The 958,346-nt window shown below is 36.0% G+C and overlaps 281 protein-coding genes, 27 long non-coding RNA genes, 29 other non-coding genes and 22 pseudogenes across 595 annotated transcripts, besides 1 other annotated feature; 175 read left to right on the top strand and 184 right to left on the bottom strand.

Annotated features, from left to right (window-relative positions):
* Window positions 1-2,724: 2,724 nt before the first annotated feature.
* Window positions 2,725-8,614, top strand: AT2G22620 (Rhamnogalacturonate lyase family protein; the record flags this gene model as incomplete). 5 transcript variants are annotated; one of them, NM_127827.4, is made up of 16 exons in its annotated part: window positions 2,725-3,055; window positions 3,215-3,333; window positions 4,829-4,907; window positions 4,979-5,094; window positions 5,251-5,301; window positions 5,561-5,680; window positions 5,776-5,895; window positions 5,986-6,121; window positions 6,276-6,446; window positions 6,629-6,784; window positions 6,900-7,006; window positions 7,114-7,204; window positions 7,319-7,460; window positions 7,610-7,769; window positions 7,914-8,030; window positions 8,121-8,614. In NM_127827.4, exons 2-16 carry the CDS (start codon window positions 3,230-3,232, stop codon window positions 8,482-8,484), a joined length of 2,034 nt encoding a protein of 677 aa, NP_179847.1. In that variant the 5' UTR covers window positions 2,725-3,055; window positions 3,215-3,229. The 5 variants fall into 5 exon arrangements, with proteins under 5 accessions (NP_179847.1, NP_001325397.1, NP_001325396.1 ...); NM_001335803.1 differs by lacking the exon at window positions 8,121-8,614 and having other exon boundaries at window positions 7,914-8,034; NM_001335802.1 differs by lacking the exon at window positions 2,725-3,055 and having other exon boundaries at window positions 3,109-3,333; window positions 8,121-8,484.
* Window positions 8,610-13,966, bottom strand: AT2G22610 (Di-glucose binding protein with Kinesin motor domain-containing protein; the record flags this gene model as incomplete). 3 transcript variants are annotated; one of them, NM_127826.5, is made up of 19 exons in its annotated part: window positions 8,610-9,233; window positions 9,324-9,389; window positions 9,471-9,596; window positions 9,682-9,747; window positions 9,832-10,074; window positions 10,173-10,336; window positions 10,428-10,465; window positions 10,572-10,787; window positions 10,872-11,033; window positions 11,120-11,393; window positions 11,478-11,654; window positions 11,740-11,826; window positions 11,912-12,011; window positions 12,114-12,223; window positions 12,340-12,523; window positions 12,616-12,686; window positions 12,788-12,952; window positions 13,066-13,368; window positions 13,611-13,836. In NM_127826.5, 19 exons carry the CDS (start codon window positions 13,834-13,836, stop codon window positions 8,760-8,762), a joined length of 3,252 nt encoding a protein of 1,083 aa, NP_179846.3. The 3 variants fall into 3 exon arrangements, with proteins under 3 accessions (NP_179846.3, NP_001189577.1, NP_001324398.1); NM_001202648.1 differs by having other exon boundaries at window positions 9,471-9,533; NM_001335801.1 differs by having other exon boundaries at window positions 8,760-9,233; window positions 12,788-12,959; window positions 13,070-13,368; window positions 13,611-13,966.
* AT2G07805 lies at window positions 8,898-9,175 on the top strand. The gene has a single exon (NR_140233.1). It is a non-coding gene; the product is annotated as an other RNA (long non-coding RNA).
* Window positions 13,967-14,158: 192 nt separating the features above from the next.
* On the bottom strand, window positions 14,159-16,860 carry AT2G22600 (RNA-binding KH domain-containing protein). Its single transcript, NM_179695.2, has 7 exons — window positions 16,200-16,860; window positions 15,672-16,091; window positions 15,302-15,568; window positions 15,040-15,210; window positions 14,740-14,975; window positions 14,544-14,652; window positions 14,159-14,461 (listed from the first exon to the last, which is right to left on the bottom strand). The coding sequence occupies exons 1-7, from the start codon at window positions 16,767-16,769 to the stop codon at window positions 14,336-14,338; spliced, it is 1,899 nt and encodes a 632-aa protein (NP_850026.1). The 5' UTR covers window positions 16,770-16,860; the 3' UTR covers window positions 14,159-14,335.
* Window positions 16,861-18,806: 1,946 nt separating this feature from the next.
* AT2G22590 (UDP-Glycosyltransferase superfamily protein) lies at window positions 18,807-20,430 on the bottom strand. The gene has a single exon (NM_127824.7). The coding sequence runs from the start codon at window positions 20,372-20,374 to the stop codon at window positions 18,962-18,964; it is 1,413 nt and encodes a 470-aa protein (NP_565540.4). The 5' UTR covers window positions 20,375-20,430; the 3' UTR covers window positions 18,807-18,961.
* Window positions 20,431-21,080: 650 nt separating this feature from the next.
* On the top strand, window positions 21,081-21,597 carry AT2G07645. Its single transcript, NR_140232.1, has one exon. It is a non-coding gene; the product is annotated as an other RNA (long non-coding RNA).
* Window positions 21,598-22,286: 689 nt separating this feature from the next.
* AT2G22580 lies at window positions 22,287-22,359 on the bottom strand. Its single transcript has one exon. It is a non-coding gene; the product is annotated as a tRNA-Ala (tRNA).
* A 94-nt stretch (window positions 22,360-22,453) lies between these two features.
* On the top strand, window positions 22,454-23,951 carry NIC1 (nicotinamidase 1). Of its 2 annotated transcripts, NM_127823.3 has the most exons (5): window positions 22,454-22,689; window positions 22,895-23,078; window positions 23,172-23,305; window positions 23,404-23,589; window positions 23,702-23,951. In NM_127823.3, exons 1-5 carry the CDS (start codon window positions 22,540-22,542, stop codon window positions 23,780-23,782), a joined length of 735 nt encoding a protein of 244 aa, NP_565539.1. In that variant the 5' UTR covers window positions 22,454-22,539; the 3' UTR covers window positions 23,783-23,951. The 2 variants fall into 2 exon arrangements, with proteins under 2 accessions (NP_565539.1, NP_973511.1); NM_201782.3 differs by having other exon boundaries at window positions 23,172-23,589; window positions 23,702-23,837.
* A 68-nt stretch (window positions 23,952-24,019) lies between these two features.
* Window positions 24,020-27,837, bottom strand: NET2D (Kinase interacting (KIP1-like) family protein). The gene is made up of 2 exons (NM_127822.3): window positions 27,401-27,837; window positions 24,020-27,297 (listed from the first exon to the last, which is right to left on the bottom strand). The coding sequence occupies exons 1-2, from the start codon at window positions 27,492-27,494 to the stop codon at window positions 24,548-24,550; spliced, it is 2,844 nt and encodes a 947-aa protein (NP_179842.2). The 5' UTR covers window positions 27,495-27,837; the 3' UTR covers window positions 24,020-24,547.
* A 1,647-nt stretch (window positions 27,838-29,484) lies between these two features.
* Window positions 29,485-33,739, bottom strand: SVP (K-box region and MADS-box transcription factor family protein). Of its 3 annotated transcripts, NM_001335800.1 has the most exons (10): window positions 33,457-33,544; window positions 32,788-32,988; window positions 31,802-31,880; window positions 31,451-31,515; window positions 31,236-31,335; window positions 31,109-31,150; window positions 30,956-30,997; window positions 30,443-30,484; window positions 30,193-30,344; window positions 29,500-29,801 (listed from the first exon to the last, which is right to left on the bottom strand). In NM_001335800.1, the coding sequence occupies exons 2-10, from the start codon at window positions 32,967-32,969 to the stop codon at window positions 29,783-29,785; spliced, it is 723 nt and encodes a 240-aa protein (NP_001324584.1). In that variant the 5' UTR covers window positions 32,970-32,988; window positions 33,457-33,544; the 3' UTR covers window positions 29,500-29,782. The 3 variants fall into 3 exon arrangements, with proteins under 3 accessions (NP_179840.2, NP_001324584.1, NP_001154528.1); NM_127820.4 differs by having other exon boundaries at window positions 29,485-29,801; window positions 32,788-33,739; NM_001161056.1 differs by having other exon boundaries at window positions 32,803-33,512.
* A 2,030-nt stretch (window positions 33,740-35,769) lies between these two features.
* Window positions 35,770-40,618, top strand: AT2G22530 (Alkaline-phosphatase-like family protein). Its single transcript, NM_127819.6, has 17 exons — window positions 35,770-36,075; window positions 36,153-36,249; window positions 36,325-36,369; window positions 36,451-36,618; window positions 36,708-36,792; window positions 36,880-36,986; window positions 37,072-37,152; window positions 37,319-37,371; window positions 37,460-37,562; window positions 37,641-37,784; window positions 37,920-38,016; window positions 38,106-38,343; window positions 38,436-38,532; window positions 38,663-39,574; window positions 39,661-39,753; window positions 39,850-40,145; window positions 40,286-40,618. Exons 1-17 carry the CDS (start codon window positions 35,945-35,947, stop codon window positions 40,413-40,415), a joined length of 2,877 nt encoding a protein of 958 aa, NP_179839.5. The 5' UTR covers window positions 35,770-35,944; the 3' UTR covers window positions 40,416-40,618.
* Window positions 40,595-41,320, bottom strand: AT2G22520 (uncharacterized protein; the record flags this gene model as incomplete). Of its 2 annotated transcripts, NM_001124891.1 has the most annotated exons (2): window positions 40,595-40,906; window positions 41,009-41,320. In NM_001124891.1, 2 exons carry the CDS (start codon window positions 41,318-41,320, stop codon window positions 40,763-40,765), a joined length of 456 nt encoding a protein of 151 aa, NP_001118363.1. The 2 variants fall into 2 exon arrangements, with proteins under 2 accessions (NP_001118363.1, NP_179838.1); NM_127818.1 differs by having other exon boundaries at window positions 40,763-41,320.
* A 2,281-nt stretch (window positions 41,321-43,601) lies between these two features.
* AT2G22510 (hydroxyproline-rich glycoprotein family protein) lies at window positions 43,602-44,363 on the top strand. The gene has a single exon (NM_127817.3). It carries the CDS (start codon window positions 43,685-43,687, stop codon window positions 44,057-44,059), a length of 375 nt encoding a protein of 124 aa, NP_179837.1. The 5' UTR covers window positions 43,602-43,684; the 3' UTR covers window positions 44,060-44,363.
* Window positions 44,364-48,535: 4,172 nt separating this feature from the next.
* UCP5 (uncoupling protein 5) lies at window positions 48,536-50,612 on the top strand. Its single transcript, NM_127816.3, has one exon. The coding sequence runs from the start codon at window positions 48,914-48,916 to the stop codon at window positions 49,853-49,855; it is 942 nt and encodes a 313-aa protein (NP_179836.1). The 5' UTR covers window positions 48,536-48,913; the 3' UTR covers window positions 49,856-50,612.
* Window positions 48,700-48,807: a sequence feature (AT2G22500.uORF1).
* A 1,850-nt stretch (window positions 50,613-52,462) lies between the features above and the next one.
* Window positions 52,463-52,625, bottom strand: MIR779. The gene has a single exon (NR_140646.1). It is a non-coding gene; the product is annotated as a microRNA ath-MIR779 precursor (primary transcript).
* Window positions 52,626-52,762: 137 nt separating this feature from the next.
* Window positions 52,763-52,850, bottom strand: AT2G07615. The gene has a single exon (NR_140231.1). It is a non-coding gene; the product is annotated as an other RNA (small nucleolar RNA).
* An 89-nt stretch (window positions 52,851-52,939) lies between these two features.
* AT2G07605 lies at window positions 52,940-53,031 on the bottom strand. The gene has a single exon (NR_140230.1). It is a non-coding gene; the product is annotated as an other RNA (small nucleolar RNA).
* A 4,187-nt stretch (window positions 53,032-57,218) lies between these two features.
* CYCD2;1 (Cyclin D2;1) lies at window positions 57,219-59,589 on the top strand. Of its 2 annotated transcripts, none has more exons than NM_127815.4 (6): window positions 57,219-57,830; window positions 58,071-58,157; window positions 58,240-58,338; window positions 58,441-58,636; window positions 58,754-58,881; window positions 58,972-59,589. In NM_127815.4, the coding sequence occupies exons 1-6, from the start codon at window positions 57,513-57,515 to the stop codon at window positions 59,227-59,229; spliced, it is 1,086 nt and encodes a 361-aa protein (NP_179835.1). In that variant the 5' UTR covers window positions 57,219-57,512; the 3' UTR covers window positions 59,230-59,589. The 2 variants fall into 2 exon arrangements, with proteins under 2 accessions (NP_179835.1, NP_001189576.1); NM_001202647.1 differs by having other exon boundaries at window positions 57,241-57,830; window positions 58,969-59,583.
* A 3,418-nt stretch (window positions 59,590-63,007) lies between these two features.
* On the bottom strand, window positions 63,008-63,463 carry AT2G07595. The gene has a single exon (NR_140229.1). It is a non-coding gene; the product is annotated as an other RNA (long non-coding RNA).
* AT2G07585 lies at window positions 63,044-64,241 on the top strand. Its single transcript, NR_140228.1, has 2 exons — window positions 63,044-63,801; window positions 63,949-64,241. It is a non-coding gene; the product is annotated as an other RNA (long non-coding RNA).
* AT2G22482 lies at window positions 63,302-63,737 on the top strand. The gene has a single exon (NR_143757.1). It is a non-coding gene; the product is annotated as an other RNA (non-coding RNA).
* A 504-nt stretch (window positions 64,242-64,745) lies between the features above and the next one.
* Window positions 64,746-68,103, bottom strand: PFK5 (phosphofructokinase 5). Its single transcript, NM_179694.4, has 13 exons — window positions 67,391-68,103; window positions 67,225-67,312; window positions 67,080-67,153; window positions 66,886-66,997; window positions 66,687-66,782; window positions 66,498-66,599; window positions 66,344-66,418; window positions 66,083-66,223; window positions 65,875-65,991; window positions 65,695-65,799; window positions 65,512-65,592; window positions 65,278-65,406; window positions 64,746-65,139 (listed from the first exon to the last, which is right to left on the bottom strand). The coding sequence occupies exons 1-13, from the start codon at window positions 67,714-67,716 to the stop codon at window positions 64,972-64,974; spliced, it is 1,614 nt and encodes a 537-aa protein (NP_850025.1). The 5' UTR covers window positions 67,717-68,103; the 3' UTR covers window positions 64,746-64,971.
* Window positions 68,104-68,347: 244 nt separating this feature from the next.
* GEM (GRAM domain family protein) lies at window positions 68,348-72,258 on the bottom strand. 2 transcript variants are annotated; one of them, NM_127813.3, is made up of 4 exons: window positions 71,527-72,258; window positions 71,325-71,426; window positions 69,180-69,451; window positions 68,348-68,796 (listed from the first exon to the last, which is right to left on the bottom strand). In NM_127813.3, exons 1-4 carry the CDS (start codon window positions 71,861-71,863, stop codon window positions 68,608-68,610), a joined length of 900 nt encoding a protein of 299 aa, NP_565538.1. In that variant the 5' UTR covers window positions 71,864-72,258; the 3' UTR covers window positions 68,348-68,607. The 2 variants fall into 2 exon arrangements, with proteins under 2 accessions (NP_565538.1, NP_973510.1); NM_201781.1 differs by having other exon boundaries at window positions 68,377-69,451; window positions 71,527-71,985.
* A 2,164-nt stretch (window positions 72,259-74,422) lies between these two features.
* On the top strand, window positions 74,423-75,259 carry AGP2 (arabinogalactan protein 2). The gene has a single exon (NM_127812.3). It carries the CDS (start codon window positions 74,591-74,593, stop codon window positions 74,984-74,986), a length of 396 nt encoding a protein of 131 aa, NP_565537.1. The 5' UTR covers window positions 74,423-74,590; the 3' UTR covers window positions 74,987-75,259.
* Window positions 75,260-79,197: 3,938 nt separating this feature from the next.
* On the top strand, window positions 79,198-80,292 carry AT2G22460 (MIZU-KUSSEI-like protein (Protein of unknown function, DUF617)). Its single transcript, NM_127811.3, has one exon. It carries the CDS (start codon window positions 79,295-79,297, stop codon window positions 80,030-80,032), a length of 738 nt encoding a protein of 245 aa, NP_179832.2. The 5' UTR covers window positions 79,198-79,294; the 3' UTR covers window positions 80,033-80,292.
* AT2G22465 (uncharacterized protein) lies at window positions 79,398-79,827 on the bottom strand (the record flags this gene model as incomplete). Its single annotated transcript, NM_001335799.1, has 3 exons — window positions 79,622-79,827; window positions 79,493-79,541; window positions 79,398-79,425 (listed from the first exon to the last, which is right to left on the bottom strand). The coding sequence occupies exons 1-3, from the start codon at window positions 79,749-79,751 to the stop codon at window positions 79,398-79,400; spliced, it is 207 nt and encodes a 68-aa protein (NP_001324364.1). The 5' UTR covers window positions 79,752-79,827.
* A 27-nt stretch (window positions 80,293-80,319) lies between the features above and the next one.
* Window positions 80,320-83,021, bottom strand: RIBA2 (riboflavin biosynthesis protein). Its single transcript, NM_127810.4, has 7 exons — window positions 82,683-83,021; window positions 82,190-82,499; window positions 81,883-82,104; window positions 81,470-81,792; window positions 81,245-81,374; window positions 80,900-81,172; window positions 80,320-80,817 (listed from the first exon to the last, which is right to left on the bottom strand). Exons 1-7 carry the CDS (start codon window positions 82,730-82,732, stop codon window positions 80,695-80,697), a joined length of 1,431 nt encoding a protein of 476 aa, NP_179831.2. The 5' UTR covers window positions 82,733-83,021; the 3' UTR covers window positions 80,320-80,694.
* Window positions 83,022-83,325: 304 nt separating this feature from the next.
* On the bottom strand, window positions 83,326-84,476 carry AT2G22440 (non-LTR retroelement reverse transcriptase; the record flags this gene model as incomplete). The annotated part of the gene is made up of 2 exons (NM_127809.2): window positions 83,326-83,914; window positions 84,152-84,476. 2 exons carry the CDS (start codon window positions 84,474-84,476, stop codon window positions 83,469-83,471), a joined length of 771 nt encoding a protein of 256 aa, NP_179830.1. The 3' UTR covers window positions 83,326-83,468.
* Window positions 84,477-85,540: 1,064 nt separating this feature from the next.
* Window positions 85,541-87,398, top strand: HB6 (homeobox protein 6). Its single transcript, NM_127808.3, has 3 exons — window positions 85,541-85,843; window positions 85,923-86,302; window positions 86,431-87,398. The coding sequence occupies exons 1-3, from the start codon at window positions 85,774-85,776 to the stop codon at window positions 86,914-86,916; spliced, it is 936 nt and encodes a 311-aa protein (NP_565536.1). The 5' UTR covers window positions 85,541-85,773; the 3' UTR covers window positions 86,917-87,398.
* An 8,601-nt stretch (window positions 87,399-95,999) lies between these two features.
* On the bottom strand, window positions 96,000-96,476 carry AT2G22426 (uncharacterized protein). Its single transcript, NM_001124890.2, has one exon. The coding sequence runs from the start codon at window positions 96,367-96,369 to the stop codon at window positions 96,157-96,159; it is 213 nt and encodes a 70-aa protein (NP_001118362.1). The 5' UTR covers window positions 96,370-96,476; the 3' UTR covers window positions 96,000-96,156.
* A 7-nt stretch (window positions 96,477-96,483) lies between these two features.
* AT2G00740 lies at window positions 96,484-98,006 on the top strand. 2 transcript variants are annotated; one of them, NR_143674.1, is made up of 3 exons: window positions 96,484-97,147; window positions 97,298-97,366; window positions 97,435-98,006. It is a non-coding gene; the product is annotated as an uncharacterized misc_RNA (transcript). The 2 variants fall into 2 exon arrangements; NR_143675.1 differs by having other exon boundaries at window positions 96,927-97,366; window positions 97,435-97,980.
* On the bottom strand, window positions 97,712-98,691 carry AT2G22425 (Microsomal signal peptidase 12 kDa subunit (SPC12)). Of its 2 annotated transcripts, none has more exons than NM_127807.4 (2): window positions 98,398-98,691; window positions 97,712-98,313 (listed from the first exon to the last, which is right to left on the bottom strand). In NM_127807.4, the coding sequence occupies exon 2, from the start codon at window positions 98,305-98,307 to the stop codon at window positions 98,029-98,031; it is 279 nt and encodes a 92-aa protein (NP_565535.1). In that variant the 5' UTR covers window positions 98,308-98,313; window positions 98,398-98,691; the 3' UTR covers window positions 97,712-98,028. The 2 variants fall into 2 exon arrangements, with proteins under 2 accessions (NP_565535.1, NP_001077942.1); NM_001084473.2 differs by having other exon boundaries at window positions 97,892-98,310; window positions 98,398-98,447.
* A 142-nt stretch (window positions 98,692-98,833) lies between these two features.
* Window positions 98,834-100,362, bottom strand: AT2G22420 (Peroxidase superfamily protein). The gene is made up of 3 exons (NM_127806.4): window positions 99,842-100,362; window positions 99,567-99,758; window positions 98,834-99,495 (listed from the first exon to the last, which is right to left on the bottom strand). Exons 1-3 carry the CDS (start codon window positions 100,043-100,045, stop codon window positions 98,902-98,904), a joined length of 990 nt encoding a protein of 329 aa, NP_179828.1. The 5' UTR covers window positions 100,046-100,362; the 3' UTR covers window positions 98,834-98,901.
* A 1,792-nt stretch (window positions 100,363-102,154) lies between these two features.
* On the bottom strand, window positions 102,155-104,370 carry SLO1 (SLOW GROWTH 1). Its single transcript, NM_127805.3, has one exon. The coding sequence runs from the start codon at window positions 104,349-104,351 to the stop codon at window positions 102,306-102,308; it is 2,046 nt and encodes a 681-aa protein (NP_179827.1). The 5' UTR covers window positions 104,352-104,370; the 3' UTR covers window positions 102,155-102,305.
* Window positions 104,371-104,490: 120 nt separating this feature from the next.
* Window positions 104,491-108,727, top strand: AT2G22400 (S-adenosyl-L-methionine-dependent methyltransferases superfamily protein). Its single transcript, NM_179693.2, has 15 exons — window positions 104,491-104,783; window positions 104,951-105,039; window positions 105,195-105,261; window positions 105,343-105,458; window positions 105,619-105,685; window positions 105,775-105,823; window positions 105,980-106,065; window positions 106,152-106,411; window positions 106,516-106,571; window positions 106,669-106,754; window positions 106,836-106,928; window positions 107,025-107,346; window positions 107,433-107,947; window positions 108,046-108,280; window positions 108,364-108,727. Exons 1-15 carry the CDS (start codon window positions 104,598-104,600, stop codon window positions 108,561-108,563), a joined length of 2,427 nt encoding a protein of 808 aa, NP_850024.1. The 5' UTR covers window positions 104,491-104,597; the 3' UTR covers window positions 108,564-108,727.
* On the bottom strand, window positions 108,684-109,933 carry RABA4E (annotated as a pseudogene). The gene is made up of 2 exons: window positions 109,606-109,933; window positions 108,684-109,225 (listed from the first exon to the last, which is right to left on the bottom strand).
* Window positions 109,934-111,032: 1,099 nt separating this feature from the next.
* On the bottom strand, window positions 111,033-111,106 carry AT2G22380. Its single transcript has one exon. It is a non-coding gene; the product is annotated as a tRNA-Ile (tRNA).
* A 69-nt stretch (window positions 111,107-111,175) lies between these two features.
* AT2G22370 (mediator of RNA polymerase II transcription subunit) lies at window positions 111,176-112,602 on the top strand. Its single transcript, NM_127802.4, has 5 exons — window positions 111,176-111,349; window positions 111,497-111,596; window positions 111,687-111,744; window positions 111,822-112,178; window positions 112,265-112,602. The coding sequence occupies exons 1-5, from the start codon at window positions 111,308-111,310 to the stop codon at window positions 112,365-112,367; spliced, it is 660 nt and encodes a 219-aa protein (NP_565534.1). The 5' UTR covers window positions 111,176-111,307; the 3' UTR covers window positions 112,368-112,602.
* Window positions 112,603-112,666: 64 nt separating this feature from the next.
* On the bottom strand, window positions 112,667-115,816 carry AT2G22360 (DNAJ heat shock family protein). Its single transcript, NM_127801.4, has 8 exons — window positions 115,681-115,816; window positions 115,115-115,243; window positions 114,782-114,926; window positions 114,623-114,680; window positions 114,404-114,446; window positions 114,033-114,081; window positions 113,872-113,955; window positions 112,667-113,766 (listed from the first exon to the last, which is right to left on the bottom strand). Exons 2-8 carry the CDS (start codon window positions 115,222-115,224, stop codon window positions 112,927-112,929), a joined length of 1,329 nt encoding a protein of 442 aa, NP_565533.1. The 5' UTR covers window positions 115,225-115,243; window positions 115,681-115,816; the 3' UTR covers window positions 112,667-112,926.
* A 528-nt stretch (window positions 115,817-116,344) lies between these two features.
* AT2G22350 lies at window positions 116,345-117,310 on the bottom strand (annotated as a pseudogene; the record flags this gene model as incomplete). Its single annotated transcript has 1 exon — window positions 116,345-117,310.
* Window positions 117,311-117,537: 227 nt separating this feature from the next.
* AT2G22345 (Cysteine-rich protein) lies at window positions 117,538-117,929 on the bottom strand (the record flags this gene model as incomplete). Its single annotated transcript, NM_001036318.1, has 2 exons — window positions 117,538-117,689; window positions 117,896-117,929. 2 exons carry the CDS (start codon window positions 117,927-117,929, stop codon window positions 117,538-117,540), a joined length of 186 nt encoding a protein of 61 aa, NP_001031395.1.
* An 80-nt stretch (window positions 117,930-118,009) lies between these two features.
* On the bottom strand, window positions 118,010-118,208 carry AT2G07575. The gene has a single exon (NR_140227.1). It is a non-coding gene; the product is annotated as an other RNA (non-coding RNA).
* Window positions 118,209-119,273: 1,065 nt separating this feature from the next.
* On the top strand, window positions 119,274-120,522 carry AT2G22340 (uncharacterized protein). Its single transcript, NM_127799.2, has one exon. The coding sequence runs from the start codon at window positions 119,431-119,433 to the stop codon at window positions 120,505-120,507; it is 1,077 nt and encodes a 358-aa protein (NP_179821.1). The 5' UTR covers window positions 119,274-119,430; the 3' UTR covers window positions 120,508-120,522.
* Window positions 120,523-120,932: 410 nt separating this feature from the next.
* AT2G22335 lies at window positions 120,933-121,699 on the bottom strand (annotated as a pseudogene). Its single transcript has 2 exons — window positions 121,571-121,699; window positions 120,933-121,045 (listed from the first exon to the last, which is right to left on the bottom strand).
* A 282-nt stretch (window positions 121,700-121,981) lies between these two features.
* Window positions 121,982-124,973, bottom strand: CYP79B3 (cytochrome P450, family 79, subfamily B, polypeptide 3). Of its 2 annotated transcripts, none has more exons than NM_001335798.1 (2): window positions 123,787-124,973; window positions 121,982-123,035 (listed from the first exon to the last, which is right to left on the bottom strand). In NM_001335798.1, exons 1-2 carry the CDS (start codon window positions 124,852-124,854, stop codon window positions 122,403-122,405), a joined length of 1,701 nt encoding a protein of 566 aa, NP_001323954.1. In that variant the 5' UTR covers window positions 124,855-124,973; the 3' UTR covers window positions 121,982-122,402. The 2 variants fall into 2 exon arrangements, with proteins under 2 accessions (NP_001323954.1, NP_179820.2); NM_127798.4 differs by having other exon boundaries at window positions 122,090-123,035; window positions 123,787-124,844.
* A 6,312-nt stretch (window positions 124,974-131,285) lies between these two features.
* AT2G07555 lies at window positions 131,286-131,838 on the top strand. Its single transcript, NR_140226.1, has one exon. It is a non-coding gene; the product is annotated as an other RNA (long non-coding RNA).
* Window positions 131,839-132,945: 1,107 nt separating this feature from the next.
* Window positions 132,946-133,281, bottom strand: AT2G22320 (uncharacterized protein; the record flags this gene model as incomplete). Its single annotated transcript, NM_127797.1, has 1 exon — window positions 132,946-133,281. The coding sequence occupies one exon, from the start codon at window positions 133,279-133,281 to the stop codon at window positions 132,946-132,948; it is 336 nt and encodes a 111-aa protein (NP_179819.1).
* A 1,145-nt stretch (window positions 133,282-134,426) lies between these two features.
* Window positions 134,427-136,808, top strand: UBP4 (ubiquitin-specific protease 4; the record flags this gene model as incomplete). 3 transcript variants are annotated; one of them, NM_001335796.1, is made up of 7 exons in its annotated part: window positions 134,505-134,677; window positions 134,763-134,854; window positions 134,929-135,039; window positions 135,325-135,423; window positions 135,515-135,703; window positions 135,983-136,164; window positions 136,254-136,653. In NM_001335796.1, exons 2-7 carry the CDS (start codon window positions 134,849-134,851, stop codon window positions 136,651-136,653), a joined length of 987 nt encoding a protein of 328 aa, NP_001318266.1. In that variant the 5' UTR covers window positions 134,505-134,677; window positions 134,763-134,848. The 3 variants fall into 3 exon arrangements, with proteins under 3 accessions (NP_565532.1, NP_001324040.1, NP_001318266.1); NM_127796.3 differs by lacking the exon at window positions 134,763-134,854 and having other exon boundaries at window positions 134,427-134,677; window positions 136,254-136,808; NM_001335797.1 differs by having other exon boundaries at window positions 134,427-134,677; window positions 134,754-135,039.
* On the bottom strand, window positions 136,740-142,167 carry SR1 (signal responsive 1; the record flags this gene model as incomplete). 3 transcript variants are annotated; one of them, NM_001124889.2, is made up of 15 exons in its annotated part: window positions 141,997-142,167; window positions 141,748-141,920; window positions 141,080-141,199; window positions 140,872-140,987; window positions 140,662-140,750; window positions 140,449-140,491; window positions 140,142-140,352; window positions 139,944-140,054; window positions 139,541-139,827; window positions 139,361-139,418; window positions 138,903-139,267; window positions 138,145-138,824; window positions 137,531-138,059; window positions 137,121-137,438; window positions 136,756-137,045 (listed from the first exon to the last, which is right to left on the bottom strand). In NM_001124889.2, exons 2-15 carry the CDS (start codon window positions 141,785-141,787, stop codon window positions 136,914-136,916), a joined length of 3,099 nt encoding a protein of 1,032 aa, NP_001118361.1. In that variant the 5' UTR covers window positions 141,788-141,920; window positions 141,997-142,167. The 3 variants fall into 3 exon arrangements, with proteins under 3 accessions (NP_850023.1, NP_001118361.1, NP_001325089.1); NM_179692.3 differs by having other exon boundaries at window positions 136,740-137,045; window positions 141,748-142,163; NM_001335795.1 differs by having other exon boundaries at window positions 136,914-137,045; window positions 141,298-142,167.
* Window positions 142,168-145,437: 3,270 nt separating this feature from the next.
* Window positions 145,438-146,997, bottom strand: RABH1d (RAB GTPase homolog H1D). The gene is made up of 4 exons (NM_127794.2): window positions 146,702-146,997; window positions 146,319-146,389; window positions 146,035-146,235; window positions 145,438-145,932 (listed from the first exon to the last, which is right to left on the bottom strand). Exons 1-4 carry the CDS (start codon window positions 146,816-146,818, stop codon window positions 145,698-145,700), a joined length of 624 nt encoding a protein of 207 aa, NP_179816.1. The 5' UTR covers window positions 146,819-146,997; the 3' UTR covers window positions 145,438-145,697.
* Window positions 146,998-147,732: 735 nt separating this feature from the next.
* AT2G22280 lies at window positions 147,733-147,805 on the top strand. The gene has a single exon. It is a non-coding gene; the product is annotated as a tRNA-Arg (tRNA).
* A 58-nt stretch (window positions 147,806-147,863) lies between these two features.
* Window positions 147,864-149,794, bottom strand: AT2G22270 (hematological/neurological-like protein). Of its 2 annotated transcripts, NM_127793.4 has the most exons (6): window positions 149,517-149,794; window positions 149,355-149,431; window positions 149,029-149,152; window positions 148,845-148,946; window positions 148,457-148,759; window positions 147,866-148,379 (listed from the first exon to the last, which is right to left on the bottom strand). In NM_127793.4, the coding sequence occupies exons 1-6, from the start codon at window positions 149,619-149,621 to the stop codon at window positions 148,104-148,106; spliced, it is 987 nt and encodes a 328-aa protein (NP_565531.1). In that variant the 5' UTR covers window positions 149,622-149,794; the 3' UTR covers window positions 147,866-148,103. The 2 variants fall into 2 exon arrangements, with proteins under 2 accessions (NP_001323955.1, NP_565531.1); NM_001335794.1 differs by lacking the exon at window positions 149,517-149,794 and having other exon boundaries at window positions 147,864-148,379; window positions 149,355-149,483.
* Window positions 149,795-149,824: 30 nt separating this feature from the next.
* ALKBH2 (oxidoreductase, 2OG-Fe(II) oxygenase family protein) lies at window positions 149,825-152,468 on the bottom strand. Of its 9 annotated transcripts, none has more exons than NM_001335789.1 (9): window positions 152,237-152,468; window positions 152,000-152,081; window positions 151,850-151,914; window positions 151,569-151,680; window positions 151,240-151,455; window positions 150,885-151,001; window positions 150,612-150,804; window positions 150,311-150,529; window positions 149,877-150,234 (listed from the first exon to the last, which is right to left on the bottom strand). In NM_001335789.1, exons 2-8 carry the CDS (start codon window positions 152,042-152,044, stop codon window positions 150,333-150,335), a joined length of 945 nt encoding a protein of 314 aa, NP_001324998.1. In that variant the 5' UTR covers window positions 152,045-152,081; window positions 152,237-152,468; the 3' UTR covers window positions 149,877-150,234; window positions 150,311-150,332. The 9 variants fall into 9 exon arrangements, with proteins under 9 accessions (NP_001324994.1, NP_001324996.1, NP_001324998.1 ...); NM_001335790.1 differs by having other exon boundaries at window positions 149,879-150,234; window positions 152,000-152,073; window positions 152,192-152,391; NM_001335788.1 differs by having other exon boundaries at window positions 149,877-150,529; window positions 152,192-152,468.
* AAT (aspartate aminotransferase) lies at window positions 152,467-155,600 on the top strand. Of its 3 annotated transcripts, none has more exons than NM_001036317.1 (11): window positions 152,467-152,533; window positions 153,048-153,210; window positions 153,339-153,573; window positions 153,652-153,745; window positions 153,824-153,927; window positions 154,010-154,258; window positions 154,362-154,475; window positions 154,553-154,636; window positions 154,727-154,897; window positions 154,982-155,095; window positions 155,235-155,576. In NM_001036317.1, exons 2-11 carry the CDS (start codon window positions 153,089-153,091, stop codon window positions 155,373-155,375), a joined length of 1,428 nt encoding a protein of 475 aa, NP_001031394.1. In that variant the 5' UTR covers window positions 152,467-152,533; window positions 153,048-153,088; the 3' UTR covers window positions 155,376-155,576. The 3 variants fall into 3 exon arrangements, with proteins under 3 accessions (NP_001031394.1, NP_850022.1, NP_565529.1); NM_179691.4 differs by having other exon boundaries at window positions 152,478-152,533; window positions 153,101-153,210; window positions 155,235-155,600; NM_127791.3 differs by having other exon boundaries at window positions 152,478-153,210; window positions 155,235-155,600.
* Window positions 155,601-158,986: 3,386 nt separating this feature from the next.
* Window positions 158,987-159,142, bottom strand: AT2G22241 (uncharacterized protein; the record flags this gene model as incomplete). Its single annotated transcript, NM_001124888.1, has 1 exon — window positions 158,987-159,142. One exon carries the CDS (start codon window positions 159,140-159,142, stop codon window positions 158,987-158,989), a length of 156 nt encoding a protein of 51 aa, NP_001118360.1.
* Window positions 159,086-161,781, top strand: MIPS2 (myo-inositol-1-phosphate synthase 2). Of its 3 annotated transcripts, none has more exons than NM_127790.4 (7): window positions 159,086-159,635; window positions 159,737-159,805; window positions 159,878-160,261; window positions 160,328-160,670; window positions 160,756-160,932; window positions 161,032-161,220; window positions 161,303-161,781. In NM_127790.4, exons 1-7 carry the CDS (start codon window positions 159,448-159,450, stop codon window positions 161,483-161,485), a joined length of 1,533 nt encoding a protein of 510 aa, NP_179812.1. In that variant the 5' UTR covers window positions 159,086-159,447; the 3' UTR covers window positions 161,486-161,781. The 3 variants fall into 3 exon arrangements, with proteins under 3 accessions (NP_179812.1, NP_001324779.1, NP_973509.1); NM_201780.2 differs by having other exon boundaries at window positions 159,292-159,635; window positions 159,880-160,261; NM_001335785.1 differs by having other exon boundaries at window positions 159,116-159,635; window positions 161,032-161,781.
* Window positions 161,763-163,456, bottom strand: AT2G22230 (Thioesterase superfamily protein). Its single transcript, NM_127789.4, has 4 exons — window positions 163,143-163,456; window positions 163,005-163,065; window positions 162,747-162,891; window positions 161,763-162,213 (listed from the first exon to the last, which is right to left on the bottom strand). Exons 1-4 carry the CDS (start codon window positions 163,342-163,344, stop codon window positions 161,959-161,961), a joined length of 663 nt encoding a protein of 220 aa, NP_565528.1. The 5' UTR covers window positions 163,345-163,456; the 3' UTR covers window positions 161,763-161,958.
* A 47-nt stretch (window positions 163,457-163,503) lies between these two features.
* AT2G22220 lies at window positions 163,504-163,577 on the top strand. Its single transcript has one exon. It is a non-coding gene; the product is annotated as a tRNA-Ile (tRNA).
* A 452-nt stretch (window positions 163,578-164,029) lies between these two features.
* AT2G22210 lies at window positions 164,030-167,097 on the bottom strand (annotated as a pseudogene; the record flags this gene model as incomplete). The annotated part of the gene is made up of 1 exon: window positions 164,030-167,097.
* Window positions 167,098-168,957: 1,860 nt separating this feature from the next.
* AT2G22200 (Integrase-type DNA-binding superfamily protein) lies at window positions 168,958-170,313 on the top strand. The gene has a single exon (NM_127788.4). It carries the CDS (start codon window positions 169,179-169,181, stop codon window positions 169,962-169,964), a length of 786 nt encoding a protein of 261 aa, NP_179810.1. The 5' UTR covers window positions 168,958-169,178; the 3' UTR covers window positions 169,965-170,313.
* Window positions 170,314-176,727: 6,414 nt separating this feature from the next.
* TPPE (Haloacid dehalogenase-like hydrolase (HAD) superfamily protein) lies at window positions 176,728-179,770 on the top strand. 2 transcript variants are annotated; one of them, NM_127787.3, is made up of 12 exons: window positions 176,728-176,907; window positions 177,023-177,249; window positions 177,336-177,476; window positions 177,837-177,908; window positions 178,005-178,097; window positions 178,210-178,266; window positions 178,399-178,500; window positions 178,595-178,672; window positions 178,780-178,849; window positions 179,011-179,081; window positions 179,192-179,284; window positions 179,433-179,770. In NM_127787.3, the coding sequence occupies exons 1-12, from the start codon at window positions 176,904-176,906 to the stop codon at window positions 179,487-179,489; spliced, it is 1,065 nt and encodes a 354-aa protein (NP_179809.2). In that variant the 5' UTR covers window positions 176,728-176,903; the 3' UTR covers window positions 179,490-179,770. The 2 variants fall into 2 exon arrangements, with proteins under 2 accessions (NP_179809.2, NP_001324118.1); NM_001335784.1 differs by having other exon boundaries at window positions 179,192-179,770.
* A 974-nt stretch (window positions 179,771-180,744) lies between these two features.
* On the top strand, window positions 180,745-181,165 carry AT2G07545. The gene has a single exon (NR_140225.1). It is a non-coding gene; the product is annotated as an other RNA (long non-coding RNA).
* A 236-nt stretch (window positions 181,166-181,401) lies between these two features.
* On the bottom strand, window positions 181,402-181,635 carry AT2G07535. Its single transcript, NR_140224.1, has one exon. It is a non-coding gene; the product is annotated as an other RNA (long non-coding RNA).
* A 783-nt stretch (window positions 181,636-182,418) lies between these two features.
* On the top strand, window positions 182,419-182,809 carry AT2G07525. The gene has a single exon (NR_140223.1). It is a non-coding gene; the product is annotated as an other RNA (long non-coding RNA).
* A 435-nt stretch (window positions 182,810-183,244) lies between these two features.
* AT2G22180 (hydroxyproline-rich glycoprotein family protein) lies at window positions 183,245-184,643 on the bottom strand. Its single transcript, NM_127786.3, has one exon. The coding sequence runs from the start codon at window positions 184,415-184,417 to the stop codon at window positions 183,542-183,544; it is 876 nt and encodes a 291-aa protein (NP_179808.1). The 5' UTR covers window positions 184,418-184,643; the 3' UTR covers window positions 183,245-183,541.
* Window positions 184,644-185,215: 572 nt separating this feature from the next.
* On the top strand, window positions 185,216-186,590 carry PLAT2 (Lipase/lipooxygenase, PLAT/LH2 family protein). Its single transcript, NM_127785.4, has 2 exons — window positions 185,216-185,718; window positions 185,900-186,590. The coding sequence occupies exons 1-2, from the start codon at window positions 185,644-185,646 to the stop codon at window positions 186,374-186,376; spliced, it is 552 nt and encodes a 183-aa protein (NP_565527.1). The 5' UTR covers window positions 185,216-185,643; the 3' UTR covers window positions 186,377-186,590.
* Window positions 186,591-187,925: 1,335 nt separating this feature from the next.
* On the top strand, window positions 187,926-188,243 carry AT2G22160 (Cysteine proteinases superfamily protein; the record flags this gene model as incomplete). The annotated part of the gene is made up of 1 exon (NM_127784.1): window positions 187,926-188,243. The coding sequence occupies one exon, from the start codon at window positions 187,926-187,928 to the stop codon at window positions 188,241-188,243; it is 318 nt and encodes a 105-aa protein (NP_179806.1).
* Window positions 188,244-189,142: 899 nt separating this feature from the next.
* On the bottom strand, window positions 189,143-189,553 carry AT2G22155 (ECA1 gametogenesis family protein). The gene has a single exon (NM_001084472.2). The coding sequence runs from the start codon at window positions 189,515-189,517 to the stop codon at window positions 189,212-189,214; it is 306 nt and encodes a 101-aa protein (NP_001077941.1). The 5' UTR covers window positions 189,518-189,553; the 3' UTR covers window positions 189,143-189,211.
* Window positions 189,554-190,527: 974 nt separating this feature from the next.
* Window positions 190,528-191,703, top strand: AT2G22150 (annotated as a pseudogene). The gene has a single exon.
* Window positions 191,704-192,762: 1,059 nt separating this feature from the next.
* On the bottom strand, window positions 192,763-193,146 carry AT2G22145 (ECA1 gametogenesis related family protein). Its single transcript, NM_001084471.2, has one exon. The coding sequence runs from the start codon at window positions 193,064-193,066 to the stop codon at window positions 192,797-192,799; it is 270 nt and encodes an 89-aa protein (NP_001077940.1). The 5' UTR covers window positions 193,067-193,146; the 3' UTR covers window positions 192,763-192,796.
* A 1,528-nt stretch (window positions 193,147-194,674) lies between these two features.
* On the top strand, window positions 194,675-198,829 carry EME1B (essential meiotic endonuclease 1B). 2 transcript variants are annotated; one of them, NM_127782.6, is made up of 12 exons: window positions 194,675-195,057; window positions 195,243-195,410; window positions 195,517-195,581; window positions 195,808-195,972; window positions 196,045-196,195; window positions 196,339-196,448; window positions 196,955-197,130; window positions 197,203-197,257; window positions 197,363-197,481; window positions 197,893-197,982; window positions 198,069-198,183; window positions 198,306-198,829. In NM_127782.6, exons 1-12 carry the CDS (start codon window positions 194,802-194,804, stop codon window positions 198,489-198,491), a joined length of 1,656 nt encoding a protein of 551 aa, NP_179804.5. In that variant the 5' UTR covers window positions 194,675-194,801; the 3' UTR covers window positions 198,492-198,829. The 2 variants fall into 2 exon arrangements, with proteins under 2 accessions (NP_179804.5, NP_001325038.1); NM_001335783.1 differs by having other exon boundaries at window positions 194,675-195,067.
* On the bottom strand, window positions 198,808-207,327 carry CSI1 (binding protein). Its single transcript, NM_127781.5, has 8 exons — window positions 207,036-207,327; window positions 206,528-206,698; window positions 206,133-206,206; window positions 202,856-205,913; window positions 200,140-202,684; window positions 199,592-200,046; window positions 199,390-199,506; window positions 198,808-199,300 (listed from the first exon to the last, which is right to left on the bottom strand). Exons 2-8 carry the CDS (start codon window positions 206,591-206,593, stop codon window positions 199,163-199,165), a joined length of 6,453 nt encoding a protein of 2,150 aa, NP_179803.4. The 5' UTR covers window positions 206,594-206,698; window positions 207,036-207,327; the 3' UTR covers window positions 198,808-199,162.
* A 2,223-nt stretch (window positions 207,328-209,550) lies between these two features.
* AT2G22122 (uncharacterized protein) lies at window positions 209,551-210,319 on the bottom strand. The gene has a single exon (NM_201779.2). The coding sequence runs from the start codon at window positions 210,022-210,024 to the stop codon at window positions 209,842-209,844; it is 183 nt and encodes a 60-aa protein (NP_973508.1). The 5' UTR covers window positions 210,025-210,319; the 3' UTR covers window positions 209,551-209,841.
* A 4,807-nt stretch (window positions 210,320-215,126) lies between these two features.
* Window positions 215,127-215,522, bottom strand: LCR35 (low-molecular-weight cysteine-rich 35; the record flags this gene model as incomplete). The annotated part of the gene is made up of 2 exons (NM_001036316.1): window positions 215,127-215,311; window positions 215,471-215,522. The coding sequence occupies 2 exons, from the start codon at window positions 215,520-215,522 to the stop codon at window positions 215,127-215,129; spliced, it is 237 nt and encodes a 78-aa protein (NP_001031393.1).
* Window positions 215,523-216,287: 765 nt separating this feature from the next.
* On the bottom strand, window positions 216,288-219,595 carry AT2G22120 (RING/FYVE/PHD zinc finger superfamily protein). Of its 2 annotated transcripts, NM_001202645.1 has the most exons (8): window positions 219,234-219,563; window positions 218,853-218,938; window positions 218,328-218,474; window positions 218,114-218,222; window positions 217,491-217,614; window positions 216,809-217,082; window positions 216,622-216,725; window positions 216,364-216,527 (listed from the first exon to the last, which is right to left on the bottom strand). In NM_001202645.1, exons 1-8 carry the CDS (start codon window positions 219,358-219,360, stop codon window positions 216,407-216,409), a joined length of 1,092 nt encoding a protein of 363 aa, NP_001189574.1. In that variant the 5' UTR covers window positions 219,361-219,563; the 3' UTR covers window positions 216,364-216,406. The 2 variants fall into 2 exon arrangements, with proteins under 2 accessions (NP_179802.2, NP_001189574.1); NM_127780.4 differs by having other exon boundaries at window positions 216,288-216,725; window positions 219,234-219,595.
* Window positions 219,596-219,642: 47 nt separating this feature from the next.
* On the bottom strand, window positions 219,643-219,716 carry AT2G22110. The gene has a single exon. It is a non-coding gene; the product is annotated as a tRNA-Val (tRNA).
* A 75-nt stretch (window positions 219,717-219,791) lies between these two features.
* Window positions 219,792-221,832, top strand: AT2G22100 (RNA-binding (RRM/RBD/RNP motifs) family protein). Its single transcript, NM_127779.2, has one exon. It carries the CDS (start codon window positions 219,841-219,843, stop codon window positions 220,987-220,989), a length of 1,149 nt encoding a protein of 382 aa, NP_565526.1. The 5' UTR covers window positions 219,792-219,840; the 3' UTR covers window positions 220,990-221,832.
* A 978-nt stretch (window positions 221,833-222,810) lies between these two features.
* UBA1A (RNA-binding (RRM/RBD/RNP motifs) family protein) lies at window positions 222,811-225,126 on the top strand. Of its 2 annotated transcripts, NM_127778.5 has the most exons (2): window positions 222,811-223,966; window positions 224,815-225,126. In NM_127778.5, coding segments are annotated over exons 1-2 (1,032 nt in total). In that variant the 5' UTR covers window positions 222,811-222,935; the 3' UTR covers window positions 224,816-225,126. The 2 variants fall into 2 exon arrangements, with proteins under 2 accessions (NP_565525.1, NP_850021.1); NM_179690.1 differs by lacking the exon at window positions 224,815-225,126 and having other exon boundaries at window positions 222,880-224,386.
* Window positions 222,860-223,661, bottom strand: AT2G07515. The gene has a single exon (NR_140222.1). It is a non-coding gene; the product is annotated as an other RNA (long non-coding RNA).
* On the bottom strand, window positions 224,337-225,002 carry AT2G22088 (uncharacterized protein; the record flags this gene model as incomplete). Its single annotated transcript, NM_001161055.1, has 2 exons — window positions 224,337-224,584; window positions 224,846-225,002. 2 exons carry the CDS (start codon window positions 225,000-225,002, stop codon window positions 224,337-224,339), a joined length of 405 nt encoding a protein of 134 aa, NP_001154527.1.
* Window positions 225,127-225,144: 18 nt separating the features above from the next.
* AT2G22080 (uncharacterized protein) lies at window positions 225,145-226,955 on the bottom strand. The gene is made up of 3 exons (NM_127777.4): window positions 226,715-226,955; window positions 226,293-226,433; window positions 225,145-225,793 (listed from the first exon to the last, which is right to left on the bottom strand). The coding sequence occupies exons 2-3, from the start codon at window positions 226,419-226,421 to the stop codon at window positions 225,389-225,391; spliced, it is 534 nt and encodes a 177-aa protein (NP_179799.2). The 5' UTR covers window positions 226,422-226,433; window positions 226,715-226,955; the 3' UTR covers window positions 225,145-225,388.
* Window positions 226,956-227,119: 164 nt separating this feature from the next.
* AT2G22070 (pentatricopeptide (PPR) repeat-containing protein) lies at window positions 227,120-229,989 on the bottom strand. The gene has a single exon (NM_127776.3). The coding sequence runs from the start codon at window positions 229,782-229,784 to the stop codon at window positions 227,424-227,426; it is 2,361 nt and encodes a 786-aa protein (NP_179798.1). The 5' UTR covers window positions 229,785-229,989; the 3' UTR covers window positions 227,120-227,423.
* Window positions 229,990-231,240: 1,251 nt separating this feature from the next.
* On the bottom strand, window positions 231,241-232,394 carry AT2G22060 (galactose oxidase/kelch repeat protein). Its single transcript, NM_127775.2, has one exon. The coding sequence runs from the start codon at window positions 231,768-231,770 to the stop codon at window positions 231,330-231,332; it is 441 nt and encodes a 146-aa protein (NP_179797.1). The 5' UTR covers window positions 231,771-232,394; the 3' UTR covers window positions 231,241-231,329.
* Window positions 232,395-233,271: 877 nt separating this feature from the next.
* Window positions 233,272-233,921, bottom strand: RALFL15 (RALF-like 15). The gene has a single exon (NM_001335782.1). It carries the CDS (start codon window positions 233,806-233,808, stop codon window positions 233,569-233,571), a length of 240 nt encoding a protein of 79 aa, NP_001318265.1. The 5' UTR covers window positions 233,809-233,921; the 3' UTR covers window positions 233,272-233,568.
* A 1,602-nt stretch (window positions 233,922-235,523) lies between these two features.
* On the bottom strand, window positions 235,524-236,702 carry AT2G22050 (Galactose oxidase/kelch repeat superfamily protein; the record flags this gene model as incomplete). 2 transcript variants are annotated; one of them, NM_127774.3, is made up of 2 exons in its annotated part: window positions 235,524-235,853; window positions 235,943-236,702. In NM_127774.3, the coding sequence occupies 2 exons, from the start codon at window positions 236,700-236,702 to the stop codon at window positions 235,834-235,836; spliced, it is 780 nt and encodes a 259-aa protein (NP_179796.2). In that variant the 3' UTR covers window positions 235,524-235,833. The 2 variants fall into 2 exon arrangements, with proteins under 2 accessions (NP_179796.2, NP_001118358.1); NM_001124886.1 differs by having other exon boundaries at window positions 235,524-235,850.
* Window positions 236,703-237,125: 423 nt separating this feature from the next.
* LST8-2 (Transducin/WD40 repeat-like superfamily protein) lies at window positions 237,126-238,948 on the top strand (the record flags this gene model as incomplete). The annotated part of the gene is made up of 10 exons (NM_127773.2): window positions 237,126-237,248; window positions 237,338-237,442; window positions 237,538-237,650; window positions 237,738-237,807; window positions 237,874-237,951; window positions 238,030-238,146; window positions 238,240-238,322; window positions 238,406-238,488; window positions 238,561-238,620; window positions 238,701-238,948. 10 exons carry the CDS (start codon window positions 237,126-237,128, stop codon window positions 238,808-238,810), a joined length of 942 nt encoding a protein of 313 aa, NP_179795.2. The 3' UTR covers window positions 238,811-238,948.
* A 756-nt stretch (window positions 238,949-239,704) lies between these two features.
* On the bottom strand, window positions 239,705-240,856 carry AT2G22030 (Galactose oxidase/kelch repeat superfamily protein; the record flags this gene model as incomplete). Its single annotated transcript, NM_127772.1, has 1 exon — window positions 239,705-240,856. The coding sequence occupies one exon, from the start codon at window positions 240,854-240,856 to the stop codon at window positions 239,705-239,707; it is 1,152 nt and encodes a 383-aa protein (NP_179794.1).
* Window positions 240,857-243,924: 3,068 nt separating this feature from the next.
* Window positions 243,925-250,277, top strand: RKP (uncharacterized protein). Of its 2 annotated transcripts, none has more exons than NM_001202644.1 (11): window positions 243,925-244,263; window positions 244,443-246,042; window positions 246,154-246,960; window positions 247,073-247,233; window positions 247,364-247,502; window positions 247,673-247,756; window positions 247,866-248,147; window positions 248,226-248,357; window positions 248,521-248,720; window positions 248,805-249,018; window positions 249,093-250,277. In NM_001202644.1, the coding sequence occupies exons 2-11, from the start codon at window positions 244,558-244,560 to the stop codon at window positions 249,438-249,440; spliced, it is 3,852 nt and encodes a 1,283-aa protein (NP_001189573.1). In that variant the 5' UTR covers window positions 243,925-244,263; window positions 244,443-244,557; the 3' UTR covers window positions 249,441-250,277. The 2 variants fall into 2 exon arrangements, with proteins under 2 accessions (NP_001189573.1, NP_850020.1); NM_179689.3 differs by having other exon boundaries at window positions 243,938-244,263; window positions 248,814-249,018; window positions 249,093-249,787.
* AT2G07495 lies at window positions 249,300-249,569 on the bottom strand. Its single transcript, NR_140221.1, has one exon. It is a non-coding gene; the product is annotated as an other RNA (long non-coding RNA).
* On the bottom strand, window positions 250,183-251,273 carry PROPEP6 (elicitor peptide 6 precursor). Its single transcript, NM_127769.3, has 2 exons — window positions 250,763-251,273; window positions 250,183-250,482 (listed from the first exon to the last, which is right to left on the bottom strand). The coding sequence occupies exons 1-2, from the start codon at window positions 250,976-250,978 to the stop codon at window positions 250,384-250,386; spliced, it is 315 nt and encodes a 104-aa protein (NP_179791.1). The 5' UTR covers window positions 250,979-251,273; the 3' UTR covers window positions 250,183-250,383.
* On the top strand, window positions 250,476-250,784 carry AT2G07485. Its single transcript, NR_140220.1, has one exon. It is a non-coding gene; the product is annotated as an other RNA (long non-coding RNA).
* A 1,448-nt stretch (window positions 251,274-252,721) lies between the features above and the next one.
* AT2G21990 (MIZU-KUSSEI-like protein (Protein of unknown function, DUF617)) lies at window positions 252,722-254,068 on the top strand. The gene has a single exon (NM_127768.3). It carries the CDS (start codon window positions 253,055-253,057, stop codon window positions 253,811-253,813), a length of 759 nt encoding a protein of 252 aa, NP_179790.1. The 5' UTR covers window positions 252,722-253,054; the 3' UTR covers window positions 253,814-254,068.
* A 256-nt stretch (window positions 254,069-254,324) lies between these two features.
* Window positions 254,325-254,504, top strand: AT2G21980 (HAUS augmin-like complex subunit; the record flags this gene model as incomplete). The annotated part of the gene is made up of 1 exon (NM_127767.1): window positions 254,325-254,504. The coding sequence occupies one exon, from the start codon at window positions 254,325-254,327 to the stop codon at window positions 254,502-254,504; it is 180 nt and encodes a 59-aa protein (NP_179789.1).
* A 169-nt stretch (window positions 254,505-254,673) lies between these two features.
* AT2G00730 lies at window positions 254,674-255,361 on the top strand. Its single transcript, NR_143673.1, has 3 exons — window positions 254,674-254,867; window positions 255,028-255,136; window positions 255,355-255,361. It is a non-coding gene; the product is annotated as an uncharacterized misc_RNA (transcript).
* A 57-nt stretch (window positions 255,362-255,418) lies between these two features.
* Window positions 255,419-256,403, top strand: SEP2 (stress enhanced protein 2). The gene is made up of 2 exons (NM_127766.3): window positions 255,419-255,850; window positions 255,929-256,403. The coding sequence occupies exons 1-2, from the start codon at window positions 255,512-255,514 to the stop codon at window positions 256,196-256,198; spliced, it is 609 nt and encodes a 202-aa protein (NP_565524.1). The 5' UTR covers window positions 255,419-255,511; the 3' UTR covers window positions 256,199-256,403.
* AT2G21960 (uncharacterized protein) lies at window positions 256,295-258,544 on the bottom strand. The gene is made up of 10 exons (NM_127765.4): window positions 258,211-258,544; window positions 258,017-258,112; window positions 257,830-257,904; window positions 257,650-257,718; window positions 257,331-257,407; window positions 257,155-257,243; window positions 256,948-257,077; window positions 256,780-256,870; window positions 256,622-256,687; window positions 256,295-256,547 (listed from the first exon to the last, which is right to left on the bottom strand). Exons 1-10 carry the CDS (start codon window positions 258,394-258,396, stop codon window positions 256,428-256,430), a joined length of 999 nt encoding a protein of 332 aa, NP_565523.1. The 5' UTR covers window positions 258,397-258,544; the 3' UTR covers window positions 256,295-256,427.
* A 124-nt stretch (window positions 258,545-258,668) lies between these two features.
* Window positions 258,669-260,003, bottom strand: AT2G07475. The gene has a single exon (NR_140219.1). It is a non-coding gene; the product is annotated as an other RNA (long non-coding RNA).
* SKIP6 (SKP1 interacting partner 6) lies at window positions 258,741-260,212 on the top strand. Its single transcript, NM_127764.2, has one exon. It carries the CDS (start codon window positions 258,742-258,744, stop codon window positions 259,858-259,860), a length of 1,119 nt encoding a protein of 372 aa, NP_565522.1. The 5' UTR covers window position 258,741; the 3' UTR covers window positions 259,861-260,212.
* On the bottom strand, window positions 260,155-262,843 carry SK1 (shikimate kinase 1; the record flags this gene model as incomplete). 7 transcript variants are annotated; one of them, NM_127763.4, is made up of 11 exons in its annotated part: window positions 262,769-262,843; window positions 262,061-262,317; window positions 261,922-261,971; window positions 261,780-261,834; window positions 261,622-261,694; window positions 261,396-261,483; window positions 261,211-261,293; window positions 260,994-261,123; window positions 260,817-260,895; window positions 260,653-260,717; window positions 260,155-260,573 (listed from the first exon to the last, which is right to left on the bottom strand). In NM_127763.4, exons 2-11 carry the CDS (start codon window positions 262,278-262,280, stop codon window positions 260,505-260,507), a joined length of 912 nt encoding a protein of 303 aa, NP_179785.2. In that variant the 5' UTR covers window positions 262,281-262,317; window positions 262,769-262,843. The 7 variants fall into 7 exon arrangements, with proteins under 7 accessions (NP_179785.2, NP_973507.2, NP_001077937.1 ...); NM_201778.3 differs by lacking the exon at window positions 262,769-262,843 and adding an exon at window positions 262,431-262,738; NM_001084468.1 differs by lacking the exon at window positions 262,769-262,843 and adding an exon at window positions 262,431-262,670 and having other exon boundaries at window positions 262,058-262,317.
* A 1,364-nt stretch (window positions 262,844-264,207) lies between these two features.
* AT2G21930 (F-box associated ubiquitination effector family protein) lies at window positions 264,208-265,745 on the top strand. 2 transcript variants are annotated; one of them, NM_001335779.1, is made up of 2 exons: window positions 264,208-264,355; window positions 264,493-265,745. In NM_001335779.1, the coding sequence occupies exon 2, from the start codon at window positions 264,567-264,569 to the stop codon at window positions 265,437-265,439; it is 873 nt and encodes a 290-aa protein (NP_001318264.1). In that variant the 5' UTR covers window positions 264,208-264,355; window positions 264,493-264,566; the 3' UTR covers window positions 265,440-265,745. The 2 variants fall into 2 exon arrangements, with proteins under 2 accessions (NP_001318264.1, NP_179784.3); NM_127762.3 differs by having other exon boundaries at window positions 264,246-265,745.
* Window positions 265,746-266,226: 481 nt separating this feature from the next.
* On the top strand, window positions 266,227-269,976 carry AT2G21920 (F-box associated ubiquitination effector family protein; the record flags this gene model as incomplete). Its single annotated transcript, NM_127761.1, has 5 exons — window positions 266,227-266,472; window positions 267,243-267,341; window positions 268,506-268,539; window positions 269,082-269,143; window positions 269,581-269,976. 5 exons carry the CDS (start codon window positions 266,227-266,229, stop codon window positions 269,974-269,976), a joined length of 837 nt encoding a protein of 278 aa, NP_179783.1.
* Window positions 269,977-270,165: 189 nt separating this feature from the next.
* Window positions 270,166-271,955, bottom strand: CYP96A5 (cytochrome P450, family 96, subfamily A, polypeptide 5). Its single transcript, NM_127760.2, has one exon. The coding sequence runs from the start codon at window positions 271,886-271,888 to the stop codon at window positions 270,356-270,358; it is 1,533 nt and encodes a 510-aa protein (NP_179782.1). The 5' UTR covers window positions 271,889-271,955; the 3' UTR covers window positions 270,166-270,355.
* A 1,953-nt stretch (window positions 271,956-273,908) lies between these two features.
* Window positions 273,909-274,219, bottom strand: AT2G21905 (annotated as a pseudogene). The gene has a single exon.
* A 2,888-nt stretch (window positions 274,220-277,107) lies between these two features.
* WRKY59 (WRKY DNA-binding protein 59) lies at window positions 277,108-279,542 on the top strand. Its single transcript, NM_179688.2, has 3 exons — window positions 277,108-277,387; window positions 277,489-277,650; window positions 279,015-279,542. The coding sequence occupies exons 1-3, from the start codon at window positions 277,164-277,166 to the stop codon at window positions 279,235-279,237; spliced, it is 609 nt and encodes a 202-aa protein (NP_850019.1). The 5' UTR covers window positions 277,108-277,163; the 3' UTR covers window positions 279,238-279,542.
* Window positions 279,543-280,049: 507 nt separating this feature from the next.
* Window positions 280,050-280,384, top strand: AT2G21895 (annotated as a pseudogene). The gene has a single exon.
* A 355-nt stretch (window positions 280,385-280,739) lies between these two features.
* On the bottom strand, window positions 280,740-282,328 carry CAD3 (cinnamyl alcohol dehydrogenase homolog 3; the record flags this gene model as incomplete). The annotated part of the gene is made up of 4 exons (NM_127758.3): window positions 282,218-282,328; window positions 282,008-282,121; window positions 281,099-281,769; window positions 280,740-281,002 (listed from the first exon to the last, which is right to left on the bottom strand). The coding sequence occupies exons 1-4, from the start codon at window positions 282,295-282,297 to the stop codon at window positions 280,740-280,742; spliced, it is 1,128 nt and encodes a 375-aa protein (NP_179780.1). The 5' UTR covers window positions 282,298-282,328.
* Window positions 282,329-286,959: 4,631 nt separating this feature from the next.
* Window positions 286,960-288,753, top strand: RAB7A (RAB GTPase homolog 7A). Of its 4 annotated transcripts, none has more exons than NM_127757.3 (7): window positions 286,960-287,271; window positions 287,445-287,471; window positions 287,602-287,701; window positions 287,784-287,930; window positions 288,021-288,101; window positions 288,178-288,329; window positions 288,412-288,753. In NM_127757.3, the coding sequence occupies exons 1-7, from the start codon at window positions 287,216-287,218 to the stop codon at window positions 288,485-288,487; spliced, it is 639 nt and encodes a 212-aa protein (NP_565521.1). In that variant the 5' UTR covers window positions 286,960-287,215; the 3' UTR covers window positions 288,488-288,753. The 4 variants fall into 4 exon arrangements, with proteins under 4 accessions (NP_565521.1, NP_001118357.1, NP_001323598.1 ...); NM_001124885.1 differs by having other exon boundaries at window positions 287,065-287,271; window positions 287,808-287,930; NM_001335778.1 differs by lacking the exon at window positions 286,960-287,271 and adding an exon at window positions 287,290-287,344.
* A 1,765-nt stretch (window positions 288,754-290,518) lies between these two features.
* MGP1 (MALE GAMETOPHYTE DEFECTIVE 1) lies at window positions 290,519-293,196 on the top strand. 2 transcript variants are annotated; one of them, NM_127756.4, is made up of 7 exons: window positions 290,519-290,806; window positions 291,184-291,277; window positions 291,666-291,810; window positions 292,002-292,112; window positions 292,372-292,518; window positions 292,648-292,770; window positions 292,867-293,196. In NM_127756.4, the coding sequence occupies exons 1-7, from the start codon at window positions 290,768-290,770 to the stop codon at window positions 292,928-292,930; spliced, it is 723 nt and encodes a 240-aa protein (NP_179778.1). In that variant the 5' UTR covers window positions 290,519-290,767; the 3' UTR covers window positions 292,931-293,196. The 2 variants fall into 2 exon arrangements, with proteins under 2 accessions (NP_179778.1, NP_850018.1); NM_179687.1 differs by having other exon boundaries at window positions 290,652-290,806; window positions 292,648-292,774; window positions 292,871-293,188.
* A 165-nt stretch (window positions 293,197-293,361) lies between these two features.
* On the top strand, window positions 293,362-295,264 carry AT2G21860 (violaxanthin de-epoxidase-like protein). The gene is made up of 2 exons (NM_127755.3): window positions 293,362-293,689; window positions 293,779-295,264. The coding sequence occupies exons 1-2, from the start codon at window positions 293,396-293,398 to the stop codon at window positions 295,051-295,053; spliced, it is 1,569 nt and encodes a 522-aa protein (NP_565520.1). The 5' UTR covers window positions 293,362-293,395; the 3' UTR covers window positions 295,054-295,264.
* Window positions 295,148-298,182, bottom strand: AT2G21850 (Cysteine/Histidine-rich C1 domain family protein). Its single transcript, NM_127754.4, has 5 exons — window positions 297,078-298,182; window positions 296,895-297,005; window positions 295,666-296,790; window positions 295,477-295,564; window positions 295,148-295,386 (listed from the first exon to the last, which is right to left on the bottom strand). Exons 1-4 carry the CDS (start codon window positions 298,116-298,118, stop codon window positions 295,478-295,480), a joined length of 2,364 nt encoding a protein of 787 aa, NP_179776.2. The 5' UTR covers window positions 298,119-298,182; the 3' UTR covers window positions 295,148-295,386; window position 295,477.
* Window positions 298,183-303,027: 4,845 nt separating this feature from the next.
* Window positions 303,028-306,362, top strand: AT2G21840 (Cysteine/Histidine-rich C1 domain family protein). The gene is made up of 5 exons (NM_127753.4): window positions 303,028-304,405; window positions 304,509-304,610; window positions 304,687-305,709; window positions 305,789-305,873; window positions 305,961-306,362. Exons 1-5 carry the CDS (start codon window positions 303,344-303,346, stop codon window positions 305,996-305,998), a joined length of 2,310 nt encoding a protein of 769 aa, NP_179775.2. The 5' UTR covers window positions 303,028-303,343; the 3' UTR covers window positions 305,999-306,362.
* A 998-nt stretch (window positions 306,363-307,360) lies between these two features.
* On the bottom strand, window positions 307,361-309,673 carry AT2G21830 (Cysteine/Histidine-rich C1 domain family protein). 2 transcript variants are annotated; one of them, NM_001335776.1, is made up of 4 exons: window positions 308,513-309,673; window positions 308,337-308,435; window positions 307,978-308,243; window positions 307,361-307,894 (listed from the first exon to the last, which is right to left on the bottom strand). In NM_001335776.1, exons 1-4 carry the CDS (start codon window positions 309,563-309,565, stop codon window positions 307,843-307,845), a joined length of 1,470 nt encoding a protein of 489 aa, NP_001324966.1. In that variant the 5' UTR covers window positions 309,566-309,673; the 3' UTR covers window positions 307,361-307,842. The 2 variants fall into 2 exon arrangements, with proteins under 2 accessions (NP_001324966.1, NP_565519.1); NM_127752.3 differs by having other exon boundaries at window positions 307,361-308,243.
* Window positions 309,674-309,977: 304 nt separating this feature from the next.
* AT2G21820 (seed maturation protein) lies at window positions 309,978-310,533 on the top strand. The gene has a single exon (NM_127751.3). The coding sequence runs from the start codon at window positions 310,167-310,169 to the stop codon at window positions 310,401-310,403; it is 237 nt and encodes a 78-aa protein (NP_565518.1). The 5' UTR covers window positions 309,978-310,166; the 3' UTR covers window positions 310,404-310,533.
* A 212-nt stretch (window positions 310,534-310,745) lies between these two features.
* On the bottom strand, window positions 310,746-311,132 carry AT2G21810 (Cysteine/Histidine-rich C1 domain family protein; the record flags this gene model as incomplete). The annotated part of the gene is made up of 1 exon (NM_127750.1): window positions 310,746-311,132. The coding sequence occupies one exon, from the start codon at window positions 311,130-311,132 to the stop codon at window positions 310,746-310,748; it is 387 nt and encodes a 128-aa protein (NP_179772.1).
* A 327-nt stretch (window positions 311,133-311,459) lies between these two features.
* Window positions 311,460-315,308, bottom strand: EME1A (essential meiotic endonuclease 1A). Of its 3 annotated transcripts, none has more exons than NM_001202643.1 (12): window positions 314,938-315,231; window positions 314,582-314,719; window positions 314,411-314,475; window positions 313,955-314,122; window positions 313,721-313,874; window positions 313,509-313,627; window positions 312,679-312,854; window positions 312,544-312,607; window positions 312,330-312,448; window positions 312,121-312,210; window positions 311,930-312,044; window positions 311,460-311,829 (listed from the first exon to the last, which is right to left on the bottom strand). In NM_001202643.1, the coding sequence occupies exons 1-12, from the start codon at window positions 315,188-315,190 to the stop codon at window positions 311,641-311,643; spliced, it is 1,650 nt and encodes a 549-aa protein (NP_001189572.1). In that variant the 5' UTR covers window positions 315,191-315,231; the 3' UTR covers window positions 311,460-311,640. The 3 variants fall into 3 exon arrangements, with proteins under 3 accessions (NP_001189572.1, NP_179771.2, NP_001323848.1); NM_127749.5 differs by having other exon boundaries at window positions 311,461-311,829; window positions 313,509-313,618; window positions 314,938-315,308; NM_001335775.1 differs by having other exon boundaries at window positions 311,462-311,829; window positions 311,930-312,210; window positions 313,509-313,618; window positions 314,938-315,296.
* Window positions 315,309-315,524: 216 nt separating this feature from the next.
* RNR1 (ribonucleotide reductase 1) lies at window positions 315,525-320,125 on the bottom strand. Its single transcript, NM_127748.4, has 17 exons — window positions 319,630-320,125; window positions 319,422-319,483; window positions 319,237-319,324; window positions 318,857-319,120; window positions 318,514-318,754; window positions 318,347-318,423; window positions 318,079-318,249; window positions 317,895-317,987; window positions 317,657-317,806; window positions 317,488-317,574; window positions 317,205-317,369; window positions 317,004-317,123; window positions 316,702-316,904; window positions 316,466-316,615; window positions 316,234-316,381; window positions 316,016-316,099; window positions 315,525-315,925 (listed from the first exon to the last, which is right to left on the bottom strand). The coding sequence occupies exons 1-17, from the start codon at window positions 319,855-319,857 to the stop codon at window positions 315,806-315,808; spliced, it is 2,451 nt and encodes an 816-aa protein (NP_179770.1). The 5' UTR covers window positions 319,858-320,125; the 3' UTR covers window positions 315,525-315,805.
* A 1,591-nt stretch (window positions 320,126-321,716) lies between these two features.
* On the bottom strand, window positions 321,717-322,681 carry AT2G21780 (uncharacterized protein). Its single transcript, NM_127747.3, has one exon. It carries the CDS (start codon window positions 322,330-322,332, stop codon window positions 321,994-321,996), a length of 339 nt encoding a protein of 112 aa, NP_565517.1. The 5' UTR covers window positions 322,333-322,681; the 3' UTR covers window positions 321,717-321,993.
* Window positions 322,682-323,641: 960 nt separating this feature from the next.
* CESA9 (cellulose synthase A9) lies at window positions 323,642-328,995 on the bottom strand. The gene is made up of 13 exons (NM_127746.2): window positions 328,469-328,995; window positions 327,845-328,040; window positions 327,566-327,768; window positions 327,380-327,482; window positions 327,100-327,292; window positions 326,404-327,016; window positions 326,167-326,304; window positions 325,964-326,089; window positions 325,670-325,882; window positions 325,317-325,584; window positions 325,027-325,223; window positions 324,592-324,942; window positions 323,642-324,475 (listed from the first exon to the last, which is right to left on the bottom strand). Exons 1-13 carry the CDS (start codon window positions 328,547-328,549, stop codon window positions 323,891-323,893), a joined length of 3,267 nt encoding a protein of 1,088 aa, NP_179768.1. The 5' UTR covers window positions 328,550-328,995; the 3' UTR covers window positions 323,642-323,890.
* A 285-nt stretch (window positions 328,996-329,280) lies between these two features.
* AT2G21760 lies at window positions 329,281-329,352 on the bottom strand (annotated as a pseudogene).
* A 259-nt stretch (window positions 329,353-329,611) lies between these two features.
* On the top strand, window positions 329,612-330,019 carry EC1.3 (Egg cell-secreted protein (DUF1278); the record flags this gene model as incomplete). The annotated part of the gene is made up of 1 exon (NM_127745.2): window positions 329,612-330,019. The coding sequence occupies exon 1, from the start codon at window positions 329,642-329,644 to the stop codon at window positions 330,017-330,019; it is 378 nt and encodes a 125-aa protein (NP_179767.1). The 5' UTR covers window positions 329,612-329,641.
* Window positions 330,020-330,998: 979 nt separating this feature from the next.
* Window positions 330,999-331,400, top strand: EC1.2 (Egg cell-secreted-like protein (DUF1278); the record flags this gene model as incomplete). The annotated part of the gene is made up of 1 exon (NM_127744.2): window positions 330,999-331,400. Exon 1 carries the CDS (start codon window positions 331,023-331,025, stop codon window positions 331,398-331,400), a length of 378 nt encoding a protein of 125 aa, NP_179766.1. The 5' UTR covers window positions 330,999-331,022.
* On the bottom strand, window positions 331,208-333,455 carry CAD2 (cinnamyl alcohol dehydrogenase homolog 2). The gene is made up of 4 exons (NM_127743.4): window positions 333,253-333,455; window positions 333,034-333,147; window positions 332,122-332,795; window positions 331,208-332,025 (listed from the first exon to the last, which is right to left on the bottom strand). Exons 1-4 carry the CDS (start codon window positions 333,330-333,332, stop codon window positions 331,763-331,765), a joined length of 1,131 nt encoding a protein of 376 aa, NP_179765.1. The 5' UTR covers window positions 333,333-333,455; the 3' UTR covers window positions 331,208-331,762.
* An 850-nt stretch (window positions 333,456-334,305) lies between these two features.
* Window positions 334,306-334,819, top strand: AT2G21727 (ECA1 gametogenesis family protein (DUF784)). The gene has a single exon (NM_001084466.2). The coding sequence runs from the start codon at window positions 334,334-334,336 to the stop codon at window positions 334,787-334,789; it is 456 nt and encodes a 151-aa protein (NP_001077935.1). The 5' UTR covers window positions 334,306-334,333; the 3' UTR covers window positions 334,790-334,819.
* A 494-nt stretch (window positions 334,820-335,313) lies between these two features.
* AT2G21725 (Defensin-like (DEFL) family protein) lies at window positions 335,314-335,727 on the bottom strand (the record flags this gene model as incomplete). Its single annotated transcript, NM_001036315.1, has 2 exons — window positions 335,314-335,492; window positions 335,649-335,727. 2 exons carry the CDS (start codon window positions 335,725-335,727, stop codon window positions 335,314-335,316), a joined length of 258 nt encoding a protein of 85 aa, NP_001031392.1.
* A 697-nt stretch (window positions 335,728-336,424) lies between these two features.
* On the bottom strand, window positions 336,425-339,690 carry AT2G21720 (ArgH (DUF639); the record flags this gene model as incomplete). Of its 2 annotated transcripts, none has more annotated exons than NM_127742.5 (10): window positions 336,425-336,802; window positions 336,896-337,142; window positions 337,223-337,335; window positions 337,413-337,980; window positions 338,065-338,242; window positions 338,319-338,452; window positions 338,562-338,731; window positions 338,825-338,926; window positions 339,005-339,239; window positions 339,452-339,690. In NM_127742.5, 10 exons carry the CDS (start codon window positions 339,688-339,690, stop codon window positions 336,584-336,586), a joined length of 2,205 nt encoding a protein of 734 aa, NP_179764.4. In that variant the 3' UTR covers window positions 336,425-336,583. The 2 variants fall into 2 exon arrangements, with proteins under 2 accessions (NP_179764.4, NP_001324818.1); NM_001335774.1 differs by having other exon boundaries at window positions 336,430-336,802; window positions 338,816-338,926.
* A 251-nt stretch (window positions 339,691-339,941) lies between these two features.
* Window positions 339,942-342,602, bottom strand: EMB2219 (Mitochondrial transcription termination factor family protein). 3 transcript variants are annotated; one of them, NM_127741.4, is made up of 6 exons: window positions 341,845-342,602; window positions 341,305-341,713; window positions 341,011-341,226; window positions 340,814-340,921; window positions 340,413-340,687; window positions 339,942-340,340 (listed from the first exon to the last, which is right to left on the bottom strand). In NM_127741.4, exons 1-6 carry the CDS (start codon window positions 342,498-342,500, stop codon window positions 340,079-340,081), a joined length of 1,926 nt encoding a protein of 641 aa, NP_179763.3. In that variant the 5' UTR covers window positions 342,501-342,602; the 3' UTR covers window positions 339,942-340,078. The 3 variants fall into 3 exon arrangements, with proteins under 3 accessions (NP_179763.3, NP_001323714.1, NP_001323715.1); NM_001335773.1 differs by having other exon boundaries at window positions 339,968-340,320; window positions 341,845-342,542; NM_001335772.1 differs by having other exon boundaries at window positions 339,942-340,687.
* A 49-nt stretch (window positions 342,603-342,651) lies between these two features.
* AT2G21700 lies at window positions 342,652-342,723 on the top strand. Its single transcript has one exon. It is a non-coding gene; the product is annotated as a tRNA-Gln (tRNA).
* A 65-nt stretch (window positions 342,724-342,788) lies between these two features.
* AT2G21690 (RNA-binding (RRM/RBD/RNP motifs) family protein) lies at window positions 342,789-343,272 on the top strand (the record flags this gene model as incomplete). Its single annotated transcript, NM_127740.1, has 2 exons — window positions 342,789-342,899; window positions 343,030-343,272. The coding sequence occupies 2 exons, from the start codon at window positions 342,789-342,791 to the stop codon at window positions 343,270-343,272; spliced, it is 354 nt and encodes a 117-aa protein (NP_179762.1).
* A 1,094-nt stretch (window positions 343,273-344,366) lies between these two features.
* On the bottom strand, window positions 344,367-345,656 carry AT2G21680 (Galactose oxidase/kelch repeat superfamily protein; the record flags this gene model as incomplete). Its single annotated transcript, NM_127739.4, has 1 exon — window positions 344,367-345,656. The coding sequence occupies one exon, from the start codon at window positions 345,654-345,656 to the stop codon at window positions 344,367-344,369; it is 1,290 nt and encodes a 429-aa protein (NP_179761.4).
* An 840-nt stretch (window positions 345,657-346,496) lies between these two features.
* Window positions 346,497-346,577, top strand: AT2G21670. Its single transcript has one exon. It is a non-coding gene; the product is annotated as a tRNA-Leu (tRNA).
* A 251-nt stretch (window positions 346,578-346,828) lies between these two features.
* On the top strand, window positions 346,829-348,302 carry GRP7 (cold, circadian rhythm, and rna binding 2). 2 transcript variants are annotated; one of them, NM_179686.2, is made up of 3 exons: window positions 346,993-347,183; window positions 347,493-347,670; window positions 347,722-348,137. In NM_179686.2, exons 1-3 carry the CDS (start codon window positions 347,070-347,072, stop codon window positions 347,907-347,909), a joined length of 480 nt encoding a protein of 159 aa, NP_850017.1. In that variant the 5' UTR covers window positions 346,993-347,069; the 3' UTR covers window positions 347,910-348,137. The 2 variants fall into 2 exon arrangements, with proteins under 2 accessions (NP_179760.1, NP_850017.1); NM_127738.5 differs by having other exon boundaries at window positions 346,829-347,183; window positions 347,493-348,302.
* Window positions 348,303-349,287: 985 nt separating this feature from the next.
* Window positions 349,288-349,849, bottom strand: AT2G21655 (ECA1 gametogenesis family protein (DUF784)). Its single transcript, NM_127737.1, has one exon. The coding sequence runs from the start codon at window positions 349,800-349,802 to the stop codon at window positions 349,332-349,334; it is 471 nt and encodes a 156-aa protein (NP_565516.1). The 5' UTR covers window positions 349,803-349,849; the 3' UTR covers window positions 349,288-349,331.
* Window positions 349,850-352,688: 2,839 nt separating this feature from the next.
* On the bottom strand, window positions 352,689-353,875 carry MEE3 (Homeodomain-like superfamily protein). The gene is made up of 2 exons (NM_127736.4): window positions 353,452-353,875; window positions 352,689-352,991 (listed from the first exon to the last, which is right to left on the bottom strand). The coding sequence occupies exons 1-2, from the start codon at window positions 353,730-353,732 to the stop codon at window positions 352,967-352,969; spliced, it is 306 nt and encodes a 101-aa protein (NP_179759.1). The 5' UTR covers window positions 353,733-353,875; the 3' UTR covers window positions 352,689-352,966.
* Window positions 353,876-354,443: 568 nt separating this feature from the next.
* AT2G07445 lies at window positions 354,444-354,670 on the top strand. The gene has a single exon (NR_140218.1). It is a non-coding gene; the product is annotated as an other RNA (long non-coding RNA).
* A 448-nt stretch (window positions 354,671-355,118) lies between these two features.
* Window positions 355,119-356,681, top strand: AT2G00720. Of its 6 annotated transcripts, NR_143667.1 has the most exons (4): window positions 355,141-355,226; window positions 355,527-355,724; window positions 355,921-355,986; window positions 356,096-356,681. It is a non-coding gene; the product is annotated as an uncharacterized misc_RNA (transcript). The 6 variants fall into 6 exon arrangements; NR_143672.1 differs by having other exon boundaries at window positions 355,119-355,226; window positions 355,527-355,778; window positions 355,921-356,499; NR_143670.1 differs by having other exon boundaries at window positions 355,170-355,226; window positions 355,921-356,621.
* Window positions 355,971-356,290, bottom strand: AT2G07435. The gene has a single exon (NR_140217.1). It is a non-coding gene; the product is annotated as an other RNA (long non-coding RNA).
* A 961-nt stretch (window positions 356,682-357,642) lies between the features above and the next one.
* On the bottom strand, window positions 357,643-359,008 carry AT2G21640 (marker for oxidative stress response protein). The gene is made up of 3 exons (NM_127735.3): window positions 358,879-359,008; window positions 358,192-358,401; window positions 357,643-358,037 (listed from the first exon to the last, which is right to left on the bottom strand). The coding sequence occupies exons 2-3, from the start codon at window positions 358,399-358,401 to the stop codon at window positions 357,933-357,935; spliced, it is 315 nt and encodes a 104-aa protein (NP_179758.1). The 5' UTR covers window positions 358,879-359,008; the 3' UTR covers window positions 357,643-357,932.
* Window positions 359,009-359,470: 462 nt separating this feature from the next.
* Window positions 359,471-363,088, bottom strand: AT2G21630 (Sec23/Sec24 protein transport family protein). The gene is made up of 11 exons (NM_127734.3): window positions 362,135-363,088; window positions 361,888-362,049; window positions 361,660-361,802; window positions 361,471-361,546; window positions 361,221-361,396; window positions 361,044-361,125; window positions 360,624-360,701; window positions 360,362-360,523; window positions 360,002-360,265; window positions 359,804-359,908; window positions 359,471-359,688 (listed from the first exon to the last, which is right to left on the bottom strand). The coding sequence occupies exons 1-11, from the start codon at window positions 363,038-363,040 to the stop codon at window positions 359,557-359,559; spliced, it is 2,286 nt and encodes a 761-aa protein (NP_179757.1). The 5' UTR covers window positions 363,041-363,088; the 3' UTR covers window positions 359,471-359,556.
* Window positions 363,075-364,861, bottom strand: RD2 (Adenine nucleotide alpha hydrolases-like superfamily protein). Of its 2 annotated transcripts, none has more exons than NM_179684.4 (5): window positions 364,406-364,861; window positions 364,218-364,297; window positions 363,730-363,848; window positions 363,541-363,617; window positions 363,075-363,455 (listed from the first exon to the last, which is right to left on the bottom strand). In NM_179684.4, the coding sequence occupies exons 1-5, from the start codon at window positions 364,635-364,637 to the stop codon at window positions 363,400-363,402; spliced, it is 564 nt and encodes a 187-aa protein (NP_850015.1). In that variant the 5' UTR covers window positions 364,638-364,861; the 3' UTR covers window positions 363,075-363,399. The 2 variants fall into 2 exon arrangements, with proteins under 2 accessions (NP_850015.1, NP_850016.1); NM_179685.2 differs by having other exon boundaries at window positions 363,130-363,455; window positions 364,388-364,813.
* A 1,472-nt stretch (window positions 364,862-366,333) lies between these two features.
* Window positions 366,334-368,348, top strand: PE11 (pectinesterase 11; the record flags this gene model as incomplete). Of its 2 annotated transcripts, none has more annotated exons than NM_001335771.1 (5): window positions 366,334-366,632; window positions 366,883-367,042; window positions 367,191-367,379; window positions 367,703-367,938; window positions 368,024-368,330. In NM_001335771.1, the coding sequence occupies 5 exons, from the start codon at window positions 366,346-366,348 to the stop codon at window positions 368,223-368,225; spliced, it is 1,074 nt and encodes a 357-aa protein (NP_001324138.1). In that variant the 3' UTR covers window positions 368,226-368,330. The 2 variants fall into 2 exon arrangements, with proteins under 2 accessions (NP_001324138.1, NP_179755.1); NM_127732.2 differs by having other exon boundaries at window positions 366,361-366,632; window positions 368,024-368,348.
* Window positions 368,349-368,440: 92 nt separating this feature from the next.
* On the bottom strand, window positions 368,441-370,604 carry RER1B (endoplasmatic reticulum retrieval protein 1B). The gene is made up of 4 exons (NM_127731.3): window positions 370,455-370,604; window positions 369,487-369,851; window positions 369,034-369,214; window positions 368,441-368,863 (listed from the first exon to the last, which is right to left on the bottom strand). The coding sequence occupies exons 2-4, from the start codon at window positions 369,834-369,836 to the stop codon at window positions 368,807-368,809; spliced, it is 588 nt and encodes a 195-aa protein (NP_179754.1). The 5' UTR covers window positions 369,837-369,851; window positions 370,455-370,604; the 3' UTR covers window positions 368,441-368,806.
* AT2G21595 (uncharacterized protein) lies at window positions 370,435-371,181 on the top strand (the record flags this gene model as incomplete). The annotated part of the gene is made up of 4 exons (NM_001335770.1): window positions 370,435-370,578; window positions 370,923-370,956; window positions 370,988-371,067; window positions 371,125-371,181. The coding sequence occupies 4 exons, from the start codon at window positions 370,435-370,437 to the stop codon at window positions 371,179-371,181; spliced, it is 315 nt and encodes a 104-aa protein (NP_001324977.1).
* APL4 (Glucose-1-phosphate adenylyltransferase family protein) lies at window positions 370,905-375,090 on the bottom strand. Of its 7 annotated transcripts, none has more exons than NM_001036314.2 (16): window positions 374,455-375,021; window positions 374,288-374,353; window positions 373,803-374,032; window positions 373,548-373,670; window positions 373,232-373,402; window positions 373,055-373,147; window positions 372,882-372,965; window positions 372,745-372,800; window positions 372,572-372,665; window positions 372,313-372,498; window positions 372,144-372,224; window positions 371,984-372,070; window positions 371,790-371,894; window positions 371,590-371,696; window positions 371,427-371,487; window positions 370,936-371,337 (listed from the first exon to the last, which is right to left on the bottom strand). In NM_001036314.2, exons 3-16 carry the CDS (start codon window positions 374,022-374,024, stop codon window positions 371,236-371,238), a joined length of 1,572 nt encoding a protein of 523 aa, NP_001031391.1. In that variant the 5' UTR covers window positions 374,025-374,032; window positions 374,288-374,353; window positions 374,455-375,021; the 3' UTR covers window positions 370,936-371,235. The 7 variants fall into 7 exon arrangements, with proteins under 7 accessions (NP_001324980.1, NP_001324981.1, NP_001031391.1 ...); NM_001335765.1 differs by having other exon boundaries at window positions 370,946-371,337; window positions 374,741-375,090; NM_001335768.1 differs by lacking the exon at window positions 374,288-374,353 and having other exon boundaries at window positions 370,905-371,337; window positions 374,852-374,935.
* A 449-nt stretch (window positions 375,091-375,539) lies between these two features.
* AT2G21580 (Ribosomal protein S25 family protein) lies at window positions 375,540-376,905 on the bottom strand. Of its 2 annotated transcripts, none has more exons than NM_127729.4 (4): window positions 376,755-376,905; window positions 376,590-376,664; window positions 376,107-376,241; window positions 375,540-375,989 (listed from the first exon to the last, which is right to left on the bottom strand). In NM_127729.4, exons 1-4 carry the CDS (start codon window positions 376,755-376,757, stop codon window positions 375,876-375,878), a joined length of 327 nt encoding a protein of 108 aa, NP_179752.1. In that variant the 5' UTR covers window positions 376,758-376,905; the 3' UTR covers window positions 375,540-375,875. The 2 variants fall into 2 exon arrangements, with proteins under 2 accessions (NP_179752.1, NP_001031390.1); NM_001036313.1 differs by having other exon boundaries at window positions 375,575-375,989; window positions 376,107-376,238; window positions 376,755-376,833.
* A 482-nt stretch (window positions 376,906-377,387) lies between these two features.
* On the bottom strand, window positions 377,388-377,666 carry AT2G00710. The gene is made up of 2 exons (NR_143666.1): window positions 377,607-377,666; window positions 377,388-377,532 (listed from the first exon to the last, which is right to left on the bottom strand). It is a non-coding gene; the product is annotated as an uncharacterized misc_RNA (transcript).
* Window positions 377,667-379,109: 1,443 nt separating this feature from the next.
* Window positions 379,110-379,193, top strand: AT2G21570. The gene is given in 2 exon segments: window positions 379,110-379,146; window positions 379,157-379,193. It is a non-coding gene; the product is annotated as a tRNA-Tyr (tRNA).
* A 2,612-nt stretch (window positions 379,194-381,805) lies between these two features.
* AT2G21560 (nucleolar-like protein) lies at window positions 381,806-383,178 on the top strand. The gene has a single exon (NM_127728.3). It carries the CDS (start codon window positions 382,089-382,091, stop codon window positions 382,911-382,913), a length of 825 nt encoding a protein of 274 aa, NP_179751.1. The 5' UTR covers window positions 381,806-382,088; the 3' UTR covers window positions 382,914-383,178.
* A 2-nt stretch (window positions 383,179-383,180) lies between these two features.
* AT2G21550 (Bifunctional dihydrofolate reductase/thymidylate synthase) lies at window positions 383,181-386,469 on the bottom strand (the record flags this gene model as incomplete). Of its 2 annotated transcripts, none has more annotated exons than NM_001335764.1 (10): window positions 383,181-383,271; window positions 383,356-383,462; window positions 383,539-383,662; window positions 383,773-383,905; window positions 383,983-384,060; window positions 384,132-384,184; window positions 384,871-384,936; window positions 385,034-385,078; window positions 385,165-385,525; window positions 385,750-386,469. In NM_001335764.1, 10 exons carry the CDS (start codon window positions 386,175-386,177, stop codon window positions 383,197-383,199), a joined length of 1,470 nt encoding a protein of 489 aa, NP_001324557.1. The 2 variants fall into 2 exon arrangements, with proteins under 2 accessions (NP_001324557.1, NP_179750.1); NM_127727.1 differs by having other exon boundaries at window positions 383,197-383,271; window positions 383,974-384,060; window positions 385,750-386,177.
* A 2,420-nt stretch (window positions 386,470-388,889) lies between these two features.
* On the top strand, window positions 388,890-392,881 carry SFH3 (SEC14-like 3). Of its 6 annotated transcripts, none has more exons than NM_127726.2 (14): window positions 388,890-389,049; window positions 389,625-389,694; window positions 389,777-390,123; window positions 390,203-390,469; window positions 390,571-390,648; window positions 390,750-390,851; window positions 390,939-390,988; window positions 391,074-391,173; window positions 391,258-391,347; window positions 391,426-391,443; window positions 391,532-391,643; window positions 391,845-392,194; window positions 392,369-392,440; window positions 392,541-392,830. In NM_127726.2, the coding sequence occupies exons 2-14, from the start codon at window positions 389,649-389,651 to the stop codon at window positions 392,553-392,555; spliced, it is 1,647 nt and encodes a 548-aa protein (NP_565514.1). In that variant the 5' UTR covers window positions 388,890-389,049; window positions 389,625-389,648; the 3' UTR covers window positions 392,556-392,830. The 6 variants fall into 6 exon arrangements, with proteins under 6 accessions (NP_565514.1, NP_001323476.1, NP_001031389.1 ...); NM_001036312.2 differs by having other exon boundaries at window positions 388,954-389,232; window positions 392,541-392,837; NM_001335761.1 differs by lacking the exon at window positions 388,890-389,049 and adding an exon at window positions 389,234-389,379 and having other exon boundaries at window positions 392,541-392,881.
* On the bottom strand, window positions 392,778-394,134 carry AT2G21530 (SMAD/FHA domain-containing protein). Its single transcript, NM_127725.5, has 5 exons — window positions 393,738-394,134; window positions 393,578-393,642; window positions 393,432-393,492; window positions 393,093-393,239; window positions 392,778-393,001 (listed from the first exon to the last, which is right to left on the bottom strand). Exons 1-5 carry the CDS (start codon window positions 394,012-394,014, stop codon window positions 392,922-392,924), a joined length of 630 nt encoding a protein of 209 aa, NP_179748.2. The 5' UTR covers window positions 394,015-394,134; the 3' UTR covers window positions 392,778-392,921.
* Window positions 394,135-394,149: 15 nt separating this feature from the next.
* AT2G21520 (Sec14p-like phosphatidylinositol transfer family protein) lies at window positions 394,150-397,867 on the bottom strand. 3 transcript variants are annotated; one of them, NM_001124884.3, is made up of 12 exons: window positions 397,832-397,867; window positions 397,397-397,550; window positions 396,763-397,178; window positions 396,422-396,688; window positions 396,266-396,343; window positions 396,087-396,188; window positions 395,949-395,998; window positions 395,749-395,848; window positions 395,560-395,658; window positions 395,358-395,471; window positions 395,158-395,287; window positions 394,175-394,956 (listed from the first exon to the last, which is right to left on the bottom strand). In NM_001124884.3, exons 2-12 carry the CDS (start codon window positions 397,428-397,430, stop codon window positions 394,433-394,435), a joined length of 1,914 nt encoding a protein of 637 aa, NP_001118356.1. In that variant the 5' UTR covers window positions 397,431-397,550; window positions 397,832-397,867; the 3' UTR covers window positions 394,175-394,432. The 3 variants fall into 3 exon arrangements, with proteins under 3 accessions (NP_179747.4, NP_001323547.1, NP_001118356.1); NM_127724.7 differs by having other exon boundaries at window positions 394,150-394,956; window positions 396,763-397,166; window positions 397,397-397,867; NM_001335760.1 differs by lacking the exon at window positions 397,832-397,867 and having other exon boundaries at window positions 394,150-394,956; window positions 397,397-397,750.
* A 1,333-nt stretch (window positions 397,868-399,200) lies between these two features.
* On the bottom strand, window positions 399,201-399,765 carry AT2G00700. Its single transcript, NR_143665.1, has 2 exons — window positions 399,583-399,765; window positions 399,201-399,350 (listed from the first exon to the last, which is right to left on the bottom strand). It is a non-coding gene; the product is annotated as an uncharacterized misc_RNA (transcript).
* Window positions 399,483-399,791, bottom strand: AT2G07425. The gene has a single exon (NR_140216.1). It is a non-coding gene; the product is annotated as an other RNA (long non-coding RNA).
* A 492-nt stretch (window positions 399,792-400,283) lies between these two features.
* On the top strand, window positions 400,284-402,763 carry AT2G21510 (DNAJ heat shock N-terminal domain-containing protein). 5 transcript variants are annotated; one of them, NM_127723.3, is made up of 10 exons: window positions 400,284-400,422; window positions 400,685-400,773; window positions 400,873-400,932; window positions 401,047-401,129; window positions 401,201-401,366; window positions 401,456-401,585; window positions 401,677-401,835; window positions 401,935-402,113; window positions 402,217-402,297; window positions 402,450-402,763. In NM_127723.3, the coding sequence occupies exons 2-10, from the start codon at window positions 400,687-400,689 to the stop codon at window positions 402,543-402,545; spliced, it is 1,041 nt and encodes a 346-aa protein (NP_179746.1). In that variant the 5' UTR covers window positions 400,284-400,422; window positions 400,685-400,686; the 3' UTR covers window positions 402,546-402,763. The 5 variants fall into 5 exon arrangements, with proteins under 5 accessions (NP_179746.1, NP_001324689.1, NP_001324691.1 ...); NM_001335757.1 differs by having other exon boundaries at window positions 402,217-402,318; NM_001335759.1 differs by lacking the exon at window positions 402,450-402,763 and having other exon boundaries at window positions 400,287-400,422; window positions 402,217-402,371.
* Window positions 402,764-403,154: 391 nt separating this feature from the next.
* Window positions 403,155-405,954, top strand: AT2G21500 (RING/U-box superfamily protein). 2 transcript variants are annotated; one of them, NM_179682.4, is made up of 5 exons: window positions 403,155-403,278; window positions 403,726-404,099; window positions 404,360-404,406; window positions 404,492-405,425; window positions 405,500-405,954. In NM_179682.4, the coding sequence occupies exons 2-4, from the start codon at window positions 403,811-403,813 to the stop codon at window positions 405,419-405,421; spliced, it is 1,266 nt and encodes a 421-aa protein (NP_850013.1). In that variant the 5' UTR covers window positions 403,155-403,278; window positions 403,726-403,810; the 3' UTR covers window positions 405,422-405,425; window positions 405,500-405,954. The 2 variants fall into 2 exon arrangements, with proteins under 2 accessions (NP_850013.1, NP_850014.1); NM_179683.4 differs by having other exon boundaries at window positions 404,492-405,954.
* A 306-nt stretch (window positions 405,955-406,260) lies between these two features.
* On the top strand, window positions 406,261-407,396 carry LEA (dehydrin LEA). The gene is made up of 2 exons (NM_127721.4): window positions 406,261-406,693; window positions 406,968-407,396. Exons 1-2 carry the CDS (start codon window positions 406,346-406,348, stop codon window positions 407,175-407,177), a joined length of 558 nt encoding a protein of 185 aa, NP_179744.1. The 5' UTR covers window positions 406,261-406,345; the 3' UTR covers window positions 407,178-407,396.
* A 518-nt stretch (window positions 407,397-407,914) lies between these two features.
* Window positions 407,915-410,892, top strand: AT2G21480 (Malectin/receptor-like protein kinase family protein). Its single transcript, NM_127720.2, has one exon. The coding sequence runs from the start codon at window positions 408,018-408,020 to the stop codon at window positions 410,631-410,633; it is 2,616 nt and encodes an 871-aa protein (NP_179743.1). The 5' UTR covers window positions 407,915-408,017; the 3' UTR covers window positions 410,634-410,892.
* Window positions 410,893-410,898: 6 nt separating this feature from the next.
* On the bottom strand, window positions 410,899-414,817 carry SAE2 (SUMO-activating enzyme 2). Of its 3 annotated transcripts, none has more exons than NM_001202641.1 (11): window positions 414,602-414,817; window positions 414,426-414,515; window positions 413,844-413,927; window positions 413,554-413,772; window positions 413,305-413,406; window positions 412,702-413,169; window positions 412,390-412,619; window positions 412,213-412,306; window positions 411,943-412,125; window positions 411,761-411,858; window positions 410,899-411,535 (listed from the first exon to the last, which is right to left on the bottom strand). In NM_001202641.1, exons 1-11 carry the CDS (start codon window positions 414,632-414,634, stop codon window positions 411,250-411,252), a joined length of 1,887 nt encoding a protein of 628 aa, NP_001189570.1. In that variant the 5' UTR covers window positions 414,635-414,817; the 3' UTR covers window positions 410,899-411,249. The 3 variants fall into 3 exon arrangements, with proteins under 3 accessions (NP_001189570.1, NP_179742.2, NP_973506.1); NM_127719.4 differs by having other exon boundaries at window positions 410,913-411,535; window positions 412,711-413,169; window positions 414,602-414,801; NM_201777.1 differs by having other exon boundaries at window positions 410,936-411,858; window positions 412,711-413,169; window positions 414,602-414,792.
* Window positions 414,818-417,401: 2,584 nt separating this feature from the next.
* Window positions 417,402-417,909, top strand: AT2G21465 (Defensin-like (DEFL) family protein). The gene is made up of 2 exons (NM_001036311.2): window positions 417,402-417,511; window positions 417,600-417,909. The coding sequence occupies exons 1-2, from the start codon at window positions 417,460-417,462 to the stop codon at window positions 417,788-417,790; spliced, it is 243 nt and encodes an 80-aa protein (NP_001031388.1). The 5' UTR covers window positions 417,402-417,459; the 3' UTR covers window positions 417,791-417,909.
* Window positions 417,910-418,894: 985 nt separating this feature from the next.
* Window positions 418,895-425,048, top strand: AT2G21460 (annotated as a pseudogene; the record flags this gene model as incomplete). Its single annotated transcript has 1 exon — window positions 418,895-425,048.
* A 2,714-nt stretch (window positions 425,049-427,762) lies between these two features.
* On the top strand, window positions 427,763-429,236 carry AT2G21455 (SNF2 domain CLASSY-like protein; the record flags this gene model as incomplete). Its single annotated transcript, NM_001335755.1, has 3 exons — window positions 427,763-427,796; window positions 428,467-428,810; window positions 428,895-429,236. The coding sequence occupies 3 exons, from the start codon at window positions 427,763-427,765 to the stop codon at window positions 429,150-429,152; spliced, it is 636 nt and encodes a 211-aa protein (NP_001325207.1). The 3' UTR covers window positions 429,153-429,236.
* On the bottom strand, window positions 428,443-428,964 carry AT2G07415. Its single transcript, NR_140215.1, has one exon. It is a non-coding gene; the product is annotated as an other RNA (long non-coding RNA).
* A 1,112-nt stretch (window positions 429,237-430,348) lies between the features above and the next one.
* CHR34 (chromatin remodeling 34) lies at window positions 430,349-433,976 on the top strand (the record flags this gene model as incomplete). Of its 3 annotated transcripts, NM_001335753.1 has the most annotated exons (5): window positions 430,349-430,646; window positions 431,040-431,311; window positions 431,399-431,605; window positions 431,731-431,883; window positions 431,971-433,976. In NM_001335753.1, 5 exons carry the CDS (start codon window positions 430,601-430,603, stop codon window positions 433,762-433,764), a joined length of 2,472 nt encoding a protein of 823 aa, NP_001325209.1. In that variant the 3' UTR covers window positions 433,765-433,976. The 3 variants fall into 3 exon arrangements, with proteins under 3 accessions (NP_001325209.1, NP_179740.1, NP_001325208.1); NM_127717.2 differs by lacking the exon at window positions 430,349-430,646 and having other exon boundaries at window positions 431,030-431,326; NM_001335754.1 differs by lacking the exons at window positions 430,349-430,646; window positions 431,040-431,311 and having other exon boundaries at window positions 431,362-431,605.
* A 243-nt stretch (window positions 433,977-434,219) lies between these two features.
* Window positions 434,220-440,002, top strand: AT2G21440 (RNA-binding (RRM/RBD/RNP motifs) family protein). The gene is made up of 18 exons (NM_127716.3): window positions 434,220-434,425; window positions 434,532-434,592; window positions 434,682-434,718; window positions 434,805-434,935; window positions 435,033-435,104; window positions 435,187-435,478; window positions 435,634-435,767; window positions 436,418-436,557; window positions 436,658-436,708; window positions 436,796-436,878; window positions 436,963-437,017; window positions 437,098-437,212; window positions 437,386-437,905; window positions 438,003-438,216; window positions 438,317-438,387; window positions 438,475-438,643; window positions 438,720-438,849; window positions 439,043-440,002. Exons 1-18 carry the CDS (start codon window positions 434,321-434,323, stop codon window positions 439,672-439,674), a joined length of 3,012 nt encoding a protein of 1,003 aa, NP_565513.1. The 5' UTR covers window positions 434,220-434,320; the 3' UTR covers window positions 439,675-440,002.
* Window positions 439,896-441,514, top strand: AT2G21430 (Papain family cysteine protease). Its single transcript, NM_127715.4, has 3 exons — window positions 439,896-440,534; window positions 440,618-440,737; window positions 440,907-441,514. Exons 1-3 carry the CDS (start codon window positions 440,085-440,087, stop codon window positions 441,420-441,422), a joined length of 1,086 nt encoding a protein of 361 aa, NP_565512.1. The 5' UTR covers window positions 439,896-440,084; the 3' UTR covers window positions 441,423-441,514.
* A 125-nt stretch (window positions 441,515-441,639) lies between these two features.
* Window positions 441,640-443,673, bottom strand: AT2G21420 (IBR domain containing protein; the record flags this gene model as incomplete). Its single annotated transcript, NM_127714.1, has 3 exons — window positions 441,640-441,946; window positions 442,035-442,726; window positions 443,266-443,673. 3 exons carry the CDS (start codon window positions 443,671-443,673, stop codon window positions 441,640-441,642), a joined length of 1,407 nt encoding a protein of 468 aa, NP_179737.1.
* A 1,156-nt stretch (window positions 443,674-444,829) lies between these two features.
* Window positions 444,830-450,870, bottom strand: VHA-A2 (vacuolar proton ATPase A2). Its single transcript, NM_127713.4, has 18 exons — window positions 450,528-450,870; window positions 450,336-450,380; window positions 450,127-450,249; window positions 449,928-450,035; window positions 449,547-449,654; window positions 449,295-449,468; window positions 448,847-448,984; window positions 448,133-448,240; window positions 447,920-448,027; window positions 447,690-447,838; window positions 447,179-447,332; window positions 446,822-446,982; window positions 446,523-446,729; window positions 446,252-446,435; window positions 446,085-446,168; window positions 445,801-445,994; window positions 445,549-445,608; window positions 444,830-445,449 (listed from the first exon to the last, which is right to left on the bottom strand). Exons 1-18 carry the CDS (start codon window positions 450,681-450,683, stop codon window positions 445,245-445,247), a joined length of 2,466 nt encoding a protein of 821 aa, NP_179736.1. The 5' UTR covers window positions 450,684-450,870; the 3' UTR covers window positions 444,830-445,244.
* Window positions 450,871-453,653: 2,783 nt separating this feature from the next.
* On the bottom strand, window positions 453,654-455,076 carry SRS3 (SHI-related sequence3). 4 transcript variants are annotated; one of them, NM_001335750.1, is made up of 2 exons: window positions 454,753-455,076; window positions 453,654-454,170 (listed from the first exon to the last, which is right to left on the bottom strand). In NM_001335750.1, exons 1-2 carry the CDS (start codon window positions 454,997-454,999, stop codon window positions 453,845-453,847), a joined length of 573 nt encoding a protein of 190 aa, NP_001324103.1. In that variant the 5' UTR covers window positions 455,000-455,076; the 3' UTR covers window positions 453,654-453,844. The 4 variants fall into 4 exon arrangements, with proteins under 4 accessions (NP_001324103.1, NP_001324104.1, NP_001324102.1 ...); NM_001335751.1 differs by having other exon boundaries at window positions 454,798-455,076; NM_001335752.1 differs by having other exon boundaries at window positions 453,685-454,170; window positions 454,753-454,998.
* Window positions 455,077-456,479: 1,403 nt separating this feature from the next.
* Window positions 456,480-461,446, bottom strand: AT2G21390 (Coatomer, alpha subunit). The gene is made up of 4 exons (NM_127711.4): window positions 461,177-461,446; window positions 460,751-460,986; window positions 459,851-460,345; window positions 456,480-459,762 (listed from the first exon to the last, which is right to left on the bottom strand). The coding sequence occupies exons 2-4, from the start codon at window positions 460,956-460,958 to the stop codon at window positions 456,809-456,811; spliced, it is 3,657 nt and encodes a 1,218-aa protein (NP_179734.1). The 5' UTR covers window positions 460,959-460,986; window positions 461,177-461,446; the 3' UTR covers window positions 456,480-456,808.
* On the bottom strand, window positions 461,416-463,809 carry AT2G21385 (uncharacterized protein). Of its 5 annotated transcripts, none has more exons than NM_127710.4 (11): window positions 463,589-463,809; window positions 463,410-463,501; window positions 463,189-463,294; window positions 462,986-463,084; window positions 462,828-462,893; window positions 462,623-462,739; window positions 462,412-462,486; window positions 462,211-462,313; window positions 462,075-462,122; window positions 461,877-461,998; window positions 461,416-461,726 (listed from the first exon to the last, which is right to left on the bottom strand). In NM_127710.4, the coding sequence occupies exons 1-11, from the start codon at window positions 463,658-463,660 to the stop codon at window positions 461,634-461,636; spliced, it is 993 nt and encodes a 330-aa protein (NP_565511.1). In that variant the 5' UTR covers window positions 463,661-463,809; the 3' UTR covers window positions 461,416-461,633. The 5 variants fall into 5 exon arrangements, with proteins under 5 accessions (NP_565511.1, NP_001318261.1, NP_001324299.1 ...); NM_001335747.1 differs by having other exon boundaries at window positions 461,473-461,726; window positions 463,189-463,274; window positions 463,589-463,758; NM_001335749.1 differs by having other exon boundaries at window positions 461,473-461,726; window positions 463,189-463,501; window positions 463,589-463,758.
* A 246-nt stretch (window positions 463,810-464,055) lies between these two features.
* On the bottom strand, window positions 464,056-471,921 carry AT2G21380 (Kinesin motor family protein). Of its 2 annotated transcripts, NM_127709.3 has the most exons (26): window positions 471,678-471,911; window positions 471,210-471,594; window positions 470,970-471,067; window positions 470,769-470,858; window positions 470,587-470,639; window positions 470,227-470,292; window positions 470,061-470,114; window positions 469,750-469,809; window positions 469,478-469,556; window positions 469,317-469,384; window positions 469,128-469,184; window positions 468,942-469,046; window positions 468,559-468,663; window positions 468,225-468,332; window positions 467,961-468,092; window positions 467,689-467,871; window positions 467,418-467,558; window positions 467,066-467,203; window positions 466,759-466,878; window positions 466,595-466,645; window positions 466,447-466,494; window positions 466,186-466,323; window positions 465,291-466,001; window positions 464,674-464,815; window positions 464,463-464,588; window positions 464,056-464,354 (listed from the first exon to the last, which is right to left on the bottom strand). In NM_127709.3, the coding sequence occupies exons 2-25, from the start codon at window positions 471,551-471,553 to the stop codon at window positions 464,503-464,505; spliced, it is 3,177 nt and encodes a 1,058-aa protein (NP_565510.1). In that variant the 5' UTR covers window positions 471,554-471,594; window positions 471,678-471,911; the 3' UTR covers window positions 464,056-464,354; window positions 464,463-464,502. The 2 variants fall into 2 exon arrangements, with proteins under 2 accessions (NP_565510.1, NP_001324300.1); NM_001335746.1 differs by having other exon boundaries at window positions 464,077-464,354; window positions 471,210-471,921.
* Window positions 471,922-473,243: 1,322 nt separating this feature from the next.
* On the top strand, window positions 473,244-475,935 carry XK-1 (xylulose kinase-1; the record flags this gene model as incomplete). 4 transcript variants are annotated; one of them, NM_127708.3, is made up of 9 exons in its annotated part: window positions 473,244-473,399; window positions 473,481-473,683; window positions 473,801-473,940; window positions 474,061-474,313; window positions 474,427-474,559; window positions 474,638-474,726; window positions 474,868-475,145; window positions 475,256-475,325; window positions 475,598-475,913. In NM_127708.3, exons 1-9 carry the CDS (start codon window positions 473,336-473,338, stop codon window positions 475,802-475,804), a joined length of 1,437 nt encoding a protein of 478 aa, NP_179732.2. In that variant the 5' UTR covers window positions 473,244-473,335. The 4 variants fall into 4 exon arrangements, with proteins under 4 accessions (NP_179732.2, NP_001323494.1, NP_973505.1 ...); NM_201776.3 differs by having other exon boundaries at window positions 473,261-473,399; window positions 473,797-473,940; window positions 475,598-475,935; NM_001335745.1 differs by lacking the exon at window positions 475,598-475,913 and having other exon boundaries at window positions 475,256-475,331.
* A 23-nt stretch (window positions 475,936-475,958) lies between these two features.
* AT2G21360 lies at window positions 475,959-476,030 on the bottom strand. Its single transcript has one exon. It is a non-coding gene; the product is annotated as a tRNA-Pro (tRNA).
* A 71-nt stretch (window positions 476,031-476,101) lies between these two features.
* On the top strand, window positions 476,102-477,183 carry AT2G21350 (RNA-binding CRS1 / YhbY (CRM) domain protein). The gene is made up of 2 exons (NM_127707.5): window positions 476,102-476,619; window positions 476,768-477,183. The coding sequence occupies exons 1-2, from the start codon at window positions 476,119-476,121 to the stop codon at window positions 476,933-476,935; spliced, it is 669 nt and encodes a 222-aa protein (NP_179731.4). The 5' UTR covers window positions 476,102-476,118; the 3' UTR covers window positions 476,936-477,183.
* AT2G21340 (MATE efflux family protein) lies at window positions 476,599-481,005 on the bottom strand. Of its 2 annotated transcripts, none has more exons than NM_127706.9 (14): window positions 480,292-481,005; window positions 479,569-479,663; window positions 479,330-479,438; window positions 479,191-479,246; window positions 478,958-479,013; window positions 478,658-478,796; window positions 478,404-478,541; window positions 478,257-478,325; window positions 478,061-478,171; window positions 477,830-477,958; window positions 477,660-477,737; window positions 477,500-477,571; window positions 477,337-477,399; window positions 476,599-477,248 (listed from the first exon to the last, which is right to left on the bottom strand). In NM_127706.9, exons 1-14 carry the CDS (start codon window positions 480,755-480,757, stop codon window positions 477,150-477,152), a joined length of 1,680 nt encoding a protein of 559 aa, NP_565509.4. In that variant the 5' UTR covers window positions 480,758-481,005; the 3' UTR covers window positions 476,599-477,149. The 2 variants fall into 2 exon arrangements, with proteins under 2 accessions (NP_565509.4, NP_973504.4); NM_201775.5 differs by having other exon boundaries at window positions 476,927-477,248; window positions 479,191-479,237; window positions 480,292-480,829.
* A 1,761-nt stretch (window positions 481,006-482,766) lies between these two features.
* FBA1 (fructose-bisphosphate aldolase 1) lies at window positions 482,767-485,264 on the top strand. 3 transcript variants are annotated; one of them, NM_001036310.1, is made up of 7 exons: window positions 483,174-483,413; window positions 483,497-483,766; window positions 483,961-484,070; window positions 484,163-484,253; window positions 484,340-484,609; window positions 484,692-484,769; window positions 484,800-485,239. In NM_001036310.1, exons 1-7 carry the CDS (start codon window positions 483,234-483,236, stop codon window positions 484,968-484,970), a joined length of 1,170 nt encoding a protein of 389 aa, NP_001031387.1. In that variant the 5' UTR covers window positions 483,174-483,233; the 3' UTR covers window positions 484,971-485,239. The 3 variants fall into 3 exon arrangements, with proteins under 3 accessions (NP_565508.1, NP_001031386.1, NP_001031387.1); NM_127705.4 differs by having other exon boundaries at window positions 482,767-483,413; window positions 484,692-485,264; NM_001036309.2 differs by having other exon boundaries at window positions 483,146-483,413; window positions 484,340-485,239.
* A 134-nt stretch (window positions 485,265-485,398) lies between these two features.
* On the bottom strand, window positions 485,399-487,123 carry BBX18 (B-box zinc finger family protein). Its single transcript, NM_127704.3, has 5 exons — window positions 486,792-487,123; window positions 486,313-486,409; window positions 486,106-486,221; window positions 485,858-486,022; window positions 485,399-485,781 (listed from the first exon to the last, which is right to left on the bottom strand). The coding sequence occupies exons 1-5, from the start codon at window positions 486,882-486,884 to the stop codon at window positions 485,734-485,736; spliced, it is 519 nt and encodes a 172-aa protein (NP_565507.1). The 5' UTR covers window positions 486,885-487,123; the 3' UTR covers window positions 485,399-485,733.
* A 1,050-nt stretch (window positions 487,124-488,173) lies between these two features.
* Window positions 488,174-490,764, bottom strand: AT2G21310 (annotated as a pseudogene; the record flags this gene model as incomplete). Its single annotated transcript has 1 exon — window positions 488,174-490,764.
* A 2,644-nt stretch (window positions 490,765-493,408) lies between these two features.
* AT2G21300 (ATP binding microtubule motor family protein) lies at window positions 493,409-499,354 on the top strand. 5 transcript variants are annotated; one of them, NM_127702.4, is made up of 15 exons: window positions 493,409-493,620; window positions 494,044-494,098; window positions 495,088-495,313; window positions 495,516-495,605; window positions 495,686-495,786; window positions 495,871-495,984; window positions 496,079-496,160; window positions 496,318-496,385; window positions 496,478-496,543; window positions 496,635-496,759; window positions 496,903-497,239; window positions 497,349-497,447; window positions 497,542-498,192; window positions 498,275-498,585; window positions 498,666-499,354. In NM_127702.4, the coding sequence occupies exons 3-15, from the start codon at window positions 495,094-495,096 to the stop codon at window positions 498,988-498,990; spliced, it is 2,589 nt and encodes an 862-aa protein (NP_179726.2). In that variant the 5' UTR covers window positions 493,409-493,620; window positions 494,044-494,098; window positions 495,088-495,093; the 3' UTR covers window positions 498,991-499,354. The 5 variants fall into 5 exon arrangements, with proteins under 5 accessions (NP_179726.2, NP_001324575.1, NP_001031385.1 ...); NM_001036308.2 differs by lacking the exons at window positions 493,409-493,620; window positions 494,044-494,098 and adding exons at window positions 494,699-494,725; window positions 494,813-494,923 and having other exon boundaries at window positions 498,666-499,232; NM_001335743.1 differs by lacking the exon at window positions 493,409-493,620 and having other exon boundaries at window positions 493,975-494,098; window positions 498,666-499,231.
* Window positions 499,355-499,788: 434 nt separating this feature from the next.
* Window positions 499,789-500,588, bottom strand: AT2G21290 (30S ribosomal protein S31). Its single transcript, NM_127701.3, has one exon. It carries the CDS (start codon window positions 500,496-500,498, stop codon window positions 500,202-500,204), a length of 297 nt encoding a protein of 98 aa, NP_565506.1. The 5' UTR covers window positions 500,499-500,588; the 3' UTR covers window positions 499,789-500,201.
* A 21-nt stretch (window positions 500,589-500,609) lies between these two features.
* SULA (NAD(P)-binding Rossmann-fold superfamily protein) lies at window positions 500,610-503,250 on the top strand. 2 transcript variants are annotated; one of them, NM_001335740.1, is made up of 12 exons: window positions 500,610-500,787; window positions 500,888-500,932; window positions 501,078-501,153; window positions 501,234-501,293; window positions 501,405-501,523; window positions 501,600-501,644; window positions 501,746-501,824; window positions 501,920-501,981; window positions 502,137-502,239; window positions 502,336-502,396; window positions 502,486-502,556; window positions 502,643-503,250. In NM_001335740.1, exons 1-12 carry the CDS (start codon window positions 500,662-500,664, stop codon window positions 502,882-502,884), a joined length of 1,089 nt encoding a protein of 362 aa, NP_001324767.1. In that variant the 5' UTR covers window positions 500,610-500,661; the 3' UTR covers window positions 502,885-503,250. The 2 variants fall into 2 exon arrangements, with proteins under 2 accessions (NP_001324767.1, NP_565505.1); NM_127700.4 differs by having other exon boundaries at window positions 500,679-500,787; window positions 502,643-503,147.
* On the bottom strand, window positions 503,111-505,840 carry UFD1 (ubiquitin fusion degradation 1). 5 transcript variants are annotated; one of them, NM_127699.5, is made up of 10 exons: window positions 505,786-505,840; window positions 505,258-505,307; window positions 505,071-505,148; window positions 504,880-504,904; window positions 504,762-504,794; window positions 504,549-504,670; window positions 504,325-504,455; window positions 503,915-504,135; window positions 503,573-503,820; window positions 503,111-503,472 (listed from the first exon to the last, which is right to left on the bottom strand). In NM_127699.5, the coding sequence occupies exons 2-10, from the start codon at window positions 505,258-505,260 to the stop codon at window positions 503,374-503,376; spliced, it is 960 nt and encodes a 319-aa protein (NP_565504.1). In that variant the 5' UTR covers window positions 505,261-505,307; window positions 505,786-505,840; the 3' UTR covers window positions 503,111-503,373. The 5 variants fall into 5 exon arrangements, with proteins under 5 accessions (NP_565504.1, NP_001323741.1, NP_001323742.1 ...); NM_001335739.1 differs by having other exon boundaries at window positions 503,125-503,472; window positions 505,567-505,840; NM_001335738.1 differs by having other exon boundaries at window positions 503,125-503,472; window positions 505,258-505,607.
* Window positions 505,841-506,005: 165 nt separating this feature from the next.
* Window positions 506,006-507,803, top strand: AT2G21260 (NAD(P)-linked oxidoreductase superfamily protein). 2 transcript variants are annotated; one of them, NM_127698.3, is made up of 6 exons: window positions 506,006-506,210; window positions 506,501-506,595; window positions 506,680-506,797; window positions 506,948-507,080; window positions 507,163-507,382; window positions 507,463-507,803. In NM_127698.3, the coding sequence occupies exons 1-6, from the start codon at window positions 506,078-506,080 to the stop codon at window positions 507,691-507,693; spliced, it is 930 nt and encodes a 309-aa protein (NP_179722.1). In that variant the 5' UTR covers window positions 506,006-506,077; the 3' UTR covers window positions 507,694-507,803. The 2 variants fall into 2 exon arrangements, with proteins under 2 accessions (NP_179722.1, NP_001324853.1); NM_001335737.1 differs by having other exon boundaries at window positions 506,501-506,797.
* Window positions 507,804-508,198: 395 nt separating this feature from the next.
* On the top strand, window positions 508,199-510,250 carry AT2G21250 (NAD(P)-linked oxidoreductase superfamily protein). 2 transcript variants are annotated; one of them, NM_127697.3, is made up of 6 exons: window positions 508,199-508,402; window positions 508,805-508,899; window positions 508,981-509,098; window positions 509,231-509,363; window positions 509,446-509,665; window positions 509,748-510,250. In NM_127697.3, the coding sequence occupies exons 1-6, from the start codon at window positions 508,270-508,272 to the stop codon at window positions 509,976-509,978; spliced, it is 930 nt and encodes a 309-aa protein (NP_179721.1). In that variant the 5' UTR covers window positions 508,199-508,269; the 3' UTR covers window positions 509,979-510,250. The 2 variants fall into 2 exon arrangements, with proteins under 2 accessions (NP_179721.1, NP_973503.1); NM_201774.3 differs by having other exon boundaries at window positions 509,446-510,205.
* BPC4 (basic pentacysteine 4) lies at window positions 510,245-512,109 on the top strand. Of its 2 annotated transcripts, none has more exons than NM_127696.4 (3): window positions 510,245-510,425; window positions 510,795-510,965; window positions 511,050-512,109. In NM_127696.4, exons 2-3 carry the CDS (start codon window positions 510,897-510,899, stop codon window positions 511,869-511,871), a joined length of 891 nt encoding a protein of 296 aa, NP_565503.1. In that variant the 5' UTR covers window positions 510,245-510,425; window positions 510,795-510,896; the 3' UTR covers window positions 511,872-512,109. The 2 variants fall into 2 exon arrangements, with proteins under 2 accessions (NP_565503.1, NP_850012.1); NM_179681.2 differs by having other exon boundaries at window positions 510,340-510,425; window positions 510,885-510,965; window positions 511,050-512,073.
* Window positions 512,110-512,170: 61 nt separating this feature from the next.
* Window positions 512,171-512,850, top strand: AT2G21237 (uncharacterized protein). The gene has a single exon (NM_179680.1). The coding sequence runs from the start codon at window positions 512,202-512,204 to the stop codon at window positions 512,700-512,702; it is 501 nt and encodes a 166-aa protein (NP_850011.1). The 5' UTR covers window positions 512,171-512,201; the 3' UTR covers window positions 512,703-512,850.
* Window positions 512,851-514,618: 1,768 nt separating this feature from the next.
* On the top strand, window positions 514,619-516,859 carry AT2G21235 (Basic-leucine zipper (bZIP) transcription factor family protein; the record flags this gene model as incomplete). The annotated part of the gene is made up of 4 exons (NM_179679.2): window positions 514,619-515,712; window positions 515,832-515,964; window positions 516,063-516,147; window positions 516,454-516,859. 4 exons carry the CDS (start codon window positions 514,619-514,621, stop codon window positions 516,792-516,794), a joined length of 1,653 nt encoding a protein of 550 aa, NP_850010.1. The 3' UTR covers window positions 516,795-516,859.
* A 112-nt stretch (window positions 516,860-516,971) lies between these two features.
* On the top strand, window positions 516,972-520,250 carry AT2G21230 (Basic-leucine zipper (bZIP) transcription factor family protein). Of its 4 annotated transcripts, NM_001335735.1 has the most exons (6): window positions 517,039-517,169; window positions 517,318-518,453; window positions 518,537-518,669; window positions 518,743-518,845; window positions 519,252-519,467; window positions 519,967-520,250. In NM_001335735.1, exons 2-5 carry the CDS (start codon window positions 517,327-517,329, stop codon window positions 519,464-519,466), a joined length of 1,578 nt encoding a protein of 525 aa, NP_001318259.1. In that variant the 5' UTR covers window positions 517,039-517,169; window positions 517,318-517,326; the 3' UTR covers window position 519,467; window positions 519,967-520,250. The 4 variants fall into 4 exon arrangements, with proteins under 4 accessions (NP_179719.1, NP_001318259.1, NP_001323888.1 ...); NM_127695.3 differs by lacking the exon at window positions 519,967-520,250 and having other exon boundaries at window positions 516,972-517,169; window positions 518,743-518,827; window positions 519,252-519,779; NM_001335736.1 differs by lacking the exon at window positions 519,967-520,250 and having other exon boundaries at window positions 517,039-518,453; window positions 518,743-518,827; window positions 519,252-519,750.
* A 2,298-nt stretch (window positions 520,251-522,548) lies between these two features.
* AT2G07405 lies at window positions 522,549-522,747 on the top strand. Its single transcript, NR_140214.1, has one exon. It is a non-coding gene; the product is annotated as an other RNA (non-coding RNA).
* Window positions 522,748-523,333: 586 nt separating this feature from the next.
* On the bottom strand, window positions 523,334-524,160 carry AT2G21220 (SAUR-like auxin-responsive protein family). The gene has a single exon (NM_127694.3). The coding sequence runs from the start codon at window positions 524,004-524,006 to the stop codon at window positions 523,692-523,694; it is 315 nt and encodes a 104-aa protein (NP_179718.1). The 5' UTR covers window positions 524,007-524,160; the 3' UTR covers window positions 523,334-523,691.
* Window positions 524,161-525,396: 1,236 nt separating this feature from the next.
* Window positions 525,397-525,753, top strand: AT2G07385. The gene has a single exon (NR_140213.1). It is a non-coding gene; the product is annotated as an other RNA (long non-coding RNA).
* A 400-nt stretch (window positions 525,754-526,153) lies between these two features.
* AT2G07375 lies at window positions 526,154-526,389 on the top strand. Its single transcript, NR_140212.1, has one exon. It is a non-coding gene; the product is annotated as an other RNA (long non-coding RNA).
* A 967-nt stretch (window positions 526,390-527,356) lies between these two features.
* Window positions 527,357-528,758, top strand: AT2G21210 (SAUR-like auxin-responsive protein family). 2 transcript variants are annotated; one of them, NM_001335734.1, is made up of 1 exon: window positions 527,357-528,758. In NM_001335734.1, exon 1 carries the CDS (start codon window positions 527,376-527,378, stop codon window positions 527,871-527,873), a length of 498 nt encoding a protein of 165 aa, NP_001323973.1. In that variant the 5' UTR covers window positions 527,357-527,375; the 3' UTR covers window positions 527,874-528,758. The 2 variants fall into 2 exon arrangements, with proteins under 2 accessions (NP_001323973.1, NP_179717.1); NM_127693.5 differs by having other exon boundaries at window positions 527,477-528,201.
* On the top strand, window positions 528,583-529,480 carry AT2G21200 (SAUR-like auxin-responsive protein family). The gene has a single exon (NM_127692.3). The coding sequence runs from the start codon at window positions 529,087-529,089 to the stop codon at window positions 529,345-529,347; it is 261 nt and encodes an 86-aa protein (NP_179716.1). The 5' UTR covers window positions 528,583-529,086; the 3' UTR covers window positions 529,348-529,480.
* On the bottom strand, window positions 529,477-530,242 carry AT2G21195 (uncharacterized protein). 4 transcript variants are annotated; one of them, NM_127691.4, is made up of 4 exons: window positions 530,125-530,242; window positions 529,994-530,047; window positions 529,873-529,924; window positions 529,504-529,803 (listed from the first exon to the last, which is right to left on the bottom strand). In NM_127691.4, the coding sequence occupies exons 1-4, from the start codon at window positions 530,193-530,195 to the stop codon at window positions 529,699-529,701; spliced, it is 282 nt and encodes a 93-aa protein (NP_565502.1). In that variant the 5' UTR covers window positions 530,196-530,242; the 3' UTR covers window positions 529,504-529,698. The 4 variants fall into 4 exon arrangements, with proteins under 4 accessions (NP_001324178.1, NP_001031383.1, NP_565502.1 ...); NM_001335733.1 differs by having other exon boundaries at window positions 529,477-529,924; NM_001084463.2 differs by having other exon boundaries at window positions 529,994-530,242.
* Window positions 530,243-530,376: 134 nt separating this feature from the next.
* AT2G21190 (ER lumen protein retaining receptor family protein) lies at window positions 530,377-532,626 on the bottom strand. The gene is made up of 6 exons (NM_127690.4): window positions 532,257-532,626; window positions 531,849-532,048; window positions 531,389-531,529; window positions 531,225-531,305; window positions 530,869-530,993; window positions 530,377-530,792 (listed from the first exon to the last, which is right to left on the bottom strand). The coding sequence occupies exons 1-6, from the start codon at window positions 532,468-532,470 to the stop codon at window positions 530,744-530,746; spliced, it is 810 nt and encodes a 269-aa protein (NP_565501.1). The 5' UTR covers window positions 532,471-532,626; the 3' UTR covers window positions 530,377-530,743.
* A 242-nt stretch (window positions 532,627-532,868) lies between these two features.
* On the bottom strand, window positions 532,869-533,366 carry AT2G00690. The gene has a single exon (NR_143664.1). It is a non-coding gene; the product is annotated as an uncharacterized misc_RNA (transcript).
* A 481-nt stretch (window positions 533,367-533,847) lies between these two features.
* On the top strand, window positions 533,848-534,344 carry AT2G21188. Its single transcript, NR_143756.1, has 2 exons — window positions 533,848-534,033; window positions 534,161-534,344. It is a non-coding gene; the product is annotated as an other RNA (non-coding RNA).
* A 1,547-nt stretch (window positions 534,345-535,891) lies between these two features.
* On the bottom strand, window positions 535,892-537,097 carry AT2G21187. 3 transcript variants are annotated; one of them, NR_140644.1, is made up of 2 exons: window positions 536,512-537,094; window positions 535,918-536,150 (listed from the first exon to the last, which is right to left on the bottom strand). It is a non-coding gene; the product is annotated as an other RNA (long non-coding RNA). The 3 variants fall into 3 exon arrangements; NR_140645.1 differs by lacking the exon at window positions 535,918-536,150 and adding an exon at window positions 536,169-536,440 and having other exon boundaries at window positions 536,512-536,796; NR_140643.1 differs by having other exon boundaries at window positions 535,892-537,097.
* On the top strand, window positions 536,338-536,949 carry AT2G21185 (uncharacterized protein). Its single transcript, NM_127689.2, has one exon. It carries the CDS (start codon window positions 536,503-536,505, stop codon window positions 536,782-536,784), a length of 282 nt encoding a protein of 93 aa, NP_565500.1. The 5' UTR covers window positions 536,338-536,502; the 3' UTR covers window positions 536,785-536,949.
* Window positions 537,098-537,754: 657 nt separating the features above from the next.
* Window positions 537,755-538,726, top strand: AT2G21180 (uncharacterized protein). The gene has a single exon (NM_127688.3). It carries the CDS (start codon window positions 538,035-538,037, stop codon window positions 538,428-538,430), a length of 396 nt encoding a protein of 131 aa, NP_565499.1. The 5' UTR covers window positions 537,755-538,034; the 3' UTR covers window positions 538,431-538,726.
* Window positions 538,727-538,915: 189 nt separating this feature from the next.
* On the top strand, window positions 538,916-542,652 carry TIM (triosephosphate isomerase). Of its 3 annotated transcripts, NM_001335732.1 has the most exons (10): window positions 538,916-538,939; window positions 540,042-540,474; window positions 540,884-540,910; window positions 541,002-541,071; window positions 541,193-541,316; window positions 541,476-541,560; window positions 541,651-541,783; window positions 541,874-542,047; window positions 542,115-542,197; window positions 542,283-542,632. In NM_001335732.1, exons 2-10 carry the CDS (start codon window positions 540,280-540,282, stop codon window positions 542,337-542,339), a joined length of 948 nt encoding a protein of 315 aa, NP_001323967.1. In that variant the 5' UTR covers window positions 538,916-538,939; window positions 540,042-540,279; the 3' UTR covers window positions 542,340-542,632. The 3 variants fall into 3 exon arrangements, with proteins under 3 accessions (NP_001323967.1, NP_179713.1, NP_001077931.1); NM_127687.4 differs by lacking the exon at window positions 538,916-538,939 and having other exon boundaries at window positions 540,057-540,474; window positions 542,283-542,652; NM_001084462.1 differs by lacking the exons at window positions 538,916-538,939; window positions 540,884-540,910 and having other exon boundaries at window positions 540,153-540,474.
* On the top strand, window positions 539,634-539,851 carry AT2G21172 (annotated as a pseudogene). The gene has a single exon.
* Window positions 542,653-542,912: 260 nt separating the features above from the next.
* Window positions 542,913-545,134, bottom strand: AT2G21160 (Translocon-associated protein (TRAP), alpha subunit). 2 transcript variants are annotated; one of them, NM_127686.4, is made up of 8 exons: window positions 544,898-545,134; window positions 544,275-544,442; window positions 544,134-544,184; window positions 543,949-544,037; window positions 543,783-543,860; window positions 543,472-543,675; window positions 543,323-543,394; window positions 542,913-543,232 (listed from the first exon to the last, which is right to left on the bottom strand). In NM_127686.4, exons 1-8 carry the CDS (start codon window positions 544,956-544,958, stop codon window positions 543,179-543,181), a joined length of 777 nt encoding a protein of 258 aa, NP_565498.1. In that variant the 5' UTR covers window positions 544,959-545,134; the 3' UTR covers window positions 542,913-543,178. The 2 variants fall into 2 exon arrangements, with proteins under 2 accessions (NP_565498.1, NP_001077930.1); NM_001084461.1 differs by lacking the exon at window positions 543,323-543,394 and having other exon boundaries at window positions 542,973-543,092; window positions 543,573-543,675; window positions 544,898-545,068.
* Window positions 545,135-545,157: 23 nt separating this feature from the next.
* On the bottom strand, window positions 545,158-548,232 carry XCT (XAP5 family protein). Its single transcript, NM_127685.4, has 12 exons — window positions 547,819-548,232; window positions 547,488-547,553; window positions 547,338-547,402; window positions 547,135-547,250; window positions 546,596-546,674; window positions 546,424-546,500; window positions 546,279-546,340; window positions 546,059-546,190; window positions 545,919-545,972; window positions 545,767-545,832; window positions 545,599-545,673; window positions 545,158-545,515 (listed from the first exon to the last, which is right to left on the bottom strand). The coding sequence occupies exons 1-12, from the start codon at window positions 547,987-547,989 to the stop codon at window positions 545,465-545,467; spliced, it is 1,014 nt and encodes a 337-aa protein (NP_179711.2). The 5' UTR covers window positions 547,990-548,232; the 3' UTR covers window positions 545,158-545,464.
* Window positions 548,233-551,292: 3,060 nt separating this feature from the next.
* On the top strand, window positions 551,293-552,825 carry PRP2 (proline-rich protein 2). The gene is made up of 2 exons (NM_127684.4): window positions 551,293-551,516; window positions 551,719-552,825. The coding sequence occupies exons 1-2, from the start codon at window positions 551,351-551,353 to the stop codon at window positions 552,516-552,518; spliced, it is 966 nt and encodes a 321-aa protein (NP_179710.1). The 5' UTR covers window positions 551,293-551,350; the 3' UTR covers window positions 552,519-552,825.
* A 4,079-nt stretch (window positions 552,826-556,904) lies between these two features.
* On the top strand, window positions 556,905-557,988 carry AT2G21130 (Cyclophilin-like peptidyl-prolyl cis-trans isomerase family protein). Its single transcript, NM_127683.3, has one exon. The coding sequence runs from the start codon at window positions 557,243-557,245 to the stop codon at window positions 557,765-557,767; it is 525 nt and encodes a 174-aa protein (NP_179709.1). The 5' UTR covers window positions 556,905-557,242; the 3' UTR covers window positions 557,768-557,988.
* Window positions 557,989-558,564: 576 nt separating this feature from the next.
* AT2G21120 (magnesium transporter, putative (DUF803)) lies at window positions 558,565-561,661 on the top strand. The gene is made up of 9 exons (NM_127682.4): window positions 558,565-559,240; window positions 559,533-559,589; window positions 559,677-559,767; window positions 559,851-560,011; window positions 560,118-560,245; window positions 560,340-560,477; window positions 560,804-560,896; window positions 560,983-561,103; window positions 561,207-561,661. The coding sequence occupies exons 1-9, from the start codon at window positions 559,120-559,122 to the stop codon at window positions 561,281-561,283; spliced, it is 987 nt and encodes a 328-aa protein (NP_179708.2). The 5' UTR covers window positions 558,565-559,119; the 3' UTR covers window positions 561,284-561,661.
* Window positions 561,662-562,517: 856 nt separating this feature from the next.
* On the top strand, window positions 562,518-563,166 carry AT2G21110 (Disease resistance-responsive (dirigent-like protein) family protein). Its single transcript, NM_127681.2, has one exon. It carries the CDS (start codon window positions 562,536-562,538, stop codon window positions 563,094-563,096), a length of 561 nt encoding a protein of 186 aa, NP_179707.1. The 5' UTR covers window positions 562,518-562,535; the 3' UTR covers window positions 563,097-563,166.
* Window positions 563,167-563,981: 815 nt separating this feature from the next.
* AT2G21100 (Disease resistance-responsive (dirigent-like protein) family protein) lies at window positions 563,982-565,255 on the top strand. 2 transcript variants are annotated; one of them, NM_179678.2, is made up of 3 exons: window positions 563,982-564,371; window positions 564,458-564,746; window positions 565,201-565,255. In NM_179678.2, the coding sequence occupies exons 1-2, from the start codon at window positions 564,050-564,052 to the stop codon at window positions 564,697-564,699; spliced, it is 564 nt and encodes a 187-aa protein (NP_850009.1). In that variant the 5' UTR covers window positions 563,982-564,049; the 3' UTR covers window positions 564,700-564,746; window positions 565,201-565,255. The 2 variants fall into 2 exon arrangements, with proteins under 2 accessions (NP_850009.1, NP_001324083.1); NM_001335731.1 differs by lacking the exon at window positions 565,201-565,255 and having other exon boundaries at window positions 564,458-565,120.
* Window positions 565,183-565,194, bottom strand: AT2G21105 (uncharacterized protein; the record flags this gene model as incomplete). The annotated part of the gene is made up of 1 exon (NM_001349584.1): window positions 565,183-565,194. A coding segment is annotated over one exon (12 nt), but the record flags the coding sequence as incomplete, so codon positions are not given.
* A 484-nt stretch (window positions 565,256-565,739) lies between the features above and the next one.
* On the top strand, window positions 565,740-567,946 carry AT2G21090 (Pentatricopeptide repeat (PPR-like) superfamily protein). Its single transcript, NM_127679.4, has one exon. The coding sequence runs from the start codon at window positions 565,898-565,900 to the stop codon at window positions 567,689-567,691; it is 1,794 nt and encodes a 597-aa protein (NP_179705.1). The 5' UTR covers window positions 565,740-565,897; the 3' UTR covers window positions 567,692-567,946.
* A 50-nt stretch (window positions 567,947-567,996) lies between these two features.
* On the bottom strand, window positions 567,997-569,687 carry AT2G21080 (Ras guanine nucleotide exchange factor K). The gene is made up of 3 exons (NM_127678.3): window positions 568,804-569,687; window positions 568,485-568,716; window positions 567,997-568,409 (listed from the first exon to the last, which is right to left on the bottom strand). Exons 1-3 carry the CDS (start codon window positions 569,677-569,679, stop codon window positions 568,273-568,275), a joined length of 1,245 nt encoding a protein of 414 aa, NP_179704.2. The 5' UTR covers window positions 569,680-569,687; the 3' UTR covers window positions 567,997-568,272.
* A 47-nt stretch (window positions 569,688-569,734) lies between these two features.
* Window positions 569,735-572,534, bottom strand: FIO1 (methyltransferase). 3 transcript variants are annotated; one of them, NM_001202638.2, is made up of 9 exons: window positions 572,220-572,534; window positions 571,933-572,138; window positions 571,408-571,831; window positions 571,109-571,316; window positions 570,887-570,994; window positions 570,647-570,793; window positions 570,493-570,562; window positions 570,254-570,311; window positions 569,735-569,979 (listed from the first exon to the last, which is right to left on the bottom strand). In NM_001202638.2, exons 1-9 carry the CDS (start codon window positions 572,444-572,446, stop codon window positions 569,886-569,888), a joined length of 1,542 nt encoding a protein of 513 aa, NP_001189567.1. In that variant the 5' UTR covers window positions 572,447-572,534; the 3' UTR covers window positions 569,735-569,885. The 3 variants fall into 3 exon arrangements, with proteins under 3 accessions (NP_001189567.1, NP_179703.2, NP_001031382.1); NM_127677.3 differs by having other exon boundaries at window positions 569,858-570,311; window positions 572,220-572,523; NM_001036305.1 differs by having other exon boundaries at window positions 569,861-570,311; window positions 570,931-570,994; window positions 572,220-572,523.
* Window positions 572,535-575,603: 3,069 nt separating this feature from the next.
* GRP2B (glycine-rich protein 2B) lies at window positions 575,604-576,620 on the top strand. Its single transcript, NM_127676.3, has one exon. It carries the CDS (start codon window positions 575,798-575,800, stop codon window positions 576,401-576,403), a length of 606 nt encoding a protein of 201 aa, NP_179702.1. The 5' UTR covers window positions 575,604-575,797; the 3' UTR covers window positions 576,404-576,620.
* Window positions 576,621-576,749: 129 nt separating this feature from the next.
* LAX2 (uncharacterized protein) lies at window positions 576,750-579,330 on the bottom strand. The gene is made up of 6 exons (NM_127675.3): window positions 578,939-579,330; window positions 578,650-578,835; window positions 578,446-578,558; window positions 578,180-578,363; window positions 577,784-577,881; window positions 576,750-577,658 (listed from the first exon to the last, which is right to left on the bottom strand). Exons 1-6 carry the CDS (start codon window positions 579,095-579,097, stop codon window positions 576,947-576,949), a joined length of 1,452 nt encoding a protein of 483 aa, NP_179701.1. The 5' UTR covers window positions 579,098-579,330; the 3' UTR covers window positions 576,750-576,946.
* Window positions 579,331-584,327: 4,997 nt separating this feature from the next.
* AT2G21045 (Rhodanese/Cell cycle control phosphatase superfamily protein) lies at window positions 584,328-585,656 on the bottom strand. The gene is made up of 6 exons (NM_127674.5): window positions 585,419-585,656; window positions 585,254-585,331; window positions 585,100-585,173; window positions 584,941-585,011; window positions 584,777-584,830; window positions 584,328-584,703 (listed from the first exon to the last, which is right to left on the bottom strand). The coding sequence occupies exons 1-6, from the start codon at window positions 585,526-585,528 to the stop codon at window positions 584,581-584,583; spliced, it is 510 nt and encodes a 169-aa protein (NP_565497.3). The 5' UTR covers window positions 585,529-585,656; the 3' UTR covers window positions 584,328-584,580.
* A 419-nt stretch (window positions 585,657-586,075) lies between these two features.
* Window positions 586,076-587,229, bottom strand: AT2G21040 (Calcium-dependent lipid-binding (CaLB domain) family protein; the record flags this gene model as incomplete). Its single annotated transcript, NM_127673.1, has 5 exons — window positions 586,076-586,346; window positions 586,430-586,519; window positions 586,608-586,706; window positions 586,797-586,844; window positions 586,952-587,229. The coding sequence occupies 5 exons, from the start codon at window positions 587,227-587,229 to the stop codon at window positions 586,076-586,078; spliced, it is 786 nt and encodes a 261-aa protein (NP_565496.1).
* A 392-nt stretch (window positions 587,230-587,621) lies between these two features.
* Window positions 587,622-588,850, top strand: AT2G21030 (BREVIS RADIX-like protein). The gene is made up of 4 exons (NM_127672.5): window positions 587,622-587,902; window positions 588,000-588,129; window positions 588,231-588,538; window positions 588,647-588,850. Exons 1-3 carry the CDS (start codon window positions 587,808-587,810, stop codon window positions 588,480-588,482), a joined length of 477 nt encoding a protein of 158 aa, NP_179699.4. The 5' UTR covers window positions 587,622-587,807; the 3' UTR covers window positions 588,483-588,538; window positions 588,647-588,850.
* A 242-nt stretch (window positions 588,851-589,092) lies between these two features.
* AT2G21020 lies at window positions 589,093-590,591 on the top strand (annotated as a pseudogene). 2 transcript variants are annotated; one of them is made up of 3 exons: window positions 589,131-589,339; window positions 589,711-589,935; window positions 590,122-590,562. The 2 variants fall into 2 exon arrangements; another variant differs by having other exon boundaries at window positions 589,093-589,339; window positions 589,711-590,591.
* Window positions 590,592-591,515: 924 nt separating this feature from the next.
* AT2G21010 (Calcium-dependent lipid-binding (CaLB domain) family protein) lies at window positions 591,516-592,442 on the bottom strand (the record flags this gene model as incomplete). The annotated part of the gene is made up of 3 exons (NM_127670.2): window positions 591,516-591,647; window positions 591,728-592,192; window positions 592,269-592,442. The coding sequence occupies 3 exons, from the start codon at window positions 592,440-592,442 to the stop codon at window positions 591,516-591,518; spliced, it is 771 nt and encodes a 256-aa protein (NP_179697.2).
* A 724-nt stretch (window positions 592,443-593,166) lies between these two features.
* AT2G21000 lies at window positions 593,167-593,880 on the bottom strand (annotated as a pseudogene; the record flags this gene model as incomplete). The annotated part of the gene is made up of 1 exon: window positions 593,167-593,880.
* A 469-nt stretch (window positions 593,881-594,349) lies between these two features.
* Window positions 594,350-594,808, bottom strand: AT2G20993 (annotated as a pseudogene). The gene is made up of 2 exons: window positions 594,500-594,808; window positions 594,350-594,418 (listed from the first exon to the last, which is right to left on the bottom strand).
* A 478-nt stretch (window positions 594,809-595,286) lies between these two features.
* SYTA (synaptotagmin A) lies at window positions 595,287-598,916 on the bottom strand. Of its 3 annotated transcripts, NM_001202637.1 has the most exons (12): window positions 598,449-598,834; window positions 598,079-598,177; window positions 597,935-597,985; window positions 597,716-597,839; window positions 597,446-597,564; window positions 597,243-597,344; window positions 596,982-597,130; window positions 596,858-596,897; window positions 596,668-596,744; window positions 596,334-596,580; window positions 595,773-596,261; window positions 595,350-595,688 (listed from the first exon to the last, which is right to left on the bottom strand). In NM_001202637.1, the coding sequence occupies exons 1-12, from the start codon at window positions 598,557-598,559 to the stop codon at window positions 595,557-595,559; spliced, it is 1,740 nt and encodes a 579-aa protein (NP_001189566.1). In that variant the 5' UTR covers window positions 598,560-598,834; the 3' UTR covers window positions 595,350-595,556. The 3 variants fall into 3 exon arrangements, with proteins under 3 accessions (NP_565495.1, NP_001189566.1, NP_001189565.1); NM_127668.4 differs by lacking the exon at window positions 596,858-596,897 and having other exon boundaries at window positions 595,287-595,688; window positions 597,056-597,130; window positions 598,449-598,916; NM_001202636.1 differs by lacking the exon at window positions 596,858-596,897 and having other exon boundaries at window positions 595,773-596,580; window positions 597,056-597,130.
* Window positions 598,917-599,422: 506 nt separating this feature from the next.
* On the top strand, window positions 599,423-602,042 carry MCM10 (minichromosome maintenance 10). The gene is made up of 11 exons (NM_127667.4): window positions 599,423-599,620; window positions 599,854-600,034; window positions 600,149-600,223; window positions 600,307-600,544; window positions 600,625-600,749; window positions 600,827-600,860; window positions 600,944-600,990; window positions 601,080-601,217; window positions 601,304-601,368; window positions 601,448-601,511; window positions 601,600-602,042. Exons 1-11 carry the CDS (start codon window positions 599,530-599,532, stop codon window positions 601,730-601,732), a joined length of 1,191 nt encoding a protein of 396 aa, NP_179694.2. The 5' UTR covers window positions 599,423-599,529; the 3' UTR covers window positions 601,733-602,042.
* A 276-nt stretch (window positions 602,043-602,318) lies between these two features.
* Window positions 602,319-603,519, bottom strand: AT2G20970 (lipid-binding protein; the record flags this gene model as incomplete). Of its 2 annotated transcripts, none has more annotated exons than NM_001161054.1 (3): window positions 602,319-602,938; window positions 603,014-603,239; window positions 603,319-603,519. In NM_001161054.1, 3 exons carry the CDS (start codon window positions 603,517-603,519, stop codon window positions 602,319-602,321), a joined length of 1,047 nt encoding a protein of 348 aa, NP_001154526.1. The 2 variants fall into 2 exon arrangements, with proteins under 2 accessions (NP_001154526.1, NP_179693.2); NM_127666.2 differs by having other exon boundaries at window positions 602,319-602,932.
* Window positions 603,520-603,591: 72 nt separating this feature from the next.
* On the bottom strand, window positions 603,592-606,776 carry pEARLI4 (phospholipase-like protein (PEARLI 4) family protein). 4 transcript variants are annotated; one of them, NM_001335728.1, is made up of 6 exons: window positions 606,646-606,776; window positions 606,168-606,338; window positions 605,808-606,079; window positions 605,351-605,718; window positions 604,747-605,245; window positions 603,592-604,647 (listed from the first exon to the last, which is right to left on the bottom strand). In NM_001335728.1, the coding sequence occupies exons 2-6, from the start codon at window positions 606,295-606,297 to the stop codon at window positions 603,775-603,777; spliced, it is 2,142 nt and encodes a 713-aa protein (NP_001323931.1). In that variant the 5' UTR covers window positions 606,298-606,338; window positions 606,646-606,776; the 3' UTR covers window positions 603,592-603,774. The 4 variants fall into 4 exon arrangements, with proteins under 4 accessions (NP_001323931.1, NP_001323932.1, NP_179692.1 ...); NM_001335729.1 differs by having other exon boundaries at window positions 603,596-604,647; window positions 604,747-605,350; window positions 605,561-605,718; NM_127665.3 differs by having other exon boundaries at window positions 603,609-604,647; window positions 604,747-605,718; window positions 606,646-606,744.
* A 665-nt stretch (window positions 606,777-607,441) lies between these two features.
* On the bottom strand, window positions 607,442-610,543 carry AT2G20950 (phospholipase-like protein (PEARLI 4) family protein). 14 transcript variants are annotated; one of them, NM_179677.4, is made up of 8 exons: window positions 610,185-610,543; window positions 610,046-610,111; window positions 609,733-609,956; window positions 609,569-609,655; window positions 609,365-609,487; window positions 609,158-609,280; window positions 608,842-609,072; window positions 607,448-608,760 (listed from the first exon to the last, which is right to left on the bottom strand). In NM_179677.4, exons 2-8 carry the CDS (start codon window positions 610,089-610,091, stop codon window positions 608,032-608,034), a joined length of 1,563 nt encoding a protein of 520 aa, NP_850008.2. In that variant the 5' UTR covers window positions 610,092-610,111; window positions 610,185-610,543; the 3' UTR covers window positions 607,448-608,031. The 14 variants fall into 14 exon arrangements, with proteins under 14 accessions (NP_001325008.1, NP_850008.2, NP_001318258.1 ...); NM_001335722.1 differs by having other exon boundaries at window positions 608,842-609,078; window positions 610,185-610,345; NM_201770.2 differs by having other exon boundaries at window positions 609,416-609,487; window positions 610,185-610,251.
* AT2G20940 (transmembrane protein, putative (DUF1279)) lies at window positions 610,478-611,385 on the top strand. Of its 2 annotated transcripts, NM_001335716.1 has the most exons (2): window positions 610,481-610,542; window positions 610,629-611,360. In NM_001335716.1, the coding sequence occupies exon 2, from the start codon at window positions 610,733-610,735 to the stop codon at window positions 611,120-611,122; it is 390 nt and encodes a 129-aa protein (NP_001324017.1). In that variant the 5' UTR covers window positions 610,481-610,542; window positions 610,629-610,732; the 3' UTR covers window positions 611,123-611,360. The 2 variants fall into 2 exon arrangements, with proteins under 2 accessions (NP_565494.1, NP_001324017.1); NM_127664.3 differs by having other exon boundaries at window positions 610,478-611,385.
* Window positions 611,386-611,548: 163 nt separating this feature from the next.
* AT2G20930 (SNARE-like superfamily protein) lies at window positions 611,549-612,936 on the top strand. Its single transcript, NM_127662.4, has 5 exons — window positions 611,549-611,762; window positions 611,861-611,957; window positions 612,046-612,124; window positions 612,213-612,294; window positions 612,465-612,936. Exons 1-5 carry the CDS (start codon window positions 611,730-611,732, stop codon window positions 612,594-612,596), a joined length of 423 nt encoding a protein of 140 aa, NP_565493.1. The 5' UTR covers window positions 611,549-611,729; the 3' UTR covers window positions 612,597-612,936.
* Window positions 612,937-613,157: 221 nt separating this feature from the next.
* Window positions 613,158-613,361, top strand: AT2G20921 (uncharacterized protein; the record flags this gene model as incomplete). Its single annotated transcript, NM_001124882.1, has 1 exon — window positions 613,158-613,361. One exon carries the CDS (start codon window positions 613,158-613,160, stop codon window positions 613,359-613,361), a length of 204 nt encoding a protein of 67 aa, NP_001118354.1.
* Window positions 613,313-614,936, bottom strand: AT2G20920 (chaperone (DUF3353)). Its single transcript, NM_127661.4, has 3 exons — window positions 614,323-614,936; window positions 613,840-614,191; window positions 613,313-613,772 (listed from the first exon to the last, which is right to left on the bottom strand). The coding sequence occupies exons 1-3, from the start codon at window positions 614,656-614,658 to the stop codon at window positions 613,597-613,599; spliced, it is 864 nt and encodes a 287-aa protein (NP_179688.1). The 5' UTR covers window positions 614,659-614,936; the 3' UTR covers window positions 613,313-613,596.
* A 1,757-nt stretch (window positions 614,937-616,693) lies between these two features.
* On the top strand, window positions 616,694-619,240 carry AT2G20910 (annotated as a pseudogene). Its single transcript has 13 exons — window positions 616,694-616,751; window positions 616,850-616,905; window positions 616,978-617,076; window positions 617,153-617,212; window positions 617,281-617,392; window positions 617,472-617,680; window positions 617,833-617,940; window positions 618,031-618,168; window positions 618,246-618,425; window positions 618,516-618,598; window positions 618,680-618,727; window positions 618,806-618,943; window positions 619,055-619,240.
* An 870-nt stretch (window positions 619,241-620,110) lies between these two features.
* DGK5 (diacylglycerol kinase 5) lies at window positions 620,111-624,111 on the top strand. 4 transcript variants are annotated; one of them, NM_179676.3, is made up of 13 exons: window positions 620,111-620,412; window positions 620,536-620,911; window positions 620,989-621,117; window positions 621,211-621,296; window positions 621,390-621,516; window positions 621,616-621,664; window positions 621,875-621,957; window positions 622,068-622,135; window positions 622,583-622,657; window positions 622,845-622,932; window positions 623,056-623,172; window positions 623,263-623,568; window positions 623,897-624,111. In NM_179676.3, exons 2-13 carry the CDS (start codon window positions 620,588-620,590, stop codon window positions 623,972-623,974), a joined length of 1,530 nt encoding a protein of 509 aa, NP_850007.1. In that variant the 5' UTR covers window positions 620,111-620,412; window positions 620,536-620,587; the 3' UTR covers window positions 623,975-624,111. The 4 variants fall into 4 exon arrangements, with proteins under 4 accessions (NP_850007.1, NP_973498.1, NP_565492.1 ...); NM_201769.3 differs by having other exon boundaries at window positions 620,202-620,412; window positions 623,263-623,918; NM_001036304.1 differs by having other exon boundaries at window positions 620,401-620,911.
* Window positions 622,197-622,542, bottom strand: AT2G07355. Its single transcript, NR_140211.1, has one exon. It is a non-coding gene; the product is annotated as an other RNA (long non-coding RNA).
* On the bottom strand, window positions 623,970-625,802 carry PSB29 (photosystem II reaction center PSB29 protein). The gene is made up of 5 exons (NM_127659.4): window positions 625,417-625,802; window positions 625,038-625,305; window positions 624,730-624,946; window positions 624,446-624,561; window positions 623,970-624,315 (listed from the first exon to the last, which is right to left on the bottom strand). Exons 1-5 carry the CDS (start codon window positions 625,601-625,603, stop codon window positions 624,201-624,203), a joined length of 903 nt encoding a protein of 300 aa, NP_565491.1. The 5' UTR covers window positions 625,604-625,802; the 3' UTR covers window positions 623,970-624,200.
* AT2G07345 lies at window positions 624,541-624,753 on the top strand. Its single transcript, NR_140210.1, has one exon. It is a non-coding gene; the product is annotated as an other RNA (long non-coding RNA).
* A 281-nt stretch (window positions 625,803-626,083) lies between the features above and the next one.
* ERF53 (Integrase-type DNA-binding superfamily protein) lies at window positions 626,084-627,427 on the bottom strand. The gene has a single exon (NM_127658.4). The coding sequence runs from the start codon at window positions 627,331-627,333 to the stop codon at window positions 626,323-626,325; it is 1,011 nt and encodes a 336-aa protein (NP_179685.1). The 5' UTR covers window positions 627,334-627,427; the 3' UTR covers window positions 626,084-626,322.
* Window positions 627,428-629,571: 2,144 nt separating this feature from the next.
* Window positions 629,572-630,523, top strand: EPF1 (epidermal patterning factor 1). The gene is made up of 2 exons (NM_127657.4): window positions 629,572-629,894; window positions 629,981-630,523. Exons 1-2 carry the CDS (start codon window positions 629,807-629,809, stop codon window positions 630,205-630,207), a joined length of 315 nt encoding a protein of 104 aa, NP_179684.1. The 5' UTR covers window positions 629,572-629,806; the 3' UTR covers window positions 630,208-630,523.
* A 150-nt stretch (window positions 630,524-630,673) lies between these two features.
* On the top strand, window positions 630,674-631,459 carry AT2G20870 (cell wall protein precursor). Its single transcript, NM_127656.5, has one exon. The coding sequence runs from the start codon at window positions 630,725-630,727 to the stop codon at window positions 631,145-631,147; it is 423 nt and encodes a 140-aa protein (NP_565490.1). The 5' UTR covers window positions 630,674-630,724; the 3' UTR covers window positions 631,148-631,459.
* AT2G20873 (uncharacterized protein) lies at window positions 631,192-631,263 on the bottom strand (the record flags this gene model as incomplete). The annotated part of the gene is made up of 1 exon (NM_001349583.1): window positions 631,192-631,263. A coding segment is annotated over one exon (72 nt), but the record flags the coding sequence as incomplete, so codon positions are not given.
* Window positions 631,460-631,462: 3 nt separating the features above from the next.
* Window positions 631,463-633,832, bottom strand: LIP1 (lipoic acid synthase 1). 3 transcript variants are annotated; one of them, NM_001335715.1, is made up of 5 exons: window positions 633,335-633,807; window positions 633,057-633,268; window positions 632,603-632,982; window positions 632,348-632,519; window positions 631,463-631,973 (listed from the first exon to the last, which is right to left on the bottom strand). In NM_001335715.1, the coding sequence occupies exons 1-4, from the start codon at window positions 633,748-633,750 to the stop codon at window positions 632,403-632,405; spliced, it is 1,125 nt and encodes a 374-aa protein (NP_001323612.1). In that variant the 5' UTR covers window positions 633,751-633,807; the 3' UTR covers window positions 631,463-631,973; window positions 632,348-632,402. The 3 variants fall into 3 exon arrangements, with proteins under 3 accessions (NP_001323612.1, NP_001318257.1, NP_179682.1); NM_001335714.1 differs by having other exon boundaries at window positions 631,755-631,973; window positions 632,134-632,519; window positions 633,335-633,816; NM_127655.4 differs by lacking the exon at window positions 631,463-631,973 and having other exon boundaries at window positions 632,020-632,519; window positions 633,335-633,832.
* A 116-nt stretch (window positions 633,833-633,948) lies between these two features.
* On the top strand, window positions 633,949-638,073 carry SRF1 (STRUBBELIG-receptor family 1). 2 transcript variants are annotated; one of them, NM_127654.4, is made up of 15 exons: window positions 633,949-634,315; window positions 634,400-634,529; window positions 634,608-634,679; window positions 634,765-634,830; window positions 634,913-634,984; window positions 635,061-635,132; window positions 635,212-635,283; window positions 635,373-635,438; window positions 635,528-635,593; window positions 635,700-636,115; window positions 636,205-636,563; window positions 636,644-637,054; window positions 637,141-637,277; window positions 637,358-637,514; window positions 637,597-638,073. In NM_127654.4, the coding sequence occupies exons 1-15, from the start codon at window positions 634,204-634,206 to the stop codon at window positions 637,714-637,716; spliced, it is 2,328 nt and encodes a 775-aa protein (NP_565489.2). In that variant the 5' UTR covers window positions 633,949-634,203; the 3' UTR covers window positions 637,717-638,073. The 2 variants fall into 2 exon arrangements, with proteins under 2 accessions (NP_565489.2, NP_001324598.1); NM_001335713.1 differs by having other exon boundaries at window positions 636,644-637,277.
* Window positions 638,074-638,830: 757 nt separating this feature from the next.
* On the top strand, window positions 638,831-641,690 carry SCAMP3 (Secretory carrier membrane protein (SCAMP) family protein). Of its 3 annotated transcripts, NM_001335712.1 has the most exons (13): window positions 638,860-639,039; window positions 639,161-639,324; window positions 639,542-639,643; window positions 639,729-639,791; window positions 640,062-640,095; window positions 640,180-640,302; window positions 640,401-640,463; window positions 640,547-640,640; window positions 640,800-640,845; window positions 640,938-641,005; window positions 641,080-641,128; window positions 641,210-641,275; window positions 641,375-641,690. In NM_001335712.1, the coding sequence occupies exons 3-13, from the start codon at window positions 639,617-639,619 to the stop codon at window positions 641,459-641,461; spliced, it is 720 nt and encodes a 239-aa protein (NP_001323533.1). In that variant the 5' UTR covers window positions 638,860-639,039; window positions 639,161-639,324; window positions 639,542-639,616; the 3' UTR covers window positions 641,462-641,690. The 3 variants fall into 3 exon arrangements, with proteins under 3 accessions (NP_179680.1, NP_001323533.1, NP_001323534.1); NM_127653.5 differs by lacking the exon at window positions 639,161-639,324 and having other exon boundaries at window positions 638,831-639,039; window positions 641,375-641,674; NM_001335711.1 differs by having other exon boundaries at window positions 639,161-639,643.
* Window positions 641,691-642,046: 356 nt separating this feature from the next.
* Window positions 642,047-642,500, top strand: AT2G20835 (uncharacterized protein). Its single transcript, NM_127652.4, has one exon. The coding sequence runs from the start codon at window positions 642,121-642,123 to the stop codon at window positions 642,325-642,327; it is 207 nt and encodes a 68-aa protein (NP_179679.1). The 5' UTR covers window positions 642,047-642,120; the 3' UTR covers window positions 642,328-642,500.
* Window positions 642,501-642,646: 146 nt separating this feature from the next.
* On the top strand, window positions 642,647-645,191 carry AT2G20830 (folic acid binding / transferase). 6 transcript variants are annotated; one of them, NM_001335708.1, is made up of 3 exons: window positions 642,647-642,785; window positions 642,956-643,969; window positions 644,505-645,191. In NM_001335708.1, exons 2-3 carry the CDS (start codon window positions 643,588-643,590, stop codon window positions 645,014-645,016), a joined length of 894 nt encoding a protein of 297 aa, NP_001324836.1. In that variant the 5' UTR covers window positions 642,647-642,785; window positions 642,956-643,587; the 3' UTR covers window positions 645,017-645,191. The 6 variants fall into 6 exon arrangements, with proteins under 6 accessions (NP_001324836.1, NP_001324837.1, NP_565488.1 ...); NM_001335709.1 differs by having other exon boundaries at window positions 642,647-643,372; window positions 643,575-643,969; NM_001202635.1 differs by having other exon boundaries at window positions 642,659-642,785; window positions 643,575-643,969; window positions 644,505-645,177.
* A 951-nt stretch (window positions 645,192-646,142) lies between these two features.
* Window positions 646,143-647,830, top strand: ULT2 (Developmental regulator, ULTRAPETALA). Its single transcript, NM_127650.3, has 2 exons — window positions 646,143-646,792; window positions 647,057-647,830. Exons 1-2 carry the CDS (start codon window positions 646,591-646,593, stop codon window positions 647,539-647,541), a joined length of 687 nt encoding a protein of 228 aa, NP_179677.1. The 5' UTR covers window positions 646,143-646,590; the 3' UTR covers window positions 647,542-647,830.
* On the bottom strand, window positions 647,818-649,187 carry AT2G20820 (uncharacterized protein). 2 transcript variants are annotated; one of them, NM_179674.2, is made up of 4 exons: window positions 648,828-649,187; window positions 648,507-648,577; window positions 648,331-648,408; window positions 647,818-648,243 (listed from the first exon to the last, which is right to left on the bottom strand). In NM_179674.2, exons 1-4 carry the CDS (start codon window positions 648,934-648,936, stop codon window positions 648,220-648,222), a joined length of 282 nt encoding a protein of 93 aa, NP_850005.1. In that variant the 5' UTR covers window positions 648,937-649,187; the 3' UTR covers window positions 647,818-648,219. The 2 variants fall into 2 exon arrangements, with proteins under 2 accessions (NP_850005.1, NP_850006.1); NM_179675.1 differs by having other exon boundaries at window positions 647,962-648,243; window positions 648,331-648,364; window positions 648,828-649,037.
* A 174-nt stretch (window positions 649,188-649,361) lies between these two features.
* Window positions 649,362-649,734, top strand: AT2G20818 (annotated as a pseudogene). The gene has a single exon.
* A 124-nt stretch (window positions 649,735-649,858) lies between these two features.
* Window positions 649,859-650,623, bottom strand: AT2G20816 (annotated as a pseudogene). The gene is made up of 2 exons: window positions 650,516-650,623; window positions 649,859-650,288 (listed from the first exon to the last, which is right to left on the bottom strand).
* A 613-nt stretch (window positions 650,624-651,236) lies between these two features.
* On the bottom strand, window positions 651,237-654,131 carry QWRF3 (QWRF motif protein (DUF566); the record flags this gene model as incomplete). Of its 4 annotated transcripts, NM_001335707.1 has the most annotated exons (8): window positions 651,274-651,546; window positions 651,631-651,738; window positions 651,823-651,912; window positions 652,009-652,125; window positions 652,219-652,338; window positions 652,463-652,625; window positions 652,770-653,257; window positions 653,345-654,131. In NM_001335707.1, the coding sequence occupies 8 exons, from the start codon at window positions 653,396-653,398 to the stop codon at window positions 651,469-651,471; spliced, it is 1,218 nt and encodes a 405-aa protein (NP_001324756.1). In that variant the 3' UTR covers window positions 651,274-651,468. The 4 variants fall into 4 exon arrangements, with proteins under 4 accessions (NP_001324755.1, NP_001189563.1, NP_001324756.1 ...); NM_001202634.2 differs by having other exon boundaries at window positions 651,273-651,546; window positions 651,631-651,741; window positions 652,463-653,257; NM_001335706.1 differs by having other exon boundaries at window positions 651,237-651,546; window positions 651,631-651,741; window positions 652,463-654,131.
* GAUT10 (galacturonosyltransferase 10) lies at window positions 653,606-655,593 on the bottom strand. The gene is made up of 2 exons (NM_127647.2): window positions 655,307-655,593; window positions 653,606-655,233 (listed from the first exon to the last, which is right to left on the bottom strand). Exons 1-2 carry the CDS (start codon window positions 655,457-655,459, stop codon window positions 653,776-653,778), a joined length of 1,611 nt encoding a protein of 536 aa, NP_565485.1. The 5' UTR covers window positions 655,460-655,593; the 3' UTR covers window positions 653,606-653,775.
* A 1,055-nt stretch (window positions 655,594-656,648) lies between these two features.
* AT2G20805 (DNA-binding storekeeper protein transcriptional regulator-like protein) lies at window positions 656,649-657,217 on the bottom strand (the record flags this gene model as incomplete). Its single annotated transcript, NM_127646.2, has 1 exon — window positions 656,649-657,217. The coding sequence occupies exon 1, from the start codon at window positions 657,045-657,047 to the stop codon at window positions 656,649-656,651; it is 399 nt and encodes a 132-aa protein (NP_179674.2). The 5' UTR covers window positions 657,048-657,217.
* A 337-nt stretch (window positions 657,218-657,554) lies between these two features.
* On the top strand, window positions 657,555-660,329 carry NDB4 (NAD(P)H dehydrogenase B4). The gene is made up of 6 exons (NM_127645.4): window positions 657,555-657,775; window positions 658,138-658,881; window positions 658,959-659,178; window positions 659,269-659,373; window positions 659,470-659,730; window positions 659,805-660,329. The coding sequence occupies exons 1-6, from the start codon at window positions 657,687-657,689 to the stop codon at window positions 660,132-660,134; spliced, it is 1,749 nt and encodes a 582-aa protein (NP_179673.1). The 5' UTR covers window positions 657,555-657,686; the 3' UTR covers window positions 660,135-660,329.
* A 182-nt stretch (window positions 660,330-660,511) lies between these two features.
* Window positions 660,512-663,933, top strand: AT2G20790 (clathrin adaptor complexes medium subunit family protein). 4 transcript variants are annotated; one of them, NM_179673.3, is made up of 8 exons: window positions 660,597-660,840; window positions 660,913-661,041; window positions 661,115-661,435; window positions 661,527-661,810; window positions 661,917-662,785; window positions 662,860-662,916; window positions 663,000-663,047; window positions 663,159-663,933. In NM_179673.3, the coding sequence occupies exons 1-8, from the start codon at window positions 660,773-660,775 to the stop codon at window positions 663,222-663,224; spliced, it is 1,842 nt and encodes a 613-aa protein (NP_850004.1). In that variant the 5' UTR covers window positions 660,597-660,772; the 3' UTR covers window positions 663,225-663,933. The 4 variants fall into 4 exon arrangements, with proteins under 4 accessions (NP_001323953.1, NP_850004.1, NP_973495.1 ...); NM_201766.2 differs by having other exon boundaries at window positions 660,695-660,840; window positions 661,120-661,435; window positions 663,159-663,458; NM_001335705.1 differs by having other exon boundaries at window positions 660,512-660,840; window positions 661,917-662,916; window positions 663,159-663,724.
* On the bottom strand, window positions 663,512-663,771 carry AT2G20784 (uncharacterized protein). The gene has a single exon (NM_001124881.2). The coding sequence runs from the start codon at window positions 663,763-663,765 to the stop codon at window positions 663,610-663,612; it is 156 nt and encodes a 51-aa protein (NP_001118353.1). The 5' UTR covers window positions 663,766-663,771; the 3' UTR covers window positions 663,512-663,609.
* Window positions 663,934-663,956: 23 nt separating the features above from the next.
* AT2G20780 (Major facilitator superfamily protein) lies at window positions 663,957-666,144 on the top strand (the record flags this gene model as incomplete). 2 transcript variants are annotated; one of them, NM_127643.5, is made up of 2 exons in its annotated part: window positions 663,957-664,429; window positions 664,524-666,144. In NM_127643.5, exons 1-2 carry the CDS (start codon window positions 664,216-664,218, stop codon window positions 665,888-665,890), a joined length of 1,581 nt encoding a protein of 526 aa, NP_179671.2. In that variant the 5' UTR covers window positions 663,957-664,215. The 2 variants fall into 2 exon arrangements, with proteins under 2 accessions (NP_179671.2, NP_001325036.1); NM_001335704.1 differs by having other exon boundaries at window positions 663,969-664,492; window positions 664,565-665,890.
* Window positions 666,076-668,143, bottom strand: GCL2 (GCR2-like 2). The gene is made up of 6 exons (NM_179672.4): window positions 667,854-668,143; window positions 667,590-667,768; window positions 667,382-667,493; window positions 667,186-667,302; window positions 666,790-667,107; window positions 666,076-666,683 (listed from the first exon to the last, which is right to left on the bottom strand). The coding sequence occupies exons 1-6, from the start codon at window positions 668,004-668,006 to the stop codon at window positions 666,345-666,347; spliced, it is 1,218 nt and encodes a 405-aa protein (NP_850003.1). The 5' UTR covers window positions 668,007-668,143; the 3' UTR covers window positions 666,076-666,344.
* Window positions 668,142-670,636, top strand: AT2G20760 (Clathrin light chain protein). The gene is made up of 3 exons (NM_127641.4): window positions 668,142-668,624; window positions 669,352-669,505; window positions 669,592-670,636. Exons 1-3 carry the CDS (start codon window positions 668,278-668,280, stop codon window positions 670,105-670,107), a joined length of 1,017 nt encoding a protein of 338 aa, NP_565484.1. The 5' UTR covers window positions 668,142-668,277; the 3' UTR covers window positions 670,108-670,636.
* A 43-nt stretch (window positions 670,637-670,679) lies between these two features.
* Window positions 670,680-672,553, bottom strand: EXPB1 (expansin B1). Of its 2 annotated transcripts, NM_127640.3 has the most exons (4): window positions 672,030-672,553; window positions 671,606-671,915; window positions 671,242-671,371; window positions 670,680-671,159 (listed from the first exon to the last, which is right to left on the bottom strand). In NM_127640.3, the coding sequence occupies exons 1-4, from the start codon at window positions 672,199-672,201 to the stop codon at window positions 670,956-670,958; spliced, it is 816 nt and encodes a 271-aa protein (NP_179668.1). In that variant the 5' UTR covers window positions 672,202-672,553; the 3' UTR covers window positions 670,680-670,955. The 2 variants fall into 2 exon arrangements, with proteins under 2 accessions (NP_179668.1, NP_001324426.1); NM_001335703.1 differs by having other exon boundaries at window positions 670,680-671,371.
* A 3,278-nt stretch (window positions 672,554-675,831) lies between these two features.
* AT2G20740 (Tetraspanin family protein) lies at window positions 675,832-677,849 on the bottom strand. 3 transcript variants are annotated; one of them, NM_201764.1, is made up of 6 exons: window positions 677,596-677,753; window positions 677,432-677,491; window positions 676,851-676,950; window positions 676,596-676,676; window positions 676,399-676,503; window positions 675,876-676,306 (listed from the first exon to the last, which is right to left on the bottom strand). In NM_201764.1, exons 2-6 carry the CDS (start codon window positions 677,473-677,475, stop codon window positions 676,094-676,096), a joined length of 543 nt encoding a protein of 180 aa, NP_973493.1. In that variant the 5' UTR covers window positions 677,476-677,491; window positions 677,596-677,753; the 3' UTR covers window positions 675,876-676,093. The 3 variants fall into 3 exon arrangements, with proteins under 3 accessions (NP_179667.2, NP_973493.1, NP_973494.1); NM_127639.4 differs by having other exon boundaries at window positions 675,832-676,306; window positions 677,432-677,849; NM_201765.2 differs by lacking the exons at window positions 677,432-677,491; window positions 677,596-677,753 and having other exon boundaries at window positions 676,596-676,874.
* Window positions 677,850-677,889: 40 nt separating this feature from the next.
* Window positions 677,890-680,069, top strand: AT2G20725 (CAAX amino terminal protease family protein). Its single transcript, NM_127637.5, has 4 exons — window positions 677,890-678,127; window positions 678,216-678,398; window positions 678,647-678,868; window positions 678,941-680,069. Exons 1-4 carry the CDS (start codon window positions 677,960-677,962, stop codon window positions 679,271-679,273), a joined length of 906 nt encoding a protein of 301 aa, NP_565483.1. The 5' UTR covers window positions 677,890-677,959; the 3' UTR covers window positions 679,274-680,069.
* A 54-nt stretch (window positions 680,070-680,123) lies between these two features.
* On the top strand, window positions 680,124-680,806 carry AT2G20724 (annotated as a pseudogene). 2 transcript variants are annotated; one of them is made up of 2 exons: window positions 680,153-680,235; window positions 680,312-680,806. The 2 variants fall into 2 exon arrangements; another variant differs by having other exon boundaries at window positions 680,124-680,794.
* A 657-nt stretch (window positions 680,807-681,463) lies between these two features.
* On the top strand, window positions 681,464-681,537 carry AT2G20723. The gene has a single exon (NR_140642.1). It is a non-coding gene; the product is annotated as a snoRNA (small nucleolar RNA).
* A 66-nt stretch (window positions 681,538-681,603) lies between these two features.
* Window positions 681,604-681,678, top strand: AT2G20722. The gene has a single exon (NR_140641.1). It is a non-coding gene; the product is annotated as a snoRNA (small nucleolar RNA).
* A 52-nt stretch (window positions 681,679-681,730) lies between these two features.
* On the top strand, window positions 681,731-681,821 carry AT2G20721. The gene has a single exon (NR_140640.1). It is a non-coding gene; the product is annotated as a snoRNA (small nucleolar RNA).
* Window positions 681,822-683,265: 1,444 nt separating this feature from the next.
* AT2G20720 (Pentatricopeptide repeat (PPR) superfamily protein) lies at window positions 683,266-685,564 on the top strand. Its single transcript, NM_127636.3, has 2 exons — window positions 683,266-684,132; window positions 684,211-685,564. The coding sequence occupies exon 2, from the start codon at window positions 684,478-684,480 to the stop codon at window positions 685,375-685,377; it is 900 nt and encodes a 299-aa protein (NP_179664.2). The 5' UTR covers window positions 683,266-684,132; window positions 684,211-684,477; the 3' UTR covers window positions 685,378-685,564.
* AT2G07335 lies at window positions 683,787-685,518 on the bottom strand. Its single transcript, NR_140209.1, has one exon. It is a non-coding gene; the product is annotated as an other RNA (long non-coding RNA).
* Window positions 685,542-687,460, bottom strand: AT2G20710 (Tetratricopeptide repeat (TPR)-like superfamily protein). Of its 2 annotated transcripts, NM_127635.4 has the most exons (2): window positions 687,004-687,460; window positions 685,542-686,863 (listed from the first exon to the last, which is right to left on the bottom strand). In NM_127635.4, exons 1-2 carry the CDS (start codon window positions 687,274-687,276, stop codon window positions 685,664-685,666), a joined length of 1,473 nt encoding a protein of 490 aa, NP_179663.1. In that variant the 5' UTR covers window positions 687,277-687,460; the 3' UTR covers window positions 685,542-685,663. The 2 variants fall into 2 exon arrangements, with proteins under 2 accessions (NP_179663.1, NP_973492.1); NM_201763.2 differs by having other exon boundaries at window positions 685,542-687,380.
* AT2G07325 lies at window positions 685,736-686,987 on the top strand. Its single transcript, NR_140208.1, has one exon. It is a non-coding gene; the product is annotated as an other RNA (long non-coding RNA).
* A 121-nt stretch (window positions 687,461-687,581) lies between the features above and the next one.
* On the top strand, window positions 687,582-688,492 carry LLG2 (LORELEI-LIKE-GPI ANCHORED PROTEIN 2). Its single transcript, NM_127634.4, has 3 exons — window positions 687,582-687,741; window positions 687,852-687,908; window positions 688,019-688,492. Exons 1-3 carry the CDS (start codon window positions 687,672-687,674, stop codon window positions 688,381-688,383), a joined length of 492 nt encoding a protein of 163 aa, NP_179662.2. The 5' UTR covers window positions 687,582-687,671; the 3' UTR covers window positions 688,384-688,492.
* On the bottom strand, window positions 688,412-690,081 carry AT2G20690 (lumazine-binding family protein). Its single transcript, NM_127633.3, has 2 exons — window positions 689,246-690,081; window positions 688,412-688,781 (listed from the first exon to the last, which is right to left on the bottom strand). The coding sequence occupies exons 1-2, from the start codon at window positions 690,042-690,044 to the stop codon at window positions 688,765-688,767; spliced, it is 816 nt and encodes a 271-aa protein (NP_565482.1). The 5' UTR covers window positions 690,045-690,081; the 3' UTR covers window positions 688,412-688,764.
* A 77-nt stretch (window positions 690,082-690,158) lies between these two features.
* Window positions 690,159-692,939, bottom strand: MAN2 (Glycosyl hydrolase superfamily protein). The gene is made up of 5 exons (NM_127632.3): window positions 692,000-692,939; window positions 691,476-691,673; window positions 691,131-691,253; window positions 690,804-691,015; window positions 690,159-690,725 (listed from the first exon to the last, which is right to left on the bottom strand). The coding sequence occupies exons 1-5, from the start codon at window positions 692,360-692,362 to the stop codon at window positions 690,320-690,322; spliced, it is 1,302 nt and encodes a 433-aa protein (NP_179660.2). The 5' UTR covers window positions 692,363-692,939; the 3' UTR covers window positions 690,159-690,319.
* A 6,699-nt stretch (window positions 692,940-699,638) lies between these two features.
* AT2G20670 (sugar phosphate exchanger, putative (DUF506)) lies at window positions 699,639-701,526 on the top strand. The gene is made up of 3 exons (NM_127631.3): window positions 699,639-700,129; window positions 700,244-700,472; window positions 700,784-701,526. Exons 1-3 carry the CDS (start codon window positions 699,914-699,916, stop codon window positions 701,221-701,223), a joined length of 885 nt encoding a protein of 294 aa, NP_565481.1. The 5' UTR covers window positions 699,639-699,913; the 3' UTR covers window positions 701,224-701,526.
* A 2,087-nt stretch (window positions 701,527-703,613) lies between these two features.
* Window positions 703,614-703,919, bottom strand: RALFL14 (ralf-like 14; the record flags this gene model as incomplete). Its single annotated transcript, NM_127630.1, has 1 exon — window positions 703,614-703,919. One exon carries the CDS (start codon window positions 703,917-703,919, stop codon window positions 703,614-703,616), a length of 306 nt encoding a protein of 101 aa, NP_179658.1.
* A 2,127-nt stretch (window positions 703,920-706,046) lies between these two features.
* AT2G20650 (RING/U-box superfamily protein) lies at window positions 706,047-710,043 on the top strand. Of its 2 annotated transcripts, none has more exons than NM_127629.4 (14): window positions 706,047-706,497; window positions 706,739-706,811; window positions 706,897-707,024; window positions 707,131-707,246; window positions 707,342-707,402; window positions 707,530-707,596; window positions 707,673-707,750; window positions 707,861-708,018; window positions 708,111-708,170; window positions 708,256-708,349; window positions 708,535-708,702; window positions 708,803-709,131; window positions 709,214-709,479; window positions 709,571-709,785. In NM_127629.4, the coding sequence occupies exons 1-13, from the start codon at window positions 706,369-706,371 to the stop codon at window positions 709,430-709,432; spliced, it is 1,680 nt and encodes a 559-aa protein (NP_179657.2). In that variant the 5' UTR covers window positions 706,047-706,368; the 3' UTR covers window positions 709,433-709,479; window positions 709,571-709,785. The 2 variants fall into 2 exon arrangements, with proteins under 2 accessions (NP_179657.2, NP_973491.1); NM_201762.2 differs by having other exon boundaries at window positions 706,104-706,497; window positions 709,214-709,483; window positions 709,571-710,043.
* On the bottom strand, window positions 709,688-713,026 carry AT2G20635 (protein kinase and Mad3-BUB1-I domain-containing protein). The gene is made up of 14 exons (NM_127628.5): window positions 712,924-713,026; window positions 712,677-712,824; window positions 712,352-712,509; window positions 712,164-712,254; window positions 711,960-712,073; window positions 711,781-711,868; window positions 711,458-711,561; window positions 711,309-711,380; window positions 711,145-711,234; window positions 710,898-711,055; window positions 710,719-710,773; window positions 710,506-710,640; window positions 710,288-710,409; window positions 709,688-710,191 (listed from the first exon to the last, which is right to left on the bottom strand). The coding sequence occupies exons 1-14, from the start codon at window positions 712,974-712,976 to the stop codon at window positions 710,002-710,004; spliced, it is 1,578 nt and encodes a 525-aa protein (NP_179656.4). The 5' UTR covers window positions 712,977-713,026; the 3' UTR covers window positions 709,688-710,001.
* A 461-nt stretch (window positions 713,027-713,487) lies between these two features.
* On the top strand, window positions 713,488-716,474 carry PIA1 (PP2C induced by AVRRPM1). 2 transcript variants are annotated; one of them, NM_201761.1, is made up of 6 exons: window positions 713,551-713,770; window positions 714,487-714,723; window positions 714,821-715,097; window positions 715,186-715,340; window positions 715,423-715,545; window positions 716,004-716,474. In NM_201761.1, exons 1-6 carry the CDS (start codon window positions 713,738-713,740, stop codon window positions 716,049-716,051), a joined length of 873 nt encoding a protein of 290 aa, NP_973490.1. In that variant the 5' UTR covers window positions 713,551-713,737; the 3' UTR covers window positions 716,052-716,474. The 2 variants fall into 2 exon arrangements, with proteins under 2 accessions (NP_565480.1, NP_973490.1); NM_127627.3 differs by lacking the exon at window positions 716,004-716,474 and having other exon boundaries at window positions 713,488-713,770; window positions 715,423-715,911.
* On the top strand, window positions 716,168-717,232 carry AT2G20625 (hypothetical protein (DUF626); the record flags this gene model as incomplete). Of its 2 annotated transcripts, none has more annotated exons than NM_127626.2 (4): window positions 716,168-716,402; window positions 716,722-716,802; window positions 716,918-716,973; window positions 717,065-717,232. In NM_127626.2, the coding sequence occupies 4 exons, from the start codon at window positions 716,168-716,170 to the stop codon at window positions 717,230-717,232; spliced, it is 540 nt and encodes a 179-aa protein (NP_179654.2). The 2 variants fall into 2 exon arrangements, with proteins under 2 accessions (NP_179654.2, NP_001324778.1); NM_001335702.1 differs by having other exon boundaries at window positions 716,885-716,973.
* Window positions 717,233-718,379: 1,147 nt separating this feature from the next.
* MIR8167a lies at window positions 718,380-718,454 on the bottom strand. Its single transcript, NR_140207.1, has one exon. It is a non-coding gene; the product is annotated as a microRNA ath-MIR8167a precursor (primary transcript).
* A 1,687-nt stretch (window positions 718,455-720,141) lies between these two features.
* AT2G20620 (hypothetical protein (DUF626)) lies at window positions 720,142-721,466 on the top strand (the record flags this gene model as incomplete). Its single annotated transcript, NM_127625.2, has 6 exons — window positions 720,142-720,300; window positions 720,377-720,463; window positions 720,572-720,764; window positions 720,874-720,995; window positions 721,078-721,161; window positions 721,242-721,466. 6 exons carry the CDS (start codon window positions 720,142-720,144, stop codon window positions 721,455-721,457), a joined length of 861 nt encoding a protein of 286 aa, NP_179653.1. The 3' UTR covers window positions 721,458-721,466.
* Window positions 721,467-721,994: 528 nt separating this feature from the next.
* On the bottom strand, window positions 721,995-722,195 carry AT2G20619 (Plant thionin family protein; the record flags this gene model as incomplete). The annotated part of the gene is made up of 1 exon (NM_001084460.1): window positions 721,995-722,195. One exon carries the CDS (start codon window positions 722,193-722,195, stop codon window positions 721,995-721,997), a length of 201 nt encoding a protein of 66 aa, NP_001077929.1.
* A 1,887-nt stretch (window positions 722,196-724,082) lies between these two features.
* On the bottom strand, window positions 724,083-724,506 carry AT2G20618 (Plant thionin family protein). The gene is made up of 2 exons (NM_001335701.1): window positions 724,236-724,506; window positions 724,083-724,157 (listed from the first exon to the last, which is right to left on the bottom strand). The coding sequence occupies exons 1-2, from the start codon at window positions 724,451-724,453 to the stop codon at window positions 724,109-724,111; spliced, it is 267 nt and encodes an 88-aa protein (NP_001318256.1). The 5' UTR covers window positions 724,454-724,506; the 3' UTR covers window positions 724,083-724,108.
* A 574-nt stretch (window positions 724,507-725,080) lies between these two features.
* On the top strand, window positions 725,081-726,270 carry AT2G20616 (QWRF motif protein (DUF566); the record flags this gene model as incomplete). The annotated part of the gene is made up of 5 exons (NM_127624.2): window positions 725,081-725,356; window positions 725,511-725,585; window positions 725,669-725,779; window positions 726,013-726,114; window positions 726,199-726,270. The coding sequence occupies 5 exons, from the start codon at window positions 725,081-725,083 to the stop codon at window positions 726,268-726,270; spliced, it is 636 nt and encodes a 211-aa protein (NP_179652.2).
* A 671-nt stretch (window positions 726,271-726,941) lies between these two features.
* Window positions 726,942-727,349, top strand: AT2G20613 (DNA-binding storekeeper protein-related transcriptional regulator; the record flags this gene model as incomplete). Its single annotated transcript, NM_127623.1, has 1 exon — window positions 726,942-727,349. One exon carries the CDS (start codon window positions 726,942-726,944, stop codon window positions 727,347-727,349), a length of 408 nt encoding a protein of 135 aa, NP_179651.1.
* Window positions 727,350-732,945: 5,596 nt separating this feature from the next.
* On the top strand, window positions 732,946-735,499 carry SUR1 (Tyrosine transaminase family protein). Of its 2 annotated transcripts, NM_127622.4 has the most exons (7): window positions 732,946-733,431; window positions 733,688-734,027; window positions 734,154-734,372; window positions 734,460-734,519; window positions 734,602-734,757; window positions 734,887-734,980; window positions 735,061-735,499. In NM_127622.4, the coding sequence occupies exons 1-7, from the start codon at window positions 733,088-733,090 to the stop codon at window positions 735,234-735,236; spliced, it is 1,389 nt and encodes a 462-aa protein (NP_179650.1). In that variant the 5' UTR covers window positions 732,946-733,087; the 3' UTR covers window positions 735,237-735,499. The 2 variants fall into 2 exon arrangements, with proteins under 2 accessions (NP_179650.1, NP_973489.1); NM_201760.2 differs by having other exon boundaries at window positions 732,998-733,431; window positions 734,887-735,425.
* Window positions 735,500-736,473: 974 nt separating this feature from the next.
* AT2G20605 (Plant thionin family protein) lies at window positions 736,474-736,950 on the bottom strand. The gene is made up of 2 exons (NM_001335700.1): window positions 736,703-736,950; window positions 736,474-736,571 (listed from the first exon to the last, which is right to left on the bottom strand). The coding sequence occupies exons 1-2, from the start codon at window positions 736,894-736,896 to the stop codon at window positions 736,520-736,522; spliced, it is 246 nt and encodes an 81-aa protein (NP_001318255.1). The 5' UTR covers window positions 736,897-736,950; the 3' UTR covers window positions 736,474-736,519.
* A 1,193-nt stretch (window positions 736,951-738,143) lies between these two features.
* AT2G20600 lies at window positions 738,144-738,378 on the top strand (annotated as a pseudogene; the record flags this gene model as incomplete). Its single annotated transcript has 1 exon — window positions 738,144-738,378.
* A 1,461-nt stretch (window positions 738,379-739,839) lies between these two features.
* AT2G20597 (Plant thionin family protein) lies at window positions 739,840-740,379 on the bottom strand. The gene is made up of 2 exons (NM_001084457.5): window positions 740,121-740,379; window positions 739,840-739,984 (listed from the first exon to the last, which is right to left on the bottom strand). The coding sequence occupies exons 1-2, from the start codon at window positions 740,324-740,326 to the stop codon at window positions 739,936-739,938; spliced, it is 255 nt and encodes an 84-aa protein (NP_001077926.4). The 5' UTR covers window positions 740,327-740,379; the 3' UTR covers window positions 739,840-739,935.
* A 945-nt stretch (window positions 740,380-741,324) lies between these two features.
* On the top strand, window positions 741,325-741,868 carry AT2G20595 (plant thionin family protein). The gene is made up of 2 exons (NM_127621.3): window positions 741,325-741,582; window positions 741,674-741,868. Exons 1-2 carry the CDS (start codon window positions 741,389-741,391, stop codon window positions 741,687-741,689), a joined length of 210 nt encoding a protein of 69 aa, NP_565479.1. The 5' UTR covers window positions 741,325-741,388; the 3' UTR covers window positions 741,690-741,868.
* Window positions 741,869-742,933: 1,065 nt separating this feature from the next.
* On the top strand, window positions 742,934-743,958 carry AT2G00680. The gene has a single exon (NR_143663.1). It is a non-coding gene; the product is annotated as an uncharacterized misc_RNA (transcript).
* Window positions 743,959-744,056: 98 nt separating this feature from the next.
* AT2G20590 (Reticulon family protein) lies at window positions 744,057-746,346 on the top strand. 3 transcript variants are annotated; one of them, NM_127620.4, is made up of 8 exons: window positions 744,057-744,682; window positions 744,763-744,907; window positions 744,983-745,057; window positions 745,144-745,285; window positions 745,372-745,441; window positions 745,529-745,594; window positions 745,726-745,848; window positions 745,932-746,346. In NM_127620.4, exons 1-8 carry the CDS (start codon window positions 744,220-744,222, stop codon window positions 746,141-746,143), a joined length of 1,296 nt encoding a protein of 431 aa, NP_179649.2. In that variant the 5' UTR covers window positions 744,057-744,219; the 3' UTR covers window positions 746,144-746,346. The 3 variants fall into 3 exon arrangements, with proteins under 3 accessions (NP_179649.2, NP_973488.1, NP_001323593.1); NM_001335699.1 differs by having other exon boundaries at window positions 744,157-744,643; window positions 745,932-746,269; NM_201759.3 differs by having other exon boundaries at window positions 744,129-744,682; window positions 745,529-745,848; window positions 745,932-746,295.
* Window positions 746,347-746,594: 248 nt separating this feature from the next.
* NFD6 (nuclear fusion defective 6) lies at window positions 746,595-748,370 on the bottom strand. 7 transcript variants are annotated; one of them, NM_001335695.1, is made up of 4 exons: window positions 748,004-748,370; window positions 747,607-747,728; window positions 746,983-747,293; window positions 746,595-746,812 (listed from the first exon to the last, which is right to left on the bottom strand). In NM_001335695.1, the coding sequence occupies exons 1-3, from the start codon at window positions 748,162-748,164 to the stop codon at window positions 747,289-747,291; spliced, it is 288 nt and encodes a 95-aa protein (NP_001324662.1). In that variant the 5' UTR covers window positions 748,165-748,370; the 3' UTR covers window positions 746,595-746,812; window positions 746,983-747,288. The 7 variants fall into 7 exon arrangements, with proteins under 7 accessions (NP_001324662.1, NP_565478.1, NP_001118352.1 ...); NM_127619.4 differs by having other exon boundaries at window positions 746,983-747,038; NM_001124880.2 differs by having other exon boundaries at window positions 746,595-747,293.
* A 150-nt stretch (window positions 748,371-748,520) lies between these two features.
* On the bottom strand, window positions 748,521-754,424 carry RPN1A (26S proteasome regulatory subunit S2 1A). The gene is made up of 23 exons (NM_127618.4): window positions 754,059-754,424; window positions 753,638-753,738; window positions 753,378-753,498; window positions 753,240-753,299; window positions 753,030-753,140; window positions 752,761-752,826; window positions 752,557-752,678; window positions 752,299-752,413; window positions 752,070-752,144; window positions 751,482-751,640; window positions 751,278-751,385; window positions 751,105-751,206; window positions 750,871-751,011; window positions 750,678-750,782; window positions 750,374-750,595; window positions 750,168-750,281; window positions 749,873-750,088; window positions 749,713-749,772; window positions 749,510-749,623; window positions 749,332-749,417; window positions 749,133-749,241; window positions 748,852-749,030; window positions 748,521-748,759 (listed from the first exon to the last, which is right to left on the bottom strand). The coding sequence occupies exons 1-23, from the start codon at window positions 754,173-754,175 to the stop codon at window positions 748,687-748,689; spliced, it is 2,676 nt and encodes an 891-aa protein (NP_565477.1). The 5' UTR covers window positions 754,176-754,424; the 3' UTR covers window positions 748,521-748,686.
* Window positions 754,425-755,627: 1,203 nt separating this feature from the next.
* Window positions 755,628-758,084, bottom strand: GPRI1 (GBF's pro-rich region-interacting factor 1). Of its 3 annotated transcripts, NM_001202633.1 has the most exons (7): window positions 757,436-758,028; window positions 757,321-757,368; window positions 756,949-757,089; window positions 756,526-756,870; window positions 756,342-756,383; window positions 756,130-756,243; window positions 755,630-756,019 (listed from the first exon to the last, which is right to left on the bottom strand). In NM_001202633.1, exons 1-7 carry the CDS (start codon window positions 757,898-757,900, stop codon window positions 755,864-755,866), a joined length of 1,311 nt encoding a protein of 436 aa, NP_001189562.1. In that variant the 5' UTR covers window positions 757,901-758,028; the 3' UTR covers window positions 755,630-755,863. The 3 variants fall into 3 exon arrangements, with proteins under 3 accessions (NP_565476.1, NP_001189562.1, NP_001325394.1); NM_127617.3 differs by lacking the exon at window positions 757,321-757,368 and having other exon boundaries at window positions 755,628-756,019; window positions 757,436-758,084; NM_001335694.1 differs by lacking the exons at window positions 756,949-757,089; window positions 757,321-757,368.
* Window positions 758,085-762,350: 4,266 nt separating this feature from the next.
* Window positions 762,351-763,238, top strand: AT2G20562 (taximin). The gene is made up of 2 exons (NM_001084456.3): window positions 762,351-762,648; window positions 762,896-763,238. Exons 1-2 carry the CDS (start codon window positions 762,551-762,553, stop codon window positions 763,017-763,019), a joined length of 222 nt encoding a protein of 73 aa, NP_001077925.1. The 5' UTR covers window positions 762,351-762,550; the 3' UTR covers window positions 763,020-763,238.
* Window positions 763,239-763,274: 36 nt separating this feature from the next.
* AT2G20560 (DNAJ heat shock family protein) lies at window positions 763,275-765,256 on the top strand. Its single transcript, NM_127616.5, has 3 exons — window positions 763,275-763,735; window positions 764,014-764,426; window positions 764,598-765,256. Exons 1-3 carry the CDS (start codon window positions 763,571-763,573, stop codon window positions 765,031-765,033), a joined length of 1,014 nt encoding a protein of 337 aa, NP_179646.1. The 5' UTR covers window positions 763,275-763,570; the 3' UTR covers window positions 765,034-765,256.
* Window positions 765,218-765,941, bottom strand: AT2G20555 (annotated as a pseudogene). Its single transcript has one exon.
* A 133-nt stretch (window positions 765,942-766,074) lies between these two features.
* Window positions 766,075-767,584, top strand: AT2G20550 (HSP40/DnaJ peptide-binding protein). Of its 2 annotated transcripts, NM_127615.3 has the most exons (3): window positions 766,077-766,134; window positions 766,232-766,691; window positions 766,900-767,584. In NM_127615.3, exons 2-3 carry the CDS (start codon window positions 766,273-766,275, stop codon window positions 767,333-767,335), a joined length of 855 nt encoding a protein of 284 aa, NP_179645.1. In that variant the 5' UTR covers window positions 766,077-766,134; window positions 766,232-766,272; the 3' UTR covers window positions 767,336-767,584. The 2 variants fall into 2 exon arrangements, with proteins under 2 accessions (NP_001031380.1, NP_179645.1); NM_001036303.1 differs by having other exon boundaries at window positions 766,075-766,691.
* Window positions 767,291-769,307, bottom strand: MEF21 (mitochondrial editing factor 21; the record flags this gene model as incomplete). Of its 2 annotated transcripts, NM_001335693.1 has the most annotated exons (2): window positions 769,026-769,307; window positions 767,291-768,945 (listed from the first exon to the last, which is right to left on the bottom strand). In NM_001335693.1, exons 1-2 carry the CDS (start codon window positions 769,214-769,216, stop codon window positions 767,622-767,624), a joined length of 1,515 nt encoding a protein of 504 aa, NP_001324532.1. In that variant the 5' UTR covers window positions 769,217-769,307. The 2 variants fall into 2 exon arrangements, with proteins under 2 accessions (NP_001324532.1, NP_179644.1); NM_127614.2 differs by having other exon boundaries at window positions 767,622-769,235.
* A 56-nt stretch (window positions 769,308-769,363) lies between these two features.
* PHB6 (prohibitin 6) lies at window positions 769,364-771,414 on the bottom strand. 2 transcript variants are annotated; one of them, NM_001084455.1, is made up of 7 exons: window positions 771,338-771,411; window positions 771,178-771,229; window positions 770,922-771,100; window positions 770,519-770,635; window positions 770,237-770,407; window positions 769,927-770,139; window positions 769,386-769,793 (listed from the first exon to the last, which is right to left on the bottom strand). In NM_001084455.1, exons 3-7 carry the CDS (start codon window positions 771,084-771,086, stop codon window positions 769,599-769,601), a joined length of 861 nt encoding a protein of 286 aa, NP_001077924.1. In that variant the 5' UTR covers window positions 771,087-771,100; window positions 771,178-771,229; window positions 771,338-771,411; the 3' UTR covers window positions 769,386-769,598. The 2 variants fall into 2 exon arrangements, with proteins under 2 accessions (NP_179643.1, NP_001077924.1); NM_127613.3 differs by lacking the exon at window positions 771,178-771,229 and having other exon boundaries at window positions 769,364-769,793; window positions 771,338-771,414.
* A 406-nt stretch (window positions 771,415-771,820) lies between these two features.
* On the bottom strand, window positions 771,821-772,829 carry FLA6 (FASCICLIN-like arabinogalactan 6). Its single transcript, NM_127612.3, has one exon. The coding sequence runs from the start codon at window positions 772,721-772,723 to the stop codon at window positions 771,980-771,982; it is 744 nt and encodes a 247-aa protein (NP_565475.1). The 5' UTR covers window positions 772,724-772,829; the 3' UTR covers window positions 771,821-771,979.
* Window positions 772,830-773,528: 699 nt separating this feature from the next.
* Window positions 773,529-774,636, top strand: AT2G20515 (pollen Ole e I family allergen protein). Its single transcript, NM_127611.4, has 2 exons — window positions 773,529-773,930; window positions 774,018-774,636. Exons 1-2 carry the CDS (start codon window positions 773,791-773,793, stop codon window positions 774,343-774,345), a joined length of 468 nt encoding a protein of 155 aa, NP_565474.1. The 5' UTR covers window positions 773,529-773,790; the 3' UTR covers window positions 774,346-774,636.
* Window positions 774,637-774,675: 39 nt separating this feature from the next.
* On the top strand, window positions 774,676-777,368 carry TIM44-1 (translocase inner membrane subunit 44-1; the record flags this gene model as incomplete). 4 transcript variants are annotated; one of them, NM_001335690.1, is made up of 13 exons in its annotated part: window positions 774,676-774,868; window positions 774,947-775,053; window positions 775,150-775,233; window positions 775,321-775,396; window positions 775,636-776,064; window positions 776,137-776,205; window positions 776,287-776,351; window positions 776,438-776,506; window positions 776,585-776,657; window positions 776,731-776,835; window positions 776,917-776,988; window positions 777,076-777,138; window positions 777,237-777,368. In NM_001335690.1, the coding sequence occupies 13 exons, from the start codon at window positions 774,683-774,685 to the stop codon at window positions 777,366-777,368; spliced, it is 1,530 nt and encodes a 509-aa protein (NP_001325326.1). The 4 variants fall into 4 exon arrangements, with proteins under 4 accessions (NP_001325326.1, NP_001325325.1, NP_565473.1 ...); NM_001335691.1 differs by having other exon boundaries at window positions 774,685-774,868; NM_127610.1 differs by having other exon boundaries at window positions 774,788-774,862.
* On the bottom strand, window positions 777,317-778,283 carry AT2G07305. Its single transcript, NR_140206.1, has one exon. It is a non-coding gene; the product is annotated as an other RNA (long non-coding RNA).
* On the top strand, window positions 777,342-778,266 carry AT2G20500 (uncharacterized protein). The gene has a single exon (NM_127609.2). It carries the CDS (start codon window positions 777,676-777,678, stop codon window positions 778,084-778,086), a length of 411 nt encoding a protein of 136 aa, NP_179640.1. The 5' UTR covers window positions 777,342-777,675; the 3' UTR covers window positions 778,087-778,266.
* Window positions 778,123-780,429, bottom strand: AT2G20495 (Serine/Threonine-kinase; the record flags this gene model as incomplete). Of its 5 annotated transcripts, NM_001335687.1 has the most annotated exons (9): window positions 780,387-780,429; window positions 780,068-780,276; window positions 779,904-779,977; window positions 779,632-779,712; window positions 779,244-779,336; window positions 778,948-779,067; window positions 778,785-778,856; window positions 778,625-778,702; window positions 778,352-778,543 (listed from the first exon to the last, which is right to left on the bottom strand). In NM_001335687.1, the coding sequence occupies exons 2-9, from the start codon at window positions 780,270-780,272 to the stop codon at window positions 778,352-778,354; spliced, it is 915 nt and encodes a 304-aa protein (NP_001325228.1). In that variant the 5' UTR covers window positions 780,273-780,276; window positions 780,387-780,429. The 5 variants fall into 5 exon arrangements, with proteins under 5 accessions (NP_850001.3, NP_001118351.1, NP_001325228.1 ...); NM_179670.4 differs by lacking the exon at window positions 780,387-780,429 and having other exon boundaries at window positions 778,123-778,543; window positions 780,068-780,224; NM_001335688.1 differs by lacking the exon at window positions 780,387-780,429 and having other exon boundaries at window positions 780,068-780,274.
* Window positions 780,430-780,456: 27 nt separating this feature from the next.
* On the bottom strand, window positions 780,457-781,705 carry NOP10 (nucleolar RNA-binding Nop10p family protein). 3 transcript variants are annotated; one of them, NM_127608.4, is made up of 4 exons: window positions 781,590-781,705; window positions 781,436-781,502; window positions 780,845-780,887; window positions 780,457-780,760 (listed from the first exon to the last, which is right to left on the bottom strand). In NM_127608.4, exons 2-4 carry the CDS (start codon window positions 781,487-781,489, stop codon window positions 780,663-780,665), a joined length of 195 nt encoding a protein of 64 aa, NP_565472.1. In that variant the 5' UTR covers window positions 781,490-781,502; window positions 781,590-781,705; the 3' UTR covers window positions 780,457-780,662. The 3 variants fall into 3 exon arrangements, with proteins under 3 accessions (NP_565472.1, NP_001325224.1, NP_001031379.1); NM_001036302.1 differs by having other exon boundaries at window positions 780,470-780,760; window positions 780,845-780,884; window positions 781,590-781,670; NM_001335686.1 differs by having other exon boundaries at window positions 780,462-780,760; window positions 781,436-781,673.
* A 65-nt stretch (window positions 781,706-781,770) lies between these two features.
* AT2G20480 (uncharacterized protein) lies at window positions 781,771-783,263 on the top strand. Its single transcript, NM_127607.4, has 2 exons — window positions 781,771-781,997; window positions 782,588-783,263. Exons 1-2 carry the CDS (start codon window positions 781,890-781,892, stop codon window positions 782,669-782,671), a joined length of 192 nt encoding a protein of 63 aa, NP_179638.1. The 5' UTR covers window positions 781,771-781,889; the 3' UTR covers window positions 782,672-783,263.
* A 351-nt stretch (window positions 783,264-783,614) lies between these two features.
* Window positions 783,615-787,369, top strand: AT2G20470 (AGC (cAMP-dependent, cGMP-dependent and protein kinase C) kinase family protein; the record flags this gene model as incomplete). 3 transcript variants are annotated; one of them, NM_001335684.1, is made up of 14 exons in its annotated part: window positions 783,615-783,677; window positions 783,826-784,124; window positions 784,204-784,378; window positions 784,468-784,551; window positions 784,636-784,877; window positions 784,965-785,178; window positions 785,259-785,338; window positions 785,758-785,842; window positions 785,931-786,062; window positions 786,249-786,362; window positions 786,472-786,519; window positions 786,628-786,712; window positions 786,790-786,843; window positions 786,949-787,369. In NM_001335684.1, 13 exons carry the CDS (start codon window positions 783,889-783,891, stop codon window positions 787,107-787,109), a joined length of 1,710 nt encoding a protein of 569 aa, NP_001318254.1. In that variant the 3' UTR covers window positions 787,110-787,369. The 3 variants fall into 3 exon arrangements, with proteins under 3 accessions (NP_001318254.1, NP_179637.2, NP_001325157.1); NM_127606.3 differs by lacking the exon at window positions 783,615-783,677 and having other exon boundaries at window positions 783,824-784,124; window positions 786,949-787,323; NM_001335685.1 differs by lacking the exon at window positions 783,615-783,677 and having other exon boundaries at window positions 783,889-784,124; window positions 786,790-787,310.
* A 472-nt stretch (window positions 787,370-787,841) lies between these two features.
* AT2G20465 (Molecular chaperone Hsp40/DnaJ family protein) lies at window positions 787,842-788,333 on the top strand. Its single transcript, NM_179669.1, has 2 exons — window positions 787,842-787,972; window positions 788,070-788,333. The coding sequence occupies exons 1-2, from the start codon at window positions 787,876-787,878 to the stop codon at window positions 788,240-788,242; spliced, it is 270 nt and encodes an 89-aa protein (NP_850000.1). The 5' UTR covers window positions 787,842-787,875; the 3' UTR covers window positions 788,243-788,333.
* Window positions 788,334-789,235: 902 nt separating this feature from the next.
* Window positions 789,236-789,717, top strand: AT2G20463 (Defensin-like (DEFL) family protein). The gene is made up of 2 exons (NM_001036301.2): window positions 789,236-789,363; window positions 789,478-789,717. The coding sequence occupies exons 1-2, from the start codon at window positions 789,264-789,266 to the stop codon at window positions 789,651-789,653; spliced, it is 276 nt and encodes a 91-aa protein (NP_001031378.1). The 5' UTR covers window positions 789,236-789,263; the 3' UTR covers window positions 789,654-789,717.
* A 3,046-nt stretch (window positions 789,718-792,763) lies between these two features.
* On the top strand, window positions 792,764-797,149 carry AT2G20460 (annotated as a pseudogene; the record flags this gene model as incomplete). Its single annotated transcript has 1 exon — window positions 792,764-797,149.
* An 857-nt stretch (window positions 797,150-798,006) lies between these two features.
* On the bottom strand, window positions 798,007-799,554 carry AT2G20450 (Ribosomal protein L14). Its single transcript, NM_127604.4, has 5 exons — window positions 799,461-799,554; window positions 799,206-799,307; window positions 798,854-798,983; window positions 798,641-798,753; window positions 798,007-798,371 (listed from the first exon to the last, which is right to left on the bottom strand). The coding sequence occupies exons 1-5, from the start codon at window positions 799,461-799,463 to the stop codon at window positions 798,315-798,317; spliced, it is 405 nt and encodes a 134-aa protein (NP_179635.1). The 5' UTR covers window positions 799,464-799,554; the 3' UTR covers window positions 798,007-798,314.
* A 135-nt stretch (window positions 799,555-799,689) lies between these two features.
* AT2G20440 (Ypt/Rab-GAP domain of gyp1p superfamily protein) lies at window positions 799,690-802,742 on the top strand. Of its 4 annotated transcripts, none has more exons than NM_001161053.2 (12): window positions 799,690-799,803; window positions 800,053-800,245; window positions 800,363-800,458; window positions 800,537-800,640; window positions 800,721-800,920; window positions 801,008-801,130; window positions 801,211-801,299; window positions 801,392-801,497; window positions 801,562-801,659; window positions 801,822-802,067; window positions 802,158-802,241; window positions 802,332-802,742. In NM_001161053.2, the coding sequence occupies exons 2-12, from the start codon at window positions 800,135-800,137 to the stop codon at window positions 802,350-802,352; spliced, it is 1,278 nt and encodes a 425-aa protein (NP_001154525.1). In that variant the 5' UTR covers window positions 799,690-799,803; window positions 800,053-800,134; the 3' UTR covers window positions 802,353-802,742. The 4 variants fall into 4 exon arrangements, with proteins under 4 accessions (NP_001154525.1, NP_001325081.1, NP_179634.2 ...); NM_127603.4 differs by having other exon boundaries at window positions 799,791-799,920; window positions 802,332-802,707; NM_001335682.1 differs by having other exon boundaries at window positions 799,693-799,803; window positions 801,562-802,067; window positions 802,332-802,739.
* Window positions 802,743-803,185: 443 nt separating this feature from the next.
* On the top strand, window positions 803,186-804,972 carry RIC6 (ROP-interactive CRIB motif-containing protein 6). Its single transcript, NM_127602.4, has 3 exons — window positions 803,186-803,677; window positions 803,922-804,028; window positions 804,261-804,972. The coding sequence occupies exons 1-3, from the start codon at window positions 803,605-803,607 to the stop codon at window positions 804,717-804,719; spliced, it is 639 nt and encodes a 212-aa protein (NP_179633.2). The 5' UTR covers window positions 803,186-803,604; the 3' UTR covers window positions 804,720-804,972.
* Window positions 804,022-804,216, bottom strand: U2.13. Its single transcript, NR_140205.1, has one exon. It is a non-coding gene; the product is annotated as an other RNA (small nuclear RNA).
* Window positions 804,973-805,214: 242 nt separating the features above from the next.
* AT2G20420 (ATP citrate lyase (ACL) family protein) lies at window positions 805,215-808,044 on the bottom strand. The gene is made up of 11 exons (NM_127601.4): window positions 807,714-808,044; window positions 807,420-807,530; window positions 807,226-807,337; window positions 807,064-807,128; window positions 806,891-806,968; window positions 806,707-806,781; window positions 806,448-806,600; window positions 806,230-806,364; window positions 805,976-806,140; window positions 805,767-805,889; window positions 805,215-805,677 (listed from the first exon to the last, which is right to left on the bottom strand). The coding sequence occupies exons 1-11, from the start codon at window positions 807,810-807,812 to the stop codon at window positions 805,528-805,530; spliced, it is 1,266 nt and encodes a 421-aa protein (NP_179632.1). The 5' UTR covers window positions 807,813-808,044; the 3' UTR covers window positions 805,215-805,527.
* A 467-nt stretch (window positions 808,045-808,511) lies between these two features.
* AT2G00670 lies at window positions 808,512-808,875 on the bottom strand. The gene has a single exon (NR_143662.1). It is a non-coding gene; the product is annotated as an uncharacterized misc_RNA (transcript).
* An 88-nt stretch (window positions 808,876-808,963) lies between these two features.
* Window positions 808,964-811,295, bottom strand: AT2G20410 (RNA-binding ASCH domain protein). 2 transcript variants are annotated; one of them, NM_127600.3, is made up of 8 exons: window positions 810,964-811,295; window positions 810,711-810,871; window positions 810,446-810,589; window positions 810,269-810,336; window positions 810,102-810,152; window positions 809,961-810,020; window positions 809,327-809,866; window positions 808,964-809,233 (listed from the first exon to the last, which is right to left on the bottom strand). In NM_127600.3, exons 2-8 carry the CDS (start codon window positions 810,823-810,825, stop codon window positions 809,192-809,194), a joined length of 1,020 nt encoding a protein of 339 aa, NP_565471.1. In that variant the 5' UTR covers window positions 810,826-810,871; window positions 810,964-811,295; the 3' UTR covers window positions 808,964-809,191. The 2 variants fall into 2 exon arrangements, with proteins under 2 accessions (NP_565471.1, NP_001324967.1); NM_001335681.1 differs by having other exon boundaries at window positions 810,711-811,295.
* Window positions 811,296-811,394: 99 nt separating this feature from the next.
* On the bottom strand, window positions 811,395-814,345 carry AT2G20400 (myb-like HTH transcriptional regulator family protein). 2 transcript variants are annotated; one of them, NM_001335680.1, is made up of 8 exons: window positions 814,036-814,300; window positions 813,223-813,789; window positions 812,892-813,117; window positions 812,707-812,783; window positions 812,577-812,616; window positions 812,208-812,268; window positions 812,060-812,129; window positions 811,395-811,947 (listed from the first exon to the last, which is right to left on the bottom strand). In NM_001335680.1, the coding sequence occupies exons 2-8, from the start codon at window positions 813,760-813,762 to the stop codon at window positions 811,765-811,767; spliced, it is 1,197 nt and encodes a 398-aa protein (NP_001323847.1). In that variant the 5' UTR covers window positions 813,763-813,789; window positions 814,036-814,300; the 3' UTR covers window positions 811,395-811,764. The 2 variants fall into 2 exon arrangements, with proteins under 2 accessions (NP_001323847.1, NP_179630.2); NM_127599.3 differs by having other exon boundaries at window positions 811,413-811,947; window positions 812,208-812,265; window positions 814,036-814,345.
* Window positions 814,346-815,092: 747 nt separating this feature from the next.
* On the top strand, window positions 815,093-817,201 carry AT2G20390 (cytochrome oxidase complex assembly protein). Of its 2 annotated transcripts, NM_127598.3 has the most exons (4): window positions 815,093-815,293; window positions 815,613-815,741; window positions 816,431-816,618; window positions 816,727-817,201. In NM_127598.3, exons 1-4 carry the CDS (start codon window positions 815,244-815,246, stop codon window positions 816,909-816,911), a joined length of 552 nt encoding a protein of 183 aa, NP_565470.1. In that variant the 5' UTR covers window positions 815,093-815,243; the 3' UTR covers window positions 816,912-817,201. The 2 variants fall into 2 exon arrangements, with proteins under 2 accessions (NP_565470.1, NP_001318253.1); NM_001335679.1 differs by lacking the exons at window positions 815,093-815,293; window positions 815,613-815,741 and adding an exon at window positions 815,841-816,057 and having other exon boundaries at window positions 816,431-817,045.
* Window positions 817,202-817,405: 204 nt separating this feature from the next.
* AT2G20380 (Galactose oxidase/kelch repeat superfamily protein) lies at window positions 817,406-818,568 on the top strand (the record flags this gene model as incomplete). The annotated part of the gene is made up of 2 exons (NM_127597.1): window positions 817,406-817,817; window positions 817,934-818,568. 2 exons carry the CDS (start codon window positions 817,406-817,408, stop codon window positions 818,566-818,568), a joined length of 1,047 nt encoding a protein of 348 aa, NP_179628.1.
* Window positions 818,569-818,984: 416 nt separating this feature from the next.
* MUR3 (Exostosin family protein) lies at window positions 818,985-821,447 on the bottom strand. Its single transcript, NM_127596.3, has one exon. It carries the CDS (start codon window positions 821,029-821,031, stop codon window positions 819,172-819,174), a length of 1,860 nt encoding a protein of 619 aa, NP_179627.2. The 5' UTR covers window positions 821,032-821,447; the 3' UTR covers window positions 818,985-819,171.
* Window positions 821,448-822,643: 1,196 nt separating this feature from the next.
* AT2G20362 (uncharacterized protein) lies at window positions 822,644-823,792 on the bottom strand. 3 transcript variants are annotated; one of them, NM_001335677.1, is made up of 2 exons: window positions 823,199-823,775; window positions 822,684-823,059 (listed from the first exon to the last, which is right to left on the bottom strand). In NM_001335677.1, exon 1 carries the CDS (start codon window positions 823,612-823,614, stop codon window positions 823,231-823,233), a length of 384 nt encoding a protein of 127 aa, NP_001324465.1. In that variant the 5' UTR covers window positions 823,615-823,775; the 3' UTR covers window positions 822,684-823,059; window positions 823,199-823,230. The 3 variants fall into 3 exon arrangements, with proteins under 3 accessions (NP_001118349.1, NP_001324465.1, NP_001324464.1); NM_001335678.1 differs by having other exon boundaries at window positions 822,684-823,012; NM_001124877.2 differs by having other exon boundaries at window positions 822,644-823,792.
* A 23-nt stretch (window positions 823,793-823,815) lies between these two features.
* Window positions 823,816-827,426, bottom strand: AT2G20360 (NAD(P)-binding Rossmann-fold superfamily protein). The gene is made up of 12 exons (NM_127595.4): window positions 827,214-827,426; window positions 826,988-827,084; window positions 826,437-826,501; window positions 826,234-826,319; window positions 826,029-826,113; window positions 825,845-825,915; window positions 825,502-825,633; window positions 825,107-825,222; window positions 824,889-825,012; window positions 824,744-824,812; window positions 824,516-824,636; window positions 823,816-824,427 (listed from the first exon to the last, which is right to left on the bottom strand). The coding sequence occupies exons 1-12, from the start codon at window positions 827,314-827,316 to the stop codon at window positions 824,288-824,290; spliced, it is 1,209 nt and encodes a 402-aa protein (NP_565469.1). The 5' UTR covers window positions 827,317-827,426; the 3' UTR covers window positions 823,816-824,287.
* A 512-nt stretch (window positions 827,427-827,938) lies between these two features.
* On the bottom strand, window positions 827,939-828,617 carry AT2G20350 (Integrase-type DNA-binding superfamily protein; the record flags this gene model as incomplete). The annotated part of the gene is made up of 2 exons (NM_127594.2): window positions 827,939-828,180; window positions 828,332-828,617. 2 exons carry the CDS (start codon window positions 828,615-828,617, stop codon window positions 827,990-827,992), a joined length of 477 nt encoding a protein of 158 aa, NP_179625.1. The 3' UTR covers window positions 827,939-827,989.
* Window positions 828,618-830,596: 1,979 nt separating this feature from the next.
* On the bottom strand, window positions 830,597-833,719 carry AAS (Pyridoxal phosphate (PLP)-dependent transferases superfamily protein). Of its 2 annotated transcripts, none has more exons than NM_179668.2 (13): window positions 833,581-833,719; window positions 833,375-833,507; window positions 833,019-833,091; window positions 832,695-832,925; window positions 832,459-832,622; window positions 832,242-832,382; window positions 832,111-832,170; window positions 831,860-832,024; window positions 831,721-831,777; window positions 831,558-831,622; window positions 831,345-831,468; window positions 831,123-831,260; window positions 830,597-831,015 (listed from the first exon to the last, which is right to left on the bottom strand). In NM_179668.2, coding segments are annotated over exons 1-13 (1,473 nt in total). In that variant the 5' UTR covers window positions 833,583-833,719; the 3' UTR covers window positions 830,597-830,895. The 2 variants fall into 2 exon arrangements, with proteins under 2 accessions (NP_849999.1, NP_001324415.1); NM_001335676.1 differs by having other exon boundaries at window positions 830,614-831,015; window positions 831,941-832,024; window positions 833,581-833,651.
* Window positions 833,720-837,717: 3,998 nt separating this feature from the next.
* Window positions 837,718-840,733, top strand: AT2G20330 (Transducin/WD40 repeat-like superfamily protein). Its single transcript, NM_127592.4, has 8 exons — window positions 837,718-838,401; window positions 838,487-838,699; window positions 838,799-838,999; window positions 839,103-839,210; window positions 839,361-839,498; window positions 839,572-839,823; window positions 839,911-840,231; window positions 840,319-840,733. The coding sequence occupies exons 1-8, from the start codon at window positions 837,868-837,870 to the stop codon at window positions 840,496-840,498; spliced, it is 1,947 nt and encodes a 648-aa protein (NP_179623.1). The 5' UTR covers window positions 837,718-837,867; the 3' UTR covers window positions 840,499-840,733.
* Window positions 840,718-846,900, bottom strand: AT2G20320 (DENN (AEX-3) domain-containing protein). Of its 2 annotated transcripts, NM_127591.6 has the most exons (19): window positions 846,624-846,900; window positions 845,306-846,376; window positions 844,977-845,177; window positions 844,663-844,746; window positions 844,375-844,434; window positions 844,229-844,273; window positions 843,930-844,126; window positions 843,343-843,834; window positions 843,133-843,223; window positions 842,859-843,038; window positions 842,678-842,767; window positions 842,461-842,523; window positions 842,290-842,364; window positions 842,158-842,208; window positions 841,885-841,962; window positions 841,637-841,771; window positions 841,445-841,552; window positions 841,289-841,354; window positions 840,718-841,189 (listed from the first exon to the last, which is right to left on the bottom strand). In NM_127591.6, exons 2-19 carry the CDS (start codon window positions 846,302-846,304, stop codon window positions 841,115-841,117), a joined length of 3,090 nt encoding a protein of 1,029 aa, NP_179622.5. In that variant the 5' UTR covers window positions 846,305-846,376; window positions 846,624-846,900; the 3' UTR covers window positions 840,718-841,114. The 2 variants fall into 2 exon arrangements, with proteins under 2 accessions (NP_179622.5, NP_001324599.1); NM_001335675.1 differs by lacking the exon at window positions 846,624-846,900 and having other exon boundaries at window positions 840,750-841,189; window positions 845,306-846,399.
* Window positions 846,901-850,013: 3,113 nt separating this feature from the next.
* RIN13 (RPM1 interacting protein 13) lies at window positions 850,014-852,206 on the top strand. Its single transcript, NM_127590.6, has 3 exons — window positions 850,014-850,632; window positions 851,008-851,094; window positions 851,183-852,206. Exons 1-3 carry the CDS (start codon window positions 850,303-850,305, stop codon window positions 852,056-852,058), a joined length of 1,293 nt encoding a protein of 430 aa, NP_179621.1. The 5' UTR covers window positions 850,014-850,302; the 3' UTR covers window positions 852,059-852,206.
* An 881-nt stretch (window positions 852,207-853,087) lies between these two features.
* ALE2 (Protein kinase superfamily protein) lies at window positions 853,088-857,534 on the top strand. Its single transcript, NM_179667.3, has 8 exons — window positions 853,088-853,613; window positions 854,161-854,265; window positions 854,357-854,467; window positions 854,618-854,986; window positions 855,068-855,325; window positions 855,405-855,794; window positions 855,905-856,130; window positions 856,209-857,534. Exons 1-8 carry the CDS (start codon window positions 853,541-853,543, stop codon window positions 856,909-856,911), a joined length of 2,235 nt encoding a protein of 744 aa, NP_849998.1. The 5' UTR covers window positions 853,088-853,540; the 3' UTR covers window positions 856,912-857,534.
* A 944-nt stretch (window positions 857,535-858,478) lies between these two features.
* AT2G20298 lies at window positions 858,479-858,903 on the top strand (annotated as a pseudogene). The gene is made up of 2 exons: window positions 858,479-858,619; window positions 858,732-858,903.
* Window positions 858,904-861,070: 2,167 nt separating this feature from the next.
* Window positions 861,071-870,501, top strand: XIG (myosin-like protein XIG; the record flags this gene model as incomplete). 4 transcript variants are annotated; one of them, NM_001335672.1, is made up of 39 exons in its annotated part: window positions 861,078-861,304; window positions 861,712-861,837; window positions 861,941-862,084; window positions 862,177-862,322; window positions 862,413-862,569; window positions 862,675-862,733; window positions 862,854-863,013; window positions 863,288-863,437; window positions 863,514-863,647; window positions 863,763-863,909; window positions 864,021-864,122; window positions 864,423-864,480; window positions 864,565-864,666; window positions 864,764-864,801; window positions 864,884-865,010; window positions 865,110-865,280; window positions 865,366-865,497; window positions 865,590-865,699; window positions 865,786-865,846; window positions 865,922-866,099; window positions 866,199-866,392; window positions 866,540-866,659; window positions 866,790-866,888; window positions 867,006-867,218; window positions 867,326-867,465; window positions 867,565-867,676; window positions 867,761-867,805; window positions 867,891-867,974; window positions 868,071-868,241; window positions 868,327-868,470; window positions 868,568-868,729; window positions 868,813-868,923; window positions 869,002-869,072; window positions 869,164-869,263; window positions 869,345-869,401; window positions 869,506-869,562; window positions 869,651-869,731; window positions 869,821-869,885; window positions 869,994-870,501. In NM_001335672.1, the coding sequence occupies 39 exons, from the start codon at window positions 861,302-861,304 to the stop codon at window positions 870,109-870,111; spliced, it is 4,449 nt and encodes a 1,482-aa protein (NP_001325368.1). In that variant the 3' UTR covers window positions 870,112-870,501. The 4 variants fall into 4 exon arrangements, with proteins under 4 accessions (NP_001325367.1, NP_001325368.1, NP_001325369.1 ...); NM_127588.3 differs by lacking the exon at window positions 861,078-861,304 and adding an exon at window positions 861,508-861,543 and having other exon boundaries at window positions 869,994-870,371; NM_001335674.1 differs by lacking the exon at window positions 867,761-867,805 and having other exon boundaries at window positions 861,071-861,304; window positions 868,044-868,241; window positions 869,994-870,461.
* A 234-nt stretch (window positions 870,502-870,735) lies between these two features.
* Window positions 870,736-873,646, top strand: AT2G20280 (Zinc finger C-x8-C-x5-C-x3-H type family protein). Its single transcript, NM_127587.3, has 8 exons — window positions 870,736-871,207; window positions 871,350-871,434; window positions 871,538-871,678; window positions 871,770-871,861; window positions 872,409-872,600; window positions 872,689-872,819; window positions 872,916-873,018; window positions 873,132-873,646. The coding sequence occupies exons 1-8, from the start codon at window positions 871,037-871,039 to the stop codon at window positions 873,330-873,332; spliced, it is 1,116 nt and encodes a 371-aa protein (NP_179618.1). The 5' UTR covers window positions 870,736-871,036; the 3' UTR covers window positions 873,333-873,646.
* A 62-nt stretch (window positions 873,647-873,708) lies between these two features.
* AT2G20270 (Thioredoxin superfamily protein) lies at window positions 873,709-875,681 on the top strand. Of its 2 annotated transcripts, none has more exons than NM_127586.3 (5): window positions 873,709-874,055; window positions 874,166-874,239; window positions 874,884-874,958; window positions 875,118-875,144; window positions 875,309-875,681. In NM_127586.3, exons 1-5 carry the CDS (start codon window positions 873,769-873,771, stop codon window positions 875,383-875,385), a joined length of 540 nt encoding a protein of 179 aa, NP_179617.1. In that variant the 5' UTR covers window positions 873,709-873,768; the 3' UTR covers window positions 875,386-875,681. The 2 variants fall into 2 exon arrangements, with proteins under 2 accessions (NP_179617.1, NP_001189560.1); NM_001202631.1 differs by having other exon boundaries at window positions 873,726-874,055; window positions 874,803-874,958; window positions 875,309-875,600.
* Window positions 875,619-876,652, bottom strand: PSAE-2 (photosystem I subunit E-2). Its single transcript, NM_127585.3, has 3 exons — window positions 876,340-876,652; window positions 875,924-875,989; window positions 875,619-875,846 (listed from the first exon to the last, which is right to left on the bottom strand). Exons 1-3 carry the CDS (start codon window positions 876,604-876,606, stop codon window positions 875,742-875,744), a joined length of 438 nt encoding a protein of 145 aa, NP_179616.1. The 5' UTR covers window positions 876,607-876,652; the 3' UTR covers window positions 875,619-875,741.
* Window positions 876,653-876,788: 136 nt separating this feature from the next.
* AT2G20250 (uncharacterized protein) lies at window positions 876,789-880,101 on the top strand. Of its 3 annotated transcripts, NM_001335671.1 has the most exons (10): window positions 876,809-877,075; window positions 877,151-877,228; window positions 877,321-877,467; window positions 877,556-877,678; window positions 877,821-877,907; window positions 878,001-878,106; window positions 878,183-878,240; window positions 878,318-878,898; window positions 878,979-879,143; window positions 879,223-879,636. In NM_001335671.1, the coding sequence occupies exons 1-9, from the start codon at window positions 876,970-876,972 to the stop codon at window positions 879,019-879,021; spliced, it is 1,329 nt and encodes a 442-aa protein (NP_001325242.1). In that variant the 5' UTR covers window positions 876,809-876,969; the 3' UTR covers window positions 879,022-879,143; window positions 879,223-879,636. The 3 variants fall into 3 exon arrangements, with proteins under 3 accessions (NP_001325241.1, NP_179615.2, NP_001325242.1); NM_001335670.1 differs by having other exon boundaries at window positions 876,789-877,075; window positions 878,318-879,143; window positions 879,223-880,101; NM_127584.3 differs by having other exon boundaries at window positions 876,789-877,075; window positions 878,318-880,101.
* Window positions 880,102-880,388: 287 nt separating this feature from the next.
* On the bottom strand, window positions 880,389-880,593 carry AT2G07285. The gene has a single exon (NR_140204.1). It is a non-coding gene; the product is annotated as an other RNA (long non-coding RNA).
* Window positions 880,594-882,860: 2,267 nt separating this feature from the next.
* TRM17 (GPI-anchored adhesin-like protein, putative (DUF3741)) lies at window positions 882,861-885,760 on the top strand. The gene is made up of 4 exons (NM_127583.5): window positions 882,861-882,991; window positions 883,237-884,784; window positions 884,874-884,979; window positions 885,058-885,760. The coding sequence occupies exons 2-4, from the start codon at window positions 883,300-883,302 to the stop codon at window positions 885,606-885,608; spliced, it is 2,142 nt and encodes a 713-aa protein (NP_179614.1). The 5' UTR covers window positions 882,861-882,991; window positions 883,237-883,299; the 3' UTR covers window positions 885,609-885,760.
* Window positions 884,133-884,685, bottom strand: AT2G07275. The gene has a single exon (NR_140203.1). It is a non-coding gene; the product is annotated as an other RNA (long non-coding RNA).
* AT2G20230 (Tetraspanin family protein) lies at window positions 885,644-887,845 on the bottom strand. The gene is made up of 6 exons (NM_127582.3): window positions 887,329-887,845; window positions 886,832-886,931; window positions 886,629-886,709; window positions 886,438-886,542; window positions 886,147-886,335; window positions 885,644-886,039 (listed from the first exon to the last, which is right to left on the bottom strand). Exons 1-6 carry the CDS (start codon window positions 887,622-887,624, stop codon window positions 885,998-886,000), a joined length of 813 nt encoding a protein of 270 aa, NP_565468.1. The 5' UTR covers window positions 887,625-887,845; the 3' UTR covers window positions 885,644-885,997.
* Window positions 886,939-887,319, top strand: AT2G07265. The gene has a single exon (NR_140202.1). It is a non-coding gene; the product is annotated as an other RNA (long non-coding RNA).
* Window positions 887,846-888,258: 413 nt separating the features above from the next.
* AT2G20210 (RNI-like superfamily protein) lies at window positions 888,259-892,061 on the top strand. Of its 2 annotated transcripts, none has more exons than NM_127580.4 (16): window positions 888,259-888,407; window positions 888,488-888,590; window positions 888,715-888,786; window positions 888,874-888,993; window positions 889,082-889,155; window positions 889,245-889,350; window positions 889,554-889,596; window positions 889,823-889,885; window positions 889,961-890,187; window positions 890,331-890,451; window positions 890,530-890,624; window positions 890,702-890,815; window positions 890,903-891,067; window positions 891,148-891,294; window positions 891,387-891,532; window positions 891,626-892,061. In NM_127580.4, exons 1-16 carry the CDS (start codon window positions 888,344-888,346, stop codon window positions 891,778-891,780), a joined length of 1,815 nt encoding a protein of 604 aa, NP_179611.2. In that variant the 5' UTR covers window positions 888,259-888,343; the 3' UTR covers window positions 891,781-892,061. The 2 variants fall into 2 exon arrangements, with proteins under 2 accessions (NP_179611.2, NP_001325102.1); NM_001335669.1 differs by having other exon boundaries at window positions 891,159-891,294; window positions 891,626-892,004.
* LCR60 (low-molecular-weight cysteine-rich 60) lies at window positions 891,963-892,596 on the bottom strand. The gene is made up of 2 exons (NM_001036300.2): window positions 892,462-892,596; window positions 891,963-892,279 (listed from the first exon to the last, which is right to left on the bottom strand). The coding sequence occupies exons 1-2, from the start codon at window positions 892,520-892,522 to the stop codon at window positions 892,086-892,088; spliced, it is 255 nt and encodes an 84-aa protein (NP_001031377.1). The 5' UTR covers window positions 892,523-892,596; the 3' UTR covers window positions 891,963-892,085.
* A 1,674-nt stretch (window positions 892,597-894,270) lies between these two features.
* On the top strand, window positions 894,271-901,807 carry CLASP (CLIP-associated protein). Its single transcript, NM_179666.5, has 21 exons — window positions 894,271-894,905; window positions 894,977-895,132; window positions 895,224-895,286; window positions 895,559-895,627; window positions 895,797-895,962; window positions 896,054-896,215; window positions 896,304-896,401; window positions 896,747-896,821; window positions 896,902-896,970; window positions 897,061-897,146; window positions 897,228-897,345; window positions 897,561-897,659; window positions 897,735-898,089; window positions 898,199-899,991; window positions 900,080-900,178; window positions 900,420-900,524; window positions 900,637-900,711; window positions 900,799-900,867; window positions 900,960-901,028; window positions 901,146-901,247; window positions 901,366-901,807. The coding sequence occupies exons 1-21, from the start codon at window positions 894,573-894,575 to the stop codon at window positions 901,522-901,524; spliced, it is 4,320 nt and encodes a 1,439-aa protein (NP_849997.2). The 5' UTR covers window positions 894,271-894,572; the 3' UTR covers window positions 901,525-901,807.
* Window positions 901,808-906,376: 4,569 nt separating this feature from the next.
* Window positions 906,377-909,362, top strand: PIL5 (phytochrome interacting factor 3-like 5; the record flags this gene model as incomplete). Of its 8 annotated transcripts, none has more annotated exons than NM_179665.3 (9): window positions 906,382-906,601; window positions 906,838-906,945; window positions 907,071-907,739; window positions 907,872-907,949; window positions 908,039-908,104; window positions 908,187-908,252; window positions 908,359-908,697; window positions 908,778-908,946; window positions 909,027-909,362. In NM_179665.3, the coding sequence occupies exons 3-8, from the start codon at window positions 907,149-907,151 to the stop codon at window positions 908,859-908,861; spliced, it is 1,224 nt and encodes a 407-aa protein (NP_849996.1). In that variant the 5' UTR covers window positions 906,382-906,601; window positions 906,838-906,945; window positions 907,071-907,148. The 8 variants fall into 8 exon arrangements, with proteins under 8 accessions (NP_001189559.1, NP_849996.1, NP_001318252.1 ...); NM_001335663.1 differs by having other exon boundaries at window positions 907,034-907,739; NM_001202630.2 differs by lacking the exon at window positions 908,778-908,946 and having other exon boundaries at window positions 906,377-906,601; window positions 907,034-907,739; window positions 909,027-909,351.
* On the bottom strand, window positions 909,029-912,373 carry AT2G20170 (NEP-interacting protein, putative (DUF239); the record flags this gene model as incomplete). Of its 3 annotated transcripts, NM_127576.2 has the most annotated exons (10): window positions 909,029-909,078; window positions 909,182-909,265; window positions 909,366-909,473; window positions 909,979-910,377; window positions 910,734-910,880; window positions 910,975-911,025; window positions 911,113-911,268; window positions 911,351-911,572; window positions 911,692-911,778; window positions 912,218-912,373. In NM_127576.2, 7 exons carry the CDS (start codon window positions 912,371-912,373, stop codon window positions 909,991-909,993), a joined length of 1,206 nt encoding a protein of 401 aa, NP_179607.1. In that variant the 3' UTR covers window positions 909,029-909,078; window positions 909,182-909,265; window positions 909,366-909,473; window positions 909,979-909,990. The 3 variants fall into 3 exon arrangements, with proteins under 3 accessions (NP_179607.1, NP_001118348.1, NP_001189558.1); NM_001124876.1 differs by lacking the exons at window positions 909,029-909,078; window positions 909,182-909,265; window positions 909,366-909,473 and having other exon boundaries at window positions 909,809-910,377; NM_001202629.1 differs by lacking the exons at window positions 909,029-909,078; window positions 909,182-909,265; window positions 909,366-909,473; window positions 910,975-911,025 and having other exon boundaries at window positions 909,809-910,377.
* An 826-nt stretch (window positions 912,374-913,199) lies between these two features.
* MEO (E3 ubiquitin ligase SCF complex subunit SKP1/ASK1 family protein) lies at window positions 913,200-913,875 on the top strand. Its single transcript, NM_127575.2, has one exon. The coding sequence runs from the start codon at window positions 913,262-913,264 to the stop codon at window positions 913,712-913,714; it is 453 nt and encodes a 150-aa protein (NP_565467.1). The 5' UTR covers window positions 913,200-913,261; the 3' UTR covers window positions 913,715-913,875.
* Window positions 913,876-914,086: 211 nt separating this feature from the next.
* On the bottom strand, window positions 914,087-916,086 carry AT2G20150 (uncharacterized protein). The gene is made up of 3 exons (NM_127574.4): window positions 915,919-916,086; window positions 915,773-915,800; window positions 914,087-915,174 (listed from the first exon to the last, which is right to left on the bottom strand). The coding sequence occupies exons 2-3, from the start codon at window positions 915,774-915,776 to the stop codon at window positions 914,906-914,908; spliced, it is 273 nt and encodes a 90-aa protein (NP_179605.4). The 5' UTR covers window positions 915,777-915,800; window positions 915,919-916,086; the 3' UTR covers window positions 914,087-914,905.
* Window positions 916,087-916,742: 656 nt separating this feature from the next.
* On the bottom strand, window positions 916,743-918,012 carry AT2G20142 (Toll-Interleukin-Resistance (TIR) domain family protein). Its single transcript, NM_201758.2, has 3 exons — window positions 917,548-918,012; window positions 917,334-917,406; window positions 916,743-917,236 (listed from the first exon to the last, which is right to left on the bottom strand). Exons 1-3 carry the CDS (start codon window positions 917,997-917,999, stop codon window positions 916,820-916,822), a joined length of 942 nt encoding a protein of 313 aa, NP_973487.2. The 5' UTR covers window positions 918,000-918,012; the 3' UTR covers window positions 916,743-916,819.
* Window positions 918,013-918,274: 262 nt separating this feature from the next.
* RPT2b (AAA-type ATPase family protein) lies at window positions 918,275-920,819 on the bottom strand. Its single transcript, NM_127572.4, has 6 exons — window positions 920,177-920,819; window positions 919,851-920,096; window positions 919,279-919,448; window positions 918,958-919,174; window positions 918,726-918,866; window positions 918,275-918,632 (listed from the first exon to the last, which is right to left on the bottom strand). Exons 1-6 carry the CDS (start codon window positions 920,648-920,650, stop codon window positions 918,549-918,551), a joined length of 1,332 nt encoding a protein of 443 aa, NP_179604.1. The 5' UTR covers window positions 920,651-920,819; the 3' UTR covers window positions 918,275-918,548.
* A 76-nt stretch (window positions 920,820-920,895) lies between these two features.
* Window positions 920,896-923,093, top strand: LCV1 (uncharacterized protein). The gene is made up of 7 exons (NM_127571.3): window positions 920,896-921,280; window positions 921,629-921,681; window positions 921,758-921,867; window positions 921,950-922,117; window positions 922,207-922,304; window positions 922,446-922,572; window positions 922,687-923,093. Exons 1-7 carry the CDS (start codon window positions 921,152-921,154, stop codon window positions 922,770-922,772), a joined length of 771 nt encoding a protein of 256 aa, NP_565465.1. The 5' UTR covers window positions 920,896-921,151; the 3' UTR covers window positions 922,773-923,093.
* Window positions 923,094-923,171: 78 nt separating this feature from the next.
* On the top strand, window positions 923,172-926,056 carry COV1 (CONTINUOUS VASCULAR RING protein (DUF502)). 2 transcript variants are annotated; one of them, NM_001335662.1, is made up of 8 exons: window positions 923,172-923,197; window positions 923,909-924,223; window positions 924,660-924,712; window positions 924,807-924,916; window positions 925,005-925,172; window positions 925,262-925,359; window positions 925,486-925,612; window positions 925,727-926,032. In NM_001335662.1, exons 2-8 carry the CDS (start codon window positions 924,065-924,067, stop codon window positions 925,816-925,818), a joined length of 807 nt encoding a protein of 268 aa, NP_001324133.1. In that variant the 5' UTR covers window positions 923,172-923,197; window positions 923,909-924,064; the 3' UTR covers window positions 925,819-926,032. The 2 variants fall into 2 exon arrangements, with proteins under 2 accessions (NP_001324133.1, NP_565464.2); NM_127570.5 differs by lacking the exon at window positions 923,172-923,197 and having other exon boundaries at window positions 923,851-924,223; window positions 925,727-926,056.
* A 46-nt stretch (window positions 926,057-926,102) lies between these two features.
* Window positions 926,103-929,407, bottom strand: AT2G20110 (Tesmin/TSO1-like CXC domain-containing protein; the record flags this gene model as incomplete). Of its 3 annotated transcripts, NM_001335661.1 has the most annotated exons (8): window positions 926,168-926,573; window positions 926,655-926,805; window positions 926,899-927,320; window positions 927,405-927,490; window positions 927,591-927,938; window positions 928,019-928,196; window positions 928,296-928,403; window positions 928,607-928,890. In NM_001335661.1, 8 exons carry the CDS (start codon window positions 928,888-928,890, stop codon window positions 926,516-926,518), a joined length of 1,635 nt encoding a protein of 544 aa, NP_001325172.1. In that variant the 3' UTR covers window positions 926,168-926,515. The 3 variants fall into 3 exon arrangements, with proteins under 3 accessions (NP_179601.1, NP_001325172.1, NP_849995.1); NM_127569.3 differs by having other exon boundaries at window positions 926,103-926,805; window positions 928,607-929,407; NM_179664.2 differs by having other exon boundaries at window positions 926,168-926,826; window positions 928,607-929,269.
* Window positions 929,408-931,210: 1,803 nt separating this feature from the next.
* AT2G20100 (basic helix-loop-helix (bHLH) DNA-binding superfamily protein) lies at window positions 931,211-935,426 on the bottom strand. 4 transcript variants are annotated; one of them, NM_001335659.1, is made up of 8 exons: window positions 934,903-935,426; window positions 934,383-934,656; window positions 934,171-934,254; window positions 933,354-933,419; window positions 933,174-933,239; window positions 932,782-932,838; window positions 932,533-932,577; window positions 931,211-931,912 (listed from the first exon to the last, which is right to left on the bottom strand). In NM_001335659.1, exons 1-8 carry the CDS (start codon window positions 935,199-935,201, stop codon window positions 931,577-931,579), a joined length of 1,227 nt encoding a protein of 408 aa, NP_001324190.1. In that variant the 5' UTR covers window positions 935,202-935,426; the 3' UTR covers window positions 931,211-931,576. The 4 variants fall into 4 exon arrangements, with proteins under 4 accessions (NP_001324190.1, NP_179600.2, NP_001077923.1 ...); NM_127568.5 differs by having other exon boundaries at window positions 931,211-931,774; NM_001335660.1 differs by having other exon boundaries at window positions 931,274-931,774; window positions 931,877-932,577; window positions 934,903-935,336.
* A 12,933-nt stretch (window positions 935,427-948,359) lies between these two features.
* On the top strand, window positions 948,360-950,494 carry AT2G20080 (uncharacterized protein). Of its 3 annotated transcripts, NM_127566.4 has the most exons (5): window positions 948,360-948,881; window positions 949,242-949,322; window positions 949,618-949,658; window positions 949,749-949,824; window positions 950,164-950,494. In NM_127566.4, the coding sequence occupies exons 1-5, from the start codon at window positions 948,651-948,653 to the stop codon at window positions 950,269-950,271; spliced, it is 537 nt and encodes a 178-aa protein (NP_179598.2). In that variant the 5' UTR covers window positions 948,360-948,650; the 3' UTR covers window positions 950,272-950,494. The 3 variants fall into 3 exon arrangements, with proteins under 3 accessions (NP_179598.2, NP_973486.1, NP_001323449.1); NM_201757.2 differs by lacking the exon at window positions 949,242-949,322; NM_001335658.1 differs by having other exon boundaries at window positions 949,749-950,494.
* A 277-nt stretch (window positions 950,495-950,771) lies between these two features.
* Window positions 950,772-951,399, bottom strand: AT2G20070 (defensin-like protein). The gene is made up of 2 exons (NM_127565.4): window positions 951,270-951,399; window positions 950,772-951,152 (listed from the first exon to the last, which is right to left on the bottom strand). The coding sequence occupies exons 1-2, from the start codon at window positions 951,346-951,348 to the stop codon at window positions 950,962-950,964; spliced, it is 270 nt and encodes an 89-aa protein (NP_179597.1). The 5' UTR covers window positions 951,349-951,399; the 3' UTR covers window positions 950,772-950,961.
* A 428-nt stretch (window positions 951,400-951,827) lies between these two features.
* On the bottom strand, window positions 951,828-954,405 carry AT2G20060 (Ribosomal protein L4/L1 family). Its single transcript, NM_127564.3, has 9 exons — window positions 954,257-954,405; window positions 953,927-954,032; window positions 953,799-953,854; window positions 953,552-953,669; window positions 953,012-953,160; window positions 952,819-952,926; window positions 952,624-952,743; window positions 952,349-952,522; window positions 951,828-952,260 (listed from the first exon to the last, which is right to left on the bottom strand). The coding sequence occupies exons 2-9, from the start codon at window positions 954,000-954,002 to the stop codon at window positions 952,159-952,161; spliced, it is 903 nt and encodes a 300-aa protein (NP_565463.1). The 5' UTR covers window positions 954,003-954,032; window positions 954,257-954,405; the 3' UTR covers window positions 951,828-952,158.
* Between the last annotated feature and the right edge of the window lie 3,941 nt (window positions 954,406-958,346).

Below are 958,346 nucleotides of genomic sequence, written 5' to 3'. Positions count from 1 at the left end.
TCTTAATATTCTTCTTGGGTCTGGATATACAGTCTTAAATCTCAATGTGGAAGTCAAATTAAGATCGTTATTTCGGTATTATGTCATCATTTTGTTTGGCCAATATGATAGTGTACGAACTAACCCATCATATGATTTGTTAACCTTTTTTCCAAATCCTTGTACTCATACTAATTTATAGATCTAGTAATACATATAATGTATGTAGAACTGAAATTTATAATTTAATAGTATATACTGGTGTCATGATTATGTTCATAACATAATATCAAATCCAAAATTTGGTCGATTTTTTTTGTTAGAATGATTGACGACAGTTCTCAAGTTGTATAATTGAAATCGACCAAAGAAGTGTGCACTTACTTGAAGAAGAAGAAAAAAAGAAGTTTACCCTCCATTTTCCTACAAGTTCGGCAATAAATGACTAGAGATAATTCTTTATAAATCTACATATACATTTTTACAGACATTTTAACAAATAAATCCTCTACTAAGAACTTATTTACAATTGTATGCCACTGACATTAAATATTTGTTTTTAATGATTAAATACAAGATATTATATTCAATAATAGTTGCCAAAAATCTCTCAAGATATCTAAGTAGTTTTAATTATTCATATTTGAAAATTTCCATATTTTATATTGCGCTCAACAAACGTTTCCAAAAATCTCTCCAAAAAATTCTACATAGGTTTATTCACACATCTATAATCCCAGATTTTTTTCATCAACTAATTACTGTCAACATACATTTTCCGAGATTTCTACTCTACGATATCTGTTGAATTATATATCTTTTAAATTGATTTGAATTATATATCTTTAAATTAAAATATTATTGAAACAAAAATAACAAAATAATATTTAATTTCACTGAACGGGGTTAGATGGTATGACGGGTTTGGATCGAAAGTAATACGAGACGGTATACTACGGGTGAAATTCATTAGATATATTTAATTTCACTGAACGAGATTAAATGGTAGGACGGGTTTGGTCGATAGTAATACGAGACGGTATATCACAGATGAAATCCTAAATATAACAATCAAAATACAATAATATTATCTTTAACACTATACAAAAGAAACAATACTAACAAAAAAATATAATTTAAATTTAAATTATTGTTATAATTTAGATTTTAACTTAATGAACTGTATGTTATTGTTTTTATATTTTTAAACAGTAATGATCAAACATAGTAATTTTACACTAAATATATATATATATATAAGAATTGTATATTTAGAAAGAAAAAAATATTACATTATATATATTTTTAATCTACTAAACCAATTAAATGTTTTGTTTTTGTATAAAAACATATAGTCCCGCGGTGTACCGCGGATAAAAATCTAGTTATATGGATATTTGTTGAAATTTGACCCCCTTTTAATTTATTTTTTTGAATGGGTGTTCAGGCAGTGCATAAGTCATCGTTTTGGTTACACTGACTTTAACAGTATAATATTTTTCTAGTTATTTATATAGATGAGTCTCTCTTAAAAGTCGTCGCAAGAGAAAATCTATGTACCATTTCGGTAATTGTTACTTTTCTTTACAATTTTAATCTTGGTACTTCGCCTAAGATACGGAAAGTTGACCGTACTCTGACCGATTGACGAATTTTTTCTGTGATATGACCGATTGACAAAATTTATTATATATTGAAAGAAAAAAATTTGACGTAGTTTTGGCAGCCATTTCTTGGATATTTACATTAGATGTCAATAAAAACAGCTTTCCGATGTATATTTTGGCAGTCTTATACAATTGTATATATGTAAATGCAATAATTTTATCTTTTTTTACTTTGTGTTAATATGCAAGTATGTAGAGTTTATACCATACACAAACGGATTTTTGTTAGCTTTTAGACGTTACAGTAATCGTGAGTTAATGAAATGCCAAAACATTGATGTGAAGCTTGACAAGAATTTATAGGCAGAGGTTCAACAAGTTTCATTACATCATAAAACGACAACAAAAGGAGCAGAAACTTTTTGCGCATGGGACAATGAGGTAAGGTTAAACTTGAAAATCTTCGACATGAATATATATGAAGGTAGATTTTTGTTTATTGGTAAATGTTCTTTAGGATGGACAAACGTTCTGTCCTGTCTCGATTCCATCTACACATTTCCGTTTCATATAGGAATGTGTTTCCAATTGTGACAAAGTTCTAATTAAATCCTCTTTTGAAGGAATATTCCTCATATTCTATTTAGGATAAAAAAAATTATATTCAAATTATTTATTACCCCAATGTCATGAAATGTTATGTGGTAATAAGGGTACTTATAAGTTATTTCAAATCTTATATTACAAAACTCTTATTCAGTTTCTATTCTATTCGGATTTTCATTCATGTTCGATGTTCCCATTTCCTTACCGCAAAGTCTCGTTTCGAATTTCTGTTGTTTTTTTTGCCTCGTAATATTGATAAACAGTCTACATTTTAATATTTCGACAAAAAAAAAGTCTACATTTTAATATATTTATATGATGAATGTATTAGTTAGAGTACCTAGTTTTTTTTGTGCAAATAATTAGGGTACCTAGTTATAATACTTGTTTAGTTGAAAAATAGTTTATGATATTTCTCTTTTATTAATTTAATATTTTATCCTTATTTTATTATTTTTTTAAAGATGAAAAGGTTAGGCAACAAAAAGTCACACCTGCAACATTAAGATGGTCTAGATCAATTACGTATGCCCAAAAATTTAGATATATATGCAACATATACATATTCTGTATATACATACAGACACAGAATTCTATGTACACGTCCCCCACACATCTGAATGCAGATTCTGTGAGATATATAAAGCTACTTAAGATTCTAATCCTATGATTATTGTAAGAACTAAAAAAAGAATAATCAGTGCATTTTAGAGAGAAGATAGAGATAGAGATTACCTTCTTCTTCTTCTTCTTTTTTGTCAAAGAGAGAGATTACCTTCTTCATAGGAAAAGATTTCTTTCTTCTTCTGCATTCCCCAAATTTTATCTTCCCAAGAAACCCAACACAGAAGAAAATCTTAAAGGTACACTTGAATAGTTTTTTCATTTGTTGCAGATTTTTTTCCTTCTAATTAAACGCATTTTTTAGTTAAACCTTAGAGAAGGTTGCTTTGTCTATGTATATTGGTGTGTTGATATACGTATCTCGACCTTAACGGTTGGTTTCTTTGTCGGAAGTTTAGTGAATTGTGGTGGAGATGAAAGTTGGAGCTCCGGCAAGTAAGCCGGGTCGGATCATTGTTCAAGTTTTTCTTCTACAACTTCTTCTTCTTCTTCAAAGTGTTCATTCACAGAGATCACAGTATGTTTTCTCTTTAACCCATCTCTCTTTGTGTCGGGTCGGGTTGTTTTTACCCATTAATTAGTGTTTTTTTACCTTATTTTTGTTTTTAACGCAAAAATTGATTTCACAAGCTTTAAATTTCCAAGTTCACATGTCAAACTTACTGAAAGGGAACAAACAATCAGAGGTTCTTAACTTTTTTCATCAGAATCTGGTGTACTATTTTGTAATTTTTCACATGTCTTTTTCTTCTGTTCTTGAGGAAACTATACACTGAGTATAATTGTAAAATTGTAAGCCTTAAGATGAATTAAACCATTAAAAAAACTAAGGATGAAAGTATGATTAAAGTAAATGGTTAGCTTTAATTTTGGTCAATAACCAAAAAACAAAAGAAAAAGCTAAGGTTTCCTTGATTCCATCTCCATTTTAACTTGTTAAGGTATTTTTTTTTTTTTTTTTTTTTTTATGAAAATGGTTTTGATTTCCTTGACTATATGACAAATGGTTTACCAAAACCATAGTTGAAGTTTCGTTGGTAATGACAATGTTTGGCTAATTTTTTTAATTTGAATTTATATCTAACAACACACGTACATATATATATATATATACCATCACATACAAATTTTATAACGTAAAATATCTTAAGAGGAGAATCTGGAAACCAAGATCATCACGAGACATGTGTTAAAAAGTTACTATTAACGTTAAACGACAAAAGAAAAAAGAACAAAAAACGAAGAATACAATGTTTTAAGGAATTGGTTTATTAATCTTTCAAGTTTCAACTTTCAATCTTCGTTTATTTTATCCTTAATTACAACGTTGGAAAAATATTGGGTTACTTTTACCTTTCGGCTCAAAACCTACTTGTCTTTTTTCTCTAAACTACTTGTCTTCGTCTCGGTTCTCTCACACATAATACAAATATTTTTGGTATATTTTCCTTTTAACAAATTATTAATTATTTAATTTATTTATATAGTACTTTTATGTTCTTTATGCCTTTCAATACCATGATGGATTTTTGTGTTCCTTCATTTGGAATTATTCTTTGCGTCTTCAACACTCTTCAACTAATTAATTTGACCGTTCATATTTGTTTGGGTTTAACTGCTACAGTATTAATGTTGAAGTTTTTAAACCCAAACAAATATGAAATAACTCGTTTTCAGATCCTTGACTCTGAATAGTAGACCAAAAACTATCTTGCTTAGATTGCATGGATATAGGCAACCATTTCAAAAAATCGAATAAAATAAATTAATTTGTTTTCATATAATATACTCTAATTAGAACTATTGGACCAATAAATTTGTAATTTTAATGCTAAGAACTCGAGTGTGTTTTTTAAAGCTATTTTAAATACTTTTAAATTTATATTTAACAATTAGGTTCATATTATTTAAACTTAAATAAAATAATGAAAGATTCTAATCCAAAAATATCTACTCTCTCTCGGATTTGGTCTAACTGATTTATCTTTTGCTACAATCTTTTTCTATTACAGAAACAAACTTAACATCACAAAGCCTGGACAAAACATACCAGCCTTAACAGTTCAGCTAAGGAGAGTTGGCCATGATACGGTAAGAATTATTCAATTTTTTCCCCATATATATATTATACATAATATAATAAGAATTTTGTTGGTTTTAAGGTGGTAGTTGATAATGGTATTGTCCAAGTTACTTTCTCGAACCCAGAAGGCTTAATAACTGGGATAAAATACCATGGTATCGATAATGTGTTGGACGACAAAATTGATGATCGCGGGTAAGATTCTTTTAGTCTTTTAACATACGAGTTTGTAACACAACTTCTTTATATGTTTGGAACATGTTACATTAAGACAAACATAATTACATACGGCACATAACTTTTTAATAACGTCTAATTGCAAAAACTTTTGGCGTATTGTTATGGAAATAGGTATTGGGACGTAGTCTGGTATGAACCGGAAAAGAAACAGAAGACTGACAAGTGAGTTTTGCAGACTCTCCTTGTCTTATTTTGTAATATATCTCCTAGTCAATTTTATAACTTTTTATGCTTAACGTGACGTATATATATTTATTTCAAATTTTCAATACTATGATGATATAATTTTATACTCTAAATAATAATCTTTTTTCAGTATATTTAACATATAATAATGAAACAATAAACTCGATGTATCTGATGATATTTATAAATGTAAAGTTAACAGTTATTTTTTTTCTAATTTGTGTGTTTTTCGTAGATTAGAAGGAACTAAATTTGAAATTATAACTCAGAACGAAGAACAAATTGAAATTTCATTTACAAGAACGTGGACTATCTCTAGACGTGGCTCCTTGGTCCCCCTAAATGTAGATAAAAGGTACGTAGATCATCGTTAATTTATAGATATTTTGTGTATTTAAAAATTATGACCTCCAAAGTAAATAAATAATCGAATGTAAAATTTTCCTACAGATATATTATTCGAAGTGGTGTGTCCGGATTATACATGTACGGTATATTGGAGAGGTTAGAAGGTTGGCCCGACGTGGACATGGACCAAATCAGGATTGTCTTCAAGCTCAACCCAAAAAAGTAACTATACGCTTTTCACTAGTTATATTTATATTTTCAATGCCAATTTAAACTAGTACATTTAGTGAAATTGTTTGTGACTTTTGACAGATTTGATTTCATGGCGATATCCGATGATCGGCAGAGAAGCATGCCATCGATGGCAGATCGAGAAAATTCTAAGTCATTAGCTTACAAAGAAGCTGTTCTTTTGACAAATCCAAGCAACCCTATGTTCAAAGGAGAGGTATATATACCTGTAATATACTCCATATATAAGTCCATATCTAATGATACATTGCATTTACATCACTATAGTTTTGGTTTTATATCTTTGTTAAAACAACACAAATTATGAAACTACTAATTTTATATGGGAGAATGATGTTGGTGTGACGCAGGTGGATGATAAGTATATGTACTCAATGGAAGACAAAGACAACAATGTGCATGGTTGGATCTCATCAGACCCACCTGTTGGGTTTTGGATGATAACTCCGAGCGATGAGTTCCGTCTTGGTGGCCCCATCAAGCAAGACCTCACCTCTCATGCCGGACCCATCACACTCTCCGTGAGTCCATTTATCATACATTAAAAAAACAAAAAAACTTAAATTACAAATCTTGATAAATAATTAGGTTTTGATTGCTAATTCTCATTGTTCAAGACTTTCGTTAAGTTGTTAATTACGATACACATACTTTTGAAATTGTTAATAACATTGTTTCCCTAAAATATTTGTGTTTTTTGTAGATGTTTACGAGCACGCATTATGCGGGAAAAGAGATGAGAATGGATTATAGAAATGGAGAGCCATGGAAGAAAGTTTTTGGTCCTGTCTTGGCTTATCTCAACTCTGTCTCTCCCAAAGATTCTACTCTTCGTCTCTGGAGAGATGCTAAACGACAGGTTCCTTATTAACTTTCTAATATCATTTAAAACACATGAACGATTATATATATAGTTCCTTATATTAACATGTTTTCATTTCATGTTTCTATAAAATGGTTACTAATTGTCGCAGATGGCTGCAGAAGTCAAAAGCTGGCCTTATGATTTTATAACTTCAGAAGATTATCCTCTTCGCCATCAAAGAGGAACTCTCGAAGGTCAATTCTTAATCAAAGACAGGTAAATAAACAACCCTCATGAATTTTTGTCAATTTTTGTTTTTTCTTACATATTTACGTTATTCATTGTTTTAATCTTATTTTGATTTGGATTATACAATGTTGTAGTTACGTGTCAAGGTTAAAGATATATGGAAAATTTGCTTTTGTTGGTTTGGCCCCAATTGGTGAAGCTGGTTCATGGCAAACCGAATCAAAGGTATGATAATAATTAATAAAACTCATACTCTATACAAATGTAGTATAAATTATTCTTTCTACTGTAATTAATTGTTAGTGTGTATTATTTTTTTCTTCTTTTTGGGACAAAAAGGGTTATCAATTTTGGACGAAAGCTGACAGGAGAGGGAGATTCATAATAGAGAATGTGAGGGCAGGCAATTATAGTCTCTACGCATGGGGGTCTGGTTTTATTGGAGACTATAAGTATGAGCAAAACATTACCATCACGCCAGGTATATATTTACACTTATCCATTATAAACCCATTTTAGATCATAGCTAGAGCCTAGAGAAGCATGCTTGATCTCACTGTTCACTAAATATTCAATTCAACTCTCTTTTGGAAAACATATGGATACTTATATTTATTTTGGGGTGTGCAGGTAGCGAGATGAATGTAGGGCCTTTAGTGTATGAACCGCCGAGAAACGGTCCAACATTGTGGGAAATCGGTGTACCGGATCGAACCGCAGGTGAATTCTATATACCGGATCCTTACCCTACACTGATGAATAAGCTTTATGTCAACCCACTCCAAGACAGGTTGGTACTATATATAATCTTCGCATGTAAAACTAGTTTTGATATATCTTCGTATAAGTTCAGAAATTTAATTTGGTTGATTTTTTGTTTAAACTTTTTTTCCTTTTTCAGTTTGACCAAATTCAAAACTCCTAATTATTGCAGATTTAGGCAATATGGATTATGGGATCGTTACGCAGATTTATACCCTCAAAACGATCTTGTCTACACAATCGGTGTAAGTGATTATAGAAGTGATTGGTTCTTTGCACATGTGGCGAGGTAAAAACATACATAACTATTTAATTTCTTATTTTTAGATGCTTCTATTCAAAGTATATATCTAACTATCTTTATGTTTCAATCCTATAGAAACGTTGGTAACGATACATACCAACCAACAACATGGCAAATCATATTCAACCTAAAAAACGTGAACCGTATCGGACGCTACACACTCCGAATAGCTCTAGCATCAGCAGCTGATTCGGAACTACAAATCCGAATCAACGATCCGAAATCCGATGCGATTTTCACAACCGGTTTTATCGGAAAGGACAATGCGATCGCAAGACATGGAATTCATGGATTATATAGATTGTATAGTATCGACGTTGCTGGAAATTTACTAAGTGTTGGTGATAATACAATATTTTTAACTCAAACCAGAAGTAGAACACCATTTCAAGGTATTATGTATGACTATATTCGTCTTGAAAGTCCTTTTAGAACTTGAGAAAATAAATTGGATAGAGTTAAAAATAATTTCATGTAGAAGAAGGTTTAAATTTATTTATTTGAATGTAATGTGAATGAATGTAATAAGACTATATATATTAATGTATATATGATTTGCAAATTTAGTTTAATGCATGTGTATTGATATTGAAATACTAATGTGATCATGTCTTTGAAAACTGTAAGAAGTATTGATATTTCAATTTAATACAGAGAATCATATAGAGAACCACAAGAGATTAAGAGTTTCTCTATGGTACTGAGTTATATTATTTATCTTGACCAAATCTTCTTCTTGGAGTCTCTCTCTTTCACGACCGGAACTTCTTGTTGTTCTCTTTTAATAACTCTCTTCTGAGCCACAGGGACTTGGCTTGATGAACCAGAAGCTGTTCTAGTTGGTCTGACTACTCTGGAGAAAACTTTTGGTGGGTCTGATTTTCTGATCCGTTTCTCCTTCATTTGAGGATCATCACCATTGTTCTCTGTTTCGCCGCTTCTCGAGGCCCTCTTCTTTCTAGTCATCTCATTGAGATTTAATGAATCGTGTCTTTTAGTCTTGAGACGGTTTGATGTTCTCAGGATGTTGGTGTTGGATTCCATATTCTCATTGCCAAAGTTATCTTCTTTGAAGCAAGTTTTCACTTCATTAGGCGTAGCGTTTGCAACTTCAGGGAATTCTCTAGTTGTTGCCATTTCCTGTATATGCTTCTCTTGCTCCTTTAGCCTCATCTCAAGTTCTTTGATCTGCAAACAAACAATACAATTTCTTTTAAACATCTGCTGATATCAGGAATTCAGAAGCTCGAAAATCCCGAGATAATCCATGAAACTAACCTTTTGTCGTAGTAACACTGCTTCTTGGCTCTGCTCGTCTTTGTGTTTTATCTCCAACTCTTTAATCTGGGACACCATATCGAATAGAATATCAAAATGGTGATATTAAGATGAAAAGTTTGAGACTGAATCAGTCCTACTCCTAACCTTCTGTTGCCACACAAGAGAGTTTCCTTCAGACTCTTTCAACTTATTCTCGTAATCCTTAACCTTCTGTTGCCACACAAGGGAGCTTCCTTCAGATTCTTTCAAATTATTCTCAAGATCCTTAACCTGCAGGCATCATTTTGAGAAGTTTGGTAACTCTCAACAAAGTATAGTGAGATTTGTGTAACAATAAATATTGATCTCAAGATACCTTCTGGTTGTTAGCTGCAGAATCTGATTGGTGTCTCTCCCGTAGCTTGCACTCTAGCTCCTTGACCTTTAATGGGAAAAAAGATTTCTGTTAGCCATAAAATGGTAATCGTGGAAATGTTAAGCAGAAATGAAAGAAAAGAGAAGGTACCTTTTGTTGAAGATTGCTACAAATCTCATCTCTGCTCTTTAGTCTCTCTTGAAGCTGTGCATATTGTTTTTCTGATTGGTTGTGGACTGAATCAAGTTGGTTTTGAAGGTCTTTGTTTTTTTCCTGGAGACTTCTGTATGAGTTGTCTCTTCCTTTGTTCTTACCTTCCAGATTCTGAATGTTCTCCTCCATTTTCTTTATGGATTCATCTTTAGATCGGCTTTCTTGTCTTGCTTTCTCCACCTTTGAAAGTGACACACGAAGCAATAATGAAAATCTGTGACACAATTCAAAAAGGCAAATCCAAGAAGAAGAAAAAGAAAAACTTGCATAAGCCATACCATTGCTTTCAACTTCTGGATCTCACCGGTATCAACTTGCTTCCTTGCAGGACCCAATTCAACCCCTCTTACACGAGTTGCAAAGTTAAGTGAACTTAGAGTTTCACTCACATCATGCTCAGATGGACTGATTTGCACAAACATCAATGTCTTTGAATCACCTCCTGCATCATTTGCACATACACACTAGATTACCAGAAGCACAGTGTAATCACGGATTGATGATACTTAAACAAAGGTCATGAAGATTATTACCTAGTGAATCTTGAAGCAAATGTGTTAATTTTGAGTTCCTGAAAGTTCATAATTGGAAAGTGTTAAAGCAGTCAAGGTATAAAGCTCCCCACAGAGATGGAGTATGGAATATGGAATATGTTAATTATGCAAGTTTAAACGAACCTGTATGGAATATGACTACTCTTTGTTGCCAAAGCATAAATCACATCCCCCAGAGCTGAGAGTGACCTGTTGATGTTTTGTGCTTCCTTCAGACGCTCACCTTGCACATCCGTCTTTGCCAATCTCTCACTTCCAGCTAAATCTACAAGCCAAAGCTTGCTTTTTGTGCAATCACCATTCATCAGGTTCTTTGCTTTCACCATTATAGAGAGCATGCTGTAAGGGTTTACAATATTAAACAACCCTCATAATGTGATGGCAAACATTCAAACAAGACAGCAAAAGAGGCATATATGATACCAGTGAGAGCGGCTGCTATGCTCGTTCACATTATTTGATCCAACTGATCTTGCGTTGCTCCCAGCTTGAAGCACATTCCAGACTTCATTTATATTTTCCACATTTGCTTCTACTAATCCAGGAACGTGATGAGAGCCATCAGAGGATTGTTTTATCTCCAACCTTGGTAGCAAAATCAAATACAATTAAGATCAACTTCTGTTTCAATCCCTATCTGTTTATGATGTAATTAGGTAGAGAATTCTTACTTCTTTGACCCTGGTGATGTTGCCAACAAGTCTCTTATTTGTTCATTGTAGACCTCAAGGACACTAACCGATATGTTATATGAAATGGTCTCTCTCCTTTCTCTAGCAACTTCAAACAATTGCTCGACGGTTCTATAATTGACACCCCTGTTCTGCGGAGTACCTTCCATTGTAAACGTCTTTCCTGTTCCTGTTTGTCCGTAGGCAAAAATACAAACATTGTAGCCGTCTAGGACTGAAACAACCATCGGAGAAGCATCGGCGAAGACATCAACTGCACAACAAAGATAGAAACTTTGTTAATTGTTACTGTTATTTAAACTTAATGATCTAACTTGACCATGACATAGCACGCTACCTTGACCATCTTTCGGTGTATAAACTCTGTCAAACTTGAAACTTTTCTTGGAATTATTTCCTGTAATAACACCAAGCTCTCCATCTTTTGCTCCATCAAAGTCAACAATTGTGGCAGACTTGGTTGATGTCTCCTCCGTATTCAAAGGGCGGCAGCGACAAAAGACCCTAATATTGCCTGATATACGAATGCTATCAGTAAATTATTAAAGTATGATGTAAAGAAGCTAAAGCAAATCAATCTGAAAGTTAAAATTCATTGCCTTTCGTCTCCTGTATATGGTTGTACAGCTCCTTTCGTTTTGCTTGCTCTTCACTGTACTTCTGCTTTAGATCTTCACACTGTGAAACTGTTTTTACGAGTTGATAGTGTATTAGTTCACCGAGTTTCCTTTTAAATGCCATCTTTAGAACCTAATGAGTGGACATACTCACCGAGTGCCTGAACTCCACCAACCATTTTATACAGTTCGGGGATCCCTTCAACGCATTCATGTGCTTCCTGTGATAGCTGAGATTGTTCCCTTTTCATTATCTGCATAGCAACAGTTTCATAAGTTCCACAAAAAATCGTTTAAGAACATGTATCTTGCAGACAGGCTCTGATACAACAGTACTTGAAAAAATAGACAGCTACCTCTATTTTCTCCTGTAGAGAATCAATTGCTGTGGCCCAATGTCTCTTGTCATTCTCATACTTTCTAGTGATACTCTTCAAACAATCAGCTTGTGTTATCACAGTTTGGTCTGTTCCAAGTAAGCACCGAATCAAGTAAGAAAACCTCCGTCAAAAAAAGATATAACAGTAACAAATTTGGATTGATATGTCAGATATAACATGTCATATATGACAAGTTCATTACCTAGAGAGCGTGCCTGATATATCTTATTGTTGAGTTCCATCATCACTTTCTCTAGTTGCTCATTGGCAGAGGTCAGTGACATCCATGCTTCGTGGCACTCATTTGTCTTATGTTCATATCGTTCAGAAAGCTCTGCTATTTTCTTCTCATACTTGTCATGAGCTTTGGCTCGCATAAGTCTCTTCTGCTCAAATATCAACATAAAAGAAGAAGCTCAGGTAATCCATAACACATATTTTTAGGAAAAAAGATGACAGCAGGCTAGTTAAACAGTACCCGAGTAGGAGAAATCTCGATTTCGGTAGCACAATTCTCACACTTAATAAAATCTTGTGATGTCCTTGGAACTGTAAAGTAATGCAACGAATGAGTTAGAAACTGAAAACTTTGAGATTCCCTTAACAATTTAAAATCATATATGAAAGCAAGCACAGAGAAGAGCCATTACCTGAAACCTGTGGCGCTTTCCTAAGACAAATCCCACAAACCACTGGACTTCCATTTATTCCTTCAAACCTTACCCTAATCAATCCATCATCCATCACCATGACCCTTAAGTCAACCAACAGGAGTGGCCTATTTGCGCCAACAACCGAGAATATATCAAACTCAGCTAACACCTGAACACAACAAAAAAAAACACTTCTTTCAGCATATACACAATATTTACACAATCTCACATTCATAACTACATGAAATAAAAACACCATCTTCAGTTGTTTCTACTTGCCTTCTCATCTTGAACATAGACGTTGAAAACCCTTATCCCTTTAGGTCCATTGGTGTTAATAATCTCCGCGAAATGGAAATCGATCAAGTACTCTCCCGGAAGAAGATTGTTTAACTGGTAACAAAAGTTCCCAACACGTGCTGACTGATAAATGAACGGAAAGTCTCCAGCTTCAACTATAGACTCTTCTGTTCTCAACACATCTCCTCCTTCGAAATAGTCATCTCTGGAGATATTCAATTCAGAATCTAATACCTTTGAATCATCTCCTCCAGCATTTATGAACATAATTGTCTCATCTGCTTACACCAATAACAAAAATCAATGCCTCAATACATAACTTACATTGAATTAGAAACCTAACTCTCCTCGTTAACATCAGATTAAATCCATCTTCACCCAGAATTAGGCGAAATGAATAAAATCCCGAATCCTAGGGTTTAACAAGTTAATCGGATAAAACAATCAGATCCAAAACCAGAAATTTCCTAAACGAAGAAGAAATGCAGATTAAAACCAAAGATCAGTCAGAGAATCGAACCTGTGCGATTAGTTCTTGTGAGACCAGTAGGAACCAGTCTTGAATTCGGATCACACACCATGGAGTCGCCCAATGCATCGTCACAGTCATCAATGGAAGTATCTCCGATCTCTAATTTCTCTGTTTCATCACTAACGAAATCGAAACTAGGAATCTCCGGTGAACAAAGTGACGTAACCCCATTTAGATCCACCGGAAAAGTATCATCGATCTGAACATCATCCATAATTATTTGGAAGCAAATCGTCTCTCTGTTTTGTAGATGTAGAAATTGAAAAGCTTAACGCAAAGAAAGATAAAAGAGAGTGAGGTAAGAGAAAGGCGTGTCCGGAGGAATTATTTGATTTTCCTTTTCTGCGTTTTGTGTTCAAATTTTGAATCTCTGACGACGACCGTTAAGATTATTAGTATTACCGTTAACGTTGAACTCCGTAAAGTTTTACATGGGCCTTGACACTTTTATATTGGGCCCGTAGTCCCTATTAAGCATTTTAATATGGAACCGGTATTAGTATGACTTCAAACTAAGCATTTTAAATATTTTTTTCCTGTCGTTGATTCCGGTATTCGTAAACCAGTATTGGTAAACCGGCAAAATGTTGTATTCTTCTAGACAACACTGCAACAAGTGCTAGTTTTCAAAACCAGTCACAAAAAATGGATGGAGTTTTGGGATATGTAAACTCAAAACGAAACAACCAAAAGTAGTTGCAAAACGCAATCATTTATTGATCAGTAAGGATTGACTCGATCAAAGACATCGCTGTGCGGGCTTGCTCAGGATTCCCAGAGATTAAGACTGTAGCTTCAGTTCCTGTAGGATCCTTCACATCCACATTGGCTCCTGAAATCTGAAAGTTTGCAAAAACTCATCAACATCATTGTCTAGCATCATCTGAAGATATATATTAAGAGAGGGTATCATTTATATACCTGTTGTAGATTATCCACACCGGTGCCATCTCTGCCATAGAGTGAACCAAGAGCATCTTTCTCAACTGCTAACTCCAAGGTAATTTTTCTCACAGATACACCTTTACTTCTGCTTCAAAACAAAGAGAAACTTTGTTTTATTCAACGAGAATGATTGTTAACAAAATGGAACCGTTGCTGTTTGGCAAGAACAGACCGTGGTGGTAAAGAAGAGACGTCTCCATTGCTAGACATTTGAAGTTGTTTCATTCCTTGTGTCAAGTCTTCCTCCAGCAAACTTTGTGGAAGTGTAAAGTCGTTGAGTTCATCCACCTCTTTAAGGACCTCGGTGTGCATTACAGAATTTGATTTCAATACTTCTGCACCGCTTCTAACCATCTTCAAGTCTGGTACAGCAGCTGATACCGAGAGAGAATCACCCCTGCTTGCATCCTGCGGTTTTATTGAATTAGATGGCTGCGATCACCTCTAGCTTGGAGGAAAGAAACAAACTTACTTGTTGTGATGGTTGCAGATTATAAATCTGGCTTCTTCCTCCTGCACTTTCATATGGATTACTAACTCTAGCTCTCATTTCTCCGAGGACCTTCTTTGGCAATAGATTTTCCCGTAATTTAGACGAAACATGAGTCAAGGCCTTCTGTACATGACTATACTCTCCCTTAATCTTAAAACAATCAGAGGATCAAAAGGTGCAATGTTCTCATCTCTAAGGGTAAGAAAACACTTACACTGATTACAAGAAAACATGCACTTACCTCAATCACCACTTCATTTTCTGAGATCCACTCTAAAACCTGGTTGCCTACTGAAATGTGTACATCAGCACCAGTTGCTATGATTGCTTCTCTGTTTCCGTTTCCATTGAAGCTATTAGCAAAATGTGATGGTACCAACAACTTAGTTTTCACTATGGCACCATTGTGCAATCCCGGACGCAGACCTTTCTCAACATCAATCTCAACAGATCTTGCAAAGACAAGAGCCAGAGCATTTTGTGCATGAGAGTACCGTGACTCGAGGTTCTAAGGAGAAGAAAACAACAAAGCGAATGTGATTATGTCAACATTCAACAAAGAAACTCGGATAAATGTGTAGCAGAAAGCAGAAGAATAGAAACCTATATACCTCACGTGCAGAAACAGTAACAACTCGTTCACCAGATACTTTCAATGGAGCTCCAACAGAAATAGAAGCACCTGTTTCATTCTGCAGAGCTCTAATAATAGTTCCTTGTTTCCCAATAATACCTCCAGCTACAACACTAGTAAAGATTATCTTGAACACAACTTTTCGTTCTGTACTATTTCCACCATCATACGGTAAATGTCTATTGGATGCAACAATTTCTGTAGCATTTGACAACGAAGAAGAACGCAAATTTGGGAAAAACTCAGAATGTGGATCCTCTGAGTTCCCATCAGTTGATAATGACTCATAACCTTTGATGCTAAGCGGCGGTGGATACCCATTGAGAGGTGCATTATTTTGAATATAACTCGATACCATAACTAGTGCCTTCTTCACAGCCAAAACATCACCAGTAATCTAATACAACACACAAAGAAGTGACATTCACAACATATCAAAAACCAAATAACCAAAACAAATTTAACAACTTTTTAACCAAAAATCATATAAAGACTTCAACTTTACCTGAATGAGTTCATCATTCTTAGTGCCGCAAATCGGAGGAGGCAAAACCCTAATCATGGCACCGGAATTTCTCCGCATCCACTCAACATTTTTCCCACCCAAACCCAAAACAGCACCAATCTGATTCCGATCAGCCAAAATCCCACAATAAGCTTCTTCATCTTCACCATCAACAACTCCGCCGCCATCTTTCGCGGCTAAAACAACCCATGATCTTTCCAAAACCCTAATCAACGCCGTCTGAGCGGCGGACACTTCACACGTCACCCAATCTTCGTGCTCACCGCCGGAGAATTCTCCGACTCTATCAGTCAATAGAATACTTTGGTTAACAGCGGTTGAACCAACGATGAACACAACCCAGTGGTCGGAGCCGTTAACTGGAGACTCGCAATGGATTTTAGTACCGGTTTCACGCCGGAGTTTTGAAACAACGTAACCGTTTGAACCGATTATACCACCGATTACTGACGCGTGGCAGACTACTCGTATCGCTGTCTCGTCTGGTAACACGTGAATCACTGGACGACGCTTCGATACGGCGGTTGTTACTCCACGGCGGTTGTTCATGGCGGCACAATTTTTAGTGAAAACGACTCTTCGTTGTAGTCGCAGTGAAGTAAGCGGGAACGAGAAAACGCTAAAAGAACCTTTATTTTATTTTTTAAACGCTAAAAGATTAGTTTTTGATGTAATAGGAAAGAGGTAAAAAGAGTAAAAACACGATTTGATTTTAGTTAGGACGCGTGAATCTCTGAAATTACCACGATTTTCGCTGAGATTTTATATCAGTGTGTTTTTAATTTTTTATAAAAGGAAAGGTTAATGGTAGAAGGAAATTGACAATCTTCAATTTTGATTTTGTTAAACGTTCACTCGGGCGATTGCGATGCAGCGTTTCAAAACGCAAACGCTAAAGTTTTGTCAGATTAAAGGTAAAGTACCAAACACGTGCATTTGTAACATTTGCAAGTGTGGTGTTTAAGGATGATTGCGAGATAAACAATCAACTTTTAAGTTTTTCCAATAGAAATATAATCAACATTAAATGTAGTAACTAGTAACTTGAACTCATTCAAATTCAATTTGAGTTTTAAATTACCTTTTACCAAAATTTGAGTTAGAGTTTTCCCTCTCTTTTTCATAAACTTTTGTTCCTCGTTTAAAGAAATTTACCGCAGTATTCGTTTTTAATTGATGCAGTCTCAATCTCAATCTTAGAAATTTACCGCAGTAAACATATATGTCTTAATACTTCAACTTTTTTCTTTCTAAAATAAAATCATGGTACATAAAGTTGGATTCTCGGAAGAAAAAAATGTGAATGTAGAGATGGTGGTAACGAGGATGAATATATTTTTGAGATAAGTTGGAAAGTAGACACTTTTTCTACAAATAATTTGCAAAGTAAGTAGTTGTTTTAGAAATAGGAGAAATAGACACTTTTCTCTTTCCACTCTAATACAACTTTTTGTCTAATAGAGATTTTAGTAAATGACTTATATAACCTTTTGTTATTTTATTATGTAGTAAGATAAAGACAAAATTCAAGTCAAATTTTACTTTTTCTCTTTTTTTTTTTTACTTAAATTTTTTTACCTTGTTTAATAATAATTCTTCATAAAAAATTACCATATAATCATATTAATTTTTAAATTTTGTATGTGAATCTAAAAAGACTAATTTTGCTATATTTCAAAAATATGTAGCATTTTTTTATTTAATCCCAGCCGACAGTATACGTGATATTATTAAAACTGGTGTACAAATATTAGTGTACGATAATAATGTAAAAATCAACATATAATATTATCGTAAGAAGTGATAGAGTGAGTATAATAGTATACAAAATGATGTACATAGATGATTGAAAATATGGTGTACATGATCGTACAGCTTTAAAGATCTATGAGACTGTACTAAAATTGGTGTACGAGATGACGTACACCACTAACTGAAATAATGATTTATACATTCCCTGTAAGTGTACACCAAGTTTTGTACACTTTGTTTACCAATCTTGTATGATATCATTCAAAAGTTGTATACACCATTCTATCCAATCGTCATAATAGTTTCAATCATTTTGTACACCATCAAGATTAACTTAATTATGTACACCATCATGTAAACCATTATATTAAGTAATAATATTTGGTTTATACAATCATTATATTTGTAAAATATTAAAAACAATATTACTTCTATTTATGAATATCGGTATATACATACACCAATGAATAATGGTTAGTGTACAAAACGATCTTTGAAATGTTTGTGTATTAAATTAATGACATATAAATACTCTAAAAGTCAACGTAATTTTTTAAGAAATTTTTTTAAGAAAACTAAAATAAAAATTAAAAAAATAAAGACAAATAAAATAAAGTATAAATGGTCTCTCATATTATTTTTATTCTCTCTCAAGATAAAGGGTATTATAGTATTTGATATATATTTTGTTTTTTAGTCTATTAGACATATTCTCTATCTCACAAAAAGTAAGAAAAATGTTATATCTCTAATTTCTAAAAAAACTATCTACTTTACAAATTATTTTTGAAAAAGTGTTACTTTGCCAATAAACCCTATATTTTTTCATGTGGATAGAGTATTTGATACCACAATATCATGAGACGCTAATTTTCTTTGTCTCAAGAAAACTTGACCATTCCAAAATATCATAACATTATACAATGATCATCCTTGCAACACTTGATCAACTTCACTCAATTAACCGACCATTGGATCAAGACTCAAAGTTAACGATTAGTAACAAGATATTCCAAGAATGAATCCACATAACGATCTTGTCTATCCATATCTCCAAACACTCCTTTCATCTCCTTCACATTCTCTCTATAAACCTTTCCTTCTTCTTCCACCATTACCAATCTTAGCGAATTCGCAACACTTTCTTTAGTAAAGAAACCTTCTGTCTCGTCTCGAGGGATCATATACCCAATTTTCTTCTCTTCAATGACTCTCGCATTCAATCCTTGGTCATACACAAAAACCAGCATTGCCATCGGTTTAGCAAACCGGATAGCTTCAATTATCGTTCCCCAACCGGGATGAGTCAGAACCAAACCGATCGAGTCATGGCTCAATGTACGCAATTGCTCAACCCAACCTCTCCACACCATCCCTCTATCCGCTGTACGCTCTTCGAATCCTTCCGGAAGCTCGACCGGTTCGGTATCCCACGGACCACGACGAGTCTTTAACACCCAAAAGAAAGGTAAACCAGAAAGCTCTAAACCGAGAGCGATCTCATTTAGCTCCGTTTGACTCGGTTTAGCTTCTGAACCAAAAGCTACGTAGACAATGGACTTACTTTTCCGTGAGTCCAACCATTTTTTAACAGACAGCCACGTGTCGGTATCTTCAAACTTTTCGTCCGGTTTTGGAGGCAAAACTCCGACCGGTATAACCGGTTTCCGGTGAAGTTCTTGTGTAAGTCCTAACCACTCCGCTTCATACTCGTAACAGCTCCGTACGAAGATGACGTCACAGCCGTCAATTACGCCGCCGACACGGTGGATGTCGGGAACATTCCCTTCGGTGGTTTCCGCCATAAATCCTTTGAAAATGAACCTGCATTCAAATAACTTGAAAGCTACCGAAGTTTCAAACGGAACCCACTTAGGCGGCTTCATAAAATCCGCCGGCGAAGTACGGTACTCTTCGAACCCCGGCGGTTTAAGAATACCGAGCGTCGCGCCGTTGAAAGCGCTAAAGAATCCGGTTTTGATTCCGAGACGACGAGAGATTGGAGGAAGCCAAAACCCCGCGAAATCTTGAAGAACCCAATCGGGTTTCGAAGATTCAAGAAACTCCGTCACCGGAACTTTTAACCCGTCGTAAGCGATTTTTAAGTAAGGTATGAGTTCGAAAGGGACGTCTGTGGTAGCTTCACCGTCTTCCGGGAGTTTGTTGTCGCCGACGGGAAGTGATAGCTTGACGAAGTTAATGACGGAGGAGAGATTTTCCGGTAACCGTGGGAGGAGACGGTCGATGTTACGTGGAGTGGAAATGAAAGAGACTTTGTGACCCTTTTGAGCTATGAGTTTAGAGAGCTCCAAGTATGGAACCATGTGACCAAAGGCTAACCATGGAAACATTACCACGTGGAGTTTGGTTCCATCTCCATCGTTGTCTTTGAAGTTTGTCATTTTCACTTTGATGATATCGAGTTATCGACTCTTGACTATCTTCATTTATAGGCAAGCATATAGATATATATACGAACGGGTCAGAGTGGGTTACGTTCGATAAAATAAAGGTATTAAAACATTACAGCATTACAAGTATAGTGTTATTTTATTTGATTGTGAAAACAGATGTTGTAGGTACGATTAACAGCTGAGATTAAGTTTAGGTCGGTAAGATGTGTGGTAGTATTACCGTACATATGGACACCCAATAGTATCAGATTACTATAAGTGATCTGTTTCCATAATCACCACATATAGTTAGACTACTTTTGAGATCTGATTCTTTCCACAAAAAGTTCATGCATACGAATTTTTAAATTCGAATATCTATTTTGCTAGGACAAAGAGGTTGCGTTATTATAGTAGTATCGTGCATAGTCATTGATAGTTTAGCATTTCATTGGAAGACGTATCATTGTTTTCTTCGGTAGGCGTAAAATTTTATTCAAACAAAATGATCAAGGTTTTCCTACAACGACCCCATATAAGATTTTGATTTCGCTTTTGCTTTAAATTTTTGATTTGGTTGGCCTATCAATTCAACATGTTTCTACCGATATGTTGATACAGGAATCAAACAAGTACAAAGAATGGGATCTCTGGAGAAGTAAGAAGAATCTTCAAGTTGTTCGAGCCGGAAGCTAAGTGAGGTAGACGCGTTGAGGGCAACGATCTCAGAACGGGGAAGAGTGGGAGCGGCGATCCTGAGGTCAGGGCGATCCTTCCTCGAGTCTTCAGCTCGTCGAATTAGGGCGTCAACAATCGTTTCTTCGCTTGTGGTTGTATTGTCGCTGTATTAGTGCCAAATTCCCGTCCCATCAACGTTTCTTTCCATTCTTTATTTATAGCCGCTTGTTTAGGGCGTACGACGAGGGTAATCCGGCCAATTCCCTCTGTTTAATGCGATGATCTGTCCTTTCTCCAGAACATTCATTTTCAATGGATTGGGCTTTGTTTGTAACGGGCTTTGACTTATAAGTCGAAATCGAGCTGTCAACTCTTTTTGGGCCAGAATTGAGACTTGTCCAATTCTTCCCTCAACACGATAGTTCTGACAAATTCATCTTAGCGATGTCTCTCGTCTCGTGATATATCGATTTGTTTGACTTGTAATGTAATATTTTTTTAAAAATCTTTTTGGTGGTCTTTCTTAACAATCGGTGAATTTTATCATAACCTATAGTTTAGAGAAGTCATTTGGGTATTTGATATGACAATAGACAAATCTTTTCGAGGAATTGATCTCCATGATAACTTCCTCTTCCTAAAGACATGGTCTGATGATGGTGATGTTATCGATGCCCCTTGATTGGATTATCCATCTTCCATAGAAAAAGAAAGCATAGTTACAAATCGGTAATGATTGATAGGGTATTATAAAAGACATGTTCCAAAACCATTTTAAATAAACTATTTGTATGTTTGTATAATAAGAGTGTTGCAAAACTCCTTTGAGAATTTCATCTATAAAATGTTAGCCAAGTATATAAAAAAAAGACTTAACAGATTTCATATGTTGTCTCTAAAACTTCCATTTAGGAAGAAGTGTTACTACCATTTTTTTTTATCGAAATTATGGTCTTTTATTTTGGTAATAATTATATTTAAATGGTTTATGTATCATGTAACACATTTCTGATATAATATAATTGAAATTGAACACAAAATAAAATAGAATAAAAGTTCAAATTTTGATGCATAAAAGTTTTTCTTTAATATTAAAAAAATTGAAGGGCTTCGCTTGTGATTGCCTGCCTGATTGGGAAGTCTTTTTAACTAATGGGCTCGCTTTGTTAGCCCATAATCTGCTTTCATCTGAACAGGCAAAAAGTATATACGTAAGACGGTAAGAGTCACAGAGAGATCAAAATGGAGGTGCGGGGAATCGAACCCCGTGCCTCTCGCATGCGAAACGAGCGCTCTACCATATGAGCTACACCCCCAATTGGTAACAATACTAATTTTATTTATTATATCGAAATACTTAAAACAGAAATTTATATTATCTGAAAATTATCTGACTAAGCAAAACATGATCCAGTTTTTGATCATGTTTACTCTATATTAATTACTTTACAAATTTTTGATCCAGTTTTCTCAATTTTTTCTAGACTCGTATCGATATGGCGAATCATGAAACGATATTTGATCAGCTAAAGAAGCAGATTCCAGTAGATGAGGAAGAACCTCTGATTTTGAATCGAGACTCAAGCGTTGGTCTCGTCATCGTTGACGTTGTTAATGGCTTCTGCACAATTGGCTCCGGCAATATGGTTTGGTTCAATTTCTCGAAAAAAACAATTGTGACTTTGCTTGTTTTTGTTTCTTAATGCCTTCCAAGTATTTGTGATATTGCTTAAGTCAAACGTTTTGTAAACGAAGTGAAAAGAATTGTGACTTTGTTTGTTTGTTTTTTTGTTTCTTAATGTCTTCCAAGTGTTTGTGATATTGCCTAAGTGAAGCTGTTTGACTTGGCAGGCTCCAACAAAGCATAATGAACAGATATCGAAGATGGTGGAGGAAAGTGCAAAGCTTGCTAGAGAGTTCTGTGATCGGAAATGGCCGGTTTTGGCGTTTATTGACTCTCATCATCCAGATATTCCGGAGAGACCTTATCCTCCTCATTGTATTATAGGAACTGAAGAATCAGAACTTGTTCCTGGTATTGGTGTAGCTTTCTTAGTGTCTTTGTTTGATTCTATTACTAGAGACAGTGTCTTGATTTCTTCTTCTTCTTTTGATAATAATGAATCAGCTCTGAAATGGCTTGAAAGTGAGGATTGTGCCACTCTTAGACGAAAGGATTGTATTAATGGGTTTGTGGGTTCGATGGAGAGTGATGGTTCTAATGTTTTTGTGGATTGGGTTAAGGAAAAACAGATCAAAGTTGTAAGTTTTTCTTTTGATAAAATGCTCAGTTTTGATGTTGAACAAGTTTACTGCTTTTAAACAAATCTTGAACATCCCTATGTTTTGGGAATCTTAAGATTGTCGTTGTAGGTATCTGTACAGACATATGTGTGTTTGATTTTGTGGCTACTGCACTTTCTGCCCGAAACCACGGTGTTCTTTCTCCTGTAGAAGATGTGGTAGTGTACTCCCGTGGCTGTGCTACTTTTGACCTTCCTCTTCATGTTGCGAAAGACATCAAAGGCGCTCAGGCTCATCCTCAGGTGAAAAGTTTGATGCTTCTGAAATTAGCATGTTTAGTTTTTGTTGTTGTTGTCAATTAACACTTGGAATCGGTTCATCTTCTTATTCTTCTGTTGTGTTTCTTTGTATCAGGAGTTGATGCACCATGTAGGTCTATATATGGCTAAAGGAAGAGGAGCTCAGGTAGTCTCTAAAATTTCTTTTGAGACTTGAAAGACTATATCTCGTTTATAAACATAACACTCTTGATATCAAATATTTCAGTAAATTGTTGAGTTTGCCTCTCTTTTCTTTCGTGTAAATTGTTCATGAAGCTTGTTCTCTGAATTTCAACTCTTGTGTAACTGTTTCAGAATGACAAATAATATGATGGGTTTCTCATCTGTCTAAATGAAATTTTCAATCTGATTTTACACAGTTTTTAAGAAATAATGGCTCTTAGATTCATAGCATAGTTTTATAGGATTGTTGCAGAACTAGTGTGTCTATTTTCATGAAAGCTTGTTCACTGATAATCAAGCATAACTGTTGCAGAATGACATAATTTATTTCTCATCTGATAATGGCTCTTAGTACAGTCCTGTAGTATATATAGTCTCATAAGGTTAGTGGAGAATTATTGCTTATTTTTGTACCATTATGAAAATACAATAAATCACAAACTCTATTTCTTGTAATGGTTCTGAACATACAATTTTGATGAAGAAAAAGAAAATGTAAAAAGCCTGAAGACATTCCTCTTGTTTCACCAGTTACAAACTGTGAACAATCTACAAAACTCATAAAGCATATAACCAACACACAAAAACTATTGTTTCAATCTCGCAAACCGAAAGAAAAGAGAGGTTAACCTCCCAGGGAAAATACAGGTAAAAGAAAGACACGAATGAATCAAATCCTCCATGAATCTGATAAATTACAGTATATGAACCAGTTAACTCTCTGGATAGTATGTAGTATATAATATGCAAATGTTACCTATGTAGAAGTCTTCATCTTTCTATATAGTGAGGGATGCATGCAGGAGAATATGGATGGCTTTGCTCTCTTTTGTTTGGAGCCAAAGATGAATGACCTTAAGGGCACTCTTGAGCGGCTATCGGAATGCTGGAGATCAAGATCAGATTTGTTCTTTGAACCCGAAAGAGCAAACTCGTCGATCAGCTTTCCTAGAGTCTTATCAACCTCGAGTTGAAGCGTGGTAATGTGATCTAACCCGGCCTGTAACTCGTCTGCCACTTTGTTGTTCTCCTGCTTCATGTTCAACACCTCACCTTGGAATTTAGCAGCTTGATAGCTCGTGAATCTGAAATCATCGTCTTCAGCACTTGACTTGAGGGCTTTTGTTATCTCATCCTGTATGTTACACAAGGACTCGAATCTGGATTTCAGTTCCTCTTTCAAGGCAGCACCTTTCTCCAGCCAGAGCCCCAGGTCTGTGTTTATTTCCCTTAAGTGTACATACAGTGGTCGAACATCTGATCTCAGGGCATATTTGGCTGTGCTGCTTCCATCTTGCTTTCTTCTCTGCTCGAGCTTTGATATCTCGGCTTGTAGATCTTCGATTGAAGTGTCGTAGCTCTGTATCTGTCCAAATGCTGTGCTGAACCTTAACCAGAAATCCAAATTCTCTTCTAGAAGCTCATCAATATTCAGCCTGAACTGCTCCTCAACCAGGGACATGTTCTGGTTTTCTGCAGCCATGAATCCGATGGAGTAGTCGTCGTTTGACAATTGGTTTTCCATCAAGTCATTACTGTCTCCTAGACCCTTCTGCAAGAGGCTCATTTTCTCTCTTAGTAGCTTGATCTCATCATCTTTTGTCGCATTCTCTGTCTTCATCTTTGTCTTGGTTTCATCCAAAGTTTTCTTCATATCCTTGAAGTTCCTGAGAATAGTTGTGTACTCTGTAAGCAAATGCTTTTCCCTGTTCTCCATTCCCTTCATGAACATCTCTTTCCAATCTGGTTCACCTTCTTTCTCCTTTTGATCCTCTTGTTGTTCACCATTGAAACTGATATCAGACTCCTTCTCTGAAACATTACTCGGCACAGAATCTATCTTATCAGATTCACCTTGCTTCTCCAAAACAGAATCAAGAACAGAATCTGTCTGATCAGATGCAGCTTGGTTCTCTAAAACATTATCAAGAACAGAATCTGTCTTATCAGATGCATCTTGCTTCTCTAAATCAGAATCTACTTTTTCAGTAGATTCCAACACAGTGTCTGGATTTGTACTTGGGATGGTACTATCTTCTGCTATTGTCGCATTGCGGGTCTGCTCGAATTTTACACTCTTCACAGGTGCTTCTTTCTTCTCCTCACCCGTTTCCTTTTGATGTTCCTTTATCTCTTCACTGATATCTAAAGTCCTCTTCTCACCTTCCAGATCTTTCTGCGGTTCTATACTAATCGCCAAGTTATCAGACTCGCTCTCTGGCTTCACCTCATGCAGGTTCCCACCAGAGAGGTTATCAAGATTATGACAAGCGTCATCAAAATGTGTCTGCAGATTGCTACTCTTGTCCAAAACATTTCTGTCCAAATCCTGCAATGCCTTGAGTTTCTCTTCCATTTCCTTCAGCTTGTTCCTCAGATCACTCTTGTCGTCTGCTAACAACGCCTTATCTGTTTCAAGAGTACTGATCTGCGTCTGAAGACCGTTGGTCTCGTTTCTTAGTCTCTGTATCAAAGCAGTCTGCGAGGAAACCGCACTCTCCAAGCTAATCACTTTGTTCACAAGCTCATCGACTTTCTCAGCCATATCTGTCCCATTGAGCGATGAATTCGCACCAGACTCAAAATGTTCTCTAATCTTCTCCTTAACAGATTCCAACTCTTTCTTCTTCCTAGACATCTCTTTGATCTCATGATCCAACTCTGCTGTTCTTCTAACTTCATCACCATCGTCTTTCGCAAAGACACTTTCATCACCTAGAAACTGGCTTGCCATAGATCTTAGCTTCTCTTTAGACTCTTTAATCTTCACATGCTCTTCTCTAGCTTCTTCATAAGACTTCTCTTGCTTCTCCTGCAACTCCACTAGCTTCTCCTGACAAGACTTTATCGCAGTCTCGGTCATCAATCTCCGAGCTTCCTCGTCTTCAATCGCAACACTCTCACCAAACTCATCCTGCAAACCACAGATCCTCTCTTGTTTCTCCTTAATACCTTTTTCAAACTCCCAATACTTAGACAAACCTATCTCATAAGAACTCTTCACAAACTCCTTCTCCGTCTGCAACGCCAAAATCTCTTTCTGCAACTTATCAATCTCCCCCATCGCCTCAGGCTTACTCAAACCCGAGCTCTTAACAACAACATTCGTAGAACCACCCGTGTACTTCATAGATTTCCTCGGCTGAAGCTTCTTCGTAGCCACTCTAACCGCACTCTTCAAATCCTTAACAGGCAGTTTGGGAACATTAGGGACATTAGCACCAGAAATATTCGATCTTTTAGCAAATTTAGACATATCAATATCATCATCCATGGCAAAGTTTGGAACTTGATCAGGAAAAACAGAGGCGATCGTCGTGTTAGCATTTTGAAGCTCTGTAGAAATATGATCATAACGTTCAGCTAAAGCTCTATAAGCTCTGTAAGATTCTTCAACGAAGCTAATGAGTTCTGGTCTCTTCTTATAATACATCTCTGCACGCTTCGCAAACGAATCTCCATCTTCTTGTAATAGCTTCAACACATATTGAACCTTCTCTTCAATATCTACAAATTCATATCCAAAACAAAAAATAGATCAAACCTCAAAGATCTCAACTTTTTAGAAACAAACACCTATATAAAGAGACATGGATTCAAAAGGAGAGACCTTGAAGGTTTTGTTCGAGCCATTTAGATTGTTTGGTTCGAATATGACTCGCCCACCACCATGAATACGCATTACTCGCAGCTCGTTGCAGCATCGTCGTAAAGTTTTCGTTTTTTCAACTCTTTTTGATCGTATTCATTCAAATTCCCAGAAAGATTGTAACTTTGATATGTGTGTGAACCAACAATCTCTCTCTGTAGAGTCTAGATCTTAATAAGAAAAGAAAAAGAAAGAGAAAAGTTTCGGTTTTTAGAGAGACCCACAAGGAAACTTAAAGGTCTTTTTTGGTTGTAAATCAAAATCAGAATTGAGGAAAGAACGTGCAACAATTGAATCTCTTTTTTTTTTCTTTCTTTCTTAGAGAAGAGCGATCATGGGTGGGAGCAAACTTCGCTCTTCTTTCTCTCTCTCTACCTTAATAGTATTTTGGTAAAAATATTTTAAAGACTATTAAAAAAAAAATTGTTACAAAATTTTCAATATTTGATTTATATGTACGAATGGTGTTTACACGAATGTTATAGTGCCAGCGTCGTGGTAGGAGAAGTCGGAAGGATTCTCTTCCGATGATTCTTATGAATCATCAAACGTTACAGAACATGTCAGAAATGTATGATTTTATTAAATTAAACTAGATTTTAACCCGCGGTATACCGCGGAGACAATTCATTTTTTAAAATTAATATATATAAAATTTTGTAAATTATTTTATAGTTTACTATTGTTACTAAGTAACGTCCTGCCAAACCCGTCCTTCCAAACCCGTCCACAAAAAAAAACTATTTATTTTATTAATATTGATCTTATTTATAATATGTTTATGAATCATTGTCAAAATATTTTAGTCGTTGCGGGACGTTGAACCCACACATTTTTCGCCAATTGGTTAATATATATGTTCATTCTTAAAATTTCGAATCACAAAATATGACGAAATTTTTTTTGAGATTTTTTTAATTTTATATATTATATAATAATGTTAATTAGTTTTGATAGATTAAACTTTTTATAAATTCAAATATTAATAATGTTTTATGAAGTTTAAATATATAAATAATAATATTTAAAAAATTAATATTTTTTGCCTTTTAGGTAATGATATAATAACTCTAAAAGCAAAAATTTAGAAGATTTAAATCTTTAAATAAATATTTTCATGTCTAAATAATTAATGTGAAGTTTATGCTAATTTTAAGGGATTGATGTGAAGTTTGTTTGGATTAAATTTGATTGATAATGTGATTGACAATTTAAATTAAAAATTTAATGTAAAATTAATTATTTTGGAAAAAAAATTTAATGTTAATGGCATTGAGTTGTAAATAAATCTAACTCTAAGATTTATTTGCTAAAATAGCTGCAAAAATGTATATATAGATTAATCTGACAAAGAATTTTAGTGGATAAAGGAATGTGAAAATGTCGTTTTGTTTAATAAAAAAGTTGTAAAGATGTTGAAGCAAGCAAAGAATTTAATCATTAAGTAATTGAATCTTAAAGAACTTTTTTCCCCTTTGTGACGGTTTAAACATAAAACCGGACACGTTTTGATGAACCGGTCAAAGGTCGGTGTGTAACGATCCGACCAGAACCTTCTTTCTTGTGCAAAGTATCTCTAAAACGTCAAACCTCATTATATAGAGGCCCATTTACTGAATTTTGAGAAAATCTGAAACTTTTTTAGATTTTGGACGTTGTGTAACGAATGATGAATTAGAAGCAAAGTTTCAAACCATATTCATATTTCTTGTTGCTAACATAATGAATCGTATGAATATGGTTTGAAACTTTGCTTCTAATTTATTATCATAGAACTCAGTCTCATCCAACCGCACAGCTCCAACTAAACTACAAATGTGTTTCTCAAACAAGACACATTGCAAGTGTCACACACACAAGTAAGATCATCAATTCACCAGAATCATCACCAATGAAGACACTTGAAATCTCTGGTCTGAGAAAACTTGTAAAACTTTGCAACAAATTCAACAAAACAACAAGATGAATTCGAATCACACTTTTGTTACACTAAAATTTCTAATGAGACTGAGTCCTATGATGATTATTAGTTATTTGAGGCATCACTAAAATATATTTTTGATCCCTAACCAAGAGTATATCGATAATCAAAATTCTACAATATTTTATATTCTAACTTTCCATAACGAGAAAGTTTATCGGTGACAAGCGTTACTAACCAGAAATGCAGTGAAGAGAGATCATACATAGTGAAAATCATAAAAATGAAAGCCTCTTCCATAGGCAGAAACTTACACAAACATTTGAGAATTCACTACTTAGACATTGTCTCTTGTTACTACCGAGTTAAAAAGATTTACATTACTCTCCTCACTCCATCAACTTCTTTGAATTGTTCCATCTCTAACCACCATACGGTAAGCTGCACAACACCATACATTAAATCAATAACTTATTTTTTAGAGTGATTTTGTAGATGATTAGATTTGTGCCAGAATTTTCAAAAAACAAACCATAAATAAGTGGTGTTTTTTATGACAGGTAATTTTAACAAATAGCATGATATCATGTAAAATATACAAAATAACATGTTATTTGTTAGAATTACAAATATACAACAAATAAACCAAATTTATTTACGATTCTGTGTCATCCATATCTTGCAATGCCAATAAATATGGACAACATACATGTATATGGTCGTTTAAAGTATATATTTTTATATTCTTTGTCTCAATTTAAAAACAAAAAAAAAATCATGTAAAGCTATCAACTCAAAAGAATGTAAAAAGAAAGGGTGATTAATTGGTTACCCGAGCCTAAGGGAAGTGTCGGAGCTCTCGGAGTCAACAGGCGCTCCGGTAGAGTTTCCGGCGTTAGTAATAGACTCCGACGACTGTCCTTCCTCGTACACAGCAGCGTTCTCCGATTCAGCACCACCGTGTGCATGCACATTGTTACATATCTACACGTAACCAAAAAAAAATATTCCAAATTTAACATTAAACTGATAACAAACATACAAAATTCAAAATAATCAAGACTATATATATATCCACGTACTTGCATGCCAAGTCGCTCGTTCTCTTCCGTTAGTTGCGTTCCCTGCAAAAATCAAGACAAAACATATCATTAAGTTCTCTAGCTAAGTATTTGCATTTTGTGTTTTTAGTGGCACCATGTGTTTTGAATTTCTCTAGAGATCAACTAACTACGAATGAGCAAATCTTGACATGAAGCCTCGACCAAACTATATATCAAACAAGAATTAGATATATATTCGTTTATGGTTCCCTGTTTCAAAAAACAAAATGAAGATGAAAAAGAAAAAACGCACCAAATCCATGCATGCACACTCGTAGACCTCTAGGACCCTAGAGACTAACTAGCTACATGGTTACCTTTAGTTTTAAAGACATTTTTAAATCGCGCTATATCACTTGGTTTATTCATTTATCTCACAGTATGATCAAACATATGTGTTGTAGACAACTGGGGATTAAATTTAGGGGTGTGTACGTTAATGGTAGACAAAAGAAAGGGATTTGTTATCAACAGAGAGGGTAAGACACATACTTGCTGCCTCAACCGCTTGTTCTCATCCATCAATTGCATTCCCTGAACACCAAAAAAAAAGAGAAGAAGATGAAAATTTTGGATCTTGAAACTGCCAAAATTAATATTGAAATCATCAAGTAAAGAATAAACGTTATTTTGGTTAATTATTACCTTTTTCTGAAGTTCGCTGATCTCACTCATAATCTTGTCACTCTGCAAACACATCTCGTATTAGTAAATTGCATACTCGTAAGCTTAGAGAAACTTATACATGGTATCAAGTAATTTTCTTAACAACCTTTGTTTCAATCACACGCGTCAAACCAGTTTCAAGGGCCTTCTCTAGCTGCTGAAGCTCTTCAATGTCAAGTCCTTGAAGTTCCTCTCCTCTCATTTGCCTATATATGATCATGTAAACACACAGTTAGAAAATGATAGTGGTTGATCAAAAAAAAAATTAGTTAGAAAATGATAGTTAGTTCAAAAGTCATAGAATATACATATATAACGTACCTTAGTCGGTGGCTCTTGTCCGCAATTTCTTTACTCATTCGGGCGTGATCACTGTTCTCAACCAGCTAACAGAATAAAACATTGATTTAAGCTCTTAATCATATCCATAATGATCTAAAGCTCAACTCTCTACACAGGACTACTCTACATGACTACTACATGGATCGAGTCTAATTAATCATATGCAATAATATAAAGTTTTGTACCTATTAATACAAAGTTTTAAGAGATTCTTGGTCAATAAATACAACAATCTAAAACATATTGGTAATTCAACGGAGTAATACTCGATTTTGCAAGTTACAGAAATCGGGAAAGAAAATGTGTGGTCGTTTCGAGAATGTAGCTAACCTGTAACTCAAGAGATGGCTGATCAAGCTTCTCCAAGTTCTTTGACTGCAAGTTATGCCTCTCTAGGACTTCCTTCATGCTTCATAATATAAACACATTCCAATAAATAACTTATTATAAACAACTATACTGTTGATATTAACAATGTGCATATGTAAACACCGACAATATACCAAAATCTAAAATCAAAAGATGCAAACCAAATCCACAAAACACATTTAATCCCAAACATGTACATTATTTCATGTTAACACTATCGTTTTCAGTTACATATATACACAATTATCTGTGAAAGTGTGTATGTCCCCGAAGATAGGAACTGAGCTGATAACTAGTGGGTCAAAAATCCAAAATCGTATCTCTGTAATACGATAAGTCATTTTAGATCCCTAATATCAATAATATCTCTCTAAATGACTTTTCCCAACACTAATAAAGATTCCAACATATCTATACATATACATATATATATATATATTATTTTTAGATTACTTCTTCAAAGGGAAAGCTTTATACATCCACACATATAGATACTTCCTCATGTTATGGTACCCACATATTTCTATATAAATATGACATTGACGGCTTAAACATATCATACCACAATATCTATATACATAGATTTATACATGGTTGACACAAATACCTACTATAGAGCATGTATTTATATACTAATAATATACATATATGCATATCCAGATTTACATCTTTTTGAATATTACCGTAGTTAGATACCTTAATTTATCTAAATACAGAGTTTTACTATACACTTTATATATGTCATTTATGGTCATGATTAATGTTTCTAACAACTATTTTAATTATATAAATAGTTAGTGGTCCTATAAAGATTGATACAGTAAACTCCTATGTATCAGATATACATCTAAAAACTCTTTAAAGTTTTTTGTCTGGATCTAGACAAGATTCCTTCGATGAGTTATGAGAAATCTATAGAGAGGGAAGTTAGAGAGAGAAAGAAAGACCTGGAGCTACAGAACTCGAACAGTTTTCCGGTGGAAGAGAAGATGATGAGAGCGACATCGGCGTCGCAGAGAACGGAGAGTTCTTCAGCTTTCTTGAAAAGCCCTCTTCTTCGTTTCGAAAACGTCACTTGTCTCGCCGTTGCGTTGTCGATCTTCCTGATCTGAATCTTTTCTCTCGCCATCACAACGAACAAAAAAACCCTAGAAGCAAGAGAGAGAGCTTAGGTTTTGATTTTAATGGATCTTTCGAGAACGGGATTGATTTTGATGGATCAAGATTCAAGAATGAGAGATGATTAAAGAGAGAGTAAAGAGAAGAGATGGAGGAGGAGGAAGAAGAAGCCAGAGGAAATAAATTTTGTGAGAGAGAGAATTTTTGCTAAAAAGGGAGACTTTAAAGAAGAGAGAGAGAGTGACAAGACGACTGAAATGGAAAGTAAATCGTGTTCTTTTTGCTAAATTTAGAAGAATAAATATGATTTCAAGACAGTAAAAACCCTAGTTTTTGAAAGATTTGAAAGAAAGAACACACTCAGTCTTTTGTGAGAAGAATTAGATCTAGTCGATGAATCAACAAGGAAATTAGAGAGGATCAAAAGAAAAAAAACTCAAGAAGAAGAAGAAAACTAAAGGAGAAAAAAAGCTAAGGGAATATATTTAATTTTCCACCTCAAAGGTCGAGGAGAGAAGAAGACATGAGAAGGTTTTGATTGGTGAAGGATGAGATATTTTCAGGGAGAGGTTTATTAATTTTATAATACTATCAAGATGATGGGGTTTCTTAAATGATTATTTTTGGAAAGAAAACGATATATATTATATTTTTAGTTTTAGTTTTTTTTTTGGATATTGGTCTGTGTGTGGTGGTTATTGGATATGGTGAGGTAATAGGATTTATAAGTCTCCAATGAGATGAGAGAGAGAAGAGAAGTGTGTGTTTGGGTCAGTGGGGAATTTCTTTTTATAGGGAAGCATAAAATGAGTTGTCTCACTTTGTTCACTTATACTCCTTGTAACTAATTGGTTGGTATTTACTGCAAAAACTAACTAGAAGACCTGAAGAACATCAAGGGCTACAACGTATTTTCATTTTTGTAAATCTACGTACTATATGGTAATGGTACCTCATAACAAAATTCAGAAAGAACAAAATAATATCAACTGTATATTATTTTTATTTATGTAAAAACATTTGGGAAGATGACATTTCAGAATTTTTCTGAGGACAATGTTTTGTTTTTACTGAAAGAAATAAGTTTGTGAGTTCGGCCTTGGTTTGTAAGAATCCAACTCGGAAATGACAAAATAATTTGTTAATTTCAAAGACATTAGTGCAATAATTTTTGAAAATTTAGTAGTCAATCATGTGGCATATAACTTGTCGAAAAATTGTGTCCTTAAAAAAAGAGGTTTGTAACCTAATGAACCATATCTACTCAGATACATGTAGTCCATTATACAATTACAATCTATGCACTAATTTGGAAAGTTTGTCATGCACAAATAAATTTTGTTCAATCCCAGTAACAATTACACACACAATGGGGGTATCAATCATCACTGAAGTATTTTTTTATAAAACCAATTGAATATGTAACTCAAAATAAAATTTAAATGAAATCACTTTCTTACGAGGTTATTTATCATTTAACATTTTAATACATAAGCTCAACATTACAAATCACATATACTTCACCAACGTCAACAACAGAACCAAACATATGATTTCAATCGCCACAATCATCATTCCATAGACTAAAAAGCAATTTACAAAACCGTGATTAAAGGTAAGAAAATAAAATTAAAGGGTTTTTAAAAATAAAATAATGTTTAAGCATACCTTCATACGAAGAAACAGTGAATAGAGGGACCCTCGAGGCACGAGCCAGAGTAAAATAAAAAGTGTCGACCACTAAAATTTTTCAAAGGGACCCAAAACCAGACCCGAAGCAGCCACAAGAAATCTGATTGGGACACGATCCATTGTCCGTACAGAATTTTATTTCTAAATTAAAGTTTTACCCAAATAAAGATACTCCACGCAACTACTACAAACCCATTCTTCTTCTCTTTATTACTCCAAGTTTGCAATAATCTACCCTTCAAGAATACATGTGGCTCGTATCACTCACCCCCTATTTGAGTATTATTTACTCTTCCGACGAAACTCTTGTGTTGTATTATTGCGAATTTATTATGATACTATATGAATTATGAAGTTGCAAACGGTAAAAAAGTCATATGGTTGATGTGATTAATACGGTGTTAAATATAATTATGGTTTGCGTTAATTTACTGTAAACTCTTTTCTTTTCTTCTTTAACTCTTTTCTATCTAATTGGGTAATCAAGCAAATATAGTTGAATTATAATTTGAAATTTTTGTTGACAACAAAATATTAATATGGTTTGCGTTTGTGTTCTACGAGTAATGGAATTATGGAAGTTTTTAAAACAAAAATGTAGTATTTTTTGAAAATTTTGATGACGTATATTAGAAAACACTAGAAAACAAAACCTTCTAGTGGTTAAAGTTGCTAGGAGAATAACTATAAGAGAGGTGGCCTGATCGATATTACTTATTTCGGCATAATACATATTCCTTTCTAACGTATTTTAAACAAAGAAAATCGTTGAGTTTTTTTCAGCTTGGTTTGGTTTCGAAAAAAAAAAAGTTTGTTCACTCACAAAATTATTATCAAGTAATGTTTATTCATATTTGTCATGGTTTGGTAAAAGTAGATTAAATTTGGTAGAACATCCATCAATTGGCGTTTGGAACCGCATGAATCATTTATATTTGAAATTGAATAGTGTTTAGAGGCGCACGTGACACAACTGGTGAGGTCTTTGAGTTTTGATTGGTCAAAGTGTCAGAGTTTTTATGAGTAGACGACTCGTGACCTTTCCCTTAACAGTTCCAAGCCTCTCTAATGAAACATTGCACCTAACCTTTTAGCCATTTTAGGCTTCTTTCTTTCTACACAGTCCCTACACTACACACTCTCTCTGACACATCAAGGAAACTACAGTCACCGTTATCATAAAGCGGAGTCCCTAATGGGCTTTTTATTATTATTGGGCTTTTATTAGGCCCAAATTTTCCTTACGAGTAAAATAAGTATTATTTTGGTTCAGTTTCTCGCCGGATCCTGAAAATGACGACGGCGGCGATGACTTGTACGAGACTGACGATATTTACGGTGGCCGGAATATTACTTCAGATTATTGGCCTCTCCATTTTCGTATTCGGTTTCTTCCCCGTCAAGCCGACTCTCTCCGGCGTCAGGTACTACTAAATCAATAACATTTGAAGTCGAAGAAGAAGAATCTACGCTCTATTGATTTGTTTATTTGAAATGGCAGTGGCTCGGAGAGCTATCGAGATCCATTCTGTGATTCTTCTCTGATTTCGAACGAATCGGAGCTTCATCATCCAGAGAAACTGAGATTGCTGTACCAGGTATTTGTCTCTTTTGTGAATCCAAAAACAAATGTGTAAAGTTCCCTTTTGAGTTTGATAGTGGTGAATTTGTAGGAGTTATCTGGAATCTCTTCCAAATATGATCGACTGATTTTAATGGTATGTTGCACTTTGTTAAAATTTTGATTTTGATCTTTGTGAGAGAGTGTTTTTGAGGATGTTAAAGCGATGCTAGTTTAGGTTATTGATGGGCTACCTGCGGAGTTCGTTCTTGGGAAAGATGGTAAACCTCCAGAGAAGGTTTTGAAAGAGTCTATGCCTTATACTCAGTCACTGTTAGCTAATGGAGATGCTATTGGTTACCATGCTAAAGCAGCTCCTCCAACTGTTACCATGCCGAGGTTAAAGGTGTGTGTATAGTTGTGATTAAGTGGATGATCACAGTCTAAATGAATTTATTTGCTTGCTTAGTTGATAGAATTCATTGTTTTTTTCAGGCAATGGTTTCTGGGGCAATTGGTGGTTTCTTGGATGTTGCTTTTAATTTTAACACACAAGCTCTCTTAGATGATAATATTCTTGGTAACTATTAGTTTTCAACAATGAGAAATTTTTCATGCTTGCAAACATTGAAAGAAAAGCTATGTGACATTGGTCCAAATTTACCAGGTCAGTTTTTCAGGATTGGTTGGAAAATGGTGATGCTCGGTGATGAGACGTGGCTCAAGTTATTTCCAGGGCTATTTATGAGACATGACGGTGTTAGCAGTTTCTTTGTGAGTTAATGTGATGTTTGGTTTTGTTGATTGCTTTTCTTATCGACATCATGGTCATCTGAACAAAAAATGTTTTTTTGGACAGGTCAAAGATACAGTACAGGTAGACAGAAATGTTTCTCGACACTTGCCCGATGAGCTAAACAGTGATGATTGGAATCTCTTGGTTAGTTTTTACTTTTTCTTTTATTCCCCAGTATTGGCGTCTGGTTCATTTAACGCCAATGGATTGTTCTCTGCCTTAAAATATATACTGACTTAAACAAAAATTCCTCTTGTATATCAATTGAGCTTTTCTGTGCTTTATTCTTACTAGATCTACCCCTTATCAGATCCTTCATTACCTTGGTTTAGATCACGTTGGACATACTGGCGGCCGTAACAGGTCTTTGTTAGTTTCATAACTCATTTGTGAGTAGAAAGGTTACTAGTTGCATGGCTTATTCATCTTATTATTTGTTTCTCTATACTAGCCCCTTGATGCCTGCAAAACTTAAAGAAATGGATGATATAGTTAGAACAATGCATTTAAGAGCCATGATGGATCGCAGCCATGATCAAGGACAGACTCTTCTGGTCAGTGACTTTTCGTATTTGAAGGTCCATTTGACTTTCATATGTCAAGAGTCAATCTTATTTTTGTTACATATACAGATAATAGTCAGTGATCATGGCATGACTGAGAATGGAAATCACGGAGGGTCGTCATATGAAGAAACTGACTCCTTAATGCTCTTTATTGGCTTGAATAGCAATATTTCTGACTATGCTTCAGCTACCAATAATGTAGCTTTCCAGGTAGAACAGTCACTGCAACTTTTGTGATATAATTCATCTTTTTTCCTGTCCATAGAACATCTACCTCTTTTTGAAAAACTGTTGATGATAATGAGTTATGCATGATATGAAACCAACAAATTTCTTCTGATGTAGGTAGATTTGGCGCCAACTTTAGCTCTTCTATTTGGTGTGCCGATCCCAAAGAACAATGTTGGAGTCCTTGTCCCAGGAACACTCTGTTCTTTAAGAGGTTACCACTTTTGACTTCTTGCATTTTCAGTTTTGAATCTGTGGGGACGCATTTGACTGTTTTTTCTTCACTCTGTCTGATCATTTCAGATTTTGAGCAACTACGGGCACTAGAACTGAATTCATGGCAGTTACTCAGACTTATGCTAGCACAGATACAAAGTTCTTCGTTTCCACGCGTCTCCTGCAATTGCTTCCTTGATGGAACTTGTGAGGGTCTTGATTTGGATATTAGTGAGTGTTCTGGGGATAAAGAGAAACAACTTATTTGCTTGTTTAGGAATGCTGCTGCCCTCCATGGCATTTGGAAGTCCAAGAAATCAACAGAGTGCGTGATTTTTATGAGATTTTCTCTTATGGTGCTCCTCTTGACTTTGAACTCCTTATATTTAACTCCACGGATGGCTTTTATTTTAATAGGTCGTCTAGTACCATGGAAGATTTCAGCAGAGCTTTAGATGCATATAACACCTTCTTGAAAACTGCAAGTGAGTGGTTAGCAAGCAAAACCACGGAGGTATGTTTTGACATCTTTTCTTAGAGTTCTATGAAGTTCTTTTCGGAAAATAACAATTGTCAGTCGTCACTAGTTTCCAAATCTAGTAAAAAATTTATAGTATTCCTAACAAACTCTTCTATGTTTGCAGAAACCTGTTCTCTTACTCGGTCTTGGAGTGAGTGCCATGCTTCTGTCATGCTTCATCTGTGGTACTGTCTTTCTGTCCTTATTCAAAGAGGTTTACCATGAGCCCAAGGATAGGGTCTGCAGTTTGAGTAATTTGTTGAATTTAGAAGAGGTGTTCATTTTTGCTCTTCTTTTGATACTTGTTATAAGCATGGGATCTAGTTCAATGGTGGAAGAAGAGCATTATATATGGCATTTCATGGTATCAACATTCCATCTTCTGTTACTCTTCAAGACAGCGAAGTCATTCAAAATTTCCAAGGGGATGAACATTCTCAGAGACTTTAAATTCGGTTCTATCTTCTCGCTTCTTATTTCTGGTAGACTACTGAGAGGTTGGCATCAAGGGGGCGTGAACTGGACTTACCTTCCTGATATTTCTAAGTGGCTAGTGCAAGGTGGCAGTGGTTATGTGAAATGGATTCAGCTAATCTCAATAATCCTAGTTATTGGTCTAGGACTATATACTCTCTTTCGAACAGGATCGAATAGAAAAGGTGTTCGCATCCTAGCATTTGGTTTCTCAACTTGTGGGTTCCTAGTCTTGCTGCATGTAGGGAGATATCAGGATGAACTGTCAACCGGTTTTGGAGCCACTGTCACAGTAAAAGTTATTTATTATCTTCTATCTATATCTTCCATTGGAGCTTCTTTGGTTTTGCCATGGTCTGCGCTAAACAAAGACAAGTCCTTTCTAGCTGAAGTAGGTGATTGCTTGTATTTGATTGGCTCTGCGTACATACTTTGCTGGTGTCTTCTACAGCAACTTCTCCAACAACCAATCAACTCGGGCCCCATACTTTTGCTGCTCCTCCAAATCTTAGCAATTTTATGTCTTTCTTCTAGTGATTTTCAAGTTAATGAATGGGTCGAGGTTAGTTTTTCTTTTTGTTCTTTGTCTGTGATTTATACCGCAAAAAGCTCAAGATTTAAGGTTTGGTGTTTCTCTTCTTGTTGTAGATTACTGCACTCTATTACATGGGAATGGCAGGTCACTTTGCTCTTGGAAACAGCAACACTTTAGCAACAATCGATGTTGCTGGTGCTTTTATCGTAAGTCCTGTGCTTCCTCTTTGTTTCTAATTCGCTTTCCGTATGTATACTCTTTACCCAAACACTGACACATTCACCAAAACCCTTTTTATTTAGGGAATCTCTAGTCATTCTACAATACTCTCTGGGATCTTGATGTTCATGATCACCTATGCATCTCCCATGCTGTTCCTTCTATCCCTCGTCATGTACATTGGTGCAAATCTTAGAAACCACTCAAACTCAACAATATCAACTCACCGGGAAACGAGTCTTGGACAAATTTTGAAGCTAAAGCTCGGGTTCCCTTGCCTTGTTCCGCTCTGCATCAACTCAATACTCTTGACCGCATATACTGTGGTCTTACTACTCATGAGAAATCACCTCTTTGTATGGAGCGTCTTCTCTCCCAAGTGAGTCTTTGATCCTGTCTGCTTTATTCGGTTTTTCAATCTGATTTTTCTGGTTTAGTTCGATTTGGATCAGTTTGGTTTTCGCTAAAAAAAAAAGAAAAGATTGTTGCTGATTGTGTTTGGTGTACAAATGGGAACAGGTACCTATATGTGTGTGCAACCACTCTGTGCACATACATCGGAGTTTGTATCGTCGCAGCTACTGTAACCTACACTTTCTATGTCACTACCTTCCTTAGAAGCAATCGCACAAGACACAACAACTCGTAGTTATGGTCTTTTTTATTATATAGGAGGGAGATAGAGACTAATAGAGATACTGTGATTCTGAAATTTAAAGTAGAAGATCATGGGATCCAGTTATTTAATTTCACGAGTCTGCTTAAAACAGTACTTTTTTTTAACTGTATATATCTACTTTTTAGTTAACAATTTATTATCTTGAATTTACAGTTATGAATTCAACACTGAACTACACTAACGTAGAACAATAAATTACCACACAAAAAAACATAATATGTAATTGCTTTACAAAACCAAACAAAAACTCTGCAAAACAATTGGTCTTCTTCTTTACTTCATTCTAGTTGTCGATAGTTTAGAAGACTCATTGGTCCTCACTCTCTATAACAAAATATTGGAATCGGTACGTGTCTTGGTGACGGAGCAGCATCCATTGTGACTGAACCACTAAACAGTTCTCGCTCTTGAATCTGCAGTGTCTTGATTGTGCTCGTAGCTTTAGCCGACTTCTCCTGAACCTTCGCTTTAGATTGCGATAGTTTCGAAGGTTTCAATAACGTTTCCTGAACATCAGCTTTAGACTGTGATGGTTTCGAAGATTTCAATAACGTCTCCTGAACATCAGCTTTAGATTGTGATGGTTTCGAAGGTTTCAATAACGTCTCCTGAACATCAGCTTTAGACTGTGATGGTTTCGAAGGTTTCAATAACGTTTCCTGAACATCAGCTTTAATTTGCGATGGTTTCGAAGGTTTAAAAGGAAACTTTTGTGGGTAACAAAAACGTTTCAAGACAAAGAGATGAACCTTTTGATGAACATGTAAAACAGAGTTACGAGAGAAGAAGTAAAAGCCAATTCCGTGTTTTGTAAGAAACGGAACGGCATGAACCTCTCTGACGAGGTAACGGTGTGTTAACATAATAATCGACATCTTCAAGAGAGATTTGATGATTGGTCGGAAAATGGTAGACTTATCTATTCTTCTACGAGTTACTGAGAGCTTGATCAAGTAATAATTGTGACTAATGAGAGGGTTCAAGGTTATTTATAGAAGTTGGGTTCTTTACTCGTAGAAAATAAAAGAAAATTGATACAAACAAAAGGAAACATGAGTCTGTCCGTTTGTGATATGTTTCCTTTTTATGATTTAGGACTGTCGGTCTCACTTATTTTGTTTTCCTTAATCTGTTTTACCTTAATCATGTTTTCCTTTACTAAGTTTGAAATTTTTTCAATTAAACTTGATTATTACAAGAAGTTTCTAACTAGTTTAAAGGACAAGTTAGGGTTTCTCGAGAGTAATTGAATTTAGGGTTCTTGAGAGTCAAAGTTAACAACCCTTTTTGTTTGTTGGGAGATCACCCTATTTATACCGTCGGGTCCTCGTCAAAAGTAATTCAGGTTTGAATTCATACCAAAAAAAGAAAATTTAGGTTTGAATGTTTTTTTTCATCAAACATTGTAAAATTATGAAAAAAGTATCAGATTAAAAAACAATTGGAAATAAGAAAACTCTTTACTTCTTGTTAGTCAAGTACTGTGAAGATTAGTGGATACAGATTATTTGCTAAAAACAAAGATAAATAGACAATAATTGCTCCACAAAACAAAATCTAATTGAGTAATTGGTCTTCTTCTTCTCATTCAAGTCGTGCTTAGCTTTGAAGACTCTTTGATCATCTTTACACCACAAAATATCGGAATCGGTACATGTCTTGGCGAAGGAGCAGCACACATTGTGACGGAACCATCAAAAAATTCTACTTCTTCACTCGGTGTTTGAATCGGTTTCTCATGAACCGTATCCGGTTTAGATTGAGATTTTCCGGTTTTAGACGGTTTAAAATAAGCTTTTTGTGGGTAAGAAGGTCGTTTCTTCAAGCCGGAGCGAGGAACCACTTTTTGACGTACATGTAAAAAGGAGTTACGACAAAAGTAATGGTAACCAAATCCTTGTTTTGTAAGAAACGGAACGGCAAAAAAGTCTTGGACGAAGTAACGGTGTACTAACATTATCGACAACTTCAAAGAGAGATTTGTGTTCTTCGATGGGTTCTTGTTCGTCTATTGCTTTCTTAGGAACGAGAGCTTAATCAATTGATAGTAAGAAATAATGAGAGGGTTAAAGGTTATTTATAGTCATTGAGTTCTTTACTAATTGGAATCCAAATCAAAAAAAAAAAAAAAAGAAGGAATTTTACTCCATTACAAATTAGGAAACATGTTTATGTAAGTTTGTGTTGTTTCTTTTTTTCTATGACTTACCGATATCTGCGTTATTGTTATTTCCTTAATCTATATTTATTAATTTTCAAAATATTATCGCTTAACAAAAAATATTAAAAGATTCTCGTCTTCTTCTCATTTCAAGTCTTCGTTAGCTACTTAGCTTCGTAGACTCTTTAATCTATTTTTTAAAAAAACAAACAATGTCGAGAGAAATATGAAATATGTATAATGTATTCCTTGTTTGTTAAAAAAAACACACACTCTTTAATCATCTATCTGACGCAAAAATTAGAAATATGTATTCTTTATTAATTTCAAAAAAAAATTAACATGTTATTCTTGTTAAAAAAAAAATTAAAAAGGAGATATGTGTTGCTTCCGGACCTTCCGCCATGCAATATCACTATTTTAACATATATATACTGTCGCAACAAATAAAAGCTCATAAACCATAATTAATTAAATCTATTTGTTGGTTGACCAAACAAAATATTAGTTGTAAAAAAGTAAATATTTCCAATTAAACTGATATTATTTGCTTTTCACCTATTCTCATCAGATATTGTCGCTTGTATTTTTTAAAATTAAACCAAAAACAAACCGAATTGTTTTCGCTATACATAGTCACTCATCGAAGTTCAAACAAAGGCCAAACCAAAAGGCAAAACCATCGGATTATAAATTTATTTATTGATATACTAATTTTCTAAATTTGTTTATCAAATTATTTTTCTCACTTTTTTGTAGTTCTTTTATTTGTGAAAATTTATTTTATTTTATAATATTTAAATAAAATATAATACATATACATTAAACTAGGTTAGCTGAAATCTCCATGTGTCATGGTTGTTTCTAGTTAGAACTTAGAAGTGACCAATCTTACTTGTGGTTGTGGAACAAGTAACTCTAAATAAGTTGCAACAACAAAACTTCTTCAAACCTACTTCTCATCAAACCTCAAAACCCTAACTCCTCTATAAATACACACAAACTCCTTCATAATCTCTCCATCATCACTCACAATCAAACCTCTTTCCAGTGACAACTCAAACCCCTAATCCCCAAAATGGCTCACTGGTTGTCATCCCTAGTCATTGCATTAACATTCACAAGCTTTTTCACTGGTCTCTCAGCTAGTCGCCACCTTCTTCAATCAACACCAGCTATTACCCCACCGGTTACAACAACATTTCCACCACTTCCCACAACCACAATGCCACCATTTCCTCCTTCAACTTCTCTTCCTCAGCCAACTGCGTTTCCGCCATTACCAAGCTCACAAATACCTTCTTTACCTAACCCAGCACAACCCATTAATATCCCAAACTTCCCACAAATCAATATCCCTAACTTCCCAATTTCTATCCCAAACAACTTCCCATTCAATCTTCCCACCAGCATTCCAACAATCCCATTCTTCACTCCACCACCTTCCAAATGAGAAGCTAATTAAGCTCTATAGCTAGCTACTGCCACACAACACATGACCACGATACCATCTATCTATTGTTTGCATATTATGTGTTGTAAACTTGTAATGTTTTTTATTCTTTTTTTTGTCTAAGTTTGTTATTCTTTTACTGTCGTTTGATGTTATCCTTGTTGTTGATGTTGTTTTCTTTTAATCAGTTGTTTTTGTAATATATACAGCTTATTCTTATTCTAGTGATTACAAACTTTCTTGTTCCTCTTAATCTCTGTAAACCAAACAATATAAATTATATACGAATTATCATTCCCTGAAATGTTTGCATAGACAACTCAAATTACATGAGACATTCTGAAAAAATTATTAATCAACGTTTAATTCAATAATAACTTTGTCTTTTTATCGTTTAATCAATTACCTGAGCAAATCACGGACACCACCAACAATTTTAGAAGAAACCTTACCGATGATCAGATGAATGATACGACTTGTCCCTGGCGATGAAGCCCAGGCCCATAACTAGGCCCAATATATATGATCACATATGGTCCAAGATAACTTATCGTTATGTGCAGTAATTTACTGAAAACCAAAGACCATATTTTTATGTAATGTCCGTATAGCTAGGACTTTTAGAGATTGTGTCTGGCTAGAATAATTGCCCATTTCATAATTCTGAGAATTGAAAGAAATTTGGTATGCTAAGTTTTCCAATGTAAATCATTCAATGACAGTAGAGAGAGCTTCTGTCTTTCGTCAAAGGGAAAGCCATCAAAAAAGTCAAGAGTCAACAACTTCTAGGCCACTCCGACATCTTAGGTGACACGTGTGAGTTTGGTAAGAAGATTTAAAACGGCTTTTACTTGGCGGGAGAGGTACAACTACAAAGTCATTAGTCAACTCTTTTAGACCCTTTTTGGCCCAAACGTCCTCTTCGGGCCACACGGAGTTTATTAAATCGTGGTTTAATTGCTTAATTAATTTATATTTTATTTTATTTTTCCTTCTTTATTTGTTGCGTAATTAATTGTTTTCTTCAAATAAATAAAGTCAATGGTGGTATAACTCATTTCTTGCCGGTACAAGACCGAATGAAAAACATAATTTACATCACAAATGATAATTTTGCGATATTTTTTTATATAATGAAGTGAACCCATTTTGTTACGAACGTATAGTCAAATAACAAGAACTAAGTAGCCTATAAATATTTTTTCTTTTATAGTTAAGAAATTTGGAGGTCATGTGGATTATAAATTCTTCAAACCAAATTGGAAAACTAATTAGATCAAGCTTTAAAAAAAAAAAAAAAATGACTCGGATTTTTTTATAGTAATAGCAGTTCCCAGTTGGAACATGACTCGGATTAAAAAAAAGTGTATAATTGTAATCTTGCACACCAATCTGTCCACAACAGTTGGAAAGTTTAAAAAATATTAAACAAGTTAAGAGTACGTTTGGAAGGTCACCGTGATTATTATAATTAGATTAGTGTTTTATAATGTCTCATTGTAGTTTGACAAAGCCTGTTAGAGTATTATACTAGCCAAAAAACAGAACACGAGAAAAATAAAATAACACACATAGCTGTATTTCTTTCTTATTTGTTTAATATAGTGAATGTCAAAATACTTTTCTGAAGTACTAACAGATAAGAACTCAGTACGTAGCCTATTCTTGTAGTTTAGAAATTGGAGGTCATGTCTCATGTGTATAGTAATTTTCTTCAAACCAATGTTTTTTTATCGAAAATTAGATCATGTTAAAACCTTTTTTTGTTTTTGTCATAGTTCCCATTTGGAACTTATTAAAGAAAAACCAAATAATTATCCCCGTTGGATCTAGCTATATTAGTAATCTTGCGCTTATCTTTCCAACAACAATTGAATTTTTAAAAATATTAGATAACTTACCGTGATAAATTCCAAAACAAAAGTCAGTCACCGTGATAAATATAATCCGATTAGTCCATGTAATGTCTAATTGTATTATATCATTTGATAATGCCTGTTGGAGTATTAGAGTAGATAAAATAACATACATAGCTGGAATTTTTTCTTAATGTTGATCTCTTTAATATAATATAGTGTAAAAGTTAGTTATTTAGTAGTCAAATGTTAAATTAAATAGTTCACGATGGAAAACTGGAAGAAGACGTCAAAATATACTATTGACTTTTTTGTGCGAAAATATACTATTGACTAAGAAAACTAAAAAGTGGTATGAAAGACAAGTCAGAGCATTATTATTGCTTGTCTCTTAAATTAGTTCTTAGGTTAAGAACATCTCATTCTATCTCTTATATAAGAGATAGAATGAGATGTTTTTAGTAATCAATTACAAAAAAAAATCTTAAGAACTAATATAAGAGACAACCAATAATGATGCTCTCAGAAGCCTATTTATATTTTCAATTAGAATGTCCGGTTTAAGAGTTAAGACCCTTGCACGCGTGGCCTGAGCACGCCAACATTGCACAAGCATACGAGTTTACTATATGAAAAGAAAAGTCAATTATGTAGTAAGTGAAAATAAAATCTCATAGAAACGATTTGTCTTCTTTAACAACAAAATTAATAAAACCGATTTGTCTTGTGAAAAATTAAAAGAGATGTTTCTAGGCTTCTAGCAGAGACGTGGTAAACACTAGGGTTTTAGATAACACTGTAGGAAAATTAATTGGGTTTTGGTTAATGGTTACACAGCTAATTCACCCTTATTTTTTCTAAGAGGAAGAAAGAGTAAAAAATTAGTAAATTTGAGAAACGTTAGCATCGTAACACCAAATGACTCGACTACTCTCGTGCTTCACCGCATAGTATTTAATTATCTTATTTGTATCAACACAATGCATGAGTTCTGTATATATGAGTAATAAACAAACGTGGAATATACTTTCATGAGATGCAAAGTGGCAGAGGCATCAATGTAGGTAGGTAAGTTCTCTGAGGCTGCAAGAAGAATCTCTGTTTTTTATTTTAAGCAGAGCTTTATATATAGACGACGCCAATGGATGGCTCTAAGACAGTAAGACCTCTGACACTCAAATATTACTGGAGTATGGTTCCTGATACCATATTCTATATTCTACAATCTTTTAACTTTTACTAAAGGAACAATTCAAAAAAAAAAAAAGTAAGAAAAATTGTTATATCATATAATGTTTTCATATTCATAATTATTTATTCAGCTATTAGTTTAAAAATGGATTTTTTAATTAATATATTATTTGATATTGTATATGAAATAAGAGGTTCGAAACTAAATCAAGACGAAAACCAACTTATATAAAATCAAGATTAAATAATCGCATTCCATTATTAGACGTACACCAGAATCATAATCGTATGAAATCAATTACAAACAATTGATGAGAAAAGGAATCTATAATTCTTCAAGGAATAATCAAACATGGAAGGAAGAACAAAGAAAGCATCCCATGTGGTGGGGTGGAAAATAATTCAAGTGTCCATTAATATCTCTCTCTGTAAGGCTATAACCAATGAATAACACTGTCAATCCGGTACGAATACGATCACATCAAAAAGTGAAAAATGATGCTTAAACCAACTACCATTAATTCCTTTTTTGGCGTCAACATTGATTTTTCAATTTATTAAGATTTTTTTTACTAATGTAACATAGATGAAAGTGAGGTTTTCTCGTTACAATAAAAAAAAAAGAAGCTACATAGCCAGTAAGCCAGAGAACTAAACGTTTCTTGTACATGCATGTTGCATGAGAACTCTTCTAGTGAGAGAACTCTTGGCCCAAACAATCAATTTTTTGAAATATTAAATTAAGCTTACAAATTTGCAAGAGTGATGATTGCTATATTGCATAAGAGGTATTTAACTTGGATTTTTTTAAAAAAAAAAACAAATTGGGACGAAAATGTAGTCTTTCTTTTTTTGTGTGTGTAAAGATTAATATGTTAGAAGAATAGCTTATATATTGCTAAAAAAAATAAAAATGAATAGCTTATATATAAAATAGCAAAATCAAGAAAACGACATTACTTTTAAGCTGAATAGATATGAATTTTTTGAAATGCCAAAAGTTATTATATAATAGATGAACAAAGTTTTTTTTAAAATATAGTTATAATTTTAAAACGTACGGGATAAATTAAAAGATCACTTTTTCACGTTTTCTTTTTTTAACAAAACTTTTGTTAGATAATCTGAAATATTACTCATTATTTCCCATATTCTATTAAGTATTTGTGAATAAATTGTATACAGCTAAACACACATAAATTACAAATTTATTGATTTAATATACTTTACTACTTTGGTTAAAAAGTAAACATATTCAAATTCCTTTATTTCTTCTACTTTGGAGCTGCATTAAACAACTTCCTTGAATAATTACGTAATTAAAAACAAATTACCAAATATTTAGTCAAAAAATAATTTAGTGAATATATCAAAAATAAAAAATAAAGGAAAGTCGGACGATACTAACAAAATTATTAAAGGAAGATGAATTTCTCTTTCCTTGTGCGCAAAATAGCAACAAGTCTCCGCGTTTCCTCTCTTTCTCTCTTTCCCTTATTTAAACACACTTCGTCTTCTACCTCTAAACAATCTCACCTTCTCTCTCCCTCTCTATAACAAACATTAATACACACACCAAAAAAAAACCTGTTTATGTCTCAAAGATCTCTGATTCCTCATTCTTCTTCTATAGCTTTTGGTCTCCATTCTCATCTCTTAATCTCCAGTGAGATCAGCTCCAATTCTAACTGGTCTCTCTAAATAAAAAACAGAAATAAAAATCCAACCTTTTTCAATTTTCGTTCAATTTTCCCGGAAAAAAAAGCGATCCTTTTGATTTTTCGATTTCTCCAAGTAACAATTCAAAATGGGTCTAAAGGGTTTTGCTGAAGGAGGAATAGCTTCGATTGTTGCGGGTTGTTCGACCCACCCGCTTGATCTAATCAAGGTCCGAATGCAACTTCAAGGCGAATCAGCTCCGATTCAAACCAATCTCCGACCAGCTCTTGCTTTTCAGACTTCGACCACCGTCAACGCGCCTCCTCTACGTGTTGGTGTAATCGGAGTCGGATCTCGTTTAATAAGAGAAGAAGGCATGCGTGCTCTGTTTTCCGGCGTCTCCGCCACCGTTCTTCGTCAAACTCTGTATTCAACGACTCGTATGGGTTTATACGACATCATCAAAGGAGAATGGACCGACCCGGAAACAAAAACGATGCCTTTAATGAAAAAAATCGGTGCCGGAGCCATCGCCGGAGCAATCGGAGCCGCCGTTGGGAATCCTGCTGACGTGGCGATGGTGAGGATGCAAGCCGATGGTCGTTTACCGTTGACTGATAGAAGAAACTACAAAAGCGTTTTAGACGCGATCACGCAAATGATTCGCGGTGAAGGCGTTACGTCGTTGTGGAGAGGATCGTCTTTGACGATAAACAGAGCAATGCTTGTGACGTCATCGCAGTTGGCTTCGTATGATTCTGTTAAAGAGACGATTTTGGAGAAAGGGTTGTTGAAAGATGGGCTTGGGACTCATGTGTCGGCGAGTTTCGCGGCGGGGTTTGTTGCGAGCGTTGCGAGTAATCCTGTTGATGTGATTAAGACGAGAGTGATGAATATGAAGGTGGTGGCTGGAGTTGCTCCGCCGTATAAAGGAGCGGTTGATTGTGCTTTGAAAACGGTGAAAGCGGAAGGGATTATGTCTTTGTATAAAGGTTTTATCCCGACGGTTTCGAGACAAGCACCGTTCACGGTGGTTTTGTTTGTTACGCTTGAACAAGTTAAGAAGTTGTTCAAGGACTATGACTTTTGAAAAAAACAAGAGTTGAATTATGTTGAAGAAGATGAATGATGGTGGCGACAATAAGCTTCTCTTTTTTTCTGGTTATAATTTTCTTTTGATTATTTGAGTAGTTTTAAATTGTTTCCCATTTGTTGGAATAGATCTATGATATGATAATTCTTCTCATGGAGAAGAAAGAAAGAAAGAAACAGTTCATTTGATTCATTATTCAAGGCAGTGAAATACTTAGATTCGTTTATGTTAATTTTGAACTATGTAATATTCGTTTCTTTTTCTTGAAAGCTTTATTTTTAGTCAAAAAAAGATGATGCTTTACAAAGATTTTTTGGAAAGATTGAAGATCTTTGATAAAAAATCTTCGGTAATCAATGTTCAAGAAAAGAAAGCACCACACCACCGAATTTCGCATCAATTATTTAGATATATTTATGTTAAGTTTGAACTATGTAATATTCCTTCTTTTTTTCCTTCCGGAAACTGTTTTTCATTCAAAGATGAATTCTTTTTACATAGAGCTGAAATTCAAAGTAATAAATGTTCAAGAAAGCATTAGACCACGACCACCCAGGGGCGGACTCACGTTGTGATTGGTGGGGGCAACTGCCACCAGCAAAATATAAATAGTTGATGATATTTGTATAGAAATATTGTATGTAAGGTAGGAAAGTGGTAAGGAATGCCCCCACTAAAACCAAGAGGTCATAGCTTCAAACCCTTTTAGCAACATTTTGCCCCCATTAAATATTTCTTCTGGATCCGCCCTGAGACCACCTAATTTTACACCTTTTTCTTAGCAACAAAAAACTTCATATATCACTAAGCATGTTTGAATAGGTTGGTCTTATATGCAAACCACTCTCAAACCTGAGCTTAGATGGGAAAATATAGAAGTTCAAGAGAGAAACAGTCGGCGTGAACATTATTGTTCCTAGAGATATGATAAATCGAAAAGAATCTAAAACGGAAACGTATAAGATTAAAAGAATCAAGTTCTGTGGCAAATGCATGCCATGGTTCTTCATCATCTATGGCTTTTACTAACTTTGCAATCCGTTTCAACATGAAACGAATTCAGACTGTATTGTATCACGCTTCCGTAGTACATGAAGAGCACTTAACTCAGAGTGGAGAAGTGCAAATATATACAGTAATACAGAATACCTTGTCTGGCCTGTTTGTACACAATATTTAGTATTTGCCGACATATTTTATTTCCACCCAAAGCTATTGTTCAAGATATATTTGCTACGGTGGAAGTTAAAGAGTACAGTCCAGATAAATCGATATAAAAATTGGACTATAGGTATTTTTACATGGATTTTTTTACCTATAGAAAAAAAAAATGAAACTGAATTTAAGAAACCCCGATTCTTTTGAAAATCGTATAAACCATGGTATTATATCAAATCGTATAAAACAGTTGATATGAAATATATATAGATATATATTATTTATCATTGCTTGTTATATATATGGATTATTACTATGTCTTTACTGAATCCTCATACGACGAGATAAATGATTTTTAATTAGATGAAAGTTTCATGAAACTTTGGACATGTTCAAATTATTCTATAAATTAATTTCGAAGGACCTTTCCTAGCTATATATATATATATCAAAGATCAATAATAGACATGTATCAAGCTGTAGACAATGAAATATCGCAAAACGTTAAGATTACATCAGGTCAACCAAAAAGTTTCATTAAAAAAAAAGAGAGACAAAATCAAGAATCAGTAACAAGCACCCACGTGTTATTGAGATGGCTTTAGTTTCACACATACGTTACTATGTAGAATCTTCTTTCAGCATCATAAACTAAAAGCGCGTCTACGAGAACGCACTTTCCACACGTTTACCGACTCAAACCTAATTCCTCTTTTAAGTCATCAGAATCAGATTCGATCAACTCATTCGTTGCGTTGATATGGATTGTTCTCTTCTTACGGACATAAACGATTCTTTCAAAACTCTTGCTTTGTTGGAGTAATGTTTAGTAACGATTCTTTCAAAACTCTCAGCAAACATAAACTTTTGGTAACGATAAAGAACTAACACCAAATTGGGAAAAGAATCACACCAACTGTTTGAATTGGATACGAAACCATATAAAGCAGATGAACATAATAGACAAATTTTGATTATGTTACCCTATAAGAATAAGGGCAAGAGGATTTACACTTTGAAGTTGAATTTGAGTTTTACTAGATTAACATTGATTTATATATCATGGTTGATTCTTTTTGTAAAAAGTTTAAACCAAAATATAACTCCAAACTTGAATTTTATATATCTATTAAATTGACCAAGATAATTTCTAGGCAAATATTTGTAGGACGAACTACAATGATAATAGACATAGACAATACAAACATACAAGATCAGAGTAATAACAAATCACATTGTTATGGAATTTACCAAAATGTTACAAACCAATATCTATCAAAATCAAAACCAACAACCAGTCACTAACAGAATAACAACAAAAAATTGATGTTGAAAATTCTCATCTCGAACGGAATGCCGACGTCTTCGCTAGTGGACATGTCCACACTACACAATCAAAGCAATACCGTTCCATGTCTTTCTTTAAGATTATAGGTGATACAACATAATGAGCAGCAACATAGCAGAATCATCAAGAGTAATGAGTCAACGAAATTTCCAATCATCACTCATCAAAAATATAGAGACTATATTTACTAATAAGTGATGACGAGAAAGCTCAGCTGACTTCTTGAAATACTTTCGAAGATTCAACTATATTACTCTCATTCTTATTTATAATCATATAGACCGGGATTGGTAACTCTAAATCAATTACCTATATCAATAGCAAAATTCACAACAAAAGAAAAATTAACAGCAAAATTATTCGTAAAAAGTGAATTTTAGAGAAGCAGCTTTTTTTAGTTGCTCAGTTAACCGCTCAGGTCGACATTATAGTCGCTGACTCATTAAGCACAATGCTTTCAAAAAATATTTTTGCTCATCCTTGCAACAAAACAAAACAAAACATAGAACTAAGCAAGTAATGAAACATCTAAAGCAGAAAGAGTAAATCTTTGTCTTAAAATGAGATAAGTATGGTTGCTCAGCTAACCGCTCAGGTTCGACTATTTTGTCGACCGTTCATGAAGTGTAAACACTTTCAATTTCATTATAAGATCTCATCATTGCAACCATAACTAAGCAAGAAATTCACAAAAACCCCTTAAATCTAGAATAGAGAGAACACGAGACTACGTACTAAGCAGGAGTGCAGGACCAATTCAACATTCCCTAGAACCTCGAGACAGTATCTGATACATCTATAGATTACCTTTACATATATACTAACGGAGATTAGGGTTTCAAAAAACCAGGACACAAAATTGAGTGAACCATAAAGCAGAGAAAAAAATAGGGTTTTTCAGTTTTCGCCGGATCTCTCTTGTCGTCTTTAAGATGAGATATTTATATAGAGGAAGACTCTAGGGTTTTAGTTGTTTGGGCTCTGAGTTTCTTACTATTTGAGATAATTAAAAGGCCCAGATAATATTTATGGGCTTTTGATTGGACTGAGTTCTATTGATCAATCATTTCGAATATGGTGGGTAGGCGTAAAATGGGCTACAGTTTCTCTGTCGGATGAAGGACATCACATAATCATGAAAATAACTTTTGTATTGCGATTTTGAAGATGAACAAGCAGCGTTTCGTGACATAAGAATACCTAAGAAATAGTAAACTTGAATGTTGTCTTAATAAACTTTCCAGTTGTTAGACCATTTTCAGTAGGGATTTCTCATAAGAGTTTCTCACAATTAAATAAATAAAAATAATAAAAATAAAGGAGAGAGTGTATAGAAAGTTTCTCAAATGAAAAACTCTAAGATACTCTCTACAACCAATCATGACATTTCTCTTTTCACTATTGGTTCAATTTTTTAACTAATATTTTTTTTAATCAAATAATCAAATTAGAATATAATATTAATTTTTTTTTTGAGAAACTTTGTGAGTTTCTCATTGATGAAGATGCCCTTAAATTTGAATTCAAATAGTAGTTGACTAATGGTCAACGATATTTCTGTTCGGAATAGTAAACGTCGTCGACAACATTCGTTTTTTAGTTTCTAAAACATATATAAACCCTAAGAAAAAAAAATGTATTCTAAGGTTCGTAATTATATCGTTAAAGGACGTTTACTATTAGTTAACCTTTAACCGAGCTCAAATTTAACGACTTTAAAATTTATTTAGAGAAAATTAATTAGTTGGTGGTTTTATTTTAGAAAAAAAAAAGTTGGAGGTTTTTATTAGGAATTGTTTTCAATTCCAAGGTTTTATATGGAACGAAAAATATTGAAAGTTTTAGTTGGGAAAATGTTTTAAAATGGATATTTTATTTGAGATTTTTTCCTAATTATAATTATGTTGATAAGTCTTTGACTAGATGGAAAATGTAAAATAGAAGGGAAGAGGAGGCATTTTGGGTAGTTTAGCGTAATAGCCAACTAAGAGATTAGTATAGGCAATTAATCATGATTGCTCAATGAAAATCGTATATGCTTAGATCACAAAAATCCAAAGGCTTGCGCACAAATATGGAATAGCTTACAACTTTCAAAACCATAGAGTTACCAAAATGTGCCAGAAAATATTTTGGACCTTTTTGTGTTTTTATATAAAATGGAACAAGCGTGATTCTTACCCAAAGTAAAGTCAGCAATTTTGTAGTCAAGTGGTAAAGTAATTACATAGTTTAATAATCGTTGGATCCATTCTGATCTAGTAGTGGTCAAGCACATAGCTGTAGAACATAAGCGTTACACTATAACTCTAATTAATTGGAGGATCGGGCACCGAGCTGAAATCTCCGAACCTGAGCCAAAATTTCCGAATTCAACACCGAACCAAACAGTAAAATAACCAAAATTGAAAAGGAAAATATACCGAGTTTACTGATCTTAAACCGAACTCGAACTATAGAAAACCTAATCAAACTAACCAAATTACATTAAAAAAAACTATTATTTAGTTCACTATGTTCAATGTTTAACTTAGTATGCTATAGATCTAAGTAAGATAAACAATTTTGCAGAAGAAATAGATTGCAAAAACTCAAATATTTAACATGAATCATTAGCTAGTTACATGGATTGAGGAGTCCACTATAACCCATTAAACTATTCTTAATAGCTCTATTTCATTTGATTGTTGAATCTCGTTTTATTTGCTTGTTGTTAAACTCTATTGTTTTACTCGACTGTTGAACTCGACTTGCTTGCGTCTGATCATTTATGCTTCTTTGATTTTGAGTTGAAGTATGTGTTCCTGGTCTTTAGTGCTTTATTGATTTGTGTTCCTTGTTTTTCTTTAGTACTGGTAATCTTGCATTTTCTTTAGTTTATTGTTTTGTTTACTTTTGGTCTTTAGTTTCAATTGATATGCATGCTGCTTCATTGCTTAGTTGTTTAGTTCTTTACATTCTCCTTAGTATAGTTGCATTTGAATTTGGTATTGCATGTTAATCTATTGTTTAAGTTCAATAGAAACCCAAACCTTATCATATTTGACTTGACTTGACTTAAATAATTGTTGTTTATGTCTTGAATATTTGCAATCACACAAAGGATTGGATTGATACCCTTCTATGCTGCAATGATATTGATATGCTTAGTAGGGAATTCATAGATCATTGAGATAGTAAAGTATAAAATGGTTCTCTGAGACAAATTTTTGGCCTTGGTTATAAAGAACAAACTGTTTAGTATTGCTGAGATGTGGCATGTAGTTGTTATAGGCTCTCTGATTCTGAATGTAATTTATCTATTCAGTTTGAGAAGTCTCTCCTTCTTGGATTTAGAAGTATTTTTCTTTAGTAATATAGTGGGATGGCCTCAGTTGAGATAATAAAAGCGTGTCCAAACGAAACTGATAGTTTTGATTCCAAATGGAGATTATTTTCTAGAACCTAAAAACCCCAAAACAAAAAAAAAATCCGGAAATAAAGTTGTTTAGTAATTTTTCTTCAGTGACTTCCACTCCTTAGATAATCAATATCGTAATTGTTGTCATTGTTACTAGAAAACACATAAAATAATTTCCAAAATTTATATGTTAAGTAATATGTTGGAAACCCTAAAATCTGATGTTTGCTTGAGCTCATATCGCAACTTGTACGTTTACGTGAAGTCTAATCCACATCTGACTACTGCTAAAGTTAGTTTATCCTATTTAGTTTCTTCTGTAGTGGGGATATAATTTTCATAATCGTGACCGCTTCATAACAATGTCGAATGGGCCAAATCCGCGAACACTTCACCTAGTTAAAAGTTAAAAACCTAATAAAGGTGAGTTACATTACCTAAATCTTGATTTGAACTAAGCAATTTTCATGCTATGCGGGTTAGATTTCTAAAATTATTAGATCATTTATTAGCAAATATCTTTTGTATCAGATTACTTTGCCATATAACTAGGTGTTTAAGAATAGAGGAAGGATGTGAACACATGTTGAAAATGATGTCTAAACGATCGAATCCAAATTAACACTTATAAATCGATCCGGAAAATCATGAAAATGAAAAGAAATGTATAGTGTTAGTTAAACTGTAATTAACTTAAACATGACAAAATATTTTATATAAGTGAAGTTACTAAATGATTCGTCTTAATAGAAACATAGCCTTAGCTATATATTTTTTTCCTTAGGTTGGATGTTTCCACAACTCCGCATTTCATATTTTGTTTCTAAGGTTATGTGGTGGTAGTCCGATGTTTTAGGTCAAGTTTTGGTCGATGGTTCTTCTTTCTATCTTTGACATTTTCTTTTCTTGGCTTTCAATCAGTCTTTCATATCTACTACAGCGGTAAAAACAGTTGGGCGTCTTTAAGTTTATTCTACTCTAGTTCAAAATCATAAGTGATTGAGATCTTATTAGTTATTGTTTTTTCGGTTTATATCTCGACGTTACCGATGTTGGCGAATAGCACAAGGTTCCCTAACCTTAACCTCAAAAGAAAGATCCACTAAATAGAAGTAAATAAAGCATATGATTCAATTTCAGAAGTTTACAAAACACTAAACAAGAACATGAAAACCAAAAAATAGTGAATTGTCTTCTTTTTTGGGAATAGTATCTCTGGAGATTTCAACATTTATGACCAACTTATTTTTTTGGAATACTTTTTTTTTATCGTTGACTTTATGTAATTTCTAAATTTTACTATGACAATTTTTTTTTTTTTTTTTTTTTTGTCGTTTTTACTATGACAATTTAAATTTAGTTTATAAGGACTTGTGATATTAAACTATTAATAACAATATGATTTAAATTTTAAATATAATTTATATTTCCACATATTGTTCTTAGTGTATATTCTCTGTATTTTCCATTTCGAGTCTGTGGAGTGGTCTCTCCCCTCTCTACCCTAAAACACACTCACCCACTTTCCTCTGTATAAGCCTCTCTCTCCTCTCTCTTCTCCTCTGCCATGAAAATCGCAGTTCCTCAAGACAAAACCTCCTCAGAAATCTCCCATCTTTGATGACTTTTGCTTCCTTAGTTTTCACTTTCTTGTCCGAACGCTCTCAAAAACTTTGAGACCACCCCAATAAACGAATTAAACAGACTATTATCAATCAATACACAACACAACAATCAAACCAAACCCCATGGCTGAGAATCTTGCTTGTGGTGAAACCAGCGAGTCATGGATCATTGACAACGACGATGATGATATCAACTATGGCGGCGGATTTACGAACGAGATTGATTACAATCACCAACTTTTTGCTAAAGACGACAACTTTGGCGGCAACGGATCAATTCCGATGATGGGTTCTTCTTCATCGTCCTTGAGTGAAGACAGAATCAAAGAGATGTTGGTGAGAGAGATTGAGTTTTGCCCTGGAACTGATTATGTTAAGAGATTGCTTTCTGGTGATTTGGATTTGTCTGTTCGAAACCAAGCTCTTGATTGGATTCTAAAGGTATGTGATTTCTTCTTTTGATTGCTTTGATCTGTGTTGTGTTTTAAGACAAACCTCAAATCTGGTTTGGTCTCTTTTTGTGCTTTGTGATTGAGTTTAAGTGTGTTCTTTGATCAGTTTGATAGCTCATTCATTCTCTGATGTATTTATTATAGATTAATTGAATCTTCTCTATAGATTGAGGTATTGATCTTGTTGAGTAATTGAGTTCTTTTGTCTTTAATGCCAATTGTTCTACAGGTTTGTGCTCATTACCATTTTGGACATCTGTGCATATGCCTATCCATGAACTACTTGGATCGGTTCTTAACATCCTATGAATTGCCGGTAAGTTGCATCGTCTTTGCGGATTGGTTTCATCGTATTCGAGACAATACGATGACCGGTTTGTGTGTTTTCGATTGCGTAGAAAGACAAGGATTGGGCTGCTCAGTTACTAGCTGTGTCTTGCTTATCATTAGCATCCAAAATGGAAGAAACTGATGTGCCTCACATTGTTGATTTACAGGTGCAACTTACATTTAGTCCTTAATAGCTTCAGTCTTCTTACGAAGAGTCGAAAATCGAGGTTTTAGTGGAACTAATCTTGAAATGTTGTTCCTATGAGCAGGTGGAAGATCCCAAGTTTGTTTTTGAGGCCAAAACAATAAAAAGGATGGAGCTTTTGGTTGTCACCACTTTGAATTGGAGATTGCAAGCTCTAACTCCATTCTCCTTCATTGATTATTTCGTTGACAAGATCAGTGGTCACGTGTCGGAGAATTTGATCTATAGATCGTCAAGATTCATCTTAAACACCACCAAAGGTGCGTCATTTATTGATCAGAAGCAAGCTATAACAACATTCTTTCTTTATTTGCAACTAACTTGGCTTTGTTTAATGAGGAAGGCTGATACGTTTCTGTTTATAAAATTGAATGCAGCAATTGAATTCTTAGACTTCAGGCCTTCTGAGATAGCTGCAGCTGCTGCAGTGTCTGTTTCCATTTCAGGAGAAACAGAATGCATTGATGAGGAAAAGGCACTGTCTAGTCTCATATATGTAAAACAGGTAATTAACATTCGGTATGATAGCGAAAGACTTAAACCTTTACTGTTTCAAGAACACACATTTCATCTGATCATTGTCTTCCTTTAGCAGGAGAGGGTGAAGAGATGTTTGAATCTGATGAGAAGTCTCACTGGGGAGGAGAATGTGCGGGGAACTAGTTTATCGCAGGAGCAGGCGCGAGTTGCGGTAAGAGCTGTACCTGCAAGTCCAGTTGGAGTGTTGGAAGCAACATGTTTGAGCTATAGGAGTGAAGAGAGAACAGTTGAGTCATGTACAAATTCCTCACAGAGTAGTCCAGACAACAACAACAACAACAACAACAGCAACAAGAGGAGGAGAAAACAATGAGAGAGAATAAAAGAGTCATACATTGCTTTTTACAACCCAAAACCACAAGTACTCATGACATTTGAGGTTCTTATTTATTTTTTTGGTTTTTTTTTTCTACATAAATTTTCTTTTTCTTTCTTTGATTTCTCATTTTCAATCTGAAAATTGGATTGAATATGAGAGTTTTGTGAGAAAGGAAAAAAGAAAATAAGAGAGAGAGAGAGAGCTCTTTGGAAGGCGGCAAAATTAATAAGTCATTATTGATGATGATGAGAGACATCCCTGTTCTTGCTCCAAGGGACTTTTTTTTTTCTACATAATGTCAGAGATATAATTAAAAAAAAAAGAAATAGAAAGAGAATTAATTTTATGATTTTTGTGTCCTCAAATATGCACTATAGTATATATCTTTTATTTTAACATATGTCAGAAGTTATAAAGTATCATATAATGCAGTAGAGATTATTTTAAATTTATATTAAAAAAAACTTTTATCACAGAAAAATCTATATTCTCTCCATTTTACAAAAAATTTGTTGTTCCTATAAATATGCATATATCATGTTAAAAAAAACTGTTGTTCCGATAAATTTTTATCACATAAAAATCTATATTTTCTCCATTATCGGAACATACAATTTTTTCTAAACTGTTCTAAATCACATCGTAGTGACATGAGATTACATTTTTGTGAATGTAGTATTGAATTGGAACACTGTAAATATTGATGACTCTAGTACCTATAATTTAAATTCAAATTATTTAGAAGCTTTTCAACAATTAAGTAAGATATTCCTAAATATTTTCAACAATTAAGTAAGACATTTCCAAAAAAAATTTAAAAATAATACTAAATTTGTGCTATTTGTGGAACATTCGAAAACATGTGATATTTTTTTTGAAACTAAACTTATTTTTGCCCTTAAATATATTCAAGTTCTTACTATTCTCAAGAACTTCTAGTTATAAAAAGAAGTACAATTGACATTATTTAAAATTAAAATAATTTCTAAAACGATATACAAGAGAATTTATTTTTAAAAACCCTTACTATTTACCTGGTTACTGGTTAGTAACTTATTACATATTAATACAACCCTTGAATTTTATGTATTTTTACTATTATCTTTGCTTTGAAAAAAAATATCTAATTTTCCCAACAACAAAAATACTTAATTGGTTTAAAAGACAATTGCATGTTTTGGGGATTGGAGAAGAGAAAACCACAATGGGCCCCGAAAAGAGTTTAGTGGGCCCATTTATTTTTGTTTTGACTGTGCGACCGGTCAACATCTCTCTCTATCTCTCTCCTCGTGTCTGAGAAAACAGAAAAAATAATAATCTCTGAGCATAAGAAACCTTGGGAATCTACTGCCTTCTTTTCGCTTATTTATGCACATAAATAATATATTTCTATATTCTTTTGTTGTTTTGTATTTAACTATTTATATATTCTGATGCAGCTCAATATTATTATAAGCAATTAATATAGCTAAACGTGATTACCACCCATTTACGAACATAACTCCAAAGTACTTAAGTTAAGTTCATCTAAAACAACATTTTTACTTCTAGTTTTAATATTCAACAAATAATAATACTATACCAATATTTTTATTTAATTAGTGTGATTGAGTTATTTAAACGGCGATTTTGTTGTTGTTTTATTTGTAAACTTTAAGTGTGTTAATTTAAGTTTTATGGATATAAAAGAAACAAGATTTAGTTAATAAAAATTGAATCTTAGATCTTAGATCGAGAATGGTGTAAAACGAGATGAGCATCTTCTTGGGGGTTTCAAATATGTATATGCATGTTTGTGTGTAAAATTTAATTTATTCTTCCATTATGACAACTTTTTTAAAAAGGTTAAAAAAAATTTTAACACTATGCATGCTGGCGGAGAAATATTTTGATATGAATATTACAAACAAAATTAAAACTACTCATCTAAAAAAGGTTATAACATAAAAATATAGATGCAAGTTTTTGGAATTTCTTTACTCGTCTCTTTTCGTAACATGTATACTTGTGGATCTGTGTGTGGTGTGTTCTTTAGTGTGTGTCTAGCAACCTAATTCAGCGATTTACAAATAGCTGTTTTTAACTCAAAATATAAAACTAATAATAGTTTACAAGTGAAAGACAAAGAGTTGGGAGTCCCGCATCCGTTAATAAGAAAAATAATACTTTTCTATCGTTGTGGTAGCTCATGCGCTACCTCCAAAACAACAAGGCAAACATAATATACGTAAATACATAATAAATTGGAGAAAAATATATGATTTTTCATCTATCCAAATAAATAGAAAGTATGATATGTCAAACTACTACTACTAATAAAAATTACAGTGACTAATAAAGTATATGAATCTAACCATATACAAGTTATTTTATCTAATTTTCTATATACAAATGCCAAAGTGTTAATCATGAGTACTAAATCCGTTAACCTTAAAATTAGAATTTTAAATCAAATTAGCACGATAAACTTGTTTTGATTGATAACAATAACGGAAACGAATCTAGTTTAACATAACATCGTGATTTCAGACAACTTTTTAACTTTAGTGTTTGGAATATTTATACATATCGGTAATATCTATAAACTATATACGAATATATAAGTTCCAAGTGTACATGTAAGTTGGTATATGCGGCATGCCTGGTCTTTTTTTCTCAATATACAATTAACTAACTATTTCGTCATTTCAGATTTTGTTAAATATTCTCAAACACACAAGACACTGTACTTTTTTCTTATCAGTTATCTAATATTAATTTTCGTCAGCTTATATTATGGAAATGGAATCCATGATAGCATATTATGCTTTGTTTTTTTAAGAAAATAATACAGGATAAGATATAAAACTACACGTTTAAGCCATAAGGTAGTTATTTTATGTCATGTTTTAAAAACAACACAGGAACTTTTACTATTAGTTCAAAATTAGACATCTAATTAATGTTAACAAGAAGGATTTTGGTTCTCGCAAACATTAATTACACACGTAATGGTAATTATTTTATTCTTATCTTATGTAATCTCATCAACTTTTGATCATCCACACTTGTAGATTTAAGATTCTCTGTATAATGATTTATATTATTCTTAAAACTTTAAATTATACCAAACATAGAAAAGCTCAAAAAGAGAAAAAGTAAAATGGGGGAAAAAGGGTAAAAAGAAAAGAACAAGGGTCAACATGTAAAAAGTGAAAAGTGTGGGGGAGAGTGCATTTTGAGGGAGTCATAAAAGTGTGGGGAACCTTTCGAACTTACTTGCATAGTTTTCATCTTCTCTTTAGTTAGCCTTCACTTTCTTGCTTCTCGTTTTTTAGTCACAGTTATAATTATTCTTTTCGTAAAATTTAGTACTCAACAATAAGAATTATTTAAATTAAGTGAAACGACTGAGAATTTAGCTCTATAAAGAAAAATGAGAGTAGAATGATATCTAGTTATTGAGATTTCAATAATTATAATTTATATGAAATTTCAATCTTTAATCTCGCATACACAAACTCTGAATCATTTAGAAATTTGTTACCAGTGAAGATAATTAAAAAGGAAAAACCAAAAAAAAAACAAGAAGGGATGAATTACCTAAAAACAGGTAAAAAATGAAAGATCATACAAGTTAAGAACCACAAATACAATACTATATACTTTTTGTAGTTTCCAATAGGTCTAGGCATTCAGATTTTCGAATCGTATTATCCGAAATATCCTAAATAGCCAAATTATCCAAAATCTATCCGATCAAACATAAAATTATAATATGTAATGAATTGTTTTGGAGTAGCGGATACCCGATCGGATTTTGGATATCTGATATGACTCGAATTTAACAGGTCAACCTGATTTTACTAAGAGCACCTCCAACGGGAGGTTTTATTGGAAAAAAGTTGAGTCTCTCTTGTTTAAAGTGAATAAATAAATTAAAATACAGAATAAGTTAGAGAATCGGCTTTCTCGACAGAGTTTTTGGAAGCTGAGAGAGTCCCATACGTGGCGCATCGTGGTTGGCTCTTTTAGTTTTAACAAAAGCAAACAAAAATATTCTCCTCTCTCTACTTCTCTCTTCTCCAATTGAACTTTCTGAAGCAAAGATTTTTGCTTATCTTATCTGAATCTTCGTCGCTAATCTGATATAAATTTGAAGATATGATCAAAGCCACCATGGATCTTGGTTGCCTGGATTTGGGATGTCTTTCTGACAAGAAAAGCGGCGTCGGAGTTTCCAATCTAATGGATTTTGTTTTCCCGTCTGATGTCTTCCAGTGACATTGAATTGAGTTTCTTCCTGTTCACTAGAAAAATTAGGGTTGGTAATTTAGGCTCTCGTATAGGGGAATTGAAAATGGCAGTTCCGGAATAGTGAAGCTGTTGTTTGGTGTTGTTTAGGAGGTTGTGAGATAGGAAGATGATTAAGCTTTGATTGATTTAGTTGTTTACATGATCTGCTTTTGTCGCAATGCCATCGTATTAGTTGGAAAATCTAGCTAACCACCTGGCTAAATTAGTTCATCCATCATGCTTCAATATGTTTTCTCTACTGGAAATATGAATCTAAAGTTTGTATGTTATGTATGGAATCTTACCAGTTTTTTTTGTTTTGTTTTGGACTCCTTCTTTCTTAGCATTCTTTGATTCCTTCTTCTCCCTCATATGGGGATTTTACATTTACGTTCTGTGGCAGACCCACTACATGCTATGACTTGCAAAATTGCAGAAGAAAAAATATACTGTTGGAGTCAAAGAGTTGCAAAGGGTATGGATCCTTGTTTATCCTAAGCTTTTTTTCCTGTAAAATTTATAAATGGAGATGATTGTTTAAGTTGTAACATTGAGACCTAGGTAGTATAGTTTCCACTTAAATCTCCATCGTTTTCTTTTGAAAGCTGTCTAAGTGGATACTCTGGATACTAATTTTCGTTAGAAAAATCACTAGAGATGGGTTCGTTTGGTTGTTTCATAAAATACTGCAAAACAATAATTTTGATACCAGTTTTCTGCTAACTTCATGTAGCTATGTTTCATGGCCATTATATATGTCTCGAACAAAAGAGAAAAGTTTTTTTGTGTCCAATTCAATGCATTCATTTGTTCTAGTAAATTTCACTTGTGGTGAATCTCTTTTCTAATAAAGTTTTAGCTAAGTTTCCTGAGCTTAATTTTGCTGACTTTTGATCAATGTAGTTAATCAAGGCAATTCTTTCAACATGAAAGTTTAGAGAGACTACCACTAGAGAGATTACCATTGGACTCTTAAAAATTAACAAAAACAAAACATAAGCTCTCTTCTAATAATTTGACAAAAAAAATATTAAATAATTGTAGAGAGTCCATGGGGAGGCTCTCACCATTGAAGATGGCCTAAGTAACCAAAACCGGTTCGGATCGATTTGGATCGTATTTTTTAGATTATATGCACTTTCCAGTTTGAATTGTAAGAGAGGCGTGAACAGAGAGATTAAGGAGAGAAAGTTGAAGGAAGAGACAAAGAACAATTAAAAGAACAAAAGTGGCCCTAAGGAACACATTTTAACTCTACCAAAGTTTTGTAATTGATAAATAACTTCACTATTTGCACACACACAAAAAAAAAGATAAATAACTTCAATGACTTTCCTACTAAAATTAAATAAATAATATGATTTGATACATCATAACAAGGAACCAAGAATGCTACTGTCTATACATTTCAAGGCTTATTTTTATCATCAGTTTGTTTCGTGATTGAATAATAATATCTTTTTAGATGAAATCGGGTTGGCCCGTTGATGTCAAGCAACGATGCCACATTCGACTATTAGGATCCACTGATTTTGGATATGCAATTACCTCAGTGATTGGCAAATATGCATAGTGAGTGTTGATTATGCCTACCGTGATTCCACTGTATCCAGCAAACGCACCATGAACCTGTTTTTTATAAGATCATAAGCTTAACAAATTCAATGGACTTAAAACAAATCGGAACATTTTTAGTTTCTACTTCTAAGATTCTTATCTAAAGTGATGAGAGAGTGACTTGAAGAGATGTGTGTGTGAGTGACTTACAGCGTTTTGTCCAAGAACGGTGCAGAGGATACCATCCGAGGCATTTGCACGTACAGCGCGAATCATGTATGTTGGATCAATATACTTCACATCTATTGGAGTACTTATTTCTTTGAAATACTTCTTAGTCTATTCGACAAAACAAGAAGAAGATAGATTGTCAAATCATAAAGAAGCAACAAAGTTTACACTATGGAAATCTCAAGTCTCAACCAAATGTTGCTTATATCTAACCTCTTGTTGAATATACACACCGAAATCACCAAGTACGGCGTTTCCAGATGCATCTTTGGCATTGGTTTTCTCAAGAAAATTCTGAAACAACATGCCAAGAAAATGTAAACAAAGATATAACTTCTGGACAAAGAACTCAAGTAGAGGAAATAGCTCCTTAATTTGGGGTTGAATTATAGTTACCTGTCCAGCTCCTTCTGCTACACAGATCACAGCAGAGCCTTTTGTTTCAATAAGGTACTTCAAATGCTTCAATACACCATTAGGCCCATGAAGATTGAAGGGAACCTTTAGATGCATAGGATCTCTTAGAGCGAGCTCATCAATCATGTTTTGGAATTTGAAATAATAACAAAGAAGTACCTCAGGAATCAAACAGATGTCGACTTGTCCACTTGCTAGAGAGGCTTGCATAGCAATGAAACCACTGTTACGACCCATCAGTTTTACAACGCCAATGCCATGATAAGCACTATGTGCCTAATACAGAAGGCCCAAATAGCAATGGTTAAGTACTTAAAGCAAAGAGACATGTTAGTGAATATCCTAAATGAGAGTACATGAAAGTTACCTCAATGTAAGCAGAGTTAATTGCTCGTTGAGCTTCTTCAACAGCAGTATCAAACCCAAAAGTTTTATCCATATGTAAAATATCATTGTCGATGGTTTTTGGCACACCAACTACAGCTACCTTTATCTTTCTTTTGCGGCACTAGAATTGAAAGCAAGAATGTGAATGGTAAATCAAACTAGACAAACTAAAGAAAAAGAAAAAGAAAAAATATCTTCACACGAACTACACTTAGTTAGTTTCAAGTGTTAAGTAACGAACCTCATTGTGTATAGCGTTGGCGCCAGCATGAGTTCCGTTTCCACCGAGCACGAAAAGCATGTTGATTCCTCTCTCCTAAGTAAATTCAATTTTCAGAATTCAGAATCTGTGATCTCATAAAGTTCCTTAAGGACTGAAAAAAACTAAATGATACCTCCATGCTGTCGACAATTTCACTCACACTCGGGCCTCCACGTGAAACTCCAAGCAAACTTCCTCCAGATAAATGAATATTCTGAACCACTTTCCTTGATAACTGAAAGCACAAAAAAGCAAACCATAAGCCAAAACAGAAACAGAGATTCGGGTTCCTTTTTCTCGAAAGAGCACAATCGAACAATACCGGCATTTCAGTTAGATCTTTATCAGAGAAGCCTCGATAACCGAAAGGAATCCCCACAATGTTCTTAACACCATAAATCTCAAGAGTAATGACAATCTGCAATGTATCCATACAACACAACAATCAAAGGTCTTTAGTAGGACTTCACACACACACACACACTGTTTCTATAATGCCAAAGTTTCAGATACAAACTCACATGTCTGATGACATCATTGAGACCAGGGCAAAGGCCACCACAAGTGATAATCGCAGCTTTCACTTCTTCCGGCCTGAAGTATATCTTCTCCCTCGGACCAGCACGGTGAATCCTAAAGATCCCATCACACCAATTATAACCAAAAACCAAAAAAGAACCACAAATCCAAACTCAAAGAAAGTCCAAATGTTTACCATTGTTCAACCCAAGAACAGTCATGATCAAGGCACTCAGCTCCAGCAGAAGTAGGTGAGGAGTAACTAATAACCTAATTTCCAAAACAAGCCAAATCAATCTTACAAAGTTCAGTAAAATAAAAATAAAAATCTGAAGTTAAACCTTGAGAAGAACTCTATCATTGTTATTAATGTATCCATGCCATTCTTCATCAGAAGGGTAACCACCAACAAAATCTTCCGTCGGAGACCTAAATTATCAAAACTCCAATTTAATAGATTTTCCAAAACCCAGAATCTGGTACCTCAAGCTAAAGTAGTGATCTGACCTCATCTTAAGACAAAACGTTGAACGAATGGCTTCAGCATCAGGTAAGACATCAGTGATGTGAGGTATGCTGAATCGTTGCTCGAAATCTTTCTCATACTTTAATTTCCAATCTGGATCGCTGAGATCGATCGATGAAGCTGAGGTTTTGCTGTGTTGAATCTCCGAAGCTCGCACCGAGACGCGAGATCGTGATGAGGGATTCACCGGAGATCTCGATTTCCGGAGGATTAAGGAGGTGAGTCCGTGAGAAGGAACGAGAGAAGAAGAATTGTTCTTGTAAGGAACGGAGATCCCGGAACTGATCGCCTGAGAAAGAGCATCCATGGCGAATAAGAAGATTCCGATCGGAGATCTTTTTGCTTAGTTTTCTCAGTCAACTAAGTTTTTTTTTGGAGGGAGTTTTTGCCAAATTTACAAAACAAAAAAAACACAACGACAGTGTTAGATCACAGTACTTTGGCTCTTTAGATTAACGAAGAAGTACGAAACAAAATCTAACTTCATTTTTTGTCTGTAATATTTATCACGCCTCTAAATATGTAAAAATCGTCTTCAACAAAATTAGTGACTAGAACTTCTGTGAATAAATTTCGAATTTAGTTAGTGATCTTTGGAATAAATCCTAATCAGATGCTCTTATAATTCGTAAGTTGAATCTGATTCGATGAAAAGATAATGAAATACTTTTCGAGCTGATAAACCCTTTAACACAAAAAAAAAAATACTTTTCGAGCTGATGCTTTGCAGAAGTCAAAGGAGTTGTGTATTTTGAACTTTATTGGGGCAAATTAGTAAATATCAAAAGTTGTGCGGCAATTTCGTACATGGGTGCGAGTAAATTTCGTTTCTTAGATCTACTGGTTCGGTATATTTTTCAGTTGTCACTGGTGGAAGCAATTTGAATCGGTTCTAATAGTCCGTTGTCCCTGGGACGTGTTGAATTCACATTTGTTGATCCTACTACCTCAGAGTTCTTCAACATAGAAACTAAAAGCAACTGCTATTGAATAAATTGCAATTAAGCTGTCTTCTCATAAAAATATCAAAAGATAAAACATTTTAAAGTAAATTTGTAAAATTCAGCTAGTTTCTGTAGTAAATAGGATATTGAGATTAAATGCAAAATAATGTAAAAATTTGAGTCTTCTGATATGACTAAGCAAGAAGAGGTGGAGATCAACATGCTTTTATGGTCATCAGTCATCCAGTTATGTATCACACCGACCTTAAAGCACCGGCTTGCAAAGAATCTTGCAGAGACGTGACAGCGCCGTCGTAGTTTAAAAAACCCATGAACCAAAACTCATGATTGTCTACCGAAATCACCTGTATGTACTTCTCTGCAGGATTGACTATGCTCGCTGATGGATTCACTGCTTTAAGTTGATGTAATGGAATTACTACCTATTTAAGAAGAAGACACAAAGTGTTCATCAATCATCAATGTAGCAAAGCTTATTACAATGAATAAGCAAATGCAATCGTATCGGATTGGTTTCGATGAAACAAGAGATGAGAAGCTGATGCAATCATGTTATTACTATCACAAAAAAAAAGTCCATGGATTTATGATTCCGTTAACAAGTCCAGATTATTTTTCTATCCAAATGAATCACTCTACGAAGGCTCCTTAGTTGATGCTACTAACAAATTATAACGAAACATTGTCTCAAGCATTGACCAGATAACCAGCCAACAGATTTCGAACAGTTAATGATCACAAAAGTAATAATATGGTGTCTTCAAAATGGCTATAATTCTGAAATGAAAGGTGTAGGACACATTACCTTGTAATAGCTCCATTCGGTTTGATCACCGTTTTTATAGGAGAGAGGGTTGTCACTACAGTAAGCAAGTTTGGCACTGGATATATATAGAACTCCCATAACTGGGCCAGCTGATGTTGACAAGTAACATGCAAAAGAATTTAGCAACTGTTCTTCGGGATCTGTCTCAAAGGTTTGTCGGAATATCTTCTCATATCCTCCTTCTGCAAAGACCTTTGTACTCTGTGCAATTCTTCCCATTGCAGCATCCGCAAAACTCGGAGCAGTTCTCACTGATTAAAAAGAGAAGATTATAAGATATATCAATCAGATAGATCTTGAATGAAAATGCTAGCGAATCAAACAAGTAAAGCACATCCAATCAAGGAAGAGATGAATTGCGAGTTCACACACAAACAATTGAAACGTATATTGAATCATGTTATTTTTCTCAGTCACCCAAATTCAAACTTTACGTCCATACTATGTAAATGCAGGCATTAGACATTTTCCCTCAAACTCCATTACTCAAACACTTACCCAGGAACTCATCTCTATCCATAACACGACCATGTCCCAAGCTGAAACTCATATCCACAGTTCTAGCTCCTAACTCACCAAAGGCTGTTTCTTCTTTTTTTTTTAATGTTCATCCAAATGTATTATCTAATCCAAGTTCCTAAAAGCAATATAGCAACTCTATCTGTTCCGGAGCATCTATTCAATATTTCACTTCTTTAACAAAAGATCTACTATATTTGAGCGCAAACATCCATTCCAACAATGCTAAACATAGAAGATCGATTCAAACATGATATGAAATACAAAAAAACTGGAGCAGTTCTCACTGACTAAAGTAGAAGATTGTAAGAGAGATCACTCAAACGAATCCTGAATAGAATATGCTAGAGAAGCGGACAACTAAAACACACCCAATCAAGGAAGACATGAGTTATAGAGTTCACACATGAACACTCTAAACATAAATTTAATCGTGTAAACTTTCTTAATTCCCCAATTTCTATAGTTTTAGCTAGTCATCAGACATTTTCCCTCCACCTCCATTGCTCAAACATTCACCAAACCACCAAGAACATCACTTGATTAGAGTGGTAATTCTTCAGTCCGCAAAAAGGCTTTTTGATCTCAAAACTAGGAGCTAATTCCCTACTACTTAGACTACATCACGAATGACCATGTCCGAAGGTCAAACTAATATCCAGCTCTTAATTCGTCAAATGGCGTTTTTGATTAATGTTCACCAAAGGCATTAAAATTCCAAGTTCCAAAGAAGTAACATGGCAACTAATACCTAATCCAGAGCACCTAATTTCAATCTGATATTTTATTTGTTACCAGACAATCTACTAAAAACTTGACTGCAAACATCACACAGAGAAAAAACAGCTTTAAGGTTATTCCGACTCTCTTATAAACACTTGTCATGGGTCAAGCTACAAAGTTTGACAGACTGAAACTGGGAGAATCTTCTTGTTCAAATCCAAGACAGAGATTTTTTAATTACTGTGATCACAAACTTGACAATATCAAAAGATCATCCTCTAATACCGAGCAGATGTGGTATTAATCTTGGTTCTGGAGACAAATCGAAGGCAAGAGATCCACGTAGAACAATTGTGATTCTAAACTATTTATGAAGATAAACCTGAGAAAAACCGAGATATTTCTTCCAACACAATATGATTCCATAACTAAAATAGTCCGTTTACTATTCTTAGCAAGAACTCAACAAGATCAAAGGTCATTGTCTTTTAATGTACTGCCTAAAGACTGAAATTCAGGGGAGTGTTCTGTTTGTAATTAAGAAAATTTATCAACACAAGCCAGTAAGAACGTCCCATTTTATAGCAACAACATGTTGAAAAGAGATCAAAGAATTGAAGATCATAAAAATACACTTGAGCACTATCGAATATGATGATAGTTACTCAATCCTAAAACCAGTACTAACCTAAACACCAACATACAACAAAGGAAGAAAACCATAATACAGCAAAAAAAATCTTTTATGTTTCTCTAAAAAAATGTAGACTTTGAGTAGAACAAGCTACTTTTAACAATACCCTATGAACAATTCTTGATTCCACAGAACTCTAAGCATTGAATTTGATTACAAATTGATATTAAAAAAAAACGAAAACTTACGGTGTTGCCATGTGTTCCCGGCAAGGCTCTCCGTCTTCTTTGCTGCTTCTGCAACCCTCTTTCCCCATCTACCAAGCACTCCTTTCACAGTCTCCATCGTATCTGAATCCAATTCACAGACACAGAGAGAGATCCACAAAAAGGTAAATAAGGCTACAATACACAATCTCAATTCTCACCGCTACGATCACAACACTCTTACCTTTCAACGAAGCATCTGAAGTCTCAGCTGGAGAACGAGCAATATACGGATTAGATCCAGCCGAAGAAGACGATGCAGCTTTCTGATCCGGTTCCTGAGATCCAGACACCAATTCGGGGCTCCAATGTACAGATTTCTTCGATCCAGACGATGTTCGACTCGGAGCTTTCACCGGTGTCGAATCGCTTCCCTTCGTCTCGATTTCAACCTCATCGGACAAGGCTATCTCAGTGTTCGCATCCTCGACTCCCTTCGTTTTCGAATCGACGACGCTTAGCGATGGATCCTTCACCGGGACCTCAGTCTTCACTACGGTATCTCCCTTCGGCGGCTCCATAAATTGGTCTCCAAAGACGGATCGTGGCGAGTACGGCGGCGCGTGAGATAAACGGTTTGTTTGAGTTTGAATTTTGCAAGGATTGGTATTGGGACTAATGGTATCGTTCCCTTTGCTCTTTTTTTTTCTTTGGTAATTTTTTTTGTGTTATATATATATACCAGTAAATACAGATTTGTTCCCTACATTACATATGATGATAATTATGATACCTTTGATTTTCTTTGTTAGACAATTATGAGGTATGACTAAGATCAATAGGGACATGAACATAAGAGTCTATGTTTTTTTCTATGTAAGATCAATACCTTTGATGTTTTGAATTTAAAAAGAGGTTCAATGTATGCAATATATTATCAGAAAATGTTTGAGGAGTAATATGAGTTGTATAGACTTCACACGTTCTTCACCCAACTACCTACTACTGAGATTCACATAGATTTGATGAACGGTTAAGGACACTAAATCTACAGGAGACAATATCACTTCTTTTACCTATAATACATTGTCATATAGCACTCGGTCCCTTATGATAGCTAACCGAACCAAATTTACATACTTAGCATCTCCAATCCCACTTTAATTTTGTCCTCTAAAACTCTATGATATAGTACATTCTCTCCATCCTCATTCTATATGTTACTTTAAAATAGAGAAAATTGTAGGATTACTCTATATATAGAGTGATAGATTGGAGATAAATCATACTCTATTCTAGAGGAAATAATAGAGATCATTAGAGTGGTCAATTTACAAGACAATGAGAAAATGATAAAGGAAATGGACGAGAACTAGATAGTAATTACGTGTGAAGAATATAGAGAATTTGGCAGAGAAATAATAAATTGAGTGAACAAAAGTACACTTCTTAAAATTTAAGGAAAGTCTAGGTTTTATATTTTTGGAGGATCTTTTATCATGTTTTATAAACTAAATAACGTTGGTGAATTGATCAAAAAAATTATTTTTCTTTTTAGATTGTTTGAAGGTGGAAAAATATTTCGGTAGTCAATGATTTGATTAAAATAATTGGATTGCGGTTCCAAACTTGAGTTTCGTTGAAATTATTTTTTTTACTTTTTTTGCACTAAAAGATAGATTATATATGAAATTATATAAAAGTGGCGATTAACAAGATAATTCCATAAACTAAGCCGACGGATAACATGAAATCTTCTGAAACTAAAGCCCAAGAATATGGGGAGCTTACCAACACTACTGCTAATGGAGTTTTGTTGGACTTATATATCAGAGTTTATTGGTACAATCTACAATAATAACATCTAATGGAGTTTTTTTTTTTTTTTTTTGGGTAAATGACATCTAATGGAGTATTGATTATTTAATATTCTAAACAAAAAAAAATCAATTGAATATCTCGTGAAGTTTTTTAAGCACGGTGTATTTATTTAGAGGTTTCAAGATGTTCTATTTTCTTTAATGTATATAGATTATAAATTAAAATACTAATCAATAACTCCCCTTAGATCTTAGATTTTTTCATATAAGTGATAACGGAAAGCTACTTTGGGCTTGATAAAATACGAAAAGTTACGAGGTTAGGCCACATCCACGAAAAGCTAGAAAGAGAGGCCTGCCAAGGCCTCGTCCAAACTTGTACTACTAATCAAATTAATTAAAATTTCTTTATTGGTAACTTTTTAATATATTCATTTGGTCAAAGCTGGCAGGAAAAAAGTTTTCAACTTATAATTTTCTTATGAAGAAGATACTGATACAATGCATATTAAGGTCAAAGCAAGAGTCTAACAATTTATTATTCAAGGAATATAAATAATTGTTAGGTAGGTTCTTATTGAAATGAAGCATTTCACACCGTAATAATGATATAGCTGTAGAATATGAACAATGCGCGTTTGCTTGACTGTTTCGTTGTAAGTTTGTAACAATAATGGCCACCAAGTAATCTGTCACTAGAATATTGCAACAAAATAAAAACCATAAATATAACTATAATGATCTACTAATTTATTAATTTAATTAACATGAAAATATGACAGCTTTTGCCAGCCCTTGCTCGTATAATCAGTCCAGATAACACATTACAACGAAACATATAAAATAACTTTTTTCAACAGAAACGATTATAATATACATCTAAAATAATTAACAGTTGAAAATTTTGATAGACATACTATATATGAATATGAACTTAAATAATGACCCATTTTTCGTATAATGTTAATTATTTACTCGTAAACGCGTTATTTCCACGAAACATTAGGCAAAACTCAAGTTAATTTACGCCTGGCATTGTAACGCGGTTAACCAAAAAGCAAATTACGCAGAGTCAAATCATATCTAAAAACCAATATAAACATAACACGTGTCAATACTTAACTGATCTCAGAATTAACATCGTTAAGAGAAAACACGTGGCAGAGATCTGTGTATCCGTTTGGTGCTCCTTCATGTAGATGATTCTTCAAGAAAACTTCAAAAACTCAAACACGTCAAGTTTAAGAAAGAAAAAAGACAACAATTATTTTAAACCGCCATTGAAAAGCTAAGCCATGTTGTATTTTTGTATGTGGTTCGCATGATTAGTGTCACACCAATAATTAATTATTAACTATTTCCCAACCATCGCGTATATATAGAGCTCTCTTCTCTCATTGTTCTACACCATCAACAAAAATAAAGAAGAGTTTATAACATTAAACAGAGAGAGTTTCAAGATTCAGACAAAGAAGAGATAATCTAAAAATGAATTCTAAGGCAATGCAAGCTTTGATCTTTCTTGGTTTCTTGGCCACTTCATGTCTCGCTCAAGCTCCTGCACCAGCACCAACCACCGTTACTCCTCCACCAACGGCGCTTCCTCCAGTGACAGCAGAAACACCTTCACCAATTGCTTCACCGCCTGTTCCAGTTAACGAGCCAACTCCAGCTCCTACCACTTCTCCAACAACATCCCCGGTTGCTTCTCCTCCTCAGACCGATGCTCCTGCTCCCGGTCCTTCCGCTGGATTAACTCCAACTTCGTCTCCAGCTCCAGGACCAGACGGTGCTGCTGATGCACCAAGTGCCGCATGGGCTAACAAAGCTTTCCTTGTGGGAACAGCTGTTGCCGGAGCTTTATACGCTGTCGTTTTGGCTTAGAGAGCTTTTGAGTTTGGTGGATTTGGATCCTCTGCTTTCTATTACTGTTTTATTTTAATTACTTCTTCTCGTTCATATTTGTTATTTACTACTATTATCATTTTGACGTGGACACTTGTTGTTGTTGGGGATGAGATGAACATAGAGACAATATGGTGTAATATCTATTCTTTTATATAAATCAAAATAATTCTTTTATATGTACTTTCGCTTTGTTATGTGTTTTTCAATAACAAATTTTAAGAGCGTAGATGGGTCGTTGTAACCATGCCAGGCCCTTCCAAGTAACATGTCCGAAACTAAGTCGATCCAACCTTTAAAACTAGGATTTGGGTTAAATCCTCATCTTTAATATACGGGATGCCTAAATTGTCGTTGGCCCATATATTGAACTGATATTGTCTTGCTCATGTAGAGGCTTGCTCATGTTCGTCAACCAACACAAGCTCGTTAGTAAATAGCCCATTATATTCTAGTGGGCTTAAAAAGAGGACTCGCACATCTTTCATTCCGTATTAATGTTTTTTTGGTAAAATGTGAAACATTTATATCATTAAATTTTGACAGAACTATAAGATAAACAAGTAGCAGAAAAAAAAAAACTATAGAATTAGCAAAAACGGAAATCTAAAACAGAAACGAGAGAAGAAACATCGATTCTAAAATATCAAATTCAGAAATTTGCGTGATTTCCACAACTTCAAGTTACCAAGAAGCTGGGATTTCATCCTATTTGCCACGAGCAAACCCTAACAGAGGTCAGTACTCAAAGCTTCTAGATAAGGTGTCTATAACTTCTCCACAAACTAATGCAAAAATACGATGACAACAGTAGACTAATGCACAAACCCGACAGTTACAAAAGCATCTACGGGTAACCAAAGAAACCACCTCTAGTCACCATTCTTATTACAAAACAGGAACCATCTCTCACGGACAAGTGATGCCACAAAAACCAATGCGCCGCCTCTATTCGTCCCTTGAAGACTTCACTCAGAGAAAACGCACACATTCAAAACTGTTACAGAAAATGAAAAAACACCAACATCGAACCACCAACACCAACATCATATTTTGTGGATTCTAAGTTTCTTTATTTCTTCCTTCTACGAATTTAGGAAGTTACTTCACACTTTTGTTTACATGCAACATAAACAAAACAAAACAAATTAAAATGTTACATTTGAGATTTTTTTTCATATATGAATTTTGTGTAGTTCGATGTTGTTTTCTCTAACTAAAGTATCTACACCATGCGTCATGGTGAACGAAAAACTAATCTTTGATACCAAATAATTTAGTTAATAATTGTATAGCCGCCACAAAAGATATTTATTTTTAAAGTTAATTAGGATGGCATAAAAGTTTTGTGAGGTCTTTGATACAAGTTTTCAGGTAATGAAATATGAATCATATATAATTTTGGACGTATATTAATATGTATGTTAAAAGGGAATATAATTGTAACAAAAGCCTTGATGATTGATGAGTAAAAAGGCAAGGAACAAGAACAGCTAAGTTTGCCCATGGAATTACCGACCAAAAGTTCAGACTATGGGATGTCACACCTCAATTTTTTCCCTCTCTCTTAGGCCTTAGCCCTTTCATAGGTTCAGAATTTACCTTGAGTTAACAAAAAAACAAAAAACAACTAATAAAACCAAAGAACAAATAAATATATATATAGTTCTCAAACGAATAAGATTAATTTCACTATATATGTATGTAACTTTGAATTTACATATCTTCTTTGGTAAGTAATCAATCTCTTTAGGTTAAGTGCTTGATAGACACACGAAATTCCGGATGAGAATATTGTTACCATTATGATGACCTTCTAAAGATTTAGTAGTCATAGTCGTGAGTGAATTGGTTGGCCGAACATAGCAAAACATTAGTAGTATTTTAAATATTTGAGAGAGTACTTGTTTGTTATGATATGGAAAGTTTGGGTGCAAAAAGATTAGTAGTGTACTAGTGTATATGGGAAGTCCAAATTTTCGAGCATTCTACAGATTGGTTAATTGGTGGAAAATTAAGTTGTGTTTTAGAGTATTCTACAGATAGATTGGTGGTAAAATAAGTTGTGCTTTAGTGTTACTTTAACATGAATATATGTGAAAAAACTTAGTAAAGGTTTTTACGGTTTAATGTTATTGCTTTGCGGTTTCAATCATTACTGGTTGTTGTGAATGTTTTACATGTACATAGCAAGACTATCCAACCCTTCCAAAAATGTGGGACATTTGTTTGAAACTTCAGTATGAGATTCTTTAGCACAGAAAAAAATGATTTGTAGGTTTGAAAAATATGTAGTAGTGTGGAATTTTGGTGTTTTGAATTTCTTCATTTTCTTAGTGTTTTCATATATATAGACCATCGTTTCTTCGGGTTAATGGTTAAGATATTTCTAAAATAAAATGATATATCAGTATCATATATAATTAAATAAAATGATTTTGTATATGACTAACATGGAGCACATATATACAAGTAGAGAACAAAATAAAGGTGAAGGAAAAATACCAAAACGACATGAGTGGAGAAACCAGGCTAGCTTAGACACACCATAATAAACTAGTTTTCCTTTTTGTTGGATTTTGGACCCAAATGCACTTTTTGGTTGTTGTTGTAATTTTAATATAAAAGATTATTTCCTTTTATTTGGTAAATGATTTATAAAAGCTCATTTCTTGCTTTTCTTCTTTTGTTTTTGTTAACTTACTATAAATTTATAAACATAATAAGAGATACAAGAGGGCCAAAAGAAAAAAGATATATATCTAGTGTCATAGCTCATGCTTTATTTTTGTTTCTTCTCTCTTCTTTTTGTTTTAGAATCAACATATAATTGATGACCCTAGAGTAATTGAAATTGGAAAAGGCAAGAGGTATTTGTAGTTAAATTACAATCTTTAAATATTTTTTGAAAAAGATTAGTGAAATAACATGCACGAGCTGTAACGAGGAATCTAGTATTAGATAAAATGGAGAATTCTTTTAGTATTTATTTTGTGGGAACTTTATTTGTTAATCTTCCAATAGATAGAAATCAGATTTATTTAATATGAAAAATTTGGAGTCTAATGAAAGTGGTAGAGATCTAATGGTGTAATCATTATGCAATTATACAACTCTTTCTGTCGTACGGATATTATTAATATACATATTATGTTTGCTTTCTTTTTTATTATTGTATAAGTAAAATTTGTTTTTCTTTAAATGATTTTTAGCAGTTGAAAAGGCAAAAAGCGGGAATGTTGTATAATTATTTGAGAATAATTTCATCCAATCTGTATTTTTTTGGATTATTGTTCTCTTTTTCTCTTTTTATTTTAATATTTAAATTATACTCCAACGTCACCCGTAGTTCGATAGATGTGGTATCAAAAGTTTAGTTTAGTTTTCACATTCATACGTATGTGTATACAGTTCCACATATAAAATGAACTAGATCAATGATGTTAAGGAAACGCGTGCGCATCGTATGAACATATATCTTTTAGCATCAATTCTGTATGTTAATGTTCCTATAGAGAGTTATTAGAGGGGATAGTGTATAATTCATATACTTGTATATAGTTTAATACTTGTAATCTTATTTAGTATATAAGTGTCAATCAAAAACCAAACGAATTTACATAGAAAAATAAAAACCTTGTAATTTATTTGCCCATTTTTCAAGTTTAAATTATTATAAGTCATTGAGAGAGGTTTAACATTTGCATTCCTTTATTCTTTTTACCGATCATGAAATATTTGTTTTTTTTATTACTAAGTCCATCATGAACAAGATTGATAGTTTGATACTACAAATACGTTTGTATGTATATAGTTGATTTAGGCCTCAATATTCTCAAGTAACATTCCTCCTAAAAAGTGAATATATATACGAATGTCAAACAATTATTCAAGCTCAGAAACCCCAATTATTTAACATCTAAATTTTATATGCTTTATTGCAATAATAAAAATACAAATTACTAAATAGTAGTTCCACCTATTCCGAAAGAATCTTTTAGGGTGAGTGACAAAAACCCAACACGCATCATACTTTACAAATCAGAGCTCATAAATTGCCTCTCATTACCCAAACATAAATATTTTAAAAATCAAAATAAAACCAAAAGCGAATTTTAAACAATTAAATAGTAATATTCTAAAAAAAGATACTCGTACGTAAACCCTCCTCTGTCGCCCTATATAAACCCTATAACACTTGAACACCAAATCCTCAAGCTTCTGCTTTTTCTTCATCTTTTTCCACTTTTTTTTCTCTTGTTTTTTGCTTCATCAGAAGTATTAACAATGTCAAAGAGCAAAGTCATAGCTTCAATGGAGTTTCAATCGACGGTGGTAGCAACCGTAGACTGCCAGAAACAAGTCCGGTCATGGCGTCTCCTCCGCTCATTCATTCAGCTTTTAATCCCAACTTGCAACTGCACATTAGTCCAAGAACTCGAACAAGATAACACTAACTTGAGAGGCAAGAAACTCTACAATGACATCAAATCACGCACGTCTTCCTTTCGCTCCTCTTCGTCCCTTTCTTCATCTACAGTCACAGGAACAATCTTCGGATACCGAAAAGGAAAAATCAATTTCTGTATCCAAACACCAAGAAAATCGACAAACCTTGATCTTCTCCTCGAGCTAGCAGTTCCAACGACGGTTTTAGCTCGAGAAATGAGAGAAGGAGCGTTGCGTATAGTGTTAGAACGTAACAACGAAAAACAAGACGACGACTCTTTTTTGTCAAAGCCATTTTGGAACATGTATTGCAATGGAAAAAGAGTTGGTTATGCGAGAAAACGCAGTCCCTCTCAGGATGACATGACGGCGTTGACCGCTCTTAGTAAAGTGGTGGTTGGAGCAGGAGTTGTGACTGGGAAAGAACTTGGCCGGTTCGATGATGAATTGATGTATTTGAGAGCTAGTTTCAGACGAGTTAATGGTTCGAAAGAATCTGAATCTTTCCATTTGATTGATCCAGCTGGGAATATTGGACAAGAACTCAGTATCTTCATTGTCCCATCATCAGTCTGATTTGATTACCCGTGGAGATGCTCGTACATAAGAGTTCTGTTTTCAAGTTTCTTTCCTTTTATTTTTTCCTTGGGTCTAGAGAAAAGAACTTGTTTTTGAGTCGTGCTAAAGCTTTTGGTTTTAGCTCTGGCTTTGTATGTAATTTACATACCATTTCGATAGTCCATTGATTTGAGTTTTAATTTTTTTATCTTGTTGCTATCATTTCTGTACTACATAAATAATGGTCTTGTCTTTAAAAAAACTGATTATTTAGAGACAAAATGAGAATAATTCGGCAAAAAATAGATACTATTATACTAATGTTCATAATGCAATTAATAGACTAAAATAAGTAGTAGTTGACAAAGAAGGAAAAACAAATAAATGTTACTCTCAAAATATTCCAAACAAATTTGTTTTTTTCGTGACTGGAATTCTCTTAATTACACAACGTAAATGTTAGTAACGATCACTTGATTACTAGAAAACGAATTCTCAAGTAAAATTTGCAGAGAAAATGCCATTTAAAATAATTCTAATGATAATTATGGAGGTCAAAAAACACAATATCAGATCACATGATTTAGGCGCCAAAACCACAACTAAACAACAAACTAAGTCACTCAAGAAGCCGACACGTGTCGTCTCTTAACGTAATCAAACAACGGTCAAAACAACACTTAAGGAGTAGTAATGAGTGGAACCTTACCAGAAATTGATAAACCATAGCCTTTAAGACCAACGTAATGTGCTGGATTATTCGTCATCACCTTCATCTCTCTAACTCCAAGATCCCTTAGAATCTGCATTACCAATCTTTGATCACACTTTTGCTTTTTAAAATAAACAGTAAACATAGTAAAGATTCAATGTTTTTGTTATTACTTGTGCTCCAATGCCGTATTCCCGTGAAGCAACGGGAAATGAAACACCCTCGGCTTGATCTGAATTGGTGTTGTAAGTACGAGGCTTGTGGCTTAGATCAATGCCTTTACTTTCAGGACCACGTAAGTAGACAAAAACACCTCTCCCATTTTCTTCAATCAGTCTCATTGCAATCGCTAACTGTTTTCCACCAGAGCTATTTCCGAATATATCATCTGTGATACACTCCGCGTGTACTCTCACGAGAATATCCTTCCCATCTCCGATTTCTCCCTGTATTTTAATCATAATATGGTTTATAAGAAACGGAAGTCTCTCATGGTTTCAAATAGGGTTTATTCTTACCTTGACCATTGCAATGTGCTCAACTCCATCAAGTAATGACTTAAAGCAATGTGCTTTGAATGGTCCCCACATTGTCGGTATAGGCGCAACCGCAGTAAACTCAACCAGTCTCTCTCTTTTCCTTCGGTATCTACCAGAAATCAAGAGGAAAACATCAGTAACAGAGGGAGTTGAGTGTTCTTAATCCAAACACCAGTAGCTGATCTTGAATTGAATGTATTGTACCTGATTAAATCAGCGATTGAAATTAATTTCAAGTTGTTCTCTTGAGCGAATTGGCGGAGTCTTGGTAATCTAGCCATGGAACCATCATCATCTACAATCTCACATAAAACAGATACTGGTTCTAAACCGGCCAACACAGTCAAGTCAACAGAGGCTTCTGTATGCCCTGCTCTTTTAAGAACACCACCTTCTCTGTATCTCAAAGGAAAAATATGACCAGGACGATTGAAATCTTCAGGTTTTGAATCTTTTGATGCAAGGGTTAATATTGTTTGCGCCCTATCACGAGCTGAGACACCTGTGGATGTTCCCTTTTTTGCGTCCTGGCAAATATTTTCAACATTCTTTTCATCACACACCACTAAGAGTCTTGTGGTTTTCTCAACACCAAAGAAAAACATACTTTTACTCACCACTGAAACCGTGAAGGCCGTGCGGAGTTTTTCCTCGTTATCCTTACGCGTTACCATTAAAGGAAGCTCTAACCTCTCCAAGTCTTCGCCTTTCATGCTCACACACACGATTCCAGTCCCATGCTTTACAACAAAAGCCATAGCTTCAGGTGTAGCCAAAGATGCCGCCATTATCAAATCTCCTTCGTTTTCTCTATCTTCATCATCTACAACAACTACCATCTGCAAGAAAAACGCAAAGCTTTCTCACTTAAGACCTTCCCCTTCTAATAAGACAGTAAGCAGACACGATGCTACTATTACAAACCTTGCCATGTCGAATATCTTCAATAGCTTGAGGAATAGACGCAAATCCATCAGTAGGTCGATCTAAATCAAACTCTTCATCCTCAACTTCAGGAGAATCCATTGTTGTAGGAATCATTTCAGCTGCTAATGTTCCAAACGAAACCAAATCTGGCTGTAACTCAATCCCCATTGATGATCCATTACTCTTAGAAGAAGAGAACACATCTCCTTCCTCAGGTATCACTCTCATTCTAACATTAAACTTCTTCGATATGATCCTAGGATACACCAAGCTCGTTCCAAATGGTTTTGTTCCCTTGACAACATCACTGAAAAACCCATGAAGACAACATAACCATCAAAACCTAAATACATAGATATGTGTTTCAATTGAATCCAAAATCGAATCATAAGCAAACGTAATTTCAAATTCCGAATGATAAACAGATCTAATCAAAAACTATCAATTCAAATTCAGTGAAACAGAGAGAAATACAATTCAATTTGATTACCGGGAAGGCAAAAGATGCGTCGAATCGCACCGGAGAGTAAGCGACGCCATTTTCACCGGAGTTTTGAAGAGAGAGACGACGAGCTTCGAAGAGACTGAACCACCGCCGTAGAATATCACTGTGTGTGTTTTTCGCCGGTGATATTTTTTGGTGTGCTGACGTGGCAGTTGTATAGATATTTTTCCATTTATGGGTAAGCACGAGCGGAACGGCGTCGTTTAGGAATTGAATACGATGTCGTATTAGGTGGAAACACAAATCCCCATTGAGATCATCTTGTGTCGGTGCCTTGACTCGTTTTATTTACGTTTCTATTACACAAAACGTTTTTGATTGGATAATGATTTTCTTCACCAAATTTACACCTTACTTTACAGTTTTCCTCTTTTATTTTTTTTTATAAGAATGGAGCATTGTATCAAAATAGAAAATCGAGTAGATTTTGTTGCATTTTTTTTTTTTTTTCTTCAAACACCATTTATATTAAGTTATCGGGAAGAGACTCTCCGCTAGAGAGAGCCATTTAGGAACCAATGTGCTTACATGGGAAAAAAGGCTATTGCGAGCCCGAGCTTTCTTAGCTAAACAATCTGCTCGAGTATTAGAACTACGAGAAAGAAATCTAATACGAAAAGAAGGGAAAAAACAAACTAAAGAACGATATGAAGCCAATTCCGCTGCAAAAGTCAGCCAATCGTCTTGGTTATCAAGGATAGCAATCAAGTCTGAGCAATCCGAAGCAAAAGTACCAGAAGTATCACCAATAGAGATCATGCACTCCATTGCCTATAACAAAGAGTTAAATTCCGCATGAAGCGGTGATAAATTTCGACGAGTGCTCTTAAGGCCAAGGTGGATGACCAAGTCTTGTCGAACAAGTACCCAACCATGCCCGCTCAATGTGTCATCTACATGCCATGATGCATCGAGTTGACATTCAGGGAGCAAGGTGGACGGGGTCTGAGAAGAACCTACGAACACGATTGGACGAGTGGAATCATCCTCTTTTAGAGTTGCTTGTTTCCAAACAGCTGTCTCTTGAAGTGCCAAAACCAAAGTTTCAGGGGGAGGTTCCCTGAAGTTCTCAAAAACAAAACGATTTTTACTTTTCCAGATATACCAAATTATCCATGGAAAGAGTTCCAACACCTTTTCTCCAATTCCAAATTCTCGGTCACGCCAAAAAAGGAAGTCGAAATTATAGAAGAGAGAGTTTCTAGGGAAAATATTCCCTGAGGTAGGAATAGGCGATAAAGCCCAAATCTGTCTCGAAGGTGGACAATGAAACAATAGATGGTTGATTGTCTCTTCTACTTCTTCGCAACGGGGACAACCTTTATCTGTACCCATATGGCGATATGTCAATCTTTGACAAGTGGCTAAACAACCCGAGATACATTGCCACACGAAATGCATAAGCTTCCGCGTAGTTTTAAGCTTTCATACTTGTGCCTGAAGTGCCGAAACACCTGGTCCCTGAAAAGGGGGGTCACAAGTAGGACGAGAAAGATCTCTCGCGACCCAATATCCTGACTTAACAGTATAATTACCGGATTTAGTGTGAGACCAGCTAAAGCCATCACTCAAGTAGGTACGACTTGGGCGAATCCCTAAAATGAGTGGAATATCAACGGGATCGATCAGTGCTTGGAGACGGTCCAATTTCCACAAATTTGTGTTTTGGTCAATTAAATCATTGACATAGAGTAGAGAATCTCTTATGTTAAGAATGCTCTTTGCAGGCCGCGCTAGGATAGTGGGAATCCATGGATCTTTCCATACGCGAGTCAGCATTCCAGAACCTATGGTCCTCCGAAATCCAAAGACAAGAAGAGGTTTGGCGCATTTTCACCTCTAAAATAAACACAATTTCATGTTGATATTAAGGTTGTTAGTTTCGATCCAAAAGAATTATTTTGACTATAGTTAAGATGATGTTATACCTAAAAAATATAATTTACATTTTATAAAGAAAACAAACTAATTATATTATCAATGGATGATACCGGATATAGGAACTTATAAGGTGAAAAAAATCAAAGAACCAAAAACCCAAAAACTTTCCAAATATATAAGAGAATATAAATATGTTTTGGAGAATCAAAAGAACCTAACCCAAATAAAAAGAAAGCAAAAAACTCACTCTTGTTGCTGTCATCGAGGCCCAACAGCTCTTGTCTCATTTTTGCATTGCCACGAAAGTCATCACCCTATAACTTTAATTTATAAATTTTTTAATGGGTTAGAGAAAATAAAAAACGCATATAATCCAATTATTACAACTTTAACAAATTAAAGAAGACATGATGATTAGATTACCATGCGAATAAGACAAACATATTTTGTAAAATGTTGTCAAAAAAATATCTCTAAAGCATTCATGATTTTAGCATTTAACAAAATAATTCTGATAACCAATTTTGTTACACACTACTATAAAACTTCTAAACACAATATTGTGATGTTATAATAACTTTTACATGGTGAATAGACAATTTCAAAAGATTAATAAAAAGAAAACTCGATTATTCAATTTTTAAAAATAGATTATTAATTTAACACAGAGATTCCTTTCCACGTATAGCTTGAGTGGAGCTGAGCCGATTAGTATAAGCCGAGCCATATTATATCCGTTTGAGATTAATTTTATTTTAATTGATTTTTTAATCTTCTCTTACACGAGTTCCAGTGATACCGGAAGAAACCTGGAGGTAACTGGGTATAGCCGGTGGACCCCCTCAAATTTATTTTAACAAAAAAAAAAAAATCATTTACAAAAGAAAACACCCAAGACAATATCTACTTAACCATGGTTACTTTCTAACCCAACCTTTGAGTTTATTTAAACTGAGAGAAAGTGTGAAACCAAGCTTGTTCATATGGAAAACGCTCATCAACCTCAACAATCTCTCTCCTCTCTCTCTCTGTATATAGAAGAATCTCCATTGTCTTTAATTTCTCTCCATTTCTCTTTCTCTCTTCCTTCAAAGTTTTCTCTTTTCTTGATGGGTTTAAGAGAGTAAAGATCATCAAGTACTATGCATTAAATTGAGAAGTTATTAAAAATTTCGAAAGTAATTAAAGATTGTTGATGATGAAGAGATTAAGTAGTTCAGATTCAGTGGGTGGTCTCATCTCTTTATGTCCTACAACTTCCACAGGTACTTAGCTAATTTTCTAAACAAGTCCTTTAATTAATCTCATCTTTGTTTGCTAATTGTTCTTCTTATGGAATTACAGATGAGCAGAGTCCGAGGAGATACGGTGGGAGAGAGTTTCAGTCGATGCTTGAAGGATACGAGGAAGAAGAAGAAGCTATAGTAGAAGAAAGAGGACACGTGGGCTTGTCGGAGAAGAAGAGAAGGTTAAGCATTAACCAAGTTAAAGCTTTGGAGAAGAATTTTGAGTTAGAGAATAAGCTTGAGCCTGAGAGGAAAGTTAAGTTAGCTCAAGAACTTGGTCTTCAACCTCGTCAAGTTGCTGTTTGGTTTCAAAACCGTCGTGCTCGGTGGAAGACAAAACAGCTTGAGAAAGATTACGGTGTTCTTAAAACCCAGTACGATTCTCTCCGTCATAACTTTGATTCCCTCCGCCGTGACAATGAATCTCTCCTTCAAGAGGTATAAAAATTCAACCTTTTTGATAAAAGATTGAAACTTTTGTTGATTCAAAGTTAAAAAAATTGAAACTTTTTACCAATCTTGAGATTTACAAGAGAATTGAAACTTATGGTTTTGGTTTGATGCAGATTAGTAAACTGAAAACGAAGCTTAATGGAGGAGGAGGAGAAGAAGAAGAAGAAGAGAACAACGCGGCGGTGACAACGGAGAGTGATATTTCGGTCAAGGAGGAAGAAGTTTCGTTGCCGGAGAAGATTACAGAGGCACCGTCGTCTCCTCCACAGTTTCTTGAACATTCTGATGGTCTTAATTACCGGAGTTTCACAGATCTACGTGATCTTCTTCCATTAAAGGCGGCGGCTTCTTCATTCGCCGCCGCAGCTGGATCTTCAGACAGTAGCGATTCAAGCGCTCTGCTGAATGAAGAAAGCAGCTCTAATGTCACTGTGGCGGCTCCGGTGACGGTTCCAGGAGGTAATTTCTTCCAGTTTGTGAAAATGGAGCAGACGGAGGATCATGAGGACTTTCTGAGTGGAGAAGAAGCTTGTGAATTCTTTTCCGATGAACAACCGCCGTCTCTACACTGGTACTCCACCGTTGATCATTGGAATTGAAGCTGAAAACACCACCGGAAGAGATTTTGGATTGGATTAGATGCTCTTTTCTTCTCTGTGGAAAAAACAGAGGAGGGCAAAATGGGAATAAAGTTAAAATTGAAGGGTGAAAGGGCAATTAAGGAAGGGTTAAGTCTGGGCGGGAATAATGATTTAGGGTGAATTTGTAATTATGCTTTTTCTCTAGTGATTTTCGTGCACTTCTTGTAATTAAGGATCATCAGATCAAAGAGAAATTGAGAAGGGGTTAACATGTCAAAGGCAAAAATTCAGCATGGGCTCTTTAAATTACAATTGACCCTTGAAACCTAAATTATACCACTTCTGACCCTTAAATCAATTTTTGAATCATAAAACTACAGTGTGACTTCGTGTATTTAGTTCTAGTGTATTATGGGATTTTTTTCAAAGAGAATGCACCTCAAAGTCTCAGCTTTAAGTCTAATGTTTGGGTAAAAAACACACCGAACTTCAGATCCAAAACCTCTTGATAGAAAAAACAAAATAGATGTGTTATACACTTTTTTTTTTTTTTTGAATCTGTTAAATATACTTTTAGTGTAGTTTGTTTTGTGATTTGAATTAAAACTTTAGTATAAATCAATTTATTACATTTTCGATTACCGGAAAGTATTCATGTCATTAAGGTTTATTTAGTTCAAACTAATTTTTTTATTTCATTCTGTCTTATTTGACCTATAAAATCTAATTTAGCTTAAAAAGGTATTGTCATGTACCACTAATTTATAATTACTAACTTATATACTTTAATTAGTGATATAAGGTGAAACTTAGCAGTAATGACAACAAATAAAAGATGAAGATATATACTTAAAGGCGGTAAAAGATGATAATAAGAATCCGACCAAAAAAAAGATGTGATAAATAAAAAATAGATTGTACAATAAGTTTTAATAATATTTTAAATAATCATAAAATAAAAAGAAATTTGTTTTAATATTTTCTTACCAAAACCTCAACATAATATAGTAAAAAGCCAATAATACAAGACTTTGTACCGTCAGTTTTTTTATGATTTATAAGACCTAGATTTATAATATAATTCAATACCACTGTTATTTACTATAGCTTTGATTGATAATTTATTTGGGGGAGAAACTTTGACAAGAGAATTGGCACGAGGTTATGAAGATTTTTGGAGAAAAAACATTGACAAGACGAAAAAGTTGTTGCTAAGATACAGCTTCCAAAATGCGATTTATGCCATCAGAAATGAGCGAAACAAAAAAAAAAGACATGGAGAGCAAACTTCCCATCTGGAGATGCTAGCAAAGATAATAGATAAACATGTTTGAAACCGTCTAAGTACCATGAAGTGTGTTAGAGTAGAAATGCATACAAGCAAAATTTAAGTCTGGTTTGCGTCTATGCACTAGTGAAAGAAGTTGTGTCTCATTTAAAATGTTTCAAGTAATTGGTAATTATTTGTAAAAATGTGTATTTTTTTGAATATAATTTAACACTAAATTCAAAAAAGTAAAAAATAATTTGGGGTATACCTCTTAGCATCTTATAGTGATAAGTTTTTTTTCTTAACAATATGCATTATACAGATTTAAATTGATGTAGTAACACAATGACTTCATTAGTAAAAACCTAAAAACTACTTCATTATAGAGGTTAAATTCCTCAAAACTGTATAATGTTATTATTTAAACACTATCATTAGGTTTGCTGTTCAGATTTGATTTGATTCGAATTCGAGTTGTCTCGGTTTGTGTAACCAACAGTGTATTGATTGTTAAAGAAAACTAATTATGCTTAAAGGTAAACCGGCAAAGCTTTGGACCACCTCGAATAAGATCATTATAATAATAATACCGGAATCTTCTAATTAATTAGAATTCTTAATGCATCTTTGATTCTTTATATCTTTTTTACTGTTAGATCAACTAAAACATGTCGATGATCAGATCTTCCTATAACATTACTGTGTTAGATTTAACAGTACGATGTATATAATTTCCTGTGTTTTATATTCAGTTATTCACCTTTCTATAGTTTAATCACAAAGCAGGTTTCTTGTGATTGGGCTAAAGACACATTTATGTTGTGAATTGTTTGCTCAACGCATACAATATATCCCAATATACCTAGAGTCGAAGATAGGGAATAGAGTCTAGCTAAGAGATACTATAGTACATGCTACATCGAGGAACATAGATAATCAATTTAGACTATTAAATCATTATGGACCAACTATCTTCAAATTTTGAATATCTAAATTGTTGAAATCCCGACTCAAAGTTACATCAAATTAGCACTTATAATCACTCACTAAAAATAATGAAATAAAAATGAAGAAAAAACTTGATTTCGATATTAACTACTTCTGAAAGAATACCTAAATCTCGACCTCATTGTAGAAATTTTTTTGTAATAGATTTTTTTCTAATCTTTCTGTTTTTCTTTCTCTAAGAGCATTTCCAACTCATATCACTATATTTTATTTTTTTCCAAAATAGAGTAATTTTAATTTGGAGTTTGGGTTTTACTCAAAATAAAGTTTTGAGATAAACATGGAGATAGATCGGAGATCATCTAAGAAAAATTTGCATGTGGTCCAACCAGGGGATTGTGAAATCGAACAGGTTACAAATCAACAACAAAACCAAATACCTAATTAGTTTGGTTTTATGTTTATTCAAATATATTTTTGTGTGTAGGTTTAAAGATTATGCATAACCGAGATGTTGATACTCGATAAAAGTTTTGATATCCGAAAAATAGTTTTTGGTTTGGTTTGCAACTTAATTTTTTATTTTTTTAAGATATTGAGATATTTATTTTGAATCAGATATTTAGCTTTTCACCTATTTTTAAATGGATTGATAAGATATGTTTTTATAATATAACTCAGCATTCTGATATTTTGAGTTAGGTATTTCACTATTCATATATTAAAGACCACGTGAATGTGATTTGGATATTTTACATTTACACGTTCCATAACATTTAAGCAAGAAAATAGATCTAACGGATCCAAGTTTCTCAACGCATTGGATAATAAAATATATAACACATGAAAGTATAACAAGTTTTAGTGCTCAATCCTAACTTGGAATGATGTTCATATGCATGTTTCATAATACAAATGGTTTACAATGTCTATGGCGAACACTGGTCGAATTAGAATGACTATATACAATGTTAGAGTATGATATGGGATAGCCTATAGATTTTGCGGCCAAAAAAGTGAAATTTGTTAAAGTAGGGATTGAATTTAGGGTTGTAGAAAAACATTGAAGGATAAAAGTAATATGACAAAAGGAGGAAGAAGAGAAAGGGAACACGTGATTGGACATCATATACATCTTTTCTTTCCTAATCCCACGACACGACATATCTCTTCTATTTTTTCTTCGTTTATAGAAAGCATCTAAAGTAATTTTTCCATTTTTAGATATATATGGAGAAGTCAAAAAAATAAATAATGAAAGACCAACAACTATGAAATATATATGAATCGATCGGATATTTATTTTAGTTTGAATATCTTACCACTTCAAGTCTTAAACCATTGAAGGTCAAGTATAGTGATGGCTTTGCCATTTATAATTTTGTTGAATTGAAAATGGACAGTATGTTTTAGTCATTTCACTATTATTAATGACAAATAGGAATCAAATAATTCATAATTGTTAGTTATTCCATCGCAATTAAAGTCCAAGTAAACGTACATATGGTACTAGAGTTAATCCATCGTAACTTTCATATGTTTTTGCATAATATAAGATGTTTTTTTAATCCAAAAAGCCAACCCTCAAAAAAAAAAAAATTAAACAGAAAAACAATTTGCACAATCTATAATGGTTCACAAACCAATGTGAAACATCATATTGAGAAGTAACTTAGCATCAATTCTAAGAATAGATATAAACCAGAAAACTATAATTATAAGAAAATTATGTAGATGATAACATATTGATAATAGATAATCAAAATTTATAAGATCAGAATCCAAATTGTGTAAGAACCTCTAAAGTGTATAAATTTAATATGGTAGCAGAAAATAATAACAAAAAAAATCAGATTTGAAAGAAACTTGCCCCCAAGAAAAAAGAAAGAAAGAACTCCAAGAAATAAATAAAAAGTGATTCCATTTTTTGTATATATTTGTTCCATGGATAAAATAAGGGAATAAAATACAGTAATTGGTGGATGGGAAGGATAAATCATGAAGGTGCTTTTTAGAGAAAAAGGTCGTCAGTCGTGATTGTGCGCGTACGTGAAGTGGAAGCATGAAGCATCATTTTTAGTGAATCTATCCAAGTAATTTTTTTACAGAAATAAAGATGATGAAACCTTCTGACAAATTCAGAAGCTTTTCTCACGTCATGAATAGCCTCTGAAATTGATGCAATCTCATCTTAACAATTTTACACAGTTTTTCTAGCACTATTTATATCATTTTTCTTTTACCATACTTGAATTGTTTTTCTAGCACACTAGTAAGAGTAGTTAACAAGGATTGGGATTTGTATCATAATAGTTTGTAGTAAAATATTGTTGTTTTCGAAATAAATATACTTAATTAATTTTAGATACATACACTTGTTAAATAATCCCTGCCATACAACAAAATTATTTAATGATGAATTAAAATATCAAAATAGTTCATCCATTGTAGACAAAAAAAATATTAAAAAAAGTTTATCAAATTTGATTATTATACATTGCGATTAAAAGTATTTGAAGAACGTAGTTGACTTCATTCGTGTGGTGACATAAATAAAAATAATTGGAGATGTTCGGCAACTGACTGTCCAATTCAAGCGTTTCTAAGTTCTAACTAAATGAATGGTGACACAAATTGATTTCTTTGTTACGACTGCATACTAAAGTTGTTCAATCCAGACAAACTAATCCATTTTGAACTGAAATATACTTAAATAGATTGAAATGTACCAAACTATTCATTTTTGTGTAAAATATATTGATGTTTAAGAGTTTGTTTCACTTCAATACACATCAATCTTGACACAACCAATATAAAAAAAGATTAGGAATTAGCAGAACAAGTCCTAATCTACCAAAAAATATAGTTAAATATGAGAACTCAAAACAAAAATACAGCAAAACGGATTAAGAAGATGCTCTCTCATCACCAAACTATCAATTCTACATTAGGTTTTAACCTTAATTAGTAAATCGAAAGTCTCACAACCCAAAAATATTGAACCGGATTGATCCTATAGTTTCTAGTCTGCTACTCTATTGTTACACCTCAAAATAAAATACAAAAATATGATTCCAAATTTTGTGATATAATATATGTTTCTAATATAATAATAAAATAAAATAAAATAAAATTTCCTTTTTATTGTATACTGACAAATTGCCAAAATGAGGGCCCACACTGTAGCTTCTTTCTTTATACGAAAACTAAATGAGAAAAATAGGGGGTCCACATACCCATGTGACGTGGGACCTTAAACGCATCAAGAAGATGTCGTTTTCTTCGTAGCCATTTGTCACTATCACTTTTGTAAATCTTACATTTTAATATATTTTATGTATATTTATTTGATTATAGTTTAAATAAAATAAATAAACATCGCAGGAAGGCTATAAGGAGAGGAGGATGATAGGCACGTGTACGGTCCCCTCTTGTTTATCGTTCCGATTGTCGACAGCTCAACTAAACTAACTATTCACAGCCGTCCATTTCACCACTTTATTTATCCAGTCATCTCCTGACACCTCATATAAAAAAGAAGAAAACAGACTACTCTTCTACTGTTGACGTAGATCAATACTTTTGTATGTATGTATATGTATATATTATTAAATGATTTATTTTTGTTTTCTTTCTTTTTTGTGTCAAATACTAAAAATGAAGTTTAATAGTTGATGGCATGAGAAATAATTCATAATTTGGTTTATTCAATCCAAATTATGAACTATCATTTTTTTATGTCAAACCAAAGTTTTTTTCTTAAAGGTTTTAATGTGAAAATAAAATCATACGATTGTCAAAAACGAGTTTTGCTTACAAATTTCAGAGTAAATTAATTACAACTTTTTTTTTGTCGAAAATTAACCAGTTCTTACCCGATATATAGAAAAACATACAATTAGTTTTATTGTATTAATCCAACTAAAAAAATCATAATTGACTAATTATAACAAAATCCAAAAGAGAACCCTTATTTTTGTCAAACCGTGTCGTGTATAATTCTAAAATGATCGTATATAGAAGTTTCTAAAATGACACTAAATTAATTAAGCAGTAGAATAGATCCAAGAAATAGTCTTTTATAATTGGAATGTTGAATTCGACGTCAGTCATATAAAAATGATCTGATTCTCGTTGAAGCATTTGATTGAACATATTGCATTGTGAATTTATCTTTATTTGATGACCCTTGTTGTTATAAATAATCTTGCCTTTCTTTCTTCTTATAGTCTAAAGCTCTATTCTTAGACAAAGATTGTGGTTCATGCATTCTTTCTATAATTTTTTTTTTAATCTTTCTATAGTTTATATCATGTTGATAAAAAAAAACCTATAAAACCCAAAACCGGTTTAAAAGTAACCGATTAATTTCTTTATGGTGTCTTGGTTTTCGATATGCTTTAGTAATTTTAAATGTTTTATATTTGCTGATTTTATAGTGTTAAGTTATTTTTTATTCACTTTAAGTTTTAGGTGGCGAACACTTGCGTTATGTGTTTCACTTTCTCTTGGCAAATGAACACTGAGAATCGTAGGATCTCTATGAACCCTTTTTCTTATTTTTATAGCAAAGCATCTTAGATTTGATTATTTAAATAAAAGTTATAATGATCATTTGGTAGGTTTTCATGGCTTATATAGTTAATTAGTACCTAAAAAGAACCAATAAAGTGTATTCCATCCACTAGCTATTGTTTCTACGTGATTCATGCTTTTGCATGGTGTTATTAAATTCGCATCATAACAAATCTTGTTAATTAGTAGTGAAAACAAATCTTATCTACTCAAGTACTCATACTTAATTTGATTCCTTCGTTGGAGAAGCCCATTATAATTTATAAACCAAAATAGCCCAACAGAGATGCTGACAGTTTAATTCGTTGTGGTGTGTTTTTAGACATCTAAATATTTATTGATTTAAATTTGTTACAATGTACGTAATCAACATGAAGTAATGGAGATATAGCTATATATCTTTTGGAACAAAATTATGCAATCTTGTGAAGAAAAAGTTTATCAAAGATATTAATCTTATTTGCTCTATTTTCCACCATTTCTATTTTATTTTTGGAATCCAATTAAGCAACTAAAAAAAAACAAAATCAGGTGTTGTGGTGTTGTTTCCAAACCTGCAACTTATAAGTACATAATATATGAAAGTTTTGTAAAAATTAAAGTAAATGGTTTAAGTTGCAATTTTTAAAACAAAAGTATTAATACTAAACTAAAAAAAAAAATTGAAATATTTTTTTAGAGGAATAATTTGGAGTAAAACCACTTCTGTTATAGAATTCTTCTATTTTAGAACAAAAATAGGAAAACACGTTGGAAATGGTTTAAGAGACTAAATCTAAGTTAACCAAACTTAATTTAATGAAATATAAAATCGCAGCAAGAAAATACGTTGTTAACTAGCTACTGCAAAGACTTTTAGCGACCCTTTTTTATATATTCTGTAACTTTCGTATAAAGACTATCGAGACCTAAACTATTATTTAATAGCACTAAACTATTACTAGCAAGAAAAAACAAAGAAGAAAGAGTTGAGAAACTTGTATCTAATTAACACATAAAAAAACAGCATGGTTACTGAAAAGAAAGGGAAACTTAAATCTAACACAACATGTCAAGTTGTCAACGTGTATGCAAATGTTTACTGGTAATATGATTTTCAAAGAAAGAAGTCACGCCCAATATGAGCGATGAAGGATTTTTAGGTTCGGTTAGAACTTAGAAGTGGATTTAAAAATTAAAAATTAAAATAAGAAAATGATGCTTGGAAGGTTCAAAATATTTACCTTATGAGAGATGAAGGATTTTACCACTAGTCCAATGAGGTTTTAGTATAAATCGACCGCTTAAAACTACATTATAACTAAAACCATAAAACTAAATTTGAGTCTGGTAGTAATCTTAAATTTAGTGTTACAGTTTTGTGTAGATTATTTTTTCGTTTTTTTCTTGAAGAAAGCTTTAATTTTTATCAAAAAAAAAGAAAATACATTTATAGAATTAACAAGATATTTTCGTCCAATCGGATTATTACTTAATTACAAATTTTGCATTATGCTATAGTTAAATTAAAATTTGACAGTTTTAGTGTACTTATTTGCAGAATAAGATTTCCAAATATTTTAGACACCCGTGTTTTCGAGGGCCCGCTTGTAGAAAATCAAAAGCTCACAATAGCATCGATGGTGAAACGTTTTCAATATTTCAACTAATATCATATAGTAATATTTAAAAAAGCATATTGTCCTAAATTTTCAAAGATGATTGTATATTTTATTCAAAGATAAAGATATACAGCTTTGCAGTCACATTAATTTATCAAATTAGAAAATTTGAGATGTGATCGTACCAATGGTCTCTTTCAAGACTTTTAACTCTGAAAACTTTCAAAATTCTAATTTGGGAAATTTAGACTTAGTTGCAAATATTCTCTAAATTGCTTAATTCACAGTCAATTTTCATCGAATTTATTTTTTTAGTTTCTTGTTATTTAATATACAACTCAATCTAAGTTAAAATACAAAAAAAAATGATTAATCACAAAGTTTAGGTAAGTGTTAAAAAAAATTGAATACGATTAGTAAGACCCATTGAAGGAGACAGCTTATACGGCTCGTATCGGCTTAAAAGATTAGCTAAGTATAGTATAATTTGTCTTGTCTCGAAGTATATGGCACGTGTCGGTTATTGCAAGTGGTCCAGAGGGAATAGAACGAGTCAGCAATTAATGGGACCTATCTCTTTTTTTGTTTGCAGATATTCAAAGTCAAAAAATTCGGCCTTTTAATAAAAAAAACATTTTTGGCCAAAAAGAAAACTTTATTGCTGGCTAAGAAAAAAGATAAAAACTTTATCATATGCATGTGTCTTTACATATGCACACAACCAGTTTACTTTATATGTAGAGATTTACTAAGAGTTAGACGTGATTAAATTCTTTCTACTTTTTTTTTTTTACTTTAACATCCAATATATTTTTATCAATTTAGTTGTATAATTCCACCGCAAATTCAGTATTTTAACAAGTACTATACATTATAGAGAAAAGAAGAAAGAAGAAAGAAGAAGAGTCGCTGTCGCTCCGGTGAGGATTTGTCTGAGAGCGGCGATGTCTCGTGCTTGAGAATGCTACTTCCCTTTGCTGTCTCCATCAACACTTCCCGCTTCCCACACGCCACGCCAATATCTCTCTTTTCTATCCGTTGATTTCTTTGACTTTTCCACCTCTTTTTTATATGCATTTTAAAAAATAAAAAGAACTTACAAATTTTGTTTACTATCTTGCGGAAAAAAGTATAAACATATAAAACAATTACAAAATTGAATTTTTTTATGTTTTCACTTTTCACTGGTATCTTAGGTCAGATTCTGTAAATTTATGTATCTTGATTGATTATCGTTTTCTTAATTGTTATATCAATACTTATGCTTAGATTTACGTATAAACTACTATAATGTATAATCTCATCGAAGTTAGGATAAGCATATAGATATATTCGTCAATCCCCAAAAATGCTTCGATGGTCAATGTCTCACAGTCTCAGTGAATGCAACAAAGTTACTTAATGAGTGAATAACACAGAGGACAACAGAAGATCTACGTTAAACACGGATCTAGTAAACGTGTCTATTATCTCATGAATATATCAGTCTTGTAAACTTTTTTTTTATATTAATTGTGTGTGAGAAATCACAAAACCTTTATTGTGTTGAATGTTGGACACAAAAATGTGGTATCGTAAAACAATTATTTGATGGGCTTTAAACAGGCCCTTTCATATTTATTGATGGGCTGAAGCTCAAATAAGATCCAAATGAACAGACAAAACCAAACAGAAAAGACTTCTCAATGTCCAATGAAGAATTATGGAGTCAACTTGTTATGTCTTGCGTATGTTTCCCAAATTTTCTTGTCCTATTCTCTTATGGAGTATTAGAGTAATATGCTTATTGTATGGTTTTTCAGGTTCACAACCTTTTACCCAATTCACACAGAAACCTCTTTTCTTGACCACATTGGTAATGACACTAGCCGAGCATTCAAGATATACGTTTGTCATATATACCTTGTATTTGATTTTGTCTCTAGAGTTGACTAGTTTCTTACAATCACTGAATTTTCCTCTATTGTTTATCCACATGATGTATTTTTTTTGCGATACCATGTAGATTTTGGCTATTGCTACTTCCGGAGAGCTCTCTCTTTGTTTGTGAATTTGCTTCATCCTTCTGGTGAAGGTATACTTTTCATATCCTCTGCTTCTTCCTAATGCTGACCTAACTAAACCACTCCTTTTTCTCCACAGCTCATTTACAAGCATCCTGCCAAATGTTGGTTCTCTCAAATTCTGATTCCAAACCTGTACGCGTTCGCTGATTCAACTGTCATTTCGTTTCATAAGCCTATGACCTACCTTTAAGCGTTCGCGTTCGCCAGATGACTCGAATCTCCCGGAATATGAACCCGTGCAAATCCTCTGACCAGCGACTAGCGGAACAGTTTGGAATCACACAAACTATTTCTACTTCGACTCAAGAAAATAAGAAGGAGCAAAGCATCAAAGACTAGCATTGGTTTTTGCACACAAGCTTAACACAGAGTGTAAATGGATGGTGTGATATTTATGTACCATTTTCATAAAAACTGAGACTTTTGTGATTCATAAGACTTTTTCATCTAAAACTCTCTGATGATAGATAATCTACACAATTCAGTGAAATTGCCAGATTACAGCCATAGCCATTGATTCAAAAGCAAATTCCTTTGGCAAAAACAGATAATTATAAGAATCAACCCAGAATATTCAATTCATAATTAAGATTCCGATCCACAAATATCTCATACAAACAATTCTGAGAGAGAGAGAGAGAGAGAGAGAGAGAGAGATTCAGAATCAGACCTATTTCTTAGAGAATTTCTTCTTCGAAGCAACACTGACAACTTCTGGTTTGGGATGCTTCTCGGCTTCGCTCGGATCTAACCATTTGAGAGGATGAAGATTGTAGAAAGGCCAATTAGGTACAGTAACCAAAGTCGTGAGAACAACACCACCGGCATAGATCAGCATCATCGTCCTGAACGATTCCGTTGTGTAGCCAACAACCACCGCTACAACGCCGGAGATCACCAGTAAGATCTGCATCAGCTGCTCCACCAGTTTCTGTCCTTGCCAATCCATTTTCTTCTACACAACGAAATCAAAAACCATTAGCGATTTGAATCCAAAGTTAAACAAAAGAGAGAATCTGAGAACCCTAATTGCACAAACCTTTAGCGATCTGATCTCTCACTGAATCTGTAAACCTGATTTTCAACAATGGGGAAGAAAAGAAAGGACTCTTGACATTTATGAGCTAAGACCACAAAATCGGTTTAAAAGTAAACCGGATAAAGTGGACGGTCAGATTACTCTATAACCGGGTGAACCGGCGGTTTTTAATGTGCCTTAATTATTTCGAGATTTTGTATATGTGCAAATTCTGAAACCTTGAAACAAGGAATATTTACATTTAAGTTTCTTTGTGTGTACCTCAGAATTAGAATGTTGCTACTTGTCCAGTCCATAATTTGTTTATTGGGACAACAACTTCAGTGATTAGATAATGTTTACTATTTTATAGACTGGTGTGACCAGATTGTAGCTTTAGCAGTGACCAGTATTCATAAACCAAAATCAAAGTTTTGGAGAACCAAGATCCATGGCATGTAGCTAAAAAGATTTGCATCAATTTAGAAGTCATAATTAAGATTTCTTCTCTTTACTAATGATAATTCAAGATACAAGCAATACATCAATAGGCCTTCTATTAACAACTCTACAATTAAACCTAATCTCACCAGGTCTCCCAGATTGCAAATCACCCAACTTCACCATGCCTTCTGCAAAAGCCCTAAAGAACTCATCTTGATCCTCACTAAACATCTTCACATACTCTCTCGTCACTAGATTCGTGTACAAAGTCTGATCAGAGTTAAGAAACCCTCTCCCTGAAACCAAGTCTTTGAAATACTGATTATCAAAAACCTGAGGTGTTGCATCTAGATCTCCAGTCACATTCTCATCTCCACCCAAAGGACAAAGCTTATCAAGCTTCTTACGGTAACTCGGTTCAAGAGCTGGATCCGGTTTACCAGAACCGGATTGGTTATAAAGTCTGAACATGATTGAAAAACACCGACCTTGACCTATTGAGTGTGACCCTGATAAAGCAACCATGTCTTTTACAGAAAGATTGAATCTTTCGAAGAGATCAATCAAGAAAGTTGCGTTGGCTCTTGGACTTGGCATTATATCGTCGGAATCTTGCTGACTCGCTGTTAAACTGTCTTTCCTCCCTAGCTTCACTTCCCAATCTGGTCCTCCTGTCTGGTTTTTTCAAAGACCAAAATTACAAAACCGAGATTTCACTAAACCGGGGAAATTGAATTTTGACTTACAAGAGCAACGGCGTCACGAGCGGCCATGATAACGATATCGGCACAAGAAACAGTAGCTGGACAAGCTTTCTCTAGAGCTTCTTTAATGTCGTCAACGACTTCGAAAGATCTTAGTGAATCGATGTTGGAAAGTGATAGTTTTTCACCAAGCATGTTTGGTGTGTCGTCAAGCAACAGAGATGCGTCACATCCCTGAATTTGATGATTCAAAGAAAAATTCAGAGAGGAAAACAGAGTAAAGATCAAGAACAGAGAGAAAGATTTATAGTGTTTACATTGACGAAACAGTCGTGAAATTGGAAACGCATGACGGAAGCGACGCTTCTTGCTTCTTTGATCATTGCTTTCTTCATTTCTCTTCTTACTATGGATTCAGCTTCAGGGCATGTCTCGCTGTAGAATCTTGGTCGGAGAGTTTCTCCAGTAACAACCACCGTCAAAAGTGTTAGGTAGAGGATGAGATGGGGAAGAAGAGACATACTTTTTTCTTTTTTGGTGTTGTGTTTCAGTGATTGAAGAAGAAGTAGAGACTTTGTTTGTTGGGTTATAAAGAGGTTTTTGGTGGTTTTCGAGAATGATACTAAAGGCTTTTGTGTTTATAGATGGAATTTGTGCAAGTGTGGTCTCTGGTGGTGGTGGGCATTCCAATTTCTATAATTTATTTCTTTAATAAATAGAAATAAATAAATAAATAAATAAAGAAATAAATTTTCTAATTATAGAATTGGTGCCAATGGGGGATTAGTGTAGTAATTTGGTAAAATTATGGGTTTGTGAAATTATTGAATGATGAATCTGAAGTAATGTTAAATGTTTGTTAAGTTTGGATTATTGCAGTGTATATTAGCTGGCAAAAATAAAGAAGATAAAAGGATAATTGATCAAATTTTTTTTATAAAGGTGTGAAACTTTTGTACGTAATTGTTAAAATTGGTAAAACATCCATTATACAGTATTTAGATGAACAGTACTACTCTCTTTGTTTATTATTGTATTTTGTAGGAAATTTTTTTGATTCGAAAAGATAGTCATTTTTAAAATTTCTATGCAATATTTATTACTAGTTATTATTGATGTGTAAACTTCAAGAAGAATAATATATTTCTAATCAACTTTTAATATGTTTTTTAAGATGTGTGAAAATCCTAAAAATACATTAATAAGAAACATCTTATGAAAAATAATTACTATTAAAAACATCTTAAGAAAAATCTAAATATATATTCATAACATACAAAAATAATTACTACTCCATATTAATAAGATACATTAATACTAATAGTGATTATTTTTGTATAATATGAATAGTTAGATTTTTGTTATTGTATTCAACAACTAGTTAAATATTTATACAAGAATTTTGTTTATGTAACGTATACAAGAAATAATGCTATAATTAATACTATTGATAACAATAATGAAAAAATTGTACTATTTATGAAATGCGAATGATCTAGCTAGAACCAAACATTAATCCTGGTCAATGTTCATAATCAAATAGTGTAACTAACACACATTTATTGATAGGCTTTTAAAGGTCACGATGAATTTGTGAGTGAATTATTCAACTCTTGATTTTAAACCTAACGTATGGTCAAGGCACTTTTTGACTTTGTAAAAAGCATACAAAACCTTATCTTCACATTCACGTTGGTTGGCCAAATAATTCATACTATATTTTTTTTTACAAAAAAGCATGCATCTTTTATTCATTTATTGTTTAATACTTTAATGTGATCAGTGTCGTCGTAGTGCTCAATGCTATAGTTACTCTACGGCTAATAATTTAAGGATAAAATTAATAAATTAAGATAAAAAGATTAGCAATATAATTCTAAATTATGCATAATTTACTTAAAATTTAGATGTCAATTTTTGTTTTGATTTTTTGTATTTTGTTATATAACAACACTTTAGTGGATAAAATATTATAGTGAGTTGGTGTCTTGAGATAAGAGAATTGTTGTGAGAAAGGGAGGCAACAATTTCAGGCCATTGGTTCATATTTTTTAGCAATCAAACAAGAAATTATCTGAAACTCGAAAAGTGACTGACACTACGGAAGTCGTCATCATCATGACCTTGCGTTCTGAAACTCTAAAAGGTACTGATACGTTGCCGTTTTTAAGAGATTATGTTGTCCCCATCTTTAGTTGTCAATTTTTGGTTGAACCAAAAAAAGAGGTTGTCAATTTTCGTATGCAAATTTATTACACTTCGGAGAAACGGTCACAATTAATTAATACATAGGACTCGGAAGGTATCTAGTTTCCTAAGAAATTTATAGAATTCGAAATCAGGAAATGGGACGCACATGGAGGTCATTGTATTTGAGGTTCACCAAACCAATCCTTACCAAAAGAAGAGAGGATATCAATAAATATTGACCCACATTTTAATTCATTAAATATGGGTTTTTTAATATTCCTTCCGTTTAATAAAGAGTATCATTTTGACATATTCACACAATTTTTTTTAATTATGTATATATTTGTTTCTGTTTAACAAATAATAAATAATTTATTAGTTTTAGGTTAATGTTAAATCAAAAAAACTCAGTGTATAAATCATGTTGAAAAATGTAAAATGACACTCTTAATGTTACTATGTTTTTATTAAACTGGCCAATTAATACACAGGAGATGTCATTTGAGTTTTTTTTTGCCCTCAAACCCATTTCTATACTAGTTTAGACCAAAGATGCCTTAATACAAAACTCAGCAGTTTCATTCAGTCCCATTAGTTATTAGTAATCTCATATTCCGAAAATAGTACACTCAACGAGCTCCTCATATGCCTTCCAAGACAATGTAAGCGATCATAAATTTTCTCAGATTCCGGTCTCGATTTATCCCTAACGATGAACTCACAGACAATTCCATTAACCTCAATGGAACTACAACCAGGAATCTTCTCTACACCTCTCTCGTTCATCATCCTCCTCGCTCTCTTTGCATCTTCCCACATATTAGCCTCTCCATACATGCCATCCAACAACACATAGATCCCGCTATCACTGGGATCAAGTTCGAGAAGTTTCTTAGCCGCTTTCTCTCCCAGCTCAACATTACCGTGCATCCTGCAACCGAATAATAATGCTCCCCAAACCGCAGCATCTGCCTCCATTGGCATACTTTCCATGAGCCTGTCTGCTTCTTCTAATAGCCCGGCTCTCCCTAGCAGATCTACCATTATAGAGTAATGTTTCAATTGAGGGTTTAGGTTGAATCTAGACTTCATCTGAGAGAAATAATCACGGCCTGTTTGGATCATTCCACCATGGCAACATGCTGATAATAGTCCTATGAAAGTGATCTCGTCTGGGGCAATCCCTGCATCAATCATTTCGTTGAAGTATGATATAGCAGTGGATGCATCTCCATGAAGGGCTAAACCTCCGATTATCGCTGTGTATGTAAGCGAGTTTCTTGTTTGAATTCCGTGAAAAACACTGAGAGCTTCTGAGATGTTACCACATTTGGCGTACATGTCAACCAATGAAGTTCCTAGCGCAACATTGAGACTAAGACTGTATTTCTCGATGTAACGATGAATCCAAATGCCAACATCAAGAGCACCAAGCTGAGAACAAGCAGATAGGCAATGTATCATGGTGATTTCGTCAGGCTTAGTGTTACTTGTTTGCATCTCCTGGAACAATGCCAAAGCGTCTTGACCACGCTTGGCTTGGACTGATCCACCGATCATTGCATTCCACAGTACAACATCTTTTTCTTCCATATCATCAAAAAGCTTCCTTGAAACATCAAGCAAACCACATCTAGCATATCCTGAAATCATTGTAGTCCACGACACAATTGTTCTCTTTTCCAAGTTATCAAATATCCTTCGTGCCTCGTGAATATCTCCGCATTTCGAGAACATATCCATCAAAGCATTTACAAGAGGAATCGTCATTCTCAGTCCATTTTCTTTTACGTATTCATAAAACTCTTTCCCACGATTCAAATCTCCCAACATTGAACACGAAGAAACCAACCCAATCATCGTCACATCATCCGGCTTAACTCCTTCAGATTCCATTAGCTTATATACATATATCGCCTTCTCCGCCTCACCAATCTTCTTATACCCATTAATCAAACAATTCCAAGAAACCAAATCCCTCACAGGACTTTCATCGAACACCTTCCTCGCATTTTCCATATCACCACAAGAAGCAAACATATGAATCGACGCATTATGCACATGACTAACCAATTCCAATCTTAGCTTAAGAACATGCCCAAGAATCATATGACCTAAACTACTCAACCTAAGATCAGCACAAACCTTAAACAAAACAGGGTAAGTGAAATGATCCGGTCTGGACTCACAACAACCATGTCTAAGCATCTGCTTATAGAGCAAAAACGATTCTTTAGGATTCTCACTCTCAGAGAATCCTCTAATCGTTACATTCCAAGAGAATATGTTAGGGTTCTCAATACCTTTAAGAATCTTCACAGAGTAATCGAGATATCGAGATTCCGATAATGCACAGAAAGCAATTAACCGGCTTGAAGCAAATGGGTCCAGAATCAAACCATTTATTATCATCTGAGCTTGAATTTGCTTCAAATGTAACAAAAGTTTGCATTTTTCGAGCAATGAAAGTAGAGGATTGTGTAGAACGAAACTGTGAGTAGAGTTCCAGTTTATGGGTTTGTCTCTGTGATGAGGAAGTGATCGAGTACGACGCTGAGAATGAGAATACAGAGAACGATTCAGTTTTGGTGTAAGAGGAGGAGGAAGAAGAAGAAGCTTGGCCTTCGATATGTTCATCGGCCGTTGCGCGTCATCGGCGAATTTGCCGGGAGAAGAACCTTAATTATCAGTCTAATGGGCTTTATACGGCCCAAAAACCAAAACCCTAAAGCCCAATTAAAAAGCCATGAACAAATTTGAGAAGTAAAACGGAGAAGAAACAGCTCTCACTTCTTCAGTTCTTGTAGATTTTTTCCCAGAGATTTTTTCGAATCCGGCGGCGGATATTGAACTTTTTGGTTTCTTCGACGGAAGCTACGAAAAATGGGAAGAGGAGGAAGACATAGAGGTCGTACTCAGAGAAAAGATTTCAAAGAAAGCAGAGAGAATGTTTGGAAACGACCCAAATCCGATGCTTCCGTTGATGGTTCCGACAACGCCGTACCGGAACAAAAACCCACTTGGGAACCTATTGTCACTGTTAACCCTAACTTCGAGGAATATTACAAGGTAACATGGGCTTCTGTATTGGTTTGAGACAGTTCATTTATGATGTCTTTACGTATTTTCATTGTCTACTCTCAGTAACTTGTTATTGGGGGTTTAGGGTTTTTGATTTAGATAATGGATATCATTTAGTTATTATTGTGATTCTAATACTTGTGTTTGTGTTGTAGAAACAAGGGATAGTGAAAGCTGAAGAGTGGGATTTGTTCATGGAGATTCTTCGTAAGCCTTTACCTGCTGCGTTTAGGGTTAACTCCAAGTAATGTTCTTTTTCTTTTCTCTTCACTTTGGTATTTGTTGGTAGTTTCAATGAGGTTTAGGGTTTATGGTTGAGTTAAAGTTTATATCTTAGGATTGGCTCAATATTGTAATTGCTAACCAGATGCTTCTTTCCCCCTCTTCTATGAATTGCAGTGGCCAATTTTGCGATGAGATTATATCGATCTTGGAGAATGACTTTATGAAATCACTTCAGGCTGAGGTAAATTCTGTATTTTATAGTCTCTGTTTCTTTTGTAATTTAAAAGCTATATATGTATCTCTCATTGGTTTTGTTTTCCAGGCCATAGAAGGTGGTGAATTGGAGGCTATTAAGCCCTTGCCTTGGTATCCAAAGAATCTCGCTTGGCATTCTAATTTTTCTCGAAAGGAGATAAGAAAAAATCAGACACTTGAGAGGTACGTTTTCACTGACATATGAATGCTTCTAGTCACTTTATATTATTAGAATGACCTATTCAGGTTACTTAGGCAATTATAGAGACTCTGTGAACGGTTAAGGAACTAGTGTGTTTGTTGTGCTATACACATGATGGGTTCTTCTTTGTGGTCTATTCAGGTTTCATGAGTTTCTGAAGTTAGAAAATGAAGTTGGAAATATTACTAGGCAGGAAGCTGTTAGCATGGTAAGATACCTTCAAACTCGCTTCCGCCTTTAGTACTTCTTTGTTGTTACAAGTGAACTTATAAACCGTTGTTAAATTTAATCATGCAGGTACCTCCTCTCTTCCTAGACGTACATCCAGATCATTTCGTACTTGACAGTGAGTGAATTTTTTATTTGATATTGTTTTGAGACCTAGAAAATTTCTAAAGGGCTCGAAGAAGTACCCGCTTTGCAAAAGGAAGTAACGACCATGACTATATCCGCTTTTTGGGAAAGTAAGAGGTCAATGGAGACTAATCTATTATCTTTGTAGTGTGTGCTGCACCGGGTTCCAAAACATTTCAGCTGCTTGAGATTATACATGAAGCATCAGAACCAGGATCTCTTCCTAATGGATTGGTTTGTGTTTCTATTTTATATCTACTATTTTCTAAATCTGATTTTAGGTAGATAGATAATTTGATTGTTCTTCCCTAAATAACCAGGTGGTGGCTAATGATGTTGATTTTAAAAGATCTAACCTTCTCATTCACCAAACAAAGAGAATGTGCACATCCAACTTGATAGTGACAAATCATGAAGGGCAACAGTTTCCTGGTTGCCGTTTGAACAAATCCCGAGCTTCTGAGAAAGGAATAAGTGAAAATATGCCTATTAATCAACTTGCCTTTGACCGTGTTCTATGCGATGTTCCGTGCAGTGGTGATGGTACACTGCGCAAGGCTCCAGATATCTGGCGCAAATGGTATTTTCACCTTTGGCATGTTTTACCTATTGGCAATGTTGTGAATGCATTATATTGTTTTTCATTGGTTCTTGAATTTCTTATTCCTTTTGGTTTATGTACAGGAACTCTGGTATGGGCAATGGACTTCATAGCCTTCAGATTATTCTTGCTATGAGAGGTACTTTTTTTCTTTCTTATATGTCTCAACTAATTTCCATGAAATTGCTTGTAGAATGATCCGCCTATCGTAAATATGTCTGTTTGGTCTTGTCCAGGTTTATCTCTGTTGAAAGTTGGTGGGAAGATGATATACTCAACCTGCTCAATGAACCCAGTGGAGGATGAAGCTGTTGTTGCTGAGGTAATTTTCAAATAACTTCTTCACCTTTCACTAGAAACCCGTTATAGCTTTAACCGTGTAATAACTCTTGCTTAAATTCAGATTCTAAGGAGGTGTGGAGACTCTGTTGAACTTTTAGATGTTTCCGATAAGCTTCCTGAACTTATACGAAGACCAGGACTTAAGGCATGGAAGGTCGGTTTCTACCTTCATTAACGAGTGAACAAACCCTCAGCTCTAGAATCTAATGGGATTACTCATCTTTTTTTTCCTTGTCTTTGTTAAATCTAGGTGCGTGATAAAGGTGGGTGGTTTACTTCTTACAAAGATGTTCCACAAAACCGGAGAGGTGGAGTTCTTGTGAGCATGTTTCCTTCTGGGAAATACCTCAAGGACTCAACTGAAACCACGGAAAAGAACGAGAATGGTGATGTTAATGGCTGTGAGGATGGACTCAAAGAAACAGATATTTCTGTGGTGGATGCTACTCCTGAAGAACAAGCTGAGGAAGTCTCTGATCTTCCACTTGAACGTTGCATGAGGATAATACCTCATGATCAGAACACCGGAGCCTTCTTCATTGCGGTCCTTCAAAAAAAATCTCCCTTACCAGGTGAACTTTCTTTTTTTCTTGGTGAACTTCAGATTCTTACATTAACAGCTATGGTTCTGTAGAACTTATAAATAGTTTACTCACAGAATTTCAGGAGAAACCAAATACGAAAAGGAACTCAACTGCTAAGTCTACTGACTCGACAGAAAAGTCTCCGAGTAAAGAATCTGTTGTTACAGTGGATGCTGGTGTACCAGATGAGAGTGCAGTGGAGAAAGTTATTGAAGCAGATTCAAACATTGAGAAAAATGATAGCTTGGAGCCTGAGAAGAAAATCACAGAAGGAGAAAGCATCACGGAAGATAAAGAGGCCAATTCGAGTAATGCGGGAGGCAAGAGAAAAGTACCGATGCAAGGGAAGTGGAAAGGCTTTGACCCAGTTGTTTTCGTGAAAGATGAAACAGTAATCAATGGCATCAAGGAATTCTACGGTATCAAAGATGAATCATTTCCATTACATGGTCATCTCGTGGCAAGAAACACCGACACAAGCAGCGTTAAGAGGATTTACTATGTTTCAAAATCAGTTAAGGAAGTTCTTCAGTTGAATTTTGCAGTCGGGCAGCAGCTTAAGATCGCTTCTGTTGGCCTCAAAATGTTTGTAAGTAAAAAATTCTTTTCCCCACTTATCATTTCGGTTGATTAAGCACAAGCTCCAGAAGTGAAACTTAAGAATATTTGCAACTAATTGAAACGCAGGAGAGACAATCGGCAAAAGAAGGTTCAAGCACGCTGTGCCCATTCCGTATATCATCCGAGGGACTACCTGTGATTCTTCCATACATTACCAAACAAGTACTTTATACTCCAATGGCAGACTTCAAACTTCTCCTGCAAGACAAATCAATCAAGTTTCACGATTTTGTCAATCCACAGTTGGCCCAGAAAGCAACTGACCTTGTTATGGGAAGCTGCGTGGTGATTCTCAGCGATGGTGCGTATTGATTGGTCTTCATAGATATACATTTGAATTTGATCATGCAGGATGTGATTTATATGGTTTTACTGGTGCTTCAGGTGAAGTACCGGTGAAAGCGGATGCATCAACAATTGCCATCAGTTGCTGGAGAGGGAAGGCTAGTTTGGCTGTTATGGCCACTGTCGCAGATTGCCAGGAGCTGCTAGAGAGATTTGCCGAGAAAACACCAAAAACAGAAGGTGGTTCGGTAAATGGAAGCAACGGCGATTCGGACGGTCCACTAGCTATGGAGACTTAAGCCCTCCCTTCTTCATAACTTCAAATTGTACTCCTTTGTTGTGGTTTGACTATTCCCTTACTACCTCCAAATTATTTTTCATATAAGCATAATCATGATGACTTTTGTTGGAACGACATAAAAAAAATGAAAGATTTTGTTCTAAAAATCAACGTACACTACACAAAACTCACTATCTAAAAACCAAATCAAAACAATATTTTTGAAGTATATGAAATGGTTTATTTTATTCTAAACTGTAATGGACCAAATCGAGAAGACTGACTTATTGAGCTGCAACACACGGTGGTCTTAGAAGACTGACTTGTGAGCTGCAAGACACGGTGGTCTTAGCGAGATTCTTCTTGTTCACCTTGTTGAAGATCTCAGTCAAGAGAGTGTTGAAAGAGTTCTCGACATTTGTGGAGTTTAGTGCTGAAGTCTCAAGGAAAAAAAGCCCTTCCTTCTCTGCAAATTCCTTGGCATCTTCCACAGGAACCGATCTCTGGTTCTCTAAATCCGTCTTGTTACCAATCAAGATGATGACAATGTTCTTATCCGCGTGCACTCGTAGTTCTTCCAACCACTGAGGAATGTGCTCAAAGCTTTCACGTATTGTCATATCGTAAACTAACATTGCACCAACAGCACCTTTGTAGTAGGCTTATGTAATAGCTCTGTGTCTACTCACAGCAAAAGAACAAGAATGTCACTAATCAAACCAACCACATTGCTATGTACAATGGAGAAAACATGCCATGCACAATGATTAGCCACTTGGATGTGAATGTGATCATCACTACATAATTTGATTCTTCAGGAGAATGCTATAACAACACATTACAATGTTGCCGAAGAACAAAATCGAACAATTCCAACACTAATGGTCCAACTTCTAAAAGAGTCGATTACTCTCTAGTCAAAATGAGGTCACTCTCAGGTACACACGAAGATCAAAATCGAAATTGAACAGCAACACTGTAACATCATCGAGTTCGAAGCAATATTTTATCCATTGTTAAATCAGAGAAGATAGAACTAAGATCGGAGAAGGATATAGTACCGTTTCTGGCCTGCGATGTCCCAGATCTGAGCTTTGATGTTCTTATCGTCAATAACGAGCGTTCGAGTATTGAAATCGACACCGAATTGTGGCTTTGGAATCCATACTGAATTCGTCTCTTGTGAACCGAGCTCGTAGCTGTGACTTCCCAACCGCTGAATCTCCGTTCAAAACAACCTTGAATACGTAGTCAACCTCTTCTTCAGCCATCTTCTTCTTCGCTCGCAGTCGGCGATCGAACGACGTCGATTTTCTCGCTGTTTTTACACTCTCCGGTGGACTGAGAGATTAAACTAATCGTAGGGTTAAAATGTAATCCTCTACGGTAGAGAGTACTAGAGTGTATGGTAGTCAAAGTCGTCATACGTGGATTTGATTAATGATTGCTACACGTGTATCGCATTGATAGGTTCTCTTGCTCGGATCACTAATACATAAACTTGGATACAACCCAAAGCTTGACCTATTTTTGTTGAACACCTTTTTGTTTTTATATTTTTCATCCTCTGAAACAAGTCCATAGACTCTTGTATTAATATATCCTGATGATATTTGGTTTTACATTTGCATCTTGTATCATTGTAAACAATTCATAAGCCTTCCCACAAAAGCATGCTTGGCATTTGACAATTGGCAATTCATAAATGATGCATTATAAGCATAAATATCAACTTGGATATTCAACTTGGCCCGTGTATTATGCTACCTCTACAAATTTGGTGAGGTAGGTTAAAATGAGGCCGGTTTGAGTTACCGGTATATTAGACGAGCATTAACATGATTACACACTTGAGGATATTATTGACGAATGAAGAAACTAAAATGGTTTAGTTAATGCAAAATTGAGGATTCATTCGTCTATTGAAATAGAGAAGAATTGTTTGAGGCTAAAATAAATATATTTACATTTTTCCTATTCTCCTCCAAACTTTTCGTAAACATGGTTATTTGACTTATTTTTGAACTTTTTATCTAATAATTTAAAGGATTGTGGTGATGTAGTGGCCACTTAATCTACACAACATCGCAATAATTTTGACAAAATTTTCTACATATTTCTTGTCAACAATTATAAGGAATTAACACATTCTACTTAGTAGACATTTACAGTAATCACAACCAAGATGAAATAACCATATATAAATATCATTTGCTATGTTCATAAACTTTATCGAAACTAGTTGACTTCTTAAAATGCCAACTAATTAGGTTAGGGTTCATGAACTTTTTAGCAAAGATAGCACAAACTAAATTCTATCTTCAACCTAACTAATGACGGTTTACTCCGGTTAACCGGTGGTTATGTTCTCATCATGCGGCCAACTAAGCTAATGGGCTATTTGGTGATCACTAATCAATGACCGAGATGCACTAGAGTTTTTATTATGATCGAGTTCCCAAAAAAGGGGCAACAAGAAAAAACGAAATGGCCTATACAGGGATCGAACCTGTGACCTTCGCGTTATTAGCACGACGCTCTAACCAACTGAGCTAATAGGCCATCTTGCTTTATCTACAGCTAACTACTATATAACAACTACACAAGTGATTCTAGTAACTAGCTAAAATTCTCCGGTGTTAAAAAATCTCAGATTCGCTCCCGAGGACGATTTAGGAAGCTTTCGTTAGTTTTTCCAATTTCGGATTTGGTCTTGTTGAGAATATATTTACGATTTTAATTGAGAGATTTTGTGATAGCTCAATGTCAATGGAGTGTGTGGTTCAAGGAATCATCGAGACACAGGTTCGTTTGTATTTTTTGATTGACGAACAAATCCCAAGTTTTTCGAGTTCATGGATCAGCTTTTAGCTTTCTTATGATGTCCAATTGATAAACCCTAGGCTTGAATTTTTATTAGAATTTGATTAGATTTTCTACTGGATTTTGCAGCATGTTGAAGCTCTTGAGATTCTTCTTCAAGGTCTTTGTGGTGTTCAACGCGAACGTTTAAGAGTTCATGAGTTATGCTTAAGAAGCGGCCCAAATCTTGGTAAAGCCAATTCCTTTTGTTAAATTCAGAAACTTGAAGCTTCCTATGAATCATACATGATTCACATTTGTGAAATCTTCACTTTTTCAGGAGTTGTGTCATCAGAAGTTAGGCTATTATGTGATCTTGATCAACCCGAACCCACATGGTACAGCTTCTTCTTGTTGTTGTTGTTGTTGTATATGTTCTTGTTTCATTCAAAGGAAGCTAATTTAAGAACCATAGGACGGTTAAACATGTTGGTGGTGCGATGAGAGGTGCAGGAGCTGATCAAATCTCTGTTTTGGTTAGAAATATGATTGAAAGTAAAGTAAGCAAGAATGCTTTGCGTATGTTCTATGCACTCGGTTACAAACTAGACCATGAGCTTCTCAAAGTCGGATTCGCCTTTCATTTCCAACGGACTGCGCACATAAGTGTTTCTGTATCTTCTGTTAATAAGATGCCTAAAGTTCATGCTATAGATGAGGCTGTTCCTGTAACACCTGGTATGCAGATTGTTGATGTAACTGCTCCTGCAACTTCTGAGAATTACAGTGAAGTCGCTGCTGCTGTTTCATCTTTCTGTGAATTTCTTGCTCCGTAAGTTCATCTGATATATTTTACAGCACCTGTGATAGTGTCTTTGATATAAGCTTCATCAGTGATATGATTCCTTGTGTTTTCAGGCTTGTTCACTTGTCGAAACCGTCTATCTCCACGGGGGTTGTGCCAACCGCTGCTGCGGCGGCTGCATCTCTTATGTCGGATGGAGGAGGTACTACATTGTAAGAAGTTTGAAGTTAAAAACAACTGTTCTTGTGTTCTCTCTTGTTAGATCTTTTGGTCCAATCTAGTCAATTTTCCAGATTACACAATGGTTGTGAAATCTTGTGAACCATTAGAGTTAAGTATTATTTAATGAGAATCAGTAAGGGATCTTTAATAAATATTCTTTATAAATCACAACTTGCATATGATCTTTGCTCTTCTCTCAACCTTTTGGTATTATGATGTTTCATTGTTGTCACTTGTCAGTAGATTGATAGTTTATGAAGCTTCGAACATGATTAAAATAATGTGAATGTCTTTGTGGAATTACATACTATTTTATTTATCATTCAATCACTAATAAATTCCAATTTGAAAGCCTATTAAAACCTAACATATTAAAAATTTGAACCACAAAAAAATGAATTCTAAAATTCTTCCATTTCCACAACAATAATCATCTTCCTCCACTTGCTTCTTCTTTTTTCAAGAGCCATTCTAAATATCACAAGCCAGAGTAGAAAAATGTATATGTATAGAGAGATTCATAATTTCAATGTCAAAATTTTCGTGTTTCTAATCATCTACTGGTGCTATTAGCAGTCTTGTTCTTGCTCATATCAGCAAGCTCTTCAATAAGTTTTTTCTCCTCTTTGCTCAATCTCTTAGGTATCTCCACTTGTACTCTCACCAACTGATCTCCTCTCATATTACTCTTGTTCAATACCGGAACTCCTTTTTTCGCCATCACAAGCGTCGTGCTAGGTTGTGTCCCAGCTGGAACTTTCAAATCTACTGTCCCATCCACTGTTGGTACTTTCAGTGTCGTCCCTAAAATCGCATCGATATACGATATCTTGCAAGTGTAGAGAATATTTGTATCGTCTCGTTTCAAAATCGGGTCTGGGATAACTTCTATAACAACAAACAGATCGCCTGGTGATCCGCCTCTCTTCCCGGCATTGCCTTCTCCTCTCACTCTCAACCGGCTACCTGAATCAACCCCGGCTGGTACTTTGAGACTTATCCGTTTTGTCTTCCTCACGCGTCCGTCTCCAGAGCAAGTACCACACGGCGTCGAGATCTCTCCAGTGCCATTACAGGACGAGCAAGTCATGACTTGTTGGAACACGCCCAGAGGAGTTCTAGCTGCTGAAACCACTTGGCCTTGTCCGCCACACGTGGTGCATTTGGTCGGTTTGGTTCCAGGTTTTGCACCTGAACCTTCACATGTCCCACAGCTCTCGAGCCGGGATATCTCTATTTCTTTCTCCATTCCGAAAACCGCTTCTTTGAAGTTTAAGATTAGCGTGTAATACTCGTCTTGACCATCCACAGCTCTGCTTCTTGAACCTCTACCCATCCCACCACCGAAGCCTTCGAATAATGAGTCGAATAGATCGAACGGATTACTAAAATCCTAATGAAATTTAATAACAAAAAACCAAACCAAGAAGTGATCAGAGAGTTAACTTCGAGTGTCTATAAAGAATAAATCTGTGCATCTGTGTTTTGAACAACGTACCCCATTGCCAAATCCAGCAGCGCCTTTAAGTCCGGCCTCACCATACCTATCGTAAAGAGATTTCTTTTCATCATCTGATAAAACCTGCAATTTTGTTCTTTAGTCACTAAAAGTACGAACTTGCATAGTAGAAACAAAGGAGAAACTGGGTTTCATTTCACCTCATATGCGTTACTTATTTCTTTGAATTTCTCTTCTGCGCCAGGATCCCTGTAAGCACATAATAAACATGTAAACAAGACGGTAACACTTTTCTAACTTAGAAGTGTCAGTCTTGAAAGGAAAAAAGCGGTTTCTGAGCATTTCATATTTCCCGGTCTGTATTTTGCTAAGGGCTATGAGTTCTTAAAATAACTGGTTTCCCTAATTTGGGGAACAACATAATCCAAGGTTTGCAGTCATCTTGTTTTTGGCATATCTAACATTTGGCTAACAGATATTAAGCTTCTTATCTCTACTTGACTGTCGATCCTATCTTCTTATTCTCAAGATATACATCCACTATCGTCATCAAGTGAAGTTTTTCACTTACTTGTTCACATCCGGATGGTAATTCCTAGCCAGCTTCCGATAAGCTGAAACAAGAGCAAGGAAGAGCGAATCAATGTCATACCAAAAAGTACCAAGTCAAGAAAAAAAAAGAAACGCCAAGCAAAGAATTCACATCACGGGTTTGATCATGCATTTTAACATATGCAAACCATCTATATATACAAGGGAATCTCTCACACACAGAAAAACAGAAACATACCGCTTTTAATCTCAGCTTTGGTTGCATTTTTCGAAACTCCGAGTACCGAATAGTAATCCTAGAATTGCACACAATCACACAAAAAGCAATCAAGATCATAATAAATAGTGAAGCTGAGATATACGCATTCAGCAAAGGGAAGAAAATAGGAACACGTACTGCATCAGCTCTAACAGTGAAGCGAGATCCTCTGCGAGGAGGATGCATATTTCTGGACATTCCCGTCATGGACAAGAAGGGCAATGACCCATGTGAGAACATACTCGACTTTGAAGCTCCCAAACAATTTACTTGGCTACTGGAACTGTAAAAGTTGTGAAAAGGAAAACCTTTAATGCTATTTCATATATAAAACTCTCAGTGTAGAAATCACATAATACAAACTTCATTCTACGAAGACTAATCTTAAGATGTGCAATGTGAACAAATCAAAATACTTGAAAGGCTTAAAGCCACAGAACTGAATGCAATCCAGAGACTTAAAAATCATACTTTTGATGGCGAGTTGATTCGATTCTGCTGGGATAATAAGCTCTGACTGCAAATTGAGGACGAATACTCCATTGAGCAACACATGTACTTCCAAGTTGTATTATAGCCATATTTAGCTCAATACACTCCCTGCAACACAATATAAGTAGCTCTAAGCCTCAAAGTCTGGCTTTTTAACTTTAAAAATGCAGAAAGCAATCATGAGTCAAAACCCTAAACCCCCAATCCTTACACAAAGATTCAAACTTAAGAAATACACAACATCAATTTCAATTGAACACACATACTTCAATCAAAGTACAATAAGAATATCAATTTTACAGAAACCAAAAAGGCAAAACATTTCTATCAAAATCCGAGCTGGGCGGGAAATTTTCTGGGCGGATTCCAAAAGCCGTAATTTCTCCCTCTCCGGGAACGAAACAATCAGGACAAGCATAAGAAACTGTGTAAAACCTTGAATTGATTTGATGGTTTCAATCGTAGAAAAAAACTAACAGAGGCAGAGAAGACAGAGATTTATTTATCTATAGTTATGAAATTGAGTAGGAGAAGGTGAATCTTACCGTAATCAATGGTGGACGACGGAAGAGCTCCGAGAGAGATAAGAAAAGCGATGAGAGTAGAGAGAAAACGTATGAAAGGAGTTCGCTAGAAGAGCCTACCTCTTGTTTCTTATTTTTAAATTTTTTCTTTTTTCCTATAAATTTTATTAATGAAATAAAATCAAGCAAAATAAATAATAGGTGGCCGGGATAAAAAAATAAAGGGTCTGAGTGGTAAAAGAGCTGTTAGCTGTTAATCGGAGAGCTAAAGCTTGTTTAACAAGTCAGGAAACCCTAGTGAAAGGGAAAAATAAAATAAAATTAGTCGACCAAAGAGCCCTAAAAATGATAAAGAGGCGGCTTAGACCACGACGAATAAGAGTCGTCACTCAAGCATCACTATGGTCCAGTCCCTGTGAAATCGATAAAGGTGCTTCACATTGGTACTAATTAACAATGACCACAACACCAATAACCAAAGCCTCAAGTGCTCCAACACTAGACGCATCACCATACCTTTTACATCCAGATGATCAAAATCACACCAAATCAAGTATCTTTAGCTACATGCCTACATATACTCTGTATCTAAAAAGAAGAAAAATTTGCAAATATCTGCATTGTTTTTTTTTTGGTAGAATGAGGGAGACTGCGTCTCCCGTTTTATTAAAAGAAAATAAAAAAATTACACTTGGACATGTCTCGGGTACGAAACCCCCGCTACATCATCTAACAAAATAGAACTAACAACATCGGGTCTAGACTCCAACAAATGCAAACCTAGGGATAACGAGAAAGCATAGTTCGCTAATCCATCAGCAAGACGATTAGCTTCCCTATACACATGAGAGATTCGGACTATCCAGCCCTTCGATAAAAAGTCATAGCACAAGCGTAATAGGAATGACAAGGGATGAGAATCCGCAATCCCTGTCGTGAGAAACCCAACCACCATCTTCGAGTCTACTTCTAATTCAACCCGCCGAGCTCCCCTCCCCCAAGCGATGAATAACCCATAGTAGACACCCCACAACTCAGCCAAGGGTGCGGAACAAACACCTATATTAACCGCAAAACCTCCAATCCACGCTCCATTATGATCCCGTAAAACCCCACCCGCCGTTGCAAACCCCGGATTACCCCGCGAAGCCCCATCCGTGTTCAACTTTACCCAACCATCTTCCGGCGATACCCAAGACACCAACCGCTCAACTCTACTCACCCGCACCTCATTCCCCTTCACAAAAGCATTCGCTATCGCCACTTCCTCCGCCAAATCCTTAATAAACTTAACACGGTCCCTACACTTACCATTCCCGCCAAAGATGTTGCCACACCTCCATTTCCATCCCCACCATACTGCCATTACAAACACCGTCGGCCATGATCCACGTTCCCGTAAGTTCTTGTAGATCCACTCCAGCAAAGAAGCAGTGAAGAATTGTCGTATTTGATCACGAGGGACTAACCGGCTCCATATCCCTGCCATTGCGGGACAGTCGCGGAGAACATGTAGAATCGTCTCCTCCCCGCCTTGACAAATCTGACACACCCTCGTATCACTCAAGTGTCTTCGATATCTTTCCACATTAGTTATGATCACTTGCTGCACCACTAACCAGAGAAAAACACGGACTCGTTCCGGTGCCATTACTCGCCAAATCCTCTGATAAAACAGTCCCATGAATTGTTTGGTTCAATATAAATTTTACTCTTTTTTATACCTTCTTATCTCTAGGATATCGATAATGCTAAGCTTTTGTGAAATTATTAAGACTTCTGAAGCTTATCAAAGATAAGATTAGCTTTATTTCATCGAAGAACATACAAGATATCAAATCACCATCACCGTTTTACTATAAAGATTATTGGTTTCTATCATTTCTTACAACAACATTTAAAATTTGGTGCTAAACCAATACATCCTCCATCCGAGTACCCCTTGTCTATACACACTGGCTTGCATACATCATCTAAAAAATGTTCTGAACATTCTGCAATGCAATAATCATATCTAAATCCATTGTTTCCTGCAAATAATATAGTTAACTTTTGAGTCAAAAATGAAAAATCCTACACTTAGCAACGCTTCTATCGGTTTCTGTATTACATGGCATATATACAACCAATTTTATATATATATATATATATATATATATATATATTGTAGCTTTAGAAAACATGGATCAATTAGGAAAAACTCCCTTTTACTGATTATCATTGCTAAAAGTAGAACTTTTCATTGCCTTAACAAGAATAGACAATTTCATTTTATTGAAAATACATTATTTTCCTTAATCACATAAACAAGTTTCAATCCAATTAAAAGCATTGACCGTACATTTTTTCTCGAGAACTTTTACACAGCTCTAGAATTGTGATTTTCTTAGCTGAACAACACCATCTCTGTCAATTAATCGATCCTATAATTTTATTTTATTTTGCTCGAAACTCCGGCCAAACGTTTCATGAATCTCCGATTTCGAAGCTTAAATGAAAATTGCAGTGTGAAGCCCAAACTGGCCATCCTATGAAAGTGATTTCCCCTTTTAATCTCCGGTGGTACAAACCGACCATCACTTTTTTGAAGCTTCAATGAAAAGTTATTTCCCCTTTGCTTTTGAATTTTGATAAATTGAAGAATAATTTATATAATTCTTGTCTAAAGACTAGAGCTTTTGGGTTCCCTAGATATTATCTTTAAGGTTTAGATTTCTTTAATCAAAGCTCGTTTAATTGGATTCATTGGATTTTTGGCGTTGCTAAAGCAAGTGCCAATGGTGGAAACGACGGTTGTTGGTCGGACGCTACGGAGAAGACGATGAAGAGATTGGTTTGTCAACAACAAAATTGAGGGCAAACTCGTTATTTCAAACGTCAAAAAGTTCCCAGCCTTGTAAGCACACCCAAAATGTGCTTTCTCATTATTTTTTGGACTTAAATATGCCTAATTGAACAAAAGCCCAAAAAAAACTGGTAATATATTTTTACTGTAGAAGAAAAATTAGGTTGTAGATAGGTCCTACAGCCCAACCAATTATCCTCTTTAATAATATAAAGACTACAATTTTTTTTTCAGTCAACTATAAAATTGTTGTATTTTGTTTTATTCTATAGATAGTTTTGTAAAATCTGGATTGTTTGAAAATTAACAATTTTTTTGATTTGTATGATCTTATGTTTATTTTTTTGGGGGAAAATATGATCTTATGTTTATTCAATAGAGGATTGCTGAAAAAGTATTTTGTATTGATAATTTATTTTAATTTTATGTGGAAAACTTTAATAATGTTTTTAATAGATATTTAATTTTAGGAAAGTAATTTTTGTAGTTTAAATGCATTAAATTTTAGTTTATATATTAAACAATTGTTCACAGTTAGTGGTAAGAACTAAATTTGAATTTTGGAATAACTATTTTTTTGGCAAAATTAGGATTCTTCAGATTGTTTAGCAATTGGTGTTAGTATGATAAAAATAGTTATTCTATAAAATATATCTAATATATATAGTAGAATTAAATTAATAAAAATATTAAACTAAGATATTTGTTGATTTCACACGTGGGCACAAGTGTTTCGCCTCTAATATGATCAATGATGATTTGTTTTATTACAATACAATACAGGAAAACCTTCTTTTCTCCACCATTTTCGGCCGGCGTCGGCCTCTCCGGCGTCGGCCTCTCCGGCGTCGGCCATTGTCGTTTCTCCATTTAGTTGTTTTATTTCCTCTAATTATTGTACAATTTTATACTTTCAGTAATTAATAATGGCAAATCTAGATTGTCAAACCTACGTAACTTGCCTCTACGCGACGGTGGGATTTCAGGAACTGACCCTGTCAATTCCAAATCAGACTTTGGTCACGCTTTTGGGGCCATTCGTGGTTTGGTTCATTTCTCATTTTTTTTGGATTTCAGTGATTAATATGATAGAGTCATCCCACATCCGTTGCCGCTCCCATCTTATAATGTTGATCCGATGGAACCAAGTTGTCTTTCTTCATAGAAAGTTTGTTTCCGGTGTGCTTGTTCATTGCCGGTGGAATTTCCGGCTATTAACCGGTGAATGTACTCTTACCCAATGGTATGGAGTTTCTACATGGGTTTTTGATCCCGGAATCAATGGAGGAATCAATCTACTTGATGGAATCAGAATTCTAGATCGAATTGAATTTCTTATGACGCTAACATTGTCTAAAGATGGTGATGTTTACTCATTACCATGGTTGGAATATTTGCTCTCGTCTATTGATTCTATGGGATGTGGAGTATATGGTTCTAAAATGAAGGTGGCAATTTTCTTTGAGGATGATGATGTTCATTACTTTTCATGGACGGAAGCCTCTCTTTTACCGGAAGGAGATTGTTTTATTCAATTGAATTGTCTTTGGTATAAACCCAAAGAAGACACGAGCGTGATGGGACGGAAGATGGCCTCAAGTGACTGTGATAGTGATGTTCTCTCTTTCTCTTTGTTGGAAAATTTAACTGCAATGAAAGGAGAAATCAAGATCACAAATAGGCAACGATGCGTTAGGTGTTTCCAGCATATCATATTGAGTTTCAAAAGACAAGAAGCAGAATCATATCAAGCAACAATTCAGGTTTTTCTTTTAACTAAAGTAATGCGAAAAGCATTTTGGAGTTTCATCTATATGGTGATAGCCAATTATGAGTATGTAAAGGAGGGACGTAACAGATTTTATCTGTTAGCCTGTAAGGCTTCCGATCGGCAAGCATGGTCAATTCCACTTCTTTATCGAAATTGTTATCAATTTCTTTTATTTGTGTCAATGGTTGTATATGAGTGGTTTATATATCTTGTAAAACTTTTTATGATATAATAGATTTGATTGCTGAAAAAAAAAAAAAAAAAGTCGAATAATATAATTATTTCTTTATTTTCGTAATATTTATTGCCAAACATTATTTATTTTCTATAGTCGACTTATTAATTTAGAGATTTGGAAAATCTACATAGATAATTTCAATTATACTCCAATATACAACAAACAACATACAATAATATACAATAATACGTAATTTACACACGCTAAATGTATAAGATCCAAATTATATATGCCTCTCGAATAGATTATATATATAGATAATGTTTATTAAAATATTTTTTTTTTAATTTTTTAGTAAAAATAACGTTCCACGATATACCATGGATCAATCTTTAACTCTAATTAAAATTGGAATAGGTTTCGTTCACAATCAATAACTTGTATAATTCCATTACTTCCAACGTGTGTTGCCATACATTTTACGATGACCATTGGGTAAAGATCATCTGGCTGTCCGACAATCTCAATTCTCCAACCATAACCAAAGGCTTCGAAAGAATTATATCAAGACTCGATTCCATAAGCTCGACATGTGTTTGTTAGTGCAGGGTTAAACACTCTCCAACATCTCTGACCTAAACAGAGAAGGATTCAAATAAAAAAAACTAAACAGTTCGGAAAGACCGGAGAATCCCGACGAAGCATGTTAATGGGCTGGTGAGCAAAACCCCAATAACAGGTCGCCTTTGGCCTGTTTCCCGTTTGGGAGGTCGCTTAACCGACTTCTAAACTCGTAAGAAAGTAAAACTACCTATTCTGAGAAGCGAACAAAAATCAAAGATTCAAACTCGAAGAGTAAGGAAGTTGAGTTTATCGCTGAACCGTCTTTTAGTAGTATAATTAAATAGAGGGAATTTGTCCTCTATTCAAAGGATATGCAACTTAATACAAAAAAAACTTAATATTATTTATTGTTCTTTAGCAAACCCTAACTTGTTTTCAAAGCAATCTCTAATCTCGTTGAATCAAGTTTTAGACCAAATCAACAGCAAGAGAATTGATTAGATTTCTTTTCCCTTTTTTAAACAAATATATTGTGTGAATTCTTGGTTCAACAGTGTCTCACAATCTGCTAGTTTAATTTCCACTTAAAGCATTGCAAAAGCCTCACAAATATCATGGTGGTTATCACCATGCCTAAGGCCAGAGAAGCACATCCTCTCTTTCCAGTACCAAACAAGATCAATATTCTTCACCATCTCCTTCGTTCATATGAATTTGTTTTTTTAAGTTTCTTTATTTAAAACACTCTTATACGTATACAATATATAATAATTAAGTTTGCATTAATTAGAGTTGGTAATTAATGGTCATGTTCATGTAAACGTTTTAGCTGTTAAACCTTATTTAACAGCATCTTTTTAATTCTTTAATTTCTTCTTCTTTACAATGTAGCATCGATAAAATCAACAAAACACGGACTATGTAGCTAACAAGATTTCTGTACCTAAAATTTCCTAACTAACTGTACATTCGTTCGATTGTAGGGACATTTTTGTCCGAAAAGGCTATTCTGTAAGAACTGAATCTAATTTTGCTAAAACCAGGTTAAGAAAACATGGTAAAGTGGCTTATGGCCTGAAAGTCGTCATTTTCTATTCGAGTTCAATCATATAGGGCCGTGGTAATATGTAGTATTTTGTCGCGACCCAATCATTGACGAGAAAAAAAAAAAGACAATTGTCAAGAGATACTCGATGTGAATACCTTCTTATTAATCATCAAAACAAAACCAAAATTAATACATACATATAGAAAAAAGCAAGAGAAAACACAGATCAAGTGTTTCCAAAAGGACCAAAACCGAACAAAGTTTGGTTTGTGATTCACTAAACTTTGGGTTATCCATAGTATATACGGAATTATCCTCGCCGTACGTCACCGTCGCCTCACTTCACCATTGGGTAAAGGTCCTCCGACAATCTCAATTCTCCGACCAACACCAAAGGCTTCGAAAGAAACATATCATGACTCGATTCCATAAGCTCGACACGTGTCTCACTTCCTGCTAGTTTCCACTTAAACCCTTGCAAAAGCCTCGCTAGCATCATGGTCGTTATCGCCGTACCTAACGCCGGAGCAGCACATCCTCTCTTTCCGGTACTAAACGAGATAAAACGGAGATCATTCTCCGTCAAAGTCACTTCCGAACACTCATTGAGATGCCTTTCTGGTTTGAAGCTAAGTGGATCAGACCAAACCTTGGGGTTACGACCAAGACCGTAACGGCTAAGTAAAACTTGACTTCCTTTAGGAATATGGTAACCTGCGACGGTCGTATCAGAGAGTGCCACGTGTGGGAGGTTGAAGGCGGCGACGGGATGAAGACGGAAAGCTTCTCGGATAATAGCTTTAACATAGTTAAGTTTTGGTATATCGGATTCTTGGACGAATCTTTCTTTTCCGACGACTCTATCGATCTCTTCCATAGCTTTGTGGAGGATCTCCGGTTTGTTTATCATCTCCGCAATGGCCCATTCCACGGCGTTTGATGGGTTGTCTGGCGCCGCCATTACAAGTTCCTATAAAATTAATATGTAAAATATTTTCATTAGTTTAAGCAAGTTGACAATTAATAAATGATTCTTATCTTATAACCAAAAAGATAAAGATTCTTATCGGTTTACTGTTCTATGCATGGACTCGTGGTCAACATGCTTTATGCTACACATAAGATTTTGTTGGATATAGATTGTTTGGTGTTTAACCTTTTCTCCCAAAATTGCTAAGACAATTGTTTTTGTTCTTTTAATTTGTGGACAGCAAAATAGAGTCACAATCAGTTTTTTTTTTTCTTTTATTTTATAGATGTTGTGTCTCCACTATTTCCTTCCTAATAAGTTTCTGCCATTTTAACTCCAAAAAAGCCAAACCCTTTTTCCATGAGTGGACTCATGACTCACGAGTCAACATGGATATTTGACGTTATGTTTCGCTTTCACCATATTTAACTTTCTTATATTAAACAAAAAATACGTCTGAATCTGACGGATATTGGTGGATTGCCTTGTTTTTTTTAGCAAAGATACTTTGTAATAGATGTTATGGCATTTTCTCTGCCAAAAGTGAAATATTACTCTTTCAACGCATATTTTTCTAAAGAATATTAGAAATCTCCACTATTTCAACTCAAAGAATGTCAAACTATTTACTCGTCGATACTATATATAAATACTATGTCATATATTATTATATATCGAACGTAACAGTTGGTTTAATTTTTTAAATATGTATAAATGTAACATATGAAAAGTATATTAAAAAGCTATGTACCTTAATGGTTGGTTTGATTTCATCAGCGGTAAGCAAAGGCTGGCCAGCTTCGTCCTTGATAGAGATGAAAATGTCTAGAAAATCTTCGATCTGAGTTCTCTTACCTTCTCTCCACATCTTAATCCTCTCATCAATTATAGGATCGTGATATTTATCCATAATTGCACTGGATTCTCTCATAATCTTTTCATGTCCGTTTAGATCCAATCCCGTAAGCATCGGTAGATAATCCGATATACAAAACGCAAACGTAAACCCTAACCCCTCGAACATAGCATCCATATGCTCGATATCTTCCAAAGTCGGTCCACCATCGGCTTCGGTTTTCTCCGAGAACGTCCTCGTCCCGAACATAAGCCTCTTGATTGCATTTCCACAATAATGCCTCGTAACAAAACGGAGATCGACTGGTTCAGAGTTCTTAACCATGTTGTAGAGCCAAGCGGTCAAGTGATCGGTTTCCTCAGCTCTATTGTCGTGTAGCCAACGGTGTCTCGCTGGACAAACAATCTCTGTCATGATCACTTTCCTCATCTTCTTGAATTGTTCGCCAAACGGTGTGATCACGCAGGTTTTGTAGCCGTTAGAGAGAATCTTTTGAGCATAAGTGAGTGGTCTTGACGCAAAGAGTGCGTCTTGTTGCTTGAAGATCTCACGTGCAATCTTAGGACATGTCACAGGGATCACGTGAGTGTTTCCTAGACGCACACAAGCTATCTCCGTGTTAAGCTCCTTCATGAGGCTGTGGAGCCACCGGAAAACTGGACGGTTTTTAAGCATCGCCGGAATCATTCCAACAATTGGAAAACCGGTGGGTCCTGGCGGGAGAGGATGCAACTTCTTGTTTCGTGAAGATGACTTTATTTTGTTGAGAATCATCAAGAAGCAAAGGGCCGCAAGGGCTTGAAGCGTTGTGAGGAGATACATGTTGGTAAACGACGACATTCCGAGACTTGACTTGGTCGTGAGATCCGAAGAGTTTGAAGCTAAAGTATCCATTTGCAAGGAAGAAGGAGAAGGAGAAACAATTAGTATGTGTTTTGTAATATATGCTAATTGTTTCTGCATGGATCCTTCTTTCACGTTGTTATTTATAATGTCACATTAATTACAGGTAGGTACGTGTGAAATGACGATAGTACCCCTTTTGTGGTGGGGGAGGAAGCAGTGTGGAAGGTATAGCTAGAGTTGGACCAACTTGGTCTCTAGTGAGGAGTGTCACCATATTTTGAATTTTGTAGGGCTAACTTTCAAAAAATGTACATAAAAGATAATAATCATGTATAATAATTCATTCATAATATATTTTAAAATTATTTTGTTGGTGACCTGCCAAAAATCCTCGTGTTATATATGTACTCTAAACTAACAAGACAGTTTTTTTTTTTCTCGGTAATATGAATTGGTAGTCTCTTTATCTTAGCACTACTCTCATATCTAACAGAGCCATAATAGTAGCTTTAACTGATTGAACTTACATTATATCTCTTTTGAGTATATCTTATTTTGGTAGGTCGTTTGATTTATCTTCATAAATGATTCGTCTCTACAATATGTCATATTCAATAATCAATACGAACATGATGTTGCTTTTTTTGGGGGATAATAATAAATGTCCCTTCAGCTTTTTGTAGTTATAGCCAAGTCTTTCCTATATATCGATAATTTATCCGTGGTGTGAACTCTTAAAATGAACAAATATATGAAAATATTTTATGTAAATCTCATATCGTTATACAATGTGTAAATTTGAAATTATATGATATTAGGGGTGTCAGATACTTTTAAAAATATGTCGATTTTGTTTTGGTAAAATATGTGTCGAATTCTTATAGTCGAGTAAGTGTTTAAAAAATCTGTTTCGATATATTAATTTGAAACCATAAGTACATAATTGTTTTACTTAATCATCAAAATAAACAGAATTACATTGATGTACAAAACAATAGAATGAGATAAGCAAAAGTATAAGATGTTTTATCATCAAAAATCTTTTTGATATTTAGTCTACTTATTTGAAAAGGGTGAAAATATATATTAAACAAATTTGGTTACAAATGAAAATATTGGTACACTTCACCTGCCAAAATGCCTCGTGGAATTGATGTTTTGGTCGTTGGAGAAGGAAGGAGTTTACTACTAACCATATGAATGTCAAATATAGTGGTGGGCCCTACACATATCGATTATCCAAAAATCATGAGCTTCACGTGACGGATATACCAGATATGGAACGAGTTTCACATCTCCATCCATAGAATTCTCAAAAGTGGTATGTAAATTCTCAACATATTCTTTAAACAGGATTGTTTAGAAGTTAGAACCCCATGTAAAAACTCTTTGATGGAGGCAGCTGCTTATCTAGAAAAACATTTAGTTTAAGGCACTATTAATTTACTTATTATATATTATTGTTTTATCAAAATTATTACATATACTATTCGTTACTAAACTATAAATTTGTGATAGAATATGTAGTTCAACAAATCTGTAATTTATTTCTCACAATTTATATAGGTATCCAAGGAAAAACTATGAAATTGTGTACATATAATTTTGTTATTCATTTTTACATAAAAGTAAACGTATATATATATATCAAACATTTTAGAAATATATCAGCAGACATACTATTTAATCAATTAATAAAGAAAATTTAAAAGAAAGTTAAAAGTGAATGTTCATAAATGAAAAGAAGAAATACAAGTGATTTAATTGATAAAAGTGGGGAAGAAAAAAAAAAGTTAAAAAAAGAAAAAAGTTACTTCAACTAGTTTCGGACCTGTGTAAAGAAAGACGAATATTGAAAACACTTAACCATTTGTGCTGAATCATTTAAACTCCATATATTTACAAGCTAATATTTATAATTTAGTGTAGGGCACGTGTCCCATCTTCCATACACCTAGATCCGCTCCTGGATGGAGGTTCATATTTGGATAAAATCACAGGAGTATTGAAGTGAATCAAACATGTACATTTTAATTCTTCGTCAGAGGAAAACGCATCAAATGATATAATATATTAATAATATGGTTTTTATATAACTAGGGATTTCAATATAAAGTTCAGTAGTTTTTTGAGAGAAGAAATTTTTATCCAAGATAAGTTAGATCATCCTCAATGGTTAAGAACCAATTAGTTCTTAATCTTGTATCTTAACAATTATTTAAACTAAAATTTTGAAACATGACATGTGGCTGCTTTTTTCATTAATAAAAATATCTTAACTAAGAAACAAATCTTAGTTTTCTATTTATTTTGATTTATTTTTCAGAATTTAATTCTAAGATATTAGCCTAAGATACATCTAAGATACACCAATGGAGGTGCTCTTATATTTTTTAGATGTATGGTTTAAATAGTATTTCTGAATTCATGGCAGAAAAAAATACTACTATTTTGTAACGTTATATAATTTTACAATTTAAGACTTTTGTTAAGTTTCATAAGCTCCAACCTCAAACTAATACTAATGGACAATATATTATATAGTTTTTATTTTTATTTTTATTTTTATTTTTATGTTGTTTCTATTAATTTCCTATGTAGGATACTAGGATCCCAATAAATATTATCGAGATGATGATACTTATCGGTCCGTTTGGAGAATAGCAATAAATATATCCTACTTGATAAGTTGTTCTCTGATAGTAAGTTAATTAAGTTTTATAAATTTCAAACTCAAAAATCAGTTGACAATTAGTGAATTAACTCATGTTCTTATATATTATTACTTTAAATCTTCTAAACTTCTATGTGGAAGAGATTCAAACTTTAGTTCCTAACTCCAAATAAATCACTCATAAACACCACTAAACAACAATCGTTGATCAAACCGTAGCAACTATAAAAACCTAACTGCATGCATGCATTAATGCTTGTCTATACATATTGATAGATAAATACCCAATATCGAGTATACATCCTGGTCCATACAGATACACATGTGCATGATTATCGTACGTTAATATACCTAAATATTTTGTGGATGCGCATGTTTAACTATGAAAAGCAAGACGAAGATTGCGTTGCAATTATGAATGTTATGAATTGGCTTAGACGGTCTAGCCAGCTAATCTAGTTTGTAATTTTATTTTTTTAACCTATCAGGTGATCCGATTAGTTTTAGTAAGAACGCACCGAAATAGTACAGAGTGGACTTGATGTGATCATGGAAAGCACAAAGGACTTGGAATTTGATCAAGAGCTTGTAGCCGAAGAAGAACTTGAAGCAGAGGAGCAACTTAAACCTGAGGAGCATTTTGAAGCAGAAAATGAACTTATACCGGAGAAAGAGTATGGGAAAGATGTTATCTTAACCTCATTGGTTTTGATACATGATCATCAAATGGGCATGTGTCTCATTTGTACTCTTTTTCCCTTGTCAAGTTTTGTCCCAATGGGTTTTCTTTTTAATGAGGCAAATGATTCACATTCAAATCACCCATTTGATGATCCAAACTATGGTATAACATTCAGAAGTTGGCCCAATGGAATATATATGAAGTCCAGCCAATTTTATGACCATCACAAACCCAAGAAAAGCCCAAACCAAGTGGGTAATTTGCTGGTCAAGAGGAGTGACGAAAATAGCATTTCAAGAGTCATTTTGGAGCCAAGAAGTGGAAGGGTTATTTTTAAACTTTCAAACTAGTCTTTATTTCTTTTTATTTTCCAAGGTAGTCTTGTGAGTTTGTTCCAAGACTTCCTTCTTCTTTATAAACCTCTTGTAATCTCTTATGAGAATTCATCTATCTTTTTATCAAAAACTCTCTCTTAAAAATAGATCATGGGTCCATTTTCGTATGCCGAATTTTGATCTTTCTCGACTTATCAAAAGGCTTTTCCGCATCCTTTTGTGGCGTCATTCAATCCATCATCTCGTCTTTGAGTCGTGTGTCGTCTCTATTTCGAGAATATCCACTCCAGATCTTCCAAGTGCCGAAATTGGGATTCATTCCTCACTAGGATCTTATCAGAACTTCTCTCGATCCATGTAAAATTGGGCCACCACACTGTCTAATCCGAAATTGAAATGTCTTCCAACTAATATCAGGGAATAATCAAACCACCTATAATTTAATTTGTAATTTTGGTAGTTAATCATTTTAAATATAAAACAAATCGTTTTTTCTCCTATATCTTTTCATTTTCTTTAGCTTCTCTGTTTCTTATTTTCATCAGATTTTTTTGCTCCCAGTATTACGGTTGATCAAAAAGAAAAAAAATATATGCAGCTTGATCATTCGTAGACGGGGACTAATTTGCGCTTCGGCCTGAGATTCTCTGACTAACAAAAAGAAAAACAAATCTGATCAGCTTAATTAACTGATTATACAAAAACTGATCCTATATAGGCCGATTCATTAAGGTACAATTTAAATCTTACATTTTATTCCAATAGTTGACAATTTTGTTGTGTGTTCCAATATACTTTACAAACTTTTGATCTGCCATATTATTATATTCGTTTGACCTTCCGAGCTAATTTATAGATTATTGTATTCAAATCATAATATCGTAACACGATATCTTTCATCTACAACAAACATTGTGCTAACCGGCGCAGCAAAACGAGATTTAAAACCAAACAGTCCAACTTACGGAAATTAAATAATATATGGTCGCTTATTCTAGGTCTTTTTACCTACCAAGTACCAACCTACACAGGTTGAAAGATATGGCACGTGATTAGTAAATAATTTTCTCTACTGTAGAAAATTCAAAATGAGCTAATTGTTTCTTGATAAGAAGATTTATCCCAAAACCTCTTTTTAGAAAACAGAAAAGTTATTACATAAAAAGATGTAATAGATACTGAAGTATGCCACATGCTAGCCTTGCTGGTAGTTATGGACTAAAGGCAAACAATTTTGAGAGTTTTGTTACCTCACACTGCGACAAAGGAGTTATAAAATTGATAATTAAGGATTCCGAACAGAGCATGTAGTCTAATAGTGGTTTAAAATATTAATGTTGTTGTGCATGTAAACATTTTTACTCTTAGTACTTAGAACACCAATCAAATTAAATCAGTAAACACAATTTGTAACGACAAACGAACAAGTGAAGCATATATAGAGTGATTGATTACCTTCACAGAGTTTCGAAGACATACATGCTTCTTTTATGGAAATATGTCTCGAGAGACGAGAAGCACATGTGCACATTAACATTGAAAAATTGTCAAGCTTCTGTCGAAATTGCAATCGTTTAGTTTGAAGAGATGGATTCGCAGGATTCTAACATTTGATACGATATGATTTCAGCTAAGCAATTATTAGTTTTCCGAGCATATATAGCAGTTTGCAAAACTGAGGGCATATTCTTGTTGTACAATTTTGCACACATCCAACACAATAAGATTACATTAGACAAGTGAAGAATAGAGCCCATACGAACTGGCGAGGAAGCCCTGATCACCAATCTCGAGTCATAGCACTTCAAAAACCGTTGCATCGGTAGAAAGCAGTTGAATCTTTTAAATGTCGAAATTATGAGTGATCATTATTTTTAGTTATCAAAAAGTAATTCAGCTAATCAGCTTACATACGTTAAATCTTACAAATGACATTTTCAACATATTTTTATCTCTTTTTTGTTTATTTTAGTCCAATTTTGTGCTAATCAACGAAAAACTTTGATTCCAGTTTGTTCTTTCACCATTTATACTCACCAGTCACCATAACCAGATCTCAACATCCACAACGACATAAAGAAAGAAAAAAGCAGAAAGATAGCATAAATCATTCACACACAAGTATCAAGGTTTGATAAAAAAAAAAGTGCATATAGATTGCATTCTTTGAATATATGGGTTTATATGGACGGCAAACATGTAAGGTAACAACAATAGTAGATACAATTGTCTTTATATACACGTACGTGTAAGAATGAAGTAAACGTGCTCCAACTACCAAAGCCCACCTATCACATTTCACTGGATATTTCTTTACCAAAAGAAGAAAAAAACAATTCACTATTTTTGTTTCCTACCAAACCTGAAATTATTATGATTTCGAGATGGGCTGTCTGTTACATTGTTGAGATGATTTCGAGACTACCAAAGCCATTACTGGGCAGGCTCTAAGGACTATTATCCATATCCTTAATCTTCTTGGGAATGTCAGTACCAAGAAGATTCTGGCCTGAAGCAGTACAATATGCTGTCCACATTTTGAATAGAAGCCATCTGCTGCACTTGGATTGTTTTTGACGATAAAAGAGATAGATTGGAAATATTGTTAATGGTTGAAAGTTGATGACAAAATCTCTATATGAATTTAGGTCTAAGAGAGAGTTGAAATTGAAATGTCTGTTCTATTTTTTTCCTTTCCTTTCTCCTTTGTTCATCCGATTTGGTTTTGATTAGATTGGCATGTATCATTCTTGATAGACTCTCATTGTCAATGGAAAAGTAATCTAATACAAAAAGATTGGAGGGATGAGCCAAAAATCAATAACAACATGTTGCGATCTATTATGTGTTTCAATGAGAAAAATACTTAGATTCCATGAGAGTTATATCAATCTCACTAGTAGAAAAGACAAGCTATATAAAATAAAAACAAGGAAGGATTCATGCATAGATAGAATCAGCATATAACAAGTTAAGGCCGGCACCACTACTATGCTAGAGGACAGCACCGGACCACTCAATGTTCGCTGAAACCTCCCCCATCCCTCGGGTCTATGGCGTCTGGTCAGAGAAAGCTCGGCATACCAAAGCTCCAAAATGTGATCAGGCCGCCGGGCTTCCCAGAAGATGGTCAACCTCTGAGCAGAGAAGGCGCAAAGTTTAATGATATTAAAAGAAGCACGTCACCACCAGAGTTAGAGTGTCGCTGCTGCAAATCTTCCAAACCCTTGACTTCCTTCCAATCAGTTTCCTCTGGAAAACGCCACAGTATTTTCCCGGACATACCACATCAGAATATAATAATGCCTCAAATAAAACCCAATCGTTTCTATTTTCTGGGTTAGACTTGATCCGGTTGTCATAAAGCAACAACGCCTTGTTGAGAAGAAAAAGATTTGACTATTCTCATCCAGCGCGTGAACATAATCAAACCAACAGAAAAAAAAATCCAAAAATCCAAAATACCCGAATCGAAAATATCCAAAATACTTGAAACCCCCTTGAAACCATCCGAAAATATCCAAACTTTTTGGTTAGAACTAGGCATGGGCAAATTAATCAAACCCAATGTACCAAACTGTAGCGAACAAAAAAATTGAAGTATAAGATTAATAATTATCGAGATCTATGTTAGCTAAATTTGAATCCAATCAATAACCTAATATTTCAATGTGGCACACGAGATTTGAAATGTAAAATGGTACCAGTTCATAAGCGTAAGATATTACGTATGGATGCAAACGTCATGGTGTGTTCATAATAGAAACCCTTCGTAACAACTAACAACGTCAAGTTGTTTTTTTTTTTTTTATTGGTCAAACCGTAACAACATCAAGATTCTCGTGAACTTTAAAGATACAAAATGTTTTTTTGTTTTTATCCTTTCATTTGAAAGATGGAACGTGAAAACAAGACTTTCCCCTTTTGCGCTCTTACATAAACGATAAACATGAATGCATATAACAAACATTAACATATGTATGTGATCATTCAGAACATAGTCACCAAATACTTGTAATTAGGATAGTTTAATGATCTCCCCATACTAATTTAAGATACATATCTTTCTTAGAATTTTTTTTTTATTAAAAACGAATACATTTTTTGTGTGTTTTATGTAATTTATGATAAGTAAAACCTAATTTGGCCCTCATCTTAAATAGAACCCAATTTTAAGAGTCAACATATTTTTGTAAAATTATATAACAGAGTATATAATATGGTTGATAATTCGAGTTTGCTTTGATCTTTTTTTTTTCTTAAGTTATTGAAAGAGATGTCAGATTCCAATTCGATATTTCTTTTGTTCTTTGGTACTAATTTTGATCTTTCTGATAGAACAAATAATGCTAGATCTATATAATTTATCAAAACTGAATACAAGTACTTACAATACATTTTTCTGCGATGAGAAAATAAAATACTTGCATTGTGTTAATTAATTCGCTCTTTTTATGAAAACAAAACCTCTTATTCTTAAACTGGTTGACCCAAAAAAAAAAGACTTCTTAAAACGATTACAAAAGAAAATCAAGAACATGGGTAAACAAAAAGTTCTCAAGAAGAAGTGTTAAGAACTTAAGCTGTTTGAGGTGAACAATCATATGTGACATAGATTGCTCAATAAATTTCCCAACCGAAGCTCTAATGTCACGAGTGACAGATTGTTTAACCGCTAAGCCATCTAAAACTCTATCATCATCATCATTGTCTTGATGATCTTCTTCTTGTTCTTCTTCTTTAAAATCATCAGCAAGCAAATGGAGCGGAACTACGGATTCTTGAAGCTCCCACTCCTCAATACTAAGTCCCCATTCTTGATAATCCACTCCCGCCATCGCTAAAGCCTCCATCGAACCCATAAAATTAGAAAGTGATCTTAAAATGTAGTTTGCTTTGTTAATATTTTCTTGGAACCTTTTGAGTTCTACTTCTTCTCTGATGAGTAGGTACGTGTGGCTAATGACCTTACTATATATAGGCATGTACGGACGTGCGGTTCGCTGGCTTCTCCTCTGAATTCATTACCAAAAGATATCACGTGAAATGTTCAAAAATCAAACCGTCTGGATTGAATTTTAATTGTCAAATACTTTGGTTGACAAAAAATACATTGAACGAAAAACAATATGAACAACAACATTCTCGTGACGCTCTCTCAAAGTTGAAGAGAAGACCATTTGCAGATTGAAAGTAGTAGTAATATTAATCTTCTTTAGCCCTTACTCATCTTAGTGATCTATTAAACTATTCAAATTAATTACAGCGTAACTAAACATAGTAACATACACACAAATTGATCTCACTCACGCGAATACAAGAATAAAATAAAAATGGTATTTAGCCATACATGTTCTTGATTTTCTTTTGTGATCGTTTTAAGAAAAATGTCAAAGAATAATACCGCAGAATAGCGACATCCAAAGAATAATTGACATTTCGCTCTCTCTTAAAATCCCTATCACAGAATTAGATAGTTTTAATGGTCTTTGTTTTTTGGTCATCTTGTTTTATTTAGCTGTGGTTATGAAAAGTTTATTATTATTCCATAACATTACAATCCAAAACACTTGAAGATTGGTGAAAAAAAAAAAACTTGAAGACAAAAATATGGTTTAAAAAAAGGTAAAACTAAGTAGATAAATTAAGGTTAGTCAAGTCAATCTTAAGACTTGGCATTCTCCAACACATATTTTTCTTGTAATATATATATATATATATATATATGCATAATTATTAACTTAGAGCTAGATGAAATTATATATTTCTTGAAGCATTGACATGAAAGAAAATTGACTTTTATCTAACTTCCAAATTTCAATTCATTTTATAAACTTCATACAAGCCAAACTTATTTAATTTCAAAAATAAAATGAGTTTAATTCATAGTTTTGATGTAAAAAAATCGCTAAATACAGAAAAATAGAGGATAATTTATTTAATTATCATATTAATCTTTCCTTTTAAAATAGTCAAACACAAGTTCCATTAATTTATTATTATTCGCGAGGAACAGAAATTTCAGTATCGATCTTCTTCTTCTTCTTCTTCGCCAATTTCAACACTTTCGAAATCTGAGAATCTTCTGTGTGAATCGGAACGAAATTAACGGTGTTACGGAGGCTAGGGCTGATGGGCGCGGCGGGGTCCAAACTCGAGAAAGCTCTCGGCGACCAGTTCCCGGAAGGAGAACGATACTTCGGTTTCGAAAATTTCGGCAACACTTGTTACTGTAACAGTGTTTTGCAGGTCGAGTCCTCATTTCAGTTTCCATGTCGTTTTGCTTTTGGAATTAGATTTATTGACAAAAGGTTTCATTTTTAAGTAAATGTAGAGTGTGTATCAGTTCTTAAAAGGTTTTATAGATGTGGTAGCTTATGGCAGGACTGGGTTGTTGATCTTAGGTCTGTTTTGCATTCTATGTTTGTGCACAAGTCTCCAGGAGTTGAACAAGTTTCATCCATAGACTAATTTGTTTGATGAACCTTTCTCTTTTGCAGGCTCTTTATTTTTGTGCTCCCTTTCGTGAACAATTGCTTGAACATTATGCAAATAATAAAGCTGATGCTGAGGAGAATCTCTTGACCTGCTTGGCTGACTTATTTTCGCAGGTTATTTTTGTACTTCAAAGACTTATGTTTAGGTTTTAGTCTGTGTATCTTTTGATGGATGGATATGTTCTACTACGACAGCAAAACAAGTTTTGACTGGTGAAACATTTAATTGACAAGTCTATATGGCTTGGTTATTCTTACACATGCTGGTTTTGTTTTACTTAGCCACTGTTGAAACTATGGCTTTGCAGATTTGTGAACATGTTTGCTTAATGTTCATCAATAATCGCTAATGTCTTCACTTTTTCAAAGAAGCTAATTTTATTGCTCCTTTTCCCATAGATAAGTTCCCAGAAGAAGAAAACAGGAGTTATCGCTCCGAAGCGCTTTGTGCAAAGGTTGAAGAAACAGAATGAGCTTTTCCGGAGTTATATGCATCAGGTATTCTGTGTATTCTTCTTATATGAGGATAGTCAAATTGTAAGAAAAGTATATATGTCTGTAGAGTAAATTGTGTTACTATCTCATGCAGGATGCACATGAGTTCCTGAATTATTTGCTAAATGAACTTGTTGAGATCTTAGAGAAAGAGACACAAGCCACAAAAGCAGACAATGAAACTTCATCATCTCCTGAAAAGATTGCAAATGTACTGAAAGCTCCCCTGGCAAATGGTGTTCATAAAGAGCCAATTGTTACTTGGGTGCACAAGATTTTTCAGGTTAGGTGCTTTTATTAAATAGCTCATCTTTTTTCTAAGACACGATCACTGCATTTTGGGCCTCATTTAGATACCAGATTAGTTATGTGGAAAATGTATTTGGTCATCGACTTATAGCTGCATTTAGTATAGATGCGCAGTAAGCATCAATAACATTTCAGGATAAGCTTAAATTCCTTCCTTGTCCCCAAACCAAACCCAATCACAAGAGCAAACAGCACATATTATAAAGTTTTTCCAGTTATTTCAAGTGACTTAGCATGTGTAAACTCATTACAGGGTATACTTACCAACGAGACAAGGTGTCTACGGTGTGAGACAGTAACAGCAAGAGATGAAACTTTCCTAGACCTGAGCCTTGATATTGAACAGAACAGTTCGATAACTAGCTGTTTGAAAAACTTCAGCTCCACAGAGACTCTACATGCAGAAGACAAGTTTTTCTGTGACAAATGCTGCAGGTATGAAACTGCTATTTCTTAATCCGCACCCTTCGCTTTTCATTCTTTAATTCCTAACTTTCCTTGATCCTTAATGCTATTTTGTGCAGTTTACAAGAAGCGCAGAAGAGAATGAAGATTAAGAAACCGCCACACATCTTAGTTATACATCTGAAACGGTTCAAATACATGGAACAGTTGGGCCGCTACAAGAAGCTATCGTACAGAGTCGTCTTCCCTCTGGAACTGAAACTCAGCAACACAGTGGATGAATATGTGGACATTGAGTACTCTCTCTTTGCAGTCGTGGTTCATGTCGGAAGTGGACCTAACCACGGTCATTATGTTAGCCTCGTGAAATCCCATAACCACTGGCTCTTCTTTGATGATGAGAGTGTCGAAATAATTGAAGAATCTGCTGTTCAAACATTCTTCGGTTCATCGCAAGAGTACTCAAGTAATACTGATCATGGCTACATCTTGTTATACGAGAGCCTCGGAACAAGATAGAGAAAAAAGCTTTTAGTCATTTGACAAGAACATAACCTCTCCTCTCTTACTCTCTCTTCGAAGAACATAACCATGTACAGTTTTAATGACAAGATTACTATTTGGTTACATAAGTTTGATTTATGTTTCAAATATATATCATTTAAATTAGAGTCATGAATGCAGTTACAGTATATGAGAAGAGTGATTACACAAGAATTTACAAGTTTAATGAGTCAATAATACTGTGACACAATATCACAACAAAGCTTGAGAGTGATTTAACTGGTCCACAAAGATGAGGACATAGGCAACATCAATGTGTCATCATCTTCCAACAATGCTTCAATATCTATCAGATCATCATCATCATCAAAACAAGTTGCTTCTGAATTTTCAAGAGCTTTTTCAACCTATAAACCAAGAATCAAGATTGTTTAGTTTTATTGATTCTAAGGAGATTAAGGTTAGTGTATTAGTATAATTACCTTGCTTTCTTGGATGTCGTTGACAACATTTAGCAATCTACGGTATTGATCTCTAGCTTCAGGATATTGAACCATGGATTTCACTCTTGCAAGAGCTTTTTGTAGCCTATCCTCTGTTTGCTTTCTTCCTTGTTTGAAAAAATCATCATCTTCTTCTTTCTCTGTTCCGTCTTGCATCTTCTCAACAAGTGCTTCTGACTTAAACCCGCGCAAACCAGCTCCTTTCCGTCTCCAACGTAATATCACCTTCTCTAATACCCCCACTGACCAAATTATCTTTCTGTAGTTTTTCCTAAACTGATAACCTCTCACATGAGCCTGCACCATTGCCAGTTAAAAACCGTTATGAATATGACATACATTAAACGAATCAAGACCTTTAGTTTGGTTTTATCAAAACATTTATGCACCTGTATTTTGATGATTCTTTGTCTGGTAATCAAATAGTCTTTTCTTCCCTTGTAACCTCGGAACTTGTTCTGAATCCGAATAGCAGCGGCTTGCACGGAATCATCACTATGTGCCCTTCCTGATTTGTGTGTTTTAGGAGCAAGCATCGAAAGAGCACGCTCCTCCGACATTCCAAGCTTTTTATCTCCAAATTCTTTTAGTTGCTTCTTCTGGAAAGACTGAGCCCTGAAAACCTGATGAATCCGAGCTGCTGCCTGAGTAGCGTTACGTACAGCTGTCAACGAGTCTGTCAATGATGAGCTGGATGGGCTAGGAGCCATCTCAACAGTTTCGGCATTTTTATCATTTAGACTGAGCAAAGAAACATGAGCTCTTAAGGCATATTCTGAGAGATAACCAGCAATTCCTTTGTGACCATTAGCATAGGCTAGATCAGAAGGTGTGCTTCCTGATGGGAAATCTGGATTTGGGTCAGTTAAAGTTCCAGGAGCAGCACCAAGAGCTATGAGTGAACCAATTATCCTCTCCCTGAATATGAAAATACCTTTGTTTCAAATACAAAAATCAAAGAAAAAGAAGATGAACTACTGAACATTTTCTAGAAGTTACTCACCTGCCAAAGAAAGCTGCCCAATGAAGTGCGGTCCAACCATTTACATCGCGAAAATCAACGCTTACACCAGCGATTATTGTTGGTTCTAAGGCCCAGTTGTAACCAAGAGAAGCTGCAAAATGTAATACACCTTGGCCACCTTCATCCAAAACACTTGGACCTTTTCCACCTTCTGCTATCTTTTGTAAAAGCCATGAGTGTAAGCTTTCTTTCAGAAATTCCTGCAAAAGGTTGTTTTTCATATTTTCTTGGGAGATTTCATTCATGAGCATCTGATCCAACTGGTCATCGTTCTCGAAAAGTAGTAAACTAATCTTCTCGCTCAATTGTGACAAATCACTGTCATTCCCAGAAACAGGGCTTGTATTTTCAGATTTCGAGCACAACAGTTTAACAAATCTTGCCTCAAGAATGTCAATAGTAGACTCATCATCTGCTTCTCTATCAAAAACTTGAGACTCGGCAACCTTATACTCGAATTCACGCACTTCACTGCATGCCAATCTGTTGGAACATGTTACATAAAAGGGAACTCTTCCAGCCTCATGCATAGGAGCAACACATTGGAGAATACCATTAGATATAACATCTGCTGGAACTTCTGTTTGCCCAAACATGCAAGACCACTCGCCAATTTCAGTCTCCTCCCGAGTCTTTAAGAATTTTCCAGTGACAAAAACCTAAAAATTTGCAAAAACAAATAAGCACAAACCTATCTTATGACTCCCCGAGAAGATAAATTGATCAACAGTGCTTACCACCACTTCACAACCCACATAAGCCCAGCTTGGAGAGAAGTCATTGATGCTAAAGAGCTGTTCCTTTGAGAGGGAAGGACTCATAACATATCCATCCATGTCCCTCCTAGAGTTGTGACCATTGGACCCATCCTCACTCTCAACTTCTTCCCAGTAGGTTCTTGAACTTGATTGAGTAAAGGACTCGTTTGCATCAGCTATAACACCAACATCTCCAAGTTCTTTGCTCATCCAGCGATTGAAACTGTCCATCTTTTTCAGACCTTCTTCGCCCAATGCACCGTGTAACAGATGTTGTTTCATCGTAGATAGATATGGAGCTTTTTCATTCGAAGCTAGATTGCTTATAGCATTTAGCTCCATATCTGCAGTTGATACAAAAAAAAAAATTGACGGTTAGCTTTTAAAGACAAATAAATTCCAAACTTTTATCAAAATAAGCTGAGTGCAGTGTTAACCTTGTCCTTGGAACCACACGGTACGATCAGATGTAAGTCCTGAATTTAACTCCTGATTCTGCAGAAGTTTGAAACGAAAGAGTATTCAGATACTCAAAGAATACATAGAAAACACTAAGCAGCACAGCTGAGGAAGAGGAATGCAGAAATTGAGCCAGATACCATCAGAATTGTGTATACCTGGCTTTTGACCATGGACTCTTGTAGACTAGCAAAATCTTGCATTGTAAAAGAGCTTTCGAGTATTTGGTCCAGCACTTCATGCTCACTGTTAGGCTGCAAAGGTAAGGCTTCAACTCCAGAACCACAATTTCCCAGAATCTCTTCCCAGGTTTGGGAATCAATGGATTTTCTGTTTTTTAACCCATTTGTTACTCCAGGACTGTTGATAGTTTTGCTTTTGTCTACCATAATTGAAGAATCAGTTACGGGGATTGTGCGAAGCTCTTTTTGATAACTATCCCTGGCTGTTAAAAAGGTAAGAAATCATATGCCGGTTGGAGGTATCAGATGGATATTTGGAACTTATTCTTTTACTGGATAGGGAAAAAAGGAACGTAAAACCAGGTAACCATGAACTTACGCGTCAAAGAGATTTGATAGTAAGGATCAAAACCAGTAAGGTTTCCTCCTGTTGCAGGCTGCTGAAGTTCTTGATGAGAGTAAGCTGTGGAACTTCCATGCTGATTGTATGCTGCAGAATGAATGTATGTAATATGTATAAGATAAGAGACCAATTAAGTAAGGAATCCTCAATAGGTAGTTGTGAAAGAAGAAGCACCTGATTCAGCATCTTCAAGTTCTGGAGAGTGAAAACCATTGACACTTGCTGAGTCAGTAGTTTGTGAATGATTGCTATGATCATTTTGATTGAAGCTGCAAGAAGCATAACCATCATGTTCACTGGTCAAGGCGTCCCCAGTTTCTTGAGGAGACCGAGCCGCGTCTTCAGTCCTTTGCATCCGGTTAAAAGAAGTAGAAACTCTACTACCCTGATTCATTTACAAATTTCACTCTCAGAATGTCAACTTCCTTGAAAAGAAAACTAGTGAGGCAGAGAAATTAGCAAATAATAGGATGGGTCTAACCTTAACTTCGAGGTAGTGAACAAAAACTATGTGGGAAAGTTCTCTGCATTAGTCACCAACAGAAAAAAAGAACAAGAGAATTAGTAAAGGTGTTGTGCTTGTTAGCTTCGAAGACATATTAGCTATTTTGTATTATACTTCATGTTGAATCTATCATAATAGTTTAAGATCACAAACAAATGATGTAAAAGTTATAAGCTATAATAAACTTACTCCTGAAGCAACCAGTAACTGCGTCTTTGAAAGTTTTCATTGTCCTGTCCATGCGCATAGTAACAATGTAGAACATCAACGCTTCCCGCCTGCATAGAGATTCACGAGCAAGAGAAATCACTAATAGGCACAAAGAATCACAAGGTGCTCCTCTATTGACCATACTTCTCACAGAACTACTTAGTAAACGAAACATATTTTATATACTACCTTCAACCTCTCATGAGCTTCCTTCACAGTCTTTCCATCTTTTTTCTTCCTCCAATTGTGACCGTCTTTCCTGAAGTATCTGAGCACCTTTCGATCAAACATAAAAACAGACCCACCTGAAAAGAGGAAGAGATTTACCATGAACATCAGTCTTAGAACTTTTAAGTTCCATTCTACACTGAATGTTTATGAAAAACTTTAGCTGTACTTGATGGTGTAGTAGGTGGCTCAGTAGAAATTTGAAATCTTTGGTAATTCTGTAAAATTTCACAGATTTCAGGAGGACGAAGCCATCGATGTCGTGCTTCTGAGAGTATTTGTCCAACATCTGTGGACAACAATTATTGCAATCAGAAGACACACAAAAATTAGTACAACTAAGAAGATATCATTCATCAAGAAAGCTTTTAAGAGACACTATAGTACCTTCTGATGTAGTAGCTAAAAAGTCAACTTCCTCACAAGAAGCAGCTAATTAAAGTATAACCAACACACGATACTAAATTTCCCAAGATATTCTTAGCTGCCTATAACAATCATAAATTATGCATAGAAACTTAAAGAGTAAAGAAGTAAAAAGTAACCCACTAAAAATGATGAACATGATTTAGAATAGATTCGTTATCAACTTGGATAAGTAAACTAATAAGTAAGTGATGAATATTCAGATAAAATATACTTTCAACAAGAACAAATCATCACTCACACCAATAATGGATAAAAATGCCCTTTTGAATAGATTCCAATAGATAAAGATTGAAACTTTGATGACTATATACCAATACTCACACCAAATAGATCGGATAAAGATTTGATTTGACCCACGCAAACAAAAATATCTCAAATACTACAGAAAGAAGAAAACTTTCACTTCACCTAATTCATGAACTGGGCTGAATCGTCTTGCTTCCGCCATAGATATTGCTTTCTCCGATCTCAGAGCTTCAAAGCAGACATAAAAAGTGAAACTTTTAGAGTAAAGGTGAAAACTTTCTTCTTCTTCTTCTTCTTCTACTTCGTCTACTTGGTGAAACAGAGGAATCAAAAAGCTGGAAAACGAAAATCGAAAAGGGTGATTAAAGTGAAGAAGGAAGCATCTGAGTAGTGAGAGATAGGAATCCGTACGATGAGAGAAAAAAATGGCCGTCGAAATTGATTTTTTTTCTTTCTAGTCAAAATTCTTCTGACGCAAGTTCCGGGACTTTGCCTTTTTTTTTTGCTTATTGATTGTTTTGGTTCTGTAATAGTATTAAATTATCCATTGGGTTATTATTTTATCACGTGTTGACGATTATATTCTTCTGCTTTATATTAGTTTTTTCTAATTCCTACTGTCATTCTCGTATTTTAAAATCTTGTAAATTAGAAATATCTTTATACGGTTAAATTAGCAAATGGAATCTGATTAGAGCTGAGTTTATATTATAGAACAATAAGTATTTTTTTTGTAACTACGGGTTATCTAATTTTATGATCTGATTTGCTTCAAAAAGTTTGCTCCCAATGTTCAGATTTTTTTTGAATATTTGTGTAATTTCTGAGTGATATATATATATATATGAAATATTACCTAAATTTTCTATAAAACAGAAGAAAATGGAGACTTTAACTATTACTTCGGTAGCTGTTACCTGTTCCATGAAAGTGTTAATCGGCTGCTTGTTGGGAAGAATTTTCAGTGTTGTTGTTTTGGAGGCTTTACCTATTACTTGTAACTGTTATCTTTGTATATTTTCTTTTAAGGCTTGTTTTGTTTGTTCGCCTTTTTTGGCCTCATGTCTCTGGGGGTTTCTATGTACCCGTCGGCTTTGTATCCGAAAAGATTTTTTCATTTTCGGCTCTGTATAACTCAAACGCATTTAATCAATAAAATCCTTGCACACGAAAAAAAAAAGAAAAAAAACTAAAAGGTGATAATTTAAATGGTTAAAAATCCAAGCATTTTAAGATTTTTGTTTTATTTGAAAATAATGAAATTTAAAAGAAATCGTTTTGCTAAATTTTCGATGTTCGTATGTCTAGCCACTAGAGATAAATTTTCTTCAACAAAAAGCAAACATGTGGTAATCCGAAAAATACTAAGGATGTGTTTTATAGAGTTTTAAACACTAATATTAGTAAAACAGACCATGAGACTTGGTTGAAATTTGAAAACAAGGAAAATGTTTGTTTCACTCAGAAATTTCACAAATATCCATAAACAATACTTGTTTGCAATGGAGCAGTCCTAACGCAAGACGAACATCACTTGCCTCTAAAGTTTTGTGATTTTATATAGAATCCTACGTAGCTGTCCAAACTGAAGACGAGGAAGGCCCAAAAGCTATAAGTTCGGGAGCTCGAACCCTATTTATCTATTTGGAAAATCACCCTGAACAATGTTTCATATATCGATTAAAAGAAATTCCGACATGCCATTATAGATTAGTTTTTAGTTTAATACTATAAACTTTTTTCTTTTTTTTTTTCTTTGGGCGAAAGAATACTATAGACTAGTTTTTAATTTAATACTATAGACTAGTTTTTAATTTAATTTAATACTATTTCAAAACAGTGTTCGATTTTACGAGTGTGCACTGGTATATACTCTTGAAGAATTTTTTTTCGTCTAAATTCTTCTCAATCCACACAAATTTTATTTGTTATCAAATTAACTCATTTTTTTCAGAAATAAACTAAAATGAGAGAAGAAAAAAAAATTCTAATTTTTTTTATTTTTTTCATACCTGTCACACCCATATTTATATTAAAAAAGAAGATAGAGAATAAGATAGTAAAAGGAAAAAGAAAAAAAAAAAAAAAAAAAAAAAAGGAAAAAGAAGAAAAAATCTACAACTAGTCAAAATAAAGTTTTTTTTTGGTCTCAAACATTTACATTTGAAATTTTTTACCAAAAGAATAAAATATGTGCTTTATAAATTTTTTCTTACATAGAAATCTAGTACATATATCAAGAAGATTTCACCATATCTTATCTTACAATATATATGATACATGATGGGGTTTGACTTTTTAAAATGGGAAATATTAACTACTAAAATGTAGGGGGAAAAAACTATTGTCATTCCTAATTTTTTGACAAGAATAAAAATTAGGATGATGTTAATATATGAAATCAATCAACATTGTTATGAGTATGCTTTTCAACTTTTTATCTAATTTCATCTTCTTTTTCAATTATCTTCTCTAATTTATGTTTCCCTTTATCAGCCTCCTGCTGTTTTTCTCGACATGCCTCCGTACAGAAGGGAGTGTCACTAGATTGACGAGACAAAAAAACAATTTAGATAAATTACGATAAAACAGCTAAATCAAATGCTTTTTAAAAATGAAAAAACGTACTTATACATGTAGATGTCATCAAGCTTTGGACAAATCTTTTTCTTGCAAAAACCACATTGATCTGTGAAGAAGCTTATTTGCTTTAGATCTGCTTGATAACCCATGATAAAACCTAATTAAGTTTTTGATTGAAGTTAGATATGAAAATAGATGTTTCAGTATGAGATTGTATCTGTATATATAATAGAACAAGCTTATGTAATACATCATTTTCAACCTTATCTCATGAAGTTATGTAAATGTTTAATTTTTAGCAAACATTTCCTAGTAAGGTAAATGATTTAAGAGATTTAAATATTTATTTATAAGAAAATAATATAATAAGAATGTATTATATTTTTGTTGACCCAACAAAAGAAGAAGTTTAATCTTATATGTACAACTTTTACGGATGAGAAATTACAAAAATCTATCCAATTACTTAAGAATACCATATCCTTTTATATTTTGATTAAATTAAAGGAAAACATAATTATTTCTTCACCATAATATAACTAAAATTAGAGCTTAATTAAAATTTATTTTAAATTGACCAATTTGAGTGAATAAACAATATTTTAAAAATCATACATGAATTATAAATATATAGTTAATACTTAATAATTACAATTATTAAATATTGTGATAAGCATAAATTTATTATGACTACAAAGGTGTTGAATTTTTTTACACTTGTAAGACTGAGAGAATTAAAAGAGTCTTTAATACGTGACACATGTTTTTAATTAGTTAGATTCCCTTCTTTTTCCAAAATTCTATTCTTCTAATTTATAATTGATTATTGCTGAAAACAATTAAAAACTGTCTTAACTTATTAATTTGCATTGCTTGTTCCAATCCACAATTTAATTTTTGTATAGGGCCAAGACATGTGCATTATTATCTCGGTTCTACCTTATCTGAGAGAATGGCAAGTTCCAAGAACTGAAACTTATTGTCGGTTTATGAATCCATGATCGAAAGTTGGTCAGTGTCAAGTAAATTTTCTAGAGCTTACGCAAAAGGTGTTGCAAAGACAAGCTAGCTTGAGTACTGGTAAGTTGTGGCATTCGATACAACACTTTTATTCATATATGCGTAATACTAATCAGATTATGTGCTTGTGTTGTTGCGTGATGCAACATTTTCCGGTAATGTCCCTTAAGCTATATGCAGCCAAATCAGTCCATGCATGATTCGTTCGTCAATTAGACATTCAGTTCAACATTAAACACGAAACTATCCAAAACTAAAATGATTTTCTGCTCTTATTAAGATAAAGATACACTCACAAGTCACATCACATGTAGAGAGTGTTGGTAACAACTCAGAATTCACAAAAACATGTGTTCATAGTTGAATACTAACCTTTCACAACATTTCTTTTTATATAGCATTTGGACAGACAATGATATTGATGGAACCATTCTGAGATCTATAACCGGACGATCTAAGTTTCTTCTTGTTCATGACAAAGATACATCTCTTTTTCTTTCTTCTGGTCATTAACATGAACAAGCTCCTCCTTGTTGATCACCTTGGGATGAATTCGAAGTTGGTTTCAGGTTTACATCAACCATATCCTCATTTTTAGTGTTTGAATACGATTCCATTCCCGGTAATGCCGCAGCGATTTTGCGAAACAAAGGCTTAATATTGAATCCTGCTTTCGCGCTCGTCTCAATGAACATAACTCCGTATTCACGACCTTTGCTATCTCCTTCCTCAATAGAAACTTGCCTGAAAAAATTCACAAGAAAAAGAAAAAAATAACATCTTCAAAACAATCTCATCAAATGAAAAAACAGAGAAATTGTAATGTTGGCTTATGATATCAAATACCGTTTTTCGACAAGATCAGTCTTGTTACCGACAAGAACAATGATAACATCGCCGGCTCTTTCATTACGGACTTCTTCTATCCACTTGGATGTGTTGAGAAATGAGAGTCTATTGGCTACATCATAAACAACAACTGCAACAGAAGAATCTCTTATGTAACTTGGTATTAAACTCCTGAATCTTTCTTGTCCAGCTGTATCCCTAAAAACGAAAATTCACATTATTAGCTTCCTCATTGCGAATATTACATTGCGAGAAGCCCTAGAAAAAACAGCATTTCTTACCATAGCTGCAGACGAACAGTTCGATCTTCAAGGTACATTGTTTTCGATAAGAAGTCAATTCCAATAGTAGCCTGTGAATGAAACAAAGATTTATGAGACTAATGTATAAATTTTGTGAAGATTACTACAACTAAAAGAAATTTACATTCAGCATTGTATCTACATGATCTATGTGGTAGATAAATTCTACCGGTAGTCTTTAATTTACGTGATTGACGACGATAATGTAATAACTAGGATTAATGAATGTTGAGATAAAGTGAGGCAAAATCGAGCCTCTAAAAATGTTGTTTCGATGATCAAAAACGTTAAAAATGAGACAGAATTAAAATCAAACAGCAAAAACAGAGAAACAGAATCATCGATGTGGTTTTAGATTTAACCTGGTAGGTTGTGTCGAACTTATCATACATGAAACGAGTGATGATGCTGGTTTTGCCGACAGATTGATCTCCTAAGAACACCAGTTTATATTTCGCTAATGGTGACACCGACGCCATTCTTCTTCTTTTGAAAGATCGAAAATGTTGGATTCAGATTCTCAAATTCCTCGGAGAAATGTTTGAAGAGAAGATGAAAGCTGGAGGAAGAAGAAAGAATAGCCTATTTTTGGAAAGTTAAGAAACCGCCGAGCACGTTGACGAGGACGGCTTGTGAGAAGTCAATTTTACCCTTTCTCTCGTATTATGTCCGTTGAAAAAAAAACAGAACACACATGAAAGCCTCTCGAACCGTGGAAGACTGAAACAGAGCAACACAAAAATAAAGAGCGCGTGACTGTAACTCGCTAAGCATACTAATGGGCCTAGTGGTGAATCGATGTTTGGGCCTAACAAGGAAAATAGTTTCTCTCTACTTATAACTAGATTGTGGGCCTGTTGACAAAAAATAACTAGATTATGGGCCTGGTGGGTGAAAGTGGATACGACAAAAGACTTGCATGAACTCTTTTTGTTGTATAAGGTACAAAAACAAATGTCACCTTAATTCTTTTGTGTTTTTGAGTTGGCCGAAAAATAACTAAAATCCATTTTTATGTAAGAAAATTGAGAACAAGTGGATTAGATATCTATAAAATAATAAAAATCTAAACCAAAACTAATATGAATTGTTTTTGGATTGGATTGAACCAGACAAGACAAACAAATTTGTCCTTCATAAACCAATTATACCTTTTTAAAAAGGGTCCTTTCACCAAATTTACCCTATTTATATTTGTTTTTGTCGGCCAACGGGCCAAGTGACATTATTTTATTTATTTATATATATTGTTATATAGTGTACACTATGTTTTCACAAAATAGAATTTTATTTTCCAATCACTTTAGAGAACTCAGTCCAAGAGGCAAAAGCATTCATTAATGATAGATTAAGCGACAATTTTAAAATTAAACGTCTCAAATTAGACAGAGATGACTCCATGGCCCAATGGATAAGGCGCTGGTCTACGAAACCAGAGACTCTGGGTTCGATCCCCAGTGGAGTCGCCTACTTACTTTTGATATCTTATTCAAACGACATCATACTAAAAGAATTTTGAAGCCATTTTTTTTTGCCTTCGTCTTCTCAAATGATTAAAAGATGAAGAAAGAGGCACAGAAAGAGAAGAGAACACATGAGCCTGTGTTGAAGTTCTACATTATAAATGAGACCGTAGACAAAAAAAGACCACACGAACACAAACTACTTTGTTTAAAACTAAATCCTAAACATGAACATATTAAGAGTGTCTGTCTTAAACCAAAAAAAAAAAAAAAAAAAAGTGTCTGTGGTTTAAGACTTATTTTAGACCAATGAAATGCTGCTCTCGCCACCAGGAGGTCTCCTCGCACCACCATAGTAATCCCGATATTCCGACTTCCCGTCTGCAAATATATTGTGTCCGCTCATTTCCCGCTTTTTGGCTGAGCTTTGCATCTTCTCTGAATAACCAGGAGGGATTTTATCAGATTTGAAGATACCATTGCTTGTGAGCCCCTGAAACTGAGACTTCTGGTTATGTATCTTCTTTGATGACTTCACAACATGTTCTTCACTAAACAATCTGTTGCTGCTTTGCCCCTGTTAAATTTTTTTATTGAAACAGGTCAGTTTTCTAGCCATCCCAAAAATCATCATGATGTAATGACACTACTTACGTTTGAGGTTTTGACAGATGCACGCGAGCTCCTCGGTGCAGATTCCTCCGTGTTCTTATTTCCTTTAACTTCTGATTGTGTTGCACCACCAAACAAGCGGCGAGGTTGGCTTTCAGGAGATGCAAAGATGTCATGCCCACTCATTGCTTTATTCTTGGTGTTCGATATCTGTTTCTTCTTACACTTCGAATCTGCTTGGGTTTCTACAGTCCTGCTCAACTCCTTTTGCTTAGCAGCCTCGTTTAAAGTGGTTGGTTTCTTTGGAGTCACATTCTCTTCACCGCTGAAAGATATCTGGCTTCTCTACAAATCCAATAACCATTACTTAGAATACCATTACCATCAACTGAATCCTTGAAAAGAGTACAATGGAGGATGAAACAAGTACCTGATCTTGATGGTAATGGATTCTTGTCTGGTGATTTGGATCATCTTTGCCATTCATGGGAGTTGTTGCATTCTCTTCGCCGCTGAATGATATCTGGCTCAGCTGCAGAACCAGTAACCATTACATAAGATACCATTATCATCAACTAACTCCTAACAAAAGTAAAAATGGATGAGACAAGTACCTGATCCTGATGGTAATGGATTCTTGTCTGGTGATTTGGATCATATTTACCATCATCAGAGAATATGTCACTACCAGTCATTTCTTTTAGCTTATGCCCAGAACAGTTCTTCCTATGCGAAACACTGAAAAGAGACTTGGTACATTCAGAAGCAGATTAAACCCTAATTCATCAAACAAAACCCTAAATCAAGCAAATCGAGTTTAACATTGACTAAATTCACCAGTAAAATTGCTTCTCCAGAATCAATATTAATCCGATAAATTTAACAAAACCTAGAATCAACATAGAAATCAATTCGCATGAAAAGAGATGAAATCGGTTACTTCGTATTAAGTGATTTAGTTTCCGCGTTAGTGATCTGACCGCCGCCGCCAAGTACATCGTTCATTCCATCAGACGGCTGAGAAAAATGGATAATCAGAACGAAATTTCACTAATCGAAACCGAAATCAGACGAGTGATGAGTTCTGGCCGGCAAAACGAACCTGGTTAGAGCGATTAGCGGCGGTGGAATAGTCAGGACGGCGGATCTCAGACCAAGAAAGAAGATCGGCGGTGGAATGATGCGGATTGTTTCTCTCCTCTTCCATAACTCTCTGATTCACTGATTCACACTCTCTTTGATCAAAACGTTTTCAAATTCTAAAACTGAAAATTTCGTTTGTGAGTGAGAAATCTTTTATTTATTATTTCTTTCTATTTATTCGCTTTATATGTTCTGTCAAATGATTTTATTTTTGTTTTAAATTTTAGTGGACGTTGCTTTTTTTTTGTTTTTTGTAACGTCTATCTTTTTAGATTACTTTTAAAACAGAGTTTATTGTATCAGAAATATTCAAAGCTATCCAAATACCAAAAAAGGTTGCGTAAAGCCTATTCAAAGGTCAATGAATATCAAGCCCACCTTGTCTACGACTCTATGATGCTCGGTTTGCAAAACAAGTATGAAGGGTGAGTGTGGATGCAAGATCTACACTAGTGAATTATGCACACTTCATGTTTCTAGCTAGATGAGTCTACCATGTCTTTAGATGAACAGGGATTGGTATGGCTGATTGTGAGTGATATTTGCACTTGATCAAGTCATTTCTCTAGGGGACAAGGATGTTAAAGCGTCATGTTGTTTAAGAGAGGGACTACACAAGACAAGACTTTGCCACTCTTCCTTATCAATCTTCCCGTCCAATTTGCTTCTTGAAATGTCTACACCAATTGATGTTTATAGAGAATTAAGATGAGAAGCTTAGAATATGTCAATGGAGACCAAGATCAAGCCCACCTTCTTGCATATGATGCTCAATTTACAAAACAAGCCTGAATGTGAGGTTGATACGAGTGCCCTCTGCCTTTGCACGCTTTGGCACAGAATGAATCCAGTCTCTTTGAGTGTATCCTCTCATCACCAGCAACGATCCATGTTTCAATGTCAAACTTTGTTGATCCTCTCTGCTGCTTCTCTTTAACCTCTTCTTAGCTGGTCCACTGTCTCCTGTTTTCCCTGCAGGTTCACACCAAACAAAAGTTGGCTTGTTCCTGGCTATGCAGGAAAACACTTTAGCATGACTCAAATGTCCCATTACCTTGGGAAGATTCTTCATCTTTCTTTTTCTTCAACACAAAATCACGTTCACATCCAAACGAGACTGAAGCAATTTCTGGAGTTGGACCATAAATCTTTTCATCATCTGCATGCCAAGCCACATAATCACTGGCACCTTTGTATCTATTTAAGAGCAAGCTGTTGAATCTGCTTCCAGGAAGCACCTTGTAAATCTGACAAGACGAAATAGAAACGTTTTAGTTCAAACAACCACTAGAACACAGGGACATAGCATAGTTGTTTTCAATCTTACAGCATCCAGAATCTCCTTGAGAGGTGGGAAATCATCCCACGAATAGGAGGTAGGTCGATATCCACTGTACACCAACGCAGTCAATCCGCTACTTGCAACATAACAAGTATCTCTCGGCTACAGGTGGCAAATGCATATGTATTAGAAGGCCACAAACACAAGTTATACAGGACTTCACATGATTGTGACTTAGATTTCTGAGATACAAGTTGAATCCAAGCATGGAAATGGCCCTGGCAATCTTTGTTCCTCACATTGCACAATACTCAATGTAACCCGCGAGGAGACACAATAAAGCTTCAATGGATCATATGTATACAAAAACAAATGACAGAGAAAGAGGAAGTGGGGAAACCTGGAGGCAAGATCGACCAAAGACACGAATAGTAGGCCTGGTCCAAGGAATATGCTTGTCGAGATAATCGAAGAAAGTCCAAGATTGTTGAAATGGAAGAAACCTCTGAATGTAAATGAGGTCGCTTCCATGGCCAAGATCAATGGTTTTTCTAGAGGGAGCGTTGCTCGATGAAGGAGACTCCACCGCCACAATCGATGTCAAACTCATCCTCCGCTACACAGCAAACATACAACATCACTCAGAAAGGAGGCCTACTTCTCTAGAAGCTCATATTTAGTGTATAAGCACAAGTTGTCTTTTACGTAGTAATTGAATGAGACAAATACCTGATCCTGATGGTAATGGAATCTTTTCTTGGTATCTGAATCATCTTTACCATTGTCAGAGAATGTGTCACTATCAGTTACTTCTTTTAGCTTGTGCCCTGAACAGTTCTTCCTATATGAAACATTGAAAAGGCTTGGAACCAAAAAACCATTTTGTGAAGAAAACCACATTCAAAAGCAGACTAAATCCTAAAGCATGCAAATTTAGTTTAAGCAACATTGCTTCTTCCCAATTAGTAAATCCGGAAGAAACATTCGCATGAAAAAGATGAAGTCATTACTTGTTAATTAGTGATTCAGCTTCCTCATTGGTGATTTGACCGTCGCTGATTCCATCAGAAGACGGCTGAGAAAATGGATAATCAGAACGGAATCACACTTTTGTCGGAACATAATCAAAACTGACGATGAGTTATCGCCGGAAAACATACCTGGTTAGAGCGATTAGCGGCGGTGGAATTAAGTGGATTCGTCATGTTTCGCTCCTCCTTAATCTCACCTTTTTCTGTGATTCTAAACAAAAACGGTAACCGAATAATTTAAATCGAACTAAACCGGAAATGCTAAAACTAGAAAATCGAAACAGATTAAAAAATTCGATTGGTTTCAGTAATTGAACAAACCGAGATATTCGTGTATTCGATTTCGAACCCTTGTTAAAAGTTTACCCGAGCAATGGAGCGAAGAGGACATGGTCGTATTCAGTCTCTCCAGTGTCTCAAGTCCGAGAGAAAAGTCTGGTCCTCTTAGTGAACCAAAATCAATTTTATATTGTTGTCGATTTATTACGGTTCAATATTTGAGATGACGGTATTAAGCACAGGTTTTGTACGGTTCAATTTCGGTTTAATCCTGTTTTGTAAAGTTAAAACGTAAAATCCCAAAACCGAGAAACTTGTCCTTGTCTTTCTTTTCTTCTCCAAAAGAGCTTGCTTAGTTACTTGCTTTCCTGAATCTGATCCCTGGTTCGTTTCTCTTCTCTCCTTGTTAAATTAAGAGTTAAGTAAGTTTGGCATCGAGTGTCTGTTGTTGTGATCCTTGTTTATTCTCGTAGCAATCTCACTCCAAAGCTTCTAAGTTATAATCCTTATTTTAGGCATTTACTTGATCCCAAGATTGGAGTCTATTAACTAGATTATGCCTAATGCCTTAAGAATATTAACTTTTTTTATAGCTATAGATATATATTTTCCCATATTTTTAGGATTAAGATTAGGGTTTAATGATTGAATAATATAGTTATACAAGTGTGTGACTGATAAAATGAAACAAACGAAAAATCTTTCCCGGTGACATCATCAGCCGCCGGCGACTAGCTTTCTAACTCTGGTTTGCAAATTCAAAGGGTTGGTTGGTGGCTAATTTTGAACATATATAAATGTCATTTTAAAATATTTTTAATTTCATTTTCTTAACATTGTTCCACCAACTCCTCCCACATTCTCTCCGCCTCTCTCGTTTACAAATCCCACCTCAAAGGTCGACTCTTTATCTCTCTTCTCACCAACCCAACTTCTCCAATGGCTTCTCAGAGTTCAGTCGCCGTCATTTCCTCCGCCGCCGCCAGAGGTGAATCATTCCCAGATTCAAAGAAACCAATCGGGTCAGTTCGGTTCCAACAACCCCTCCGTCTCTCCTTCTCGTGAGTTTCGTCTCTATTCTAATCTTCGATTCAATTTCGTCACTTTTGAGCACTCTTTTGATTAGAAATCTGAATCATTGCTCCAATCACTGGTCAATGTAGTTGACTTAGGTCTCTGTAATGGTTAGGTACTGTAAGTCAGGGAATATGTCATCTAGAATCTGCGCTATGGCCAAACCAAATGATGCTGAGACTCTTTCATCATCAGTAGATATGTCACTTAGCCCGCGAGTTCAGTCCTTAAAACCTTCCAAGACTATGGTTATAACCGATCTTGCAGCCACTCTTGTTCAATCCGGTGTTCCGGTTATTAGACTAGCTGCGGGAGAACCCGATTTCGACACTCCCAAAGTCGTAGCTGAGGTTAATACATTTCTCCTACTGGTTTTGCCATGTTCTGTCTCTCTCTGTGGTTTGTTCTGAATCGATTGTTTCGTATAGGCTGGGATCAACGCGATTCGAGAAGGTTTTACTAGGTATACGTTAAATGCAGGTATTACAGAACTCAGAGAAGCAATATGTCGAAAGCTAAAAGGTATAAAGAAACGCTTTTGCTTTGTAAATCAGTTATGTCGAAACGGAGTCAAATTGTTTGTATTCTGGTTGTTTTCAGAGGAGAATGGATTGTCTTATGCGCCTGATCAGATCTTGGTTAGTAATGGAGCTAAACAAAGTCTCTTACAAGCAGTGCTTGCAGTTTGTTCTCCTGGAGATGAAGTAATTAAAACCGTGTCTTTCGAGCTTTTGTTGAATTCTTTCGATGTGATTTTGTTTGTAACAATGAATTGTATTTCACTAGGTTATAATTCCTGCACCGTATTGGGTGAGTTACACAGAACAGGCGAGATTGGCTGATGCAACGCCCGTGGTTATTCCTACCAAGATTTCTAACAATTTTTTGTTGGATCCAAAGGATCTTGAGTCTAAATTGACTGAAAAATCTAGACTTCTTATTCTCTGCTCTCCTTCCAACCCTACTGGATCTGTTTACCCCAAGAGTTTGCTCGAAGAGATTGCACGGATCATTGCTAAGCATCCAAGACTTCTGGTATATAGCATAAAACGCCTCCTTGGTCTTTTTAAGTCAGTTTGTTTTTGCTGAACTGTTTAAGCTGGAAAACAAAACTCTGTTTCGTTCATTTCTTTTATAGGTGCTTTCGGATGAAATATATGAACACATTATTTATGCACCTGCAACACACACAAGCTTTGCTTCTTTGCCTGACATGTATGAAAGAACTTTGACAGTAAACGGTTTCTCAAAGGTAAAGTATTTATTATTGAGTTGGCTTCTAATGTCGACCGATCAAATTCTTCTTTACTGATCATATGATATGTAAAGGCTTTCGCAATGACGGGTTGGAGGCTTGGATATCTTGCTGGTCCTAAACATATTGTGGCAGCTTGCAGTAAATTACAAGGCCAGGTATCTAGATATAAACATATTTCTCTCTAAATCTTTATCGAAAAAATGCAGCGATCATGAGATGAAATCGGTTCTGGTTTTTGTTTTAAGGTTAGTTCAGGAGCTAGTAGCATTGCTCAGAAAGCAGGTGTTGCTGCGCTTGGGTTAGGCAAAGCTGGAGGAGAAACGGTTGCAGAGATGGTTAAAGCTTATAGAGAAAGACGAGATTTCTTGGTTAAAAGCTTAGGTGATATCAAAGGTGTTAAGATCTCTGAACCTCAGGTACCTCTCCGTTTATCTTTGAGGCTATTACTGGCTAGTTTCTTCTTCGTCTTTTTCTTGATTGTTGGCATTGTTTACTTGCAGGGAGCTTTTTATCTCTTTATTGACTTCAGTGCTTACTATGGATCAGAAGCTGAAGGTTTTGGTTTGATCAATGATTCGTCGTCTCTTGCACTATACTTTCTTGACAAGTTTCAGGTAAACTTCGTCTACAAAATGTTCTTCTTTACCTTCAAGAAGCACAAAACAGCTCTTGAACATAGACTTGAGAAAGATTTGGACATTTTTTTGTTCTGTTTTTAACAAGTTCATATGTTTGGCTCTGTTTGTTTAAAAGGTTGCAATGGTTCCTGGTGATGCTTTTGGAGATGATAGTTGTATCCGAATATCTTATGCCACATCTCTCGACGTTCTTCAAGCAGCTGTTGAGAAGATCAGGAAAGCCCTTGAGCCACTCCGTGCCACTGTCTCCGTTTAACAGTTCGGACACAGAAATGTGTTTAAGATTGTTTATGATATGTTGTAACTTATTTATCAGCTTTGTCTCCAATCCAATAAAAAGTCTTTTTCTATGCTTTGTTCGTTCCTTCAAATTCATATATAACCATAAACAATTATCTTAATTGTAAATCATTTATTAGTATTTAAGGTTGCTTGTGTAATAAGGTTATATCCGATTATGTCAAAATATTAAGAAGTTAAATCGTTGCACAGTTGGAAAAAAATCCTTGAAGGAGCTCAAAACCATTGCGCAACAGTGCGTTCCTTTGGTACGTCGTCGTGGAAACAACAATTGTCCTCTAAATCTACTAATCAGTCTCATCCACTTGCATTCTTTGGTTAGATGATCAGATTATTGGTGTTGGATTTTGCACGAACCGGGTCCAATAAGAAGTCCATCTAAAGACGATCTATGAGAACTTTTCCTGTCTAATTCCTTTTGACGATTATTAAAAATCACCACACCGATTTTTTTTTGTAGTACATTCATTTATTGTAAACATTTTTAGTCCAAAAAACATGTTTTTTAAATCAAATTTTGTAATCGTTAGGTGAATTAAAAGTAATCATAAACAAACAAACAAAAAATGTGTGTCCAGCAAGAATTGATATTAAATCACGGCCAAATTATACTAACTGACCCTAGAAACGTCTCAAATTATTCAATCAGATCATTTTTCATAAAGTAAACAGTGAAAGCAAGTAAATAAAAACAAAAGAAAACAAGAAGAATATGAAAAGAGGACAAAGCTCGTTGTGTGGCTTGAAATGTATACGGCTATAAGAAGAGGCCATGAAAAGGGGAAAAAAAATTGTTGGTAGGGTGCACAAGAAAAAAAAAATCTGTTGGTTGAAAAATTTAATTTGTTATCAAAACGAACGAATGGTCACTGCTTTATCAAAAAATATGTTTTTTTTTAACTACATCATAAATTGACATGCATGCATGCAGATCCGTGATAGTATGAAGTATGAACTCAGACATGAAAACATCCAACTACAAAAAAATTAGAATTTGTTTGGTCATTTCTAATATATAGGACCACTCATGCATGTTTACACAAATTAAGTAATAAACCCACTTCCCACTTTGTGGCTTTTGCTTTAACCACAATCATCACGCTTTTGGTTTGTGGTCACTGCTTCGGCTGCTACAGTCACTCACAAGGTCCACAATTATTCACGATCGACTCGACTCTTTGACAACGACGTTTCTAATTATAACCCTCGTGATTTAATGATATCGCTAGGACAATGTTCACCATAAAAACTTCAACATATAAACAAGCAAGTGGTTGTGTAGTACTACGTATAAGCTTTCAGTCTTTCTATCAATAGTTGAATCTTGCACTCTAGTTCAATTATTCGTTTGGAGGAGTTATGATCCATGGTCCAAAGATATTTATAGATCACTTTGGTCTAAAACTTCTTGGTTAAACAAAAAAAAACGTTGAAAGATATACAATAAAACCTCTATAAATTAATAATATTGAAATTGCAAAATTTTATTAATTTAGAGAGGTATTAATTTATTAATTTATCGATAAATTAATATTTATTAATTTATACAGAGATTTTCTTAATTTAGTAACTTTTTTAAAAAATTTATAAGATTTTTTTCATTATAGAAAATAACTTTCTAGAACCAGTTACAAGTATAACATAATAATAATGACTACCAAAAAACACCAAAAGTTTTGATACACTAAAATATGAAAACTATAGTCAAACAAAGAACAATTATGAATTTAAGCAAAAAATTATTAGAAAATATATTTTACAGATTTTTTTTACATATAATATATATAAACTAAATTTTATCCCGCGGTGACAATTTATCTTTTTAAAGTTAGTATAATTTTTTTTTGCAAATTGTATCTATCTATAATATATTTTTATTTTATAGTTTACAATTGTTATTAAGTAACGTCCTGCCAAACCCGTTCCGTAAAAAAACCATTTATTTATATTAATGTTGATCTTATTTATGATATGTTTATAAATCATTGTCTAAATTTTTTTGTCGATGCGGGACGTTGAACCCACACATTTTTTGCTAATTGGTTAATATATGTTCATTTTTAAAATTTTGAATCATAAAATATGACGGAAAAAATTAAGATGTTTTTTAAACTCTATATATTATATAATGATGTTAAAAAATTGTAATATTTCAAACTATTTATAAGTTTAAATATTAATAATGTTTTATAAATTCTAAATATATAAATAATAATATTTAAAAAATTAATATTTTTGTTTATAAGGTAATGACACAATAACTCTTAAAGCAAGGATTTAGAAGATTTAAATCTTTAATTAAATATTTTCATTAATAAATAATTAATGTCAGTGACATGACATTATAAATAAGTTCAAATACAAAATTTATTTATTTAAACAAAAAACGTTTAGTAAGAATAATATTTATTTAACAAAAAACTTTGTTTTAAAATATTGTTAACAAATATGTTTATGCTAATTTTAAGGGATTGATTTGAAGTTTGGTGGGATTAAATTTGATTGATAATGTGATTGACAATTTAAATCAAAAATTTAAAGTAAAATTAATTATTTTGGAAAAAAGATTTAATGCTAATGGCAGTAAATTGTAAATAAGTCGAAGTCCAGGATTTATTTGCTAAAATGTATATATATATATATAATACATTTATACAATTATTAATTTATGATATTGATGGGATCATATATTTACATAGCACTTTCAAAAAATTTATTATCTTATTAATTTATCGATTTGTGTCACTTTTTATACTGGTCTCAAGTTCGGACCGGAAAAATTTATTAATTTATAGAAGTTATTAATTTATAAAGTATTAATTTATAGAGGTTCTACTGTATATCATAGACGTATACGACATAGATTAGAGTATAAAAAAAATACACATCGTCACCTATGATGGAAACTTAAACTACATGCATCACTGATCACTTGTAAACATCTTCGCAAAAGACTTCACAGCAAATAAAAGGTTTTGCAACATATTCTTCATAACAAACAATTCTACTTGAACCATAATTATAGTGAATTTTTTCTTACATCTACAACACATGTACAGAAAAACGAAACACACTAATTAATATGTTAGATAAATTCACGTGTACAATATAGCAAATTGCATTTTCTTGGAATTCCATTAGTTACAACCTTCATCGACTATCGAACGATTCAAATTACATTAGAATTTGTTCTTTGTTTCATAGATTTATGTATCAACGAGTTGTCATTTCACGCAAAATTTTGATTAAATAGTTCATATAGTCCCATCGAACTTGATTTTCATATTCTACCTATATTAATTAGTGAAAATTTGAAAATATCTATCTTCACAAAATCACAATACCTTAAAAACCTAGTTGAATTCTATTGACTATTTTTTAGTAACGTTTATTTACATTACATGCATCTAGATTTTATCCAAACCAAAGTGCAAAAATGGCGAAAAATATTTTACCATCTCCTGTGGTAAAAAAAAAACATTTACCATCTCCAGTACAAAGTAAGTCAATAATTATTGTTGAAGGACCTACGCACTACTACTAGGCCCTAGTTCAAAAATTGGTCTCTCACGCGCCATCACGAAACGTGACACCACATCTTTGCCACGTGTCCATACAGCTTCCAAACAACAGATCGCGCTTGGCACCCACGCGTTTCTCAGTGGCCAAACGATGTCGTTTAACTGCAGTGTCCCACGACAACAACCGCTTCTTCTTCCTCATCCCTCGGGTGTCTTCGAGTGTGTTCACAGATTTACAAAGAAACTTGTCTTCACGTTAATCACGCCACGTGTCTGAACCCAATTTCCAACGTGTCTCTCACATTCTCGAATTCGACTCTTTTAGTGGTTCTCGTCCTCTCTGGGCTTTTAGACTGGGCTCGAACCATCTCCATTCCACCGATAACATCGAAACCCGCCACGTGTCCTCCCTCCTCTGTCTCTCGTCTATATATCCACGCTCTTGTTCGTCGATTCGAGATCACACACACAACCACCAAACACAAAGCTTTTCAAAACCCAGAGAAAATGTTCATCGAGAGCTTCAAAGTAGAGAGTCCAAATGTCAAATACACAGAGAATGAGATCAATTCGGTGTACGATTACGAAACAACAGAGGTCGTCCACGAGAATCGTAACGGTACATATCAATGGGTCGTGAAGCCAAAGACTGTCAAATACGATTTCAAAACAGACACTCGTGTCCCCAAATTAGGGTAAATAAAATCCAAATCTTTCACTTCTTTTGGAATTTTAAATCACGAATTCATCTGGGTCGGTGTTAACATTCACATTTTGAAACTTTTTGCGTGGATAGGGTTATGCTTGTTGGTTGGGGAGGAAACAATGGATCAACACTAACCGCTGGTGTCATTGCTAACAAAGAGTGAGTTAAAAACAAACACTTTATATGCAATCTTTGACTTTGGTTTTTGAATTTGGTAAAATTATGTTGTAGAGGAATATCGTGGGCGACTAAAGACAAAGTGCAACAAGCTAATTACTTTGGTTCACTTACTCAAGCTTCATCGATTCGTGTTGGCTCTTACAATGGTGAAGAGATCTATGCTCCTTTCAAGAGTCTTCTTCCAATGGTGAATCCAGAGGATGTTGTGTTTGGTGGTTGGGATATAAGTGACATGAATTTAGCAGACGCTATGGCTAGAGCTAGAGTTCTTGATATTGATCTGCAGAAACAACTTAGACCTTACATGGAGAACATGATCCCACTTCCTGGTATCTATGACCCTGATTTCATCGCTGCTAATCAAGGTTCACGTGCTAATAGCGTGATCAAAGGTACCAAGAAGGAACAAGTTGATCACATCATCAAGGACATGAGGTATATAGTCTTACATAGCAAAATTAGTTAGTTAGTTAGTGTATTGATGTGTTTGAATATTTTTAGGGAGTTTAAGGAGAAGAACAAAGTGGATAAGTTGGTTGTGTTATGGACTGCAAACACAGAGCGTTATAGCAATGTGATTGTAGGACTTAACGATACGACGGAGAATCTATTGGCTTCTGTTGAAAAGGACGAGTCTGAGATCTCGCCGTCTACGTTGTATGCGATTGCTTGTGTTCTTGAAGGCATTCCTTTCATCAATGGGAGTCCTCAGAATACTTTTGTCCCCGGTCTTATCGAATTGGCTATATCGAAGAATTGTTTGATTGGTGGGGATGATTTCAAGAGTGGTCAGACTAAGATGAAATCCGTTTTGGTTGATTTCCTTGTTGGAGCTGGCATTAAGGTAATAGAATTAAAGCTTGTTTATCAAGTAACCTAACTTGCTTCTCTTCTGTTAGTGAAGGAACTAAGAATGGATTTTGTGGCAGCCTACTTCGATTGTGAGCTATAATCATTTGGGAAACAACGACGGGATGAACCTCTCAGCGCCACAGACTTTCCGCTCTAAGGAGATTTCAAAGAGCAATGTTGTAGACGACATGGTAGCTAGTAATGGCATCCTCTTTGAGCCTGGTGAACACCCTGACCATGTCGTTGTCATCAAGGTTTGATTTTGAATCAGAGGCCAGAGTGATCAATTCCTCCTTTCTTTTTAAGTACATTTTAAAGTCTTAAATCCTGCTATTGTTCTGAATGTTTTGCAGTATGTGCCATATGTTGCGGATAGTAAAAGAGCAATGGATGAGTACACGTCTGAGATATTCATGGGAGGGAGGAACACTATAGTGTTGCATAACACTTGTGAGGACTCTCTCTTGGCTGCACCAATTATCTTGGATCTTGTCCTTCTCGCTGAACTCAGCACCAGAATCCAATTTAAAGCTGAAGGAGAGGTTTGTATTCCGTTAGTTAGTTACCAAGAAACTCGAGATTGGTGAGTTTTTTTTTTTCATGTTTGAATCTATTCTCTTTCAGGGGAAGTTTCACTCTTTCCACCCGGTAGCTACCATACTCAGTTACCTCACAAAGGCACCTCTTGTACCGCCCGGAACACCGGTGGTTAACGCTCTGTCGAAGCAGCGGGCAATGCTGGAAAACATTCTTAGGGCATGTGTTGGGCTTGCGCCAGAGAACAACATGATCATGGAGTACAAGTGAAGGATGAGGAAGAAGAAGTAAAGGTACCTAAGATGACCTTAGGATATGAAGGACACTGCTCCATTGTTTCATTTATATATATCATTTTGTATGTATATTATATGAATGTGTGTGTGACGGATAATATGGATAAGCTTAGGGTTAACTTGTGTGATATGGATCTGGTCGGTTTATTTGGTGAGAAGATTAGCTAAGCTTTTGGATCAAATGTGTAAAAGATTTAAGTAATTATGCTTGTGTCTCCTTGTAATATAACCAAACTTATGATCTATGAATATGGATTTTCAAAATCAAAATCTCTGTATTTGTATCTTATGAATGTTCATAAATTGGAGACAGCAATAAAGACACGAAGGGCAAAAGTAGCTCATATAAATGTCGAAAACATAAAGCTGTCTTGTCTAGATTTTCGAATAACAGAAGAAGCATAAGAAGAGTCCACATGTGGGAAGTGAGACCATTAATGGGTGAGATCAAGAACTACCAGCAGAAACCATCATGAACTCGCCTTCACACACCAGAGCACCACCCACATAAGCTTTACCTTCCATTTTAGCGAGCCCGAACCGCTTCTGGAACTTGAGAAGAGTCATCCTCATGACTAGCGTGTCTCCTGCAATCACTGGTTTGCGAAATCTCACTTTATCAATACCAGCAAAGAAGAAGTTATCTTGAGAGCCTCCTACTTCCGGCTGCAGCATTACTATACCTCCGACTTGCGCCATTGCCTGCAATACACAAACTCTGACTTTTCAGTGAAATGATCTTCAAGACATTAATACTCAACCATATGGCGGTTATCTTTTTTATAGAGGATCTGTGATCCTCTATCGGGATTCAGAATCCAAAACCTCTACCAAATTAGCGAGATCATTAACCTCTTTCAAGCTTAAAGTTGCATATTTCTACTACGCAGACTCGAGTTTTCAGTATCAAAGCTGCAGATAGCTTCACACATTTTGGATCAAGTTTTTAGCAAAGTGAAGTTGAAGTCCCTCAACTATAATATACTCATCACTCTATCAGACCACAGAAGGACAATTCAATTACCAACCAGGTGAAGATCTCGCGCTAATCTATCAGGATTCAGAATCCAAACTAGCAGATCATTAACCTCTTATCATAGTTAACATCCATCTTCGATTAAAACAGTAGCGAACATTAAAGCATTTTGAAAGGAATACAACAGCTAACATATCAATTACAAAATATTTGATCTTCTTGAGGACAAAAGTTTGCAACTTTAAACGATTATTATTACCTCAATCATGAGAACACCAGGCATGATTGGTCGTTCAGGGAAATGGCCAGGGAAGAAATTGTCATTGATGGTGACATTCTTAATAGCTACAGCTGAAACACCAGGCGTATACTCTATCACTCTATCTACCAGCAGAAACGGAAACCTAAAATCCAAGAACCATAATGTCAAATTCCAGAAAGATCAAAACTTCAAACATGGGTTTCAACGAAAACTCATCAAATCACCGAAAGTTGAAGTCTTATGAATATTTTATACCTGTGAGGCAATATCTCTCTGATTTGGTTAATGTCCATTACCGTTGGAAATGCTGGGAATTCTGGGGATTAAGAGAAACAGATTGAGTAAGAGAATGACGAATGTCGGAAACATTAGAAATCGAGAGAAAAATCTTACTGAGTTCGATTGGTGTTTCCTTTTCGGTTGAGGTGCTATCGCCATTTGTTGAACAACGAAGCGTGAGAGAATTGGATCGCTTGTTGGGTGGGAGAGAAACAGAGTGAGATCTGGAGGAAGATAGATGGAGAGGTTGATGATGATGATGATGAATCAGTGAGTCAGAACTTAGGAAAAGTACCGAGTTAGAAGTAGTAGCCATTGTCGAGTAACAGTGAAGAGAGTTTAGAGAGAATGTGAGAGATGTTGTTTTTGCAGGTGAAGGAGCGGAGAGTACAAAGGTTTGTGTTAGTTGAAGCAGAGATAGTGACAAATTCATAGGTTTTGAATATATTCATACAATGGAAACAATATAACAAGTGGCCTATTAGCTCAGTTGGTTAGAGCGTCGTGCTAATAACGCGAAGGTCACAGGTTCGATCCCTGTATAGGCCATTTCTTTTTTTCTTTTTTTGGTCCTTCGTAGCCTTTTTTTGGAACAAACAAGGTTGACTGTTCCTTTTGATGAACCGAATCGAACCGCTAACCAAACTCATTTTAAAAAGTCACCGATTTTTACGATTTTAGAGTTGCATTTGTGCATAACCAAAGGCACATAGACTAGGTGCCAGTATATGAAATTTGTTCCAGTTGACTAATTTATAAAAAATAATCACATCTTTAGCTGGATCCACAAAATTAGGTCAGGGTTCATGACCTTTTTAGCATTGTTTTAGATTATCTTGACCATTAGTTGTGGTGAGAGTTGACAATTTAAAAAGTCAACTAGTTTTTAAAATTAAATACCATAACAAATGATGCTTAATATATATGCTTTAATGCTTATAGTTATTTAAACTTTATAAGTACCATAATTTTTTTTTTTTTTTTTCTCGATCTAACTCCATCTATTATTCTACGGATATAAGCTCTCCTCTAAAGAGAGCCAATCGGGAATCGTTGAACTTACATGGGAAAAACAGAATCCGTGTGCTCTTGCACATTTTGCAAGGTAATCTGCACGAATATTACTAGTTCGAGGAACGTAGTTAATATTTAAAGATACAAGTTTATCTCTAAAAATCTTGAAATCTTCTAGCTCCGATGCAAAATTAGGCCACTCCTCCGGGGTATTAACCATGGTGATAAGATCTGAGCAATCCGTCATAACTTGTACCCTCGATATCGACAATCCCACCATGCACTTCAAGGCCCAAACTAATGTGTCTAATTCCGCGTGAAGCGGTGATAAACAACGTCGTGATCCCTTCAATCCCAAGTGTAACAGTCTTTCCCCGATGTTCAATATCCACCCATGACCACTTCGAGGTTCAGATACATGCCACGACCCATCAATAAAGCACACTGGAACGTCCAAAGGTAAAATTGGGACTTGCAAACATGGCACCGTCTCCTCCACTTGCTCCTCTCTCATGTTGGCTCTCCTCCAAACTTCTTCCTCTTGGATTGCCAATCCTAAAGTGTCTTGAGGTTGGACGCAAATATTTTCAAAAATCTTTCGATTTCGCGCTTTCCAAATATACCACATGATCCACGGAAAAATCCGTAGGCTCTCCTCGCTAGCTCCAATCTCCTTTGCTCTCCAATACAAATAATCCAGATTATTGTATATAGAGGGCGACGGAAACCTAGATAGAGAGGAGGGAATACCGGACAAAGCCCAGACTTGTCTCGCTGGTGGACAATCAAATAGCAAATGGTTGATGGTTTCCTCATTAGCCCCACATCTGGGACACTTTTTATCTCTACCAATATGGCGAAAATGTAGTCGTTGACATGTTGCCAAACAACCTGACACACATTGCCACACAAAATGCTTAAGCTTTCGTGTAGTTTTTAACTTCCACGCTTGCGCCTTTAGTGCTGAAACACTAGGTCCCTGAAAAGGGTGGTCACAAGACGGGCGAGAGATAGCTCTCGCGGCTTCATATCCTGTCTTGACGGTATAATTACCTGATTTGGTCATAGTCCAACTATATCCATCTCGCGAGGCATTTAAGCTCGGTTTTATCCCTAAAATGAGGGTAATATCTTTGGGGGGGAAGAGCTCACGTAACCGATCTACTTTCCACTGTTTCGTTTCAAAATCAATCAAGGTATTTACATAGATCAGAGGTTTTCTATCCGTAGCTAGACCTTTCGGTGGTCTTGGGGAGATATCTGGGATCCATGGATCAGTCCAAATACAAGTCTCAAAACCCGACCCAATGGTCCTACGAATCCCGGCCTTGAGAACATGTTTGGCAGCAAGCATACTCCTCCAGCCATACGATGGCCGATTGGATACTGTAATCTCTAATGGGCTACTATATCTGAAGTATCTTCCCTTAAGGATTCGACTAAGGAGGGAGTCCGGGAATCTTAAGAGTCGCCATAATTGCTTCGCCAAAAGTGCGAGTTAAAGTCTTCAAGGGTCCTGAATCCTAGACCCCCATCAGATAGTTGAGTACATAGTTGGTCCCATGCAATCCAATGTAACCCTTTACTATCCGCTTTGTTACTCCACCAAAATTTGGCGATCGCACTACTTAGCTTGGAAGTAACCGCTTTTGGTAGGAGGAAGCACGACATAACATATGTCGGAAGGGCTTGGGCTTGAGATTTGATCAGCACTTCTTTCCCTCCTTTGGAGAGAAATTTGGATGTCCACGTGTTTACCCTTGTTTGTAATCTATCTCTCGCAAAAGCAAAGACTTGAGCTTTGGATCCATGAATCTTTTCAGGGAGTCCTAGATAAGTTTCCATACCACCTTCTTGCGAAATCCCCATTCTTGTCTTTATCTCTTGTCGAATAGAAGGGGAAACCTCATTACCAAACATAATGGATGATTTTGCTAGGTTAATCTCTTGCCCTGAAACCCTTTTGGATCGCCGTTTAACAAGACCCTATAAGTCACTGATGTAATGCACTGCATTATCCAACCAATCCATCTTGGGTCAAAACCCATTTTTTCCATTAATGCACGTAGAAAATCTCACTCTACTCTATCATAGGCCTTGCTCATATCAGTTTTGAGTGCCATAAAATTCTTTCGGTTCGATGGGTTAGAACGGAGTGCGTGAAAATTTTCTTGAGCAATAAAAATATTATCAGTGATTAATCGTCCCGCTACAAACGCGGATTGTGTCTCGGATATAAGCTCTGGAAGAAACTTCTTGAGGCGTAGACTCAGAATTTTTGACACCACTTTATAGCTTACATTACATTAACTAATAGGACGGAAACCAGACATTTCCCTAGGCCTATCCCCTTTTGGGATAAGGCAAATGTTGGTCTCATTTAGCTTTCCATCAAAGATACCAGATCTAAAGAAATTCTTCACCAAATTGGTGAGATCACCTTTTATAATGTCCCAAAAACGTTGGTAAAAAAGTGCCATCATCCCGTCTGATCCTGGTGCTTTTCCCGGGTTTAATGAGAATAAAGCTCTTTTCACCTCCTCTTCTGTAACCTCCTTGGTTAGAGCCTCGTTCATCCTTGGAGTAACCGCAACATGGACATCTTTAAGGACATTAGTGGGATCTCTCGAAACCGAGGAAGAAAAGAAGTTATCAAAGTAGCTCACGGCGACTTTCTCGATACCTTCTTCATTATCAACCCACACTCTATTTTGATCGAGGATACCAATTATTCTGTTCCTAGCCCGCCTTTGTTTAGTTGAAGCGTGAAAATATTTGGTATTTGTATCTCCTAATACCATCCAAACTTGTCTACTCTTTTGGTACCAAAAGATTTCTTATAAGTACCATAATTTGATTTGAGGAAAGTTGACTGAACAACCGCAAGAAGCGTAAATGGACTAAACCCATAGTAATTGATTCATGATGAATCAATATGTAACGTGAAACTTTACAAAGGAGAAATCTAGTGGAGTTTAGCAAACGAATCGATTTTATGACTGGACCACATATTAAATTACATAATAAATCACATAATCTGTAAATATTTTAATAACATATTTATTTGTCACACCAACATTCGCATGGATCATTTTCATTCCAAAAAAAAAAGAAAGAAGAAGAAAAAAATACTCACATGGATGATGTTATTAGTATTATAATTGTTATTCTATTATGCGGAAGCATTAAACCAGAACACATATCTTAGCCAATTTAGTAACAAATTTGTCACGGAATTGACTGGTAATCAATGTAGAGATTGGAAATCAACCACAAATCAACGTTCAATTGCTTTTCCTTTTGTTCTTTCAAAGCTTTCTCTCTATAAAACGTTCTTTTTATCCATCTAAAGTTCTCTTTGTGTCAATGGGCACAAAGCTCATCAAAGCTCTTTTTTTGTCTCTCTACAATCATCTTTTCATCTTAGTATAATCGTATTCTTTGGGAATTAACTTTCCAATTACCGGTTCGATATACTGTCATATCATGGGCGTAATACGATTATAAAGTATAAACCAACAATAACCTATTCCTATTTTTTTCTATCTACCTCGTACTTTTAATCTATGTTGCATAGCAACAGAAACGGAAACACGGAAACGAAACGTTTCGAAAACCGAAAACAATTTTTTTTTAAAATTAAGGAACGCAAACGTTTTGGAAACTTAGACATATATATATATATATATATATATATTTTAAACAACAAAAATCTAAAACATAAATATCAAATAGATAAAGTAAAATTCTTAAAAATAAAGATTAAAAAGCGTAATATCAAATATTTAGACCATCATTTTCATTAGTTCCATTAAAAATCATATGAAGCACATGAGATTTGATTCGTCGAGAGAAAGATCTTAAAACTTGAGTCTCCCAAAATTAGTTAAATCTTTATCTTTCCAAACTTTTATTATTATTAAGTTTCCAAAGTAAAAAAATAAGATTTTTTGCGTTTCTAAAATATAAAAAATTTCATCGTGTTTCCAAATATAAAATTTTAGGAAACGCGTTTTTGTGAATTTCCATCGAATTTCCAAGAGTTTCCGTTTTCTGAAATGTTTCGGAAACGGAAAACGCACTGCGGAGAGAATTTCCATGCAATTAGCTTTTAATATATTTGTCCAAATGAAAGTAAAATGTTCATAATATAAAAGGTGCCATATTCCAAGAGTTATTGGTCCTTTCACTTGATCGTTAAATGGTTGGAAAGCAAATTGGCCTTTCAACGAATCCTAGAATCAACAATTCATTTGTTTTTATTTTCTAGCTCCTACAAAATTCTATATCTAAATAATAATATTGTTAATCAATTAATTAGTTTTTTTCAGGGTATATATTCTGTATATATTATTAAATAAAAGTTCGAAAAAAGAAATTAAATGTGGAAAGCATGTAGCTACAATAACTCCCCAACCAACCATGTGTGTTAAACTTTCACCACTTTATCTTCAACCTTATCATCATATATATATTTTTTGAAAATTTCTAACAACATATAATCTTACAAATAGACTTGAGTATTCATCTAAAAGTATAGTTACATGATTAGGTCACTAAACAAATTTTTAAATTTTCAACTTGTGGAAGTTGTGATTAATTTGATTTTTAAGCTCCATTTCCATCATACAGAATATTGGTACAACAAATTATCCTCCAACATTGAGTCATATATTACGTGTTCAACTTCAAAGTAAAACATGTCTAAATTCACAACCGAAAACCCACATATTATAGAGAACTTGCCCCATATAGCCCCTATATTATATTCCCCGGAAACGGCTAGATCCAAAGCACATGTAGACATGGCAATTTCCTATTGGTTTACTCCGGCCATGGATTGATTAAAACGATTATTGCCTTAAATATTCAGACGAATTCAATGGCCTTTAAAAGGCGGAGAGCTTCAGAACAAGCAACATAACGAGAGATTTTTTATATATAAAAAATAAAGGAAGCACGAGTTCACCTTAAAAATTTGAGTTTCTCTTTTCTTGACCCTGAAGTTTCGTTTTGATCAATTTCACCCATTTCTTTGTTCGTCGTCTTTTCTTTCAAAAGGGTTTCATCTTTGTATTATAAAAATCCAAACTTTATATCTTCACAAGCAGCAAAGATCTCTATTTCAATCCTCTCATGGAAACTGCTTCTCTTTCTTTCCCTGTCCCAAACACGAGCTTCGGTGTAAACAAATCTATGCCTCTCGGTCTAAACCAGCTCACACCATACCAAATTCATCAGATTCAGAACCAGCTTAACCATAGACGTAGCACAATCTCAAACCTCTCTCCAAACCGTATCAGAATGAAGAACTTAACACCTTCTACCTCCAAAACCAAGAATCTCTACAGAGGCGTAAGGCAAAGGCACTGGGGGAAATGGGTCGCTGAGATCCGTTTGCCCAAGAACCGGACCCGTCTCTGGCTCGGGACATTCGAAACCGCCGAAAAAGCCGCCTTAGCTTACGACCAAGCTGCTTTTCAGCTCCGTGGAGATATCGCGAAGCTTAACTTCCCAAACCTCATACACGAAGACATGAATCCTCTCCCTTCCTCTGTTGATACCAAGCTTCAAGCTATCTGCAAAAGTTTGAGAAAAACAGAGGAAATTTGCTCTGTTTCTGATCAAACAAAGGAGTACTCTGTTTACTCTGTTTCAGATAAAACAGAGCTTTTCCTGCCAAAAGCAGAGCTTTTCTTGCCTAAAAGAGAGCATTTGGAGACAAATGAGCTCTCTAATGAGTCACCGAGAAGCGATGAGACCTCGTTGTTGGATGAGTCGCAGGCGGAATATTCATCGTCGGATAAAACATTCCTGGATTTCTCGGATACTGAGTTTGAAGAGATTGGAAGTTTCGGGCTTCGGAAGTTTCCTTCGGTGGAGATTGATTGGGATGCAATTAGTAAACTGGCCAATTCTTAAAGTCTTCTATTTTATATTAATCTTCTGTGCAACTGAAATTTTCAACAAGTTGCAGATGAGTTTATTAGGTTTGAATCTGTCCTAGTTTTCTTTGTTGGTCGTATAGAGTTTTACTATGTAGCTAATCTCCATGTTTGGTTTGGCTTGGTAAGTTTTTAAGGTCCTCGTCATCAACAAACCGGAGAAAGTTTATGTATTCAAAAGCTATGTATTATATCCTCACATCTACTTATGAGAGTGAGATCAAAGTTTGTAAAATGAAGTCTTGATTTCTTCTTTTAGTTCTCTCTTTTTTAAAACCAAATGTATTTCTTTTTTTTGTGTTTCTTATTATGCATGCTAATTCCTGATTTCAGTTTACGAATGTATTTTATTTCATTTTTCAATCCTCTGTTTCAACTTGAAGCTACTCTTGACAACCCAATCGGAGCCAAAATACCTTTGGGCCTTCTCGGCCTTGTTTTAGTGCCCAACATCAAGATTGGATAAGATATATAAATACGAAGCCCAAAAGATATGGAATTGTAAGGACTAAAGACGATTAAGTATATTTTTTCCAATATGGTGGTATATTTGTGAGGAGTATTGATTTTTTTTAATCACAAAATGATGGTTAATTATATATTAGTAGTTAGTATGGAGTACCTTTCAATTCTATATAACGTTACTGTCAAATTTTTAGATATTGAGTTAAGTAATTAAAAAATCGCGTCAAGTTATTGATAAAAAATAGGTTTATGGTTAATGCAAGACACGTAGAAAAAGCATAATTCCAACACTAATATCTCCATCACCAACTGTTTCCGTTGATACCGTTGAGTGCCTTTGATTCTACAAAAAAAAGCCATGATTACTTATTTTATGGGGTTGGTGACTCTTCTTTTACATCCTGCATTGTGTTTTTTAATTATAGAAATGAACACACTTCGTTCTCTTATGCATAAGCTTGAATGTTATTTAGCAAATTAACCATATAATCTATCGTTTATTGTTGCATTTGTTCTTGATTTATGATGCTAAAGACGTTTATTTGGCAAATTAACACTATCGTCTATCGTTTGTTGTGTGTTTTGTTTGATAGATCGTGTAGAATATAGTGATTATATCGACTGAAAATCGAGGAAAACATAAGTGATTCATTTTAAGGATTAGCGACTTTTGGAGAAAGTGAAGAGTTATCTAAGACACTCTCCTTTTAAGCCATTCATAGATAATATTGTATGCAGACACTAGTTGATTTTGTTATTCAATAGGAATTTATATATTTATCTTGGCAAATTTGCCCAATTCTCTACTACCTTCCTCTCTTTTTTTTATGAACAGTGGGTGGGGTTTACTACATTTAAAAATAAATTTTACAATTATGAATTGCTTTTCATGTGAATTCATTCAAAGAATTAAAGAAAACTCGAAAGTGAAACTGTTGTTCCAGCAACAAACTTTTTCAAAATCACTCTTTTAATATGATTCAGAATCAATCATTTTAAATAGTGATTTTACTAGTCTTGTACCAGATCACATAATAATTTATTTTTAGCTAAAAGCATGAAAGTATATCTAGACTTCGTGCTTTATTGATATGCGATGAACAATTTTTTTTATATATACTAAATTACGATGATCATGTTAAAAAACCGAAATCGATAATAATCTGCATAATAATTTTTGCATATATTTAATCCCGCTTTAGAGAAACATTTCCCAATGATTGCCCATGTTATCCATTAGACCATTACTGATTACACTCAAAATAAAAAACAAATGGCAACTTGTACATACTATCGATATTTTAAAAATATGATCCGATATATAAGAAAAGTAAAAGCTATGTTGCAAATTGACATTATTAAAATTTTCACAAGCATTATTGGTTATTACTTACTTACTTATAATATTTGAGGGTGGGAATTGATGTATAATGTATACCTTAATATTAAAAGCCCGATCGACTAGTTACGGTTGTAGTTGGATTGTATTTAAAACTATAGATTAATTGTTGTAGAAATTAGTATGTGGGGATTCAAATGTGTTTCATACTTCGAGTGTAAAACATAATTGTTGCTTTTAGAAAAAACTAATAATTAATTCTATAATATATATTTTTATAACAAATTTGTTAGAATGATTTGAAATGGAGCAAATAAAACTTGTACAAATGTCGTATTTTGGTTGAAACCAATTATGGATTTGCCATTTTTTTGAATGGCATTTGTGGTTTTTGTCATTTTTTAAAATAATTTGTGGATTTATCCTTTTGCAGGTTACAAAAATATGATTTAACATGTATTTTACTAAATGTTCTGAAATTTGGTCTCGATGGCATATTACGGCGAAGAGTTGCTAGGTGAGGATGGACTGCCGCGATTTTTGCTTAAATCGGTGAAAATGAAAATCTTCTTAAAACTTTAGCTTTTGACTATGAATCCTTAAAATAATTATAGATATGTACTATTTTGGTTAAATTATATGAGAAAATGATATAAAAAAATTGGAAGAAAAACGGAAAACAAGTTGTGAAAACGCAGACAACTTGTCTCAATTAGGGATTTTGGGAAGAAGATGACTCCATAACGAAAACACTAATTTTTCCCTTTTTATTAAGTTAAAAAAAAAAATTCGAGAAAAGTGCAATTGAAAACATCGAACTAGGGGCTGCAGATATTTAGATATTTAGTAGGTTGTTAGTACCACTAGGCTATCAGAATTTTACTTAATTTCATCGTTTACATTTATTGTATAACCTAAATATTTATAAAAACATAAAATATACAACATCTAGTTTCCGACTAATTCCCGCTTAAACCGACTAGGCATGCAGCGCTAGATCACCGCCAAAATAGCGTGTAGTGATTTTTAGAACACTGGTTTTACTCGTTATGTTTAGGTTAATCGGTTTCATTTGTTTTTAGGATTTAGTATTTGATATAAATTAAAGTTTGCAATTTTGCAAAGAAATTGATAAATACGTATATTTTTAAGTGTTTGACAATAAAAAATATAGTAAAAATGCCAAAATCAACAATAATCTCTTTTGATTACATTTTAAACTTTTATGATTATTTTTTCTTTTTCAGAATATCTAAGAGAATTTGAGCATAGACCTATTGGAGACCAAAATTTAATATGATTTCCTCTTTAGGTTTTGTATGAGATATTATACCCGTTACACTATTGAAATTGGATACATTTATAATTGTTTCTTGGGAAACAAAATTATGTATGTGTTATGTATTGTCCTTGAAACCATTTCATAACAACATGATGAATTGAATGTTAAATATATTGAGAACAACTTTATTGATGCTTTTAAATTATTATTCCCAAAATCTTAAAGCCATCGACCTTTCTATTTCTCCTTTATTTCTTTTAGTTTCCTTATATAGTCGAGGGGCCGAAAATGATTGAACTGGATTTTATTTTGTCTGATATAAATTTCTTTTCTTATTCATTTAATTTAAAACAAAAATATAAAAAATCGTATAGTATTTTTCATTTCTGAAACTCGTAAACATTTCAAAGCTGTATTAACAATAATGTAGCATACTATTTAAATTTTTCTGTGAACCTTAAAATCCACTATAGTATTTTATTTTCTTACGAACAATAGGGAAAATAATTGTTGTGTTTGCAGACTTTGCACTATATATACTTGCCGATTTGGTATGAACTGTGAAGGGCAATGTTCTTTCTTGTGGCATTCCTTTTATCTTTTGCCGACAAAGATTCCCACCATATAAAGGAACTTGGTGTTTCATCAAGTGCCTCCCAAAAAGTTTATTCTAAATATTTTAAATATAAAGTATAGAACTTGTGTCAGTGTCATTTGTTGTATTTCTATCCAAAATCAAATACGGAGAAAAAATTATGGATCTGATTGGTAACCAAAAGCAGTACAAATTTTTTAACTGTTAATTAGAGTTGTTAGCTTTATCGGAATATAGTGCAAAGCTGTTAGAAAGAGCTGTACAAAAAAGATGAGAATAAAATTTTTTATAACGTTTTTAATAGTTTTTGTGATTGATAACTGTTAAAGTTTGAACAAAACTGTACTATGTTACCATTCAAACCCTATGACTTTCACAAATGTAGTAAATCTTCACACAGTTCAACGTAATTTTAAAATTTCACAAGCTTTTGACATGTAGACTTCAATAAAAAAAAAAGAATGTTTTGGTGTAGGTCTGTATGATGAGACATTTAATCCCTAATGTAGATAAAAAGTATACCAGGAAATGATTGCAAGGCAGAAACTATTGTGGCCGTTGAAAGAATTCACGTGGCATGATGATTCTTTTGTGTCGATCCCATCTTAATTATGGTGAGCGTTTGGGGATAGGATTCCGTTAGCAGCCTTTAATAATTAAGTTCATGTTCTCAAGGAACAACAGATCCAGATTAAATATTTTTCATCATGATTTTAGCGCAAAAAAAATAAAAAAATCAGGAATCTGTTTTAAAATTCACTAATTGTTTTTAAAGGAACTGAACTGTCCTGGTAATTAATTAATGGTGCTTGGTTGTTCTTTAGAAAAAAAAAATTTTTTCTAAAGACGACGAGAAGTAAAATGATAGAATCCTTAAACAAAAAGAACAAAAAAAGGTAAAATGATAATGATTAGGTTATATATTCCTCATGCACGACATCTTCCTACATGTTTTTTACGTCGCAGTTCTAAGCATTTCATTTCTCTATTGATTATTACATTATTGGGTAATTCATTTTGAAATTGAGAAGTTCCTTTTCTGCAAACCCTAATTGATGATAATGTCACGATAAAATTTGAACTTTTTTCTATCTTTCGATGAAGTGGATAGTACTTGCTCTATGTCTCTGTAGATATCGGTCACGTTGTGGGTGGAGACAAGTTTGATTCGTTGCACGTGAAGTCGGTAACCAGTACGAATAGAATCAATTATAGATTTTTTAGTGTAGGCATTTGTGGATTTTTTAAAAATGTTATTTTTACCTATTTGCTATTTTTAAGATACTTAAAAATGTATTTATTTACGATTAGTTTTTACAATAATATATATTTTATACTAAATATTATATTTCAAAAATAAATGAAACCGATTAAACATAAATATAACGAATAAAATACATATTAAATCATATTTTTATATTTTTAAAAGAAGCAAAATTCATAAATTCTTTTAAAAATCAAAATCCACTGATGCCATTAAAAATTTGATAAATCCGTAATTGATTCTTTATTAAGGCAACATAAAATTTGATGTGCATGCAAATCAAGTCTAAGATATCGTTTGAGCTATCGTTCAAAAAACTTGACCAACAAAAAAATTACTAAAACTTATTTTTATTATTATAAAACAAGCTAGCAAAACATTTGAGATTAAGTTGTAATATCTGCATCAGAAAAAATGGCATATCCACACATGCATGTGAACATGTGAGATTTCTCTTTGTCTTCTATTTAATTATACAACATGTAACATAATTTTTCCAAAATATTATGTGAAACATAGTATAATCTGATTTCACTGCGAAATAAACGAAGTGACTTGCATATATCACCACCAAAATCTTTACAATATTAGTTGTGACGAAAAAGTAAACAAACATTAAAAGAAAGTAGTGTCGACATCATCATTCATCATATATGTGGATAAAAATATCTGAAGAGTCAGGATCTCGTGATCACGAACTCAAGAATATGATGCGTTTACCTCAAATCTCAATTAATCAAATTTTTTTTTTCCCTAACACACAAAAACTACATTATGAGATTTTTTTTCAAAAAACACTATTATGGGAATTTGCTTAATTGTTTTCTTTTGGACTAAATGTACTAGACGCTGACTGATCAGTAGAAAGCTGTTAACTACCTTAGCCATGTGGCGCTTATTAAACTACAACAGCTAGCAGTGAAACCTAATAAGAACAAAACGTGTTCGATTTTGGTTTGGCGATACTTTGTCTCATTATAAAATTGCATGTTTTATAAATAAAGATCAAATAAAATATGGTGATTATATATATATATATATATATATATATATTGCTGAAACAAATCCGTGCATAATATATCGCAAGTCTTAATAAACTTAAAAAAAAAAAAATTGTTTATAGAATAACAAATAACTAACACTAGGATTGTTTTTGTTTTTTTTACCGTCATAGTTTTATCATACTTTTTCCTTTTGCAAAGTTTCAATAATATTAAATTGTAAATGGTTCAAACCAAAAAAGTGTAAAAACAAAGAAGCAAGCATGTGAATGTGAATTGTTGGGAAAAAAAAAGGAGATTTATATACTCATGTTTCAAACTCCCATTACCTTGCACCAAGATGATATAAAAGAGCACTATACAAGATTTCTATCTTACAAACATGGGCTTCCGAAATTTAATGATATTAGGAGGCAGTAATATTTTTCTATATAGATCTAAAGATGCTATAAGTAAAGTTTCTCTATTTTAGAATTCACCATCTTATGTGTTGCATGCATGATGCATTGCATATAGTTAAATCCATTAACGCGTCATAGACAATAATAGATCATTGGCCCTCAAGTTCTTCTCTTCAGCAGTAAAGTTCGACTTCACTTTCTTACAAGAGGTTAGTATATGGACCAGTGGACCAAACAAAGAAAACATTTGATTAATTACCAAAAACAAATATCTCAATATTCTTTTGTCAGCATGATCAAATTGGAAGGGACCACGTGGCGCTTGATGGGAACGCTCCAACGCCAAATAACCAAAAGATATCCAAAGGAAGCCAACAAGGAAGTATAGTGGAACTCGCACTCAATGGTTTCGACTCGGACACACACAATATCTGATTTTACTTTTCTTTTTTTTTTAATTGCAAGTTTGCCACTATAAAATCAGTCCATACCCTTAGTTAACAACCCACATTCACTCTCATTTCCATCAAAATTATAACTTCATTTTACATTTTGATTAATATCCTAAAATGGGTAATTTCTTGTTTCTTGCAATGGTCACTTACATATGTCTATCTTTAAAACACACACAAAATTATATACGTGTTACTGATCTGTTATCATCTCTGTTTTAATCTTATAATTTCAGTTAGATTCATCGAAGAAAATATTACTAAAATGTTGGAGACAAAGGCCATCTCAAACTCGGAGGTTTTATATGTCGGAGGAGACGACGGAGACACGTCACCAACGACGAAAGTTCTTCATGATTTTCAGATCAACAGCGGAGGAGGACTGATAAGATCATGGGTTGATTCTATGAGAGCTTGTTCTCCTACTCGCCCTAAATCCTTCAATAGCCAATCTTGTTGGATTGTAATGTCTTCTTGCTTCCTCTGTTTTGTTTGTTTTAATCTTTTATTTCAAAAAATTATTAAACGAGAGAATTACAAATTTTGCAGAAGGAACATCCATCTGCTTTGAACATGTTCGAAGAAATACTTCATAAATCTGAAGGAAAACAAATAGTTATGTTTCTTGATTATGATGGTACTCTCTCTCCCATTGTTGATGATCCTGATCGAGCTTTCATGTCCAAGAAGGTAGTTTTTTTTTCAAAATTTTGAACATATATAAGATAAATCTTATAGATGTTCTAGGTTAGCTTGGTAGATAATCATGTTGTGTTCTTTTTTTTTTTTTTTGGAATTTTACCATATTGTGAGAGTTAATTAAGTAAATGGTTATGTTTTTTTTTTTCATTTGTAAAATACACTTAGTTGCCTACTTAAGATTTTATCTTTAATAAGGTGTTATTTATATATTGTTATATATCTAAATCATCTACATATATAAACATAAATGTTGATTGTCAATTTGTGCAGTTTTGTTTTTGTTTTAATTGAATATTTAGTGCAGTTAACCTTTGCTAAATATTCTTTGTGATTGAATTATTTTTTCAGATGCGAAATACTGTGAGGAAACTTGCAAAGTGTTTTCCAACAGCCATAGTTAGTGGGAGATGCAGAGAGAAGGTAGCAGTAGGGTACCATACATTTTTAAATTTCATTTTAATTATTTAATAAAAGTAAAATTTATTTTAATTATTATTTTATTTGATTATGTTTCAGGTTTCTAGTTTTGTGAAATTAACTGAGTTATACTACGCTGGAAGTCATGGCATGGACATCAAAGGACCAGAGCAAGGATCTAAATACAAGAAAGTATGAATACATAAAAATTATTTTTGCCAAGAAAAAACATAAACTGTGTATTATGAAACATAAATATTTTTCTTTTTACCTCCATTTTTCTCATTTTTAAGATAAAATTCAGGAAAATCAGTCTCTTCTTTGTCAACCCGCAACTGAATTCCTCCCGGTGATAAACGAGGTCACATTCTACTCCAATCAATCATGATGTCTTCTTTTATTAAATATAAAATTTTATTATGATAGTTTTTTTTCACATAGATATAAATATAGCTATACTTATTTAATATTTTGTCTTTCATTATGTTTATAGGTTTATAAAAAACTAGTCGAGAACACTCAATCGATTCCAGGAGCGAAAGTTGAGAACAACAAATTTTGTGCGTCTGTTCACTTTCGATGCGTAGAAGAAAATGTATATATGGATCATTTGCTTATATTAGATTGACCATACAGTAATAACATACGTAATTTAAACATAACCAAGCAACTAATATATAAATTTTCAGAAATGGAGTGACTTGGCCCATCAAGTTCGATCAGTCTTGAAGAATTACCCCAAGCTCATGCTTACCCAAGGAAGAAAAGTAATTTTTTTACAGAAATACTAATAATTTGAAATAGTCAATATCTCAACTAAGATTTTACTTTTTCATCATGATTATTTACTTTTTCTGGTCTGGTTTAATTTCAGGTATTGGAGATTCGTCCAATCATTAAGTGGGATAAAGGCAAAGCACTCGAGTTTTTGTTAGAATCACTAGGTAAATCTTGATTCATTCCCAATTATCAATATATTGATCATAATAAAATTACATATAATGGTGGCTTACATTACATTACTTTTGGTTTTGGTTTTGATTTTAAAAGTTGAAATTTCTAATTAGTTTTCACTAATCGAAATTAACATTTATACCATGTGTAGGATATGATAATTGTACCGATGTTTTTCCTATATATATTGGAGATGATCGTACCGACGAAGACGCCTTTAAGGTATACACTGATACACATATTCTATATTCATAATGTCTCGTTAAATTAACATATATAAATAGTATAGATTAATGATTATATAAATACTGATTAAAGTGACATTGTAACAGATACTGAGAGACAAAAAACAAGGTCTTGGAATTCTTGTGTCCAAATACGCAAAGGAGACTAATGCTTCTTATTCTTTGCAAGAGCCAGATGAGGTAATCTTTTGTCACTCTATATACACAACACATAATGTTTTAGTGTACTAAGGTGAATTTATGTTTGTTTTTTTGTCAAACTGGTGAATTTTTGTTTTTGATGTAGATTTCTTATAAAAAAAAGTCTCTTATTTTCTACGTTTTATAGGTTATGGTTTTTTTAGAACGTTTGGTGGAATGGAAACAGTCAAGGTGTGGGGCATGAAGAGTTTACAAGTACAGGAGAAACTTGTTCTTTTTCTTTTTTCTTTTTACTATGTAGTATTGGTAAAGATTCTAACGTATAAGAGAACGAGAATAAGTTTATTAATATAACAAGAAGACAAATATTGAGGTTCATGTTCCTTTTATTAAACTTTGGTTTTCTGACTAGTCGTTTGTTGCTATCCATGCAATGTTCAAATTTTAAATTATCCCATGTATAAAAATTCCTTGTATTTTTGAAATAAAAACAAAGATATACAATAATGAGGATTTTTGAAAAATATCACAACCAAAAGAGATGTATTCAATCTAAGATTTTAAGTTATTTACTAGATTTTAACCCGCGGTACACTGCGGGAACAATTTATTTTTTAAAGTTAGTATACATACAAGTTTGTAAATTGTATATATCTATAAAATATTTTTATTTTATAATTACAATTGTTATTAAGTAACGTCCTGTCAAACCCGTCCCGTAAAAAAACCATTTATTTTATTAATGCTGATCTTATTTATGATATGTTCATAAATTATTATCTAAATATTTTGTAATTTTGTAGTAATTAAATGCTATCAAATATCTCTGTGGTTTAATGATATTAAATATTTTGGAAGTTTTATTTTAGTAACTAATCGTGTAGTTAATGTGGAGAGATTTAAGGAAGATTGTTAAATGTCACATATTTAATTCAAAGATTTTTTTCTAATTATCAAAAACAAACATTAAAATCCAGTGGCAGCCATTGTAAATAAGTCTCAACTACAAGATTTATTTCACAAAATGGCTGCAAAAATGTATATATAGATGTAAAAATTTATAAATCATATGTTATTCAATCATAGATTTTAAAAAATCAAACGAAATTCAGTGTTATCGAACTAATAATTTAAAAATCTACTTTAAAATGTACTCTTATTGAAAACAATTTGTGGATTTGATTCTTATTAATTTTGAAAGATTTTAATAAAGATTTAAAAATATACCTTAAAATGCGATGTTACTGCATACAAAAACTTAATAACTTTTTCTGCATATACTATGATTTTAATTTAGAAAAACCAAATATATATTACTTAATTAATATAAAGTGTGTGTTCATCATCCTATATCCGCTAAAATATTTAAAAATAAATAATCACTTAAAAATGAATTGAGAAATAATGTATTTTTGTACAATTGATTAAGGGAATTGGGAGAGCCAACATTGACTAATTGGCAAATTCAAAATAGTTAAGAACCAAGGGAGTATCACGCCAGGGCGGCTGGTACACATATGCCTCGTAGGTCTTGCTATCACCATCGTCTCCATTCACTGACATCAATAATTAACAATGTAACTTGAGTGCTGTTGTTCTCTTTGTTCTGCTTGGCCATGGTGAACTTGTCAATAACATCAAATGGAAGGATCCTTAATGTATTCAATGAGAAACCAATCACCTAAGAGCAACCTTAATGGTAGACTCTTAATTTTATCTCTTAACTATTTTATGAATTGTATTATTGAAAAAATTATAGCTAAGAGTTTTTGTAATGGTTTGAAGTTCTTAAACCTTCTTTTATCTCTTAGCTAAGGACTTTTTCTAAACTATTCACATATTATTTTGATTATATATTATACCTAAGATTTATAGTAAGAGACTTGCAATAAGGATGGTCTAATGTCTCTTCCGTTCTTTATTTTTCTATATTTGTTTATATATATAGAGAGAGAAGATTCAAGTAAATCAGACGGTTCTAACAAAACTTGATTTGACTCAATTATCTAGTGCCATAGAAAGCCTAAAACTATATGTAATTTTAAATGTATTGACTCAGTAAATGAATGTATATGTTGATCTGTGAGATGTTCCAAACTACTTGGTAACATGGGGATGCATGTGACTTAGATGCCCAAATTATAGGGAGCAAAAACATTGATCACCAATCCCTTCACTTGAATAATAATTTTCTGTGACATGTCTAAAAGGTGGACTAAAAACAAAAATCTTTTGGCAAACTCTAAATGTCTTTTGATTGGATAGTCAACTTTTTTAGACACCAAAATTTAAAGTAACAAAAAAGGAAATTTTCTTTTGTATCGGAACTTTCGAATGTAGTGGTGTGAAGGAAAAGAGAGAAACACAAATAAGAGTGAGGCCTAGGCGTGCGTTCCAACCAACCGACCATGTGGAATTATATGATAAAAGAATGTTTGTATTTTACATCAAGATTGCAAATGTTTAAATTTTAAAGCATTAAATAGAGTTGGATACTGCGCTCATCCCAAAATGTGTGAAATTCAATATTAGCTAGTTAGTTTAGAATGATATAGTCTCTTGCAAAACATCATACATAAAATAGTATTTAATTTGATTTGTTTGGTACGCTCACAAAAAAAAATAGAATAAATGAATATAGTGTCTTGCAAAACATCATACATCAAATAGTTCTTTGATATCCTAACTATTATTACTGGTTTCTATACAATTTTATATATCCAACCTTTACCCGAAATGAAGAATTCATTTTATAATAAACTATAAAATTTGTCTTTTTATATTCTTGCTAGAAGATAACAATATTGTTGTCATAATTAGGACTGTGAAAATGGTCCAAAGGTGCCCTTAATAAATAATTGGACCTATTTGTTTCACTTTCTAGTGGAATATCTTTATACACAATTATTGTTTCTCCACTGTGGTTTCGCGAAAATGACCACTCAACCTTTTCTTGGTAGATGGTAGGGGTATAGAATAAATGATTCTTTATGTATATTCGATTTTTTAAAATAATCAAGTATATTTAAAATAACTAGCGCACAAAAAAAAAAGAACATTGCATTTTGAAATCTGCGGTGAAATATAAAAATATTTTTGTATAAACTTTCATAATTTGTATTTTCTTATTAATACATTCCACTTATTGAACAATAAGATGGTGAGGCCAGATTCTCGCAAAGCATTTCCGTTTATTAACACATTCGCCTCTAAACGGGTAGTTGCATTCGCAGACAAGTACCTCTATGGACTATGGCGAATTCGACGAAGCCAAAGATCATATATTTTTATGAGTCCTTTCTCCTTCAAAACGTGGCCTTAAGTTGGTGGTCCTCTACTAAGCTCGCATCTCACTCCTGATTGGATGCATATGCAACCCCACCTCGTCAATGGCACTATCAAAATTCTCAGCTTCTATCTCTTATGTTTGTTGTGAGCGATAGTGTAATGACTATATTCAATTTTTACCGTACGAAACAGTAAACCGTCAGCTCTAGTGATCGACAAAATAACAGATCGGGTCTCCTCGCACCTATATTTTAATATGACTTGTCTTCACGACCTCATTAGATGTTGGCTCGAAGGAAGAAGTACTGATCAAGATTGTTTCTTTTCAACTTCCATTCTTCTAAAAGTCTATTTGTTTCTTTTCAATCTTCATTCTTTTAAAAGTCTATCTTTTCTTTCAAACTTTTGAAATTCTCTATTAATTAAAATATAAATATCTTTGTTGAAGCTAAATTTTACATTCCAACAGAAAAAGAGAAAGTTAAACTAATAGAAATGTACAGACGGCACTTATTCCCAAAATGTAAGTTACATTTCTATAATAAAACTAACAACACTGAGAAATGAGAATGATCTTATCAAAAAGAGAATGATAAAAAAAAAAAGAAAAAAAAAAGAGGGAATGATCCCATCAAGTTTTCGGAGTATTGCTTGTACACACTTGGTCTAGGAAAAATCTTAGGAGGTGAAATGTTACTTTTGCATTTAGGCCCAATTATATCTTCTGTTTTTAAGAAGTTCTGACTAGTCTGTTTATTTGTAATCTGGGCTAAACTAAATTTATTTGTAAAAGCAAAGGTACATTTAAAAAAAAAAAAAGACGCTCACTCTATTGTGTTCTTCTTGTTCACGTTTTCTTTTGTCGCTCAACAATATAGAGTAAAAACAAAGACATTAGGGAAAAAAAATGAACAATTGAACATTACATAGAAAGTATGAATTAATTAAGCACATTGTTAACTCTAACGACACAATCATGTTATATATAAAATATATATAGAGCGAGTGTCAGTTCTTGAACTCACTCTCACAATTCTCCGACACAATCTCAACCTTCTTCGCATCTAATAGTCCCTTAACCTTAACATCACAAGTCACCACCACTTCCTTGTTCCGTTTGACCGGCCCTGCTTCATACTCAGCCTTCAGCTCCATATTCAGCATCAGAACAACCGGTTGCTTCGATCCACGAGGTTGTACAACTGCGTTCTTGGTCGACCCATTAAGCTTCACATTGACCTTGTCGGATCCAGATGCGGCCTGGGACAACCCCGGAAATTTCCCGCTCCCCAGGCTCTTATTCTTGTACGTTAAGGAAACGACCCCGTTCTTTTCCATCATGTAGCGTACTCCCATGTTAGACGTTGGATTCTCGGCTCTTAATGTGACCTCAAAATTACTAGGATTTACGGTCAATCTCTCGACCGCGAAAACAGGAAGAGTGGGGTTGAAAGCGAAATGGAGGATGAGAATGATTGCACCGAGTAAGAATCCGAAAATGACCAAGATAATGAAGAACCACAAAAGACGTTTAGAACACCCTTTCTTTTTGTTTTTCTCCGGGTTCTTGCTGCGTTTCTCGACGTATTTTGCATGTTCCGGAGGAGGGGTCCAATAGACTTGATCTCTCGGGACTTGGACAACGTACGTCTCTAACTCAGGGATTGAATCCGGAGGAGGAAGAGGCGGAGAAGATGTCGTTGGGAGTGGAGACAGATTAAGAGAATGATTACGCCAATGGTGTGAACCGTGCGATGGAGGATCTAAAGATGGCAATGCGGGGAGGCTAGAGGTTGGACGGTGCCAAACGGACGGAGGATCATCGGGTTTGTCATCGTCAGAGTCAGGGGCGGTGGCGGAAGGAGGACGCCGTGGCCCCTCCATCGGAGAAAGGTGGGAGTTACGAGATGTGTGGTGGAGATTGGTCTACAGAGAAGACGAAAGAGAGAGAATTAAGAGAGGATGCGAAAATTAGGGTTTGCATGGGAAAAGTAAGTGGTTGTTGTTGCATGACTCAAACTTTTGGTTGGTTTTGAGAAGATTTTGCTATTTAGAGTTAGCCAGCTCACCTTAAATTTCCCTTTTTCTGTTATTTAGAAAACTATATTACAGAACTCATATAATATAGTATTATGGCATTTGATGATGATCAACGAAGTTGTTACTTTTTGTTTACAAGATATCGATTTTCTAACATAAATTATATATGCATATAAGACATACATGAGTAAAATCTTAAAAAGGTTAGCACATATTGGTAATGTTTATCATGAACGAGTCTTATTTTATTTTGTACGTTTCGAACTAAAACCATTTTTGGGTGGTATTTCTGGACCAAATTTTCATTAAAGTGTTTTTTATTTCAATTCTCTTGCAACTTCTGTTTCTTTAGAAAGCGAAAAATGCATATATACGAATATACGTTGGGATTGACATGAACGGAATGTATGTATTTACACACATTAATCCGCAGCAACCGGCCATTCAAAATTATGTTTGTGGGCCTTGTTGCTGCTTCGCTGACAATACTATCCAAAATTTATTTCATTTTTCTTTCTTTGAAAAACACACAATCACTTAATTTTCATTTATAAATCAAACATATGTACATGAAAATATCAAGGAAATTAAAGGAAATCTTACCTTCATATGGTCGAAAGTTTTCTTTCAAAAAGCAAAAACAAAAATTAATGTTTCTCTAATTCTTCCCCGGCCCCAATCCACGTGAAACATGTTATGTTGCGAGCATTACACTGGAAACTGTTACATTACATTCTAATTGGCGAAAAATGAAGTGCATTTGTATTGTATCTCACGAAGATTTGCGTTTGTGACAAAAAAAAATATGCAATTTTTTTCGAAATCTGACAACCCATGCCGACCTGTCCGCCGAGTTAACGACGTGCTTATAGGATCCTTAAGTATTTTTATTCTTATTTCTTACTCATTCCAACGGACCAAAAACGACCACGTCATCTTCATACGCAACTCCCAAAACAGACGATAATTAAATCATTGAAATCTAAACTCTCATATACTTTAGCATTTTCAACATTTCTATTAATATTTCCATAGACTAGATCTCTCTTTCTTATACATCCATATCACCGATGATGCCTCGCCGTGACGTCCTCTTCCTCTCACTCCTCCTCGTCATCGCCACCGTCTCCGCTGTCGCATTAGCCGTAAGTTTTCCAAATCTGACTTGCTTCCTCTCATATATGATTTTGTCTAGAACTAGACACACACATTAACCAGATTTGAATATGTATATAATGACACAACATCAATGACATTAGTTTAAACTATTAGACTACAAACTTCTGTTTCTTCCCATTTAAAAAAATGACTTTCTTGATTTCACAGGACGATGAAGCAGATTGTGTCTACACATTCTTCCTTAGAACCGGATCAACCTTCAAAGCCGGTACAGATTCGATCATAAGCGCTAGAGTCTACGACAAATACGGAGACTACATCGGGATCCGAAACCTAGAAGCATGGGGTGGTTTAATGGGACCAGGTTACAACTACTACGAGAGGGGTAATCTCGACATTTTCAGTGGGAAAGCACCATGTCTTCCGAGCCCAGTCTGTTCATTAAATCTGACCTCTGACGGCTCCGGTGACCACCACGGTTGGTATGTTAACTACGTGGAAGTCACGACAGCCGGAGTTCATGCAAAGTGCTCGTACCAAAGCTTTGATGTTGAGCAATGGCTTGCGTCCGATACATCGCCGTATGAGCTCAGTGCTGTTCGGAATAACTGTCCAGTTTCGCTTAGGGAAAGTGTCGGTCGGGTCGGGTCTGAGATCCGGAAGACTCTCTCTTGGATCGTGTGAGAGTAGTGAATGAAATGTCAAATGTGTATGTGTGTGTGTAACTTGGAGAGTTGTTCTTTGTTGTCTTGTGAACGTGTGATGGCAATAATGAAAATGATTCGATCGAATAAAAGTTCCGTTCTTTGTTGTTTGTGAGATTTTTATCAAACATTATTAAGTTTTTCGTGTGATGAAATTAAAAGATAATTACTGATCATATTAAAAAGAAAAAAAGATAATTACTGGTTGATATAGTTTCTTTGTTTCGTTTTATTTTCACAAATAAACGTTCAAAGCTACAACCTTATGATTAATCAAAACTTTGCCAAATAGTATAAAAGATGGGCCCTTTTCACATTTTTCGATGTAATTTTAAACATTTAATACAGAGTGGATCTTCACAATTTTAATCATTTTTGTGCATGTTCAAAAAGTCAACAAGAAACTTACAATTTTGTAAGAAACATCAACGACATTAATTGGTATTGGCCTAAACCTCCTAATTAAGTGACATTTGGTTGAAACGGAACATTTCTTTGGGTCATACTAATAACTGAAAACCATTATCAAATGAATGACTTTAAAATTCCTCCTAAGGCACCATATAAATCTCACTATGCTCCTAATCGTCTTTTAAATCTATAAAAGAAGGTGTGAGCAATAAGTTCCTCAATGAAAATTGAAAAAGATCATCCCTGCACACATAATCTATAGAACCACAAAGCAATATACAAGCTAGACATAAAATAAATAGACAATATGCCTTTAAAAGATAATTACTGATTGTATAATATTTATTTACAAAGACTTCGTTAAGGTCAAAATATTTATGTCTAATCTCCATCCCCCTAGAACATGTTTTTTTCTTTCTTAATAATAGTAACTGTCTAAAAAGAAAGAATTTATGATTCTCATAAAAATTAGAAGAAACAGATTAAAATGGTTTTATTCAATCATATTAATTGACAGAAAATTAAATGTCATATAAACTACAATGAAGAAAATGATAAAGTAGTGAACCTAGTGATAATCCTTTAAACTAACGATCACATGATTCGATGCAACAAAGTAATAACAGACTTATTTGAATTGCCGCGTAAGACTTTGAAGATATTGCTTTCAAAGACGAGAAAACATTGTTTCATCATAAAAATCTTCAAATACATCGAAACAGTTAATGATCGCATGTTCATCTCATTTCTCATACCTCTTTGGACTTAACTGGTACGTAAAAAGATGATAGGCTAATAATTTCGTTGAGACAAAAACTAATTTAAGGTTAAAGCATTAACTATATAATTGTCTATTTTTGTGTTAACGATCACATGCACACATTCAGTGCAATTAAGAAAAAAGTTTGATCCACCAAGTATATATGAATGTGTTCGTTTGTCTACTTAACTCTCGCACTAAAAACAATCAAAAAGAAGAAATCAAACAAAATGACTAAGCATATCTTAATTATTCTTATGTTTACTCTTCTCATTCTAGAGCTAAAAGCTCATGGAACAAATACAATGAGACAAAGCTAAAAAGTGATGAGGGTCTGGAAAAGTTGTACAAGAGGTGGATGGGCCACTATCTTGTGCCCATCCACCAAACAGAAAGTAGTTTCGATGTATTTAAAAAAAATGCAGAATATATTGTCAAAACCAACAAGGAGAGAAAACCGTACAAGCTCAAGCTCAACAAGTTTGCAAACTTGACCGACGTCGAGTTTGTCAACGCTCACACATGTTTTGATATGAGTGATCACAAGAAAATACTCGACTCCAAACCGTTCTTCTACGAGAATATGACTCAAGCACCAGATTCCTTGGATTGGAGAGAGAAAGGAGCCGTCACCAATGTCAAAGATCAAGGACCAACGTGTAGTAAGAAGTCCTAAGAAACGTTTTAATAATGATATTATTTAAAAATATCAAGTAAAGTAAGACTATCTTTAAATGTTCTAAAGTAAATTATTAAAAAGTTTATTGCAGTATATAAAATATTCAAATTATAACTCGTTACTCAGTCGGAGTTTTTGTTAAATTTATTTTTGTTTAAAACAAATATATTACTCAAGTCTGAATTTTTGACCCATTACAAGTTTTCTATCATAGATTGAACAATTTCGATTCGTTTTTCAAAATTCAAATAATGACATATGCAGAAAAAAATCTAGCTTTTCTTTATATGAAGATTTATTTGTTTCACAAAAATAGAATCATGTAAAGATGAAAAGAAAAATATATGATTAATAATAAATTAATATGCTAAGTTAGATATCAAAATCTTATATGTTTATTTTGATTGGTCATTTTCTTAATTAATAATGTATTTTCCTTTTTAGAATTTAAATAAATTAATTAAATTAATATTTACCTTATTTATCCTTAGTATTTTCTTTCCACAGATGCCATTATTTGAACTTTAGTACAACAAAATCACCAAAATAAAAAAAAAAACTAAGAAATTTTGATGCACATATAAATAAGTATTTTGACTTATATTCAAATTGTGTGGAAACAATGATAATGATATCCTTCCTCCGATAAAACTAATCTTTTTTGTATGTGTGGGAAGAAGAATAGAGAAAAACTATAAATAAGGTTAGAGTTAATGCCTTATAAAGTGAGAATTAGGGTTTAGTTTTATTTTCGTTAGTTTGGATTTAGGAAGAGACTTAGTGGGCTTTACAATTAATTCAGTTTTGAATTATTAATGATTTATTTTATTTGTTATTTTAAATAGATGACATGTCAACTTTTAATTGGTTATTAGAGAAGAGGTGAATGTAAGAATTGTTCATATTTTATTATCATAGATGGTCTTTTATTCTCACTTATTAAACATAACGAATCCTCAAATGCCTCAATGCAAAGAGTATTTAATAGTACAAATACCCTTTAATACAAAACGAATGTAAGGCATGCTTGGGAAAATTATTGGCCAACACATATCAGAAACTATACTAACGGTTTCACAACATTCTTTCTTGATCCCATGGACATGTCCATGTAAAATTCCTTTTATGCTTTCGAGACATCCTCTTGATGTGCTTTTAAACGCCTTAAAACACCCCTCCGGATCCGTTGGTTGAGCACTCGAAGGAGACCAAGTCATTGCAAAAACAAAAACCATAAGAAAAATTATAATCTTCATCGTCTTAGATTCCATTTTTTCTATAATTAAATTAAAAAACCCAAAAAATTGTTTAGTTTTTTTTTTGTAATATGTTAATGATGGTGGAGCTTTTTATACTTTGTTTTGGTAGAATGACTAGAGATATGAGTTTATTCAAATTGGTAGATTTTCGTTTGCTCATTTCACCTAGCAGATATGATAATAGAGTTCCATATATCTTGGTATATATGCCATTCAAATTCATGATCATTTCCTTTATAAAAGATAGCCTTTTCAACAATGTCACTTAATTTTGTGTACGTGGACATATAATACACTCACTACAAAATACATTTACGTATCATATATATATTACCAAAGTAATTAAGCATTTCGCCAACTAGAGAGTGCCACCTGAACGTTTTTGTAAATTTTGTGCCAAATAAATTAGAGAATTACTAATGATGACTAGATTTATTTATATATAATCCTAGATATACAATATCACCTCATCAACTATTTTTCATAAAATGTTAATAATTAATCAATTTTTCAGAACTTCAAAACAAGAAAAACATTTTAATTTGAAGATGATCAACATAAGAATTGTTAAATTTAAGTTTAGACTGCAAAAAAATTTACATTTAAATCTTATTTGTTCCATGCACATCTTTTAGTTATATACGTAATGAGAACTTAAAACTAGTTGTTATGTTACAAAAAAATACTCTTTGATATTTAAGTTTAATGTTTCTTCAGGTGTAATTTTCTATATTGACGACGTGTTGGATCTATACAAACAAAACCCATCTCGAATTACAACTAAACAAGGAGGATCCACCATAGATGTTAGATGTCAGTCACGGAAGAAGAAAATTAGTCGGCAAACGTGGATCAAACCTGCTGGCTAATTAAGGAAAGCAAACCATGATCTTCATCAAAGAAAATCTTTTATATATATATATATATATATATAATTGTTGCTTTATTCAATCACTTAGGCAAAAAATAACAAAAATTCACATATAAATGGTCGGAATAGAGCAGCCAGGCAAACAAACAAGATGGCGCTACTGGATACGTTTCGCTTTACGCAAGAATCGATAACTCAACTCTCATCTCCAATCCAAAGGATGTGTACGCAGAGGTCAAGTTCTTCGTCTACAACAGAATCTACGACAAATACTATACCTACCAAGGTATGTAATGTAACCTATTGCCCCCCACCCGGTTAGAAAAGTGTTGTTTCAGTGCTAGCAGATTTTCATTTCGAGGCTGTCAAAAAAAAAAAGATCTTCATTTCCAGTTTATTGCTATGTTTGGACAATAATGATATGCTATGTCACATTTACTATTAACCAAACGTTCTGATCAATCAGAAAAAATAAAGTATCATGCATGGTAACTATCTTTTGGGTCCAGTACTTAACTGAACATCTATTATAAATGAATGTTGTTGTACAAACTGAGGCAAGGAGGTTTCATTTATTCAAACCTGAATACGGAGTGCCGTAATTTCAACCCACATCGGTGTTCTCAACGCTGACAACCGGATACATTTTCGATGGAGAACAGTGTGTGTTTGGAATTGACATCTTCGTTGCTCAAACCTTGAATGAATGGGAAGTTTTCTCCTTTGAAGAAAACATCAAAGATCCCATTTACACATGGAAACTCAACAGATTTTCAACTCTCTATAGTGACTCTTACACATCCGCCCTTTTTTCTTCTGGAGGAAGTAGCTGGTGAATCTCTCTCTTCTCTCCATAACATATAGATATATACACAAACACTACGGTATCTTTACGTCAATGTGTTAATAAGTAATGTTAATGATATAGGGTATTGAAGGTATATCCAAATGGAGATGGTTTTGTAAAGGGCAATTCATCGTCAGTCTATTTGTTGAGCGAGTCTAATGAAAAGGCTTATGTTCGAGCCAAGCTAAGAGTTCTTGACCAAATCCGATCCAACCACGTGGAGAAGCTAGGTCAGTGTGCTCTCCCTATTTATATTTCCTTTAATTTTGTTAACAACTAAAACTTTTGATTGATTCATATATTTTTTTGATGGACAGTGGATGGATGGCCTAATGCAACAGCTAATAATAATGGATGGGGTTTCGAGAAGTTTGTACCATTTGCAGATCTTAAAAATGCATCTAAAGGTTTAGTGGTGGAAGATGCGCTCAAGGTTGAAGTCGAGTTCATTGGCTTCTCTAAAACACAGACTCCACCTTAGATGTTTTTTATTAGGATATGGTTCAATATAATGTCCTAAATAATAATTGAGGAGTTTCTAGCTCTTTCCTGTTTTCAGCTTTGGGTTTCATTTTGCTAGTTCCATTCATAATGTGACCACATTTGTTTCTGTAAGAGCTTTGGAGTTTTAATAAAGAGTTTTGTCCTACCGGGAATGATCCTCTATAATAAGGTTCTATCGAAATAAATGGGTAGAATTATCATCATTTTGAAGAGGCATGTTAGGGATAATATCCCAAAACCAAAGTACTCTTGCATTTTCAGTGATATATAAGAGACATGCATATAACAATAAACTCATTGCTGATAGATTTTGAGTTGAAAATCTATAGTTTCTCATTTGGTATCAATAGTAACCCCAAATATGTATAATGAAAAAGAGGGATTTGATTCGAAATCAAGTGTACACTGAACCTTACGTTACCATGTAAACATGCTTAATCAAATGACACGTAATATATATAATCAAAATTAACGCAATGACATAATTAAATCATTTTAAAACAATGGCATGTCCATTTAAATTTCTCGAGAAAGGAAACATAGTAACTAGACCAAACAACCTCGTTTCATGAATTTGGGGCTTTAGAGTTTGCGATTTATCCGCCATATCATTCCCAAACATCAATGCTTTCGTCGCATGTGTATATCTCCTCTTTGTCAAAGAAATCGACTTCCGTCCATAGGGTTTCATGTATTTCATTCATACCTTATTAATTGTGTTTGATTTTATCAGTGTGTTTGTAATGGTGATTTCGTTTCTCTTTGTGTATGTAATGTTGATCTTGAGATAGCTTTATTGTAGAAATGAGTTTAATTGAAAGGGGCATTCCGAAAACAAATTGATGTGATGACATTAGTTGATGAAATTTTCACTAGAGCCAAACAATCTTTAACCGCCTTCATTCGTTGTACTTTTATTATATGAAAAAAAAAACACAGATTTTAAATTCATTCAACAAAAATATGTAAGATAATTATATGTAGAATACATTTGACAAGTATTAAAATAGATAAATATTGTCATTCTTAATAATATAAAAATGAAGCAAATACTCTTCAAATTGGCACTTCAATGCAATGAGTATTTGACAGTGCAAATACCCTTCAATAGAAAGCGAATGTAAGGCATGCTCGGGAAGATGATTGGCCAACATAAATCAGAAATTGTACTTACGGTTTCGCAACATTCTTTCTTGATCCCATGGACATGTCCGTGGAAAATCCTCTTTATGCTCTCGAGACATTCATGTGGTGGGTGTTTAATCGTCTGCCAACATGCGTTAGGATCTATCGGTTGAGCACTAGAACATGACCAAGTTATCAAAAAAGCAAGAACCATGAGCAGAAAAGTTGTCTTCACTGTCTTAGATGCGATTTGCTTTATCAAATTATAAACCAATTAAATGAATTTAGTTTGTGACACTTATGTTGTTGATGATGATGCTAATTATGTCAGCTTTTTATGGTTGTTCATTACCATATGTTTTGAATAGAATGGTTAGATTTTTATTTTATTTTGTTAAATAGAATTTTTGGATTTTGATTTACGTAAATTAGTAGTTCTTCTTCTTCTGCATTTCACCTAGTCAGAAAAATAAGCATAATTCAGTAACATATTAATTGCTACCCAATTTGAAGATCATATAGAATATAACTATATAAGTGATTATGTGTATTAAGGCATGCATGTTTTTAATTAGATATAGATATGATCCTATATCTAGGATAACATATCTTTTAATTTAATTGTTGTAGATTTTTTTTTTTGCTATGATATATTCATATTTTACTCTTCTTTTCAAAGTATAACTCTTTGTGTATACATTTCCTTATATATTTCTTCAATCAACATGCACGACATCATTTCTTCATGGAAAATCATCTTCAATCAAATAATTTTGCAAGATATTTTATGTTGAACTTCTGATGAATAAACATTTCACGTAAAGAGGACATTACAATGTCCGAACTGAGGAATGGGTAAAAATGAATTATATTAATAGAAAAACACACTTAAAGAATAACTTTTAGCTACCGTGGTATTTACAGAGATGTCATGCTGACGTGTTACAACCAGACAAATTCTCAACCAACTTAAATCATTGTCCATCCTTTATTAGATTATTCACAAAATTAACTATTAGTATTATATACAAATATCTTTGTTTTTAATATATAGACATGAAAATTATATGTTAACAAAGATATTAATATATAAACTACCTTTATTTTTTCTAATCAGATATTACCAATACTTTTGTAAATAAAAATATTTCAAAATATATAAAACAATTAAAATTAATTAAATTATAAATATTCAGAAGATTCTAAAAATATAATATTAATTAAATTTAATCAGAAGATTCCAAAATTTTCCGTTAAAATTATGAACATAAGAACTAATTTATTTATAGAACTTATATACATGTTTAAATCAATCAATGTATGAATAATAATAATTTTAATACAAAAAATTGCTGGTTCAAATTATTTTAAATAAAATTTACATTACATAATAAACAAACAAATTTCAAATTTCAAATAATAACATAGTAACTTTTGTAATTTACTACAATATATTTATTTAATAATTTATTTCACATATAATGCGGGTTAACTATCTAATAATAGAAACCAAAAATTTGGGCCTACCAGAAAAAAAAAAGAAACCAAAAATTTGAACAAATATTATTAGATATATAGCATATATTTTGGAAAGTTCTATACTTGTTTTTTCAATGAAAAAATGAAGAAGAATAGTGACACAATTCTCCAAAACGGTTACCAATTAAAATTTCAGTGACTTTTGTTAAGTCGTCCATTGTAGGCCGCTTATTGGGCCATAAAAGCGATAATAGTCAGCAAAATCCAGTAGCCGTATTTACTAAACTCGATATATGATGAAGAATGAAGATGAACCTGTATCCAAACACTCCATATTTTTTGAATACAGATAACCATGCAGCCAAACGTTGCTTAACCTCTGCGTTCGTTATCGGCGATTTCGAAATTCGAATCATCATCATCTTCCTCGATAGTCCCGCGCTCAGTCGAAATTCAAAACTCTCTCTTCCATGAACGATCACATTCTCATCTCTGACGGTGAGGATCAGACTACTCCACTTCCATCACTGTCGAAACGGGCTCGAAAATATCCAATCTCTGCGATACTGATATCGGATTCAGATCCGACACCGCAGAAGCAACCGCCGGAATCTTCTTTTACTCCTATTTTCGTCCCTGAGACACCTCTTTCCGATGATTTCTCTGTCGTCAAGTGTTCCTTTGGTTCTAGAGCTTTAGCTTCTAACCGCGAAGACAAATTCTCCGGTTAGTTAATGTTCGTCCTCGGAATTTTCTCGATTCTCAGTGTTTAGGTTTAGCTTTAGCATTTTCTACAGGAAATTGATACCGGAAAGCTTGTTCTACTAGCGAAAATTTTGTGATTTCTGGGGATCTTAGGCAGAATCATCAGGCTAAACAATATCTCTATGTTTCTTTTGGAATCTCACTAGGCAAACGGATAATATCTCTGGATTCGGAGTTTGAAGATAGTCCTCGACCTGAAACTTCGAAGAAGAATGAATCCGTGCTTGCTGGTTTAAGGGAGCCTCGGTTTGGATTGGAAGCCGAAACCAGTGAGGCATACTATAAGAATACTAGAATACCTGAGACAAATTTAGGTATGCTTACCCCAAAACCAAATTATTGTGCATATATATCAGAGTATACATGATGAACTTCATTTGTAGGGTCCACATACAAATGCTGATTGCTGTATTTTTTCAGACGATGATACTAGTTGGATGCATGAAGTCAGTTTTCGCTCTTCGCCAACTAATGATACTATTGAGGTACTTATCTGCAAGGAACTAGTACCATATTGTTCATCATTGGTACAGGATTAAGGGATTGTTGACTTTATTCGTTGTATGATTTTGCAAAGCTGTCTTTTTGAGAATGTGACAATTCTGGATTCCCATAACGTCTCATTTGTTTGTATTTTAAGAGTTCACGTTGTGCTGATGTTTTTTTCTTTTATTTTGTTTCTCTCTTACTCTTATTTCTAAATGGTATCAGGTTGTTTCTGACCAAGAAAAAGAGGATATAAGCGTTGAGAAAATTGGTCGAAAAAAGAAGATCAGAACTACAACTCTTCCAGTTCCAGGTGAGGCATTGCCAAAAAAGCGGCAGTCGAAGGAAGACAAAACAAGTGCAATGGAGGAAAAGAAGTTAAGAAAAGAGGTAAGTGTTCTTTACATGACTTTTCTATTTTTTTGTTTCTTTATCAATTGTTGACTGGCTTCCATAATCCAGCAAGAGAGATTAGAGAAAGCAGCCTCAAAAGCAGAAGAGGCTGAGCGTAAAAGATTAGAGAAGGAGAAGAAAAAATGGGAAAAGGGAAAGTTAGCCCTTAAATCTATTGTTGCCGAGATTGATACTAAAGTGCTTGAAGGATCCATTGGAGGTGAGGAATTTCTCTATTCTTTGTATTACTTTTCAATAGATCCTATAGATGTTTTTTCTTTGACTCTCTTTTTTTTGTTTCATATGAATGGTTTGTCACTTTAAGTATAGACACTGAGTGCCTCTGGTATAATGTGAACATAGGACTTCTGCTTTCAAGGTTCTCTGAGAAAGGCATTACAATCCACGTAGGCCCTAATCCAATTGAGAGATCCATTGTGTGGACGATGACAATTCCAGAGGATATTGCTCCGGTACAATTAATTCTCAATCACTTTTGTTTTTTTGTCATGTATGAAAATTAGTTCTTAGAATCCAGAACTTGCAACAAGAACTAGCTCCCTAATCTGGTCCGTATTCTTGTTTAATCTCAGGATAAGCATGTTACTTCAATATGTGTTTCAAAATTTCTTTGACGTTTGGATCATACTCTTCTGTGTTGCAAGTTTCATATCTTCGTAATTTTAGTGGAGGTAGTCAAAGCTATTATTTCATCTTTGGATAGTCTTTGAATGGCAGGAGTTTTGAAAAACTATTTTGAAAGTCTTCAATATTTCTTAGAAAGAAATCGATCGAAGATTACTTCATTACACCTGACATTGAATTGCGTTACATGTTATGAAATATAACAAAGGAAATGAAACCCTTTTGCTATGGGTTAAAGGGTCTTTGAAGTCAGTACTTGACTAAAACTATATGAAACATCTGTATCCAGTATCTTATTTTACTCTTTATTAACATCCTCTTTTCTCTGGTGCAGCTTTTCCCCCAAGGGCCCAAGATTCCTTATTTGCTACTTGTGTATGACGCTGAAGAATTTTGTAATCTTGTTGCTAATGGAAAATTTCTAGAAATCATCTCAAGAGTTCAGGACAGATACCCATCTTATACGGTGTGCTGCCTCACGAATAAGTTAATGTCCTACGTAAAGAAAAGGTGTGTTTGATAAAGTGATTTGGTGTTATATTAATGTTTCCGTCATCAAGCTGAATAAAACCAATCTTCTAGGGAAAAGGAAGAGTACAAAAATCCGGGAAATTGGAGACGGCCTCCTATCGATGAGGTAATACATTACCTAGTGATAATGTATGTAGAGGAAAGCCTATTTGTTGCTCCTATGTTTGTGTTTTTAAACATACTTTTGGGGCATTTGATATGTATTACACAGGTACTTGCAAAATTAACTACTCACTATGTTAAAGTACATTCCAGACACTGTGTAGACGAGGCTGAGGTGGCTGAACATATTGTTGGCCTAACAAGCAGTCTGGCCTCTTGCCAATTCAGGTACCAAAAATCTACTATTTTGATTTCTCTTACAGAAGACTTTATCTCGATTGATGTTGGATGGAATTTTTGATTTCTTTCCTCAATGAATCCCGTTAGACCAATCAAAGCAATAATATTTTGATGAAAACCTGTGAAGTCTAAATCATATACATCTTCACGCGTTTAACAACTTAACGAAATAAAGATCTAACATTGGGAGTCATCACAAAAATGGGCAGTAAGGCTTGTCTTGAAATAAGATCTGTAAAGCCTCTTATAGTCTTTAAATCATACAAGGCTGACTACCGAATATCTGGGAGGTCAACATTACGTAGAGCTGTAGTTGATAGATGAACGTGTGGCTAATAATGTATTTCTCTGCATGATTTTGAAGTGAAACTAATCATGGCTCTACTATGTGATGCACAGGAAGAAATTAACTATGTTATCAGTAAGCGCTAATGGTGCATTAGTCTCCAAGGATTCAGTTGACAAGCATTTGATTAAAAAGAGTCCATGGTAAAGTAAAGTAGAACATTTTGAAAATAGGTTGTGTTTTAGTCATTTTGAATCTGTTCAATAAGTAAAATTATTACGGTCTATAGGTTAAAAGCGTTAGTAGCAATACCAAAGGTACAGCCACGATACGCTTTAGCAGTGTGGAAGAAATATCCCTCCATGAAGTCTCTTCTTAAGGTTTATATGGATCGTAACAAATCGGTAAGTAAAAACATGTGAGACATACTTGGATTTGAGTTTCTTCTTAGTTTGTTGTTTCTAAAGCAATTGTGTAGTGTTGGTTAAACAAATGAAGATGTTCTTTTGCGTCTTTTTTTTTCCAGGTTCATGAGAAGGAGTTTCTACTAAAAGACTTGAAAGTAGAAGGTTTAGTGGGAGGAGACATAAGGTTAGGTGAGATTTGTTCAAAGCGGATATACAGAGTTCTCATGTCTCACGATGGAGCCATTAAGACTGATGACGTCGAAAATGGTGCTGCTTTCTTCACCGATTCTCCAGGTGTTAATTAGAGTCAAAGAGCCTAAGATTTCTTAAACATATAAGATAAAATAAAATCATTTCAACCACACTGAAATTTTGTTTTCTCTTTTTAGATCAGTTTCCCCGATTCAATTCCGAACAATTTGCTCTAAGTAATAGTTATTCTATTCTAGAACCAAAACGTTAAAAGTAAAATTCCTTACCGAGATAGCCAGACGTCATTGGAGACTGTTGCCGACGACATTTACTTCGGTGATGAACATGACGAACACGGCAAGAGGAATTCGGTTTTTCTCCTGCGGCAACTGATTCGGCAAGACATGCTGACCAAGAGGACTTAGGCTGTTTTTGTTAACGTTGTTTTTACTTCTTAGTACAAAAAAAGCGAAAAGTAAAAAAGTTCTCACATCGTTAAAGTTTAAACTTTATAGGCACACCAAAAGATGAACAAATATGAAGATACATAACATACAAATGAGGACAACAAAATGTTACAAATGAATTGAATCAGTAAACACACAGTTAAGAAAAAAAGAAGATAAAAAAAAAACATTTGTAAACTGTAATCATTACATTACAATACCAACTATATACAGTAGCATTATAAATCAAACGATTTTTAAAAAATTTGGCAAAAAAATGAAGCAGAAGTTTCGATTTAAGAAACCTCTCAAACAAAAACAAAAAATGAAGTGGTGGTTTACTTGTTAGACCACTGGAATTCTATCTCAAGGTTTCTGGGACCACTTTTGCTTTCTGGTAACAAACTATATTCACCTGCGACTGCTCCCAGCATCACCACCCTATCGATTTGGATCGTTACTTTCCCAAAGGAACTCTGCAGAAAGAAAGAGGCGAAAAGCCACAGTTTCAGTTAAACCGGCAAATTTTCAAACTGTAAAATACGAGTGAAGTTTGATGACATACCTTTCCCATTTTGCTTTTGTTCTTGCATGAAATGTGGAGTTTTTGACCTTTGGGAGGGCTCTCAAATGACCATGAGAAGCTCTCGTCCCACTCTGGATTAGGACCTGTCGATATCACCTGAGAAAATCGAAAGATACGGTTGATATCTAAAGGAATTACTAGTCACAGTGAATTGACGAAAGGGTGATAAGTCTTTTCCTACCTTGGTCTGTCTAGGAGGATTGTTGCCGAGTGTTATCTTGCAGAACACACTCGGGTTACCAACGGATTGCTTCATGTTGTTACCACGTTTGATAGTGACTACCAGAGTACCTGGCAAACACTGCAAGAGGAATTCAGCTTTCTCCTGGAACCGTGGTGGACCTGATTGGATTAGGTACTGAAGTAGGGGGATGGCGTCTGCAGCAGCAACTGATTGGGCCCTGGAAACTTCGGCAGGACAGGCTGACCAAGCTTGTCTGAGAAGAAACAATGCATCCAAGGCAGCTTCTTGTGTTGCTTCTGATCCTGTCTTGAGGGATGTAACTAGATGTGGTATACTTAGTGTTGCAGGCTCTGTAGCTCTTAGACGCGGGAAGTTGTTAAACAAAGAGTTTAAGGCTTTTAGGTATTCATCATTCACGGTTCCAGTGGCCCATAAGTCTTTCTCAATGGCAGCTGCAAATTAAAAGGAAGCAACATCTGAGATATAAGATATATAATAAGAATGAGCAGATCGTATTGATACAAAAGGTACAGAGATTTTCTCACCAGTTATTGCTCTGACGGTTTCGCTAGATGCGTACTCTTGAACGGTGTGATTAGAGAAGAGTAGTTTTACGAACATTGCAGCCTGAACAGACGTTTCAGGATCACTGGAACTGATCAGATCCAAGACGACCTGCACACCACCTGCCTCGGCAACTGCTCTTTTGTTAGATCGGCTATACATGACGAGATTTTGCAGAGCACATATAGCAACTACTTTCATTTCTTCTGTGGGTTGTTCTTCAAGGACATTGACTAAAGCACGGCAAGCAGAAGCTGCATCGGTGCTTCTAGCAAGAGCTTCATTCTGGAAAAGATCACCAAGGGCCAAAGTTGCTAGTAACCGCGCCTGCTGAGCTTGAGTTTGTGGATCCAAGAGGTACTGAGACAATGGCAAGATTGCAGTCTTGGTGGCTTTTGAATCTCTAATCTTCACGTTGTTGAGCAGTACCTCGAGCAGTCTCGCTGCTGTGTCCTCACACTGATGAGACCTTAAAAGATCAAGCAGAGCTTCTATGGCACCACTTTCAGCCATGGACTCTGCACTGGTTCCATCATCGCTTTCCAACACTAGAAGAGCGTTAAGTGCACCAACCACGGTGTTTTCAGATGCAGAACGAAGCAGTCTTACAAGAACAGCAACAGGAACTTCCAGGTAAAATTCGGAGCTAAATTGCAAGATGATAACCAAAATTGATGCTGCAGACTCCCATAACACATTGGAGAGCGATGGATCAGCTTGCAGTATCACCTTTGACAGCTCACTCACACCACCTTCTTTAGCTATTTCATTTGGCCATGTTAGAGCAATGCTGACGAGAGCTTTCACAGCTCTCTGCTGTAATAGGTGTATGCCGGATCCCAGCACATGGATTAGAGGACCAATCGCAAGTTGCGTTAATGGATCTTTCTGCAGATGCTCCTCGTAGAGAAGATGAGATAGAAGCTCAGCTGCCAACTGCTGGACTGCTGGGGATGGAGATTCCAGTAGCGGAATTAAAGGCTCAATTACTTGGTGCGGTGTAAGTGTATAATCAGCGCGGCATTGTGGATGTTCTAAGATATTTACCAGAACTTGCAGAGCACTGTGCTGTCCATCAGCTCCAAACTCCAACCTCGTCAGCAAATGGAAAAGTGGCTCCACCACTTTCGCAGCAGATTGTCCCTTGGCAATAGTAGCATTATTTGTGAGGATTCGAAGCAGTTCTGAAAACGCAGCACATAGAAAATCTGGAGCTTCGTGGAGAATATCAAGTACGCAGTCGATAACTCCAGCTTTCACCATTTCCAGTTTACAAGCAGGCCTGTCCTTACCCAACTTTACTAGAGCCCTGGATATAGCCTCATGAAGCACATAGTTTTTACCATAGAGAAGGCCAACAAGAGGTACCACAGCGCCATGAGCTGCAACTAGTTCAGCCAGTTGTTCATCGTCGACAAGCTTGTCCAGTGCACGCACAACTGAATGCTGAGCAGGGCTGAACTCAGTCACAAGAAGAGAGACAAGTGGCTCAACACAACGCGCTGCAGCAACTGTAGATCTAATCCTTGTATTTGCAAACAGAACATAACACAGCTCTGCAGCATCTCCCTTCAGTTCCATCGTATAGTTTGAAGAAAGGATCCTGCAGAGAACATCCACCGCATTCATCTCCACATCTGCAACTGCCAGAGCCCGTGATGGATTATCACTCAACAACCTAACAAGTGCAGCAATAGCAGCATGCTGCTCCCTCTCTGAACCAGTGTTGAGAATCTCTACCAATGGCTGAACAGCTTGTCTAGAAGACTCTGCATTTCTTATATGGTCAGCAGTAAAGAGACTATCCAATGCCTTGGCGGCACTGTACCTTGCCCCCCTTCCACCTAGACGCAAAACAGCTACAAGTTGGCTGACCGCGCCAAATGCTGACTCATGCCTTCGAATTTCAGCACTGCTAAATAAGATGCCTAAAAGACCTGTTGCAGCTTCCTCTTGCTCGTCCTGAGGTCCAAGGGAAAGATATTTCGAGAGACCCTCAAGAGCACCTGACTCTACCATGACAATCATATTTTGTGGACAGTCCCCAGCAAGCTGAGTTAGAAGATTAAGTGAAAGTAGAGGAGCACCGGGGCGGTCTGGAATTGGTTTAAGAAGTTCAACTAGTAAGGGAATCGCCTTTCGAGAAGTAGCCCCAACTCTAATATCTTCAACTCGGAAAAGCCTTTCAAGGGCAACCTGGTCTGGGTACCGCACTAAAGTGAACTCCTGCGACAGCTGCAGAAGTTCTTTTATGTCATCATCAGAACAACCAAGCAATGATATAAACCCAGCCGCAGCACCGGAGTTTGCAACAGATAGAAGAGTTCCGCGACTACCGTTACAGACAAGACTAGCTAGAGCTTGTGCTGCAAAATATCTGTCTGCGTATTCCTCTGACTTCACAAGATTTGAGAGCACTGGAACAGCCTTCATTGTTGCATGTGCGCGAGTGATTTCTCTGTCTTGGAAAAGTATGGCCAGCAATAAAGCACAAACCCAAATGTTGGCATCTTCTCCATTATCAGCCTGAAATGTAAAAAAGGTATTAAAGCAACATAAACGACAACCTAGCATTCCAAAATGAGTTAGAATGTTAAACGCTATCACAGATTCATAATATGTTTTTTTTTATCCATACTTCTGAAACTTTGATAAGTTGTGATCTCAAAGATTTTAATCTATAAGAGAGTTGAATACCTGGAGAAAACGGTTGCCTATTCTGTCAGTAATCAACTCAATGCCTTCTGACTCCAATATTACTGCTCTGCTCTTTTCATCATGACAAGAAAGAACCGAGAGCAACCAGATGGCTAAATTGTCTCCAGAAATAACTGTTGCCCCCGTGGAACCCTCCCTATTTTCTGTTGCCTCTTCTTCTTCATCTTCTTCCTTTTCTTTGGGATGAATGCATATGCAGATTTTATCTTTCTCATCCTTTTCCTGATCTTGCACAGAATCTAGGATCCCCACAAGTGCTTGAACGAATTTGGCACACAATTGTGTCTCATTCAGATTTTCTATCATCTTCTGGTCGTCAACTTTGGCAGCACAGATAATAATAGCAGCTCCACCAATTTTTATTTTCGGGTCCCTGGTATTTATCACCCTTTTAGCTATAGATGACACGCAATCTCTGGCATTGTTGACCATGTTTCCCAAAACAATAGGCTGATCTCGGCAAAGTCTTGACAAAACTTCAATAGCTTTGTCCTGTAGTGAAGGATTAGCAACACTCACTATAGATGAGACTATTGGGGCCATACTGTTGGGAGATTCAGCCAAAACAGCCCAAGCTGGTTTTACATTTCCATTAGCTCCTGACCTTGAGAATATAGCAAGCGCATCTAGGGCCTCTGATATTGCATCAGATCTTCCATCGGCAGATTCTAGAAGAGACACTAAGGTAAGCACTGTTCCAGCTCGGTTCACAGAATCTGTCAATGCAGAATCAATTCGGCGACGACTAAGGAGGCGGGCAATTGCCGCAGCAGCAAGTGTCTTCCCAGACACTGTACCTTCACGTAAGATTCTAGTGGCGGACAAGATGATATCTTCGACAATGACCTTCTCTGACACTTCACTGTCCAATATAAGATTAGCCAAAGCGCACATTCCTTGCTCAGCAACTTCTAGAACAGAAGAGTTGGCTAGAGATACTATGGTAGGCAATGCTTCTCTGGCAGAAATGGCCACATCGCGATTCTCCTTAATTGAAAGTAAAATTGCAGCCAGGCAGCGGCAAGACTCAACAAGGATCCTCTCCGAATCCACATTTAACAGTTTTATGGCCGACAAGAGAGTTTTGAGGGCTAGAGCACTCTCACGCAAATCCTTTCTGCTCTGGAAGATAGCTGCAAGAGCTGATGCTGAATTTGCTTGAGTTTCTTCTTTACCAGAGCTCATCAACTTGATCATTGTCTCAATAGCATCATTGGAAGCACTGCCTTCACGTAGCATGTCATTGAATGGGACCACAGAAAGCATACTCTTCAATGCATCCAAAACGTAAATTTTAGACTCAGGTAGATCACTGGTCAGCAAAGCAGTAAGCTGACTGATAGTTGCAGTATCTGATTTATGAATCAAATGATTCAATGTCTTGGCGGCAATTTCTTTACCATTTGGACTACCATTCTTTAGTAGCCATAAGAGAGCAGGGACAGCATCCGCACTTTCAACACAAGCACGTATATCTTCGCTATGATTGCACAAGTTCCTAAGGATAGTTGCAGAGTCTTCCCTGGCTTTGGCCGACCCAGTCTCTAGAATTTGAACAAGTGGAGGTATACCTCCAGCAGCAGTGATGGCCCACTTGCTTTCATCATTTTCGTTAGACAAAAGGCAAAGAAGTGCAACAGCACATTCTTGCTGCTGTTCGGATGAAAGACCCAAAAGAGATATTAGCAATTGGATCCCTTCACGGCCCTGTAGTGCTTGCCACAGGCTACCTTCATGGTTACACAGCATCAGAAGAGCCTTTACAAGCTCATCTTGAACCTCATTCACCGCCATCGTTATTAGACCAACAAGCAAACGTTTTGCATCCGAGTTGGAAAGTTTGACAGAGAGTATGGAATTCCCATACAAACTTGCAAGTGCTTCAATTGTACGTTCTTGCACCAAGAATGGTAGACGAGGCTTAAACTGCTTCAGCAGAGTCTGTTCAACGACCAATGGATCTGATGCTCTTGTAGTTTCTGCCTTGCCATCATATATCATCAATGCTGAAGCTAAAGCCCCAAGGGTGTCGGCAGTCTGAGCAGGCGAAGAGCAAGATTCAAGGCTCTGACCAAGGCTTGATATGACATATGACAAACCACCGGAAATATTAGCAAGGGCACACATTGCATTTTCTTGTAATGCTTGCGCATATTCACCTTGCATGAATTCTTTAGATGGAGCTATTGTTGCATTTATTAAAACAGGAATACCATTAGAATTAGCGATTTCCCGCTTTGCTTCCTTAGATTGAGCAGAAAGCGACTTGAGAGCAGCAGCAGCCTCTGCCCTCACTGGGGCTTCATTACCCGATCCTAATAATTTGAGAAGCTGTTTTGTAATGTCTGCAGTCAATACACTGGAACAAACAGAGGCGTCTTCCATCATCATACACGCAAGAAGGAAGCAGACATTAGATAGTGTACTTGACTGCCCGCTTGTGAGCAGCTTCACAAGTACATCCACTCCCCCAGCTCGAATTGTCTCAGACCAAAATCCCTCTGTGGTACTAGAAAGGTTCTTAAGTGCACCAGTTAACAAACCATCAACCTCTCCTTTTTTATTTCCACTGCGCAATTGGTCCCACAGAACCGGTACAACTCCCTCAGTGGAAAATATTTTTGATCCAACATGGTCTTTAACCCCACCTTCAGAAACAGCATAGATTGTCTTTGCTGCAGCGATCTGCCCTTCGACTGAACTGGACTTGAGAAGACCAAGCAATGGAGGAATGCATCCCCCAAGTAACACCTTAACTCTAAGTTCGTTCTCCTTGCAGAGTGAACCCAAGACGGTTGCAGCTTGTATCTTCACTCCAACTGATCCCGATCGGAGAAGAGAGACAAGTACTGGCACAGCTTGGGAGTGTGATCCGACAGCACTGAATGCATTCTCACGCATTTCTATAAGGTCCAGTAACTGCTTCAGACAATATTCTCTTTCTTGTGCAGATGATGAACCTTGGCGCAGCTGCTCAATGCATTGGGCAACACTTGCTAATGTCCCATCTGGATCTTCCATGCTGGTTGTCCGGTCTCTGCAGGGGATGGGGAAAGTTAGATACTAATTCGCTAATAGGTGTGCCTTTCTGCTTAAAATGTCTCATTTGAAAGGATAACATAGGAAACCAATCCAGATAATATTAATTTCCACAGGCATTGTTAAACCAAGATGGTGGTGCAACAAATACAGATAAAACCTCAATTTTATCACGATGATTAGCTCCCATGCAGTACCAAATACATATATGCGTTACCTCAAACTCATCTTTGTGGTTGAATGTGGAGTTGGGGGCTCTGAATCATGCATCTTCATATCCCCATTTCTCTCCTGCAATCAAGACCAAACAACAGAAAATAAGTTAAAAGAGCAACAAGACCTTTTCGCTCCTATGCAATGGAAAAACTATAACCTTTATCATGACACTCTATCAGATATAACTGACTGGTACAAAGCCATTAATTAACAATGGACTTAGCTCAAGTACTTTTTTCAAATCAGATTCAAAATGCAAGGGACATATCAGCTTAATCATCCTGCTAATACACCAGATCTGACTTTGCAACTCAGAAAGATTGCAGTATATCAACTAAACAAGCTTTTCCATAAACCCGTGTGATGAATGTTAATACTGAATCAAGTAATTATTACCGTGTCACTTGGGGCAAGGCCATTTCCATTAGTGGAAGGAAATCTCCATCCAAGAGCACTTGTCATATCTTCACTTCACTTAAAAAATTCTCAAATCAAAAGTAGACCCAGAGACCTTGCCCCCTACCCAGATCTACTCAAATCAGATCGTCAGAACATCAACAACACCCCCTGCATAATATATAAAAAGGATCAATCTTTACAATAGAAAACGATACAGTGAAGTAGGAAAAGCTCAATGCAATTATATTATAATTGAAGACTAATAGTATAAAAATATCACTCTACCTAACTGAATTCTACTACTGCTAAATCTCGATCCGAATCGTTTAACATTCCAGATTCGAACTAAAGCTAAATGAGGAAACTTTTTAACCAATAGGAACTCAAAAAACAGGATTCTTCAGATCTAGATCATAATTGGATCTCTATCAATGAAATCAAACACAAGAGATCCGATAATTCAAAAAGCATGCATTTAGACATTGATAGATCAAATTGAACTCACCTCAATGCAACAAGGAGAAGAAGATGAACAATCTGTTACGTAGAAGAGAAGCGAATAAGACGAGAGAAAGGAGAGAGGAGTGAGAGAGAGGTTTCTTCTTCTTCTTCGTCTGTGATTTTGACTCAACAAAGTATAAAGCGGGGGAGAGAGAGAGGGAAGAGAGAGAGCTGTGTGTGTGCTGGTGAGAGAGAGTGATCAGATTGGAGCCGGCTTTGTCCACCGACAGACAGCGAGTGGATTCACTTAGCGACTCGAGCCGGCTTGAGTCGGTTGTCGAGCCGACAGAACTAAACGACTCTTGTACAGCGAATGGTATACTTAATTGTTTTTTATTACTTTCTTTAATCAAAAATAAATGAGGAAATTGACTTTTAGCTGTGAATTAATTATTTACATCAAACATTTTTTTTGTTAACAAAAATTATATAACTGTTTTTTTCCAGCAATTAGCCAATTAGTAAACATTTTGGTTCATTTGTTCAAGCAAAATTTTACATTTTATAAATTTGATTAACCTTTTTATCCAAAACATCCGTAGAATTGAAACAATATAAGAAAAAATATTATACCACAAAAATTACACACACGAATAAAAATATTGTCTAATTTATTTCTCAGATAATAACTTAATTAGTTAATTGTCTCTAAGTTTAGATTATGTTACCAAATTATCACTCATGGGGTTATCTCGATTTTTTAGTGCAACACAGTCATTACAAATATTTATTTAATATTTTTCAAAAGGATATCAAAAATAAATTGTCTATTTTATTGTGTCATTTAACATGTTGAAGTAAGTTATGTAATAATCAAAAGTTATCTCTTACAAGATCAATCGGATAAACAATCAAGAAAAAATAATAAAATATACTGATGAATTAATAAAAAGAATAATAGTAAGATCTGCAGTAGTTGTTGTTATTGGTCCTATTATGTTGATTTGTTACCAAACTTGATTAATTAGCCCATAACAATGGCGATAGTAAAGGTTTCTATCTACCACCAATTGTCATCCACAACATAATCATCACGAATTCTATATATATGGACAAAAAGTATAATAACTATTTTTACGGCTTCCTTCACATCTAAATTATTTTCCATAATTGTTCAAAAATCGCGACAGCAGTTCTTTTCGTCTGAAAGTGAGAGAAGTCGGGGGAGCAAATTATAAGGATGGTAAAACATATAACGTGGGAGAGAAAAAGCACATGGCCTCATGGCTCATGAGAATCAAAGATTCTAAGTTTTAACTATTCTTTTGTTTTTTCCTCGACGCATGTTTTGTTTCTATCGACAACTATGCCCATAAAAGCATATGATATGCACAATTATGATAATCATATGAATGCACATGTGCTCTTTCTTCCTAGCCAATTATGATCATTGACGATCATCACTATACCATAAAAATGACTGGACAAAGTCATATTCTTTGATGCTTCTTGTCACAACTTGATACATCCACTTTCCCGAACCGTATAAAACCCAAGAAGCAAAATTCTCATATAGATCTCATAGATTCGTTCGAAATATGTTAAATTTGCATCGGATATAGAAGGTGAAGGCTGCGTCTCCGGCCGGTGAACCGTCGTTTTACTGATCTTGTTTCTATTATGTTCCGATTTGGACCACTTTTTTGTAACCCGTGAAATTCTTAGCCCATCTGTCAATAGACCGTTTGGAAATGAATATCTAAAAAAAAAAAAAAAGATGTGAAGTCCATATTTAATCAGTGCCCGGCATTGGAACGTAGTAAGTTTGAGGAAGCATCAACTTGTAGCCGTGAAATTAATATTATGGTTTTTAGTGGTTTTAATTTAGCGTGTCATAAGTGAGAGTAAAAGAACTCTTTGATATTTCATTTTCATACATATATAATTTACTTCAATATAATGGTTTGATGAGGGTCTTATCATACATTTGATTTTTTCTTTTATTTTAGTGTTACATTTTAACTTAATTCTTACGTACATCTTTTCTTAATAGACTATTTTCTCATTATTATTTTTGGTTTCTCTCTCTCATTTTTTACATTTTGATTTTGTTTGCAAAGATTTGAAAGTCATCTTTGCCAAAAAAAAAAAAAACCAAAAAAAAAAGATTTGAAAGTCATCATCTAGTCCTCTTGATGAGTAGATTGTCATTGTTTTTTTTGCTAAATTGTAAATATTTCATAGATAATGAAAACAGTTTAGGTTGTAAACATAGAATCTGAGACCTATAGATATGGTAATGGATCCAAGACAAAAAGAAATAAAAACATATAGACACTCCTCCTCTCTCTCTTTTCTACAAATCATACAAGTTTCAATCATACGCAATACAATTTAGGTCAGACACAATTATATATAAAATCAACAGTCACTGAGAAAGAAAACAGAACTAAACAAATTATAAGTTTTAATTAATATATAAAATTTTCGATTTATTTTAAGCTTGTAGGCTTGTAGCATTCAACTAATTTATAGGCTGAATAGACCACTCGTGTTTTATGCAAGTCTCACAAATTTGGTAAACGTTTTGGCGAAATTCAAAAATTAAAAACTTCAAAATAGATTGTCAATAGAGATATATCTTACATGTTGATTGAAATCTACGAAAATATACAAAGTTTTTTTTAATACAATCGACATTGAAAAAAAAAAAAAAAGAACACAAATTACGTAACTTGATACAAAAGACGACCACTTGTATATCACATCGCATCACATCACACATAGTGACATAGAGACACATAAAGTCAACTGAAAATAGAAGAAAATATCTCACACTTCATAATTCACTCTTGTCTTTCTACTTTTTCTTAAGTCGACAACGGAGAAGACTTGACCGGAAATACTCTATTACCGGCGGAAGAAACGCCACCTCCTTCTTCACCGTCAACACCGCCATCTCTTCTCTTCTCCAACTTCTTTTTCATCATCTTCTCCTTCTGCTTCTTCTGCATGACTTGAAGTTGTGCATAGTTTGCTCCCATCGAAGACATTTTGTGATTATAGTTCGATTATATGTTAGTTAATTTGATTATTATAATGAACAAAGAGAATGTGTGGTTAAAGGAATAATGAAGTGAAGGATGAGTTTGGTTATAATGATGAAGAGAAGTTGTCGTAATTTATAGAGAAAGGACTTATGCTTTATGGCCGTTGGATATGATTCCATTCTCATCATTATGCTTCTCCATGCTCATTCTCTTTATCCCTTGAATTTTTTTATTTTCCTTAACTTTAATCGATTCATTGTCTGACTTTGACCCATTTCGCCGAATTTAAAATAGTTAAAAAACTATTGCACTGATATTTTTATGGACAATATCAGCTAGGGGTGGGCGCAAGGCGAGTACTTGCTAATTTAGGGATACTTGTTACTCGACTTGCCTTGTACGAATAATCAAAATAACTATTTGTATTTGGCTTGTTAAAAACGAGTACTTGTAATTACAAGTACTTGCTAAAATATGATTGCCTTGTCATGTTACTTGCTACTTGCGAGTTATTTATACATACTTGTGAGTTATTATTTGCTCATTGCGAGTTATTTACAAATATTTACGAATTATTATTTGCTACTTGCGAGTTGCTTACAAGTTATTTGCAAGTATTTGAGAGTTACTTGCAAGTAACACTTTCGAATTACTTAAAATTACTTATTACTTTATTTATCATATTTTTTACATGTTTAAAATTTACTTTATTTCTAATGTAGTTTTTAAATGTGTAACGCTAAAACAATACAATATATGTATATAAAATAGTAAAATAATAACGAGTAACAAGTCAAACGAGTCGAGTATTAATTTTTTTTCATTACTTGTTACTTAACTTGTACTTGCAAGTATCTAAATTATACTACTTGTTACTTGCCTTATTAATAACGAGTACTTGTTTTTTCAAAGCGAGTACGAGCCAAGTAGCGAGTATAGGACGAGTAACGAGTACTTGTGCCCAGCCCTAATATCAGCGTTTTAGCTAGTGTATATGTAAACTTTTACATCCTAAAAAATTCGAATACCAGAAAAACAATCCTACTAACCTTGAAACTCGCAAGCAATTGAAAAACATATGTATCATTTTAAGATAGTTCTTTAGTTTCTTTTTCTCTTTATTTTTTGTTCTTCAGTTTCTTCTTGTGTATAAGTATAACATTTGATGCTTCCATGATAATTAACGACATTTAACACCCACGTTCTACGTGTTAAAAAGGGCATCAGTCTGACACATGAATTTCATCAACATTTTGTTTTACCTTTTTTTTGTTGGTTATATTTATACAGTGATAACAACATTTATTATTATTTTCTTACGTTAAGAGCACAAGAAAAAAAATATTATGCATTTAAACATTTATAATATTTTTTTAAAAAAAACAAAGAAAATTAAGAAGACAAGAGATATTTGTTTCTAGTTTCCTTTCCTTATTTGGTGTAGTTTTCTGGAGATATTTTTATCTTTCGCCGGCTTAGTTTTCGAAAGAGTTTCGACTCTAATCAGTTTAATGTTTCAAAACCGCATTCTATTTTGTATTCCATGTTTGTGTAATATAATGAATCATTCGGACGCAAATAAAAAGTAATAACACGGTAGCGACAATAATCAATTTTTTAAAAGGACATTAATATTAAAGGGTATTAATCAATATTATTAAGGTACACACCAAAAATATAAATATTATTAAGGTACAAGTTGGTTTACTTTTTGTTTTTTAAAACAAGAATGCATGTTTAGTCGCTTATGATAATGTATTTATTCGTGAGTTAGACAAATATTTCATCACGTTTAAAAATTAAATTGTTAGCGTAACTAATTATAAATAGCTTTGTTTTTTTGTTAAAGAATTATTCAGTATTTTTAGTTCATATATAGTGAAACAAGTGGGTAATAACTAAAATACATATAAATAATAATCGAACTAGAAAGGAGGCATTATCTACATATGGTGGCCTTCGCTTTAAGGTCGGCTCGTAAGGCCTTATGCAACTATATTATATAACTGTTAACATTTGCTCTGTTTTTTTTAGCTACTATGCTAATTAAAGTTGTCATCATTTCTGTATAGTTTAAAATTTACCGACCATTGAGTGTCCGAGTCCGACCAACGCGATATCTATGACTATATACTATGTGATTCGTACGTATGGGACGAACGATAGTGTATATATTATGATTTGGAATCATATTACCAGTTTCTTTTTTTTTGGGTAATGAACCATATTACTAGTTGTTTATGTATATCGAATCAGTCTCCAATATACTTGTGTTTTTATATATTTACATCTAACTCCAATCAAGAAAATTAAAGAGGAGTTTGGAACATTAGCTTAAGTGTTATGCACTGCTAGTATGAATCGTATATATTATAGAAAAAGTGTTATGCACTGCTAGATTCGGAAGGTCTTACCACAAGATCGTAGGATTGTGTTGGTTCAAGGCGCAGAGAACACTCACAATAAAGTTGACACTGCATTGTTAGTGGAACAAACTAAAGATCTACTGATTAAAAGGACTAAAATGATTGGTTCATACGTTGCGGATCAGACTATGCATACCAATATTTTGGCAAGCAAAGCGTCGAAGAATAGGATGAAGCATACATTAGTAAAAACTTCAATATTGTTACTATTGGTATGAAGCTTTTAGCTAATGGAACAATGAAACAAAAAAGGACCAACCATGAATTTATGACTACCAGTCTACCAATCCTACAATTTTAATATCCATTTCCAAAATCAACAGTTGTGGTAGACTAGTAGTCATATGTCTAATGCCTTTTACGAGTACAAACATAGCTGGCAATTAACTTGGGTTTCGAATGGGTAAGCTATATATACTATAAAAAGTAAAAATGCATTGTTAATTCAATTAAAGGACAAACGACATAAACAAAAGGTTTAAGCTATATACCACATTTGTTGAAAAAACAAGTAAAATATATATACCACATTTCATAAATGTTAACTATAAAAAATTAGGGAAGGGGAAGGATAAGTCAGATAATAACCACTTATATTGGCCACGAATCTCCCACCATATATGATACAATATTATATATTTTGACTTTTTTTTTAATTAGTTATATTACAAAATAGAAATATATATATACAATTGTTTTAGTCTATCAACTAATGTTACAAAATTTCACAAAATATATATAAAGAAATCGTGGTAGGTAAAGCAAGTTTATGTTATATGTGTAATTTGTCTAAATTAGTTTTTACATTCACAAATCTATGTGTTGAAAACGCATATATAAAACAGACATGTTTATATGATTATGTAGATGATAATTTATTTAAGTGTGTGTTAGTGCTAAACGGTGCTGGTACACATAATCTTTAGAGAAATGTTTGATGCATTGACTTTAATTTATATTGGTGCATGTGTGGATTCAGATTTATGTTTGTTAAAGTGTTTATGTTTTATTTTCTCTCTTTATGTTGATAAAGAATTGAAGGCGATCGCTCTGAATTAATTAACTTGGTGCCTTTCATTTCGGTTTGTTAAAGCAATGCTTATCCTTCAAGAACATGCATGATTAATTAATTCGTCCAATGCTTTATGCCTTTATAAGGTTTGTTCGATTTACTTCAGTATTTCAGTATAATCTCCAACTCAATTGATTCATCATGGTATCGAGGACTAAATATTGTTTTTTTTTGTTTTTCTCTTACTGCGATTTCAATCATAGTTGATTATTAGGTCATTTCTATGGCAAAAATCTCGATTTTCACAAATCTTGCGGAATATAATCTAGATTTCAGTCATGTTTTCTTTTATTATAGAAAAGAAATGCATCTTCAAATTAAGATGAATATCAATAAGTAAATGTGAAATTCTTGATACTATATTAGTATATTGAGCTATTTCTAACCGTTATATAAAATATAATGTGACAGAAATGACATTCCATTCATCGTTGTTTAATTTATTGTTTGGTTGAAAGTTTTTATAATTATTATATGATATTTTTTGTTTTCCACTTCGGTTTTGTTTTTTCACCTTTTCCACTTCTTTTATTTTAATATTTTAGCTATTTTCTAAATACAATAATCTAGAGATTAAGACAGTAGAAGTGTTTGGTTGTTTCGTTTTGTGTGGCCTTTAGGGTCAACTAGGGACAAATTGTCCCCTGCTCTCTGTTTATTGGATCCAAACTCTTAGTTCGTAAGCTACTCTTCAAGGAAACAAACTTATAAAATTAATTATAGATTTATTATAATTTGTACATTAAGCAATCATAACCATATAACCGCCGTAACTCAAAAGCATATGTTAATTGACTTAAGTCATACATGAAAGCTAATTTTTAGTCATTATTAACAATTGTGATAAACTAAGAATTTATTTTGTGTCTTAGTTTATCACAATTGTTTTCAAGATGACCATAGATTTCAAACCTTTGTAACTTTGTATTTCTTCCTTACCATTTGTCCCATTTTTAAAAGCTTAATTATATATTCCTATATTTTTCCTTTTTCTCTTACGATTTTACATTTTTTTTCAGTTGATCATACAATATATTATAACTAAGAAAGGAAACACTAATGATTTATTAAAAACGTACGAAACATAAACGTTGAAAACCATTTGATAAAATCTATATCCAAACAAGCATTTCAGACTCTACTATTTAGAGCTTAAAACATCTAAATTAAATTAAACGATTATATAATGAATAACTATTGCTTATATAAACGTTTAGACCATCTAAAATTGCATAAAAGTCAAATTAGCAACCTCTCCGTGAAGTGTTTTTGGTTACGTGATTGATTAATTAGATATTAGTGCTTTTACATAAGGTAACATGTTAAATTCTCAGACTATACAATTTAAATCCTTCCCACATGATCTTCTATGTTGCGGATTAATATTGTATGTTGAGTTGTAAATAGCCAGATTTATGAGAAAAATAATAATCTGAAGTGACTGAAATAATAATCGATTAATATAGTGACTGATATCTTTTGGATATTTCCATAGTTAATCATTCAATCCTACACATGGCGGAAGAACTTCCAAATTTTATTCATATAGATGAAGGAACTTATTTTATTAATTATAAGACATTATATATTGATTACAATTTATATCTTTAACAATCATAAGTACATACACAATTAGGAGGACTACCAATTCTGGATGCAATACATTCTGCAAGTCCATTGTAGTCTGTAATGCAGGATAGACGACATTGAATAATGTCACATGATGGAGCTTTTGGATCAATGATTATAGTACAACTTCCATCTCCCTTAGCCTTCTCAACCACTGAAAAAACTGAAAAGGTAAAATACCATGTTATGATGTGAAACTATTCTCTTTCAAAAAAAAAAAAAAATTTGATGTGAGACTAAATATATGTGTCAATGCTTAGATATTTTATGTAATGTAAATATGAAAACTACTTTAACGTTTGGAAGTGGAAAATGAAATTACCTGAGACCACAAGCATGAGTACGAGGAAATAAGAATATGATATCTTGGCCATGATCAATATATCGATTGCAACAAAAAAAAAGAAAGCTACGTACTAATGTTTTGTAAATTAGAGGATAAATGAATGACTCTTTTCTTTGCTTTATGGCTATGTAATGTTTATGTTTATATATATACGGGTATACATCTAAGCATAAATAAAAATAAATAGAAAGTGAATGAATGTAAAAAAAATATAGGGTTGACTACATTGATTACTATATGCATCTTCTCACCATGTTAAAGTTATAGCAATTAACTTAATTTTTTCCCATGTGTTTTTCATTTGTAGTTCATAGATACGTGTTATCTCTATCCATTTCCATACTTAAAAAGTGTATTAGTTCAAACAAATAACTAATACATTAACATTATCACATTATATTCTCTATCCATTTTTTTGTGTCATGAACAATAAAATTAAGAAGCATTTAATTTTATATTTATTTTCTAAGGAATTCGAATTTCTTTAATTGGATAAGAAAACAAAATTTTGTTAACTTTGTTGGGTTTGTAATAGTATATCATTTATTTTTCAATTTCAACTTCTAGATATTCTACCCTTTGCACAAAAAAAGATATTCTACCCTTCGAAATCGATGATACTCATTGAAAGTTTGGAACCAAATGTTTTTGATCACTACGGTTAAAAGTTTTAACTTTGAAGTTAACACTTTTAACTTAAAATATGATAACCACAAAAAGCATACGGACTCTAGATAGCTTACGGACTGTTTAAACTGCTTAAAAACGCCGTCTAAGCTTCTTACATGCTGCCATTTCAACTAATCCCACCGTCTTAAACTGTAATCGCCATTGTAAAAACTTGCTTCGAGTTAAAATAATCCGAAAGTAAAATAGTTATTTCGGATATTTACCTATATTAGAAACAAACATTCAACACAAGCTCAGTTCGTGAATTGGAGAGGTCTCTGACTCAATGGGAGAGATCACGGACTCTTTAATAAGTTGGAGTCTTTTCTTTACAAATACAAAAGATCTATTAGATTTCATCGTTCTGTGAGTTCTCTCTCTCACCACTTGTCAAATGCATTTCCCTGCGTGCAGTTAAAAATCTCCCATAGTTTTAATCAAAAGCCATATAGTTTCACAGAAGGCCAAGCGTCTTCAGCTGCTGGACATGCTCAGTTGGTAAAGCCGGGGGAGACCATTCTGACCCCGTCATTTCGCCATCTACATCCTCGACCACATACTCCTACAAACACCAAATAAAGAAGGTATAAAGAAACATTGAATGATAAACAATTAGAAACCGTAGAAGGTAAATAAAAATCTTACCTTTGTTAGCATTCTTTTGGCGAGAATGTGGTAATGGCGCTGCCAAATGCGCTGTCCAACCATGGTTGCAACCAATACGCTATAGAATATACCGATAACTGTAAATAGACCGAGAATTACTAATGCCGTTATGAAGAGTAATGGCAATCCGGCTTCCCCTGCACCTCCAAGGCAACCTCCACACTCACTAACTGCACTTGCACAGCCTTCAGTACATGCGGTGCAATCTGCCCACATACAAATAGTTCCTGGTAGATGGCAGTCTGTGCATATCCTGCATATTGATGATATATATGTTTATTAAATGGGAGCTGACAAAATATTTTCAATAGTGTATGTACTTTTGTTGTGTTGTAGTTTGGCAGATAATAAACTCGATCATAGTAGTTTGGCAGATAATATAGATAGAGTTTAGCAGACAAAAGAAGAGGATCTAGTTAGTATTCTAATTTTTCACTAACTATTGTGTAACAGAATTCCTCTGGCTTGTCTCACCATTTCTAGTCTCTGATGTCGCTTATTCAAACATAAATCACCCAGGAACCAGGTAAAGCAAAAGCCCACATATTCAGCAAACTATTTTTTACGAAAGTCTATCATGTGACCAAATGAGGAACACTTATAATCAGGAAAACGCCAATGACTGAAAACAAAAACAAAGGAAGAAGTATGGAAATTGTACCCAGGCTGGCAACAACAGAGACACAATTCACGGCAAGGCTGTGCTAAGTCATTGCGAACCCTTCGATCATAGCAGGTTATGACGCATCCAGATAGACCCAGCAGAGCAAAGAATAATAAAGCTCCTGCACACAACAAAATCCTCATGTAAATAAACACCAGTAGCTCATACACACATGTAAAATTTTAGAATCACTTGGTATAAATTTCTTTAGTAACAAATTTTCATGAAGAGCTGTGTAAAACACAAAATTTTAATTACTAAATTCTAATACACTTGCTTTGAAAATTCTTATTTAGTTAAAAATTCTACGAGGTCCAGAACTCTAACTGTATATTCGTAACGTAGCCAACCCCTTAACTTTTGATCTAAATCTAACTGATCACAAAACCCTTGCTTCACTTCCTACTACGTAGAGGCAATGAAATCATCTAATAGCAAACTCCTTACATTGGAATCTAAGATTCTGATTGAAGCAAAGCTTTAACAAGGACTGTAGGACATATGTACAATAATAAACTTAGCATTCCCGTCTTACCAACTACACTTGGCAGAGGTCTTACTAAAAAATATTATCTTATCTAGAGGGGAATTTATTTAGATATTAAAGTTTGGGATCATACCACACATGTAATAAAACGTGACCTCACTGTCAAAACCCCATATATGACGAAGCCATGATTGCTGGTAACTATCTATGAAATAGACCATGTAGGCCAATGCAGCAATCACCTGTGAGCAGATGAAGTCATTTAAAAGGCATGAGTTAGATATATTACCAAATGAAAGAAAAACTACTGTAAGAAACAGAAGCACACATGAAAAATGAATACTTACAAGCTGAACAGCAAGAAATATGGATAAAATGTCTCGAGTAACAAAGAAGCGAAACTTCAATGTCCGCCATTTCCTATCTCCAGCACTGTGAACTCTCAGATAATATGGAGCCTTGCAAGTTGTGCAGTGCGCAAACGCGAAACCTTCCTGCAATAAAACGAGCTTACCAGGCGTCAACATCTGCTATTCATTATTTTACCATGATACTACCAAAAACACCACCACTCTAATCATCACTCATGAAACATATATCAACTCTGAAAATTTCACATCCAAAACCATCATTCTTTAGTTGTTTAGCCTTCGAATGGTTTTCGTATTCAACAAAAATAGAAATTTACAACAAAAGGGAAGTTCCTATTCAATAACACTTACACAGGTTGTCATATTTGATTGAAAATGGAAGGGATAACAACAAATAGTCAAAGAGTGAAAGCGAGCATTCATAGCTTTCAAGTTTCAAGTAACACTAACGACAGCCAAGCATGGACCCAAGTTGAGCTAAAGCGTATGAAAAAATGGAACCTTTATAGCTCTCCAATGATCCAAGCAATCACGATGTACATACTTTGATGTTCCTTTGCATTTGCATGGGGCAATGAAATCCCTACCTGACCATGATCAATAAATGAGCTTGAATCAACCAAGTAAGTTAGAACAAAAGCTCTCTCACTATATCACGGTTTTAAATCACTAGTCTTTTATAAAAAAAGAGTTTATCACTAACACTAATCTAAATCACATCAGAACCATTAACGATCTAGCCAATTCGAATTTCATAATCCGAATTCTTGAACTGAAGTTAGACATATCTATGAGCACATGAAAATGTTCAACAATCACTAGCAAGAAGCAAAGAATCTATTTAAGGAAGAAGCGAATCTAAATGGTTTTAGAAGACATTACCATCAGTTTCAAGGCAGATTCGGCACTGAATTTGTTCACCAGGTCCTCCAGCTTCGAGATCGATCTCGGAAGGCTCGACCATCGGCGACGGTGGAACCAACGGCGACAATTCCAGTTCGTCCGCCATTCAATTTCGAAATCTGGGTAAAACCCACGAATACCCAGAAAGAGAGAATAGAAAAGATCGAGACTTCGTCGAGCTATGATCCGATTTCGTTAGTTTAGCATTTATCGGTAGGTTTTTGTTGCCGTTAAACAAGTATGTGAATTGACCCGTCACTCACCGGTTCTTCGCCGGCACACAAAAACCAGAAATGTTGTATCTTTTTCCTTTTCTGTATTTTGACGTTTTTGCCCCTCTACTAATTCATGTTAAAAAAAAAAATTATGTGTTGCAAAAAAAAAAGCATGTCTGAGCCCGGGTTCGAACCGGGGACCTCTAGTGTGTGAGACTAGCGTGATAACCGACTACACCACCCAGACGTTTTTGTTAGACTCTTTACTTTATTATAAATATACTTAAATAATCTAGTGTTCTCTGGTGCACCCTATTTTAGAGGAGTTACTCTATTCAGAGTGTTTTTTTTGGTAGCCACTGCCGTCAACAATGGCGAAAGAAGGAGAAGAACGTAAGAAGGAGAAGAAAGAGAAGAAGGAGAGGAAGGAGAGGAAGCGTCGCGAAGCTGAAGAACTCGCTGTAAGAGAGAAGAAAATCTCAAAAAAACATAAATCGAAATCCAAAGAGGAAGAGAAACCAGAGAAATCAAAGAAGAAATCGAAGAAATACGAAGAAGTAGAAGAAGAGGAGAAATCTCCATCTCCATCTCCATCTCCTAAGAAATCGAAGGAGAGTAAGAAGAAACATAAGAGATCATCAGATGAATCCGAAGAGATCGTCGATTCAAAGCCTGTTACGGTCCCGATTGTTACCATTGAGTCTGATTCTGATTTCGAATTCGATAAGGAAGATATTAAGAATCTACTTGAATCTTACTCTAAAGAGGAGCTTATTAACCTAATTTACAAAACTGCTGAGAAAGGTTCTAAATTGATCTCAGCAGTGTTTGAATCAGCGGATAGAGATAGTTCTCAACGGAACATATTCGTGCGTGGTCTTGGATGGGATACAACGCATGAGAATCTCAAGGCGGCTTTTGAGGTTTATGGGGAGATAACGGAATGTTCTGTGGTTATGGATAAAGATACAGGAAGAGCTAAAGGTTTTGGCTTTGTGTTGTTTAAGACGCGTAAAGGAGCGAGAGCGGCGTTGAAGAATCCGGAGAAGAGAATGTATAATCGAACTGTTAGTTGTTTACCAGCTAGGCCGTTTAATTCTGGAAAGCCACGAGAACAACAACAACCGGTTGAGTCTGTGAAGATTGATTTGAGTCATACGGGTAATCAGAGTGAAATGGCTTTGCCTGGGATTGATTTGGGTCATGGACTTGATAAGGGACATCAGCAGCAGCAGAATATGTCAATGTATGCTGGACAGAACATGCCCTTTTATGGACATTCTCAGCCTCCTCCTGGTTTTAATCCTATGTATGGTGCAATGATGGGTAATCCGATGGTTGCTGGTTTACAGAATTATCGTATGTTTGGCTCGGGTATGATGAATCAAGGACCTATGATGCCACCGAATCATATGGGAATGGTGGGACAATATGTTGGTGATGGTAATGTTAACGGTGTTGGTGCGGGTGCTGGTGCTGGTGCTGGTTTTGATGGTGAACGTGCTTGGTATCTGAGATAAGAGAACCCAAGTGGTATGACCATGTTCTCTGATATTTCAAGTTATAGATTAGGCTAATGATTAGTCCGGTATCTTCGACTCCAACTTGATATTTTGGGAATTGCAGGAGTTTTTTTTGCGGATCTTTATTTTCTATGCCTGATGTTTCAAACCTACTTTTTTAGTTTCATTATTTATAGTCTCTTTTAACGAGGTATCTACCCCTATATGAGCCATTTTGAGGGAGATGTGTGCTCAAAGGATGAATTTTCTGTTGCTCTCTGGAAGTCTGTCATTGGTGTTCTGCTCTGTTCTCATAAACCAGTGAAATGTGGTCATTTTGTCTAGAAGATTTAGTTACTAGGATCAATATTGGTTTAAAGTAGTTTGCTATCTCTTTGTTTTCCCTTTTGGAGTCCCCCATTATGGTCTTCTGTCTTCTCCTTACCCATCAAACTCACGTCTGGTTTTCTTCTGTGGCATGGCGTATGTTTTTCTCTTTTGTTTTTCCTTGTTTTTGGTTTTATGTTTTCCCGCATTTTCATTGAATATCTGTTCGCTATAGCTGGAGAAGAAGCTTATGACATTTATAGTTTTGTCCACTATATGTCATAACTGCCAAAAGTCTGTATCTTCCAGCTGCAGTTGTCTTGAGACCCGTTTGTAGGATCAGACATAATGGTTTTACATTCTTGTTTTAAATCTGTCTTTTTGAGTACTGGAAAAAGTTTTGGGACTCTTTCAAAAGCTTCAAGTTGATTTTCTCTGGAATAAACAACCTGAGTTTTCTTTCCTTCAAGCATTGTTTTCTTCCCCATAGGTTTTTATAAGCTTCTCAATCTCTTTCATCACATTCCTCTTTTATGGTAGTGTCGCCCCTTTCTCTTTTGTATTTAAGAGTCCATTTTGATATCAGTTGCCAAGTTTTCTTGCCTAAGTTCAAGATTGTTTTTGGTCATCGGTACTTGGACCCAATTTGTTTTTCACCTTACATAGCTTTGTTCTGGATTTACCTTTTTTTTACCTGCTCGTTATTCATATTCTATATAACTCTGGTTATGGTAGCAAAGCATACTTGTTTTTTTTTTTTTTTTCTTTGGATTTTCACAATGACCTCACAGTGACCGATGATGCGAATGCTTGTTTTCTTAAGAGGATCAATCTTGTTTTCAGTTTTTCGATTTCTTAAGAGGATCAATCTTGTTTCTCGGTTTTTGGTCTTCTCTGCAGCTATCCATCCATCCATATGAATCAACTCGTATTAATCTATAGTATGCTTCAGCTAAATCAACTTTGGTTTGGTTTTGGTCATTTGATTTCGTTGTTTTGTGATCATGATCTTATGAGGGCTTTGTTTTTCTTTCCAATGGGGAAACTCTGAAAATCTTAAGAACAAAAACAAAACCCTCTCTAAGATCTCGGTGACTATTTTTTTAGTTTCTCATAACACATAAAGATAAAAAAGAAAGAAAAAAAAGTTTCAACTGGTGAATGAATAAACAAGTAGCAGAGCGACACCACCAATATGGCTAAAACCTCTGCCTAGCCAGGAATCTTTTCTGACGGCGCTCTAAAAGAAAAGTACCACAAAGTTCACACCCCGTAAAGTTAGGGAGCTTATGGTATTCCGGTTGATGTATAGCCATCATAACTTAAAGCCAGCATCTTGCCATGTAACCTCTACAAAGATCTAAGGCCTTATCTTAAATATAAAGCAAATATTTAAAAATATGTAAAATAATAAAAATATTCAAAATAAACCAATCCAAAAATAATCTAAATATTTGAAAATATATTCAAAGCAAAATACTCGAATAAAAAAAAAATTAAACTGAAAAAATCGGAAAAACGACATCTCGAGGATAAAGTAAATCGAACTCTTGACCCGAGGGGAAACAGGAAACTGAAATCAAAAATCAAAAATCAAAATCCCTAAAAGCTTCTTGACTCGTTTATCCTCTACTACAATGGCGAAAACCCTAGACAAATCTAAGAAGCGCAAACTCGTGAAATCCAAATCCACGAATTTCGATAAGAAACAGAAGATTAACAAACAACAACAACAACCAGAATCCTCAACGCCATATTCAAGTTCAAGCTCCAGCTCTGATTCTAGCGATTCCGAATCAGACAACGAATTCGACCCAGAAGAGCTCCGTGAGCTTCTACAACCTTATTCCAAGGACCAGCTTGTCGATCTAGTTTGTTCCGCTTCTCGAATCGGATCTTCGATCTATTCCGCCGTCGTAGAAGCCGCAGATCGTGATGTTACACACAGGAAAATCTTCGTTTATGGTCTTCCATGGGAGACGACTCGCGAGACTCTTGTTGGAGTCTTTGAAGGTTATGGTGAGATTGAAGAGTGTACCGTTGTTATAGATAAGGCTACTGGTAAGGCTAAAGGGTTTGGATTTGTTATGTTCAAGACTAGGAAAGGAGCTAAAGAAGCTCTTAAAGAACCGAAGAAGAGGATTCTTAATAGAACTGCCACTTGCCAGCTTGCTTCTATGGGTCCTGCGGCTTCAGGAAAGGGGCATGATCAACCTGGTCCGGTGAAGATTAGTATGGGTTCGATGGCTAATCATGGACAGCCTCAGCAACAGCAGGTACAAGGTCAACATGTGTTTAACGGTGGTGGAATGGCTGCTTCGCCGTTTATGTTAGGGAACCAATACCATCCGCTTTATGGAGCTGGGATGTTGGGAAATCCAGCTTTAGCAGCAGCAGCAGCAGCTGGGGGAGGTTACATGTATCCGATGTTAGCGGGTGCTCTAGCACATGGCGGGTTGGGTTCTGATATGGTACAGTCTAGTCAAATGGGTGGGATTGGTGTTGATCCAAGCGTTGGTGCTGCTGGTCTTTCAGCTCTAGGTTCTTACTTTAGAGGTCAGAGTCTGCCTAGTACTTATCCTGATTCGGATGCTGGTGGAAAAAGAGGGACGGGTAAAGATTCGGATGCTGGTGGCTCCTCCTTTCATGGCTACTCAAACTATTCATGGTACGTTCACTGAAACCTTTGGTGTTTTGTAGCAATGTTTGTGCTAATATTGTGGTTTGAATGTCTTTGGATAAGCATAAATTCATTGTAGCTCCGTCATGTGTAGATAAATGGATTAAGGCTTTTGTGGTAGTACCGGAATTTTATCTGACATTATTATGCCTCTCTAGTCAAATAGTTGGCTTAAATGCCTAAATATGTATATTCCTAGGAGGAACTGCTACAGGAATTAAATACCTAAATTATGTTCTAGAGGTAGGTTAGCATTGTCATCGGTTGCCGTAATTCATTATTCATGAATCTTGCTTCGACTCTATTTCAAGTAGATGCAATGTGACCCACCATACTTTTGTTTTTTTTGTTTTCTCCATTATTTTTCCTTTTGTTGGTTTATGTTTTGTTTTCTTTTCTTTACTGTCCCTGGTTTTACAGTTTTCTCAAGTGCCATTTGTTTTATCGAAGTTAGTTTCTCTATAGGTTGGTGATGGTGGGGACGAATATTGTTACATTCTTTTTGTCTCTTGGCTTTTTTTGTTTTAGTGTTGCACTGGGTTTTATAAACTGAACGTCCACCATCTCTCCACTCATCTGGTTTTGGTGCTAACGTCTTTAAACGGACTGTAAACTATAGCATCTGTTCATGCTGTTGCACTCATGGTTTTAGACTTAAGTTTGAGTTTTAACATTTTTTTTATGTTTGTCCCTTTGATTTCTATTGTTTTCACTTTTCGGGGTTATCTTACCAGAAAGATAGAGCATTGCTCTTGTTTCCATATGTTTTTCTTTTTGTCTTCAGCTTTTGATAGAGTTATGTTTTGTTTTGTTTTCTTGAACTCCAACTTTTGCAGATGGTGTGGGCTGAGCATGAGAATGATAAACATGCAGTTTCTGGGGATTTCTTTTTAACATTTCTATCAAAGTCAGTACGTTTTAGTTTTTTTTTGTATTGTTTTTTCTTCCTTTCTTTTTTTTTCTGTTTGATGTCACTCTTGTCCGATATCATACGATAGACAGTCTGTGGCTCAAGTAATATCATTGTGATTATTCGTTAAAGACCTCTGTGCAATCTGTATTGTGACCTCTGGGGAAAAAGGTTTGCTCTATGAGGACTCAATAGGATTTAACTTTCTTTTAACTATTTATGACAGCTAAAGTTGACCCTTGAAGTTGTTATATAAATTTGATCGCATTTGATGACCTCATAGAGATATGCATATATCATTAATGATGGGCTAAAGAAAAGAAAGCTGGTGCCATTGGATCTGAAAATGTTACACTAAACAAAGTCTTGGTTTATGGAACAACAAAGACACAGTTGAAGCTAAAGCTGATGATGCCTTAAGATTCTCTCCTCTTCAGGTAAAAACCGATAACAAGTTTTGATTTTTGAATCTAAAATGTTAGGAGATCAAAGCGGTTTGTTCACTTCTTCCTCTTCTTTGGTGGCTGAAGCGCTTCCTCATCATCTTCATCTTCTTCCTCTTCCTCCTCCTCTACCTCCGCATCCTCATCGTCGTCTTCTTCACCACCATCATCATTCTCGTCTTCATCCTCCTCCTCATCTTCATCATCGTTCTCATGGTTATCATCATCCTCGTCATCGTTACCATCATCCCCTTCAGGTTCATCATCATTATCTCCAGCTTCACCGTTCAAATCAGGATCACTTACCGGTCCTTTCTTGGTCTCCTTTCCTTCTGCATCATCTGCACTGCCTTCTTCGTCTTCTCCTCCATCATCACCACTATCATCATTGTTTCCATTGCCTTCCACTGCATCAACCACCTCATATCCATTCTCTATAACATCACCCTTCAAGACAGTAACCTGCAGCTTCATATTCATTTTATCACTACCAGAAACAATCTTTTACCAAGTTAACATGATTTTACAAATTGGGCCGACATACTAAATTAGGACATGGGCTTCTTCTAGACATTAAATTTGAAAAACTTGGAAGCATAATATATGGAATATACCTTTTTGATTTTTTTTGGACCTACAATTTATAATTTAGATTTTAAAAATCTATCTTAATATTCCCCATTAAAAGCAACCGTCCTCAACTAATAGCTATTATTATATACATACCCTCACAATATTTAACCAAAACTTTTTAATTTTATATATTTTTCCAACCACCCATTCTGATGAAGTAACGCTTCAAGTCGGTCAAGATTTAGTTTTGTAGCCAAAAAAATTTGTGTGAAACTTTTGTGTAGAAAAAAATCTATTTTTATAAAGTTGTTGTTTTGTGCGACCGCGAATACTTGTAAACGTTTGTTAAGAAGGAAAAAAAAAAAAGTTGAAAATAGAAAAAGCTTGCCTGAGAGAAGAGCTCTAGCAAAGAAGAGAGCATAGTAGCCGTTAAAGCCAAAGCGGCGCAGTTTAGCACTAAAGCGTTACCGAGAACCAGAGACAACCTCATACTCATACCTTGTTCTTTCAACTCCATTCTTTCTTCACTCTGTATTTAACAGTTATGAAAACCGTTAGATCTGCAATAATAATAACTAAAGCAAAATTTTCAGACAACTTTCTTGTCCATTTATCAAATATGGAGCAATCTTCGTTTTGAAGTTATTGACGAGAAAAAAAAAAGACAAAACAGAGCAATCATAGAAAGAATCATGAAAAACAGAGGAAACAACCAAGTTTAGAGGTTGTCCTCTACTTCAATATTTGACAACATACAAAACAATAATCTAAGAAACAAAATAAACAGATACAAGAAGAAGAAGAACGTACCAAAGAAAAGCTCTGTAATTAGCGGAAAAAGGAAGAAAGAAAGAGAAAAGGACTAGAAGAAATGAGCTCTGTTCATTAATGGAAAAAGTGTGAGATTTGTGATCAAAGAAGAGTTGTTCAGAATCTCAGATATAGGAGAAGAGAGAGATGAGAGATGAAAGAGAAGAGTGTGAAGCTGCCCGTAGTTGTTACTACGAATCCTTAGGGCAGTACGGGCAGTGACTCTATGTGATCATCTCTAATTGACCTGCCACGTAAGCTACACAAGTGTGGGCTCTCTCTGTTAAGTCATACATTTTATGCCGACCAAGATCTTTCTTCATCTATGTATTAATGTATGTATGTAGTCAATGGTTAGTAAAAACTAAAAAGAAAAGCTTTTGGTAACAAACAGAACCATATTCTCTTCTTCTTCTCCTTCTTCTTCTATACTTCTTTCTGATTGTTCCAATTCCATTTCCTCTTTATGCTTTTCCCAAAAATATCTCAATCGTTCATTATATCCTTCTCCTTTAGCACTAAAGACTCACATGCCATGTCATCTTATTCTAATGCTCAATAACTATGATGATGATGGAACTTACATACCAATTAAACAATGAAAGAGGAAAACTTTTGTTGGTTTCCCTCCAACGAAGCCATACCTGAATCTGTTCTGTACAATGGCTTGAGTTAGACCTTATGAGAATTCTTTGGATCTTCCTTATTTTCACCAATAATCTCGGCAAGAACAAAACCCATCTTTGAAATGGTGAAATCTTGTTGTATCTCTCACTATGATTTCCCTTCCCACAAGCTTGGAAATGAACTTTATAGCCGTGTGGCAATCATTGCACACTCTGAGATTCTTCATGATCCTCAATGTGGTTTTATCCGGAGTGCTAATTAGTCCAAATGCGATTGCTAGTTTCTCGCTGTGGTGCCTTAGAATCTGTTCTTTAACCTCTTCTTCGAGGTCGTGTAGTACAGAAGCTGTGTCGGGAACATAACCCATTTTCTTGATCTCGTCCCAAATCTTCTTCATGGTCATGTAGATCTCGTTCTTCTCTGGATGAGTCCCGTCTTCCACTCCAAAGACATGGACTTTATGCTTCACTTCAATCCAGCTAAACCCTTGTTCCTTCTTTACTCTTCCATCTTTCATTGATTTTCTTATCTTAGCAGCTTCTTCCCATTTTCCACAAGCTGAGTATAAGTTAGCCAAGGCTGAGTATGCCCCGCTGTTCTCTGGCTCGAGAAGAAGCAATCTCTCTGCTGCAACTTTCCCAAGATCGATGTTCTTGTGAACTCTGCAAGCAGAAAGCAGTGAACCCCATGTCACTACATCAGGCTCAATAGGCATCTTTTCGATGAACTCTTGTGCTTCCTGCAATAAACCAGCACGTCCAAACAGGTCCACCATACAAGCATAGTGGCTAAGGGTAGGTATAATCTTATCAACGTCCTTCATCATATCGAAGTATTGACGACCTTGGTTGACCAAACCGGCATGAGTACAGGCAGAGAAAACACCAACATATGTTATGTGATCAGGTCTTAGTCCTTCCATCAGCATTGTCTCAAAAAGCTCAAGTGCTTCTTCTGCGTGACCGTGCTGTGCCAACGCGATAATCATGGATGTCCACGATACTGTATCCCTCTCACAGCGTATCAAATCAAATGCCCGGCTTGCCGATGTAATGTTACCCGCCTTTGCATACATTGTTATCAATGCATTGCTGACAGAAACTGAATAAATTTCCCCTGACTTTACAGCACTCCCATGGATTTGCTTGCCATGGCTCAATGATGCCAAACTTGAAGCTACACTTAACATTGCTGCAAGAGTGTAACTGTTTGGTCTCTGCCCTCCTCCAACCATTGATCTGAAAAGGTTTATAGCTTCACCATACGAACCGTGTTGCTCATATCCTACAATCATGGCGGTCCATGCGACTACATCACGATCTTTCAACGAAACAAATATATTCTTAGCTTGATTCATATCTCCAAGCTTAATGTACCCATCAAGTAAAGCTGTAAAACCTTCAATCTTGAGATCTTTGGTTCCTCTTTGTTCTATCAGTCTCCGGGCAGTCTCGACCCCTCCACACCTCGAATACATCGAGATCAATGCATTTAACACGATTCCGGAAATATCAAACCCTGTAGTAACAATGTGCGAATGAATCTGCTTCCCAATACAAAGTTTCTCAAGATTGGCACAAGCAGATAACACACTCGCCAGAGTGAATCTATCCGGCGACAACAGAGAATCCCTCAGCATCTTCGAAAAGATATCTAGAGCTCTGAGATCATACCCTCTCTGATTGAAACCAGAAATCATAGAATTCCAAGTGACTATATCTCGCTCAGCCATTTGCTCGAACTGCGCCATAGCAAGATCCATTTGACCGACCTGCATATGTAACGCAATCATAGCATTCCAGCTTGAGATATCTCTAACAACCATTCTATCGAAAACAAATTTTGCCATCATTGGATCACCACATTTTGCATACATATTAAGCAGTGAATTCGACACAGAAACGTTACCGCGAAGACCAAGCTTAACGATGAAAGAATGAACCTTTTTACCTGTTTCCATACACCGCGTTGCAGCCACCGATGCAAGCACATTCGTAAGCGTAAACTGCGTCGGCTCAATCCCTTCCTTGACCATATCCCCCATAACTCTTATAGCCTTATGATATTGACCAATGTTCTTATACCCAACAATCATCGTAGTCCACGAAACCGAATCCCTTTGAGGCAACTGATCAAAGAACTCACAAGTCGAATCCATATCTCCTCGTTTAGAATAAGCCGAAAGAACCGTGTTCCATGAAAAAGCTGTTCTTAGAGGCATTTCGTCGAACAGCTTGCGTGCGTGAAGAGCATAACCAGTTTTTGAGTAGACGTTCATGAGATTATTCATCAGGTAGACGCTGAACATAAGACCCGATTTGATAACACGGCAATGAACCAATTGCGCTGTGAAACGACCATTGGACTTGTTTACAGATTTTTGCAAGAGATTGGTGCAGAGTTCTAACAGAGTAGATAAAGAGAGTGGAACCGGAGCATCCATTGAAACTGTAGATTATAAAAGAGATTTACTTACAAGCTTCAAATGAAAAAACTCTTCGTGAGCTTTCAATTTCGGTGAAAAATCTGTAAAGGTGACAATTTTGCGAAAATAAGAAACGTTAACATGTTGAATTTGGCGGCAGACTGATCAAAAACTCTCTTTCTCTTTCTTTCTTTTTTCTTATTGGTGCAATTTATTGAAAAATTAAACATGAAGGACTAAACTAAATAAAACAAACAACAATCAAAACTCTTAAAAAGTATTGTTATAATTCTTTTGGTTGAACGAAGAAAAGAAGAAAATTTAGGTAAAAATATTTGTGTCCACTCCTAAGGTGAACTTTTGTTGTATTCACTTTTTCTTTTAGTTTAAACCAATTATTATGTCATATCATACAATAATTAAAAAAACAAAATTTGTATATTTTTTAATTTTAATTAAAAGAAATTAATTATATGTACAATTTAGACTTTACAATTAAATAAAATTATATGTCGGTTTTGATTTATAAAAAGTGATTAAGATTTAGACTTATAATTAAACAAAATTATATGTTGGTTTGAATTTACAAATATGGAGTAGAGTTTAGATTTTATAATTAAATAAAATTATATGTCGTTTTGGGTTTATAATAAAAATGGTTAAGATTTAAATTTTACAATTAAATAAAATTATATGTCGGTTTGGATTTATAAAATAGTGATTAGGTTTAGATCTTACAACTAAATGAGATTATGTCGGTTTAGATTTATAAAAGAATAAGATTTAGATTTTACAACTAATTCAATTTATGAGGTTTTAGTGAATTATTTTTTTTATTTAGATAATACTACTAATTGTTTTAACTAGATTATATAGTAAATTTCGATTTGGTCAATTGAAAGGAGAACATAGGATTAATTAATCATTTTGTTAAGGAGTTATGTTCTCAATATATTTTATTTGTTTGTTTAATTTTTAATTTCTATTTAATTATTTGTTGTATGCAATGTTCTAATAAGTGTTCTAGGCGGTTTATATATACTTTTATAATATTTATGCATAATATCATTATTTATAATATCATTATTTATAGTATTATATATTATAAATGCTTTAGGTGTCTAGCGGTTTAGGCGCTAGACATTAAATCTATCGCCCTCTTATCGCTAATGCATTTTTTAAAGCTGATTGTATGACATGACATAATGATTAGGTTAAACTAAAAAGTGTGAATACAAATGTTCAGCCCTAAAGTAAACCCAAGAATTGTTCATTTTCAGCAATGTCATATCTAAGTATATATACAGCAGCATCATTCCATCGACGTTTTTGTTATTAAATGGAGTTTAGGAATAAGACCATTTTAAGCTAAGGAAGATTCCACAACGACAAACAATTTAAGTTAGCATCATCAGAATCCCTAACATCTTAAACCAGAATTCTAATTTCGTTCCATGAATATGATAAAGACATTGCATTGAATAGTTTGTTCAAAAAAAATAAAAATAAAAAGTTATGTTGGGGCAAGAAGAAGGGAACGGCACATAAAATCATATGAGCTAATCAGTGAGAAACAACTAAGCAACGCAGAAAATCAAATGCTTTAACTGTGCCTACAACACCAGACCACTCGACCGTCCCACAAATCACATCCCCAACCCTATCCAACACGATCAATTTAAACATAACCTCATTGTTCTTCTTCGTGTAATCAGACTCATTCACTGACCAAAAAACCGCTAGCTTCCCATTGTATCCCGACATTGCAATGGTATAAGATACGTCTTCTTCAAGTGTCTTCCCATCACGAGTGTTCAATCTTCTCCATGCATTGAGCTTTGTATCAGCCCACATTAATTCACGGTAATTACCCCACCTAAAATAACCATAGAGCACACCGTCTACAACACACAGAGAGCTTATTCTATCACTTTCCATCCACATAGTCCCCTTTAACCTACCTTCTCTCACATTATAGAAATAGCGTCTACTCTCATTATCCATTATAAAAACTTTCTCCTCCAGCGATCGCACTTTCTCCTCCGACGCGAATGTCCATTTTTGCGATTCGGGATCAAACACTTGAATTTGGTTCTCTCCTTGACCTAGTCCCGTCACGTATATCTTCCCTTCGACCAATCAAACAGCTGCTTCACGCGGGAAGGGAACCTTCATGCTTGGTCCATTGGTTAGCTTTCCAGTTCGAGTATCGAGGATCCATAAATCTGAGCAAGGTTTTGCGGATCTGCCAATAATGGAATAGATCTTTGATCCCACCACCACGTTGGTAGAAGATAACATTGAGTGGGAAGAAGGGAATGTAATTAGCGGACTAATTGATACTCAATCGCAGTCTTCTTCTCACTCCGAGAGAGAGTGAACCAGTTAAACTTCATCGTCTCGAGGCAGTAGAGATAGATGGAATTCTTGTGGAAGAGAGATCGCAATCGGTGGAGCTCAGGCGAGCGCACTAGGGACCTGAGCCTTTTGGAGACGCAAGAGATGTTTTGATAATAGCGTCTCGGGACGCGGACTAAGCATTTCAAAACAACATCGTCGGGCAACGAAGAAAGCGATGACATCGTATGGTTATAACATGAGGAGGAACTAAGGCTTATTTCTTCTTGCGGCGCCTCTTCGGAGTTGGAGGCAGTTATATATATAACATGAGGAGGAATTAGGGCATATTTCTACTTTTTGTTTTGTTTTTTTATCATCATGATATTTACAACTTAGACGAACTAAAAATGTGGGAGCTTATTTCCACGTTAATTTGTTAGATATTCGTACCAATTCATAAACAAAAATTGGAATTTTTACGGAAAAAAGGAATATCAATTTTTTTTTTTTGTTAGTATTAAATTCTCCAAAATTGAATATATTATTGGTGTATTTCTAAAGTTCAGTCTCAAATAATTAAGTTATACGATTGTTTGCTTCCTTTTTAGGCCATTTATTCTTATAATTACACTTTAAAATATGTTATCAGTAAATAACATATTAAAACATTTAATGGTTTTGGTTTTTTTGCACAAATTCTAGTAAAATGAATACAATTGATTGATATCATAGTCATAGACAACGTCTATATGCAGCCGTTTCCACAATTTTCAATATGTTTTACTAAGACTTTTTTAATTTTGTATGAGAATCTAGAGCATGATGTTGACATTTCTAAAGAAATGAGAATTGTGTTCATTGAGTTTATTGAAAGAGAAATATAAGATTGAAAATGAGATAGCTCATATGGAGCTTTAATCAAATGAAAATAACAAAGAAAGGAAAACGCTTTACCTTGTCACCGGTAACAAAATGATTTAAGATTGATATTTCATAAGAAGAGAAGGAGGAGAGTTGCTTCCAAATGTGAATCTTCTAACTTGCTAACTTCCAAAGAAGAGATGGAATTCAATGTATATAAGAAAGAGACAAAAGCTCGATATATTGTGTCTCAAATTGGGTATACTGTTTTGAATTCCATCATAGGGATCAATATATAATTATTGTATATTCCCATAGTTCTTGTTATATTATTGTGGCAAGAAGTATGATAATTGCTCAAATGCATATAAGAAAGAGACAATAGCTCGAGATATTGGATATAATATATTTAAATATGATTGATCATAACATAATATAATTACAATCAATTACAAAGCCAAAACAATCTCATTAACAAATGAATATGAGGATGTGAAGTGTGTATACAGATAACGAAGGTATTCCAATGAGAAACATGTTAACACATTCTTAACCAAAGGTGTTGATGCAATATTTTATGCTCTTGGGTGGGTTGGTTGATTCATTTTCTACCTGTATCACGACGGCAACGTTCGATTGTTCCGCATCCTCTCCTGTAAGGATTTGCTACTTGCTTCTTGCAGGTGTTAGGGTGGGCTTTGTCACAATGTATAGCATGATCTCCATGATTCATACCACGATAACTTATGTATCTTGTGGCTTCAACCTTGGTTGCTGCAAGGGCCAAAAATAATATGAGAGCAAGAGATACAATAACCTTGATACTTTTTGACATCCCCATATTATTATTATTTTTTCCAATAAATCAAATAAATAAATTTATAGAAGGAACCCCGATTAGGAATTCAATTTATGGTATTTATATTATTTGATTGTATCGGAATTTGGCTCTGTGGGATTATGAACAAGCGGTAGTTGGTGTTTATATAGTAGAGAAAAATGGATTTCAAACTTGGTTATATTTGGATAATGATTGGTAACCACATAGATTTTAGTAAATGAATTTTTTTTTCAGAGTTCCATAATGGTTATCTCGACGTTAGTTATGGGTTGCTTATTGCTTGAGATAAGGGCTTTCGACAAGTAGAGTTAGATTTGGATTTAAAATTGGTGGTGGGTTGTCTAAGCACAGAGATCAGCAATGCTCATCCTCTGTTCATTCTTGATACGTTTATATCAAGACCTTTTCACTAGAAACTGGTTAGTCTAAATGTCAAATGTCACATGTGTATATGGAAGCTAACCGTTTAGCCAACGAGTTAGCTAACTATGCTTTTCTTTGCCTTTAAGGTTTCATTGTTTTGAGATGTGTCATGAGGAAGTTCATTTGTTTTTGGTTGAAGACGCTAACGGAAGATTGTTCCCTAAAGCAGTTTTGATGTAATTGTTCGTAGTTTTTCTTTAATAAAATCGGGTTGACAATTTCACCCCTCAGCCTACCAAAAACAATCTTGACGTTAGTTATTACACTAACTATATTTGAATTTTGAACAAAGATATTTGTCTATGCAAAATATAAAATTAAAGAAAAACAAAACGACCATTATCGCAAAGTGTTTCACACAAAAGAAATGTGGTTGCAGATACGCACAGCAAAGTCACTAATAGAGAACTACAACGGAATCTGGTTCAAGTACTCGACTCCGAAGTATTCACTCATCGTATGGCTAGTTCGGAAAAACAGAGTAGCTACGGGTGACAAGCTGATCAAATGGAACCCGCAAACTATTTTACACTGCATTCTCTGTTAACACATTTTGGAGACAAGGGATCATTTGTTTTTTATGTGTCCCTATTTACTACTCATGTATTTTTAACCTTATTTATTTTTAATTTGCTAAATAAATTATTTAATGGATCGTCATAACCGATTCATAATCTAATTCCTACACCGTCTATAAGAGATAACTTGATTTAGTATAGTCGAATGTAGGTGGGATATGTCGCAGAGGTAAACCAACCACTTGACTACAAACACTTCCCATACCTTCACAATATTAGACCTGAAATCTTCAAAATAGAATCCCTACCATCTTAAACCGAAATTCTAATTTTGTTCAATGATATAGACATTACATGGAATAAGTTACGTTGTGGCATGGAGAAGAGTATGTAACACATAAAAGCATATGAGCTGATCAATGAGAAATAACTAAACAATGCATAAAAGTAAATGCTTCTTGAATACATTTTATATTGACCAGTTCGTCTATAAGCTTACACTTGTGATCATAATGCCCATAATCAAAAATTGATTCATCTTTGCACGTTTTTCTAAACATTTTCAGATGGGAATTCTGAATAATCAATCAACTCGGTGCCGATTCAATTGGATGCACAAGCGACAAACAACTGATTAAACAGCTAAAAGGGTTATTGTCCAAGTCATTTCCAATGTATATATATGGTAATTTATCAAAGAACATTGCTATGTATATGGATTTTGTTTGCTTAGCTAACTGCAGAATACATATAGTTTAATTTTTAGATTCCTCTTTTGATAGTGATGACATGAGTTAAACAAATTTGGTTAAACTATTTTGTTAAACCAGTTTTCTGATGGTGCAACAAAACACTATCAATCAGAAACAACTAAACAATTATGAAACTCACAATGAATATTTGTCATTGTGGCCACAATACCAGACCACTCGATCGTCCCGCGAATCCCTTCTCCATCTTCGTTTGATCAATCTCACTCCACAAAATCGCTAGCTTTCCATCGTACTCCGCCATCACAGAGACATCAAACTTGACATTAAGTGTCTTCAAACCAACCACTTTAACCCATACCTTGCGCTTTACGTCAAAACCCATCAACCCCTGCTGAAAATAACAAGCATAGAGCACATCATTAACAACACACATACACCATACGATATCACTTGGGATTGTCAATGTCTCCTTTCTTTTACCTTCTCTCGGATCATACACACCGATTCTCCCAACTTCCACAGTGTAAACCTTCCAATCCAGCGACACCGCACTTAACCGAGTCATCAATCCGCGCTGCGTTTTCTCCTCAGGATCTTTCGTAGTTTTCCAACTCCGCGACTTCGGATCATAAACTTCTACTTGTATCTTGTCTTCACAACCTCCTATCACGTATATCTTTCCATTGATTACTCCCACGGATGCTTCATCCGTGCGAGCAACCTTCATGCTTGGTCCTTGTCTAAACATTCCAGTTCGAGTATCAAGAATCCAGAGTTCCGACATCGGTTCGAAGGATCCACCTACGAAGTAGATTTCTGACCCAACCGCGGAAGAGTTGTACATAGAATGATGAGAAGGGAACGGAATCGGAATCTTGACCAATTTATACCTAAACGTCTTCATAGCCGTCTTCATCGTCTTCTTCTTAAGAGTGAACCAACGGTAGATCGTATCTGGTGGAACATTGATTATGTTTTGGCTGAAGGAGACGTAGACAGAATTCTTTGGGAGGAGAGTTCGCAAACGGGAGAGCTCAGGTGACCGAACAAGGGACCTTAGGGTTTTGGAGACTCGACAGAGGTTTAGGTAATAGCTTCTTGGGACACGTTGCAAGCAGTCCAAAACGATTTCGTCGGGCAATGAAGTAAACGATGGCAAGGACGGATCGTTATCTTCTAGCGGTGGCTTAACTGATTTGGAGGAAGATTGTTTCTTAAACTTCTTCGAAGAAGGAGACATATCGTTTTGGCTTCAGATTTTATTATTAGGAGAACCAAACATATTAACATAAGAATACTAAGAGTTTTTATTTATATAGGATTATAATTTAGAATATTGACTTGGATTTAGATAAACTGATACTTTTTTTTGTTTTGCCTTTTTTTGTCCTTTTCTCAGCAATTTAAAATTTCTTTTTTTTTCCTTTTCACTTTTTTAGGAAAAATATCTTAAATACGAAGGAATAAAAAATATATATATATAAAATTGAAGCATATTTAAGATAATTAATATATTTGACCAAAAAAGGGAAAGATAATGAATAGTGTATTTTAATATAATAAAGGTTTGTTTTTGGTCTGAAATTCAGCATAAATCCCCAAATTGTCAGAAAAAAAAAAAAAAACGTTTGCGAAACCCTAGTCTTCTTCTGTTGAAGAAATAATGTTTGAAAACAAACCGGATGATAGTCCCGTGTATCTCGCAACAGCAAGCCATGATCAAACCATCCGATTATGGCAAGCCCGAACCGGTCGCTGTTACTTTTCCTTTCGCTATCCTGATTTGGTGTGTGTTTTCTCAACACTAAAATCTCTGTGACATATGCATTTTTTAATTTTTTGACATTTCATCTGAAACTTTTGTATTATATTCAGCATGTGAATAGGCTTGAGCTAACCCCTGAAAAGGGTAAACTAGTAGCAGCTTGCAATCCTCACATACGACTCTTTGATCTCAGATCCTACAACCCTCATATACCTGTAAATATCCTTCTTTTTGATGTGGTTTTTGTTTGTTTATCTTTCCTTTTGATTGAATATATGAATGATCTTGATGGAGTCTTTGTGCACATTAGGTGAGGAATTTTGTATCACACACCAAAAATGTTATGGCGGTAGGATTCCAATATACTGGACACATGATGTATTCAGGGTCAGAAGATGGCTCTGTTAAGATCTGGGACTTGAGGTATATAGCACATTCATGTTTTTTTTTTCTCTCTTCTATATATAGCTCAATGCTCATTTTGATTTGACCCGTGAACCGAAAATGCAGGGTTCGAGAATGCCAAAGGGAGTTTAGAAGTGTTTCACCAGTTAACACAGTTGTTTTACACCCAAATCAGGTACATATCTTAGTGTTGTTTTGTAGCAATCGGCTTAGTTGTCTTACTTGTTATCCTTTTTTATAGACTGAATTGATATCTGGAGACCAAAACGGTAATATACGTGTATGGGATCTCAGAGCAGATTTGTGTAGCTGTGAACTGGTACATTTCTTTATCCTAGTTACATTTTCTAAGAATCTGTAGATATATAATATTACTTTGGTGTATAACTATATATAGGTACCAGAAGTCGGTACACCTATACGGTCTTTAACGGTTATGTGGGATGGGACAATGGTGGTTGCTGCTAACGACCGTGGAACATGTTATGTATGGCGCTCCTTGTGTGAAAGACAAGTACTGTTCTAATCATAAGAAAAACTTTCTTTCTTCCATTATGCTGAAATAATTGTTCATGTCATTTAAAAATTTGATTGTGTTTTTTGCTAGACGATGACCGAGTTTGAGCCCCTTCATAAGCTACAAGCTCATAATAGCCACATCCTTAAATGTCTCCTTTCTCCTGGAAACAAGTAATTATGTGTTTCTTCTTCTTTCTCTTGCAACCTGTTTTCTTTGTCTTCTTTCTTTTTGTAAGGTCTTATATATTTGTTAGCAGATATCTAGCGACCGCATCATCTGATAAAACAGTCAAAATATGGAACCTTGATGGTTTCAAACTTGAGAAAGTTTTAACAGGTATATGGTCTCTCCGTGTTTCTGAAAGGGGTATGTGTTCTCTTTTACACTCTCATCAATATCATTTAACAGGTCATGAAAGATGGGTATGGGACTGTGACTTCTCAATGGATGGAGAATATCTTGTAACAGGTACTACTTAATCTCTTTACACTGGAAAACTTGTGTGAGACAAAAGAGTATTTAAACTGGTTTTCACTTTGTACTATTAGCATCATCGGACACCACGGCTAGATTGTGGTCGATGCGAGCGGGAAAAGAAGAGATGGTGTACCAAGCTCATCGCAAAGCTACTGTGTGTTGTACACTACTGCGTGATTAAATCCTGTAAAATTATCAAAAAGGATAAATTATGATTGTGTTGTTTGTGTTTTAGACAAATCTTGTACATTTCGATTGGATTTTTCTTCCTAATTACTCCTCTGATATTTTCTTGATCAGACGTTAATTCTCTCCCCAAACCCCTAATCATGGCCGAGGGACTCGTATTAAAAGCTAAACTCCACTTGTTGTGGGCAAGTCTTGGAGTAAGTATATATCAATAATTCAATATCATTGAGCCAACCTACTCACACGGATATTCCCGTGACATGTGGTGTAAAACTAGCTTGCCAAATCTATTCTAATCCTACTCTAAGTCGACAAGTCATGAACCACGTAAAGTTGGATACGAATTTAGATGACATATACTGAAATGCCCAAAATCGCATAGAAACTTGTATATCTAGATTTCAGATACAACAGTCGATCATCTAGAGTAGACAATTCTATTGTTGAATTGTCATACATCAACTTTTTAGCTAAGTAAGACGCTATATTAATAAAATTGTCATACAAAAAGTAAGAAAACGTTTCACAACATCATTACTATCATAAGCATCTCTTTTATAGTTTTGATCAGAAATGCTACTACAAGAAAAACTGTTTAAACATCTAGACAACGCCAAATGTCATGGTAAATAGGATTATATATTTTATAACCTTCAGTTACTTTTTGTAAGTTTAAAAGCTTGTTTTGTTTTTCAAATACACGTTTTTGGTATATAGGTACCTATTTATCGTAAGTGCTATATTAAAAATGAAAAGCAACCAAAGATGCAAATCATGTTTAATCTGTGATGCTCACAATTCTGCTCAGCCAATGCAACATATTAGTAATATGGTAATTCACAAAGTAAGAAAACGTCATCACACCATTACCATCATAAACTAAGTTTTAATAAGAAACACCTAGACAACGCCAAATTTCATAGTCATGAGGAACAAATCCAACGAGATCAGACCACTCGACCGTTCCATGGATTTCTACTCCACTCCTCTCCAACACGATCATCTCACACCAAATCCTCTTCTCGGTTCTTCCACTAATAATTTCTCTCGTGTTATTTCCCCACAGAAACCCAAGTTTCCCATTGCAATCCACCATCCCAACCATGTCAATTGATTTATAATCAAGCTTATTCAAACCTTTAACCTCTCTCCATACCTTATCTTTAGGGTCATACCACATTACCCCAAGATTAATGTAATAAACATAGATCACACTGTTTACCACACACACTCCACCTCTCCTCCATGCCTTTCCATCTGCCATCAAAAAAGTCTCACATTTTCCATCTTTCGTATCGTAGATTATGTGACTCCCATCTTTATAACTCATACAATAAACCTTCCCTTCCAATGCTACAGCTTCAGTCACAATTGCTCCATATCGCATTAACCCTTTTCCGTATCGGACTTCCCCATCTGAACTTAAAGGTCCAACTTCCCAAGTTTGTGAATTCGGGTCGAAAACCTCCACTTGGATTTGGTCTTCGCGGCACCCTCCCATTACGTATAGTTTCCCATTTACTACTGCCACGCCCGGTAACATGCGAGCCTCCTTCATGCTAGGACCCACACACAACTCGCCGGACCAGGAATCAAAGATCAATAGGCCCGGCAAACATTTGTACATGCATCCTCCAACGAAGTAGATCTTTGAACCTATGGAGACGGAGGGACAATACAACATATAGTAAGAAAAAACCTGAAATGAGTTAAGAACACTTGTTTTCTTCTCGTTTGGATTCAAAGTAAACCAATCAAGTCTCCTGCCCAAAAAAGGCTTAGTATCGGAAAAGCAAACATAAACGACGGGATCATCTTTGCCTATTAAGGATCGCATATGTGCAAGCTCAGGAGAACGCACAAGGGATTGGAAGCTTTTGGAAACACAAGAGAGGTTTGGGTAGTAGCGTCTGGAGACACGAGCTAAGCAGTTCAAAACTACATCATAAGGTAATGACGAAAACAACAAAGAAGATTGGTCCGCGGCAATATCGTATGGTCTAGGGTTTCGGTTGATTAAGTTTATAGCTCGTCTCATGAGTTGACTTTGGAGTAAACCTGTTATGAGTCCTTTTACTAATGAGAATAACGATGACGACGAAACTCTATGAATATTCTCGTGCCGTGGCTCGTTGGTGGTGGAGGCTGCTGGAGAAGACATATCGTACGATGGAGGAGGAGAAAAGAAAAAGATGAAGGAGCCCTACTTAATAAGTATGTTGGATTTGAAAGCTAATGAAAGTCTCCGTTGAGGAGATCATTCTCTATTGATTTCAATATAAAGGCATTACAGTTCCCCATATCTAGTGATATCTACGATCGTCCTATATACAAGGAGAATATACTTTAAGAATCATAAACAAACTTATATCGAATATGCTATCTTCTAATAGGATTATATCTGAAAAGAATATAAACAAATTAACCTATATATAAGCACAACATAATACCAAATCCCCTAGGCCTAGAACCTATTAGTTATTTAAAAAATGAAAAATAAAAAGTCATCAATTTTGACTAAAACGAAAATTGAACTATGATATCAAGACCTCATGCATAAAATAATATCAATATTGACATTATCAACAAAAATGTGGGACAAAATATCAAATATGAAATATCGATCGACACCAAAAGATGATATTTGGGTGAAACTTCCCTTATCTAAACTTAAAAATCTTCCCTTATACATCAACCAGACTCTGAAACTCAAAAGCATTAAATGCCATGACCAGTTTACTTACCTTAAGGAAAGTTGTCTCAGATCACTCATGGCGGCTTGTTCCTTGTGTTGTCTATACGTTTTAGATCATAGACAAGAGATGCATTGAGGCCTAATGATGATGATGGTTGTAATACATTTTGAGTCATGATTCACAATTTGACATCATCAAGACACAAGTTAATGAATGTTGTGTGTTCGATTCTTGAACTCTTGATTTATCCACTAGCTAATGCTGCGGTTCTGCCTAATCGATTGGAGAATTTGTATTTGTTTATCACATTTGTTTGATAACATATTGGTTCATTGTCTCACTCGGTGGTTAGCAAACACTTGAAAGTGGATTATGTTCCAAGCTTTTATGTATCTCCAGTCTCAGTTGGATGTTTTGTTAATAAATAAAATATGGCTCTTGCACAATGGGCATGAAACAATCTAGTACTTTACTTGGACTTCAACTGTCGTTACTTATGCTTTGCTTTCCCATAGAAAAATACAGCATATATATATAGTAGAAGCCAAAACAGAGCATAAAGATCACCATTTAAACAAAGCATATTAATGATAATATGATGATTAAACATATAAAGTATCAAACATCATAACATCATCATTAGCATCAACGTATCTCTTTTCATCTACTTAACTAACGCTACATTGAACACCAAATCTCTTTGTTTTCTTCCCACTAAAACAATGAAAATAGTACCAAACATTGAAAATCATCTACTCAAATTAAGAGGCAAATCATATCACTAGCTTTTAATCAAAAGTAAAAGCATAATCTTACCATTATCATTATCATCATGATTATATTCCATACATATTTTTGTTAATCACTACACCAAAACTATGCATTTTAGTATAGTTAGAACAGGGAAATCGTCCATAGAGCTGAGGTTTGGCACATTTGAAAATCTTTATGTTTTGTAGCATTTTTACTAAGTTTTGCTACATTGAATGACAAGTTCAACCAAAAATATTTACCAAAAAAAAAAAAACAAGTTGCTGTTCAACCAAATTCCCAAAAGTAAAAGTGGCAACGGTTGCAAAATTATTCCATCACACGGAAACGCAGCGTTTTAATATTTCCCTTGAAGACAATATAATGCCGTCTTAAGTCACTATCTGAATAACAGAGACATCAGCCAGTGAAGTGGCTGTTGATCAACGTGGAACACGTGCACGATACTTCTTTTATTAGTCATTAGCCGACAGTGGTCTCATAGCTTTCCACGTGGTGTGTTTAGAGATCGAGTTGATATTTTCAATTATTTATACTCTCAGGTCGTTGACAAGGTCGTGTGTCTATCGGAAGTTTGCAAAAGCTCCGGTGACTTGTCAACAACTGCTCCGTCACGTTCCGTCGATTTCAATCGTCTTTACATCCACTTGAATAGTTTTCGTGCATACATTATAGTAACACTCTTCTTTAATTTGCATAATGTATTAAGAATATACGAATGGCTTTTGACAATTGATTTACAAATAAAGTTTTCTAATTAAGTCAACTCCAGATTATTATTAGTTCTTGTCAACGAATGATACCAGTATTATAATTGTTTGTGAAACCCGTTATGATTATAGAATCTACAAATAGGAAACTTACATCTAAATTTTTCTTTACCAAGGAAACCTGATAACTAGATTCATATTTTTTTTTTTGTCATAAGATATTATTAAGGACTTAAAAAAAATAATTCCGAGAGAAATTATTTACAAAAGTGATATATAACTTAAATTTACATTTCTTTTTAGATTAATCATAATTATATCATATTTTAGATCCACTTAAATAAAATACAGTAAATACGCTATTCGACAACTGTAATCACATTCGAAAATTTCACGGGTAGTCGAAACCAAATCATCTTTGATAATAAACAATAATATTTTTTTTTTTTAAACTAAAAATAATAACTATTTAAAAGCGATAAACAAAACTAATTTTTTTTAACAATGTTTTTAGCAAAAATTTTACACGAAAATCTCATAATACTAACACTAAAATGAAAAAAAAAAGAATATTCAAACAATACCATATTATTTTTGTGATTTTTTCTTTAGTTAGTGGTGATACTAACATTCTTTTAACTTTACCTTTAAATTGCTAAGTTTTACAGCACCTTTTTTTTTGTTATTTTTGATTAATCCAAATAACAGGAAATATCTTCAGTAAAACAAATCTCATAATGTTAACACTAAAAAAGAAAACAGAAGGAGAAAAATTAAAAAGCGTTGTTTACTTTTTGTAATTTTGTAATTTGATTTAAGAACACGTTAACATCTACTACGCCACGTGTCAAAATAAACGTAAGACCGTCCGCATCGTAAACTTTCCTCCTTCTCCTTCTATAAAAGTTACCAGACCAGACCGTCGATATAATACGTCATCAGCCACGTCATCGACACCGACACGTGTCGGTAAAAAACCCACACGCCACATGATCCATTGGCTCGTTCGGTGTTAGCCACCGGTCTTCTGATTCCTCTCTCTCTCTTTCTTCAATTCTTCTTCTCTGTTCCCCCAAAAATATTGGGCGCAAAATCTCTCTCTCTCTCTCTCTTCGAGGAAGAAGAAGAAAAAAAAAGAAGCGAAAAGTCTTCTCCTGTTTAATTTATTTGAAAAACCCTAGCACAAGTCCGCCGTCTTTGGTTTGAAGAATCTGGGTATTGATTGATTTTGGCTTCTGGGTTAATCGCTTTTCATGTCAATTTCTCCGGTGAGTTTCGAATTTTCCGTTCTGATTTTGGTGTTTTTTTCTTTCTAATTGATTGAAATTGAATAGCTTTCTCTTTTTGTTAATCCCTGTTCATCACATAAATTTGAAAGCTTTTTGATTCAAGTATTGATTTTTGGAAACTTATGCTACTTTTTTTTTTGTTCTTCTTCTCTTCACAGCTTTTCTGAATCATTTTCGAATTGTCTCTGATGAGGTCTCGTTGAATAGATACAGACTTTGGTTCTCTTGTAATTGGTTGTGTTGAAAGCGCGTTTGGTTCACAATCAATGCCATATGGCTGAAGACAGCCTACGGGTTGGTATGATTTCATCTGGTTTGGCTGTTTTACTGAATGGTGAAGATGCTAAAGAAAATTCCTCGAAAGCTCGTATTGTTCCACATTTTGATTATTCTGGTCACCGGCCTTTAGAACGGACTATCGAATTCATATTTGGTTTAGCAGAAAAGTCGGTTGGTCCATTGGATGGTCAAGTAGACAGTAGCTTGATTAGAGCTGTGATTAAGAATCAGTTCTCGAAGCTTCATGGTGATTTGGATGTTTCAGTTAGTCAGAGAGAAGGAATCAGTGTAGTTCATCATGGTGTTGGACCTCCTATTGTTGGCCTTGAAGAGTTTAGCATATGTGGTGATATCAGGATTGTGAAGCCACCTCTTGTATTGGAGAGCTTAGCACTTTTCAGTAGCGCCAGGGCTAATGCTTGTATTTGGAAAGGAAAATGGATGTATGAAGTCGCTTTAGAGACCTCGGGAATTCAACAACTTGGATGGGCAACACTTGCTTGCCCTTTCACTGACCAGAAAGGTGTGGGTGATGCTGATGATTCATATGCTTTTGATGGTCGAAGGGTAAGCAAATGGAACAAGGAAGCTGAACCTTATGGTCAATCATGGGTTGCTGGGGATGTCATCGGTTGCTGCATAGATTTGAACTGTGATGAGATTTACTTCTACAGGAATGGTGTCTCCCTCGGGGCTGCATTTACTGGTATTAGAAAACTTGGACCTGGATTTGGGTATTACCCTGCTATATCTCTCTCCCAAGGTGAGAGATGCGAGTTAAATTTCGGCGCTTACCCGTTTAAGTACCCTGTTGACGGTTTCCAACCTCTTCAAGAAGCTCCAACTCGATTTTCATTTGCAACAGAGCTACTACGATGCTTCTCAAGACTGCTGGATAGGCCAGACCGCTCATTGGCTGATACATTAAGTCGACTGAGGAGATTTGCCTCAGTCGAAGAACTCTTTTGCCCTGTTTCGTCTGCCATATGTGATGAGTTCTTTTATATACTTGAGCAAGACCCTTTGTTGGCGGAGTACTTAGGACGGGGTGCATTTCTGTCATTCCTCTTGGAGACTTTCAGAACTCAAGCACCGCATGATTCGTCAAGTTTAGACAAAGTTCTTGATGTGTTTCTTGAGTTCCCACAATCTCATTTGATCTTTGAGCATGTAGTAAACGCTCTGGCTTGTGGCTGCAAAACAGCGACACTGATTTTAACCGAGTGTCCATACTCCGGACCTTATCCCTATCTGGCGCTGGCTTGTCATTTGTTTAAACGGGAAGAATTGATGGTACAATGGTGGAGATCTTTGCATTTCGAGTTTTTGTTTGAAGGTTTCTTGTCATGCAGGAGTTCCAACAAGCATGACTTACAGCACTTAATGCCTGTTGTTTGGTGGCCTGGATCCTCTGAAGATATATCCTACGAGAGTAGCATGGGATTTACGATCTCCGCTCTCTCTGAAGCCATTAACAAGGTATGATAGGTTATTTCTGACTTATTTTATTTTTCTATAAATAACCGCTGGCATAAGTCTCCTCTGGAATCTGAGGAACATAATTAAGTAATTCTTTCTCTTGGAATTCAGATTGAGGAGAAGCAGAGGAACCTCTGTCTCTTGGTCATACAATTCATACCACCTGTATCACCTCCCCAGCTTCCTGGTTCAGCTTTCAGGGGATTCCTACAGAACCTTTTATTGAAGAACAGAGGCGCAGATAGGACTCTGGCCCCTTCTGGAGTTACACGCAATTCGGTTCTTGTCTCTTTGTTCTCAGTTATACTCCACTTCTTGTCAGAAGGTTTTGCAATGCTGAAGAGTAGTGAAGCCGTCCATCACAATGTTGGTTTTCTTCACAGAGGTGGTCAGCAGAAGTTTCCATTGAGTTTGTTTCTTAAAAATGATCCACATCGCGCTGATATTACTAGGCTTGGCGGGCTATTTAGTCATATATCGAAGTCCTACCCCACAGATGATCAAGAAGAAGAAATAATGCGGTGGGAAGAAGGTTGTATGGATGATGAACAGAATAGAGTAACTCACGCGACTGAGCAAAAGCCATGCTGTTGCTTAGCTTATGATACCGATCTTACTAAATCCTTGAAGGATCGAGGAAAAAATACTGCTCAAAGTTCTCGTGGTCGATGCAGTTCCATTCCTGAGAGATCCTCTCATGTTGCTGCAGAATGTAGTGCTGGAAGTTTCAGTGAAGAAATAGACGACAAACCTAGCACAAGTAATCAGTCTGACCCTGACTTTGGTTATCGTCCAGTAAGATTTATGCGGACTGCACTTCAAGAGAGTAGAATCTCATCTGCTATACTAAGCGAAGAAGAACTATTGGATGCTCTATTGCTATTATACCATATTGCTGTTGCTCCAAATTTTAAGCAGGTAATTTTAATTATTCCCGTCTTAATTAGATTTTGTTGTATTTTTTGTACGATACATACCACAACCTGAATAAGCTTGAGAGGCTGATAGGTTCTCTTTCTGCTTTTCTTAGGCATCATATTACATGTCTCACCAATCGCAATCAATATCACTTCTTGAAGAAACTGATAAACAGATAAGAGAACGGGCTTCTTGTGACCAAATAAAGCGCTTGAAGGAAGCTCGCAACAACTACAAAGAAGACGTGATGGACTGTGTTAGACATTCCGCATGGTAAGTTTCACTTAACTCATGGATTGCGTTAACTCCAGAAGGAGGGTGTAGTGAAGAGGTTTCAGTTATGATTCATGTGAGGCAACATTACAATCTATATTTTTGCCCTCATTCTGAATCATTTTGTCAGGTTCCGCATCTCATTGTTCTCTCGATGGAAGCAAAGGGGAATGTATGCATTGTGCATGTGGGTTGTACAGCTACTTCTGGTTCTCAGCAAAATGGATTCTGTGTTTGTTTATATTCCAGAGTTCTACCTTGAATCTTTGGTAAACAGCTTTTGCACATTTCTGGTACTTCTTGATATAAATGTCAAATGAACATGTTTCAGTTTCTCTTTGATCAAAGTTAGTAGATCTTCCAACAACTTATTCTGTTGCGTTTTCTCTGTTTCTCAATGAAATCCCTAAGTTTACAATCTCTTTGATTATTTCCTCAGGTAGACTGTTTCCATGTGCTTCGCAAGAGCGATCCTCCGTTTGTCCCATCAACAACATTCATCAAACAAGGACTTTCATCATTTGTATGCCTAAACTCTTATCACACAATCTTTTTTGTCTGTTATTTTTCCTCATGGCTGACTGTTAGTTGATTAGCTCTAACATGGTCATTGCAAATTCTTGGGTTTCCAGATCACTTTCGTAGTTACACACTTCAACGATTCAAGGATATCGAATACAGATCTTAAAGATCTACTTCTCCAGTCAATATCCGTCCTGGTACAGTACAAAGAGTACTTGGAAGCTTTCGAGAACAATGAGGCAGCTACTCGACACATGCCTGCAGCACTACTGGCAGCGTTTGACAACAGATCTTGGATCCCTGTCACAAATATATTTCTTCGTCTTTGCAAAGGTTCTGGGTTTAGTTCTTTAAAGAACGGAGAGTCTTCGTTTTCGTCTACTGTTTTCCAGGTTGGTTAGATTGATTTGACTTTGTTCCTATCTGATCCTCAGTCTACATATTGGATTTTGATTTTCTTTTTCGTCTAGGCGCTTCTACGAGATGCTTGTATCAATGATGGTGAATTACTTTCTACTTTTCTTAACCGTCTATTCAACACACTGAGCTGGACCATCACTGAATTTTCTGTCTCGGTGCGAGAAATGCAAGAAAAGTATCAGGTCAGATTATAAGCTTGGATCATTTTCATCGATTAAGTTTTCGTAGTAATTGAATAGTTTTCCCTGAATGATTGTGGTTCTTATTCTGCATTTCCCTTACAAGTTTTTGTAGTACTCTATTTGCTTCTTTGTCCGGTTTTTGATTCGTCTTGTCTTTATGCAGGTAATGGAGTTTCAGCAAAGGAAATGTTGTGTGATATTTGAGCTTTCAAGCAATCTCGCAAGGGTCTTAGAATTCTGCACTTACGCAATGCCACAAGCATTTCTTGCTGGGACTGACACGAATCTTCGTAGGCTCACTGAGTTGATTCTTTTCATCTTGAATCACATGACCTCAGCAGTAGATGACGAGTTCTTTGATCTGTAAGTTCAAAAATATCCCAAATAGCTCTAACTTTGTTGGAAATCGCTAATTTTTAATTGATATTGTTTTCTTCTTGTTTTGAGATCTGTCAGGTCACTTAGACGGCAGGGACAACCTTCAGAGAAAGTTAGCCGAGGGATCTTATTAGCTCCTTTGGTTGGTATAATCTTGAATCTCTTGGAGGCTAGTGAAGACTCAAAACCAAAGCAACAACATGATGTAATTGGTCTTTTCGCAAGCATGGACTGTCCCGATACAGTCTATTACGGGTTTCAGTATCTCTTGGAATATAATTGGGTACGTAAGCTCTTAAATCTAGTTTCTGCTCGTTTGCTTCTCCTACTGACACAGCTTTTCAAAAACATTTTCAGGACGGTTGTGTAAGCGGGGATGATGCCTATGTAAAGAAACTTGGACAGCTTGAGAACTTCTTGAGCCATCTCATAAACCGGGCTTCATCGCAAGAACCCGAAAGAAAAGAAGAGTCATTCAACAAAGACACGACAGATATAGAAGACAACACTTGCTGTATCTGCTACGCGGGGGAGGCTAATGCAATGATTGCTCCGTGTTCACATCGATCATGTTATGGCTGCATAACTAGACATCTTCTCAACTGTCAGAGATGTTTTTTCTGCAATGCTACGGTGATAGATGTTATAAGAGATAAAGAAGAAGAAGAAGAAGAAGACGATGATGGTCACAAAAGAAGCACATGAAGCTCGGGTTAGTTGCGGTTACAGGTTGTTGATGTAGTAGACACAGAAGGAAAGATCTTTAGGATGGGAGCAAAGGAAGAAGGATTATATAGATTTATAGGATAAATAAGAAAAAACACAAACAAACAAAGGTCTGTGATAATTTTGTAGACCTGGTCTTGTGATCTCTAGGCCTCTCTTTTTTCTTGTATATATGAGAATGAAATGGAAATTATTTAAAGGCTCTCTGTTTCGCTTGGGTTCTTACTTTTCTCAACAGTGTGTTTTGGAATTACAGCGGATTTGGTGGGTTAAACCAGTAAATCGGTTACCCGGTTCGTAATTAGGTTCACTTACACTTGTTTTTTTGTTCACTTAATACTCTCAAAATCCAAATTTATAGGATCTCATTAAACTAAAAAAATCTGATAAAATTTTGGTTCAATAAGTTTTATTTGTTGTATTTTATTTAATTTTCTCAAATTTCTTTGCATAATGTATGTTTATGTAGTTTATTTTGATTGATTGTATTCTGCAATATTTTTTCTATTGGTTCAACTCTTTTAACTTTATATTACATACTAATGTTTTCCTATATAGATATAACAAAACATTTATCATTTTTTTTTTAATTTCCCAGTGTTAAACTAAAAAATCTTACACTCAAGTTAGATAAGAGCAACAGAAGAATATCGATATAAACGATGAATATAATTTTCTCACGTAAAAATACCAAAAAAAAAAAAAAGTCTCACGTATTTTAAGAAGGTAAACATGAAAACTATTTTACAAAAGAGTCTTACCAATTTTGTCTTATTTCAGATAAATTAAGAAGAAAAAAAAAGCAAACCGCTCACATAACCAAAAAAATGGTAAAAAAAAATAAAGATCATAAGTGAATTTTAAACAACAAGAAGATCCACACGGAGAGACACAAGCTTGTCTTCAGGAGTGTTAATCAGAATCAATTGTTTTGACCAGGTCGTCCTGAGCTATAAGGTGGTGGTCTTGGTCTCCTTCTTAACACTGCTGTTATCCTCGCCATAAATCCTGTTTCTTCAACCTATATAATGAAACATAAATACGATGTTTAATTTATTGCAAATTTCATGACTTCTAACATTAAGTCCAATATAAGTAGTATAACCTTTTTAGTTTAAGTGTGTTTGACCAACAAAAGAAGAAAGATCAAATTTTCAATTAGGGTTTAACTAATTCCTAGCTTCCTAAATTAACTTCTTTTTTCTCCACGTTTAATTCCTAAACTATGTACTTCTGATGCATCTTTGATTATATAATTATTATAAGAACAGATTGTAGTACATAGAGATTAGAGAGCTTACAGTTTCAGTTCCTGAATCTTCTTCTTCTACTAAGGATGGTGATGATGATGATGAAGATGGTGGTATTGATGATGACTCAAGACCAAGACACTTCAATATGGCTTGAACAAATTTGTTACAAACAGAACATGGAGAGTTGAGAAGAGAGTAGTAGTAATCTTCTTTTTCTTCATCTTCTCTTCTACTTCTTCTCTCTTCTTCTCCATTAACTTCCATGTTTTTTGTTTTCTTTCTCTTCTTAATTCTTCTTCTTCTTCTTCTTCTGCTCAATGCATTAAGTGTTGTGTCTAGTTTGACCTCACCTGCTTCTCTGCGTTCTTACACACACACCCTACCTTGCATTAAATACCCTTTTATAAAGAAAATTAAAAAACAAAATGTATTCAAATTTTTTTAACTAAGACTAAAACAACTAGGGTGCCAAATCAATTAATTAATTAAATCTCGTGAACAATCAAAATAGGTAGATAAAAATATTGATGCCGTTCATTGTAATCTGAACCATTTGCAGATGAAACAAAAAGAAAAGAAAAAAAAAACTATAACAAAATAACTTCTTTTATAAACAGTTAATTTAATTATATATTTGGGTGAAAAAATTTAAAGATCAAACGAAATTTTGTTTCCTATTTTAATTCATAAATGAAACTGCGGTATATAGGCGGTGCAGTCTAAAGATATTGCTGAATATATTTAACTAGATTAAATTCATAGTTGGGTTGATCTGAATGAGATGTGTTGGCGAACGCATATAGTTTTTGTTTCTTGCTGTTCATAACTTTGCTTATGGAATTTTATTTATGTCTTTCTCTATACCTCTTTGGACCAGTGTTCCATTTGCAATAGAGAGTCACTCGTGAAAAAAACAAATAATGTGTGTGTATCAATTATTCCCTCTCGGCCTTATATTTTGTCTTCTTTTTGCTAATTATATACTATTGATTTAGATATTTACTTATATTCATGACGTCTTCTTCTTATATTCTTATTTAATTTGAAGTTAGAAAATTAACGTTACAACTTACAACTATTAAATTATTGTTAATTGGTTTTATAATAAGTATCGCTCTTGTCTCCATTCACTTGTCTTTTATTGTCCCCAGTACCAAACTACCAAATACAATTCATATTCACTAATTAATTAGTTTGATGCAAAGGATGATGCAATGTTAAGAAAATTGAAACTCTACCACATTCTAAAATGAAGCAACTCTACCATATTTAATTTCTTTAGACTTGGAATAGTCACAATATGAATGCTTAGGTAGTTACGGTTAGTTAGGAGTATCACACAGAATTGAAAATACCAAACCACAATTTTAATCAGGTGATTCGGTACTAATTTTTATTAATGAATAAAAACATAACCGAACCAACTCAAAGCAGATATTAACCTGAAAATGAACTCACCAAAACAATAATAGAAAGACTCAAATCGAGCCGGAAACCAGATTGAGCAACGAACTCATGGGAATATCATATCTATTTATGTCCAGACTATTAATATACATACCTATGACAAAATACTATGCATGCAATGCAAGACTGAAGTAACCATATTTTTTTGGGTAAACCATTGATAAGCTAAACTTGAATATCCATAGTACTTCATCGTACTATGTATCAATAGTATAGTAAGTTTGACACAATTACATTCAGTTTGATTTTTATCATATAAACCTCCCAACAATATTTAAAACCGTATCTATATATAAATTTATTTGATTAAATCAGCCTAGAAGTTTATAGTTCAGTGCAGATAAATTCAAATTTTGATATATATCTTAATTGAATTAACCGTCTTTTGGTTAAATTATTGTTACAAGCTTACAAAATCCACTATACACCAAGTTGGACTTAGATATCATATATGAGATTAACAGCCGATTACACTTGTACATTGACCTGACCTATACAAACGACTACAACTTTATGTATATATATTTCTCTATTTTTGGAAACTCGTTTGATTTGTTTTCACATGTCGTGAAATTTACAGCTTTGTTTCCTACTCTCAAAAATAGAGCATAGAGCTGGCTGATCACACTTCAAATTAAAACCAACAACGTATATAAACTATAACCCATGTGAACACAAAAATTTAGACCTTTTTTCAAAACCATTCCAATTTCTAACAAAAACAAAATTAGAAATCCTAAAATCTGCAAGGTGTATGGAAGGCAAAAAAGGCTAACAGGATTAAAAACAGTTTACATTAGTTATTCTCTTTAAAATAGAAAGAAGATTTTCGATAAAAACGTCGTCGTATCTTCGTCGACGTCTCCGTCTTTAATGGGGGAGCAAAGGGCAAGCGGTGCTTCCTCCTCCACCGACTCATATTCAACTCCTTCGCCGTCTGCGTCACCGTCTCCATCTCCGGCTCCACGTCAACATGTCACGTTACTCGAACCATCTCATCAACACAAGAAGAAAAGCAAAAAAGTCTTCCGAGTTTTTCGTTCGGTTTTCCGATCTTTCCCGATCATCACACCGGCAGCTTGCAAAATCCCGGTCCTCCCCGGCGGTAGCTTACCTGACCAGCACCGAAGCGGGTCAAGCGGATCAAGAGTTACCGGAACCTTATTCGGATACCGTAAAGGCCGTGTAAGCCTCTCGATTCAAGAAAGCCCTAGATGTTTACCATCTCTCGTCGTCGAGCTCGCAATGCAAACAATGGTGCTACAAAAAGAGCTTAGCGGAGGGATGGTTAGGATCGCGTTAGAGACAGAGAAACGAGGTGATAAAGAGAAGATCAAGATCATGGACGAGCCATTATGGACAATGTTTAGTAACGGTAAGAAAACGGGGTACGGTGTGAAACGTGACGCGACGGAGGAAGACCTCAACGTTATGGAGCTATTAAGACCGGTTTCGATGGGTGCCGGAGTTTTGCCAGGGAACACGGAGTTTGAAGGACCAGACTCGGAGATGGCTTACATGAGGGCTTACTTCGAACGAGTCGTTGGGTCTAAAGATTCAGAGACATTTTATATGTTGAGTCCCGAAGGAAATAATGGACCAGAACTTAGTATCTTCTTCGTAAGAGTATGATTTGATGTAATATATGGTCGGAGAAATGCGTTCTTGATCGATCTCAGTTTGTGGATTGATATGTGATTATATGATCATATTGATATGTGTGTATATGCGTGGGTCCTTTTGGTGGTGAGGTATATGAGGATGGATTTGGAGGTAATATTGTTCTTTAGGATGATTTATAAAAAAAGTGTTTCAGGTTAATACATACAAATTAATTCACGTTTGATTTTTTTTTTTTTCCTTTTTTCATATATCGGCCGGATTTTTAGATTTAGGTATTTAGAGCGATACAAAAAGCTAACGTATTTAAAGAAAATCCTTGCGCAACTAGAAGATGATGTAGTAGTTCCTTGTGAATCACGCATGGAAAATTGGAAAACAAATATGGAAGTAACGGCAATCAAGGAGGAAGAGTACATAAAGATGTACAAGGACTCTGACATTGAATGGTTGGAACGTCAGGATTATGCATCCAATATGTCAATCAAAATCTCTGAGATCAGCCACAAAAGTGTTAGTAGAAATGGCAGAGCACCTAACGGAATTGGAGAAGATGACTAAACCCGTTCTTGATGCTCTGAGAAGCTACCAGGATTTGCCTCCGGATAAAGCTTTGGCTACACTAGAATTCGAAGACAAGAAAAGGCAATACGAAGCAGCGGAGAAGCGTCTAGAAGAAGTATTACAATCAGCTCTTGAGTGATTGTTATAAAACCTAAAAATATTATGTTTTGAGTATACTATGAGCAAATGCATTATTCTGTGTATTGTGGTTTTGCTACCAAAATCACACATAAGAAATCCAATTTTTTTCTTTCTTTCTATGAAATCGCATGATCTCTTTTCCAAATTCAACTAATTTTTCGGCTTAGGAGTTTTTTTTCATTCAACACGAAAGAAGCATCCACAAAGATGGATTTACAGTTTAGTAGAATGAGAATCCATCCACAAAGATGATCCCACCCAACCAGGAGATACAAGAGCTGACGGTGGTTACCAAACAAGAGATCTCCGTTCTAAATACTGTTCTAAATACGTCCTCATCGTCATCTCAGTTGGTCCCAAGGTAAAAAGTACTATTAACGTAATGACTACAGTTGCAAAATACAGCTTACTTAATTTTTCTCAAAATCTGGCTAAGAATGGTCTAATGGGAGTCCAGAATGTTGCTATGGATTTACTAGAATTATCTCATCTGTACCATGTTAGTTGTTGCTGATTTACAGGAAGCTTCACCATTGTTGCAACAGAGTACATAATAACAATCACAGCAGCAACAGATGGTCCCATTGCAACAACAACAATTGTTCAGTTATTTTTTCTCTAATTTAGTAGGTAATTTTTAGTGTATCCCAAATATTCATATCCATATCCATTATTCTTGTTTGTCCCTTTTATCCGAAATGGACCGACCTAAACCTAAACATCGATAAAAAGAAGAGTCAAATTGTTTGGTCGAAATGAATCTGGTTCATTCAGCTTTCGAATGGATAAAAGCAAAACGACACGTAGTTCAAACGTATTTTTCTAAATTTCATTTTTTGTTTGAAAAGCAAGTTACTGAGGGAAAACGGAGCCACGTCGAACAATATCTTGACACCTCACAATAAACGACACGACGTGTACACTTTCGTCACCATGTAGATTTCTCTTTTTGTTTTCCCCCTCAAATTCTCACTTTACTCAAAAGATTCCTCGGATCATCAGAAAATGGCTATGGCTACGCGAGCGATTCGATACCAGTTACCGTCACCGAGATTTAGAGCTCCTAGATGCGAATCATCGGAACCGATTAAGCAGATTCAGATCCAGCAACGACCAAGAGGTGGCGATTTAGCCGAGAACGGGAAGATCGTGCTCCAACCAAGGCTTTGCACGCTGAGATCTTATGGATCTGATATGGTCATCGCTAAAAAGGACGGCGGAGATGGTGGAGGAGGAGGATCTGATGTTGAGTTAGCGTCTCCGTTTTTTGAGACGCTTACGGATTACATAGAGAGTTCGAAGAAGAGTCAGGATTTCGAAACCATCTCCGGTAGACTCGCCATGGTAATTAGACACTAAACCTTAAATTAGAAACTCGATCTCGGTTTTAGTCGGTTTAATTCGTAAATTTACTGTTTTCAGATTGTATTTGCGGTGACGGTGACGGAGGAGATTGTTACGGGGAACTCGTTGTTTAAGAAACTAGATGTGGAAGGATTGAGTGAAGCTATTGGAGCTGGTCTCGCCGCGATGGGATGCGCGGCGATGTTTGCTTGGTTAACGATTTCTCGGAACAGAGTCGGACGGATCTTTACAGTGAGTTGCAACTCGTTCATTGACTCGTTGGTTGATCAGATCGTTGATGGACTGTTCTACGATACCAAGCCTAGTGATTGGTCTGATGATCTTTAAGTTCATAAATGATAAATACCACTCTCAAATGTATTACTATTGTACACTTTCATCTATAATAGTATAGTATAGTTTGCTCTTCTTCATGGTGCTTGAAGATGATAATGAAAGTCTGTAACTTTTGTGTCTTTATATATATATATAAAAGATATGGAAGTTCATGTGAAACAATTGAGTGTTGTTATGGGACGTAGTTGTATCGATTAAAGAGATAACAGAGATTGTTCATCTAGGAAGCTGTCTCAATGGTTTGAATGCATTCAAGAACAGATGCATTTTTGGACATTGCAGCCATTAGAGCTTCATGGATGGTCTTGTTGTTTTTGAGAAGAGAAGCAGAGTAAAGAACCTGCATAACATAACATGTAGGTTCATGAATACTTTAGAAAAAAACATGTATGAGAGATGACAAGAGAAACTTACAGCCCATCTTGTTAGATTTTGCTGCTGCTCGTTGCTGATTTTGGGTTGGCTTCTGTTTATGAATCTCTGCAGGAGACAAAAAAAGAAGAAGCTGTAATAACTAAAACCTGAGCTACCAAGTGAACATGTGAGTGATGAGATAAAATGAACTAGAGGACCTGAAGAGAGAAGAGATCTGCAGATTGGCCAATTACTTTGTCATACTTCAGACCCTCGGCGGCAAGTCCAGCCATTGCAACAGCAGCCAACCTGAAAAACCAAAGAAGATTCAATGGGTTGAGAATCTTGAGATCTCTGATTCTTCTTTCTCTTTAACTAAACTCTACCTATCGAGCTCCTTTGAGTCAAGCTTGCCGCTGTATATTAGTTTAGCTAGTCTCTCGTCAATGAGATTGACATGTTCTTTACCGATGTCTAACGAGTACCCGAGGATTGGAAGCCCGATTAAGTAAGCCACTGGAAAGTTGCAGGTTTTAAACACAATCAAGACATTGCACCTTTGGAATCGAAAGATTTAAACTTTTCAAGGGTACCTAAGAAGTGGGCTGCTTCATGTGCAGCAATTCGTTCTTGATAATCAGGGAAGAACGTCGAAAACCCGGAAATCGCAGCTTGAAGAAGCCTACAAGAACAAAACAGCAGAAGATAAATCTGTATCCCAGAGTACATTACGCTAACCAAATATGCAGTGTTTCAGTTATTTTCTTACCCTGGTGAAACGCTTCCCACGGCTAAAACTACCAACGAAATGCTCCCAACTAAGTAAGGCACAAAGAATCCCCAGTCCTGTCCAGATTCAACAGTTATTCATATGTCATATAGAACCTAACACTCTTGACAGAAACCGAGATATTGTCATTGATTTCGACATGGTATACACGGTCTATAGTGTAGGATGTAGTTCTTGGTATAGTATAGCCTAAACTATTCTCTAGAAGAAAGAACAGACTACTGAACATCAATGAGACAAGACCAAAGACTTTTCATGGCCTTAAACACCACAGAAAATAGCGTATTTGAAAGTTTACCCCGGGAAGTTGGCCGGCAAGTACAGCTATGAACCCAGTTGATCCGACTACTGTGAAAAGAAAAGCCGCCTGCATTACTCAAACTTAAAATCAGAATTCAGAGAACCTTAATTAACATACACTACAAACCTCAATAAATCAATTCTTGCCAAAGATAGGCTTAACAAGACAGAACCTTACATCGTTCCTGACACTAGGGATGGCCAGAGTCTCTGCATTCTTGATACCGAGAGTTGTCAGCTCCCGCAGTGATGTCTGATACAAGAAAAAAAAGACACATCACTTCTTCACTCTTACTGACTAATCGACTAATCGATGGTTTTAACAAATCGTAAGGATAAGCTTAGATAGAGAGATCGATATACACCGTACGGCGCGAAAGATACGGCTGGGAGCTCCATTTCTTAGCCCAACCTTCTTCACTCAATTTATCGAGAGCTTCCTTAACACCATTACTATCTTTCTGCATCAACAAATGATCCCACTTTCAGAATTATGTTTTAACTGCAGAGTTCATCGAATCAAGAAGTAAAGCATGTAAAGGTTGTGAACTGAATTGACCTTGTTAATGGCGGATTCGAGAGAACTCAAATCAAAGCCAGATGAAGCAGTAGGAGAAGAAGAAGAAGACGAAGGTGAAACCGCTGCTTGTATCAGAGGGTTTCGTGGATGTAACCGGAATCTAAAATGACGGTTAAACGAAGCAATCGGTGTATTCCCCAACGAAGAAGCAGCTAATGCAATCATAACTCTTCAAAAAAAGTTCTCAAGAAAATTTTGATTTTCAACAGACCCAGAATCAGATAAATGCTTCATCGTCGTCTTCTTCTTCTCCCAATTGGAAACGTCGGAGGACGAAGGGAAGACGAGGAAGCGCGTGGCTTCTTTCAAACCACGAGATCATGCTTCCCGCCACGTCAGCACTTGTAGATAACGGCACAATCATATCGGTTTAAATACGGTTTAGTTTCTAAAATAACTTTCTCTTCTCGGATTTGTCTGACTTAATCGAATCGAACCGAACCGAATAATTGCAAAATTAATTTTCTCTTTTAAATTGAGAAGGAAATAAAGACTGATCAAAACGGATCAATGGCGGCTACAACGAGCTCCGGCGACGAACCACCGGAAACAAAATCACCGGCGCAATTGATTCCGTTGTTATCAGAAGACGTTGCTCTCAGTTGCCTTGCTCGCGTCCCTAGATGTCACTATCCAATCCTCTCACTCGTCTCCAAGACTTTCCGATCTCTCCCAACATCACCTCTTCTCTACGCCACGAGAGCTCTCGTCGGAGCCACTGAAAACATCCTCTACGTAGCAATCCGTATACCTCCTGAATCTGGTGCGTGTTGGTTCACTCTCCTCCATCGAACCTTATCGAACTCAACGAATTCGAAAATGCTTGTTCCAATCCCATCTTGTCCTTCACCGTCTCTAGTCGGATCCGCTTACGTTGTGGTAGATTCAGAGATTTACGTGATCGGTGGATCTATTAGAGACGTGCCTTCTTCGAGCGTGTGGGTTCTCGATTGCAGATTTCATACTTGGCGACGAGTCTCTAATATGAGAGTAGGTCGTGAATTTGCAGCAGCTGGTGTAATTGATGGGAAGATTTATGTGATTGGAGGATGTGTAGTTGATAATTGGGCTCGATCGATTAACTGGGCAGAGATGTTTGATATAAAGACTCAAACTTGGGAGCCAGTGGCTAGTCCAGGTATGGAGGTTCGTGAGAAATGGATGCACGCAAGTGCGGTTATGGAAGGGAAGGTTTACGCAATGGCTGATCGAAACGGTGTTGTTTACGAACCCAAGGAAAAGAAATGGGAGATGCCTGAGAAGAGGCTTGATTTGGGATGGAGAGGAAGAGCTTGTGTGATTGAGAACATATTGTATTGTTATGATTACTTGGGGAAGATTAGAGGGTATGATCCAAAAGAGAGGATTTGGAGAGAGCTGAAAGGTGTGGAGTCACTTCCAAAGTTTCTTTGTGGGGCTACAATGGCTAATCGTGGTGGAAAGCTTACGGTTTTGTGGGAAGGTAAAGCTGGTAGTGGTGGTTCTAGGAGAATGGAGATTTGGTGTGCGGAGATTGATGTTGGAAGGCGTGGAGAAAGGGAGATTTGGGGAAAAATTGAATGGTCTGGTACCGTGCTTACGGTTCCTAATGAATCTGCCATTGTGAATTGCTTGGCAGCTACAGTTTGATGATGATGCATACATGTATACTGTCATCATATCTTCATCATCCATGATATACCACACAGGTCTGCTTCTGATTCATCGTTATTGGTTGTGTTATGTATGTCCGTGAGCAACAATCATTGTTATGAGCATAGTGGTTTAGACTACTTTGCCGGAACTAGTGAATCGACAAAGAGTATAGCTTGGCTTAATGCCCTGAGCCAAGATGAAACACTTGCCGGTGTAGTAAAATTCATAGATTTGCTTCTGTACTTTTAGAGTTAAATCTACTTTCTTCTGCATGTGCATTTCTTTGTTGTATTCCATGAGAAAGCTACTTTTATATTTGAATGATCACTTTGCTTGTTCTTGGCCCATGTTAACAAACACGGCTACTTTTTCTTAATTCTTATTGTAAGGAAAAGAGAAGAAGGATGATACTGAAACAAAAAAAAAAGTATATATTTTATATATACATGTATTGAATCTTCTTTCAATAAACCATAGTTCCAGTCAAAATTAGGCTCGTGTAAGCTCCAATGACCCGGAACCAGTAACTAGAGGTCTTCTTTGTCTCTGAACTTGCTCAATGGCCTGGTGATGAGTGATTGCTTCGTTTAGTTGATTAAACAGATAAATGAAGAGACGGAGAAAAGAAGGCTGGGAAATTAGAGGTCGCCGTCTGGGATCTCCATAGTTTCTTCTTTCTCTAGAAAGCTCAGAACTTGCTCGAAGGCCTGGTGATGAGTGATTTGCTTTGTTGAGTTTGATTTGAAATGATTAATGATGAAGTAACTGAGAAAGGACCTGGCTTACCTCGATAGCAATTTCAGTTGGTGTGAGATCTGAGACATTTTTATAGCCACGCTTTGCTGCAATATCTGATGATTCGCGTACAAGGAAGGAGAGCAAAATTTCCAGAAGAAGTTACACAGATTGAACAAAGGCTATGGCAGATAAGATGGATGAAGAAGACATACTTTCTAAGGAGACTCTGGCATTTGCGTTTGTGTATGCTTCACCGCGCTCGTCCCAAATAGCCGAGAGACGTTTGAAAGCCTACGAGTAATTCATTCACAAGCACAAACAGAAAAAAAGATGAATGTTTTGTTTGAAGTATCCAAGGCTTATGATTGTACAACAGTCAGAATCAGTACCACTGAGTATGCATCTCCTGATTCATCGTGTAGCAGTGGTCGTGAATCAGTTCCAACAGCAGCGATTCTATGGGCTAATGCTTCTAGAGGCACATCTAGCCAAATGCTGATTCCTTTATGCATATACTTCCTGATAATATCATCAGATTACCAAACAAGTTAAACAAGGAACCGAGTTTTGTATCATTATACTTTGAACAGGATGAAGGGAACACACCAGTTAATGGGTCTTATAACTGCACCTCCACCTGTGGAAACAACAACTTGATACCTCGAAGAGAGCTTCTTAAGCGCATCGGTCTAGACAGAAAAAAGAACCTAGCTTGAAATATGAACAATGGATCACACTAAACAAAGAGTAGACAAAGAAGAAGAGCTTGAATGAAGGATCATAAAAATAACCTCCTTTCCTCTAAAAAAATTCTCTCCGTGATGAACAAATATCTCTGCAACAGAAGTTCCATTCATCGCCTGTTCAATCAAAGTGTCGCTGACACAACCACAAAACTTATAGAAGGTTACAAAACACATTCATAACTAACACCAAATCATATAAAATGTTTTCCAGGAGACTTCTATTGAAGCATATAAAACATATAAAGGCTTTGCTTCAGTAGCATATACATACCAGTCAAAGAACGTATAACCGAGCACTTTGGACATTAACTTTCCCACAGTTGTTTTCCCAGAACCCATCATTCCTGTGTTCACCACGGAATCATCAGATTACATATAAGTATCAAGAAGTAGACCATATGCAAACATAGAGCAGACAAAGAAACTGACCGACAAGGTACATAGATCGTCCATTCAAATACGGTTTAACCTCTTCTGCTTTTCTCTGCAAAGTTCATGTATCCATTGCTCAGTAAGATTGTTATTGAAGAAAAACATTTCACTAGATGCTATAAAAGGGTATATTACTTGCCTTGAGAATATCTTCATCAAATGGATAAACACTTCCAGTCTCCAACAACGCTGCAAAAATCAAAGATCGAATGAGACACTCGAAGATATGGCACTCAAATTGAGTTATGTCGTAAGCATCCATATGATTTCACAACCACCTGAGGAATTGTTATCAGAACAGGAAACCGCTGGAGAAACTGCTCTTCGTTGATCATTTCTTCTTTCAGGTTGCAAGCGAGCCAAAGAAAGACCTCTAAACCTTCTATCTACCTTAACCTGCTGAGAATACCGCAATGAACCACGCTGCGGCTTACACTCAACTTTTCTACAATCAACCCATGATGGGTACTGAATCCTCTGAGTAATAGCTGCTTCCATTTCAGACAATCTTCAATACACAAACTATTCAAAAACCCTGCAAAAGCAATTTCTAACTAGATTCAGCTTTTCTTTGCTACTGTCAAAACCTAAAAGACAACAATTTGGCCATAATTAAGGACTACGGACATCAATATCACAAAACCCTACCTAATTTGTTGTCTTACCCAACAGCCACAATCAAACCATGACCGACAGATATCGAAACTCAATAACTTTTCTCAAAGTTCAGATTTTTTTTTTCAAAAATTGACAAGATCGATCAAATGAGGATTTGTAAATTGATCATTCAATGAGAAGAGTATAATATTTTCTCCAAGCTTCCAAACAAAAAAAAATTCGAACTTTCCAGAGAAAAAGAGAATTATTATCCAAATCAAATTGAACCGTAAAAGGGAAAGGATTTTTAAAAATTGACACTTTTTAAACGAGAAAACATATAAAAAATTAGCGCTAAGAAACTTCATTAAGGAAAACAAGATTACCACCTGCAGAACCAAGAAGAATTTTCTACTCCCGCCGGAGGATGAGTCGACTTTTTTTTTTTTTTTTTTTGAATAATTAAGGGACTAATAACTAATTCATTTGATAATTAATAGAGAGAATAATGGGGTTGGTGAAGCTGAAACAGTGATGCGGGGAAAAATGTCGTTTAATCTCTCAACTTTCAATTGTCATTTTATACATTAATTTGATATGCGGCCGTTTAATACATAAACTAAACGTTGATTAATTTAATGTTTTAAAAATTAGTCAACGTTTAGTTCATATATTAAACAGTCGCATATATAAAATGGTATATAAAATGATCATTTTTTGAAAGTTGAGGGATTAAATGACATTTTTCCCCCTTTAAATATGTCATTAGTTGTTTTGACCATTTTATAAACATTTCTTAATTATCCTCTATTTTTCTCCTCAAAACTTTTTTTTTCTTCACAAAATTATCTTCTTTATTAAAAGCAAAATATCTTACTAACACCTAAGAAAACTGAGGATACAAAGCTCAAATTCGGCATCAGAATTTTTTTGGCAAAAAACTACTTTCTCTGATTTTTTAATTGATTTTTTAGAAAAAACATATAGATTAAAATAATATATTAAAACTAATTATAAATATATTAGTTTTTATGATTTACATTTCCTAAAAATCAATTTTTTTAAAACAATTTTTTTTCTAAAAAATCAATTAATAAGAACCAAAAGAAATATATGTTATGAATATGAAATTTTCAAATTCCTAACAACTTCCCCTCATTGGTGCTTGAAAAAAACTAAAATTGCCAAAAACTTTTATAATCTAATCGTCAAAAAACAGAATTTAGAAGATATTATCAAACTTTGCTACATATCCAAATTTGGTTAGTTTATTCAAAATTAAGAAGTTTTGCTAAATATATTATTGGATTAGTAATTAGAAAATATACAATCAAATCGTAAAAAAATGAAGTAGTGGATTTGAAGTGATTTAAATAATTTTATATGACAATTCAAGAAAAATTTTAGGTTAAAAACAAATTCAAATCTCATAATTTTAGCTGAATTTTGAAAAAATTTGAATAACAAATTTCCTAATTCAACCAAGTTGACCAGAATCATACCAAAACTTATTAAAACTCAAATAACTTTTAATATTTTGTCTTTCAATACAGTCTCCTTACATTTGGTCATATTTAAAATCTTCCATTTATTTCGGTTACGAAACAATTTTACAAGGCCCATCTAAATTCCGAATTTAGTGTGTATAATGGATTAATAATGGTCATTAGTGGAAACGTGTAGTGTTTAAATCCGTGACATGCGTCAAAAGTTTCTTCCTTATTAATAAGACGGCACGACGTTTAGTCATATTCCAACCCGTTTAAAACGGCACCACGTTTTTTCACCGTCCTTTCATATTTCTTCTCTTATTCCTTAAGTTTTTCTCACTGTGAAGTCAAATCGATGCCTTTCGTTCTTATCACCGCCATGGAGAAACAGAGATCGAAGAAGACGAAGATATCCGATGATCTAATTACATGCAGTGGAAACTCGGTTCAGATTCCGTTTGATCTCATCCCGGAGATACTCAAAAGGTTACCTGTCAAAACCCTAGCTAGGTTCCTCTCCGTATCAAAAGAATATACTTCCATCATTCGCAACAGAGACTTCATGAAATCGTACTTGATTAATTCTTCGACTCGCCCACAAAGTCTCATCTTTACAATCGCAGGCGGCGGAATCCATTGCTTCTTCTCCTTGATTGATCAAGGTGAATCAACTTCGTCTTCTAAACCAACTTACCTTATGAATTGCCCTCATCTACAGCTTAAAACCTTTGCTCCTTCTGTTCACGGTTTGATTTGCCATGGACCTCCTTCTACACTAATAGTGTCTAGCCCTAGACTAATAGTATCTAACCCTAGCACTAGACGATCCATTATCCTGCCCAAGATTGATGCTAATCATGAATGTATATACCACCATATGGGTTATGATCCTATTGATGGTGATTACAAAGTGTTGTGTATGATGAAAGGCATGCATGTTTATCAGAGACGGTATTTAGCTAAGGAGCTTCAGGTTTTCACTTTGAGAAAAGGGAATTCTTGGAGGATGGTTGAAGATTTTCCTCCTCACTGTCTCTGTCATGAAGATACTCCTGATTTGTGTATCAATGGTGTTTTGTATTATGTAGCTATGCTCGACACAGCTTCGAATCATGCAGTCATGAGCTTTGATGTTAGATCTGAAAAGTTTGATCTTATTAAAGGAGGACCAGACGGGGACTTGAATCCAAAGCTGACACGCTACGAGGGAAAGCCTGCACTCCTGTTTCCTGGATCTGATTATAGAATTAACTTGTGGGTTATAGAGGATGCTGCAAAACACGAATGGTCCAAGATGTCTTATGATGTTTCGTCTACTTCACTAATTCGCAATCCTTACTTTCATCATTGTGTCTTTTGTACTAATGATGCAGGGGAGATTGTTTTGGCACCCGACTTTGTGCGTACAAAAACATTTGTTGTTCTTTATTATCATCCAAAGAAAAATACTATGAGAAGTGTCGTCATCAAAGGAATCAGAGATCGAAAGATTCCACTTTGGGATGAGGCTTCATACCATAGGATAATCTCGGTCTTCTCTGGCCAGGTTGATAATCTCATGTTTCTCTAAGAAATGTTTGTTCTTCATCTTTAGATGTGTTTCATCGTACTTGCTTGGGAGGTTTTTTGACTATCTTTTGTCCTTTGGTTGGTGACAGTTTGTTTATGGACATAGTCTCGGCATGTATTTAATATGTAGACTTTCTGTTTTGAACTTCCTTTTATATATCTAAGTATCTAACAAAAAAAATGATAGAACTAGTTTTCTTGAATGTTGTGCTTAATGCCCTCATGGTTAGCTTTCAATAATATCCAATGTTATACATGTAATGCTTAATGCTCTCATGGTTAGAATTTATAAAGGATCTATAAAAGCTAAAAAGTAAATCGTCATTCTTTAAGATACTCAAAATTAAATTTAGCAAAACTTCTCGATTTGGAGTGAGCTAACAAAGTTACGAATTTGTAGCAAAGATATCTTCTATAATATGACTTAAATAAATTCTGTTTTTTGGCGATTTAACTGAAGATATTTTTCTCTCTTCTGCCCGTTGATAGGGTTAGAATTATTCTCACAATCCGAGTATATTGCATGCCATCTTCACTCTCATCCATCCATCAAATTTTATTTTAATGTGATAATGTTAGTTTATGATAAAACCTTCCCATTATAAACAAGGCAACACGCAACCCATCTCTTCGTACAGGTATTGCGACGTTCGTATATCTCCGCCATGGAAACAATCGGAGAAATCTCATTATAAACAATCAGAGACTTTCTTGCGTCTCCTAATATATGCATCAATGGTGTTTTGTATTATGAAGCTTTTATTGACATCGCTATTACTCAAGCAGTCATGAGTTTTGATGTCCGATCAGAAAAAATTGATCTAATAAAAGGACCAGAGTTACCAGACTACAACATGTTCATGAGTCAAAAGTTTACAAGCTACGAAGGAAAGCTTGCAATCCTGCTCACTGGTAATGGTGATTGTTCATTTTATATGTGGATTCTAGAGGATGCTGCGAAACATGAATGGTCGAAGAAAGCTTATGTTGTGCCTGACTTTTTTCCTCTCGACCCTTTTGTGCTACTCATGCAGGTGAGATTATTTTGTTACGCCATTGGTGGCATACAAAGACAATTAGGGTTCTCTATTATCATCCAAAGAAAAACACAGTGAAAATAGTATACATAGACGGCGTCAAAGAAATGAAGGATCCACTTTGGGATAAAGATTCTTATCATGTCATAATCTCTATCTTCTCTGGCCATGTTGATAATCTCATGTTTCTCTAAATAGTGCTCACTCTCACCTCCACAGAGATGTTAATTTGTTCTTCAGTTGTACTTGTATTTCATCTACTTACTTAGTTGGGAGGTTTCATGATCTTTTGTCTTTGTTGGTGACAGTTTTTGTTTATTTTATTAATAGTCTCCGCTTTGTCTCTGATTTTGCTTACTGTTTGAATGTTTATATATCTTACATTTACCATTTGATGGAGAGATTCTTGGAAGATACATTTAAAAAAAAAACTATGGACTAAAAATAAAAAGCTTCACATGTCCAGTCTTTTAGATTTGTGTAAGAAATATTAACACATCGCTTAGTCTTGCTAAATCAACAAACAATTAAATTATTTCACATGATGCTTTATAACTAAATTATTTTTTCTCTTATTTAGTAATATGATGGATATTTGTTTCTAATATATAATGTGTAAACGATTGCCGTTTTTAATCCTCAAGACTCAACAGGCCAACACTAAACAAAAAAACAAAACGGGAAATATGTTTTACTAAAAAACAGAGAGATTCTGAAACGTTTGAGAACGCTTAACTTGTTTTCTCTCACCGACATGAAAAACACAGAGAGCAAATGAGAATGACATTGTAAGAACATTTCACTACGACGATAGAGTCGGAACCAGCGACGCAATCGTGGAATCAACACCGGCGTCTCCACCTAGGGTTAGGAGACGGAGAAAGAAGGTTTAAGATGAACGGAGTCTGCTTCCGAAACCCTAGCTAGGTTCCTCTGCGTATCTGACACAATCGTGAAGATAATTGTTTCTTATTCTCATCGCTTCAAACTCAAAATCCAGGCGAATCCTCTTTTAGCTACTTACCTTTTCACACAATTAATTGTTCCTTTGTTCACGGTTTGATTTGCTATAGAACGCTTATGCTTCTCAACTTGTGGTATACAGTTCCAGCACTAGAAGATCCATCACATTGCCTGAAATGGATTCCCAAAGCTTTGTCATGAAACACTTCTTGTGCTATGATCCCATTGATAGTGTTTACAAAGTCTTGTGTATGACAGGACCATGGTGGATATTGATGAATCTGATTTAGCCTATACAATTTTGCCATTTTGGTAACTCGATTTTCATTTCTCTGTTTTGTGGTTATGGCCCTCAGTCCCCAGATCAGTCACTCTTTGAGCAGTCTTTTGTCATTTAGATTTTTAGTTGAGGAAATGTTTGCCGTTTCAGTCCTCAAGACCCATCACTCTTTTTTCGGTTATTTGTAAGAAAACGGCAACATGTTTACAAATCAAATGGGATTCTCAAAGGGTGAATTAAAGGGTTTTCTTTTGTGCCGCAAAAGAAAAAATAAACAAAAGAGTGAAGCAAGAATGGTAGTATATGACCCTCTTCGTTTGTACATCTGGATAATGCATCTAGATGATCCATTCAGATGATACACCTAGATGATGCATCTCGATGTTATTCGTTTACTAATTTGGTAGTCCATCTAGATGGAACATATTACATATAAATGAATCTTTGTTCGTTTGATTAATTTATTACAATTTACATTCGCATCTAAATGCATGTTATATTAAAATGACTAAAAAGAATATGTTTTCATTTAAATTATATTATATGGTTTTGGTGGGTAACGCTATTTCGCTGTTTTTTTACTAAAATTGTGATTTTATAGTTTTGGCGGAAAAATGTAATTTTATAGTTTTGTGGGTTCTAGAGGATGCAGTGAAACATGAATGGTCAAAGAAGATTTTTATTTTGCCTAATTCATGTACAAATTTACTCTAGTGTGCGCTTAGTTATCATCGTTTCGTTAACGTTACTGATGCGGATGAGTTTATGCGTTTTTGGCTTGCTCCAGCATATTATGTTCTCCGTTATAATCCGAAAAGATAGTATGTGAGAAAAGTCGTGATAGAAGGAATCCTAGAGCATAAGTTCTACTGCATGGATGGCCGTTTTTGTGTTCCTTCCTATCTCTTCTCTACTCAGTATGAGACTCTTGTGTTTTTGTAAGAATTAGTAGACCACAAGCTCATGGCCTTTTCGAGACCACACAGACTATATATATATTTTGTAATTTGGAAATCTTTTTGTATATTTCTCTTAAATTTTTGTTTTCAAAAAATATTTTTCTTTTGAACCTGTTGAGTGATAAAATCTACAATAGAGATTTTTGTTTAGACTTATGAGAAAAGAGGTTTATATCTTCAATGAAACTTTGAAAATTATATTAAATTAAACAAAATGATTATATTGATCTTAATCGAGTGAGTACAATGAATAATATTTGAATACGAGTGTTTAAGTATTAGTGAATTCTTGAGGTAGGAGGCGATAATCTTCCCTTAATTTGTCCTCTACTTCCTTTATATATGTATTTGATCTAGGTCATAGAGTCACCTATCGCACGTGCCAACTACTTCCTTAATATCAGGTCCGCTCCGAAATCTCCGCGGAGCTAAGTCTATCTTCAAAGTCTCCTTTACTATCATTCTGGTGGGTTGACGGACCTAGAATGGGTCTTCAAGGCCCAATTGTTGATCTCTTGTTATTAGATAATTATTTAAGGAACAAGATATTAAAGTGTGCCTCTTAACTTCATAACTCTATCCCAAGTATAAGATGAAGCTTTAAAATAAATTTAATCTCATGCCAAAGATTTTATTTTTAAGATACATAAATGTTAGGGTTAGAGCTACATTTAATTATGTGCATGACATGGAAAATCACCTAATTAATAGTATTTATTAATTTAGGTAAATTTGTACAAAATTTTAAAATATCACTTTAGGCTATTTAAAGAATAAGAAAGGAAGCATGAAAAGTAACATTTAACTAGAACTGTATATAAATTGTTGAACATATGCATTGCATGGTATCAAACATTTTCAAATCTGTCATATTCAGAAAACGTTTATAGTTAATTTTTTCAGAAAACGTTTATAGTTAAGTTAATTATGATGAAAGATTTCCAACTAGATGGTGATATGATCATATCGAAAACGCTATCACGTACTGATGTTGACCACCATGGACGTCTGTTTTTACCCAAAAACCAAGTGCTCTCGGTCTTGAAAAAGATGAGAAATGTTACAAAAGAGAGCTTGCGAAAGGGTATTGAACTCGAAGTTGTAGACATCATTGAAAACGATTCATACTCTGTTATCCTAAAGTCCAGGAACACCACCAACGATTTTGTTCTGGCATCGGGTTGGAGCATTATGAAGCATTCATTAGACCTCCAAGAAGGTGATGATATCAAACTATTTTGGGATTACTTGAATTACAAATTCATTATTCTCAATTTCGAATACAACTTAATTCCCTAATTATGTCATGGAGCGTGCAAGTTCGCTTACAACTTCCTTCCGCTTTCTTATTTTTAAGTTGCGTTAATTGTGTTTCCGATTTTATATCTACATAACAACTATCTTTAGATGTAATCATTTGCAAATATTTCTTAAAAAGTTGAATATATATGTTAAGATCTAAGATTGAATGAGAGATTGGTCTATTATATTATTTAACAATCCCGCTTCGAGCATTCATTCTCTAAACTATTATCGTTAAACTATTCTGATCTATATTTAACTTTCACAATTTTTACCAAGATCATAATAATTAGTTTATATTGCCTCTAACAGTTCTCAAATGATGTTTCAATTATTATTGATTTCTTACAAGTTTGATAATATTGTGCTTTTGAATTTATGAAACCAAGCCTCTCTTAGAAACTGTGACTTTAAGGCCATGTTTCATGTGAAGGATTATGGAAGAAGCTGGCTCGATCTTGTGCCCTTCAACGACCTTGATGTCATAATTTCGTATGATCTCAACAGCTACTGTCTTCATCTGCAAGAAAGATAAATTTTTCCCCAAGCAGTTTCTTGGACCAGAATTAAACACGAAGAACTTGAAAGATGGTTCATGTTTCAAGCCTCCATTTCTCTCAGAGATCCATCTCTCTGGTTTGAATTCAGACGCGTCCTGTCCCCACACGGACCTCATCCTCCCCAATGCATAGACAGAGAACAAAATCTTCCAATTTTTATCGACCATGTGTCCACTTGGAAGCACATCTTGCTTTATGGGAGTCTTTCTCTCGAACGGGATTGGCGCGTAGAGGCGTAGTGATTCACACAATGCACCATGTAAATATACCATCTTGTTTAACTTGTCTGCATCTAAACTCATTCCGGATCCTGGTAGATTTGTGTTGATCTCTTGGCGGATCTTGGTCACAGCTTCAGGGTTCTTGGAGAGAAGCCAGAAGAACCAAGTGAGAGTTGTTGCAATGGCGTCTCTTCCAGCAAGCATGAAACTCTTGATGATGTCTTTAAGGAAGTTATCATCGTTTGGGTTCAAAAGCTCATACTTGGAAATATCTAGATTCATGTAGACGCTTAATAAATCCTCTGCATGAGCTTCTCCTCCAATATTAGAATGATGACTTATTATCTCCTCCCTCTTTGCAGATATATACTTTGCACAAGATCTGTCAAAAGCGGCATTAGCTTCCTTCATCTTCTTCTCTTCTCCGAGTCCAATCCAGTTTTGCAGCTTCCACAAGACCACAGGCTTGACATGTCTGTACACAACCACTTCTTCAGCATCATCCATAGCTTTAGCATACTCATTCTTTGGCATTTCAATGGAAAGAGAACTTGAGTCACAACCCGTAACCAGAGTAAGGGTTACATCGAATGCTAACCTCTGGAACACGTCTTGTAAATCGAAAACCGTATTAGCCTCCGCAAAATGATCAAGAACGGGGACAAGCCCGTTCTTGATTTTACACGTGATGGTCCTCAATGAGAAGCTTTGAAACCCTTGATGGCTAAGCACAACCAATGCGGATTTCCTCATATCCTCCCATAGTTTGGAGTCAGCAGTGAAGATCCCATTTCCTAGAAAATCAAACATCTCTTTGAACTCCGGTCCTTTGTCGTAATTGGAGAAGTTGGAGCTGAAAACGTGTTGAATATTTGAAGGATCTGCAGTGATCAACATGTTCATTCCAGAGAACCATGGGCCTTTGAAGGCAAATGTCAAGTTGGAGACCTCAAGAATCTCCGCGACATAGTCATTGATCCTGTGAAGCATGACAAGGACACCAGGAAGCATCCCAAGAACTGGCCAGTTTCTAGGTGTGATTTGATGAGATTTCTTGTGGATCAAGAAATGGAAGAAGAAAAAGACAAGTAAGGCAATAAAGACTTCAACTAAGCCTACGTAAGCCATTAGTAGAAAAGGTTTGTGTTTCTTGGAAATTATGAAAGATAAGAGAGATAAGAAACTTTCTTTTGGTTCTTTGTTATATTTATAGTTAATAGAGATTAGAGATTTAGTACCACTTTTATTAATGAGATTGGCAGTGATGTCGGTGGCGACATAACTAACTCCAATCGTATCATCATGGTGTTCTTACCTCGTCCACGTTCAGAACTTCTGATCTGTCAAAATTGTCCATGGCATGGAGGCGTCATGGGTAGAGCCATGTTAGATATGATGGGTTCACACGAACGGGTTAAATGTCAAATCTTACTGTTAAATAATGTTAAAATTGTTTTTGTAAATGATTGTTTCTCACTGAATTAGTTCTGCCAAAATTGATTTCTTAACATTTTCTATAAACAAATTTGATTATATCACAAATTTGAATTTGATTAAAATTTTAAAATCAATTGACCTAATACTACTTACTATTTTATAGTCATTTTTGTGAAACAGTTGTTGTCTCACTTTATGTAAACCACTAGTTTGAATATAGTAACTCAGCTTTTACACTTCTACAATTTTCTTATCAACAACATGAAATATGCCAATTTGAATTCGAATAGTAACACATATCTGATCTAATACCATGCACTAGCACAAATCAATCATCTAGTATCGTATTTAGATTTTATTCACTTACCAATTATTTCCTTTTATTTAAGTTCTTCTCCCCCTCACCCCATTGGACTTTAATATTAGTAATAAAGAAACTTGTTATAGAAGACGCCTTCAATTGGTTGATTCTTGTCCTTATCTAATGAGTTGACCCCTCGAAATTTTATGGTCAAGGACATGCTTTTGCCACATCTCATTGACTCGTATATTAGAGCTTCTCAAATTTTAACAATTCGATTTTTGAGAACGCAAATAGTGAATCTAATGAATGACTCATGGATGACGTTAGCTTATAACTGTTGCTAAATTTTTTATTAGTAATACAAGGGTGCACACTCATCATTCAATCAGCCAATCACAATTTTCCAAAATTCAGTCAAACCAAGTTGTTTGTCCTAGGAATAAAGTATATTTGGGAAATTTGATTGCATTGGTTTCCAGTTATGATATAAAAAAATCAAACAGAGTCTAAAATATATCTTAAAAAGTGAAATTTTCGGGTTTGGTCTTGTCAACCATATTAACCGAGTTATTTCTTTGGCAAATGAGTCAACATGACTAAGTCAAACATGGGAGACCGGCTACATGACTAAGTCAAAAATGAAAAACATTGGCCATATCTCTAAACTATGGTCTTTGCCTTTTCATTATGATAAGTGCATGCTTAAACTTATGATAAGTGCCTGTCATTACATTTTTTTGTGTAGGATTACAATTTTCCTTGAATTAGTTTTATTTAATCAAAAAATGTATGTATTTCCAAATAGTTGTTTTCGATTTTTAACCACATGTTATATATAAGCACATATATAAACAATATTTTGCTCTTGTGCTTTGTTTGTTTTGTTATTGTTTCTATCATATACAAATGTGCTATGTACGTATATTATATACACTACTTGAAAATTGTTCTCTAATAATATAGTTTACCAAGATTGGAAATCAGAAGACTTTTTACAGGTCTATCCATCCCTACGATTCAGAAGCAAGAACATCAGAAACATTCTAAAGATTGAAATCTCTTTTTTCATGTTGGTTCCATCTCCAAAAGCCTAGTTCATAGTAGGAACTCTGACAGCCAAGAACCTTTAGTCCAATAATAAAAGAGTAAAGAAAATATGTATACGTAGAATATTTATTCTAGTGTTATATATCGCACTAAAAATAAAAAAATAAAAAATCTAGAGAGCTAATTTAGTGAGACATGACAATATTATAAGATATTATTCCATAATTTTTTTAAAGTAGTAATTTTAGGGACTCTTGTAGAACTATTATTATAAAAAAAAAATATTTGAATATAATATTATTAAAGTTAATCTTATTTTTAAACTAAAAAATCAAAAGTTACATAATTATCCTAAAAATTCTATTTTGTGGTAGCAGGAGTTGCGCCGATAACTTTTAAACATTGTTCCTCTATTACAGGAGGAAAAAAAGGAATGAATGGAACTTTTGATATGCAATTGGCTTTAGTTTTCAAAAATGTTTTGCAACAAACAAGACCAATGTTACCGAACTTGGCAGTAAATTTCGATTGAGAAATTTCTGCAATGTATCATGGAATATCCATTACAGATGATCAATATTTAGTTATATCCGTTAATTCTGACATATTAGGAATTGTCTGAAATGGAAATAGATAAGGAAAAGGAGCTAGAAACTACGGTAATTGGGCATTTTTTAGGTTCTCTTTTTTTGCTAGGTCGGGGATTAGAGAGATTGGGTTCCGATTTTTTTAGGAATCGGTTCATGCCGGGAGAAGTGTTGCAGGTTCAGATTTGTTCAGGGGTTCGATTTAGCGACTGGAACCGTTTATTTTGATCAATGAGTTCGGATCCACCGTCGTAGCTGTAAAGTAGTGCTTCTTGTAATCACTGGTATTAATGGATGTGTATTCTTGTTTTCCAATCAACCTCCAATATGATCTCGTGTTCCCGATTTTATCAGTTCATTCCTTTTTATTTTGTAACCGTGATATTGTTGTAAGGACTTGGACCTATTACCCATTAAAATGATTTTAATTAACTAAAAAACAAAATTTTGTTTTAAAAGTTTCACGTATTCTATAAATGGAGATTTTTCATGTATATTTCACGTTCTGAGCTTTTTCACCAGAAACTAGTAGTAGAAACTCTATAAAAAGATAGAATGTCGAATAATATTATAGAACCATAGTTAGTACCTTGATCATGAGTTAATTAGTTTTTAGCCAGAGGTTTGAGTACTTCTAAGTCTTCAACAAAGAAAAAAGACAAATCTTTTCCGTCGTAAATTTCTCGTGCAAGACGCAAAACCCCAAGTTTCCACGTGGAAACCACAAGCTTCGTCGACCAAACCGGTGCTTCACCACGCGCCTAACAACGACAAAAACTGTATTAACACTTTAAATTAATCAAATCTCCACGGCAAAATGGCTCACGGAAAATGACGTAAGCATGCTGGCGTATTTTCACTGACGTCATGTGCCTTCGACCTTGAGGTTGTGCAGTAACTAGCAATAAGATACACTTACAACATGCAATAAGATATTAATAGTTCATGTAGCAACTATTACGTCTCGCTATTGGTTGCTCAAATTTTAAATCTAAAGTTTCTATTATCAATTTTCTATGCTGGTAACAAAAGGTGCTTTTTCCTACATAGTTACAGAAAAAGTCGCACTTTACATGAATCATAATGATGGCTTTTAATCGGCATATTCCAGAATTCTTTTGTTAAAAGATGATATAATTAACCACTGGCAAAAAAATATAAGAAAATCATTAGTGATGGTAACAATTTCGCCATCTGAGAATTGCTTTTGAGAAAATTAGTTCAGTTGCCTTTTAAAAATGCATTTTACCGCAAAGCCGTCTAGTGTTTCCCGAATTTGAATAATTATTTAATATCTCTTTAAAATGTGATAGGTGTTTATTTATTATATATTGATTTTGGCAACGCATGCAGAGGTTGGTGTTTGACCATAATTATTTAAAATGTCCGACAACTTGCCCTATAAGGCTATTTGTATTAGAATTAAAAACAACAATGGAACTACTTGTACAATAAGTTTAAGATCCGTAAAGGATAGAATCTGAGCTATTAGATATCTTTTAAATTGTTTTAAATAATTTTTGTCTCTTTTTGGTTAGGCCAAAGTTAAAAAGAAAAACTGATGAGACGTGGTGCCAAAGTGACTTTGGTTGGCTAATACAATGCAGCCTAAAATTAGACGTAGTTTTATGTCCGTTGATCCATACTTGTTTAGGTCCAGAAAACATAATTCTAAGAAAACTGTCACCTACGAAATTCCAAAAACATTTGCTGATCAGTTTGATACATGTCCTTGAGTATTCAGGGTGCCTTAATTCGTTTGTATTAATATCGTCTCATCACAATTTCGATGTTCTTTTTAAATGGTGGTTCTTCTGTCAATTACAAATCGAATGGCACTCTACAATCGACAGTATTTTTTTAACTTACTTGCATCAAAGTCAGTCTCTAATACCGTATGAACTTTAATAATTTTGAACGCAAAACAAATTGGTTATGAGTGAATTGGTACTTGATATATTTCCTATACATTACTTTAGGTTCTTTTTAACTTTTTTTTGTGTTGTAAACATTATTTTTTAATTTTCGACGTGATATCTTAACACGTACTATTACTAAAGAAATGATGATGGTTATAATCGATCAATTTTAAACCGGCATTTAACTTAGGTCATCCTACTTGGATTAACAAACTGAGTTTTATTATCATTTATGAAGTTCACGGGTTCTAACTCAAAAATTAATAAAAAAATACTAGATTTTCCTTAAATATTACTTTAAATTTTTCCTAACTTTGTGAAATCATAATACAATCCCAAGTTGATAGCGCTCTTATCAGCTAATGTCGAATAAAATCCCACTCTAAGATCAACAATTAATAAAATATCCCTCCTTGAACCATTCTATTTAGATCAAACTCGGCTCTATACCATGTTTATTTTCATGAACTTATAACCCAAAACCAATTACAAATACTTGTATTGGTTCATATCTCATATGTGTCTTCTTTCTTACCTTAGATATGGAATTTCTAATATATTCATACATAAGTTAGAAGCATGTTAACGAGACCTAGGTTTTCTGACCCACCATCATCTGTTGGTTCGTTTGCTAGCTACATCATTTCGAAATCTAGCTTTGATTAAAAGTGATTAATTAGTGTAATATGATTATATATGAAGGGACCAGTGATGTTACATGCATTTTTTACTCGAGGATTTGATTGGACAACGCTTCAAAACTTTTTTATAAAACCTTAAAGTTGTTAAAAAGTAAAATTTCCCACTTTTATGGGTACTTTATTTTTAACTTAAATAAATGATAATTAATAAAGAAAAATCACTTGTCGCTATAGCTATTCTATTGGAGAAGCTTCGTTGAATCTACGCACGAAAGTAGCCATGAAAGTTATTTTATTACTTAATTAAAAGCAAATAGACTTTTATTTTATTTTATTAATTCTATCATTATTTTTCTTAGATTTTGTAGTATAAATAAACAGTATTACTCTAACAATATCTGTCCCTCCTCTTAGCTTCAACCGCCGGAAAAACTAAACAACCTTCTTGGAAAAAAAGAGAAACTAAAAATGAACTATCCTTCAAACCCTAACCCTAGCTCCACAGATTTCACTGAATTTTTCAAGTTCGATGATTTTGACGATACTTTTGAGAAGATCATGGAAGAAATCGGCCGTGAGGACCACTCGTCGTCACCGACTTTGAGTTGGAGTTCATCGGAAAAGTTAGTGGCTGCAGAAATCACAAGCCCGCTTCAAACAAGCCTAGCTACCTCACCTATGAGCTTTGAAATGTAAGTCAACTTTTATATCATACATCTTAGCAAAAATTTAGTTGTTGATGAAAATTATATATTAGAACAGTGATATTTATCAAAAATAATGATTTATATAGAGGTGACAAAGATGAAATCAAAAAGAGGAAGAGACACAAAGAAGATCCGATTATTCACGTCTTCAAAACGAAATCATCAATTGATGAAAAGGTTGCTTTAGATGATGGGTATAAATGGAGGAAATACGGAAAGAAGCCGATAACGGGTAGTCCATTTCCAAGGTAAATCATTAATTCTAACTTCGTAGAGGACGTATAATACCTTTATTCGGTTATCATACTTGGATTTAAAGTTTATTCAACAGCTTGGATTATTGTAGTTGCATATGCTACAGGTTGTGTTGATTTGAGTATTGGATTGAATGTTTCCACTTGATGAATTTAGAAAGAATGCATCTCTTAAAGCGTAGAATAGTTAAATGTCAAATGGACAACTTGATACAACTAATATATAGTCGAGGCTGTCAAGTTTTACAAGTTAACTACCGATATTTTTGCATTAAGCTTATCGGTTAGTTAAATAAAAGACAGACAAAGCCTTACATCGATGTAAGATAAAACCAAAGTCTTGTACATGATATATAATATTCACATTTATTCATTGCAGAAATCATATATATAGTTATTAATAATTTCACTTTTAAAATTTGGTGTTAATTTCTGTCTACAAAATACTATTACATAGAAATGAGATTTTTATTATTATTTATGCTCTAAATTAATAAGAAGAGCATTCCTTTAAGAGTTTCGACTAATAAGTTGAACATAATTTTGTATACTAAAACCTAATTCACACAAAGTCACAAACTATAAATGTGTATTTAGTTTATAATACTCCTTCCATATTTTATCACCAATGTTTTAGGGAAATTATTTTGTCACAAATTAGATGATGTTTTCAAATTTTAATGCAAAATTAGTTACTGTAATTTATTTGATTGGCACTTACAAATTCTATTCTACAAATTATTTTATCATTAGTGAAATCATGTTTAGCTAACTAATAAATAATATTTAAGTTTAGAAATAAATAAAATTAAATAGAAAAATCTGAAAAATTAACTATAAAAATGCAGAGGAATATACAAACTAGTTTTTTTTATATAGTATAAAGTATAAACTAGTTAATGTTCCCTCTTCGGAGATTTTTGTCCAAATGCAATTTTCTATTTGTATGTTTGTGTCCAACATGCATATATTTACTATCACTTAGTTTTACGTATATTTCCATGTGGAACATGTGCCCCAAATACATCTATTGAATAGAAACTAATTAATTGTCAAGAATCAACAAGGGTTATTTAACTTTTTAGTTTTTCTTTGTGTGTGTGTATATTGTCCACTTCCCACAAGTTGTAATATAATCTTATAACAATAACACTTGAGAATATCATAATTGAGTTATTTGTTGTATCATGTATGCTACCTTTGATTTCAAGTGGATACATAAACGACGTTATTGTTTTTGTTATCCTAACAATTATTGGACCACACTATATATAATAATCAAACTGTTACATTACAAATCTTGTAGAATCTCTTAAGAGTTTTACTAAATTATTGGTGCTCATCATTATTTGGAACAGGCATTATCACAAGTGTTCGAGCCCAGATTGCAACGTGAAGAAGAAGATCGAAAGAGATACGAACAATCCAGATTACATATTGACAACATACGAAGGTAGACATAACCACCCAAGCCCTTCTGTAGTTTATTGTGATTCAGACGACTTTGATCTTAACTCTCTCAACAATTGGTCCTTTCAGACGGCAAATACGTATAGTTTCTCTCATTCTGCTCCATATTGATCGATCGTAGTTACAAGTTTGTGTATATAGATGTATATATATATATCACCAATTCACCATCGTAATCACGTCTCACATGTAACTACGTACATATATCTTGTTCGGGGTTCGTTTTGTAATGTATTGAATTGGTGGAGGTAGAATGGAAGTCATCTTGTATAGTTGTACTTGTATGTAAGGTTTGATAGTCATTTTTTATAAAGTAACTAATTTGTACATGAGTCTCTTTTATCGCCCTTTGTATATGTTGAGCTTTAGAGGATCGGTGTAGATTTCTGTGCATATTGTACCTAAGAGCATCCACATTGGTGACCCTCTTACAAATGTCTTTACTATAATTTATTATAAAAATTAATGTTATTTTCATTTTTAGTCATTTAGACCATCTTCATCGCATATAAAAGCAAGGGTCTTTACATTAAAAAATAAATAAAAAAGAGAAAACAGTAGAGAGTTGTGTCTCGGCAGAGACACAATAGAACCTAAAGACACCTTATGTGTCACTATATTATTGGTAAGTGATTTTTTTCTTATTTGTTTATTTAAAAAGTCGCTCTATTTATTGTCAATCTTGTTCTCTCTCTTAAAATAAAGACATCCATTAAAAGATGTGCTATGTGGATGCTCTTATTAGCTAAGTGTGGTGTCTTTAAGAGTATAAAAATGTTTCTGCAAAGACATGGAGGACACGGGTCTCCCTAGATGACATCTACACCTATATATTGGCGCATTTGCGACATTAATTCGTGGTTGAGTTTAGCAGGATCAAAAAATTTTCTCTCTTAATTTGTCTTATATTATATATCTTAAAAATGGTAAGGCTTATGTATAACTGTCTTATGAAATTTCTTATAATTAGATGGGCTTTTACTCGTATATAAGATAAACCTAAAGGTAGGCAAGACTCAACGGAGGAGGACTAATGGAGTGTTGAAACGCACTTTACGAGCTCAAGTCATGCACCAACGAAATCGTTCTCTTCTTCCTCAACGGTGAAACAACCGTCGAGGTCATCACCACCGATTGTTGGCCTGCGATGCTCACGTCTCTAGGATTTACCTCTGATGAAACCAACGTTCTTCGTGGTTTCTGTCAATCTCCAAATTCCGGTGGTTCTTCTCCGGCGCCTTCCTCTGTGAAACTTTGATGTATGCAAACTCCAATAATGATTCTGTTATAATATATGGTTTTTAAATGATATAATGGCATCTCCCTTTGGATTTTTCCGTGTGACTAAAACCGCATTTATAATTTATACCTGGACAAAGAACAAAAACAGTGTTGTCAAGAAACAGAGCATAGTAAGAACAGAGAAAGTTTCTATTCAAGTAACTTGTAAAACAAGTAGTAGATTCATGTTTTTGCAAAACCTTATAAAAGTCAATGTTTCAATGCTTTTAAACAGAAAAAACCAGGGAACAAAACATATAGAAAGAAAAGACAAAGTAACAAGTCCAACAAGAAAACGGATTCATGATTTTGTAACCATGCTCAAGAAAATCTCAGAATCTAGACGTGATCGAGACTCCATGGTCGACATGCTCCGTTAAAATCTCAGCTGACGACTCAGGGAGTAAAGAGTTGGCCACATCGATCACGAACCGGTACCTGACATCAGATTTAACCAAACGGTCCATCGCAGAGTTGATATCACTCATCTTTATGAGCTCAATATCCGAAACGATTTTATGCTTGGCACAGAACTCAAGCATCTCTTGTGTCTCCTTCATCCCTCCAATCTGACTTCCTCCCACCATTTTCCTTCCTAAAACAAAACACAAAAAACCCTAACAGTTACTTCCACAACACGTCAAACATAGATTCACAGCTTATAACAACGGGTTATCATCGTTTTCTTTACCGAGAACTAGAGGGAAAATTGGCAGGTCGAGTGGCTTCTCCAGCAAGCCTAAAGCCACAAGCTTTCCACTCACTTTAAGCAAACTAAACAAAGGTAATAGAGCATGTTCTGCTGATACCGTATCGATAATGAAATCCATAGTTCCAACTGCTTCCTTCATCTTTTGAGAATCCGTTGTAACAAGAAACGAATCAGCACCGAGTCGATCAATTGCTTCTCTCTCTTTCTCTGATGACCTACTAATCACAGTAACTCTTAAACCAAAGGCTTTACCAATCTTAACAGCGATATGACCAAGTCCACCAAGTCCATTCACACCTAAACGTTTCCCTGATTCTTTAGTCATGCCATAATACTTCATGGGACTGTACACAGTGATTCCAGCACAGAGCAGCGGCGCGCCTGAATCGCTTGGTAAACCGTCGGGAATGCTTAGGACAAAGCGGTGATCGACAACAATTACGTCGGAATAACCACCTTGGTTTCTGGTTCCGTCAGAGGAACGAGAGTTGTATGTGAAAACGACTTTAGGACAATAGTTTTCTAAGTCTTGGTTACATGATTCACATGATTGGCATGAACCGATTATTACGCCTACTCCTACTCGGTCTCCTTCTTTAAACTTTGTCACATTCTTCCCAACTTTTGTTGCTATTCCAACGATTTCATGCCTAGCAAATTAACAAAAGTATAGTTGTTAATAATCAGTAATAAATTAATAATAGCGGAACTTGTCCAATGCTCAAAACTGCTAAGCCCTAATCGTACGGAGAGGGTCAACACCTAGCCAATATAATTTTAATCCAAACCTTAGACATTTCTTATTCTATAAAGCTAATAAAATCTCCAACAAAGGAAATAAGAATATTTGGGAGCATTGATAAGAGAAATGGCAAGTAATGAGAATACCCGGGAATAATGGGGTAACGAGAGAATCCCCAATGGTTCTTGATGGTATGAAGATCAGAGTGACAAACACCACAGAACAAGATCTTCACTGTTACATCGTTCTCACCATTTTCTCTGCAATAATATGACACCAAAACATACAAAATTTGTGAAAGAGAATCAGAGACTAATTAAGTGTACTCTCAAAACTCAAAAGTAAACGAAAGGAACCTTCTAGAGAAATGAAATGGAGAGAGGACGCCCGATTCGTCGTTGGCCGCCCAACCAAATGCTCTATTTTGATCTACCATATTTGTTTCTTCTAATCTCTCTCTTTCTCTCTATCTGTGAACGATTCGGTTATGCTAGGGTGGGGAACATGTAAGAAGGGTCTAACCCAAGTGTAAATGAATTAGTGGAATTTTAGTGGGGTAAAAATATGTCACATCATTTGAAGATAAGAATTGAAGGATTTGTGGATGTAGTTTAAAGAATTGTTGAAATTTTAAATGTTTCTATGCTGGGTGATTTCTTTTTATATTTGCACTACATATTACCATGACTAGATAAATTTATAAATATAGATAAAAAATTTTACATAATCTTCTTATCCTTCTCCATGCGCTTAATGGACATCTTCAATATCTTCTCTGCGTAAAATCTTGACAAACGGCTATAATTATACTTCGTTGTAGATCTCCTGTACACTTGCCTCCATTAATCTGCAAATTTGCTAATAAATCACAATAGCTGGGACTCGAACCCCAGACCTCTTGGGGTAGAATCATTAATGAACCCTTGGTCAACATTTGGATCAAGGGGGTTCCACAGTTTATATTACATTTCTACAATACGAATATATTTATTGTAAATACAATATTAAAAGTTTTTAAAATATAATATGATTATGTTTAGTTTAGATACACTAAAATTGGTTCAGTTCGGTTCAATTTTGATTTTTGATTTTCTAATTAATGAAAGCATGAAACCATTGCTCTATAAGTAAACCTTGGTTCGGTTTTAGTGTAATATCAGATTGGTACATCTTAGCTGTTTTTGTTATGTTTTTTTTGGGGCCAAATTAACCGCTTTTTTTAGTCAGTATTAAATAGTTAATACGCCCATATGTTTTCATATTCACAAATTGTAAACTATGGTGCAAGTTTGAAATAACTTATTTTGTTACTTTTATACTCTTTTTTCTTAAATTTTTTTGCAAACTTCATTCGAGTACGAACAATAAATTTACTACAATGAAGCTTTAAATGCATATATAGTGGGACTCAAAACCCAGTTTTCTATCTATGAAACGCTTAAGATTTTTCATATTGTCATAAACTGAAATGCATTTTCATTCAGCTTAATTCATATTGTCATAAACCGAAATGCATTAAACGAACAATAGTTATAAACGTTGTAAAACGTCAAAAATGTAAATTATGTTGATAACTAATAAATTATTGTTGGTCAAAGATAAATAGAAAAATGTTACTTTTACTAATAAAAAGTTACTAAATAACAATGTTATGAACATTTTAGACTATAAATACATGCAGAAATCCTCATTGGTAAAATAAAAAAAAACTAACTAACTAAGAATAAAAGATCAAAATATTTTAAAATGGAGAATAAAACAATGTTCATAATATTTTCTTCGATCATGGTTTTGCTATCGTTTTCTCATCCAACTTTGGCCAAAGAAGGAGATAATGACGAGCCACTACTCATATCAGACGACGAGAAGGTGAAGAGTGAAGAGTGATATTTGTTCATAATGAACCCCTGAGCCACAAGAGAAGGACGAGCCAAAGGAGGAGGTGGGAAAAGAGAAGAAACCAAAGCCACAAAAGAAGGGCAAGAAGGAAAGTAAAGAAAGGAACCAGAACCAAAACAGAAGGTGGAAACGAAGAAGAAACCAACGCCACAAAAGAAGGACGAGAACAAAAGGAAAAATGGGCCGAAAGAGAAGGGTAGGAAGGAAACACATAAATTCGTAAGGTGGGCTGAACCAGTAGGAGAGCTAATAAAAAAGAGGCGTTTACACTAGAATGTTGACAGCGCAACCCGCCAATTTGAGAGATCAGTTAGGCTAAGAATAATGTGTAGATTTTGTAGTCAGAAGCAAAGTTCTTGTAAAGAGATTTGTAGTCCACAAACTTGTATTATGCCGATTTGTAAGCAGTTTGTCGGCATAGTACAAGTTGGTCGACTACAAATCTGCTTACAAGAAGTTTGCTTTTGCCTTTGCCAGTTCTTCAAGGGATCACAAAAGCTAGTACTTCCAAAAAAGGGGTGTAAGTTCAGTACAGAGGGCTACATAAAATACAATAGAAATCAAAAGTCAGAAGGAGGTCCATAGTGAATTTAGGCTTCCTGCTTTTTCTTTCTAGTTTGAACACGAATATTCTGGTCTATACATTATTCTTAGCCTAGCTGATCTTTCAAACTAGCGGGTTGCACTGTCAACATTCTAGTGTAAACACCTCTTTTTGATTAGCTCTCCTACTGATTTAGCCCATCTTACGGATTTCTGTGTTTCTTTCCTACCCTTCTCTTTAGGCCCATTTTTCCTTTTGTTCTCGTCTTTCTTTTGTGGCGTTGGTTTCTTCTTGGTTTCCACCTTCTGTTTTGGCTCTGGTTCCTTTCTTTTACTTTCCTTCTTACCCTTCTTCTGTGACTTTGGTTTCTTCTCTTTTTCCACCTCCTCCTTTGGCTCGTCCTTCTCTTGTGGCTCAGAGGTTCATTAATGGTGACAACTTTTAATAATTTACATTTAATAATTAAATAAAATGAAAAGTGATATTTGTGTAGTTTTTTATATGTGGTGCTAGTTTTGAATATTTTTTAATGCTATTTGTGTCAATTGCCTTATAATATATTCTAACTTTTAAGCCATATTTTTTCCATATTAGAATTGAAAACCAACCAAAATTAATTTTTTTACCAGTAATTTTCTTTGTATTTTAAACTTAACCTAATCAATCAATTAAATTACCAACGTTATATCATGCACTATCATTTTTTTTCTACACAGTAATATATACTAGTGGTCTCCGTGGAAATGAATTTATTATTATATACTTTCATTCGGAACAAAAATGAATTCCCAATGGAATTGAATTAATATTATGGATTTTCTCTATTTCGATAATATTTTGTTGTGGTATACCACATAAATTATATTCTTTATTAGTAGCTCCTTTGCTGGTGTTATCCACTCTCGAGAAGCTTGGTGATGTTGTAAGTACACCAAAGATTTGTCGAAGGTTGGTTTACGGCAATTGGAAAACCGCATAAATTAACTTGGTTCATCTTTCAACTCAAGTATAGTGACTCCCTTTTTATTGGGTATATCAACATCTTATTATCGGCAAAATGTTTATCGACCACTATTCATACATCATATAAATATAGCGAGAAAAAAACAACATAATGTACTCAAGCACAAGACTCCCACGAGCAGAAGTTCTTTTCAAGAAGGTTGATGGAGTGATTTGGAATGCTTGTTGTGTGAAACACCTTCACCTTCGACACATGATTATCCTTTCTTTGTGGATCGGACCTCACTATCACGGCAATGTATGTTACTTTATTGCTCTGGATTTACCAGCCCGAAAGTCCGATGCTATTGTAGGCATTCATATATTTCCTTTCATGTATAAAATTAAATCAGAAATCATGCAACAAGAAAATGTTTTCTATACAGTTCGCTCTTTGATATCTTGCCAAGTATTGCTTGCATATTTTTATATATATAACAAAACGGTAAAATTAAACAATTTTCGATATAATATACATTTTGGAATATATAAATTTAACCAGTAAAACCAACGTTTCTTATAAAATAAAATACCATTTAAACCCCATTGAAACTGTAAAAGCTATTTGTAATATTATTTTTTGAAGGTATCTTGTTTCTCTCTCTTTGTTTTTTATTGGCATCATGTACAGTGTATTTTGCTTCTCTTTCGAAAAAAACCCCCCATAAATTACAACAAAAATACATTATAAGTAATTAAATTGGTATCTAATTTAGTGGTTTCTATTTAATATTGTTAATCGGATTTATATGCTTTCATTAACAAAAAAAGAATAGAAACAAATACTATATGTTTTGACAGCTACATGAATACATGATCATGTCTTGTCAACGACCAATGAAGATATGAGATATTGTGAAGGCTAGCACGATCTGGTCGACACCTTATCAATAAATGTCAAAATGACATCTCCATTATCTAATATCTTCTTTTTATTTAATTGATTTTTTTCATAGTTTTCACTTTCTTAATTATCTTTTTTCTTGGGCAAACACCTGTTAATTATCTATTCTGTTTCTTATCTGATAAATTCACAAAAAAATGTCTACTAGTTAGAAACTGACACAATTCTCCCGCTGCATCTTCGTTTATCTCTGTTAGTCATAAAAAGGAAAATTACAAAGCTGATCCTCTCATATGATATGATATCATTTATCTGAAGGTTTTATCAAATAGTCAATAATTACATTTTTGAAACTTTCAACGATAATTTACATTTTAAAAATGTTACTAAGGCTTTAGTAATTACAATTTGATACCAAAAAAAGAAGAAAACAAAAAATGTTACCAAGACTATGAATGTTATTGTTGGCTCATATATGTACTGTACTATATAAGCGAGATGTCCACACGTCTATATTCATTGACTTTTAAAGTCATTGGCCAAAAGCAACAAACAAAAATCATATAAAAAAAATTATTTGCAATTTTAAACAAAAATTAAGTATTATTTTGCCGCTAATTACTAATGACTCAGGGGCCAAATATAGACACAATTTAATTGACAATTGTCAGAAAAACAAAAGACAACTCAATTCTCCTGTAAAATCAATGATTGAAAACAAGAAGAAATAAATACTGACGTCTATTTTTTTTTGTCAATAACAATTGAATTAAAAAAGGGACTTGGATTTTTAGATTCGTATTCGTATTCGCTGGCTTGGCCAAACTATTTGCTTTTAGTTGGCAAAGGATTCACATGGTTTCTCTTCACATCAACCAATATCATAATAACACGTGATAACTTCTTCTTCTTTTGTCCTTTTCCTTTTTTTCCTCCCAGAAGACAGAAGAAGAAGCAAGATCATCAAGACCAATCTCGTAGACTTCTTGTCTCTGTCCAAAAACCATAAAGAAACTTTATTGGCATAAAAAGAGAACAATCTCGTAGATTCTTGAGCTTCTGACAATGGATTCTTTGAAGAATAGAACATTGCTTAAGGTCATTGTTCTTGGAGATAGCGGGTAATAATTTCTTAGATTGTTTTAAACAATTTCTAGACTTGTCTCTTGTTCTTGATAACCATACAAATCAAGGGTTTATTGATTTTTATGTTCTTTTAAAATGGAAAATTTAAGAATCTATCTTGCCTCTGTTTCTTTTTTTTTTGGTTCTGAATCTTTGTTTATATCTGCAGGGTAGGCAAAACTTCATTGATGAATCAGTATCCTTGTTAAAATCCACCTTTAAACTTATAAATTAGTAACACATTTAGGTTTGTTTTATTTAGTTCAATCTCTGAATAGTCTGTGTTAGATCTGTGTTTCTGCGGTAACCTTGACTTGCGACTTAAGATATGTGTACAAGAAATTTAACAAGCAATATAAGGCTACGATCGGAGCAGATTTCGTCACCAAAGAGCTTCATATAGATGAAAAATCTGTCACTTTACAGGTAAATTGATATACATCTTTACTTTATTTCACATTTCATAATTTTTTGATGCCAATATATTATGAAACTCTCCGTTTCTAAGATATGGGATACCGCTGGACAAGAGAGATTTCAAAGTCTAGGGGCCGCGTTCTATAGAGGTGCTGATTGTTGCGTTCTTGTCTACGACGTGAACAATCTCAAATCTTTTGAAACTCTCAATAACTGGCACACAGAGTTCCTCAAACAGGTTTTGCCCTAATGTTCCATTTCGTGTGCAAGAAGTTACAGTTACCATCCAAGTCTAACCGCTTCGATTCCATTTTCTGATATCCTCTAGGCAAATCCTATGGAACCGGAGACATTTCCCTTTGTTTTGATCGGGAACAAGACCGATGTAGATGGCGGAAACAGCCGAGTTGTAAGCCGATATGATCTTCATAAATCTCATCTTCAAACCCATCAAAAACCCTAATTTCCCGATTCAACTTATGCAGGTTTCAAATAAGAGAGCCATCGAGTGGTGTGGCTCAAAGGGAAACATACCGTACCATGAAACCTCTGCGAAGGAAGATACCAATATCGATGAAGCTTTTTTGAGTGTTGCACACATTGCTCTCTCTAATGAACGTAAACAAAGCAATGACATGTGAGTTTCTATATAGATCTAACTCTTTCCAATTTTTCTCTAAGATTCATGTTTGAATTGTTGTTTGTATTTGAATTTGCAGATATCCTAGAGGCCAGTATCATGACTCTGTTACGGATATTATTGATCCAGATCAGTCAAGAGGTTGTGCTTGCTGATTCCATGTTTGACATATCTGATCAAATAATATCGAGTCCCAGCTCTTTCATTTGCAGTCCTTGTTTTTGGTAACTTTTTTTCTATTTATTGGTTTAATAATATCATTTATAGAGGTTTATTAACGACAAAAAACAGTTGATACATACTACTTTCTGAGTGTTTTGATTCATGTAAAGCATTAATTAATTTCTATTTAATTTTTGTAAACCTTTTCGTTGAGATAACTTATAGTACCATCACCGAATCACTTGGATTTGTTCTACCTATATATGTCTATTAGTAGTACTCCATTTGATTATTCTTTTTGAAAGCGTAACGTTTAGGTGTGGCATTAAAAAACAAACACATTTTGGTGTAGAGTCTTTCCGCCTCTGCGCAACTACTTCTCCTTAATGCTCCCTTTTATAGGCTCAACCAATTTTGTATTTCTCCTTAGTGCTCTTTTTTATTGACTCTAACCAATAATATTTGTATTGGATGTCATAAAAGAGACTCTTGTTATCTCTTGTGAACATTGTTTTTAAACCAAAAAACAACAACCAACTTTGCTCTTTCGCTTTTAGTTGCAACTCATTTTCAAACGTAAATTTTGTTAAGCGTTATGTGAATTTCCGACTCAAAAATCAATTGACATTCACTGAACATTCTCAGTATGGGATTTCTATCAAGTCTTTTGAAGATGTGGTTTCTCTGATCCATTTAGAGTAAAATCTTACTTTTTTTTTTTTGCAACATGTATATCTTATTTTTATCCACCGATAATCAATTATGTACAAGTTGATTGCATAATTTTTGGTGTAGCAAAAGTAGGTTTAAACGTTGGAAACCGAACTTAACTCATGGTATTGTCTTGATGGGCTTGATTCCTCCTATCAAGTTCTTTATACATGGACAAATTCTTAATGAACTAGCTAGCATGGTCAGTTTTGTACCAAGTCCGGAAGCAATTCCCAATTAGACATATGATGAGCTTGGAAAGATGAGTGAATGTGATTCTTCTAGAGAGAGTACTTGGAGATCATCAGGAGGCATATGTAGTGGGACAAATGTTTATAGAAAAATATTCAATCGGGAAAGTAATACATGATTTGTTAAACTGTAAAAATGGCGAAAGTACATGGACTGCAATGGTGGAACGAAATGGCTAGTAATGTATATTGCATGATCATGGGAATAAGGAGAAGATAAGTGATGGAATTGGGGGGGGGGGGGGGGGGGTTAAAGGTCGACGACCAAAATATGCGCAAGCATGAGTTTGAGGGTTGCTATGTCTGAGTTGTGAGTTATGATGACTGAGATATGTCAAACTATGAGTTTGATAATAAGACTATATGTAATGAGAGTGTTGAATAAATTATTCAACTGTTGAACACATACGATGAGAGTGTTGAAAAAGTAAAAAATCATATGTGGATTAAACACTATTGAATAGATTCAACATATTGAAAACCAAAAAATGGGAGAAAAGATGTATGCTCTCAAAGGATAAACGTTAAAAGAACCACCTTTTCAGTCGCAGAAGGAGAGGCTCTAGTCTTAAAGGAAGCAACCCTCCAACTAAAATGGTTGCAATTTGATCATCAAAACCGGTCCGTGACTAAAGTCCATGAAACAAAAGCTTTAGGTAACAGTAATAATAAGAGCTTTAGATAAATGGTCTAATGGTCTGTCCGAACCTTTTCAGTTTTCAATGATCAGTCACAGTTTTGATTCTAATTATTGTTGAATCTATTACTTATAATTTTTTTTGACTATTTATGTTAATATACCAAATTATTTTTGCTTTAGGTATCCATATAGTTTTGACCGACCTCGATGATCATGTTATATTCTGTGGAGATTTATCAACTATTTATAAATACCTTGAAACCGCTACTAGACATTGGAGTAATCCCTCACCTTGTCTCATTTGGCAAATATTTCCTATAGGTTCAACTTATTAGTAGAAATGACAATGTCTTGGCTGACACTTATCAAGAACTCTCCTTGTAATCACTTAGTTACTTCCATTATGGAAAAGTTGACCGATCGAAAAAAGGTATTAAAAAAAAAAAATAGAAAAATTAAGATTTTCATAGTGTAATTGTAAAAAATAAAATCAAATTATTTTCAGATATTCCGTATTGGGAATAAATCTCAGCCGTTGATTACTATCAACGGTGTACAATTACTGCCTTTGCCTGTTACTTGTTCTGCTCCGTCGCTCAGATAGGATCTCAACAAGACACCACAAACCCTAAATTTCGTCAACTCCACAGCGACTCGATTCGATCAAGGAAATGGCGTACGCTTCTCGTTTTCTCTCCAGATCTAAGCAGGTATATACTCTCTCTCCCTCGATTTTTCTGATTCTCTTCTTCGTTCTGTTTGATTCCTTTTGTTTTCCTCCCATTTCTGGGTTTTATGTGTTTCGATGCGATGGTTAGAGTGAGATTATCGATTTTACTGTATCTCTATCACTGAATCACATCTTAGGGTGTGCCATTTCAATATCGTAGTCGAATTTTTGTTATCTTTCGTACGATCTCAATCGGAGAGTTTGTTGAAATCAAATGATAAATTTGATGGGGTTTTTTTCTACTCGTTGTTGATTTCTAATACAGTTCGAAATGATAAGATGATTTGCAAGAAGTATTCTTTTCATCAAAACTTGTTATTGATCCATAATTTTTATTATCTTACTCTCATTACGCAGCTACAGGGGGGTCTGGTCATTTTGCAGCAGCAACATGCTATTCCAGTCCGAGCTTTTGCTAAGGAAGCTGCTCGTCCAACCTTTAAAGGAGATGGTTAGTGACCAAAACTCATACTTCGGATTTGTTATTATGCATAGAACATTACGTTTTCAATAACACACCTAGTTGAAAACAGTTGCTTTCCTTTCTTTAGCCCTTCGTGCTTTTGAGTTTAACATCGTGACTACTTAAGAATATGTCAAGTCACTTTTTTTATGTCGAATGTGTAGAAAAACTATATTGGTCAATGTAATATAATCTTGTGAAACCCAGGCCATGATTGCTAGGACTGTTGTTCTGCTTACTTCTTTTGTTGAGTTTTATATGTATCCAGTTTATGATGGATTATGTTTAATATGTTGCTGAAATCTGTACTATGTGTTTAGAGTGAAGAAGCATTGCTGTTTACTATTATTGACTCAAGTTTTACACTTTTTGACAGAGATGTTGAAGGGTGTCTTTTTTGATATCAAGAACAAATTCCAGGCTGCTGTTGATATTCTCCGTAAGGAAAAGATCACCCTTGATCCAGAGGACCCAGCTGCCGTAAAACAGTATGCAAATGTAATGAAGACCATCAGGCAAAAGTAGGCCTCTTGTTACTCTTTTGTAGGTGTTTGTTATTTAGCTTGAATGTTGTATGTCGTGATCTCTATTTCTGTTTGTTGGGATTGGTTTTACTTTTCGACTTTTCTGAAACGAGTTAAATATATGTGTCAATGCTGCTATTTTAACCTTGTTAATTTGGTTGCTTGTCATCCGTTTTTTTGGTATGCAGGGCAGACATGTTCTCAGAATCTCAGCGCATTAAACATGACATTGATACTGAGACTCAAGACATTCCAGATGCTCGTGCATACTTGTTGAAGTTGCAGGAAATTCGCACCAGGTAGCTGTTAGACTTTGAATAATTTTCAGTTATCTTAGGATAGTTTTCCCTCACCCGTAAACTTGCTCTTCTTATGTTATTATAATATTGGAATTATCTTCCTGTAAGATCTTGAATGTGATCGTTAAGCAGTTATCTGAAGACTGCATTTAACTATCTATATTTTCATCTCCCTCTTTGATCTGCTATTGTTTGCAACATATGAAGAATTGTTGGAAGCAGTCTTTAGTTATACTCCCACTTGTGATATATCTTGCAGGAGGGGGCTTACTGATGAGCTTGGTGCTGAGGCCATGATGTTCGAGGCTTTGGAGAAAGTCGAGAAGGACATAAAGAAGCCTCTCCTGAGAAGTGACAAGAAAGGAATGGATCTTTTGGTTGCAGAGTTTGAGAAAGGCAACAAAAAGTGCGTCATCATTCTTCAACCATCCATACAAAACACGAACAAATGATTCTCATTACTACTTATATGTATATCGATTTACATATTGATAGCTAATTGAATTGCATGTTTGCGTCTCATTAATCTAAACAGGCTTGGGATTAGGAAAGAAGATCTTCCTAAGTACGAAGAAAATTTGGAGCTCAGCATGGCCAAAGCACAGTTGGATGAGCTGAAGAGTGATGCTGTTGAAGCTATGGAATCTCAGAAAAAGAAGTGAGTTTTGTTTTCTTTTCACTTTTTTTGTTTCTCAATTTATCAATCATTGATCTTACTCATGTCATAACGCGATGGAACTTGCGGATTATTCAGGGAGGAATTCCAGGATGAGGAAATGCCGGACGTGAAGTCTCTAGACATCCGTAACTTCATCTAAGGTTTGATCCTTAGAAACATTTGATTTGTTGTAAGAAAAGGCAAAGATCTCTCACTTGATTGTCTTTGAAAGAGAAGATCGTTCCCTTGCTGCTGTTTTGGTTTGGCGTTCAATAAGGTCTCTCACCTGGATTTGAGTCTAACTCTCTCTGTGGTTATTACGCTTGAGATTCTTAGACACAAACGTTGTTTCATGTTTTTTTGATAATGGTGATCACTGGAATTTGAGATAATTAATAAAAGTTGTGATGTTAATTCGAAACAAAAGCGTGGCAAGCAAAATCAACCCGAGAAACTATTATAGTTTTGTATTTAGTAGACCAAATTCGAACCAAATCTAACCGAAATGGGATCTGGAGTATCATACATTCTAGATGAATTAAACCAATCATATCGAACACGTGGCTTGTCTGTGAACAATTATAATGGGTTTGTCTGAGAGACGTTAACAACTGTTTTCTTCGCCATGGCGGCGATTCCTCTCAAAGCTCCTTCTCTTCCTGGAACGAGAGAGTGTTCTCCCTTCCTTAACCGGTTCGTCACTCATCAACCGGTTAATTTCATCCGGAAGTTTCATCCTTCCTTAGATGAAGCATCGTTCTCCAGACGGGGACGAACCACTGTTGTTCGCGTTTTGGAGACGGAGAAGAGTACGAAAATAGAGAAGCCTGAGCCTCCGGTGAAATTGATTGCTCTCGTCGGAAAAGGAGAAGTAAGCCCACTCAAATCCACCTCTTGGGAAGAAGTTATGCTCCACACTGTAAGTAATTGTCTTCTCTCTCGCTTAACAATTGTTGCAAATTCCTAAACATTTCGGTTTCTGTATCGTTTTTCTTCTTACATTAACAGGCGAGAAGATTGAAATGGGTTGATGAAGGATATGAAATGCTCGTCTTTGATGATGAAATTGTGAGTTCAAATGATCAGAGAGCTATGAATCTGACACAGGAACTGAATCAGACTGATATCTTGGTTGTCGTTGCTGTTAATAACTCAGAATCTGTGAATTGGATTCAGACTAACAGCAAAAACGTCAAGAACATGATTTGCTTTGAGTCTTCTCCAAATTTGATGAACAGGCTTGGAGGGACTGATGTTGGAAGTGTGAATAAAGATAAAGAAGTAACAGAGGTTGTGAAGACAGTGGGAGATGCTTGGGAACGTCGTAACTCTGATGATATAAGGTTTTGTTTGCTCGTGATCATCAACGCTTATATAAGACCAGTTCCTGTGTTGCAAAACTTGAGGTCCAAAGGTTTTTCGACGCTTAGTTGCATGGTTAAAAACTGTGGACCTCAGATTTTGAACTGTCTTTTGGATCCGAATTGTCGAAAAGCTCTTCAGTGTTTGAACCAATGTAGTCCTGTGGATCAGGTGTGTAGCTACAGGTGCATTGCTTCTTATGAGGGTCCTTACTTTGAAGCGTTCTCTCTTTGTGTACTACAGAAGCACAATTGTTTAGAACTGGATGCAAAGATCCCTGAGAAGCCTTATGTGCCTCCCATGACGAGTTTTCGAGGGAAGGAGTTGTGTCATGATACAGCGGAAGACTTGTTTGTTGGGTGGTTAGGGGAATTGGAATGGAGCTGGCGTGTCGTGGCTGGACAAAACCCGGCTTATGATCAGTTTCCATGTCAGTACCAGCTATTCTACAGAGGGAAAGGGAAGTCGTCGTTTTGGTATGAGCCCGTGTTTCAGGTCAGGACGCTCGAAGAGAAGTTGGTGTGGAGAAGGAGAAGATACTCGGTTAAGCGAGGAAAGATCCCTGCAACGTTTCGTTTCAGTGTTTTGGACAATGGTGTGGTGTCAAATGAGTTTTGGACTATTGTGGATGTATCTGATGATCTAAGTTGGGGACTGTTCCATTACCATGGAGCAGCACGTGTAGCAGGACAGTCTTACACCGGAGCTGTGCTTGTGACACCGGATGGTTCTTACCCGGCAGAGAAGGACAAGGAGAGATTGCAGTCAGCATTGGAGAAATGTGGGATTAAGGAATGGGAACTCTTTGCTGTTGATAATTGTTCTTGTGAAAACCCGCCGCTAGGGATTCCACAGGGTTCTAGACTTCATTCGAGAATCAGTATCATAGAGGAACCAGACTCGGAAGAAAAATTCAACTAATTTTGCACTGTGGTAGTCACTGTTTTTCTGTAAATTCATGTTTGTTTAAGAATATCATTGAATCCAATATTGAGTTAAACCCTGAGGAGGCGAAAGATAGGAAGAAATTCGCGTTAAAAATGCAAACGTTTTTTGAAATGTAGTACACGGTAATAACAACTTGGAGAAAAACAGTGGCACAGGCACTACTAGCATCAAACTTGGCACTCTGAAAAAGTAAACACAAATCAAGCAAAGAGGCATAACCTCAGATGAGGGAAGTAGTCTCCTTATTAGTTTACACATGGAGGGGGCGAAAACCAAACTAAGATGAATCACTGTCTTCGTCATCCTCTGTTGAAACAAAGACAAGAATAAAATGAGAAGAAGTTGATGCATAACTTCAGAATAACGGAAAAGTTGCGTTACCAAACTAAGACTCACTTTATAACACCTCCAAGAGATGACGCTCAAGGTACATAAGATATATGTCTCCATATTGATCCTCTTCTGTTGCAGCTTCACGGTCATCCTGTATGACACGGAAAAAAACATTTAAATGTTTTGAAAACCGAAAACAAAACGGAAAAAGTTAATGGTTAAAGTTCTGCAAGATGGTTGACTAAATTTTACCGTAGACATTATGCATTTGAGGTGAAACTCTTTGCCACAGTGCTTGCATGAATAAAGCACATTGGAGCTTTTTCCGAATTTACCCACAATACGCTCTCCACAGAGAAAGCAATCTGGCTCGAAATAACGACTACCTATTAGCTTCAAAGTATGCTCATGTTTTTGGTTCTTCACATTGTCTGGAAACGCAATACACTCTGCATGGGCGTTGAAGTCGCACCCAATACATCCGTAGAACGAGACACCGCACGGTTTAGCGCACACACGGCAGGTTCGAGTGATCTTCGAGTCAGCAATCCAAAAGTGATAGAAACGGTGGTTGTGAGATGTCTGTTGTGGAAATATTACCGCTTTGCTGCATTTAATATGGAAACTGATGTTGCAAGTGGAACAATGATAGCCATACTTTTTAATTTCCAGCTTGCAGGCTAGGCACTTGGATCCACTTACAAATGAAAGCGGAAGGTAGTGATCAGGATGAATTGGATGACAGAATCTCATTTGCCTGTTAACTTCCAGACACAATGGATGATATACATCTTTACACACCACACATGAAACAAGTGAGCTTTCATTGATCAGACGATACACAAATGTTGAAAGCCTAAGCGATGACATATGTATGGTCTTGTCTTTTCCACACACCACCTCTTCACATATATCGCAAGCCATGGAGTATGACTTTGAGACCATTATTTGATCCAACAAATGCTCTTTTTGAATGCATCCACTCATCGCTGTACAGCTTCCAATGATTTTTTGCCCCCTTTGTGACTCCGTAAATAAGTGTTTACCTCTAAATATGCAATTGGTATGGATGACAAAATTGCATATGCGACAAAAGAGATTGAACCCTTTTATATCATCTCTGCAAATGTCACAATTCATAGTAACATCTGTGCCTGCAGGGGCATCTGGTAAGAGTGTCAGAAAATGCTTATGAACTCGATGCTTCAATGGTCGCCCTAGCTCTGCGCAGAAACTATGCGCCTGGAAGCTGCACGTCTCGCATTTACATGGGCTACCGCGTATTTTTGTCCGACAGATGTTGCACTTTGCTTTTTCATCAAGCTCACGGAAATCAACGAATCGCATCACATGTATATGCCCCTTCATAGTATTGACCTGGATTAATCAAGGGAAGGGCAGTCACAACCAATATATGAATGAAAAGAGTTAACAATTTTTGATTTTTTCACTAGTCTATCAGTTGTAATGAAAATCTATACCATAAGTTCGGCTTTTGGCTCATTGGTATCATGGTCCAGTTGATATGTTGAACTAGTGTTGTCTTTGCTGCAAGGGTAAAGATCTTTCAAGTATAGTGGGGAAGGGGCAGCCTGTAGATTATAATAAAGAATAAATCGTCATCGTTTCACCACCAACATCATTAATAAGAAAACAGTAATTACCTTGCGTAGAATGCATTCAATGTGGCCTAGAAAATCACATTCGTCACAGGAATAAGCATGATGTCCTGCATACACCATTGTCTCGCAAACGCCACAATACTCCAAAAATTCATCCTCATATGGGAGAAATTTGCACACAAGTGGATGAATGTGATGAGACTTCTCGACCACAAACTCAGGTATCTCAAGACACTCGAAATGGAAAACCATAGAGCATTGTATGCAGTAAAAAAAAGAGTCAAGAGATATCACAATACTTCTCCTGCATATTTGACATTGATCATTCTCTGTGAAACTTATGTGAGATTTAGTTCTATAAATCAACCTGTGCGGATGAGACTTGTGCATCAGCCCTCGCAAAAAGGAATCTAAACACCTCAAGTGAGCGTCAAAATCGCATTCTAGGCAACCAAATGGGACACCAGCGATACTTTCCCCGCATATATGACAGAGACTAGTTCGTGTGTAATCAAGCCGTTTGAGAGGGTGTGCAAGATGCACAGGATGTGCAATCTCTCTCGGAAAATGAATACAGCGTTCGTGAACAAATGAGTAACAATGAACGCAACCATAACAAACGGAAGAGGGAGAGAGGGGAAGCTCACAGAGAAGGCAAGAACCTCTAGCGTCTGGTCCGGGTCTACACCTCTTAAGCAAGTGGCAATGGCTGTAATGGAGCAAGTCTTTGCTATCCCAGCCCCTGAAGATGCTCGCAATGAGCGCACAGCCCATGTCCAAGTATATCTCACACTCTTTACACTTATAGAAAGAGCCAGAAGTCATGTTGCCACACCCGGAGCATACGACGTGTTCAGGTTTCTGATCGTACTGGTGCAGACAAAATTCCAGAGGATGATCCGGATGGAAATCGTGCCAGACCTTCTGCGGAAGTTGAGAGCAACCTTTACAGAGACTGAAATCGCAAGGGCTACATGCCAACTCGACAAGGTCATCTTTGTAGCAAATGCTGCAAATCCCGTCGACGGCGATCTTGGGTGAAGTCAATGGGCATTCATGGGAGAAATGCTTGAGCTCTGCCATCGAAGTCAACGAGAGATGAGATCCAAAGTTTTTTTTTTTAGATTTAAGATAGTGGGAGGAGTGCACGAAACAAGTCGTTCTGTTTTATTAAATCGTATACAATGTTTAACGGGCTTACATATACATCTACGAAATTTCACTAAGCCCACAAGTAGGAGTGTCGAAATGGGTAACCCAACTCAACTCAACTCATTATCAAATCAGTTTAGAGTTAAATGATTAAATGGGTTGACCCAACCCATAACTCATTTCATTTGATGAGTTGAGTTGTTAAATAGATTATCCCACGTAATAATTTAATTAATTATTATTATAAAACAATAATAAATAATTATCATTATTAATAATTATTAATTTATTATCATCAAACTTAAGATATTTTCGGATTCCATTTTTTACGGGGTTTACGTTTTTGGCGGGAAAATCATGGATTTACGTTTTTGGCAGAAAAATTACAGATTTACGTTTTTGTCGGAAAAATCACGGGTTTACTTTTTTGGCGGGAAAATTACGGGTTTACGTTTTTAGCAGGAAAATCATGGGTTTAAGTTTTTTGGCCGGTAAATTACGGGTTAACATTTTTGGCGGGAAAATTACGGATTTACGTTTTTGGCGAGAAAATCACGGGTTTATGTTTTTAGCGGGAAAATTAGGGGTTTACGTTTTCGGCGGGAAAATCATGGGTTTACTTTTTTTGCGGGAAAATTAGGGGTTTACGTTTTTTGGCGGGAAAATTACGGGTTTACATTTTTGGCGGGAAAATCACGAGTTTTTCGTTTTTGGCGGGAAAATCACGGGTTTACTTTTTTGGCGGGAAAATTACGGGTTTATGTTTTTTGGTGGAAAATTACGAGTTTACTTCTTTTCAATTTCATAGCTTGTATATTTAAGAAATTTGGAAAATATTGATTTTATTAAATTAGTTTAGATGTGTTGGTTAAACTTAAATTGGTATTGGTTTAGAGATTTTAGTTGGTTTAATTCAATTTTACAAAATTTGATGGGTTAATTGGATAAACCATTGAAACTATTAACCATTACAACTCAACTCATTTTATTCATCAAACTAATTGATTCAAGAACTCATTTGACCCATCAACTCATTTGAGTCAATATTTTCAACTCATTAGGGTTCATGAATTGAGTTGAGTTGACCGATGAATTTTGACCCATTTTGACAACCCTACCCACAAGAGAAGAGTTTAAATATGAGAATTTCGTAATCTACAATGGAAAATATCGTATGCTATTATTCGGGGTACACATACTGTAAGTTGCAAATACGTTAATATATCATTAAAAAATGTAGTCATAAAATTCAATCATATTTAATATTAGACACAATATATTTAATATATAAATTTTAATATAAAATATTATAGTAACGTTTATTAAAGATATGTAAATGAAGCAAATTCATTTGATGTGTTAATTAGTCATTGATTATAGTATTCTATTAGGATTTAATTCGCGGTATACCGCATGACAATATTTTTATTTTATAGATTTTAGATAATAATTAATAATTTATTGGATTTTTAAATTCATAATGTAAAAACATATTTCTCATTTAATTATATTATATTAGAATTAATATAGTTGAAATGCAAAAAGATTGTTTCCTGAGTTTTTGTATTTGTTACATAAATGTGTTAATTGTATTGATGTACTTAGAAGATTTGTAGGTGTAGAAGTGATATAGTGTTAATATTGGTAAATATTTATAATCATGGACTATAATAATAATTTGATATTATTTTCTATCTAAAATATTACTCCACTGTACATTAATGATCGATTTTTTAAAATGAAAAACCTTAAATTTTAAGTTGTATTTGTTTTGTTAGTATTATTTGGGTTGTTTAGTGTTTAAGATTATATCATTTTATTTTTTGTTTTAAATTTAGGATTTCACTTGTGGTATACCATATCATATTAGTATCAATCCAAACTTGTTCCACCATATAACTCCGTCCCGTAAAATTAAACAGCATTTTGTTATTTTTTGTTTAATAATATTTTTAATTAAAAACATATTTAAAAGTTTCAATTTTTATGGAATGCATTCGGTCTCAAATTAAACATCATTTTATGGAATGCATTCAGTCTAAAAATTTTACAATGTCGTGAAAGCGTTGATAACTGCCTAACCAAATATAGATAACACATGTAGAATAGTAACGTGAGAGTAATTGGGCTTATTTAATAACGAAAGTAGTGAACTAGAGGTAGAAGCTTGAAATATGTAGGAAATTTTGCAAAATCTGCCATATTATTGGTCCAATCTTACAATTTCTACCATATTCTAGTTCAGCTTACAATATCTACCACATTTTACTTCACTTGGTAATTCGTGGACAAAAATGCCCTTAAAGTGGGTCAGGGACTGACTTAGATGGTGACAGCTTTTAACTGATGTGATGATACATGACAAAAAATCATGGTGGAAACATAAAAGATTAGGAGAGAGAATAGTGGAGAACAGCTGGCTTCTACTGTTATTGGGTATTTAAAATTGACTTGTTTAAAAAAATTGGTTATCCAAAATTCTGCGGGGGACAACGTAATATATAATACATTAGGAGACATGATTACCTGCTAGCGGGAGACAACGTAATATATAATGCATTAGGGGACATGATTACCTGTTAGCGGAGAAATTCTGCGGGGGACAACGTAATATATAATACATTAGGAGATGTGATTACCTGCTAGCGGGGGACAACGTAATATATAATGCATTAGGGGACATAATTACCTGTTAGCGGAGTACAACTGGTGACAGACTTTTGTTTTAGTCTCCAGATCTTGTCCCCGAATAGAAATCTGTTGCATCTACGTTTTGTTTTCGATTTCATCATCTTGCTCTATTATTATGAATCCTACACGTTATATGCAATTGTTCTCATTTAAGAATTTTAAATTTTATTTAGATTTTTCGTCATCTATTTTGGTCCACAGATTAGTTGAGCGTTATTGTCTTCACCTACACGTTTACATATTTTAATAATATATTATATCGGGGACAAGTTCATATCGAATGAGTAATAGAATTAGATCGGGGACAAATTCAGATCGAATAATAGACAAGATGATATGTAATAACTGGATGTTTTTGTTATTTTACAATAGAAGAAAAAAAAATCGTGTCGGTGAAAACAATAATGCTCAACTAATCTGTGGACCAAAATAAATGGTGAAAATCTAAATCAAATTAGAAACCTTAAATGAGAATAATTGGTGGATAAAATGTGGGATTCATGATAATATTGAAAGATGGTGAAAATCGGAGACAAGATCTAGACATAACGGAAAATTTATGATGAATAGAAATTAGGGGACAAAATAAATTAAAAGTTATATGTAAAGAATATGTGCACGTTGTCAGGAGAAGTGAGAGAGACAAAAACGTTTCATTTTGTCTTCGGAAAGATAGTGATGTGTGGTTAAAGCGCACGGATCTCGAGAAAGGAGAAACAAAATAGAGAAGAAATGGTGAGGGCAATATAGATATTTTAAGTGGAAATGTGGTATGATGTGTAAGGGAGGAAAAATTATGGTAAATTGCATAAGAAATTGAGAAAATATGGTAAATTTTATAATTTTTCCAAATATTTATAGTTTTTAGTTTGTTGGGCTTCGAAGATATACTAGATTTTAACCGCGGTACACTGTGGGTACAATTTATTTTTTAAAGTTAGTATATATAAAAATTTACAAATTTTATGTATCTATAAAATATTTTTATTTTATAGTTTACAGTTGTTATTAAGTAACGTCCTGCCAAACCCGTCTTGTAAAAAAAAATCATTTATGATATGTTTATGAATCATTGTCTAAATATTTTAGTCGATGCGCGACGTTGAACCCACACATTTTTTCGCCAATTGGTTAATATATGTTCATTTTTAAAATTTTGAATCACAAAATATGACGGAAATGTTTTTTGAGATTTTTAAAAACTTTATATATTATATAATGATGTTAAAAAATTGTGATATATTAAACGTTTAGAATATTTAAATATGTGAAATCTTTAAAAATTAAATAAGAAAATTTTAAATTAATTTGAATTATAATTGTTTTATAAAAGTATTATTAAAAAAAAATGTTTAATTTCACCGAACGGGATTAGATGGTAGGACGGGTTTATAATATTATTATATATATACTTTACAACAATTAAATAATCATTTGAAGAAAGAAAACTTTTAAATTGATTTGAATTATACATCTTTTAAACTAAAATATTATTAAAACAAAATAACAAAATAATGTTTAATTTTTCTGAACGGGGTTAGATGGTATGACGGGTTTGGGTCGATAGTAATACAAGACGGTATACCACGGGTGAAATCCATTAAATATGTTTAATTCCACTGAACGGGATTAGATGGTATGACGGGTTTGGATCGATAGTAATACGAGACAGTATACTACAGATGAAATCTTAGATATAACAATTAAAATATAATTATATTATCTTAAACACTAAACAAATTAAAGAATATTAATTAAATAAATATAATTTAAATTTAAATTATGTAGTTATAAACTAGATTTTGACTTAATGAACTGTATGTATTGTTTCTATAGTTTTAAAAAGTAAAAATCAAACATAGTAATTGTATACTAAAAATCTATAGATATAAGAGTTGTACATTTAGAAAATACAAAAAAATAAATTATATATATTTTTAATCTACTAAACATATTAAATTTTTATTTTTTAAAAAATAATTATAGTCCCGCGGTATACCATAGATTATAATTAATATATATATATATATATATTTATTTATATAGATATTTACACAATTCTTTTAAACAATAACAAAAAGAGGTTAAGGAGGAAAACTAGATTAACATAGAAAACACTTATTACCTGAAACTAGTAAAAAGAAAGAAAGTAATATCAATTGGCTTAAAAAAATAGTAGAGGATATGGGGCACAATAAACAAATTTATTTCATGTTTACGACAAATTTTATGTTTGTTTTTAATAAAAAACAAAAATTGCGGTATATTACGGGTTAAAATCTAATTTACGTTTAAAACGTAAGTAAACTCGATATCCAAACCCATAATTGACCCGACCCGAACTCCCAAAAGTGAAGCTCGAATCAAAACATACAAATAATTGGAAAACGTTTTTAAATCTTTAAATCAAAGCGGAGAAGTAAATAAAATTCTGAACGTTTTCTTGGTTGACTTTCTTGCTCTCGATGGGAAAGCTCCAACATGGATCTCATGAGTGCGAGTTGACCTCGCGGGGGATCGTCGCAAACGGGATCTGCAACATCTGCTTCAAAGATGAACCTGTTGAATTCGCCTGTGACCCTTGCAATTTCGATCTCTGCAAAGCTTGCTCAGATCTTCCCCAGAAAATGTCACACCATCTTCATCCGGAGCACCCTCTAGAATTTCGTATAGGCGAAGATGATCAGAAGACTAAACACATGGTGTGCGTCGTGTGCGGAAACATGTCTTCTGGAGCCAAATACTATTACGAGTGTAGCAAGTGTGAGATCTACCTCGATTTGGGCTGTGCACTTCAGAAGAACATAGCGACGAGTTGGGAAGCCAAAGAAATGCTCCATTACAGCCATGAACACTTACTTAAAAGGTGTAGGCCAGGACCAGATTCCAAAGACTCTTGCCTTCTCTGTGAGCAACCTCTCTCCTTCACTGCAATATGTTACGGTTGCGTTCATTGTTACTTGTTTTTTCACGAGCGTTGCCTTGATCTACCAACCGAGATTCAACATCCCGTGCATCCTATGCACCCTCTCAAACGCCTTAATTATATACAAACTTTTGACGGTGAGAAATCTTGTAATGCCTGTCACGGCCAATTTGTTGGTGTCCCATTTGGTTGCTTAGGATGTGGGTTTTACCTTCATCTGAGATGTGCAGATGCCTTGTTGCGGGGTTTGTTGTATAAGTCCCATGAACACAGGCTATTTTATGTAGAAAGTACTCGTCGTGTTGCTGATGAAAGAGTAAAACAACCATGTCTAATATGCAAGGAAACCGTGGTCTATGACAGATTCTATTATTTATGCGTGGAATGTGATTTGAAATGTCATACCAAGTGTCTTGAGATACCTGAATATGTGATCAAGAAATCCTATCACATCCATAAACTTAGATTTATAAGAGTCGGAGGGGAGGACGATTTTTTGGAGTATTGTGGTGTTTGTGAGACTATGGTAATTTCACGATATCCTGAATATTCCTGTGAAGAATGTGATTTTGTCGGCCACACTGAATGCATTCTACGCGAGGTAATTAATATTTTTATTACAGCTTTATTTTTTCTTATAATGATGACGATATCCGTTGACGAAAATGATATGAGCTAATACTCTTCTTACTCATTACCAACAGGAAGTGCCTTCCCCAATGTACTTGAAAGATTTGTACTCTTGCAGCAAAGGCAACACAAAATCCCAACATCTTGAAACCATTGAATTTGAAGATAGGTTACTGGTATGCCTTTTTATTATAATCAGTACACTAGTGAAACAATGTCTTCACCTAAAATTGTTTCAAATATATACTCCAGGTTAATAGCTTCAGTCATATTCATGTGATGAAACTAATCCACATGAGTGAGCTTGAGGAAGAAGGAAAGTGCAACATGTGTGGGACAAAAATACATGATAATCCTTGCAAATGTGAGACATGTAGCTTCCAATCACATGATTTTTGTGCAGAGCTTGGGCGACCATCAAAGCATCAGTTTCATTTAAACCATTCTTTGACCCTTCTACCAAATACCCCTAGATGGTTTAGAAGGAAGTGTGAGTCATGCAAAGACGATATAGGCGGGTTCAATCTCTTCTGTCGTATATGCAATTTCATCATCGACATCAACTGCGCTTTGAAAGATAAAAAAATGCATGGTGCATTACAAAGGGGTCAGAAAATCATTGGAACATGGTTAGGACTTTGCATACAAGACAAACATAGCTTGTTTCAAGTTATCGTTTCACGGTCATATCCTATCACTTGTTCTATTTGTGATGAGAAGTTTTGTGGAAAGGCTTTTTCATGTGTGACGTGTGAAGATATATATCACCCTATGTGTATCCAAGTTGGGAGGCGAATTCTAGTTGGTCATCCACTTCATGTTGATCACATGCTAGCAATTTCACTTAAAAGTGGATCCAAGTGCACGGCCTGCCAACTGAATATAACAAAATATGGCTATCATTGTACCATCTGCGAAATCAATTTCCATATTGAATGCATCAAAGCAGTGATAGTACCAAGAAAGATCAAGTCTCATAGTCACTATTTCTATAACTTTTGGAACAATGATTCGAGGGTGACTCGAGCTTGCGGTGTGTGCTCTAGACCATGTGGTGTGTCGTTCTACGGATGTATTGACTGTATGTTCAACGCCCATGTAGAGTGTATTGGGTTTCCAGCTAATGTGAGGAACCAACGGCATGTGCATACTCTCACACAAGTATACACTTCTCACAGGGAAAAATGGTCTGTCCGTGACAATTACATGGATCGTATATCTTACAAATGCTATCCTTGCGATAGGAATTTTCCCACTGAAAGGATAATGTCTAAGGTAAAGAGTTAACCGACTCTCATTTTTTTTATCAAAAATAATATTCGAATTTCATCATTTTTTTTCCCGATTCGTACAGGATGACCGTAGGGAAACAACAGAAGAGAAACAACAGAAAGACATCTATCTTATGCACCTTGAGCGTGATCTCATTGACCTTTTAGGTAGTGTTCTGCCTCCCTCTCTGAATTTAACCACAAGTTCCGTCGTATCATGTTATGCCTCAAAATCATCTCATTTTCTTCTTGTAGTGAGAACAGATGATGATGCATGTGGTCAAAGCCAGTGACGATTCCTCTTAGTTTGGTTCTGCCTCCCTTTATGAAACTGAATACGGAAAAATCCCTTATCTGAGGTTATGCCTCAATCTCTTCTCGTTTTCTTATCGTGTTTTAACAATAAAAGGTGGCGTGTTCGAAGACTTGGCTCTGATGAGTCTTATTTGTTATGCCTCCCTCTCTCAAATGCAACTTCAGTGAACTAAAGTTATGTTTCAGAATTCTATCATCTTCAACTTAGTCATTTGGTGAACTAAATTTGCAACATGTTTATTTATTGGATCTTGGATTTGTGGTTCTGATTGCCAAGTTTGAATGATTTTCAAGTGTGTATACCTGATTTAATAGTGAGTTTCTCTGATTGTTTGTGTGGAATATTGTTGTTTTGATGTTGTTTCTTTCTTATTTTTGCTTTTTCGAGAAAATACTTGCATTTTGTTTTTCGCATAATCAAGCTTTTGTGTTCGGAAAACCATAGATATAGTGTGAAGCTTAAGCTTCTATCTGGAATTTCCGACAAAACGTCAGGAACGTGATTTTACTTTGAGTCTTCTCCATATTGAATGAACAGGCTTTGAGGAATTATATTGTAAGTGTGAATACAGTGGGAGATGCTTGCTTGAGAACAAGCTGCAGTTGCCTGACGTTTTGTACTACAGATAAAGAATCATTCTCTCTTTTTGTACTACAGAAACGTAGAATTGCCTCGAATTGGATGCAAGGATTCCTGAGAAGCCTTAATTTGCCTCCCATGACGAGTTTTCGAGGGAAGGAGCTTTGTCATGAAACAGCGGAAGACTTGTTTGTTAGTTGGTTGGAAATATTCCTGAAACTTTCCGTTTCATTGCATCAGACTGCGCAATAAAGAATCTGCACACCTCATGTGAATGTAAAAACCGCATTCTAGACAACCAAACGGGACACTTTCAATCTTGTCCCTACACGCACCACAAAATGTTCGACCACCACTTCATATGTAATCAAGGCCTCTAAGAGGGTGTTTCGGATGCACGCGATGTTGACTCTCTGTTGGAAGATCAATGCAACGCTCGTGGAGAAACAAGTAACAGGAAACACAACCGTAGCATGTATAAGAGGGAGACAAAGGGAGCTCACAAAGCAGGCAAGAGCCTCTAGCGTCTTGTCCTGGTCTACACCTTCGAAGCAAATGTTCATGACTGTACTGAAGCATTTCTCTAACAACTTGTGATAATGTTCTTCAGTAGGCACAACCAAGATCAAGATAGACCTCACGTTCGTAAAATGAGCAAGAATACATATTCCCACAACCAGAGCAGACAATATATTGGTGACCTATGACTAGTATAGTATGGGTGATAAAATTGCATAGGCGACAGAAGAGATTGAACCCTTCTATATCATTCATGCAAATGTTACAATTCATAACAACTCCTGCACCTGCAGGGGCCGCTGGCTTTTCCAATGGAAACACTGAACTTTGTGTATTATGTCACCAAGATTACATAAGAAAAACACCATTGGAACTGGAAAAACGATAATGGAATCCAAAACAGAGGATTGAAAATACATAGTGTGCCAAAAACAAAGAAAACAGAACAAGAAATAAACAGAGCAAATAAACATATTACAAACATGATTTACTAACCGACAAAATTTTAGAGGTATATAACATAACAAGAAGTTGCAGAACTTAGTTTCAGAGGAGGAACAACCTAACTACGAAGAATCACGGTCTTTGATACGATGTCGGTCAATACACCGAAGATGATAAATCGTTTCACACTCCATACATGACACAGCCTTCCCAAGCACCCTCTCATGACAAATAATACAAACTTTTTGATATGACCTCGGGAACATAACTTGGACCATTCTATGCTTGCCTCCCAAACAACGTCCTCTCCAAGTTCCAACGACTTTCGGTCCTGTCATCCCAAGAAAACGTTTACCTTTCATGGCGCAACTGACGTGGATAATAAAATTGCATATTCGACAAAATAGATTGAACCCTTTTATATCCTCTCTGCAGCTTTTACAACTCGTCATATCCGTAGCAACTGGTTTTGGCATGAGTGTCAAAAGATGGTTCCAATGAAACCGATGTCTTGATGGTTTCCCTAGCTCCACACAGAAGTTATGTGTCACAAAGTTGCAAGTCTCGCATTTCCATGGATTACCAAGTATTTCTTTTTCACATATGTGACAATGTTCTTTGCCTTCAAGCTCACACATATCAATCGATGTCACCACATGATTATGGTTGATATCATGAACCTGCAACATATACCTTACACGTTTGAGACAAAAGGCTGGCTTAAAATGATGTTCATACTTTTCTTCCACTGATAGATAATTATAAAGCCATACCATAACTTTGTTGGTTTCATAGTCTTCTTGGTTTGTTGCTCTTTTGACGTCTTCAACACAAGAATACAGATCCTTCAAGTACAATGGTGATGGCTCTTTCTGTAGTTTGTAGATATAGATCATCAGCATTGCATCATTATTAAGAAACAAAAAAACACAAAAACGATATTGATTACCTCGCGTAGAATGCATTCAATGTGACCAAGAAAATCACATTCTTCGCACGAATAAACATGATGTCCGGCATGAATCAATGTCTCGCAAACGCCACAGTACTCCAAAGAATCATCCTCTTCACGTACTCTTTTACAAACAAGTGGATGAATGTGACAAGATCTCTTAGAAATGGTCTTGGAAATCCCAAGGCATTCGAAATGAAACTCCAATTCACATTCGATGCAGTGGTAGTAAGAATCGAGAGAGCTCACTACAGCTCCCAAGCATATTTGGCAACAATTGTTTCTTCCAAAATGTTCTTTAGCATTCGAAGATACATAAAACAATTTATGCTCATGAGATTCATGCATCAGACAGCGCAAAAACGAATCTGCACACCTCATGTGAATGTAAAAACCACATTCTAGGCAGCCAAAGGGGACACTGTCAATCTTCTCTCTACACGCACCGCAAAATGTTCGACCACCACTTCGTATGTAATCAAGGCGTCTGAGAGGGTGTTCCAGATGCACGGGATGTCGAATCTCTGTCGGAAGATCGAGACAGCGCTCGTGGAGAAACGAGTAACAGTAAACACAACCGTAACATATAGAAGAGGGAGAAAGAGGGAGCTCACAAAGCAGGCAAGAGCCTCTAGCATCTTGTCCTGGTTTACACCTTCGAAGCAAATGTTCATGACTGTAATGAAGCATTTCTCTAACGTCCCAACCAGTGAAAACGTTCTTCAGTAGTGCACAACCGAGATCAAGATAGATCTCACATTCTTTACATTCATAGAATGAGCAAGAAGACATGTTCCCACAACAAGAGCAGACAATGTAACCAGGTTTTCGATCATATTGGAATAGAGAAAACTCAAGAGGATGATCTGAGTGAAAACCATGTGACACCTTTTGCGGCAGCTTGGAGCAAGTCTTACATATATCAAAATTGCAAGGCTTACATGCGTATTCAACAACTTGGTCTTGGAAGCAAATGTTGCAGATGCCTTCAGCTACAATCTCCGGCGAGGTCAAAGGGCATGAGTGGGAGAAATGCTCGAGTTTTCCCATGGGGAAGAAGCAAGATTGGAATCTTGATCTAAGAGTACCATTAGATAACACAGTAATCTTGATCAAAGAACCTTCATGATTCAAAATCCCAAAAGCATAACTAATTGTGAGGTCGACAGAGAGAGAGAGAGTAATAAATTAGTGGCTCAATAATTGTTTCTCAACGTGGTGTGGTTGGAAAATTTAATATTTTTTATTTCGTTTACTGACCATGCTTAATTGGATTCTATTGAGCCCATTTTTTTTTTTTTGGTATCATTATGGTAATTGAAGTAATAATGATACTTAAAATTGTTATTGAATATGAAACTTAAAAATTGATGAAGAGTCTTCTCAGTGTGAAGTACCTTTCACTAGACAGTTCTTTATTCATAAGCATGTTCGATAACATATCAAGAAGCATAAATCCAACAGATGATAAGGGTCAAAGACGACTTCTTTTGGCTAACTTACGACACGTGACCAACAAGATAGGTCTAGACTTCTGAAGAACTGCCACGTCTTGGCAAGGTGGCAGGTTTTAAGACCATGGCTTGAGGGCATAAATAAGTTTTGTGGACAAAAGGGGAAAATGAGTTAAGAAGGATCGGTATCATCAACGATGTCGGGAGCACAAGGAGCAGAGCCGATGGATTCAAGAACGGCGACAACGTACGAGTCAGTGGAAGGAGGACAGAACAAGACGAAGCTTGATATAAGGTCAAAGGAAGACGAAGGTGGGATTCAAGTTGACAAGCTTCAAGACAAGGTCTCTGATGCTGCTGGTCTTGGCGGACCTGTCTTTGGTGCTGGTAAAGACGACAAGAAGCAGGATCTTGGTGTTACCGGTACCGGCTAGGTCTCTGTAAAATATGTTCAGATACGGTCCTGTCATAGTCATGTAATATTAAAAACATGTTTTGAGTAGAAAACTAATCAATAAAAGTCTTTTATGAGAAAACAATGAAACCTAACATTCAGACTCTTTATTATGAACCAAATCAAACTGTGTCCTCTTAAAAAACCAATAGGATCTGTGTATGAAAAAACAGAGAAGCAAGATCAAATAGGACCTTCACAAAACCAACCAAGAGTAAAACACCTAAACTTATAACAACACAAGGAAATAACATGTGTTGAATCCTGAGACAGAACCAGTATGGTAGCTCTCAATACACAGGATGATATATCTCTTCACACGTCATACATGACACAGCTTTCCCAAACAAAAACTCCAAGTTCCAGTGAATTTCTGCCTTAAAGCTTCAAGAACATGTTTACTTTTCAAGGCACAGTTGATGTGGATAACAAAAGTACATATACGGCAGAAGAGATTGAAATCGTATATATTCTCTCTGCAAATGTCACATTTCATCTTTTCCTGTGAAGGATACTTTGTCAACAGTGTCAAAGGATGGTTCTGATGAAATCGATGTCTTGATGGTCGCCCCAACTCCACACAGTACTGATGTGTCTCGAAGCGGCAGGTCTCACATTTCCATGGGTTACCAAGTATGTTTCCTCCACATATCTTGCAATATGGATATTTATCAAGAGCACTCATGAGGACTGGTTTCATAACATGCATATGCCATATATCATTAACCTACCTGAAGCAATTAGCCAAAACGAGAAAAAGTGTTTTTAGTTTTCATGAGCGTGATTGATTATGTAAAAGTCATACTGTAGTTTGTTTTCCAAGTTGTTGGTTCCAGAGGTTTCTTGATCTATTGATCTCATGGTAACTTTGCTAGAAGAATACAAAACTTTCAAGTACAACGGCGAAGGCTTTTCCTGTTGATTATGAGTATGAGTAGCTTTTCATCATCAATAAGAAAAGAAAAGAAGAAAACAGAATTGTAATGAAAAGAAGAAAACAGAATTGCAACTCTACAAGTCAAGCACTCAAAACCACTTGCCAGAAAATATATCATTATCTTTACTCTTTAGAAAACGAGTCAGGACTACACACATTAAAGACTTCAAACAACATAATGAACTTTGCATGCATATACAAAAAAAAATCTCAGACACAATCATTCTTCTGTTTTGTTTGACATAGAAAGTTAAGAACCTATTTGATGTTCTCTCTAGTTCTAAATTAAGTCAGATGGAGGAAGTGTGAAGGAAGCAGCACCATTTTCGACGTCATCAGTCTTAATGGTTCCATCTAAAGACATAAGCACTCTGTATATCCGCTTCGAACAGGCCTCACCTACACTTGTGTCTCTTCCTACTAAATTTTCCACTTTCAAGTCTTTCAGTAGAAACTCCTTCTCATGAACCTGGTCCCCAATTTTGTTAACCAACACAACACAATTTGCATCAGAAGCCATTAGAAACAACAACTCAAGAAGTCAATATCCGTAGTTTGTGTTAACTCACCGATATGTTAGGATCCATATAAACCTTAAGAAGTGACTTCAAGGATGGGTATTTCTTTGACACTGCTATAGCGTATCTTGGCTGTACCTTTGGTATTGCTACCAACACTTTCAACCTATCGATCCAATGCATATTAAACAAAGAAGGTGATTTCTAAAAAGATTATTGAAACTGGGTTTAGATTACTCTACCATATGCTCTCTCTAATCAAGTGCTTATCAGCTGCATTCTTGGACATTAATGTACCATCAGCGTATACTGATAACCGAGTTAACTTCTTCCTGCGCATCAGACAGTTTTGCTTCAGAATCAAGGTCATCAAGAAAATGGAATTTCCACTGGGCATCATATCGAATCAAAATCTTTGGAAACAAAATTGAAATAGCATAGATATCAATACCTGACTTGGCAATGGGCCAGACTACTTGTTAACCGAACAACATGGTCAGCCACCTCAGCCTCGTCTACACAATGCCGGGAATGTACTCCAATATAGTGAGTTGATAACTTCGCAATTGCCTGTAACACATCAGAGCTTTATTAAAGACATCAAAGGAGCATTAAGGATTTTTTTTTTTTCCCTCTAGACACATTTTGATTAGGAACTGTAGTACCTCATCAATAGGAGGCTTTCTCCAACCACAGCCATTTACAGGGTCCTTGTACTCAACCCTTTCCCTAGAAGATAGAGTTGTTTAGCTTCAGTATGGAAACATTAATGCAACAAAAATGTACCTTCTCAAACGCACTTTTTGTTTACGTAGGACAGTAACTTATTGGTGAGGTAGCACATTGTATAAGATGGGTATTCGTCACGAACTCTGTAGACGTTTTCTAGAAGTTCTTTCTTAGCAACAAGATTACAAAAGTCTTCAGCCTCATACAAGAGTAAAACATATGGAATCTTGGACCCTAGAGGCAATGACTGCAATAGATCAAAGAAGATGCAAATGAAGAGTATAAGAAATACTAGGTAAAGCTGATTCACATAATAATCTTCTAAGGCCCTACAGGCCATCACAAAAGGGATTCATTTCTTTACATTTAATATTTCATCATCTGTAACCCAATTCCCTGACAGGTTGTATGAAGTTATCTTTGATCAATTACTTTCTAATAAGCAAATATCTTATTCTTAAAGATGGAGGTTTGAAAAAAACATTAATAACAGAACCACTCAAGCAAAATAATTTTGACAAACAGTGCCCATATGCCTGGATCTGAAACACACAAAAGAGAGCACATTCGACTTTAAGCGGATATTTCAAACCTCGTGCTGTTAGAAGAAAATAACGAGAGAGGAATCATAGCTTGTCTTCCATCAATAAGAGTATGATGAAATGAAATTCGTAACACAGTAGAGAATGATGCATAAGTCAGGGAAAAAACACATGTTCAACTAACAAGCTTATCCACATATGAAACAGATATATTGACCAGATTGGGGCATTGATAACAGTTGCAAGTACTGGGTTCTAAGAACCACTTGTCCTCAAAGATATTGCAGTTATGAAATTCAAGATGCAAACCAATTGATTAAAATTGGCCTGTACTACAAAATTTGACCGAATTATGGTACCTGAGCAATATCTTCTGGAAGTGTCATTGTCCACACAATGGATCTCTGAATCGGATTAGTGGTGACATGGTATGTAATACATTTCTCTTTCAATCCCGAAATGAGAAGTCCTGTAATAACTGAAGGCCTTAAATCTCCATACTTTAGTGATGAACTAGCCAATCTTTAGGAATATGTTGAAGAATGATAAGTAAAATGAAGAAATTCCTTACCTCCAAAAGATCCTTCAAGCACTTTATTGTCAATCCAGGCAACAATACATTTAAGTGCTTTATCCTTTTCCTTTGCCCATTTCTGCTTTTCCCTCTCCAACTTTTTATGCTCAGCATCTTCTGCTTTCGAGGCAGCTTTCTGTAATTTTTCTTGCTGGACGATGGAAGCTAATTAAGTATTGATCCAGGGAACAGAAAACAGAAAAGTCGCGTAAGAACTAAGAAGAAGCTCACTTCTTTTTGTAACTTCTTTTCCTCTGCCGCGCGGGTTTTTTCATCTTTTGACATCTTCTTTTTAGGCAATGAATCAGCAGAAAGAGATGTACTTTTAGAAGTTATGGTCTGCTTTTTTCGACCCATCTTCTCAACGCCTGTATCTTCTTTCTCATGGTCAGAATCTACCTGATTTTTTGCAAGTGAATCAAAATAACAAAAGACGTAAGCAATTTATATATTATACAGCTTGTACCATTTAGTGACAAGATCAACGCAATATGCACCAAACAAAAGAGCGAACTAACCAGCAATACCTAAATAAACAAAATAAAGGCCCATGAGAATCCTAAATACTCCCAATCCTCTAAACAAAAGCATTATGAATCACAAAAAAAGAGCCAACTATTCCTTCATCATGTACACACATCACGAAGAAAATGGTATGAATGCAGAATGCCTAGCAGATAAAAGTACCTCAATAGCATCTTTAGACAGCGAAGATTGAAAACTAGCTCTCCGCATCCAACTAGGATCATCATCTGAAAGAAAAGAACGACGAGCAATTTATAAGTGGAGAAGAAACTACCCTTTGGAATCGAATTTCATCATGACGGATATATTTTAATAGGTCATAGTTAGCCTCACCAGAATTAGCATCACTGGATCCAAATTCCAATCTACAAGGTTTCTTCCAAGAATCAGTATAAACAGGTTCATACTTTTTTGAACTCTCAGGTCCAGGACTGTCTTCAGAATCCGATTCAAGAGATATAACTCGTTTACCTAATCAGGTTTCCAAAAAAAAAAAAGACTCAGCGAAACAGTAAAACCCTAACAAAGAAACTGAAAGACTCATCATCAATCACAAAAATTAACAAGTGGAACAGTCTCCCCCAAGTCTAAATTTCTCTATAAAATAAACTATTTCAACATAATCGTCGGCGAACTGAAAATAACAACGACGGATTGAGAGATTTCTCGATTAAGAACGTCAAACTTACCGAAAAAATTGTTCTCGCGGCCTGAAGAAGCTCCGGTTCCGGAACCAAAGGAAGACTTTAGGACAGTGACATCGTCAGAGAGAGGTGTCTCGTCGAGGAAAAACGGAGTAGAAGCAGATCCTGGCGGTTGCTTCTGCAGTGATGGTTCGGTATCCAAGTTCAAATCCGTGGGTGTACGATTCTTTCGAGCCCTCTTCGACGGTGGTGGAGTAGCTTCATCCTCGCCGTCGGAGATCAAAATGAAATCGCTCATTGAGTGAGTGAGAGAGAGATTTCGAGTTTAAATTTGGCAATGAAGGCGGGACTATCGATAGAGAAATCAGTGATAAACGATTCGTCAGAGTTTCAGAGTGTTTGGCTACATGCTTTACTTTATTCTCTATATGATAGAGCTTGCTTTAGAAACTTTGTTGTGTACACATGCATTTAAACGTAAATATGTTTGTATTAATATTTTCACCATTCGATACATAATTTTCATGTTTCTAGTTCTAGGATAAGCTAGTGAAACCTGTAGTAACACATTTTCTAATCTACAATGATCAGAATATATTCTTACAGATTACTTACAACCATTGGTAGTAGTACCAAACTACAAATATTTATAAATGGATGGTAAAATATTTATATATGGATAGTAAAATCTACCGTAAGGTGGTGGTGGTTATACATAATTCTCGTTACAAATCCTTATTGTTTCAAGAGAAAAGGTAAAAACGAAATTGGATTACACAAAAACTCAAGCAACATTAAGCATTAGGAAACTATTAACAAAATACACCCAGATAAGCAAGTAAATAAAAAAGACCGTCCAAGAGACATGCTTTTACTTTCTAACTTTTTAAGACCCAAACTATAACTTAGAGCTTCAACTTCCGCAGGCCAAACACTCTTCAGGGTTTGTCAAGGAACATACCATCTGCGCCAACTTAGTTTCATTATCCTCTTCTTCTACTTCTTTGTCTCCTTCTGCTACACTCGGCTTCTCCTACATTCACCCCAACGAAAACAACTCATAGGTAAAATGTCTGAGTTCACAAGAAGAATCAGCGTAAAGAGTTTGCATTGTTTTTTCTACCTTGAGCATGGCTGTGTCAACGGTGAACTTTATCGCATCAGCTGCAGCACGGGATCGCAGGTAGTACATCCCGGTTTTCAGACCCTTAAGGTAGATTCACAACAACATAAGTGAGATTAAGAGTAATTGTCAGATGAGTGAAGGATCAGATACTCTATAGAATCTCTAACCTATTTCACAATTATCATATGAAGAGTTTAGATGATTAAGGTTTGTACCTTTTTCCAAGTATAGAAGTGTAGCGAAGTGAGTTTTGCGAAGTTGGGTTTGTCCATGTGTATGTTTAAGCTTTGGCTTTGATCTATGTAGCATCCACGATCAGCAGCCATGTCCACCACTGTTCTCTGTTTGATTTCCCAGACAGTTCTGTGTTGTTTTACAGAAGAAACAAGTCAAATTTCTTTATCTAGACAGTAGAGAGTGAAAACACAAAATAAGTGGAAGCTATACCTGTAAATCGCCTTCAAGTCATCAGGTATCTCAGCAACATTAACTATAGAACCATTCTCATTAATTAATTTGTTTTTCAGCGTTGGAGTCCAAAGTCCCATATCAGTTAGGTCATGGAGAAGATGCTTATTAACCACTACGAATTCACCACTGTACAAACCAAGACAACCAAGTGAGTAAGCATCAAATGGGGAAAACCAGAAACATACTTGTCAAATGATTTAATATTCACATACCTCAAGACTCTGCGGCTGTAGATGTTTGATGTGTAGGGCTCAAAACATTCATTGTTCCCAAGGATTTGACTGGTTGAAGCAGTTGGCATTGGTGCTACTAAAAGAGAGTTCCTCACTCCATTCTTTGATATCATATCTCTAAGAACAGCCCAGTCCCAGCGGTCTGATGGAATTACATTCCACATGTCAGGTTGAAGGATTCCCTAGAGAAGCATGGGATAAAGTCAGCATAACAATCCACAATGGTAGCTTATGAAGTTTGGGAAAACCAAATTGATATAATTGATGGCTGAGATGCATACCTTACTCACGGGACTTCCAGCATAGGTTTCATAGGGGCCAAGTCTTGCAGCAAGCTCTGTAGATGCTTTGAGTGCATGGTAGTATATGGTTTCGAATATATCCTTATTCAGTTGTTGGGCCTGAGTAACAAATTAAACTGCTTAAGAACAGATAACAAAATTATATTTTCCAAGATTGATCATAATTCAAAACAAGTCTACCTCTGGAGAATCAAATGGCATTCCAAGGAGGATAAATGCATCTGCAAGGCCTTGTACACCAATACCAATAGGTCTATGACGCATGTTTGAAGTTTTTGCAGTCTCCACAGGATAGTAATTCACATCTATTATCTTATTGAGATTAACAGTAACAGTAGCAGTCACCTGGCCACACAGAAAAATTAAAAAGTCAAACATCACATCACAGACACGGAAATATCTCCACAGATAATTCCTTAAGAATCAGATTTCAGGTCAAGCAAGGCGAGTGCTTGTATCTGACCTCTGCTAATTTTTCAAAATCAAAGTAACGATTCTTTGAGTCCAGACTGCCAGCGAGCTTAGGTGGATGAGAGTCTAATGGGACACCCTGTTGTGAGATGAAGAATGTTAGAGCTATACATTGAGTAATAAAGAGAAAGCAAATTTTAAAAAACCAGTCTCCCTCTCACCTTCTCCCTTACAAATCTGGGTAAAGCAATAGATGCAAGATTGCACACAGCAGTTTCTGTTGGACTAGTGTACTCAATGATTTCAGTGCATAAGTTGGACGACTTTATGGTACCCAGATTTTGCTGATTACTTTTTCGGTTGCATGAATCCTATAGTTTAAGAGCATTCAAATTTGGAGTAAGAACCAATGATTATAAGGCCATAACGTGTAGCTACAGAATGATGACTGTTACTTACCTTGAAAAGCATGTATGGTGTTCCTGTTTCTACCTGGGATGTCAATATTTCGTACCAAAGCTGCTGCGCCTGAACAACCTTTTTGGCCTTTCCCTGAAGATATGAACAAACATAACTGTATTGAGATAACAGGAATTTGAGTTACTAAAGAAGCAGCATATACATGGATGAAATAGGGACTCACCTCTCTTTCATACTTAGTGTACAGTGTCTCAAATTCAGCTCCCCAGCAATCTGCCAAACCTGGAGCTTCGTTAGGACAAAACAGTGACCACTGCCCATTATTCTGGACCCTCTCCATGAAAAGATCTGGAAGCCAGAGAGCATAAAACAAATCTCTAGCCCTGTGTTCTTCCTGCAATGCGACAAAGTGTATTAAGAGGTTGTATCAGCGTCAAATGGTAATCACATTTAGGGAGTAGATATGGTGAATTATCTAGCTATGACTATACCTTTCCATGGTTCTTTCGCAGCTCCAGAAACTCATAGACATCAGCATGCCATGGCTCCAGGTAAACAGCAAAGGCTCCTTCACCAATTACAAATTATAAATCAGATACACTTTAGACCATATACTGGACAGATGATTATGCTAATAGTACAAAGAGCTGATACGTACCCTTTCTCTTGCCTCCTCCTTGGTCAACATAACGAGCTGTATCGTTGAATACACGCAGCATAGGAACAATACCATTAGATGTTCCATTTGTGCCACGAATGTAACTTCCGGTAGCACGAATATTATGAACTGAAACACCAATACCCCCAGCAGATTTGCTTATAACAGCACACTCTTTGAGTGTTTCATATATGCCCTCAATGCTATCATCTTTCATGCAGACTAGAAAGCAGCTACTTAACTGCAATTTCAATTATTTTCAATAGCAGATCAGCAAAGACACGTATCAAAGTAAAACGCCTTATTTAATAGATATAATAAATATCAAGTGATAGGTATTTACTTGAGGCCTTGGAGTTCCTGCGTTGAAGAGAGTAGGAGATGCATGAGTGAACCATCTCTGAGACATCAAATGGTAGGTTTGGATCACGGAATCAATATCATCCTTGTGGATCCCAACAGCAACCCTCATCAGCATGTGTTGAGGCCTTTCAACAACAGTCCCTTGGACTTTCAAGAGGTACGATCTCTCAAGAGTTTTAAATCCAAAGTAATCATATTCAAAATCACGGTCATAGATGATCTCACTGTCCAAACGAGCAGCGTTCTGAAGAAACCAGTAACACACAAGTCAGTGATTTATAAGATACATACATATATATATATATATATATCACACCAAGAAACAGATTGAATCAAGAGCTTAACACAAGATTTCTTTACCTGCATAATTATCTCAAACACATCATCGGCTATTAGTGGGGACTTTAGTCCAGATCTATCATTGACATGATAGAACATATCCTTAATCCTGCAAGATACCACACAAGCCATCGGAGTCAACACACATGGAAACTTGAACTCATATCAAGGGTATAATACACACTAAGAAAGAACTCAACACTCACGTCTCAGAAAATGACTTCTTAGTGTTCTTGTGGAGATTCGACACAGCAATCCTAGCAGCAAGCTGACATATGAACACAGATAACATGTAAATTATACAGATCAATTCAATCAAATGAAACACCAATCCAATGACAGAGATCACTTCTCCAGAAACGACTAATCAAAATCAAGCAATACCCAGAAAGGAAAACGAAGAGAGATACTCACAGATGCATAATCAGGATGGTTACAAGTCATAGCAGCAGCAGTTTCAGCAGCCAACTCATCAAGTTGACTCGTAGTGACTCCTTTATAGACACCGGCACAGACCTTCTGAGCAACGAGGACAGGGTCACAATGGTCACTGCTAAGCCCATAGCTAAGTTTCTTAAGCCTCGCAGTAATCTTATCGAAATGAACAGTTTCCTGTCTTCCGTCACGCTTCACTACATACATATTTCTTTGTCAGAAGGAAAACAAAAAAAACACTCTCAGAGGAATTTTATCGAACAGGTGATGTGCGTCTGATGATAAGCAACGATGTTGCAGGAAAGAAATGGTTTTTTATAAAGAGATAAGAAGAAGGAGGCGTCAAAGGGGTTTTTGGGGTTTCGGTTTCAAAATCTCTAGGGTTTCTACTTTCTTGTGATTTTGTCCTTTAATGGCCGAAATTTTTTATCTACTTTCCCGGGAAAAGTTTTGGGATTTTCCCGCCAGCTTCTAGGAGAAGGAGCCTATGGGCTTTTTTAAATGGCGGGTAAATTACTTCAAATTTAGTATGGTTGTATGTGGACCAGGCCCATGGAAATTAATGTGTCTTCGAATGGAGCCCAGCTCTTTTTTTATGAGATTGTTGAAACTATGAATTTTATTCAATATTGAAGTCTAACATTCGTGCAAAAGAATTTCCCTGTTGAATGTATAGGGTTTTGATGAGATGTTCCGCCTAGTCTTCTTCTATTTCCAACTTCAAGTTGGCATAATCAATCGACGCAAACTTCTCAGATCCTTGCTGGACTTTGTTGAAGACAAGAAAGAATTATGAAGAGATATATTGCATGGAACATCTCAGACGAGGAGGATGTTTTGACTTTTTTTTTTTTTTTTTTTTTTTTTTTGACTTCCACAGTGTTATCTCAAAGAGTCAAAACTTCTATATACCTCCAAATCTATTTCGGATGACAGCTTTATTTATTCAACATGATGTGGAACGTGAGGGTTTTATTTCCACCTATTGTGGATATAACACTATAGATATTAGCTGCCAATTAAAGTTTCAAGTTAAAACATGGGATGAGTAGACGTCAATCAAGATAACAAAAAGATTTTTCTTCATTTATTGTAAAATCAGTGTGATGGCTCCTCTAAACTCCGTGCTCGTAAACTTGAAAAATTAATGTCTTTTGCCTAGGTATTTTGTGGAAGGCATGAGCAGATAGTGCAATTTACATGTAGAATGTTGAGGCAAACACGATTTGGTATGGAAATGATGGATACAAATACTGCCAAAACCGTCTAGAGGTTCAAGCCATGATTGCAAAAAAGATACATTAGGAATTATATCCCGATGAAATCCTTGATATACTAGGAAACCTTGATCTTTTGTGACTCGATTTTACAAGAATCGAGACTAGAATAGAATCTTCTTGTGCAACTTGCATTGCTTGCATGCCTTAATATGCTTTTCTGTTACAAATTTGACTATCCTTGAGAATAGTTGTGCTCTAATACCACTTGTTGAAATCTGTTTTTAGCATGACTAAACATCAATGCATAAACAATTTCCATACATAGTCACTAGTTCTCCTACAGTACATTTTGTGTCACAAACATCCAATCGATCAACTGAATGTTTACTATAGGAACTCACTCACTCTTGACCTCTCTTTACATGCTCATCAAGGTATAACAAAAACCCTAATACAAGCTACAAGAATCAGAAGATGACTCCAAGATAATTAAGAAGATGAAGCTCTCAACGAGAAGTTCACGAAAAAGACCCATGACCCGAGTTCACTCAACACCCACATGAGGCATCTTCAAATGCCTTTAGTTGAACATGATAAAATTTATGATTTTTCTTTACTGCAGTAAGTATAAAAATCATCACCACAATTTTAAGATATTTGGTGGTGTTGCATGTGTCTGGTTTGTTGTGTAGAATATATACTTTTTGAAAAGGTAAAAAAAAAATGATCTCAGTTGGCAGTTGGCACATCATAGAACTCAAAATTTAAAAATTCAAAACGAAATCATTTGCACGTAAATAAACTTTTAAATCTTACGAAAAAAATGAATGTACTATCAGATCCAAAACCAAAGTAAAATTGTTAATTTTTGCAACGAAGTGACTAGGGAAAAACAAAAAACAGCATCACGTCTAATATATATGAGAACCAAAATATTTACAGATTTCATCTGAAAATCTCCAAAAACTATTATCACAAATTTTCAGCTCCAACGTTAAATTAAGCAAGGACTAGAAATATACACACACACCAAAAAAACCATTGAAGAGGTTACTAACATCGATTAACAAAAGTAATTAACAAACGATATATAATTAACCATCTCTCCGATCCCTTTCCTCCATTAATCCCTAATCTCCTTCGTCCCTTTGTAAATACTCTCAAGAGATCGAAACTTCTTTTCCTTCATCACCGTCCTCTTCCTCTTCTTCTCCACGCCAAGAATAGAGTTTCCTCGTACGCCGTCGTTTAGCTCGTTTCCGATTCTCGAGCTAACATATTCATGCTTTATCTTGTCTCCGCCTCCGCCACCGCAATCTCCGCCGGTGCTGCTGCTACAGCTAACCGTTTCTTCTTCGCTTAGATGCATAAGCTGCTCAGCCGCAGCCATATCCGTCTCCGAGAACACGATCTCCGGCGCCGATTCTCTAGAAAATCCTGTTTCTCCCATTGGATCGTTCATGTAGAGAAGAAATTAATTAACCTCTAAGAAAAATAAACAAGAAGTTAAACAAACACGAGAGTCGATTTATTTTTTATTTAAAAGATTTTGTTATTTGTTTTTGTGTTGTCGTTTTTTCGTTTTTGTGTAATGGAAAAAAAGAAGAAACTACAAAGTCGGTTTCGTAAGAAGAAGAACGTGTCTTCTGATATTATTTAATTTTGTTTAAAGAGAGAGGGGCGAAATCCAGTGAAACCGTGTGTATTGTATCTGTAGAATCTGCTCCGTCGAAAGTTTTTGTCTCGATATGACGTTTTGTCTGGTTGATCTGACGGCTACGAAAGCTTTCCTATGTTACTTCTTCAATGAGGTTTACTTTTAGCTTAAACACAGATATAGATGCGTTTGACTTCTATTACACGATTTCGGTGGGTTCCACGTAAGCCAAATTCCGACTCCAAATATGGAATTGTCACCTAAGTTGTCTCACTTACACGTGTTACAATCTCATTCGTTGAAGGATTCTGGAATCTGTGAAAAAACAAGTTTTGCAAATATTTGACCGTATCTTGTTACAAATGATGATGATATTACCACCACCATACTATACAGTCCTAAAGAACCTTGCTGCTTGCTTGCTATATTCCCGCGTTCTTGCACGGCTCGCGCCCCGTTGTTATTTTGTATTGCGGAAGTGATCGAACCCTCAGTTCGAAGCTCTTCGCCAACATGTTACGAGTACGGAGTACGGTTTTGCGCGTAATAAACAAAAATAACAACAGACGGTTCTTTGATTCTTTCTAGTTTAAAACTTCGTAACCAGAAGTATTATAATGTGAGAGAGTATATAACTTTTGATCCAATAGAATGAAAGTTAAATCACCAAACCAAGGAATAGAAATAACTTAAAAATAAAACTTAATCTACTTTTAGGATGAGCTTATTTATATAATTATCATCTAAGGAAAGGCCATAACTGGTTACACTAACAAAGATTTTTTTATAGAAAAAACCTAATTATTTATTACAATCAAATAAAAGAATTAATGAAGAAAAGATTGTAATAAATAATTAGAAAAACTTGTTTTCATACCAATCAAGATTTTAAAATTTTGGTTTCCCTACAATTTAAAAAAACTATTTTGTTGTAATTTTTCATTCATGATTTTAGTTTTTTAGTTCTCCTAAAATTTAGGAAATCTAGTTTTTATTCAATCAACGTTATTTTTCTCAAAAACCAAAAAACCAAAATTTTGGAGTTTTTTAAAGAAAAATATAATAATAAAAATCTAAAACTAAAATCTAAAATCTATAAACTAAAATCTAAATTCAAAAACTGAATCAAAAATCAGCATCCATTCAGGGTCTTAAAAGAAAACGTAACACGTAAAAACTGCACAGAGCTCTTTATGTCTACACATTACCCACCACTAAAAGAGCACACATCACCATCATTATCATCATCAGATTGTACCATCGTTAAAACTCCGTTTTGTATTCTTCATGATTCTCCAATCTTTAACCATGCAAGACTGCAGCTTTTTTTCTTCTTATTATTATAAAGAAAGAAACCTAGTTCTCACTTTAAACAGTCAAGACCACAGATCTCCAAGACCGGTCCATCTTTGGACACAAACGGATTGACTCTGACCCACAAGAGAGTCAAGATGGAAGCAAGAAGAATCGACCAAACCAATATAATGGTTGGTACTCTATCTTGTTTCCCAAGTAACCCTTTGAGGAACGGATACAAATGAACAATCACCCAAAGCGCAAAGAACAATCTCCCAAAAAGCGGTCCCCAAGAGTCATACCCGTTATTTATCGCATCCGAAACTCCGACAATGACTCCAACGATGTTAATGATCAGCAGAGTAGTCGGAGGAATCAACAAAGATGTCCATTTGAAAATGTAAAGCTCTGAGAATTCTCCATCATCTGCTGCTTTAGATGTGACTGTGAAGTTCGTGCTGACTCCTGCAAGAACTTTGAGTAAACCTTGAAACAGAGCAAATAGATGCGAAGAGACTCCTCCAATGACCCAAAACTGCTCGTTTCTCCACCAATCATCGATTCCTATTTTGCCCCATTGCATTTCTAGTATACCCGTTACCGCAATGGACATAAACATTAGCAGGAAGAGTATACCCGCGTAGTTACTTATCTGTCAAAAGTAACAAATCAATGAAACATCATCAAAGTTTTGATCTTTCGATTTCAAGATTCCGATCTTATGATTTCATAATGATCTACAGCTACTAATGATCATGGCTTGTTTACCTCAGGGACGATGAATTTTCCGGTGAGTAGACAAATGGCGGGAAGTGAGCAGTAGACAAGCAAAGGAAGGGATGTCCAAGGATAGACAACAGAGTTAATGTAAGAGAATCTTTCCAACCATTTTAAACCACCACCATAACCGTACCAAATAGGGCAATGCCTACTCAAGAAAATCTCGACAGAGCCAAGTGCCCAACGTAGAACTTGATGAAGACGATCCGACAAGTTAATGGGAGCAGAACCTTTGAAAGCCGCTCGCTTTGGCATACAATATACAGATCTCCATCCATGGCAATGCATCTTGAAACCCGTTAAGATATCCTCAGTGACCGAGCCATAAATCCACCCAATCTGTGTAGTATTATATCATCCAAAAGCATAATCAGCTTTCACATTAAGTACAGAGAAGAGAACAGAGTAAATAGCTCTGCTTACCTCTTTTCCCCATTCGGTTTTCTCTTCGTAGCCACAGCTAATAACCTGAATGGATTCCCTCAATAAAGACGCTGGGTTCACATTGCTAGGCACTCCACCATTTAGCAGAAGAGTAGAAGCTACTAAAACCGGTGATTGACCAAATTTCTTCTCCAGCTTCAGTTGGGCAGTCTCAGAGTTATTCTCAGCATTTGTCACTGCAAATCAAAACCACATCATCAACCAAAGGAGGATGACATAAAGATTTTTTACTCTATAAGCAAAAAAAAGTTATTTATTATTATGATTACCTTGAAGGCCTTCTTCTATGTGCTCAAGGGCATGTATCTGCTTTGAAGTCTCTTTAGGCTTCTTTCTCTGATTATCTTTGACCTTACCTGTCTTCTTCTTTCTCATACCGCAACACAAACAGCACCATTTTGGCCAACAGTTGCAGGTTCTGCCTGGTGGTTGCTTCTTCTTTGGTGCATCAAATCCATAAAGTGCTTGCCTTCTGAAGACACACCCGGTCCCCACATATATCGGTCCTTGTATGCCATCTAAACCTTTCATGTTGATCTGTTTATAATCATAGAGACACCAATGAGAAGGGAGCTGTAACATAAATAGAACAACGCAAAGACAAATTCCATGGAAATCATACATCGAAGAAAACCACATTGCGATTTGAGTATCGATCGTGTCTATCAATCCCATCAAACCTCTGAGGAAACTGAACATAACATATTTTCTTTCCGGACTGCGGGTCCATCATGAAACACATAGCTTCTCTAATTGCCTTGCTGTTGTTGATGTAATGATCACAGTCCACATTAAGAAGGTAAGGAGCATTTGAGAGAACAGCAGATACCCGGATCTTCAAGAGAGGTTAATGAGTTTAGTTTTACGAAATTTGGGAAATCAAAAGAGAGAAAAATGAAAAGGAACAGATCCTAACCAAGGAATTCATAGCTCCAGCCTTCTTATGGTGATCAAATCCCGGTCGCTTCTCACGAGAAACATACACCAAACGAGGTAACTCATTTCCATCCATATCACAAACTCCGCTGTGTCCCAGGAAAACCTTCCATTGTAAAAAATCTCTTATTAAGCTTCAGTTCTATGACATATGAGGAATCATCATAATCACATTATCATTACCTGAATCATTCCTGGATGGTCCCGGACATTGTTTCCAGGCCAAGGAGTTCCATCTTGCATAGTCCAACCATCTTCAGGAACTTTCTGTGATACAGAAACCAATGCATTTATCTTTACTTTGAATTCCTCATAGTCTCTCTGCAACAACAGCACCACCAAAAAAAATGGACAAAAAGAATCAGGCTTTAGTTCAAATCCGGATGGATCCTTTCTTTTTGTAAGGATAAAACAACAAACCTTCATGGCACGGCGTTCCATAACAAAAGCGGGATCGACTTTATGCTTCAAGTAATCCATCTTCTGTGAAAAATACCATTCAGGAGCGCGTGGCTCGATGCTGAACTTCTTACAGAAAGGAACCCATTTTCTTGCAAACTCGGCTGTGTAAGAGAGAGCTTCAAATGTAAGCATTGCAGCACCATCATCTGATACATAACATGCAACCTTCTCAACCGGATAATCAACAGCGAGAATAGACAGAACCGTATTTGCTGTAATCAGTGGAGGCTCTTTCAATGGATCCACAGTACTAACAAAGACATCGACAGGCGCTAACTCTGATGGCTTCCCTTCCTTCTCATACCTTAGAGAAAGCCTGTCGAGATATGTTTCTCTTTCGATGGGATACCATTTTGGGAACTGATCAAGAATCCAAGACACAGCGAACCATATTTCGCATATAACCGATGTTAACCACAAGCCGAATGCATCATTCACCGGATGGAGAATCCTATAATGGAAGAACAAGCCAAGAATGGCGAGCCGACAGAAAATCAACATCCTATAAGGGTTTATTCTGCTCGAACGAATGGGTAGCTTTCGTGACAGAGGTTGTCTTCCTTCATCCATCCTGAACCACGTCAAAGAAATGTCAAGAAAATACATATACACAATTCTTTACTAACAAAAATGCAGTAAAAGGTTTCAACTTACATTGGTAGCCCGGGATCATCGAGCTCGTCAACAATGAATCCATCGCCATCACCATCATTTACTCTTTCATTCTTAACGACTTGTAGCTTTTCTATTTGTTGTTTCTTCCATACTTCCATACGGTCTTTCCATGCAACACTTCCATATCCATAAACTGTAAGATCCTTCTGAGGAACCATGGGTCTTGTGTGTACTGTAACAACATGTGGGTTTCTTCATCAGGAGGCAACTTCATACAAAACGATAGCATTTTGAGATAGAGCTTATGAGTAACACATACTAGATGCAAAAGAATCTGTAAATGGCACATGATGGACTCTGTTCCCCAAACCCGTAGATGGGGGCACGATAAGAGCATGTCTATCCGAATACATATCAGAATCCTAAAACATGTATATCAAAAGAATCATCACACCGTAGGAATTTCGACATTAATGTACACAGAAAATCGATCATGAAGTCTGACCTCATCACAATACGTCAAAAGAGGAACCTCAGAGCCTGGTGAAGCTGAATACAAGTGTGACACTTCATCAGTACCACGACCAGTGTTAAGACGCATATAATAGAGCGCAGCTTCAGTAACATGTTCAGGATCCATTCCATAAAACTCATGCTCCAGATCATCAATGTCATCATCTTCTTCATCCCCTTCGACCCTTGGACTACCTACAACATAAAAATCAATCCACTTTTCTCAAAGCAAGTGTTGAGATAAAAATACAGAGAAGAAAATGTCTCTTGCCTTTAATACGCTTGTATCGGGTTCCGCACTGAGGACAAGCTTGGTTTCCTTCTCTTCTTTCATACTCATAGCACGGTCTACACGTAGGGAAAGCACATTCGTTGCAAGCGATAAATGGCTCACCATTATCTGTTAACTCAATCTCATCTCTACAGATTTTACAAGTTTGCCCACTCAGTTCTTCTGCTGATCGTATCTGTACACATTGCCACATTCATTCATAGTAACAAAACAAGATCAATCTTATTATATCATTTAACAAAGCTCCTGATACTAAATCTTAACAAAACTTCATAAAGTTTTAAACTTTTTTCCATTAATTAACAATACTGTGTATGCAACTTCTTGGAATCCACAACAAATGACAAACGAATTTAAATACTCAACAAGCTGACAAACCGCATGGAGATGAGTCTGAAACTGACACTAACTTTTGTCTCATTGATCATATCCGACACGTATAAATCATGCAATATTTCGAGACAAAAAAGCAGGTGAAATTTCCATAAAGACTTCTGTTTTAGAAAACGCAGATTCAATCTCCAAACCCAGATCGATCCAAACAGAAGATACATTCTTGTTTTTTTCTCAAAAGAAAAAAAAAACAAAATTGAGAAATCTTACTCTGGCAGTGTCGTCGGCGTTAATGAGAACGAATTCATTCCTGTTGTGAGACCCAGCAATGAGTCTCCCTCCAGTGTTCATGATTCACTAGTCCGATCAGATCACAAAAACAGAAAAAAAGTGTATCTTTTTACAGATTCTTCAGCTCAGAGAACATGAACGGGTCTGACCCTACCCGGATAATGGATCCAGACGGTTGCACTCCCATTACAAGAAATGCGCAGTCACACTAGATAAAAGGGAGAAGGAGAACCACTGAGTCCGAGTCTTGCCTTTTGGTATTTTTTTTGTTTTCAATAACTAAAAATAAAAGCTCCGAAAAAATCCCAAATTTACAAAAGAAAAAGGGAAAAAAAGAAACAATATTTCCGGGTCAAAGAAATTGGAGACTGACAGAAGCAATGTGATTCCACAAAATACGAAAACCCTTTTTACGTTTTTGTGATCAAATCTATTCAGAAATTTGAAGAGTGACACAGAAGCAATGTGAAATTCTAGGGTTTAGAGAAAGACACACGGAACACAGAGAGAAAGAGAAAATAACAACAACAACAACAACAAAAACTATACGGGAGACAAAAATCTGAAGTTGAGGATGAAAGAAAGTGAAAGCTCACTGAGATGAAAAGATCTCTGTAAAAGATTTGAGTGAAAGCGGAGAATATGGTAAAACTTCTGGAGACAAATTAGAAAAGAAAAAAGCTGACTTTCCCTCTATGTGTCCACCTGTATGTGTCATATAGAGAGAAGAAGCGTTAGGTGCATAAGTGGATGAAGCTAAAAGTGTTGGAAGACATTATGATGAAAGATAGTGTGTCTGCTGGGAATCGAGCCCAGGTCCCTTCGGCCTCAACGTAGAATACTAACCACTGTATTACAGCCACTCTTGTTATACAATCTTCAAAGTTTCTATATTTATCAAGTAACCATTGACTCTTCGCTTGTATCTTTCCGTTAAGACCACCTATTCAATCATTCTCTAAGTTACATGATTTAAGATTTAAGTAAAATCATTAACTCTCTGCCCTCTCCCACTTCCTCCACTAAAAACCATCTTTAATCATAATTAAACCTCAAAAATCCTTTCATAATCACAGTATTATAAATAGCAGCTCTTACCAAATCCTCTAAACCATCACACAATACAACACAAAATCTTCAAAAGAAAACACAATGGCTTCTAACACAAGTTTCCTCTTTGTCACCGTCACTCTTCTCCTCGTTCTCAACGTCTCCAGCAGAGCACTCCCGCCCGTGGCGGATTCCACCAACATAGCGGCTAGACTAACCGGAGGAGGACTGATGCAGTGTTGGGATGCACTCTACGAGCTGAAGTCATGTACTAATGAGATCGTTCTCTTCTTTCTCAACGGTGAGACCAAACTCGGCTACGGTTGCTGCAACGCCGTTGATGTCATTACCACTGATTGTTGGCCGGCGATGCTTACTTCTCTTGGCTTTACACTGGAGGAAACCAATGTCCTCCGTGGTTTCTGTCAATCTCCGAACTCCGGCGGTTCTTCTCCAGCTCTTTCCCCTGTCAAACTTTGATAAATGTTCCTCGCTGACGTAAGAAGACATTAGTAATGGTTATAATATATAGCTTTCTATGAATGTATGGTGAGAAAATGTCTGTTCACTGATTTTGAGTTTGGAATAAAAGCATTTGCGTTTGGTTTATCATTGCGTTTATACAAGGACAGAGATCCACTGAGCTGGAATAGCTTAAAACCATTATCAGAACAAAATAAACCATTTTTTGTTAAGAATCAGAGCATAGTAAACAACAGAAACAACCTAAGAGAGGTAACTTGTCCAAGAAGATAGCTAATTATATCTATTTTATAAAAGTTATCATAGTTTGTAAGTCACAAAAGATGCAAATAACAGAGAAACTAGGAGACTTGAGAATATACATTCTTGTATATTTGTATTCGAGATTGTGAAAATTTGACCATAAGTTTAAATTCTTAAAAAGATATATCTGATCTAGATGATGGTTATAGACTGTAATTTTACCACATGTTTAATGATGGATAGTGACACACATGACACATCGACAACACTATAGCATCTTATTTAGATTACAACATGAAATTTTTCTGTAATACATGTCTTTGTACATAATTTAAAAGTAATTCCTAAGAAATATATTTATACAAGGAGTTTAAAGAAAACATAGCATAAAGTTCAATGAGTAGTAAAAACCATATACAGTATATAGCATAAAGTTCAATGAGTTTATTACAAAAGCATTGGTTCACTTTCTGTAACACGACGTTAAACCTTCGTCTCCAATAGGAGCGCTACTGATTCAACATGCCAATATATACTAAATACGTTTCTACAGTCAAATGCTTTAACGTTTCATGATTAAGTGACTATTTACCGTCAATCCTTTCCCATTCCTCCCACTAATCCAACTTTTTAATTACTCTTAAATCACCACTAAGCTTCGAATCCATCCAAAACCACAATATAAAAACAGAACTCTCGTAACTCAATCATCGCAAAACAAAACAAAACAAAACAAAAACCCCAAAAAGAAAGAATAATGGCTTCTAACACAAGTTTCCTCTTTGCCACCATCGCTATCCTCCTCGTTCTCAACATCTCCGGAAGAACTCTCCCGGAGACGGAAGATTCCACAAACATAGCGGCAAGACTCAACGGAGGAGGACTAATGGAGTGTTGGAACGCACTTTATGAGCTCAAATCATGCACCAACGAAATCGTTCTCTTCTTCCTCAACGGTGAAACCAAACTCGGCGTCGATTGCTGTCAAGCCGTCGAGGTCATCACCACCGATTGTTGGCCTGCGATGCTCACGTCTCTAGGCTTTACCTCTGATGAAACCAACGTTCTTCGTGGTTTCTGTCAATCTCCAAATTCCGGTGGTTCTTCTCCGGCGCCTTCCTCTGTGAAACTTTGATGTATGCAAACTCCAGTAATGATTTTGTTATAATATATGGTTTTTAAATGATATAATGGCATCTCCCTTTGGATTTTTCCGTGTGACTAAAACCGCATTTATAATTTATACCTGGACAAAGAACAAAAACAGTGTTGCCAAGAAACAGAGCATAGTAAGAACAGAGAAAGTTTCTATTCAAGTAACTTGTAAAACAAGCTAGTAGATTCATGTTTTTGCAAAACCCTAGAAAAGTCATAGTTTCATTGCTTCTAAACAATTAACAGAAAAAAACAGGGAACAGAACATATAGAAAGAAAAGACAAGTAACAAGTCCAACAAGAAAACGGATTCATGATTTTGTAACCATGCTCAAGAAAATCTCAGAATCTAGACGTGATCGAGACTCCATGGTCCACCTGCTCCGTTAAAATCTCAGCTGACGACTCAGGGAGTAAAGAGTTGGCCACATCGATCACGAACCGGTACCTGACATCAGATTTAGCCAAACGGTCCATCGCAGAGTTGATATCACTCATCTTTATGAGCTCAATATCCGAAACGATTTTATGCTTGGCACAGAACTCAAGCATCTCTTGTGTCTCCTTCATCCCTCCAATCTGACTTCCTCCCACCATTTTCCTTCCTAAAACAAAACACCAAAAACCCTAACAGTTACTGCCACAACACGTCAAACATAGATTCACAGCTTATAACAACGGGTTATCATCGTTTTCTTTACCGAGAACTAGAGAGAAAATTGGCAGGTCGAGTGGCTTCTCCGGTAAGCCTAAAGCCACAAGCTTTCCATTCACTTTAAGCAAACTAAACAACGGTAATAGAGCATGTTCTGCTGATACCGTATCGATAATGAAATCCATAGTTCCAACCGCTTCCTTCATCTTTTGAGAATCCGTTGTAACAAGAAACGAATCAGCACCAAGCCGATCAATTGCTTCTCTCTCTTTTTCTGATGACCTACTAATCACAGTAACTCTTAAACCAAAGGCTTTACCAATCTTAACAGCGATATGACCAAGTCCACCAAGTCCATTCACACCTAAACGTTTCCCTGATTCTTTAGTCATGCCATAATACTTCATGGGACTGTACACAGTGATTCCAGCACAGAGCAGCGGCGCGCCTGAATCGCTTGGTAAACCATCGGGAATGCTTAGGACAAAGCGGTGATCGACAACAATTACGTCGGAATAACCACCTTGGTTTCTGCTGGTTCCGTCAGAGGAACGAGAGTTGTATGTGAAAACGACTTTAGGACAATAGTTTTCTAAGTCTTGGTTACATGATTCACATGATTGGCATGAACCGATTATTACGCCTACTCCTACTCGGTCTCCTTCTTTAAACTTTGTCACATTCTTCCCAACTTTTGTTGCTATTCCAACGATTTCATGCCTAGCAAATTAACAAAAGTATAGTTGTTAATAATCAGTAATAAATTAATAATAGCGGAACTTGTCCAATGCTCAAAACTGCTAAGCCCTAATCGTACGGAGAGGGTCAACACCTAGCCAATATAATTTTAATCCAAACCTTAGACATTTCTTATTCTATAAAGCTAATAAAATCTCCAACAAAGGAAATAAGAATATTTGGGAGCATTGATAAGAGAAATGGCAAGTAATGAGAATACCCGGGAATAATGGGGTAACGAGAGAATCCCCAATGGTTCTTGATGGTATGAAGATCAGAGTGACAAACACCACAGAACAAGATCTTCACTGTTACATCGTTCTCACCATTTTCTCTGCAATATTATGACACCAAAACATACAACACTTGTGAAAGATAATCAAAGACTAATTAAGTGTGTTCTCAAAACTCAAAAGTAAACGAAAGTTACGAAAGGAACCTTCTAGAGAAATGAAATGGAGAGAGGACGCCCGATTCGTCGTTGGCCGCCCAACCAAATGCTTTATTTTGATCTACCATATTTGTTTCTTCTAATCTTTCTCTCTTTCTCTATCTGTGAACGATTCGGTTATGCTTTATGCCTGAATTGAAAGGGTGGGGAACATGTAAGAAGGGTCTAACCCAAGTGTAAATGAATTAGTGGAATTTTAGTGGGGTAAAAATATGTCACATCATTTGAAGATAAGAATTGAAGGATTTGTGGATGTAGTTCAAAGAATTGTTGAAATTTTAAATGTTTCTATGCTGGGTGATTTCTTTTTATATTTGCACTACATATTACCATGACTAGATAAATTTATAAATATAGATAAAGACTTTACATAGTTTATATTACATTTCTACAACACGAATATATTTATTGTAAATACAGTATTAAAAATTTTAAAATATAATATGATTATGTTTAGTTTAGATACACTAAAATTGGTTCAGTTCGGTTCAATTTTGATTTTTGATTTTCTAATTAACGAAAGTATGAAACCATTAATTGCTTTATAAGTAAATCTTGGTTCGGTTTTAGTGTAATATCAGATTGGTACATCTTAGCTGTTTTTGTTATATTTTTCTGGAGCCAAATTAACCTATTTTTTTAGTCAGTATTAAATAGTTAATACGCCCATATATTTTTATATTTACAAATTGTTAACTATTGTGCAGGTTTGAAATAACTTATTTCGTTACTTTTATACTCTTTTTCTTAAATTTCTTTGCAAACTTCATTCGAATACGAACAATAAATTTACTACAATGAAGCTTTAAATGCATATACTACAATGAAGCTTTCTGAAATGCATTAAACGAACAATATTTATAAACGTTGTAAAACGTCAAAAGATGTAAATTATGTTGATAACTAATAAATTATTGTTATAAATAGAAAAATGTTATTTTTACTAATAAAAAGTTACTAAATAATAATGCTATGAACATTTGATACTATAAATACATGCAGAAATCCTCATTGGTAGAATAGAAACAAAAAAAAACTAATTAAGAATAAAAGATCAAAATATTTTAAAATGGAGAATAAAACCATGTTCATGATATTTTCTTCGATCATGGTTTTGCTATCGTTTTCTCATCTAACTTTGGCCAAAGAAAGAGGTAATGACGAGCCACTACTCATTTCAGACGACGAGTTTGATGCAATGATGGCAAGGTCACCGGCATCAGACGATTATAACGACAATATGTTACGTAAATATTCAGAAAAAGAAAAAGATTATCTTAAGAACTGCGGTAAAAAGATGGACATGCCATATGGCCCATATCAATGTGCGGACGAAGTGATAGCTTATATTGTTCAGAACAAAAGTGTTTCAAGGGTTTGTTGTTGGGGGATAGTGAAAGCTGGAAAGGAATGCCATAAGAAATGGACGGGATTATTTTTTGAAATGTATCAACTCAAACGTTTTAGTTCTAAGAAGTTTTCCAAAACTAATGAAATATGGAACATGTGTTCTACTGATAATTAATGTTGTTTCACCATTTTCTGGTTAAAAAATATAACGAATTTTATTATTTGAACAATAATATATAACTTCCCATGGTATATTATCTTTCTATATCTAGGTTAATATGTGGCTCAATCATACACTTTGTTTGTGATTATAGTAGTTCTGTTAATTATGCACTATCGGGTTTGAGTGTATCTGGACTATTGTGTGGCTTTGTTAGAAATCACTTTCTAATCGATAAGCTATTCATATATGCTGGTTAAATGTTAATATGTTAAACTATTAGTAAACTTAATACATATTATTTGGTTCAGAAACATCACTTAAAATTAGAATTAGAATGTAAAATTTAGCGTTAGTCTTATTTTGACTCATGTTAAGAAAATTTCTATATAATTGACGTTATGATTGTGAGATTAGTAAACAAAGAAAAAATAATAAAATAACTTTATTTTGATGATTCTTTTCTTTTCAAAGTATAAATTTGATATGTTTGAGCAAATCCAAAATGATAGTACCAAATAGGAACACATTCCATATGATTATGAAGAAGGGGGCCTAGGATCATAATATGATGGCGGAGGACTTTTTTTGCAACAACAAGTTCTGCCTCCATTTAAACACATTCCTCCATAACTTGTCTCGTCGCACTGTTTTTGGCAGTCGGCACATGATATATTTAGATCTAAACATATGAGCATTTGGTACGAACTTGCTTGTCCTGTAATTGATATATATATATATATATATATATATATATATATATATATATATATATATATAAAACAAAAACATAACCAATACATTCAAAGATCACCCACTATCACAAAAAGATCAGTTTTTGTATTTGAATTTTATGAACCAAGTAATGACTTACGTGCAATGAAAAGCAAGAAAATGGTTGATATTAGAAGAAAATATGTTCCATAAGCATCTGCAGATTTCTCGCTTTTCATTTTCCGTAGATATCTAATTTTTTCTCTTATATATTAAAAAAACTTCTTCTCTTATAATATATATATATACATATTTTTTCCCAGTTTGGTTGTAAATCTTTTTTGATGTTCTTGACTTCTTACTTGCTCCAATGCTCCTTAAATTAAGTCTTATATGACGGGTCAAAAATTTAACAATTAATATAACAAAAGTTAAAACACAAATTTGTTTCCATACAATTTGATTTTGGATAAATAAATGTTGACTTCAAAATAAATAAATGTGCTTTTATCAAAATAATTTTAGGTTGAGATACTGTTCTAGTAGTATATGTTTAGGTTAATTCCATATGTTTATGTTTAGTAGAATTTTCATGCATGAAACATATTAAAACTTAATTATAAATACATTAATTTGTGACTTACAATTTTCTGTAACTCTAAACCATTATTATTCAATTATTTTGTTTTTAACTTTACAATTGATGATAAAAAGAATTTGTTTGAAATATTTTTTTCTTATAGAAAATAGATTAATAAGAAACAGATGAAGTACTACTTTTTATTTGTCCCGGTCTCCCGGAGGAGACGAAAATAATATAAACTGTTGACGAGTAATTCGATCAATTGCCAATTGGTAATATAACTTCTATAGGTTCCAATTCCATAGAAAGAAAAGAAATATATTAATACTAATTTTCTTATTTATTACTATAATAGTAGCAGTAACGTAAGATTGAAAATATTTTACAAAACAAAACTGTTTAAAAAACATTCTTTCTCTAGTAGCGTTTGATAAAAAGGAGAGAAAAAACATTCGGACCACTACCGCTCCTTTTAAAGCTTTGTGCCTTATCTCACACTAAGTGATGAAGAACTACTTGGACGAAGCGTTACGTACACGAACGGGAACAATGGGTATGGAATCCCACCACTCTTTCATTCTCCGGTTACTCTGATCGTTGCTCATGTATGTTCCGACGCTTGATGTCATTACAAAGCAATATACTATACCAAATATTATGAACAACTTGAACGGCACCACTGCGAAGAAGCTCGCCAACACTAGCATCAACGCCATCACCATGCTTGCATGCTACAACCACGAGTAAGAGACGCTACACTTTAAAAGAGAACACACTTTCGAAATAACAAAAACGATTAATATCGCGATATAAACATTAGTTACCTTGCTAGCCTTGGAGGTATATAGAGACCGCAATTTCAAGATGGTGACGTTAACATGTTGCATCAACTGGTGAAGTCTAATTAAGCCATATTGAGCAGACACAATGCTCTCAGTCACTGTTTGGTCAGATTCAGTGCTCACTGTTACCGCATCCTCACTTTTTGTATGGACCATCTTATTTCTAGCTTGAGCCATTTTTGCCACCACCCATATTAAGCAAGCAGCTATAGCCTTACCAACCCACTCCCTGTAACATAAGTTTAGTTTCTTGATTAATATATGTATCCATGAACTAACTCATCTCCGTTATGTTACTTTTAAACTCACTTGTAGACGGTTAAAATAGTAATGGCTAAAACAAACAGTGTACGAGACGGCCTTTCCCAATAAATCACTTCTTGGAACCATGGTAATACGTCTTGCAACGGCCTCAACAACTCCTACAGAATATCTCATTATTGTCAGTTCAATACACCATAAATTATGCCAACATGCACATTCATAAAAATCTACTTACCATAAGAACTGCTACACTTTCACTAATCCCTTCTTCTTCGAGTTCCGCTGTCGTGGCTCTAGCCTTTTCAATAACCTTTCCCTCTTCTCTAGATTGATTCACTGCACTCTCAAGAGACGCAAGCATTTCTTCTTTATCAGTCACTTTGACCACCTTCTCCTTGCATATATCTTCACCCTCTTCTTTTATCATGTCACCAAGCTGATCCATGTTCATATTCCTCAATATGGAGCTAGCACTACACGGGTTTCTGGTAGTGCCTATCTTTAGACTAATCTCTGCGAGCTCCTCAAGTACATAGTCTCCCTTTGGAACTTCCTCAAACAAACTAAATATTAAAAAGTTTTTTGGATCCGGGGGAGAAATTCTTAACATCTCGCGGGCTGCGTGCAACCGTATTATTCCCAAGATTGTTCTTGAATGGATTTCCCATGATTGCAAGGGAGACTCAACATTGAATTTCCTCAAGAACTTGTGCATTAATGTTATTTCTTTTACAAGCATAAGCCAATGATCTCGTCTCGTTGAGCTTGTCATCTCCGGAAACTCTATGACTATTCCCTCCTCACTAAAAATGCATCAAAAGAAAAATTTTCTGTTATAATTCATACACAAATAAGCCAACATGTTCCATAAATTGATGAATTCTTACAAATCTGGAGACTCGTAGACAATGGCCTTGTCAAAAAGAGGAGCACCCAATGGACCAGTGGACATAGGCTTTGTAGACTTTTCATTGTCCTTAGAAAGATCTATCTTTATAGCATCTTCATAGTTTATAATTCCCGCGGCTTCGAAGTATAGTGCATAGTTTGTCAAAGTAAGCCTACCTACAAAATTCAAGACATTTTTTTTTCATCAAACTTGAGACATACATAACATAAGGAAACAATAATGAAACTAAACCTGGCCAGCTTGTTTCTTTAATGTGGCGAATCACTCTCTGTGAAGCCATTGTTCCTTCAACGTGCAATATAATTTCATCATCCGCTAATTCGATCCCTTTAGGCGTCGATTGCTTTTGCAAATGCTTCATACACCTTGATTGATACATGGTAAATAATACGAAATTAAATCAAATAGATAGAAAAGAAGACATCATATGTATTGAGCCTAGAAACCAACTATGCTATGTATAAGAATAATTACTTGTGTATTTCTTTGACAAACATATCATAAGCTGGGAAGTGAAGTTGGTGACCGGTCGGAGCAGTTAGAGTCTCAAATGTGTATCTTCCGTTGATGATATCCACGGGAAGAGGAATGATTGAGCCTAAATAGACAAAAGCATCTTCACCCACACTTGGTTCATGATCAACCTTCACATGATATATAAAAGTTGAGAGGTACTATAAACTACTATTTATAAAAGTTAATCCGATGTCACAGTTCGAAAAACAAACATTGCTTACGAGAAGCGGCATCATGTCTGAATAAAAAAGCGAGATGTCATCTTGCTCTGGGGATAAAGTTGCTTGAATCCTCTTGTCTTCACTCTCTTTACCTACTGCTTCCTTTGAACACAAGTAAAAACATGACTTGAGAACCAAGAAACTTTAAGTGATCATATCAAGTTACAGTTAGGTATATACCTTATAAGACTCATTATCATCTGCGTCAGGTTGTTGCCACGCAAGCATCATATCGAACGTGAGACGTGTAAAGGAACCATCTTTTATTCTCTCAAGTATGTTTTCACAAACCCGACTCGTCACCTTTGAGTTGCAAAATTCCACAAACTTCTTCGAGTAAGTACCTCCCGTGCTTCCTGGCTTCCATTGACATTCAAATTCTTTCACTAAATCATCAATGGTTGTCTCTAGTTCCCTACAACATCAATCATCACAAAATTCATAGATTAAAACGATGCTAAACCGGGTGTAACCGGTTTGCTGTTCTTTTGGCTTTACCATCAAGGAAAAGAAATCCCATAAATTGTTTGACTTCCATGATTTTGATTATGATCCAGTACACTATAATTTCTATTAATCAAAACATAGATCTGCAAATAAGTATATAGACAAGGAGAAAAGAAATACTGTGAGCATCTCTGAACGACATCGTTTGCAATGGAGGACAAGTGCTTCATCTTCCTCATCGTTTTCTTGCTCTCGTGATCTCTGAGAATCCTCTGTTTTAGTTTTTTGCTTTTGCTATTTTTTTTCCTTTTCGCATTCGGTTTTAGTGACGTTGAGGTAGAGAGAATAACTCGTTCACTGGCAACTTCTCCACATGCCACGTGGCACTCCCATGCAAATAGCCGAAAACTGAGAATCATACTAAAACGATGTCATTTCAGTCAATAGCTGAAGAAAAATTATTTTCAACTTAAGGACCCGAAGTTATCGCTATAGATTAAAAAAGTCCCAATACTCTCTAATCTATCAATTATACACTCACTTCTGGTTAACCCTAAACCGACTCTCTCTTTATTTGAAATATATACGGCGGAGTTGAGAGAATCAAGAGCACCGGAAGAGAAAAGATGGCGGAGGAGGCGATTGAGCGTTTGGTTTCACAAACTGTAAAAGTGCTTTTTCGAATTCTTAGGACATGAAAGAACAAGTATTCTCATTTTAGTATTTATAAATATAGACTCATTCACACATTCGTTCGTTTATAATTGTGTTAAACTGTACAGAACTATTCATTATGCTAAATCCTCTTCATTCTGTCAAATCCTCTTCTTCTTCCGCTTCGTCTGAGAAAGCAATCTCCTGATCGGAGATGTTCTCATCCGACGGTTGAGAATCCTCAGAGTCGAGGCCAGCTTCGAATCTCTCTCTTCTCTCCACTTTATCTCTCACTCTCCTCTCAAACTCTTCATCCGTACAAGCCAACATGTATCTGAGCTTGAAGTTAACTCTGTTCTCAACCATAATGGTGTGCCTTGGGATTATCCGACGCTCTAGTGAGTAGCTAAAAAATCTGTTACAAGTGCCATGGTTCTCAAAAGCTACACTTTGAAGGGATTATTTTTATCAATTCTTTTTCTGGTACCTGGGAAACTCTATGAGATCTTGAAGCGGACGGATCATTGTTCTTCGCAAGTAACGGTATTTTGGGCGCAGATTATCAACGTTATACCGAAGCAGCATCGGGAAATCAGCAATCATTTCGCCTAGTTGATAAAATCGAATTCCCAATGATATATAGTATCTCATGTTGGGTTCTAGCTTCGTCCCTATGCTGCATCCAAGGAGAGCTGGATCCATTGCTATAACTTTACCGATATCCTTTTGGGTTACTCCGGCTCTGGTTAAGAGAAAAATCACCTGTACAACCACAACTTGTACAATATCAGATGCAGCTTCTGAAATCATCATATGTTATGAGTAACAACACTAACATAACAACATTCGATGGAACATCTTTGTTTCATAGAGGAAGTAATTACTAACCACAGGTCGGATTTTCTTGTAGAGGCTATTTGTAAGTAAAGAAGGAAACTTTACTAACATGTTTCCAATGGCTTCATTAGGGATACCCATCTCCTGCAAAAATCTTACCTTTAAAAACACAAGAGAGAAGCTGAGTTAATGGAATCTGCTGTGTGTATGGTATAGGGAGTTCATACGTTATAACGAAGTTCAACTACCTTTGGGGCGATCGTCTTCTCCAAATCAATGCAGTAAAGAATTGGTTTCACGACAAGGATTCTTTTCATTCCTTCTTTGGGGATTCCAAGGTAGTAGAAATATTTGACTAGAGGCTTCCATCTTTCTTCAATACTGCATCCCATTAGGTGTGGCTTGTAGGCTAATAGTCTCCCAACTTCTTCTGTGCTAAGGCCAAACTCTTTCAGGTAATTGATCTGGTTTAATACAAGCAACACAATTATGAACTTAAACGACAATCTTAACGCTGGAGTATTAAAAAGAGCTTTCAGTACCTTTTTCTCCATCACTTGGAATGAGAAGAAGCCAATTATCTTTGGATAATCATAGACCATAGTGCCAAAGTCATTCTGATTCATACCCATTTTCAAGAAGAAATCAACACGGCTTTTCACTTCTTCCATGCTGAAAGACAGCAACTCAGGACATCTTCCAACCACATAACCCATCCAATCCCTCCTCACACCATTGCTCTCTAGATACTCAACAATTTCGTTTAGTTCCTCACGGTTACGTTGCAATATATTATCCCCAGATCTCAAGAACGCAACTGCAATGAATTCACCCTTCACATGAATGCTCTTCAGCCACTCGATCATGATCCTTATGGAGTCGAGATTTCCTTTTGACATGCATATGATCTTCGCTATTCTATTATATGACAACTCATGGTGCTTCAACCACCTGCACAATTCAGAAACATAGTTAAAAATATTCTACTACTTCTTTGAACTTGTTTCTAAGAGACATATTATCGAACAACTTATGTGCACTAATATACACAAACCCAGAAGCACAAAAAAATGGAGCTTGACCTTACAAGAGGAACGAAATTGGAGTCTTCAATAACCGTCCTAGCGCGAAGATTGAATCTAGACTCTGAAAATTCCGGCAACCGTTTCAACGCCGCAGCTTGAATCATAACATGATCAACGAAATCACCCAAACGATCAGTGACATTAGTCGCATACGTAATCCCAAATCTACCTTTCCTAACCAAAGACTCTTTGATAATCTCTTTCGTCACTTTCCTTCTAATCTCAAGCGCTTTAACTATCATCTCCCTCTCACTCTCTCCATCATCATCACCATCAGAGCCGAGAAAATTACGAAGCGAAGGAAGAGAAGAAGCAATATCAGCATCAGAAGCAGATTGAGCGTAGATTGAACCAGGAAATTGTGGAGTTCTTCTAGTTACAAGAGAGAGCTCAAGTAGCTTGGATCGGTTTTCACCGTCTAAATCTCGCCGCGGAGGAGGAGGAGGAGGAACAAAGGTTTCTTGAGATTCGTTAGGGTTTTTGTTGAGCTTTAGGTCTCGATTATGGCGGATGTATAGAGAAATGGATCTAGCATTGTGGCGGCGACGGATTACTGTATCTTGTGAATCGTCGGCGTTGTCTTGACGGCGGAGAGATGAGGAGATGAAGGAAAACGTTGAGGTGTAGTAGCTAACGTTGCAGTGGAGAAGCATTAGAGCAACGTTGTCGGAGAGAATTGAGAGAGATGGTTTTACAGTGAACGGAGAAAGTAGTAAAATGGAAAAGAGATAGAGCAAAGCAACGGCTCGGAGAAGATGAAATAAAACAAGTATAAATAAATAATAAGTTAGATACGTATCAATTGGTTCTATGGTCTAGCGGTTAGGACATTGGACTCTGAATCCAGTAACCCGAGTTCAATTCTCGGTAGAACCTATATTTTTGCATTTTTTGGGCTCGGTAGAACCTATACTTTATCTTTGATATATCTCTTTCAAACAATGGCTACAAATGTTGAATACACTTGCTTTGTTCGTGGTCTTGATCAGGACACCGATGAAAAAGATCTTACGGATATATTTTCAAAGTTTGGCAACGTGATCGATTCTAAAGTCCGTTATCTATACATGACCTTAAGAATTGAGATTGATCTATGAATATCCTTTCACGTTTTTGGTATCAACTTTTTTATTGTTGGAGTTCTTACTGATTTGTTTTGATTTTTCTATGTTTTTTTCACAGATCATTTACGATCGTGACACTGGAAAGTCAAGAAGATTCGGATTTGTTACTTTCGAGGAGGAAAAATCTATGACAGATGCCATTATGATTATGGACGTGGAAGAGTCTCGAAGTAAATGTGTTAATGTTGGATCCATCACTGTGGAAGTAGCTAGGCAACGGCGCAAAAACAGGTCTGCTGAATTTGCACTAGAGTTAGTTAGGTTGATAAACGAAAAGCAGAAGAAGATGGCTGGATTATAAGAGGTTTTAATATGAGAATAATAAAATGTTATGTAATCGCTATCGGTAATGTTATGAAAATGATCTTGAGAGGGTTATTCTCTGGATTTGTGGACATTATCGATTGCAAGATCCGCAATGTTTTGCTTGATTCAGATTTCTTTGGTTAATCTTTCTTACACTTGCAATAATTACTTGAATTACATATTCAAAAGTAAACAGAAAGAACGTGACACCTTGTTACTGTAAGTAAACTGTTTAATTCCTCTTCAACATGTCTAATTCTAAAGATACTTTTCTATGAAAGCTAATTTTATTTTGTTTAAATGTCTGAAAATCTGAAATCTTCATCATCAAAAGTACTTTTACTAAAAGCATACTCATCACTGAAGCATACCTGAATTCTGCAAAGAGTAACAGTTCGACAACGCTTAAAATTCACTGTCCAAAAACCACTAACTGGATGTTCGCCGGAAACCTTGTAAACCCTCAAGAGTTTCCAATACTTGTCCTTTTGATCATACACGATTATTGAACTATATACCTTTGAGTCATCAAGATTAACAGAAAAAAACAACTTCTCAACCCCTGAAGATTATTGAACACATGCTTAACTAAATTACGCATGTGTTCTTCTTTTTTCTTCATATATCCTCTGTTTCTTGTGTTCTGTTTTAAGTCTTGCGCTTTCAATATTTGTGGTTACTTGCGGAGGAATTATATATCTAAAAGCAGACAGAAATAACTTGAGACCAAGTTAAATATGGCTAGCTAAAGATACATTTCAACAAATTTAGTAAGAACATTTCATTAAGGTCAAAAACAATGGCCTAACCTTTTTTACAGCTTAAGAGTTGTACAGAAGACTAATTCTATAAGAGTATTTTATTATCAATTCACATTGTGCAAAAAGGTTACTCTTGAGGCTTCAGATAACAGCTTCTTCTTAGCCACTCTGCTTGATCTTAGTAGATGTAATATATATCCTTCACCTGCAAGTTTCATTAAAACCTAACTAAGTCTTGAAACTAGAGACAATTTATAAACATCTGAATTCATCAACAACAGTACTTAAAGAAGCATACCCTGCATGAAACCATCCCATATGTATCATATCAAACCGTAACAGTTCCACAAATGTCAACAGAAGTCGTCTTTGCTGGTGTAAGCACAACCGCCACTGATTCGACCTTCCCCCAAAATGTACCATCTTCCTTTCTTTCCCAAGCAATCTCTATGCACCAAATCTCTCTTTTCCTACAGTCATACCGCCTAAGCCGGTGCACATCAGCGCTCAAAATCACCAACTTCCCGCCAAAATTAGCCATTTTATATCCATCCACAAAGAGACCATTAGCTGGAAAACCTTGTAAACCTTGCAAGTAAAACCAAGTCTTCTTCTCTGGATCATATATTTTTATTGGCCATCCAAGGAAATACACTGATGTATTGATGCAAAACAGCAAATTATCAACCACACAAGACGAATCATTCCAAGAAGCACTCAACGGTCCATGAGTCCAAGACTCCCATTTACTTTCCTTAGGATCATAAATATGAATATTGCGAGTAAGATCCAAACAGTAAATCTTCTCCTTCATCACCGCATATGTCAGAAACTCTCCTCTTCCAAACGCTTCAGGGTACGGACCTGGCACAGAACTCCAACTCTGTTTCTTTAAATCGAACACTTCAACCCAATCAGATGTTCGTACCTTACGACCTCCGATCACATAAATCTTTCCGTCAATTACACCCGCGGCTGCGCGACAGCGAGCCATCTTCATACTCGGGAGGGAGCGATACTCGTGAAATCTGCAGTTTATGTGAGTCACATCCGAGATGCGTCGTTCGCCTGCGTGTCCACCTCTTATGGATGTCTCGCCGCGGCGTCCACCGCTTATGGGTTTATTATAGCCTACGCCTACATCTTCTAAAAGTTTCTCGCCGACGCGTCCACCAATGACATAGATATCCGATCCGATAGTGACGACAGTAGATCCCCAAGGCATGGGAGGGAGGGAATCGATTTTGCACAATTTCAACGAAATCGTGTTAGGCAAGTTTCGATAGGGTTTACGATGGAGAATGTACCAGCTAGGGTTTTCAACAGGAGGGAATCCAACGTAGGCGTAAAGAACGTTTTCGGTGTAGCCGAGACGCAAGCGATCATCGTAGAGCTTCGACATGAGACTATGGAAGGATCTGCAGACGAGGGAAAGCGACGGGTGGTGACATCTCCGAACGAGTAGGAAGCAACGTAAGATGAGTTCTTCTGGAATTGGTAGCGACACCTGAACCTTTTCTTTCAATTTCTTGTTTCGATCCTCTTCTTTTTTAGGTTTCTTGATTTGATGATCGCCGCCAGTAGAGCCGTCGTCGGAAGTTTCAGAGATTAAAACCATCACCGTGTGAGTTGGTAGCGAATTAACGGAAAGTCTAAGTCAAGATTTTTTAAAAAGAAATTTATGTGTGAAAAGAAGCCGTTGTGTATATTTATATAATTTAGAAAATGTTTCATCATTTTAATTAAAAAATTAATAATTTGTAGAAGAAAGAAGCATTTTTTATACATAAATCATTTACCTTCTTTACTGTGTTTTTCTTCACTTACTTCATTTTTACTTTTTTACAAAAAAGTGAAAAGTAAATTACGTAATTGGTAACATAAATTCACTTTAAATTTGCATATGTTTTGTTTTCTTCGGAAACTATATCGAAAAGCAAACGGAAAGAACTTCACAAAAAACCCTAGCTAACTAAAGACGCATGTGTTCTTCTTATTCTTCATATATCCTCTGTTTCTTGTGTTCTGTTTTGAGTCTTACATTTTCAATATCTGACTCTGATTACTATATCTAAAAGGGAACATGAAGAACTTGAGACCATGTTAAACTGTACAATGCCTTCAAACATGGCTAACTAAAGATACATTAGATGGCTTTACAGTGTGTAATGCTTATTATCTTTAGGTTTTTTAAATCCCTTGTATTAAGTTATTTACCAAATTATGTTCTTGTACTGCTTATTGGCTTGGTTGTTGTGTGCTTTGTAAACAACACCTTTGGCTTTATTTCATCCTTTGTAAACCTACTGGTCTTTGTTCAGCTCCTCTTGGAAGTGAGTTTGTATGCCTGGAACGGGTTTTAATGGAGTGTTTATCGACAAAAAAAAAATGTAGCTTTTGAAATCACAGAGAGTAGTTTTATATTCAAATTACATGCATGCAACTAAGTAGCAACAAAGTTGATATGGCCGAGTTGGTCTAAGGCGCCAGATTAAGGTTCTGGTCCGAAAGGGCGTGGGTTCAAATCCCACTGTCAACATTCTCTTTTTCTCAAATTAATATTTTTCTGCCTCAATGGTTCAGGCCCAATTATACTAGACTACTATCGCGACTAAAATAGGGACTAGCCGAATTGATCCGGCCCAGTATCAGTTGTGTATCACCACGTTATTTCAAATTTCAAACTAAGGGATAAAGATGTCATTTGACATATGAGATATTTTTTTGCTCCACTGAGATATTTTTCTTTGTCCCAAGATAAAATATCTTTTCTCGCATCGTCGTCTTTCCATTTGCGCATTAAACCAAAAAGTGTCACGTGATATGTCCCCAACCACTACGAATTTTAACTACAGATTTAACCATGGTTAAACCAGAATTCACGTAAACCGACTCTAAACCTAGAAAATATCTAAACCTTGGTTAATATCTCAGCCCCCTTATAAATAACGAGACTTCGTCTACATCGTTCTACACATCTCACTGCTCACTACTCTCACTGTAATCCCTTAGATCTTCTTTTCAAATTTCAATGGCGTCCGGTGATGTTGAGTATCGGTGCTTCGTTGGAGGTCTAGCATGGGCCACTGATGACAGAGCTCTTGAGACTGCCTTCGCTCAATACGGCGACGTTATTGATTCCAAGGTCTGTTACACGCCGAGATCGGACTCCGAGTGATATCGATGATCTCATCCTCGACGGATCTGTTCCGATCTTGTGTTTCTCTGTTACTTGATTCGATTACTCTGTTACTATTCTCGTTCTTTGTTACTACTACTACTACTACTGTTACTTGTATTTTCCCAAATCGGTACGTTCATCTTCCTGCTTCTGTGAGCCCGGAGATCGATCGGATTTTTTTGTATTTTGTATATTTGTTGTAGATCTAAATGCTTTTGTTCAGTTTTGTTGGATTGTTTTGCTGATCTGGTTTTTGTATTATTTGGATAACAGATCATTAACGATCGTGAGACTGGAAGATCAAGGGGATTCGGATTCGTCACCTTCAAGGATGAGAAAGCCATGAAGGATGCGATTGAGGGAATGAACGGACAAGATCTCGATGGCCGTAGCATCACTGTTAACGAGGCTCAGTCACGAGGAAGCGGTGGCGGCGGAGGCCACCGTGGAGGTGGTGGCGGTGGATACCGCAGCGGCGGTGGTGGAGGTTACTCCGGTGGAGGTGGTAGCTACGGAGGTGGCGGCGGTAGACGCGAGGGTGGAGGAGGATACAGCGGCGGCGGCGGCGGTTACTCCTCAAGAGGTGGTGGTGGCGGAAGCTACGGTGGTGGAAGACGTGAGGGAGGAGGAGGATACGGTGGTGGTGAAGGAGGAGGTTACGGAGGAAGCGGTGGTGGTGGAGGATGGTAATTCCTTTAATTAGGTTTGGGATTACCAATGAATGTTCTCTCTCTCGCTTGTTATGCTTCTACTTGGTTTTGTGTGTTCTCTATTTTGTTCTGGTTCTGCTTTAGATTTGATGTAACAGTTCGTGATTAGGTATTTTGGTATCTGGAAACGTAATGTTAAGTCACTTGTCATTCTCTAAATAACAAATTTCTTCGGAGATATTATCTCTGTTGATTGATTCTATCATCTAAATTTCGGAAATGCTAATCGGATACCGGAATGGTGCCTTTGTTACGATTGAGTTACTTACATCACTGATACAACAATGAAGTACTTACTGATTATCTTTATACCATTCACCACACTACCTTTGATATTCAACAATGAAGTAGAAACCTATTTGGTTCATTCGCATCAACAAGAGTACTCTGAAATTACTGATTATTTTCGATTTTAGACTGCTATGGAGATTTCCAACTCAACTTATGCATGTTACAAAAGCTACTATATTTCTGTGATCCAGTTTAAAGTTAACTCATTGAGTCACTGTTGTTGTTCTTCCTTTAGACGAAAATGTATTTAACTCATGAACTTTGTAAACAAAATGAAGCTATTTTAGACCGTGTGTATCCTACTCCCCTTCTTCATAATCATATCGAATGTGTTCCTATTTGGTAATTTCATTTTGGATTTGCTCAAACATATCAAATTTATACTTTGAAAAGAAAAGAATCAACAAACTAAAGTTATTTCATAATATATATTTTACTTATCTCATAATCCAAACATATAATTTATGAAATAACTTTATTTTGTTGATTCTTTTCTTTTCAAAGTATATAATTTACTTATTTCATAATCCAAACAATTATATAGAAACTTTCATAACATGAGTTAATATAAGCCTAACGCTAAATTTATATAGAAACTTTCTTAACATGAGTCAAATTAAGTCTAATGCGAAATTTTACATTCTAATTTAATTTTTAATGATGTTTAACATATTAACATTTGATCAGCATATATGAGTAGATTATCGATTAGAAAGTGATTTCTAACAAAGCCACATATAGCCAAGATATACTCAAACGGAAAATGTATGATTCACAAATGAATAGTGCACGATTAAATTTCATTAGCTCCATATTAGCGAAGATATAGAAAGATAATATACCATGGGTAGGCCACGAAGGCACGAATACACTCTAAGTGTGTTATTTAATCAAAGAAAATATAATGTTAGTGATAATACTGTATTTATATGACCAAAGATTTCTACATCTTGTCAGGCCATTTTGTATCATATGTTTGATAAGTAAAAGCAAATAAAATTGTTGGTATAATTAATGGTTCCATGTTGGCAAAAGAAAAAACTAAATCACATAAAACAAAATCGATTGGAAATAATAGTATTGTTCAAATAATAAAATTAGTTACATTTTTTTAACCAGAATATGGTGAAACAACTCCAATTTCGGTGGAACATCTGTTCCATATCTCATTAGTTTTGGAAAACCTTTTAGAAGTAAAACGCCTGAGTTCATACATTTGAAAAAATAATTTCATATATTCCATGTGACATTCCTTTCCAGCTTTCACTATCCCCAAACAACAATCTCTTGAAGCACTTTTGTTCTGAATAATTTCAGCCATCACTTCTTCTATACATTTATCTGGGACGGCCATCTTTTTACTGCAGTTCATAAGATAATTTATTTGTTTCTTTGAATATTTACTACCAACATTTTCGTTATAATTGTCCGATGTAGGAGATCTTGCCATCATAGCATCAAACTCGTCGTCTGAAATGAGGAGTGGCTTGTCATTATCGCTTTCTTTGCCGAAAGTTGGATGAGAAAACGATAGCAAAACCATGATCAAAGAAAATATCATAAACATTGTTTTATTCTCCATTTTAAAATATTTTGATATTTTATTCTTAATTGATTTTCTTTGTTTTTGTTTTACCAATGAGGATTTATGCGTGTATTTATAGTGTCGAATGTTCATTAACATTATTATTTAGTAACTCTTTAATAGTAAAAATAACATCTTTTTTTATTTATCTCTCACCAACAATATCTTATTAGTTATCAACATAATTTACATCTTTTGACGTTTTATACCCTTATAAATATTATTCTTTAATGCATTTCAATTTATGACTATGAAATAAGTTGAATAAATTTTTTTAAACGTATCGTATATAAAAAACTAGGATTTAAGTCTCTTTATATGTGCATTTTAAGCTTCGATGTAGTAAACTTATTGTTTGTATTCAAATGAATTTGTAAAGAAATTAAAGAAAACAAAAATACTCTTTGTTCCTTTTTAATTGATTTTCCCGAAAAAAAATTGTTTTAAAAAGATTGATTTTTAGGTTTTTTATGGGGAAAAAAGCAAAAAAAAAATCATTTATTTTTAATTTGGCCGTTTAATATCTGTAGTTTTAAATTTAGAATAAAATACCTCACTTATTTTTTGTTATCTTTTAAAACCATCATATTTTTAATTTTGGTAATTTCGAACCTGATACTTAACAGCCGTCAATGAACATAACAGAATTATTTGACAGTGTTAAATTTTAACCTTACGTATTTTAATTATATAATAACAGGTTTACAAAAAAATTTGTTCATATTGTCTTGGTCTAGTGGTAACGAACAGTTTGGGTAATCCCAATTTCTCGGTTCGAGTCCACATCCCATTCCTATTAATTTTTATTTTTTATTTTTCTGATTCACTTCGTCTTCTTCACGGGTTTTTTTTTATCTCTAGTAATTGATTTTATTTTTCAACTCTCATCATTTATGGTTATGGTGATGGAGAGAGATGTGATTGACTGGGGGAAAGACGAAGAAAGAGTTAGGGATTTTGGTTAAATGATATAGATTGATGGGGAAGTGAAGCAATTGAGGGATTTTGAGGAGGAGGAAGTAGCAGCAGGAGATGAAATCGCCATTGAAATATGAGAAAATTTAGGGTTTTTGGTGAATTGAAGGAATCTTTGAGGAGAGTGTGAGATTTGTGTTGGTTTTGTGAAAAAGGTGAGGAGATAAAGGAAAAATTAATTGCAGGGATGGTGAAGAAGATGAAGTGAAAAACAAAAAAATAACTAAATGGGAAAAAGGCGGGGTTCGAACCCGCGAACTGAGGATTATCCTACATTATTGTTACCACCAGACCAAGACAACACGCACGTAATTTTCTGCAAATTCATTGTTTATAAATATCACAACATGTAGGGTTAAAATTTAACGCTGTTAAATGATTCCGTTACGGCCATCAACGCCTGTTAAGTGGTAGGTTCGAAACTACCACAATTTAAAAGACAATGGTTTTAAGAGACAATAAAAAATAAATAAGGTATTTATATTCCAAATTTAAAACTATAGGTATTAAACGGCCAAATTAAAAATAAATGGAGATTTTTTCGGTTTTTTTCCCGTTTTCTATGCACTATTTATTAGTTATTATTGATGAATTTTAAACTTCAAGACAAATAATTAAAAATTATTGGTTTAGAATTCTAGAAAAATGTAACTCACAAAAGTTACTACATTTATAATCAGTTTAAATATTTTTTTTTAATTATCTGTGTGTTTTTATCTAGAAAATCAATTAAAAATGAACAAAGGAGTATGTATCTGTTTTTTTGACAAACAAGTTTTGGTGTACAAAACTATTTTCAAGACTAACAAGTTTTGGTGAATTGGGTTTACATATTTGTGTTTAACAACTCCATCACATACATCAAATTTTGAACATCGTTTAGACTTTACTTGGTCCAACACTTACAGTTCATCTACTCTGGGCGCATAGTTAAAGAATAGATAACGGAAATGCCTCACTAACATCTTTGGAACATTAATTAGAGAAATATCTAACAAAAGATAAGCATGAGACTACTTAAAAAGCCTCACTTTTTTTTTTTTCTTTCAGAAATACTGCAACGCTCAATTCCCAATTCCCCGAACATGGTTTGGATCAGAGAATCACTTCTCAATTCCCCGAACATGGTTTGGACCTCTCTCGTCTTGGTTGATATATTAAAGAGGAAGTTGTTTAGTTACATATTTGGAACAATAGTTAGAAACTTAGAACGTATTATTCAATCATCTTAAACTTAATGTGCTATGTTTGAGAAAAGATCCAAAACAAAGTTTTTTGCCCATTATTACATACTTTTAAAGAAAATAAAATACTGTATTTTACCAAAAAAAAAAAAGAAGAATACGGTGAGAGACATATACATGTATTCGTATACTGTAAGAAGGACACAAATTCGTATCCGCACGGTATATGTGTGTATAATTAGTTAATTGCACGTGACCTATTTTTGGAAGCATCAGATTTCCCGCCCAATTTTAATTATCTACCCAGAAAATAAAAAAAATTGAAATTTGGGGTTTATCTATGAAATTCCCAAATTGAAACTCTCATCGATTTCGCTGGAATTTGAAGATTGCGATCAGAAATTGCAGATTTTTCGAGGTGAGTTCTTCTCGTCCCGTGACATTGTTAGATTCTCCATAAACAGTGATTCACCAATTATCAACACTTGAGTTTAAATATTGAAACAATTCCCCAATTTCGAAGAACCCTAAAAATAGAGATTGGTTAATTGATTCGTTGATTTCGAGACTTCTTCTTGTCCGATTCGCATACTTTGCATTATTGGATGCTCCAATATATAGTTAAGATCAATATTTAATTGATTTATGAATTTGGATTTTTCCATTTTGAAGCAACATTGATTCAGATTGGTTGAGAGATTGATTCGTTGATTTCAAGGTCCGTGAACGAATTACTCGTTTTAAGCATAATTGTAATATATAATTAACATTTAGACATTGGATTTTTCATTACGAAGAACCCTAAATACAGATTTTGGTTAACAAATTCGAGTGTTATTTTTTTTTTGTTGCCTCGAAAAAAAAACCATTTCTTAGGGAAAAACATGAGAAATTGCAAGAAAAAAACATTGATTCGTCAGACATTGAAAAAAACACATCTCTCTGAAGTGATTCTCTTTTATTTTGACGATCATACGTAGTTAGGTTTTGTTGCTTCTTGTCTCACTGCAGCTTCATGCTTCTCATCCTGCAATAAAAAAAAAAAATGTTAAACAGGTTAAAATGTTGTTGGTTCGAGTTTCATGATGATGAGTGGGTTTATTTTTGTTTCTGGAAGTTTCTTAGGGGAAAGATTTGGGAATCGATTAATATTAGATACCATATTGACAAGGAATGATTCTATTTCTAGGCATATTTTTTGTTGTGGGAGCTTTTAGTTTTGGTTCTGATAAAGCCTGAAGAACACTGAGAAGAGAACACTTGGCTGATTTAGAGCCTCTTATAACTCAATATGATAGAAAGTCAAGAGAATCTCTGTAAAGTAACAAGCTTTATGCTGAAACAGACATGCCCTTTATGTTTTCTTGTCATGGTATTGGAATAGAACTTGTCTATAGAAGTATCTTATAGTGGGCTATTATGGATAAACAAAGTTGATTACTTGTTATTAGCATAAATTGTGTCTTATTAGATTGCAACAAATATACCTCTTTTCCTCATCACGCAGCCTGCCTCTGTTGCTGTTTCCTGTAGTAGTCTTGTAGTCAGGGAATGGCACGTGACCATTCTCGATGCTTTCGATGTCACGAACTAGAAGGTCATACTGTCTCTTAGCTTCTTCTGGTGTTTTACCACCAACAGCTCTAGCAACATTGTGCCAACGGTCCGGAGTGTCTTGGTCATAGACTGCTAGAGCACGCTCAAAGGCTTTGTTCTGCTTAACAGTCCATGAGCCAGAGCCATAAGAAGACATTGAGCCTGATGCCATTGTTTAGTAACTAAAGTTGATGATGTTTGGTTTTGTGTAGTAATAAACCTAGAAAAGAAAGAGATTCTGAGGAAATGATATGTTGCACAGATGTCGCAGAGTCCTTGCTCTTTATAAAGAGGTTTTGGTGTGGGGTAGGGCCAGTTGTTAAAAGATATCTTTGCCAAAACAAAGAGAATTTTAAGTCTTTGTCTCTATAGCTAGAAAAGAATATGAGCAAATTTTTTTGTGGAGATCAGTATCAAAGATCCAAACTAATCAACCAAAGATTGCGTTTTTCCATCCATATTTGGCATATGATGCTCCCTAGACACACTTTTCTATAAATGTTATAACTAATATGTTTACTTTTCTTTCCCAATTAGTGGTTATGACGTCATTCTCTAGATTAAGCTTCTTGTCAAAAAGAAACAGTTTAGGTAATAAATAGTTAGGAAAATCTCTCTACCTATGGTACTTAATTCATGGAACAGTCTGGTCTCTAATCAGAGCACAAAGCTCACGTGCTCGCGGAAAATTACAAGTCTTTGGTTGAAAGTTAGGGACAAGTCTCTATTGACAGATGATTTTCATTGACTAATCAGATTTCCTTCTTATCAAAAATCTCAGTGATTTTGAAACATTGTGAGGATTAATTTGTATCCACAAACACAAAGTTGGAGCTTTTCGTGTGTTCACCATAAGTCATATATTCTCTTGTATAAGAAGAATTCTTAAAGAAAAGTGGGGGCAGAGCTTTACCTTGAGATTCTCTGCCATGAAAACCATATCAATTTATCTAGCTGTATTGATGATCTTTCCGTACAATCATCGACATTTTTCTGTGTTTTCTTGTTGTTGAAAAAAATAAACGTCAACATTGTTTACCTACCTTTTTTTTTCCTTGGCTTGTTGGGTCCATCTCCTTGAAGTTAGGCAACTGTGTTTTTCTTGGTCATATATTGTCTAATGTAGATTCTTGGTTGTTAATTTGTTAAATAATCACTTTTCTTGGTGGATATTCAAATTGTTTCTTCTGTTCTTTAGTGTCTGCATTATTGAATATGGGCGGGAACCAAAAGTTGTCGTATTACAAAATACAAACATTAATGTTTCACATGAACACTTTAATTACCTTGTTTGGTAAGAATCCAGGGTTGGGATGGGCAAATAGATTATTGTCATATAACTAAATTAGGTTGCTAAATAATGCACAATAGGACTAATAATATACATACTTGGCAAAAAGACAACATGCATAAATGGTCCACTTGTTGTTTGGTTTTATCTCAGAAAGTGAGCATTTTGTTTCATTCTTTAAAAGATTTGAAGATTTTCTTTTCATGCAACAAAGGTTGTTCATTAATGATCCACTTGTTGTTTGATTTTTAGTTCATAATAAAGTTGACATTTTGATTTAAAGTCTCAAGATTTTCCCTCTCTCGGAAACACAGGTGATTCAAAGTCCCATGGGAGATGGAGGACCATACTCATATCTTATCACTATTGAATCAGGTTTGTTATCAAAAGACCACAAGACTATATAAAGTTATTGTCTACACACTTTTTAAAGTAAAGCTATTTAAGAACCATACTTCTCGGATCTTTCTTGATAATAGTGTTTATCCATTTCACTAAATGTTATTAGTTTTGCTAAGTAAGATGATATTCCTTTACGTGTATAGGTCTTATGATACTTTAATTTGCTCTCTTTCTGGATATATGCCAATATAAGCACTTATATTATTAAGATATTTTTATTCTAGTTATGATAATGGATGGTTCTGTTTCTAAGATGTCATGGTTTGGTTTCAGGGTAGGGGCGGCGAAACTTCTTATCGAGAAGGAAAACTTTAAACAGAGAAAGAATCTTAACAATAATGAGGCCTTGGGGCACAATATATTCCAGAGAGATAATAGATTGCAAGTTGCCAAGAAATTCTGCTAGTAGGCATTGGGGCACTACTGATATTCTCATCGTCACGATGCTTCACAGCGACCTTCTTTGCCTAGGTATTGAAATGGTAAAAAAGGAACACTTTCCCCACATTTAAGTCATAAGTTTAGGTAAATTCTTTAGCTGTGAAAACGATAATCTTGAGTTCATAAGGTCGATTATTTTGTTGTTGAGCAAGATGGTTATTTTTACTTTCTCACTATGAATAGTTGCATCAGTAAACGCTTGAGGGTTTTATTCTGATATCTCCAGGTCTTGAGTGATCATTGCTGAGAATTTACCCGGAGTAGCTTACAAGGAATCTGTATGAAAAGGAAGGTAAAAGAGTAAGCATTTTAATTTGTTACAAAATTACTGTTGATATTTGGAACCCTTATCCCCAAATCTAGCAAGAAACAAAAACTAAGTATTCTGATTCCTCTCCTAGTGGTTGCTCTCCTTTTGCAACTTGGAAAAGAACCCGAACCTGAAGTAATCACTCTATAATGGAAGTTTCTGTAGCTCAAAATGTTTTCGAAGGATTTTCGAGGATAGTGGTGAGATATTATTATCAACAAAAGAATGATCCCTTTACAAAATTGGATTCGGACAAACTTTACGCAAAAGAAGGAAATGGCATATTATCACCAGGAATCCATAAGAGCTAGTCCCATTTGAGGGAAAAAAGTATCCACAGACACAAGCCTGGTCCAAAATCAGCCATAGTAGCAGCCTATAACAGTAGAGTTCTTTTTATTTTCTTGTTTCTCGGAATCTTTGAATAAAGAACTTAGGAAATGGAGAATCTCCATGCTCAGGGGTTTTTATTGGTTGATGAGAGAATATATAAGGAAAAAGATCTTAATCATTTTCTTTTAAGAATTGATCTTAATCTTCTTCTCATCTGACATTGTTACCATAGAACTGTTGTTTTTGTTCTTTTTTTTAAGAGTGATTTTATCAGTAAACTGCCACTGCTTTTGTTGATTTTTGTCTAACATTTGTAGCAATCCAATACATAAAACTGTTTTCTGGAATAAGTATGTTGTTGTTCAACTAGCTCATAATAGCTTGTTCTCTAAAAAGATTGTTTATTTTGGTTCTGTTTTACACCACTTCTGATTGTTTTTGATACTCCTGAGTTGTGTCTGGCTGTTACTAAACAAGATAACTCATTACAATAAGATCTAAGTTGTGGTTGAAAATGAAAATTAGGAAAACAGAGGAAGTGAAGTAACTATGTGTATAAGTAGTTAACTATTTGGGAATATAACAATCATGTGGATGTAAAGTTAATTACATTAGGAAACATAGATGACTCTATATGTAAAAATTTAGTACTTGTCAATGTTTAAGTTAACAACATATGGATATAATCAACTATGTAAACGTATACTTAACTTTACATCCACATAATGTGGTAAATTCTTAAGGGAGGAAGAGTCATGCCATAGTCCGTCTTCCGAGTGAGGATCATAAATGATAGACTCCCATGGAGTCATATTTCTCTTATGTTTGATCCTTCGTAAAGTGTAATTTTTGAATCGTCTTTATCTTTTTTTTTTTTTTTTTTTTTTTGTTTGCTTAGAAAGCTATTGCATCGATTTATGTTAAAACTTAATTAACAGAGATTGGTAATTGTCTTTTTGTTAATTTGTTTCTTTATTCAATTGTAGATTTTAAATTTAGAGAATGAACAAATATCCTTTTCTTTTTGGGCAAAAAGAATGAACAAATATCTATGATTCAATAACACACCTTTAGACTAAAGAAGAATTATTCTTGAGGGACAAGTTAAAAATAGTATGTTTTAAGGGGGAAAAATTTATGACAACAATTGTATGTACATTCTTCTTGAGGGACAAGTAAATCTATAATTTTATCAAAAAAATAATTCACAGAAGGTTAATCGTTTCACAAACACAGCACTATAACATTGAAACTAAGATATATTTCTTTCCTCAAGGATCATTTTTTTTATTAATTTCAGTCCAACGGAGTTTCAAGCCAAACCCACAAAAAAAATCAGTAACTTTATTTAAGTTTGGCGGTCCATGGTCATATTTTCATAGCAAAGTAATAATAATACGTAAGTAGGGAATGATAAAGACTTGCATATTAAATGATATTAGTATAGATGATTAAACGCAATGGTCTAGAAACAAATTGTCTGATTTAGAATGGGTTAGAGATAGAAGCAGGTTCTAAGAGTATTAACACCCAAATACATGAAAAAAGAAAACACACTCCATGATTATTTCTGAGCTCACAAGTTGTGAAAATCTCTACTTAGTCACTGCTGTCTGAAGAGGAGAGTGAATCTCGACCACTTCCTTAGCCTCAATTTGCTTCTCTGCAACTGCCTCCGCCTTGGAGAAGCTCCCGAATATCTGAGAGATCCAACCAAATAAGTTAAGAGATAGATTAACACTAAATAACGAGATAGAGATAATTATGCATTCTAAGCATCTTCAACATTAATCAAACACATAAGCATGCCAAATCCACGATGTCATCAAGCGATATAGAGGATTGAGAAATAACCTTGTCCATGGTGTTTTTGAAACAAGTCTTGTGTTCATCCATTGAGGCATGTATGAATTCATCCATGTGATCCTTGAGGTTTGCAAAGAAAGTGGCGTTATCATCCTTCACCCTCTTCCTGCATGATGATGCAGGCACTTGCGGTTTTGGCGGGTTCTCGGTTTCGATTTTCTTGGTATCCACCACGGTTTGATTTGTCTGGGAAGCCATCTGAAAACAGAAAGAAATCTCATGAATACGAATGATCCAATTAAGATATTACACAAAGCAATCCTCACATCTATCAAAACCAGTTATGTTAATCCAATAATCAAACTCAAGTCTCAAGAACCCTAAAGTCTCACAAACATAAACAAATTCACCTAACATCTAACCAAAACCATTCGGATTCTCAACAACCAAAATAATCAGCTCAAGCCCAGCAAGAAAATTAAAGCAATAATCATTAGCAAGAAACACCCCGTGATACTGAATCGAAGCAAAAAACAACAATTCCAAAACGATTTACTAATAAACAAGATATCCACCAAGTGTTCGACCAAATTCCTAAGAGAGATTCAAACAAAAACTAACGAATTTCTCAAAATTTGCTGCGGATTCAGTGAAACAGAACTCACCAGCCTCATTATCGATCATAAGTAATTCATAAGCAAGAAATTAATGAAGAGATTCAAAGCTTGCAGTTACCTGAATCTTAGTTTCTCTTCTTCGCTTCTTCTTTCTTTTTTGCTTTCTCTGCAAGTTCCTTATCTTTTTCTGTTTTTATCTTTCTCTGCAAGCACAAGGACGACGTCTATATCTATATACAGTTATGAATGGGTTATAATCACGTGCGAGTAGAACAAGCTAGATCTCCTTGGAGAGCAAGTTACTAAACGCAGCGTTTTAAATAACAATAATTGGACCTTAATTTAACTGTTCCTTCAAATTTGACCCCTTAACCTTTTTGATAGTGTAAAAGGTAACCCTTGTATTATTGTATGTACATTCTTCTAAATTAAGTTTTGACCCTTTAACTTTTATCAATCTTCAATTTTCGCTTATACAAATATTTTGTGGCTGAATGATATGGAGTATGGGGTTTGTTGCTTTTTTTCCTTTTTACATTTAAGTTATTTTGGTGATTTTCTTTTTGAAACTTAAGATTAAGGTTTTGGTGTTTTTCCTTCTTCATCAAGGTTTAAGATAGTTTTACTTTCTCGGTTTAGCTAACATCATCTGTTTTACTTCTTCATCAAGGTTTTGGTGTTTTTCCTTTTTGATCTCGTATGATCAATGTAAAAAACGAATCTTGCCTAAATCTTTTTCTCACTTTCTCACGTAAACAACAAATAGCAAAGTCGGTAGCTAAATGGCAGGCCCATATCAATGAACAATGAGTCGTCTAAGATGATCAAGAAATACAGACAAGCTAACATCATCCGTGAAAACATTACTTTGGCCGGAAAAATGAGCATCTCCATCACAAGGATTCAGTTTTGCTAGAAGAAAACGAGCCTGCAAAAATATACAGCAAGAGAAAGAACCACAAACAACAATAATAAGCAATCAATGTCAAAGAATGAATCAGTTACTACATATAATGGAGGCATGAGCAAATAAGGTGAGGTACCTGTGAACCATACTGATCGCATATAACAAGACGCGGAGTGGGAAACCTTTCACTCATGATTGTGTCTGCGTAGTCACGAGGTGACTGCAACAGATGCCCAAATGCCTGGCACAAAGAAGACAAGTTGTATGAAGATCAGACTCTACAAGGCAACTACTTTGTATCATATTATCTTTTAAGATGATAGATGATAGTTACCTGGTGTTCAGGTTGATTATGGTATCCAGCTTTTCGCCATTGAGCGATTGTAGAGCCGTGAAATATTACAAGGGTGAAGTATGAATCCAACAGTAAGATTCTGTCAGCTGCAATGGATGCTACATCAAGAAGAATTGGCTCTGGCGGTGAATGGAATGAGAAAGAAATCAGTGAAGGTTGAATCATCACGACTGAATTAGAAACGTTCTCTCTGTACAATATCATTCGAAAATATGCTGTCTCGTCTGGGCTGTTGTTAAAGACCTACAAAAGGCAAAGCCAAATGAGCCCAAAAGGATAAAATTGTGCGTTAAAAAGATTTCAGTCGATCGTGCATATAGGGACAGTGTGGATAAGTACCTGGACAAACTGAGATCGGCGCAAGTGAAACACAAACTGCGGGAAAATTGATAACTGAGAAGATAAGCTAAAGGAAGAAGGATTGCCTTTCTGGTAATCTCCAAACCAGGTGCATAGATTTATCAACGCTTTATCGACCCACCTTTGGGGATTAAACTCAGGCTGTAAAAGAAGAAATAAGAAACCTAAGAAACACTAAAACATGATAACATCTATCCGATATTCAGCTTAAAAAATCTAACTAGCTCTCATCATCGAGTACCTGAGTCTCCATTTTGGAGGAAATAAGTCGTGCCATTACTACAGCAGCTGCTTCTTGGTCAAAACCATTGCTCAACTCCTATACTTAACATAGCAATTTCCAAGGAATAGTTAATGACCATAGTCGGGATCAGTCTAGCCATGTACAAAACCACTGACCAATTCTCAAACCTGGTGGCTTCTAATCACTACTTAGAATGGATTACAAAGAACATAAGATGATATAAGCCATAAAGTTTCCACAATATAACTGGTGTGGCAACTCGTTTCTCATAAATATTACACCCACCAATAATATTGAAGTGGTAATATAAATGCTGTCCTCTAAACGACTAAACGTTATAAGAATCACTTCCCCCACTTCTTCCAATGGACTCCCTATTTAACACAATAGATTCTGAACATACTACTCGAAACTTGCCTGTAAGCTTTCAGTTCCCATTACCCATCTTCTAGAAAGAGTTGTTACCCGGAGTCTTGTTTGACCATTTGAGTGCTGATAGCTGCAGAAACATGAGCGTTGTAAAGAAAGTGTGTGACGTTATTATATCCATAACTTGCAATAATAATTTTAGTTGGAAAACTTGCAATCCCTTACTATGTCAAAAATTGAAAGTAAAACTGATTGCTCTGCGACTGCAAAACAACATCAGCTGTATCTATTTTAGCAATTTCAAAAACCAAACATATGGAAGTGTTGTTGTCGAGGCCACACATCTTCCATGCGCTTGTGTGTCCCTGACCGATGGCAGTGTCAGAGCACAACGGTCCTTTCTGCAAATAATCATCAGATATTGATCACAATAAGCGAAGGAAAAATAGATGCCTTTAACAGTTTTATATGATACCTTTTCGAGAGATGCGCAAGGGCCAATAATTCCCTGAACTTTGATATCCTTTGAGCAGTTAATTTCAAATATACCACTGTAAGAGAGAAACAAATCATAAGAAACAACTCGCTGAAGCTGAACATAGCATACAAAAGACTGTTTATTTTCGATAAAGAAAACATACATGAAAGTTAGGTAAGCCATTACCATGAGGACAAGCCTAGATCATTTTCACCTGACTGACACACGCGTTTGAGAGAATCTCTAAATACTGAGTGGCCAAAACTTTCAGCAAGCACGACAAATCCACCAGTCTGCTCAACTGCAACTTTGAGCTCAGCAATGCCTACCTAGAGATGCACATATTAAATAAAAGAGATAGCTACAAAACAAGAAAGACAGTACTAACAATGACAGATATTTCCACAGAATCACCTGATCAACAGAACTAGCAAAAACATCAAGAACATGACCTTGATGAACAAGTTGTTTCGCAAGCATCTCATAGAATTCAACAGCTTTGTGGTAATACATAGCAGAATCTTTATCAATATCCTTATGAGAACGAATAGGATCCGAAAGCTCCCGAGAAACAATCTAGAAAAAGGCAACGAAAGATCATCAGCAAGCAGTAGCACTGAGTTTCTAGTAACGGATATGAATAACAAGAGAAAAGACTTACAGCTCCAGGGCCTTGAGTGGAAGGTCCACCAATAAAAGCCATGATTCTAGCAGCAGAGCCAGGAAAGCAAGCTCCTAAGAGACTAGCAGCGATACGGAGAGCAACACCAGTGCATCTCGCAGGACGGTGATCAGCTGCAACGGGCCAGGGACTGTTTCCCAGCTCCTCAAGAACAGAGTGAAGAGTAAAGTGGCAATCAGAGGCAGGTAACAGAAACCGAGCAATGTCGTCGGAAGAGAGACCATCTCTAGCACCAGCAATGACACCTGAAGAAGGTTTAGGATTCTTGACGAAGAAACTCAGCTGATCCAAAAGCTGATCTTTAGTACAGTCTTTGTTTCCATGGAAGAAGTAAGATTTGGTACAGTGTGGGAATCCAAGCTCGTAAACACGAACTAACGAATCAAACGTAATGAGACCAAGGATGGAGGTATCAGGAAGAAGATCAAGAGCTTGGAAGAGAGATGATTTGAGGAAATCGAGTTCTTCAGAGATCAAACAAGTATCAACAACGAAGAGGAAAACAGGAGGAGAAGGAGAAGAGAAGGAATCACAGAGATACTCAACAGTTGTGGAATGAGGAAAAAGCTCCGGCGGGAGATTGTTATCGGCGACTGAAGAGTAATTTAGCGGGAAAGGATTCCGATTGAAGCAGAAAGGACAACCCCAATTACAAGCGGAGAAATCTACGACGGAGTAAGGGTTTAGAACGGAGCGACAAGTCCGGCAACGGAGAGGAGAGTAAGGAAGGAGAAGGGATTGAGATCTAAGAGGTTTCAGAGGTGTGTAAATGGCGGAAACTGGAACTTCGGAATCGATTGATTGTTCCTTTTTCGTTGCGACGGGGATGATGTTCCATGGCATTCTTACTCCATCTTGAGCTTCAAGCTCTCCAAACTCCGCCATGGTTGACTAACCTCTCTAGTAAACAACAAACAAATCTGTAATCTTTCTATATTTCACCAAGACGCACACCAAGTGTTCGATCAACTGCGTAAAAGAAATAGTGTCTGCTATAGGCTTGTTTACTGAAAAGTCTGAAACACATCACACCATTGCATACAATACATTCATTCCTGAGCAAAGGTTTTATACAGAAATTTTGAAACTACAAAAACCCAAATCAAAACACATACACACACAGAGAGACGAAGAAGAAGCAATCTAAGATTTTTAGGGACATACAGAAACAAAGACTGCAACAGTAGCGACAGAAAGATGAAAAACAAAACAGTCTTCGTGGAAACAACACTTGAACTTTTTCTTCAGGGTTTAGGATCTTCTGAGCGTGTCCAGTCCACGATCGACTCGTCTCCAGCTTCTGCATTACAATCAAAAGGTTTCTAGTTATATACAAATGAATGTGATGATCACTCCGGTTTTACCATGATTGATTAGTAATGTACCTTTTCCAGGAACGATTATGACAGGAGCAGATTTGCAATTGTGGAAACAATACTCGCTTACGCTCCCCTGTAGCACGCTGCACAAGTATCCAAAAGAGAATCATCGACTTAGGAAAGGCAAAAGAGAAGAAAAACAAGACATAGATCACACAACTAGTAGTTGTTTTTGTATTATAAGTTATAACCAACCTTCTTACTAAGCTCCTGCCTCGTGTGCCTACAATCACAGCAGCAGGCTTCACTTTCTCTGCTTCCTTGCAGATTACTTTACCAGCATCGCCTTCAACAACACGAGCCACACTCTTTACCTAAACATAACAAAATCAGTATCAAGTTATGTCATCGAATTCAAAGAATATATCTATAAAGTGTGTACCAAACTCATTTTTCTGATTATTCTCATCTAAAATCATCACAATATTGATTTCCAAGAATACATACACCAGAGGTTTTGTCTCTACGCAGTTGGTAGCAAATGCGACAAATGAATAGACTAGAACTAGTGTTTGGATTCAAGAGAAGAACTAAGCAACGATCTCAATTCTAAGAACTAGTAGTTGTTAGGAAATGCTACTAATGAAACATCTGATTGAATTGGATTCTCAGACCCTAACTTAGCAATCAAGAAACAACATTATCAGGCAAACCAAAAAGAGATAATACAATATAAAGGTTACCATGGCAACTTGATACGCCTCAACAGCAAGTTTCTCCATGAGGGCTTGGCTCGTCTCATACACAACATCGTTCTTAACACCTGCGAAGAAAATCAAAAACCAGCTTTAGAATCTCCGATTCCAGATCTGGAAATGCAAATGAACACGAAATCGGACTATATACTATTCACATTGAAGAGAGAACGAACTTGAGACGGCGTGGACAAGATGGAGAGTATCGGCGAGACGACAGAAATGAACAAGAGCCCAATCAAAAGCGTGTTTGCTATTGGGACCATGATCAACGGCTACGATAACATCTCTTCCTCTTCTCCTCTCTCCGCTCTCTCTCTCAAGTTCCGGCTCCGGCACTACCGGAATCAAAGACGGCAACACTACTTCCCTGAAACTGTACTCTTCATCCTCCGGCAAAGCCTCCATCTCCGAGCAAACAAAAAAAGGAACAAACTCTCAACGGATTTCGAGATTTCGACTTGTGGGTTTTGTTGGGTCTTCGATTTTGGTTTCTGGGTCTTCGCGGGTTGGATGAATCGAGATGATTGGTTTTGTATTTGAAAGAAAGTTGCGTGTAGAGAATTTGATTTTTGATTTGATTTTATTTTGGAGTCGTTTGGTTGCTTTTTGACGCATCATTGAAATTTTTTTCATGTGAGCCCACAATTTTCTGTCGGCTGCTTTCCAGAAGATATTATAAATTGACACTTCTTTTTTCTTGGATAAAATAAGAGAGACACTAAACGAAAATAATTGTTTGTTATTGTTCGGATTAGAGTCTAATCATTAGACCATATTTTATTTTTAGTTAATGAGTTATTATGACTATAATTTCTTCCCTACACAAAATTGTTACATATGCATACAAAAGAATAAATCTAACTAACAAGAACATAATTCAAACAGTAAACAAAATCCGTTGATTTTGAGTTTTTTGACTATATAGGTTTCGTTTACCAATCGTGTCGTGTTCTACTTGGATGTATAAAAATAAAAGATAAGACTTTGGTTTTCTTCATGTGACAGTAACAATCTGACAAGCATCCATATGGCTCGTTTTTTTTTTTGTAGTTTTGTAGCTGCAATGTGCAAATCAACATGTCTACTACCATTAGTGATAAAAAACAAACTATTGGGAATAGTATATAGACAAAAGTGTTGAGTGCATCTATAATTTTCTATAGAAGTAGTTTTGTTAGTATGTGCCTTTAGTTTTGGGTTTCGGCCCATTACTATATCGGGATATATATTCGGCCTTTGACGGAAAACATAGATACACGCTTTTTTTTCCTTAGTTCTTACATTCAAACATACAAAAATACTCATTATAGATCTCTTTTTGATTGCTAAAACTAATGCACGAAGCATGCAAGCCGCCAACCCTACACGTAAAGTATATCTTAAGTATTCTCTAATGACTTAAATTTAACAAAAAAAAAATTGGTAAGCAATTACATATTAACGACGTAACTCATAGTTTAATGTTTGATTTTTTTTTTTTTAATGTTCATATTCAATTACCATTTACCAAACATACGTAAGATAAATGTAGATAAATTGACGTATCGATGATAAAAACTTTTCAAGTGAACCAAAAACGTGTAGTTTATTCAAATGGAAGATTGTTTTGTTGGTCAAGAGGTTAGAAATCGAATTTCAGCCCAACATTATTAAAAACTGGTTTGGTTCTGTTTAATTAGGTCATTGTAGACGTTGACACGTTGTAGTCTTGTAGGATGACAATAAAATCCTTTTTATACAAGTTTTGGAGAGTAGTCTAGGTTATGTACCATGGTTAAATATACAAATATATATTCTTGTGTGTATAGAACTTGTGTCTTAGAGTTTAAAGTTTGAATCTGATATAGAAAAAATCTCTTGTCAACGAAATGCAATCTTTCAACTTCGATCATAAGAATTCGACCGCTGGCCAATCCCACCACGTCATCTTGATTTTTAGTCAACCATTGGTATGTATATAAAACAATCTCCTTTATGTGCAAACCAAACTTTTCAAAATTCTAATTTTCACACTCTTGCTTCACTAATTGAATTCAATAGTTTTCATTTTTTATTTCTATCTTGTATTTGTTTTTTTTGTCCTCTGCACAATCGCCAAGACGTGAAACCTCACATGGGTTATGCCAAGATGGGACTTTATAAAACGAAGTCCAAACGTTCAATTGCTAACTATCATCATATCATAATCATCAATATTTTCATCCTCTCTTCAATCACATCTTCTTCCATGGCTTCTTCTTCTTCTCCATCTTCCATTGATTTTTCGACTGCAATTCTAATAAGAGTTGATCAATCGGGCAAAGGAGACTTCAGTAAGATTCAAGAAGCAATTGAATCTATCCCTCCCAATCTAAACAACTCTCAACTCTATTTCATTTGGGTTAAGCCTGGAATTTACCGGTACATATAAAATATTTTGTTAGATTTTCTATATTTAAGTCGTCTTAAGGTTTATTAGGTTTTTAGACCTTAATGGTTTAGGGTTTAGATTTTGTTGATATTTATCAGCTGGGTATTAGGTACTAGGCTTTTTTGACCTACTAATATATTTATGATTTTTTTTCCTAAATAGTATATGTTATTGATGATTAGTTTATTCTATGCTTTTAAAGTATATAGTTTTGAGAATTAGCGATTTCATTGATAACAGAGAAAAAGTGGTGATACCTGCGGAGAAACCCTACATAACATTGAGTGGGACACAAGCTTCCAACACTTTTCTCATATGGAGCGATGGCGAAGACATTTTGGAATCACCCACTCTCACTATCTTTGCATCCGATTTTGTATGCCGATTTCTCACTATTCAGGTCAATCTTCATCATACATCGTATACATTCATTTTATAAAATACCAATTCAAAGTAGATCACCAAAATATCATAAGTAAGTGAATCATTATTAATTAACAAAAAAAGAAAGTTACTAATATTGATGTGTTTCGTTTTATTGTAAGTAGAATAAGTTTGGAACGGCGGGACGTGCGGTTGCACTGAGGGTGGCGGCGGATAAGGCAGCGTTCTACGGATGCGTGATAACGTCGTACCAAGACACTCTCCTTGACGACAATGGAAACCATTACTTCAAGAACTGCTATATTGAAGGAGCCACCGATTTCATTTGTGGAAGCGCTTCTTCTCTATATGAAGTAAGTACTAATAACTCATTTTACATAATTTGTACCAATTAAAAATACACTTCACATAATAATGATATATGATATATCCCATGTTTTAATCACTTTTTCTACAACTATTTCTAAAGATCAATTAAGGATCGTCCCAGTGATTAGAGTTATTTATTTCCATATTTTTGGGATATATGCATGCATGACCAGCTCTTAGAGAGAAAAAAAAACATGTTCCATTTATAGATAAGAGTCAACTTTCTCATAGTTTTAACATGGAATGATCTATAACTATTCATTACATGTTTAATTAATCCTTACTTTTTTTATGGTTTCATATGTAGAGGTGTCATTTACACTCGTTGTCGCCGAATAATGGGTCTATAACGGCGCAAATGAGAACGTCGGCCACAGAGAAATCAGGCTTTACATTCTTGGGATGCAAGTTAACTGGATCAGGTTCCACATTTTTGGGAAGACCATGGGGAGCTTATTCTAGGGTTGTCTTTGCTTATTCCTTCTTCTCCAATGTCGTCGCACCTCAAGGATGGAACCAATGGGGAGATTCAACCAAAGAAAAGTACTTTTTAACCTTTTGGTTTGTGGTTAATGTTCTTATGAATATTTTTGACTGATGTATACTAATTTTGACAAAATTTGTTCAGTACTGTATATTATGGTGAATACAAATGTTATGGTCCCGGAGCAGACAGGGAACAAAGAGTAGAATGGTCAAAACAGTTATCGGATGAAGAAGCTACCGTCTTCTTGAGCAAGGACTTTATCGGCGGCAAAGACTGGCTCCGACCTGCCCCTTCTCACTTCAAGAATGCTCCCAAACAAACCCAAAATAAAGAAATTAATTAATAATTCCATCAATTGATTACTATATTTTCTTCCTTTTTTCTTGTATATAAAATCCTTTTTATACAAATCGTTTCTTATTAGTTGTGTGTAATATTTTTATTGTTGTATGTATAATTATTGAAAACATGTGGATATTATAATAAATACTCTTTGTAAAAGAATTTCCATGACCACCAAACGAATCTTTTCGCCTCATGAAAAGGAAGTTTTAATCCGTAGGATAATTATTGTTCAATAAACAGAAGAATTTATTGAACTCGTTGAATCTATTAGCTCATTGTAGTTAAAACGAAACTATCAACTAGAATGAGACAAATGACATGTTTTAAAAGGAAAACAAAATGAATGAATTTGTTTCGAAATAAAATTGAATTATATTTACAGCAGAGGTACTTGGATTAAAGGGAACTAACAAAGAACAATATTCCTGCAACATAAAAACTAATGACCCTTTTCTGTTTCCTTCTTCTTCATTGTAGAAGCATAACAATACTAGTAATTCATCACTACAAAACGTTCCAACGTGAAAACCCAACTTTTTTTCATTCTTTTTCTGCAGAAAATGTGGCTGCAAGTTGAAATCAATCAGCACGAGAGCCGCCGCCGCTGTTCGCAGAAGATTTCCGGCCGCTATATTTCTGCCACACAGATCAAACGTTTGAGATCAAATTAGCAACTAACCTCAAACTCTGTAACTATGAATGTGAATGAATTTGCAGAGACGTTCGCAGGATTCAATAGACAATTGAAATGTGTTTAATTTATTACTAAACGAAGTTTGAAAATCAAAGTTGTGAAAAACGGTTACCTGTTTTCCGATGCTGAAAGGAATGTACTTGTGCTTGATCATGTGGGCTATTTGGCGTCTCATGGTGAGGACAAAGAGAACGACCCAGTAGCAAAGCAGTATGGGCCAGAAGACGGGAACATCAAACACCGAGAAGAATGTCATAAGAAAGGCTATGCAGAATGCCTTAGTCATGGAGTACCTGCCACAGATTCAATCACATTGTCACCAAAAATGAAGAAGCTACTGTGTGTAGTCGGGAAGCTCTTAGAACGAAAAAAAAAACTGAGCAATAATATTTAACTGCAATAGTGCCACAACAGATTATGACAATGCAACACAAACATTAGTAGCACAACTTGGTTAGGAAGATGGCATATGGTTTAACCACCTGAATGCTAATAGAATTTTAAATCCGACTTTATCACAACGAAAATGATAGCATAAGCAGTTAGGAGATAGGGAATAAGGTACCAGAATTTAAACTCCGGGAGACGGCGGATAAATGGCTTGAACTCATCAGAACCTCGAGTAGGCAGAGTAGCTCCATCAGATACCTCGAGCTCAGGATCAACAAGAGGAGACAAAAACCCGATAAGCAGATTCAGGAGGTAGATTCCAAGACCATAGGAGATGATGTAGAATCCGTGAATAGAGTAAACCCTCAAACAGTAGATAAGAAAGAAAACAAGTGTTCCGATCCACCTGTTAGTTGAATGAGGTGTAGTCTTGTCCAGATAATATTGGTAAACCCTCCATGCCTCATGTACTTTCTTTTGTACAGGCGTAGCCATCGAACCACTGTCACCACCGCTTCCTTCCATTGTTATTCTTGAAACCTAGAAATGAGCAAATACACAATACCATCATATTAAATCTTCAGAGACAATCAATGAAATGGCCTCTGCAACTAACTTAACCAGCTAGTGGAAAGATTAACTCAGCTTATAAACAGAACAATGAGCAGATTCTTACACTAATTTATCACGAAACTAGCTATAACTTGTAAGCATAGATTATATAAGCTAAGAGTATCCAGAACATTTCTCACGAGAATGAAGATCTCGTGAATCTTACGTATAAGATCCAGAAGTCCAGAACAAAGAATGAAGGAAAAATTAACCCTAGCTTCGATTTCTCCACTTGTTAAGCACAACGAATCAACAAAACGCCATTAATCATCTCTTAGCTAAACAAATCTCACTAGTGAATCCAAAAACCCTAGAAACAAACTATTTCTCATCGGCGAAATAGATTTCAACAAATCGCGAAAGTTAGATCTGGAATCGGAACAATCGGAACTGAATAGTTCACAAGTAATCCCCAAATTCATCGAAAGCAGCATTAAAACAACGAGAAGGAGTGCGAGGAGAGAATCTACGAATCAATCGGAGAAAGAAGAAAATCGAAGATTCTGGAAAAATGGAGATTGAAAGACTTACGGATGGTGAAGAAGAAGAAGGAATTAGCTTCCTCAAAGAGAGACCTCTCGACGACGCAGCGAAAAAGAAGCAGATCTGGCTTTGGCTAAGGAAGAGAAGACGACGCTCAATATCACAAGAATCCGTTTTTTCCCTTTTTTTTTGTTAATTAAATTAATTTAAATGTTTGGTTCAATGCCTTCAATGTAACCCCACATCTTAGTTTCGTTTTCATATTCACCCCCTTAACTATTATTTTGTCACTTCTAAACCCTCAATCTCACATTTGATTAACTGGAGGTTTGTTTATGGTTTTTGTATTTTAACTGATTTGAAAATTCAATCAATATCATTATGTTGGAGTACCAAAATCTTGTTTTATCCATTCAATGATTTTATATAAATATGAGTTAGTATGATGATATTTAGTATTTGATTTCAAATTACATTTTAACAACAGGTTGATTATTGCTTAAGTATTTAGTTTAGAATGCGGAAGTGTGTGGCACAATGACAGAAGATAGTTTGCTTATTTTTTGAATAATATTATAAAGAGAATCAGCAAAGATTCCTAAATACAAAAGGTGAAAAGAGAGAAAGACTGCTCGGCCGGAGCACTGATCAATACTTGACTGTGTTTCTTATTGTTCTCTAAATCTATATCTCTAAATTTGAGTTCTTCTAGTTGTAGATGCACTGCGGGAAAGAAAAGATCGAAGCTTTCTATTTTCATTCACCGGCTAGCTAAAATGCTTTTTAATCTCAGATTGTTGCTCGGTGGACTTACTTTCAAGCTCTCCATTCATATTACAGTACCATCTTGAATTGTCGCCTTTTCGACTATCACAGTGATTCCTGATCGAATGTAGAATCCTTCCTCTGGCCTATCTGCTTCTTGTACATCCTGAAAACATCGAAATAATGTCTTTTAGGTTTTGATCTTTCTTCAACAGTTGGAAATCTGAAGGGAGAAGAAATTCACGAAACACTTACGCCTTTGTTCATGATGATCACGTTTTTACCGATCTTAGCATTCTTGTCAATGATGCATTTCCTATAAAATCCCCAGAACCAAAAAAAACTCTTCGCTTCAGACAAAAATCTATCATTTGAAGAGGGTTTTTTTTGGATGTTATGTGCTTTTTGCAAACCTTACCTGATTTTTGTGTCTTTACCAATACCAATTGGAACCTTTCCTTCTGCTAATAGAGATGCAATCTCAGACTCAGTTTGGTAGTAATCTGCACCTAACATCAATGTATCCTTTGGAAAAGAAAGAAAGAAAACCAAGCTCAGTTTGATCGCAACATACGTAAAATAATTTCGATTGTTTTAGATCAAAGTTAAGAGATTCACCTGAAGCTCAACCCCGTAGTCTAGACGTGATCGTTCACCAATGATTGAACGTTGGACGCTGCATTCTCGCAGGAAACATCCATGTGAGATTATTGAATCTACCATCTAACAAAATCATCAAAACAGAACCATACTTAATTAGCATTTGGAATCAAAGAAACAACCATAAAGAAAAGGATAGTTTTGATGCATACCCGACATTTCTCAGCTTTTGTTGGTGGGAGGAACCGAGGAGAAGTGTAGAACGGAGTTTCTGGATCATAGAATTCAAACTTTGGTCGCTGCAGAACCAGATCAAGAACAAAAGGTTGAGAAATGTATCCAAGATGTCATAATAAGGTGGAGTTGATGTACCTCCTCAACAAGAGCTAAATTAGCCTCATAAAATGTCTTTATAGTTCCAATATCCTCCCAGTAATCTCTGAATATGTATCCCTAGCCAAAAACAATACGAAACTGTTAGATCATTCGTTGTGTTCAACTGGTAAAAGAAAGACAAGACGTGAGTTTTATAGAATCTTACTTGAACATCGTGATCTCTTATGGCTGCAGGAATAACTTCAGATCCAAAGTCATTGGAACTCGGATACTGTCTTGTTAGAAGGTTCAGCAAAGCTTCGGTTTTGAAACAATAAACTCCCATTGATGCAATGTATGGAGAATCTGTTGCTTCTTGATGAGACAGTCCAAGCATTGTTGTGTCTGTTTGCTGTAAATAAACAAACAGAAAAGTTTTTAAGTTTTGGGAGTTGATTTGTTTTAAGAATCATAGAAAACTATACCATTGATTTCAGGTCGACTCCTGTTGGTTTCTCGGAGAAATGGATTACACGCCCACCTCGATCAATCTTTACTAGACCAAAATTTGATGCACGGCTAAAGAATCCACAAAAACTAGTTTTAAGAACTGAGATTTCTCATAGAAAAGACGTAAACGAGATTCAAGAATACTAACCTTTCACTAACTGGTGCACACGAAAGAGTAATATCCGCATTACTATCCACATGAGACTATTACAACAGATTGAGTTAGTGCAACTATAAAGAGATTTAAGATGATGATGAACATATCTATTTAATTTGGATAAATACCTGAACAAAGTCCATGTAGTTCATTCTATAGAGATGATCTCCAGACAAAATAAGTATGTTCTCAATGTTCCTGTTCTTGGCATCCTTTTTTTATAAGAAATCAACAGCTTTAAGACCATTCAAAGTTCACAAAGAAACTGACTTCAATAAACCAGTAAAAGTGAAGTTCATACCTCAAACACCCAGAGGAATTTTCTGACAGCATCTGCTGTTCCTTGAAACCACTTCTTCCCAGCTTCCCCTGGTGTTTGTGTAGCAGCAAGAACCTATTCAATAAGATTTTACTTTTGCTTTTTATTCCTCGAAAAAATCAAGAGTGCTGAGAGTTATTATTGTCATAGTGTTTGTACCTCTACGAAACCACCTCCAAAGTTTATGCCATTCCCAAAATAAGTTCGTGCTAAATGTCGATTAAGGGAAGCTGAGTTGAACTGTGTCAGCACAAATATCTTGTTGATGCAGCTGTTAATACAGTTACTCATCGGGATATCGATCAGCCTGTAGCATCCACCAACAGGAACCTAACATAATTTGAAGACACAAGAATCTTCAGTACACAAAAAAAAACTGTTTCATAAATAAGACCCTTGAGGTCCTAATTCGATGAATGTTATTTACAGTTTCGGTTTATTCGGTAAGAGAAAACGAAGTAAGATGAATATTTACAGCTGGTGTTGCGGCTCTCATTGTAAGAGGGAAGAGTTTAGCTCCATTGCCTCCTCCTAGAATGATTGCAGCCACATTTTGCGGGTCTACCTTTCTTCTCTCAAACATGGAAGTCTTTACTGTCTGAAAAGACAAAGCAAACAGAATCAAGAACTCTGGACTTTTCCAGGAATCGATTAAGCAGTCTTCTTGAGGCAAGTCTTAAGAATTTTGTCTAATGCCATTTAAGAGAAAAGAGTAAACTGATCAACATACCATAGCCTTTTTTGGATTATCTGAAGTGGCAACAGCGTAAACAACACCGTGCTTGAACTTTTGATTCCTAAACTTCTTGGAGCCCAAATCTGATCCAAAACGTTTACACAAACCATTGTTGTTGTTCTTCTCACCATAAAATCTGTTCTCTACATTCCTGAAACTGAGTTTTGGCAAAATAGAACTACTTGTCCCCAAGGCAAAGGAGTAAGAAGAATCCATCTTTTTAGCTGCAAAACACACAAAAATGAAACAACAGAAACCTCGGAAAGTTAATAGCAGATACGATTTGCTGAGAAGAATAATAAAAGCTTCAAGTAAAGTGAATAACACACAAAGCGTTTCAGTTACTATTTACTTAATAATATAATCAAATTTAGTAATAGAATAATCCAAACCCATTGTTCAAATCTAAGCAAAGTGTTAAAGTGAAACCGACCAGAAAAATTCTGAAAAAAAATCTAAAAGACATTTCTTGAGAGTACCCAATAGATAAATCCTCGAAAGCTACGAACTTTCCACAAACCCAGATGGTTCACAAACACAGATCCCTGAAATTCTCAAAACACAAAACTCTTTGAAGTTTCAAAATACTCTAAAGCTCAAAATTACTATGAAGCTTGAATTTGAACATTAATGGTTTTATGAGTACCAGGCTTTAAGGATCATTATACTATGAAGCTTCAATTTTTCATCATGAAACTAAAAGAACATATCCTAAAGATTAACTTTTTTTCTAGTGCACATTGGTTAAAAACTAAACCCAGAGAAGCAAAATCGATAATGGGAATGAAAAAACCTCAAAAGATAGAAACTTTTTACATGTTGAGAAGCTAACAACAACGATCCAGATAGAAGAATCCGAAATTTAAACAGAAACTTAAGAAACAACCAAAAACCATTATAAACAGCATTGTTAGCAGAGTATATAAACTCACGAGAAAGTTTAACACTTTTTTCTGATTATGATTATGATAAAAATGTTTGTTGATCGTTTGAAATCGAAGACTGAATCAGTGAAGTGCGTAGTTGACGGAGGAAGCTGTTACTTTTTCTGGTTTTGTCCTGTGATCGCCCCACGAGAAAGTATACTTTTTTGTTGATGAATAAATTTGAATATTTTTTTTTATTTTAAGAGAAAAAATATTGAGAAGATCATAGTGATGTGACTATGTGAGTCATGTGACTGTTACACAAAACGGACGGCTCTGGTTTCTCCCATACTCTTTCTCTACTGCTACACGGACACGTTTAACCCCTCAGCCCATATTCATCTAACACACGTTCTCTTGTGTTTAAAACAATAAGAATAAACCAAATGCTTTCATTTGAAAATTTTCTACGGTCAGGGTCAGGGTTGCCTAGAAGGGTACAAGAACAAATATCTAAAACACCTATCATGTGCAATGTCAAGTGTGTGAAAGTGACGTTTTTTGTAACCATTTGTATGACTCAAAAGTAGTGAAGCTTGATTGATGCTTAATATTATTAATGGTATTGTTTTCTGTTGTTGTTGAACTAGTTTTACAGCCGCACAATTGTCATAGAACTCATTTTGGTGGTTTTCTCCAGCTTTTAACTCGAATTTCTCACACGAAAGTTGATGGACCACCTCATTGATCTAAACATATCCGAGTAGTTTAATAATTTGAAGGCTTGGGTATGTTGGTCTCAAAGATAAAAATGGATTTAAATCCTAAACGAATCAATGATGATATGTTAATGATAAATTGATAAGGATGATGATACAAAGAACTACACGATATGGTGATGATAGTAAATTAGCGCTTCTACATCGAACGGCACACTTTTTTTGTTTACAGACACTTTTTCAACTACGATACGAATTAATACTGATTCCGGTTAAACTCTGAAATTCATATGACTGTTGAGAGGGAAAAAGCAACTCCGATTAAAGAGACAATATCTCAAAACAACATTCTAAAGAGGTTCTGGAGCACAAAGTAACGAGAACCAAAAAAGAACTATAAGAGTTCTGATGATTAATGTATACATCAAAAGACAAAAACCAAGAAAAGAGTCGAGAACCAAACCATTGAAAGGTCACGCTTTTTAGGTGTTGGTGGCACGAGTGTAGATCTGCTGGCTCGAGTGTGCAGAGACCATCCTGATCAAACCTTTTGCCATTAGCTCCCTAATCGCCCTCCTCGCAAGAGACCCATTAATCTGATTTTTAACAATTCACACCATAACAAAGTCAGATACTAACATTTGAATCATGAGGAAGTAACACCAACCATACAGTTTTTAAAAAATGCAACAGAGATAAAAAAGATTGTATACCCTCATACGGTCGGAGAGGATTGATGGAGTGATGAGCTTGAACTTGGGAGCTTCAGTGAGAAGCTTGTCATAAGTGCCTTGATCAAACAACACCATGTTGTTCACCTTCTCCTTTTGCTTTCCCTTGCTCCACTTCTGTTTTGTTTAACAAACATTTCATTGAAAAAAGAAAACAATTAAGCACCAAACACATGAAGAATACAACATAACACACAAAGCAAGACAAAAACTGTATATACATAACCAAAGCTTACGAGAAATGAATCACAGAGACTCAAGTTTCTAGATTTGTATGAAATCAGTGCAAACAGAAACCTAGATTTTCAGCCAATTCATACTAAACCTAGATCAATCTACGAAACCTAATTCAATTTCTCAAAACTTTAGACATAAACGTAGGAATTGGAGCGTCACGTTGCTTCTAAATCGACATTAAAAGTAGCTATACAAGTAGTTTAAAATGGATAATAGAGGAAAACGGACCTTCTTCTTCTGTTTTCCACCTCCAGATTTGGCCGGCTTTGATGACGGTGGTGGAACCTTATCCTTCTTTGGCGCCTGAAAACACACAACATTTCGAAATTAGATTCTCTCTTTAAGAGCAACAAAGCGATACAGATAGACAGATCGAGAGTGAGAGAGAGTAACCATGGTGATTTCGACGGAGTAACGATCGGCGAGCAGAGAAGAGACGAAAGGCAAAGACGAGAGGCTTAAGAGCAGACGACAGTGAGGAAGTTTTGGTTTTGTTATTTATATATTAGGGTTTCTGAGTCTCTCAGCGTTAAGAGGCTTCATTTCTCAGAGAAAGCCCATTAATGTTTTCTTCTTTGTTCAACAAGCCCATTAATGTTTATAAACCCAATATATTTATTAAGCCCAATTAAATTATGGTTTATGAAGAAAATGTGAGAAACGTCGGAAAACTTTAGGACACAATTGAGAGAACTTACGAATAGAAAATACTCTTTTATTATTAATCTGCTTTGTTGATTCACGTTTTCTATGTTTTCTACTTTTTTCTATCTAATTGCAAATGAGTAGTTGAAGATATTTATGTAGCTCCCAAACTAAAAGTATCGAGATAGGTTCTTTATCCTTAAGCTCTATCATACTATAATATCTAGATATTATTGTTGCAAATACAGAGATTTTTCCTAGCATAATATCTAAACATTTTAACTAATAAAATTTCCAAAGTGATAAGTTTCTAAAGTATTTCTAGAAAAAACTCTTAACCATATTATTATTACTTTGTAATCAAACACAAAAGAACAAAAAGAGAACAAATGTATTCTCATTCATTATCACAATACAATCTTAATTGAAAACCAAAAGTTACTGCATTCATGATCGCAGTGGAACGTTTCATTACATTTCCCCGGAAATATTTTGGTCGACTTCATGCATTCCATAGCCTCCACTTCTGCATTTTTCCAAAAATTTAGTTTATTCCATGAATAATTACATTGTGGTATTGTTAAACATGAGAAAACTGACCAGAGATTGAGAGCAGCACTAGGGAGCAATATCAGGAGGTACTCTTGCATTTCGTGTGAGAACTGAGACATACATCTTCTTCGTGTAATATCCAATTTGTGTAAGAACTTAAAAAGCCAAAGCACATCAAATCACCTTCGATATCTTCTCTTGACTTATATTCGACGAGAGAACAATTACATGGACATTTCATCACGTCTACTTTGAATTTATCAAATGCATAATCTAAAAAATGTTTCACCCCTAATATATAATCTTGAGATAAATGTGGTTTGTTTATCCATGACTTATCCATCAAAACCTGAAAAATGATTTGTACACTCTATAAACTTTAGAAATTCACAAAACATACACTAAATTTCAAAACCATTTAGAATCTAGTAATAAATCTATGTAACATGAGAACCAATACTCATTAAGAACCAGACACAGACTAGACTAAAACAAAATTGATGTACCAACATATATGTAGTATCAGAGTTTTAACTATCAAGGTGGATATATACTTTGTTATAAGTGCAGATACATGTTTAACACAAATTAAAATTGTGTTATACATTACAGAGAAACAAAACTAGGATAAAGGAGATGAATAGATGGCTGAAGCTAATCGTAGAATCAATGATTCATCACAAAACTTACCTGATGAGGGACAAATCAATTTGCGTCGAAACCCCAAAGAAAAAAAATAGATATACCTAACTACGTCTGGTTAAAACTTAAGAGGCGTGATGATGATGATCTCAATTTTTTTTTAGGTTACCTCTATTTAAGAAAATAACCCATAAATGTATATATTAACATCAGTTTTTATTATTCACCAAAAAAAAAAAAAAAAAGTTTTTATTGATGTAAAATTTTGAATTATTTTAAAAAGTGATCTTAACAAAAATTAATAGATACATCAGTTATCTAAATGATGTAAATTTCTATTTTCTTTTAATTTTTTTAAAAATTGATACAAACTAATAGAAATGGAATCATTTTATTTAGTTTACTGTAAACATCTGTTAATATATTTTTTTTGATATTTTTTAATCGACAAAGTCCAATCCATAATTAATCTCTATTATGCGTGATAACGCAATTTAGTAGAGTCGAACTTCAGTGGGGAAGGTGAAGTCAAATGGACTTAACCACTTGAGTAAAACAGATCCTTATATCAGTTAATATAATTGATACTAAATAATAAATATTTGTTTTTAAAATATAAATATGTAATTTAAAATAATATCATTTAATTTTGTGATACAATTTAAGTGAATTCATATACACTCATATTTTGGTAATGAATTCATTCGATTTTTTCTAGAAAACTATTGACCTAATTTTAAAAAAAAATGACTTTTGAATGCATTCTGTATCTAAAACTTTTATGTGAATCTTCTTGTATATGGATGAAACCTCCCTATAGTCCCATGAGCTTTACGTCTAGCGTTAAATAGATCTCCTAGCATTATAAGTCTAAATAACGGTTGAATACAATTATGCGTAATGAACATACCGACCTTAGCTCAGTTGGTAGAGCGGAAGACTGTAGTAGTTGCTGTGATCTTTAGGTCGCTGGTTCGATTCCGGCAGGTCGGATTTTTTGTCACGTGACACAAAAATGTTATTTAAAAATTGTTTTTATTTATTTATTGTGCAGTAACTTTCCCTTAGCATGGACACAATTGCTTTCTGGATAAATGAAGTAAAACGCAACGTGTCAGAAAATTATTTCTTTCTTTTACTGAAACTGTTTGTCGTTTTTGGATTATAATTATTTTTTATTAAAGATTTTAGGTATAGTATAGGCAATTATACACATTTACACAGTGTAGATCAGCTTAGTGAAACTGAATCAGCATGCACTCACTGACTCACATGCGATGGCGGAAACAAATGTTATAAAAAACCTCTATGATCAACTTGAGAATTAAATTATGTATTGCGATATACGAATGCGATATTAATTATGAAACTCGATCAGATTCTGGTTCTTTATAGATTTGCCACCAGAAAAGGAGTCACATTTTCTTCTTCTTAGAATAACATTATAACAATAATTTCATCAACTAAATTCATTTGTGAGTTTGTGTGCAGTAAGCTCCATAATCTATAAATCTAAGTTCATATTATAAATAAAAGAAAACAGTCCATAGATTTTAAAGGCCCACATATACATTTTATGTAAAAGAAAGTATTCTCTTGTGCCTCTTGAGGTCCAATCAGGTCTCCATAATAATTTAAATTATGAATCAAATAACACAAAAACGGTATCTGTAGTACAACTCAGATTGTAAATTTCAGGTCCAAAAATATTTTGTGGACAACTCAAATTAATTAGCATCTAAATCGGTTGATAATATGAAATAAAACGTAAACCATTTATGGATAAGTGTGATTTATGTATAAGAACACGTAGACTAGACATATACACTTCATTATTTGCATCGTGTTGATTGAAGCACCGAATGACACGTTACACTTATGAGCAATTATGAAGATGTCTTTATGAAAAAAAGAAGTGGGGCTTTAATTTTTGTTCAAAGTGTATCCAATAACAAAATTAGAATTGAAATGAAACCACATATACATACTTTTGGTTAGAAAGAGACAAGACATAAATAAAGTGAGAAACACATTAACAAAGAGAAGTTGTGGAAGTAGAAGCCATTTCTCAATCTCTTAGTGAAGAAGTAATGGTTTCTTCTATATTTTTAATTATGAATTGGAGAAGTAGCATGTTTTGTGTGGAAATAAGAAAAATGATATAGATTTTATAAGTTTCTTAATATGCGACTAGAATAGTATATATTTTATATCCTAAAGTATTTTTATTTGGCACCATAGACATACTTTGTACCAATCATTCAAGTCCTAAAACCTTTTTGCAACAAAATTCATTTAAATATGGTGATACGCATTACTTTAAGAGATTAATTTGTTGTGATCGAAATCAATGAAACTTTAAATGATGGACATATAAAACTAATGGTGGGCTGCTTTATGACTCGAGTAAATAATTACAAATGGATGAGATAGCTAGTGCTGTAGTGCATGATCTATTTTACCAATGAAACAACAGATGTGATTACTAATTTAATCATAACTTAATGAGACATATCCCACGCATATACGCAAGTATCTATCGCAATTTGCATCTATCTATGTAGAAAGTTTTTAGTCACTTCTACTTGTCAACAATGGTTGCATTTTGCATGCATATAATAACACAACAAAATTACAAATCATTGTAAGTGAGTATATTTCTTTTGTTTCCATAGTTAAAACTATTACATCTTGTTGCTTCTAATATGACTACTAGTCTACTTCTACTTGTAGAGGTAATATCTAATGCCCTTTGCTTAAAATTCATTTTCACTGCAAGGAAATGTAAATAACGCAACCATAAATTGGAGTATTATAATTATAACAAGTGAAGCATGGCTTTTTAACTAACATATTCTTTAGGAACTGCACACTTTCCATGATCAAATAGTATTTATAAGAAAAAGTGAATATGTTACTTGTTTAATTGGCATACTATAACAGAGTGAACCACAATTTTGAATTACCTATTAAAATTATATAATAAATTAATCATAGTACATTTTTAGTTTGACCAAATAAAATAAAATTAACTACACATTTATTTTGCCAAAACAATCGGTTCCAAATCATTAGCTTCTCATCATCTCATTTTTCTTCTTCTTACTGTTTATTAGTGAAAGAGCTAATCTTCTTTAAACTAGATATTTCTCCAACTAATCTTCTTTATTTTGCAATTAAAATATTTGTGTTAATTTTTTAAAAAATAAATATTTTAAAGTTTACTTGTCAAACTTCTGAAAAGTAAATCACTAACCATTACAGCATCTGGTTCGATTGTTTCAACGTTGTTATTTACAAGACAACAAGAGTTATGGTAATGATTTTTGCTTGTTAAAATATAAGCTTTATATTACTAAACTATTATGATTTTGCTTTGATGATACAAATCATATATCTTACATATAAACGTAAATACAATCTTAAAAATACAACAAGACAATGGAGTCTATGGAGTCAAATGAAAATATAAGGACACAAAACTATGATTTTTATTAGATTTTCAGTTCAAGTAGATTCATAATTTAAGGGTGAAAGATGAATTAATTTTTCTGTTTTTGTCAAATAAGAACATAATAACTGTAATCCAATTGAAAAAAGAAATGGTTCGTGGAAAAAGAAAGCAAAGCACTCAGTGACTCTTTATAAATACTCTCATTGCAAAGTTACATTCTTTCAAGCTAACAAAAAACACACAAACAAAGAGAGAGAGAAAAACAGACACACACTCTTCTCTGTTTTTTTTTGCTCCACAAACTTAAAATCAAATTCTCCTTTTTCTCTACAACATCTTTGTTTGATCTTCAAAGAAGATTTAAGCTTGAAGTTACAAAGCTTCTCTCCTTCAGATCCTACTGTTTTAAGTTAATCTTTTTCCCTTCAACGCCAATGGATTCGCTTAGTACTCAGAAGGCTAAACCAAGAAAGATGAAGGTTGTTGTGAAGAAGTCTCGGGCTCAAGTACTCTTAGATTTGTTTTACCGGGTGATCGAGATAACTCTAGTTATAATTACTCTAGCCAAGCTCTGTTACCAACTAGTCATCACGGTAGAGAGCTCTGGTCTCGCAAGTTTTCTCATCAACCGTCACCTTGCTTTCGTCTTGGGGAATACGATAGTCATCACCATAGTCGTCAAGTGTGGGTTCTTTGCGAATCAAGAAACTGATGCACGGAGAAACAGAAACGATTTTTACGACGAGTTTGTTCGGGAGAGCTCAAGAGGAGAACGGAGGTTACACACCGATGTGATATGCAGAGAAAAACAGAGTGAAGTCGAGAGCGTTGCAAAACAAAGCATTGAAGAAAACAGAGCAAAACAGAGCATTGAAGATAAGAGACAAAGCAGAGCAAAACCGAGCATGTCAGAGAACAGGGCAAAACAGAGCACTGAAGAAAAGAGAGAGAAACTTAAAAAGTCTGAGATCAGTGGCAGACAGAGCAGTGGCGATGAGAGTGAGAAGAAGGACATAACTGTGAAGAAACAAAGACAAATCGTTGCTCAAAATCAAGATAGCCCAATGAAGAGTTACGAAAGGAGCCGGTCAGAGAATCACGAGGGCTCGAAGAAGAGTTCTTGTGTACAACTGAAGAGATCAGAGACAGAGAGACCTGCTGATAGAATTGTTTCTGATGATGAGCTACGATACAAAATCGAGTCTTTCATTGCTAGACAGAGGAGGAACCAAAAGGATGAAGAGTTCTGTATTATCTAAAATGTATAAATACTAAAAAGCAAAGAAGAAAAAAAGAAAAACTTTAGTTTATGCAATACCATTCACATATATTTGTGAGTGTTTGTATATATATGGGTAAAAATATTTCAATGCCCGAGCATAAATTGTTGTTTTAGCTTTTCTTTTTTTGGTTTCTTTGTATAATTTTGTTAATCTTATATATTATGAAGTATAAGTTTTCTGTAAATTTGTTTATCTTATAAATGTAATGAAGAAGAAGAAATCTACAATGAGTATATAAGAAGAGTCTTTGTGAAGCAAGTTATATCCTCATGAGTTCCAAATCAGAGGCCTCAAAGTTGTCCATCTTCTTTTTCTCAGGGTTGATTTTCAAAATCTGTTTTTACCGTTAATACATTAGAGACACACAAGTTATATTGTTTCCTGATTTGAGAGAGAGCAAAATATATTTAGTACTTACCGGGAAGGGTTTAGGGGAGATTTGAAGCTGTTTTTGTATAGCCTTGACGTGAGCTTTGTTAATATAGGCTTGTCCAATCACATGGATGAAATCACCAGCTCCAAGATCTGTCAAGACAAGAAACCATACAAAGGTTTCAACTCTTTTACTTTAGACTCAAGAGCTAATAAAATGTGTACATACCGCAAACATGAGCGATGATGCATGTCAAAAGAGAGTATGTAGCGATACTGAAAGGAATCCCGATACTCGCTTCGGTTGAGCTTTGGTATATTTGACAAGAAACTTCACCATTTGCCACATAGAACTGGCAACAACAACCAAAAACCAAATCATTTTCAGTTTTGTATATCTTGAAACGTTGAAATGATTTTACAATGGAAATGTAACAAGTTTCAAGATGAAAAACGTGCTAACCTGTGTGAACGTATGACAAGGAGATACCGACAACTTGAAATCTAATGGATTACAAGCGGCAAGCATGATCCTTTGATCATGAGGATTGTTCTTTATTTTGTTTATAACATCAGAGAGCTGACTGAATTCTTGACTGGTAAAATGTAAAACCAATCAGTCAAAAGAGGCACAGCATATGAGACAAACATCCAAAGAAGAGACATCACAAACCTAGCATCACAATGTTTCCAGTGAAGTCCATGCAAGAATGGGTTGTCTCCATCTTCTTCGGTGGCATTCACTCCGAAACTGGAACATAGGCATGGATGTGAGTTTTGTATAAGTAAAAGTGCATTTTAAATTCTAAAGTTTGTGCTTGCCTGTCAAGATATTCTTTTGCCTCATCGGTGTCCCATATATGACTACCGTTTTCCTGAAAGAACATATGAGATATAATCTATATATACATTTTTGCAGCCATTTTGTGAAATAAATCATCAAGTTGGGACTTATTTACAGTAGCTGCCACTGACATTTAATAATTATTTTTGATAATTAGAAAGTAAATCTTCGAATTAAATATTTGACATTTAACTATCTTCCCAAAATCTCTCCACATTAACTACACAATTAGTTACTAAAATAAAACTTCCAAAATATTTAATATCATTTAAACACTACAAAATTATCATTTTTGATATTGCTTTTTTCATGACTATAACAATTCGATTATAAGCATCAAACTGCAGAAATATTTGATAGCAGTTAATTACTACAAAATTACAAAATATTTATACAATGATTTATAAACATATCATAAATAAAATCAACATTAATAAAATAAATAGGTTTTTACGAGACGAGTTTGACAGGACATTATTTAATAACAATTGTAAACTTTAAAATAAAAATATTTTATATATAGATACAATTTGCAAACTTTTATATATATTAAAAAATTAATTGTCTCCGCGGTGTACCGCGGGTTAAAATCTAGTATGTTACATTCTCGGTTTTTTATCAATATATCAAACAAAGAAAACATATCTTTAACCCAAGAATTTTGGGCATGATCATTGTCATTTACTGTGTAGTAGCACAGGTCTCTCTTGGTTTTACCTTGGGATTGTTTGAACCACTGATAAGTTGTAGTATTTCCTCTACAACACCAAGCCAGAATATTTTCTGAAAGGCAACGGGTACAAAAACCGACAAAATTTATCTCTGTGATCAAATAAAGGTGAACTACTTTGATAAGAGATGTGAATAAAAGAAGACATGCCTTGGTCGTGAGAAGCGGGAAAGTCTTGCGCAGATTGAACCGCATCTGTAAATGAACCAAATCAAGAACAAAGAACATGTAAGCTCAATTAAAGGAGAAAGATACTAACAAAGATTGAGTGTAGCTCTCACCTGACAGCCAAATTTAGAAAGAGTACTATTGTCATTCATGTCTCCACTAGATATAATGTTTTGAACAAGATTCAAGTAACCAAACTCCTCATGCCTCTCGAAAACCATCTTAGGCAAAAACGAGTACTCCTTCAAATCTGACTCAGCAACACTTTTCTTTTCACCGGAGCCAACAATGGCATCTTTTCTTCGGACATAAGTGTTGAAACTATACCGAATTCCATTTTCCACAACTGGAAATGATGAGTACCACGGACGGTACAGAGAAGTATCCACTCTCGGTGCAAATGCGTCACATGGCACGCTTATATCGATTTCGGTTAGGTGGATAGCATCACAGATGGATGCATTCATATAATTCCTGTAGAGAAACCACAACAATTAATCATTCTCTCATTCACAGTACTAAACTTCAACCATCTAACTTAAGGCCTTAAAAGAACTTCAATCATTGTACCATCAATCAAATCAAGACATCAAACCTCAAGGTCTAAAGTCTCAAACATCGCATGACACGCTTATATCAAGACATAAACATGTGTTTTTAGAAAAAGAACAAAACCCTTGTGGAAAGAAGATGCAAACCTTAACAACTCGCCGCCTCCTATGACAAAGACCTTCTCAATGGACAAGGAATAGGGCTCAGTGGCTAGAAGTTCAAGAGCCGATTCCATGCTACTAGACACCAGTACATTCTCATCAATGGCAATGTTGTGGCAGCTAGACTTTGTCAAGACAATATTGAGCCGACCAGGAAGAGGACGAATCTCTAGAGGAGTAGATTCCCATGATTTTCTTCCCATTATAGTCGCGTTCCTCTTCGTGGGATCGGATGTCCTAGTTGTAACATCTTGGAAAAACTGATACTCTGAAGGTAGATCCCAAGGAAGTTTCATGTCCATACCAAGACCCATGTCTCTTGTCGCCGCTATTACAACTTGGTAACTCCTCCTCCTTGTTACTGAAACTGCGCTTTGGCCATTGTTACATATAGTTTCACCAGTAGAAGCCATATTCTGAAACTTAAAAATCAACCAAGAATCCAATGAGCTGATAAAAAGACACAACAACTGCAAGTAATGGAGTTTTCTTGAAATCTAGAAAGATCCTGTAATAAGCTTTTTATGATCGATCAACTGCAAAATCTATGAGCGATTAGAATTATGCAATAAAGGAATCTTGGATGGATCAAAAACTGGAATCAAAGGAAAAACTAAAATAGTCAACGTATAGGAGGAGGAAGGAAATAATGTATCTAAAGTTAGCTTAAACAGTCTTGAAACTTGTGTATACATTAAAAAAAAAACTTGAATTAGAAGTAACATTCTCTGAAGAGTAACAATGGACCTTCCTCGAAAAGTCGGCAAAATAATTTTAAAATGAAATTAATAATGCAATCTTTACAAGTCAATTCCATCTAACATAAGATTAAAGAATGACTAGTGGTGTGGAATGGTCCATATGGATTTACAAGCTAAACAAATTTATGTTAAAATTTGGACCAATTTTTTGACAAATCCCACTAGATTTTTATGTAAGAAGTGAATTTTGTTTACTAACACCATGATTTATAAATCAACTTTTGGTTGAAAAAATGCAATTTCATGGAGATGCAAGTGGAATAATTAAGTTCAAGTTGATTCTTTAACCAAAATAAAAAAGGAAGTTAAAGTTGATTACACATGCATATGAATCTGATTTTTTAAAAATTAAACATTCTCCTATCAGTAAGTCAGGACCTATACATACTACGCAGTCGTAAATGCTTCAGCAGCAGCAGACTCAAGTAGGACCATTACATGACTTTATTCACGTAAAATCCAAATATCAATTATATGAGTGAGGAAAAAAAAATAGTAATAATTATATCAGTGAGGACACTAGCTTGTCTTTTTTCCGAGTAGTCGATGCCGGAGAAGTAATGTATCCTTCTTCATAGCCATCGGAATCGCCGTAGCAGCAAAAGTAGCCATCGACAAATAAAGAAGGCTGCGAAATCAGAAAGTAAATTGACTGTTGGAGTAGAGTGAATCAAACCAAAATAATCACTTTATTTGGGCCGTGACTGGGCCTTTCAATGTTAGTGACACTTAGAAAAAGTATGAGGCCGAGATAGCCTCACATTTTAGGCCCAAGGTTTGGTAAGTTAACCCTTAAATAGTGTGACTGTATGCAATTAATAGTGCAAGGTAAATTATCTACATATACATTTTTCAGCCATTTTGTGAAATAAATCCTGTATTTGAGACTTATTTACTATTGCTGCCACTGGATTTTAATGTTTGTTTTTGATAATTAGAAAAAAAATCTTCGAATTAAATATTTGACATTTAACAATCTTCCCTAAATCTCTCCATATTAACTACACGATTAGTTACTAAAATAAAACTTCCAAAATATTTAATATCATTAAATTACTACAAAATTATCATTTTTGATATTGCTTTTCTCCATGACTATAACAATTCGATTATAATCATCAAACCGCAGAGATATTTGATAGCATTTAATTACTACAAAATTACAAAATATTTAGACAATAATTCATAAACATATCATAAATAAGATCAACATTAATAAAATAAATAGTTTTTTACGGACGGGTTGGCGGGACGAGTTTGACAGGAAGTTACTTAATAACCATTGTAAACTATATTTTATAAATAAATACAATTTACAAACTTTTATATATATTAACTTTGAAAAATAAATTGTTCTCGCGGTGTACCGCGGGTTAAAATCTATTTTAACTTTGATTAGTGGAGCAACCACATAAAAGTATTTGTTGACCTGATTTTACCAAGGTTAATTTTTCTTAATTTATTTCTCGAAATTGAGAAATTTTTAGTATTATTTTACAAAAATGTTACTTTATTTAACAAACGAGAATACACAATATTTTTTTGAAATAAGTAGTCTAGTCTTATCATTAATGTGAATATTAAAAAGTCAATTAATATTGGGAGCTGGAAGCTTGGGGTCATTCATGATGGTCGGTCGGTCCATATATCAAAATTTAAATGAGACAGTTTATTGTATTTCGCTGGAAGAAATAAATGATACTACTAACTTGTTGACACTAAAAAAAATAAAAATGAAAATTAATGATAACTGTTTTAATTTTATCAATTTCTCTTAATTTTATTTATTTGAGAAAGCCAAAAGCCATCAGCCATGCCGTTCATAATTATATTGTCGGAAATAAAAAATTTAGTTAACAATTTCAAAGTAAGAAAACCAGCTCTCTTCCTAATCATTAATTTTCTTTTTTAGAGTCATAAAGAAAAAAATACAGCATGATTCTAATTTTCATTTACATTCTCTCTTTTTAAGTCCTTACATAAGTTTGTTTGTTTATCATTTAAAATTACTGTTATAAATGTATTATATAACATATCAAAATATATATCTTTGTCTAATATTTTTTTTTTATGTCCAGTATATATATTAATTAGAGTTAGTGAAATAGTATTAACTTCAAAAATATTAATAAAAGCTATTTAAAAAGAGAAGAAAATCTATTCATTTAAGAAACCGAATTACTAGTAGTTCATAATTTATTTAATTTTTTTGACAGTTACTATTAGTTCATAATTATTGTAAAATATTATTTAGGGTGGAAAACTAAATTGGGTACCATTAGGAAAATAAAAACATTTGAAAACAGTAGTAATAATGTTTTCTCTTCCATTTACAAATATCTTACCAGAAAAACGGCAAAACACGCGCCTTTCTTCTTCTCCCTACAAAAATGGCTTCTTCTCTTTCTCTTTCTCTTACCAGGGACAAGTTACAATGTAAATAAAGGTCAAACCTTTTTTCCAATAAAACCCTTTTAATGGATTGTGCTAAAACTCTCTCTCTCTTTGGATTTTCAAAACAAAGGTAAAACCTTTTTGTCAATATCCTTATAAGCTTTCTCTCTCTTTTAGATTTGTTTCTCTGAGGTTTCGCATTCTAAATCTGGAGCCGTCCTTTTTTTGGGGGGGTAAGAGAGAACCAAAGAGAAGTATATACACCTCTCTTTCTCCCTTCTTTCTCCTTTCCTTAGCTTTTGATCCTTATTAGGTAAAAATCAAGAACCTTCTTCTCTATAACTTTTTCTTCTTCATTTGTTTCCTCCACCAACCTCAATCGCTAAATGTTTGAATATTCCGATTGTTTCCAACCTCCCTGATTGATTATTTCAATTTTCTGTTTCTTATAACAAAAAATGTGGGTTTGATTCTTATTCAGATGATCTTGAATCTCTGTTTTAGTCCTCAAGATTTCTCTGTTTGATCAAATGTCTAAATGGGTGTCTCTAGTTCTTGTTTTTATCGATTGATTGTTTTCCAAGGAAACTCTCTTGTAAAACTGAAACCTTTTGTTTATTTGCATCTCTTGATGAAATTAGATTGGATTCTGCTGTATAATCTATGGATTTTAACCTGTATTTATGTGTGTTTATGTGACAACAGAAATCTTAAATCCAGACTTTAACCATGACGGATACAATGTCTGCTCATATGGATCGACATAATAAGCTTGGTAAGGAGGAATCTTTCTGCAATGGAGGAGACTCTTTTTGTAGCAAAGATTCTGAAATCTAAGTTTTTTTTTTGTTTTGCAGATTATGACGGCTCAGAGGATGAAAAGAAAACAAAGCTTTGTTCCCTCAAGAAGAAAGCAATCAATGCCTCCAACAAATTCAAACACTCCTTCACCAAGAGAACTCGAAGGAACAGCCGAGTCATGTCTGTCTCTATTGTTGACGATATTGATCTTGAAGAGCTTCAAGCTGTTGACGCTTTCCGTCAAGCTCTTATCCTAGACGAGCTTCTCCCTTCCAAACACGATGATCATCACATGATGCTGAGGTTTCTGAGGGCAAGGAAGTTTGATCTTGAGAAAGCAAAGCAAATGTGGACTGATATGATCCATTGGAGGAAAGAGTTTGGTGTTGACACAATCATGGAGGTCCTAAACATTTTAAGATCATCTTCTTTTTCTTCTCCTTTAATTAAAGTCTGATCCTTTTTACTTCTTCTTTCAAAAGGACTTTGATTTCAAGGAGATTGATGAAGTCCTCAAGTACTACCCTCAAGGTTACCATGGTGTTGACAAAGATGGAAGGCCTGTTTACATTGAGAGGCTAGGCCAAGTTGATGCCACAAAGCTGATGCAAGTCACTACCATCGATAGGTATGTCAAGTACCATGTGAGAGAGTTTGAGAAGACTTTCAATATCAAATTACCAGCTTGTTCCATTGCTGCCAAGAAGCATATTGATCAGAGCACCACCATCTTGGATGTGCAAGGCGTGGTATGCACTCTAATCTCTAGCCACATTTGTTTTGGTTATACAGATCAAAGAGAAAGAGAGAATGAGTGAGTGATTCTTCTGGTATTGTTTTGGATTTCTAGGGGTTGAAGAGCTTCAGTAAGGCTGCAAGGGATCTTCTTCAGCGTATCCAGAAGATCGATAGCGATAACTACCCTGAGGTTACTATGTTGTTTTCTTAATGGTTTTGAAATAGTTTGTAATTATCTCTATCAAGTTAAAATGGCACTAAGAATTGTTTTTGTGTTTATGGATCATATAGACATTGAACCGTATGTTCATTATCAACGCTGGTAGTGGATTCAGGCTTCTGTGGAGCACTGTGAAATCTTTCCTTGACCCAAAGACCACCGCAAAGATTCACGTAAGCTTTTTTTCTGTTTTGTGTCACTTCAAAGATCCAAACTTTAAGGTCTACGGTTGTCCGAAATCTCATGTCCCTCATGTACAGGTTCTTGGCAACAAATACCAAAGCAAGCTGCTTGAGATTATCGACTCCAAGTAAGAGAGTAACAGAGCTCCATAACTCTGCATTTTAGCTGCAAATTCGTAATCTGAAAACTATCTGTTCTTTATTTGTGTTTAGTGAACTTCCTGAGTTCTTGGGTGGTAACTGCACTTGTGCAGACAAAGGTGGATGTATGCGTTCTGACAAAGGTCCATGGAACGACCCTGACATCTTCAAGGTAATTTGTAGGATAAGTAGAGAATCTTCGAAAACCGTTTAACGAAACGATGAACTGAGAAGCTGAATCTTGAACTATATACAGATGGTTCAGAACGGAGAAGGAAAGTGCCCAAGGAAGACTTTGTCAAACATTGAAGAGAAGACAATCTCAGTGGACGAGAACACAACAATGGTAAAAGCAAAATACAAAAATATCTTTGATCTTTAAAATTTACAGTAATATCTAACATTCTCATATTTTTGCTTGAAGAAATCTGATTCCTTTGCGGTGAGTTTCTCTCTTTTGTCAATAATAAAGGTTACTTCTTTAGCTCTCTCTTTCTCTGTATGACTGATTTTGAAAATCCTATTGGCAGAAGAACAAATTCGATGCAGAGAACACAAAATTCATACCGATGATTGACAAAACTGTGAATGCTTCTACATGGCCTACAAATCTCCACAAGTCAAACTATCCTGAACCTGAAGGTACACTACATTGAAACATTGACACTACACTAAATTTATTCGTGTTTTCACGTTTTGAAAACATGATTCTTTTTTTTATTACCATTCCAAACATTCATCATAGTTTCATGTCTTTGAAAAGAGATTCTGCTATTATACTATACCGCTACACTCTTCAACAAGAATACCACTTATTACCTAAATGTGTTCTTGCCGTCGCAGATTTATACTCTGCCGTGAAGCCATCGCAGAGGAGAGGAGGAGAAGGTTATTTATTCGGGGGAGTGATGTCTTTGGTGATGGGGTTAATGACTGTGGTGAGGCTAACGAAGAACATGCCAAGGAAGCTCACTGAGGCTGCCATTTACGGTGGTGAAGTGGACAAAGCAGAGACTACAATGGTGTCAAACCAAGAGTATATGTCGATGGTGAAGAGAATGGCCGAGTTGGAGGAGAAATGTAGGTCTTTGGACAATCAGCCTGCAGCGTTCTCGCCAGAGAAAGAACAGATTCTCACCGCTGCTCTCAGCCGTGTCGACGAGCTAGAGCTTCAGTTGGCTCAGACCAAAAAGGTACAAAGTTAAACAGCCTCCATAACTAGTTTCTTATTTTAGAGTTTAGAAGTTTGAATTTAGACTATTTTGTTCATTTATAAAAGTTAAAAGCTATTTTAATTCTTTTGATCTAAAATTTAGACCATTTTCATAATCCTGTTATAAATCAATTTTATTTTGTTGAAAATTCAGACGCTGGAGGAAACCATGGCAACGCAGCATGTGATAATGGCTTATATCGACAAGAAGAAAAAGAAGAAGAAGGTAACAACAAACTAACACATTTTAAAACACTCTTTTTCAAGATTTATTCGTACTTGATTTTGTTTACGTATTTATATGTTTTTTTTGTTTTTGTTTTCAGTTCTTTGGATTCTGAAAGACTTGATAATGCCTCAAGACTTTGAAGAAACCTGGAAAAATATATATAAATCCATATTTATTATATATATAAACATAAATATTATTCGTGAAGAGTTTTTACAGATAAAAATGTGGGAAATTTTCTTTCTGTAAATGTTTTGTTGTTTGTCCCTCTGGAAATATCTGAAAGCTTATGTTTACCACTTATCAATTCTTTCACACCTAATTTGTAACGTACCAAAAACAAAAATATATATGTTATAATATTATATAAAAAGCTATTGTTCATATATATATAAATCAACAATGTTGTAAAACAACTTAGAATTTCAACAAAAACCGGTTAATTGCAAGCAAAGATAAGCAATTCTCGGGTTTTGTGTTACTCTGTAGTTGGTTTCTCTATGGATTCTTCACTATCTTGGAGCTTGAAAACACGGAAAATTGCTAGATTTGTATCTCCTGCAAGTCACACAAAGAGTTTAACCTCATTGATCGGTCCATCACATTCACAGAGAGAGAGATGGAAAATCATGCGAAAAGATTGGTGTACCAAAGGTGATTCGTGTTCCGGGAAAGGCAGGAGCAGCAACACCAGGAATTAGACGTTTGTCTTCGATGAATGTACCGTTGGTGCTGTTCATATCCGTCACAAGAAGGTTCTTTTCATTCGTATTGATTGTCGCATGGACTCCTGACACTGAGGTTAAAAGACTAGGAGTGTTGGATTCTGATCCAAACTAAAGCAATAAACCATCTACAATCGAAAATCTAGTACCGAATCCGAACCTAAACCCGAAACCAAAACTATATCAAATTGATTCATATTAAAACCAAATTCACTTTGATTACAAATTCAAGAAAACCGAAAACCACAAGAACAGAGAAATACCGGTGGCAACAGGAATCACGACGTCAGCCTTTTCCGGTAGCCGTCCGATGGTAACTTGGCCCTGCTCAATACCCATTTTTGTGATCTTAGCAAAAACTAAAAACTCATCAAAATCAATCAATCTAGTGGAATGTATAGTTTCTTACAGAGGAGATCTCAAAAGGAGCAGGCATTGCCACTTTGTAACCAATGTGTCTTGTGTCTCCATCGCCTATAAGTTTTCAGGCAAAAAGACTTTCAAGACTCAAAAAGATTAAAGAAGCTCATTGATATTAAACCTAGAGAAACAAAAAAATAGCCTCTGACCAACTGGTTTGAGAAGCCACCGTTCTCCTCCGGAAGTTGGGGATTGATTCTCATCCAAGGAGGCGCGTGTTGTTCTCACCACCGGTGCATGACTTCTTGGTTTCTTCGCAATGAAGCTAATATTACTGATCTGCTCATTCTCTCTCAAGCAGTTTACTGAAACAGCTCCATTTAGGTTGTTTCTATTACTGTTTCCATAGAAACAGAAAAGTGATGATGATGATGATGATGATGAAAACTTAACTCGAGAGCACAATTGGGATATTGTTATCTCCATTTTCTCTTCATAAAAACTGATTGATCTTACAAAAACAAAATATGAAGTAAAGAAAAATGCAAAAACTTTTGAGATACGTTAAGAGATAATCACTATATGGGATATGTGGCTACAATATCTTGTATCTGGATAAAAACAAAATCCTAAAAAAAAACAGAATCCTGATTAATAATTTCGATACTCTTTTTTCGTTTTGCATTAACAAGTTTACAGTTACAGATTTTTTTATGATTATAAAAATAAAACATATAATATAAAGTGGCTCATAATCACAGAAGGAAACAGAGCTCTCTGTATTAGCTTTAACATCAAATCAGATATAAGAGTTTTTGTTTTGTTTTGTTGTTTATACTTAAGAACAGCGAATTACGAAAGAGGGAGATTTTGATGCCTGGTGCTGGTTTTTCTTGGCTTTGCTTCAGAAGCAAAAGAGATGTTTCTTCTTCTTCTTCTTCATCTTCTGGAACTGAGCTTCTTCTTGACGATCAATGTAAGCAAGTAACTCTTCCTGTCTCATCAAAGCTTCGTAAAGGGCCTTTTTAGTAGCTATGAGCTCTGCTTCAAGTGCGTCTACTCTGCAGACGGCTGCGTTTAACAGTTCTTCTTTCTCGTATGGCATCTCATTTGGCTTTGATTGGAGCGTTCCGATTTTACCTTCCAGCTCTGTCAGTTTCTTCGTCACACAGTTTAGTAGATCAGTTTCCGTGAGGTCTGGTACAGGAGAAGGAGGACGACACTCCTCTTTAACTCCTTCACCGTTAGAACCAAGTTCTATTGCGTTTCCTTGGGTTTCTGCTGGGGAAGAAGTAGTAGTCGCTGGAAGTTTCTTTGTTACAGTGCGGAAGAATGTGAAAACCGCCATCAAGAATGCCATGAACATTACTAGGACTCGAGCCTTGATGCCTTCATGATCTTTTGGAACGGTGGGAGACATTAAAGCTCCTGAAGGAAACAGATAAGAGTTAAGATCACCAAACAAAGAAAGACCAAAAAAACTCTGTTTTTATAACCAACTCCAAAACAATCCTAATAAGAAAATAAATCCTATGTAAACAAGGATTAGGTTAAATTCTTTTCCTTCAGTATTTGGTTCTAAACCGGAGCCTACTGGTACGTAAAGCATATAGCAGCTAACTAACTAACCTCTTGAGGCAACTCTCTGGATGGCGGGTTTCACCTTCCAGGTGGCGTCAACGGCTTTGTCCACCATAGGTACATACTCGTCATAACCCGGAAAACTACCAGCCAAGCTTGTTTCACCAGCTATCTTTGCCTGCAAAGCCTCAGGATAAACATCTACTACTTCCCCAACTAGAAGATAGAAAGAAAGAGAAAAAAGTTACCTCCTCACGAACAGGTGTCAAGCGGAGATGAGAGAAACTCTTTATAGCCTTCGGAGAACCGATATCTTCAGCGTCAGATCCTGACTCTGCAGTGGATGTGTCACTTCCCTTTATCTATGTTTATGACAGAGCAGAGTTTAGGCACAATATGGTCAGCCACAAGTTAAAGATTGACTAGTTATAGGATTTAATAACTACGTACCCATGTATATGAAGGTTTTGCATAAGCAATGACTTTCCCTTCGCTGTTCAACACTTTCACCACCTGCCTCGCTCGATGTGCTCCTCCATGAAGCACCATCTGAAATAATGAGAAGAAAACCAAATGTCTCAGATTCCAACTTGGATGATACAAATAGAATCCAAAAAGAGATTAGTCTAAGTAAATGACCTTCACAATTTCCGGGTTTTTCCAAGGTCCCTTGTCAGAAAGCATGCAACCGCCTTGATCTGCGCAAGTACATGCACCTCCCAAGAACTCAGGCAACTCGCTATAAAAAAGTGCAGACCATTTTGAACATAAGCAAAAACAAAAAAACGTGCAGCTTTCGATAGAACAGATCAAATAAGGGTGGGTCAAGGTTCACATACTTGACATCAATGACTTCAAGCAATTTGCTTAGATACTTGTATCCGAGTACCTACATAAACAATAGAATAGTCCATATTGAATTCTATATAATCAAAGACAAGACTTTTAAATAGAGATATAACTTAGATCTCTCATACATGAATTTTAGCAGATGTCTTAGGGTCAAGAAAGCTCTTGACAGTGTTCCAGAGTAGCCTAAATCCAGGCCCTGCATTGATAATAAACATTTGGTGGAGAGTCTGCATGAAATACCACAAAGCCAAGATTAGCATTTGATACCTGAGATCAAGTATTAGAAGCTCCAATTAACTAATACCTCAGGATAATTGTCTCCATCAATCTTTTGTAATCGTGTGATAAGATCTCGAGCAGACTTGTTAAAGTTTTTCAATCCCTGAATATGAAGTTATATAAACACATGAGAAAAAAACTCATTTCACAACTAATATCATGAACTGTAGAAAATACTTACCACTCCTTGAACATCAAGAATAGTTGTACTTGAATCAATATGCCTCTTTGCAGAAATAGTGCAGGAAGGAAACTTGATCATAAAGCTCCTCTCAAACTCCTTTACATGATATCTTACATATCGATCCATGCTTGTAACTTGCATGAGTCTGTTAGGATCAACTTTCCCTAGCCTTTCAATGTAAATAGGTCTACCTTCTTTGTCAACACCGTGATAACATTGTGGGTAATGTTTCAAAACTTCATTAATCTCTTCGAAATCAAAATCCTAACGAGAGAAATAAAACGTTACAAAAACAGACAACAATGGTTTAAACTACTATCTTCTATTTAATAGCATACCTGAATAATAGTGTCAGTACCAAACTCTTTCCTCCATTGAATCATATCAGCCCACATTTGTTTAGCTTTCTCAACATCAAATTTCCTCGCTTTCAAGAACCTCAACATCATATGATAATCATCGTGTCTATCAGGAAGCAACTCGTCCATTAACAACGACTGTCGAAACGCATCAACAGCTTGTAGCTCCTCGACATCCCTCACATCCTCAATGGATACAGAACTCACTCGACCATCACTTTTTCTTCTTCCGCTCTTTTTCTTAAGAGAATGCTTGAACTTAGTAGAGGCATTAATGGCTTTCTTTTTCAAGGAACCGATTCTTGTTCTCCTCTCATCCTCTGAATTCTCAAAATCTGACTTTCTTTCCTTTTTCTCATCACTGCTCAAGAATCCCTCAAAACCTGTAGTGAAAGCTGTTTTGATTTGATGAGACACATTAAAAATTATCTAAAGCAATACACATTATTTAACCAGCTCAACAACATATATTGAAGACACGAGAAAGCAAAGAGACACAATTTTTAGATTCTCATTATTATATTAGACACAATTCCAAGTTTAAGCTACAGTAAACCTAGAAAAAAGCTAACCCAGAAGCAAGAACATTACAAAGAAGATTGAGATCTCTTACATGGTCTTGCAAATCGATCAAGTGGACCTGACATGTTAAATTCCTTTCGACTAAATATCGAAAAAATATTGTGATTCTTTGGATCTTTCCCAAATCTTTCGAGAAGATGGCTGATCCACGAATCCAAAAAAAAAAAAAAAAAAAACCTTTTTTTCTTGTTGAGAATCTATCTACTTCTCACATTTACATGAAACCCAGAAAAATCGCTAAAAAAATTTGAAGGAGAGAGAGAGAGAGAAAGGGGAAACAAATTGAGAGACAAAAGTGGGATTAGAATTCGGACCGAACTTTCTCAGTTTCTTCTCACCTAAACTGCCTCTCGAATTTAATTATTTTTTAATAGTAGTAGATTTTTGTTATAGAGAAGTTTGTATTTGCACCGCTATTTAATGAGACCCCAACTGTTACATTCGTTTTTATCTGTGAGCCCCACACTTTATTTTCTTTCAATCTACCCCCCAAATTGACGGTGGTACAGTATTTTGTGTCAGGAATTTTTAATGTTTTGGAAATTAAATTACACCTAGAACAAAAATATCATGTTACTTTCATTCTTCATATTATAGTGTGTGACAAAACAAAAAATATGAAAGTCTCCCACATTTAGTGAATAATGTGTGATATCGAGTATTGCATTTGATATATATTAAAACTTGGTTTACGGAAATTGAGGTTAATTCTGTCACTAGAACTAGTTTTTGATCAAATATGCAAAAAGAAGCATAATTATGGGGTGTGAATTTGGAGTAATATTAAAAGTAGTTAAATAAGGAGAAACCGAGAAAGTGCAGAGATAGTTGGTCCTCGTCATCATCAACAAAGGAAGATCGGACGGTCATTAATGGCCGTAGGTAAAACTTTTAACGGATCTATGGACAGTAGACCTGTATACCTGTAAGATTTTTATAACAAAATTCAACTGAGAGAATTCCGCCAACTAAACGACAAACACTATTTAATTGCTTTTGTTTTTTTTGTTGGAAAAAAAAGAAGAGAAACGTCAAAACAGGAGGTGGAAAATGAAATATTCTTTACAATATGACCCCACTTAATTTTGGATATTTTATTATAACTATTGTCAATTTAGATTTCAACAATTTTTTGCAAATGTTATTTCGGAAAATTTTACTCCACTTTGATTAATCACATAGGTTAGTGACTTAAGATGATTTTTATTTGATTTTTTGAAATACAGATTTGAAAAATGTATATAGCTTGTTTTAAATGACCATGATTGTTAGTTTTGAGTTTTGACAATTAGAAGATGTTGTGTAGCAAAATGTGAATTATTAATTAAAATAGGGAGCAAAGTGTAGTTTCTCTCATTGCCCGTACCGTGGGACCCATACAACACGTGGCGGATAGCGGAGGATGATAACAAGATTAGAAGAAAAATCAATTAAATACGGAGCAATTAAAGGGAGGGTCAACGGTCGTTAGGCCTTCCCATTTCTAGTTCGAATATATTTATTACTTAATTTGTTTTACTTTCACAATATATATCCATTTTTATATTACAGAAATCAACAGATAGTGAATTTTGACAAAAGAAAATTAGACAAGTTTCATTAATTGAATCTGAACAGCACGAAATATTGACTTTCGGTTTAGACTTCGTAATGATCAGTTGTGTTATGATTGGTTAGTACGTTCGTTCTGGTAGTAGAATTTTTAATCAATCATTGCTCTAATCATTTTTCAACATAACCACACTATATTTTATTTCAATACAATAATGTAACCCACAAAATGCATCCAGTTGGACAAAAAATAGTAATTACATTCTAGATCAAGTCTTGAAAATCAGAATTTGTCTTGCTAAATAATCAAAAAGAAGCCCAGAATTTGTCTTGCTAAATAATCCACCGTTGGAACTCTGTACGGTCTGATCTTGGACCGTTCTCGGTTTCTACTTGAGCAACACACCTCGCACCTGCGTTTCCTCGCATTTCGCCTGCAAGAACCACAACATTTAAATGATCATTTTCTGAAATGAATTTTGAGTAAACTAATCCAGTTGGTTGAAACAAAACCAGGCCAAAAAATCAAATTTTCAGGTTAAATCGACAAATCGTAGTTGCTGAATATACATGCACAAACAGAACCGGACAAACAAATATGATTTTACAAAAAGGAGGTTCATCACTAAAGCATATGATAAAATGAGCAAAGCAGTGACTTCTTACATTACCCGCAGTTTCAGCTTCTTCATCAGCTTTCTATGCATCAGCCTCTTGTTGAAACTTCTAGATCACGTTATGGTAATAAGTATGATTTGCAGAGGAGTAAGAAACCGAACAATTAAGATGAATGATCGCATGCAGCTTTTCAAACAAACAATACTGCAAGTAGGTTTGATAGTTAACCGGTGAGTCTGGTTTAACTCTGCTACTTTCTTGGTTTTCTCTGTACTCATCTGACTCGAAGTTCTCTGTGTCATCTTGAGAATAATGTTTGCACTGCGTGAAAAAATTGAGTAAATGAAGAACAATATAAAACATCTAGAAGACTAGAACTCTCACTTTTCTTCCAAATACAAACAAGATAAGTTGAAAAATGAATACATTACCTTCCTTGGCTCTTAGATGTATTCTGGGTTTACCCTCGCAAAGAAACTAGGGTTTCAACTTCCGATGGTCGAAGAGATCAGATCTAAGCAAAGAGTTGATTTTTAAATTGCAAAAAGTTACTCACAGCCTAGTGGTTCAGACACTATTCTTTTGGCTCTGAAGAGCAGGGTTCGATACTCCATGGACTCGCTCCCTAAAAAGATATATATATTTTTTTTCTTCCCTCGAACACGGTTGAGTCGTAACATTCTCGGACACGTGTGTATTAATTATATAGAGAGATGTGTACGTCACGGACACGGTCACACGTTTCGACTATCTCTATCAAATCTACTTCGTTGTGATGCTGGTATCAAAAACCAAAACCGTAAACTCTTGCGCGTCGTATAAAACAACAAACCTGAAGTAGAATCGAGAGATATTGTTGCCCCCATTTACATTTCTGCACGATCATCAGTACGTTTCTCTGCCTTTTCTCTCTGTTTTCTTATGTCTAGATTGTAGATTCATGATCTTGCCACTCAAATCTGTTTCTCTTCTTTTCTTTTTTTTATCCCCAATTCTGGTTTATCTGGAAAATCGATCTTTGATCCCTTTTCGATGATCTCAAGAAAATTGGGGAAATAAATCGTAAAACATTTCCGCATACATTGGTATCATGATCAAATCTGCAATCTTGGTGTTGATTTGTGTTTTGTTTCACATTGGTTGACAAAAGTCATGGTGAAAGAGACTGAATACTACGAGATCTTAGGCGTCAAAACTGATGCTTCAGATGCTGAGATTAAAAAGGCTTACTACTTAAAAGTAAGTCCTTTTTTCTTTTCTTTTTGTGTGCAAAAACTCGGCTTTAAGTTATAATGTAAATTTTATATTGTGAATATCCTTTCTTTGCTTGCTCTTCAGGCAAGGAAAGTTCATCCAGACAAGAACCCTGGAGACCCTCAAGCTGCTAAAAACTTTCAGGTGTTTTGTCATATTGTTACTGTTTCTTTCCAGGGTCTTTATATGTTGTTTTACTGGAATCACATCAAATTGCTGATGACGTCTCTCATTTGTTGATTTTCATGAATGAAAAAGGTTTTAGGTGAGGCTTATCAGGTTCTAAGCAATCCGGATAAGCGAGCAGCTTATGACAAATATGGCAAAGAAGGGGTCCAACAGTATGTTTTGTCCTCTCTGTTTACAACTTTGCATCTCCAACTTCGGTTTGTGATTGATTTTTCATTTGCAGGGATGCAATGGTTGATCCTGCAGCTGTATTTGGTATGCTTTTCGGAAGCGAAGTCTTTGAAGAATACGTTGGCCAGCTTGCACTTGCTTATTTGGCATCTATCGAAGCTGACTTAGAATCACATGACCCTGAAATCAGAAAGCAAATGCTTCAAGACAAGATCAAAGTACATTGTTTATTTATCGTTCTATTTTAACACATGTCGATGTTTTTTAGCTACTTTTCTCCATATATTAACGTGGGATTTGTGTGCAGGCTCTTCAAAAGGAGAGGGAAGACAAGCTCGCCGCTACATTGAAAAACAAACTTGAACCCTTTGTGGAAAGACAAACAGATGAATTTATCGAATGGGCAAACGAAGAGGCAAAGCGGCTTTCTTCTGCCGGTAAGTTTTGCATTTAAGCTATAGAGGAAAGTCTTTCAATGTATATATATAAACTAGAAAGATTTACATCTTCTTGCTCTGGATGTTTAAGGTTTTGGCGAGGCAATGATGCATACTATTGGTTACATTTACACAAGAAAAGCTGCTAAAGAAATCGGGAAAGACAAGCGATATATGAAAGTACCATTCTTAGCTGAATGGGTGCGTGACAAAGGCCACCATATGAAATCTCAAGTGATGGCTGCTTCTGGTATGAAACAAAGCTAAATATAAACCAAAATGTTTTGGTTTTCTAACTTAAACAAAATCCTTACTAATTGCTTTGGATGATTTTGTTTTGGATCTGTAGGTGCGGTTTCGTTACTTCAGTTGCAGGATGAAGTAAACAAGTTGAATGAACACCAAGGAGAGAACAAAGAGGAACATATTCAGAAAGCTATTGAAGCTAAAATGGATGCTTTGCTTCAATCTCTTTGGCAAATCAATGTTCTCGACATCGAATCCACGCTATCTCGTGTTTGCCAATCTGTAAGATACTATGCTTCATCATACATTATATGACCATTTCTTTTGTAGCAACAATCGACGAATTAATCTTGTTGTTAATTATATATGTATCTTTCTCTCACAGGTGCTTAAAGATCCAAGTGTTTCGAAGGATGTTCTTCGAGCTCGTGCCATAGGACTGAAGAAACTTGGAACGATCTTCCAGGTGAGCAAGAAGAACAAAAGGGTTCGTATCATAACATAAAAGAAACACTCATTGTGTTTAGATTTAAGATGTCGAGAGCCAAAAAAAAAACTTTTTGAAAAAAACATGTAACTCAAAACCTTAGTGAATTTCTCTGTTCTTTTTCTTTGAAGGGTGCTAAGAAGCCGTACACGAGAGGAAGCAGCTTGCGTCGGGAAGCCACCACCGTGAAAATGGACACCGGAGGTTCTTCAAAGGCGACGTCTTGAAACTCCGGAACTTAAAATGCTGTTTCTTTTATTGGTTGAAGTTGGATTTGTCCTTCGTTTTTTACTTTCCCCAGTTTTGTAGAGATTGCTTTCTATGTTAACTTTTTTTTCGTGTAGATGTTACATTTAAGGTGGTGCATTACTGCATTCTCATTAAAATCTTTTCGTCACATTATTCAAATTTCTTATACATTCAGAGCTAGTGATGAAATGATCTAAGGAACAAAATTTACAATTTACTTTCGGTAAAGAAAAAATAATAGTGAATAGTAATATTGTATGTATTTGGGCGTGTTTGAATCGCGTTTTTATTCCCTTTCCATCTTTCCGCGTTGTGATCGTTTTAACATGACGTGCCATCGTTAGCCTAATTCCGCTAAAACTAACGACAACAGACCAAAACAAGTTAAAATGCAGTGTTTGGTTCTATTAAACCGAATACTAATCAAACCGGTCTGCTGACACTCGACATTTCATTTGGTACGGTTTATGGGTCCTCAACCTAAACCACACGCCAATCGGAACGGTTTATGGGTCTTTAACCGGTACAAGCCAATGGGAGTCTAACGGCGTTAAACAAAACCGGTCAGAGAAGACTTTTATTCGTCTCTTTCCTTCACAAGGAAAAAAAAAGAGAGAGAGAACGAAGCAAAAAACCTCGCTCGCTAGCTATGTGAAGAAACTATCTTCGTTATAAAACTTTCCGGCGACGTTTTCCGACTTCCGAGAGCAGGTTCGGTGTTCATCACTTGTCCTCTCACATGCTTAATTCTTTTCGATTTTGTTATTTAGTTTTTTTTTTAGTTTCTATTTTGGGTAATCTCGACTTGGTTTGCAAGTCCCTTGGCCATAATATCGGATCTGTTTAATGTTAGTTATGTAGATATTGCCCGATTCAATTTCTATTTTTAGTGCCTTTGAGAAGATTTTTCATTTTGGATTTTCTTAGTGAAGAATAGTCATCACAGTTCACTCACCTACATGTTAGTCAGCAATGGATTACTGGATTTGATTCTCTCTTTATTTTCATTCTACTTTGAACTTCATTTATCTTGGCCATGGCCAGTTTAAGTTATTGTGTAGATTAATGGTAAGCTCTTTTTTTTAGTGTTATTGTTGAGGTTATAGTCATAATTGATTCTGATTGAGTTCTTAAAATTGTGTTTTTTTTTGTTGGAAGGTTTTGAGGTGGTTTTATGCGCCAAAACATCTAACCGGAGTGTCGTTGTACGGTGCTTAGTAGTTTTCAATAACACGCTTCAGTTATGGGGAATGCTTGTTGTGTTGCTACTCGAGACAAAATGGTTGTGCCTAATACATCAGCAGTCGAGAATTTTCAAAGAAACAATGTGAGGTATTCTCCTAACTGGAGCTTCCGATGGGATAATAGAGGAGGACGCGTGGCAGGGGAAGAGACCTCTGTTAGTTTGTTATCTGATCGGATTAGTCGTAACGATGTCTCTGATGTCAAATCTGAAACTGCTCTTGTATCATCACAAGGTTCTCCTTTGGACAATTTTCAGACGCAGTCATGGCAGAAATCTCCTGCTTCTGGTAAATTCCTTTATTGCTGCTTACAGGCAATACCTCTTTGATTTGTCAAAAAATGTAGACTTGATGGGAAAATGTAGGCACCTTCTTTTTGACCAACCCGCTTAGAATTTAGGATTACTTTTCTACAGAGACTGTTAATGAGTGAAAATGACATTGATATGTTTGTTGACATAAACTGTTCTCTTGTTTGTTTCTTGACTTGCTTTTATTGTTAAACTATGACTTTTCCATGTTGTGATATCACGTTATTGTTGTGGCAGATCAATCATTTTCAAGAATTGCCTCTATTGACTCTGTCTCTGAACAGGTAAATACTTAAAAGCTTTGTTTCACTGCTAGCTATATATTTGTTATGTATCTCTGTTAATATGACTCCTATGTTACTGTTTTAGATCACCCAAAAAACAAATGATTCAACCGACCCTACTTATTATCCATCTCCTGCAAAACTGTCTCTTTCATTGGCTTCTCAACCATCATCCTTCTCAGTGTCACCACTGTCAAGTCAGTCCCACTTGCCAATGCCACCTGCAAGTTCATCCCAATTAAAGCTGACACCGCCCCCTCGTCTATCAAAGCAAGTCTCATATGGTCAAATCTTTGGATTCACCTCACCGAGCAGAAGCTCAGCAACTGAAGAGAGGCTGGGGAATGAATCTCAGTCTGATGGTTGGTCCATGCAAGCTTTTTCTGAAATGATGGCGTATTCTCGCAGAGAGTCTTGCTCTTACGATAACGAGTGCTTTGGGCTTCGTCGTGACAAGATAGACAATCTTGGAAGTAGAAAGTCCAATGATCAGCAAAACTGTGGTGCTTGCTCGAGATCCTTGTCTGAGAAATCTTTGTTGAGTAGCCAAAAAATCTTTGCCACTAACGAGCTCTCCGTAGCTGCGATTCTAGCATGTGGGCACGTCTATCATTCAGAGTGTTTAGAGCAGATGACACCTGAAATCGACAAATTCGATCCTTCTTGTCCCATCTGCACACTGGGTGAGAAGAAAACATTCAAACTGTCGGAAAAAGCATTAAAGGCAGATTTGGAAATGAAAGCTAGACACAACAAGAGACTAAGAAACCGCGTTGTGGACAGCGATGAATTTGTCAAGTTTAATAACAACCACGAAGCGGCAGTAGGATACAAAGGTAAAACCCCAAAGCTGATATCAAGTTCAAGCTTGAGAAGCTATTCCCCAAAGCCTTTCCTTGCTAGACACTTCTCTTTCGGGTCCAGAAGTAATAGTGTTAAATCCCCAAAAGAGATTCATTCCCCGAGCTCTCTTAGAAAGAAAGGCTTCTTTTGGACCAAATCTAGCAAAATTTGAAACTGTAAGCTCCTCTCTCTCTCATGAATCTGAACTCAAAATAACGAGTCACTCTATAATTGTTGAATCATGTTTCAGAATCTGGATGCTGTGTCTCTTCTTAGTTCGTAAGCTAGGGCCGAAGTCAACGTAACGTTTTACTTATCAAAGGTACACACTTGTTTGTGTATGTATTACAGAAAAGTTTCTCACTAGTCTCCCATTATTTTTTTGTTTGTGCATTCCCAATTACACTTGTAAATATATAATTATAACAATATAAGGTAAAAATGATCTGGCTGTGCACCAGTAGGTGTGAATTGGGTTAATCAGATCGAGGGATTTATATTTATATGTTTTGGTTTATTTGGTGTGGGATCGTATTATACGATTTTTATATACTTCTACAAACCATTTCTAAACAAATGTTTCAGTTCAAAACCAATCTAAACAGATTTGTATTATGATCCAACGTTAACTTCCATGGTTCGTTTGTTTAGTGCTTTATGAAATTAGTTACCAACACAAACTTGCACTTACCAATCAGAATACGTCAAGAATTTAAAACTCGGAACACCGACCTTCTTTAGCGGTTCTAAGCCCTGATCAAATCCACATGTGTCCATGGAACATAGAAAGCACCGTACTTAAAAGATAACGTTATCTACCGAATCTATCAAAAAAGGCAAAACGTTATTACTATGTCGGATTCGTGACGTACACATTTCAAAGTACACACATGACACATGGAACTCTAATTCTATCCGTGCGTGGCAAACATTTCACATTAAATACGCCACGTATCATATCCATGCAGATTAACATGTCTAATATATATGCATGCCTACTTGAATCAATCCCAAACCAAGTTTTCTTCAAAGCTGTATTTGAAAGGGTATATATCTCACACACAAAACAGATCAGAAGCTAAAAGGTAATAATATAATGGCGGATTTGAGGGACGAAAAAGGTAATCCGATCCATCTAACTGACACACAGGGAAACCCAATTGTCGACCTGACTGATGAGCACGGTAACCCCATGTACCTAACCGGTGTTGTTAGCTCCACTCCTCAGCATAAGGAGAGTACTACCAGCGACATTGCAGAGCACCCTACTAGCACCGTTGGAGAAACACATCCGGCAGCTGCTCCAGCTGGTGCTGGTGCTGCCACCGCTGCCACTGCGACAGGAGTCTCTGCTGGTACTGGAGCAACCACCACAGGGCAGCAACACCATGGGTCGCTTGAAGAGCATCTTCGTCGGTCTGGAAGTTCATCTAGCTCTAGCTCGGTGAGATTCTTTTCTTTTCAAATAAAAAACTAGATATAAGTTGTAGTAGTTAACACTTTCCCGCACTCTCATATTTACAACTATATAGATACAATGAAAATGAAATTTCATATTTGTTGTTGATACTCTAAAAACAAATTATCGCAAGGTATCAAACTTGAAAGAAAAAAAAGAAATCCAAAACCAGTCATATGATAGGCGCCTTTTCTATAAAACCGTTTTATGTATTTGGATTGATCTTTTAACGATATATATGCATATGATGTTGAAATAGGAGGATGATGGGCAAGGAGGGAGGAGGAAGAAGAGCATAAAGGAGAAAATTAAAGAGAAGTTCGGTAGCGGCAAACACAAGGACGAACAAACACCAGCGACCGCCACAACAACAGGACCTGCCACTACCGACCAACCTCACGAGAAGAAGGGCATTCTCGAGAAGATCAAGGACAAGCTTCCAGGCCACCATAACCACAACCACCCATGAACACCAATCATATGACGTCTTTGTTACATGAATAAATCGTTTGCACGAATTTCATTAGGGCTTATGAAGAATCAATATATATGTCTAGTGAAGTTTACTAAATTTTAGTTGTGTTTGCTTGCAGTTTGTGAATGTGACCATCGTGTTATCATGTTCTTGTTTATTTATAAAGAAGGAACTGTATTTTGCTAGCATTTTTTTCTCAATTGACAACGGCCGCTCTAGTGAATAATTTCCCTCAGAACTCTTTACAGTAAAAAGGAAAAAGAAAATAGAAAGTGCTAGACGTACGAGAAGCGACCATACGTTTTTTTAACCGGATGGGATCAAATTACTGCGACTTACCGAGAAATGTTCAAACGACACAAAAAGAGCTTATCATAAGTCATAACTCATAACTACACGACACCCATGGCTATTTTCTTTTATTTTCAATTGTCTGGCCAAGAACATCTGTTTGGCCATTGTACACACTATATACACTATGTGGATTCAATGTATTTCTACTTGGTTTTTGCTTCATGCTCTCAAAGATCATCTTCTTGAACTTCGAAACCTTGATAACTAGATCTAGTTAGATTTCCTCTCCTAGTTCTTCATTTTTCTTGAAATAGAGAATCATTTTCACAAAGTCAACTTAACAGTTTACTAAAAATAGAAACATCACTATTTATAACCAAACACAATAAGAATACTAGCCACACATAACAACTCTCTTTCGTACCCTTTTTTCCCTCGCTCTTTCTTCAACCACAAGCATCCCAACAATCTCGTTTCCTTTCGTCTTGTCATTTTCTTCCTCATTCTTCTCTCTTCTCTCTCTCCCTTCACGAAGGAGGGATGGAGATAAGAAAGAAACCAAACATACCCATGTGTCTTGTCTTAGATTCTTCTTCCAGGCCCTTCATGACTCTCCTCTTCACCATCCTCCTCTTCTTAACCGGCCTAGCTTCAGCGGTTGGCGCCGTCGGTGGTAGCCCAACTGCTGGTTTCAAACCGGCTGATGACATTCTCATTGATTGTGGTAGCAAGTCATCAACCAAAACCCCTGAAGGTAGAGTCTTTAAGAGTGACTCAGAAACGGTTCAGTACATAGAAGCCAAAGACGATATTCAGGTCTCTGCTCCACCTTCAGATAAACTCCCTTCTCCTATTTACCTTACCGCGAAAATCTTCCGCGAAGAAGCCATTTACAAGTTCCATTTGACCCGTCCTGGTTGGCATTGGGTTCGTCTCCATTTCTTTGCCTTTCCCAATGACAAGTTTGATCTCCAACAAGCAACTTTCTCTGTTTTAACAGAGAAGTATGTCTTGCTTCATAACTTTAAACTAAGTAACGACAACAATGATAGCCAAGCTACTGTTCAGAAAGAGTACCTCCTCAACATGACCGATGCACAATTCGCCCTAAGGTTCAAGCCTATGAAAGGCTCTGCGGCTTTCATCAACGGTATAGAACTTGTGTCAGCTCCAGACGAACTTATCTCTGATGCAGGCACTTCTCTTTTCCCTGTCAACGGTTTTTCGGGTTTGTCTGATTACGCATACCAGTCCGTTTACAGGGTTAATGTTGGTGGCCCCTTGATCACGCCACAGAATGACACACTAGGAAGAACTTGGACACCTGACAAAGAATACTTAAAAGATGAGAATCTAGCTAAGGATGTTAAAACAAACCCTACAGCGATCATCTATCCTCCTGGAGTTACACCGCTGATAGCGCCACAAACGGTTTACGCAACAGGAGCAGAGATGGCTGATTCTCAAACCATAGATCCTAACTTCAATGTTACATGGAATTTCCCATCAAACCCATCATTTCACTACTTCATTCGTCTTCATTTCTGTGACATCATCAGCAAGTCTCTTAATGACCTCTACTTCAACGTTTACATCAATGGAAAGACCGCTATTTCCGGGCTAGATTTGTCCACTGTAGCTGGAGATCTTTCTGCTCCTTACTACAAAGACATTGTGGTGAACTCGACACTTATGACATCTGAGCTTCAGGTCCAGATTGGTCCTATGGGAGAAGACACTGGGAAAAAGAACGCGATCTTGAACGGTGTCGAGGTCTTGAAGATGAGCAACTCTGTGAACAGTCTTGATGGAGAATTTGGAGTGGATGGTCAAAGAGCGAGTATGGGGAAGCAGGGGATGGTTGCAACCGCGGGTTTTGTGATGATGTTTGGAGCCTTCGTAGGTCTTGGAGCAATGGTTTACAAGTGGAAGAAGAGACCACAAGATTGGCAGAAGAGAAACAGTTTCTCTTCTTGGTTACTTCCAATACACGCTGGTGACAGTACCTTCATGACAAGCAAAACAGGTTCTCACAAATCCAACTTGTACAATTCCGCGCTTGGCCTCGGACGCTATTTCTCCCTCTCTGAGCTTCAAGAAGTCACAAAGAACTTCGATGCATCAGAGATCATCGGTGTTGGTGGATTTGGTAACGTTTACATTGGTACCATTGACGATGGAACTCAAGTTGCTATCAAACGAGGCAATCCACAGTCAGAGCAAGGGATCACAGAGTTTCATACAGAGATTCAGATGCTATCTAAGCTTAGACACAGACACTTAGTCTCATTGATTGGATACTGCGATGAGAACGCAGAGATGATCCTTGTATACGAATACATGTCCAATGGTCCTTTTAGAGATCATCTTTATGGGAAGAATCTTTCTCCTTTGACTTGGAAACAAAGACTGGAGATCTGCATTGGAGCTGCTCGTGGACTTCACTATTTACACACAGGAACAGCTCAAGGCATTATCCATCGTGACGTCAAATCCACAAATATTCTTCTTGATGAAGCTTTAGTTGCAAAAGTTGCTGACTTTGGTCTCTCCAAAGACGTTGCCTTTGGACAAAACCATGTTAGTACGGCTGTGAAAGGTAGTTTTGGGTATTTAGACCCGGAATACTTCAGGAGACAGCAACTTACAGACAAATCCGATGTTTATTCCTTTGGTGTTGTTCTACTAGAAGCTCTATGTGCAAGACCAGCCATTAATCCTCAGCTTCCAAGGGAACAAGTTAACTTAGCCGAATGGGCTATGCTATGGAAACAAAAAGGTTTACTCGAAAAGATCATCGACCCTCATCTCGTTGGTGCTGTGAATCCTGAATCAATGAAAAAGTTTGCAGAAGCTGCAGAGAAGTGTTTAGCAGATTATGGTGTTGATAGACCAACAATGGGAGATGTATTGTGGAACTTAGAATATGCTCTTCAGCTTCAAGAGGCTTTTTCTCAGGGTAAAGCTGAGGCTGAGGAGGTTGAGACTCCCAAGCCTGTGGCTGTCCCTGCTGCTGCGCCGACTTCACCTGCTGCCACCACTGCTGCAGCAAGTGAACGTCCAGTTTCTCAGACTGAAGAGAAGGATGACTCAACGGTGGACCAACACTCTGGAACCACCATGTTTACTCAGTTTGCTAGCCTTAACGGAAGATAATAAACTGATGAAGCATTTGCACCAAACCAAACGGTGTGAAGAGTTAGAAAAATGAAACATTGATCCTCTTGAGGTAATCGGATTTGTTGTATAATTTGTAAGGTAAATTTTTTTCTTTTTTTTTTATCTTGCTTTGTAACGGAAATGTATTCTACAGCGGTGTAATAGGTTATTGTTGATACTTAGTTTCAAAAAACAAATTTTCAAATAAACTGTATGTAAATCTTTTCATAATCAACCGATTCTTTAGTCTATTAATATTGAAAAAGTAGTTTGAGATTTCTTAAACAAAAAAAAACAAAAAAAAAAACAGAAAATTTGATAACTCGAAGAAATAAAGATACAAGGGAGCTCTTACAGTTAGTGAAAACATAACAGGAATCTCTGGAAAGCAAAAATTGCTTCCTTAAAATGAGTTCCTGAGCTCCTCATCCAAAGGATCCTGTCCTAGTAAATATTTAACAATCTGAGTAGTTTTCTTCTTCATCAAAGAATCCCTAAATCATACTTTGTAATTCTTGTGGCATAATTTCAGAAAGTAGAAAGTTAGATCGAAGTAAAAAGAAGCTAATAAATAAAGCAAGCATTTAGGGATCAGATCTTTCAAAAAAGGGGCCTATTCAACTCTTATCTTCTTTTTGCTCACCATCATGGGATTTTCAACCTCCATGATATCATCATCTTCACTCTCGACGTTCTCTGTTTCTTTCTTATGATTACTGGCCTCGGTCTCAGAGAGTCTTCTCTTCTTAGAAGCAGGCTCGGATCCTGAGGAACTCTCTGTAACATCAACTGGGTTCTCGTTGTTTGATGTTGATGCGCTCTCGCCATTGGTAGCTGGAGATGGTGTCCATCCAGAGAGTACCATTCCTTCAGGTTCTTTTTCCTCGTCAAATTCTTCCCTGTGACAGAACAGAATAAGTAAAGGATGCGTTAAACGTCTGCCAGTTTCAAACATGGTAAGGACTCTCCTAATAGTTACATTTGAGAATCCTAGGATGATGTCTAATGATAACCCATCTTGATTTCGTGATTCAGTGAAATGGAAGAGTTTAGGGAAAGTCGATGGTAATATAATCAGAAACCAAACTGAATTTAAAACAGGATTCAAAATTTCAGAAAAAAACCTGTGCTTGACATTTATCTTGCAAGATAGCTCTTGTTGAAGATCTTCGACTGTGAGAATGCTTCCGTTAAGAATGGGAGAAGGAAGTTCTGATAGATACTGAAAAAGATTACAAGCATGTGAGAAATTGCGATATCTAAACCTGTGTTTTAATTGCAAATGGTAGAACAATCAAGACCAAACCTTCTCAAGATTAGCGTTGTAGTTTGCAACCATAATATCATCAAGATCATCGCCAACTTCATACAGAAGCGAATTCCCGTGCATAATCAACGGTAGGTTCATTCCAAGCTTGGTTTTCACAATTTTATCAACTAGATCCCGTAGTTTTGATTTCCGAGTATTGATCTCGAGTACTAATGGGGTCTGTTGATAAAAACCACAAAGAAAATCAGATGACTGGTAATACAAGGAAGCTTATGAAAGAAGGCTAAACAACAATGATGTGTATACCTCGGAACAGACATAGCAAGCAGGATTAGGTTCATATGGCTCGATTGGCATAAGCAGCAGCTTTTTGCTTGGGTGTTCTAAGCAATATGTCATTCTAGAGAGAACAAAAATGATTTTTAAATAGATATCAAGAACGCTAAAACCTTATGAAACACAGACGATTTCAAAGTAACAAACCTGAACTTGTCCACATCCTTTTTCAGCACTTTGATTGCTTCAATGACAATTAAACCAGCAATAATGGCGTTGGTCGTAGCAACAGCATGAACAATGTTTCCAGCAATACCTTTCGCTTCAAAAAGGCTGTGCAAAGGAATTCCGAAAGACTCAGCACGGATATTTGCAGCAGCAGTAACAAATTCTACAGCTAACTGATCATCTTTGTCAAAAGTAAGGTGTCCTATTTCCTGTGGCAGCATATCGATAAAACCATGAATTAATCAGTGCACCGAAACTTATCTATAGACAAGGAGAGTTTACAAAAAGGACCACACAGACCTTCTTTCTCTTGGCGAAGAACAACTTCAATGCTTCTATGAACACAAGAGAATTCTGCGTTAGACCCCACAATTCCTGTGGATTCTTCAGGCCAAGCGATGGCATGGCAGAGACCATTAAATCACCATCAGTAACAGAACAATTCTGAGTGCTTCCATTTTGTTGAGTCAGACTTTCAGGCAAGACATCCTTACTGTATATAGGCCTTGGTCGTCTGCGATTTTTCCATGTCTCTTCATTGGACAAAGCCGCTTCAATGTTAGAACCAAACACATGATCATATATCTTCCTACCATACTGCTCAATATCTTCATCTTCTGAACGTTCAAATACATCTTCTGTTTCTTTGGATGAGCTTGCAGAATTGTTGGATCGCACATTAAGATCATTATCTTGATTCTTGTCGCCAAACAACTTTGCAAAGAGCAGGTCTTTTGCCCATACAATACAGTGCACAAACTGCAGAATCAATTCAAAATTCATCGGCACATCAAAAACAAGCTCTATGCTTAGGATAATACTATATAAGCCAAGATAGAATATAATTTCCCCAAGATTCACAAAAATTTGGAACAAACAAGACAGTGTTAATACCTTAGTTGGCGTGCTGGTTATTGTACACACAGGATAAGTCTTTGGAGCAGGTTTGGTTTGGCACTCATAACATTCTGTTTTTCCCTTTATATGCACAGTTACCTGATTTTTACAAGCAAGTATTGCAAAGTCAGATACGAGAGAAATGACAACAGTACACCATTCAAGCCTAACATTGTAGTGCATCTAACTCATAGAATAATGATAAGAGAAAGAAGAGCTGCAAGACCAAAAGGCAAGCAGAATAACCTGTCCAAGGAAGCCCGTTGTCCCACTTTCTACAAGAGGAACATCAGCTGCAAGACAAAGGCGATTCACATGACGCCTTGCGTCCAAGTTGTCCAGCCCATTCAGAACAACATCAAATTGCTTGAAAAAATCAACATCAAACTCGGGATTCTTCACATTTGCATGGTATGATCTTATATTAATGTTAGGCCTAAATCTCAAGACTGCATCTCTGGCAACCTGGTGATATGGTAAAAATATATTAACTCTTATGAACTGGCTTTCCTTGGACTTAGCTCAAGCAAAATTACCTTAGCCTTAGACTGCCCAACATGAGAACGACGGAATAGAAATTGCCTATTCAGGTTACTGACTTCAATAGTGTCCATGTCAATCTGTAACACAAGAGTTCAGTAACTTAATCACGGTTACAAACTAATCTTATAAGTCCCTGCTCTATTCATACAGAAATCCAGTAGGAGCACAGGTGAAATCCGATGGTTTCTGATACAAAACATCAATCATAAATCTACAAAATCCGAAAATTAAAACAGAAGCAATTCATGCACACCAAATTATAAATAGCCTAACTAGTCTTAGAAATTACACTAAACCTATTGGCGAAGACAGCTAAACAGAGAGTCCTCCTAGAGACATATGATTCCATCTTCCAAGTCAAACTTAACTTGATCTAAAAGCTCAAAGATGTTGAAATTACTCAAATCATCAATAACCCTAAATGCCAATCAAATCCAGTAGCACAATAGGAGATTTGAAATGCTTAAACTTTCGTCTGTGACCCAGAATCTCAATAGAGAAGAAGAAGAAATCACAAGTTAAGAATACTAAAAGTCACGAAAACAGAAAAAGTGGAAAGAAATTGAGAAACTTACAATATGAATGTCCTCGAATCCAGAAAGAGCAAGAGTCTTAAGTAACTCGCAACCAATCCCACCAGCTCCAACCATAAGCACTTTCGCGCCCTAAAACCAAACACAGGAGAATTGAAAAGACTTCAATTTGAAAACACCCCAATAAAAAGAAGCTTAAGTTCACCTTCAGAGCTTACTTTAATGGCGGATTGCTGTTGTTGCGTAGCCATGGCGGAGAAAGTGAAAAGACGGAGCAATACGTTAAACGACGATTCAGAAGCAGAAGAAGGAGAACTGGGGGATTAGAAAAATTAAAGCTTTTTAGGACTAATGAATTGAAATCGAAAGAAATTAGGGAACAGAGAAATAGTAGCGAATTTTGATTTTCTAGGGTTTATTGTGGAGGGATTTGGGAAATTTGGAAGAAAGAACAAAGGAGAGAAGAGGAAAAGAGACGTCTCTTGGAGAAAAAAGAGTCACGTGGGCTTTTTTGTGTGTAAACTTGTTAGTTTCCTCTTTCGAATATTTAGTGTAGTTGACTTTTTTAATTCAATTCGATTCGAGTCAAAACAAAATTTTGATTCGAGTGAATTTTTATTTTTTATGTAAACTTATGTTTGAAAAACATTAATTAAAAAGATATATATTTTTTTTCATATAAATGTCTTTACACCTTCTTGCTCAATTTAGTGATGGCTTTTAATTAGTAGTTTGATCGGACTCAAGCCTTTTAATTTTTTTCTTTTCAAATTTTATAAACTATCTCTACTGATGGATTTTTTTATATAGAGTTTATAGCTTACGTTAGGTTAAGTTCTTGATATTTGTTTAAACTATCTCAATCATTTGCTAAGAGTTAAAGCTTAATTCAATAAATCTAGACAATGACGTTTTGATAAAAACAAAACACGTTTGTTTTGTTGAATTTGTAGTTTATTTCAGTCACGACTTTTTGCTTGGTTGATGGAATGTATATTCAAGTAATGCTTTCTCTGGTTTGATGAATTCCTACAATGGATACTGAATGGAAGCATCGTACGTCTCTCATGGTGTAATGTTCTTTCTTCATTGTGTGTTGAATTCGGTGTGTTACCTCTTCTTCTCTGTCATGATACTTAGAGCTCTTTGCCTTGTGTTTTATCATGCCCATTGGGTTCTCTGGTCTTTAGTATTTCCTTTCTTCAATAGGTGTTTATGTAATTCCCTCGGGATGATACTTGTAATTGACTTTAGGGTTTAGTTTCACTAATTCATTGGTCGTTAGTCACATACGACTAATGTATGTGCTTGATTCTCCTTCTTTACCTTGATGCATTCTCTTGTGTTGATTACTCTAATAGCCCTAGTTAGCTCATTGATTGTTCAATTTAGTTTCCAATTTTGAATCATGTTATGCATTTTATCTCTTTGTTTTGTAGTCCTAATTACCTGTTATTGGCTTGCATTTTATCTCGTCTAATTGGGTTCTCCCATATTCAAGACCTTAGTGTTTATTGTCATTTCTTGAATGCACATTTATGTGACTCTTTGTGTTGATCTTGTAATTCGCTTTGGGGTGTAGTTTTACTAATTGATTGTTTGTTGCATTATATACACATAGGTGTAACCTAGATTATTAAATTACACTTCCTCATAAATAATATCCATTTCACTTGATATCATGTTGTGAAGTGATCAAAATGGATTTAGTAGGATTGGTGCTTGTGCACTCTCGACTTCTTTGTCTGTAAAGCCTAGTATCCATCTGAGTGTAACTAAAAAAGAATTCATTTATACCAAATATCGTTAGCTTAATTGGTAAAAACCCTAGGTGAAGCTTAGAGGTTGCCGGTTCGAGTGACGCTTGAGACTAAACTAATATTATATGCTGTGGTTTCAGATTTGGGAGGATTACGGACTTTGACCCAGAATCTCTGGTATTCAAAAAAAAAAAAAAATGATTTCATTTCATGAACCAAATACTACTAATGTCTCGGTGGTGTATACACCCAAACCAATATTCGTTTCTGCAAAAGTTGTAAATTTTGTAATATTGTGACCTCAATCAGGTTTCTCCTGTGATGTTCTTCTTTTCTAATCTTGTTTTACAGTTTCAAAAATCTACAATTGTACACAACAACTTCGTAGCTTAAACATATCCATTGTAAATGAAAATTAATCTTGTCCACTAATCCCAACAGCAACAAATCCTAGCACATAATCGATCTACAATTATTGGCATTCACTTCAGTCATTAGAAAGCTAAGTTAAATTTTCATTATTCGCTCTAGTGGAATGAAGGGTAAAATTGTCAAGACACAAAACCAGAAATGTTTAATTCTGTAAAGCATTACAAAATTTCCTAATCTCTAATTTCCAACCCAACAAATGCCTATTTTTAATAATAACTCCTAAAATAATAGGAACAAAAAGAAGAAAGAATGAAGAGAAATGAAATAGAACAAACTACAGGGAATAAAACCTTTGTTACTTTTTAAAAAATGTAATATTAATTAATTTTACAAAATGGTTTATTTACAAAAAAAAACAAATTTCATGGAATTTATAAGAAATATTTCTTTTATTTCGTGAAATTTGTATATTTTCTTGTAAATAATCCATTTTGTTAAATAAATTAATATTACATTTTTTATAAAAGGAAAGAATATTGTTTCTTTTTGTTCCTTGTCAAATTTGGTGAAAAATATTTTTGTGATATGATTCCAAATGAGGTGGATAAATTATGTAAATCTCATATATATCAAATATTACTTCCAAATGGTATAACAAATTATGAATGAGAAGGAATTACATAAAATATTATTTTAAATAGTATAAGATCATAGGAAAGTAAATTATTCCTAACTTTCTCCTTCGTAGTCTTCAGTCTTCACTAATAAATTAATTGCCAAAATCTTATTTGTCAAAGTTCTATTATGTATTAATTAAATTACCAATTTCATGCTCCAAGGCACAATATATAAGCATCCAAACCACCACATACAGATATCATAACGTGTTTTATAAACTCTAAACCATAAATAATCCTCATATCCAAATATTTCAAGCTAAAGACATGGCCGCATCAAAAACTACAATCTTCATCGTTTTCGTTCTTTGTCTTTCATGTTAGCTTCTCTCTCTCTCTCTATATATATATTGATTAAATCAATCTAAGAGACTAAATAAAATGTGGTATATGTTTGCATTTTATAGGCACGCTGTTGGTGAATATATCTGGAATTCAAGCCACTAGCTCGACATTAAAAGAGAGTCTAACAGCTGAGATTAAGCCGACGAAGGTGGATCGGTGCAAGACGGATCGTGATTGTCCCCAATCTCATCGATGCCAAAAAGACTTTTATTATGGTTGCGTTGTTGGAGAATGTATTTGTAGAGCTGTTTGAGGAAGCGTTGGAACACCTAATCGCAATCTAGATGATTGTAGGCGATTTAAACGTTCATATATGCTATAAGAAATGAAATATTGTGATTTATAAATAAGAAATTCTAATATTTTAAAATAGAATCAAAGCTCAAACAAACAAAATATATAAAGAATAATTTGAAATACCAAAAGTAAAACATCAAAAAAAATATCATAAAGAGAATTTTAGACAAAAGATCCATGAAAAATCAATAATATTAAATCATAAATCAATAATGTTTTACGGTCTTAATTAAATCATTCAATTGGGGACCATATATTACGTGTTATGGTTTTGTGAAGATGAAACCTTGATGATCAAGCTACTAGTCCCATCAAGATGATGACTCATTGGGTTTAAATGTTTTACTGAGGTGAATGTAAATGAGACCATGATGAAACTGCTTTTGGGACCACAGATAGGGGAAACGGCTACATTGACAGCAAGGAGTCCGTACTCGTTCGTCCTCTGGTGCTCCCAATTGGTTAAAGCAGTCTTTGTCTTGATTTGGTGATGGCGACTCCTATGAGCTGTGCTCAGCGACAAAGTGAAAGGAGCGGCTGCTTTAGGTCATTGCATAGGTTACCTCTTGTTGCTATATAAGAGGCTTGTTAGGTTTGAGAGAGTGTAGAGTGAGATTGAGTGATATAGACTAAGGAGAGAATACTTGTAATAAGCTTAAACTTTTCTTGTATTCTCTAAGGCTAGAAACACATAGAGTGAACATCAAGTGCTAGTGAAGGGCATTGGTGTGCGTCACTTATTGTTTCTAGGTGTAAGTTCTATATTGAACCTAGTGGATTCCGAGTATCATACTCGACCCAGACGTAGCTACTTCGGTGGTGAACTGGGTTAACAAACTCTCTGTGTTCTTCTTGTTATCTCACACACAAAAACACTCACCTATTGATCTGTTTTCTCTGTCTCTCATTCAAGCTCTTATCCGTCCTTTCTGTTCTTGGTTTTGTGGGGCTTACTCTCAAGTTAAGTCGACAGCTTGAGGTCAAGAAATCCTTACAGAGTGGTATCAGAGCCATAGGTTCATTGTTCTGTGGATCTCTAAAGATTCAAAGATCCTGAACTATGTCTGCAGCAAGAATAGAGGTTGAAAAGTTTGATGGTCGTGGGGATTACACGATGTGGAAAGAGAAGCTCATGGCGCATCTAGACATTCTAGGCCTGAGTGTGGCTCTTAAGGAAGAAGACGATTTGGTGGAGAAAGTTGCAGAGATGCAGCTTACTGAAGAAGAAGAGAAGGAAGAGGTACTGAGACGAGAGCTCTTGGAAGAAAAAAGGAGAAAGGCGAGAAGCGCCATTGTGCTGAGTGTTACTGATAGAGTCTTGAGGAAGATTAAGAAGGAGCAGTCTGCAGCTGCTATGCTAGGCGTGCTTGACAAACTGTACATGTCTAAGGCGCTACCAAACAGAATCTACCAAAAACAGAAGCTTTACAGCTTCAAGATGTCAGAAAACCTCAGCATAGAAGGTAATATAGATGAGTTCTTGCGTATTATAGCTGATTTAGAGAACACGAACGTGTTAGTTTCTGATGAAGACCAAGCTATATTACTACTCATGTCATTACCTAAGCCGTTTGATCAACTTAGAGATACTCTGAAGTATGGGTTAGGAAGAGTCACTTTATCGTTAGATGAGGTTGTAGCAGCTATCTACTCTAAGGAACTAGAGTTAGGGTCTAACAAGAAGAGTATTAAGGGTCAGGCTGAAGGTCTCTTTGTCAAGGAAAAGACTGAGACAAGAGGAAGGACTGAACAGCGAGGCAACAACAACAACAACAAGAAGTCTAGATCCAAATCTAGATCTAAGAAGGGTTGTTGGATTTGCGGTGAAGAGGGACACTGTAACGATCGCGTCCCGCGTTCATAAAGAGGCCAGGTTGTTTTAGGAGAAAACTAGACCATGGTCAAGAAACGGACTAAAATACTTAGTCGGAAGAACGAGAAAGTTCAAGCTGAACCAGCTAGGTGAGCTAGACAAGCTAGGATGAATTAGCTAGCTAAGCTAGGTGAGCTAAACCAGCTGGAAGACTAGCTAGCTCAGCTAGGTGAGCAGACCGACAGCTCGATTGAGCTCAGTGAGCTGATCGGGTACTGACCCAGCTGGGTGGTCCAGTCAGCTGACACTCGAGCTGGTGGACTGTGGTAGCTCACGGGTGAAGAGGTGTCTCGGCCAAAACGTGTAAGGTCGAGCGGGTACCAACGAACGGTTGCATCGCCCAATAGATGCAAAAAACGGATGTGACCTTTTGGAAGGATGCAAGGAATGGATGTGACCTTTCGGAAGGGTGAAAGGAACGGATGTGACCTTTCGGAAGGGTGCAAGGAACGGATGTGATGCTTTGGGAAGCATCTATTCGCCCCCTATATAAGGGAGGACGCCCAAGGCCTTTGGAATAATCTCACATCATCTCACAACATCCAAAACATCATAAAACATTCTTAAAGGAGTCCCAACACATCCTAGAGTTGTTGGTCGGAAAGGGGGTGCGGCTCGGCGAGTATAACTCAATCGAACTGATGCGCATGCTACCTTCCGGTCCAACGATTCGATGGAGTGTAGAGGATGGAGAGGGTAGACCGTTCGTCTTAGAGACGAATCGGATCTGGTAGACAGATCGTTGGATAGGATCGGTCAGACCGATCGTCAGACGGATCAGATCGGCCAGACGGATGGGACAGACCGATCGTCGGACGGGTCGGATGGGACAAGCCGATCGTCTGACGGAACGGGTCAGACAGACCAATCGTCGGATGGGATGGATCGAGAAAAGTGTTCGAGGAAGCACAAGGATAAGTGCATCCGAACACACCCAAGGGTCGCCCATGGATGCAATCTTACCGATAAAGGGAGAAAGCACCAAGAATGGGTAAGGAACGTGATTCACCATATAGGATCAACATCGCGGCCGCCTTCATGTATCTATCTCCTTAGCCATGGTGAAACCGATCAGAGATCGGTAAGTCCAAAGGGTGACTCGACGGATAACCAACGGGAAAGTCCACGGTGGGAACCGATGGACAAAACGGATGTTGGACCCACAAGCAAACCTAAGACCGACGGAAGAAAGATTTCATGGGCTAGCCTACGATGATCCAGTGGATGAATCCACGGACCGTTGGGTGTGATAAGGATATCGTTCGGACCGCATGGATGGATCATTAAGCTGAAAGCTTTATCGACCACCATGGACCGAACGGGTAAACGGTTAGTAAACCGTGGGCGGTCGTAGTGTTAAACGACCGGAACGGAAACATGGATGGTTCGATAAGCCGAGGGCTCAATCGTCCACCATGTAGCCGGAGGGGCGTACGTTTGGAGAACGAATGGACCAATAAGCCAAGAGCTTGATTCGGCCATCGGAAACCAAGGGAATCGTACGATCCCCAATCTCTATCGTTGTACTTAGACCAGTGGGGTTGGTTGGTTGTATGGCTAAGTAACGATAGGGATTGGTTCATCAATTCACGACCGATAACGAGTCGTTGAACGAATGGAGTAAGGCGACAAACGGGCTAAGGAATCAAATCCACATATTGGCCAAGGTATGTAACGATCTAGCTTATTAGTTAAGATAGACGTTTGGTAATTGACCGTGAAAGTAGGATAAAGGAATATGCGATTGTTTGGCTTAGAATGGTTAGCGAACATATGGATGTCTTGACCGAGTAAAGGATCGATCTAAGTCTAAGGGACAAAGACGATGAAACTGGTACAAGAGTTGGTTAGAATTAAACCAAGGTTAGAAAGACTTCCGCTGTGTAATAAGAGAGCGATTATAGAATTTAGCCTCGTAAAGGCAATTCTATGTTGAATCGCGAAAAATTAAGGGGTTCGGCCGGGGAGAGGCGCGAACTTGAGTACACGGTCGCCGGACGCCGAGACGTCCGGGACTGGGTCTCACAGACACTTCAAGAGTTCATGTCCTAACAAGAACAAAACACAACCTCAGACAAAGACAACTAACAACAACAACAAAGGTGAATCATCAAACGGTAGCAGTAACTACTCTGAAGCTAATGGGCTTTATGTTTCTGAAGCTTTGTCTTCTACAGACATACATCTTGAGGACGAATGGGTCATGGACACTGGCTGTAGTTACCACATGACATACAAGCGTGAATGGTTTGAAGATTTGAATGAGGATGCTGGTGGGTCTGTGAGGATGGGAAACAAGACTGTTTCAAAGGTCAGAGGAATAGGCACAATCCGGGTTAAGAATGAAGCAGGAATGGTGGTTCGTCTTACAAATGTGAGATACATTCCAGAAATGGATAGGAATCTTTTATCTCTGGGAACATTTGAGAAGTCTGGCTACAGTTTCAAGTTAGAAAATGGAACACTGAGCATCATTGCGGGAGACAGTGTTCTACTCACAGTAAGAAGGTGTTATACACTCTACCTGTTACAGTGGAGACCAGTAACAGAAGAGTCTCTCTCTGTGGTGAAGAGACAAGATGACACAATCTTGTGGCATCGAAGATTGGGACACATGAGTCAAAAGAACATGGATTTATTGCTGAAAAAAGGTCTTTTGGACAAGAAAAAAGTGTCCAAGCTGGAGACATGTGAGGACTGCATATACGGGAAAGCTAAGAGGATTGGATTCAACTTAGCTCAACATGATACAAGAGAGAAGCTGGAGTATGTGCATTCGGATTTATGGGGAGCTCCATCAGTGCCATTCTCTCTAGGTAAATGTCAATACTTCATATCGTTTATTGATGATTACACTAGAAAAGTTAGGATTTATTTCCTGAAGACTAAGGATGAGGCATTTGATAAATTTGTTGAATGGGCTAACCTTGTTGAGAACCAAACTGACAAGAGGATAAAAACTCTTAGAACAGACAATGGTCTTGAGTTTTGTAACAGGTCATTTGATGAGTTCTGCTCACAGAAAGGGATTCTATGGCATAGAACGTGTGCATACACGCCACAACAGAATGGTGTTGCAGAGCGCATGAACAGGACCTTAATGGAGAAAGTCAGGAGTATGCTTAGTGATTCTGGTCTTCCAAAGAAGTTTTGGGCAGAGGCTACTCATACGACAGCTATACTCATCAACAAAACCCCATCATCAGCTCTAAACTATGAAGTACCAGACAAGAGATGGTCAGGGAAGTCACCAATCTACAGCTACTTAAGAAGATTCGGGTGCATTGCGTTTGTTCACACTGACGATGGAAAGCTCAATCCGAGAGCTAAGAAAGGAATACTAGTAGGATATCCTATTGGTGTTAAGGGTTACAAGATTTGGTTGTTAGAAGAGAAGAAGTGTGTGGTGAGCAGAAATGTGATTTTTCAAGAAAATGCATCTTACAAGGACATGATGCAGAGTAAAGATGCTGAGAAAGATGAAAACGAGGCACCACCAAGCTCTTATTTGGATTTGGATCTTGATCATGAAGAAGTTATCACCTCAGGTGGAGATGATCCGATTGTCGAAGCTCAGTCTCCATTCAATCCAAGTCCGGCAACCACTCAAACCTACAGTGAAGGAGTTAACTCAGAAACTGATATAATTCAGTCACCACTGAGTTATCAACTGGTGAGAGATCGAGATAGAAGAACAATCAGAGCTCCAGTGAGGTTTGATGATGAAGACTATCTCGCTGAAGCTCTCTATACTACAGAAGACAGTGGAGAAATAGAACCTGCAGATTACAGTGAAGCTAAAAGAAGCATGAATTGGAATAAGTGGAAACTTGCTATGAATGAAGAAATGGAGTCACAGATCAAAAACCATACTTGGACAGTGGTCAAAAGACCTCAACATCAGAAGGTTATTGGTAGTAGGTGGATCTACAAGTTTAAACTTGGGATTCCTGGAGTTGAAGAAGGTAGATTCAAGGCAAGGCTTGTTGCCAAAGGGTATGCTCAACGTAAAGGAATCGATTACCATGAGATCTTTGCTCCTGTTGTGAAACATGTCTCCATTAGAATACTGATGTCTATTGTTGCTCAAGAAGACTTGGAGCTGGAACAACTTGATGTAAAGACAGCATTTCTACACGGTGAGCTGAAAGAGAAGATTTACATGGTACCTCCTGAAGGTTATGAAGAAATGTTTAAAGAAGATGAAGTTTGTCTTCTTAATAAGTCACTGTATGGACTCAAGCAAGCTCCAAAGCAATGGAATGAGAAGTTTAATGCTTACATGTCTGAGATTGGCTTTATAAGGAGTTTGTATGACAGTTGCGCATACATTAAGGAATTGAGTGATGGTTCAAGGGTTTATCTGCTTCTGTATGTGGACGATATGCTAGTGGCAGCTAAGAACAAAGAAGATATATCTCAGCTTAAAGAAGAACTCAGTCAGAGATTCGACATGAAGGATTTGGGGGCTGCTAAAAGAATCCTCGGTATGGAGATTATCAGAAATAGAGAAGAGAACACTCTGTGGCTGTCACAGAATGGCTATCTGAATAAAATTCTTGAGACTTACAACATGGCAGAGTCAAAACATGTGGTGACACCACTTGGAGCTCACTTGAAGATGCGAGCAGCCACAGTTGAGAAGCAAGAGCAAGACGAGGACTACATGAAGTCAATTCCCTACTCAAGTGCAGTAGGAAGTATCATGTACGCAATGATAGGTACTCGCCCTGATCTAGCTTATCCTGTTGGAATCATTAGTCGCTACATGAGTCAACCGGCTAGAGAACACTGGCTTGGAGTCAAATGGGTCTTGAGGTACATCAAAGGCTCACTGGGAACTAAGTTGCAATACAAGAGAAGCAGTGACTTTAAGGTTGTGGGATACTGCGATGCTGACCACGCTGCATGTAAAGATCGGAGAAGATCAATTACAGGGCTTGTGTTTACTCTTGGAGGAAGCACTATCAGTTGGAAATCAGGTCAACAGAGAGTTGTAGCTCTCTCAACTACAGAGGCAGAGTACATGTCTCTAACTGAAGCTGTGAAAGAAGCAGTGTGGATGAAGGGTTTGTTGAAGGAATTTGGTTATGAACAAAAGAGCGTGGAGATCTTTTGTGATTCTCAAAGTGCTATTGCACTCTCCAAGAATAATGTTCATCATGAAAGAACGAAGCATATAGATGTTCGATATCAATATATTCGGGACATAATTGCTAATGGTGATGGTGATGTGGTGAAGATTGACACTGAAAAGAATCCAGCTGATATCTTCACCAAGATCGTGCCTGTAAACAAGTTTCAGGCGGCTTTGACCTTGTTACAGGTCAAGCCTGAGTAGTAAAACTCAGGAGGAATCCGAGTATGGAATCCTACAACTAGGTTCTCGGGGTACTCTCTTATCTCTCTCATTGACAGTTTGTGCAAGTTTTTGGTTTTATCATCAAGTTTCAGGTGGAGATTTGTGAAGATGAAACCTTGATGATCAAGCTACTAGTCCCATCAAGATGATGACTCATTGGATTTAAATGTTTTACTGAGGTGAATGTAAATGAGACCATGGTGAAACTGCTTTTGGGACCACAGATAGGGGAAACGGCTACATTTACAGCAAGGAGTCCGTACTCGTTCGTCCTCTGGTGCTCCCAATTGGTTAAAGCAGTCTTTGTCTTGATTTGGTGATGGCGACTCCTATGAGCTGTGCTCAGCGACAAAGTGAGAGGAGCGGCTGCTTTAGGTCATTGCATAGGTTACCTCTTGTTGCTATATAAGAGGCTTGTTAGGTTTGAGAGAGTGTAGAGTGAGATTGAGTGATATAGACTAAGGAGAGAATACTTGTAATAAGCTTAAACTTTTCTTGTATTCTCTAAGGCTAGAAACACATAGAGTGAACATCAAGTGCTAGTGAAGGGCATTGGTGTGCGTCACTTATTGTTTCTAGGTGTAAGTTCTATATTGAACCTAGTGGATTCCGAGTATCATACTCGACCCAGACGTAGCTACTTCGGTGGTGAACTGGGTTAACAAACTCTCTGTGTTCTTCTTATTATCTCACACACAAAAACACTCACCTATTGATCTGTTTTCTCTGTCTCTCATTCAAGCTCTTATCCGTCCTTTCTGTTCTTGGTTTTGTGGGGCTTACTCTCAAGTTAAGTCGACAGCTTGAGGTCAAGAAATCCTTACAGGTTTAATTTTAATTGTAGCGAGCTTTATGGAACTAAACCCTCAGCTGAATTACATTTGCCATTTTCGGAGACCCCTTGAACCAAATCTTGAGGCTCTGTCATGGTCGATGACTCGATGTATCTCCTTTTGGAAGGATCCATGGACTTTCCTTGGTTCTCTATACAATATCTCTGGCCTTTTTGGTCTAGCAGTCTTTGGACTCCTTATTTGATCGCGTGAGTCTTGGAATGCCTTATGCCATAATCGAGTGGAATGTCTCCTTTTAATTAGGTTCATTTTGTTTCTTGCTTTTTGCATGCCAAATGATGAAAAACAAATACATGTCAAAGTAATGGCAAGTGTGTCAACAATGACAAACTATATAAAAATATCTGTTATCGGGAGATCCATCAAGGTTGCACCAAATTATAAAGAATTACGGAAAGACGTATTATAGGTTAGATGAATCCTAGTATGAGTTACGTTTATTGCGGTATCGATTAGTGAGAGAGTTAGGGTTAATAAGAAACAATAATGCAGTTTGTTAGCGACAAGAATGTTAGAATTTCATCATGTGGTCACATCAATTTGAAGTCAATTACGAAAAAACAATAATAGCTAAGTGCTAATTTGAAACAATTAATGCTTAACACTGATATTTGTAGTAGTCAACCATATACTTTTTATTTACTTCAAAAGCAAATATATAAAGCTTTCTCCTTATATTGATTGAACATTCGTTAATTAGCTATCCAAAAAAAAAGAAAAACTCATTGAAGTCAACAATTTATAATTGGAAGTGTAGTAATTTTGTTAGTTTTTAGAAACAGTAATTTTTGTTGTGGTATCAAGCTCTCTCTTAATATACTTTCCTATATTTATAATTTGAATATAGTGGTAGTAGTTTGACAAAAAAAGAAAGAATATATTTGTAGTCAACCGGCAAATTTTGTATAGATATTTTGGTGTATTTGTATTTGATTTTAATATGATAAAATAAATTAGTATTAATGTATTGAAAATATATGTAAGGTAAATACGTATGAAAATTGACTGTTGGCGTTTTGAATAATTTACCAATTTTGAAAATAATTAACAGGTTTGACTAAGGGTTCTTTTTGGTTACAATTTGACTAAGGTTAAAATAATTAACAGGTTACAATTTTATATCAAAACAAATTACATGGAAATAAGAAAATATTATTGTTAACCAGATAATTAACCATACATAAAATAATCATTGTTCATTTCATATAAACAAAAAAGCAAACATTTGCAAGAAAATAAATAATAACTCATATATATATATATATATATATATATTAAATCCAATGATAAATAAAAAATACTACACTCATAGATTTTTGAAAAATAACTAATAAAATAACTTAGTGAATATCGTAATATTAACGATATTTTTGAATATTGCCCACAAAACTGTTTAAAATTATAAGTCATTTAAATGTTCGCGCCAATCGTTTGAAGTTACGTTGTTAACAATAAATTAATTAATAAATTAGTATTTTATTAGTTCTAATTTTTGGTAGAAGTTTATGAATTGTTTTTTGTGTGTATTATTATTAACAAACTAGAAACAAAAAGTAGCTAGCTTAAACATCTTATTCTATACTTCTTTATTATTAATATTATTCTTATTATTATTATTATATTTTTCATTTTATACTAATTTTATAAATTTTATTTACTTATATCATATTTTTCGTTTTTGGTAAAGTAATTGCATTTTTAGTTCCTTTTTTATGATATAAATAAATGAGTCAAGAACATCATTTTCTATATCAAAAAGTTTTTGTTTTCTCTGATTCTTGATAACAAACACATTCCAAACAAAACTAAGAAAAATTTCTGAATCTTCTGCTTGATTCAATGGATGCTAATCAACAAAATCCACAAAAGAAAGGTATGGATCATTGTTATCCAATGTTATATGAATTCATACACAACACACACACACACACACATTGTTTGCTGCAAATGCAGATCTGATTTTGTTTCTTCTTTATAGATATATTTATGATCTTGTGTCTACATACAATATTCTCCATTCTTTTTAAAGAATGTCCTTTTTCTTATTATTGTTTTTCAAAAAGTATTAGAAATAAAGAGATGTTCTTATTTGTATAATCCCCTTCTTTTTTGTTTTTCATCACCAATGTGAATCTTAATTAGACTCTTATTCATAAATCATCTATACAATATGGATCTTAAATTTTTATATTGGAAGAGTAGAAGGGATAACATGAAAAAAAAAATAGTACTTGTAGATGTGTAAGAGCCCATCTCAATTGATTTGAAGAAGAAGCATGTTTCATGTTCTTTCTTTTTGTACATCATGTTTATGGTCTTTCGAAATTGACCATAGTTCATGTTATACAAATTATCGAATAATATGTTAGATGATACAAACATAACGGTATTTTAAATATTCCCGCGAAAACCAATCTACTTAAGGTCTTCTATATTTTCTTTTTTTGGATTTGTTTGAATAAATGAAAAAAATATTTTTGGTGTAAATGTTTGATTCCTTTTGTTTATGCTTCTAATTTTTACTCGTGATTGATGATGAACAGCTTGGCCTCCAAATCCACTTAGCAAGAGCATTACTCAAGGAGATCTTGCCAAGCGCCTTGACCCATTCTATCTACCTAATCTCTTTGATGGGTTTGAAGATAGTAAATACGGATTGCTTGTTGATGATGTTGTGAGACTTTGTAAGCTGAAACGTGACTACTCGAGTGGTTATATCTCGCTGGCAGATATTGAAGCTAGAGAAGAGAAAAAACCAGCCAAGTCTGCTAATATTATTATTAGCGAACCAACCAAGTCTACTAATATTATTATCAGCGAACCAGCCAAGTCTGCTGATATTATTATCATCGATTCAGATGATGTGTTGCCTCAAGAATCAGTTATTGTAAGCTTTTAACGTTTGTTGATTAATTTGATTTCATCTTTTGTTTAGTAAATACTTATAATCACGTTTTGCATTATTTTTCAGCCTCCAGATGATAAACGATCGAAGAAGCTCAAGGAAGTGATTGTTGTGGATGATGATGAGCCTTGGTTTTATGCTAATGATAAGTTGACTATAGGCTCGGCTTCTACTAGTAATGCTGTTCGAAACAGTTCTTATGATGTTGTGATGTATGGAAATAGCTCAGGATGTCTTCAAGAAGGTTGTGTTGGGGAGGGTTCATCGAGGAATTCTATTGATAATGACAATCAAACTCCTCTATATGTAGAGGCAAAAAAATAAGAAGAACATTAGAGGCAGATGGATTTTGCTCAAGAATCAATTATGGTTACTTCTTTTACATTTTAATTCAGTCAATCACATAGCTCTCTTTGCATATATAGATTAGAGTTCTTGAATATCTGGTTAGAGTTTCCGGCTGACTTTTTTTGCATATGTTCTTGGTTAGGTAACAGTGGAGGATTTACCAAGTAATGATCACAAACAAGTTGAAGAATGAAGAAGTTTTTTTTTTTTTGGTTGTTGTCGTCTGATGCACTTTCTTAATATTATTTCCTATAATTAAATATAATTTGAATATATTTGTATTCAACGAGCAATTCTTGCTTTATTAAATAAAAGTATAATTTTAATTTTATACTAGCTGTTGAAAAAATAAAATAGTATTACCATATTGACGAGTCTATATTAGGTAAATAAGTATGAAAATTGGAAAATGACTAGTGATGTTTGAATAATTTGCCAAAACAATTTCAAAACTTAATAGGATTGAGTGTTTGACTAAGGGTGTTTTTTTTGGGTTAAAATTTGACTAAGGTTAAATTTGATATGTATAATTAAAAAATATATAATCTATGTGAAGGTGAAGAACATATCTAACCAGATATTAAGGACATATATGTGAAGGTGAAACTATTTGTCACTTTATGTGAAAATATTCCAAAATTGACCATAAACATGATTCAAATATATCAAATAAAAATAATTAATATGCTAGGTTATATATATACATAACGGTATTTTAAATCTTCCCACAAAAACTAATTATTTAAAGGCGTTCATTTTTTTTTTTTATTAGCTTTTTATAGAGATCGAAACGGTTAGTTAGTTTCTTCTTTACCGTCAAAATTTAAAACTTTTTGATTTAGGGAATCCCTAATACACCAATTGAAGTATTAGCACATAATCATTTTTTTTATTGGATGTCCCCGAAAGAACGACACTGAATCATGTAACACCAATTTGTAAAAAGATTAGCACATGTATGTATATAGATCATTTTTTTTGTCCAAGGTATATAGCTCATTTCTATTCAAACATAGAAAAATATGTAAGAGAGATAGACATAACCATGTGTCCACCAAAATATGAGTACACTAAGCATAAGTTTGAAGAACACATTCATATATATCTTACACACAAAGATACAGTAGAGTAGAGAGCAAGTTGAAGTGTATAGATATTATAGATGTAGATATATAGTTTTGTCTTATTGACTTTCCGAAACCGTCATTGTTCTTGTCTCTCTCCTTTGCCACTTTGCCACCATGACTAATTACTATTATGGGAAACAAAAAGACGCTTCAGTTTTTCCAGAAAAAAAGTAGATCTATTTGTCTTCTTTGCTTGAAATCTCTCTGATTCATGCATAAAGCTTGCATCTTTCTAGTCTTTAACATGTTTGGAGTCGTAGTTTTGATTTAAGGAGCTCTGTTTAGCGAAGATCAAACATGGTGGGTACTAATCAGTTTTCATTTTCGAAGCCGAGAGAGACGCGTACGTTTATATACTACTTACACTCGTTTCTTTTTCTTCTGTAACCTCTCTTGTTGTTCAATGGTGTGACAAAGAAGAAGATTAGTCTCTCTGTTTATGGAAAGTTCAAAGATTCAGACTTTTGAGTGTGCAAATCTAAAAAGCCAAATGGGTTTTGCATGATTTCTAAAGCTAAACCGAATCTGTTGATTCAATTATGTTTTTGATTGTATCATACATGGGGTTTTGTTTTCCACTAAGTTCATTTCTGGCTGTAGCTTTCCTAGTGGTTGAGATTTTCAACTAAAAAAATCGTTTCTTTTTTGGGTTTGTTTGAAGAAATTAAACCCATTTTGGTGCTGATGCCTTTTGTTTCTGCTTCTAATTTTTACTCGTTATTGATGATGTTCACAGCTTGGAATTTAAGGTCACGTAGCAGGAGCATTACTCAAGAAGAACTTGCCAAGCGTCCTGACCCATTCTGTCTACCGAATCTCCTTGATGGGCTTGAAGATGGTTTATACGGACGTCTTGCTGATGATGTAAAGAGACTTTGTAAGCTGAGACAGGAATATTTGAATGGTTCCATCTCATTGGAAGATATCGAAGCTAGACAAGACAACAAACGAGCCAAGTCTTCTCATAATCTTATCATCGATTCAGATGACGAGTTGCCTCAAGAATCAGTTACTCAAATTAATGTTTGTTTATTATATGGTTTCATCTTTTGTTGCCAAGTTTAAATCTTTATGATCTCGTTTTGCATTTTTCAGCCTCTAGAAAAAAGGCTGAAGAAGCTCAAGGAAGTGATTGTTGTGAAGAATGGAGATAGCTCAGGATCTGACTCGAGTCCACAAGGTTATGACGAGGAGGATTCATCGAGGAATTCTACTGATATTGACAATCAAAGTCTATATGTGGATGCAGAAGAAGAAGAAGAACTTTGGAGGAAGATGGCTTTTGCTCAAGAATCAATTAAGGTAAGCATTTTCAGTGAATAGAAGACCACCTCTAATTTGCATATAGATTCGAGTTCTGGAGCAGGTACGGTGTCTGCTTCTCTGTCCAGCGTTTTCCGCTGATCTTTGCCTATGTTCATGGCTAGGTAACGGTGGAGGATTCACAAAGTAATGATCACAAACAAATCGAAGACTGTGACCATTCCTTCATTTGCAAGGACGATATTGGAGAAGTGTGTCGTGTTTGTGGACTTATCAAGAAACCAATTGAGAGCATGATTGAGGTTGTGTTCAACAAGGTTAGTGATCACTGATAACTGTGTCTGAAATATATTGATTTTGTTACAAATATTCAGAAGTTCAATCTACTTTCTTTCCTGGTGTAGCAAAAGAGATCGAGGAGAACTTATATGCGTGAAAAAGAAAATGGGGAAACGAGCAGGGATTTCTCAGGAATCCAGTCTTCTCATACAAACATTTTGGGAGAAAAAATGTTCATTCACCCATGGCATGATCAGGAGATGAGGCCTCACCAGACTGAAGGATTTAGATTTTTATGTAACAACCTTGCAGCAGATGAGCCAGGTGGATGCATATTAGCTCATGCTCCGGGATCAGGCAAGACATTTCTGCTCATCAGCTTTCTGCAGAGTTTCATGGCTATGGATCCGCAGGCTAGACCATTGGTTGTGCTACCAAAGGGGATCATAGAGTCATGGAAGAGAGAGTTTACTTTGTGGGAAGTTGAGAAGATTCCCCTGCTTGATTTCTACAGCGTGAAAGCAGAATCACGGAAGCAGCAACTGAAGGTTTTGGGGCAATGGATCAAGGAGAGAAGCATTCTGTTTCTTGGTTACCAACAGTTTACGAGGATCATCTGCGATGATAACTTTGAGGCAGCTTCAGAAGATTGTAAGCTGATATTGCTTGAGAAGCCAACGTTGCTTATACTTGATGAGGGTCATACCTCAAGGAATAAGGAGACCTACATGCTTAGTTCGCTTGCTCGTGTCAAGACTCGTCGAAAGGTGGTTCTCACAGGTACCTTGTTCCAAAACAACGTTGAAGAAGTGTTTAACATTTTGGATCTTGTTCGTCCCAAGTTCTTGAAGCGCCCTGGAACTCGGGAGATTGTTTCTCGTATCATGAGCAAGGCAGAGATACCAAGAGGAAAACAGGTGAACCAGAGTAGTAGTAGTATCGAGGGGACTTTCTTTGCTGCAGTAGAGCTTACATTACAGAGGAGTACAAACTTTTCTGCCAAAGCCAGCTTGATAAAGGATCTACGCGAAATGACCCGTAATATCTTGCATTATCACAAAGCAGATTTTAGCGGCTTGCTTCCGGGGCTTAGTGAGTTCACTGTCATGCTCAACCTGAGCTCAATTCAGAGAGATGAAGTAAAAGGTCTGAGGAAAATGGAACTGTTCAAGCAGATCTCTCTTGGTGCTGCTTTGTATATACACCCAAAGCTCAAATCTTTCTTGGAGGAAAACCCTTCCAACGGGGAAAAGGGTTTTTCTGATAACAATACAACAGTTATGAAGCTGGACAAGATGCTGAAAAAGATCAATGTGAGAGATGGGGTGAAGATGAAATTCTTCCTCAACCTCTTAGCTCTGTGTGAATCAACAGGAGAGAAGCTCTTGGTGTTTAGCCAATACATTGTTCCAATAAAGACTCTCGAGAGACTCATGAGCTCAATGAAAGGTTGGCGTTTAGGGAAAGAGATGTTCACAATCACAGGTGATTCAAGCAATGAACAGAGAGAATGGTCAATGGAGAGATTCAACAATTCACTAGAGGCTAAAGTGTTTTTCGGATCGATCAAAGCTTGTGGGGAAGGAATATCACTAGTGGGTGCATCACGGGTTCTGATTCTTGATGTTCATCTGAACCCATCAGTGACTCAGCAAGCCGTGGCTCGAGCTTATAGACCAGGACAGAAGAGGAAAGTATATGCGTACAAGCTCGTAGCTGCGGATTCACCAGAGGAAGAGAACTACGAAACATGTACGCGTAAAGAGATGATGTCGAAGATGTGGTTCGAGTGGAATGTTGGATCAGGAAGAGAGGATTTTGGGTTTAGAGCCATTGATGCTGATCACTCCGGTGATGCGTTTCTTGAAACGACCAAGATGAAGGAAGATATCAAGTGTTTATACACAAAGGTAAACTGATTTGATAACCGATTATAACCGGTTTAAACCGGATATTTCGTTTGGTCAATTAGATGATAACATAATATTTTCATACTTTTTTAAGTTTTTATATTTTGTAGACATTTGGGTTTAAGAGATGAACCGAATTGAAATTGAATCTCGTTTGATGGTTCAACGAGATTCCGGTTTCTATTGGTTGTTTTCTTTTGAATCTGAAACACTTTTCTAGTAAAAATTTTGAGTTTATATTCATTTGAATTTTCAATTATATACACTTTTGTTGAGTTTATAAAAATACAGTAAAATAAAACCGATCACTAATGCCAAAAAAGAATAGTAAAATAAATAAACTAAACCGAAAAATTGAACCGACCCAAATCGTACCATTCGATTCGGAGTAATTTTATCTGGATTAGTCGGTTAACATGGGTTTAGTGATTTAATAGATAAACCCTAGATTTCTTCTTCACATCATCTTGAGCTCAGCTCTTCCTCTATCTCTCTGCAACTCAAAAAATAAGATTGTGAAAAACCCTAATCGTAATCTCTCGGTTGAGTCAGTCTTAAGGTATCAATGGGGAAAAACAAGAGAGAGAGGAAAGATGGAGAAGAGAAATCTCCACACGCTGCCGCCACTGTTTGCGTCTCTGGCTTGCCTTATTCCATCACCAACGCACAGGTACCTTTGTTGATCCTTTTGAATCGAAAATTCGGTGTTTGGATTGGAGAGCTGTAAATCGATGACATTTTTGAATCTTATTGGTGTAATCTTCAAATGGTTTCAGCTTGAAGAAGCCTTTAGTGAAGTTGGCCCAGTCAGGCGTTGCTTTCTGGTCACAAATAAAGGTGAGAATTTGATGTCACTACAAATTGAAGTTTTTAAGTTATAATCATGCTTATCAGGAGCTAATGATGATCTTTGTTTGATTTTGCAGGGTCTGATGAACACCGCGGCTTTGCGTTTGTTAAATTGTAAGCTAATCACTTGTTGAAAACTATCTTCTTACTGGGAAAAGTGATGATATTGGTTCTTACAATCCCAAATTTCTTCCTTTTAGTGCTTTACAAGAAGATGTTAATCGTGCCATTGAGTTGAAGAACGGTTCTACTGTTGGGGGCCGTAGGATTACTGTTAAACAGGCTGCACATCGACCTTCTCTTCAAGAGCGTCGAACAAAAGCAGCTGAAGGTTGGTATTCACCTATTGTTATCTCAGCATTCACCTATCCTTTGACATTAATTTTTCTTGTCTAACATTTCTATTTTTCTTACTTTTTCCGAATCAGGGATCTCTGTACCTGATAATTCCCAGGGACAGAGTGACAAGGACACTTCAATCCCTGAGACAGACGAGAAAGGTATAAGCTTGCCTACATTTGGTTTTGAGTCTAAGTTAGTTTGTTAGGTTCTAGTTTATCATTAAATTTGTATTTGCATCAGTATCTCCACCCGAGAAAAAATTAGAGAAGCCAGTTGAGCGCAAAAAAGTAGAGAAACCAATTGAGCGCAAACAAGTAGAGAAGCCAGTTGAGCGCAAAAAAGCAGAGAAGCCAATTGAGCTCAAACAAGTAGAGAAGCCATTTGAGCGCAAACAAGTAGAGAAGCCAGTTGAGCGCAAACAAGTAGAGAAGCCAGTTGAGCGCAAACAAGTAGAGAAGCCAATTGAGCGCAAAAGACCAACAAAGCTTCATGTTGATTTACCTGATAAAGAAACATGTTCAGATAAGCAAAGGTATGATTTTTATAATAATGTGCTGATTTTTGTCTAGATATATATATCCTCAATGAATTTATTATTGCCTTTGTTGAGATTAAGCATGTAATTAGAAAGATTTGTTGTTCTTGTTTTTCTTGTTTATATATGTTTACTTTTTTAAATGGGTGAAGAGTTGCAAGAACTGTAATATTTGGTGGGCTTGCTAATGCTGAGATGGCAGAGGTAGTCCATAGTCGAGTCAAAGAGATTGGCACTGTGTGCTCTGTCAGATATCCCCTACCCAAAGAAGAGCTCCAACAAAATGGTAAGAATCTTGTAAAGAAAATGGAGGCAAAGGCCTGTTTGCATACCCTAACTAAGTTTATTAGTTATATTTATCAGCTACAAGGTTTTTATTTCGTAAATGATGTTAAAATCTGAGTTCACTGTCAAATTTTCCTTCAAAGCTGTGTGATCTATGCATACGAAATCGTCAGTGCACAAAATGGCTAGTCTCAATGAACACTATTGGGACATGAATATCTGTTGATTATTAGATTATATTAGCTATAACAAGTTCGTAAGATAAGTATAAACACCTTTCTTCCTCTAGTCGAGGTTTATGGGGTTGATTTTTAAAATATCGCTGTTGGAATGCATCTCCTGCTCATGTTTTCCATTAATTAGTTTTCTTTTGATGCTGGTTGCCTCCCGGTCCTTTATCTTGTGGCTTAATTCTATCTTGTTACTTTATATCTTCACTTAACTACGTCTATTTGTTATATATAGCACGTCATAAATCCTGTGTGCACATACCCTTTTTAGTATTTGAAGAAAGTTTGCAAGACATTCTATTCTCTTGTTAATAATTACTGTGGGCATGTAGCTATAAACTTATTTGGTTTTCTTATAAGAGCATGCCAGACTTTGTGCTCATGATGCATTTATTAAGCAAAAGAACTATTACTTTTTCAGGTCTTACCCAAGACGGATGCAGGGCAGAAGCATCAGCTGTTCTCTTTACGAGTGTCAAATCTGCTTGTGCCGCTGTTGCAAAATTACATCAAACAGAAGTAAAGGGAAATCTCATTTGGGCTCGTCAGCTTGGTGGGGAGGTGAACATCATTTACTTTTCACCACTGTAGCTCTATTGGGAAGTTAACCGATTAGCATGTGAATCAGTTCCTAATTTATTGGTATTTTATTTGGAGGCAGGGTTCAAAGGCTCAGAAGTGGAAACTTATTATCCGAAATCTTCCTTTCCAGGTTCTTAAAACTCGAATTTTTTTTTGTTATCTCTACAATTTCATTAATAAATGCGTTGCTTCTCAAGGATTTTTCTGAATTTTGCAGGCTAAACCTAGTGATATTAAAGTGGTCTTTTCAGCAGTAGGGTTTGTCTGGGATGTTTTTATTCCTAAAAATTTTGAAACTGGGTATGTTCTAACTCGTCTGAGTGATTTCTTGATTATGAATAAATCATTGTATATTATCCTCATTTTGGTGTAATATTTTGGCAGGCTACCTAAGGGTTTTGCATTTGTCAAATTCACGTGTAAGAAAGATGCAGCAAATGTAAGATCTAGTAACATGGGTATCTTGATTTGGTTATCCTCCATTCGGATCACTTGTCTTAATTAATTTTGCATTTTCAGGCAATTAAAAAGTTCAATGGGCACATGTTTGGTAAAAGGCCTATAGCTGTAGACTGGGCGGTACCTAAAAATATTTACAATGGTGCTGCTGATGCCACTACTGCTTCAGCAGATGGTATGTTACCGTATTGTTTTTCCTTTTATCACTGGAGTTTTTAAAAACTTGTTAATTATAAACAATTTTTTTACTCAACTTGTAAATGAGGGAAACAGATACAGTCAGTGGCCGAAGTTTTGTTTTATCTCCTCCTAACAGATCGTCATACTTTTTGACGCGATCCTTGGCAGGTGACAAAGAAGGAAGTGATGGGGACAGTGAAAACAGTAGTGTTGATTTGGAGGAGGTTGATGAAGCTGTAGAAAGCCACCCTCCTCCAGGAGATGATACTGATGATGATGAGGACGGCAGTAACAAACTGACTGAATCAGATGCACTGGACAAAGATGTTGGGACCGATATGAACTTTGAAGATGAAGCAGATGTTGCCAGAAAGGTTCTTAAGAACTTGCTTGCTTCTTCAAAAGGTTCTACTGCTACACCTGAGGGAGAGACAGAGGAATCGGATAAAAGTAAACTGAAAAGTTCATCAACTAAGCCAGTTGCTGACTCTTCTGGTGTATCTGAACCTTTGAAATCCGGTAAAACTAAAGTGGTGGCTCCTAAAGAGACGCAGGATAATGATGATTTTGAGAGAACTTTATTTATAAGAAACCTCCCATTTGATGTTACTAAGGAAGAAGTCAAACAGAGGTTTACAGTATTTGGGGAAGTTGAATCTTTATCCCTGGTTCTCCACAAGGTCACAAAGTATGTATCCTTATATACTTTGAAATTCATTCAATCATCAAAAAATTTCCAAGCTCCCAAAGCTTTACATTTTTTCTCCCTGTGTTTTCTTTCTCAGACGGCCAGAAGGGACTGCTTTTGTCAAGTTCAAAACAGCAGATGCATCAGTTGCAGCCATTTCAGCTGCCGATACTGCCTCAGGTGTCGGTGTCCTTCTTAAAGGCAGGCAACTAAACGTTATGAGAGCTGTGGGTAAGAAAGCTGCAAAGGACATAGAACTCAAAAAGACAGAGGAGAAGAATGTTGACCATCGGAATCTTTATCTTGCTAAAGTACACACTTCTCCCTCTCCCTCACAAATACTGGGAAATTGTATTATCTGCCTGCTTTTCAAATACGAACTAATATATCATCCTGTTTTGACTTCCACAGGAAGGTCAGATCCTTGATGATACACCTGCTGCTGAGGGTGTGTCTGCGGAAGATATGGACAAGCGACGAAGGTAAACTTTTCTTACTTTCTCAGATATGCATGTTACTGTCTAGTGCTTTGGGATGAGAGAAGAGTGAGCATGTGATTGTCCTCGCAGATTGCATGAAAACAAGATGAAAATGCTTCAGTCTCCTAACTTCCATGTATCTCGGACAAGGCTTGTGATTTATAATTTGCCCAAGTCCATGAATCCAAAGCAACTAAACAGGCTCTTAGTTGATGCTGTTACCTCACGAGCTACAAAGCAGAAGCCGTGTATTCGACAGGTCAGCTATTCGCCTTTGTGCTACAATTCAAACATAGTTCTATTATCTGAACCTAGTTTCTTTGTTTTCTACGCAGATCAAGTTCTTACAAAATGAGAAGAAAGGTAAAGTTGATACTAAGAACTACTCCCGTGGAGTTGCCTTTGTTGAGTTCACGGAGCATGAACATGCTCTTGTAGCCCTGAGAGTACTTAACAACAATCCTGGTAATTGATCTTGCTGAAAGCTAAATTTCCTTCGAAATTCAAGTACTTTTTTCCAAATGATATGCTATTTGATGATTTTATGGTTATCTCACCAATCGGATGAGACATGTATCACTTTAGCTTACGATTTAGGATGCAATGTCCAAGAATAATAATTTTCATGTTATGGTAATCGTTTTGGTTATCTCTGCAGAGACATTTGGTCCTCAACACCGCCCTGTCATAGAATTTGCTGTTGATAATGTCCAGAAGCTGAAGATACGAGAAGCTAAGCAGCAGCAGTTTCAGCAACGCGAGAAACACAATGAATCTGATCAGCAGCAGGCGAACGGCGAAGCACAGGCACCTGACAATAAATACAAACGAAAAACGAGGGAAGGGGATAACACTGGTCCAAGGAAAGAGAATGCAGCCAGGTTTAAGAAGGGACCACGTGAAGAGAGTAAAGAAGAAGCAAAATCCAATATAGCAGTAAAAGATAATGCAGCAGAGAAGAAGAGACCTATACGCACACAGGAAAAACCGTCTTCAAACAAGAAAGGCCAATTGATGAGACAGAAAGAGACAACTGAGAAACCAGATCCGAAAATTTCCAAAGATTTGAGCGAACCAAGGAAGAGGAAGTTCGGGGAGGATAGAGGTGAAGAGAATAGAAATGGGCAGAGGAAGAGGAAGAAGCAAGGTCAAGGTCAAGGTGGTGCAGAAGTTGTGGACAAACTTGATCTGTTGATTGAGAAATACAGGTCTAAGTTCTCGCAGAGCTCAGCCAAAACCGGCCCACAAAAACAGAGTTCCGGTCAAGTCAGGAGGTGGTTCGAATCTTGAGACTTGAATCAAACAAATGTAAGTTTTGATATTTTTAAGTTTCCTTGTATCTGTTTTTTGATTCTGTCTGAAAAATCTCCGAAGTAGTGAATGCTGCGAACACAACCTTGTTTTGTATTTGTATCGTCAAAACTAGACCGAACTTGAACCTTAACAAAACAGAATTTATTGTTTTGAACCGAACCGGTTTTGTCGACATAGTTAGATAAAGCCTATAACGGTTATTTACCTAACTACCGAAGACTCCGTAGGCGTGTGCCAACTAAACATCACAACTACAGGTCATACATTTCCACGTGTCAAATTATCATTGGTTCCAAACCGTCCGATTTTTTCGATTTCGTCTTCGAATATTTTTTTATTTAATCCCTCAGCTCTGTTTTCTTCTCTCCATAATTTTTTAAAAAGTCATGGATTATCATCTTAGGGTTTTGTTCTCTGTTTCTCTTATCTTTGTGTTCGTCTCTGTTTCGGTTTGTGGAGACGAAGATGTGTTGATCAGGCAAGTGGTTGATGAAACAGAGCCGAAAGTTTTGTCATCGGAGGATCACTTTACTCTCTTCAAGAAGAAATTCGGCAAGGTTTACGGTTCCATTGAGGAGCATTATTACAGATTCTCTGTTTTCAAAGCAAATCTCCTGCGAGCGATGCGTCACCAGAAGATGGATCCTTCTGCTCGTCACGGCGTAACGCAGTTTTCGGATCTGACTCGTTCTGAGTTTCGGAGAAAGCATTTAGGGGTTAAAGGTGGGTTTAAGCTTCCTAAAGACGCTAATCAAGCCCCGATTCTCCCTACTCAGAATCTTCCGGAGGAGTTTGATTGGAGAGATCGCGGCGCGGTTACTCCCGTGAAAAACCAGGTAATTCAATCATCAATGTGATGATAATGATGTCATTTGGAGAATATGAATAATAATGGACTTGAATGATCACTGTTTATTAGGGATCTTGTGGTTCTTGCTGGAGTTTTAGCACTACAGGTGCCCTTGAAGGTGCTCACTTCCTCGCTACTGGCAAACTCGTTAGTCTCAGTGAACAACAGCTCGTCGATTGTGATCACGAGGTATGAATATATATGCGTCTCCTCTTGCTTGATGGAAGCTCTGTTTGATTGTTCATACTTACTTGTTATCCAAGAAATACGTAGTTTCTGTGGTTACGATTTGAGTTATGCAACAATGTGCCATTATCTTTAGAAGATTACAAGTCATAATCTCAGCTGTTACTTGCAGTGTGATCCAGAAGAGGAAGGTTCATGTGATTCTGGTTGTAACGGTGGGCTTATGAACAGTGCCTTTGAATACACGCTTAAAACCGGAGGGCTTATGCGAGAGAAAGATTATCCTTACACCGGTACTGATGGAGGGAGCTGCAAGTTAGACAGGTCTAAGATCGTTGCCTCTGTCTCCAACTTTAGTGTTGTGTCCATCAACGAAGATCAAATAGCTGCAAACCTTATCAAAAACGGTCCTCTAGCTGTGGCGATCAATGCAGCTTATATGCAAACCTACATTGGAGGAGTCTCGTGTCCTTACATATGCTCGAGGCGGCTCAACCACGGTGTGTTGTTGGTAGGTTATGGCTCGGCTGGGTTTTCTCAAGCAAGGTTAAAGGAAAAACCGTATTGGATCATCAAGAACTCGTGGGGTGAGTCTTGGGGTGAGAATGGTTTCTATAAGATATGTAAAGGTCGTAACATTTGCGGTGTTGACAGTTTGGTCTCCACCGTCGCTGCTACCACTTCTTGAGCTTTTCATTATTCTGCTGCAATGCTATTTAAAGTCTGTAAATAAATGATTAACAAAAACATATTTCTTGGTGAATTCGAAACAACAATGCCATAGGCTTACAAATTCCTTAAGAGGTCTTTAGCATTACATGACTTATCTTATTATCTAAATTTCAAAAGAAAAACTGAAAAAGAAAACATTTCATGACTTTCACATTAATACCTCTCCTAGCACTTCAGTTGCTCTCATCTTTCTGCTCATTGACATCTTTGGGTAGGTGAACCGCAAAATCTTCAAAGTTAATCCCATCTAATTCTGAGCCATCATCATTGTCATCTCCGTCAACATCATCATCATCGCTGTCAATATAGCCGTCGTCTTCATCATCCTCATCGTCGTCATCATCATCGTCATCATCATCATCATCGTCATCATCATCGTCATCATCATCATCATCATCATCATCATCATCGCAACCAGGAGAAAGGCATCCTCGTTGGTTCCATTCTTTCCCACATACGTAGCAAAACTCAAATCCACATCTACACAATGCACACACAAAAACATTGTGAAATACAAGTATTCATACGATTTGAAGTAGGCTTAATTGGATGCGATATATATATATACCTGCAAGTTATGTGGTTGCAACCTTCAAAAAGTTCAACCAAGTTGCTACACTGGACACATTGACGCCACTTCTTCTTGTTTGCTAGAGACTTGAGCTTGACATCATATAGAGGATCAGGGTTAAGTTTCTTGTAATCAACACACGACAAACCAGCATGCGATGGTACTTTGCAGTCAATGCAGAAGAGTCTACAGCATTTGATACATGCCCGGACATTGGATTGGTCGGTTTCACGGGAAAGCGCGGTTTTGGACATCAACATTGAGCATCTTCGATATGGGCAATAGATTTTGTCCGCAGCCGGAACTAAGTCCTCTTCAATCTTTCGTTTCCAAAACTCAATCAGATTTGGTGTCAAAACCTTGCTACAGCTTTCAAACGTGAGCTCAGAGTTGCAAGGAAAATGAAGGCATGTGGGTGAAATTCCGCAAAGCAGCATACGTTGCACATGCCTATTCACGCAAGAAAAGCATTGACGGTGAAAGCAATTCTCCGTAAAGAACATGCGATCAGCATCGGTGTTTTCACGACAAATGCAACAAGTTTCTCCTCCTATTGCCTCTATTGCAAGTATAATAACATCAGCTCGCGGAACCAAAACAACTTCAGTAGAAGATAGCTTCCCTCTAAGGTGTTGGACTTGTTCCACCAGATGGACAATGTTCTGCTGAGGCTTCCCTCTACCAGTAAGCTGGAATGAAAAATCAGATGCAAGCCAACAAATTAGTTAATAACCCATCTAAAGCGAGAGGGCATATATATTCTAGTGTCATTTACAATCAATTGTTTGGGACCAAAACTTCCAATTTTCCAAAATGCAATTACAAAAAGTAAAAATAATGGTAACGATGTGACACTACAAATAATATAAAATATATATATATATATATATATATATATATATTTCAATAAAATAAAAAGTATACTATTGTATGATCAAAGAAAAAGTAACGCTACTTTATAAGAATTAAGGATTTTTTTGTAAATATTTTAATAAGATAAGAAATGAATTTAACCATCCAATGAGATTGTAAATACGAGGATAAAAATATCATTTAAGTTATCTTTTTTTGGTAAGAATCATTTAAGTTATCTAAGTAAAAGTTATCGTTATTTTTATTTTGCACAACCTCGTTATATTACTATGTCAACTTGTACTACTCAAATACAAAGAAAGTAAATCAGTTGCTGACAAAAAAAAAAATAACAAAAAAAAAAAATAACACTTACGATTTGGAATATTTGATAGTCACCACAGCAAATCATGACATTTCTAAGCTCCATTTGAATTGAGACATTTAACACACAGATCAGTGCTTTAATCTCTACTTCTTCGGGATTAATCACATCATCGCCGTTCAGTGATTTCTTCATATTATACAACAAAGTATTTGCCTCGTCGCAAATTGCTATCCCAAATCCAGCCTTCACAATCTCTTCCATGTCGGTAGTTGTTTCATCACTCACCAAACCCTTAAAGAACAATCTATAGACTAGACTGTCCGCAAAAATATTTGACGCAGAAGCAGATTCAGCGACCATAGAAACACCCTCGCCTTTAAGGTTTGGGATATCTCCGGTTGTCGCAAAATCTATCCTCCGTTTTTTGGAAATCAAAGTTAGATCATGTTTTTCCATGGTTGTTTGGTGCATATATTTTCTAGGTAAAGTATGACTCTATATATAGAGGAAGAGAGAGAGTTTCGAGCTTCGTTGCAAAGTTGTAAAATTAAATCTCATTAATTGCTACCTTTTAGAAAGTTTGAATTGAGGGATTTACTTGCTTGTAAACTGTGAGGTTGTTCATAAATATACATTTTTTACGGATTTTTTTACCAAATTTAACTTATGGTATTTATTATTTTTAGTCTTAAAAGTAGAACTATCCAACTTTTCTTTCATGTCATCATTAATTATTTTAAGCCAATAATAAGACATTAACTCTTTTTTTTCGAAGCACACAACACGTTCTTTTTCAACTTCACATTAATTAAAAATTACTCATTAATTGGTAGTCTATTTACTTTTATTTTTTTGTCAACCACACATCTATGAAAAATCAACTCCATAGTTGGTTACAAAATTAATTTCAAAAGATAAAAATTTAGAGGATCTAACTAAACTATTCGCTTTAGAATTACATAAACGAAGAATAGCATCGAAAGTCTAATTAGGAGAGGTAGAAGTTAAAAAATTTGGGAAGACTACTGAACTAAACAACCAAGAAAGCGAGAAAGACGAGAAATAAGAAAATTAAGCACAAAATCTTATCAAAAAAATTGGAGAAAACTAACAATTCTTAAAGGTATTGCACCATTGAGACAAGCTCTATACAATCTGTTTCAAATACCTAATAATTTATTATGAGAGATATGAATTATGGCCCATATTATTAACTAAATAATATCCAAACATTCAACAAAATAAAATAGAAATAGGAACACTTAAAAATATATTTGTATCAATATTTGCTCAGATTTATATTATTCATTACACAACTATTACTTCTTTGACCTTAAAATGTTGAACATTTATTGAAGCATCTTAGATATATCATTTCTAACTTTTTTTAATATATGCATATTCTTCTATATGACATGATATACAGAAAGCTTCACATACATTGGATAGTTGGATATATAGTTGAATTGATTGAGAAGGTTCTGATAGACTTTTAGGATTGTTGTCCCTTAGTGTGGCTTTTGAAATCAGTTTAAGTTATGTCATTTGCGGCATGGTTTTCACATACACACATGGACGATATATAAGTTCCTCTCAATTGCCACGAATTTGTTTGTTCACGAGTGGGTCGATGAGAGTGCAAGGGAAGAGTAAGTTACAGTCATTTATCATTTATGTCCTATGACATGCTCTCATAGAACTGTGCAACCATTATGTGCTTAATTAACTTAATTATTGACTGAGTTTCATTATCTTTAACTACCAAAAAAACAACAACAAATGGGAATTTTACCTTCAAATAATCCCACTCCGCCCCCTAATTTTTCTTTTATTTTCACTAATTTTTCCTCGGCAAAGGTAAATAAATTCAATATAACCTTCTAATAAGGAAAAAGGGGAAGAAAAAACATCCAAATTTATTTTCTTAAATTTTTTAAAAAAATGATTAGGGAAGGAACTCAGAATCCTTCCCATACCTTATATATGCACACGCAGAAGAAGTCATTTCTGATACATCGGAACATCAATCACTCGTCTTCGTTTCCGACGAGAGTGAAAGTGAAAGGAGCAAACTTGTAACCATCGCCTTCGTAGAACTTGTTCTGGTACTCCACCCAGTGAAGACGCAACGCGTGAAGGAATGCACTCAATGTCTCCATCACAAGAAGCACTCCCACAGTCGCAAATATGAAGACGAGAATTCCAACGATCCAGATGAAGACATTGTTGAAACTGTTTGGGGTCAGATAGAGATTGTTATTAACACCTTCTACAGCGTATTAGTTGACATTTGCATACGGAGGCTAAAAGATTGTAGATGCATTTACTTACCCCCAAGCCATAAGAAGGACCTTCTCATAGAAGACTGACGACAACTCCGAGTGGGCGAGACTGAATAGGAATCCCAGCAAAGCATAAAGATTAGTCACGAAATGCGCAAACCAATACTTCGACATTAAGCCATCAAGAACCAATGAATTTAACAGAATACTACTGCTAGATGATATTGACAAGTGCTAGTTTTGGTAGGACTATCTGGTAGATGACAATCAGGACTATTTGAAAGCAAGTAGTATTTTGTACCTGAGAGCCCAGAGACGAAGATAAGAAGCAGTGTTGGAAACAGCTCCAAGCACAAACTCAATGGTGTGAATGAGTTGGTGCACAAAGATTTCGCTGAATTCAAACTCTTCGTGTCCATGTCCTCCCCCATTTGTTTCTACTTGAAGACTCTCATCTGTCTCGTCAAGCTGTGCATATGACAGTCCTTGATGTCTCTGGAGAAAACATAAATCACCTTTCAGTAACGGTCAGCACAAATTTCAATATCAAAGCTTTTAAGTATATCGACGAGGGCAGGGACTCACAGCTTCATGTTGTTTTTTCAGGATGAATGGCTTTGGCAACAACATCCACGGCACAGAAACCAGAGCCAGAAAGAGGAATGTGAGCTGGAATAGGAAAGGAATTAGATGAGACTAAGGCATATGATTTTTGATACAGAGAGAGTACATCGTTAGGTATCAATGCAAACCTGTACTATTTTCTGGTTAGGGAACAGCTGATTCTCTCCTAAATCATCCATAGGGCTCAGAAACATGTAGATCATTACGTGATATAAATCTGCTTGAGAACCAGTGCACCACTTTATGATGATGAGGACCGAAAGATAGCCAAACAAGCAGTTCAAGAATATCATCTGGGGAACGAACTGGAACCTGGAACCATGTGAGATCAGACAAGGGCAGATAATTGAAGAACTGGGAGAAGTACGTAATGACAAGGGCAGAAAATTGAATACTCACCATATGTTTACAGCACTTTTGAAGAATTTTGCATTAAAGAAGCTCATTATGATTCCGAGGTTCATTTGTGCAACTCCAATAAGAATTGACATTTTCATCTTAAGCGAATTTAGGAATGGTAGCTCACTGCGGGTACCATGCCACACAGGATCCACACCAAATGGATAAGTGTCTCGGGTTTTGATCAGACCAATTGTAGTAGCCTCACTGAACAAGAGAGCAGAAGACAGAAACTCAGAATCTTAAAGATATTCCTTTAATGCATTCCTTTAAAGGGGTTTGAGAACAAGTTGACATACCTGCAAGAGACATCACGGCAATCGTATGCTGAGCTAGCAAACAATGGATATGGTATAGAGAAGAACTCGTTGTAGATTAAACCAGTGTATATTGAGAATAGTGACATCATAAAAATAACGTAACGGCCACCAAAAGCCATTTCCATAATATCCCCAAGTTTCTGTTGTCACGAAGCAAGGATTGATGGTTTAGCATCTAGAACTTGCAAGAAAGACAAACATTGATGACCAATCAAAGTAACAACTCTCAAAATAATTTTCTTGAATTTGAAATTTGCACACAACTTTTTCTGAAACAGAAACCAATCTTATACTGTGCTCAGTCGGAAAATAGATGCTGTCAATTAGGGGTATTACCTGGCTGGAAAGTTTCTTTTCTCTCAATATTAAATACATAGTTGCAAGCAGCAGGCAGATTCCATGACCCCAGTCACCAAACATAACAGCAAACAGGAAGGGGAAGGTAACAATTGTGAATACACTAGGATTGGCCTCCTGATATTTGGCCACACTGCAATGTAGTGATCAAAGAAGATCCATGAAATTCAAGAGACGAACACTAACACAAATGGATATTGCAGAAGAAAAAATAAAGTAAGCAAGAAAGGTTGTTTCTATCATCTGAATTGATCATCGAAAAAGCTTATTTGAAAATATTCAGTGGTATTCCATATTAAGAAAACGGAAGCTAATACAAAGTTAGAAACAGGTGAAATCAAAACATAAATTTATATCTTATTGAGTGTATAAGAGGCAAAGATATATTATCAAGTATCCGCTAATCCTATAAAAATGTTACTTATTACCAATCCTAATTCCAATTTCCTCTTTCCTAAACAGCAGATGAAGCTCCAGAAAAGATGCTTACCCGTATGCATCAACAATTTCCTGGAAAGCAGTAGTAAATTTGTTTGTGCGGAAAAAAGTCGGAGGCATCTCTTTGGTCCTCAGGACTTGGAAAATTGATCCAACTTGAGAATTGGAGTCAACCGCAGCACGATGCAATGCATCTTGAATCTGCAGATGCAAAACTTTAAACTCACTATGGCACTAATAAATATGCAAACATTTTAACTATATGGAACTAAAGTAACTCACTTCTGTTGCTGCAAAGACAGGACTCCAGCCTTCACCCACAAGGCACTTCTTAGTCACATCAAGACTAAGCATGTTCAAGGTGTGATAGATAGCTTTTTCTTTGCGAATCTGCATAGGTGAAGATTAATAATGATAATTGATTTTATCTGTCACTGATAATAAGTATCAATGAGCACTCTGCTAGCGAGAACAAAGGTCCAAAGAGGATAATACCTTGAGGTTCCATTGCTCAAACTTATCTCCAATGGTCTCTAAAAGAATGTTGCGCTGATCCAACCCAGCACCTATGGTAGTTTTAAGCTCTGATAACCGACCTGAAACCTGATACATTATAAGAAGACTAAACAAGGTTAATGGGTTCTGAGGACTGGATATACTATCATCAATATAGTGAAACGTGACAGCAGATAAATCACTGGCATAATATGTACTCTCTCATGGATGTTAACCGTGTGTGCACAAACATATCCCACCCAAAGAAAGCTCCAAAATAACATTTGAGCACAAAAAGGTACAAGGAAGGTCCCTAACATGCTTTTCTCCTCCTTACCAAAAAAACTCTCAGAGACCTATTAACGCAAATCCCAAGATACTGTATATAGCAACTGTTCAACATAGAAATGGTTACATTCTCATCACAGGCTAATTACTGCGAGGATAAAATCCACAATGACTAGATATTAAACTACTCAATGCAACCCCCAATAAACATTACGCAGAGAGGATATCTATAAATCAATTGTTAATTGTTGGTATTATTCTTCCAAAACAATTAACTACAGCTCCATATGGTTATCATCTGTAATTCATGCCCAGAAAAAAAAAGAAGCTAAAAGTTGTACAAATAAAAGAAATGCATAGAAATATATGACTAAGAGACATACGAAAAATCGCGGAATCCCTCATATATCAGAGGATAATACATACCTCAGTCATCATTTGAGCTTGTTTGCCCAGATCTTCACTGAAAGGATAGCGATTGGCCCCAAAAGCTTCACATATCTTAAGAATTTTGCTTTTTGCTCTTTCCCCAGAATAGAAGACGACAAATACATTTTTCTCAGCCTGTAACATTAGTTTAGATCAAAAGTCAATTCCTAGCAAAGGCAAACAGAATGAGTATATTTTTTCTGACAGAACCAGGATTCCATGTAGAAAATATCTTGGATAGGTAGCTCGGTATGAGGTATATGATAGTATGATATATGATAGTATGTGAATATGAGAACGTAAGAATTACACAAAGAATTAAAAACGTTATTTTGCATGAGCCTATGGGGAAATAGAAACTATAAACAGTATGAAAGACACTGAAGTCCTACAATAGAAAAAGGCCGCACGTTATATGTCTAGGAGTAGAACATAAGCAACTAACCTTCTCCCCAGAGTTGGGATCAACAACAGACTCCTCAATGACAGACTGTCGTATGAAGATGTTGCCCCTAGTTGCACGAAATAGGATCCTCTCGAACACCATAGACTTTTCACGAGGCACTAGTCCAGTGAGGAATCCAAGCTTTACTTGCTTTGTGGGATCAACAGACTTCTCCTGTTAAAAAGGAAAGTTTGTAAGGCTAGTTTTGTGAGAACACAACTTGAAGAAGGAAACGAGTCGCAGACTTCGTACTTCCTGCAACAGAGGAGCCTCCAGGAGGTCTTCACCCACTTGTTCTGTTTCTATCTCACTCTGTTGAGCGGTAGCACTTCTATGGGCTGAAGCAAAAAACTCACCAGCCTGAAAACCAAAACATCCACATGAATATAGCCCGAGATGCAGATCAAACACTATACTATAACAGTATAAATATGCATTTTTGTACTACAGAAGACCCTTTACAGTCACTAAAACACCGGTGGAACAAGGATTTTATATTAGAGTGGTAGCCTTAGAATCTAGTTCAATATATTTACAGAACCAGAAAACTGTCAAATGAGTTACAACCCAAATCAGAAGAATACACATAAGGCAATGCAACATTTACTAACAAGTAAAATGAAAAGACATTACCTTCTCAAGAACGAGCTTGTACTCCACAAGTTCATTATAAGACCGCTGCAACTTGTCGTTATTAGCATTGATTTCAACAAGTTCAGCTTCAAGCTCTTCAAGCTTTACCTGAAAAGGGAGAAAGAAGAAAAATATAAGCATTGAAGAAACGGGAAGCATAATGAATGTCCCAAAATCAAAAGCAGGCACCTCCTCTCACCTCTACATCATCCAAATCAATATCATTTTCTCTATCTAGGGTCTCTTTGGGAGTAACTCCAGCCTTTGACATTTGCTCTTTAAAGAAACGTATTTTTCGTGCCATTTCCCCACATCTTTTTATCTTCATCCATCAAATCCACCATTACACACACAATAGGTGTAAATAGCATAATAATCATTTCAGCATTCGCATAAACTTGAACTAACCTGAGCAGCATAAGTCCTTTGAAATGGGCTCTTCTCAGAATTAAGCTGAAATGAACATCAAAAATAGCCGATATAAGAAGAACAACTAAACTAGTTCAACATTCACTAAAGATATCCTCTAATGCAATCGCAATACAATAAAACTTAACACTCGAGAGAGACGATCATGGAGAGAGTAAACTCTATACGTACATCTTTGAACTGGACGAGACCGAGATCGCCGAGATAAGAGACGGTAAGATGAGCAGATTCCATGGGAACAATGACTTGAACGAGTTGCATCGGTTCTGACCGCATCAGATCCATCGGCGGACAGCAACCACCACCACCACCGTGACTCTCCGCCATGTCTCCGATCTCGTATTCGTAATCCTCTCTCTCAGTGGATCAATGATGAGCTAAGAAGGGACAATTTTGAGCCAGAGGTAACTTTGTTGTTGTTACTGCCACGTATTTGTTTAATGTATCTTTTTAACACAGTTTTGACCATACCATTACACATATGATGATGATTCATCATGAATCAATTATGATAAATCATTACTAGTTGTCTGAATTACCATTTTGTCCTTGTTTCCAGATTTGAGTTAGGGTCTCTCTGTATCGGCCCATATTTAGTTCGGGCTTTCTCTACTGGTTATGGCCCAATAAATAACGATTAGCAAAACAATTTATTCCAATTTTGAATTTTCGTAATTACGATTAAATATTGTTATTTTGATGAAATAAATACGAAATTAAAGATATTTAAGAGAAAATGTGTGTTAATAAATGCTATTTTCAAAATAATTCACGATAAATAACTGTTTTAAAGATTATGTTCACTTTTTTATTGTAAACTTTTTAAAAGTATAGAAGCTAATAAAATAATAATCTAATATTAGTTGAATATTAGTGAAAGGAACCTCAAAGTGGGAATAATTGGTTGTATCATGTATGTTATGTCATGGGTTCTACAAAAAAAGTTTACTTTGATCATAATCAAGAACTCTTATTATATATTATTGTCACAAAATAAGAACAAATCCTTTAACAAAAAGAAAAAAAGAAACATATCAATAAAAATGATATCATAAAGATCGGGAAAAATGTTGTTTTATACGTGAACTTTCAAAAAGTGCTCATTCCATACGTGAATTCTGAGGTCGGCCAAATTAAACATGATAAAAACGTTGATCAGCCATTTTGTTTTTTTTTTTAAAAATAATGTTAAATTATATTCCAAAGAAAAACGTTTTTACAACAAGTGCAGCTTGGTTTTGAGAATTAGAGCTGAGAATAGTTTTGAACAAAAGAAAGAAACAGAGCTAAGAGATTAACTTCTTGACTGAAACCAAACTTGGAGACTTCCATCATAACGCTTGTCCCCCTTGAGACAGATAGAGGACAGCTGATTTCTAATTTGTTTATCTATCCAACCAACGAGTTGAGATGCTGTGTTCGGAGGCTCGCCGTGACGCCTACCATTCCGCTCCCTCCACACAATGTAGATTGTGGCTTGGAAAACATAGCGGCGGAGAAACCATTCCACACGGTGATGCTGAGAGTTTGTAATGGCTTCAATTATCGATTGTCAGTGTGAAGTGTACTGTGTTTTGAAAATTCCTCTCGCTAAATCTACCCAAATTGCAGAAGTGAAACTGCAAGTAAAGAAGAGGTGGTCACTACAAAACTGCAAGTAAAGAAGAAGTAAAGAATTTCCTTTAAACGTTGACCTGGCCAAAATCCCAAAATGTTAACTCGCCGATTAACCCCGTTAATAGAACGTTCTCTCGTTACATAGAAAATATGTATCAAAAATGAAGTCGGAGATTACGTTCGTTTCTTACAAAAAAACTATGGTGGGAAACAATCTCCCAACCGCACTAGTCTCCTACAAAACTCCGATCCATTCTAACCTCACTAAATATCGAATTAACCACAATTAGTCAGTCACAAATTTCATTTTTGACTTTCAACATTATAGAGAACCCCTCTCTTTTTGTTATTGGATGTCATCTATATCTCAAGCATACACATCCGGGGTGGATATTTTTGGTTTTAATTCCTATTCTTAATCTGTCTTTTTAAAAATAACCAAGAAGTAGTAATCTATTAAACTTGTGGGTTATATATATTAATCTATAGCTTAGCTTTACATGCATAGGCTACATCATATAGGGTGTGATTCCCATTAACGCCTTTAACTAAGCCAAATTTAAAAACCTTAAAAGTTTTGTTGCTACAATAATACAACACTTTTTTTTATGGGAGGGAATAATTCCAAAAAGCTAATGCTAAATGGAAATCGCACCACATAATGTACGATCTCGACACCTGTTTAAGGAAACTTAATTAAGATTTGCTAAAGAATGATTCACTAAGACACTAATATAAGTAAAGACTAAAGACACACCTAACTTTACTTGCAAACAAACATATACGTACGTAGCCTTTTTATGCAAAACAAGATTGAATGTTTTTTCTCCACTTTTGCCTTTGGAAACTCTTGATGATAAATATCACATAATTAACACGACTGTTTTTTAAATATCACATTTAACAAGACGAACATATGTACTTTTTATTTTAACATTACATGATTAATGATAATCTTCTTTCTTATTTTAAATTTTATAGCAAAGTATAATAAATAGAGATGTACTTAATCATAAGAAAAGAATATTACAATAAATGTTTAAAGTCAAAATGAAAATTGTGACTGACTAACAGTAAGGAAAATTATTATCGACTAAACGTGTTAGAAATCTCACTTATGAAATTGACATAAGACGAGTTAAAAAAAACATAAGATACTTTACCAAAGATGTGTATACATTTTGTTAATCTATTTACTCATACTTAATTTTAGCTGAAAACTTATGATTCTTCACGGTACGTGGTACGATTATGAATTGTTTTGTTATTTTGGATATGTTAGTTATTGGTGATAGCTAGTTAGATTATTAACATGTAGATCAGTTTAATTTGATTATGTAACCATTAAAAACAAAAATACTTAACTATATATCTATAGTTAGGACAATAATGAAATTGAGTAAATAAAGTAGGCTAGTAGGTAAAGACGAAAGTTAATCCGATACCCTCATGGGCCACCTGTTAAACATACTCATTTGTCTATAATATTATGGACACAAATTAAATCATATAGTTCAGACTTTGAAAGATGCTCTAAATTTATCATCACCATCCATAAACTAATACTAAACTCTTTATATGTACTACTTCTCTATTTTTGTAGCTCGATCCTTACAAAAGTGTGGTAGGTTAGTGGTTAGCACTTGAAGTTACTTCCATTGTACCCCTATCTTGATCTTTCTTGGGATGAGTAGTGTTTCCAAAGAGAAGAAACTAAATACTGACTTCGGATCCACATAAATTAGGTCTAGTTCTGAACCTCGTGGTAATAAATAAAAAAAAATTGTAAGATATGGGAGCAAGTAAAGTAACAACATACGATGGGCCCTAACTTGAAATAGCTAGGCATCATTCCATCCATTAAAATTTATCTATCTTCTTAGGACCGAAGAAAATCGGGTACCGAACATGAAATCGGTAAAAGGACTTGTGATCTTCAAGGGACATGAAGAAGTTGAAGGAGTAAGTAACTCTTGATGATTATTACTATTTTTATTATAATGATGATCTACCATCACTTTGTGGAGTCCTTGATCGTGAAGAATCCCTCTGAAAACATGTCCTCCAATGTTCACCGTGGTCTGATAAGCATATTGCTCTTTTCCATCATCGATTGAACTCACTTTTACGCATCGGAAATCTGCTAGGGAACTCAACTCTGCCGGAAAATGTCCAGGAGTAGTGTGGATTTGTACACCTAAAATAGGAAAGAATGTTTCAACACGATAAGTCTGTTTGTCTAATAATTTTATTAGCATCAATTATTTTTCTTAAGTAAGCCATTAAAGTAATTAGTGAAAAAACAAGATTCCTACATTTCTCAATTTGTCAAAGATCATAACTAGAGACGTTTGTTTATATATTTACTACGTAATCCACTTCAAAAATCAAGAATACAAAAAAGAATACCAAAAATCTAAAATCAAAAGCAGGATTGTGATCATTTTACATGATCAAATAGTAACATCGAGAATAGAGGAGAAGAAAAAACCTAATTCCTTATCGATTGATATAAAAATAGACATAGATCACTAAACATCATCACAACACACAAGGATACATCAATATGTAGTGTACTTATTTGCACTTACTAGCAAGTCTTGTTTAAAGTTCATGAGATCCGAAAATCTCATTTCTCTATCTTTAGGACATATACAATTAACTCAGAAATGAAATGAAATTTGAAAGACCCCAAAAATTCAGATGTTTTATGGTGAGAGAAAAAAATTAACATGCACTTATACATGAGCATAATTAAATAAGAGTAGGAGATAAGAACCTGATGAAGGACAAGAATTTGAAAGTTGTTGTTGCTCTCTCATACCTTTTGGGATACTAGTAGAGAGCGGTTGCGATTGGTGTTTGTGATGAGATCTTCTATAGGCAGGAACCCAAGTGCTCTTGATGTGAGTTTGGCAATGGAAGGCTTTGGATTTGCAGCAAGTTCTGCATCTCATGTACACACAATCTTTCTTCGCTTGATTCCCACAATCTTCACATTTTCTCCCCATTATCATCATCATCATTACCTCTGCCTTCCCATTATATACATGTGTATATATATATAAGCATGATATGTGTGAATATATAATTTAGTATAAATAATTGTTAGAAGATGTCGACCATTTTGGCTCTCTTTGTTTGCTTCCTCTTTATGTACAAAAAGAGAAAGAGAATAAGTCTTTTTTTATAGTTCTTTGCTTTTCCTTCTATGAATAACTGGAAAGTTATTGTTATTTTTTAAAGCTTTTTAATGAATTTGATTGGTAGCTACAGTTTAAGTGGTTCAAACAAAAATTACAATACTAAATGATGGTTCAATTACAATAATAAATAGTTAAATACCCTGAATATAACTAGAAATTTGTAGGGGTTTAGTAGTCTTTATGTGGTTTCAGGTGTGAAGTTTTTTGCATTCCCCAACTTAACCATTTTTAGATGCTTTCAGTGACAACTCTTGTAGTGATTAGTTTTATCGCAAAAGTTGTGTGGGGGTTGCTTATTCTTTTCTATTTTCGGGAAGTTTATGCGGTTTTTCTCCACTATACAACAACGGAATAATTTTATCCGGTTACATATAAAACTATATTATACTCATGTATATCTATCCCACAGATTTCTTATAATGATGATGAGTGGGGCTCTTATGGTTATATTTTCTATATGAATTATAAATGATCGATGCTTTGTACCATTGTCGGCCGTAATTTTATTCATATTCCTTGCAAATTGCTTGGTATAAATCAAGATTATTGTGTCAAATTTTTGTAACTCGATTACATAAAAATATCATATTTGCAGAATCATGCTCTCAATCCGTCCATATAAGCTACATCATCACACTATATCAGCCTCTATATATAGAAATAGTATGGAACACAAACCAAAAATCACCTTTAGGACAGGCACGCAGATAGCTATGGCTCTCAGTGAACAGATCAAGAAACATCGATTTGAAAGGTGGGAAGTTCTTAAACAGTTTAACTCTAATCAAGTGAATTTTTAGTCTTTAGTGTTTTGGACCAGATCACGAATGTTTAATGTTTTGGACGAGAACTTGAGATTCGTCGATTGATATGGATGGTGTTCATCATAGGATTCTGTTTATCCAGAAGTTGGAAAGCTTTTTAGAATGCAGTTTGACAGTGGACAAAACTCCATCATTCGTGTGCCGGAGGGGGTTCCATGACATGACTGGCATGACTATCAACGGTCATGTTTCGCTAGGAAGCGTTCATGTAGTTGCTTTGAGGATCCATGAAGCAGCTACATGATCTTGATAGTTTTGGAAGACAAATGTGTGGAAAATTCTCTCACACTCAAATTCAAGCGACCGGACAAATTAAAAAACAGAAAAGAAGTAAAGAGGCAGCTGTGATCGAGTCATTTCGAGAGTTTGTCCGTGAGCTTATCTACCAGTCTTAACGGTTCATCTAACTAACCACATTTATTGGATATTTCTAACTTTTTCGATAATTTTATAAGTATTTGGAATAGTAAATTAGGCATCAACTGAAAATTCACCAAAAGAAAATGGATACAATTCTGAAAATTTATAAAATATTACGTCTATATTTCTCAATCGAGTTTAAAATCCGATAAGCCTAAATGAAATGTCCTGAGACTGTAAAAATAAAATCAAACAAAAAGAGATAAAGCAAGAAGATAAAGTTCTCATGCGTTTGTTACTAAGATAAGAAACAACATAAAGACTTTAAAGAGTAATAGAAGTTGCAGCGGAAAATTCACAAACACCAAAAGCTCAACACTCTTCTTCCATAAAAGAGCATCTCGTACTTACCTCACGATTGAAGCACATAATCATTCTGACTTGTTCACCGGACTTGAGAGGCAGAGCATAGCAAGCCAGATGCGTCTGCGCCAATGACTGCAAGATCACAGACCGAGCAAATGTTACCTTCCTGGCTTGGTACAAACCGGGCAGTGCAGTAAGGACATGCAACGTCTTTCTGTCCTTTGTAGATTGGCACATAAGTGGACCCGCATATCACAAACGGGTTTCTAAAGTCGTAGTTGAGTGTTGTTGCATCTGTCATGTTGCGTTCAGCTGCTTGCATAACTTGTCTAGCCGTCCTGGCCTGGCTCTCAATAGTTGGGTTTGTATCCAACAAACTTCTGGCGAAGTGAGCAGCAGTAGCCATGTTCTTTGACTTGTAGCAGACGGTCATTGCACTGAAGTACGCGAGCCGTAGGTGAGGTGTTTGAAGTTTACAGTGAGTGAAGTAAGCAGCGAGCTCTTGCTGCCTCACCGGATCATCTTTCATCTCTCTCCTCTTGAGCTCCAATTGAAGACCGAGGACATATTCTTTAACAATGATGACCAGTTCCTTAACCTCATCTACTTCTCTTCTTGACTCAACTACCACCAATGGGATGGTTTGGAGAATAGAGAGGAAGACACGAAGAGCCTCAGATAGTTTCCCAGCTGTTGTAGCTTTGTAGCCGGATTTGAGCTTTGCTTCAAGCTGAGAGAAATCAAAAACAAGAGCTGGCGGGCCACGGACGTTAGGACTGGAAGACTCACTCCATCCACGCTCAATGGCAAGAGGAACCACAGGAGATGAAGAAAAGGCACGCAGATAGCTATGGCTCCCACTGAACAGATCAAGAAACATCGATTTCAAAGGCGCAAAGTTCTTAATGCCAAGCTGCCTGTGGAGCAAACGCATTGCAGTGTCGAAGCTTCCTGCTGCAGCCTGCTCAGCAGCAAGGGAAGATTTCTGACTCCAAATCTGACTTACGGGCATACCTTGAGGAGGTGTCACAAAAGTAGATGAACGTGCGTTAGCAGAGGCTTTAGGAGTGTCAAGCTCTGGTGGAAGATCCAAGTCAAGTCCCCATCCACCTTCCTCGTCGTCTTCTTCTTCACCTGCTTCTGCACCATCCAATATGGCTTCGATGTCTGTGTTCTCCATTCCATCAACATCGAATTTGTCAAGTCCCTCACCCCAGTCGCCTTCAACATCTTCTTCTTCTTCATCAACAGCCCCTCTGTTTGCACTCTCAAGTCCTCCTTCAAATATTCCTTTCATCACTCTCAGTAGAGGCCAATCACCACCACACATGATGGGAGACGGTGGCATTAAAAGCGATGGAGTCTTCCCTTCAGGCAATGAAGGCACATTGTCTCCTAGCTCAATTGCTAGTCGCTCAGCAATGTCAGTTAAACCATGAACCGAAGCTGTGATATAAGCTAGAGGCAAATGACCAGCATTCTCTAGTATCTTAACACGCTCTTTAACATCTCCTAGGTAGAGTGCATTGTGAAACTGACCCATTACATTGTTCTTCACCTCTGCAATCTTCATCAACTTTGACAGCTTGTCTAAATTGCCAGTAATGAGATATAGAAAAGATAACCTCTCAAAGTTCTTTGTCTGCTGGTACGCAAACTCAACAATTCTAGAATTTCCTTGACGAAGAGCTTCCACTCCGAGTCTATACCAGTGGTCTTTCTCATTAATCTCTGTAGCGGATGCAACAGCTACACTGATGTTGCCACTTTCAAGAGCCAAGTTGAATCGGATCCTCTCGTCTTCAACAAAGTGTAGGGCAACTTCAGGAAATCCTTTCTGCTGAAGATAAGCGATCATAGCCTGTCCACATAGCTGGGAGTTCTTTATCATGCTCATGACATGATCATATTTCTTTCTCAGTAGTGCAAGCTTGAAAATGTATTCGGTTGCATTAATGGTGATAGCCCTGTTTTTCCCATCCCGGTCCAAGCAAAAGATTGTATTTCCAGACACCTTGGTGATGTAGATTGGGACATCCAGGGTTCTGATGATTCCACTATCTCCATTAGGCAGACAGTACTTGATGTGGTTCAGAGTAGTGTAAATGAAGACACCATTGTCGTCCCATGCTCCACTTTTCACACGTATTGTCTCATGAAGCGTGCACTGTAGGACAAGTTTTTTGCTCGCAATAATGATAGTATGTTTGCTGAGCAAAGCAACACTCTCCATATCGTTAGACCAAACAACGTACCTAACAAACGGTGTCTGAAGCTCACCAAGAACAAGCCTTTGTTGAAGGTCAAATATAACCACTTTATCCTCAGATCTACAAAGCAAATTTCCAGTCCCAGCATAAAAGATAGCATCTGTGGGAATAGGTAAAGAACTCTTTTTAACCACCTCATTCTTTAGATTCTTCACTAACACCTGGCTGGTGCTTTTCTCCAGAACAGCAAACCGATTTCGAGCAATGAACACCGCAGAACCCCCTGTCCCCCTCTTTGCATCTTGTACAACATCACTCCTGCCAACGCTATCTTTCGGTATGATGTACAACTCGTAAGAACCACCATCCAGATCTGAGCAGATTAAGACTGCATTTTCTGTCGGACTGTAGGATAAAGTCCTCGGACTTTGATTCAAGCTTGGGGTACCAGGACGCCGTATAGGAATAACTTGGGAATCTTTTTGAGTTGAATATTCATAGTACCGCAGAAATCTATCTTTGGCATAGAATAACGAATCACCACTCAAAGCAAATGCAGGACGTTCTCTCTCAAGTTTGAAAACAATCATACCATTGTCATGTCCTGCTGCAAGTAGATTAATCTCAGGGTGAACTGCAAGAATCCAGAATCGGTCATGCTCACGACGAAAAGTTTGGATTCCAGTTCGCTTGGTAGCATCCCAGACACGGATGCTTTTATCCTCAGAGTTTGACACGATAATGTCCTGTTTTGCATGGAACATAACGGATGAAACGTTATTCATATGACCTCGCAATGTATCCACCTCCCAAGCTTTAGTTTCTGCAACAAAATTGAAACGCATCAGTACCTCAATGATTCATAAAATTAACTTTCTGTGAAGAAGAAGACAGATATCCATAAGAAATACCATTCATACGCCACAGCTTTACTTGGCGGTCATCGGCACCAGAGACAATGAGAGGAAGTGTGGGATGAAAAGAAGCCCAGTTGACTCCTCTATCATGACCTTCAAGGACGTACTTAACTATAGCGTCAACCCCTCCAAAAAGATCAGAATTCATCTGACTAAATCGCATGAGGTCATCAGCAGGAGATGCTGACTTCTTCTTAAGAGCACCAATGTCCCAAACACGGACAGTCTGATCCAGTGATGCTGATACAACAAGATCTTCCTTTGGATGGAAAGAAGCACACATAACATAATGATTGTGACCAGTCAACACGGAAATACAAGTCCTAGACTGCCAGTTCCAAATGCGGATAGTCTGATCGTCACTAGCACTCACAATCCATGGGTTTTCGTGGTGAAATTGGACAGTGCGGATATAATCAAGATGCCCGAGAAGAGTGAAAAGACACCTGTGAGTTTTGTAGTTCCAAACTTTAATCTTGTAATCATCCCCTGCAACATCCAATGTAATCAATGCCATCAACTACATATGAGTAATGTTCTGTAAGAGCATTATAACTGTAACGAAGAAGAATCCAAGCCATTTGCATTTCTAGTTGTTTGAGTACTTACTTATGTTCAAATAAAATACTATGCAACATGTACCATAAGATCTGGTTTCAATGCACTAGGTCCAAATCATCCAATATGTTATATAAGTAACTTAAACACAAATTATTTACTCCAGCTGGGACTATAAGAGCTTAAGTCATCCATTAAACAAAGGTTGGGAGACCAAGCTAGATCTAGGAACCGAGGAAGCTAACTAGCTAAGGGTTAATACTTAAGCAGATCAGGATTTATCGATCATGAAAGTGTAATAAACAGACTTATTGGCCTACCAATAACAAAGCATACCTCCAGAGACGAATAAAGGCTGTGAGTTGTGGAAATGAACACCACGAACAGGTCCTTCGTGCTCATCAAATCTGTCGATCAAAGTACCCATACGATAATCCCAGAGCTGGATCACACCACTGTGTAAACTCGCGAGAATCCATGGTCGTTTAGGGTGGAAACTCAGACCCTTAACTCGGTTACTCTTGGTCTCGAACTTGGTCAGCATATTCACAGATTACGAAACAGAAACAACTCTACAAAAACCAGATCAACAGAGAATGAAAATCATGGAGAAAGATCAGTTCAAAGAAATCGAAAAACCCGCAAAAGGAAGAAAAAAAACGTAATCCACGTGAAATTGAAAACAGATCTAACGATAAGAAGCAGCAAGATCCGAGAAATCGAGATTCGTACAATGAAGAAGGAGAAGAAATAGAGATTCACCTCAGATCAGATCAGTTCACAAGGGGAAGCGATCAAGCTCAGCTTCACGGTGACGATCAGTAGCATTACCAGAGAAGCGTGGATGCGAGAGCAAGAGAAACACAAGGATCGTCTAGAAGAAGAAGAAGAAGAAGAAGACGGTGAGATTCAGTTTCGTCGTATAGATCTGAATCCCTCCGCTCAGTTATCTCTGTCTCCAATTTGCGTCTCGCTAATTTAATTGGCATGAATTACTCATTTTTACTTTTATTTTATATGGAAGCATCAACTTTACATTTTTTATTCCAAGATAATTAAAATCTGTAAAATTTTGACTACAGAGCTTCATATTTTTAAATCAGATAACACTTCAAATGCTCAATCAAAAAATTATTACATGAGAGAAAACAATATATTAATTGGGGTTATTGAACTGATATTACACAAAAATGTATAGATAAATACATGATTTACGACATTAACCCTGGAGTAATTTCATAATTTCATTAGCCCTGGACTCGATTCCTTTGAGATACTCGGTCAAAATTCGCTGCTGGTATGAACCCCCTTCCTGGTATGATCAGAATAGTTGTGGTTAGAATGATGAATTTTAGAAAACAATATCTGGTTAAAACCCCAACCCAAAACCCGGTTAGCCTCGCATTCACTCCTGAAGAGAATAATAACAATGCAAGCAAATGTGTCATGGTATGTTACTTACAGTTCGAATCAGTGTGCGCTCGATTCGTTTCTTGATAACAGCAGATAGCTCATCAGGTGTGATATCTCCTTTTCCGATTGTTAACCCGTCTACGAAAAGCTTGTTCCATTGTTCCTCAGGAGCTGAAACACACATAATAAACCGATGTGAAGTCTGGCTGGGGTCTATAGTACATGGAAAAGTGGTTGCAGAACAGACCTTTGATCAGAGTTTCAAGAAAATGCTCGGCTTTTACAACTTCGTTCCCTGTGACAATAGCTATAGTGGATGAGATTATGTTCGTAGAAAATGGTTTAGAGTGACTTGGCATAGTTTTCAAAATTGGGCAAATCACCTTTCTTTGCGTAGCTACGCTTGGAGAGGATAGTAGCAGAATAGAGTTGAAGAACTTTTTGCAGCATAGCCAATAACCCTGGTTTGTCTTTATCTTCTTTTGCCTGAAAACAATCGTCAGCCTCAAACATTCAAAAGAATACATCTATTCACTGTAAAGGAAAGACCTCAGAAGTGAAACAAAACAAATTGTAGCACTTACCTGCCGGAGCTGAGCATTAACTTCTGAAAGAAATCCTTCATCTAATTGCCCTTCTTTTTCCCGTTGTATAATTTCCTGTTAATACACTGATCTCAGTAACCATGACGATATCAAATCACAGAATCTAAGACCAGATAACCCTTCTGAATATAGGTTGTATATATAAAAAATGTGTAGATGTAGTAGAAAGTGAAGAACAACTAGTATAAACCTTTTTCATTAGATTGATGGCTTCAGGATCTCTTGGCGGCCATGAAATCTCTTCCACTCCATCTATAGCAGGTCTTAAAATCCCTTTCAGAATATCAGTAGACGTCTCTATCTTTTCCTAAAGGGATATAATGAACTCTCAGTTATCCCTGTTTAAGTAAACGCTGAAGAAGAAGAGACAATAAAACCACAGAAGAAAGAGAAACCCGAGTCTTATTCACAACACAGTCAACTATAGTCATCACAGTTGTAGCTAACTCCTCATAGTCCTTCTGTAAGAAACAAACCGTATTCAAAGCATTAGCGGAAACAAAAGAGATCAAAAGTCTGCTCTATCATTGACATAAACAATATAAACTCATGCCTTGTCATCTTCTGATTTACAAGTATCCGACCTAGCTGCTAGTCTTATCCAAAAAACCTCATCAAAAGCAAGGATATTTTCAACAACAATCTTCTCAACCTGTTCAATGAAAATGGCAACAACAACAAAACAAAACTCAATTTACTCAAGATAATAGAGCAAAAACACAACATTTATACGATGCATATGACATGTTTCCTTACTTGTCTAGGGTTTGCATCTCTAAGAGCATCAATCATCCGATCGATTTCGACAGTCTTCTTAAAGGCATCTTCTGGATCTCCCTTGACTGCACAGATCAAAGTTCTCCTGTTTTATTAGACCCAAAAGATTGCAATCAATTATCTCATATCCAACTGCATTACACAGAATCATCGCTTCAAGGGCCAAATCCTACTGAAATCGTTAACTAGAACATAATCACCTTCGGTTCAAATGGAGTCCAGAGAACAGAGAAAGCTTCCATAGACTCGAAGATACTAAAACCCTAGAACCCAATCTCCAAAGCGACCCACTCTACTTGAAAAAAACGGAGGAATGAAGTCATAACAAGAAGAAGGTAGTTCTCGCTAATTATGAAGAAATAAGAACAGAGAGATTCACCTGCTCGCGTTGTTGATGATGATGATGAGAATTGCAAGAGAATAAGCATTGAACAGGGGATATTGCCGCCATTAAAGTGAAGGCACCGCACCGAGAAGCTACAAGCTCCGAATTTCTGAGGACCGTTCAAACAAACTCTCGGTAACCAAATCCTCGTTGGCGAAAACCGAAAAAAAAACAATATATGGTCGTATCATTTAGGCTCACTAGATCCATTGGGCCGTAACAACCACTCTGATCCAAAAATATTTACATGTGTTATTGGTGTATTAAATTCGGTATGTATTAAATTTCTTAAAAAAAAATAAGAATTTAGCATAGATATAACTAAGTAAAAATTATTATTAAAATTAAAAATTACAATATAAGTTAGAAGAGATCAAAGGTTTGTGTGGTTTGCAGTAATTCATCGATGATAATTGGTGTAGTTTGGTGTTCTTGTGTATCACTGTTGCATTCGTACACTATTCTCCATTGTACAACTGTATGTTTTTTCTAAAAAACTGTACACAAATTTCATGAATTAGCAAAATAATTTTTAATTACTTACTTCAAATTTTGAACTTACTATGAAACGGCTATGATATGTTTCCTATTTTTCTGTTAGCATGTTATGTTTCCTCTTTCTTTACCACATTTTGAACAGAAAGATATAACAAAGACATTACATACAAGAAAACAAAAAACAACTTGTAATAAAAGAATTCGAGCCTGCCGTTCTGGAAAATGTTAGCAAACAAACAGACTTCCATATAGTTCTTTATACCTGCAAAATCACATACAATTGTCTTTCAATAAAAAGATTGCCTAATGTTTTTGAACTAAAGAATTTGGATTTTAAAGATTTTGTGAAGGTGGGAAATATTGGAATTACCTTATACTGTGTGTAGGAGAGTGACTATACTTGCCGCAGGTCAAGACGGGAAGGCGAACAGGCGATCAGAGATCTTGGTTCGGCAGATTGGGCACTCAGAGCAGGCAAGTGAACAAGATTTACAGACTGCATAAAAGGAGAGATTGTGATCGTTTTAGGATTACTTAGTACTTAATGAAGGATCCTCAGGTAATGTGAGAGTGAGACTTACGGCAGAAATGACGGCAAGGGAGGAGAATTGTGGCGGTCGGCGACTCAAAACAGACTTTACATATATGTGAGTTTGCATCAGCATTAGCTGCTGCAGCCGCCTGAGATTTCATCTCTTTCTCTTTCATCTCTTGCATTCTTGCCTGTTATGTATATAAAGCATCAAATGCAGAACAAGAAAACAAGTAGTTTTTTTATTTATTAAAGCTCATATTGTTTGAACGTGTGAGATGATGATTCATGATTTTCATTACCCGTACAAGATAGAAGCTCACACATGGGTACACAAGTTCCATGTCCCCGAAAAACCAGATAAATATTCAATACCCACAAGTAGCTTGACTTAATTATCCGTAACAGTCACTTGTATTATAGATAGGAGGACATGATATTAGAATATATTGGATCAGGTAAAGCTATTTACATATTTTGAACCATATATTCTGGGTGTTTTGAAGGTTTTAATATATGTTGCCTGATCCGAAGGTCATGGCATAAAGGATATGGAGCGAACAGGTAATGGATATCTAGATTTGCCTACCGCTAGACTGTGGAGTAGGCTTATAGAAAACTAAGAATGCTGAAAGAAAATAGAAAGCAAATTTGTAAAAGGTTTACCTTAAGACGAGCAACAAGAGGTTCCTCCTTTGGTGTCTCTTCAGCCTTGGCAACTATTACTTCTTCATGTCCATTCACGAGTTGCCTCTCTTTCAAGATTGCATTTTGTTCATTCTTATTATCTAACTCTGTCACTTCATCTTCCTTTGCAGGCTCTGCTTCGTCACTCTTTTGTATTGACAAGGCGCCACTATTGGCTTTCTTCAACTTGGCAACAAGCACCCACATGTTGGCTAAATCGTTTTCAAGGGCCTCTTCTCTTCTCTTTGCTTCTTCAGCTTTTTTCCTAAACTCTTCTTCTATGTATTCTTTCTCAGCTAGTGCAGCCTCAAGTACTGCTTCTCGCTGTTTCCTTGCCTGCAATTCCATTGTGAGATTTTCTTGGTTGAGGTTCCATGAGTCTGAGATCCTTGCCTTTCTCCCTGGCCTTGTTCCATTACGGTTCGCTGCGCTGTTCATGGAGTTGTTGTTACGCTTCTGAGCTGCCGCTGCCAAGTCTCTTGCAGCTACTAATTCTTTTTCTAGCTTTGCGTTTTGAAGCGAGAGCTTTGTAACTTCATCAGCTAGATTCTTCAGCTCAATAGCAGCTGCAGAGGCCAATTCTTTTGCATATGAAGCTTCTTCAGCTAATTTTTGATTTTGCACTCGTAATCCACTCTTCTCCTCCACACTCTGCACATGCTCTAGCTTCAACTTTTCGTTCTCAATCTCCTGAAGTATGAAAACATCAAACGCTCATGTAAATACAATGAGAGGTCCATTAAACATATATATCATTATATGTGTTTTCACAATCTCCTCGCAACCAGTGAAGATATTTATCAGGATTCAGGCATACTTGTGAGAATGCATGGTCGCAAATTTGACAAAATTGGTTGAGATTTTGAGAAATTACCTGAGACTGTACTTTCTTTTTCAGCTCATCTACATACTCTTCAGTCACAACATCACAACAAGACAGTGTGGCCTTCTGACTCGATAATCGTTGCTCTAGAAGATGCACCTTTTCGTGCAATTCATTGTTCTCGGTACACTGCAGTTGTTAGAGCATGTGTATATAAGTAAGGATGACTGAGATAATAGCCACAAGAAAATGCTGTATATGAAAAATAAAAAAGAATAAAAGAATAAAAGGAGTCCGTGACTTAGAAGTGACCTTTGTCTGTAGTTGTTCTTGGAGAATACGATTATCTGCTGATATAATCTGATCCATAGGTAGAACACATTTAAATATATATATTGACTTGAGAAATCTTCCATATTCGCTATAGAAGAAGACATTTCATTCTAGAGAGACATTTTACCTCCAGCTCAAAGCTCTTCTCATTGCATTGTGTCATCAATCTCATAACTTTCTGAAAACAACAAAAATAATTGTAATACCTTTAGCTGATCCACACTGTGTCCACAACTGAATGACCTTAAGAGGGTAAAGGATCATAAATATAAGATGTATAGATTAGGTTACCTCTTGCATCTCAATCGATGATGCATTAGCAATTGAAGCTTCACCACTCTCAGTTATTCTCTGTTCCAAGGATTTCATTTGTCTTTGCTTTTCTTGAATATCATTTTCTAGATTCTGGATCTGCATGCCAGCATATAATAAGTTCCGTAGTTATGCTTATAGGTAAATAAATGGCTTAAAGTGGAATGCTAATAAAGTTCAGCATCTGGAGATGCATTTTCTGATTTTCAGGGTTAAAACTTGAAATTAGGGAGACCACAGTCATACTGGTATATAATTCTCTAGATAGATAAAGAAGAATCTTTACTTGGGTTTTCGAGTTTTCAGGATCATTCATGGACTGATCCACCAAACGCTTTAGTGTGCTTGTGCCGAAAGCTATCTCACCAGCAAGCATCTTAACTTGCTCAACGAGGAGATCCATTTCATCGGGAGTCATAACGCCCTGTAATAGCCACAACTATCAAATGTCATTTTCTGATAAAAACACTGAAAAAATCATATTCATGGGATAAAAGAAAGGTTAAATGGGTGCATGCGACACTGAATCATTAAACACCCTTTTCTGTAACCATTTGGATTGAAAACAAGAATACACCAAACTTCTAATAAACGAAATTCAATGTAAAACTATATACGCTAAGAATCCCAGAACTTACTTGAGTTAATTCTGCACGAGAACCAACTGGAGAGTTTTCATCCTTAAACTTGCTGGAAGACCGTCGCGCATCTGATGCTAGAGAGAGAGTCGAAGATGGAGATGCCAGATTATCACTATCCAAGAGCAGAGAGTCTAACTTCTGAAGAGCAGAAAGAAAACAGAATGAGTCAATCAGGTATCAAACCTCTTGGGCAGTGAGGAACCAACATGCAACAGTTAAAAAGGAATATAGGAACACAGTGATAATCAGATCTAAATAACAAACTTACATCATCTTTACCAGCAGAAATGCTGCGAGAATGAGCTGGTGTGTCACCTAAATATCCAGGAATAGAATTCTTGGTAGAGACAAGTATGAGCTTTGTAAGCTTTTGGATTCTACTCATTAGAGCTGCTTTAGCTTCTTCTTCTTCCTCCAATCTTGATTGCATCTTCACTTGACCTTCTTGTAGCTGTTAATAAATTGATAGCTCGATCTATTCACCAAATAGGAATAAACTCAAACATTTATGAAATAACAAGGTCTCGGGGAGGTTAGAACCTGTTGCTTTAGGCTCAATAACTCTTCGTGACTGACACCAACTAGCACACCCCTTCTTAGCTGATCAAGTTCGACTTTGAGGGTCGAGATTTCTTTCTGATATTTCTTAATCAATGACTTCTCATCTATGATCTGTTGCAAGATATGAAACAATGTATTTTTTAGCCGAATTTTAGGTTATGCCATCAATAGAAGTCAAATACTTCTTCTTCTTTTTTGTATGAAAAAGCCAAGTACTTCATGACCAAAAGCCTAAGAAATGACCTTATTGCGTGAGGCATTAATTTCAATTCTCTTTGCCCTGCTGGCAAACTTCAAAGTATTATGAGTTTCCTCGGTACTGCTTGACGCAGGAGTAACTGTACATATGAGCTACAAAAGTTTCAGAAAATAAAATTTTAATTAGCTTCTGCTCATTGCGATTTTAAAATTAAGATCAGCACACAGCGTATATTAGATAGCCAATAAATACAAACAAACCAACATTGCCTTAAATATGCTACTGAAGACAACACAATTAGACAATCTGAGATAATCAACCGTGTGAAAACTATTACAGTAAAATGGGAAATATTCACCAGATACAGAAGAGTCGTACCGATACATGCCCATGCCCACTCAGTGAAGATTGCAGAAGACGAGTTAGCTTAGAGTCCCGAAATGGGACATGAGTTGTCTTGCCCTCAGTCAGTTTTCCAATCACCTACATATTTGAACCATGAGATATAGTTTATAATCAAAACATCCTAAAATCGATTTCAAAGGTTAGGTGACTAGAGATGTTATCCTTGACATAAGGACACAAAAAGGGAACAGGCTTATCAGAAAATAAAGGCATTGATCATTAAGATACACTAGCAAACCAGGTTGTTCTTCTAAGGCAGTTTTGCATTATACTTAATTCTGATTTATATCATATTATAACTGAAAAGGAAATATCTGACAAATAAAAGAAAGCTCCAACAGAAAAGAGACACCTACAGTTCCAAGAGTCAGAAGACTCTTGTTGATGTATGCACCCTCTTTCCTCCTCAGTCCCGTTGTCTCAGTTTTGGAACTCTCAGATCCAGCTAAGTCAATCAAATTCTGAGCAAGAAAGAGACACTGTGAGAGAGCTGTTTATAAGACGAGAGAACTTATGCAATGAAAGAAGAAAGAAGCCCTTACTAGCTGAGAAAAAATAACTCCATCATATTGGTCTCCATGAGCACTACTTTCAATCATCTGCAAACAGAAAATACTTGAAATTGAAACTTAAAATGCATAGCAAGGACATTTGTAAGAGAAAAAGTATCTAAAGGACATTGAGAGGATCAAGGGTAAGAAAATGGGATGTTCACAAGATTGAAAATGTACCAGTGTAAATATTGTGTGACTTCTGCTGCTCATCAGGTTGAAATTATTTGAACCAACATGACGATGTTCTGCCATTGAAGATCAAAAGTCAAAACAGTAATAAAGGAAACGCAAATAGGAATATTTTGAAAACATGTCTCAACAATAATTTTTCCAATTACCTTCCCCAGCTGCAATGAAAGATAACGCATGGCCTGGAGACAAAACGACTTCTTCCTTGATACCCTCAACGTAAGTGCCCTATAAAAAAATATCCCCTCTAGATCAAACCAAGGTAATCCATAAAAACAGGATGGATGTAACATGGACTATTCATCAAGTATCATATTTGTTATTGTTAAAGTGAAAATAATGAAATCATACAAACAAGCAAATGCTCTTGTTTGATATACATATGTAATCATGTGTGAGAGAAAGAGAACAAGATGGAAACCTGGGAATCCTCTCTAATACGTAAATTTTGCCCTGTTGGATCCAGTAAGTCATTTATCACCTGATAGAAGGACAAAAATAAGATAACTTGCAGACAGATGGACATATAAGCAATTAAGAACACTCATCTAAAATATAAGACATGATGAGTTATATCACATGTTACCAAAAAAGGAGATACATCATATTTACTTCAACGTGAGGGGAATAGGAAACTATATATGACTATATGAGGCTAAAAGCCTTAACTTCATGGTTTATTTATTGTGTCAGTAAACGCTATTACATTATGGAATGAAATTTTTTGCATACCTCATTGTATATTTCAAGATATGAAACACGGAGCAGAAACTCTCTTCCGGTGGTCTGATATTTAGAATGATGTAAGAAATTAGCAGATATGACACTGTAATAGATGCATTAAGAACTTTAAATCAGTAAGGACCATATAGTTTTTAAGTTGAAGAAGATCCCTTACTTCCTGAATGATACTGAACACGTCTTTTATTGCTAATGGTATGATTCCAGGAAAATCTTGATCACCCTATGCAGATTGCAAATGAAGCAATGGTTAATTATTAACAGCATGTATAGCTGAATCTCTGATTGTTTGATGGAAATCCAAGATGCATATGATCACGTGATGATTTAAGAAGAGATCATTTTGGTCAATCTTAATCAAGATCTTCTCTACTTTTTATCAACACAAGCATGTCAATCAAACATTTATCAGCAACTATAATCACCCAGTGTGTGTATGATATCGTATATCTTTCACATCACAGTAAACGTTGTATAACGAAATGGTGTATAGCGTGTATTTTTCCAAAACACTTACATGCATTGTATGTGTCTTTCCACTGCTTGTAACACCATAAGCAAAAACGGTTCCTGTCAAATTGCAAACACAGAGTCAGAATACTTCCCTGCAAGTAATGCTACTAGCAAATGAGTTGGCTAAAAGTATTTCAATGACAAACACAACTCTTGTTTAATCGATAACACAGCTATAAGCCTTACCGTTAACACCTTCCATAGCAGCCTTGACTACAGGTTTAGCAGCTACGTCATATACTTCTGGAGTTGTTGACTGTGGTCCAAAAACTTTATCTGGCATCAACAAATATGGAAGAACATTCATTGAACAAACGGAGGCGACCAAATCTATAATCAATGAACAGTAAATTGAAATTATCTCCGGCAATAAATTGATCTCAATACCAAATGCGTAAGCTGTGAGGGGATTGTATTCATTCCTGACCATCTTATCTGCGTCAGGATACCAAACAATCTCATCTCCTCGTTGATACTCCCTCTCACTGCAATCAAACAAATAACACGGGAGATTTTCAAAATTGACTAAGTATCAATTCACATTTCATAAATATTAAACTTCTAAAGAAGAATAATCGTGAAATTGTATCAAATGGATCTGATATTCCGCTTCCAGATCTACCGTACCTCATCGGACGAAATCGAACGGTGACGGAGATGCTATCTCGCTCAGAGGTAATCGTCTGCCCAGACTCGCCAATGAGCCCCTCCGATGGGTACGATTGGGCTCCATAAGTCCCGGAGCCGCCGATGGGACCGGAATCGGAAATGGTGCGAGTAATCGACATAGATCGGGACCCGGTTACACCGCCGGAATTGTAAACGGTAGAAGTAGGTGTGGAAGAAGAACGAGGTAATAGACGATTATTTATAAGAGACGAAGAAGTAGACGAAGCCGAAGAGTAAGGACTCGGAGGTCTACGGTGCGAGAAAGGAGAACGACTCCTAGTTCTAGACGACGATGAAGCCATCCACTAACTCGTTCAAACTCGGTTACGGACTCGGTAAAAATCTGAAAATGAAGATAGAAAGAATCAAGCAAAAGAAAAAAACACCAAATGTGAAGATGGAGAGAATGTGTCAGTGGAAACTCACATGGCTGGGGACAGAAAAAGCAATATGCTCTTCATCTTCTTCGTCTTTCTCTCACTTCTCTCTTTCTTCTTCTTCTCTACTTTTCCATGGTTAAGCTACGCGAAGGTGAGAAAAAGATAGTGAGACCACACAAGGAGAGAGCGATTGTTTCGTCTTCTTCACGCGACGGTGGTGAAGAGAGAGATAGAGAGAAATCGATTGGAGATATTTTTTTTTGGTGAAAGCGTCTTTTTTTCAGATTTTGAATTTTTGATTAATAAAATATATTTGTTTTTACTGTGTCGCTAATAGATTCGAACGTGGTTGAGGATTAAAATAAAATAACCGCGAACCGGGTTAAAAGGTTTTCGAAACAAATTGAATGAACCGAACGAGCGGGAAGAACGATGGGTTAGTAAAAATGGAGGATTTCAATGTTTTTGTCCTTTCTGCCCTTTAATTCGTTCAATGTTTTTGTTCCGGTTCAACCTAAACCAAAGAAAATGAAATCCTAGTGAAATATGTTCAATTTTAAGTTTTTAACCGAATCAGTTAAAAAATAAATTAGGAATTGTATCCAACACCAAATCTAAAAATAATGAACAGATTTAAAGTAATTTCTCTTAAGGGTCACTCAAAATGTTAAAAAACGTCAATTCCAATGGAACATGATTTGCGACATTATGTTAGATTCTACTTAACTGCAACATGTCGAATAGATTCAGTACTGAATTTAATAATGGCTAAATGAAAGGAAACATTATCCTTAAATAGATGGTGTACTAATAAATCCTGCAAATTGCAAAAGACAAAATTATAACCTAAATAAAAATAAAATAGAAAGTAATCCAATAAAATGGAGTTATTACGAGCACGTATATCTTGCTTCTATAATATTAAACACTTATGTTACACACACATTGAATATGTGGGTCCTTATTCCCTAATACCAAGTAGTTTACGTATATAGAGTGTGATTGCTTCTCGAAGGTAAAGTAGCAGTGGCAAAGAAGTTGTCATATCTCCCACTTCTTGAGCTCCACCGCACATCTGGCTCACACGTGCATGCTTTTCACAATGAAATCCAAGTCATGTTTTCAGCAAAAAATCATTTGTAGTTTTCCCAAGTATCCAAAGACAGATTTTTAGACGTTCCGATTTAATGAATAAGGATATCAACAGTACTTGGGACACACCAAAACCAACCTTCATCTTCATGAATTACCACTAGACCACGACCCATTTGGTTCATATGCAAATGGAATGTTGTTATTTTTAGTTTTGCGTCTTAGTGCTATGATTTCAATATTCTGTAAATTTTTAATTAGACAAAAATTGCTTGGTATATATAGCATTTACATGTAAATTTTTTAAAGAAAACTTGTGTGGAACAAAATATGGTGCCAGGAGAGAGGGATTGTTGTCATCATTATTGGTCGTGGGCCTACAAGGGTCCAAATATGAAGATCCGCACCCATAATCTGAGCCGTTAGATGACCAGAGAACGTGCAGCCCAACTGCTTGGTGTTGAGTGGAGTAAAATAAATAAAAATAATATGGAAGGCTAAAATGGTAAATTCAAATCAAGAGGAAAAAATCGAGAAATCCAACGGTCACGAACTTGCTAGCTCCCTTATCTATGGAGTTTAGAAGAAAGCAGCCTCAGAAGGAAAAGAGAGATGCTGATTCTTCGTCAATTTCAGATATCTTCATTTGAGCTCTTCCAATCTCCAAAACAAACAGGTAAACATGAAGATTTTTCGATATAATGGCGTTTATTAGGGGTTTTAGGAGCTGAATCATTTATGATAATGTTAATCTCAGGGTTTTACTCTAGTTCAAGGAGTGTTCCTCTACCCAGAACTAGATTTTACTCCGATTTCAGAGTTATGAGTGGCAATAAAGGAACGAACTATGAAAAACTTTATCTGGGTATGGATTTTGGTACTTCTGGAGGTCGATTTACAGTTATTGATGAGCAAGGAGAGATTAAAGCACAAGGCAAAAGAGAATATCCTCCTTTCATGGTAAAACTTTTGCATTAAGTATCCTTGTATATATATCATATACAATTTCTGAGCTGCTTTATGAACAAAATCAAGAGAAAGCTATGGACTGAGACATTTGTTTTGAAATCTAGATAGAAAGAAGAAAGCATGGGTTGGGCAAGCTCATGGAAAGCAACTCTTTTTTCGTTGCTAGAGGACATTCCCGTCACAGTTCGCTCCCTCGTCTCATCCATTTCGCTTGATGGAACTTCTGCAACTACTCTCATCTTAAACAGGCATGTAATTCACCGGATCACTTCTCTTTTCTGTTTCTGTATTCCATTTACATTAGAGGATTTGATGTTTCAGTAATGTGTTGTTTAAATCTCCTTTGCTTATTCAATTATGTGTTGCAGTGAGAGTGGAGAAGTTCTGTGTCAACCTTATCTCTACAACCAGAGCTGCCCTGATGCTCTGCCAGAGGTCAAGTCTATAGCGCCAGCAAACCATACAGTCTGCTCTGGTACTTCTACCTTGTGCAAACTTGTCTCATGGTGGAACACTGAGGTGCCAAACAGAGAATCAGCGGTATTGCTGCATCAGGCAGACTGGTTGTTGTGGTTACTTCACGGTAGACTCGGAGTGTCAGATTACAACAATGCCTTGAAGGTAACACACCATGAAGTATTTACTGCATTTAGGCAGAAAGTGTAGATTAATAGGCTGCTAAACAAGGAAATGTGACTCATCAAAGTGCTTTCCTATTTTGGATTTGAGTGCAGGTGGGCTATGATCCTGAGAGTGAATCATATCCATCATGGTTGCTAGGTCAGCCTTATTCTCAGTTATTACCTAAGGTGCAAGCTCCTGGAACATCAATAGGCAATCTGAAAGAAAGCTTTACAAGGCAATTTGGTAAATATTTCTGATGTCTAAAAAAAAAAATCGATGAAAAGAAAAATAGATTTTCAATCTTCTTTTTGGCTTGACCAGGATTTCCAGATGATTGCATTGTCTGCACCGGTACTACTGATAGCATAGCTGCATTTCTTGCAGCACGCGCGACTGAACCTGGGAAAGCAGTGAGAACTCTGCAATACTTTCGGATTGCTAATTATATCTCAGCTATACACTTAACCGTTTCATGTGAAAAAGCTGTACTGTGAGGGACATATTGATGTTTGTACCATGAAATGATTCTTTTCTATGATTATTTGTCAAAGGTAACTTCATTGGGTTCGACCTTAGCCATCAAACTTCTCAGCACCAAAAGAGTTGATGATGCGAGGTATGGAGTCTACAGCCACCGCCTGGATGACAAATGGTTGGTCGGAGGAGCTTCCAACACTGGTGGAGCCATTCTCAGACAGCTCTTTAGTGACGAACAGTTAGAGAGACTGAGCCAAGAAATCAATCCTATGGTCGGATCTCCTCTAGATTACTATCCTTTGCAAAGCAGCGGTGAAAGATTTCCCATTGCTGATCCTAACTTGGCTCCCAGGTTTGTCTGCCTTTCTCATGTTCTCACAGGTGTCTCAAACGTCCCTTAAAGCACGTAAAACACTTTTCTTTCTGTGTGTATTCATCGGAAAACATGTTTACATATTGCAGATTACTTCCACGCCCAGAAAGCGACGTTGAATTCTTGCATGGTATATTGGAATCAATCGCACGTATTGAGGTATGAACAACTATTTCCAAGCTGTTGCTACTGAGTTTCACATGACTCATGGAAACAGTCAGAAGAAAATGATTTTTATAAAACTCAACATCTGAGCAGGTCTCTTACTTTATATCAACTTTATATTTCTAAGTCCATGCTCTTCAAGAATCACAAGTGTCAGGCTTAATATAGTTTTTGTTTAGTTACCAATAACGATCAAGTAAGTTTGGTTTGAACATGAGAAGTAACTAAGAGTGACTCATGATGGTGTTGAATGGTAACACTATCAGGGGAAAGGCTACAAGTTGCTGAAAGAGTTGGGAGCAACGGAGGCCGAGGAAGTGTTGACAGCAGGAGGTGGAGCCAAGAATGACAAGTGGATAAAGATAAGGCAGCGAGTTTTGGGTTTGCCTGTGAAAAAAGCCGTCCACACTGAAGCTTCCTATGGAGCTTCTCTTCTTGCGCTAAAGGGCGCAAAACAGAACAGTGGTTTGTGAAGCAGAACACATTTTCAAGACCAGAGCATGTGAACACATTTTCTTGTTAGACAAATGATTATGTTGTTGTATGAATGTACTGATTATGTTATGGAACAACATTTTTGTGAATCATGCGTGTCGATTTCAACATTTTTTACAAAATTGAAGCATAGGGGTGTTCCGAGAATCGAACTCGGGACCTCTCGCACCCGAAGCGAGAATCATACCACTAGACCAAACACCCTTTTGATAATTTCAAGCAAAAAAGATTATTAATTGAAATGATATTATAAAACCTCATAAATCTCAGAGTTCAGAAGAGGAGACCGGAGATGGCGACTGCAAAATCATCGACTTTGACTAACTTGATCCACCATCTTCTCCGACATCGCAAACCAACATCTCCTGTCTGTCTGTTCCTCAGACCCTTTTCCGTGTCTCTATTAGGCCGTAAATCCAGTCATCATGCGTGGATCTCCTCTTCTTTACCTCTTCCACGTCCTTATATCAGCTTCTCTCCTCTCCTCGTACCTAAATCCTTCTCTTCTGTTGATGAATCAGAACAAGACGAAGACAACGTGTCCTTAGTAGCCTCTCTTAACGAGATTAACGATGATGGCCAAGAAGATGGGTCGGAACTTACAATGGTGTCCATGAGAGAAAACCGAAGAAGCTCGGCTTTGGAGTTGTCTGCGAAAGAGAAGAGAAAGCTTGCTTCTTACGCACATCATTTGGGTGACAAACTGAAATCTCAACTTGTAGGCAAGTCTGGCGTTACGGATTCAGTCGTCTTGTCCTTCGTAGAGACGCTGGAGAAGAACGAGCTCTTAAAGGTATAAACTTTATTGTTACAATCTCTCCAAGATTTGGGTTTAGGTAGTGGAATGGTGGTTACATTGGAATAGTTGCTGTCTGATCAATGAAATGTATTTGAAGTCCAATCCTGAGACTTGACTTAATCTTGATCGATTCAATCAATAGGTGAAAATACACAGAACATGCCCTGGAGAGCTAGAGGACATGATTCTACGTTTGGAGGAAGCCACTGGTTCAGTATCAGTCGGGCAAATTGCGCGGACCGTGATACTTTATCGTCCTAGTCCCACCAAATTGAAAGCCGACGAGGACAAAAAACGGAATGAAGAGTAGCAACAGTTTGTTTGTATCATCTTTTATATACAGGGGAATCACAGGAGTTGAAGCAGGGCCTATTAATGCCAAGACTTTTCTATTCAGTCGAATACATTTTCATGTTCTTAAAGAATACAATCTTGAAACAGAGTAACCCATTGATCTACAACTGAATGAAGCTGTTCTCTGTTCATTATACTTTTTCTTGTGAGGTATACGGTGACTTACTGAGCTACGCAGCTTTCACTTTCTCAGCGTATCGGCTTGTATCTTCGGAGTACAGTACACCATCCCGCGATAGAAGGCGGAAAAGAGATAGAGAAAACCGAGCCTGAAATATTTGATGTTAGATTTAAGAAGAGCAAAAGATATATGAAGTTCTGGGTAATGTGGCTTAGTAAAGGCGTAGCAATTTTTACCCATTGGAATCCCACGAGAGCATACCAGCAGCCTCTCAAACCAAATCCTCCATTGCTCAGAAGCTATTAGTAAATTGGTAAACAATGCGAAAAGGAAAGAGTTACAAAATCTATTTTAGAATTCAAGAGAGTGATGGAGATTGATGATAAGAGGAGTGAGTACCATAAGTAGAAGCCCAGCGACCGCTAAGCATCCAGTCATTGACAAGCTGATATATCTAAGATCTCTTCCAGCCTTCATTTCATATACAACAGTCTTAGTTCTTCTAGATTAGGTTTGCAGGTGATCCAGAAATGTACTGAGACACAAAAGTATGATTTACCAGTAAGGTGCCTTCAAGACTGTGAGTACTTGGAGTGATGGATAAAGCAAGAAAATACGGTATTATGACCTTGTGCATCTGTTAGAATATGAAACGAATAACTGTTTAAAAACTCTTCATTCTTCAAAATTTGTTGTCGGGAACATATGAGAAAAACTGTAAAGATATACCTCGGATGTGACAACCTTGTCACGTGTGAAGATGCCAGGGAACAGCCATGGAACTGCTGTGCCAATGGTTCCGACTACTATTCCTAGCGTAGCTCCGATGATAACTAGTGACTTCAGAAGCACCCTAGCCTACAGACAACAGTACAAGCAGAGTTGCTTTAGGCAACAGTAAAACAAAAAAATAAAACTGATGTGCAAATAAATGGTTTCAACTGACAACTTATGACCTACTTTAGGCAAATTACGATTGATTCCGAATAAAAGCTCAGGCATAAAGGACTGTGCAGTTTGAGAGAGAGGCTCCCCCCAAACCGTACTCATGGTATATATCTGAAGCATAACCTAGAGACCAAAAGAGCCAAAGAAGTTATAGAGAAAACTCAAATCAGAAACATGGTTGGTGGTGAGATATTAAAGGACATATCACCTGATGAGCAGCTATGATATTTGTACCCATTGATGTAGCAAAGTACACAAGGAGCGTATAGAACAAAACCTAAGGGACAAGACACAAATTTCAGATAAGGAAGAGACGATCTTGTGGCAATTCTATAGATACAAGTGAAGTATTAACCTTTGACATCATAGTTATAAAGACAGGGGCAGCGAGTCCAAAAATCGTCAAAAGTTCACTTGGAGAAGGAACACAGAATGAGAATGCGCTGTATCCTTTCTTGTTCAATGCGTCCATCATCATATAAGCAGCAACAACCTAAAACACCTCGCATTATGACCATATTGTTAACTAGCTGATATGATATTGAATCAGACAAGAAGATTTCAGTTCCAAAATCAGAACTTTTTGGAATCTTAAAGATTTCAGCTTACTTGTGACACCATAGTTGCCCAAGCTGCACCTGCTATACCATATCCTAGAAAGGTGCATAAGACCACATCACCAACACCGTTTATTGCACTAGCAACCGCCAAAGCCTTAAGAGGTCCCCATGAGTCTTTCATACCAAGACTAAGACAAACAAATAAGAAAAGAGGATGTTACACCACAATAACAGTGGAATATAATCCTTGCAGGCTATTAAGATCCCACAGCCAGAATTGTATGACAATGCTGAAACTTTGGAAGAGCAAAAAATGCAAGACGCAGAAGAAAATGGGGTATAAAGGGACCTTGCACTTTGAGCAACCCATCCAATGAGAACAGCTGGCCATGCTAAACCACGAATCTGAGAATATGGAAAAACAATCAACAATATTCAAGGCTATTAGCATGGATCGAACTTAGTATAAGTTGTACATCTCCAGACAGGTTCACAAGGAAAAGCCATACTATTTTTCTATACACATAGAGCCAACAAGCTCACCAAAGCCCACAGTAGAGTTTACTAAGATATAGTACGGACCTGAACATATTTATTAGCTGCTGGAACAATGTCGGCATTCTTTACCCCTGTAAAAGCTGAAAGAAGACTGAACAGTCAACAGTCTGTTGATTTGCTACTAGTCATAAACTTCTATTCAGATACAAAGATCACTTGTTACCAGTTAGTGCCCAGGAACCAAACAGTCTTGTCAACACCATCATCGTGACTCCACAAGCCAACCCAATGAAAAGCAAGATCGATATCTGATGTTGTACTTCATCTTTATCCTGCATAAGCACTATTCTATTAGAAGTTACTAATACTGTGTCCAATTGGAAAATATCCTGGAAATTGCTTATGATTAATGAATAAAAGGTATTATAGGCCAAATTCATAGTCCAAGAATGATAAACTGACCTGCCGAGCAAGAGAGGTAGCAACAAGATTTGAAGTCGCAACTGAGAGGAACATGAACGTATAACACAAATAATCACAGATGACGGTAGCAGGACCTGGTTCATCCAAAGTGAAATTTAAATTACTGTTACTTCAACCAGTGAACCTAGCGTGGAACATAGTAAAGGGAAGAATAATCGGATGTTCCCAGTTCAAGTAACACATCCAAGGTATAATATGAAATCAAAATCAAATGTTCAGGAGTCACGAGTAATCAAAGCCATGACTGAAACCTGAAACTTACAAACATCTTTGTATCGAATTTGCCAATCAAACAAGAAAGCTACATTGCTTTATGGAACCTAAAGATCCTATTTTCCTTCAGTAAATTATATACTAATCAGACAAAACTCAAGCACCATTAAATACGTCACTAAAGAAAGGTTAGTGCTATTCCAGCACATCATGCCCACTTTAGATTTCAAGGTTACACACAGATGATGAAAAGAGAAAAAAGCTCCTCACTCGTTAGACAGAGACAAGCGAAAACTGAACAGAAAAGAGGCTAAAAGTTTTGTTCTTTTTGTATGATTAAGCTGGTAAAACATTGTCCATAAATCATTCTTGACTTGAATTATATTACAACAAAGAGCAAAGAGACCAATTCAAGTTGAAGAATTAAAAGCCAAGAACCAACAATTTATGAAATCAAGTCAAGCAAAACTCAGATTCTATGGTATATACCTAAAGCAGCGAGTTCGAGTGAGCTTCCTTGACCAATCACCGCCGTATCAATGAGACTCATCAACGGCCCACATAGCCACAATCCCGCGGCAGGTCCGGTAAACATGACGATCTCTTTCATCTGTCCCCAAATGCTCTGAGTCGCCAAATCATCTACCTTCACTTCTTCTACTTCTGCTTCCACTTCCACCGGCGAAATCGAACCATTTGCTGCATCTCCTTGGAGCTCCGAAATCGACCCATTTCCGGTTTCTCCATCAACAACAAGCTCCTGATTCGTACTTGCACAGTTTCTTAAAAACCTGTTCAGCTTCAGTGATGACTTTGGTCCGGAAACAGCGGAGCTCCTGAAACTCGGGAATGAAGGATTCCATGACCGTAAAGTGAGGGAAGATGGGAATGGTAGCTTTGGGTTACAAGGAATCGAAGAAACTGTAAAAGTTAGGGTTTTGCATTGAATTTGCATTGTTTCTTGATCCACAAATTCAACGCACCAAACCCCTGAAAAAGCTTCTCGGCGTTGCGTTGATTAACTGATAGAAAACAACACAACTCAAGTTTCCTGTGAACTCATTTACTCATGTAAGCATTCGGTCTAATGATTGGTACACCTAACCGGTTAGTCAAATTGAGATTTTAAAAGCAAAGAGAACCAAAATAATTAAGAAACAGAAAGTGGGAAAATTGGTAAGGCAATGTGTGACTGTAAAAGCGTTGTTTTCATGTTGGAGACAAAGGACAAGAAGATCTTAATATGCATCGAGTCACATATGACCCTACTTTGTATGTTTCTGACTAAAAGTCTTAAAACTGTACGCAAATTGCAAGCAACGGTTTGTATTCGCTTTCGACACTTCATAATTTATAAACCATACTGAACGACTCTAATATGCCTTCTCAAGATTAGCTTCCAAAGATATGTATAAGACGCATTCTCCATTTAAGATGTTCAAATTGATGAAGGAACAATGCATGGTAAGAATATTTGCCACTTGATCATTTAGTCCGCAGTCCGCACATGAATTGCATCTTTAGAAGCAGCACTTTGTCCAACCTTTCAATGGTGTAGTAATAAATATCTCATAATAATGCAAAGAATCTCTAAATAAATTAATAATATCTTTCAGTTTCTTTCATACTATGTATTAAATTTTTTATCATCTCGATATAATATTTGTATATTCAAATTAAAATTGATTTTCTTTTTATAATTTAGATTTAAAACTAATATAAATTATTCTTAAAACTAAAATAAATATAATAGGTTCGGTTATTGAATTTGAGAGACAATTTTGCTACAATCTTTGTCCCATCTCTATGGATATGAGAAAAGTTCCCCCCTCTAGGAAAACTGTTCAGTCACATTCCATCTATTCGCTTTGAGTTCATACTTTTTCGCTATATTACAACACAATTAGTCCAAATTAAATTCATATAAAAAGTGATGTCATCAAAACTATATTAATAAGTTGCTTCATCAAAATCTAGTAGTATCTAAGAGAATCCCCATCAGTGGAATGACTCAAAAAGTTTTTTATCAGAATTATATTAATAATTTATTATATAATAAAATTTATTTATTTTAAAAGAACTAAATCATTAATCATGTGACCCTTGTTTGGAGAGGTTCTAGAGGTATCTCATTTAAGAGAGTCTCTCTCACTCTCTCTACAACTTTTTTTCTTTTCAAATTTTTATTAGCTTAGATATCCATCTAAAACCTATCGATAGAAGTGCTCTAATAAAGACTTCCGAATTGAAATACCAAGCTCTAAACTATAAAGCTAAAATATATTTGATGTATCATCATCAACTTGTCTTCACTTATGACTTGTCTTGACTTGTAAACTTGAGTTTAGGAGTGCGCATTCCGAGTTACTATTTGGTTTTTATAGTTTTCTAGTTTTAAAATAGTATGTAGTAGTTAAGTTTGGCAGTTGCACCCAAAAAAAAAATAGTTTCCTTAGCTTATGGTTTATGGGTTTTTACAAAAAAAAATGAAATCATTTTAAAACAATGTAATTCGGTTTGATTTTGGTTTTTTCGGTTTATTCCTTTCATTTTACAAAGAAAAAAAAACAATTTTGATGCATTACAAAAACACACATTCACTTTAAAGATGTAAGACAATTCGCAAGTATTGAAAGAAAAATAAGAAACAACATATATTCTTGTTACGGACAAAATATTTAACGAGATCAAAAGAAGTAATAGATAACTATGCCAAGGCGTAAAACAACTAAAAATTGAGAGAAATCTATCACAAATTCAAATTCAAAGAGTAAATGAATATATTTTTTTCTCACGAGTGTGTAGAAAATCTCTCCCTAAAACTCGAGAGTCTCCGTTAGTCAAATAGCTAGTTTGAACGCCATTATAAATGTGATATCTCCAAGTTACTTTGAATGAATAACGTACACCTAAGAAATGATAGTACCACATCTTCGCCATAAGGCACAAGAATTAACGTGGGAGTTGACATGGCATGCCTTGAACCGTTGATGTAGACTTCACAATATCTGATGATAATCTCCAAACATAACCTCAGCCTTAAAAACCTGTGAGAACTCCTCACCACCTCACAAACTAATCTCTCATTGTAATTTTTGTTATCTATAGTTTTTTAGATGAATTTTGTTGGGAATTGTCGATTTCTCTTATGCTCGGATTGCTAAATAATTTTTTTTATTTTTTTTAATGGTTTGATTCTATAATTCTGAGAGGTTTTTATCATATGGTTTAGTCTTTTTTGGCATTTTATCTGAAAATATTATCATCATCCACGTGGCAAATCCTCGTCAGCCGGCTCACGAGAACCTCAATTATCCAATCTTTGTATGTCACTTGAGTCTCTATATATCAAACCACCGAAAAGCACGATTGTTTATCGTAGTGCGTTACAAGCGTTTTAAGCTCTCACTAGCAAGCAAGTACTAGCAACAATGGCGTCAAGCACTGCGACTATGCTCAAAGCCTCACCGGTGAAATCTGATTGGGTTAAGGGACAGAGTCTTCTCCTCCGTCAACCTTCCTCTGTCTCAGCTATTCGCAGCCACGTGGCACCTTCCGCTCTCACCGTCCGAGCCGCTTCTGCTTACGCCGATGAGCTCGTCAAAACCGCTGTAATTAACTCTATAATCCAAGTATATTTCATTATCATTTTCATTTTCATTTCAATGGTTAATGATTAAGATATGGGTTGCAGAAAACAATCGCGTCTCCGGGACACGGAATTATGGCGATGGATGAGTCCAACGCGACTTGTGGAAAGCGTTTGGCGTCAATTGGGCTAGAGAACACGGAGGCTAACCGTCAAGCTTACAGGACGTTGCTTGTGTCGGCTCCAGGACTTGGACAGTACATCTCCGGAGCTATCCTGTTCGAGGAGACTCTGTACCAATCCACCACTGATGGCAAGAAAATGGTTGATGTTCTCGTCGAGCAGAACATCGTCCCTGGCATCAAAGTCGACAAGGTACTACTACTGTAGTAAACCTAGCTAGGTTTATGCATTTCGGTTTAGCTCCGGTATATTCTTATCGAGTTGGAATAGTTAGTCTGTTTTGGACTAGCAAAATGCCGGTTTGGTCTATTCTTAGATTTGACCGGTTTACAAACAGATTCTGGTTTAGTTTTTTATATTTGTTCGATTCCAATGAATATAAATAGGGTTTGGTGCCACTTGTTGGGTCTTACGACGAGTCATGGTGCCAAGGACTTGACGGTTTAGCCTCTCGCACCGCTGCTTACTACCAACAAGGTGCTCGTTTCGCCAAATGGTACGTTAATATATGCTCGGATTGCAGAATCAATATCATATATTTGTCAAATGGTGTCTTTTTTTAATTGAGCTCCATGTATGTATGATTAGGCGTACTGTTGTGAGCATTCCAAATGGACCCTCTGCTTTGGCTGTTAAAGAAGCAGCTTGGGGACTTGCTCGCTACGCAGCTATTTCTCAAGTACTATCTATTTCTAACTGCACCGCTGTTTCTGAGTTCCATTACTGTCTTGAATATACTCATGCGTTTGAGTTTGTGTTCTACAGGACAGCGGTCTGGTGCCGATTGTGGAGCCAGAGATTATGTTGGACGGAGAACACGGCATTGACAGGACATACGACGTTGCAGAGAAGGTTTGGGCTGAGGTCTTCTTCTACCTCGCTCAGAACAACGTCATGTTCGAAGGTATTCTCCTGAAGCCAAGCATGGTTACTCCAGGAGCTGAGGCCACAGACAGAGCTACTCCTGAGCAGGTTGCTTCCTACACTCTCAAGCTCCTTCGCAACAGAATCCCTCCTGCTGTCCCCGGAATCATGGCAAGTTTTCTCTGATACTGTAAACTTTTGCAGCTGAAGAAACTATGCTTGAGATTTATGTTAAACTATCTATTGTATGCAGTTCTTGTCTGGTGGACAGTCCGAGTTGGAGGCGACCTTGAACTTGAACGCAATGAACCAGGCACCGAACCCATGGCACGTGTCCTTCTCCTACGCACGTGCCTTGCAGAACACTTGCTTGAAGACATGGGGAGGCAAGGAAGAGAACGTGAAGGCGGCTCAGGACATTCTCTTGGCCAGAGCCAAAGCCAATTCGCTGGCTCAGCTCGGGAAATACACTGGAGAAGGCGAGTCTGAGGAAGCCAAGGAGGGTATGTTTGTAAAAGGCTACACCTACTAAGCTATTTGTAATAATGGTTCCATAGATCAAAACTCAAAAACTTGAGCTTGATTCTGGTCATTTGAGTTATTATACTCTTCTTCAGGTATAAAAGTCAGTTCTGTGTTATCATGTGAGACTAGTTTTGTTTCTTCATGGTTAATATCTTAGTACCTACTCGTTACTACTAATAATTGAGTTAGTAGTCTGTTTCTATCATTGTTATCACTCAAAAACTCTGTCTTTACAAGTTATGAAACTAGTAACATTATGCTCTCTGAGCTCAAAATCACATCTAATGCAGGAAAATGACATTACAATTTATGTTCAAAAAAATGGAGCGAGAAACATCGAAACAGTATGTTGAGACTTGAGTAATGAGAGATTGCAGTTCAAGATCATATGACTCTCAAATTACTCATGTTTATAACTCAGAGTTAACAAAACTAATCAGAGAGAGAAGAAGAAGATAATAGTCATGGCTCATGGTGATCACTTAAACCGAGCCAAGAAGGCATCTCCTTTAATGGCTAACCATTTTACTATTTTCTATTAAAGCTTTGTCTGAATGTGAGAAGAGAGAAAATCATATATTTGAGATATAACTCTGAAGAATCGTTATCCACTAATTGATCATTTCACAAAAGAAAGGAAAAGAGAAGAAATTCAGAAAACAACATATTTGTTTCCTCTAAGCTAATTTCTTCAAAACAAAATAAGACATTTCCCTGTAAAGATACTGTTCTTGCATAGGTTCTTACTTGATCTTGTGTATCTGCGATCACTATTCATGCTCGTGATTGTTTGCGTTATTTACATCAATACCCTCCTCCTTGAAACACAAACAAAACAGCTTTAGAGACACTGAGGCAAGATTGATTATGTTCATCTAGATAAGATACACGTACTTGGTTATGTGATCCAGGCTCGTGTACTCTTTGAGGATTGGAGTTAAGATCGATCATATTATGATCATGATCACCATTCCCATTTGATTCTTGACCACGACCAGAGGAAGCCTTTTGACACCGTAGTCCCAGTTGGTCAGCATGATTAGGCTTATCGCCTGGAAACTACAAGAACACAACATTGTAAAGAACAGTCAATACCACAAATCAAGAATGCTTCAAGATCCTTGCATTTTCAAAAGTCAAACCTCAATTCTCTGTCTCAGTAATAGAAACCGCCTATGTGTTCTCTTCCCACCAACATGTACCACCATATCACATTGTAGACAAAGGGAACTACCATCTATCTCACAGTAAAAGAATGCTGTTCATCGATCAACAACAAAACAAACATGTCAAAAACTGAAACTTCCGCTTCCTCTTATACACTAAAGAAAGAGGAATCATATCAATACCGGGTGCATTTTCGCATATGTCACAGCTTGGTGCATTACTCGGATCAGCTAAGCCTACACGAAGATGCCGACTAGCCAGCTTGTTGCACTTATGAACCTAAACACACAAACAAAAATGTTTCTTTCTTATAACTTATATCTAACCACGTCCTCAATCAAAGCCATTGCAGATAACAAAAAGTCTCATAGCTCTTCCAGCTTCAATAGAGTGACTGTAACTGTAAATAAAGTGTATCACCAGAGAACTGCTATATGCAAAGTTCAAATTATGACAAGCTAAAATCACTAGAATGTTTCTTTAACAATCAAAACACAACTTTTGGTACTACTTTGGCCATGTTCGAGTTATAATAACCTCAAAATCTATAAATTTAGCACTTCAACTAGATATTGTCTCAAAAATTCCAAATTTTTGCATTTGTTGAGATAAAAGTGTTACTTTAAGAAAAATGAGATTTTTTTCAGGTAAAGGTGGTTACTTTTTCGTCGCAGGAGCAACAGAGGGCAGCTTCGTCGGCGGCGCAAAAGACGATAGCGGCGGCGCTCTCACAAGCATCACACAAAATTCGCATGTTTTTTACTCAAACGATTAGTCTCACTTTCAAAGTTAGCATCTTTCGCCAAACCCAAATTCTGATTGTTGAAGCGGAAGATGGAGAGACTAAAGGGTTTAGGATTAATGGATAATACGAGATAAAGTAAGAAGAGGAAGGAGATTTTTTGAATCAAACTAAGAAGAAGAAGAAGAAGAAGAAGAAGAAGAAGAAGAAGAAGAAGAAAGCAGAGAGCAGCAGAGAAATATGATGGATAGATGAATTTGCAGACGCTGCGAGTAGCTTGTATATGTATACTCGCTCTATCTCCCCTTTATTTGATTTCCCTTCTGATGGCCAAAATTAAACATAGATAGGATTTTTTTTTTTTTTTTTTGTATTTGACTCTTTGTCAAATATTTTTTAATCTTTTAAAATTTTTTCACATTTTTAGGAATATGTTCTATATGAAATTATGGGTTTGAATGGTAGGTGAGTGTATACACCATTTTGATTGTTAATTTGTTATTAATTATTTTAAAAGGAAATTGCAGTGTCAAAAATGGTCTCAAAATTTATCATTAATTGTTATTGTAATTTTTTTTGAACTATTCTACTATAGTTTTTGTGTACTTTTGCTAAGCTGAAAATCTTAACACATTCTGAAGTATCAATTGGAGCATATAATATTGAAAATTCAACTATACATTTTTATTAGTAAATGTTGATGTAAAAAAAAAAAGCTTGAATCTTTAACTGTTTTATGCGGAAGCTCTCACTAAATCTCTCTTTGTTCGATCACTCGTGTGTTTAGACAAAGAAAGTAAAACAGACACAAGCAAATGTTAACCCAGTTCACGTTCAGTGATGAACGCTACGTCTGGACCGAGATTACCCGGAAATCCACTAGAAAGCCTTGGTTACACAAACCCTTAGAAACAAGACTGAATAAACTTTCAGCTGCCTCTCTTGCACTTACTCTCTTAACCCTAATGTCTCACTTATCTTCTCCTTTATACAACTCTACTCACCGCCACGCTCCTCTCTCTTCTTCCGTACTCTGTTTCAAATGCAGAGACAAAGAGACAAAATGGTTGAACCATTGGCAAGAGGTTAATTACGTCTCTAGCCTTGATGAGCTGTATGACAAAGCACGTGCGCCTCTCGTGACTTCGTTTCTTTCACAAGCTGAGACCTTCTCTTTGGATTAGAGTCTTTATGACACTTTAGGCAATACTTCCACAAAACTTCACCTTGCCTTAGTGTCAACCTTTCCTTTGCTTCCCTTCTAGTGTAACTTGATTTCCATCTCGGACCATGATCCCTTATCAGGCACTTGTAACCCTGAGCTTCTTCAACGCGCTCAGGAACTTGTTAACCGGTACCACCTTTGTGAAAATATCCGATGGATTATGAACTGTGGATATTTTCAGCACTTTCACTTCTCCATCAGTGATTGCATCTCTGATGTAATGAAACCTTCTCTGGATATGCTTTGTCCTTTCATGATGAACTGCATTCTTTGCTAAAGCTATAGCACTCTGAGAATCACAATGGATATCTACCGCTCCTTGTTTAAATCCCAGCTCATTCATCAAGTCTTTTAGCCAATATGCTTCTTTTGCAGCCTCTGTTAAGGCTATATACTCAGCCTCTGTTGATGACAGTGCAACAACTGGCTGCAAGCATGACCTCCAGCTTACTATGTTCCCTCCTACAGTGAATGTGTACCCTGTGGTCGATCTACTTCGATCACGATCTCCAGAGTGATCTGAATCACAGTACCCTGTCACCACAAAATCACCTTCTCTCTTGTACTGCAGCCTTGAATCAATAGACCCCTTAATGTAACGGAGAACCCATTTCACACCTAGCCAATGATTCATCAATGGTTTACTCATAAACCTACTTATGACTCCAACAGGATGAGCAAGGTCAGGCCTTGACCCGATCATAGAATACATTATGCTTCCCACTGCATTTGCATAAGGTATAGACTTCATTTGATCAGCTTGCTCCTCTGCTTCAGTCTCTGTTGCTGCTACAAACTTCATATGTGGTGCCAATGGTGTTTTAACAGGCTTGCATTCATCCATTCTGAATGTCTTTAACACCTTTTGCAGATAACTTCTCTGAGATAACTCCAAAATATTTTCTTCTCGGTTTCTTGTTATCTCCATTCCCAGAATTTTCCTTGCAGGCCCCAAATCCTTCATTTCAAACTCTGAACTCAGTCTTTCCTTTAATTCCTTGACTGTTTCCTTGTTCTTTGATATGATCAACATATCATCAACATACAAGAGAAGAAATGTTCTTTCTTCTTCAGAAAATAAATCCATACTTTTCTTGTAAGGTCATCAATAAACGTGATAAAGTACTGACAATTACCTAGTGAGTTTGGTACTGATGGCGCTCCCCAAAGATCCGAGTGAATGTACTCAAGTTTCTCTCTTGTGACATGTTTTGCAGACCCAAAACCAACTCTATGTGTTTTCCCGTACACACAGTCTTCACAAAACTCGAGACCATTTATCTTTTCAGCTTGAAGGCATCCTTTCTTGATCAACACATCAATATTTCTCTGACTCATATGGCATAATCTGCTGTGCCATATCTTTGATTCATCTTTTGAGCTTGTAACTGCGTTTGCATTTCCTGTTACAACAACTCCTTGCAAGAGGTACAAAGTACCAACTTTCTTTCCTTTAAGTAGTGTCATGCAGCCTTTGACAACCTTTAATGTCCCAGCCTTAGACTGGAACCAGCAACCTTGATCTTCTAATGTTCCCATCGAGATCAAGTTCTTGGACATACTTGGGACATATCTCACATTCTTGAGAAGAACGGTTGTATTATCATCATTCTGAATCCTTATGCTTCCAATGCCTTTGATCTCAGAATATGTTTGATTTGCCATCTTCACTCTTCCGGTTTGTGACTCATCAAACTCAACAAACCAGTCCCTTCTTGGTGTCATATGAAATGAGCACCCTGTGTCCATTATCCACTCGTTGTCAACTTCTTGATTGTCTGCATTCGACTCTTCTCTTACTGCTAAAGCAGCAGCATCTGCAGCTTGTCCTATGACATTAGAGGATTCTCCCTTCTCTGAGTTGTTTCCTTTCTTGTTCTTTTCTTTCCAGACATAACATTGTTTCTTAAAATGTCCTTCCTTGCCACAAACCCAACACACCTTCTTTTCCCTTGACTTTGATCTGCTTTGACTCTTGTTTCTTTCACTACTCTTGTCTCGTTTCTCAGATCTTCCTCTGTCTTGAACAAACAGAGCGTCAGAGCTGTTCTTGAGCATTTTTCCACTGGCTCCAAGCTCTAATACCTTAGATCTGATTGCTCCTGTGATCTCATCAAGAGCAAGAGTGGTTTTGCCGTACTTCAAAGTATCTTTGAGCTGATCAAACTGCTTAGGTAATGACATAAGCAGAACAATGGCTTGGTCTTCGTCCGGTACAGAAACTTTAACATTCTCCAGATCAGAAATCAACTTAAAGAAATCATTCACGTTCTCTTCAATAGTCATGCTATCAGACATCTTATACCCATAAAGCCTTTGCTTTAAATAAATCCTATTTGGTAAAGATTTAGCCATGAACAGCTTGTCTAACACTCTGATCATACCTGCAGCAGTCTTCTCCTTTATGACCTTCCTTAGAACGTGATTTCCTAGACTCAGTATGACTGTAGATCTAGCTTTTCCTCTCTTCTCCTTTAGGACTTTGTCTTCTGTTTTTGTTAGCAAAGAATCAGTTTCAGCTGTTGACTCTTCTTCCTCAATGGCTTCGTCTTCTTCGAGCCCTTCTAACAAACCCAGCAACTCTATGTGAGCAAGCAACTTTTCTTTCCAAAGGACGTAATCTCCTTCTCCATCCAACTTTTCCACCTCCGAATGCCCAGAAGTCATGATTAGTAAGAAAGTTCAAAGCTTTAACACCAAAGCTTCAACCTTTATGAAGTCTGAACCTGCTTTATCACCAAAGCTTCAAACTTTATAAAGTTCAAACCTTTCTTCAACCTTTAAACTCAACCTGGCTCTGATACCAATTTGTTGATGTAAAAAAAAAAAGCTTGAATCTTTAACTGTTTTATGCGGAAGCTCTCACTAAATCTCTCTTTGTTCGATCACTCGTGTGTTTAGACAAAGAAAGTAAAACAGACACAAGCAAATGTTAACCCAGTTCACGTTCAGTGATGAACGCTACGTCTGGACCGAGATTACCCGGAAATCCACTAGAAAGCCTTGGTTACACAAACCCTTAGAAACAAGACTGAATAAACTTTCAGCTGCCTCTCTTGCACTTACTCTCTTAACCCTAATGTCTCACTTATCTTCTCCTTTATACAACTCTACTCACCGCCACGCTCCTCTCTCTTCTTCCGTACTCTGTTTCAAATGCAGAGACAAAGAGACAAAATGGTTGAACCATTGGCAAGAGGTTAATTACGTCTCTAGCTTTGATGAGCTGTATGACAAAGCACGTGCGCCTCTCGTGACTTCGTTTCTTTCACAAGCTGAGACCTTCTCTTTGGATTAGAGTCTTTATGACACTTTAGGCAATACTTCCACAGTAAAGAAATTGTATTCATTTTTACATAAACTTACCATGCATGTACGATTATTACATGTATAGCCGTATAGGCAAGGTTACCAAATGGTACTCGTTGATTCAGAAGAAAATCCAAAGAGAAAGCCTGATATTTGATTCAAATGCATGTTGTTACATAACTGAAAAGTCATATCTATATATTGGAATCGAACTTAGGTTCAGAGTCTAGGGACCCAATGGTAAAGTAGAAACTATATTAGACAAATGACTTTGTAAGTGATGTTTCCTTCCTTTTGTCAAAGTTTGTAGAATGTTCGAGTTCGTCTAATCTCGTCCACGGAAATGTTTGTATTTTTGGTAATTTGTAATCAATTCCACGTTATTTATCATTGGTGTAACAGAAATGGTGTCTTTTACGATAGGCTAGTTTTAGTAATAATAGTGACAAAATACAACAACAAGGAAATATAAGAGCCACACGAGAATGGAAAACAGAAATGGTAGGGTCAAAACTATCAACAGCCACTGAAACTGGTGGTCAAGAAGTAATTATCGTTTCCTAGTAGGTTTGTTTTCGTTTTTTTTTCTTTCCTACTATGTCCCAAATATTCAATTTTGGACAAAAATCTCAATTCCAGTATTCTGAAAATGTTTCTGCGTCGGTCCAATCAATGATCTTTAGATATTTATAGAGGGTTCAATAGATTTTTTTAGACCTTGATTGACCATTTGCATTTATTAGTTTTGGCTCTCTTCTTATCAGTTTTTTTTCTTTGTTTCTATGTAAAAAGTATAAGCAACCACATATCTATATCGTTTTCCTCCTAATTTTGCAATATTGTTTTCATCAATAAATACCACTAAATGCTAGCAATTTGGTCAGCCAAACAATATTTTTTAGAGTTAGGTTTTCTAAAACATTGTTACTTTGTTAGTACTTAGTAGAAACTATATTCTTAAAATTGAAACTATATAAGTATATAACAGAAGTTGGTCTGATTCATACTCGTGTACAAAATTTCAAGAATACAAAATTTTAAGCCCATAAAACAAATCAATGAGTACTGAGCAAGTATTAGTATAATGGGCTTTATGTGTGAGGCCATTGAAGATTTAAGCGTAATTTTTTCTTTTCTTCGATAGTATTCGTGTCAGGCTTTTGTGATATCCAAAAACTATGGGCATGACTGCACGAGGATGACAGTTTTTTTTTTTTTTTACCAGCAAATTAGTCACTTTTTTGTTCTCACTTACCAACTTAGACCATGAGATTTCAGGTCAAAGTTTACGTAAATGTTACCAATTATACATTGGATCTAAATTTAACGGTTTAGGTAAAAAAAACATTGAATCTAAGGACTAAATTTTTATGTAGACATGTTACCAATTTACTTTTTGTACATTGTTTTCAAGAGGCTAATTGTAAAAATGTGTTATTAATATGTAAATTGGGCTTGCTGATAAAATAGGAATGTTAGTTATGTTACTATTTAGCACATGGAGCATTAATTACAGTTGATTAGGGTTTATGACTTGTGGGAAAAAAATGAGAGGTTATAGAATCATGGTTAATGACTTTTGACTTCATTTTTTCTTCCTTGTTTATTTTATTATATACTTTCTAGTTTCTATAATAAGTGGACCGACAAAACTAAAAAAGTGATCCGTGAATTTCGCTATTTAACTAATTTCACGTTTGTTTGGTAAAATGCTATGTCAGTGCATGAGCAAAAAAGGTTGTAAAATAAAGCTGAAGTTGTAAAATAAAATGTTATTTTTATTTTAATTTATTCGAGAGCCTCTGGATGGATGAGAGAGTTTAGAAACACTTGGGCTCCGTACCTTTCAACGGCTATAAAGGAGCGGTCCTCTTGCCACGTGTCAAAGGCGTAACTGAGAAGAATTATCGCAATAAATTTAAAAAACCGAAAAGCCAACGTGGCAGGGCTTTCTCAGATACCCGACAACGTTCCCAGGGGTAATTTAGGTATTTCAAAAGGTATCTTCCTTCCACCGCATTCTCTCGGTTCAACAAATACAAAGGAGAGAGAGAGAGAAGAGGCGCTTCGCTACGAGATTTGCGGGACCAAATCAATGCCCATTGGTCCCTCCTCCTTCACACTGAGAGAGCCATTGGCCAATTTCCAGATATAGACGACGACGACGACGAAGCAGCAGCATGATGATGGAGTAACTAGACGAAGACGAAGAAGGTAATGTACTGTGATTCTCTCTCTTTCTCTCCGGATTTTTCGCACTATGTGTAATGTGTGATAGAGATCCTGGGTTCTTCTTTGAGCTTCCGATTCCACTGTTTCATAGATTAGATAGAGAGACCTTGATTTCTCAAATTTCTCCTCTGATTTCTGATTTTCTTAATTTGGGTGAAGTGTTGTTTCTTTATCTGATTTTTTTGACCAGCTTGATTCTAGGAATTATTTTGGGTCAAGTGTTCCCTATTTTTTAGATCGAGATTGCTATTTTTGGAAATTTTAGTGGAGAACACTTGGCGTTTTTATTTGGATGCGCTTTATAGATTCAGAAATTTCTATCTAGGGTTTATTATATTTCCTATTCCACTTTCAAAATCAGTCTTGTGTGTGTTTTAATGCTGATATCTGTGGTGGATGTTTCAGATTAGAGGAGCTTCTGAAGAATCACTTTGAGGAAGAAGACAACATATCTCACAAGGTATAAAGCCTCTCTCACTCATATTCAACATCTAACACACAAAATATTGTACACATTGTACATGAACAAGAGAAGATTTAGAGTTTCTTAGTTATCAAGATGTGGGGTATTTTGCATTCAAGTCAAAATCTATTATTATATTGAATTAGTCATGATTTCTTTTTATGTTAACTTAGACTTTTGTTTTTCCTTTGTTTCATTATTATGATTAACTCAAGTGCGCTGTTGAGAAAGACTTATGAGTATACAACAACTTCTATATATTAAATTCCTTTCTCTTTTTTTTTTGTTCTGTCTGCTTTTGCGTGTGTAAGATTACAATCAAAGTACTTTGAATATGATGATAACTTTTTCTTTTTCAGTTCTTTCTTTGCCATTATAATATAGAGATACGTTTAAACAGAGAAGGTATGGTTTTGTGGGTCCTTTTGTTACTTATATTTTCTTTAAAGAAACTTTAGATTGATGATACATGACTTCGTTTTCAAGCATAGTTAGTGGGTGACCACTAAAGATAAAAAAAAGTCGGTAGTCTTTTTGTTGTTTGTTCTTCAGTTTAAAGGTTGATCACCTTCTAAGTAAGCTCTCTTTTGTTATTCTAATTACAACATCCCTCCCTATTAATAAGTAATAAGTCATCTCTCTTTCGGTTTCTTTTTCTTTCTGTTTAAGCAGTGTGTTGAAGAAATTCTTAATTCTAGTGTTTAAATACAGTGTAATCGACATACGTACTATGAGCTTGCTTTGTTGAACTGTTCAAGTTTCCTCTGTTTTTAAGGAACACTACTAAGAGATTTTTTAGGCATGTTTCTTGTTTTTGGTTTGGTAAGTTGAGATTTCTGAGCTTTATCATTTCTTTATGGTTGTGTTAGTTGGAAAGTAAGTACTCTTTTGGTCTCTCCTCAGATCTATTCTGTTCTTGATAGCTTTCAACATTCCTTAAAATATGAATGAAATGAGCTCATTGTGCATCATTGTGATTTGACCAGTGAGCAATGGGAGCGATTGCTGGAGAAGAGCTGAAGAAAATGGAGAAGACACAGGTGCATGTTGCCCGGGAAGAGAAGATATTGGTTCTGGTGAGACTGAGACCTCTGAACGAGAAAGAGATCTTGGCTAATGAAGCTGCGGACTGGGAATGCATCAACGACACCACCGTATTGTACAGAAACACGTTGCGTGAGGGCTCAACTTTTCCTTCTGCATACTCATTTGGTAAGAATCGCAATAATGGTGTTTTGAGTTCAAATTTCTTCTATGTGCTTAAATCAACTTCAATTATTGGTTTCTTTGAACTGTTCTATCCTCTTCTATAAATTTAAATCTACCTGGCCTTGTCCCTGTATATTTCACACTTGTACACCGCATCCATGAGTTGATTTAGATACCCATTTCTCTTTTGACATTTTGGTGACAGATAGAGTGTACCGAGGTGAATGCCCAACCAGACAAGTTTACGAAGATGGCCCCAAGGAAGTTGCTCTCTCGGTGGTCAAAGGAATTAACTGTAAGTTTCCTTTAATGTTGTAATGACGTAGACATCAATGGCGTGGATAGCCAAGTGATTCAATACTTATTGTTTCCCAGCTAGTATTTTCGCGTATGGTCAGACGAGCAGTGGAAAGACATACACCATGTCTGGTATAACTGAGTTTGCTGTGGCTGACATATTTGATTATATATTTAAGGTACTGCCAAAAATTAAGGCTGATTTTCTCGCATACTACTTTGATATGTATTCCTCTTTTCACTAATTGGACTGGACACTGCAGCATGAAGATAGGGCATTTGTTGTGAAATTTTCGGCTATAGAGATCTACAATGAGGCCATCCGCGATCTTCTCAGCCCAGATAGTACACCACTGAGGCTACGAGATGACCCTGAGGTGAAAGATTTTTTTTTCTCTCCTTACTGCGAGTTCTTTTTGTTAATAATGTTGTGTGACTCTCTTCTCGTGTTTTTCTTCTTCTTCCATTTAGAAAGGGGCCGCCGTTGAAAAAGCCACAGAGGAAACGCTGAGAGATTGGAACCATTTGAAGGAACTTATCTCAGTTTGTGAAGGTAATAATCTCAAATAGTCAACCTATTTTCTGTTACTACAACGAGCTGATAGTTATGGAGCTTGCTCAGGATTTGCAACTCAGGTTATTCTGTATAAAATGTTGTCTTAGAAATATCTCTCATCATGTTTCTTTACTTCTTGATTTTCTTATTGCAGCACAGCGGAAGATTGGTGAAACTTCACTAAATGAGAGAAGTTCAAGATCTCATCAAATTATCAAACTAGTAAAGCTCTTTTCTATCACTGGATCTAAGGCACAAAGATTTTCCTTTCTTTTTTTGCTCAGTGCCTTATCTAAATTGTTAACATTGTGTAGACAGTTGAAAGCTCTGCTCGTGAGTTCTTAGGCAAGGAAAACTCAACCACTCTCATGGCGAGTGTGGTATGTACTCATCTGCTTTATCTTCTTTTGGGTGTTAAGGTTATAAGCTTTGCCAATCATCTTGTTTGTACTCATTGTTTCTTATGTACAGAATTTTATTGATTTGGCGGGGAGCGAGCGTGCATCGCAGGCCTTATCAGCTGGTGCAAGACTTAAGGAGGGTTGTCATATCAATCGAAGCTTGCTGACTCTAGGAACAGTGATACGCAAACTCAGGTGTGGAAGTGATACTTTGGCTGACACTAAAACCATACTATTTTTAGCATTTTGACAAAACAAAATTGGGACTTTACAAGCATCTATATTTGTCTTTCTGAAACTTAATGTGCATTAATATAAAGACTGTCAACATGATGTAGCAACGGAAGACAAGGACACATCAACTATAGAGACTCCAAACTCACACGCATTCTTCAGCCGTGCTTGGGGGGCAATGCCAGAACCGCCATAGTCTGCACGCTGAGTCCAGCGAGGAGTCATGTGGAGCAGACTAGAAACACTCTCTTGTTTGCTTGCTGTGCCAAGGAAGTCACCACGAAAGCACAGATCAATGTTGTTATGTCAGACAAGGCTTTGGTGAAGCAACTACAGCGTGAGCTAGCCAGGCTCGAGAGCGAGCTGAGAAACCCAGCACCTGCAACCTCAAGCTGCGATTGTGGGGTGACACTGAGAAAGAAAGATCTTCAGATACAAAAGGTTTGTGCTTTTGGGAAAACCCAGAAGTTGTTTCCACAGATCTTTTGGCATGAGTTGGTTGATTTTTGTTTAGTTGGATTTATTCTGATCAAGCTTTGATGTCGTGCAGATGGAGAAGCAGCTTGCAGAAATGACAAAACAGCGGGATATTGCTCAATCTCGGCTTGAAGATTTTATGAAGATGGTGGAACACGATGCGTCTTCGAAGGTATCTCAGTTCAATGACAGTTTATCCAATAATCTTTTATATTTCGATAGCAGTTTTAGCTAACCATTTGTTTGTTTGTTTTTTTCCTTAAAAGGCTGGAACTCCGCATTTCCGTAACCGTACCAACAAGTGGGAGGATGGTTCAGTGTCAGAGATATCAGGCGTGGTTGATCCAGACAGGACCAGTTTCATATCAGATGGGACGTCAACGCCTCTGTCGACTGCAAGAGCTCATGTTAGGTCTCACTCTGATGATGATCTGGAGGAGGAAATGTCGCCCAGGCATTCAGGAGATCAATCAGAAGAATACTGCAAAGAGGTACAATGCATTGAGATGGAAGAATCGACCAGAGACATTAATAACGACAGTGAAGAAAGGACAGACGCAGAAACACTTTTGGGACACAATGCAGAGGCAAACGGTGAAACAGGTAGTGCTCAACACAGGATCCCGTCAAGTGTTAGAAGTGTCAGGAGGAGGAAGAGTTGGAGCCGTGGAGATACCATGACAGGCACAAGCACTCCTCCTGATGCCCTGGAGACAGACTACCGTGGAAGACCGGAGGGTCATGGATTTGCGTTTCCTGATTTGGAGTTTGGTTCTGGTGGGAAATTGTTGAGGAACGATTCAATGACTTCTCGTGGAAGTGATTCAACTGAGGCTCACAGCATTGGAACACCGTTGGTGGGAGAAGAGGGAGGTATCACCAGCATACGGTCATTTGTTGAAGGGCTGAAGGAGATGGTAAAAACCGTTAAAAACACTCTCGATATATATATCTTTTGCTACAAAAGGTGCAACTTCTTATGTGGAGCTTTGTATTCAGGTTTCGGATCCGGAGAATTCAGGGAAAATGAGGAAGGACATTGGTGTGGATGCTATGGAGGAAGAGGTGTCTGGGACAATGACAAACTGGTCGGAGGAATTCGAGAGACAGAGAGAACAAATTCTGGGGCTGTGGCAGACATGTCATGTCTCGTTGGTGCATAGAACGTACTTCTTCTTGCTCTTCACGGGAGATCAAGCGGATTCGATATACATCGGAGTAGAGCTAAGAAGACTCTCCTTTATGAAAGAAAGTTTCTCTCAAGGAAACCATGCCTTTGAAAGAGGACAGACACTCACAATAGCTTCAAGGTAAGTACTTTTAGCGTTTGCATTTGTATCCGCAGCAAACAACTAATGTTTTGTTAACTGCTTTTCCGGTTTTGCTGTAGCCTGAAGGCGCTTCATAGGGAGAGACGGATGCTAAGCAAGCTTGTCGGGAAGAGGTTTACTGGAGAGGAAAGGAAGAGACTTTACCAGAAGTTTGGGATTGCTGTGAACTCGAAACGTCGGCGGTTGCAGCTAGCGAACCAGCTCTGGAGTAAACCCAATGACATAACTCATGCGGTTGAAAGCGCAGCCGTTGTAGCGAAACTGGTTAGGTTTGTGGAGCAAGGTAGAGCTATGAAGGAGATGTTTGGTCTGAGCTTCACGCCTCCGCTACCGACAACGCGGAGATCACTAAACTGGAGGAAAAGCATGGCCACACTGTTCTAATTTTAATAGTCAACCACGTTCATATAATGGTTTCAAGGTTTGTACGTGTAAATCTTCTAGGCTTCTAGCTAATGGGTGTTTGATGAAAAAGATTCTTAGATGTTACCGCAGCCGAAGAGAACCTTTTCTGTTTCTTTTGCGTTGATGGGTTTTTAATATTGGAAACAGACATTATCTGATTCTGATGTTCGTTTTTCTTAACTGGCAAGTCGTCTGGGTAATATGATATTGATCCTTGTCCTATTTAAGCGCAACGAAACATCTCTTGAAATGAGTGACACTGGTCCAACAATGTTGCTTACGGGTTGGAACTACTGTTCTCAAGCACAAGGAGCCCAAAAGAATGATCGTTTCTAAACACTCGTTTATCTATACACAATTTATAACTATGGTATCAATTACATACTTCCAAAGCATGGCCTCAGTTTCGGAATTGGGTAAAAACAACAGAAGATGGAATCCAAAGCCCGACTCAAGAAAACAGAACAAACCTATGAATGATGATCATCATTATCAGCGGCTAAAAAGGAAAAAGTAAAATATCTGTCGAATTTGTTAGAATCCAATTTCAGAGAGCAATCTATGATCATCGTCACTGATTTTACTTAATTCAAACATCTTGGAACTAGATATTCAACCAAGATAATAGCAAACTAGATAATAAAACTTTCTATTAATCTAAGTTGCATGTAAAACATCCAATGAAATCAAACTAGTTGTAACCATTATCCAATGTGATATGCCAGGTGCGTTTTCAAACATGTCATATAAATACACAAAATCTGAGAGTCAAAACTAGTCTCTCAAGCCATATCTTGCTTATCCTACATTCAACCATCGATTCATCCAAGCGATTCAGCAAAAACATTCATACCAAAGCATCAGATTAGTTCAGTTCTATAATCTTCCTACAACCAACTAATTAGACAACCACCTGAAAGGTCTAAGGTCACTGAATCTCTAATCGCAGAAAGAAGGAAAAGCCAATCAAACAATTCACAGTGTTGCTATCTATATAGCTTATGACCTCACACTCTCTACATTTCTGATCCCAAGTGAAGCTACTTCACCAGTAAAAGAGGAAATATTGATGACCAATTTCAATTTCAAACAAGTTCAATGATTCATAACAAAAAGTATACAGAGAGAACCGCCACTAAAGGCGACATTTTTGTTGTTGGCAAAAGAGGAGAAAACCCCTAACAAGAGATTCAGATGAGCTTGAAAGGAAGAGGCCAAGGAGTAGACCTGGGAAGCTCAAGCTTGTCTTTGATTCTCTCAATCATCTTCTGTTTCTTCCCTCTCGAATTCCCGTACGATCCTTTGAATCTTTTCCCTTTCTTCGTCTTCTTATCTCCTCTCCCACACAAATCCATTTCCGATACCGCCGGAGCTGCACACGCCGGAGATAACGATGAATACCTCGCCGAACAATTCAGAGCTGCAGATGTTCGCTGCGTCATCATAATCCGTCGTGTCATCGCGCCGCACCACTGCATCGCCGCCATCTCCTCTTTCTCACACACTCTCGTCCTCCTCCTCTCCGTCTCTCAGACTTCAATCAAAGATTAAACACATGGACCAGAAATAAGACTAAATGGGCCTTAATAATGAATATCAACAAAGCCCAATAAGGGCCTTTAAGTTGTCTCCGTGCAAAATACGACGTATATGTGTCTCCACCACTCACTGTTAACGATCAGTTTCAGCGAAACGATGGAGCTTCTCTGCTCACCAACGTCTCTTTCCTCCTCCTTCGCTCTCTCTTCTGCTCTTTTAGTCCCTCGTTCGTTCTCCGTATGCAAATTTTGTTTTTTTTATGTTAACATTCATTTAATTTGTTGCGTGATTGATTACTCATGAATGATCAAATTTTGGATTTTTACTTGGTTTTTAGATGCCAGGGACAAGGAGATTCATGGTTCTGTGTAGTTCCCAGAAGGTATTTCATTTCAATCTCTTCACCCGGAAGACTTGTATTGTAGTATCTTTTTAAGCTACAAGTATGAAAATAGTTAAGAGTTTGAGAATTAAAATGTTTAGTTGATAGAGAATGTTCAAAGTTTGGTTTTCTTTTTTCAATTCAGGAAAGTCAGATGACAGTGTCAGTAACTGGAGCAACTGGATTCATAGGGAGACGATTGGTTCAGAGACTTCGTGCTGGTATAAAGACTCACTTTTTTTTCTTAACACTTATGAGTTCTACTGGTATTCAAGTCATGACACCAATGTTCATTCTGCAGATAACCACGCTATCCGGGTCTTAACACGCTCTAAATCCAAAGCTGAGCAAATATTTCCTGGTAAGAAGGTAATGACTACTCTACTTCTATTTTATAAGGATCATATGTGATTAGTTATGTTCTAAAGTCTTTTATCTGACTCATCTTCTTCTTCATAATGGTCTTCTTCAGCCAAGGACTTCCCAGGTATTGTGATTGCAGAAGAATCGGAGTGGAAGAACTGTGTACAAGGCTCTACTGCTGTTGTGAACTTGGCAGGACTGCCTATTAGTACAAGGTGGTCTCCCGAGGTTAGTTTCTTCTTGCACCTTTCTCTAAAGTTTGTGTTTGTTCTTTTCTGTAAGTTTATCTTTGCTTGCTTTGCAGATCAAGAAAGAGATTAAGGGCAGCCGGATCCGTGTCACCTCCAAAGTTAGTGATTACTGTCTTTTGTCATTGGATTGTGGCTCCACGCTTCACATATTGAGGAGATTTCCTAATTAAAAAGTTTCATTTTTGTTAACCACATGAAGGTTGTTGACTTAATCAATAATTCACCAGCAGAAGCTAGGCCTACCGTTCTAGTTAGCGCCACGGCTGTTGGTTACTATGGTTTGTTACAATCCTATCTGCGGAGCCATCGAAGTTTGCATTCGTTAATCTGATCATGCCAACACGAATTCTAACGCGGCTCTTTAAACTGTCAGGTACTAGTGAGACAGGAGTATTCGACGAAAATAGTCCATCAGGGAAGGACTATCTTGCAGAGGTAAATGTCTTATAATTAATTCCCTTGCAAATTCTGAATTTTTTGGTAGTCTAGGACCCTGAAAATACTGTCATAACTTAGCGGTGATAGATGTCGATCTAACTCTAGGTTCAAAGAATTTGCTGCTTAAATGAAACATGTACTTGTGTACTTAGGTTTGCAGAGAATGGGAAGGAACTGCATTGAAAGCAAATAAGGATGTTAGAGTGGCACTTATCCGCATTGGTGTTGTTCTTGGCAAAGACGGTGGAGCTTTGGGTGCGTATTACTATTTGCTCCCACACGCTAATGTAATATGTTTGTGAAGGACTTAGATACTCTGCTGATCGTCCAAAGTCTTTTTGTGCATTGTAGCCATGATGATACCCTTTTTCCAAATGTTTGCTGGAGGACCTCTGGGTTCCGGACAACAATGGTAAACGTTGGATGCTTTTTCTGGTTATCTATTGAATGTCTCTCTACGAATTTGAAGATCATATCATATTTCCATAATTCATTGTGTAGGTTCTCTTGGATTCACGTGGATGACTTGGTGAACTTAATTTACGAGGCCCTCACTAATCCATCTTATAAAGGTAACAACATACATACTTGTCCTCTATGTTACCTTTTAAGAATAGGTCAAGGGAAGCATAATGCTATTGGTGCTGGTTGTTGGCAGGAGTTATTAATGGGACTGCGCCGAATCCGGTTAGGCTTGGGGAAATGTGCCAGCAGCTAGGCAGTGTTCTTAGCCGACCATCGTGGCTACCAGTTCCTGACTTTGCACTCAAAGCTTTGCTCGGAGAAGGTGCCACTGTAGTTCTGGAGGGACAGAAGGTATTACCTGTAAGAGCCAAAGAGCTTGGTTTTGAATTCAAGTATAAATACGTGAAGGATGCACTCAGAGCCATTATGCAATAAGGTGACACACATAAGCATCTTTGTAAAATTGGTTTTGATCACAGAAAATCCCCAGAAAAACAAGATATTCTTTTCTTTTCGTCTCTATATCTTTCTTTTTGAGTAAAACTCGAGAAATGTATTTATGGTAAAAAGTGTTTTCGGTGTTATCTCAGAAACCAGAGATCACAGATGTGTTGAGGATATTATAACTCAGACATAGCATCTTTCTCATCTATGTTCTTTGGTCATTGGTTCATTGGTAAAGAGCTACAGAGCATGGCTTGCTATTCATGAACACATTATGTTAGTGAGGTGCTCAGAATCTTATATCCTACAGTAAGAATATAAAAGAGCAGAGAATTGTAGAAAGTTGCATTGAATCTGATAAAGAAAACAAGCCGCGTCAAGAGGAGCCAGAGATTTATTCACTTATTTGTTTTCCTTGTATTTTTAGTACACAACATGAGAGGTCATAAATAGACTGAGTAGACCCATTGTGTGAGTTGATCAACCCCTCAATGAATACTTCTTCCCAGAGAAAGCTTGAAACTTGGGCTCGTCTTTCTTCTCTTGTTCCTCTTTCTTTGTCTCTTTTGCAGCTCCAACCTGAAAAAAAAAATTAAGAGATGAACAATCATATGCATTTGTCTCTCAATTCCATTACAGTTTTTGTTTTGTCAATTATCAATAAACTCTGAATGCGTACTTTCGGAGCAGCTTCTTTTGGAGCACGGTTTCCGTTAGCCCCAAATACAAGCTTTCCCTGAGCTCGTGTAGCTTTCTCTGAGCTACTTGCTACAGATGACTGTCCATTACCATTAGCGACAACAGGTTGTTTGCCTTTTGAGCTAGAGGCTGGCGCTGGCTCATAGGCAAGAGGTCTCCCATCTAACCGTCTTCCAGATCCGGTGAAAGGGTTGAACTTTGGTTCAGGTTCATCCACAACCTCCTCAGCTGTGAAATTTGGAAAGAAAAGAACACATGAGAATCTAACAACTTGAAGCTGATAGTAAGTCCATCTGATGATTTCATGTCCATGGATAGATACCTTTTGCCGGACCCTTAGCTGCAGAAGGTGCTGTGGGACGTTCAGGCTCCTTGTAATCGAGGGGAGGTGCGAAATCAACCTCACAGTCTGTTTCTATGATGCTGATTGCGTTAGCAGGCTTTGTTTCAACTATATCTATGAAGTACTTCTTATTGTTGTATGGAACCATAATGCTATCCCCACTAGTTAGGCATGAATAATTTCTCAAAGCAGTCTCCAAGCTGCAACGTTCACTCAATTATCAGTAAAGAATATTGGGAACAAGATAAAAAGAGTGACATCAAACAACTACGAGCCAGAAAACGGGAAGAACTTAGATATAATAATACATTCTCTAAGCAATAAACAACATGATGTGGGAAAGTATATGAGGGCTCAAATACAAGAGGGTAGAAATAAGTCGGACTCACATGGCTTTCGGGTTGGATATATCCAGGAAGTCTGTTGTGTGGGGCTGTAGTTTAACGTAAGTTCCCTTTGGAAGAGTGACATTTCTAACTCTCACAATGTCTCCTTCTTGCAGCAGCAGATTCTGCATCATCTGGATTATATCAAAGAAGCAAACAATCAGTCTGGTAAGTCCACATGATCCAGAGTACTTCGATTCACAAACAAAGAGGAAACTGATTCTTACCCAATATGGCATGTAAATCATGCCTTCTTCTGCAATGAACTCAAGGACTCCACAGTGTGTAACACGTTCAATTCCAGCATTACGAAGCTCAAACAGCATCGGATAGTCAATATGCAAAGAGGCTGTAAAGTCCCCAATATTAGCGATTTGATATGTTTCTAAGTTAAACAAATATTAGACCAAATCCAAAAGAGAAAACCAGTAGGAGCATACCTAGACGATCAAGGGCTGATGGTGGCATTATAACTGAAATAGAATTAACACAAATTAAAACCTCAGGCTTGAACAATACAGATGGAAACAAACATTGGTGTCTAGATAGAAGACTTACTCTTGTCACCACTTTCAAGTTGTGGCTGCAGGGAAGAGAAAAGGAAATAGAAATTAGATACTAGATCTCAGCTTTCTTATAGAACTTACTTAGTAGAACATGACAACGACTAAGATTCTAACATTACAAAAGAGCACTCTCAGATTCACTTATCAGGGAATTAAACTAAAAGTAGAGAGATGAAATCAAACCTTGTCGATAAAAGATGCCGGATAACACCGGTAACTCTGCTCAAAGGTTGTTCCATGATAATGGTATCCATCGAAAAACTGCATCGAGTTTAAATTCCAAAGGTTTAGACAAACAAACCAAGGGTGCGAGATATAAAAGCTAGAGTGAAGACTAACGGTTAAAAAGGAAAGCTTTGAATACACTTACCATAGTTATTGGTGGTAGTAGACTAACAGAGTAAGTTAACAAATGGCAACCTACAGAAAAAGAAACCTCACACAAGTCAATTACAAGAGATCCAAATCATAAAAGAGAAAAAGAGGGCACTCTTTAATTTAAGGGTTTCAATAATCAATTGTGGCCAACAATTCCGACCGGAAGGAACATCAAAGTTAGTGACTTTAACAGATAACTAAACAAGCTATTATCAAAAACCTAAGACCTCAATTTCGAATCTCAGCAGAAGAATAGAAACCTACAAAATCGAAGAACCATCTACAACTTGCAAAATCCCACCTTTTGAAACAAACCCAAGTAAGATCCTTGGAAACCTATTCCTAAACAATTCACCGGAAATCCCCAGAACAGAAGATTCCGATCAAAAGTTGAGAGTGGGATCGATACAAACAATACCAAAGCTAAAAACTTTACAAAATTAAAAGCTCGTCTTGAGATTATCAGAGAAGAATAAGAACTCAGAAACCACCGATTGAGCTGCCCGACCAATAAAATTACCTTTAGGAAGTAATTGATTCCAGACACAACCCAAGTAAAGATGCAAACTTTGAGGACCTGTGATAACGTTGCTTGTATATATATATACCCATACGGTGCGTATTGATTCATGTCTTTGTAAAACAGTTTGGGCTTCACAAAAAACGGTACTAGCCCATTGGGCCTCGAATAGTGAGGAATCATGACCACTTTATATTGACGTGTGCGTTACCAACTTACCATACTGGGAAACTCTCAATTCTGAGCAGATATCTACCCAATCACGGATTGAGGAGAGAAGCAAGAAGAAGAAATGGAGATTACACTGAACAGTGGCTTCAAAATGCCGATCATCGGCTTAGGAGTTTGGAGAATGGAGAAAGAAGAGCTTCGAGACCTTATCATCGATGCCATCAAGATCGGTTATCGTCATCTCGACTGTGCTGGTATAACTTAACACTGCTTAAAACCTTTTCTTTCTGATCTTTGTTGCTTCGGGTTTGTCAGGATATGTGAATAAAATATTAGGTTTTGTTTTAATTTGTTGAAAGTTGGAATCTTACTTGGAAATTATGTCTTAAGATTTGGGTTTTTAAGTATTTGGAAATTTGGAATCGTAGAATGATCTTAAGTCTTTGCTGTATCACAGACAATTGTTTTTGTTTCTTTGCATGTGAGTGAGTTGCTTTGTTCTGTATCCTGATTTATGAGTATCTTTTGGGGTTACTTGGTTCAGCTAATTATAAGAACGAAGCTGAAGTTGGTGAGGCTCTTACAGAAGCATTCACGACAGGTCTTGTCAAGAGGGAGGATCTCTTCATTACGACTAAGGTCCAAACGGCTTTAAGTTAAACTACTACATACCTTTGATATCAGTTCATTTCAGATCGAATGCTCTCTGTCTTGGTTTTGCAGCTATGGAGTTCAGACCATGGCCATGTTATTGAGGCATGCAAAGACAGTCTCAAGAAACTTCAACTTGATTACCTCGACCTTTTCCTCGTTCATATACCCATAGCTACAAAACACACGGGTTAGGCTTCAGCCTTGTTCATGAATATTATCAGTTTCGAGTAGAGACCATTGCATTTCAGCCTTGTTACTGGCTGGAAAATTAAGTTTTCTCAAGTCTCTAGCAATTGGCACACAGAGTAATAAGCTGTAACATGTAAGCCTTGTGCAGGAATAGGAACAACCGATAGTGCTTTGGGGGATGATGGGGTATTGGACATAGATACAACAATCTCTCTGGAAACTACATGGCACGACATGGAAAAGCTTGTTTCTATGGGTTTAGTCCGCAGCATTGGAATCAGGTTCAACTTCTCTCACTATCATTACAAGTTCTCTTGTTTAGTCGCCAATATATGAATTATTTGACCATTAGGTTTTTTGCAGTAACTATGATGTCTTTCTAACGAGAGATTGCTTGGCTTACTCCAAGATCAAACCTGCTGTGAATCAGATCGAGACACATCCTTACTTCCAACGCGATTCTCTAGTCAAATTCTGCCAGAAACATGGTATCTGTGTCACTGCTCATACTCCTCTGGGAGGTGCCACAGCCAATGCCGAATGGTTTGGCACCGTGTCATGTCTGGATGACCCAGTTCTCAAAGTAAGCCCCATCCTCTAAACCTTAAAAGTTTGGACTGAAACAGTTAAATAATTAAACCTTTTGTCTGTCTGAATTCATAGGATGTGGCCGAGAAGTACAAACAGACAGTGGCACAGATTGTCCTGAGGTGGGGAATTCAGAGGAACACGGTGGTGATACCAAAGACATCGAAGCCTGAAAGATTGGAAGAGAATTTTCAGGTTTTCGACTTCCAACTATCGAAAGAGGACATGGAAGTGATCAAAAGCATGGAGAGGAATTACCGCACGCACCAAACAGCCAAGTTTTGGGGCATTGAGCTCTACGCTTGATCACACACACACTCTCTCTCTCTATCTATCTATATGAATAAATGAAGCTTAAGAATATAATATCAGATAACTTCAACTTTTTTAAGAAAACCTAAGACTCCAATTTCGAATCTGAGCAGAAGAAAAGAAACCTAGAAATACGAAGAACCATCTCCAAGTTTCAATATCACACCTTTTGAAACAAGCCCATTAAGATCCTAGGAAACCTGTTCCAATACCACTCACCGGAATTCCACAGAATAAAAGATTCCGATCATAAATTCTACAATCATCGAATTATAATAGTGATATCGATACAAACATACCAAAGCTTAGAACTTTACAAAATTGAAAACTCGCCGGAAAAAAAGATGCAAAGGGGACCTCTGATTAAACGACGTTTCTTCTTGTTTGTCCTCTCGCATCAACTGTACTGGGCCTAATAAATAAACGGTTCTGGATTATTGGGCCTAAAGTAGTGAGGAATCATGGCCCCTTTATATAACGTGTGCGTTACTAAAAACACACACTGAGAAACTCTCAATCTGAGCAGATATTTACCCAATCAGGGATTCAGGAAGAGAAGCAGAGAAAGAAATGGAGATAACACTGAACAGTGGCTTCAAGATGCCGATCGTCGGCTTAGGAGTATGGAGAATGGAGAAGGAAGGGATTCGAGACCTTATCCTCAATGCCATCAAGATCGGCTATCGCCATCTCGACTGTGCTGGTATTCACTTGTTCTCTCAAAACCTTCTCTTTCTGATCTTTGTTGCTTCTGGTTTGTCTAAATATGTGATTTGAATACTGGGTTTGTTTTAACTTTTTGATAGTTGGAATCTTTCTTGGAAAATATGTCTTTAAGATTTGTTTTTTTTTTCATAGTCTCTATAAACTTGTTATCTAAAGTAAATGCTCTCTGTACATCTTTATTTGCATCTGATTCTGAAGTTCTAAGTATTTGGAATCATAGAATGATCTAGATTCTATTGCTGTATTGATGACAGATTGTTCTATAATAGCTTTTAACTTGTTACTTATTATAGACAGAGTTCAGCTTTGTTTTAATTCTATTGTGTGATTTGCGTTGTTTTAAGTCTTGATTTTGGTGTGTTCGTTTTCCTTGGTGCAGCTGATTATAGGAATGAGACCGAAGTTGGTGATGCTCTTACAGAAGCATTCAAGACTGGTCTGGTTAAGAGGGAGGATCTCTTCATTACAACCAAGGTCCAATCGAAAACTATACAGCTATGATCTCAATTTAATGTGAGCAAGCTCTGATCTGTGATCTGAATTGGTTTTTTGCAGCTATGGAATTCAGACCATGGCCATGTCATTGAGGCCTGCAAAGACAGTCTCAAGAAACTTCAACTTGATTACCTCGATCTCTTCCTCGTTCATTTTCCCGTAGCAACGAAACACACCGGTGAGGCCTCTGCCTCATTAGCGTTTTATTAGTCTAGAGTCAGAGACCATTGCATTTCGTTTTATTACAAGTCCTCCTTTTTCACTGACTGAGATCAAGTTTTCTTAAGTGTCTTCTATATATGCTTTGCAGGAGTAGGGACAACCGATAGTGCTTTGGGCGATGACGGGGTATTGGACATAGACACGACCATCTCTCTGGAAACTACATGGCACGACATGGAAAAGCTTGTTTCTATGGGTTTAGTCCGCAGCATTGGAATCAGGTTCAACTTCTCTCACTATCATTACAAGTTCTCTTGTTTAGTCGCCAATATATGAATTTTTTGACCATTAGGTTTTTTGCAGTAACTATGATGTCTTTCTAACGAGAGATTGCTTGGCTTACTCCAAGATCAAACCTGCTGTGAATCAGATCGAGACACATCCTTACTTCCAACGTGATTCTCTTGTCAAATTCTGCCAGAAACATGGTATCTGTGTCACTGCTCATACTCCTCTCGGAGGTGCCACAGCCAATGCCGAGTGGTTTGGCACCGTGTCATGCCTGGATGATCCAGTTCTCAAAGTAAGCCCCATCCTCTAAACCTTAAAAGTTTGGATTGAACCTTTGACAATTAAAAAAGGACTGCGTTTATCTGAATTCTTAGGATGTGGCCGAGAAGTACAAAAAGACAGTGGCACAAGTTGTCCTGAGGTGGGGAATCCAGAGAAAAACGGTGGTGATACCAAAGACATCAAAGCCTGCGAGATTGGAAGAGAACTTTCAGGTTTTCGACTTCGAACTATCGAAAGAGGACATGGAAGTGATCAAAAGCATGGAGAGGAAATACCGCACGAACCAACCAGCCAAGTTTTGGAACATTGATCTCTACGCTTGATCACACTCTCTCTATCTACATGAATAAATGAAGCTTAAGAAGATAAACAACGAGAAGAAGCCATAGCTTTACCTGAAACATTCTCAAATGTTTGTGAGCCTATCTTTCATACATAAACTCATGTTGTTAAACAGATTATGATTTCTTAAGTACTACAATATCACACATTGATGGAAAGTGATATAGATTTCTCTCTTCTCTATTTATATGCTTAAATCCACAATGAATCATTATTGTAACTGAAAGAGGATATTTAAAAAGACGAGTATACCCTTGATTTCTCTTGTTTAGTAGTAGAGAAGAGGGTAATTTGGTAAATGACGAAGTAAGTACATTGAGCTTCTTCGCGGACAGAGACACTATCTCTCTCTCTCTCTACCCTTTGGATCTTTCTTCTCGATCAATTATCCATTTTGCCCAGATTTTTTCCAGAAGCTCATCGAATTCGTAAGCTTTCGCGCCTTTTCCTCTCTTTAATTTATTTGTTAATCAATTTTGAATGTGTTGTATCTCTAGGGTTTATAATTTCAGTTTCACCCTTGTTTTCTATTGTTTCGCGGAATAATCTCTTGTCATGGAAGGTTTAGATTGATTCGACCTTTTTGATCTTGACCTAATTTATTCCAATTTTCGTAAAATTGTTCCTTAAGACCTGTTTCTCTGACTAGCTCAGATTGATTTTGGTATCTGAATCAATTGCGGAACCCTAACTGGCAGATCAATTCGAGAAGTTTTGATTTTGTTTGAAGATAGTGAATTGCGAGTTCAGTGTGCTAATATCTGCTTGTAATTCTTACTCTTCAATTGTTTTCATAGATCGAATCACAATGTTTGAAATTTGGTTTCACTGTTGCTGAGTGTGTTTGGAGGAGAAGCTTGATTGGTTCGGTGTTTCACTGTTTGAAGATTATAAGAGTTATGGAGAATGGTGGTCAGTATGATAATGCGCGGTTCAAGCCCGATTACTTCAAAGGTGCACAATCTATGGTAAGACTTAAGATTTTTGGTTTCCTAAAGATATGTTTTTGTTAGTGTGATTGAAGTTATATAAGCAAAGAATGTTTGTTACAGTGGAATATGATTCCCCAGCATCAGATTAAGGAACAACATAATGCGTTGGTGATGAATAAGAAGATCATGTCCATCCTTGCTGAGAGAGACGCTGCTGTACATGAAAGAAATCAAGCTGTCTCTGCTAAAAAGGAAGCTGTCGCTGCTCGGGACGAAGCGCTTCAGCAACGTGACAAAGCTCTTTCTGAGAGAGATAAAGCTTTGATAGAGAGAGATAATGCTTATGCTGCTCTTCAACACCATGAAAATAGTCTCAACTTTGCTTTGTCTGGTGGGAAGTGTGTTGATGGAGATGATTGTTTTGGTATTGGGGAACCCCACAAACTTGAAGTCTTCCCTTTGTCAACTATTCCGCCTGAGGTTACAAACACGAAGGTGGTGAACAAAAGGAAGAAAGAGAACAAGCAGGGACTATCAAAGGTGAAAAAAGTGGGTGAAGATCTGAACCGTCGAGTTCCTGCTCCTGGAAAGAAATCTAGAACAGATTGGGACAGTCAAGATGTCGGTTTGAACTTAGTCACCTTCGATGAGACGACAATGCCTGTACCCATGTGTTCGTGCACAGGCTCTACGCGTCAGTGTTACAAATGGGGAAATGGCGGCTGGCAATCGTCTTGCTGCACAACCACCTTATCCCAGTATCCATTACCGCAGATGCCAAACAAGAGGCATTCTCGGATGGGCGGTAGGAAAATGAGCGGAAACGTTTTCTCGAGATTACTCAGCCGTTTATCAGCAGAAGGATATGATCTCTCGTGTCCTGTTGATCTTAAAGACTATTGGGCTAGGCACGGGACAAACCGCTACATCACTATCAAGTAGCCTCTGTTGTTTACACAGTCCAAGTATGTTTCTCTCGTCTTCTTAAGATTAGGTGTTGTCTTTGTCTTTATTGTCCATAGTTTGTTCTTTGTTGTGTATGGTAAAACCATTGTTATGTGTATCTTTTGGATGGGCAAAAATGGTTTGCATAAAAAATCTGTGTTTTGACCTCAAAAAATAAAATAAAATCGTAACAGTTAAAAATCAAAATCTGTTACCCCTTTGATAGCAAAATCTGTTACCCCTTTTTTCTTTCACTTGTTAGTTTCTTTTTATACCGAGAGGAGAGAACAAAAAATAAAACACAAAGTAAGCATAAACAACAACAAAATGATGGAGAAAGCCACAGTGGCGCATGTGGAGACGCATCAACGGTCACAAGAGATATGGTTTCTTGGCGCCGCAAGAGCCTTCTTGCAAATTCCGAATCCGGGGATTGTCAAAGTTTTTGTCCTAAGCAGCTTGACTACATTCACCTCAGGAATGGCTTTAGTCATTGAGTGGATCTGTCACGGAAAGAGTCACACGGGATTCGGGTGGATCATCTACTATGCATTGTTCTTGATGTGTCTTCCTCTTGTCATCTTGATCGGTCTTCATATTCTCGTCAGGCGCGGCTCAGATCAGATTGTGGATTCAACTCCAAGCAAAGAACCGTGTGTGGTGCAGAATCAGAGTACCGAGACGACTAAACGAACTGAAGAAACGGTGAAAAACAGCTGCCAAAGTTTAGCCGTTGTGGTTGCTCCGGATGACAAGAAGATGCCGAGGATAAAACGCGCAGTGTCATTCCCGTCTCACGGCGAAGTAAGATCATGTCGAACTCGTTAGCAAATTAAAACTTAGTGTGGTTCATTCAAAAAAATAACTTTGATGTGGTTAGCTATCAGATCGATTCAAGAATCTAATAATCTCTTTTGTGATATGTTTGTTATTCAGCATTTTATCTTTTCCAATAATCCAACGACCAATGATCTTCAAAAATTCGAATTACATCTTTCTTTCTTTTTTCCCCTCTTATGAGCTGAGTTCAATATATATATATATATATATATATATATATATATATATATATATATATATTGATGTACTATATATTGTTAGTTAAAAGCAAAAGATGAAAAAGTCTTACAATGGGTTTTGGTTTTTCTTTGAAATTTTGTAACAACCCAAGTAAAATACTAGATCCTCTGTTTTTTAGGGAAAGTATTTTTTGCAAAATTTTGAATTGCTATAAAGTAGAGTTTTGGAAAAACTAAAATAAAAAATCTTTACATTCAAGGTAAAAATCTCTACTTCTTTGAAATAATGCCACGTGTCAGTTCAGCGAGGAATAATATGTGTGAGTCTCATGGGTTGTTTGAGTCAATTTCGTTACCGGTTCTACAATAAGAAGTTACTTTGGCCCAAATAGAAAGAAATTTTACTTATCAAGTGGCCGAAAGGTGGCCCCAAAAAAACAAGGAAGTAAATCTACTAATGTACATTTGTCGCTACATAATTGGTCTAAGATAAATTACTTATATAGAATACTGTTATGGTGATTTACCCAATTTTTAGCCAAATGTGGTAAATTTAATTTCTAAACAAACTTACAATCATTTATAGTATCTATTAATTTATTGCTAACAACAATTATTTTTTCCAAATAAAAATACATTTTTTTTTACAAAATTTAATTTAGATTCACTGAAATATCTACAATTAAGTAATGTAATTTAATGTGGGTCCATGTAGTGCATAGAAAAGATTTACTAATTAAGTGATTGCTAAAATCAATAAATTAATAAACAAAAATAAAAATATTAGTTGATCAAAAAAAGGAGATATATGATATTTATTAATATAGCCAAAAAATAAATCTCACAATTACAATTAATCAAAGGACTACAAAAATATACAAAACTTTCTGTAAAAAATCAAACAACAATCATTTGTAAAATCCAACATTGGTAATTCTTCTAGAGATGAACCAAATGTATATCTAAATCAGAAAAAGAAAACAAACAATATTTATGTTCCTTGATCAGTCTTAAATAAACGTGGTAAAATAGTTCGATTACAACGAAATAAACGTGTCAATAACTCATTAATAAAACTGAAAAAAACGTGATAAAATAACTCACTAGAATAAATAACGCGGCAAAATAACTAACTAATGACTCGATAGCAAAACACAAACAATTTAGATTTATAAATTTTCATTGTATAACCTTACAACACAGTACAGTATAGCTTTTTATCTTAAAAATGTAAAAGCTGTTTTATAGAAAAAATAATTCAAATGTATAGATATAAAATATTTGAGACCATAAAAAGGGAAAAATCCTTAATTAAATATGAGGAGGGTGAAAAACATGAGACTTGTGTCCTTTCCTTAACCAAATATAAATAGGAGGGTCGTGCAATCTATTGAACCAGACAAAAAAAAACACCAATCATTTTCTCAGAGAGATTTCTTTTGTCAACTGTCCTTATCCATTGTTGAAGCTTGAGGTCTCCTCTCTTTTAACTCTTTATGTCTCTCTCAAGTCTCAACGTTTCAATCTTCTTCTTTTTTTTTGGTCTCCTTGTCTGCAACCTGATCAAAGTTTTCATAGAATTAATCTGAATATCACGATTTGATCATTTCAATTTTAGCTTTGGACTATTGTTAACTCTTTCCCATTTATGCATTCGATTTTTGATTTCTTCTTTAAGAAAAATAACAAAACTTCCATATGATTGCAGAAACTCCGATAACAACGATGAACGGTCGTGGAAATATGACTCAATACCAGCAGAATCCTTTCAGTACTGATGATGGTGGCCAGAGCACCGGCGTGTCACTCTCTTCCCGGACTTCTCTGTCACCACCACTGATCCGTTATCCAGCCGGGTCGCCGGACTTCAGCCCCGGACCACGGTGTACGACTCAACCGTCCCCTACCTTCTCCGACTTCACTCAAGCGAGTCCTTCACTGACGTCATTCAATAATCCGGCAAGCTTTACACCTTCGTTTAGCTTCTCCAACATTCACCAAATGATTCCTACGCCGTCGTCGTCCCATAACTCAAAGGCGTCGGTGAGCTCTGCTTCGTCGTCTAGCTTCTACTTTCCCCAGACGAGTCCTTCATCATGCTCTACTCCGTCGTCGTTCAGTCCAGACTCGTTTTCTCACTCCAACACCGGACCATGGTCGATCCCTCAGCCTTCCCCTGTGTTCTCATCCATAGCACCGGCCAGTTCTGCTCTGTCGTCGTTCGGTCCAGACTCATTTTCTCACTCCAACACCGGAACATGGTCGATCCCTCAGCCTTCCCCTGTGTTCTCATCCATAGCACCGGCCAGCTCTGCTCCGCCGTTGTTCGGTCGTGATTCATTTCCCCGCTCCAACCGCGGAAAAGGGTCGTTGATTCATAGGTCGCCTGTGCTTTCGGTCTTACCGCCGGCGCCTGTCTACTCCTCTAATCCGATGGTGAGATCATCTCCGCCGGGTCACCCATCTCCATCAGCACATTTGGAGGAAATGTCTAACCGTCCCCCGTTGCATCCTCAGCCTCGGGTTCCAGTCACGAGGTCCAACTCTGCGAAAGTCTCCGGTAGCAGGCCTAGAAAGTATCATAAAAGGACCAACAGTGAGCTATCAAGTATGTTGGTTGGGGACTCAAGCCGCGGCGAGGAAGGCGGATTTGGAAAGCTCATATATAATGAGGAAGCAATGAAGGAATTCTGCTCTGAGTATATGATCATGCCTAACCAAAGTGCTGTTAACAATAGTGATCAGAATCGGAATGCTGATGTTTTGATGATAACCAATACTGATTCGGGAGGTGCAAATGATGCTAAGAAATATAAAAGGTAAGCAAGACTGGGTGACTTATATTAGGGAACAATATTTTTTCTTTAATATATTTTATTATTATCTTTTGTGATGTATGGTTGTTGACATTTATTTATTCATATTGATGCTCTTTCAGAATGTTGGCAAACCGAGCCTCAGCTGCACGTTCTAAGGAGAATCGGGAAAAGAAGATTCGTGATATGGAACTCAGAGTAGAAACTCTTGAAAACACTCAAGCTTCACTGTTTGGAACGATGACACTTTTGGAGGTGAGACATATATATCACAATATCAACCATCTACTTGTCATGTCTAAGTTTCTTCTATAGGGAATTTGTTTAAACAAAACTATTGTTGTTGCATGCAGAAGGAAAACATAGTGATGATGAACGAGAATAAGTTAGCGAAGATTCGACTTCAATTACTAGAGCAACAGGCCCCTCTTCTTACTGGTACGTTTTAGCCACATATTTCTCTTCATAAAAAGAATTTTGAATGAGTTTTTACCAAATCTTTTTTTTTTTTTCCTTTTTTTTTCCTTTTTTTTTTACCAAAGTTTTTACCAAATCTTCAACTGTGAAATACGTTTATTTTTTTCTGCTATATCGAAAACTTGATGTCTAACTAGTATGTAAATCATTTTTATATGAGGTTCCTAACAAGATCCTTCATCGTACCATCGTTTTTTTATTTGAAAAAATATCCATGCTCGGTGACTGAAGAAGATATATAAGCTTTCATTTTTTTTGTTTTTGTAGCTTTAACTAAACAATTAGATGAACTCCGAAGGCTAGAAAAGGAGGCAAATGAACGAGGGAGTGTCGACTATTCTCAACTACTGAAACAACTGAAACAAAGTGAAGAGCTCCTTGCTGAAATCAACCGATTTAAAGTAGCAACTGGTCAGGGGATGAAAAATCCCAACCAGTTCGAGGGTTCAACCATGCATCAATCGGACCAAAACGTGTTCCAGCCGCAACTCAACACCTATGAGTTCAATCAGCACCAGCAATTGGACCCAAACATATTCAAAGAGCAATGCAATGTCAACGAGTTTAATCATGAGCAACCAAACCATGAATTTTATGGACATAACTAAAGGATTAAACATGTCTTCAAGTTGTTTTAGATTTATCTATATATGATTATAAATTTGTAACCGTGAGAGGGTTCAGACAATATGATTTTTTTTTAATATTTTTGTTTAGTTTATTTCATTAAAGCTTTGTTCTTTCATTTTTTTGTTATTGAGATTAATTTTTATTTTATCAAATTTGTTGAATTTGATAGAGAAATAAACATACTCTATATGTAATTAGACGAAAGTAGTCTTTTCCGACCAGTGGATGATTGCTGCTTTGGTCAACGTTTCAAAAGAATCGTTTTTTCTTTTAGTTCCTTCCTTCTTTCGCTATTTTCGCCATTGATTGCTGAAGAAAACACAGAGAGAGAGAGATTCACTTCCCCATTTCAGGTCAAATTTCTTTCTTTCTAATAGATTTATCTTCTCTATTTGGGGGAAATCAATTATTGTTGAAATCTCCAGCTAAAGGATCAAACTTTAGTTAGGGTTTTGGTTCTTCTTCAAAGTTTCTGACTTTTATTTTTGTTCGGAATCTCAGAAAATCAAAATGGGTGGTGGTGGTGATACAACAGATACCAATATGATGCAGAGAGTTAATTCTTCTTCTGGTACATCGTCTTCTTCGATCCCTAAACACAATCTTCACTTGAATCCTGCTCTTATCCGCTCTCACCATCACTTCCGTCACCCTTTCACCGGAGCTCCTCCACCGCCGATTCCACCCATTTCTCCTTACTCTCAGATCCCGGCGACTTTACAACCTAGACATTCTCGCTCTATGTCGCAACCGTCTTCTTTCTTCTCCTTTGATTCATTGCCGCCGTTAAATCCTTCTGCTCCGTCGGTTTCGGTGTCGGTGGAGGAGAAAACCGGTGCCGGATTTAGTCCTTCGTTGCCTCCGTCACCGTTTACGATGTGTCATTCTTCTAGCTCTAGGAACGCCGGAGATGGAGAGAATCTACCTCCGAGAAAGTCGCATAGGCGTTCGAATAGTGATGTTACTTTTGGGTTTAGTTCAATGATGTCTCAGAATCAAAAGTCTCCTCCTTTGAGTTCTTTGGAGAGATCGATCTCTGGTGAAGATACATCAGATTGGTCTAATTTGGTGAAGAAAGAACCGAGAGAAGGCTTCTACAAGGGAAGAAAACCAGAGGTTGAAGCAGCTATGGACGATGTTTTCACGGCTTATATGAATCTTGATAACATTGATGTCTTGAATTCTTTTGGAGGTGAAGATGGCAAGAATGGGAATGAGAATGTGGAGGAGATGGAGAGTAGTAGAGGTAGTGGTACAAAGAAGACGAATGGTGGAAGTAGTAGTGATTCTGAAGGAGATAGCAGTGCGAGTGGGAATGTGAAGGTTGCGTTGAGTTCTTCTTCTTCAGGCGTGAAGAGAAGAGCAGGTGGAGATATTGCTCCTACTGGTAGACATTACAGGAGTGTTTCTATGGACAGTTGTTTCATGGGGAAGTTGAATTTCGGCGACGAATCATCGCTAAAGCTTCCGCCTTCTTCATCAGCTAAAGTTTCCCCAACCAATTCAGGTGAAGGGAATTCAAGTGCTTATAGTGTTGAATTTGGAAACAGTGAGTTTACTGCAGCTGAAATGAAGAAGATTGCAGCTGATGAGAAACTCGCTGAGATTGTAATGGCTGACCCTAAGCGTGTTAAAAGGTAATAAAATAGTGATGCTTCATTAGACATTTTGATGTTGTTGTTGTTGTGACTTGACTGTTTTGATTTAACCATCTCGTTAGAATCTTGGCGAACCGCGTATCTGCTGCACGTTCAAAGGAGCGGAAGACGCGATACATGGCAGAGTTGGAACACAAGGTGCAGACACTTCAGACTGAAGCTACTACATTATCGGCTCAGCTCACACATTTGCAGGTGCGAGACAAAACAACAAACTATCATGTTTGAATAAGTCTGTAGTCTTATATTGTTTCCTTTGGTGGCTCAGAGAGATTCTATGGGGTTGACAAACCAGAACAGTGAGCTGAAGTTTCGTCTTCAAGCTATGGAGCAGCAAGCACAACTCCGCGATGGTATGCACATTATCAAAAGTATTCATTCTCAAAATTAGGGTTGCTGAGTCGCTTTAGGATTGTTTTGTATTCGAACTCGATGGAACCAAGTCAGTGTCTTGTCCTTATCCGAATGCTTTGTTTTACTTTCCATAGACGATTTTCTTCTACCGTAAGAACTTTCCCTTTTCGGTTTCCCCAGCCTTGAGTAGGAACAATGTTTGTGTATTCTATGTATGGAAAAACCTGAACCTTGTCCTTGATTATTTAGCTCATGGCCGCAAGATTGCACCCGAATTTTATCCATCCTTACCGCTAAATATGTCTCTTGTTTAACTTACTCTATTAAAAGATTTGATCTCTCCGGAGAATTTAGCTACCACGTTTCTTGATTTTTTGTAAGTTCTCCTAGAGAGGTAACATTTTGATATTCCTTGTTTGGCAGCTCTGTCAGAGAAACTGAATGAAGAAGTCCAGCGGTTGAAACTGGTGATAGGGGAGCCGAACCGCAGGCAAAGTGGGAGCAGCAGCAGCGAATCAAAGATGTCACTAAACCCGGAGATGTTTCAGCAGCTTAGCATAAGTCAGTTACAACACCAACAGATGCAGCATTCCAATCAGTGTAGCACAATGAAAGCAAAGCACACTTCAAACGACTAGGGTAAGTAAAACTGCGATCCGCAGTTGTCTAGTTACATATATGATAAGAATCTTTTGTGCAGAGTTCTGTTTTTGGAAGTTTTAAAGAAACATATATAAAGATTATGTCCGGGAAATTTGATCATATTTCCTGAAACATACACACATATATATAGTGGTAATGGAGGACTTTCTTTCTGGACCAGGTGATCTTATGTTGTTTTGGTCATATATTTACACAGTTAGGATTTTATTTCCCTTTGGATTTTGGATAATCTATGAGACAATTTTTAAGGTTTATAAATATTACTGGATCTAAATCGTTTTAACAGAGTCAAATGCTGTGAAATTGCTTCTCTCGCTTAGACTACTTCTCTCCAGCTTCATCTCCTCCTGTAGTCTTTATGGATTTTTATTACAGTAGGATCTTTCAACATGTTCTTGAATCTTATTAAAGTAAAATAGAATGATGGATTGGATACAACTGGGAGTGATGGCTTACATAAAATAAATTTCAAAAGAGAGTTTCAGGCCCATTGCTTTTCTGAAAAAATGGATTGTGAAGAAAATGAAGTTGAAAACAATGATGAAGAAGCTCAACGAAAAGAACATGCCAATCAGTTCACATATATATAGGAAGGGGTCTTGTACCCAATCCAGCATCTGAACGTAAAGATGCTCAAAGGCGGTTACAAAACATCAGTTCACATATCTTGATCGTATTCGTCTCTCGGGGTTACAAACTTCTTTCACATATTCTAATAGCCTTTATGTTCACAGTCCATGTTTGTAGTCATTATTGAATTCTTCTCGCCAATCAAATATTGAATTCTAAGCGTCTAAAGGTTGATTTGAAACAAAACTTACTTTATTAAAATATGTAAAATGAAAAGGGTACATATCAAAAGAGCATAAACGAATAGATTATCTAAGGTTGACCAACAAAACAAATGACATGCACATTGCTTTCACATAACTCCAATCGTCGTCTCTATCTTCTTCTCCTTCTGATTCTGAATCTGAATAATATGGATATGATTCTTCTGTCATCACAAATGGAGCATTGAATGATTGAGTATGTTTAAATCGTTAACACTAAGATCATCTAGTGGTCTGCAAAGGTGTACACGCTACAAGAAGCTTCAATCACCAAAACCATGGGTTACATGATCAATGCACTCTTTTTATTTAAGGTAATTTTAACAAGTTATGTTTGTCAAACCATTCAAAATGTTTCTTATTTCGCCAAACCACGTAATAAAAATTCAATTAATTTGCCAAATCACATAACTATCCCAATGTGAAGTCAAAGTCCACAAGATTTAGATACAAAATAAGGCGCAATAGTTATTAGGGTATCTGGTCAGTAACAACTGATATGGGAACTGGTGCACCTTCAAAAAGAAAATCAATAGAACAAAAATAAAAGCACACACAAAAACGTGTACGGAATGGGACGAAAACGATAGATTCTGCAAAAAAATCGATAGCTACTCTCATCCAATTGGCTATCACCCATCCTTTACAGCTTTCCTTCTGGTCCATTCATTCATATTCCACCAAGTTCATTATACTTATATTTCTTAAGGCTCCAACAGAAAAAAAAAACTAAATAAAAACTTGTTATTGATAGGTTAAATTAATATAACTGAACATTCTAAGTTTATGTAACCTTTATGTTTCTTGTTAAAATTAAATCTACTAACCAATATGTAAGAAAATTTTGCACCAAGTAAATAGAGTCTACAAGTAATTAAAGAAAAAAAAGAAATGTTTTCTATCAACGGGCTAATATAAAACAAACGGCATTTAAAGTAAACTAGAATTTAACCCGTGATACACTACGGGGCAAATATTTTTCATATATAATAAAATTAAATTTTATGGTTTTATATTTAGTATTAAAGATATATAATTTTATATTAATATTGTAATTAAAAAAATTAGTGATGATAAAATAATAAAATAAATATTTAACCTGTGTTATATCAATCCAAACCCGTCTCGCTGTATTTCATATCAATCCAAACCCATCCTGCTATACTTCTCGTCTCATAAAATTTAAATTTTTTTATGTTTAAATATTAATAATGTTTTATAAAGTTAAAATATATCAATAATATTTTTTAAAAATAACAATTGTTTTTGGCTTTAGTGTAATGCCATTCTTTGTAAATTCTTACTTTACTAACACAAAAGTACTTTAAAAAGGTACTTCAAATTTTTTAATATATATAATGTTAATTTTTGGTAAAAATTATTATAAATAAATATTTAGTTTAATCATAATTTGGGATTAATATACTTGTTTTTTGACTAACTATTTTTTATTTTAATAACCTAAATTTAGTCATTTTGTGAATATTATTTGAATCAACAATATCAACTTAATACATGTACAATTTATTTATCCCAGAAAAAAGAACAAAATTATTTTGTACAATTGCAAATTTAAAACGAAAAATATGGATTGAGAAATAATTTGGGTTTCAAATTTTTATTACGTAATTAATTTTTAATGAAGATATTAAAGCATATATTGTAATATAAGATTTGATTCATTTTATTAACTGAAAATAAATGATTTAAAACGAAAAATCAGGGTGATTAATGTTAATTGGAAAGATTTAAATGTTTTTGTGATTTTTTTTTAGTTTCCTAAATTTTAGTAACATAATAGGTTTTATATTTAGATTTAAAAATAAATTTAGTAAAACAATAAATGTTAATGGCATGCCATTGTAAATAAGTGTCAAGTAGATGATTTATTTGCTAAAGTGGCTGCAAAAATGTATATGTAGATATACAAAAAACAAACAAAAACAAAATTACTAAATTTATCTCTCAAAGAAGTAAAATCATCAAGTTTATAAGTCACTGCGAGTAGCTCCATGTTCTCCATGCATGAAATCTTTCTCGGAAAATCTCACACTGCATTATGTGTTCCATTTCGAGAACACAAACCATTGCTCATAAAAGGATTTTGAGTTCCAAGTGAAAAGACTCTTGGCATCCATCAAAACTATCTATGAATCCCTCAAACAACAACATGCATCTTAATTAGTCCTGAGAATTTATCGTCGCACTTCCAAGGAACACAAAGAAAAAATCTTGCTCATTTCCCACCGGTTCATGTTGGATAATAACATATGAGTTATGACTGCACCATCCGGGATTCGTGAGCTTCCTCCCAAGCTATGCTCTCCGTCTTTGCATTTTAAGTTCATCTTTCATAATTTCTCATTTAAATTACTTTTATAGAGGTTATGAGGATAAATATCGACTTCAGTATGCATGTGTGTGAGTGTTATAGGTCATATATAATAGATATTAGTGGAAATATTAGTACATGTGGATGCAGTTTATTCCAAGGCAAAAGAAATAATATTATAGATGGAAAAAATAAATATGTGCGTTATATTAAGAAGACTAGTTGCTTCGTATACAAACACCATTTGTGGCTAGTAGGGAAAGGCAAAGAGGGAAGCTAAATAAGTGCATTGAATTTATATTAAATGTGTCTTTTAAATGTAGAGATATGTATATGTGCATCAAGTAATTACTAGAGACAATGCTTTGCTTCACCTACCTCTTCTTAATATTTTGCTTTCTCACTAGAGACATCAAATTAGAAACTCTTTGTTCATTAATTCAATGGTCCCATATGTTACACCTAATAGTCTACAGTCTAGAGTCTATAGACTATAGTGAAGCATTTCAAGTTTGTAGTAAATGTTTATGGCTAACGTAGATATTCCGGTAATGATAATGAATAAAATACTTCAATATGCTTATAGAACTCAATCAACAATGCAAAGGAGATAACCCTCTAAAAACTTCTTTTTTTAAAAGAGGGAATAATGAAAATTATATAGGAGCTAAGTTGAAAAAGATTTGATCGATAATTTGATTGCATTGAGCAAGAACAATATCTACTAGTTCTTATTAGCGCAAGCTATCACTCAGATTTATTATAGCATGCGAAAAATAAATTAGGTTTACATTTCAACCCTTAAATGCGAAACAAGCATAGGGTGCCACACTTAGGAATCAACAAACTAAAACCCAGGTTTGACATAATCCACATAAAAGTGTCATTTTACGCAAATCATTATAGGTTTATAGTTCAGAAAAAAAAAATTTGGATTCAATATTCATCCAAAGGTAACAAAAAAATTTGATATAAATATATATAGATGTTTATAAGCTCTCTCTCTCTCTCTCTTTCTCTTTCTCTCCCACTCCCTCATCCGATCATGGATGTTAAAGAGCGGAAAACAACTTCTTCACAAGGAATAGTGAGTCCCATGTCATGATTGAACCCGAACTCTTCTTCTGCCTGTTGAAGCAAGCTCTTGAACTTAGGATGAGTCAAGAAGGATATGGGTACGATGTACCGGCTCCTCTTTTCGCCTACATAGACCGGGAAATGACCCTTTGGTACGTCTACAGGCAGACCATCCTCATCATAGCATTGATTCTTGGCCAAGCTCGAGCATCTCTTGAGGATTTGCTTCAGCATTGCGGTTTGTGTTAGCTTTGAAGATCTCTTAACCGCCATTGCTAGTTATTGTTTCTTGAGAGGAGAAGAAGAAGAAGTTGAGGTGTAGATGGCGGAGAGAAGTGAGAGATGGTGAAAGGGTTATTTATGGCGGAGAATGAGGATGTGGATGTGATGCTTACGCCAATATTTCGATTTCTTGATTATTCAAAATTATTATATATATAGTCAATTTCGATGGATTCGTCTAGTACTGAATATAGAAAGAAAAAATATAAACATAACGTAATGTCGATTAACTTTGGAAGAGTGTAATGTCGTTAACTCAACTACTAGTTCTAGAATTTAACATTTCATGGATGCTACTAGGTTTTAGACCATATGTGTTTTATTGATCTTTGGGGGATTTACTAAACACTTCCTGTCATATAATCAGATCCTACTAAAACTATGTTAATTAATACAACTATATTAAAGCCCTAATAAAGAATGAGATCTACCATCAAAGAAAGTTCAACAAAACCATCAATTATATTTTATATAAAACAACAAACCCATCAATTATTTGAGAGTAAATGATATCATTCTAATTTTTGAAGATCCATATAGTGTGTATAACTATAAAGTATAAACTATCAACTACTTTTGGTCCTCCCTCTTCTCTCTCTAATTTATAGTATTTTATAATAGAAATAAGAAAAAGGATATATGTATCATTTGCTAACAACTAGATTTCATATATAATGAAGTAAGAAGATATATATATATATGTACTAAAAGTACAAAGTGCGTGTACTTTACCTAAAAATTGCACTCTATTTCGTTACGTGCATAGCTGAATAGTAAACACCAAAGCATGCAATTTTATTAATCACATTTACCTTATATGATATAGCCTTTTGTTGTCCAATACCCATTCAAACACATTGAATAAACAAAACCCAAACACATAGATTCTCTTTAATATCATAATATTACTAACCATGTACCATGTTCTATTATGGTAATTGATGTCTTGTAGAAACCCTGTACAAAAATATATTAGACTTTATCCAATACCCAAAAAAACATGCACTGCTTTCTTGTTGATCAAGAAACAGCAAACTGTATCTTTGTTCAATACTCTTCAACGTTCGTCTGATCTCCATTAGTCTTCACATTAAATGTTGTCTTGAATCCTTTTAAACTTTTGACCATTTAGATCTCATGATTACGTCAACAGGCAATAGAGAGAGAGAAAGAGAGAGACCCTTTTGGCTGTAGAACTCGTCATTGTCAAGTCGAAAAGGCTTGCATGTTCTGTGAAGGAGATTAGTCATAACAAATGATTTTGAAAATGAGAAAAAAATCAGAGTCGTTAGGATAGTTTTGCCTAGAGCTAAAGACTAAGACATGTCTGATATGTAAACCACATGAACTCCATGTTACTCTTGTCCTACCTCTTCTTTCCCTTGAGCTGTCTTGTCTCTTACAAAACTTTCCGTTTTCTTACACAACTGTTAAAAAGAACAGAGTCGTTCTCAGAGTTTTGTATTGCCCCAGACATCTCATATCCCAAAACTCATGTCTCCTTCTTTTATAGAATCTTTAATTTCTTCAACCACGTGAAAGAGAATCTATTAAAACTCTTGACTTGTCCTGTTTTTCGTACGACTCTTTTTTTTTTTCCACTCAATGACCATTTCTCTTGATCAAGACATTTCATCTCCCAAAAACCATGTCTATTTATAATAGCAACAGCTCGAATTTATGTTCTTCAACCACGTGGAAGCTAATAAACTTTCCCTCAACTGTCTTCTTTCTTATAACTCTGTTTTTTTCTCTGTTCATAAACACATTTAGTTTGTATAGCTTCCGAAATTCTCAATATTCAAAACTCGTTTTCTACAAGTCAATAAACGAAAGCTGGTTACAGTGAAGCGAAATGCGCAATATAAATGTAAGGTCTTTTCATCACATGGTGGTTGCAGGAAATTAACCACGAACGTGGACCCTTGTGCATGCATAGACAAGAAACTGCGAATAATAGTAAGATGATACTATTGCAAGTTATAATCAACTTAATATGAACATGTAATCGTACGATGATTAATACTTGAATAGTGAAATGAAAATGACAACATCAGCAAATCAAACAAAAAAGGAAAAAAAACAGAGTGGTACCTCGAGAATGAGACTGCACAAAGAAAGCTAGAAGCTTTTTTCAACCATCGGTGGTCAATTTTTTCTCCAAATAAAGAGGCTTAATGCTTTGTGAAAATATACCGGTAACGCGTTGAGTTTGTCGGTTTTTTTCATTGAAGCTGAGAAAACCCTATTCAGATAGGCTAACTCACTCTGGCCCATGACAAGAAGCCCAAGAAAAAGAGCTATTCAAGTCAAAGAACAGAGCACTCTTCTCTGCTTCTTTCTTGTGAATCTTCTTCTTCTTGCTTATGTGTACAACTGACTAAAATGCATCAACTCGTGCAAAAGTGAAGATGAGAAATACCTTTTCCTCGGCTTAACTCATTTCCTCGGCTTGTTTCTTGGATGACAAGATATTTGTCTTTCCTTTGGTTTTTCATCAAGAACGAATTACCCTTATAGAAGATTAAGAAAAAATCTTAAAGATCGAACATAACTTGTGGCATGCTATCAAGAAATGAATTTTAACATTCTACATAGACAGAGCATTCATTATTGACATCAAACACAGAAATATTTGGCATCCAGCTAAACATATATTTGCTTTCAACATATATTACCAAATCTCTTTCTCTCTTGTTTCGGTTAAAGTACTAAATCATTTTGACCAATCTTTATGCGACTTTAGCAAGCAATCTCTTTCTTTATCGGATCTCACTTGAAAGAAAAAGCTAATCTTATGAGGATGTACATTACATCACATACTAGCCATTTAACACCTTGGTGCTTAGATAGTTAGATGTCAAACGCTTCACACTTTGACGTTCGAATTGAAGATCGTCAATGGGAGACCAATCTAAATTTCTAAGGATTAAATTCAGATTTGGTTATGGACAAAGGGTCTGAGTGATATGAAGATGAATGCATACATAGTATTGGATAGAAGATGTTTAACCAAGTGCAATTAATTCATTAAATGATGGGTTGTTGTAACTGTAGTTTATGTCCACATTAGGAGATTCTTTTTATTTAAAAGGGATAACACATGTTCTTGTCAATGAAGATGTCCTTATAGTCCATCACAACGGTTCATGTCCTTGTAGTCCATTACAACGTCCCAGCTCATAAGTAAAGTAGGTGGTCTTCTCAGTGATATGAAAAGACATGATTAAGGTGGTCTCTCAATGATTTCAAAGGACAGGACCACATGACTCAAACTTTCTGTGGCAAGAATTGAATTCCACTAAATGTAGCCTATCTGATATGAGCCATATGTGGTTTGTGTCTCATCATATCAACATCATGGAGATGATCTTTAGACAAATCCATGTGCTTGTTGATGCATATTCTGTATACCTACCAATGGGGTTATCTTCAAGTAGTGTTCTTTTCTATAAATACCCATCACTCTTTTTCTTTAGCTCTGCAAGTTCTCATACTTTTTTAAGTATAAAGCAAAAGACTTTCAGTTTCAATAATCTTTCTATAAAAAGATCAACATCCATGGCTATCAGAATTTCTCGAGTGCTGCAATCATCAAAGCAACTTCTAAAATCGTTGTCACACTCATCAAACAATGTCGCTATTCCTAAAGGACACCTTGCGGTTTACGTAGGAGAGATGATGCAGAAGAGGAGATTCGTGGTTCCAGTGACATACTTAAGTCACCCTTGTTTTCAAAAGCTTCTAAGAAAAGCAGAAGAAGAGTTTGGGTTTGATCACCCAATGGGTGGCCTCACTATTCCCTGCACTGAACAAATCTTCATCGATCTCGCCTCTCGCCTTAGCACTTCATCGTGATTCACACTGACCAGTAGATCAAACTCTTTTTCTAGCCGTTTCTTCAAGAGATGATCTCTCCCTTGAAAGTGAAACAGAGCTGTCTTTTAACTGATGTAAGATTGTTTTGTTTTTCCTCACGTTTCAGTGAGTTGTGATTAATATTAATCAAAATCCATGATTCCTTCTATTGATGATACTTGAGTCATCATTTGTTACTTCCTTCTGAAACTTGGAAAGAACCATCGAACACCAAAGTACTGGAAGATATAACTGTTGATCTTCTCTGTTTCAAGATGGAAGATAAAAATATCATTTTCGTTCATATTCCTGGATAAGAATCAACAAACACATCCGTAGAGCTCTCCAGAGAAATCTGAAATTCTGATAGTAGCATTGCAATAGATGCAAAGTTTGACATCTTTGTATACCACTCTCCAATGCAAAGCGAAACCAGGAATCTGTCTCTACAAGTTATCTCCTGTCTCTGTCTACATTGCAAAAGATTCAAGATATAGATATTCAATGCAAGGTTTTACATCCACAAGTCGCCACACACACTCTGTGCAAAACACATACAGAGATCTTGACTTTTTGTCTCCAACTATACAGAACTCATGCCGTTTTAGTTTTCAGGCACCAGAAAGCTTACTGTTTCTTCTATAGCTTTTAATAGGTACATAGCATGTCGTTTTCCCTAGGGTCACACTCACATTCATGCTGTCTCATTCTTGGTGATGTTGACTGTGTGTCACTATTATTAATGCTGATTGTAACAACTCAGCAACTGCGAGTTAGCTCCACACTCCTAAGGTTGCAATAAGGAGTGTCTATAACACTCACCTAACAGCACATGGCTTTGCCTCTCTTGACTTGATTGTTTGTGAATTTGGCAGACCAAGACGGACCCTCCGATTCAAATGAAGTAGCTGGAGTTTCTACCATCAGACAAATCCAGTTAAGAAGACCGGTGTGACAATGAGTTCGTGATTCTTCCTGTTCAACAACTTCAAAGTCCCCTGTGCTACTGCAACTGCAATGTCCCACCATGTGAACTCTGCCCATACATGTCACCCTCTTGTAGGCCACCGAGCAATCTTCAATCAAAACTTCACCTCATTGGTTTCTATATACAGAGAGAGCACCAGCTTTCATCTCAAAACAAACCAAAATCATAATCAGCAGCTCAGAACTTGGACACTAAGTCTTCTTCCCTGATCAAACTTTGAGAGAAATGGCTATGATGCGAGGTATTTTGGCTGCAAGAAAGATTCTAACAAGCAAAGCAGCTTCAACACCAAAAGGATTTCTTGCGGTATATGTAGGGGAGAGTCAGAAGAAGAGATATATGGTGCCAGTTTCGTTCTTGAACCAGCCTTCTTTTCAAGCTCTGCTGAGTACAGCCGAAGAAGAGTTCGGGTTTGATCATCCTATGGGTGGCTTGACAATCCCTTGTCCTGAAGATACTTTTGTCGCTGCAGCTTCTCAGCTATGATAGTAGAACCAAACAGATTTTTTTTTTTTTTTACTAGAGAATTAGAAACCTATGTATATACAAACCTTTTTCCTCTTTCTTGTTGAAAGAGTTGTTCTAAAGGAGAGAAATTAAATGGAAACACGAGAGTTGGTAATTGCCTCGCATCATTTTATTCATATAACAAATCTCTCAACTGCAAACTGATAAGACATTAGATCATATCTGCTTCTAAACCATTTACACACAAAACTATAGAACTCAAAAAGGAAAATTCATATAATCACACATGTCTGAACACAAGCAAAAACTTTGAACAAAGTACATAGATGAGATCTAGACGTATAATCCAACACTAAACACATGTACTTGTTAATCCAACACATTTGATTTTGACCCTAAATCTCCACTTGGATTGTGCATAGGATTTGCCAATTTCTGAAACTTCATATCCAGAAATTTGACAGCTGAGTTCATCTGTAAAAAGGTCAAAAGCTGATTAAAAAAGTCGAAACTTTCCATGGAATTGGGAAGAAGAAAGCTTACTGATTGTGAAGCTGTCTGAAACAGAGTTTTCGTCAAGGGAACTACACAAAACCTGTTCCACCAGATACTTCAGTTTCAAAGAACAAACCTTTCCAATGGAAACAGAAAGGTTTTGACTTACATTCCTCTGCCGCCGGCGAGAGCTTCCTCCGATGGGTCCTTCCATTCGTCGACCCTGTTAAGCCAACACAGAATCATTTTGTCTCCATTAAATTGGAAAATGAATTTAACTGATAAAGATAGAGAATTTACACCCAGCCGTAACGGCGGTCAAAGAGTAGCCGTCTGGAAGAGCGATTAGATGCGGTGGCCGGCGGTTCCATCTCTTTGGTGTAATAGTGTCGATAACAAAAAAAATAAGAGAACGGTTCAGATTATATAAGCATTGGGCCTATTCGTAATTAACCGGCCTATTTACGTATACAGACATAAATTTAGCCCAATCAGTGAACAGTAGTGTTTCGGGTAAAATCTTAAGACTAGCAGCAAACCAAATTCTTTGTGGTCTTTGTAGTTACAGGTTCTTTGCAAATTATGCGGCTTGCAACGATTGCCCGATTACAATGTCTTTATGAACTTGTGTGGGAAGTGTAATATTTTACTCTGCTTGGTGAAATTTGCAGCAACTTTACCGTGGGAACCAAGGATAATTTAGCACAAATGCAGTGGAAAAAATCATGTCAATAATATCCAAGGGACTGTCTATGATGATGACCCACACAAAAATATACAACACAGTTAATAGAATTAGGACTTGGCCTGAGGGAGTAACTTGAGAGTAACCAGAGGCTACTCAGATTACACCAAGCTGAGATCTATCTTCGTGTAACAAATTTCGTCATAATGTGTCTTATCTTTTTTCCTTTATAACTTACACAACCCCAGATGGAAGCCTTAGAACAAGCTGGCCACCGAAAACACTGCACAAGAAAGATAGATCAAAGAGGTGAAGCGAAAAGACCGAAGAGCTTGTGTGGGGGAAGAAAGTAAAAGTACCTTTTAACGTAGTAGTAACAGAAATCTGCCAATATGAATGTTTGGACTATTTCTGAGATTATAACCATCGATGGCCATAGTCCATAACCCAGCACTACAAGCAGTCGTCCGTGCGTGTCCATCATCTGTTTCAACACAGAAGACCAAACCAAATTTATGCGTTCAGTTTGGAAAAATCACACAAACAAACTTGCGAAAATATCATATCTAATGGGGATATTGTGGAGTTGACCATTTGCTCCAGTGCCATAAGCATAGGATGTTAGACATATTTGTAAAGCCATTGGTTTATGCAAGAGATGGAAAGAACAACTTAACCATGTAATCACAACTCTCTGTTGAAGATAAGAACCTACCTGTAAAACCCAGTGTGCACAGCTAAAAAATCTTGCTACTCCAAGTGCAAAAACATAATGAGCCGTGAAGGGTTCGACAATCTGAACACACCAAAAATATCAGGGATTACACTTGTTTTTCAGTACTCAAGTTTCCGAAAGCAACAACCTTAGAAAACACATACCTTTGTGTTCTGCATCACTCTCAACTGTGGCAGTACTGAAACAGCTTCGAGGTAAACACAGAATCCCCAGGATATTCTATTCAATATATTGTGTGACGTTGATGGATGAATCCATACAGCTAGCACAACACAGGGCGCCAGCTGCAAAAAACCAAAAGAACTAAAACTTAATATTCATGAATCCTTAAACTATTGCACCAGTAGTTAGATGCCACCATGTTCTAAAAGGCATGTAATATGCAGATAAAATAAATTTGATACTGATGGCAAATACAAAGGAACACTGGTTATAACTTATAACTAAGCTTCAAATGAATAACATTAATAAGCACCATCTTCATCTGACCTTAAAGGGTACGCTTAACTAAAAACAAAAGACTTTAAGCTGCTTATATAACCAACATGCCTAGCATGAACAGAATCTAAGTAAAAAGATCAAAACCGAGAATGACTCACTTACCACATAATAGAGAGCGAAGTTGTCTTTTTCCTCCATGTAAGTAGTTTTGAGGTTAAAACGGATCATATATATAACCCAGAGAGTTGTTCCCAAAGTAGCCAAGTCCAGAATGGTATGTATATCATATTCCATTACAAAACTGCAATAAAGCCTCACAGCTAGAAATATCGCCGTAAGCTCCTGAGATTTCAATGACAATCCTGCAAATACCCCCCAAAAAAGGTATGTAAATAGACTTTTAATCTGTAAGAAGAATGCTGATTCAACTAAATCAACTCCTTTGGGAGATTTGGGTACTCAAAAGTTGAATAAAGTTTACATTTTTATATCTCAACACAGATCGAAATTCTCTAGTTAAAGCTAAGAACCCTACAGATAACGAAGTCAAAGCAGGAAATGAGGTTATACCAGCACAAGTCTTCTCCTTCATGAGTTTATAGATAAGAACAGAGATTCCAATAGAATGAACAGCTTCGGCGGCAACGAAGAGATTGTCGTGATCGTGAACGATGAGTTTGAGGAGAACAAGAGCCGCCATGCCAGATACGACGGCAAGGAAAGCTTTCACCTTTGGAGGCTGCCTCCTCACCCATGTCGAAACCGCGTGGATCGGAGTCTTCATTTTTCGATTCCTTCTTCTTCTTCTCTTTTGCTTTCTCGGTTAAGTGACGACAAAAGTTTTTTTTTTACAGGTAAACTATAAGATAACTCCATTTGTGACTCACATTAAATGGGCCGGGTCACAAAAACCGTTTTAGGCCCTATAAGAAAGTATTTATCTGTTTTTTTTTTGTTGGAATAAATATTTCTTGAATTACCATTTTTTAATTAGGATTTCTTTTTATATATCATAAAAATACCAAACTAATTTTTTTTTGGTAAGGATAAAAATAAAAATACCAAAATATGCTATATTTGTTAAGATTTTTCTTCTATTTTTTGGGTCAAAAACATCTTGTCTATATTTTAAAAACATAATGTATTATATTCTCTTTAATCAATTGCACATTATATTTTGAGTCTTAATTAAAATGAATCAAATCAAATTTTAAAAAAGGATTTACATATATTGTTGTCTTTGTACAAAAAGAACAATGGTATACTCACCAAAAAAAAAAGAACAATGGTATGAATCCCTGAAATCGACATACATTAGGCACAACATGTAATTATTATATATACAATGAGTGGAACAAGGTGAAGTGAGTGTCTTTTTTATGGTAGGCTACTGAGATAAGCTTCCTTGTTCTCATGTCCTAACCACCAATCACTCATATCTCTCACAAACCCGATCAGAACAGAATTTTAAAGACATGTCCTGTTCATACTAATCTTTAACAACAATAATAAGGTGAATAGAAAAGAAATCGATCTTTAATAGTTACATTCATTTGTTAAAGTATCATTTCTACAAATTTTACTTGTTTTTGTGGGATTGAAATGTGTACTATAGGAAAGTGGCGAGTGCTTAGCAAAGAAATCAACACCTAAAAACAAATTGTATGAGCGAATATGATATAGGTCTCATTGGTAATACAAAACAGTACAATAAATTTAGTTATAAGTTTTTTCGGAATAATGTAAAACTGTAAGATAGAGTTGTACGAGAAAGTTGTAAAAAAAAAACTGAAAGTAAAACTTATAATAACGCTTTTGATAAAGTTTTGTGATCAGTAGCTATCAAAGTTGTACAGAACTATCGTTTTGATTAAAAGTTACCATTCAAACCCATAAACGCAAAATAAACATGAAGAAACCAATGTTTAATTAGTTGAGTGTTAATACAAATATTTCAGTCAAAATTAGACAAATTATGGACCCACTAATTGACGAAATACATAAGTAAATTACCACATATTTTCCTTCGTTACCCCACTAGCTAGTACTTATGATTTTTCTCGAAATAGTGGTATCATCATCGATCATAATAATATCATTTATAGTCCTAACAAACCATTATCACTCTCTTTATCTTTCTTTGTTTCATTATCTTCCGAGTAATAGAAACCATTAAACAAACCAAAGAAAACAGTGAGAAGGCGATCAGCGATGCATTACCACGGTTGCTTCTGCGCACGGTGTAGAGTATCGACGTCTCCGTTGCCGGTAATAGTCATGATCACGGTGGCTCTCGTCCTTTTAGCCCTTTCCTCCGTCGTTCAATTCGAAGTTGCTGTCTCCTCAGGTAAAGAGATATACGTACTACTGTCCCTGCGGTCGCTGGAGATGCGTTTGCTACTACTAGTTCTGATCTCGTGGTTAGTGTTGTTGGGTTTGCGTTTATGTAAATAAATGATTTCGTATATTTTTAGGTATTCTTGATGTTTACGTGAAGCAAATATGTGTGACGTGAAGCACCGATTTTGGTGGATCTGACGAACGTGATTGGTTACAATATTCAATTTTAACCTTAACCTTGATTTGTTATATTTGTATGATCGATCTTGCTCTATCTTCAATCATACGGCAAAACTTTCTCTTGTATTCCAACAAGTTAAATTTCCATTTTACTATACATAATAATGGAATCCAAAATAATGAAAATTAAAATCTACGGAACCAATTAGTAAAGTTTACTGCGATTTTTTATAATTATGTAATTAGGAAAGAAGCTGTGAATTAAGAGAGTAAATTATGTCATTTTGAGATTAGGCAGATTAGAGTTAAGGTTCTTAGGGTAAAAGGTCAAATCCTTTTACGCCATATCGTTGAATTTTATGGAAGATGTGATTAATGATACAGTTGAAGCAAAGGAAAATAAGGAAATTTGATAATGACGTTCCACCTTCAATCGTATAACACTTCATATTTAATTAGAAATGACCAATTCTCTGTATCCACGTTAGCTTTATTATCTGTATAATACACTCATCTTTTACATTTCAAATTTCCAAAAACATCTCTAAGAAAAATGAAATATTGTAATCCTTTGGAATTTGGATATTCTATGGAAGAACTGGATCAAATAAAAGAATAAACACGAAATAGTGATCTTTATACATAAGAAACTGAGTTCATTTTTATGGTTTCTATACTATATCTAATATACATTATGTATTTATGTCATTATTTTTTTATTTTCTAAGCAAAAAACTCAAAGTAAAAAACCTATGAATTTACTATGGTATTAATAGTTAATCCGATATAAATATGTCGTTGGATATACATATTTTGAATAGTAGAATTTGGCTTGATAATAGTCGATATAAAACCATTTGGTCGAAATAACGTGTTAGAAATTTTACATCTTATTATATAAAGTACGATTTTAAAAGTTACTAACTCACGAGATAAAAATATTTAAATGGAGTATTTTTCTTCCAACAAAAAAATGAGGTATTAAAAGTCCAAAAGTAAATAGATTGAGTATTTTTCGTCTATTTTTCTTGTTATAATTTAACGTTGTTTATAGATACCGTAACGTCCGTTAACGACCGTTAAAACAGAGGTTTGAATCTACCAATAATTTAAAAATAAGGTATTTTTTGACCGAATATAATTAACTGAAGTATTTTTCTTCCAACCAAAAAAAATTAGATATTAAACGTCCAAATAAAAAATAAATGAGGTATTTTTCGGGTTTTTTCCTTTTTTTAGAATTTTCTATGTTTATCATAAAAATACCAAACTATGCTATATTTGTTAAAGGTTTTTCTTCTTCTTTTTTTGGGTCAAAAACATCTTGTCTATCTTTTTAATCAAATGCACATTATATTTTGAGTCTTTATTAAACTGAATCAAATCAAATTAAAAAAAAGGATTAATATTGTTGTCTTTGTACAAAAAAAAACAATGGTATGAATCCTTGGAAATGAGTGGAACAAAGAGAAGTGAGAGTCTTTTTCATGGTAGGCCATTAAGATAAGCTTCCTTGTTCTCATGTCCTAACCACCAATCACTCATATCTCTCACACACAAAGCCGACCCGAATTTTAAAGATCTGTCCTGTTTTTGGATAGAGTTCAAGCTAATCTTTTTTTTTTTTGCAATTAACAACAATAAGGTGAATAAGAAAGAAATCATTTGTTAAAGTATCATTTCTACAAATTTCACTTGTCTTTTGGTTGAATTGAGAACTCCATGTGTATTGTGTGTATGAGACGATAGCTAGCGAAAGCTAAGCAAAGGAAGACTAAGAAAATACTTAATTAACAAAGTGAAGATGATATAAACGCAAAATAACATTAGAAATCGCTTGAGCACTCTAAGGAAAGGAGAGGTCGAGAAATATGCGGGTGGGATCGATCCAAATGTAATTTGCATCGAGACAACATCAAGGATAGAAGATCTTTGTAATTTGTCCTAAGAAAAACGCAAAATAAATATGATGAAACCAAATACTTAATCAGCTTAGTATCAATACGAATATCCCTTGAAATTAGAGAAACTATGGTCTGACTAATCCACAAAACACATATGTAAATTACCACATAAATTCCTTCGTTACCCCACTAGCTAGTACTTATGTTTTTTTCTAAAAACAGTGAGTGGTATCATCATCGACCATAATAATATCATTTATAGTGTACCTAACAAACCATTATCTCTCGCTTTATCTTTCTTTGTTTCACTATCTTCCGAGGAATAAAAAGCTAGCATTTGACAAATCAATAAGTAAACCATTAAACAAACCAAAGAAAACAGTGAGAGGGCGATGCATTACCACGGCTGCTGCTGCGGACGGTGTAGAGTATCGACGTCTCCGTTGCCGGTAATAGTCATGATCACGGTGGCCCTCGTCCTCTTAGCCCTTTCCTCCGTCGTTAAATTCGAAGTTGCTGTCTCCTCAGGCGAAGATGTGCTGAGTTGGCTCCTCCTAGCCGCGGTTCCATTGGCTCTGCTCTTCGCCGTGAGATGTCTCTCTTGTCTTGAAACGTCAAAGCGATCTACTTACTACTGTCCCTGCGGTCGCTGGAGATGCGTTTGCTACTACTAGTTCTGATCTCGTGGTTAGTGTTGTTGGGTTTGCGTTTATGTAAATAAATGATTTCGTATATTTTTAGGTATTCTTGATGTTTACGTGAAGCAAATATGTGTGACGTGAAGCACCGATTTAGGTGGATTTGACGAACGTGATTGGTTACAATATTCAATTTTAACCTTAACCTTGATTTATTATATTTGTATGATCGATTATGCTCTATCTTCAATCATACGGCAAAACTCTCCTGTGTTCCAAAAAGTTAAATTTCCATTTTACTATACAAAATAATGGAATCTAAAATAATGAATATCAAAATCTACGGAACCGAATAGTAAATGTTTATTGCGATATTTTATAATTATGTAATTAGGAAAGGAAAGAAGCTGTGAATTAACAGAGTAAATTATGTCAATTTGAGATTAGGCAGATTAGAGTTAAGGTGCTTAGGGTAAAAGGTCAAATCCTTTTACGTCATCGTTGAATTTTATGGAAGATGTGGTTAATGATAACAGTTGAAGCAAAGGAAAATAAGGAAATTTGATAATGACGCTCCACCTACAATCGTCTAGGTGTAGCCCATTGGCCATTACGAAAGAGAGAAGCAACTAATAATATTTAATTAGAAATGACCAATTCTCTGTATCCACGTTAGCTTTATTATCTGTATATACACTCATCTTTTACATTTCAAATTTCCAAAAACATAACTCTGAAGGAAAATGAAATTATGTAACTATTTGGAATTTGGATATTTTATGGATGAACTGGATCAAGTAAAAGAATAAACACGAAATAGTAATCTTTGTACATAAGAAACTGAGTTCATGTTTATGGTTTCTATACTATATCTAATATACATTATGGCACTATATTTTATTTTCTAAGCAAAGAACTCGAAGTTAATAACCTACTAATTTGCTATGGTATTAATGATTAATCCGAGTTGGATATACGTATTTTTAATAGAATTTGGCTTAGTCGATATAAAACTATTTGGTCGAAATAACGTGTTAGAAATTCTACACTTTCTATAAAAAGAAATTTAAAGTACATACTGCTTAAGAAAATAGACCAAACTACTAATCTTTAAATTACAGATGGTATTGGTAATGAATTTGAACAAAAACATTAATATAATCTTTCATCTGTCGGTCAAACATATAATATTATAACCTAAAGTCGGTTTCTATAAGTTTCCCTCAGCACATAAAAGAACCAAGAAGACCTTCTCTCATCATCATTATTATAGGAAGTTAGGAACTATGGCTTATGAAGAGAGAAGATCATCGATCCTGGATTCATTCTCGCTATCGCCACTACCATACCCAGTTCTTTTGATCCTAGCCGTTGCTTCAGTGTTCTTGTTGAGTTCATGGTACTTCAGCTTGGAAGAAGCAGCCGAATCAGCGGAAGAGCAGATAAATTTTGCGCTTCTCTTGATTCCTCTGTTTCTTATAGTCTTGGTCCGGTGGTTATCTTCCATGGAGAACCCTGATGCGCTTCTCGGGATGTTTTCAAGCAGTCGTCGGACAACTTACGTGAGTCCCGGAGCCGGAGGTGACGGTGGAAGCTCGCCGTGGGGAGTGGCGGCGTTGATAGTTTTGTTGCTTGTATTGCTTCAGTATCAATCAAGTTTCTTGGAGATGTGGTCTGGTTAATGATATTGATAGGTTTTTTTGATTTTCACGTGTTTTGTTTTGTCGTCTAGTAGCACGATGATGTAAAAATTTGGTCATTACTTACGAATTACGAGGTTTAAAATCTCGTGACGGTACTACATGTTATCCAATATCGGCTTGTCTCTTGGTTACACGTTGCCCAATACTTTGATAATTCATACTTTGAGCAAGAAGTATGGCGTTGATATTTTTCAAAAACTGCATTTTCAAGAATGCATTTACGATAAAGTTTTTAAAAGACCCTATGAATTGAATTGTATTGAATACATCCTCAATCAATGCATGATATTCATATAGTTGTCACCTCCATTTTACGAATCGTGATTAATCGTCATACACAAATGATCCACCAAACCGCATGTGATGGCACTATATGGCTCAAGAGCGTAGCCTCACAACAGTTTTAGTTCGTGTTTATAACCTTTTAGTTCAAATGTTTATATGTTGAAGAGGAAAAACCATTTGTGATTTTGAGAGAGATTCATCAGGTGATAAATTTGAGTTCTATATATGTCTTTGGATTTCGTATTATGATATTTTGACAACTTTTGTTTTCTAAACTTTTATGTTCAAATTTGTCTTCAGATATTTGTTTTAGACATTTGTTTAAATAATTATGCTTAAACAGTGTGCTCAATTCTTTTTGTACCTTTTTAAAAACATGTTTTATTATGATTAACGGACATGGTTGTTAATAGACATAATCACTATTTGTTCACAATCGAAATGGTCAATATTGGTCTAGTCCATTTTGATAGTTTTAGGTTTGATTGGTAGCTTCTTATCAAAACAGTAAAATATATACCGTTTAAAAGATCCAATGAAACTTGATCGGTGGTGAAATCAATGTTTGGACAAAAAGGAGAAAATAATGGATCATTCTCACCCAAACTATGGTGGTTACCAGAGAGCCACTTTGCGTGAGCTTTCAAAACAAATTTTTTCTCGATATTTAAACTTTTAACTTTAAACATATATATATATATATATATATATATATTAATAAATGAATAACAAAGATCTCTACAAGAGTAAGAGTAGTATTACAATTAACCATTAGAAGCTATTCTTGTTGCTTGACAATTGGAATGAAATATTTGGAACCAAACTGTAAGATAAAATGTCTTTAAGATGGAAAGTTCACAGAAAAGTGGCCATACGGTTCATGTTGAAAGCTGACCGCAAAGTGATCACTTCATGTGGAAAGTTGGAGGAAGTGGGCTGCGACGTTGTTACACTTGAACCCTATAGGGGAAAGAGTGGACTGGTATAAGGCTATTTGGTTTAAAGGAAGGATTCTCAAGCATGCTTTTATTGCTTGGGTTAATAAGAGACACATGCTCCATACTAAAGACAGGCTGAACAGCTGGATACTTAGTGTTCCATCCCTATGCCTTCTCCGGCAAGTATAGTGACTAATTGTTGACCACAGAAAAATTTATACCTACAAATTAGGCCCTTAGGAATACTTTTACCAAATTATTATATGTTCAATCTTAGAAATTAGTAGTACTAATTAGTTAAACGTCTCGACGGAAACAGTGTTAATGAAATGATTATTCATCGACCATTTTGGGCACCTGATCTTAGGATTGGACTACAGCGCGTGGCAACGAGACGTGACATAGGCGCGTGAGAACGAGGCTTGATGATACCATCTGTGAGTGCGAGAAAGACAAAATTACCCTCGAGAGTAAGAGAGAGAGCACAACCACCAACCCTCTCATCGCCTCTATCTCCTCTGCTACCTTAAGCTGAGAGAGTCACAGTCTCGTCTCTATCTCTCCTCTTTGCCTTTTTCCACTCACTACACGCCAAACCCGACGACATGGCAGCTACCTCTCTCACTGCCCCTCCTTCTTTCTCCGGTCTCCGCCGCATTTCTCCCAAGCTCGACGCTGCCGCCGTCTCCTCCCACCAATCCTTCTTCCACCGCGTCAATTCCTCTACCCGTCTCGTTTCTTCCTCTTCTTCTTCTCATCGCTCCCCCAGAGGTGTTGTTGCCATGGCTGGATCCGGAAAGGTTCCAACTTTAACCCTCAAACTCTATTGAAATGCTAGATTCTCATTGTTTAGGATTGAGTGTGTGAGAAAAGTTATTCCTTTTACTTGCATGATTGGTATCAATTAGAATCCAGATTCTCTAAATTGTTTTTGGCAATAATCTCAAATCTCCTCAGTCTTCAATTGATTCAATGCAACTTTGGTTTGCTTTGCTACACCACAAATGCTAGATTCAGGGTTTATGATTGAGGAAGAAAGTTATTCCTTTTAGAAGAATAAGAATCTCAAATCTCTTCATTGCATTCCTTGGTTAGCTTTGGTTTTGTTTCCTACTCCACAATTGTATTGAATGCTAGATTCAGGATTTCGAGTGTATTCCACATTTTAAGTTGTCTAAACACTTGCTATCTCTGTCTCTTATGCTGCAGTTTTTCGTTGGAGGAAACTGGAAGTGTGTAAGTACATATAATGCTCATTGTCTTTTCTTTTCTTCTGTATGTTGTCTCTCGGCCCTGAAACTAATGTCTATGTTGGCATGTGTTTTAGAACGGGACTAAGGACTCCATCGCCAAGCTTATCTCCGATCTCAACAGTGCAACCTTGGAAGCAGATGTAGGTGAGTTTCTGCTACTTTTTCCAATGAGTCAAGCTCTCTATATTTGGAGCATTATTTCCATTTCTGATTTGAAAATGGACCTCATGTTGACCATTTGTTCTAAATGATCGTTTTTGCGTAGATGTTGTTGTGTCACCTCCATTTGTCTACATCGACCAGGTCAAATCCTCGTTGACAGACCGTATTGACATATCAGGTCAGAACTCTTGGGTTGGGAAAGGTGGAGCCTTCACTGGTGAAATCAGGTTACGACTTCTCTTTTTCACTTATACTATATCTCTTTTTATTTGATTGAAATTTTTTGACGAAAATATTAGAGCGTTGCAACTAATCCCTCCTTATGACTTTCCGGTGTAATATATGAACCTTGTCTGAATTTCAAAGTTGCCCGTTTTACCATACAGCGTGGAACAGCTCAAAGACCTTGGCTGCAAGTGGGTCATTCTTGGGCATTCCGAACGGAGACATGTCATCGGAGAAAAAGATGAGGTCAGTAAAATAAAACACTTTATAAGCACTGGTGAGTTACTAAGAAAGGGTTGTGAAAACATATTTGCTCTGTTCTCAACAAAACCATAGTTTATCGGGAAGAAAGCTGCATATGCATTGAGTGAGGGTCTTGGAGTGATAGCTTGTATTGGGGAAAAGCTAGAAGAGAGGGAAGCAGGCAAGACGTTTGATGTTTGCTTCGCGCAACTGAAGGCGTTTGCTGGTAACACTCTTGTATTTTCTTTGATTACCCTCTCCTGTTCCCAAACATGTCTGAACTCAATTAACAGCAGTAAGTTATTTGTATTTTCAGATGCTGTGCCTAGCTGGGACAATATAGTTGTTGCATACGAGCCTGTATGGGCAATTGGAACTGGTAAAGTTGCATCTCCTCAGCAAGCACAAGAAGTCCATGTAGCTGTCCGCGGTTGGCTAAAGAAGAATGTCTCTGAGGAAGTTGCTTCCAAAACGAGAATCATATATGGAGGTGCGTTAGATTAGTTATCTGTCGCAAAATGAAACTTTATGTTGATTATTGCCTTCTCAATTGCCAGGTTCTGTCAATGGAGGCAACAGTGCAGAGCTTGCCAAAGAAGAAGACATTGATGGATTTCTTGTTGGTGGTGCCTCCTTGAAGGTAAAAGTAAAGTTTAGACCTTTATGGATATGTTGTTGATGAATAGAAGTAAAGCAGCTCACACTCACCTTTATTGTGACTCTAGGGTCCTGAGTTTGCAACCATTGTGAACTCAGTCACGTCGAAGAAAGTTGCTGCTTGATTGAGAACTATCAGTAACGGAAATCGCTAGTCTCCATGGAACAGATGAGATGAGAAATAAAAGGGAGGTTAGCGACCTTGTTGTTGTTGTTGTGTTCTTACATCTTCTTCTTGAACTAATAATGGAAAACAGAAAGAAAAAAAATGATTCGTGAGCTCTGGTTTGACAGAGAGAGATAAAAGGGTCTTTGATTAAAGATCTTTGTAACTAAGCTGTGATTCTTTTTTTCAATTTGAGTAAGCTTGACTCACGAGTTTCTTCTATGTAATAATCTAAATCAAATCTCAAGCCACACTCTAAGTGCTCGATAGTCCTGACAGAGAGATAAAAATCTTCGATTCTCAAACATACCACACTCCAAACCTTGAGCCATAGTGCATTCATCGCTTAGATAAGTCACAACTTTAGTGTGAATCACAACTCAGTGTAAGTCGCAACTCGCAGCCCAGTCTCTCCTGAACAACACAAGCCCAAGGAGTGTGGTTCTCTTGTACTTGCTCCTGATCATATCTTCAACTTAACTATTTGGAGAGTCCAATACTTTCCTCTGTAATTGTTTTGATGAACTAAAACATTAGTATAAAGATGTTAATCTACTGCTAAAAAAGTTACTGATGTTAGCAACGAAAAACAGATCTAAACCATTTATAAGTTAACTTGTTTCATGAGGAGAATATTTATGACAAGAAGTAAAGATTGTCTAAAGAGTACAATGCTGGAACAAAAAAAGTGTCGTTTAAAACCCTAAATTTCCTCAAGACTGAACTTTAAACTTGGAAACTCTTTCAAAACGCCGAAGCTGAGTCTATAACAACTGGAAGGAGCAAAACAGCTCTACTTTAGTTCTTCTTGTTCTTTGTTTTCCCAGACGATGTCTTGGCCAAAGTAGTTCCCTGAAGATAAAAAAACATACCCTTCAATCAGATTATTCAATCACACTGAAGAGGAGGAAGAGGAGGAAGAGTACAAAGAGAGAAGCGAACCTCGAGCCATTCATCGAGTGATGCCTCGGTAGACCTAGTTCCTACTTCCACCTTGGAAACCTTTTTGGTTTTCTGGTAAAAGAGGAGATTATCAAAGGAATGTTTAACTGCACAAATGATGAACCAGAAAAAGAGATCCAATGGTTTACCTTGGTGAGACGCTGAACTTGGCTGTATGCCCATAGACCGAGGAGGAGGAGGAGACCGATTCCGAGTGTTAAAAGGAAAACAGATTCGCCGCTGAGAAGACCTCCAGATTCAACTACCTCTATGGTTCCATTGTAGAAGACACTCTGGTATGGCTTTCCTTCCACATCGTATATGATATAACCCACCAGATCAAATGCTCCAGGCTGTGCAACACCAAGCAAGATTAGATCTTTCGGAGTTTTTTCTCAATAACAATTGTATTTTAAGAATGAACGAGAATGATGTATTGTCTATTGTGGAATATGTTTACCTGCAAGTACTGGCTGACTGCAAAGATGTATGGGAATGTTGCTTGAAGAGACGTTGGGATGGATGCATTGTTAAGTCTCTGCAATAGAATGCAAGCATGTGAACAACAAAAAACAATAAAATGATAACAAATATTTAGACAAATAGTTTCCTAGTCAAATGCTTACCAACATGGTTAGATTCTGAACCAACAACTTATGATCATAAGGAAGATGAACGCTGGCCCTAATTCCCATCACACCTACTCTAGTTTTCCCTGTTAAGTCACAGCCAATTTGGAGATATTTAGTTTTGACAACAAAACAGAAAACTCAACACAAAGAGAGCTAAAGCTAAAAGAGGTATTAGCTACCTTCATTTTTAAGACCAACAAGGAGCTCAGTCTCTTCTCCAGCTGGAACCACTGCAGGAAACAAAGAGCATTAAAAACCAAATCTTTAAGATCACAACAACGGATAGATAAATACGTAAGAAAGGAGGAGTAAACACATACATTTGGCACTGTTTTTGGGGAAAACACAAACAGTCTCAACTCCTGGAAATGAGGACAAGTTCATATCCAAATCATGGTCATCTTCCTCAACCGCATCATCAGTGTTTTCTCCCACAACATCGTCAACAAGACTTGAATGATCCTCGGCATCCGATTGACATCTAGCAACTGATCAAAAGAAACAACATGAAAACACATCAGGTCACTAAAGCATAACGTCTTCTTCAGAAAATGTTACAATTTGCAATTTTTCCTCTACCCAAGAACAATGGCGAGTGTAAAGTAAGAAAATAAAGACATGCAACGAAGACACTATTGAAGAATCTATTACTAGGGGATTCGATCTACGTTTTAAAGTTTGTATCTTTGAAACCACATTGCTCTAGGATTGGCAGCAACACACAAAACACAGAGCTACAATGTTCGAAGGCAAAGTATTGTTAAAGGAGCTCAATTTCACTCGGATCGATGAATAAGGACATAACGTTACCAGATCCTTTAAGAAACCAGATCGGAAACAGAGATCAAATGTGAAATCCAATCAGAAAACGCGAAGGAAACAAAACGGATCTAGATCTACAAAATCAATGGAAAAACAAAAAGAGAAGAGAGAGGAGACCTACCTTGAAGCAGAGGAGATGCAAGGAGAAGGAGAGCGAGGAACAAAACCCTAAGATTCATCATCGCTTGATTCTATCAAATATGGTCAACGAATTTGCGAATGAATGAGAACAGTGTCTCTCTCGATGCTATTTATGCTTTTGCTCTTTCACACTAAATTAATTTATTTCTGAAAAAAAAAAGATAACAACACAACCATAGAAACCCTCGCAAAACGACAGCGTTTTGTCTGGTCTCTCAATTTATTTCGTGTGATTTTGTTGCCTTGTATACATCAGGGGATTCACAAATTGGTTTCTAACATTCTTAATTTGTGTGCTCTCATTATAAATTTGTAATCACAAGATCTCATACTAAATTTTCACATGACATGAAAAATCACAAAATAACGGGTACTAAAGAAATCAAACAGTTCCATTATTTTAAGAAAAATTAAAAAACGAGTGTAATGGTACATTGAGGGAAGAAGAATGAGCATTAAAAATGCCATGAACATTCCACTACTATTACACCAAATCTGATCAATCATGTCAACAAACGATCCATCAAAAGCATGTTCTGGTCCAGAATTAATCCCCATGGACTGTGTACCGTTCCCATTTCTTTGTCGGGTCGTAAATCTGAACAATTATAATGCAAAACAATAAGATTCAAAGTCTAGCTGAGAATGAAAAGTGCAGAGAAAAGATTATTTGAGAGTTACCTCCCATCTGGAAGCAGGGAATATATGCTTGTTCTTCTCGTACCAATGCCTCTCCACAACTTTACCCGCATGCGACTTCATTAACACCACATTTTACAATGCTTTAGAAACAACTTTCCATCATCAAACTACTCTCTTTTCTCATGTGATCGGGTCAGGGAAACATACCTCGTCTTTCTCTATCGTTGCATCTGCTATTGTTCTCACGTCTTCATGCACATCAAAGTGAAACAGCTGTTAACAAGAACAATGTAGGAGAAGTGAGTCTCGGTTACAATTTCTATATAAACTGAATTTCAAAAAGTGTCGACAAGGCATACCGGCCCACTCTTCCCCCTCGCTTTGTTAATGATCAGCTCATAGAAACTGTGTTGCTACATTTACAAAAAAATACCCCATGTTATCGTTAAGTCCTATATAGTAAAGGGAGGATAACTTGGTAAGTTTAAAGGGTTCTCACATGTGGAATAATAAGATCTTCCTTTACATATAGTAAATTCTCCACTGATGCCGTCCGAATCTCCCGGAAGTCAGGGGCAAGCTGCTGCTGAACAGCCCGCAGAAAATTCCCAATTGGGTCACCCTTGCGGACCTGTAAAATGGGTATATATCATAAAGGTAAGTAAATGATCACACACGTAAGGCTCAAGCAGTATGACAAAGGTGTAGTTTGTGCTTGCCTGAATAACTCGTCTATGGCCAGTCCCATCCCAGTAACTGTAAGTAATCTCAAGAGGCTCGTCTGAAAAACAAAAAATAGTTAGACAATCTTCCTTGAATCAAGTATTACAACTGAAATTAGAAGGTAACTAGAAAATGGACAACTTTTAATCTGCTCTTGTTCACGAAGCCACTGCTTCTTCAGCCTTTCACGTTCAGCTTGTTCCTCCGCCTCCCTCTCACTGAAACAGCAACCTCAAAACACCACAGCTAAAGTTGAGACTTACTGCAAAAGCAGACAAGGAAGATAAAGATAAACAAGAGAGCTAGAGATCACCTGTCAGGCAGGAAATTCGTTTCCACTGAGGGGTCCTTGCCAAGTTTTCCGCAGCGTAAGTTCCCTGTCCCAGAACTCTCTGCATAAATAGTGTACATGATAGAAGTTACAAAAAGGACAACATTAGATGATATTATAAATTCCTACGCAGCAAGCTATTTGCATCTCAAATCCTCCAACAACCAAGCAATATTCCAATCTACATTTGTAGAATTAATGTCTGTAATACATGATGAGATTCTTTATTACTGCAAAAGATGGAGACTATATTTTGTCAACTTCCATACATTTTAAAAAGGATTTTATTAAATCTGCGAAAGATAGATAAATATTTTTTCAACTTTTACAAAAAGGAAAAAAGTTATAGTGGTTTAATTGAATGACAGCATGTATCACACCTAATCCTAACTATACCACAATTCACCATTGATGTAACAACAGCATATTCAGGAATCAAGTTAAAAGCTTAAGAAAATCTAATAAAAACAGTCGAGGTAGACTAAGTCCTATCTACGAGATTGATGAATGAATGCACTTACTGTTTTCTCCATCATCTTCATCACTGCCATTCTCAAAATCTTCAGCAAAAGATAAGCGGGAAGATCCCTTAATCTTTCTCTTCTTGTTACGCTTCTCTAGCTGCAACTCCTCTTCCCTGTAGTTAAAAAAAAAAAGTCAATCAAGCTTAATCCAAAGAATAACACCAATAACTATGAACAATAGACCTAAAAACAAAACTCACTCTTGCTGTAGCTTCTGCAGTTTCTCCTTCTCTTCTTCCTCGAACTTATTACGAATATTAACCCTCTACATATATCACATACAGAATTAAACACCACAATCTAGATGACTGTTAAAGTTGGAGAGTAATACAAGCCATGACTCCAATTACCTTCTCCACATACTCCTCTCTTGTAACTAAACCCACTGTTTCCTTCTTGAAAGCAGTGTCAAGAATCTAACCAAAAACAAATGAATTAGTCACAGCCCAAATAGCAAGATAACATTTGTGATTCGTAAACACTTGAGACACCAAAACTGCAATACAATCTCAAGCAATGATGATCTAATCTTGTTCTCCGATACTTCTCAGAACTAATCGTTAGAATTATACTAAACCCTAAATATTGCGGAAGCTACTAAGTCAGAGCCAGAACAAGTTCTAAATCTAGTTTCTACCACAATCCACCATTTCTCCTCTCGAAACCTTAGAAATCGATTACCTCGCACGAGCTGGTGCCGAATTGGAGAAGACCAGATTGGTCATTGCCGGAGGCAGACTTGCTCTTGAGCTCTTGTATTTTTTTGCGTTCGGCCTCTCTTTGCTTCTGAAGCCGCCGTATCCTCACCGCATCTTGAGCCGTACCAACGTAGCCGTCACCCATACCCGACATCTTTTCTTCTCTCGCTTCCTTTAGCTCAAAATCGGAATCGGAAATTCACTAGATTCTTCCGACCGCCATTGTTGAGAGTGGTATGCAATATACGCTTGTGTTCGTTATGGGCCTTTCAAATAATATTATCGGCCCAATAATTGGGCTTTTGTCTAAACCCAAAAATACTTGATCAGTTCTCTAAACCCTTGATTGGTTTGACTATTTCTCAACTCAATCAATTGATTTGTTTCTATTGAGCAATCTTTTCACCATCAAATTGTATGAAAGTTGGAATAATGATGTCACAATCTACTAATTATGACACTTGTAAGCATTATAAATGCAAACTTGTAAAAATAACCTATTTATTAGAGATCTAATGAATGAATTATGGGTTGTCCCCTAAAAAGTATGGAACAAATGATAACCTTTAGGACGATTAGACACACCATCTACAAAATCATGCTATTTAATAATGTATCCATTTGTCTGTTTTAATTAGTTAATCATATATTCATATAGATCTTATTACTTAGTTTTATAAATGCGATCAATGTATACAAACAGTCGAAAGACCCTGTTCCTTAATTCTAAGTAACCCCTATCTATAGTCATTAGTTTTGTTGAAAAGCTAGGGATCGTCGGGAAACATTACAAAATATAAAGGTTTGATTACATAGTTTACTTTAGTAGCTAGCTAGAAATAAATCGGATCGATATGAAATAATAGATATGTTTCTCGGATTTGATCACACAATTTAAAAACTGATGATCATTTAGATTTCGAATGGTTACAACATAACGTATATAATGTCGAATATATACAATTCACATTTGTCTATATATGGGTTAATGGTTATATGTAAAGTAGTTGAGAGAAGAATAACAGATTGTGTTTGAGCTGGCTTTTCTGTTAACAGGAAGTCAGGAATTGTGGCTGAGGGACCTTGCCAGCTTCAAAAGTGTAATGACATAAATTAGTATCTCTCTTCTACCTTCTAACCAATAACCATATATTATAAATTTATCACAAATTTCCTCTCTAACCAAATTCAACAAGACAACAACATACGTATATATACTTTTACAACTATATTTCGGCATAATTGTTGTAATAACCTTCGTTACTTAGGGCTTGATTGGTTCTCCCTCTGCCACCCGCAAACGCTGCGTTTGCGGGTGATAGCGGTTATTAGCGGTTGACACCAATCATAGAAACCGCTAGATACCGCTTTGGACCGCTCGAAATCGCCAGATTTCAAAAGCTCCTTCCCACAAGCGTTTGCGGTTGCGGGCGGTAGCGGTTAGGTTAAAAAAAAAAAATTAATTAATTAAAATAATTATGTCTTCCACCCAAACCTTATACTTATTCTTATCAGAAAACCCTAATCAATGAAACCCTATTCTCTCAATTATGGCATCCACCCAAACTAACAAAAATCAAAGTCAAAATCAAGAATCAAACGTAAGTATGATCTATCCTTTCATCCATTCATTAGCTAGTGTAATTCTCGGAATATTTCATGGCATCGTTGTTTTTTTTTATTTTGTTTTTTTTTGAGTTTTTTGATTGAATACATGTTTTGATTTGTTTTCTCGATTAGAAAATCATTTGGTCAAACGAGACCACATTTGCGTTACTTCAACGGGTTATTGTGGAGAAATAAACGGAAGAATCCAAAGACCCCAAAATCAGATTTCTAAGTGATGTTCAAAAAGAAAATATTCTTAAGAATATTAACGTTTGGAAAAAATTTGAGTTGGAGATGTGTTAAAAATCGTTTGGATATCTTGAAGAAACTTTATCATATGTATAGAGGCAATCCGGAAAACCCGCGAGTTCAACGTTATTTACAGTTTATCACACTACTTGATGCAATTTTTGGTGATGTACCAAATGCATAAAGTATTAAACTTTTTCTTACAAAATTTATTTATTTTTGAATTTTTAGTTTTATTTATGGTTTTAATTATTAAGTATGTTTAATTTTTCAAATATTATCAATTTATCATAATAATATATTGTATTTTTTTTTCTTTTAATAGTAATATATTATATTTATTTTGGTTATTTTTTATTTAATTACTATCGCATCCGCTGGTTTACCAGTCATAAAACTCCCGCAAACGCACCCATAACCAAACGCTCAACCAGTCGTTCAAAACACTTGATAACGCTTGAAACCGCAACCGCCCGTTTCCGCAAACTCCCGCAACCGCAACCGCACCCGCTGCGTTTAAACCAGTCAGGCCCTTAGATCATGCGACTTGCATGCATGCCAACGCCGTACTTTTAGCCATAGTGGTAAAAAACATGACTTGTTAATTCAAGCCTTTTAGATGTGGACGTATTACCAACTACGTTATTCTTATTTCCTATTACTATATATAGAACTTGTGATAAGGTATATACTTTACAATTTTGTGTCCTCTATTAATGTTGTCGAAGTTGTTCACCGACTTTTCCTAAAAATACACACATACTAGAGTTACCATCACACATAATGTACGTGACTACTATAAAACTCGACACGAATATAGTTTTTTTTTTCTTTTTTTTTGTGTGTGTGTCAAATTATGGACGTAAAAAAAAACAAATTATGGACGTATAGCTAGTGATTAGTGACTAGGACTTCATAGTATCCTCGGGTGAAGATCGTTGTCTCTTTTATGACACATTGACACCAAATACTCAAACCAAGTCAATACTTTGTCTATGTTAAACGGTATAAAATTGTTAATTGTCTTTAAGAATTTCCACATATTTAGGTGATGATGATCAACGTGAACTCTCCCTATCTGTTTCTTTGGCGCAAATAAACTAAAGTTTATCCTCTAAATGCTCTCATGTGAGACGAATTAATATGGGGTCGGTGGTGCGTAGACATACGATTTCAATTATTCATCTGCATACGTTTCTATTTATGATTTTTTGTATTAACGTGTTTATTCCGGATCAATGTATTCCAAGTTAAACTGAAAAAGCAATTGACTTTAAAATTTAACATGTTTTAGTTACTTAAAGAAAACTGATGCAATTGATATCCGAAACAAATTGGAAACATAAAATCCTAAATCTAAAATTTTCAGTTTGTTTTTAAGGTTAACAATGTTTGAAACTCGAATTCAAACTAAAGACCAAATCAATGTAATTGTATCAATATATTCAGTTTATTTAGGTTCTCATCTTCGTGGCAATGGTACCACCAAGTATTTGAATAGTAACTTTTACAAACAAACACACTAAATTAATTAATTCATGAATTGATAAAATAATAGCCCTAACGAACCTATAAATATACACGTGAGGCGATCTCATCAGTAGAATCATATCTTCTTTCTCCTCTACTAGTTACATATCTTCAACAAAGTGAATCTCATGAGGATATTACCGAAAAGCGGAGGAGGTGCTCTTTGCCTCCTCTTTGTGTTTGCTCTTTGTTCGGTGGCTCATTCCCTTAGCTGTGACGTCAAGGTTGTTGGCGATGTCGAAGTCATTGGCTACTCAGAAATCAGCAAAATCAAGATCCCCAATGCATTCTCAGGTCTAGTATATCAATATATGCTTTATAATCTTATCAACGGTGATCACGTCCATATATATATGCATGTTGTACTAATGCTACGGTCGATAAATGTCCCTTCTATAGGTCTATATAATTTGATTGATTATGCATATATAAAGACACTCTTCTCGTAACTTAATATAATTGAATTTTCTTTCGTTGCAACGTTTGTTTGAAATAGGACTTCGAGTTACGATAGAATGCAAGGCGGCCGATTCAAAAGGCCATTTTGTAACGAGGGGAAGCGGAGAAGTGGACGAAACAGGAAAGTTTCATCTTAATATTCCTCATGACATTGTCGGTGATGACGGAACTCTAAAAGAAGCTTGCTATGCTCATCTTCAAAGTGCCTTCGGCAACCCTTGTCCGGCCCACGATGGCCTTGAGGCCTCCAAGATCGTGTTTCTATCGAAATCCGGCCAAAACCACGTTTTGGGTCTCAAAAAAAGTCTTAAATTCTCACCAGAAGTTTGCATCTCAAAGTTCTTTTGGCATATGCCTAAGTTCCCTTTACCTCCTCCGCTTAATCTCCCACCGTTAACGTTTCCTAAGATCAAGAAGCCTTGTCCCCCAATTTACAAACCACCGGTGGTGATCCCTAAGAAGCCGTGTCCACCAAAGATTGCACATAAACCCATCTACAAGCCGCCGGTTCCCATCTACAAGCCTCCAGTGCCTATCTACAAGCCACCAGTGGTTATCCCCAAGAAACCGTGTCCACCAAAGATACACAAGCCCATCTACAAGCCACCCGTGCCTATCTACAAGCCTCCAGTGGTGATCCCAAAGAAGACATTTCCTCCACTTCACAAGCCGATCTACAAGCACCCGGTTCCTATCTACAAACCAATCTTCAAGCCGCCAGTGGTGGTGATTCCAAAGAAACCATGTCCACCACTTCCCAAGTTTCCACACTTCCCACCTAAATACATTCCACACCCTAAGTTCGGAAAATGGCCTCCTTTCCCTTCTCATCCTTGATAAAGATGCAAAATCCTCTGTCTTTCTTAATTTAAGAAAAGTGATCGAGTGATGCCACAAAAGAATGTTCCTTTGTTGCTTTGTTGAATTCTACGTAGATGTTTCATGTTTATGTATCGTAAATTCCAGCCAATCATATTTGTAATTTTTTACCGTTAAAATAAATCTGTAATCTCGTTTCTGTTGATGATCTTTTTTTCAGGATCTTCATTAGCACAAAAAGTATCAATTCCTCTTTTTTTTTTCTTTTCTTTTCAAACATATCAATTCCTTTGAAATATTTGATCGTAAAAAAACTTTTAAAAATGTAAAATAAATGGGTAGGGAGTAGCAGGTCCGGTCCAAAGGATAGAGTCCAATTATAACCCAAAATCATATTATGAGAAAAGGTCCATCAAAAAGGAAATTCAAAAAAAAAGTTATTCTAACATTTCAACTTTATTTTTTTTTTTGTTAAATATGTCCAAATATTTTTAACTTCTATATATTTTTTCACAAAAAATAAGTCCAATCATTTAAAAGAAATGGCCATGAGGAGAGGCGGAGCCGTAACCGGGAGATTGAAGTCCGTGTTGGGATCGATATCAATTTAGAGCCTAGTCTACGTATAATTGGCAAAAGGAAATTGACAATAGAACAACTAGCGAGCTGCCATGCATCTCTCCTGATTATTTTTCCGCAACGGAAGTCATCTTGAAAAGCAAGTTAAGTTTTGCTCAAAAACAAAAGAAGATTAGGGTTTTTGTGTGTAAAATTGCGGATTCTTTAAATAGAAAACAAATCTTTTTATTTATACTCAAAAGAGGCATTTAAGATAAACCAAATTTTTGTTAGCGAATATGTGTGTGTTTTTGTTAACGAGTAAGGCATATTCGACCAAACACATCGTAAATCTTATTTCTACGTATTTTTTCCAAAAGATGGCTCACATTTCTGCTTGTGTAATAGTTTTCATTATGTAGTCTTGTATAACTTTAACACTTTAACTTCAATATAATGGAATGATTTTAGAAGGAAAAAAAACAAAAGAATATAAACTCAATTTCCTTAAATATAGGGTTTGAATCTCCAAGTTACCTTTATCTTCAAACCTTGTCATTATCTTATAAGAAATTTCTTATGATTTCTCTTTTTGGAAAGTCGGCGTTTCCTTTTCTTTTTTTGTGGGAAGTCGACTGGCAACTTATATGGGCTTTTTTCAAAGGCTATTAAGAGGTAAATCGGGATTCCCTGATTTAATTGAAGGAATTGTGACACGTTTAGGCACTTTTTGATAATATTATTCTTTTTGAGACACTTATGAGAGAGTGAACACTTTGCCATCTTTTTGAAAGAAAATTGGACCAATTTATCCCTAAAGTAGTGATTACGCAATAATTTTAACTCATTATTGTTGAGATCGTGTGGGTGAGAAATTATCTTCTTTTTATCATCTCTCTCTTCCATATTCTTTTGTTTTTCATCATTTTCAATTCTCTCTTTCAAAATCATTGTTGTTCTCTATAATTCTTACAAAATCATGGTCGTTCCCATTAATTTTCTCTCCTTTCCATAAGAAATCACCAATCTTCATTATACCATATATAATCTCCTCATAAACTTTCGATTTGTCGTCTCCTCATAATCTCTTCATAATCTCCAAGTTTGAGATCCACGACAACAAACCCAGGAAGAAGATGATCATCATCCTTGCGATTCTCAGAATCCTCTAACAATAAGTTTCTTTGTTATTGTCTCTACTGATTTTTTCTGTTTATATCACCGTGAAATTCTAGATATTACGATGTTACAGAGATTAGAGGTCTTTGTTCATCGTGAATTTACTTGCGATTAAATCGAACAATTAGTGGATTAGGCTCTTATAGTTTGCTAGTCATGTTTTTTCTGAAAATATTGAAGTTATGGGTTTAATTTATTTGAAAACTGATAGAGAAGCCCAAGTTGATATATCGAACGTTGATGGATGTGTTTGGTAAATCTTTGTTCGTGGATAAAAGTGTGTTTGTAGCTCGCTCTGCTTTTGTTATTGGTATGTGCATTATGGATGGCTTATTATGGATTGTGAATTATGGATTGTTATGGTGAGATTTGTGAATCTTTTCATGTTTGATTAATAGGTGAACAATCCCAAAAACAAGCTATATGTGGTGATTTTGTTACAATGATGTCCATATTAATTGGTGGTTACAGAACACTTGCTGCAAAGGCTACAGAACAGTGGCTGAAAAGCGGTGGATAGAGGACATTGACGAGTGTCCAAAAAATCAAGTCCAAATGGTCACCTAGTAACTCACATGTCGTTTCATATCAATGGACAAATTTAGACATGAACAGTAATCGTCGATAAAAAATTGTTGAGCTTTTGGGGTTCTTCCTCTATTTAACTTTTAGAGGTTCACTTCTCTTACATCTCTCATTTCTCATTAATGCTTTGCTTAACTCACTCATTTTAACACAAGCACAAAAAGAACCTTCACTCTCTTTCTCTCTAGTCTTTGGTTAGTTTCTTGTTTTGACACGAAGACATAAAACGATTAGTAAGAGAGAGAAAAGAGAAAACATTAGTTGTCAACATTTTTGTATTGGATCTAAAGATAAATTCTTATAACAAGACATACACACATTTGTGGATGGTTATAATTGTTAAATCCAACTTTTAATTTTACTGAAATTACAGAAGATCTCTACAAGGTCTCAAAGGCTCACGTTGTATCCATGAAGCTAAAGTTCATGAACCAAAATTAGCAAAGGCTGTCCACAACACTGACTGTCATTATGATGTGTGTCCACATATCCAACGTTTTATGGTAGAGTTTATATAGTATAGTATGTGAATGTATTAACCTTGTGGATGTAATTGTATGGTTAATTTTGTTCATTTAATAAGATTAACCAAATTAATTGGTCATGGTTTCCAAAATAATCTCGAATCCTTTGTAAAAAAAAACTAATCTGCGAAATATAAGTGAAGAGAATCAGAGCTAGATCCACGTTTGAGAGGATAACGTCCTCTTGACGGAGATATGATTGTTGGAGCGGCAAAAAGATAGGGTCTAGAACTTCGAGAGAAAGAGAGAAACGTAACTTGCCCAAGTGGTTACAATTTTGATGCGGTTGTTGAAATTCGGGAGAGGCTTCACGATCATGGAATCGAAATCGAAAGAGAGAATGTCGATAGCGTTGTTGTAATTTTCGAGGTTACTTCTGACGGAAATTCTGTGACCGGAGACTTTCACATGTTTTGGAATCGGATCCAGCAGACAAAGGTGGATTTGAGAATATATTTGAAAAAGATCTCGAGAGAGAAAGAAGAAGAGAAGCAATAGATTGTTGAGAGATAAGGAAGATGATGATAAACCTTAAGAGATTCAATTTTGAATATTAAGAGTGTCCTAAAAGATTGGATTTTTATTCTGGAAAGAGAGATGAAGAACAAGAGAGGCCAAAATTGTTTTTGTATTCCTAAAAAAAAAGATAACGAAGAGATATTACTAAGCAAAGGAAGATATAGTTAGAGGGTAGTGATGTCAATTCACATCAAAAAAGTGTCTAATGATTGTGAAGTGCCTAATTACGGCTAAACTTTCAGAAAAGTGCCTCAACACGTAATATTCTCTTTAATTGAATTGTTCAATTAATTTGAATTATACTTGGTTAAGCCCGTATTGTTGTGAGTGCCAATTTCTGCATCAAGAGTTGGCATAAAAAAAGAGAAGGAGAAGATACAAAGGGCAAGGGTAAGAGTGCAAAAGAACCTTCTTTCTTAGTCCAAAAATGTCTATTCTTGTAAGGCCCAAAAATGGTTCCTAAATTAAAAGATTCAGCCCATTTAAACCCCAAATCAATAATAACCTCCTATAATACTATTTTTCCTCTTACCAAAAAATAAAATAATACAAATTTTTTGTTTTATTGAGAATTTCTATTTTGTATTTATTCATTCGATGCATTGTTTACATTATTATTATTATTATTATCATATATTTAAATTTGAAATTTATGAATATTCATTTCTATAGATAGTTTACAGTTTTATCTATCTTTTACTATTTACATTACTTTGATTTTTATTAGTATAAATTAAAATTTTAAAATGAACAATGTAACCATTCTTTTTTACACGTTCTCCTTTTTACTTGTCGTTTTCGACATAATATTTCCGTTTCTTTTGAATACTTTCCTTTTTGTTTGTCTTTTTTAACATAATATTTTCGTTTCTCTTGAATACTTCTCCTTTTACTTGTTTTTTTCGACATAATATTTCCATTTCAATACCATACTTCGGTTTTTTTCCTTCGAAAATTCCCTTTTTACTTGTCATTTTAGACATAATTTTTCAGTTTCTATGTCATATTTACGTCCTTTTAATTATCAAAATGTAGGTAAAAATTAAGAATACACTATATTTTCATTTTTTAAAAAATTCATTGAAAATGGAAATAAGTAAAAAAGTAAATTGGGGTTTGCAACATTACAGAGCAACAACACGTGTCGACCTCGGGATGGACAATTCGAGAGCATTTACCGTGGTCAAAAACTCAACCTAACCACGGTTCAAGAAACAATGGAGATATCGACACGTGTCTCAATCTAAATACCCGATGATATTATCTCACAGATATTCGCTTCCTCTATAAATATCTTCTCTTCGTCCTCAACAGCTTCTCCAGAAAATCTAGGTCACACACTTTTAAAATCCTCGTTCCCAAAATCGAACAACAACAATGGCGTCGCATCCTAAAGTTTTCTTCGACATGACCATCGGCGGTGCACCAGCGGGGAAGATCGTGATGGAGCTTTACACCGACAAGACACCAAAGACGGCGGAGAATTTCAGAGCTCTATGCACCGGAGAGAAAGGCGTCGGACGTAGCGGAAAGCCACTTCACTTCAAAGGATCTTCGTTTCACCGCGTGATCCCAAATTTCATGTGCCAAGGAGGAGATTTCACCAAAGGTAACGGAACTGGTGGCGAATCGATCTACGGAGCCAAATTTGAGGATGAGAATTTCGAGAGGAAGCACACAGGACCTGGGATTTTGTCGATGGCTAACGCTGGTGCTAACACTAATGGATCTCAGTTTTTCATCTGTACGGTGAAGACTGATTGGCTTGATGGTAAGCATGTGGTGTTTGGTCAGGTGGTTGAAGGCTTGGACGTTGTTAAGGCTATTGAGAAGATCGGATCTTCTTCTGGAAAGCCGACGAAGCCTGTTGTGATCGCTGATTGTGGTGAGATCTCTTCTTAGATTCCGGTTGTGGTGGTGACGGTTTCAATTTCTATGTTTCTAGAAGTTTCTTCTTAGCTAATTATGGACTGTGATCTTTGCTCTGTTTCTGCTTTTGCGTATTTTCCTAATTAAGCACCATTAATAATAAGAAAGTTTTAAGGAATTGTGGCGTTTTTGTAATACTGCTATTAAAGATTTTTGGCGTTTTGTCCAATAGACCATAAATGGATATTTTCTATAATTAGAAAAGCATTATATCCATAGGGTAATGAGATCCAAATTGTTTTATATATCGATGCAATACGGCTGGGGCCTTTAGGCCCAACAAAAATTGAGCTTATGCAAGACCTAACGTATTCACATACCTGTAAAGTTGTTATGGGCTTCATTCGTAATCTAGAAATGTCTTAAGAGTGTTGTTGTTACAAGTTTTCTTTTTGGATCTTATAAGGGTCAGGACTAATTTATTAAAAGTAGTCGTCGACTATGTACAACAAAATTCATAGTTAATCAAATTTGACTATAAAAAGTTTAGTAACATGTTGATAAATTAATTAATTAGCAACGTTCCGCGTAATGCTGCAGCTAGTAAGATACGCAGGCATGTGCTGATTTTGAATGATAAATATGACAATATTAAAAAATAGAGAGAGGCAAACCAAAGACCAAACGTGTCAAAGTTTATATGATCCCTCGATTTTTTATTATTATTCTCGTTTGAATCGTTAAGAGTACAGTATAGTAGTTATATAATTTAAAAGTGAAATAATTAGGTGAGAAATGGTTACTATGGTTACCAAATGAAATCAACTACACAAGTAGTCTGCGATGGTGTGTGATAGAAAAATTCCAAAAATAAAATTGAGCAGCCGACGGCGATATAGTGAATGAAAGCAAAGTGTTTCTAATTGAGTAATTTCTATCGAACTAATTGACTAAACCAAAACGCGTACCGGACCCGGTTAAGCATCGGCAAGACCCACGAATTTTCCTGAGCTGTCGTCTTGCCAGAGGCAAAAAGACAGAGAGAGGAGAGACGAGAGCTCGTCGAACCAGATCTCTTTCTCTTTCTTCTCTCTAATTTTGATTTTTTTGAATTTTCTTCTGCAAAGCAAAATCGCAGAAGTCGTCGTGTGTCCGCGTTGCATCGAACCACTTGTTCGATTCTCTTTCGTCATCCTCTCTTATATCATCAGCAACAACAACCCTTGTTTCAAATTTCTTCATTTCCGCCGGATTTATAATCGCAGATTGATTCTGATCGATAGAGATAGGGTTATTCAAGGAGAGACCTCGATTGACTTCAATTGTCTTCCTGATTCGATAGATAAGATTTAGGGTTAGCTTGACGTTGACGTTGATATAGGGGAATGGAGACGGACAATGGGAAGGGGTTGATACTAGCTGTAGCGTCAAGTGTTTTCATTGGTTCCAGCTTCATTCTTAAGAAGAAAGGTCTTAAGCGAGCTGGTGCTATTGGCACCCGAGCAGGTTCTCTCTTCTTCTCCTTCTCCATTACTTTTACAGTTTTTGCTTACCAATTTTATAACTTGCGACTTCTAGTCTCGTAATTGAATCGATTTTGAACTTACCCGCTTTTATAATCTTGTTCCATATTACACTTTTGATTTGTTTATTCACTTATGTAACGTCTTCACTCAATCACTCAAATGGATTCAATACCAGTTACAAAATAGTTTTATTTGAAACATTTTCACTATCAAAATGATATAAACCACTAGTCTCACATTGGAATTGGTGTTCTCTCACATGGATGATACAGGATATGGAGGCTATACTTATTTATTAGAGCCGCTTTGGTGGGCAGGGATGGTTACTAGTGAGTTTTTCATTTGTTATTACTTCTTACTTTTCTCCATCTTAGATTGCAATAACAAGATTATCTCTAACTTCAAATTTTGTTTAGTGATTGTTGGAGAAGCTGCAAACTTTGTGGCTTACATTTATGCACCAGCTGTACTCGTTACTCCTCTCGGTGCATTAAGTATAATCATCAGGTATCTATGTCATGATCACTTTGCTCTGTTATGTGTTGGTGACTTGTGTGATATTAACCTCTCATTTTTTTCTCTTTTGCTAGTGCTGTTTTGGCACATTTCTTATTGAAGGAAAAACTTAAGAAAATGGGGGTTCTCGGATGTGTGTCTTGCATTGTTGGGTCTGTTGTTATTGTTATACACGCACCTAAGGAACAGACTCCTAATTCCGTTGAGGAAATATGGAATCTGGCTACTCAGCCAGGTACCTCTCTCTCTCTCTTTCTTACTCACACACGTTGTGCCTTATCCTATCTGTAGTTTTTTTTATCTGAAAACACACATTTTTCCTTTTCTTATGTATGTAACAGCTTTTCTAATCTACGTAGCCATAACCATGTCGATTGTCCTTGCTTTAATTCTGCATTTTGAACCCCTGTGCGGCCAAACAAACATTCTGGTTTATATTGGAATCTGTTCGTTAATGGGTGCTCTCACTGTAAGTTGGTTCATCTCAGCATACTCGAGCTTTTATTCAATTTTATACTGCACTTGTAACTCTAATATATCTTGTTCTTGGTGTCTTTAAACAGGTTATGAGCATAAAAGCTATTGGAATTGCGATAAAATTAACAATGGAGGGAGTAAGCCAGATCGGGTATCCACAGACATGGCTTTTTGTCATGGTTGCAGTAACTTGTGTCGTTACACAATTGATTTACCTAAATAAGGTAAGCTCTCTACAACAGATTTGTTTGGAAAGCCTTATATATATATATATATATTCTGGAGTCAATACGTCAGTATGCAAGTGTAAGTAGAACAGTTATATCGTTAATGCCCGCAAACAAATACCCATCAGTAGATCATTCCTCAGCTTGACCTATCCCCTAGGGACTGAATCGCTAGATTTTTCCGGTCAAAAGATATGAACCTTAACCATTTACACCTGTAGCATTGAAGGTCTCTTTTTTCCCAGCAAACATATGAACTCTAGAACTCACTTGGCATTGTTGACTAAGGCCTAAGATTGTTACTTGTTATGATTTTTTTGCAGGCTTTGGACACATTCAACGCAGCCATTGTTTCTCCAGTATACTATGTAATGTTCACAACCCTCACAATTGTTGCTAGTGCAATAATGTTCAAGGTAGGTTCAACTAGAAAACGTTTAGCTTGATTTACAAAAGATTAGTAAAAAGCAAACACTGTAACATTGAAACTCGGTTTTCACAGGACTGGTCTGGGCAAGACGCAGCCAGCGTAGCCTCTGAGTTATGTGGATTCATCACTGTGCTCACAGGGACAATGATACTCCATGGCACAAGAGAAGAGGAACAACAACAAGCTTCTTCAGGTAAAAAAAAAAAAACTCTTGCATTTTCCATCATCGATCATATCTGTTTATTCTTCTGCTGCCATTATTAAGCATAATACTGGTCTGATCTTTGGGTGTTCAGAACATGTAAGATGGTACGACTCGAGAAAGAGCATGAACGAAGAACATTTGGTAAGCCTGTACAGTCCTGAATACTAGGAAGAAGAAGATGCAATATCTCTAGGCTCTCAATAGATTGAATGAAATTTGCCAAAAACAAGCCTCATGAGTCTTAAAACTGGATCAATCAACAAATCTGCGGTCGGGTTCATTTTTGTATTGTTTTATGGTCACTGTACAGACAAAAAAGTTTGTCTAGTTAAAAAAACTTCACATTCTTTAGTTTTGATCTTTGTGTCTCTCTTCTTAGTACAGTACAGGTCTTCTTCTTATCTGGACTCTTTTGTCCAAATTTACACTGTTATATATTTATATATGTATCTACATTTTTCTAGGATGAAATATTCCTTCATTGTATCTCACTTGAATGAAATAATAAGGTAAAAGTTTGATCAGAATTGAGAGAAATAACAAGAATCTCTGTTTCGTTTCTTTATAAATCGATCAACGAGAGAGACAGAGAACATGAATATTACCATTTTAGAGAATCTGAATGATCGATAAGTCCGTTATACGAAGGAAGACAAGACTTCTTAGATTCATAACAAGTTAGAAATCTACCGGTGAAATCATTGTAGGATACTAAAGTGATAGAAGTTTGTTCGGTGGTAGCTTGAGACTTTGTCTTTCTTTACCACCAGTCACCAAAACTCTATCATTTTAATCTCGGACATTTTAGTGAGCATCTAACATAAGAAGGAAGAATTGTCTTCTCTTTCTCTTGGAAACGATGAAGTTAAGAGATATATAGACAAGTAATGATCTACTATCTTATCCAGGAAGGTGACACGAAAGTAAGCCACATGTACTCACCTTACATTGTCTAGATATATAGACAAGTAATGATCTACTTTCTTGTAATTTAGGTGTAGAAATAGATAATTTCTATTCTCATACAAATTATGAAAAACAGACTAAAAACATATAAATTACAACAAAAACAAATTTCTTGTTCTTGGTATTATATATTTCTTGTGATTTGGTACTACAAATAAGTCATAATTACTCTCTCATATTAGTATTCATTATAGCAAAACATAACTAGATGAGAATTAAATAATAATGATTTCTTTCAAATTCTAATCATTTGATTTGTTTCTTACTTTATTTTAATATAAACTGTATGCATATGGTAAAGAAATGTAACATGGATTTGACTCCAGATCAGTCTAAAGCCTGACCTATTGAGTCACTATCTTCCTATTCAATTGCAACCTTTGGTCACTCTTTTATATTACAATACATGTAAAACCTCTAACAAAAAACATTACAGGTAAACCAAAAGAGATTAATGGGGAAGAATTTAGGATTAGTAGTTAGTTTTTATCTTTGCATCACGTTCGCACTCGGCGAATACTTTTCAGAAACTCGTCCAATCACACCGAAACAACTAGTGGTCACAAATCTCCATTTCTTCTTTCACGACACTCTCACCGCTCCAAACCCATCAGCCATCCTCATTGCCAAGCCTACTCACACAAGAGGAGACAACGACTCTTCTCCCTCACCTTTCGGTTCTCTTTTTGCTCTCGACGACCCTCTCACCGTTGGACCAGACCCGAAATCCGAGAAGATCGGGAACGCTAGAGGGATGTACGTTTCCTCTGGAAAACATGTCCCCACGTTGACCATGTACGTCGACTTCGGGTTCACATCGGGCAAGTTTAACGGTAGTTCTATAGCCGTGTTTTCGAGGAATACGATAACGGAGAAAGAGAGGGAGGTTGCAGTTGTGGGAGGCCGAGGAAGGTTTAGGATGGCTAGAGGAGTGGCTCAACTCAATACATATTACGTTAACTTGACCAATGGGGATGCTATCGTTGAGTACAATGTCACTCTCTATCATTATTAACAACACTATATACATAAAGGTCTTTCTAAATCTTAATGTAATCACTTCCCTTGGAATAATTTAATGCATGTTCATGATTTTTATATATTAAGCTGTTTTGGTTGCCATGCCTTTTAAATTGTAAGAAATAATACATTCCATGAAAACAAAGTTAGTCTATGAAATCTCCTTAAAAGCATCTTCAACTCTTTTACATTTTGCATACATATTAACAAGTGCACTCCCGTGCAACAAAAAAGGTGGTCCGAATCAATTTTTTTTTTTTTTGGTTGCCCACTTTCTATCTATTACTCAAAATCTTAATCAGTATTAGTACTAAAATTGTGTTAAATACTTTGTTAAACAATTTTTATTGAAACTTTTTTTTTGACTCTTATGCACATTACAATAATTTCTCTTCAAAACCAAAGAATGCACTTGCCTACCAAGATCAAGCATTTTTTCAGAAGCAATCCATCAACAGTACATCCAAATCGTCTCGTAGATGTAAACTACTAAAAAGCTTGACGGATCGGGAATATTATGGATTCAATTTTTCTATTTATCTCATACATGTAAACTACTAAAAACCACACAGTTTAAAACTATAAATTACATTTGACCAGAAGATCCTATCAGCACCATTACATAATTTACATAGCCGAGTTCGGAGTTATTAGATCCACCAATGCAATAACATAGAGTTCTCTTAAGTAGTCTAATTCAAACAATTAAATTATTAGGTGAACCATTACACCACCACATACTGACTTTGTCACATATGTCCCAGCATACTTTTTCTTTTAGTTAAAGATCATTTTGCAGTTTGGTTGAACTAACTTGGACTGGGTGTGATTCATGTATATGTAAGTTCCCTATAAATAGAATTATATACGACTGCACCAAAAACTCATTTTACTCTCACAATTACAAACACTTTGTTACAATTTAGACCCCACCAGAAAAAAGCGAAAATGGCAAAAGAGGAATATGTATCAAGAATGTTGGTTATGTTAATAATGATAATGCCACTGGTTGCTCAGGGATCGAGACTGCATAGTTGGGCTAATCGGCTTGAGGAAACAGGGAAGGACAAGGTAACAAACCTTCAGTTCTATTTCCATGACACCTTGAGCGGCAAGAATCCAACCGCAGTTAAGGTGGCTCAGGGCACAGACACCGAAAAATCCCCGACGCTGTTCGGCGCTGTGTTCATGGTCGACGACGCTCTCACCGAGACCGCTGATCCAAAATCCAAACTCGTTGGACGGGCGCAAGGCCTTTACGGTTCTTCATGTACGTATATTATTTCTTACAATAACCGAACCGAAAATATAAAATGGGTTTGGGACATCACTAATAACCGGTTTTGGTTGGTACAGGTAAAGAAGAAGTAGGTTTGATAATGGCCATGAGCTTCTGTTTCGAGGACGGTCCTTACAAGGACAGCACCATAAGCATGATCGGGAAGAACTCCGCGATGAACCCAATCCGAGAAATGCCTATTGTTGGCGGCACGGGAATGTTCCGGATGGCTCGTGGCTATGCTATTGCCCGGACTAATTGGTTTGATCCCAAAACCGGTGATGCCATCGTTGGCTATAACGTTACCATTATGCACTAGAAAGGCTTTGTATCATATAATACGGCGACGTTTTGCAATGTATACACGTAACATTTCACTACTTCTTTTTTTTTTTTTTGTCACAATAGTGTTTTATTGATATTATAGAGCCAAAAGTAACATACCAATAATTCATAAAGACTAAAATAAACGAGCCCAAAACACAACAACAATCCAAAAGCCCAAATGAATAAACCTAAACTTAAGGAAGAGAACAAAAGATTGTTGTGCGCCGCATAGAAAACACGTGTCAGTGGAAAACATGTTTGAAATACACGTAGAAACTGGAAGAAAAGGGAGTCGACGTCAGAAGCTTCAATTCCGGCCGAAACACCAGAAAACTTGTTCAATTGGCATAGCTCACTCGTCGCCCAAAGGATTAATGGCAAAATTCTAATTGTAGCTTGGATGAGAATTTGACTCCACTAAGTGCAATTCTTCTTCTTCTTCTTCTTTCAACATCTTTTTAACTTTTAGGGTTCATCAATCTTTGAACTGCAGGCAGAAGAAAAAAAACAGAACAAATCTAAATCCGGTCAAGAAACCGGAGAGAAAGCCGGCAAAAGACGCCAGAAAAAAGCCCGACGAAACAAGAAAGAGAATATCTTGCTCTCGGGAGATAAGCCAGCCACCACCGCTAAAAGTAGTCGGTCGATGCCGGAAGCTGAGCCAGTCAACGCTTCTAAGGAAGCCAGCGATGCCGGAGGAGAAGCCGACCAAACACCGCTGATAAAGCCAGTCATTGTCGGTCAAAAAAATTGAAGCTGCTTTGCTCTCTCTGAAAGATGAGGAGAGAGAAGAGAGAGAAAACCATTCTTTTTCTACTACTCTTTTTTTATATTTGGAGATTTAGCATTGCTACGAGATGAATATTTTCTATAAAAAAAAAATATATTTATTTTCTATCCAAAAATATTTTATAATCCAGTTATTTTATTTTAAGACATGGCAAAAATCGTAAATACGTTGATATAAGAAGGCCCATGGGCTTTAGACCTAAGCCCAAAAGTGAAAAAGGATTTGTCTTTGTTAGTATGATCCAAACCAAAACCAAAACCAGATCCGGTTTCTAAACCCATCCGACGGCATATGATTTCTTACCGGCGAATCTCGCCGGCGCAAACCCTTTCTGACTTGTGTTCGCCGGGATCCAATCGCAAATCGTTAAAGTCGCTTCCCATGGTGGTTTCTCCCTCCAATGCCCATCAGTAACCCTAGGAAACGGCCAATCTGTGTCGCCCAATCGTTTCTCAGCAAACACGCAACGAAAGCAGAGCTCTCTCAGGCCGTATCTCGTCTCGAGTCCTTGACTCAACAAGGGATTCGATTACCCTTTGACCTCCTAGCATCTCTGCTCCAGCAGTGTGGAGATACAAAGTCTTTGAAACAAGGCAAATGGATTCATCGTCACTTGAAGATTACTGGATTCAAGAGACCCAACACGCTTTTGTCCAATCATTTAATCGGAATGTACATGAAATGCGGTAAACCTATTGATGCTTGTAAAGTGTTTGATCAAATGCATCTCAGGAACTTGTATTCGTGGAACAATATGGTCTCTGGGTATGTCAAATCAGGGATGTTGGTGCGTGCACGCGTAGTGTTCGATAGTATGCCTGAGAGAGATGTTGTTTCTTGGAACACGATGGTTATTGGGTATGCTCAGGATGGGAATCTACACGAGGCGTTGTGGTTTTATAAAGAGTTTAGGAGATCTGGAATCAAGTTCAACGAGTTCAGCTTCGCTGGGCTTTTGACGGCATGTGTGAAATCTAGGCAGCTCCAGCTCAATCGGCAAGCTCACGGGCAGGTTTTGGTTGCTGGGTTTTTGTCAAATGTGGTACTTTCGTGTTCTATCATCGATGCTTATGCGAAATGTGGTCAGATGGAGAGTGCTAAAAGATGTTTTGATGAGATGACAGTGAAGGATATTCATATTTGGACTACTCTGATCTCTGGGTATGCCAAACTGGGAGATATGGAAGCTGCTGAAAAGTTATTCTGTGAGATGCCTGAGAAAAATCCAGTCTCTTGGACTGCATTAATTGCTGGATATGTTAGACAAGGCTCAGGGAATCGAGCGCTTGACTTGTTTAGAAAAATGATTGCTTTGGGGGTTAAACCAGAGCAATTTACTTTTAGTAGCTGTCTATGTGCCTCTGCGAGCATTGCTTCTCTTAGACATGGGAAGGAAATTCATGGCTATATGATCCGTACCAATGTTAGACCGAACGCGATTGTCATCAGTTCTTTGATAGATATGTACTCCAAATCAGGTAGTTTAGAAGCTAGCGAGCGGGTGTTCAGAATTTGCGATGACAAGCACGACTGCGTTTTTTGGAACACGATGATTTCTGCATTGGCACAGCACGGGCTTGGACACAAGGCCTTGCGAATGCTTGATGACATGATCAAATTCAGGGTCCAGCCAAACCGGACGACTCTGGTTGTGATTCTTAATGCCTGCAGCCATTCAGGTCTGGTAGAGGAAGGATTGAGGTGGTTTGAGTCAATGACTGTTCAGCACGGGATTGTTCCCGACCAAGAGCATTACGCATGTCTGATAGATCTCCTAGGTCGCGCCGGTTGTTTCAAAGAACTGATGAGGAAGATTGAGGAAATGCCTTTTGAACCCGACAAGCATATCTGGAACGCAATCCTAGGAGTATGCAGAATCCATGGAAACGAAGAACTGGGAAAGAAAGCAGCGGACGAGCTGATCAAACTGGACCCTGAGTCGTCTGCACCATACATATTGCTGTCAAGCATTTACGCAGATCATGGGAAGTGGGAATTAGTAGAGAAGCTGAGAGGGGTTATGAAGAAGAGAAGAGTGAATAAAGAAAAAGCTGTGAGTTGGATTGAAATCGAGAAAAAAGTCGAAGCTTTCACTGTCTCAGATGGGTCACATGCTCATGCTCGGAAAGAAGAGATATACTTCATTCTGCATAATCTGGCTGCAGTTATTGAAGAAGAAGCTTCAAGAACATGATCTCTCATACAAGAAGAAGCATCAGCGAACACCTGCAATTTTTCTTCTCAGGATTGTACACTGTTAAAGCCTGCAAAAGCAGGGATTTATACGTTCACGGAGTTTGTGATGATTTTGATGTAGCTTTAGAAGTTTTGTCAGTGTAACAGAGCTAGAAACTACAGACTTCTAATTCTTTTTCCTTTTTGTCTTCTTCTTCAAGATTTATTGGTTAATAAAGAAGCAAAATCAAACCAATTTACAGATAAAATGATGGATTTTTCAGGTTTGTTTCGTATTGGCTAAGTTATTAGAAAGCGGTGGAGATGGCAGAGAAAGGGACAAATACTAAAATAAAGAAAAAGCGATACAGTTGGAGCAACCAACATTTATGATGTTCATCAAACATTCAAATCCAACAACGCCACAGGACAATAACCCGGTTCTGTCTGTTAAACCAGTGATCAAGTTTTTTTTTTGTTTGGTCAAACACCGGTGACCAAGTGTTGTGCATCAATCAGAGCATCCATCTTTCGAAAAGTCAGGCTTCACGAGAAGCTTTTGCAGCGTCTTTTGTTGTCTCATAAATACCTTAATGAATTCTAAGATAGAACCACGACTTTGCTCAGGATCCACATCACCAGAGAGAACTCAAATGCAAAGAGCGTATGAAGCAGTCCCCTATCGAGTGCATAACCATAGAGTGTAATCCCCTTGTTGTTATGTCGCAAATATTCCACTGCAATGTAACTCCTATCAATTGCTCGCAAATAATTTGAAAAAAGAAGAGCATGCTATCATAATTGTAACGTACCTAGAGCTTGCCTAGCCTGGAAGAAGGAAGATAGATCCAGTGACGGTGACACATTGATGTATATGTTGTCGGATGAGTCAGTGTCACTTTCGGGTGATACGGCTTCAGAAGCGCATGTCAAAGCCATGTGCCACCTTGTTGCAATACACACTACTCCTTGAGCTCTGTGTGTGATTCTTGCAGCACCCAACAAGCACAAGAAGAATCCACTTAGCTGTACTGCAGAACATACCTTGAGATAGAAAAGAAAATGAATGCTGCATTAAATGCAGAACGGTGAAACTAGAAAAATTATTACAACAAAGCTTTATAGAATTACCACCAAATCACCAGAGCTGAGGAAACTCTTTTCAGACTTTGAGGCAAGAACCAACAATAAGGCCACAAACTGACTGGTACTTATCACAACAAAGGCGGTGATGATGAAGAACCTGTATCTGTGACTTGTAGCCGACAATTGTTTCTTGATCCTCACATGTTCCTTGCATACATCTTCTATGGTGTCTGATCCACATCTATCAAACAGCTTGTGAAGCCCTCGAAACCTCAGTATCTGCAGCTCACAGGTCAACCGGAACAAGATACAAACAAGCAAGAACACTCCTGTCCGGTAAACCCATGAAAATAAGACGAGGAAGAACATCACAAAGTTCAATGCAGCACAAGATGACTTTATGAAAGGAAATGATACTTCGGCGGAGTAGAAAAATATGCTCTTATGCACAAGTTCCACAAGGAAAGACGGTACAAGTATGTAGGCTAGGTAACGTAAGGCCTTGTCAAGTTCTCGTGAATATCCAAGCCTCACCAAGGTAGAATCATCAAGAAACAGAAGCTTTGTGAGACTATATATTCTGAAGAAACATATTAGAGTCAAGAAACCAATGACGGCAAGTCCAGACTCTGGAAACTGGACGAGCACATTGAAAGAGTTCGCATCCATAACTGCTGAAGGCCGGTTTCTAGGAGTTTTGATAAACAGACAACTTATGAGAGGGACTAGTAAGGTGAAGACTACAAACATCATATAGGACACAGCTTTACCACAAGAGGAGGAGTGATCCAAAGCGCACCACTTGAGGAGAAGACGAAAGTTGCGCAAATCATCAGAAGGCAAGGATTTTGAAGGTTGTAAGGGGGTGTTAGAGAGGTTTGGGAGGTGAAGGAGAAAGTATTCATCTTCACCAGGATTCATATCTTTCCAAATGAATCAAAGGGTTGAGGGATCACCAAAGTTATATATAGGTGGTCACTGCGAAAAGAGAAAATGACAATTCAAAATAACTACACCCACATGCAATGCAAGATATATATAGGTGGTAGAGGTCTTACATTTTTCATCACAAACGATGGTTGATCAAAAAGAGAAACTGGAGAGAAAGGCAAAAGTAACTTGCTTAGTCACGTGAAGTGAAGAACCCTCTCTCTCTCTCTCTCCTTTACTACTTTTGGGTAATCCAACTTGGCTCTGTGTATCTTTCCCCGTAAGGTAAGTCTTTTCAAGTCTTGATTCTAGTTATATATGCAGTTGAGAAACACGAGTGGTCTGCTATGCAACACTTTTCATCCACAACAAGATTAGCTGAAAAAAGTTTGCTTGCTTCTGTTGAGAGTAATTGTCTCAGTTTATGTAGGAATCAATTCAAAAGACGGCTTGTTTTTGTGTGTAAGAACATGTCATGTGTCTAAGATTTGAAGATTCATCATTTTCATTTAGTTTTTGACAGATGCCAGTCTTCAAGTCAGAACAGTACCCTGGGACTCGTTACCGGCAAAATTTGGACTTCAAACTTTCTTCCAACGAACCGAAGACCCTGGAGAACAATCCTGCATATGCAAAATTAAACCGACAATTCAGTTGTCTTCACGTTGGTAACTAACAGCGAAAGTTTTGGTACTTCGCGATTTTGGTGAGATCAAATGAATAGAACCAAAGCTTTTGCAGATTCATGAATAAAGAAGTGAAATTTTTTCCAGCAACTTAGGGAAACCGAGCAAAATGACTAACCTGAGAGGGGACTATCTTTCTGCTGCAATGATCCTTTTATAAGCAACGTTCCTGGCATCTGTTGGAACACCTGTAAAAGAAGTTTCTTCATCATAAACAATTCGAAAAGGTGAAGGCAATTGTTAGGGATTTCTCAAATGAAATCCAAACATACCAAGATGCGGAAAGATAGGTTATATTCAGGGACTTGCAAACTGGAGCCATCCAGTGACTGTTTTTCATATCCATGGCTTCTTACACTATCTACATCTGCAATGTCATTCTTTGAGATTGTGTTGCACTGGTCATTAGATGCAACAATCTGCACAACAATAGAAAGAAACTCCATTGAGCTTGAGATACTGTAGAAACAAGATTGGATGGCAAGACAAAACAATACAGGTAGTGCACTTACGTCAACAGAAAATGTAGAAGAGTTTAACTTGCACGAGGCGCCACAGCTCTTGAAGAATTCTTCAACTGATTGCAGCACATCTACGGCACTGTACTGCCGTTTAATGCACTATAAACACACAAATCCACCATGGAGAATGTAAGGCTTTTGTAAAGCCCGAGACTTTTATATAGTTACAGAACAAATATAAGTAAAGGATGACGAAAGTTATAGATAGAATACCTCAAGCATAAAAGAAAGAACGCTCTTTTTGACTACAGGAGGTGCTATAATCTTCCTAGCTATTGGCATAAACGACCAAGCGAGGCCCCAACGGGATGTTTGACCTTGGACAAATTCAGTGGTCTTCACAATGGTCACTCCCACTTCCCAAAGCTTAGATATCAAGAGTTTGAGGTTAGCCTTCTTTCCAAGCATTGAAGTGTACCACCTAATATTAAACATGTTCACAAAACGATAAGTCCTGATGGATGGAAAACCAGAATGTGGAAGATCCAAAGGTTTATTTGGGTACAATTTACCTGAATCTTTGCCTCAGTACAGCGCTATCTTTGATAATACGTGACACAAAAGCTTGCTCCCCACCATTGCAAACCATCTCTTCAGGAGTTCCACCGCATGAAGTTTTAGGATTTAGCCCCGCTTCTTCAAAGGTCTCAAAAAATGGAGGATTGGACATACAGAAGTCGAATGTTTCGTTTTCCTTGACAACACCGAGTAGTACAGCTGGTTCAATAAAACTCTTGTTGTCATGATAATCAGACTTAACCGTGGCGGAAATTTCAGCTTCCTCCTGTATGGTTTTCTCCCTCTCTGTATTTTCAACCTCAGGGACAGAGGAACACTGTGGAGGAACTTTAGAGTCTCTGATCTCGATAAGGTCTGAAAAATGGGGATTACTTTGAACATTCTTCTCTGCCCATTCTAGAGCTACAACAGTAAAATCTGCATACAAAACAACATTGTCACCAAATTGAGAACATAGAGCCAACTACTAAAGAAGCTAGTATAATGCAGATGAAGTATAATAAAAGAAGAAGAAAAACCTGAGCCAACAAAACTCCAACCAAAAAGAGATGCACCAAGGAGAGGATAAATGCAATTAGCCCCAGTACCAATGTCAAAGCCCTTTACTTTACTTCCATCACCACCCAAACTTTGAATGATCCCAGAGGACAAAAGATCATTGATCCAATGAATGTAATTCGATCTATTAGGAACAGTTGGGCAAAGCTGTCCATCAGGAATCCACCTATATATATAAGACTTTGGTAAATAACTAACTGTTCTTGAGAGCAAAAAAGCTAGTTCCTTTGTACAATTGAAATCATACCAGTTGACGCCATGGTCATGTAGAAGGAGGACACGAGTGAGCTCTCGGGTTGCGTTGTAATCGGTCCAGTCGATGCGAGCTCGACTACCGGAGAAGAAAACAAAGGGCTTGAAAGATGGGTAAAGAGACGCTAACGAGGCAAAATCCGGTGGGTTGTCGGAGTATTTGCTTCGGGGTTGCTTTGTGGATCCAGGTTCTGAGCGAGCTCTCTTCTTCCCACTCCGCATTGAAACTACTCCGACAGATAAAACTTAAGCCGTCGGTGAGAGAGAAGACAACGGCGGTGAACTGGAGTGAAGGCATGTTAAAGCCTCTGCCTGAGTTAGCGGCTTTGATCAGAAGCCGGAGATTATTTGCGCTCCCAGCAAAGCGACGTCGTTCGAGCAACAAAATTATTATTTTTAATTACTTTTGGCTCAAATATGATAATCTTCTTTTCATATTAAAGTTTCCTTTTATCTTCACTATATTAACTAATTAACCAATAAAAAAATAATATAAATATTTTCGTGAGAAGTGAAAATAAAAATTAATATTTTATAAGATATGTGGAAAAATCTTAAACGGGGTTTAATCCGAAACTGATAAATCTTCTATCATGTGCATGCTCCAAAATAAATAATTAAAAAGACTAAAATAATTCTACTCATCAATAGTTTTATTAAATTTTTCGTCCCAACTCGCCTAAAAGAATCGCAAGATTGGTTATAATAGCATCAAAAAGTTGAAGTGTTGAATCACTAACTGAAACTCTAAAGGATTTAGTTAGGTTTTTTCGTTAGATTCATCCTATTTTAAGTAGCACCTTATTTTAAAAGCCAATTACATTTGTATATTCAGTTAGTTTTTTCATTTATCATTTTATTTGTATGCTAAAACATTTTAAAACCTTTTTCTATTAGTCTACAAATTATTGACTTGTTGACTCAAGATCATTGTCTCATGTAATCACCATCATATATATTACTACGAATTATGATCCAAAAAAAAAAATATTACTAGGAATAAGTTTATTCATTTTTGATAAGTAAGCGAAAATGTATTTGTTTTTAACAAGAGCTTATAAAAAATGTATTACTAAAAAAGTAAAAAAGTTGTGTCTCCAAACCCGATGATCGATTGAACAAAGTAGTCTATTTATCAAAAATAAAAATTAATTAAATCAAAGAGAATTGGCATTATGATCATGTAGTTGTGGAGAATTTTCAAAGTCCTAATTATTCGGACATGTATTCGAATTTACATAGTAGAACAGAGAGGATGCTTAGTCGAAATTATATAATCCTACGTCTGCCATTCTGTTTTTTTTTATTAAGATGGAGCCAATAAGTATCAAGAAAAAAAAAATCATCCAGAGCTTAAGTATACTTTAGCATGAATGTCATTCTTACTCGATGAAACATACTTTCAAGTTAATAAAGTCACACTTCAACTACAATATCAAATGTATTTTAATAGTATACGTGTTTACGAATTATTGATTATTTTCTAAAACTAATCAATATTCGAAGAGAACTCTCATGACAAAAAAAAAGGTTCTAATTATTGAAGTTATATAGCTAATTTACCAACATAAAAGATTTAGCAACGACTGTAAAAGTGTAAAGTATATGTGTAGAGATACCATCTTTTTCTTCGACAATGACTGTAAAATCTGTTAATTTTTTTGTTTTAGTTTGTCCATATTTCTTAGTTGGAAATTAGAAAAATGGGAAAAACCCACGCTTGCAGTCTATATATTTCAATGGTTGTTTTTCAAAATAAAAATTAGTAGCCGAGTTAGCTAGTATCATTAGTGTGAAAGCAAATGTTAAAAATTAGATATTTTTCTACTATATTTTCTTTTTTAGTTTTTGGTTTGCGATCTACTATTATTCCGAGATGATAATTAAGGTATTAAACCATCTCCATCAATGATTTTTTATTGAAAAACTGTTTAATATAAAAATAAAATATAATCAAAAAGTAAGAGAGAGAGTAAAATTAGTCTCTCAAGTGAAAAACTCTGAAAAACCCATAAGAACACTTGTATATCATCTATTGGTCAAATATTATTTTATTATTAAAATTTAATTATAGAACTAATATTTATTAAAATACTAATATATTTTTTTTTAAAAACCAATAAGGTATCTCACTGATGGAGATGCCTTTAGAACCTACCAATTAAATTTTTACATGTGAGTCATTTAGATGATTCTAAAAGAGTTAGACATCTTTAATATACAATGTCATAATATCAATATGGTTTTCCATTCGCAAGTAAAAAGTTAAACATTATCACACACTTACATGAAACAAACGTTGATTCCATGACCTTCATGTTAGATAAAAACTCGAAGATCCCATAACTAAAACTCCGAATAAAAATGTGTTGTTCGATAAGTTGCGTTGAGGTTCAAATAATAATAAATTAAATAAATATATACAAAATTTTCGTTACTATCGAAACTGTATCACACTTTGCGGTTTTGTCATTATTCAGAGTCAAAACATCTTTACAAACTCTTGGGATTCAAATCATTCATACCTTCATAAATTTAAAAGAGGCACATTTAAAGCTCAATCACTTCTTTAAATATAGGTAGATAGAATCATAATTGATACAGATAAACTTAGTGGCCAAACTACTATTAGTAACCAAACTCATCTTTTCATTGAATTATTTTGGGTAAAACTAAAGATTTCAAAATTGGATACATGTAGTATTTTTTTTGTTTGGAAAGTGTAAATGTGCATTGACAGGTCCCATCGTCATGTCATTTGGACTATGGACGTTACGCTTTTGACCACTCTTTTGAGATTTTGACCAAAATAAATACATACAAAAAAACTTTGGGGCTACTCTGTGAAAATCCACTATTTATTTGTACGAGAGCGTAATAAAATAAAAATAAAAAAAGAAACGGCACGCAGTTTGCGTTCCCAAAAATATGGGACGACTAGTCAAAATATCTGCTTACGTCCGTCAACTTTAATGTTGACTGAACCAGAATAATATTAAATTATTAAATATATAAACTTGTCTTTTTCCCATTGTACCCTTCACTCTGTTAGATCTTTTCGGGAGAAGAAGAAGATAAGCTTTGAATAACTTTCAACTCTTAGATTTGAATCTAACGGCTGAGAAGCCTCCTGCAAAGCATCCCCAACCGTCCAGATCAAAGCGGGCCCATCGCTCCCTTTAGTTTCCCGAAAAGGAAAAAATAATACAATCTCGAACATTAGCCTGGCCCATTTTTGTAATTATATTATTTCCTTTTTAGTTTTACTATTCAAACAAATTCGTATTTCATTAAGTAAAATTTCTAATTGTACTGGAAAAAGTCAAGGAATTATGCAGAAAAATAGAAATAGCCAATTTATAAGATGGAAAATACGTATTAAAAATGGGAATATGAAAGAAAAAAGAGTAGAGAATATTGGAATAAAAAGTAAATAGTGACGTGGCGGGATACCCTATGCCTTTACACACATATCTCGCAGATATATAAACAGCGTCTGCTTCACGCCAAAGGAGAGAGAGAGAGATCTGATCGGTGATTTACTTTTAGTTCGTCGGAGAGATTTTGATCAGAATGAGCGGAGGAGGAGACGTGAACATGAGTGGTGGAGACAGACGCAAGGGAACGGTGAAGTGGTTTGATACACAGAAGGGGTTTGGTTTCATCACACCTAGCGACGGTGGTGACGATCTCTTCGTTCACCAGTCTTCCATCAGATCTGAAGGATTTCGTAGCCTCGCAGCTGAGGAATCTGTTGAGTTCGACGTTGAGGTTGACAACTCCGGCCGTCCCAAGGCTATTGAAGTGTCTGGACCCGACGGTGCTCCCGTTCAGGGTAACAGCGGTGGTGGTGGTTCATCTGGTGGACGCGGTGGTTTTGGCGGCGGTGGTGGAAGAGGAGGGGGACGTGGTGGAGGAAGCTACGGAGGAGGTTATGGTGGAAGAGGAAGCGGTGGCCGTGGAGGAGGTGGTGGTGATAATTCTTGCTTTAAGTGCGGTGAACCAGGTCACATGGCGAGAGAATGCTCTCAAGGTGGTGGAGGATACAGCGGAGGCGGGGGTGGTGGAAGGTACGGGTCTGGCGGCGGCGGAGGAGGAGGTGGTGGTGGCTTAAGCTGCTACAGCTGTGGAGAGTCTGGGCACTTTGCAAGGGATTGCACTAGCGGTGGTGCTCGTTGAAGCAAACCAGACTGTGAAGAAGGGGTAAATCAGTCATCGATCCCTCTTCTCCGTGACTTCTATCAAATTATTATCTATCTTTTGTTATTCGACTCTCTTCAATGTTGTTTTCGGAATTTATTAATTAGGACTTGTGGTTGTTATGGTTATGGTTCCTTGTGATTTGAGAAAGAAACTGGATTGGTTTTAATTGCATGTTTATCATAACTTTTGCTCATCTTCTTCCTCTACTTCAAGCCTTCATACAATCTTTTAACCATAACTTCCGAACTAATCCTTGAAATTTGGAAATGATTGTTCTTGATGAAAGATATGGCATTAACTCCTAAAGTTTTTTTTTTTTTTCTTTAATTCCCAAACATGAAATACAATAAAAACAGACCAACCAACTTTAGATGCTAAACAAACACCCAAACACACTACGGGCTTGGTAGATCTAAGAAAAACCCAAATCTCGTCTTTTTCTGATCCGTGGAAAAACGCCAACTTTCGTGGCAGCTAGGGACACTTTTGGGCCGGTACTAAAGATTTGATGCTTAAAATTCAAAGGCCGTGAGTGTGATTGAAGTGAGGATGGCTGATTGGAGGAGGTGAGACCATAACCGGTGGTGGGCATTGGTAGCATTTGGTGAAGAGGCCAAAGGTGTCAATCTGGTGTACAAAATTGATCATACTAGCCCAACCACCGAACCCGAATCCAACAATGAACACCCACACAACTATGAAGGCATTGATCGTGAATGCCCCAGTCCATCGTCCTAGAAACCTTGGTGGCTGCTCCACAGCGTTTTCACGTGCGGCGGATGAGCGGAAGGTGAAGATGTGAGCTAGTGCTGGGATGATGTAGACAGTGAAGCTGACGAGAAGAGATCCTACGGTTGAGTTAATGGGACCAAAGAACGGGAATATGATAGCAAGAAACCAAATGGGTATAACGACAGGGAGCCTCGCAGCGGCTCGTTTACACATGCTTCTGCACTCATGCATCCCTATTAGCTTCTCCCACACAAAGTAGAGTGGCGTGCAAGCAAAACCAAAGGTGATGAACTGATGGATGAGCATAAGCACAACTGCAAAGTCACGGTAAAGATTCTTTGGGAGAAGAGCAAATGCGTTTGAATGGTTTAGAAGCAAATCACCAAACGCCCAATAAACCGCAGACGCAGAAGGCAGCGTTAGCGTCAGCACGTAGAGTGTTGCAAACAGGTATATGGACTTGAACTTCTGAGGTTTCCACATAGCATGCATTATCTCTCTGCCAACAAACAACACACAAACAATGAAAGTGAGTGGTCATTTTCATTACTCTGTAATTCCAGTTATACCCTTAGGATATGTGAATGGTGATGGGGTTAAAAGGGTAAAAAAAAGAGAACATACACAGTAACAGCATGTCCACCGAATGTGTAAAGAATGTTTGTGGCCCCTGTGAAGTATAAAACCAGCTTGCTTGGTCCTGAATGCTTCACTCCTTCTACCTATTTTTATTATTCCAACATTGGTACATTACATTATTCTCCTTCTATAAGAAAATTCAATTATCTACAACTCTACAAGTATATAACATTTATGCATTAAACTAAGTCTGACACACCAATGTTATGGGTTTGGGTAAAGTGGTCCCAAACCACATGTTGCTTGAAACACAAGTGCCAAAAGACATAAGCAAAAAGACAACTTTGTTGATGTTTTTGAGTCCCCTTAAGCCACAACATCACCAGCTATTCTAATCTTTAACTCGTTGAAACTAATTAGATTAAAGAAAGAACTAGTTACCTGTCCATGGAGGATAGAGGCAATGGTGAGGTACCAAGCAGTGTAAGTGGTCATCAAGAGTCCAAGAAAAGACCAGATCCTGTAGTTGTGGAAGGAAGGAATAAAGACTGTGGTTGCACAACATGCTCCAAATATGTATGTCCATGTCCTCTTGTCCAGATTATCATTTATGTAATATATGTTGCTGCAACAACACATTCACTTACCATTAAACCACTACATCATTAGTCTCATTTTCCTGAAGAAAGAATTGGTATATAAAGTACCTGGCACAAGCTATGAGTTGAATGACAGATCCAAAGAGAAGGAAGGTGCAGTTAAAGGCTAAACCAACATTCCTCCAATGCTTCCCAAGCAATCCATCAAGAACCTCAAACCACTTCACATTAACCAACAACATGTCAAATGTTTTTGTACAAAAAACATGTCAGATATATACTTTGAATAATAGAAAAGATCAGTAAAGAAACCTGAATGACATGGTTTCTGAAGTTAACTTTCTCTCTTTCCTTTCTGGTTCTGTATTCAACATAGAGAATACTGATGAGGTAAGCAGTCCAACTACCTAAGATGCCATAAAAGAGCTGAAACAGAATCCCTGAGAGCATCCCCAGCTGTGAGAACGAGTATGGCAGTGTCAACAGCACTTGTGCCACCTATATAATAGCACATTCATGAATCAGAATCATAAGCAGAGAGACTAAATATATATTTAAACCAAAACTTGTTCATCATTTTCATCTGAGAGAAAGCTATTACCTGATTGGAAGCACAGCTGAACCAAGCATCATAAGCAGAGCCACCATGCCAAAACATGTCAGATAGCTTAGATTTGATGTCTAAAGCTTTACCATCCTTCTCCATCTCAACATAGTTCCCAACAACGACAGTCTCAGCTGCTTTCTCACCGTTCTCCATCTCTCTTATCTCTCTTTGTGATGAATTTTGAAGTAAGAGAGAATGGAGAAGAGATATGAATATATATAGAGAGAAAGAAAGAAAATAGAGAAGAGTGTTGTGTAGACAGAGAGGGAGACACGGAAGTAGTTTTTCAAGGCAAGATGATGAGAGAAGCTTAACTCTCTTTGCTTTGTTTTTGATAGCTACTTGTGAGAGTTTATGTTTCGGGAGTGACAACAACAACTACATCGAACCAATTCATACATACTACTATTGCTGTTTCCATTAAAGTATTTTCCCCCACAGTAAATATCTGTTTATTTATTACCAAACCTAACAAAACAAGTTTTACTGTTACCATCTATATTTTTCTCTTTTATAGTATTAACAAATGGACATTTTGAAAGGGTAATTAGTAAAATTAAAGATGTAATGTTTGTTGGATTTTTATTATAGAAAGAAAATGAAGCCGCAACTATACTGAGTTTTTCGCCGGCTAATATTTGTACTTAATAGTCTTTATTTAAGTACTGATTTGTTGTTTTTTATCCAATGTCTAAGTACTGTTTTTGTTGTTTTTATCAGCAAATTAATTAAATTAAGCGTAAGCACATGGTTTAGCGGCGAGTCACGTTTTGCTCGCACGAGTGGGCTTTCGTTTCTCGAGCAAATTATTCCTTTACTATTCTAATTCCAATGCTATTCGTTAAAAACAAAACATTTTCATTAATTTGGCTATAAGTTGAGTTATACGAATACGATATATTTACATGTAATCTCTAGATGTGTCTGTAAAGGCTCTCCAACCTCTGATCATAATAACTCTTGTGGTATCAATTATACGAAAGAAAATTCTATGTCAAAAAACAAAAACAAAAAGTATTTGAAAAGAAGACAAAAGTTTGAATGAAAAATCTGCTATATAGTACATTAATATTCTCCCATGATTCGAACAAACATTTGTAAATCTCGATGTTGCTTATACAAGTACCTCTTGTATTTATTCATCTAGATTTTGCTTTTTCTACGAGTTTGATGATTTTTATAGAGATACTGCCTTTGCACTATATAGACTTACAGCTGTAAATTAATGGGCTGTCATATTCAATGCAAAACCATTTTTGTTTTTACTTTTTCTATGTGTATATATCATGAAACTTTACATTACATTTAGTTCCATAATTATGTATCGTTAAGTAGTGACCAACATAGATGAAGGGAGAATGAAGGACACCTAAAATTAAGGTTCAATTATCTCAAATGTTATGTACCCACTGGTTACCATTCGGCGTTTAAAAAATGATCAAAGAATCGTAGTATAGATGACAATGGTTGTGTTGGTATTAGAAAAAAAAAACAGAATGATACAAGTGTGTTTTTCCAAACTAAGCGAAATGAACTGAAAACACGTTTAGTATAGACATTTGAAATTTTTTTTTTTTTGTCAAACGAAATAATATTTTTTTAAATGCTATAGAATATGTAATACAAAGCTCTCATGCAAACACCCAATTTATCTAATGTATATAAAAATTTAATAAAACTTTTTCAGCAAAACAATGTATAAATATTTAAAACAACGGTAAAATTGTGCCTTTAATCTCATACGTCAAATATTTTTGATTTATTTACTTCAATAATAACTTAGTATTTTATTATTTGCCTATATAAAATCTCGACTCTTGATATTTCACAATTTTCACTAATGATTAATATCATGGAAAATAGATACGTAATTAATATACTTTCATGATATGTTATGTACGAGGAGTAAAACATAGAAAAATGAAATCTTATGACCAAAAGAAAAAAGAAAAATAACTGAAATCTGTTTTTATAAGATATGAATTTATTTTTTACTGTGTATTTTTTAAAGAGAGCATGATAAATTAACAAGAAAGTAGACGGAATCATTGCAAGAAAACAAGCGTGGTCGCTTTTATAATAAGAAGAGGTAAGCTCGCTTTTATCACATGCCCCATTCATCTCTCTGAAATTTGTGCTCTTTCTTAGTATTCTCAATTTATACACTAAAACCTAGTATATCACATTGATCTCATCAATTTTCTTTCTTTTGAATCTATCTATGGTGCAAAATAAGTTTATTTACTAACTTTGGGGATATGGTGAAGTACACTGATAAAGTGATAATAGATACTTAAATTTTGTTATATGGTAATTAACTACTAACTAGAGCATATAGTGAAGGAATTATATGGTTTTTTTTTTTTTTTTTGTCAAACATGTGGTTTTAGTTTTTTTTTTTTTTTTTAGCATTCATACAATTTTTAGTTTAATCTTAATTTATGCTAGACCATTATATTATATTATTTTGTTATTTTTTAAAATTAGTTGTGGATGGAAGTTACAGAAATTTAGTAGCGTCAAACTAATTTTGTTGATCTCTCAAATTGAGTTTCCATCTTCGTTTAATATTTATATTATTTTGTAATTTCTATGATTTTTCAAATTTCATCGTTCTACAATTCTGTATTATTTACCAATCAAAATAAATAAATCTCATATAAAATATTAAAAAGTTTAAGTGAAAACTCAAGCTATTCATCTTTGGAGTCATATTTAACTCAATGCACTACCGATTATATTTTGAATTCCATTAATTTCCTAAAAGATGCATGTTGTGAATATGTGAAGGTACGTAATTAACCAATATCTATTCTATGAGAGATAATATTTTTTGTCATTTCATTGACGAAAGCATATAAGTAACTGCTTAAGGCAAACCAATACAAACAAGTAGACAACCACAAAATAAAAACAAATATTCTTCTATATTAGATCATGTGGTCTCAAAAACAGACATCTTTTGTTTGTTAATGCCTATATTAATATTCATGTTCTCATTCAAATGCATTGACTCAAAACAAAGATATTTATCCAAGAACAATTTTTTTCTTTTTTTTTAACAACATACAAGAACAATTTAATTTCAAGTCTACTGTCTTTTTCCAAGTGAACGTTGTTTCTTTCTTTAGATTTTTCAAGAATAATTTAAGAATAATAATATTTTTTTTCTGTGCTGCTTATTTTGTTTATTATTTAAAAGGTGATAACCTCTTCATGACCTCATTGAGGTGCTTTTGTGATGCTAATATTATGTGAGAAACTAAGAATCTCAAAATTTATCATTTATACATATCTAATAAATAATCATGATGGTGATTCATGATATGCTCCACAATCATTATAACAAAATAGTTGAATTTAGAAGTCACTTGTTGCATCTTTTCATATACATATAGACATATTTATTATTTATGACCCTATCATCATATCTCATAATGGGTTTGTCTTTTCAATAATCATAATTCTATGAAACAAAAATAGCATTGTTAGAAATAATGACAAATGAGCATGCATGAGTCTTTGTAGCTTTTTTTATTTATTTATCAAATTCTTTGCAAATATTTGCTGGGCAACAATATTAAAGAAAAAAGAATTACTTAATGAAACACACATATTTCTGATTAAATTCTTGTATTTAGTTAAGAACCCACGTTGAAATAAACAATTTACAAAATCAACTAATCTCGAATGGATTTACTAATTGGTATTTTTTTTTTTCCAAGAGTAACTGATCTCAAATTACTGATCTCAAATTACTTTAATAACTAGATTTTAACCCGCGGTACACCGCGGAGACAGTTCATTTTTAAAAATTAATATATATAAAAATTTGTAAATAATTTTATAGTTTACCATTGTTACTAAGTAACGTCCTGCCAAACCCGTCCTGCCAAACCCGTCCACAAACAAAAACTATTTATTTTATTAATGTTGATCTTATTTATAATATGTTTATGAATCATTGTCAAAATATTTTAGTCGTTGCGGGACGTTGAACCCACACATTTTTCGCCAATTGGTTAATATATGTTCATTCTTAAAATTTCGAATCACAAAATATGACGAAATTTTTTTTGAGATTTTTTTAAACTTTATATATTATATAATGATGTTAATTATTTTTGATAGATTAAACTTTTTATAAATTCAAATATTAATAATGTTTTATGAAGTTTAAATATACAAATAATAATATTTAAAAAATTAATATTTTTTGCCTTTTAGGTAAATGATATAATAACTCTAAAAGCAAAAATTTAGAAGATTTAAATCTTTAAATAAATATTTTCATGCCTAAATAATTAATGTCAGTAGCATGACATTGTAAATAAGTTCAAATACATGATTTGTTTATTTAAACAAAAAACATTTAGTAAGAACAATATTTATTTAAACAAAAAATTTTGTTTTAAAATTTTGTTAATAAAATACGTTTATGCTAATTTTAAGGGATTGATGTGAAGTTTGTTTGGATTAAATTTGATTGATAATGTGATTGACAATTTAAATTAAAAATTTAAAGTAAAATTAATTATTTTGGAAAAAAGATTTAATGCTAATGGCATTAGGTTGTAAATAAGTCCAACTTTAAGATTTATTTGCTAAAATGGCTGCAAAAATGTATATATAGATTGATTCTATAATATATACCTAAATATTTTAGAGCATTAGTAAGCAAGTGTTTCTTCATAATAAAATACTATAAAAAACATGGCTATAATTTCACAAGTAATAATAATGGGAATTGTAATTAAGTAAAACGAGGCTAAGCATTCAGTATTAGAGAACAGTATTAGAGAAAATGCCTAAGGCACGCTTTCTTCTCTGTGTTTCTACTCAAAGTTATTAATGGCTAAGAGATTGTGAGACAATTTCAAATTAACTCTCTTATTTTTTCTGCTCTCTTTGTCTCCTTCATCATAACTACATTTAATATTCTTACCCATATTTATTTACTGCAAAATTTATTCACAAAGTTGAGTAGTAATTATTTATAGCTGAAAAGAAGAAAAAAGCTGAGTATTAATTTTGGTTAGAATTTTTTTTTGTGTGTAGACAAAGGAAAAGACTGTCTTAAGCAGTAGATACGAAAATACTTTATTAGTTATGTTGGTCTGAAACTGATTAGACCTGGTCAAACCAAAAGCTCCTTTTTAATCAATCTTTTGAAAAATATTGCCTCCTGAGCCACGCCTTTTACCACTACTTACCATAATAAAGACAGAGAACAACATATGTGTATGTTCCATCATAATTTAGATTCCCATTTGTTTGTTTGTCATCAACCACAATCATTTTCAGTTTCCCCTGTGTCCTCTTTTTTACCAGACAAATCTCAGAGAAGATTAATCTACAAGCATTTGTCTCTATATGCCCCTATTTTATGTGTATATATATTGTTATTTTTCATAGTTATTTGAATAATACCTTGTGAAATTAAATGGCCGAAGTCCATACATAAACGCATATGATATAATGTTTAGGCCGAAGAAAGCCCAAAAGTATAAATAATTAACAGCCCATATAGTTAAGACACTCGTCGAGCTCGTGTCCTTATTATTAGAAAGGAAACCTCTCACAACATCAATTTCATTGCAACGTCACAACATCACTTTCAAGTTTCAAGTGCCGATTTAGTTTTCCTTTGGCCTGAACTTGCAAGCAATCTTGAGGTCTTCCGGGGGTTTGTCCCCGGCGAATCCAGCGTCAACCCAAGCCGAGTAGCCTCCCCCCATGTTAGCCACATGGTCGTACCCCTACGACATGACATGTATTTTTGAATAGGTATACTTATTAATTGTGTGTATGTGTGTGTATATATAGACGCACCTCGTTAAGAAGATCAACGCAAGCACGACTTCCTCTTCCTCCAGCGTTACAAGCCTTCACGGTAACATAGTTAGACTATTTAGTATAAAGGAAATGGTCTAACTAAAATCTAAATCTAATGTATGAAAATACATGTCATCACTAATTAAATATTAGAGTCTAACCACGATCAAATGTTCATCTTTCTTGCAAACCGATGCCACTTGAGAAAGGAAATCAGGATTTATAACCCTACCTACAAAACCATTCACAATACATAATTCTAAGTGTTATTTGTGATCAAAATATTTAAAATGAAACTCTTGCTTAAAATTTTAAACCACCTTCATCTGTTTTGAACATATAAGGAATGTTCAAAGCCTCCTCAACATGACTCTTGGCAAATTCTTCATTTGTCCTTCAATTACCGACAAAAATAATAAGATTTCTTACAAAAAAGAAGAAGAACTTAAATGATATATTTTTCTTTATACTTACCTTACGTCGAGATATCGGTGACCAGTACTAAGAAAGCCTTTAGCTGTATAAACATCAACGGTCTCAACATCTTCAACGCTGTAGAAACAAATCGACAATAGAACCTTCATATATACGGAATTGTTAATAAAAATCAATAAAAATAAAAGTTTTTTCTTGACTCACGTCTTTGGTTTTGTTTCCTCCATGAGAAAGCCTTCGGTGTGATCTGTTTTTCTTTTCTTTCTGGTTTGTCTTCTGCAATGAGAAAGGTTGAGGAGAGAATATGTATACATACAACTTACAATTATTCAACTTGATCATGTGTATTTATTATTAACTTAATCGAGGTGAAATATTATAGAAATTAATATAGAAGTTGACCAACTATTATTTTATTATTTTGTAATGATCGTGAAAGTTGAAGCTAGAGAAAGATGATTTAAGAACAAATCTCAAATCAGTTTATTAGTTTTAAACAAATTGGTAACCATAAGAAAGTACTAGACCACAACTATAAAATTATTAATGTCAAGAAGAAAGCGGGTCTCACGATTTATATATGCATTTCAAAAGTCGCAATATTTCAGGATAAGAATCCAAGAACAAGTTTTCCAAGGAATAGTGGCTTTTGCAAGGAGAAACAACTAGCCCAACACATGAATACTAATGTAGTTGAGTTGATAACACATGAATACACATGAATATGCGTTGATCTCGATCATATATTATCAATAGCAAGTAATCAACTTACAACTTACAATTATACAACTTGATCATGTGTATTTATTAACTTAATCGAGTTGAGATATTATATAAATTAATATAGAAGTTGACCAACTATTATTTTATTATTTTGTAATGATCGTGAAACTTGAAGCTAGAGAAAGTTGATTTAAGAAAAAATCTCAAATCAGAGGGTCGACCCTGAGATTTTAGAGGCCACACACCGACTCCTGACGAACCGGCTCCTTGACGAACCGGCTCCTTGACGAACCGGCTCCCTGACAAACCAGCTCCCTGACGAACCGCCTCCTGACGAACCAGCTCCCTGACGAACCGCCTCCTGACGAACCAGCTCCCTGACGAACCAGCTCCCTGACGAACCAGCTTCCTAACGAACCGACTCCTTGACGAACCGCCTCCTGACAAACCAAGCTTGTGACAATCTACACCGAATAAATGGTCTAGCCGAACCAAGCTCTCCATGCCATGTTAATCTCTTCGAAAGACTCCCTCACCATTACGTGACAAGTCAAGACTCCCTCGTCGTGATGAGCCAACATTCTCACCATTACTAGCCAACGTCTTTTCCTCTAGCTAAACCATCCCGCACAACAAAGTCGTCTCGCAAAGTATAATCATCAAGTAAAACATAGCCATCCCGCCAAGTAGAGCCATATCTCCAAACGAAGTCGTATCGCCAAACCCTTTACTGCAAGCGGATCCATCGCTAAACAACTTAGCTCCTCGTCTAACTGTCGACGTCATCACTTAACTGCTTGGCTCCAAAGCGCATAGTTCCAAACTACAAGCTTTCACCTATGTAACATGAACTACGAACGGCTTGATCCCTTCAAAGGGTACGTAGGCAGCCTCTACCGAGGCGCATCTATAAAATAAATAAACTTTTGTCTGTCAAAAGCACGACCGAGTTCTCGAGTATTCAAAGGAAGAAATTGTTTACCCTAAAACCCTTTAATTACTTATTGTTACAACCTCAGTACAAACACTATCCTGGAAGAGGTGCTAAACACTTTCACGTGCATTTTCTCATGGATTGGAGGCTCCTCCAGCATAAAGGAGAACTCCTCATTCCACTTTGGGTCTTTGTTCTTCTTTACATGCTTTGTTTTTCTCTCCTCCCCTTTGAAGTAGATGTGCACGTAAGGATTGGTATGGTGCTTTCCTTCAACATCCTCAGCCGAATGCACTATTACCACAAACATTCCTCCAGCAGCCGGTGTGCCTTCTGGAGCTTTCTGAACCGCTTGCATTTCTTCCTTCGTGAATGACTTATACAAGAGTTCAACTTCCAGCTTCCCCCTACAAGCTGCCGTTCTTGACCACCGTCCAAAGTCTTACGTAGTTCCAAAGTGAATGCTTTATGTTCGTCAAGCACCATTTCTTTCAGATAGAGTTTCGTATGTCCGAGAATTTTGAAGTAAACAAACCTAACCATGTTATCACCTAGATTGAGATCTATACCTTATTTATTGAATCATGACATCAGGAGAAACCCCCGATGACCTAACGCTTCTCTTATAGTTTATTTAAAACTTAAATCAATAACTCAATTAAATTATATGCAATAAAATAATATATTCGATAGACTTATAAAATCTCTAAATGAGTTACCGACTGTCACGTCATCGATACACGGAAGAGTTATGTTGTAGGAGATTTTTCAGATTGTGGTTTGACCTATGCTATATTTATTTGACATGGAGGTTTATCTTGCAAAAACAAAATTACATTGAAGGTTTTTTTGCACAAATTCTTATGTTTTCTAATAGAGTTATCGAGTGCCACGTCATCGATACACGTAAGGATTGTATTGCAGGTGATTTTAGAGATGGTGAAGTTGACTTGCATAATTCTGGAAAATAGTCATATCACATTCGCTTCTCTTCCCACTGGAGGAAATGATCTCAAACGCATCCGCTTCAGGTATTTTAACTACTCAAAACAATCTCTATATCTTCATGACATTCAAAGCTGGAACATGAGATAAAAACTAACCATTACTTGTGTCTTGTTTTGAAAGCCGAGAGATGTACAATAAGTGGCAAGCTCAACGGCGGTGGGGTGAGAACTATGACAAGATCGTTGAGCTTTACAATGTACAGAGATTTAACCGCCAAGCTCTCCAAACGCCTGCAAGATCCGACGATCAGGTAAAAGACATATATCCTAGATCCTTTGGTCTTTCTTCAGACAAGAACCTTGTGAATCTTGTCCTTTGATCCAAAGAAGGTAACACAAGTTTATTTTTCAGTCACAGAGAGATTCAACATACTCAAAGATGGATTCAGCAAGAGAAAGCAAAGACTGGACTCCAAGACACAACTTCAGACCTCCAGGATCTGTCCCGCATCACTTTTATGGCGGCTCTAGCAACTATGGACCAGGAAGTTATCATGGAGGACCACCGATGGATGCAGCAAGAACCACAACTTCTTCCAGAGATGATCCACCTTCCATGAGCAATGCTAGTGAAATGCAAGCTGAGTGGATTGAAGAGGACTAGCCCGGTGTTTACATTACTATCAGACAATTATCAGATGTACGTCGAGTCAGATTCAGGTATAACAAAACATCTTAAACTAAGCATTGGCTAATCATATACATTTTGAAAGTTGATAATCATACCGTGACTAACAGGAATCTATGATTTTGTGGTTTAATCAACAGCCGGGAACAGTTTGGGGAAGTGCATGTTAAGACATGGTGGGAGCAGAACAGAGAGAGAATACAAACACAGTACCTCTAAAAAGAAACATTATGAGCTTCTCTACCACAATCTTTAATTAATTAATTAATCTCATTCACATAACAACACAACTATATACATTTTGCTTATCTTTTGTTCATCTTAATTAGCTTAACATCTTATACATAAATCAAGTGTTCTGAAGTATCATCTCTAATCAAAGCTGATTACATATAAGTATAATTATCGTTAAATGCTCTACACGTTTTCAAGTAATGTAAACCATGTCTTGTTTTTGTGACACAAAGATAAAGAAGTCAACTATGAACCTAACTATTCTTTAATTCTAGCTAGATCTTTCTCCTCTTTGGGGGTTTAAAAATATCAAATGTTAGTTCTTTTATGATCAACATGTGGTATAGAATATAAAAAGTCAACTTTATTATTTGCTTATAAGGAATACAAAGTAGAGTTGACCATTTGAGGTTTTAGATGAGCAAACCATAAACATGTTTGGAGAAAGAGTCATCATAGTTCCATCAATGGCTGAGATCTCTGATATTACTACTCAGACTCAAACCGTTGTCTCGGACATCGAAAACGATCGATCAATTGATGATTCCCAGTCGTCGGTTTTATCTGGTCCTCTTGTGTCCGTATCATTCGTTCAAAAGGTGAGACACATCTTTTATGTTGCCACATGGTTTCTTAATTTTTTCTTGAAATATTTGTTTGTCGAATCAAGATTTTATATTCCGTGTGATGTTGCTATATGCGATCTCAATCTTGACTTTGGCTCTAATTATTGGTGATTGATTTTCCAGTTTATGAAGTATAGTAATCAAACCGAACAAACATCTATTTCGAATCCGTTTGGTACAAGTTTGTTTCTATAACAGTAAATTTAAACACGTAATATTTTTACTCGTTGACGTTTGCAAAAATTAAATCCTTTATTTTTACCATTCATAAAAATTATTAAAGTTTATGTTTTCATGTTTTCCCTATAGAAGTTGACTTTTTTTTTTTTGTCTAAACTCTATAGTTGATTGGCGAGTTCGTGGGGACATTCTCTATGATATTTGCCGGCTGCTCAGCCATCGTGGTAAATGAGACGTACGGTAAACCGGTGACACTTCCCGGTATAGCTTTGGTATGGGGACTAGTCGTAACGGTTATGATCTACTCAATTGGTCATGTCTCCGGTGCACATTTCAACCCTGCTGTTTCTATTGCCTTTGCCTCTTCTAAGAAGTTCCCTTTTAATCAGGTGAACCAAAGATATCTACAATTGTAAAAAAATACCTCATACTATCTTTATAAGGTTATTTCATGATTTCGACCATATTCATAACTATAAGCAGACAAAATATGTTTTTCCACTAGTTATTTGTTAAATCAAGTTTTTCTCGACCACTTTGGTTAAAACATAAGCTAACAATGTTTTATTTTCAAGGCCAATTTCGGGAGCATCTATGAATCCAGCAAGAAGCTTAGGGCCTGCACTTATATGGGGATGTTATAAGGATTTATGGTTATACATAGTTTCACCCGGAGCATTATCAGGTGCATGGACTTATGGTTTGTTACGATCGACAACGAAATCATATAGTGAGATTATACGTCCAATTTGCAATAAAGTATCTTCGAGAGATCGCCAAGAAGCTTCCCAAGATGAGATTTGTGTTTTACGAGTGGTTGATCCGGCTAATCAAAACTATTTTATATGTTCATCACCTACCGATATCAATGGCAAATGTAATGTTACATGTAAGTTGGCGTGAATTATATCGATGTACTACTCACCACACTAGTTCAATATCCATGTATTTTGTTTTCTCGTTTCATATTACTGTGTATATTTTTATTTTATATGCGATAAGTGATAAAAAGCTTATATACAGTATTAACACGAAATGTTTTCTCATGCTCAACTTTATATAGTAATACAATAATAAAAAAAGAAATCTATTTTTGAATGCCAGCCACCACACGATGTTAATCGAGGAAAAGAGTAATACTAACTACCAATGTGCTTAAGTACATGCCAGTTTTAAGTGTCGTGGGCTTATGAACCTCACCAACAAAGTGGAACCCTTGTACGGTAGACAGGTTTGCGACATCGTCTACAAACTTTGTCAGTTTCGCCACTTTGAATATAGTTTCTTTTGTTCCAAATGTTCCGATGCACAAGAAACATTTTAATAACGAAAAGAAGAGAAAAATAATAATCATTTCTTAGAATATTTGTGAGAGTTAATGTTTGTGAGTGTGTGAGTGAATGTGAATCCACATTTATACGTATATCCGATTACTGAAAACGCAACACAACCTTTCTATCTTTTCATGGTTATTTTGTTAAAACGTATGATAAGAATGTAACGTTGTTACATGTAAGTTGGCATGAAAGATAGATGTACCATTGGCAATACACTAGTTCAATACTAAAGTATTTGTTTTCCGGTTTTTATTTCAGTAAAACCTCTATAAATTAATAAAGTTGGAACTAAGAAATTTTATTAATTTATAGAGATATTATTAACTATAGACAGATTGTATTAATATTATAATTTCTTAAGAAAATATTTATGAAAACAGTTTTTTAATAATCAATATCTTTCTAAATTCAATTAAAATAAAAAGCAATTATTTAGTTTAAAAAAGGGAATTTTGCAAAATAACCCTCTAAGTCAATTTTATTTGCAATTTTACCCTCTAAATCCGAATTATGCAAAGTGCAAACTCAACCTCACCATAGGAAAGAAAAGTCAAAGAGACACAACACAATACAAAGTTTATAAATACATGAAACCAAATATCTCTTTGTTTGTTCTCGAATCGAATCAGAAATCAAAAGGCAGTTTGCCAGTCAAGCTCGATTTGGATCTTTCCATTCTTAGAATCAATAAGGTGAAACTTCTGATTCATCCTTTTGTTGTTCACCACGTCCACCACCGGAATATCCACGTACCCTAGTGTTTCCTGTCCATCAACAACCACTTTTAGATTAGACAACTACAAAACACTTATTAGTGTTACTGTGAGTGAAACAAGTGTGTTACCTTGGGATGCAATAGACCTATCCTAGAAGAGGTGCTAAACACTTCCACGTGCAATTTCTCATGGACTGGAGGCTCCTCGAGCATAAAGGAGAACTCCTCATTCCACTTTGGGTCTTTGTTCTTCTTCACATTCTTTGTTTTTCTCTCCTCCCCTTTGAAGTAGATGTGCACATAAGGATTGGTATGATGCTTTCCTTCAACATCCTCAGCCGAATGCACTATTACCACAAGCATTCCTCCAGCAACCGGTGTGCCTTCTGGAGCTTTCTGAACCGCTTGCATTTCTTCCTCCGTGAATGGCTTATACAAGAGTTCAACCTCCAGCTTCCCCCTATACTTGCCAGGCTGCCCTTCTTCACCACCGTCCAGAGTCTTACGCAGTTCCAAGGTGAATGCTTTACGTTCATCAGGCGCCAATTCTTTCAAAGCTAATACATTCATACCCATCTTATCGTGCTTCCCAATCTGCGTTGCAAAAAAAAAAAAAATACATATATATCCTACTCCATGTCACTTGTCACCCCTTTGGATAGCTTTTTACCTTTTCCCAGCCATACACATTGAATTCTAGAACCTGAGTCTTGGGATCTCTGACCGAGAATTTGAATTCCTCATTCCATTCAGGGTTCAAATTCTTGTGTTTAACAGTTGTCTTCTTAGATGAAATTTTATCTTCAGAGAGCTCGATTTGCACGTATGGATTTATCATGCCCATCTGAACTTTTTTCCTTTGAACCACAGCCTTCACAACTTTCACATGGAGGATTCCAACATGCCTTCTTAATGCTCTACAGATTAAAAATTAAGATTTGCTTTATATTATTGAATTTAAGACATGGATTAACTATTCAAAAGATAAAGGCATTTACATGTTCACAACTTGATCCTTGATTTGCTCCTGAAACAATTAACGCAACAATGAAACTACAAATGAATATTTGATCCAGCAGAAATGTAAAAACAAAAAGACAAAACAACTTTCATATATATTGGTCCAAATACATATATATTGGTCAACCAAGAAGTCAGAGTTTCATTTGCCATTCAGCCTTAAAAGATTGAAAAAAATCCTCTTCATCAAACTAGACTAAGAACTTTTCGATAACATCCTACCCATTATTAGATCTACTAATCATCTATTTTTTGAGAATATCGTAAGTCTGAATTTTTATCTATCTGATTTACAACTTGATATTTTCTTCTTTCTTGTCTTTTAATTGATAATCTATTGGTTTAGTTTAATTCGAAAACTTAGTTTATTGTGTGATCTGAGAGCTTTGTGGAATTCGACCCTAAAGTAATACAATCGATCTCTTATTTGAGAGAGTGGTCTTAGGATTAATTTGATCATACATCAAATCAGCGCACCTATCACCCCTCGAAACACATACACATCCCCACACTCTTCACCTGCACCAATCATCATCTTCATAGCACAGCGTTCACAACAAACCCTACAGCCTCATGCGTTACTTCTTTGTTTCCTCTCATCGTTTGTCGCCACTATTCCCAAACTATTCTATGATAACCTTGTGACAACTTAGGAAGAGGCTCTATGCTTGTGATCGTACAACATACCATACCAAATCGGGATGCATCCAAGCCATTTAGGAACGTGTTTGTGCGTTCTTGTTGCGATCTTCTTCCAATTGTGAAGCCAACTCTCCGCAGCTACATGTTCGTATCATTTTATAAATCGCCAATTCATCCCACATCTTCTTTAGCCTACCATAGTATGTCATCACCGTGTCTCCATTCTGTCTACAATTTGCGATATCAGCTCGAAGCTCACTGATTCACGGTTCATTCCCAGGCGAGAACGTCAGCTTTAAGTCATCCCACAACACTTGGGCTTCCTCCACCCTTGATATCGAAGTGCGTACTGTGGGCTCGAATGTATTCATTATCCATGCAACTAGCATTGTATTCACAACCTCCTACTGTTCCATATCATCTTCCTTGGTAGGTTTCTCCAAGGTTCCATCAATGAATCCCAATTTTTGTTTAGTTCGTGAGGCGTTCCGCACATGCTTTGCCCAATCTTCATAGTTTTCACCCTTCAGTTGAACATTAGTTATCAAATTCTCTGGTCCATCAGAAGAATGGAGATAAAGTGGGGAAGCCATGGCTTTTTCTGCCATCGTGAGGCCAGTCCCACCGTCGCCTTCCACAGCTTTATTACCCGGTTATCGTCAAATCTTTGTTACCACCGTCGTCGTCGTCCACATGATCTCTTATCTCTCCCTTTATTTTGTTTCCGTTTCTTAAAACCCTAGCTCTGATACCACGTCAGAGGGTAAAGAGAATATGTCTATTGTCTTATTGAGAAACCCTAACTACCCTACTTTAAAGATATTAACATATTAGACTAGAAATTATTATTTATTTACTTATAGTCCCTAACATGACATACTTATATTTTTGAATAGGTATACTTATTAATTGTGTAAGTGTGTGTGTATATATAGACTCACCTCATTGAGAAGTTCAACGCAAGCACGACTTCCTCCAGCGTTACAAGCCTTCACGGTAACATATTTAGTATAAGGAAACGGTCTGTGTAAAATCTTAATCTAATGTGATTTAATATATGTCATCACTAATTAAATATTAGAGTCTAACCACGATCAAATGTTTATCTTTCTTGCAAACCGATGCCACTTGAGAAAGGAAATCAGGATTTATAACCCTACCTACAAAACCATTCACAATTGTTTGTTAGTTTTATTTGTGATCGAATGTTGAAATGAAACTCTTGCTAAATTTAAAATTACCCTCATCTGTTTTGAACGTACCAGGAATGTTCAAAGCCTCCTCAACATGACTCTTGGCAAATTCTTCATTTGTCCTACAATTAACGACAAAAAAAAAAGTAAGGTAAATGATAACTCTGTAGAAACAAATCGACAATAAAACCCTAATATACATATACTTGAACACATACATACGGAATTGTTCATAAAGAAGATTAGAAATTGTTTTACTTGACTCACCTCTTTGGTTTTGTTTCCTCCATGGGAAAGCCTTCGGTTTGATCTTCTTTTTTCTGGTTCGTCGTCTTCTGCTATGATAAAGGTTGAACTTGAAGAGAAGATATATATAAAACATACAACTTATAATTGTTCAACTTGATCATGTATTTGTTTTAATCAATTTGAAGTTGTATAAAAAGATTAACATATAAGGTGACCAACTATTATTTTATTACTTTTACCAAAAAAAAAAAAAACTATTATTTTATTATTTTGAATTGATCGTGAAACTTGAACCAAGAGAAAAGTAGATTTAAGAAAATATCAACTCAGTTTATTAGTTAGTTTTATACAAATTGTTAACCATAACAAAGTACTAGCTGACCACAAACTATAAAATTGTTATGTCAAGAAGCAGGTCTCGCGATTTATTAGGGCATATATGCATTTTAAAAGTCGCAATATTTCAGCTTCAGAATGCAAGAACAAGTTTTCCATTTGTTCTCTTCAAAAACAGAACAATGGAAGCAAGAAATTCGGTTTCGAATATGCATTGATCTTCGATCATATATGATAGATACTGTTAGTTTGCCAAATAAAAAATATGATTATACTGTTCAATAGTAATTTGAGAAAATCTTCTCACTAAAAAAATGAGATGTGGAAACTGAGAGTCACTCACACTACCGAATTTCATAGAAAAGAGAAGTCGAAGACACACAAATCCAAATAAAAGAAGGCTCTGCAAATCTGAATGTTGGTTTTTAAGAGTTAAAGCCCATTTTGTACAACAACACATAGTTTTTAACAACATCAAACCAATTATCTCTTTGTTTGTTCTCGAATCAACTCAGAAATCAAGAGGCAGTTCGCCACTCGAGCTCGATTTGGATCTTTCCGTTCTTAGAATCAATAAGGTGAAACTTCTGATTCATCCTTTTGTTGTTCACCACGTCCACCACTGGAATATCCACATACCCCAGTGTTTCCTGTCCATCAACAACCACTTCTAGATTAGACCAACACAAAACACTTGCTAGTGTTAGTTACTCTGAGCGAAACGAGTGTGTTACCTTGGGATGCAATAGACCTATCCTGGAAGAGGTGCTCAGCACTTCAACGTGCAGCTTCTCACGGACTGGAGGCTCCTCGAGCATAAAGGTGAACTCCTCATTCCACCTTGGGTCTCTGTTCTTCTTCACGTGCTTTGTTTTTCTCTCTTCTCCTTTGAAATAGATGCGCACGTAAGGATTGGTATGGTGCTTTCCTTCAACATCCTCAGCCGAATGCACTATTACCACAAGCATTCCTCCAGCAGCCGGTGTGCCTTCTGGAGCTTTCTGCACGGCTTGCGTTTCTTCAAAGCCTTTGGGCATTTCTTCCTCCGTGAATGGCTTATACAAGAGTTCAACCTCCAGCTTCCCCCTATACTTGTCAGGAGGCTGCCCATCTTCACCGCCGTCCAGAGTCTTACGCAGTTCCAAGGTGAATGCTTTATGTTCGTCAGGCACCATTTCTTTCAGAGCTAATACATTCATACCCATCTTCTCGGGATTCCCAACCTGCGTTATAAAAACAAATATTACATATATACCCACTCCAAGGCACCAGTCACCCTTTTGATAGCTTTTTACCTGTTCCCAGTCATACACACTGAACTCTAGAACCTGAGTCTGGGGATCTCTGACCGAGAATTTGAACTCCTCATTCCATTCAGGATTCAAATTCTTGTGTTTAACTGTTGTCTTCTTAGAAGGAATCTTATCTTCAGAGAGCTTGATTTTCACGAATGGATCTGCCCCGCCCATCAGATCTTTTTTCCTCAGCCCCACAGCCCTCACAACTTTCACATGGACAATTCCAACAGGCCTTCTGAACGCCCTGCAGTTTAAAAATTAAGATTTGCTCAGCATAATTAAATTTAAGACATGGATTGACTATTCAAAAGATAAAGGCAGAATGGCATACTTTGCAGGGTCAAGGATTGGAACTACAAGGGTCTTAGGCCAGAGATACATGTTCGCAACTTGATCCTTGATTTGCTCCTGAAACAATTAACGCAGCAATGGAACTACAAATGAATATTTGATCCAGCAGAAACGTAAAAGCAAAAAGACCAAACAACTTTCACCAAATAAGAGATTTAATGTCCAAATACATATGTATTGGCCAAACGAAATGTCACAGTTTCATCTGCCCTTCAGCCTTAACAGATTGAAACAAATACTCTTCATAAAACTAGACTAAATAGAATGAGTAGCCCATATAATGATCAATCATACCTCTCCCTCATAAAAAAATTCTTACTCATACAAGTCAGGGATTTGAATGATGTATGTAAGAGAAAGATATCAACCTGAACAAATCTGTAGAGGCCAGGGATTGACATAAGATCTGCTCCACCAAGCTTCAGTCCAAAATCAACATGTGGCTGCCATAGTAGCAAGGATCAGTCAAAAACACAAAATCTCTACCAAAGATCTGATAATGAGGCTGACTACTACACAAATTGACCTTATAATGAAAAAGGTTATACCACATACCTTCTCCATAAGAGACACATAGATATTGGCAAAACAAGGGAAACTTGGAACTAATGGCTTGAGAGTGATACGAGGCTGAGCAAAAACTTGCAGATCGACCACCTGACAAAAATTCCTTGGTAAGTGAGGGACAATCATGACTGATAATATTAAGTAGGTCGTTCCTTCTTTAAGGTTGACTAAGCACTTGGCAGCATAATTACCTGAACTGTTGCCTTCAACCCAAATGCCTTGATGGCAACCAAGATATTGGGATTTGCGGCCCATTTCAAGCATGGTTCCATAATCAACTCTTTCTCATCCGTGAGATAAACTTTCATCCCTGCAAAGAGAAGAATAATCGTCGTAAGTCCTGGAATCAATTCATAATCATCTTTCGCATTTCACCACCATCCATCCTCCAGTTCTTAGTTCCATTATGCAAACAGGACATTCAAGGAGATATTAAAGATGAGAAGAAAGGATTATCCGACCTTGAAATGTAGGGGGTAAAGAGCCTAGAGTAAGTGTTTCAAATTCAACAGAGTCAATCTTGTACTTTGGTATCTGCTCCTCAATGATCGGTTTTGCTATATTCTTTGCAGTCTTACATATGGCCTACATGGATAGTTGGAGAGACCAAAATTCAAAATTTAGCAAATGAAGGTAAGAGAAAGTGAAGTATCACAAGAACATCAGTCCAGGTATGTAACCTTGTCGAGATAAGGCCACATGTACTCGAGAAATCTGTTTATCCAGTCAACCTAATTCACAAGAAGATAGAAAGACAAAGATCAGAGCCTGAGACAACAAAAAAAAAACTTGTAATATCAAGAGTAGGGGGAAGAATCACATACACGATCGAAATCCGGATTTTTGACCCATAGAGGTATCTCTGGAAGCATCCGTAGCATAGCTTTGGGATCTTGGTCAGCTATTGAACGAATTTCAGGATCCTATAAGAGCGAAAGGGTCACAAACTTGAACTGTAAAATGACTGTATCACCACATAACACTGTTTGGGAAATTCCTATTCTGGGATGCATAACTAATTTAGACACATACACCAATACAGCCAAGAAGAGTTCAAGTAAACATGTCAAGCCTAGAGAAATGTTGTTGCAAGTGAGCAATAAGTTTAATTCCATTTGCTAATCCTAATGTAGTTTATGAACGATCAAGCGTGGACATAGGATTGAACCACAAATCTCAGTGAAAAAAACGAACCTTGACGTCGTTGGGGAGCAAGTAGACGAAGAGAACGTAACCAATAACAAGTCCCAATGAAATCCCAACTCCAAATCCACAAAATCCTAGTATCGTACTGAAAAAGCCCATTTTGATTTCCGTTTCAGATCCAACAAATTCTACTCAGCAACCAAAACAAAAACCCTAGAAGCTTTCTCCTAAACACAGATCAAGACGGACACAGTTCAGCGGCGTCGGAAGCGATCTGAGGTCAGAGATTAGTGGAGATTGGACTAATCGAAAAGAGAGATTAAGGAACATTGACTGAGATCCATGGACGTGGAAATCGGAGAAGATAAACAGATGTCGTGAGAATCGTGAAGCCCAGAAGGCAAGCAAACTTTGTGTGCGCTTCGCTGCTAAAGACACGGACCAATTTATTTTATTGTTCTTTTTTTGTCTTTTACTTTTAAAAATAAAAAATATCAGCAATTTAATTTAATTTTTTTAATTTTTATTCTCTCTTCGAATAATAACATTGCTTTCTGATGATACTATAATAAATTAATTAATGAAAATCTTATTCCTTTTTCATAACTTTCTACATACATCAATATTGAAATTTACGTATATGTTTTCAAAGAAAATTAGTATTTTGTTTACGAAAACATATATAATTGTTCATTTGTTCTAAAAACTATATTTGGGCACATTTGGATAATTATTGAAAGAGAAGGGTAAGTATCTTATATTGGGCCATCGCATGTTGATAAGAAGCCCATGATTAAGACAGGTGGCACACTTTAAGTGGATGTTGGTGGCAATTAGGGCCCTGTGGTTGTTGATGGACCACGTAAGACATCTGACTATTTTATTTACTCTCTCTCGTTAAGAGACAAAAAAAAATGCCATGCCGACACTATCGTCACTCAAATTTCCGGTTTATTTCACCATCCTGATCTTTCTCACGAACCGGTAAAACCGGGTGGTATGAAACATTATTTATTAACAACGAAACGGCGTCGCTTATGCGTTTCGGCGGGCAACGAAATTCAGTCTCCCGCCCACGAGATGTTGTTTTGTGTTCTTGTGCATCGCTATTGGATCGTGAAATTGAAAAATGGAAAACGACCAAGAGGATCTTGAATTGCTTCTGTCTCTTGACGATAGGGTTCTCGAAACTCCTCCTGGTTCTCCTTCTGCTGCACCCGGTGAGTTTCTCTCTCACTTTTGTAGGGTTTTGTTTTTTGCTTTCTTAAATCCAGTGTGCGATTCCGATTTGCATCTCTGATTCGATCAATCACTTGCGTAATAGATCTTATGATTCGAATATTGATCTGGGGGCGTCTTGTTTCCATCTAATTCGCTCAAGAATCTGTAAAGTTTGATGCTTTTCTCTCAGTTGGATTGTTCTTGTCCTTAATGCGAGGTAACGTTTGTGCAGGATATCTCACGGATGATGAATCCCCCAAGCGTAGGGGTCACTCTGACTTGTCTGACTTCAGAAGTGTTGTTCAAGATTGCATTGACTATAATCCTAAACCAATCGCCAAAAACACTAAACCCAAAGGCTCCAACAACTCCAATACCAATGACATTGAGAAGTTTTCTGGCTTGCGCATTAGGTAAAGCTAAACCCTTTTCACTCTAGCAATGTGAGTCACAGCTACTATAGTCGTAGATTGTTTTTTCAGTTCCAATCTATAGCTGAAATAGCCAATCTTTTGATGTATTTGTAGGAATCAATTACTTAGCCCTGCAGAGATAAGTGATCTGTTTTCAGATATCCGTTTCGTTCGATTGCCAACAATAAAGTAAGTTGTTCACTTCTTAGATAGATAAACATTACTTACTACTCTTGGGAAGCAGAAGAGATTTAAAACAAGTTTCTGTGTAGGAACTTGCTAATGGGTGACAAACTCTCTGGCTGCTGGGCGACAATGGGAGTGATAACAGAGAAAGGACAACCCAAAACAAGCTCCATTGGGCAGGCTTATGGTATATGGAAGATCGGTAGCTTAAATGAAAACAATGTCTCCTTGTTCTTGTTTGGTGATGCTTACAAAAAGAATGAGACAGAAAAGGCAGGAACGGTTTTCGGTCTGTTTAATTGCTCACTTCGCAAGGACAATGGGGTAAGTATATAGCATCAGCTTTTCCAGTAGCCGGATGGCTTAACTAAATCTTCTTTTTAAAAAATTTATGTTTGTGGCAGGGACGTGAGTTCTCATTGAGTGTCAACTCTGCTAAACAAATGGTTAAACTGGGGGTTTCAGCTGATTATGGAGTCTGCACAGCAAAGCGGAAAGATGGAACAACTTGTACATCTGTTGTAAACAAGTAAGTTTACCTTAGCGATGCATCTCTCTTTGTATTGTTTCCTGAATGTTGAGTTACAACTTTGAATTTGGTTTCAGGCGCCAAGGAGCATTCTGCAAGATTCATAAACTGGTACATTTTGGTAATACTTTGGTCTTGTTTTCTGGCGTCAATGCAATGAACCATGTTTTTCACTAACTATGAATTTTTCACAGAATGCATCAGACAAATTTGCTACAATGAGAACTGAACTCAAAGGAGGGTATGCTAATCCTACCTAGTCGTGTTCATAGGTTGGTCATACCACGAGTTGGAAATTTTCATGATTCTTGGGATGTTTTTCTATTTCAGGAACTTGAGAACAGCGTTCAGAGATCTAAAATCGCAAGGGATTTACACAGTTGAGCCACCAGCAGATAGAAGCGGAAACAAAAAGACCACTCAGCCTGTTCGAGTGCTATCAGTGGAAGGTCTCCGAAAGGCTCTAAGGTTGGAAACTCTCAACAAGTTTTTTACTTTTAACATAACGAACAGAACCCGCTTCTCAGATTCTAAAGCCAATTGTGATTATGCAGTGGCGCGGATAAAGTGACCCCTAATGTACACTCACAAGGAATACGTTTCTTGAACGAGATGGCCAGTATGCTTCTTCTTTCTCATTTGACACAATACAAATAAAGCTTATAAGGTGAAATGTGTGACTGATCTTGAAATTACAGGACAAAAGGCATCAAAGAACGTAAACAAGAAATCTGAAGCTGTGAATAAGTCGACAGAGAAGAGGTACCATCTTCCTGAGTTGTTACTTTTTTTAGTTGTACTGATGTATAAAAGTTATCTCAAAGGAGATGTTCTGGAATCTCCTCTTCAGGAAAGCATCAACGAAAGAAACACAAGTAAATGGTGAGCCAAAGAGAAAGAAAACAGAGCACAGGAAGGAAACTCCCGAGATTTCCACCGGAAAAATGATGCTCCTAGATTTCTGCAGCTCTGACGAAGAATGACTCCTCAATAGACAGACATTGTCAAACAGGTACTCAGGCCTTAAGATTTGGGCCAAATGTGATGTTATATGAAACCATAGAAACCGGTTTTTTTGTGGCTTTTGCCGGTTTATTCAATATTGAGATAGATTTTGTGGTTCTCAAGATTAGTCTTGAAACCGGCAAAACAAATATCCGTCATGCAAAAAACCTTCCATTTCAACCAAAATATATAGATGGACACATTTATTTAATGCATCAAGCAGTACCATATATATATTTCCTCACAGTTGAGAACCTATAACTCAATAGTAGCATTGTTAACTGCAACATGTTTATTCTCTAATCATCTGAACAGTAGTGTTGTTGGAACTGCATTCCTTGCAGGCATAACCAAATTGCACCATACCAAAAAACTCTCCCATTCCTATATCAAATAACACATGGTTATAGGTAAGTTAACTTAATTGGAGACGAGATAAACAATGATCAAAACAAAAACAAGCAACAATTAACAAAACCAGGGTTATCCAAGGAGAATATAGTTTTCAAATCAACAAAATAAAAACTGCAAGAAAGGTAGACACAATAGAGTCTAATAAATAAACTAGATATGATCGAGATACATGTGACGGAGGGTAGTAATATAGTCGAAGTTGTCCTCCTCCCATTGCTCGATCCCTGCCTCCACCAACTCCACCGTCGCACTTGAGAGCTCCTCTGCGGTAATCTCCGCCTCAAACGCCAGTTGTTGCACTTGCTCCCTCAGCTCGGTAAATCCCTCAACGTCCTCGCCTCTTATCACCCGTCTATTGTTTTGGTTGATAAGGTAGGTTTCGTGGGTCTTGGCTTCTTTGATGGTTTCTTGGACGGCAAGGTAGGTCTCGCGGAGTTGATCGGCCACAGATTTAACATCTTTGTTTAGATCTTGTCTCGAAGCTTTGATATCCTCGTCGACTTTAGATCTCAACTCATCTCGGAGCTCTTGCCATATCTCGTCAACATTGTGGCGCATGTTGTCCCTCAGAGTTCCAAGTTGTGAGCAGATCATACCATCTAATTCCGTCATTGTCTTCTTCCCATCTTTGCTCAACTCATCAAGAAATTCTCCCCACTCTTTTCTTTGAGTTTCAAGAACTGAGTGGATTATGTTCTGCATAACTGTCACCCTCTTCTTCCCATCTTCCACTAACTCCTTCATCTTCTCCACTTGCTCGCGCACTTCACCTTCAGAGACCGCATACATTAGCATAAAACAAGAAATGATAGAAAAACAATAGCTAGACCGATTTATATAATTACCGGGAGTCTCATCACTCTTAGATTGAGGTGGAGGAGGAGGTGGTACGACTTGATGAGATCTAAGGAAATGCTCGAACATGTAAATCGAGTGGATCACAACGGAGAGGAAAACGGTGAGACGCCAGAGGAAGGTAAGCTCAAAGCCTCGATCCAATAGTTTATAATACTCATAGGCTAAGTAAAACGTAGAGCGGTCCAATATAAACAGCCAGATTTTTCCAATACCCTAATCAGACAGATTAACATGTTTAAGTAGTTAGGTTCTTGTTTTAATACATACAACATCTGAGAAGAGATATACTTACTGATGGTCCAACTGAAGAGAGACTAGTGCAAAAGAAGAAGAATGGTAATGCGAAAAGAGTAGTGGCGAGAATGATAGGGATGATAAGATCTAAGAGGTATGTTGGGAAGATGACAAGTAGAAACAGAAACAAACGTTCTGTCCAAAACAATCCATTTGCTTCTAGTCTCCTCTTTTTTTCTTCTTCTTCAACCTTATTCATCTTCTTCTTCTTCTTAATACTTTGTTTGCTCTTGCTATGTTTGTGGGTTTATAAAATTTATAAGCTGGACGATTTTATAAGAATCCTACCTAACTCTAATCCTATAAAGTTGGGATTTTATTTGATATTAAGACTTGAGTTTTTTTAGAAACGAAAATTTGATAATACATAAAACTTTTCCAAAGCAAACCGTTCACAAACGCTTATTTTGCGGGTAACAAGATGAACAAAAGAATATTCAGACTAATTGGTTGGTTACAAGATGCCTTGAAGAAGGGGTTTCCCTTGAAACTTGTCGACCTTGGAGCTCAGAAATGTGAAGCTTTTGTGGAGACGAGCTCTTTTCATATCAAGATCCCCTAACTTCGCAGCCATCTCCGTCATTTTAGCTCTCCACTCCTTTATCTTCTTCTCCTTCTCTCCCAGTTCTTTCACCTGTTTCTCAGTTTCTTGTTTCGCAAGTAACACATCTCTCTCCCACACCTCTTTCTCCACTACGCTCATCTTGTGTTCATCGTAGTGTTTTACCGCCTCTACGATCTCCTCCAGGACAGGCTTGAGCCAACCTGCTTTGATTTTCACGGACTCAATGTCTTTAACAATCGCTACCATTTCCACCACGCGGCTCTCCTTGAGATACTTCAGGGGAGTTGTTTGGAGTTCGAATACCACCGAGGCAAGCATGTCGAGGTAGTAGGATCGTGTAGCAAGCGATTGTAGTTTGGAACCAGACGCAATGTCACCGTGCTTCTGGAGTATGTGTTGTAGAGTGGTCGAGACGCTAGCTCTGACCTTGTACTGTCCCACAGAAACGTAAGACTCAGATAGAATAGACTGCATCACGTCCCTTATTTCATTATTGGTAATTATTCCTTTCATACGAGAGATCTCAGCGAGACTGAAGCTCTGTGATTCATCTGGCAGCTCCGGTGGCTCGTTGTTTGCTTTATGCTGTTCCTCTTGTTCGCTGCTTCCAGATTTCGATGTGGTTTCAGCGTAAATTGAAACAGTGTGTTCGTCGTGATCATCCACAAATGAAAATTTATCGTCGTCTGTGCTTGCAGAATCATCCATTTCATCACAATGTTCTTTCTGTTTGTTAGGTGTTTCATATCCTCGGTGATTAAGCTGAGGTAAGAGGCAAAAACTGTCATTAGCATGTGTAGAAATATATATATATATATATATATATATGAAGATGTGAAAGTAGAGAGTAGAGAGCAGTACCGTAATAAGTCTAGAGGGTGGCCTTTCTTGAGGTGACAAAATCAGTTCTGGAAAGAGTAGAACTGATTCCTCGTTCTTCTCAATGTACACTGACTCAGCTTTGCTCCCAAGATAATTGTAGGCATGAGATGATCTTTGACCCATTTCTTGTGAGATTTTTTCCCTGTGATCAGGTGACCTTCCTCCATAGACTGCAGTTTTGGGCCTACTTTCATGTATTCTTGGCTTTGTTTCCACAGTCCTCGGCTGGTGTTCTGGCGTCCTAGGCCTAGTTTCAACTGTCCGAGGCATTTTAAGAGCAGCGTTGTCAAGGGATCTGTGGGACATGGGCTGAGTTTGGGGAATCCTAGGGCTGGGTTCAGGCGTCTTGGACCGCTGTTTTGGAGTCCTTGAGGATGGTTCGAAGTAAGTAGGTTGAGGCTCTGGGGTCTTGGACCTTGGTCCGGGGGATCTTTCCATGAACTCAGGTGACCTCCCTCTACGTTGTGCAGTCCTCGGCCTAGTTTCTGGTGTTTGAGGCCTCCTTCCTGTTGCAGCAGACTCATGTATAGGTGTCCTCGGCCTAGTGTCAGGGATGGCAGATCGGTGTTCAGGAGTCCTCGGCCTAGTTTCTGGTGTTTGGGGCCTCCTTTCTGTTGCAGCAGACTCATGTATGGGTGTCCTCGGCCTATTATCATAGGTGGCATATCGGTGATCAGGAGTCCTTGGTCTAGTTTCTGGTGTTTGAGGCCTTCTTCCTGTTGCCGCAGACTCATGTATGGGTGTCCTTGGCCTAGTATCAGAGGTATTGGATCGGCGTTCAGGAGTCCTCGGCCTAGTTTCTAGTGAAAAAGCGTCCTCTTGGTGTGCAGAGCGGTGTTGCGGTGTGCGTGGCCTATGCTGAGGCGTCCTAAGAGGGTGTTCAGGGGTCTTAGGCTGAGTTCCAAAAGGCCTTGGTGATACATCATCATCCTCATCTCCACGCTGATCAGCCTGGCTTAAACAAATACCAACAAATGAGTGAGTTTCAGAAGTCAAGTGAGCAAGTTTAGCTATTCTTTGATTTATGAAATAATACTTACCCTCCTTGCAAAGTAGTCTCCCCCTGAGTATAGAGCGAGAGAAGGCGAAACTGGCAGCGAATCGACATTGCTTGAAGGCTCGATCTTGCGTCCCTGTAGCGGGGAAAGGCGACTTAAGAAGTTGCCATTGGTGTGATCATAAGAGGATGGTGAACTCTCTGCTGACGACTCAACCTTCTTCTTGGCGAAATAGCTGGCCAGAGGTGATCTGCTTCCACGAGCCGGACTAGCTGGAGGAGTCTGATCCCTGCTGGGAGTTCTCTTACCAAACCCTGACACAAGACAAAAACATCAGAGACTCTTCTTGATGACAGAAGACTTTGACCCAATAACAGAATCAGAAGCATATTTGTTTCATACCAAAGAGTTTCTTCTCCTTCTTGTGGACATCTGGAGAGTTTACTCTCTCAAAACAGATAGCAGTACACTCATGGAAAGGATTGCCTGCGTTGGAGCAACCTGGAACTACTTTTCCAGACACTAATTCCATCTCACAAACTTAAAACAAAACTCTATGATAAGATCTCAAACCTGACCATTCCAAAAAGAAAAAAAAAAGCGTCAGATCCATTGACCCAGCAAAACAAGTAGATATCATCACACAAGAAGAGAGTCAACGGTTTCTATATATGGAAACTACAATAAAAGATTCATGTTTTCTCTTTGCTTAATTATGTTTCTTCTCCAAAGAGAGAGACTTGACAATCTTCCACTGGTTTTCTTACTAATCAATAACGGATTGTGATGTTGATAAATTGCAAAAACTCTCATAATCAGCTAATTAAAAGCTTTTGCTAGATAAAAAAAAAGGTCAAGAGAGAATAGAGATTGATGATACCTGTGAAAAAATTATAATTGAGGAAGAAGAAAGAAAGAAGCAAAGCCAGTTGAAGAAATGAGATGAATGATTTATCTCATCTTGTCTGTACATAAGAGAGATAGCCAATGAAGCTTATAGGTGTATATATAATAATATCTTATTGGGTTCTAACATGGGTTGACTTTGACCGCAATAAAAAAATGAGTCATTTTATAGTTTCAGCCGAGACTTCGTCAATTGGCTATTTCTTTTTCTTTTCTTTTAGTATTTTATGTATTTGTCAAAGTTAGAATGGATCGAAGAGGTTTCAGTCTAACTAAGCAGAAGAAAAGAATCAAAGATTTTAGGAGATCTCTAACTTCATTGTGTTCTCATTACTCCATTATCATTTGCTTCCTCCTTTCTTCTTCTTTTTTTTTTTGGTTATATTTAAATGCTCTATTTGAATCTCAGTTGACAAAGTTTAATTGAAAAACATTTATTTTTATATTTTATCATTTCTTAAATTCTTGGGGGAATTTTTAACAACAAAAAATTGAATATCTTTTTAACAAAAAAAAAACTACTATCACTCACGTAATTTAGCTTTTGTTGAACGTTTGACGCGTTTCCCTAATTATATAGGCGGTAGAAAGGAATAGACAACATATGCCCTTTCGAAGGCCCAGTTTCTTCTGTCAGCCCAAATACAAAAACCAGGTAGTAATCGAAATCAAAGCAGTAGTAAAAGTGACCTTACCAACTGTTTTTCAATGAAAGCGGTCAAGAGAGGACCACAAAATGGTTTTCCAGAGTCAGAATCACAAATATTGAATTATATACTAATTTTTATTTTATTTTTTTATTTGGTAAAATATGAAATATTTATACAATTTTCGAAATTTCGATTGAAGTTACAAAGAGTACTAGTAGCAAAAAAATAACAAAATGTACAGAAAAACAGACAATGACAAAACAGCAAAGGAGAAAAACATATGTATATAACGGAAATAAAAGAAGAAACACCGATTCCGAGATGCCAAATTTAGAAATTTACGTAATTTCCACAACTCTAAGGAGCTGAAATCTCATCCTAGTTGCCACGAACAAACCCAACTAGAGGCCCGTCCACAAAACCTCAGTATCAAACGTCTATACCTTTTCCGTAAACTAACGCAAAAACGCGATGATAACAGCGGACTATAATTGTTGGGGATGATTTTATGCTTACCAATTCAACTATCACACGTTGACATGGACAACGTTTAGAATAGATAGGAGGACTTTTAAAAAATGAGCATGAACCTTCTCCCTCCCTCTTTTCCAACAAACAAAGACTTCTCCGAGTGATTATGCTTGGATAAGCATTTTCCAAAGCGGTTTACTCCACTAAACCGGTTTAATTAAATTTCCAAAAGGTCGGGTTCAGTCAACGAGAACCGAATGACCGTCGAATTTAAGGACCTTGCTCTCATAGAGCTCCAGATTCTTCTTCACTCTCACATCCTTCATCTCCAGCTGCCCCAGCCGTCCCGCCAACTCCGTCACTCTCTCTCTACATTCCTTCGTTTCCTTCTCTCTCCGCCGCAGCTCCTCCCTCATCTCCTCCATCTCTTTTTTCCCCGCCGTCATTTCCCTATCGCACTCCTCCCTCACAATCTTCGCCGTGTCGTACTTCCCGTAGTACTCCACCGCCTCCGCTAGCTCCGTCACCGCTGTTTTGAGCCACGATACATCGATTTTCACCGAATCCATGTCCTTCACGACCGCCGCGATTTCCGCCACTCGCGTCTTCGTCAGATCTCTCAACGCCGTTGATTTCAGTTCCATTACTGCTGCGGCTAGGGATTCGAGATAAAACGACCTCGTTGAGGTAGATTGTAACTTCGACGAGGCGGCGATGTCACCGTGTTTGTCAATGATCGCTTCGAGCGTGGCGGCGATGCTCATCCGTACCTTGTAATTGGCGACGGAGACGTAAGTCTCGGATATCGCTAATTGTATCTCTTCCTTTCCGTAGCTTTGAAGTCCGCGCATTCTGGCGATCTCCTGCATCGTGAAGCTCTGTGACTCGTCCGGCAGCTCCGGCGGCTCGAATTGCCTCTCCTGCTCGTAAGTCTCTACCGATGTGATCTGATACTTGTAGTGAACCGGCTGCACAAACCAAAGCAATTTGAATTTAAGCATTTTCTTCACACTTTGGTAAATAGAGACCCGCGAGAGAAAAAAACGAACCGTGCTGCTTCCTGAAACTCCCCTGGAACGACGTCCAGTGGCAATTTCTGGAAAGAGATAGGTGGAATTGTTGTCGTCTTCGTCGTCACTGGATGAGTAGAACGGCGGTGGTGGAGAGTAGCTTGTGTGTTGATGAACAGGACTCATGGGAGGGCTGTTACGCGGTGTGATATCGGCATCTGCCTCGTACATCCCCTCGAAATGATCTTTTCCGTTGTTGTATCTCTGAGTCTGCAACTAAGTAGAGCCAATATATCAGAGAATGAATGATTAACAAAGGCGTTATATCAGAGAATGAATGATTGAATCCACTAACCCTTGCGTGTGGCGGTGGAGAGCGGCTTTGGGATGGATGAAATGGGCTTGAAGGTCTGTTCCGGGAAGTTACATTGCCTTCAGCTTCATATCTTTCTCTACTGTAGTCTCTTCCACGTTCATGCTGCAATTACAAAAGATTTGTTTTTTAGTCGATGACGGAGACTAAATGAGAAGTATGTAAAACAACATTGAGTAGGATTAGTACGGTGTTGTAGGGAGCTGGAGAGCGGCTTCTGAAGGGGTGAAATGGACTCACATTGGCATCTGCCTCATACATTCTCTCGTACAGCTCTTTGGTTATCTCGCTAGACCTTTTACGACGATCAGGCTGCACTCCACTCACAGACAAAACTTTGTTACTGGTTCCAAATCAGCAGATTGAAAAAAAAGAACAAAAGTGATTTGGTACCGTGCGGGTTCTGGCAGATCGAAAAGGGCTCCCAGAACCGTTGCTCCTTGGAGTCACATCCTCATCAGGCTCTCTAGGACGCTCAGGCTGGAGTTTGGAACAAAGAATGAAAACCATGGAAATTGAAAGAAACTGTAAATCTCATCACAAGGAGTTGAGAGTACCGTGCTATATCTGTAGACTGGAGGCCGTTGGTGGGAATTTGGGATGCGTTCAGAGGCTTGCTGTTGTGGTTTCCAGTGAGTGGTTTGTTCATCGGAGATGGGAAACGCGTACTCTGATTCCGATCTTTTCATGCCGAAATGAGTTGTCGGCTGAGACCGACCCTCAGCAAGATGAGGAGGGCTCGACGGGTTGCTCTTGCTCGCACTTTTGTGACCAAACAATCCTGTAGACACCAGTTCAGTTTAGCCACCATCTAACCTAAATAGGTCTTCTATTTGTCATCATCATCATATAACAATAAGTAGAACTGACCTGCTCTTTTGCCATGTCTCTTCTCTCTTGAATGGAAGAAATCCATCCCCGGATCGGTATGCAAACCTGCGTGTACACCGGACAATTCGATCAGCCAGAGTCCATTGTATAATAGAATCGTGTGCATATAAAAAAGTACCTGGGATCCAACTACCAAATTCTTAATTAGGAGTTTTGTTATGAACTGCCGTCTGAGAAGATCAAGAGAAGACAAAGGTCTCCAACAATTACTCTTATATTATTATGCTAGAAACGACATGGTGTGGTCATGCAAGTTAATAACCTGAAAATGACAATCACGACAAATATTAAATTTGTGTCATTTGTATAATTGATTTGATGATGGAGGCTTCTATCCAACTGTAGCAGCCACTGACACTGACTTGGTCAATTTTGGCAACCATCTTTGAAAAATATGAAGACCAAACTACTAAGAAAAATTAACATTTACACGACCATAAACGTCATAACGAATCAATCCTTCGGCTACTAAAAAGGTGACAACTTTATTTTTTAATAGGCGCAAATGTAGACAATTATTGTTTATAAGAATACTAACGGGCTTTGAAATGGACCGAAATAGGCCCAAGAGGGGTTTAAATGAAGATAAACCCTAAGCTGAACAAACCTTCTTTCCTCATGTGCGTCGGCTTCGCTTCTGGAAGATTCTGAAAATCACCGATTTCGATGGCGACTCGGCTCAAGGAGATTGTGAAGAAGTACGGAAAAGTCGCGCTTGGAGTCCATTTCTCGGTCTCCGGCGTCTCAATTAGTGGATTCTACATCGCGATCAAGAACAACGTCGATGTCGAATCGCTCTTGGAGAAATACCAAATCCCATGGTTCTCCAGCAAGGAAAACCCTAACCCTAGCCTCGATTTAAAGCTGGAAGAGCAAGGTTCCGTTACGAGCGATAACAAGACGAAACAGCTTGCGAAATCGGCCGGCGGAGCCCTAGCGTTGGCGGTTTTGTGCAATAAGGCGCTTTTTCCGATCAGAGTTCCGATCACGATGGCGTTGACTCCTCCAATCGCTAGATTCCTCAGGCAGAGGAAGATCCTCAAAACCGGCCAATGACTATTTCTCTCCACATTTTCACATTTGGGGTCTTGTCTATGTTTTCTCACCATCTGTATTGGTTCCATGCGTTTTTGTTTGTTCGTAATTTCGAATGTAATGCTTCTTAATAGGAAGAGAATGAGATATTGTGTTAGAGGTATTTCAGACTATAGTGTTGATCATCTCTCCTTATAATAAGGTCTGAATTTAGAATTTACCAATATTGAAATGGACTTTACATTATCTATCATTCTCCATGATTTCTTCACAAGATGTCTCTGTATTTGGGGATTTGCAGACAAAAAAACATTTTGCAGGTCGGTTAAGTGAAAAAATGAAAGTAGCTTGAGATGAATTTTTGACATGATACCAAGTACTTGTCTATGTTGGGGACATCTGATAAATTAGGAAATTAGTGTATGTCCTTATAAAGAAATAAGGAATTCGGGATCAGTTTGAAACATATTAAAGTTAGGATTACATGTGACTAAAAAGCCAATAGTTATTGATAATAAAGCCCAGCCCATAAAACGACGACTCTTGAGTCTAGACGGTTTTTGGAATCTGAAGTGAATCGTCGGAAAAATTTATCAGTTTCGAGATTCGGAGATCTGCAAGGGAGAAGATGATCGTTTGCGTCGCCGTCGTCGGCCACCAGGTCTGCCGCAGAATTTACATTCCGAGTTTCTATTGTGATCTGATTTCATTAGGTCTTACCGTTTCTGACTTGAACTTCCCTATGGATCGAAATAACAGAACAATCCGCTTTACATACAAAGCTTCACGGATGCTGACGATGCTCTCAAGCTCCACCACATTGTTCATTGCTCCCTTGATGTCATCGAAGAGCGAGGTCCTTTTATCCAATCCAATCCAATCTCCTTTTGGTTTTTGCTCTGCATTTCTTCATCTTATTAATGTGGTTTAGTCTGTTTCTTCAGTGAACAATCCGAAAAAGTCTGGTACAACACTGAACGAGGCTTTTCTTGGCTTGCTCTATCCTACTGTGAACTACAAAGTGTAATAAGCACATTCCCTCACTCTCTCTGATGACTTTGTGTTGTTGGGGATACTCCTTTAATGGCTTCTTCTTATTCTTCCTCTGCAGGTATGGTTACTTGACTAATACCAAGGTTAAATTTATATTGGTCACTACTGATTTGGATGTTAGAGACACCGATGTGAGAAGTGTAAGTATCTTTCATCTGCTCATATCCTCTACTTTAACCAATGTTATCCACTTACTAGTTCTATAGAGTTCCTTACCAAAGTTACAGTTGGTTCTTCTACTTGTGTATGTTACTTCCTCTTAGCACCAAATATGTGAAGAAGAGTTTCATTCTTTGTGTGTTTTCTTCAGTTCTTCAGGAAGTTCCATGCTGCTTACGTTGATGCAGTCTCAAACCCCTTTCATGTCCCTGGCAAAAAGATAACCTCGAGAACCTTTGCGCAAACTGTAAGCAACATCGTTGGATCGTACGGTTTGAACTGACCTTCTCTTATAAGTTGCTTTTTGTACCTCAAACTTGTGTTTTACGGAGCATTGAGCAAGTCTCATTTCTTTATCATCATATGTTGTTAATATCAACTCTGAAATTGCTGTAAGGTGACTTGTTGCTTCACATGTTACCTTTTTACTCGACTAGTTCCTCTCAATTTGACCTAAGCGGATGCACTTACCAAATAATTAGGTAGTTTTCAACGTCCCGTAAAGACCAACTACGTTTTCATATCATGAGCTGTAAATGATGCAATATATGGTGGGAAAATTCAACAACTTGATGATGTTCAATGTAAGGATTAGAGTTAGCAATAAAAATGCTCTTGTTATTTTCTTAATTTGTTGGAAAACAACCCAAGTTCCGTCATTTATCTCTCTTTCAAACCCACAAGGCAGGATGATAATTCTTGGACAGTTGCTTCTCTGTGGTATTTATGGGTCTGCTAATAAAATCTAGGGAGAGAGAAGACGCAGGTAAATGAACACTTATTGCCATTTCTAGAGTGAGAGTGCAAATGGACACAACAAGAGAATGTACTACTAGGTTGTTAAATGGAGTGCATGGAAATGCAAAGTGGTTGGGACCAAGGGTTCTACTTTGATCTGAAGAAGATTGAAGGGGTCTGCCGCTACTTCCAAGAGCTGTGTCAGAGGGCCTTTTGGTCAGTGCGAGGGGCTGGTGCCACCTTGCCAACAGAAACTACGCTTCTAATTCAATTTATCGGCGTCCATATTTGTTCCAAAATCCGTGACTAGTCTACATATGTAGTAGCTGTACTGATTAACTGTGTGTGAGAGCGTGCACATGCTAGTTCTTTGATTTGGTTTAGGCAACAGAAACTTCAGAGTTCCAAGGAATAGATAATGAGTATGAAAATGGATGTCTAGGAGTTGTTTACTTTTGAGTGTTCTGTACAAAATGCATATAAACGAAGTACATATACCAGCGTGACAGGTTGAGCCAAATTTGCATAAGCCAATGTACAAAGTTCTACCTTAAGCATAGAGACACCAAGAACTGAGAGAATACTATGAATTCACTCACGACTGCAGCTGGGGAGTGGAGACCCAGAAACGGAACCACATCAACGTGCAGCCAGGTCTCAATGGCTGATCCCACCACTGCACCTGCCACTAATCCTCCTGCCGTCAACGCAGCTGCTTTCCCTGTATCAAAACACATAACAACATCAGAGGTGCTCGCTTGTGGAAGAAGATGGAAGTTATCATTTACCTAGCTTGACTTTCTTTTTGGTCATAAAGTATAGGGAAGCCCCAAAGCTGCTAGCCAATATAAGTCCGGGCACATCAGCACCAGCATAAGGCATCCCAGAAGATTCAAAGGAACTCCCATTCACATAAGTCAAAACCATCATGGCTCCATAGACTCCAGCTTGTATCCCGAGATCGCTCGTGGAAGGCATATCAACAGAGACAGGTGGATTCTTCATCCACTGAGTCACAGTACTTGTTCCCAGAGGGTTACTAGATTTAACATCAGCGTAGCGAATGTTGTTGCTTACAACTTTTCCTGCTCGGCGTTGGTTTAGGCTCTGCATCAGCAGCATGTCATATGCAGCCTCAGCCTGAGAAAATTACAGTGAGGCTTAAGAACAAGAAAGTCTATCTCTTTCCATGGAAGCTAAAACTAGTAATGGAACAAATATAGAAAATTAGCGAATTTGTTGATTGGAGAGTGAAAATTGAAAACAGTCACCTGAGAGATGGCGTTGGGGTCGTCCTTACGAGAAGCCAGGATCGATTTCTTGGCACGAAGAATTTCGTCGAAGGAAGCTCCTTCGGAGACTCCGAGAACCTTAAGCGCCGTCTCCACAGACATATCGAAGGGTGGAGAATCGTCGGCGCGAGAACTAGCTCTAGGCGGAGCGCATCGCCGCCGTGTGGGTAAGAGAATCGCGGCGGAGCGCCACAGCTGAGTCTTACGGGAAGGAAATTGGAGCTTGGTAGGGAGATATAGGGGGTGGAGAGGAACATCGGAGGAGGCTGAGCTAAGGCGGTTGGGTCGGGCGGCGGAGAGAGCTGCGGTTGCCATTTCTGTCTTCTGTTGGTGTTGTTGTTGTTCGTCTCCACCAACAAAAAAAAAAAAAAAAACTTGAGGTAACTGTGAGATTTGAGGGATTTATGATCTTTCTATTTCCACCGTTAGATTGAGTCTATATTGTACGGCTTGTACGATAGCCGTCAGATTGAAACGGCGGACGGTAGATAGACCTATACTAACGATTATCTTGTGTCACACACATAAATTTGGGTCCAATACACAATTCGAAGCGTGGAAGCAAAAGAATTCGGCAATTTTTTTGTACTTACATCAATTACTTTTGAATCTTTGATAATAAATTGATATTTGATAAGTATGTCAAATGGATATTTTGTTTTCGACATATTATTTATTTTGTGGTCCATGTCTTTCTATTTTTTTTTTTCCATGTCTTTCTATTTCTATAATTGTTTGTGAGGTAAATGTTAATTTTAATCTATGAGTAATACTGAAAAATAAGCATACTGTATTAGAAACAACTGCATAATTGTAGAATGAATGCTAATATATTTTAGGTAAAAAAAAATACAGACAAAATTTGGTTTATGATGTCTTTGTGGCTATGGCATTACCCACACATCACTTACTCACAAGTTAAACACAAGGAAACAAAACAGAAGAAGAAAGATTGTAAGGTAGTAAAGATGTTGTGGTGTGGGAGCCTGAATCCGATAATAGTACTAGGTCCCAAGGGGATGGAGGATGGAGGAGCCACCTCAAATAAGAAGAAGAAGGTTGTTGTCGTGGGTTCTAGCTGGGCTGCTCTTGGTGCGGCTCATCATCTTTGTAACCAAAAAAATACAGACAAAATTTGGTTTATGATGTCTTTGTGGCCATGGCACCCACACATCACTTACTCACAAGTTAAACACAAGGAAACAAAAGAAGAAAGATTGTGAGGCAGTAAAGATGTTGTGGTGTGGGAGCCTGAATCTGATAATAGTACAAGGTCCCGTGCGCCGGAGAAGACTATGTATCATAGCCCAAGGCGATGGAGGAGCCACCTCAGATAAGAAGAAGAAGGTTGTTTTAAACCAAAAAAAAAATGAAGAAGAAGGTGGTTGTCGTGGGTTCTAGCTGGGCTGCTTTTGGTGCCGCTCATCATCTTTGTAACCAAGGTTACTTTCACTTTGATATTCTCATCTCCAACTCCATTTGATGTCACAGTTCTTGACGATGGTCATGGTCCTGTTGATGTTGGGTTCCAAGGTAACCCATTTAATTACCTTTTAGTTTTACGTTACCCAACTAATACATGTGATCTGTGCAACAAGGGTTTTGGTATCCGAATGGAAACATATTTTCCTTGGTTGATCAACTTGGACTCAAACCCTTCACAACCTGGGAAGATTTACAGGTACTCATATATTTTTTCTCTGTTTCTTATGAAGCAAGAAACCTATAAGGATGAAAATGTTTATGTGTTTTAAGGTTAAGTTTCCTGTATTTCAAGAGCTTCTTCTATACAGTAGTATTCTCAAGTAAGTCAAATATTTCCCCTGTTTCTCAAATATTCTTCATGATCCCATTTCTTACCATTGTTATTTCTGCAGTTTTCTCGGCTCTCTTTAGCAGACAAGATATCTTTTCTTCCTCTAATGGCTGCAGGCAAGTTGTAATAGGACTAAATTTTCCTTCATCTTACTGCCTAGCTAACCAATGTCATGAGTCTTCATACATAGGAGTATATCAACATAGGCTAAAGCCCAAACAAGGGAAGGGAGACATAACCCGACAAGTAACAAACTTCCAGAGACAAAGACTAGCAAAGAACCAAATACTAGGATCAACACTATTTATAAATATGGATTGTCGGATAATATTTATTTCAATTTTGGACAAGTAAATTGAAAGAGGAAGAGACTAACAACAAATTTTGGGTGTTTTTATTATATACATAACAAGTCTGATTGTTGTCCATTTTATACAAAACAAAATAAAATTGAATCAGAGAAGTGATAGTCGACGATAGATCTCAGCCGGCTCTCAAGAAAAAAGAAGAAGAGATAGTCTCTCCGATCTTCAAATGGGTGCTGCTAAAAACAATGTCGAAATGGAGGAAGGTGCCCTGGAGATCGGAATGGGTAAACAACTATTTGGTTGTTGAATACATTCATTCATTGCAATGTAGGAGGATGCTAAATCTTCTTCCTCTTCTTTTTGATATATATTTCATCTGCAGAGTATAGAACAGTCTCTGGTGTTGCTGGACCTCTTGTTATCCTTGAGAAAGTTAAGGTATATTTACCAAGAAATTGTTCTATGTCTTGTTTTCTTGATGCATTATTATTGATTTATTGGGATTCCCAGGGACCTAAATACCAAGAAATAGTCAACATACATCTTGGGGATGGAACTACTCGACGTGGTCAAGTTCTTGAAGTTGATGGCGAGAAGGCTGTTGTTCAGGTTTCCAACTATTATTTTCCTCATTCAAAATAATGCAACACGGCCTTTTCTTTATAGTACTGTGGTGCTTGTCTAGGTCTTTGAGGGAACATCTGGAATTGACAACAAGTACACCACCGTTCAATTTACAGGGGAGGTATGTTACTACTCTCTTCTCTTGTTGCGTGATATATTTGGTTTACTCACTCACTTTTGCCAATATAGGTTTTAAAAACCCTTGTCTCATTGGATATGCTTGGCCGTATCTTTAATGGTTCAGGGAAGCCTATTGACAATGGTCCACCTATATTGCCAGAGGCTTACTTGGATATTTCTGGTGAGCACTCACTTTAGCCTCCTCTTGACGCATTCTTTTCCCTCTCACTAAAGAGGCTTCTGATCTTTGGTCTCTCCAGGAAGTTCCATCAATCCTAGTGAGAGAACCTATCCTGAAGAGATGATTCAGACTGGCATTTCAACCATTGATGTCATGAACTCCATTGCTAGAGGACAGAAAATTCCCCTCTTTTCTGCCGCCGGTCTCCTTCACAATGAAATCGCTGCTCAGATCTATCGCCAGGCTGGTTTGGTTAAGCGTTTAGAGAAGTCACATAATCTTCTTCAGGTATTGCTTTTCCCGCTGATAAAATATGACTACGCAGACGATTATATGACATCGTCACTCATTTGTAACTCTACGCAAAAGCTGTACATGTGTAACGCTATTCTTTTCAGTATTGACACTAACGTGTATCACCTTTGTTTGTGAATTTGCAGGACCAGGAAGATGATAACTTTGCCATTGTGTTTGCAGCCATGGGTGTAAACATGGAGACTGCACAGTTTTTTAAACGTGATTTTGAAGAGAATGGTTCGATGGAGAGAGTGACACTTTTCCTTAACTTGGCAAGTATCTCAATTAAGATGTAGATGCCTTGAAAAGATATAGCAGCTCTAATGTTTCCTTGACTTCAGGCAAACGACCCCACTATTGAACGTATCATCACTCCTCGTATTGCTCTCACAACGGCTGAGTATTTGGCATATGAATGTGGCAAGCATGTCCTTGTTATTCTTACAGACATGAGCTCTTATGCTGATGCTCTTCGTGAGGTGAAAAAACCGATATAGGCATTTCTTCTGTTTTTTTCAAGGCTTAATTTAGTGGTTAACGTTGATAATTGCACTAGGTTTCTGCTGCCCGTGAAGAAGTACCCGGTAGGCGTGGATACCCAGGTTACATGTACACTGACTTGGCCACCATATACGAGAGAGCTGGACGAATTGAGGGGAGAAAAGGTTCCATCACTCAGATCCCGATTTTAACTATGCCAAACGATGGTAACTTCTTCCTAGTCGTTTCTCTGGTTGTAGGTGTATATATATATATATATATATATGTTTTGTAGTAATCTTTTGATGTCTGAGATTTCTAATATCCATCCTTCTTCGTTGATCAGATATCACACATCCCACACCAGATCTTACAGGATACATCACAGAAGGACAAATCTACATCGACAGGCAACTTCACAATAGATAGGTACAAATGTTGCGCGGAAGATAAAATTATTTTCCTCGAGAGAGTTGTGGGCTAAATACACCTTGTGTTTGTATTCCATAGATAAACCCACCGATCAATGTCCTTCCTTCTCTATCTCGGCTCATGAAGGTAAAGTAAAGTCTTGTAGATTTTGGACTGGAGGAAGGTATCTCTATTTGGTAGAGATCACTCAGGTGTGCTGTGCAGAGTGCCATTGGTGAGGGGATGACTCGCAGAGACCACTCTGATGTTTCTAATCAGCTGTATGTGAACTATGCAATTGGAAAGGACGTACAAGCAATGAAAGCCGTGGTTGGAGAAGAAGCACTCTCGTCCGAGGATCTGGTCTCTCTATCTCTGTCTTTCTAAATGCCATGTTAAATAATGAATAAACTCTAAGCGTTTCTTTGTCACTCACACTGACAATAAAAACTTGGGGATGCATGCATGCAACAGCTGTATCTGGAGTTCTTGGACAAATTCGAGAGGAAGTTTGTGGTACAAGGAGCTTATGATACACGTAACATCTTCCAGTCGTTAGACCTGGCCTGGACACTCCTCAGGATCTTCTCCCGTGAGTTGCTTCACCGCATACCGGCAAAAACCCTCGACCAGTTCTATAGCCGAGACTCCACCAATTGATCGATCATCCCATGCTTCTTCTCCAAATTGCATCTCTTTTTGTTTTGCTCCTTTGCGCTTTGGTTTGCACCTCTCTGTCCTTTCCCAATAAAAGGTGACTGACCCAATCGCCGGCTATTCTTTTGAACATTCTTGTATCCTTTATTTATCAAATAAACTAAAATTAAAAGAACCTTGGAGACTTGAGCTGTTGCTGATCCTCGAATACTGCTTCAATTGCGATGATATATCTATCTAATAATAATAATAATAATTCCAGAGATAAGTAATTCCAAGAACATACATAACATCGACATGCTTATTATTAAACTGATGATAGTCAATTGTAAAGAGGACAAGATAATAAGAAATGTAAATTGGTCGTCACTGATGACTATTTGTTCTTCTGAAAAAATTGCCTTCAAAATTTTCTGAATATTTTTAATTTATAATATGATTTTGAATCATTATCTAAATATTTTAGTCGATTTGAAATGTTAAACACACATTTTCGTTAATTAGATAATATTAGGTAATATGTATGTTTTCTAAAATTTAAATTACAATATAAAGTAAAAGATTTTTTTTTTTTTGTTACTTTATGTATTATATAATTATTCAAAACAGTTTTAAAATCAAACAAATATGATAAGAGAATCATAATTTTAAATCTTCTAATAATAAATATTATTAATTTATTATTAAATATAGAATATTCCGTGTATGAGTCGGAAACAATTTGAACTGACCTTTTAAATTTTCTATGAACAATAAATACAAACGGATGGAGCATCCATAGAATCCGACAGCATTTTACCCCACCCGCCAAAAAATTCTTGTTATAAATTCTTAATTGCTCTGTTTTACCATACTCACGTTTTCATTGGCTATCTTTGACCGCCTTCTCTACAAGTGCTATAAAAAATTTAACAGCCTCGTTTAAACGTGATTACCAATGAGACGGCCATAATCTTAAAAATCACTCAAAATCTGCCAACCATTCATGACCTTGATATCAAAATACATTCAAATGTATAGAAATACAAAATTCAATAGCACCTAGTAAATTTAAAAGTAAAGCTAAACATTCATGACCACTATAATTTTGGATCAAACAATGCAAACGCAGCACATGACCGAGTCCGCGTCAGAAAAAGGGGCCAACTGCTCCGTAGCCGCCAAGAATCTCGCAGGTGTGGAACTTTCCTCCTTTATTCGATGAATCTCTTTCTTCATTCTTCTTCTTCGAATTGTACGTTTATTGAAAGACAAGTATATTTTCTTATTTACTATATAAAGTAATTTCACTTTCTCAGATCCCGATTCCTCTTGATCATCGTCTTCTTCTACCAAAATTGTTGCGCGACAATGGAGAAATACAACAGTTTATCAGATTTTCTCAAGGAGTTCTACATCCCTACGTACGTCCTCTCGGCGGAAACAGAAGAGGAGGAGGAGGAGGAGAGTCGTCCTACACCTGCGAGCCCCGTCCTTGTCTTCATCAACTCCAAAAGCGGTGGTCAGTTGGGTGGCGAACTCATTCTCACCTACCGATCTCTTCTCAATCACAATCAGGTCTTTGATCTCGACCAGGAGACTCCAGATAAAGTGCTCCGCAGAATCTATCTTAACCTGGAGAGGCTCAAAGATGATGATTTCGCTCGTCAGATTCGGGAGAAATTAAAAATCATTGTAAGAGAATGTTGTTTTCTTTGTTTCTTTCTCTCCAATTGAATGAAACATCATCTAATGCCATCCATTATTATTAGGTTGCAGGAGGTGATGGCACTGCTGGGTGGCTCCTTGGAGTTGTATGTGACCTTAAATTGTCACATCCTCCTCCAATTGCCACTGTACCTTTGGGTACAGGAAACAACCTTCCCTTTGCTTTTGGATGGGTGTGTGTCTTACTTACTACTACACTCCTCCTCTCAATACACTTGCCTGCATATGTTTTATTATTATTATTAAGTGTATGTATCTCTCTACAGGGAAAGAAGAATCCAGGAACAGATAGGACTGCAGTGGAGTCGTTTTTGGAACAAGTGTTGAAGGCAAAAGTGATGAAGATTGACAAGTAATGTTTTACATATCTGTCTCCACAGTAGTTTTTATTAGTCTTTACTTTTGGTGAATAACTAACAGACGACTATCTATCTGCTGCTTCAAGTTGGCACATACTTATGAGGATGAAAACTCCCAAAGAAGGTGGTTCTTGTGATCCTGTTGCTCCTCTTGAGTTACCACATTCTCTACATGCATTTCACCGTGTTTCTCCAACTGATGAACTAAACAAGGTGATTTACCTTCTTCTTCCCATTATTATTATATAGCTGTGTCTCTTCCTTTTTTTTCTGTCTTATCTTATATAGAAACACACCCTTTATGTTTTTCAGGAAGGCTGCCACACTTTTCGAGGAGGGTTCTGGAATTACTTTAGCCTCGGTGAGATATTTTAGCTTCAATCTAACTTTGGATTTCCCACAAGTCATTAGCAAAGTTAGATTTCCCCTTAGGAGTTGGTTGATGAGCTAACTTATTGAGTTTCAATCTAGTTATTGCATTGTTTGTATTGAAATTAAATAAACGAAACCAGCTGATATCCTTGAAAGACAAATCTCCTTGAAAGTTCTTCTTTCTATTGTGCTTATGAAGGAATGGATGCTCAGATTTCTTATGCGTTTCATTCTGAGAGGAAGCTTCACCCTGAAAAGTTTAAGAATCAGCTGGTTAATCAGGTACCTTTTGAATTTGACCTTTTAGATTACACCTTCTCTTTTAATACCCCTTCACTGGGATTTATACTAAACAAAGAATAAATACTTTGCATTTTGCTTTACAATGCCAGAGTACGTATGTAAAGCTTGGTTGCACGCAAGGATGGTTTTGTGCCTCTCTTTTCCACCCTGCTTCACGGTGTGTAAGATGTAGACATACTTTTCGTTTCATTGTTTTCTGTTTCTGAGTCTCAGGTCCCCCTCAACTTCTCATTCTCATTCACTGTTTTTCTCTTTCTGAGATTCTTGGACATGAATGATTATAATGCTCTGCAACACTACTGCCTTATCTTTTGTCTTTAGTATACTGTTCTAGTGTCAGTAATTAGAAATTTGGTACCCATCATTATTTTCAGCATTTGTTCTTTTTACTGCTTGGGTCTCGTTGTGTGCTAAACAACATCAAATTTGAAATACTCTCCAACATCAATATCGAAACATGTAATCTTATGCTGGTTTTATATTCTCGGTTAAGTGGTTCACATTTCTTACATTTCCTGTCTTTTGGCTGTAATTTAATTTCTGTTTATATATGATTTTGCTCTCTATCACAATGTTAAGGAAAGCTCTATGGCTTCCAATGCAGGAATATAGCTCAGCTTGCCAAGGTTAAGATTGCAACTAGAAATGGCCAGTGGCAGGACCTCCACATACCACATAGGTAATTTTTATTAATCCTGAGGGATCCCATTGGACACAGTTCAGGATGGACATGTTGGATAGTCTTGGGATCTTTCTCTGTTTGTAACCTTTAACTATATATGGTTACATTTCAAATGTTACAAAGCAATGGTTACATGATCGAATATGAACTACTCCAATTCGGACATTTGTTTCTACTCTTGCAGCATCAGGTCCATTGTATGTCTGAATCTGCCCAGCTTTTCGGGAGGATTAAATCCTTGGGGCACACCAAATCCCAGGAAACAACGTGATGTAGGTTTTACGAACTCTTGACATTGCCTGAGTGCTACATAAGTTTCTGATATATCCTCGTTTGTGTATTTATCTTCGCCATGGTAAAATAATATGCATTTTTCTTTGTTGTGACACAAACAGAGAGGCTTGACTCCACCATTTGTAGATGATGGCCTCATTGAGGTTGTTGGGTTTAGAAATGCTTGGCATGGTCTTGTTCTGCTCGCTCCCAATGGACATGGGACACGACTTGCCCAGGTAAGAATTGTACAAGTTGGAAATGATAACGATACACACAAATAAAGATGTGATGATTGAGTGCATACAAATGATAACTTCTGTGATTAGGCAAATCGTATTCGCTTCGAATTTCACAAAGGTGCAACCGACCATACATTCATGAGGATGGATGGGGAGCCCTGGAAACAGCCACTGCCACTGGATGATGAAACTGTGATGGTAGAGATTTCACACCTTGGCCAAGTGAACATGCTTGCAACTCATGACTGCCGGTCCAGAAGTGTGTTTGACCCTTCAACACCCCGCCATCAGGATGGTGCAGAAGATTATGATGATAATGAAGACGACTCAGTGGCTGAAGGCGAAGAATTTAGAAAGTTTGGTGCTGCGGATACCTTCAAGATTCCTGATGAGGTTGATATTTCTCAACTTAGTTAGACAATTAACCATTTTCATTGTTGATTCTATGCATTCTTCCTCCGGACTCCAATTTTTTTATTCACTCTTTCATAAAGGAGCCAACTAGCAGCAACTGGTTTAGATTGGTAACCATCTTTTTTCTTTGCTTTTGTTTGGTTGTTCACGTTTAATGGCCGAGATAATGTATCTGGATTTATAGCAACACAGATTCTCGTTTAACGCACATGTACTGCAGCAGTTAGCAGGACAGTGCAGAGACGCCAAATGCGAAACTTTCAGATGTTGCAACTCCTAAACATAGAATCTGACCTTTTTTTTATAGGGAGAACACAGTAATAAAAAAGGAAGGGCTTCAAGGAGGAGAAATTCAAATGTTCATGGTTGGTCACATGTGCTCTGAAGACAGTGCCTAAATCTTAAAGAAACTTGTCATATACTAGTAACAGCACAACAGTAACCTCATCAATGTATAAAATACTACATGAATCAACATTATGTAAACTCATGTAATTGAAAGGAAAAAAAGCAAACATATACACGTCTGAAATGTTCTTAGAAATGAGATATATATGTTCTTGGGCATAGTTGTTGCTAAGAAAACAAAAAAAGAAGTCACAAATGATTTTCTAAGATTTCCGTTCAACCAAGAAAGATGGGTTATATAGAGTATCTCCCAGACACTTGGAGATTGTTTCGTTAGCCTTCTGAGATTGGGCTCTTTCTCCTTGCTTCTTCTTCTCCCTGAGTAACCAAAAGTATAAAGATCCAAGTTAGGCTCTATATAGAAGTTTCATGGTGCAGCAAGCACCGTATATTCATTCAAAAATAGACCAGTGCCTAGTCTATTTAGATAGGGATTCAGTATCAGTACCTCTCGACATACTCCTTAAGCAATTCCTTGGCTTGGACAAGCTTTGAAAGCAGGTTACGATACACATCCAGGTCCCGATCCACGCTTTTCTTGTTGATATTTAGGGATGCACAAAGCTGTTTCATGAGACACAAAGATCAAAATTACCGTGAGATGTCAGAGAGAATACAGTTGCACATTGCCAGTGAACATAATGGATACAAAACTAGCAACATTTCTTCTTCCTCTAAACACAAGATTAAGCTGTTAATATAGATTAGCAAACCGAAGACGAATAGAATCACCTTGTCCAAGACAGTTGGATCAGTAGCACTTGCAAGCTCAAGCAAACGAAAGAGCCCAACAGCGAAGAACCTGCTGTAACTAAACCCCTCCTTACTACCAGCTCTTCCTGCAATGTCCTTAAGAACTGCTTCAATATCTCCTTCTTTAGAGGAAAAGTCAACTAGTGAAGCAGAAGTCTGACTTCGTGCCCATTCCTCCATCTTCTGAGCATCAATTCTGTACAAAAAAAGTTATCATCTTTAGAAAAAGACATTCAACAAGAAGACATTCATTATCAAGGAGAAGATGGAAGCAGGAAGAAGCAAACCGGTATTGCTTAGGATCCTCATTCAAGGCTTCAATGTAAGCCTTAAAAATGGCATCTCGGTCTTGATCACTCGGATATCCTTCCATGAGCTGATCATATACAGTGACAAATCCAAGGGCAAAAACAGGATCATAACGATAAGTCTTCTTATACCTCATCAAATGCTGCTGGACAATGAGCTCCTGCAAAACCGTGTTGTAGATACTCGGGATGGGTCGCTTGTAAGCTTTTAGGAATTTCGACTTTGTCTCTGATACAGGAGGCACATCTGACCAACAAAACCACAAGAGAGTGAATGCAGATAAAGTCAGAGCCTTTTTCAATACAAAACAAAGGAGAATGAATTGTGAAATGCAATGTGAAGTTCAAGAAGAGTCACCGGCGGTAACATTGGACATGCAGTGAATAAGAGATTTCGAAGTGGAACGCGAATTCAAAGAAAGGCGAGAAAACTTTGTGCAGATGCGAATTGCGGAGGCGAGAGGACGAGAAGATGCGAAATTGGAGATCTTGTCCGATTGACCCAAAGCTGGGAAGGAAAGAGAAGAGATTGCAGTTGCAGCCATCGCTAAATTGAAGTGAGAAAGAGAGGAGAAGAAGAGTTGTTGTTGTTGCTATGTTTAATCAGAAGAGTTCTCAAGTAATAGCCATTGGAAGGATGATGATGGCTCTGGTTGGATCTTCTGAGTTTCGACTTTCGAGTGGCTTATCCAACTCCACGAGATGTCGGTAGTGTGACACGTGTCCCTTGTCTGTCCACGTTAGGATTAGGCCCATTTACTTTGGATTTTGCTAGAGCTCGGTCCATCTAATAAAAGCCCATAAATAAATGCAGCATATATCACATGTACATAATGTTGCTCTCTGTTTCATTATCAATTGTACAAACTACAAAGTCCGTTTATTCATGCTCAAGATTCATCAGAATTCAACTCGTTAGTACATTGATCGTTTCCAAAAATGTCTTACGTCGAATTAGACATATGTACTTAAATCTTATTTAGGTTTTGATCTTCTTCTTTTTTTCAGTTAAAAGGGTTATTGATCACTTCTCACTCTCTTTCTATGGAATAAGATGAACTGATGAAGTACAAACACCAAATACTTAAGTTTTATATGTGAAAATGATTGACCCCATTAGATTCATAGTCACCGATCAAGAAAAAAATGATGGTCGAAAATAGAATCTAAAATGTGGAAGATGACAAAAACTGTCTCCACCCAAAAAAAAAACACAAGCTAGATCAGTCATACAACTAAGCATATCTATATTCTAACAAAGGTCCTAAATTGTATCAGAAGAAGAGTTTTGTGTGGCGTCAAGATCGTCCTTATGGTTAGAAATGGGAAAGTGGTAATCATCCCATAGAGGGCTTCCAGGTCCCCATTCCTCTGGAATTGCATTGAACCATGCCTCAGCCCAACCCGTCTCCTCACTCACCCCTCCTACTGCCAATGCCGTGCTCGAATCATCCTCTCCTCTTCTGCTTGAGTCTTCACTAGTAGTCCCCGTCTCACATTGTTTCTGATGCACGGGAGTTGGCTCTTGTTTATTGAGAAAAAGTTCAGGGAAATTGAGCCTAGCGGTCTCTCCCCTCAACTTGAAGGCCTCGCGGTCGTAGGCCATGGCGGCTTCTTCTGCTGTATCGAATGTCCCTAGCCAGAGACGTGTCCTGTTTCGTGGCTTACGGATCTCGGCAACCCATTTTCCCCAGTGGCGTTGCCTGACACCTCTATATAGCTTGGTGGCGCTGAAGGGTTGAACCGGTGGCCTCGTCAGTGGCAGATCGCTTTCTTGTCTTAACATGTTCATCATCATCATTCTTCCGCTCGGACTCAGCTTCAGAATGTCTCTCCAGTACTGCAATAGATGTTGTTGTTGTTGCTGCTGTTGTGCAACATATGGTTGCACCTGTTGTTGAGGATCAAACGAGATCATTTGTTGCTGTCTTTGTCCTGAAGGGTCATTCGGGTGTAAAAATCGTTGTTGATTTTGAATCGCTGGAGGGAGGTAAAAGGGAAAAGAGACAGAGCATGTAGTTGTTGTTGGCGGCTGAGGAGTAGCATAAGAAGATACGAGATAGGGATTATGTCGGTCAAAGGTTCTAGTCTTCCTAAGACTTCTTGGAGACGTAGAGGAAGCATCTCCTAACCACATGTCCGAGCCAGGACCCGAATCTTTATACTTGCCGCTACTAAACTGGAACTCCTCCTCCAACTCCATCTCATCCTTTTTCTCTGCTTCACTGGTACCAAGGACCCTGATTGATTTTCCCTTGTTCTTAGCAGTAGCCATAGAGAAGAGGAGTCAACGACGATGTCCTCTTTTGTCTTTGAGAAAACAGAGCAAGAGCGGGAGAAACAGAGAGATTTGTTGTGTGGTTATGAAATATTTTCCCCACTTTTATATCAGAACCGGTGGGGCTTAACTAAGATGTTGACATATATCACTAAGCAAAATATCTCAAGCCCTCTCAGGACCGTACTTGTGTTTCTTTTGGACGGTGGAACATTCTTTATTTTTCTACTTAATTATTACAAATACATTGTTGATAGTATGCACATCGTTGATAGTATGGTCGGCTAACCGCGGCTAAGGATGACATGCAATGAGAATGAGATTGAAGCAATTGATTGCGACGTAACGTGTATTTTAATTAGGCTTGTTATCATCATCTCTCGAAGGTTAGCGATTTGTCGTCAAAGTCAGCTTTGACTTTGTTTTTTTTTCTCTTATTTTTCTGTATACCCCACCTACAAAAGACATAAACAAAACCGACCAAACTTGAAACACACAAATTAAAAAAAGCTTATATGATAGTATAAGTTATATCTCATCCAACTTAACGTATCAACTAACTCAATAGAAAAAGAATGTACCCTACCCATGTCAGTATCACCATACATTCATAATATATATAACTTCTTTTAGAATTTATTTAAATTTTGGATGGCTGTTTCGATACATAACCTTCTAATAAGAAGTGTAAAGGCAGGCGTAAAAAAAGATTCGACCTTAAAAAGTAATTAATTTCAAGTCACATGAATAATAATTAAAATGATGTAATAACAAAATAACGAAAACATCTAAATAATGCTAAATAATTATAAAACGCTAAAAATACATCGTTTTTAACTATATTTTTAATAAATGTATTCAGAAATATTAAATTATTTTTCCAATACGATAAAATTAGATAAATGTTATGGATTTTCTTATCATTCACAACAAGGAAAAACTCTTGGATGGTAAACTGAATGGACTTTCAAGGGTTGAAAAATGGAATGTTTTCTGAAGCAGACCGATTTTATACAAGCCCCTCAATTCGCATTAGTAAAACCGATGTCTCCTTGCATAATATGGATTCCAAATATGTTATAATGTCTATTGACATGAAGAACTTAGAAACCTTGGTACATATTAAGATGACGTGGACGCAAGGAGGTGCCAAGGTGGGAGGCTGAAGTCTTAAACTTTCGGCAGATAAAGATAAACAAACTCCAAAACAAAACAAAACAAAAAGAAAACAAAGACAAGGGAAAAGGTTCGTGTTAGAAGAAAAAGTCAACAGCTTAAAGCTTAAAAAGTCGGTGAATGAATGGGTCAGCTCTCTCCACTTTCATTATCTCTCTATGCTCTATCTCTCCAATCATAAAACTTGCTATTCCAATTAAACTTATACACTATCCATTAGTATTTTATGTAGTATTCTTATTAAGATATTTTAACGTGGTCCATCATTCTACTTAATAAGTTTTTCTCTTCTTTTAAATTTATTGGCAGCAGTTTGAGAAAACGATTAGATTGATTAAGAATGCAACGAATGTCAAATCCCAAACCATTATCTTATACCAGTTATATTATGAGTGCTTCATATTTATATATTAACTTGCCAAAGTTTTGAAGATTATACTATGAAGGCTACTCAAAGGGACATTGATTCCTAGAAGATGATTTTATGATGTTAAGCCGTTGACTTTGGTAACTAAATCATTTGACCTTTGATGTTTCTGCCCCCTTTAGCAAATAGAAACTTAATAAGAAAATTTTCATTGAAATTTAGCATCCCAAAGAAAGGTGTAGAAAAGTTATAGTGTAATGTGATTGGTGAGGTGCATGTTCGACACTCTTCAAATGTTGATTGAAACTTTTTTTTGTGTGCAAAGTTGATTGAAACTTTAATATTTTTTCATTAATCGCTTAAAGTGTAGTAGTGTCAAAATATTGAGATGTCAAGTATAGAACATACTATCATTTTCAAAACAATTGTGCAATTTCAGTATAATCAGTATTTAAATCATTAATAACCTCATGTGTAATTAACTCTATTATATTATCGATTTTAAAACACAAGCCCCAAGACAATGTCCCTCATTCTATCTCATCAAATGCTCAACTTTTTTTTTTTAGTAAGAACATTAATTGGGTGCATTAATGAAGGTCACAGAAAAGAAGGGTTATAGAGGGTAAATTAAAGGTGATTGCACACAAAAGTATGTCTTTCAGTTTTTCACAGAGGAAGCTCATGACACTCACCAAAGCAGCACGAATGAAGTTCAAGTTCTTAATTAGGCTTCACATACTCTACATCATCTCCTCAAAATTTATATCATTTCATATGTTCGATCTTGTTTTCATGTGACTCTCTCCTCTTCTCTACCGTGAGTCTCTTCAATTTCCTAACCCTTTGTTAACGATCATATATACCTTGTTTCTCGCCGTACTATTTCATCCCAAATTTTACTTTTACCACTTGCGATAATATATCATGAAGTCTCTTCTTCTCCTTGCCTTTTTCCTCTCTTTCTTCTTTGGCTCTCTCTTGGCTAGGCATTTACCAACATCCTCCCATCCAAGTATGTATCTATGCACATCTTTCTTACTCCAGCTCTTTCACTATCTTCAAGATCTCTAACTTGTTCATGTCTGCGTGCATGTGCAGGTCATCATCATGTAGGAATGACCGGGGCATTGAAGCGTCAGAGGAGGAGGCCGGACACGGTGCAGGTGGCTGGGTCTAGGTTGCCAGATTGCTCACACGCGTGTGGCTCGTGTTCTCCATGCCGTCTTGTGATGGTTAGCTTTGTGTGTGCATCCGTCGAAGAGGCTGAGACTTGTCCAATGGCTTATAAATGCATGTGCAACAATAAGTCCTACCCTGTCCCTTGATCAGCCTCTTCTACACTTATTCTATGCATTCAACCGTTTTGTTTTCCTTTTGCTTCTCCGGGACATGACCATGTGTACGTATACAATGCATCTTTAATTAGTTTCTTTCTTATTATTAATAGGAATCTTAAACACAGTTTGATCCGAGATTAATTAATCAGAAAATATATGGATATCAAAAAATGAAAGCCACTCACCTATTTGGGCTCTCTCGCTGTATTATGGTCCATGAGGCCGTATTTAAGACAGCAACAACAAAAGTTGTAGACAGAATTATATTTAAAAGGCAACAACAAAAGTACGTATACGTTGTTACCACCAAACTTTGGAGGCTCGCTAATAATAACCACACTACCCATTTGTTACACACCCTTTATTTTCAACCATATCATCTCACCTTCGTTAAATGTTCCCACAATTAGCTCAGTATTTTACTATATACATACACACACATTCCCTCCACAGGATCAAACAAACACACGAGCTTTCTCCTCTACAACAAAATAAAATAAAATTAATGGCTTCTTCACTTATCACCTCCGCAGTCATTGTCGTGGTTTTAAGCCTAGTGCTTGGATCTGTAGAGCAAGTGAGTGGACTACGTCACGTTCCCAAGTCCCCTAAGACCACTGATGTCAAACACCCTGACTTTCTTGTAACCATTGAGCCCAAACCAACTATTCTCATTCCCGGTGTTGGAAGGTTCTTGCTTCCTCCCAAATGCAAGAAGCCGTTCTACCCTTACAATCCTGTCACCGGAGCTCCACTTACTGGTGGGGGAATCCCATCATATAATGGTGGACAAGGGGCCGGACCTCACACCCAACTCCCTGGTGGCGATGATACGCTTGTCCCAAACCCCGGATTTGAAGCGCCAACCCCGACCATTGGAGCTGGCACCGGAAGCAACGGCCAAGTTCCACCAGTGCCACTACCCTGAGTATTATTAATCTGTCAACAAATAAGCATATCTTAGATGCAAACATGTCTGTTTTGGTGTCTTGAGTCTTGGTTAGATAAGTAACCCGCTACTTTACTAGCCGTTTCGTTTGCCATCTCTTTTTCTCTCTGTGTCTCTCTCTATTTGCTACAAAAAGAGAGAATCTTGTTTCATGTTTTTCAGTTTGTCTTTAGATGAATTCATTTTCACATACCATTATATTAAAATAAAGGAAATGTTCCGCAGTAACATGTAAAGACTCCTCCAATTAGCAGTAGATACTAGATACTATACTAGTAATGACAATTAAATAAATGCAGAAAAAAAAGAAGTAAAACACTATCAAAAGTTGAAGTTTTGATGAATATACCAAATCAGATTGAATGTAACCAAATCGCTCATGTTCCTCAGACAAAACTGTGTACCAATCATGACCATATCCCACGCTAACCAATTTCTTATAAGTCATCTTAGTAGTAGCAGTAAAAATATAGCCATGGAAAGGTATCACTGATGATGCAAGGAGACATTGAAAGAACAAAATATACCGCCTGGTTTAGCATTGCGTAGCCCACTGATACGAATGGTGCAAAAGTTTCACACCGACGATGGATCAGTAGACCAAATCAACGCACTCAATATCTTGAGGATAATGAAACCACATAAAGGAAACGAAAAGAAAAGAAAATCAACAAAACCGAAAAGCCATGGTTCTGGGTCTTCATAAAGTCTGTGATGTCTTTGAGTTGTTTTGTTAATGGACAAAGAGGCAATGGAGGTTGATAGTGTCAGTGTTGATGCCCCGGAGGGAATGTCCCAACGTTAACTGTGGATTGATAATCCCAGAGTTTAAGAGCAGCAATTTTTAGAAATTAAAGGCACAAGAATAGCTCAATATTAAAAGATATGCAAAAACAATTCTACCGCTATTCATTCTACAATCTACTATTAACACAAGGGTTCATGAGTTGGTGATTAGTCCTCACCACTACTGTTTCAAGTTCAACAGTGTAGCCAGACAAAAATCGACAATGCTCCTAAAAGAACAGAGTGACTGGTATATATCAGAGAAAGATGAAACATTCCACAAGTACAATGATAGTATGAGAAAGAGAGAGAGACTAGACACACATGGAAGATTGGACAATAATAGTATTACATTATTCAGAATGTGGCGGATAAGTGTTGTGAATGGCTTACCCGCAGAAGAAACAAAGCAATAAAGTGAAAGAATTCACATATTATAGTGTGTAATCTACGGGGATGTAGAAGGAGAAGCCACTCGATCGGCTTCTATCATCGACTTTATGTAGTACTCTCCCGCTTTGTACGACGACCTCACCATTGGTCCTGATGCTACGTATCTGAATCCCTGTTTACAAGATTCCATATTAGCCTACTTTCCCATTGCAATTCTCAGCTAATAAAACTTGAAAACAAGGAAGAGACCATTACCATTTCCATGCCAAGAAGGCGATACCTCTCGAAGGCATCTGGTGTCACGTACTCAGCTACTGGCATGTGGCGTTTAGATGGTCGCATATATTGGCCAAATGTCATAACGTCAACCCCTGCTGCTCTCACCTTCTCCATTGTCTTAACCACTTGATCAGGGGTCTCTCCACATCCCAGCATTACAGAAGTCTTTGTTAAGGTGCCTGCAGGTGCATACTCCTTAGCCATCCTAAGCACATCCAATGACTGCTTAAAGTTAGCACGATGGTCCCGCACAAAACTCTGAAGCTCTTCAACTGTCTCAATGTTGTGAGCTAAGACATCAAGCCCTGACTTGGAAACCTTCTCAACACATCCACCATCTCCGCGGAAATCAGGAACTACATCATCAAACAACAAAACAAATTAAAAACCAAAACTCATGATGATCAATCCCACCAGATCATTATATTACCTAGTGCTTCAATCAACATCTCCGGCTTCAAGAATTTCAATCTCTGAACAGTTTCAGCAAAATGACCACTCCCTTGATCAGGTAAATCATCTCGATCTACACTGGTGATCACAACATAATCAACCCCCCAGGAAGCAATTGCTTCAGCCACATTGTTAGGTTCATTTGGATCAGGCGGTGGAGGTGTACGCGATGTCTTCACATTACAAAACCTAAAATAGAAGCCCTTTCAGAGAAAAGAGAGAATCAAGCTGGGCAAATTCGGTAGATGATGATACCTGCAGCCGCGTGTACATGTATCCCCAAGGATCATAATCGTAGCGGTGGCGGTTCCAGTTTCACCACCAGACCAGCACTCACCGAGATTGGGACATTTCGCTTCCTCGCAGACGGTGTGAAGCTTAAGGTCTCTCAATTTCTTCTTGATCTGGACATATCTCTCGCCGCCGGGAATTGATTCCTTCATCCATTTAGGTTTCGGGAGAGGTTTCTTTTTGGTTCCAACTTCCACCGAATAGGTATCGCCGTGGATGAAATCGGTTAGGGAAGGCGACTCATTCGCCAGCCGAGCTCGAAGAGCCTCGAGACTCTTGGGAGATTGCGTTACGGTGACCGGAGTTACAGCCGAGGAAGAGGAGAAGCATCTCGACGCCGGACGGAGGAATCTATAGAGCAAGGCGGAGCGCGAATGCATCTCAAACGTCCTGAGAAAAAGTCCCGATTTTGGAGGAATCTCACCGGTGACGGTAATGAGTTTAAGGTGACGATGAACCCTCTTCTTCTACAAGAAGGTCTCATTTGGGCCTATTGTTTATAAACTAAAGCCCATTATATTCCTTATCATAAATAAATGTAGGCCCATTAAAAGCTTCTTTGTCGTCTTCTCTGTTTCGTCTGCCCGTCAAATTTTGAAAACACAAGTTTAGATTTGCTTGTAAGAACTAAGAAGAATCGCATTCACACAGTGACGCTCTCTCTCACTCACTTGCAAAAAAACATTCCCTTTTCTCTTAAGATAACATAAAGTTCTCTTACTCACCTTTTTCCTTCGTCTGTCGAATCATATTCTTGGCTGCTAAGTTTTGCTTTTGAATTTTCAACGACTCTGTTCACTCACATATCTCTCTTAGTGTCTACTGGATTCGGAATGAGATCGATGAGATCTGGGAGAGACAACAACATCTGCTTCCTGGGTTTTCTCTCCTTTGCCCTTATCTCCCTTCCCTCCTTGTCACTTGCTCTTACCAATCCTGACGATGGTAAGCCCCTAATTCTCTCTGTTTTTCCCTTTTGTGTAATGGTAATGTTAGTATAGCTAATCGTACCCTGATTGTTTGCTTTAGTTGCGGCTATTAACAGTCTCTTCCTTGCACTGGAGTCTCCTCTTCTCCCCGGTTGGGTTGCATCTGGAGGTGACCCATGTGGTGAGAGCTGGCAAGGTGTTCTATGTAATGCTTCCCAAGTAGAAACAATGTAAAAAACGACACCTCCCATCTTCTTCTTCTTACTTTTCTTTATCATTCTTCTAACAACACTCTCACCCTTTTTCAGAATTCTCATCAGTGCCAATCTTGGAGGAGAGCTTGGTGTTGGCTTAAACATGTTTACCTCTCTTAAAGCAATGTACTTTATCCTCTCTTGCGTTTATGACTTTTGCTTCTTTAATCTGCTTCTCTCCTTATTTTTACCTTTTGATGTTTTGTCTCAGGGATTTTAGCAACAATCACATTGGAGGAAGTATCCCATCCACGTTGCCTGTTTCATTGCAGAACTTGTATGTTTCCCATTTTCCAACTCGCAAATCCCCTCTTTTTTCTTATTCAACATCTTGTATTACAATCTTTACATTTTCACAGGTTTCTTTCAGGTAACAACTTTACAGGAACCATCCCAGAATCTCTTTCCTCCTTAAAATCTTTGTCTGTCATGTAAGTCTCTGCTCTCTCTGTCATCACATTCATTCTCTACCGGTGATAAGCGTTTAAGACTTCTTTGGTCTTACAGGTCCTTGAACAATAACCTTTTGTCTGGCAAGATACCCGATGTCTTTCAAGACCTTGGCCTTATGATCAATATGTAGGTCTGCTTTCTAAATCAGCTGTGTTAAGATTGTTTTCTGTATATATGTGTAACCGAACATTCGACATATGCGTAGAGATTTGTCTAGCAACAATCTGAGTGGACCATTACCTCCTTCCATGCAGAATCTTTCGACTCTTACATCCTTGTGAGTTTCTCCTTTGCATTCCATATACATATCAGTCTGTGTTGAGTAGGTCTCATTCAGTTCGTTGTTCTGATTTCTCATCCTTTCAGGCTTTTGCAGAACAATCATCTTTCAGGAGAGCTTGATGTTCTTCAAGATCTTCCCCTCAAGGACTTGTACAAATTCTTTGCCATCCCATCTTCTTTTCCTGTCAACTGTTATATATCTTGCCACTTGCTTACTCTCATTCTTATTAACTCTACAGGAACGTTGAGAACAACCTCTTCAATGGACCTATACCAGAAAAGTTGTTGAGTATACCAAATTTCATGTAAGCTGCAACAGTTTTCATTGCTCGTTCCAACTTTACATCTACAAATTCTGCTACTTTTTCTTGTCAAAGTATCAGTCCGCTGATGTGACAAACTATGATGCAGAAAAGGCGGTAATCTGTTTAACGTCACTATTGCTCCATCGCCTTCACCTGAAACACCTCCAAGTCCAACATCACCTAAGCGGCCATTTTTTGGACCACCATCTCCCAATGCATCAGCTGGTCATGGTCAGGCACACGTGAGATCACCCCCTTCTGATCATCACCCATCCCGACCAACTCCTCAAGGGAAAGAAGACTCATTTACCAGTAAAAGAATTATTTGGATATCCATTCTTGGGGCTTTTTCATTTGTGGTTTTGGCCTTGGTATGTCTACTTTGTGGGAGAAAATGTCTCAGAAAAAGAGAAGACAGTGAACAACTATCCAAACCGCACCTAACTAGTGAATACGGGAGGGCAAGGGAGGGTTCTCGCTCAAATGCTTCTATGCTTCCTCCATCCAATACATTCAATAAAGGTGAAATCTCATATCTTGATTTCTTCACTTTTAGATTTCAAGAAAGTCACATGTTTGTTTTCTCTTCTTCAATGAAATTCAAACAAAAGACAAGGAGGCTAGACCAAAAGAGAGAGTAGGAGGTGCTTCGAAGCTGCATGGTGGGGCAGAAAGAAGCGTAGGAAGTGAATCAAAGCAGGAGAGTCATGAGATAGACATGAATGGCAATGCTATGGATTTGATGCATCCCTCATCAATTCCACCTATCAAAAGGGTCATCGCAAAGGCGACTGAACCTGCTGAAGCATCTCTAAAAAGGACAACCAGTAAATCCCATGGTCCCTTGACAGCTGTGAAGCATTTCACGGTCGCATCTCTACAACAACACACAAATAGCTTTTCCCACGAAAACCTTATTGGAACAGGCATGCTTGGGAGTGTCTACAGGGCAGAGCTTCCAGGTGGAAAGGTATATATGCATTACATTCATTCTTTCTTTATGTGTATTCAATTTCCGCAACTGATAAGTTAGTTTACTTTCTTGGATAGCTCTTCGCTGTGAGGAAGTTGGATAAGAAGTCTCCCAATCATGAAGAAGAAGGCAAATTTTTGGAGCTAGTGAATAATATAGATAGAATACGGCATGCCAATATTGTCCAACTCGTGGGTTTCTGTTCTGAGCACAGTCAAAGGCTTCTGATCCATGAGTATTGTAGGAACGGTACACTGCACGATTTGCTGCATATTGATGACAGGTTGAAGATTGAACTATCATGGAATGTCCGTGTTAGGATTGCACTAGAAGCTGCAAAAGCTCTGGAGTATCTGCATGAGATCTGTGATCCACCTAGTATCCACCGAAATTTCAAGTCTGCAAATATTCTCCTTGATGACGATATAAGGGTGCATGTCTCAGACTGCGGCTTGGCTCCTCTAATCTCCTCAGGTGCCGTAAGTCAGGTAAGCAAGACTCCTGAGAAATCTGATTTGCTTGTCTCATAGCATTTGTATATGTTCCACTCCAAGCTAGTTTGTGCTTGTTTTAGTTATCGGGTCAACTCTTAGCGGCCTACGGATATGGAGCTCCAGAGTTTGAATATGGGATCTATACAATGAAATGTGATGTCTACAGTTTTGGAGTAGTTATGTTAGAACTCTTGACAGGTCGCAAGTCATATGACAAGTGAGTGGAAATGAGGTCTTATTCATATGTATTTGTGGTTTGAACTTTTGTTCTTAAAAAGAAATGGAAACGTTATGCAGGAAACGGGATAGAGGAGAGCAATTTCTGGTGAGATGGGCAATCCCACAGCTTCACGACATTGATGCATTAGCGAAGATGGTCGACCCATCCCTCAAGGGTGACTATCCAGCCAAGTCGCTGTCACACTTTGCTGATGTGATATCACGTTGTGTTCAGGTAAGCATCACTAGAAAAGAATACAAATTTTCTTACACCAATGTGAACTACAGTGTGTATTAACATCTATGTGTTGGGACAGTCGGAACCAGAGTACAGGCCACTAATGTCAGAAGTGGTTCAAGACCTCTCAGACATGATCCAGAGAGAACATCGGAGAAATGACTCAAATGGGGATAATCAGTATACGGGAAGAAGATAGTTTAAGGAGATTGTCTCTTATACAAAACAAGTGGTATTATTAGTATTCTTTAGAAAGTCGAAACCATTGTTCTTTAACGAGCCTTGCTTGTATTATTATATATGTAGAGTGTGTGAGTGTGACACAGGCACACAGCTTACTCTGCTTTGGCCTTTTAGTCTATCCACAACACCCCCAATGTATTTCCACCGGATTAGGATTAGCAATCTCTGAGTTTTTCCAAAAATCCATAGTACTGCTACTTCAAATTTTGAATCTTTTTTCTTTCTAAATAGTATTTTATCATATTCTTCATAATATGATTCATCTCTTTAGTTTTGTCAACCAATAATGTTTTGTTTCTCGTTTCAGTGTGATGATGATTGTGAATTAGATAAAGCAACTACGGTAAAACCACTATAAATTAAAACTATGCAGAAAATAATAAATTATACCGGTCTCGAGTCGGATTAGTGTAAAATTAACAAAATTCTAGATAAAAGTATGGTATCAATAACATCATAAATTAATAATCACATAATTAGATCTATATTTAAGTTAATATATAATCTATGGTTTTAATTTTTTTTAAGTATTGAATTTTCGTTAGAGTATTTCTCAAACTTTTATTGAATCAACCAATTGTTTTGTCTCTAAATTTAATTGAATTATGTTGTGTTTTTAAACTATCCTATGATAGTATATCGTTTATAACTTCGTAATACAATTAGCCATTATTTTTTTGCAAATTTTCAACTTTTTGGTATGCATCATGTTCATTCCAATAGTCTACTATAGTTGAAGTTATTAATCATAAACTTAAATTTATGTATATCATTTGTATAAATGATACAATTATTGTGATTTACTGCCAAATGATTTTTTTGAAATATTAAATTTACAATTCTGATATTACAAAAATTATAACATCCAAATTGAATTATTTCAACTCATATTTTTCTAAAATTTTAAAAAATTAAAACAAACATCTTTATAAAGTAATGGTGCTTTTTTTATAGAAAATTTATCATCACTATAAATTAATAAAATATTATGGTCCCATCATTATTATTAATTTTTGTAGATTTTCATTTTACTAATGTTAAAATGTTGGTTTGTTGGTTATCTCCGGATTAGAAAACCGGGTATAACCCAGACGCGCCAAACACTTCCTTATTACTCTAAAACGCGCACCCAATTGCTTCATCTCCAATCGCTCTCTCTCTCTCTCTCTCTCTCTCGCTCGGTGTGATCCGTGTAGAGAGATTGGATTTGCTGAGTAACGGTGCAATGTCTCGCTACCAGTCTCATTCCTTTGATGACGGAGAAATTAATCCTTTTGCGGTAAGCTTGATTCAATCTCATCATCATCATCATCATCTGGGGATCTACTTTTTATTCGATTTTGTTGAATCGCATTGTTTCTGATCTGATTTCTCACATTCCTGTTGTAACGTGTACGTAGTGTTACTCGCAATTCTTGGGAATGACTTTTCGGTTTCAATGCACAAGGAAGAAACGTAGTTGATCGATTGATTGATTTACGCATACTTTTACGCTTTCTTGTGTTCGTATGATTGTTGGGCTTTGTGAAGTGAGTGTCTCTGGGAAGGGTGATAACAAGTTTCAGTATGTAATTGCTTTATGTTTTCGCTCATTCTATGTAATGCTTTCCAATTACCCAGGGATCTATACCCTAATTTCAATTGGTCATAGCCTCAATTGTTTATTAATCTCACTTACATCTTTTTCCATTTCCAGTTTAGTGCTTACATGTGGCCATTGATACTTTTTACTGATCTTGGATATGGTGTAATGGTTTACTTACTTGTGTTTGAACCTTCAGAATCCTACAAGTGTCCCAGCTGCAACGTCAAAGCTTTCTCCTCTTCCCCCTGAGCCGTACGACCGTGGTGCCACAATGGATATTCCTCTTGACTCTGGAAAGGTACTTTCCACATCCACAGAAGCCTACGTACCAAGTATCTTCTCAGAATAATCCCTGAGACAACTTTATGATTGCCAACTTCTAGGATCTGAAAGCTAAGGAGAAGGAACTCCGGGAAAAGGAGGCTGAATTGAAGAGGCGGGAGCAGGTAAGCTGTGATTGGATTTGAAACCAACTAATGTCACATACCCTGATGTCATTTCTCAAATGGTTAGCAGTAGGTTTTTCATTTTATCCGAACCAACAATAGTTAATTTTCATCTGATTGCATATCATTTGTAAGTATTATATGGGTATTTAGTCTGTCGCCTCACTCTCTTATTATCTATTCTGGAAAGTTTAGCCACAGTGGTTTGTAGCTACAGCCTTTCAAACATATGTCTTTCGGTTTTCTGAAATCTGTTGTGTTATTTTCCAGGAAATCAAGCGGAAAGAAGATGCTATAGCACAGGGTATCTTTGTCAATATTATCTTTTGTAGAAACCTGACATTTCGTTCCATGTGAAATGCTCATGCTGTCATCTTTATTTTGGTAGCCGGAATTGTGATAGAAGAGAAAAACTGGCCACCGTTTTTTCCTCTCATCCATCATGACATTTCAAATGAGATACCCATCCATCTGCAGAGAATCCAATATGTTGCTTTCACATCAATGCTGGGTATGTGTTTTCTCTTTCAAATGATCAACGCATCTGCAGTTGCAACAGAGGTGGATTTCTTGATATATTAGTAAACAATCTTAATCTCTGTTTGGTAGGTCTTGTGGTGTGCCTGTTATGGAACATTGTCGCAGTTACTACTGCGTGGATTAAGGGAGAAGGTAAGTCTTGGAACAGTTAAAATTTACCAAGTAGACTGAACCTGTATGATGCTAATCTGCTGACTTATGTATTTTGGCTGTAGGTCCAACAATATGGTTTCTAGCTATTATCTATTTCATATCAGGGGTTCCTGGAGCGTATGTTATGTGGTATCGCCCTCTTTATCGTGCCATGAGGTATTCATGCCACTTAAGATTTTTCCTTTAAAATATCTTATCTGCTACTGCGTCGTGTGTTCCTTTATTTAGAGGGAAAACAAAAAGAGTATTCCAGATAGCATCGTAGTTAAGAGTCAAAACTTTCATTGAGATGTGTGTTGATTTGGTTGTGTGCAGGACTGATAGTGCTCTGAAGTTTGGGTGGTTTTTCTTCACGTATCTGGTGAGTTTTCCATTTGGTTTCAGTGAACTTTTTTTAATGGCTTTGACACATCAAAAGGTGGAAGTGAGTAAAAGCTTAAAATATGATTGCAGTTTCACATAGCGTTTTGTGTGTTTGCGGCGGTGGCTCCTCCAATTATCTTCAAGGGAAAATCGCTGACGTAAGTAACAAATTAGTTTCTAAATCACACAAAAGGAAAGAGGTGGAATCATCATATGTTGTTGTGTTATGCAGAGGAATATTGCCGGCGATCGACGTATTGAGTGGGAATATCTTGGTCGGGGTAAGTTGAAAGCTTAGGTAGCGAATAACTTAAACAGTTGTGGACTTTGAGTAAGGCTAACTTTTGGTGAGGTGGTGGCAGATATTTTACTTCATTGGGTTTGGGTTCTTCTGTCTGGAGTCACTCGTCAGCATCTGGGTTATTCAGGTTCCCTCCTTTGCTGAATCATTTATTCATGTAGATAAGTTAAAAAGGAAGAAGTGGTTAACAAGTTGTTGTTGTTGTTGTGTGTGTGTGTGGGAACAGCAAGTGTACATGTACTTCAGGGGGAGCGGGAAAGCAGCAGAGATGAAGCAGGAGGCCACAAGACGAGCAATGATGGCAGCTCTCTGACCAATGACCACATACACACACCTTTTAACCCATCTCCAATTTTTTCCCATTTAACATACAAACAAACAGTGAACGTTAGATCCTCTTGAAGGGGATTGATTATACTCCGCTACTCACTTCATTTTTGTTTTCCTCCCGATTTCATTTAACTAAGATTCCAGTGAACTCAACTTCTTACTTTTTTTTGGTAAAAGGTGAAGTCAACTTCTTACTTACTTTTTCTTATTAATCATCTTTCAAAGAAGCTCCAAATTGTGAAATCCTAAATATGCAAGTAAACAGTCCACTCAGAGACGCCGCTTCCAACGCATACGTGACAACTAACGTATGGGTGACCTTAACAATAGGCATCATTTCGTTGTTAAAATAATGGCTACGAACGAGAAAGTCAATGGGTGTAGTTAATGAAGAAATGGGCTTCTGTAGCAATAAATAGTCAAACAGTTGAGAGTGATAAGAAGATGTTGCACAAGTGGTGATTATAATTCAATGTCGAATTTGAATACTCAAAAGTCAATGCAAGTCAGCTGTATCTGTGTGTGACACGCGGCCCCGATCCGAACGGTTAGATAACGCCCAAACTGCTATTTAAGACACACCACTAGGCCTCTTTGTTCCAACAAGACCTCAAATAAAAACACAACAACAACATTCAAGAAATGGCCATCTTCTGTTTCCTTGTAGACCAGAGAAAGAAAGTCCGGGGGAGGAAGCCAGCGGCCGGGTTGTGCTCAAGATGCGGAGGAGGAGCAGTTGTTGCCGACATGAGAACCTCCACAAGATTCTGTGGGGTCCCTTTTTACCGCAAAGCTTGGAAAGCTATCGTCTGTCATATCTGCGGTGCTGTCCTCAAATCATACCACTGAGTCTGATGAACCAACAACGTTTTTTGTTTTAATTCATTCGTTTTTTTTTTCCAACAAGCTACTTGCCATTGTATGTCGCTTGATTGCCTACTTTAGACTCTTAAGTCTTAGCTAATGTTTTTGTTTTTCATTTATCTCTCTGTTTCTGACTAATGCAAGTGATCCTTTTACTTACAAGTCTCTTCAAAACATGTTTGGTAAGAACACCACTTAATAGGAAAAAGCAGAAAGGCACATGAACGTGATCCCCCAACTTGCTATACAGCTTTCACCATTCAATGCTCTTCTCTCTCTCCCGTTCTTTAGATCCCTCAGGACAGTTATATTGGGCCCAAGTTTATGATCCAAGAAGGCCCAAGTTTTGTATTCATTGTCCATTATCAAATAGTATACCCTAAAATTATTTTACAACTTTCATCACCTCCATTAATTCTGCTGCTGCAAATTCTATCGAACTGGTGAGTTTTGTTAATCTCTTTCCTCGTTCGTCCTTGTCTGTATATCAGATCGATCTCTATTACCGTTTTAGCTTGTTCTTGATCTTTGTCAACATAAAAACAATCAAACAAAGTTTCTTCTATGAGTTCTGGTCTGAACGAAGATTTCCTCGATTGTATCGTGCGTTTAGAGGAGACACATGTTCAACAAGGCTTCGATGAGGGTTACGAAGAAGGTCTTGTGTCCGGTCGTGAAGACGCTCGTCATCTGGGTTTGAAACTCGGGTTCGAGACAGGCGAGCTGATTGGATTCTACAGAGGTTGCTCTGCTCTTTGGAATTCAGCTCTCCGTATTGATCCTACACGCTTCTCTCCTCAGCTCCATAAGCATCTCAATGATTTCCATGTCTTGCTCGATAAAATCCCGCTTTTGGATCCCGAGGACGAAGCTAAAGACGGGATCAAGGATGATCTCAGAGTCAAATTCAGCATCATTTGTGCATCTCTCGGCTTTTCCAAGAAACAATTTGAGTATAAAGGATACCCGAATCCTTCCTCCAATCTCGACTTTTAAGACCTCCCTCCATCAAAACACTCTTGTATTGTATGTATGGCTTTCAAAGTTTCTCTCGTTTCCTCAAAGTTTGTATTTTTAAGAGAAGTGTGTGTGTAGACAATCTATGTTTTATTGGCTTGTCCTTTTTTCTGGACATGTGAATGCTGACCACAAGTCTAAATCTGGTGGATAACTTCTTTTTTAGCCTTATAATGAACAAACAAACTCACATCTGTAGATATATATTTGTATAGGTGGTCGGAGGAGATGTTGAGAGAAATGCTTGGTTGTTGCAAGGTTTACATATCTGAAGCGCGGAATAAGACGGCCCTCGAAGCCATTGAGAGAGCTTTAAAGCCTTTTCCACCAGCTGCAATTGTCAACAAGTTTGAAGATGCGGCTTATGGCAGGGTTGGTTACACTGTTGTATCCTCGCTTGCTAACGGGTCGTCTTCTTCCTTGAAGAATGCGGTGTTTGCTATGGTTAAGACTGCTCTCGACACTATCAATCTTGAGTTGCACTGTGGATCTCATCCCCGCCTTGGAGTGGTTGACCACATATGCTTTCACCCCTTATCTCAAACCTCTATAGAACAAGTTTCTTCCGTCGCCAATTCCCTTGCAATGGATATCGGCTCCATTCTTCGAGGTCAGTACCTAATAGAAGACCTCAGTCATAAACATGTGAATTCCTGAATTTTAAAAGATACTTATCAAGCTAAGAGCAGAACATTGTTGCTATGCTGCTGTTGATGTGTACTTTGTGATAAGCCATTGAACATGGAAGTCTATGAGCAATGCTCTGCTCTTATAAAAATGACTAGCCATAGAACATGAAGTTTGTAGCAATGCTCTGCTCTCTGCTGTTATCAAGATAAGAACAGAGCATTGTTTGTCTGCTGTACTTTGTGATAGGCAGAGTGATGTTCTGTTTTTACTATCTCATTATCTCTAGGCCATAGAATATGGAAGTCTTTGTAGCAATGATCTGCTCTCTGCTCTTATCAAGATAAGAACAGAGTATTGCTTGTATGGTGTAGTTGTTGTGTACGTTGTAATAGGCAAAGTGATGCCCTGTGTTTAAAATCTCATCTTCGTCTAGGCCATAGAACTTGGAAGTCTTTGTAGCAATCTCTATATTGATATGTGGACTGGACTGAGATATATGACCCACCTTGGTGCAGTTCCTACATATCTCTATGGAGCAGCAGAAAAGGAGCAGTGCACCCTGGATTCGATCAGAAGAAAGCTGGGGTACTTCAAGGCAAACAGGGAGGGACATGAATGGGCAGGTGGGTTTGACCTGGAGATGGTGCCACTGAAGCCAGACGCAGGGCCACAAGAGGTGAGCAAAGCCAAAGGGGTTGTAGCGGTTGGGGCGTGTGGGTGGGTAAGTAACTATAACGTGCCTGTCATGTCAAACGATCTCAAGGCAGTGAGGAGAATAGCGAGGAAGACGAGCGAGAGAGGAGGGGGCTTGGCTTCAGTGCAGACAATGGCGCTGGTGCACGGGGAAGGAGTCATAGAGGTTGCCTGTAACTTGTTGAATCCAAGCCAAGTGGGGGGAGATGAAGTACAGGGACTGATCGAGAGGCTTGGCAGAGAGGAAGGTCTGCTTGTGGGAAAAGGGTATTATACGGACTATACACCTGACCAGATCGTTGAAAGATATATGGACTTGCTCAACAATTCATAAATTTCAAAGTAAAAAAAGTAAAAACAGTATGATGTTGTCATTCTTAGAACGTATTATTACCGACATCGATCATTTATCTTCATTTTGTGTTTAGATGTGATATACATTGCCATGAGTGACAATTGAAATTAGCAAAGATTAAATAAAAAGTGAAATGATAAAATGATGGTACGTTCATTGAGAGGCCAAAACATCAGATCTCATCATTGGTGTTTTTCCTCAACAACTGTGAGAGATTTGTTTTGTGTAGCCTCGTCTTTTGCCGTGGTTCTTAAAGCTGTTGTTTTCTTAGCATTTTGCCTTGTTTTGCATATATCTATATGGCAATGCATGCAAGTCATTAACTAATGTATAGTGAACTATTGGTAGCATCGTGACCATGTGGTAATTAACAATCTTTGTCCTTCAAATTTATATATATGGAGGTTGTGGTCTATATGATTTGTTAAAGTGAAAAGACAACTGGTTTTCTATTAATTTGGTCGTAGGTGAAATTCGAGGGTCAAAAGTCTCTAAAAACAACGTGGATGAGGTGGAGTTTGGTGCGGCTCGTTATTGACTTGAGTTCTTCTTGGTCATTTTTTTGGGTTTGCAACAAGGGGAAGGAGGTTAAAAGAACATTTATCTTTTTCTGTTTTATCACTAATTATTGTGTTGTTTTATTTGATATAATCAATCAATAGGTTAAAAGAACAAGAATAAATTAAAAAATTCGTCAAAAACATCAAAACGAGAACTAATTTGAAACACAATTTAACTTCTAAACGACAACTAATTTGAAACGGAAGGAGTATACGTTACATTTAGACAAAAAAAATGTAATTTATGACATGCCTACACACATTGACGTAGACAATTAAAGGTTAGGTGTGTCCTTGTATATGTGTATACATGTACATACATATGTATGGGCACATTGGAGTTGGGCCGCAATGGAGAATAAGGACCAGATGCGACTATCATACACCTAACTCTTAAGAAAAAAAGCATTATTTGTGTACATAAATGGTAGACCCATGAAACCTGTAGAGCTCAAAAGTCACAAGTAAAAGAGAGAAAAGAAAGAAGAGAAGAGGTAATTACATGTGGGTTTAGAGAACAACTTTACTTAATCTCTTCTCTTTTATCATCAACCAACCATATATGGACAATTACAAGAACACATCTATGTATGAACGTTAACGTAGATAATATTATAAAATATTATTCTAAAAATTAAAAGATTCACAATTCCCATGCCTCACGACTTGTATTTTTCTTTGGCCACCTAATTTGCATCCATCATCTCTCTGTCTCTATAGAGAGTTTCTTTCAAATCCCCTAAAACCTAGAAAAACACCAAAGTCTCTCTCTCTTTTTGTTTTACTCCAAAAGCCTTTTACCTTTGAGATTTTTCTATATAATTGTCAGATCCTTCGTTACTACTGATGCTAGCTCCTTTAGGGCTTTTTCTCGTTTACTCATGTCAAATTACCTTCTTGTCCCTTGGTGTTTAGGGCTCTGATCCTATATAATAATACTTCATAGGAAGGAGAAGGAGCCCTTCGTCGTGGTTTACTTGGTCCCGATCGGAGATGGAGAGAGAATGTGGGTCGAAGGAGTTGTTCAGCAAAGAGGAGCTACAAGAAATAAGTGGAGTCCATGTGGGAGACGATTACGTCGAGGTCATGTGTGGCTGCACCAGCCACCGTTACGGAGACGCCGTTGCGAGGCTTAAGATATTTTCAGATGGAGAACTTCAAATCACCTGCCAATGCACTCCTGCTTGTCTCGAAGGTTCCTCTTCTTCTCTCTCACATCTTTCTATATGCATGTTCCATGTGAATGTGTATGGATTCATGATAGTGTCAAGAATGCAATGTAACTGTTCTTTGGCCTCGGTGAACTATGAGGCTGCTTGTATTTGCTAGATGTGATATGTTTCATGCAGTCTTTTAGAGTGTGGGATAACCTTACATTGTAATGTATCTCCATTTTATATCACAAGTTCGAGTTTCTTTCAAAGTGATCTGATTGACAGCTTTCATTCTATGATGGTAGACAAGTTGACGCCTGCTGCCTTCGAGAAGCATTCTGAGAGAGAAACCTCTAGAAACTGGAGGAACAATGTTTGGGTGTTCATTGAAGGAGACAAGGTTCCGCTTTCAAAGACAGTGTTGCTCAGATACTACAACAAAGCATTGAAGAACTCTAACGTATCGAAAGTCATTCATCGGGATGAGTTTGTTGGGTGCAGCACATGCGGGAAGGAGAGGAGGTTCAGATTGAGGAGCAGAGGGGAATGCCGGATGCACCATGATGCAATTGCTGAGCCTAATTGGAAGTGTTGCGATTACCCATACGACAAGATAACATGCGAGGAGGAGGAAGAAAGAGGGAGCAGGAAAGTGTTCAGAGGTTGCACTCGCTCACCGTCCTGCAAAGGCTGCACTTCTTGCGTCTGCTTCGGCTGCAAGCTCTGCCGTTTCTCTGATTGTAACTGCCAGACTTGCCTCGATTTCACCACCAATGCCAAACCCATTTGACTTCATTTCTCTAACTTATTTAATTCTTCTGCAAAAACTTGTAATGTATGCTCTGCATTTTCTTTAATCAGTAGCTTGTTACACCTGTTATGCGAGTGGAGAGACCAAGTAGGGATCACATACTGGAAAAAAAACCGACTTGGGGCTTGGAAAACTAACTTAGCACCACTACGAGGACATGAATCTAATCTAAATTCAACCATATAACCTCGGCAAATACACACAAGGCAGGAGATCGATAACAAGAAGCAAGCAGTGACTGTAATAGTATGCTGAATAAACTATGTCAAGAATAAAAGCATGAGACAAGAGCAGCTACAAACATTTGGATTAGCCAATATGTACTTGGAAGGTGGACGACATACATGGAGAAATACCTCCAACAAAAATTGGTATCCAAACCAGACAAATAGAATGGAAGGAAATAGCTCGAAAGCATATATCAACATACGTAGTGAGACAATGATTTGCTTAAATCCTGTCTGTTTCAAACATAGGATATTATGAAACACAAAACTGTCAAGAATTTATCCATTGCAGACATCATCAGATCTCAAAAGTGATGCAAATTATTTTCAAAATGAAACACAAGACCAGTCACAATCTGCTAAAAGGGAAAACAAAGTGCATGAGAATGAGAGGTCTCTCCATAAAAGGTCTTCCTGGTGACAATGAAACTCATTGTGTACTCTCCACAGGCGTCTGCAAAAAAAACTATGTATAAGGGAAGGAACCCGAAGCCTCTAGGCAATGGAAGAAGAGCAAGAGCTGAAGAGCAAGAGTAAGTACCTCTTTTTTTCCCCCAGTGGCGAGCTTGTATCCACTGTAGAAAAGTAAGCCCCAGCCAGACAGAGAAATAAGCACAAACTGCAGATTGGTCAGGTAACAGAAGGAATCAATTCAACAAAAAATCACAGCTTTCATTAACAAAAACACAGTGTCACAAACACATGATTGATACATACATGCTCCTCTTTCCAGTTTCCTGGGTTCGTGGGCTGTTTCCAGAAGTCAACCTTGGTAGATCCATGGTGATCTGCACAGTACACAGACAAATCCACAAAATGCTCAAAAACTCAATTTTTTGTATACAGTGATTCAATTTGGAACCTGACAACGCCAATGATATACAAAATCTTCACAAAGTTGTAACATTTGGTTCATCTAAAATTCGTGAAAACACAAATTAGACATAAAATGTGCGAAATAAGCTATACGCCACCAAAATTGATACCGAAAAAAATCGTAAATATCGAAAAGAGAAGGAAGAGGGAGAGAGAATTTACCAGCGGCGCCGGCGAGGCAACGACGCTGACCAATAGAAGCGGCTCCAGAGGAAATACGAGCAGATGGGATCTGAGCTAAGCTCATGGCACGGCGAGCGAAGGACGCCATCGATCTCGACTTTTGATTTAGGGTTTTCTTGAGGATCTGAGAGGCTCCCTAATGTTTTCCAGGAGACGAGATTGATTGATGAAGGAAGAGAGAATCAAGTGACCATAAAGAAATGTCTTTTCTGATTCTAAACGACGCCGTATTGTGTGCGTTTTGTTTGGGTAACACCTAAAAGCCTCCTTCTCCGTCAGAGGCTTTTGTTTTGTGGACTTTTGTTCACACTCTTGGCATTTTTCATCTCTCTGTTTCTCAATTCTGTATGTACTAAGAAAACAGATCTTTAGTTGTATTTTTGAATTCCACTTCCATGTTTGAGTATTTCAACATCAACATTATCAATAGGTAAAAAAAAAAAGATCGATAGAAATAAAAAAAAAAGCCTTAATAATCGCTAGTGCTTGAGTTTTGTTCATCATATGTAGAACATGGTCGGCTCAAACATTATTAAGATCCAATGCAAAGAGATTCGAAGTAAAACACCGAAAAAGTCTTTTGAATGCAAGAGATGTGAAGAACCTGGAGATGTGTTTGAACTTTGATTCCATACTGTGCGTTGGTTTCGGGATGGGCATGGTAATACCCAAAACCCTTCAAAGTTTATAAAAGGTTTTAATCGTCAGAACAAGCTACGAGAAAGCCGATGTTTATTATGAAACAGTATCTCCTAAACGAAAGAGACTAAAGACTGTGAAGGAAGTTGCTAAGTTTATTGAAGACAATAAACAATTTAAAGACATGAAGATTGAAGAGGTTTCTTTTGTCGCACCCAAACGGCTGAAAAGAAAAAAATATAAGTAAGGATGTTGTAGTTACCGATAACAAAACTTGAAAAGATCAACAAGTTAAGGTTTATTCTGTCTCTTTAGTTTCCTTAACTTGTTGATTTTTCAAGTTTTAATATCAACAACTATAACATCATTATTTAGAACTTTTTCCTTTTCAGCTGTTTGGGTGCGGTAAAAGAAACCTCTTCAATCTTCATGTCTTTGAATTGTTCATTGTCTTCAATAAACTTAGTGACTTTCTTCACAGTATTTAGTCTCTTTCGTTTAGGAGCTAATGTTTCATATTAAACATCGGCTTTCTCGCAGCTTGTTCTGACGATCAAAACCCTCTTCAAACCTTGAGGGGTGTTGGGTATACCATGTCCATCCTGAAACCAACGCACAATAGGGGAATCAAAGTTCACAACCACATCTCTAGATTTTTCACATCTCTTGCATTCAAAAGACTTTTTTCGGAGTTTTACTTTGATTCTTTTCGTACTCTTCTTGTGACTCTCTATATCTCACTTTGAAACACTTTCAACATTGTGCAGTGTATGAGTCAATTAACGTTGTCATTGGTTTTCGCTACACACATAGATCAAATAGAGATTAAGATTATGACAAAACGAATTTTCATGCAATGATAAAAATAAAAAATTGTCAATATCTTACGTGATGTACCTTGAGTAGTTGTTTTCACCATATTTCAAGTTTTGAGGGAGATGAAGAGATTTTTTTTTGTGGTTTGGCTTTATGGTTGAAATGACGAAGGAAAAATTATCTCCTATAAATTTCGTTTTTACTCAATAAACTCTCTTTTGCTTCTCTGTTGCAGCTGATGGGTTATTAGAAGACATATCATCATCTTCTTCTTCCGACGAAGAGTCTTCTTCACCTTCTTCTCTAATTGGAGTCTCCATTTCATCTTCGTCGCTTGAAGATATCTTCAGCGGAATTTCTATCGTTTCTAAGACATGGATCGATTTAGGGTTTATGAATAGAATTTAGACATTGAAACTAAAAGGTTTTGCTTTGCTCTTTACCACTTGTTTAGGGTTCCTTTATATATAGAACAAAGCGTCTCTCTCTTTTCATTTATTTTCCTCTTTTTTTCATGACGTTTCGATTTCCCATTTGAGAGGACTGAATATTCTCTTTCTTGGTAAACGCTTATTCTTAAATCTTAATAGTAGTATATAAATGATATTACTGTTTCCAAAGTCGTTCAAATAACTGGGCCACGCTTTGGCTGAGTAATAATATCAGGTTTGAAATTACTGTTTCATGTCTTTAATGTTCATGTAGTCTCTCGCTGTTTTGAACTTGTGCATTACTCTCTTTTCTTGTATTCCTAGTCCATGTCATCAATAAATGTTTCTAGAGCGGACGAAGAGTACTTATCTTGCAATGTGACATGATTGAGTTTTAACAAGTCCATGAGAGCTGCAAGGAAGTGTGGTTTCGGTCATATAGAAGATATGGTCAAATCCACTCGGGAGAGGAGGACACTACACACTTCTTGACTCTGTTTCTTGCAATCAAAGCATATTGAAAAAGAGATAACTAAACCCAATATCCAAGAAAGAAACAAGTGGAAATTACCATCAAAAGTGCTTATGTGTACTGGTTATTACCATCTTGTTCCATCTGATACAGAGAACCTAAGACTCTTACGAGAGTCGCAACATTTATTAAGCCTCAAAATACTGTAATTTTTGCTTTTAAAAAACTGAGTCGCAAAGCTTTGACAGGGGAAGACACAGTCCTAGTGTTTAAGAAGATTTGTATCGAAAGTCTGTTTGTGTTGAATCAGGAAGCAGCATTTCAAGCTCCTCTCCTGCATCTGTGTACATCCCAAAATATGATCAGAGAACAGAAACATATCAGATCAGGTCTTTAAATGTTAATACACACACAATCTTTATACCTCTAACTCGGAAATCATTCTCAAAAGGTCATGGCATTTCTCGAGCATCAACTTCTCTTGTACAACCACTTCCGCTAGTTGGGAAGCAAGTGGAACAATACCCTCCATCTGCTACTGGAACATTATAGGTTATTACACCGCTTAGATACACGACTATCATGTCACATTTGTCGCAGAGCCAGAAAAACCTACCGTGGGAGCATAATCATCCACAGTTGAAATGATAGCATCAGTGACTGCTTCTGCATTCTTAATTATACTGACAGCTGATTCCAAGTTCACCTGAAAAAACCTTAGGAGTTGTTGGAAAATAGAGACAAAGAATATTTGTTTTGAGTTCAAATAGTTAACAGATCAGAGGAGCATGATTTAATTTACCTTCGCGCCTTCTTTGAGGGGAAGCCTGGAAAGAACAGAATGCAGGGAATCTCTGATTATGGACAGAGATGAAAGGTGTTGTATTTCCATGTCCTCCCAAGCTTCAAGATGCTTAACCTGTTTAAGATATATTTCGTATCAACCCTGTTTATATTTGCTTATATCCTCCATTGCTTGGAATAAGTAAATGGGTTTGGACCTGACACTTACTTGAGAAAGAAACACATAATTCAGCTTCATCTCCAGGTTTTTCTTCTGCAGTTTGATTCTCTCTTGCAGAACCAAATTATTTAACTTGATAAGAGTATCCCATGCACAGAGTAGTTGATTCTGCAAAAGTTGTTCACTTTTATTTTATTTCATGCCTCAAAGGATGAAGAAAGCAAAGATCTCATGATTATGTGAAAGTCAATAAAGTGACAAGCATGAGAAGAAGTGATGATACAATCATTACCTTTTCTTGGGAGGCTACGTTCTTGTTTACATCACAGGCTCTAGCATTGACAAACCTCCATTGAAGCAACCGGTTATTCATAAGCTTCAGCTGATGAGCAGATTCTGTGTCACATGTCTTTGGTTTTAGTGGTGAAGTAAAGGGCGATGACTTGTTCTTGCTCCTGAAGAAATCGAAACCAAGGTTGATTAGTTTACCCACGCCTTTTCCTCTTGGAGGCTTCAGTTTTGAACTTGGAACTGTCACCGCCTGAGTGTCCAATGACCTTCCTGGTGAAAGAGCCCACTGAGACATCGAACTTCCATACCTGGACACTGAATTATTCCTCTGCAATCTATTCTCAATGCCCTTAGAGCTATTAGTTCTCTGTGAATCATCTTGTGACCTTAGTTTGGTCTTGTTGTTGCCTTTGCTCGGTTTAGCTGTTAAATCATGCAGATACTTAGAAGAGACCTTGATACCGGGTTTATGGTTCCAGGATGAACGATTTGTACTAAGACTTGAAGCACAGGACACATCACTCAACTCTGAGTCTGTTTCATCGTTGAAGGACTCATATAGCAGAGAGCATGAGTTTCTCCTTGATGATGCTCTGTACAATGCACATTCATCAACAGAAAATCTGCCAGGAAGTATGACGTTATCCTCATCATTGATCCACGGTGAAGGCATACGATTTTCTTTTGTGTCAACTTCTATGCTACTTTGGTTTGGTAACCCGAAACAAACCCGTGTGCCATCTGACATCCTATCATGCTTTTTCAAGCCTAGATGACCTTTTACCCCGTTGTTGTTCTGATCATCTCTCGATGAATTAGAAGTGGAGTTTCTGCGGTTAGGAGAAGAAGATGCAGACGGCGAAGAGAGAAAACGTGAACTAACCTCGCGGGACTTTCCTCTTCTTGTTTTGAGTAGTTCATGCTCACAGCTCTTCATTGTTACTCTGCTTCCTGAGAGAAAGAGAGAGAAGGAAGCTTGTCAATCTTATAAGATGATACATAGAATCTTTATTTAACTTTCAAAAAAAGAAACAATCTTTTGAAATAGATGAGTTCGTTGCCCCCTATATGGTCGCCAACATTATAGGGTTTATTGTTATTCAGATCAAGTTTGAAGCAAAAATCATAATGCCGCAGAGAAAATGTGTGAATATCAGAGAATATCTGATGCTTCATTGAATTTTGAATATCACATTCACAAAATACAGTAAGTGATGGTGCTAGAGCATACAAAACTCTTGCAAGTGTCTCTGTAACCAAATGTGGAAGATATAGCTGTCTAGAAGTGGAAGTAAAACTATGGACCCTAAGATATCAATGAAAATTGCATTGTTGCATAAAAGGAGAAGTGTAATCAACGTATCTCTCCCACAAAGGTTTGTACTTCTCTATCCCGATCTTCAACCATGGCTTTAAGTTCCCATTGAAGTGAAGAACAGCTCCTTTCTCTATCACACGAGCATCCACATTCGTGTATCCCAATCCCAGGATATGCCAGGACGCCTCTAGTGCCTCTGTTAACCCGTAAAATGTCAGAAGTCCTGGAGGTAGTGTTCCCAGTTTCCATAAGGTCCGGTCCACGTTTTTTTCTTGCCAGTAGTGGTATATGCCGGTCACATTTCTCTTCCTCCACTCAACTAAATCAAAGACGTTCATTCCAAACGCCCACCCACACGCATCTGGATCAAAGTGGGAGCGTATGAGAGGATGAGAATAGTTCAAGTACTTGTGGTAGCGGTGGAAGGTCTCCATGCAGGTCTCAACAGCCCCGTTCACATTTTTGTTTAAATCGATCGAAAAGAGAGATGAAAGATCCTTCTGAACTACAACATCATCATCAAGAAAGACCACCTTCTTCAGCGCAGGAAACACTTCAGGGATGTAGAACCTAAGATGGTTGAGCATGGAAAGATACTTGGGGTTCCTGAATTTGATTGGAGTGCGCCCATCATCGTTGTGTCCAGAGAAATAATAGCTTTGCGTATCAGAGTCTTGCAGCTGCTTGAGGACCGGAACATAGGAAGCATTCAGCCATGAGAAATCCTCGAACTTCTGAACCTCCACAGTGACTCCTCTGAGGTTGTCCATATTAATGGCGAACCAAGCCTTCATTGCAGCATAGTTGATCTCATTAGTCACAAGATGAAACACAACTTTCTCAGGGGCCTTGGAATTGAGAGCAGTAGAATTAACCACAACAGAAGTAGCAATAATGTTATCGGAAAACACACAGAAATGGTAGAGACTGTTATCCGTGAGTTTCGAATCAACACGACTCCTTTCCTTAAGAGTTCTCTGTAAGTCTAAATTCTGAAACCATTCGGTAGTGAGACGAACACCAAGACAGTAAAGACTCTTAGGCACTTCCTCAGCAGCAATCTGTCCATACTTGGAACTCTTCTCGCTAACGGAACTCATTTGTTCTTCAAGAGCCTGAATCGAGGCCTTAAGCCTCATAATCATAGTAGCACTATCATAGTGAAGCTGCTGAGCTTGATATAACAAAACAGCCATGTCACGAATAGTAGACTCAGATTCCAAGACAGTCAAGGGACTTCTCCTAGTAGCAGCACTCGATAAAAGCAACTGAGAGTTACGGATCTGAGCACTTAAGTCCCAAGCAAACTGAAGATTCTTACTTTCTTTAGCAATGACAACAAAAGCTTTAGCAAGAGCAATCTGATCATTAACTTGACGAGCAACGGAAGTAGGACTCAACATTTCCTCAGTCATATTCATACCCTCTACAAATTTGTCATTACGGTAACGTCGCTGCACAAAAGAAAGGGTTCGAATTTAGCAATTGAAATCGAACAAAAGAAGAGATCTTTGAGATTGAATATACCTTAGGAATAGAGGGTCTAGGTTCAATATGACCAGCTTTGGAGAGAATGAGAAAGAAGAGCAGGAGGGCAATACCAGAGAGAACCCACCATACCACATTCGAGATCTTCCTCCGTCCAGCTCTCCGGAAACTATCCCCTCCTCTCCTTCTCATAGTTACTGTACTCGCAGAGCTGTGTAAAACCCAGATCTTATAAATGAATGATGATGGTGGAAGTATTCGGATCTGAGAATTTTGTCGGGAGAAGCAAAAATAGCTCAACCGACCATCTTCTTTCTCTTCGCTGCAAAAAACCTCGAATTCACCCTTCTTTGAGAATCAAGTAACTATTTTTTTTTGTAAGAGAGTGTTAAAAGACATATCTACCCTCTTTTGGCTTTCAATTTCTCTAAGCTAGTTTGGACTTTGGAACTATATAAATTTTGGTCTTCAAGCCAAAAAACTACATAACAAAGCCAAAAACTTCATCCACACTAATCCGAGCCAATTTTCCCCACTTTGGAGTAGCTCTGGGCATGTCGGTATTCAGGTCAGGTTCGGATCAAATTTTTCGGATTGGAGTTTTTCGGGTTTAGAAATTTTGGATTTTTTTTCTTTCCATATTTAGAAATTTTGGATATGTTGGGTTATACGTACAATTTTGAATTGGGTTCGGTTTGGGTTCACTTCTAATACAAGTAATTCGGGTATTGGTTAAAAACCCATACATAACCAAAATTATTTTGGGTTTGAGTATTACTTACCCAAACATTGTCCAATTATACCCAAACATATATTAAAATATCCATAAAACCCCAAAGATCTAAAATTATAACAAATTTTTCCTTAAGAAAATAATATAAAACAAGAAGTAAACCTTGTTTTGAGCTCGTTCCATAACTCAAATCATTAAACAAGTCACAAATTCAAGTTATTAGTGCATATATGTCCTCATATGTATATATATGTTCAAATAATAAAAAGTACTCACATGTATCGGGTTCGGTTCGGATAATACCCGATACCCACATTTATTTGAAAACAGAATATGATCGGGTAATTAGCCGAAACCGAAGTATAACAAGTTTGGATATTTCAGGTCGGGTTCAGTTCGGTTCTACGGATTCGGATATTACGCCCAGACCTACCCTGGAACATATTAAATGTAATATTTTTTCCTTTTTTAGTGTTTAACATAATAGCTCTTTTATTCATGCTTAATCTTGGAGCTATTTTGTACTATTTTTGACATTTGCTTCGTAATCACAATCATCAAATTTTATTTTCATAAGTAAGAAGCTTTTTCGAGACTTAAAACTCTTAAGTTTTTGATCGAAGTGCTTCAATCATCTTTGCTAACACTTCATGAAGAAAACCACTTTTTCGCGAATAGAACTCGAATTCTATAACCTGCAAAGCTTTCCAACTGCTCCTCGAATATCTTCTTATCCTCTAAGTCAAGGCTACTCAATCCTTGTTGAGGAGTAAGTTCATCAACACCAAAACGCTCTAGTGATCTAACAAGAGAAGAATTGGGAAAAGTATCTTTGTTTTTACCAAGCTCAAGGTTCATAGACATAACTTTCTTCGATTTCACAGGTGATTCTTCAATATCTCCCCAAACAAACTTAGACAATTGAAAAGCCCTGAGATCATGAAGTCTGATATGTTCATCACCATTCTTGGCTTTCACAAGATTGTTCTCATACTTTCTCTTTAAACTCGCAAGCATTTTCATAAATTGAACCTTAATTAAAGACATCAAACTAATAGTTTTCTTGTTAAAAACTATTAATATCTTCAAAAGCACTTACCTCAATATCGTTTTTGTAATCGATAAGAGTTTGTAAAGGCACAATCTCATAGTCTTCATGCATATATAACATAAAAAGTTTAGTTATGAATTTTATGAATTGTAACATGCATGTATAGAAGTGAATGAGGTATTTATTCCATTCTTCTTATTAGCTTTATCATATACAGTATTCCAAATAAAATCAGAAATGAAAATCAAAATCGAATCCAACAGTTGTTCGAATTCCAAATATATATAATAATAAAAAATCTCCAGGGAACGCGGAACATAATGTCGCTTAAAGTCTCGAGTTTTGAGAGAAAGTCAAACCCTAAACAAATCTGCTGTTTATTTACTTTAAAAAAAAAAAAAAAAGAATATACCTAAATTTACTTGGGCGTTACTCCAATTTCCTAAATACCTCACTGTCTTTTCTTTTTTTCTTTTTTCTTTAAATTTTGTTTTGTGTGTCGCCGACCTCTCTCTCACGTACCCTAAAGTAGCTTTGATAGTTTCCATATTGCATATTCTTTCACATTCGCAGCCTCTCTTCCAAAGCTCTCAGCTTTGTTTTCTTTTGGATCTGAGGTTTGAGAAATCATCAACATGAGTTTCCATAGCTTTTACCAGAGAGCTTCTAGCTTATTCAAGGCTTACCCTTCTACTTCCAAGATTCTTCTTCTCAGCACTTTCAGGTCTCTCCTTATTCTCCTTTAGATCTCCTTCACCATTCTACACTTCTTCTTCTTCTTCTTCTTCTTCTTATTCTTCTTTTAGCTGTAGAATCTATATAACTCTTTTGTTTCCAATTCTCTTTATAGATGCTTTGACTGTTTTCTTAGTATTTTTAGTCTTGTGATGTTTTTGACCACTCCTATGCACGTGTCCGAATTTTTCGCTTGTCCTCTTTTGGCCTCTTCCCTAGCTGTGATGCATGATATAATGCATACCATCTCTATAAGCTTCATACCTTTTTCGACTCAGATCTATGTTTTTTTTAAGTAACGTGGGTCTAACAATTATTTTGGTTTGTGTCTTTTTATGTATTGTTGTCCAGTGGTGGTGGTGGTGTACTGGTGTATTCAGACTCGAATCCATTGAAACGTATATTACACGCAGACGCTACTCTTGACTCAGATGGCAACCCAATAAGGAAGAAGAAGGTGGTCGTTCTTGGCAGTGGATGGAGCGGCTACAGCTTCTTGAGTTACTTGAACAACCCTAACTATGATGTTCAAGTTGTCTCTCCTCGTAACTTTTTCCTCTTCACTCCTCTCTTGCCAAGTGTCACCAATGGTACTGTCGAAGCCCGTAGCATTGTTGAACCCATTCGTGGTCTTATGCGCAAGAAAGGATTTGAGTACAAAGAAGCAGAGTGTGTCAAGATTGATGCATCGAACAAGAAAATCCACTGCCGGTCCAAGGAAGGGTCAAGTCTTAAGGGCACAACAGAGTTTGACATGGATTATGACATTCTCATCTTAGCTGTTGGTGCTAAGCCTAACACATTCAACACCCCTGGAGTTGAGGAACATGCCTATTTCCTCAAAGAAGCAGAGGATGCTCTAAACATTCGTCATTCAGTCATCGACTGTTTCGAGAGAGCCTCTCTTCCGAATCTAACTGAAGAAGAGAGGAAAAAGATTCTGCATTTCGTTGTGGTTGGTGGAGGACCAACTGGAGTCGAGTTCTCTGCAGAGCTTCATGATTTCCTAGTCCAGGATGTGGCTAAGATTTACCCAAAGGTCCAAGAGTTCACAAAAATCACTCTTCTTGAAGCAGGCGACCACATTCTCAACATGTAAGTTCCACCCATCAAGCTTCATTAACTTTGGCTAAATCTACTGCTTTTCCAATGTTGGTTCAATTCTACTTCAGGTTTGACAAGAGAATCACTGCTTTTGCTGAGGAAAAGTTCCAGCGAGATGGTATTGATCTGAAGACAGGTTCAATGGTTGTGGGAGTGACTGCTGATGAGATATCCACAAAGGAAAGAGAAACTGGCAAGATTGTCTCCGAACCTTATGGTATGGTTGTGTGGTCAACAGGAATTGGTTCACGTCCTGTCATCAAAGACTTTATGCAGCAGATTGGTCAGGTTAGATTACACTTGATCACATGAAGAAATCATTTGACTAACCAAATCATTTGCTAGTGTCCCACCTAACTAGATTGAGTATGGTTACAGGGACAGAGACGTGTCTTGGCTACCGACGAATGGCTTAGAGTAGAGGGATGTGACGGTGTCTATGCTTTAGGTGACACTGCAACGATCAACCAACGCAGAGTCATGGTATCATCTCTCTTGACATTGTTCCTTTGTGTCACATCTCAGTTGATGAATGAATCTTTAACCTTCTGTTTTGTCTTGATGTTGTTGAACAAACAGGAAGATATAGCTGCGATTTTCAACAAAGCAGACAAGGGAAACACAGGAACTTTGAAGAAGAAAGATTTCAATAGTGTGGTTAAAGACATTTGCCAGAGGTACCCTCAGGTGGAGCTCTACTTGAAGAAGAATAAGCTGAAGAACATTGCAAACTTGCTCAAGAGTGCAAATGGTGAGGACACACAAGTGAATATCGAAAAGTTTAAGCAAGCTCTCTCTGAGGTTGATTCACAGATGAAGAACCTTCCAGCAACTGCACAGGTAAGCTTGTTATAGATCAAAACAAGATGAAATCAATCCACCACACAGATTTTGATGTTTTGATTCTTATACAGGTTGCATCACAACAAGGGAAGTACCTTGCAAAGTGCTTCAACAAAATGGAGAAATGTGAGAAGAAGCCAGAGGGACCATTGAGGTTCAGAGGAGAGGGTCGACATCGGTTCCAGCCATTCAGGTACAGACATTTTGGATCGTTTGCTCCACTGGGAGGGGAACAGACAGCAGCTGAACTGCCAGGAGATTGGGTCTCCATTGGACACAGCAGCCAGTGGCTTTGGTACTCTGTCTACGCCAGCAAACTGGTGAGCTGGCGCACAAGGATGCTCGTCATCTCTGATTGGACTCGACGCTTTGTCTTTGGCCGTGACTCTAGCAGCATCTAAGCCATTCTTCTCCATCATTTTTTTGTTCTCCTTTTTTCTACGGTTTCCTTTAAATCTTCCCGCTAGTTTGTTGTCTTTTAAAATCAGATGATGATGACTATACATGTCATTCCTATATTTTCTCAATCACATGAACTTTTGATTCTTGAACAAGGACAAGCATATTTCTAATTTAATTCATAACAAAGAGTTCCCTTCTCATACATGACTCTTCCTCTCCCCTCGATCGCTACATCTTCGATCTCAACTTCTTCGATCGATAAGCCTTAAAAGGATTTCTATGGTAAATTTAAGCTCAAGTCAGAGCGATTCACCAAAACCCCTAGAAGAAGCAATTTGAAAAGTAGGGTTGAAGGATTTGACCGTTGGTGGAATCCAGGCCATTAGATTTGGGGACTCTTGGACCTTTTCTCAGTCGTAAAACATATGGCCCATTAAACTTTTAAGAAGACCCAAACATTCGGCCCATCATCGTTTAGATACTCCGTCGGAGTCTTCTTCTTCGTCATCGTCCCAAAACCAACCAGAACGGCTCTGTGATCGGAACCGCCGTATACATCAATTCAACTACGTATGTGCCTTCGTCCCTTAGCTTAGCCAGATTCATCACTGGGGATTTCATCAGCAGCCGTACAATTATGCCCTCTGGTTGCAGTATCAGAGCTCTCTGGATCATCAACAATCAAGACACTGTTGTTTTCTCCAGGTTTCAAATTTCTTCTATAAACCCAAATCTCACTCATTCCAATTTCTACTCTTAATTTGTATGCAAAATCAGGAGGTTTCCGGTCGTCGAGAAGCAATGGTGCTCCGCTTACAAGACGGAGAACGAAAACACTGGATTAGATCTTCCTAGACTTCCCACTGATCAACAAATCTCCGATTCTTTTACTCGAAGAAAGAGACGGTACAACACTTTCTCTTGTTTAGCTTAATTAGATTTTCTGGAAATGTAAAATTGAATTTCGAATCCGAATTAGGGAAGGCTCTACTCGTGGATATGGTATACGTGTTGCTCAATCCACCAAAGGATCGGATTCTTGGGTTGATGATCCCATCACTCGTCATATTATCAGCCTTTGCTTAACCGAAGAAGATGATGATGATGATGATGAAAGGAACATTCTCTGGCCTATTGCTCTGCATACCAAAGCGCTTTACTCTATCCTCGTCTTGCCTTTGGTTGAGCCAAAGGAGATGAAGGATTACGTCAAGCTTTGTAGGAGATCTGATTGTGGACCAGCTGTTGGTGAAGATTTGAGTTTATCATCTCTCTTGCTTAACATTTCATCCATTACAGGGTACTTATAGCTCCTTAAGGGCAATGCTTTTGATTTAAGAGTGATGTTCAACTCCTTGATGGATGCACTTGTCTTGTCACTCATGTTGTAGGGCTTTTATGGTGGCTCATGCATTTGGTGACATCATTTCTGGTGATACAGTGGAACCTGAGGTTGTTGTAAGTGTGTCACCATCAGTTGGGGGGTTGTTTGATTCACTAACTGGAAGCATTGGTATCTCATCGAGGGCTAAACCTGTAGCTGCACCTGTTGCATCATCTAACCCGTCTGGAGCTGCAATAACTGGAGCTACAGCATCGGATGCTCCCAAAGCAGGGTCAAGATTACTGGATAGAGATTTACTTAGAAACTTTATTGCTACTGCTATGCCGTTTGGTTAGTATTTTCCCTCTTTCATATATGGTATATTCTGTTACCTGGTAGACTTTGTTTCCTGATTGATGTGCTATCAAACCCTGAAATCTTTTGATCACTTCTGCAGGTACCCCATTAGACCTCAGCTTGTCTAATATATCTGCTATGAAAGCGAATGGTTTTTCCTCTGCTGATCCTCCTCCCCAAGAACTTAAGCAACCAGCATGGAAGCCATACCTGTACAAAGGAAAGCAAAGGCTATTGTTCACAATTCATGAGACCGTTAGCGCTGCAATGTACGACCGCGATGAGATTCCTGATAATGTATCTGTTGCGGGACAGATAAACTGTCGGGCAGAACTAGAAGGGCTGCCTGATGTGTCGTTTCCTCTAGCAGGGCTGAGTACAGCCCATATCGAAGCTATATCTTTCCATCCATGTGCCCAAGTTCCAGCACATGGGATTGACAAGCAGAACATTGTTTTCCAGCCTCCCTTGGGTAACTTTGTTCTCATGCGATACCAGGCAGGTTGTGGACTCGGACCACCAGTGAAAGGGTTCTATCAGCTATCAATGGTTTCAGAAGACGAGGGTGCATTCCTCTTCAAGGTGCACCTCATGGAAGGTTACAAGGCTCCTCTGTCAATGGAATTTTGCACTATTACTATGCCCTTTCCACGGAGACGGATAGTGGCATTTGATGGGACTCCGTCAGCTGGGACTGTTTTAACCACAGAACACTCTGTTGAGTGGAGGATTCTGGGCAGCGGACGTAGTCTTTCTGGGAAAAGCCTTGAGGCAACTTTCCCTGGGACAATCAAGTTTAGTCCATTGCAGAGCAGAAGAAAAGGGGATGGGGATGATGAAGAGAGTGAGGATGAGAGCGCTGAGAATGTGGTGAACGTGGAGGACTTCTTGGTGCAGAAAATGAACAAGGATCTCCCAGCAGCTGAGTTGGAGGAACCGTTCTGCTGGCAAGCCTATGACTATGCCAAGGTATGTATGTCTTTGGCTTCCTTTTGAAATCTTTTGGACTTGGTTGTTGTTCAAATCTATCTTCTGGTTTACAGGTCTCGTTCAAGATTGTCGGGGCATCTGTATCTCGAATGTCAATCGACACAAAATCAGTAAGCTTTCGCAACTTGCAATGATTAGTTAACAGTGTTAGCCCATATTATCGACTTATTATGGCCTCCTTTTGTTTTACTAGGTCAATATCTACCCAACCACAAAGTCACCGGTTGAGTTTTCTGCTCAGGTAAGACACTGCCAACAATATATAGTGTATAAATATTGAAGTGCACAGGAAACGTTTGAACCGGATTGGATAAAACTCTAAAGGCGCTCTACATGATATGTGCGTAAACAGGTGACTTCAGGGGATTATATATTGTGGAACACATTGGGGAAAGCTCCATCAGCAGCCGTCGTGTGATTTCCCCAAGTCGCAGCCTCACTGGTATTGTATTTTCCCATCCCAAGGAAGTGATTTATTTGTTTGAGTTTGAAAGCATTAAACGTATGAATGAGCAGTTTGATTTTTACAGCGGAAGTGTATCTGTACATTATTGTTGTTTCTTGAGAGATAAAGAAAGATGAATGTTGTTTTAGTTGCAAATCTGTCTGGAATGGAACATGTGATAATAAAACTCGTAAGGTGGTTGTGTTCATGAAGTTGCCACTGTTTCATAATTAGTCTACAAGCCTAAGAAAGAAATTGCTCTATATAGAGAATGCTATCTAGATATAGTATATATCCAGCTCATAAAGGAGATTATAATCCAAGGTTTGCAGCAATATGAGGTCTGTATTTTATGAAATTACAAAATTAGAAGAAAAATATCAATCAATTTAAAGATTGTTGTTGCCACGTCAATGACACTGTCTCTGTAGTTCCAATGAGCTTGGAATAACCACCGACAGATCTCATTCATAGGGAGCAAGCTGCCATTGGAGGTTAATTCCATTTTTTTCATAATAAAGGTTAACTGTCCAAACTCGAAACCCTGATTTATTTAGTTTTCAATAAATGTTTTCATGCCTTTTAAGAGTGTGTGCTAAGCTAACAGATGAGCTGTTATTACCTTGAAAACTCTAATCTATCTTAATTTAATAAGTTCTTAAATATCTTTCCAACTTTTTTTACGCTTTAAGAAAAGAAAAAAAATCCTATTTCTTGAAACGTAATGTTAATGGAAGGAGTCAAGTTGTCTTTTGAAAATTGGATTACCTCATTAGAAAATTCCACCAATTTGGTCAAATAGAGACGATGAGATTTCTAAGAAGTCTCTCCGGTTCAGATCTGGTCATCTAAAGCCCTTCTTCCGAGATCTACGACTTTCTTCCTCAAGTCGTTGTCTGAATTCTCTTTTTTTCCGAAAACAGACACCACCTGAGTCTGCTGTCTGAAGCCTCGGCGGAGGGAGATGATGAAGAATCTTCCGGAGGTTGGTAATGGCGGTGGCTCGGGTTTTCCGGCGGTCTCTGTCGGAAATAAGAAGAATAAGTATCAGAGAATGGACTCCGACGCGGAGGAATCGCAGAATCATCGTGAAGCAGAGGCTAGAAACAGTAGAACCAGAAAATACGTTATGGCTTGTGCCTTTTTTGCATCCTTGAACAATGTTCTTCTCGGCTACGGTCGGTTTTACTTATATAATCGGATTCTTCTTCTTCTTCTTTACTTTGTTGACTTACAAAAAGGTATGTGTGCTCTGTTTTTGGTATTTGTCAGATGTTGGGGTAATGAGCGGTGCGGTGTTGTTCATACAGCAGGATCTCAAAATAACGGAGGTGCAGACGGAAGTGCTCATTGGTAGCCTTAGCATCATCTCACTCTTTGGCAGCTTAGCCGGCGGCAGAACCTCTGACTCTATCGGTAGAAAATGGACCATGGCCTTGGCTGCTCTCGTCTTCCAGACTGGTGCTGCCGTGATGGCTGTCGCTCCGTCTTTCGAGGTTTTGATGATAGGGAGAACTTTAGCCGGCATTGGGATTGGGCTTGGTGTCATGATCGCTCCTGTCTACATCGCCGAGATATCCCCCACCGTAGCTAGAGGATTTTTCACTTCGTTCCCTGAGATCTTCATAAATCTAGGGATCTTGCTGGGCTATGTTTCGAACTACGCTTTCTCGGGGCTTTCCGTGCATATCAGCTGGAGGATCATGCTTGCAGTTGGGATTCTTCCTTCGGTGTTCATAGGATTTGCGCTGTGTGTGATCCCTGAGTCGCCGAGGTGGCTGGTGATGAAAGGCCGAGTGGACAGTGCACGAGAGGTGCTCATGAAAACGAATGAGCGAGATGACGAAGCGGAAGAGCGGCTTGCAGAGATACAACTGGCGGCTGCACATACAGAAGGCAGCGAGGACAGGCCCGTGTGGCGTGAGCTTCTTAGCCCATCTCCTGTTGTACGGAAAATGCTGATTGTTGGATTTGGAATCCAGTGTTTCCAGCAGATCACAGGAATTGACGCCACAGTCTACTATAGTCCAGAGATCCTGAAAGAGGCTGGGATACAAGACGAGACCAAACTGCTCGCTGCAACTGTCGCTGTTGGTGTCACGAAAACAGTGTTCATACTATTTGCCACCTTCCTGATTGATAGTGTTGGCCGGAAACCGCTGCTTTATGTGAGCACAATAGGAATGACTCTGTGTCTCTTTTGTCTAAGCTTTACGCTCACATTCCTCGGCCAAGGAACGCTTGGGATAACCTTGGCGCTTCTCTTTGTTTGTGGAAACGTTGCCTTCTTCTCCATAGGAATGGGACCTGTTTGCTGGGTCTTGACATCAGAGATCTTTCCATTACGATTAAGAGCCCAGGCATCTGCGCTTGGGGCGGTTGGGAACAGGGTGTGCAGCGGTCTGGTGGCCATGTCCTTCCTCTCTGTGTCACGTGCCATCACTGTTGGAGGAACCTTCTTCGTTTTCTCCCTCGTGTCTGCACTCTCAGTTATCTTCGTGTATGTGCTAGTCCCCGAGACAAGCGGGAAGTCACTGGAGCAGATAGAGTTGATGTTTCAGGGTGGGCTGGAAAGAAAAGACGGTGAAGTTGAGCTTGGAGATGCTGAGCGTCTTGTGCGCAAGGAACAGGAGTTTTGAATTGATCATGTTAAAGTAGAAGAGGCAGAAGTGAAAAGATACTCTTATGGTGTTCTGTTCTTGCATTAGATCCAAAGAACGTAAGATAGATTTTGTAAGTGCGTTTGATGATGGTATAGACCCAGTGCATATTCCAAAGAAACCAACTGCTCTGTTTTTTTGTTCCTTGTTTCAAGAAGAAACCATGTGATACTCAACTCAAAAGACAATATATACAGAAATGACAGAACCTTTGTGTTCACTTCATGTTTCACACTCTCCTTCTAACACTCATAAAGTTACAGGCTCTCCGGACAGTTCGGCTATATATCAACTCAAACTTATTCACCATCAAACAACAAGAAGATTTTGCTAGTACTAAACACACATACACTCACACCCTCTCTTACCTTGTGCATCCTCCATAACAAGAGAGAAGGATTTGATGGACGGAGATTGTTATCGATCAAGAAGTTTAAAGCTCGTAACCTGGGAACCTGGCTTCAGATGGGTCGACCATGTCAAGGAAGAGATAGGCCATGCCTGCAACGCCTTCAAACAAGGAATAAGGACTATCACCTCCATGCATTTCTCCTTTTGAGAGTAACTTGGGGCCTCTATCAAGCAGGAAACTGGCAAAGGCTTTTGCACGGTATAGATACTCACTCCTTCCCGTAGCTCTGTAAAGCGCAAGAAAAACATATGCGTTCCCACTTATTCCATGACAGATCCCCACGCGCTTGAGCAATCCACGGTTCCAAACCACCTCTGCTGCAGCTGCACTCGCTTCCAGAAACTCTCTCTCCCCAAAAACCTGAGTTTTGTTTTCATTTCCCAGAGATCAACTCTCTCTCAATAATGTATTGAAAGCAAATAAAACAACACACACACAAAGATTTCGACTAAAAAGGCACCATCACCTCAGCCGCCTTCCCAAGTGTGAGGGCAATCCCAGGGGCTCCATGACACCAATGCACAAGAATATCTTTCTTCTTATCCTCTTCACTAGCAGGGTAATTTCCACTTGGAAACCGATTCTTGATCATATACTTAAGGGTTCCCTTCACATCTTCTGCCTCGTCAGGCTTCAGCTGAACATCCATCAATACGTGCATAATACCAGCAAGTCCATGTGCTGCACCCCAGTACCTTTTGCCATACCATTCAAACATAAGCGGTGAGCTTCCTTTCTTAGCCATTGATCTTCCTTCCTTGATAATCTCCTGAGCAACTTCGCGCTGCACACTGAGTCTGAGTCATTAAGAAACTGAACGAGACTCATCAATAGCTCTATCATCCTAAAGAATTGCACTTACGATGGTATCTGAAGACAAAGTTTCTTTGCCGATGTACTTGTTGATAAACAGACAAGCCCATAGATAACCAACTCTTCCATACAAAAGCTCGTTAGGAAGATCACTAGATAGTCTTATCTGTAAAAAATCCTCAATTCAATTACACAACCAAGAGAAACAAAAACTGGACCAAAAACAAAGCTGAGAAGAAGCACACCAGACGAAATTGTCCCAAATAGTAATTGAGCAAATCTTCCTCACCAGAAAGCTTAGCTGCAACAGCGCCAAGACCACAAACACCAGCTCGGCCACAGAGAAAAGTAACATCCCTACCAAAAAAGTCTCATAGTTAACCAACAATTCAAAGCAACTTGTTTCTTCTATAGAACTAAGCTATTAGACAAGGGAGAAGAAAAAGAAGATACCCTGAGGAAGCAGAAGCAGTATCACAAGCTTTGACGATTTCCAAGCAGAGGGAAAGATCGTTGGCGTTGCCAGTAACCTGATAAGCTCTAAAGAGTAAAAACGCAGCTCCAAGAGTTCCAGAGTAAAGAGTGAAGTCTTCAACAGTCTGTCCACTAAAACCCCAAGTTTCAATCACTACCTGAGAGATACCAACAATAACAACTTAGTGACCATTTCAGAGTAACCTAACCAATCACAAGGAAGAAGAGTAGATTTGCGCTTACGGTTTCTTTGAGATCCAAAGCGGACCGCTTGAGCTGCTGCGAGAGAGACGAATACGGCATAGCAAGCAGATTCCTAAGCGTATCTCCTCCAGATACACTTTCCTTCTCCTTCACGAAATCAGGCATCACGTTATCGAAGAACCGACCCGCCATTGTCGTCTCTTTCCGTTAAAGCTCAAAATCGATTTTGTGTTCTAGAAGAAAGACTAAACGACATCATTTTTAGACGACCGGTTCGGTGAGTTGGTTACACGTTTTTGGTCAACGTGGCATTTTTATAATGAAATCATCAGATCTACGCAAAACTTTGAAAGACGACAGCGTTTAATAATCTCCTTCTCTTGTCTTGCTTCCTTGTGAATCAAAAACCAGCGATCAAAAGTCTTCTTCTTGTGAATCTGTGATCTCAAAAGCTCCTTTAACCATGGCGACTTTTGATGATGGAGATTTCCCAGCTCAAACCCATTCTCCGTCTGAACACGAAGACTTTGGTGGCTACGATAATTTCTCCGAAGCACAGCAACCTCCGACTCAACATCAATCCGGTGGATTCTCTTCTTTCAATGGAGATCCTGCTTCCCCAAATGGATATGGATTTGGTGCTTCTTCACCTAACCATGACTTTTCCTCGCCTTTTGAATCTTCCGTTAACGATGCTAACGGAAACGGCGGCGGCAGCGGTGGTGATGCGATCTTCGCTTCCGATGGTCCGATTCTTCCAGATCCAAATGAGATGAGAGAGGAGGGTTTCCAACGCCGTGAGTGGCGCCGGTCAGTGTTCTAATTCTCGCTTTTTCATTTCAATTCATCGCTTGTTATGGAATAGGGCTAGATCTCAAGCTTGTGACTATGGTAGATTACTAGATCTTAGGTGGAATTTGAATCATTTTAGCTTTGATTTGATTGTGCGATCCTCCACATTTGATCAACTATTAGAAAGATGTGACCTTTTTGTCATTGTTTCCGCATTTGTTACTGAAACTGAAAGTAATGTGTTTTATGACTGAGTTACTAAGGAAATTGAAGTAGGTCAGATTTCAATTGCAATTCATCTGTGATCTGCTTTGGAATAAGAAATAACCTGAGTAGTATATGTGTTGTAGGCTTGTAGCTATTATCTTCTTCTGTGATGTCTCCATTCTGTATTAGATTAGAGACTTGAACCGCCACGGTTTTTAGTTCATCATATACGAAAGAATCTCTGCGATCTGTACTGGAATAGGAGAGAATCTGAATAGTGTATGTGTTGTAGCTATCATCTTCTTCTGTGATGTGTCAATTCTGTATCAGATAGAATGGAACCACCGTGCTTTTTGTTTTATGTATATGAAAGAATCTCTGTGATCTGATTTGGAATAAGAAAGAACCTGAATAGTGTATGTGTTGTAGCTATCATCTTCTTCTCTGGTGTTTGAATTCTGTATCAGATTAGACTGGAACCACCATGCTTTTCTTGTTCGACATAATTAAACTGATATTTTGGCACGCATTGGTGCAGTTTGAACACCATTCACCTTGAGGAGAAGGAAAAGAAAGAGAAGGAGATGCGGAATCAGATCATAACTGAAGCAGAAGATTTCAAGAAAGCCTTCTATGAGAAAAGAGACAAGACCATTGAGACCAACAAGACTGATAACCGTGAAAAGGAGAAGGTAAGTAGTGATAGAATTCCTATTCACAGCCATTTGGGATTTTTTGGATGTATTGGAAACTTGTGTGAGTTTTGCCTCTCTTGCAGCTATACTGGGCTAACCAAGAGAAGTTCCACAAAGAAGTTGACAAGCATTACTGGAAAGCAATTGCAGAGCTAATCCCTCGTGAGGTTCCCAACATTGAGAAAAAGAGAGGGAAAAAGGATCCGGACAAGAAACCATCAGTGAATGTTATTCAGGGTCCTAAACCTGGGAAGCCAACTGATCTAGGGAGAATGAGGCAGATATTCTTGAAGCTCAAGACAAATCCCCCACCTCACATGATGCCGCCTCCTCCTCCAGCCAAAGATGCCAAAGATGGGAAGGATGCGAAAGATGGCAAAGATGCAAAAACTGGGAAAGATGGGAAGGATGCAAAAGGAGGGAAAGACGCTAAGGACTTAAAAGATGGGAAACCTGCAGATCCAAAGGTGACAGAGGAAAAACGTCCTTCACCTGCCAAAGACGCAAGTGTTGAAACAGCGAAACCTGATGCTGCTGCCTCGGGAGAGGGAGAGAAACCTGTAGCTGTGACTGAGGCCGAGGGAACCAAGGCGGAGTGAAGGGTCTTTAGTATTACTGTTGGGGGATTATTTGATATTGATGAAGTCACAATAGCTGCGGGCGAAAATAAGAAGAGGTAAGTTATGTGCACATAGAAGCTCTTATGGGCGCTGTCTGTGAGCACAACATTTCCTCTTCTGGGGAGAGAATTTTAGTCCTTTTGTTTTTGGTTATTATTTTTTATTACCATTATATTTGTTCTGCAAAATTTGGTTATTGTCTTGGATGATGTTCACCTTAAATCATTTTGGTTCCACGTATTTTACATTTATAAGACTTGAGAGAAGTAAAGGTTTGTTGGATGAATCATTTGATTGTATTGTGTGATGTGGGCATGAGGTAGTTGAGGAGTGTCATGGCATGTGAACTATCTTTCTTTACATTATTTTCGTAGTGACTTGATAATGGGGCACGTGGTGGTCAGGTCCAGTTGTTTCGTCTCTTTCCAGGCAAGCAATGTATGTATAATGTATGTAGGAACATGTAAGAAAGTGAATGATAAACACATTAATTTTAAGGTATATTATTATTTTGCAAGAGTAGCTTAGTTGTGTTGTCATTAGAGAGAGTGGGGCATGCAAAAGAGTTGAGCTAAAAAAGGAATGAGATTGCATATTACATTATTACATCTTTTGTAAATTCTTATATAGTAATGTCCCACAAACAACATTATAGATGATACACACATCCCTATGGAGAAGGAAAAAAATGAAAAGGGACAACATAGAATGTTAGTAGTCACACACACAATGAAAAGCTCTTAATCCCCTAACTTTGGAGATGGCTCACTCATTGTCTTCTCTGTGTTCCTCTCTCCCACAACAAAATTTTTTTGAAGAGAGGCTAATTAGAGAACAGGGGAGAAGTTGAGGCGAGAGGTGTAAGTAGCTTTGGGAACCCAGTTACTGGGGATGACGTCGGTGGCGGAGAGTGTCTTATTGTTGGACAAAGTTGTGAGCTTCACGGAGAATGGTCCCTTGAGTGGTCCTTCGACGATGCACCAGTTCGCTCCCCATATGTGCTTCATCGATATCCACTCCTTAGATCCCGCCTTCATAAATCAACATACAAATGAAGTAATATTAAGTATACATTTTAAAGAAAATGTGGGAGAGACTAATGAGAAATATTACTTGACGAATGTGCATAGAGCCAATGTCTCCTTCACCGTCTTCATACTCAATGAGAAGCGATAACCAATAATCAGTTGATCCTGCGTTCACATGAAACGCTATGTTCTTCCCTCTGTATTTGCATGCCGTTCTGTTTTGCAAAAAACAAACAAGTGCAAGTGTGTCAGAGATCCATATGTGTGTTTGTGTTTATGTGTAGTCAAAGCTCAAAATATGGGACCATCGATAAAAAACAAGAACGCCGTTAAAGTTTCTTTATTTGTTTACTCCTCCCAATGTAAGAAAAAACCATTTAAATGTACTCATTATTTGTTCGTTAGCATATAGTAGTCAAATAAAATAATAAGATAGCGCGAAGAGGTACCGGCGGTAGAGGATGTTTAATAGGCCACGGTTGCGGATGACACCGTTATGGCCGGGAATAGCCATATGTCCAAAGGCGGCGCCACTGAGGTCGAAATGAGTGTGTTTTGCTTTAGCAGATGGTCCTGACGGTGACTGGTCGGTGGCAATAATGGTGACTGCTCTCTTAGAGCAAATGGTCTTGTCGAGACACCTGACCTTGTAGCATGCACCGCAGCCTTCACCACCTTTGAACAGAATCGGACTCACCGCTCCGACTCTAGCCTTAAACGGCTTCACGTCCACCAACGATCCGTAACCACAAGCTCCTCCTGCGGTTTCATTCATAATTAAGCCCTTGCATTATTATTGATTTCGCAGTAAACTTTTGGTCTGTTACAGTAAAAACCAAACAAATTGTGAGTAAAAAAGTAAGAGATGTTTACCGCTGCTGCCGTCTCCCTCGGCACTTCCGTACCAGGTTGCGGTGGCGGGAAGCCAACGAGTGGCTGCCACTTGTTGATTGGAGTGAGTCAACGGTGGAGTAGAGCCAGAGCCACTTATTAGAAGGTGGAGGAAGACGCATAGTGTCGGTAGGATGACCGGAAAGAGCTGCATTTTGACCGAAGAGACTAGCCAACAAAAAAACTGACACTAACCGAGAAAAAAAGTGGAGAAGTGAGAAAGAATTGTTGGTTAAGTTGGTTAAATAGAGAGGGAAGGAGGAGGAATGGTTAAGTCTGCAAAAAGGAAAAGTCAAGTCTTTTGCATCAGATAAGAAAATGACGATAATGTCCTAGAGCCATTCTTCTTATTTACGTAGTGTGCCATTTTATGAGGGGGGGATGGGACCTACTGACAGTTAGGGGCCTTGATTTAGCACGATCCCGTAGGGTAAAGGGTGTGTGTGTGTGTGTGTTTATGCAATTATAAGATTCCATCGTTTTTATTTTTAAAGCCAATGTTGTTGGTTGGGACAAGATTCTTCCGTTACTCTTACACTTGTTCTTTCTTTCTCTTTTTTTTTTTCTTTCTTAAATACTACTATATGACCATGGCGTCTTGTTTAACATTGTTATATCGGTTGTCTTTATGGATTCGATTGGTGACACAAACCAGTAAAAGATCAAATGTAAAGAAAAAGCAGGTAAAAAAATAAAAAATGAGAATGATTAGAGTTGTAAGCCTAGTGCGGATTGATAGAAGTTACCGATCAAAACATATGTTTTGTTTGTTTCAATATAGATAAAACAAAGAGTTTTTTATTCATTTTATTAGTAGTAGAATGTAGTGAATTATTTGAAGATGTGAGGATATATGACCTCATAATCTAAGATTAGCAAAAGTGACAATTGTAAATAATCTTGGATTTGTTTGGTATTTGAAAATGGATTAATTTTTTATAATTGTAAATGGATTTTTTTTTCAGTCAATTCACGAGTTACCAATTTATTTTGACATCATCAGATTCAAAACTATTTAACTTAACTAATAAAATATAGAAAATGTGAAAAAACGATTTTCAAATTTGTGAGAAAAAACATAAACTTTCAAAATATCATTTATATCCCAAAGTTTTGTTTGATCTTTTAGTAAAATAGTTAAATTTTATTGATTTGTATGGATTAGGCATGTCGTAAAGTTAATCTGGTTAGGCTAGATTAGTTAATTTTTGTTGAAATTTGCTTATTCTAATATTTCAGATGAGTTTATTGCTGATATTATAATAACTTTATTTTTTGCATCGAATTGAAAGTCGGTGGGAAGAAAAATAAATAATCGCCAAAATGTTTAGCCAAAGACCATATTCGGCCTCCTAAGTAATTATCTTTTCTCATTATAACTACCTCTTTCGTTTTCCATACGTCTTTGCTGTCTGGAAAAATCAAGAAAAGTTTAAAAGTATTCGAGGCTTTTTGCTAGGATTAAGAATTGTGTGTGTTTTTTTTGAAAATTGTATTTCGATCTGAGGGATTTTGATTCCTTCACTAAATTAAATGACCACATAAAGAAAGATGTTGTTGTTTTGGCTAGATGTAGACTGTTAACTCGAAGTTTTTTTTTTGCTACTCATGTAAATATCATTTATGTGAAAAGTTAGGTTTTATAACAATGTTAAACCCTTACATATGATTCCTCGGAAAAAAAAAATTAAAACAAGGAGATTAAAAAAGTTTTGGGAGAGATCTTGGTAGATATCATTGCAGCCAAAACGCCATTAACTTTCAATAATTGCGTCTGATTCTTCTAGAGGTGATGATGTTCTTGATATCTCCATCGATGCACTTGAAGATAGTGACGGACGACAGTTGGATAATTGCGTCTGTTAACTGGAAGTTAACTCCATAATACTTTTTTTAACCGGTAACTTAACCTCATACCTAATTCACCTAATTCGACCAAATCAACAAAATTTAAATATTTTACTAAAAATGAACCAAAATTTTAAAATTTAAATAACAGTTTGAAAAATGCTCTTTCGTTCAAAATTTTAAAGCTTATGTTTTTTCACGATATTTTTCCTAATAAAATATGTCTACAGTTTTTCTTTGGAAGATTAAGACCACATTTGTTTTGCTCATGGAAAACAACACAACCTCTTTTTCTTTTTTTCTTTTTTTTGGACAAAAACAACACAACCTTTGTAAAATAAAAGATTTAATAAAAGTGTATCTGATCTTTATATGATAAGATTTGGAAATACAGAATCTTGATGGCCAATGCTTTGCTCACAGCGCATAAATCATTTCAGCATTCGAAGATACTAGTATTATTCTTTTAACTGTTTCCGAATTTTCGTACTTTTTTTTTAAATCAACACTCAACAACCACCAACCATGCTTAGTGCATTTTGTTTTGTTTTTGTAGATTCGGAGAACATAAAAAATGTTTTAAAACCTAATTTTGCAACATATAAGTTTTTTAAGAAAATAATAATTTTGATAGACCGCACATGACTCTCGCCACAATCCTTACTTTAGATTATTCGACCATTCTTATACTTTATTTATCTTTCTAAGAAAAAGCTTACAAGAAAATTATTCTTTATAGATACAACTTTGGAAGGAATTACTTCTAGAGTTTAAACTTCAGCTTACAAAGTTTGATGGCATAATGCTGGTTAAAGCGTAGTCCCAAAATTATGTGATATGACTCATTTGTAATGTTGTACGGTATACATGTGAACTATTTATGTATTTATTAAAGTTTATCTTAAGAACTGATAATTTCTATCGTTTCCTATTTAAATACGTTGATTGCTGCTTGTTAAGTGTTGTACCTAATTAACCTGTTTTTATCCCACTTCTGATTTTTTTTTAAAAATAAAAATGTTTCTTACAAAGTTTTGATATTGCTACTTCTACATCCGCAGATTGCCAGAGAGTTTGGTCTAAATGGGGACATATTCATTTCAAGTTCATGAAGCTCTTGGTCAAAACCTAGCCAATCATTTGGTTTCAAGATCATGTTCACAAAAATCCATGGAATCAGTGATATAATGAGAGCAATATCGATCGTGTTTTCCCACCATTGGATGATCAAACCTTGCAGTTCAAGGGTCAAGAACCGATAAACCACATTTTATTTCCTATAAACCTAACAAATTCATAGGACCCTCATGGAGCTGTAGAATCTAACTAATTTTAATAAGGTAAAAATCTATAGATAAGCATCGGAGATGAATGTAGATATAATGTGAGGCCTGAATTACACAAAATCAAGTGAAATGTATTTAGTTAACTACTTAATAATCATCATGAATACTGGATACATGTGTGCATTATTAAAGACTAGAGAAATATATTATTGACAACTTCAATTAAAAAACAGAGAATAGTTATTCAAATGAGAATGCTTTAGCTAAAAGTGTGAAAGTCAAATTGTATTATTGAGAATGACAACAAGCACAAGATGTTACGTAATTCATGAAATTACAAAATCACATGAGAGTATCAATAAAAACAGTTCATATACGAATCTTACAGTTCACAAATCTCATTACATTCTCAATTAATTCCTTCCTTCGTATATTTACACAATAAGACTTTATCCAATCTTTTCCCATGTGCCCCGTAAAGCCAATACGATTACTCATCGAATACCATTGGTGTTCCATTATTTTATTTGCTTATAACGAATTTGTGATGATGAGCAGTGATGCTATGGTTGGTTAACAATTAAATAGTAGACGAGTTTTGAGATTTTTTATATGTAATTAAAGGCAATTCCGACCAAGATATGACTAACCCTGTCCTGACAGAACTAGAACCATTTCATACCAACTAGCCTGCAGAATATAAATCTTGATAATTTTGGTCAACAATAGAGTGGAGAGAGATTTACATACATCACATAGTCTTTAATATGTAAGAACATCCCAAATATATGTATTCAACATTTACAAGAGATAAATAGTGAAAGAAAGAGATGCAATAAGAAGCCAAAGTAAATGCACACATGGAAAGAGCAGACTCTGCTTTGCCATTTTCTTCTACGAGTTTCTTTGTTTTCACCTCTCACCGGTTTGCCCTTTCATTAATCTAACTGTCCAAGCTCCCGGTTTGGCTCCATACATGGGTTCTCCAACAACGTATGGAGGCGGCTGACGAGCATCCTGCAGGAGTGCAACTGTGCTTACATTGTATTCATCGTCACTATCATAATGTCGGTGAGGGTGAGGTCCAAGAGCTTTGAGCAACATGGCTATTAAAACTGATAGACCCTGCCAATAAACAAAGGAACAATGTGAAGCGTTGAAACCAAACAATTTAGAAGCACCGTAAAGTAGAATCTTTTTGCTATTAGTTAAGATACCTGGACACAGACAATAGAGAGACCTATCCACTTGCAAATCTTGAAGTTTGACTCGATGAACTTAGAGAACTGGTGGAAAGCACCACTTGGATCCTCTGGAAAGTCCTGATGAAAGCTTCTAAAAGATTAGAATCTTGGGCGTGACAATAGAGAGCCACTCAAGATTTTTCAAAAGAAAAGAGATAGAGAAACTATACCTTTTTCCAGTCACGGTTTAGAAAGATATCGGCAACTACACCGCCTTCAACCATAGTTAGCAAGACTATGAATCCCATATACTGAACCCAGTCGATGAGCCAATAAACAGATGCATTATACACATAAAAAAAGAAACACAAGAAAGAATTCAGGAAGGAATGATGAAACTACCAAAGAAAAACAGGCTAACGTAGTGATGCTACAATTCATCAATAGAGTTGCAGGAACAACTTATAAAAAAAACAGAAGTTTACCAAGTAAAGGCAACATCCATTCACGGTTTCAGCAGCTATGTGCCCGGCACAAGTGACAACACAGAGAATGGCCCCGAGACCAAGAAATGAATAAATGAACCTGAAGCTCATAAGAAGATTGGTTCAGAAATTTTCATCAGCAATGGCATACTTCATATTTCATAACAATGATAACTTCCCCCTCACACAAAAACAAGATATGCCACTTTCCAGTGCCATCTTACAAGAATCCTGAAGCTATCTCTTCCATAGCCTAACTACTTCTAGACACCTCAAGCTTACAGAATTTATGATCTTTCCACGGGAAAAACATAGTTTCACCCCAACAAGATGTGTCACTCATTTCCAGTGCCATCAAATTTGAAAGACAAATCTTACAAGAATCTTAAAACTGTCTCTTCCAAAGCCTAACAACAGCTTCTAGCTTCCACACACCTCAAATCTTACAGAAATCTATGATCTTGTCTCTGCCTAAATTGCTCAGTACCGTTCTCCAACCACTCGGAATTTAAACAAAGATACAAACGCCCAAAAAGCCAGAAAGTGATCAAACACACAAAAAGATGAAACTTTCAACATACCACGGAACAGGGTGATCAGAATCAGCAAAAGGAAGATTTCCCATTTGTTCTTGCCATTGCCTAATCAGCCAAACAGCGTAGAGAATCATAGCAATCCCAACCATCCCAATTAGAGAATTCACGAGCTTTAACATGGACTGTAAACAACTTCTCACGATCCTCACCATCTTTAATAACCCAAAAAAAACCTAGACGAAGAGACCAGAGACAACCAACAACAAATTCTCTTCGTCTGTTGGGTCTAGGAAGAAGAGAAATCGATAAAGATAATAACTTTTGTAAATCCTGTTGCTCCAGATGTCTTCTCCTTTCTAAGCAAATCGTAAAGTTGTAATTTTTTTGATACTTGTTTTCCTTTTTTGAGCTAAGAAGATATCTATTGACAAAAAAAAAATCACACTTGATGCCAAAAAAAGAAAAACAATTATTTTGGATTACCACATAATTGAATTGGTCCATGGTAGTAACTTGAAAGGTCAAGTGGCTTGGCTATATGAAGAAGAGGAGACTCTCTGGTCAGAGACGGCGATGATTCTAGGCCGATGGGTTTCCTTCAGTTGCGGAAACACGCCGGTGACTAATTGTTCCGAACGACGACGACATACGGAGTTTCGTCGTCTCTCCTCTGCTAGTACTTGTCGACCTTCTCTCATATGCTCTTGTCTCAAAAGCAAATCCTCCCAAGAAACTACTCAGGTGCGTCTCCTTCCATTGATTAGGGATGAAGTTTTATTTTTTCGCTAGTTTTGACGGAGATTCTAATTCCAAGTCCGGTGCTTTATAGATTGAACAGTTGGGGAATGGAGAAGGGTTCTCAGTTTTGGCATCAGAGATTCCATGGGAGGATGATAACATATGGAGCACATTTGCTCTTTACATGTTCTCTCTGCATATTCCTCTCAGTTTTGGGGGTTTATCCATTGTTGCCAACATACTCCACCGGCAGGTTCTTGATCCTCAGACCCAAGTGAGTCTCCTTTCATTTTGTCTGGAAGGTTTACATTTACTATTAAGAGGAGACTGTTGGATATCTAGTTGAATTGTACACTTCAGAGATAAGCAAAGGGCAGAAGATTATACTTGCAGTTTGCAATTTAGTTTTCTTCCTATGTGAGATGCAATTTCGTTACGGTTCATGAGTGATGATCTGTATGCTTTTGATTCTGCAAAGTTGATTTTTAGTGTTGAATTTCATGGTGTGGTTACAATATACAGGTGCTATCACTTGTGGTTCTCCAAATGGTAGAACTTGCAGGGACAGTCTTGCTGCTGAGGACCACAGCGAAGCCTCAGTGCAAATCAATCAACTTTCTAAAGGGTAATAACGAAACAAGGGAAGGAAGAAACTGGGTGGTTGGCTCAGCATTGGGTTTGGGATGTCTTGTGGGCTTTATCTTCGTCACGTCGCTTGTAGCTGATCAACTCTTTGGCCCTAAGGTCTCCCCAATCGATCTACTACACCATTCTCTGCTAAGATGATTATCATTTTAACATGTTGTTTGATCTCAGGCTGTACATGAATCAGAATTGGAGAAGATAATGGTGAGCGGGGAAGTGGCGAGAAGCGGATGTTTTGCTCTCTACTGCGTAGTAGCTCCCATCCTTGAGGAGATAGTGTACAGACGCTTTCTCCTGACCTCCTTAGCGTCGAGAATGGAATGGTGGAAGGCACTAGTGATCAGCTCAGGAGTATTTGCTGCAGGTCACTTCTCAGGTGAGGATTTTGTGCAGCTGTTTGGGATAGGTTGCGGTCTCGGGTTATGTTACAGCTGGTCAGGGAACTTAGCCTCATCAGTGCTCGTCCACTCCTTGTACAATGCATTGACACTTCTCTTCTCTTAGCCACGTTCAGATGACAAGGAAAATTTCCCCACCGAACTCTCTTTGTTAAAGACAAGACAACGTATAAACTATAAACCACTACACTTGTTCCAAGCATTGTTCAAACGATCAAAGAAGATGGGCAACAAAGGGCAAGCATGATGAAGATGATGATTAAAGATCAAATTCTTAAATTTTGGAAGCCGTCCTTCACCTTCACATCCTCTCTATGGTTGATATATAAGAGCTTTTCTCCTATAACTCACTAGGTCCATACCAAGATATTTTTGCCTGCACATCGAGCTTTTCTTACAACAATAATCGAAGAATCTAAACCAAACGACTTCGTCAGTGCTCGTCCACTCCTTGTACAATGGCTTGACACTTGTCCTTACGCTACTCTTTTAGCCACGCCGTAACAGAGAAGGAAAATGGTTCCAACGAATCTTTCGTTGTCAAGACAAGACAGCGAATAAATAGAGTGTAAAACATAGATGATCTGTTCCTTAAAGCTTTAGAGAAAGAGTCGTCTTTATGAAAGAAAGTGTGTTGACTAAACCAACAAAACAAAAGGTAAATAAGAGCTTATTTAACAAGTAAAAAAGGTTAGGCTTTATTCCAATTTCCAAGTATATGTCACGGCTTAGTTTATGCAAGAATTGTAATAATACAAAATCAAAACTTGTTAATGGGGAAAAAGGGAAGCACCAACCAATAGGAATTGGTGGTCCATTACGTGATGAGGATTGCACAGCTGGCAATTGTCACCGCAAACATCAAACGGCCCTTCTTCCGCCACGTGTACAAAACCATTTTGGATCCGACGCACAAGATGATTCATTTAACTGGCAAAATTCACTTATGTTTGTTCAAATTTTCAACATAGGAAGGAAAGAAGATATATCTTTTAATAAAAGCAATGGCAAAATTAGGAAAAAAGAATTTTGGGAATCATAAAACAGCAGAGATAGCTTAACTTAGGTGTAAGGTTCCAATTAGTCTATTAATAACATTTCACAGCTAATTTATATTTACATATAAATCCCTTCTATATTACAGAGAGAGAGAGAGACAAGGACACAAACAAAACTTTTGAAGACATCTCTCACCTCCCGAGAGAAGAGAGAATCGAAGAAAGAAGAAGATGGGAGCATTTGAGGATCAGGTGAAGATGAGGGCGTTGGAGCTGAAACATCTGTTCAAGAAAGGCATCAAAGTTGTCGGCAAATCTTGTAAGAAGGGTTGGTCCAAAGTCAAGAACCTTCGTCGTTAGATTCTTCATTCTTGGCCTCTTCCATTACATCCTCTCCCTAATAATCTCTCTTTTGTCTTTGTTTTTGTTTATTTTTTTGAACTCTCATACTAAAGAGTTTTGTCTTCTTACTTTTTTTATGGGTTTCATATTTATTTATCTCTAAGTCTTTCTTAATTGTTGTTTTCTTCATTATCTTTGTTTTCTCCTCCTTGGATTTGTGGAGGATGTCAATACATCTTCTTTGATGGATATGAGATCTACTAATTATGATGCTAGAATTTACAGATTCTTTTTTACCATTCATTTTAAAGAAAAAAATAACATATTGGAGAATTACCTAAATGATTCTCTTTCAAATTTCAGCTTTACTTTAAAGATAAGCCTACATGAACCCTAGATTTTTCCTTTGCATTAACATGAACCCCATATTTTTTAAATTTGAACAAAAGGGAAAAACAAAAAGAGGAAAAAGAATAATGAAAAGCTTATGGTTATTTATTTTAAATGGCTGTTTTATCAAAAAGTTGAGCTTTAATGGGCCGGTATGGGCCTTTTTCCCAATTAGAAATTCGGTCGAGCTTTGATGGGCCGATATATGGGCCCTTTCCCAACGCTTAACGCCACAGTTGCAATATATAATGTTTGCTAGGGTTTCAAAGGAAGAAGAAGATATAAACAAACTCTTGGTGGCGGTGAGAAAAAACCATCAGGGCTCATGATCGATATTCTCTGAACTAGAGAAGCCAGTGAGCGATTCAGTTTCCATTATTACTATCAAAGCTTCGTACTTTTTGTTTTCGTCGCATGATGTCTTGTAGTTTTCTTGTTAATTGATAGAATTCTATTCATTGAATTAAGTAAAGTTGTGCTTTTTTAGCTTTTTCTCTTTGTGCTTTGCAAAGTCTTAACCTTTCTTATGTTTTGTTAGTATTTGTGAACTTGGGTTTAGATAAAGAGCCAGTGATGATTGAAAAAGATTGTCTACATTGTTTGATGTACCACTGAAATGAATTCTTTAATTAGTCTGAGGCTCATTGCTCCTTCAATTTTCCTGTCTGAGATTTGTATCTCTCTTTGCCATTGTTGCAGCTTTAAGGCCTATGATGATTCAAATTTTGCCTACATTGTTTGATAAACCAATGATATAACTTGTACAAAATGTTTTCTGAGGCCTTTAGTGTTGTTTACTTAGAGAATTTGATTATGATTTTTGACGGTGTGAGGCTGGTGATGATGTTTCATATCTTTGCCTACATTGCCTGATCAAAGCTATTTTTGGCTTTGAACAAGTGAGTGAATGATAAACTTCTGAAGCCTCATGAGTTTACTATTGTTAATTTTGCCTAGGAGGAGTGCTAGTTTTGTTGTAGTGTAGAGATTTTATATGCTCTATGTTGTTGTCTCCAACGAAATCCGTGAACTTGTTTAAATCTTACCATCTTAGTTATTTCGTAGTCGTTTGGTTGTCATACCTGAAATCTGTAGCAATATCTATAATAAACGAACTCGTATGTCAAATCATGGAAAATGGTTTAGAATGAATCTTTTGCTTGTGGAAATACTGGATTTGGTTTCGACCACACAAAGAAACTCTAATTCCTTGTTCATGATTTGGTAATACTTCCATCTCTTTGTCTTAACAATATGTAGAGGAAGAAGGATCACAACTGAGAATTCAAGCCTTGGCCTCTCCTCTCCTACTGGAATTTTATTTGGATGTGTCATGTTTCCATTTAACTTGTATTGTATGTTGGGTAAATTTCTTGTATTTAGAAGAGCCACAAGAAAATTTGGTTCTGACTAATGATTGTATGCTATTTTGAACTTGTTCCAACCACATTGTAATTTGGGGCTCAGTTCCATGATTTCCCTATCATTTTACTTGGAACATTATCTGCTTTTCCCACTATTTAACAAATGTCTTGAGTGTTGTTGACCATACGCCATTTCTCACATCCAAAACACAATGACATAAACATGACAGACGGGGCTCTAGCAGTGAATCAATCTATAAGATTAGCTCACGTTCTCTAAGCCCAATAACATACAAATCAAGGCCCAATCTAATAAGTGTAATCCAACGTGACTCAGAAGTCAGAACATCCTTGCTAGTTACTATAGTTGCTACTTGCTGCGTGTCCATTTGTCATTTGTAAAATTGTCCTTGTACGCCAAGCTAACCTTTATTTGCTTAACAAGTAGGAAGATAGATTTTAGCTTGACCTCCAAGGCAGTTCTACAAATGACAAATGGAAAGGAAGAGTCAAACTTGGTGGTTTATGATCAACTTTGTTATCTTTCGTTTACTTTGAATACATGCAACATAATCCATAAAATCGATAAAATTTTCATGGTAATATACTAATATTGGAAGTTAGAGTTTACTGATGTATAAACAAAGAGTGTTTAATATGTGTGTTTAGAAATTTTATTTATGCATGATAGCCATAACAATATAATTTATACAAGATACTAGACGTAAGAGAATTACTAATTTACTAAGTTGAAGATTTGATAGTAAAAACTGAGCCGCCATCATCATCCCCTTGTCGTTTGAAGTCTCTTGCCCATAAACGACAAAGACTTTTTGTTACTCCTCGTGTGATTTTATCTTTAAAACATTGGAAAAAAATGCTGAATTGTGAAATCGAATCACCGGTTTAAGCACTCATTAAAGACATTAAACCAAGGAACTAATTGTACCGGAGTCGGTTAAACAGTTTCAAGTGTTTGTTATAAAAAGCCGTGTTCGGTGATTCTGTATTCATGAGATTATAAACATGGCGTTTTACCTCTCTTCTTAGTCCTCTATCTTTCTCTGCTTCTTGTTGCATTCTTGTTCTTGCGTAGTAACACGATCATTCATATATTCATATTCATCTACGAAGTTTTTCGATTGTGTCAGTTGTGTGTTTTGTTGATTATTGTGTGTAGTTTTTTCATTTTGATCTTGCTGCATAAAGAAAGGGCCTATGATGGATTCAAATTAGCTGACATCGTTTGAGAAACCCAATGATGACGAACTTCTTACAATAATATATTCTGAGGCCTATAGTTTTTTTTGTTTTTCCTTATAAAATCATATTCGTATTTGAGAAGGCTTTGTGTTCATAATCTTTTTTGCTTACAATATTTCCATTGTACATGTTTAATTGCATTTACTTATATGAATTATGGATTAATCAAAGACTGGTAAGTACGTTTAATTTTTTTTTGTAGTGGGAGACTCAAACCGGATTTCTCTAATTCGAATCCGGTTAAGTGTCGTCGTATAGTGGACTTGGACAGAGACAGAGAAGACCTAGGGTTTGTTTTGTCGTGTGTCTGGGAATTGTGGTCTCTCTTTGGCTTGAGCATGAAGCATCTTCTCCGACAACAATTCAGTAATTTCTTCTGGATCCTTCCTTGCAGACGTTCCTTCGTTCATTTCCCCAAAACCATTCCTTCGCCGGAGCTCATTAATGACACTCTCAAGCGTCGGATCCAGAGAGTCCAAGATTCGTCAGTCTCCATCACTCCGTTGCTCCGAGAATGGTGCCAACGCGGAAATCAAACGGGACTTTCAAAACTCAGGAGCATCATTACCTCTCTTCACAGATCCAATCGCTTCTCTCACGCTCTCCAGGTTAGAGATTTCAAAAACAAGCAAAATTGGGACTTGTACAAATTTGTTAATCTTAGGTTTTTTTTTTTGTGCTATTAGGTATCGGATTGGATGATTGAACAAAAAGCCTATAAGCTGAGTTCAATGGATTTTGAGCGACGACTTTTCTTGGCTGCTAAAGTTGGTGGTGTGGAAGAAGCGGCTAAGTTCTTCGAGACTGTTCCTGTAGAAAAGAGAGATATTTATTTGTACAACGCTCTCTTGAGCTGCTGCAAAACACACAGCTCTTTGGGCATAGCTGAGACTACTTTTCAGAAGATGAGATAACTTGGTTTTGCTGATAACAATCCTCAATTCTATAGCACCATGCTCTGTCTCTACCATCAGGCTGAAGATCACGACATGGTGGTGAAGCTTCTTGGCGAGATGGACGAGAAAAAGATGCAACCCCAAGGACTATGCTTTGTCAAGCTCTTGACTTCTTACTCTATGGCATCTGTTGTAGATGTACAAGGTGTGGAGAAGTTTTTGAGCAAGTGGGAGGTGATGATTCAGGACAAATGGACCACATTCTACTTTCCAGGATTGGTCTACATACGAGCAGGATTTATGGAAAAGGGTTTAGCTTTGCTTCGTAGGTCAGAGACATTTGTTGATGACGGCTGTAGAGAAATCATATATGGATGTCTCATGACTGTTTATTGTAACGAGAATCTAACAGAGGATGTTTACCGTCTCTGGAACTTGGCTAAGGACTATGGGATATCCTTTGACAGTTCCAGATGTTCTGATATCGTCAAGGCGTTTACGAAGAAGGGTGATCTCGATGGGGTTATGGAAGAGTGGAATGAGTGTCCCAATCTTGATCTGATGGACTTTGGTCTCCAACATAGATGCGTGAAGGAGGAGGCTGAGAAGGTTGTTGATATGCTTGGGAAGAAGGAGAGCAAATGGGAGAGTTTGGCTCACAAGGTTAATACTTTGGTGGAGGATGAAGATGCTAAAGAAGAGGAGAGGAGGAAGAGAGTGGCAGAGGCCATGGAAGGGAGGCTGCATGACCGCTGGAACCCAAAGAACAGCATGGCTCTCTCCGCTTTTGCCTGCGTGCAATATGTGGAGGGTCGGAGAGACATGGAGAGTACAGCCGACATTCTGAGACTTCTGAATAAGCGAGAGCAAGTGTCGCATGCAATGGACAAAAACCGATTGAGCCTGAAGATGGTGGAGGCAATGAGAGGAGGAGGATACGTTGGTGGAGATGATTAACATATCAATTACAATTTTAGTTACTCTGTTTGTTATCTAGTTTAGCATTAATCTATTAGGCGTTTCTGAGGAAACACATTACACATCAATGATAGCTTCACATTGGTTGGTGGAGAGACTAAAGTATAAAATCAATTTGTAACTCTCATTGCTATATAGTTAACATTAATCTATTATTAGTTAACTCATTTAAGACAAGCTTAAGCCCAAAAAATGCTTGTGGATGAAACGAACTTGCATTTATCCAAATGGTTATAAGACTTCATTGTTTGGAATGTGTCACTTTCTAGATTCGTACTTCTCTTTCCTCAACGTATCGACCTTTTCCCATTGCATCGACTATCTTCCAACTCAGTCCAGCACCGTTCATGTCGTACAGTAGCTGATCGTATGAAATGTGTCCTCGCTCGCTTAACAGTCTCAAAATCTTTCTCAAACCCTCCATGTCTCTTTGACCCTCCAGATAATCCACACAGCTCATCAGCACAACCTGGTGTGGTCTCCACCCTGGCTTGCTCACCTCTATTGCTCTCTTCCATTTCTCCACCGCCTTCTCCATTTTACCCGCCATCTTGTACCCAAGAGCTAAACGCTCCCATGTGCTTGTATCCTCCACTCTCCACTTCTGGACCAATATATTTACTACTTCCTCTGCCTTCTCCATCATTCCTTTCTTGCAGTAACCCGTTATTAACAAGTGTGGGATCCGAATATCGAAAAGGGAGTGTCCAGCTTCCCACTCTTCCATAATTTTCTCCACCTCCTCTATGTCATCCATCTTCAAGAGTGCACTGATCACGCTTATGTATCCAGTGTTGTAGAACCCGTCCAGCTCCTTGTACAAGCTCCAGAGACGGTACACCTCTTCTTTCTTACCTGCAGCTCCATAGAATGACATGAGAACCTCATAGGCATGCTTTCTTTTCTGAGCATTCACCATCTGCTCTGATTTACGCAGCATCTCTAGAGCCTTTTCAGTTAATCCAGCCTTTATGTAGCCATTCGCTGTATCGGCGTAAGTGCGCCAGTCCAAATGAAGCCCCTGGTCAGCCTCACAACGCATAAGAAACTTCTCCATCCCCTCTACATCAGATACAACCGAATAAGCATGCAACCGCGTGTTCACTGTGAAGATGTCTGGCTTCACAGTCTCATCCTCCATTTCGCGCAGCAGCTTCTCAACCATTGTGTATTTCCCAGTCCGGACATAGAGATTCAGCATCACATTGTAGGGAAGACAACCTTTAAGGAAGCCAAGCTCTTTCATCTCCTGAAACACTTGCTCAGCTTTGTGCAACACCTTCTTGCTCGCATAGCAGTTCAAGAGAGCACCGTAGAGATGGTAGTTCCTCCTCTCCATAGGAATAGTTTCGAAAAACTTCTCTGCTTCTCCCAAACCACCAACTTTAGCAATCAAATCAAGCCGAATCGCAACATCTCCTTCAGAGATCTCATGAACTCTATGCTCACTCATCCAATCTGATATCTAACATCATCACAATAACAACAAGAAGAGAAAAGATACCATTTTTAAGATTTGGATTCGTATTATCACAGAGTAACAACAACAAAAAAGATGAACTTTTTTTTGAAAGTAAGCAACAGAGGAATCCAGAAATGAGAGACCTGGAGAGCGTGAGAGAAACGGCTGAACTTTCGAAGCATCTTGATGATGCTATGGAGCTCCGAAGTCTTAACCAGATTCCCTTGATCAAGCCATCCATCCAACACTTTGATAATCGAAGCAGAGGGATCTCCGGATCTCGCGACCCGACGCTGCAGAGTGTCGTAAGGGTCCAACGGCGATGGTGTGGTCTTGCCGGAGTGGAAAAGGAAGCTCCTTCTGAGAATGTAATTTGGCTTTGGAAGAACAAGACGAAGAAGAAGAAGATGCTTCATACTTGGGCCGTGATACAGATTTCAAAACAGAGAAGCTAAGGTTTAAGGTTTAAGGTTTAACATTTTGCAAGTTGGAGGAAAAAAATCAAACCTTTGGGATAGATTTTGTAACGAATTCAACTTCTGTTTACTCGTCAAGCTTACTCAAGTATAGGGTTTAGAGCAGAGTACTGACACGGCGTCGTTTAGGCTATAATATGGGTTAGGTTCAATGTCAATTTCTCAAAACCCCATATTAATGATACTTTTGTAATGATTCCGAAATTGTCTCTCGTCCTATAACTTTCATCTTACTAAAAAAGAAACAGAAATACCCCCACAAAAAATGGAAGTAATGGAAAAAGAAAAGAGAAGAGAAGAGAAGAGAAGAGAAGAGAGGAAGAATCAGAGAAACAATGGAGATTTCTCCTTACTGTCTGCTTTCTCTTCTTCCCATTTTCCTCCTCTCTGGTTTCTCCCTTTCATGTAATTCTCTCCTCAATTTCTTGATGATTTGTTTTCTTTTTCTTACTATGTTCATGTTCATTATAAAAAGAGAGACCATTGTTAAAAAGTTAATGAATTTGAATGTGCAGATGATGAATTTGATGGTCACGCAGCAACAAGCAGAGCTCTTCTTCAGACAAGGACAAGTAAAGATCATCCTTCCTAATTGATGATTCTAATATCGTTTAGAATATATATGTAGACACATTAATCTTTAAGTATGGATCTTCTGTTTTCTTTGTTGGTATTGAAACAGCCTGCAAAGAAGATTTTGCTAACAAGAACTACACAATCATAACAAGCAGATGCAAAGGACCAAATTATCCGGCAAATGTGTGTTGCTCCGCCTTCAAGGACTTTGCTTGCCCTTTTGCAGAAGTTCTTAACGACGAAAAGAACGATTGTGCCTCCACAATGTTCAGCTACATCAACCTTTACGGTCGTTATCCTCCTGGAATCTTTGCCAACATGTGTAAAGAGGGCAAAGAAGGTCTTGACTGCACTGATGTCACCCAGTCCGCATCCGCAACTTCTGATTCTATCCCACGTGCCTCCACAACTGCATCTCTCGCGGTTCTTTCTACCTTCCTCGTTCTGTGTCTTTTGTTCTTATCGTCTTGAAGTCTTAATAACACATCTCAGAACTTGTTTTATGGGTAAAAACACATTTATATATGCCTCTTGGTCTTATGTATACAACTCCCTTTCTTATAAACTTCTCGAAACACTTAAAGATATACATATGAAGGTCTAACAAAAGCATAACAGAATCTAAGTTTTAAAAGGGGCACTGCCATATTACAAAATTTGATTCTTGGGTTTATTACACGAATGATTTGATCATCATTACTCAATAAGGTTGATTTACTTTTCTCACCGCGCCTAAATGCGTGGACTGTTCACTAGCACCATTACGAAGAAACAGAGGTTAAGATACATATAACCCCAGGCCAAAAGGTCAAGCTCCGCTCAACAAAGCTCCCACTCCCAAGTCCCATCAAATCAAATATTTTCTTTTCCTGCAACCCATACAACAGAATGCTTCTTAGTTCAACAACTACAAGATGTTCTTCAGACAAGTTTTGCTTATACATGGCGACCAGAGATCTCCAAACAATACCAAATACAATGCCCCCCAATTGAATAAGCTTCCTCAACAATTTAGCTGAGCAGAGTGATTAGGGAAAAATGAAATACACATATCCCCCACAACAAGAACAAAACTAAAAGTTTCTCAGACAAAGACAGTTGAGCCAAGTGACTAGACACTCGGACTATTGCATAAAACAATGTACTAAATCTACTGATGATGATTCCTTGCAAAAGGAGAGCTCAGATCGAAGCATTCTGAGAACACTGCTGTAAATCATAGTTCTAAACAAGTTTAAGCTCAGGACTTAGAAGATCGATAGCAATCAACACCATTCATTCTCCTCCAAATCAATCCTACCAAAAAGACTTAAACTTTAAGTTTCCTAGTTACCTTTGGAGAAGCCACCACTGGTGAGAAGCCTCTCAACATACTTCCCCATGATATCAACCTCAAGATTCACTTTCTGCCCAATCTTCTTAGTCGGAATCACTACATTCTGTTGCGTATAAGCAATCATCATGAAATTGAAACAGCTCTCTTCATCAAACACATCAACAACCGTCAAGCTAGTCCCATCAACAGCCACAAATCCTTTAGGCACAATGTATTTCAACAAACCCTTGTCAGCTTTCACCTTCACCCACAAAGAATCACCCTCTACCTCCATTGATTCAATCACTCCCGTCCCATCCACGTGTCCCTGAACCACGTGTCCACCCATCCTGCTCACTGGCTGCAACGCACGCTCCAGATTCACCGGAGATCCTTTCTTTAACTCCTCCAACGATGTTTTTCTCAGCGTCTCCGGTGCTAACCCTACTGTGAACTCCTCTGCGTTAAACTCCGTCACCGTTAAACAAGTACCGTTCACGGCGATACTGTCACCGAGCTTCACGTCCTCTAACACCACTCTCGCTCCGATTTTGAGGTCGAATCCTCCGTGATCGGCCATTCCCAAGTCCTTGACTTCACCCATTTCCTCCACGATTCCAGTAAACACGGACCGGATGCTGAGATTTTGCCTCCGGTGATGCGTTCTTGATCTTCCACATGATGTCTTGAGAGAAAGCTTCGATGACTTAGAGACGCAATCAAATCTGAGATTAGTCACTGATTCTCCAGTTCTGAAGGATTGTGGAAGACATACTTTGGGGATAAGGTTGATACAATGAGTACGAGCCGCCATCATTTCTCAAGAACCAAACTTTTTGGCCTCACAGTTTCTCAAGAACCAAACTTTAGAGATTTTAGGTTGTGAACAAATGAACGGGGCAAAATTGGAATAAATACGAAGTTAGAGGATCAAAATACAAAAATTTGAAAATCGGTTACTTTGACTCAAAGCTTCAAGCTTTTTGAGAAAAAAGCAAAATGGGAAGGTTAAATTTACTATCTCTTATATAAAGGTTTTGAGTTTGGTTATATGCCCATATGAGAGGCAAGAACAAAAAAGAATCTGTATTCTCATGGTCTATGGGAACACATTTCTATGGACTTCTTGTCAAGAAGATGGCGTCCAGTGATTCGACTCAATCTGCAAGACTGTTCAATCATTAATCTCTGAATGGAGTCTTGCTCCCATGGGACTATTCCAAAGTCATCGTTGAAACCTTCCATGCCTTCTATCAGAAACTGCCACACTAGTGTTCCTGCACCAGACCGCTTCCTCTTGGCTGATTTGTAAATAACATCAAAGATGGTTCTGTAGAACCGATCCCGCTGCGATGGATCGTAGTCCTTGTTCAGATTCGAGAGTCCAAACTCGGTGAACAGAACAGGCTTCTTCAGTTCCTTGTCCCCATCTTCAATGTGAGATAGCATCCATTTTACAACGAACTTGAGTTTTTCTTCAAACCCTTGATCGTGAAACCTGCCAAAGTTTCAAACTTTGTGGTTTACAAACAAGATTTCCACACATTTGTTCACACAGTTCTTAACAGAGGCTTACCAGTGATCAGGGTAGATATGAACCGAGGCAAAATCGATGTTTGGCGAATCAGAGTTTCGAACAAAATCTGACCCAAGCTCAGAGGCCCACCGTTCGGGGTTAACTGTCAGCTTTTTTGGGCTACTGGGACCGTAGAACCCTTCCAAGCCAACAGTTAGAAGATGCTTGTTGTCAATTGATTTAATGAATGCTGTCATTTCGTTAATCCAGTCCTTTAAATCCACATACCAGAAAAAGAAACCACAAGAGTAACATTACTAATTTTCTCAACAATTACTAATGATCCAATGCTGGACAAGAAAACCACCAAAATGAAGGAGAACTCACTTGTAGAGTATCCCCAGAGACATCAGACATGCAGCGAGGCTCGTTTATCAACTCCCATGCAAAAATTGTTGGGTCGTTTCTGTACTCAATCCCGGTTAAAGAGTTTTTACGGGTCAGCAGCACCTGGCATATGAAAATGAGAGTAATTACAAGCTCAACATCAATTACACAACCATGAAAAATCAAAGCCTATAAGTGAAGAAAAGCTTTTGTGCGGAAACTTATCCAAGTCTACCGGTCAAGCGAGAACAAAGTTTCTGAATTCAGTATCTAATTCAACTATGATGATCAAGACTAACACATCCATCTTCACATAGAAAAGAAATAAGATTAAAAAAAACATACCGTGAGATAATTCTTGAAGTATCTGCGGATAGATGGGTCAAAGAAGAAGGAATCATTGGATGAGCTGAGGCCTACACCTTCCTGCCATGCCCAATTGACGTACTGAGTTTTCCCTCCATAAGCTTGTAAGTTATTCACTAAGCTCAGAAGCAACCTAACACCATGTGTTTTGGCCTCTGCGATTACATGATCTAAGGCCTGACCACATTAATATAAACTTTGTTAAGAGAGAGAGAGGAGATCAGATTATAAGGAGACCGAACACATAAAGTGGCTAACGATGAACATTGTCCAAGCTTCAGACTGAGAACAGGATAAGTAAAAATCAAACTGAATGAACAATAAGCCTTGAAATATGCATTGCAAACGATAACAAATGCAGGAAGAAGTAAGTAGTTGAACTGCTCAGGAAGAGAGATATTAATGGATGATGCATTCCCCTACTAGTCTATATCTTATCATCTTCGTTGACATTCTGATTAAAATAAGTTGAACGAAGACTAAATATGTCGGCAAAAAGATACCTTGAAAACTCGTTCATCGAATCTACCAGGAGAGATCTGAAGAGCATTGTAGCCTCCATCATTAAAAGCCCATGTTCTACAAACAGTGAGACCCATTTTAGCTCCAGCTTCAAGCATAGCACTAACGCGATGTCTACTATGATCATTCACAGCATGGTCCATGAACCAATAAGAGTTCCAACCATTCACATACAGAGCCTTACCATCGACCACAAACTGTGTCCCATTCCGTTTCACGAATGCTAACTCGCCCTCCGTTTTGAGACCGAACCACAAATCTCCAAAGGAGAGATAGATAAAAGCCACACATGTAAGGAAACCTAGAATTGGTATCACTGGCCCGTTCCCTGTAGGAGCCGCCATGCCTCTTCTTCCTCTTATTAGATTCTGATATTTCACAATCGCTTGTAATCTCGCCAGTTTCTTCCGATTCCTCACCAATTAATCCAAATCTCACCCAGATAGAGAAATAAAAATTAATCCTTTTGAGAGAAATGTAATCAAAGTTTCAACCTTTATTGACACAGTGACACCCAAAAGATCAAAATGTGTCCACGTTTCGGACGATGTGAAGAAAATCTCAGAAAACCCAGATTTTATTATAAGAAAACAAAAGAACTCAGAATTGAAAATGTCTCCTTTTACACTTTGAGCCCAAAAAAAGAGAACTTGATGAATACACACATAACAGATCTCTCTCTCTATCGCTATGTGGAGACTGGTTTCAAGTACATTAAGTTCAAGAGGTGGCGGCAAGAAGGCTCAGGATCTATCATTCACAATTTACAACTAGATAGATATTGTGATCCCCAGTAAAAGAAGAGAGATATGAGAATGATGAATGATGAATGATGAATGATGAATGATGAAGAAGGAAGAAGAAAGGTAGCAAGTAAGAATCAGGATACACGCACTTTGATGTGTGTGTGTGTGTGTTGTGTTGTGGTTAAGTATGCGTTAATTTCGGATGGGCTTTTACGGTAGAACGTTGGTATCATTAACCCACCAGATCTGCCACACAAGGGACTTAAATTTCTCATTTGGTATTTAATCCAATCCATAATACTAATACTACAGAAGAGAAGAGTGAAGACAGTGAAAAGTAAATAATACTTGTTGTCAAAAACATTTTTTCGTAGTTATTTATTCCAAAACAAAATAACTAATGTATGGTTATGTATGTACAAAGAATTAATTTTAATTTAATTCCAAAATATAATAAATTTTGACGAACTAGGGTAAGTGAAAAAAAAAAGTTGGGTTCGGTTTCACAATAAAATGTCATGTTCTACATGTTTGTTGGATTTGAAACCTTGACTAATTTATTGAAGGTCATGTTACAATACAACGGTAGAGTGCAAACATATAAGAGAGAGAGTTGTTCAATCTCGAGTAAGTTGATTATAACATGAGCTTCCATTATTGTAAGTTGTACTTATTAGTTATTTGATCAAAGGAACGTGTCCTTAGCCCCACCAAACTAGTATACCATCATGTTTTCTTTTTCTCTTTTGTTATTTGTTTTAAAAAAAATTTCGTTTACGTTTTCAATTATTTTTTTATTTTTTAGTTTAATCCAATAGGGACGTAAAACTAGGAAAACATTTTTTGAAGAGTAAAGAGACGTTCATGTTCGATTAGACAATGATCCTAGCAATTACACATCTACGTATAGATAGCTGATATGCTAAGAAAAATAAGTAATCTTCTGACTAATCTAATTTTATTGTGATTTGGAGAGAAAAAAAAAAACTTGCTGCCAACAACATGTGTAACCCTGCCCTCTGAGGGGCTCCACCGCTTAATGCGTCATGGAATACCTTCATATGAAGATCAATAATTAAAAATAGCTATTAATGTCAGTGCATGTATAATTGTATATTAAGTATGTGTTGTTGAACACGGTTCATTCAAATTTAAAACTGAGACAAAGATAAAAATAAATCTTTGTCTAGGAGTTTTTCCTAAACAATCTCTACAAAAATATAGACCACATGTTGAGTGTCATTAGGACTCAGATTCTCACAAGTCATGTGAGTAATTTAACTTATTTTCCTCTTTAGATTTGACAAATGTTCAACCATGTGAATCCCACATAAAATAGTACTTTCTTACTATAAAATCTAACATTTTCAACAACAAAAATAAAATCTAACATTTTATATATTTGCTTAAGTTAATTTCTGTTAAATCTATCTTATGTTGGTAAATTAATATTTCATAATATCACAAAATCAATGCCAATATTTGGGTTTTTTTTTTCCTTTATATATTTGTATCAAATTGGAGATGCTCTAAGGGAAGTACCAAAAGAAAAACACTGTCGGTGACTATTATTCCCATATTAAAGAAATCATTGTGGACGGTTTTATATAATTGGCTTTCATGGAGAATAATATTCAAAGTGTAAAATTTGTTATCAGCATTCTAATACAGTGTTTTAATTATATGAAAATGAGCATGTAATGATTTATTTTAAAGTTAAAATTACAAAAGTATGGCACTAATTTCGCGCCACTTTGCAGCTTACTCATACATATAAGGTGATCAAAGTGGAGGAGTTCATCAAATCACGACTTTAGTTATGACTTATGACCATTCACGTTCACCACTTCTCTTTCTATAAGTAGAGAGAATTTATATTTTGGACGAATTTGGCGACTCTAAAGTATTATCTAACACCAGAAAGGTAACAAAATGTTCATTTAGCATTCTTCAACAACAGTTTCGCTCATTAGAGATCATTCTTCGACAATCGAGTATATCAATTTCATAAGATTGATTTATAAGACAAAATTTTATAATTTAAAAGCTAGTAAAATATTATGTATTTCTCTATGCATGCTTTGATCACAATTGCTCAGTTTAAACTGTAACACTCAAACGCACCACAGATTGATTTTGTAAGTTTTCGGATACGTTTATGTATCCTTTAATCACCTTATTTAACCTTCTACACCCGTGTACGACACGGATTAACCCCTAGTTAAGACATGATGTACATAACGTTAGCTAACTAAAATTGCGTTTAGATCTCATGCACAAAAGAAATTGATGGAGTTTAATTTAATTTGTGACCCAATAGGCCCAAAAAGGCCATCAATTAGAGACTCATATTAATCTTTGGTAGGCACATAGACATCACTTGTTGAATAACCTACACAATGTTTGACTAGGATGATCATCAACTCAGCCAACTTTGGTTATTTCAAGGAATCATCAACAGAATTTTCCTATTTTTTTTAAAAAAACTAAAATATAATAATAATTTATTTGTATAACCTTTGCTTAAATTAATCTTTTGGTTTTCATAAAAGAAAATTTTGTCTTCTCATAAAATATGTATTTTATTAATTCCAATACACTTGTTGATGTTGTAAGAAAACTTCTTAAGCAAAAACAATGTGAAAGCAGCCTTATTAGTATTTTTCTTGTTAAACAATAGAAAAGAAGCTTATTCAACGAATTTTTTAGAGCTTTCGTGAATCTTGGAATAATTTAGTTAGATTTACTCATTATATTATAAAATCAAAGAAGTTCAGCGCTTACAATTTCAATTTATTTGTCAGATGCAGAATTGATCAATAACACAAAATGAGAAGGTATTGCCAAGTGTTCATCATACTCACATTGCAAGTAACTATCAAATGATCTATATTCGACCGGACTAAGTAGTTATGCATATATAAAAATCCAATGTGTGACGTAAATAGCTATGGAAGAAGTCCAATAAGTTTTAAATTAAAGTAAAACTTTTATACGAGTACATTTGATTTCTTACGTAAGACATAGACAGTGTCAGTGTGTCCGAAATCAAAACCCCGAATCATCTACAAGTATTCACCATTCTGGTCTAGTGTCTATAATATCAAAACCAAACAAATTTGGGGTAAATTAAAAAAAAAAACCATACATAATTAAAACGACCAAGTATCATTATCTTAATTGGTAAAAACTTTAGGTAAAACTTAAAGGTCGCCGGTTCGAGTGATGCTTGGTACGAAACTAATATTACATGGTGTGGTTTTGGGTCTGGAGGATTATGGCATTCGGCCCAAAATCTCTTAGTATTCAAAAAAAAAAAAAAATTTAAACGAATAAATGGCTAAATAGTTACATGTAGTAGTACTACTACACCAAAGTTTAAATCAAAGTTTTACACCAAAAAAAAGAAAAAAATCTGGATTAAAGTAAACCCCAATTAATTAATCATGCGTGGGATTGACTCATTTTGACATCATAGTATGTGTTTAGAAACGTTTTTTTTAGCAAATTTCTAGTCATCAAGAGTAAGTAACATTAGATAGAGCGTAAGGAAAAAAAAAATACATTAGGATTATTATGATTATGGCATTCGGCCCAAAACCTCTTAGTATTCAAAAAAAAAAAAAAAAATTTAAAACGAATAAATGGCTAAATAGTTACATGTAGTAGTACTACTACTTGGTTTGCATAATCTGAATCAAAGTTTTACACCAAAAAAAAAGAAAAAAATCTGGATTAAAGTAAACCCCAATTAATTAATCATGCGTGGGATTGACTCATTTTGACATCATAGTATGTGTTTAGAAACGTTTTTTTTAGCAAATTTCTAGTCATCAAGAGTAAGTAACATTAGATGGAGCGTAAGGAAAAAAAAAATACATTAGGATTATTATGATTATGGCATTCGGCCCAAAACCTCTTAGTATTCAAAAAAAAAAAAAAATTTAAAACGAATAAATGGCTAAATAGTTACATGTAGTAGTACTACTACTTGGTTTGCATAATCTGAATCAAAGTTTTACACCAAAAAAAAAGAAAAAAATCTGGATTAAAGTAAACCCCAATTAATTAATCATGCGTGGGATTGACTCATTTTGACATCATAGTATGTGTTTAGAAACGTTTTTTTTAGCAAATTTCTAATCATCAAGAGTAAGTAACATTAGATGGAGCGTAAGGAAAAAAAAATACATTAGGATTATTATGATTATGGCATTCGGCCCAAAATCTCTTAGTATTCAAAAAAAAAAAAAAAAAATTTAAAACGAATAAATGGCTAAATAGTTACATGTAGTAGTACTACTACTTGGTTTGCATAATCTGAATCAAAGTTTTACACCAAAAAAAAGAAAAAAATCTGGATTAAAGTAAACCCCAATTAATTAATCATGCGTGGAATTGACTCATTTTGACATCATAGTATGTGTTTAGAAACGTTTTTTTTAGCAAATTTCTAGTCATCAAGAGTAAGTAACATTAGATAGAGCGTAAGGAAAAAAAAAATACATTAGGATTATTATGATTATGGCATTCGGCCCAAAATCTCTTAGTATTCAAAAAAAAAAAAAAAAAATTTAAAACGAATAAATGGCTAAATAGTTACATGTAGTAGTACTACTACTTGGTTTGCATAATCTGAATCAAAGTTTTACACCAAAAAAAAGAAAAAAATCTGGATTAAAGTAAACCCCAATTAATTAATCATGCGTGGAATTGACTCATTTTGACATCATAGTATGTGTTTAGAAACGTTTTTTTTAGCAAATTTCTAGTCATCAAGAGTAAGTAACATTAGATGGAGCGTAAGGAAAAAAAAAATACATTAGAATTATTATGATTATGGCATTCGGCCCAAAATCTCTTAGTATTCAAAAAAAAAAAAAAAAATTTAAAACGAATAAATGGCTAAATAGTTACATATAGTAGTACTACTACTTGGTTTGCATAATCTGAATCAAAGTTTTACACCAAAAAAAAGAAAAAAATCTGGATTAAAGTAAACCCCAATTAATTAATCATGCGTGGGATTGACTCATTTTTACATCATAGTATGTGTTTAGAAACGTTTTTTTTAGCAAATTTCTAGTCATCAAGAGTAAGTAACATTAGATGGAGCGTAAGGAAAAAAAAAATACATTAGGATTATTATGATTATGGCATTCGGCCCAAAATCTCTTAGTATTCAAAAAAAAAAAAAAAAAATTTAAAACGAATAAATAGCTAAATAGTTACATGTAGTAGTACTACTACTTGGTTTGCATAATCTGAATCAAAGTTTTACACCAAAAAAAAGAAAAAAATCTGGATTAAAGTAAACCCCAATTAATTAATCATGCGTGGGATTGACTCATTTTGACATCATAGTATGTGTTTAGAAACATTTTTTTTAGCAAATTTCTAGTCATCAAGAGTAAGTAACATTAGATGGAGCGTAAGGAAAAAAAAAATACATTAGGATTATTATGATTATGGCATTCGGCCCAAAATCTCTTAGTATTCAAAAAAAAAAAAAAAAAATTTAAAACGAATAAATAGCTAAATAGTTACATGTAGTAGTACTACTACTTGGTTTGCATAATCTGAATCAAAGTTTTACACCAAAAAAAAGAAAAAAATCTGGATTAAAGTAAACCCCAATTAATTAATCATGCGTGGGATTGACTCATTTTGACATCATAGTATGTGTTTAGAAACGTTTTTTTTAGCAAATTTCTAGTCATCAAGAGTAAGTAACATTAGATGGAGCGTAAGGAAAAAAAAAATACATTAGGATTATTATGATTATGGCATTCGGCCCAAAATCTCTTAGTATTCAAAAAAAAAAAAAAAAAAATTTAAAACGAATAAATAGCTAAATAGTTACATGTAGTAGTACTACTACTTGGTTTGCATAATCTGAATCAAAGTTTTACACCAAAAAAAAGAAAAACATCTGGATTAAAGTAAACCCCAATTAATTAATCATGCGTGGGATTGACTCATTTTGACATCATAGTATGTGTTTAGAAACGTTTTTTAGCAAATTTCTAATCATCAAGAGTAAGTAACATTAGATGGAGCGTAAGGAAAAAAAAATACATTAGGATTATTATGATTATGGCATTCGGCCCAAAATCTCTTAGTATTCAAAAAAAAAAAAAAAAAATTTAAAACGAATAAATAGCTAAATAGTTACATGTAGTAGTACTACTACTTGGTTTGCATAATCTGAATCAAAGTTTTACACCAAAAAAAAAAAAAACATCTGGATTAAAGTAAACCCCAATTAATTAATCATGCGTGGGATTGACTCATTTTGACATCATAGTATGTGTTTAGAAACGTTTTTTTTAGCAAATTTCTAGTCATCAAGAGTAAGTAACATTAGATGGAGCATAAAGAAAAAAAAAATACATTAGGATTATTATGATTATGGCATTCGGCCCAAAATCTCTTAGTATTCAAAAAAAAAAAAAAAAATTTTAAACGAATAAATGGCTAAATAGTTACATGTAGTAGTACTACTACTTGGTTTGCATAATCTGAATCAAAGTTTTACACCAAAAAAAAAAAAAACATCTGGATTAAAGTAAACCCCAATTAATTAATCATGCGTGGGATTGACTCATTTTGACATCATAGTATGTATTTAGAAACTTTTTTTTTAACAAATTTCTAGTCATAAGAGTAAGGAACATTAGATGAGCATAAGGAAAAAAAAAATACATTAGGACAAATGTTAATTTGGAATCTCTTAAATTTAGATTTTTTTAAAAATGTCTATCTGTTTTTCTTCTAGATAAAAGTGTTTCATATTATCCATATATATTACTTTTAAAGAAATCTTTTTATAAATAGAATAGTATTTTTGTAGAGTATATCCGGATATGTTCTGCGAAAGAAGAAGAAGCTCACGAGATTAGTCATGCTGACATGGGAACTAGCTGTCTTGAGCAATCATTCATCTCTCAGATCTTACACGTCCTCCAATCACAGTTTCACACGTCACCATTCGCGGCGCCATGTATCTGCTTCTCTGATTTCTGATAGGTCCCATTTTATTCTCTCCCACCTACTATATAAACTCCCATTTTTCCTTTGTTTTTCTTCAACCCAAACAAAAAAACATTTTTTCTCTATAAATCCTTTATTATTGTTATAAAAACTCCGATGGATCGGCAAAATTCCGATGACATCATGAGATTTCTCGATGGAATGGCTAGCTCCGACGACGTTCTTTTCGGTTTTCTTGACGAAGGAAACCAGTCACCGGAAGATTTCTCCGTAAACCTCAACGCCGGCGAAGATGACGGTGACGAAGACGACAATAATAACAATTCTGAAGATAACAAAGCTTTTTGGCAGGAACACGAACAACTTCTTCAGGTAATTTTTTCTCAAATATAAACTCTATTATCAAAACAAAATTATATAGTTATTTGTCATTTTTAGCCAAATAATTTGGTGTCTAAATTTGTTATATTATTTTGAATTGTGTAGGGGACACTGTATAGGACAAGTTCCATTGAGACAAAGATTAGACAAGCTACAAAAGAAGCGTTGAAACAAGTTAAATCTAAGGGTCTTTATTGTGTTTGCCGGCGACCAGTGGACGGCGGTTGCCGGAGTTGCTTACGTGGCGAAATCTCTAGACACCTAAGAGATGTCGCCGGCTACGATTGCGTCATCTCTAAATCTAAATGGAGAAGTTGTCAAGACATCCCTGCAGGTACAAACTAACTACCTCATATATTTTTATATTCATTATTATTAAAAGACTGGTTCTGAAATATTCAGCCATCGTTATCATTTCTCAAATGGAAGATAATTATTTTTAAATTGGACAAATATTATTATGTCCACAAGAACACGAAAGACTTTTTTAGACCCATTCTTTTATTTGTTACTTGTGGATCAAGCAAATATCAGATTTTGTCATCACATTAAGTCATATGATTTTATCTAGTATATCTATATGATCTCTCTATCTATATATATGAATGTTTGGACTAACTCATATTTTATTTTAATATAAAACAGGGGAACACGAATTTATAGAGATTGTGGACCGATCGGGTTCAAAGAAAAGCGAGATGCGAGTGGTGATTGAGTTATCATTTAGGGCAGAGTTTGAGATTGCAAAAGGCAGTGAAGAGTACAAAAGACTTATCAGTCGATTGCCTGAGGTTTACGTCGGGAAAACCGAGAGGCTTCGATCTCTGATAAAGATATTGTGCATAGCGGGAAAGAAATGCTTGAGAGACAAGAAAATGCATATGGCTCCTTGGAGAAAACACAAGTACATGCAAGCCAAGTGGCTTGGCACATGTGATCGATCTAGCTCCTTGGAAGCTTCGGTTTCCGAGGCCATGGAGCCAGAAAATTGGGTGCCGGTGGCGAAGCCTAGGGTTTCTATGTTGAACTATGATGGTCTCTTAGGTGGTTTCTCTGCCGGTCCGGCCACTGTAGCGGTCGTGTGATATTTTTGTACTATGTTTTTTTGATGACTTGTAATTATTAAGTGATTAGGGTGAGTCATGAGTGTTAATTATGGTTTCTGATTTGAACTTAGCAAGAAATGGTCTCAGCGGCTGTGATTCGAGCCTCTACATTGTGTAGTAAGGGACGAAGATGCTGTTTTGTGTCATTGGTGCTGGAAGAAATTAGACATTTGTGATTTTTTTTTATATTGACTGTATACGAGTGATTAACATTAAAATTTAACAGAAATAATATACATTTTGAGTTTCGAGTTATCTGAAAGTTTTATATTTAACTAAAGTAAAAAAAAAAAAATTGATTTGTAAGAAAAAAAAAAAACAATAAGAGCAATACGAAAAACGGTAGAAGTATATGATAATCGTTTTGTTTTTTGTATCACTAGCTAGTTTTTTTAAAAATATGGTAAATTTTATATTCTTGCCCTCCCAGTTACCACCAATCAAAAACCAAGAAATATCAAATATCGCCATATATACTAATTAACAAAAATACTAAACCGTATTAAACTGGATTTGAGTTCGGGAGATATAGGTTAAGAAGTAATTTTGCGGGGACATTGGAACGTGGTCATATATTGAGCTATATATTGAGTTCTATCTGATGTGATGTTATAGTTTATGGGCTTTCTAAGCCCATTCCAACTCTCATTTAGTATGATATTATCTTCTTTGAGCTTATATGTTCAAGCCCGCAAGGATTTGTTATTGGGTTCCTTCCCAAAAGACCTCATACTAGTTAGAGTTGGACTTGGCTTATATATTAGAAACCCTTTTTTCTAAACTTCCGATGTGGGACCTTTGGTTTGTACCCAACAATCTCCCCTTCAAACCAAAGACCACGAACTTGGGCCTCTCTTTTGAGGCACCTTCTTATCGTGTCATGTTTGAGAGATTTTCCCACACCGATCATAGCCCAAGTCCTAGGTCCACTTTTTCAAACTAGGCTCTAATACCATTTAATGGGCTTTCTAAGCCCATTTCAACTCCTATTTAGTGTGATATTGTCCTCTTTGAGCTTATATGTTCAAGCCCGCAAGGATTTGTTATTGGGTTCCTTCCCAAAATGTCTCATACTAGTTGGAGTTGGACTTGACTTATATATTAGAAACTCTTTTTCTAAACTTCCGATGTGGGAACTTTGATTTGTACCCAACAATAGTTTTCGAGAAAAAATATATCGTTTTCTCATCTTATTTTTTGCTTATATATATATATATATATATATATATATATATTGATGAAATTTTAAATTTATAGATCAAGAGATGAAGCGTTTATGTACAATGGAGAGAAACCAATTTGAAAAGGAAAACTAAAGCAAAACAAAAATTAATGGATTCCCCAAGCTTGAAACCATCTCTGGAGAAGTAATGTCAATCATGGGACGTCTTGATATCTAAGTGATATCACACGTTGTCAAATTGTTTTCTCTGTTACGTGAGTCAACCAACCAACCGTGCGATGAGAAGTACCATGTTTTCGTTCGTTTCTATCCCTCTCCACACAATATAAATTGATGTTTAGAATGCCAAAATGAAGCAAGATATGATTGAGCTTGTCCCGAGGTTTGTTTAGCAGCTGAAGAGTAGTTACCCGAGCAAAGATACTTTTATATTTCTTTTGTATAAGCATGTGAATATTATTCTGAAATTTTGTATTGGTATTTAACATGTTTCATATTAGTATTTATTCACGGAAATATTTAATATATACACTTTAAAGTACATCCAATAAACTATGGCGTTACATTTTACCAAGAAAAAAATCGAAATTCTTTCAAAAATATTACACTATTTCATAGCAATAACTCATATCATTACTATTTATTTAATTTAAATTTATTTGTTTTGAACTGCCATCTGCCTAATTAACTCTAAAATTAATAGCGAGTCAAACTCTAATTCAATATTTTTAATCCTTTATTAAATTCAAAATGGAACTGATCACATTAAAAAAAAAACGTCAATCTATTTGTGAAAATGATGACAATCTTTAAACATAATGAGATTGATTCAAAGAAAACTAAATAGAATTTTTTTTATGAATTTGAACCCCAAATGAGAGAGTATCATTTCGAAGGCTTAAATCTTTGAAAACGAACTTCCACAATTTAATGAAACTTTTAAAACACATAACAAGTTTCTTATAATGGTGCAATGTAGCTAATGTGGCCACTACGACCGCTATTGTATCACCATTTTATTTGGATTTTGGACATGATGATATGAGTCGTAAAAAGATAATGAAATTAAAAATTATAATTTGATCGGAAGATACAAAAAATAAATAGAAAACAAAACACACCAAATCATCAAAACAGAGAAAATAAACGGAAACATTAAGAAGAAAAAAAAGAAGAGGGTTCATATCTAATTCGTAAACCGGTAACAATGTGAATGGACATCACAACTTCGTCGGTATGGGTTATCCCGTTGATCCGGTTCACCACGTCGGTTATCTGGTAAGTTTTTCTTCAATGCTTCGTAGCTTATATATCTCGATGCTTGTAGAATCCTACGGCTGCTCACATCCAAACCTAATCTCATGTTCATGATCTCTTTTTCTTCACCGTTGATGCATTTTCCACTCAACTGGTCACATTTTATCGTTCGAGATGAGACCAACACTGGGAATAAAACCACTGAGATAATAACGGCGAAGATTAAGAGCTTCATATAAATTTTCATTGAGAGAGTCAAGTGGACAGTGAATGATTTGATTAATTAGAGCCTTAGGTTTGTAATTAAGCACGTCGTTAATACTCTACAGTTTTATAGTGGTGTTTTTTTTTGTGGTCTCCAGGTTCACTTTCTATGGCAACGTATTCATATCTGATAACTTGTAACTCCTTGGTTCATCAAATATTTATATCTAACGTATTAATCTTGATTCTTTAGTCAATTCACATAATTAATCGGTCAAAACTTAATAATGACTTCAACATATGACATAACATTGATGTTCGAGCGAAAGTTACTAAAATTGAATACCCATTAAAATAAAGTTACTAAAAGGGTATGGAAGTAATGCTATCAAATCATAAGTGGGAAGTTACTAAAATAGAATACCCATTAACAATTTGTTAAAAACTAAACGTGTGTATTTAACAAAATTGAGGGGGCAACACAATTTGTAGTTATTTTGGATTTGGATTTAGTATAATTCTAACAAATATTAATTGGTGATTTAACAAAATTTTATTTGAACATAGTGTATGTATAAAATTTTGAAAGATAAAACTACTTTGAGATTAATAGTAAGAAACTAGGTGTTAAACATCTTTCTTAAATATTAAACAAAAAGGATCTGATTAATAACACAACATAGTATTAAGTTTTTTAGCTAGTAAAAAGATAGATTAGCAGTACATAAATAGTTAAAAGTGATACAAAATAACACATTAAAAAAATATTGAAAACATATTTTTATATAATTTTTGTGATTAATTACAATGAAAGGTGTAGATTCCGTATACTTCAGCGGTGCAAAATTATATTTTGAAATGTGATATGCAGCTGTAGATGATGCTAATGTTAGTGTTTACTTCCAACTCCAAGTATGATTGAAACTTGATGGAGATATATAATCCTTTATATTCTGACCAATAAGTCTTAAAATGGAATAGTGAGTTATTTTTTCTTTATTTTTGTTATTCTTTGTCATAATATATGATGTTTTTATCACACAAAATGTAGAAAATTATGATGAGAAAACATGTAAAAATACGTTTCTATCAAATATTAAATATTTAAATTGTCAACATTTGCATATGCATAAAATCTCAGTCTATTTAAATTGTTTTATTTTGTTTAAAATCATTTTAAAAAAATTCTTCAATTTAATGTTTTTGCCCACAAGAAAAAGGGAAATAAGAAAGATTACGTAACAAAAGAAGATTTAATCTCAGAGACAGAGAGAGCTCAAACTCAAGAGAGATCGTCTTCGAGATTGAAACTTTAGAGCATTTTTATCAGTAGTCTCTCAATGATACCCAATAAAAAAAATATAATAAAAAAAGAAAAAGTAAAAGAGAAGGAAGAAAAAGTAGGAGAAAAAGAGAATTAAGTTTCTCCCAGGAAAAAATTTGAGAAACTATTCTCATTCAATTTGGACAGATATTATCCTACTATAAGTTTAACTATTAAACTAGATTTTAACCCGCGGTATACCGCGGGGACAACTTATTTTTTAAATTAGTATATATAAAAGTTTGCAAATTAAATCTATTTATTTTTATTTTATAGTTTACAATTGTTATTAAGTAACGTCCTACCAAACCCGTCTCGCCAAATCCGTCCCGTAAAAAAAACCCGCGGTACACCGCTAATTTAAATATATAATTAAAATAAATATTTTACGGAATTGCAATTGTATTTTGGTTTGTCAAACAAATATTTGTTTAAAATAGTTACCAAAATCTAGTTCAAATTTTGGAGAAAAAAGATTTATTGGATAGATAAAGAATGTATCTAGGTGGGTTTTGCTCATTTTAAGGGATTGCAATTATATTTTTGTTTGTCAAACATTTTTTGTTTTAAATAGTTGCTGAATATATTTAGAATATTTTTAGTTTGTTAATCAATTTATCGCTGGAAAAAAATCAATAATTAATAGTTAATGGCAACCATTGTAAATAACTCCCAACTCTAGGATTTATTTTACAAAATGACTGCAAAAATGTATATATAGATAACAATTAATATATCTGTCTTAATTAAAATATTAATATTTTTTTTTTTTGAGAAACTTTACTCACTTATACTGATGATGGAGATGGTCTTACAAAAAGTAAAACTCCGACATTCCAAGTTTCCACCTTTGTTCTCTCCAAACATATATTATACTAATAGATTAGAGAAGAACTCTATAAAGTTTTTAACTTTCTCCCCAAACGAGGAATCTCAAAGTCAATTGCTGTTCTGTGATTCCAGAGTGTTTGTTTCTCTGTCATAATCTCTTCTAGTTGCGGTTTGTTGGGCTCTCACTTTCTCTTTCAGCCGATTTGATCTTTCGTTTCTTGTGGTTTGACTTCACTTGAAGCAAGCTCTTTTATTGATCTTATTGTCTCCTTTATGTTCTGATGATTCCGCATTGTGAAATCACTAGAGATTTTGGGGTTGTGATATGAATAATCTGGGGAATTTTGGGGTTTGGGGATTCGGGTTCTTCTCCTTATCTATTTGGTTTGCGGTTCTGCAACAAGCTAATGGACTCAGACCCATAAGGGAGACTGCTCGGTCCTGGGGCGATGAGGTTTGTGTTGTTTTGATATGATCGTTTCAAATTGTTTTCAATGTTCCTTGATTTTGTGTATCAGCTAAGTCTTTGATTAGTTTGCTGTTCATGTGTTCGTTGACTTGATTAAGTTGCAATAGTAGAATTTCTGATAGCTCAGAATCTAGGATGGGAATTAGATTATGCAGTTTTCGTCTCTCTATTTGCCGCCGAGTTTTCGATAGAATGGGAAGGCTGAGACTGTTTTGTGATCTTGCAGTGGCTCTTTGGCAAAAAAGAAAAAGGTGGAGCAGGACCGTTTTCTGCGTGGAATATAACAGGAACATATAGAGGTTTCGTGGCATTGTATTGTTGATTTTCTTTCTGCTTCAATATCATAACCTTGAAGCTCATTTCCGTGATGTATTTATGTTACAGGCACATGGAAGTTTCTAGATACTGTAAATAGCTCTTCAAAGTTTCCAGATTTCAGAAAAGAAAGTGGTAACTCTGTCATTGAGTTAGTGACAAGTCCAACAAAAATTACTGGTGTGCATTATGTTCAGGTGAATAGTCGCTCTTCATAGTCTTTTGCATCATGGAGATCGTGCTTTTTGATCTTAGTAAAAACTTTGCAAAATCAGAACTTGTGTTAACTTTGAATGTGAACAGGGTGCAGTTGTTTTCCATGACGTATTTGACAATGAACACAATGTGGGTGGTGCCCAAATTAAAGTTGAAGGTGTATATATTTGGCCCTTTAGACAGCTCCGTCTTGTTGCTAACAGGTATAACTACATTTTTTTTTAAAATCTATTTAACTGCTTTCAAGATCCAGTATTGGTAGTGTTCTCTAATGTCTGTACGTTTAATGATTGATCAGCGGAAAGAAGAGTGATTCAGGACTAGAAGACGATTATCTTCTCTCCAACCCCTATCATCTGGTAATGCCTGATGTGATCCACTTTGCCACAAGATGATGGATCATATTTCTGATTCTTCGTTATCTTTATTTGATGCGTTAAAATGTTTGGAGAGCTGATAAGTGTCAACTTTTCTGCTGTTGGACAGCTCGGTATTTTTTCCTCCCAAGTATTTCAAGAATCTCCAAGAGACAGAATATTGAAACAGAAAACTTGTGAGTAGGATCTGGATTTGTTTCCATATGTTTTACTCTTCTGCTACATCTGACCTTCATTTATGTTGCATTCCAGCTCCAATATATGAGATGGAGAAGCACTGCAATATCGAAATAGCTGCCCAAATATCCCAAAGCACTTCTAGTGAAAACAGTATGTATGCCTTCTAACACTTGGCGTTGAAATGATGATGCTGGCTCAGTTCTTGCCTTCTTAGCTAATTTTAGTCTGACTTTGAGAACGAGTTTTACTTATTTTGGTAGATGGGGACAAAGATCGTTATCAAATTGAAGGATTGATGGAAAGTCCTGCAGTAGATGATGAAGTAGATTGTTTTTCGCCATTGTCGCTGAATGCAACCTCCATAAACGTCGAAGTCTACTATAACAAGGCTGTGAACTATACATTGATGGTCACTTTTGTATCCTTTGTTCCAATCTCTTTTCCATTCCATCAGAAAATGACAAACACATGGCAGTTTTAGCGGATTCCTTAACTTGTTATTGTACCTAGGTCTCGTTCCTCCAGGTTCTTTTATTGATCCGGCAAATGGAGCACAGTAACACACAATCCGTAAGATTCTCATTGTTTGTTTATCTGATCTTTCTAAGAGAAGAGACTGGATGCTAACTTTTGGATGACTCTTCTTGTATACAAGGGTGCCGCAAAGGTCTCTATAGTAATGATCGGGCAACAAGCCATCATGGATTCTTATTTATGCCTTTTACATCTCACAGCTGGGATTTTAGTTGGTATGTATTTTAAATATAATCTCGCTATTCTTCACAATGTGCCCTCTTTGTTTTGATAATTATCTTCATAGCTTTTCATACTCTGTCTAAGAACATTTCTCAATGATTGTGATGGAAATTCTCATAACTGTCTATTTCTTACCATGTCATGCTTTTCTCAATCATTCTATTTTATTCTCATGCAGAATCCCTGTTTAACGCTTTTGCAACAGCTGCGTTCTTCAAATTTGTAGTGTTTTCGATATTTGAGATGAGATATCTTCTGTCCATATGGAAAGCGACCAGGCCTTCAACCAGCGGTGAGGGCTGGGAAACAATGAGGCGTGAGCTCTCCTTTTTGTACAGCCGTTTCTGTGAGTACTTGATTTCTTTTGTGTTTGTTCATCATCAAGTAAATGCTTAGAAATTCTCACAGATGTTTAAAGTTTCTCTCATTGTAATGATTTTCAACAGATGGAATCCTTCTTGGAGGCATATTATTAATGTACGAGTTCCACAACTACATGCGGCCGATCCTCCTACTCATGTACTCATTTTGGATTCCCCAGATAGTTGCAAACGTTGTTCGTGATTCTCGAAAGCCTCTGCACCCATATTATATACTAGGGATGACTGTTACACGACTTGCTATACCGTTGTATGTTTTTGGTTGCCCGAAGAACTTCATGCGTGTAGAGCCCAGCAAGGCCTGGTGTGTAAGCCTGTGTGCATTCATGGGGTTTCAAGCTGGTGTTCTTCTTCTTCAGCATTATTTCGGGTCTCGTTGCTTTGTCCCTCGAAAGGTTCGTTGGTCTGATGACTTTGTAGATTGATAGTAAATTGCTTAGTTGTCTTTAGTTCATGTGTTTGCTTCTGATTTGGCAGTTGCTACCTGAGAAATACAGCTACTACAGAAGACTCGATCATAATGTAAACCGAAGCAGGGACTGCGTAATCTGCATGACCACGATTGATCTCAGACACCGTATTAATGATTGCATGGTAACGCCGTGTGAGCATATATTCCACTCGGGATGCTTACAGAGATGGATGGATATAAAGATGGAGTGCCCAACATGTCGTCGCCCACTTCCTCCAGCTTAACCTTTGGTTCCTTAGGAATCGTCTATTAACTGCACTCACATTTTATTGTAGGTAACAGCTTCTTGAATCATGCTCTAGGTTCTGGCTATTAAACTGATCTTTACACTGAAACATCTTTGGGTTCTTCTTTGGTTTCAGGTCTTGGAAAGATATTAGATGAAAACAGAGCATAGATAGAATTTGTCGGAGGAGTAGACATTAGATTAACTGTGTAATAAGTCAATCTCTTTACTGCATATTCATTGCCCATTCTTTCAATAAAATCCTCCAACATATAAACAATCATTTACATACACTAAAATTACTTTTGGGTCAAACCTTTTAACAATACCAAACCTACACATATTTTTGTTCCTTCGTCCTTGATGATATGAGAGATTGCTCTCTTATACTTACCATGTGATACGAAATACAAAGTAGGAACCAGAGATGTGTTAGATACATTCAATAATAAATCATCGTAGACCACAAATTACGCGTTACTTGAGAGGCAATCATTGTCTCCCAAGTGTCTCTTTCTTTTTTCCTCACAAACACTATACAGAGACTTTTTAATTACTGCGTGAAGATTACGAAGAGCATAACGAGATGCGTTGTTTGGCGAGTAACTCGTTAAGCTTCTTCATGAGCTTAGGATCAGAGCATATATACTCTTCCATTGACTTTCTCAGATTCCTCAGTGTCTCTGTGTCATCTTCACACGTTTCTCTGTTGAGCAGCTTCGTGAACAGTTCTTTCCACAGATCCACCTTCCAGTATCTGAGCAAATAACTTAGTGATTCAATATCCAAACAATAATTTTTTTTTGTTTGAGAGACAAAACAAGCAAATGAAGTTGAATTATTCTTTTGAGACCTTTTAAATGAAGTTCTCGGCATATTAATGTAGCCACCGTCCAGAGATTGCTTCTTCTCGATCTCCATGTAGACGTTGTGCAGCATCATGTGGACGATTACACATAGTCCATAAGTGTCCACCTATATATAACACATGTTACAATGGACTCGAATGGTTAAAAGTCTAATCATGCAAAGAAAAATTCTTGCTGAAGCAGTGTGATTTTAAAGACTTGCCTGAAACTTCCAAGGTTTATCCTCCTTCATCTCCACGCAACGGAAGCCTGAGGTACGACAATCTCCTGTAAACTCGGTGGTTCTAGGAAACAAGCTCAAGTCTATTCCTCTACCCCAGTCAACAAGACAGAGACCCTGAGGTAGAAATGAAAAGTTGCATCAGATTGTGGACACACACAAATCAGAGTACTAGTAGTTGTATAAGGGATTTACCTTCTTGCTCCAAGAACCTGTTTTCTCATGAAAGCCTGTCTCAGTTAGGTTTTCTCTGCAAGTAATCCGTGAGGTATGTCAGTCTCTGCCACGATCGTTAACATACAAGTACATGGCTTCATGACCAAAAAGTCTTTATCTACAATCTAATCAGCAATATTGGAGCGGAATAAACTTACGGAGGGTATCGGATCAGCAGATTGTCTGGCTTGAAATCACCATGAATGATTCCAACACTGTGCAAAGTCTCCAGCATGTTCAGCATTTCTATTGTGTAATACATGCACAAAACTTCTTCCATGGACTTTCCAACAACGACATACGAGTTTATGACGTCCTTAAATCACAAAAAGAAGGCAAATGAAGCAAAGAACTATGTTTGCATTTTGTATATTCAGTCCGTGAGAGTCCTAAGATACCACCTACCTGGAGTGTCCCGTGTGATAAATAATCGCAGACAAGTATACTGTAGTCTGAATACACGTGCACTCTCTGAGCCAATCCAAAACTTGATCTCTAACATAGCATGAGAGTAATTAGTACGGTGTGAAACACCTGTGAACTGGTAATATTAATGGAAAAGGGCATACTTGGCTATCTGGGATCCTGCAATCAAGTTGGCGATACATGTGGAATTCCCAAGGAAAAGGTGGTTTTTGTACCTGTGAAGAGATTTGTATATGCAATATGAGCATTTAGCATCATACTGTATTTGAAAAAACTTTAAGGGTCTATCTACCTTTAGAGCAACTACTTCATCAGGATTGCTGTCAATGAATGCTTTGAACACTTGAGCAAAACCACCTTGGCCAGCACAGCCCTTCATCTGGTACTTTCTTCCACCTAGCAAATAGACAGAGCCAATGGATCCAGGTCACTTTTTTTATTTTAGTCTCAGAGAAGACATATTGTCCCAGGTGAGAACAAAGCGGGAATCAATTTCTTTTACACAAATGAATACATGCCCAGCCACTTTTAATTTGAAAAATGCATCTTATAATAAAAAGAAGGATTCTTTATCCTGTAGCGGTGACAGACTAGATTGGTATGAAAAAAGTATACCTATCTCAATGATCTTATTTCTGGAATAATTCTGCAAAGATGACAGGTTGGCCTTTCCAGGGAAAACTTTGTTGCTTACATGGTACCCCTGATGCAAACATAAAGAAAGAAACTCAGTGGACAAGCCTCCCTATATAAGTTAAATCATGTAAAATATCATGATTTTCCATCAGCCTTACATCATATTTCACAAGCTGTGGTTTTATCTTGTGAATTAAGCCGTTCACAGTGGATGTTTCCCATGGATTCACAAAACCCGTCTCCAAGTCAGTGGCCTGAGCATCATCACCAACCTGCCAGAAAGAAAACGTTCAATCCTCAACTAAAGCTATCAAAGTGCATTAGAATAACCATATGCTACTCATTAAAATTAAAAAATAAACCTTTTCAAGGGAAGATGCTTTGGTCCTCTTAGAGATTCTTTGTAAGAACAATGAGTGAGCCTCTTTTAACCTGTCAAATGGTTCAGCTTTCCTACAATTCTCCAATGAGAAACAAATAAGAAATGAAACCACAAACTAGAGGAAAAAGATAAGGAAGGAGCCACAGAACAAGGAGAAAGATAAGAGACCTTGAAAGACCAGTCTGATAAACAGAATTTGCTCTTCGCCACAATCCTTTGACCTCAAGAAAAATAGCATACCATTCATAGAGCAACGAATGCCCTTTACATATCTCAGTCTCTTCAATTTCTCTATAAACCCTCTCAAAATCTTCCCTGCCTTCAAGCTAAGAAGAGATTCAACAATTTAACCCCCAAACTGTAACATCTACATCAGTTGATTCGCAATATAACAATCCCAAACCCTAAGAATGCTAATCAAACAAACAATCGAGGAAAGAAAAGCACAATTTAAGCTCAAACAAGTTGGGAGAGAGGGTTTTAGTAAAGTTACATAGAGAAACCAGATCTTGAGGAATCTGAGGTCATTTCGGTACCGAGAATCTTTCTTATAAGTTGAGATACAATCAAATAGAAGCTTATCGAGATCGTATCCGGAATTTTTACCAGCGTATAGATCCTCCATCGAATTTTTAATCTCCCTGTGAAAACCCCAAAATACAACATCGGAAAATTAGAATCCATTTTGACACATATAGCACAATTAGTTAGATGAGAAGGAAGGATAAAGCATGAGTTACATAAGCCACGGGAAGAGCGGGTCTCCGGCGGCGTCTCTGTAACCGATTGTCATTTTCGCAGCCGTAGGAAGAGAGAGAGAGAGAGAGAGAGTGGGAAGTGAAGCTTTTCAAAAAAAATTAACTTTCGAAATTCAAAATTTGTTGGACCAGAGCAAATATTCTATATAACCCAAAAGTGTAAATGGGCCTATTTTGTTAATTATGTGGCCCATTGTTTCAGTTAAGACAAATGAAAATCCCGGCCCACGCGCTTCAGGTCCACGGATTCTAGTCTTACGCGCTAAACGCGCCTTTGTTGCGTGTGGTTTGTCTTTTACACGCGTATTTCTTTTTGTCGACGTCATTTTGTTCGAATTTGTTTGAAAATATTTTTAAGATAAAGTTTCCTTTCTTTGTTGCACATGTTGTCATGACAGAGTAACTAGAAAAACTGATAAAATAATGTCTTGTTATTTTAAGTAATAACAAAAAAATATTTTTCCGATCAATAATGTAATGAATGAGATGATGTGCACGAAATAACAGTTTTTTATTTTAAAAGTAATGTTTTATTTTGTCGGCAATGTGAAAGAATGTAGCAAATAATAATAGAGAGAATTTGTTTAGGGAATACTTTTGCCTTGAGAAAAATATAAAGAAGAAAAGTCGTCGGCGGAGGAAGTCAGTAGCCAATAATGATAAGAATCACCGGCTGTTCACATGTGGATTGATTACCTCACATTCATATTTATTACATAAACTCATCTCTCTGTTTTTCTTTCTTAGAATCATTCATATTTCAGACACAAAGGCAGAGAAACAAATTCTTGTAACAATGGCAGGCAGAGAGATTCTCCATAAGATGAAGGTATGCTTAGCTCAACGCTAGTCTTTTTCTTTTTTCTTTAGTAGCGTTTCAAGGGCTCTAAAGAATCTTGATTTTGTGATCTGATCCTTGTATGTCTTGTTCTGTTTCTCATTAAGCTATATTTGTTTCTTTGTGATAACTTGTACGTAGAGCCGTTTTAAGGAAGTTAGCATCTCGCATGTTAAACGATGATATTGATTCTTCTAGAGCTTGTGTTACTGAATTTGTTTCAGTAATTTGTGCATTTTCTATATTCTCTTTTTGGTTAGAGATTTGGTGATAATGAAATGTATGTATGTTGCTCTTGATGAAGAAATTACAGAACTTGGATTAATGTGATTGTGTTTTGGTGTGAATTGGTAAAGGTTGGATTATGTAGATCTTTTTTGTTTGTTTTGTTCTGCAAGCTGAATTTTATTCATGAAATTGAGTCTTTACAAAGGGTTATGTGGATCTAATAATCATTTGTTTTTCTTTAAATGTCTAAACTTTGAATTTCTTTTTGTTTATCAAACCAAACTTGATTTTATAATTTATCTTTCTCATTTATTTTCATATTTGCTTTTTTTTTTCTTCTTATATTTTGCTGTTATTTGTCAACTTATGTTTTTAGCTTAAGAATAAAATGATTATAATGTATTGAGTAGTAAAAAAGTTTTTTTTAAAAATGAAACTAATAGTATAATTTCTTGTTGTTTGGGTGTGAATATTTGAAGGTTGGATTATGCGGATCTGACACAGGCAGAGGTAAAACCAAGGTGTGGAAGAACATCGCACACGGTTATGACTTTGTGAAAGGCAAAGCGGGCCATCCGATGGAGGACTATGTTGTGTCTGAGTTCAAGAAAGTAGACGGCCATGATTTGGGTTTGTTTGCTATCTTTGATGGTCACTTAGGGCATGATGTAGCCAAGTACTTGCAAACCAATCTCTTTGATAACATACTCAAAGAGGTAACTCATGTTTAAAGCATGCATGAATCTGTTTTTATGGATTTCTATAATGTCTCTGATAAGACTTAAAATGTTTTTGTTGTTTCACTTATTTCAGAAGGATTTTTGGACTGATACGAAAAACGCTATAAGGAATGCATACATATCAACCGATGCTGTGATATTAGAGCAGTCACTTAAACTTGGCAAAGGTGGATCAACGGCTGTAACAGGCATTCTGATAGATGGGAAAACGCTAGTGATTGCTAACGTTGGAGACTCACGTGCAGTGATGTCAAAGAACGGTGTTGCTTCTCAACTCTCTGTTGATCATGAACCAAGCAAGGAACAAAAGGAAATAGAAAGCCGTGGTGGCTTTGTATCAAATATTCCAGGTAAGTTTTGTAGATGGAGACACTTACTTGCTCATCACATATAAAACATGAGAAGAGGAATTTATAGACGATTCTTGAATGGTTTCAGGGGATGTTCCAAGAGTTGATGGACAACTAGCGGTTGCTAGGGCGTTTGGAGATAAGAGCTTAAAGATACATCTGAGCTCAGATCCAGACATAAGAGACGAGAATATCGATCATGAGACTGAGTTTATCCTTTTCGCAAGTGATGGAGTTTGGAAGGTATTTGAGATCTCGTCCCATGTTATCATCAGAGTGATGAAATCTTTAACAATGTCTTGACGAGTGTTGCATTAATTATCAGGTGATGTCGAACCAAGAAGCGGTGGATTTGATCAAAAGCATAAAAGATCCACAAGCGGCAGCCAAGGAGTTGATAGAAGAAGCAGTCTCTAAGCAAAGCACAGACGACATTTCTTGTATAGTTGTAAGGTTCCAGTGATAGATAAACTTTTGTTGTCTATAAACTTTACCATTCCGGTGTGTGTGAGAGGGAGAAACAAAAGACGTATAAAACGCCTAAGCTGTGTGATCAAAGTCATGTCTTGCTTAAACAATTCCATTGACAATAAATGTTCTGGCCACAATGTAAAATCCATGGTTGTTGATCCAATACTCTAAATGGTTTCTTTTATCTACAAAGCTAGAATAGAGAGAGATTTCCTCAGACAGACGACAAGTCAAAAGACATAAGTTGGCTCACTTGGGCCTATAGGCCTATCAACACTGCAACACTGCAGAACTTGAATCTCTGTTGTTTACTGTGTTGGTCTGATATATATATTCTCTAGCCAGTTATGAATGTATGACATCAACTCAGCTGATTCTAGTTGACTGGGTTAAGTTATTAAGTTTCATTCATTTTCGTTTGTTTGATTGATGCAGCCGTGCTTCTTGCGACGAGAGGCTCTCTCAGAAAGGTATTGTAGATGATTTGGATGATGAAGCTGATTCTGTTGACAAAGACGTGTCAGTGCCAATGGTAGAGAAACAGACACAAACTCAAAATGGAAGTTCAAAAGCAAAAAAAAAGGCGTAAAGAGAAAGATATGGTTGTTGAAGCTTATGTAAAGCAGACTGAAGCTCTTGAGAAGAAGAATAGAATAGTGGAACTGATGTTGGAGCGGGAGCATGCATCTAGCGTTAAGAGTGTACTAGAGACGCTTAATGGATTGCCTGGAGTTAGGATGTGGTCTCCATTTCACAAGACATCAATTGACCATCTTATAGCTGATGAAGCGAGTCGGCAGGGTTTTATAGCGTTTCCTAGGGCTGAACATAAGAGTAGATTTTTGGAGTTTATGACTAGAAGGAACCTTGATGATTGTAGTGTTGCTTGATGATATTTCCACTACTTTGTAGTGTTGCACTTGATGAACCGTATATTGTTCTGTCTTTCCTTAGCACTTGATGAAATGTGAAACATATTTTCAACACTTCGGATCTTAAAACAAACTTCCCACTGTTTAGTTTACAAGGAACAAGGAACCGTATATGGTTCTGTTTTGAATATATGGTTTTGAATTAGTATATTAGTGTTGAACTGTTGGGTATATATCTCGATTCTTTGGAATTACGACCAATCCATTCAGAAATGTTATAGGAACTGGAGAAGAAGATTTGATATGGGATCCAAATGCTGTTGATGACTTTTGTAGAGGTGATATGCATAAGTGGCTTGAGGGTGATGCATTAATAGGAACCAACAGTTCTATGAGGTGAATTTTTAGTTTTAACAGATTTTCAGTACACGGTTCTGTTTTCAGAAATGCCAAACTATTGTTATTACAATTGCGCAGGTGAAGGAATCGGGTTTGCGAGACAAAGAATGGCTTTATTTATATATGCTCTCCAAGTGGGACTTTGACCTGGTGAGGATAATTTGAATAGTATAGCTAGAGATGCGTTGTGTTTGGGCTATCAACTAATTGGATTGTATTTTGCAGAGAGCTTATTTACCATTTGAGATGAAGAAAGTAGTAGTGCAAACAAGGGAAGATATAGAGTCGAGTATGAAACTGAAGGCCAGCAATGCAATCTTCTACATGAATTTCAAGGCATATGGAGGTCCACAATGCAGAGGAATAGTAAGGAAACAAGTGATTGAAGACTAGGACATATGTGATCGATCGATAGATAGAGAGCTGATGGTTTTTGTGTCTGGATAATACTTTTTGCATGTAAAAAACCATTGAGACAAGTCAATCTTTTACATTGTAATTGATTTAACACAATATACTTACTACATCTTAATTAGTATTAATGAGAGTTTTAGTACTAGATATAAGTCGACCAAATTAAAGGAAGCCAAATGTTGGCGTTAGAAGCATATTGTGGTTTAAAAGAAAAAATAAAAAATAAAAAAGAAAAAAGAAACTTGTGAGTCAAGTAAAGAAAAACAAAACCCCAATTTCAGATTTATGTTTGGTTCCGATTTAAAAGGGTCTTTTTTTTTTCTTACTTTGAATATTTTACAACATTGACAAGGTTACTCTCTCTCCCGTACGCCACTACTCTGAATTGTGTTTGTTTTGGTACTTTGAATTTGTCCGTCCGTATGATGAATATTATTCTCTCCTTTCTATGCAGGGAAGCTGTGGATCCGGTCGACAAGGAAATGAGGAAATTGGTCTATTCTATTTACGGAGAGGTAAAACCGAAAAGTAGAAAAAAATAGAAAGGGAAAAAAATGTAGAGTTGCGATTACAAAACTTTTAAAATATATAGAAAGTAGATAAAATTAAAGATTTTAAATTATTACATTAGAGAGTTTTGTATATTTTGATTTATAATTTTTCCAAAATGATAACATATCTCCAAAATATTGTGTAATATATTCCCCTCTTCTATAAAAATCATCTCTACCAAAGTGAAAATCACACGTATAAACACAATAATTATGGTATTTGTGAAGTAAGCTATGAACATGGAACCATCCATGAAAAACTTGAAGTTTGGTTGGATATTTACTTTTCATGTGTTGGATTAATGCTTTGTTTTAAAAATTGTTTGTGTGGTGAATTTTCACAGAAATTAGAAATTATAGAGAAGCAAAGAGTATAATTTGTGAAGAAAAAAATATAAAATCATAATCCAATAACATCTAATTATACTAAATCAGCAGTCACTTTTCCAATAACTGATGCATTCAGTGATTGACACATCACCTTAGTACTATTTTTTTATTCTTTCATTTTCACGCAGGATTTTTATGTGTCGTTTTTATTTAACTTTGTTTCTTTCTCAAACGATTTTCTCTTTCATCCCCACGATCTCCACATCTCCACTTTCTCTCTTCCAAAAACTCCATGACTACTGTGTAAAATCTCAAAGATGGGTTTCTCAACATCATTAATCGATTACTCAGAAATCAGGTACTTTGTTCATCTCAATGAACCAATTTACCATTTTCTATTTCTGTTTGTAATTTTGTTTTATATATATAGAATTCTCCATAGATCCGAAAATCATATATCCTTCTTCTAGATTTCTATGGCTTTTTTTTTTTTTTTTTTTTTGCTTTGTTTCTGCTTTATTTGACTGAATTCGATTTCTCTTTTTCCATAGGATTATTCTTTAATACAATCAATGCATATGATTCTCCTGTCTCACAAACACTCAAGGAACAGCGACAAATTTTGGCTTCTCATCGGAACAGTTGCCTTAAAACAAGGGTGAATTTAATATCTTAATGGAAGCTCAAGTGTTTTTTTAATGGTAAATTAATTCTCATACTTTTTACTAATCTTCTTTCATCTCTTATTTTACTCTGCAATTTCGTTTTTGTATTATCTCATGCTACAAAACAAAACAATGTCTTCTGTAGCAATATCTCACTCGCTTGCTTTCTCTTTATCTCAGTTTGGTCTTCTTTTGAAACTTCTGTAGAGAACGTAACATCCAAGCATGGGACGACCATTAGTTGACAAGTTCTTTGTAAGTTTCTTTTCAGCATCCTCTTTCTCCAGGTGTATTTACTGTCAAGTTTGTTACATTCATGTTTGATACTTTGATGCATAAGTCATCATAATTATAGAGAAAACGTAATGTCTTTAATTTACAGATTGGATTACAATTGGGCAATTCACTTACTTCAAAAGCTAAATGCAATTCACAACTAAATTATTATTTTGTATGTTGAGCAAACTTAGAATTTCTTAGTTAGAAACTTGCATTCAATGACGTAATGGTTTAATGGTTTAATTGGTCTGTTTGACAAGATTTTAGGACAAAATTGCATTTTTTTTTTGTATTCATCTATGGTCATTATCTTTTGACATGCAAACGTTTCAAAGGCAGCGTGTACGTCATGTAGTTACTTACTTACTTGTGCACATTTTACATTTTTTCTGAGACTTCCAAGCTTTGGGTGTCAACGAATGTTTGTAAACTGAATTACTGATGATGAGAAGAAGAACACATTACAATTGGTTGGAGCTAATGATGAAATAAGCGGACATGTATATACCCAGCATAATTTTCGTACCTATACTCTCTTATATTTCTAAACTCTTGATTTGTTAGTTACTGTCTATCCCAATTGATTCATTGGGTAGAAAAGTTGTACCTTTTTTATATCTTTTTCTTAATCTTTGTATATTCTTCGGTCAATGATAATAAATTTGTTGTATATTTATGTTGTCTGCTTTATTTTAAAAATCTTAGTTAAGAGTTATAGCAGATATAATTTAAAACAATGTTGTCCCTGCATAGCAGGGGCCAAATGCTAGTAATATTTTAATTGACTAACAATAATGGAAAGTGTTGTTTATTTTGAATAACACAAAAATTTTAATGACTTTATTAAAGTATGAATCTAATAACTCCAGATTTATAAACACTTTAAATTACTTTTTATAAATCAAAATTTAATAATACCAAAGTTTTATAAACCTTTAATTAAATAACAAAAAAATTTCATAACATTTCAAGTAATTAAAAATTCATATAAATCACAAATTAATAACACCCCTATAAGTTAAGTAGCCAGCGTCGAAAGTTTGTTTGGTGCGAAATCAGAAAGATGGTGCTCGAAACTCCGGTCTGTTCTCCCATAGACAAAGAATCCTCCTCCGACGATGTGCAGCTCAACAAACCGCCGAAGAAAAAGCGGAAGCTTGACGTCGTCTATCCACCCAGAGACAATACATCCTCCTCCTCCGATGTGAAACCCAAAGTCCCCGTAATTCTCTATTCTCTTCGTAATCACTTTCATAACCCTAACTTGATTGATTGATTCTATCTGAACTTTTTTGTAGGGATATTGTGGGGTAAAAGCCATTGGATGTAATCGCTCTGACGAACTCCTTGCAGAGGTGGCACTCCATTCCTACAATTCTCAAACGGTAACTCTTATCTATATTGCTCTTATTCTAGCAAGCCCTCACCTTTACTTCTTCTTCTTCTTCGGATTTTAACTGTTACATCTCCACTTACGGTTATTATCATTGTAGGGGACAAATTTAGAGTTGATGACTGTAACCCAAGTCATGCTGCAATCGGTTGCACATATCAATTATCATATGATATTGGATGCCTTTGATCCAGCCAACAATTCCCTTTCCAGTATTGAAATATGCCTTTGGGATGCTGCCGTAAAGAATAATGAGAAATTGAGATTAGTCACCACTTTTTGCAGCCTTGAAGGTATAACTAACATACATACATGGTTTATATATTTTGTCTGTTTTTGGTGTTTCTGGCGGCTATGCTAGTTTCCATCCATCATCCACCAATTACTATTAGTTTGTTGTAGGGTCTGGAGATAAAGGTTCCCAATGGGATCCTAATGGTGTAGACGTGCTCTATACTGGTGTGATGCCTAAGTGGCTAGATGATGGTGCCCTTTCAGGAAGCGAGAAGCTACACTACTATGAGGTGTGTGGTGTTTGCTATATCTAAACACACAGACACAGATCACGCCTTGTTCCCCTAATGTTAAAAAATGTTTCAAATGTAGGTTAATGATTCCGATTTGCAAGAGAATAAATGGCTTCATCTATATGCTCAAGTTGGAGCATACTCTAAGTGGGATCTTGGCATGGTGAGCCTAGCTATCAGTATACTCATTTGTTTTGGGGTCTTCATGCACTCTTCTCTCATACACAAGCTTTTGTTTTGCAGGTTAAACATTTCCCATTGGAGATAAAGAAAGTAGTGGTACAAACAATGGAAGACGACATAGAGTCAAATTTGAAGTTGAAGTCGAGCAATGCTATCTTCTATATAACCTTCACGACTAGTGGAGGTGTCGAGTGCGCATGCATAATAAGGCAAACGAGGAATGGAAGACCACAACACATGTGCCTTGAAATTAATAATGTTGAGATGGACAAGTAGACAAATATATGTTGCGACTTTTACTGACTAAAAGAGTTGCTTAGTGTGTGTTTAGTAGTTTAATTTGTGTTATGTTTACCTCTAAATGCTATGTTTTTTTTGGTTCTGCTTAATTATGTCTTCAGACTTTTAATGATATTTGTAATTTATATCTTTGATTCCAACTGTATATTCTCTTGTTTCAATCCATGAACTAGAATTGCTAAATCATGATTTTTCCACAAAACAAAAATCACGATTTCACGATACAATAAAAGATTTGAGAATTATTATTCGGTGCCAAAATTCTTGAAATGAACTACAAAATATATAGTAAATATTTAGTAGACATGATAAACAAATCTACAATAAAATGTAGGGTATATCATTTTCTGCTTCCGCGAACTTCCACATAGTCCATCCCATGTGAGCTTCTTCTGTGGACATATCATAAAATTAGAACAATAATTAAGTTAGTTAATTTATATATTTATATAAAAACTGTAGAAAATAACTTAGTTAATAAATATTTAAAGAAAGGGATAGATAAATTATATATTACCGTGATGAACTATGGGGAGGGTTTGGGCCACCGCATTTGATTTTACATTTTTCAAAACAATCACCGTCGTGTTTCTTACAATTCTTTGAACACTTGCGAAAACATTGAATAAAATCTTTTTCACTCCATTTTGCTTCTACTGCCAACGCAGCAATCACCACCATCAGTATCACTAATATCGCACTCCATTTTGCCATCTTTGATCGTCTTAGAATTTTACAAAAGCAAACTTTGTTTTCTTTTCTGTTCTTAATCTTATGACTTATATTATGTTTCAAGAAATCAACCTCTATTTATAATACATTTTGTTTAAATTTTGAGTAGATTTTTTACTTAGTGTTTGTTGTAGTTTTAACTGGTTGAATCTATTAATTTCCTTCATATTTATGTTCAAAAATCTTGTATGTTTTTGCAGTATTAAATTTTATAAAATGAATAGATGTATATTAACTATTAAGTGAATGTGGATCCATCCGTCGGAGAGTAAATCTGCCAATAAGAAAGAGACACCAAACTTTAGAGGACATTAATTGATAGACTTTGTATGATTGTTTTATTATTTGGTTAAAGACTAATAGATTTCACAAGAAAATATTAATCTTCACTTAATACAAATGTTGTGTAAAGAAAACAAGTTATTTAACCCTTTCCATTATTCTTGTTTTTTTCCTTTATAAAGATAGATTTATCACTTCATTTATTCTATTTAATCATTTTAATTAAATAAATCATTTTAATACAATTTAATAGTATTTAGTTTTAAAAAACATTTTTAATTGATTTTTATTTATTGGTAAAAAATATTAACAGACTTAAGTGAAAATGTTATGCTTGGTCACAATTTGTGACTCACAAATATTTTTGAGGAATGTTTTGCTCAATGTTTTTTTTTTTTCACTTCTCTTTACAGTATAAGATTTGATAGTACAACTAATTGCATTTGTCGTTTTTATTTTGATAATATAATTACTTTGACACTTTTGTAAATTTTTAATTTAATTATTTGTCAAATACTTAAATTTGTGATGTGATCGCTATTGCTGCAAAGACAATTGGTCAATTCACTACAAAAAAGATTGTTTGCCAATTGCAAGCAATGTATGTATATCATGAGGTTTGGTAAAAGACCATTCAACACCACTCTTCGTTTTTTCCATAAACTTATTCTTCAAATGCCAATTTTATTTCTTAGATATCTTACTATAAACTTAAAACTAATGGAATTCTTCACATATTCATAGAATAAATTTTATCTCTCTAGAAATACTCTTCCTAAAATCTATTAAAGATTAAAACAACACAACCTCATCTTCCTCACACCACACTCTCTCAAACATCACCTTTTTTTTACTAAGCATGCCTTAGGCAACGTCTGCTTGTATTATGTAGCCTCTTGTAGTATGATATATTCAGCCTCTGCTTGTACGATGTAGCATTTGGCTCATATTATGTAACGTCTTGTACTGTGCTTATATAAATCTATTTCTTCCTCAATAAAGACAATGATTACAATTACAGCGATTTATTGAAAGATTTGTCTTGATGGCAAGGCGTTAGCCATGCCACTATTTTATGACCTCGAGTTGGTCTAACATCTATGAAAAATAATTTCTATTTGTTTTTTTGGCTCTACCCTTAGCATGTTTAATATGTGAAAACTAAACAACAAGAATTAGCCTCTGATACAAAAATGAACAAGTATATACATAATGACATATATATCTCAGATTTATGCAGATCTCATACATTCATATTTATAACATTCGTAACATTTACTATAATCCTAATGTGTAAAGAATAACATAAGGCAAGCTAAAAGTTTGTCGACCAATCGTTTCCCATAAAACTTGAACAATTTTAGCTAAAATCATTCTGAAGTCCTTAAAACCAATTGTTTCCTAATAATTATTAGTTTTGTATTATAATATAGTGATCAAACATCTTATTTCTTTTTTGTAACTCTATCGAATGTTTTAAAATCTTTTGGGACTTATATAGTCTGTAAATATAGATAACTTTTTATCAATATTTTATTAGATTTTTAACATGAACGTAAAACTTAAAAAAAAGGTAGTCATGATCACAAATCTTCTACGGAAATTTAATTATATCATAGTCTTCTTCCGAAAACTTCCCTAGATGTCGTCTCATGCGAGATTCTATCCATACACATATCATAAAATTAGAAAAATACGTATAAGTTATATAATTATAGAATGTAGTAAAGAAAATAGTACCTTGAGGAACTATGTGGAGGGCCAGAAGAGCCATGAGGCGGGTTTGGGCCACCGCATTTGATTTTGCAACGTACAAAGCAATTACCATCGTGGTCGCCACAAGGCTTTGAACACTTGCGAAAACAGCGAATCCAATCTTTTTGAGTCCCTTTTGCTTCTACTGCCACCAGAACAATCACCATCATCATTATCACGACTATTGCACTCCATTTCTTCATCTTTTGGTCGTTTAAGAATCATACAAAAGCAAACTTTGTATTATCTATTTTTCTTTGTCTGATGACAGTTTGAATTTTTTTCCCAAGAAATCAACCTCTCTTTATATAATTATATTACATTTGGTTTAATTCTAGTAGATTTTTCTTTTCTTTTTTTAAACTTTTCGTAGATTTTTTACCAACATTTATGTTTGGTTTGGTCTTAATTGGTTTTTATCCTTTAAAGTCCTTCGTATTTCTGTTCAAAATTGGATATGTTTTTACGGTAGTAAATTTCATAAAACTGAATAGATTTATATTCTTGGTCCATCCGTTTAAATTTTGTATGTTTGGTTTTATTTCTTGGTCCATAGTTTTACTTCCACTTGTAGACAGCTATATATCTTCCAGATTTGGTTACAAAGACACTTGCAAAAGTTTTGTATGCTCTTGCACCATCACTTACTGTATCTTGTGAATGTCATATTTAAATTCAATGAAGCATCAGCTATTCTCTTGTATTCATGTTATTATGCTTCAAACTTCAACTGAATAAAAATAAACCCTATAATGTTGGCAACCAACTCGTCTATTTCAAATGATTGACAAGCTTCCTTCTTTGTCTTCCTCTCCGGTAGCAGAGTAACAATGAAGAGCTGTGAGCATGAACTACTCAAAACAAGAAGAGGAAAGTCCCGCGAGGTTAGTTCACGTTTTCTCTCCTCTCCGTCTGCATCTTCTTCTCCTAACCGCAGAAACTCCACTTCTAGTTCATCTACCAAGAGAGATGATCAGAACAACAACGGTCTGAAAGTTCATCTTGGCCTGAAAAAGCATGATAGGATGTCAGATGGAACACGGGTTTGTTTCGGGTTACCAAACCAAAGTAGCTTAGAATTTGACACAAGAAAATCCCAAGTAAAGGTAATGATTTTGTCATCACTTCTTCTCATGCTTTTCACATAACCGTGAGATCTTTGCTTTCTTCATCCTTTGAGGCATGGAATTAAATAAAAGCTAACAACCTTTCCAGAACCAAATACTCTGTGCATGGGATAGTCTTACCAAATGAAAACAGTTGGTTCTGCAAGAGAAAATCAAACTGCAGAAGAAAAACCTGGAGATGAAGATCAATTATGTGCTTCTTTCTCAAGTAAGTATTAGGTCCAAACCCATTTACTAATTCCAAGCCATGGAGGATATAAATCGGATTGATACGAAATATATCTGAAACAGGTTAAAGCATCTTGGGAGGACATGGAAATACAACAACTATCATCTCTGTCCATGGCCAGAGATTCCCTGCATTCTGTTCTTTCCATGCTTCCCCTCAAAGAAGGTGCAAAGGTAAATCAAATCATGCTTCTCCGTTAAGATTTTTTCTTGTCTCTTTTCTTTTTAACAACTCCTGAGGTTTTCAGGTGAACATGGAATCAGCTATCACTTTATTCAAGAATGCAGAAGCAGTCACTGATGCTATCAATTGAACTGTGAATATCCCACGGTAGGTTTTGAGAACAAACGTGACATGATCATCGTGTATCAAACTAGTGTAAAAACCTATCATGTTCCATTAGCAGATGGAGGGTATTGTTCCACTTGCTTCCCTACTAGCGGAAGTGGCTGCACAAGAGAAGCTGATGCAACCTCATGACTTTTTGAGAATGATCTCCGAGTTAGAGGTACAAAGATTGTGTGTGCATTAACATAGAAAGACCTGGTCTTATATGTTTCTGTTTTCTGATCATATTTTGGGATGTACACAGATGCAGGAGAGGAGCTTGAAGTGCTGCTTCTTGATTCAACACAAACAGACTTTCGATACAAATCTTCTTTAACACTAGGACTGTGTCAAAGCATACGACTCTGTTTTTTAAAAGCAAAAAATAGTATTTTGAGAGCTTAATAAAGGTATCTACTTTGCAACTCTCGCAAGAGTCTAAGACCCTTAGATGGTACACATAAGCACAGTTGCAGTAGCAAAAGGACCAAAGCCCTTTACCTATTTCAGTTTCGATAAGCGACAAGGCCTAATTGTGCCGTCAGCTGGCTTTGATTGCAATAAGCCTCATGGACTTGTTAAAGCTCAATCATGTCACATTGCAAGATAAGTTCTTCTTCCACTCTAGAAACAAACATTATTGATGCCGTGGACTTGGATTACGAGAAAAGAGAATAATGCACAATTTCAAAAGAGAGAGACTACATAAACATTGAAGACATGAAAAACACTAGTTTCAAAGCTGATGATATTATTACTCGGCCAAAGCGTGTCCCAGTTATTTTGAACGATTTACGAAACAGTAATTTCATTTATTAAGAATAAGCGTTTACTAAGAAAGAGATTATTAGAGGAATAAATGAGGAATCCAAACGTCATGAGGGAAAAAGATGAAAATATTAGAAAACGCTTTGTTCTATATATATTAAGGAACGTAAAGAAGTGTTAATGCAAAGCAAAATCTTATTTTCAACTTCTAAAGTCACTTTATAAACCTTAGATCGTTCCATGTCTCATAAACGTTTCAATCCGCTGACGGCTTCTTCAAGTGACGAAGATGAATTGGAGACTCCAATCAGAGAAGTTGAAGACTCTTCATCGGATGAAGAAACTGATTCCGATTCCGACTCCGAACTCGGGAAGAAGGATGAGGTTGTAACCGAAGTTTCTGCCTTAAACAATCAAGAATCCAAAAGTGTGAAAATTTCTGAGAAATCAGTGGCAAAGCGTTCTCGTGAAACACATGAAGCACAAGCGTCTGCGGATGTGAAGAAGGCCAAGAAGGTGAAGAAGAGGGGAGGAGGAGGAGGAGAAGAAGCTGAGACAAAGAAAGCTTATTTCCAACGAGTTTGGACAGATGACGATGAGATTGTAGTTTTAGAAGGTTTTATCGATTACAAAAACGATAGTGGGTAAGTTCTTATGACGATACTAATAGGGTTTATCAGTTGGTGAAAAAAACTATTAGCTTTGATACTAAGTTTTTTCATGAATAGAACCTTAGAGACATTAAAGCTAATAGTTTTATTCACCAACTGATAAGCCCTATTAATATCATCATAAGAACTTACCCTATTATCGTTTTTGTAATCGATAAGACCTTCTCAAACTACAATCTCGTCTTCTCTGTCCAAACTCTTTGAAAATAGGCTTTCTTCGTCAGCTGTGTAGGTTCCTCTTTAAAAGTTTTTAACCTATAAGAGTATATATATAATATATATATATATATATTATGTCAAAAAAATTCAAAGACAATTTATTGAAGTTAGTGTTTCTTATGAAAAATAAGAACAATTTCTTTTATCTTATAAAACAATTTTACAAAAACTCAAAGTTGTTATCATTGAATAGCGAGATGTCAAAACCAAATTTTATTTACAATTAAAATATAATAAATTATAAACATTGCTATGTAAATATCATGCAATAACACAACCTTTTAATCTATAAATAAACTTACAAATTCGATTTTAATAGTTTATATTATACAAATAAAGTTATATTTAGTCATTCATAAGTTAATGCTTATAGATTTGTGGTTTCAATTGAAATTTTTATAATATATGAAAGAATTGTTGGTGTTGAAATGCATAAACTATATAGTTATATTGTTTAATTTTACAATAGAAAAACACAATGAATTTAACATTAATTAAAAAAATTATAGAAGCTTTCTTATTTAATAATTTCTGATATTCAATTTTGGTAAGTTTAGTTAATATAAGTAGTATATGGAAATAAAAGGGGAGATTTGCAAAACTACCCTTGTTTTACTACTCTTTTGCAACAATACCCTTTTATGTTGTCCATTTTTAAAAATACTCCTTCCCTTGAACAAAATGACCAAATTACCGTCATCTAATAGAAACATGTAATTGGAGACTGAACTTTTCCCGCCAATTTTTTGGCGCCAAAATTTTTTTTCCCGCCAAAAAAAATTTCCCACCAAACATTTTTCCGCCAAAAAAAAAAATTTCCCGCCCAAAAAAAAATTTCCCGCCAAATTTTTTTTTCGTAACAAATTTTTCCTCAGCCAAAACAATGATTTTACAAATCCTTGTAAATATTATTTAGCGGCAAATAAATTTACAAGGGATTTTAAAAGATTTACAAGAGATTTTAAAAAGGTTTTAAGAGATTTACAAGAGATTTTAAAAGAGTTTTAAAAGATTTACAAGCGATTTTAAAATAGTTTTAAAAAATTTACAAGTAATTTTAAAATGTTTTCAAATCCCTTGTAAATCTTTCAAAACACTTTTAAACCCTTTTAAAATCTTTACAAATCCTTTGTAAATCTTTTGGAACCCTTGAAAATCTCTTGTAAATATTGTAAAACCCTTTTAAAATCTTTAAAAGACCTTTGTAAATCTTTTAAATCCCTTTAAAATCTCTTGTAAATCTTTAAAAACCCTTTTAAAATCCCTTGTAAATCTTTTAAAACCTTTTAAAATTCCTTGTAAATCAGCCTCTTAAAATCTCTTGTAAATCTTATAAAACCCTTTTAAAATCCCTTGTAAATCTTTTAAAACTCTTTTAAAATCCCTTGTAAATCTATTTCCCGCCAAAAAAAAATTTGGCGGGAAAAATATTTTTAGAAACAAAATTTGGCGGTAAATTTTTTTTCGAAACGTTTTGGCGGGAAAGTTTTTTTCGAAAATTTTTGGCGGGAAAATTTTGGCGGGAAATTTATTTTGGAATATTTTAAGCGAAAAAATATTAATATTTCATTTTGTTAACTTAAAACAATTTCCAAATAAGGGTAAAATGGTCATAAAAATTTAAAGAGGGTAGAAATAAAAAATGGATTAAACAAAAAGGTAGAGTTGAAAAGGGGTATCATGAAAAGGGCATTAGAAAGAATTTTTCAAATAAAAGTGTTTAGTTAGAAGGATACTAAAATTAAATAAATAAAAAATACAAAAGTTTAGAAAAATTGTGGGCTTCACACATCATCACAAAAACTCTCTTTTAATATATAGATGATTTATGGGCTTCCAACTCAAAACCAATTGACAATAAGTAGCGAGATTTATGAATATTATATAATGTTGTAGAAATATCTCAACTTACAATGTGAGACATTCTATATTTTAATAGGTCTCTTTATGAAAAGAAAATGGCCCAATGGGAACGACCCAAACCCAACATCCCAAAATTACCACAACAAGACGAGTCATTATACAGGCTAGGTAGAAAATTGGTTTTGTGGAAAAGCGTCTAGTGGGTCAACTATGTGCTCTAATACGATATTAGGAATCATAGGTTTCCAACTCAAAACCAATTGATAATATGTTTGCATCAAACGATTAGTGATGTTAGAGTTCAAAGGAACTGAGGTCTAGTTGCGAGGAAGTAAAAAAATCATAAAGTTGGGTTTACAACAAAAAAAAGCTATCATGTAATCAACTATCATATGACGTCGACTTCTCTATACATGCCTCTGTATATTACATGATATTGCATATAATCATCTTCTTCAACAAGATATTCATTCCTTTTTAATTATTCATTCAAAATGCTCTAGGAACTATATAATCAATCTTACCACAATTAGTTTGATCTCTCAAAGTTCCCATGATGTTTCTCCAATCCACAATTTTCATAAATTTATGACATTCACCTAATTGTTGAAAAAAAATCACATCGAGAAGTAAAAGAAAAAAAAATCAAAACACAAGACTTACTTAAAATTTTATCCAAGAAGCAAATGCTAATGATTTTAGCTGCTCACTGACTTTGGATAAACACTCATAGATTGCATTCTTAGAAGATATTAGATCATTAAAAACTCTTTGCAAAACAGTAAGAACATGTTGTTGAACATCACTTTTTTAACCGATTTGATAAGATCTTGTATATCTTTCACTCGCTAAAGTGTTTGTTCTATAACTTTTTCATGGTTTGACATTGTAAAACCTAAAACATTCAAAACACTGAGTTTTCAGAGTGAGATGTAGATAATTAATGATTAGTCATTCATAATTATAAGCTTTAGATTACATAGAATTATATAGTAAAAGAATTTTCTATCTATAATGGATAGAAATATATAAATAATAAATATAAAATATTCTTAACAAAATCTTTCAAGATATTTCTTGTCAAAATCTATCAAGATTTATAAATAATAAATATAGATTACATGGAATTATATAATTAATGATTTTCCAAGATCTTTCTTTATTTTTATTTTTTAATAACTTCTAGCAAAATCTTGACTCTTAAATGACCAAGGAAATTTGTTATATAAAAAAAAAAGTTACCAATGAACTTTACTTTTTACACAAAGCTTGCACCTCTCACACAAACTTCCACCTTTCTCAATGTCAAACACAAGATAAGATCTAACTTGATAGAATGCTTAGAAGATGCAAATAATTATGCAAGAGATGAATGAAAGAGAAAGCTAAAATGTAATCCTTGATGTACACATATCTCCATGTCTTTTAAGAACTTCAAACATTTCCTCCATCAAAGGCATGATGAAATAATCTTTGATGTACACACATCTCGATGGATCACGATAAGGGTTAGGCGCATCACGAGAACACCCTATGAACGGCCTATCTTCTTTAAGTTGTAGTTCACTATCCATGACATATATTGCATTGCTACTTTGTGGTTTAGACCATATCAGTAATGGTCTTCCTTATCAAGAGTGTTTCTCTTATCTAGACTTGCAAAATCAATCAAATCTTGAGGAGAACAGAGTGTATCATCACGTCCATCAAGAAGCCTTATAACTCGTATGAGTTCACTCACAACAATGGCCACCACACATCTTACAAAACACACATAAGAAAAAACAAAAGGAGTTAAAAAAGTGAAGAAAATATTTCAATATCATATCTTATCTATATTACAATTAGAGTAGTTGTATTGTAAACTTTTCAATATTGTTTTAAAGATTCTCATATGTACTTCATATATATGTCTCTTTATATTGCAGCATATAATAATCTTTTCTCTACAAAATATTCATTCATATGTCCATTCCTTTTTCTCTTGCAACTTAACTGTGTTCTTTCTGATCTCTTAAAGCTTTCATTATTATCCTTCAATCAGCTTTCAGTAAATCTGGGATTTTGAAATAAAACTACAAGAACAATAATAAATTGTTAGACCAAACTTGTTTCATAGAGAAAAAAAAAAGAATCTGATACACTTACCTAACATGTTGACCAAGATGCAAATGTAGATTATTTAATCGTCCTCCCAGCTCTCAAAAAAAAACCCATATCTTTAGCAATTTCTTTCAAAACATGGAGAATATTTTTTCGAGCATCACTTATACCAACCAGTGATTCAAGAAGCTGGTGTAGTTCAAAAAGTATAGCCCTCACTCGTCGACGAACTTTAAATGAAAGTAATGAAAATCTGGTATTAACTTGAAACTTTCACACTTCTCTTCCACTTTTATCCTTTCACACTAGAAAATTACAATGTGCACAATTATAGCCGTTTCACACTTCTCTTCTACAATTTTTTTTTTCACATCAAAAAATTATTTCAGGTTTTTGACACATATTCCCAACAATTTATTTTTCTTAATAATTAATATAATTTTTAAAATATATCAATGTACAAAACATAGGCTCCAAATGGATGACAAATAATTGAATATTTGGGTGCAAATGGTTGCACAATTTAAAAGGTTGAAGAGGTTAAAAACATTATTCAATTAATCTTCAGCATTTTAGTTGAAAAAGTTGAAAAAATTATTCAATTCATTCAACTTAAAAAGTTGAAAAATGAACAAATTATAAAGGAAAAGTGTTCAACTTCTTGATCCACATTTTTGGAGATGATCATTCAACCCCAATTTTGTTCAACCTAATAATTTCAACTCATTCAATTTTGAAAAACCATTTGTACAAGTTGAAGATCTTTCAACTTATTCCTCTACAAAAAGGTTAAACAATTTTTCTTTATAACTTTTTTGGTTGAATGGATGAAATTAGTTCTTAGTTATTTATCTCAAATAGTAAAAACATAAGATGAATGATCATTTAACTTTTTATAACCTCTTATTTTCAAACAACATTTGCACCCATAGTCTAAAAATAGAAATTTGTTGACCAAGAAGAATTTGGTATCAAATGAATATTTTTTGTGGCTCAAACTTTTATTCTCTCTTTAAGTAGCTGAAAAATTAACGTTGGAAAGTGGGGTCTACAGACCTTTACGCCCATTTATTTACGCTACAATGGTTTTCTAATCACATCCTTAATCTTACAATTTGTTTGATAATAAATCTACTAATTAAATTTGACGTCACAAATCACAATGCACTGACGCCCATTAGCATGTTAGTGACAATGTAACCAAACTGATTCATCACATTTCAAACTGAACTCATTCCGGTTGACTAATCGGTTGGGTTTTAACTCGCCAACTATTCTTATCAGGCCAGGCCCAAACATTCCTTCACAAAGCCCTGCCAATTTGATTAATTTTTGTGGCACGTGATTTTAGTTTTGTGTTAGGTCTCACCAAGATTATTGATCACGTTCCATAATTCAAAACTTTGCATTATATACCAAAAATCCAATCCGTATTGAAACTTCATTTGTAAAGTTTTTTTTTTTCCCAAATAGTACTTTTTTTTTGTTTGGCCTTCTTATAGAAAGAAGAACTCAAAGCACAGAGAGAAGATGAGCGAAGAACAACCACACGCCAATCTAGCGGTTCCCGCGTTTAAAACTGAGAAAGAGCCCATAACGCAAACACGAAATGGTCAAAGTAGCGTTTGGCGTTTCGGTGGAAGTGATAAGGCAGCGAAAGCATCCACCGTAACGCTTAGAGGTGTCATCTACATGCTCTTCGACAACTGCGGCAAAGACGTCAATAAGACCATTTTACCCCTCGGCCACGGTGACCCTTCCGTCTACCCTTGCTTCCGTACCTGTATCGAAGCTGAAGACGCCGTCGTCGACGTCCTTCGCTCCGGCAAAGGCAATTCTTACGGTCCCGGAGCTGGGATTCTCCCCGCAAGACGGTAACTTTCTCACTCAATTCTCGATCTTCCACTCTAATCGAACGATTCTCGATCTGGGTTCTTCGAATTTCATCGTAATCGGAGTCGTTTTTGAGTCAACGGCGAATCAATTTTGACAAAGATTTCAACTTTAAGCACACTCGAGTATAATCTTACAATTGCCTTTTAGACCCTATAGTTTTAGTATTCTTATAAATTGACCCCATAACTTTTGAATAGATCTACATTTTGTTGATGTTTGCTCTGTTGTGAACAGAGCCGTTGCTGATTATATGAACCGAGATCTTCCGCACAAGTTAACGCCTGAAGATATTTTTCTGACCGCTGGATGCAACCAAGGGATAGAGATCGTGTTCGAATCGTTGGCTCGACCAAACGCAAACATCTTGCTCCCACGTCCTGGCTTCCCTCACTACGACGCTCGTGCTGCTTACAGTGGTCTCGAGGTTCGCAAGTTTGATCTTCTTCCCGAGAAAGAATGGGAGATTGATCTTGAAGGTATCGAAGCCATTGCAGACGAGAACACTGTGGCTATGGTTGTAATTAACCCCAACAATCCCTGTGGAAATGTCTACTCTCACGACCATCTCAAAAAGGTTTGTGTTTTTGTATCATTACACAAAAATGCTCATCTTTTTGACTCATAACTGAGGCAAAGCTTGAACCTTTGAGGCATTTTTGATTCGTAGCTCGCTAAAGATTGCGTTTTTGGTTAATTTTAGGTTGCAGAGACGGCTAGGAAGCTCGGGATAATGGTGATCTCAGACGAAGTATATGACCGAACTATATTCGGAGACAATCCATTTGTTTCAATGGGGAAGTTTGCTTCGATAGTCCCTGTATTGACACTAGCAGGCATATCTAAGGGATGGGTTGTTCCTGGATGGAAAATTGGCTGGATCGCCTTGAATGATCCCGAGGGCGTTTTCGAGACCACCAAGGTTTGTTTACTGCTACTTCTTTTGTATCCTCTCTTGCTGTTTTGTAACAAGTAATCTCACTGTATGTTTACTCTCTGTTTCTGACAGGTGTTACAATCCATCAAACAGAATCTTGACGTAACTCCTGACCCTGCCACAATAATTCAGGTTTGTGTGTTTTAGATATGTTTTAGAATCTTTGCAAAACTAGTCTATGGATTCATGACACTACTGTATGTTCCTTTGATAGGCTGCACTTCCAGCGATCCTGGAGAAAGCGGACAAAAACTTCTTTGCAAAGAAGAACAAGATACTCAAACATAATGTTGATTTGGTGTGTGATAGGCTCAAGGACATCCCCTGTGTCGTCTGTCCCAAGAAACCTGAGTCTTGCACTTACTTATTGGTATAACTTCTGTAACGACACACATCCACAAATGTAGTTATGATCGGTTTTCTTTAGACTGGTGCTTCTTGATCAATTTCAGACCATTACTAGTCTTTCAATCTGATGAATAGTTTTCACTCACTGCAGACAAAGTTGGAGCTGTCATTGATGGATAATATCAAGGACGATATAGATTTTTGCGTAAAACTGGCCAGAGAGGAGAATCTCGTGTTTCTACCAGGTAAAATAATGAAACTAAGCAGCATGAGTCTTGATTTGAGTTTTGATACTAAAATGGGGTTTGTGGGGAATGTTTTGCAGGGGATGCTCTGGGTTTGAAGAACTGGATGAGGATAACCATCGGAGTCGAAGCTCATATGCTTGAGGATGCACTTGAGAGACTGAAGGGTTTCTGTACACGTCATGCCAAGAAGACAGAGACAGAAACTGAGTCACTTCAAGCTTTGAAACTGAGTGATAATAATCTCGAAATGTAAAACAGAAGAGGATGTGTGTGCCCAAAAGAATATTCTTATGATAGATAATTTTGATTCTTGCTTTTCCATTTGATTTCCCAAAGTATTTGATTATCTACATTAATAAAAACTATGGTTATTTGTCAAATAGCAATATTGGGAACATAAATGAAGGATCTAGCATCCATGAAAGAGAATTTCTTTGTTTTTGATTACCTTGTTCTAACATTTATGCTATTGGTTTGTGCATATAAGTAAGTTCACACGTTTGTGTTTTCTTTTGCAAGCAAGTTCATATGTTAAATTTGGTATTTGGATACAAACTCATTCTCATAAGATTATTTTTTTTATTTTTTTTATTTTTTTTTGGTATACAAACTCATCCATGAAGTTGGATTGAGAAATTGCATCCAAACTCTTTTAGAAATCAAAATATTTTGTTAACGTTATTTTCTAAAAGATATATCACATGTCATTTTCTTTTTTATAATTATTAAATTTCCAAAAATATATATATATATATATATATATATATATATATATATATCACGATTTAACAATGAAATGAAAGATTTCAGAATTATTATTTGGTGCTAAAATATTTGAAATGATTTTATTTTTTTAATCTCAAAAATTACAAAATATATAATAAAATTTTAGTGGTGGCATACTGGCATTGCGATTTGATGATCTTGACCTCATATATTGTGAAACTACAATTTCTTTAAAAAGAAAAATTGATCATAGGAAAATTATTGACAAACAAATTTTGCGTCATTTTGAAATAGATCCGATATTCATCTAGTTTACAAGCTAAAAAGAACTTAATATCTATACATCCATATGCAAAAACTAACTTTATAAACGAACAATAGGGATAATTAGCACTCTGATACAAAAAAATGAACAAGTAAATATATGCATGTTGACAATATATGTCAAACTTTTTGTAGATCTCATACATTCATATAATTCATTATACTTTTAACGTGTAATATAACGTAGACTAAAAATTTGTTGATCAATAATTTCCAATAATATCATTCTTAAGTCGTTAAAACCAATTGTTATATTGGTACTAGTTTTGTATAAATATCATGTATTAATCTCTTATCTTATATGTAACTTTCAGGATTTTTTTTGGGTTAATCTTTCGTACTTAAACAGTCAGCAAAGATATATTTTTTTTTCTATTTTGTTATTTCTTTAATATTATTTATTATATTTTTAACATAAATATAAAACTTAAAAAGTGGTAGACATGATCAACAAATCTACGACGAAACTGTATATGAGTATATCTATCATTTTCTCCTTCCGCCAACTTCCACTGATTCCATCCCATGTGGGATTCTTCTATCCATGCATATATATCATAAAATTTGAACAATTCGTAAGTTAAGTTATATATTTGTAAACACAAAAACAAAAACAAAAATTAGTTAATAAAAATATTTATAGAAAGGGGTAGAGAAATAATATAGTACCGTGATGAACTATGGGGAGGGTTTGGGCCACCGCATTTGATTTTGCAGCGTTCAAAGCAATTACCGTCGTTGTCAGCACAAGACTTTGAACACTTGCGATAACATTTGATCCAACTATTTTTAGTCCCACTTGCTTCTACTGCCACCACAACAATCACCATCATTATCACTAATATTGCACTCCATTTTGCCATCGTTGATCGTCTTAGAATCCTACAAAAGCAAACTTTGTTTCTTTTTTGTTTTTAATCTTATGACTCTTATTTTATGTTTCAAGAATCAACCTCTACTTATAATACATTTTGTTTAAATTTAGAGTAGATTTTTTACTTTGTTTTTTCTTTGGTTTAATTAATCTACTAATTTTCTTCAGATTTATGTTCAAAAATTAATATGTCTCTGCAGTATTAAAATTTGTAAATATGAATACTTGTATATTGTTGTGAATGTAAATCTCTTGCCAATAAGAAAGGGCATTAATTGATAGATATACTATGATGTGCTTTATTAAAGACACTAATAGATTTTACAAGAAAATATTAATCTTCAATTAATAAAATCCTACAAATACAAACTTTGTTTTAGAAAAAAAAACAATTATGATTCTTATATTATGTTTACACAAATCAACCTCTATTTATAGTACAAATTGTTTTATAACTTTTGAGAAGATTATTTACTTAGTGTTTGCTGTAGTTTTAATTTGTTTAATCTATCAATTTCCTTCATATTTTATGTTCAAAATTTTGTATATTTTTGCAGTAATAAATTTTATAAATATGAATAGATGATATTGTTGTGGATGTAGATTCATCCCTTGGAAAGTAAATCTCATGCCAATAAGAAAGAGACACCACACTTTAGAGGACATTAATTGATAGGTTTCCTATGATGAATTTTATTCATTGGTTAAAGACATTAATAGATTTTACAAGAATTTATTAATCTTCATTTAATAAAAACATTGTGAAATGAATTGTGTAATTCACAATCTTTTTCCTTTTTCTTTATAAAAATACTAGATAAAACCGTCTAAATAGGCGAGTATAAAAAATAAATGTAAATTTTGTCGATATTTGAATTCAAAATAGTATTTTACAAATTTAATAATTTTAAATCTTATATATTCTATAACTATCTATTTCATCATAATAAATAGCATTTTAATTTTATACATTCCATCTTATTAATGGTATTTGAATTTTAATTCTTATATTTTAGAATATATAAAGTATTACTCCGACGAAGAAGGTGATCTTACCTTAAAGCACGCTTTCGGTTAATTCTTCATATAAAATTATATTCAAAACATCTTCTTCACTTCAGATTCAATGAAAAGGGTTTCGACATTGATGATATAAAGATATGGGTTTCACCAATACTTCAATCGATCATACCCGCCTCAGATCTATTACCCTAACTCATTATTGGGTCATTCCACCCACAACCATAAAAACTTGGTTTCACCCACATCTCTTTCGCCTCAGATTTGCTCACACTAGTCAAAGCTCTTAATTCGAAGATCCATTTGGAGGAACTTCACGAGATTCTCCACGATATCCTCTCTATCGCTACTAATTTCTCTTATTGCTCTTTCAATTTCATTTCTAGAGATTGTAATCGTCAAGCTGACTCTTTAGCAAAGGCAGCTCTTCTCCTCTCTTGTACCGATATCTAATTCAATATAAGAGAATATTTGTTGTTCAAACAAAAAAGAATATCATTATCGATCAAAGAATTTAGAAAGCCATCAGCCATTAACTTCAACGCGAGCCTTTGGAGATGTCTACATGGAACGAGATTCAGAAAATGGTATTCATCATTTCAGCAATCATGGGCATTAGCTATAACCAAGAAAGATGTTATTTTCGGTTGTTGGAAATGTTTTGATAGGAAGCGATGTAACAGATGGATCATAACCAATATAATGATCATTTTAAAGTTTATTGGAGTTTCGTCAGAAAAGTGATAGCTAAACGAGACGATCATGTCGGATTAAGGAAGAAGACGAATAAGAAAGACTATAGATTTGATAATCTATTAGCGTGTAAGACTTACGAAAGAAAGTGGTGTTTAATTCATTTCTTCGATTGTATTTTCTTCTTAAATTTTAATCATTTTTTTGGTTTTGTGTGTATGTATAAAAAATAATCATGTCATATCTGTTTTAGTTTTAATAAAGTAAAGAAAAATATTTTTTTTAAATGTTAGTATAATTATAGGGTTTTGTGCAAGCCAATATCGCGAACCTAAAAGTAACCCGCTAAATAACCCTTGTGTATATGACTGTGTAATAAACTGTGTATTTTTTAAGAGAATCTAAAACATCGTAGTTTTGGAGAAATTGCATCCAAACTCTTTTCGAGATCAAAACATACTGTTAAAATTATTTTCTACAAAATATTATATATATATATATATGTCATTTTCTTTTTTAGAATTGCTAAATCATGATTTTGCGACTTTTTCCATCATTATTTGGTGCAAATTTTGCCATTAAATTGCAATGGCAACACTAAAAGTTTACTAAGTATTTTGTAGTCTTGAAATAATGTTCTTTTTTAATCTCAAAACTACAAAATACTTAGTAAACTTTTAGTGTTGCCATCGCAATTCGATGGCAAAATTTGATGAGATTGACGTGATTAATTGTGAAAACTACAATTTCTTTAAAAGGAATAATTGATCATATGAAAATTATTGACAAACAAGTTTTGCGTCATTTAAAATAGATCCTAAATTCATCTAGTTTACAAGCTTAAAACAACTTAATATACATCCATATGCAAAAACTAATTTTATAAACGAACAACAAGAACAATTAGCATTCTCATACAAAATGAACAAGTACTATGCATGTAACAATATATCTCAATTTTTTTTGTAGATCTCAAACACTCTAACGTGTAAAACAAAAAAAAAATATAAGGTAAGGCTAAAAGTTTGTTGACCAATAATTTCCAATAAAATCATTCTTAAGTCGTTAACACCAATTATTCTATATTTCTAGTGGTACTAGTTTTGTATATATTATGTATTAATTTTATTTCTTGTATTTAACTTTCAAGATTTTTTTGGTTAATCTTTCGTACTTAAACAGTCGGTAAACATAGATTTTTTTATTTTTTTTGTTATTTCTTCAATATTATTTATTATATTTTTAACATAAATATAAAACTTAAAAAGTGGTAGACATGATCAACAAATCTACGACGAAAATGTATATATATCTATCATTTTCTCCTTCCGCCAACTTCCACTGATTCCATCCCATGTGGGATTCTTCTATCCATGCATATATATCATAAAATTAGAACAATTCGTAAGTTAAGTTATATATTTGTAAACACAAAAACCAAAATTAGTTAATTAAGAAATTAAATATTTATAGAAATTGGGTAGAGAAAGTATATAGTACCGTGATGAACTATGGTGAGCGGTAATTGGGCACATCGCTCTGCACATTTCAAAGCAATCGCCGTCGTCGTGTTTCCTGCAAGACTTTATACACTCGCGATAACATTGGTCGTCATCACTAGAATCTTTTTCACTCCATTTTGCTTCTACTGCCAACGCAGCAATCACCACCATCAGTATCACTAATATTGCACTCCATTTTGCCATCTTTGATCGTCTTAGAATCCTACAAAAGAAAACTTTGTTTTATAAAAAATAATTCTTATGAGTCTTATGTTATGTTTCAAGAATTCAACCTCTATTTATAATACATTTTGTTTTACTTTTGAGAAGATTTTTTACTTATTGTTTGCTGTAGCTTTAATTGGAAGAATTTATAAATTTCCTTCATATTTATGTTCAAAATCTTGTATGTTTTTGCAGTATCAAATTTTATAAATATGAATAGATGTATATTGTGGTGAATGTATATCCATTCCTTGGAGAGTATATCCATTCCTTAGAGGACATTAATTGATACTTGATTGAATTCTTATGATGGGTTTTATTCATTGGTTAAAGCCATTAATAGTTTTTACAAGAATATATTGATCTTCATTTTAACAAAAATGTTGTGAAATGAAACACTTTGGTTAACCCTTTTCACTTTTCTTTCCTTTTTATTTTCTTTTATAAAGATAGTTTTAATAGTAATTAATTACATTTATCACTTCATATATTTTATTCTTTGATCAAAAAATTTTATTTTATTTAATGGTTAAGAAACAATTTACATAAGATTTTCTTAATTGCAAAGCATATCTCACTTATTATATATATTTACCTAAACAACTTACCAGATTTTTTTCATTGATTGTAAGAAACTATTTCTAATGACAAAAGAACTTCTTTATTTAAATATATGTTACTATGCTAAAGAGAATCTAAATTCATTGTTACTGTTATATTTATTTGTTCAAAAACAGCAATGAATCATGAAATAATGTAGCAAATCATAAACAAATCACGATTATTTTAAGAATAAAATATATCACTACTCATTGTTTTCTGTCAAGTTATAAAGAACAAATCATATTGAAAGTTAACAAATCATTTCATACCAAATACAAATTCGGTAAAAAATCAACTGAAAGTTAAACAAAAAAAAAGATGAATGTATCGAATCACACTTAGTTAAATAGAGGTTGGTTTCACGAAAAATTAATATAACAATATCAAAAGATAAAAACAGAGTTTGCTTTTATAAGATCAAAGAAGGTAAAAAAAGAAATGGCAAAATGGAGTGCGATCGTATTGATAATGATGGTGATGATTGTTGCGGTCACAATAGAAGCACAAGAAGAAAGTGGTGGGACTATTTGTTTTCGCCAATGTTCTCAGCCTTGTCGCAGTGACGACGGTAGTTGCTATGAAAACTGTAAAATCGAATGCGGTGGTCCCAAGCCTCCCTTATCTCGTCTACGGTAATGTATAAATAATTATTTGCCTTTAATTTATATATATGTGTGTGTTTTTTTTTCCTAATTACTTATATATATATATATGCATGAATAGAAGCTCACATGCATGAGATGGCATCATCAATGGAAGTTCGCGGAAGGATAGGATGATAAAAAGAGATTTGTAGCGGATTTTTGATCATCTCTACTGTTTTTAACTTCACGTTTTATATTATAAGAGTTTCATTAAAAAGATCAATAAAACGAGAAAATGTGGAAACAAACCTTGAGTTAATTTTTCTATCAAAAAGAAACCATGAGTTTTGTCATAAAACATGTTAAAAACCTGAGTTTTGTTTTAAGTATTTAAACCCTGAGCGTTTAATAAAAGTGTAAAAAAAAACCTCAAAACTCAACTAGATCTAAAACGAACAAAAGAAAATAGTTTCAATCTACTCTATCGCCCTTTTCCGCCACACCATCCTGATCCCCTTTGCTGACTCCTCTCTGAGTTATGTCTTTGCTTAATTTGTTCAGGACATAAAGTTATTTTCCATAGTTCAAGAGCAAGTAAAGTATAACCGTTTCAGTGTCACCAAGATAAGCAAAAAAGGAAGAGAAAGTTACGGTGTTTGAAGATCTTACAACAAGTTAAATATCACTTGCAATTGATAAGAACTGGAGGCCTTGGACATGAACAAGAAGCATATACATGTGATAGAAGCCATCTTTAACTTATGTGGAATAATCATAACATACAAAATTTTACAAATTGATAGAGTTATCTATGACCTATGATGAGAGATCATGTTTGAAGTCACAATTGGCTCTATTTTGACCAATTTTCTTTGTAGCTAGCTATCACATAACAAAGTTCAGTATTTTACACACAATTGTTTGTTTTTTAATCTAATATTAAATTATATTCAAAGACTAATAAACATCTATACAAATTAATGCAAACTTTTTAAGAAAAATAATAAACAAAAGAAATTATCTTTCATTGTGTGCCTTTGATGCAAACCAATCTCGTAAACCTACTTCATACTTCCGCTCATCTCCATTTTGTATTGTACTTAATTAATTATTAATGTTCTTATCGATGATTCTTATCACCCTCTCGCTTGGTGATGGCTCGTCTCTATGCCTTCTATTGTTCCTCTCTTTCAAAATCGAGTGGATCGTGTTTTGAAACACATAACATAGAGTGAATGTTTTTGTTATGTCAAGATTGTTTCCATTTAATAATTATTTATAAATAATTAAGTTAAACAATTGCAAAATAAAAAAAATTATCAAAATAAAATGACATTATCTGTAAGCAATATTCCTTAGTTCTACTTTTTTGAACTCTAATTAAAATCGGATGATAAAAAAAAAAACATACTAGTATATTGCTTGAAATTGGCAAAAATAAACACTCCCATAGAATTATGCTTCGTTGGCGATTGGACAAGCGAACCAGTAACCGTTTCTCTTCTTTGGCCTCCATCTTTTCCGATTGGTTTAGGGCCGCCGGCACTTGTCGGCGGTTCCATTTCTTCTCTTTAGTTTGATTTTGCTTTTTGTTTTAATCTAAATAAAGTATTTGCTCTCAATTCTGGATTTCTAAATCCAAACTTCTTCTTCTTATTTGTAGTTTTAATTCACTTTTAGATCTGTAAGAAAAATCAGTTATGTATAGATTCCAAGTGTTTCTGTTCAACATACATGGTGGAAGATCTATGGATGTGAACATGAGCCTTTGGATGTGTTGGGTTTCTTACCGAAATGCAATTTCCGACGGCTACGCCGTATTTGTTCCGACATAATTTGTCGATTATATGTCAACTCTAACATGTATTGTTAGTTTTGTGTTAGTTTCCGGTGGTCATCGCGATCGTTTGGTGGCTTTCCGATGTTTGAAACAAATCTTCATAGATTTGTTGTGGAAACGGCGACCACCTTGGAAACCACCATGGAATCAAATCATAAGAACCTTGTATTTCTGGTCTTTGAAGAACGTCAACAAGAGAATCGAGATCATGGATTTATCATGGGCAACATTTACAACCAAAACAATGTCATTGTCTCACGCGGGTGATGGAAATAATTATATGGTTAGCGATGTAACTGATGGATCGCAACCTTTTGATTTTCGAAAAGTGTGTTGGAGTTTCATTAAAGAGATGATAGCCAAACAAGAAGATCAAATTAGACCGAAGACGAAGACGATCAAGGAAAATAACAGATTGATAACCCTGTTAGCGTGTAAGGCTTACCTACGAAAGGAAGCAATGTGTAATTTCACTTTTTCGATTATTTCGTTCAACTTAAGTATTGGTTGTATGGATTGTAGAGCTCTCACTTATATGCTTATTGGTATATTTGTAATCTCTTTTTAAGTTTAATAAATAAGACGTTAAAAAAAAAAAAAAAAACTCCCATAAGTTTTACGCCGTTAAAGAGAGACGGAGCGACGTTTGCTACGACCGTCAAGATTCAAATGGAATCTTTTTTAAGGAAAAACAAAAATTCCTCCAACGGCTATATCTGATCAGACATCTCTGTCTTCTTCTTGGATGCGGAAAAGGAAAAACCTTATTACTTGTTTGAGATTCTCAATTCAATTCTCTGAGATTCTTAAATTCAATTCTCTGAGATTTTGCCCTTTTCATAATAATGGAGTCTACGCCTCCTTATCACCGATCCAACACTAAATCAGCTTCGCGTCTCCAAGATTCTTCGAATCCTCCAAATCTCTCTCTTGATTTGGTTCTGTCGTCTCCCAATACTCCAAACCCATCATCACCTGTTCCTCTTCGCGATATCCTCCTCTTACCTCCTTCTCCACTTCGAAAATCGAGGACCCGTTTATCCGATCGACTCGAAATGACTTCTGAAGATGCTATGGCGGTGGTTCGGAAACGGGGCAAAGGGAAAGGAGGGCAAAAGAGTCTTTTAGCATCTCCGAGGAATCCCCGGAGATCGAGGCGAAGATCTGAAGCTGTGGAAGAGAAAGAAGCTAATTTGGTTATCGAAGAAATCGTAAAGCTTCCTCCTAGAAAGCGGAAGACTAATGGTCGACCTAAGAAGGATAAGCAAAGTTCAGCTCCTCCTCTTTGTTCTTCCTCAGATCTTCCAAGTACTCTTCTTTCTCTTATTATCTGCTTTATGTGTTTCTCTGCTTAATTCTGATTTGCTTGTGTGTTGGGTTTGGTGAAGATACATGTCAGAGCGATTTGAATCTGATTGGAGAGATTATAAGTGATTTGGTAATGTGGAGAGATGTTGCGAAATCGACTCTCTGGTTTGGTTTTGGATGTTTGTCTTTCCTATCTTCTTGCTTTGCCAAAGGAGTCAACTTTAGGTACCAAATATCTAGCTTGTGTTTGTAGGCTCAATTAGATTTGTGAAAGTCATGACCTTTTTCTTTGTTTTGAAGCGTTTTCTCGGCGGTTTCCAATCTCGGACTTGTGTTACTTTGCGGGTCCTTCTTGTCAAACACTCTTTGTCAAAGGTACATTTACTTCTGTGGTCTCTTTTGTTTGGCATTCTCCATAAGCTAATAGTTAGTGTGATCCTTCAATGTGTTGTTACTTTTAGGAAAAATGAAGACACAAAGAGAGCGTTCCATGTGAGTGAAGATGATGTCTTGCGCTCAGCTAGACGAGTGCTTCCTGCAACCAACTTTTTTATCTCGAAGACTAGTGAGCTTTTTTCAGGAGAACCATCAATGACACTCAAAGTAAACAAAATCAAATCAGTTTTGGTGATTGCTATGTGTTGGTGGTTTACTTGCCCTTTCATCTGCTGATTTTCTTTTTGTCACAGGTGACACCATTTCTGCTACTTGGAGCTGAGTATGGTCATCTCATAACACTGTGGAGGCTATCTGCATTTGGTAATTAACATTTGGAACATAAGCTGAAACATTGTTAAGCATGATAGGAATTGTGATGATGATATGTGTGTATGGTTACTGAAACAGGTTTCTTCCTCAGTTTCACCATCCCAAAGCTGTATTCATGTTACACGCATCAGATTAGCCAAAAAGGTGAAGAATAATGAATTGCACCCATTCACATATTGTCAATTGTGTTAGAATCAATAGTCAAGTGTTTGTAGATGTCTTTAACTGGTCCAATGGTTTAAATTCTTGAACTGGTTTGAGTTTCATTTGTGCAGTTGAAAGAGTGAAAACGAGAATAGGTGAAGCATGGGGAGTCTGCTCACACAAGAAGATCTTGGCTGGCTCTGCGGTGACAGCGTTTTGGAACTTGACGAGCATAAGAACCCGAATATTTGCAGGTAATTTACCTAACCAATGGTTGACAGAGTATTTGGTTTGCCTTGTATCAAAATATAACGTATACGTCTTTCATGTTCTGCAGTTTTTATCATCCTGGTGATATTTCGGTATAGGAGACAAAATCTACAGCTAACTCCCGAGGAAGTTGAGCCTGTTGAGAATGAGCAAGAAGAAGAAACACTCCCGCAGGAAGAAGAAACAGTTCCACAAGAAGAAGAAACAGTTCCACAAGAAGAAGAACAGACACAGCCATCAGAAGAGCGAGCTTTAGTGGTGGTGGTTGCAGAAACTTAAGGATCAAAGAAACTGTAGTGTTTGTACTTTGTATCAATCCACATTCAACAGAGATGTAATTCTATATCTCGAAAGGATCTGTTTTTTTAATATGAAAAATTAATGACAAAGAGATCCTTTAACAAAGCTGCCCATTCAAGTCGTGAATCTTTGGCAGAGAATACAATGTTTCATAAGATCCAAGGGACAAGAAGAAGAAACTTGAAACCTTCTTTCAAGTTTAAGGGTCGACAAGTTAATGTGCCAATTTGATTGCCAAATCTGCTACTTTTTCCCTACTTATTTTGATGAGATTCTTGATTATATATATATATATATATATATATATATATATATATATATATATATATATATATATATATATATATATATTTGGTAGAATCTTGATTATAATTTATAGTATTCAAACTCATGGATGTTTCCAAGTTTTAAATTAGTAGAAGTGATGCAATTTTGTTGAGTTTGTATGTTGATGTAATAGAAATCATAGAGATTTGATTCAAAAGATATTGGACATTTGTCTTTGATATGAAAACTAAAGACAAAGAGATGATTTGTGTTTGAACAGTACAACAATTATTCTTTGCCTAAATACTCTTAAACCTTCTCTCGCAATCAACAATCTCGCATTGGGTACGCGTAGACATCATCAAAAGTCCTCTTTGCAAGCTGATAAATTATACCAAACATCAGTTACTCGTCCAACCAATACAACATGTCTTACTTAATAGGCTGAAAACAAAGAAAAGCTCTCCAAGAAACTCAGAAACAAAATTAAGAGGGTTTTCGTTCCTAAGTTTTTCTAAAGAAGAAGGCTTTAAAAGGTAGAGGTTTTGTACATAAACTGTAGCTTCATTGTTCCTCTGGCTAACTCATCACACATCATCATTGCAAGCTGGGAGTATAAGACCAATCAGTAATAACTCAAATGCTATAACCAACAAGAAAAGAAGACACGTTTCCGGGTACATGTATTTTTTTTAAGAAGATATGTAAGAACCAGTTCTTTTAAAACACAATGCAGCATCAACCATTGCTTGATGTGTATCTAAAGCCTATCTTATTGCCTGAAACCCGTTCTAATCGTTTATATTATTTGCATGAAAACCCAGATCTTGGCTTCGTTGTCTCCATCTACACTTGTGTCAGCCTACAAGATCGAAAAACTAGACCAATTGAGCCGCTATCTCTTTACAACGTTAAGCAGAAAGACAACAACAACTGATCCAGTTTTTCGCCATAGCAACAACCAAAAAGAATCTACACTGATCGAGAAAGCTTCTTAAATGGCAAAATCTAAACTAGTTCTCTACCTATGTCTAATACAACAATCTAGAAAGCCAATACAGAAACAGCTCTCAAACACATTTCATCAATCAAACAAAGCATATCTCCACTCAATATTTAGTACATATTTAAGCCATTATTCAAGCATTACAAAATTGAAGGATGTGAGAAAGTACCGTCAGAGAGCCAGCCATAGGTTTGGCCAGAGATAGAAAGCTTTGAAGTCATTAGCGCTGAAGCTGTAGCCGAGTGATATGGTAACAATGACTCCACACAGAAGCTCAGTTCCACAGGATTTCTATTCACATCAAAAACAAACAAAAATGCAAATTCTTTTAAGTAATGTGATAAGAGAGTTTCACATTTAAAATCAACATCAAAATGCAAAATTTCATCTTTTTTACTTGTGAATAATCGATCTGGAAACATGATTAACGCAAAAATGTAATTTTTACATAGAGAAGTTCCTTCTTTTTTTTCACAATTCGATCGAATTTAACCCATTTCAAGCTTCAAGTAGCACAAAACTGTGAAATGAGCTCAAATAAGGAAATGGGTATGAGAGAGACTAACCGGAGAGGAGAAAGCAGTGGGCTTCTTCTGGCAGTGGCTCTAAACAATGGTGGAGCGGATTTCGCTTGAGAGGCGAAGCGGCCAGTAGAAGCAGCGGCGCTGCGTGAGGAAGCAGCTCGAAGCATCGATCTGGCACCGGAGAGGACGGCGGACGTGGCCATCAGGAGAGAGAATTGAAGAGAAGATCAAAAACTACGGCTGCGAGAGAGAAGAAGAGAGAATGCTGAAGCCTGAACTCCGATTACGATTACGGGAAATGATGATAAACCCTATAAACGCGATCTTAGTTTGGACGAAACCTTAGTCTTTTGTTATAAACGCGATCGCAACACTTTTGGGCCAAAGGAAAGCCCAATTTCATTTGTGCGTCTTTGAACGGCACTATGCAAGTGGCTAACATTTCTTCACTTTTTTTATGTGATCAAAGTAATTGGAAAATTTTATGGATCGTTATTTTTTAAACTGAGTCAATATTGGTTTTGGCAAGAATATGTGTCGACTTGGTGGCGATTAAAAAAAAAAAAAAAAAAAAGAGACTAAAGTTTATATAACTAAAAGCGTCAGGTCATACAAAGATCCCAAGATAATGAAACAAAGCTTAAACGGAGAGTAGAAAAACCATGAGATAATAGACGAAATAGTAAAACTAGTGACAACTGGCTGGAAGCAGAAGCTCTCTCTCTTCACTCCTCTCTGTAGTCTGGGTTCTCCTTTAAGATGATGAATCCTTCTAGTATTGGCGACAGAGGAATGTATCTGTTTGCCAGTTACAAATCCGAGTTTTATAATCAGACACCTAAGTAGGCAACATAAAGGGTACAAGGAAGAAAGGAAAAAGAATAACATACTTGTCCGTGGCTAGTTCGGCTCTCTCTCCAGCAGCCAGGAGAACAGGTGTGGAGTGTGTCTGGAAACCGGTTATGGTCTTGGGCCGACCCGCTTGCCCAACCACATCAACTGCTTGTCCTACCCGCACTGGCACTGACAGTGGCTTCAGGTTTTCATCCACTGTCAACATCATCCTTGGCTATACATTTTTTTAACAAAATTTGATTAAATATCAAATCATAGCAAGTTCATCAGACCTAACTAACAAGAGGGAGAAACACAGGACAGAAGTTGAACTCACTTGCATCGCCAAAACGAGGAAGTACAGCACATAATGGTACTTCCCGAGTATGATTGGTTTCATGTCAAGGCATGCATGCAAAAGTGTCACTATACCAGCAAGTGCGGTTCTGCATAAATAAGGTCCGCATGAGAAACCTTTGAACATCCAACTATCAAAAAAGATTTGGTTCTATTGGTGACAAAAAGAATGAACTTACGGCGATAGCAAGAACCGTTCAGAGTGGAAGGGGCTGAGTGTCAAGAGACCCTTTCCCATGTGCACAAGCCCTTGAGCAATACGCACCTGCATAATGACTTACCAAGTTAGTTACAATAATTCCAACAAGAACAACAGCTTACCGCAGGGTACAGAAACCAAAATGAGGAACACATTACACAGAAGAGAAGACTCATGTCTTTGTAATAATAGCTGGAGAGGTTCCGAAGCATCCCGGCTATCCTTGCGTTATTAGTTCCAGCGCCAATCAGTCCCAATGATATAATTGCTGACTGTACGAGTCAAAAGAAAGATCAGTCCTCTCTCAATACTATTCAGCTAAATAATATGGGACAGGCTATGAAGCGAAATGATTGCTAACCATGGCAACTTCCGAATCTGTGTCATGGCTAAGCCGGCTCAAGGTGTCCATTACAGTCACCTGGAATTGTGGGAAAAATATTAAAAACCCAGTATTACTCTAGACGCCCACTAATAATTGTAAGCAGGTGCAGTAAAACTACATTTACAAAAGTATTTACCTTTGGATTGGATATACAAAGGAGACCAAGGGCCAAAGGCACAGCACGCCGAATGTTTTGTTCTCCGTATTGTAGCATCCGCTCCAGAGAACGGATCTCCATATCAACTCCCAGTTCTTCAGACATAGCAACCATTGCTAACCCAAGCACAGCTGGACCCTGGTGGATGTCACCTTTCTCAAGATGCTCGCCACACTGAGCAAGAAGGTCTTGTACCTGAAAATATAAGTAGGAGTCAACAACTAAACAAGTAATGAATTATGTCACTCAACCACCAGCACAATTGATTAGATACCTTTAGGACATTTCCAGTTCCAGCATAAGCACAAGAAAGAAGTGTCATATCACAATACTTTCTAATCTTCTCATTGAAGGTCTTCGAAACTTCAGCTGTAGCCTCTACACTTTCCTGGTAGATATTGGAACAAGTTGATGTTGGTCAAGCAATGCAAATAATGATATACGAACAAAGAGCGAGATTATGTAAAACACATTGCTAACCTGTTTGCCCAGGTATAGAAGTCCAAGACCAAGTGGCAAGAAACGAGTGAGGGCATCACCCAGTTCTGCCTCACTTCGATCCATCAAAGCAAATATAATAGACTGGGCTACTTCTTCGTTACAGGAACCAACATATATCATTCCCAAAGAAAGTGAAGCAAATGCAATCACATCAAGAGGCGCTTTTGCATCATTCAGTATCGGGGACAATTTGTTTCGAATCTGTTGAAACAGTGTACGTGTTAAAGTTTTGTGAACACCCGAAACATTCAAGTAGTAATATGGGAAAGAATATAACAAGTACCTGGTCATTTTGGGAACCTGCGTATGAAATTCCAAGACCCATGATAGCACCGATTCTGACAGATGAATCCTCTTTGTCTATATAGTCTCCAAGAAGTGCCAATGCCTGAGAAATAAGGCTGAGTAAGATGGAAGAGTGGCTGCAAATATTAGCACAAATGGTCCCAGCAAAATCAAACACGACAGCAACTCACAGGATCACAATCGTTCTTAATGCCACAATTTACAATCCCAACTCCCAGCAGTGCTCCAGCAATGATAGGATTATCATTACTATGGAAATATTTGTCGAGTTGGGAAAGTCCAGAGTCCACATCCCACAGTTGAATCATACCCTATATGATAGGGAAACAAAAAGATCTGGTTACAATTCTTACTTCCATGATCTGAGCACAGTAAATAAATTCATCAAATAAGAAAAAGTATACCAGACTAGCAGCTGCACTAGTCTTGCCATGTTCTTTATTTTTGAAGAGCCAGTTTCCAGAAGATCCGGTGGTTGAGTCTGAAGGTACTGTCATTAGTTTGTCCTGCGATAAGCAAATATATTAAGAGGACACGTCTTCCACTAGATCTATTTTATTATAATCTGCAACCATACCTGACCAAAACCAGCATTTACGAATGCATTGACAAAGGTAGCAGCCAAATTCTGTCTAGCAGAATCCACGCTTGCACCGGAGCTAGCCCTGCCGTCGAGTAAGTGAGCCTATAAAATTCAAAAAGGGCAGGTCAAAGACTGAGGGAAACATAATTTGTAACTAAATAAATGAGTAGCAAGCCTAACACATTAAAACTGATTTACCTTGTAGATGTCTTCAGGCGTTTTGGCCTCCATGACCTCAATATCCCTTGCAAGGGTCAGATATCCTTCACTTAACTTAGTGTTGTTAACAATATCCTGTAGGGCTTCCCGGTCATCATCATCTGCAACCATCTCATCGTCAAGTTCAAAGGTTATACCCTGCAGGGAGGCATACGACGAGAGGAGAAGTATAAGAAAGTATGTCAATCGGGTATTGTGTCTCTAAATGAATGGAAATTTTAAACAGCGATGCAGCAGTTAATCTGTGTGTGCCTTAGAAGAGAATAGGAGGAGGCCAGTGTCGCTAAAGAATGAGGTCTTCCCAGAAAAACAATACAAAATTGGACTAAAAATAATGTTCAAGAAACATATTTAAATTCCCTCTAGATCATGCTGAATTACAACTACAAACTATGTTCTCATTTTTTTTCTGCTAACTTTATGTAACAGCTGGAAAGTAAAATACAATCGAATAAAAGCACAACCAACTATCAAAGCATATAGGAGTAAAGATCCAAATCAAAACATACATACCGAAAAGAAAGAATGAGATAGAATTGTAGTAAAGTAGAGATAGTTAGGACTTACATGACGAGCAATCATGTAGCAGAACTGTTTCTTCTTCAGCAGATCCGTACATGAGGTAAATACTTGTTTAACATACTGCAATACAGAAAATACACCATACAGCACATTAAATATCAAAAATGTCTACGCAAATACTCGAAATAAAACATAGAGGATTGATTTTTCCAAATGCTTCACACGCAGAAAGAATGAAATGAAACTACGTTCTATAGAAAGATTAAAGTCCTACCTGCGTGTTATCAAGAAATAGTGCAATCTGCAGAGCGTTTGGATACTCTTCAAACTTCATGTAAATCATGTAGGAAATATCTAGAACCAACATGTCATCTGGTCCAGGAAGGTACCTGAAAATTCAAATATATAAGACGTCAGAGAGATTTTTGGAAGCAAATATAAACAAAGCTCACCACTTGTTTCTACAAGATCAGTTCAAATAACAAAGAGTGAGGAAAAATAAAATAAATAGGATTGACTATGTTTAAAGTACCTAGCTGCACTTGTGAGATAGTTGCATGTCCTCTTGAAATTTGTTTTGTCTACATGCTCAAGTAAGAGATCAAGATCCTCAACATCCATTAAAAGATCAACAGCTTCGGTTTCTGCATTATGCTGCAAGGAGTAAATGAAATCGTTTAGAAATAAATAAATCGCAGAGGTGCTAATCTCAAGCCCTATTAGTTTAGGAATTCACCTTCATGTGAAAAGCAACAATTTGTTGCACAAGCTCCATTAAATCGTCAATAGAGGCCTCCTCACTCTGAGATAATGAACAGGTAGATAAATATGACTCAGTGACCTTTCTCATTGAATAAGACACATTTAGTCATTCCTCAAAACTCCAACCATCAGAATTCAGAAGGATAAACCCAAACACAACTTCCAACAATCTTAGAATATCTGCACAAGTCCTAGGACGAGAAACTGAATTTCCAAAGACAAAATCGAAAATTGATTTCTAACCTGACGCTTTGTATACTCTTGTGCAATCTCTCCAGCTAAATTCCTGACATATTCATGACCCCACGATCCAATGTCACCCTCTGTTCCAATCAATCTAAACCTTAAGCTTTCCTGGAATTATATTGTAAAAGAAAGTGATTAGCAGTTCAAAGTATGCCTTAAAAAATACAAATCAGAATACAAAGTATGCCCAAGTCAGTAGAAGCATACCCTTTCACCATCTGCAGACATGGTAAGGGCCAGGACAGACAGGATATCGGACAGGTACTTCTGCAAACATAGCAAATGTAATTTTTAAGCCATACCAATATAAGAATTGTTAATGACTTGAAATCAATGATGACATACTTTGAGATCAGAATCAGCCATTGTTTCATGAAACGCTTTAAGAGTTCCATAATGGGGACGCAGAAACTTTAGTGGTTTGGGAACTGAAGTCATGGAACTTGTTGAAGCTCGGATTTCCTGCCTACAAAGCCAAATAAAACTCTAATTAAAAACATAAACATGTACACCAAGAGCAGAGAGAAAGAAAAAAAGCTTTATAAGTTGTACAAGCTTCAGTGGCAATAATCTGAAAACCCGAAGCTGATCAAGTCAAGAATTACCTCATGCTCTCAAGGGCAGCCTTCTGCAATTCCGGATTAGGATCCTGAACCCTCTCAACATAGAGCTCAAGGTTCTGCTTTAGTTCCAAGTCCTCTTCAGACTACAATCACAACCCAATGTAAGTCGAGTCATTAAGAAAGTGACCATATACAAACAAAAAAAACTTTCCTCACATCACAAGTTAACAACTTTCTAATCCGGCTAGTCTAATGACGAACAAAACACTCACTTTGCCAGATTAAAAACCCTAATTCTATAACACCCCTACTTCAACTCGATCGAGACTCCAATTAAAAACCTAACTGCAGATCTTACAGATTTGAAATTAATTCGTTTCTGATGAACCCAGATACTAAACACGACACACAATGTCGAAAAAGGATTCGATAAATCAAAAAACCGAGAAAGAAGAAACTTTACCAAATCCTCATCCTTTTTCTCGTCCTTCTTCTTGGGATCCTTAGACGGAACCTTCAAGGTAGCTTCATCTTTCTTCGCACCGCCTCCGACACTGTTGGGATCCTGAGTTGGAGCCATCTCTACAGTAACAGATCAATCTAAGGAACCCCTTGTAAAAAGCTTGAAATTTGAACACTCAAACGAATCGAGAAGCTTGTGCTTGTGCTATCGAAAACTCTCTGATTGCAGGAATTAAAACAAAAAAAACTCTTCTGCAACTCTCTAATCAAAGCACAATAATATATGAAGAAGAATCTAAATATTGGAATCGGAGAAGATAACCCCTCGATCAAGATTTCTACACTATAGAATCAATCAGCCCATTACAACCTCTTTTTCAATGTCACAGCCCATTAACCGTATTGGGCTCATTTAGTGAGTTCTTCTTACATGGGCCCACATGTCTAAAATTATTTATTCATCATATTTCTGTATGGTTGAACAAACATAATTTATCCTTATGACAGTTAATTTATTTCACGTTTGAAGAGGATTTCGACATATTTTCATTCTCTTTTCGACCGGTCGCAGACAAAACTGCAAGACAAGCTTTTCTTTCACAACCTAGTGAAGTCATAGTTTCGTCTAATTCACTGCATTGGATCTGGTCATTAGTAAAATTGTTGAAATATCTCATGATCCTTGTAAATTCAATATTGACAATTTTTGACCATCTATCTCATGGTAATTTAGTAGTTGAAATCTTCACCAAAGAGTTTATAGAGACCATGGTTTTTTGTTATTTTCACTATGATTTTAGTAAAAGTTAGCCAATGTAGATGTAGGCACCAAAAACTAGTGTGCATTTCGATTTGGAATGTCCGGTTAGAACAAAAAAAAATGATTTGTCTTCATTATCTTCGACCAAAGTCCTTTAAATTTTTGAATTTGAACCGAGTATTCATTTTGGTTATATTGGATTTTAATACCATGCATGTAGGGTTTGAATATATTTACTTTTGCCTATAAATACGTACTTATAAAAAGCATATGTGTACAAGTGTGAGTGGAAAATGAGATGCTAGTAATAGTATCCGCATGTATATGAATTATCAATTATGAAGAGAGAGGGACCATTCAAATTTGAAGGAGACGAGAGAGAGAGAGAGAGAGTGGTCACAATTGGAGAAAGAAGAGGTCGTTACGTTGGATTTTACGTTGCCTCCATGCACTTCCTTCTCCTCTTATCTCGTGGTCCTCTCCCTCTCTCCTCATTATTATTTTATGCCATTGTTCTCTCAATCCCAACAATACGTTTTTATACGGTAATATATGCATGGTAAACACACAATTTCATTACTCATTTTTCACCATATATAACCGGCTGGTATTTTTAAGTATAAGTTATGTTTATAAATTATAAGTGTATATATACTCGTGAGGTTGTCCTCTTTATAATCAATTGGTCGTCGTTTGCGACTTTGCTTTGAACGCTTCCAATTTCCATATGATCATTTGATATGGAAATTTGTTGTGTTATGTTTTATAAAAAAACTTTATATAAGCAATCAAGTTCTAAATCACCAATGGTTAGAGAAAATATAGGTAATTTATTTGCGTTAATAGAGCTAGAGTGTACTTAGCACCCTAGATACATATGAAAAGGGTCTCCTTATTAGTCACATGGGACGATTAAGTAAAGAGTAACTCTTAACACAACAAGGGTCAAAACAAAAACAACCCTTGGAAAAATAAAAGTACAATAATTGAAAGACATGTCGTCGAATTTTTGTTTGGTTCTCGCTTGCCTACGGATCTTGTGCGTTTCAGGCACAAGACGCGGTCGGAGGAACCTCAGAGACACCGTGACGGTGAAGCTCTGTCATAACACCGTCAACAGCCGGCGGATTTAATCCCAACGGAAGTGGCAGCCATGGCCTCGTCAATACATCTCCTATGGCTGCATCCACGCTCTCTTTTGACTGTTCCATTTATAATATATATACACAAAAAGTCAAAAATACATAATTACATAATCAAATGCGAAAAGTCAAAACTCGACAACAATCAATTCATTATATTAGATTCTTACCGGATGTAAGTCTACCGGAGGACGAGCACCACCAAATCCAAGATTTGGTTTGTACATCGTGTGATGCGGCGGCAGAGCATGCGGGATTCCGGCAACTGGCGGTGCTCTAAATCTCTATACAATTACCAATCAAAAATACGATTTAAAACATATATATAGAAACAAAAAGGGGTATACATACGGAAACAATCTTATAAATGTTGGTTCATTACCGTAGCTACGGTCGGTAAATACGGAGTCGTCCCGTTATGCATCTACATGCAAAAATGCTGGTTAGAAAGACAAGCATATGATAAAAATACTCGGTGTCATTCAGCTTTCATAATGTTAAATACTATGATGAAAACAAATATGATAAAGAGCTAAAGTAAAGGTTTCATAAATGTGGGAACTTACTGGATGCCAATAGGGAGAATCGGAGACCCAAAACGGCGGATTAGGCATGGCGGTAGAAGGCGGAGGTAAGTGTTTGGGCCACACATGCGGCATAATGGACTGATCAACCGTGGGATGTCCCCACACATGCAGGGGCCTAAAATGATGGTGGTGGACAGGTGGCGGTGCAACAGCCACGGGTGGTGGTGGTGGAAACCCGAGAGTGGGTGCCGGTGCAAGCCATCCATTTTTAGTCCGACCATTAAGATTAGCACCGGTGTCTACTCCATAGATATGCCTTTTGCGTGTCCAATTAGCCGCTTCGGCCTCACGAGCTAGCAAATGTTTCCGATGAGACCTATATTTCTAGTATACCAAATAACAGCAACATGTTAATTTGGATGGTTAATATTAGAGAATGAAATTGAAAAGAAATATACTAACTTGGAGGTGACTAGCAACGTTGTGACGAGTGAGACAATGGACTCCCATAAGCTCCAGAATTCGAGAAGGAACAGCTTTGTCCACTCCTAACTGTTCCACTGCCTCCACGAATCTCCTGTGTAGCTCTGGTGTCCAATCCACCTTCACACACATCCCAACATATATATAACCACCATCTTCATTATTTTTTCAATACTTTTTCACATACTATATAAAATTCACAATTAGCAGCTGACTATTTTACATAATTTGAAAGAAAAAAAGTCTTATAGAGATGCACGTGATGTCTTTACACGAGTCTTGTAAACATGACTGAAATATGAAAAATTTAGAAGATTTAGCAAGAAAATGAATTCTAAACGAATAATCCACTTTTAAAAAAAATACGAATCCATTATAGACCTGTTCATTTAATCGAGTCTAGCTAGGGTTTTTATTCATATAAGACTAATGTTTTATATATAGATGATATGATTAAAATCATTACCTTCACCTTTCTCTTCCCTTCGTTGTTACTGATCCGATTGTTCTTGGAAGAAGCTGAAGAGGAATACTTCCTTTTCCGGTCACTGTCACCGTCATAAGTCACCGTCTCCGCCGCAACATCGTCTCTTTTGCTTACGACTTCTTCACCTTTCCCCGAACTACCCTTAGTAGTCTCCCCTTGACTATCAGTCTTATCCGACGTCGTAGTAATCGTTGAAGAAGCGTTCATGTGATTGGAGAAATCCCCGGATAAGATCTCAGGGTCGATCTCCAAGTCAGGAAGCACATCTCCGGCCACACCGAATATATCGTCGAAGTCAATGATGTCAAGAAGATCACCGTGGTCAGCGAAATCCGGAAACTCCTCCTCCTCCTCCGGGTTTATAATCGTGAATCCACACGACGTATCAAGAAACTCTGACGCTCCGTCGCAACCATCTCTTGTCGCCGGAGACAGAGCTAACATCGATCAATCTTCACTTGTAGATCCAAATATAATCGTAGATAGAGGTTTATGTATGTTGTAGATAGGCTAGACTTAATTAGAATAGAGAGCAAGACATGTTTTGATATCCAAAGTAAGTCTCTTTCTTCTCCCTTAAAGGCAAATATAATTCATTTTCATTTATATGCTATATATAGAGAGAGACAGAAAGAAATCCATCACAAAAATATATATATATATATATACTAGATAAGGCCCGCCTATTGAGGCGGGTGTACCCGAAATTTTCAAATACTCGAACAGATCTAAACTTCAAAACCCAAAAAACTCGAACCTGAACCCGAATACGTATCCAAACATATTTCAAATATAAATATATATTAGTTATATTTATACTTATATATAGAAAATATTAGGATTTTTTGGATATTTTAATTATTTTGTGTATTTTTAGATATATTCAAGCAAAACTACTCGTGTTGTTTTGGGAATTTTTGAAATTTTCAAGTAATTTAATAGATTTGCACACAAAATTTGATATTTCAATATATAAATAAACTCAAACCCACCCAAACCGAACCCGACCCGAAATCTTAAATTACCCGAACGGGTCCTAAACTTCTAAACCCGAAAACCCGAACCCAAAATACCCGACCCGAATACCCAAACGCCTAGGGCTAATAATTAATAAAAAAAAGAAATCCACAAAATATTTAGAAACCAAACATTGTTGAAAATATATTTTCTATATATGCCGTAATCTCGTAAGTTAATTTTACATCATGCAAATTAATATTAAATGAGTTAAAATTAATAAATGAAAATAATTGAAAAGTTAAATCCTATAAGATAAGCTATTTTTCTCAAAATGTTCTATTTTCACTTATGATTACATGAGTTAAAGACAAATTTGTTAATTTTCCTTTTGTTGAATAAATGTTAATTGTTTATAAATATATAGACATATAAATTAGTATATGTAAATTTGTTTACTTTTTAAGATTTTCTATTTAATTTTAGAGAATAAAAAAGTTAAATTTTGAATGATACATGTAAACATCTGATCGTTTGACTTGACACGTGACACAATCTTATGAGTTAGCAACTTTAAAAACCATACTTTATATAATAAGATATATATATATATATATGCCTAGTTCTAAATGTGGTAAATAAAACATAAATTTTTTTTTTTTTACTGTTTAGATAAACATAAAATATCGACAACAAGCTCAAACATATATTTAGGCAACTCTTTTAGCGAATCTTTTTCCCTGTTTTGTTGGTAACACAAAAATTTAAGTGAAGTTGTTGCCAAACTGGATCAGAGCCACAACTTTAAAGTTCAATATCTGATTGTCGCATTTGTCCCTTTACCGTTTTGGTATCTTGGTTTTGGTCTGTCCCAACATTATTGATCAATCGGATGGCATTTCAACGGTTCTATGTCACTATGTAAAAGGTCTATGCTGGTCAACTTACATGTAGATGGATGTAAATAATCAATCCATCTACCGTATCACATACCCCTTATATATTGACGTGAATGAGGCTCGCAAATTAAGCTGTGGAAGATGCTCTTATAAAAAAGGACAGAATTGTCTCATTAGGTATAAGTGGACATGCACGTCCTATGGGTCCTCAAGAGCTACAATAATTGTTGTTGCTCGTTTCCACATCACATTTTTTGAATCGAATTCACGTTCACAATATTCGTACGGCATATATATATATACATCGTGAAGGAAGAAAATTGTAAGAAATTCCACATACTTTCAGGCCCTTATAGGCTAACACAACTCTATATATATTGAATGAGGGTTTTCTCAAAGTCAAGTACTAGAGTTCCAAATATTTGCTAGATATATGCGTAGGCTCCTTTCTATAAATGATGGAGTAATTTATAGTTGAATATTTGAGTGGTTTTGTTGCTACCATTTATGAGATGATCTGATGATACTTTTTAATAATGACTTAATCTTCTATATAACTGATTTGGTTTAAGATAAAGAAAAGGATAAAGATTGTTTCATTTAGAAACCGAAAATAAATAATTATTGGAGTTGTTGATTTTGGAATGATCTAAGATCTCACAGTCAGCTAGTTCAGTCTACGGCCCGACACTCTGGTTGGTGAGATGTTGGATCCCTTCTCCCAGCATGGAGTTACAGTGAGTTTTCATAGTTTTCTTCTACTATTGGAATATTAAAAACTAGCTAAGTTTAAATTTCAAAAATAACAGAAAAAGCTAGCTAGCCAATAAGTTTAATATATAGGTCAATAAAATAAATCTATGAGCTCGAGTAATATACAAATGTTATATTGAATTGAGTATTGAATCTCTATATAGAGATGGAGATGAAAAGCTATATATGTACATTAATTTTGAAACTGATATTAGAGGTTTGACAATCAGTGGACGTGAAGGGCCACCACACCCACATGTGACTTGATAGCGACTAGAATGGAAATGATATCATGTGTGTTTGTAATTAAAAATGAAGTGCAACTTTCGTAAAAGGACTACTGGTCATTAATTATGATTCCAACACTCATCATCTTTTTCGCTGTAAATAGCATATCATATGTATATATGTACTTGGAACGATTCTCCTGTTAACTTGGAAATAGCTAGGGAAAACGGTCTACTAATTTCGAAAATCGCCAATAGAAACAACAAATCAAATTCTTGTGAAAATAGGCTATAAAATTCAGTATCCCCAAATTAAAAGGCCAAAACTTTTATTTGTTACAAAAATAATGGTAATAGATTTCAATTACAAAGACACGAAAAGCAATCGATTTCCAATTAGTTCTAACAAAACATTCCATTACGCAGTCATTAACTTTGGAGCTGGTGTTGGAGCTTCACCATAACCGTTTTTGTGTGTGTGTGTGTGTTTACGTTTGCATGTTTATGTTATAACATAAAGTTAAAGCACAAACACAATTACAAAAACGTAAAGAAAAAAACGAAGAAGACCAATGCTTTGTTGCGGTGGCAACTGGCAAGAGACCACAAACGCAACCGCGTGAGTAAACTTCAATAATTCTTGCTTTGTAAAATTTCATGAAAAAAATTGTCACTGTTATCACAAACAATTAAACCAATATTTTGATTCAACTGGTGGAGTTTATTTTCGTTATTATTTTGGTTAAAATGAAAAATCTATTTTGTTGTGGATGAGCTTGTGGTGAGCAAACTTTTGTCTTTGTTTTCAACTACTAGTTGGGACCATGAACTGAAAGCTACAGTTTGAATTCATTTGCTGTTCCTTTCTATTACTGAAAAACATCTCTTCATTTGATTTTCTTAACGGTAATAAATAATGTCCGAGTTTCTCGTGGGATAATTGATGATACTCCAACAATCAAGTGCTTGCCGTTTTCATCGACTCAATGGGGCACTTGTAAAGAAAAAAACTTGGGTCAGAAATAGTAAGCCTCATAACTTAAAATAACCCAAGAATAATGAAGCTTCTAAAATTTTGGGCCAGAAATAGTAAAAGACCAAATGTTTGATGATGAAGAGACTAGAGAGATAGACTATGATCTGCCCAAAATAAACATTTTAGATCTCGTGAATAACTATGGCCTCAAAGTGAAACGGTTCCAACGTCGTTAACCGGTTTTATGTAAAACGAAAATCTTCCTCTTTCTGATTTGGTTAACCGTTCGGTTCATCCAAATCGAACCCCATGAACCGAACGAAACCGAAAACCAAAGGAGATCAGAATTTGTTTTTATTTTTATTTTACATCAAGGGAAATCATAACTGATTTGGTAATGTTTTTGGATCTGCATCTGCTGCATAAATTTTTATGATTGATTCTTTGATTATTGATTTTAAAAGTCAAACTTATCATGAATTTCGTGTGGTTTGTTGTGTAGCTCCTGGTATTGCTATGGCTTAACGAAAGTACCTATGGCTATGGCTATGGCTAACAAGAAGCAGTGGATTACAAAGCTCTCGCTAATATCATTATACAATGCAACCTTTTTTATTACTAGTTGGTGAGGTGTTAATTAATCCCTTCTCCCAGCATGAAATAAATGTGGAATCCAAAACAGAACATTTTGAAGACAAAGTTAATTACAATGATTTTAATAATTTTATCTTCTACTGTATTTTAAACTAGCTATGTTAAATCGTGGGGTACGTATGTATGTTCCCATCACATTTTGATTCCTTTTGGTGCTTGTAAATAGTTTTTCATATTTCATATGACAAAGAGTTTTATTCTATAATATTCTCTAATGTTACACCCATGTGGTTGCACAACTTGCAGTTGCATCTTCCCTTTTAAAAGTTGTATTCTTCTCTTTGAATAAATTCGGTCTTAGAACTCTTCCACAAGCCACAAGAGGAGCATTCATTTGTTGACAACTTTGAAAAAGGAAGGTTCCAAGACAACTCAAAAGTCTTGTAGTTTCCCCAAAATAACCCCGTTGACTTCAGTTAATAGATGCTAAACAAATAGAAACCGGAAGGGTATTCTCGTATTTCAGAAAAACCCGCCGCGTGGGTTCGACGGTTACGACTCTCTCAACTTCATTCATTCATTTGAAAAAAACTCACTTTTCTCCTTTTAATTCTCTCTTCCTCTTTCTAAGAAACCGAACCAAAAAAAAAAAAACCCAACTAAAAACTTAGTCTTTTGTCTTCACAAAATGGGAGATTGTAGACCTCTAGGTTTCTTAATAGGACTACCATTTGCTCTTGTTGCTCTCGTTCTCGCCCTCGTTGGTGCTGTTATCTGGATCATTGGGTACGTGTCCGTTTCTTTTTTCTTTAATACGTATATACAAAATTCATACTATCATTGGGTATTATGTCTGTTTTTTAGATCCAGTTATCTTCATTTTCAATCTCCAATTTCGGTTCATGTGTTATTTAAGGAAATTTCGGTTGAATATATTGTTGCATTGCGTAAATATAGTTTATAAATTTTCTTCTTACATTACAATGGAGAAGGAATAATAAAACATTGATAAAAATGAATAAAACTTTTGCAGGACGGTATTGAGTTGTTTGTGCCCATGTTGCTTCTGTTTCGCTGCGCTGGCTAACTTCGCCGTTGATCTCATCAAACTTCCTATCAAAGTCCTCCGTTGGTTTACCCACTCCATTCCTTGTTAACAAAACCACTTGTTGTATTTCTTTCTTAATTTATCACTAATTATTTGTTTTATTCCTTCTCGTTTTCATGTAATTTTCTTTTGTAATCCAATTTTTTTTTTTCTTTGAAAGAAGGGCTTATATGATATAAGACAACCGATTCGTTCACAAATCCATAATTAAATTGAATCTAAAAAGCCATATACTACGGATTTGGGTAGAATAATAAAAAGCTCACTTTGAGTCCAATGTTGTAAAATGGGCTTTAGCATTTTAAACTCCACAGCTTAACGGGCTAGAGAGTTACGGTAACGAAGAAAAGCCTGTGATGCAAACACGCGTCACCCAAACAATCAGAGGTTTTCAGAGATTTCTCGAACGTTCCACAGAATTCTCCACAACTCTGAGAAGAAACATCATGAATCCGTCGTTTTTAAGACCAAAACTCATCTAATCTTCAACAAAAGACTATCAAAAGAAGAAACAGAGCAAATTTCATTCTCTCAGAACAAATATATACATATTAATCAGAATCAGGAAAAGTGAAGAAGCGAAAGAGAGAAGAAGATCGGATGGGAGTGGATTACTACAAAGTCCTCCAAGTCGATCGCAGCGCAAGCGACGATGATCTCAAGAAAGCTTATCGTAAACTTGCCATGAAATGGCATCCCGACAAAAATCCCAACAACAAAAAGGATGCCGAAGCTATGTTCAAACAAATATCCGAAGCTTACGAGGTACATATAGATATATGTCTGAATTCCAACAAAAGATTCATCTTTATGAATCTTGTTGCTAGAGGGCTTTTGAGAAATTCAACTTATTGTCTTAAGTAGATTCTGTTATAGTCTTTAGTTATTTCGTGCTGTTGCATATGGTAGCTGCGTCCTCTGTATTTTCATAAAATATCTTCGAAGTTGTGGATTGATTGTTAGGATTACTTGTCTCTATTGGGTACACGTATTTGTGATTTTGAGTCTTTGTTCCTGTTTACTGATTCTCTGGATGCTTACAGGTACTAAGTGATCCTCAGAAGAAAGCTGTGTATGATCAATATGGTGAGGAAGGTTTGAAAGGGAACGTGCCACCTCCGGATGCAGGTGGAGCTACTTACTTCTCTACCGGGGATGGTCCAACGTCCTTCAGGTTCAACCCGAGAAATGCGGATGATATATTTGCTGAGTTCTTTGGCTTCTCTAGCCCATTTGGCGGCGGAAGAGGTGGTACAAGATTCTCTAGCAGCATGTTTGGTGATAATATGTTTGCTTCTTTCGGCGAAGGAGGAGGCGGTGGTGGTGGCTCGATGCATCACGGTGGAGCTAGGAAGGCTGCTCCTATCGAAAACAAGTTGCCTTGTAGCCTTGAAGATCTTTACAAAGGAACCACCAAAAAGATGAGGATTTCTAGGGAGATTGCTGATGTCAGTGGGTAAGTGATCATCAAACCTAATGGAACCCTATACGTTAGCTTGGCTATTCAGTTAAGAAACCGTTGGTTTGGGTGTTTCTTTGGTAATTCATAGTGAAAGCAGAATGTTGATCCTAGTTCGTAACCTTGTTTAGTGGGGAGGCTGACCATTTTATGTGTGTTTTCTTGCAGCAAGACGATGCAGGTGGAAGAGATTTTGACCATTGATGTGAAACCAGGATGGAAGAAAGGCACAAAGATCACGTTCCCAGAGAAAGGCAATGAGCAACCCGGTGTGATTCCAGCGGATTTAGTCTTCATAATCGACGAGAAGCCTCACCCGGTTTTCACTCGAGAGGGTAACGACCTCATAGTCACACAGAAGATCTCACTTGTTGAGGCCTTGACTGGTTACACAGTGAACCTGACTACTCTTGATGGTCGGAGACTGACAATTCCAGTCACCAACGTGGTCCATCCCGAGTACGAGGAAGTGGTACCGAAGGAAGGGATGCCATTGCAAAAAGACCAGACTAAGAGAGGTAACTTGAGGATCAAATTTAACATCAAGTTCCCTACAAGGTTAACCTCAGAGCAGAAGACAGGAGTGAAGAAACTTCTCGGATGAAATGAGTTATAGTCAGCACATTTCAGACAAAACAATGTTGAACAGAAGAGGAACAAGAAAATCATGTTGCAGACCACAGGGATTGTGATTAAATACTGTTGTGACCTTTTTGATCGATTTGTAACATATGTACGATTGGATACCTCCTAATAAATTTGTTACTTTCTCTATAATCAAAACGCTTCTAAATCCATACCTATAAATGCAAGAGCGTTGCTGTTTCTAGTCACATTCTGATATGAAGTAAGATACTGCAACACGAGAGAGATCTCAGTCCAAAAAGGTTTACTTTTTGTCACCTGCTACAAATTCCTGAACAACATTGTTCAAACTGATACCTGAAGTTTCTTCATTTCAATCTGCGTAAATATTGCAAAGCAAAACACAACTCCCATATCCTCTGGCTCTAGCTCCACAAGATGATCCATTGCAACCAGAGAAACATCAAGATTGCCCTTTCTTCTGCAATAGCTCAACAATGAACCCCATATCTTTGAGTCGGGTTTCACCGGCATTGTCTGTTATTTGAACAGCTCGTTCTAGTTTTCCCGCTCTTGCTAAAACATCAATCAAACAACAACCGTAGTGTTCAAATTGGGTATTATTTGAAAATCTTGTCTCATCATTAACAAAATACTTCAACCCTCATATGATCAAAACAGTGGATAGCTCGACTGATCATACCACATTTCGAGTACTTTTCAATAAGATCATTGCAAACACCAATTTGTTTTAGAATCTTATTCTCTCTGCACACAACATACATATGGATCCATTTGCCAAGCTCTAGAGATCCAAGATGCTCACACGACCGGAAAACAAAATAAATCAGTGAGACTAGAAATGAGACTGATACTAGTTAATTGCATTTGCCAGAAAAAATCCCTGGCCTCTACAAACACCAAATCGTTCTACATGTACGTGTCTTCATTCATCTCTCTTTAATTAAACCAAGTCCGGTTTGCGCCGGTCAATAATGAAGTTGGTTCAATACTTCGAGCACTCTTTATGTAGTACATAAACATTATGCTTTCTCTCCCCTACTTTACTCTCGGTACAGTTCATCCTTGGTCATCATCATCGTCCTACTCCCACAATCCGGTGATTATTCTCTGCACAAATCACTTTTCTCCTTTCCTCAGCTCACGGTGAGTCTCTGGAACGGATTGTACTAATCTCATTATTTTCCCGGTTTCAGAACGATTTCTGGAACATTCATTCCACACTCTGAGAAGAAACATGAGTCACCCGAGAAATGCAGATGATATATTTTCTGAGTTCTTTGGGGTCTCTAGACCTTCTGGTCCTTCTGGTCCCAGAAATGCGGATGATATATATTCTGAGTTCTTTGGGGTCTCTAGCCCTTCTGGTCCAAGAAATAAGGATGATATATTTTCTGAGTTCTTTGAGGTCTCTAACCCTTCTGGTCCGAGAGATAAGGATGATATATCTGCTGAGTACTTTGGGGTCCCTAGCCCTTCTGGCAGTGGCAGCAGTGGAGGCAGAGAAGGAGGAGGTGGTGGTGGTGGCACAATGCATCACGGTGGAGCTAGGAAGGCAGCTCCTGTTGAAAAAAAGTTGCCTTGTAGCCTTGAAGATCTTTACAAAGGAACCACCAAGAAGATGAAGATCTCTAGAGAGATTGCTGGTGTCTTTGGGTAAGTCATGACCATTCCATTTCTTATTTGTGAACACCAAGTGGAACTCTTTAGGTTAGCCACTCATCTTAAGAAAGCGTTAGTTAGGGTGTTCGTTTGGCAATACATAATGAAAGCAGAACATTGATCATACTTGATAACCTTGTTGAGTGGCAAAAATCGCATATGCTGACCAGTTTATGTGTTTTCTTTTGAAAAAAACTTGCAGCAAGACGACGCAGGTACAAGAGATTTTGACTGTTGATGTGAAACCGGGGTGGAAGACAGGCACAAAGATCACATTCTCGGAGAAAGGAAATGAGCAACCCGGTGTGATACCAGCGGATTTAGTCTTCATCATAGATGAGAAGCCTCATCCGGTTTTCACTCGAGAGGGTAATGACCTCGTAGTCACACAGAAGATCTCAGTTCTCGAGGCCTTTACCGGCTACACCGTCAACCTGACTACACTTGATGGTCGGAGACTGACCATCCCAGTCAACACTGTGATCCATCCCGAGTATGTGGAAGTGGTTCCAAATGAAGGAATGCCGTTGCAGAAAGACCAGGCTAAGAAAGGCAACTTGAGGATCAAATTTAACATCAAGTTCCCTACAACGTTAACCTCAGAGCAGAAGACAGGATTGAAGAAACTTCTCGGATGAATGGAGTTAAAATCAGCCCAGTCCAGTTAAAATCAGCCCAGTCCAGACAAAACAATGTAGAATACGAGAGGAAGTATCAAAGCTCCTATATATTGTGATTAAATACTGTTGTGGCCTTTCTGATCGATTTGTAGCATATGTATGAATGAGTACTGTTGTGACCTTTATGATCGATTTGTAACGTATGTATAATTAAATACTGTTGTATATTTCTGATCGATTTGTAACATATGTATGATTGAAGACGCCTAATAAGTTTGCTACTTCTTCTATAATCCAAACGCTTCTAAACTATGCCTATAAATGCAAGAGCATTGTTGTTTGTAATCACATCCTGATCTTGATGTGAAGTAAACAACTGCAGCACTATAGATATCTCAGTCCAAAAAGGTTTACTGTTATCTCCTGAAACGAATTCCTGAACAATGTTGTTCACTTCTATCAAACTACCACCTGGCGTTTTCTTCATATTTTCGTTCCTTATCATCTTTCTCAATCTCGAAACATCCTCCCATTTTCCCAAATCTGCGTAAATATTGGCAAGCAAAACATAATTTCCCATATCCTCCGGCTCTAGCTCCACAAGATGATCCATTGCAACCAGAGCAACATCAAGATTGCCTGGTGTTCTGCAAGAGCTCAACAATGAACCCCATATCTTCGAGTCGGGTTTCATCGGCATTGTCTTTGTTATTTCAACAGCTCGTTCTAGTTTTCCTGCTCTTGCCAAAACATCAATCAAACAGCCATAGTGTTCGATCTTAGGTTCTATTTGATAATCTTGTCTCATCATATCAAAATACCTCAACCCTTCTTGCCACATACCAACATGTGAACAAGCTGATAAAAGACCAAGAAATGTGATCCCGTTAGGCTTCACCTTCGCTCTCTGCATTTCATTGAATGTTTCGATTGCTCCGTGAGCGTTCCCGTGATATGCATACCCAGAGATCATCGTACTCCATGATATAACATCTTTCCCTTCCATTTGGCCAAACAATTGGATAGCTTGACTAATCACACCACATTTCGAGTACATTTCAATAAGAGCATTGCAAACACCAGTTTGTTTCAGAAACCCTCTTCTCTCTGCATATAGATGGATCCATTTCCCAAGCTCTAGAGATCCGAGCTGCGCACACGACGGTAAAACAGAAATGAGACTGATCTCATCAGGCTCAATACCAGCTAACTGCATTTCACGGAAGAAATCCATAGCCTCTACATAACAACCAATCCCAGTATACCCAGAGATCATCGCAGTCCAAGATACAATAGTTTTATCTAGCATCAAATGAAACAAGCCTTTTGCTTTCTTCATCTGCCCAAGCCTTGCATATCCAGAAAGCAAACTATTCCAAGATATAACATCTCTCTCATACATTTCATCAAACACTTTATGTGCATCAACAAGATCATCAAACTTCATGTACATATCAATCAATGCATTCTCAGTCACAACATGGAACCTAGGCCCGAATTTGCAGAGATGACCATGAACTTGCTTCCCTAAATAACATGATCCAAGACTCGCACAAGATTTAAACATAAACGGGAAAGTGAACCGATCTGGTAACTCAAAGCTCTTCCTGAGCAGTTGCTTGTAGATTCTGATCACATCGCAGTACAATGAATTGTGAGTATAAGCACGAATTATAGAATTGTATAAGAAGACATTAGGATTCGATACTTGGTTAAAAAGACGAGTTGCATAATCCATATCTTCAATCTTATCACAAAAATCCACCATTTTAGTGACCATGAAGCTGCTTTGTGATAATCCATGTATGATGATGGAGGCATTGATCTTCTTCCATTCATTGCGGCTTTTGACTCGCTGTAGAAAAGGTATAAAATAGTTTTCAACTTCTCTGATTCCATGAAACGCCATTAAAGCTAGATTAGGAAGCTCGTGGTGGTGGAATCAAATTGGCTCCGACCTAACGTCGTTAAACCCAGATGTGTGTCTCTCGGGGTTCACCAAACTTAGGCCAAAAGCCCAATTCTCATTTTCAGGCCCATTTGTTTGATCTTTTTCACAGCCTATTTTCCAGCTTTGTGAACATCATTATTACCAAATGTAAACAACTTGTAAAAACATAAATCTTTTCTTTTCTTCTTGATCTCACAAAAGAAAGACTACAAACGCACGATAGTGTCTGAAATTCACAAGATAGAACTCATAGCTTTTGGTCTAAGAATCCGTGAATTGAAAATACGATTATGGAAGAAGAGCTCTGGTGTGGTTTAATCATATCATTCTCTACTTCTTCGGCTTCACATCAAGGTCCATAGCCTGTAGGTTAAGCAACAGATCGTTAGAGCTCAAGTAAACCTTGTTCGCCGACCTAGAGATGGTCTGTGCGATCTCTCTAGCTGCTTCGATCTTCCTCAGTGTTAAGAACGCTTGGTTGTTTGCGATTGCTTGACCAATGAGCTGAGCACTCTTGGCTTCTCCCTACATAAACCCATGCAGAAACATCAGTTAGCAAGCTTTAAAATAGTTCACAACAAAAAAGAAAAAAAAAAGCAAGCTTTAACACAATCTCCGGTTTTTAAAATGCTAGAAAAGAGAGAAACACTTTTCACACCTCGGCGCGGATAACAGCACTTCTCTTGTCCTGTTCAGCTTTCTCGACAATGAACTTAGCCCGTTCGGCCTCTTGAGCAGCGACCTGCTTTCCTTCTATGGCTGCCGTGAACTCCTTTCCGAATGTCAAGCCTGTGATGGACACATCATCCAGTGCAATGTGGAAGTTTGCGGCTCTTAGAGTTAGGATTTTCCTGATTTCTCTACTCACCGACTTGAAAAACACCAAAAAAACATATATCCATTAAAAGGGACATCAATTTACCATTGAAGAGGAATCAATAAAATGTATTTACAGCCAGTTGGCTAACCTCTCTCTGAGTAATAAGTTGGCTTGCGTTGTACTGAGCAACCACAGCTTTCAAGGTCTCGTGGATGATAGAAGGCAAGACTCTCTCGCGGTAATTCTCACCAAGGGACCGGTATACCTCTGGTAATTGGTCAGCCATAGGACGGGTGAGAACCCGAAGCCCAATCTTAACCTGAATGTTTAAATACCACACAACATAAGCTTATCATGTAGTTCACACGACAAAACCACACGACCTGATTATACCCATTAGTATTAGAAGTGATGAAATGAAGCGGAATACCATCTGGAGATCACGGCTCCCAGATGTGCTCTCAACTAGATAAGGCTTTGCACGAACGTCATAGATGATTGGCCTTTCGAACCATGGAATCATAAGGTGAGTACCCTCAGGGTAGACCTACATAATCAAGCAAGCAAAGATATACTATTAATGGCGCATCAAGATGACTTTTGTAAACGACTATCAAAACTAGACTAAGAAATCAACCTTGTTTACTTAAGCTAGATGCGGCAAACACAAGATTCACTACTAACGGTAAGCCTAACCTAACGTGAGCTATATGCCGCAAACATAAGATTCACTAGTAATGCTAAGCCTAACCTAACTTCAGCTAGATGTCACAACCACAAGATTCATTGTCAATATACAGATTCAGAAGAAACCAATTTTTGCAGGGACTAACCTTGTCTTTGATACCAACAAGCCGGTTAAAGACAATGGCTCGATGACCTCCATCGACATTGTAGAGAGTGTGCGTAGCACCGTAAAGACTGAGCCCCCCAATAACCACCGCAGCTATAACACCACCACCAGGACCTTTGGGAACTTTGACATTCTTAAAATTCATCTTTTCACGAACACCTGCAAATTTGGAACCCAATCAAAATCCAAGGCAGAAACAGATAAATAGAGAAACGAAATGCGTTTGTAGATTAGACCCAAGGAAAACTTGGATCAACGAAAAAGAGACAAAGATAATCTGCAAATTAGCTGAAACGAAACAAAAACTTAGATCACAAAATTGAAGCCGAAGAATCTGAAGCTTTACTCGCTTAAACTAAGAATTCGATCTATAATGAAAATGGCGAGAGGAAGTACCTGAAAATTCTGGAAATGGCGTGGAGAAGAGAGAAGAGAGGGGTTAGGGTTTAAAGCTCAGAAATCAGGATTTTGTTGACGCTTTGGTCGATCACGCATTTTCTGTTACTAGAGATCTTTGGGCCCAAAATTTGTATTCAGGCCCATTAGTGAATTCACTAATTTATTTATTTTTCTTAATATATTTTTTTTTTAGTAAACGATTTTTATTTATTTTTCTTAATATATAAACGGCCATATTTGACATTTCCTTACTTTCTATACAAAAGAAATAATTCTCATTTTGATTAATAGATAGTAGATTAATTATTATCACTTTTCAAAAATGTAACTTTCAAACCCATATTTTGTTGCAAACTGCAAAGGCTCTAAACTTCTTGATGATTTACTACTAAACCTAAATGAAATTTCTTAACTTATATAAAGTGAGATATAGATGATGTGGTTATTTTGTTGATAACTTACTTTGGTTCAAAATTGGTCATCATTTAATAATACATGTATTTAAATTCAAAAAAATAATACATGTATTTTTATAAAGGAAATTTCAAAAAAGAAATATCAAGGCATAGATGAATCAAATCAATCATGCAAATAAATGTTTGTTTTTCGGGAACGTTTCCCTCGCTTTTAGTTAAAGGTTCAAGCAATATATATAACCGAGCAACAAAACAATGCAAAGCTAACAACAATCCCTAGACTTGTCCTCTTCACGCTTGATCCGGCAGATTTGTGCTCATCATCAGCAGCTGGAGAATCGGCATCAGACGATGAAGTTGAGGATTTCGGGGCAGGAGCTCCGGTGGGAGTGGTCTTTGTTCCGAATAACTCCTCCGGCAACAACACACTGTCCACCACGTAAACTGCTAGAGGAAACTGTTGCCTTAATGCATTATTGATCCGAGTCTCAACAACACCGGTGGAAACATTCACTTGGTTGCTTTGTGCTTGTCCTGTGAAATTTAACCCAAAAACACCTCCGTCTTGTCCCGTAGCCTGAGTTCTAACGGGATTACTTGCTAAGAGAAGATCGCTTAGAGAGTAGTATTTTGGAATGATATGGTAGAGCATGAGCTGGATTTGTTGTTGATATGTCAGACTGTTTAGGGTTCCGGGTTTAAGCTTGTTGAATGCGTTATCTGTTGGGGCAAATATAGTCATCCCTTGGTCAGAGCTATTGAGTTGTACACTTACCTGAAACCCGACTTGAGTTGTGTTGAGGAGTTGTATTAATGTGGTAAATTGGTGACCAGCTTCAAGAATCGCTGTGAGATTGATGGGACTTTTTTCAGTGGTTGGAGCTGGAGCAGTGGGCTGGCTTTGAATGTATGGGATGGTGAAAAGGAAGATTAAGAGGACAACATAAGAGAATAGTGACGAGGACATGGCTTAAAATTTGTTATATTTTTCTCTATCTCTCTGTGTGTGCTTGTGCTAGAGCTAACCCTTTAGGTATTATATAGAAAGATTTTAAGGAGAGATTTAAGACGACATGTATGCGTGACTTGCAAAAGAAGTTGATCCATTGTTTTTAACAACTTAGTCTACATTTTACGATAATGTTTATAATTAAGAAATGCAAAACAATACTATAAGAAGGTTGACAAAATGTATATATATATATAGAATTGTATCCCACATCCGATAAGATCATAAGAGATTTGTAGGGCAATATATATCGTATATAGTATACAAACTCATGGTTCACCAGTTAGATTACACAACAACAAAAACAACTTGAAAATGTTAGCTGGTCATGGTTCATGAATATCTTTACATTTTTCTGTATTTAAAATGATGTGGATACGTGTATATAGTCGAATATAGTCTGGCATTGATAGGCAACGTGGGGGTCATATATATTATAACAACGAAACTGCTCTACATGACATTGGCATGGGCAAAATTTGGGCTGGAACTGGAAAAATCCTCGTAGGGCATGACTATAAGAAAAGGCCCATTAAAAACATGAAAAATTAACAAAGTTGGAATCATAATCGACTGACGAAACTAATCTGTTAAAATTATGTGACTTTCTTAATACAAAATAGCGTTGTACTGGTTTAGGATTAAAATCGTTCGGACCTCTTGTGGCCTTGTGGGCACATGGTGCGCCGTGCGTAGCTCACGTGAGGACTGACGATGACATGCAGCAAAAATAATAAAAAGAATACGTATTTAGCAGCAGATTCAGACAAACTCATGTGCGTTTCAAAAATGACGTTTATATCCCCCTAATAATTATATTCACTCTATCCACTTTGACAAAAAGATCACGTTAATTTGAATTCTAAGGGTAAAAGCGTCAAAGTATGTCTCTTTTTCCGAGGTAATAGCAATAGGCAACTAGAGGAGACCGATAACTCAAGCAAACTCAGATTCTTGATAGCGATTTAATGAAGACCCAAGAGTCCCAAGACCAAGGGCTGATTAATTAATGCTGTTTTAACCATATGCATATCATGGACACACTTTGTTCTCCGAGTCGACTCGTTCTGGTCACCTTCTTCCTCCTCTGCTTCTTTGCCGGAGATTCATCGGCGACGAGGCCTGGTTTCATCTACACCAGACACAGAGGACGATGCACGCCGCAGTAAATCAATCAATCTTGAATTTCATTTTCTTTACAAAAATCTTTAGCTGAGTCATATCTCAACTCGTTGGTGGTGTTTTTGAGCAGGTATTGGAGCAGCCAGAGGGAAGCATGGCCGAGGATGGTACCTGAGAGATCAACCGTGGAGAAAATATTCGGAGTGATGGTAGCAAAAGAACGGTGGAGATCTGATCTAACGCTAGTGGAATCAACGGCTAGGAATGACGAAGAAGGGAACGCGTACGGTGCATTGCTGAAACAGGGGATCGCAGCTCTGATCAACTCTTACGCGAGAAAAAGTTTCTCTTATGCACCATGGGAAGTGAAGACGATGCTGATCCAAGCCATGGTTTCGGAGTCGGCGGCTCGCCGGCAAGCCGAACATTTCGCCGTCGCTAACGTTGCTTGTGACTAAAAACACTGAGACAGTTACTTTTGTCGTCTTTAGGTTTTGAATTTAAGCTTTTTGTCGTGTAACCAAAGTTTGATTCCGATCAGTTTGCTACTAGATTATGGGCCTCCGAAAGGCCCAAATTAAACACAGACCTTGAGCGCTTTGTAGTGTTTGGGAACGACTCTTCTTATATACTCTCTATTTACTTATTAACCCGACTCAGGATATGTATATCCGACTTTCCAAACAAATCTTTAAAATATGGTACAGATTCGAATCTAATCCCCTCTTCTTTTGTTTGTTTGTCAAGTAATTTTTTTGAACTTTCCATTTTCTTCCAAACAATATAACCAGAAATATGTTTTTGTATCTTAATCATTCTCGAGGACCGATTCTTAGGGCTTTTGCTGCTCTGTTTCTTCAAATCTTGTTTGTACAATTCACTACGAAGAAGGTTGTTCTAATGGCGATTAGAAAGATAATTCGAGATTTACTGATCACAAAGCAGCCTCTTTTACGTCAACTATTCCACCAACGAGTTCTGGTGAATATTTTGTTCTTTTTCTTCTAACTAGTTTTTGTGATTAGGATGATTGATTTAGTAACTCTGTGTTTGATTTAGAGAGCAAACGCAAGATCAGAGTTTCTTCCTGCTATTGGGTATACGAGTCATCGCCGGTTCAGCGTTTTCACCGAGTTCTCGAAGAATATTAGAGGAGAAGCTCATAGGTAATGTGTATTTGTTATGTATGTGAGGCATATGAAATTTGTAATCAGTGGTTGATGTTCTTAGTTCAATTTTTGTTAACATGGTTGATGTTGCAGCAATCCTGAATTTGAAAGAACAGTAAAGGAGCTCAAGGAAAGAACAGAAGAGTTTAAAGGTGTAACAGAGGACCTGAAAGTGAGGTAAGTTAAACATTTGTAATTTGAATTTACTTAAGAGTTATACACTTGTATGTCAATGGAAGCTTATGAATGAATTGGCTATTGCAGAACGAAACAAACGACTGAAAAGCTTTACAAGCAAGCTGATGGTGTGTGGACTGAGGCTGAATCTGCGGCCAAAAAGGTATGGTTCTTGTTCACGAGCCTCGAATTGGCACGCTATCTGTCTTCGCTTGTTTCGTAGATTTGATGCTTCCTATGTTAAGAATATGCTTTCTTCTCTTTTAGTTTTGGTAACAAAATAGTTTACTGATGAAATTGCTTTAGTGAATTAGAAGTCAGTGTTTATGTGTATGAGTAGCCAAAATTGTACATTGTAAAAGGCTAACAATCGTCCCTTACAAAACAGCTTTGACGGTGCAGGTCTCTTCAAGTGTGAAAGACAAGCTCTCAGCAGCCAGTGAAGAGGTCAAGGAGTCATTCAAGCTCGGGAAGGAGGAGAATGCAGAGTCAGCGAGTTCATCAGGCACAAGAGCCTCTCAAGGAGAAAAACAGCAATCAGGTTCTACGGAGGAACTACATACATTTTTTGCAAAATTCAAGTCAAGTCTTTCTTCACCAAAGGTATCCGAGGTGTTTTACAGGCTGAAGGAAGCCAAACCCTTTGATATAGTAAAGCAAGCACTTGACATTGTGAAGGATGAGTTACGTGGGAACCCATCTAGAAAAAAGTTCCTGGAACATACACCTCCCCCGCCATTCACCGGTGAGAGAAGTATGAGAACAGAGATGGTGGTTACGCAAACAAAACAGTCTAAGTTGCAACAAAAGTGGGAATCCTTTAGAGAAAAGGTAAGTAGCCCTCTCTGTCTCTTCCACTTATGCCATGTTTTAAAGTCCTTTGTTGAGTATTTTTCGGTATAGATGCAAGGTTCTCCTGTATTTAAACGTCTAAGCGGAATGAGTGAGCCTGTTGTCAACAAGAGCCAAGAGGTAACGAACACCTTCTCTTTACTCATTTTGTTCAATCATCTTACCTTGCATTACTCTTTTTGCTGATACTTCTTTATGCAGATTGCAGAAGATGTGAGGGAAATATGGGAAACCAGTGATAATCCAATTGTTCACAAGATTCAGGAGTATGCTCTAACTTCTCTCTTACTATCTTCCCTTAAATTTAACTTTACTTCTGCTTCCTAACATGTGCATTCTTTTGTTTTGGCAGCATGAATGAGAAGTTCTTGAAGGAAACAGATTCTGCATCAACTTACAAAGAGATACGCAGCCGAGACCCGTAAGTTGTATAGATGCTTAGTATTGGTTTTGAAGATGTGCATCTTGGTAATAATATTCTTATGTCTTTCATGGTTAGATCGTTCTCCTTGCCAGACTTTGCTGCAGAAATTGAGGAAGTCATCAAACCAGTCTTGAATGCATACAGTGAGGTGAATCTTAGGTTTTGAAATAGATCATCTCCTCCCATTCTCGTTTATGCTGCTTCTAACTAACTCTTTGCAGGGAGATGTTGAGACCTTGAAGAAGTATTGCAGCAAGGAAGTGATTGAACGGTGCACGGCAGAGCGCACAGCTTACCAAACTCATGGTGTCCTTTTCGATAACAAGGTAAGGTTTTCGTTCTTGGTTCTCCCAAGGGATCAAGTCATGTAAATCCCTGAGTAAGTTGCTTCATTTTGATGTTCTCAGCTTCTGCATATATCTGAAGTCTCAGTTTCTGTGACAAAGATGATGGGAGATTCCCCAATAATCATCGCTAAGGTAATGAATGTGATCTTTATCTTTTCTTCAGAGGTTATTCTTTAGGTAAAAATTGGATCTGATGGGGTTTGTCATCTTTGATGTTAGTTCCAAACGCAAGAAATCTACTGCGTTCGTGACGAGAATGGAGAAATCCAAGAAGGTGGGCAGGTAAAAAGGAAACTGTGAATCAAAATCATAAATCAAACCCCAAAACATATGTGCAATGCCAGAGTCCTTAAAGAATTTGTTGTTGTTGTTGGATTCAGGACACGATACACACGGTGTACCATGAATGGGCAATGCAACAAGTGGAGACAACAGAATTAGGGGAAGATGCTATTTATCCCATTTGGAGGCTCAGAGAGATGTGTAGAAATGGTGTTCAAGCTCTCATTTAAATCTTTTAACCTTATAATAAAAGCTAAGCCTCTCTAATCTCCTCTGCAATGTACTATTTATATATATGAAAACATAAAAAATTTCTTAAAGCAAAATCATTATAAAATAAAGAGAGATTTGGATTTAGGAAGCAGCGTAGAGATTAAGCAAGAAGTGGAATATTATTGGCCGCTTCTGTCTTGTCTTGCGTCCGAATTAAGCTGAAACAAACTTCTATATAATCCTCTGCTTATCTGCCTTTGCTTTATCCACCAATTTTTTTTCTCATCTCTCTTCACTCTCTCAATCTCAACAATCTTAAGAGTCATGTCTTGCCTTAGAATTAGGCTTTTACCTGCCAAAAGAGCTTGGAAAAGCTTCACCGCCAGCTTCCATAAACTCCGGGGATCCAAAACCAAACACCACACCAAGTACAAAGCATCAACTTCGGACAAACATTTCCTTCGTTCAAGCCACCGATCCAGAGAGAATGTTCGAGACAGAGATTCCCGTGTTTTTTTCATCCGCCTGAAGAGAGGTTGTTTGTTCAAGAAGAAACGCAAAGATGTTGTATATGTGGATAAGCTCTTCAGGGAGCCTGTAGCTGTGTCCAATTGGATTCCAGCAAAGCAATGGAAACCGAAGGAAGAATTGTTTCCGGAGAAGGGAATAGACGAAAGAGCTGAAGAGTTCATCACTAGAGTCAAAGCAGAGATTCTCGCTTCACGCAACTTGTAGTACCCATCATCAACACAATAATATCAAGACTTGATAAGTAGTAATTCTTCTGTGTATAAGTAAACCAACACCAACTATTCTGTACAAAATTATTGTCTTTGGCTTTTGGCTCAAGTCTGTAATCATTCTTGTAAATCGTATATATTCCTCGAACAATATATTGCACATAGTAGCAAGCTGAACTAATGAGAAAAGCATGTGACTTTGTGAAAAAGGTCTCTTGAATATGAAATTACCCGTTTGATGAGAAACCTGCACCTGCATTTTAGTCCTTTAAAATCCGAACGATCAGTCCAGAAGTTGTCTGAACAGTTTTCAGGTGACCGGAGCCAATGAGATCACGTACGTGAAATCTCACATCCAGAGGAGAGAACCGGAGCCGTTTCTTTTCAAGCTCAGCCAAGAACATCTCTTTATGTCGCTTGCGCTTTATCAATGAGAGGAGTTCGTTCCTTCCCTAATTTTTAGATTAAGAGTAAGAAAAGGTGCTTGAGGCAATCACTTGGGAAGAAATTGATAAAAAATTAAATAGAGGTACCTGCGATAGACCCTTCCACAATTTACCGGTACTCGGAATTGCAAACCAGTACATGTCTGGATCGATAAGTTGGCGTGTCTGAGATAAAACTATTTCTAGTTATAAGAGGGAACGATTTACATGGAGTAACAGATAAGTAGAAGTATAACTCTTTACTTACGAGAAGGCCTGCGTTTATTAAGAGAGTGATGTGTGCATCTTTCACCTTTCCTCCCAATGACAACAGCGAAAGCTGCAGTTCAGTATCGACAGCTTGTGTTAGTTAGAAACTCATGTTGATAGAAAGTGATAAGTAAAGAGCATAATGATTAAAAAAAACTTACTAGCTCATGATGCCCGATACTAGGTTCAAGTTTTGAATCAAGGACATGCATTTTGAACAACTTGAAAATTTCAAGATCACTCTGTTTCTTCTCTTCCATCCTCTTCACTATTCGATCTACCTAACATACGGATTATAATAAGATATTGTCCACATATATTGATTAGCTAAAAATTGGAAAGACCACCTTTAGAATACCAATAATAAGAAACCAAGTCTATTCATGAGAACGTTCCAAAATACTAAAGCTAACACATGAACAAGACGAAAGACTCTTGAAATGGAGCAAATACCAACCTGGTTAAGATAGTCATCCAAAAAGATGATGGCATGATCATCTTGTCCAGTGTTGAGTTTGAAAACACGAACAACTTTCTCCCTTCGTAAACACTGCACCAAATTCAAATTGATTGATCAATCCAAAGAACTCTAGGAAGTCCAATAGAGATGATAAAAATGGGAAATTAGATAGAATCCAAAGTACAAATATTCCAACATCAATAGAACCAAAGTAGACCCACCCATTACGATACAAAAACACAAATGGTACAGTTCTAAACTTACCAGGAGACACCTTACAGATACAACACAGAGGTTATTATTTTTATTTGTTCAAATTACATTTCATTTTTCAAACCAAAACCACACTACTGTATAAAGGAAGTGCAGAAACAGAAAGCATTACCTCTAATTCTCTATCGACTTGGGTTCTATCATTGACACTACTGTACAATTGCGACTGTAATATGAAGGGTGGGATCGAAGCCTGAAACAGATGAGCCAGAGGCAGGAGACGAAACAGCTGTAAGAATACAACAATGTACAAAGAAATTGACAAAACTACAAGTACAAGAAAAGGAGAGACTTTTAACTAATAATCTTCACAGCGTTTCAACTTTCAGAGTATAAGAGGGTCCGATTTCAAGAGAATATGCCAATTTGATCAAATAATCGAACCTGGTCAATACGAGGAAACTGAGCTCGCATCATTCGAAGGGCAACAGAAGTATCGCTAAAGGTGAGATCATCCTCTGTCAAAAACAGAGCAACAACCAATGTTGGAATTAGAGCTATTTATCTATCCGAATTACAAAATCCAACTCAATAGATTCAAAACTCACCAAGAGGAAGACATTGATCCTCAGATACTGCTCCATCTTCAATTGCAGAGTGACTACAACCAACTTTATCGTCATCTTCCTCTCGCCGGCGTTTCTTTGCTTCAGAGGTGGACGATTCCGGATTTGTTCTTTTCTTCATTTTGTTTTTCTTTTCTTTCTCGAAGAACCAAAAAAAACTGACTTTGTCGGCACGGACAATTTTCATGGGCCTGGAACAAAAGGGCCCAAACATAACTTTAATTTGTTTCAATTCGAGAATTTGAGGTTTTACAGGTGTAAATTTTTATTTTGTTGATGATCTTCTCTCTGGTTTACTTACCTTTGATATGATACTCTGTTTATGGTTTCTTACTTGAGCCATTAATGAAGTTTCTAGTTGACAAGAAACAAAGCAACATAAATGGGCACTCACAAATTCTTAATGTAAATTAATCTTTAAGTGGCAGGCTTGACGACGATAGGTAAAAATTGCTCTTAACTCACACTATTTGAAGACATTACAAAGACGGTTCAAGTCAACATTTCATTAAGAGACAACATAGCAAATTAAAAAGGAACATCAAAAACCAACACAGGCAAGTGGTTTGCTTCTTCATCAGTACTGGAGAGGTGCGTTTTGGGTCGGTAAGAGACCAAATCGCTTCTTCAACAATACTCTCTGCTTTGAGTATTTATCGTCAGGGGAGAACCGGGCTGCAAACAACACAAAACATTTGGTTTAAAGGTTTTGTTACTTTCACGAATCATAACTAAAACAACTCAAAAGGGTAGACTAACCTGGATGGGCAGATTCAGTGGCTAGCCCTAGCGGTGATTCCTTCTACACAATAGAGTTTAATTCATGAGTAAGAATATAAAATAACAACACAGTTTTTTTAACGGAAACAGTGACTTTTGAGAGTCCACAAGCAAAACCAAATTCACAGAAAAAGTATCAACAAGCAAGCATATAGTCTTATTCTTTTTAACTTCTACAAGAGATGAAACATGGAAATTTAATAGTAAGGTGTCAAAACCAAGCGCAATGTATATGAAACGGAACTTATATCTGCTAAAATGAAGATTAAACAAGCAAAACCAAACTCAATGTGTCCGAAAGAACTTCTATCTTCCTTAGCTTAAGATATATCAAACAGCAAATTTTAAGATTAAGCAAACATAACAAAGCTTCAGTGTATCTACGAAATTTAACCTTCAAGAACTATTGAATTGAATGTATATGAAACTACCTATAACAAAGTCGGTAACTCTCCTCAAGAACAAAAACAGAGATTTATTTCCGAATCACAGAAACACATGAACGAAGTTATAAAATACGAATTAAGAATACTGAAGAAGAAGAAGAAGATATGAACAGTGTGAAGGTACCTTAGTTGTGTAAACCTTCTCACCCTTCTCGTTGATATAGCACTGAAGATACATCTTCGTTTAGTCTCTGTGGAGATAATTCAAGTTAGAGCTGACGACAAGAGAAAAAAAAAGTAACAAAGCTGATTAAGAAATTGGCAAACCAAGATGGTACCTCAGAGATGTTTCTTGGTTCTGAATTTATGGAGACGAGAAGCTGATTAGGGTTTTTCTGGAGCAGAAGTAGCAGAGGTTTTACGGCGACCCTCGTCAATGTGTATATAAAGTTCTAGAAGAGAAAACAAAATGGGCTTTTTTGATATAAAAAATTGTAACCCCAATCAATGGGCCTACTATATTCAGAGCCCAACTAATGCACGTGAGTGGTTCCGTCACGTGTGAAAATCGCCACTAAATCCCCTAAAAGTGAAATTTCCGATATTTCGATTCGCCGGCGAAAAAGAAAGAGAAAACGATGAAGAAATCTACAGAGACTCCGGCGAGACCGAACGCAACTGTTAAAACTCAGAAACCTCCTTTCAGACCTGCCGTTGATGACACCAAACCTGTTCTTCAGGACCCTGTAAGGATCTCTCTCTCTCTCTCTCTCTATTTTCCGTACATTGTGTGTGTTTCGATGTCCTTAACGATGTCATTTGAGCTAAAGATCACTAATTTCGTTTTCCATGTCATATGAATCGATGTATCTCCATTTTGTCAATTTTCTTATGTTTAGGTCTGAAATGTGAAAGTTAATTGAGAGATCATGAAGAATCATTTGTTCTTCTAGAAAGCCATAGAACTAGAGCTTCAGATCAAACAAAAACTTTTTTTAAGTATAGATAAGAATTTTAAAGCCAAATGGTGAAAGTTCACTTCATTTAGTAGCCATTAGCAATTTCCATTTGAATACATTCTAGTTACAAAGAGGAACTATTTCACCGGTGGATCAATGTTTTTCCATAATGAAATTCTGACTTCTTTCGTGTGCGGGTCAAAACTGTTTTGTGCCAATTGTTTGACGTGTTGATGTAATATCTAGTTGTACCATTCTTCCAAGAATATACTGACTCTGGATTCCAATGGTTCTGGTTAGGGTTTATCTTCTCAATACATGTTATCTTGAATGATTTAGTGGATCTTAATGCAGTTTGTAACATTTATTTTTATTAGATTCTGAGATCGGATCCAATGGAGACAGAAGAAGCTGTGCTGAGATTGCCTTCTTTCCCAATGATCAGACCATCTGAATCGTAGCTACCTGGATTAACAAGGTTTTTTATCTGATTTGTTTTACATTTTGAGCTTGTTGTTGCTTGTAAAAACCAATGGGGATTTTTTTGTATGCTTGATAAGCTTAAATTACAATCCCATGTTGATTAATAAAGACACAGCTTTAAGAGCAGACGAGTGATTTAGTAGTAGAGCATCTTTGTGCCTGGCTGCAACAGAGTGAATTTCAATAGGAGTCTAATGCATTACTCATCACATGTATATGCACGCAACATTTAGTGACGTAAATGGCTTTGAAGGGTAAAGTTTCTTTAGCTTTGTCGTCTATGTTTTCATATGTTTGTTTGTTTTATAGTTTTGAGGACTTTTGAATCTTTTGATGCTGTTGTTGTTGGCCCATTGATTCTTCAGCTTGATGAACAGAGAAGTGTTGCAACCTTTTGATTTAATTGAGAGTTTTGTATTCATCACGTGAGAATCACGTGGGGTCGGTTAAATGGTTGTTGCAACGACTCAGGGTTATAGTGGTCTTACTAATTGGAAATGGGGAATATTTCGTTTCTTAAACAAAATATTATTGATTTTGTAGACTTTTGAATCATTTGTATAAATAAATTCTTGCGATATAGTAACAAATATTGTAAATTTGATTTGTTTATTGTTGAACAAAACTAGTTATTAAGGTTTTTTTTTTCATAGATAAAAAATCAACACATATTAAACTTGATTTTTCTATAAAATATATAACCAACAAAAAGAGAGAGAGAAAAAGTCTGCATGTAAGCATCAGAGAAAATTACGCTGAGAACGAAGGCAGATATTGATCCTTTCTTCATCAACATGTAAATGCACCAATCTTCATATATACACACATGCTTATCTGATTAATGGTAATACCATACAATTCATGCGAAATAGGTGCTATGCTCTAGAGAGTTTCACGCTCATTCAATTCCTCTTTTCTTCTCTTTCTCCTTTCCTGATTTTTGTTTTTTTTTTCCCTGCTTTGCTTTGAATCTGTCACGTTAAGGTTGTTACAATCGCAGATTAATCTAGCTTTGTTATTTTGACTGAGATTTTCAAAGATCGTAATGTATTTTTTGATTCCAATTCGTAAGGTTATGTTTTGATTGTAGTGATGATGTGTGTTGATTTCGAAATTATTGTTTGCTATGCAGAACGATTCGGTGATGAGAAGATGATCAATCATCAGTGAAATTTGTGTGTATTGTTAAAGAGTTATGGATTCTGCAAAGGGTTGGTTTCAGAAGCGGCAGATGCGTGGAGGATCCAGATATAAAGGTGCTTCAGGTGGTGCTGGTGGAGGTGGAAGTAATGGCTCTGCCGATGAGCACAACGTCGAAACTGATGAAGAAGCTGTTTCAAACACTACCAAACAGAAAGTTGCAGCAGCTAAACAGTACATTGAGAATCATTACAAAGAGCAGATGAAGATTCTACAAGAGAGGAAAGAAAGGTATTATCTTATTTCTCTACCAAATGTACATCTCTTCTTTGCAAATGGAGCGTGATTTAGTGTTTTTTTGCTTAAACAGGCGAAGCATGTTAGAGCAGAAACTGGCAGATGCTGACGTGTCTGAAGAAGATCAAAATAATCTTCTCAAGTTTTTAGAGAAGAAGGAGACAGAGTACATGCGCCTTCAACGCCATAAGTTAGGTGTTGCTGATTTTGATTTGCTTACAATGATTGGGAAAGGTGCATTTGGGGAGGTATGATTTCCTGAGTTCATCTGTGTTAGAAGGATTACAAATCTTTCAGTTGTTAAAAGGATATGTTCTTGTTGTTATTGTTTCTCTAGGTTAGAGTTTGTAGAGAAAAGACGACAGGTCAAGTTTATGCAATGAAAAAGCTCAAGAAGGCTGAGATGCTTCGCAGAGGCCAGGTGAGACTTCCCTATCTATTGCTACTTGATGGTCTTTTCTGTGAATCAATCATCTTTTGACTTCATAACTCGTTTTTTTTCAAGGTTGAACATGTGAGAGCAGAGAGGAACTTACTTGCGGAAGTGGACAGTAACTACATAGTGAAGCTCTACTGTTCATTTCAAGACGATGACCATCTTTACCTTGTGATGGAGTATTTGCCTGGTGGAGATATGATGACTCTTCTTATGCGCAAAGATACTTTGACAGAAGAGGAGGCCAAGTTCTATGTCGCTGAGACAGTTCTCGCTATCGAGTCCATCCACAGGCACAATTACATCCACAGGTTCTGTGAGAGTAAAATCAAACAAAATTAATTAATTGTTCTCTTGCATTTTGGGTGAGCTTATCTTCTTCTTTTTTGCTTTTGTAGGGATATCAAGCCAGACAACTTGCTGCTTGACAGATATGGGCATCTAAGACTTTCAGATTTTGGATTGTGTAAACCTTTGGACTGCAGTGCCATTGGAGAAAACGATTTTTCAAACAATTCCAATGGATCTACGGAGCAAGAGGCTGGATCAACTGCTCCAAAACGCACACAGCAGGAACAACTTGAACATTGGCAGAGGAACAGGAGAACGCTAGTAAGGCTTCATATTCACCTTTGAGATTTTCAATAGAGTTTCTCCCTCTGTGTGTGTCTGATTAACACATGTCACGACAGGCTTATTCCACAGTTGGCACACCAGATTACATAGCTCCAGAAGTTCTGTTGAAGAAAGGCTATGGGATGGAGTGTGACTGGTAAGCACTTGAGACTCTTTTTTGTTTGTGACAGTATCACAGGCTATGAGCATACATACTCCATCATATATTTTTGTGTTTAGCCAATTTCAAAAGAAGAAAGTTAGTACATTGCGGTGTTGTGCACCTTTTGCATAATTTTTCAGACTCAGACGCAGTCAAGAATGTGTTGGTTTGGTGATACTGAACTGAATCTTGTTAGGAAATATTAATCAATCCTTGCTTATTATCTCTCTTAGCTACCACTGGCCTGAGGAACATACTCACATTTGAATTACATCTTGATGTGTTTTAGCTACTACTCTTATGATGCATTACTTAGTCAAAGGGACCATCTTGAAGCATTATTTGGTGACACTGTCTGCATTTGTGCTTTGAATAGGACGCTAATGCAGTTTTCTCAATGAAATGCTATGTAGGTGGTCTCTTGGTGCTATAATGTACGAAATGCTAGTAGGATATCCGCCGTTTTATTCAGATGATCCTATGTCAACCTGTAGAAAGGTAATTTTCGCAAGAATGAATTGAAATTTGTTAACCTTCCAGTGACACTGACATGACATCAAACTCTTGTTCCTGCTTTTGGTTGCAGATAGTAAACTGGAAAAGTCATTTGAAGTTTCCAGAGGAAGCAATATTGTCAAGGGAAGCAAAGGATCTTATTAACAGTCTGTTGTGCAGTGTCAGACGTAGGCTTGGTTCCAAAGGTGCTGATGAATTAAAGGTGTCCTTGTACTTATTTCTTTAAAAGCTTTTTTTTTTGTTTGGATGCATTGATAGTTTATCATATTCACAACTAAGCGACTGTGTCTTTGAATGTAGTTCGATTATAGATACCAGAGTTCATTCTATATATATTTATCCAAAGTCTATGAGATCAAATTGCATGAATTGTTATCTGCATTTGCAGGCTCATACATGGTTTGAAACTGTTGATTGGGATACAATATTCGATATGGATGCAGCTTTTGTTCCAGAGGTCAATGACGATTTAGACACTCAGAATTTTGAGAAGTTTGACGAGGTAACAAATCTTTTATCGCATCATATTTCTTTTGGATTTGATCGACCTATACGGCAAAAAAGTTGCAGATTGATTAATTCTTTGTGTTATTATATATTTGGAAATGCAGTCTGAATCGGAAACTCAGACATCATCCAAGTCTGGCCCGTGGAGGAAGGCAAAACCATATTCCCTATCTCTGAACACAATTGCTTGCAGAGATTCAAAACTGCTTTCTTCTTACCTTCCTTTATGTTTATAATGGTTTCCGCTTTTACTTGTGCAGATGTTGTCGTCAAAAGACATAAACTTCGTAGGGTATACATACAAGAACTTTGAGATTGTTAATGATTACCAAGTTCCTGGAATGGGTACACACTTACTTGATCACTGGTTCTTGTATTTGATTGCAATTAGTTTGAATGTTAACTTTAATGATGTTTTGTAGCGGAGTTGAAGAAGAAGAAAAAGTCGACGCGACCAATGGTCAAGTCACTCTTCGGTACCCAACAACCTCGTTTACTGGTCCAAAATTTGGCTATTTCCATGTGAATCTTGAATGTGTTTTTTTTAATTGGCTTTGTGTGTGTTTGAACTGTTCCCTTAGATAATGGATCATCGGAGACCTCAGATTCATCGGAAACAACGTCGAGACCGCCTTGTGATCGACCTCCTCCTGCTCCTCCGGTTGTTCAGGGAAGCTTTCTGAAACTTCTACCACCAGAACTTGAAGTGAGACCAAAGCAAGAAGGATCTGAAGCTTGCTAAAACAGAGAAGAGATGGTTTGATTTGTCAAAGGTTGGAGTTGAGTTGTGTCGTCCCAATGTTTTAGGCGGTAGCAAAAATACAAACCGACCACTCCTGTTTGTCTTTGGACAGACGCAGTTTGGTTCTTATTTGACATGAAAAGTACGTGTATTGATAGATGATCTTGTTTATAATTTTCCTTGCCAATAATAAAATTCGAGTTGAAAATAAAACTAAAAACATATTTATTTTGTATGTCCTACTTGGAAACATATTTCAATTCCATATAAAAAAAAAGATTTTAAATGATTACTAAAGAGTTTTGTATAAAACATTTCTACGTTTAATTTTCTTCTATAACCTTAAATGATGTTGCAAATTCAACTGTCTCAAGGATGCGTAAATATCAAATAAAAATATAACTCACTAAATGATATCTAAATATGCTGAAAAATATTAATGACATTTTGTGAGTTATATATACAGACTATTAATTAATATATACCAATAATTTTGAATATTTACAACCATCAGAACTTATATATAATATTTTAAAACTTAACTAATATGCTGAAAAATACTAATATTGTCTGACCTGTTTTGAAACATATTAAGGTAAAAAAGTAATTTTCTATAGGGAAATAAATTAAAAGATGTATTATTGTGCATCTTTGACCAGGAAAAGAAAACAATAGAAACATTTTTGTGTTCTTAATTGTATATATAGAATAATCAGTCTAGGTAAATAAAAACGTATTAAGCAAAAGTTTGGAGAATATAATTAAAATGGCCATCACTAGGAAAAATTTAGTGGCATTTTGTTTTACAATCCTCTTCATCATATCTTCTATTCATTGTCTTCCTACAACTGCTAGAAGTCCTGGTAATTATTTATTCTTATGTATACCTGATCATTTTGTAATTATGAACATGATGATTTCACTCTTTTTTTAATTGGGTTATTGTTTAATCTTGTGTAGGTTATGAAATAGGGCCTCAGAGGCGTCGGAGAGTCACATGCTTCAGCTTTTCTTTTTGTAAACCCGCAAGAGGGTTAGCAAGCTGTGATCTTTTTTGTAAAAGACTAAAGTTCGAGAGTGGCTTGTGTACTGGTGATTTAGAGAAATGTTGCTGTATTGACTATATAAACTAACTAGAGTAACTAGTACGGGTCTAATTAAGATGAATTATCTCATCAAATGTATTGGTATCTGCTAAAAATAATAAATCAATATTTTCATTATACAGAAGGTATCTGAAGCTGAGTACATCAATTTTACCAATTCAAAGTTAGCTTGATTTTCAAGTCATAATTTTTCTACAATTTTTATAAAAACTAATATTCAATCATAAAAATATAACTTAATAAATATTTAAATGAAAACTTTTATCTTTTTGTTTAGGCTACTAATCAGCAATCATGAACTTCTGTTTTAATTAATGTATGGTTGACAAAAATAAAAGTAAAAGTAATTTCACTTGGTATATGTGTTGCATATTCACTCTACCAACCATCGTCTTGTTATAAGATATTATTTTGCTTTAGTTGAATGAATAACACAAAACTTTTTGACTTTATAAAATTATGAATCTAATAACCTTAGACTTAAGAAGATTTGTAGTATATCTTGGATATTGATTCTAATAATTTACTCATAAAACTACAAAGAAGTTTCATTCAAATGAATTAATATATAAAAAATTATAAGTCTTTTAGTTTTAAATAACACTGGATTTTAATGAAGTATTTAAAAATATTAGTTGAAAACAACCAAACTTTAAAATTTATTAAAATAGTTTTAAAGCTAGATTTAGAATTAGTAGTTGAATAATATTATATTAGTGTTGGATTTCAATTCTATTAATATTATTATATATAAAAGAATAGTATTACTTTACCCTGAAACGTAATAAGGCTAGAAAATAATTTTCAATGTATATATCCATAGGGAAATAAATTTAAAAAATGTATTATTTTCATATTTTGTATCTTTGACCAGGAATTTATATATATCCATAGGGAAATAAATTTTAAAAATGTATTATTTTCATATTTTGTATCTTTGACTAGGAAAAAAATACATTTAACATATATTTGTGTTCTTAGTTGACATATAATCATTCTTGGTAAAGAAAAACTCATTAGAAAAAAGGTTAGAGAGAATATCATTATTATGGGATTTTCCCCAAAAACTTTAGTCGCATTTTGTTGGACTGTTCTCTTCATCATATCTTTTGTTCATTGTCTTCCTATGACTCATGGTGGGAAACCGGGTAATTGTTTATTGTTATTTATACCTTCACTTTTGTAATTATGAATTAGATGATGATTTAACTCTTTGATAATTGGGTTTTACTGATTAATTATTGTTGATCTTGTATATGTAGGTTATGGAATAGAGCGAACAATTATTCGTCCGGAATGGAGATGCTACGTGGATGAAGGGTGTCCTAAGGGACAGGGAGCACCCTGCGAAAAAAATTGTAAAAATGTAGCTGATTACGGCATTTGTATTGGAATCAAATGTTGTTGTTTTGATGTTATACCTGTTCCTCCTACCTAAACTAGTACAGCTCTATTATATAAGATGAAACTATATAATCAAATGTATTGGTATCTGCTTAATAAATCAATCAATAATTTAATATACTGAAGATTTTATTACAGAGAATCATATCACTCAATCCCTATGATTACTCTCGTCAATCAATCCCTATGATTACTCTCGTTAATCAATCCCACTAATCTCTCTATCTCCTTGATTGTAAAGAATATTGACTTCCTCTAATTACTTTGTACGAACTTGTATATAAAGAGAGCTTAGCTTCTCTTCTCAATATATCAAAAACATTCTCTTCTATAGATTTGGAGCTGAGTACATAAACTTTACCATTAGCTAGATTTTCAAAAAGATAGATTTGAATTAACAACAACCAAGACCAAAAAAAATGCAAAAGGAAGCAAAAAGAACATATATATTACAAAATTTTGGCATGGTTATAGGCTTGCAAGCACAACGGTTCCTCCAACTCAATTACTGCTGGTTTGTTTCTTGCAACAAGAAGTCATCCACGTTCATATAGTTCTGGTTAACCGAGGAAACGCAATAGAGTCTAGACAGTATATATATCAGCTGGTATACCCGACTCAAAGGGATGATGTAATAACTCATGTTCCCTCAATACATGTATTATAAGAGAACATGTATTAACTCTTGTCCTCTTATCTTTGGACAAGACGCAGTTTGATTCTTATTTGACATGAAAAATACATGTTCTCTTAATATAATCTTGATTATAAAATTTGCTTCCCAAAATTAAATTCGTGTTGAAGATAAATTAAAGATATTTGCCTCTGTTCTACCTGAGGGTCTTGTAGAATAGATTTTCCAGCACCTTTCCGTGAATACCCTGATAAAATTCAAAGTTGTATCATCTAAAGGGTGAAGATTAATGATAGAATCATGTAATTTCCAGAAGAAAAGAGAGTATGGAGATGAAGAGAAGGAGATAATGGTGTTTGAGTGTGGAGGCAAGTCGAGAGGCTTAGAAGAGGTCAAGACTTGCTCGCAAGTTGCACTACACAGAATTTTGTTCTCTTCATAAAGGGAGAGGAATATCTTGAGTTGCTGGATCATACAATGGTTTGGACTGCGTCTACATTATGGTCTCCCCAGGGTTAATCTCAATAACTTACCACAAGTAGCTAACATAAATCTCCACTAAGGTTCTACTTGTGTCTATGTGCCAGCTGAAGACGTGGAACTAATCTATAGTGCGGTGGTACGTGGTACCAGTGATGCCAGTGGAGGTGAGGCTTATGAAAAGCATTCTATCGATTGCGCTCGTATAAGAAGGGAAGAGGAAGCACAAGCACCAAAGGAAGAGAGGACACTTAGTGGTCTTGGAGCTTCTATTTCTAGACACTAATAAGAACACGAGGTACAAATGTTTTTTAAGATGTAAATTCATTTGTGGATGTATTATATCTTTTGATTACAGTACGCGAGTTAGATGATACTGCTTTTGCCCTAGTCCACGGTGTTGTGAAAAATAGTGATGGGTTTTGCAAAAAAGTTTTGACGACATAGACATATCAACGAATGAAGCTGATAATCAATGATAATTAATGGTGAAAAATGAATTAGCTTCCACTCATTTTGAAAACATAGATTGTTTTAAAAATATATAAATCATTAAGTTATTTTTAACTCTCCTAAAAAATACTGGGGTAACTAATCTGTTCACATTCTAAGATTAAAGTACTCGTACCTACCTACTTTGTTATTTTTATCACCAATCTGAACATATTCGATAAAAAAGCGTTTGTCTATGTATTGTTAAACCAGTCATAGCCACATAATCGGTTTATAAGATTTTTCATTATAATTTGTGTTTGTCATCTAACAAAATAACAACATTTATTGTTGGTCTGATTTAGTGCAAATTACAAAAAACAATTTCAAAAAGTTGGCTATAATCAATTATAGTGACCCTCGATTTATATATATTGGATGGGAGTTTGAAAAATCGCTTTTAAAAACAAATCTTATTATTATTAATATTATTATAGCTTTTTCACAATATGATGATAGTTTCTATATTGAAAACATTTTGTATATGTATTTTTTTAATATACCTTCGAGTGGCACCACACTTATTTCTAATATACAAAATATGAATGATGATGGTGAAGATTTGGAGAGTTATCAAGACAAAAACTCAGAAGTAGTAATTTCGTCAGCCCTTGGAAGGTGCAAAATCATAACATCTGTCTAATAGTTTTTTTTTTTGTTGCTAAGTCTTGACTCTTCTCGATTATAACATGGGTGAATTAAGGCAATAACCATTTATGATAAAATATTTAAGGATATAGCACTATAACTTGCGAAATTAAAAGAATAACGTATGGACTTTATCAATGACGATTTTAACCTCTTTTGTCAAAAATTTGACGACATTTTAGTAGTGATAACGTGGTGGTTACGATGGTGGCAGTGATGATGTTGTGATGGTGGTGGTGACTTTGTGATGGTGATGACATGGGGATGATGGTGGTGCCGTGGTGTCGGCGATATCCATGATAAAGAGTAACGGTGTGGACGTGTGGTGGTTTTAGGTAGTGACGACGTAGTGGTTACGATGGTGGCGGTGATGACGTTGTGGTGGTGACGGTGACTTTGTGGTGGTGATGGTGGTGGTGCTGACGTTGTGATGATGGTGGTGACTTAGCTTTGTGATGGTGATGACATAGGGATGATGGTGATTTCATGGGGATGATGGTGGTGCCGTGGTGGTTGCGATGGTGATGGTGAGGGACTAAGGGCATGATGATGGTGGTGCCGTGGTGTCGGTGATATCCGTGATAAATAGTAACGGTCTGGTGGTTTTAGTAGTGACGACGTGGTGATAATAGAGTAGCTAGGTGTAAATAACCGGTTCTATGTAATTAGTCGGTTTAGCTTGGTTTAGTTATTATACCATACGTGTATATAAGAGAAACAATTGTACACATTATTATTAAGATGAATAAAACTTTCCCTTTCTATAACAAACTCTCTCTCATCGTTTCTTCATCGTGAAATGGTATCAGAGCCATCGAGCTCAATTTTTTCTTGATTTTGTTCGATTTCTTCTTCTTTTGAGCTAGTTTTCTTCGTTTCTTCACGATCCAATGGTTCCTGGAATTCGTGTTACTCGAAAATCAGCTCGCTCGAAGGTGTCGACGGGTTCTGTTGCTCGGAAATCATCAAAGTCCACCGGTGTTCTCGATTCTGCTTCCGATTCTCCTCCAATGGCTCGTTCTCAGACCGCTGGAGCTTCGCGAGGTGTTTTCTCATCGGGATTTGATGATCCGACGCAGTCTCCTTTCTTCCTTCATAGTGCAGATCATCCAGGTTTGAGCATCATTTCTCATCGTTTAGATGAAACAACTTATGGTGACTGGAGTGTGGCTATGAGGATCTCGTTGGATGCTAAGAACAAACTAGGATTTGTAGACGGATCTTTACCTCGTCCTTTAGAATCGGATCCAAATTTCCGTTTATGGTCTAGATGCAACAGTATGGTGAAATCCTGGTTGCTTAACTCTGTTTCTCCTCAGATCTATCGTAGCATCTTACGTCTGAATGATGCTACAGATATTTGGCGTGATCTCTTTGACAGGTTTAACCTGACGAATCTTCCACGTACCTACAATCTGACACAGGAGATTCAGGATCTTCGTCAAGGAACAATGTCTCTATCTGAGTACTATACTCTTTTAAAGACTCTCTGGGATCAGCTTGACAGTACAGAGGCTTTGGATGATCCTTGTACTTGTGGAAAAGCTGTTCGTCTGTATCAGAAGGCAGAGAAAGCTAAGATAATGAAATTTCTTGCAGGATTGAATGAGTCTTATGCCATTGTTCGTAGACAGATCATTGCAAAGAAGGCACTTCCTAGTTTGGCAGAAGTTTATCATATCTTGGATCAGGATAATAGCCAGAAGGGATTCTTTAATGTTGTTGCTCCACCTGCAGCTTTTCAAGTCTCTGAGGTATCTCATTCTCCTATCACTTCTCCTGAGATAATGTATGTTCAGAGTGGACCAAACAAAGGTCGTCCTACGTGTTCATTCTGCAACAGAGTTGGTCATATAGCTGAAAGATGCTATAAGAAGCATGGTTTTCCACCAGGTTTCACTCCTAAAGGGAAGTCCTCTGATAAACCTCCAAAACCTCAGGCAGTGGCAGCTCAGGTTACTCTTTCTCCGGATAAGATGACAGGACAACTTGAGACTCTTGCTGGTAACTTCTCCCCTGATCAGATACAGAATTTGATTGCCTTGTTCAGTTCTCAGTTGCAGCCACAGATTGTTTCTCCTCAGACTGCTTCTTCTCAGCATGAAGCAAGTTCTTCTCAGTCTGTTGCTCCTTCTGGTATCTTATTCTCTCCTTCCACATATTGCTTTATTGGCATCTTGGCAGTTTCACATAACTCTTTGTCCAGTGACACTTGGGTTATTGACTCTGGGGCTACACATCATGTGTCCCATGACAGAAAATTGTTTCAGACTTTAGATACTTCTATTGTGAGTTTTGTGAATCTTCCAACAGGTCCAAATGTCAGAATCAGTGGAGTGGGAACAGTTTTGATAAACAAAGACATTATTCTCCAGAATGTTTTGTTTATTCCTGAATTCAGATTGAATTTGATCAGTATCAGCTCTTTGACTACTGACCTTGGTACTAGAGTGATCTTTGATCCTTCTTGCTGTCAAATACAGGATCTTACCAAGGGGTTGACGCTTGGAGAAGGTAAAAGGATTGGGAATCTCTATGTGTTGGACACACAATCTCCTGCTATCTCGGTGAATGCAGTTGTGGATGTGAGCGTGTGGCACAAGAGACTTGGACACCCATCTTTTTCAAGACTGGATTCTCTTTCTGAAGTTTTGGGAACTACTAGACATAAGAATAAGAAATCAGCTTATTGTCATGTTTGTCATTTAGCCAAACAAAAGAAGTTGTCATTTCCTTCTGCGAACAACATTTGTAATTCAACATTTGAGCTGTTACACATTGATGTTTGGGGACCCTTTTCAGTGGAGACAGTTGAAGGATACAAATATTTCTTAACTATAGTTGATGATCATTCTAGAGCAACGTGGATTTATTTGCTTAAGTCTAAGAGTGACGTCCTCACAGTGTTTCCTGCCTTCATTGACTTAGTTGAGAATCAGTATGATACAAGAGTTAAATCTGTGAGATCTGATAATGCTAAAGAGTTGGCTTTCACAGAATTTTACAAAGCAAAGGGAATCGTTTCTTTTCATTCTTGTCCTGAGACACCAGAACAAAATTCAGTGGTTGAGAGGAAGCATCAGCATATTCTTAATGTGGCTCGGGCTTTGATGTTTCAGTCTAACATGTCTTTGCCATATTGGGGTGACTGTGTTTTAACTGCTGTCTTCTTGATTAACAGGACACCTTCTGCTTTGTTATCAAACAAGACTCCTTTTGAGGTTCTCACTGGAAAGCTACCAGATTACTCTCAGCTCAAGACATTTGGTTGCCTTTGCTACAGCTCTACTTCATCGAAACAGCGACACAAGTTCCTTCCAAGGTCAAGAGCGTGTGTTTTCTTGGGCTATCCGTTTGGTTTTAAAGGCTACAAGTTGTTGGATTTAGAGAGCAACGTGGTTCATATATCGAGGAATGTGGAGTTTCATGAGGAGTTGTTTCCATTAGCGAGTTCTCAACAGTCTGCTACTACAGCTTCAGATGTTTTCACACCAATGGATCCTTTGTCCTCAGGTAATTCCATCACTTCTCATCTTCCATCACCACAAATTTCTCCATCAACACAAATTTCTAAACGTAGGATTACTAAATTCCCTGCTCATCTCCAAGACTATCACTGTTATTTTGTCAATAAAGATGACTCACATCCTATTTCATCTTCTCTTTCTTACTCTCAAATCTCACCATCTCATATGTTATACATCAATAACATTTCCAAAATTCCAATCCCTCAATCTTATCATGAGGCAAAGGATTCCAAAGAATGGTGTGGTGCTATTGATCAGGAAATTGGTGCAATGGAAAGGACTGATACTTGGGAGATTACAAGTTTACCTCCTGGGAAGAAGGCAGTTGGATGTAAGTGGGTATTTACAGTGAAGTTTCACGCAGATGGCAGTTTGGAAAGATTCAAGGCCAGAATTGTTGCTAAGGGTTATACTCAGAAGGAAGGTTTGGATTACACTGAGACTTTCTCTCCTGTTGCTAAGATGGCCACAGTAAAGTTACTTTTGAAAGTTTCAGCTTCTAAGAAGTGGTATTTGAATCAGCTGGATATATCTAATGCTTTTCTCAATGGAGATTTAGAGGAAACCATATATATGAAGCTGCCTGATGGTTATGCAGATATTAAGGGAACTTCTCTGCCACCTAATGTTGTTTGTCGTTTGAAGAAGTCCATTTATGGTCTTAAACAGGCATCTCGTCAATGGTTTTTGAAGTTTTCTAACTCTCTGTTGGCTCTGGGTTTCGAAAAACAGCATGGTGATCATACTCTCTTTGTTCGCTGTATTGGTTCTGAGTTCATTGTCCTCTTAGTTTATGTTGATGACATAGTGATTGCGAGTACTACAGAACAAGCAGCACAGTCGTTGACAGAGGCTTTAAAAGCTAGCTTTAAGCTGAGGGAACTTGGTCCACTGAAGTATTTCTTGGGTTTAGAGGTTGCTCGCACTTCTGAAGGTATTTCCCTATCTCAAAGGAAGTATGCTTTAGAATTGCTCACTTCTGCAGATATGTTGGACTGTAAACCATCCTCCATACCTATGACTCCGAATATTAGATTATCTAAGAATGATGGTCTACTCTTGGAGGACAAAGAAATGTATCGAAGACTTGTTGGCAAGTTGATGTATCTGACCATAACTCGCCCTGATATCACATTTGCGGTGAACAAGTTATGTCAGTTCTCTTCTGCTCCTCGTACTGCACATCTTGCAGCTGTCTACAAAGTCTTACAATACATTAAAGGTACAGTGGGTCAAGGTCTGTTTTATTCTGCTGAGGATGATCTGACTTTAAAAGGCTATACTGATGCGGATTGGGGTACTTGCCCAGATAGTCGTCGATCAACCACAGGTTTCACTATGTTTGTTGGTTCCTCTCTGATATCCTGGCGCTCCAAGAAACAGCCTACTGTCTCACGGTCGTCTGCAGAGGCAGAGTATCGAGCATTGGCTTTGGCTTCTTGTGAAATGGCGTGGCTGTCTACACTGTTATTGGCTTTGCGTGTTCATTCAGGTGTGCCTATTTTATACTCTGACAGTACCGCCGCTGTGTATATAGCCACTAACCCAGTGTTTCACGAACGAACGAAACACATCGAAATCGATTGTCACACCGTTCGTGAGAAGCTGGATAATGGTCAGTTGAAGCTGCTTCATGTCAAGACTAAAGATCAGGTTGCTGATATCCTTACTAAACCACTCTTCCCTTATCAATTTGCTCATTTATTGTCCAAGATGAGTATCCAAAACATCTTTGTATTCTCATCTTGAGGGGGACTAATAGAGTAGCTAGGTGTAAATAACCGGTTCTATGTAATTAGTCGGTTTAGCTTGGTTTAGTTATTATACCATACGTGTATATAAGAGAAACAATTGTACACATTATTATTAAGATGAATAAAACTTTCCCTTTCTATAACAAACTCTCTCTCATCGTTTCTTCATCGTGAAAGGTGATTACGATGGCGGTGATGATGATGGCGGTGATGGTGGTGGTGATGGTGGTGGTGACTTTGTGGTGGTGACGACGTTGTAATCGGTACCGGCGAGTTGATTGGTTTTATCTTAAGGTCACTTATGTCTAAAATATAGGAAATACACACAATATCATTGGACTATTTATTTTGGTTAGTTACCTAATTGTAATATTTTTGTATGTTATAAATGCAAATTTCCATTATAACATCTGTTTCATGTTATAATTGGCAGGGTCACTAAAACTGGCCCACAAACCAGGAAAGCAGAAGCTGGGCCATCTCCATTAAGAATTTTGTTGGTCTCATCAGGCCCAATACACCTTGGGAAATAAACACTAGTCCAAAAACAAGGAGATCAGAATAAGGCCCATATCTATTAGGGATTTTCCTAAGCTCGTCAGTCCCAGTAACAACAAACCTAAACTCTGGCCCAAATCCCATAAAAGAAGAAGTTGGCTCATCTGAATTGGGGTTCTGACCTTGCTTCGACAAAACATGCGTCTGTTAACCGGCGACACAACAACACAACAATATCTATAAATATGTATCGTTTTTCTTCAATTCAGAGAATTTCGTTCTCCTCATAGCAACAGCAACATCACGTAACAATTTGGCCTCTAAAGTAAGCAAATGTCCAAATATTCAGCAGCTAAGATTCTACTTGGTTGTAAGATTTTTGAAGATATGCGAACTAAACGAAGAAGAAAAAACTGCATCTACTAAAGATCGAAGTTCATAGGTGGTTTAAAAAGATGACCAGACCAATCAGACCAAGACTTTAGAAAGAAAAACTAAACTAAAATAATAATATCCGATAGCAAAAAAAATTCACTATTTAGTAGCCCGGAATCAGCAAAATTGATATCATAATTTGCACTAAAAAAAACTCAACTTGTCATAATTTGCACTAAAAAAACAGTTGCAAAAATAAGATTTGGTAATGGATCATAATTAAGAAATCAAGCAGCGATCTCCCTTTTTAGCTTAGCAAGCTCCTGCCTCACAATACCAGCCCTCTGCAAAACAATATTCATATATTAGAGGTTATTCAATAACACTAAGATGCGTCTTAATACAATCCAAAACAAACCAGTATCAAACCAAAGATCATAAACCCAAGAAGATGGTGAATGTAGTAGTAGTAGATACAGTTTAAAGTTTAGATAGTATTATTTCTAAACCACAACCGAAAGTGAGGGCAAATGAAGCAGTGAAAACTCATCTGCATTTGCACAAAGTAGAGTTGACTAAAACAACATTGGTGGATACAAAGAAGTAAACCAACCTTGATTTTGGCCAACATGATCTTGAACCTGTCAAAATCATTGAGGGCAGCTCTTCTCTTCTGCACAATAAGTTTCCTACCCCATGAACTCTTCTCCCACTTGTTCTTCACATCTGCATATAACTTTAGAGCTAAGATGACCCAACCCAACCAACAACAAAAAAAGGCCAATAAAACCTACGAATAATCAAAAGTATGCTACAACAAACTCACCAGCCTTCTCCATTGCCTCAATCAAAACCTTCTTCTTGGGAACTCTGTTGATATCAATGACGATGTCAGTAAGAGACAACCTCTTCAAATTCATCTGGATTCTCTCCATGTCAGGGGCATCCACAAGTGCCTAAAAAGGACAAGATAAACAGAAACACTTTAGACAAAACATAAACCATTTCAAAGACTCCTAGCTTCAGCCAAAACCACAAGTATTAAACTAAGCATACAAATTCTACTCCTAGCATCATAACTATTGTATCAATATATATTTCAGTGAGCAATAAGAAGATAGTTACATTGATTACAATACCAAATCGAAAAAAAAAACAGAGCTTGCATATCAAGTTACCCTGTTTTGGTCGACTACATCGACGATAACCACGAGCTTTCCATAATCCTCGCCGTAGTTAACGAGCGCCACTCTCCCAATCTCCACGAATCTCTTAAAACCCTTCACAATCAAACACAAAGTTCTCGAGGTTAAAAACTATATAAATCTGTAAAGATAACAAATTCCAAAGAGAAGCAGCTAGGGCAATAGCAGAATCTTTAAAGTTTTCAGAAACACTAAAATACATGGAATCAAGCGAAGAACATCGCTCACCATTTTGGCCGGCTAGAAGAAACAGATTGGAGCAATTGTGCGGCGAAGAGATTTTTATGTGCCCAAGAGATTATTAGGGTTTTTGATATAAAAGAATTAGGCACATAAGCATATAGAAGCCCACTAACAATTTTAAAGGCCCATTAAATGTGGAGAGATTACATGACGTCGTTTAAGAATACCGAAACCGATCGGTTTAATGTTTGAAATCGGAGCTAATAAAATCGGCTTGGTTCGGTTAAAAAGGAAAGTACTCTGCTAGAAATAGAAAGATGAAAGATGAAAGATGGAAGAAGAAGACGGGCATGTCTCTGAAGATTCCGGCTGTTTAGGATCTCAATCTGTATGTATTTTTCTTTTGTTCGTATTCTCTCTGTAGACAATTTCAAATTGTTGGGTCTAATCGGTTTCTGGATTATCCAAATGATAATGATGATGGTGTTCTGATACTGATTTTAAGGTTATATATATTATTGAGCAATGGGAGCTTCGTCGTTGCAAAAAGAATATATCTTCCTTGTGTTTTCGTTTACATATTTGTAAAGTTTTCATTTTTTCTCCATTCTGATCCTGGGTTTTATTTCTTGAACAGTGGTCTGATGAATCCATGAATGATTTATGTGGGAGATGGATGAAACTATAAGTTTGGTTTGAACAAGAAGAAGGAAGGTTGAATGTTTTGCTGCGGATTTATGTGGAAATCCGGAGGAGAAGATTTGCAAGGTTTCTATCCAGTTAGACCTGAATGTCAACCAGATGTTCCCAGGACCCGTTTTAAATCAAGGGTACCATTCTTCTTCTCAATCACCTGTTTCATGTCTTGATGAATTGATGATACATTAGGTTCTTGTTTGTTTGTTTGTAGCTGATGAAATGATTCATCTTGATATGTAATTTGTCAGGCTGGAAAGACTCTAAGTGCTAGAAGATGGCACGCTGCCTTTACTGAAGATGGCCATTTGGATATGGAAAAAGTGCTTAGACGTATACAGCGCGGAGTGAGTCTACTTTCTTTTCCTGATCTTGTTTCTATCTATATGCTCTTTTTGTTGTTGTTCACTTGGTTTCTTTGCTAGGGAATTCATCCTTCCATCAAAGGCGCTGTTTGGGAGTTTTTGTTAGGATGCTACGATCCAGACAGCACTTTTGAGGAAAGGAACATACTGAGGAATCGCAGAAGGTACTATAGAATTGGTTGATCATTTACTAGTTTTGTAGATGCACGTCATGGCTAACTTTAAATGTTATTGATCATCTAAGGGAGCAGTACGGTGCATGGAAAGAAGAATGTAAGAAAATGGTTCCTGTCATTGGTAGTGGCAAGTACGTCACAATGGCAGTCGTTCAAGAAAATGGGAACCCAATAGACGAATCTTCTGTAGAAAACCAAGGATGGATCGTGAAAAACACTGTTACAGATGAGAGAGTGCTACAATGGATGCTCTCACTACACCAGATCGGTATGCCTTTACATATAAATAAGTTTAGTTCTATCTGATTATCTTCTTATAACCTCTTTTTACATATTCTTGTATATTTTGTTTCAGGCCTTGATGTTGCTAGAACAGATCGGTATCTCTGTTTTTATGAGAATGATCGTAATCAATCAAAACTATGGGACGTTCTTGCCATATATACGTGGTTGAATCTTGATATTGGTTATGTTCAGGGTAAGTGTACTTGCTGTTAACGATTAATCTTTTGAAACTATATAAGAAACAGAACTGATCCACTTTGTCTATTCATGTAGGAATGAATGATATATGTTCCCCAATGATAATCCTCTTTGATGATGAAGGCGACGCTTTCTGGTGCTTTGAGCGGGCAATGCGGAGACTAGTAATAACTAATAGCCTATGACATAACTTCTCATGTTTCATGTCATTACCAGACCATTGTATTCACGGTTTATTGTTTTCTTTGAATTTCAGAGAGAAAATTTCAGGGCAACAGCAACATCAATGGGTGTCCAGACTCAACTGGGTGTGCTCTCACAGGTCATTAAGACAGTGGATCCTCGTCTCCATCAACATCTAGGTAAGAGTGTTTTCCTATCATAAAAACTCTTCTTGTGGTGGGCTAAAACGTGTTAATGTGACAGAGGATCTCGATGGTGGGGAGTATCTATTTGCTATTCGGATGCTGATGGTACTTTTCAGGAGAGAATTCTCTTTCCTTGACGCTTTGTACCTTTGGGAGGTAATGACAAACTTTCTGCATTTCTTTTCTTGGTTCCTGGTTTTACTTGCCGTGATTGTTTATGAAGCCGTAAGATCTTGCTGTGTGTTTATTATCTTCTTCTTTTTTGCGTTATCTGCTGTTTGGGTAATGAGAATAATGTGAGATGGATTATGGTTGCAGCTGATGTGGGCGATGGAGTACAATCCAACCATGTTTGCAACGTACGAGGAACTAGAAAACCGAAACAACGCAGCATCCGATCCCAAGTTACTAAAACGGTATGGCAAGTTTGAAAGGAAATACATAAACAGTGGGCAGAACGAGCAACATCGCAACACGCTTGCTGTTTTTGTGGTCGCAAGCGTTCTACAGACAAAGAACAAACGTCTCTTGAAGGAGGCCAAAGGCTTAGACGATGTTGTTCAGGTCTGTCTCTGTATCTTTTCACTCGTTTCTCTCAAAGCCAAACAAGGAAAAATCAAACTCTGGAACTTCAAAGTTAAAGTTGGTATGCAGATACTAGGAGACATTGCGGGTAATCTTGACGCCAAAAAAGCATGTAAAGAAGCGTTGAAGATCCATGAAAAATTCCTGAAAAAGGTTTCTTTCACTATCACTATAACTTGGGGAAGATATAATATGATATACAGTTATACTAATGCAGATGGTGTTGTTGTGTGTTTCTTGCAGGCTAATAGTAATAAGCAATAAAGATTTGCTCAAAACTTCTACTCGACGACTTTATATATCAAACATATACTAATACAGTTTTTGATCAGAAGATTGTTCATTGCCGGCCAGAAATTTTCTTGAAAGGTTCTGGAAGGAGATTGATGAGAATCCTCTGCTGAATAATTTTTTTTTTTTTTTTTAATTTGTTCATTTTCTGATGTTCTATGTATTTTGTGGTAAAATGTGTGCCGTTTTTCAGTTATACGAATGAACTACGTACGGGCCACTAACCTCTCCTTACATTATTTGACTCTTGGTGATATTTCTTTTTCACATTTTTCTGTTTTGCATGAATGTATAATCTTAAGAAAAATCGTTAAATGTATATAATGATTATTTTTTAATTAAAGTAAATTAATATTTTTATTTGCTAATAGCAAATGACATAGAGACATACAAAAATTGAGAGAATATTTTCGTCAAAAAAAATTGTGTTACAGCATATAATTCACACATTTATTAATTTATGTGATCTATGTGTGAGAATAAAAGAAAATTCATGTTTTTGTACCATTTTCTAAATTAATTTAAGAGTTTAATTAACACATTCTCTACATACATTGAAGTTTACTAAGATTTGGAAAAGAAAAAAAAAAACAGAGAGAGACAAAAGAAAATTAATGTTAATGATTATTCATTTGATGGAACAGAATAACGTAATTTCTATATACTAATTCTAATTTTTGATTGATTTCTGATAGTAATAGATAAACAAATTGTAACCATCAGATTAACGAAAATTTTGGTTTAAACAAACATTTTTGCACTCTTTTTTTGCCGTATCACCTGTATACGCTCTCAACCCATCATTCAAACAAACATCTTCTTAGTTTCCTTCATTTTTGATTCTTAGTTTCTTCGTTTGATGCTTTTTTTTTCCTCTTGGAGTACTCTGAGGATTTTGTAGGTAAATTTCAAAGGAATTTTGTTTATGTATTCTTAAATCTTTTCTTATTAGGATTATCAATTTGTTCTTTTTGATATATAGAAGAATCTGCAGAAAGATAAACCTACAATTTTCTGAGATGAATTCTTGTTTCTCTCTGAACAATATTTTGGAGTCTTGACTATATACACAATTTTTTTTATCTATCATTTTGTTTCCTCAATATTTACTGCCACCACTTTCTTATTTTCTGGGAAAAGTGAGTTTTCAAAACCTATCATTTTGTTCTTCTGTACTCCCATTTTTCTTATTTAAAAAAGAAATCATAAACCTAAAAAGAGATCTATGCAACTCACAATGTCAAGCTCCAAGATGAAAAGCCTCTTGAAAGGGCTCCGATACATTTCTCAAGTATTTGGTAAGTTCACCCTATAGATCTCTTGTTTAATTTCTTCTGATTTTTGTTCGCATAAGAGTTTATACATATGATAAATCCTTTTTTCCTTATATAAAAACTCGAACTTCATGATCAGTTTTGAATTACTATGATGCAAATCACGTAGAAAATTTGCATGCATGCATTGCAAGTACGTTTATATGGATTGAGGATGAATCTAAATGATTGATTATACTTTCTTGTTTCTTTCTTTTAATGATGATAGAAAGTGAAAAAGAAGAAGAAATACAAATCGGAAATCCAACGGACGTAAAACATGTTGCCCATATCGGTTGGGATGGACCATCCGCTAATGCCACCGCACCAAGCTGGGTATGTTTTTACTCTTTTCTACTTCTTTGGTAATTCTTAAAAGGCGTAAACAATAATCGTGATAAAATAGGCAAATGAAAGATTGTTTTATTATCCTACGCATATTTGGATGGATGTGAGCTCTAGATTAATACTTGACTCAAATCTACGAGGTCATATATATTAAAAATTTGACCTAAAACGTTTTCAGAAAATGTCGAATTGATTTGGTTAATGTTATGTGATTTGAAAGATGACTGAGTTCAACTCCGGCGGGGGATTCGAATCTGCTGAAGGAGTCGGAGAAGATGATTCCTCCATAAAATGTATGTCGGAATATGGTGGTCGGTCTAGAGATTTGCCAAACCTACCAAAATCTACGAGGAAAGCAGCGTCCGAGAAAGGTTCTCCGACAAAAGACAAATCATCAGACAAAACTAAACGTCGCTCTTCTAACAAAGGGACATCGTCATCGTCGAGGAGACCAAAGGAAGCCACTGAAGAACAAGACGAGTTGTCTTCTTGGCCTAGTGGATTACCGGAAATTCCAAAGAAATCTAGGAGGAAGAAGAAGTCGACGAAAGAAACCGCGGTTAATGGAGGGTCATCAAGATCGACAAGAAGATCTGATGTCGATAACATGTCGGAATATATGTCTGAGACTGGTTCTGTGAGATCTATGCCTCAATTCGACAATAGAGATGATTTTTGAAAGGAGAGACGACATATATAGAGACTTTGCTGCTAGCTCCAAATGGCTAATTTTCATTGAACACAACACACCAATTGTTAGATTTTCTTGTTCATTCTTGTACTATTATTAACTATGCAAGGAGAATTTAGACAAATATTTTTCGGTGCTATCATCCAAATCACTTGAACATAGATCATCATTGACGTCGATCATAAATATAAAAGAGCATTCTTACAGAACAAATCAACAGCATCTTTCACTTTACTAGAAACCCTATATATGAATAAAAACTTCTTGGACAAGAGCTGAGTAGTGTTAGTGTGATTTTCCTCTTCATCATAGCCCTCAGCAATAGAGCTGCATCACTACAACAATGGAGCTGCAATCCTGGTCAAAAGTTTTTGTAAATAATCTTCTTTCCTTTTGGTAATATAATTAACATTCTATCAAAAAATAAGTTTATCGTTTTGACCGTTAAATTGGAAACAGAGGACAGCTCTGTTTTGTGAAAGCCTTTTGTAGAGAGAGGGATTAATTTTGTTGTTTCAGTGACAGCTATAGTGTGGCTTCCCACAAAAACGATTTTTATTCATGATAGGAACAGTACGTATGAGATAAACTTGAAACCCTAGTATCAACCATATGAGTTGGTTAAATACAAAAAGATATTGAGAATTCTGATTTGAATCTCTTTGGATGGATCACACAAAAAAAGGAGACCAGTTCATTATTGATCTGTTTGAGGAAATGATATCCGCAAGAAAGTGTAAATTGGGCGTCAACCACAAAACAATTAACAAACCGGCTTTTGGTATATATAGAGAGATTAGTGAGCTAAAGCTTTAACCGCTTTCTCAGCTGCATCATCCAAATCATCAGCTGTTATGAGTTTCATTCCACTTTCCTTGAGGATTCTCTTTCCCTGCTCAACATTCGTTCCTTCTAGACGAACCACCACTGGCACTTTCAATGCGACCTGTCCTCGCCATTCCACACAAACACTCGGATTTATTTTCAATCATGAATATATGAAATATTATGGTAACAAGGTTGTTTCTCACTCACCTCTTTTGCAGCGTTCACGATTCCACTAGCAATCACATCACATTTCATTATCCCACCAAATATGTTCACCAAGATTGCTTTCACTTTATCGTCCGATGTCAGTATCTTAAACGCTTCCACCACCTTATTTTTTGACACAAACCTCTATTAAAATTGGTTTTCATTCCAATGATTCCCAAAAGTGAAGAAAGAAAGAAGGTTCCTTTTACCTGGTGCTCAGAAGCATTTCCACCAACGTCAAGGAAATTGGCGGGTGTTCCACCGTGTAATTTAATGATGTCCATGGTTGCCATGGCCAATCCAGCACCATTCACCATGCAACCAATCTCTCCATCTAAACCGATGTAGTTCAGGTCAACTTTAGCAGCAGCCACCTATGAGACACAACACACTATTCCTTTTAACATCCTATCGAATTAACATAACAATGGCTTTCTTGATGATACAAGAGATAGACAGAGACCTCTCGTGGATCCTCCTGTGTTGGATCACGCATGGCGAAAACCTCTTTTTGTCGGAACGCAGCATTATCATCGAAGTTCAATTTGGCATCAGCAGCTACCAATTGATTAGTTGATGTCTCCGCAAGGGGATTGATCTACAAGAGAAATTTGGAGGTTCAACAAAAGATATTTATAACTGAAGAAGTGTGTAGAAAAAAGACAGTGAGAGAGAACTCACTTCCAACATTGTGCAGTCAGTCTTGCGGAAGAGTTCGTATAGCTTCTTCACTTGTTCAATCGAATCTTTTCTGTCAGCAGCTTTGGGAGCCAGACCATCCACAACCTTAGCAGCATCTTCATCAGTGATTCCTGCAAATACATCAATTGGTACCTACGCAAAACCATGACTTGAGGTGTCAAAAACCCGCATGAGAAAGAATCTCAGAATGATATTTACTGGAGATCAGACCACCAAATACGAATCAAACAGTAACAACCTTGATGATCATGTCAGGGAACTTCTCAGCAAGATCTTCAATACTGGTACCACCCTTTTTACAGGCAATGATCAACTGATATAGGAAAGGAAAGCGTTTTAGATATTACAGCAGGGTATGAAAACAGCATGCCTAGAAGTAGGGAAATGAATAGCAGCAGCTCATCATTTGCGTAGTAGCATACCGGTCCAGCAGATTTACGGTCCAGAATAATGGAAAAGTACATCTCATTGACGAGTGACAATTTCTCACACAAGTAAACCTGCTCAAAATGAAGACACAATGAATAAACAAAGGTGCAAGAGCAGTGACAATAATAGAAGAAAAAACACCAATCATGAATAACAGATAACAAACCTTGCTAACTACTTTGCCTTGAGGACCAGTTTGCTTGGTGACAAGTACTTGTCCTAGCATCTTTCCTACAAGTAATAAAGATTTGAAATAGATCAATAACTTGTACAACAACAACAAAAAACAGACTCCAGAAAGCCACAAACAAGAAATCCTGTACAATACCAGCAATCTCTTCAGCCTCATCACGTTTAACAATGTGAACACCACCCTTAAGACCACTCTTGAATGTTCCAAGACCTCTTCCACCAGCCAAAATCTGGCTCTTAACAACCAACTGTATCACACGAAAATGACACTCTTTCAATTAGACAACAACTAATAATAGAGATTAGAATCGAATCCCTCACTGAATTTACCTCGCTTTCATTAGGGAAAACATCTTGAATAGCCTTTTTAACTTCTTCCAACGAAGAAGCAGCTACTCCTTTCGGCACATTAACTCCATATTTCCCCATCAATTCAGCTCCCTGGTTGTATCAGAATCACAATACAAACTTTACATTATCCTAAACCCAGAGAATTCTATCAACCACAAATCAATCAGTGGATCAACACAGAAACAACAGACAAAGACACAGATCGTACTCGAATTCTGACTTGACAAAAGCGAATCTAGGCAACTATCAAATGGAAATGAAGAGAAGAAGAACCTGATACTCGTGGATGTTGAGACGACGAAGCTGTTGGTTCTGCCATTTCCCGGAGATGGAGAGAGATCTGGACACGAGCTTGTTCACCAATCCCCTCATCGTTGGATTTGTTAGTAGTCGAAAAGTAGCCCAAGAGAAAATGAGAAAATGTAGAAAGAGCAGAGAATAGTCGCAGCTATGAATGATCGAGTCTAACCCTAATTTTTTCCTACTTTATGAATTTTCAATTTAACCCTCTCTATTCTTCTATGTCGCCGGCTCATTTAATTCCAAAATATTTTTGGTAACTCTTGTTAGAAAAAATCTAAGATTTTATTTTCAAAAAGTCTATATATGAAAATACCAAAGTACCATTTTAATTCACTAACAATATAACAATAAAAAAACTAAGCAATACAATTTTTCAATAAAAATGCTAACCCACTAGAGATTGACATCAGATATATCGCCGGATAATTTTTTCCTTTATAAATCTATAATTTTATTGTATATAACATCGACTGATTGTGTATTATTTGTAGTATTATTTTACTTGTATATGACTAAATATTTATATGAATAAATTTTATCCGACTTATCGACAAGACAAATTTTTAGTTACTGTATTTTAGATAATAATTTTCAGTTTATTTGGTTTTTTAATTTCCAGTTATTTAATTTTGAGTCTAATTAAAATAAAAAAATGATCATTTATTGTTTTCTCAATACATTTGATATTATTTACTTTCTGAAAAAATGAGGATACTTACAAAAGTTTCAATTATTTATTATGTACTTATGATATTACTGTTATCATCACCAAAATGAGCTAAGCCAAAAGCTTTAGTATTACTGTAAGGAATCTTCCACCGGTACGGTTGAGTAAGTTGAGTAAACCGGGATTACTCAAAAAGAAAAAAATTGTTGTCATTGGAACATAAGCCCCGTTCAGTTAGTCCGATGAGGACCAAGTGAATAACTGTCGTGAATCGAACGGCCATGATGTCATCGACGGAGAGACAACAGAAGCTCCACACACGCGTCTCAGCTTATAGAATCTCTCCACCGCATGATTCTCTCGTTACCGAGGCCGCATCTCTGCGAAAAGTGGCCCGGGGACTTTCCTGGGTCGGAACTTAGACAAGCCCATGTGACCCATTCACTTTGTCCAATGACTATTGTTACTTGTTTTCGTTTTCGACTAAATATATACACAACTGATATTTTGAAACTACCGATGTGGGACAAACCCCCCAAAAATATAAACATTCTTCTAAATCTGACCAAAATATAGTAATTTAGTAAAATTCGACTAAACAGTCTACTCAAAACTCATTGCTCTGTGTATTTATTAGTCCACATGATTATTCTCTCATATAAGTTAAATTGAATGTGTATACAATAAACCTATAAACTAACTCTAAAACGAACTTCTCAAACTTTGAAATGAACATGTTTTAGAAAGAATGCAAAATATGGTACAACCTTGACGCATTAGATCAAGAAGGTGGCTTCAAGTTCCTAATTGCAGCGGCCATGATCTGAAATAATTCCACATGTGAAATAAAATCAGACAACAACAAAGTCAACAATTATTGTTGTAATTATCGCTTAATGTAAGATAATAAACGTACCCGGGCAGATCCAGGATCAAACCTTCTTTCACCAATTCTTGTATTCCTGTCCTCACTCTTTGTGACTGCACTTCTTTGACTAGATTCAACTTTGCTGCTGCTGTTGCTGCTTTCACTACATACTTCTTCACCCATCTGTGTGCCTCTGTTCTTGCTTCTTGTTCTATAAGTACGGTCAGACGTTCCACCAGAACCAAGAACCGGGTTATCTAGGGATTCTGCTGCTTCATCTTCAATAACTTTGCTCTTGCTTCTTGTTGTGTAATCAAATATATTATTTGTTTGGAGACTTTGTCCCTTCTTAGAAAATTGTGTCGCCGCTGCTTTTGCACCGGCGATTGCAGCTGTGAGGCTGGTAACTTGCTTGATTGCAGCTGTGAGGCTGGTAACTTGCTTTGAATCAAGTTCTTTCTTCTCTTGCATTGTACAAGGAATAGAACCAGGTTTTAAGGAAAACGGGTCTTTTGGGTCAGGAAGAGGGAATTTCACCTTAAAAGAGTTTTGAGAAGGCATAAGACCTCTAGCTGCTGCTACATAAATCTGTTTCATTTAGAAATACAGTAAGTAACTGGTACTAATTTATACTACAACAAGAACCCACCAATCCCTAGGCTTTGAAGAACAGCAAGATTACCTTATTCTCTAAGTTATAGACGCCCTGGTACCCACGCATCTCAAATGGAATAATCAGTTTCTGGAAGAGTTCACAGAATCAAATGTCAAATAAGTCAATCTAAACAAAACAGTAACAGCCAAAAGATGAAGTGACTTTCACCTGTGGCTTCTCACATAGCCAACAAAAGTTAGTTTGTCCTTCAAGCCTCACCTATTACATACCAAAACAACAGTTGAGGTTTTTGCTTATTATACTAAAGAATCATCGATAACGAGCTGTTTTCAATGTCAAAGAATAGAACACAGTAATAAGGAAAATTGTTGTACCCCTTGAGGTAAAGCATCCCAGTTCTGAAGCTCATCGGAGGTGACACATCCAACAACCTCAACACATCCTATACCAACGAAACCGTATTCAAATATGTTCCAAGCAAAATCAGGTCTTGCTTATACTATAACATGGAACTTAGACTTTCAAATATGGAGATTAGTAAACAACGATACCAATTAGTCTTGAAACAGGGTAATGTTGGGGGAATTGAATATCAGTGATCCCATCAACAGCATAAATTTGTTGGTAAAACTCTTCCATTGCTTTGATAGTAGCTTCATCAGGTACTTTACTTGCAGCATGAATCCATAAACGGCCTATTTACATGTTTAAAAACAACATCATCTTCTTCTTCAAAGTTATGCAATTATCACAGTGTTTCAAATTCAAATTAAATCTCAGTCGAATCCCTGAGTTCAAAATTAGGGTTTTTTTTACCTCGAATTGGGGAAGGCCAGGATCTGCCTTCGATGCGTTTGATACCATGGACGAGAAGTGATGCCCATGGCTGATGCATGGTCAAGCACGGGTTCTTGTAATTCCCACGACTCATCACTCTTTTTCTTCCAAAATCCAAATATCAAAACCTATACTTAAACCTAATCGAATCCAAATCAACCAATCACCAAGGATATATCCAATTAAGCTCAAACCTAGAATATGAACAATTCCAAAATCGAATTTTTCTCACCTACGAATTTGAGTTTGTCCTCTGTCGAGAAGACGTAGGTTAATTAGTGTTTAGCTCCGTCAAAAAGTTTTTATTAACTACGCTTATATCAATAATTTGGAAATTATAAAGTAAAGTAAATCATTTTACTATTCGATTGGCGGGTTGAGCCAAGCCCGTGCAGTAGTGCAACGCATGGGCGACTCGCGGAAACCCAGGTAGCAAGCTACCTTAATGGGCTTCCTCCCTTAAAAAATAGAGTTAATATCGTGTGGGCCGATGGCCCACATATCAGATATTAAACTGATAAGAACAGATACTACACTTGATCTTAGCCAAAAGGCCGAGAAAGGTATGATTTGAAAGATCGGCCCAGCTTTCTTTATATACAGGTTGGTTCTGACTAATGCTTCACGAGCTTAGCGATGTGGGACAAAACCTTTAATCTTGTGCATATCTTTCTTCCATATGCAAAAGCAAAAATATTTTCGAAGATTAATCTAACTTACATGAGTTGATTCCATACATGCAATTATGAAATTAACGCAGTATACAGGAAGAAACTCGAAATAAAAGCTAGTTTAAAATCCACCTAAACACTAAATCTAAAATCTCTGCACTCAGAATTACATCACAAAGATGGAATTGCTCTTTATTTGTTTCTTCCTAGAGAGCTGAGAATCAGAAAATTAGAGTTTTAAGAAAGAAAAAAAAAAGAGAAAAGGCCTGAAGAAGACTGAAAGCTCTACTCCTAATAAGTCATACTCTACAACTCCACCAAAACCACAGTTTTATGATCTACCATCCGAAGAAAGGTTTCCTTCATTCTTCATTTCTCGGACGCTTTGGCCGCGGGGATTCCGACTCCTCTGAACCATTTTCAGGCGTTTTCGCACTTGTTTTCTCTCCTTGTTCTGGTCCGCCGAAACCCATATTTTGCTTCTCAATCATCATCAACAGCGCCTTTCCTTGCTCTTCTATCCGAAGTTGCATTGTTCTTAGACTCTGCAAGCACATCAAAACAAGCCCCCTTTTCAATCCCTACTGTATGCAACTTCAAGGAATATAAACAGATAACACCACAAAGCTAAGACTCATTATATGTTCATCGTTGTACCTCAAGCTGCTCATGCAGTTTCTTCTGATGTTCCATCTGAATTCGCAGAGTCTCAGTGATATCTATCCCACTGCAAAATCAGTAATGTCAATTTATTAGAAAGGATAATGGTGTAGCAGTTGTGAATTGTGATGTCACCAAACCCCACCGTTTCGTATCATCAGATGTAATTTGCTCAAGCGGTGTCAACCTTGCCTCCGGCGAACCTGCTAATCATCAAAGAAAGTCATCTTAAAGTAAAAATCGTCTGTAGGAAGTTAAACATAAAAAAAACTGCTCAGATTATAACAAAGGCTAAATGAGTCCGGGAAGAGGGTTCTTAGTCTAGAAAATCAGAAAATAGTGGCTAGCAAGCAAACAATGTCGAGAGCCTTTAACTTAAATATCAAGATAAGAGTAGAATAAGATAGATCAACAAGAGCTGATCGAATTTGTGTATATAAGCTACTACAATATTTACTCATCTTAAGAAAAATAAATGCACATGAAGACTCTACATAAAAGAGTCAGTTTTTACCTTCTGATGGTACTGGTATATATTTAGCTGTTCTATATTTCTGCAATATGAATAAGAAAAATTGTAGACTTTTACAAACAGACTATGAGGATTAGGATAAACATATGTTAGGAAAAAATAAAAACTAAACCTGCAAATGACTTTTGACATGAAAAATAGTCAAACCTTCGACTTTCATATGCTTCAGGACACCTTTAGGAGTTGCTTCTACATTAAAATAAGGCACAAAGCAAGAGCTTCATCATCGTTAACTCTATTCAAAGACAAGGATCTTAAAATCAAGAAACAGAGAGAGAGGGGGACAGAGATTCTCACCATTACTGCCACCGAGCTGGTTAACAGCGTCAACAAAAACCTCATGAAGTTCAGGCGTCCAACGCATACGTCCCTTAGCTGCTGCTGCTGCATTATTACTGTTGCTATTGTTGTTGCTGTTTGAGGATACTGTCCTATCAAGTGGGCGCAATTCCACACAAGAAGAAGGCTGCTGCAGAACAGCTTGGGGTTGTTGAATCTGCGATTGCATACTTGGTTGCTGGACCTGAAACAATATCGCCTCATAAAACATGCGTCTTTTTATGGTGTTTGCTATGTATACATATTGGAGGGGTTAAAAACAGAAAACTTTGGAGACAACATTACCAACCTTTGAAGCTGAGTTGAAATTAGTGTCAAGGAGAAGATCGCCCAAGATACTAGACATGAGTGGATCTTCATCAGTGGTAATCAAGTCGTCATACCAAAGTGGCAAGTCACTTTGTTTGTGAATCTCATCAATGACACCATCCTCCATTATTAGATTGGGAGAACCCGAAGGAAAATAAATATGGGGGAGTGGAGAGGGAATCCAATCTGTTGTCTCGGGGCAGTTGAATCCTGGTTCCAAAAAAGGGTTATGACCAACAGCTCCACCATTGGCAGGGAGCATATCACAAGGCCTTGCCATGATTTGATTGAGTTCTGAATTGAAGGACATGTCTGCTGCTGCTTCTGAAGGGTTTGGTAAAGAAGGTGGTATCAATGAACAAGTGTGTGAAAGCTCCGTCGGAATTGACCTTAACGGATAATTCTCCATAGAATTTGCATCATCATCATTTAACGGATAATTCTTCATAGAATTTGCATCATCATCATTTAACGGATAATTCTTCATAGAATTTGCATCATCATCATCATTCGGGATCATCACTCGAGTTTCTGAATTACTCAAAACCTAAGAAAATCAAATTCATCAATGTAAAATTCCTCAAGTCCAAATTGCGAGAGCAGAGGATAATACTGTCAGATAGCAAATAATCCACACACAAATTAAGAAAACTGAAAAAGCAGAATCAATGGCCAAAAGCCAGCACAAATTATCAAAAACCAATGGAAACTGAATCCACCAATCACCAAACCTAACGCCAATTATGCTCCAACCTAGAGAAGACTATCAAATTACAAAAATCGAAATTCTCACCTAAAAATTCATGATAAACCCATGAGGAGAATCGAATCGAGGAGAAGAAGAAGCGGAGAGCGTAGTAAAGCAGAATCTTCCACCGGTATGGCGGTTAAACCGGGATTCTAGAACCGGATTTATCTCTATCTCTCTCACGCTTTGTTCTCTTCTTTTCCCTCCTTAGCGTCGAGACGATGGTGGCTCGGTGTTAAAAGAGATGATCAGTCATCATTCTCTCCCGCGAGTAGAACGGCGCGTGCAAATGCCACTAATTTTCCTACGTGGAATGTTCTGAATGGTTAACAAATTTTGTATGCTGGGGCTTTTTCAAATAGCCCAAAGTGTTTCTCACTAATTGTTTTTTTTTTATATAACAAAATGATGATTTTACTAACAATGATCAAAGATTTGAATTTATCCGGAAGATAACAAATCTCATGGGAATAAAAATATTTAGTAACAACTCGTATTTAAAATCATTTATACCTGGAAAAAAAACCTGTATTGTTTTTTTCGTGGAAATGTGATATTTTTAATTTTCAAAGTGTTAACACTTTAAACGTAGATATTACTGTATTTTACTAAAACACTATAAACCATCAAAATAATTTTATTATCATTCTAAACTTTAAAACTAGTTTTCATGTTTGTGACACTATAAAAAATGACAGATTTCCGTAAAGAAAAACATCAGAAAAGATGAATTAAAGAGGTCATAATCACATATAAAAATGGCAATTTAATATTCATCACCTAAGATTAGCCCGAAAATAAATGGTGCTCTGTATCATAGTATTAATTAGGAGAGATGGCATTCCTAATCTCTTAAATAGATAAATTGAAATTAAATTAATTAAAATTAAAATTAAACAAATATAATTTAACTATTTCATGTTAGTAGATGTTATTTTCCGTCATTTTTTTATGGCGGTACAAACAAGAAAACTAGTTTTAAGGTACAAAATGTTTTATAATGTTTAGTAAAATTATATTGAAGATTAAAATGCTGTTAAATGACACGTTAAACATTAAAGGTTAAAAATGTTATTTTTCGGGTTTTTTAAACATACTATTGTTTTTCTTTTAATCTATATTTATTTCAACGAAAAAAGTAAAAATAATAAAATCTAAATAAGAAGTTGCAAAACCCAGAACCCTACAGATCATCCCCTACCTCGCTGCTTCGGGTCGAATCAGCGAGTCGGGTCAAAATTCACCTGAGAAAAATGTTCGCGAGGCGGTTCACTTCGTTCTTCAAAGGATCTTCAACCTCAAGGTACCCAAAAATGATGCAACTTCTCTGATTTTTCTGCTTGAATTTGCAATTCTTGACCGTGAAAAATCCAATTTCGGATTTTGATTTGCGATCTTACAAATTGGAATCCGATCGATTTCTCTTCTTCGCGCATCTGAATTCATTCCATCTCTATCGCGATTTCAAAATCGACCTAGTTTTTCTAGTTGGTGAAATGATCTATATACCCATTTACACCTATTGACTTGAGCTTATATGGATTAGATTCAAAATTTGGATGATTTATGTTATATATGGTCGTTTAGGAGTGAAAATGAGCTGAAGAATGTTTTTGAAACAGCCCGGACAAAACAGCTGGGACATTGGGCTCTTTTGGTCGCAAGGCAGTGTCTTTCGTCTTGATTACAGTCACTGGTGGTGTTGCTTTGAGTGCTCTCGATGATCTTTCTATCTATCGTGGATGTAGCAGGTAATCTCCCATCACATATTCGTTTCATCAAAAATGCATTTATCTTTCCATTGAAGTTTAGCTATTGCAATAGACATACTATGTGTGTAACCTTCACTGATAGTTGAATTGTGAATCGATTCGGAGTCTTGACAAGGCTTTATTAGCAAGAGACTCGTTTGGACAACAGGTTTAGATAATGTTTAAACCATTTTGTTGAAGTGGTGGCTGAGACCATCAATTCTTTGACCATATTTTGTTATCAATGGGTTGGGGTTTAAAGGATCAACTTCGAAAGACAACAAACGAAACTCAAATTCTCCTGCTAGTGATACATGTACGTGAATTGATGCTGTCTCCATATTTCGATTTTGGCTTCAAGCTTTAGTGAAACTGGTTAAGCAAACGAAGAGAAAGATGTGTAGTCTGGTAGTCTATCTTGTGCTTGTGCCGCCACTTTACAAAGTAATGATACTTCTTCTACCTGTCCTCGTTAGGAATCGAGTGAAAAGTCAGCCGTAATATCCAGAACAAACATATTTTTTTTGGATTTCTATACGCACCATTTTGTTATTTGTTGTCCATTCTGTCATGAATTTCTCTATGATCTTCTCCTTGTATCATCAAATCAATAACATGGACATGATTTTCAAGAATGTAGTATCTGCATTGGCGATTACTCAAAAAGTCTTTGTATGCTTAATTTTCAGCAAGGCGATGGAGAAGGTGATGAATAGTAAGGTGATGATTGAAGCCATCGGAGAGCCAATTGAGAAAGGGCCATGGTACAATGCTTCACTAGCTGTTTCTCACCAAAGGCACTCAGTGTCTTGTTCATTCCCTGTGATTGGACCACAAGGCACAGGAATCTTGCATCTCAAAGCTGTTCGCAATGGAGGTAAACATTCTCAAACCCGAACAGTCACTCAAAGACAAAACATATGTGTTAGGTATCTGCATTTGCCATTTTTCTTACTCATTGGATCCCCTTTTCTGCTTGGGATAGAAGATAGCATGTTCGGGTTTCTCCAGCAAAGGGACTGGGACATTCTGATAATGGACGCACTTGTCCATGTCCCGTCAAACGAGGGACCCCAACAAACCTTGAGAATCAACGTTACTGACATCGTTGATCCTTCGCCTGGTACCCACGATAAACCTTTGGAACCATTAGAGCCAGAGAAGAGCTAAAAAGAGAAAGAGAGAGAGAGAGAGAACGCTTGGTGGAGCTCCTGGCTAGGGTTTTATTCCATTCCATTATATCTTGTGGAACAAGAGAGAGAATTGGGTCTTTTATTTACTAATAATGAACAATTTTTTAGGAGTATACAAAAGTTGAATACATGATTGAGAGTCTAGTGAATAACAGCATTGCTATATCCGTTTTGATTTGGCCTCCTTTATGTTTTCATATATATGTTTTACGTGTTTGTTTAAGCATTCAAGTCCTAATTGCATCAATCAAAATGTAAATTAGAATCCTAACACTGCTTCAATCATATTAATTGCATGAGAATTAAAATGTTACATGACCATCAAGGCCTAGTTAGCTAAATATCCCAACATCATACAAAAGAAGAAGCCAATTTGAAAAAAGCAAGCCCACCCATGGGATCATTAGAATCAGAGAAGTCTTGCCTGCCAAGCGATTTCCGGAGAGGTTTCCGATTTGTCTGATCTCGCCAATGTCGTCGTCTCCAGAGAAGAAGAGGAGGAAGAAACTGTCACCAGAATCGAACTCACTTCCGAATGATTTGATAGTGACCATCTTAGCCCGCCTCTCGCAATCATATTACCCTAAGCTCTCCTTAGTCTCCAAAACCTTCAGAGCAATCCTTGCTTCACCGGAGCTTTACCAGACTCGAATCCTCTTAAGCCGCACTGAGACATTTCTCTATGTTTGCTTAAGCTTTCCTGGTGAACCTAACCCTGGCTGGTTCACTCTCTACCGGAAACCTAATCAAACCCTTACCACTAAAAAGAAGAAAAATAGTGTTCATCTTTTGGCTCCAATCCTCAACTCTCCTCCTGTGGAATTCCCAAGTCTCATCGCTGTTGGTTCTTATCTTTATGCCTTTAGAGCAGCCATTGAAGAAGGTTCTCCATTCTCTAACTCTGGTTTCTTGACTGTCGAACTCACACATGGCTTGAAGCCCCAAGAATGCGACTAGCTCTCACCAATAGTGACCTTGATGGGTATATGTATCTAGCAGGAACCTCTGATTCTCTGAACTGTGTTGAAGTGTACAACACAGACACTCAAACTTGGATTCCTGTGCCGCCCAACAAACGGATATTCAAACTCCAACATATGAAAGGAATGCTTTACATGAAAGTTAGTAAACTTTTGAGCTTTGTTGCACAGGATGCTGAGGAGCTTGCGCCTTTATTTCCGAAGCTTCGGTCATTACTTTCTACGGAGGTTGTGGCTTTTAAGCCAAAGGTTTCGGAAGGATATGAAGTGTTAGGATTTTCGGTCAATACAGATTTAGGTCGAGGTTCTTTTTGCATGATAGAGGAGATTACCTATCATTATGACCCCAGTGTAAAGTTTAGATGGAGAAGAAGACAGGGAGGAGTTTGGAGATCATTAGTGGGATTAGAAGGGCTACCTAAGTTTGCTAGATATAGTAGTGTTAAGTTGGCGGATTGTGGTGGTAAGCTGGTTGTTTTGTGGCACAAGTATGTGCCTGCAAGTGGGTATGAGGAGAAGATGGTTTGGTGCGCAGAAATTTCCCTTGAAAAGCGCAGCAAGAAAGAGATTTGGGGGAAGATCGAGTGGTTCGATGCAGTTCTTAGAGTCCCTAAGTATTACCAATTCGTTGGGGCTAAATCTGCTACTGTTTGACAGGTTTGAGCGCTTATAAATATGATCTGCAGTCACTTGCTTTGTAGGATGATGGTTTAAGCTTATTTAGTGAGTTCTTTTTCTTTTAGTGCCTGACATTGTTTTTGCTTATAAATATGATCTGCAGTCACTTGCTTTGTAGGATGATGGTTTAAGCTTATTTAGTGAGTTATTTTAGTGCCTGACATTGTTTTTGCTTATAAATATCTGGCATTGACTTGCTTGTAGATGATTAAGCTTATTTCGGGACTTGTCTGTCTCTTTGATTAACCCTTTGATGACAAACTCGGTCTGCTACTGTTTGATGAATGATGCATGAGACTAGCGGGTAATGTCCGTTTTTAGTTCTGAATATGTGTTGCAAATGCAAAATGTCAAATGCAAACGAAATTAAACATAGGCACTGTCTTCAGTTAGAAACTTGAAAAGGGTCACTTCTTATTATTAATTTCTGTGGGTAACTGATACAAACAAACTTATCTCTATGAAACTGGAGAAACTACATTTGATACCAATACAACAAAAATAAATCATTTTTTGTCCGTATAAATAGTAACCGAAAACTATATCAAAACCGTAACAAAATGTGGTTTCTGTCTCTTTTCACTGTGTCTTATCTCTCTGCTCACTCTTCCATGAATTCTTAGCTGCATCTGCTGAAATAGTCGTGCCTCCATTACCATCGCTGCTGCCATCTTCTCCGGGCTTTGGTTTGGAGAAGAACGGGTCCCACACATGGCCCCCTGCTTCCCGTTGGCCTTCCTCCAGCAACGCATACTTCCAGCTGTTCTCCTCCACGAAGTAGTCATACTCGGTTCGGCCCTCGATCATGTTCTTCCTTAACCGAGTCACCTTGTCTATCACAGCCTGTACCGAGACATCAAATGCATCTTTCTGCGTCTCCAGTTCTGATCTCGGGTCTGCGTAGATCAGCCTTGGGATGAGGTTGATGACATTCTCTCTCATTATCTTGACCTGCTTGGCTGGAATCTGGAGGAGTCGCTCCTCGATGCTTATGTTTCTCTTCCGAACATCATCCTCGGGGATGAATACCGAGTAGGTTGTGTAGTTCTTGGGTAGATGCCACGTGTATTGCGTGTAGGCTGAACCCGGATGGAAGAAGACCGGTATACAACCGGCAAGCATTGAGTCAAATGCCGATCTTCGGGTGTAAGAGTCTCCCTGTGGCTGCAGGCAGAAGAGAGAGCTTTGAAACATTTGCATAATGCTGCTTGGTGCATGGCATTTGCTCTCCCCAAAATCGCATTCTAATAATTTGCCAACATTTGAGTTTCGACATTGATCAATGATCTGCCCTCTGATAGATTTCGGATTGTCAGGTCGTGGGGCTCCTGCAAACGAGAAAAGCCACTTCCTTTCCAGGTTTCTCATCCGGTCTTGCCATTCAAAAACCTCTGAGTCCTTTGCTGGGTGGAAGTAGGTTGGGTACGGGATCCCAAAATCATTAGCATTCCATGGGCTCGACTCAACCACAAGCATAGACATGTTCTTGGCAGCCGGTAAGAAGAGAAGCTTGTTGCCCCAATCAGTTTCTTCTTCAGACAATCTCCTAAAATCCCACGTTATCCTACCCGCCACAAGGAAATGATCTTTTCCCCTCATTATATCCCACTCAGGCCGCTTCATGAGCCAATCGACCAACTCAAGCGAAGCAGCATCCCTTCTCGAGATATTGTATCCCCACAGATACCTAGCAATGTCGAATCCAGCATAGAACGGCACAAAGATGGCAGCAGCAAGGGAAGAATCATTTGTCAAACATTTGTACTGCTTCATCCGGTTGCTGAATATCACATCAACAGCAAACTGATTAGTCGCATACCAACCTTCATCAGAGAAGACACCTTCAACATTCTCAAGCGGCGGCCCAAGGCCAGCATTGGTTGTGAACTTACACATGTTAGTCCAGAGACTAAGCTTCTTACAGTCTCTAAGCATATCCTCATTGAACTTTGAGGGTAGATTGTGAACATAAATGTACTTCCCTCCACAAGGGTCACTCTTGTTGTCTACTGTCTTCAAGGCTCTTATAAACGAAAACTCCTGTTTCTTCCCGCTCTCAACAATTCTAGGTGGCTTAAAGGTGGAACTAGAATTGGCTACTGGTGCAGGAGGGAGTATTGGCTTATCGATAGTAACTAAAGGCTCTTTGGGAGGTGGTTTCGATGGAGCTGCATGAGGCTCTATAGGGAATTTATCAACACGAAGAGAGACTGATGATGGCTGAGATTGAGCATAACTAGGTTGCAATTGGAGCTGTTTATCAATGTTACTAGTCCCTAAGACAACAAAATGGAAGTACAACAACAATGCCCAGAAAAAGAGTGACAAAGCAACCAACAAACAGATTCGATTAGTCTGATTTTTTCCATTTCCCTTCTCCATTGGCTCTGTAGGAGAAACTTCAGCAGAGCGACGCCTCATAGAAACCCTTGGAAACATATATAGAGTGTACGAAGATCACAACATCTATACAATAAAGATCAAACTCAAACAAAACCCTAAAGAGTAAAACCAACTCCTATCAAAGCTTATCAAAGCTTCTAGAAGTGATTTTTACACGAGATCGAAGTAATTGAAGCTGAACCGTAGCTCAGGAGCAACTCCAGAAAGGAATCAGATTTGAGAATGTAGAAGTGTACCGACAAGGATCCGCAAGAGAAGGAGCTACGAGGAAGAAAGAAAGATTACAGCTTTTGATTGATCCTTCTATGGAAGATCTAGAGATGTGTGAAAGTAAAGATTTTTAACATTGATGAGGCCAGGATTGATGGATTTTGACCTGGCTTTGAGCTGGTCTTCATCACCGTCAATGAAAGAAAGAGAGACTTCTGTATAATGTAATTGAAAGCGCACGTTAGTCGGACGGCTAAATCTGCGCCGGCAGTTTTTTCTTGTAGTTGTCGGTGACCAGTGGGACCTTGCCACGTGTGAAAACATGTCGGTTTCAAGTGTCGATGACGTCAGATATAAACCTCTTTGACTCAGTTTCGCGCGTAACGTGCGATTTCGACGAGCGTGTGGGTACGATTCCATGTGTAATCATGTGAGTGGTTTGTAGCATGCTATACGTTGGAAATAACACAAATCGCAGAATTTGATGGTAAGCACTAAGCATGAACCAAAACACGTTGTAACATGATTACTTCAAGTTCAAGCTCATTGTTTAACGTCTCTCTGCTAATCAATTAGTATTTCAATAAGTACATAAGTTTTGACTGCCTTAGTTTGAATGTTGTGTAGAAATAGGTTAATATTTTTGTTGAGACCAAATCTCGTGCATGATGTCCAACTAATGATGACGGATTGACAGTAAGCATAAAGCAGATGACTAGCCTTTTTGCAAACCTAATTACATAAATAATTAAGTCTAAACAAAGACCAAAAATGCTCCAAAATGACTTTGTTTGTATGAAACTATTGATGTAGGTCGAATAAGAGAAAAGAGACATTAGAATGCAAAACAAAATGCACTGCTTTGTTTTATTGATGAGTAAAATTTTGTTAGCCAGTTGAAGATTTAAGTTTTGTTTTCGTTTGTTTAAATTCAAAATTAGAGATAGTTTATATGAATACTGGTGTCTAATTTATGGTGGTAAATCCGTAAATGGTTCCATAGTAGGTAATAAATATGCTCGTATTGAAAACAATTTTCTACAAGTCTAAAGTAGATAAATATCTAAATTAAAATTGAATAGTATAAAATTCAAAAACAGGTCAAAGCGAATTAGGAGAATTACATTCGAACTTAGAAAAAATGTTTGTCGTCTAAGTCGGGATTAGTAGTGTAAATGTTGAAGTGTTCAAGGGGGAGACTCCACTTCCATACACTCATAAATAACAAACCAAAAAGAGCGAAAATTAAAAAAACTTAGAAACTTTAAGCGACAAACGTGGCTTGTGGGAGTGGGGAAGTTTGTGCTCCCCAATGTATAACTCACATGGATACCACAAAAGGACTTGCAAAAAAACTTACTTACTCCTCCTTTAAATAATTGAAGAGAGTTATGGACTAGCATTAAGTATTTCCCAACAATAAGTATTAAAAAAGAAATCACTTTTGATTCTTTAATTATTTGTTACAATTGGTGAACATGTAAGGGTGATTTGGAAAAGTGGGGTGGGGATTAATTATTGAACAAATTCATAATTAAGAATTATATTCTCTTGAAATGCTCTTGAATCAGTGAACACCAATGAGATCGTGGTCTTCTAATCATCATCATCTAATGGGAGGGTGGGAAAATGCATGGAAAGAAAATTTCTAGCTAATTGATAGATCTGTATTCGTCAAATCGCCAAATCGGTACTTGTAGTTATAATCCGGTGGTTGAGAATCTTGAGATTGTAATTGGTAACGTACTTCATAGCTTTTAATCCTGTACCCTCTTGATATCGTCACGTCGTTTGTCCCACTAGACTACTACATAGTTTATATGATTGGACTATAGCATTAATCTTCGATTTAATCTGGAATGATATGAATTAAGACAACATATGGTGTGTTTTTGACTGTTATAGATAGGAACTTTCTGGAATAATCTACAAATTAGGACATAGATAAGTATAACTAAATCGAGGAAACAATTATAGGCGAGATCGTTCTTACTTCTTAGCATGATCATCGGTTGATGGGGAGATCTATACGGAACCACTTTCCTTCCGGAACCAAGAGGAGAGGAAGAGAATGAATACTAGAAACATGTTAAAAAGACAGACCAAACATAACCCAACCTTAATCAAGGTCATCTCCTTCTGTCTAGATATGGTATCGTCGCGGGTCATTTTAACGTCATCTATATGGAGATGAACACCAGGATCTCTTAGCTTAACCTTGCTACCGATCAAAGCTGAACCACATGTTGCTTGAACATTGCTGTTCACGTAGATATTGATCCTGCAACCACTTTGACTCGCTATGTCTACATCCCTAGGCGCCACCATCACCGCACCAACATTTCTCCCGTTTAAGTTTATTCCACCACTGCCAGATTCGGGTTCGGGATAGTCTCCGTCATCTTCCATTTTGGTACAGACTGCAAAAATGAGTCTATCCTGTCTCTCCAGAGATGATATTTGCTCTATATGCTTTGCTTGGTTCTTGGGGTTCCCTAAAGTTCTTTACTTTTTCTATAGCCAGAAGCAAAGTGAATTATTCTACGATTTGCATAAACTAGATTCCTTACCCACCCCTAAATTAAGGATACCGAAGGCCTCAAGATGGGTTAATGGACATCAATGTTTCATTACTGGGAGATAACGGAGTCGAAATACCTTCTTGACCATGTAAAGGAAACTTCAAATTACTCAGGGTTTAACCTCTATTGCATACAGATGCATGTTGATACGTTTTGTCGTAAGTAAAACATACAACACCGAGCTATATGTAATGCAAAGATGAAAGCATATGGCTTTAGTTTTACTCAAGGGAAGTAGTACATGGAGTTCGAAACGAACCAGACATTGCATAAATCCTAAGGGACCAACCACATCAAGAAATATATTGTCCCCTCTCTAACTTATAATGATGTTGATGTGTTATAATTTTTTCAAGAACACAACAAAGAGGAGGACCCGTTTATTATTGACAGAAGTAAATGAAAGTCATCAACATAGCAAATCTGGTTTCCGCAATCTCATTGTGACACTTGCATGAAAAAATTAGTCCAGGAAATGACCTTTGAGCAGAGAAGCAGCATCAAGGGTAGAAGTCTGTTGGTATCTTTTCACTGACAGTAGAACCGAAGTTAGGACCACCCTTGCGATATTGGATAAGAAACTCGACCGGATATCCCTTCAATTTATGGGGGACAAGGTCCAGATCCTGAAACTTCAAGGCTGAAATAGCCATTGTTGTACAATAAAAAGTGAGACTCAATTAACTCAAGGAAAATAACTCATTTCACTTCTATGAATAATGACTAACCGTTGTCAGATACAAGTGTATCGGTTGTAAGTGCATTGATTTGATCCAGGTTGAAGATCTGAGGAGAGGGTAAGGGGAACGGGACTTTGTTCACCATGAAGTCTCGAGGAGCCGCCATTGCCTGGAACAGATTGTGACATATGTGAAATTAGTATTACAGTATTTCAAGAGGAAAACAAAAATTCTTTGGAGTTTCTTCCATGGACAGTGCACGATTCGATCTTTTACCTTGGCAATTGGAAACGGAAGCTTCACATACCGAGGCCATTCACGAATCATATCATACATGATCTCTGCCTGCAAGACATACTTGGAAATCAAACCCACTGAGCTAGGATAGTGACACAGAGAATGAAGGATTAAAAGAATTTACCAACTCGTGAGTGGTAAAGACATCTGGACCACCCAATTCGTATGTTTTCCCCATGCTGGAGCCATCATCCTTTAGAGCAGCAACAATCGCAGCAGCAACATCAACCACATAAACAGGCTGGAATCTGCAGTAGAGTTATCGTTAGGGACGGAACTAAATCTACATTTCAAGTTGCTATGAACCAGTGAAAAGAATTGCACAAAGAATTCAAGACGTACTTGGTGGTTCCACCACCTATGAGCGGGAGGAAACCATATTTTTTAACGAACATTGACCAGGGGTTCAAGATTCTGTCTTCTGTACCAATCATGGTTGCAGGTCTCATGATGGTTGCCTACAAAACACATATATATCATGAACTGACTAGAAGCAGCATGCTGATGACAAAAAGTTTATATTAACCATCCCAGGTTCACTTTTGCTTTCAAAATTTATAAGGTTTTAGAATTTAATAATAACATCATATACGGTTTTCCCAGTTCTGCACAAAAAAATCTAAAGGATCTTTCTTTTCTCTGAAAAAGAAGCAGGACCATGAATATTGAATAAAATATTACGATGATAATAATTACAACAGAGAGAGTTATGTGTACCGAAAGCCGGGTAAGTATACCTCAGGCAGTGCGTTCAAGACAGCTTCCTCAGCAGCAGCTTTTGCCCTCAGCATTCTTGAAGGAGATGACACAGAAGCTCCTAGGCAAGAAACTTGAATATATCTCATTATCCCACCGTGTTCCTTGGCCACCTGAAACAACATATCCACAAAGTCCAATCTAATCAGAAATAACCAAAAGAGCAAACCATAGCAGATCGTATCATCCCAAAGGTTAAAAATGTGTAGCTCATTGCAGATGTAGGCAACATTCTGAGGGGTAAAAAAATGGAAACCTGTTCACCGGATTTTTTGGAAACAATTCAAAAGATGATTCGCATTTTGTCAGGATTCAAACACATACCAATGCAAGTTTCTCAGCAATATGATGATTCGCATCTTCAAAACTGAAATTTCTTGTCTCGTACTCTCTTCCTGAGGAGTAGAATAAATATCATCCAAAATGGAAAGAACAGTGCTACTTTTTTAATGGTTTTAAGTTTAACTATACTTGCTAGAAAAAATTAAGATAGACAACAAAATATCACCAATTAGATTGATAACGACATTAGCCTTGGCCATGACAGCCTTAATCGAGTCTTCATCTCTTGGATCAAATTTCATTGGTACCACCTGGAATATACAGGCAACAAACACACATCAAATTTGCCGATCCAATGCATAGTTTTTTGTAAAGATGTTTTTTTGTTGCATACCCTCGAAAGCATTATGTTAAATAAAAGAATACATTACCTGTCCTAAATCTCCCATCAACTTGAGATGTCGAGGAGAGTCCTCTGAGCCTCGGAAAGGAACAAGCACTTGTGATCCCATTTTAGCTAGTAGAAAAGATTCACTCGAGTTTAGCAAGTAACAAAATAAAATCAACAAATGTACAAAATAAAAAACAAGATTGATTTACCCAACTGGTAATACCAATGATAAACCCAACTCACCTAGCTGCTGCACAAGATAACGACCCAGAAATCCTGTGGCTCCAAATACTGTAGCTACAATGCCACTGCCAAAGCAAAGGAGAAATTAAGATTTTCATATACTTCTTTTCCTCTTAACAGAAAACTCTCGAAAAAACTACAAATTAGCTGTGCTAAAGCTACCAAAAACCCCTTAAAGATGATACATTTCTCCGCAAAGGCAAGTAATTTACAATATCTATCCTCTAAGCTCGAAACTTAACAAAAGATATACAGAATAAGCATGCTTTAACATAACACGGCAAGAACATTTCTCATTCCCATGACAAACGGAACAGAAAGCTCTCGAGAAAAGTTCACTAAACTGAAGCTACTGCAAACCCATTAGAGACGATACATTTCTCCATGAAGGAAAGTAATTCATGAAAGCTATCTCTTAAGCTCAAAACTAAACAAAGCTATAGACTAAGCCTACTTAAATCCTAACAGAGACCAATATCGTTTCTCCTTCCTATATGAATTCTCAAACATTTTCTAAAGGAAACAAACCCTAAAAAAGAGCAATGGCATACCTTACGGAAGATCTCCCACCAGTACCCTTGCGAGCGAGGTGTCCCACGCCCTTAGTAGCGAGGGAAGACGAATAGCGACAATTATCAGTCCCATTCACTAATTAAAATCAGAGGAAACACACAAAATCATTAAAAACACAAATCTCTCATTAGCCCGAGACTCATAACATAAGTAACCTAGAAATCCCAATTGATATAAGAAAAAAATCAATGGCAGAAACTTAACGGTGATTAGAGACTCCGTAGAGCGATCTGAGAGAAGAAGATGAATAGATCGAAGCTCCTCCGACGAGAGGCCGTTGAACTAATCTCCTGGAAACTACTTGCATCCTTCGTTCTCAGTTACACGATCGAGACAACAAATACAGATGTGAGAGAGAGAAAGAGGAAGAAGAGGAGAGAAATGGAATACAAGAATTTGCTGCCTCGAGGATACAAGCAAATGGGCCTGGGCCTTGACAATATCTCATTGGCGACGATAAGTAACACCTTTAAAATGAAACCACGTCACTTTGTGTTGGTCCGTATTACGTAAGCCCATTTATTAGTGAAACGGCACCGTATGACAAATATTACTATTGGATTACCTTTCTTGTTAATCAAAGTTTAAAGTTATCATAAATATCATAACAACTTGATTGATTTTTATATATGCTTACAATTGTGTTTGCTTGTATATTATCTCATGATATATATAATACGTCTAACTATAAAATATAGACTTTTCTTGTCATTGGTCACAATAAACCCAAACCAAATAGATTATAAAAAAAAAAAAAAACACACACACACACACAATTGAAAGACAAAAAATGAAGTAAGATACATAAAAACACACTCACAGTCACGACTGAACTTGATAAGTCTTGCGTTAGCAATATTTTGTTTTACTTTATTTTATTACCAAACAAAATAACGTTTTTACTTTTCAAAAAAATTCTGATTTACTTGTGAAGCAAGTAAGATGCCTCTTCCTGCCTTTCTATACGTGCTCCTTCTCCGTTAATTTTTCTCAGTCGTCTTCTTGGTAGATGCTTCCTCTCCGTTCTTTGTGCCACGTCTTGCTGATCTTCTTCCGACAAACTCAGCCGCCGCATCGTTGTAAGCCTTAGCCGCCATCTCCGCTGTTGGAAACGTTCCAAGCCATCTCCTTACTTTCAAACTCGGATCCCATATCTCCGCCGCCCATTTACCTGATGGTTTATGAAAGTACATCAACTGCATGCTAACGTATTGGAACATAGTTTACCTCATGGGCTCGTGGCTTATATATATATGAAAATACATGAACTAAAACTAGCTAGTACTAGAAAAACTCAAAGCTTGTATTAGAATAGAACTTACCTGATGGTTTTTTCCTCACTCCTTTGTGCTTCTTCTCCTTCTTAATTATCGCCTCGTGTCGTGGGAAGACGCAACCGTAGCAGCCGGTGACACTACAAAGAGGACAAGGGCCAGCGTTCAAAGGTGGAAGATCAGCTTCCCATGCATTCGAGTTCGTGTCACCTCCGACGTTGGATATTACTTGTTGCAAAGCAGAGACCATGATCACATGTTCTTGATCTCTCGTCAAATTAGGAGTGAAATTGATGTTTTGATCGTAAGAGGGAACATTTTCTGAATTTTCCATTTCCGCGGAGTCGTTGAACTGAAAATAATTCGTTGCTCACGGTCACTGAGAAGTGTTGAAAGTGTTGTGAAGATTTCAAAAGAAACTACTGACGAGTAAGCAAAAAAAGGTTTATATGGTACTAGACTACTAGACATATGGTCCCATGCAAATCTTTAGATACGCGGCACCAATTAGTGTTGTTTTTTTCCTTTGAGAACGATACATCTGTTCAGTAGATATTTATTTTCTGCAAAAGCGATTGCTATATTTATTCGATACACTACTTACTAATTATTATTAGTCTTGACACCGAGTAAACCAAATATACTTCTTAGTCAAGATATTTTCAACTACCTTATTTAAGTCAAAATACAGTTGGATCCTATTATATAATGGTTTATTTTGTAATCTGGACTGCAAATATACACATTTTTTTAGTGTTTAAAAGTTGAGTTTCATTCGTAACAATTGGATAGGTGTAATTTCATTGTTTTAAAAATCATTTTATATTTTGCAATACTTTTTCATAGGTTAATACGATGGTTGTATACTTGTATGTATCAGTCCTTGGATTAATTTTGCCCAATGACATTCTATCTATAATACTTTGTTCTATCCTTTTTGCTCTTTTTTTTTTCTATCTTATATATCTAATCTACTCTTTTGATTTAGCATTACATTGTGCAACGCTATACAAAATGGAACCATATGTTTTCGAGCTTTTTGAAATATTTTTGGGGGTTATTTCTGTTCTGTTAAGATATATTTCATTTGCAGTGCTGGTTTTGGTTTCTGTACAAACAGTGAGTCAATAATTAAGGAAACAAGGTACTCATATTCCAGTGCTTTAAGTCTTTATTCATATACCAAGTTGTTATGAGAGTCTCCCTTTGAATATCCCCGGTCATCACTTTCATATTTTGTATTTTTTTTCTTTGATTTAATTATATACAGTTCAAGACAAATTTAGTTAACTAAAATGAGACAGTTAATTGCTTTCAATTTCATGTTTCACTGATGATAACGTAAACAGAATAATGAGTAAAACAAAGTAAAAATGCAGAGAACCGAAACAGAGTATTCCTATTACGATAATTTGATATAACGTTCATAAAACGCGATATCAACTTCTCACCTACAAGAGTCTCGACGAAAGAGCTTCGGTAAAACGATGAGGGAAATCTAGAAGTCTCTAGAAATAAAATACAACCAGATTATTCGCATAAGAAAGCATGAACATAACATGTTGCTTTTTATACTAAAAGGTAAAGAAAGTAAACGTTAATAATGATCACCGTCAATGTCAAGTTGCCAGCTCAAAACACACACGTGCATTCCTTTTTGCTCTTGACTTCACATGTGTGATCTTGACTTTCTAGAATACTATATCATTGACTAAATAAGAAACCAACACAAAAAGAGTTTTCGAAGCGGAATACACAGATTGGACTCGGATACGAGGATACGACAAAAAACAAGAAACCCTACAAATTACTATTGATGAGGTTCTTTGTATATATAGTGGTTGTTGCATACCATCATCTCCTTTTCGTTTCTATATATCATAAACTTTCTTTATGTCTCAAATAAAAGCTCTGTATGGTATTGGTCTTCTTGAGCAAGTCATTTATAGATGACAAAATATTCATGCTTTGTTCTTAGCGATTTCTGTATCGATCGCTTCAATTTTACCTATGAAATTGTTTATACAAGATTTTTTTTTTTAAAAAAGCAACCAAGCGGTAGTGGTTTTCACTGAGGAGAAATTTTTTGTAGGTTTAATATATGGATCGAATCATTTCAAACGTAAAATTTACTAAATTATTCCAGTTAATCCGTCGAACCCCACTAGAAAACGTGGTGAATAAGTAATTTGACGGCTACATTCACCCTAAAAAAATGAAACATGCGATTAATAGTGTAACTTTAAATCCCTTACCAAAAAAAAAAAAGTGTAACTTATAAGTTGATTTGTCTTTTATTTTATCGCATGGTATAAAATACGTCTAACAATAAAATAGAACATTTTATTATCATTGCTTACATTAATTAACCACAAAATAAACCCAAACCAAATAGATAAAATACACACAATTGGTAAAAAAAAAAAATAGAGGATAAAATACACACAAGAAAGATCACCTTACTAAAGTGTACCGAAATCAAACCGAAGTTGATAAGTCTTACTTAAGCAATTTTCTGTTTTATTATTATATTATCAAATTAAACCAAACCAAACCGAAGTGCTTCGTTTTGTTGGCAAAAACCGTTTTATTCTTTTACTGTTTTATCATATTTACTTGTGAAGCAAGTAAGATGCTTCTTCCTGAATAATCTTCCACGCCTCCTTAACGTGCTTCTCCTCCGTCAATGGCGCTCCTATTGCGCAACGTAGTACGATTTTCCCCGATAAAGCCTGTTTCCCACGCAAAGCCAATACATATATATTGATTTAACAACATTATCCCGCAGAGAAGCCAAGAACAAGAACAAGAACAAGAAGCAGGAAGACAAGTCACTTACAGTGTGCGACATGAAGAGTTTCCCTGAAGAGTTCACTGCGTCTAGGAGTTCACGGTTTCGGTTATTACACTTCTTTTCTTCGTCTTTCACAGGCACGAGGCGGAAACAGACAAGAGCAAAGATCCGAGGTGTGACAATCTGCAAACAAGAATAATCACTTATATATTCACCCTTTCTTAGAAGAATCTTTTATCCAGAATGATTTGAGATTTTTACAGTTACCTCGAAGTTAGGATCTTGAGAGACAAGTTGTTCGAATTCTTTAGCCAGTTTGATATGGTTTCTTATATAGCTCTTCAAGGTCTCAGATCCATAGAGCCTTAAAACCATCCATAGTTTCAATGATCTGTCAACAAACAAACACAATACTCAGATGTTATCTATGCATATGTTCTTACAAAACTTAAAATTTATTTTTCTGGGAAAGCAAAAAACCTGAATCTTCGTCCGAGAGGGATTTGCCAATCTTTGTAATCAACAACCAAGTTTGCCTGAGAGGCCTGGCCAAACAAAATGTAGATAAGAAGACTAGTAATCTAATAGATCCAAAGAAGAAAGATTGTTTTTTTTTTTCTGTAAAGAACAAAATCTTTCTTACCTTGTTTTTGAGAAACTCTGGATTTGTTGAAAGAGCTAATGTAAGAGAATCTTGATCCTGTTTTTCACGTGTTAATCCTCTTTAAAATACGCGAAGAGAGAAAGAAAAGAGAAAAGAGATTAAAATGGGCTATATATACCTTTACCCAAAGAAGGGAACAATCGAAGTTAGTGAGGAACCATTTGTGAGCATTCATGTTAAAAGAGTCTGCAGTTTCTACACCGTCAATGTATTGCCGATACTCTGGACATATACAGGCACTTCCAGCATATGCTGCATCCACGTGAAACCAAATTCCATTGCTCTGAGAAATGTAGCAAGATAAATATCATAAGTTTCTATGCCACAAAAGTCTCTGTGAAGCTTGTTTGGAAATGTGAAATAACTAACATTAGCAATCTTCCCCAGTGCAGCTAATGGATCAACTGCGGTTGAAGAAGTGGTCCCAACCTGGAAATAACAAATAAAAATTTCAGAGGACATGCTTCAAGAGGGTAAGTAATTAACAGTGTAGTTCTTACATTAGCACATAAGAAGAATGGAATCAATCCAGCTTCAAGATCCCTAGAAACAGCTTCTTGAAGCGATTCTGGACGCAGAGCGTAATTTGTAGAAGAGTCTGTTGTCAGCACCCTGCAATTCTCTGGATGGATTCCAGCAATCTGTCAACAAAACAAACCAGAAGAAAATTAGTTACGTATTCCAATTTTTCTTTGACTTTAAGTCTGCAATTTTTACCTGGCAAGCCTTCTGTAAAGCTGAATGAGTCTGGTCAGAGGAGTAGACAACGAGCTTCTCAAGCGCGTTTTTGCCAACGCTTCTTAAAACCTTGTCGCGTGCAGCAATCAGAACAACAAGAACAGCTTCACTAGCTGACCCTTGTATAACTCCACCTCCATTTCCTACAAGATACAGCTTAACCAACACTTAGGTCTCAATTAAGCAAAAAAGATTTTATGTTTTAAAGTGATTACCTTTGGACATAAACTGCTCGGGTAGGTTGAGAAGTTTAGCAACCCAATCAAGAACGATCATTTCTAGCTCTGTGGCAGCTGGAGAAGTAACCCAACTAAAACCAACAATGCCAAGACCAGCACTCAACATCTCACCCAAGAACCCAGCAACACTGCTGTTAGAAGGATAATAAGCAAAGAAACTCGGGCTTTGCCAATGCGTTACTCCAGGCAATATCTTTGCTCGAACATCTGCAAAACAAACTCACATCATGTCCATAGTTCATACTTGCGCAAACAGGCTTATTTAGTATCTATGTTCAGCAGAAATGGTCAAAAATTTACCATCAAGAACTTGGTCCAGAGTTTCAGGGTGGTCAGGTGCAGAATCAGGCAAAAGCTTATGAAGATAACCAGGCTGCATCAAAACAAGTAAATTCAACATTGTGACTAAACCAGAGAGATTTAGAGAGAGAAACAAACTTGCTACTCCCAAGTACAAAGAACTAGAGTTGCCAATTTGGTTTTAACATTAGCAAAAAAACAGCAACTTTGACAGAAATTAGGTCACTGACAACAGTTCGGAGCTATAAATTACGAAACTTTAACAAACCCAACTCTCAGAATCCAAGTTATAAGTAACGGATTGAAAAACCCATAAACCATAACCAAATCGATTGTCTCAGAAAACAGAAAAAGACCTGAACTTGGCTAAGAACAGGGAAATCTTCGATGGTTTTGTAGTAATCAGCAATGAAATCAACCATCAGATGTCCGTACTCTCTCAATTGCTCTGAGTCCATCGGCTTCAACACCTTCCCGCTTCCATTTTCCCTGAAGAGAAAAACACAAAAACTCAATTGAAAATTGAACAGAAATGGGAATTCCAAACTCTTCAGTGACTTACATTTTGCTTTCTTTGCTTGCGTCGATTTGAATTGATGTTTATGTCTCAGAAGCTCTCTCTCTGATTGATTTGAGGTTTCAGTGGGAGTGGATATCTCTTATTTATAGGGCCCTCAATTTTTATTTTTTTAAAATAAAATATTTTTAGTCAATTTTTTGTATATATATTTTTAATTAATGAAAAAGAATCTCCAGGTATTTATTGTATCCACCCAATTCGTTTATCAATAACTATACAACTTATTGGTTCTCCTGCAGATTTTGGTTTAAAATCAATCATTTAAAAAACGTTTTATATTGTTTCAAATTACTTTGAGATTGTTAAGGTTTATTCCCCGAGTAAAAAAAAATCACGTGAGCAAAATAAAATTCATATATATATATATATATATATTCATGTTAATTGTCAAACACTTTAATCTCTCAATTTTAATAATTATTTATGTTTTACTAATCATTCAAAACACTTGATAGTCTACGGCAAGTTCGCAACCGTCCACTTCTCCATATTCTCACAATTGAACTCGTTGCGTTTAAACCCTATGAATCATCAACTACGGTAATAATAAATAAAAATTTTGAATCAAATGTAATGAGAAATGTTTTGTGTGAGACGTGAAAAGTAAGATTTTAGAGAAAGATTGTGCATCTTTTTCTCATGTTTTTTTTTTTTTTTTGGTCTAATCTTTTTCTCATGTTCTAAAATACATTATTAACTATGACTCAGTCAACTATGACATTGAAGAGTTTCGCAATGAATCCAAACCAATTTCTGAGGTAATTTGTCAGATAGTGCTGAGGGTGATTTTTCGATGGCCAATTCAACCGTGACACATCGTATCCGAATTGTCCACTAAATATTCATGCGGTTATAATGGTTCGACCTAATCACAAAAAGATTGAGTTTTGAGAAAATTTGATTAAGGGTCAAAAAGGTTTCTACAAGGATCGTCACATTGTTTTAAGTAATTAAACGAGAGTGAGTTGGAAAAAAATAGTTTAGAGAAAGATAGCCACTAGGAAACATATCAATAAAAACTGAGTCATTCACATGTTTCATGCCAAAAACACACGCTTTCTTTCTTATAAAAATGACATATTCTCACTGTATGTTGTTTATATTATTTCTCGAACATTTGTGTTATCTTAATTGGAATGGTGAAATTAATTCGGTTTATCTGATGCAGTTTAATTACTATGATCTGATGTGATCAAAGGAAAAATGATGAAGATTGAGGAATAGATAGCTCTAGTAATGTTTTGGAAGTCATTCATCATAAAAAATGATTTTGGAAGTCGAAGAGAGAGGGGTCCAAAATCAATTTCTGAAGATAATTAAGAAAAGAGAAATGTCATTTCACGTGGTCCAAATGATTATATAATGTCATATGGTATATGGTCATTCTCTACTTCTCTTAGTTTACATTTGTTATTTTCTCCTAGTTTCTCTTCTGTTTTCCTTTTATAAAGATAAAATTTTATTTTAGAAATATGAACTAAACTCAACGGAAATTAAATGATCAGTCTTTTGTTAAAAGAGAACTAGCAAAATTAAACTCAGTAGTGGCATATCACATATATGTAATTTTGTTATTTCTTATTCCCTCATTCCGCAATCTCTAATTGCAATTTGCATGGAACAAAAATACGTTGGTTCGGTAACATCAAACGATAAAAGGAGACGAAAATGAGATATGCATGCATGTGGGATTGTGTGTCTATGTTTTTCTTTCTTTTTAAGTCAATTATGCACCAAAATTCATTTCCTTTTCAAAAATGCATCCATTTACTATTGTACATCTAGATAATATGAATTAAATCGAGAAACATTTCATATCTGCATGTAAATGCATCATACAAATATACAAATAAATAACACTTAATCCATTTTAAGCGAAAATCAAACTAAAAATTATATGAAGCGTAATTTTTTAAAAAGTCTTAAGAAACGCCATACTGGCTCAAAAATCATTAGGTAATATTGACACAGTTAAGTTGGAAGACGTGAGAATGTGATGATGGTTCTTAAAATTTTTGAACGCACGTTAAAAGACAGCAATTCAATTATTTTCCTTTGTCTACAAACGTCTAAAATATATAGGACCCCATAATTCACGTGACAAATTGGTCGTAAACAAATCAAAATATGTATTATATGTTACTGATGGAACAAATCATATTGGAGTATCGAATATCGTAGGTTTAAGAAGTCTGATGATTTTGTGGATCCGGTAGCACTTGTTGATTCACACTCAACACACCTAATACCTTGTATCTCTTGACTTTTACCTTTATTTTTGGCAAGATTACAAACGTTTGGTTAAGCTATTTTGTAAACCCTCAACTTTCTTTAATATGTATATCAAAAAACTTTCATTAATATGATATATATTCACATTTCTATTAAAGAAAAAGAGAGAAGTCAATCCAATTATAAATACATCCTTAATAAGAGGTACATCCCGGTACATATATATACTTTAAACAATCAAAATCCAAAAAATAAATATCAAATATTTAAACTAAAATTCTAAAAAATAAAGATTAAAAGACTTAATATCAAATATTTAGACCATCATTTACATTAGTTCCATCAAAAATCATAGAAAGCACTTGAAAACTAGTTTGTCGAGAGAAAGATGTTAAAACTCGAGTCATACAAGTAGTTAAATCTTAATATTTCCAAACTTTTAAATTATTAAGTTCCCAAAATAAAATAAAAAAGATTTTTCGCATTTCCAAAACAGAAACGTGAGTTTCCATCATATTTCCAAACATAGAATTTTAGAAAACGCGTTTTCGTAAGTTTTCATCTAATTTGCGAGAGTTTTCGTTTTCGAAACGTTTCAGAAATGGGAAACGCACTGCGGAAAGAGTTTTCATGCAACATAGACTTAAACGCAAAATATGACAGTTTGTTTTAGTTTGTTAATGATAAACATAAAAGCAAAAAAGAAAAAAAAATACAACTTTACCAATATCTTCTATTTAGTTGAAATTTAAGGATCTTTGTACTTTTTGTCTACGTGCATAACAATCTGTTTTAAAAATTGATGTTATGTAAGGAACCTAGCTACTTAGCTGTTTTCACCGGATATTTGAGCTAAGATTCTACTTAGCTGATATCTCACTTGACGCACAATATGATTGTTTGTTTTAGTTTGTTAATAATGATAAACCTAAAAGCAAAAATAAAATAAGAAAAAACATAAATAATAATATCAACTTTACCAATATCTTCTAATATTATTTGAAATTTAAGGATCTTTGTACTTGTTGTTTACGTGCCTAAAAATCTGTTTTGAAAATTGATGTTATGTAAGGAAATCGCCACAAACTCCACATAGTACAAACCAAAATAACCAGAATACACTTGTAACAGCAAAACTAAAACATAAGTAAGAGGAACATGTGACACCACCAGCTCCAATATTGGTTAGATTGGCAGACAAATGATATTTTAAAATGTATAAAATCATATTGAATATTTCTAAACAATATATTTTTTTTCGTTAAGCACTTAAACCTAGCTAGTTAGCTGTTTTCACCAAATATTTGAGCTAGATTCTACAAATATGCAAAACCAATGCCATGTATTATGGCCTTATGGTTAAAGTCATCTCAAGCATGTATCGATTGGTTAGAGCATATGACCTAAGAGAGAAGCCTCAACTTTGATACATTTATCGACCAGCTATTTGTTATATTTATTGTTTTATGTGCGAGGGACAAAATTAGATCGGTCCAAACACATACCACTCACACTAACTCTGCAAATATCTGTCTTTATAAACCTATGACCCTTAAGATTTGCATTTCGACATCTCGCGGCGACGACAAAGTGTATCGCTATAAATATAACACAGCATTCCCCTTAGTTGAAAGTCGAACTGTATAAAATGTTAGCATTCCCTTTAGTTGACAGTTGAACAGTATATTCTCAAAATCATGACACTTTGTCTCTTATTTCACCCGAGAGAAATCACAATTTGCACCGAAATAAATACTCTCGTAGGTGAAAAAAATGAAAAATAACTCAAGCAAAGGGACATAAATGGGCCTTTATGTTGAAGCCCAATTTAAAATTTAGGTTTTAGAAGAAGAAAACTTTATTTACTAAGGCAGTTAGGGCTTATATGTTTAGGCCCAATATTGTTGTGTCTTATGGACTTAACCGCCACAATCTTTTGTCGCCGGTAACAGCAACGGGAATTTTCATGGCGGCGAGGTCACCGGACGTTATATAATTTGTATCCCAAATCAAAATTCTGAGAAGGAAGAGAAAGCAATGGAGGACGAATTGGAAGGTCTACGAGCTCATTTTCCTGTTTCGTTCGGTAAGACATCGAAGGTTTCGGCGTCAACTGAAGCCATTCACAGCGCAACTCGCCGCACCGATGTAGCCAACGACGCCGGAGTTTCGTCGGATATCACCACGAAGAAACCTGATTCCGATAAATCTGGATTCCCGTCTCTATCTTCCTCATCTCAAACCTGGCTCCGAAGTGTTCGCGGTCCGAATCGTAACCCTAACAGCTCCGGTGATGTAGCAATGGGTCCGCCACCGCCACCGTCATCTAAACGGACGCAAGAGGAAGAGGAGGAGGATGAAGAAGTTATGATGGGACCACCGCCACCGCCTAAGGGACTCGGGAACATTAATGATTCTGATGATGAGGGGGATATGATCGGTCCTCCGCCGCCGCCTCCTGCTGCTCGAGATTCAGATGAAGATTCAGATGACGATGATGATAATGACAACGAGGAGAATCGTTACCAGATTCCATTGAGCAACGAGATTCAGCTTAAGGGACATACAAAGGTATATACTAAACTCTTGTTTGAAGTAGTTTCAATGGAGATTTTGAATTCGAAATTGAACAAAGGTTTTTGTTTCCTGGAATCAGATTGTTTCATCTCTCGCTGTTGATAGTGCTGGAGCTAGAGTTCTTTCAGGAAGCTATGACTACACTGTGAGAATGTACGATTTCCAAGGGATGAATTCGAGACTACAGTCTTTTAGACAGATAGAGCCATCTGAGGGACACCAAGTTCGCAGCGTGAGCTGGAGTCCCACTTCTGGTCAATTTCTATGCGTTACTGGCTCTGCACAAGCTAAGGTAGAACGTTCGTGAACAACACTAACGTTACTGACTCTCTTCTACGATTCTTTATCATCTATGAATTGTTAACACTCGTTTCTTTCTTTTGAATTTCAGATTTTTGATCGAGATGGTCTTACTCTTGGTGAGTTTATGAAAGGAGATATGTATATTCGTGATCTGAAGAACACTAAGGGACATATTTGTGGGTTGACCTGTGGAGAATGGCATCCGAGGACTAAGGAAACCGTTCTGACTTCGTCGGAAGACGGGTCTTTGCGTATATGGGATGTTAATAACTTCCTAAGCCAAACGCAGGTACATTTCCCCTGTCTACATTCCCATTTTAGTTTTTCTCCAATGAAAATCGTGGTTTGATTTCAGCATGCAAGTGGTATCATTTAACTGTTTATTGGAGCAGGTTATTAAGCCTAAGCTTGCTAGACCAGGGAGGGTTCCAGTTACAACCTGTGCTTGGGACCGTGACGGAAAGCGTATCGCCGGTGGTGTAGGAGATGGATCTATACAGGTAATGATTGTAGAGGCTTGCTTTGATTTCCTGATTACACTCTGTCAGGAAAAGTTTGTGTTTTATCTAGTCTAACATGCTTAGAATATACGATGTACAGTAATTTGGCTAGATTAATGGTCTTATACCTTTTCTTGTTTTTCGATCAAGATTTGGAGTCTCAAGCCGGGATGGGGAAGCCGACCAGATATATACGTTGGGAAGGCCCACACTGATGATATAACCTCTGTAAAGTTCTCTAGCGATGGCAGAATTCTGTTGTCAAGGAGTTTTGATGGTTCTCTGAAGGTAAACCTTAGATAATAACCTGTTTTCGAGGCTCAGCTATAGAAACTGAGCTATTTCTTGAATCTTGGATCAGGTCTGGGACTTGCGGCAGATGAAAGAAGCTCTAAAAGTTTTCGAGGGTCTACCTAATTATTATCCTCAAACCAACGTTGCCTTTAGTCCAGACGAACAAATCATCCTGACTGGAACATCCGTCGAGAAAGACAGCACAACAGGAGGCTTGCTATGTTTCTACGATCGCACCAAACTAGAGATAGTTCAAAAAGTCGGAATCTCTCCAACTTCCAGCGTGGTGCAATGCGCTTGGCACCCGAGGTTGAATCAGGTAAAATATCAACAACAACAATAGCAGTGTTCCCTTTTTCTAAAATCTGGTTCTCAACTTCACACTAAGCGGGTTCTGTTGCTGTAGATATTTGCAACATCCGGAGACAAAAGCCAAGGAGGGACTCACATTCTTTACGACCCAAGTCAGAGCGAGAGAGGCGCATGCGTCTGTGTTGCACGTGCACCAAGGAAGAAATCTGTAGATGATTACCAACCAGAACCAGTAATACACAATCCTCATGCATTACCATTGTTCAGAGACGCACCAAGCCGTAAACGAGAAAGAGAGAAAGCATTGAAGGATCCAATGAAATCCCACAAGCCTGAGATACCCATGACAGGTCCTGGTCATGGTGGAAGAGTTGGGACTACTGGTAGTGGCTTATTAACACAATATCTTCTCAAGGTACAGATCCTCGGTAACTTCTTTGGTTTTTGGATTCGTGGTATTAGTGATACAGTATTAAAATCTTCTTCTTGTGTGTGTTTGCAGCAAGGTGGGATGATAAAAGAGACGTGGATGGAAGAAGATCCAAGAGAAGCAATATTGAAATACGCAGAGGTTGCTGTTAAAGATCCAAAGTTTATTGCACCTGCTTACTCTCAGACCCAGCCTAAGACCATCTTCGCTAAATCTGATGACGAAGAAGAAGAAGGTGACACTAAAAAATAATTAGAGTTTTTCAAATTCAACGACCGTTTCCTTGTATTCTGTATAATGTTATCATATCGTGGCACTTTAGAATATACTGAAAGAACACATTCATCCCCGAATTGCATTTTTACATTCCGCCATTGTCATCGTTAAGTTTACAGAATTGCAGTTTACGTAACAATTGTGGAACAGCAATTTTTGTCATAATATATGCTTCGTAAGAAAATGCAAATTAGATACTATGCAGCATGTCTATTGAAATCAAAGCACTTGAATTAAGTAAAAAGGGTTTTCAAGTGTTCTGTTCAAACTATAACAAACAAAAGCTTCTATTGAGCGGTGGTTAATAATTTACAAGAGCAGGAAATAAGTTTTCAAACAAGTATGTTAATGGTAAAAATGGATCAGAAAGATCCAGACACGATAAGCATGTCTCTGTTTTCTTGTTTTCTTACTTTTCCACTGCAGTAAAATCTGAGTTAAAACATTTGTATTCCATCACCTCTCTCTCTCTGCGTATATAGGGTAGTAAAAGTTACCCTCTTTTGCTTTTCTTTTCCTTCTTTTCATATGATTTGACTTTGGTTTGTTTCTTCAGTTTTGTATTGTATATAAGTTGATGACAAAATGAGCTTCAGAGACTCCCGTTCTCAAAGCTCGATAGTCGCGAGTCTGATAAAACACTAAACAGTTGTGTGTCTACAAATAACTGCAAAACCCAGAATAACAAAGGATGGAACTTGTAAGCCTCTGGATTCCAGTGAGAATATCAAAAACTGATGCCACGATTGGGATTAGGATTTTGTACCTTAATGAAGGGTCGATCTCTACCAGGAAATGAATCGATAAAACTGTCCTTTAGAAGTAGAGAAACCTGATAAAGAAAGATTTAGAGAGTTGGTGAGAGATAGAAATAAAGTAGTTCTTGTTCAGCTTCGAGGAGAGTAGCTATATAAGTAAGTACCCTGTCGCTATTGGATTGAACACTTGTTATGGTGTGAGAGTGTAAATCTGAGCAAAGAGACTCCATGTAATCTCTCATTACTCTCAAGAACTTAGTCGCGGCTTCTGCCTGAGAAACAGTCAGTCATATGATCGGGTTAAGCAATTTCATTTTGGTAGAATTTGAGGTGCAATGCATTGGTAAACTACTTACTTGCACTTCATTGCATTTATAAACCGGGTGTCTTCTAGCGTTCGAGCTCTGATGAGCCAATGTTGCATGGATTGGAGCCAACTGAGCCATAAGTTCTCTACACTGAGGCAATGCTGGCATGTTACATATTTTTACCTGAAGAAACATAATTAACGTTACATGCCTTGAGAATTGTCGGTTTTATCGGTTTTGGATACCTAACAAAAAAAGAAAAGAAATACAAGACTTTCATGATAAGGCCACCGAACCTGATTGTTGAGGATGTTAACTAGAATAAGATTAGACGTCTTGACCTTCCAATCAATAGGTTTACTGTGTATACCGACCTGCCAGGTGGTGCAAACGCAGACCGTGTGAGCAACAAGAAAAATGCATTGTTCACGATTGCCGATGCAACATCAACTAAAATCGAGATTTTCATGGTTTATTATAGACTAATGAACATTCACCTCCTCAGAATAACTAATTATCTAGCTATTAAAGACATGGCACGAGATACTTCATACGGAATATATACTTACAAGGAAGGGAACCGGTGCCTCGAGGAAATCAAACATCCTTCCAGGCAGAACCTGAAGACAACAGAGAGAAGTTACGCCAAGGAAACTACAATTTTGGTAAGTCAATTGTTTTTCTAATGATGTCATGCTTACCGGAAGCAATAAACTCTGCCACTGAAATGGCCGAATCATTGGTACAAGAGACAGTACTATTGCTGACAAAACACCCTGCAATAGTTGCCGGTCAGTTCAAGTGACCATTTCCATTTGAATCTCCTCAAGTAATTGAAGATAAATAACGATCAGAGGACATATTTAACTAACCAGATTTGGGCAGATTATAACAATTTGCTTCTCTAATAATACTCCAGCAAGCAGTGACATAATCTGGAAGAAAGAAAATACCTTACAACTTCAGATATTTGTTATCTTTGAAAACACTAACTCAAGGCACAAATAAGAGATGGATTTTATATAGGTTGATCTAAAACCGACACTGAACCATCAAAAGAAAAGGAAAGATGCTAAGAAGAGACCGTACAGTTTCAAGTGAGAGAATACGACAAACTGTTGCCGTTGTCCACATTGAGAGACCCATGGCCTCCTCAGCAGCTGCCAACCTTGCATTTATCTTTGGCAGAAGAAGAAAAGTGGTTGAGATGAGATTATAAAGTCGAGACAAGACTAGACTACAAAAGGATATTATCTGATATCAAATATACCTCTTTAGAATCAGAAGAGCAAATATATTCTTCTGACAATCCTAGAGCTGAAACTGGAGGACGGGTATACGAGATTGATTGTAAATGTTCCAGGGGGTGGAAAACTACTTCACTTCCACGGGAAGGAATTGCCAATGAATGGTAGCCGCAAACTAATTGTAAGGAATCATTGTTGTGGTCCTATCAAGTTGATATACCATATAACAGTATATGAGAACAATGAAGGAGAGATGATAGAGCAACTAAAAGGTGAAGCTACTAGTGATTTCCTTACTTTAGCCCATTCCAGTATTAAATCATCTCCAAAATCATTTTCGCTATTCGATAATTCATCAACATCATCTGACAACACACTTCTAGCTGAACTGCCATATATAAAAATGTAAATCTGAATTATACTGAATCATAACATTAACTGAAAAAAGACAACCACATTACTTTTCCAGAGATTAGAGTGGTTCGGTCAATTTTTGATGAATTTTACCTGAACACAGACTCACAGCTTTCATTACGCTCTATCGGTTGGGTCCTAGGATCAGAACATGTAACCTCTGGAGAAGTGTGGCCATTGTCATAGCTCTGGGACGTTCTTTCGGGGGTATCCAAGTGGTTCTCAAATACTTCAGGAGAATTTTCATCGTAACAATGGAAAACTTTTCTTCCGTCTCTTTCTATTTCCTTGATCTGGCTAACATCTGAAGTATCACTGGTGACAACACTATCTGGAGATTGAGGTTCTGCAAAATTCGCAATGTCACTATCCGTTATCAGTCCTGCAGCTGCGGCAGTGAGTGCCATGACTCCATCAACAGGTATTGCAGAAGCCATCCAATCATCAGGGTTGCTACGAGGTGATGAAACACGGCTATCAATTTGATCATTCCTCCTGGATATTGATGGAAGATAGCATGCAGCAGCAAGAGACATCTCACTAACAAATTCGGTTATTCGTTTTAGACGCTCTTGTGCAATCATACTGCATCAACAAGTGAATGACCTTCAGCATATGTTTTGCGGTCTCTGTTTAATGCAAGGAAAAAGCACTACTAAGAGTAGGGGCATCTTATGTACCTGTTTAACATCTCAAAGTGTAGTTCAAAAAAAGGGACTCTGGTCAACAAGCAGTAGCATCGAGGTGCAGAAACCAAAAAACGACTGCCTCCTCCAGATGAATGCAAGGGTGACGCAGTGCTTAATACACCAGGGGGTCTCTGAACAATCTCCGAGACATGTAAGCAAACACCATACAATGTCGCATCATCTGCTACCTGACAGATAATTTTGATTTGCCTCGTGTTAGATTTTACATGACTAGTGGATATCTGACACTAAAAAAAAATTAAAGGGGCATAAAGAAATGGTAAGAGTACCTTGAACGAAAATATGAATGACGAATCATCAGTGCCTAAATGTTCCTGCAGTAAATTCAAAAGTATGATATGTCAACCTATGTTCCAAGTAACAGGAATGAACTACTGAAGCTCCTACAGCTATTTATTCAAAAATATTTTCAGACCTGTCCATACACAAGCTCATTTAGATCACTGAGAGATGGGGTCCTCTCCAAAAGTCGTGCCTGTTAAGAAAAATAACGTTTTAACAGTCTTAGTTGCTGCATATATTACAGAATAGCCTAATTAATGATGCCATCTAAAATGATGCATATTATTAACAGTAGTACGAAACAATTCTAGTCTTCTAGGTAACTTCTCTAATTAACTGAGGTGGCTCATAACTATGAATCTACCAATGCACATTGACAGTCATTTAAAAATTAAAAAGAGACACACCATACATATCATACCTTGACACCACCAGGAAAGCAGAAAGTTGCTAGATCCTTTGGACGCATTGCTACCTTCTTTCCGGGAGGGTATTTAAAAAGAATCTGTGCATGGAAGAAAAGTTGATAAAGAGAAGAAAGAAAGCAACTCAATCTGCCATGAAGCAGAACAGGCAAGCAAGAATGTATTCAAATGAAATAAAAGAGTGGCAAATAAAGTATGCACAAGAAAGAAAAAAAACGATGAATAGGAAACAGAATACGTGTCTCACGTTACATCTCTAAGCATGCTCAAAACTATGTAAACTCAAAGAAAAAAACAAGGTAGCACAAACCTGTGGCTCCAATATAGGAAATTGAGGCCCACGGTGACGGAGTATTCTGTAATCTGCCACTTCATACCTTGACATCTCCATCTCCCATTTCTTTCTTCTACGGAAAGCCTCTTCCACTGGCCTCAAATTCGTTTCCGGATGAAGCCCCACGATGATAAAATGTTCAAACAGTGACGCTGGCTCCTTCAATTTTGTTTGATCCTAGAGTATTTATCAAATGGAAAACATTAGTCAGCTAATATGCCATGCAAGACCAGAACTTTCAGACAGTTAACGGGGAAGAAGAACTACGTAGCCAAAAACGTAGACATCCTAGAGAGATTGAATACCAGAGCTTTTGAAGAGTGGAGCTGGTACCACTGTCTTTTTTGGTTTGCTAAGACCTCAGGATTGAAAGTGGGCCGGTTATCCTCACGCAGATTGCTGACACCACGCCAAGCCTTTTGCATCTGTGTTTTCAATCTCTGGAAACTGTTTGTGCGTCTGTGTCCAGGAGTCCCTATCTCACTTTGGGTGCGCCTATGTCCTTGTGTAGGTGACTGCGGTAAGACTGGTCCATTGAAGTATACGTTTTGATATGTCTCTCCAGCTACTTTAACTGCATCCGCAGTACATGGCGAAGAGTCTTGCTCTCCTATAACTTCTCTCATTTCCATCTTTCTAATACTTGTATTATTAACTTGTGTCTCGCATCTTGGACTCTGCAGTTCATTATCTTCACTGTTCTTTTCCAACAATCTGTTCTCATCCCTATTTTCACATCTATCACATGCTGCTGTATCTTCTTCGGTTCCACCTACCTTCAGATGACCATTTACCACTTGTGTATCCAGTTCTTTAATCTCTTTACTAAGAGTAATGTCATCCCTCTCTGGTGAACCTGAAGCAGATTCTTCATTATCCCTTGACACAAAATCGAGTACCTTTTCATCTCTCTCCAACACACCTTGTTCATACAGCTTAAAAGACTCATGTCCATTTTCATTTTTCCAAGATGTAATTTGTTCATCACCTGTTTTACACTTACTAGTTACAGGACTCCTCACACCATCTCTTTCCACCATAATCTGTGCTTCACTCCTCAAGGTACCGAATTCGTCTCTACTTATCGATACCTTCTCCTCGCAAGATGTAGTCAACTCCTCTGCATTCAACAACATACCTTCCTTAACCATGTCCAACGTATTCCTCCTACTCGAAGTTGTCCATCCATTTTCATCTCCATCCCTAAAATCTTCAACATCGGTCTTCTTCGGGTATCCTAATATATCATCTCGATGAACAGCCAAAACGTCTCCCTGCATATCCGTATTAAAGCTCGGCTTCATACACCACTTCCTCCTCCTCCCTCACACAACATCAGCCAAAATCAAACAACTAACACACCAACAAAATCTCTCCTAAAACACACACACAAAAAAAAACACATCAACAATCTAATCAAAAACAAAGCAATATTATCAACACAATCCTACGATCATCGAATCACCAATCCTTTATTTATAACGAAACCCTAATTTTTTTAGAAGAGTTTGAAATCATAAGAAAATTCAATTTTTTTTTGGTAAGAACGAATTCAAGGTTCCAGCTAAACACCAGCCTATGCGAATCAAAAGAAGATGATCACAGAATTTAAGAATTAGATACCTTTCAAATCCTCCAGCAAAATCAATAATGCTCCTGAGAGATTTTGTTTTTTAATTTCAGGAAAATTCAAACACGAAAAAGAGGAAGAAGAGAGAGAGAGCTTGTAACGGAAGCTTGGATTATGGAGGGAAGGAAATGAATGCGCGGTGAAGAAGATTAGGGAGAGAAGAAGATTACAAAACACAAATTGGAACAAACAACAACAAAAGTGGAATTGAATCTTCTTCTCTGGGAGGGGTGAAAAAGACAGATAAATAAAGTTTGTACTAAAAATAGAATTATACGAAAAAGGGGAGGTTATACTTGAGACCAGGAGAAGAACAGCTTTTTATCTTTTTTTATTTGTCTTTTTAACCTCTCACGTTTTTTTTCCTTTAACTCTACTAAACGTGGTCTTCATGTTATGAGCAAATACAACCAAAATTGTTGATTAATTTGACTTGTTTTGTCTAATTTAAACTTCATTACTTTCATTCCCACACAATTACCAAAAAGGAATAGCAAATCTGGTATTCTTATGTAGTCATTTAAAATAATCTCTCATTTATTTTGCCAAGATTCGTTATTTAAAAAATAGTAGAAAATATGAAAAGCTTATTAACAATTTCAAAAATGGTATAATAACAACATATGTTACTATTTTCTCCATTATGTTACTTTTGCATGTTATGGTGCATGTCTTTGAATGGACGTATTTTATATATGCAAAAATATTTGAAACTATAATACCTAAATAGCAACTTTAATTATGAAGAGGGAGCAGAAACTTCATTTATCTGATTTTCGATCATCAGATTTGTTTCCAAGTTCTAGCTCTATGCATAATTATGAGTTTGGTGCACTATCTGTTCTTACAAACCCTTAATCGTTGACTTCATCGCTAAGTTTAACTAAATGAAGTTTCAGTTTTATCTTTCAAATAATCCTTTCCAAAATCTTACCACAAATGTTATCAAAATTGAGTAGGGATGCAAGAAATTTGACTTTAATCGATGTAATTCTTAAATCGTGAACTTCTAAGGCCCTTACCAAAGATTTCATCGCTATAGTGTAATTAGCAAAAAAAGAATTAAAAATATATATTGTCTTTTTTAGTAGCTTTGAACTCATAAACATATATATTCGTTTGACTTATAACTCAAAAGAATTATAAATTTCACTTCCAAGCTATTACTCTCTTTATTTATTTGTCTCTGTAATTTCTTTGCCTATTTAATCTTCAGAAACTTTTTAGTAGTAATTCTCAACTTCGCTCTAGTCAAGTTTAAAAGTAGCAATTTTGCTGAGTTTAGCTAAAAACTTTGTTCTCCTTGATTCATGATACAACAACATAGTGTTATGTCCCATTATGATCATTGCATTTTAACACATATGACCATGCTGCCACAATTTTCATCATTGCATTTTAAGGTGTGTGGTTCTTCTTTTCTAGCCATTTTTCTATATGAAAACAAATTGTAATATCCGCTAGTTCGTTACCAGCGGTGCTCACATCTTAAGGTCCTGAAACAAAACAAACATTTCCTTCATTACTTATATGTAATGTTATTCACCTAATCAAATTTTAAAGAAGAAACTCTAAAACTTTGACAACATTGTTATATGTGGATTTCACAACGTAATATCTAAATAAAGAATCTTGATTGAATAACAACTGATTGTACATGACATTTTAAGTCACTAAAACTCTTTTAAAATCATAAACCAATAACACCCCCTAAGACCTTTTTTTATTTTATTATTGACAACATTCAATCATATCTGGATTTTAAACCAAGGATTGTGATACATCAACGATAATAGTAAGACAATTTATTAAGCTATAAATCTTGGTCAAAATTATGGTTTTTAGTTCACTGTTATTAATGTCAATTCAATTTTTTTTATCATATATATATATATATAAAATCTACATATATACGGGCAATTATCTATTATCTAAATCTATAATCATTATCTTTGAAGAACATTAGATTAAAAAATGACAATATAAAGAAAATACTTTATTAGGTATGAATCTACTAACATTTAATCAAAAAAATATTACAAAATCATCCATGAAATGTCTTTTTAGCTTGTTTCCATTACTTTCCAATTCAAGTTTTAAAATGTTAAGCCAAGCTACAAAATATCAAATAAATTATATTTTGTTCGAATCATTATATTTATATTTTGCTTAAAGTTAACTAGCTACTTTTATTCAGTTTTGTAAATGCTACTACTTAAGGAAAAACCATCCAGGAAACAAATATAGTGGTAAGAGAATTATAGCAATTATATCACGATGTACCTTAAAAATATTTTGATTGCACAATATACACTTTTAGCAATCAATAATTTGTTTAGGATCAAGTACTTACAAGATCTATAAGTCAAAGATATTTAATTTACGAAAAGAACAGGTCTAGCATAATATCGGATGACTCGGATTCCGGAATAATTTAAATGAATCTTATACTTGATTACCTCATAGTATTAACGAACGTTAATGTTGATTACGAGATTTGACTTTGTAGAAGTTATGGATAAAATTAAAAGAAATTAAAAGTCTTTAACCAATATATGAAAAACTAAAAGTTCAGGTCCTAAACTTGTAAGCGTTGAAAATTTGGAATTGACTTTGAATGTGGCTTTACCAAACCCAACGGTTGAATATTGTTTTAAATGTCTCTCTCACGCGCTACATTCTTCCTTCTATCTCAGCCGTTCGATTTGACTCTTACGAGATCTCTTTGACTTGAATAAAAAATAATCATTAATGTTAATTTTGTTCTTAAATGCAATACATTATGTATTATTCGTCCGATTGTTAACAATAATGAAAAAGTTTAGTAAAAAAAATCGTTAACAATACTAATATAGCTATACGAAATAAAAAATATTAATACAGAAAGTTGAAAATATATATCGCCAGTTTTTACCAATTTTGGTACTGGTTTTATGATTGAAATAATAACACTTATACCACCACTATGGTACGAATTACTAATCAAGTTGAAACAAATATCAACAAATTTATATAATAATAAAAAAAACTTATCAACAAATTCTAGGGTTTGATTTTCATGAAAATATTGTTAGAACGTGCACATAACACGCTAAACGTTGGATATTAATAAGGAGATGCGGAAGCTGAGGCATTGATACCGTGAAGTGAAGGACCCCCTAGGCCGCACATGCACTTTGTGTCTTGGGAATTGTATTGCTTACATAAATATTTCATCCGTTTCCTTACAACAAATTACGAGTTTTCCTAAAAGTTGTTTTCTGAAGCAAAGAAAATGATTTGTTTTAATATTGTTTTTACATAAAAGGTTGGGAAGAATTTGATCATCAAACCAAACAAATGAACAATCAATGAAAAACATATAAATCCATCAATTTCTATAATCAGCCCAGATTCTTTTGAGTTGAGGCCCATTAGGCCCATATTCATCATATACCCGTTCAAAACTCGTCATTTCATCGTCACCACCACCAGTACAACATCCGCTTTTTGATTCCAAACCAAACCCTAATTTCTCAGCTCGAAGTTTCCATTTCATTGCTTCTTCTTACCTCGATTTTTCCCGGGTATTAGAATTCGGTCAATTTACTGAATTATAGTGTTCTCACATGCCAACTGATTCTACTTCAAAATCGCTGCGAATTTCTGCGATCAGTTACGAAAATTTTGTCAATGGGTTCGGGTAATCATGTTGATATAGTCGATGTGAGCTCAGGCGAAGAGGATGTCGATACACGGGGAGACGTAGAATACACCGATTGGCTAAACGGTGTTATGGAACCCGTCGATGATACATCTGACAGTACCGATATAGTCGAGGTTCTTTCTGAGGTTAGAGGTGGTGTAAATTCTCAGTATCGGAAGCCAAACTCGTCGAATCAAGCTTTGGAAGATGATGACGACTGTGTGATTTTGGACTGTGATCCCGACAAGACGAGGGAGACTACTTCAGTTGACGACGACGATGATGATGATGTGCTTGTAGTGGGTCAAAAGGGTGAGGTATGTTTTCACTGAACCCTTCTCATTTCTAAGTTCTCTTTCGTTTTCTTCATTCGAATTGGTGTGAAAGGCAGAGTTTCTCATTTCAGATTATGTATGCGTTAGTGTTGTTTAGCTCTGAGGAACTGTTTTAGGAATGGATAGTTATTGAACTGTTTTGTGTTATTGTAAAGTAATCGTTGTAACATTGATGAACTTTTTTTCTTTGGTGATGGAACTGTTTTAGGAATGGATAGTTATTGAACTGTTTTGTGTTATTGTAATTTAATCGGTGTAACATTGATGAACTTTTTTTCTTTGGTGTGTTCCATCTTTATACAAGTGTTGTTCACTTAAGTTTTCCTAATATGAAAAAGCATTTTTTTTGTTTTGTAGATAGCATGTAGAGATTTCCCTCATCCGCGACATTCGTGTGCTAAGTATGCGTTCAACTCAACATCACATGAGAAGTACTGTGACATGGTAAGTATCTAAATATTCTCTAATTCTACACGGAGCGTTAATGGATTCTTTTCCTGGCTGATCCTTTTCATTTGGTTTCTCTTTCAAGTGTCATTGTTATGTGTGTGACATCCGTGCTCCGTGTCCATACTGGTGTATCGCTGTCTCCTCCATAGATCATTGTCATGCTAATGATAAAGAGAAGATATGGAAGAATCAACGTGAATACTTCAGGACAGGATACATGCCTACCGCACCATCTTCAAAACCTACTCCAAGTATTTTACGGGTACCCAAAAACACTTTGCTTCGGAAAAACCATGTTGAGATCCGGCCTTGTTCATCATCTACCCGTGTTGCTAATCCTTCAAGTGTCAAAGCCAGGCATAGAATCAGGCAACCGATTCCGCACAATCAAGGGTTGCAGAGTCAACCGGCACAGTCATTAAGCACTGTTCGCGACAGCGTGATCCAAAAGGATAGAAGTTCTTATAGGTTTAGCCTACGATCCCGAGTAGCCTCTTCTGCGGGAAATGGTATCAGCATCCGATTTAACAATGCTCAAGTTTCACAATCCAGTCACCATAGCTCTTCCACAGTGGCACCTACATTAAACCCGGAAACGTACACTCAACAACGCAATGTTCGTGATCATTGCACAGCGCTACCTGGTTCTCAGAGCAACGTGTTCACTCGACATGCAGACCAGAACATACGTGGTAGTGGAAATCGTCAGTTTCAGACAAATGTGGATCGGTTTGCTCCGTCCAAAGCTCCTCTTACTGCTGAAGATTCGCATACAGCTACGGTACAACAGCAACCAGGGATTAATGAAAACGTCTTGGAGACCAAACTATCGGAATTTGAGAAATGGCTAATGGAAAATCCTAACCCAACCGGCCCTGTTAGTCCGTTACCTGAACCGGGAAATCAAGACTATGCTAGTACGTTGTCATTTGATTTTGAAACATTTTTGAATGATTGAAAGATTCATAAGGGTAGTTTGTATCTCCGTCCCTAGGTTAACTCTCTTCACTGATTGTATTTTGTAGAGGGAGTGCTGTAGTTTATTACAATCTCGATTGTGTGTATCATTTAATTAGCTGCTACTAGTACATCATAAAATTAAGTCCTAAAAAGTACCTGTTTGCCAATTGACATAAATAATGTTTGTTGATTTGAGTTTTTTAAGGTCAAAAATCAAACATACCATCATTATCACTGCCTGTTTAAATGATTAGGGAGGGGAAAATATCCATGTAATGTAAAAGAAGACAATCAACAATCGAAAAGCGATAGATATAGAAAGAGGCACACACATATGGTCTTGATTAAATTTGATCAAACTTCTATTTTGCCTAATAGACAAATAGTCCAAATTTATCAAAACCGGAAAAACATTGTTATATTTTGGATCAAAATTACTTCTACCATCATTTAGTTAGCTTTTAATATTTTAGAAACAATTGAATTTTTGACCCAAAAAAAGAAACAATGGAAATAACTGATAAAGTCTTCTTAAAAGTATAGGAAATTTTGCCAAGTATATAGTATTAATTTTGGAAACAAACACGAAAATGGAATAGTTTTGAGAGTTGATACTTGTCATTTGTGGAATTATTACTATTACTTTTTAATGTAAAATATTTCGAAAATAAACTTTTAACAAAAGTAAAATCCGAAAATACTTAGTTTCCAAGTTTATAGAAATCAAGCCCAGCCCATTTGGGGTTTTTAATTTTTTTTTTTTTTTTTTTTTAAAAAAAAAAAAAAAAAAAAAATCAAACCCAAAACGATTCCGTTTAGTAGGCTAAAATTCAAGTAAGTCCCGGCCCAATAAGGCAACTAACGCCCAAAAAAGAAACGGTTTTGTCGATGTGACGGTAGCAAACGGCCACCAGTTTTGTCGTTTCGATGTGCGTGGCCACCACGCGCATACGAAACCGCGTCGGTGTTCGCTAACGCCATCATCATCGCCTTTTTTTTTTTTTTTTTTTTGCCTTTCTCCGAAAGCAGTCTCACTACGGCAACACACTACCCTACGCCCCCTTCCCACCATCAGCATTAAATTCTCTCTCTCTCTTCGCTTCTTCTGGTTTCGAATTCACTTTACTCTCTTCGCTTCCAATCTCTCTCTACCACTCTGATACCTTCGCCGGAGAAGAAGCTCTCGTTCTCTCTATCGTCGGAGAAGCTCTCGTTCTCTGCTTCCCTGCTCTGTACAGATCTCGAGCCGCATTTCGTGGATCTGTCAAAATCGCGTTAAAACCTACTCGCTTCTCTCTAACCCTAGGGTTTTTGAATTTTTTTCGGGACGAGGGAGAAATCAATGTCTGTGAAGCTTTGAGGAAGCTATATGGTTACACCTTTGGTTCTGGTTAGTCTTCGTTTTGATCGGCGGAGAGTGTTCGCCGAGGCTTGGTGTCTCCGTTATTGACTAATGGTGGTTTTTGATTTGAGATAAGAGATGCGGAACTTTGCGATGCTTCTGCTGTTAATTCTTCTTCTTCACTCTCTCGCCTCGTTTCCTATATGCTTTGGTATGAACTAGTTAACAAATTTCTTTTCCCCTTTTCAAATTTAGGAAACGATTTTGATAGGAGAAATTAACCTTTAGTTAAGTTGCTCTTACTTTGACAGCTCAAGATTAGTTGGTGGTCTATCTATATTTAGAATTGTTTATTGGATTTAGATATATTTAGAAGCTAATTTTGGTTATGTACAAAGTAAGCAAAAGAGTTTAGATTATTTAAGTTTGGAATCTGTGATTGTGAAGCGTGAGAGTGAAGATCAAGTCCTCACGTTTTGTGCCTTAATTGGCACACAACCTTTTAATAGCTAGAATGCACATAGATCTTACTCTTTCTTTTCTGAGTATCTTGAGGAAATATCGATTTTGTGTGACATTCTCTTGGCCAAATTTTATCCTCTACAGTTGGCATTATACTTTTAAACCCAAGAGAGGAGGATGGAGTATGCATACTATTAGAAACATTCTATTTTTTCGAAACTTTTCACTGCTATGAATATTCGACATGTGTAGAAAGAATCTATAGATGACTTATCAGCTTGCTTTATCATTTGCAGCTCGGTTATTTCCGATGAGTTTGCCATTTACCCGATCAAAGGCGCATCAAATGCATTTCTTTCATCCTTATCTTAATCCATCAGTTGCTCCTACACCTTCACCAGGTCAGTAAGGGAATCCTATTTGTCACCTAAACATAGTGTCATTATGTTTCTGTCTAGGAGTATTCATTGTTCATTGTCTTTCCCTTTTTAGCTTTTTCCCCCAACCCAAGTCGCATTCCACCACTAAGGCACAAGGGTCATCACCGTCATCGTCGCTGGCATTTAAGACGCAATGCCACTGCAGTGTCACCTTCGTCACATGGTAGTTCTTTTGCTTCTTGTTGGTTATCCTGCGTCCTATTATAGTGGCAACGATAATGTTTTATATGAATACTTTTTCTTCAGACTTCAGTTGATAAATCAAGCGTAGTAACTACTTTTTCCTGTGTATTTCCGGCTTTCCTTTTGATAGACTGTCAGCAGACATGTGTGGAGCCTCTCACTTCAACTCCCTTTGGTTCACCTTGTGGTTGTGTCTTCCCCATGAAAGTTCAGCTTCTACTAAGTGTCGCACCTTTTTCTATTTTCCCCGTGACCAACGAGTTAGAAATTGAGGTTGCTGCTGGAACATACTTGGAACAAAGCCAAGTGAAAATAATGGGTGCCAGTGCCGACAGTGAAAATCAAGGGAAAACAGTGGTGGATATTAACCTTGTTCCACTTGGGGAAAAGTTCGACAACACTACAGCAACACTTATTTATCAGAGATTCCGGCACAAGAAAGTACCTCTAAATGAGACTGTTTTTGGTGATTATGAGGTTACGCACATAAGTTATCCAGGTAAACTGATTTCATTCAGATGCAAGTTTCTACTTTTTTTTTGTTTTATTTCAAAGTTTGAACTTCTTAACCTTGCTTCAGGAATTCCTTCTTCTTCGCCAAATGGAGATGTTACTGGAGATGCTCCAGGAGGCCTTCCAATTCCGATCAATGCAACAACTTTTGCCAACAAAAGCCAGGGAATAGGTTTTAGAACGATTGCAATTATTGCGTTGTCAGGTTTTGTCCTCATTCTGGTTTTGGTTGGAGCTATTTCTATAATCGTGAAATGGAAGAAAATTGGGAAGTCATCTAATGCTGTTGGTCCGGCTTTGGCTCCATCGATTAACAAAAGGCCTGGTAATTTTCACCCTCTGACTTCTTAACGCTTCTATAGCTTTAAAAGAACCTGTTTCTGAAAAATTTATTCGCCTTGCAGGTGCTGGATCTATGTTTTCCAGTAGCGCCAGAAGCTCAGGCTCAGATTCTTTGATGTCTTCCATGGCTACATGTGCTTTATCAGTTAAGACCTTCACACTCTCCGAGCTTGAGAAGGCTACTGATAGATTCAGTGCCAAGAGGGTTTTGGGCGAGGGCGGATTTGGTCGTGTTTATCAGGGGAGTATGGAAGATGGAACTGAGGTTGCAGTGAAACTGCTAACTAGGGACAATCAGAATCGAGACCGTGAATTTATTGCCGAAGTCGAGATGCTAAGCCGTTTGCACCACCGCAATCTTGTGAAACTGATTGGAATATGCATTGAAGGTCGTACACGTTGCTTGATTTATGAGCTCGTCCACAATGGGAGTGTTGAGTCCCACTTACACGGTGACATATTCTTTTCTCTGCACTTTTAATAACAATATATCCCAATTATATCCATCACTTCTCGTTGCATCACCACCTAAAACCTGGCTTTCCGGTTGTTGACAAAACAGAAGGAACGCTTGATTGGGATGCGCGGTTGAAGATTGCACTTGGAGCAGCGAGAGGACTGGCTTATCTCCATGAAGATTCAAATCCCCGAGTAATCCACCGTGATTTCAAGGCTAGCAATGTTCTCCTAGAAGATGACTTTACCCCAAAAGTCTCAGACTTTGGACTGGCAAGAGAAGCAACCGAAGGAAGTCAACATATTTCAACTCGAGTCATGGGGACCTTTGGGTAAAATTTCTTTCCAACTCAAATATGATGAATACAGACACTCTGGACTTACAGTGACTACCCTGGAAATAATTTCAGGTACGTGGCTCCTGAGTATGCAATGACGGGGCATCTCCTTGTTAAAAGCGATGTCTATAGTTATGGTGTAGTTCTACTAGAGCTTCTAACCGGTAGAAGACCAGTAGACATGTCTCAACCTTCGGGAGAGGAAAACCTTGTGACATGGGCGAGACCCTTACTAGCCAACAGAGAGGGCCTGGAGCAACTGGTGGACCCTGCATTGGCTGGAACCTACAACTTTGATGACATGGCGAAAGTGGCTGCGATTGCCTCCATGTGCGTCCACCAAGAGGTCTCACACAGACCATTCATGGGTGAAGTTGTGCAGGCACTAAAACTTATATACAACGATGCAGATGAGACCTGTGGTGATTATTGCAGCCAAAAGGACTCATCAGTACCAGACTCTGCTGACTTCAAAGGCGATCTGGCTCCTTCGGATAGCAGCTGGTGGAATTTGACACCTCGGTTAAGGTATGGTCAAGCTTCGTCGTTCATAACAATGGATTATAGCTCAGGACCACTAGAGGACATGGAGAACCGGCCTCACTCTGCCTCTAGCATTCCAAGAGTAGGAGGTCTTATTCTACCAAACAGATCAGGTCCGTTAAGACCCATGCGTAGTAGAAGAAACTTCTTTAGACTGAGAGGAAGCATGAGCGAACACGGTGGACCGTCGTCGTCTAGACATCTCTGGTCCGGCAATGGTGACTGGCTCTGAGAAACCAGAAAATGTACAGTGAAGAAAAGGGAAAAGGAGGCTCACAAACTCTTGAGCTGCATGGTTAGGTTCTGGTTAATCCGGCCAGGTTCGGTTCATCTGGGTAAAGATTTCCGGTTTGATTTCTTTTAGGAGCTGTTTGTTGTTATGATTATCCTCAATAGAGATTTAATTGTTTGTTTTTGCGAGGATGCAAAAGCACAGGGAGGGTTGTATTTTGAAGGACGCCTGTATTTAGTTCTCTCCTTTTCTCTCTCACCCACAAAAAAACATTTTTATATATTTTATTTTAGTGAAGTTAGTAATTACCTAATTTTTTTTAGTTTTTCAAGTTCCTAAGAAATTTGGCTTTTGGTCATCGTTGTTAAGTTTCCGGTTTTCTGAATTTACATCCGAAATATTTTTTGGTTAAATAAAATTCTGGCTTGAGAGTAATTGGCTGGTGAATGGTAACAAGTCACTTGGTCAAAGCTGTTGTAATTCTTTTCTAATTTCTAGTATCTTCTGTAGATTGGACACAATGACATGGATTGTTGATCTTTAAAGTCGTAGAGTATAATTTGATATGTTTGTCTTTCTTCCTCCATATCTTCTTAATTCCTCCTTCCACTTCAGCCAAACCGAAGCTTGCTTTCGAGTTTCTGAGTCTTCTTCATTTTGTTATACAACACAGTCTAAAGAAAGAAAATCTGTAGGCCCAATAAACACAAAAATCGATTTATGGGCTAAGCAAACAACGGTCACAGTGGCTGAGTAAACGGAAGAGAAAAAAATATTTTAAAATTTTGAATTTAAAATTAATAAGGTCTTATTGGGCCTACATTATGAAACCTATCTAATCTCTCGAGATATAACAGTTGAGGACAAAACGCTAAAATCCGTTTGCGTTTGGTTTATATTGGCAAAAGCAAAATAATTTTTAATCGAGGAATATGTAGGAACGTCCGATTTAAGTATCTGACTGATCAGATCAACGTGACCAAACGAACCATGAAATGAATGCTACTGGAACCCAAAGTAAAGAACAAAGAAACTAGAATTGCTAGTTAGTATTCATAATATTAATAGTTAGTTTTTTAAGAAGTTAATTTTTTTTAATTGCTAAATATTTTTAATCAATAGTTAGTTTTTTTTCTTATATTATCAATTAAATATTTATTAAAATTTTCAAAATTACCGTGCAAAATTTATACTAAAAAATTATATACTCAATTGTTTTTCATATTACTTTCTTATGAAACTCATATCGTCATATGTATTGAGTTTAATTGTAATGATTTATTTTCTAATGAAAATAAGGAGTTAATATTTTCCAATTGATATGTATATGTGACGTATGAGCGAACAAAAAAGAAGAAGAAAATATATTTGTGGTTATATAGAAAAGAAAAATGTTACAAAAAATGGATTGTACCGAAGACAAAACCTCATGAGTCACTTAAGTAGAGAGAGAAACCAACTGAGCCAACATATCATTCCGAGTTTTGTTTTTTGTGTCTAAACCATAATTTCATGTTTGTGTTGTGTGAAAGCCATGGAAGCCGGCGGGAGCAAAACCAAGAAATGAGTTGCTTGCTACAAGAGGTACAATTCTTATAGAGAATATGTTTTTCACATCAAGATTGCGTTCCATTCGATTCATCAGCCTTAGTGTGGGGTTTGCTTCAAACATTGTAAATCATTCGAATCTGTTCGAGAACACCTTCACGGTATGGCTTGAGCTTATATGATCTTCTTGTTCTCTGTTTTTTTGTTGGGTTGGTGTTTGATTGATGATTATTTTGAACAATGTCAGTTCCGAACCATCCCTCTCGACCATTCAAAGAAAAATGCAAAACCATTTTCGCTGAAAAAGGGTGTGAACTTTGTCTTCAAGTCTTTGTGGAAGCCACTGCTAGGGATGAGCATATGAAAGAGTGTCTCATGTCTTCACCACCTCCTATCCAAAATGCTTCTAGTGCAAGTGGCACACGCGTGATGAGTCTGTGCATATCTAATTTTAGAAAAAACTATTTTGACTCTAGTGGATACAAAGATGTTTTTAACATTATACACTGTTAAAATTGAGTTTTTTTCAATGACTTTATCGAAAACATATTGCGTTCTATAATATTAATCAAAGATAAAATCCTAATAAAACGTAAATATATAACAATTTCTTTTTTTAATGAATAGTCTATAACTTTTCTTAAAATATAAGACTAGTATGTATCATGCTCATAAGATGGAAATAAAAACATGTTAAAATATTAAAGAAATTATAAACTGAATTGGCTTTAGTGGTTATTTAAATTTCAATTAAATTTATTTGATTTAAAAAAAAAGAAAATCTTCTAAATTAAATTGGCTTTAACGGTTATTTAAATTTTGATTGACTCAATTCATCTACAATTATTTTTTAAGAAATTTTATAATTTACAATTTTTTTTTTTTGCCTAGCCGTATCGGTTAGGGTCATGTTGATCTTTAAAATATAAATTTTTATTTGTACGGACCGAGATCAAATATATGCGGGTTTTGCAGACTAACCCAATTGACATGCATATTTGTTCCAATAATTATGTTTGTTCTTTGGATCTTCTAAACTTAATCACTTAGTATAATAATAAAGACCAAGCAGAAACAAAATTTATAGCAAAAATAAAACAAGAATGATTGAAAAAAACAATAGCAATTTAAACAAACCACAAAAGTTTTGTTCTTTCATCCCAATACATAAAAATCTATCAAAAAGTGAAACTAACACCGGCTTTTTCAGTTTCACTATTGTTTTCTAATCATATAGCAGCAAAAGATATAAATATAAACCATGTTCACCGGCAAGTAACATCGACACATGGAAGTGACAAAAAAAATTGTAATAATTATTGCTTAAGTCTCAAGTATGTGGTGAAGGTGTCGCTTAATCACTTAATTTTTTTGTTGTATTTGATTTATCTTCGTATTGTTTACGGAAAAAAAAAAGAAGCCTTTGTTCAAAAAAAAAAAAAAAAAAATGCCAAAAAAATCTCACATGTAATTTCGATTAAATAAACAAATGAACACAAAGTTTACAATTCAAAAGGACCTCACCACAGTTGTTGACTTGTTGTAATATGTTTTTCTAATTTCGTGTACATATTATTAGTATAAAACGTGGAAGGTTTATGTAGGCAAGTGGTTTAAGTTAAACCACCAATTAACCAGACACTTTGGCACCTGATGTTCAATCTCTTTCAATAATCGAATCCAAATGTATGGCTTACTAACTTTCTGAGTAGGTGTAGAGAAACCATATTTATAAATAAAACTATTATATAAGACACTATTTATGAATTTTCATTTTCGAAATCAAAAGACAAACTTTCTAAAAAGTTAAATAAATTTAAGGCACATAGTATTTTTTTTTTTAATTAGTAAAGAAAAATCTAACTCAATTTAATGCTAATAAAGTAGAAAATTAACAAAGCACCTTAATACTATTAATCTTAAAATTAACTATTTTCACTATTATTAACATATATTTTTAAATAACTTGAGTGTTTTAGCTATCATATACTATAAATCATGAATAGATTATAATATATTCTTATAAAATAAATGATCTAATATTAACTCAATTTCTTTCTAACATATATTTTCTAATATTTAACATTTCCATTAAATCAAGTCACATTTTATCATTTCATAGGTTCACTGAGATTTTTTACTAAAAAATTAATGACATAAAGAAAATTTCACTTCTGAATAAGCATTTAGAAATGTCTAATTAGTTTAATTAAAATGATGTGAATATGACGTTTCACATAAGAGTTTAGAGACAATAACTTGATAAGTTAGAGTGTATAAGGGAAAAGTTATCAACTTTAAGTAAAAGAAGCAAAAGATGGAAAAAACAAAAGAATTTGATAATTTCGTCTTTGTTAAATTTGGATTTTCCCATTTTATCTCTAGAAAATAACAAAAGTGATTAGAATCAGAATAGGTATTTTTGGAATTTACTGTTAATTAATACTAAATTACCCTTTTAATATTTTTTTGGTAGTAAATTACCCTTTAATTACTTTACTCTAGAAAGACTAATTTATTCACAGAAGTAGAAAAAGAGAAGAAATTAAAAGAAAACAGCAAAAAATAGGTGAAAACTATATAAGAGGAAGAGAAGATTTATGATTTCTTCATTAGCAATTTGTTTTGTTGTCAAAGGGTTTTAATTTAAAAGCTTTTCACACATACATATATCTCTCAACTCTCTCTATAAGATACAAATCTCTTTCTCTGAGAATCCTATTATTTGCATTCACACTCTGAGTCACATTGAACTTCGTCTCTAGCTCAAGCAAGTGAATGATTCTTTGTTGCTACAGGAATCTATCTCTTGGGTTTCTGATTTGATTCATCTCCGGTGAAAATGGTACTTTTAAATTTCTGGGTTTATCAACCGTTTTAATTCCATTGTAGCGTTTCTTTCGTTTTGTTTTACTTAAAGTTTTGATTTTTGTTGTTGTTGCAAACGGCAAATGTGTTAACTTTTGATACTTTCTTCCAAATTTTGTGTGTGTTTGCTTCTTCTGGGTTTCATTTAATTATGCTCTGTCGTTGATACAGAGATTGAACATGGTCTTTAAGGTTTTCTCATTTGTTGCTTTCATGGTTATTATTAAATTCTCTATATTCAGATATCAAATTTTGTGGGGTCTTAGTTCTTGGACCATAAGACTCTAAACTAGACTATTGAATGCTGTTTCTGTCCTCTCACATAGTTTGAGAAGTTTTTATATTTATAAAATGGTATGTAATTGATTGGTGGTTGTTGTTCAGGCTTGTTCTACAGTTAAAGTTGGCTCGATTGTTTGGGTGCAAGATCCAGAGGAGGCATGGATAGATGGTGAAGTTGTTGAGGTTAATGGAGAAGATATAAAGGTCCAATGTACCTCAGGGAAGACGGTATGTATAACCGAATTTAGTTATACTTTCCCGATGCTTAAGGATGGAATCTGTATATGTTTAATGAGATTGTTTCTCATACTTCTGTTGATTTTTTTTTCAGGTTGTTGCCAAAGGTTCAAATACATATCCAAAAGATATGGAAGTTCCTCCTTCTGGAGTGGATGATATGACAACACTAGCGTATTTACATGAACCAGGAGTCCTACAAAATTTGAAATCAAGATATTATATAGATGAAATATATGTGAGTCTCCTTCTGTTCGCTGGTTTTTCTTTTTTTTTTTTCAATTTGCTCTGTAAGATTGGCCTAAAAATTGCTTTCTTTTTGCTTACTAGACATACACAGGAAATATATTGATTGCTGTAAACCCTTTTAAACAACTACCGAATCTTTACAATGACCATATGATGGCACAATATAAAGGAGCCGCTTTGGGAGAATTGAGTCCCCATCCGTTTGCAGTTGCGGATGCAGCTTACAGGTGCTTGCCATTCAACTTTGAAGTTTTTCTCTTGTTCCATTCATCATTGGTGGATTTCTGTTTTGACATTTTTGTTTTCTGTTTGTATAGACAAATGATTAATGAGGGAATTAGTCAATCAATCTTAGTAAGTGGTGAAAGTGGAGCAGGGAAGACTGAGACTGCTAAAATGCTTATGAAATATCTAGCGAAAATGGGAGGTCGAGCTGTTTCTGACAGAAGGACTGTCGAAGATCAAGTTTTGGAGGTAACTAATGGCAAATAGTTTATTATAGACCTTGTGGATTGTCAAAGACAGGATTTCTAGAGTTTAGTGAAAGATTATTCTTTGACATGAATGGTTTGTGTGCAGTCCAATCCTGTTTTAGAAGCATTTGGAAATGCAAAAACCGTCAAGAACAACAATTCAAGGTGAATGTAACACACACACACGCATACAAACTCACAAATTTTCATCATTTCTTGTACTCACCATCCATTGACCAAATATTTCATCACCTTTTCATCTGGACAATCATTATCATGTTGCAGTCGATTTGGTAAATTCGTGGAGATTCAGTTCGATCAAAGGGGAAGGATATCAGGAGCTGCTATCAGGACGTATTTGCTAGAGAGATCACGGGTTTGCCAAGTGTCAGATCCCGAGAGAAACTATCACTGTTTTTACATGCTTTGTGCTGCACCCCCAGAGGTACATATGGCTTTTCTTTCTTTTCTAACATGCCAGAGTTGTTAGAGATTCTTCTATCTGGAAGATTTGATATATCCATCAATCAGGATTACACTATCCACGACTAACTATTTTGATAAATAGTAAAAAAATCCATTTATCTTTAGTCTCTTGTATCCCTTGTTCCCATTTACTGAAAGTTTGAAAACTGCATTGAAATTTGGCAGTGTTTTCTAAGCCCAAATCTCTGAAACTATGTCCTGATGCTTCTCATTTTCCTTTTATTATTTGACAGGACAAAAGAAAACTAAAGTTGAACGATCCAACAGAATTCCGTTATCTGAATCAATCTCATTGTATTAAGTTAGACGGGGTGGATGATTCAAAGGAGTACACTAAAACTCGAGAAGCAATGGGAATTGTTGGGATAAATTTAGAGGAACAGGTAGTTTTCTTACCCTTCTCCTAGTAAAAATGGTGATATTGGTATATGAGTGTATTTTATATCACTTTCTTGTCAGGAAGCAATATTTCGAGTTGTAGCAGCTATTCTTCATCTAGGTAACATAGAATTTGCAATAGGAGAAGAACCAGACTCCTCAGTTCCAACTGATGAGTCTAAGAAATACCTGAAGATTGCGGCTGAGCTTTTCATGTGTGTAACTAACTGAGTTGAATTTTAATGTTAAATGCAACCTTTCTGATACTTGGTTTATTGAATATGTGATAATGTGAAAATAACTCATTCCTGATTCCATGAATTTCTGCAGGTGTGATGAGCAGGCACTGGAAGATTCTCTTTGTAAACGTATAATGGTGACACCTGAAGAAACAATTTCCAGATGTCTGGATCCAAATTCTGCGGCCCTCAGTAGAGATGCCTTGGCAAAATTTGTATACTCAAGATTGTTTGATTGGTATGTGTAGTATTTACGAGCACATTATTTCTTGCAGCTGGATGATTCTTTTTCTTGTTTCCGAAAGTTACTTTCATTACTCTTTGCTAACTTCCCTTATTGCTCTTGTAGGATCGTAAACAAGATCAATAATTCAATTGGGCAAGATCCTGACTCAAAAGACATGATTGGAGTGCTGGATATATATGGATTTGAGAGTTTTAAGACAAACAGGTGCGTAATCCGGTATGCCTTATGTTTGGTTAATGCAATAAAACCGGTTTTGTATAATACTATGGAACAAAGGCTCACATGAAACATCAGACACATGACATGAACCTTTAGTTTTGGAATGGGGTATTCTCATTGATATTACTGTATATCAAGAAAACGGGAGACTTTTAACTTTTGGAATTTTATTTATAAGACAGTGTTTGCTATTCTTAAGAATATTTACATTCTGATATGGAAGAATGGGAAAACATTTCAAGTGCATGTTGCTTTTGATGCTTACTAGTGCATGATTTTTTTCAGTTTCGAGCAATTTTGCATCAATTTGACAAATGAGAAACTTCAGCAACATTTTACTCAGGTTTGTCTGAGGCCTGCTCCTTCTGATAATGTTTTTTTTTAATTCAGCCTTTCTCCATTCTTATCCATTACTTTTTCTGGGCAGCACGTCTTGAAAATGGAACAAGAAGAGTACACGAAAGAAGAAATTGAGTGGAGCCAAATTACTTTCCCAGATAATCGATATGTTTTGGAACTTATTGAGAAGGTAACTAGTTTCACTACGTTTTATCTGCAAGCTCTTAGTGTATAGCTTCCATTTTAAGTTAAACTCGCATGTTCATCATTGTCTTCTTACGTTTCAGAAACGTGGTGGTATTATTGCACTTCTGGACGAGGCTTGGTAAGCCTAAGAGCTTCAATTGCTATTATTCCGCATATTTTGTCTCTCCGGTGATTTGAAGTTGTATACCTGTATCTTGCAGCATGTTCCCAAGATCAACACATAAAACATTTTCTCAGAAGCTGTACGAAACATTGAAAGATAACAAGTACTTTAGCAAGCCAAAATTATCTCGAACTGACTTCACAATTTGCCACTATGCTGGTGATGTGAGTAAAAACCTGTTTTAGCATTCTGAATTTATGAAATGCAATCATGTCCTGAAATACTATTTGTTTATATCCTAAAATATTGAGTTATCTTTTCAGGTCACTTACCAGACCGAGCAGTTTCTGGAAAAGAACAAAGATTATGTTGTTGCAGAGCATCAGGCTCTGCTAGGTGCTTCTAGGTGCACTTTTATTGCAGGTCTATTTCCTCCTCTAGTGGAAGATGCTAACAAACAGTCGAAGTTCTCTTCTATAGCTTCACAATTTAAGGTGCAGTGAAATGAGATAGTTTTTATGTAAAAATCGTTCGGTTCCATCACAGGATTACTAAATTAACTGTCTTACTTTTATGCAGCAACAATTGGCATCATTGATTGAAGGTCTTAATACTACTGAGCCTCACTATATTCGTTGCGTGAAGCCCAATAATCTCCTGAAGCCTTCTATCTTTGAGAACCAAAATAGCCTGCAACAGCTACGTTGTGGGGTGAGATTTACTTACTTTTTTTGTTTGTCTGTGCACATTTGCTTGTTATTACTCTGTGCGAGTTTAAAAATTCTGTATAAGCATATTTTTAGGGTGTGATGGAGACAATCAGGGTTTGCCGTGCTGGATATCCTACGCGAAAACATTTTGATGAATTCCTGGACAGATTTGGTATCCTAGATTCTGCTACTTTGGATAAGAGGTATGCCTCTCTCAATTCAGAGGTTGAAAGCTTACCCAATACTGTATTGAATTTTTTTTTCTAAACTTACGGCTTGTTCCTGCTAGTTCTGATGAGAAAGCAGCGTGCAAGAAACTTTTGGAGACAGTTGGACTCAATGGGTTCCAGGTACTTTGTGAACGTCACGTTTTGAATACTTTTCTGGCCAGACGAGCTTGGTATTTGATGTACTTGTTTTCACAGATTGGAAAGACAAAGGTTTTTCTCAAGGCTGGGCAGATGGCTGAGTTAGATGATCGGAGGACTGAGGTATTAGGAAGAGCAGCCTGCATTATCCAGTGGAAATTCCGCTCCTACCTGACCCGCCAAAGCTTTATAATGCTCCGCAACGCTGCAATAAATATACAGGCTGTGTACAGAGGTATCTAAAAGCTGTAAAGAATATAAGTTAACTTAACCATTCAGAAGAATAAATGTGAATCTTTCATTTATTATCTGCTTTGTTATCCATCATTAACAGGTCAAGTTGCTCGATATAGATTTGAGAACTTGCGCAGAGAAGCTGCTGCTTTGAAGATCCAGAGAGCTTTGCGGATCCACCTTGATAGGAAGAGGTCTTACATTGAAGCTGTTGTTACAGTTCAGTCAGGTTTGCGCGGTATGGCTGCTCGTGTCGTACTACGAAGGAAGACCAAGGCCACAACTGTGATTCAGGTGGAGAAATCTTATTATTATTGGGAAAATTAATGGAATAAAAACTGTCTCTTCCTTTTACTTTTCATCTTTGAGCTTCGCAGCCTTTTCTCACTCGTCAAAATTTCTTCTAGACTCTGATTTTTAATTTTTCATTGCATATACCAGAGCCATTGCCGTAGACTCCGGGCCGAGTTGCACTACAAGAAGCTGAAAAAAGCAGCAATTACAACACAAAGTGCATGGAGAGCAAGGCTAGCCCGTAAAGAACTGCGAAAGCTTAAGACGGTGTGCTTTTCTACCTCTCACTTCTGTCTGTGTCTGTTTATTTTTTTATGTTACAGTCTAAGCATTTCACATGGAAACTGTAACACCTCAGATAATGTTTGGTCTTTTGATGCCTTCATATCTCCTGCAGGATGCGAGGGACACTGTAGTCCTTCAAGCTGCCAAGAGTATGCTTGCGGAGAAAGTGGAAGAACTCACATGGAGACTGGACCTAGAGAAACGCATGAGGGTCAGATAAAACACAGCTCTCTATCTTTTTCAGTTTTTCACCATCCTCAAACGTTTTCTTTTCTCTTGTTCCTGGTTCAACACATCCTTCACCTGTTTTGTGGCTTTTACATTGTAGGTGGACATGGAAGTAAGTAAAGCCCAAGAAAACGCAAAACTACAATTAGCATTGGAAGAAATACAACTCCAGTTCGAGGAAACCAAGGTATCGCTCTTAAAGGAAGTGGAAGCTGCAAAAAAGACTGCAGCAATTGTTCCTGTAGTAAAGGAGGTTCCTGTTGTTGACACCGTGCTAATGGAGAAACTCACTAGTGAAAACGAAAAACTCAAGGTAGGGAATTTGCTCTGTTATGTATTTGTTTTTTTGCTTCTTACTAAGGATTTCAAAGCTGTGGAAAACAATTAAAATATTTAAATTCATATCTCTTTCATATGCAGTCCCTGGTAACTTCGCTGGAGCTGAAGATTGATGAAACAGAGAAAAAGTTTGAGGAGACAAAGAAAATTAGTGAAGAGAGGCTGAAGAAGGCTTTAGACGCTGAAAACAAAATTGATAATTTGAAGACCGCCATGCACAAGTATTCACTATTGGTCTTTTGGCTATTGAATTTTCACAGAGATATTAAGGCTTTCATTACCACTGACAGTCAACATATGTGCTTTTTCTTCATTTGCAGTCTCGAAGAGAAATTAAAGGAGGTGAAACTTGAGAATAACTTTTTGAAGGAATCTGTCTTAACCACTCCTGTTAAGACAGCATCAGGACGATTCCTTTCTACTCCATTAAAGGTAGACATGCCCAGAGAAATATTTGGATGTCTACATCTGACTCTCTCAATCATCCTAATTACAATATTGCTCGTATTTGTTTAGAACTTGCAAAATGGCCTTTTTACTAGCGAAGAAAGTCAACTCAGTGTAAATTATGTCTTTCCTTTTCTGTCTACTTTTATATGAAGTTCTGCTCCAGTTGTTTATATATCTCTAAAAGCCGTCTTTGCAGGGAGCGGAGTTTACAACACCACCAAGGATACAAGAATCAGGATCTGACACTAAGTCAAGGGGATCCCATATTGATCCTCAACATGTATGTTGTTTCGTTAAATTACTCTTTTATGTGCTTCTCATCTTTAATATATCCCCTCTTTGGTTGAAGAGAGATTTGTTGGGTTTTTTGGAAAAGGAGGATGTCGATGCCCTTATCAACTCTGTCACAAAGAATGTTGGATTCAGCCAGGGGAAGCCTGTAGCGGCATTTACCATCTACAAATGTCTTCTTCATTGGAAATCCTTTGAAGCTGAAAGAACCAATGTCTTTGATCGCCTCGTTCAAATGATTGGTTCTGCTATAAAGGTACTAAAATGGGATGCTGTCTTGTCTACGTCAGTACAAATCTGGTTTTTATCAGATTTGAATGATTAGTGATTCTTATTTTTAGGATGAAGATAACGACGCAAATTTGGCATATTGGTTATCCAATACGTCAACATTATTATTCATGCTCCAACAAAGTCTGAAATCTGGTGGAACCGGGGCCACTCCACTTCGACAGTCACCTTCCTTAGTCCGATGGATGACCAAGGTATATATACTCTTCTCTCTTTTTTTTTTCTTTTTAATCTTGTATTGATGAGTTTCTGCTCCAAAAGCTAAACAATCCTTACCTTATATTTTAACAGGGTTTCCGTTCTCCAGCGGCTGAAGCTATTCGACCAGTTGATGCCAAGGATCCAGCTTTGCATTTCAAGCAGCAACTTGAAGCATATGTTGAAAAGATTTTAGGAATCATTTGGGATAACCTGAAAAAGGAGTTGAACACTGTCCTTGCTCTCTGCATCCAGGTGACATGATCCACAATGCTTCTCTACTTTCATCTTTCCTTTGTATGTATGTGTTGTAAGCTGACATGAGAGAATCTTTCTAGGCACCAAAAACATTTAAGGGGAATGCGCTAATATCTATAACCACTGCTAACTACTGGCAAGACATTATTGAAGGCCTCGATGCACTGCTAAGCACACTAAAAGAGAGCTTTGTATGTGAAACTCGTTTCCACTCACTGCTCTTATCTCTCTAAATGTCAGGAAATTCTTATGGCTTATTGTTGTTACAGGTTCCTCCGGTTCTTATCCAAAAGATATTCTCTCAGGCTTTCTCACTCATCAATGTCCAAGTATGTAACAGGTGAGAAATTGTTATTGTCTATCAATGGAATATTAAATATGCATCTCTATGATAAGCAGACTATTATCAACCTCTTCTTTCTGATCTGCAGCCTTGTCACGCGTCCAGATAACTGTTCATTTATCAATGGAGAATATCTAAAATCTGGTTTAGAAAAGTTAGAGAAATGGTGCTGCGAAACAAAAGAAGAGGTAATCCCAAGTACAGTTTCCTTTCTCTTCTTTCGTCATCGTCAATTGGGTTAATACATAACACAATATCTCTTCTGATAGTATGCTGGCTCATCCTGGGATGAACTCAAGCATACCAGACAAGCTGTTGGATTCTTGGTATGTTTTGAATTTAAGAAATGTTGTCTAAGCAAATTTACTTGAATCTTAGTAAGAGTTTGTATTTCTCACATATTTCCCCCTTGAATTTGCGTCTGCAACAGCTCATCCATAAGAAATACAACATCTCATACGACGAGATTGCAAATGATCTGTGTCCAGTAAGTCTCTCTATCAACCAACTCTTTTACCGATAACTGGAGAACTTTGACATTGTAATTATGCTTACACCATTTTACCTTCACTCAGAACCTTCAAATACAGCAGCATTTTAAACTGTGTACTCTGTACAAGGATGAAATCTACAACACAAAGAGTGTTTCCCAAGATGTAAGCTTTCTGAGGAAATAGTTCTCTTCTCTTGACATATATGAAGATCCTCTGCTCTAGTAGTTTAATGCTTGCTCATCGATCAATAGGTAATTGCAAGCATGACAGGAGTTATGACAGACAGCAGCGACTTCTTGTTAAAAGAGGATTCTAGGTAAGTGTAGCTTTGCATCATCTCTATCTTTTGCTTTTATGATCCAAAGTCATGATGACATTTATCTTTCTAGAAACTAACAAAACCGTTCCTTTTGGCCATGCACAGCAACATCATATCCTTGTCGATCGATGACTTATGTAGTTCAATGCAAGATAAGGACTTTGCCCAAGTGAAACCTGCTGAGGAACTTCTGGAAAATCCATCTTTCATATTCTTACATTAGTAAGTAATTCAGAGAAACCAAAACTGCCACCCTTCAAGAACACCATGCAAAAGCATGAAGAAGAATCTCAGAGAAAATTGCTGCGAAGAAATTTTTAGATTCGCCGATTTGTTTATTTGTTTATCATTGTAATTCTCTAATCATCCCAGAGATTTCATAAAGAGTATATGTTGTTTTGCTGGGAGTAAACAAAAAGAGACAAAGCTTGGCTAATGGATTGTTCTTGTTGGTGTTGTGCAGTCTTTCTTTCATTATTTTCGTGATTGAAATAAAAATTTATTTCTTTTTGTAATTTAGCTCTTTTTTTTGGTTGAGTCTGAGAAGTTGTCTCCACCCATTTATGGTTTGTACAAAGGAATCAAGTTAATAGAAAAAAATTGCATTATTGTATTATTGCATTTTCTCATTATTGCATTATTGTGTTAATTTAAATCTTGATTATTATTAAAACATGATTATGATTCATTTTTCCTTTTTTTGGCAGCATTTTTTCATTCTTCTGGTTTGGAAATTTTATAAGATGAGTGACCTAAAACTGGGCCTTAAATGGACTATAAATTTAGGCCCATTTATATTGAGGTGAGCCCAACAATAGTAAAAGCTAGTGTTTCGTATCAGTGTAGACAAATGGCTAATACCAGGCAAATGTTGTACCTTTGTCTCATCTCTTTCTCCTATCTCGATCGGTAATTTTACTCATTAGGGTCTCTCTGTTTCTGGGCAAATTTTCTTCATCTCCGCCGTTTTGCTTCAATACAGATTTCTGGGATTTTTTTTACCGATCAAATTTAGGTTTTCGTTTTCACTCAGAACCTTAGAAACCCTAATTTTGATACATTAGCTTTAGAGAACCTTCCATCGGATCCGTGTACAATAAAAAAGTTTGCGTTTTTTTTTTCCTTAAATCGATTGAACGTGTTTGAAGATGCCTCCAAAGCAACAACCAAAGGCTGATTTGGCGAAGAAGCAGAAACAAGTGGAAGACAAAACTTTCGGATTGAAAAACAAGAACAAGAGCAAGAATGTTCAGAAGTATGTTCAGAGTCTCAAGCAATCTGTTCAGCCTAAACCCGATGCAACTAAAGCTGCAGCTAAGGTACACGTCTCTTGAGATGAGTTTTGAGTTTTCTTCATGAATTTGAAGTTAGGAGGCTAGTGGAGTAGATTTTTTGAATATGTCTAATGAGTTAGTGTGAGAGATAAGTTCTTACCAAGAAAAATGGTTTTTTTGAGGACAGAAAAAGAAAGAGGAAGAGAAAGCGAGAGAACAGGAATTGAATGAGTTGTTCAAGGTAGCTATTAGTCAGCCCAAAGTTCCTGTAGGTATGTATGTTGAATGTTGATACTGTTTCTCTGGTTTGTTCACTTTGGTTTCGGTATTATTTATTGAATACGGTGTGTTGTTTTTGGTGATGTATCTTGGCAGGTGTGGATCCAAAGTCTATACTCTGTGAGTTTTTCAAGGCCGGGCAGTGTCAAAAGGGTTTCAAGTGCAAATTCTCTCATGATTTGAACATTCAAAGGAAGGGTGAGAAGATTGATATTTACAGTGATACGCGTGATGAAGGTATAAAAGTGTGGCACAAAGTGTCTTATATATCTATCCCTTTGGTCCTTTGGATGATGGTCATATTTTTGCCTTTTTTATATGGCTTTAGATGGAGATATGGATGAGTGGGATCAAGAGACCCTTGAAAAGGTTGTTGAATCAAAGAAAAATGAATATAATCAGAATAAGCCAACAGATATCGTAAGTTGTTTCTCTTATCTTGTGTTTCTCGGACTTTTTATTATATGCTTGTCGGGACATGCTTATCAGTTATTAGTAGCTTTTCTCTTGTTAATGCACTGTGAAAATGTCTGAACTGGTTTGTGTTCAAATATACAGCCTTTTAACGTGTATTATGTGAAGTGATGCATTAGTTTTGGTTGCACTTGCTGTGATTAACCTTTAGCTGATGTGCATTCGCCTTACGATGCGCTTCCTTTAGCTAATAGCACGGTTCATATTAAGAGCCATTAGGGTCTTAGATGTTATTATGCCTCCCGTTGTTCCCTTGTGTTTTTCTGCGCACTTGGTTCATGCCTGACAAGAACTCATGCTTTTGGTGATGTTAGTGCTAATCATAATTTTGAAATAAATGTTTCTTAACTATATACGTCTATGCTAAAAGAAATAATATCTCTGCGTCTCATCTCAATAATCATCTCATAAACTTATCCTAAACACATGAGTTATTTGTCTCGCTGAGTTTTATTGACTTGTAATTGTTTTTGTGTTTACTGAAAAATAATAGGTTTGCAAGTATTTTCTGGATGCTGTGGAAAAGAAACAGTATGGGTGGTTCTGGTCATGCCCCAATGGTGGCAAAGAGTGTCATTACAGACACGCGCTTCCTCCTGGATATGTCCTTAAATCTCAAATGAAAGCCCTCTTGGAAGAGGAGTCATCGAAGAAGCTGGCAGTTGAGGACGAAATCGAAAACGAGGTTTAAAATACTCCTCAAGTTTCCCTCATAGCTGCTAGGACCCGGTACTTGATTTGTGAGACCCATGTTTTCTTGTTCTATGTTTCAGCGTGCAAAACTGCAAACCGCAACACAAATGACTCCTGCACTATTTATGGAATGGAAGAGGAAGAAAATTGCTGAGAGAGATGCCGGTTTGGCTGCTTCTCAAGCGGAGAGAGCTAAGAACGACCGTATGAGGTAATCCCCATTCATCATTCTGTTACATATCCATCTCCAGTGTGACTCTATTTTTGTCCTTGGAAGCTGATTCATTGTGTGGATTTGTAACCTCAGTGGTCGGGAGCTGTTTCTGTCCAATGCAAGCTTGTTTGTGGATGATGCTGAGGCTTGTGAAGAATACGAGAGGGAAAGAGAGCAGGAAGAGACTGAACAAAAGGTGAGCTCTCTCTCTCTCTCTCTCTCTCTCTCTCTCTCTCTCTCTCTCTCACTCACTCATCATTTAAAACAACCAAGTCATGTTAATGGAATCTTGAGTTTTTTGCTTTTCAGGCAAAGAACAAAGAAGCAGAGGCAGGGACAAGCAAGAGTAGTGGTGATGCTGAACAGAGTTCGAAAGAAGTCAATGAAGAAGAAGAAGATGACGATGATGATGATGATGACCTAGACATGGATGAGCTGGATGAATTGGAAGCAAGCTTGTCGAAAACATCGATCCAGATTCGTGAGCCAAACGACGAAGGGTCATCTTGAAATGAAAAATGGTCTAAGAGGAAGAGGTGGAGGAGAGAAAGCACATGTTTTGTTTTTGTGTACTTTCAATAGATTGGATTTTGCAGACACAAACCCCATTTTGGGGTGTTGAATAATTTCTGTTACTGTTTTACAGTCTTAAATGGCCTCATCAAAGAACTAGTAGTATCTTTTTTGTCCAATCATTTTCATCTTTCTTTGTTGTTGTTAATTTTATCATGATGTGTAAATAAAAGGTCGTAAACTTACTAGAGAAAATAAAAACTACAGAAATGTATTAAAAACAAAGAATTTTAATCAATTCTTATGAATATTTAGTTGTTTTATTGATATTTATAAATAAAGAACAAAAAATATCGGCGATATAAAAAGAGGTAAATTAATCTGAGGGCAAAAATAAGAAAAGCATCCAATTTCGTCGGAAGAAGAAATCGCCATGGTAGCCGCAACAGTAAACCTCGCGAACATGACATGGACGTCGTTAAATTCAAATCCAGCAATCTCTTTCTCCATGTTAAGCGGAATCAGAAACTTGGGCATGTTACCTTTCAGGAGATGTCTAAAGCCGACAGTTATCGGAATCGCGTCGTGGCCACCACTCCGTTGTTCTTCTGTTAAGGCTATGTCTTCATCATCGTCTTCGTCTGGATCGACATTGGAGGAGACTGTTAAAACGACTGTGGCAGAGAACCCTGTCGTTGTTTACTCCAAAACCTGGTGCTCGTAGGTTCACTATACTTTTTGGTTCAATTAGAGGAATGGGTTTTGTTAATTTATGATCTAGTTTGTCAATATTGATACTTTTACTGGGTTTGTTCTTTTTGGTGGTGAAGATACTCGTCTCAAGTGAAGTCCTTGTTCAAGAGTCTTCAAGTTGAGCCACTGGTTGTTGAATTGGATCAACTTGGTATGCTCAATTCTTTACTTTGGTTTGCTATATGGGTCTGAGTAGTTTGCTATATTGGTTTTGATAATGTGTGTGATATTGTTTATATCGATCAAGGAAGAGCTGGTTACAAGTGCCCTAATGTTTCAGCATTTTGACTGGATGAAATTAATACTTGTTTCCAACTTCTTCTTGTTTATCTTCTGGTTCATTTGGCTGCTTGCTTGAATTGGTTTGTATGTTTTTTGATTAGATTTTGATGGAGGATTGATGATGGTTAGGGGGGTTTCTAATGGCCTAAGATAGCTTTACATTTCAGAGATTCTGTGTCTTGTTTATGTGAAAAATTTACTTCCACTGTAGTTTTCCTTGGACCAATGACTTGTTGATGAAGAATCAACGGGTAGGCTAGTACTTCTAATGGCTTAAATTTTTCAAATTGAAGATTCTTTCCTGCCTTTGAATCTTAGACAGTATGCTTCTATTTGTTAGAAACTATTATGTTGCTATCTTCTTAGTTATCTTTTCTCGTGTCAAGATTTGGTGACTTTCCAAAACCATTTGTTCTTTCTTGTCTTGTTTAGTTTCTTTGGGTAAAACATCTCTGCCTCATGATATTGGTCTGAAACATTTACAAAAGTTTTGGTGGTTTTTGGCGTTTCCAGGTTCAGAAGGGTCGCAGCTGCAGAATGTGTTGGAGAAAATTACTGGACAATACACTGTTCCCAATGTTTTCATCGGTTAGTTGTTTCATCATTTAAGCCAGTTACTAACTATACTCTGATCATTTTTCTTGATTATTTTGCCTGAAAACAAAACTATCGATAAAATCTTAGCCACTACATTTGCTATGACCATCACTTATCTAATTTTGATATCATGTTTTTGTTCATGACCAGGAGGCAAGCACATTGGTGGCTGCTCAGGTACAATCTCTCTTCCTTTCTTACCTCAACACCGAGATTTTTCTAATATGTAATTGAGATCGTCTTTGTGTATTTTGGCACCAAGATAGATAGTACTCAAGATCTTGCTCAATGTCTTGTGATTTTTCTGGTAACTTGACCTGCATATCATTATTGTTGAACAGATACATTGCAGCTGCACAATAAAGGAGAGCTGGAAGCAATTTTAGCTGAAGCCAATGGAAAAAACGGTCAGACCTAGAGATTTCTAGAGATGAAACTGGTTGGTGATTCTTCATGTTTCCTTATTGAAGTCGAGATGATTTGCTGTTTGAATTTACTGTCTATATAGAGATTTTCAATAAGAATCTTGTGTTTCTTTCTACGTACAAAAAACAGTCAATGAGTCATGCTGGGTTCTGTTACTAAACCGGAGTTGCTGAGTTTGATCCACACTACTTGGAATTTGCAATCATTTTTGGGTGGCTAAATGCATATTTGGAAATCGATCTTGAGATTGTAAAAGATAAAAGATGAATTGTTGGTTAACTTTTTGGTACATACGGTTTTGTTTAAGATTACAAACAGACGAACCGGTTTAGAGATAAACCATGTCTCTCATTTTACTTCTTCCACCTCGTCCAATGCGTAGTTGTTGGTCGATATATTCGCGTAATTCACCTTGGCGAACCGGACCACAACCGGATATCGGGTCTTCGGGTCCTGACAATTTAGACCGGAATATAAGATGAAACGATATCTAACCGTTAGATCGTTAACTTCAAAAGTAAATGCATTACCTGATCAACGGCCACAACTGATCCAACGTTCTTGTACCAGTATGATTCTTTCCTTAGAATCTTGACCTGTAAGTCCTCAAAATTGTTTATAAATTTCACAGTAGCCCTATAACTCTTAATATGTATACTAAATAGACCCAGAACTTATTGATGATACCCAGTTTAGCTCAAATATTAGTCCAATCTTCTCTACTAGCATCTAATTAAGCTTGAATTTTCTTCTACCACAAGGGTTAGTTCCTTTTAATCCTGATCTAGAGGTCCAAAAACTTCATATAAGTTTCACATTGACCCCATACTTACAAAATTATTCTAAATAGTCCAGAAACTTTATTGTAATCCAAACTTGGCTATCATCAATAAACTCAAAATTTTGAAGTATAAACATGCATCAAAGATTATGTATGAATAAGTACCTTGGATCCTCTCTTTGGGCCAATTGGAGGAGGTTTAGCCTTAGCGGCCGGAACTTTCGCCGGAGCAGCAGCAGCGGTGGTGGAAGAACTATCCGACGAGGCGGTTGCCGGAGGTGTATCTTCCGCCGCTCTGACTACTAGCCTTGAACCGAAGCTTCTCATCGGCAAGAAAGACACAATGGTGGTGCTCTTTGAAGAACCACCGCCTATTGCCGCCGGGACGTTGGCCGTGAGAATAAATCCGGTAGCTGCTGACGTCATCGCCATTTGTGTGTGATCGTTGGAAGTTGTGTGAGTGATCCGAAAAGGTGGACAAAGCTTTAGATTGTTTGGGGTTAAAAGGAATCGTTTTAAACCACTTGTGATATGACACGTGTGATCACATATCAGTATCGTCTGGATAATGTGATGACGTGGCAACCTTAGAAAATGAAATATATAATTAGAGCAAAGAATCTGTAATAAGGGTTGATTGATTTTGCCGCCAAAATTCATTTCTCATCTTCTCCGATTTCAAATTCTTATGAATCGCCATGGACGCGTGATGTGAAATCTCTCATTCTTCATCGCCTTCGTGATTATAACAGCGTTTGATCCACGATTCTGTAGAACGAATTCAGATACTCGGTGATGAGAAGAAGGAATCAGCGAACGAAAGCTGGCGAAACCCTAAATAAGACCGATCCACAAATCGGATTCAAGTTTACTGATCCTTCGAGCGCTCGAGCAAATTCAGGTATCTTACAACATATATTTCGATTTCCGTGAGTTTGTGTGTGTGTTTTAATTTTGTTTCCTTCTGGTGGTTTAGATTTGAAACGCAGGAGAAGGGTGAGTTTCGACGATGCTGATCATCGGAGTCCCTTGAACGAATCTCAGGCCGGAGGATGTAAGTGTTCGCGTCTACTTCACGTGAATAAGCGTAGAGTTTCTTAGAATGTTGAATTTGATTGAAAATCGCCTGGTATTGGTTATTTGCAGCGATTGATGCCAAGACCTCTGAGTTTGCATTCTTTAAGAAGTTAAAGTCTAATTTTGGTCACTGCTCTGAATCTTCTGATTCTAAACCATCAAATAAAGTTCAACAAATTCCTAAAACCTTCGAATCCAGAGCCAAACCAGACAAAGGTTTTTGAGCTTTTCTTTGTGATGATGATGATGATAGTGTTTGCTTGGCTTTCCCCTGGATTTTCATCTATACTGTTTCATAAACCAGGATGTGCAGGAACGGACTGCGACGATAATGGTAGATCCAAGAGCTATAGCTTCTCCACACCCATTCATAGTGCCAGACGTGGGTCGTCTATGTTACATGCCAACTTGACTCAAAGGGATAGAGGTTGCTACTTCGATTTCTTGGTGCATGTTTGTGCCACATGATAAGATCTCGTGTCTCTTATCCGGATACTTCTGTAGAATCTCTTACTGGTATTTTGGAAGTAGTGATCCATAAACATTCTTCTGATTTCTGTTGTTTATAGGAAAATGTAATGGGAGATCTTCTTCATCATTCAGTAGAGATAGGTACACAGTTCCAAGTGGTGACAATCTGAGATCTGAAAGTGGAGGTAGATGTTGGATATTCTACTTCTTACATATCAAAGAAGCAAAAGATACTAGTTAACAATTAAGAGATATGATTTTGTAGTTTGAATTATCAGGAATCAGTGAAGAGAAAGGAGATATATTCTCTGTGAAGAGAAAGAAACTGCATCAGTGGGTCAAAGATACATGGCTTACTGAAATCCCTGAGCTTACCTCAAACGGGTACACAATAGTTGTTAATTTATCCTAATCTTAATACTTGTTTCTATAATGCACTCAGAAAATAATCATTTTTCAGGCATGATTTAGTTTCTGTTCTCCTAACTCGGCTGTCCCCTGGTACGGAGGAGACACAGGTAAGCTTGATAGAATCCCTGAGTATTTGTCAATTGCTTATCTTGATCAATCCTCAGCACTTTTTTTTCCTTCTCAGCCTTCTAGGTTTTCCAAGGAGACGACGGCCAGAGTCAAAAGAAGAACGTTTGTTGAATCTCCTGGCTCAAAGTTTCTTAAGAGGTCCCATGAAAGCTATGCAGAAGTTGACCACAGTCTGCATATGGAAAGGGAGAGATTGATATCTTGGCAGGGATGGCTGGAAAATAACATTACCCCGAGGCTGCAGTATCCTCACGTTCAGAGCAGTTTCATCCCAAGAGATTCCGAAGAGATTAGCTTTCCCATCTTATATCCTAAGGAATCAGTTTATCGACCTCCACTGTTGAAACAGAAGGAGTTCCTGTCGTTTCCTGTTGAAGAAAATTTGGAGTGTTCTCCCATATCTAGCCTCCATTTCAGAAACTACAAGCCTTTTTCAATGGATTATCACAGAGGAGAAATTGGATACAGCACAGAGGACTTATCACACGAACATAGAGAGCCTTCATCTGCATTACTTCTCGAGTGGAATACTGAAACCGCAAGCACCAGAAAGACAGATGATTTTCCACTTAGTTATCACACAAGACTCATCACGTATCCAAATGCATCATCCTCATCTTTGACAGACAATCCATGGTGCTCTGACTATTCTTCATCCCATGATTTGGTTACAAGGGAGCTGTACCCTTTACCTCTGCTCTCTCATTCCATTTCAGGCAGTTTCCTCTTACCAACAACGAACCAAGCCAGCCATTTTGAGCATGATGAACTCGAGAGGTATATTATTGATGACGAAGACGTGGTTGCTGCAAACCAAGAGCTCCAGACATTTCATCACACAAACAGCTCAGATTGTTTAACCAGAGATTACACATATTATCGTAATCTTTCAAACTCTCTAGTGGATCATTGTCCTTTTAAAGTCCCTGGATGTGACATAGTATCCTTTCCATTTTCCAGCATCAGCAATTCAAATTTGTTGGAAGCGTCAAGTCCTACAACGAGTAATCGTTTTAAGTCTCATGATTGGATCCCCTTTCAGTTTCAGTCACCTCAAGTTTGGATTGATTCATAGAATGGCTATGAGCTTAAGGCAGCAAAAGAAGAACTACTCGAACCGATTGGTTGCCACAGGTCAGCATCACTCTTACTTACTCACACTGATTTTTGAAGATTGTGTGGCATGTCGTTGTTCTGCATTCCTTTAAGTAACACATTTATGTTAGAAGACATAGGTATCGATGATTTTAGATCTTGTCCGAACTACATTACTGATGAATTGATTGAAGAAGATAGATGAATGATATGATTCAAACCGACATAGACTGATTATATGGTTGAGATGTTAAAAGAATCTTTATACCAAAGTTATTCATGGGGACATTAGTAATTGGTCACCATTCTTGACGATTTCTTTGTTTCTGTTCTCTGTTTTTTGATGAACCTCTTAGACTCTTCTCAACTACCAAAGTAGTTGGAACTCATTTAAAAAAAAAATCACTAACCAGATTGAGAAAGGTGGAATTTAAAAAAAAAATGAATAATGGAAGGAATGTAATATGTAAATGCAGATATATATGGTTGGTTCTTTCATAATTGCTTCCCCCTAATCATATTAATTTGATGGTACTTTATTTCACATCAATTATCATTACTTTGAGTCTCTCCCCAATAAATTTTGTAATTATGAATTCTTTTGTGTGTATGGTCAGCTGAAAAATTGTAGTGTTTAAAGTTGTATCCGGAAGTGATTTTTCGAAAGGACTAATTTATGAGACAATATTTACTTGGCTTACACAATTTGACAAAAATTCTTTAGATTAAGATGATCACAATGCATATTCACAAACAAGAAGCTTCGGATTCCTAAAATAAAACTTCTAAAGCCTCTGCAACATAAAATTCTCCAGTTTAATATGTTTCTTGCTGTTGCAAAACTGATCCAAGACACTTGAAACGATATTTTAATGTTTATAATTTTGTCACAACAATCTTTAATAAGAGAAGAATAGTTGTGAAAAAAAGAAAAAAAGAAAAAAAGTACAGCAAGAACAGCTAGTCTCCCTTAACCCAACTTCGTGTGAATGTACCACACTATTACCATCTTCTCTTTTGCTGACATCTTCCTGGCCCAAATTAGTTAGTTAGTATTTATTTCTTATAGTTATATACTCTTAATTTTCATAAATACAAACATCTATAACCAAAAACTAACATTTAGTTTTTCACTAGAGGGACACAAAATTGGGTCAAAAAAGTTAGCTTGTACTTAATGCAACGGAACCGAAATTCTAAGAACTGGTTGAATAGTTGAAAGTTTGATGGCCGTTTGGGTTATAAAAGCCGGTTCATGATGTGAAAGTCTAACCAGAGAAACGAGAATTGAAGCGTGGAGATGTATCCACGTTGTCTACATTGATACAAACTAACAATTGGAAAAAGTTTTCTTTTCGGAATGTTTTCACCCTTTAAAGTGTTTGTAGATACTAGATAGGATATTCATTAAAAAAAATTGTAGATATGACATGACATCGTATTTTATGGCATGCATAAGCAATATTGGTATGTTAACATGTTTAAACTACTACTATTATTGTGAACCTATTTGTCTGTAAGACTGTAACTAGTACACTAACCCAATTACTAGATAAGTACTAATTAAAGTACAATAGTAGAACCACAATGTAATTTTCTTATAAAAAAACAAATCAACCATACATTCTTTCTTTTCTAAGAAAATCATCTTTATGAACGGAATTATAATTAAATGGAATTTGGACATCCAACCAAACATATTAAAAACGGAGTCTAGCATATCAATTATAGACAACTGAGATGTGTTTACAAACATATTAGTTATAATTATATATAGGTGAGACAATTTAATGAAAAGGATAAAATTATCCAAAATGCTCAAAACTCACTCTTGTCCTTTTGGACCAAAAAAACTTATTCTTTACTTAATTGGTTTTCCTAAATTTTGATCATTGGGTGCAAATTATCGCATCAACATATTATATTTATTATTATTTAGTTTAATTTAATTATGAATTTAAATCATGCATTAATTACTGCTTATATAATAATTTGATATGTTTTAACTTATTAATTAAATAGTTTCAATGTAATTAGTTACAAAGTATATCAAACTCATATATAAATTAACTTGTTTAAATTTGGTTTAATAAGTTGTATAAACATAAAATCAATGGAATATTTATTAAATTTTTGATTTTTTAAAGTATAAAAAAATTAAATAATATGATATTAGAATTTATTTCATGTTTTCATATACTATAATATATATAGGATTAGTGACAATAAATATTAGTTGAATATAAGATCTATTTTAAGCAAAATATAAGATATTAAATCAACACTACTTTTCGTTTACTTAAAAATACTTTAAAGTTAAAAACATATATTTTTACGATAAGTATTTGTAAATAAGTGTTAAATAATATAATTAAAACTTACAAAAAAAACAAAAATAGAGTGAATCATTTACTCGAGAATTAGAGAAATACATCAAAATAATAATTAGAAAAAAAATCAAAAATTGTTTATCAGTTCAATCGATATAAATTATTATAACTCACAAATTATGGACGAATAAATCTGTAGGTTGTGTTGGCCTAGTTACTCTAAAACTTGTAGAAATGCTCGGTTACTAAATGTCAAAACAAACAATTTAAAATATTGCATCTCATTATCTCAATGTGGTTAGTTTTTTGGAAGGTTTCATTTGGACAAGAAAAAAAGACACTAAGAGAATAAGTTAGTTGGTCCATTTAAGATATTCCTGGTCCCAATTCTATTGGGTATATGAAATTACATATTAGAGTAGATGATCATTATTCTTTTATACTTGCTTGCATATATATGATAAAACATATAACATGCTATTGTATTATCGATTCTTGGATCATTTATTAGCAACTGTGATATTTCATATAATGCCATATAAATCTATTTTTAGCTTGTAAGTTGTAACAGAAAATCAAATATTTGAAACTTTTTCCTTATTTTCATTGTTAATACAGTTTCAACCAACTACACAGTTTTATTTATTTCCCGCAACTTAACAATAAATATTAATGGTTGATATGTTAATCGTTAACATAATACAGTTTATCTCGTGGATTTTTTTTTAATTATTTTTTTTTTGGTGCAGAAAATACAGTTTATTATAGACATAATTTAATCGATTTAGTTAAAAAAAAGTGGTTAAATCTATTGATAGAATGGTTGAGAAAAAGAGAGTAAAGAAGAATTATAAATTTATAATTGCAGTAATGAAAGTGGAATACGTAAAAAAAATAAGGTTATGTGATCATATCAAATTTTGGTGAAATGCATTCACTTCCTAAATCCTAATTCCATCTTCAAGTTGAGACAAACCATGAAATATGGCAACAGGAAAAGTAATGTACTTCAACCATATATGATTATATATGATATAATTTTGTCCATCATTAGCTCATTTACAAACTTTAATGAAAAGAAAGATTTTACTAAACATTTTTTTTGTGTGATATATATAAAAATATTAGTCATTTGCAGTTTTTTCCCTCTATTAATAAAAAAGCCCTTTTGGTATCAGAAGACGACGTCATCCCCTTAAAAAGCTCTTCCTGTTAGATTCACATAAATCTTCTCCGGCCAAAGCTATTTCTCCGACGACGTCAGAGCTTGACAATGTTTCTAAATCTAGCTACCTACTAACAGAGTAAGTTGTCTCTCTCTATCTCTTGCTCTTTCTCACTGAGTAAAGTAGAAAATGTCTGACTTATAGCTCCGATCTCATTTTCCGATACTTTTTCCGTTTTCCTCGTTGCCGGAATCTGATCTCTGTTCTATTTATCTCCAAATAAGCTTATTTTTTTTGTCAATTTGCTTCGTTACATATATTTAGCAAGATTCGTTACCCATTCACGAGCTCATTGTTCAATTTCATGGTTTTCGAAAATGCAGAATCAGTGAGAGTGGATCTGATGCTGTAGCTGAATTGAGAAGAAGCTTTTCATTGAGGTTGTTATGCCTGATTTGAGGCCAGGTGTTTTTAGCAAATCGAAAGAGACAAGTACTGAATCTATGAAAAAGCTCATTGCTCGAGAAATGTCGAAAGATGTTGTTGAAGATAGACAGAGTTCTAACAATGTAGTTGCTAAACTAATGGGTCTAGAGACTTCTGCACCAAGGAGCAGATCCAAAAGCTCTTCACGTTGTTCGTTGACTTGTGTTGGTAGTAAGGAAGCTGGTAAGCATCATAGAGAAGATGAAACCTGGGATCAAAAGGCGAGCAACCTTTCAAGTAAAGCAAGTATGAGTGATAAACAGATGGATCTTGTTCGTCGAAAGTTCATGGAAGCTAAACACTTGGTAACAGATGATAGGCTTCATAGGTCCAGTGAGTTACAAGAAGCACTCCAAGTTTTAAGTTCTAACAAAGATTTGTTCGTTAAGTTTCTCCAGGAATCAAATTCTTTGTTTCCACAGCATCTTTCTGACTTTCAACCAGTTCCTCCTCATCCAGATGCTAAGCGCATTACGGTATTGAGACCTTCAAAGGCTGTTGGTGTTCAGAAATGTTTGGCTGAAGATAGTAAGAAACCAGCTTCTTTGAATCAGGAAACTGGATGGATCGATGCTGTGCAGCCAACTCGGATAGTTGTTTTGAAGCCTAGTCCTGGAAAGTCTCTAGATATAAAGGCTATTGCTTCATCACCTCCTTATTTTGATGAGGCTGGAGATGCTGAGACCAGAGAAGTGGCAAAGGAAATTACACGTCAAATACGTGAAACTGTGGAGGGTCATTGCAGGAACGAGACCCTTTCTTCTTCTTCTTCTTCCGTCTTGTCCAATGGCTATATGGGTGATGATTGTTCGTTAAACAGGTCAAATTACGAATATCTAGTGGGAAATATTACCAACTCTGAGATCATGTCACCATCCTCTAGGCATTCATGGGACTGTGCAAACAAGTTTGAGAGTCCTTTTTCTTCGTCTTCGTTGAGCCGAGTCTCGTTTTCTCCAGACTCATCTGTCTACAGAGAGGCAAAGAAACGGCTTTCTGAGAGATGGGCAATGATGTCACTAAACGGAGACACACAGCAACCAAAAAACTTCCCCAAGGTTTCAACGGCCTTAGGCGAAGTACTTGCACTTTCAGAGACGAAAGTACCTACCGGATCCAGTGAAGAGACCAACAAAGTGAAACAAGAAACGAGACGATCAATCTCATGCATAGGCAGTGGTCTAGATCAAGTAGAAAGCACAAGTGATTCTCTGAATATCCTTGAAAGGTCAAGATCAGTCCCTGAGATTAGGCTCAATGGTGGAACTTCAAAAGCGCAAGCTCCCCAAGAGCTTACGGAGTCAAGAAGCTTAAAGTCATCATGGAAAGTTTCAAGCTTGTTCTTCTTCCGGAATAAAAAATCAAACAAGGACAAGACATTTGCACCGTCTCAATTGGCTATACACCGTGATGCATTCCAAGAACAACGTATTTTTACAAGCGAGGTAAATCACAATCCAAAACTAGTTGTGAATTTCAGAAGATGCTCGGAAACCGTTCTTGGTTTAATCTTTGGCCATTGATTTGTTTGCAGGGTGATGTGGAAAATGAAAACCAGGACCAGCCGAGTCCAGTTTCGGTTTTACAGCCGGCTTTCGAAGAGGAATGTTCGGGGTCAGTAAAGCCAAAGACCACTCAAGGTTAGTTTTATCTCTCTGGTGTTAAACATGCTAAGAGTTTTACCAATTGTAAGACTTTGGTACTGTCACATCCCACAGGAGAAGAAATGTCTCTGAAATCTAATCTGATTGACAAATCACCTCCTATCGGAACAATCGCTCGGATTCTCGCATGGGAGGATGAGTCATACACAGACACTAGTAAACCCGCAATGGGAATCGAGGAAGATGAAGACTGGTATGGCTTCATCAAAACGCTCTTAACAGCGTCTGGTTTCAGCGGTAGTGACTCGCTTATGACCCGTTGGCACTCACTGGAGAGCCCATTAGACCCATCATTGAGAGACAAATTTGCCAACAAGGAACTCATCAAACGCAGAAAACAGAGATCAAACCGCAAACTCGTTTTTGACTGTGTTAATGCCATCATAACAGAGACAACATCAACACTTGCGCACACCGGCTTGACCAAGGGATTTAACATGTTGGAGCATGTTTGGACAGAGTTACAGGAATGGGCGGTTAATGACGAGGTTGCTGGGAAAATGTGGAGTTATGGTCTACAAGTCGAAATGAACAATTTGGGGATTGAAATTGAAGTGATATTGCTGCAAGAGCTTGTTGAAGAAGCAGTCTTCGATCTTATCTGATGAAACAACGTATATACGTTAATATAAGCTTTTGTAATAATGAAACATATATAGATGATATAATCTAAGAAAGAGTTTAACCTACATATACATTTTACATTAATCTGTTTATGATGTCCAATTCAATTTTTAGTTTTGTTTTCTTCATTATAAATTGAATCGAAACGTTATAGTGGAAATGCTAACTTCAAACTGTTCACAGGATTGTTTGTACAAGCAAACACACAAACGAAGATGCTTATGCCGTTTGTGTAAACACAATACAGCACTGTTTTGAGTAAATGTTTATGCACACTCGAGAAGTTGCAAAGAGCAAAACATAGAGAAAGAGAGCTTCACAGAGACCATATGGACACATGCAGTTTTAGAAACATGATTATTTGGCTTCATCAACCTTTCGGGTTCACCGGTGGACTCTGGTTCAAACCATACTGCAAAAGGAAATTTTCAAAACGAAACAGTTTTTATCATCAGCAGATTCACAAAGCATTATCCAATCCGTAAAGTATCAAGAAACTGAAAAAATGATCAGCATTACCTTTTCTCTGATTCGGGAGCTCCAGTTTTCAATCTTGCTTGAGCCAGCAGGCGCTTGGTTTCCTTGCGGACCAAGAAGTGGGTCCCAAGTTCTACTCCTTGGGTTCTCATCATCTTCCTCTTCGTCAAGTTCGGGTTTCGGGGTTGAAACCATCGCTCTGAGAACCATGGCTAGTAGCAATGACAGTAGCTGAAAGACACAAGAAATATTCATGTCTTCTCTTTAAACTCTCTAGAGAGAATATATATATCATGACAATTCTCAAATTTTATAAAGACTGAATTGAATTACCTGGACTGCTACCACAGCAATCCCCACCCATTTGCATATATCGATGTTTTCTTCAATGAAAGCCCTAAGACTACTAAGTTCTCCAGTTGGATCATACGGAAGATCCTACAGAACACAGATGTTAAACTGTTACAAACAAGTCAAGGAAACAAGAAACAAGAAACAAGATTCGAGCATAAGAAAGATCTCACCTTTTCCCAGTGACGGTCAATAGCGATGTATGCAACAAGTGCAGCTTCAAGTAGAATGAGCAGAGTTTTGAGAATAGAGTACTTTAAAACTGTCAAGGGAAAAACCGCAACAAACCCATTCCAATAACTCTCATGAAGGTTAATAAACTCGATCTATTAACAAAGATAGAAAAATTGGAGAAAGGTCTCTGTATAAAGGATACAAAACACAAGCAACAGCCATTGATTGCTTCAGCTGCTATGAAACCAATGAAGGTAACAATGCAGACCAATATACCAACCGCCATGAAAGAGTAGATGAACCTGCATAAACAAGCATGACAAAAACCGAATCAACAAAACAGATGAGCGTTCGGTTGCAAACATGATAAATCTAGCAAAAGTCCTTTCAGCTGAATTGAAACCAGTCATCTTCAAACATTTAAAGCTTGCCCTTTTCTTTAGCTACTTGATGAATAATGGAGAAGAAGTAAGAGACCAAGCTTGAGGTGAACTATCAAATTGAAGAACTACAAGTAATCCCCCCAGAAACAAAACCCACGTTTATCCCAAGCTTGAGCTCCATTTATAGAAACTATGTCCAGCTGAATTAAACACGAATCTAACTAAAACTCTAAAATTTGGAAACTTGTAAGCAGAACCCTAGAATTGGAAACTAAGTAAGTGAATAAAGAGGAATCTCTAAAATCGGAATCTTTACCATGGAGCAGGAAGGTCCAACGAGCGTAGGTTAAACCCATGATCACCACCATTAGACCCGAGAATGATACTCGCCACAAAATCAATAGGATTCTTCAAGGGCTCAGATACACTAGTAGCGATCTCGGTTCCGGAGCTTGATGAAGCTGACGGAGGCGGGTCCACGGGAAGGTGACGGCTGTATTCATGGAGCATCCATATGGAGTAGATAATGATCGAAACACCAATGAAAGCTTGGACAAAATTAAGGATCTTGAGGGTTGAAGCAAATGAAACATGGCAGCAATTACGCCGCATTTTTGCCTCAGAATTTTCCAAAGAGAAAAAAGTTTGAATTTTTGGGGATAAGGAGAGAATTTGAGAAGCTTTTTCTAAAATGGTCGTCTTGTCGAATCTAAAGGTGTCGCCTTTGTTTGTTAATTATTGTTTTTGTTTTCTTATAAAATATTTCACCGGTAGTCGTCGCTTAGAGGACATTATTGTGTAATTCAATTTTGTAATTTGTTTCGCTCTTATCTGATGCTTTTTGGAACTGTTTTAAAATTTTATTTGTACACTTATTATGTTTTTGGCTGCATGTGTTTAATGATTTATATGATCCTGATATTTCTTCTATTTTTAATTACAAATAAATTTACCATTTATTTTTGGATGGCAATGCTCACAATTAGTTTTTTTTTATATAAAAAAAACATTTAAATTCCATTATAAAATTATTGTTGATTAAAATTTCCTTATAATTCCATTTCTTTTTAAAATAATTTACACTACTCATGAAAATATGTTTTTTTAAACAAAGTTTTTAAAACTTTAATTGTTTTTTTACTGGTCACAAAAAGATTTAATTATCTATGAATAATTATGAATTGGGCCATACTAAGCGGCCCATTATGAAAGAGACCTCATAACGAATTATTTGCTCTTCCCTCTTTGGAAGAAAGAAACAGCGAGCCGAGAGCAGCTGCAGCGGGAAGTTTTGGTTGCGTTGCGATTGGCACTCTCTTCTCTTTGTTTGGATGACGAAAGCTCCTTCTCTTGCGTTTCTCTGCATCCAATCCCTCAAAATTCAGCTTCTAGAAAGTAATTCTAACAAAGCTTTTGTTGCGCCAATTTGATTCCAAAATATGCTGAATTTGAGTTTGGGTTTTGTGTAATTCCAGGCGATAATCCAATTCCAGATTTATACGAGCTTCCATCGGAGTTACTTGATGGCATTGTCGCTCACTTGCCTGCTCTTGCTTTGCAGAAGTTTCAGACCAACATGTCAGTACACTCTTTGGTTTCATTTAAGTTTTGAATACAAATTGAAAGGTTTAGTTAGGGTTACGAATTATATGGATGAAGATGATACAACTCTTATTTCATTTACATTTTTCTATTGGTATAGGCCGTTTCATTGCTTGGATAGTTATGAATCTGGAGATGATTGCTGCTTGATTACTGGGAGAAAACGTGCAAGGTTTGATGAATTCTTCTTTTGATTTCTGTTTTGTTATTCGAATTGAGAAGACAGACTGAGAAAGATTTAACTTAAATTCATCTGCAGAAATGATGTACTTGGTAGCTCTTGGAAGTTGTTGTTTAAGCTGCGGTGGCCTGATTTTGTTGACCGTGTGGAATCACCAGCTGATTGGCAACAGCTTTACTGGGAAAAGCATCTCCAAAAGTATGCCAATTCTATTGAAATGATCGATGATTTGTTTTTTATTGCTTATGTAACTTCCTTTTGAGTTGTATCTTTATCCGAGTAACAGTTGTGTTGATGAAGCAGCTGAGGTAGCTCTGCGTCCGACATTTAGTGGTCGGATTTGTTCCATTAATGTATCTGGTATGTGTTCCAATGAAATTCTTGGGTTTGATTTTTTCAGTTGTGTAATAATCATTATTCAGTTTTTTTGTTGTATTTTTCTATTGCAGATAACATATTGAGATACATTTGCCATGAAGAGCACATCATGACTTGTCAAAATTGTGTCTGCAAGGAACTATCTTTTCATTTCCAAACTTTTGGACCATATCTTAGGTTGAGTAACATTTCATGTGTGTCTGATTATTAATCGTTTCATAGCCTCACGTTTTCCTTGTATATACGGATACACTGTACTACTTTCAGCTTGCCTTACTTTTATATCGCTCATAACTGGTTGTGCGTGAGATATCTGGTTTGGACTGATTTAATGCTCTAACATACTTATGCTTCTTTGCGTTCATTCTTACCTGTTGCAGGTGTCTGAGGCTTCTGAATGTGCTATGCGTTACAGAAACTTCTGTAAGTAATTAAACTATGCTCTGACGTTTTGATGTGTTTCTGTGTTTGTAAATAGAGTCATCTTTGTTTTATTTTTGTTTCAGTATCCACTGATCGCCGTGATATGTTGTATTGCTTTCGATGTTTATCTCTCTCTTAGAACTTCAAATTTGTATCTTTGTTGATGAATCAATCATTCAACCTCTAGAGGGAGGACAGAAATAATCTTTAGGCTTTGTTACTGTAGGAGTTATTGAGGACAAGTAAATTGCGAAGTTTGGTTCTACGTTGGATCAGATCCGAGAAGCATGTAAGACGCTTTCTCTATTTAGTCTCCTAGATTTAGTTAGCTGGAATTTTATTGCTGATGTTCCATGAACTCCAGGTTGAGCCCTTGTGCAAGCTCTTGATTCAGAGCCGAGAAACATTAACTTCGCTTGAACTTATTCACTGCAAGCTTTCTTTGAGTTCCATCAGTGCAATATGCACTTCTCTTCATGAAAAGGGTATCCACACAACTGGGATGCAACGTTTCTGTATAAAGACATCTAGCATTGAGATAGATCCACTTGCTGCGCCTTCCGCTTTCGTTTCATTCCTGATGTCGGTGAGGTATATATATGGACTGATGCCAAAACGTGTCTTGTTAAATGTTTGCTCATTTGGCTATCAAAGTCTCTTCATAAATGTTGTAATATTATTATTATGTACTTCTTTCTTCATTTTACTTTTAGTGAGCATCTTTTTTCTTTCAGGACCTTACATTCCTTACATTTTGGCGATAGCAACCTCGATAGATATTTTGCGAGGATGGTTTTCTCTACACTTCTTGATTCTTCTTCCAACCTTTCATCCCTTGACCTCTCTGAAAACAATGTGGGTACCACCGTGGTTCTTCCTGTTCAAATTGATGTATGGCTTGCATTTCATGGCTGACCTACACATGCTATATAGATTTCAGGATGGCTTTCTACTTTTAGCTGCAAATCTGTTGTTGGTTCTCTGTCATCTGGAAAGTCTTTACAGTCCCTGTGCAAGCTCAACTTAAGGTATTTTCTAGTAAAGAGACAATTCTTACAGTCTTAAGCCTGGAAACCTTGTGATATGGATTAGAAATGTGTTTCAGGGGAAATGAACTTGACAGATACGATGCAGAGAATCTTGCACATGCTCTACTTCATATGCCTGGCTTGGAATCTCTTGACCTGAGCGGGAACCCCATTGAAGACAGTGGGATCAGGTGTGTCGTCTAAGTTCCTGCTTTTGTAGTCTTCGAGAAAATCATGAAAGTTGCATTTCTCTTACATGCTTTTCTTGGATGGTACAGAAGCTTAATATCTTACTTCACAAAGAATCCGGATTCTCGTTTAGCCGATCTGAATTTGGAGAACTGTGAGCTATCATGTTGTGGAGTTATTGAGTTTCTTGATACCCTGTCGATGCTGGAGAAACCTTTAAAGTTCCTGTCTGTTGCAGATAATGCCCTCGGAAGGTATTCATAAAGTTACAAACTCTTTATCACTTTATACCGTTATGATGTTTGTCTGTTTTCTTATTATTCTTGTTCTTTAGCGAGGTTGCAGAGGCTGTAGTAAACTCTTTCACAATCTCCATCGAGTCGCTCAATATTATGGGTATAGGACTAGGTCCTCTCGGGTTTCTTGCATTAGGCAGAAAACTTGAAAAAGTGTCGAAGAAGCTGCTGAGTATTAATATAAGGTCCAAAGCAAAATCCATAGCTTCTATTTTTGTATACAATGCATCGCTTTGCCTCAGTGGCCTCACGTTTGTTTTGTGGTTTCACGCTATAGCAAAAACCGTGGAGGACTAGAGACCGCTAGATTCCTGTCAAAGCTCATACCCTTGGCACCAAAACTCATCTCAATCGACGCATCCTACAATCTTATGCCACCTGAAGCCTTGCTCATGCTATGTGATTCCCTGAGAACTGCAAAAGGTAATAACATTCTGGAATCGGATTGATCAGCTTGATTCTTGGGCCATTTGCTGTTTTTTTGTGTGTAACTAAACGCATAATGATTGTGTTCAGGTGATCTCAAACGTCTTGACATGACTGGGAATAGTTGCATCAGCCACGAAGCTGACCATTCTTCTCTACTCCATGAATTTCAACACAACGGAGAACCCATCTTCGTTTTACCTTCATCCTCGGTTTCACATGTTCCTTACGATGATGACCCGTAGATAGTTCCTATATACCGGTTTATCCTTCAGTCTGGAACTGTTTACTGGTGAATTCATTGGTTGTGTATGTGCATTAGGTTGGTTCAACGTTCACATGAAATAGCATCCCAAAACATCTTAAACCGTCGCCTAAAAAAATAGTCAGAGAGCAGTGGTTTAAATCTTAAAATAGAGAATGAGGAGATGTGGTCTTATTTCATTTCTTATTAAAACTCGATGAGTAGAAATTGCTAATACATAATTTGGATATTTCAACTTTTAATTTCAACATATATTGAAGAAATGAAAATATTTCAAAGTAGAAATCACAAATGGGATTCATGAGGCACCACAGGCGGACAATGGTAGACGCAAGTACATTCTCCACCAGGACTAGTACTAGTACTGTAGTCGCAGAAGCCATTAGCCCTATCTCCAAACGTAGCTCTGCATGTGGCACTACAGCTTTTATCCTTTTCGCATGGTCCCATAGTCGCTGTGCATCCCATATTTTGCTCAACTACATCCAACAAAACCATTTAAACTACAACATTTGAGATGTTATACCTAGACACTATATATGTGAAAGCTTTTGAAAATTCCTAAGTGTAGACCTTAAGATGTAAATGTATACGTGAGACAAATGTTATCGAGGAACTACGGTAAGCGGGGAATATGACAAGAATAGAGAGAAATGTATACCTAAGGCAAACATAACAAGGAAGATGATTGAGAGAACAAGTGTAGAAGATGCCTTTGCCATATTTCTTTGCTTCCTTCTCTTAATATTTTACTAACAGTAAACCTTTTAACACATAAACAAAAATCACTAATAGTGCTTTTATTTGTTAGACCTATAACAATATTTATAAAGAATTGTGAGGTGACCAATTTCAGAAAGAAATATAATTATTTACCATTTGACCACAAATATTGTTTGACTTTAATTTATCAATATAGGAAGTTCACTCATATCATGTTGAATATGCTAGTTTGGTATGTTATTAGAGTCTAGGATAAACATAAACTTTACCCTCTGTCACCTATCGATTCAAATCTAATCTGTTAGTAGAGTCTTAATTCTTTTATTTTCATAAATTTGTCTTTTTATTGCCTAATCCAATTGTAAGTGACTTTGTAATCAGCATCAAAGTAAATGATTGTATTTTGGGAAGTGATAAGCACATAGAAGTAAAAGAAGAAAAAAAGGTGGGAAAGTTTTTAAGCATGATTACTTGTCAATTACGCTCCGACTCTTTGGCCCGCACCAGCTGTTTAAGATCGCCGGCGTGACAAGTGACAACAATTGGCCACGTGTGTGTGATTTATTATCTTAAGTTTTTGTTATTTCTCTGCGAATTTTAAAGAAAATTTTGAACTTTGATCAAACTTGTATGAATTAGAGGGGATGCAAAAATAAATACACATTATACAAACGAGATGGTATGAAGGATAACAAAAAAAAAAAAGATGGTATGAAGACCAAAATATATTAAGCATTTGATTAAACTCCGATCAGCTGACATATTAACATGATCAAAGGTTAATGTTTAGACAAAAGGCTTTTATTAGTTGAGAATGGTCTTATCTAATTAAACACCACATTCGTGTTTATAAATAATCAAATCTAATGAACCGACGTCGGGTATTATATCTTATCAGTGGAGTGATCTAATTAAACTAATTTCACAATAACTGATTGATTCGAATTTAGAGTTATTTTATAACATATCTTATTTAAGATAGTCTTTTAAAATTCCAATGACTAGAAATTAAATATTCGTAATTTGGATTTATTCCAGCTTTGTTAGGTTGGTGATAGACATAGTTAAGATTTTCTTTTCTTTTTAATTTAATGTTATTTAATGAAATAAACATTCTCTTGATTTTAATTTAAAGAAATTTATTTGTATTGTTTCTCTAAAGAATTTACCAACCAGAGTGGAGGCATTTTTTATCCTATGTTTTGTCCAGATTTGGTGAGATATTTACTTTTTCTTTCGGTTTGATCCAATTTCTAATCAAAATACGTATGAGTAGAGCAACTTTTAGTTTATTTTAGTAAAATTCACTACATTTTTGTTACTATATGATGTGGTTCGACTGCACCAATCCGAGTTATCCAAATTAGACACTGATTTTTTTTTCTCAAACATATGTAGGTCGATAAAATCAAAAAATTTATTTGTTTTACTCCAAATTAATACCACATTCTTTAACAAAAAAAAAAGAAATTTTAAATTTCAAATTAATAGCTCCTCAATAAATTAATAATTAAGAATTTTATCTTCATATATTTCAAAAGAACAATTGCTAAAACTCCTGTAATTCACTTTATTATTTTGTTAATAACCCAACCGGATTAAACCAACCCCTCCGAATCGGAACCGGCGGTTAAGTTCAGAGACCATAACATAATAGTGGTATGAAACAGTAAATATTAAGAAAAACAAGGGCAAGTACCAAAGACGCCAGCCAACCACATGCTCTCGTTTATCTTCTTCAAAATGAGTTTAGTCTCTCTACTAGTCTCTCGCCTTTACTCTTTTCTTTCTTAGTACTAAAAATTAAACGACACTTCTCCCCTCAAATCCCTTTTTCTCTCTCTAAACACATTTACACACAGAACACAACACACTCTCTCTCTCTCTCTCTCTCTACGATTCTCGCTCACTGTTCATCGAATCCGTCATTGGATCGATTCGAATTTGGTGTGTGTTTTCTTTCCAATACCTCTGATTAGAGATTTCAGCAGATCTGAACGGAGGAGCGTCAGATCGGAATCGTCCGTCGGTGGTTTGGTAAAAAAAAAAATGGAGGAAGCTTTAGAAATGGCGAGAGCCAAGGATACAAAAGAGCGCATGGCTGCTGTTGAAAGGCTGCATCAACTTCTCGAAGCTTCTAGGAAGAGTTTGAGTCCTGCGGAAGTGACGTCACTTGTTGATTCTTGTTTGGATCTCCTTAAGGATAGTAATTTTAGAGTCTCTCAAGGTGCTCTTCAAGCTCTTGCTTCTGCTGCTGTCCTCGCTGGTGAGCATTTGAAGCTTCATTTGAATGCTCTTGTTCCTGCTGTTGTCGAGCGGCTTGGTGATAGTAAGCAACCTGTTAGAGATGCTGCGAGGCGTCTGTTGACGACTCTCATGGAGGTGAATAATTTTACTTAGTTTTGAATGTTTGTTGATGGAATTTGCATTGCTCAGAATTTGTTTTTTGTTAGGTTTCATCTCCGACGATTATAGTGGAGAGAGCTGGTTCGTATGCTTGGATGCATAAGAGTTGGAGAGTTAGGGAAGAGTTTGCGCGTACTGTTACATCGGCGATTGGTCTTTTCGCATCTACGGAACTTCCTCTTCAGCGTGTTATACTTGCTCCGGTATCTATCTCTCTCCCTTTAAAAGCTATTTGGATCATGTTTTTCTTGTATTGGATCGAATTTGATTGCGGTTATTTTGTTTGTTTATCAGATACTTCAGATGTTAAATGACCCTAATCAAGCAGTTAGGGAAGCTGCTATTTTGTGCATTGAGGTAAATTTTGTACCATCCTTGTTCTCAACTACTAAAGTGATTTAGACTTTAAACATCAAGGCAGAGTCTCACACCCAATTGTATACTCTCGACTTCCATAATTATGACTGAGATAGTTAGTAGTGAACTCAATCAATTTTGAGTGCAGTTTGAGCAAAGAATTTCACTTTATCAGTAGGGATTTGTCTGTGTTTTTAGAGAATTCGTAGAATTCAGAATTCAGATGTTCTACTTCGTGTTTGATATTAATATCATAATTCTGTTTTTCTCAGGAGATGTATATGCAAGGTGGGTCTCAATTTCGAGAAGAGCTTCAACGTCACCATCTTCCATCGTATATGGTAATTCTCAGAATAAGATTAATCCATCTGCAGTGCTAGAATGCATAATGCATGTGTATAGTTTCCATCTGCATCATAACTTAGTGTACTTTGATAAAGAATAATATGATTGCAGTCTTGGGGCGCTCTTTGCTTGAACTCTTTCTCTGTTTTTTTACTTTTTACTCAGGTGAAGGACATTAATGCTAGACTAGAACGTATTGAGCCACAACTGCGTTCTACAGATGGCCGTAGTGCCCACCATGTTGTTAATGAGGTGAAGGCATCAAGTGTCAATCCCAAAAAGAGCAGTCCCAGGGCAAAGGCTCCTACGAGGGAGAACTCTTTATTTGGGGGTGAAAATCTTTCTCTCAATGATTGAAGCCTAAACATTAGTGTTGTAATATTTCTATCTCGGCTCACTGGTTTTGTATCTCTGCATTTCAGGAGATGCCGACATCACTGAAAAACCCATTGAGCCAATCAAAGTGTACTCAGAGAAGGAGTTAATACGAGAATTTGAGAAAATTGCTGCAACACTCGTCCCAGAGAAAGACTGGTCAATGCGTATTTCAGCTATGCGGAGGGTTGAAGGACTTGTTGCAGGAGGTACTACGTCAATACTTTTTGTCTTTATCTTCGAAATGAAGTTTTATTTTCTTGTATCTCATCTCATGGAATCTTTTTTCTGTTGAAGGTGCGACTGATTACTCCTGCTTTCGAGGTCTCCTGAAGCAACTTGTTGGTCCTTTAAGTACTCAATTAGCTGACCGGAGATCTACCATTGTTAAGCAGGTTAGCTAAATTTTCGATTGATATTCTCATTAGTAGGATTTAGAATGTATTGTGATTCTTCTGATCCTTGTATCGGAGACAAATTGATGAGTTGGCAACTCCGTGAGATATTCCATTATCATTGAGTAACTAATTTATAGGAAGTTCATATTTTTCTATGCCAACACCCTTCATCTTAGTAAAACTTATATTCATTTTAGCCAGAAAACACATTTGCTAGTAGATCCAATTTCAGTAGGGATGAAGGGTATATTAGATTCATGCATCCTATCTATATTCTTATGTTGTTTTGAAAACCATTTTTGCCATTGTCTTTCCTTCATATACTGTTTCTCGTGTTCATAGGCCTGTCATCTCTTGTGTCTCTTATCAAAAGAGCTACTGGGAGATTTTGAGGCATGCGCTGAGACGTTTATTCCAGTAAGCTTAACCTCCTGTCGTTTACTACTATGGCATTCAACACATACACATTCTTGTTAATATTGGTATATGGTAATCAGGTGCTTTTCAAGCTGGTTGTGATTACTGTGCTTGTAATTGCAGAATCTGCTGATAACTGCATAAAAACGGTAAATTATTAGCTCGCTTATTTTGGTTTCTAGAACCATGCCTGCTCGGCTAAGTTTTGTGCTTACACAGATGGTTTCTTGCTATTCCAGATGCTGCGTAACTGCAAAGCTGCCCGTGTACTTCCTCGCATAGCTGAATCAGCAAAACATGACCGTAATGCAATTCTGCGAGCAAGGTAAGCTGGAGCATTTGTATCCCATTTTCTTGTATACAGATTTATGATGTTCTGGAATTGATCCCATTTTTTTGTATACAGATGTTGTGAATATGCATTGTTAACACTTGAACATTGGCCTGATGCTCCAGAAATTCAACGATCAGTTGATTTATATGAAGATCTGATTAGATGCTGTGTTGCAGATGCTATGAGTGAGGTAGGTTTCTGGTACCATTTTCCATAATACGAGATGTTGAAGTAGGGTTTATGGTTGCTTGTTTATATATGTGGTAATGCAGTTATTCGGATTCGATGCAACTTTTAATGAATGTATGTTTTGCATCAATTGTAACAAATGATTTGTATTTACTGTATTGCCCAGCTATCTCTCTCCCATGTGCCATTGAAAGGTTTTAATATATTGAATAACAGGTGCGGGCAACTGCTAGAATGTGCTACAGAATGTTTGCAAAAACTTGGCCGGATCGTTCTCGCCGGTTGTTTTCGTCCTTTGACCCTGTCATTCAAAGGGTAAGGCTTTTCAACTCTCTATATTCTGCTTATTATCATCAATGAGGCTTGATAAAGCATTCCATATGTTCTCAGCTAATAAATGAAGAAGATGGTGGAATTCATAGGAGACACGCCTCACCATCTGTCCGTGAGAGACATTCCCAGCCTTCATTTTCTCAGACGTCTGCTCCTTCTAACCTACCTGGCTATGGAACATCAGCTATAGTCGCTATGGATAGAAGTTCAAATTTATCATCTGGAGGATCTCTTTCTTCTGGGTTACTCCTTTCGCAATCAAAGGATGTCAATAAAGGTTCTGAACGTAGTCTGGAAAGTGTGTTACAATCAAGCAAGCAGAAGGTCAGTGCAATTGAAAGTATGCTCCGAGGACTGCATATATCTGATAGACAAAATCCTGCAGCCCTTCGTTCAAGTAGTTTGGATCTAGGTATTGAGTTTCTTTCCTTATGAAAGTACAGTTTGTTTTTGAAACGTCCTTTAACATGAGCTAAGATATCCTTGCGCAGCTAAATTGTCTTCTTTTTCCCCTAGTGCAGGAGTTGACCCTCCATCGTCTCGTGATCCTCCTTTCCATGCTGTTGCTCCAGCATCCAATAGTCACACAAGTAGCGCAGCTGCTGAATCAACACATAGTATCAACAAAGGCAGTAATCGCAATGGTGGCCTTGGTTTGTCAGATATCATCACCCAAATTCAAGCTTCAAAGGACTCAGGAAGATCATCTTACCGTGGCAATCTGTTGTCCGAGTCTCATCCTACTTTTTCATCCTTGACCGCTAAACGGGGCTCAGAGAGAAATGAGAGAAGTTCTCTTGAGGAAAGCAATGATGCCAGAGAGGTGAGGCGGTTTATGGCTGGTCATTTTGACCGACAGCAGATGGATACTGCTTATAGAGATTTGACTTTCAGGGAATCAAACGCTAGCCATGTTCCCAATTTCCAGAGGCCACTTTTGAGGAAGAATGTAGGGGGAAGAATGTCTGCAGGCCGGAGGAGGAGTTTTGATGATAGCCAACTGCAAATTGGTGACATATCAAATTTTGTTGATGGTCCAGCTTCCCTGAACGAGGCCCTTAACGACGGACTGAACTCAAGTTCTGATTGGTGTGCCAGAGTTGCAGCTTTTAATTTTCTCCAAACTCTGCTGCAGCAAGGCCCAAAAGGTGCTCAAGAAGTAATTCAAAGTTTTGAGAAAGTAATGAAACTATTTCTCCGGCATTTGGATGATCCTCACCACAAGGTCGCACAAGCAGCACTGTCGACACTTGCAGATCTTATACCATCTTGCCGAAAGCCTTTTGAGAGCTACATGGAAAGAGTCCTACCCCATGTGTTTTCACGGCTAATTGACCCTAAAGAAGTAGTTAGACAACCTTGCTCCTCAACCTTGGAAATTGTCAGCAAAACCTACAGTGTGGATTCCCTTTTACCTGCATTGCTTCGTTCACTGGATGAACAGAGATCACCAAAGGCTAAATTAGCTGTGATTGAATTTGCCATCAACTCCTTCAACAGGTACGCTGGTAACCCTGAAATTTCGGGTAATAGTGGCATCTTAAAGTTGTGGCTGGCAAAGTTGACGCCATTAACCCGCGACAAAAATACCAAGTTGAAAGAAGCTTCCATTACTTGCATCATATCTGTTTACAATCATTATGATTCTGCGGGACTGCTAAATTACATTCTTAGTTTGTCGGTTGAGGAGCAAAACTCTCTGAGAAGAGCCCTCAAACAATATACTCCCCGCATCGAGGTGGACCTGTTAAACTATATGCAGAGTAAAAAGGAAAAACAGAGAATTAAGTCTTATGACCCATCTGATGCCATTGGGACATCATCTGAGGAAGGATATGCTGGTGCCTCCAAGAAGAATATATTCCTTGGCCGGTATTCTGGGGGTTCTATTGACAGTGATAGTGGCAGGAAGTGGAGTTCTTCCCAGGAGCCAACAATGATCACTGGTGGTGTTGGTCAAAATGTTTCCAGTGGAACCCAGGAAAAGCTGTATCAGAACGTTAGAACTGGGATCAGTTCAGCTAGTGATCTGTTGAACCCCAAGGATTCTGATTACACATTTGCTTCAGCTGGTCAGAATTCGATATCAAGAACTAGCCCCAATGGAAGCTCAGAAAACATCGAAATCTTGGATGACTTATCTCCACCACATTTGGAGAAAAATGGTCTAAATCTGACAAGCGTTGATTCCTTGGAAGGAAGACATGAAAATGAGGTCTCCCGCGAATTAGATTTAGGTCACTACATGCTCACATCTATTAAGGTCAACACAACACCGGAATCTGGACCTAGCATTCCTCAGATTCTACATATGGTTAGTAACTATTGTCACTTCTGCTAAATGTCGTTATCGTTGTTTTCTCTGGTACTAAAAAGCATATCTGATGATTATGCTTTCACAGATCAACGGGAGTGATGGAAGCCCTTCTTCTAGCAAGAAATCTGGACTCCAGCAATTAATTGAAGCCTCTGTAGCTAACGAGGAATCAGTTTGGACCAAGGTATAACTAATGAACCCTGCACTAGTTGGAATAATTGGTCCCGACATTTATATCTTTTATATTACATTTCTACTGTTAAGATTGTAAGTCCATGAAATTTACAAGGCTAGAAAAGATTGGGTAAGACAAGAAAAATGTGTGTTGGTAAACTCCGTTGGGTGGGATATATTTCATAGTTGCTTTACCATGTACATTTGCCTATCAATCCTAATGGTCATTCCTCCTACTTTTCTACTCCCAGTACTTCAATCAAATTTTGACGGTTGTTCTTGAAGTGCTCGATGACGAAGATTTTTCAATCAAAGAGCTTGCTCTTTCATTGATTTCTGAAATGCTAAAGAGCCAGGTTTGTTCCTTACGTAGACTCGTCAATCAATCATCTCTAACACATTAAGCGTGGGTCTGTGAAATTACAAACACCTTTTCTTACATGTATATATCTTGCTTATTAATTTCAGAAAGATGCCATGGAAGACTCTGTTGAAATAGTGATCGAAAAGCTGCTTCATGTCTCAAAGGACACCGTTCCAAAAGTAACGATTGCATGCTCAAACCTTTTTCTTGTGGATCAACCCCTTTTTCTGTATGTCTCCAGATCTCATATGATAATATCTTTTCAGGTTTCCACTGAAGCTGAGCAATGTTTGACCACAGTCTTGTCCCAATACGATCCTTTCAGATGCTTAAGCGTATGTACATAGAACTCTTTTCACGCCCTCATTTGTTTTATTGTTTCGTTTCTTCTAGTTGATTTAACCTAAGCAATATGTCTTTGCTTCAGGTTATTGTCCCATTATTGGTGACGGAAGATGAGAAAACTCTTGTCGCTTGCATAAATTGTTTAACGAAGGTAAGATTTATCAATTATACGGTATATTCGTGTTTTTCCGAGATTGTTAATACAAAGTCGCATGTAGATATAATCGTCAGGTCTCACTGAAACAGTTTCATTGGCTCTTGTGTACAGCTTGTGGGTAGGCTCTCGCAAGAGGAATTAATGGATCAATTGTCGTCTTTTTTGCCTGCGGTTTTTGAAGCATTTGGGAGCCAAAGCGCGGATGTCCGCAAGGTAAAGGAATTGAAAAAAAAAACTTGACTTTTCTACTCATACCAGTAACTTACGATTTGATGAAATTGGACAAGTTATAACTAACTCTCTATGAGGGGGTCTTTGCTGTTTGTTGCAGACAGTGGTGTTCTGTCTAGTAGACATATATATAATGCTTGGGAAAGCATTTTTGCCGTATTTGGAAGGTCTAAACAGCACGCAGGTTCGTCTAGTGACCATCTATGCAAACCGGATCTCGCAGGCTAGAAACGGTGCCCCTATCGACGCAGACACCTGACGAGCCGCTTGTACTTATGGTTCAGTGGGTTTATCTTGTGTCTTGGGGTCATATTCATTATTGTTTATTTTGTATATGGGTGTGTTTTCCGCGTTTCAATTTTTTGGGTGTAATTTTGCAAATTGGTTTTTCCATTTGTTGTTGCAGTGTGTGGTCTATTTTGAGTTGTTTTGGGGGAATGTATTTATTGCTTTCCTCTCGTAGGACAAAAAAAAAAAATGTATTTTGACCTCGCAACTGATGATTAAATACCTTTATTAGTGAACAAAACAAATCTATATTACTTGTGAAAAAAAAAAAAAAAAAAAAACTAAAACTTCTCATCTGTCCGTGAACTAACACTTGGTCCGAAAACCGAAATTGATGATTCTTACAATATTCAATCAAATTCTAATATATTGAATATTTTTATTAAATTTTAATAAAATAAAACCAGTTTAATAAAATCAGAAATTATAAAATATAAAAAAATATTTTTTTTTAATAACTAAAAGACTTTTCTAGAAACCATATCTATTGAGAAATTCCCTAAACATACTAATACTACAAAAAAAAAGTTTTAGTTCAAAGTATATAACTTTAAACAGTGGTCTCATCCAACCGCTCATCTCGTTCGTTCCATTAACAATGTTAACCACAACCGCATCGTCTCTCTTAGCTGCCACAACGCAAAAACAATTTTAGTGAAGACACTTAATTCATTTTCGCACTATTTTAGACTAGTGTTTTCTACCCATTCTTTTTTTTTCTTGTAAACAATTCTTTTTGTTGACCTAATAAGTTTACATTTCAACCCAAGTGGTATTTTGAAATTTCATTAATGGTAGTTTTGAAAGAAAAAAAAATATATATAGTGTTTTATAATTTTTCCTAAAATAGATTATGTTAAAATGGTCAGGTATTTATTTATGTCTAATGTATTATTAAAATATACAATCATAAAAGAGAAATTATTGCGTTGGATAGGGATCACCAATTATTACCCTCTCGTGGAGGAACATAACACGATGATACAGCGAGCAGCTTGTCTTCCTATCAATATATGCTTTTTCAATTCATCGATTCCTACATTTCTTTACTTACAAAAATATTTTACAACTAATCAATTATCTTTTTTTTTTCCACAGAAATCCTTTGCCTTTATGCCTCAAATCATGTGCTAGTCGTGAGATAAATTTAGAATCGTATTGTTTTTATTTTCTCGTTTGATATACAAATAAAATAGTACTAGAAATAGAAGGTGTGGGCAAATGAGTCCCCAACCACCGCCGAAATAGTTTGCAGTTTTCCTAAATAAGAATATTATAAATTCAGATCCAAAATTTAAATAGTTATAATATTTGGGTCCACCTTATCTTATACGATTACTATATTCGTACTAATTAAATATAATATTAATTATTTTATATTGATAAATATTATATAGCCATGTCGCCATCAAATATCATTTTCGTCATCATTTTTTTCTGTCAACCATTTTCGTCATCATTTCTACTTGTAAATTTTGTTGTCAATCATTTCTACCAGTTATTTAATTCAACATTAGTAGTCTACGACTCTACGAGCCTAGCCTGTTTTTTTTTATTAAATCTATAAAAAAATTTCCATAAATGTTAAATAATAGTTACTAGTTTGAAGCTTCGAATAGGAACAGTATGGGCCAGAAAATGATGGAGATTATAGTTTACATTACGAGTTTATGTTACTACTTTTATTATATTGTAACTGATGATTCTATTTTTTGTCCCTTTTTTGCCGATAATTCTGTTCTTATATGCGATTCCATGTGTTTTATGATTTATGAGTTTAAGTGTTTCATGAAAATTCCAACGTTAAAATTGTAGTAGACTAAATGCCAATCTTGTGAATTGTGAATTCGATTAGTCATTTAAAAAACTGTTAAAATCTATATATTTTCTTAAAACATAAGTTATATACATATGTTCAGATCTTATAACCTACTGGTTTGTACTTGTACTAATGACGTCAACATATTATTATCCAAATTTAATTATGTATATAGTATACTGCATTTATTAAATCACTATTTATTTATTTATCTAAATTTCACACGGATATAGAGAGTGATTACAGATCATTTAGCATTGCATAAAGACTAATATTAGACCTAATAAAGTATTATTAGCGTGCGATTACCTGAAAATCATTGTCTTATGCAAATGATTAAGGTTTTCTTGTTATGGTTATCGTTTCCTTAAACCCAACATGCTAATTTAGTATCTAAATCTGATGACAAATTAAATGTTATTCTATTAATCTAATAAAGACCTTTTTGATATTTTATTCCAAAGCTGGTAAAGATCATCAAGTAGACAATAACTTTCTAAGAATTTATGTTATTATCACTAATCAACAATTTAATTATTCAAATATTAACACAGTCACCGAGAGTACGTACTTCAGACGGTGAGAAACCAAAATGAGTTTCTAAATAATAATATAAATTAAATATTTTCATAAATTAAATTATCAATTTTTTTTTGATGAAAAAGATAGACAATTATAGACACATAATGTCTCAAGAGTTTTTTGTGAGTTATTCAAATAAGAGACAAAAATTTTAGAATTTCTCACTTTTCTCTCTTATTTTTTTTTATATTTTATTAGTAATTAAGAGACTCCCATTAAATATGTTCTCTCTTAATGTCTCATTGTTTCAGTTCCTACTTCCTACAAAATCATAATTTGGTAAAGAAAAAAAGCTACATACAATTGCATAAGCATATGTAGTCTATAAGACGAGATATATATGATAATTTTCGGAATATTATTACTTAGCATTTTGTTTAAATATAACCACAATCAGGCTTTAATTTCAGTTTTTGTCTTGTCATTTGCATCTAACATAAAATATTATATTTTACTCTAAAGAACAAAAACGCAAATCATTATTATTCAATCAAAATTTTTTACGACTTTTTTATCAGGAGATAATATTTTTTTCTATTTTGCGTTTTGTTTAATTTAAAGTAACTTTGATGGTAAATCAAAATATATTTTAGATAGGTACAAATCATTTTAGCGGACAAAAAAAATGTACAACAGCAAGAGGGTGATTTAGCAACAAAATTTAGCTTGAAAAAATTGATGTTTATAGATTATGTCTAAATCTGAATAAAAGAATAAATAATTAAGTTTGATAGATCATGCAAGAGGGTGGTTTAGCAACAAAAATAAACATATTACCCTGTCTCATAAATCATTGAGATTATCAATAAAAAAAACACCCAATTTCTGTCTTAATATTGTCCCCACCAATGTGAGTCCATATCTGATTCTCTGTTTCTTTCTTCCCTACTTGGAATTATATAAAAATATGTATATACATATTAATGTGTATATATATATATATATGTGCGTGTTCCCATATCAATGATAAATGCTCTTTATCAAAAGGTAAAATGATTATAAAAAAAAATAAGTTGTTTCATTTTATTTGTTGTTTTCAATGCAAAATTTATTATTATTTTATTATTTTTGATTCTTGAAATTCTGCAACTTTTTATTGGTTAAATTATTTTAAAATATGTAATTAAACATATTTTTAAAATTTAAGAAAACAGAAACTAAATGATCTTAATCAATGTACCAAAATCTTAAACTAGAACAAAATAGAAACAAAAGAAGTATTATAGAAGAAATTAACACTTTGTTCACTAACTTGACTACTATAAATGATTATAAATTAACACTTTATGTAGCATTCGACTTTTCTGTTTATAGAAGAGGAGACTCACTTAAGTCTTTAATATCATGTTTGCATATGTTGTAGTCTTTTGTTTTTAACATCTTTGGATTGACATGGTCTATTCTATAGCCAATATCTATTATGCAAGATAACACGATTTAGTGGAGTCAAACTCTGGTGGAAAAAGCGGAATCAAATGGATTTAACCACAAGACTAAAGGAATATTTCCTGCAAGATATATGTAGTCTTAAATCTATAATTTAGCGATATAAAAAAGGACAATTTTTAAATATGATACTTAAGTTTTTGTTTATTTCTTTAAAAATACCACTTAATGTTTGGTTTCTTAAAATAACATAAAACTTAAATTTAACTTCCAACATTCAAAATTAAACTCTAAACTTTAAACACTAAACCCTAACCCCTAAAAACAATATCTTAAAATTAAAATGGTCAATTCAAACTTAATTTTTTTAATTCTGATGAACTCTTGAAAATCAAAATTGAAGTATAATATTTTTGGAAAACAAAACTTTTGGTGGTATTTTGACAACACAACTTGAAAGTGTGATATTTTGCTACAATACTCCTCTAGAATTCGAGGCTCCCTTAAAACAAAATATTATTTTCGTGTCAGTCATATTTTTTTGAGACATTTCTCAAAATACCACATTTTCAAGTCTTATTGCTAAAATACCATTTCATCCGGTATTCGATCTTCTATCAAAAGAAAATTATATTCATGTAGGATGTCTAGGTTTGGTCCAGACAAGTTAAATGGTAATCTGGTAACATGCGATTCAGTTATGTTTAAGTGTTAATCAGTTAATATTCTAAACTCGGAATAAATGTGTGATGATCCTTGAATATAAATTTATTTTGTAATACTTAAATATATTTTTACCAAAATTAACCGGATCATTGGATAAAGTTTATAAAATAATTTTTTTTTGATGATAATGCCATGAAAACAATTTATAGTACGGATGAGAAACAATGAGGCTGATTATTTTATCTCCGTCAGCTACAAATGATCTCAGACATTTTGTTTTTATGTTCAACTTGGTTTTTTATTCAGAGGTTAAAAAATGGGCACAAGTTTCTATTCAGACACATACACACATAAATAAAATAGAGAATTCACTGTTAAAGTTAGTTGACACAATAGTAAATGCGATACATGCTAGAGTCACGGAAGAGGCAAAAACAAACTCCAAAGAGAGACATATAAGAAAAAGACAAAAACCCTTAAGAAGCTTATCACATTCTTAAAGCACGAAAATTCAGAATAAGATTCAGTCATCCTTTAGCACAAAAAAAAAAAAAAAAAGATCCAGTCATCCAATACTAGTTCCCCAGAAATAAAGGTGATATATTTTTTTTTTTGAGAAGCCTATCCAGTACCAACCTCAATTCTCTAGGTTAGATATAGTCTGGGTAGTATATATGTTTCTTCACTGATTAGTAATCTCTGTGTGTAGTACACTTACTCACTAGTGCTACTCTTTTGGATCTTTCTGGGGTTTTTCTTTTGGTTATAAAACCAGAAGAAGAAGATAACTGTTTGTTATTTTAATACTTACCATTATCATCATCTTTGTAGAGAGAGAGATATGCATCATTTTGTCCCTGACTTCGATACCGATGATGATTATGTCAACAACCATAATTCTTCTTTGAATCATCTTCCTAGAAAATCCATTACTACTATGTAAGTTCTTTTATTCAAACTTATATTAAAAAAAAAAAAAAGTTTGATTAGTTCAAGATCTGAGTATTTATAGTATTGAAAACTTTAGGGGTGAAGATGATGATCTTATGGAGCTTTTATGGCAGAACGGTCAAGTTGTTGTTCAAAACCAGAGACTTCACACCAAGAAACCTTCTTCTTCTCCACCGAAGCTTCTTCCTTCTATGGATCCTCAGCAGCAACCTTCTTCAGATCAGAATCTTTTTATTCAAGAAGATGAAATGACTTCTTGGCTTCATTATCCTCTCCGTGACGATGATTTCTGCTCAGATCTTCTCTTCTCCGCCGCACCTACTGCGACGGCTACCGCGACGGTGAGTCAAGTCACCGCCGCGAGACCGCCAGTATCTTCGACGAATGAGTCGAGGCCGCCGGTGAGGAACTTCATGAATTTCTCGAGGCTGAGAGGGGATTTTAATAACGGTAGAGGTGGTGAATCTGGACCGTTGCTTTCGAAGGCGGTTGTGAGAGAATCTACGCAGGTAAGTCCTAGCGCAACACCGTCGGCGGCGGCGAGTGAATCCGGTTTAACACGGCGGACGGATGGTACTGACAGTTCCGCCGTAGCTGGAGGCGGCGCGTATAATCGGAAGGGAAAAGCAGTGGCTATGACGGCGCCGGCGATCGAGATAACCGGTACATCGTCATCTGTAGTGTCAAAGAGCGAAATCGAACCGGAGAAGACGAACGTCGATGATAGGAAACGAAAAGAGAGAGAAGCCACCACTACTGATGAAACTGAATCCCGTAGCGAGGTGAGTCAAAAAAACACAGAACAGAGTCGTTGTTAGCTATCGTGCGCAAGTCAAATACGGCGCATTTTAGTCTGACTTTGTAGTTTTCAGCGCATTTTTAATTAACTTTTTTGGTGTTTTCTTGTGGTGCAGGAAACAAAACAAGCACGTGTATCAACAACATCTACCAAGAGATCTCGTGCTGCTGAAGTTCATAATCTCTCTGAAAGAGTACGTTTGTGTTTTTTCTTATGTTTTTGTAATCTTTTTCGATAAAGATTTCGCAATGAATCTGAAGAATGTCGCGGATTTGGTAACAGAAACGGAGAGATAGGATCAATGAGAGAATGAAAGCTTTGCAAGAACTTATACCTCGCTGCAACAAGGTCTTCGACGATCTTTTTTCTTTCTCTTCAAGTTATTGTATACGTTAACCTTGTTACTGATTGTTGTTTCTTTGATCCTCAGTCAGATAAAGCTTCGATGCTAGATGAAGCTATTGAGTACATGAAATCTCTTCAGCTTCAAATACAGGTTCATTTTCTTTAAAGGATTCTAAGTCTTGAAAGCCCTTTTTAAGTTCTTGAAAATGTACACTTTACCATGAAAACTCCAGTTTATATGACTGAGATTAATGCAGATGATGTCAATGGGATGTGGAATGATGCCAATGATGTATCCGGGCATGCAACAGTACATGCCTCATATGGCGATGGGTATGGGTATGAACCAGCCTATTCCTCCTCCTTCCTTCATGCCATTCCCCAACATGTTAGCCGCTCAAAGACCTTTGCCTACACAAACTCACATGGCCGGGTCAGGACCGCAATACCCTGTTCATGCTTCTGACCCGTCAAGAGTCTTTGTACCGAACCAGCAGTATGATCCAACCTCGGGCCAGCCTCAGTATCCAGCTGGTTACACGGATCCATATCAGCAGTTCCGCGGTCTCCACCCGACCCAACCACCTCAGTTTCAGGTACTAAACAGTCATCTCTTTCCCAAAAATGACTAGTTCCTCTGCTTACAAGTCACAAGTTCTTATCTTTCTTATTTTAGAATCAAGCAACATCGTACCCAAGTTCGAGCAGGGTGAGTAGTAGTAAGGAATCTGAGGATCACGGAAACCACACAACAGGTTAATAATGTCCATGGAGCAACAAGAAGATCTGTTTTCACAAGCAAACACAATTTCTTATCCGACCCGACCCAACCACCTCAGTTTCAGGTACTAAACAGTCATCTTTTTCCCAAAAATGGCTAGTTCCTCTGCTTACAAGTCACAAGTTCTTATCTTTCTTATTTTAGAATCAAGCAACATCGTATCCAAGTTCGAGCAGGGTGAGTAGTAGTAAGGAATCTGAGGATCACGGAAACCACACAACAGGTTAATAATGTCCATGGAGCAACAAGAAGATCTGTTTTCACAAGCAAACACAATTTTGAGAAATTGACAGAGAGACCTAACATGTATATATATCGCCATCTGTTTCTTGTTTTTCTTTGGTTTGTTTTGTCCTCTCTTCTCAGGTTGTATACTTAGAGAGCTGTACATGTAATGATCCAGAGATCTAGGAATCAATACATAGAGGTTGCAGAGGCTTAGTGCAAAGAATAAATATGAGAAAGTTAGGTTCATATACATACCCGATCATTATTCTTTTCTCGTCTATTATTATTACTTTTGACGAAAGCAATTCTTGATTAAGCTTAACAGTGAATATTTACAAATGTTCCACTCCCAAGTCCCAAAGACTTATCGATACAAATGCACAAACAAATCTTAGTCCTTGCAACTAAGCTCACAATGTGACACAAAATATGTAAATAGACGGACAAAAGCCAGCAAACAAAAGCAAGAAAATTAATGATGTAATTGGCCAAGCATTGCCCATTTTGTAGTGTCTTTCATAGGATCTCTTCATCTAAAAACGTAGTGATGTCAACTAATATGGTATCTCCAGTCCATGACCATAATATCGAAAATATAAAGCTAAAAGAAAAGGCAAACAAATTTCTCAAACCGTTAAGACTTGCTATCTCCATGACCATAAGACTTGACAAACATGCATATATATGTATCAAACCGTTAAATCAATTTTGTATTTGCTTAATAAAGAAGATGTAAAAAGAAGTTTAACATTTATAGTATTTGAAAACTTATATATTAGTATTACTATTTCCTTATTTTTGTCAAAGTTATTTTACTATATATTTCCTTAACACATCAAAATAGAAGGTATACTTATACGTAAATGACCTTAAAGATTTGTTAAGTAATGGTGCATCCTCCTGGTCCTCCATAGAAAATTGCACTAGACCACTCCTCACCGACCCCTGTTTTTGTTTCGACTTTATAACATTTTGGGCTGTTTGCGAATAATCTTAAATCTTTAACTGGTGGACTTCTAATTTTTTCTATTTCACGATCTATCACTTTAAGGCCGTTCACAAAAGCTGCCTTTTTGAAACCTTCTTTTGGGAAATGTCCACTTCCCATGAGTGGGCTTGTACTCTGTCTCAGTGCACTGAAAACTTCTCCTCCCCAAAACACACGACTTGCTCCATAAGCTAAACCTTGAACATGAAACAATGATTTTGGCCAATACCCAATTGGCTCGTTCTTTATCAAAAACCACCAGTTTCCTGTAATATTATCCTGCTTAAACCAAAAGCAGTAACTCTTTTAGAAGTAGCGATTGAAATTAGAGTTTTTTTTTTTTTTTTTTTTTATATATAGGTTTTATGGAAATTGAAACCAAATGAAAACATTTTTAATTCTTGGTTTTGGTTCATGAAACCAAATCAAAACGTAAATTTATAAAGTTTTGCTTATTCTTTATTCGATTACACAAAAATAATTTTGGGTTGTTTCTGACTTGAGTTATAAGTAAACAATAGTAATCATCGGTCGATATTTTTACTACCATTTTTGGTCAATATATATACCTAAGTGTTATGCAACATCGACTTGTCAATATGAGTGGGATTTGAGAAACATGGGGTTATATATACCTGATAAATGATGGCTTGTAAATAGTATTGTTCGCCATCATAAGTGGAAGTTGGTCTGGCAAGAGTTCCAAGTGCGAGCTTGCTACTCACTTGTACAAACCCTGGACATACTGTATTGTAGCAACCTGTCTTCTCATGTCCATCTGCCTGTTTCCATCATAAATTCCAACCAATTTAGCCAGTGTGGCTTGACATGCAATGTAGTGAACTATCAAACTTTCAATATGTTTGAAGAACTTACGGTCCAATATGTAAATAAGCCACTATTATTCTGATTTAGTTTCGGGGACACCTGTAAGATATTTATTTATTTTACAATTTTATAGGTTTTCTTTTTGAATTGTTATGAAATTTTGAAGTAATTTTGTTTTTGACTTACTATCCATCCAGCTGAAATGCTCTGTAAACTGTCTCTAAAACCGTTCTCGACATATATACTTGCAAGACTAAATTGATCAGGGTTGACAGGTGGATCCCATAAATTTATGTTTCCCGTTGCTCCATAGTTGTCTCTATAGTATTCAGCTATAGCAAACTAAGATAAACAAAAGAGGAAGAAACAAAAAAATTAAGCACTTGTTAGGGTCTCAACTATGTGAACAAGAAGCTTTTCTTACATGACGACCGGTCATATTGAGGAAATCCTTGTCTTTTGAAGTTGTATACTTAACCCCTAAATATTTCAAACGTTGAATTTGTATAAGATCTTCAAGTGTAGTTCTTTTAATAATCACTGTTCCATGTGGACAACTTATGTCTTCATCTTGTCGAAATGGCAGAGAACTTGATTTTTGAGTGTTTTTATCTCTTGTCCATTTAGGTATGATTGTAGGCTTCAACTGCATATAATAATTTAAGCCATTAGGAAAAAAAAAATCTTGAATAGCTTTTACTTTTTTTTTTTGGACCAAAAAAATTCTTGAATAGCTTTTACTTGTAGTACTTTGTAGAATAAAACCTGAATAGAATGGTTTTTGAGCAAAGGATGATCAAAGGCGAGCTGCTTTTGAATGTCGATGCAGTCCAATATATAACCATGTTTCGTCTGTCAAAATACAAAATACAAAGTAAAAATAATATTGATGTGTTCTGAAAAAAGAAAAAAATGCAAGTTGAATTGTTGCACTCTAACTGTTTTGGCCTTTCAGTTTTTTTTTTTTAATCCAAAATGCAGATTTGCTCAAAACATATTAATATCAAATTGGTTTAGATACAGCATAAAAAGGAAATAGGAAATAGTACCGTTAAATAGATGTTTCAGTTAGGACTTTTAGTTATTTCCTACAATGTAATAGTAATACTTTAGCTAATTCATTTAGTCTCTTATGACATATAAACTCCCTAGAATTTTTTTATTGCACACATCCCAAAAATCTACTCTTAAACAATGGTCGTAAACGGTGCATGGCTTGTATCACAGACCGTGTTTGTAGAAAAACAACATAAATTTCATCATAGAAAGTTTAAGAAAAAGCTCAACTTACTTGGAAACTTTTTATTGCGGGTTTATTAATATGGTTGAGTAGTTTCTTGAGCTCTTGTTTCTCATTTTTCAATGGTATTGTTCTTCGACTCTCCGTAACTAAGATGAGAGTTATTGTGAAAAAATTCAGTAGGATAAGCTTAGTGCATGACCTCATGGAAAATCAAGGATCCTGAACTATTTTTTACAAAAGATTATGAAGCATAGCAACTATATATATATATATATATATATATATATATATATATTGTCACATATATGAAAAAACAAAAAAACAAATTAGATATGAAAATCATTATTAAAGTAAAATAAAATCTGAAACCAACAAAGAACCTATATAGAGTGATTGGAAAGACAAATGGTGGATGATGGACTTTTAAAATTGTAGGGGATTAATAAGCTTTTTACAAAAAAAAAAAAAAAAACTTTAAGACATAGTTGTCCAATCACACTTTAATTAATTTTATTTCTAATCTTAAAAGTTTGTTTTTTAATACTGACATACATTTTTTTCTTGTCATAATTCTTTTTAAAGCCAATTATTTATGACCTTTTTTTGGTGAAAACAATTATTTATGACATTGTCATAGAGCTAATTATTTTAAAAACTTATAAATAGAAAATCTCACTATATTATACCCAAAATGAAAATTTATGTTAGGTGAAACTGAATCCAATATATAAATATAACAATATATGGTTAATATTTTTTTGAATATTAAGATAGCATCTATAAAATCTCATGAATATTTTTTATTAGCATATGTGTAGTATATGGGTCAAATATTAAAAGATAAGATAAGAGCCTAATTAATTGATTAGGATTTTGTTATATTTACTTTTGCTTTCTCTTCCCTTATTTAGGAAAAAAAGAGAGGAAAATATATTTTATATATATTTCCTCAATTATAGATTTGACCTCACTCTCAACTCATTATAAAAAGAGAGACTTGCATAGCCTGAGACTCATCAATTTCATATAACAATTTCTTCCATAAGATATCTCAAAAATCTTGCTCTTCGTTAAACCAGCAAAACAAACAAAATGTCTTCGAAGAAGATTGTGTTGACTAGCTCCGATGATGAATGTTTTGAGATTGACGAAGCGGTGGCTCGTAAGATGCAGATGGTAGCGCACATGATCGATGACGATTGCGCCGATAAAGCAATCCGGCTTCAAAACGTCACTGGAAAGATCCTCGCTATCATTATCGAGTATTGCAAGAAACACGTTGATGATGTTGAAGCCAAGAATGAGTTCGTGACTTGGGACGCAGAGTTCGTGAAAAACATTGATATGGATACACTCTTCAAACTCCTTGACGCTGCTGACTATCTCATCGTCATAGGTCTCAAGAATCTCATTGCCCAGGCCATTGCAGATTACACTGCAGATAAGACGGTAAATGAGATTCGAGAACTCTTTAACATCGAGAACGATTACACACCTGAGGAAGAAGAAGAGCTTCGCAAGAAGAACGAATGGGCTTTCAATTAATAACCCTAAAGTTCCGTTGTCTAAGTGTTGATCTCGATGTTCTTTAATCTTTGTTGACCACATTTGTCTCTTTCGTTTAGTGTGTGATTGCCTTCGTCTCTTTGATTTCATATGGTGTTATAATGTTTAATAATCTTTTCTTATAAATACATGTGTTATCTAGGGTTAATTTCTCCATTCCCAATTGTTATTAAATGCTTTCATATTTTCTATTCCCTCATATAACGTTATTTGTGAGAAAAAATATAAAACCATCTAACTAAATTTAATCTAAGATAATACATATATGGGATATGTGTCTATATATGAATTGAAATATGATTTTCATTATCTAGGTTGATATTTTAGTATTCTACTATTTAGTAATTCATATGAAAAAGTTTATCATTATTATTTTAGAAATTCTTTTAAAGATATTGTAGAATAAATAAATATTATATTCTCGAAAAGTTCTTATTATGATTATCCTTAAAAAGATGGTATTCTCGGTCCATCCGTGGTTGTGATCACTAGCTTTCAAAGTATTTACTCTATACGGTTGCACCATGACACCAAGTCTTCACAAAACATGGGTGGCATGGTTCAAACTTCTTTTCTTGCATGGCTCTCTCAACAACTTCTGGATTATGAAACAGCGGCCAACCTATACTTGGCTGGCAAACAAGCTGCTAAAAATCAGAGAGGATGCTTTTCATTGGATAAAATTGCGAGTGGGTAATGGTCAAACCTGCAGATTTTGTCAGATAATTGGTCTCCTTTTGACAGGCTATCGAATTTCCTAAGGGACTAGAGACTGGGAATAAGGAAAGATGCCACTCTATTTCAACTCCATGAGTAGGGACTTTGGGCAATACCTCATCCGAGAACCGATCAGCAGGTCTCCCTACACATCTTTCTAACTACTTTATCTTTCTCAGATAATGCTGACTATTTTGGATGGGAAGTGCAAGGCAAAATCCACAATCGTTACTCTACTGGGCTTGTTTATCATCTCTTCCTTGAGGACTCTCCTCTTGTTCCTTGGCGTGCTGCGGTGTGGATATACAGAGGTATTCCTAAGCATAGTTTCCTTACTTGGTTACTAGTTCTGAACCAGTGTCCTACTCGAGACCGTATACTTGGCTGGGGCCTTCACACAGATCCAGTTTGCATGCTCTGTAACACCTCTCCTGAAAGCCTTGATCACCTTTTCTACCAGTGCAATCTGTCTTGGATAGTTTGGTCATCAATTGCTTTGAGAACCCCAAATCCAACCTCTCCGCTCATGGTCTGCCTCTGTCTCCCAGATGCAAGCCCTTCAAGGTCCAAAAGATAGGAGAAGAGTTTGTCTTCTAGCTTGGCAATGCTCTCCGGCACTTCCTCTAGGGTGAACGAAACAATCCGCTCCATCGTAATACTTTCAGATCTGCGGATACTCTGCTTCGCCTGATTGACTGTACTATCCGCAACAGAATCACCACCTACAGAGACCATTACCCTCGTTTGGCTTCATCGATGCATCAGCTTTGGTTCTCAACTTCATAATCTTCATCAGATGACTCTCACTATTCCATCGGCTAGACTACCCTATAGTCTAGGTTCAACTCTAAGATCTTTTCTCAATGTGTGTTTCTAATTGTTAACTGAGCTGTGCTCTTTCTATTTGGGTTTCGACCTATTAAACACTAAAGCCGGACTGGGATTTTGTAATCTCTTGTTTCTTATGTATTTAAATAGAAAGACATGAGTTATATAACTAGATACAGATTACCCTAATGCAGTTGGCTCAATCGTTACAGGAGTGTTGTTTTAATTAATGCAACTGGACTTGAGTTCGAGTATTATGTGCTTCATATGGGAAATGATGATTTAGACTATTTAACTCCCCACAAGTATTACCAAAAGTTGGTTATGAGCCTACAAAGATTATGACCAATTCCAAATTATAACTTCTTGCTTTTTTTAGTGTAATGTTAAATTTTATTATCATTTTTCATATTTTCTGTTGCATATTAATCAACTAAACTTGAACAGAAAGACGACAAACAGAAAAAATTAAACAAAAGAAATCTTACGCACTCATCTAGTAAGCCAATGTGTTCTCCGACTAACAGTGCCAAATGGCAACATATTCTCACAGTCACAAACAAAACAAAGATAATCATAAGGAGCAAAATAAATAAATAAAATTATAAGTACATGTAGGGTGTTAATTAAGGTCTTACCTATATGAACATAAGTGTTTCTTACATGATGATGGTTCACACCGAGGCAGTTCTCGTCTTGGGATGCTGGATACTTAAACCCTAAAGATTTCAAACGTTGAATTTGTATAAGATCTTCAAGTGTAGTTCTTGTAATAATCACATTTTTAAGTGGTCAACTTATGTCCTCATCTTGTCGAAGTGGCAGAGAACTTGATTTTTGAGAAGTGTTGTAATCTCTTGTCCATTAGTTAGGTCTAGTTGTAGGCTTCAACGGCATATGATAATTTAATACATTAGGACAAAACAAAAGAGAGAATCTTGAATAGCTTTTACTTGTAACACAAAATAAATTTTACCCGAATTTAGAAGACCATGGATTTAAAAGGCAACACAAAATAATTTAGGTATTTTTATTTCAATTTTAAACTTACAGGTATTAAACGGCCAAATAAAAAATAAATCGCGGTTTTAAGACTTTTTTTGAGCAAAGGATGATCAAAGGCTAGCTGCTTTTCAATGTTGATGCAGTCCAATATGTAACCATGTTTCGTCTGTCAAAATACAAAGCAAATAAGTATATTAATGTGGTCTAAGAATATGTTATTTTGATTCCAAAGTGAGGTTAAAAGTTGTGGCTATTCGGTCTTTAAAAAATAAACAAATCTAAAGTGTTGCAAAAACATCTTTGGTTCTAAGCAATTGTAGCCTAGTTTTAAACATCAAATTTAAACAGGTAAAACAAAAATGAAAGAGAATTATTGAAATATGAGTTTTTTAGTTCTTTCCTATCATTTTATATGTTTAACGTAAAACTTAAAATAGTAAAACTGATTTTTTTTGTTAAAACAGAAGAGAGAACAAATTATAACAAAGTAAGTGTATCTATATATAGTATGCAACAAGTAAATAATGGAAATAGTTATCTAAATCTTTTAATCAACAAAGTGCAAAGTAAACCTAGCGCAAACATGATTGGCCAAACCGAGAATTTGATGGGAGTATCATCTCTACGTGTGATGAATGAATAGTTAACGGCAGTGATAGTTGTTTGGCACAAGGCACAAACCAAGCCTAGCATCTCTGGAAAACTACCAAATCTGTTTGATCTTTGAGTTTGATAGTGAAACCAAGGAATGGGCCAAGTCCACTTCCACACAACTCTGTCAACTCTGCCTTTGTGTAAGAGATCTACAATGCAAAGTAGACATGATAACAATGACATTGACATTGCAGCCAATGCATATAAAGGTTTATGTGCAGAGGAGATCTGGTCGAAAACAGAAGAAGGTATCTCCAACATGAGGTTGGTGATGACTAAAGACCACTCAATCATAACCTGCTTATAAGAAGAAAAAAACAGAATTTATCGCCAACAAATTTGTTAGTAAAAAAACGTAGCTAAGACTTTAAAAATGGTTTTTGATCTAAAAGACCTTCGTTCTTGAGGCTCTTAGCAGTTTGTTCTCGATTTCCCGAGCTATTCCATTCACCAACATCTCCTCATCACTGGGAATATAAGCATAAGCAAAAGCACACTATTTACAAGTAGAGAAAGCAGTGATCATAATATTAATCCCAGAGATTAAAACATCTTGTAGCTCACTTACGACGGTAACTTTAATAGAAAGTATGAGTTTGGGGTTATACCTCAAATAAGCAGTACTCCATCCAGGGAGGTTAATGGCTTCTGTAAAACTATCTTTCCATTCTTGAAGCTGTTCGGCTTTATCCCGTCGCTTAGCAAAGGCATCTCCAAAACTTCCTGTCTGATTTTCAATGTCGAGAGGATCAACATGGTAAAGGACAGGTATCACAATCTGACCAAACTTTTCTTTGCATTTCAAGATGGCTACAACTTCATCTAAACACCATCTCGAATCCCCAAAGTTTTCCGAGAACACAATGACTGAAATTTTCGATACTTCAATTGCTTTTAACGACTCTTCATACCTCTCGTCAGCTGGTAGTTCGTCATACAAGAAGGTTTTGATCCGTTTCCTACGTAGACAGCCACAGAGATGGCTTACGAAGTTGTCACGAGTGTCTTTGCTCCTGAAACTTATGAACACATCGTGTTTCATTTTAGGACTTGAATTCATTTCCTTATTTTTGTCATACCACTTTCCTTTCTTCTGTTTTCATCTTTATAGTTCTTTATAACTTTCTTTGCAATTTCCTAGAAATTATTATCTTTACTAAAGTACAAAAACACACGACTTCAATCCTCTTTTTCTATTGCAATTTTGAAACTTTCTTCGTAGTTTCTTGGAAGTGTATGTATTTTATATTTGATTCAGACAGCCTGTCGACAAATATCGACAGCTACTTATGTTGACTTTAAATATCTCCAAGCTTCAGAAATAAGTTCAAACAATAATGTAAAATAACCCACATAAGCTTAGACTTGGAAATTGGACTATATATTCGTAACCGCAAAGTAAAAATGATGGAAATTTCAAATGAATAAATCTATGAGGTTGTTCTGAAGAAAGCAAACTAATAAATTGCTAATTTGGAAGCAGATTAATAATGGGCAAACGATTTTATATGATCAGAAAAAAAAATCTAAGCAGAGAGTGAAAACAGAAAAACGGAGAAAAAGAGAGCAAACTCGAAAAAAGAGATTGAAACCAGTCGTTGTGCATCATTCACATGTAAAGACCTTCAGGAACTCCTTCTTTCTTCTTGAACATAACCTTCTCCTTCGCCTTCTTGAAGTCCACATGCGTCACCTAAACCAATAGAAGACCAAACAAAGGTTAAAGTAAAATTATTCAAAGATTGCGTTCGATGAATCAAGTGGTGAGAAGCCAGAGAATCCTTACTTTCATCCGACGCTCTCTAAGAGCAAGCAGACCAGCTTCTGTGCATATTGCCTTTATATCAGCTCCTGAGAACTCGTCTTTTGTCATTACAAACTCTTCTAAGTTCACATCTTCAGCCAAAGTCATCTTTGATGTGTGTATCTAATAATGGCATGCAATTAAAAACCGATCAGATCTTTCTAGAAAATTCACAAAAAAAGAAAGAAAACTTAAGGATCACCAGTTGTGGAACCTGGAAGATACGTCTTCTTGTTTTGATATCTGGAAGAGGGAATTCGATTTTCCTGTCGATCCGGCCTGGTCTAAGAAGTGCCGGGTCAAGACTCTCGATCCTGTTTGTCGCGAGAATAACCTTAACATCTCCTCTTGAATCAAACCCATCAAGCTGGTTCAGTAGTTCCAACATGGTTCTTTGGATTTCACGTTCCCCACCTGAGTTTGCGTCATACCTGTTTCAACCACCATTTTATATCACATATTAGATACCATCTCTTGAGCAAAATCAAGAACATTGTTTATCAATGGATCATGTTTATGTTGTATTTAGGCATACCGCTTGGTGCCAACAGCATCAATCTCGTCTATGAAAACAATAGAAGGAGAAAGGTCATCAGCAACCCTGAAAAGTTCCCTCACAAGCTTGGGACCATCTCCTAAATACTTCTGAATCAGTTCACTACCGACAACACGCAAGAAAGTAGCTGAAGTAGAATTTGCCACTGCCTGAAAGAATAACAAGAAATAACACTTGCTCATCTCCAACAGTTCCGAATTTAACAAGCATAAGAGACACATTAAAAAGAGGCACACTGCAACAATCCATGCTTGCGACATAGACAAAAAGAAAACGAAGACATTAAATCAATCCACGTGACTCTGAAAATCTTCCTCTATCTACACAAGTACTATGATCTAATATCTCAATTCTAGGTGATCAAACCAAAGAAGCCACTGTCCTGACTAATTCATCTTTCTAGTGAAGATTGATAAAAGACAGAAAATTTTGCATGCATGACTTGACATAAAACCAATCATACTTGGGAAGTACCATTATGTGCTGTATTAAGCAATTAACAACTAGAAAGCTTATTATATAATGGATACACTATAGGCTAAAAGACGAACCTTAGCAAGCAATGTCTTCCCAGTGCCTGGCTCACCATACAAGATCACACCTTTTGGTGGCTTAATTCCAATATCTTCATACAGCTCGGGATGTGTTAAAGGTAACTCAACAGCTTCCTTAATCTCCTGAATCTGAGCTTCTAAACCTCCAATGTCAGCATATGACTCCAAAGGAGCCTTCTCCACTTTCATCACAGACACCATTGGATCCACTTCATCTTGAAGAATCCCAACAACAGAGAGTACCTATCACAAAAATAATAAAAAATATCACATAGAAGAATTGGTTCAACGTTTCCATGGAAGAGCATTGTAAAACTCAATACCTTGTTATGCATCAAAATAGAGCAGCCAGGTTCAAGCTGATCCTTATCAACGAAAGACAAAATGCCAACGTAGTACTCAGGACCAACCGAAGAAGAAACAATGGCGTGATTCTCATCAATAAGCTCTTCAAGATTGCCAACACTCATAGGTGTACCACGAAGATCATCAACTTTAGATCTATCTTCCTCAGCTTTCTCTTCCTGAGGTTTCAATCTCTCCTGATTCGCTACGAACTCTTCCTCCATAAGCAAATAGTCCTTGATTCGCTCCAATTTCAGCAATCGAAGCTTACATTTAGTAGAAGGAGTCACCGTCGGCAATCTCGCCGCCGCTTCAGGTCCTTTCTGCTTCCGTTGCTTCCTCCCTACACGAGCAGGTGGTGCGGCTGGTTCGAACTTCTTCTCCTTCTTCTCTCCACCATCTGGTTTCCGATCTCCTTGCCGATTCAATCCGCCGGAAGGTCCTTGACCCATTGTGCTTCGTCTCTCTGAGGTTTCTTGCTCTCGGAGAAACAAATCTTTTAATCTGATAACGGGAGGAGATGATTAAAGTGGGCTTATTATTTTAGGCCTTTTTACGATGTGAAAAACTTAGTGGGCCTTAGGTATCGCAAATTTTTTTAAAACTGATTCAACCTAAGCTATTATCTGGTTTAGTTCAATAACTCGGTTTAATTATCTTTAATTTCGGTTTAAGTTTTGTAAAAGTCAATTCGTTGGTTTGGTAGTTGGTACGGTCAATCGGTACAGGTAAGGAACTTTTCTTTTGCCATTTGGGGAAATCGAATCAAAAATCAATTTCATCGTCTTCTCTATCTGTCATTCATCATCATCACAATCATCATCATCAAATCTCAGGATCTTCGAGGTGGTTCTTCTGTTTCGCAACTAGCTTCTAGATTGTGATTTACAATCTTCGAACTCTCGGTGAGTTTCTAGGTTTAGGGTTTTATCTCTCTTTACACGACAATTGTTATGGCCAATCGAGAAAGAGATCGAGAGCTTCTGATTCCCGTCGCTGATTTCGGCGACAAAGACGATGGTTCTTCTTCGAAGCCTTCTTCTTCTTCCTCTGCTTCTTCTTCGCATCAATCCGGCCACGAGGTCTAGTTTTTGTCACCTGATCTAAAAACGTGTTCTTCGTTTTCTCATTTCAAGATTCATGCGAAACTAACAGTAGAATTGGATGATAGTTATTCATAGATTTGGTCGATTCTGTCTCCCCTTAGTTCAAAATCTTGGAACTTGTTTTGCCCTAGATTCAGTATATCACAAGAACACTTGCTTAGATAAGTTTGGTAGTTGTGATTGAGTAGAGTATGAATTTGCATTCCAAGTTGTTGTGGTTGGAATCATTCAGATTCTTGAGTCTTTGTATTATGCTCATTCATGTTTTCAAGCATGTATAACTTATAGAGCATTGTGGCCTGATGCTTTAGCTCTTTTCTGCAGACTTTAAGCTTGTTCATTAGGGGTTGGGCGTCAAAGAAGTTCATGACAGGCTGGTAAGGAAGAGTTGAAATTTTGGCATTTGATGAAAACTTCCACAGATTAGTTTTAAGTCTCCATTGCTTTTTGCAGTGTTATCCTACTTCCTATTGCAGTTACTTTCTATACAACATGGTGGTTTATTCACTTTGTCGATGGATTCTTCTCTCCAATATATGCACTACTTGGAATCAACATATTTGGTAAGAATTTGAATGGCCCCTCTTTATCCTATTAACAACTTGATATCGGTTTCCCACAATGAGTTTGATTATTGTTTTGTAGGTTTCGGTTTTTTGACTTCCATTGCATTCATCTTCTTGGTTGGGGTGTTCATGTCTTCGTGGTTGGGGGCATCGGTTCTGAACTTGGGAGAGTGGTTTATCAAGCGGATGCCATTTGTTCGTCACATCTACAACGCCTCCAAGCAAATCAGCACTGCCATATCGCCTGGTCTAGCTTGCTTATAAAAATCTTGTTTTGCTTCTCAACATTAAGTTGATCTCCTATCTCATCTTGTTCTTATCCATTTCTCATCACAGATCAAAATACACAAGCTTTCAAGGAAGTTGCAATCATCAGGCATCCCCGTGTAGGTGAATATGCATTTGGCTTCATTACATCAACTGTTGTTCTCCAGGTGAGTGAAAATACTTTGCTCAAGGATTTTGTTATTCTTTCCAGAACGTCTCCTTGAGGATACAAACAATTTCGAGTTATATGGTTTACCATAATTTCGTAATCTTTTTACCCAATGTAATAATGCTATTCGTTCTTGCAGAACTACCCAACCGAGGAGGAACTTTGCTGTGTATACGTTCCCACGAACCACCTTTACATTGGAGATATACTACTTGTCAACAGTAATGACGTTATCAGGCCAAACCTCTCTGTCCGGGAAGGAATTGGTGAGATTTCAGAATCTAATTGTCTATACTAGATACATTTATCGTTTGTTATATAGCATTCAAATTATTTTGTGGAAAGATACTGAACACTGTATACTCATTCTTCATCTGCAGAGATTGTTGTTTCCGGGGGAATGTCAATGCCGCAGATTCTATCGACTCTTGATAAACCTTTGGCCTCGATTGGAAATGAATCTTAAAGTGACTATTCAAAAACCTTTGGCCGATCGATAGGAAAAAATAAAAAATCAGAAGAGACGTTTCACAAAATCTGAGCGAATAGAGAAACCAAAAAACACAGAAAAATTTGTCGAGAAGTGTAATTTGTCAATATTATTTGAATAACCTTGTTTTCTTTTAGCCCTTTTAAAAATAATTTTTTTTCTTTTCTTATAGATTATAATTTGTATCCGCGTCCTTGTGTCTTTCATATTACTGTCGCATTGACTTTATAACAAAAAGATAATCAAAGATAATCCCACCCTAATAATAATCACATGACAAATGGCAATATCGTTTTACATATTAGGGAATAGTATAAAATGTGGTATATATAGAGAGACATTGTTGATCGAAGAAAAAAATGGTCTAACATTTCTCTGTCTAGCTCTTCTTTTGATCTCAGGTACGTTTTGTTTCCAACATGTTACTAATTCTTATGGTGAAATAAAATACTGCAGCTAAAAATGTATCGACCAAAATTTTCTTAGAGGAGGATTGTGCTTAGCACCTGACCTAATTATGAATCTTCATTTCTCTGCCTTTGTAAACTTTAATTTATTTTAGAACTTTATCTCATATAGAAATCTCAAATATATATATATTATAGTTTTTGCTTAACTTTTATATTTAAAATAAATCTGAAAGTTGTAAGAAAATTATTTTCCATATCAGATTTAACATTGGGTGCAGTCTTGGGAAAATATATAATCGTTAGAATAATTTTCTCTTTTAATGTGATAATTCGAAGACGTATGTAACAAACAAAAATGACAATAATAAATATTACAGTATAAATCATTTAAAACATATACTATAATTAGTTATTTTTTGCTTAAATATGATGGAATTGTTTTGATATTGCTTAAGAATCAAAAATGTTTTACTCTAGATAATAAAATATTTATTGTAAAGTTTATTTTTACGATGAATGTATATGATTTCAAGTAGAACAAATAAATTTTTGATATATTAATTCACAACAATAAAATTAATCTTTTCATCTTTTGAAAATAATTTGTATACAGTAATTTGAAACAAAAATTAATCATGTTATAATTAAGAAAAGGATAAATAAAAGAAGACAGATATAAAAAGAAAAATCCAAAAACGACAGAGAGCTCAAGTTGGAGTTAGCTAAGCTTAGCTACAAAAGAACAGTCGCCGGCAAAAGTCTCAGCCTTTTTCCTCTCCGCCGTTCACAGTTCACCGGCATTTCTCTCTTCTTTCTTTTTCTCCGACTAGATTTCCTTGTCTCTTTGGTTTCTTGGCGATGGGAGACGAGAAGCCGGTGATTGTTATGGCCAATCGAGAAAGAGATCGAGAGCTTCTGATTCCCGTCGCTGATTCCGGCGACAAAGACGACGGTTCTTCTTCGAAGCCTTCTTCTTCTTCCTCTGCTTCTTCTTCTTCGCATCAATCCAGCCACGAGGTCTAGTTTTTGTCACCTGATCTAAAAATCTTGTTCTTCGTTTTCTCATTTCAAGATTCATGCGCAATTAACAGTTGAATTGGATTGGTTTTAAGCTCTTAGGTCTTTTCAAGATTTAGTCTTCAGAGATTTGGCCCATTCTGAGAAACCCCTTAGTGCAAAATCTTGGAACATGGTTTAGCCCTAGATTCAGTATATTACAAGAACACTTGCTTAGATAAGTTTGGTAGTGTGTTAACACTGATCTTAATTCTTAAGATGCTTATAGAAATTTGACCTTTCCTCACTGAGTAGAGTATTAATTTGCATTAGATCTTAAGTGTTTTTATTGGGATCTGTCAGATTCTTGAGTCTCTATGTCATGCTAATTCATGTTTTCAAGCATATATAACACATAGGAGCATTGTGATCTGATGCTTTATCTATTTTTCTGCAGACTTTAAGCTTGTTCATTAGGGGCTGGGCGTCAAAGAAGTTCATGACAGGCTGGTAAGGAAGAGTTTACTGAAATTTTGGCTTGATGAAACTTGTCACATATTCAAGATTTGTGCTGATAGTTTCAAATCTCAATTGCTTTTTGTAGTGTTATCCTACTTCCTATTGCAATTACTTTCTATATAACATGGTGGTTTATTCACTTTGTCGATGGATTCTTCTCTCCAATATATGCACAACTTGGAATCAACGTATTTGGTAAGAATTTGAGTGGCCCTTCTTTATCGAATGAACAATTTGATATCGTTCCGTTTCCCACAATAAGTTTGATTATGGTTTTTTGTAGGTTTCGGTTTTTTGACTTCCATTGCATTCATCTTCTTGGTTGGGGTGTTCATGTCTTCGTGGTTGGGGGCATCGGTTCTGAACTTGGGAGAGTGGTTTATCAAGCGGATGCCGTTTGTTCGTCACATCTACAACGCCTCCAAGCAAATCAGCACTGCCATATCGCCTGGTCTAGCTTGCTTATAAAAATCTTGTTTTGCTTCTCAACATTAAGTTGATCTCCTATCTCATCTTGTTCTTATCCATTTCTCATCACAGATCAAAATACACAAGCTTTCAAGGAAGTTGCAATCATCAGGCATCCCCGTGTAGGTGAATACGCATTTGGCTTCATTACATCAACTGTTGTTCTCCAGGTGAGTGAAATTGCTTTGCTCAACGATTTTGGTAAAGGATACGAAGGCAGATACAATCTCGAGGCATGGTTTACTATAATTACATCATTTGTTTATCCAATGTAATAATGTCCTTCGTCCTTGCAGAACTATCCAACCGAGGAGGAACTTTGCTGTGTATACGTTCCCACGAACCACCTTTACATTGGAGATCTACTACTTGTCAACAGTAATGACGTTATCAGGCCAAACCTCTCGGTCCGGGAAGGAATTGGTGAGATTTCAGAATCTAATTGTCTGTACTAGATACATTTATCGTTTGTTATATAGCATTCAAATTATTTTGTGGAAAGATACTGAACACTGTATACTCATTCTTCATCTGCAGAGATTGTTGTTTCGGGTGGAATGTCAATGCCACAGATTCTGTCCACTGTTGATAAACCTTTGGCCTCGATTGATAGAGCTACAAGCTTATAGTTTAAAGCAGAAGAATTTCTCTTTTTGTTGGGATTTGTTGATGAGTGTTTGTGTGTCTCTGGAGTCTCTTCAATATTGTTGTAATATTTCATGTGTTTACAAGTGTATAATGTAAGGTAGGTCTCTCTCTCCCTCTCTTCTTAGATATGAATCTTTTTCCTGAAAATATTATTCTTCTTGAAAAGTATTGCGAAATTTCTTCTAGTTTTACAAGAATTGACTAAATCCTCTTTTTTTAAAAGACCAAAATTTGATTTGGTTTATTTATTCTTCAAATCTCAAGATGAAGTAACATCAGGTCTTCTATAGTGCCTAAAGCATATCAGAATCAGACAATAGCATGTATGTTCCACAATAAGCATCACTGTGATTGCCAATGGTAAGTAACAATGTACACAAATAATGACAACAATTTTTGTAAAGAAACAGCTCTCTTATGAATCAGAGAGAAGAATTTGGAGGAAAGGAAAGACGAAGAAAGCCTAATAATTCAACCAAAATTATTGTGAATAGTTATTTAGTAATACTCTCTAAGCACCTGCTAATGCGCTGAAGCTGCCACCTCTCCTCTGTTTTAGAATATGTAAGAGGAATGAAAAGGAGTGTTGGTGGCAGTACCTCATATATCAGGCATGGGGAGATGGATGCAGCTGCATTTCTGTAAAGTTATTGTTTCCTAGAGGAGTAAATAATTGATTTAGAGGTCTTTCTTCTCAGACAAAGCTGGAGTTTTATGAAGATGAGTTTGTGAGGATGTGTTTGGTGTTGTTGTTGTTGTGGTTAGCTGGGAAGGTTGCTTTGCCGTTTGTGAAACTCCATTTGCAGTTTGTGAGGATGTGTTTGGTGTTGTTGTGTTTAGCTGGGAAGGTTGCTTTGCGGTTTGTGAAACTCCATTTGCAACTGGAGCTTGTTGAACCACTGGGTCGATTCTGACAGTCGTTTGTACAGGTGTATCTAGATCCATTCTTGACATAGAACAATTTGATTCTGCAACAAACAAACAAAAAACTAGGTTTGAATAAGTGAATCTTTATGTCTGGGCATATACTCCATTTTCTTGATGATATAAGAAATGGTTACCTTTTACTTCTCCACAGGAGATTATTCGGTTAAGGCAGTCACGGAACTTGGTTAATACTACTTTTTCTTGTTCTGCATAAACCTGGTCTTGCCCGTTTGGTAGCTGTGACGTAGGCTCCACCGAACAATTAGGTGAAGCTGCAACCATTAACATTGTGTCCCGTTCGTCACACATCAATGCCAAAGTTTCTGGAGATAGTGACCTCCCTTTGGAGCCATCTGCATTTGAATCCTCTAAACCAGATTTCTCAGCTTTATTATTGACGTGTCCTTGATCTTGCACAGAAGAAGCTACGGAAGTTTCTTTCTGATTTGCTAACCGTTTTTCTGTTAATGTCTTTGCAGCTTCCCCAGCTACAGCAACCAGAACAGAACATAGTGCTTTCACATCCATTGGTTTAATTATGTTTGCCAAAAGAGACCTTCAAAAGAAAACATATTTTATAACTCAGTTTCTGCAAGTCTCAAAGAAAAGATTTAGCTTTGTTAACACATCAGAAATTTACTTATATACAACTTTGGATGGGCCTAACGACGCATTGCCTCCAGCACGAGAACCAGTTTGCGAAGATGTGGTTCTTCCGTTATTTGCCTGATACCAATAATTATACTATAAGATCTCTCATTTCTCTAACAAAGGAGGAAATCATATAGAACCCGACTAAGCAAATAAACTTGCGTAAATGATTTACCTGGCCAAGCCTATGAGTGGATGAATCTTTGGTTCCTTGGTTGAAGAAAATCTCCTGACCTTTCCTTCTCTTAGGAGGTGGAGCAGATGCAAAGCCAGAGGAACCAATAGCTCCGGTTATGGCAGCATTTGCGTGTTGAAGATAAGCCAAGTTGTGGGAATGTTCACCGTGAAAAAGAGATTGTCTAACTTCACTCCCTTCAAAGTTTTTGCAATCCAAGCATTTGCAGTTCTCAGAACAAAGAATGTTTGCTTGAAAGCACTCACAATACTTCTTAAGACATCCGGATTTCTTGCAGTGACAGCCTTTGTTGTGTCTCGCTAACATCACAACGTCACCAACCTCCTCCTGCAAATCGAGTCAAAATTTATAACTTATCCAACAACCTTAAGACCAACAGTTTAAAGAGCATAACACAAACCACATACCCTGTTATCTCGTCCACCATGTGGACTAGCAGCAATCTTTGGCCTGAACGCATTCGGATTCCGTTCCAGAGTTGATTCAACCGCTTGTCGTCTCGCAGGTTCATTTTCAACGTTGTTGAAACAATTTACACAGTTGCAACCATCACAGTAAGTGCCAGATGCAAAACATTCACAATACCTGATCAAAAAAAGACATTGTACAGTGTTCAATTCACAATGAACAAGTCCACAAAGAAACAAAGAGTTTTGTCATCAAATGGTATGATGAGAGACTTACAGCTTCAAGCACCGTGAGTGTTTACAGTTACACTGTTTCTTCTTCTGAGGGGTTCCATCTCTAGTTTCCCCAGCAGGCCTTGGCATCGAATTCGGAGATTCGGGCCTCCTGCAATTACAAAAACAAGTGTCAACTCTAGAAATTCAAACCTTGCCTTATTCACTATGAAAATCAAAATGTCAATTTCAATAATCTTTTCAAATCAATGTAAAGATCTATGCTTTAATCCCCAAATCTGACTTCAGCAACATAGAAACACATCTCTATCAACTTCCCAAAAGTTCAAATTTTTGAATAAGAGAGAAACTTACGGATGTCTAATTGGGACGTGAAGGATGATGCCCTGAGATTGTGGCGGCGGTGGAATCGGAGTCGCCACCGTCGGTGGTGCCTGACTGGTAATTATTGGCCGCGTAACCGTCACAATCGGTGAAGGGATTGATGCAGCAGCCATCGAAGAAGCTTGATTAGAGTGTGAATGCTCAACATCGGAAGAACCACCAGTAAAATCGAGTTGCCTCGCCGACTTCATAGACTCTTGTGTAACCTCATCCGTTTTTGGCGGGAATTTGTCTCCTTCTTCACCTTCTCCCATCTCCAAAAAATTCGAATTTCTCAGAAGAAACCCAGAAATTTTCCCTATTTTTCAAACACGAAATTTAAAAAAAAAAACCAAAATTTATAATCAGTTTGAGAAACACACAAAAATTTCAAGATCTGAATCCGCCCTTAATCCCGTTTCTACGAAAACCCAGAAACCGAATCTACTAAAACTCAAAACGGGATTTTGAAATTCGAATTTTTGATCTAGACTTATTGAGATAGATAGATGAAATTAGGGTTTTGAAAGGTTTTAGCTTCTGACGAAGAAGAAGAAGAGAGATTTGGTAACCACTGAGGAACCACCCAACGAAAAAAAACAGAGAAATTTGGGGTTTTTCTTCTTCTTCTTCGTCTTCGCGAGAGCTGCTCCTCCCTCTCTTATACATGTTTTGAAATTTCAATTTTCTGGATTATATTCGACGGTTAGATTTCACAGACATTTTGATCGTACGGTTGTTATTAAATACGTTGATCTGACGATTACTATTCATATAAGGTTTGAAGTTTCGTCGATCGTTCACCGTCCGATCCGATCACTCGTGACTACTACATAATAGAGAAGTAATGTTTTAAAATAACGGTTTTGGCCCAAATTATTAAGTTACTCACGAAAATGCCCCAATAGTTTTAAATATTCAAAAACAAAAACAAAAAATCTAAGTAAGAAAAGGAATCGAAACTGACTATTTTGTTGATGTTGCGTGATGAAGAGGAATCGATTTGCGAATCTATGTTCTTCCCCAAAATCAGGATTTTGAAGAGTTTTTTTTTTTTTTTTTGGTTTAAACTTTAAACATGAAGTGAGGAAGAGTTTGGGTTTATAATTGATTTTTGGGGATTTATAGAAACTGAAAGTGACTTTTATTTTTAGTTAACAGTTTGATTATCTTCTCAAAATAATAAATTGATAACTAAAAATTAACATTTAGTTAATACAATAGTATAGTTAAAGTTGACTAATTTCAGGTCTATTTTGCGTGGTCAACAAAAAGAACATTGATATTTACTCTATTATAAAGTTGAGATTTGTTTTAACACTTATTACCAATAGTTAAAAGATTTATTATATATATTTTCTCTTTTAATTAGATACGTAAATTTTAGAAGAATATTTAATTTTTTGGTACCAATAAACACACAAGACTTAAAAAGACTTAAAACACACAAGACCAACGAAAACTGAAAATCATATGAGTGAACTATGATGTTCGACATCGGGATTAGATCCTTTCCTATGTGCTTTTCATGTTTGAACTTTTGTAGTTGGTTTAATTTTTAGGTTTTATTCATTAGGCTAGATAAGAACTTTGTACAACTTAGGTGGCATGGAAGCTTCATTACAGGTTTCCTTCATACTTTAGAGATGGAATGAAAACGTAAGACTGTGATTCCATTTTAAAAATTTGATGTCACAAATCTATTAAACTTATTTTCAGGTTAATTAAATCTTAAATTTGATTCCACAAAATTCTACAATAAACTCATTGTGCTAGAGACCAACTGCTAAGTTTGTTCTTATAAAAGTTTTTAAAAAAAAATTTGCATGAAAATAAAAGATATTACAAGTCTCAAACCATTTTATATTTTATGTTTTAATACGTTGAAGGACACTTCACTATATGAGGAATTACAAAAGTATATATAAGCATACTAATAAAACTTCAATCCAACTAATGCTTCTTCCTCAAGTTCATTTGCACAACACTAAAGCACTGACCATGTGAAATTAAGGCTAAGCTAATGCCCTAAGTTACATTATAGATCTCTAAGACTCAATCCAAGAGTTTTAGTCTTTCATTATTTCATCATTGAACAATGACTATTAATGATACAATATGTGACCTAAAAATAGCTACCTTTTCAATTTTGATTTCTAATAACGTTATCTGCATCCACACCAGTACACTACTACTATCAGGAAATGCAGTCTTACTCTTTATGAAGCCACCAGAAGTTTCTCCACATTGAATTTTTCATATATTGACATTTGACATGTGCTGAAAACAATATCCATAAACCCATGGGCCTGTAGAATTTAATTCAAAGTCCATAAACCCAATTATAGTGATGGAGCAAAGGGCTTATAATAAACCCACCAATTGAGCACTACCAATTCCAATACCATGGTGAGATGTCTGAAGTGTCTAAAAATAAACTGAGCTGAGACCATGCACGAGAAATCTAAAAAGACAACTAAAACAAACGAAACTTTGATTAGGACAATTTATAAAAGAAATCATTAGTCTCTAAATTATTGGGAACAGAAAGTATCTATAAGTACATCTGTTTTCTTTCCGAAGACAACATTTCTTGCTTCTTTAAAACATCTTAAACGATTAAACCTAGTGATGAAGTTAGTATGAAAACATCTTTAACTGTTTAACCATTCTATTATAACAATAATAAAATTAAAATAGAACCAACATATACATTAAGAGAATAAATAAAGTTTCCTATTAAAGTAAGAAAAACATGATTCAACAAGCCATCTCATACTCGTCAACTGAAAATGCTCAAAGGCCAAACGCCAAAACCAATCGGTTTTAGTATAGCATCATGAGCAATCAAATTTGGAAACTCATTTTGATGTTTTCTCAATTGATTGGTTGCTCATGATGTTATAACATCTACTATTTTTTTTTGGCTGACCAAAAATAAAATAACAGAAAGTGAATAGTTCACTGGAGAGTGGTTCCGAACGCCGGAGCCCAATAGTCGGCACCATTGTCGCTGCCAACTTGTAGTGTGCATGAGATGGGAACAAGACAAAGCCCTCTACTTCTCAAATCTTTCATCGGTTCTTCGTTAGGATTTGATTTTTGATTGTCCGTCGATGACAATGAAACTCCTCTTTTCATGCAATACTCATTCACAAGCTGATTAACCAAATCAGAAAATATTTCTTCAGCATAGATATTTAAAATAATATTGAAAGTGTGATCTAGTGGGAGTATTGGTGACAAAACGGGTTGGCCTACTTCGCAACAGCCCAAATTCTTTTGCGGTGGGTCGGCCTGTATTACATGTAAATGATATATGGATAAAATAACCTATGCCAGTTTCATGAATATTTACTGTTTTGCAACCAAAAAATGAATATTTACTGTTTTGTGCACCAATCCGCGGGTTTAATACCTTTGAGTGTGAGTATTTTGTATTTAATTTTCTGAATTTGAAAAGCGATAAATTTTGCTTTGAAAAATATTGCTAAAATTTTGAGTCAGAGTTAATTTCAAACTCACAAGTAGTCACAAAATATAAAACCATTTGTGGGACAGGTGAATCGTGATATCTTGGTTGGAAAAGTTGATTTAGATCGATCATTTGCCAAAAAAACTTTTGTGACCAAAGCTACTCTGATTGAGGAAAATAAATATAATAAATCATTTAAATGGCTTTTCTAGGTTTAATAGAGGACTGAAAAGGAAAGTTGGTAATGTCATCTTTTTATTTTATTGACCATACTTTATCGTAGTCATTTCAATTTCAAGAGAACAATAGTAGAGAAAAAGGGTAATTGTTTTGGAATAAAGCTGGCAAGTATTTATTTTTTTTAAATTGAGATTTGGGTTTAGTTGATCCAATAAAAAGTAAAGTATATAAAACTAGAAAGTAAAAAAATATATGTGCGTACCTGACCAGGGTCCTCAGGAAATATACCATTCATATTTCTTTGTGCCTATATTCACGTAATTACAAATTAATAATGATTAGCATTCAGATACATTTTAATGCACTTACCAAAAAAAAAAAGATACATTTTAATGCCCCATTATATATATATGATGTGTTAGTAGAAACCCATGCATGTATGTGCATCTTGTAGTGTATAATTACATTATACATGTTACTAATTAAAGCTGTATATTAATTTAATACTTACATGTTGGTGCATCATATTGTTCCTCGAGGGAGTACCAAAGTATGGTAGACTTAAAGCCTGTAATTGTGAAAATTAATTAGAGTGACAACAAAACTAAATAGTTTTTCACACAAAACTAATCTCACAAAATATAGTCGTTAAATTAATTAATGCTATAGAAATACATAAACCTCAGCTAATTGTTTCAATAGAATACAATTTACTTATGTTATTCAGTTCTTATTATGATTTAAAAAAAATCCCAAATAAAAAAGGAAGATAGAACTCCAAATAATTCCATACTTGGGTTCACAAATGATTATTTGTGTTGTAGTTGTGAGGAAGATTCAAATAAATATTTGTCTTGAAATAAATGAAATAAGAAGCATGGTAGTTTGGAAAAGACAAGTCACCTCAATTTGACTGTGGAGGAATCTAATGTATCCAATAGCCTCCGACAAGACAGAGGCTGTGTCAGTCTGAAATAAAAGGGATCAATCAACCAAACAGTGACTAATATAATTCAATTTTGATTCATAGATTAGATAATCTTAAACAAGTGATTAGTAAAGGGAACTAATCAGTAATTATACCTTGCCAAAGGGAGATACTAGCTGGTGAAGAGATGCTATTCTGCCTCCAAGTTTCTCCTTTCTCACCTTTGATAAATACAGAGATCGTATATAAATACACTCTACATGTGATCATTTCGTAATTTAACGAATGTAATTAGATCTATGAGTGATTTTATCTATTTTAAAATGGGAAAAAGGAAAAAGATCATTCAAGTCTTTAATATATGATTAGTTTTTGTTAGTATGAGCGTGCAAATTATACATAAACATAGGAATTTTGATATTGTAGAAGGAATATGCACTTAGATTAAATCAAACATTAACCAAAACTTGATCCAAGATCCAAACAAAAAAAAAGGAAAAAGAATGACACATTTTGATAACTGATCAAAATAAAGTTATGTTTTGTTACAAACATAACAATATCAATTTAGACAGAACAAAATAAACAGAGCAAGAAGGAGAAAACATAATAAAGTTAATTAACTTCGATAATTTTTATTTTTTTGTTAGAAAAGGAAAGCTGAGCTAAAACTGAATCAAACTGAAAAAACAGATTTAGTATCTATTTCTCATTTTAAAATAAAAACTAACAAAAAAGGATTGCGTAACTACCGTTGAATCATAGGAAAGGAAGAGAAAAAAGAATAATAGGATCAAGAAGAAGAAGACACATAAGAAAGACAAAAATGTTACAATCACACACACATGCAGCTTATTCTGTGCCCATTCTCTTTTGTTTTTTTCTACTTCTCCTTTATGTTTGTGCATTTGTTTTGTTATTTAAAATGCCAGCAAGAGATAGAACCAAAGACATATGGATTTAGTTAGTTACCTTGAGAGTTGATTGTGATGAAGGAACTTGAAGTTTTGGTTTCTTATTAGCAAAAGAAGACCCAATCATCTCTGAGCTATTACACTTCATGAACACACATAGACAGAAACAAAATTCAGATATATTCATTGATAAAGAAAAAATATGGAGATGTTAATTAATATTTGGTAAAGATTATATCTTGATCTGAATAATTCACTATTTTGACCCACCTCGGACAAGTTAAGACCACTGTGAATGTTATTGTTGTTGTCTTCATTGGTGTTGATAATTGTAGCACAAGATTTGTTTGGAGGTGAGTTTGGTGAGGACATTATTCCATAACTATTATTATTACTACTCTCTTGTTTCATGGAAGCTTGGTGCCTCAAAACTTGTTCTTCCCAATTTTGTATCCTCTTCGCTTGGTAACTTTGGTGTTGATTTTGATGATGATGATGGTTCATCATCTCCATTTTCTCTTCCTCTCCCATCATCAATCCACCCCTTCATTCAAAGACAATCCATATTAGATCATGTTTGTTTATATGAAATAATATAAGTAGATTATGTATACATGAGAAAGAAAAAAAAAAGAGAAAGAAACTTTATAAGATCGAATTAGATTACAAAACAAATCCAAGAACTCAAAACCGTTTATACATAGAAAACATCCGAACGATAGATAGAGAGAGAGAGAGAGAGAGAGAGAGAGAGAGAGAGAGAGAGAGAGAGAGAGAGAAAGGGAGTTACAAGAGGAGTTGACTAAGGCTCCATGGCTGATCAAGAGGCAGATCACTCATTTCAAGCCAAGAAGAGAAGTTAGGGTTACTATTAGGAGGAGGGAAAGAAGGTGAAGAAGATGAAGAGGAAGTCGGAGAAGAGAAGAAGTTTGGCAAGAGACTTGGAATAAAAGCGGTGGTAGACGGCGGCTCGTGACTCATCAACGGCGTTGGTGGCCTCAAGCCGCGGCTGACATTATTCCACCAATTAGGGTTTCCAGCCGCCGTGAGATGTTGAACCGGCGAACTCTCCAACACTCCTCTATTCATCTCTTTTCCTAGTTTCTACTAACCGAGAATATGAAAAGATTTTAAGATTTGTTGTTTCTCGATGCTTTAGTTTAGGCTCTAGTTTTTGGAGAAAAGGAAAGAAGAAGAGAGAGACAAACAAATTGAGCAATCGATACATGTCAATGATGGGTTTTTTATGTATTTAACACCATTCTCTCTCCCTCTCTCGATTTTTTTTCTCTGTTTTTATTTTTTATTTTTTCCCCTAACATGCTTTTACTTTCTTTTTTTCTTTTCTTCTGAAAATATGGATGCCCATATGGACCATATTCGATATAACGATTAACTAATTTTGGATGAACGGAGGAATAAGTTTTCTAATTCATGAACACAATATTATAGTCTTTAGTCTTTACGATAATCTAACCATGATACAGATAAACCTAAGTGTGTAAGTTTATGTAATACAGTACTATGTATAAATATTTACTAGATTAATTAAGAAAGACTGTTATAATCAGTAATTCATTTTTCTATACTTCATTTTTGTCCATGCTTTAGCTTTATGCATAAAGTAGGGAGGGAAAGGTGCTTTTGTTATTTAATCGAATTATGTTTTTTTTTTTTCTCTAGATTATATTTCATCGAACTATGAGCTCAGAATCAAGAATGCAAAATTTTAAAATTAGAAACAGAAAAGGGGTTATATTTTTTGCCATAAGAGAAAAGGTGACCCGGGTTATATATTCGAAGACTTTTTTGTACGGTGTATAACATATTCGAATATAAATTTTTGATATTTCCCACATATATAACAAGTATTTTGCATCTATGCATATTTCTTACATCAAATTATCAAATGTATTTTAAACCCTTTTAATTCCATATATTTAGTTCAGTTTGATGTGATTTAAATTACTAATTTATTATACGATAAGTTCAGAGAATTTAATTTTGTTAAGATATTTGTCCTGTTTTTGTTCATATAATAATTTCTTCATCCAACCAATGATTTATATAATTCTTTTTGTTGATGGTGACTTAAATGGATCAACATGCGTTGCGTAGGGTTTTATACGTACCCACTTAAAAAGGAATTTCATTTAACAAAGCTAATTACGTTTAAATGACTCAAAAGTTTATATGACTCTTCTTATACCAAAAAAAAACTAATTAAAATTAGTTGTTGCTCTGTCTTGATATCATTAATTCATTGGAGAATAAAAATTCACTTTTAACAAATAAACCACCAGATCATAGAGTATGTGATTAACTTACATGCGTTAAACATTTAAAATGGTATAGAGTCTATAGACTACCTGATAATGTGTTAGGTATAATAACTGTCTACTTGATTGTGTCAGATATAGATTAAAAATATTGACGTAAAAAACATGTTAGGGAAACAAATTCATAGATATATAGACATCAACTAAAGCAAAGTTTTTCCATTTCAAAGCAAATGGTTCACTTATCCCTCTAAGATAAGTTGCTTAATTAATAGTAGTAATTTGTATCTTTGTGGGATTAATCAAATATAAGGAAAACAAAAATGTATATTTGCTTATTCTGTTAAGTATTCTTCATTTTAGAGGCTACCTCTTTGAACTTCATGTAACATAAACAAGTTTATTATTTTGGTATGTTAATAAAACTTATCCATTATCAATTTTCTTTCTCATTCCAACGTGCTAAAATTATATATTATATATATACAATGAGGCTCATGAACGAAAACCGTGGAAACATTTAAAGGATCGGCTTTAAATCACCATACATATATGCAATTTTTTCTTGTAATTTGAGCATGTTAGAGTAAGAAAAAATACTAACAATTTTTGAAGGTTACCTATATTATGCAGTATGCACCTCTGGTTTAAAGTGGAGGGAAATATTTAATCCAAAAAGTAGTACTATGTACTTATAAATAGTTGTTTTCCCACTCACGCAGAATATGATTAAAGCATGATTTCATGGTGACGCATTCAATCCCGACTAGAAGGCGAAACGGTGGATTTTTTTTTCGTTTGCAAAAATGAATTAAAAATAATAATATAAATAATTCTTGGAGTAGAATTTAGTTTTCATTTTACACCAAGAAGGCAACATTTCTCGAAGGAGTCAATTTCTAGGGTTTGGAGATCCCTCTGTCTCTCCAAAGAATGATTACAATTTCCAAGAAATTTTATATATGTAAAAAAAAAAATTACAGGTATAAACTACAATACAAATAGTTCAAAATTATTTATCTGAAACTTTTTTTTTTTTAATAATGCCGAGCAACCCAAAATCTTCATCAGTCATGTTATAACAATTTTTCTTAGCATAAAAGGACGCATGGGCCAAGATTATGAGACGATCTTATTTTGCCGTATCTCTTTGTATTCGAAGTCTTTGACGACCTGTTAAACGCTAAATTAAGTTCATGTTTGATTGGTTTTCACCCATAGAGCTTTTTTGGACGTTTTGATCATTTTCTCCTTCCAAATTCCAAGGTCTAACCAAATCTCGAATTCTTAATATTCAGAAACTCAAAACCTCTTCATTCAGTATTCTTAACGGTTCTCTCCCAAATTATGATTTTGGTATGCATTTTACTGAATCAATTACATATATATATATTCAACATTAATTACACTCTCATTTTAAAGAGATTGATTGAAAAGGCATTACTTCAGTAATCTATAACATAACATTCAAAAAAAATTGTTATCGGTTTTTTCACATCCAAAGTATAACTTAAATCCATGAAAAGGCTTTGCAATTAATTTATTGTGGCAATATTTCAAAGCATAGATGGTTAATTAAAGGTGGTTTGTTGAACGATGTCTATCTCCCTAAATTTAAAGTTGGATTAGGTCTTATAAACTCTTAAGTAACTAGTGCAACCAATTGATGGTGGAGTATTATAGCAATAGGAATACCTTGTTAAAACATGGTTGGTTTGGAATGTAAAAATTAACTAATGTCAAAAGTGAGGTAGAAGATTAACCTCGTGAGATGAAACAATACTACTAGTATTAAATATTGCGAACAAAGGTTTTATAACTTTTAAGGCCAAGGGGAATGGAATGATGAAGAATGAAGCATGCTTTGTCCGTACAGTCCAAAAATCTTTGTCGGAGACGATGTGTCGTTTCTTCTCAAATTATATTCTCTTCCTTCACTAGTTTTTTATGTTGTCTTTTATCTTATCTTAAGCTTCTTTTCCTTTCCTGCGTCCTATTTTGTGAACCGATGAATATAGCTGTTTTCTTTTTACTACATCTTAGTATATGTTTTTTTTCTTTTAACTATATATATTCTATGTTTGTTAAACAAAATAATGTATTAATATAAATAATTTTATTTTACGATTTTTTATTTTGCAAATTTTTATTATAGAATTTTATACAGTTATGCTATTATGCTACCAATCAGAATTTGAGTTTGCTAGTAAAATTTTGGAACAAACTTTCAAAAAATATAAAATTTTAGTCAGTAGTTTAATTTGAATTTGCTATCAAAATGGACAAAAAAATATTTAAAAGTCATTGTCGATTTTTTTTCTGCCTCAAATTTATAACACTTAATAGTTAATATCATAACCCATCAAATGCGGTCGCTCTTTTGTATTCTTCTTGTTTCATGCTTGGATGGGATCATTGGATTCTTACACGAATACTTTTTTTTGGTTAAAATTCTTACACGAATACCTTTCTCACTCTTTTGAATTTTCATATCGTATTTTTTTTTCAACCTAATATTATTGCATATATATAACCTCGTTGATGGAATTATTATAGAAAACTTTCGGAATACTGTGAAAAGTATATGTTTTCTATAATATCAAGCGGCAAATTCTTTTTATTCTATTTATTTACAATTATATGATAAACCTAATTATGTTTTAATAAAATTAGTTTTTATGCTTCCAGCATCAAGCTAAGCATGTTAAATCGGTATAAACAACGTTTCGTTTATTTTTTCCTTTTCTTTTTCTTTTTGGCATGTATCAAACAGTTAAAAGTGGAACATAATAGAAGCTATAACATTTGTCATTTGATATATAGATAAGCTTTGTAGGAGAATAAGACTTGTTTACTAAATATGTTACGTCATTGTTTACTGAATGTAGATCTTTTAAAATAAATAAAATAACATGTCAATAAAATCGAGCAATGTTTGTTTCTACCGAGCACTTGCACATTCCAGTGATCAAATTTTCATGTTGGACACATTTTCTTACTTAGAAAATAGTTCATGAAAGCCTAGAAATGTCAAACTCCATAGTTTGTATTAATCATAGTCGACGATCATAATAAATTCAAGGTCCATCACAATCATTATGCACTAGTTTTCCTACTTGAATACAATTCACAACTAGACAGGTCCATTTTGGGACTGGTTACCCGATGCGGCATTTTCGTCCCAAATGTTTAGGAACAAAAAGTTATAAATTATACATATGTTTGGAACAAAACACTAAATCCCAACGAATACACAAAACTGGGCCGGAATAGGTTTGTGTCACCCGAAGAAGTTCCCGAACTTATTGGGCAACGACATTACGTTATTGCTTCAAATCATACAAACCATAGAAAATAAATCTATTTTTCAGCCTATGTAGATGTGCAATTTGAAAGGTATGTCAAGTATAATTGTAATGGCCCAATCAAGTTTTGAAATAGATAACGGCATGAATGAGTCGTATGGGCCGCGGAAAGGAATAGCAAATAAAAGTACAACCTGCCTTTTGTGGCCATTATATCCACAATCAATCAGTGAAATATATATATATATATATATATATATATATATATATATATATATATATATATATACAATCAATTAAAACTATATTTAATTGATGGCAAAATCATGCAACATATGCTAAAGAGATCACAAATTAAGTACAATTATAGAAATGAAGAAATAATAGAGAGACACAGGTTTTAGTTTGTAAAACATTTGAAAAACTAGATGGTATTTAATATTAATTATTCAACCTCGAGAGAAAAATGAACTTTCTATCTTTTTTTATAACCTACAAAAAAGAGTACCTTCTATCTTGTTTCTTTTTTTGTCGACCTATCTTGTATTCGTTGAAACAACAGATAAAAGGAAAGAGACAGCTTAAAGGAAGTATTAGTAATTTGTTACTGATTTAAATTATTAGTATGTGTTAATTCGAGGAAGCTTCGTTGAACAGAGATCACTATATTCGCTTATCTCTTTAATCAAGATATATATAGAAAAAAACAATGATCTTTCATGATCTATATGTATATTATTCATCCACGTGGGTCAACCAATGACGATCTTATATCGTTTGTGTTAGACAATCTCATCTCATAAACATTAATTTATTTGGGAACTAATTGCCGAAATGTCGCGGTAATAATCAACTTCAAGAATATTTACTAGTAAATTCTATTACCATTTAGCATTTTTGTGTTATGCGTAAATTAGTATAGACGAATAATTTTGCGCAATTGCTTAACTAACTTGGTCTCATGATCCAACTTTTTTTTCCTTGTCAAACGATTTTACTCTCTTATTTTCTTCCCATGACCCAATATTTAATTCCACAAATTCGTAAATAGTTCTATAAATATGTTGACTATTCAAAAGCACTAGCAACATTTAGTCCGGTTTCCGCGGACGGTTTTAATGCTATTTAGAGTATTCTTGAATGTCGGCTTAGAAATATGATGGATATTTGGTTCCAATGCTAATTTAGAGTTTTCTTGTCCGTCAGCTTAAAAGTGATAGACTTTTGAGCCGGATGCTAGTCCAATGCTAGTTACGATTATCATATGTCAGCCATGGAAAGAGCTTTGGCGATGTTTTGTTATCTACATTCTGGTGGAAAAGGTGTTTCAACTAAGGGAAATGAAAAATCCGTTAAAACAAAAAAAATAAACGTAGCCACTTATATAGAAAAGTTATATGAGCATATTATGACATGAAAACGGATTTGTACACTCACCTACGCCTCAAGAGTAAACTAATTGAGTTTTGTATCATCCTCTCAAAAGAAAACTAATAATGGAGTTAGTTATTATCTCTATGTTTCGCACTTTGTTATGTCTTGTTGACTTAATGCCCTAGATATCCTAGTTATTAAGATAAACAATGGTCAATGGTTTCATCTTGTTACTACGGTTGTGCTTATCTTCTAGAATGATCTAGTCGATAGAATAGTTATTTACGCATTAAAAACAAAAAGAGTCAAGGGCTGTCAAAAAAAAAAAAAAAAAGAGTCGAGGAGGAAACTTTAAAATCATAATACATTTAAAAATAAATAAAAAAATATGAACATCATTACGACTTTTTTTATTAAAAAAAATAAGTAAGAAAATTCGTTTCAACTGATTTATTATTGGTTTTAATTTATTGAAATGATTTGAATATTTTGCAAAAGATGTGTTATCATTTAAATAGTGCTTATATAATATATACACAAATGTGCATTAGCTAGCGTGTGGTGGTAAAAAAAAAAGGTGTGAAAATCAAACGAAGTTGTAGCAAAAATCAAGAAAGAAGCATCACTCCACATGTGCGGGGCTTTAGATTCTTTGAAGCTCACATTTGAGTTCCCAAGCTCATATTATAAGCACCTTATCTTATATTTGAAGATATGATATGATCTGTCTACATGATGACCTTGTCATGGCACACAAATGTGTAGATATATATTTATATTTTAAAGTTATGATATATTCGTTTATTAAATTCCAGGGTTTCAACAATTTTAAGATTTTGAAGTCCCAGAGACAAATCATGTTAATAATGTATAGAGAGGGATACCTAGGGACCATAACTCACAAAAATAAAGAAAACTTACAAATTAAAGGATCTATTGCTATTCAAACTGATCTCCTTAAAACTAATGCTTCAAATTATTTATCAGTTGATACGTTAAACTCAATAGCTCCTCCGGCTCAAGCTCTAGCAAATTTGGACCAAGCCAATTCAAGCTCTTATGGTGAGACAAGCTCAAGCCTCAAGGCGATAATATGTTATTGACATGGCTCCAATGCATACAACCGTGCATTAGGCCACATTTGATGGAAATTATCTTACTCCAATAACTCAATTCTTTTTTAATGGTCAATATTCCTAGGTTTTATATGTAACTAATACATATTCATTTATTAGAGGTTTTATTTCCTATTTTAATTGCTTTTTAAAGTTTTGTTTTTCAAATTTTAAGCTTAATTAAATACAATTTTACTCTTTTTTTGTTGATTTAAATACTGCCTTAGGCTTCTAATTCCTCAGACACGACATAGTCGACATGTTGTTGTAAGGATAAACGAAAGAAGATGAATATAATATACAAGTTTTCAAAGAAAAACAAATTACTTATCAAATAAACCTAACCTATAGTCTAGTGTATAGTTTGTATCTAGATTAAATTTAAATCATATTTAATGCATGTTACTGAAAAATTGCTCCTCAAATATTACAGTACCATGCATGCACGTCCACATAATTAGATTCTGCAAAAACATAATTAAAATCAGAAAATTGTCGCCAAAAATAGATTAATGGAGATAAACAAAACAAAGATTATACAATGTTTTATATGTTGAAGTATTTGATATTTGAACACCCAGTTTGGTTACGGTGAACCATGCATGTATTTTTTTTTTTTCCAACAACCACACATATACATGTGTTTATGTGACCAGGCTCCTATTTTTATTAAATAATTTAATCTGCATGATTGTTGCCAATTAAACGGGATATGCCTTAGATCGATATCTTTCATTATGTATATGGCCGATTTTCTTTTTTTTTTTTTGTGATAAAAAAAATTCTACCGGTGTTTTCTATATATGCATATACAGTATTTTTTTTTTGCAATCTAGTATATCTGCGGTATTTTTAAAGCCAAACCAACTATCAAGATCCACGAATTGAGCATAACAAAATTTAAAGCCATTGTCTATATCAGACTTATAATATATATGTCATTCCTAACTGCTTGATATAGACTATTATTCTTCAAATTAAGATCTATAATATTGCATGAGTTACTTATTTTATGGTACCACTTTCTTCTGCAGAGCATATCTTAAATTTTACGGTTCATATTTGTTGTAGACTTGTAGTATGAAGTGTTGGGGGTTTTGTTACACAAATATCTCGTTGAATTAAACATTAAAAAATTAAGTGAACTAAAACATCAATTCAAATTAAGATAAAAGAAAACTCTGTCAAGTCATATTTATATCTTTTTTTTTTTTTTTTAACGGCAAATCGATCATATTATATAATCAAAGTTTTACATGATACATAAGAAACATTCAAATACAAACTTTGAAACAAATAAAGTGATGATAATTTCTATAGTTTCTATCATTCTCCTTTCGTTGTTCCTCCTCTCAATTCACAGTAACCGTTCTTTATCTCAAGTATGGCTTGTCGTTGAGGCGGTTACGATTCTTACTCTAATTTTGATTCTCATTGCCCCATCAAAATCTGGCAAATTTTTGCTTATAGATGTTGATGGTGATTCAATTTGGGGAATGATGAGTGGAACGATGCTTTGGCTCAATTGCTCTCTCTTTCAATTTATATCTTGTTATCAGAAGATATTGAAATTGATTATTAATAAGTATATGTTGTTATCTCATTCAATTTTATATTAGACAGTTTCGAATTTAATATTATGTTTTTAGAAACTGATTAAAGATTTTTATATATGCCCAAAAGATTATTAAACTCTAGTTTCATAACTAAATTCTTAGTTTAAAATTTGATTTCTTAATAAGGGTTTGTATGTAACAATCTAGTTATATGGATTACGTGCAAATAAAGAGATATGTACTATCTGTTTGTTTTGCAAAGTAAGCGTTCATTTTTTTATTGCTTATTGATACAATGCTAGATTAGATTTAATTTTAAACAGCTAAATATTGCGTATAAGTACATGTTTTAATAAACTAATATACAGAAAGGAATTTATAGGTCTGATTGGCTGTCGAGGTAAGTAGCAGGATCAAAGGGATTTGATTCGAAAAAATATATATTTTTAATAAAATCCTTAGCAAATCAATAATTTGAGTATTATTAAACCATATACGAGAAAAGATAGACAAGATATAGACAGAGTGTGATATAATGTAGTAGGGGAAATGCATGTGCACACAATCTACAGTAGATATTATTTCATATAAATATTCATCTCATTAATTTTTAATAAATACTCTCTCCATTATGCTCTGTCTTTTTTTGTTATTGTGCTCTCTTACTTACTCATCAAATCACTTATTATCTCAACATAATCCCCTGTTTTGATACACTTTTCTGTCTCTAATTTAATTCAATCATTGTGATCATAACTAATCAACTTTCTGCATGTATACATTTATAACCTCGTATATATAAACATATTCTTGAAAGTTTGGACGAATCCTTATTAATGGTTTGCATTTTGCTAAGCATATTTATATATAGAAGATTTGATACGGTATAAACATGCTTATATTATCGATCGTTCCATTTATTTGTTTCAATCTGCATGAGCTGAATTTACCTCGTCTAAAGTCCATACCGGAGAGATCGATTATAAGAACAGATTTAGTTTTAGTTTGGTTAAATATTTACATATAATGGAAATCGATGACCTAAACAACTAGTATAAGAAACAATAAAATATCATCAAAATCAAATTCTTATTTACGTCGTATCATAAAATTACAAATTTTGAGGTTATTTAAAAATGATAGACCACAAAAAGAATATTCAACGTCAGCAGTACTGACATGACACGTGTCTTAAAATATTGATTTATTAAAAAGCGACTCCTCGTTGCTATATTTCTTAGTATATTTTTCCCTGCTGAGCTAATTAAGGCCAAGACATGTTCCAAGAATCACATGATTCACGACATAAGTTTATAAACATTTATTGTATAAAAAATGTTGTTACACAATAATATTCTTTTGATCGTTATTGAACATATCTTTGATAGGTCAGTTAAACAATATTGAGGTTAGAATTTACACAATATCTTGTCGTGCTTATAAAGTAATCATAAAACTTAAAAGACTTTTTGCTAGAAATTTCATATCAAACATATTAATTTGAAGCAACAAAACAAAACCATTAGAAGAAATCGCTTTTAAGTAGTTTGTTGGTTACAAGAACAGATATATATTAGAACGTAACATGTTTTTACAGTCATAATTTTTTTTTTTTTGTAAATATAGTGGTCGATAAACAACTGTGCCTAATCTACTAAAATGATGATTCTCGCTTATATATAATTTTTGTGAAATCTCGTGGACCATTATTCATATTTGTAAAAAAAAAAAAAATGGTCAGAGAAGCATATCCAGTAGAGCAATCTGTCGCTCTTATAATTGATCTTATCTGTTTTTGTAAGAAAATTAAATGTTCAGATGTTTAAAATATTAATTAAATCTTTAAATAATTACATAATCTCAAGATTTGATCTGAGGTTTTAGGATTTCATGGGATAATTTTAAAATCTAAAAGGAAGTTTCAAAGGAATTTATTTGCTTTTAAATGAATATATATAAATAAAAAAGTATACTCAATATTTTAGTTTTTTATATGTTGCAAGGATATAGTTTCAGAAAAATCATGGGTTTTTTTTAATGGTAACTGAACTTGTTCACATGTCTTGCATTTACAAAACAGATTGGCCAGCTGACACAGCAAATGAGAACTTAGAAAAGAAAAGACAAATTGTAATCCAATCGATCATGCGTGAAAACAACTCAAGTACTCAACGACGACGATAGATGGAAACTCAGCTTCCACTATTAATGCTAGCTACAAATCTTTAATTAATTGGTGCGGGGGATTTGCTGTTAATATAGGGAAGTGTTCAGCACCGTTAGCAGAGTTATGGAAAAAAAGTCTATTATGAGCTCTACATTGTTTGGGAGAAAGGAATCTCTAGGTAGAGTTGAAGGTGGATTCCAAATTGGTGGTTGGGTTCCTCAAAACATGGATTAATGATTCTCATCTTCTCTCTTTTCTGGTGTGATTGTGCCACAACTTCATTGCAAAAGACTGAATAGTCCAAATTGTTTACGTATATAGGAAGATCAATCGTCTAGCAGATGTATTGACTAACTATGATTTTTCGTTACTATTAAGTTTTCACTTTTTATTTATTGTTCCAGTTGAGTTTGGAAAAATTGTTTGGGAGGATATATAAACTTAGATCAATATGACCAAGACGAATTTATGTTTGATTGTTATGTTAGTTTATGAATAAAAACTGGAAAACATTGTCTCCCGATCATTTACCAAAAATCCTACAAATCTTTAATTTGGGATTGCTAAAATTAAACGAAGAAAAATAGTTTTTTTATTTTAACGAAAGAAAAATACGTAACTGTTTCTTTCTGAATCGATGAAGAATGTTAGTTTGATTTCTTAATGCTAATATTTGAAAATGAAAAGGTAATAGTAATAATTATTGTATTTTTCAAACTATTCCTATATTATTGTATTGTTCATATCCTCCATCGTGTAATGACACTAGGACACATTAACAATTTGGTAAAAAAAAAACTAAAAAAAAAAAAAACAGTTTGGTAACTGAAAAAGTAACTAGTGTTATAAAAGATTTATTAGCGTTAATAAAATTTGTCGTAGCTGTTTTTGTTGTGGTGATTTTTTGCCAACAGATAAGGATATAAGAAGTATTACGACGACACATGAAACGAATAGTTTGAAACTAGTTAGAGATCATTTCCCCAAAGCATCACCCAACTGTCCCTAGCAGACAGTCCTATGGAATAGAACCCCCAGGCGACAAAGGATGAGACCCACTCACGACGCTTTTGACGGGTTTTGCATTACAACTTTAGTTCAATCAGGATCTACCAAGTATTTAACTATGAATAACAATTGTGTCAGCGATAGCCACGCACAATCCCTTGCCAAAAAGCAAAGTCCATCCTATATAGAGCATCTCAACCACTACACACTAATCCTATATATATATATTCGCATACATATAGTGCACACCGTCTTAGATCTTACGGTTACTGTAGTCTGAACCGAGGACGGAATAAGCTCTCCGACTAGAATATGTAAGAACACTATAAAATATCAAATATTAAAATCTATATCTTTATCCAAAAAAATGGGATGAAAGAGTTTTGGATGCCAAAAAGAAGGAGTCTCCAATAAGTTGAACCCTTGGAGACATCATTCTAGACTCTTCTATCTAGAAGGAATCTTCCAGTTAGTTTTTCCAAGTACAAGTCATGATCTTCCTACATACTAGCAACCCGCCTTTCACTCCCTTTCCTTATTTTCTTCTTCTCTCTTCACGATTACATATATTCTTCATCATAAGCTTCATATCCATTCTGAGAGATAATCTTTGAACCACTTGTAACTCTTTCACTTAGCAGCGGACGACAGAGCCTAGCTAAAGTTTAAGACTAAAGAAAATCTTTGAATTTTTTCCTGGAACCTATAAAGAAGATTTATTGAATCTACAAATTAAATATGAATCTAATAAAATGTTGACAGAAAAATATGTAATAAATAAGTACATATGGTTGACAAAAAAAAAAGGTACATTTAAGTCATTTTACAGTATTTTATATACCAGCTAGTTTAATTACTTTCCGTTTCTTAACAACACTTTTTGAGAAATGTTTTCAAATGCTAGCTGTGCTATATATTTTTCCTAACAGTTCATTTCCTGATATAAGATCTACTATATTATGGACTAATTATGACATACAGTATACGGAGAATAAAAAATCGAAAATAGTATACAACGTAGATTGTATATTATATGAAAATATAATAAAAACACTCAACTATTTGCTACTTGAGTCAATATGAAAATAATATTGTACTAAGTCCGATTTTATATGTTATATACTTTTGGTAGACCAGATTTTATATGATATAATATGAGTTTCTCGAATGGAAAGCATGAAAATTATAATTTATATCAAAGACAAGGAGAGCTGAATAATTATAGATCGAATCAACATCGAAGTCTTTTGTGTTGGAAGTCATCCAGAAGACCAAAAGCAAGAAATAATTAAGAAATTAAGCTAATCATCAATATTATCTTATTGCACAATGATTGTAATTAATAAAATTGTAAATTAAGTAAAGAAATAAAAAAAGGGAGTTGCAAAATCAAAATAAGGCATAAAATCTACGTAATGTAATGTATAATGTATTTGTGTGCGTGGCGTATCTATTGAAATCTGGAAACAATCTGATCCAGCGATGCAGTAGTTATACACTAAGGTTTTCTATAAAAACTCAAAATGAATTGTAAAAAAGATTATAAAAAAGAGATCACCAATTCACCATGAAAGAGATCTCTCCAATTTCTTAGCTCAAAGCAAAATAAGAAAATTCATTTCTTCTCTCTCTCTCCCTCTCTTTCTCTCTAGAGAAGACTTTCTCTCTCTAGTTTCTTGAATTTTCCGGTATACCTTACGATCGCAAGTAAAATTTAAGGCCGATCAAAGAAACATGGGAAGTACTTTCTTTGGTAGACCAAACGTGGTGGGATCTTCGCCGCCTTCATCGTCTCCGACGTCATCCTCTTCTTCTCCAGCGACAAGAAGAGGGAAGAAGAATGGCTCCGAGAAGCCGAAGCAGCCACAGAGAGGTCTTGGAGTAGCACAATTGGAGAAGATTAGATTACATGGCGAAATGAGTTGCAATAGCTTCAACAGTTATAACCCTTCTTTGTATCCTCAGGTAACATATACAAACACTTCTTTACATAACCGAGATTCCGATCCGAAAGCATCCAAATTAATTAAGACACGATATATATGTGTATAATGAACCATTAAGACCCCATAAGTTGGTTAAGACATATGTACGTATATTCTGATCGAGTTCTTAGGTTTTGCTTTTGTCGGGTCATCGCCTATGTTTGTTGTAAAGTTCACGAGGCTAGTTTCCACTCATTTCCTAAGCTATATACTTCAGAATATTTAGATTTTATGAAATAAGTTTGACTAAATTTCTCTAATTATCTATCTAAATCAAATATTTTCAAGAGTATAAGTAATTTTATATTAATTAAATCTTCGTATACAAATTTGAGTATAGGAGGATGTGAGGATGCAAGGAGGATATTCATCCATACCATCACAATCTTCGGCTCCTTATGGTTTCTATCCAAATATGATGGTATAGATTTTCCTTTTAATGATGTATATTGTTCTTTTTAAGTATCATATATAGGTTCGTGTATATAAAGAATAACTGACTTGGATCCATCCTCTAACTTAAATCTAATTATATATTTACTTTTTATTTTAAGTATACCATCTTAATAGGGGAAAGAAATCTTCTACAAGATAAGGTCGATCATGTTTCCATATTTAACAAACACATTTCAAAGAATCTGAAATAAAAGAAAAAAAATCTTAACAAAAGGAAAAATACCAACTATTCATTTTTTTATTTTTTTTGCTCTTCGCAGATGGGAGTACATAGAGATCAATACGACAGAGCAACCATGAGGTACATATAAAATCACTTATATGCGTACGTGTAACATGTTATATATTTTGTTTTGTCTTAAAAGTAATTTCATTTCTTTTGTTCAAATAGCTGGAATCCAAGCTACGGCATCTTAGAGAGCCAACATTCTTTGGAACCAAACATCACCAGACATTTCTTAAACGAGGTTCTTACTCTATACCCTCAAACATATATATATATATGCATCATGTCAAAATTAGTAATAATGTTACTCACTTGATCATCTTTAATTAGTTAAGGGGTTAACGTTGAATTATATTGTTAGTGAACACGTTCATTCACATGATCATTAGTTCCAAAAAAGAACCAATCAATTTTACTTATCTTGCGACAGAATTTGTTTCATTTTGATTTTTGGCTTACCGTTGTTCATTGTAACCATGGTTCAAATGTTGGTTGACATTATTTAAAGTCTTATAAATTGTAGAGGATTTGTAAACAAGTGATTCTAATAAAAACAAAATAAATTTTCCTTCAAATATAGGATCCAAGCTCGACAACAAGGCGGAGTAAATCTTTGGGATCGGGAATCCAACACTCGGGATCGAGTGAAAATCAAGAGGTGGACTTGGAGTTGAGATTGTCACTTTGACCATTACTTTGTAATGGTTTGGTCTTTATGAAATTGAAAAGAAGTCGTATCATTTCAATATGGTATCAAATTTCTTAATATTGTAGGAATTGTATGATTGTCTCAGTAGAAAATATTTAAAGAATGGAATTTATTTGTACATTTTGGGGGAAATTATAAGATAGATTATATAAATTGCCTCATAGAAATTATGCATGTTATTAGTTATACATCATAGGTACACTCCCACACGAATGTTATACATCATGATCATGATTGTTTTCGTTCGAGGTATTCCAAAAATCGTATAATCCGAACGGTCTTAACCTAAAAGATGCACTATTTGTTTTAATGTTTAATCTATATTGTTGGAACTTCATTTTTTCAAAGGATCGGGTGGGTTGGCCTTTGGATTTTGGTCTATATTGACATCTCTAAGTTTAAACGCCGGCTCATTATTTCAAGAAACCGGATTTTTATGACTTACCCTCTGGTAGAATCAAACATATTATAAACTCTATTATTTTTATGGAAAGACCAAAAACACTGCAATGCAGTATCATATATAGGCATCCGTTAAAAAAAAAACATAAATAGCCAAATTTGCTTATCAACCAAATAAAGAAAACAGAAATGATTGTGCACATCACATTTCAATTTTCGAAGTTTTATTCTAGAGAAAATTAATGACATTAGTCAAAGAAATAACAATCAAGCAGTTGGTGGAACATCAACAGGTCCAGAGTCTTTCTTTTTGCAACAACATGTGTTTCCTGGTTTACAATATCCTCCTGCAGGAAACCCTAACTCATGGCAAAGTCCATTGCAATCTGGTTTAACCAAATTTCCACATACTCCAGGACACATCGGATCATATATTCCATTCGATCTTGCTTCTGAACCTATGAAATTATTACAATTATCATTAGTTGTTTGATAATTTTTTTTTTGTTGAAAACCATCTATAAAAGTTTTATATATGAAAAAAAAAACTTATTTTGCTATTTACAAGATTATACCTGAAATTAAAAGGATGAGAACAAGAGCAATCATCATGAACGTATTCTTATAAGGAGATGCGACCATATTGTTTGCCATTTTAGTTGTTATAAAAAAAATTGTGTTGTGCTTGCTTCTCTTTTTCGTGTGTGTCGTGTTATAGAAAATTAAACCATGTAAACCTACTCACTTATATATAGAGAGATATGTGTGTGTGCATGTAAGCTCTTATTTCAAATCCTCATATTGATTTTAAACTTCAATTTTCGAAATCGACGGTATTTAATTGTGTAGATCATCTTAAAGAAGAGAGATTTTGGAAGGAAATGAATAAAGAATATTGTTTCTTTATAAAGGCTGATTCTGTCTTTAAAAAATTTCAATAATCAAGATTCTGATTTCTTTTACTATCCTTTGTTTCGTCATCTCTTGTAAAACTTTATTTTTGGATTCACCAAATATCTATCCAAGGAAGAGTCTCTACATACATATATAGATCGGGACCAATTGGATATTTTAGAGCACCCTGGTACGTATTGTAACATGGGAAGAACCCATATAAGAGTTCAAACATAATGTTATCATTTGAAAATCATAATTAAGCATAATAATTGTTCATTCGAGTCATAAGTTTTTGAGGCAAATCATTTTTCATAGAAATTTTCTATCAAAATGCCTTTTCAAAAACACGAAAGCCTAAGTCATATTTAAAACGGTAAAAAAAGAATGTCTAAAAACATAGAAATAGTATCACCATTCATTATTTTAAAACTCAATCCTTCACCATTCTATGTTGCAAAACCAGACCAAAAAGCTAACAAACAATGAACCGGTACAGATACTACATGCGGGATTCCTTGTGATCTAGTATTCTTATTGAGAGTGCCATTTTAAGACATTGTTGTCTCTTCAACGGTTAATAGGAGTGTGCATACGCTCAACGATCTTATTCACAGCATCACGGGACATCAGAAGCGTATCGTGTAGCAGAATGCTGTAAACATTTAGCCCCTGCAAAGTGTTACGTAAACAAAGTTCAAGATTCGCTAACCAATTAGTCGAGAAACCACAAGGTTTGATATGTGATTATGTAACTTACTATTGATGGAATTATGTTGACATAGTGTAGATTTTGGGTGGCTAGCTTCAGCTTTTCATCAATAGGACCACCTTCTACAACAAGGACTTTCTTTGTGTTCTCCATTTGGTTGTAATAGTTCACAATGTTCTTTGTTTTATGCGTAGGCAATCCCAAATCATCAAACACGAGGAGCTGCATAAATTTCCCATTCAGCAGGTACAATTAGATCAGTTTAATAAGAAGGCACGGTTATCAAGAGTACATTTTATGATTAAGAAGAGAAAGAAGCTGACTTTTCCTTCTGCGGCTCGAGCTGTCAATGCTATTTTCAGTCCAAGCCGTCGAACCTGCTTATTCATTTTTATGGCATGGCTTCTTGGTTTGGGTCCATGCATTACACAACCACCTCGGAACTAATGGTTCAATAAAGTTCAATCAGAGATCTATATTTGATGGCAAGAAACCTTAAAATTCAAACACTGATTTACCTGCGGACCACGTAGTGTACCATGTCTAGCTCGACCTGTACCCTTCTGATTCCATGGCTTTCTACCAGTTCCACTAACCTCACTTAACGTTTTGGTCGAATGAGTTCCCTAAATATCAACAACATGTGTCACACTTATTGATTGTTTGCTTATATGACTAAATTAAGGCATTGTGAGATAACTAATTAATTACCTGCTGGCGTTTCGCAAGCTGCCATCGCACGACATTGTGAATGATATCTTTCCTTATTGGAACATCAAAGACATCACCTGCTAAAACCATGAAACCCTTTTCCTCGTTCTGAAAATTAGTCACTGGAATGACCAAGTCTTGATATTGTCCTATGAGAAGTATCAATAACAGTACCAGTTAATACATGTCCAGAAGTTTTTAAAAGAGAGAAAGTAGAAGAGAAAATATCATTGATCAGAGATTTTATCATGTCTCAAGCACAATAACCAATAAAAGCGAGAACATAACAGAGTCAAACACGAGCGAAAAAATGGTACTCAAATCTGCGTTAACCTTCAAGTAATAAGCTAAATAAGGCCTGAAAAACTCTTACTCCTCCGAAAACACAAAGTAACTGCATTTTTATAACACAACAACTACTCACTCTCCATTCCACCAACATGATTCCAGGAAAGGAACAAAATTTTCAGCAAAGCACATGAAAGATACAGATGTTGGAATTAGCTTGAAAACCAGCTTGTAGACCAAACAGAGACGTACCTATGGTTCGGTCTGGTGTAAGCACAGTCTTTTTGGTAAGTAAATCAGAAGGAAATGAATCATCAGGAGTCAAAATAGAAGTGGAGAGCTTTCGGTTGGAAAGTAAAGCCATTCCATACTGCATTGATAACAAATACGAAATCAACATCTCAAAATCAGGAAGATGACCACTCAAGTAGTAGTAAGTAGAACTCAATAATATGCAGATGAAGGAAAGGAGAAAGTGACATTAACTAAACACACCAACCTTTAGATCATTAGTAAGAGAAGCTAAACCATTTCCAGATGTATTCGCAGACAAATCTGTTGAGAGAAACAATCAGAGATCCAGGAAACAAACATATTTTATAAGAAGCTTGGAAAATGAGATAATACTTGGTGAAGAGGAACGTCCTAGAGCTGAAAAGGATCCAAAAGTGCGAAAAATCCTTCTTGAAATTGAAGCAGCCATAATCTCTGATTCAATAACCTAGCTTCTCATCTACAAACACGAAAACAATCCAATTTCTCAGTGTAATCTAATCAAAAGGCACACAACATCTACACTACAATGGCGAAGATTATTCGGCAGATCAGAAAACTCAAAATCTCAGTAGCTATCAAATGCTAATTCGAGCGATTAAGAAACAGAAATGAAAACCAGACCCACGTACATCTCATAGAGCTTCAACCAAAATAAACTCAATAGAGCAGAAGAATACTCACCGGAGTCACAAGCGGCGATGATAGACGACGGCGGCGACTATTCAAGGAGGCACCGATTTGGTGGTGAAGGTTTTAGGCTTCTGGAGGAGTTTCGAGGTTTCAGTGAAGGTTTACTCATGTGTTGGATCGGGTCATTACCAGACGGGTCGGGTCTTCATTGGGTCATGAAGTTAAATGTGTAAATGTTAAAAAGCCCATAAGTCAGATTTTTCATTTTGCCAAAAAGAATAAAAGATATTAATTATTTGGGCCTTGTGGGCTTATTTCATTATCTTCGTTTAGTCAGGCCTCTTCTATACGTATAGGCTCTAGAGTTTAGTCAAGCCTGTAAACCTAATAAGCCCATCAGGTGATGAAGGCTCATGGGATGAGAGGCATCTATAGCTTTGGTAAGAACTTGCAAAACTGTGAACGAGAGTTCAAAACTGTAACAAGTCACATGTGTACTGTTGTATTCTAGATTACATGGCTTCTTGATCTTGACCTCATCAAATGAACAAGAACATTCACATGCATTTGATTGGGTTTTTATGGTGGGTTGGGAGAAGAAATTCGAAAAACTTTTTGTTACAATGATATTTTTGAACATAGAAATTTATTGGTGATGTTCCGACATGTTATGGGCGTAAGGCTACTTGTTCCCACTATGTACATGGCATCTTCTATTGCCACCCACCAAAACCCAACAATTTTTTTCTTGGACAAAACCAACGTTTTCTTATATTTTTATATAGTTCTCTATTTGTTTCTTAAAAAAAAAAAACAGCAATGAGTTACAAATCTATTTTTTTTTCAATCAAGAGAACATAGTTAACCAATAATAATAAAGTCTAACATATATTCAAAATAATTATTTACAGGTTATCATGCGATTTAAAATTTAAAGCTTTGAATGGTAACCCATTATCAAAACAGTACAGTTTGTACAGCTTTGACAATTACCATTTACAAAAACTTTATCAAAAGCGTTACGAAAAGCTTTACTCTCAGCTTTTTGATACAATTTTTTTTTACAGCTCTTTTGTACAGTTTTACATTATTCCGTAACAGCTAAAGTTTTGTGTTACCAATCAAACTCTAAGACTTTTTGTTGTATTCTACTCAAATTCCACCTTTTTTTTTTTCCTAAAAATTAAGTTTTTTCATTAAACCCATATCCTCTTTTAGTCCAAAACCAGCATTTAATAACACTTGTTAAAACGTAAGTTTTTTCTTCTGTTTTCAGTTTTGTCACCTAAATCTTTTATATTTACCATGTTGCTTAATATTTTTTAGATTTGCCATTTTTATCATGATTGGCTAGTGCCTACTCTAAAGGTAGTATGCACAAACAATAAAGTGTCTATCACATCGTGTAATTTGTATTTGTATACCAATTAGAAAAGGCTACTAGATAATATTTGGTAGCAGTTTGAATAAGCGAAACTACTCTCATGAGAACAGAGATTGGTTAAGTAATACATTTTAAAATTTGTATATTTTGTTAAAAACTTTACGTGAGTAACCATATATAATATAGAACAACCTACCGTTAATTAACCTTCACACCCTTAAATTATGTGATACTACTTACCAATCTCACATTCATTATAATTCTCTTATTGTGGATACGTACGTATATTAGTGGCATTTCTATATATATCATATAGAAGTGGAGTCCATGTACAGATAAGCTAGTAAACAACTACGTATTATGAGTTGTGACGTATATCCAATCAAATACCCCACAAGCGTAGAAAGCGCTATTAGGCATGAGAAGCCATTTACGTTTCTTTCGTATGTGTGACCCAAAAACTTTCTCTTATCTTCTAACTTTCTTTTGACCAAAATAAAATGCGAAGATGACTTAAGATAAAGCATAAAAGAATCTGCATTTGGATACACAACTTTATATTCAAAAGAAACCTTATGGAAAGATAAATATACATGTACGTCTAATATACCGACCAAATACAACTCTATGTCGGCTTAGTTTTTGGATGGACATCAGACAGTTTTTATCGATGGTGGACTTTCCACCGGTACCAATTTTTCTCTATATAAATTATATTGTATATAACCAACACTAAAAATAAAAATTAGATAAAAACACACTATAAAAATAAATAATCAGTTTCAGACTTCTAGTGAATTTATGTAATAAATATAACCAATATTGGTCTAAATAATTTATAATAACATAAACTAATATTCGAGACTATATGGTTCATTCGTAACTAAATTGTTTTTTGCATGCAATATTGTTACGTTGTAAAGTTTGAATCATGATTCTTATTGACATCATTTCAAACATGATTGTCTTAATAAAATTTAGAACGCTTCTGTATATCGGTTGCAGTCACTCAAATATTAGAAATAACTACTTGTATTATATGTTTATCTAGTTAGTTATATTGGTTTTCTATGTCTTCTTTGTTGAGTTTTCAATCATTGAAACATCTTAGCATATTATGATCTACCGTACAAAAGCAATGAAAGGTTATTAACTAATACAGGTTAGTGGAGAAATATATATAGAGAATAATAATAATTAAGTAATAATGAGAAGCAAAAAAGGGTAATGAGACACGACGCAATATAATGCTAAATAAATTTCAATGAGATTAGGTCGTGACTCGTGAGGGACCATTTTCGCATTCATAACCTCAAAAGGCTTTACGTTTTTTTTTGTTTTAGTCTTATTATTATTCAAATTAAATGCCTTAACGTGGCTGCCCTTTTCACTTCTCTTCGCCACATCTTTTCTCACTTATAAAGTGTCATTAAATACGAGTGTGTTAGATTTTGCTGTGTTTTTTTTCTTTCTTTAAACTAATTTTTTTTTAGGTTTAGATAATTAGGTTCATAACTTTCTAGGTCTGATGACTACAAAAGGTTAGTTTAGTCGTCCTCTCCAGTACTTAACCTTTGCTGATTTGTATTCAAATCTAGTAAAATGTACGTGTGAACTATAAATCATTAATATTGTTTTGTGGTAATATAGTTCTTGTGTCATCATTCGAATTCAAATCCACATACTAAATGTTGTTGATAGAAAAAACACTACTCAACAAAATTAGTAGTCTAACAGTTTGTTCTAGTGCATGTTATCCTTCTACTAACATTTGAGTTTTATTTCGATGAAATGTATATTTCCAAAAAAAGAAGAAGTTATATCTCAACTAGACATACAAAAACTAATTCTAAATAGGCATGGACAAATTATCCAAATTAAATTGGACCAAACTCATCTGATTCGAAAACACTTTTTTCATTACCATTTTTGTTTTGGGTTAAGAAGTATCATCTGACTAACTCGATCTACCAAAACTAAAAAATTCAAATTTGATTAACAAATTGACGCCAACTTTAAAATTTTGACTCTTAAGATTTTAGTATTTAATCAACTTTCATTAAAAGTAAAACTGAAACTTAGTAGAATTAATCAAATTTATATCGAAATTGAACTAGCTAGTATCTATACTAGTTTTCTCAAAATAGCCATAATAACTAAATAATATATAACCTGAATTATTAGAACACCATAAAATTGATATCCTTTATATAATTAAAGAGAGTTATTATGCTTATGTGGCAAGCCTATAAGTTTTCTCAAGATTTTTATTTATTTAAATCTACTATTACATTTGTCAAACACATTTTCTTATCCTCATTTTCTTTAACCCACTTACCAAACACACCTAAATTTCTTCCAATATATAGAGTTATCAAATTTTGAATTTTTTTTCAACTTTCCTTATTATTACTAAATTAATTATTTCAAATTTCTATATATTAAATGCTTAGATTTTGTTTAATGCACATTAATTAGAATATAAATCATTCAATTATATGACCTAAATTAACAAAGTTTAATACTAGAAAAAACAGTAGTCTACTTTTTTTTTTGGTAAGAACATTAGTTTACTTTTAAAACATTCTTTTATTTTTTTCCCTTCAACAAACATCCATTCTAAAACATTACAACCAAAATAAAATGTCATAGTAAACAAAAAGATATAAACCTAACTATAAACAAACTATTCTGGTAAAATAATTATCTTTTATATATATACTTATATTTATATTTTATATATTTTACAATTGAGAA

The sequence above is a fragment of the Arabidopsis thaliana genome, chromosome 2 (genome assembly GCF_000001735.4).
Source record: "Arabidopsis thaliana chromosome 2, partial sequence".
Classification (NCBI taxonomy): domain Eukaryota; kingdom Viridiplantae; phylum Streptophyta; class Magnoliopsida; order Brassicales; family Brassicaceae; genus Arabidopsis; species Arabidopsis thaliana.
The sequence above is the reverse complement of the archived record's forward strand: the minus strand, read 5'-3'. Positions and strand labels throughout refer to the sequence as shown.

Coding starts and splice junctions, on each gene's coding strand:
- AT2G22600 (NM_179695.2), bottom strand. CDS start 16,769: ATGAACAACCGCCGTGGAGTAACAACCGCCGTATCGAAGCGTCGTCCA. Junction 16,092..16,199: donor AGAATGATGAACTCATTCAG/GTAAAGTTGAAG, acceptor GTGTTGTATTAG/ATTACTGGTGATGTTTTGGC. Junction 14,462..14,543: donor GTGTGGATAATCTACAACAG/GTATATAAATGA, acceptor GCAAACTTTCAG/ATTTCAGGAGCCAATGTGGA.
- AT2G22590 (NM_127824.7), bottom strand. CDS start 20,374: ATGACAAACTTCAAAGACAACGATGGAGATGGAACCAAACTCCACGTG.
- NIC1 (NM_127823.3), top strand. CDS start 22,540: ATGGCGAATCATGAAACGATATTTGATCAGCTAAAGAAGCAGATTCCA. Junction 22,690..22,894: donor CAATTGGCTCCGGCAATATG/GTTTGGTTCAAT, acceptor TTGACTTGGCAG/GCTCCAACAAAGCATAATGA. Junction 23,306..23,403: donor AGGAAAAACAGATCAAAGTT/GTAAGTTTTTCT, acceptor GGGAATCTTAAG/ATTGTCGTTGTAGGTATCTG.
- NET2D (NM_127822.3), bottom strand. CDS start 27,494: ATGCTGCAACGAGCTGCGAGTAATGCGTATTCATGGTGGTGGGCGAGT. Junction 27,298..27,400: donor GCTCGAACAAAACCTTCAAG/GTCTCTCCTTTT, acceptor ATGAATTTGTAG/ATATTGAAGAGAAGGTTCAA.
- SVP (NM_127820.4), bottom strand. CDS start 32,969: ATGGCGAGAGAAAAGATTCAGATCAGGAAGATCGACAACGCAACGGCG. Junction 30,998..31,108: donor TCAGCGAACTTCAGAAAAAG/GTAATAATTAAC, acceptor TTTGGTGTTCAG/GGAATGCAATTGATGGATGA. Junction 30,485..30,955: donor ACAAGCGGTTGAGGCAGCAA/GTATGTGTCTTA, acceptor TGATTTTTGCAG/GGAACGCAACTAACGGAAGA.
- AT2G22530 (NM_127819.6), top strand. CDS start 35,945: ATGACGACGGCGGCGATGACTTGTACGAGACTGACGATATTTACGGTG. Junction 39,575..39,660: donor AAGTTAATGAATGGGTCGAG/GTTAGTTTTTCT, acceptor TTCTTGTTGTAG/ATTACTGCACTCTATTACAT. Junction 40,146..40,285: donor TGGAGCGTCTTCTCTCCCAA/GTGAGTCTTTGA, acceptor AAATGGGAACAG/GTACCTATATGTGTGTGCAA.
- AT2G22510 (NM_127817.3), top strand. CDS start 43,685: ATGGCTCACTGGTTGTCATCCCTAGTCATTGCATTAACATTCACAAGC.
- UCP5 (NM_127816.3), top strand. CDS start 48,914: ATGGGTCTAAAGGGTTTTGCTGAAGGAGGAATAGCTTCGATTGTTGCG.
- PFK5 (NM_179694.4), bottom strand. CDS start 67,716: ATGGATGCTCTTTCTCAGGCGATCAGTTCCGGGATCTCCGTTCCTTAC. Junction 66,783..66,885: donor TCAATGATGTCATCAGACAT/GTGAGTTTGTAT, acceptor GATACATTGCAG/ATTGTCATTACTCTTGAGAT. Junction 65,593..65,694: donor TAGCAGAAGGAGCTGGACAG/GTAACTATAATT, acceptor ATGTTGTTTCAG/AATTTTCTTGAGAAAACCAA.
- GEM (NM_127813.3), bottom strand. CDS start 71,863: ATGGAGCCGCCGAAGGGAGATACCGTAGTGAAGACTGAGGTCCCGGTG. Junction 71,427..71,526: donor TTCAGATGCTTCGTTGAAAG/GTAAGAGTGTTG, acceptor AATTGGATTCAG/ATACGATGGAGACTGTGAAA. Junction 69,452..71,324: donor CGGGAACACATGGCAACACC/GTAAGTTTTCGT, acceptor CTTTTTAATCAG/TGAGAACTGCTCCGAGTTTT.
- AGP2 (NM_127812.3), top strand. CDS start 74,591: ATGAATTCTAAGGCAATGCAAGCTTTGATCTTTCTTGGTTTCTTGGCC.
- AT2G22460 (NM_127811.3), top strand. CDS start 79,295: ATGTCAAAGAGCAAAGTCATAGCTTCAATGGAGTTTCAATCGACGGTG.
- RIBA2 (NM_127810.4), bottom strand. CDS start 82,732: ATGGCGTCGCTTACTCTCCGGTGCGATTCGACGCATCTTTTGCCTTCC. Junction 82,500..82,682: donor ACGCATCTTTTGCCTTCCCG/GTAATCAAATTG, acceptor TGGGTTTTTCAG/TGATGTTGTCAAGGGAACAA. Junction 80,818..80,899: donor AATACGGCATTGGAGCACAA/GTAATAACAAAA, acceptor TTGGTAATGCAG/ATTCTAAGGGATCTTGGAGT.
- HB6 (NM_127808.3), top strand. CDS start 85,774: ATGATGAAGAGATTAAGTAGTTCAGATTCAGTGGGTGGTCTCATCTCT. Junction 85,844..85,922: donor ATGTCCTACAACTTCCACAG/GTACTTAGCTAA, acceptor ATGGAATTACAG/ATGAGCAGAGTCCGAGGAGA. Junction 86,303..86,430: donor ATGAATCTCTCCTTCAAGAG/GTATAAAAATTC, acceptor GGTTTGATGCAG/ATTAGTAAACTGAAAACGAA.
- AT2G22426 (NM_001124890.2), bottom strand. CDS start 96,369: ATGCATATAAAAAAGAGGTGGAAAAGTCAAAGAAATCAACGGATAGAA.
- AT2G22425 (NM_127807.4), bottom strand. CDS start 98,307: ATGGATTGGCAAGGACAGAAACTGGTGGAGCAGCTGATGCAGATCTTA.
- AT2G22420 (NM_127806.4), bottom strand. CDS start 100,045: ATGTCTCTTCTTCCCCATCTCATCCTCTACCTAACACTTTTGACGGTG. Junction 99,759..99,841: donor TTCACGACTGTTTCGTCAAT/GTAAACACTATA, acceptor CATCAAATTCAG/GGATGTGACGCATCTCTGTT. Junction 99,496..99,566: donor CTCGTGACGCCGTTGCTCTT/GTAAGTCAAAAT, acceptor TGAAAAAACCAG/ACAGGAGGACCAGATTGGGA.
- SLO1 (NM_127805.3), bottom strand. CDS start 104,351: ATGAACATATCGAAGGCCAAGCTTCTTCTTCTTCCTCCTCCTCTTACA.
- AT2G22400 (NM_179693.2), top strand. CDS start 104,598: ATGGGAAGAGGAGGAAGACATAGAGGTCGTACTCAGAGAAAAGATTTC. Junction 105,040..105,194: donor GCGTTTAGGGTTAACTCCAA/GTAATGTTCTTT, acceptor TATGAATTGCAG/TGGCCAATTTTGCGATGAGA. Junction 106,572..106,668: donor GATTATTCTTGCTATGAGAG/GTACTTTTTTTC, acceptor GGTCTTGTCCAG/GTTTATCTCTGTTGAAAGTT.
- AT2G22370 (NM_127802.4), top strand. CDS start 111,308: ATGTCAATGGAGTGTGTGGTTCAAGGAATCATCGAGACACAG. Junction 111,350..111,496: donor AAGGAATCATCGAGACACAG/GTTCGTTTGTAT, acceptor TGGATTTTGCAG/CATGTTGAAGCTCTTGAGAT. Junction 111,745..111,821: donor GATCAACCCGAACCCACATG/GTACAGCTTCTT, acceptor TAAGAACCATAG/GACGGTTAAACATGTTGGTG.
- AT2G22360 (NM_127801.4), bottom strand. CDS start 115,224: ATGGCTATAATACAACTTGGAAGTACATGTGTTGCTCAATGGAGTATT. Junction 114,927..115,114: donor GAATCAACTCGCCATCAAAA/GTATGATTTTTA, acceptor CAACTTTTACAG/TTCCAGTAGCCAAGTAAATT. Junction 113,767..113,871: donor CTGCTGGATTTGGCAATGGG/GTACGTTGTTCA, acceptor AAATTTCATTAG/GATTTTAGTAATCCGTTCGA.
- AT2G22340 (NM_127799.2), top strand. CDS start 119,431: ATGGCAAATCTAGATTGTCAAACCTACGTAACTTGCCTCTACGCGACG.
- CYP79B3 (NM_001335798.1), bottom strand. CDS start 124,854: ATGCAGAAACAATTAGCATATATTACAAAACACATACTAATTGTTTCT. Junction 123,036..123,786: donor AAATCAAACCAACCATTAAG/GTACATAGCTTT, acceptor TTAATTTTATAG/GAACTTGTAATGGCGGCGCC.
- RABH1d (NM_127794.2), bottom strand. CDS start 146,818: ATGGCGTCGGTGTCACCATTAGCGAAATATAAACTGGTGTTCTTAGGA. Junction 146,390..146,701: donor AGTTCGACACAACCTACCAG/GTTAAATCTAAA, acceptor TTTCATTCACAG/GCTACTATTGGAATTGACTT. Junction 146,236..146,318: donor ACTGTTCGTCTGCAGCTATG/GTAAGAAATGCT, acceptor TTTCGTTTTTAG/GGATACAGCTGGACAAGAAA.
- AT2G22270 (NM_127793.4), bottom strand. CDS start 149,621: ATGGAAGAGGAGAGAAACAATCCGCATCATTCCACCGCCGATCTTCTT. Junction 149,153..149,354: donor ACTAAATCACTTAATACGAA/GTAACCGATTTC, acceptor GTCTCTTTTCAG/TGTTTCGCATAGGAAGAACT. Junction 148,380..148,456: donor CATCTGTCAAAACCTCAAAC/GTAAGTAGTGTC, acceptor AAAATTTAACAG/GGGCAAAGCAGCAACAGATT.
- ALKBH2 (NM_001335790.1), bottom strand. CDS start 152,261: ATGTCCTCTTCGCTCCATTGCTCGGGTAAACTTTTAACAAGGGTTCGA. Junction 152,074..152,191: donor TCGAATACACGAATATCTCG/GTTTGTTCAATT, acceptor TTAGAATCACAG/AAAAAGGTGAGATTAAGGAG. Junction 151,002..151,239: donor TTGGTCGATCTTGCCTCCAG/GTTTCCCCACTT, acceptor TGCCACCTGTAG/CCGAGAGATACTTGTTATGT.
- AAT (NM_127791.3), top strand. CDS start 153,089: ATGGCTTCTCAGAGTTCAGTCGCCGTCATTTCCTCCGCCGCCGCCAGA. Junction 153,211..153,338: donor CCCCTCCGTCTCTCCTTCTC/GTGAGTTTCGTC, acceptor TGTAATGGTTAG/GTACTGTAAGTCAGGGAATA. Junction 153,928..154,009: donor TTTGTTCTCCTGGAGATGAA/GTAATTAAAACC, acceptor GTATTTCACTAG/GTTATAATTCCTGCACCGTA.
- MIPS2 (NM_127790.4), top strand. CDS start 159,448: ATGTTCATCGAGAGCTTCAAAGTAGAGAGTCCAAATGTCAAATACACA. Junction 160,933..161,031: donor ACCATGTCGTTGTCATCAAG/GTTTGATTTTGA, acceptor AATGTTTTGCAG/TATGTGCCATATGTTGCGGA. Junction 161,221..161,302: donor AATTTAAAGCTGAAGGAGAG/GTTTGTATTCCG, acceptor ATTCTCTTTCAG/GGGAAGTTTCACTCTTTCCA.
- AT2G22230 (NM_127789.4), bottom strand. CDS start 163,344: ATGGCTACTACTTCTAACTCGGTACTTTTCCTAAGTTCTGACTCACTG. Junction 163,066..163,142: donor GGAAACACCAATCGAACTCA/GTAAGATTTTTC, acceptor CTTAATCCCCAG/AATTCCCAGCATTTCCAACG. Junction 162,214..162,746: donor CTGGTGTTCTCATGATTGAG/GTAATAATAATC, acceptor TGTGTATTGCAG/GCAATGGCGCAAGTCGGAGG.
- AT2G22200 (NM_127788.4), top strand. CDS start 169,179: ATGGAAACTGCTTCTCTTTCTTTCCCTGTCCCAAACACGAGCTTCGGT.
- TPPE (NM_127787.3), top strand. Junction 177,477..177,836: donor GAGCTTTCATGTCCAAGAAG/GTAGTTTTTTTT, acceptor TTATTTTTTCAG/ATGCGAAATACTGTGAGGAA. Junction 178,267..178,398: donor TCCTCCCGGTGATAAACGAG/GTCACATTCTAC, acceptor TTATGTTTATAG/GTTTATAAAAAACTAGTCGA.
- AT2G22180 (NM_127786.3), bottom strand. CDS start 184,417: ATGGAGGGGCCACGGCGTCCTCCTTCCGCCACCGCCCCTGACTCTGAC.
- PLAT2 (NM_127785.4), top strand. CDS start 185,644: ATGATGCCTCGCCGTGACGTCCTCTTCCTCTCACTCCTCCTCGTCATC. Junction 185,719..185,899: donor TCTCCGCTGTCGCATTAGCC/GTAAGTTTTCCA, acceptor TTGATTTCACAG/GACGATGAAGCAGATTGTGT.
- AT2G22155 (NM_001084472.2), bottom strand. CDS start 189,517: ATGGAATCTAAGACGATGAAGATTATAATTTTTCTTATGGTTTTTGTT.
- AT2G22145 (NM_001084471.2), bottom strand. CDS start 193,066: ATGGTTCTTGCTTTTTTGATAACTTGGTCATGTTCTAGTGCTCAACCG.
- EME1B (NM_127782.6), top strand. CDS start 194,802: ATGAACGATCACATTCTCATCTCTGACGGTGAGGATCAGACTACTCCA. Junction 196,449..196,954: donor TTCCAGAGGATATTGCTCCG/GTACAATTAATT, acceptor TCTCTGGTGCAG/CTTTTCCCCCAAGGGCCCAA. Junction 197,131..197,202: donor ATGTCCTACGTAAAGAAAAG/GTGTGTTTGATA, acceptor CCAATCTTCTAG/GGAAAAGGAAGAGTACAAAA.
- CSI1 (NM_127781.5), bottom strand. CDS start 206,593: ATGACAAGTGCTCTTGGATGGAGATTTCCTTCCACTAATGGAAATGGC. Junction 205,914..206,132: donor ACCACAAAGATGAGTTTGAG/GTAACGCATATA, acceptor CATCCCCTGCAG/AGACCGGACAACCAGCATGG. Junction 202,685..202,855: donor TAGGCAACCGTTTTCTCCAG/GTATTCAACTCT, acceptor TTTACATTTCAG/GCTGATAATGGAGAAGATGC.
- AT2G22122 (NM_201779.2), bottom strand. CDS start 210,024: ATGTCTTCGATGGGAGCAAACTATGCACAACTTCAAGTCATGCAGAAG.
- AT2G22120 (NM_001202645.1), bottom strand. CDS start 219,360: ATGGCGGACGAACTGGAATTGTCGCCGTTGGTTCCACCGTCGCCGATG. Junction 218,475..218,852: donor ATCATTGGAGAGCTATAAAG/GTTCCATTTTTT, acceptor GTTTTATTGCAG/GAAGGTTTCGCGTTTGCGCA. Junction 217,083..217,490: donor CTCTGTTGTTGCCAGCCTGG/GTACAATTTCCA, acceptor ATCAATATGCAG/GATATGCACAGACTGCCATC.
- AT2G22100 (NM_127779.2), top strand. CDS start 219,841: ATGGCGAAAGAAGGAGAAGAACGTAAGAAGGAGAAGAAAGAGAAGAAG.
- UBA1A (NM_179690.1), top strand. CDS start 222,936: ATGGCGAAAACCCTAGACAAATCTAAGAAGCGCAAACTCGTGAAATCC.
- AT2G22080 (NM_127777.4), bottom strand. CDS start 226,421: ATGGAGTTGAAAGAACAAGGTATGAGTATGAGGTTGTCTCTGGTTCTC. Junction 225,794..226,292: donor TGCTAGAGCTCTTCTCTCAG/GCAAGCTTTTTC, acceptor ATGAAGCTGCAG/GTTACTGTCTTGAAGGGTGA.
- AT2G22070 (NM_127776.3), bottom strand. CDS start 229,784: ATGGATGCTCCGGTTCCACTCTCTTTATCTACTCTGTTAGAACTCTGC.
- AT2G22060 (NM_127775.2), bottom strand. CDS start 231,770: ATGGATAATGAGAGTAGACGCTATTTCTATAATGTGAGAGAAGGTAGG.
- RALFL15 (NM_001335782.1), bottom strand. CDS start 233,808: ATGGGGATGTCAAAAAGTATCAAGGTTATTGTATCTCTTGCTCTCATA.
- RKP (NM_001202644.1), top strand. CDS start 244,558: ATGGCTGAAGACAGCCTACGGGTTGGTATGATTTCATCTGGTTTGGCT. Junction 246,961..247,072: donor TTGCTCCAAATTTTAAGCAG/GTAATTTTAATT, acceptor TGCTTTTCTTAG/GCATCATATTACATGTCTCA. Junction 247,234..247,363: donor TGTGTTAGACATTCCGCATG/GTAAGTTTCACT, acceptor TCATTTTGTCAG/GTTCCGCATCTCATTGTTCT.
- PROPEP6 (NM_127769.3), bottom strand. CDS start 250,978: ATGGAAGTTAATGGAGAAGAAGAGAGAAGAAGTAGAAGAGAAGATGAA. Junction 250,483..250,762: donor AAGATTCAGGAACTGAAACT/GTAAGCTCTCTA, acceptor TTCATTATATAG/GTTGAAGAAACAGGATTTAT.
- AT2G21990 (NM_127768.3), top strand. CDS start 253,055: ATGGGGGAGCAAAGGGCAAGCGGTGCTTCCTCCTCCACCGACTCATAT.
- SEP2 (NM_127766.3), top strand. CDS start 255,512: ATGGCTATGGCTACGCGAGCGATTCGATACCAGTTACCGTCACCGAGA. Junction 255,851..255,928: donor TCTCCGGTAGACTCGCCATG/GTAATTAGACAC, acceptor TACTGTTTTCAG/ATTGTATTTGCGGTGACGGT.
- AT2G21960 (NM_127765.4), bottom strand. CDS start 258,396: ATGATTGCATTAGCTGCTTCTTCGTTGGGGAATACACCGATTGCTTCG. Junction 257,719..257,829: donor TCCCTAGTGTCAGGAACGAT/GTAAGGTTCTGT, acceptor TGAGTAATGCAG/GCGGCTTTTCTTTTCACAGT. Junction 257,078..257,154: donor TGAAGCAGCCCACTTCTTAG/GTACCCTTGAAA, acceptor GCAACTTTCCAG/TGGCTTACTTAATCGGGCTT.
- SKIP6 (NM_127764.2), top strand. CDS start 258,742: ATGGCGGCTACAACGAGCTCCGGCGACGAACCACCGGAAACAAAATCA.
- AT2G21930 (NM_127762.3), top strand. CDS start 264,249: ATGGAGAAACAGAGATCGAAGAAGACGAAGATATCCGATGATCTAATT.
- CYP96A5 (NM_127760.2), bottom strand. CDS start 271,888: ATGGCTTACGTAGGCTTAGTTGAAGTCTTTATTGCCTTACTTGTCTTT.
- WRKY59 (NM_179688.2), top strand. CDS start 277,164: ATGAACTATCCTTCAAACCCTAACCCTAGCTCCACAGATTTCACTGAA. Junction 277,388..277,488: donor TCACCTATGAGCTTTGAAAT/GTAAGTCAACTT, acceptor TGATTTATATAG/AGGTGACAAAGATGAAATCA. Junction 277,651..279,014: donor ACGGGTAGTCCATTTCCAAG/GTAAATCATTAA, acceptor TATTTGGAACAG/GCATTATCACAAGTGTTCGA.
- RAB7A (NM_127757.3), top strand. CDS start 287,216: ATGGATTCTTTGAAGAATAGAACATTGCTTAAGGTCATTGTTCTTGGA. Junction 287,702..287,783: donor AAAAATCTGTCACTTTACAG/GTAAATTGATAT, acceptor TCCGTTTCTAAG/ATATGGGATACCGCTGGACA. Junction 287,931..288,020: donor ACACAGAGTTCCTCAAACAG/GTTTTGCCCTAA, acceptor GATATCCTCTAG/GCAAATCCTATGGAACCGGA.
- MGP1 (NM_127756.4), top strand. CDS start 290,768: ATGGCGTACGCTTCTCGTTTTCTCTCCAGATCTAAGCAG. Junction 291,811..292,001: donor ATGAAGACCATCAGGCAAAA/GTAGGCCTCTTG, acceptor TTTGGTATGCAG/GGCAGACATGTTCTCAGAAT. Junction 292,771..292,866: donor ATGGAATCTCAGAAAAAGAA/GTGAGTTTTGTT, acceptor CGGATTATTCAG/GGAGGAATTCCAGGATGAGG.
- AT2G21860 (NM_127755.3), top strand. CDS start 293,396: ATGGCGGCGATTCCTCTCAAAGCTCCTTCTCTTCCTGGAACGAGAGAG. Junction 293,690..293,778: donor AAGAAGTTATGCTCCACACT/GTAAGTAATTGT, acceptor TTACATTAACAG/GCGAGAAGATTGAAATGGGT.
- AT2G21850 (NM_127754.4), bottom strand. CDS start 298,118: ATGGCAGAGCTCAAGCATTTCTCCCATGAATGCCCATTGACTTCACCC. Junction 297,006..297,077: donor TTGAATGCATTCTACGCAAG/GTAATTACTGTT, acceptor TATAATCTACAG/GCTGCCCCTTCCCCACTATA. Junction 296,791..296,894: donor AGCCAAAAGCCGAACTTATG/GTATAGATTTTC, acceptor TGATTAATCCAG/GTCAATACTATGAAGGGGCA.
- AT2G21840 (NM_127753.4), top strand. CDS start 303,344: ATGGGAAAGCTCCAACATGGATCTCATGAGTGCGAGTTGACCTCGCGG. Junction 304,406..304,508: donor CTGAATGCATTCTACGCGAG/GTAATTAATATT, acceptor CATTACCAACAG/GAAGTGCCTTCCCCAATGTA. Junction 305,874..305,960: donor TGATCTCATTGACCTTTTAG/GTAGTGTTCTGC, acceptor TTCTTCTTGTAG/TGAGAACAGATGATGATGCA.
- AT2G21830 (NM_127752.3), bottom strand. CDS start 309,565: ATGGGAAAACTCGAGCATTTCTCCCACTCATGCCCTTTGACCTCGCCG. Junction 308,436..308,512: donor TTGAATGCATTCTACGCGAG/GTAATCAATATC, acceptor TACAAACTACAG/AAAGAGCCATCACCATTGTA. Junction 308,244..308,336: donor ATGAAACCAACAAAGTTATG/GTATGGCTTTAT, acceptor TATATGTTGCAG/GTTCATGATATCAACCATAA.
- AT2G21820 (NM_127751.3), top strand. CDS start 310,167: ATGTCGGGAGCACAAGGAGCAGAGCCGATGGATTCAAGAACGGCGACA.
- EME1A (NM_001202643.1), bottom strand. CDS start 315,190: ATGAGCGATTTCATTTTGATCTCCGACGGCGAGGATGAAGCTACTCCA. Junction 312,855..313,508: donor TTCCAGAAGATATTGCTCAG/GTACCATAATTC, acceptor GATCTATTGCAG/TCATTGCCTCTAGGGTCCAA. Junction 312,045..312,120: donor TTGATTAGAGAGAGCATATG/GTAGAGTAATCT, acceptor TTGGATCGATAG/GTTGAAAGTGTTGGTAGCAA.
- RNR1 (NM_127748.4), bottom strand. CDS start 319,857: ATGTATGTAGTGAAGCGTGACGGAAGACAGGAAACTGTTCATTTCGAT. Junction 318,424..318,513: donor AGGAGGAGGCAAGAGAAAGG/GTACGTATCAGC, acceptor TAATTGGTGAAG/GAGCCTTTGCTGTTTACCTG. Junction 316,616..316,701: donor TACAGCCGCAGAGTCTTGAG/GTATGTGAATAT, acceptor TGGTTTGTACAG/TGGTGAATTCGTAGTGGTTA.
- AT2G21780 (NM_127747.3), bottom strand. CDS start 322,332: ATGAACGATCCAATGGGAGAAACAGGATTTTCTAGAGAATCGGCGCCG.
- CESA9 (NM_127746.2), bottom strand. CDS start 328,549: ATGAACACTGGAGGGAGACTCATTGCTGGGTCTCACAACAGGAATGAA. Junction 327,769..327,844: donor CCGATACAAGCGTATTAAAG/GCAAGAGACATT, acceptor TTTATGTTGTAG/GTAGTCCAAGGGTCGAAGGG. Junction 326,090..326,166: donor ACCATCCAGGAATGATTCAG/GTAATGATAATG, acceptor TTACAATGGAAG/GTTTTCCTGGGACACAGCGG.
- CAD2 (NM_127743.4), bottom strand. CDS start 333,332: ATGGTAGATCAAAATAAAGCATTTGGTTGGGCGGCCAACGACGAATCG. Junction 333,148..333,252: donor CCATTTCATTTCTCTAGAAG/GTTCCTTTCGTA, acceptor ATAATATTGCAG/AGAAAATGGTGAGAACGATG. Junction 332,026..332,121: donor AATTTTCTCTCTAGTTCTCG/GTAAAGAAAACG, acceptor GTTTTGTTTTAG/GAAGGAAAATGGTGGGAGGA.
- AT2G21727 (NM_001084466.2), top strand. CDS start 334,334: ATGGAGAATAAAACCATGTTCATGATATTTTCTTCGATCATGGTTTTG.
- EMB2219 (NM_127741.4), bottom strand. CDS start 342,500: ATGCTTCTCCACTGCAACGTTAGCTACTACACCTCAACGTTTTCCTTC. Junction 341,714..341,844: donor AATTTCGTTCCTCTTGTAAG/GTCAAGCTCCAT, acceptor TGAATTGTGCAG/GTGGTTGAAGCACCATGAGT. Junction 340,922..341,010: donor AGAAGACGATCGCCCCAAAG/GTAGTTGAACTT, acceptor GTGTTTTTAAAG/GTAAGATTTTTGCAGGAGAT.
- GRP7 (NM_127738.5), top strand. CDS start 347,070: ATGGCGTCCGGTGATGTTGAGTATCGGTGCTTCGTTGGAGGTCTAGCA. Junction 347,184..347,492: donor GCGACGTTATTGATTCCAAG/GTCTGTTACACG, acceptor TTTGGATAACAG/ATCATTAACGATCGTGAGAC.
- AT2G21655 (NM_127737.1), bottom strand. CDS start 349,802: ATGGAGAATAAAACAATGTTTATGATATTTTCTTTGATCATGGTTTTG.
- MEE3 (NM_127736.4), bottom strand. CDS start 353,732: ATGGCATCAGGCTCAATGTCTTCTTATGGCTCTGGCTCATGGACTGTT. Junction 352,992..353,451: donor CTGCGTGATGAGGAAAAGAG/GTATATTTGTTG, acceptor TTTTTATTGCAG/GATGAGAAGCATGAAGCTGC.
- AT2G21640 (NM_127735.3), bottom strand. CDS start 358,401: ATGGCTTCCCAGACAAATCAAACCGTGGTGGATACCAAGAAAATCGAA. Junction 358,038..358,191: donor TCAAAAACACCATGGACAAG/GTTATTTCTCAA, acceptor TGGATCTCTCAG/ATATTCGGGAGCTTCTCCAA.
- AT2G21630 (NM_127734.3), bottom strand. CDS start 363,040: ATGGCGGAGTTTGGAGAGCTTGAAGCTCAAGATGGAGTAAGAATGCCA. Junction 362,050..362,134: donor CCACTCAAGGCCCTGGAGCT/GTAAGTCTTTTC, acceptor GCCTTTTTCTAG/ATTGTTTCTCGGGAGCTTTC. Junction 361,547..361,659: donor GATCTAGGCTTGTCCTCATG/GTAATGGCTTAC, acceptor TCTCTCTTACAG/TGGTATATTTGAAATTAACT.
- RD2 (NM_179685.2), bottom strand. CDS start 364,637: ATGGAGGCTTTGCCGGAGGATGAAGAGTACAGTTTCAGGGAAGTAGTG. Junction 363,618..363,729: donor GGCAGGAGCTTAGTAAGAAG/GTTGGTTATAAC, acceptor ATACTTGTGCAG/CGTGCTACAGGGGAGCGTAA. Junction 363,456..363,540: donor CATAATCGTTCCTGGAAAAG/GTACATTACTAA, acceptor ATTGTAATGCAG/AAGCTGGAGACGAGTCGATC.
- RER1B (NM_127731.3), bottom strand. CDS start 369,836: ATGGAAGGAAGCGGTGGTGACAGTGGTTCGATGGCTACGCCTGTACAA. Junction 369,215..369,486: donor CTCCCGGAGTTTAAATTCTG/GTACCTTATTCC, acceptor AATCTGTGGCAG/GTACTCCATGACTAAGGCAT. Junction 368,864..369,033: donor CTTTCAGCATCGGAAAACAG/GTAACCGTTTTT, acceptor TCTGTGTGGCAG/AAATATAGCGGCCGGAAATC.
- APL4 (NM_001335765.1), bottom strand. CDS start 374,024: ATGGATTCTTCTTACTCCTTTGCCTTGGGGACAAGTAGTTCTATTTTG. Junction 373,671..373,802: donor ATAATCCAAAAAAGGCTATG/GTATGTTGATCA, acceptor TTGTCTTTTCAG/ACAGTAAAGACTTCCATGTT. Junction 371,338..371,426: donor TGATCATCATGAACAAAGGC/GTAAGTGTTTCG, acceptor CGATGTTTTCAG/GATGTACAAGAAGCAGATAG.
- AT2G21580 (NM_127729.4), bottom strand. Junction 376,242..376,589: donor GTGGAAAACAGAAGAAGAAG/GTCCGTTTTCCT, acceptor TAAACAAAACAG/AAGTGGAGCAAGGGAAAGCA. Junction 375,990..376,106: donor TCCTCTCCGACCGTATGAGG/GTATACAATCTT, acceptor GTTAAAAATCAG/ATTAATGGGTCTCTTGCGAG.
- AT2G21560 (NM_127728.3), top strand. CDS start 382,089: ATGGATTCGCTTAGTACTCAGAAGGCTAAACCAAGAAAGATGAAGGTT.
- SFH3 (NM_001335761.1), top strand. CDS start 389,649: ATGACGGATACAATGTCTGCTCATATGGATCGACATAATAAGCTTG. Junction 389,695..389,776: donor GGATCGACATAATAAGCTTG/GTAAGGAGGAAT, acceptor TTTGTTTTGCAG/ATTATGACGGCTCAGAGGAT. Junction 390,989..391,073: donor CTTGAGATTATCGACTCCAA/GTAAGAGAGTAA, acceptor ATTTGTGTTTAG/TGAACTTCCTGAGTTCTTGG.
- AT2G21530 (NM_127725.5), bottom strand. CDS start 394,014: ATGGAGATAACAATATCCCAATTGTGCTCTCGAGTTAAGTTTTCATCA. Junction 393,493..393,577: donor CTCCTTTTGAGATCTCCTCT/GTAAGAAACTAT, acceptor GGTATTGAGCAG/GGCCAAGTTACCATCGGACG. Junction 393,240..393,431: donor CGTGATTCCTGTTGCCACCG/GTATTTCTCTGT, acceptor TTTTAACCTCAG/TGTCAGGAGTCCATGCGACA.
- AT2G21520 (NM_001124884.3), bottom strand. CDS start 397,430: ATGTCAGGTCCACTTGATCGATTTGCAAGACCAT. Junction 396,344..396,421: donor TTCTTGATGTTCAAGGAGTG/GTAAGTATTTTC, acceptor CTTCATATTCAG/GGATTGAAAAACTTTAACAA. Junction 396,189..396,265: donor ATGGAGACAATTATCCTGAG/GTATTAGTTAAT, acceptor TATTTCATGCAG/ACTCTCCACCAAATGTTTAT.
- AT2G21510 (NM_001335757.1), top strand. CDS start 400,687: ATGGTGAAAGAGACTGAATACTACGAGATCTTAGGCGTCAAAACTGAT. Junction 400,933..401,046: donor AAGCTGCTAAAAACTTTCAG/GTGTTTTGTCAT, acceptor TGAATGAAAAAG/GTTTTAGGTGAGGCTTATCA. Junction 401,367..401,455: donor TGCTTCAAGACAAGATCAAA/GTACATTGTTTA, acceptor ATTTGTGTGCAG/GCTCTTCAAAAGGAGAGGGA.
- AT2G21500 (NM_179682.4), top strand. CDS start 403,811: ATGGGGAATGCTTGTTGTGTTGCTACTCGAGACAAAATGGTTGTGCCT. Junction 404,100..404,359: donor GCAGAAATCTCCTGCTTCTG/GTAAATTCCTTT, acceptor TTGTTGTGGCAG/ATCAATCATTTTCAAGAATT. Junction 404,407..404,491: donor TTGACTCTGTCTCTGAACAG/GTAAATACTTAA, acceptor TTACTGTTTTAG/ATCACCCAAAAAACAAATGA.
- LEA (NM_127721.4), top strand. CDS start 406,346: ATGGCGGATTTGAGGGACGAAAAAGGTAATCCGATCCATCTAACTGAC. Junction 406,694..406,967: donor GTTCATCTAGCTCTAGCTCG/GTGAGATTCTTT, acceptor ATGTTGAAATAG/GAGGATGATGGGCAAGGAGG.
- AT2G21480 (NM_127720.2), top strand. CDS start 408,018: ATGGAGATAAGAAAGAAACCAAACATACCCATGTGTCTTGTCTTAGAT.
- SAE2 (NM_201777.1), bottom strand. CDS start 414,634: ATGGCTACGCAACAACAGCAATCCGCCATTAAA. Junction 412,620..412,710: donor TCTTCGCCAAGAGAAAGAAG/GTCTGTGTGGTC, acceptor ATGCTGCCACAG/GAAATAGGACACCTTACTTT. Junction 411,859..411,942: donor ACAACGCTAATCTTGAGAAG/GTTTGGTCTTGA, acceptor AATCTTTTTCAG/TATCTATCAGAACTTCCTTC.
- AT2G21465 (NM_001036311.2), top strand. CDS start 417,460: ATGGCCGCATCAAAAACTACAATCTTCATCGTTTTCGTTCTTTGTCTT. Junction 417,512..417,599: donor TTTCGTTCTTTGTCTTTCAT/GTTAGCTTCTCT, acceptor TGCATTTTATAG/GCACGCTGTTGGTGAATATA.
- AT2G21440 (NM_127716.3), top strand. CDS start 434,321: ATGGGGAAAAACAAGAGAGAGAGGAAAGATGGAGAAGAGAAATCTCCA. Junction 438,388..438,474: donor GATATGGACAAGCGACGAAG/GTAAACTTTTCT, acceptor TTGTCCTCGCAG/ATTGCATGAAAACAAGATGA. Junction 438,644..438,719: donor AGAAGCCGTGTATTCGACAG/GTCAGCTATTCG, acceptor TTTTCTACGCAG/ATCAAGTTCTTACAAAATGA.
- AT2G21430 (NM_127715.4), top strand. CDS start 440,085: ATGGATTATCATCTTAGGGTTTTGTTCTCTGTTTCTCTTATCTTTGTG. Junction 440,535..440,617: donor TTACTCCCGTGAAAAACCAG/GTAATTCAATCA, acceptor ACTGTTTATTAG/GGATCTTGTGGTTCTTGCTG. Junction 440,738..440,906: donor TCGTCGATTGTGATCACGAG/GTATGAATATAT, acceptor TGTTACTTGCAG/TGTGATCCAGAAGAGGAAGG.
- VHA-A2 (NM_127713.4), bottom strand. CDS start 450,683: ATGGCGGAGAGTCACGGTGGTGGTGGTGGTTGCTGTCCGCCGATGGAT. Junction 449,469..449,546: donor AGGCTCCTCTGTTGCAGGAA/GTACGAAGTCTG, acceptor CCTTTTTAACAG/GAGAAGTCTGTTGATCCCAC. Junction 445,995..446,084: donor TGAAAAAACAACATGAAGCT/GTGAGTCCCTGC, acceptor TGTTTTCTCCAG/AGACATCAAGGACTGTCATA.
- SRS3 (NM_001335750.1), bottom strand. CDS start 454,999: ATGATGATGATGATAATGGGGAGAAAATGTGAAGATTGTGGGAATCAA. Junction 454,171..454,752: donor AAATTCTTGTCCTTCATCAG/GTTCTTATCTCC, acceptor TTCCTATTTTAG/GTGTACAAATCCACACTACT.
- AT2G21390 (NM_127711.4), bottom strand. CDS start 460,958: ATGCTGACCAAGTTCGAGACCAAGAGTAACCGAGTTAAGGGTCTGAGT. Junction 460,346..460,750: donor GCCTTTATTCGTCTCTGGAG/GTATGCTTTGTT, acceptor TGGATGTTGCAG/GGGATGATTACAAGATTAAA. Junction 459,763..459,850: donor AAAGCTGTGGCGTATGAATG/GTATTTCTTATG, acceptor ATTTTGTTGCAG/AAACTAAAGCTTGGGAGGTG.
- AT2G21385 (NM_127710.4), bottom strand. CDS start 463,660: ATGGCGGCAATATCCCCTGTTCAATGCTTATTCTCTTGCAATTCTCAT. Junction 463,502..463,588: donor ATCATCAACAACGCGAGCAG/GTGAATCTCTCT, acceptor TTTTTCAAGTAG/AGTGGGTCGCTTTGGAGATT. Junction 462,487..462,622: donor CCATCAATCTAATGAAAAAG/GTTTATACTAGT, acceptor GTGTATTAACAG/GAAATTATACAACGGGAAAA.
- AT2G21380 (NM_001335746.1), bottom strand. CDS start 471,553: ATGGCTTCATCGTCGTCTAGAACTAGGAGTCGTTCTCCTTTCTCGCAC. Junction 469,047..469,127: donor GAGTTATTTTTTCTCAGCTA/GTAAGGGCTTCT, acceptor TTTCTTGCTCAG/AATTTGATTGACTTAGCTGG. Junction 464,816..465,290: donor CTCTTGTTGCTCGTCTTAAG/GTAAACCTTTTA, acceptor TATACATAACAG/GCAAGAATGCAAGAGATGAA.
- AT2G21350 (NM_127707.5), top strand. CDS start 476,119: ATGGCGACTGCAAAATCATCGACTTTGACTAACTTGATCCACCATCTT. Junction 476,620..476,767: donor AGAAGAACGAGCTCTTAAAG/GTATAAACTTTA, acceptor TTCAATCAATAG/GTGAAAATACACAGAACATG.
- AT2G21340 (NM_127706.9), bottom strand. CDS start 480,757: ATGCAAATTCAATGCAAAACCCTAACTTTTACAGTTTCTTCGATTCCT. Junction 478,797..478,957: donor TGGGTTGCTCAAAGTGCAAG/GTCCCTTTATAC, acceptor TGTTTGTCTTAG/TCTTGGTATGAAAGACTCAT. Junction 477,249..477,336: donor CTCTCGTGGGATTCCAATGG/GTAAAAATTGCT, acceptor CAAATATTTCAG/GCTCGGTTTTCTCTATCTCT.
- FBA1 (NM_127705.4), top strand. CDS start 483,234: ATGGCGTCAAGCACTGCGACTATGCTCAAAGCCTCACCGGTGAAATCT. Junction 483,767..483,960: donor CTGGCATCAAAGTCGACAAG/GTACTACTACTG, acceptor GAATATAAATAG/GGTTTGGTGCCACTTGTTGG. Junction 484,610..484,691: donor CTGCTGTCCCCGGAATCATG/GCAAGTTTTCTC, acceptor TATTGTATGCAG/TTCTTGTCTGGTGGACAGTC.
- BBX18 (NM_127704.3), bottom strand. CDS start 486,884: ATGCGAATTTTGTGTGATGCTTGTGAGAGCGCCGCCGCTATCGTCTTT. Junction 486,222..486,312: donor CATATGCGAAAATGCACCCG/GTATTGATATGA, acceptor ATCGATGAACAG/CATTCTTTTACTGTGAGATA. Junction 486,023..486,105: donor TACTGAGACAGAGAATTGAG/GTTTGACTTTTG, acceptor GTGTTCTTGTAG/TTTCCAGGCGATAAGCCTAA.
- AT2G21300 (NM_127702.4), top strand. CDS start 495,094: ATGGGAGCGATTGCTGGAGAAGAGCTGAAGAAAATGGAGAAGACACAG. Junction 495,985..496,078: donor GGCTACGAGATGACCCTGAG/GTGAAAGATTTT, acceptor TCTTCCATTTAG/AAAGGGGCCGCCGTTGAAAA. Junction 496,760..496,902: donor ACAGTGATACGCAAACTCAG/GTGTGGAAGTGA, acceptor AACATGATGTAG/CAACGGAAGACAAGGACACA.
- AT2G21290 (NM_127701.3), bottom strand. CDS start 500,498: ATGGCGGCGATGCAGTGGTGCGGCGCGATGACACGACGGATTATGATG.
- SULA (NM_001335740.1), top strand. CDS start 500,662: ATGTGTCTCCACCACTCACTGTTAACGATCAGTTTCAGCGAAACGATG. Junction 501,982..502,136: donor GGAAGGACTATCTTGCAGAG/GTAAATGTCTTA, acceptor TTGTGTACTTAG/GTTTGCAGAGAATGGGAAGG. Junction 502,240..502,335: donor CAAAGACGGTGGAGCTTTGG/GTGCGTATTACT, acceptor TGTGCATTGTAG/CCATGATGATACCCTTTTTC.
- UFD1 (NM_001084464.1), bottom strand. Junction 504,671..504,761: donor ATCAGCCCTTGATCGTCTAG/GTATGCTCCTAC, acceptor GGGACTTTACAG/CCTCTTTGCATATTGACTAT. Junction 503,821..503,914: donor AGCTAAGGGTCCGGCAAAAG/GTATCTATCCAT, acceptor CAAATTTCACAG/CTGAGGAGGTTGTGGATGAA.
- AT2G21260 (NM_127698.3), top strand. CDS start 506,078: ATGGAGATTACACTGAACAGTGGCTTCAAAATGCCGATCATCGGCTTA. Junction 506,798..506,947: donor CATAGCTACAAAACACACGG/GTTAGGCTTCAG, acceptor AGCCTTGTGCAG/GAATAGGAACAACCGATAGT. Junction 507,383..507,462: donor TGGATGACCCAGTTCTCAAA/GTAAGCCCCATC, acceptor CTGAATTCATAG/GATGTGGCCGAGAAGTACAA.
- AT2G21250 (NM_127697.3), top strand. CDS start 508,270: ATGGAGATAACACTGAACAGTGGCTTCAAGATGCCGATCGTCGGCTTA. Junction 509,099..509,230: donor CGTAGCAACGAAACACACCG/GTGAGGCCTCTG, acceptor TATGCTTTGCAG/GAGTAGGGACAACCGATAGT. Junction 509,364..509,445: donor GTCCGCAGCATTGGAATCAG/GTTCAACTTCTC, acceptor GGTTTTTTGCAG/TAACTATGATGTCTTTCTAA.
- BPC4 (NM_127696.4), top strand. CDS start 510,897: ATGGAGAATGGTGGTCAGTATGATAATGCGCGGTTCAAGCCCGATTAC. Junction 510,966..511,049: donor TCAAAGGTGCACAATCTATG/GTAAGACTTAAG, acceptor TGTTTGTTACAG/TGGAATATGATTCCCCAGCA.
- AT2G21237 (NM_179680.1), top strand. CDS start 512,202: ATGATGGAGAAAGCCACAGTGGCGCATGTGGAGACGCATCAACGGTCA.
- AT2G21230 (NM_001335735.1), top strand. CDS start 517,327: ATGGGTGGTGGTGGTGATACAACAGATACCAATATGATGCAGAGAGTT. Junction 518,454..518,536: donor GACCCTAAGCGTGTTAAAAG/GTAATAAAATAG, acceptor CCATCTCGTTAG/AATCTTGGCGAACCGCGTAT. Junction 518,670..518,742: donor CTCAGCTCACACATTTGCAG/GTGCGAGACAAA, acceptor TTGGTGGCTCAG/AGAGATTCTATGGGGTTGAC.
- AT2G21220 (NM_127694.3), bottom strand. CDS start 524,006: ATGGCGGTTAAGAGATCTTCAAAGCTAACACAAACCGCAATGCTGAAG.
- AT2G21210 (NM_001335734.1), top strand. CDS start 527,376: ATGGAGATGATCTTTAGACAAATCCATGTGCTTGTTGATGCATATTCT.
- AT2G21200 (NM_127692.3), top strand. CDS start 529,087: ATGGCTATGATGCGAGGTATTTTGGCTGCAAGAAAGATTCTAACAAGC.
- AT2G21195 (NM_001335733.1), bottom strand. CDS start 530,195: ATGGAACCGCCGGCCACCGCATCTAATCGCTCTTCCAGACGGCTACTC. Junction 530,048..530,124: donor GACCGCCGTTACGGCTGGGT/GTAAATTCTCTA, acceptor TTGGCTTAACAG/GGTCGACGAATGGAAGGACC. Junction 529,925..529,993: donor CTCGCCGGCGGCAGAGGAAT/GTAAGTCAAAAC, acceptor CTGGTGGAACAG/GTTTTGTGTAGTTCCCTTGA.
- AT2G21190 (NM_127690.4), bottom strand. CDS start 532,470: ATGAAGACTCCGATCCACGCGGTTTCGACATGGGTGAGGAGGCAGCCT. Junction 531,530..531,848: donor ACTTCGCTCTCTATTATGTG/GTAAGTGAGTCA, acceptor GGTTTTTTGCAG/CTGGCGCCCTGTGTTGTGCT. Junction 530,793..530,868: donor TGTTACTACTACGTTAAAAG/GTACTTTTACTT, acceptor TTTCTTGTGCAG/TGTTTTCGGTGGCCAGCTTG.
- AT2G21185 (NM_127689.2), top strand. CDS start 536,503: ATGCATTACCACGGCTGCTGCTGCGGACGGTGTAGAGTATCGACGTCT.
- AT2G21180 (NM_127688.3), top strand. CDS start 538,035: ATGGCTTATGAAGAGAGAAGATCATCGATCCTGGATTCATTCTCGCTA.
- TIM (NM_127687.4), top strand. CDS start 540,280: ATGGCAGCTACCTCTCTCACTGCCCCTCCTTCTTTCTCCGGTCTCCGC. Junction 540,911..541,001: donor TTGGAGGAAACTGGAAGTGT/GTAAGTACATAT, acceptor CATGTGTTTTAG/AACGGGACTAAGGACTCCAT. Junction 541,317..541,475: donor GCCTTCACTGGTGAAATCAG/GTTACGACTTCT, acceptor TTTACCATACAG/CGTGGAACAGCTCAAAGACC.
- AT2G21160 (NM_127686.4), bottom strand. CDS start 544,958: ATGATGAATCTTAGGGTTTTGTTCCTCGCTCTCCTTCTCCTTGCATCT. Junction 544,038..544,133: donor TGTTGGTCTTAAAAATGAAG/GTAGCTAATACC, acceptor GTGACTTAACAG/GGAAAACTAGAGTAGGTGTG. Junction 543,676..543,782: donor CAGTCAGCCAGTACTTGCAG/GTAAACATATTC, acceptor GGTGTTGCACAG/CCTGGAGCATTTGATCTGGT.
- XCT (NM_127685.4), bottom strand. CDS start 547,989: ATGTCGGGTATGGGTGACGGCTACGTTGGTACGGCTCAAGATGCGGTG. Junction 546,675..547,134: donor TGAAGATGATGGAGAAAACA/GTAAGTGCATTC, acceptor CTATTTATGCAG/AGAGTTCTGGGACAGGGAAC. Junction 546,341..546,423: donor TGAACAAGAGCAGATTAAAA/GTTGTCCATTTT, acceptor TTTGTTTTTCAG/ACGAGCCTCTTGAGATTACT.
- PRP2 (NM_127684.4), top strand. CDS start 551,351: ATGAGGATATTACCGAAAAGCGGAGGAGGTGCTCTTTGCCTCCTCTTT. Junction 551,517..551,718: donor GATCCCCAATGCATTCTCAG/GTCTAGTATATC, acceptor TGTTTGAAATAG/GACTTCGAGTTACGATAGAA.
- AT2G21130 (NM_127683.3), top strand. CDS start 557,243: ATGGCGTCGCATCCTAAAGTTTTCTTCGACATGACCATCGGCGGTGCA.
- AT2G21120 (NM_127682.4), top strand. CDS start 559,120: ATGGAGACGGACAATGGGAAGGGGTTGATACTAGCTGTAGCGTCAAGT. Junction 559,590..559,676: donor GTGGGCAGGGATGGTTACTA/GTGAGTTTTTCA, acceptor AATTTTGTTTAG/TGATTGTTGGAGAAGCTGCA. Junction 560,897..560,982: donor CTAGTGCAATAATGTTCAAG/GTAGGTTCAACT, acceptor CGGTTTTCACAG/GACTGGTCTGGGCAAGACGC.
- AT2G21110 (NM_127681.2), top strand. CDS start 562,536: ATGGGGAAGAATTTAGGATTAGTAGTTAGTTTTTATCTTTGCATCACG.
- AT2G21100 (NM_179678.2), top strand. CDS start 564,050: ATGGCAAAAGAGGAATATGTATCAAGAATGTTGGTTATGTTAATAATG. Junction 564,372..564,457: donor AGGCCTTTACGGTTCTTCAT/GTACGTATATTA, acceptor TGGTTGGTACAG/GTAAAGAAGAAGTAGGTTTG.
- AT2G21090 (NM_127679.4), top strand. CDS start 565,898: ATGCCCATCAGTAACCCTAGGAAACGGCCAATCTGTGTCGCCCAATCG.
- AT2G21080 (NM_127678.3), bottom strand. CDS start 569,679: ATGAATCCTGGTGAAGATGAATACTTTCTCCTTCACCTCCCAAACCTC. Junction 568,717..568,803: donor TCAGCTCTGGTGATTTGGTG/GTAATTCTATAA, acceptor TTCTATCTCAAG/GTATGTTCTGCAGTACAGCT. Junction 568,410..568,484: donor CCAGGCTAGGCAAGCTCTAG/GTACGTTACAAT, acceptor GTTACATTGCAG/TGGAATATTTGCGACATAAC.
- FIO1 (NM_001202638.2), bottom strand. CDS start 572,446: ATGCGGAGTGGGAAGAAGAGAGCTCGCTCAGAACCTGGATCCACAAAG. Junction 571,832..571,932: donor TTGGAGTTTTGTTGGCTCAG/GTTTTTCTTCTT, acceptor TTTTGTATGCAG/ATTTTACTGTTGTAGCTCTA. Junction 569,980..570,253: donor TTGAAGTCCAAATTTTGCCG/GTAACGAGTCCC, acceptor AGACTTGAAAAG/ACTTACCTTACGGGGAAAGA.
- GRP2B (NM_127676.3), top strand. CDS start 575,798: ATGAGCGGAGGAGGAGACGTGAACATGAGTGGTGGAGACAGACGCAAG.
- LAX2 (NM_127675.3), bottom strand. CDS start 579,097: ATGGAGAACGGTGAGAAAGCAGCTGAGACTGTCGTTGTTGGGAACTAT. Junction 578,364..578,445: donor CAACTCATAGCTTGTGCCAG/GTACTTTATATA, acceptor GTGTTGTTGCAG/CAACATATATTACATAAATG. Junction 577,882..578,179: donor CCTCTATCCTCCATGGACAG/GTAACTAGTTCT, acceptor TAATAAAAATAG/GTAGAAGGAGTGAAGCATTC.
- AT2G21045 (NM_127674.5), bottom strand. CDS start 585,528: ATGTATACATATTCTCTCCTCAACCTTTCTCATTGCAGAAGACAAACC. Junction 585,174..585,253: donor CACCGATATCTCGACGTAAG/GTAAGTATAAAG, acceptor CGGTAATTGAAG/GACAAATGAAGAATTTGCCA. Junction 584,831..584,940: donor AAGATGAACATTTGATCGTG/GTTAGACTCTAA, acceptor GTTACCGTGAAG/GCTTGTAACGCTGGAGGAAG.
- AT2G21030 (NM_127672.5), top strand. CDS start 587,808: ATGGTGAAGTTGACTTGCATAATTCTGGAAAATAGTCATATCACATTC. Junction 587,903..587,999: donor CTCAAACGCATCCGCTTCAG/GTATTTTAACTA, acceptor TTGTTTTGAAAG/CCGAGAGATGTACAATAAGT. Junction 588,130..588,230: donor CTGCAAGATCCGACGATCAG/GTAAAAGACATA, acceptor TTTATTTTTCAG/TCACAGAGAGATTCAACATA.
- SYTA (NM_001202637.1), bottom strand. CDS start 598,559: ATGGGCTTTTTCAGTACGATACTAGGATTTTGTGGATTTGGAGTTGGG. Junction 597,840..597,934: donor TGTGGCCTTATCTCGACAAG/GTTACATACCTG, acceptor CTATCCATGTAG/GCCATATGTAAGACTGCAAA. Junction 597,565..597,715: donor TTTACCCCCTACATTTCAAG/GTCGGATAATCC, acceptor TTCTCTTTGCAG/GGATGAAAGTTTATCTCACG.
- MCM10 (NM_127667.4), top strand. CDS start 599,530: ATGGAAAACGACCAAGAGGATCTTGAATTGCTTCTGTCTCTTGACGAT. Junction 601,218..601,303: donor GGTCTCCGAAAGGCTCTAAG/GTTGGAAACTCT, acceptor GTGATTATGCAG/TGGCGCGGATAAAGTGACCC. Junction 601,512..601,599: donor AATAAGTCGACAGAGAAGAG/GTACCATCTTCC, acceptor TCTCCTCTTCAG/GAAAGCATCAACGAAAGAAA.
- pEARLI4 (NM_127665.3), bottom strand. CDS start 606,297: ATGGAATTAGTGTCTGGAAAAGTAGTTCCAGGTTGCTCCAACGCAGGC. Junction 606,080..606,167: donor GAAGGAGAAGAAACTCTTTG/GTATGAAACAAA, acceptor GTCTTGTGTCAG/GGTTTGGTAAGAGAACTCCC. Junction 605,719..605,807: donor GAGACTACTTTGCAAGGAGG/GTAAGTATTATT, acceptor TGTTTAAGCCAG/GCTGATCAGCGTGGAGATGA.
- AT2G20950 (NM_001335725.1), bottom strand. CDS start 610,091: ATGGATTTCTTCCATTCAAGAGAGAAGAGACATGGCAAAAGAGCAG. Junction 609,957..610,045: donor GAGACATGGCAAAAGAGCAG/GTCAGTTCTACT, acceptor TGGTGTCTACAG/GATTGTTTGGTCACAAAAGT. Junction 609,488..609,568: donor GATCTGCCAGAACCCGCACG/GTACCAAATCAC, acceptor AGTGGAGTGCAG/CCTGATCGTCGTAAAAGGTC.
- AT2G20940 (NM_127664.3), top strand. CDS start 610,733: ATGGCGACTCGGCTCAAGGAGATTGTGAAGAAGTACGGAAAAGTCGCG.
- AT2G20930 (NM_127662.4), top strand. CDS start 611,730: ATGATCGTTTGCGTCGCCGTCGTCGGCCACCAG. Junction 612,125..612,212: donor CCTACTGTGAACTACAAAGT/GTAATAAGCACA, acceptor CTTCCTCTGCAG/GTATGGTTACTTGACTAATA. Junction 612,295..612,464: donor GAGACACCGATGTGAGAAGT/GTAAGTATCTTT, acceptor TGTTTTCTTCAG/TTCTTCAGGAAGTTCCATGC.
- AT2G20920 (NM_127661.4), bottom strand. CDS start 614,658: ATGGCAACCGCAGCTCTCTCCGCCGCCCGACCCAACCGCCTTAGCTCA. Junction 614,192..614,322: donor ACCCCAACGCCATCTCTCAG/GTGACTGTTTTC, acceptor TAATTTTCTCAG/GCTGAGGCTGCATATGACAT. Junction 613,773..613,839: donor CAAAAAGAAAGTCAAGCTAG/GTAAATGATAAC, acceptor GTTTTGATACAG/GGAAAGCAGCTGCGTTGACG.
- DGK5 (NM_179676.3), top strand. CDS start 620,588: ATGGAGAAATACAACAGTTTATCAGATTTTCTCAAGGAGTTCTACATC. Junction 621,958..622,067: donor AGAATCAGCTGGTTAATCAG/GTACCTTTTGAA, acceptor TTACAATGCCAG/AGTACGTATGTAAAGCTTGG. Junction 622,136..622,582: donor CTTTTCCACCCTGCTTCACG/GTGTGTAAGATG, acceptor CTTCCAATGCAG/GAATATAGCTCAGCTTGCCA.
- PSB29 (NM_127659.4), bottom strand. CDS start 625,603: ATGGCTGCAACTGCAATCTCTTCTCTTTCCTTCCCAGCTTTGGGTCAA. Junction 625,306..625,416: donor CATGTCCAATGTTACCGCCG/GTGACTCTTCTT, acceptor TTTGTTGGTCAG/ATGTGCCTCCTGTATCAGAG. Junction 624,316..624,445: donor CTTAAGGAGTATGTCGAGAG/GTACTGATACTG, acceptor TTGGTTACTCAG/GGAGAAGAAGAAGCAAGGAG.
- ERF53 (NM_127658.4), bottom strand. CDS start 627,333: ATGGCTACTGCTAAGAACAAGGGAAAATCAATCAGGGTCCTTGGTACC.
- EPF1 (NM_127657.4), top strand. CDS start 629,807: ATGAAGTCTCTTCTTCTCCTTGCCTTTTTCCTCTCTTTCTTCTTTGGC. Junction 629,895..629,980: donor ACCAACATCCTCCCATCCAA/GTATGTATCTAT, acceptor GTGCATGTGCAG/GTCATCATCATGTAGGAATG.
- AT2G20870 (NM_127656.5), top strand. CDS start 630,725: ATGGCTTCTTCACTTATCACCTCCGCAGTCATTGTCGTGGTTTTAAGC.
- LIP1 (NM_127655.4), bottom strand. CDS start 633,750: ATGCATTCGCGCTCCGCCTTGCTCTATAGATTCCTCCGTCCGGCGTCG. Junction 633,269..633,334: donor ACATGTACACGCGGCTGCAG/GTATCATCATCT, acceptor CTTCTATTTTAG/GTTTTGTAATGTGAAGACAT. Junction 632,983..633,056: donor GATGTTGATTGAAGCACTAG/GTAATATAATGA, acceptor TTGATGATGTAG/TTCCTGATTTCCGCGGAGAT.
- SRF1 (NM_127654.4), top strand. CDS start 634,204: ATGAGATCGATGAGATCTGGGAGAGACAACAACATCTGCTTCCTGGGT. Junction 634,530..634,607: donor GCTTCCCAAGTAGAAACAAT/GTAAAAAACGAC, acceptor ACCCTTTTTCAG/AATTCTCATCAGTGCCAATC. Junction 635,439..635,527: donor GATCTTCCCCTCAAGGACTT/GTACAAATTCTT, acceptor TTAACTCTACAG/GAACGTTGAGAACAACCTCT.
- SCAMP3 (NM_127653.5), top strand. CDS start 638,986: ATGTCTCGCTACCAGTCTCATTCCTTTGATGACGGAGAAATTAATCCT. Junction 639,644..639,728: donor TTCCTCTTGACTCTGGAAAG/GTACTTTCCACA, acceptor GCCAACTTCTAG/GATCTGAAAGCTAAGGAGAA. Junction 639,792..640,061: donor AATTGAAGAGGCGGGAGCAG/GTAAGCTGTGAT, acceptor GTTATTTTCCAG/GAAATCAAGCGGAAAGAAGA.
- AT2G20835 (NM_127652.4), top strand. CDS start 642,121: ATGGCCATCTTCTGTTTCCTTGTAGACCAGAGAAAGAAAGTCCGGGGG.
- AT2G20830 (NM_201768.2), top strand. CDS start 642,907: ATGAGTTCTGGTCTGAACGAAGATTTCCTCGATTGTATCGTGCGTTTA. Junction 643,296..643,574: donor TTTTCCAAGAAACAATTTGA/GTATAAAGGATA, acceptor ATATTTGTATAG/GTGGTCGGAGGAGATGTTGA. Junction 643,970..644,504: donor TATCGGCTCCATTCTTCGAG/GTCAGTACCTAA, acceptor ACCTTGGTGCAG/TTCCTACATATCTCTATGGA.
- ULT2 (NM_127650.3), top strand. CDS start 646,591: ATGGAGAGAGAATGTGGGTCGAAGGAGTTGTTCAGCAAAGAGGAGCTA. Junction 646,793..647,056: donor CACTCCTGCTTGTCTCGAAG/GTTCCTCTTCTT, acceptor CTATGATGGTAG/ACAAGTTGACGCCTGCTGCC.
- AT2G20820 (NM_179675.1), bottom strand. CDS start 648,936: ATGGCGTCCTTCGCTCGCCGTGCCATGAGCTTAGCTCAGATCCCATCT. Junction 648,365..648,506: donor GAAACTGGAAAGAGGAGCAT/GTATGTATCAAT, acceptor ACTTTTCTACAG/TGGATACAAGCTCGCCACTG. Junction 648,244..648,330: donor CCACTGGGGGAAAAAAAGAG/GTACTTACTCTT, acceptor TTTTTTTTGCAG/ACGCCTGTGGAGAGTACACA.
- GAUT10 (NM_127647.2), bottom strand. CDS start 655,459: ATGAGAAGGAGAGGAGGGGATAGTTTCCGGAGAGCTGGACGGAGGAAG. Junction 655,234..655,306: donor CTAGACCCTCTATTCCTAAG/GTATATTCAATC, acceptor TCTTTTGTGCAG/CGACGTTACCGTAATGACAA.
- NDB4 (NM_127645.4), top strand. CDS start 657,687: ATGAGTTTCCATAGCTTTTACCAGAGAGCTTCTAGCTTATTCAAGGCT. Junction 657,776..658,137: donor CTTCTTCTCAGCACTTTCAG/GTCTCTCCTTAT, acceptor ATTGTTGTCCAG/TGGTGGTGGTGGTGTACTGG. Junction 659,179..659,268: donor TTATGCAGCAGATTGGTCAG/GTTAGATTACAC, acceptor GTATGGTTACAG/GGACAGAGACGTGTCTTGGC.
- AT2G20790 (NM_179673.3), top strand. CDS start 660,773: ATGCCCTCTGGTTGCAGTATCAGAGCTCTCTGGATCATCAACAATCAA. Junction 661,811..661,916: donor TGCTACTGCTATGCCGTTTG/GTTAGTATTTTC, acceptor TCACTTCTGCAG/GTACCCCATTAGACCTCAGC. Junction 662,786..662,859: donor AAGCCTATGACTATGCCAAG/GTATGTATGTCT, acceptor TCTGGTTTACAG/GTCTCGTTCAAGATTGTCGG.
- AT2G20784 (NM_001124881.2), bottom strand. CDS start 663,765: ATGAAAAAAATGGAATTAACCTCCAATGGCAGCTTGCTCCCTATGAAT.
- GCL2 (NM_179672.4), bottom strand. CDS start 668,006: ATGGCGGGTCGGTTCTTCGATAACGTGATGCCTGATTTCGTGAAGGAG. Junction 667,494..667,589: donor ACTGCTTCTGCTTCCTCAGG/GTATCTTCTTTT, acceptor CTTTTTTGGTAG/GGATGTTACTTTTCTCTGTG. Junction 667,108..667,185: donor CTTTGTCTTCAGATACCATC/GTAAGTGCAATT, acceptor CTCAGTGTGCAG/CGCGAAGTTGCTCAGGAGAT.
- AT2G20760 (NM_127641.4), top strand. CDS start 668,278: ATGGCGACTTTTGATGATGGAGATTTCCCAGCTCAAACCCATTCTCCG. Junction 668,625..669,351: donor CAACGCCGTGAGTGGCGCCG/GTCAGTGTTCTA, acceptor GCATTGGTGCAG/TTTGAACACCATTCACCTTG. Junction 669,506..669,591: donor ATAACCGTGAAAAGGAGAAG/GTAAGTAGTGAT, acceptor CCTCTCTTGCAG/CTATACTGGGCTAACCAAGA.
- EXPB1 (NM_127640.3), bottom strand. CDS start 672,201: ATGCAGCTCTTTCCGGTCATCCTACCGACACTATGCGTCTTCCTCCAC. Junction 671,916..672,029: donor CGAGGGAGACGGCAGCAGCG/GTAAACATCTCT, acceptor ATGAAACCGCAG/GAGGAGCTTGTGGTTACGGA. Junction 671,160..671,241: donor GCTCTATGCACATTCGTCAA/GTAATATTTCTC, acceptor TGATTTATGAAG/GCGGGATCTAAGGAGTGGAT.
- AT2G20740 (NM_127639.4), bottom strand. CDS start 677,598: ATGGTGAGGATCGTGAGAAGTTGTTTACAGTCCATGTTAAAGCTCGTG. Junction 676,951..677,431: donor TCTGATCACCCTGTTCCGTG/GTATGTTGAAAG, acceptor TATGAGCTTCAG/GTTCATTTATTCATTTCTTG. Junction 676,677..676,850: donor ATGGATGTTGCCTTTACTTG/GTAAACTTCTGT, acceptor GACTGGGTTCAG/TATATGGGATTCATAGTCTT.
- AT2G20725 (NM_127637.5), top strand. CDS start 677,960: ATGATTCTAGGCCGATGGGTTTCCTTCAGTTGCGGAAACACGCCGGTG. Junction 678,128..678,215: donor CCTCCCAAGAAACTACTCAG/GTGCGTCTCCTT, acceptor GGTGCTTTATAG/ATTGAACAGTTGGGGAATGG. Junction 678,399..678,646: donor TTCTTGATCCTCAGACCCAA/GTGAGTCTCCTT, acceptor TACAATATACAG/GTGCTATCACTTGTGGTTCT.
- AT2G20720 (NM_127636.3), top strand. CDS start 684,478: ATGCTCTGTCTCTACCATCAGGCTGAAGATCACGACATGGTGGTGAAG.
- AT2G20710 (NM_127635.4), bottom strand. CDS start 687,276: ATGAAGCATCTTCTTCTTCTTCGTCTTGTTCTTCCAAAGCCAAATTAC. Junction 686,864..687,003: donor GTTTCTCTCACGCTCTCCAG/GTCTCTCATTTC, acceptor TGATGATGTTAG/ATATCAGATTGGATGAGTGA.
- LLG2 (NM_127634.4), top strand. CDS start 687,672: ATGGAGATTTCTCCTTACTGTCTGCTTTCTCTTCTTCCCATTTTCCTC. Junction 687,742..687,851: donor CTCTGGTTTCTCCCTTTCAT/GTAATTCTCTCC, acceptor TTGAATGTGCAG/ATGATGAATTTGATGGTCAC. Junction 687,909..688,018: donor TCTTCTTCAGACAAGGACAA/GTAAAGATCATC, acceptor GTATTGAAACAG/CCTGCAAAGAAGATTTTGCT.
- AT2G20690 (NM_127633.3), bottom strand. CDS start 690,044: ATGATGGCGGCTCGTACTCATTGTATCAACCTTATCCCCAAAGTATGT.
- MAN2 (NM_127632.3), bottom strand. CDS start 692,362: ATGGCGGCTCCTACAGGGAACGGGCCAGTGATACCAATTCTAGGTTTC. Junction 691,016..691,130: donor TCTCTGGGGATACTCTACAA/GTGAGTTCTCCT, acceptor GTGGATTTAAAG/GACTGGATTAACGAAATGAC. Junction 690,726..690,803: donor CATATCTACCCTGATCACTG/GTAAGCCTCTGT, acceptor AAACTTTGGCAG/GTTTCACGATCAAGGGTTTG.
- AT2G20670 (NM_127631.3), top strand. CDS start 699,914: ATGGATCGGCAAAATTCCGATGACATCATGAGATTTCTCGATGGAATG. Junction 700,130..700,243: donor AACACGAACAACTTCTTCAG/GTAATTTTTTCT, acceptor TGAATTGTGTAG/GGGACACTGTATAGGACAAG. Junction 700,473..700,783: donor TTGTCAAGACATCCCTGCAG/GTACAAACTAAC, acceptor AATATAAAACAG/GGGAACACGAATTTATAGAG.
- AT2G20650 (NM_201762.2), top strand. CDS start 706,369: ATGAATAATCTGGGGAATTTTGGGGTTTGGGGATTCGGGTTCTTCTCC. Junction 706,498..706,738: donor CTCGGTCCTGGGGCGATGAG/GTTTGTGTTGTT, acceptor GTGATCTTGCAG/TGGCTCTTTGGCAAAAAAGA. Junction 707,247..707,341: donor CTCCGTCTTGTTGCTAACAG/GTATAACTACAT, acceptor ATGATTGATCAG/CGGAAAGAAGAGTGATTCAG.
- AT2G20635 (NM_127628.5), bottom strand. CDS start 712,976: ATGACAATCGGTTACAGAGACGCCGCCGGAGACCCGCTCTTCCCGTGG. Junction 712,074..712,163: donor AAGCATCTTCCCTTGAAAAG/GTTTATTTTTTA, acceptor TCTTTCTGGCAG/GTTGGTGATGATGCTCAGGC. Junction 711,562..711,780: donor AAATAAGATCATTGAGATAG/GTATACTTTTTT, acceptor TCTATTTGCTAG/GTGGAAGAAAGTACCAGATG.
- PIA1 (NM_201761.1), top strand. CDS start 713,738: ATGGCAGGCAGAGAGATTCTCCATAAGATGAAG. Junction 713,771..714,486: donor AGATTCTCCATAAGATGAAG/GTATGCTTAGCT, acceptor GAATATTTGAAG/GTTGGATTATGCGGATCTGA. Junction 715,341..715,422: donor CAAGTGATGGAGTTTGGAAG/GTATTTGAGATC, acceptor ATTAATTATCAG/GTGATGTCGAACCAAGAAGC.
- AT2G20618 (NM_001335701.1), bottom strand. CDS start 724,453: ATGAAGAAATGGAGTGCAATAGTCGTGATAATGATGATGGTGATTGTT. Junction 724,158..724,235: donor CCTCCACATAGTTCCTCAAG/GTACTATTTTCT, acceptor GTGTATGGATAG/AATCTCGCATGAGACGACAT.
- SUR1 (NM_127622.4), top strand. CDS start 733,088: ATGAGCGAAGAACAACCACACGCCAATCTAGCGGTTCCCGCGTTTAAA. Junction 733,432..733,687: donor GGGATTCTCCCCGCAAGACG/GTAACTTTCTCA, acceptor TGTTGTGAACAG/AGCCGTTGCTGATTATATGA. Junction 734,028..734,153: donor CTCACGACCATCTCAAAAAG/GTTTGTGTTTTT, acceptor GGTTAATTTTAG/GTTGCAGAGACGGCTAGGAA.
- AT2G20605 (NM_001335700.1), bottom strand. CDS start 736,896: ATGGCAAAATGGAGTGCAATATTAGTGATAATGATGGTGATTGTTGTG. Junction 736,572..736,702: donor CCTCCCCATAGTTCATCACG/GTACTATATTAT, acceptor ATGCATGGATAG/AAGAATCCCACATGGGATGG.
- AT2G20597 (NM_001084457.5), bottom strand. CDS start 740,326: ATGGCAAAATGGAGTGCAATATTAGTGATACTGATGGTGGTGATTGCT. Junction 739,985..740,120: donor GCTCACCATAGTTCATCACG/GTACTATATACT, acceptor CATGGATAGAAG/AATCCCACATGGGATGGAAT.
- AT2G20595 (NM_127621.3), top strand. CDS start 741,389: ATGGCAAAATGGAGTGCGATCGTATTGATAATGATGGTGATGATTGTT.
- AT2G20590 (NM_127620.4), top strand. CDS start 744,220: ATGGAGTCTACGCCTCCTTATCACCGATCCAACACTAAATCAGCTTCG. Junction 744,683..744,762: donor TTCTTCCTCAGATCTTCCAA/GTACTCTTCTTT, acceptor GGTTTGGTGAAG/ATACATGTCAGAGCGATTTG. Junction 745,442..745,528: donor GTGGAGGCTATCTGCATTTG/GTAATTAACATT, acceptor TTACTGAAACAG/GTTTCTTCCTCAGTTTCACC.
- NFD6 (NM_001335697.1), bottom strand. CDS start 748,164: ATGGCCACGTCCGCCGTCCTCTCCGGTGCCAGATCGATGCTTCGAGCT. Junction 747,729..748,003: donor CCACTGCTTTCTCCTCTCCG/GTTAGTCTCTCT, acceptor TGATGTGAATAG/AAATCCTGTGGAACTGAGCT.
- RPN1A (NM_127618.4), bottom strand. CDS start 754,175: ATGGCTCCAACTCAGGATCCCAACAGTGTCGGAGGCGGTGCGAAGAAA. Junction 752,679..752,760: donor TTGTTGCTTTTCACATGAAG/GTGAATTCCTAA, acceptor TACTCCTTGCAG/CATAATGCAGAAACCGAAGC. Junction 748,760..748,851: donor GCCGAACTAGCCACGGACAA/GTATGTTATTCT, acceptor ACTGGCAAACAG/ATACATTCCTCTGTCGCCAA.
- GPRI1 (NM_001202633.1), bottom strand. CDS start 757,900: ATGTTAGCTCTGTCTCCGGCGACAAGAGATGGTTGCGACGGAGCGTCA. Junction 757,090..757,320: donor GATTCGTATTTTTTTTAAAA/GTGGATTATTCG, acceptor ATGTGTGTGAAG/GTGGATTGGACACCAGAGCT. Junction 756,384..756,525: donor ATTCTCCCTATTGGCATCCA/GTAAGTTCCCAC, acceptor TTTTGCATGTAG/ATGCATAACGGGACGACTCC.
- AT2G20562 (NM_001084456.3), top strand. CDS start 762,551: ATGGGAGATTGTAGACCTCTAGGTTTCTTAATAGGACTACCATTTGCT. Junction 762,649..762,895: donor GCTGTTATCTGGATCATTGG/GTACGTGTCCGT, acceptor AAACTTTTGCAG/GACGGTATTGAGTTGTTTGT.
- AT2G20560 (NM_127616.5), top strand. CDS start 763,571: ATGGGAGTGGATTACTACAAAGTCCTCCAAGTCGATCGCAGCGCAAGC. Junction 763,736..764,013: donor AAATATCCGAAGCTTACGAG/GTACATATAGAT, acceptor GGATGCTTACAG/GTACTAAGTGATCCTCAGAA. Junction 764,427..764,597: donor GAGATTGCTGATGTCAGTGG/GTAAGTGATCAT, acceptor GTTTTCTTGCAG/CAAGACGATGCAGGTGGAAG.
- AT2G20550 (NM_001036303.1), top strand. CDS start 766,273: ATGAGTCACCCGAGAAATGCAGATGATATATTTTCTGAGTTCTTTGGG. Junction 766,692..766,899: donor GAGATTGCTGGTGTCTTTGG/GTAAGTCATGAC, acceptor AAAAACTTGCAG/CAAGACGACGCAGGTACAAG.
- PHB6 (NM_127613.3), bottom strand. CDS start 771,086: ATGAATTTTAAGAATGTCAAAGTTCCCAAAGGTCCTGGTGGTGGTGTT. Junction 770,636..770,921: donor TTGTTGGTATCAAAGACAAG/GTTAGTCCCTGC, acceptor TTGATTATGTAG/GTCTACCCTGAGGGTACTCA. Junction 769,794..769,926: donor GTGCTGTTATCCGCGCCGAG/GTGTGAAAAGTG, acceptor GGGTTTATGTAG/GGAGAAGCCAAGAGTGCTCA.
- FLA6 (NM_127612.3), bottom strand. CDS start 772,723: ATGTCCTCGTCACTATTCTCTTATGTTGTCCTCTTAATCTTCCTTTTC.
- AT2G20515 (NM_127611.4), top strand. CDS start 773,791: ATGCATATCATGGACACACTTTGTTCTCCGAGTCGACTCGTTCTGGTC. Junction 773,931..774,017: donor AGAGGACGATGCACGCCGCA/GTAAATCAATCA, acceptor GTTTTTGAGCAG/GTATTGGAGCAGCCAGAGGG.
- AT2G20500 (NM_127609.2), top strand. CDS start 777,676: ATGTCTTGCCTTAGAATTAGGCTTTTACCTGCCAAAAGAGCTTGGAAA.
- NOP10 (NM_127608.4), bottom strand. CDS start 781,489: ATGTATCTTCAGTGCTATATCAACGAGAAGGGTGAGAAGGTTTACACA. Junction 780,888..781,435: donor AGAAGGTTTACACAACTAAG/GTACCTTCACAC, acceptor TCTATTGTGTAG/AAGGAATCACCGCTAGGGCT. Junction 780,761..780,844: donor CACTGAATCTGCCCATCCAG/GTTAGTCTACCC, acceptor TGTTGTTTGCAG/CCCGGTTCTCCCCTGACGAT.
- AT2G20480 (NM_127607.4), top strand. CDS start 781,890: ATGAAGAAATCTACAGAGACTCCGGCGAGACCGAACGCAACTGTTAAA. Junction 781,998..782,587: donor AACCTGTTCTTCAGGACCCT/GTAAGGATCTCT, acceptor TATTTTTATTAG/ATTCTGAGATCGGATCCAAT.
- AT2G20465 (NM_179669.1), top strand. CDS start 787,876: ATGGCCATCACTAGGAAAAATTTAGTGGCATTTTGTTTTACAATCCTC. Junction 787,973..788,069: donor TACAACTGCTAGAAGTCCTG/GTAATTATTTAT, acceptor AATCTTGTGTAG/GTTATGAAATAGGGCCTCAG.
- AT2G20463 (NM_001036301.2), top strand. CDS start 789,264: ATGGGATTTTCCCCAAAAACTTTAGTCGCATTTTGTTGGACTGTTCTC. Junction 789,364..789,477: donor GACTCATGGTGGGAAACCGG/GTAATTGTTTAT, acceptor TTGTATATGTAG/GTTATGGAATAGAGCGAACA.
- AT2G20450 (NM_127604.4), bottom strand. Junction 798,984..799,205: donor ATGTAGTCGACCAAAACAGG/GTAACTTGATAT, acceptor TGTCCTTTTTAG/GCACTTGTGGATGCCCCTGA. Junction 798,754..798,853: donor TGAGGCAATGGAGAAGGCTG/GTGAGTTTGTTG, acceptor AGTTATATGCAG/ATGTGAAGAACAAGTGGGAG.
- AT2G20440 (NM_001161053.2), top strand. CDS start 800,135: ATGTTTTGCTGCGGATTTATGTGGAAATCCGGAGGAGAAGATTTGCAA. Junction 801,660..801,821: donor ACGCTTTGTACCTTTGGGAG/GTAATGACAAAC, acceptor TTATGGTTGCAG/CTGATGTGGGCGATGGAGTA. Junction 802,242..802,331: donor ATGAAAAATTCCTGAAAAAG/GTTTCTTTCACT, acceptor TGTTTCTTGCAG/GCTAATAGTAATAAGCAATA.
- RIC6 (NM_127602.4), top strand. CDS start 803,605: ATGCAACTCACAATGTCAAGCTCCAAGATGAAAAGCCTCTTGAAAGGG. Junction 803,678..803,921: donor ATACATTTCTCAAGTATTTG/GTAAGTTCACCC, acceptor TAATGATGATAG/AAAGTGAAAAAGAAGAAGAA. Junction 804,029..804,260: donor ATGCCACCGCACCAAGCTGG/GTATGTTTTTAC, acceptor GTGATTTGAAAG/ATGACTGAGTTCAACTCCGG.
- AT2G20420 (NM_127601.4), bottom strand. CDS start 807,812: ATGAGGGGATTGGTGAACAAGCTCGTGTCCAGATCTCTCTCCATCTCC. Junction 806,782..806,890: donor ACCGTAAATCTGCTGGACCG/GTATGCTACTAC, acceptor TTCCTATATCAG/TTGATCATTGCCTGTAAAAA. Junction 806,141..806,229: donor CACAGGAGGATCCACGAGAG/GTCTCTGTCTAT, acceptor TGTGTCTCATAG/GTGGCTGCTGCTAAAGTTGA.
- AT2G20410 (NM_001335681.1), bottom strand. CDS start 810,825: ATGAGTCGTGGGAATTACAAGAACCCGTGCTTGACCATGCATCAGCCA. Junction 809,867..809,960: donor TCTATAACTTAGAGAATAAG/GTAATCTTGCTG, acceptor TAAATGAAACAG/ATTTATGTAGCAGCAGCTAG. Junction 809,234..809,326: donor TTGATCCTGGATCTGCCCGG/GTACGTTTATTA, acceptor GAATTATTTCAG/ATCATGGCCGCTGCAATTAG.
- AT2G20400 (NM_001335680.1), bottom strand. CDS start 813,762: ATGATCCCGAATGATGATGATGATGCAAATTCTATGAAGAATTATCCG. Junction 813,118..813,222: donor ATTTCAACTCAGCTTCAAAG/GTTGGTAATGTT, acceptor ATATTGTTTCAG/GTCCAGCAACCAAGTATGCA. Junction 812,784..812,891: donor CCAGCTCGGTGGCAGTAATG/GTGAGAATCTCT, acceptor ATTTTAATGTAG/AAGCAACTCCTAAAGGTGTC.
- AT2G20390 (NM_127598.3), top strand. CDS start 815,244: ATGTTCGCGAGGCGGTTCACTTCGTTCTTCAAAGGATCTTCAACCTCA. Junction 815,294..815,612: donor AAAGGATCTTCAACCTCAAG/GTACCCAAAAAT, acceptor TTTTTGAAACAG/CCCGGACAAAACAGCTGGGA. Junction 815,742..816,430: donor ATCTATCGTGGATGTAGCAG/GTAATCTCCCAT, acceptor CTTAATTTTCAG/CAAGGCGATGGAGAAGGTGA.
- MUR3 (NM_127596.3), bottom strand. CDS start 821,031: ATGTTTCCAAGGGTTTCTATGAGGCGTCGCTCTGCTGAAGTTTCTCCT.
- AT2G20362 (NM_001124877.2), bottom strand. CDS start 823,614: ATGGAAGATGACGGAGACTATCCCGAACCCGAATCTGGCAGTGGTGGA.
- AT2G20360 (NM_127595.4), bottom strand. CDS start 827,316: ATGCAAGTAGTTTCCAGGAGATTAGTTCAACGGCCTCTCGTCGGAGGA. Junction 825,916..826,028: donor TGTCGTTATCAATCTAATTG/GTGATATTTTGT, acceptor TCTACTCCTCAG/GAAGAGAGTACGAGACAAGA. Junction 825,013..825,106: donor ATAGGTGGTGGAACCACCAA/GTACGTCTTGAA, acceptor ACTCTACTGCAG/ATTCCAGCCTGTTTATGTGG.
- AAS (NM_179668.2), bottom strand. Junction 831,623..831,720: donor CAGAGTTTCTCAAAAACAAG/GTAAGAAAGATT, acceptor TTGTTTGGCCAG/GCCTCTCAGGCAAACTTGGT. Junction 831,469..831,557: donor CCTCTCGGACGAAGATTCAG/GTTTTTTGCTTT, acceptor GTTTGTTGACAG/ATCATTGAAACTATGGATGG.
- AT2G20330 (NM_127592.4), top strand. CDS start 837,868: ATGGAGGACGAATTGGAAGGTCTACGAGCTCATTTTCCTGTTTCGTTC. Junction 839,499..839,571: donor GTTTTGATGGTTCTCTGAAG/GTAAACCTTAGA, acceptor ATCTTGGATCAG/GTCTGGGACTTGCGGCAGAT. Junction 839,824..839,910: donor GGCACCCGAGGTTGAATCAG/GTAAAATATCAA, acceptor CTGTTGCTGTAG/ATATTTGCAACATCCGGAGA.
- AT2G20320 (NM_127591.6), bottom strand. CDS start 846,304: ATGAAGCCGAGCTTTAATACGGATATGCAGGGAGACGTTTTGGCTGTT. Junction 844,127..844,228: donor CATTCATATTTTCGTTCAAG/GTACTCTTACCA, acceptor ATTATCTGTCAG/GTAGCAGATGATGCGACATT. Junction 843,835..843,929: donor CACTTTGAGATGTTAAACAG/GTACATAAGATG, acceptor TTGTTGATGCAG/TATGATTGCACAAGAGCGTC.
- RIN13 (NM_127590.6), top strand. CDS start 850,303: ATGGGTTCGGGTAATCATGTTGATATAGTCGATGTGAGCTCAGGCGAA. Junction 850,633..851,007: donor TAGTGGGTCAAAAGGGTGAG/GTATGTTTTCAC, acceptor TTTGTTTTGTAG/ATAGCATGTAGAGATTTCCC. Junction 851,095..851,182: donor ATGAGAAGTACTGTGACATG/GTAAGTATCTAA, acceptor TTCTCTTTCAAG/TGTCATTGTTATGTGTGTGA.
- ALE2 (NM_179667.3), top strand. CDS start 853,541: ATGCGGAACTTTGCGATGCTTCTGCTGTTAATTCTTCTTCTTCACTCT. Junction 853,614..854,160: donor CTCGTTTCCTATATGCTTTG/GTATGAACTAGT, acceptor TATCATTTGCAG/CTCGGTTATTTCCGATGAGT. Junction 856,131..856,208: donor CGAGTCATGGGGACCTTTGG/GTAAAATTTCTT, acceptor AAATAATTTCAG/GTACGTGGCTCCTGAGTATG.
- AT2G20280 (NM_127587.3), top strand. CDS start 871,037: ATGCCTCCAAAGCAACAACCAAAGGCTGATTTGGCGAAGAAGCAGAAA. Junction 871,862..872,408: donor AGAATAAGCCAACAGATATC/GTAAGTTGTTTC, acceptor GAAAAATAATAG/GTTTGCAAGTATTTTCTGGA. Junction 872,601..872,688: donor AGGACGAAATCGAAAACGAG/GTTTAAAATACT, acceptor TCTATGTTTCAG/CGTGCAAAACTGCAAACCGC.
- AT2G20270 (NM_001202631.1), top strand. CDS start 873,769: ATGGTAGCCGCAACAGTAAACCTCGCGAACATGACATGGACGTCGTTA. Junction 874,056..874,165: donor TACTCCAAAACCTGGTGCTC/GTAGGTTCACTA, acceptor TTGGTGGTGAAG/ATACTCGTCTCAAGTGAAGT. Junction 875,145..875,308: donor GCACATTGGTGGCTGCTCAG/GTACAATCTCTC, acceptor ATTGTTGAACAG/ATACATTGCAGCTGCACAAT.
- PSAE-2 (NM_127585.3), bottom strand. CDS start 876,606: ATGGCGATGACGTCAGCAGCTACCGGATTTATTCTCACGGCCAACGTC. Junction 875,990..876,339: donor GCCCAAAGAGAGGATCCAAG/GTACTTATTCAT, acceptor GAGGACTTACAG/GTCAAGATTCTAAGGAAAGA. Junction 875,847..875,923: donor CAGTTGTGGCCGTTGATCAG/GTAATGCATTTA, acceptor CTAAATTGTCAG/GACCCGAAGACCCGATATCC.
- AT2G20250 (NM_001335670.1), top strand. CDS start 876,970: ATGAGAAGAAGGAATCAGCGAACGAAAGCTGGCGAAACCCTAAATAAG. Junction 878,107..878,182: donor CCTGAGCTTACCTCAAACGG/GTACACAATAGT, acceptor ATCATTTTTCAG/GCATGATTTAGTTTCTGTTC. Junction 878,241..878,317: donor CTGGTACGGAGGAGACACAG/GTAAGCTTGATA, acceptor TTTCCTTCTCAG/CCTTCTAGGTTTTCCAAGGA.
- TRM17 (NM_127583.5), top strand. CDS start 883,300: ATGCCTGATTTGAGGCCAGGTGTTTTTAGCAAATCGAAAGAGACAAGT. Junction 884,785..884,873: donor AACGTATTTTTACAAGCGAG/GTAAATCACAAT, acceptor ATTTGTTTGCAG/GGTGATGTGGAAAATGAAAA. Junction 884,980..885,057: donor AAAGCCAAAGACCACTCAAG/GTTAGTTTTATC, acceptor CACATCCCACAG/GAGAAGAAATGTCTCTGAAA.
- AT2G20230 (NM_127582.3), bottom strand. CDS start 887,624: ATGCGGCGTAATTGCTGCCATGTTTCATTTGCTTCAACCCTCAAGATC. Junction 886,932..887,328: donor TTGGACCTTCCTGCTCCATG/GTAAAGATTCCG, acceptor TTGTTTATGCAG/GTTCATCTACTCTTTCATGG. Junction 886,040..886,146: donor GCTCCCGAATCAGAGAAAAG/GTAATGCTGATC, acceptor TTCCTTTTGCAG/TATGGTTTGAACCAGAGTCC.
- AT2G20210 (NM_127580.4), top strand. CDS start 888,344: ATGACGAAAGCTCCTTCTCTTGCGTTTCTCTGCATCCAATCCCTCAAA. Junction 888,408..888,487: donor CAAAATTCAGCTTCTAGAAA/GTAATTCTAACA, acceptor GTGTAATTCCAG/GCGATAATCCAATTCCAGAT. Junction 891,068..891,147: donor GCAGATAATGCCCTCGGAAG/GTATTCATAAAG, acceptor CTTGTTCTTTAG/CGAGGTTGCAGAGGCTGTAG.
- LCR60 (NM_001036300.2), bottom strand. CDS start 892,522: ATGGCAAAGGCATCTTCTACACTTGTTCTCTCAATCATCTTCCTTGTT. Junction 892,280..892,461: donor CCTTGTTATGTTTGCCTTAG/GTATACATTTCT, acceptor TGTTGGATGTAG/TTGAGCAAAATATGGGATGC.
- CLASP (NM_179666.5), top strand. CDS start 894,573: ATGGAGGAAGCTTTAGAAATGGCGAGAGCCAAGGATACAAAAGAGCGC. Junction 897,346..897,560: donor TTGCAGATGCTATGAGTGAG/GTAGGTTTCTGG, acceptor ATTGAATAACAG/GTGCGGGCAACTGCTAGAAT. Junction 900,525..900,636: donor CTGAAATGCTAAAGAGCCAG/GTTTGTTCCTTA, acceptor TATTAATTTCAG/AAAGATGCCATGGAAGACTC.
- MEO (NM_127575.2), top strand. CDS start 913,262: ATGTCTTCGAAGAAGATTGTGTTGACTAGCTCCGATGATGAATGTTTT.
- AT2G20142 (NM_201758.2), bottom strand. CDS start 917,999: ATGAATTCAAGTCCTAAAATGAAACACGATGTGTTCATAAGTTTCAGG. Junction 917,407..917,547: donor TGGAGTACTGCTTATTTGAG/GTATAACCCCAA, acceptor TTATATTCCCAG/TGATGAGGAGATGTTGGTGA. Junction 917,237..917,333: donor TAAGAGCCTCAAGAACGAAG/GTCTTTTAGATC, acceptor TCTTATAAGCAG/GTTATGATTGAGTGGTCTTT.
- RPT2b (NM_127572.4), bottom strand. CDS start 920,650: ATGGGTCAAGGACCTTCCGGCGGATTGAATCGGCAAGGAGATCGGAAA. Junction 920,097..920,176: donor CTATTTTGATGCATAACAAG/GTATTGAGTTTT, acceptor TTTTTGTGATAG/GTACTCTCTGTTGTTGGGAT. Junction 919,449..919,850: donor GGAAGACATTGCTTGCTAAG/GTTCGTCTTTTA, acceptor TTATTCTTTCAG/GCAGTGGCAAATTCTACTTC.
- LCV1 (NM_127571.3), top strand. CDS start 921,152: ATGGCCAATCGAGAAAGAGATCGAGAGCTTCTGATTCCCGTCGCTGAT. Junction 921,281..921,628: donor CGCATCAATCCGGCCACGAG/GTCTAGTTTTTG, acceptor TCTTTTCTGCAG/ACTTTAAGCTTGTTCATTAG. Junction 922,573..922,686: donor CTCTGTCCGGGAAGGAATTG/GTGAGATTTCAG, acceptor CTTCATCTGCAG/AGATTGTTGTTTCCGGGGGA.
- COV1 (NM_127570.5), top strand. CDS start 924,065: ATGGGAGACGAGAAGCCGGTGATTGTTATGGCCAATCGAGAAAGAGAT. Junction 924,224..924,659: donor CGCATCAATCCAGCCACGAG/GTCTAGTTTTTG, acceptor ATTTTTCTGCAG/ACTTTAAGCTTGTTCATTAG. Junction 925,613..925,726: donor CTCGGTCCGGGAAGGAATTG/GTGAGATTTCAG, acceptor CTTCATCTGCAG/AGATTGTTGTTTCGGGTGGA.
- AT2G20100 (NM_001335659.1), bottom strand. CDS start 935,201: ATGAATAGAGGAGTGTTGGAGAGTTCGCCGGTTCAACATCTCACGGCG. Junction 932,839..933,173: donor TCCTCCACAGTCAAATTGAG/GTGACTTGTCTT, acceptor TCACAATTACAG/GCTTTAAGTCTACCATACTT. Junction 931,913..932,532: donor TTCCTGAGGACCCTGGTCAG/GTACGCACATAT, acceptor CATGTAATACAG/GCCGACCCACCGCAAAAGAA.
- AT2G20080 (NM_127566.4), top strand. CDS start 948,651: ATGGGAAGTACTTTCTTTGGTAGACCAAACGTGGTGGGATCTTCGCCG. Junction 948,882..949,241: donor ACCCTTCTTTGTATCCTCAG/GTAACATATACA, acceptor ATTTGAGTATAG/GAGGATGTGAGGATGCAAGG. Junction 949,323..949,617: donor GTTTCTATCCAAATATGATG/GTATAGATTTTC, acceptor TGCTCTTCGCAG/ATGGGAGTACATAGAGATCA.
- AT2G20070 (NM_127565.4), bottom strand. CDS start 951,348: ATGGCAAACAATATGGTCGCATCTCCTTATAAGAATACGTTCATGATG. Junction 951,153..951,269: donor TCTCATCCTTTTAATTTCAG/GTATAATCTTGT, acceptor ATAATTTCATAG/GTTCAGAAGCAAGATCGAAT.
- AT2G20060 (NM_127564.3), bottom strand. CDS start 954,002: ATGGCTGCTTCAATTTCAAGAAGGATTTTTCGCACTTTTGGATCCTTT. Junction 953,670..953,798: donor CTCTTACTAATGATCTAAAG/GTTGGTGTGTTT, acceptor TTATCAATGCAG/TATGGAATGGCTTTACTTTC. Junction 952,523..952,623: donor CTCGAGCCGCAGAAGGAAAA/GTCAGCTTCTTT, acceptor AAATTTATGCAG/CTCCTCGTGTTTGATGATTT.